This window comes from Rhynchophorus ferrugineus, unplaced genomic scaffold (genome assembly GCF_030347505.1).
Source record: "Rhynchophorus ferrugineus isolate W39M unplaced genomic scaffold, kcgeb_rfMv2 rfM3, whole genome shotgun sequence".
Lineage (NCBI taxonomy): Eukaryota > Metazoa > Arthropoda > Insecta > Coleoptera > Curculionidae > Rhynchophorus > Rhynchophorus ferrugineus.
In genome coordinates, this window is record NW_027472582.1 from 25,697,725 (window position 1) to 26,676,793 (window position 979,069).

At 30.6% G+C, this 979,069-nt stretch overlaps 10 protein-coding genes and 1 long non-coding RNA gene across 27 annotated transcripts; 8 read left to right on the plus strand and 3 right to left on the minus strand.

Moving 5' to 3' along the window:
• Positions 1–3,182: 3,182 nt before the first annotated feature.
• On the minus strand, positions 3,183–6,692 carry LOC143192937 (uncharacterized). Its single transcript, XM_076398788.1, has 5 exons — positions 6,521–6,692; positions 5,487–5,619; positions 5,268–5,411; positions 5,060–5,211; positions 3,183–3,492 (listed from the first exon to the last, which is right to left on the minus strand). The coding sequence occupies exons 1-5, from the start codon at positions 6,655–6,657 to the stop codon at positions 3,312–3,314; spliced, it is 747 nt and encodes a 248-aa protein (XP_076254903.1). The 5' UTR covers positions 6,658–6,692; the 3' UTR covers positions 3,183–3,311.
• A 311-nt stretch (positions 6,693–7,003) lies between these two features.
• Positions 7,004–8,561, plus strand: LOC143192938 (armadillo repeat-containing protein 7). Its single transcript, XM_076398789.1, has 3 exons — positions 7,004–7,168; positions 7,240–7,407; positions 7,516–8,561. Exons 1-3 carry the CDS (start codon positions 7,006–7,008, stop codon positions 7,758–7,760), a joined length of 576 nt encoding a protein of 191 aa, XP_076254904.1. The 5' UTR covers positions 7,004–7,005; the 3' UTR covers positions 7,761–8,561.
• Positions 7,828–8,202, plus strand: LOC143193641 (hydroxyacyl-thioester dehydratase type 2, mitochondrial-like). Its single transcript, XM_076399969.1, has one exon. The coding sequence runs from the start codon at positions 7,828–7,830 to the stop codon at positions 8,200–8,202; it is 375 nt and encodes a 124-aa protein (XP_076256084.1).
• A 13,298-nt stretch (positions 8,562–21,859) lies between the features above and the next one.
• On the minus strand, positions 21,860–41,235 carry Fcp3C (Follicle cell protein 3C). Its single transcript, XM_076398790.1, has 4 exons — positions 41,123–41,235; positions 40,948–41,061; positions 37,805–37,984; positions 21,860–22,163 (listed from the first exon to the last, which is right to left on the minus strand). The coding sequence occupies exons 1-4, from the start codon at positions 41,129–41,131 to the stop codon at positions 21,978–21,980; spliced, it is 489 nt and encodes a 162-aa protein (XP_076254905.1). The 5' UTR covers positions 41,132–41,235; the 3' UTR covers positions 21,860–21,977.
• Positions 41,236–137,463: 96,228 nt separating this feature from the next.
• Positions 137,464–139,577, plus strand: LOC143193119 (uncharacterized). 2 transcript variants are annotated; one of them, XM_076399088.1, is made up of 4 exons: positions 137,464–137,643; positions 137,704–137,822; positions 138,107–138,602; positions 138,705–139,577. In XM_076399088.1, the coding sequence occupies exons 1-4, from the start codon at positions 137,571–137,573 to the stop codon at positions 139,565–139,567; spliced, it is 1,551 nt and encodes a 516-aa protein (XP_076255203.1). In that variant the 5' UTR covers positions 137,464–137,570; the 3' UTR covers positions 139,568–139,577. The 2 variants fall into 2 exon arrangements, with proteins under 2 accessions (XP_076255203.1, XP_076255202.1); XM_076399087.1 differs by having other exon boundaries at positions 137,464–137,822.
• Positions 139,578–150,880: 11,303 nt separating this feature from the next.
• Positions 150,881–164,412, plus strand: Ttk (tramtrack). 15 transcript variants are annotated; one of them, XM_076398787.1, is made up of 7 exons: positions 151,350–151,615; positions 155,446–156,312; positions 159,025–159,027; positions 162,123–162,278; positions 162,339–162,521; positions 163,337–163,548; positions 164,048–164,412. In XM_076398787.1, the coding sequence occupies exons 2-7, from the start codon at positions 155,487–155,489 to the stop codon at positions 164,285–164,287; spliced, it is 1,620 nt and encodes a 539-aa protein (XP_076254902.1). In that variant the 5' UTR covers positions 151,350–151,615; positions 155,446–155,486; the 3' UTR covers positions 164,288–164,412. The 15 variants fall into 15 exon arrangements, with proteins under 15 accessions (XP_076254894.1, XP_076254899.1, XP_076254889.1 ...); XM_076398784.1 differs by lacking the exons at positions 162,123–162,278; positions 162,339–162,521; positions 163,337–163,548; positions 164,048–164,412 and having other exon boundaries at positions 151,329–151,615; positions 155,446–156,060; positions 156,178–156,312; positions 157,271–159,040; XM_076398786.1 differs by lacking the exons at positions 162,123–162,278; positions 162,339–162,521; positions 163,337–163,548; positions 164,048–164,412 and having other exon boundaries at positions 151,361–151,615; positions 155,449–156,060; positions 156,178–156,312; positions 157,271–159,040.
• Positions 164,413–169,441: 5,029 nt separating this feature from the next.
• Positions 169,442–950,820, minus strand: Nlg3 (Neuroligin 3). Its single transcript, XM_076398792.1, has 10 exons — positions 950,117–950,820; positions 384,552–384,713; positions 348,064–348,261; positions 297,466–297,726; positions 260,097–260,299; positions 232,140–232,424; positions 192,417–192,568; positions 182,322–182,434; positions 176,394–176,669; positions 169,442–170,493 (listed from the first exon to the last, which is right to left on the minus strand). The coding sequence occupies exons 1-10, from the start codon at positions 950,559–950,561 to the stop codon at positions 169,958–169,960; spliced, it is 2,631 nt and encodes an 876-aa protein (XP_076254907.1). The 5' UTR covers positions 950,562–950,820; the 3' UTR covers positions 169,442–169,957.
• Positions 307,819–348,263, plus strand: LOC143192944 (uncharacterized). Its single transcript, XR_013004908.1, has 3 exons — positions 307,819–307,865; positions 345,527–345,691; positions 348,070–348,263. It is a non-coding gene; the product is annotated as an uncharacterized LOC143192944 (long non-coding RNA).
• LOC143192943 (uncharacterized) lies at positions 419,406–419,910 on the plus strand. The gene is made up of 2 exons (XM_076398796.1): positions 419,406–419,732; positions 419,822–419,910. The coding sequence occupies exons 1-2, from the start codon at positions 419,456–419,458 to the stop codon at positions 419,851–419,853; spliced, it is 309 nt and encodes a 102-aa protein (XP_076254911.1). The 5' UTR covers positions 419,406–419,455; the 3' UTR covers positions 419,854–419,910.
• Positions 556,430–558,732, plus strand: LOC143192941 (uncharacterized). The gene is made up of 4 exons (XM_076398793.1): positions 556,430–556,458; positions 556,519–556,637; positions 556,922–557,417; positions 557,520–558,732. Exons 2-4 carry the CDS (start codon positions 556,581–556,583, stop codon positions 558,383–558,385), a joined length of 1,419 nt encoding a protein of 472 aa, XP_076254908.1. The 5' UTR covers positions 556,430–556,458; positions 556,519–556,580; the 3' UTR covers positions 558,386–558,732.
• Positions 832,888–836,479, plus strand: LOC143192942 (uncharacterized). 2 transcript variants are annotated; one of them, XM_076398794.1, is made up of 2 exons: positions 832,888–833,362; positions 833,465–836,479. In XM_076398794.1, exon 2 carries the CDS (start codon positions 834,475–834,477, stop codon positions 835,405–835,407), a length of 933 nt encoding a protein of 310 aa, XP_076254909.1. In that variant the 5' UTR covers positions 832,888–833,362; positions 833,465–834,474; the 3' UTR covers positions 835,408–836,479. The 2 variants fall into 2 exon arrangements, with proteins under 2 accessions (XP_076254909.1, XP_076254910.1); XM_076398795.1 differs by having other exon boundaries at positions 832,897–833,362; positions 833,465–835,306.
• Positions 950,821–979,069: the final 28,249 nt, after the last annotated feature.

A 979,069-nucleotide genomic window follows, 5' to 3' on the forward strand; every position in this document is an offset into this window, starting at 1 on the left:
ATTTCATCACGAGAAATCTCTATTCAAAGTGGACGCCGCGTTTGCTCACTGTTGGCTAAAAACAAGAACGATGTTGATATGTTTGGTAATGTTTTAACGTAAGAAAACGAAATTATTACGTCGATATGTGACAATCTATGAGAGATGGATCCATCACTTTACACCCGAGTCAAAACTATAATCATATGAGTGATCAGCAACTGGCGACAGGCCTATTTTGAGACAAAAGATAAATCGTTCTACAATGGTGGTTCTGAAATGTTATAGCGGCGCTGGAATGATTATGTGGCTCTTGATGAAGATTACCTTGATGAATAGAGCGAATTTTGAACAAAAAAGGACGTTTACAAACGGGACGAGCGTAACAAATAAAACGTTTTCAGGTCATGGAGACAAGAAACTGAAAGCTCGAACCGCATCTAGCCATTTTGGAAAATTATAAATTCAGTTTGAAACAAATGTAAAAATGTAATGAAATGATTTTGCTATTAAAGTGATTGGTCCGATCTCTTCATTCCACAAATAGGTACAAATTTCTGAATATCCTTGGTTTTGTTCATCGAATAATTTATGTTTAACATGGTCCTAAGAATGATTCATAAGGAATCACTTATTACAAAAGTTACGCTTTGCTATTTATAGAAAACAAGACATTTATAATTTGATTTGAGACGCAACTTCGAGTTGATTAAATTGTGTTAAACTTATTTCTTGTGTTACATAATAATATTGAGTTGATATAAAATATTAAACTGCATTAATTCAAACTGCATTAAACCAAATAATTTCAATGCAATATCTACATATGATCTTTGACAAAACTGCAACATATTCTATCGGACCCTTCAATGAAATTATTGTTGATGATCGGAAATCCTAAAAAATATATAAAATTGATTAAAATGGTGCTAAAATGTTTGAAAAAAGTATTTTAACTAATGGTCATTGATGAATGATGAATTAGTCCATTTTTAACTGACTTCAAAAAAAGGAAGAGGTTCTATGATCACCGATTTCTCCGTCAGTTTTTCAAAATTATTTTTTTATTTGAAACAGTGCACTTTCGAGGTGGTTCCATTCCATTCTATCCCAGGGAACTAAGTCAAGATCTGATGGTAGAATCTGGGGAAATCGAGGGTTTACCCTCAAATTTTAAATGCACCTACTATGTTTTACATATTTTTTTTATCTAAAATAATCAGATATTTGAGTATAGTGTTATTGCTGAGCTGATGTGATGGAAGGCATAACTCCGGTTAACACTTATAGGATATTTCTTTAAATATTATGGGGACGTACAGACCACTAATTGTATACTTTGAAGTTATCTAGGTAAGCTGATGATGAAAGCAGGGACCGAACCGCTATACCTTTCAGGGATTTTTGAGGAGTTTTTAGTAAAGATTTGTTTAAAAAAGCCGTTTAGTTTGCTTTTTAAGCACTAACGAAATCATATGGGAAGCCGGATAAATATTGCAGACAACTGCCTCTATAGTGTGGTGGATACATGCCGTCACATGCGGAGCTCGCGGGTTCTATTCTCGGTAGAGGCAATTACTTTTTGTTGTTCTAATTCCGTGTCAAGAACATTTGTCAAATCATCTAGGCTAGGAGCGGACCCCAAGGTCTGAAGCGTTCCTTATTTTCAATCATTGTTTCTTTATTCATATTTATCATATTCATATTCATATATTTATCCTCATACGGACTGCACCTTTACTTTTGAATGGAAACTTGGAACTTAGAATTTATTGAGTATTGAAAGTTAACAGGTGTTATATGGTAAGTCTTTTATTTTATTCTTCTTGATTGCTCCACTGAGTAAGTAATCGAACTATATTTATGCTGGTAACTATAACTAATATATGTAGATGCTCATTTATCTTTTATTATAATCGTAAGCAATCACCTAAAATGTTCAGTTTTCTTTTTGTTAAATACAGTCTTGCCTTCAGGTTTTTATGCCAACTTGTTTTCTTTTCTCATTGGCTAGTTCTCGTACCTCTGCTAGATAATTTACATTTTAGCCATATGTATGTTATAACCAATTAGGTGTTTTGTATGCTGTTCTTTGAATAAGTCTAACCCTATTTTAACGATCGTATTCAGATTGATGTTGGTGTGTGGCCATTAATTTTTAATATTTTCACTTAACATTAATGTAATATCTGAAAGATCATAATTCAGGGCAAAGTTGTCTTCTTTTAAAATATTTTTTTTACTTTAGAACTGACATTTCATCTAATAATTTTGTAATTCTCAACGATATTACAGTAGCAGGCCCGTTGGCCAGCAAAAGTTAGTCATAAGTCATTCATTTAAGTTGCGACAACCAGTGCATAGTGGAGGAACTAATTCAGAGACTGTAAGAGATTATAGTGGTTTGGATATGTTTATCAAATGAAGAGTGATCGAATTCTTTATAGAGTGCTGTGGCTAAAACGACCTTTTATGTGGGAGCTGTATCTCCCTATCCCTATCGAAGAGCCCTTAAAAAGACATGGATCAAGATCATAGAAAGCGATTTGAAAAATAGGAGGCTAACCGCCAACTGTGCAGAAAAGTCCTGACTATCGACTGTTTAGTAATTGACTACTTTTACTGTCGACTATTTCAGTCGCTAATTTTGGTTCGACTGATTTTACTACAAAAAGTGACTGTTGTTTCAGTCGACTACTTGCAGTTGTTATTTTCGGTCCTACTGATTTTATTATATATATATATATATATATATATATATATATATATATATATCTCCGTCTCGCTTATACTACCGATGGAAAATATCGAACATATTAAATTCACTTTCTCTCTCACAATTTATACAGGTAAGAATTCGTCCATCTTCGTCTGACATCACGATTGAAAAAACAGTCGGACTATGCATTTGACTGAAAATAGTAATTACTATTTTCAGTTGATAGTTTTTTGACTATAGGCTATTTCGACCGTTTTGCGACTATCAACTATTTTCAGTCTGTAGTTCCTAATGCTAATTGATGATAGAGGACGTTTTCAAAATAACTTAATTATTAAAGGTTGTAGAAAGTTAATGATATAAACTTATTTACAGGTACTTGTTAATTTGTTGTTGTTCTATTGGCATGTTACACATTTTATACCCTCTTAGTTATGTGATTTTATTATGTCTTAAAACAATTCGATCTGATAAATAAAAACAATTATTTTAAGAAAATGTCATTATATTTTATATTATTTTTTATAAATTCGTACAATATTGAATAATATATATAATATATAATATAATTAATATAGAACGTTTTGTTAACAGTGGAGACATTTTTGCCCCTTTATGGGTTCAAAATATTGTTAATAATGTCATTAATAGAATCAACAATTGCATTACAAGCTGACTTAACGGTTCCTTGAATAATCAGTACAAGCAATGGATGTAAAATTGTCGTAGTTAACTCAGATAAAATGTTAACTACAATTTCTATTAGTCCACCGTCAAAGGTAACATCGATATGCCTAAAAATAATATTATAAATAGTATTGTTGAAAAAAAAATACATTCGAAAAACTTTAGATTACTATATGTATGCCTATAGTTCTATTAATAAATGTCGCAGTTTTTAATCTAAGAAATTTTTTAATTGATACATTTTCTTGTAATTCGTACACTTATTATTTGAGATCCTTCAAATATTTTCTAAGGAATTTAAAAACATATTGATTGAAACATATAGAGGAAATGAACTCAACCAATTTTCATAATTTTCGATAGTTTATTGGTGATCAAACATTAAAAAGGTTTTTTTAAAAACGCTTTTTTTTGAAAAAAACAGGCAAAGCGTTTTTCTTTCATTGCTCTAATTTTTGGAGACAGAATGACAACAAGAGGCATTGGAATCAGAACTAAGTCTTGGCTAAGTTAATATTTTGGAGCTGAGTCAGCTTGAAATTGTTGTTGTCAGTTCCTCTGCCAGTGGGGGAAAGAAAAGAATGGGTAGTTGTAGATTTTCTGATCAGTGTGCCATTGTATCAATGATATATATCTTTTTATTTTGGCAATATTTACTTATCAATAATTTTTTAAATACATTTTAAATGAAAATTAATATTTTGTCATTCATCATTTTGTCAATTTTGACAATTTAGGGGACAGAATAACAACAAGAGATATTGGAATCAGAATTAGGTCTTGGCTAAGTTAATCTTTTGGAGCTGAGTCAGCTTGAAATTGTTGATGACAGTTCTTCTGCCAATGGGGGAAAGAAAAAAAACTGGCAATTATGGGTTTTCTGATCAGTCTGCCATTGTATCATTGATATATATATTTTTAGTTTGGCAGAACAGTTAATTAATATTTACTTGTTAATAATTTTTTAAATAAATTTTAAATGAAAATTAATATTTTGTCATTCATCCTTTTGTAATTTTTGACAATTTAGGGGGCAGAATAACAACAAGGGACATTGGAATCAGAATTAGGTCTTAGCTAAGTTAATCTTTTGGAGCCGAGTCAGCTTGAAATTGTTGTTGGCAGTTCTTCTGCCAATGGGGGAAAGAAAAAAAACTGGTAATTATGGGTTTTCTGATCAGTCTGCCATTGTATCAATGATATATATCTTTTTATTTTGGCAAGACATTTAATCAATATTTACTTATTAATAATTTTTTAAATAAATTTTAAATGAAAATTATTTTGCCATTCATCCTTTTGTCATTTTTGACAATTTAGGGGGCAGAATAACAACAAGGGACATTGGAATCAGAATTAGGTCTTAGCTAAGTTAATCTTTTGAAGCTGAGTCAGATTGAAATTGTTGTTGGCAGTTTTTCTGCCAATGGGGGAAAGAAAAAAAACTGGTAATTATGGGTTTTCTGATCAGTATGCCATTGTATCATTGATATATATATATATATATATATATATATATATATATATATATATATATATATATATTATTTCGGCAAGACAATTAATCAATATTTACGTAACAATAATTTTTTAAATAAATTTTAATATGAAAATTAAAATATGTCGTTCATCATTTTGCCAAGAAAAATGTAAGTTAAAATATTTAACACTCACCCAGAGCTTTTAACATCAGCTTCCTTACATGTGGCTTGATAGTCATCAAAATCAAACTCCAACTCGATCTCCATAGTTAAATCCCTTATTTTACCTGTCATTACCCCCTTTGGTCCAATAAGCAGTATAATGACATGGTAATTATATTTAAACTGAAATAAAATTTTATTAATAAATGTATAATTATATTAAAGATTTCTTCCATTACGTAAATATCATTTAATTTAATGGGGACTACAAGATCCAACACTTTAGATTCTGATGAATATGACAGTTTGACGTCACCGTTTCTTTCGATTTCACTAAAGTCTCCAATAGATCCATTTGTCAGTGTTATGCTGGCAGTTAAAAACTATAATATGAAATAAACGTTGTTTTAATTATATTCCTCTTATATATTTATTTCTTATTATTATAAAATATTTACCCAATTACTATAATCGTCCAATTTAATTGGATCCAACTCATTGTCAACAGCAAATGTGTGGATATTGGGTAAGAGTTTGTCAGTGTAATTATTTAGGATTGCTATGACCTCATTGGTATCGCCAACAGCTAGTCTAAAATGAAATTTTTATCACTTAATAACAACTTAGTATTTATGATAATATAACAATGCAATAAAATCATACCATATTGATAAATGAATATGATTATTTGATATTGTGTAATATTTGTGTTATTTGGGCATTCTACAAAATATTTGATATAACTTGGTGACCTTATTCTAAAGGAAACTTGATGAAATATTGATTAAAAAACTTAAAAACGAAACTGAAAATTAAACTAATACAATTTTGTCTAGTATTATTTGTAGTGCTTATTATATTTCTTATTTTGATAACAATAAATTGACTGATATTATTATTATAATATAAAATATAATTAACAGTGGTTTAATATGAGAATATTCGAAATTTGCATTACTAGAAATTATTTAATTATATAAATAATATATTTACAAATATTTATTATCACATAATAACTTATTAATAAAGATCTCTTAAGATTAAAGATCTCTTATAATAAGAAGATTATAAGTATCAATTTATAACTATAACGATATTATTGATATTGATAGTTACATGATTTTTTATTGTTTAATATGTGATTTCATTTTTATTCGCACAAAGTTTCAGTAATATACTTAATTTTTATATATAGTATTATTTTAATATTCGTATTTTGATATAAATTTATATTTATAGGCATAGTAATTATTATTAGGTAAGATATAATTAAATGAGCTTCTGCAGAGAATATTGTAGTTATATATATAGAATATTATATAATAATATAATATTATTTATATTATATATATATATATATATATATATATATATATATATATTTCTTAATATATACATTAATATAACACATATATTGTTACATTATAGAAGTGTATAGAAGCAATTATTATTATATAATGATGAAATATAATTTTAAAATTAATATGCTTACTTATCCTGTAAAGGCAATAACTGGTTGTAGACTATATTAAATTCATCCTGGTCAATCTCGAGAGATTTTATTGGATATTTAGCAGCTTCTATAAAACTTGAAAAACACAAAAATGATACAATAACTATTTGCTTCATATTGATTGTTTTGAGGTAAAAAATAAATAAAATGGATTTTGTGTGAATCTCCTTTAATATAAGCTCGGAAATTATTTGAATATAATTCTGATAATTGATAATCTAATAGATTACTTGTTATTTATTATACTCTCCATTTATAATAATAACATCTTTTCTTTTTAAAGTATTTCCATACCTAGATACTTCAAGATTTGTTTGATATTATGTTAGTCAAGAGCCATCTGTGGAGAATACCAGTAAATTAAGATGTTTTCATTATAGTAACGTATCGACATTATCTAGTGTTTCTTTTAGTCGATACTAGAGGGTACCCATTAATTTGTGACTGATTCTTTAAGTTTTAATATGACCATAACCCTATATTATCATGTTTATTCTTGTATATTTTCTCTAATTGTTATGTTTACCAGAAAAGAACAGATAGCTAAAAAAACAGGCGAAGACGGTGTTGGCCGGTACGAGTTCTTAAAACAGCTTGTTACTGAATTTACAACAACAAAATCATATGGTAACTATTTATAACACTTAATTCGAATTCTTATCGTATGGAATTTGTCTCTAATTAAAATATAATTTTAGATGCTCAGAAGCAAATATTAGCTAATCTTGCAAATTTTGCATATGATCCAATTAATTATGAATTCATAGCTCAACTTCATATAATTGATTTGTTTTTGGCACAATTGTCGGAAAGTTCTGAAGAATTAATTCACTTTGCTTTGGCAGGATTATGCAACATTTGTTGTGGTAAGAGTTTTCATTTGTTTATTAACATTGTTTAAAGTTTTAATTTTTAAAATAAATATATATTTTATTTAATATTCTTTTATCATGTTCAACATATATTCTTTTCAGATCCTGAGAGTCGAGAATACATCAATTCTTTAAATGGGATATATTTAGTATCACAATATTTAGGGCATTCAAATGAAGATATTGCCTTAAATGCGTTAACAACACTATTTTATCTTTTTGACTCAACTAATCCAATAATTTCTGATGATCTTCGGATGAAAGTACAAGCATACGAAAAAAGCTCAGATGCTCGATTTCAGAATTTAGGAAAAATCTTTTCTGATACGTATTTTAAATCTAATTGATTTACATATTACCAATATGTTGAAATACATAAGAGGGCCATTAGTGAGTTGCAGATTATATTCATACATGGTGGGTGATCAAGCAACATTAACAAAAAGAATATCTGCTAAAGATGTCAACACTTTCATGAAACTCAGTGGAGATTCTAATCCGATTCATTCATCTGTTGGTGACCAGAATGCAGTAGTGCATGGAGCTTATTTAAATTCATTGGTTTCGTGTATAATTGGAACCAAACTTCCAGGTGCTGGGACTCTTGTTGTAAAACAAACTTTGAACTTTCCAAACAAATGCTTCGTTGGTGATACTGTCACTGTGACCGTAAAAGTTCTGGAGATCAGGAAGATTATTAAAGTGGCATTTAACTGTATGGTCGAAGAAGATGAGAAGGTTGTATTATATGGAGACGCTCATTTGATTATGGAAAAACATATGGGGTGATATGAGACATTAATTTTTATCTTGTTAAAATCATGTAACTACTACGAGTAATATATTAAATTGTTATGATAATCTATATAATTTTGTTTAAACGTGAAGAAAAACGAAAAACCATAAAACTCATCCAAAAGGTATCTTAAAAATCTCAGATGAATAATTACTTGTATTATGTTACCTGGGCAATGTTGCATCTGTTAATTTTTTTCGGCTTGTAGGCAACTGGTTCTTAATTTTCAATAAATATGATTTTAATTAAAAAAAAAAGTTAATTTAATTTTAGTTTTTGTATGTTTTGTAGTATATTTATTTCATATCTTCTCAAAAAATGTGTATATAAATAAATTATCAGTCATTCATTTGTATTTGATTATTGTTAGTTTTCTTCATCTTCTACTTTTGCGTCATTATGGCGCAACTATGTGGGAGACTTTATCTGTATATTTCCTTTAATACACTTTTTATATAAATATTTAAATAGTAAATTTGTGCATTAAATACAATTATTTATAGATATTCAGAAAAAGTGGGATATATTAAAATAATTTTTATTTTTCTCGTAGAAATTTAAATATAATTCTGGAGACCATATCAGAAAATTCATTAGTTTTCAAGTGAAGGAAAAAATATTTTACGATGTTCCGAGGTCTCGTTGACACTCTACTGGTCATCGTCCGAGATGAGCCGCTTTCCGGGGGTATACATCGTTGCCAAATTGTGGGAAATCCTAAAAAAGATTTTATTATTTTAATTTTAATTGAGATATAAAAAACTACCAACTAATTACTGTTGAATTACACGTATGTAAAATATTTTTTATTAACTATATTGTGAATTAATAGAAAATATTTTCGTAAAATACATTAACGTGGCAATTGATGAATTATTTTAAAAAGTTTTTTTTATGTAAGTTTTTGATTGTTACGTTAACTAAATTCAATGGCATTAGAGTATCCAAAGTATTATAAAAAATCACTGGCAACGCTGGGGGTACGTGTGTACTAGAAGGAGCGCGGGGTGACACGCACAGTGGGTATTGCGGGTCGATAACCGGGCAACCCCGTGGGTACCGAGTACCGAGCTATTGCACGTAGTCAGCGCAGTAGAAAGTTACGCCACAAGGGCGGATCGATGGGATTGGCCCAGTGGCGCAAGTCAGTAGGCTCGAATTTTATTGTTCAATAACCATTTATCATGAAAACTGGTTGGTAGTCGGATGAACATGCGTAATAAAAAAAACTGTACCAAATCAGAATGAATACTATTTATGGTTTAAAATGTTAGTTAAATCACACGAGAGAAGGAATAGGCCTTTGTAGGTCATTGTCATCAAATTCTCGTTTTCTTGACATCGAGTCAAATGAGGCATGCCATCTTTTTTTAGAAAGTGCATCTTGTAATTATAATATAATCTTTACAAGTTTATCTTTCATAACACAAAATCATTAGTATTACTTTTACGTTAGTTTTAAACAAAAAATATTTACAATTTTATTGTTATATATTAATGATATAAAATATATTTCTATCCTAAATTGAAAAAAGGCTTATTATAAGATAATACTGTGGAAGTTTTGGTGGATATTTTCAGTTTTCCGATTAATCTTTAGGCAACGCTTAGCTCAGAAGCCGGGGATATTTTTTTTAGAGAGAAAGAAATATATATTTTTAGCCGTAGTTCATTCATTGACCTATTTCCAAAATTTCTTCGTGAATAAAATATGTGCCGTAAAAAGGTATTATATTTAGATAGTAGCAAAATGTATTTAGTAATGGAGTTTTTATATGATGGGGTGTTTGTTGTGAAAGATATATGGTATAGGTCTTTATTTTTGAACTCAATAATAGAGTATTGCTAATTGCTAGCAACATTTGATTTTTGCTTTAGTAAAATGACAGGTCTTTTGAGGCTATCCAAAGATGGACTAATTTTGTGATGTCTTAACAAAAATGGAAATACTGCTGTAACAAATTTTGCAGCATGCGGAACAAGTGCTAATAAGAATATCTAATGGATACAGATATATTCAACTGCTATAATTTCTCTTTAAGAGTTTCCAAGTATGTTTTCAGTGGCTTTTCAATATGTAGCTGAGCATAGTTAATTTTTTTTTCAGTTACCATACGTTCCGACTTTCCTTGATTGTTTCGCACATTTTTGACGTAGTAATTTATCGGTTAACTTTTTTTTTTGTTTTGAAATCAATACTTGAAAATGTAGGAATGAAACTTCTCGCTAATAATACTTAATAATTCGACTTTTCATTTCTGACAAAATGTCTGTTGTTCACGTCATCAAGATGTAACAATTCAATTGAATAGTCCAGGCCCTATCACAGTAAAACACATTTTTTTGGCAAAATTAGTTTTCTTTATTGAACATAATTCGCTTCAAGGGTGATACACTGATTATATTGACCCTCCAACTTTTCGATACCATTTTTGTAGTACGATTTGTCCTTGGGTACGATACGTCTTGGGGCGATTTCGTCCTTCAAACGGTCCAATAACGTTATGTAATAGCCGCTGTTGATGGTCCATCCTTTTTCAAGGTAGTCAATGAAAATTATTTCATGCGCATCCCAAAATACAGACGCCATAACCTTGCCAGCCGACTGTTGCGTTTTCCCACGCTTTGGAGCGGGTTCATCGTTTGAAGTCCAATCGGATGACTGTCGATTGGACTTCGGAGTGAAATGATGGAGCCATGTTTCATCCATTGTCACATATTGATGCAAAAGCTCGATTTTTTGCGCTTGCTCATATTTTAACACTGCTCCGAATCATCAGCTCGTCGTTGTTTTTGGTCAAAAGTGAGATCGCGCGGTACCCACTTTGCACAGAGCTTTCCCATACCCAAATATTCGCAAATGATGTACGCGTTCAGTTGATATCTTTAGAGTGTCTGCTATTTCAGTCAATTTCAATTTACGGTCATTCAACATCATTTTGTGGATTTTTTAAATGTTTTTGTTAATAACAACCTCTTTTGGGAGTCCACTGCGTTTACCGTTTTCGGTGCTCATTTCACCACGTCTAAACTTAGTATACCAATCCTTGATGGTTGATTTTCTTGGGGCAGTGTCCAGATACTCGGCATCAAGCCAAGTTTTTCTTCAAAAAGAAATATTTTATCAACTCGCGAAATTACTTTTTATCCATTTTTTCCACAATAATAAAAGTTGCTTCACTCAAAATGCTATAATTCACAAACTAATGATCCGACAGCGATCAAATTTATGCACGCATCTTTTGAGGGTTAGGGCTAACCAAAAAACATATGGATTTAAATCTAGTAGAGCCATCTATGTGCCAGGCCGGGACTTTTCAATTGACCTCTTATATGAGAAAAAGTCAATATAATGTCATATATTTTATAAATCCATAAAAATTAATATAGAATTATACTGTGTTCCTTTTTCAAAATTAATTAATATCTCTTCAATTATATTAAGTATTTACTGATTGTTGTTAAGGTAGATGTTTTAATTATTTTTATATTTCACGTTGTATTGTTCCCACTGATGCCAGTAATCAGGGTGGATAAAACCACCGAGTCTACTACTACTACTCTCTAAATTGGTTACGACTTAGTTTTAATGTTATGGGCCTAGAATCCGCGTCAACTCTACTTAGTAAAAGCAGACTTCAAAATATGACAATCGAAATATCGAAAAAGGAGGTACAGCAGTAATTAAACGCTCTCTTCAATTTGAAGATATAAATTCGCGCCAAACAATAGTCTGTGCCATAAGACCTCAGTATATGTCTATCCAATAAACAGTTATGAAAATATACGCCATCATCATGTCGCAATATTCACGCATTAACTTTGACTTTTGGGTTACACCGTTTGCCGGTTTATAAGCTTTAATGACAATGACTTTGATGAAAGAAGAACAGAGTCGACCAGTATCAACACCAATCGAATTTTATAGACTAATTCGGTTACGTGTTCCAACGCATCAGGTCTCTTTTTACCTAGGAAACTTATCTAATCAAACGAGAAGCAAAAATCCACTCAGAAGTGCATTTGGCAATATATCAGGTATCAACTATGACGTGCATTGGCTATTTTATTCGACCAGCTATTATATAGTTCTTCCAATTAACCGGCTAATACAGTTCATCAAAATTTATGACGTCTGTTCGTCGCAATATTGCCGCATCATATTTGACTCTTGGTATACACCTTTTTCCGTTTTATAACCTATAGTTATTAACACTAATATTTTTTTATTGATTATATCGTAACATACATAAGATATGCTTGGTACAATCTTAATTTACAAATTCATTTGTTGCTATTGAAATGTATACAAACAATGGATGTCGCGATAAACATTTTGCTTGAACGATATTACTATGGTTGATATGGTTATCTTTCTTAGATTTGACGCCACTAGACATTTTCTTGGGGCGTTTTTCGATATCACATGACTTGACTATGATTTATTAATTTCTTATATATGTTTGTTAAAATATTATGAAATTTAAAAAAAAACATTGTTTTTATATTGGTAATAGAGGAAATTGAATCTTAGTTTACAAATTCATTTGTTGCTATTGTCTGTTATACTTATATTAAATTGAATTAATTGTACTTATACACTATACAAGTTTGTGTGGTTTGGTTAGCTTCAATTTTTTTATTTCCTCTATGTGGTCCGGTACCTGTATGGTGTCCAAGTTGTTGTGATTTAGTAACCTTTTTTCATGTTTTAAGGCAATATCTTGGATCCCTTCGTGTGTCCAGTTGATGCTGAGGTCATCGTGCAGCTCTTCGTTGGTTACGTAGCGATAAACATTGGTAATTAATCGTAAACGTACTCTTCTCACACGAAGTGATCCAAGATTTTGCACTAAAACATGAAATAAGGTTGCTAAACCACAGTAACGTGGAAGCAATACAGCTGCTGGACAACACGCAGAAAATCAGCAGATTAAAGCGAATCAAACCACACGAACTTATATGGACGCAGTAGTAGACTACAACACAACAGTAGTAGTAAATTAATTTGTAAATTAAGATTGTACTAAGCATATCTAAGTTGACTTGGTTACATTTTCTGACGCTCAGATATCATACTGTCATTATTTAATTAAGACAAAATAAGAAGAAAAATCCACTCCGAATTTAAAACGAATTTTACATTTTTACAAGCAGCAGTTGACAATATATTCGACATCATATATGACATGGATTGGGTATTTTATTGAACGTGATATATGTATTATTTATTTTTTAGATTTTTATACTTTACATAAAAAGATTATTATCAGTAGTTTATATCTATACACATGATTATCACCACTTATATCCATTTTTGTACGCATATAATTTTAGAACTTTTATATCTTTAACCTTTAATCCTTTTGTTTCCAAAATAATAAATTCGTATCAGCACCCCAAACTATAAATCTATTTGGCCTCATTAAAATTCTAGCGGTGTACGCGGATAAAACTATGCACTGTTTACGATATCCTCCCCTACCAGATCTAACTGACCCCAGACAGTTTGAATGCCCTTACCGTCTCCACTTTTACTTTTTTTCCATCCGACAGCGTTATCGGTTCATCAAAAGGCAATTTAGTCGGGGTTGTTGCGTCTGGTTTGATGTCTGGACACCGTCTACTACGCACCGTGCATAATTTATAATTGGGGGTTGGGACCGTGGGGCTTCTCTTGAATTTTAAACTGAGATTCGTCGTTTTTATTTATTGTTGTTGACGGCTTTTATTTAACGGATATCAATTTTATATTTTTGTTGGTTCTTGTCTTGGAGTTTTATATCTTCATCTTATCATTGATCATTTATCTACTGCTAATCGAAAAATAGTATAAAAATAAGACGTAAAACAGTTGTTTGTTTTTTTCAACCTTGCTTCGTCTTCTTTAAAGCAATCTTCTCTCGATGCATTGCGATTCTACTAATATTTAGCATTTGTAATAATTGTTCATGTTATTTCTACATTTGTTTTTCAATTTAGAAAATAGCTGGAAATTCAAAGGAATGATTGTGTTGATTTTTTAATTAAAACAATTAATTAAAGAACCAACAGGGGCTATAAAAAGATGAAACAATCCAAACCATTCAAGTTTTTTTAGTTGACAGTTAGTCTAGAGGAAATAATTCATAATAAAAATCACGATTCACGATTCTTCACACATTTTATATCCTTGTAAACACTCCACTGATTCATGTTGAAATGTATCAATACGCCGCGATAAACATTTTACATGAACTATATTGTAATGGTGGATATGGCTATCTTTCGCAGATTTGATTCCACTAAACATTGTCTTGTGGCGTTTTCTGATGTCACATGACTTGACTATGACTTCAGAAAATGAATCAGTCTATAAAATTTGACTAATATCTGCTAAATTATTTCGAATAGGAACATTAGATGTATTATAATGTTTAAATAAATTATATTTGATAACATCATTTATTATTTTACTTATATTATTTTTTTTGTATGTTAAAGTTAAATTGAACTACAATTCAAAGTTGTGGCAACATTGCGACACCGCATAAATTTAGATGACTTGAGTTCACTTTTTTATTCAACGCGATATATGTTAATACGAGTAAGTATCTGTTATATATTACTGATCCAAAATCCTAAAGATAGAGTAATTTGTAAAGTTTACATAATGACAGAAAATGTAAAATATAACTAGTTATTTAACACTCTTATATAGAGTATATTAAATTTGTTCATATGAGTATTAGTGTCATTCCTAATGGTTATTAAATAATATGAAGTTTAAGCATGTACGTTTAATAAGAAGAGGACGAATAAGAGTAAGAAACTGTTGCAGATACTATTGTACATATTTGGAATATGCATATATGTTATACAATTATTTAAATGCTTCTAGATGAAAAAAAATATTACTGATACATAAAGAACATTTAGGACAATTGCGGTGTGAACAAAGCAAATGCAAAGAAAAAACATCAATAATATGTGAATGTATGTAACTGAATATACCAATGCTGTTACCTGGATATTAAATTATATCATATTTGATATACACTTTACTTTGTTTCTTCCGTTTTCATTATTGTTTTCAACACCTTAATTTTATTTATCAAAGCTTTTGTTTATATTATTTTCAGTTATAAGAAAAGTATGTAACTAAATTTTGGCAATATAACCAGTATATATTGATGCAAGTATGACTTTATATTGGCTTAAGTTTTTTAAATTTTAATTCCATTAATTTTCTTAGAATATTGATAACTGTATTTCAAAGAAAAACCTTAGCCAAAATATTTTCTCAACGAAATACGAATATGTAAATAACAAAAACGTCGCACAGATGACAGGTCAATTGAAAGACACATAGATGGCAGCACTAGAATTAAATCCATATGCTATATCCATAAGTTTAGATGTGGTGAAATGAGCATCGAAGACGGTGAACGCAGTAGACGCCCAAAAGAGCTTGTTACCAACGAATGAAGAGGTGATCGACGAAACTGAGGCTTATTTTGAAGCAAAGGACAAATCGTACTACAAAAATGGTATCGAAAAGTTGGAGAGTCGCTATAATCAGTGTATCGTCGAAGGGAATTATGTGAAATACTTTTGGTAAAAAAATTTATTTTACTATGGTAGGCCGGGAACTTTTCAATTAACCTCTAAAACGGCCTTTGGTAAAAAGGAGACTTTAAAAATATATATAAAAAAAAATAAAACGTCAAACATACCCAAAATAAACTGAAATGTTATTAATTTTTTTTATTTATATAATGATGGAATAATGATATATTACATCCCGTTCAATTCACTGTAGTCTTAAAATAAGGAATCAGCAAAAAAATATATAAAAAAGCAATAATAAATAAGGTAAAATTTGTAAACTATGACTTTGAAAGAGAGCAAATCGCTGATGCTCAGTTAGTCGGAGCGTCGCTGAAGAAAAAAAAATTGTTTAATTGTTATGATCGACAGTATCAACGGTAATGGCAACATATATAAAATATGGAAAAACATCTTTGACGAAAAGGAATACCGGACGAATCACAAAATTAACTGACAGAGGCCGACGAACATTAAAACGGATTTTGGCCAGACAACGTAAAACTACTGCGGAAAAAGTAACAACAAAACTCAACACTTAATGAGTAGTTATACTTGAGTTTTCGATAAAAACAGATGGGCTAACTGACATTCATGTTAAAGAACTGTTGCAACGATCATAAAATCTGGGGTTTATGTGTAGAGAAAACCAAAATAAGTTCCGTTATGATTTAATTGGCAATATCGCGGTATTCAGCTAGTCCTCTCATTCACGTCACTAGCCGGATTATTTTACTGCTAATAAATCCACACTTTCAATAATGAAATTCTTGCTATGACAAGTATATTTTGTTGCCAAACCATCTCATACTCCAATATATTGACGCTCCCATATACACAACTACAAAGGTTCAGCCTCGGTTTGAGGAGAATGTCATCAAGTATCTTCCCTGGTCAGCACAATCGCCAGACTTGAACATAATAGCACCATTGTGGGGACTTTTAGAGAAGAGATTGGGGAGTAGATTTCCATATCCAATATCACTGAAACAATTAGCGGATGTTTTGGTACAAGAATGGGACAACATTCCATTGAAGACTATTTAGATACTCTACGAATCTATTTCGGAAGAACCGGATGCAACAAGTTGGTGTGTTATTTCACACACAGACTGTTTAAATTTCAACAGATTGTATTAATTTTTTCATGAGAATGGTATAGCAGCGTTATATCAGAAATATGTTTGTTTTTCGTTTTGTGGAACTTTGGATGATTGTGTTAGTGGCTTGATTGACAAAAGTTATTATTGCAAGGAAGAAATTTAATCATATATACTGATGTTTTCAGAAAATAATGTTGGCTTATTTATCTGATATTATTTTTATACTAAGGATTTAGAAACTTAACGTATTAAAACTTGCCTCTCTTGCAATTCCATTTTAATCTTTTTTCAGTCTTTTCATTTTTAAACTCATCAGTATGCGAAATATAGTTGGAATCATACAATGGAAACTAAAGATGACTTGCAGGTGAAACTAATTCTGCAGGAAGAGTTACACTTAAAAAAGGTTGTCGGTTTGCCCATCTAACAAATTTACAAGAAAGGAAAAAGTGTTAAAATGTGTCAATAAATTTTAAGTATGTTGAAGGCTTAGATATCCTCAACAAATTAGTAGTAATGTTAGGATGATGATACTAATCAATAATCACAACAATTTTTAATAATATAGGATTTCAGTCGAAAATTGATAATCTATTTCATAAAATGTAACTAGAAAATACAGCAATCTGCTATAAAAATTTGAACGGTAATCAGTGCTCAGTGATGGATGCTCTACGGATATTGGAATCGGGAGAAATATCCGAAATCGATATATCCATATCCATTCATTTTTAATTTACTACGCAGATGACTTGGAAAAGCCCTTGGAAAATATATCGGTTTTGCCTTTTCAATATTCGACAAAAATGTGGATATATATGTTTCATCAACTTTGTAGATATCTCGATAATTTTTCAACAAGCCTAGGACGCATAAAGAATTTGTTCTGTGCAAATTTAACAATTTCTTTTTTTATTGTTTGCTCCTTTTTTATCTGTGTTCGTGCAGGACCCTACACCACTTATATACTCTAGAATTCATAATTGTGACGCAAAATAGCTGATTTTAATGTTTTTGCGCTCAATTTAATTGTTTATTAGTTGCATATAGACGTCATGTCATAATTGTGAGTGATTTCGCGGAAATTTAAATCATAAAATAGAAAAGTGCGTTTTTTCCTGAAAACCTTTCTTCCCTGTATAAATACATCAGAATATTATAGAATGATTTTTCGGAATTAGTTATATTATTAGTGACGGCAAAACAAATTGTTTTTTTTAATAACATGACTTACAAAAAAAGCGAATATTCGTACAAAAATATAATTATCACTCTATGGTATGTTTTAAGAGTTTGCCTATTGAAAACCAAATCAGGGCTACAAGAAGTCAGAAATTATATTTGTTAAGTCTCATTTTAACAGTTTCTGTAGAAGTTGAAGGTTTTTAAAAAAGAGAAAGAGAGAATTTACCAATTTTTATTCTAATAAGCTTATTATTTTTAGACAAAATATTTTAGAGTTACTAGTAATAATATTTAAATTTTGGTACAGCACACAAAACGACCAGACAATCTTCCTACTGTTATGGCAGTCGCGGGGTCGAATCCCGTTGGGGTATGGTCGTAAATTTATGTTTGTGGTGTGTATAATTGTGATTGTCCAAAATACCTTTAGTGCAAAATCCGACAAGGAAAATGATCCCAGTCACGCCAGTAACCAGGCTGGATAAGACCGGATGTTTTCTGGGATCATCTCTAAGTTGGCCTCTCGTCGGTCGGTAGGCTTATTGCAGAGGATCTTAGTTCGGAACTTATCTTAAGCACTAGGTCCAGTCCAGATAAAAAATAGTTGTTAATAAGGAGGCTTATAACAAAAAAAAAAGACTTAAAATAAAAATATAGATTCAGTATTTGAGTTGTGGTTAGTGGAGAAAAATATCGATATATTAAAATATAACTTAACTAACATATAACTGACTATAAAATAAATAACTTTTAAAAAAATATCGATACATCGGCGAACCGAAAATGTCGATTCCAAACCAGGCAAAATTCACTTGACGTCCGGAGAAATCCATAAACAAAAGTTCAATACTCTCCTTCAATATCCCTAGGTTTTATTATTATCAATTATTATATTTAATTTTAATATTAAAATTTCGATACTCTCATTTACAACTAGCGATATTTTTTTGAAAAAACTATTCAGGATCTAAATATATTAAACGAAAAATATCGGCCCAAAATATATTGATTTATCGAAAAAAATATCGGTGAACAGAAAAAGATTTTTTTAATATATGTCGATATATCGATATTTTTTCGGCATCCCTAGTTCTAGATAATTACAACTTGGTCCTCGTATTACAGCGTTATAGCATAGTTTGAATTTTAATTTATTTATCAACTAAATAACTTCAGAACAAAGTCCTGAGAGGTATTGTGGGCGCACCCAAATACTATAGGACTGATTACTTACATTGAGACCTTCAGATACCCACAGTCGGTCAAGAAATCAAGAGAATTGCAAGGGCGCATGAGAAAAGACTTCATTCTCATGAGAATACTGAAGTATTGCAACTTTTGGATACTATCAGTACAGGACACAGACTCAAAAGAATCAAACCATCTGATCTTGTGTAGTGTTGTGTAGTGAGGTGCATATATTAAAATATACAGCAGTGAAATGTATAAATATTATTTCACCAGAGACTGAGATAGGGCCGATGGGTCCGCCTAGTTATGTATCTAGATTTAAGCTGTTATAAAAACAAACTTTAGGTTAGTGGGAAACGACTAGTAACAATGTAATAATTAAATAATAATAAAAAAACTAAATAAACAACTAAAATACAAATATTATATATTTTTTATATAATTTTTAATATTAATTTTGTGGTACTAAGTAAAATATTGTTTCTATGCTGAAATAATAAAAATTATTGGAAACAGACTGAAAATAAATCTGATGACATAAAATACCGTTACCGCACTTACTCATATTTGTGTTTTATCAATAGTGGTTAAGCAAATCCTGTGTGTTTACCGAAGATAACTTCAGTACACTGAACAAAAACACTAGTATATTATACTGTCCTTGGCTACAGTAAGATGCGGTAGGATAATAACAATTCTGGGTAAATTTGCTTTTAATATATAGGGATATATTTATTCGAAAACTGTATTTTGGGTGAGAAAAACATACATTTAAACATAGATTGGAAACGTTTGATCTCATTTTATTGGTTATTATGTTTAAGGGAATTTTTAATTTCATATACATACTTTAGATTGTATCACTGATTCCGCTTTACTTCGTTCACCCTGTACAAGTCACCACCACCCGCAACAAGGACAGAAACCAGACTGCATAAAATAAATTTCAAGGTCGGTCTCTAGTTGGGTTGTTTAGCAGGTGGCCGAGCTTTTGCAGAAATTGCCTCGCAGAACGGGGTGACCTCGAGGGTGACTCAAAAAAACTACCTGTGTAATTTTAGCGCTGCGATGGGTTTGGGCGAAGTATTTTAAATATGCGGGATTTGCAAAGAATACCCTTTCGGGCGGCTGTGTATAATTTTATGTTCTTTGTTAGCTTCCCCCTGGAGAATGCAAAAGAAACAAAAATAAAAAAAAAACACCATGATACGTTGTTGGTGAGCGTTTAGTTGGAAATTCAGTTACTAGCTTTCTAGGAACCTTTAATCAGCCTTAGTTTTTTATTTTTATTTATATATTTCATAAAGAATCTTATTAATTTTTCTATCACCTTATAAAATCGATAGGCTTAGTACAATCTTAATTTGGAATATTTAAATATTTCCCATTTTAAAATAAAATTAAATTGATTTAAACTAAAGGGTAAAATTTATGCACTATAACATATAAGGTGGTCTAGGTAAGCGTTTAGTTGGAAATTCTCTAGTAGCTTTCTAGGAACTTTTATTCAGCTTCAGTTATTTTTTAATTTTTATTTATATATTTCATAAATAATCTTAATGAAATTGTTTATCATCCTGTACATTCGATACGCTTAGTACAATTTTAAATATTTAAATATTTCTCATTTTAATTGATTGATTTAAGCTAAAGGGTAAACGTAACATTTATGCACTATATAAGATTGTGTGGGTGAGCATTTAGTTGAAAATTTAGCTCGCTAGGAACCCTTAATCAGCTTCAGTTTTAATTTCTTTTTATGTACCTTAAAGTCTCCTTTTACCAAATAGGGGTTTATCAGGACTGGGCCTACTGTTTAACGTGGGCTCCGAACCACTTTAGAAATCATTCCAGAATACATCCGGTCTTACCCAGCCTGGTTACTCGCGTTACTGGGATCATTTTTCTTGTCGGATTTTATACTCTTACCTAGGACAATCATAAATATTAATCAATAATCACAAACATAAATTTACGACTATGTCCCAGCAGGATTCGAACCCTTCGGCTATCGCAACAGTAAATGGAGTGTCCTGTAGCATTTACCACTGCTCCAACCAAGCCGGCTAAAAATATGTCAAACTGAACTATTTATATTTTTTCATGCCTAAGCTTGTTGAAATCGTATAATGTTAAGGGTGTAAATATTAAAAAATAAATATAAACCCGGATTTCATTCTAAATTGGGTAATTTAAGCTTCAGTCCAGATAAACCCTCGTTGGTAAAAAGGGGACTTTAACATACAAAAAAAAAGAAAAATATTTTTTTACGTTGTTACGACTTATTCTTTAACTAAAGAATTCCATGACCGTTAAAAATATATAGAATAAGTGTTAATATAATCGATTTTGTTTAATTTATTTAAACCATTTTCTTCCGGTGTCCAGTTCCATCGCTGGAACTTCAATAATTTTAGAGTATTTGCATATCTGATAAACTAGTCTTTAAACATCATTTGTTAATGTGTATCATTGAATTAACATTCATATTCCGTTGTAATAAATAATAATAAACTTTTAAATTATTCCAAATATTTAATTTAAAAAAATATAAATTAAGTGTCTCAAGAAAGAACTGAAATAAATTCATTTACGATATTTATACATAATAAATATTATAATTAATTTAAATTTATTTTAGGAATACATTTAAAAAATAATTTAGCATATTTCAGGTTAAATAATTAATAAAAAAACCGTTACTACATATCAGAACACTTTAATGATTCGTGATCTTTGCAGCAAAATTCCCTTCCCGCTGAAAAGTTGGTAGGGTGCCACTTCTCGCTGCGATTCTTGACAAACAGGAAAGCTTTTTCACGATATACCAAATCCTTTTCGACTGTGGCACATATTATTTCGTTGCTCTTGGGAAGATGCTTTATTATCTGAAATATTAACAAAATAAATTAATTAATATTATGTTGTGAGTAGTAATTAAGTTTGTTTATTTGTAATTAAGTAACTAAATCCTCTTTAATAAGTATTGTGTTGTTTAAAATGTGTTTTAATCAAGTACAGTGTTATAGTTTCATAGTATACTTCTTGAAAATGGCAAAATAATGAGTTTGTTTTTATTAATGCATTAAATAATATATATATACATATATATATATATATATATATATATATATATATATATATATATATATATATATATATATATATATATATATTAATTTCGGTTGTACAATTATAGTTTTTATAGTTTAATTAACATTTATCAACATTGAATTTTAAATATTCATAGTCAAAATAACATATTAATAAATCAATATTATTACTATAAATTAATTTGAGAAATTTAAAAAAAATGATGCAACTTCATCACTTCCAAAAAGGTTTATTTTTTGTATTGGTTCATCGCTAGCCAATATTTCTCCCCACCTTTTTGGAAGTGATGAAGTTGCATCATTCTTTTTAAATTTCTCAAATTAATTTATAGTAATAATATTGATTTATTAATATGATATTTTGACTATGAATATTTAAAATTCAATGTTGATAAATGTTAATTAAACTATAAAAACTATAATTGTACAACCGAAATTAATAGGCATTCTTTCTAAATGTGTTAAGATTCGTACATCAGATATTTTCATTGCACCTATGTTATTATTTTCATATATTTTCTCATATTTTCACCGTAGCTGTATTTATTCTCAGATGTTAATCAATTAATCGGTTTATTTTTATACATTAAGATTTATATCAAGGATGCTTTTTATATTTTGGGACTTATTTTTGTGGATTTTCTTCAAATGAGGCCGAAGAAAATTTTACTTTTTTTTTATTTTTAAGCTAGATTTCAGATTTATATTTGCACTTAACACATGGGTTTAACAGTCTCGGGCGTAACATAGAAAACGCGTTCTTTGCTCAAAATCGGCTCTATTCATCAAGGTAATCTCCATCGAGAGCCACACAATCATTCCAGCTCCGCTCTAATATTTCAGTACCGTTTTATGATATTATATAACGATTTATATTTTGCCCAAAAATAGGCTTCAGTTTCAGCGAAATCCTTTTCATTCCAGCGAAAGTTCTTACCGGTGTGTATTGTTTTGAGGTCTGCAAATAGCTAGTAGTTGCTGGGAGCCAAATCTGGCGAATACGAAGTTCAATTCATATCGTTTTGCCATTGTTTTGATTAACTTGTGATACGGTTTGTTGTCTTGATGAAATGTTTTGATGTTTTTTTCTTTGCCATATGCGACCCTTTTTCAATTTCGGCCTTCAAACGCTCCAATAACGCTGTATAATATTTACTATTGATGTTATTTCCTTTCTCAAGGCAGTCGATGGGTATTACACCACGGACATCCCAAAATACCGAACCCATAACAATTCCAGTTGATTGTTGTGTTTTCGACGAGTGTGTCTTGGACGAGGTTCGCCAATTGCTGTCTAGTCAGATGATGATTCTTTTAATCCACTACGATAACGTTTGAAGTCAGTAAACCAACGTTTTATTGTTGTTTCTGATGGAGCGGAGTACTTAAAACACTTTCCAAGCCATTACTTCGCTTGAACGATATTTTTTCAGTGTAATATTAAAACATGAAATTGTCTTTCAACATTGTTATATTTTGCTTATGACGATCATTTATTAGTAATTTTACCACTTATCCTGATACTTTTTGCGAATTGGACAAATGCTGAGAATGCTTGGTTGATGAATTCTCAAAATTCCCACCAGTGTGCTGGATGTACTGGTAAAACCGCAGTGTACTTTTCATAATTAAATATTTAACTGTCATAAAAATGTCAGTTTCTTGCAGGATTTCTTAATGATATTTCTTTATCAAAGAACATCAAGTTTTCCCCATTAATTCCAGTAATTAGTTATATCAACCACCCTAAAACCTGACACGCACCAGTGTATTTGTCGGTTCTTCCCCCATATTCTGTCAGTAAATTTTTTTACATCGCTGCCCTGATTTGAATAACAACAATCACGGTCGAGCAATCCACGTCCACCTGACCAACAGACCAAATTAAAGAGGGTGCAGAGAGTACTATAGTAATTTTCCTTGGGAGCGCATTTCATTACCCACCCTACTGACCGCCGACAATAACCGGACGGACGTACCCGTGAGGGACAAAAGTACTTTCTCACCGCCGTGATGCTTTACCTTTTTATTCGTCGAGGGTGTAGAATAACCCCTTTTTTTGTCCATCTACCTGCACTGATTATAATTTCGGTTTTTGTTCTGTGATAATTACGAACGTAATTTCTAAACATTTTCGAACAGGTCCAGGAAAATTCTATTGTGTTTATTCATATCATAACAGTTTTTCCATGCTTGGGAAGTTGTTGAAACATTATGGGTTTTTTTTTCGTCCACATAAAGGAATGGATGAATTAATAGTATGTGAAATAAATGCGGCCTATAAATATTAGGTCCACATGTATTCTGAGAAAAATTTGGTACAATAATTTTCAAAACTTTATCTCATTACTGTAAGATTGTGATACCTTGTCCAAAAGACGATCTTGGCTTGACTGTGATCCAGTTATCGATCCATTTTGCACTAGTCCTACTCGCTATTGCCGACTGTTTCTCAACAACACCTCGTTCATTGTCTTCAATTTTAATTTAATTCGGTTTTAGTAACTTCTGATACACATATCTCGGTAAACATATCATATTCATATCAAGAATTAATGGTCATGAACATTCTATTTCGGTGTTGATGTGAATGGTTTTCCCGTAGAAAATTTTTCTTTTTGTGTATAGCCATTGCATGTAAACATTTGGAAACAGTTGATTCATCATCTGCTAAGCTATCTGAACGTTATTTGCTAATTTAAGATGGATTTTGGTCCAATAAGACTTGCAATTCATTATCTGGGAATCTTCGGTCCTGCTCTGTTACTGGCATCAAAATCACCATTTTCCAGTTTTAAATCGCTGAAACCATAACCGACAAAGATACGACGGAGCAGCATCAGCATAAATTACTGAAACTGTTTGAGCGTCCCATAATTCGTCAATTTGTGTACTAAATAGAAAACCTATTGTATCTTACTTTGTGTAGATCATACGAGAATCCAATATAAGCCACAAGTAACAACCAACTTCATCTAAACAAAATCGAATTGTGGTTGAAAACATGACGTATAATAATGACGTAAGTTAATACTTAGGTCCATTTGGGCCTATGGTATTGAACTGTGGGGTACTACTAGCAAATCTAACATCCTTCAGAAGTTCCAGATAAAGTGTTGCGAGTCATCGTCGATGTCCCATGTTACATCTCCAACAAACTAATTCAGCGCGATATCCCCTCAGAATCCATAACAAGTGTGATTCGAAGTGTTAGTGCCAAGTACCCTCAAAGACTGTTAGTGCATCCCAATGCACTCGCCAAACGGTTAAATGTGCTCGATGACAGTGAACTGCGTAGCCTCAACCGCAAACTGTCATATGAACTGATTAAAAGACACATAGAGTGAGATATAATAATCTCTAGAGTAAATTAGAATATTCTTTAGAATAAGTTAGGACAGCCTTCGGTATAAGTTAAAATAGTATCTAGACTAAGATTTAGATTATAAGTTTGTAGGGTAGATCAGTTACTGAAGTGATCTCCTGCATGTCTGTATAGTTATATCGTATAACGCAAATCTTAAAAAAATACTTATTGCATACGGGCAGATTGTTGAAGTTTTAAGATATTAATAAAAAAAATTATGCTGAGAAATGCTAAGATCATCGAATTTTGTTCTTTAAAATCGAATTTTCATTGGTTAAGTTGTTTAACAATATAATAATATTTCTTATATTCAGCAATGTCTATTGCTCTGCTAAAAATATATGCAAGCACCTAATTCAGCTAAATTTATAATTAATATGTAGATTGCATGGAGATTCATTTTGTTGGATAGTTTTTTTATAACACTGATAACATGAATGTGTCTCATAGCTATTGCAATAATAATCTATGTAACCATTCTCTGTATCATAGTCGGTTATTATAACATTTTACTGTGTTTATTTTTAAATAAGAATGGACCAAAAATAAAACATTCCAGTGTACTTTCAGTCAATCGATTACGATATATAGTCTATTTAAAGTTTTTCTTGTACATGTCTATGCGATTAAAGTAGGTGGTTAAAAAGACAACCAGAATTAGCTGGCTGCTAGACCACACTCGTATTTAGCGTCTCGATAAATATTGGGAGAGATTAGCTGGAACATTTTTTGCGCGTTCATCACTTATCCCGAAACTTGCCCGTTCCACTACCATTTGTTCCAATTGCAAAAAAAAATAATCCTACAAAGTTAACTTCAAAAGATATATAGATATAGTAAAATCATATATCATAATATCATTGTTTGACGTGGTTGGAAACAACGCATATATAGTCTTTTCAAAGATTTTTTGTACATATGTCATCAAGATGTTTAATGTATTGCCTGTCGCAATAGGTAAATTCCTTTTAAAATTAGACAGTATTTTACTTCTCATTTTATTCTAGTTAGAGAGAGATACAATTCTGTCAGGCAGAATTCAGACAGACAGACAGAATACAGTTAGAGACACAATTCTGTCTGATTAGTTCGAACGTTTACGTGTTCGAATGAACCTGTGAACGTCGTCCAGCTGTCAGACGTACGCAAAATTCTTCAAAGCAATTGTGATAAGAGGTTATAACTGTAACCTATAATCTATTGTGGCTCTATAATTAAATGTAGTTTTTAGATGTACTAACATATAAAAAAGAAAAGAACTCGAATTAAAATACAATCAAATATAATAGTTATACATAATAAGTTCTTGTTGTACAAGCAAATAGTAAAACCCATATAGACATATGGAATTCAGTAATCGGAATCTTATGTGAGAGGCAACTTTAACATAATAAAAGTATTTCAGAATAAAGTCCTGAGAGGTATCACAAATACACCTACCATATATACCATCATAGTGTAGAAACAATTATTTAACCGAAACCTTCGGATTCCATCTGTCATAGAGGAAATTAAGACATTAACGATAAGATATGTGGTAATAATCCACTCCTATGTAAACGCCAAAGTACTGCAACTTTTAGACAACACTGAACTAAGAGGCAAACTCAAGAGAACCAAACAGTGTCATCCTGTGTAGTTGTGTAGTGAACTGCACTAAATGGCAAAAACACTGAAAAGTGCTTGTAACTTTTATTTTATTAGAGACTAAGTAAGGGCCAATGGGACTTCCTAGATAAGTATCTAGTTTTATGTCACTTTAGAGACAAATTGTAAGTTAACTGGCAATGACTAGTAATAATATATTAATAAATAAAAAATGAAACTAATTATATTTTACCACTACAGATCAGTTAAAATTTGACAGGTCCGTTTATATAATTGTCAGACTATTTAGCTTTAACCGAAAATATGATTATGAAACCATATTTTTTTAAACGCATCAACGTTGTTGAAAAATTAACGCGATTCATATTTTAGTAGCGGAAGATTGGTACTAATATATTTGTCAATGACAATCGTGGTGTTGGTATTAATGTTGAAATAATACACATGTCAAAAAAGAATTAACATGTGTCCCACTTTTCACCATCACCATCTTTTTTTAAAATATATTTTGTAGTCTCCTTTGACCAACTAGGGGTTTATAAGGACTGGACCTACAGCTTAACGTAGGCTCTGAACCACGGTCCTCAGCATTAAGCTACCGATTGGCGAGTGACCAACTTTAGAAATCATCCCAGAAGACATCCGCTCTTACCCAGACTGTCCTATCACAAACATAAATTTACGACCATGCCCCAGTAGGAATCGCAACAGTAGGAGGACCGCCCTATCGCCTTTACAACTGTGCCACCAAGCCGGCAATATTGCAATATTAAAAAATTAATAATTTTGCTTAAGGTTTGAGCAGAAATATTGTATATCAACTGCGTATGCTCTGTATTTTGGAATAGTTTAGATATAAGGCTTATACGGTCGTTCTTATCTGTATTAGTAGCTTCCGGGTTGAAGTCGCGTTTATTTCCTACTTTAGGAATTAACATTATCATTCAGACTATTTTAGCAAGTATAAAATTAATAAATATTATTGCTAGTATTATATAATGTTATTTGAAAGAAAGTAAACAAAAAGCATTATAAAATAAGAGTAACGTTTGTCTTAGTTTATGCAAAATGAGAAATGATTTAAGATAATTTAATAGAGATAATTTAAAACATTTATATCAGTATAAGAGACATTTGAGCAGTGTCGGTTTTTAAAATGTAGGTAATATAAAATTATAAACACATTTTTCTGTAATGAAGAAAAAAATGCGAAAAGAGTTCAGAAATACTAAAACATAATAAAAATAGCGACAGAGGATAGTAAATATAGAAGATTAATTTGACATTACATGTACGAGCTTATGTTAGATATTAGAGAATTTACTTTATCGATATACAGTGTAATAGATAGTTTGCTCTTAATTCATTGGTTTTGCAAATATTGAACAAACTAAATATTGAAAATAAACGAACTGGTTTCGAAATCTTGCCGGATTTTTGGTCGTAAAAGTATTTTTTAATCTCCATGAAAAGCTTATTACGTTGTAGGGTGTATGGGCACTATGGTATGTTATTTGTGATTACAATTAAAAATTAAATATTTTAAGGGATACAATTTTCATGGGAAAAATCAAAATGAAATTAAGTTAATGGGTAGGTTTTCCTGTCTTTTTCAACACGAATATTTAAAAAAACAATTTAAACGCTATGATAAAATCAATGATATATGCCCTGTTTCTAACCAAGTGATTTTTACAAGTATTTTTCCAAGTTAACTTTGCACGATTAAGAATTTTTTTGCAGTTGGAAGAAGTGGTACTCGAACGGGGCAAGTTTCGGGATAAATGATGAACGGGCAAAAATGTTCCAGCCAATCTCTTAATTTTTATCGAGACGCTAAATATGAGTGTGAGCTAGCAGCCAGCTCATTCTGGTTGTTTTGTTAATAACCTGCTTCAATCGTATAGATGTTAACAGTATATAGTCTAGTTGGTTTGACACAATGTTTGGTAAATGGTTAATAGTTAGGTTGGAACCGCTGCTATTCTTGTTACCAATGCGGGGTTTTCGACCGTTTGTGAAGCTTATACAGGCTTTAACCATAATCCTTTCACGCACTATGTGACAACTTTTTTTGTATGTGATGATCCACTTTTTATTTAGTTTCATTAGTGATTTACAAAAAAAACTTTTTTTTTATTCTTCAATGTAAATCATGTCTCCAAGTGCTGAGCTTCTAATGGTATTCCGCCTTATTCGAATGGATCAAAATTGTTGTTCGGTCGATGTTTAGCTCTATAGCGATTTCGCGAGATATGTCGGCCTAGCTCGGTATATTCAAGAATTTCATGAACTTATTCAATAATTTGGTTTCAGAAACCATTACCATAATTAGCTATGCAACAATTAATGGGCCGAGCTTCCACTTGTGAAACAGAGCATATTTCCCAATTCATAATCCCATTCAGATTTTGCAGGACCATATATTTAGTCTAAGACAAGTACTGGAAAAAGTTCAACCCAAATAAAACAGATATATCTAGATTTTATTGATTTAGAAGATAATTGGTACAATAAGAAGACAAACATCATGGGTTGTATTAGAACAAAAAGGTTTAAGAAATAAAAATCTAAGAATAAATCAAGAAATATACAGGATAAATACTAGAAGAGTCAGAAATCTAACAAAACATCTAACAAAGATTAACAGAAAACTCGGATGAATCTATCAGAGAAATTTTTCAGAAGAGAGGAAAAACCTCTGAATTTATACTATATAAGGAATATAATAATATTATAATATAAGGAATTTAACAAGTCAATTGAAAAGCCATCGGCCTGACACATAGATGGCGCTACTAGAATTAACTCCATATGTTTTTTGTTAGCCCTAACCCTAAAAAGATGCGTGTATAAATTTGACAGCTGTCGGATCATTAGTTTGTAAATTACAGCATTTTGAGTGAAGCAACTTTTGTTATTGTGAAAAAAAATGGATAATGGATAATGGATTTCGCGTGTTGATAAAATATTGATTTTTGAAGGGAACAAATACAGTTGAAGCAAAAACTTGGCTTAATTCCGAGTTTCCATACACTGCCCCAGGAAAATCAACCATCAAGAATTGGTATGCTAAGTTTAGACGTGGTGAAATGAGCACCGAAGACGGTGAACGCAGTGGACGCCCAAAAGAGGTTGTTACCGACGAAAACATAAACATATATAACATTTATAAATATAAAAATAACATGTGTAATGTCAAATACATCTTATATATTGAATTGTAATATATTTAAAATAAAATTGAAAGTATAAATATCACCATTATGGTAACGGAATAATTATGTAAAGACATATTGTTATGTAATAAATACCTTTGGTATAACTCACAAACAGCTCTAATTTAAAATCACTACGTGTCGATGGGAAATAAACCGTTATCAGATAATACTGTCATACTTATTACAAAGGTTCGATAGTATAAAATTGCATCACGGCTTTGCACCTGAGTACAAGTTGGCAATATAATCCGTGTTTCCAATCGAATATGTGTTCTGCTGAAGAGGTTTGAGGTGCATAACAAATAACAAACGTGATATTAAATGACATGTAGGTGGGATGTGCAAGTTTACCTCTTTATGAATATCAAGTTACGCCTAAGAAATATTTATATCTGTTATCCGAATGTGAAATAAATTTATGAAATTAATTTTATATTAAAAACAAGTGATCTAAATCTCCGATATGTTAACTACAGTTTTACGATTCAGATATGTTATTTATCATTAACAGCTTATTTTGTTCGTATACGTGTCGAAATATACATTTTTATATGTATAATTTATAAAATAAATACTTTGTAGAACATATTTATTATTATCTAAATTATCTATATCTAATTATCTATATATTATCTTATATATTATATTATCTATATTTTATGAAAATATATAAGATTTAATCCCGTTGCGTTCATGTTGCTTGGACGATGGTGTTTAACATGTTGCTTATTGTTGTGTCACTGAAGCCAAATTATTATGACAAGTTCCATGATTATCGAAGGGTATAAATGAAAAATTTTAAATTTTAACAAGACGAGTTAGAAGGTGACTATAAAAAGTGACTATTTAGTGGGAATTCTGGATCCGCGGCATCATTGGTCGGCCCTTCTCACCTCGTCAACGACGGGGGATGATAACCAATTCCTTCTGACTCCAATTGAATGATATGAAAGTTGGAGACACGTGGCTCCAGCAAGACTGTGCTACATGCCGTATAGCGGACGTCACAATTAGTTAATTCATTCTTAATGCAACGTCATAAGTTCGAAATCTTGTAGAATTAGACATTTCAATCACGGAATTTTCAAGATAATATTACATTATGAAAAAACAGATCAGATTTAAAATTACTGACTAGTTACCACTGTACTGGTTAGACGAAAAATACTCCCAACTGATGAAAAAGATTAATTAATAAAACCTATTGAATAATAAAACCTATTAGGACTAATATTTGGTTGCACTAAGACATCAAACCGACTTGTAATCTAACGCTGCTTAAACAACGTTTTCTGATGAATTACCAAGCTGACTGCTACGCAACTAATGAATGAACTAACGAAGTTACTGAAGATTTCACCTTATAACATGTAAGAACGTCTTGTTAATTACAGTAACGTAAAATAAACCTAATTAATGCACCATACATATAAAATTAGAAAATTGAAACGAGCCAAACCAAGCAATCTCTTAGTGGATAAGGTTACTCTTTTAAATCTGATCTATTTGTCCCGCATTCGTTTTGTTTGTGAATTGATGCAAGCGCAACAGAACAGTACTAATAAATTAATTTGTAAATTAAGATTATATTCAGCGAATTTAATGTAAGATGAAATCAAAAAATCAAAATTTCCTGTGCTCTTTGAATATAATCATTTAATCATCATTACTATTGCATATTATCATTACATAATAATTACCTTACCCACTTTTTTATTATATATTTTGGATATTGGATTTTCATAATCATACTCATAGTACTATATAACAAACGCCATATTATACCAGCTACCGAAAATGATTTCACATACTTAGTATTGTTTGGTACCTCGCATTGACCATCATAGAGATCCATATATTCCTTGTGTGGTGAATCCAGCCTATATCTAGGCAGTGTTACTTTAGAAACATAAAATAATTTACGTCTCATAATCTCTTAAAGAGTCATATTGGCTTTTACAGGAAAGGTAGCAACAAGATGCATAGTCTATTCAAAGTTTTTTTTCTACATACGTTATCAAGATATTTATTGTATTGCCTGCAGCAATTTGTAAATTCGTTTTAGAATCAGACAATATTTTCCTTCTCATTTTATTCTAGTTAAAAAGAGACACAATACTGTCTGATTAGTTCGAACACGTAAACGAATGAGCCTGTCAGACCCGTCCGGTTGTCAGACATATGCAAAATTCTTAAAAGCATAGTGATAAGACTACGTTAAAGTACGTTAAAGCCAAATTAAACTAAAACTCAGAGATAATGCGGCAACATTCCGACGTTTTGACGTCACAAATTTAGATAACATATGTACAAAATAACTTTGAATAGACTATATACCGTAATCGTCTGCAATCATTGAAAGAGATAATACACATATTTATACGATACTTATTAGTTTAAAGATATGTATTTTCATCGAATTTATTATCGTTTCTAATTGTACAATTTTTGGGTGTTCTATCTTGCGAATCATGTATGTATGTGAAGATTGTATATTTTAGGAATAATAGTAATCGGGTACAATCATTTATTATTATATTGAGATTTTAGTTCTGTGTGTTAATTAAAATCGAGCTATTAAGGAATTGATTGAATTAGGTGAATATCGACTAACTGAATATTAATTTTCGACTAATTAATAAATATATACGCCCTCTTAAATATAACTTTTAGACCAGATGAGATCAAAAAGGGCAATTTGCACATTTGTATGTTGTTTCAATATGCATTTTATTTTTTTCTGATTTAGTACTTTCTGCTTTTTGACTGTCCTCGCATCTCAAAAAATTCATACATAAATAACGATTTACCTTGAAGAGGTAGTAACAGCTGTGAATGCATATGTTGGCACGCAAAAGTTGGTTCGTAATTCTTGTTAAACAATAACACTTATTGAACATGAGAAAGAAATAAGAAAAGTATAAAGAATAAGAAATGATTATGGGAGTAAGTGACCCTACATTTAGGAACTGTACTGAACTGAAGACCCCTTCTCATTAAACAAAGCCTGATACTCTCCCACACTAAACATAAAAATCAGGATGGTGCCCACCTGACCGACGGACAAAATGTTTAGTAGCCCATTACCACCAATAACATGCACACAGTTGGGGTGTAGAAAATGAGGTCCCCTAATAACGAATTCTATTATTCACCCTATTGATCCTCCACCCACTTGGGACCGGACGATGACCATTATGTCATAGACATTCTCACAGATTTCATTATAGAGAACGGGGGTTGAAAAAACTGGGCTTGAATAAGTTTACCATAATTATCGTCCAGTTTATTTGATTTTTTGCGGTGATTGTTAAGATGTTAATAATATAATATATGTAATGTAATACCTATATGGGATATCACGCTTAAACCATATTCTATATCATCTATGTATATATAGATTTCAGAACTACTTTAATGTTTGTAATGAATGTTTCAAAATATTTTATTACCCTGTGCATAAATCTATGTAAATTCAATGTTAGTAATTACTATTAATTGCTATTCTAGGCAGCAAGCAAAATAACTCTCAAGTAATATAAAAGTTCTGGTTTCATAAATGACACATTTGGTAGAAATTTGGGGATATCACAAGGTTATCTTTTGAATTCATTCAATTAACTAGAATCAAACTAATTTAATATCAATAAAAGATAAGTAAAACAAACAATTCATAGAGAAAAAAGGACAGGTTGATGTTGGATTATTAAATGTTAGGCAGTTACTCGAAGTACTTGACATAGTTAAGTGGAGTTCGGCAAAAGTACCGCAGTGCAAGCTAATGATCGCTAATGGTGGATTGCAGGTCCTCAATGATCCCTAGCATAAACTGCCAAAAAACTGCCAAAACATCCATGCCTCGAAAAACACCGCTATCTGCGAATTTCAGTTTGTATTTTTGTTTGCGTTCAAACATTCAACTTCAGATTGAAGAAAATTGTTGGGAATTAACATAGTGGAATAGAATTTGGACAGAAACTTGAAGGTGTATGTTCGTCAAAGGCAAACTGGCAGCCGAAGCTACAGGCACAGTTGAAATAATTTCTGATGAAATCTAATTGGTATAAAATTATTTGGGAATGAATTTCTATTTTAAAATTAAGCTTTGTTATTTTTTAGTGCAGCATTCTTTTCAGTATATAATTTTTTAATTATATTTTTTTAATTATCAGAAATATGTTTTTTATATATAATATATTATTATTGAAGTTGTCTTTTTCTGAATTCAATTTACACCCTTTCTTTCAAGCAAAAGTTTTTATGATGAAGATAAGATAAAATATTATAACATATTGCATTTAATAATGTAAATTACATAATATTATTAACGGCAACGTGACATCATACATATCAGAACATCATCATTACTAGAATTAATTTTGTACTAATTAAAAACTTCTTATAAAGTGAAACGTGAAAAAATACTTAATTGAGCAAGTGTTGGTAAACATGAAAATATTTAATTAAAATTCCACATGTTAATGTTTTATCTTAATAAATTTTATATTATTTCATACCTAAATATTAAATACTTAGGAATATATAAAATTAAAAGAAAATTAATTGATTTATATTTTATTAAAAAAAACATACTATAAAATATATCAGGGTGATCGCCAGGAGGATTTGAGTTTTTTATAACTATTTATTATATCATATATCATTATATCATTTATATATTATTATATATTATATTATTATATTTATATATTATAATATATTTATATATTATATATTTATATATATATTATATATTTATATATTATATCATTTATTATATCAGTACAATATAATTAAAATAATTGAAAGGCTAGATATTTTTAAGGATGACCATTACATCCAAGATATCAGAGATGTTAACATTTGTGGTATTTCCTGGATGAATGGATCATCACATTTTTAAAGCACCATTGTATTGAAAACAGATTTATTTTTATGGGTACCAAATAGAACAGTTTAGCATCTTAGTTCTCTTGAAAAGAAGTTATTCACAGAAAATAGTTACTTTCTAAAAGCGAGGTGTTCCAGAATTTCTGGTATAATACATATTTTTAGATGTTTTTTTATGGCAAAGAAATTTGGACTAATGATGAAAATTATGCTTGATGATTATCTAGTTAACTAGCACCTATCTTCATGAATATATCCATTCTTGAACTAGTTATTTCTGATTAACAGTACCTTTCAGTTAAGTTTTTTGTTACTAAAGATATATTCGAGGTTATATAGATATTTGATCATGTTGTGTAGTATATATTTTAGTAAAGAAAATCTACAATCTTTTACAATGTATTTTATTTATCCTGGATATATTATATCTCAATATATTTAAAATATTTACATCGAATTTGGTAATAAATCATTAGCGTAAACTGCCGACATCTGATAATGTGATTTGATGAAGTGACTGTGCTTGTGCTTTTATTCTGTGTCGCTTCTGCGTTTTCGGTTTGCAATGAGTCATTTATAGAACATATTACTTAATAGTTGGGAACATAATATGCGACGAAGTCGCCTCTAGTCAAATGGTGTGAGGAGCCAGCGGATATAGATGATGGCTTAGACAAGTACGTATATAATACAGGACGTAAAAGTTATTTACAAAATTACTTATTAGAAATTACCATATTTATAGCTCTATATTTAAAATGTTATATTAAGAATGGTAAGAATATTTTTAAAATTGATCGAAATCCAATAGTCTATATTAAAGTCCTTTAGAATCCTTTATATTAAAAACTAAGAGTTTTCTTCAAGAAAATGAATACTACTAGAAAACGCGAGAATATAGGCGCTGTTGCTGATTATGTGACATACATTGCAAAAAGCATACGGAGTTTTGTGAGATAAATGAATGTAGACTAATACTTTCACTATATCAATGAAGAACATGTATTTTACAATACACACTACACTGTTATTATTTTGCTGATCTGTGTTAGTTATTGATCTGTAATATTGGAGTACATATTGCTCAAAAGGATTTGCAGTATTTACAGCTCAGCATCTGGTTGTGTAAGTCTTGGCTGAAATCTCATGACGAAACATTAATACTTTTTTAAAGATATTTTTAAATTAATTTTAAATAAAGGTCGGTCTTGAGGAACTTAATTAAATTCCATAGGACATGATTTTACCGTATTTTATTTCAATTGACTCTATTATCATTATAAAAGTAGAAAAAAAACAGAAATAACTGTACTAAAAAGAGAAAAAAAAGTATTAAATAAGAATAAATATATTACACTCTTGACGTTAATTAACTATGACTAATGAAATTTTATAATAAACTACGTATATAAAAGAGTCTATACAGTTTGACAAAAGAAGATGCCTTCAATAAATATTTTATAAGGGTCTGATGTAAAACATCAAATTGTATCATTCAATATTTGTTAACAGTATAACTTTGAAATAATGTTTGAATTCTTTATGTTCATTTTGAATCTTGTGCGTATATATGTATATGGGTCTTAGTCACATCAACTTCTTGGATTTTTTAGTAAGTACTTAATATGGGCTCGACGTTAAGCCTACCAACTGGCTAGTGGCCATCTCCCATCTCATCCGCCCTAATTACTGTCTTGAATGAGACAATTTATTATTGGATTTTATCCTCTTGCCTGTATATCAAACACAATTGCAAATATAAATATACAACCATGCACCAGCAGTATTCGTACTGGCGACTATCACAGCAGTAGAAAGATCATCCTGCAGCCTTGATTATTGCTACTAAACCGGCTTTTAAGAATCATTTGCGGAGACTTTTCTTAATATGAAGAAATCTTTAGTTGATATGTATTGATGTTTGTACATAAGTTGAGTTAGGTGACGGAATGAAGACCGTGCAGCGGATTAAAAGGTTTAAGAAGAGTGATTTTAACAACCAAGACAAAATATAGTCAGAATTAGAAGTTTAAACTGAATAAAAACGTCACGAGATATCGCTATAGATACTTATATCGAGTGAATTCGGCTTACTACTTATATCGATGTGATATGTCTGAGCTGCATCTCATATGAGAACCGCAAAAATTGGATAGATTCATATATAGCCTCAACGTTCAATTGAAATAAATATATTTAATTATTAATGATAAAAATTAATAATATGTTTATATAAAATAGTATTTGTTAGTTTCTTCAGTACAAATTATTCGTAAATGATCCAACTGAATATTAATCTGAGATGAACCTCGCATTCATAATAAACTTACCACCTCTAGACACCTGTGCGTGCACTGTTTGTTTCCAACGGCATTGTTCATGAAAGGAGTGTCAATTTCCTGTGTTAACACTGGCTCCCCTTTGGGTTGGCTTTTAGATCCCTTCTTAAATTGACTGCTCAAAAATACGCCACAGGTACAAGGGGTGTCTTCTGGTCTTATTCTAACTTCCTGTAATCGTCACATGAATTGATTGCGCTTTTTATTATTTTCCATTGAGTTGAGTTTTTGACGTTATGAAGAAGCATCTATCGTTTCTTTATGGAATTTATCATTTTTTATGGGGTTTGATATTAAATATCCCTTTATTTATGAACAAAATGTTACTTTAGGTACTGACAATTCGGCTTTCTTAATATCTTGGAAACAAAGTTTTGATTAAATATTTGAAATATTAGGCGTTTGTATGTATTTTGATCAGCGTTATCTTTCAGTTTTTTTTGTTTTTTTATAACATTTTTAATAGGTAGGCTTAGTACAATCTAAATTTACAATTAATTTATTACTATTTTTCCTATGTACTTGGATTAATTAACAAGCAAGACGAGTGCGAGAAAATACATCAATATGTATTCCTCAATTATAAAATTATAATTATTTATTAATTATTAACTTATAGCTATATATTACACTAAATGTATACACTTTATATAAGTTCGTATCGTTCGTTCGTTCGCTTCAATCTCCTGACCTCCTGCGCGCTGTCCAGCAGTTGTATCGCTTCCACGTTAGTATGATTTAGTGATCTTCTTTCGTGCTTCAAGGCGAAATCTTGGATAACTTCGCAAATCCATTTGATTTCCAGGTCATCGTGCAGTTCTTCGTTGGCTACATAGCGATAGGCATTGGTAATCAATCGAAGAACCTTGTTTTGACAGCGTTGTATGACTAGTTGATAAGAATATTTAGTGCAACCCCATATTTGCACTCCATAGGTCCAAATTAGCTTTATAATTTTATTATAGATCAACCTCTTTGATTTTAGATCAAGTGGAGAGTATCTTCCGACTCACCAGTATAGTTGTTTTATTTTGGTTGTAATGTGTTTTGCTTTTTGTCTAACGTGATGTTTCCAATCTACCGTCAAGATGGATTCCAAGGTATTTAGCTGATTCTGCTTGAGGAATCGGGCATCCATTGAGTGATATAATTAAGTTTTTATTATTTCGCCTCAATGCAAAATTAACGTTGAATTTTCCAATCTTTCGTCTATTTGTAGATTTTGTTGACTGCACTTTTTCTATTGCCCTAGGCAGAGATATATCTTTTGCCATAATAATTGTGTCGTCAGCAAAGATTTCAAGTAGTGTTTCTTTTGTTGTTGGAATGTCAGCACTGTAGAGCAGATACAGGAGAGGTCCTAAGATGCTACCTTGTGGAATTCCAGAAATTGTTTTAAATGTCGAGAACGCCATTTCGTGCGGTACTCTAAATGTTCTTCCGAATAAATTTGACTCCAGCAATTGACAATAGTTACGTGGTAACAATTTGCTCATCTTACAGATTAATACCAAATGCCAAACTCGATCAAAAGCTTGTGAGACATCCAGGAATATTGCAGGACAGTATTTCTTTTCCTCAAATGCTCTTTCAAGAGCCGCAGTTACTCTGTCCACTTGATCGATCGTTGAATGGCGGTTTCGAAAACCAAACTGGAAATCTGGTATTCTTACCAAATGTTTAACACGTTTAAATATTAGTTTTTCAAATAGCTTTAATATTTCAGGTATATTGCAGGTATTGCCTATAAGATTCGACTTGTTCTGCAGGGTTGTCAGGTTTTTTGAGCATAATTATTTGTGCCACCTTAAAGCATTCCAGAACATGCTTCAGCCTTAAACAGGCCACAGTTCTTTCAATAATCCAGGTGAAATGTCATCTATACCAGGTGCCTTTTTTAGACTGAGGTTATCAATTTCAGTGGAAACTTCCAGTGGAGAAATTAGATTTAGATCTACATCGGGTTGATAAACAAGATATATATATATATATATACATGGTAGATTCTATATCATTAGGTTGAAATATGTTAGCTAAGCATTGTGCGAACAATTCAGCTTTTTTAGTGTCGCGTCGTACCTATTCATTTCGATTATTTTTAATTGGTAGTACTCGAATAGTTGGTCTTTTAAATCTTCGAGTTGATTTCCATAGCGAATAGTCTTTGTCTGCTTGTGGGCTTAATTCACTTACATACTTTTGAAAGCAATTCTGTTTATATTCTTGATCTTTTGATTCGTCTAATTACTAATTTTATTAAAAGTAGTTTTGTCTGTAATCTTTCAGTGACAACGTAAAATAACAATGTTATCTAAACTATTAAATTTGGTGGTTTTGATATTTCTTTACATAAAATAACATTTTACTTTTTAGTATTATTTAGTGTATTTTCAACATTCACTGCTTTTGTTGTTTGATTTGAAGAAATCAGCTGATGAAGCCCATCAGACACTTTTAGAAACTTATAGTGATGCTGTTCCATCATGGAGAATGACGAATATATTGATGTTAATAACAAGGGAGGGCCTACAGGATCAAAACAGTTCGAAGACAATAAATTGCACGATTTGTTGGACGGACGAAAACCCAGATCAAATTCTTAAAAATAATCTTTTTTTACACAGTTTAGGAGCTAATGAATCAACTTGAAAATGTCATTTCAAATCTATTTTTTCTATGATGTATTGTTACTGGCGATGAAAAGAAAATTTATTACAACAATTGCCAGCGTAAAAATTCATTGGTTAGTCTGAGAGGTCCAGAGATTCATATGGTGAAATCGTTGCTGCAGATATCAATTGTCGACGTCAATTGAATAAATTGAAGGGTAAGAAAAAACATTAACTGTCAATAATAGACGGAAAGTCATTTTCTTGTGTGACAACGAAGTGCAAAAATTGATCGATGATTACGTCGCTGCCAAACCAGTCTTTCTACATAATATCACAGATGGAAGACACTTGCAAAACAAGTGTAAAATATTTTAGTTAATATATATTGTACTGATTTATCTGAATAACAGTTTTGTAAAATGCAAAAAATATGATCAGAATACATGCAAGCGCCTAATATAAATATAAAATAAAATTAAAACTTCTAATAACACTTTTTGTTGTAATATTATAAAAATGTACCTCGAAATCTTCTTGAGAATTACTTTCAGCCAGCTTTTCTTCAATATCATTAGTAACTAACTTGGATGCTAACACTATTAACGGACTGGTAACGAAGCAGTAAAAAATAATAAACTACAAAATATAAAAGCATAAAAATATATAAAAGGGATAATTAAGTATTAAGTAAGCTTACCCTGAACATATTTAAAACTTTATAATGGGTTGCTAGTTTATGTAGATATATTTTATTAGTTATACTTTATGTGTTTTGTATAGTTTTAAAGAAGCGACTGATGATATTGAATAAAAAATAGGTCGATATAACAATACTGTAACGCCAAAAACACACGATCAGCAATTTCAATCTATTTTTCTGGTTTGTTTGCTTAATTGTTTGTTTTATTTTGAAATAATTGTTTATTTGTTAATATTACTTATAAAGGGTGCTCTTTTAGTTAGTTAAATAAATTACTATCTTTTAGGTGAATTAGTATTTAATTCTTATATACAGTATAATAATAAAGTTAATAATATTTATTTCATTATGATTTTCGTTATGATAATTTTATTCAACATTATGTCTCATTTTTATGTATATTTTTAATATTGCCATTATATTTATTGCTTGCTTTGAATTTGATCATTTTTAACTTATAACTTATATTTTTCATTTCCCTTTCATTTCATCATTTTCGATAACTTTTTGCATACTTTTAGCAACATGGCGATATTCTATTAAAAGAAGTAGTAAGGATGAAATGTTGGTTAGGCAGTAGCCCAGTCATAACCTACGCACTTTCACACTTCTTGAGCATTTCGAAACTGTGTGTTAGATAAACCATACCGCTGTGGCTCGCCGTTTTCATGCAAAAGGGCGACTTTGCGACAGTTACTTTTATGGTCATTTTTACAATAATATGTCGTTTAATTCCATATGTAATATGTAATAAATGTACTTTGTTTCAACAGCCTGTAATATCCTAAACATCCTTGATCTATATGCACAACAAGGCTTTATAATCATGAATATTTCGGTTCGGTGTTGTTGTAGAAGGCCCTCCTGGACTAACACATAATTTTTTGCGTTTGGGGTTGTCGTAGTAGATCCAATTTTCATCCGGAGTCACAATAAGCAACAGATAACTCTTATTTTTTGACTGGCAAATAATGAAAGCGCGATTTTCAAACTGTTCGAAATGGCATTTCATAATCTTGTGGTAGCCAGTTCGCTCCTTTTGGATCTTTCCCGCCGTACGCATTTACTCAAGCCCAGTTTGTACTAGGTTGATAATCCAATGCCAAATGGTGTATCAGGAAAAAGAGTACATTTGTTTAGTTTGCTCTAAGAGTGATACGTATGAGGCAGACGTGGGAAATGGCTTATGTTAATCGTATATTTAGAGGGTGTTCCGAAAAAACAGTGATTCGGCGACGTTGAATATTTTACAATATTCGATGTTCTTACTACATAAATGTTGAGATTTTCCCTCAAAAAATGTTCAAAAAGTTTTAAGAAACAGGTACAGCACCAGAATAGCTAAATCCGGACGACCTCGGTCATGTCAAACAAATTTCAATTGATGCAAAAATCAAAACCCCAGCAAGCCAGTCTGCCACTTTACGCTTTAAACCAGGGAATCTAGAACTTTTCACATTTTAATATCTTGGTTTCGGGTGAACCTTATCGTCTTCGTAACAAAGACGTAAATAAGCATACTTGTCGCTACTGCACTGCAACTGTATTAAAACGGAAGCATCAGAAACATCTTCGCCTACGGTAATAATAAGGTCTGCGATTTTTGACCCTGAGATTAAAGGATAGCCGCGAACGCGAGGGTTTAGTTTACATTTTTACGATATTATTTTTATATAGAGATAAATTCTTAAATAGTGTATATTAATGATCAATAAATAATTTTTCTACTGACTGTTTATATTTTTTATGTGTCCGCGATATATATATATATATATATATATATATATATATATATATATATATATATATATATATATATATATATATATATATATATATATATTGGTATACTTAATCTAGGGGAATTTACAAATGTTGATATATTCTACTGGATATATAACTCTATGAAAATTAAAAGGCATATGGGTAAATGTTATTTCATCGGTTTTTAAATTTTTTTTTATTGATCTCTTAGAAGGCTAAGAATTTGCCTGAATTTGAATTTTTGAATAAGTATTATTATATGATTTCCTTTATATAATATAACCATCCTGACATATAGAAGATCATTTCAGTAAGTGATCTGCTGTACAACTTATAATCTAACACTTATTTTAGATACTATTCTTATAACTTATTATATATATAACTTATTTTAAAGACTATTATAACTTATTTTAGAAATTATTAAATCTCAGTCTATTAATCAGTTCGTATGGTAGTTTGCGTTTGAGCCTATGCACTTCACTGTTATCGCGCACTTTTAAGTGCTTGGCTGATGCTCTAATAGTCTTTCAGAGTATTTCGTACTAGCACTTCGAACCATACTCATTATCGGTTCTAAGGCGTAGAATCAGGTTGTTGGACACATAATATGGGGCATCGACGGATGACTCACAACACTTTATTCTGGAACCTCTGAAGGATGTCTATGTTAGATTTGCTAGTAGTACCGCACATTTCAATACCATAGGTCCAAATGGGCCTAAGTATTGACTTATACAGCAAAACCTTGTTATCTAAGGATAATTTAGATTTAGGCCCTATCATCCAACATATTTAGTTTAGTTTAAGCCCAAGCTGTTTGGGTTTTGTCACTTTATGTTTTTTCCATGTCAAACGTCGATTATTAGATATTTAACGTTGGATGTTTGTGGAAGTTCATAATTATTCAATTTTACTGAGGGACATGTTCTTCTACAAAGGGTGAATGTCACATGGGTAGATTTTGTCTCATTTGCTTTGATATGCCACGTTTTCAATCATAATTCGACTTTGTTAAGATGAAGTTGGAGGTTTCTTGTGGCTGATATTGGATCCTCGTATGATGATAAAACCACTGTATCGTCAGCATATGTTGCAACAGTAGTGTTTCTTGAGGTCGGCAAGCCAGCTGTATACAATAGATATAACAATCGGCTAAGAAGACTGCCCTGCGAAACACCCGAATATATTGGGTGTAGTGTCAGTGTATTCGTTACCCTGTTTGACAATGAAATGTCTGTCTATGATGTATGATTTCAGCAATTGAAAGTGTGTATGGGCCAAAAGCTTTTTCAATTTAACATGCAGTTCAGTGTGCCACACTTTGTCGAAGGCCTGAGAAATATCGAGAAGTGCAAAGGAGCAATATTTTTTATCGTTTAAGTTTTTGTTCAGCAACAGATGTATTTTATAGAGGTTTATTTGCTGTTGTTCTGTTCTTAATATTGATTTTTCATGAGATACTAAAACATGACATGTCATTGGCCTTTGTTGCTGCATAGAAAAACTAATGCGTCATAATATTCGCTTTTTTAAGGTTTTAAAACAATTATTAACCAATGATTTATTTATTAACTATAATATAAGTGTAGCTAATACCTTTTTAGAAATGTTAATATAAATAAAAATTAAATTTTAACTGCCAAAATATAATTAATACAAAAGTCAAAACTCTTATGTGTTACTTGAAATCTCGAATCACTCTCAGATTAAGACGATGCCAACGAGCCCATTCTATTTTAATGAAGCTGGTGATTTATTACGCTTTCACTGGGTGATGTCCTGTAATTCTCATGAAATTGAACATACTTGATCCAGATCTCTGACATATATTTCTTATATTGTATTATTAACCGACTTCAAAAAAGGAGGAGGTTCTATGTTCGACTGTATATATATATGAAAAAAAAGTTATTGTGTTAAAAAACTAAGTTTAAATTTAGTATAATGTAATCAACGCTATATATATAATTAAAATGGAAATGGCAATGAAAGGTATTGATATTTGCGATACATATTTTATGACATACATTTCTAAGAGATTGCTTCAAGGGTACATTTTTGTTATAACAGTTGATTTTAATTTTTTATTTTATATCTAATTATATTTTGAACAAAAAATTAAGCTGACCGATCTAGAATTTTAGTACTCACATGTACGGCTATTAAATTATGACTTATAAATTAATTTTAAAGAATTTGTAACAAATTGTGTTACTCTGTATCAAATCGCATCGGGTACATCTGTAACCGACTTCATGTTGAAGCCTCACTTTTCAATATGTCATTTCGTCGAAGTGTGAACAAAACATTTTTTCAGTGCCTTAAAAATGTGCGAATTCGTACCGAGTAAATCGTATTTGCGGGTTAGGTTTTTCTATTTTACTTCAGTTTGAAGAAAAAGGCAATTTAAAGTCATCGAATGCTTTATAGAGCTTAAGGAAATGCTCTATCGATTTCAACATGTGAATACTGGTTTAGACGTTTTAAACGTGGTGATTTTGATTCCAAGATCAAGAGCGTTCTGGGCTGCCAACGCATTTTGAAGACGAGAATTAGAGACATTTCTGGATGAAACTATTAATGGAGTTTCAGACTCCTCCCACCGTATTCTCCAGAACTTGCTCCTTCTAATAACCACCTGTTTAGACATGTGAGTTATGACCAATCTGAGCAGCGTTTCGAGCATTCGAGATACCAAATAATAGGTTGGTCCGTGGACAGTCTCAAAAGATAGATCGTTCTTTCGAAATGAAATTCGTAAATTGCCTGAAAGATGCCAAGATACGACAATACTTTGAATAAAATAATAAAAAATACCTTATATTGGCGCTAACTGAAAAATGAAAATTTTGTAAATAAGATTTCAGAAAACTCGCGAAGAGATAATCCAAGAAAATCATATAGGATTTGGACTGAATAGCGGTTATGTAGAAAAGATTTTCGTACTTCGCCAGTTTAAGGACGACCGTATTGTACATGGAAAGCGTGTGATTCTCAATTTTATTAATTTTCATTCTGTTTTTGACTGTATATACTGATCCTTATTTTGGCGGTTTTAGAGCATATTCCCTTAAACATCCTTTCGGCATATTACGATGGTTCATTAGCTGTAACGTAGGCTCCAGTCCCCTAAGAATCATCTAGTGGCAAATCTAAATAAAACTTAATATTATTCTAGTATTTACTAAACATTCAAGTTAAACCATCCTACCCTTAATGAAATTCTCGATTAACTACAACAAGTATTAAATAACTTATTTAACTAATTTAAACCTTAAATTATCAATACATTAAAGCAGATTATTTTAAGAGCAAATTATTTAATTATATAATGATAATATTTACATTTGTATTAGCTCTTGTAGAATTGTATAATATTTATTTTATTTAATTTCAATAAAGACAGTTGCTTTAAACTCGTATTAAGTGTATTTACTATATAAAGTGTATGATTAAGTACCACAAAAAATATATGTCTCAAAAAAGTAATTCATCTGTAGACTTTGAAACTTGTTAACTTGTAATTTGAATTATTAACACATTAATGACGATTTGTTTTGAGGCTAATTATTTCAATATATAATAACAATATTTAAATTATTATTAGCTTGTGTAATTTAGTATACAATATTTATTTTATTTATTTTATCCGTAGATTTTATTAATTATAATTTACATATTTTATATTGCTATACAATTTGTTTAATAGTACGATACATCAGAGAATATACAATAAAGTATATCTCGTTTTCAACTTACACATATACAGATAAAACACTCTAAATTAGGTCACTAGGTATAACGATTAAGTTAGAAGCTGGAGGGTCATGCAACGTATTACGTAATTCCTAACATAACCGTTTTATTAAATAATTAATGCTACTCCATCTGATATTACCGCTGTCTGTTTTTCTTTGTTATAACTGATAGAATTTCGGAAATAATATACTGAATTTACTTATCATTTAACTGATAGTACTGAGTAATAGATAAATAATAATTTTGGAGAGATGTATTTAAAATAGAATAAGTTAAAAAGTTATTAGTCGTATGTCATTTAATAATATTTTTCTTTAAGTGATTGTACTGCTTAACATAACAGAGGTATCTAAAGGTCATATATAACAATTGAAAAGTCCCCGGCCTGATACATAGATGGCGCTACTAAAATTAAATCCATTTAGCCCTAACCCTCAAAAGATGCGTGTATAAATTAGGCAGCTGTCTTATCATTAATTTGTGAATTATAGCATTTTGAGTGAAGCAACTTGTTATACCAGGATTGTTATGCTAAGTTTAGACGTGGTGAAATGAGAACCGAAGACGGTGAACGCAGTGGATGCCCAAAAGAGGTTGATACCGACGAAAACATTTAAAAAATCCACAAAATGATTTTCACTAACAGTAAATTGAAATTAAATGAAATAGCAGACACTCTAAAGTTATCAACTGAACGTGTAAATTATATCATTCGCGAATATTTGGGTATGAGAAAGCTCTGTGCAAAGTGGGTGTCGCGCGATCTCACAAACCAACGACGAGTTGATGATTCGAAGCAGTGTTTGAAGATGATCAAGCGTAATAAACCCGAGTTTTTGCGTCGTCGTCGATATATCACAATGGATGAAACAGGCTCCATCATTTCACTCCGAAGTCCAATCGACAGTCATCCGAGTGGGCTGCACACGATCAGCGCGCTCCAAAGCGTGGGAAAACGCAACAGTCGGCTGACAAGGTTATGACGTCTGTATTTTGGGATGCGCATGGAATAATTTTCATTGACTACCTTGAAAAAGGAAGGACCATCACCAGCGACTATTACATAGCGTTATTGGACCGTTTCAAGGACGAAATCGCCGAAAAACGGCCGCATTTGAAGAAAAAGAAAATGTTGGTTCACCAAGACAATGCACCATGTCACAAGTCAGTGAAAACGATCAAAAATCCATGAATTGGGCTTCGAATTGGTACCTCACCCACCGTATTCTCCAGATCTGGCACCCAGCGACTATTTCCTGTTCTCAGATCTTAAAAGAATGCTCGCTGAGAAGAAATTTTTGTCGAATGAAGAGCTGATCGCCGAAACTGAGGACTATTTTGAAGCAAAGGAGAAATCGTACTACAAAAATGGTATCGAAAAGTTGGAGGGTCGCTATAATCAATGTATCGCCCTTGAAGGAAATTATGATGAATAAAAAAACTAATTTTGCCAAATAAATGTGTTTTACTATGGTAGGCCGGGGACTTTTCAAGTGACTTGTGGTGGGCTCCGAACCACGGTCCTCGGCATTAATCCTACCGACTGGCAAGTGACCCCAACTTAGAAATCATCTCAGAATATATCCGGTCTTACCCAGCCTGATTACTGGCGTGACTGGGGTCATTTTCCTTTTCGGATTTTGTACACTTGCCTAAATACAATTACAAATCTTAAACAATCACAAACATAAAATTACGACCATGTCCCAGCAGGATTCGAACCCGCGACTATCGCAACAGTAGGACTACCGTCCTGTCGTCTTTACCACTGCGCCAACCAAGCCGCCTAAATGTACTCTTAACTGGCTAAAAAAATCATAAAAATGACCCGAAATACGCCGTCCTACACCTATTTCCCCCCTTAAGTGACATTTTAAATTTTCGAGTATCGTTTATTGCGAACATTCCAAAACTTAGAATAGTGGAAATAGAGGGCAGCCTGAAGAGTTTAATAACATTTAAAAACAGTCTTAAAAGGCGAGGTAGAATGGGGGGATTAAATGACATATAACATTAATAACGCACACGTTTTCTTACGATAAAACCTTGAATTTACAAAGAATCTCCCCCAAAAGTAATTGATATTTCTTATATTTCTATTATAAGGATTCATTAGCAGTTATTTTTAAAATATTTTAACACATGACTAATGGTGTGACAAGTATTTAACATTACATAGCGGATCGGAAACGATCCGACGTACGCTTTTTTTTCTATTGCATGCGGCGGCGACTATCCGAAGTTGCCAAATCTCCGGGATCGTTTTCGTTTTCCTGTTCGACGATCGTAGTTTCGTGAACGGCCGGGGGACTGGTTTTCGTGGCCTGTCGACCGAATAAAAACCAATTATCATCTACGAGCCCCGTAATATTCGACATTATTAAGATTCGAACAATAATAAGCAGATTCTAAGTGGGAGGCACGAAAGCGAGTAGACGAGGACCGCTCCTAAGTCCTGCGTCAGCAGGCAAAGGCAGCGGTAGCACACCCAGACCGACCCCCTGACCCAAGCTCGTTATTTTAAACTTAGCAACAACGCGAATCGTGGTTTCATTTCGAGCTCGGCCCGTGAAGGATACGTGATTGAACCATGTACTAAACAATAAAATTGCGTTGGGGTGGCGTGGTGCTAATTAACGTATACACAACATGTATTAATATTGCAAAACGTTCGTCGCCATGATCTTTCGGTTAGAAAATAATTTAACGAATAAAAATTATTGTACGGGGTGTAAAAGGATATTTAAATGATAAGTTTGTTTATTAAAAAACATTTTAGACAATGATACTAGTACTGTTCTTATTCACACGTCTAATTTATGATACAATTAATTAAAATAATATCACTTACGTATACTAATTTGGTAACTTTCTGGAGTAACCAATTTTTGTATATGTTGTTAGTCCAAGTTTAATCCTTTATCAATTTATCCTTGAGAAAAATGTTTAAAGAGAAAACAAACCGTCGACTATCACAATTATTTAACACCAAACAATACATAATATTTAACCGAAGGTCGTAGTAACGTGTTCTCTTGAAAGCTCTTTTTCGTTTTTAATGTTCAGTATAGTTCAGTTAGAATTAGGTCATATCCTTCTGGGAACGATATTAGCGTTGTGGTTGTTTGAAGGGAGGTTCTATATTCAGCTGTATATATATATATATATATATATATATATATATATATATATATATATATATATATAGGATCTGATGGGAGGACGGGGGGTAATCGAGGGATAACCTCAAATTTCAAAGGCACGTACAATATTTTCACATATTTTATATCTAAAATAATCAGATATTGGTGTATAATGTTATTGCTGAACTGATGTTACGAGAAATCGGAAGTAGTTCAGTGTACAAGTCAGTCAGTTTGCTTTTTAAGCACTAACCATATCATGTGAGACATCGTAGAAACCTTGTAGGCAACTGTTTCTATAGTGTAGTGGTTAAAGCGTTGAGATCACATGCGTAGGTCGTAGATTCAATTCCAAACAGGGCAGCAACCGTTTTTTCTAGTTTGATTGTTTTGACATTGAAAACATTTGTCAAATCACCTAGACTAGGTGCGGATCCCAGGGCCTGAAACAGTCCTTATTTTGAATCATTGTTTCTTTATTTCTATCATCATGTAATTTTACTTGGGCTCTCTTTCAATACTTAATAAAATGTCTGCGTAATTTATTGAGTAAATATTTAACACAAAAAGAGAAAAATAAAATATTTTTAACAAAAAATTTGAACCGACTTCAAAAAATAATGCCGAGCCTTGTTTTGATATATTTTAAAGTCTCCTTTTCCAACTAGGTGTTTATTTGGACCAGTCCTACAGTTTAACGTGGGTTTCGAACCACGGTGGTCCTCGGCATTCAGCCTACCGAATGGTTAGTGACCAACTTAGACACCATACCAGCAGACATGCGGTCTTACCCAGCCTGGTTACTGGCGTGACTGGGATCATTTTCTTTGTCGGATTTTGCACTCTTGCCTTGGACAATCACAAACATAAATTTTCGACCATGCCCCAGCAGGATTCGAACCAGCGACTATCGAAACAGTTGCTGGACCGTCCTATCGTCTTTACCACTGCGCCATCAAGCCGGCTATGCCGAGCCTTTATTAAAAAGACAATTTATGCGCTATTAAAACATAGCTATAGATCAATGTTCTATCAAAAGTGTCAAATCCCGATTCATCAATCCCAATACAACTTAAAAATTATTTCATTATTTCTCTCTTAAATTTTTTAAATGTCATTTGACTCTTTTTTCAGATTTTGTTCGATTTTCTTTCTTTGCATGTGTTTAGAAGTTTTAGTTTAGCTATGATTTTCATATGGACCTTCATTCTACAATTCTCTCACAGTCGTTCTTTATCTTTTACATTAAAATTGTACTTTTACCAAAACTCTATTTACACTGACAGAAGCCGGTGGACTATGTTTGGCGTTGATACATATGTCTGTGTTAGAATATAATTTTTAATGTAGTAACAGTTGTTGCTTCTGTTTTTATTGAAATAAACAAACCACAATATATAGACCCAAACAACGGGTACAATTTATTGTGTACAAAATTTATTAAGTTAAATTTATACTAAAGTATGTGAATTAGTTTATATTGAATTGAGTAAATATAATATATATTTCCATCTTATTTTTTGATTAAATTTTATTTGATGCTGCAGGTTTGCATATTGTCTATTTGAAGACCGAAATAACGGATACACAAATATACGCAAACTATAATTAATAAAGCGATATAATATGAACATGAATAAAGATGATTATATAGTATTAATAACAATATAATATATTAATATTAAATATTATTATTTTAATATATATATATATATATATATATATATATATATATATATATATTAAGAATAACAGTAAGTTATAGTAAATAACATAATCTATCAATTATTTTGATTATCAAATTATATCATAAATCATAAAATATGTCATTATATTATATATACGTGATTGTTCAGTAAGAAATGTATTTTAATGAAAGGTAAAATATACTTTAAAATTGTAGTTAATTGATATAATATAGAATAATTAATTACAACCATATACAATATACTTCTTCTTTATAGTAAATATAATATAATTATTTTGGTGGTGAGTTCTAATGTAACTATTAAAAACATATATCAATATTTAAATTCCCATTTGCGTTGTCAACGGATAAATTTCAAATCTTGATATACATTTATTTTTCAATGACTAATGTGTCTTAATTAAATGAACAAGGGTCTTATGTTTTTTGATTTTGAAAAATATTTTACAATACATTCTCTAGGATTTTCGCTATTAAAAAAAATCATAACTACTGAAAATCATTGATCTCTACACCATTGTTCCGGATTGATTTTGATGATATTTTAAGTAATCACATGTTATAAAAAAGTCCCTTCATTTGACATGAGTAAACTTAGATTTCCAAGGCTTGCTGATATTACTCGCTTATAGTCTATTAAAAGTATCACTCAACTCAAGTCATCTCAATTTAAGACGTCAAAACGTCGCAATGTTGCCGCATTTAACTTTTAAATTTAACATGAATATTACAACATTCTAATGCAAACAAATCAATGAAACAAAGTGATATAAAATATCGTTTAATTAAACATTATAGATTTTAACGTTCATTGTTGGCCGGCTTGGTTTGCGCAGTGGTAAATAGGACAGGACAGTCCTCCTACTGTTGCGATAGTCGCGGGTTCGAATCCTGAATGCATGGTCGTAAAATTATGTTTGCGATTGTTTAACATTTATGGTTGTCTTTAGCAAGGCTGCAAAATCCGACAAAGAAAATGATCCCTGTCATGCCAGTAACCAGGCTATGTAAGACCAAACGTCTTGTGGGATGATTTTTTTAAGGTGGTCACTTGCGAATACCCTGCTATATCTTATGTATATAGCTGACCTATCGACCTCAAGAAAAACTACTGTTGCAACATATGCTGACGATACAGCGGTTTTATCATCACACGAGGATGCAATACCAGGCACAAGAAACCTCCAACTATCTTAACAAACTCGAATTGTGGTTGAAAACGTGGCGTATCAAAGCAAATGAGACAAAAATCTGCCCATGTGACATTCACCCTTTGTAGAAGAACATGTCCCTCAGTAAAATTGAATAATAATGAACATCCGCAAGCAGACAACGTTAAATATCTGGAAATGCATTTTGATTGACGTTTGGCATTGAAAAAACATATAGTGACAAAATGCAAGCCAGATGTATTGGCTGATAGGGCGTAAATCTAAATTATCATTAGATAACAAGGTTTTGCTCTATAAGTTAATACTTAGGTCCATTTGGACCTATGATATTGAACTGTGGGCCACTATTAGCAAATCTAAGATAGATATCCTCCAGAGGTTCCAGAATAAAGTGTTACGAGTCATCGTCGATGCCCCATATTACATGTCCAACAAACTGATTCAGCGTGATATCCCCATAGAACCCATAACGAGTGTGATTCGGAGTGTAAAGTACTCTGAAAGAAATTGTTAGTGCATCCCAATGCACTCGCCCAGCAGTCAAATTTGCGCGATGACATTGAAGTGCGTAGGCTCAAACGCAAACTGCCATACGAACTGATTAATAGACACATAGAGTGAGATTTAATATCTCTAGAATAAGCTAAAATACTTACTGAAGTGATCTACTGCTTGTCACGATAGTTATAACTGAAATCATAGGTTAAAACTTATTGCCCACGGGCAGATTGTTGACGATCTAGGAGATTAATAAAAAAAGAAGTTGGTCACTCGCGAGTCGGTAGGCTTAATATCGAAGAACGTGGTTTCGGAGCCCACGTTAAACTGTAGGTCCAGTCCAGATAAACCCTCGTTGGTAACGCAAATTCAAACAAAAACAAGAAACAATAATTTATTGAAGAAATCAATGTTGTTTTATTGTCAAAAAAGATTAAATGTAGTATCGTCATGCCAATTAAATTAGTCGAATGATGATGGGAATGTTTTTCTTTTAAATTTTTTTTGAGTAAATTTTAAATTATGAGTACATTTAATAAATAAATGAAGAAAAAGCGAAACAGATATAATATAAGTATTTTATTTTCCTCTTGAAATAAAGCAACAAGTGAAATCAGCTGTATAAATAGCCACGAATTCGAATATAACAAATGAAAATATTCAGCTTTCCATTTTACATGAAGCATTGTCCTAAAAAATGTCAAGGATTACGAGTTTCCTTTGCCTCGCGAAGTAACGCTGCCGAACGTCCTTAATTTATTTCAAGCAGGAAAACGACAACTCGTTTGTTGGCTAGTGTACAAAATCCGTCGCTATTTCTCGGTTTCGCTATTCGCAAAAGTCAATATCAAATATCAAGGTTAACATTCAAAATTATTTGAATAATTTGGGGTGCCCACTTAACACATACGGCTATAAGAAGCGGTTGGCCTCTCGATCTGCCATTGCTGCTCGACGTATTACCGAATTATAAATTCTATTTTTTTTTCTCGACGGCGCAGGGTATTTTAATGACCTTTATTTCGTTAACAGTTCTGGGTGCCATCGTTTAATGTTATGAGTGCTGATTATGTAATGTTAACGTTATACATAAAATATTGCTTTTATGCGGTTGTTAAAATTACTGGACAAATGAGCCGTGAAATACTTCAGCTATTAATATTGTTAATGAGTGGTTATTTCAAGATGCCACAGTTTCTGTGTATATATGAGAAAAGTGAGCACATTTTGGAATTCCTATAGCTCATTGTACTTCTTAAATATTCTGCTTTAAAAATTCAGTACTTGATTTTAAACTTATTATTCTGCAATATTAACACATATATTAGTGATATATAATTCATATAGTATATCCAATAAATTAATCAATGCACGTAATCAAAATTTATGACGTCAGCACGTCGTAATGTTGCCGCATAACATTGAATTTTTGGTTTACGTTTGTTGGTCTAATTATCAGGTGTACCGGAAAGCCATTACTTTTTTTTTCGAAAAAACAACATAAATTTCAAGAAAAGTGTATTTATATGAAAAATATATTTAGTCAAAGTATTGGCTATCTTTCAGGCAATTTATGGATGAAAACCTAAAAAAACTTATTCTTCGAAATTGGCGAAGTACTATTCTGCAAGCGCGTGTACCATTGATGCGAAAAGCTGATAGTTGAACGAGGCAAGATCTGGAGAGTACGGCGGGTGTGATAATATGTTCCATTCAAGTGCTTTCAATGTTTTCTTGATCGGTTTTGCTTTATCACACGGCGCGTTATCGTGCTGTAAAATCACTTTACTGTGTCTTCGGGTTTTGGTCCCACCAAACACAGAGCATTGTCTTGCGACCAAAATGATTTGGCCCTGGGGTCGATGGGTCGGCTTCGCCAGGTAATAACAATAATTTTTTGCGCTTAGGGTCTCGAAAATAATGCCACTTTTTATCACCGTCAGTATTCAAAGCAGAAATGGCTTCTGATCAAACCTTTGAAGCAGCATTATACAAAGGATCTTTCGATTTTCCCTTTGCCTGTCACTGAGTTGATGTAGCACCCATCTTCCCATCCCTTGGAATTTTCCCATTGCTCGAAATCGGTCGCTAATCGTTTCTTGGGCCACATTTAACGCTTAGTTTGGGTTGGGTCTTCGTCGAATAACTCTTGCATTTTCGAATCTTCAAAATTTTTCGGTCTACCAGAATGTTCTTTGTTTTACACATCGATATCGCCACTTTTGAAATTTTTAAGCCACGCCTCATATATTTTTAAGATTAGATCTAGCTCGCCGTAAAGCGGCCCATAGACGCTCAATATTATTTTGCAATGTTGGTTGTAGTATTTTGGTTTATGAAAAAAATTATACTGTATGGAGGCGATATTGAAGGTTGTGCAATATATTGTTCTATTGCGACTACAGACGTACAACCACATTGTGCAAGCAGTCACCGCCAGAATTTCAATTCTAATTTTGAAAATCACAAAATATATTACGCAACCTCTCAATCTCGTGTACAAACGGTCAATTATATTGCGCAAACCCTAATATAGAGCGTCTATGGGCCGCTTATGTTTTTAACAGTAAACGATGTCTTTCAGCAGCTTTTTTCTTTTTGATTAAATAAAAAAAGTAATTCGTTCTGCAAATGACCGTTTTCAGGCACGAAACTCGACAAAGAAGGATAAATCTATGACGGTGTTACTTTTGCAAAATATAACATGTATAGCTTTGAAGCTTGATGTCCTTACATACTTAAGCCTAGAGATATCTCTTAAAAAAATCGGTAATGACTTTCTGTTGACGGTACACCTGGTATTATCACTAAAGGTTTGAATAATTTTGTAGACATTTGACAACAGGGTCGACCAGTACCAACACAAATCCAATTTAATAGATGTTTCGGTGATATGTTCTGATGCATCATACCAAATTCTGCGCTGTGTTTTTAATGCGTTTTTATTGTTTAAATCGAATTTTACATTTTTCCATCCTCATTTGTCAGTACTGTTTTGTTGGAAGGACTAAATTAAAATTGGTGTACAGTACATAATTTCAGATGTTATACTTTCTGCGTAAGCATTAGAAAGAGTAAATTGATTTTAATATTAAAATATCTTTAGAATATTTTAGTAAAATTTCCATGCATTGTTGTATTTCTTAGAATTAGAACTGAAAGAATTCTCCTCTTTCAATGTATACATAAAAGTACACACTTCAATACATAACTGTTTCTAGTTAATTTTAAAGAAATATTATATTATATAATATTAATGAAAATGCGAGGCATCAATGTAAACAATTGTTAAACATCCTAAGCTAAGTTAAATGTTATGGGTTATTTCATCGATACTGTAGTGGAACATTTATAGCTAAAAAGTCTTGTATAGCATGTGGTGAGATCTCCATATAATCTAATCATATCAAGGTATAGTGTATTACACGCTCCGAAAACCGAATAAAACTGTTGTTAAAGATGTCTAACGCCCGAAAAGGCATCTTCTTGCATGACAACATCCAGCCACCCGTTGCAAGAGCTATGAAGTATATACTGTTGCAGCTCGAATGGAAAAAGACTAAAGTAAAAAACCTATCCATCCCTGTCTATACAAGTTTCTATTGGCTAGAACTGCACATGCGCACTTGTCCTAATCTAGCCTAACAGTGTTCACATCTACGCGTTCTTTTCTATATACGCCTTGTTGTTTACCACTATTATGGTTAGAAGTCACTTTAGGTTAATTTTGTATTTACATTTTGTTGAGGTAATATAATTATTTCATAGACAAAATTAGGGGCAGATAATGCGAAAATAAGTATATAAGGTATGAATTAGTAAAATATTATCATTCTATAATACTAATTTTGTAGATTGCTGTGGAACAAAGGGTATATTTTTATATTAAGTAATATGGAATTGAAGATTTTAGTAAAGGTAAGAATACTTGCTTGTATACGTTTTCTGTCTGTTTGTTATTATACTAATAGCTTTCTAATTTTACAGATATTTTAAAACATATTTCGAATCAATACAAATTTGTAATAGAATCTTTGAACAAGGCATTAAAAACAAATACACTAAGAAGGAATGCTAGGATGTCAGTTGAAAAACTATTAGATTTGTTAGATGATTTGGTAGATTTGATAATTTGAAAAATGATTTTGAACATTGAAAGATCAAACTCTAGTATCTATCAGGACCGTATTATTATGAATACATACAGTTCAATAAAATTCAGGCAAATTTGAAGTCAAATAATATAACAAAATATACAATATAAATATCAATCAAATCTGCGAGAATAGTTGTAAAACTTTGTATTAGAGAGCGTGTAAGATTTGTGGTATATCTGTAGATGTCCAGAGTCTATAGTAAATCTATAATATGTTAATCGAAAGCTAGAGGTAGTCAATTAATTAATGGGGTTTGTGGATCAAGAATAGTAGCAAAAATTGCAGTAGGGATCATAGTTGATCTTATTTGGAGATTTTTAGGAGAATTTCACTGCTTTCATATATAATATAGTTTTTCGTTTCATTTTAACTATATTAGCTGGATTTGATCTAAACAATTTTAATCTTTTTTATGGTAATGTTTATTTACATGGTTCTTGGAGTTCATGTTAATTGTTTAAATATGCAAATGAATTTACATATAGGGTTTTATAAAAATAGGGAGGCATATAGAAATTATTTCTATTATTTCATTGTATACACGCATGCGCCAAACTTTAGTTATTCTCTGTTTCAAAGATACAGAATTCTGTAACAAATATCTCCGGATTTAGCGCATGCGCAATGAATAATGTATCCTATTAATATCTTAATTGAATTTATATTGCTAAAGAGTATAGTAATTATTTCAATACGCTAAAATAATAGCATGTTCAATTTATTCATGGCTGACAGAATGAAATTGAATATATTTTTGGCTATAATATTTATTTGATTAGCTATACTAGTTACATCTTGTATACAATTACAGATGGGCATCTTTTGCAAGAAACCTCTTATGATTTGTTGCCAAATTTGATTACATCCTATGTGATTTATAACTAATTAATGATCAATCCGATTTAACTTAGTACTTAAAAGTAGTTAACTATCTTGAGTGGCATTGGAAGATCATTTCGTCAATGTATATTGAGTATTATATTCGAATAGTATGTAGTATGAATGTGCAAGTGTGCATTTATTTTTTCTTTCTTTTCAATAGGCGTCATAGGACTTGCTATAATTGACATTCCATCAAAACATGCTTTTCGTCTGATATTGGATACAGTTTATATTCACATACAATACATCATTCACTTTTATATGATATCAAGCAAACTTCCACAGTCATATTCTTGTTTCATCTGAGAAACTAACTTTAATCACTTGTGCCAGTATCAATTAATGCAGTATTATATTAAATGAACTGATTTTATTGAATTTAAATCAATTTTATTTAGCTGCGCTGATTTAACTTGAATTGTATTCAGCAGTTAATTTATGGAATGTAAAATTGTAAATGTGCTTTTTTTGTGATGGCTGGAATTATAAATAGCAATAATTCTTTTACGCCAGACACAGTATAGGTCCTTACTCAGGTCGCCAGCTGTACTTCATATTCTTTCATACCATTTCATTATTCAAGAGTCACCATCGTTTAAAATATTCGTAACATTTGTTTAACATGTTCTTGCTTACGATTAGATAATGTAATTCTTTTGATACGAGTTACTTCTGTTAGATGTTATCAACAGAAAATGCGTAAGAACATCGACTAAAAAATATATAACAGTAATATTAATGTAGTAAAACATACCTTAAAATATAGACATATTATGCTTATGTTAAGTAAAAACTGAAAAGTCATACATAAAAAATATGTAATTTTTTTGTTCAGCAGTGTATTAGACTAGATTTATATGTCAGAATGTTTTTAGAGTTAAAGACAATCATTTATCTTATAAGCTAGTGAATTATGATTTCATTAAATGAAATATTTTGCTTGACAGAATATAAAACTGTGTGGACTAAAAATTACTAATATTGTTACATATTTGTATAGTGTGTGTGTAACAAGTGCCTTAAAATTTTTCCTGCTTAATATATAAAAGTGGATGAATTATATCACTTTTTATTTTTTGCCATAAATTACTAATCTCTATTCTTAAAATTAACTAATATTATAGGCTAATTGTAAATGTCAACACTGTGCTAAAATACTTTGTAACACTTCCAGTTTCTTTAATAAAATTGACTTAACTGATATCTAAAAATAGAAAACACGGGAAGTTAAACTGGGCCATAATACGAATGGTACGTCGTTACATAAAAGGTAGTATTATTTAGAATAGCTTATATATTTTGGATCGTGTAAGTCTCCTTAATCCATTGAATATCATGCATCCTATAAATACGATCAGATGTAGTTCTTTTTTCCTATTCATATTAAAAACGGGAGAGATAAAATACCGAGTAAACCAAGTTATATAAAAAAATAAATAAATAATATATGATTTTTAAAAATATATTTAATAGCATTTAAATAAAGTTAACGATCTCATGTCAATACCAAAAGTACAACTACAAAAACCTACAAATTGTTTGTCCGTCCTTTCGAAGTTTTCGTTCGAGTTTTTTAGGCTGTTCTTTGTCATTTGCATCAAGATTAGTTTTAAATGAATGTTGAAATCGGCCATTGGGATATAAGATTTTTGATGGTTTTCTGCAGCAGATATCTTCAAATCAAACGACTAAATTTATGAATCTAAAAACCTTTATATTTTCTTTTTCCACTGAATAACTCAATAGCATTAAATAGCAAATTTTTATATTAAAATATATAAATAATTTTTCTGGAGCCAAATGCTAAATAACGAATATATAATGAGCTAGTGTCTCTTCGTTCCGTTAATACCATTTCATTAGTAATGTCGTAACCATTATCCAGACTCCTTTATATATATTCTACTTAAAATCATTAAAAAATATTGCGTCCTTCATTCATAAGTTCATAATTAAATAATAATAATTAATAAGTCATTCATAATTCATAATCCGAAATCAGTAAAAATAAATCAGAAGAACTGATTGAAGAATTGAAGAACTCGGGTTGCGAAGCATAAAACACTGCAAAATCGGCACGATTGAAAAAGGTAGTTACTTTGATGGTCGCGACTGCATAAATGGACTTTCATAGAGCTTGAAAAACCCTTGGGTATGTTAAGTTATCTAATTTGGCAACTTCAGTTCGAGGAGGGGGCTAAATATGTTGCCAATTATGGCAATTGTGTTTGGTGCTGGGTGTCTGCAAGGGTGGCAGATCCCAATCGAGCGGAGGTGACAATCTCGCTCTTTTAGTTTCTTTATCGGTATCTCAATTTTCTCAGAAACATAAAACGCACGAATAAAATATCAAATTACCCTTAAAATTTTATCGATGTTTTACCGTTAACGTAAACTTTGTAACGGTCTATTCTGGGATTTCCAACTCCTTGAACCACAAGTATTTGTTTTTTATTCGTTTTTTTAGAGATGAATTTATAAAATTATATTAAAAAAAAATAAGTCGCTTTTACACTTACATTAGATACGCTTAATTTAATCTTAATTTACGAATTATTTTTTTATTACTGTTCTATTATACTTGCATTATTAGACAAGCAAGGCGAGTACGGTATTAATATAATCAGTATGTATATCTCAAATCAAAATAAAACTAAACTGAATTAAGCTAAAGTTAAGAATACACTATACTAGTTTGTCTGGTTTGATTCGCTTTAATCTGCTGATTTTCTGTGTGTTGTCCAGTAGCTGTATCGCTTCCACGTTATTGTGATTTAGTAACCTTATTTCATGTTTTAAGGCGAAATCTTCGATCACTTCGTAAATCCATTTGAGTTCGATGTGATCGTACAACTCTTCGTTGGTTACGTAGCGATAAGCATTGGTAACTGATTACAAAACTTTGATTTGTCTGCTCTGAATTACTAGTTGGTTTAATGTTAAAGCGTAAACTTTGATTTTAGATGAAGTTGAGAATATCTTTTCACTAATCAGTACAGTTGCTTGACTTTGTTAGTTATTTAGTTGATCCGGCATGAGGAATTGGACATCCGTCAAGTGATTGTTTTTTGTCATTTCGTGGCAACGCAATATTAATATGGACAGATTTGGATCTATTAAGCTGTATTTTCCAGTCTCTAGTCCATTTGTAATGCTAGTTGTATTTTCTCAATAACCTTAACCAGAGATATATTTTTTGCCATGATAATTAAGTGATGATATTTATTATTTAACGATAAATAAGTCGTCGCCAAATGTTCCAAGTACTATTTCTTTTGTTGCTGGTATATAGCAGATATAGGAGTGGTCCCAAGACACTACCCTGGGGAACTCCAGCCGAAATGGGTTGAGAATGCCACTTCGTGCGAGACTCCATCGAGACTTCATCAGTCGACAGTAATTCCGCGGTAGCAACTTAATCATCTTGTAGATTAGAAAAATTACTGAGTGAAGTGATTTTATTATTTAACATAAATTTATATAGAAATAAGGTATAAAAAGGTTAATAAAAGCGAGGTTCTTATTTAAAGTTATATCACATATTTTAAGTTACATTAGTTATATGTTACAATAATTATTCTAAAGAAAATATATAAGAGTAAAACCAAATAAATAGATCATGATTATTATAGATAAATAAATTTCCTTTTATCCTGCATTATCTTATTACTAGCGTTGGGAGCTTTCGACTGAAATTGACTATCGACTGTTTAGTAGTTGACTACTTTTTACTATCGACTGTTTCAGTCGCTATTTTTAGTTCGACTGGTTTTACTACTTTTTACCAGTAACTGTTTCAGTCGTGTACTTTTAGTTACTATTTTAACTGATTTTGAAAGTTCTGATTCTGTTATCCTAGCCCAAAATGTACCCAATTTATGCTCACACAGATTTATATGTAATATATATGTTATAGTTTTATGATTTTTTTGGTACTTTGCTTATAGTTAGTAGTGTAGTTAACAATATATTGTATATTAATATATAGCGGCATTTTGGAACGATATTTTTCAAGATTATTAATGTAATAGGGTAAAAATATTAAAATTGTGAATGAAAAATAGTAAATACTTTTGACTATTTGTATGGCAATAATAGGTAATATTTCGATCACTTTCACGATTTTTGTTAAAAAATATTTCCGTTCAATAATAAATAAAGCATCTACTTTATTTTAACAAAGCTCTAGTAGTTATTGTGCGATAATTTTTAATTATTCATGGGTTATTCTATGATTAGGTAAATGTTTAATTTTTATTTAATATTTATGGTTATTTTACATCTTTAGTTTTTAGGTTTTGTTTAAGTTATATTACATTGTCTATATTTATTATAGCATATTATTTGAAAATAATAATTAACATATTAAAGTACGATAAAACATTTGTTGGGCATTATTCCATTACGTCGAAAAATTCCATTCCTTTTTGCAGATCCACTGAACATTCAAATATAAAAGTAATTCTACTTACTTTAAAATGAAATTATTAATTGCATGTTAATAATATTCAGTAATTATTTTTTCCTTTTCTTTTTTAAAGTTAGTACGCGAAGGAATATATACATCTCCGTCTCGCTTATACTACTGCTGAAAAAAAAAGCACATGCAAAATTAACAGCTCCAAGAAATTATCTCTGTCCTTTCCTCTCTCACAATTTATACAGGAAAGGGTTCATACATCTTCGTCTGACAACACTGAAAATAAAATCGACTGTTTCGACTATTTTCAGTCGATAGTTCCCAACGCTACTTATTACATTATATTATATATTGTTACATTACCTTTTAATACCTTAATATTATTTGGATTTGAGTTTAATATATGATGTAAGACTAACCACCCTCATTACTATACGAAGCAGACTAGGCGCTAGCAGCATTCTATTATTAGAGTTCAACAAATAATCTGCAAAAGCGGCGTATATTTAAAACGTCTTACTAGGTTACTGGCGTGCATTATAAATTTAGATCAACGTAGTAAGTTTTGATTTATCGTAAAAGTAAAACAAAATCTTGAATATTTTCCATAGTGACAGGACTCTACACTCTCATTCATTTCGTCGAATGTGAATGGATCCTTTCAGTAAAGCGGAACAAGTGGGCCATTCTTTAAAAATTCGCTTTTATTATCGTTTGTTTTGCATAACGGTTATTTCAGTGGTTAAATACACAGTCGGACAATTGAATTATTTACGTATATTGAGATATTTATATTGACAATTATCTGTTAGGTTGTTCTCTATTGAAATATATTTATAATAATGTTTTAATTTACGTGAAAATGCAACTTTATATATAACGACTTATATTTGTTACTTATTTGTTAGATGCGAAATGTAATTCTAAATTATTTTGTATTAAAAATATTTGTCAATAAGCAGAACTGGTTTTATTTTCTTAGAAAATTGGTTAAATATTTTAAAATGCAATTCATAATGTATATATTCTTCTGTTAATTTATAATACAGCATATGGATTCGGAGGTATAAATGTTATATATTTCTCTTGAAGCAACTTAATATTATACGACCTATTTTTGAACTTAATAAGTGTAAAATTAGATCAAAATGCATATTTTCTGGTCTATTAAAAAAGTGATCTATATCTGGTGAAGATATTTGGACCTGTGATGACATATTTAACAACATTTAACCGTGTTATAATAGTAAAATACCTTAACATCTTATCGTATAGTTAGTGAAGTTTAGTTTCAGTATCATATCACGCCAGTATACAGTTTAAAGAATCAAAATATTTTATTCATTATGAATTATAAAGTTCTATACATATAAATTATAAAAACAAACTAAAAAATATTGCTTTGGTTTTATTTTATCAAATAAATTATTAATATCAATCTGAATACGATAATTGTAGATACCTTGAGGCATGTTGAATTTTGCATCATGGAATAACTTCTACAAAAATACCATACCCAGAAATATAATCCCAGATGTTGAACATGGGCGGGGTGCTAGCAGTACCAACTATGAAATGATAACGGTTATCTGGCAACCCCGAAACGTTTATCTGAGATGTTATTGAAGGGTCTTTTCGATCATTCAGTATCTGACCAGCGTTGGGTTCAGACGTGCTACCATCGACTGCCCGAGCTTCGTCAACATGTAAATCCAACGCCAATCCTTTTTATCATTAGTATTTTCCACATTTTCATACTATATATATAAATAACGGTCACACAATGTAACTACCACTGTTTCATTTCGTTTTTACCTCCATTCACTGAGCCATATAAACTTACCCTAAATTAATAAATGCATTTTTAAAGATCCATTAAAAGTCTTAATCACAATACAATTCTACCACTTACATAGAAAGAATGCAATTTTTGTTTTGAAATAATATTAACATAAACTTGCTCGTTTGTTATAATCTACTTATATTTTACATGGAATGAGATTTAATTTGAACCATATCCTTATAAATTCAATGAATGCAATCCTTGTTTAAAATAAATCATGAAATGTGTACTCTTAAATTATTTATTTTTTAAAATTTCAATTCACTAACTACTTTGGTATCTGACTTGTTTAAAAATGGTCCATCGTTAATTCGGTGTAATCACAAAAAAGTTATTCAGGAGGTTTCAACTATTCCATGTATAGTACATTCAATTTTGTTTTGTAGATACGTCCGCAATTTGTAAATTCATTTTAGAATTCGACAGTATTTTCCTTCTAATTTTATTCTAGTCAAAAAGAGACACAATGCTATCTGATTGGTTCGAACATATAAATGATTGAGCCTGTCAAAGTCGTCTGGTTGTCAGACGTATGCAAAATTCTTGAAAGCATAGTGATAAGAGGTTATAACTCCTATAAACTATTGTAACTGTAATTTTTAGATGTACTATAATGCTAAAATAAATTTTATTTCATAAAATTTTTGTTCAATTATTTTATCTAGATTAGGATTTTGTTGTAAATCAAAGCCAAAGTGAACTACAACTCAGAGTTGATGCGGCAACATTGCGACGTTTTGATGTCACAAATTTAATGATCGTATGTACAAAATAACTTTGAATAGACTTAATATACTCTATCCAAATAAGATTTGAACATACGTCATCAAGATGTTTAATGTATTGCCTGCCACAATTTGTAAATTCGTTTTAGACTCATACAATATTTCCTTCTCATTTTATTCTACTTAAAAAGAGACACAATACTGTCTAATAAGTCAAAGTCGTCTGGTTGTCAAACGTATGCAAAATTCTTCAAAACTATAGTGATATCTATATTATAAATTGTGTACTTAATTGTAATTTTAAGTCCTTCGATAATATAGACATTAGATCTACTCTAATGTTAAAATACATTACATTTGATAACAATTTTTTTGTTTAGTTATTTTATTTAGATTAGACATTTGTTGTATGTTAAAGCCAAACTGAACGAAAACTCAGAGTTGATCCGGCAACATTGCGACGTTTTGACGTCACAAATTTAGATGACGCAGGTTCAAAACTTCCTTTGATAGACTATATGTTTATTATCATGATATTTACAATTAAAACAGCGTGTTAGGACAAGGATGAAATGGATGTTTGTGATTGTAATTATTATTGTGCGTAGACAAAAATGTAAAAATATTAAATAAAATATATTTCTATATTATAGTCAAGTTATTTCTTTTGTTATGTTTAAGAGTCACCTTTTTACCAAGTAGGGTTTATTTGGGCTGGACCTGTTATTTAACGTGGGCTCCGAGCTACGGTCTTCGGCATTAAGTCTACAGACCAAGTAACTAACTTGGAGATCATCTCAGAAGGCATCCGATATTATTGAGCCTGGTTACTGGCGTTACCGGGATCATTTTTATTGTCAGATTTTGCATGCTTACCTTAAGGACAATCACAAGGAATAAATTTACGACCATGCCCCAGCAGGATTCGAATCCGCGACTATCACAATAGTAGGAGGACCGACCTATAGCCTTGACCTCTGCGCCAATCAAGCCAAGTTAAATTATTCAGATTGAAAAGATTAATACCAGTTTTTTACCATATATCAAATATGTTAAAACTAATTGTAGTTTATAATAATGCAGGTATCCATTCGATTCATTCGTAGCTATGCATCTTTAGAAATTTTTCTAAAAATAAGAGAGCATTAACGCCATTTTCTGAAAACTTTTCCGTCGTAAATATATTTGAAGATCGAAAAAAGGCAATAATATCCAGATCTGCTAAAACTATGATCTTTTGTAATTGTTGTTTTCAGTTAAATACTAGATTTGCCACTGCTGTATATCAAAATACGTTATCGTAATGTGACATGAATCTTGTTCTTGACATTTTACCTATTCGAGCAGAATAATTCGGCTAGTAGGTAAACAATTTTCAACATATAATTTAGCGCTATTAGTATTTTAACTCTGCAGTCTCGTATTTCTAAAAATATCAGTACATATTACTCGCTACTTTCACCATCAATTATATTTAATACTAAAGTATAATCCGGCGTCTTCCATCATATACATTAATTAAGCCTCACTGACAGGCATCACTTGTGTCATATCGTCAAAGCGTGGGTAAAAACATTTTAGTGCGTTGAAAATATCCGAATTTATACCGAGTAAATCGTATTTGTGGGAACTTCTATATTTTCAGTTTAATGAAAAAGGCAGCTGAAGGTCATCGAATGCTGTGTGAAGCTTAAGGCAGTCATGGTCCATGGACTTCAATATGTGAATACTTCGACTTGTTTCGACGTTTTAAAAGTGGTGATTTTGACACTAAAAGCAAATGTTCTGGACATCCAAAAGAAATTGAGGCGAGAATTTCAAAGCATTACCCGATGAAATCATCTATAGGAATCGCTATCGACTGCAACTGATGTGTTTGAGCCGAGCTCTGCCCCGAAAACAGTCGGAATACGACCAAAGACACAAACATACTTGAAATTATTAAAATAGGAAGTGCCACCCTCCACGCCGTATTCTCCACACCTAGCTCTATCTGATTTCTTTACTTCTTATGAATATGTTAGGAAATGAGTGGATTCGTGGATATTCTCAAAAGATTCTCATTCTCATTCGTTCTTTTAAGAGGGAATCCGTAAATTTAGTGAAATATTGCAAAAAGTAGTGCAAAGTAGCAATATTTTGAGTAGTATACATTGGTTACACAATAAAGCTCTAAATTTAAAAAAATATTTTTAAAATTTGAAACTAATTTATAGGCAAAATATAAGGTTTGCTGGCAAATTCTAAAGTTTTTGTTGTTGGAAAAACTGACCATGGTGGGTACAAATAAATATTACAACAAGGCATATGTAATAACGATTTTTGGATTATTATTAATTAAAAAGGAAAATATAATCTTTCCAACGATAAAGGCCAAAGTTCATCACAGATGAACATCCAATGTACTGCGAAATGCACTTTGTAAAAATATATAATTCCTTTTAAACTCAAAGCAAAATGTTCCTTCTCATTATACTTTAGTTAAAAAGAGATGATGAATGAAAAGAGTCCGATGCGTCCGAATACGTAACCGAATCTGCCCATAAAATTAAGTTTGTGTTGGTACTATGTTGTCAAATGTCTACAAAATTCTTTAAATTAGTGATAATAATTAGAGGTTACAAACAGGCATGGTTGTTAAACAAAATTCGTTCTGCCTTCATAAATTTTGATATCGCGCACTGGCTGTTTTATTGCGTACACTATAGTTCTTTTTTCTGCGTGCAATTGATTTGCGAACTTGATCAAATACTTTACACCCCCTATAATTTATGATTAATGGTGATGCGATTTGACCAAACACTACTTTTTCTAGAATCATATTAAATTATTATTTGAATAGGCTGTCGATTGTAATTCGTCGATGGCAAACCTTTGGTGAATAAATTATTTGTCAGATTTCCGAAACATCTTGATTTTCAAACAATCCACACGTTAACAGATTAGACTGCACTGTTTAATAAACAACCAGAAAGCAATAACAATTACTTTGTTGCAAAACAACAATTTGATTTGTATAGTTCAGTAAAGTTTTTATTCCCCATATTTGTGTCTAGACTTCCCTATTATTTTACGAGTATAAATTCAATTAGTGAAACGATTAAATATGTTAAAGGATAATAAATATGCAAGATGTTCAGTCCTTTAAAGTGTGTCACGTCAATTATATTTTTACCACATTATAAAGAATTAATAGTCCGTGGCGAATATGATTGGATTTAGTAGATAATGCAATTGCGAAGGTTGAGACGCTAGGTTTAAAGTTTTACTTATCTAGTTGAGATTATCTATAGTTTCAAACATATGTATTTGATTTGCATGTTGATGTTAACCGCCGGGTCTATATTGGCCCAGTGATAATGATGATGTCATTATCATGCAGTCATTGTCATGATTTGCATTTATAATTTAGCGAACATATTATGGTACAGTTGTTAGATGTTAATAGCAATGGTAGATGTAAATGCATTAGTTCTTTAACATAAATTTAATTTTGATAAAAATAGTTAATTAATAGATACGTTTATATTATAGATTTGTAATATTAAGAAATATTTTAATACATTTCTCATTTTTTGGAGCCAGTCTACGATCTTATAAATAATTAATTATCTTACTGAATTTCAATGACATTTTCAAAACCTGTTTACTACAAAGTATGTTTTACATATTTCGCAAACGAGGGTCAAGGTCTAGACAAAATGAAAGTGTTTAGAATAGATCGGGATTATCATGTGGGAGTTTTGTTTATTTCGTTAAATTCGTTAAAGAATAAGTGCATTCTTTATACTAAAATTAACTTTGTTTTGATTACAAGCGACGTATCTGTCTGACTTTTTATCATAATATGTAGTGATTCATTAAAATTTCGTTATTGTTGTATAGATCAGAAAAGAGTATTTAAATGAATAGAACAGAAAACAATTCGGTCCACCACATTTAAGAATCGGGTGATAATTTTGAAATAATTGTCTTATAAATTCTAGGCTTTAATCACAAAAATGTAAACACCAATATTTTTAAAAATATTTTTAAATCAAAAAATTGACCTGAAATCCAAAAATTAATTAAGAACTCACTAAAAATTTAAAAAATAATTAAACTTAGATTTTTAACACAAAGCATTTTTAAATAAAATATGTATATAATAATCGTTGTAATAACTAAATAAAAATAATCAAAAACCTTATTTAACCTATCTAGGACACGTATTTTATATTTTACTATATACACATAATTTAGCTTAATACCTGCCTAAAACGGTTATATTAATTTTGATTTGTTTTATTTATAATTTAATTTTTGTATATGTCACAAAATTATATTATTATTTTTGTATTGTTTGGACCGGCTTCAAAATAGTTAAATAAAAATAAATAGGATTAGGTAGGTATTAAGCTAAATTGTGTGTATATTGTAGATTATAAAACAAAATACGTCTAGTGGATAGTTTAAATAAGATATTTCGTTATTTTTATTTATTTATTACAACGATTATTATGTACATCTTGTATTTCAAAATGCTTTTTTGTGTTAATAATCTAAGTTTGATTATTTTTTCATTTTTAGTGAGTTAGGTTCGGAAGTCGGATCAATTCTTTTATTAAAAATAGAATTACATATTTAGGGTGGATTGATGTATATTGATTGAATTTTATCTTTATTTGTCTTTGTGTGATCAATATATGTTTTATTTATTGCTCCTTATATATAGGATGAAAGGAACCGCTAAAAAATCATATTAATCTTTTTTTTATTAATTAATTTATAATCAATAAATCAACAAATTTGTCTGAATAAAAATCAGAAAATATCATTTTAAGAGGAAATATTCTAAACTAACAGCATTATTTAACTGTCACGCTCGCTTCGTTAACTAGACAAAACGTCTGTGATATCCGGTTTCATCGCACCCTTATTGGTTTTCATCCCTCGGTAATTATGAACACAGAATCAATTTCTTATTAATATAGTATAATATTATACATATTTCTAGAGAAAGCACTTGACTTGTCTGTGAAGCATCTTACATCATATAAAAATATCAAAAATTTGTTTGATTTAAATATGGTCTCAAAATAAAATCTATAATATTTAAAATTTTACGTATTTATTGTATTTTGTTTGAAATATGAAAAAAATAGTGGTCACAATTAATATTCAATTCTTGACTTAAACGACTGAAATAATGTGTATCCCTAATAACAAATGATTATATCTCAGTCTCCTTTCGGCTAACTACGATTTTTCTAGACTAAATCTACTGATTAACGTAGGGATATCCGAATTTATCCAGTCTGCTTAGTGGCCTGACTGCGATGATTGTTCTTATTGGGTTTTACAGCCTTTCCTATAGACAATTACAAACTGTCAGAACATACATTAAAAATCAAAATTGCATTGCAGCAATAAATAGATCGTTACGCTTTGATATAAAACCGTTATACCGATTTATATAAAAAAAATATGTTTGTCGTAATTATTATATATTCATATATATGTATTCGTATAACTTTTGTATATTATATATTCGTATTCATTGGTATCATGGAAATACCTATATCTTTGCCTGTCGAAAAAATGGAAATCCTCATGTAGGTTTGACCAAGCAGTATCAGCGGAATACCTGAGCATCCACTTCGGTGGCAGTTTGGAATAATTGGAAATATCACAAATCAACAAAGAACTGAATAATGACGTCGAAATCGAATTAATTTACAAAGTTATCCAATATTTAGTCAAAAATATAAAAGAATATTATTAAATTATAGAAACGTGGAAGAAATACCACCACTAGGTAATGCCCTGGAAATCTAAATATTGAAGTGAAATAAATTGCATGAACTTATAAAAGGTGTTACTAATTAGTTTTGATGTAAGTTTGCTAATTTAAGTAATGAATTTAGTTATAATTAATTTACATGTTACTAAATGTACGAAAACTGTTGCCACGTATAATTTCGAAATTTTAGTTAACTAATTCTTTAACTAACATTGGGCCTTTGTACTCAATATGCTTATCTTTCTAAGCACTAAAGAGTTACCACAAGTTGAGGCAACTTTTTACGCAGACGACACTGCTTACTTTGCTAAGAGTAGCACCGCACATCCGAAGCAGACTCTAAAAACAACTCGATAAGACGGTCCAGTGGTTACATTTCTGGGGGTTGCAGGGCAACCGACAGAAAACCCAGGCCATCTTCTTCCACAAGAAGCGTTTTGCACCGAGCATTTTGCGTCTTAAAATCGAGAACGTCGAAATCCCATGGTCAGAAGAAGCCACCTATCTCGGTTTTGTATTCGATCGCAAATTTAGGTGGAATTCACACATTCAAAAGTCCCTCCATAAAGGTCAAGGTATTGTTAATTTGCTGTTCCCGTTTACCAACCGGGCCAGCAGGCTTCCTCTCTCTATAAAATCTCTCCTCTACAAGATGCTGGTTCGATCAGTCGTTCTATACGGCTCTAGTGTCTATCTAAAATACGTCTCACCGAGTCAGGTGGAACGTCTTCAAGTCTTTCAAAACAAAATTCTCAGGAGAATAATCACTGCCCCCTGGTTCGTCAGTTCGTTATAATCAAATTCATAGAGAAACCGACGTCCAAGTTCACGATTTTATATCCGAGGTTTACTCGAGATATTTCTCCGAGGTTTACTCGAGATATTTCTCCACTCTTCGTCTCTCGGACAATAGATGTATTACCAAGCTGGCCGATATTTTAGGCCAATAACTCATTCGGCTCTTCGTAGTCTTATTCTATCACAGCCGACACGTCAACCCCGTCGTGCTCTTAATTATCTCCTCCTAACTCCAAATTATCTCGACCTTCTCCGGCGACCGATTAACTCATGTACCGCAAGCTGTGTGGTGTGATAACAGGATTTCCCTACCCGGTTCCAGGCCAAAAAAAAGCACTAAAGAGTTAAAAGAGATGTTCACCTAGTGATATTGCAGGTAGTAAAATAAATGCATACGGTTTTAGATAACACGTCTTTTCTGTATTCCTTAAATACATCTACTCTTCACAAAACAATTCATGTTAAGTTACTGCAATAGACTTTATCTTTATAAAAGAGTACATGATTCTTGTGGAACTGTTTTAATACAATAAAGCGTCACTTCAAATTTGGTGATTTTTTTTGCAAGAAAAGGAACGACCCGGATATACGAAAGATGAAGAATCGTATCAAACACCTTAAGAGCTGACTCGGTGGCGCAGTGGTAAAAGGGACAGGACAGTCATCCTGCTGTTGCGATTATTGCGTATTAGAATCTTGCTGGAGCATGCTCGTTATCTTTGTGATTATTAAACATTTCTGATTGTTTTTTGGCAAGAGTGCAAAATTCGAAAAGGAAAATGATTCCAGTCACGTCAATATCCAGGCTGGGTAAAACCGGATGTCTTCTGGGATGATCTCGGAAAGTTGGTCACTCGCCAGTCGGTAGGATTAAAACCGAGGACCGTGGTTTGGAGCCCATGTTAAACAGTAAGTCCAGTCCAGATAAACTCTTATATGTGAAAAAAAGACTGAACTGTTGTTTCAAAGATAAAATAGGAAAAATTAGTAGCTAAAATAGACAATTTTAATAAGATATATTTTAAATAAAGATAATTAAGTAATAAATAATAATAATACATTATATAAAGAATGATTATTAATTAAAATTTTTATAAAATGCTACAAATTAATTTCAACACCTAAACACAATGAAATAAGAGTACATTTTTAACGCCCGATTCGCAGATAAAAGAAGATAAATATTGTACAAAACGTAATTGGCTAAACTCAATTTAATGCATCGATGAGCAGGTGCATATTGTGATCAGTTTAAGAGTTACAAGGCGCGATGCATAAATAGCAAGGAATTATTGTTGTGGTTTACCCTAATTTGTCTTGTTTATCGAATGCGGCTTGTTTATAAATAGCGTTTTCGAGATAGTGAAAAGCTTGGGGTAACGTGTGGAATGTGAGACCTGTTACTGGAAACGAAAGTCTCGTATTACAAGGTGTAAGGGTAATTAGTACGACTGACGTGTGAAATATAAACAGAATGTGTTCTAGGGCGAGCTGCTATTCGAATTACCTATTATTATATATTTTAGAAAAGAAATGTAATATTTATTTACTCTAGATTGCGTCTCGTAAACACTAGATATTAATAAAATATTACTTCATGACAAAAAATAAATAAAGAACTCACTAAAAATTAAAAAATAATCAAACTTAGATTTTTAATACAAAAAAACCTTTAAAAATAAAATATGTGCATAATAATCGTTGTAGTAACTAAATAAAAATAAACAAAACTTTATTTAACCTATCTACTACACATATTGTATATTCTACTATATACTCTCGATTTAGCTTAATACCTACCTAAACTTATTTGTTTATTTACAATATTTTTTTTTAAATATATTTTAATTCTCCTTTTATCAACTATGGGTTTATCTGGACTGGGCCTAAAGTTTAACGTGGGCTCCGAACCACGGTCCTCAGCATTAAGCCTACCGACTGGCGAGTGACCAACTTTAGAATCATCCCAGAAGACATCCGGTCTTACCCAGCCTGGTCACTGGGATGACTGGGATCATTTTCCTTGTCGGATTTTACACTCTTGCCTAGAACATTCACAAATTTTAAACAATCACAAACATAAATTTACGACCAATGCCCCAGCAGGATTCGAACCCGCGGTTTTCGCAATAGTAGGAGGACCGTCCCATCGCCTTTACCACTGAGCCACCAAGCCGGCTATTTACAATATTATTTTAACTACTACCAACTGATGACTTTGAGGTCGGTCTCGAGCAACAAATTAAATTTGTTTTCTTCGTAATTTAGTTTTGTGTATATATAACAAAATTATATTATTATTTTTGTATTGTTTGGGCTCCTCCTCCTTTTTCGAAGTCAGTTAAATATTTAAACTCCCTTGTTAATTAATAATTTTTCATTAATTTGTAAATGGTAGATAGCAAATATTACAAATGTATTGTAAAAAATGACAAATTATATTATTATATTATTAAAATATGTTCTCCAAGGTTTCTTTTTAAACAGATTGAAGTTCTAAGATTAAAGATATGACAGTATCTAATGTTATTTAGTGGCTGGACTAGTGGGAGCTTTGAATCACGGTCATTGGCCACTAATACGGTACGGTCAGCACCCCATCGGGTTGTTAACCCCTGAAGTCGTCTTCCGTTACTCAGCTCCTACTGGTTATCTTAAGAATAAGTCTTAGAAAAGAAATGTGACTTTTTTTATAAATAATTTAGTTTTATTGAATAATATATTATGTTATATTATGTTGGGGAAAAATATTTTCATTTTTTCTTTAAATATGTCAACAGTTTACTCTATTATGCCAGTTAAAAGTTCTTGCACGTTGAGAATATTGGTTCCAAAAGGTGTGTTTTTTTTCATATTTTGCATTTTTTCTTCTGAAGGAGGAAATATGGAGGGTATATTCATCGAAAATTTATCGACGCTTATGTGAGTGTCAATTTTAGAATTGGTTTACTCTTTACTCCTTTTTGGTTACGAAAATTTTGATGTTAAAGATAGCACCCCCCTTGCCGCCCAAGCGTTGATAAAACCGATTAAATAATCAAAAACAGTGTCCATATAATAATTTAGAAACATTTGCATACAACATGAATTAACAGTGAAAAAAATAAGCGATCGAGTCCTGTTTGTGAATCGTTGATGAACTATTTTTGACTGATCTGATGTTCGCTGATAGCGATCGATTCGCGCATCCCATTTTAGTTGGTTTTGTTGGATTTGGTTGCTCTCATCAAGATGCGACAATCAAAGCACAGTTGAGGCACAAGTTTAGAGGCGCAGATTTCGATGGTTTGTCGAATGAAATGTGAATAAATTCCTCACAGAATTTTGTGGCGAAATCGATCTTTTGGGTGGTAAACACAACTCTCAAAATAACATGGATCAAGATCATCAAAAACGATCAAAAAAACAGGAGACTGGTATTATTCGAAGTCAGAATAGCTGCGGCCAATCGCCAACTGTGGCGGAATTTGGTGAAGAATGTCGAAGTCCTGCGGCACCAATGGCAGCGAATTGGTGGAGAAATAGACACTCCCTCCGAACACCGGCTATAGATTGAGAATGATGATTAATGAAGATTTTTTGTAATGTTTGGCTTAAAAATTGGATTAATCTGTTTTCACAGATTTGTTTTGAAAGCAGTTTAATTCCATTGAAAGAGTTCTGGATTGTTCAGAGAATGTGTTATATGGATTATACCGTAGATGCCTCAACTCTTATCAATTAAACTCAAAAACATGTAACCAAATTGGTAGTGATAGGGTGGTGGGTATTTCTGCTTATTTTTAAACAAATAATAGAATTTAGTTGGAATTTGGGACAAAAACCTGAATTTAATTACGTGGGGTACCCCACATCGTTTCCCCACACGACCTGCAGCGTATCGAAATCCCACGCGCACAATGCAAGTCCCGTTGGTAGACATAGAGAATATTCAGCATTCAATTAGAAGATGGTCATTTAGAATTTTTATGGAAATTATTAATATGGTTGCACACAATACTTATCACTACATAGTATAAAACAAAGTCGCCTTTTCTGTCCCTATATCCCTATGTGCGCTTAAATCTTTAAAACTACGCAACGGATTTTGATGCGGTTTTTTTCAATAGATAGAGTGATTCAAGAGGAAGGTTTATATGTACAATACATGCATAATATACTAAGGCAACATTGCTAATTTTAGAGGTTTCTAACGTGATGTCGTAAATTAACCTATTTTTGAAGCTTATTTAGCAATTAGCAAAAACGCTGCCTAACCCTACGAGTTAGATCAAATTAATGTACTACAGTATTGTACACCATAAAAAGGTCTACAAAAAAGTCCGCGATGGTATATGTTTATCTTTTAGGGATAACCCACATTAACTATTTTTATTGTTTACTTTTTACGTGAGAAAATGGCTTATTTACGAAGCTATTTTAAGCAATACGGCATTAATCCTTATCGAATTAAGTACCTTAAATACAGTGTGCAATTAATATAGATCAATATGGTTCCTTACAGCATGTAAATTAAACAAATATTTTCGGAGATATTACAAATTTAAAATTTGCGTTTAAAAATGTGTAATGTAATAAAAATTGTATGAATTTAGATATTCCAAAGATAGCAGGAAATCTTCATAGTAAGTATAGGGGAAGAGGAATTGTTTTACTCCAAATTTAATGCATGCAGGCCAAGGGCAGTAATGAATGAACCAAAAATACTGGATCGATTTTAATCATGTTTTCATTGAGTGACATAGGCATATATATTTTATGCCCGTGCAAAGTCGGAGCGGGCCGCTATGTTTTTATATACAACGTTCATATTTTTTCTGTAGTGTATTTAATTTAGTATCAGCATTGCACCCGTGCGAAGCCGGGGCGGGTCGCTAGTGATATACTAAAAATTTTCCGACCGAAATAGAAGATGATTTTTTTTAGAAAACTTGGCCTAAGAACTTGCACTCACAAACATTCTAAACAGGAAACAAAATAGCAATACTTTTCACAAAACTGTCACAATTGCAATAGATTTATTTCTTGCGAACAGCAATGTCATGTTTCAAGAAAATCCTGCTAGAGACATTTAACATTATGCAAATCTAGCATGCAGCTTTTGTGCTCCAGATCACAGGATCGAAAGACTAAAATATCGTGCAACACATGTAAAAAACCAATCTGTGATGTTCACCGAGACGAAACTAAAACATTTTTATGCCCTAACTGTAAAAATAATTATATAAATGCAAATAATAATTTAATATCACAATAAAAATATTTTTTAAAAATAAACAAACTGTTCAAATTATTAGAGTTTATAACGATTTTATATATTTATTTTATAATTTTGCAAAAAGTCATGCACAACAGGTCAATTGAAGTCCTCGGCCTACCATAGTAAAACACATTTTTTTGGCAAAATTAGTTTTTTTTATTCAACATAATTCTCTTCAAGGATGATACACTGATTATAGCGACGCTCCAACTTCTCGATACCATTTTTGTACTGCGATTTGCGATTTGGTTCAAAATAGACCCCAGTTTCGCCGATCACCTCTTCATTCGACGAAAATTTTTTCCCAGCGAGCATTATTTTGAGATCTGAGAACAGGAACTAGCCGCTGGGGGCCAGATCTGGAGAATATGGTGGATGAGGAAGCAATTCGAAGCCCAATTCATGGATTCTTGACACGATGCATTGTCTTCGTGAAGAAGCAGTTTCTTTTTCTTCAAATGAGGCCGTTTTTCGGCGATTTCGTCCCTCAAACGGTCAAATGTTATGTAATAGTCGCTGTTGATTTTTCTTCCTTTTTCAAGATAGTCAATGAAAATTATTCCATGCGCACCCCAAAATTCAGGCACCATAACCTTGTCAGCTGACTGTTTCTATTTTCCACTTTTTGGAGCGGGTTCATCGTGTGCAGTCCACTCGGATGACTCTCGATTGGACTTCGGAGTGAAATAATGGAGCCATGTTTCATCCGTTGTCACAAATCGACGCAAAAACTCGGGTTTATTATGCTTGATCATCTTCAAACACTGCTTCGAATCATCAACTCGTCTTTGTTTTTGGTCAAAACTGAGCTCCCGCGGCACCCACTTTGCACAGAACTTTCTCGCGCCCAAATATTCCTGAATGATATGATGTACTGTTGATTTCTTTAGAGTGTCTGCTATTTCATTCAATTTCTATTTATTATCATTCAAAATCATTTTGTGGTTTTTTTATGCTTTCGGTAACAACCTCTTTTGGGTGTCCACTGCGTTCACCGTCTTCGGTGCTCATTTCACCACGTCTAAACTTACCATACTAATCCTTGATGGTTGATTTTGGTTGGGCAGCGTCCGGAAACTCGGCATCAAGCTTTTGCTTCAACTGTATTTTTCTTCCTCAAAAAGCAATATTTTAAAGCACAATAACAAAAGTTGCTTCACTCAAAATGCTATAATTCACAAACTACTGAGCCGACAGCTGTCAAATTTATACACGCATCTTTTGAGGATTAGGGCAAACTAAAAAACATTCGGATTTAATTCTAGTAGCGCCATCTATGTGTCAGGCTGGGGACTCTTCAATAGACCTGTTAATTTACATATGTTATCGGAGTGTATGAAATGTAATTTTTGTAGCACCGTTCCGGAAAGGTTAAGCAGTATATTCAATCCAGAACAACTCTTGTTGATAAAAAAAAGGCTTAAAATATTTAAGAAAATGTTTGATTGGAAGTTGTGTCATGATGGATGGAAAACAGTTTTATTATTATTAATTTAGGTCGTTTATAAAGATGTTTTAAAAATAAATTACTGAAAACTGTATTTTGATGAATAAGATTTAACATTTTATAAAATCTAATTTTTTGTTAATTTTATATTATTTTCATAAAACTATCAAAATTATTGCAGAAACTATTCTAAAATGATAAAAACTTCACTTCAGTTTATAATCAGCTTTCGTGTATAAAAGGAAAAATAAACTGCTTATATCAAAACATATCATAGCAGAGATCTGTTTTTTTTATGTGCGGCCACACTGCTTTCCCACGTTTCCTGCTGAAAAATATACCCACTCCATAGGCTCGCTCATACGTGCATCTAACGACAACGCACATTTGTTAAATATTCTCCATCTTTTTTCTCTTTATCTGCTACAAGTGGAAGAGGGGCGTGTTAATTCCAACAATTAACACTAGAGGACCTTCAAACTTGATACTTAATCTGTACAATAAACAATGTGATATGGCCGTAGAAGACCGTGGTTGCGTAACATTTCGAATTCTTTCTTACAAATGCCATAAAGAGGGTCTACTTAACTGGAAGGCGTGCCGTCAAGAACGAAAAAGTTTGAAGCCGGGAATCTTATGGAATACATGCACTTCCAATGTAACATATGTGTAGTTGATAATAACATAATTAGAACCATATTTATACATAAATATTTGAATGCTTTCAAAGACAATATGTAGCCTATAGATTAGTTTTAAAGGATTATTTTTTAAGATTTATCGTGAAAAATCGGTACACTGTATTTTGTTCAAATTATTCATCGAGAGCCATCTAGCTACTTTTCGCCATCTTTCAGTCAATTTACGGATTCCATCTCGAAAAAATCATATACCTTTTGCGGCTATTCACGAATCAACCCATTTTATGATATCCTTATAAGAAATGAAACGTTGCTCAGGTAGGTTAGCACTTAATGTTTCCTAGTATGTTTTCATCAGTTGTCATGCTGAAGAATAACATTGTTTTGACCTTGCTCGTATTCCTACTGTCTTTAGTGCAGTACTCAGCTCATACGCTTAAAACACTTTTTGTCTTCGGTGACAAAATCACTACTTTCAAAACGTTTAAAGCACTATTCATTGTCATAAGCTTCACATACAATTCGAAAACCCTCAGCCACTTTTCCACCACCACAAATTCAGACATTTTCAAATTTCAGATTTTTTCTTCTCATTTCTATGAAATAACACTGCCGAAAATCAAACCCTATGAATGAAGCATCAACATGAAGTTGATTACAAATGTACAGTAACAGTAACAATAGACAGTAACATCATCTGTTGTAAATCCTCTAAAATTATTTTATAGGCCGGTAGTAAAAATGATAAAGTCCTACTTATTATTTTAATAATATTTATAAAAAAAGAAAAAATATTAACCATGCTATATTAATATTGACTATACGCCAAAAAATAAATGATGAAAAAGCTGCCAAAATTAAATGCTATTTAGTATATCATACGTTATACATAAATTGACAAGGAATAAATTGTGTTGAGCTATTATAAAACACGGAGTTGAAAAATAAATAAAAAATATTCAGTTGAAAACTGAATTCTGAGTGAGTAATGATTCTGAGTGAGTAATGATGGAAAATTTGAACAATATATATAAAAAAAATTACATAACTTATTATACAACTTTGCTTGTTCTATCAACGAAATTATTTTTTTACATTCTATATGTATGAAATATAACATCGTTCAAATATCTGCCATGGCTTTTCAGTATATTTGAAGGATAGTCTGGTTTATGTGGACTTTGTAGACATAGGCTGATTGCAAAAAAATCCTGAATAAAAATTTTAATGGTGTGAAATTATAGGATTTTGATAGTCAATTCACGTCATCTCTCGAGAGATAATATTCTAAAATCGTCCATACAGAACGCCTGGCGATAGTTCTGGCATTTGTTGCTTGACACATCATTCTATTGGAAGCACATGACATCCATGTCCATATTGTTGAATTTGGGCTAAAGTAAATCGATTAGCGTCATTCTGTAGCGCTTATCGCTTACAAGATGAAGAATTATGGACTAGTGACGTTGCTGCCTTAAAATCTGTGGCAATCAGGGGTTGGCGTCACTTCATATATGACAATTGTATTTATTAACATAGCTATTCATTTAAAAATGCGATTCATAGCTAAAGATGTTTTTTGTTAAATACATGGCAGCTTATGCGTTTAAATAGAAACTTTAATGCGATTAGGCAGTAGGAGTTCGATCAGTGTTTTCAAACTTCATATTCTCCAAAGTTTGATTTTTTTCTGGTCTGCATACGCTGCCCGAAATATGAAAGAAATAATGTGCAATGATGGATAAAACTCCAACTAGATATATAATACAGCCTACAATATCAAAAAGGTGCAAGGCAGGTATTATTTCGTGTAGTTTTTTTTTCAATATTTCTTTAATTAGTAAACAAAACTATATAATTTATATCTATATAATTATCTATAAAAAATTATATATCTATATAATTTGTATCTATTTTGCCATATTTACTTAATACAGGCTGTTAAGTTTAAATAATTTATTTCATGACTTGTCATGTATTATCTGACTACATAATGGGTGTACAGCTAACGACCCTCTTTCAAAATTATGGATGCTGGATACCTAATGCCGCTGGAATGTTTCAATACATATTTATATTGAAATTGGAATACCAACATTATCACATATACCAAATTCCTAAAACTAAAATGTTTGTACAGTCCACCATAAGAGATTTAAGTGAAAATGGGGCATGTAGCAACAAAAAGCTGTAGCATTCACTTCTTCAAACTTCTAAAACTCAGCTATATTCGTAGATGTAACATAAGCTTTATTACCTTTAGATCAGATTTGGTGTGCGGGACTTTTTTAAAAGCCTAAATTCTTACACATCAGCTGATATGTTTAGGGTGAAATAAGAGGATGTCCATTCCACAATAAAATAAGCTAAAGCAGGTGTACTATAGGGAAGTGTTTATCTACTTTATTTACTTTACACATGTGTTATACGACAAGAAGAAAATATCACCATGGCTACATTTGCTGATGATTGACTTTCTGTTAGAGGCAATAGTGAGTGAGTGAGTAGTAGCCTAAATAACTAAACAATATTGGAAAAACGCATTCAAACGCCTATTCAAAAACATCAAACCAATTGATCTTGGAGTTAGTAGAGTGAATTTAACAGGAAAAGCAGCAGTGTAAAACAATAACTGAACATTATTACTATAAGTTTAAGTAAGGACACATTGGCTCTTTTAGATATATATACCTAGTTTCTAATTTATTGTAAAAACAAACTGTAGGATAACCGGTAACGGCCAGCAATGGTATTAGTATTAATATATAGTATTAATGTGAATTCTGCCAAGACAAAATTAGAAAATAATTTGAGCAACTTTTCATCATAGTGATCAAAATTATCAATAAAATAAATATTAATAAATGAATCAATTAATATATAGTACTGTGAAATAAGTAATGATAACATAACATAGTAACAACTATACTGTAATTGTAGTAATATATTGGCATACAAATTTAATGAATTCAACATAGATAAATTGGTAAATATAAACTATACCTGCACCTGCTATGTAAAAAAAGTTAATAAATTATAAATGACTAGTCAAGCTATAAAAGTACATTGCTAAATGGAACAGGTAATACAGGCCTGGGTGGGACGAATATTTGGGCGGTAGGCTTTAAACTTCGGAGGCCTTGGTTTAACACCACTAGCGATCGTTGAACCCGAGTGGAGGATAATCTAAAAGTGGACTTGACTTGCCCGTTAACTCTTCCTGTGTCACAGATAAAAATACGGAATATCACCAAAATAGCCGTCCGTCTTTTCATACCCCACATCAACACCTCACTGTATCAAATTTGGGGGCTGTTTTTAGTACGGATTGTATTATGTATCCGCTTCATACGCAAGGGACGTTGCTATAATGGCATGCATGGGACTGAACGTATTGAAAGTTGTGAATGCCACTTTTCATTGTGTATCTTATAGATTAATACGAAATGTGCTACTTAAGACGGCGCTGACGGTTGTAAAAATCAAACGCAGTTTGATGCTATTACGGTAAAGTTCATATGCATAACCCTGATTCACTGTTTATATGTATGTGTAAGTTTTGATGGGATGAACTCGATTTTAAAATGTATCAAACATTATTTAGTTTTATTTACTAATATATTAATATCAGTCCTTGTCGACTAATTTACAATTGCCTCTACAGTGACTTAAACCTAGATACTTATCTAGGAAGACTCATTGGCCCTTAGTCTTTAATAAAATAAAATAAAAGTTAGTAGCACTTTTTAGAGTGTTTACCATTTTACACTTCACTACACAAGATCACACCGTTTGGTTCTCTTCAATCTGCTTCTTAATTCAATGTTAACTTAGTGGTGTCTTTCCTCATACCTTGTTGCGAATCTCTTAATTCCCTCGTTGACAATTAAAATTTGAAGGTCTCAGTGTAAGTAATTGTTCCTATAGTATCTGGGTGCATCCACAATACTTCTCAAGACTTTATTTTAAAATACTTGTATTATGTTGATATTACTTCTCGCAGAACATCCCCATGCCAATCCCCAGCTTTTTAATATTTGCTTACATATGATACTATGTACGAATAGTTTAGATTTTTCTATTTCGACCATACCGATTCGTGTCAATAAAAAGTGCAATTATAATAAATTGAAGCATATACATATGTAAATAAAGCACTGATGCTGATAGTGATGCTAATTTTCAGTATTAATGTGAATTCTTCCAAGACAAGATTAGAAAATAATTTGAGCAACTTTTCATCATAGTGATCAAAATTATCAATAAAATAAATATTAATAAATTAATCAATTAATAAATAGTGCTGTGAAATAAGTAATGATAACATAACATAATAACAACTATACTGTAATTGTAGTAATATATTGGTATATAAATTTAATTAATTTAACATAGATAAATTGGTAAATATAAACTATACTACACCCGCTATGTAAAAAAAGTTAATAAATTATAAATGACTAGTCAAGCTATAAAAGTACATTGCTAAAAGGAACAGGTTATACAATTAGTAATATAATTTAGATTATTCTAATTCTCTCTTTCTATTCTTGTCTTTGATATATTCCTTCCAACCAAGTCTTGCATCAAGATTAATCCCAAAGTACTTGGCGTTTTTACTCTATAGGATAATAACATTATTAATATATATTGGTACATGAACAGTTTGATTCAATATTCAGTGATATACTCTCGTTGACTTTTATTCTCCATATTTGGGTACACTTATATATATTATTATTTGCGTGTTGCAGTTTCCTGGCTGCTTTTTCGCTATTGTCTCCAATAGCTTGTATCGTAGTGTTATCAGCAAATATAGCCATAGTAATATTTTCTAGTAGACAGGTAAACAACACCAACACCTTGCACTGTTGAGTAAATTTCTTTAAGTAAGCTTATACATGAGTTGCTTATGCTAGACTTTATGGAAGGCTTGCGCTACGTCTATAAATATATCTTTAGGGTAAATTATATGGCTCTTTGAATGAAGGTTGGTTATTATATGGTTAAAACGAAATGAAACAGTGATGTTTACATTATGTGACCGTTATTTATTGGCTATATAAAAAAATGTAAAAAATTCGACATGCCTCAAGGTTGCTACATATCTGAGCAAACATTCTTCTCTTCGTGGGCTTTTTCAATAATGTCTATGATTCTACATATCATGTCAATTGTTTAATGCTTATTCATTAAACCAAATTGATGTGAAGGTATAAATGTTTCCTATCTACGACTAGTTTAACCTTTCTAACAGGAGCTTTTCAAATACTTGGACATTAGTGGTAGCAGTGAAATTGGTCGATAAGTTTTACTGCATTTCATAATTTTTTAAGAACGTCCAAAATTTGTTCAATATGATCGGCGAATAATTCAGCTTCTTGTTGATTGTTGTTCGCTTATAGGTGAACTGTGCAAATTTGATCCCTTAAGGTTTTTAGTGGTCTTTCAGAGTAAAAGTCTGTTTTCTTGTCTTCTTGTTTCCTTATCTGTTCCAGATAGTTATTAATTGGCTACGTTTCCTTTTGTTTTTGATTTTCAATATTTCCCTATTTTATCTTGCCTCATATTGTTATTGTTTTAGCTCCATTCAGTTAATTATTATACATTTTATTTATATGTTGTTTTCATATATTTTTATGTAGCGACCTTGAAGCATGTCGAATTTTACATCGTGGAATAACAGTCCACAAAATACCCAGAAATATTATCCCAGATATTGAACACGGGCGGGGTGCCAGCAGCGCCAACTAGAACCCGATAATGAATCTGGGATGTTATTGAAGGATATTTCCATTCATTCAGTGCTCAACCATCGTTTGGTTTAGACGTGCCATCATCGACTGCCCAAGCCGCGTCACCAGGTAACACCGCTGCCATCCGTTTTATCTAATTGTATTTTTCACATTTTTTTATATAGCGAATAAATAACGGTTACATAATATAAACACCACTGTTTCATTTCGTTTTACCTCCATTCACCGAGCCACATCATTTACCCTAAAGTTACATATATTACTTATTACTATATAACTGTATGATTGCTTACTCCATTTCTTTGCTGTTATCCCGTTGCAGATTAGAATCTCACTGGCCTGTTTATTTTTAGATGAGAAAATACTATGAGATAACAATCATCTGAGTCTACCAGGAACTTCAGACTGGATCTCTTTTGAGATAATCTTTTTCTGGGGTAGTTTAGTCATCATTTGTGTTGCAAAAAAAGAAAAATATTCCCATTTTATGTAGGTCTAGTTACAAATCCAAGATGTTGACTATACTGCAATCTAAAAAATTATGAATAGAATAGATAAGTTTGTATAATGCAATTTCTATAATTGCATTAATATAATTAAGGGCAAATTTAAAATTAAATATAAGTTGAAAACGGCGGCTGTATAACATGAGAGTTATAATAAACATTCACTATAGACGATTTAGCATCAGGAACTATTACATAAACACATAATATATTCAGATTACCATTAGATATCATGAATATGAGTGCGTGACTGTGTAACATATTTATTTTATTTGTACATTATATATAAGTAATAAAAAGTCATTATGGTTAATCAACATAATGGTTTTACATTTAAAAAAAAAATAGAAAATTGCAACTTTATGCATAAATATTAGAACAGATTTGAGATACTTCAAATGATTCATGATATTCTTAAAATTTAGTGAGTAATTCTACACATAATTAAATTAATGTTTGTTTTGGCTTTGATATGTATTTACATGGGTATTAGTCACAACAAACTAGGATTTGCTACTTAAGGGATCTATAAGTTTAAGTATATCCCAAACCAATATTACTCTTGGGTCGCATCCTACAGGTTATTAATCTTTAGCAATTTGTTAACCATATTAATTGAAAGGTAATTGTTGTAGAAATAATCCCAGAAGACATGTAACATTATTTCGTATGATAACTATAGATAGGATAATGGTCGATTTGTTGTTAAGTAGAAGATTTTAATTTTGTTTATACACAATTATACATAATCCATAATGTTACTAACAGCAATATTGCTGACTCCTGACTTTGGGAATATACTTTTAAAGGTAAATTAATAGAAGAGGACATATAAACGTACTGTACATAAAAACAACACAGAAAATTACATAATTTTTATTATTTATAAATAATGTATATTCTTAAATAAATAATTTGATATGTCGTGTCTCTATATGTAATGTGGTGTTTTTATAATTATTTATTATTAATCTTTGCTTTTGATAGTAGGTTACTTCAATCAATATATTACCTATAATAAATAAAGTTTATTTGAATGAAAGAACCGAAAAAGAATGCGATGTGTTGTCAAAAAAAAATTTATGTGTAATACTCTTGATTGAGACGATATTTAAAAGTTCCACAGTTTGTTTATGTCTTGTTGTTCGGTTCTCTTTTTCTTAGTTTTAAAAAGGATGAATTATATAAGCCAATAAATGTTTGCTGGATATTTTATTTCTGCTTCAATCATAACTGAAGATGAACATATTTCATTGATAACTACTTGATCTATAACATTTAGTTAAAGCTTGGTGATTAAACGAAATAATTATACACCTGTTATTGATTATAATTGATGGACTTGAAATGAATATTAAATGAAAAAGGGTCATGGGGGAAAAGTGAAAACGCTTAATTGAATAGACTTAGGTAGTCTTTAGTGGTGTAAAGAATAAGAACATTTTACTATTGAAAAGTGATTATACCTTGAAATGTAATAATAATCAATTTAGTGAAAAAATCGAAATGTAGCGGCGAAAACTTCTTGTTATTATTATTGTTTACAATAATTCATTGTAAGTGGTGCATGTAATGAACATAAAAATGGAATTTTAGAGGCAAATATTTTGGAAAGCGAAACCAACATCTAAAAAATAATATAATAATGAAGATATTTTTTAGCAATAGAGTTTCAAAATTACAAATATAATATAATGCTTACATTTTAACTAAAGTTACTTACATGCAATATTACTATAGTTAAATGCATTAATATTTATTGTCGTTCTATTTGAACTGTTAAATGTAAGTAATTAAAAACCTACTGAAAAATATTGTATAAATTATTTCCAATGTAAACAATTGTACATTTTCTTGTAACTATATTTTTACTACCGAAAAGAATCTTGGGGGTAGCGCCCTTGATGTTTTTCCGTAACATCTGGCACACATAACGCCTCTCTCTTGTTCCGAAGGTTAACGTCCTTTATCAAATTTTATTGGTATCTTGTGCGAGAGTGCATAAATAAAAACCAGCTAACATAAACAGTTTTTAAAGTTCTGAATAAATTAGGGTAAATTGGTGCTTTGATGTGCTGGAGGATGATTATGATTTAGTGATTAGTGATATTCATTATGCTGTATTGGACCTGTATTTTTCTTAATTTTAGAACGGCAATACTTTGAGGAATTAGTATGAGATGATGAAATGATATCTAGTTAACTAATATGCATTTTGACACAATTAAATAACTTATATTTGGATAGACCTTGACTTGATTACTCGTATTACTTTGATTGTTACAAATGACATCATCATTTTGCTTTTTACATAGCGATAATATTTAATTAAATAGGCTCTTGATGCTTCTTTTACGGAAAATAAAAACATCGTTTAAAAAACTAAAATAGATTATTGAATATCTTTGTTAATGTTATCTTTATGAACTTCAAACCCATGTTGATTTATATATATCTGTATAATTTGTCTATTATACAAATAATAAAGTTGAGTTGAGCCCACAAATCGTTATCCAATTTTTGTACTTCACATATTTATCAAACACTGGAAATCGCTTCAGCACTGATGACCAGTGAATTATAATCTACAGCCGATATACAAAAAAAAGGATGGCTGAAATCTAATCGCTTGGTAATGCTTGACGTCAATGTAATATAAGATTCTTGGTATGTTCTATGAGAATCTGCAATAGCAGCACGAGGTACGTTTCTTCAAATTTTCCATACTTTCTCCAGTTTTTAATCCTATGGGAATTATTTCTAAACCTAAAACATGTGCTAAATTACTGAAGTCAGTATGTAAAATATGACACAGGACTTGACGTAGTTCATTTTCAAAACGTTTATACCTCTGGTTTCAATTTGTAAAGAAGGGATGCTTCTGACTGAAATAATGTATTGAAATTAATTAGCACTGAAAGCACATAAGACATGAATTCTAAATATACCACAGGGAGTTTTTGTTGTTCGATATCTATAAGTAACCTTAAAAATACATTGAAATAAATATGTATGTACTTGGGTTCCAAGCCGGACCATCCATATTATATTTTCTATGAGATCTCGAAAACCCAATTTCCAGCATAATGCCAAACCCTAGTACATCCCCAATCAACAAGGCAGTCCCCACAGATCGGCGAGTTCCTCACAAGTTGGCAAAGCTTATTTTATTTCACTGACAAGCGATTATTTTCCGAGTTTTTTTAATTACCACCCTTGACAGTTCGTCAATTTGTTAAGTGGGCAATAAGTATTTTTTATGATAATTATTAACAGGTCAATTGAAAAGTCCCCGGCCTGACACGTAGATGGCGCTACTAGAATTAAATCCATATGTTTCTTAGTTAGCCCTAACACTCAAAAGACGCGTGCTAAATTTGAGAGCTGTCGGATCATTAGTTTAGCATTTTGAGTGAAGCAACTTGTTATTGTGAAAAAATGGATGCAAAACTTGGCTTGGTGCCGAATTTCCGGACACTGCGCCAGGAAAATCAACCATCAAGGATTGGTATGCTAAGTTTAGACGTTGTAAAATGAGCACAGAAGACGGCGATCGCAGTGGACGCCCAAAAGGGGTTGTTACCGATGAAGACATAAAAAAATCCACAAAATGGTTTTGAATGACCGTAAATTGAATTTGAATGAAATCTCAGATATTCTAAAGATATCAACTGAAAGTGTACATCCTATAATTCAAGAATATTTGGGCATGAGGAAGCTCTGTTTGCTAGCTCACTATTAAACAAAAACAACGACGAGTTGATGATTCGGAGCAGGGTTTGAAGATGATCAAGCGTAATAAACCCCAGTTTTTGCGTCGATATCTGACAATGGATGGAACATGGCTCCATCATTTCACTCCGAAGTCCAATCGACAGTCATCTGAGTGGACCGCACACGATGAACCCACTGCAAAGCGTGGAAAAATGCAATATTCGGCTGGCAAGGTTATGGCGTCTGTATTTTGGGATGCTCATGGAATAATTTTCATTGACTACCTTGAAAAGGAAAGACCATCAACAGCGACTAGTACATAGTGTTATTGGACCGTTTGAAGGACGAAATCGCTGAAAACGGCCGCATTTGAAGAAAAAGAAAGCGCTGCTTCACCAGGACAATGCACCGTGTCACAAGTCAATGAAAACGATGCCAAGAATCCATTAATTGGGCCTCGAATTGCTTCCTCATTCACAGTATTGTCCAGATCTGGCCCCCAGTGACTATTTCCTATTCTCATATCTTAAAAGAATGCTCGCTGGGAAGAAATTTTGGTCTAATATATAATATATAAGAGGTGATCTCCGAAACTGAAGCCTATTTTGAAGCAAAGGACAAATCGTGCTACAAAAATGGTATAGAAACCCTTGAAGGAACTTATGTTGAATAAAAAAAGCTAATTTTACCAAAAAAATATGTTTTACTATGGTAGCCCGGGGACTTTTCAATTCACCTATTTTATTGGCCGTAAGTAGTTGGGATGAAGCCTCCTTTACCTTCTCTTGGAGAGCTTTCTCATACCCAAATATTCGTGAATGATATGATGTACACGTTCACTTGATATCTTTATAGTGTCTCATATTTCATTCAATTTCAATTTACGGCCATTCAGATTCATTTTGTGTATTTTTTAAATGTTTTCGTCGGTAACAACCACTTTTGGGTGTCCATGCAATATTTTATCAACACGCGAAATTCCTTTTTATCGATTCTTGTCACAATAACAAAAGTTGCTTCACTCAAAATACTATAATTCGCAAGCTAATGATTCGACAGCTGTCAAATTTATAGAAAAGCAAATTTATCTTTTGAGGGTTAGGAATAACTAAAAAACATATGGATTTAATTCAAGTAGCTCCATCTATGTGTCAGGCCGGGGACTTTTCAATTGACCTGTTAGTTGGATTCGGTATAAACAAATAGGCCTAAATATTGCTTTGTGTAGCAACGCCTGGTTATCTAAGGATAGTTCGTAATTTGGGACCAATAAATCAATGCATTTAGATTAGTTCAAGTTCGAAGTATGTGCCAAAATATTTAGAAAGCCTCGCCTAGGGGAACACCAATTAATATTCATTAGTGGGTATTTTTACAATTAAAAACGCAAATTAAAAGTTACATGGGTAGATTCTTGCATGGTTTCATTGACTAATCCGTTAAGTTATCAGCCATAGCTGTATTTTGTTAAGTAGTATTGTCTTGATTGCAAATTGGCTCAAGAGTTTACAATAATGATCTGAGACTACTATTTTGTCTTCTTCTTTTTTATATTTTAAACAAATTGACACTTCCTTGGCCATTTTCTAAATACAAACTGACCTCGGGACTTTTAACTCTTCGCTTTTATCATCTTCTTTTCACTCAGTATCAATCATTTAATCCTTGACCTAAGGAGGGCGGCTTCCTAATTGTTGTTCTGTTATTAGTGAATAAGACACCTATTATATGTACACAACTACTAGTGTCTAAAATTTTCAAATTAAACAAATGCATTTTTCGTAAATTTATTCAAGAAACAAGTAATTTTTGAAAATTATTTTATGTTGTTAATAAGTACAAATATAATATATGGCGTATTAACCGGAAAATTGGTTATTGCGTAAGAGCAAATCTAGTTCTACATAAATGGTTATTATAAATATTTGAATTTGATCTGATATTAAATTCAGAACGGAAATATGCATATAAGTATAAACCACATGTACAATCATTTTTATATGTGACTCACAGATACGTAACATTTAAAGCTGTGACAAGTCATTAAAATTTTGTTTGTATAATTTGTCAGAAAATATTTAAAATGTAATAAAACGCTTTTTTTCTCAGGGTTTTTAAAATTTGGTAATGACATTATACTTCTCGCGAAAAGAACGCTTTTAAGAACTACAATACAGAATTAAAATTAAAAAGTCTAAATTTAAAAAGAAGTAAGGTGGCGGTTAAGAAATTCGTAGGAAATATATTTATTATCACAAGAACTGGATAGGGTAAATTATCATATAAGGAATAAGAAAATAGTTTTGTAAATTTCGGTTTGATTTTTGTGAAGGTTTACCCTAAATAACTAATTAGGAAAATAATGTTCTGAGAAATAGTAAACAATCATACTTGTACTTTTCTTTGATATTGCATTAACAATAACTAAATTGATTTAAAGGTTTACAAATTCAAATCAATTCAAATCAATAAAGGTTTTTGTTCGATAAGCCTGTGTGAACTATTAATTAAATTTAATATTAAAAAGTCTGTTAATTAAAATGAAATTAATGAGGTTGTCACATTGGGATGCTGTTAAAATTTGATAAAACTGGTTATCAGTTTTCAAATACTTTATTAACAATCACTGTTAAGATTGGTGTGGTGTGGTGTTAAATAAAAAAAAATTAAAAATTTTAATTTAACATTGTTTCTCATTAAAATATTTATTTATATATAATAAGAGACAATCAGTGTAATAGACTGTTTTATATTGGATGTATTTAACAGCTATCTGGATTTTTTTTCGAAAATATCTATTTTAATAACAGCAGAAATGAATACATTAATCAAAGTACTGTTCATCGGAAGCTATAACTTTTTTATCTTTCATTAATTTATGACAATTTTGAATTCTCTCATGTTAATCTTTTTTATATATATATTTTAAAGTCTCCTTTCAAATCAACTATGGGTTTATCTGGTTTATCTGGTGTAACGTGGGCTCCGAACCACGGTCCTTAGCATGAATCCTACCAGCTAGCGAGTGACCAACTTTAGAGATTTCTAAGACGACAGAAAAAGACATCCGGTCTTACCCAGCCTGGTTACTGGCGTGACTGGGATCATTTTCCATGTCGGATTTTACGCTCTTGCCTAGAACATTCACAAATTTTAAACAATCACAAACATAAATTTACGACCATGCCCCAGCAGGATTCGAACCCACGGCTATCGCAACAATAGGACCACTGCGCCACCAAGCCGGCATGTTAATTTTTGATTCCCGCAAATAAATAAAGCAGACAATCAAAAAGCGCTGTACAACGGGTCAAGTAGAAGTTTTTCGGTCAAGGCTTGCTTTAATTTTGCTTTGTTTGTTTTAAACTAATGGAATTGCTGGTTTTCAACATTTTTAGGGTACGTTTTACTAATGTACCATAATTTTACACTTTTTAACATTGGATTACGCGTTATATCATTTTTCATTATCAATAACAATATGATACGACAATTACTTGTTTCTTCAAGGGCTGAAGCTACATGTTCAGTAGTCAGTTCACACATATCACTTTCAACGTCTTAACGTTTAATCTATGTGATTTATGTATCTAATTTTCTTGCTTTTGAATCATAGTGACAGCTTTAAAAACCTGGAAATGACTAATTGATTTAATTTGATGCTCCAAATTAGTGATAAGAAATTTTTCTTATGTTTATAACGCTAATGCTATCAATATTTCATTTTCATGATCAACAAACTTTAATATATATTTAATTCTTAGTTATTTTCATCATCATGCTGTGTTGTATATACGATTTTTTCTCTAGGCTACACTCATCACTTCGATACAATGGTGGCGTGAATAATCCGAATATGGACAATTTTTTATTTACCCACATAGTCAAATCATTACATTAAGAATTATATTCCTCCACTACCCTCTTCTAATAGTCTTCTCGTCCTCTCGTAGACATTTATTTAATATTTCTGTTGTTCCTGAATTACCATCTATTTGTCAATAGTAGAGGCATTTAAATATTTAATTTTTGAAGTAGAACATAATCGAAATTTTATGATTGAAGTTAATTTAATTGGAAAATTTTAATGAACAATGAGTTATCATTCATTAGCAATTCAACAAATACGCTTTAAAAATGATTACAAGTTTCTTCACAATCGATAATTTATCAGCATTATCCTGAATAATACCAATAGCCCTAAGAGTGATACGAAATCGACCAAGAAAGTATTAGAGCCAGTCATTTAGTTCTCTTAGAATTCCTTTAACTACAAATTATCTTTTAAACTAATAAAACAATACACTCAGATTAATACTGAAACCGTTACTTAAAATCACTGATTAAGCTACGAAATATTTCGACATGTTCTAGTTTATTCGCAAGATTTAGCTCCATTTGACTTTCCGACTCCTCTCGTGACTAACAAAATACTTAATAAAAATATATATAGCTACTATAGACAGATATTTTACCAAGACCGTAAAACCACTGTGGTGGTAGATATTTTCATATTGAATGAAATATACTTAATTCCTTATTCAGGAACTCATGTATCATTGGAGAAACATTTTATCATCAACATATATCATGTGTAACATCATACATGATATATTTGACAAAATAACGTTTATTATTTCCTTTAAAAAATATATAATTAAAACTATTAAAAACTACAACTAAGAGAAAATTTGATTTAAACATTTTTAAGATTTATGAGGTACAAAAAGGATGTATTTTTTATAGAATAAATTAATTAATATAAATGAGATTTCATTAATGTTTTATATTATACATTCACTTTATACATAAATAAGTTTATGCTTTGATATTCTCTCCTGATTTATATTTTATTTTTTATTTTCTAAAATCGGCTACAAACCGGATTTTTAACCGTTTCATTTTATTATCCTCAAATCAACTAAATAATCATATTTATGTAATTTATCTATCAGAGCGCCAACGCAAAGAATGAAATAGGAATACGGAAAATAATCGTCAATTAAGATTGTCCTAGACCACAAAAGAACACCCGAAGTAGATCTCAGTTCACTATGCAACAGGCATCAAGGGGCGATGACCGAGCATCATTACGACACACGGGGTTATTAAACAAGTGAATAACGTTACTTGCCCTTCTCCTTCTACCACCAGAGTCGAGAAGCAGGGTATGACAAGGACGGACGACGACGTTCGACGAAAAGGAAGAATGTGACGTGCAGCACCAAGTCACTCGGCGAACTATGACAACGGGTTGGTTTCTTTTCTAGTTCTATAAGGGACCTATGAGAAAGTTTTCTTTAGCCGGTCCGAGATCTGATCGTCAGCGTTTGTTTTAACTTTTTTTACCATTCTATAAAAAGCGTAATAATTAGTTGCTCCCAGTCCATATATAATGACGTTTTTTTTGAAATATAGGTTTTTCCTAAAAATCATAAAATATACAACAGAAAATACTACTTGTTTTTCTATCTTAATATTTAGTAAATGTTACATTGTTGATATTTAAACCACATTTATAAATCAAATAAAAATTTAAACAATGTGTCAGTGTATTGTTTGTTACTATAACATATGTAAGGAATATATTTAGCTATTTATTTGAGAATGTATGTATGTAAAACAATAAACTCAGATTATTACCATATATTGTTAGTATTTAAAACAATTAAAGGAAACATTCTCATAAACAGTCATATATTATCAACTAACAGTCCTTGTAGGGATCTTGTCCTTTCCTAACATGTATGATTTCATATTTAGTTATACATTATTTTAAATTAGCTACTTCTAGGTGATTTAGTGAGAATAGAAAAATATACTCTATGTTAGAATATTTTTTAATATTCTGATAACCTCAAGGAAGGCATTTTAAATGGACGTTTGGGCACCTAATAATTAGAATTCAGTTATATACAAAATGAAAAGGGGGGCGTGAAAGGCCCTAATTTCGGGGGTGTGCCAGGAGTTAATTCCTGCTGAAGCCTGAACTATATAGCACCGTTTTGGCAACGATTTAAAATAGGAATTTTGGGATTGCGCGGAGTCTGTTGAGGAACTTTCTGAAGTGGAATGAATTTGATGAATATTATCAGAATACGATTCCAATTTCTCGATGATTTTGGGTACTTCCTGTAGAGTAAAATTTTGTTCATTGTAAACAATTAGATTTTTCTGCAGATGATAGCGTAAAGGACGGATTTGTCTTCGCAACCTTTATTCATTGCCTTATTTATTTATGTATACTACGTGAATCTGTTATCGTCGATGAGGTCAAAGTATGCAGCCTTTTGTCGCCATAGGTTTAAGACCTTTTCTGCTCTCAACTGATCAATCACGCGAATGTCTTAAATCTTCAACTTTAACCCATATTAGATGTGTTTGGGAAACATATGAATGTGCAATTTTAATCCATGACATTTTGCATCTTCTCTTGTAAAACAACCATTTTGAAAATCTTAGTTATCAATTGCTCAGTAGAATTTAAGAGGTTTCTGATACCGGAAACTTTTTATAAAATCTATCATAATTTTTTTAGTCACTAAAGGGATGTGTGGTCGTAATAATGCATAATAAGTGTTACAATGATGAATTGTGACCACTTTTTAATAGTCTACTTCAATGGCATTAGTTGTTAATAGTAGCGAATGGAATTAACAATTCCTTTCTAATACAAGATGCATTTAGTTTTACCTTCCTTGTCGCCAACAAGGGTCTTGCAACCATTTGTGGTGTTTGTTCGGACTTCGACCTCAATCTTTTTTTGCGCATTATACGACTATAATTTTACGTTTCATCGCCTGTAATTCTTCTTATCAAAAATGGCTCGATTTCGATTCCTTTCATCAGTTAGTCTACTTTATGTAAATGTCAAAACTGTGTTATGGTCGATAATTTATTTTGTAGCGATATCGCGAATTTTATCTCGTCTATGTCTGTGTATTTCGATGACATTTCCCGGCTTTTCCAAAGACTGACATTGAAATATCGATCTTTAACATCGAAATTACAGGAACGAAGTAAAAAGTGACTAAACTAATCCACACTAGCGTTAACTGAACTACTCATGACCTTAAACGTTATTAAGAATGTTAAAAATGGGCTCAAATTATTATTAAAACTGATTGCATAGTATGTTCATTAAAATATTAAGAAAGTGAACTATGTTATATCATGATACTGTATAGTTCTCCACAGAAGCGGCAATTCTTCAGTATTTAGCCTGAAACTAAATCATAAGAATAGAACAGTTTTCTTACTCATCAAAATTGTCAATATGTTTTTTTTTTCACGTGACTCTCCTTTTGTCAATCCAAAATCGTTAAAACCTTCATATAGCTCATTTTATATAATCAGTCATATAACTTAAAGCCGACGATTTTAGATTAGAAGGGAAAAATTATGAACGTTTTTGAAAAAAAATTGAAAGAAAGTCAAAGTAATTTGCAAAAATATTAAATGTTATTTAAAAAGTTAAAGGTAAAATTTTTGAATATGAATGTCTAAGAGGGATGGATGCAATATAGGTTTGAGTAATTGAACTATGTAATCGGTAAACATATTTACAATCGGCAAAGAAAGAAGCGCTTTGTGCAAAAATTTTACCTCACACCACATTCATCAGACAACGCTCTATTAAAGTATTATTATTATACAATAAGGTATTATTTTGTAATAAGTATTATTTTGTAATGAATAATAGCATATAACTTATCAGGCTTATAAATTAGTTTCAAATGATTAACATATAGATTAGATGGTGTTACTATGTATTAAATCGCATCGGATACATTTGTAACCAACTTCATATTCATTCGAAGTCTCATTTTTTTGGCATATTCCCTTTCGTCATGCGAACAAAAGATTTCGATGCATTGAAAATGTCTGAATTTTTCAAAAGATATATTATAATTAATTTTTAGTATAATTGAAATAAAATTAATTTTCTTATAATAAGCAATGGACTATTTTAATAAAAATATTTTAAAATAATATACTATACCTAATATATTAGATGAGATGGTAACTAACTGACGACAATTATTATAATGTAATGATGGACTACCTGCAGACTAAATAGATATCAAAATTGTTTCGTTAATGAATAGTTTTTCTTTTACGACAGATTATTACTAAAATATGTGGTTTTATTAGATTTATTTAGATTTATAGACCTGATTATTGTTTAGTCATATATATTACAGATTATCAACCAGTGAAATATCGTCACGTCATATTTTTTATAGCAGTAGCATTAGAATTATTTATTTCAAGGTATTACCATTAAGATGAATGGTGAATATAATCGACGACTTATGAGGATTTAATGTAATAGTATGGATAAGTAGAAGTAGAAGAATAAAACCTAAACCCAAATTAAAGAATTATGAACTAGTGACGTATTATTTTTAGATACCATTTTTCATATTTATTATTCGGAACGATATTTCTTCATTTAAATCGATAAACACCGATAAGTTTCCACAGTTCTATCAAAAAAGACGCCACCAATAAATAATGTTAGAATTATTTGTTGGCAAATATCATATCGTAACATTACACTTACGTTAAGGAAAATCGATATATAGATATATTGGAGAAAGAAATATCGATGTATTATAAAAGGCATATCAAAATTTCTAAGAAAAAATAAACATATTGATATATCGACAAAAATATTCACAAAGACATTCTCTAAAAATGAGATATTCCCTAAAAAATTTTAAAAATAGCATTATTTTTAATAAACTTATAGCCGGCTTGGCCGCGCAATGGTAATTCGTCATCAAAATATTTATTAAATATACATAGCGTGATATACATCTAAGTTAGTAAACATGGCTATCAATTGGGGAAATTGTTGATTTTTGCTCTTAATTGCAAAATCTTTAGCTCAAAATACATAAAATACTGAGAATGATTCCAGAGGTTATTTCATCGTGGAAGATACCGGAGCAGTAGAGAAGAACGTGTGGAATTGGAGAAGACTGGGGGAAAATTATAGCCAAACTCAAGAATTTACCCACACATTAGAAGATTTTTCAGCCATTTCCAGTTGATCAAAAGCCTTTAAAACGGTTCGGAAAGAAATACATTAAAGCTACACTAATGAGTTAAAGTCTATAGACGTTCAAAATCATTCTTTAACCTGTCAGCAACTGTCCAATGGCATAAAAAAGCTATTTGTTGCATTTCATAGTTACTGGTTTAGCGTCCTTGAGGCATGTCATACTTTTGTACTCAGAAATATGATCCCAGATGTCGAATACGTGCGCGGTGGGGTACCAGCAGCGCCAACTAGAACAACAAACGAATATCTGGCAACCCCGAGACGTTTATCTGGGAGATTATTGAAAGGTACATTGGTTGATTCGGTCACTGATCATAGTTCAGTTCAGACGTGCCACCATCGTCTGCCCAAGCATCTTCTACAGCCAAACCCAGCGCCGCTTCCCTTTATCACTTGTATTTTCAACATTTTTTATTACATCAATAAATAACGGCCACATCATGTAAATACCACCCTTTCATTTCGTCCTACCTCCATTCATCGAAACATATATACAAACCCTAAACTGGAGAGGAAAATTCGATTCGCTATAATAATCACAAGTGGAAAATATTGTGGATATCCCGGCTATTTTACCACATCCACAATAAAGCCAAACATTCACATCGCGAAGGCCGTAATGTGAAGAACCTACTCTGCATGTACTACTATTAAAACCGATTAGAAAAGCGTGCTATCTAATTCAACTTATGCGATTGAGATGGACATTAAAAAAAAAACGATTGCTATATTAAAGTAAAATTGTTATCCGTCTTCAAGTATTCAGTAGGTTAAAACATATCTTGAACCGCTAAAATAGGACATCCCACCCCACCCGTCATATTCGCCATATATTGCCTCTTCCGATTATCATCTTTTTCGCTACTGAATACTAACTTCGTTCTCTTGAAGATATCAAAAATCTATTCTTGGAGCGCCTCAAAAGAGGACGAATTTCATCGACACAGAATCCGCATATTTCCGCATTTATATATATATATATATATATAATTATCTAATTTTTGATATTAAAATTATTATATAAGCATAGCAGATAAATATAACATTTCAGAGGTAAGAATAAATTGTTATACTAAATTACATAATTATCTACTCCATGATCCAACGATTGGTGATGCTATTGTTTGTATGCAATATTTGTATTTTTAAGTAATTAAGGAATCTGTAATTCTGTCTGCAATTTCCGTATATATCAAGGTATTAGTATAATTCAGTAAGTCACTTGTGGTATTCATGTATTATTCATGCTTTGCGGTGTGAGACTTTATTTCAAATACATTTTATTTCATTTTTATTCATTTTCACTGAATTCAATTTGCGAATACATTTTAAAATTTTGATACTCCAGTAGAAGTAGTTAAAGGAATAAGAATACAAATTATTTTGGGAGTTACTCTCATTTTACAATGAGAGTTAATCTGTATCAAGATAAGTTCTATATTAATGTAAAATTAAAAAATAAACATTATTTAAGTGAGATGTCACGGTTATGCTCACTACTTCGTAGTTGGTTATGTTATCAAATATTAAGTACAGAGGGGGTACAAAAGTTCCTACATCTTCACCATCTAGAGAGTGCAAAACAAAAGAGCAAAGACAATTATTTGAAAAAAAAACTAATGAGAAAATAGTTCAATTAAAATAGCCAAATTAGTCTTAAAAATGGTTCCCTAAGATGTTTTAGAAAATGACATAAGTTTAACGTAATATTAAATTGGTTTTTGGCAATAAAAGGTAAATCAGCTATAATTATTTTCATAAATTTAAACATTAAGGGTTGTTTCGAATCCTATTTACAAAATATTTTCAGGATACTCTGTTCAGAATTCATCGTGACTTTTAACTTATCCTGTTATAAGGACTGAATCACTATAAATTAATATAGCAGTTGACTCTAACACTTGACTTTGTTGTTTTCTTATTTGTTAATTTGGCTGTTGGCGACATAAAACAAACAAGAACCAACGAATCCAAATCTGAAAGAAATAAATGATCGACATGGCTGTCCTGTTTGGTTTTTAACAAAGTAAACATGTTTTGTTCTTAAAATTACTAAATTCTACTTAGAAAAAGTTTTTTTCTCAAGCTTAACCCCTTAAAAATATGCAATCTCAGAACAATTTTTTTTCTCGAATCTACTAAAAATAGATTTCTTCAAATCACTGAGCAGAAAACACCTTAATTCATATTATTATACTGACAATACTGAGTAGATGTACAATATTAGAAGAGTCGACTTTTTACTGTTCGACATTTTACACTCCATGAATATTCTCAAAACTTTTATACTATGAGAACCACCATAACATTAAACAAAAACTGAGCACCTATATGTTCTTCTTGCACTATTCATAACAAATATCTTGAAGATATTTGTCGCAATTAATTAGAATTGTACGTCCCTTCTGACTGTTATAAAAAGATCACAACAAAGCTAAATTCAGAACGCTCCCTAAAACTCGAAATCATCAGTCGCATCCAAACATCACATGAATTCTTTCATCAGTTGTCGAATAGTGAATATTTAATCATAATAGGTACTCGGTATTCGAAATGTTATTTCCGCCCTACAGCTAGATTGTCTATGATACTACCATAGCTCTGAACACTTGTCCACAATTATCATTGTGAGACTATGCCTCTTGATATGAGTTAGTATGGTTGCGATTTTTTGTTCTAGCAATCGTTCACTATTTCTGATTTGCTTAATAATAAGATATAACGAGTGTTTTTGGATTGGTAGCATCAATTTTACTAGTGAGCGACTGGTGGTTAAAAGGAAAAAGTGTTTATATACAGAACTTCGTCCTTCCTCGGAAATGAAGAAAAATTAATACAGCCACTGACATAAAAAATATATTCTCGTACTGTCGTTTATTTTTATATCCTCCAAATGACCATTAATCAACAAATGAGAGTTCGGAACACTGGGTTACATTTTTACTTTTCCGTGACTTCCACCAAGATATCCGCTACCCGTTCGTCTTTCAGTCGACAGTGTTTTTCTTGTATAACAGCGTTCACGATCCAACAACATGCAATAATAAATCGCAATAGTAATGACCCGAAGTATACATAAAACTGTATTATAATATATGGGTTTAAGTAAATGTTACAGCTAAGAAAGTGTATAAGTCTTTTAAACATTTCTTTGGATTATAACATTTTCATTGTATGAAATACACCATGTTCAGTGAGTTAAAAAACCAAAGAGTTATAAATAAAACAAAAGTAATTGCGGAAAAGTATTTATTTATCAAAATGTTTATAATTTCAGCGATATTTTTTTGATGAAATATTCTCCAAATGTTTTCAATTAATTCGTATACACTCTTCTAACCAAAAGTATAAAACCGTCAAGCTCTCTGAGTTAATTTCTCTCCAATATCTACAGATTTGCTCGTTTCAATTGAATATTCTTTCAGCATGAACTTTTCTTAAATCTAATATATATCTTTAAAAGTCTTTAATAGTTTGCATTAATTGAATTTGAAGGATTGAAATACAGATCATTCTTCAAAGTGAATGCCATGAATGAATCTTTATCAATTATATCAATTTATAGTGGATTACTTCTATCTGTAATGTACGAATCGCCACTCTTAATATATGCTTTAATCATAAAAAGAGATATAGAGTGGGATGTTAAGTAATTGTGTGTTCAGTTCTGGGATGTGAAGGTTCAAAGAGATTGCCCTCTTTTCCAAAAGATCCTGTTCTCGCCTAGAAATGGTTTTAAAAGTAAAAAATGATAAACTTAATCTTAATAATCTTTTATGGCCTCCTATACAAGTACAGGAAGATTTGTTCTTTGCATTTCCGACCGTATAACTATAGAGTTGAATGTAGAAGAACAGATAGAAAAGTGCTTAACCGAGACGCAATTACAATTCAGTTGTAATTTAAAATGCAAATCAATGTACATAATCGAATTGAACATACCATGTATTTATGCACATATAATTTACCTTAAGCTATAGAAAAGCAAATTATGATAACACATTCAAAATAGGAATTAGCCAAAGTTGGTCGGTCTACATTAAAGGGATGAAAAACTATTTTCTATATGTGGTAATATTGTACATTGAATAGCTCTTGATGTACTTTAGTGTTATTTAGATATATTTTTATTATTGTGCTATTGTTTTTATGTTCTGTTATCTAAATGTTATTTAATGGTTCTAAGAATCTATTTCAAATCATTACAGGGTGATGCTATATCTAATTTTTTTTACTAATTACCAAAATCATATATAATATCTAATTTAACTAAAGTTCTTAATCAAATTATATATCAACAAAAGCTAGTAGTTTAAACTTATCTGGGGCACCCTTGACAGGACATTGAAACAGGAAAATTAATAATTATGTGTGGTTTGTTTTGGTGCATGAGAAAAGTCACTAAATTTTCAAAGGCCATTTTTACATAAATTTTTAAATTAAATGTAAAAATTATTTATTTTTCATTAATGTTGATTGAAGAGGTTATGATTTGCATACATTAAATTTAATGTCTTAAAGAATAAAAATGTCAGTATATATCCCCAATTAAAACGGCATTGGGCTAGTAAACAATTTATCATATTTTGATACGTCTTAAAAATGTTTCATTCAAATGTTAGTTAGTATTTAAATATTAAAAAAAAATCCCCACTATAAATATTCCCTCTGGGCTGTAAATATTATCTGTGTTGATTAATATGCCTGAAACCTAGCATAGGAGATTGCCACTTGTGTGTCTCTATATTATATGGCTTTAATTGCAAAAGCGCCTATGATTACTAAATTTGCAAATTGGGCGTGTCGACCAAGATACCTACCCTCAAAATAAGAACATTCTCACTGGACAATTCTAATTTATAGATCCTCTAACACAATATATTCAACGATCTTTCAATTTTCTCTAATAGTCAAAAATATATAGGGCTATATTGAAAACATTGAATTGAAGACTATTTTAAAGGACATTCTAGGTATTGAATTCCACAATTGTTTGAAAAAATGGAATTCAATTGGCATAAATATATAACTTTCAAGGGGAATTACTTTAAAAGAAACTAAGTCTGATAATGATACAAGTATATTAAATGATGTAATTAAATTACTATTTCAAAAAAGTATGACATGGTCTTGCAACTAATGATATCCTAATAGATGTCTACTTTTTACTTTTCCCGATTTGGTATATTTTTGCGAATAAGTTCAAGAAATTAGATGTAACATAATGGATTTTCGTGTGCAGAATACAAGCAACGGCAAATACTTTAAACGTTTTTGTCTGTTACGCGAATCGAATATCTTATTAGTGACTCTTCAGTTATTTAAAATTAATAGATTTTCACGCTTTGTTGTCGTAACCGATTTTAGCAGACAAAAGAGCCGTCACAAAATTAGGTTAACTTGCACATAATTCTAGCGAAGTGTTAATTTGTTATTTCAATAGCTACAGAAATAGTTGGTTCTCTAGAACTGCTTGAATAAGACTTTTTATGAAAGTGGTTCAGTGGGAATATGTTTATTTTTAATTATTTGCAACTTTTTAAACAGTTATAAGAGATTCGTTAAAATCATATTTTTAACATTATCATTCTAAAACTGTTTTGATTTACTAGACTCTGGTTATGAAATATGGTGGAAGAATTTTAGATATGTAAATATCTATGTTTTTAGCTCAAGATTTTATTTTTTATTTCGATATGTGCTAATTGTTAATCGATTATAAATTACGAAAGCAATTTAGCAGATCGATATAATGTACAACAAAATAAATTAATTACAGGATATGTTGATATTATCCTCTGGAATTAATTCATAGGGAAAGGTGGAGTAATGCAGTATTCCGCTGTCCCCCCAACAATCTATTTACCGCAAAACAGCTGTTTTAAAGTTTCTATTTCAGTACATTATGCCCAATTAAATAAGACATAACACTATTTTATAATTTACAAATATACTGGATTTCGTGGGAGGAGTTTAACTTAATTATTTTAAAATAAAAAAGTTTTTCTGTAAATTAATAAATAATATTTTATTGCTAATCATTGCCGAATTACTTAAAGTAGTTAGTTGGTTAAAGTAGAAAAATCCTTAGGATCCTATCTATTACAATAATTTGAACCCTATAAACATCGTTAACCATTAAAATAAGCTGAAAGTTCAACTATGAAATTGTGTGATTTGCTGCTTGTCCAATGAGAAAGTCCAGTGTATAAACAATACAAATGTGACTGTAGAAAAGTATTTATGTATTAAATATTAATAATTTCAACAGATTTTATTTTTTGTAAAAAATACCCCACCAAAAACAAACTCTAAATCATCAAAACATAAACCGCACCAAACATTTGAACATCATCTGATGATTACAGTTTCACAAATTAAAATTGATCAAAAATTCAAATACAATGCAAATTCTTGTTTAAAGCTTACACCAATTGAATTTTTGAAATGTGAAAATCTAATTATTTCACAATTAAGTGAAGCGTCAACATAGGAATACCTGCAATAGCTGAATCTTTTACGTAGGGTACATCATGGACCCGAAACAATTGAATGGACAGCTCGATTCACGTTTTCTTCTATTGAAACAATAGACGTAGGTTCATTGAGTGCAGTATCTGTTTGAGGGAAATTATTTTTTAGTAAATTAATATTAAATGTATATCATGGAGTGCAAAAATTATTCTGAGTTCAGAGGTTTCTTGGCTTGGAAAGCCCCTTAGCTGTAGAGTACGAGCCATACTTAAAAATTAATTCAATTGCGATTAATGTGTTTAAGGCCTATATTTCAATACCTAAAAATAATTTTAAACCACAACAGTTTCCCACATTACGTTAAAAATTATATTAAAATACTCGAAGTTCTACATGACCGTATTTCCCAGATTTTGCATCGTCCAATTACCGTTTGATCAAGCCAAAAATAGTACATAGCCTGTTAGGACTAAGGTTGTTATTTTTGCATGTATCCTCATCATATTTTCACATTAAAAATGCGTTTATTGAGAAAAATTCGTACAGTACATATTAATTAAAGTATTCTCCATAATTTAACTTTTAATTAAAATAATTTTAACTTTTTAAAAGAAAAAACGATGTTGGTGTACACAACACCTTTCTGGTCCTACCATATAATTCCTGTAGAAGCCATTTTTCCCTCTTTTTGCAAGTGTTTCATGGGACGTAGAAGTTTGAAAACAGCTTATTCAGTTCTATATCATTAACATTTAAAACGTGAAAACCGAAACGTAAATGACAATGGGAATATGACGAAGCAGCATCACTATAAGTTTCCAAAAGTGTTAGATAGGATTCAGCAGCAGATTGCTTCGAATCAAGCGTCTTCTATATCCATATCTATCTTCTATCACTATATATGGAATAACACAATAATACCAAATGGAAAATGGTTATTTTATGTATTATAGTTTATATTTCCTTTGAACAGTTTAGGCCTCCAGGTCGTCTTGCCAGTATCTCGTATCCCATTCAATAATCAAATTTAACTGTTAAGTTAGGTTATTTTACACTAAAAGATACGGCTGATAAAAATAAATGTAAACACCTAATATTACGATATACGGATATTTTCTTCATGCATCTAATATTAGCTAATTATAAGAATATAATTTTAACTCGATATCTTAATATACTCACTCTAAGCGTTTTAATCCACCTACTATTATTCACTCTTATAGCGCATTCTTTCCTTGAATACATAAATATTTACGTTATTTTATGAATTATGATGTAAATGTTTTTCCCTTTTATATGTGGCGCTGTTGTTTTCTAATGTTCTAGCAAATACAGTTTAAGTAGAAACTGTAAAACAAATTAATATAACAAATAAATTATAATAACTAATTACTTATTGTACATTGTAACATAAGATTTCTATTTACTAAATATGGTTCGATCAAATGATGATAGAGGTTGGAAAGATATTTAGATTATTAAATAGCAACAAAGCAAAGTGTTGAATTTATTTATTTAATTATTTTTTATTTATTGAAGCCATGAAATACTGAAAGGCGATTTTGCATTGTAATCTTACTCTTGATAACTATATATATGATAATTTAATGCCCTATATGAAGCCTGAAATATCAGAAAAATAGACATCAAGGAAGTATATTCACGCTATCAAGATAATACTCTGTATTTGGTTGTATATGTTGCTTTGAAAGCTGTTAAATAGAGCAAGTCATTAATTTGATAATACATATCATATGCATCAATCACATGAAACATTAACTTTCCATAATAACAATATTAAAAACTAAATGAAAAATATCGGATGGAATATTTCACCCGTCACAGAGTCCAAACTCAGACAACTCCTAATCTGATTTGCAGAAAATAAAAATTGGCTGGATCCATTTCTAAGCTAGGAAAATGATATTATTTATAGGTCATGACATGTCACATTTTCAACAAAAAATATCGAAAACATTTATATAAAGGCAAATGGCAATATTTTATGTTACAATATTATAAATAATGAAATGGTTTCTATTTCTAAATCACAAATTGACATCATTACACTAAAATAAATCAATAAAGCTGGTGTTTTTATAACACATTATTTTCAATCAATATAATTACTTACCATAAAGACCTTACACTATACAACAAAACAACTTCAATCAAGTTAATTAATGATTTTCATCGATTCAAAGATATGTTTACATTTTACATTCGGTATATAAATGTTAGCACTACTTTTTAACTGACTTCGAAAAAGGAAGAGGTTTTATGTTCGGCTGTATGTTATATTTTTTAAATGTATGTTCGCCGATTTCTCCGTCAATTGTGGACCGATTTTCAATATCCCTTTTTTATTTGAAAGAGTGCACTTCTGAGATGGTCTCATTGGAACCAAGTCGTGATCCGCTGGGTGAAGGGGGGAAAATCGTGGGAAATGCTCAAATTTCAAAGGCACGTAATCGTAAATTTTCGCATATATTTTATATAAAATAATTAGATATTTGTGTACAGTGTTAGCGCTGAGCTGATGCGGCGGAAAATCGGAAGTCGTTTAGTGCAAAAGCCATTCAGTTTACTTTTTAAGCACTAACTGTAACATATAAGACCTGGTGGAAATATTGTAGACTACTGCTTCTATGGTGTAATGATTAAAGCGTTTAGCTTCCAAGCGGAGTTCACCTAGGCTAGAAGGCGGACACAGGTTCTAAAGCGATCCTTATTTTCAATCAGTCTCTCTTCTTTGTTCCTATTTTTCGTCATACGGGCTACACCTTTACTTGGCATGCCCACTGTAATATTAAATAAAATAACTGCGTAATTTATGGAGTAAATATATAATACTAAAAAGAGAAAAATAAAATATTATTAACAAAAAAATTGAACCGACTTCAAAAATAAATAAGGAAAATTAAAAAAGCCGGCTTGGTGACGCAGTGGTAAAGGTAACAGGACGGTCCTCCTACTCTTGCGATAGCCACGGGTTAGAATCCTGCTGGGGCATGGTCGTAAATTTATGTTTGTGATTGTTTAATATTTGTGATTGTCCTAGGCAAGAGTGTAAAATCCGAGAAGGAAAATGATCCCAGTCACGCCAGTAACCAGGCTGGGTAAGACCGGATATCTTCTGGGATGATTTCTAAGTTGGTCACTTGCCAGTCGGTAGGCTTATTAATGTCGAGGACCGTAGTTCGCAGTCCACATTAAATAGTAGGTCCAGTCCAGATAAACCCATAGTGGGTAAAAGGAGACTAATAAAATACGCAAAAAAATTAAAAAATAATCAAACTTAGATTTAAAAAAAACCTTTTAAAATAAAATATGTATATATACAATATAAAAAAAATAATATAATTTTGTGACGTACACAAAAGATTAAGTTACCAACAAAACAAATTTAAATTAATATAACTGTTTGGGTTCGGCACCGAGTTCAAAGTGATCAGTTAGTAGTAGTTGAAATAATATTGTAAATAGATAAATAGGTTTAGGTAGGTATTAAGCTAAAATTGGTGAAATTGTGAAAAAGAATATAAAATACATGTAGATAGGTTAAATAAGATTTTAGTTTATTTTTATTTAGTTATTACAACGATTATTGTGCACGTATTTTATTTTTAAATGTTTTTTTTTCTTTATTTATTTCTTGAAGTCGGTTCAATTTTTTTGTTAAAAATATTTCAACCAATATTTTTTTAAAAGACGTGGTCTTTTATGTTCGCCCTGCATTTTCTTCAGAAGCAGGAAACAAATTATTAGACAGCAATCGTTGTCACCCCAATATTAAGTACTAATTATTAGACTGAAATATATGTCAACGGTTCGTTAATTCCTTTCTATCTGAAACTTAAAATTGTGAATCATTAAGCCTAAAATAGTTTTAAAATATTGTACTATCATCAAAATAATTAATATATCAAATAATTAGTTATATAAATAGTTTTAGTAAATGTAATATGTTTTACTAAATACATTGCATATAATTAATACAAGTTTGTAAAATTAATCTAATTTTACTTTTAATTTAATAGTAATGCATTAAATTTAATCATGAGTGAATCGAAAAATAACAAACAATGTTAGATCTCAATTAAGAACATTCACACAGTGGTTTGATTAGCAGATATTAATTAGAATTTAATTAGTGTAATCGGTCCTCATTAATTACAGTCAGATTTCAATAGAAAAAATAGGAAGATAGGAAAGCGTTGTGGTTGGGGGACTGAAAATATTTGAAATAAATCCATTCATTTACAATAAATGCTGCCAATATATATTAGGTGTTTGCATCTATTTTGATCACCGATATCTACTGGTAAAAATAAAAGTATCAATGTAAATAACTTTTAAACAACTCACTTAACTGTTAAATTTCATAGTTTTTACGCTTTTCTGCATAAAATAACAAGTTTCCCTTTAGTGTTATAGAGTTATGCGGTTTATATCTTTGTGGAAATTGCACTTACGATATTCGTTACTTTTGTTGTATGATTTGAACGAATCTGTTGTAGAAGTCAATTAAACACTTTTAGAAACTTATAGTGACGCTACCCTGTCATATATGAATTGTCGATTCTCGTTTCAATGATTCAAAAGTGGCGATTTTGATGCCTATTCATGTAGGACTGTAGCTTTCAGATGTTTATATGCAACGAGAAATATTTCAGAGGGGGAAAATGGCTGCCACACAAATTCCGTTTCACTAACGGTTTAGTTTAAATATCGCGGATTCAGTGTCTCATCGCGAATTAATTTCATAATTAACAATGAAAAGTGGATCCATAGCAAAAATTCCAAGCAAAATAAGTCATGGATTAGTTCAGAAGATCCATGCACACCGACACAGAAACGGAATACTCATGGTCATAATATATTCCGTGCATATGGGGATTTCAGTAAGGCGTAGAACATTATGAGCTGCTAAAACCAAACCAACTCGCTATTCAGACAGAAAGTCATCCTTTTGTAGGACAACACTTTGTAATACCTTGCAAGAGTTAGGAAGGATATTTTAGTGTCTTGTGATTACCATTTTTTCATATCGGTACCACATGGCTTGGCATAAGTACGAAAATCCATCACTGCCAAACCAGCATTGTTATTTTGACACAAAAAGTTGTAGGAAATTATGTGAAATATTTTCGTTAACAAATATTGTACCAATTTTTCTCACTAAAAGCCGTTATAATACATTCAAGGTCCTAATAATTAAAAATATATATTAAATCTAAATATGCAACGTCTATTTAAATGTAGTATTAATATGCAACTTTATATTTATATAGTAAATGAACAATACATATTGACTAATATATTCCTAAAATTAAACCTTTTTTATCTATTTTTTGTAGTCATCCTTTTAAAGAGGGTCTGAAAACCGAAAGTTACCCTTCGCTTCTTTCCTAACTGGTTTCTCACTCTCCCCATGTGGTAGGTCAAGAACCTGTCTCGAGACAACCCCCTTGAAATGTTTTCACTTTTTTCGACGTTGAAAAAAGTTTGGGTTACAGGTGCAGGCGTATTTTATTTAACACCCTTTCACGGATTGTTTAAGCGTATCTGTCAATTTGACTTGGTAGTTAAATTAGGGGAGGCATGATATGGTGGGAAGAAAATAAATAGAAATTAAACGACCTATAAAAAATATATGTTGGTATAATTGATTTGCTTTTATGTCGGTTCGGTTTAACTTTTAAACCAAGCGTCTATTTGCACTTTAGTTAAACAAATATTAGGTTTAGAAAGTTCAAAGTCCAATCGAAATTCCTATTCCCATCTTTTAACGAAACTATGAATACAAGGGATGTAATAATTCAGAAGCGTGTACCAACCATGCGATTTGAACAACAAATAACCAAAATAAGCCTAAATATGGTTGGTTGTGTGAGAACTTTGATTGACATTGTAATAGTATATGTTCTTAAATAATTATTTTTGCCTGTTGCTCGCTAATACCGTCATTTTCTGCTACAGATCTTCAGCTGACGTAGCAGTGAAGACGTTATTCAGTTACTGGTGTAATAGTTTTTTAAAATGCTTTGCAGATATATATTCGTAGCAATATATTTTTTTATATATATTTTTTAAATGTATGTTTAAAGTTGGTGTACAGCCCAAACAATATAAAAAATAATAATAAAATTTTGTGATATATACACAAAATTAAATTACAAACGAAACAAATTTAATTTGTTGCTCGGCACCGACTTCATAGTGGTAAGTTGGTAGTAGTTAAAATAATATTGTAAATAGATAAATAGATTTAGGTAGGTATTAAGCTAAATTGTGTGTATATAATTGAATATAAAATAAGTGTGATAGAAAGGTTAAATAAGTTTTTTTGTTTATTTTTATTTAGTTATTATAACGATTATTAAAAGTTTTATTTTTTTTAAATTTTTAGTGAGTTTTTAGTTAGTTTTTTGAAGTCGATTCAATTTTTTTGTTAAAAATATTTTATGACTTAATGCTTTCTCCACAATGTTGGCAATTATGAAATTAGCAAAAACCATTTTTACAAAGATGCCTTATATGCCTCAATAGGATATTTGACGAATAATCAATTAAGAAAAATAGAAAATAAATAGAAAAGGACCTTGAAGAAATAATTTATCTGGAAACAAATTTGTTTGAAAATATGACTATAAATTTGGGAATTAATCGGAAAATTGAAAACATATGCATAATAAGAGGTTGTTTGACACAACTAATATATCTTCCATTTTATATACTACTAAAAATCAATATAGGTTATTAATGGTACAGGCTGTAAAAATGGTATTGTGTGGGATTCCTAGCATATAAATAAATATTCTCTCTGATGTAATATCGATCTATAGGCATTTCAATACGTATTCTTATTAAGAATACTTTAGGCACTCTAGATAATGGCAAACTTAAATTATTATTAAAAATTAAAATATTCAAATAGTTTTCTTAATCACAAAAAATCATCATAAATAGTAATCTTAATCATTAACAACAAATATTGAAAAAATCCTTAAGGGGTATCAAAAATTAAGAAAAAGAAGGTTTAAAAATAATATATTTTAAATTGATGCCGTATCACTAGTATATATATATATATATATATATATATATATATATATATATATATATATATTATATATTATATTATTATATGTATTATTATATGTTATAATTTTTAATATATAAGTCTTTTACCAATTATGGGCCTATCTGGACTAGACTTACAGTTTAACTTGGGCCCTGAACCACGGTACTGAGCATTAAGCCTACCGACTGGCGAGTGACCAACTTTAGAAATCATCCCAGAAGACTTACCCAGCCTGGTCACTGGGATGACTGGGATCATTTTCCTTGACGGATTTTACACTCTTGTCTAGGACAATCACAAACAAAAATTTACGACCCGCAGCAGGATTCGAACCCGCTGCTATCGCAACAGCTATCCAACAACCGTCCTATCGCCTTTACCACAGCGCCACCAAGCCGGCAAAAAAAGTTATTATTAATAATATGTATATTCAATATTAGCGGTTTATGTATGTGTATGTATGTTATAATCACGACATAATAAATCTAAACTAATCACATACTCGGTAACATGTACTTGGCAGCTCTTTGAGCCTTAACTTCTTTCTAAGTCGGAGAACTATATTACTGTTACTGATCCAGATTCAAATGATTCATAATAATAAAATGCAGCACAAAATAATTATAATTGTTAAAATAATTATGATTGTTAAAATAATTATAATATGTTTTTAATTCTTAGCGAATGAGAAATATATATCTCTGAAAATCAAAATTACATCTTGACAGATTATTCACCACTCGAAAATCTATTAGAAAAACACGACAAACATAGTACCGCCATCTCTTATCGACAACAATAATAACTTATTCTAAGTATTACAGATTGTATTTGAATATGGTATTGTTTGGTAATAGTAACATAACATAGTAAGTACTTTATTTTTGAGGATGTGGAGATATACATTCTCATAAATGCGGCCAGTGATATCAATGATAGTACCCGCTGAATACCAAGATATTTCCATCCAAACGAAACCTCCCCCATGCTTGACTGTAGGAGGCAGACATGAACGGATCGTAGGCCTCTTTCTCGGTTCTCCATATATAAATCCGGTGCTTTGTACGAAACAATATAAACGATGATTCTTCCAATTATCAAGTGACATGGTTTTATGATCGTTAAATCACTTATTTCCCAGCTTAGGCTTCCGCTTTAAAGGGTTTCGCAATCTCAGCTCTTCCATGAATGTTAGCTTTATGAAGCTACCGCCCAACTACTTTTGTCGAAACAGTAATACTCAACTGAGTGTTTTGATATGCTGCCACTTTTGCCGCGCTAGTTTTATGCCTGGCCAAAAACCTTTTTAATATTCATCGGCCTGTCAGTTGACTTTCAATTTTTCCTACTATTCCTCTTCGCTGATGATGTTTCACCATGTTTTGTGTATGCTGTTATTGTCATGGAGAGAGACTGTCGCTCGTGTAAACTTTAAATAATTCAGCTGTTTTCAACACAGACGCTCCTGCTAATCGACCACCAATGATTTGCCCTCAAGTGTGAGCGTATAATGTACTGAAATATAACCTACAAGACTTAACATGTCAACTGAGTATACCCTTCGCCTTATTTATACGGACGCTCATATTATATTGTCTATCCCCTGTATAAATAAATAATAGTAAAATATTTACAATGTAAATACATATATAAATTACCATTGATTATATTGACAAGCAGTGGCGGCTGATTTCTTAAGGAATGTAGTGCTGCAGAAGTCCCAAAAAAAACTAAAATAGCTCCCAAAACTAATTTTGTAATTTCAATAAAACACTACTGCAGCGATGAATTTTATTAATTAAATAAATATCCCTTTGCTCAGTACGTAGACTGTTATGCGCACCAACTAAATTTGATTATGCCTAAAGATGCTCCCACAAATAAGCAAGTACGTGTATTTTTTGGCAATCTACAAGAAATTCCTGGCTTTTTAATAATTGACACTTACGCTATTCAGGAAATAAGAGACGCCATCGATATTTTGAACGCAGTATCATTCAAGTTTGAAATACTATTACATTATAAGTGAAGCATCAGATATAATAAGTTATAAGCCACCAGAAAATAAACGCAACCGTCCAAGCAACAGAAAATTTAATTACCGAATAGCTGCTTTCGAGGTGTGTGATGTTATAATAAATTGTGCAAAAGATCTATTTCATTTTAAAGAGCATCTAGTAGTTGCATCACATTTATTTTCGGAATGCATTGAAAAGTACTGCAGCCTGAACTCTCAGTTATTTATTTAAGAAATGATTGCAGAATATTAAATTGTCCACTATCTCTTCTATAATTTTAAAATAGCAAACACAGGAGGAGACTAGACAATTATTAGAAATCGTGGTAGCTCCATCACAACATCAGCGGCCGAAAGGTGTTTCTCAACACTAAAGCACATCAAACCCTATCTCAGATATCCAATGGCCGAAGATCGTTTAACAAATCCTTCCCTGATATCTATTGGAGAACAGTTTATCTCCGAAATATACAGTTTTAATAACAACGTGATTACCAAATTTGCGAACGGAAAAGAACGTGGGATGGACTTATTTTATAAAAAATAGATAAGGTTTTTTTGCAACAATTGTAGAACACTTTAAAATTTTTATCAGGAGCCGCCATTGTTTACAAGTTGCATATTTGTTAGCTATAAACTGAATGTGGCATTTCTTCAGAAAATTGAGATCGCCGCATTTTATCAATTCTCCTAACGACACTACCACCCACTTATTTTAAAACTGTTTCATATCGATAATGAACTATTCCTAGTAGTTTATATTTAAATATAAACACTACTAAATGATAAAGTTATACTTTGTTATTATTATATGTGTAATAAATAACCAATAAATATGTATAACATTAAAAATAGGCCATCGTTGACATCCTAAAGTTGTATTAAAGTTTTTTTAATTACACAGTCCCCTAAAAGTATTCTCTGAAATTTATTCGTGCATTTAATAACAAGTTGTCATAATGCTGATATGGTAATTAAGACAATGTATGGTGACCCAGTTTCGTAAATATGTAGGATGCGGGTGGATGCAATTAATTCGTCTATTAAAAAATCCTCAGAGCTTCCTTGCTTTATTTTACAGATTCACTAAACGGTTTTATTTCTAACTTGTTAATTTTCAGTGGAGATAAAAGGTAATTTTAATTTTATTATTGCATTTCTTGGCTTGATACTATATGTAAATTTGTGATTTTAAATTTTTTATTTTAAAGTACAAATATTGGAACATATCAGTCAACAAAACTATCGATATATTGGCCAAAAATATAGGGCTGCAAGAGTGTATCCTTCACAACTTTTATAACGTTATAACTCTTGAGCGCTATTATGCAAGAGGATGACTTTTAAGCAATGTAAATTCGTCAGCGTAAAGTGTTCTTCTCTATGAATATGAACCAAATTTGAATGATGTTAACTGATTTCTTTTGGATTGCATTGAACGACGGCCGTGAAATAGCCACCAAGATTGCACCAATGCGACAAAATCATTAAAAATTCGACCACTCGACAAGCAACGACAGATATTGAAACAATGTTACATTAAAAAGTTTATTTCATGCACAGTTTATTTCATTATATATCAACATCGATGTGCCTTTATTGGAAAAGCCTGTAAAATAATGCGCCCCTGACAATCTCCAATCAGCTCTCTGGGTAGGTAGTATGAGTTCACGGGAATAAATTACTCTGATGAACTACTGAACTTTACTAAAAAAATATCGTTCCTCGAAATGGAATCCGTAAAATGATTGAAAGATGAGAAAATATTGCGGCCATCGATTGACAATAATTTGAATAAAATATATATATTATTACCGATTATTCACAATAAAGATTCAAATTAACTAGGCTTAGAAAATTCTTTAAAACAAATTTATAGGTCAATAGTTTGACATAAATTTGAAACAATGAGTAAGGAATGAGAACCGTATTCTTTATAGCGTCGATGATTATTGGTATAATCCGTTTTGTCTGTTATTAATTGCCAACTAATATAAATTAATTAATTTATAATGTTTTATATATTGCGTATAGTTTTAATTAACAATAGTTCTCCAACAATTATAGATTTGTACTGTTTTTATTATATTACTGATTTAGGGTACAAATCAAAAACGCATGTAACTTTATGGCGTCCTACATTTATTTTAAATGATTTATAGTTTAATGTTTTTTACTTAGAAAAAACTATTAACTCGGTGTATCAAATTTAGTATGTTTTTCAAATATGCCAGTTTTTCTAAACTTTCAATAATAGAAGTAACTACGTGATTTAATTTATTAATATTTGCCGAATTATTTTCGAAGTAAAAATGATTGATATCATGAATACTGAATTGTTCAAAGGAAAGAAATTATCATGTGACATAAAATAATGTTGGAAACAACATTTATTAACAAAGATAAATATGATCTTAGAATGAATAGTATTTCCTTTAATTTTATTAAATAGTGTTTCTACCTAATGTTTAGGAACATAATATTTCTGAATAGTCATTTCCGATAACAGCACAACATACGTTCATTATAACAAAACATCGTTGTATAAGTTTAAAATAAATAAATCAAAACAATTTTAACATGTCAAACAAATTTGCAGAACCCAGTCGAATATAAAGACAATTTTGGGCTATAGTAATTTACGAAAACTTACCTCAAAAACAAAAATAAGAAATTTTATTGACACCGAATTGTGAATGGCGATAACAAATGGTTATTAACACATTATTACACCTAAAAATATATAAAAAAGCGGTGCTTTAAAAGTTAACAGGTTGCTCAATAACATTAGTTCATTAATATAACCAAAATTTCATAATTAAATTAATTAATTTGAACATTGAATTACACAACAAAATGGGTGCATGAACTTTTGACTACTATCATGATCTTGAATCGAAAAAATAGGCCAAGTAATGGTGTAAACCCTATTTTTTGACACTGTAGCAAATTCACGTTCAAAAATCGGTTAAGAATCTGTTCGACGTCAGTTTTTTGATATATAAAAAGAAATGTCTTCAAAAATTACCTCTAAACCTCTTATATAAAACAATGGCCACATATGCTGATGATACTGCATTAGTCGCTACAAGTAGGGATGCAGAAAAAATATCAATATTTTCTGAAAAAAATATCGATAATTTTGGCCGATATATCGATATCTTTTTAGCCGATATTTTTCAATATTTTGTCAAAATAAATTAAACATGATTTTTAATGAACCTTTAATACTGGGTACTAATTGGTCATAAATAAATTTCATAAGCGAACACTGCAAAATACTTGAGAGAAAGAGGGTTAAAAATACACCAAGTGAGATTGCAAAATATAAAAAGCCTGGTTGTAAAAATCTGTTAAGAGAAGAGCAGGTTGCGGAAGAAAATAACATTTCAAATCAAGATAACATACCTGTTGATACAGCTGAAAAAATCATTAAAAAATCTGCAAGTTAAAGGGTGAATTGTTGCAGCATTCAATTTACTTGCTCTAATCCATTAAAAAATGTTTTTTGATGAAAAAGGTGAACATTATTTTCCAAATGAAGTGGTAATAACTGTTGCAGAGAGTTATTTTTTGGCCCTCAAAGGTAGGAAAACCACTAGAGTTATGGAATCCATAAAATAGAAGATCGTTGGAATACGATTTACCTTGAAACAGAAATTATACTAAATGAAGAATGAAGATATTATAAACAAATGTATAATATAACCTTTTTCGTTAGGAAATTTATTTTAAATAAAATATTTCCTTTGACACAATTCACTTATAATATTTCTGCATGGAATAAATAACCAACATATAATAAAACCTAAAAGATAATTTAATATCTAGAAAAAATACGAGGCCACTAATGCGCTAAGCATCCTCATCTCAATGTGGTTTCGAAGATGTAGGAGCTGGTGGAGAGAAAGGACTAGTACTAATCGATGCGAGATCGATTAAATTCCACTCTTCAAAAAAAATTGACTTCAATCTAACAATTCTCTCTAGGATGACTGGTGTTTTTTGACAAAAAAAGTATAAAATGTCCGCGCTAGAGTTGAAACGACGTCACGGTAGCGATCTAGGAGTGCATTCACCCCACAGCGGTCGCAACAATTTGTACTCAATAATGGGGACCTTTTTTTATCTATTAATACTGCGGCTTTGTTACAAGTCAAGCCGAAATCTAGGAAAAGCAATAGCCGCAGGGTCTGTTTAGTTGGGAATAGATTATTTTCACCACGGGGAAAGTGTGTACCTGAAATGTTAACTGTTCCTCTATTTATTTAGTTTTTGTTCCCATCATCATCGGCTGTGTGTGTAGTATTTTTGTTTCGTGGACGTACTTTCAGATTTTCTGATTTCCGGAAACCGGCGAGATTGAAATAATCCACCAGTCGTTCTACTTAATGATTCCGTGTAAAAAGTATTTCCTATCACAACCCTAATTGTTGTAATACTTACCTTTATTGCTTCATTTGCGCTGGAAAATCAGATCAAATAATCAATTATATTTTTAGTTTAATAATACGAAAAAAGTGACGTCCGTCGAAGTTTCATGTGAAATTTTAGGTTCGCAGGATAGAGATGAATGATAGAATCGTTACTACCGGCTGTTTAAAAATGGGTGTTTCATTGGAAAACGTGCGACTTTGCTAGTCAGAGTGAATGAAAGTGAATTCAGAGTGACTAGTCATTAAATACATAGTTAAATCAAATATTTATTACAATTGAAGACAGTTAAAATTCAAAGAAACTAACTGTTTGAAAGTTATAAACAATGATACCATCGCTGTAATGGAAAATTTCGTAGTGTTTTTGCTGTAGTTGGTTTTAAAGTGTAAAATTTGTTGCAATAGAATGCCACGGAAATCATGGAATTCAGTGAACAATTTTTGTTACATTCGTGGTGAAATAACGTTTTTCTTGCAGAAACTCAATCTGTCAAGAGTGATTAAGATATGGGCTCCACATATATGATGCAACTGATGTCCATACATACTAGAACCAGACAAAATGAAACTGATATTGATTTTAATTTACCGGACATAAAATGTGAAAATTCTGTATCGTCGAATTAGCCACGCCGAAAGAAGTAAGGAAAGTTATCAAGTCGACATTAATCCATTAATCTACATCACCAAGCTATGATTTAATAACAGGCCACTTGCTGCAAAAACTACCAACAAAGGGAATACAACTCACCAACTTGATCAAAGCAGCATTTTTGACTAAAATATGTTCCAGATATTTGGAGGATGTCTGAAATTACCATGATCCTAAAACATGGAAAACCACCAAATGAAATAAAAGCCCTGGTACCATTAACAACTAAGGTATTTGAAAAACTCCTATTAAAAATAATAAAACCGATTATAGAGAAGAAAAAACCTAAACTAAAATCCTATGTTCAGCTATATTTTTAGACGTAGCACAAGCCTTCGATAAGGTATGGCATGACGTCTTTATTCATAAACTACAGAAAGTGTTACTGACACAACCTACTGAACTATTAAAATCTTACATTACAGCCAGACTGTTTAGAGTCAAATAAGATGAAGCCCCATAAAATCACAGTTATCAATACAAAATAAATTGCTATTATACAAGCAAGTGTTAAAACCTATATGGACATACGTTATTTAATAATAGAGGTGTTCAGTGAAAAGCAACTTAAATACGATACAAGTTTTCCAACACAAAATCTTGAGAAGTATAGTTTACGGTTTACGGTATAGTTTGTAGGTACGTACAAATACTACAGAACTGATTACTTACACCGATACCTTCAGATACCGACTGTCACTCAAGAAATAGAGAATTGCAAGAAGACATAAGAACGGACGGACTTAAATAACACCAGAACATGACACAGACTCAAAAGAATCAAACCATTTGTTCTTGTGTAGTACAGTGAAATGCATTTAATAAAAACATCGATGGGTCCTTCTATATATGTACGCAGATGTAAGTTATTGTAAAGACAAATTGTAGGTTGGTCTTTCATAAAAACTTTCATTTATTGTATAACAAAACTGGTGTAAATATTTTTAGGATATTCGCTTTTCTTATCCAACATTGAGACTTGATTCATAAAGCGAAGAAAACATTAAATTTCTCATTATTGGCCATGTTATTTAATATTTAAAATCTATGCACGCCGTGTGGTAAGCTTTATTAAACTCTTTGACTTATGGAATATTTAAAATGCTATAAAATATACTATTGCTCTTAGATATTTTAAGAATTCATCAACTCAGCTCTATGGGATTGATTACTTTGAAACACAGAAAAGATAATTCTTTCTTAAATATCACCACACCGCAATTCACTAAAGCCCCATAAAACAAAGCACGTACATTTTTGAAATGATATTTACATATAATGTTTATGTAATAATTTTGTTTCTTGGCAAAGAGCAGCTCGATTAAAAGTTACCCGTTCTCAGTTAATTTTTCACTACTTTATGACACCAACTGCACATTATATAAACTAGAACCTTCTGGCACTATTTATGCACTGTTTTTGTTGCCCTCTCAACCGATATACAAGTGATTTAACAAAATATTTTTAACAAAAAAATTGAATCGATTTCAAAAAATAAATAAGGAACTCATTAAAAATTAAAAAATAATCAAAGTTAAATTTTTAACACAAAAAAAACATTTTAAAATAAAAAATGTACATAATAATCGTTGTAATAACTAAATAAAAATAATCAAAAACCTTATTTAACCTATCTACTACGCGTATTTTATATTCTACTATATACACACAATTTAGCTTAATACCTACCTAAACCAATTTATCTATTTACAATATTATTTTAACTACTACCAACTGACTACTTTGAACTCGGTGCCGAACCCAGATAGTCATATTAATTTAGATTTGTTTTGTTGGTAATTTAATTTTTTGTATATGTCACAAAATTATATTATTACTTTTGTATTGTTTGGGCTCTACACCGTACCGCAAATCATCGGATCCCTATTGAATTGGACCAAAAGTATTGGTACGAAAATCATTTGCACATGTGCTCTTCATCGGCATTCAGCAAATTCATTCGCCTATCGTCCAGTACGATATCATGCGGTTTTGTGATGGCTTCTGGTATAGTAGTGGTTCTTGACGGTGCCTCACGTGGCGCCTCATTTTTAGCATGAAACGCATGGAAAGTAATGGATGATGGATATTCGTTGATATCGAAGTCAACACATCGATATTATAAGAATAAAATATCGAAACGTCAATTATTCTTAATTTAACTGAAGTTTGTAAGAAGTATGGTGAAAAATATGTAACCTGCAGTAAAGTTATTCCACTTACCAAATTACTTACCATAAAAGTTACAGACTTTCAACCAAAACAGATAATCGGAAAACGTTTTAAAAATAATGTAATTAAAGAAATTAAGAAACGATTGCTACAAACAGAAAATATTAATATCCTTGCTGTCGCCACTCTCTTGGATCCTCGTTTCAAAAACACACATTTCTAAGATGCATTAGACTGTTCCAAAGTCATTACGAGTATCCCTATTGAGTATCAATTAATTGATATAGAGATATAGAGATGAATGAATAAATTGAAAATGATCATTTGACGGAGAATTCTACAAGCGGAAGAATATATAGTTATGTGGAAAGATCATTATAACATTTTGTCTGGTCAACGTGACACGAATATTACTATGGAATTACAATGACATCTAGACAGGAGTCATAATTTTAAATTTATTAGAACGCCTCTCTGTGTTAGACCGAGAACTTTTCACCTTATTCTCGTACAGTACCTTTGGACAAATATTATCTTTATTTCAAGTATTATAGTATTACCTACAATCAGGAAGAATATAATTTTGATTTTCCAAAAATACGTTATAAATATTCATTTACATTTAGAACTCTTAAAGATATAATATCTTTTGTTCTTTTATTTTTAACAGTGCTAAAAGAGAAAAAGAGATTGTAATCCAACTTACAGTATACATTACCTGAATTAGTTTCGACTTTTCTCATTTTATTCAATTTCTTTTAATTGAACTTACTGTCTATCATGGATTCCGAATCACGGTCTTCAGCATTAAATTGACCAATAGCGTGATTAAGGTGATAGTTCCTTGTCTGGTTATATATTCTTGGCTATAAATCACAAACACAGAATACATTAAATTACATGACTTCTACAAACACCTATGTCCTGAGTGGTATTCGAACTTTTGATTGTCAGTAGAAGAAGATATAAATTATATATTAATATTTCTTATTCCAAAATTATGTCATTCTTCCCCTTTGTAAAAATACGTATATGCCATCATTTGTCCAGTCCATGAAGCAGTTATTGATTACGATTTTTAGAGTGATCTTTTAGCCTTCCATTGATTTGTCGCCACAAAATAATGATATAAATCAATAAAAAAATTGCACCATTAATTATAGGTCTTGTCAGCAACAACTACCTTCATATGTCAAAATATTGAAATAGGTTTTCGTAGTAGTTATAGAAATAAATCAAAAAATAAATATCATAATGTATCAAATACATTAATTTATAAGAAATGAGAAATGAGTGAATTATTCGTTCATTAAAAAAAGTTGCTGTAATATTGGATCATACCAGAATAAACTACCAAACAACAACTTTATTGCCAGGTAAAGATTTTTAATTAATTATTATAATATTTAATTAAACCATAATTAATAATGGGTGTCAAGTTCAGAATAAGCAGCAATGAATTCAATGTAATGCTCAAGAAAATGTATTAGTTGTTTGAAAAAGAGTTTTCTAGCTGTATGGTATTGCATTGGTGTTAGAATTAATGCGTCACAGTATTCCATTTCATATTCATAAACATATATTCCTAGCTGGTTTTGAATCCGCGATTATACCAACAGTAGAATTGTAGAACCGTCTTGTCTCCTTGATCAAAGTGAAGAGTGAATATAATAAATTATACATCGTAGTATGCAGAGTCTTGAATCGAATAGAATGTTTTTGCGGGTGGTTTACTTCACTATCATAAACGTTAAAATTTATTAAATAAAACAAGTTATTTATTATTTCAAAATTAAAAGCTAGAAGAATATGGCACAGAACCAGAAATGCTGTAGACAAAACAATATTTAATAGAATCAATATGTAAGAGTATTAAGCGAGGAAACAGACAAAGAATACTTGCTCTGGAAAGCAATTCGGAGATTTAAAAGACCAATTATTAGAAGAGTACCGCCTATTAAAAATGATCGAAATGAATGAGTTCGATGCAACCAAGAAAAAGCTGAACACAAAATTCAGCTAACGTATTCCAACAGAATGATATAGAAACTACAATAGGTATAAATTCTCTTTATCAGCCCGATGTAGCTGTAAATCTGATTTTTCCAATGGAAGTTGACACAGAAATGGTCAAAAACCTCAATCCTAAAAAGACTCCTGAAATTGATGATATTTCGCCTGGGTTATTAAAAGAGCTGCCACGAAAAGCAATAATTATGTTGACATATATATTCGATGCCTGTTTGAGACTGAAGCATGTTCCGCAATTTCGTTACATGCCTATTTCGCTGCTACATCTGCGATATTAAAATTATTTGAGAAACTGCCTTTACAACCTATTAAACCATTTATAGAAATACCCGATTTCCGGTTTGGATTTCGAAATAACCACTCGACAATCGACCAAGTGCACAGAGTAACAGCGGTTGTTGAAAAAGCAAAAGTCTCGCATGGTAGTGTCGAGACAACTCCTGTGTCTGCTCTATACTGCTGATATCCCAGCAACAAAAGAAAAACATATTTCGAATATTTGACGACGACACAGTTATCGCGGCGAAAGATGCATCTCTGTCTAACACTGTACAAAAAATACAAGTAGCGGGCAACAAGATTTACAAATGGACTAGAGACTGAAAATACAGCTTAACAGCTTCAAATCTGTCCATGTTAATTTTGCGTTGCAGCAAAATGACAAAAATATAATTATAACTTGACGGATGTCCGATTCTTCAAGCAGAATCTAAACGCCTCGGAATACATCTCGATGGTAGGTTAAATTCAAAATATCATGTTAGCCAAAAAGCAGAGCAGATTAGACTCAAAGCAAGCAACTGTACTGGTTAGTCGGAAGATATTCTGAACTTGACCTAAAATAAAAGAGATTGGTTTATCAGTCAATCATAAAGCCAATTTGGACCTATGGTGGCAAATATGGGGTTGCACTAAAACATCAAACCAACTAGTAATCCAACGCACCCAAAATAAAGTTCTACGATTAATTACCCATGCTTATCGCTACGTAATCAACGAAGAGTTACATGATTACATCGAAATCAAATAGATATACGAAGTTATCCAAGATTTCGCCTTAAAACATGAAATTCAACATGTGGCCAGTAGCTATATTGCAGCTACTGGCCAACACGCAGGATCATAAGATTGAAGCAAACCAAACTACAACTTGTATAATGTATAAGTGTATCGTTAACTTTAACTTAAGTAGTTTAGTTTTATTTTAATTTTTCAAAATACATACTGATATATTAATCCCATACTCGCCTTGCGTGTGCATTAATGTTAATTAATGTGACAATAAAATAATAATAGAAATGGTTTTTAATTTAGGTAATAATTAGTACACTGATGGATCTAAATCAAGATAAGACAACGGAATCTAGCATATCTTCTATAGAAAGACGATAAATAAACAATTTTCTTACGAATATTCATTTATTATTAAAAAACTTTGTTAATTAACCTAATTAACAAATAAATCATTCAAAGTTGTTTCTTAATGCCTAAAATAAATTAAGTTATTAATAAATATACAGTTAATCTTCCATCGACTTTCACTATTTCAAAAATGATGAAACGTGGAATCTAAAGCATAAAACTACCCTCTGTTCAGTTAGCATATCAAGGATGTCATTTAGGTTTATTACTGTTTAACCACCAAATAATTACCGAGGGCGACCGTTCCTCGTTTACCGATAATAGCATAATAAAACTGTCGTTTGACTAATAATTGTAGTAATTCCTTCAGAAATCTATAAAATGTTTAGATATGCCAAAAGTTTTACCTTATATTTCCTAATAGAGTTTAAAGTATTAAAGTAAAGTATGTCTTAATTTTTTTCAGAAATTTTACTGTAAAGGTATGTAAAGTTTTTTTTCTTACAGTGATGGAACTTTGAATTGAAATTTCTTATTTAAATTTTATTTTGAGTTACTTGAGTTGTATACATTATCATAACAAATATATTTTGGAAATTATTCTTAATGAACATTATTAATGAAATAAAAACAGATGTTGCCTGGGACATATAAAACATACTGTATTTTTTATGGTTGCAATATTATTAGACTTGCATGTATTTTGAACAGCATTATCTCTTGGTAGAAGTGCGTAAAATATCAATGTAAACCTAATTTTATTGTTAAATACGACAGTTTTGACAAATCCTTACCTAAAATAACTGTTACCTATTTAGTACTACTTAGTTATTGTATTCATTTTTCAGTGCATACAGCGCTAATCATGGAAAGTTCGAAATTGCATTTTCGATATTTATTTTCGTTGCTCGATTTCAAAATCTGCTAATGAAGCCTATCAAACACTTAGAAATTTATGACGACGCTGGTCCGTCATATCCCAATTAATTCAAAGTAACTGTAATTTTGAATATTACTAATAAAAATGTAGTTTAAACTATATTAATAGTGTATTACTATAAGGTAAATATTTGTCAAATAAACTAATATATTGCTAAATATGCGAGCTAAATATATTGTTCAAGAAAATATAATATGACACTGAGCATCATAATTTATACTTCAAATATTATGCAGCTTATGCAGGGATTTTCACTTCACTATTTAGTATGTAAAAAATGCTACTGATTTGATACCTAGTGAGTCAACAACAGAAAAGGGTAGCAACTTTATATCGGATTTATTTATATTTATTAAAACAATCTGAAGCATATTAATTCGTAAGCGAATTCCAGTAAATATCATCAACAACATATTCTGAAACCAACTATGGATATCTGGAGGAATCAAAAGAATGCAGAACCTATAAAGAATGAAATGAATATAAAGTAATATAAAGAAATGACGAAGATGAAATGAAAGCATTACTGTGAGTTACTGTCGACCGCAATTGATGTGCATATAAAGGGAAATGAATGAAAAAAATTATTTCAAATCATTCTTCAGAATAATGTACGCTCACATGTCTTAAATCCGACCAAACATTATCAGGGAACGCGCTGAAACTGATTTCTACTCCATTTTTCGTACCCAGGTCCAGCTAGATCCGATTATGACTTGTTAATAACTACCAAGTCAATGACAAGTCAGTATGGTGTGATTGGTTTAAAGTAAGAGTGACATTCGTTGACATTTTACTTTACGTGTTATGTTTAAAATACTTTCTTTTCTTTCAATAACTCTTTATTCTAGTGAATTACTAAATGCCTGTCAAAAGCAATATAATACTGTAAGTTAATATTCTGTATTTGTAACGTTTAAATTCAAGAACATGTAGAAGATATTTTAAGAAAGAAGAAAAAAAACGTATATATTAGAACGGAGTAAAATAAAATTAAAACACATTTAAATATGATCTAGTTAAATAAATTTTTAAAAAATTAATCAAAATTTTATTATATTTTTATTGATATTTATTATTTTTACAACACTATCTTATGTTTCGATAATATTCTACATTGCCATGAGCTATAAAATAGCCAACTGTTTATAATGGATACTTATAGATTAGAGTTACAATAGAATAACACGATAAGAACAAACTTAGTTTATATATGGTACATAACATTATGATATGTGATAATTCTTACTCTCTAATGTTTTTAATGTTCAGTTTATTCTTAATGAAACGAAAATCTAAATTAATTGTTTTATATTAAATTTGCCTTTGTAATTAGTTTTAACAGTTTTGTGATTAGCAAGATTTATTAACTAATTACCCTAAAATAAAACTTTTAAACATATAAAAAATAAAGTAAAAAGTCTCCTATTTACCAACGACCTTTTTATTTAAACTGGACTTATTTATTAGTTATTTAACATGGGCTCCGAACCGCTGTCCTCGGTATTAAGCCTACCCCGACTGGTCAGTGACCAGCTTAGAGACCATCCCAGAGGACATCCGATCTTACCCAGCCTGGTTACTGAGACGGTTATTCCTTGTTGAATTTTCCACTGTTAACTATAAAGACATTTACAATTACAATTGCAAAATAAAGTACATCCATGCCTCAGTAGGATTCGAAACAGCGACTATCACAACAATAGGATGCCCGTCCTGTCGTCTTGATCACTGCGCCAATCAAGCTGGCGAAACATTTTTCTATTTCATATTATGACTAATTTTAGTTCACTCATTTGTTAAGTACTAATGTTTATATCTGCCAATAGTGGAATTCTATTAAACATACATAAGTACAACAATTTAAAAATATTTTATCTCTAATTTGTATCCCCCTGTTAAATAGAGTGATTTATTTATAAATTTATTTAAATTAACATAAAGATTTTATGTTTTTATCTTTAATTACAATTTTATAATAAATCCAGGTTTACCTGGACCTACATTTTAGCGTGGACTCTGAACCACGGTCCTCGCCAATAAGCTTACCGACTGGCGAGTGACCAACTTAGAACTCTTCCAGAAGACACCTGGCCTTCCGGGATGACTCGTCCCAGCCTGGTTACTGCCATGACTGGGATCATTTCTTTGTCGGATTTTGCACTCTTGCAAAGACAATCACAAATATAAATTTATGACCATGCCCCAGCAGGATTCGAACCCGCGACTATCGCAGCAGTAGGTGAACCGTCCTGTAGTCTTTACCACTGCGCCACCAAGCCGGCTGTTTTATTTATTGGTAAGCCATTCTATTAAAATTATAATAAAAGAATAACATAAAATGAAAGTCATCCTAAGACTATTAATTTAAATTCACCATATATTTATATTTTTTACAAAGAAAAACTGTAAAAAGATGAAGTTTGCAAGTTAAATCTTTCTTTTTTTATAAAACAAATACTTTAATATGTTTCAAAATATTATAATGATAAACAATACCATGTGACTGTTATAATTACGTGAGAATTTACTCGACGTATCAAATTAAAACGAATTTTAACAAAATACGCGTGCTCAATTTAAACCAATCACAGTCTATTAAGTCGTCTTCGGCCGAAGAACATTTTCCTTTCCATCACACTATATACTGGCTAGCCGTGTACAATATTTTTTCAATAATACGTGTTTTCAAATACATTTTAACTGAAACAAGTTTTGTTATAAACTATACTCTACAAATTTGTTCGAAAGTTTAATAACAGGTCAATTGAATAGTCCTGGCCTGACACATAGATGGCGCTACTAGAATTAAATCCATATGTTTTTAGTTAGCAATAACACTAAAAAGATGCAAGTATAAATTTGACAGCTGTAGGATCGTTAGTATGTGAATTATAGTATTTTGAGTGAATCAACTTTTGTTATTGTGAAAAAAATGGATAAAAGGAATTTCGCATGTTGATAAAATATTGCTTTTTGAAGCGAAAAATATAGTTGAAGCAAAAACTTGGCTTGATGCCGAGTTGCCGGACCCTGCGCCAGGAAAATCAACCATCAAAGATTGGTATGTTAAGTTTAAACGTGGTGAAATGAACACCGAAGGCGGTGAACGCAGTAGACGCCCAAAAGAGGTTGGTACCGACGAAAACATTAAAAAAATCTACAAAATGATTTTGAATGACCGTAAATTGGAATTTAATGAAATAGCAGACACTATAAAGATATCAACTGAACGTGTACATCATATCATTCACGAATATTTGGGTATGAGAAAGCTCTGTGCAAAGTGGGTGCCGCGTGAGCTCACATTTGACCAAAAACAACGACCAATTGATGATTCGGAACAGTGTTTGAAGATGATCAAGCGTAATAAACACGAGTATTTGCGTCGATATGTGACAATGGATGAAACATGACTCTTTCATTTAACTCCGAACACCAATCGATAGTCATCCGAGTAGACTGCACATGATGAACTCGTTCCAAAGCTTGGGAAAACTCAACAGTCAGCTGGCAAGGTTATGGCATCTGTATTTTGGGATGCGCCTGGAATAATTTTCATTGACTACCTTGAAAAAGAAAGGACTATCAACAGCGACTATTATATAACGTTATTGAACCGTTTGAAGGACTAAATCGCCGGAAAGCGACCGCATTTGACGAATAAGAAAATGCTGCTTCACCAAGACAATGCACCGTATCACAAGTCAGTGAAAACGATGGTGAAACAATCACATTCACCGTATTCTCCGGACCAGAATGCTCGCTGAGAAGAAATTTTCGTCGAATGAAGAGGTGATCGCCGAAACTAATGCCTATTTTTAAGCAAAGGATAAATAGTACTACAAAAATGGCATCGAAAAGTTGGAGGGTCGCTATAATCAGTGTATCATCCTTGACGGGAATTATGTTGCATAAAAAAAATTGCCAAAAAAATTTGTTTTACTATGATAGGCCGGGAACTTTTCAATTGACCTGTTAGATATGTAAGCATGAAATAAATTCTGTTATAAGCATATATAAATAAAGCAACTAAGTCACTTGACATGACTTGTTGATCCACAATGGAAAGTCCAAGTAATAGAATTATTTTTTAAACACCTGCGATTCTAAAAAATGTAATAAATTAAATATACAAACAAATACTATAAAGATTCTCCTCTAATGAGCAAATATCAATCAAGTGTAGTGACGACTTTAATTAATTAAATGATTGATTTGAAAAACATAATGAAATTCATTAAAGTGAAAACAAATCAATCAACAAATGTAATAAATATTCGGCTGTAAAAATGTATAGTTAAATTATGCACAACACAATAAACTGTTAACAAGTAAAATTATTTGAGTATGAAAGTTGGTCTGAATGTATTTGTGTCAGAAGGCCGGAATTATTAAGCGATAACTCTTTCCATCATGATTTAGAAATGTAACTTATATTATACCGCTACCGCCCTATTCGCCTGATTTGCCTCCATAGGACTCCTAGCTGTTCCATAAATGGACGGAACAGATTAAAACGGAACAAAAAAAAAGCTCTAAAGGCTATTCCAGAAATGAAAATAAACAACTCTTTCAAACAATTAATTTTCTGAATTAATTATTTAAACCATTCAACTTCTGGTGCATATAATAAATGCATTTTTATGAGATATGATAAACTTTACAAAAACAATACAACATAATATTTATATTGTTGCTAATATTAACGGATAGAGTGCAATATGTTTAGACCCTAATATTAGTCACAACTTTCTGATGAACGCATTTTTTAAAATAGATTACGCAGATGATTCAGTCTATAATTACAACGATTGTCCTCAAATAAAAGCTGGAATCATGATTTTAAACAACAATGTAAATGTTTTGTAAGTAAACGACCCTGTAGAATCAGACAATATTTAGAGTTCCCATATTAGGCAGTACACACATTGAGCTATCAGTTGACCTACCCTTATCGACTAGTTGTTATCACCCCTTTAAATAGAGTACATTTATCGGCAGATGGGGGTTGTTGCATTGATAAATAGATATTTACTGCCCTAATGGCTTACCCGAAATTAAATTAAATATTTATTTATCACTCAAGTAACGTTTTAGTTACATTAGGGTCTATTTTATGTAGTAATATTAAAATATCCGGGAATTTCTTTATGGAACAATTGGCGCAACATATTTTTATTGTCTATATATTAATCGGCTTAGCGAAAATTTTGTCTAACTTTTTGAAGAAAACGGAGACACCTGGAGGCGTGATATTTGACAAGGTTAAAACTTATTTCCAGGAAGTATTTTTGGCCTAATTTTTATGTAATATGTCCTAGAAACAAATGTATTCCAATAAAACGAAAAACGCCCAAATCCAGCAACCTAGAATAGCCGTCAGATCGGTAACACAAAATATATAAACAAACCCAGTGGGCAGCTGTGCGGGCAGAATTTAACTCGCCGCCAACAACGTACTAGGATCGAATCTCGCTGGGACTAGAGGCTTTTTTTTAATTTATAAAATAAAATAAAATTAAGTGCGTGTTTGGAGTCGCTAACTAACGCGACTATAAAAAATTTAATTCATATATATATATATATATATATATATATAGCTCCAACTCTTATATACGGTCGATTATTCGTCGTTCCTGTTAACGTAACTCAACCACTGGCGCGCAATATTTAAAACTAAAATCCCGGAATATTGTACCGCAAAATGCCGGCTGGCAATTGTTAATCGGAAAACAAATCCTTAAATTTTAAATTATGTTAAAACGTTGGATGTGATGGGGAAAGTGAGTGGTTAAAACATTATTAAACAAAGTTATTTAATTTTAATTTTAAGTAATGTTTTGTGTTACTTTCGGTTATTCCCGTATTGTTGGAATTATTAGAGTTATGGCAAGCTTGTACAAAAAAAGATCAAGAATAGTATGGCCACGTAAATATTTTGCAGAGAAAACAAATTAATGTGTCCGCTTTATTGGAAGATATATACTATAAAAAACTCGACATATGTAAAAATTTCATCCCAACATTCTTTGCTTACAAGATACCCAATATCCAAAATCAGCTTTTGATTTAATTTGATGTCTGAAGAAGAAGATATAGAAAAAAAAGAAAAATTGTTCTTGCTTAAGGACTGTTAACAGGTCAATTGAAAAGTCCCCGGCCTACCATAGTAAAACACATTTTTTTGGCAAAATTAGTTTGTTTTTATTCAACATAATTCCCTTTAAGGGTGATTCAGTGATTATAGCGCCTCTCCAACTTTTCGATACCATTTTTGTAGTACGATTTGTCCTTTGCTTCAAAATAGGCCTCAGTTTCGGCGATCACCTCTTCATTCGACGAACATTTCTTCCCAGCGAGCATTATTTGAGATCTGAGAACAGGAAATAGTCGCTGGGGACCAGATCCGGAGAATACGATGGATGGGGAAGCAATTCGAAGCGCAATTCATGGATTGTTGCCATCGTTTTCACTGACTTGTGACACGGTGCATTGTTTTGATGAAGCAGGACCCAAATATTCGTGAACGATATGATGTACACGTTCAGTTGATCTCTTTGGAGTGTCTGCTATTTCATTCAATTTTAATTTACGGCCATTCAAAATTCTATCGATTTTTTTATGTTTTCTCTTTTGGGCGTCCAGTGCGTTCGCTGTCTTCGGTGCTCATTTCACCACGTCTAAACTTAGCATATCAATCCTTGATGGTTGATTTTCCTGGGGCAGTGTCCGGAAACTCGGCATCAAGCCAAGTTTTTGCTTCAACTGTATTTTTTCCCTTCAAAATTCAATTTTTATCAACACGCGAAACTTCTTTTTATCCGTTTTTTCACAATAACAAAAGTTGCTTTACTCAAAATGCTATAATTCACAAACTAATGATTCGACAGCTGTCAAATTTAAACACGCATCTTTTCGGTTAGGGCTAACTAAAAAACATATGGATTTAATTCTAGTACCGCTATCTATGTGTCAGGTTAGGGACTTTTCAGTTGACCTGTTATTAATTGATGTGGTTCTGGAGATATTGTATATCATGATTAATTTCAGGTTTCATTAGTAATTGTATTTCTAACAAAGCTCTCATCGACTATTGCAGGTAATAAATATAATAATTTGTGCATGAAGAGTTAAAATGAATATCCCATAGAATATTAACAGTTATAAAATACTTTCATAAAATTCTAATTTCTGTTGGTAAATTGTTAGCTGCCACGTGGAAAATAATGCAGCCACACAGCAGATAGTAATAGATAAATGAAAGCCATAGAAAACCAACCAAAGATGAGCTATCTATAAGGGCGAGATTGAAGCGTGAAATAAATAAGAAAAGAACAATGTAATTTTATTTAAAACTTTAGGTAAAGAAATTGTTCTTTTGATCAGCCTTGGTATTTATTGTAATATATATTTTAGGTGGCCAATATAACAAAGATAAAAATAATAATATAATAATAACATAAATGAAGTAAGGAAAATATGCAGGAGTTAAAATGAAACAAAATAATTTACATAGATGGAACACATAGGACAAATAGTAAAAATTATGAATTATTAACAGGACATTTTAAAGCAGTGATAAATATTAAAGTGTCTAATGATTAATGCAATAAGATATGTGACTATTTGATATTTTATTCTTTGAACCTTGTATTTCGAAATTGTAAAAAATAAATTAAGAAATTCTATTCGTTATTGTTTTAATATAATACTAAACTTAAATATCCATTTCGAAATTGTTTTATTTATATATTCTCTGTTTTTATATGATATTATAATATTAGAAATGTTATAATGTTATAATATAAGAAAAATATATTAATTCATTTATTACTCCATACTTATGTTTATAACAGAAAAGTAATTATATTTGATGCTCTGAAGTTGTTACAGTTCTGAAAATCTTTAAAAAATTGTACTTATGATACTTTGTTATAATGTTCAGTGGCGTAGTAATTTATATTTATTAATACTTTGTTGATTATTGAAAGTTAATGGAAATTAGATTTAATTAAATGCAATTTAAAAAATGTTAGTGAATATTAGTTCTTCGGATAGTTTGCATATATTTTAATACATAGACATTCATTAATTTAATTAATGTAATGTATCAAATACATTTCTGATCATATATTGAAAATACTGTGGAAACAAAAACTTGTAATATAAGTAACATAAGTACTTGTAAACAAAAAATTAGTAATATATAATTTTTAAATTTCCTTTTACTCTATTATGTGAGAGATATGATGATAATTTAATACATTGAGGTCGAATTTCGGCCACAGGGCGATCACTAGTAAGGAATCAAATCGTACATATACCCGTTTGATATAAAAATCCACTTACTAGCTGAACCCAACATAAGCTATGACTTAAGGTCATTGACCGTCAGGCCACCCTGACATTTTTGTGTTAACACTACATGCTAATATAGTACTTAAAGTGGAGCTTCAAAACGATATTGAGAAGTGTAAAAAAAAAATGTCCTATAACCTTAATGTATTTTTTTGTAGATTCTACTTTTCATTTGTTAGTTTTTAATTGTTTTTATGGGCTTAATCTTTTTAACTTTTTTCTGACAAAAATTAATTATTATATATATATATATATATATATATATATATATATATATATATATATATATATATATATATATATATATATATATAGGTTTATTTGGTTTGAACCTAGTGCATAACGTCGGCTTCAAAAAACAGCCTTCGATGATAGCTGTCAACTTAAAGAATATCCAGTCATACCCAGCTTGGTTACTGGAGATCTGCCCTATGGATAAACAATCAAAGAAAAATGAAAAACGTTTATTTAGCGACTATCGTATCATTGAAACAATAATCCTGTCGCCTTAACCACACCACACGTCATACATTACATGCTTTTAAAAACAATTTCAACACAGTTTTTAATAATCTCTGATTTTAATGTTATATTCGACCATAAACAACTTAAGTTAAAAAAAATTGATTTGTTGACATATAAACATTGCTTTAAATATTAACAATTCTTCATTGTATTGGTATGGCTCTTAACACATATTATCAACCAGCGAATCTCATTTGTTATTATATTTAAATTCTATATAATATTAATAATCAAACAAATTTAGTAAATATATATATATATATATATATATATATATATATAGGTTTATTATATATATATATATATATATATATATATATATATATATGAAGTATAGAAGATATATAATTAAATACACTGCATAACTTGGTTTAAAACAAAAGCCTATTTATTTTATATATTACGTATATTGTTTTTAACCAAACTATGATTTAATTTTTGCCATTTTTAGTTCATTTTATGTGTTTTTTTTAATTAATGACTTCAAGAATGACCCACACCTATAAAAGTTGATATAGTTTTTTTGTTGTCTATTATATATAGCCTGGATCTAAATAATGATAATATAACGCCAAACTATATTGTTTATATATTGCACAGGTATGCCCACGAGTACAGAGATAATTGTTAAATAAGTTAAAAGTTGCAATATGCACATTCAAAAAGAACAATATGCTACATTCTTAGGAGATAATAAAATAGGATAATATGTATACAGTTATGTCGTAAAATAAATAGAATTGATTCCCGAATATTATGTCAATATGTAACGTGGATGAAAACAGTTCGGGTCCCAGTAAGAATGTTCCAAACAGTCAGGTTCATAGATGGCCCAGGTTCATTCAACTCTACAGTTACCATAGTTAAAATAAAATGAAAAAGGACAGAAATATTCAGAACACTCTGTATTTTTAGGATTATCTGAGGACTATCATTTCCAATTAAATGTTATTCATTATATTGTTTTGATTAAATTTTTGTTTTGTTTTAAAATAAACTATTTGAATAAAACAGTAAATTACATATGGGATTTTTTTTTGGTACACAGGCTACCTTTTAATAATTACTGGGAAACTTAACAAATGCCAGAAAAGTTAGTTTTTACTACAAATTTTAAATTATACTGATTATTTTATAATTACACACGTAGATGATATTTGAAGTCGGATGAAGTCCCTATGGAGGTCATAAGTTTTAAGGTTACGTACAAGTTTACGGATAAAAAACAAATGTAATTTAAAAATTAGTATTAAAAAATAATGAACGAAACTAAAAAATTAAATGTTTTTAATGACGGAAAAAGTTAATATTTATTTCAAAAATATATCTAAATTCAAAAAAATAGAGAAAATTTATGATAAACATAAATTTAAAATATATTCAGTAAAACAACAAATGCCGAGATAATGATTCTGATATTCCCAGCAACATAGACTTTGTTAAAAAACACATACGATAGTTCAGATTCTATATCTAAGTTAATTGAGACAATAAGTTAGCAAAATGACCTATAAAAATCCTCAGTTACCACCTATTATCACCCGACTTACCCAATTTGACCATGGGCGTGACCGAATGGTAATATTTGGCCTTACCTACATCACTTCAGCTTGTTGAACCGCCCCTTGCTATTCATCGGGTTCGAAAGATTTTTGCACCAATCCAACTGAAGAGGTTTTTATTGATTTTTTCGGTAGATGCGTAAGGTAAGAGTAGAAGTAGTCAATGAAATAATTTATATCACATGAATTAGTTATTTATAGTATCTGTACATAAATATATAGTAGAGTTGAGAATTAACTTTAAGATAATTAGATTATATTATTTTTATTTGGGATAACTTGTCCTAATAATGAAGAGTCATTCTGACATATGCTACATGACATGATGAGACCGATGAACTTTATGAAAAAGATGCCCAATTATTGGGTAATTAAAAACGCGACTTTTTAACCGATTTCAAAAAAGGAGGAGGTTCTATCTTCGACTACATATTTTTTATGTATGTTTTCAAAATTCTTTTTTTATTCGAAAGAGTGCACTTCCGAGGTGGCCCCCATTGGAAACAAGTCAGGTTCTGATGGTGGAATACGTGGGATCGATGGAAACCCTTAAATTTCAAGGGCACGTACAACGTTTTCACATATTTTTTTTTAATCTAAAGTAATCAGATATTTGTGTATAATGTTATTTCTAAGCTGATGTGACGGAAGACACCTCCTCAACGGTTAGGAGTTAGAGGATATTTCTTTAAATATTATGGAGACGTACAGACAACTAATTATATACTTTGAAGTTATTTAGGTAAGCTGATGATGAAAGCAGGGACCGGACTGTTATATTAAGGGGTTTTTGAGGAGTTTTTAGTTTTGCTAAGCAAAATCCTTCAGATCAAAAGCCTTAGAAATATTGCAGGCAACAGTCTTTATGGTGTAATGGTTAGAGCGTTCAGCTCACATGCGGAGGTCGCGGTTGAAGGTCGGAGCAGTGAAGTCGGTACCCAGCCTAAACAATACAAAAATCTTCTTATATATAAAAATGAATCGCAAAATATGTTCCTAAGCGCATAACTCAACAACGCCTGGACCAATTTGGCCAAATCTTTTTTTAAAATGTTCGTTGAAGTTCAGGGATCGTTTTTACGGCGAGAAAAATTAGAATTATTGCTGGAAAAACCCTAAAAATAGCCCTTTTTGTTTGAATTTGTTTCGTGTATCAGTTGACAATTCATCTGTCATCTGTCAAAAGTCATCTGTAACAGACAACTTTTTTTTTTTAAATTTGATATGACTTGAACTCAAATCCTTTTAATCCGTACGAATTGTTTTATTTATTTAAAATTTTTTATTTGTTTAAAATTTAATTCAAATTTTAAATAAATAAAACAATTCGTACGGCTTAAAAGGATTTGAGTTCAAGTCATATCAAATTTAAAAAAAAAAGTTGTCTGTTACAGATGACTTTTGACAGATGACAGATGAATTGTCAAGTGATACACGAAACAAATTCGTATATCGTGTTTTGTGCAGAGTGTTTAGTTAGTTAGTGTTTGTTTAGTTCGTGATTAGTGAAAAAATAATTTATATTTGATATGCCTCCTATAAGACGAAGCAATTTAGGTAGAAGAACCAGAAATGGTATAAACCAAGCTAATTACCGATCTAATCGTACTGCACAAGAACGTGACGACGGAAATGAACGTGAAAGAATTCGGATATCACAAACGCGTGAAGCGCGAGCGCGACATTCAACTAATAATCGCGCAAGTTTGAATCCAGCTGTTTTCAGTTACGATGTGTCAATTGACTACAGTAACTACCAATGTGTTGTTATTGGTTCTATGAACTTGGTTTGCTCACACTGTAAGGCATTAAAATACAAAAACGAAGCCAATGGATTGTGTTGCGCAAATGGTAAAGTGAAATTGATACAATTGGATCCACCACCAGAACCATTGTACTCATTGGTTTCAGGAATAGGAACAGATTCTATACACTTTTTGACACATATTCAACAATATAACAATTGCTTTCAAATGACTTCATTTGGGGCAACAAATGCAGTTCGGGAAAATTTTATGCCAACTTTCAAGGTATGTATTATAGCAGTTACTCATAATTATTTTAGCGAACAAAATTTTCTGTCACCAAAGTTAAGATGTGTTACTAATCTTCAATTTCTTAATCATTACGAAATATATCACTTAGTCATCATATTATATGGTGATTCAGTTTCAGTGACACTTTTATTATATTTTATATTTGATAGATATTAGTTAAAACTAAATATATACTTTTTAAGATCAAATATTATTTAAGTTTGATCATTGACAATCCATTAATTTATACCACACCATAATATTTTTTTTATTTACAGATACAAGGGCAAATATATCACAGAGCAGGTTCACTGTTACCAGTGTCAGATAGCGACAACAAATTCCTGCAAATTTATTTTATGGGCAATTCACCACAAGAAATTGATCTGCGTTGTGCACATAACAATTTAGTAAAAAGGTCTATTGTAGAACAATTACAAACTTTATTTCATCAACACAATCAATTGATTATATTGTTTAAAACTGCCCTGGATCTGATGCCATCCGATAATCACAAAATTGTAATCAGAGCTGATAAAACACCTGCAGGTCAACATACAAGACGATTTAATGCACCAACTATTGATGAAGTTGCTGTCGTTGTAGTTGGAGAAAACTTGGAATCCCGTGATATTGTTTTACATCGTCGGAATGATCAATTACAACGTATAAAGGAAACACACCGCTCATATGATGCACTGCAATATCCCATTATATTTTGGCAAGGTGAAGATGGCTACGATTTCTCAATAAAAATGATAAATCCCATTACAGGTAACTAAAATATTAGTTTAGCTATGGCGATAATATCTCAGTCACTATATTACGTATTTTAATTTTATATTTGAATGTTATTAAAACAAAATCTATTTACAGGTTCTGAAACCAACAAAAAAGTCAGTTCAATGAACTATTCATACCGCCTAATGATTCGGGAAAATGAAGATAATCACATATTGAAATGTCGGCGATTATATCACAAATATGTTGTTGACATTTATGTTAAAATTGAAACGGAGAGATTAACATTCATCAGGTTGAATCAAACCAAACTCCGATCTGAAGAGTATATTCACCTTCGAGATGCGATTAATACTGATGGAAATGCACAGAATGTCGGTCGGATGACTATTCTTCCAGCAACATACATCGGAAGCCCTCGGCATATGCACGAATATGCTCAAGATGCCATGTCGTATGTTCGTCATTATGGTACAGCAGATTTGTTCATCACATTTACATGCAATCCGCAATGGATAGAAATTAAGCAGGAGTTATTCCCTGGGCAATCACCCATTGATCGTCATGATATTACAGCCAGAGTCTTTAGACAAAAGTTGAAATCTTTAATGAATTTCATCGTAAAACATAATGTGTTTGGTGAGACACGCTGCTGGATGTATTCTGTGGAGTGGCAGAAACGAGGATTGCCACATGCACACATTTTGATTTGGTTGGTTGAAAAGATAAGGCCAAATGAAGTTGATGCAGTGATATCAGCTGAAATCCCTAATGTACAAGTAGATCCTGGATTGCATGAGGTAGTTATCAAAAACATGATACATGGTCCCTGTGGAACTCTTAATCAAAATTCACCGTGTATGATGGATGGTAAATGTTCAAAACGATATCCACGGACATTAATATCGGAAACAATTACTGGTAATGACGGTTATCCATTGTATCGTCGCAGATCGACAGCAGACAATGGAAAATCAACAATTGTCAAATTAAATTAACAAGATATTGAAATAGATAATCGTTGGATTGTTCCATATTCACCCATTTTATCAAAGACATTCAAAGCACACATCAACGTTGAATCTTGCCATTCAGTGAAATCGATTAAATACATTTGCAAATATGTAACCAAAGGGAGTGATATGGCTGTGATTGGAATTGGTGCAGAGAATTCTAATGATGAAGTTACCCAATACCATATGGGCCGCTATGTCAGTAGTAATGAAGCAGTTTGGCGAATATTTTCTTTTCCTATTCATGAGAGACACCCTTCTGTTGTTCACTTAGCTGTGCATTTAGAAAATGGACAAAGAGTGTATTTTACAGCACAGAACGCAGTACAAAGAGCTGCTCAGCCACCATCTACTACATTAACCAGTTTTTTTGAGACATGCCAAAACGATGATTTCGCACAAACATTGCTATATTCTGAAATGCCAAAATATTATACCTGGAATCAATCCTCAAGGAGATTTATACGACGGAAACAAGGAAAACCAGTTCCAGGATATACAGATGTATATTCCACCGATGCGATTGGCCGGATTTATTCAGTACATCCAAGCAATGATGAATGTTTTTATTTACGACTGCTATTAGTCAATGTACGTGGCCCAACATCATTCCAACAGTTACGAACTGTTGATGGTGAATTGTGTGGATCCTACAGAGAAGCCTGTCAACGTTTGCAATTGCTTGAAAATGACGCTCATTGGGATCAAACTCTCAATGATGCTGTAATATCATCACACACTCATCAAATACGAACATTGTTTTCTATAATCATATCTACATGCTTCCCATCAAACCCAATTGATTTGTGGATGAAGTACAAAGATTATATGTGTGATGATATTTTGTATCAAATACGGAATAGAATGGGAAATCCAAATATACAAATCAGTGAAGAAATTTACAATGAAGCATTGATTTCAATTGAGGACATGTGCTTGATAATGTCAAACAAACTATTAATTCAATTAGGCCTGACCGCGCCCAATCGTCCAATGCATGACGCTTTTAACCAAGAGTTGCATCGAGAAAGACTGTATGATCTCAACGCTTTGAAAGAATAAATTCAAACAAATCTTCCACTGTTAAATGAACAACAGAAGTATGTATTTGAAACTCTTATGAAAGTAACAAATGATGAAACTGGAGGGATTTATTTCTTAGATGCACCTGGTGGTACAGGAAAAACTTTTTTTATTTCATTAATATTAGCAACAATTCGCTCACAAAATAAAATTGCACTTGCACTCGCTTCGTCGGGAATCGCAGCAACTTTGCTTGAAGGTGGCCATTAAATATGCAAAGCAATGAAACTCCAACCTGCAACGTTTCGAAGAACTCTGCAATGGCAAAGGTTTTGCAGCAATGTAAATTGATTGTTTGGGATGAATGCACGATGGCACATAAAAAATCTTTGGAGGCTTTAGACAGAACCTTAAAAGATCTACGTAGCAATAATAACCGATTTGGTGGTGCAATGATTTTATTAGCAGGAGATTTTCGTCAAACATTGCCAGTGATTCCACGATCAACGCCAGCTGATGAACTCAATGCATGTCTAAAGTCCTCCAATTTGTGGAAACATGTTAAAGTACTTCATTTAAGCAAGAATATGCGTGTCGAGTTGCAAAATGACCAATCTGGAAACATATTCTCTAAACAACTCATTGACATTGGTAATGGCAAATTTCCTATAGACATGTTGACGGCTTGCTTTTGCTATGACTATAAACAAGTCCCAGGGGCAATCATTAAGTGTTTGTGGTATTAATCTAGAAAACCCATGTTTCTCACATGGTCAATTGTATGTTGCCTGTTCCCGTGTTGGAAAACCATCAGATTTGTTTATCTATGCGCCAGGTAATCAAACAAAAAACATCGTATACCACAAAGCAATATAATGATAATAATAATAATAATTATGATTCACATGATTAACAATAAAGCGATTACTTACTTTTCAATCCTTATATATGTTTTATTTAATTATTTTTTATTCACAACGCCCTATCACCAGGGTGATGGTTCTGTTCAGGAGAATTTTTTAAAATACGTAGGCACAAAAACTGTCACATTACAAATCTTTTTGACAGGACGAAGTCTGTCGGGTCAGCTAGTAATAATATAATTTTGTGCCATGTTTTGTTGTCAACAAAACAGAATTACGAACAAAACAAATCTAATTTGTTGCTCGTACCGAATTTAAAGTAATCAGTTGGTAATAGTTATACCCCACACAATTTATAGCAATAAAAAACTAAAATAAAAAAAATACTGAAATGCTTGTTGCTGGGAAACAAAATTCGAACTAAAAACAACGATAACAGAGCACATGCAAAAAAACCGTAAAAATGTATTGTAAAATAAGTTAAAAATAATGAGAAGTTCCTGAGCGATTGCTATTACTGCTGTCGGTTAAATATTCTGTAGCAACAATAAAAACATATTAATTATGAGCCGCTGGCTAGAAAATTATGGTTAAATGATTTAAATTATGTTTTTGTTTAGAATGAATATAGCTTTAAATCTATGTTTTTAAATATATAGAAAAACTATTTTATATTACATACATGTTTATTTATATAATATATTATAAACTTTAGAATGTTAAATAATACTTTTGACTTTTCGAAACAAATCCTCATTAAATATGAAAAATAGGTTATCTAAAATAGTAAAATACAAATATTTTCAGATACTTACGTGCAATTAATGGGATATTCTTGTTTAGAAATTTGAAAATAAATTTTTCTTCGTTCAGGTGTTCAAAACTTAAATTTCTAAGAATATTTCCTTAAGAAGCTTTTCAAATTTTAAATTATTTTCGAATATAACTTTTTTAGTGACGCGGCATATAAACTGGCTAGTTAGGGAACTTTGGTGGTATCCTAATCTAGAAATTTGAAAAAACAATTTCTAAGCTCAAAATTAAATTACGAACAAAACAAATCTAATTTGTTGCTCGTACCGACTTTAAAGTAATCACTTGGTAGTAGTTACACCCCACACAATTTATTGCAATAAAAAACTAAATTAAAAAAAATACTGAAATGCTTGTTACTGGGAAACAAATTCGAACTAAAAATAACGATAACATAGCACATGCAAATAAACCGCAAAAATGTATCATAAAATTGAGTTAAATGAGAAGTTCCTGAGCGATTGCTATTACTGCTGTCGGTTAAATATTCTGTAGCAACAATAAAAACATATTAATTATAAGCCGCTGGCTAGAAAGTTATGGTTAAATGATTTAAATTGTGTTTTTGTTTAGAATTAATATAGCTTTAAATCTATGTTTTTAAATATATAGAAAAACTATTTTATATTACATACATGTTTATTTATATAATATATTATAAACTTTAGAATGTTAAATAATACTTTTGACTTTTCGAAACAAATCCTCATTAAATATGAAAAATAGGCTATCTAAAATAGTAAAATACAAATATTTTCAGATACTTACGTGCAATTAATGGGATAGTCTTGTCTAGAAATTTGAAAATAAATTTTTCTTCGTTCAGGTGTTCAAAACTTAAATTTCTAAGAATATTTCCTTAAGAAGTTTTTCAAATTTTAAATTATTTTCGGATATAACTTTTTTAGTGACGCGGCATATAAACTGGCTAGTTAGGGAACTTTGGGGGTATCCTAATCTAGAAATTTGAAAAAACAATTTCTAAGCTCAAAATTAAATTACGAACAAAACAAATCTAATTTGTTGCTCGTACCGACCTTAAAGTAATCACTTGGTAGTAGTTACACCCCACACAATTTATTGCAATAAAAAACTAAATTAAAAAAAATACTGAAATGCTTGTTGCTGGGAAACAAATTCGAACTAAAAATAAGGATAACAGGACACATGCAAATAAACCGCAAAATGTATCATAAAATTGAGTTAAATGAGAAGTTCCTGAGTGATTGCTATTACTGCTATCGGTTAAATATTCTGTAGCAACAATGAAAACATATTAATTATAAGCCGCTGGCTAGAAAGTTATGGTTAAATGATTTAAATTGTGTTTTGGTTTAGAATTAATATAGCTTTAAATCTATGTTTTTAAATATATAGAAAAACTATTTTATATTACATACATGTTTATTTATATAATATATTTTAAACTTTAGAATGTTAAATAATACTTTTGACTTTTCGAAACAAATCCTCATTAAATATGAAAAATAGGTTATCTAAAATAGTAAAATACAAATATTTTCAGATACTTAGGTGCAATTAATGGGATAGTCTTGTCTAGAAATTTGAAAATAAATTTTTCTTCGTTCTGGTGTTCAAAACTTAAATTTCTAAGAATATTTCCTTAAGAAGTTTTTCAAATTTTAAATTATTTTGGAATATAACTTTTTTAGTGAAGCGGCATATAAACTGGCTAGTTAGAGAACTTTGGGGGTATCCTAATCTAGAAATATGAAAAAACAATTTCTAAGCTCAAAATTAAATTACGAACAAAACAAATCTAATTTGTTGCTCGTACCGACTTTAAAGTAATCACTTGGTAGTAGTTACACCCCACACATTTTATTGCAATAAAAAACTAAATAAAAAAAAATACTGAAATGCTTGTTGCTGGGAAACAAATTCGAACTAAAAATAAGGATAACAGGACACATGCAAATAAACCGCAAAATGTATCATAAAATTGAGTTAAATGAGAAGTTCCTGAGTGATTGCTATTACTGCTATCGGTTAAATATTCTGTAGCAACAATGAAAACATATTAATTATAAGCCGCTGGCTAGAAAGTTATGGTTAAATGATTTAAATTGTGTTTTGGTTTAGAATTAATATAGCTTTAAATCTATGTTTTTAAATATATAGAAAAACTATTTTATATTACATACATGTTTATTTATATAATATATTATAAACTTTAGAATGTTAAATAATACTTTTGACTTTTCGAAACAAATCCTCATTAAATATGAAAAATAGGCTATCTAAAATAGTAAAATACAAATATTTTCAGATACTTACGTGCAATTAATGGGATAGTCTTGTCTAGAAATTTGAAAATAAATTTTTCTTCGTTCAGGTGTTCAAAACTTAAATTTCTAAGAATATTTCCTTAAGAAGTTTTTCAAATTTTAAATTATTTTCGGATATAACTTTTTTAGTGACGCGGCATATAAACTGGCTAGTTAGGGAACTTTGGGGGTATCCTAATCTAGAAATTTGAAAAAACAATTTCTAAGCTCAAAATTAAATTACGAACAAAACAAATCTAATTTGTTGCTCGTACCGACTTTAAAGTAATCACTTGGTAGTAGTTACACCCCACACAATTTATTGCAATAAAAAACTAAATTAAAAAAAATACTGAAATGCTTGTTGCTGGGAAACAAATTCGAACTAAAAATAAGGATAACAGGACACATGCAAATAAACCGCAAAAATGTATCATAAAATTGAGTTAAATGAGAAGTTCCTGAGCGATTGCTATTACTGCTATCGGTTAAATATTCTGTAGCAACAATGAAAACATATTAATTATAAGCCGCTGGCTAGAAAGTTATGGTTAAATGATTTAAATTGTGTTTTTGTTTAGAATTAATATAGCTTTAAATCTATGTTTTTAAATATATAGAAAAACTATTTTATATTACATACATGTTTATTTATATAATATATTTTAAACTTTAGAATGTTAAATAATACTTTTGACTTTTCGAAACAAATCCTCATTAAATATGAAAAATAGGTTATCTAAAATAGTAAAATACAAATATTTTCAGATACTTACGTGCAATTAATGGGATATTCTTGTTTAGAAATTTGAAAATAAATTTTTCTTCGTTCAGGTGTTCAAAACTTAAATTTCTAAGAATATTTCCTTAAGAAGTTTTTAAAATTTTTAATTATTTTCGGATATAACTTTTTTAGTGACGCGGCATATAAACTGGCTAGTTAGGGAACTTTGGGGGTATCCTAATCTAGAAATTTGAAAAAACAATTTCTAAGCTCAAAATTAAATTACGAACAAAACAAATCTAATTTGTTGCTCGTACCGACTTTAAAGTAATCACTTGGTAGTAGTTACACCCCACACAATTTATTGCAATAAAAAACTAAATTAAAAAAAATACTGAAATGCTTGTTACTGGGAAACAAATTCGAACTAAAAATAACGATAACATAGCACATGCAAATAAACCGCAAAAATGTATCATAAAATTGAGTTAAATGAGAAGTTCCTGAGCGATTGCTATTACTGCTGTCGGTTAAATATTCTGTAGCAACAATAAAAACATATTAATTATAAGCCGCTGGCTAGAAAGTTATGGTTAAATGATTTAAATTGTGTTTTTGTTTAGAATTAATATAGCTTTAAATCTATGTTTTTAAATATATAGAAAAACTATTTTATATTACATACATGTTTATTTATATAATATATTATAAACTTTAGAATGTTAAATAATACTTTTGACTTTTCGAAACAAATCCTCATTAAATATGAAAAATAGGCTATCTAAAATAGTAAAATACAAATATTTTCAGATACTTACGTGCAATTAATGGGATAGTCTTGTCTAGAAATTTGAAAATAAATTTTTCTTCGTTCAGGTGTTCAAAACTTAAATTTCTAAGAATATTTCCTTAAGAAGTTTTTCAAATTTTAAATTATTTTCGGATATAACTTTTTTAGTGACGCGGCATATAAACTGGCTAGTTAGGGAACTTTGGGGGTATCCTAATCTAGAAATTTGAAAAAACAATTTCTAAGCTCAAAATTAAATTACGAACAAAACAAATCTAATTTGTTGCTCGTACCGACTTTAAAGTAATCACTTGGTAGTAGTTACACCCCACACAATTTATTGCAATAAAAAACTAAATTAAAAAAAATACTGAAATGCTTGTTGCTGGGAAACAAATTCGAACTAAAAATAAGGATAACAGGACACATGCAAATAAACCGCAAAATGTATCATAAAATTGAGTTAAATGAGAAGTTCCTGAGTGATTGCTATTACTGCTATCGGTTAAATATTCTGTAGCAACAATGAAAACATATTAATTATAAGCCGCTGGCTAGAAAGTTATGGTTAAATGATTTAAATTGTGTTTTGGTTTAGAATTAATATAGCTTTAAATCTATGTTTTTAAATATATAGAAAAACTATTTTATATTACATACATGTTTATTTATATAATATATTTTAAACTTTAGAATGTTAAATAATACTTTTGACTTTTCGAAACAAATCCTCATTAAATATGAAAAATAGGTTATCTAAAATAGTAAAATACAAATATTTTCAGATACTTAGGTGCAATTAATGGGATAGTCTTGTCTAGAAATTTGAAAATAAATTTTTCTTCGTTCTGGTGTTCAAAACTTAAATTTCTAAGAATATTTCCTTAAGAAGTTTTTCAAATTTTAAATTATTTTGGAATATAACTTTTTTAGTGAAGCGGCATATAAACTGGCTAGTTAGGGAACTTTGGGGGTATCCTAATCTAGAAATATGAAAAAACAATTTCTAAGCTCAAAATTAAATTACGAACAAAACAAATCTAATTTGTTGCTCGTACCGACTTTAAAGTAATCACTTGGTAGTAGTTACACCCCACACATTTTATTGCAATAAAAAACTAAATAAAAAAAAATACTGAAATGCTTGTTGCTGGGAAACAAATTCGAACTAAAAATAAGGATAACAGGACACATGCAAATAAACCGCAAAATGTATCATAAAATTGAGTTAAATGAGAAGTTCCTGAGTGATTGCTATTACTGCTATCGGTTAAATATTCTGTAGCAACAATGAAAACATATTAATTATAAGCCGCTGGCTAGAAAGTTATGGTTAAATGATTTAAATTGTGTTTTGGTTTAGAATTAATATAGCTTTAAATCTATGTTTTTAAATATATAGAAAAACTATTTTATATTACATACATGTTTATTTATATAATATATTATAAACTTTAGAATGTTAAATAATACTTTTGACTTTTCGAAACAAATCCTCATTAAATATGAAAAATAGGCTATCTAAAATAGTAAAATACAAATATTTTCAGATACTTACGTGCAATTAATGGGATAGTCTTGTCTAGAAATTTGAAAATAAATTTTTCTTCGTTCAGGTGTTCAAAACTTAAATTTCTAAGAATATTTCCTTAAGAAGTTTTTCAAATTTTAAATTATTTTCGGATATAACTTTTTTAGTGACGCGGCATATAAACTGGCTAGTTAGGGAACTTTGGGGGTATCCTAATCTAGAAATTTGAAAAAACAATTTCTAAGCTCAAAATTAAATTACGAACAAAACAAATCTAATTTGTTGCTCGTACCGACTTTAAAGTAATCACTTGGTAGTAGTTACACCCCACACAATTTATTGCAATAAAAAACTAAATTAAAAAAAATACTGAAATGCTTGTTGCTGGGAAACAAATTCGAACTAAAAATAAGGATAACAGGACACATGCAAATAAACCGCAAAAATGTATCATAAAATTGAGTTAAATGAGAAGTTCCTGAGCGATTGCTATTACTGCTATCGGTTAAATATTCTGTAGCAACAATGAAAACATATTAATTATAAGCCGCTGGCTAGAAAGTTATGGTTAAATGATTTAAATTGTGTTTTTGTTTAGAATTAATATAGCTTTAAATCTATGTTTTTAAATATATAGAAAAACTATTTTATATTACATACATGTTTATTTATATAATATATTTTAAACTTTAGAATGTTAAATAATACTTTTGACTTTTCGAAACAAATCCTCATTAAATATGAAAAATAGGTTATCTAAAATAGTAAAATACAAATATTTTCAGATACTTACGTGCAATTAATGGGATATTCTTGTTTAGAAATTTGAAAATAAATTTTTCTTCGTTCAGGTGTTCAAAACTTAAATTTCTAAGAATATTTCCTTAAGAAGTTTTTAAAATTTTTAATTATTTTCGGATATAACTTTTTTAGTGACGCGGCATATAAACTGGCTAGTTAGGGAACTTTGGGGGTATCCTAATCTAGAAATTTGAAAAAACAATTTCTAAGCTCAAAATTAAATTACGAACAAAACAAATCTAATTTGTTGCTCGTACCGACTTTAAAGTAATCACTTGGTAGTAGTTACACCCCACACAATTTATTGCAATAAAAAACTAAATTAAAAAAAATACTGAAATGCTTGTTACTGGGAAACAAATTCGAACTAAAAATAACGATAACATAGCACATGCAAATAAACCGCAAAAATGTATCATAAAATTGAGTTAAATGAGAAGTTCCTGAGCGATTGCTATTACTGCTATCGGTTAAATATTCTGTAGTAACAATGAAAACATATTAATTATAAGCCGCTGGCTAGAAAGTTATGGTTAAATGATTTAAATTGTGTTTTTGTTTAGAATTAATATAGCTTTAAATCTATGTTTTTAAATATATAGAAAAACTATTTTATATTACATACATGTTTATTTATATAATATATTTTAAACTTTAGAATGTTAAATAATACTTTTGAGTTTTCGAAACAAATCCTCATTAAATATGAAAAATAGGTTATCTAAAATAGTAAAATACAAATATTTTCAGATACTTACGTGCAATTAATGGGCTATTCTTGTTTAGAAATTTGAAAATAAATTTTTCTTCGTTCAGGTGTTCAAAACTTAAATTTCTAAGAATATTTCCTTAAGAAGTTTTTCAAATTTTTAATTATTTTCGGATATAACTTTTTCAGTGACGCGGCATATAATTTTTTTTTATTTAAATTAATTTCAGAGACATCGCTATTTTCGTAACGCGGCATCTAAAAACGAAACTTTTTCTGGAAACAACTTTTTTCGATACGATTGATATGATATCTCAAATTCTACTGAACTGATTTACATGAAACTTGGTGTGAGACTTCTCTGTATATTCTTTTATAGTACACAAAGTAAAGGTATAGCAAAATTACTTAATCTTCAAAAGAAATTACAAAATAGAAAAATGGGCAAAAATGTCTCGTTTTTAAACAGCCTTAATTTGGTGAAAAAAAATGCAGTTCAGTAGTTAATATTCTCTAATAAAATTACATTAAAATAAAATAATTCAGTCATATTGATAATTTATATGAATAATTTTAGTTTTCACGTTTCAATTAGAATATGTTTCTTATTTTATTAATATATATAATATATATTATAATAAACTCCATATTCTATTAAATTCATATTTTTTAACCATAAATATGATTTTAAGGAGCCTCAAATGTCATTACACAAAATGGAAAATATTTTACTAATTAAAATATACTGTTAATGTAATCAGAGCTTAAAATTAAATTACATTTTTCAATAACTGAGTGGTTAAACAATACAACAAAATATATTTAGAATTAATTAGTTATCAGGATTATGTGTCATGTAAAACAAAAATAATTAAAATTAAAGGTTAAATATTACCATTCACTATAATTTAATAGCTAATTTTCCATAATAAAATTATATGAAATTGAAAGAAATATTTAAGTCACATTGATAATTCATATGAATATTTTTACTTATTTTTTAAAAACATATTACCTAACGAAGATAAAAAATATATGGCGTTTGAATTAGAATATTTTTGTTACTGTATTAATAACATTATATAGAAAAATGCCATAATAATGTGTACTTTAATAATAAGCACAATATTTTAATAAATTAGCGATTTTAAATATATATAAAAAATGAACTAAATTGAAAAAAAAATAAAAATTAATTTATAAAAAAATGCCATAATAACATGTAAATAAATAATAAACCTCGTGTTCTAGTAAATTCATATTTTTTAACCAAAAATATTATTTTACTATTTTGACCCGTATTTTCAATTAATTCAATAGTTAAAAATTTAGAATATTTCTGACAACTGGCAGAAAAGTTGTTTATAAGATGTTATGAGAAATATATAAAATAAAATAAAAACAACTAAATTTAAAAAAGGAACAAATGAAAATTAATTTATAGAATAATGCCATAGTAACGTAAATAAATAATAAACCTCATGTTCTAATAAATTCATATTTTTTAACCATAAATATAATTTTACTATTTTAGCCCTTATTTTAAATTAATTTAGTAATTTAGAATATTTTTGATAACAGGCAGAAAAGTTATTTATGAGATGTTTAAATATATAAAATTAAATAAACACAACGAAATTAAAATAGGGACAAATTAAAAGCTCATTAACGACGAAAGATCCTCGTAAATATTCACCTGTTGCATCACTTTCTAAATATCTAAGTTTATCGGAACGATATTCCAAACGAGCAAAGTACTTTAAGTGTATTTCTGAGCCTGGCGGTATGGCGATCCATCGGCTCTTCGGATCCCACACCCACCCCCAGCCTCATCGTTGCCAAGCTCCTCGTATACGTACGTGCATACGGGCCGAAAGTCCGGGTCTTGAAAAAGTGTTACGAGAAGTCAAAAAGTCGTCCTCTTTTTCAGGGGGGTCAACCACCCCACCGTTCGAACGTGCACGTGTATCCCCATTTTCTCGGTCGCGGACCAAACGGGCACTGAGCGCAACCCGATCGGCGCACGCCCACAGTTACTACGCTGGCCAACTGCTTAAGCCCTCGATGTCGAAGCTAAAATCTAGTCGGCCAAATGTGGGGAAATCTCGCCCGCACGTCCGCTACACCCAACAAATAGCTGAACGTCTAGACATCCACGATATTCAAGGTTAGCCGCGACTTTGGTGGTGGTGGTATTCTCAGCACGGTCTGCGCGGGGCACGATCGAGTTCTATTTAGTTACTTGGAGGGTGTGCACCACTTCACTTTACTCTGCAACCCTTTTTTCCTTCGTCCGCACCCCGATCAGTCACGACGACAGGTTTACAGTAGCAGTGTCTGCGATTAATCGAACGTTTTTCTTGAAAGTGAACAGTTTCGGACGGTGTTGTGTCGATCTACATGTGCTTAAATAAACAAATGTGAAGTACGTCGTCGACGCCGGCATACAACACAATCAGCTTACTGGGAATTTACAAGGACAAATTGTTGCGTAAGTGTTTTGAGATTTTGCGCGTACACCCTTACTCCTCGCGCATGACATCACTGTCTAAAATTTCGACCACAAATACAATCTGAATTTTCTTTTTTTTTAAGCACACTAGGTTTCCGCTTTGTACATTAACCGATTATAAATTATAATAAACAATCATCCTAGTCAAACACATATATATAATTAATATACACAACATATTATTTAATTCAAAACATTATTTATAACTGAAAATTCTGAGAAAAAAATAAAGCCAACTAAAAAAAAATAGCACCAAAACTAATAATAACGGTGATTTCAATCATAATAACCCATCCGACAGTATCGCAAGGGAAAATCGCCTGAGATTGTGCGCTAAAACGCATTTCAAAAAGACCTCGCGGTTCTTGTACCCCGAACTACCCCGATAAGTTCCGAACATCGGATTGCCAGGGACGAAGCGGAGAAACATTTGCTGACATGGCGGCGTAGCAGTGTTGTGCTTTAGTTTATCCTGTTCGGGGGGATTCAACCCTTTTGTTTTTTTTAATACAGTGTGTCAACGTGAAACAAGGTAAACAAATTGTGTTTTCTTATATTTTCGTTCGGATCGTGTGCGATTTCGGCAACATTCGGCTACGTGTGACGTCGAGAGCTGAATCGCGTTCCTGCTACTAGGGTCGACGACTCGATTTACCCCGCTTTCCAATCAATATATTTGTAATAATCAATATTTAAACCCTCATCGGATGCCCGCAGGATGTTTGACGCCACCCACATTATAATTTTCCGTCGTCACGCAACAAATTACGTGTTGTTTAGCGTTGAAATTAGTTAATTTAAGACGAAGGGTTGCGCAAACCAAGTTTTCATCCGTTGTAGGCGGGGTGCTGCTTCGGTAAGTGAATACATTTAAATATGGCGCAGGACTACGTTTCTCCTGCGAGGGTATTCGAATTATCCATCGACTATGTTGATTGGAACAAAATATTTAGCGTAGGTTTATATTTTTCGTAATTTTAGGTTAGAATAGTAGATGTTATGATGTAATCAATCAGCTTTTTATGAAGGAATTAATTTTATTATGTAGTTTGTTCTATAATGAAACACCTGTAGGAATAAGAGAAGCGATAATTTGATTTTTCCTATAAGATTTTCCATTTCAACTGTTCGTGTTTAAAGTCACATAAAGTATTTACGGGAAATGTGCCCATCCTTACCTTGATTTTGTTAATTAACATCAAACACGTTTTTTGTAGCGACGGTCGTAAATTTAATTTGTTTTGATTATATGAAACTGACATTCAAAAAATTCAAAGCTAACCGACCCGCGCAGCTCCTAAAAGGCGGATATGTTCCTGCGCATGATCCTGCTAGCTTTATAATTAGATATTTAAATAATTTTATAGGAAGGGAGCTCAAGTTAACATCATTTTCGTAGGTATCAATGTTCAGATTAATATTTTAAACAGTTTCTACACCAAATTAAAAAAATATTATTAATTTTGATATTTAATATGTTATTCTTTCAAACTTCATTTCAATCAATGCATTTAATGTGTCATTTCATCAAGGATGTTAGTTCTATACGAGAAAAGGGATGACGGTCGAGTATATTATTAGAAAAAACATTTCCATTGATAGATATCCTGGCACACTGCAGCATATCATATAAACTCTATTTGCTGTTATTTGTATTTGGAATGGTGAACTTGCTTCTGCGCTTACCGACTTTATTTAAATTTTATAGCCATTTTTTTTTTTTAATTTAACATATTCATTTAATAGTTTTAACTTTCCTTAAAAATATTTTTTCAATTATATATTCAGTTATCTTGCGCATTTATGTATGACAAAATAGATCTTCCTGTTTAATTACCGAACATACTCTAATGAGAAATATGTTGTTGTGAAAAAAAGTTTGTGAATGCCAAAAGGGGAATTTCGGTTCTCTTAAAATAAATTGGATCGATGATATATATGTTGTATTGGGATGGTATTTGGTGATTTTTTGGGCTTTACATTTTTGTTCGCATAGTAATTAACAGTTAATTACAACTACTTCCAGTTTTTTTGCGTATGCTGTTTTGTCTATCTCAACAATAATATGGGTTTTAATTTGCTATCACGTCAAATATATTGAAAATAATTCTTTCATTAGACCATATAATAAATTTTAAACTGGCGTCTGACAAATTACACATGACTTACCTGTAACCTAACCTATATACATACAATAGATATCAAGTATTACTCTTGTAGTACTTAATCCATTACAAATATATCAATAAACAAATTATATAATTGAGAACAAAATATTATTGATAAGTCGCAGCTATTTGTAGAGCTATTAAATTTGAAAGCAATAACACTTATTTTCGTAGTTATGTCATTTTGAAAGTTGTGTATTTTCAATAAATAATCAGCGTCATATACCAACACCCCTTTCTCTCGATTTCACGCCAAATTGGGCTTGAAATGAGTACTGTCATCCACTTCATAGTACTGGCTGGCCTCAGGTTATTTTTGTAAACGTATGGCTCTGAATATTAACTAATACCAACTAGTAAAATTTCGAACCACCTTTAATGTATTTTATTTGATTTTTTGACCTCGAACATTACATTGAATAATTGACCACAAACAATGTATGCTAACTATGGTATTTAATGTAAAGCCAGTATTATAATATTTTAATGGTACGCTTCTTTTATTTGCTTTGTAGTTTTAATGGTGGACATTGAATTAAGTCCAATTATCCAATATTATCAATAATTTTGTAATAGTCCAAATTGATGATGAAGATGAAATAATGTTACATTCAAATATTGTGGTTTTTGTTATCAAAATTGTATTTTTATTTATTTCAATGTCGAATAAATGGAAGTTTGTTACCATGATAAAAAACTTACATTCACAATAATTTTATAAGTGGTTTCCGATGAACTTTTATTATTTACATTTCGGAATTGATGTCGTAATTCTTATCTGAAACGAACATACTGTACTTTAAAAAACCTGTGATCGATATACTTAGGTAATATTTTTTGGCAAATAAAATAATCTGTAGTAACTCGTACATTTTTTAAAATATAATAAAACGTTTAACAACATAACAGGATTGAAGTACCAAAATCAACTCATTTCACAGTCATTAAATTATAGTTTGTCTTTATTTCTGCTTGAAAATGTTTTTCATTTTATTGGAAGGCATCTAGATGGCCGACTAGAATAAAAATTGAAGGATATTCCAATAAATTTCTTATTTTAACGTGTGTTAAACACTTTGGAAAAGAAAAATATAGTTTTAAGAAAATAAGTATTTAGAAAACTATTGTAATTACTTGACCATGTGTTGTTACTGTAGTAATAAACATATCTCAATTTCAAAGTCCAAATGCTATTTTAAAGGCATAAGGTAAATAAGAACAAGCGCATTCGCCATAATATTTCGATAATATACATTTTATTATCCAGTAATGCTCAATGTAACAGGTCAATATAAAATATTAACGTTAATATTACACGTTAAAACCATATATCTTTTGCGGTTTTATCTCGGTTAAATTTTTCATATATTAAAACGTTTTAATATACGATAACGAATATCTGAAATCATTTAATAATCATACTAAGAATTTCATGGAAAATGGATGCGCCCTTCCAAACTAATTCTGGAATTGTCTAAAATTCTCATTCTAAAATTTCAATTCAAATTTACACTCTAAGTAGTAGTAATTTATTTATATTCATGCAATTATCTTCATAGCCGTTACCTATTAACAAAATGTAATTAATGAAATAAATTATTATTGTTAATAAATAAATAACTAACTTTTTTTTGTTTACAGCAGTGCAACCTCAAACAAGCAAAATTCCGCCTGACCCGCCCATGTCTGGTTTGTCCTACCGCTATCCACCTCAATATAATCAACCAGTGCCAGCGGCAACTGCCCCACACAATATGTCAACGCAACGTTTTTGTTTGCGGTGGAATAATCATCAATCCAATCTTCTTACTGTTTTTGATCAATTACTTCACGACGAAAGTTTCGTGGACGTAACATTAGCAGTTGAAGGACAATTTTTGCGAGCCCACAAAATGGTTTTATCAGCTTGTAGTCCATATTTTCAAACGTTGTTTATGAATCATCCTGAAAAACACCCCATTGTTATTCTGAAGGATGTTCTATATAGTGATATGAGGAGTCTGTTAGACTTTATGTATCGTGGAGAGGTTAGTGTTGATCAGGACCGGTTGACACACTTTTTACGAGTAGCGGAAAGTCTAAGAATCAAGGGATTGACCGAAGTCAATGAGGAAAAATGTGATAATATTGCATCCTCGCTCAGCCAGCAAAATGCCAGCAATATACCCAATTTGCAGAGAATTCAACAAAACAAGCGAATCGCTGGAAGTTTCAACATGCTGGGAAATTACCTGATGCAGCCGAAAAGAAAAAGAGGTAGGCCTAGAAGGTTGTCGGGCAATTCTAATGGGGACGAATCGGAAGCCAAGGACTCTATAGTCCAGGGTAGTCCGGAAATGCTGGAAGTTAAAATGGGTATGGATGGTTTTACAGGGAACAACTCCGACGGTAGTACCAGTAAAGAGGACGAGGAGAACGGGAAAGTCAAAGACGAATCGGACGAGCCAGTAGCAGGAACTTCACAAGAAAACTTCAATAACACAGGGAACTCGGAGGATGCCCAACCTGGTAAGTCATATTGTATGAAATATATATTTTAAAAACAAGTTCATTGAGACTGTATATTATAAACATTTATTTTATATATAATACATTATATATATCATTAGGTATATTATGAATAAGGTATTTAAAAAATATGCCAGTGCCTCATTCAAATTTACTTCTCTAAGAAAATAATAATCTAGTCGGTGTAGATCGTTTCAATTTTGTATATTTCATCTTACTCTAAAAGTCTAGAATAATCTTATGCCGCACAATTCACTCCACTTTCTATTGGCATCATAAAAGTTTGTCAATAAGGTATCGTCATTTGTAATCTCGGGATAATTTTAACATGTGTTTTTTTTAATTTTTTATATGTAGTGAAGGGAAAAGCTATAGTGCTGTTTAGTGAAATTTTAAAAGTGCATCAGATTTTTAAAGAGGTGAGTTTGTTTATTATTAAATAAAAAAGGGAAGAGTGTAAGGAATGAGCCATGTTTCTAAATTTTTATATATTATTAATCCATGTATCCTGTATATATTTATTTCCTAAGCGGCCCATTCCCTATAGCTTTTCCCTTAACTAATACTGTGTTATGTCAAGTTAAAATTTGGTGGTGGTATTTTTTAAATCCCCTTTGCCGTTGATGATTTATGTTGAGCATGATTACGTTTCGAGCTTTTTAATAAATTATTCAATTTGAAATGTTTTAACGGCTACAAAACCATTATGAAATTATAAGTTCATGTAATATTAATAAATACCATTATTATGTGTTTTTATTTCTGGTTAATTCATTCTTATTCATATTACTATGTTTACATTAAACTATTATTTTAAATATTTATAATTTCATTGTCATTATAAGCTTTTTAAAATAATATATATTTTCGTAAAATCATATCGTTATTTTATATGCTGTATTAATGTATATTAATATTATGTTTTAATTATTATTATTTATACATCTGTTTTTTACAGGACATAATGAAGCCACCACTATGACCCAAAATAATAATGTCCAATGCATTAATTTTAACTCTTCATTGCACCAAGAATACGACCTACCATATCACGATAGGCTTGAAACAAAATCAGATATCAAAGCTATAAGTGTATCTGAAGATACAGTTTCCGATGAAGATAATACTAGTGAATTACAGAAGTCTGACGAAATAGCCACTCCAAATAGTTCTGCTAATAATGGAATTATTGGTGAGGCCGAAAATCCTTCTAAGAAAAAAAAGCTCGTTGATATTGACGAGTTTATGAACTACGAAGTAATTTTTGATGATCCTCAATATGATGGGCCAGTCTGTCGTTATTTAAACTATTCAGAGAAAATTTGCGATCCAGAGAAGTCAGCTCGTGATTTTTGCGTTCGAGAAAAAGACAATCGTTTTAGATGTACCGTGTGCGATAGAGCCTACACGCACATTAGTAATTTTTGCAGACACTATATGACATCGCATAAAATGGACGTAAAAATGTACACATGTCCTTTGTGTTGCAAAGAATTTACCAGAAAGGATAATATGCTCACCCATATTAAAATAATACATAAGCAAAATGCCCAATAAGTGCCTATTTTCTATTAGAAGACTTACTAGGTTATAAGTTGTTTTTCTCAAAGATCCAAATATTTTTATTCTATATTTTTCTACATTGTGATCTATGCATATTTAATATTAGTACATTTTTTGGGAATTATATATTTACATTTATTTTAATGTTGATGATTAATTACATTAGTTAAAAATTATAAACCTTATGAAATCATATTTATAGCAAAGTTAACTAAACTTTATTATAGACAATTTAAAATAATGTATATGGTTACTATTTATATCTAGAATTATTTAATGAGGTTTTCAGACCATTTCTCATACTATTGACACGTGATATTTTAATCAGATACTTTTTGCTAAAATATTTATGTAGCTTTTAATCATCCAAGTAACTTTACTAAGTGCCTTTGATATGTGATTACGCAATAACTTGGAAACTTGAGACTGTCTTTAATCTTGTGCAAACAGCTAAAGCAAATAGAATGCTAACCTTCAGGGTAGGGTTTGTTAAGTGTTCATTTATGCAGATTTGTGTTGGTCTTAGTACTTACTAAGAAATATATATTTTAATTTCAAACAGGACCTTAAAATATGATATATATTATATATTTATTATGATTTGTAAATACTTATTCAATTCTTACAAATTACAATTTATATATTTCCACTGTTTTTTTGTTCTTGTGTACTAATTTTTTTATTTTAGTATCTTAACATTTTGATGGCATTGAACACACTACTATATTCCAAAGATTTTTTAACTGGCTTATTGTGTTTACTTACTTCCTTATCATTAATCTTTCTTGTATGTGAATTACTGTGAACTTATATTATGTAATCGTTATTAGTTGATAGATACGTCTACAGAAAATATTTAATCTTCCAGTCTTATTTAATTAAAATATGATAATGTCAAATGACTATATATTTTCATAGATAATACGCGTAAGAAAAATATTATAGAAGGAAATCTTGCCAAAACAAACGAACGTAATTGGAAAGGTAATTAGTTGCTAGTTTTTTTAAATGTTATCTTTCAGTTGTTTTTCTTCTAGATTAATTATATTAGATTATTTATTTAATATTATTTCTTAGTTACCTTTTTATATTGGAATATTATTAGTTTAAATATATTCTTAGTTGTTTTTATGTTTTGTGGAAATAAAGCTGGTTTATTAGTATCGTTAATTTTTTTATTTTTTAGAACCTTCATTATTTTAATAATTTTAATTTGTGCATATAAATCATTGGTTTAATTTAATTATTTGTTTGTGTTCTTTTGTTATTTTTTCTGGTTATATTTTTATTTTAATTTATTTTTTCCCTTAGATGTACAACATATGACCCAACAGCAACTTTTAACACCGAAAGTCGAGGTAACGGAAAATTTTGAAAATAATTCAGATCAGCCAAGCAATAATCCTACACCGGAATCCAGCCGAATAAGTACCCCGGATAGTGTTCTAAACAATAATAATAACATGAGTACACCATCAACGAGCACGAATTCGATGAATGCGCCTACAAACAAACCACCTGTCAAGCGACGAATGAGACGTCGGGCTACGTCACAAAGTCAAGATCCTGCGGAACAATTGACAGAAATGTCTGTACGGGGATTAAATCTATTTCGTTATGCATCTATAAATGAGGGTATATATCAATGCACCGAGTGCGCTAAGGTTGACGTAACAAAGACTTTTAAAAACAAGTACAGCTTTCAAAGGCACGCCTTTTTGTATCATGAGGGTCAACAGCGGAAGGTGTTCCCATGTCCTGTGTGTCAAAAAGAATTCTCCAGACCTGATAAGATGAAGAATCACATGAAAACGGTACACGACTGTTTTATGCCCAAGGATGTCGTTAATGATGTATATCCACCTATGAGTTTTTATCCAGCAATCTAGATTTCCAAACGTTGAATAAAATTCAAACTGGTGCTATTTAATCTGTAGCTTGCCAAGGAACAGATACTATATAAAATTACGCACACCAAAAGATGCTAAATAAGCACGAGGGAAAATAGTTAAATTGTTCCTTGCATACAGAATTACATTATTTTAAAACTGCTTTGGACATACTTAATACTGCATTAATTTATCGTTTAAAACTAGATAAAAAAAAGTACAACTGTAGAACTAAGTTATTAAAAATGTGATCCAAGCCAAGCTTGGTTAAAAATTAATGAACCTTATAAAGGTTTATCCACGTAGTTAAGTTATTTTCTGGATCTTTTAATCCTGCTAAGCAGTGGTTCAAATCGCCAAACTAACGTACTATTAGGTAGATAAGGTAAATATATTGTTTCATTTTATGTCAAATAATAATTATGACAGGTCATTTCAATAAGTTAACCTTTAAATCTGAAAAGATTTTGCGTTTATCAAATATTTTAATTGTTATTTCTTTTATATACCAATGAAGTAAACTGTCGGCAATAAAATACGTAAATTTTGCAATATATTGAGGACTAGCTATAATTATTAAATATAAAAAGCGATCATTACATTCTTAATGTATTTTCGATATAGTTTTATGGATCAAGTAAAACAGTGCTTCTTAAAAGTATTTCATATGCCAGTATAAGTCATTGACTTTTATTTGACAGAAAATGGCCTTTTTCAGATGAATGGGTGTTTTGCAAATATATATATATAAATATATAGTATTAGTTATGTAGTATAGTGTTCATAGACGTTTAAAGTACGACTGCACAGACTCTAGACAATAACATTAATAAGCTACTTGTTTGAAGTGCTGCATAAAACACAGACATCATATTATATTATTTATATATTTTAAGTGGTGTTAAAATCTTTAATTTAGGTGTTGGGAAAAATATGATCTATTCTGTTTTGTAGAGCCTTTCTAAGTAAATGTTATTTATTTTTATTTGCTCTGAGCTTTGTTTTCTGTTGATTAATTATATCTTATATTTTTAAGCTCTTGACAATTATATTTTATTTTTACTTGCACAAGTTCATTAGAAAATTTGTTTAGTTCAAGGCCACATCTTTATTCTATTTTATACAATTTACGAATTGAATTACTTTGTAATTTACTAATACCATGTATATTTTATGCTTCCAGATTAAATTTGCTTTTTCATTATTAAATTTAATTAAAGTTACACATTGATAACTATTTTTATACCTATTTTTTACATCACCCTTTTCAATGTGCCTTGATGTGCCTGTTCAAAGTCAACTTTATAATAACTGTGCGAGCTGTACAAAATGTTTTCAAAAATAGATTGTTAGTTTTTTTGATATATAAATATATATATAGTACGTATATAAAAATTTAATATGTATTAAATGAACTCTGGCAATAGTTTAGAATCACTATGTGATAGTTTTATTTTTGTTTTAATTTTTGTTTAACGTTTTGTTAGGCCTTGGCCAGTTTTTTTGTCAAAGTTCTTCCAAAGGGGTTACGATTAGTTTTAATAAAAATCCGATTGTAACCTTTTCTTTTTTTAGAAAGCTTAAGGATAAACTTGATAAGTGCAATTAATATAGAAGTTTATTTACTAATGTTATTAGGTTAAGGGTTGCAGGACAAAATATATTTTTGGCAAATTTAGAATTTGCTAGTTTTGTTACTAAAAATATACATTAAAATTTAACACTAAATTTGAAATATATTTATATAAACATTATATTGTATTATTACATAAATGTATTTTATAAAATGTTTTTGATTTTGATTTAAATATACTATTCTGGGTACCAGATGGCTATCAAATATTCAAAATTGTTACCCTGCGTTATAAATTATTTTTGATTTGAGAAATTATATTAAATTCCATTTTATCGTCTCGATATAGCACAATTCTAAATAAAGCAGCAAAAAACGATCGTAACAGTTTACACGGAATATCGCGATTTGTGTTTTGTGATCACTTTAAATAATTTTTATAATCTGATGTACACTAGAAATTTAATATATATTTTTATGCTTTAATTAATTATTACTATCTTTATATATAGATATATATAATAGAAGAAAAACTGAATGAAATGGTGCAACATGTGTATTATAATCTTCTTGTATACCTTTACAAAGTTTATGTTAGGTTTAAAAATATAATAAAGACTCGTGTAATGTATTGTCCTTTATTAATAAATCTACCTCTAATAATAACAGTATTGTATTTCATTTATACCTGTATATATATAACATGCATATATATTTGTAATTTATGTTTTAATTAATATTACTTTTTAATTGCTAATTTTTTCCTTGTATTATGTCTTGCATAGAAGATTACTTGGATTATTCACAGGAAAATAATCAAAATCATACAAACCTTCCAGCTTCAGTTACAGTCAATATTGAACATCCACCACAAAAACAAGAAACAGTTATTATATCTACCGAAGAAGCAAGAAATATGATGCATCTAGAACAAGTAAAAGGTATCTGTCAAATTTGATATATTTAATAAAGCGTAACAAATAGTGTGTATACATTTCTAGTTGAACCTACGGATCCTGTGACGGATAATTGTGACAAATCTGACGTTGCATTGGTTCATATTCCAATAGAACCAGAAGTAAATACTGGAGTACATTTTTTAACTGATGATGAATCATCCAAAAGTGAGGACAGTTATGAAAAGAAAAAAGCTGAATTTTTGGAATATCTACCTCAGGCTGATGGTGAGTCTATATTTTACATTTATAAGGTTTTAAATGCATAGTATTTTACTCACAACTTATATTATAGAAATTAAAAAAAGTAAAGAGAATATCGTAATTTCAAACATCCATGTTTTTTACTTACTTTTTTATTAACTTTTTAAATTAATATTTCATTATTTGATTTTAATAAATAAATATATAAACTATCATATGTCCCGTCAAAATAATTTCTGTTGAATACAGTTGCTTCCTTTTTCAAAATTAAACAAAAAAAAAATTAACCAAAAGTTTTATAATAGTATGAACAAATGTCTGGCCATTTGCCATTTATTGTTTTTATTTTTTCGATTATTCTCTATCTAAATATATTAGTGTTACGTGTTGCTATTCGGTTTTGTGTTACTATTGGAGTACCAAAATGAGTTTTCTTACTAAGGATGCGTTCAAATGTATCTTCGAATTGAATCTTCTTGTAGGTACTTGCTTGGACAAGCTTCACAGTTTAAATAGTTGATAAATCAGTTTAATTTAAAAGCAATTTATGAAGACATTGATTTAGGATTATCGAGAGATATTTTATTTGATCTTTGGAACAAGCATCTGTCATGGTACGTGATAATTTTCATGTTTTAATTACCACTTATAAATCGATCTAACTGAAATCAACCTCCATCATCACTATCGATGCTAATTATATTTTATTAAACAAACGTAAAATTAAACTTTAAACAAGATAGTTTTTTATTAGAAAAACGACAGAAATAATTAACTTTTTAAACTAAATCAAATGTGGATTAATGTTTTAAGCATATAATAATTTCAAAATATTTTAGGTAGTGTCGTATGTAAACGCTGTGGGGAAGTTCTAGCTTCCAGAACACATTGGTATAGGCATAAATACAAAGTTCATGTCAATAATTTTGCTAATCCGTCTCCTTTATTCAAATGTGAACATTGTAATGTTTTTTTCAAAAGTCGAAAAGGTTATATGGGCCATTATTCTACAAGGCATTCAGAACCAGAAGTTGTTGAAGAACAAGTACAGGTATGTATTAAAATAATATTTTCATGGTACATTTTTTAGAGATCTATTATCTTTTACTTATGAGGAAATCTACCTAAAAGTTTTTAATAACTTTAATTTAAACATGCATACCTTATTTTGTGATCTCAGATTTATTCAGATATATTTTGTTGTTCTTTATTCATGTCTTAATTTTACACTGACTTTTCCCTTTAATTGGCAGTTGGGTTAGAGTTCCTCTTTGGTTCATAGGTTGCCACAATTTTGGATTTTAATCATAGTTTATCAACCTCTCATCACTAGAATTTTAGTTCAAAAGTCTAAAAGAACGGTAGTTTTCGGTAGTTTATTTTTCACTTACCATAAATGAAAATTATAGCGTTTCATTGAAAGTGATTTAGGTAGAAAATATAAAAAGGTTTTTATACTGTTTGTGTTTTATTCCTAAGATCTTACTTAATGAATATTTAAAATTTTCTTAACCTTCAAATGATATTTAAAAGTTTAATTTTCTACACAGATTAAAGAGGAACCCCTAGAAACTACTCATATTTGCAATTTATCGACAAACTCAAATTCCGTTGTGAAGAAAAAATCAGACAAATCTATGGATTGGGAAGAGCAGCGAATAAAAGAAGAAAAGTTAGTTGCTGATATTATAGACCGAGTGAGGCGAGAATGTGAAGCTCAAGGAGCAGCGGTTACCAGGAGAGGTTACAGTCGAAGAACGACGTCAGTAATGAATTCTCAGGCGTGTTAATTTAGATAATATTGACGGAGAGAAAAAATATTGTACAACACATATCTTTTGAGACTTTTTTATATAAAAATATATGCTAATATCATGGGGTTTCTAACATTATATTTACTTTTTTGCATAACTATTGTTCGAATTTTACAATTTATTTAATGCCTTTTATAAGGCAATGTAAATAATGTAAGTAATATTTCATGATATCATTTCTATAATTCTAGAACATTATATTTTGATTAATATATTTTTCTCTCCGGTCATTTTAATAATTCCTATAGGTTTCTATAGTATTACTGCATGTGTCAAATTGAAGGTGCCAAATTTTATGAAATATTTGTGAATAATGTAAAAAATATTTTCTAATGATATATTGTTTCAATATTTCTCATGTACTTCCATTAGAATTATAATAGGGTGAAAGTACTAGTTATGCATAAAGGGTAGATGTGCAATTGTAACATTATTTCTTAATGTTAATTTTAAATCGAAAATCGAATCGATCGAAAAGATTACATTTTAATAATTTTGTTATGTCAATTATAGTAAATTTTCTTTAGATATTTTATTATGGATATTTAAATGGATGAAAGTTGATTTTTATTAATTTAAATTTACTTAATATTTTAATAACCTTACATTTAAGAATAAATATAATTTGGTTAATGTTTGATATAATTTCTGCTGACTGAAGTTAGTACTCTCGATGTTAGATGCTACTGTACAAATACAATTTCAAAATGAAACTAAAAGTTGAACTATTTATTCAACTGTTATTATATAATTTTACCAAAGAAATTTAGATATTTTCTCTAATGTCATTTTAAAGTGAGAGTCACATGAGTGGGCTATTTTTTATATACATTTAGAAAACGAAATTTGTAAACGGCAAGCTTATTCAAAATTTAACGATTTGTTAATTTAAGTTTTTTAATTATCTAATTTTTTTAATATTTTGTTAAAATTCTGTATCTTCCAGAAATAGATCGAGTAATTATAATTAATTATCTTATATTTATCTTATATAAATGTGATAAAAAAAATATACACATTTCATTTTATTAATTTTTTATAGTGGGTTGTGTTGAATTACCTGACATTTTATTGTTTAACATATATTTTTAATTGGTTTTCAATATAATTTTAGCAATTGTAATGTTAATATTAAACGTGCCAAAATATTTTTGCTCAAATTTAGTTGATAACTTTAAGAAATCATTTGCTCAGATATTGTTTCTAACCATTTTTATGGACAAAGAAAACATTGTTCGTCTTCTAAATTTTATAAAAATATTGATTGAATATTGACTCATTTAGTAATATAAGTTGTTTTTATTAATTTATTTTTATATTTTAAAATTGTAAACTAAAATTTGCAATACAATAAATAACACATTTATATAATTATGGTTATTATTATTTAGGATATAAGCGTATGTTTAAATTAATATTTGAAATATGTTTAATCATTATTCTGGGAACATTTTTATTTTATGAGATCTTTAATGAACTGTATATCAGTAACTAATGAGTTCCAGTTAAAATGTATAATCAGTAATAGTTATGTTGATTATACAAGATTATATATTATATTCCTACTCTCTTAAACTTTATATGTGCCAAATTTCGTCCTAGCATAAACTGTAGTTTTATTTTGTACATACATAATGCATATTAAAGGTACAGAACATTCCATAATGTAGAAAATTACTGATGACAAATAAATGTTTGTCTAAAAAATTGAAGTCTGAAAAGTGATATTGTCTAAGAAGTTAATGTACAATGCATGAATTATTTAGTTAACTTGATCTAAATTAGTTTTGTTTTGTATGAGTTTTATTATAACTGATCTTGTAAATACTTACATGAGTTGTGTTGTTATTTATTATATATAGGAGTTTTTGGACAAATCTGTTTATTTAATATATCATATATTATATTTTAATCAGTTCCCTTAATAATGAATGCCATTATACCTTATAGTACCATACCACATTATATGTCAATAATATTAGTATAATAATGGTACTGTAAAGAAAATATTTACAGGTTTGTCCCAATTTAAATGTCAGTGATATCAAAGTAATTATTTCTTCAATAAAATATTGAAAATATGATGTATTTTTTATTATAAATTGGAATTGGTGGGGAAAGTGATTTTACAAACATATCAATTAGTAATTCATTACTTGTATGTAATTATCATGTATTGAAATATATATTATATAGAATATAAGCGCCTAAAAAGAATTAGATAAAAATACAAAAATTATTTTGAAATATATTTTTTTTATAACATCTTTATTAGATAAGCTTAGTACAACCTTAATTTACAATTCATTTATTACTACTTTTCATTTGTACTTGGATTAATTCACACATTAAGTGTGAGAAAATACATCAAAATGTATTCCTTAATTATAAAATTATAATAACTTATAGCTATAGATTACTCTAAAGGTATACACTTTATATAAGTTGGTATGGTTTGGTTCGCTTCAATCTCCTGACATCCTGCGCGCTGTCCAGCAGTTGTATTGCTTCCACGTTAGTATGATTTAGTAATCTTTCGTGTTTCAAATCCATTTGATTTCCAGGTCATCGTGCAATTCTTCGTTGGTTACGTAGCGATAGGCATTGGTAATCAATCGAAGAACCTTGTTTTGACAGCATTGTATGACTAGTTCATTTGAATATTTAGTGCAGCCCTATATTTGCACCGCATACGTCCAAATTGGCTTTATAATTGTTTTATAGATCAACCTACCCTATCAACCCCTTAATTTTAGATCAAGTTAAGAGTATCTTCCGATTAACCAGTATAGTCGTTTTATTTTGGCTCTAATGTGTTTTGCTTTTAGTCTAACATAATATTTCCAATTTAATCTACCGTCAAGATGGATTCCAAGGTATTTAGCTGATTTGGCTTGAGGAATCGGGCATCCATTGAGTGGTATAATTAAGTTTTTATTAATGCAAAATTAACGTGGACAGATTTGAAGCTATTAAGTTGAATTTTCCAATCCGTCCATTTGTAGATTTTGTTGACTGTCACTTGTACTTTTTCTATTGCCCTAGGTAGAGATATATCGTTTGCCATAGTAATTGTGTCGTCAGCAAAGGTTCCAAGTAGTGTTTCTTTTGTTGTTGGAATGTCAGCAGTGTAGAGCAGATATAGCAGAGGTTCTAAGACGCTACCTTGTGGAACTCCAGCCGAAATAGTTTTAAATGTGGAGAACGCCATTTCGTGCGATACTCTAAATTTCCTTCCGAAAAGATATGACTCCAGCAATTGAAAATAGTTACGCGGTAACAATATGCTTTGATATTGCAGATAGTTGCGAAATAGGCCTGTAAGATTTGACTTGTTCTGTAGGTTTGTCAGGTTTTTGAAATATGTATATAATTTAATATAATTTTATTTAACTGTATTAACTTTAAATTTTTTTTTTGGTTTGTTTAATAAATTACATTCTGTAAGTCAGTATGAGCAAAACATGCCAACAAATTTGATGACAAAAATTTCTCATACTTTCTCATACATTATGACAAAAATTTGAAAAATTGTGAAGAAAATTTTAAATATTCATATGGTGCATTTCACACTAAATAAATATTAAATCATTCGTGTATATACAATAATTAGATAATAAGGTATTGTTTTAATTATCACATAATTTTCTTAAAGTACCTATTGGGCATTAGGGATTTTAAATGAGTATTGCAATCTATTTATAATTGAATTTATTTTAACGTTTTTTATTCTATCTATTTACATTCCAGTCGCGCAATAATTACAGAAACAAAATTTGAGAAAATATATTGTAGAGCAGAAATAATTATTAACTATATTACAAAAGAGACGCCTACAAAAATGCACATTAGATTATTGAAACTCCATAGTTTCAAAATATTTATATTTTTTTCTCAAATTTTGGTAGATTCATTTATGTAAGATATTTTATGAGATTAATATTTACATTATAATTACAGTTATATCAATTTACTTCACCAAATTAACAGTTAACTGTTTAAATAGAAATTTAAAATAATTATATTTGGGAATAAGTAAAAGAATGACAAATAATATTGAAGAAAACAAGCCTTTGTAAAAAATGCTTGTATGTTACCTTATAAAGATTATTAATTACATTAAAATTTTAATTAGATTCTCTGATTTTATTAAAAAAAAAAATATATATTTTCTATAGAAATTAGGATACATGTAATTATTATTATAGATATTTTATATTTATAATATTAATAATGATATAAATTAATTATGCAATGAAATCTAATTTTTCCTGGTTTATGTTAAAACATTGGAAAATGGAATAAAAATATATTTAAAGTACATTTTTAAATTGAGTTGATATAATTGAAATTACATTAATTTCGTTTATTATATACAATTCAATGGACTGTTTTATAATACAGTGACACATATAAAATGATATATACATTAATTTCTAACAAATGTGTTTTATTCTTACTATAATCTGTATTCATTATCAAAGTTAAGTGAAATGACGTGGCGTTTTAATTAATAGTTTTACTGCTAAATTTGATAATATACAAAACGAGAACATTTATAAATATATGCATCGTTATTTTGTCACTATAACTAACAGGACCCTGGAGACGCAACAATTATTCTTGTAGACCTAATAATTATCTATCATAAGAAATTAAATGAATACAGTTATAGGAAATGCATACATTTATATAATTAATATGCAAGATTTACTACTTATCAAACCACCAAGTGATGAGTATATAGTAAGATTATTTAAAATATTAGTTTAAAATTAAGATAAATAGTAATTTTGTAATATTATTGTTGAAAATTTCTTGACTATTTGGCGAAGGTATTTTTCGAGTTTTAAATAGTTTAATTCTTATGTAATTTATTTTAATATCTATGCATTTCCTTGGATTTTAATATAACTATAATAAAAAGGTCTTGGTCTGTGTATAACGGACATCACAACGCGATAGTGTTTATCTAAAAATTATATTCACATAATTTAGGTTTAATTCATTTATTTACTTATTTTAAACTATACATTCATTTCTTGACCTAATGTTGCTATTTGCATATGTGCTTAGTATATATGTGTGCATGTAATGTTTAGATTCCATGTTGTTGAGATACTTTTCACTTTTTATTATTATTTTCATTTTAACTTGTATTAATTGAAGCATTTTGATATAAAATGCAGTACACAGGGTATTATATAATTTTTTTTAATAGGTTTATTTTATTAACAGTTATTTTAAAACTAATTTATAAATATGCAATTAGTTTTAATTTATAATTAATTTTTATTCAACTGATTATACATTTTTGTTTATTTGAAAATAATTTTGTTAGAAAAAATTATAAAAAAGGGGATTTGAATTTTTACAGTATTCTGGTTTTGCAGCACACATTTAAAAGTTGTCGATTTTCTAAAATGATATGGGGCGTAAATCGACGGCAATTACTTCTGATTACATATGAAAATAGCAGCTCTAGAATTCACCGTGTGACAATCGTGTTATAAGTTCGATAAAAAAAGACGATTAGAAAAACTTTACAAGTTCAGCAATACCGCGCACTAAAAACAACACTGAGAGTTCCAGGATTAGTTCAGTTTGAGCAACAGCGATCGCAAATCACAAATAAACATCTTGTTGTCACACCCTCAGTTCCTCCATGTTAGTGTTCTGTTTCGCGTTCATCTGTGTGTTCTTTTTGGTAAGCGTACCGGTGTTTATTAACTGTATGCTATGCGTTGATAGCAACGGTTGGTTTTCTTGAACGCCTCGCGAGCTCAACGTGTTTACGTTGGATTTACCCAGTTTCGGTGGAGGTGGAGCGTGCCTGGGAAGCGTAGCGTTATTCTGAGGCAAATCCGCAAATTCCGGAGGTGGAAGCTGATGGTGAGAATGATGATGACCTAATATAGTGGCCGAATCACCTTTGACGCCGATTATGCTGGATTCTAGGTCGCCACAGATATTGTTGGGCATCTGGCCGTTTTCGTTTCTTTTTTTAGGCGGGTGACTACCGTTTTCGTTCATACGTGTTTTGTCTCTTTGATAATAGACGCCAGCGAATATTAAAACGTTTAGTATTAATAGAGAACAACCGATTGCTATAGTTACACTTAAGGCAGTAGAATACGCGGCGAAACCATCTTCGACAGGATGTTGCGTTGTACTTAAACCACCTAGAAATAAAAAATAATTATTATTAGTCAAAATTACAGCATTCAAAGACTCCATTAATAATATGGTTCAACAGAAAATATAAAATTTAAGCCGATCTAGATTGAGTAGATGTAAACCTTATTGGAATTATAGGACTATATAGAATAATCAACTATATATCAAAACAAAAATATGGTTCTCATGAACACTGATTTTACCAATTTCTATGGAAAAAGAGATTCACAGAGTAATGGACAGAAAACTCAATTGGGGTCTGGAGAAATGTTTTGCTTTGCCCAACATCCAGATAAATATAATATCGGTCATCCAAGTAATGTGATTGGTCAATTTATTTCTCCATTATAGGCTGTAAGAGAAACATTTTGCTGTAAAGGCAATTGATTGGTTCTTTGATAAATTTTGGCATATGTCAGCTCTGACGTCACGTGTAGTTGATTTAATTAAATAAAATTTTCCTTATCTCTAAACGTTATAAAAATATAAACGCGCTATGCTTTACGTCAGGCATACTGAAAATGACACTCCAAATGAATAAACAATAATCGCACAGTAGAAACAAAGTGAACCATTCAGATCCCCCCACGGATCTTAGCATAGCGATTAAAGCAAGTAATAAGTTAAACGTAGCGACATCTAGATATTGGACGTCGCGAAACATTTCCAAAAAATTTCATATAAAGTTAATTCTCTATTTTTCTTTGAAGAGACTAATAATCAATGAAAGATAATTAAGCAAGACAGTTGTCAGTTTGACATTAGATTGTGTCAGCTGAAATCCGTGCGGTGTCTAAGAAATTGTAACAATATTTAATACAATCTTTGAAATCAGTAGTATAATTATGCCTAATGTCTTAAATATATGACTTGTCTCGATACAAGAGCCAGTATAGAAAAGAGGAAGAAAAGTTAATAGAGGGCGGTGTGACTTGTATCGAGTAGGTATAAATTACCAGGGATCAAAATAAAGTTTTTCTTTTGTTCCAAGGCCATAAGTGGTGTATTAATTCCGTCCCGTCCCAAATCATAAGTGATTCGTAAAACGTAATGGGCCCAGAATTCTCGGTGTAAATGAGAAGTAGTAGGGTGACGACGGAGAGTGCAGGGGAATGGAGATTAGGTAAAGTTTTTAGTTCGGTATAGTATATATATATAATTATATATACACGAAGGAAAGTGGAAGTAATAAGATGGCTGTATGCAACACACGGAAATTTATTTCGGCGCACTAGAGCACTCAAAGATCAATGACCATCAGAAGGAACACCAGAAAACTAGAAACATGTGATCTTGAGTTATCAGTAAGAAGGAAGGGAACATTGTAATCAATGTAGTAAATAGTAATGGAGTAACTAAGAGTTTGGAAAATTAATCATGTGTATAATATATAAGGATCAGTGAAGCACGAGTAAACTAGTAACAACTGGATCCAAAGTGAAAGAAAAATGAAATTGACGCTCGATCATATTATAAATGGAAAAATAGATCTAGATATTTATGTCAGGAAATCTGAGGATTTAATTCTGAAACAAGATGCTATAAATTAAATTGAGCATTGTATGGACTGAGAAATTCACCTAAAGGTTGGAACACAAAATGAGGACACGAAGAACAAATAGTGGACTTAATAGACAGTTTTTATGAAGTTAAACAGTTTATTGGAATAGAAAAAGCAGCGATAGAAGAGATTAAGATTCATCAAAAACACATAATTTAACGACTGCTTGAGGAATTCTATGTAGAAGGTTGTTGAACCAATTGAAATTAATATTAACACCAGCAAAAGTGGAGAAATAATTTACAGTTATAATTTAAAGGATATAAGTTTTGTTAGCTACAAGATCGCATCTAAAAAGATCAATTTGGTACGCCAATGGAAGTCAACTTCAATATGGATAATAGTGAAGAAATAATTAAAGATATACCGTTATAAAGATAAACAAATATAAGACGTGCATGGAAAATTCCATAGAAGAATCTTGAGTAAACCGATGCAGACAGTTTTGTAAGAGGAAGAAGAAAACAAGAATGTGAGTGATGATGAAGAAAGCATTCAAAAGCAGATAACAGACAGTGATGACGAACCTGATGAAAATGAATCTACCTTGTCTAAATTGGAAGAAATGGATCAAGGACCTGATTATTTAGCTTTATCCCAAGACGAAGAAGAAAGCCCTAAGCAAAAATATTTAAGATATGATAAAGACGAACAGCACTTAGACAGTTCTGGGTTATATTAAAAATATTCTGATTTCGAATTGGAAATGGAGTGATAATGAATCTGATAGTAATGGAAATAATAAATATATTAGGATTTGATTGAAGGAAACTGTGAAGAATGTTAAAAGAAAAGAAAAAACAAAAATGAACACCCATTAATAATTTATTTGGAGTTGAGAGATCAAGAACAGAAGAAAGCTCATAAAGCAGAATAATGTTAGTTAATAGTTGAGTTGAAAGTAATAGATGAAGGTGATAAAGTTAGAAAACTGAAGAAGAAAGTGAGAAAACAAAATTAACCAAATTGAGTACAATATTAGAAGCAGAAAATGGGGATAGTGGTGATCATTTAGTTATGATATCTCAGTGATACCAGAAGACCATGGAGTAATATAAGGCAGAAGTGGACTTGAAGGAACAAGTTAAGAAGACTGCAGTGGTGAACAATTAGTATGATACCTCAGTGACTTGAAGGAGCAACTTATGAAGACTGGTATGGTAACCAACTAGGAAGTTTTAATGGATTTATACCATTTGATAAAAGCAACTCAGAGGCATGGAAGAAATTAATTCGAAGAGAAATACATGTGTACGTTTTGGCAGCCCAAGAACAAACTATATAATCGATATTAAATTGGACAGTATTTTGGCGACTATTTCTATGATTGTTCAAATTTTTTTTGTTCAAAGAGAGAACTGTTTTTTTAGGTAGAAAATTGACTATTACTTTTGTTTATCAAATAATTGTGTAGAATTATTTGATGAAATTATTAATTAAAATTAAATTCTGGCTATCTAAAAATAGAATAGTTCTAAGTTAAAACAAATTTGTATGTACAATGTAATAGGTTTGTTCTGGCAATTTAAATGTAGTTTTGTAATTTTTGTTTACAATCTTAATTAGGTTAAGTTATTTAGTACATTTAAATTGAAAGGGAGTGTTAAATATATGACTTGTCTCGATACAAGAGCCAGTATAGAAAAAAGGAAGAAAAGTTAATAGAGGGCGCTGTGACTTGTATCGACTGGGTATAAATTACCAGGGATCAAAATAAAGTTTCTCTTTTGTTCCAAGGCCATATGTGGTGTACTAATTCCGTCACGTCCCAAATTATAAGTGATTCGTAAAATAATGCTGGGGTTGTCATGTGTAGATCTAGTTCTCATTACCAGTCAGAATAGACCATTGAAATCTTTTCTTTTATATCTGGCAAGTAACGAAATCGCGATATTGAAACTGTTCGAAATTTTATTTTCAGTCTATTCATGTGATAGTTTTTCTTTTCTTCTTTTTGGATCTTTCCCATCGCATGTAAACACATGTTTGGAATCAGTTGATTCAACCGCTAAGCTATTCGAAAGTTCAATGAGATTTTGAGTAGCTTGTTGGCTTTTCGTCCAATGGGTCTTGCAATTGTACGAACTTCTTTGGTCTTCCAGGTTGATAGCCAAATCGCAGCAGTACGATAAGTAATAGTTTTTGAAATAAGTTCTTACCTCGGCAGCAGATTTCTTCATATCAAAAAACAGAAGTAATGAATGTTGTATACGAGTATGTTATTATATATATTTAGTACAACTCAATTATGTTAAATGGAAAACTGTTATTTCAAGTAGAGAAAGAGAGAATGTTAATTTAGGTTATTTAACAGCTGTGTATATCAATAGATGCATGATTAGAAAGTAGTGGTTATTCTGGAGAATCCCAACTGGTATTCGGTAAATTTCGGTAGTTTCCGTCTGGTTTTGCGACGTTGCCAGTTACAAGCAATCAAGAGGTATAATCCAACGACCTACTATAGCCATTTTGGATCTGACCCTCATGCTGGTAGGCGCCCTGCTTTATAAGGTTAACCAAAATTTAGTTGTTTGCAGTTTATTTGTTGATGTACTGTTCATATTTTAATTATAAATGGTAGGCAGTAATGGATAAAACATCGATTTGTGAATATTGTCCAAAAAGCTATTATAAGACTTTTAATCTGAACAGATATGTGAGGAACCTGCAAATATAAAAGTATACATAATTATGACTCGAAGTCTTTTACGTGAGTATATATCATCAAAATCACAGTTTGTTGATCATCATAATTCCACAGCATTAAAATTGAACCAGAAACATTGAAGTTTAGTTCGCTTGAATATTTCTAAGGTTGGGGTTCCTGTTTTGGTAAAGATATTACCACTTCTAAATTTGAGCGTAATCGATCAGGTATTAGTAAGAGAGTACCAAAGGGTGAGATCTAAGAGTTATTAAAATCAGATAAAAATATGATTGCAGCCAAACTAGCTGCTAAATTCCAAGGGATGCTATATTGGATCAAACTTGGGCTAATTTAAGCAGTGGTAATTTGAAAAAACTAGATGTATTGACCCATAAAGATTTATAATATTCAGTAAGCAAACCAATTGAATTCCACAGGTACAAAACATAAAAAGGACGCTGCAAATGTTGAGGCATAGGTAAATGAAGTCAAAAATACAGGATGTGTGTTGTTATATAAGCCATAATCTCAGTTTCTGGATATTTACGCTACTTTAAAATAAGGATATTTTATGTTAATTATAATAAAGAACGACAATATGAAATGTTAAAAGAATATAGAATGTATGTATGTGTATATGCTACACACAGGCTTAATGCATATCGATTTGACTTGCATTCCTTGCTTTTATTGAATAAAATTAGATAGGGGTTTTTACGCTGTTTTTATATATCGAACAAATTCGATGAGGAAACAATGAAAGTATTCTTTGTGCCATACAGTATGAAATTTTAGGTTAATTTGTGAATTCGAGAATATATATTATACTCTTATACGAAAATAATTTGCAATAACTATTACTGTGGCTTGTTATTGTAATATTTTATATTGATAAATAATTACATATTTTCCCTTGTTGCTAAAAGATGTTTATAAATGGTTCGTCATTACACTCTTTATGTTATAGGGGACAAAAATATACCAAAATAACTTGGGTTTCAACAGAAATATTAGGTTAACTTGTGAATTCAAGAAAAATTATTCTATTTACATTATATTCTTCAAATATACTTATAATTCTAAACAATTGACAACGTTGCAAATTCAAATCTGTGCATATGCCAGGATTTTCCAGAACTAGACTGTTGTGATCAGAATACATGCAAGCTCCTAATATGTGGAACGTTTTTCAACCAGCGATAACAAAATATAAATTAGTTTTAAAACATTGAGAACTTTGATTGTTATTGAACTTTGAACTTGACGGTTATGAATTGAAAAAAGAATGAAAATTGAAATTTTTAAAAATATTCAGATATTATTTGTTAGTTGAAATCAAACTTAATATAAATATATAATATTAATAATAAATATCAGGTTGTGTAACATAAGGTATACAATAAGATATTAAACAAACTTTGAAGTGACTTTTACCATCTTAAGCAAAATTAGTTTGGTGGAAATTATATAAAAACAACTGTAAAACACAAAGTAATTTTCTAAAAAGCTTTTAATTTGGCTTCGTCCGTATTCTCCATTAATATTTTAGAAATAAAAAGCGCTTTTAAAGTAAACATTTAAATTAAACAAGTAGTTTCGCAATTAGTTTTTTATAAATGTTCTCATAAATATTTGGCTTGCGTTATATTTACAAAATTGTAATTTTTACAGCGAAACATTGTTTTTTTTTTGCTTACCTAGTTCTTCAACTCTCTCGGTGGAGTCAGCTGAACTAATCGTGGCTAAAATGGAAGTTCCGTTGCCGACTAATGTTCTGAATTCTGGGCTTTCGGTGGTTGGTAATTTACGAGGATTGAGGGACGGAAGTTTTGGCAGAGGTTCGTTATCATCTATTAGCTCGTGATGAGAAGAAGGAACGTCGTCTCCTCCTGGTTTGTGAAGATCAGGCACCAAGTTGAGCCAAAATGATAACCGATGTGCACGATAGTGATTTTTTAACTTCGCTTTGGTATCTGAAACAATTTTAAATGTAGCTTTAAAAATAAGTCAATAATATTAAGTATTTAAACTAATTTATAGCGTCACACACGTTTTTCACAAAAAAAAACAGTTTATTGAAAGTGAAATGGGAAATAACTTTTATTAAAAATATTGTCTGTGCGAACACATTCATTCTACCAGGTACATTTTATTCGGCACAAATTTAGGTTTGATAAACTATAAGTTATTATTTTTTAATCATCTTGAATATCTAAAGAGCTTAGTCTAAACGTAAGACTCAAAAATATAGACCATCTTGAGCAGCAAACTCGAAATACAATTGAATATATTCGGTCTGTTGCAAAATAAGCTATACCAACTCCAATCAGAATATGAGGTAAATTACAAAACCAGAAATACTGTAGACAAATCAACATTTAATAGAATTAGTAATCAGACAAATTAAAAGATTAATGAATATTAACAGACTTGTATAAAAAATGTGTAAGTGAATTAAGCCCGGAAACAGACAAAGATGGAAAGGACTCACTATGGAAAGCAATTTGGAGATTTAAAAGACCAATTATTAGAGTACCGCCTATTAATAGTAAACAACCTCATCATCATTTCACCTGGGTTATCGAAAGAGTTGCCGCGAAAAGCAATCATGATATTGACATATATATTCAATATCTGTTTCAGACCGAATCATGTTCGTGAATGTTCCGAAACTGACAGAACAAGTTGTTTTTGTTATAATTGTTGTTAAAACGCTAATACTAGATTTCCAGTTTGGATTTCGAAATTACCACTCGACAATCGGCCAAGTGCACAGATTAACAGCGGTTGTTGAAAAGGTATTCGAAGAAAAGAAATACTGCTCTACGATATTCCTGGATTTCTCACCACTTTTTGATCGGGTGTGGCATTTGGGGTTTAATCTACAAAATAAGCAAATTGCTACCGCGAAATTAATGTCGACTGCTCATTCTGTCGGGCATTCTAACACTTAAACCTATTTCGGAGTTCCCAGGTTAATGTCTTGAAACTACTCCTGTATCTGCTCTACAATGCTGATATCCCAACAACAAAAGAAACAGTACCTGGAACATTTGTCGACTGCACAGTTATCATGGCAAAATATATATCTCTGCCTGCGGCTATAGAAAAAGTACAAGTAGCAGTCAACAATATCTACAAATTAACTATACACTAGAAATACAGCTTAATAGCTCCAAATCTGTCCATGTTAATTTTGGGTTGCGGCAAAATGACAAAAACCTAATTATATCAAATCGGATTGTCGGATGTCCAATTGCTCAAGCAGAATCAGTTAAATACCTCGGAATATATCTCGATGGTAGGTTAAACTGGAAACATCATGTGGAACAGATAGCAGAGCAAATTAGACTCAAAGTCAAGCAACTGTACTGGTTAGTCGGAAGATACTCTCAACCTGATCTAAAATCAAAGATATTGGTTTATCAGTCAATTATAAAGCCTATTTGGACCTACGGAGTGAAAATGTGGGGTTGCACTAAAGCATCAAACGAATTAGTAATCCAACGTACCCAAAAGAACGTCCTTTAATTAATTATTAGTGCTTATCGCGGCGTAACCAAAGAAGAGCTGCGCGATGACCTCGAAATCAAATGGATACACGAAGTGATATAATGTTTCGCCTTAAAATATGAAATATGGTTAGTAAATCTTAGCAACGTGGAAGTAATACAGTTACTGGATAAGACGCAGGAAATCAGAAGATTGAAGCGAACCAAACCACACGAATTTGAATAGTGTAACTTAATTAGTTTAGTTTTATTTTAATTTGGGATATGCTGACATGCTGAGGTACGGATTAATCCCGTATTCGCCTTGTTGTCTATTATGTCTATGTTGTCTATGTTGAAACTAATGCATTACAAAAGATGACTTTGATCATGTAAACATCCTACAAGGCATGGCATGTAAACTGAGCAATACATACGCGTCCCATTATTGCCACGGAAGCACTGTTGCCAACTTGCAACAAGATATACTATACTGCATGGTGCTCATATCATTTTGCAATATGATTTTGTTCATATCATCTATCGCCTGTAGCTTATTTAGGTATTTTGTCATTATTTAGTTTAGCCATATTAATTTATTCTATTTTAGAATCACTTGTTACTACTTGCTACACAAAACTACTACTTGACTATAACTTATCATTCTCTATCATTAGTGATTTCTCAGTTAATATCTATTTATATATTAAATATATATATATATATATATATATATATATATATATATATATATATATATATATATATATATATATTTAAATTATAATTGTGCTTATAACATACAGTTGTTATTTATTACAAAACATTATTTATTCATTGTTTATCCAGTTTATCCTGTGCTGTAAATTTGTTCTGGTCATAAATACTAATTCTGCGGAAATATTAATACATTATTAATTTTTCATAACAGCTCCTTGTTTCCTAGCTTTTTGAAGCTCTATTATTTGTGGATAAAATATTCGTGCAACTACCTTCATGTTTCGTCCACGCTGTGAATAATTTAGTTGCCAGTGATACACTTTGGGAGCGGGCAACTGGCTTAGAATTTTAAGCGAGTTTCCCAGTTTCATTTTTTTCCATCTACTTAGTTCTTACACTGCTCTTAATATAATTAATTTTCATACTTTTCAATATATCTTCTATACGTGTACTTATTTACTGCCTAAAAAATTTAACTTTATTTAACAATTATTTATAAACTGGTTTTTAATTGTAGAATTAATCTATAAAATTTTTCGTTTTAAAAATATTGTTTAGTTTAAAAAAAAAAATTAAAAAAATTGCTGATACTTGTAAATTTCCCCTTCCATTGTAAACTTATGAGCTCTATTTTGTTTAATGGTTGTTTTAGTTCCAAGATACTTGAATTGACCTATAATTAGTTTTTTTATTTTAATTTATTTCATCTTGTCGTCTTATTTGAGGAAGTGGACAAGGCAACGGAACAATTCTTCTATTGGTGCAATAATAGTGGACTTTACGATAGTAGTTGGTTGTAAATTTATGTTTGTGTTTGTCAATAGGGTAAGAGTATAAAACCCGATAAAAGATTAGCCCAGAACCCCAGCACCGGATGTCTTCCGGTATGATCTCTAAGGTGAAACCCTTGTTGTAAAAAAGGCGGCTCGTCATTATTTAAAATTGCTTCAATTTAATGACCAGTTAAGCACACTCTACCCATCATCATCAATACTTTTAAAAGTTGATTTTATTTATTCAATGTTTTATTACTTACTCGAATCAATCAATAATCTCTAATTAATCTTAATTTACAAATTATTTTATTATCACTGTTCTGTTGTATTTACATTAATACACAAGCAAGGCGAGTACGAGATTAATACATCAGTTTATATTTCCCAAATTAAAATAAAATTAAACTGCTTAAGCTAAAGTTAAGAACATACTTATACACTAAACAAGTTCGTGTGGTTTGGTACGCTTCAATCTTCTGATATCCTGCGCGTTGTCCAGTACTGTTTCCACTTTGCTGGCATTAAGTTGAGAGTATATTCCGACTAATCACTACAGTTGATTAACTTTGAGTCTAATCTGCTGTGATTTTTATCTAAAATGATGTTTCCAATTTAACCTACCATTGTGATGTATGCTGAGGTATTTAGCTGATTTATGAAATATTAAATTTTCGGTTTAATTCGATATCTTAGCCATTTCTTTTCAAATCATCTACAATATTTCTATGAAAACAAGGATCTATCCATTTGATTTCTAGATATTCTACGTTTTGGCAGTACTCATAGTTATATGATAAAATATTTTTGACAAAAATGCAAATTGGTTTCTCATGTTCTTAAATAATTCTTTTTTTCCGATGTTTATTAACATTTACGGTGTGTATATAAGGCACATTTGATCAATAAAGATGTTATATTTTATGTTATTATTTATAATTAATGTATAAAGAAGCCATTTCATTTTGATCAAATTTCGATTATTAAGTATAGGCTTTGTTACATTTCTTTCACAAACATATTTTTAAACAAACTTTTACAGAGAAACAATCTACATATTTCCATCTTTTTCAAAATAAAGCGCAGATGAAAAAAACGAGCTGTTACATAAATTCCATTCTGTTTTGCTATTCTAAATCGAATTGTTTTCAAGTTCAATTTTGTTCCGACCACAGAGATATAAAATGAATGGGGCCCTACATCCGCATTGGAATTAAGCAATTGTTATAGTTAGTTCAGATATGGAGACATTAATTAATTTTTGAACACAATATAAGCATACAATAATTATTTTGTTTTTTTAACCTAGTGTGCCTTTCAATTATTTTTCTGTTGATTTTTTTAATACAAAAATTTCAGTTTGTTTAGTTAAAGTATCTCTTGATTTTATCCACTACCGATATCTTTAAAAACATATTGCTCTTTCAAACACTTTTCAGCTTAGTAAATGAATGAATGTTGACATACAAAAAATCTTCTTTATCTTTCGGCATATTCAGCCATTTCTTTAAAATTTCAAAAATCAAGTTTTTCAATAAGACCAGGTCGAAGTTAATAGGTTATGGCGGTCATAATAGTTCAATTGAAAAGTCCCCGGCCTACCATACTAAAACACACTTTTTTGGCAAAATTAGTTTTTTTTTATTCAACATAATTTCCTTCAAGGGTGATACACTGATTATAGCGACTCTCCAACTTTTCGATACCATTTTTGTAGTACGATTTGTCTTTTGCTTCAAAATAGGTATCAGTTTCGGCGATCACTTCTTCATTCGACGAAAATTTCTTCCAAGCGAGCATTCTTTTAAGATCTGAGAACAGGAAATAGTCGCTGGGGGCCAGATCTGGAGAATACGGTGAATGAAGAAGCAATTCGAAGCCCAATTCATGGATTTTTGGCATCGTTTTCACTGACTTGTGACACGGTGCATTGTCTTGGTGAAGTAGTTTCTTTTTCTTCAAATGTGACCATTTTTCGGCGATTTCGTACTTCAAAAGGTCCAATAACGCTATGTAATAGTCGCTGTTGACGGTCCTTCCTTTTTCAAGGTAGTCAATGAAAATTATTCCATGCCAAAATACAGGCGCCATAACCTTGTCAGCCGACTGTTGCCTTTTCCCACGCTTTGGAGCGGGTTCGTCGTGTGCAGTCCACTCGGGTGATTGTCGATTGGACTTTGGAGTGAAATGATGGAGCCATGTTTCATCCATTGTCACATATAGACGCAAAAACTTGGGTATATTTCGCTTGATCATCTTCAAACACTGCTTCGAATCATTCGTTTCAACTCGTCGTTGTTTTTGGTTAAAAGTGAGTTCGTGCGGCACACACTTTGCACAGAGCATTCTCATACCCAAATATTCGTGAATGATATGATGTACACGTTCAGTTGATATCTTTGGAGTGTCTGCTATTTCATTCGATTTCAATTTACGGTCATTCATAACTTAAAATATAATATATATATATATAATATATAATATATAATATATAATATATAATATATAATATATATTATATAATATATATATATATATATATATATATATATATATATATATATATATATATATATATATAAAGACATATTTTAGTAACACGCTCAGGTATGTTGTACATTGTTCCAAAATATTAACTTACCTAAATTTAAATATTTTTTATGTACAGCCTCATATGCAGTCCATTCAACGTTCTTAAGCCTAGCTCGATCTTGTCTATTGTTATGGTCGCTATCCTGTTGTTCGTTAGGGTTCCTGTAACATATTGAAGTAAACATGAAATGAAATAATAATATCATTCGATTTTATTATCTGTTATGTCAGTGATAACCAACACATGCATAATTGAAAATTGCAGCCCCACGGTCTACCTATGAATTAGAGTGAATAATGCCAGTTTAATTACAAAAGCACGTTCAGTAAGAGACCGATAAAATCCAATTCCCTTTGTTTATCAAAAAGCACTTTAACGCCCAACATGCTCTAATCGCATCAAATGCCTTCATTATGGCTCTAAGAACGTAAGCAATGCGGGATATTTAATATGATGGTGATCTTTTGTTTACTATAACTTTGGATAATAGACCTTTGTCGACTTAACCAGGATTCAGACAGAGATTATCACTTTGTTTTGGAACTGTATATTAATATGTTGCATATGTTTAGGAAATCTCATTTATGAATTTAAATTAATTTGGCTTTTTTGATGTTTATGTATAATAGATACATAATTGGTGTGAAACTTAATATTAGTTAAAACATTGAATATTAATTAACAATTAGCTTTATTCGTTGAATCGAATTGTTGAAACAGACTTGTAAAAAAAAATCATAGTGACGGGTAATTTCCTAATTTTATACCTAGACGTACAGTAATATATAGTTACAGCGCTTTTAAATTTTTTTAGCAGAAGGGTATTATTTCCTGAAGAAACCTGCATATTTTCGAATCGATTTAAAGTTGAGGTTGTTTTTGGTGCTGAAAATATTCGAAGAATGTGAAAATGGTATGAAATTGGAGGTGTTATGTATATGTCTTCATCCATGTCCAATGGAAGAAAGAGCAACAATATCTTATCTCTCTTATTATATTTTTAAATGAGGCTGTAATGATTTAAAGCAAATAAACTGGGCGCCATATAAATTAAAGCTAAGAGTGTTTAAAGGCAATATTGTATGTTCGAAATGTTATTTCTGTGCATCTATAGTCAAATAACAGGCCAATTGAAAAGTCCCCGGCCTACCATAGTAAAACACATATTTTTGACAAAATTATTATTGTTTATTCAACATAAGTCTCTTCAAGGGTGATACACTATCTATAGCGACCCTCCAACTTTTCGATAGCATTTTTGAAATACGATTTGTTCTTAAATAGGCCTCAGTTTCGTCGATCCCCTCTTCATTCGACGAACATTTCTTCCCAGCGAGCATTCTTTTGTGATCTGAGAACAGGAAATAGTCGCTGGGGGCCAGATTTGGAGAATACGGTGGATGAGGAATCAATTCGAATGTCTTGGTGAAGCAGCACTTTCTTTTTCGTCAAATGCGGTCTTTTTTCGGCGAGTCAATGGTAGGTATGGAGGTAGTCAATGAATATTATTCCATGCGCATCCCAAAATACAGACGTCATAACCCTGCCAGCCGACTGCTGTCTTTTCCCAAGCCTTGGAACGGGTTCATCGTGTGAAGTTCACTCGGATGACTGTTGATCGAAGTCACGTTTCATCCATTCTCACATATCGACGCAAAACCTCGGGTTTATTACGCTTGATCATCTTCAAACACTGCTCCGAATCACAAACTCGTCGTTGTTTTTGGTCAAAAGTGAGCTCGCGCGGCACCCACTTTGCACCAAGCTTTTTCATACCCGAATGTTCGTGAATGATATGATGTACACATTCAGTTGATATCTTTAGATTGTCTGCTATTTCATTCAGTTTCAATTTACGATCATTCAAACAAAATCGAACAAAATGTTGTGGATTTTTTAATGTCTTCGTCCGTAATAACTTCTTTTGGGCGTCCACTACGTTCACCGTATTCGGTGCTCATTTGACCACGTTCAAACTTAGCATACCAATCCTCGATGCTTGATTTCTCTTGAGCTGCTGGAAACTCGGGATCAAGTCAAGTTTTTGCTTCAACTGTATTTTTTCCCTTCAAGAAGCAATCTTATCAACACGCGAATTTTTTTTATCCATTTTTATTCTCAATAACAAAAGTTGCTTCACTCAAAATGCTATAATTCACAAACTAATGATACGACTGCTGTCAAATGTGGACATGCATCTTTTGAGGGTTAGGGCTAACTAAAAACATATGGATTTAATTCTAGTAGCGCCATCTATGTGTCAGGCCGGGGACTTTTCAATTGACTTGTTAGGTACTCATGCTGCGATGTAATCTGGTCAGATTAGAACTGTGTATTATATTATGAGCCATTACAGCTAAACAAAAAAAAAATTTCTTCGGGAACGCTACCAGTAACAACTCATTAAATTGAATATATCCAGGTTGGACAACCAGGTATAACACATTTGTCACCATGACAATGTTCAATATTTTGTTGCGCGACAAGTTAAAAACTGTTTAAAAAATATCATTTCCAATTTTATCCAATCTTCTGTATGGTTCGTCAGGCCATTTCCTTGTTAGATACATTTCTATAGATTTTTTTAGATGATATTCATAAAATATTTGAAGGATAACGCTTAAAATGATTTAATCAAGCGATTTTTGAAATATAGCTATGTTTTCAACGCCAAAAACAATTTTAAATTCATCCAGTATAACGCAAAAATGATTAAGAAAGCATAATAAAACTAAGTGCTGTCCATCCGCGTTGTCATGCCTTCCGACGGCAATTTGCGGTACAGTTTTTCCGCTACAATTGGGTAACTCCAAACCACGTGTTTTGAATGGATGAACCGCTTCTTTGGACGTTGAAAACCTTTGACCTTATAATTTGTTTTTCATATATAGGTATAAAGGTCATTGGGTGTTCAATAAAGATTTTACGGCTAATCAATTAATTCGATATTTTGGCCGTTCAAAAATTCCATTGCTAATGTCATAGAGATCAAAATGTCATGGAGATCCGCTTTTCACTAGAATTCCCTTCACTATTTTCGCATTTCTCAGATGGCTTTTGGCAAATTAGATTTTGAATTTTGAAATTGGATATTGGCAAAAAATTGGATATCTCACAGCGTTTCTTCTGCGATCAACTTTTGTTAGGTTTGGCTCGATTTGGAATACCCATACAGTCGATACTTTTTTGTTTTGGTCTTATGCATAAGGGTTAATCCATGATTCGTCACTTGTATTGATATTATACAGTTGAACGTAATTTCTTAACATTTCTTTATGTTAATTATTACGAGCTTTTGATAATTTGTCAGAATCAAATCTTACGACCAAATGATCATGCATTATCTTATTGATACTAGTCATATTAATACCCAATCATATTTCAATCTCACAGCATATCACATGACAAGCTTGATTTATAAGATCAGATGAGATTTAGACCATTTTTGGATTGCTGTTCTGTAGATTTTCGCACTTCATCATCATCATCATCTTCATCAGTTCATGGAAAAGCGCGTTAGACGTGGAAAGTGTGCGATTGTCGTTTTTTGTTAATTTTTATTCTATTTTTGACTCTATATATTGACTATTACTTTGGACAGTATTGAAAGCAGAGCATGTTTTCCTAAAAATTGTTAAACTTCTTCGGGTATTTTATGGTGACTCCATTAGTTATGTGCAAGTACAAAATGATTTGAAGATGTCGTATTTTCATGCCTATGTGTTAGAATTGTTTTGTTTTTATATTGAGTGTTCATATATTTTATAACATTATATGATATTTTATATTTATTATACGAAATTAGTAAAAAGAAGACATAATATATTCACATTTAAATAAAGGTCATTTTGTACCATTTATTAGACCTAAAATAATGATAAACCTTCTATATTGAATCTATATTTTCTTAATTAATTATTTTTTCAACACGACGTTCATCGATTTTATAATTTCCGTGATACTATATAATTTTTTAAGAACTCTTCAATAATTCCTATCCATTCAATACACTTCAAAATATATTTTAGAGGGGCCAACAATTAATCGTCTCAATTTATATAAATCCCAAGCCAAGAAGCAAACACTACTTTGGTGGGAAGTAAGCTGTGAAAATAAATGATTTTCAATTATTTATTCTCGCTTCGGTTGATGATGATAAATGAACGGCACTTATTTTCGTCTATTCTGGGCACTTCATATTCAAACTAGCGTATTTCAAGCAAGACGAATTTTGTTTAAGTAAACGACTCGCCATTTCGAAAATTTTCTCCTTTAACGGTCGGCTTGGATTTTTAGAATTGATTAATTCCCTTATTTTCTCACAATGAATATTTGTGGTTAAATGATTATGTTATTAGGTATGGTATTTCTAACATAACAGATGCTCTTACTAACACTAAGTAATATTTTATTATAGTGGAAATTGTGGAATGCGAGTTTGCTTGTTTGAGTATTGGGGATAGATATTATTTATAATTTTAGAAATAAGCACTAGGTACTTGAATGTATTTTGATCAGTGACACATGTTAGTAAAAATGCGAACTCATGTATTCAATGTAAGCAACTGTTAATAATATAATCTAGTTGTTAAATTCGATTGATATTTCTTTAGATAATATAGCATTTTTCAATTTAGAATTATTGAGTTATTTAGTGCAAACAGAGGCTAATCGTGGAACATTCAAAATTGCCTTTTAAATATTTTTAGAAACTTATAGCGCTGTTGCTCTTATATATGTTAATATATATGTTAATGATAAATGACGGATAAAATTTAAGTATTAGTGCATTCAATTAGACTTACTGAACGAAAACATAGCTTAAGCTCTCAAAAAACTTTGTAACAGCTTAGCATTTGCCGAATCAACTGTTTCCAGAAGTTTATATGCGATGGAAAAGGTCCAGAAGGTGAGAAAATTACTATTACATGAATTTATTTAAAATGCTTTTTGAAACCCTTTCAGCATCATGATTTTATTGCATGCCAGGCAAAAAAGACGAATTTTCTATGGCATATTTCGAGTGGCGATGAAAAGTGGATCTGCTGCAACAATCCTAACCTCAAAAGTTAGAAGAACAGTCGTCATTGACATATGAAGGTATACTCATTATTCAATCCTGCTGTGTATATGGTGAGATTATCAAGATTCAATTAGAAGATCTAGTTATTTTTAAATTATATTTACTATATTAATCGTTCAGAGAAATAAAGAAAGAGAAATAAAAGATATAAAAGAGAAAAATAATTAGGTTCTTAGACCATTTTTCGGTAATTCATGCTTTCTGAGAAACTTTAAATTATGATACGAAATTAATGTGATGGGATCTCTTCTCTTTCTTTTCTATGGGTTCTGCCGCCATTGCTAGCATCCCAGAATAGACGCACATCGATACCAACATTCTGGAGCCATATGTAAGGTTTGAACAGGGCTAGTGTCAGTAGAATTTTTTAACAGTTGAGTGGTAAACTCGTAACGAGTAGATTCTTACTTGTAGTTTACTGAGACTTTGTGCTACCCAACATAAGACATTTTTTAAGACAACATAGAAGTTTTTTCACAAATTATTCCTTCCTCTCTATAACTTTCTCTCTTTGTTCTTCTCTTCCATAATTCATAAACGCATCATTGTACTTCTAAATGCACTAAATTATTTATGAATTTTATTATTAAATTGAGTTTTATCATAGATTGGACCTCTATTTTTCCCTTTCCTTATGTTCAGTAAGTATAATTGTCATATGGCAAAGGATCCATAAAAAGTTATGCTGGAATGAATTTTGGGGTTGACCAATAAAAGGACAATTAAAAAGTTAGTTACTACTAGAATTAAATCCATATGTTTTTTAGTTAGCCTTAACCCTCAAAAGATTTTTTTTATAACATCTTTATTAGATACGCTTAGTACAATCTTAATTACAATTAATTTATTACTACTTTTCCTATGTCTTCAAAAGTGCGTGTATAAATTTGATAGCTGTCGGATCATTAGTTTGTGAATTATATCATTTTGAGTTAAGCAACTTTTGTTATTTAAAAAAAATGGATAAAAAGGAATTTTGCTTGTTGATAACATATAGTTTTTGAAGGGAAAAATACAGTTGAAGCAACTTTTCCCGGACACTGCCCCAGGAAAATTAACTATCAACAATTGGTATCCCAAGTTTAGACGTGGTGAAATGAGCACTGAAGACGGTGAATGCAGTGGACGCCCAAAAGAGGTTGTTACCGGCGAAAACATTTTAAAAATCCACAAAACTATTGAAATAGAATGACCGTAAATTGAAATATAATGAAATAGCAGACACTCTAAAGATATCAACTAAACGTGTATATCATATCATTCACAAATATTTCGGTATGAGAACGCTCTATGCAAAGCCAGCGCCGCGCCAGCTCACTTTTGATCAAAAACAATGGCTAGTTAATGACTCGGAGCAGTGTTTGAAGCTAATCAAGCGTAATAAACTCGGGTTTTTGCATCGATATGTGACAACAGATGAAACATGGCTCCATCATTTCACTCCGAAGTCCAATCGATAGTCATCCAAGTGGACTGCACACGATGAGCCCGCTCCGGAGCGTGGGAAAACGCAACAGTCAGCTGGCAAAGTTATGGCGTCTGTATTTTGGGATACGCATGGAATAATTTTCATTGACTATCTTGAAAAAAGAACGATCATCAACAACTACTATTGCATCGCGTTATTGGGCCGTTTGAAGGACGAATTTGCCGAAAAACGGCCGCATTTGAAGAAAAAGAAAGTGCTGCTTTACCAAGACAATGCACCGTGTCAGAAGTCAGTGAAAACAATGGCAAAAATCCATGAATTAGGCTTCGAATTGCTTCCTCATCCACCATATTCTCCAGATCTGCCCTCCTGCGACTATTTCCTGTTCTCAGATCTCAAAAGAATGCTCGCTGGGAAGAAATTTTCGTCGAATGAAGAGGTAATCGTCGAAAATGAGGCCTATTTTGGAGCAAAGGACAAATCTTACTACAAAAATGGCATCGAAAAGTTGGAGGGTCGTTATAATCAGTGTATCACTTTTCAGTTGATCTGTTACTAAACGGTTATGAATTGAAAAATGAATGAATTTTTGTTTTAATTCGGATTACTTTATACCCTAATTTTTTTTAAATCTTCAGATATTATTTGGTGGTTGAAATTAAACTTAATATAAATGTAAGTAGCGGAGGGTTTATGTTCGGCTGTATATATATTTTTTTTGAATGTATGTTCGCCGATTTCTTCATCGATTGTGGGCCGATTTTCAAAATAATTTTTTTATTCGAAAGATTACACTTCCGAGGTGGTCCCATTGTAACCAAATCGGGATCTGTTGGGGAAAAGGGGAAATCGAGTGAAAAGCTTAAGTTTCAACGTACAAAGTGTTCACATATTTTTTATCTAAAACAGATATTTGTGTATAATATTATTGCTGAGATGATGTGACGGAAAATCGGAAGTCGTTCGAAAGCATATAAGATATAAGCATTTAAGACCTCATAGAAATATTGTAGACATATATTGCTTCTATGGTGTAACGATTAAAGCATTTAGCTCCCAAACAGAGGTCGCGGATTCGATTCCCTGTGGGGACAATAACTTTTTATTGTTATTTAGTTAGAACATTTATCAAGTCACCTAGACTAGTCAGCGGACCCTGGAATCTGAAACGCTACTTATTTTCATTGATTGTTTCTTTATTCCTATTTTTCTCATACGCTCTACACCTTTACTTGGTCTACCCATTGTAATATTAAATAAAATAAATGCGTAATTTATTGAATAAATATCTAACACCAAAACGAGAAAAATTAAGAAATGATTATAATTTGTAATTCAATGACACTAGTCCGTACTTTTTCATCTTGTCAATGGAGGAGTTTATACGGCAAAGTCGTTGACATTTGGAATTATTCGTTCGCGTGCCACCGCGATAAGCTGTAGCGCACATTTGAACAGTATTATAGCATGTTCCATAACTCTTTTTGCTAGATAATAAGGGAAAGAATGATCTGGTTAGTTCATAAAATTCATTTACGAAGATTTTGGGAAACTGCTCGCTGAAGTTTAACGCATCTAACCATTTTAGGATAATTTAAATCTAAATAGAAAAGAAAGGAATTTTTCCATTCGATTGATTGCTTGGCGATGAAAAAATTATCTCTATAGTAATCCCAAATGGAGAAAGTTTTTTAAGAAACTAAGTAAGAGAATAAATTATGTTCTTTTCTGTGCTTTTCCAATCTGTCACAGAACAATAACCAACTGTGTTGTCCATCTTCTAAACTATTTGTTTATTGTATTTCTTCCCATTCCTCTATGTGAATCTCTTGCTGGAACTGAATTGCTGGAACGCATATTGTCTTTCTACACTATAAAGCCCCAGTGTCAGCTAATTTGTATGTTGCGCAAGTTTCCTCTTTTATTTTATAGTATGTCTACTTTATTAGTTATTTAATTTATTAATTTTATTAAATTCTGGGATATGACACTTGCCAACCGGGCAGCCGTTATAAGGCACGAGGACCCGGCAAAAAAACAGATAGTGAAACTAACTATTGATTTAAAAAAAGGGCAAATATTAATAAGGGTTATAAGACCTCATCGGTCGTTTCAGCCTGGAAAATTAGGGATTAGCGATGACGTGGTGTTAAGCTCTCAGCAGCTCGCGAAGAATCGCGTTTTCAGAAGAACTAGAGCCTAATTGTTGTTTGTGGAAGGATTGATATATTTAGTTTCAGTTTCCCTGTGAATCTGATTATTTCTAAAAAACCATGGAGCGTTTAAGATTCTCCTGATGAGCTTATTTTGGAGGCCGTTTCACCTGGTTGGGTGTAACAAACTTGAAGTAGACATTAGATCCGTAGAGGAGTACGGATCGAATTAACATTTTGTAAAGACATGGAATTGTTGCGGTGTCGATCTTAAGTTGCGAGACGCGCAGCGTTTAACGCTTCTTATGAAAAATGATGGCCTGAGTTATACTATGTTGACTTATTTCCTGCTTTACTATTCGCATATTGAGGCATAGGTACATCTGTAGATCATATTTTGAGTAATACTGAGCATGTTTTTTAAAGCCTTGCTGAGGAAACTTTCCAATGTTTCAATATTGCTATTGTTGTGCCCCATAGTTGAATGCCATATGTCCAGATTGGCTTGATGATGGATTTGTATACCATCATTTTGCGTTCATTGATTAAATAGAAGAGGTTAGCTGTTAATTAATTCAGATTACGAGTCTGCTGTTAAGTTGTTTAGGCTTGGTCTGGATATGCCTCTGCCGAGTTAACCTACGAATTAAGTAAAAGCCCTAGTGTTCTGCATGTTCCTCTTGCGGGATGTTTTCTTTATATTCAGACAAGTTTATTTTATCTGCGTGTAAGTAACATGAATGGTCTTGATTTGGTTTGCCTTTATTCTTCAATGATTAAACCACTTCTTTATTTTATTTAGATCTCCTTGCAGTTGGACCGAAGCAGTTTTTGGGTCAGAATACACTGAGAGGACGGCAATGCCTTCAGGCTTGACTTGACTTATGTCCAAAAAGACAGTCCAGTGGCAAAGCATTACAGTCCACTTTCCGGACATCTACTGGAATTGCATTTTAGAATGCATACATACAATAGAATGCATCTAAGGCGATTTAATGATTAGCTATTTTATGCTTTAGTTTTTTGAAATATTTTACTAATCTGTAAAAATTAGGTATAATACCAAAGATAAATTATATCAAGCTGTAAAACTATATTTTTAATATTTTAACATTTTTAACAACAGTGAATATATTCCGTCATTATTAGAGTTCGCGAGTTTTCTTTTATAAGAATTTATTTTTCAAATAATTTTACTATCATCACAACTTAATTATGAAAGTAGAAATTTAAACGCGACGTGAACAGAATAACGACAGTATAACATTCCAAAATTTAATATTTAATATTGCGATAAGACCAGCACTTTAGATCCTATCGGAATTTAGAATTACCGCTCAATAATCAGAATACAAAATTAAAGTACATAATTATCCAAGATTTTGGATTTAAAGATACTTTAAATCCCATTAAAGGAAAACAGAAAATTGGGCAAAAAGGGTTGGAGGGACACTAAAAACAAATTTAACAACACTCACCCTGTCCTAGCAAAATTGCTCCAGTAGATCATGGTAATTTCGGAGAGAATTACTTCCGATTTAGTGTAGTTTCTGCCAAAATGCATGAAGCCCCCGACGAGGGGAGCGCCGAACAAGTAGGGCAGCTCCTCGCCGTGAATACATCCCTGCCTCTGTAATTAATTAAGGAAACTAATGAAGGATCTTGTACAAGATAAAGTCTTTCTTGTACCGAGTATTTCCAAATATGCTGACGTTATAAAATATAAAAGGGAACTGAAATTTCAACTTTATACCGCGCTAAGTAAATTCCTAGTTGTTGTTTTGGATATTTCGAAATTTAAATTATGATCTTAATTTAATAAAAAACGCAAAAACAAAGTTGTTATTGAGCGAAAAGCTAAATTAGAAATAAATCTAAAATGTCTTGAAAATCTTTCTGTGATGTAATAAGCCGTCAAATTTGTTTGTCATCTAAAATATATTTAGTATTAAACTTTAAAGTTTCCTAAGATCCCGAATAACATAATGTTATGTTATAAATGATTTAAATGAGCCATTTGAAATATTTATGAGTACTAGTGATCACCCTGTGGTTGAAATTCGAACACACTATATTAAATGAATCATGTTTCTCTCATAATAGAGTAAAAGGGCTAATTTAAAAATTGTATGTTGCTAAATTTTGTTTTCACAGTGTTTTTAGACACATACATAACATTAATTAAAATAATACATGTTTTTTTTTAAATATATGCAAACTATTTCAAGAACTAACACTCACTAATATTTTTTCAAATGCATTTAATTAAATCTAATTTCCATTAACTTTCAATAATCCACAAAGTATTAGTGAGTTTAAATTAATACGCTACTAGATATTATAACAAAGTACTATAAGTAAGATTACTTTCAGAACTGTAACAACTTCAGAGCATCAAATACTTATACATGATCTTTCTTTCTTTGTATTAAAACACAATATATATGAATAAGAGAATTGAAATTATATTTGACTTTAACATGTATATTAAAACAATAACGAACATAATTAGGTAATTTATTTTTTACAATATAGAAATGTTTATTAAAGGAATGAATTTACAATGTTTAAATTAACTATTAACTATTAATTATTAATTAATTAACCGAAACTTAGATCTATAAAATAAATAATCAAAATAATTAATACAAGATTCAAAGAATAAAATGTCCTATAGTCACATATTTTATTGCATTAATCATTAAACACCTTAATATTTATCAATGCTTTAAAATATTTACAAATGTACTGTTAAAAATTCATAATTTATTCTACGGTCCCTATCTTTTATCCATATTTATCACTTAAAATATATATTACAAAAATAATAAATATTAAAAAGGCTGATTAAAAGAATAATTTCTTTACCTAAATTTGCAAATAAAATTGCATTGTTCTTTGCTTACAATTTAAACTATTTTATAGCTGCTAATATTCTATGCAATATTCATTTTAACTCTTGATGCATAAATACGTATTTATTACCTGCAATATTCGGTTAGCGACTTTTTAAGAAAAGCATTTACTAATAAAACCTGAAATTAATCAGAAGTTAATATAACTAAAATTTACTCTAATACAATTATATGCTGTGTCTTCAGAACCTGAAGAACCTTCAGAACACGAATTAATAACAGTGCTTAAGCAAGAAAAATTTTTTAAAAAAATTTCATCAAATTAAATCATAAGATGATTTCGAAAATCTAAATATCTTGCAAGCAAATAAAACACACATTTCTTGTTATTATAGTAAAATGTTTCAAATAGCAATTCTGCGGCCGATTACTGCCGTTCTTACAGACATAAAAGTAGGTAGAAGCTTGTGACCCTGTATTCCAACAAGTATTTTTGTTCTATGGACAACAAAGTTAGTCTTACACAGCTTATCGAACAAATAGTTTCAAATCAAAATCATTTATTTCTCATAAGCTGCACCATATCGTAAATAGAATTCCATCTTGTCTGACAGGGACATAAAAAGTGATGCCCAAGACAGTCTTTTATGACATCAGCCTATTTGGGCTACTATAGGTATTTGAAATACTAACTACAAAATATTTCGGCGTCAGGTAATTTGTAATTAAGAATTAATTGAATTAGAAATATCAAATATGTATATATGTTTATATTTTACTGCACTAATTTGTTTTTAATAGATTACTTTTTGTTTTCTTCTGAAGAAGTGAGGTGTTCTTGAGAAATCAGAAGGTGTCTGACATATATGGGTTTTATTATAATGATATCCTGTAATGGTTTAGTTCAGTTTTATTCCCACTCACTTTCGGCGTTGGGATACGTTCTTCGTCGACAAATTCAGCGTCCAAAAACAACTTATGTCAGCATTCCTACGTGCTACTAAAATCAATCGATGGCGAGTGGCCAACTTTAGAAATCATCCTAGAAGGCATCCGGTCTTACCCAGCCTGGTTACTGGCTTGACTGGGATCATTTTCCTTGTCGGATTTTACACTCTTGTCTCGAATAATCACAAAATTTAAACAAACACAAACATAAATTTACGACCATGCCTCAGCAGGATTTGAACCCGCGGCTATCGCAACAGTAGGAGGACCTAGGAGGTTTTTTTCCTATTGCCTTTACCACTGCGCCACCAAGCCGGCCCGAAATATTTTTAATTTGTTTTGAAAAAATATCGGAAAATATCCAGTGACAAAAAAATCGATTTATCGATATATTTGTTAAAAAAATATCGGCCAAAAAGTCGATATTTTTTCAGCATCCTTATTGGAAGATACACGTTTTGAACTATCTGGAAGAAGCCGAGTTAGAGGACTTGAACATTTGAAATTTACTGGGGGCATTAAATATAATTATATATAACAAAAGATATAGAATATTTTATGCATATGAATTAACAGATGGTACACAATAATATAATTATATATAAATTAATCTATTTTAAAATTAATTAGTAAAACCAATTAGAAAATTAATTATGTAGACGCTTTACTGTTACACTACTCCTAATGTATTCCTACGTTTTATTTTAAATTTGCCTGAAATATTTTTGATAACTTCTGTAGCATTTCATTCACTTGAATGCATGAAACACATTATATTTATTGTTACAATATCAAGACAATAACAAAACTACCTATTCATTTTTTTTAAAGTAACATGGATAAATCGAATTTGAAATATGAATTTAACAAATTTACTAACCTACCACATCTTGAGCTTAGAGCACTTTAGCAATACCAAGTCATTATCCTTCCTTGAAGTGGTTTTCTCGTAGCTACGAAATAATTAAGGAGTGCTTATGGTAAGTTTTCATGTTACTTTAATAGATTTAGTGCAGAAACATATAAGAGTTTCTTTAAACTTAAGGTTTAGTACCTTAGGTCGTTTAAGTAGATGTTAAGAGCACTTTTTTCCTGTATAAAATTAATTACAAGTTAATTAAATTTATTAAATTATTGAAATTTTTTTAAAAGAACAAATTTAAATAAATATATTGAATTAATGCTAATAACAGCTTTTCACATAATGTTTAAGGATAAATATTCCTTAAAATCTTTGATAGGTTAATAAAACTTTACAGTTGATTACATTACAGTTTATTAATAACCGCATCGAACTGATTTTTGCAATCGATTGCCTATTAGACTGGAAAACTTGATGGGAAAACATGTATCCGGCAGTGATATTGATTGATTGTTAATATTAAGAAGTCAAATTCTGTCAGAAACATTGATTTTAAACGTCAGTTTAGTTTTTTATTAATATAAAAATATTAAGGTATATATCACAAGATTTGCTGTATTATTAATTAATTATTGAAATTTGTAGTAATAGATTAAACAATGTTTATATTATGTTATTATAGCCATAGCTAGAGACATGTTCATATTATTAGTTTTGTTCAAAATGAATTGAAATAATAATTTATATTTCTTTATAGTATCTATATATAAGAATTACATTTTAACAAATAATTTTTCTAGAAATACAAGTAATTACGGAACAATAGTATATTTGAAATACGAAATTAGGTTTCAGTTTAATTTGAAAAAGTAATTAATTTTCTTGAGTGCAATGAATTTAAAGGTATTATCAGATTAATCACGATTTTTCTCTACACGCCTTTGTTTCAGACCGAAAATAAATACGATAGCTTCTCTTTCTTTGGATGAAAGGTAATTTCGTGCTTGGAAAATAGGAATCACGCTACACAACTTCGTGGCCAGGATATCTCGTTTTTTTTCCAAAGTGATACTTTATTACTTTGACGTTCCAAGCTTCATTTTAGGTTCTAAGCTAATGACAGGAGATATGTTATATCGCGCGACTCATACAGTCATGGTTGTTAAATAAAAACTGCGTGTTTATGTCAGTCTGGCATTTATACATAAAATAAATATACACAAATTAAAAACTATCTTCAACATTCATATGTACAATTCTGGATGGATATATACATTGCGAAAGTTCAAAATTGAAAATTTTTATAAACAAGTAAAAGAAAATTAATTATAAATGTGGTATTTATATTAAAAGTACTTAGGCATCAGAATGTTCATAATTTCAAGGGATTTTATTTTTTGTATAAAATACGCACTAAATCTTTACCTTTGTGTTATTACTCCTCTAACCGAAAAAGTAAAAAAGTAAAGTGCACCATGTTTTTGATTGTGTACTAATATTTTATTGGCTTTGAATTAATTGCGGCTTAATATGTACGGGTTTTGCGTTGCAGTGCAGTAGGTTTTTACATAACCTTCTAAACAGAAAGGCGCTTTGTCACTGAAAATTAAGCTGCTTAAGCTTCCTTCAGTTTAAGTTTTTCATAAGACTAATTAACTGCACTAATTGAATTTTTGTAAGGATGGTAATTTGTTTCTCATAATTAATCTACACTTAATTCGTTAAATTACAAAGACATTTTTTAAAAATGGATTACTAAAGTTGGGAATGACACTCATAGACTATAGAAGTTCGATATTTTAGTGTAACTTTTAAATATTCACACCCTACAGGTTCAAATTGGCTTTATGATCGGCTGATAAACCTCTAATCCTAATCTCTTTGATTTTGGGTCCAGTTGAGGGTATCTTCGGATTAATGTAATTAACGCTAATTAATTAATGAAGTGTAGTTGTTTGATTTTGAGCCTGATCTGCTCTACTTTTTGTCTAATATGATTCCAATTTAACCTACCATCAAGATGGATGCCGAGCTACTGAGACTTACAAATAGTTTACGGATTTTTGCTTTTCCTATGGGGAACTGGAATCTCAAATTATCCGAAACCATCATACTCGCTATTGATTGTAAATAATCGACATTAGATGTACATTGAAACAAAAATAGCTGAAACACAAGTGATTTATAAATTGTCATTAATCAATGCAATTAACCTCATATTGTTATGTAAACGGACATGAATATGTGTAAATGGCTATGGCTAGATGAGTAGGTGCTACATAATTTGGCTGAGTAGTATGTCTATTTTCATGAATATATGCGTTAATGAGAAAATCATAGGAAAATTAATTTTTGTGATTGATAATATAATAATAAAAATAATAATATAATATTATTGTTAAAATGACTCTCGGTTTTCATAATTCATTAAAATCACAAACAAGAAAACCTCTGCACAAAATGGTTAAGCTCAGAAAGTTATTTTGCTGTTTTTTAAAAAATAGTCACAATAGTGAATTTAAAGAATGGTTTATATCTATATAAATATTTATATCTTTATAACCATTTATATTTATATATAAATATTATTTATATGGATAAAAATATGTTTCTTTAATTGACAACAATTTGACATTAAAAAAAAAAAGATAAACCTAAGATAAGATAAAGAAGTTTCTTTAATTCATTGTGTAAAATTTGCATGTTCTTAATTCTTACAATTTTAGGGTTTTGTTATTTCTAACCTTTTTTTATGCGCTTCAATTCATCAAACTATTACATCTTTGAATATTGTAACTAAGTTATTGTAACCATGAAGTGAAAATGTGCGATGATTATTTGCAAATTAAAATGAAAATCTATGAACGAACGCGATACATACAAAAATAGCTTCTATAATCTATCCAATTTTTTTTGTACATATGTGATCAAGATTTTTAATGTATTGCCTGCTGCAATTTGTAAATTCCTTTTAGAACCAGACAATATTTTATTCTCATTTTATTCTAGTTAAAAGGAGATACAATGCTGTCTGATACGTTGGCATGTGTAACCGAACTAGACTATTAAAGTCGTCCGGTTGTTAAACGGATGCAAAATTCTTCAAAACAATAGTTGATAATAGATTTATGATCGTCAAAGGTTATTTTAATGGTTTTCTTGTTTTGATAAATTTCAAATCGCTGCTTATTATTATTCTGATAGAAAATTCAGAAGCCAGACAGAACAGATGGCGTGTCCAATCAGTTACTTTGAACAGGTACGAGATAATGGAAGCCCCCTCTTGCCAGTAAAATTCGTTAGAGATGTAAGCATTTTTACTGTTATATATTAATTTGCTGCAATTTTTATTGAAAATATATTTTATCTTGTTAAGAAATGAAAAAAAAAGGAAAATATGATTTTTAATTCACTGAAAGAAACCATCCTCATACGAAGTGAGTGACAAGATCACCTTGATGCTAGCTTTCTCAGATATTAAATATATGAAATGTATAAAAACACTGAGTACTTTTTTAATACAAACATAATTGTATTGTTGTTGATCTGAAATGTATCGAAGAGGTCTAATAAAGAATACAATTTTTAAAAGCGTATAATAAAATGAAGGAACACTTATTATTTCAATTAATATATTTAGATGAGAGATGAACAGAACAGAACAGGATAAATATACTCAAAAGTCAGCTATGACAAGATGATAATAAAAATAGTGTTATGACAATAAAAGTTGATGGAATAAGGTAAATGTTGGAATAACAATTATTTTTTTTAGTCATAACTTTTAATAATAATTCATTGCAGATATATTATACTTCGTGCTGGAGACAGGAATGGTTAATAACACCTTTGGATGAACTCGATCACATTGACACATTGAAGAAGAGATTGACAAATCATGGAATTGTGAACAAATGTTAGATAGATTGGAAATTAACAGCTTAGTTATTCACTTGAGTGAAACTTTCTGCATATGATACGATTCAATGCTGCCAATTTCTAAGACACTGTCTCCAACTTGGCAAGCCCAAATTTGAGTATCTATTAACAATAACTAATGCGATTGAAGCAGGCGATTAAGAAACAGTCATAATTTGTCAATAGGAAAGGCCTTCTCTTCCACCAAGGACTAGACTTCACACATTGTGTAGTGTCCAAAAAAACAGCGAAATTAGCTGGGAAGTTTCGATGTGTCGTCTCATTTTGATATTTTTTTGTCCAACTACCATGGATTTTGGTATTTGTGGTATATTATTTTTGGTCTTTATAAAACCGTCTTAACGGTTGGAGTGAGCTTCAAATGAGTCTTGTGAAAATAAGTTGATTTAGTTCTTAGCTCAAAATTCTCCGGTTTTATCAGAAAAATAACAAAAGATCAACAGTTCAAAAAACCATTGATAAATTTAATTTGTTTAAAATTTTCATAAATAAACGGATTTGAAAAACACCTCCAGGTTCGAGGGTACCATTCAAGAACGTTTACAAGTAAGCAGCTTGATCATGAGGTCAAGAGGTTCAAATTCTGAAAGTTGCAAATCAAACACTTGAAAGCCCAGGCTAACACTTTCCATAAGAAGATCGACTTCGATCGCAACTTAAGATCGACACCGCAACAATTCCATGGTTGGATAACGTCAAGTAGCTAGATCTCCACTACGACCGACGGTTCGGTTGGCATTATCAAATCCAGAAATGTTCGAGGATAGCAAACCTGCTATTTTCTCTGATCTGTCCTTCTAGCATACTTCCTATCTCCATCAAATGCTTATTCTACAAGATGTTAATTCAGTTCGTACTCCTCTACAGATCTAATGTCTACTTCAAGTTTGTTACACCAAGTGAAACGGCTTTAAGTTGTCCAAAATAAGCTCCTCAGGAGAATTTCCATGGTTTGTCAGAAATAACCAACAAATTCACAGAGAAACTGACACTGCAGAAATCAATCACTTCATATCTCAATCCTTCCACAAACAACTGAGCTCAAGTTAATCTGAAAACGCGCTTTTTCGCGAGTTGGTCGACATGCTTGGAGCTTAGCACCGCGTCACCGTTAACCTCCCCTATTTCCAGGCTGAAACGACTTCATCCGTCGTTGCAGTCATCACTTTTACCTCCATACGACAGCATCCAGTCGTGTGTTAACTCAAGTTCGTGAATCTATAGTTAGTTTTGCTATCTGTTTTTTCGTCGGGTCCTCGTCACTCAAGGGAAAGTCTCCGAGATCAGATTTTAGATTTTAGGCCAGAACAAAAAAATAACTTTGAAAAACAGGAAAGTAAAACAAAATTATATTTTCTATAACCCATTTTTGTTCATACGGATTAACGATTCGGGGAATTGAAGATATTTTCAAAAAGCTATAAACTGTTTAACCAATGAATCATTTCTTTAAAATTGTTAGGTGTAACAAAGATATATATTTATATCATACCTTTTATATTGGGCCAATTTTTTTTTTATGTCGAAGTTTTATTGGGTAAAATCGGTACAATATATTTTATTGAAGGTATTATCCAATGATAGCCGTTACTTTTTCCCATCTTGCAGCCAATTGACGGATTTCCCTTTTTTCACTTATTTATAGATACTTGAAAGAATGATGTATCTTTTGAGATTCTCCACGAATCTGCTCACTTTTTTTCTTCATAAGAATTGAAGCGTTGCTAAAACAGGAAACGACTTATATATCGGAATAAGTAGTAATCAGAAGGAGCAAGGTCTGGAGAATATGTTAATGTTTACACGTATATTTTCACCGTTTTTGCAACATTTGGTCGAGCATATCCATACAGTTAAATTTTGGTTGGTTGCTATTATCCTTATAACTATTGTACACTTCTAGAGAGAGATAATATCCTTTTTCCCGGGCCAATATATAATACTAGTATAGCGACCAATACAGCCCTTTAGGCCACCACTATTACATTCCATTACTATTCAAAGGTTGGTAACGATGATGGATTGGTACCATGCGGTTCCCGGCTATAAAAACCATCACGACAACGTCTCTCTCTTTTTTCGTGCTTCCGTATTTCCTTTACCTAACCTAATATCCTGTCCATTCTCCCGTCGACCACATGTAGTATTTAAGATCGAAATAAACAAGTTTTTATTCAGTCGGTGTTTTCTGTTCCCGTGCGAATTCCTTCCACAAAACGGTAGTGAGTGTTCCGATAAACAATGGCGTCGACAGCCAGACATTCCGACCGACCAGACGAACATTCTTACACTAGTTTCATCGATGTTTTAGTCAACTTTTATGATATACAATTATATGTGGCAAACCATATTTCTTTCTATGATAGTTATTTATTTTGTCAGTAAACATAAGTAAATTGGATTCATAAAATTTAGCTAGCATACTCGAAACGTAACAACACGAAGACGAGAAAAATAAGAAGAGAGATATATTTGTCATACAAATTTCCGTGTTTTAAAAAATACACACAATTCAGACATATTGCGAGATATACATTTGACAACTGAAAACGTAGAAGCTCATATGGGCGAGGATGAAATATATCGTATGAATAATTTAAGTTATAGCATAAAATGGGAATGCGCCGACGAAAAAGTTAGCAGGACGCTGTTAGAAATTACGTGGATTACTCTTGGTTTCTTTTTAAAGTAAACCGAGCGAGTTAATCGTAATTTTGTTGCAAGGCGTGAAATTCGCATGAATTGAAGCTTTCAGAGGAACTTACATTAATTTTATTGGACTATGTTTAATTTGAATATAGCCAGTAGTAAACATAAAAGGCATGTACTATCCTTTAACTGATTTAAATATATATTTTTTATAGTTTTATCATAGATTCATTCAAATTAAAATTGTCTGATATATATTATTAAAAATGTATTTATTACATAGTTACTAGCCGTTGCCGACTAACCTACAATTGGTTTTTACATACTAAAGGAGGGCCTAAAGGAGGGACTTCCTAAAGATCAGATTTATATTAGTCTCTGGTGTAATAATGTTTCTGTATTAACACTACTATTTTTATATTAAACGCATCTCACTACATTACACTATACAAAATCAAATGGTTTAATTATTTTTAGTCTGTATCCTGTTCTGGTGTTATCCAAGAGTTCTATTACTTCGATATTGACATCCTCATGTCTCCTTACAATTCTATAGATTTCCTGGGTGACGGTCTGGTCATCAATCGGTATCTGAAGTTGTCGATGTAAGTATCAGTCCTGCAATATCTCGGTGCGCCTACAATACTTTTCAGGATTTTGTTCTGGAAAACTTGTATTGCATTTATGTTAGCTTTCGCATCGCCATAATTGTAATCCGTATGTCTATATAGGTTTCAATACTTGCTTATATAATAGCAATTTATTTTGTACTGATAATAGTGATTTTCTTCCAATTACCCAATGCATTTTCCTATATTTTAACTCCAGTTCTTTCCTTTTTTATATTTTCCTTCCAGCGATGCATCAAGGTTCATTTCGAGATACTGCACGTTTTTGTGACATGGAATGCTATTATTTATTGTTATTGGTGGTTGAGCCGTCTGAATATATGTGAACCGCACATGCAGAGGCTTACTTTCGTTAATATTTATTTATAAGTATGTTGTTATTTTCTTGTGGCTATTATCTAAATCTAGCAGTGTCATGTGCAAAATTGGCCATCGTGATATTTTCCACTTGTGGTATAAATACAGTAAGTAAAGAATTGGCCTCAATACACTTTCTTGTGGTAGACCTGCTTATTAGCCTCTTTTATTGTAGAGTAGGCTTCTCCGTGTTTGACTCTATCTGTCTGTTTTGTAAGATTTCAGTAGCTCAGTGGTAACATGTGGTTTCGGTAACAGTTTTAGTAGCTTATGAACAAGGCCGTCATGCCATAACTTATCGAAGCCATAAAAAACTGTGTTTAAAGGTAATTCACGAACAAAATTTCGTTCGGCAAAATCTGACAGTCGATTTTTAAAAAATTGTTACACTTTTTCACATTTTATTATTTCATTACTTAATTACGTTTTATTCTTATTCTTATTATTTCTTGAAATATATTTGAAAGTCCCCTTTTTACCAACGAGGTTTATCTGGTCTGGACCTACTGTTTAATATAGTTTCCGATAAATGGTCCTTGGCATTAAGCCTACCGACTGGCAAGTCATCAACTTAGAAATCATCTCAGAAGAAGATTCATTCGGTCCTACCCAGCCTGGTTATTGGCGTGGTTGGGATCATTTTCCTTGTCGGATTTTGCATTCTCACCTAGGGCAATCACAAATTTTTAAACAAATATAAATTTACGACAGTAGGTGGACCGTTCTGTCGCCTTTACCACTGCGTCAACAAATCCGGCTATTATTATTATTATTGTGCTAATGTTGAATATTCAATTTTGTTTATATTGATGTCGTGTTGATATGTATAGAAACGTAGGCGGTAATACTGGAATAAAAAATACTTGAATTACCTTCATGTTAAAACTTTGATAATTTTTTTGCAGTGAAATATCATTTTAGCGAAAATCAAGAAGAACCAATCTTTTCCTGCTTGGTTTGAAAGTGACAAGAATCAGTAGTTTCGAGTTCAGTTAAAAATAGTGCAGCTAAAAATTTTTATTTCTAGTATATTTTACTTATATACGATTCGTTAAAATTTCTCTAACTTTAATAAATCAATTTTTGTCGTTCAAACATAAATTTTAGCTTATAATACAAAGTAAGTAAAAAAAGTAATCTTACTACAAAATAATGGTAAATACATACACATACTATAATTTTCCGCTATGTTTACAATATACTGAAAAATGTGATGTAAACTATTTCATGCAAAGTCTCGAATCCAGAGAAATTTATTCTAACAAAATTTATAAATGTATTCAAGAATCTCATAAACGGGACAAAATATTAAATAAAGTGTATGTTTTAGATGTAAGGCTTGAAAGCTATCTATTTTTAAAACTCATATGTTCGGAGTAATCCTCTTTTATTTTAGTATTCTGGACCTAAATTCGTTATACTTGTTTTACCCAATACAAATTGTGAAGTTTGCCTTGCTGATTGTGTTATGTTTTTGTTATCGTAAATGTTGTATCATTATAACGATAGTAATATTGGCATTTTCATGAAAATATAGCAAGTATTCATTCTATATCTATCATCTGATGGTTTATTTTGTTACAATAGTGCAATATCGGAAAACACAATAAAATTTTTTAGTGTGATATAGTATATAAATATGCAGAACCGGATTGGAGGGATTTATAACTTTGAAATTCCATATCAGGTGGTACCGAAAATATTGGATATTGAAATATTATCTGTTTGATGTAGATTTAAGAATGGAAACAAGAATGGATTGGAATGGAATATAAAGCAATCGATATTACAGCAATGACCTTAGTACAATGTATATTAGAACTCTGTAATCATTAAGCAATTAGTAGAATTAGGGTTATGATTTGATCATTATCAGCAAGCTCAATTCTGTTCATTTTCTGATGCAAAGCGCAAAGCGAGCAATTACTTAATGCAGTGGTAGCTTGGTACTCATTAACTTAAAAATTATTACTATGTTTACTCTAAGATTGAAGTACACACATCCCTTGCAATCATGTGTCTGAAAATGAGGAAATGAGGAAGGTAATAATTACAATCCATAGTGGTAACAAAGGTCTCTTCCTTTTGTCTAATAAAAGGTTCCTTTATTCAACAACATTCCTTATTAATTTGTATGTTATTCGCGGGAATAGATAATAAGATGGAAATTGTCAATAGTGAACAAGTGTTTGGACGAATAAATTATTGATCATAATATATAGTTTCAAGCAAAGAATAATTAATAATAATAATAATAATAACAATAAATGTCTGGACAGCGAGTAAAACCTACAGACAAGTGAAGCAAAGACAGTGCTTCCAGTAATGCCAGAAATCCGTTCACTCTCAAGAATTTCCTATTTTGCTCTACGCATATTTTATTACCTATACCTACTTCAGATTTCTTCTTACTTGTGTCGCTGATTGGTGGCTGTATGTTCTTTATCATAAAATGAGAAACAACTAACTCATGAAATTGAAGAATAGTGTTAAAGAAGTTGTTTAGGAAACAGATCACTATGGTGCCAAGCAAGATTAAAAGTTCTATTCAAGCTGTTATGCAGGAATTTCATTCAGCGCCTACTACAGCAGGATTAATAGGTTAGCGCAGAAAATCGACAATTAATTAATGAAATAATATACATATTGTCTATAATTGGGATTATCTGCAAACAAGATGCAAAACCAAAATCCTTTGACAAGGTAAACCATCCTAGTAACACCTGTAACCAGGCTGGGTAAGACCGGTTGTCTTCTGGAATGGTCTCTAGATTGGTATTTGGAATAGATAGTAGGTTTAATATCAAGGAAGGTGGTGTCTTCATTAAGTTAGTTTTAGAGTTGTAACGGCAGTTAGCTACCGTCGTTGCATTAAACATCATTTGAAAATGTATAATTATCCTGACCTATCATCAATTTCGAAGTCAATTCCACATATGTACGCGATCTACTGCCAATTTGTCTAAGTATAAGAACAAAAAAGTTCCCTAAGAACTTCGTATGAATTACTGGCGAGCAATTAAAGCGATTTCGTTATGGAACAAAAGCATTTGATTTATTAACGAATATTTGGTGGACCTGATATTCTAAAACTAATGGCTGACGCAAAGTTTACAAAATGTTTAACACCTAATGAAGCAGCAGCATGGAAATCGTTTCAAAGTGTTGTTCACACCTTCCGAGGTAACCACAAATTTTCGGATTGCAAACTTGTAATCGACAATTGTTTGCACAATGACCTCAAGTTTGGAGCTTAAATGTCCCTCACAATTATTTCCTCATATTTTTTTTCAGTTCCTTAATTTACCTTATACAATTTTTAACACTGATACAATACACAGTTTAGCAGCTTTTGATTGCTTGGGTCCAAGACCGTGTATCTGTTACCAATATAAATTTATAAATGCAAAGTACAGCCTGAAATTAGGCGGCTCTATAAAGAAATAAATGGGAAATATATTATAATAATAAAGATACATTAAACTTATATTATATATATTTTTACAGAAATAGTAATTTTTTTTAATTATATAATGGCTACCTAAGAAACAAGTTATATCGAATATCACTTGTTTAAAAAAAAAACATCAAAAACATCTAATAAATTATTAATATAACAAGTGAGATAGAAATAAAGATATCTTGTTGTTGATTTAATGAATGTTTTTATTCAATCGCTCAAATCCTTTATAAGCGACATTTAGTAGCACACTCTATTATTTTGTCGTTCTCGGAAATGTTCAAATACTCGCAAAATAAAAGCACTTATCGACGTCATTAGGAAACGTTCAGCTTTCCACCGATTTTATCAGATAAGTTACGACCGATTGAGTTGTACGAATTAAATTTACGAAATACACTTATTTATTTTATCAAGTGTTCAATATACTGTATTGCGAATATTGTATAGTTTTTGAACAATGTGAAGTAAAAATATATGTACGAGGTGTGACCTTTAAATAACGGAACTAACAAAAATAACGCTATGATAGACAATGAAAGACCTTCTCCAGTTTTGGTAGGATTTTATGTATTCTCCAATGGGTTTCTACGACTTTAATAGGTTTCTATTAAACATAGCACTCTAGTGTTTTTAAAAAGGATCAGCGGTTATGAAAGAGAAAGTGATAAGCGCTGTGAAGTATCTAGTAGAAGAAGACATTGGAGCATTCTAGAAATAGTGGATGGCCGTATATGAAAATTTCATAGATTTTAGGTACGTTAACGCCTTCCATTATTGTCGACTTAACTAGATGACCAATCGCAATCGCAAATAATTTAAACTCTTATCAACGAATAGTAACGTTATATATATATATATATATAGGATGAACACTTTGTTAATAATTATATTTAAGAGCCAGCTCGTTTGGACGTCAGGATATATATATATATATATATATTAGTTATTAGATAAAATTAAATCATTTCATTTTCAAATAATTAGATTATGCATATATATATATATATATATATATATATATATATATATATATGTATATATATAAATATATGCATAATCTAATTACTATCTAATAACTAACGAATTTGTCATTTTTTCTTAATGAATAGTTCAGTAATTACAATAAAAATTAGAATTAGAACACATTCGTATATCTTATTTTTACTCAATAGTATATTGTGAATTTTTGAAAAATAAAGTAGGACATCTTAAAAACAAACCCTAATAATATGCACATATGCGTATTTGCAGGTATTTTGATCATTGAAACTCAACGAACTGTTAAATTCAGTTTTCCTTTTAGTATTATCAAGTTACTCAGTCTATACAGACGCTAATTATGCTTCAAATTTCATTGTCGACGTTCACTGTTGTTTGATTAGAAACAAATTCCAATCCATTGCCAAATTCCATCGAACATATTTAGAAATGGTTTCAACGATTTTAAAGTGATGATTTTGATATGACAAAGAACGTTTACGATCATTCTACAGATGCTCTTGCTGTAAAAACTTTATTCTGCAATTAAGCTACTATTTAAAAAATCAGATGTAGTTTTAATATCATTGTAAAAAAATTGAACTGCAACTGGTGTCACTCTAATTATTCGATATTAAATTAATTAGCAATTAAGTTAATTAACAACGTAAATATATTTCGCATAATATAAGAAATGTTTTATTGAAAAAATTTTAGATAATGAACCGAATACTGAAAGAAAAATCAAAACACTCATATAAAATGTTGTAAATCATATAATATGATATTAGGCTATTTAATACATTTTGAAACACCTTTCAGATACATTTTACACATCAATATAACCTCTTCGAACTTCAGACTTATTCCTGAAATTTGTTTCCACTTTGCTATAACTTTTTATAAAAATGAAACTATTTTCTCTATATAACTTCTTTTCGGATGTAAAAACTATCAAATATTACGAGAATATAAATCAAGTTAATATTGTGGATGTAATAATTACTAGTACTTTAAATTACTGATAGTGAATTTTTAGGCTGTTTGGAAGGCGGTACAATTTTGGTGAGAAACATCTTTCTCCCTTAAACTAAGTATTTTTGTGAATTTTTAAAACTAATTGGTCCAAATCGGGTTCGCACGATATTCTGAGCTTATATTTATTAACCAAACCATTTTTGCTTTCCACGAAATTGATACTAATTCTCTTCTGAGATATGAAAGTATCATTATAACATCAATTTCTGCCCTCCTCATAAATTCACATTCATTATACTAAAAGTTATTAAGATTTTTCTGTAAATTTTAGTGCTGTTAACTTCTAATTCATTTTAGGTTTCATTAGTAACTGCTTTTCCCAACAAAGCAATTCGAGCTTCAAGAGTTGAAATAAATGTAAAAATATTAACAATTATAAATCAGCTTCATATTATTTTAATTCCTCATTTATTGGCGAGTTGTTAGTTTTCACGTGGTATATAAGACCAAGTAGAAAGCAATAGATTAGCAAAAACCACAGAAAGCAAATTAAAAATGAGAAACCCGCAAGGGCGAAATTTTAGATTTACATAAAATACACAATATGATACACATAAATGGCGGCTACTGTTTTACAAAGTGAAGAGTGAGATAAATAAGCAAAGCTGGATGCAATTTTATTTAAAAATTTAGGTAAAAAAATTATTCTTCTAATCAACCTGATATAAAAATAAATAAAAACTTTATTTAACCTATTTACTACACGATTCTTATATTCTACTATATACACAATTTAGCTTCATACCTACCTAAACCTATTTATCCATTTACAAAATTATTTTAACTACTACCAATTGATCACTTTGAAGTCGGTACGAGCAATAAATTAGATTTGTTTTGTTCATAATTTAATTTTGTGTATATGTCACAAAATTATATTGTTATTTTTGTATTGTTTGGGCTCGGTACCGAGTTCAAACAGATCAGCTAAGAACAAAAAAGAATAACTGTAACGGAAATCATCCAGCGAACTACAAAAGCAGCGCAGTTCACAAACAACTGCAGCAGAAACAATATCCTGTCTTAAGAGAAAATAGGCATCAACCGCAACAAAAACAATCCCCACCTACCAGTAACTACCAGACCAGGTCAACCAGACATAACTTATGCGCAAATGGTCGAAAATGGTTCAACACAAACGCGAGAAACCACATCACAACCTACTGAAACTGGCAGTAACATCTCTCGATTAGAAAACATGATGGCCAAACTAACGGATCAAATGAGTACGATGCTTGGTCTACTCATAACCGTCGTCAGCAAACTTGCTTAATGCCTGAAACCATTAGCTACAAAATCACCGACTGGAATGACAACGGGCTCCAACAACATGCCAGGGAACTAAAAATGTTCGTAACTGAACAAAATATTAATGTTATGATGGTTTCCGAAACACATTTTACGGACAAACATTATTTTAAAATTCCCAAATATAAACTTTATCATACAAATCACCCTGATGATAAAGCTCATGGAGGTAGAGCCATAATCATTCGAAATAATATAAAGTATTTCTAAAAAGAAAAATTCCGCAAAGACTACCTGCAAGCAACCAGTATAACTATAGAGGAAGTCCATGGACCATTAACAATGTCTGCAATTTATTGTCCACCCAAACATAACAAAGCAGAACACTTTCAAGAATTCTTCAGTACGCTAGGTAATAGACTTATAGCCGAAGGGGATTACAATGCAAAACATTTAATGTGGGGTTCAACAATAATAACCTCAAAAGGTAGAGAACTGCTAAAAGCAATAAAGACAGACAATTTACAACATATCTCTACTGGTGAACATATTGGCCTTCAGACAGAAATAAAAAGCCAGATACTATAGATTTCTGCATTACAAAAAATATTGATTCAAAAAGTGTCATGCAGAATCATGTTTTGACCTGTCTTCTGATCATTCACCTTTTTCCAAAAATTAACATCAATTCCTATTCGTTGAGGAAAGCAACAAGAAAACTTAAGAGACCCCAGCAGCATAACCCACCTATTATTAAAACAAACAAGCGAAAATAATTGGGCTAGAAGCAATAAAGAGAAGGCCGACATTTTCTCAAAACACCTAAAAAATGTTTTTAAACCTTTCCAGTCTCAGCTATATAAATATGACGAAAATAAAATTACTAGCTATTCGCCATTTCAAATGGATATACCGCACGAGAAATTAACGGTCAAAAAAGTTAAACAACCAATAATGAGAGAAATTAATATTAAAAAAGCTCCTAGTTATGACTTAATTACTGGTAACATTTTAAAAGAACTATCACAAAAGGGTATGAAACTATTAACAATAATTAATTTATTAACATTTATATTAATGCCATGCTACGAATTAATTACTTCCCTAGCATTTGGAAAGTAGCTAAAATACTAATGATTCTTAAACCAGGGGAAAAAAATCGCCGATATATATATATATATATATATATATAGTGTAACGTAGAACGTCTTCCTTTTTTGAAAGCGGATAAATAGAAGAAATTATCAGTTTTTAACAGTAATTATTTAATAATACTAAAGCATTGATAAATATTAAGTTGTTTAACGATTAATGCAGTAAGATGTTATATGACATTTTATTCTTTGAATATGGTATTAATTATTTTCATTATTTATTTATCTTTATTAATTGGGTTTAAGTTTTGAAAAGTCATTAATTCATTTAATTATTGTAAATACATTCCTTTACATACATTTCAAAATTATACAAAATAAATTACTTAATTTTGTTTGTTATTATTTTAATATACATATGTTATAATACGTGTTACTGATGATACTTGATGATAATCATATATGCTTATAGCTTGCAGCTCTCAAAATAATCTTACTATATGATCTTGTTTTAATATTCCATGGCGCAATAATTTAATATATTTCTGATATTATGTTGAAAATGTTGCCAAAACTAATTTTAGTAGTAAAACACACCATTTTTAAATTATTATTTTTGTTCTGTGAGAAATATGTTTAATTTGATTAAATCGTGGTCGAATTTCGACGACTAAGCGATCACTATTACATATTAATCTAGACTCATCTAGAGAAAATATTAGTGAATCTTTGCCGAAGTATATAACCTAAACGGTTATATCATCTGATCCGATTAAAGGATACATAAACAAATAAACTCTTATGGTTACATAAATATTTTATGTATCCATAAAAACGTTTATTGCTCATAGGACAGCGCATTTACGATAATAAAAAAGTAATCCGTGGATTTTTCAACTGATGTGTTAAATAATACAATTTGATCAGTTTTAAAACTTCATATCGAAACCCATTGCGACAGAAATGGTTTTCGAATAATAGCGTAGCGGTTTCGTTTCCATTGTTTGTAGAACCGTCTCTCCATCCAATTATGGAGTCGCCGGAAATCTTCAATGCAATCGAAAAATTGAGAAAAAAAATGAGTGAGCGGTGCATTGTTAGAAAACGTGCAATTTACGTGCGGTTTTCTCTGATAGCACCGACTTTATTTTTGCTATGTTGTTTACGAGCGGACGACTAAAACAAATAAAACCGTAAAAAGTTTTCCAAAGTATTGGAAACTGCTTGATAACACTACACGCTCAGGGAATATTTGCGGTATTCCTGGTAAATCTCATAACTGTTCAAATATAGAGTTCAGATTTTGTCGGAAATTTGCTTTTATGCGAGTAAAAAATAAGCAACGGATCGTTTAAATGCATTGGCAATTCTTTTTTCATTATGATAGTTGCAAGTGTAACTAAATATAAAAAGTTTTAATTAACAAATATCACTCTGTTCATCAATAGCTACAGTATTCATTAAGTTTGCGGAATGGAAGTAGAAATAAAGCAGTTGCGATAATTATTTTTTGAGTATAATTTTTGTCTATGTTATGATTTTTGTAATTGTTTTTGAACTGTTTCTTCTGTGAATTTGATTCTTTGTTCTCGTATATATACTGAGTTTATTATTTTACAAATTGCCGGTAATATATGGCTGAAATTACTTTTCTTATATCATTAAACTAATTCCAGACCTTTCTGGTGGGGTTATAAACTTGAGTTCACATTGAAACCGAAAAGCAATGCTTTAATTGAGGATCATAATGGGAGATCCATAATGGGAGAATTGTTAACAGTTCAACGATAATAAACGATACACAAAATACCTTTTATCCAAAATTCTCTTGTTCCTAAAACACTCCACAGAATATTGTTGACAAAACCGCTATGCTTGCAATTGACTTGTGTTTGTTGTTGTTATTAAAGCTATAAGAATTTTGAAATCCAAAATATTATTAACTGGGCCTAGTGAAATGTCTAAAAATTCTTTTAAATCTTTCCCACGATCGATCAACAACGATTTTAAAAATATACCCTGCATTATGGCAACAATTTCTGAGTAGATACAGTTTCTGGATGTTTAAAATGAATCAGTTAAAGTACAAATAATTGTTTTATAGGATATGGATTATGAGTTGTAATGAGTTGATGTAATTATGAGTTACGAAATGTTAAAAGGGACAACGACATTAAACGACACTGAGGGTTTTTATCTATTATACAATAAAGCACATTTCTTTCTGTCGTTCTACCATGACGTTCTACCATGATAATTTTAAATAAATGGGACAATTAATTTTCAATAAATGCTGTATGTTGTATATTAAGTATAGTATACACTAAAGGCTGCTTATTAGTGTTACAACCATAACGTCTTTGATTTCAAAACTTTGATATAATAAATAGTATATAATAAATAATATAGATATAATAAATAATTTTGCGTATTGCACAAGTATATACATGATTGATCCGGTACGTCGTACCCCGCATCTATGGTTTATGGCGATCCCCATATATACTAGACATAACGTCTTACCAATTACCCACTATAGGATTTACTTTTTACTATTATTCGCCATTTTTTTTTTACTAAATCGGTTGTACTTTTACCATTTTTATAAAACGAGGCTGTTGTTGGAAGCTATTGGGTGATATTATTTATTTAAAATGTACATAAAATGGATAAAAACGTGTATTAGTGCGAATATTGTTTCTAACAAAAATTAAAAATCAGATGGGTTCGAATCGATTCGTCATAATAAATTAGTGAATTTCATTAGTATATTGAACTAAAAAATAATCGAAAAATAGACCATAGTTTAGATTGTTATTTTAGTTTAGGCATGTGTACATTACATCGATTCATTAACGTCATTATCAATCATTAATATTTTGATTTTCATTAGCAAGCGCTGTACACATTTCGAGCCTTTATTGTTAATTAAATTTTAATATAATATTTGGAAAAATCTTTGTGTTATTTTTAGGGCATATTTCAATTTATTTTCTATTCAATATAATTTCATGTATTTTGAAATGTTTCCTATTAAAGATATTCCTTAGTATTATTCTCTTTTTGGTATTTACCACCTGGGGTTTTTATGGTTTCGACCTATTATAGAAGATATTTGGTCTTACCTAGCGTAGTTACTAGACAGATTACGATGGTTATGCCTTCTTATAGTGGGTCATTCGGTTCGAGCGGACTCGGAGTATTTTTGAAAAAAGTCAAAAATAGACGATTTCGCTATGCACGCATATGTTTTCTGTGAATACTCAGATCAGCGACTAGAAGGAAGTGAAGATGATATGGTATATGATTGGTTTGTTCTGCGCAGGCGAATTACGAGAATATACATCTGGTTATCCTTAATTTGCTAATTCTGTGGTCATTAATCAACTTAATGAATATTAATATATAAATAATATACATATACGTGTTATTATACATGTTAGAACTATGAAAAGTACATGAATCTAACTCGATGAAAAATAATGTTACAAGAGAAGAGCCCATACGCACAAGGAATATTTAAAGTAGGTGTGAAAATATTGTATGTATAGAAAATAGATCAATGCTATATGAATATACATAATTGAATATATTTACGCCGTTCGATAATCTAAGTCTTCGATATTGAAGTACCTCATATTTGACATCAACTTCGTAATGATACTTTAATTAAAAGCTTTTAATTATATTACCTGAAGTTATTTAGTGAAGAAGAAAGGTATATCAGTAAATTTGGGCATAATACAAGTTTTAATAATTTACTTTATTTAAACTTGTATTAATATCTATAATTTTTTGGTTAAGTTTTTAAACTTTCAATTCTACCAGTTATCTTAAAATATTGATAATTAGATCTCATTGTGATGATTTTTTTTCAAAGAGAAACAATATCATTAAATTTATTTCGAAAGAAATAGGAACCTACAAACAACATATACGTCAAATATAACCAAACTAAATTGAGATCATTCATTTAATTTTAAGCGCCCAATCAATCAACCAGCCAATCATATAGTACAACTTGTTCACTTCCCTGTAGTCTTCAGGTCTGCATCCACAAAAAATATAGATAATGATCTCAAATGGGCGCATATGAAACAAAACTCTGTTTCATTATTTCATTTTTAATTAGTTCATTATTTTGCGACTAGGTAACTAAAAAATAACAAGACGTACAGTAGAAGTGTTATAATTTTGTAAATAATTTTGGACCATTGTGGTAATTATAAACTTCCTATAGAAATAATTTGGTTTATATACAAAGGATTTCGGTTTAATTTTTTCGACAAAACTTTTGTCGAAAGCGCCTCTTTTGAGTTGAAATTAATTTTTCAACATTGCTGACAAAGTAAACTTAAAAATACTTGGAAACGTGTCTAATTATTTTTATTTTGTTAATTGTTTTTTACACATATTTTCAATTAAAATGATGAACCCATTTCACGGTTGTGACAAGCTTGTTGATAAAATATGGTATTAGGGTAAAAATAAACAAAATGAAGACTTAAATGCAGTGTAATAAATATTTCTAACCTTCTTTCATTTAAGGGATGACACTGTCGATAATTGGTTTAGCAGTATTAATTCAATCAATAAGCAATGTCTGGGCTGTTCTATTTAATCTCCTGATTATGCACAACACTTACCAGGAAATCTTAGTAATATTTTATTTTATATAATAAATGCTTGCATTTTTAATACAATCAACTGTATTGGGTATTATCAACGACATATAATTATAAAGATAATTAGTTAAGTATTGTTTGTTTTGGAGGGTCAGAAAAGTTAATAAAATCGTAAAAATAAGAATGAAAAATTATTTTTGCATCATATAAATATAACTCTAAACTTATATGGATGACGTAATATGAATTATATACTTACAATAAATATATCTCAAAGAAAATATGGTCTTCAACATAATATAAAATGTTTCATATTGAAAGTATAAATTGTTTTTTTGTATTATCTGTTAAAAGTTATTATATTGCCATTAAAAATAGAATTTTCTCTAAATCCTTGTTAAAAAATTATATTAAGTACTATTTCACGGGAGATTCCCTTTTATACTCTTTATGTTTTGCGATATCTATCACAACAGTCTTATATTTTGCAGCAGTATGATGAGCGTTCTGTCGCTTTCATGCCTTTAACAAGTCGATTTATTAGTGTTCCAGGATAGATAATTTAATAAGTTAGCCTATTTGAGCAACCATAACAAAATTAAATATAAACTAGTAATTGCTCTGTAGTCGAAATCGACAACAATGTATTAAATAATAAGTATGGAATAATAAATGTAGTTATACATGCTTGGATATTAAATTAGAGATTTTTAAAATTGATGTTTGACTTTAGCACGTATGTTAAAATAATAACGAGCACAATTGGGTAATCTTTTTTTAGAATTTCGAAATGTATATTAAAGTAATATATTTAAAATCATTAAATTAATTTAGATCTTTCAAAACTTAACTGTATAATGTAAATAATCACCACCTTCATATTTATCAATGCTCTAATATGTTTTCAAATGTACCGTTAATAATTCATATATTCTTCTATATGTCCTATGTGTTCCATTTATTCAAATTATGTAGTTAGTTTCATTTTAACTCCTACATGTTTTCTTTACCTCATTTATATTTTCATATAATCTTTATCTTTTATCCATATTTCTTAATTAAATTATATATTACAAAGATAATAAATACACCATGCTGATAAAATAATGTTTAATTAATAGCTGATTAAGAATTTTTACCTAAATTTTTAAATAAAATTGCGTTTTTCTTTGCTTATTTATTTCACTTTTCGATGCTGCCCTTGGATAACTCAACTTTTGTGTGTTTTCTTTCATTTCAACTCACCAACAAATAAGGAATTAAAATTCTATGAAACTATTTATTACCGTTAATATCCCCTGCAACATTCATTTCTCCACTCTTGATGCACAAATTAGCGTATTTATTACCTGGAATGTACGGTTAATGTTTTGTTAAGAAATGCCTTTACTAATGAAACATGAAATTAATCAAAGTCAATACCACTAAAAATTACAGAAATATATTTAGAATTGCCTACCTAATAACAGTAAGCAAGAACTTTAAGCAAGAACAATTTTTTTAGTGGATATCAAATTAAATCAAAATCCGATTTATAAAATCTGAATATCTTGTAAGCAAAGAAAACAGACGGTTCTTGTTATTCTCGAATTTTGTTAATCTATATTGGGATAATATTTCCAAATGTCGGGTTTTTCTTTCCTAGCTGTATATACCTTCCGTTAAAGTGGACACATTAATTTGCTTTCTCCACAAAAAATGTTAAGTATAATTTTACGTGACCATGCTATTATTAATTGTTTTTTATCCAAAATTCTCATAACTCTTATTCCAACAATACGGCAATAATAGAAAATAAAACAAAATTATATAACACTGTTTTAACCACTCACTTTTAATTAGTTTTAATTTCGTCTCAAATATAAAATTTAAGGATTGACGAACACTATGCTTTATTTTATTTTATAAACTTAAAAAAAAATCTTTATTCACAACGGGAGTCGAAACTAGTACATTATTGTCGGCGAGCCAAATTCTTAACCCACACGGGTAGCTAGATTTGTTTTAATATTTTATGTCATGAATCTGACAGGTATTCCTGGTTGCTTGATTTAGACTTTTTTCGTTTTAATATTTTTGAACAATATTAAAATAATTTCGAATATGCAATATTCATATATCAAATGAAGTCGATTTTTAATGAGAATATCGGTTCAGTCGTTAGATGAAAACGTAAGACTTCCTCTGGATGTAAATTATATCACTTTAGTGGTTTATGCTTTCCGTCGTGAATCTAATTTGATATTTATTCCGAAACTCTAAGTAGAAGTAGGTTTATCAGTTTCCAGATCTCTAGGCAACAATTGGAACGCCACCCCTAGGCCAAGAAACCAGGCAAATCTCAGACAAGGTAATTAACCACGTTACATTTTGCATGTATTCGCACCTTACATCATATCAGATTTGCAGTTTGTCTTACCTTGAGTCATATTAGATTACCCCAAATACTTTGAAATCATCTAATAGCTATAATCAACTTGTATTAAATTAGCTGTGATATTATTAATGATACTGTTGCAAAACAGAATGTCAAAGTCAATAAAAGTTGTTTTGAGTTTATTGTGTTTAGTTTAGTTTATAGTTTACTTAGATTTTAGGCTAAACAGTTTTCATCTCAAAGGATTTTATTATATTTTCTTGATTGCTTGATCATCTATTGTTGATCATTCTATTAATTATTTTATTGTGTGTGTGTTTTTGACATTTTCGATTTTGAATTCTTCCTAAACAAATTTCACATTATTTATATTAATTATTATCTCAAAGTGCATTATAGTTTCATTAGAGTTTTTTTAATGACATATTTGATATATATTTTTAATGACATATATTTTTAATAGTTAAAAAACATATACCACATGATGGTTCAATAAAAAATAAATTGATGGCTTATGATGTCATGCTTTTTTTGACTTTTCTCTCATTATGGAATTATTTTGCAAAATTCTTTTGCTCTAACCATTACCCTAGAAATTCCTCATTCTCTTGTGATAAATCAAGATCGTGGATGGGATGATTCAATTTCGATTGACTCAATCTATGTGGTTAATTTTTTTCTCCTTAAAAATATACTAACTAGCATTAATTGGATATATTGTTTGTCATTTGATATTTTAGTTAATTTCACGGGAAATATTTGTTGCCCCGACTATTGTTCCCTTCTTCCAAACGTACCAATTTGCTCAACGAATGATAGATTAATGATTAAGGTTGGTGACTCAACTATCAGAATCTTTGTTTTTTCTTTATCCATTTGTTAAATTGTTCGGCAATGAAGCTTTATTATGTGAAGATAACAATACTTTGTCATTATTATGGAAAGACAGATCTGTGTAGCTGTGATCATGTTTTTAACGTCTCGGTACTTTTGTTGGTATGCTTTTTATAAACGTTTCCTAAGCAGTTGATTTAATGTTGAATATTAAATTATGATTATAATAATTTGATGGACAAATCTAATTATTTTCAGACAAAAATATCAGAATACTGACAAAAGAAGCAAAAGATCCCATGTACACATAGAGAGTAATGTAATTAAATAAATATTATCACGCTGAAATCTCGCTTGAAACTCTACATAAACTAATATTTATACAAATCTTAAGCGAAAGTCGCCATAAAGCTCCTCGAGTCAATTATAAAACAATTAAAAACTGATTAGTGTTTGAATAATCGCTTTAAAAAGCACGTTCTCTTCTAGTTAATAGTGATCTTCAGGCATACTCGGCGGTATTAATATTGAAAAGTTCTCCGATCCACCGAGAACAAATTTAAGATTTAATTTTAATGAACTTTAAATTCTGAACTTTGTTAATTTTTTGCCGTGTCTGCTTTAATTAGATGAAGTAATTACCTGAACTTTCGTTAATTTTCTATTAATTTTCACAAACTACTGTTGGTTGCGTGGAAGGTGGAGATCGGGTTTACCAATTATTTTGTTATTAGTTTTTGTGTTTATATAGTGGTAAATAAAGGTTTCTGGAAAAATTATAGTTTTTATAGTTTTGCATTGTATTACAGTTATTTGTATGTAGCAGGTCATTTGAAATGTCCCCGGCCTACCACAGTAAATCAAATTCCCAAAAAAAACCAAACCAAAAGACATATGGGTTTAATTCTAGTAGTGCAATCTATGTCAGGCCGGGGACTTTTCAGTTCAGATGTTATATTTCCGAGACAAATAAGAACCTGAAATTTGATAAAAACATTGTATTGGGAACGATATATTAATTTTTAGGTAAATCATCTATTTTGCAAGCAGTTACGAAAGTAGTAAGTTGCATTTTCTAGCAAATTTTTGTACAAAATCTGTTTGTACATCTACATTTGTAACATTTTTAAAGAATTTATTTTATCACTGACTGGGCCCTAACGGCCGAGGGACACATATATCATAAACAAACACATTTTTTGTGTATTACGTAATATTGCGTCAGATATGACGAATATCATATGTGTTTTTTCCGTTGCACAGAAAATAGGGATTTAACTTTTAGACAATTGTGGAGTTTTAATCTCTAATGCAAAGCGGAGAAATAGAAGTTATTCTTTTATTCTTGAATCGATCCACTAAAATAATAGCTCCTGAATGTAAACCTTTTAAGATGGGATTAACCGTAAGTTCAATACACGAGGAATTTTGGTTCAAAGCCATTCGGTACTTCGATAGAACAACATTTTATAGTCGAATTAAATTATGTTTATAATACATAATTTAATTATGTTTTAAGTTTCCATCAATGAAAAATTTAATAATTACTTTGAGTGGGCAATGAAAAATATTTTGAGCAAGTTTCCGAATAAATATATTGGCTTAATGTTACGTAACCAAGATAGTTTGGAATTTTTTTTGTATCTATTAGAGCTCATGCATTCAAGAATATATATCCCTCAATAACCGTATTTAAAAAATTAGTTAAAGAAGAAAGAGAAAATTTAGAAAATTTTGAAGTGGATTAATATGAGGAAGTTTTAGATAATTTACTTCTTTACTGAAGGCGGATGTATTATCAGGAGTTGAGAAATTGTAACTTGAATCTATACTTTTTGTCTAGATGTTCCTATACGAACAAACAAAATTTTACGTTGTACAGTAATTTATATATCAAGTTATTTGGTACAACTTTAGAAAAAAGAAATTAATTATAAGTTTGCTTTCAATTATGAGTAACTCAGCCCAGACATCAGCAAAATTGTATTATACTGTTAGTAGGTCTTTGAACTATCTTTTTTATTTTATCACGCGATGTTATTACGGCGATAATATAACAAATTTTTTGTCAGATATCGTAAACAAAAGTAAATTTAGGCGGCTTGGTCGCGCAGTGGTATAGGCGACAGGACGGTCCTCCTACTGTTGCGATAGCCGCGGGTTCGAATTCTGCTGGGGCATGGTCGTAAATTTATGTTTGTGATTGTTTAATATTTGTGATTGTGCTAGGCAAAAGTGTTAAATCCGACAATGAAAATGATCCCAGTCACGCCAGTAACCAGGCTGGGTAAGACCAGATGTCTTCTGGGATGATTTCTAAAGTTGGTCACTCGCCAGGCGGTAGGATTAATGCCGAGCACCGTGGTTCGGAGCTCACGTTAAACTGTAGGTCCAGTCAAGATGAAACCCTAGTTGGTAAAAGGAGACTTTAAAATATGTGTAAAAAAAGTAAATTTTAAAACCTTTTAATTGCACAGTATATAATGGTATTCCACCTAAAACACTAAAAATAATAACAAACTGAGTCAAATACTTTTGGATTAAAAAAGAAAATAGAACTTTAACTAATTATATAGGGAAAGACTCAAAAATTGATTTCAGTATAAGAAGACAAAAAGGTAGAACCCTAATAGGTCCTATTATATTGATAGTACTAGACAAATATGAAAAAAAGAAAAGACGGAAAAGAACATTTTGAATTTTATTTGCCATGCACTAAAGACTTCAAGACTGTCGATAAGACTTTCTTGACAGGTGCCTATAAGGGAAATTTAAAATGATCATAAATTATTATCTAGATATTGGACGTAGCGAAATTTTTCTCCGGAGACTATAGTGTTTTCTCTCTATTACTCTTAGTTTTTAATTATTTTTATTTATATATTAAAGATAAACTAATTTCTTTGTCTAAATTAACATCTTTATATATATAATTCTTTTGACTGTGTCTATGACACTGAACTCCTAAACGGTTCAACAATATATGACTAAGTGCCAACATATGACAATGTTTTAATTAAAAATTTTAATTTGAAGCTATGTGATATTTTTAATATTGTATTGTAAGGTTGGAATATTGCAATTTATTCAATAACAGTATAACGAAATGCAGCTTATGAAGAATTGAGTCAAACTCAAACTTAACGGAGACATCCTATTTAAAATAATACATGCAGTTAGCTATTACTTATATTAATGTTTTGTAACATATCCGTTAATTATTAAATATTCGACTAAAAATTCTCTTCAACTCCATTAATGGTTAGCATTTGCCTTTTTATAGGATTGCAAATGTGCTCACTAAAAAAGTCATATTACTTATCTGATCTGAGTTTATTATTTTTGCTTTACATTTAATAGATTAGCATTATTGAATTGTGAATTGTATTCAAGGCGCATTTTAAGTCACAATATATAAATTTTGTATATTAATTCTTAAAAGAAATTTTGCTGTGAAACACTATTTGGCTCAAAAATACTATCTGCTGATGTGCTATTATTCATTGATATAATATTCAATAATATATATTTTTTATTATACAGTGCCATATATTATTAACTTACTAATAACATATTTAATATAATACGATATAACACAGCAAATATTTTTAATCATGGAAAACTGATATTTTGGATTTTAAAACATTAATATAAGTACATAGTTGATGTAAGATATTTTTGTTTAATGTTACAATATCAATTTATAGGTTTCAAATTATATGACGCACTTTTAGTAATTCATTATAAAAGTAATAAATAATTTTAAAATCATATCAAATTTATTATAGAATTAAAGATAGAGGGTTGATGACTAAACATATTTAGCTACTTTTTTTCTTTTATAAATAAAATTTATAATTATATAACAAATAATTTTTAATAATATAATTTTTTGTATGATGACCTAAATATTATATCACCAAGATCGCTGCATTATTTTTTTTTAACTAATAGCAAACAATTCAGTTACTTGCCGCTAGTAAGCATTATTGGTTAATAATTATGTAGTTTACTTAGGGAATACAATTTGACCTTAAAGTGTAAAATACCCCTATTAAGCATTCCGTGCATCTAGTAATCTGCATCTGGTATTGTTAATTAATTAATTGGATGTTAGGTCGGAAGCGGTGAATCTATTACGAAATTCGTTACCGTTTGAAAATGAGATACTTGCTTTAAAATGCAAGAACTGTTAAATTATAGAATATGTTATATGTTAATAATAAATACTTTTTCGGAAAATATTATTTTAAAGGTGAAATATAATTAACAATGGCGTTAAACTTAACAAATGGGTGTAAATTAATCAATGTGAATATTAACTTAACAAGTCGGAAAGCAGAATAAGTTGGGGTCATCCATTAATTATGTGAGGTGTTAGGGGGGAAGGAGTGGACCCGAATCTCACCAAATCTCATGTTGGGAAGAGAGGGGCCTCGACAAATATCACTTAAATTTTTTCGTCAAGAATTAGTGTAAAATGCGAGAAAATTGGGTTAAATTGGCAAGCAACAACGGTTTAGAGTGACTAAATCATAGCGAGGTTGAAGTATGAGATGATTTCAAAAATGATTTAAAATCACATTAATATTTTGGTTTCAATAGTTTAATTAAGACTAGCTCATGATGAACATTTTCTTTCCAGTCACTTTTTGAAATTAGGTTTTGCAATTTTCATTTCAAAAAATTAACAATTTTATAATTAACCATTTCTAAGTGAGTAAACAAATGTCACTACTTAAAAACATTCAAGGGTGGTATAAAATGGCTTCATTGAATAAGTATTACTATATATTAGAAAAAAGCGAAATTACATTTCCTTTGGTATTAGGATTATTGAGAAATTAAGATGTTCAAGTTAATCGTTCGCTAGTTTGTAGATTTCACGAATACTTCAAAGATTGTTACCGGGTGTAATTTGTAGCAGATATTAGTAAATTTGGCCCAGCTAAGCCGTACTTTTAATTAGTAAAAATGAAAAAAAAAAGACACCAAATTTTCTATGTAAAAGCACAATACTTTTTAGTTTCTTTCAACAACATTTGTTAAAACATTTTCCTCATTCCTAATGGTATATCAAAAATATAATTTTTAGGTGGATCAATAAAATGGATGTTGTTTAAAGATTGTTGTTTTTTTTTAATTTATTTGATGCCTAGTATAAAAAATCAGCTTTTTATTAAGGATGATACACCGATTATATTATTTGGGCAGTCAAATAATTTTATTGCACTATTTATCTGGCGACTTTATGCTATTTACAATTGACCGTTGATACGAGCTTCCAGTTTTTTCAATTTCATTTCAGTCAGTATTACCTGGAATTTATTGTACAAGCGTTGAACAATACTAAAAGATGAGGCTGTACGGATAACGACGCTATTGACGTTAGTTAACCGATGCATTGTGATTACTGTTGGGAACTATCGACTGAAATTGACTATCGACAGTTTCGGTCGCTATTTTTGGTGAGACTGATTTTACTACTTTTGCCAGTGACTGTTTCAGTCGCTATTTTCGATCCGACTGATTTTGTTACTATTTACTATCGACTGTTTCAGTCGTACTTTTAGTTACATTTTTGGTTATAGTAGTTTCAAAACATAGTAGTAGTTATAGTAGTTTCAAGTTGTAGACCTTGGCAAAAATGTACCCAATTTATGTTTACATAAATTTATATGTAATATATATAGTTTTGTGATTTTTTTGGTAGTTTTCTTGTAAATAACAATATATTGTTATTTATATTTATAATAGTAAAAGTATTAAAATTGATAATGATAAATAGTACAATAATTTTGACTGTTTTTATGGTAATAATAGGTAATTATTTTATTGACTTTTTGGTTTCTATCTAACTCTCTCGATTTTTGTTAAAGTCTTTTGGTTGTCAAAACTCCTTTCCTAAAATCTTGAGAACAAAATTGATTCGAAAGGTTCCAGAAATTGAATCGATTCGGAAAGATTTGAAGAAGTTTTTACAGTAGCAGTTAAATTTAGTAAAAAATATTAACCATAAAGAGATAAATACAAGCTAAAGAAATGGCTAAAAAATGCAGCAGATATGGGAGTGAAATCTTTTTTATAATGTATTTTTATTATTTTATAACTTTTCAGTAGAATGGTGCATTAGGCTAAACTGTTGAGGCGATACAAGAAATTATCACAAGAGAGATATACTCCATTCTAACTTCAAAAAATACAAATACACTACTACAATTCATCTGAAGATATTTGGATCATTTTTAATTATGTCATGGATTAGTTTTTTGTGATTAGGTATATTTTTAATTTTTATTTAGTATTTATGGTTATTGTAAATTTTTAGTTTTTAGGATTTGTTTAAGCTCGATATTATTCAGTAATTATTTTTTTCTTTTCTTTTTTAATGTTTGTACGTGAAGGAATAGATACATCCCCATCCCGCTTACACGACCGTTAGAAAATATAAGCACGTTTAAAATTAACTTTTCCAAGCAATTATTTTCGTCCTTTCCTCTCTCACAGTTTACACAGGAAAGGATTCGTACATCTTCGTCCGACATCACGAATAAAAAAAAAACAGTCGAACCTTGCATTTGACTGAAAATTGTAATTACTATTAGTAATACTATTTATAATAGTAATAGTAATTACTACTTTTAGTCGCTAGTCTTTTGGCTATCGACTGATTCGACTGTTTTCAGTCAATAGTTCCCAACACTAATTAATAATAATATTATAATATGATAATATAATTTATATTATATGTATATGTTATAAATGTTAAAGTACATTTTCTAATATCTTGATTGTAACATAATCTGAAATTTTAATTTAAACGTAATGTTTAAGCGAAGGAAACATAATATGGGGCTTTCTAAATTTACTTCCGTATAATTGAATGTAAACATAACTGCTTAGAATGACGAATAACTGTTGACAGACAGCTTGTTCCGTATATCAGGTAACTTTTAAAGTAATTCTTGCGCTAACAGACGTTTTAAAAGCGAAGTAAGCGAAAAGTCTGATGAATTCACGTAATTAGAATGATTGAAGATTCGCCGCTTTCGAGCTGACATCGAATTGATTAAAGCAGAATACGAGATGGAGACAGTTAGATAGTGCACACCTCACTTTGTTACGTCTTGAAGGAATGCTTATTCGCAATCAGTGTTTTGCACTTTAGGGTCAAATTGGATTCTATAAATAAAGTGTAAGAAAGTAGATTTTTAAGAGTGTAGAAATTTTTGCATCGGAGAAATTGTATCTCTTGAGGACTATCTACTTAATATATTGTATTTCAGAGATATAGTAAAATGTAAAGTACAATATTAAATATTTACGTATAATTACTTGTTAATAAATATGTATGAAAATAACAGATCAATTGAAAAGTCCTCCGTCTACCATAGTAAAACACTTTTTTGGCAAAATTCGTTTTTTTGTTCAACATAATTCCCGTTAAGGTTGATACCATTTTTTCGATAGCATTTTTGTAGTACGATTTGTCCTTTGTTTCAAAATAGGCCTCAGTTTCGTTGATCATCTCTTCATTCGATGAAAATTTCTTCCCAGCGAGCATAGTTTTGAGATTTGAGAATAGGAAATAGTCGCTGGTGGCCAGATCAGGAGAATACGGTGGATGAGGAAGCAATTCGAAGCCCATTTCATGGATTTTTGGTACATTGTCTTGGTGAAGCAGCACTTTCTTTTTCTTCAAATGGGGCGCAATGTCGCTTTGTAATAGTTGCTGGTGATGGTCCTTCCTTTTTCAAGGTAGTCAATGAAAATCATTCCATGCTCATCCCAAAATACAGACGCCATTACCTTGCCAGCCGACTGTTGCGTTTTCCCACGCTTTGGAGCGGCTTCATCCTATGCAGTCCACTTGGATGACTGTCGATTGGACTTCGGAGTGAAATGATAGAGCCATGTTTCATCCATTGTCATATATCGACGCAAAAACTTCGGTTTTATTACACTTGATTATCTTCAAACACTGCCCCGAATCATCAACTCAAAGTTGCTTTAGGTTAAAAGTGAGCTCGTGCGGCACCCACTTTGCACAGAGCTTCTTCATACCCAAATATTCGTGAATGATATGATGTACACGTTCAGTTAATATCTTTAGAGTGTCTGCTATATTATTCATTTTCAATTTACGGTAATTCAAAATCATTTTGTGGATTTTTTAAATGTTTTCGTCGGTAACAACCTCTTTTGGGCGTCCATTGCGTTCACCGTCTTCACTACACTGAATAACTCATCAATACCAAATGGAAAACCCTTTTTTATGTAGTTATATGTCAAAACCATCGAATCTAACGGATGTTTTCATTTATATTTGGCATTTTCAGCATATTACATATTATGCATATTACTGATTAAAATACATACAAGTACACAATGTGTTAACGAATAAAGTTGAATAAAAAATATTTTTATTAGTTAACCTAGATACTTATTGAGTAATATGTGATATCTATTTTCAACACATGACTTAATTATAGGTTCTAGAATAGATTCTATAGAACATTATTTTCTTGTATTATCACATTACGTCTAAGTTAAAGTCCACAGCGAATAGTATTGAAATTACATTTATTTTGATTTCAAATGCAAATTCAATATTTCAATTATCTATTTCCATGGAGCCCGGGCAATTCAATATTTCACTCGAAAAGGTTATTCCTGCACAATTTAACAGAAAGCTTTTCGATGAAACGTTAAAAATTTTGGAATAAAATAGCAGAATAGTATAGGAACAGCATAATTTTCTTTTAAATAAAATATGTTACCCTAGCACTGTTAAATTGGTAATTATTTAACGTCAAAGATATTTAATGAGACATTATTAACTTTTAAATTAGGATTCCATTTTTATAGAGACTCTAAAAGAATATTAGAGATTAATGTTAGACTATACCCGAAATTTTCTGAAAATTTATCAGTAATTTATGAACAATTTATGGACTTGAAAGGTAATTGCTATTTGAAGTCAATATAAACTATAGAAGATAATTTTGTGGGACATAAATCTAAAATAAAACAATCTTCTTATAATGAAAGAGATCTAAAAAATAAAATTCTTGTTAAAATGCAAATGCTATAAGGTTTCAGAATTTTAAAGGGGAAATTATCCCACTACGGCTTTTAGACTTTACTGTAAATGTTTAAGCAGTGCCTTAAATTAACGTAAAAAATTCAAACCCTATGGAGGAGGGAAATATAATGTGTTAATGGTTTTGGTTTATAGGATTGTTAAAAGTTCTTAAAGGAAGATGAGTTTTACTTCGGTCATTAAAAAATAAAACCTAATTTGCGTGGCCATACTATTTGTGCCTTAGTATCATCTTTATACTCATAATAAACTCATTTATTCCATAAATATCATGATAATGTCGTGTTTAAAATCAATTGTAAAAAGTTTTTGGAAAAAATATTAATTATATAAAAGTAATACATCAGTAATTATTTACTAATTTATTTCTTATTGATTAATAAATCAGCTTTAATAAAATATTTTATAATAAGTTTGTAATAAAGTTTTTATTATCAATTGTAGTTAATTGCGATCATCATTAATGATTTCATTCATAGTCGACGGGTAGGGTGAAACCCTATCGATCAATTCTCACAATTCTTCATTACTCAACTATGTCCCCTGTCTGTATTATTCCTACGTTTTCTTGCAAATCCAACTTATCGTTTTCAAAAAAACATAAATCACTTTCGACACCTTTACTCAACAAATGCAACCGTTACTATCTTTAAGATAGTAAACTAAAACTCAACGTACAAAATCCATATTTGCTAAAGTATTTCGAGTTTCTTGATTTTGAGCGTTGATATAGAGCAGTACAGTTATGTACAGCACTTTTAGCGCTCAGTTTCTTCAGTTGTTAGCTATAGCGTTCAGCAGTTATCGTCAGACAGGTCTCTAAGATTTTACATTAATAACCAGACACAGAGGATAAACTTCTTTAAGTGTATGTCCTGTTTTTGTGATTTACTGAATTTCTCACGGTTTACCAATGACATTTTACGTTTGAGGGCCTCATAAAAGATATACAGCGATTGACAATTTTTAATTCTAATTCTTGATCCTAACTTAAACTATCAAATGCTTGGAAATAAGGCATGTTTGTACCAATATGAATTTCATAGGATTGAATATAAACATTAAGAACATTGTAAGTTGTTTCTAGTTATTCAAAACTATTTTTTTCGGATATCTTAAACTGTTACTTTTGGAAAGAGAAGGAAGCCAGCATGATCAAATAATTTCCCTTTCACAAATTTACCCTTTTCTTTAAATTATCTTAACTTTAAACTTCCTTAATTGATAAAATCGAGTTTTGTAAACAAGTTAAGGGACAGATGACTCAAATCAATCTCAAAATTGGTGTAGAGAACAGTTGCCCCAACATTTTGAGAATTGATATTTCTGAGGTAAAATGTAAATTCATATCTTATAGGCGGGTATTGTAAACTGGAAATTTAAAGAAATAGATTTTACAGAACTTTTTCAAAGCATAGCCTTTTAAGAATATGCCCTTAAGAGGATTGTTAATGGAATTATATCGATTTGTGACGCGGCATCTAAACTGGCTCGTAACTAACCCAAAACTTTAGGGGGTATTCTAGTCTTTAGAGCTCTTGAGAGGATTTTTCAAAATTTAAATTATTTTTGGAGGAATAGCTATTTTTAGAGATGTGGCATTTAAAAACTAAACCCTAAACGCATTTTTATGGAAACTATTTTTTTAAAACGGTTGATACGATACCTCAAATTCTACTGAACCGATTTACTTGAAATTTGATATTAGCCTTCCGTAATTATTCTTCAGTTGTATCAAAGTACAACTATAAGAAAAATTGGTTTTTTATTATTAAAAAAAATCCGAAATGATAAAAAACTCTCGTTTTTTTAAACAGCCTCAATTTACTCTAGTACTACAGAGGAACTTATAGAGCATATAATAATATATAGAAGATTAACTAAAATAGGCGAAGTCGGAGAAATAGTTTGCATGGTCCAACCAATGCACCACTGAGACCCTTTTCTCGAGACCGTTCGATTGGTTCGTTTGAATTGTCTCTACAGGGGCATTTGATGAGTTCATTTAATTTCTATAACGAGATTGTTTTTTTATGACGCCATTTCTTGTGTGCCGGATATAATGTATTAATACATTATTAATTATAAACTTTAGTCTCTTTAGTCACTCATATGTGTAGAAATAAAAAACCAAATGTTGTTTTCCTAGGAAGAAATTTCCAGCTCTATTTCAAAAATACCTTGACCAAGTCAAATATCCCAAGTTAGCTAGATTAAATTCTGCCATGCATTTTAACCGTTTTAGTTTTTCGATTAAATTAGATCTAGAACCAATGAAATGCTTTCATGTCAAAATATTTTCTTTACAGATGCCTGTGATAGTAATTTAAATATGGTACATTACTCCACATCTCCTCGCATGCGCACTCTCCTGTATAGAATGAACTATAGAAAAGAATAAATTATATATATTGCCTTCCTTTTCTAATGGCAGTACATTCGTTTCAAGTCGATCAAGTCAAAACAACAAAAAATCTAGAATATTTAGATTTTGTGTTACACTAATAACTCTATAATAATAATAATTACATTGTTGTGTTATTCTTGATGGTCTAACATTAGTTTTAAAATATGGAAAAACAAGGGTAAGTGCAGAATGTTTTAAATTTTTAAAAGTGATAAAATCCAAACAGCATCAATTTATTTATAGTAGGAATTTCAGCTGTCAAATTTATAACACATCATTTTCAATGACCTGGAATATGTATCAACTTATGCCAAAATTTAATGATAACAAGAACAGACAAGAATATTTTAGTAATAATTTAAATTGTATCTTATAACTAAGATGTAGCTCGAATTTGTTGAGAATAAAAGTCGAGGAATGTGAAATTGAGAGTCAGAAAAGAAGAAGTTAGACAGCATTTTGCTAAGATGTAAGAACAGTGTACAGTAATACATTGAAATAATTAAATTTATTAATAGTAGTAGACCTGGGTACCAAATAAACAAAATATAAAACTATCGACGACACCCTAATGATCAGATGATAAGGTAAATTCAATGCATTATTATATAAGAGTATAGGTAAATAAATTATTGTTTTGTAAAAATAATGATGTATTGACTGATATTTCGTTCAGCTTTAATGTACGATCATCCATTCGTTTTAGGCTAGTAAATGTACAATATGATAATCGAAAACTCTAGGTAGTCAATTCATTAATGGGGTTTGTGGATCAAGAATAGTAGCGACAATATTTGGAGATTTTTAGAAAAAATTTACTGTTTTCTGCTGTGATTTTGGTCTTTTTTATGGTAGTGATTATTTATATGGTTCTTGGAGTTCTTGTTAATTGTTCTATTAGTATGTATATTTATTTAAATATGTTGTATAATATATTTATAAAAATAGAAAGGCATATAGGAATTATTTTTATTATTTAATTTTATTCAATAGTTTTTTAAATAAAAGTGTTATTTAAAAAAAATTCAATGTTTATTTAGCTCCTTATATATAGATTCAACATTAAACCAATTATTTATCATATTTGTTTATTTTTATTTATAAAAAATAATGATGATATGTAACATGATGTTTTTATAAAAATGAAATAGTTGGACATACTTTTTTAAATAAAATGTGTTATTCTCAAAATTTTACCATTTTTATTCACTTCCTGAACCTATTTACCTGCTTAATATTAATAATTTTTAAAATTAAATTGAACCAATATGTGCATGCGCCAAATCCGGAGATGTTGCGGAGTAACGTATCCTAATTTAAACTAACCAATGATATGCAGCGATCTTAATGCATCTACTTCTCTACCAAGACCACAGAAAACTATTCTAGGATTATATGTCTTAACACTCTATATAATAATGGCATAGACAAGGCTCACCCCACATTTTAAGTAAATTGGTTCAGTAGAACTTGAGATACTGAAGAATTTCATCTGCCGGGCTTTAGATGCTGCGCAACTAAAACAGCTATATCTCCGAAAATAATTTAAATTTTGAAAAATCCTCTTAAGATCATTTTTTCAAAGGGTTAGCTTTTGGAAATATTTGATTGGAAAAACGATTTTTTATAATCGTTAAATTGGAATACTCCCTTAATTCATATTGGGTATTTTAATGGATCGTATTCTTTAAATGATGTTCTATTTATTGCGTGTAGAATGCTGTATATAAATTTATTACGTGTTTAAACAATGTACGTAAATAGAACCGAAACCAGCAAATAAAATTCCGCTTACCTGCAGATAATCCCCGAACTTGGTCTGATAATCAAAAACGTACAAATAAGAGTTCCGGTGCTCAGCTGAATGTAAATCGGCTGTATGGACGACCGGCGCCACGAACTGTGCGTCCGAGAGCGCTTCTAATGTTTCGTCCCTTATATTGATTGGATGCTGGACGGGCCTTTCCCAATCAGTGTATTCGTTAACAATTGTCGCCAGGATTTCGCTGAGGTGGTAGCTGTACGTGTTTTTCACGAAGGTTCGCAGAATTTTCGTTCGTCGATCCGCCTCGATGCCGTACTGGAAAAAACCAGATTAGTTAAATTTACTATGCAAAAAGTCACAGACAAGGTTTTTTTTTCAGAATCGATGATATACATAATCTTAAGTTAAATGGAAATTCGAATACCAAAGTTTTCGATTTCATAGTCATGTAAGCGCGATTTTTTTAAATTTATATTTTATATATAATTATTCAAAAACACAAATATTGATAATATTATTTTGTTGTTCAGTATGCTGTTGTATTAAGAAATAAGCATGGATTAAAAGTATATAAAATCAATTATAACTTTTTACGACTATAGTTCTTGACTCTTGTGGTAAAATTAATTGTATAAGAATAAGTATAGAAATAATTTGAACCATTTTTTGTAATAAATATTAAAGCCATTGGTTCTATATAATAATTATTAATAGCAAATGCTATGTTAGGCTAAAATTGTAGTATTATAATGTATAAAAATCTATGCTAGAAGTAAAAGTCAACCTTTTTAGAGAATATATGTGATTGTCGCCAAGCAAATAACTAAATTGGATATTACTTCTTTAAAAAATGATGATGTTCGATATGGTTACATTGTAATCGATTTTTCTCTAATTCGATTGCATTGAGGTGCTCAACATAGAGTTTCAACATGACAAGGAAACGTGCTACTATATTCCGCACAGCCCGTGAAATAATTGAATTGCTGGGTTAGTCCAAGGTCCAAGGTATGTGCAAATGGCTATGAAAATTTTGGACGTGCAACATAATGTGTATGTGTATGTGTTATATAATTATATATTGGACTATCACATATTAGACTACCAACAGCCAGTTAGAGTTTAGAGGGAGGTAAGATTGGCGGTTAAAGTGGATCTTGTAGTACATTTTTCTTTTTCTCTCAACCATGTCTGTTCTCACAAATCTGCATATACATCCAGTTAAGCCTTCCAGTGATTCATTTTATTGTTTACTATTTATATTATATTTAAATTTTATAATTTATTGTTTTATTGTTGTTGCTAAATATACAAGATTTTAATCTTAGTTGACTCCTGAGTACACAGAAGATAACTCAAAGAAGACACAGTCTACATGTGGGATTCATTTCAATTTGTATCCATTGTATGTTCCTATACTTAAAAATCACTCACATTACCTAACCTGGGGTTCCTAAAAATACCCAACCAAAACTATATTTCGTATTTTTGAAGCTAATGAACTTTTTGAATGTTCTTTGTGTGACTCTCCGTCAATGCTTATATCAGCCTATTCTATGATATTTTGATTGAACTGTTGATAATTATATTGGTGTAATGCTTTTCGGAAATAAGATTATTTCTACGATATTCAATCGTTTTACGTAAATGAATGAATGGGTTGACAGATATATACAAAATTTTACATTTGTTCTTTATAAAGTAATATCGTCATTATAATAAAATCACGTAATGATATAGTTTTAATAAGATAATTTATTATCGAACGACAAAACTTGTTAAGCAGCTCACTATTTTGATGATATTGTTCATAACTGAATTATATGGGATATTTATGATTTTTGTGGTTTTTATTTTTAGCAAATCATATAATTGTGATATTAAGTTTTAATTTTCTTTATTTTGTAGCGACCGCTACGACCCTTTAGGCCAATCATGCATTCACCTACACCAAGTTCAAAGGTTGGCAACGCTGGTGGATTGGTACCATGCGGTTCCCGGCTATAAAAGACTACCATGACGAGGTCTCGCTCTCTTTGCTTTTCTCTACTCCCTTGTAATAGTACAACTTTCACAGCGTTACCGTACTCCTTTATCTAACCTAATATCCTGTCCAATCTCCCGTCGACCATATGTATCTGTTTAAATCTAAATAAACAAGTATTTCTTCAATCAGTGTTTTTAGTTCTCTAAATAAAATGCTGGTCCATCTAGTCTGCCTCAACGGAACACAGGTATGATACAGGCGTGTCTCGGAGAGATAACTTGAACTACTACAAGTGTTGCAACCCAAAAAAGTCCGCGCGTTACTCAAAGCCCCATGGTTTATGAGGAACGTCAATACAAACCTCGAATCAGGCATCCCGTTTGTGAAAAATTTCATAAACATGCTCAGTGTTATGTTCTCCATAGGAACCTTAGAACACAACGAACACCTTGATAAAATATCTACCCATCCACAAACCCTGGTAGTAAACAAACTGCGATAGTCCCAGTCGTAACCCAGAATTTTTGACCGAACCCGAAGCGACATCAGCCGAAGACCATTTGGTTCTAGCCGGTCAATTTGATAAAAGAAAAAAAAGTCTCGCTCTCTTTTATTTTCTCTACTCCCTTGTAACAGTACCACTTCCACAGCGCTACCGTACTTCCTTTACCTAACCTAATATCCTGTTCATTCTCCTGTCGACCACATGTATCAGTTTAAATCGAAATAAACAAGTATTTATTCAACCAGTGTTTTTAGTTCTCGTGCAAATTTCTTTAACAAATAGTAGTGGGTGTTTAGACAAACAATCGGATCGACAGCCACCCATTTCGACCGACCGACCACACGAACATATCTTAGAATTTGATTAGAGTTTGGAGGGGCCTGTTATAATTATACCTCAATATTTTTGCAAGATGTGTTAAGATTTTATAGAATCGGACTATTGGACAAGGATTCTGGGTTTAAAAGTTAAAAGAAATTGTTTTAAAAATGTATATTGAAGGACCTATAATACACGTAAATTGTTACCAGTAATATTGATGTCGTCCCTTGCGACAGTAGTAAATTACATTACTTAATGAACGCCTTAGGAAAGTTTAAAATGGAGACTAAGCTTGTCAGTTAATAAACTTCTCCTAAAATGAGTGCAGACTATTGTGCTCCCGAAAAAAAAGCGAAGTGATTAGCGGGGATTCAGAAGTATTTAGCCGCGTATTTAGAATTTTCCGACACAGTAGAAACAAATAAAAGGCGGAAATTACTCTTTTAAAAATAAAAAGAAAGTGGATAAAAATTTACAGAAGATAGAAAGGTTTTAGAGAGAAATTACGAGGATTAGCGAAATTAATCTGACAGATTTATTCTGCGGAGCGTAGACTACTTGAAAATTTCTCACTAGTTTTACGCCTTTTGTCTTTATCTAGTACGGTAAAATTAATTTATATTCTCGAAAAGAGTACGAATTTTGTTAATCTGAAGAGATTAAATACGCTCTAATTATATGGCTTAGCTCACAAAAATATATATGTGGTAATAAAAGTTATTTAAATTGGGTTTTGAGATTTCAAATTAAAATCCCGTTATTAATAATTCATGAAGCAAATATTAATATTGTATAACTTTAATAAAGTTATTTAAGTTTAACATAGTTTACCGTTCGATTTTGAATATGTATCGGATATATTGTGTGCTCAGGGCGCTTTTATTAAAATTAAATTAATTTAAAGGATTTAACGATTTTTAATGCTAAATGTATGTTATGATTTATATATTAATAGTTTTATACCGAAACAATGGGTATATTTTTGATTTATTTATATAATAATTACAGTAACACTTATCTTGCTGTAGGTTAATTAGTGACTTTGAGTGTAATTATGTCTTATTTAGGGTATATATAGTATGTTCTATAAAACAGGGAAGTCACGTCATCTGAATTGATGCTTTCAAAATGTCACAATATTGTCGTATAGACTCTGAGTTTTAGTTTATATGACTTTAACATACAACATTTTAATCTAAATAAAATAATTATACAAAAATGCTTTTATAAAATATTAATTTATTTTAACACTATAATAAATCTAATGCATGTATTATTGAAGAAAGTAAATCTAATATTAATTATATAGTTGGAACAGTTTGCAGATTATGGTTGTGTTTTATTATATATACATTGAATTATTTTCCATGCCACCTATGAGTTAGAGCTCTAGGCACGTTTTCTTATGCAGTGATATATCCTGAAAGCCTACCACCACCTAACTAATAATTGGGTATCCAAGTAATATATTTTATTTTCATTAGAGAGCATATTTTACTTTTTATGGTTAGTTCTTGTTTACATCGTTACAGTGTTTACTTGTAAAGTCATTTTGATATCACTGTATATCTATATACGTCTTTTTTAATAAAACTAGATTTAATCACTGCATTCTTTTAATCACAAATAGTTAATACTCTTTCTTTCCTCACACATTTTAACAAAATGCTTATACATATTCTGAACATTTACACACATATCTGCGCTCATAAATCTTTAACGTCCTACAATAAGATTTCCTACAGTAATCGTATATCAATTAGGTAAACACTTTTAGTTGTTTTCACTCTCATCACCAGGTTTTGGAAATTGTCAGCATTGCATTCATTCAAGTGAACTAATAATAACAAATGGTAAGTGGTAAATAGCACAGTGGGTACTGTATAATAGGTAGTATATGTAGATATATGTTCCAATAAAAACAACATATTTTTAAGCCAACAGAACTAGTTTCTAGCATTTGGGCACCAATGTTATGTGTTTGCATATTGGTATGAAATTTTTAGGTTGGATGATTTCGGATAAATCATCAAGGAACAGTACAAGGATTTCGAGGTAGTGTTTCGCCTTTCGATATTTAGATCCGTCTTTCGGTATATTTCATTTGTTCAATTGAACATGATACCAGATTTTTTGAGGGAGGTGTACTGTACTAATATCAAGATAACGCTTTTTCCATAATTATTGGACATTACTACAATGCTGTGTTTGTTGAACATGTTAAATTCTTAGGTTCTTGTCTCTACCAAAGTAATATTTTATGCTTAAAATTTTGAATAAACGTGTCGAATTTTCTTTTAGAATATTTTCTAAATTCAAAAACTGAAAGGGTATTAGGTATATAACACATAATTACTGACCACTTGAATCAACTAAAGATGGTTATTTTAATATTCCTTGATATTTTAATATATATCTGTTCCTTTGATTTGTTTGATATCTTGTGATATGATATTTTCTGTGATTTATAGTTGGAAAATAAAAAGTAAATGCATAAATAGCACATATATAAAGCACATTTTTAAAAATAATTATATAAAATATAATTATTATATGGAAATTATAATGGTAGTTATTTATATTTTTGGTCAAAACGGTACTAAGCGTTGTCAATGCCATCTGACATTTTCACTGGAAGCTTGGTATTTTAAAACCTAACAATCTTCAGAACATAATTGTTATTGTCATTCTAATTTAAGTGCAAATTGTTTCAAGTTATTGTAAAGCACGATTATCATAGATTGGGATATCCTTGGGTATTAACATTTCAACCGCCCATAAGATATTATATGGTCATTTGGTTGTAAAAGATATATTTTCGCGATGGATTTTGCATAATTTGATGAATGTTTAACAAATATCAACTGATGCAAATGTAATTTAAAGTGAGTAAATTCATGTATCGAGTGTATGGATCTTCCAAGATGAAAAATCAAAACAAAACAAAGAGGTGATTCATTCTTCATTACGACAATACAAACGTTCACACATCTATTTAAACAAAAACATTTTTGCCAAAATGTTATTTATTTTCCACCCATCGTACAGTTCTGATTTAGCACCTAATAATTTCTTTTTCCTTAAGATTATTTATGGAATGGCTTCTCTATGGTCATTTTAATTTTATGTGAGATAGGACTAATTTAAACTGATATAAAAACCATTTCTTTATTTATAGACTTGCATCATGTTACTGCATTTCTAGAATTCAAATAAAAAACTTGGCTTTGTGCTTAAGGCAGTCGTATTAAAATCGAATTAATAAAATCGAATTAGCGAAATTTGTCGAAGTTTTAAATTAGCGTTTTAAATCTCCCTTCGGATACCACAAATTTGGAGAGTAATTTATATTCGTAGTTGTAACAGGTCTCTGGTAAATTAAATGGATGGCAAATTGAAAAATGGCCAATTATATTTTGAACAACAATGCCTACTTATTGGTGTTAATCAATCAATTTTATTTAATTAAAAATTATATCTTGCGATTAAAACTACTTAAGGAAATCTTTTATAATTGATATTTTTGATGTACTGATATTTTTGATATATTGTTTTATTTATTAGAGTCGTTATTTATAACGGAGACCAGAGATTATTTTGCAGATATGTTACATATTCTTTTTCTCATTATTTTTAATAGAAAATTATATTGTTTCTGCCTACTAGCTCTACCAAACAAACTACAAGTGGCATTCAACAACATCCACAAATTTCAAAATTGGAAAATACAGCTTAATAGCTTGCTGTTCGTTCATGCCAATTTTGTTACGAATATAATTTAGCATCATGTTAGATAAAAAACTGAGTGGACTCAAAATGAATCAACTGCATTTGCTAGTCGGAAGATACTCTCAACTTGACTTAAAATTAAATAGATTTATTTATTAGACAATAACACAGCTTATATGGTCTCAAGGATTACAAGTATGAGGTTGCACTAAGCCATCAAACTATCAATGCTTAGCGTTAAATTATTTAAAATTTTGTCGTAAAATATAAAGAAAACGTTACTAAACCCGCCAAAGTGGAAGTAATTCAACTACTCAACTCGTATAACTCGCAGAAAATTGGAAAAAAATACATATTGGTGTATATGACCCACACTTCTCATGTAGTTAATTATTACACATATTATATAATAGATAAAGATACCTTTATCTATTTAGTTTTAACTAAGCATTTAATACTATTATATATTAATAAATTAAGAATTTAAAAATATTGATAATATTAATCTACTTTGGGCATTAATTTTTTGAATTTTCTTGGTGTATTTCTTTATTAATATTTAGTTTTTAACTTTTGTTCTGTGCTATTTTTTAATAGAATACATCTTAAAATAGACTGCAACTACAAAATTAATCAATTAAGTTCATTATCTACTGGTGAACCAACATATTGGCCTTCAGACAGAAATAAAAAACCAGATACAATAGATTTCTGTATTACCAAAAATATTGATTGATCCAAAAAAGTGTCAGGCAGAATCATGTTTCGACCTGTCTTCTGATCATTCACCAATAATAGTAACAATTTCTTCAAAAATTACCATCAAAGATAAACCTCCTCTGTACAATAATACAACTAACTGGCCCTCATCTAGAGAAAACTTAGACCGAAACATCTCTCTAAACTTACCGTTAAAAAGTGAAATGGATATAGAAATAGCAGCAATAAATTTTACAAAAAATATACAGGAGGAAGCATATTCCGCGACTGCTAACAGTGAAATATTTCTAAGAAAAAATACACATATATCATGTACAATACAGAAAAAAATAGTAGAAAAAAGAAAGTTTCAACGAAATTGGCAGCAGCAACGGACTGAAGAGAATAAAAGAAAATTTAAAATTAATATTTAGGGCAATAAAAGCGCTGAAAGAACTAATTCAAATTGAACAAAACCAAAGCATTCAAGATTACCTAGAAAACTTGACATCAACTGAGGCTACAGACTATTCATTGTGGAAAGCAACAAAAAAGCTTAGGAGATCCCAGCAGCATAACCCACCCATTAAAACAAACGAAAATAATTGGGCGAGAAGCAATAAAGAGAAGGCCGACATTTTCTCAAAACACTTAAAAAATATTTTTAAACCTTTCCAGTCTCTCCTACATAATGAGGAAAATAAAATTACTAGCTTTTTAGATTCGCCATTTCAAATGGATTTACCGCACGAGAAATTAACGGTCAAAAAAGTTAAACAAACAATAATGAGATAGATTAATATTAAAAAAGCTCCTGGTTATGATTTAATTACTGGCAAAATTTTAAAAGAACTATCAGAAAAGGGTATAAAGCTATTAACATTTATATTTAATGCTATGCTACGAATTAATTACTTCCCTAGTATCTGGAAAGTAGCTAAAATATTAATGATTCTTAAACGAGAAAAAATACCAGAAGATGTGATCTCCTACCGACCTATAAGTTTATTACCGATAATCTCGAAAGTTTTCGAGAAATTATACATAAAAAGCTAAACTATATAATAGAAAAAAGAAAAATTATTCCAGAACATCAGTTTGGCTTTCGCAATAAGCATGGGACTATAGAACAAGTGCATAGACTTGTAAACAAAATAAACGCTGACCTAAATGCCAAAAGATATTGTTCGGCTGCTTTTCTAGACATATTTCAGGCTTTTGACAAAGTATGGCATACGGGCTTGCACGTTAAACTAAAGAAACTTCTCCCTCATCCGGACTATCAGTTACTAAAATCGTATCTCACTGATAGACATTTTATTGTAAATCAAGGCGATGAGCATACCGAATTAAATCCCATATATTCAGGAGTTCCGCAAGGTAGTGTACTGGGTCCAGTACAGTATCTTCTGTATATGGCTGACCTGCCCACCACAAAAATAACTACTGTGGCAACATGTGCAGACGATACAGCAATATTAGCATCCTATGAAGATCCAGTCACAGCATCAATAAACCTACAAACCCACCTGGAGCAAATACAATTATGGTTGAAGACATGGCCCATTAAAGCCAATGAAACAAAATCCACTCATATAACGTTTACCCTCCGTAGAAGAACATGCCCACCAGTGAATATCAATCATTGTCATCTCCCCCAAGCAGAGCATGTTAAATATCCTGGTATGCACTTGGATCGACGCCTAACCTGGAAGAAGCACATACTCTCTAAACGGAAACAACTAGGACTAAAATTATATTAAATGTATTGGCTCATCGGGCGCAAATCCAAGTTATCATTAGATAACGAGGTATTGCTGTATGAGTCTATACTCAAGCCCATCTGTTCATATGGATTCCAACTATGGGGTACCGGTAGCAAATCTAATATATCCATCATTCAACGGTTCCAAAATAAGGTTTTGGGTGCCATTGTTGATGCTCCGTACTGTATTTCAAATAAAGTGACACAACGCGATATTCCTCTAGAACCTATAACGAGTTTGTTCATTCAACGTGTTTGTGTGAAGTACTTCGAAAGAGTGTTAGTGCAGCCCAATGTACTTGCTAATCAGTTAAATATGCGACTTGACAGTGAAGTGCATAGACTAAAACGTTGAACACCACCTGATCTGATTACTGGACATATGTAGACTTTAGAATAAGCTTTAGAATAAGACTAATTAATTAAGATAATATTTTATACAGAGGATTGCTTAATGAAGTGATTTTCTACATGCCATGTATATATAATATAGACATAAGAAATACTTATTGCCAATAGGGCAGATTGTGAACTCACGAAGAGTAATAAAAAAAAAGTTCATTATAACCCTGGAGGTATTAAACCAAACTATCAGATTTCATGTCCTACAGATCCTGATATTATGATAAATAAATACTGTTTTCTGAACACTTTTTGGTATGAAATGATAACATTACTATATATATGTCTTTGAGTCAATGTGTTGAGGGCGTTATGGTAAACGGAGTGTCCTTTAATATAATCTAATTGATATTTTGTGGTGACTGTTACAATAATTCAATCGGGGTTGTCAAGCCTGCCAAATAGAATTGTGATACAATTTCAAAGCTGTAAATTTAATACTATTAGAATAAAATTGGACAAACAATAAGGCCAGAAGAAAAAACACTATACAGTTATTAAGTTAACTTTAAGTAAAGCAATTAATCAATCTATTTGCATTGTCTAAACGAGTGTTCTCACATACTATTTTCTTTATGGGTTCTGTATTTTAGTGTCCTCTAGTTATGTGATCTTAAATTATATATTAAAAAGTAAACAGGGCTAGGGACGTTACATACGAAAAAATATCGAAATATACGAACTTATTCTTTAGGACGGTTATTCTGAGGACCAAAACAAAGGGTATTTGGTTCGAAAAAAATTGGCATTGTCGAAATAGAAAATATAGAGCAAGAATCTATATATTTTTCACAATCCTATATCGAACTTGGGTCTAGTCGATTTTTCTATTGGAAATGATCAGGTCAACTTGCTTCCACTATGTTCATTCTTTGTCTTGTACACACAATTTGTAGATGGCGCTAGTTTCATTGCATTTACTGCTTTTTCAGTTAGTATTAACACTCAAAAGAAAGCTGTAAATATTTCATGATATTCTACTCCCAAGTTTGTGAGTTATTATGCTAAGAGTGATACTATTTTTGTTATATTCAAGACAATGGATCAATAACAATTTCGTGTTTTAATTTTACACTACTTCTTGATGGACAAAAATACTGATCAATCAAACGTGATCGTAGAGACACCGATGATGCATATCGCACAAAATCCTTTTAAATGATCACTTTTCGATCGAAAAGTGAAGTTGTGTGAGTTAGCATTGTAAAGATATCAAAAGAATGTGTTGATTTTATATTACGTGAACACTCGACTATGAGAAAATTCTTTTGGTGTTCAAAGTTGATGCCGCATTTTTCTCTGTTGACCCAAAACATGTTTAAATATAACAAACTGGAATTTTTGCATGGATATGTGACAATGGATGCAATATGATGGATCCATCACTTTACTCCGAAATCAAAAGGTCATCTGAATCATCTGAATGGACAGATGAGTGTGGCTCTTGATGGAGATTACGTTGATGAGTAAAGCCAATTTTGATCAAAAAGAAAGTGTTACATATATATATATATATATATATATATATATATATATGTATAGGAATTATATGATACTCATAAATTCAAATTAGATAATATATCGAGAATAAACCTTTCAACCGAAAAATATATATTCAGTTTTTCATTTCTGTGGCCCTACTAATCCAACGGGGATCAGTTGTAGCAGATACGCATATAAATTACTTTCCGAATTTGTGACAGTCAAAAGAGAGATTTAAAAGGCTAATTTGAAACTTCGACGAATTCCATAGGAATTAATTAATTTTTATCCCTTTTGACAAGTGGTTTATATCGTTTCGAATTCGGGCGAACGTACATTTATAAAAAAAGGCCCAAGATAAATTTAAGAGGATCCGTTTATGGGTCATTTTGTGCGTGGTTCATACACGTGTATATATGTTATATAGCGCGATTAATACAACACAGGATATTCTGAAATATCAGACTGATGTCTGATGTCGTGTACATTAGATTTGAATTGAACTAGCAGCACTTATTTTTGTTAAAATAAAATAATTTTCATATAAAATAAAAAAAATAGTTTTAAACGTTCATTTCCTTTTATCCCACACTTGATTTGGACTATTGTTAATGTTCAAGTTATACAAAATTCGTGTAGAGGCGACGCTCAACTTTCAATTAAATTGGAATCAATGAGGCGTTTGACAAAAATTTTTATTATATTGATTCATATTTTGAAAACATTTTTAATATATATTTATACAATATCATATTTATATATATTTGCACTTTTATGCATATTTCAACAGTGATTATATTACGAAAACATATTTGATTAAAATTATATTTGATGAACTAAAAGTAAAAAGAGAAGCCTAATGGAATATTGTTAATTGTTAAGTCAATCATGATTACTTTACTTTTATTTTTTATTTAATTATTTAATTTACTACACCGCTGAAAATTATTAGTATCATAAGTAAGATTATTTTCAGAACTGTAACAACTTCAGATGTCAAAACGTCTCAATGTTCCCGCAGCAACTCTGAGTTTTACTACATTATGGCCCTGACATATAACAAAATTTTAATATAAGTAAAATAATTGAAGAAATGTTTTATTAAATATAATTTATTTTAATATTATAGTACTTCAAATGCATTCAATATCGAGGAAATTAAAACTACAATTAATTTTATAGCCACAATAGTTTATAGGTTAGAGTTGTTTTATATATGTACATTGAGCTTTTTTCCACACTAGTATTGTTAGAGTTCTAGGCGCGTTTTTGTATGTAGTGGTATCCCCAAAGTAATGCGTAACAGAGTAATGTATTTTACTTTCAGTAGAGAGCATACTTATGTTATACGCTTAGTTCTTGTTTCTTTTGATACAATGTATCCTTGTAATGTCATTATCTTTTTTGAAACTACATTTAATCGCTGTATTCTCCTTAATGTATTTGCCATATCTGCAAAGGAGTTAGTATTATTTCTCTCCTTATACATGTTAACCAAACGTTCATGTACATTCTGAACAATAACTAGAATACAATTCCCTACAATTAAAGTATATTAATTGTATACTGACCTTTAGTGGTTCCCTCTTTCCTCACCCTGTCTAGGTAATCCTCAGCATTGAATCATAAACCAACATTCATAAAGCTTTATTCAATTACTGTCACTTGCAGAAACACTAGTCAAGTTAATAACCAAGCTGTTTATTTTCAATCTATTAAAAACTTGCTCAAGATTTTACAATTTGTCAATTTCTTCTTCAATGTATCTGATCGAGCTCACACAAACCGAAGGTGTTATTTTCGACAATGCCTCTTTCCATAAATCCAGACAGTTCTGGTTTGAATATCCTCCTCGACCTGAATATCTATTGTAATAATTCTTTGCAATACCCCATATCAACTCAATTCGGTTAAAAATGCTGTGATGGGGAGGAAGACATAATAGTCTGTGGCCATAAGATTGAGTAATCTGTTCTACTATGTATTTTTTCTCAGGCTTCTTTTAAAAAAAGTAAATTACATAAAATGCAATTAAATATTTCATTTAAATTTACCGAGTAACAATTTGAAATAGTTCATTCTTTAACATGATTTTCTCGAAATTTATTTTATGTACTTTAAGCCATTCTTTAATTGCAGCGCCTTTGTTGATGAACTTGTTGGGATTTTCTCCACCAGTGTACTATATATATATATATATATATATATATATATATATATATATATATATGTATGGTAGATATATAGAGGACTTGGACTTAGAGAAACATTAATTCTGCACCAGGAATAAAACCATTCCTGTTTCCAGCATGAAGAACTATATGTCTGCAATGAATTATTATATATGTTATGACTAAACCTAATTGATAGTTATTCCAGTGTTTACCTTTTTCCATTAACATTTGTTGTTTTTACACTATATATATTATCATATTGCCCAATCTACTATTTCGAAGTATTTATGTTTCATTTAAATATATAAATTGATATAATAATTATTCCTTGGTTTTGTTGTTTTTAAAAATTATATTCTTTTATAAGCAATCTCTCGAATTTCCATTAAACAATGTAAGAATGGATATTCTGCGTCCCTCAAATTGCTGTATATCTTTTGGCTTTTCATGATTACTTTCCGGACTAACAATTTTCTCTGAAATAATTGTATTAAATTATGTCTTGATTGAAAAAACTACTTACTGATTTTATACATTTTGTATATTTGATCCCTGAAACATCATTCTGATCTTGACTCGCGTAAACACTGTTTTTTTTTGGTGAATTTAAGGGTATATTGTTTTTTATTTTTTGAGATATTTTAGTAGCCGTATTTGTACTAATATTCAGTGCAGCTGCAATGCCCAACAAATATTTTACATAAAAACCGCGGCAATTTCAAATTTATTAAAACAAAGCGTTAAAACAAAGTTTTCCGGTTTATAACAGGTAATTATAATATTTTTAAGAATATTTCAGACGTTTCGCAAACGTACAACTATTGCAAGCTCATTCCGTTAAATGTTCGAACTTCTCTAACAGCATTCTATCTCTTTTTAAATAGAATAAAATGACAGGGATAATATTGTTTGACTGTAAAACGATTTTATAACTTTCGACAGACACATATTGACACTCGTGTCACTGCTGTTTTTAATTGACTATACATGATCTTTCTTTACTTATGTGCTATAAACATACGTATGGAATAATGAATGAAGTAATTAATGTTTGTATATGAAAACAGAGAATATACGAATAAAACTATTTTGACAGTCATATTTGATATTAGCATATATATTAAAATAACGAACACAATTAGATAATTTATTTGTTACAATTTTGTTACAGTATATTCTACGCGGGAAGTAGTAACTTATGATTGTTAATATTCTTTACTACATTAATTTTAACTTTTGATGCAGAAATTAACGTATTTTTACTTCCAATATACGGTTACTGCTTTGTTACAACATTCATTTAGTAAAGAAACCTGAAATAAATCAGAAGATAATACCACTAAAATATAGAGAAACATCTTAGAATTTTCTCTAATACAATAATACACTATGTCTCCAGAAGCACATTAATTATCATCAGTTTTTAAGCCAGAACAAGTTTTCTTAGCTGTTCTGTGTTGTCCAGATATCAAATTGAATTGAAGGCCCATTTTGGAAACCTAAATACCTTGAATACAAATATGATAGAGAGATCTGTGGCGAAGTCCTGGTTGGAAGACAAAGCTAGCAGTTCTAAAACAGCAGCTAAAAGGACATGGCCAAAATCATAGAAAGCGACCTGGAAAATAAGAGACTAATATTGTCCAAGGCCAAAATAACTGTGGCCAATATCCAACTGTGGCGAGATTTAACGAGGAATGTGATGAATGTGTGATTGATTATGGTGATGATAAATTAAAATCATTCGACACCATGTCGTACTCTAATTGTATATTGCAAAACATCATAGCATCGATGATCCATTGAAAAAAATATATCCAGCTTGAAATTGATTCTCAATTTCAGATATTTTCAACTATTTTGTCACTGTAAATAATCTTTCTCAAATCAGATGGACGCAGATTAATTGCGGTTTGGAAAAATGCATTAAATTGTGTTTTTTTCGTGAAGAACTTTGTGAAGCTTCGAATGAATACGTCAATGACAAACTTGGAATGTCCTGTTTTTATTGAACTATTTAATTAATTAAACTGCGATGTCATTTACTTAATTTTGCAATAAAAAAATTTATGAATAAAATAAAAGTATACATTTTGAATGTAAAGCTATATAATAAGCATAGAAAACCATGCTGGTATTCGATTATAATACTCTAGCAAAATTCAATAGATTTTCGGAACTTTAAACACATCAAAATGTTCATTTAGCTATTTTTGTTTATATAGATTTCGTACAACTCCGGTTGCTGTGTATTGTTATTTTATTTATTGTTTGCCTGTTTTGATAAATTGTTGTAGAATCATATCTGCCATTTTTTTAAATTAATACTTATTACTTTACTTCATCAATTTACCAAGGTTGTTATAAATAGTTAGAAATTAAAAATGGAGAGAATAATTAACATTTTGAGTTTATTAAAGGAATTTTCTGAAGTTTTGGTGAATGTACCTTTGAATGCAAAATTTTCAAGCTTGATGAATTTATAATTGTTTGTCATCCTTTTTATTACAGATGTAACATAACAAGTAACAAGAGACATCTGCATATGTTAAAAATAATTTGTTTTGAAATATCTCGAATATTAACAAACTAATATTAATTTACATACATTTTAGAGAAAACTGAGAGATAGCGCGATATAAATTATTAAGATGCAGCATGGCATGAAAATCTTAAAAGTGCAGCATATCGTACGTAAGTATCGTATCGTAAGTTAACAGCGTACATAATTAAGCAGAATATCTCAAGCAAGAATACGAGCAAACAAGAGAATATTCTATAAGGAAACAAAAAAATATTAGCAGCTAATTGACAATGAAACAATCCAAGCAATACATATATATTTAGTAAACTTGATACAAACTGAAAATCTCAACAGAAAAATAGAGACACTATAAGAAAGAACAGAAGAAAGCAGGTGAAAATTCAACTAGGCAACAGAAGAATTAAAACTCGTTAATAATGAGTAAAATCAGAAAAAACCTAACGTTAACTGGTGTAACGCAATATTTTCTCTGGAAAATAATAAGAAAGTTTAAAAGGCCGCAACAGTTTAATTTACCAGTTAGTCTGTTAGTAGAACATATAATAAGTATTTAATGAATTCCCATCCAAAATATCCATATATAACGAAAACAGTATTTCTTAATACTCCATTTATGATGGATCTACTAAACTAAAAATTTAGTGTTAGGGAAGTAGAACATACAATAATGAAGATGAACTGGAAGAATGTTACAAGAACTCTCAGAAAAGTGCTTCAAGTTAGTAATATATATTGAATATCATATTACGACTAAACAACTTGCCTAGTATTTGGAAAGTAGCTTAGATCGTCAAGTCTGTCAACTGTTTTTTATTGAAAGTTTTTTAGCAAACTTTTTCGTTCTGAGCTGATTATTTATAATAGTTTTAAAGATTACATAGAATAGTAATTAAAATAAATTCTAGTTTAAAGGTTGTACAGCAGATTACTTACTGAAAAATTTTCAGTTTCACATAAAATATTTTCAATTGGGCAGATTGTTGAATCTAGTAAATTAAAAAATTATCATCAACAAATATTGAAGTTTTTTCTTTATCAAACTTTTTAAGACTATCTAGTTATCTATCTAATGTTATTAAATTAATGTAATGTGGCATTTGATATTTTTATATAATTTTATTATACTATTACAAGAATCTCAAAATACCTTTTCTAATTCACTATTAATATTAACACGAGATTTTTTACCAAAATTTAATTATAACATACAATATCTAAAACAGACTTTATGTTACTTTATTGTAAAAGTTTGAATGCGTGTTTTGGGTGAAATTAATTTGTACCTATGTAATTAATACGGTTTTATTTGCAGTGAGTAAATTCAGTCGCATTTAAGTAAACAAATATCTGTGTTTCTGTTGACAATAAACGCTTGTTCTAGAATTCGCGAGTGCATACCGTTTGCTGGAGATGCATCTGGCAAACAAATTTACGCTATTGGCTGTTTAACAATGAAACTTAACGTTACTGCATATGTTTCAGTTGCAATACCGAGACACTTATATCTGTTATAGTAGAACGGTGACGCTCCGACATGAAAGATGATTGTTAGAATTCAATATTAAGTTGTTCTGTAGTAATACCACATTTGTGTCCTTTTGATTTCGTTAATGTAACTTTCATTAATTAATATCTTTTTTGAAAAATTATTTCAATGGTTTATTATTTTTAAAAATGATATTCCCCCTATTTTCTTGCTCATATATACTATTTATAATAAACATAATTATTATTATTTATACTTTTACTTGTAGTATTATAATAGTTATTATATAATTAATTCTTGAATCTTAACCGTACATTTAACAAATACAATGTAGTCGTTATTTATCGAGACTAATTAGGATGACGAAAAGTGTATTTGTTAATTATTATATATAACAGGTCAACTGAAAAGTCCCCGACCTACCATAATAAAACAAATTTTTTTCTTTTTGATTTCTGATCTTGATGCAGTTTTTGGTTGTCGGCTCTTGGTTACAAATTAATAGTTTCATGAGCAGATTCCCTAAACTCATTTACCATTTTGGCACAAATTGTCATATCTTCTTAGCATTTTTTATAAATATTTTAATTACTGTAAAATGTTGAATTTTTCTATTAAACATAAAATACATTGTAAACTTTTAAATAATTTATAAGCAAATAATAAATATTAGCTTTAGTTTAACTAAAAGATAAGAAGATAAAATAGACAAGAAGTACTTTGCGAATATATTGTAAATGTAAATGCCTATTAATTATTCCACAAATTGGATATGTATTATTCTGAAACCAATATTAAAATGATTAAATGACTTTACATATCGGCCCTTTCATTATGACTTTTTGATGTTTCAAATTCAGATAAATGATTCTTTTATATTGAAAGTGATTAGGACGTGGATTATCAGCAAATATTCGTTTTCACAGCAAGCATGTAATCAATCTTAATTATCTACCTTATTAAAAAAGAGCTTAATATTTCAAATTATCAAATATATTTTTGGAGCGTTATATTTAATTTTTTATACCGTGAATGGTAACGTGAATTTTTAGACTCTTGCCAAAACTAACTGTCTATACGTCGGACAAAGTATCTCTAATAAATATTATTTTAATTATTACAGCGATAATCTTCATTTATTTTTCGAATCTAGGACGCTACTGAAATGTATTGGAGATTTTTACTTTTGAACAAGTTTGCTGCCGTTGGCCTTCCATTATTCTCCACTAAATCTGGCCACTGTTGACGATCGACTGCTGTGTTCTCGGATGATGTCTCCTATATTTCAGATCGATATCTATAATCTTGGTCCATGACTTCTTTGGAGCTGCTTCCTAGACTATTTAAGAGGTCGAGTTTTCTGCATAAGTCCGGTAAGAATTTGTTTAGATTTCATTCGACAGATAGGTTAATACCATTGCAGTGCGTTTCTGGATTTGTTCCTCAATTGTGTTCTGATCGCATCTTAATGTAATTACTTTTTAACATAACTTCGAAGAGAAAGATGCAGAATTTTCCTTAAGCATCGCTTTTGAAGTAGTTCAAGCTTTGGATTGGTAAAATCACTATTCGAAAAGGCCGTATTTTAGTTTTGATTTTAACATTTCCTGTCTTTTACACGAAGAAATTTTTTAATCTCCTTTTTTCTATGATAAATTTACATTAGCAGAAGGTGACGGCGTTGAAATTATATTTTTACATTCTACTTGGTTGAATTTGCTGTTACTAGGTCGACTTCAGCGGTATCAAAACATTTTATTGATCTTGTTACTGTTCTTAATTCTTCTATTGTTAGCTTGTTACCAGGATCTTAAGTTTCCGGAATGTAAATTACTGGCGGTTGTGCAAAACTCTATAGAGGACCATGATCGTAGAACTGCATGAACTCCTTCCACCGCTAGAGACGTTGATCGTTCAACTTTACGGTTTTATCTTCATTATTATTTAATGTCTTTAGTAGATTCTGCTGCCCAAAATATAACCGGCATTGATGTTTCGTTGTAGTAACTAAATAACTGCCACACTATAGGCCAAGTGACTATTTTTGAAAAATCATTTTATGACAATTTTTCGCATTTACTTTACCCGGAATAAAAGTTATTTTTGTTATTTTGTTATACCAGAATAGGATACAGACTCAAAAGAATCAAATCATCTGATCTTGTGTAATGTTGTGTAGTGAGGAGCATATATTAAAAAATAGAGCAGTGACATGTATAAACATTATTTCACCAGAGACTGAGATAGGGCCGATGGGTCCTCCTAGTTATATATCTAGTTTTAAGTTATCATAAAGACAAATTGTAGGTTAGACGGAAACGACTAGTAACAATGTATTAATTAAATAATAATAAAAAAAATCGTTTAGTTTAGTATCGTTTAATATGCATTAAATCCTACTCTATTAACTACTCTTTAGAGTTATTACCTGCATGTTATTCAATATTCTATCAAATTTTATGGTTAGCGTGTCTGGTAGACTACGTTTCTTTAGCAGACTCACTTCAGTGATATAAAAGTTCTAGTATTCTTTTTAAAATTATTATGTATTGTGGGCAAAGTTTGGTTATTTGACTTTTTTCATTTATCTTTTCTTTCAATTGGTTGTACAAAACCATTTCACTAACTGTGAAATAGATAATAAATGATTTTAATAATATCGAAGGCCACAAAAAACTTCAAATGTTGGATTGGAACAATGATGGTTAGGAAACGGTAAGAGACGTCAGTGTTTCGCAGTGCTTCTGATATGTATTTGACTTATAATAATGAATTAAGTAACTTGTATATTAACGAAGAGTAAATCTTTGCAATTCCACTTTAAATTTTGAAACAAATGTATTGTTAATAATCTCTCTATAGCCTGTCCCAGTAGGCCTGTCTTTCTAACTTAAGCAGTTATTAGAAAGTTTGCTTACTCTCGCTTGCTTCTGTGATGAGTAAAAACTGGTCAACAAACTATATAATTTTCATGGCCTGTGTTTTATATCGAGCTAGTGGATACCATTTAGTGGAGCCCTCAAAAATTGTTTCAGGTGTATAATCTGCTATATTAATTAAATTTAATTATATCAAAAAATTAGAAATAGGTCGATAATTCTCCACTGAAAGAGAGTATTTAAGAGTTAGTAAGATTATATTAAACGTAGAAGTATCAATATGGATAGTACTTCAGACTCTGGTCGTTTGATTAACATTAAGATTGATTAATTATACCAAAAATCAAAACCCTTAGTTATACCAAAAGTACAAACGGACTGTAGGAATTGTTATGGTCCATAATTTAGCAATTAGTTTAATTAAATCGCATTCGATTTATACAGAAATTAACTGTTTAAATTCTCTTAATTACTCAAACCACAGATTTAATCAACCGCTATCATAGTTTCTGAAATTATGTAGCATAGAGCAAAAAAATCATTTCTTTATCGTTGACATAATGCAGTCTATAAATTAATGTTGACGAGAAAGTGACAAAGGAAAGCTATATGGTGTTAATAAATATTGTTACTCGCTAAACATACATTGTTATTAATTAAATTGAGGATTATTCAGTTCGTGTACCATACGATATACTGTTCTTTATTGATTATTCCGAGTAGTTTGGCAATTAACGCTGTACTTATAATGGTGTTAATTATCTAGACCTATCGGGTGTCACTTATGCTATTACAGCCTAATAGGCACTTTTAATTTTCCTATTAGATGTGTGACAAATGAAATTATTAAACTAGAACGGTCTCGTCGTAAAAATAGAACGCAAAATGTTCACATTGTGACAAATCGACTTTACAGTGCCGTGGCACAATTCCGCTTTATAGGAAAACGATCAAAATTTATATTTCAGGAAGGAATTACAATCGCAATTGGATTGAAATTGACACCGAACAAACGTGCCCCGTAAGAATTCGCCAAGGAATGCATGCATTATGGAAAATTTATGATTCCGTTCACCGACTTAACGGGATTCATCTGTCAGGTGCACGACACTGTAAAAATCCGACTGGCCATCAACTTGACGGCTTTACCGTTCTCGGCTCTGCGCAATTGCATCAACGAATAGTTTTCGGCGTTAAATGACGCGATACCACTCCACAAAATGGGTTTTGGACGGTCTTCCTAATAAAATCGGGTTGCTTTTTAATTTCCATTACAAAAATCTGATTAATAAACGTGTGTAAATATTTTACTTTTCGATAAAGAATTTTTTATTTAGTATAACGCTAAATTACAATAATTTGTAAATTGTAAAGAGATTAAATATTTACAACAGATAGTGTTACTGCGTATTAAATCGCATCGGGTTCATTCTTACAGGCTTCACTTTTCAGTTTTCAGAAGTATGAAGAAATATTTATTTCAGTGCATTGTTTGAATTTGTACTGAGTAAATTACATTTTCGGGAAGTTATAATTATTTACTTCAATTTGAAGGAAAGGGCGACTTAAGGTCATATAATGCCGACTTGGTAGGGCAGTGGTAAAGGCGATGGGACAGTCCTCCTACTGTTGCGATAGCCGCGGGTTCGAATCCTGCTGCGGCATGGTCGTACATTTTTGTTTGTGATTGTTTAAAATTTGTGAATGTTCAAGGCAGAGTGTAAAATCCGACAAGGAAAATTATTCCAGTTACGTCAGTAACCAGGCTGGGTAAGACCGGATGTCTTCTGGGATGATTTCTAAAGTTGGTCACTCGCCAGTCGGTAGGCTTTAATGCTGAGGACCGTGGTTCGGAGCCCAAATATAAACTGTAGCTCTGTCGAGTCTTGACAGATCAAATACAAAGAGTCTTCTGGACAAGCAAAAGACATTCTATCGACTATAATTGATGCACTTGAACTGAGTACTGCGGGAAAAACGGTCGAAATGCGATCATGCCATGCTGTTTGAGCAGCTTATGATGATGATACTAAAAGTGGCTCTATTCAAAATACTTACTTATTTTATTAATTACATATTACAACATATTAAACTTTAAACATCTTACATTAAATATGCTTTGTTGTACTTGCATTAATACACAAGCAAGGCGAGTTATCAGAGGGATTAATACATCAACAATTTAAGCTAAAGTTAAGAATATACTTCTACATTAAACAAATTAATGTGGTTTGGTTCGCTTCAATCTTCTGATTTCCAGCGTGTTGTCCAGTAGCTGTATTGCTTCGAGGTTGCTGTGATTTAGCAAGTATTTCATGTTTTAAGGCGAAATCTTGGATCACTTCGGTATCCATTTGATTTCGAGGTCATTGTGCAGCTCTTCGTTGGTTACGTGGCGATAAGCATTGGTAATTAATCACAGAATTTTGTTATGGTTACGTCGGATTTCCAGTTGGTTTGGTGCCTTAGTGCAACCCCATATTTGCATCCCATAAGTCCAGATTGGCTTAATGGTTGACTGTTAATGGTTGACTCTTTAATTTTAGATGAAGTTGAGAGTATCTTCTGACAAACCAGTAAAGTTGCTTGACTTTGAGTCTAATCTGCTCTGCTTTTTGTCTAACATGATGTGATTCGAAGTATGGGAAAAGTAACTACCATCGATGGACTTAATATACTTAATATAAAATACATTGTACCGACATTTCGCGGTAAAGCTCCAATTTTAAATTAATTTATAGACCTAATTAATTTGTATATTTACGTGTCCTTTGATAATTTTAATAGTACTATCCTCAATATTTATAGCTTTGAAGTTCAATTTAAAGTGGTGAAGCTGTAGTAAGTATTCTTTTTATTAATACAGCTTGCCAATATTCGAATGGTCATCAAATTAGTCAAAACTGATACAATTAAGAGCCCATTTATCTGAGTGATTAATGCAGAAATAGACATAGAGAGATTACTTTAAAACGACAATAGTTAATAAAATGAAAAGGCTCTAAATCATAAGAAACTTTATTTAAGCTAGAAGGAATGTAGAAATTAACTATTAATAGATTGTCAATTTTATAGAAACCAAGTAATAATAATAGATCTTCCATTCATGGTAAAATAAGATATAATATATATATATATATATATATATATATATATATATATATATATATATATATATATATATATATAATAACTAAGATATAATTATGAATAAACTTTCATAAATTTGGAAAGGAGTGCGAGTGTAGGATATGAAAATATGATTACTATACAAGTAGAGCTAATAGTAACACTTGTACACTTATATAAGATTTTGTGGTTTGTTTCACTGATTCTTGATCTTATTTCCTGCGCATTGTCTATTAGTTGTATTATTTCCTCTGATGAGAATGGGTGACCTTATTTAATGTTTTTAGGGCGGTTTGATTTCAAGATCGTCGTACATTTTTTAATTGGCTTTCTTTGGTTTTGGCAGCGTTGGATTACTAACCGGTTTGATGACTTACTGCAACCTCATATTTGCTACCTCCATTAGTCTAAATATCCCATATTGTTGACTGTTATATCAATATTTTTGATACTAGCCAGTAAATTAATTTTGCGTTTAATATTTTTTAATTTTTTTGTCCAATGATTTTAATATTACATCTACCTTTATTTCTTTTCTATTATCGAATCTAATCTAGCATCTGGATATAGGCCGAGGTATTAATGTGCTTGAGGAAATTATGAATACCCATATCAAGTGATACAATTCACTTTTGATATTATCACAAATTATGTGCTATTAAACTGTATTTTATAGTCTCATTCCAGTTCATTTGTGGATCTTTGTGACTTTCTTCTTGACTTTTGACTATGATCTTTTGGACTGTATCTTTTCTTCAAACGCGATTTCAATAACCGTTGTTACTCTTAAAATGTGATGCCGAAATTAATTAAAAATCGAAGGTATTGATTTTCACAAGAAACCCGTGTAGTATAATTGACAAATTTTAACTATGAATAATTCGTGAAATTACTTGATAAATATACTTTTAATTATTGAATCATTCAACGAAACAATGCAAAGCAGTATCAATGGCAGCCAGTCAATTAAAAGTGTTGAGATTGCTGAATTGATAAGCAAAAAACGAAAATGTGTCATTTAGGATTTTAAATTTTGCTTTCCTTTGATTTTTAACTTACAGATTTAACGAAAAACATGTAGGAGGATTTTTACATGGGACTGTAATCAGTGATAAAATACGGATCTATTACAGATTATCAGTTATATTATTACAATACAACAGATTATCTCTAGAAATGATATTATTTTTCGGTTTAAAAAATAGCCAAAAACTTTTATAATATTACAAAGTACTACTGATTTCTCCAAACGTTACACCGTCCAACTAATACTTGTCAGGATAAATGGCGCATGACCTCTCAATCCAGGATTTTTTTTATAAATATTGTAAGAAGTTCATGCACTGCATGTGTCAGAAAAATAGGTGGCGACTAAGATAAATAAGTCATTTTAATTTTTAATAAATAAATGTTAGGAATTGATTTCACCACCCAATATTATGATTTTATTGAAACTGAACCTAATCGAACATTTATTATTGAAAAATGCAGGATTTTGCGGTTAAAACAAACATAAATAGTTACTATTATTGCAATCGATAAAAATGAAAAAACGCTTTACCCTTCAGCAATTTTAAAATGCAATAAAATTGTAAATATTTTCCAATCTATTTAACAGCCTCAGTTTCCATCGATGTGGTACCTTGAATCTATATGGAAATTTTAATGTAAATTTTTGATATACAACCCTATATGATTTACCTTTTTTCGTGTCCCCTTTAATCAATGTAATCTGGGCAACACGGCGAAGTGAACCTGACGAAAAAATAATTGATGGCTTGAATATCATACATAATAACAAAATAAAAATAGAAATCGATCAAACATCCGTTTTATGCATTTAATAAAATACCCCAAGCGGTCCAAATTATTTAAAAAATGTTTTGTTATTAAAGTGAATTGGGCTTTTGCTTTTATTTTGAAGCATTGTTTTTGTAAAGCTCCTGAAATGGTCAATTTCGAAAACAATTATGGCGCAAATATTTTTTTAGTTATCTAAATACACGAGAATAATAACAATTAAACTGAATTATGCGAATATGAAGCAGAGGAAATTGTATAATAAAAACAGTGGAACAATATTTTTTAGCGAATTCCAAATTACATCGCCTATTAATTATAATTTTAATTAAAAACTGTATTCAGAATTTTTTTGTATATGATAAGGTAATGTTGAAATGGCGAAATGAAAAGAAAATATTTTTAGATAGAAAATATTGTAAGGAGTGATTTTTTAGTGATATCGATAAAAATAGTATTATGATATGATGAAGATGGTATATGATCGGCTAATTGAGTAACATTTCAATGTATTTTGGTTATGTAAAATGTATGTTGACAAGTATACGATTCATCACAATGTGATTACAATTGCTAATATTTTAGCCAATTAGCAGAATTGAGGTTGAAAAACTTAACACAAAATAAAATCAAACTTGTAGCTATAGGTATTTTTGTGTCTATTGTTGCAAATTTACTAATACACCTTTCTTCTGCACTACATAATTTAAAATGAATAAAAGTTTTTAACTGAGGCATTGAAAACATAACGAAAATAAATGAAACTAAACAATGTTCGTGTCAAATATGGTATATTTCATTTTGAGTATATTTGTCAATATATTTAATTATGTATTTTGAGGTATTTCCTTTGCCTCACCAATGAATTTTAAGTGTACCTTGTATATATAGATTCTCCTTTTGGAACTTTATATTGTTTATCTATATGCTCTTAATAGGTACAATGATATCTGCAACAGAGTCAGTTGTCATTTCTTACAAATTCTTATGAAATATACATGATTACATATTATATTTTTAGTAAAAATTGGGAATAATGATATTATCATTAATATATACAAATTTAACATACCCTATCAAACAGTTTTGGATAACTATTTACATTTTACATTATATATTATTATGTGAGTTTTGAAAATCCCGATAATTTTTTTGATCATGTCACATCTAGAATATATTATTAACTCTTCATATTTTAATGTTAATATTTTCATATTTTAATTCATATTTTAATGTTAGTTGCTTGTCAGTAATATATATTGTGCTGGCAAAAATATACTGGGACGAATATGAATACTTATTTTGTCAATTTAATTTTAATATTACATTTAATATTGTTATTTTTTTAATTAATTTATAATAAAAAACTAGTGTTTTATTATTTTTTGTTCCTAATTTAAACAAAATGTTTACAACCATATCTAAAAAATTAATTAGTATGTGAAATAATTTAACATTAGAATTAGCAAATAATATACATAACAAAATTAAGATAATCGTATTCTACATGCGCACAATAGAACCAATCATATCTTGTTGACTTCCATGTGGTTTTAAAAATTGGATATAAAATTAATTTGAATGCTTACCTGAAACAAATAATGAGTGTTCAAAGTTGTGGTGTTAATGATGGCAGTGATTTTCTAACTAATTATGAAGTGTTTGATTAGAACAGAATCATTATTATTGTTTGTTTTTTATTTTAAATAATATTTTTTGGATTATTAGTATATTTATGATTTGATAGAATTATAGTTCTGTAGTGGCATGAAGACCCATTCCATATTTGGTAGTTTGAAAATTTAGTTCGAGCGTTGTCGTTCATCAGTATGATTAATTTGCTTTGTCCTCTAAATGATATTTTCAGAGCAATATCTATTTATTTTCTTTAATTGATGATTGTGGCACTTTGAAGTAACCGTGTTGCCAGTTTTCAGGAGTCCATAATAAAGAATTTCATCCAATGCTCAGAAAAACCTTTTCTAAATCTATATATCCTCTTCTAGTACTAGGTTATCCAGGATATTCCTTTGACATTTTACGTTTTGTATTCTCGAAAAAAATATTTTTTGTCATTCATACCTGTACAAATTTTCCAGAAAAAGTATATTTGTGGTAATCATTGAAATATAAATGTTAAAATATGTTAACTCAGGTTTTGTTGAGTTAACACGTAAAAATAAATATAAACCTTTCAAGATTTGATTATATTCCCCCTAGTGTTCTTTTTCCTTGTCAAAATTCATATAAAATGCAATGGCGATTGTACTGTTCAGACTAGGGCTATTGGTCACCGAGAAATATATGGATACTTCAGAGATAAAACGGTATTCGGTTGTGGTGATATTCCGTGAAAAGCCACGTAAATATAATGCAAGTTTTTAGAACGAAGTCATAAGAAGCATGTGCCCATAGACTATAGGACTGGCTACTTAAACCGAGACTTTCTGATACCGACTATCACTCAGGTAATCAAGAGAACCGTAAGGCGCTATGAGGATAGACACGTAAGAGTTAATATCAAACTATTGCAAGTCTTCGATAACACTATAACAGGATACCGTCTTAAAATAATCAAACAATTTGATTTTGTGTAATTTAATATAATGAGGAGCATTATATAGAAAAGGTAGAAGTGTTAATACATAAACATTATTAGACTAGACAGATAAATATAGGACCGATGTTTTTAACATATTTAATTATATTAATATTATATATATTTAAAGAAAAATGTAGATTAGTCGACAACGACTACTAGCACTTAACAAATAACTAAAAAATAAAAATTACGGCCTAATAATAAACATAGCTTTATGGAGGTTTAATATTGTTAATTTACAATGAATTAAAATAACATTTGTTTAAATCAGAAAAAAATATTTACACTCTTTACGTATTTAATTTCCAAGATAGATAAATATGCCTCTGGGAATGTAATAAATTATATAATTTCCGCCCAAGCTGTGTAACATATACAAATAGTAGGCAGCGGTTGTCGCTTTAGAATTCCTTCAGGTAAGTTAAAATGGAAATGGGCACTTGGCTCGTGCATTTTACCGAACAAAACGGACGGATACTCACTTGTACGTCTTCCCCGTTAAAGGCGAAATAGGCTTCCGCCTTGACGACCCCCAATAGTAAGTCGTAGCGACTTAGCTTCGATATAACCGATTTTCGCAGAAGGACGCTGTTCAAAATGTTGATGGCGTTCTGTACTTCCGTTTTGCTTTGTTTGCTGTTGCTTCCTGGACTATCATAGTCAGTGTAGTGGGCATTTTCGCCACCTGAAAATAACGAAATGTGTTCTTAGAATTATCTCATAAATAAGAATTAAATATATTAACAATAATAATATAGTAGAAATGTCTAATTAATAATAATCTGAATCAAAATTATGTATTATGAAAAATATGGCTCAGCCATTCTCTTGCACTTAAAAATATAAATTAGTACAGTCGAACTAATTTAACATAGTTAAATAATAAGATATTATATTATAGTTGTTTTAAACCAGTATGGAAATAGTTTGTCCATTGTTGGAATTGATGGCAACCACGTGTTTCCTAAAGTACAGGGAGTTCGAAATGAATAATATGTCATTGTCAATTGTTAATGAACTATTTTTAGGAAATTAATTTTATTAAAATTAATATTAATTTCATTATTAAGTATTTACTTCGGGTGGAGAATATTAAATCATTAGTAACATTACGCTTAAGCTTGTTTTAATCTTAACAACATTAATAGCATTGAAATAGCATAGCAATAGTATTAAAATTAAAAAACTTTGAGCTAAATTAAAATTAAGTCAATTAGATATATTATACATACTTTTCAGTAAATGTTACTAGTACAAATGAAAATTGTATTAAAATTACAACAATTGCAATACAATTTAACTCACAAAAGTTTAATATATATAACATTTGATATTAATTATATATATAAAATGTTTTATTTTTAATAAAAACTATCAACATTTAAAACAAACTCAATGAAATTAAGAAATAAATAATACAGGGATAAGAACAGACGATGCGGGAGAGAGTGAGAGATATAGAAACAAGGAGAAAATCCATTAATATTTGGAATATAGCTAGAAAATGCAAAAATAAATGGAAACAGAAACAATATCATAGAAATTATAGAACATATGGAGCGATGACAAAAGATATAGAGTAAAAATAATAAAAAGTAACAAGTTAATTGAAAAGCCCCGGCTTGACATATAGATGGCGCTACTAGAATTAAATCTATATGTTTTTAGTTAGCCCTAACCCTCAAAAGATGCGTGTATAAGTTTGACAGCTGTCGGATTATCAATTTGTGAATTATGGCATTTTGAGTGAAGCAACTTTTGTTATTGTGAAAAAAATGCATAAAAAGGAATTTCGCGTGTTGATAAAATACTGCTTTTTGAAGAGAAAAAATACAGTTGAAGCAAAAACTTGGCTTGATGCCGAATTTCCGGACACTGCTCCAGGAAAATCAACCATCGAGCATGGTATGCGAAGTTTAGACGTGGTGAGCACCGAAAACGGTGAACGCAGTGGACGCCCAAAAGAGGTTGTTACTGATGAAAACATTAAAAACATCCACAAAATGACCAAAAATTGAAATTGAATAAAACAGCAGACACTCTAAAGATATCAACTGAACCTGTACATTATATCATTCACGTATATTTGGGTATGAGTATATATGAGGTATAAGCCCTGTGCAAAGTGGGTGTGGTGTGAGTTCACTTTTGGCCAAAAACAATGACGAGTTGATGATTCGGAGCAGTGTTTGAAGATGATCAAGCGTAATAAATCCGAGTTTCTGTATCGATATGTGACAACGGATGATACATGTCTCCATCATTCCACTCCGAAGTCTAATCGACAGTCATTCGAGTGGACTCCACACGATTAACCCGCTACAAAACGTGGGAAAATGCAACAGTCGGCTGTCAAGTTTATGGCGTCTGTATTTTGGGATGCGCATGGAATAATTTTCATTAACTACCTTGAAAAAGGAAGGACCATCAACAGCGACTATTACATAGCGTTATTAGACCGTTTGAAGGACGAAATCGCTGAATAACGGCCGCATTTGAGGAAAAAGAAAGTGGTGCTTCACTAAGACAATGCACCATGTCACAAGTCAGTGAAAACGCCGGCAAAAATCCATAAATAAGGCTTCGAATTACTTCCTCATCCACCGTATTCTCCAGATCTGACCCCAGCGTTTATTTCCTGTTCTCAGATTTCAAAGGAATGTTCGCTTGGAGGAGTCGTACTACAAAAATGGCATGGAAAAGTTGGAGTGTCGCTATAATCAGTATATCACCCTTGTGGTAAATATGGTGAATAAAAAAACTAATTTTGGCAAAAAATGTGTTATTCTATAGGTAGGCCGGGAACTTTTCAATTGACCTGTTACCAATAAGATGGGTATAATAATTTGAAAAGAACTAGATAAAAAGCTAATGACACTAGAAGATAGCAAAAACCTATTAATTATTAAAACAATTAAATTAAAAATAAAAAAGAAGAAATTGTTGGAGAGATATGTAAATTAGAATAATTATGGAGAAAATAATAAAGAACATAAGAAAAAATTAAGAACAAAGAAATTCAAGAATGAAAGATCCAAAATCACAGATATAGAGGAGAAATTAAAAGTACAAACTGTACATAAAAATAAAATTTAATAACTATAAACATAATATTATACTTGAAGTGCTTATTTTTAAATAAGTAATTTTTTTTACAAAATTATGCTTTAAAATGAGCCAGATAATTATAAAATTATAAGAAGTTATTATATTGATATAAATGACAGAACATTTAGCTATGTTGTTGTTTATTATAGAATTTAGAACATATATTTATTGGCTTTAGGGTAAAATTGTTTTTCATATAAACCACTTATATCGAAATAAAAAATTTGAACATTTTTTTAATTAGAATTTTGTGAGAGACATGGCCATTTCTAGTTAAGTACAATTGTATAAAAAGATATTATCTTGGCATATGTGCTTCGGAGTAGGAAAATGTAAGTTAATCTGAAACCAGTTTGCCAGGCGAGTCGGTATGTGGTCGGACGCTGATCCTATATTATGTTCCCTGAGAGCTTTGGACTTTGCCAAGATAATACCTTCACAAAGTTATATGATATCACTAATTGCTGTTATTAAGATATGCAAAATCCTGCCGTAATAGTCACAGATGTTACTTATAAAGCAGCTGTTGTTCTCCATTTTCTTTTTTACCTTTTGTTTCATGTTTAGAACCCTAGACACGTTTTAGAAAATATAACAGAATATTTTAAAGCTCGTTTTTTAATTTTTTGTTTAAATGATGTTGTTTTATTGGACTGATACGTTAAATCGGACTTAATGGAAGAAAAACTATTACCCTTTTGTTTGTAACATACAGTTTTTTATTATATTTAATAAACTATATTATAAATCATTTATTATAATATGTAACGTAATTCTTAAGATCTCGGAAATTTTTGAAGGTAATAACATTTAATTAATTACTCAAATTATTTAATTGGTATTTTTATATAGCATTACCGTTCATAATTTGTTGAAATATAATTACTAATACATTATTATGTATTAATCGAAATTATATATTTTAAGTTTTTTTTAATTATTTATTATTTTTTTTATTATATATTTTATTAAAATATGATATTTTATGAATTGTTCTTTTCAGGGTGTTCTCTCTTTAATTGCTATTTTAATGCATTTAATTATTTTTTATAGTAACACGCTGTAATATCGTTATAATTAATATACTACGTTAATACTGACTCACGAATGTCATAAGTTTTCAGAGCAAATGTTTTGTTCAAGAGTCGATGGTTGAGATCAAAATTTTATAGCATTAGAGAGTTTTGTATAATTATTCACAATTTGTTAAAATATTATTTACATTTTCTCTTTATAGTAACTTTTCATAAGACACTATTCATTTTTAGAAATCTTTGATATTCATTTTCCTTTGTCGTGGGTCACTGTTGAAGTTTGACGGATTTGGATGTTCATACAATAATTAATTTATAAGCGTTCTTTACTTTCAATATGAAAAGTCTTATATAAATACAGGTATTTTGATTTTATAATGGCGGTAGTCGGTAAATCACTACTAAACATTAGTTTATTAAAAATAATATGTTAAAACTCTACCTCCAGTATAATAATTTAAGAATCATTTTTTAAATGTTATGATATGAGGTTCCTGGATGTAAAATAACGTAAATAGATAGTAAGCTTTTTAAATTAATGTTGTAGATGATGTCAAATATACTCTAAAAGTTGAATAACTGAATCGATTTGTGTTTGTCTATAATATTCGATTTATGTTGATACTGGTCGATGCTCTTGTCATATGTCAAGTCATATGTAAAATTATTCATAATATTGATGATAATGATTAGAGGTTACAAACCGGGAAACATTGTTTTGGCACTTGTTTCTGTTGAAAATGTCAAAACCATTAAATAGATAGAGTCAGTAACTTCGACTCAATTTAGTTACTTAACGGACTAACTTACATATCTTTACAATGGGGAGACATTTTGACATTAAAGCATATTAAAAAGGTAAGTATTGACACCATTAAATATTAAATTGCAGCTCCATTGTAATATTTATATTTTTAATTGTGTTAAAGCTGCACTTAATAATAATATAAGCACTGTGGTTAAAAATATAAAACGAGCGATGACGAATCAAGATTGCTTTGATGTTAGCTTTATTCGAGATCAAATTTACAAAATGCATAAAAATAGTTAGTAGATGTAATTAGGGTAAATATAGCTTAATACAATTATTTCAGAGAAAACTGTTAGCCCGGAAAGTATCCTTAGAAAACTTACGGATATCCAGCTCTTTGGGGAGAAGTCAAGCATCCCTTAATACACTGCTAGGAGACATAGACTTTAAATGATTTAAATATAACCCACGAAGAGACATTGATAGAATTGATAGAACTTTCACATTTGTTCTTAAAATAATCCAATTTTTGAAAGCATATGATCTAATGAATTAAGATTCCTTACATGATTTCGTATTCCCAAATGAAGCTTGGATATTGTAAAATGGAACATTGGACTATTTATGGGAGGATGATCAAAGAAATAGCGTAAATACAACAAAAGTTTATGATAAAAGCGTAAAAACTAGAATAACGTTTGATTAGGTCTTGTCTTGTTGGAATTTGTTCAAAGGATCTCTACAAGTCCATCAACAAAGTCTGTAGTTAAGAATTTGATTGCAAAACTTAAATTAACTTTTAAAGCTCTTTGTTTTAAAAATTGGCTTGAAAAATGATACAGAATACATCAGATGCCTGAACAATATGGCCACAGATTGCTACGTCTTACGTCTTTACATCTTCCCCTCTATCACTACATATTCAATCCGATTGAATTGATATGGGGTGTGGCAAAGAAGTAATATAATGGAAATGAAGGCTGAGAAGGCTATATTAGCATGAATTCTGTATGTATGTGGGCAGAACGTTGTTTATAATAACACGTTTAGCCTGGGTGAACTCCATCAGACCGAAGGAGAAATGGACTAGTGGTGGTATCGTGAACAAGTGTTTGGCAGTTTAGTTATTGATTTCAATAGTGACTCAGTATGTCACTGAATAAAACTTTTGCAATGTGGGAACATGATCTAATACTGTATTTGCCAAGACAGGGCGATGAAAGTGGAAACAAAAATTCAAGATCGGTATATAATAATGTTAATATAGTATAACTATACAAAATCTTATTTATTGTAAGGTATGAAAGATTTATGTGGATAGATATATCTGTATTTGTTCAGCAATATATGAGCATTAGGTTAGAATTTATGATGAAATAATTAATACTAACTGTTTTGTAGATATTTCAAATGCATTAGCTAGATATCAAAATTACTTGACAAGGAAACACCGGAAACAAGAACTAAATGGGAGAAATGTAAATATGGTCTCTAATGAAAGTAAAATACATTATATAGAGATGCTATTGTTAACTAGAATATCATTACATAAAGAAGACTAAGAACCTAGGACTCTACCTCATAGGTGGCGTGAAAATCGTCCAATGTAAATATAATAAAACAAATATAAGCTAGATATAGTAGTTCTTGATAATATATGCATTAGATTTATTAAAATGTTAAAATAATTTATCATTATCATCGTAATCGTATTCATCGTAAAAATTTAAGAAAGGACTGTTTTATTTATTGCGTTATTACAACTGATATTTATGGTAACCAAAAGCAAAAAGTCATCATTAATAATTATTTGCGAAACAATTCTTTGTCTCAAAATTATGGAAATGTTATTAATGTTAAATCAAGTGCTATCAATTTACTTTTTGTGGATTTTATAACTCGAATATAGTTTCAAATTTATCTGTACCTATTTACAACTTCGGAACATGCCTGCGCATCTTTTGGAAGTTACATTTTACGATATCGTTGACGTGTAGCTCACGTTTGCAGTTCGAATACAGTCACAAGTTTTTCCATAAATCTTCGACGTTGTATTGGCGAGTGGGCGGCCAATAACCCAAGCTATTTAACCTGAGCCAAAGACGCCTCACCAAGGCCCAAATTCAATTTACATTACAATGCGGGCATATTTGAAGATGACGACGACGACGTTCTTTTGACCTTTGACGTACGGCCAACCTATGAACTATGAAAAATAACTGAGTTGACGGAGTATCTTTGCAAATACATCAAGGGTTTTTTGGGGAAATATCGCAATTTGTACAGTATATTGATGGATAAGTTTGAAAAAATTGATACAAATATAGAAAATTGAGTTGTCTGTCTAAGATATACTTTGTATTTGCATTTTATTTGTGTTAAGAGATTGAAAGTTTTTTCTCCATTCTCTTGTTAAGTTTTTGAGTAAATATCAAAGGTAGACCTCCGCAACGTTAATATCCTGTCCGTATTATTAAAAAAAAAAACTATTTATCTTATGACGTTCACAACTGTATCAATTCCTATGTGTGTCTTCTTATTCTGTTAACTTTTGTTTCTATTAGTGTTAGTTTCTTCTCTAGAGTTTTTCATGCTTGTCTTTGTTACATCTTTTCATTTTTCGTTTTCATCACAATTCATAATTTGTTGGAGCATGATTTACACTTTCTGTGTTTGGTAAACTCTTACAATTTACTAAATTACAAAATCAGTCTTCAATAATTTTCGATATTTCTATTTATGATATGTTTATTATAATGGTATAAAAATAAGTATGTATGTAAACTATTTAGGAATAAGTGCATTTGTTGATTCCTTTTAGATGGATACATAGGTTCCTTTAATTTTATTTCTTAGATGTTTTTTCTAATTTTGTTTATTAAACTGGGTGATTTTCCTAATTGTGTTGCTTTAACAAGATATCTCAATCTTTCTAGTTATTAACCGTGGATTTTCACAAATACCTTTAACGCAGTTATTCGAGTTAAATTTAAGTAAACCAAAGTAAACTTTCGTGTAGGTTTTAATGTACTAGCTTTCTTAAACTGCTTTTTTCAAAAAATAATTTAACGTTTCTTAAATATTAAATAAATAATCTTATAAATTAGCATTTTAATTAGCATTCATTTATTTCACTACGTATTTAACATATTTATTTTATATGAAAATATATGATACTTCGGATATTTCTCTATTTGTAGCTCAAATAGATTTTTGTCTATTATGTTGTGTAATAAATATTTCATCTTTTATATCTTTTTTTATACAACATAAAAATGTCGATATGCAAAACAACGTTAAATATTTACAAGTTATAAATTAAAATTTTCAACTTAGTTCCTTTCATTGGCGAATTAAGATAGTGATTTTTATTCAAGACACGTTTAACTCAAAATTTCGAAGGCATTGAGTAACATAACGGGAAATGTTTAAAAACCTTATATTATATTTCAATATTTAGTGTAATTATTATTTCCGTAACAAAAAATTAACTGTGACGATGACGACGATATTGATTGCCAAATTGATGATTGATTTAATGAAGAAGTGTAAAACTAATTACAGCGAATGGATGAACAAGAAAAGGGATTATTTGGACTCCATTAAGTGACCCTGATTTTCCTCCTTTTCTAAGATTAACATGGGGGAGGCTATATCATTTAACACTTCGACAGTGTAAGCTTAAACAATTGAGTTCTGACTGAATCACACTTTAGACTTCCTTTGTGCCTTTTTCATATTGAAAGCACGATAGTTAGCACAAAAGCAAAGGTGAAATAACTGTAGAGATATTGCATTTGTATCACTAACACCACCTTGTCGCACCTTATAATGGTGCCTCTTAATGTTGTTTGTGTTTGGCGATATTTTAACCAATAAAAGCGACAGAGAAATGTTGAAATATTTGACAAAAATCGTTTAGTTTATTTAATTTTTATTTCCATTTTGTCTGCTCAATAAAATATTTAAATAAATTTACTACTTTTCTTTCAATCGGATGCATTTATTTCAGAAAAAAATAATGTGTTATGAGTTGGCAGGCTGGTGGAAAAAGAATAATATGTGCCTATACATTTTACTCACTATATGACCCACTGATGAACTTCGTATCACCTACAATTGTTTTGTAAATTTTCTCCGAAAATAACCAAAGCTATTTTGTCGATTGTCGATAGATTAATCCCCCTCGAGTTCCTACCGCACTTTATGTCCGATGACAATATTAGAGCTACCAGATGGAATTCGATCTAATGTTATTTTGAACATTTGACTAAATAATTTTTATGATGAAGAAATGTTTGTACTTCTTGGACCATAGTTTGCTTCACTTAGATTGCGAGCACAAAGCCTATCAATTGATTTCTGCATCCGGATTGCCTATAAAATATATTTCTAAGAATTGGTTAACTGCACCTGCTAATTGTAACAGCCCTACTAGTATGTGGTAAATTTATTCTTGTATCTGCAGTTTTTCTTAAAATTTTGTTAACTTATTTCTGATACAAATTTTAATGTTACCAAAGAAATATTTAGCATTCTATCTTGAAAATGGTTATGAAATTGTCTTGTATAATATGCGTTACTCCAAAATGAAGACATTTAGAAACAACTATTATATTTTTGAATATTGTACAAGAAGTGGTTCGAATAATTTCCCATCCTAGAAACTAATTAAGCACTGTGTATGTGAAATCGGTCGATTTTGTTTTATCATGTTTGCTTTTATTTTATCTGCACACGAATTTGTTGGATTTTAAGCTTATCCATTTCATTTCCAGTCACTCGAATGGAACGTACCAATATCGTCACTTTCTGTGTCTAGCTGGCTGTCAGTGTATTGTTTGCACGTAACGTAACTCGTTGCACATTTGATTGACTTTGACGACCTATCTCAGGTGGCATCCTCTCCTTGGCATTGTTAATAATAGTAATTGTTAATAACTGCAATAATTATAATAGTTGTAATTTAATTTGCATTGTTAATAACACGAGTAAAAGTGTAAAGGAAAATTTTCGTGCATTAAATTTGTGTCTAAGTAATAACAAAAGTGAAATAACTATACAAAGTATGCTTTGCCATAAACAGTTCCTACATATTTCAACTCTGTTTTTGGTAAATGTTCAACCGCAATTAGAATAAGATTTGACATTACTGTTGGCCCATAGTTACAAAGAGAATACAGACATAATTTTATATTCAATTTTGGAAAAATGTTTCCTGATGTCCAATATCTAGATGTCACTACTTTGAACTTATTACTTAGTTTATCGCTATGCTAAATGTCTCGAATTATTTTGCTCCCATAGTGCGTTTGTTGTTTATTTGCTTTGGGCGCTATTTTCAAAATGCCTTGCATCAGTATAGCATTAGTCGGCAGTACAATATAAGAATAATGGATCCCCGATTAAGAAGTGTCATGTATTCAGATGCACCTATAGTAAAGAAATGCAGCATTCTTTGATGAAGCATCTGGATTAAGTATAAAATAAATGCATAATCGTTGCCGCGTGTTTTGTTGTTGTAATGTGGGCTAAGCTTATTCATATTAATAATCGTTCAAATATTTATTTTTTAATTTTAGAAATTAGTCTCCTTAAAGAAATATATGCAAACAAAATATATTCTTTAAGTGTAGGTCCAATACAATCAAAGCAATTATTGAATACTTAAGTATCTATTAAAGTGCCATCAAACAAAAAGCATATTTTGACTAACGGAGTATGTGTTACCAGGAGTTGAGAACTTGCAACTAGACATAAGCGCAGATGTCCAGATGCCAGATGTTTCAATACGAACAAACAGGTTTTTACGCTGTACCCTTGTACATATTTCTGGCTAAAACTGCCTTCAATTATGAGTAGCACAGTAGAAGTTAAGGATGCTTTTATAGAGACAACGCAATATCTTTTGCTCTGAAATCCAACAAAATTGTTTTTTTTATATTGCCAGTATGTCTTTGATCAAGAGGTAGATCAAGCAGATGAGAAATGGATAGATTATTTTATCCCACAATATTGCCATGTCGATATTATACACATTTTTGTCAGATATCGTAAAAAAGTAAATTTAAAACAATTTCAGTTCATAATGATTTTTAATGAATATTAAAAATAATATCGGTTCAAACAAGTAAATATAATTTTAACAGGGAAACACTTAAAGATTGCTTTCAGTATAAGAAAGTAAAAAGACAGAACTCTAATAGAACCTTAATACTAATATAGCCCTAATGGAGAAATTTATGAAAATGATTGAAATTTGAGAAAGGGCAAAGTTGGTTGGGCATTTATGGTTAAATTTCATTTGTCAATGAAGCGTGACGGTAGGGCTCTTACGTGCTGTTTGGAAAATTTTATCAAAGAATCAATCAAATGTGTTCAAAGCAAAATGTTTTCCTTACTGCTGTCTATAAAGCGGACTTTAGGCCAAAATGTTCACCAAAGAGCCTTATTGAGTCTTCTTTCTATTACTACTGATAGTTACATCATATTTGACATATATATCATTATTTTTCCCTTGATGTTCATGTTATCCAATCGACGCAGCTACCAAAAAATGCCTATTTTTGCATGAATTATAAATAGTGGTGAACTACTAAACGGACAGCGTTAAGTTGTTTTAATGTTTCATATATTATAATAAATATTCTAATCGCGGTTTAACTATACTGGCTAGTATAGTATACAAGTATTTTAGTAGTACTATTATAATACTTGTATATGGTTACAAAAAATGTATTGATGATACTGACAGTGAAACTTTGTATGGGAAAATAAAGTGATTGAAGAGTTAGAAAGTCAATGAAATCAAGGCATGTTTTTAATGTAGATACGTTATTATGGGTTCAATTTCGATTCGAATAGGAAACAAAAAGTGATACAAAGATATTCCCATTTATCAAAATCCAAAGCTGCCGAATAAGATAAAAAATAGCTTTTCCCCTACATCTGAGACCAGGGATGTTTATTCGCGGCACGTTCAGCGGACATTTCAAGAATGATTTTTCTTTCAGAAATACCTATTATGACGCGATGCCGAAAAGTGGATTATTAAAGCTGCCTTTTTTTAATTTGCTTTAAATTTTGTTCGTCTTCTGCTAGGATTTTTTTAGGTTTTCACGTTTAAAATAAAATCGCCTCCTTATTACGGGGATTTTTTTTTGGGCCCCTTAAGTCCAATTAGTCCAAGGTAAGGTTCTTTTCCTAGTTAATTATATGAAATTTAATGACTTTATTTCTTAAGCTTTTTTGAATTTTAATTAACGGCTAAACGTTTATAATATCTCTTTTATAAAAAATGCGGCCAGAGTTTCTTGAAGCAGATTTTTTGAATATATAAAACATGGCGTTGTAATATATAACACTCTCAACAAAGTATGAATATTTAATTTAGAATTAATTGATTAATTAAATAGGCGCAAATGAAGTTAATAATTAATTAATAAAGATCTATAATTATAGATTAATTTAAATTTAATTTATTACTTTATAAGAAGATAATACTTTATTAGGAAGGTGGACTAGATGAAAGACTTTTTTTGAATTTCATCATTTAAAAGAATTATTCAAAATGAAAGTTAGTGCTGTGGTTGGTGAAAATGTTTTAAAATATTTTTAGTTGCGAAATACACAATTTCCAACTCTTCTCCTTTTTACCAAATGACTGATTTTGCATCGGATGCATCAAGATGGAGGAATGATATATGAATCAGGTTTATTGCTTTTTAATCTTCATAGGAAGTAAACTTCGTGCCTCTATAGTCAATGTGACATTGATCAGGGTCAGTGTGCGTCAGATGGAGTAATATTTTAGATTGGTCAAATATTTTTGGACCGGTTTTAAGCTAATTATAGTGTTGTTTTTATGTCGCATTTTAGCCAATTTTCCTTCAATAGGTGGTATAAGCGTATCAATGAATTAGGTCTGAACACATTTCTACGAGCTATTTAGGTTTTGTGACGTAATATATATGTTTTTGGGTTAGGCCGAATCTAAAAATATCTTCCTTTTGTCTTACGATAATAAATTTCTTTATAATTTTTGTTACTATGTTAAATGAGAGCGAAAAATTTCTAGAATAACAAGAATCGTCTGTGTGATTTCTGTGTAAAATTTGTTTTTGTTTTTTGTTATTGGTATTAACTTCAAATCCACTTCAGGTTTCATTAGTAAAAGCATTTTGTAACAAATCAGTAACCAAATAATGCAGATAATAAATTCATTGATTAATTTCATTAAGGTGTCAAAATGAATGTTGTGTACAATATAAAGGACACAAGACAAAGTAGAATGCTATAAAATAACGAAAGTCATAGAAGACAAATTAATGATGAGCTACCTAGCTAGATGAGTGAGATTCCAGAATATTATGGAAATGATATTAGGAAAAAAAATGGTAAACACTATTTTAAAGATTGAATAGAGGAATAAATAAGTAGAGAACGATGCAATCTTATTTTAAAACGTAAGTAAAGAAATAATTCTTTTATCAAATAAGCCCGGTTTTCTAATCAATTTATTGTTTCTCAATATGTATTTTAGGCGAAAAAATATATACAAGAGATAAAAATTGCATATTGCCGGCATGGTTGACGCAGTGGTAAATGCGACAAGACGGTCCACCTACTGTTGTAATAGTCGCGGTTTGGTTTGGTTTGATTGCTTAATATTTGTGATTGTCCGAGGCAAGAGTGCAAAATCTGACAAGGCAAATGTAAGATCGGACGTCTTCTGGGGTGATTGTTAATTTGGTCATTCGTCAGTTGGTAGGCTTAATACTGAGGACCGTAGTTCAAAGACCACGTTTAACTCTAGGTCCAGTCCAACCCTCGTTGGTAAAAAGGAGACTTTAAAATATAAAAAAATGTATTAATAGATAGATAAAATATGTAGATAAAATGAAATTAATTACATAATTTAATTAGATGGAGCATATGTGGAAGATGGAAGAAATTATGACTTATGAATTATTATCAGTAATTTGGTAAATATTTTTAATAAACTACTGATACATATTGACATGTTTGATATGATGACATGGACGATTAATGCAATAAACTATGTAATTATATGACAATTTACTCTTTCAATCTTTTATAAATTATCTTAGTTACTGATTTTGTTTTGAGTGAATAGTTCATTTAATGATTACAAATACATTACCTTTTTTTTCGTTTACTAGAATGACCAGCTAGAACCAAATGGCCTTCGGCTGATGTCGCTTCAGGTTCGGGATATGGTTGTTTTGCGGGCGACAGAGACCCTGGGCTACGACTAAGACTGTCGTAGTTTGTTTACTACCGGGATTTGTGGACGGGTAGGGATTTTATTAAGATGTTGTCGTGTTCTAAGTTTCCTATGGAAAACCTCACACTGACCAAGTATATGAAATTTTTCACAAACGGGATGCTCTAATATTAAATTACCTTTGCAAATGGCGTGTTGAATTTGGGTCTGCGGTCAGTTTGCTACTACTGCTATTGTTTATTACTGGAGAACGAGGTATGAAACTTTCTGGAGCCATGGGATAGGGACTTTATCAATTTGTAGGCAATAGGCGCGAAACTCCTTCTTGCGGTGGAACAGAACAGCCTGAGTTTTGTTCGGGTTAACCTACCAGTTAACGACCTACCATCCAAGTTTGAATCTATCAGGGATATTAGATCATTCGGTAGACCTAGTTGTTTTGCTATAAATATTAGACCGTGGTGCCATACTTGGTCGAATGCTTTGGAGACATCTAAGAAGATGGCTCCAGTTTTTCCACCTTTTATCATTGCCTGGTGGATATTTACTGCGATGCGAGCAGCTTGATGAAGGCATGAATGTTTAGCATGGAAACCGAATTGTTCGGTCGGGATTATGTGATGTGCGTCAGTTAGTTTGGAAAAATACATTACCTTAATCTAATATCTATATTGTAAAAAATAAAGTGTCTAATAGTGTTGATTATCCTGTTAATTAATATACTAAGACTGTTTACTTCATTTAATATTGAATATTTATGATTGTAACATAGAAGTAAATAAAAATCATGTATATATGTATCACGTATGTAAATCAAATTTAATGCTCTGAAGTTTTTGTAGTTCTGAAAAAAATTTTACTTATAATAATTTTGTTAAAATGTTCAGTTGTGTAGTGATTTAAACTCATTAATACTTTGTTGATTATTAAAACTTAATGCTATATTTAATTAAACGCCATTTTGAAAAACGATAATGAGTTTTAGTTCTCGAGATCTTTACACATATTTTATGTACTATAATTAATTAACAAATAAATTGGTTACTATAATTAACGTAATAATATCTGAATATTAATTAATTTAATATAATCTAATTAATTTAATACTGAAAACATTGTCAAAATAAAATATTTTTAACAAAAAAATTGAACCAGATTCGAACAAAAAAATCTAATTTGTCGCCCAAATCGACTTCAAAGTAATGAGTTAGTCGTAGTGGTTAAAATAATATTGTAAATAGATAAATAGGTTTAGATAGGTATTATGCTAAATTGTGCGTATTTAGTAGAATATAAAATACGTATAGTGATTTCCTTATTTATACTCCGAAGTCAATTTTCTTTTTTTGGTTTAATATTCTTGTTAATTATTTTATTTTTATCTATTTAGTGTTAGATACTTACTCAATGAATTACGCAGTTATTTTTTTAATATTACAATAATTATTAGAATGGGTAGGCCAAGTAAAGGTGTAGCCCTTATGACGCGAAAATAGGAATAACGAAACAATGATTGAAAATAACGAACGCTTCAGGCCTTGGGGTCCTTTACCTAGACTAGGTGGTTTGACAAATGTTTTAATCTACTAGAACTAGAGCAATAAAAAGCTGTTGGCCCCGTTGGGAATCGAATGTGCGACCTCCGCGTGTGAGTTTAGTGCTATAACCATAACACCATAGGAGCAGTTGCTTGCAATATTTCTACAAATTCTCATATGATATGGTTAATGCTTAAAGAGCAAACTGAATTGGTTTTTCACTGAACTACTATGGATTTTCCATCTTATTAGTTCAGCAGTAACATTATACCCAAATATCTGATTACTTTAGATAAATAAATATGTGAGAAATTTGTACATGCTTGTGAAAATTGAGGGTTTTCCTTGGTTCCAATGAGACCATCTCGGAAGTACTCTTTCGAATAAAAAAGAATTTTGAATGTCGGTCTATAATTGACGGAGAAATTGTTGAACATCTATTAAAAAAAAATTTGCAGTCGAACATAGAACCTCCTCCTTTTTTGAAGTCGGTTAATAAGTTTTAGTAATATTAACGTATAATTTTTAAGTTATTCTCTTTACTCCGTAATTAGAGAAACGTGATTATCTTTATAAATTTTAGTCGAATTTCGACCACAAAGCAATCACTATATAAAAACAAATGAATTGGTTATATTCGATATACTCTACTTACCAGCCTTTATAACTAGAAACTTAAATCATTTGTTGAAAAACATTTTACAATAAATAATTTGTTTGCAAATTTACTTCTAAATAATGATTGAAATACCATGAAGATTATTAATTGTTTTCACACTGCATATAAGTGACCAGTTAAAAGCAATTTACCATATATGTAACTTTGTAAGGATTTAATTAATATTAATGCAAATATGGAAAGCACTACTAAATATTGTTGATATATACTGATTTTTAATTTAGGTAAGAATATAATATTATAGGCAAAGCTCCTGGTAGTGAGCTAATAATGGGAGTGTATACACCGTTAATTTAGGGTAAATTTTTAAGAACAATATTCGAAGAATTTGTTAATTTTCAAGTACTACTTAGGTGATAATTACATAATAGAAGGGGTTTAGCACAAAAATTATTTAATTGCGATTGAGGGGTTGAAATACCTACAGAAATGCCTTGGATAATCGAAATATTTGTTAATATATTGGCTGGAATTTATGTGCTACCGCGAATAAGTATCTGTGATACGAAAATTACCTTATACATTTCGGGATTGTGTTAATTTCATTTTCATACTTGATTATTTTTTGTAAATTTTAATACTTCTTAGATTACCGTGATATCGTAAGGCGATTTGAGCAAATCATATCTAAAACTTTTTTTTAATACTTCTATGTTTAAAATTTCAGGCAATAATAATCGCTGTAATGATAAACATTACTGTGGCGACATTTTCAGTATCATATAAATTTTCTTCCTCTTGTGGTTGTGACTTTTGATTGAGAACAATGTTTCAATTTCTATTCGTTAAATAATTATTTTTCATATTGTATGTTAACATCGTTATTTAAATTAAAATGTCTACACGAAATAAATTTTAGATTAACATTTAAATAACTCTATAATATTGATTTGTGATAATTAAGTATTTTTAAATATGACGTTTGATTAGTATTTTGGGATTAAATTAAATATAATTCAATAATTAAAATCAAGAATCTCCTTCTGATGTATTTCAGTTGATTAAAGTAGTTTTTACAAATTTTTCAAAAGTAAATCTAGTAAAACAAGTAGCTTTTGATAAAGTGCTAACATTGTTGAATTGTTGGTTCAAAATTGTTTTGATCAATGTGCTGTTTGATAAACTTAAAATTTTGCTAAATAAAAAATATATTTTGGTTCAAATATAGAAAGTTAGGAATGACAAGAAATAAATCAGCTTTGTCACGGACTTTCAATGCCCTTCTGCTGGAAAAAATAACAACTTGAGATATAAAGTATCACACTACACAATATCTCATGGATGATGCTGAAATGGATGGATCTACCAATATACAAACTATTATTTGATAATATAGCTATAGTCAGTTCAAAACAGCAATGAACCCAAAATATCGCAATGTTCCGGCAGCAATTCTGAGTTTTAGTAAATTTTGATTCTATTTTTTTTATTCAATATAATTCCCTTCAGGGGTGCTACATTGATTATCTATAATTTTTCGATACCATTTTTGTAGTACGATTTGTCTTTTGGTTCAAAACAGGCCTCAGTTTCGTCGATCATGTGTTCATTAAAAAAAAAATTCTTCCCAGCTAGCATTATTTTGAGATCTGAGAACAGGAAATAGTCGCTGGGGGCCAGACCTGGAAAATACGACCGATAAGAAAGCAATTCGCAGGCCAATTCATGGATTTTTGACACGGTACATTGTCTTGGTGAAACAGCACTTTCTTTTTTTACAAATGCGCCCGTTTTCGGCGATTTCGTCTTTCAAACGGTCCGATAACGCTTTGTAATACTCGCTGTTGATGGTCCTTCCTTTTTTAACATAGTTAATGAAAGTTATTCTATCCGCATCCCAAATACAGACGCCATAAGCTTGCCAGCTGTCTGTTACGTTTTCCCACGCTTTGGAGCGGGTTCATCGTGTGCAGTCCACTCGGATACTGTCGATTGAACTTCGGAGTGAATTTGATATAAAATGCAATTAAATATTTTAATTATATTTACCGCGTAACAATTTCAAATAGTTCACTCTTTAACATGGAATCTTCAAAACTTATTTTATATACTTTAAGCCATTCCTTAATTACAGTCTTTTTTAATGCACTTGCTGGGATCTTTGCCAGTGTACTATGTTATGGGACATTGTCCATAACAGGAACTGAAGGTTCCTCCAAATTCTTTAAAAGCTGACTTTCAAACCACTACAAGGACAAGTTATGGTTCAGTTTTCTATTGTACCACCCTTGGACTTAGAGAAAAATACTAATTCTGTACCAGGAATAAAATCATTCCTGCTTCCAGCATGAATTACTACATATCTACAATGAATTATTAACAAATTTTATGACTAGCTAAACCTAACTGATAGTTATTGTTTTGTTGTTAATGTTTACCTTCTTCCATCAAGTTTTGTTGTCTTTACACTATATTTATTATTATCTTGTCACGAGTGACCTAATGTAACATTCTGCAATATCCATGTATCATCTGAATATATAAATAGGTATAATAATTTTTCCTTGATTTTGTTGTATGATTTTAAAAATGGGTTGTTTTTACTCCACTTAAGTCCTATATTACCTAACAGTGTATGAAGGGATGTTCTACATCCCTCAAATAGCTCAAATTAAATTATGTTTCGATTAAAAAAACTACTTAATACATTTCGGTCAATTGATGTCTGATACAGATAACATCAAGCTGATCTTCATTTGTCACCCGTTTCGCATAAAGACGGTTTTTTTGGTGAACTTAAGGTTATATTATTTTTTATTTTTTGGGATCATTTAGTGGCCGTGCCCGTACTAATATTCAGTGCAGCTGCAACGCACAAAAAAAACTTTCAATAAAAACCGCGGCGATTTGAAATTTATTAAATCAAAGCGTTAAAACAAGGTTAACCCGTACAAACGGACAACTGTTGGGGTCTTTAGGTTACATACTCAAACATTATTCTATCTCTTTTTAAATAGGATCAAATGAGAAGGAAAAGAATTGACTGTAAAATGAATTTACAACTTTCGACAGGCACATATTGATGATGTGCGTCATTACTGTTTTGAATAGACCGGACTGGATGAATTGAGTCGTAATTATAGTAATAATTCAATGTATTTAAAAATATGTCTATATTTCTATTGTTTATTAGCTACTTAGTCGTAAAAACTTTTAAGTATTAGTTCTAACTAATTATTACAGATTAATAATAGGATATAATTAATCTAAATACTTAAAGAATCAAGAAAATGTTTAAAATTATAAAATTAATTCGCTGCCTATTTATACCATGGAAAAACATACTTACGTCGCTGAGATGATATAAATTTACAAAAGAAAACAATTCACCTCTTCTCTTAATATAAAATATTATCCCACTTTGTAGCATTAAAACGTCAGAGTATATTTTTAGTTCAATTACAAAATTGACTCAACTTCCTCTGTGCAAAATAAATCTCTTCGAAAAGCTTTTCAGTAGCGCAAAGCAAATATCTTGAGAAAAAGAAAATATTTACAGTTTTGGAATACTTGACGTAAATGAAACTCAGTGAACTCGTTCGAGAGAACCCTTATATTTACTATTAAGTCGGTTTATTTAGTTGTTGATGTTTAATAGGACCTTGTTAATACATTAAAAACAGTTTGAACTTTCTATTTATTTATCTTCCTGATCTTCTTCTAAAATGTTGGACTGTCTAATTTATTTATTGAAGTGTGGGTATATACAATATGCTCAGTTTTTCTGTCTGGTGCAAAAAGAAAGAAGTTAAAGTTTTCCCTCGCTGAAAGCTTCATTTGTCCTAACCGATCCATTTTTTGGTAACTTTATAAGAACTAAAATACTGCTCCGTTAGGTCGCGACTCGTATATCGAAACAAGTATTAATCAAAAGGGAGTAGTTTCTGGAGAGTACAGCGGGTGGAGTAAGACTTCCCATTTTCAAGATTCCAAGTATGTTTTCCCGGTTTTGCAACAATTGGTCGAGCGTTGTCATGGCGAACAGTAACTTTGCTGTGTCTTTGCTCGTACTTCGGCCGTTTTTCAGGAAGCGCTCGAGTCAAACGCGTCAACTGTGCTCAAACGCTCGTCTTAAGTTTTTTTCGCTATCAAGAACGTTCTTTGTCTTCCGTGCCCAAATCGTCACTTTTAAAACAACTAGTATTCATATGTTGAAATTTCAACATGGTTGCCATAAACTTCACGCAATATTTAATGAGCTTCAGCCGCCTTTTTGTTCAAATTGAAATAAATTAATTTATAGACCTTTAATTGGTATCACTAATATTTTTAATAATTTTCGAAACATAGGTCTACTACTATCAACCCATATAGTCATGGTGAATTTATATTTCGGGGTAAGATGTTGGGTACGCCAATCTTTAAATGAATTGTAGCGACCTTGAGGCATGTCGAATTTTACATCATGGAATAATGGTCTACAGAATACCCAGAAATATAATCCCGGATGTTGAACACTGGCGGGGTGCCAGCAGCGCCAACTAGAACCCGACAACGAATAGCTGGCGGCAACCGCGAGACCTTTATCTGGGATGTTATTGAAGGGTATTACGATTCATTCAGTGCTCAACCATCGTTTGGTTTAGACGTGCCACATCATTTACCCTAAAGAATTAATGAATTAACAATAATTAATTTTATAATTTATAACTCAGTCTTACATTTTGAGTGACATAATGGCTCTATTAGATTTGTAAAACCTTCATCGAATATTTTCTACTTGTGCTGTGTATATGTGTGTATTGGTTTCCAAAGTTAATATATGTTATTGTGGGCCTAAGACCCACAAAATATTTTAAATTATTTCAAATTGTTTCGTAGTTTGTTGAATTGATATAATGGTTTGATGAAATATCTTCGTAAATATGCTTTAATTTATAGTTAGCTTTCCGATTTTTATGTTCTGAATGCTTGAAGTTAGATAATAGAGTAACTATTATTATTAATTGTAAATATAATATAATAAATAGTACTTCAAACAGCGAAACGAACGAAGATACGCATGTAGATGTTGGAAAAAAGTTTATGCAATAGACAGCTATGATTTTACTGAAAAACATGTTCTAGTAAACATGTTTTTAAACTCTTATCTTACGTAGTAATGGACCACATGTTGAGTACATACGTAAATATTACAAATACCAAATAACTTTATAATTGTTTATATTTCAGTAGTCAAAATACAAATTAAAAAAAAAATATTTCTCATATTGCTATACATAGAATGTCTGTGTCTCATCGCTGCGTTGCTATGGTAACCGTTATTATGTTGACCGTTGTAATGGAATAAAGTATACTTACAATTTAGGATTTTAGGATTAAATTTTAAGTTAAGCAAAAATCTTTTTATTTTTTTTTATATAGCTTGGGAATATTAAGTTTATCGGATGATGTTTGAATGGGATATTTTAAGCCTTTTTCCGAATTAAATCAATTTTAAATCAAACGGATTAAACAGTGCAGCATATGTGTAACACTTATGGGTTAAATTGTAAAAATTAAATTATATCTGACAAATCATTATATACGTACTATATATTCTGTTGCTTTTTTTCTCAAATATGTCATATTATAAATAATTTTTTTTCGAAAGGAATTTAATTATATCTCATGTTTTTTCGGTAAAATGGTTCGGTGTGTTTCCTGGGATATTTTTGTTTACTTTATTAATAATTTAAATCAGGTTGAGCCACATTGAATCATCATTGGGTTTAACTGGCTCATGTGTCATCGAATTGACTTTTTATTTATAGTTGTCGGGGGTGTCGGCCACCGAGAAAAATATCGATATTTTCAAAAATATAGATATATATTTTTCGATATTTTTAAAGAAATTAAGTACCAAAAATACTTAAATAGTTTATAAGAAATAATTAAGTTTTTTATAGTGCTTAATAAATATATTTAATTTTTTTTTGTAAAATATCGATATTTTTTTTCAAAATTATCAATACATCGATATATCGATATGTTTACGGCATTCTTAGTTTCTGCGATGTTTTTGAATCAAAACTTTTATTTCTTCTTAATATTTTTGCTAGTGCAATCTCCCATCAATTTCCACAACTTTTCCTATTTTCTGGCAATAATGTGTCGATAAAATGAATCTGGTTTGGCAGCTATACAACTGTCAATAAATTTTCGAATTTTAGAAACCGTTTGCTAACCAAGCCATGCTGAATCTGTTTGAACATAATAGCACAACTTCACATTCGGGCTGCAACAGTATGTCTTTCATACATTTTTAACATGCTATTCGGTATTACCATCAGCAATGCATCGCTCAATTTGTTAAAATAAAGTTACATCCATAGATATGTTGTGTTATGCTGATACCATCATATCACAGATTTTATGGTCATGAATATTTCATCACAGAAATCTTTTATTTTTTGCCTGGCAAGTAATTAAATCGAGATTTTTTCCCAACTTTTGGATTTTTCTTATGACATGTAAACATCTGGAACAGTTGATTCATCAATTGCTAAGCCACCTGAAAGTCCTTTGTGAATTTAAGCTGTAATTTTTCATGATCTTGCAATTAAAAATATTAAAATATAAAATAATAGAAAAATAATTTAAAAAATTTTAATAATAAAAAAATTATTTTGGTGTGCTACTTTATTAGGAATATGTATAGTTTATTATTATCCCTGGTGTTGTTTTTTTATAAATGATTACAATTATTAAATAATTGTTCTAAAAATAACGGAGTTGCTTATTTTATCAATAAATTGGATAATATATCGAAATTTGTTGGTATATTATGAACAAAAAACTGGCCTAGAATTAAGCGATATATTTAAATTTTGCGCCCAATTAATGGAACTGATATGCAAAAGTGGAACAATATACTACGAATAAAATCAATGCTTAAACTGCAGCACGTAAATCTGCTGATCCCGATTACTAAATTTTTAATCAAATGCTGTGCAAATGAGCGAAATTCATAGATAGTCTCGTAATAATGAACCATAAAAGTTGAAAGCACTGTGTAGTTTTATGGATACTTTTATCGGTCACTGATATGCATGTTTAATGGGAAACATAGTAATGTATTTTATTTACCGGAAATTTATTTTTATTCTAGTTAGTGTCAATCGTAATAAAAATCTCATCTATTTGAAATTATTCACATTAATATTTTTCATTATATTGTCAATATTTGGCAATATATGTTCTAAAAATGATTTTATTTTTCTGTCTCAATGTCCCGCAACTTTAATAGGACAATATATTTTTATTATAATTAAAACATCTTTTCTATATAGATTTTTTTAGGTGTAAGTGGAGCCAGAAGTTGTGAGGAGTTAAGGTTGACGAAAAAGCTGGATGTTGAAACCATTCGGAGTTTAATTCATTGATTTTAATTCGGCATATTTATGTAGTTGCTTGTGAAATTGTGTTATCTTAATGTATGTTTATTATTTATAAATTGACGCTAACACATTTTTGGAATTTAATCTAGAGTTGAAGAGCGAAGTTTATACCACTTTTCGTCTCTTTCTTTGATTTGGTAACATGGCGGTATTAAAATGGCGTTGAGTTTTCTGTTCTGCTGTCGAGGACTTGATAGTATCACGAACTTCTATTATATATTAATAAGAAATCACAGAAAATTCATGAAAATTTAATCAACTAAATTTTGTTACATTTTTAAAAATGTATTGCTCTTGAGGTATACAACAAGCATACACAACTTTAAGAATAGATAGATCAGTTATTTGATGCTTACGTACCGGAAAAGTTAAAAGGGGGGATAAATATTAGTTCTATTATATTTTGAGTCAGATATTATGCCATCTGAAATGTAAATATTGATAAATAGATATCAGAAAATATAATACATCAAATTGACAGTGGAGCGTGTAAATGTAGGAATGTTTAAATTAATATAAACGGTATTGTTATATATTTTAGAGGTCTTAAATATTAAAATTCTATAAAAACAATCTCAGAGGGTAAAGCGTAACTAATTAACTAGAATAATAATCTTACCTTCACTAATTGGGCCGAAAAGTTGGTTGTAATTAGAAGCTGGGTTTGCTTTAAATTTGAAAACCTAAAAAATTCTTAGAGCTAGAGGAATAAAACGTAAAGCTAATTAAAAAGAGCAGCTTTAATAATTCGATTTTCAACGACGCGTTAGAATAGTTATTTCTAAAGGAAAAATCACTTCTGAAACGTTCGTTGAACGTGCTGTGAATAATCACGTTTGGTTTCAGATGTGGGAGAAAAACAATTCGTTATCTTATTCGGCAGATTTGGATGTTGATAGATGGAAATACTTTTTTTATCATTCTTTGTTTTCTATTTCGATCGAAGGGGAACTTATAATAATATAAACGAACTCGTAATATATTAAACAACTGTTGACTATTTTCATTTTTGTTGTATTATAAAGCTTTTTGAATTTTTTAGTATATATATATATATATATATATATATATATATATATATATATATATTTTAAATAATATATATAAATATATAGTATAAATAACTGTAGATAATATCTATGGTACTATAGTATCTTTATTTTATCATATTATGATAATAATATATAGAACTAATAGATCTATAATTTCAATTTTAGGGCTATATTTGCTAAATATTGCTGACTTTTATTTTTAATAATAATTATTATTGTTTATAAAAGTCGACGTTTGACTTTCACAGACTAAAGGCGTGTTCGGAGAGACGATCAGTGAGACGAAACAAAAGTGCAACATCTGTGTCACAAATGCGGCGATAAAAAAAGTCTAACAATAACATTTTAGACTGGTGAAAAAGTGAAAGTGCGATCGGAAAAAAGGTCAGTACAGTAGAAAATAAATGCAAAATGCCATAAAAGGTTAAGGGTCGAAAACTCAACATACGGACCACAAATACAGCGTAGGATAATTTGAAACATAAAAATAACAGTATTATTTCAACAATACGTAAAAAAATATGGAGAAGAACACTGCACAAAAAAAACAGATAAAATGGAAATAACAGGCACTCTACAATGCTTTTTTTTTGTTCTGGCCTAAAAACCAGGCGGTGGAATGCATGACGCATACCTGGTCGCGGAGACTTGCCCTGGAGTGACAAGTTGGACCGGGTTATGTGGGACTGCCTCTGGGCTTTATTGGGCACGAGGGCCCGGCGACTGTATTGATTCGCGAACCTGAGTTAACACACAACTGGGTACTGTCGTATGGGGGCAAAAGTTATGACTGTAGCGACGGATGAGGTCGTTTCAGCCTGGAAAAGGGGGAAAGCTTAGCGGTGATGCGGTGCTAAGCTCCCAGCATGTCGACCAGCTCGCGAACAAGCGCGTTTTCAGAAGAACTTGAGCTGAGTTGTTGTTTGTGGAATGATTGATATATGAAGTGCTTGATTTCTGGAGTGTCAGTTTCCCTATGAATTTGATTATTTCTGACAAACCATGGAGCGTTTAATATTCTCCTGAGGAGCTTATTTTGGAAAACTTGAAGCCGTTTGACCTGGTTGGGTGTAACAAACTTGAAGTAGACATTAGATCCGTAGAGGAGTACGGACCGAATTAACATCTTGTAAAATAAGCACTTGATGGAGACGGGAAGTCTGCTAGAAGGGCAGATCAGAGAAGATAGCAGGTTTGCTATAACCGAACCTTTTTGGATTGTTTTCTGGATTTGGGAATGCCAACCGAACCGCCGGTCGAAGTGAAGACCTAGGTACGTGACGTTATCCAGCCATGGAATTGTTGCGGTGTCGATCTTAAGTTGCGAGACGCGCAGTGCGTAACGCTTCTTGTGGAAAATGATGGCCTGGGTTTTCAGGGGGTTGATTTACAACCTCCAGAATTTGAACCACTTGACCACATGATCGAGCTGCTTCTGTAAACGTTCATGAATTGTAACTTCGAACCTTTCGGCCGTGAAGAAAGCAGTGTCGTCAGCGTAAAAGGCGACGCCAATTTGCTCTTTTCTCGGCATATCTGAAATAAAGAGGTTAAATAAGGCTGGGACCAGCGGGGAACCTTCAGGTACGCCAGCATCGATTTGTTTACGACTGGAAAGTGATGCCCTGATCTTGACCTGGAAAGATCTGTCCGAGAGATAGGACTTGATGAGAGCGGTTAGGTCTTACTGACCTAACCGCGAGGCCTAACCGCACGCACTTTGCGAACAATCTGTCGTGCCAGACCTTGTCGAAGGCTTTGGTTAGGTCCAGAAGAACTGCTCCAAGCTTTTTACGTTGGTCAAGAGCATGATGGATGTGTGCAGCCAGACGGGAAGCTTGATGGACGGATGAGTGGTGAGCGCGAAAGCCGAATTGTTCATCTGGAATGATGTTGTTTTCCTTTGTGAAAGAGTTGAGAGCGTAGAGTAGTGCCCTCTCGGCAAGCTTCGAAATGGCGCTGAGAAGGCTGATAGGCCTGTAATCAGATGGAGATGATTTTGCTCCTTTCTTGGGTATAACCGCTATATGTGCGTGTTTCCAAGACGCCGGGAAGTGTTGCAGTCTCATGATGGAGTTAATGATGTTTGCCAGTTCTGCGAGCTGCTTATGCGGGAGCTTTTTTAACTGGGTAATCGATATTCCATCGAAACCTGGAGATTTTTTGGTTTGAAGTTTGCCGATCATAGTCTGTAGAGACTTTGGAGACACAAAATGGTTGAGAAGAAAGGCGGGGGTTACTGGTCTTTTGACGGAGTTGGATTCGTTGATGACAGTGTCAATGTCTTTAGCTTTAGTGTTCTGTGCGGGTGGGAGGCGTTTCATTTGAGCTTCGTAGGTCTCTGCAAGGCGCTCGACTTTTTCTTGGTGATGACATGACACGAGGCATTTGGAGACACGCCAAAAGGAAGAGGGGCCATCCAGCCTTTGGCCCGCGATAAATGAGTTCCATTTCATTGCTCGCCAAGTCGAGACGGCCGCCCTTACCCTCTTGCATGCTCTGTTCGCCTCCCTTTTGTCTGCAGCATCAAGGGTGAATCGAGCTAATCTGCATAAACCGTTTTTGATGCGAATTTTACGTTTAAGAGAAGCGGGAAGGTTGTTGTCCCACGGCTGGGGTTGTGATGAAATTTTGACTGTGGCAGATTCATAAGCAGACTGAATATCGCGAGTTAGCTTGAGTACGGCTTCCTCAAGCTGTTCTGGTGTGTTAATTTTCGGAATTGGATCGGATTTCAGATGTAGATGTAAGATGTAGTTACATATCAACTAGAAAACTTATATTGAACTAATATTGAACATAATTTGCCGGACATAGAATCTGAAAATTGGATGCTTGAATTAGTCACGCCGAAAGAGTTAACCAAAGTTATTAAAACTGACATTAACCCCAGGAAATTACCAGGCTACGATTTAATAATATGAGAATTACTGCAAAAATTACCAAGAAAGGGAATTATAAAACTCACCAACTTGATCAATACAGCATTTAGATTAAAACATGTCCCAGACATTTGGAAGATGGCGGAAAATATAATGATCCCTAAACCTGGGAAGTCAGCAAACGAAATAAAAGCCTATAGACCTATATCACTGCTGCCAGTAATATCTAAGGCTTTTCAAAAAAACTCCTGTTGAAAAGAATAAAACCAATCATAGAGAGAAAAAATTTAATACCAACACAACCAGTTTGGGTTTATTAATAAGCACACAACAATTGACCAGGTCCACAGAATAACAGATGTTATTGAAAAAGCCTATAAAAGTGAAAAAGTATGCTCAGCTATATTCTTAGATGTAGCACAAGCCTTCGATAAGGTTTGGCATGAAGGCCTTGTTCATAAACTAAAGAAAATGTTACCAAAACAACACACCGAACTATTAAAACCATGCGTTACCACCAGAATGTTTAGAGTCAAACATGAAGAAGCTTACTCTACAATATAAGAAGCTAAAGCAGGTGTACCACAAGGAAGTGTAATGGGACCAATGCTTTATCTACTCTACACTTGTGATATACCACAAAATGGAAAATATTACGATGGCTACATTTGCTGATGATACTGCGATTATAGCTGTCAGAGACAATAGTGAAGAAACCTCACGAAAATTACAACAGGGAAGTGACAATATAAATAATTGGACAGAAGCTAGGAAAATAAGAATTAAAGAAAGTACTGTGTAGTACTGTATTAAATCTGTACATGTGTAGGTCACCTATAAATAGAGCGTACAAGAACCAATAAAATTAAATAATACTATCATTCCATATAGCAACAACGTTAAATAACTCGGAATGAGTCTCGATGCAAAACTTTGCTGGAAGGAAGATATAAAGAAAAGAACTGGAATTGAAATATATGAAAATGTACTGGCTAATTGGAAGACAATCACAATTATCAGTACATAATAAATTGCTATTATATAAGCAAATACTGATACCTATATGGACATAAGGAGTTCAATTATGGGGATGTTCTGCAAAGTGTAACACAAATAAAATACACATATTTAGAACAAAGTCCTGAGGCGTATTATGGGTGCACTCAAATACTATAGGACTGATTACCTACATCGAGACCTTCAGCTAACCACAGTCAGTCTAGAATTCAAGAATTGCAAGGGGGCATGAAAAAATACTCCATTCTCATACGAATATTGAAATATTGCAACTTTTGGATACTACCAGAATAGGACACAGATTCAAAAGAATCATGCTATCTGATCTTGTGCAGTGTTGTGTAGTGAGGTGCATATATTAAAAAATTCAGCAGTGACATGTATAACTATTATTTCACCAGAGACTGAGATAGGGCGGATGGGTCCTCCTAGTTATATACCTAGATTTAAGTTATCATAAAGATAAATTGTAGGTTAGACGGAAACGACTAGTAACAAATTATATTATATTATTATATATTTAATTAGTATTAATTAAATAATAAAAAAATTATTTATGAAGATGTTATAAAGTATTTGAGGTTTATTCAAAGTATATTTTCATGTGAGGAATTTAACTTAAAGAATTTAACTTAAGAAAGAAATATGATTTATGAAGAATAGAGATTTTGAAGAAAAACAATTTCGTGGAATTTCAATTACATAGTATTTTTGATGTTGGTAAATAATAATTTTTACGCAGGTTAATTTTAAATTACTATATTAATAAAAAGCAGAATTTTAAATAATATATAAAAATGTATTTTGGTTGACAATATTTCTTTTTATTATATTACAGAAAATATTATTTTTTCTGTTCCTTGGAATTTTTTCACAAAGCCTTGTTATATGATGTCATATTGGACACTAAATCAACTACGTTACGAATGGCTTCAGATGTTGCGCTTATTTGCATTAAGTTCGAATACATTTTCAGATGTCGAGTAAAAGTGATTTATTTAGACAGAAATGGAAAGAAAGCGAACTTGAAAGAACGAGGCAAACAGAAAATGTTACGATTTAAATATCTTTCCCTTTTAATTACCACTTATTTTATCTTGCCTTATATTATCGGTAGATGGTGGATCTTAAAAGGAAATAATGAATCAAAAACCTTTCTGTCTGCCTCCGAGACTACCTTTGAGCTATTTAAAAATTTTGGTTATAGTAGATATTTAATTTAAAGTACCGTATTTGATATTAACGAAATTATTAACAAATTTTTGCTTTGTTATTTACTTTTTCAGAACCATCCATTATTAAGGATTTTGATATACAATTTAATATACAGCATATGTTATTTATATACGATTTCTTATTTCATTCGTATTTATTTTTATATTTCATCATATTGCGAATACATTAGATTAAAGTGGTCTTAGAAGTTGCAGTTTGCATTAAGCTGACAAGTACAAATGATCTAGATGTAACTGCCCGAAAAAGATTGTAGTAAATTCTATGCCTCTTTGCTCGCTACTTCATATATTATACAAATATTTTGACTAAGATATATTGAAGTGAAACATTTAGATTTTCTCTCGCTTGTTAACGTTTGTTTTGTAACAATCTAACTGTGAAAGGTAGTGATGGCGATGATATATTTAGAAGGTTTAAACATAATTTTATCTTCTTGACTTAATTTCTTTAGACTTTTTGCTGTCATATATTTAAAATTCATATTTCAGAGACGGAGCCCTCCTCATGATACACAGATTTTCACGCTAGATTGAATGTACTCTATTTGGTGACATGCTTAAGGTTTCGCGCACTTCGATCTCTTGGAGTTTTAAAGCTAACTTGTTATGTTTTTTGTATTTTAATGTATTTTTATGCTAATTATGTACTTGTATTTTAATGCTAAACTTTTAAAATATAAACCTGAACTCACTTTCGCATTTTTCGAAGGAAACAAAATTTATGATGAATCTAAGGATGTATGAACGTTAATACCAGCCCAGTATATGACCAAACTCTAAAGACAGACCACATCTTAATTTCCTATTTTAATTTTTTAAGGAATTCAGGAACTTATAACAGTTTTATACAGTATTTCAACATAATATTATTCAGATACTATATAAACTCTTAGTTACACGGAAACTTTCAGATTTCATTTTTAATAGAGAAAACTAGGCGATTCACAAAAATATATTAGGAAAGACTCCATTCTCATGATGTAGAAGAATAACTAAGGATTACATATGGATAACATTAAAGTGAAGACTCAAGCTCAAGAGAAACGAACAGTGTGACCATGTGTTCATTTACCAAAAATCACTGAATTGTGCTTCTAAATTTTACTTTGTTTGATACCAAGCAAGGACGAATGTTGGCGTACCCTTTCGGATTTTATCCTATTAAATTAAAAATTCTATTCAAACTATTAAAGGTTCTTTTCAGAACCACATATTTGCAGCATTTGCTAACAATAAGACAAAAAGCACCTAACGCACTGTATTGTAAGTATTCGTTGAAAATAGCTAAAAGGATGTCATTAATTCAAAATTATAGTTGAGACTAAATAATGTGATCACCCGGTACTTCGGCTATTGTTATTTTCATTTTATTCAATGATTACCATTTTACTGGTTAGGTTATAACGAATCAAAGACAATTAGCTCCAATGCTCTAGAACAAATATGACCATTTCTAAAGAAGTTTTCTAGATCCTTTGGATTGGATCAATTTTTGTCAATTATTTTATTTTTGATAAACATTTATTCTTCATTGAAATAATATTATTTTATGTAACGTGTAAATATATATAAAACTTCTCTAGTTCTGGTAAACTATCTGTTTGTTTATGTTTAACTTGTTTAATATCTCTACTTGTTAATAATTTTAAGGTCTTTCGTATTAACCATATTTGAATACCTCTGGCTTTTGATCTCAAAAAATGTAAACACCTTTTATGGTATCGTAATCGATAAATTAGAACGTGGATAAATTTAGTTGGAGTAAAGATAGTGAAGATAAAATGGAAGTCTGTAACATTTTCAAATATTCAGTATTATTATTTGTAAATACATGACTCGGTAAACTTCGTGTCAGCTACATCTATATTCTCTATCTGGTGGCTTTTTACTAATCTGATGGCCATTTACTAGGCCGTTGTTTTGACGAAGAAATATTTATAGTTCTCGGACAATAATTTTCTTCATTCTTTGTGAGCGAAGCGCCTATCAATTTCTCTATCCAGATTGATTAATGGTCTGTATTTGGCAGTAGTAACAATGCTTCAAGTAAGTGATACATTTGTCCTTGCATCTGCATTTCTTTTAGATTCTAACTCTTTTGTGATATAAATTGAAATGTTATCGAAATATGTATAGATGATAGATCAGTCAGATGACGTCATTTGAAAACAACTAGAATAATTTTGAATCCTGACCTAGAAATGGTTAGAATCATTTACTATCCCAGAAATTAATGAGCATAACTAATCTGGTGGTGGGACAAATTTTGGTAATTTAACTTTTTCACCGATACAAACTAATCCACTAGATTCACTAGAGTTGCTATAATTTATTTCTGTGGTGCTAATAGAATGCTGCTCATTCCTGTGTCATAAGAGCACTGCGTCTGCAAATTGATTTCTTTGTGCTCTCTGTTATGTTTGATGTACACGAACTCGCTGTATTGTAAACATATGCTCTTCGTTGTCACTCTCGTCACTATCATAACTATACAACTATTATCTGTTTTTGTCTCTCACTGCTCATCACTGTGGTTATCACGTGGATGGGAGCTCGGGGCATAAATGAGTAACATCGACGATCTAAGTCAGAATGAAAGAAGCATATGACACCTTTTCATTGTTATCAATAAAAGTAGAGAAAGTTCTTGCGCACTAAATAGGCGACTAAATAACAACAATCACTACATATTTTATCTCTATTCTTCGTAAATATATATTCTAGTGCAATTAGAATAATACTTCTTTTTACTTCATGTTCACGTTATCGAATGGATGTACCCATCAAAAAATACTTTTATTTGGATGAAATATAAACTGTGTCAAAATATTAAATGGTTTTGTGATGAGAAATTATCTTTAATGTTTGATAACATACATTATTTATTCTAACCGCGGCTTGATAATAGTGACCGCTAGTTTTAATCAATATTAAAAAATTTTGGTCACAAATTATATTTCCGAGCGCATCTATAAATATTTGACAACTAACAATATTATCGATCCTTTGTGACAGTGAAACTGTTGATAAAAGAAGCAGTGACGGGTGAATTTTTTAAATATTTTCTCACAAAATAAAAATGTATCCAAATGGATTCAGTTGTTTTCCAGTTTTAACGAAACTAACACTCATTATATGTAGAAGATTAATCAAACAATATTTTAAATAATTTATAAAAGAAAAGTAATATTACACATATTAGGAACAGTTAGTGGAGCATAACATGTTATATTATTAAAGGAAGAAGTTAAATTTTTAGAGGATCAATAATATTTATTAGCAAGGGTATAATTAAGAACGTTCTGGCTAAAATCCAAGACATAATTAAAGTTATTCCTGCCAGCCACCTATTTACATGGAGGCGTGTATTATTTTCTCAGCCTAACTGTACTTCAATATCATTCTGGGATTAATTAAAAATTGATTATATATACATACACCGTACCATTCGACTGAGAGAGCGAGCTAGGCAGCGTCTCTCCAGGGAGTTGTTAAGACTGCGCGAGATGTTTACAACCGCTAGCCCTTCTATTGATTTTTCTAGGCGTTTTGATGATTAATAGAACATGTCATTATATTTGATGTACTGTCTATCAAACAATTAATTAAATATAGCTGTTATAAGATTGGTTGCCTCAACATTAAAAAATTGAACTTTGTAAAATTGCACACAATAGTATTGTTACAAAAATAATTTTAACCAAAAATATCTTCAAATATTTTAAAATTTAAATTGCGAACAAAACAAATCTAATTTGTTGCTTGGCACCGACTTCAAACTGATCAGTTAATAATATTGTTATTTGATATTGTAACTTGATAATATTGTAAATAGATAAATAGATTTAGATAGGTATTAAGCTAAATTGTATGATATAAAATACGTGTAGTAGATATGTTAAATACGTTTTTTTGTTTATTTTTATTTAGATATTACAACGATTATTATGTACATATTTTATTTTAAAACTTTTTTTTTCTTTGTTAAAAATCTAAGTTTGATTATTTTTTACTTTTTAGTGAGTTCCTTATTTATTTTTTGAAGTCGGTTCAATATTTTGTTAAAAATATATCTTATTTTTCTCTTTTTAGTGTTAGATGTTTACTCAATAAATTACAATAAATTAAAAGTTATGGTATAAGTATTACAGTGGATAGCCGAAGTAAAAGTACACCCTATATGAGGAAAAATAGGAATAAAGAAACAATGATTGAAAATAAGGAACGTTTTAGGTCCTGGGGTCTGCTACATAGACTGGGTGCTTTGATAAATGTTCCAATTGAACTAGAACAAAAAATTGCTTGCCCTGTTGGGAATCGAATCCGCGTGCGAACTTAATGTTCTAACCAGCTCACTATAGAAACAGTTGCCTATAACGTTTATACGACATCTCCTATGATATGGTTAGTGTATAAAAAGCAAACTGACTGAATTTACACTTAACTACTTCCGATTTTTCATCACGTCAGCGACACAGTTCAGCAGTAACATTATACACCAATATCTGATTATTTTAGATAAACAATATGTGGAAATATTGTACAAATATTGTATTGCATTGTTTAGTATAACACTTACTTCCTTTTCATAATTTCTAATGAACTGTTTATATCTTTTTTTGCTTTTTTCATTTTAAATCTTGTATTACGTAACATGTATTAATTAATGTGAAAATTTAAGAACACCCATTCTTTATTTGTTAGTATATGAAAAACTTTAGTATGAAACACTGGATATAGATGGCAGGTTGCTAAAACTCATATATTTAGATTTCACCTACATATAATTTGATAAATTGGATATATTATTTTAATTAATTGAAGTAAAAACACTCCAAATATATATTGCAATTTTTATACATATTATGTAATTATTGGTTAATGATTTATATTTAGTAGGTGTGTTAATATCAGCTTAATTTATTTTTGAACAGTTGACATTCCAATATACTACAAAGTTAGGGCAGTCCTTAATTGTTTTTGGCTACAGTTTTATTCTAACTATTCTATTACAGAAGAAATTAATAGTTTAGGTGTATTTAAATAAGCTTAATGGCCATAAAATAACAAATTTATAAAATTCGTCTTAGTAGTTTTATTAATTTATTTTTTTCTGAATGTTGTACTTCAATTTCTGATCTAACTTTTGTACTCCCATTGGTGCATATAAGTTCAATATTCGGCACATGGCTGGGCATTTTGGCACATTGTTAAGCTATGAAATATACAAGTTCAAAGGGTTTTTGTCCGCTCAACCTCCGGGTAAATACGCTATTGTCGAGGAATTGTTAACACTTCCACGTTTTTATGTCTACACAATCTTGCGTGGTCTTTTTTCTCTAACAGATTAATTTTTTCCCTCACCGTAGGTACCCTTAGGTCTTTGTTTATGTCCTAATTTCTAATATACCATGGAGCTAGTTTTATTTAACTTAACTTGTTATAGCTGATATGTTTGTATCATATCGATATTTGATCTCTTTTTTAAACTATAAAAAGAGCACAATGTATGCAACACTGTGGACTTTACTCTTCAAATGAATTGAAAATTTGTTTATAGAATAATAAATTGCTGTGAAGTGTTAGTTTGTATTCAAGTTATGTAAGTTTGTTTTTTTAATGTGCTCTGTCCAGTTGGGGTTGGCATTCAGTGTTCTAGTATTTTCTAGTATTTTACGGTGTTTGCGTACGGAATTACTCTAGAGTCAATCATCGCCACTACGTAATCTATTTTCCATGGTGAAAATGTTTAATCAGTAATTATTCACATTTGTTTTTAATGTATTTATAGCTGTCCAGATGTTATTATTTGTAGCGCATTAGGCAGCAAATATAATTATTGTTACTCCTTCACATTTTGGAATATCACCGGTATAAGGAAAGTCTAATGTTGGTCCAAGGAGACTAGCTTGTGGTGCATCAGCGTAAATCAAGTTTATATCTGAATATTCCTCGCCGTATCATACTTAGAAGGATTTGAGAATCTGTTTGATGTGTGTAGGAAATCAATTTATTAACTTATATTTAACGAATCTATATAAAAATATAACTGAATAATTTTAACTTTCAAAGGGTTTTTCAATTAAATTTATAATATGATGTAATTGATTAAGTGTCGAATGATTACTTCTAAATCTAGTAAGCCGGGTATGAATTGTTTTTCTTCAGTAATTGGTTTATGGTGTTTTTAGAAACATTTTTGAAACTGTTAACTTTAACTTTCTTTAAAAGAGTTTATGTCTACATCTTCCAATATATTTGGTATAGGTAAAGTCAGCAGGATATAATTGGAAAGTGTGTGCTCAACACTAAGCAGCGTAAAGTATCGTTATTTTTACGAATCGGTAGTTTTGTTGTTTGATAGGGAATAATCAGTAGTTTGATCATCCATTAAGTTCCCCAGAATCAGAATATATTTCATATTTAGCAATAAGAATTGATTTGTTGCCATGATTCCATGTGTTACGTTTTAGTGTCTCAAATTATTTTAGTAGACTAAGTAGACTGTTGCTGCAATACAATACTAAATTATATATGCTATTTCAGATTTGATATTGAATATGCAATTAATAGAAACATCCATGGGCGTCATTTTCAAAACACCTAATATGAGATAAATAATGTAGAAATGTAAATCTATTATTTGGGGTAAATATATACACATGAAATTATCAAGTCCCCCATGAATTTATACATTTACTTACCGTATATAATATTAGAAAGGCTTATAATTTCTCGATACTAGCAATTATTATGATAAATCATTGTTAGATGTTTTTTTTGGGAGACACTATTAAAGTGTATGTTCAGGTGCAAAATTATTATTAATTATCCGATATATTCTCACACAGTTTGCTCTAAATAGAGAATAGAGAATTGTCTTTATAAGAATTATAATGGTCTGAGTGAACCAACTATCTTTGAGACCAAGAATAAACAGTATTATTTTGTACAAACCAAATAATACCATCAGTATAATTGAATAGCGTTAGAATAGCAACTAAGTTAAGACACCATTAGGGATATAGATGAGAAATCACTTCCACATATCTTTTTAGTTAATTTGATCGTTTAGCGATCCCGTCAGATGTAATAGAAAATGAAGTGTAGCAACCTTCAGATGTTTCGAATTTTCCCGCAATTCTCAGCAGCCCACAGATCTACTCGAGGCGTTGCACGTATCTGAAGTTAGCACCCACGGTGAGGTGGCAACAAGTGGTACTGATAGAGGGTACGACGAAGCAACCTCGGGTGGTGAAGCTAGGGGATGACGCGACGCCTCGAGGTTCTTTCCGTTCCCGACTCTGAGAGTGATCAGACGTGCCACTGTTCGTAACACCTGGAGGTAACCCTGCCATGTGCATTTCTTTCTTTTTATATTCTTATAGTGTGATCTTGTTTAGTGTTTAATATCTGGTTTATTGTTTAATATCTGCTCGTCTAAAAATAAATATTTCTTATGCATATAATTATATTTGTACGGAAATAAATCGTCGAATATATTGTCTTTATCTAACCGCACCTGTACCCTAAAGAAGCAAAAATAAAAATGGTCAAATGACCAAAAACTAATTTAAGTTTTCAACTCAAATTCATTGTTTTATTTCTAGATCTGTTGGGGTATATTTGTTAGATAATAGATAATATAATAAACGCCGAATTTTAACAGTGTCTAAGTATTTATAATAATGAACGACTAATCAATCTTAAAGAATGTAAAATTTAGACTACAATGCAAATATAGAATATATAATTGCTTTTCCATAGAGTGTCATAAAACAATATAGAGTACAGTCACTATTCAATGTAATATCCATTGGCTCAGATTTATTTCATATTGTTGTTTTGATCTTTACATTTCTAAGAAAATTAAACTCTAAAATAGTTAAATATATTACCTCAAATTAATTATTAACTAACTTAACTAACCTGGGGGTTCTCCTGTATCGATAACCACTCCATCTACACTTGGGCCGAAGGCAAAAGAAAATTCAGGTGCAACGACCGGTGTGGATAATAAAGTATCTAACGGCTTTTCCCTGAGGCACTTGAGGAGATGAGAATGAGGTAACTCCGGTGAACAGTTGGCATGAATGGCTACTAAAGCTGCATATCTTGATGGTTCTTGTACTAATGCCCACGGGCTGAGCGCTGATCCTGACATTAAGATGGCACGATGAAATAATACTCCTGAAATGAAAAATCATATGTTTGAGAGTAGAATGGAGATATATTCTTATAGTATAGCATAGAAATAGTTAATAGTATGAACAAAAATTATACATATTATTTCGATATACACTTTTAGTTTAGTTTAGCTAGTTAGAAAAACTAATTTAAATAATTTTTCGGAAACATTGATGTGTTTTATAAACAACAAATAACTTCATATTTACTACGCGCTGTGTATATGATATGCGCTATGATAGCTACATTAACATCATAAACAGAGTATATACATAGAAAATAGGTTTTGGTGAGTTGTATGAGAAAGAATGAGAGTGTCGAATGTGACTTTTATGGTAATACATACGCCCATGCGTAGTATTCGCTCTAACTTTACAACAGTTATTTGCTAGTCTTTTAATTGTTTACGTTTTGTATAAAATATTTTGGTAAGTTTTGCTAAAGTTCATATTCTCTATTCTGTGTGAAGTATTTTATGTGTTGTTTATATATTTTATTCATAAACAGAGCCCCTAAATATAAAATTAAAATTTGAAAATTGTTCTAAAATAAATTTTATTTAATTTCGGGTTATGAAATGCCACCACAAAATTATAACAAACCTACAGACAGTTTTTGTTACATTTGTGGTGAGTTTACTCTAAAAATACAGCGAAATGTGATAACAGATCTTGTTAAAACAGCTTATCAGCTGTATTTTGGATTTTCTATTGATGAGAGATATTAAACTTGGTTGCCAAAAATATGTTGTAACAGTTGTTCAAGAAAATTGAGATGCTGGCTTGGGGGAAGTCACGAATCCATCCCGCTTTCAATGCCAATGATTTGGAGTGAACCACAAACTCATGAAAATGGTTGTTATTTTGGCATGATATCAACATGAAAAAAATAAAATAAGATCGTGTACCCGAATATCGCATCTGCTAAGAGACCAATGGTGATGAAACTCCAGTTCTACCAAATAATAGAGAAAAATTGGAAAATAAAAATATCTCTGGTCTACAGTCTCAACCAAGTTTTCTTTCTACTGGTACATTTTCATCTTCATACTTCAATAAGGTGACTTAAATGATCTTGTTAGAGACTTGGGGCTTTCAATTTCTCAAAACAAAGTTTCCTCGAATCAGTGATGCGAAATTGAAAAAAGGGATGTTTGTAGGTCGACAGATACGCGAGCTTATACCGGATGAAGTTTTCGAATCAAAATTGAAAAAGGTAGAAAAGAGAGCTTGGGTCCCTTTAATGAAAGTGTGCCATCATTTTCTTGGGAATACGAAATCTTATAACTACCGACAAATCATTAAAGAGCTTCTTTCTGCTTATAAAACTTTACGATGCAACATATCACCCAAAATTAATTTTTTGGATTCGCATCTAGATTTCTTCCCTGAAAATCTTGGAGCCGTCTCAGATGAGCATGCTGAAAGATTTCATCAAGATATTATGCAAACTGAAAGATGCTACAAATGAAAATGGTCATCAGCAAGGTTTGCTGATTTCTGTTGGTTGATTCGCCGAGAAACTCCAATGGAAACCATGAAAAGAAAGAAAACTACAAAATAACTTATAATGAGATATATGTGTAACTTGTGATTGTAGAAACATTTTTTTTTTACTGTAAAACGTCGACGGTATTTTTTTTCTCTTTTTTATAATACATGTTATTTTAATAATATTATTTTCTAATTAAATGAACGCTAATTAAGAAATCTATGTTAAAACACATAGATTTCTTATTATTTATAAATTTGTAAATTATTTTTGATGTTCAGAGCAAGAAATGTGGTGAATTCTTATCAAAAAAAAAAAAAAATCACAACAGGTGGACAGAGACTTATATAAATATATATTTATATAATTTTGGTTGATAAATTTGTTAAATCAGTAATATTTTTAGCTTGTGGAGGTTTTTTAATTATTGTTTTAGTTATAATTAGTGATAATTATTGATTGTTACTGGGAAATAAATTAAATAGTATAAAAGAATCGACAGAATTTCATTTAAATTATTTACAAATTATATAATAATTAACTGACTGTATGAAAAGATAAACGTAATTAATTACCGAGTCGAGTTACGTGGATGTTTTAACTTTAATTCGAGCGAAACAGAATTCTGACCTGACACAAAATTCTCAACGGTAAGTAAGTAAATAAAGAAATTATAGAATTATATTTAAGCAAGTTTCCAAATTGCCCACCAGAGACAAAGAATTTCCAGATCCGAATCGGCTGCTTTAGTTACTAAGGCGGAAAGCTGCTTTTATCCTTTGCTCCAAAAACAAATCCACAAGGAATCCAATTTTCTTGTTTCCCCTTAACAGATTTGCAAAAGAGCGAGCTGAAACTTTCACCGAAGAAGGGTTAAGAGTTTTGCGAAACAATTCGACTTGAATCAACATTATATCATTGTTTTATTTGATTTCTTCCTTGGCGGGTGTGTTTTTAATTAGTATACAAAAGGCCGTATCTTGCAATTGGAAACAAAACATAATCATTTATTTAGATAGTATCAGCAGAATAATGGAAATTAAAGGTTGATATTGCTCTGATGCATAAATAGTGAATTTTTCTTGTCCATCCTATGAATGTATCAAAATTATGTTATTTGCAACTGTGTTATTCTGTAAATAACCATATTATAGTATTTCCAATAAAACAGCCAATGCACGTAATCAGAATGTATGATGTCATCATGTCCCAAAGTTGTCACAACTTTGTTTCATAACGTCTACCGGTTTGTAACCTCTAATTATTGTCTTTTAACAACAGGTTCGACCAGTACCAACACAAATTGAATTTTATAGACTGATTCGTTTACATGTTTTAACTAGGGTAAAGTGAAAAGGAAAACTCCTTTCCTGAATCTACCCTCTACATTCAATAAGAATAAAACTATTGTTTCACCTGCCCATAATACTACTGTGATAAAAACAAACTCTTTAAGGAGATATTCTAGAGCAGAAATTAGAGAAAAATCGAGTTTTTTCATATTTCCATATCTTAACCGTTTAAGATTATGCCTTACAAAAAAAGAGATCAAAATTATTTTTAAAGATATAGCTATTTTATATTAAGTTCTATTGAACCGATTTATTTGAAATTTGGTGTGAGTTTTCTCTTACATTTTTCTAGCGTAAGTGATAAAACTATGGCAAAATTAGGATTTTTACTACTTTAAAATTGCATAGAAATATAAAAAAATGTTTAATTTTCCACACAGCCTTATTTTGGCAAAGTATTTTTTCAGATTCTGAATTTTAAGAAAATTGCAATCGTGTCAATTGTAACTATGTCGGTCTGTAGCCTTTTTAACCGAATTCGAAAAAGAAAGAGGTTCTATGTTCCGCTGTACATTAAAAAAAATATGTTCGCCGATATCTCCGTCAATTATGGACAGATTTTCAAAATTCTTATTTTGTTCGAAAGAGCGTACCTCTGAGGTAGTCTCATTGAAACCAAATCAGAATATGTTGGGGGAAAAGGGGGAGAAATCGAGGGAAACGCTCATGTTTCAAAGGCACGAGCAAAGTTCTCACATATTTTTTATCTAAAATAATCAGATATTTCTTTGTAGTGTTACTGCTGAGCTGATGTGACGAAAAATAGGAAGTAATTTAGTGTAAAAATCATTCACCATTTTAAGTACTAACCTTATGATATGAGACGTCGTTGAAATAAAATGTAACGATTTGAAAGGTGTATCGATTAGTACTTTATGCTCGCACGCGGAGGTCGTGGATTCGTTTCCAAACTGGGAAGCAACCTCTTTTTCCCTGAGTCCTGAGGCTTTCCTTATTTTTAATCATCGTTTCTTTACTGTTATTTTTCCTCATAAGGGCTGCACTTTTAATTGTGATATCTAATGCAATACTTAATAAAATAACTGGGTAATAGATTAAATATCTAGCACTAAGAAGGGAAAAACAAAATATTTTTAACAAAAAATTAAACCGATTTCAAAAAATAAATAAGGAATTCACTAAAAATTAAAAAATAATTAAAGTTAGATTTTTAGCACAAAGGAAACTTTTTAAAATAAAATATGTACATAAGAATCGTTGTAATAACTAAATAGAGATAAGCAAACAACTTATTTAACCTATCTAACACGTATTTTATAGTCTACTATATACACACAATATAGCTTAATACCTATCTAAATCAATTTATCTATTTACAATATTATTTTAACTACTACCAACGGATCAGCTTCAAGTCGGTGCCGAGCCCAAACAATAAAAAATAATAAAATTTTGTGAAATATAGACAAAATTAAAATTACGAACAAATATTTAATTTGTTGCAGTTAGTAGTGGTTAAATAATCTTGTAGATAGATAAATATGTTTAGGTAGGCCTAAGCCATTGTGTGTATATAGTAGAATATAAAATACGTGTAGTTGATATATTAAATAAGTTGTTTGTTTATTTTTATTTAGTTATTATAACGAATATTATATACATATTTTATTTTTAAAACGTCTTCTATGTGTTAAAAATACAAGTTTGATTATTTTTTAATTTTTAGTGAGTTCCTTATTTATTTTTTGAGGTCGGTTAAGTTTCTTTGCTAAAAATATTTTATGGATTTTTAATTTTTATCTCTTACGTATTGTGTAAATATTAATACATATTCACTAAAAATTATTTTCTGATTCCATACAAAAAAAAATCTAAAATAGAGGTAGGAATTTAGATATTTAGAGATTTTCTTAAACTGGTATTACTAGAATATCCCCTTAATAAGAAACGCAAACAGGTTGTTTATTTTTTCAAATTATTTTTTTTCTATTCAAAGTAATTTCCCTTGGATACGATATATTTATACTGACGTTTTTTCGATTCTTCGAAATAGTTGTTGAATTCAAGTTCGGAAAAGTCTCCTTTGATTTGATTTTAATTTCTTTAGTCGACACAAAACGATGTCCCCGAAGTGGTTTTTTAAGTTTTTGAAGTAGCAAGAAGTTCGACGGAGCTAAATCAAAGAGGACTGTTGAATTTTTAATGAAAAAGTTGCCCAATGTTGTGTCAGAAGGTGAAATAAGTGTTATCGGTTCATAACTCCGGCCTCTCGAGACGAATAAATTCTCAAAAGTGACTTATAACATACATTTTATTGATATACCTTACGACGTATTTATTATTGACATATATCGTTGATAGTCTCGGTAGAAAGAATTTATATTGAACAACTGCATGATTTTCACCTCTTATTATTTTTAATTATATCAGTTAATTGTATGTTACTAGAAGCAGAGATACAGCTTCGGAGAATAGAGTTTTGTATTTATAATTAGCGTTCATTTAAAGGTAGGAATGCGACATTTTTTATTTTTCTGGCAGATATGATTAATATTTTTTATATATTATATATACTCAAAATATTGTCCATTTGATTATATACATCTTGTCCATCTCTCAGGCAATTTATGTATGTCATTCCAAAAGAATTCTTTGTCCTTTGAGCAATACCTTTCACTGAGCCATTTTCTGTCTGGCGGAGACCCGGACGGAGAAGGGTCTGGAGAATACGGCGGGTGCAATAATATGTCCTATTCATACTTTCAACGTTTTCTTGGCCGGTTTTGCTTTATGAGTCTGCACGTTATCGTTTTGTAAAATCATTTTGCCGTGTCTTCCCATTCTGGACGTTTTTCGATCAATGATTGTTTCAAATTGATCGATTGTTGTTAGTAGCGATTACTAAAACAGTTAACTGTTTTACTCAAACTCTTACTGTTTCGAATCTTTTCAGTCTCTCACCAGAACGTTCTTTGTCTACACTGAAATCAGCACTTTTAAATTTTCGAAACTGTAACTGTACACCAGCAAACGATGAATTTTACGGGATTCTTTGGGAATAAGTGCATTTGGAAAATCGGAAAAGTAATCCGCACATACAGGTTTTCAGAGGAGTCATAAATTTATGACGGTGTTACTAATGCAAAATTTAACATGTATAGTTTTGAAGCTTCATGTCAGTAGAATAAAATGACATATGTGTCAAATCATAACATTCCATACTTAAGCCTAGCGACATCTATTAGGAAAGCCGATAATGGTATATTCATGCCACCTGGTATATTCATTAGAATTTACATTAATTTCATAAGGAAGTAAAATATTTTCAATGATATGATTTTCAAGAATTTTATGACTATTCGACCAGTCGGTAACAAAACTACTTTCTAAAAGTTTTTATACAGATCCAATGATTTTAGATTTACCAATATTATTCACAGGTTCTTATGAATTAATCCTGTTGTGGATAAGATGATTGGGTCAGTGCGGATGTCGTTTCACTTTAAGTACTCCTCTAGTAAATAGGTTGTGATTGTTTTAGATACCAATAACAATTATAAAAGAAACCAGTGTGTTTCAAATTATAACATGAAACTTCAGCTTACTAACGATGTATTGGATGATCTTAGCCACTGCTACCGCCATACCGCTTTGCTTCCAGGCTTCTATTTTTTTAAATTTGTATTATAATATTTTATTTATGTTGTGATATTTTAGCGTACTTGCAGGTATTGCAGTTTCGATGACATGGCCATTATAATGGATCTGTTCAAGTTTTCCTCGAACTATACTAAACATAGATTTATCTAATGAAAATTGATGTAATTTTAATGCTAGCTCGATGCTGTTGGAAAATTCAAGTTGTTTGAATACACTTGAAGTGATATCAGGGTGACGCGTTTAACTTGGCAACAATAAAATTTTAATTTCATCCCAGTTTGGATTTTACATAAGTGTGATTCATAGATCTGACCGAATGTATGCATGCACAGAAGTCATGCCAACTTGGATATATTGTTGCATATTAAACGGACAGCCAGTACATGATGATGGAAAAGATATGCAGTACCGATTTTATCGATATCATAGTTGGTTAAGTGTTCCATCCATGTTACTGATGATGGCATCAGGTAAATTCATAAGGTTGATCTTAATGTATCGTAGTCGCTCACTTTTAATTGTTGCACCCATATCAACAATGTATTAATGAAAAGCCCGCGGCACCGGGGAATGTTTATACCTTGATTGCCGTGCCAAGATTGCCATCAATCCGTATACGTAGAAGTTCATCGCGCTAATTTTTCGTTGATTTCTGCGCCTGAACAATAAAATGTTAAATAAAATAAAAATAAATTACTTGTATGAAAATAAATAAAAATAAAATAATGTATGTTTTGTACCTGTCACTGGATTTCTTTGTTTAATACTTAAATGATATCCATATTTTCTTTCCAAAATATTATTAGATATTGCAAACCATAAATACAAGGACAATGATTGAATTGGATGATATGCACCATGTTGTATCTGAGTTTTATATGTATATCTCGACCTTTAACAGGTCAAAAAAGTTCCCAGCCTACCATAGTAAAACATATTTTTTTGGCAAAATTATTTTTTTAATATTTAATTCCCTTCAAGGGTGGTTGACACCGATTATAGCGACCCTCCAACTTTTCGATAAAATTTTTGTAGTACGATTTGTCATTTGCTTCAAAATAGATCTCAGTTTTGGCGATCACCTTTTCATTCGACGAAAACTTCTTCCCAACGAGCATTCTTTTGAGATCTGAGAACAAGAAATAGTCGCTGGGGGCCAAATCTGCAGAATAGGGTGGATGAGGAAGAAATTCGAAGCCCAATTTATGGATTTTTGCCATGGTTTTTACTGATTTGTGACATGGTGCATTGTCTTGGTGAAGCAGCACGTTCTTTTTCTTCAAATGCGACCGTTTTCGGCGATTTCGCCCTTCAAACAGTCCAATAACACTATGTAATAGTCGCTGTTGAAGGTCCTTCCTTTTTCAAGGTAGTCAATGAAAATTATTCCATGCGCATCCCAAAATACAGAGGCCAAAACCTTGCCAGCCGACTGTTGCTCTTTCACATGCTTTGGAGCGGGTTCATCGTTTGGAGTCCACTCGGATGACTGTCGGTTGGACTTCGGAGTGAAATGATGGAGCCATGTTTCATCCACTATCACATATCGATGCAAAAGCTCAGGTTTATTACGCTTGTTCATCTTCAAACACTGCTCCAATCATCAACTAGTCGTTGTTTTCTCACAGAGCTTTCTCATACCCAAATATTCGTGAACGATATGATGTACACGTTCAGTTTATATCTTTAGCGTGTCTGCTATTTCATTCAATTTCAATTTACGGTCATAGAAAATTATTTTGTGGATTTTTTAAATATTTTCGTCGGTAACAACCCCTTTTGGACGTCCACTGCGTTCACTGTCTTCAGTGCTCATTTCACGACGCCTAAACTTAGCATACCAATTTTTGATGGTTAATTTTCCTGGGGCAGTGTCCGAAAACTCGGCACCCAGCCAAGTTTTTGCCTCAAGTGTATATTTTTCTTTAAAAATCTATATTTTATCAACACGCGAAATTAATTTTTATCCATTTTTTTCACAATAACAAAAGTTGCTTCACTCAAAATGTTATAATTCACAAACTATTGATCCGACAGATGCCAAATTTATATTCGCATCTTTTGAGGGTTACTAAAAACTAACAAACATATAGATTTAAATCTAGTACCGCCACCTATGTGTCGCCACCTGTTATATGGGTTGCCAGCCATAGCAGTTGCAACTTCATTTATAGTTGATATATTTGATCTTATAATGTGGATGTCGTTTCGTAATCTATTGGAAGTGGTATTGAACAACTGGACCAATTGGTTATAATATTCATGTCATTCATATAGTCACCTTCCATATAAGGAACCAATTTTATTGTACACTAGGTCGTGAATCTTGATGGCCATTAAAAGTTGCTGTGCTCTTCATGATGTTATTTGGAAGCAAACATTGAGTTTTATGCAAAAACAATTTGGATTTAGATGTGATTCTCGGAAATAGTGTTTTTTATAGTTCTGGTGGTATTTTTACTAATGGTAATTATTTTTTTCTTCATGCGCAGCAAATACCAGCCGATTCACCTTTTGGTCCTTTCCAGCTTTTTGTTTTGAATACGTGACAATGTTTGCATTTGTTTCCATATTTGCCGATTACGATTTGTGCATGTTATGAATAGTCCATTCCAGTATCATATTCGAATGCTGCCGAAACGGAATCCACGTGCCTCTCGTCTTAATATATTAACACAAACACGTTCATTGTGTTGCTCTCGACTTCACACGTGTGTTTGTAACTTGGTCTTGTAAATGTACATTTCCGTCAACTTTTCTTCGATAGTTCTATTTAAGCGACAGCTATGAATTATGTTAAAATTGACATGAATATAGACGAAGTATCACTAAAAACATTGGGAATAAAAGTGACATATGACGATATTTTAAAATATTACCATACATTGTCATTGTGGCTTTTGTTATACAATTTATTACTATAAATTAAAACACACTCTATAATATAAGATACACTATATCAAATATGATAGGGCAGCAAATCAGCAAATATCTACGTGGCAGGACAAACAAAATAGTGTTATGTAAATATAAATATATGCTATAAACCATTCTTAAATCCACATAAGCAATTTCATCAAAATGTATCCAACCGTTTAGGAGCTGTTCAATTACTTGGATTAAAGTTATATTATAGAACAAAATTGAAAGGTTTAAAAAAGTTAAATTGTGAAAATATCCAGTTTATAATTATTTACCGAAATAATGAAATAAGTCGTCAAATTTCAAATTAATTTTACAACTTAAAAAATTTTAATCTCTATAGTTAACTAATAATAATATAGAAATATTTTTCTCTTTCTATACCAAATAAATATCTACATAACACTTACTGATAGTTCAAAATAGCATTAATGTTACATAACGTTGAGCTGAGAGTACATTAATTTTATTTCTCAGGGTTACCCCTATGGTCAACAAAGCAAGTGTTATTAACTTTGATAGTTGGCTTATTCCAGCCAGTAACTGGTTTTAAGCGCCAGATTTTATCAACAGCCACTTCTATGGTGCAGTATGTTGCACGTAGTTTTAATCGTTTTAATGTTCCACCATATATGGTTTTCCTAGATAATGTTCATACATAATTGCGTGAACTAGAGATATAATTTAAATAAAATATATAGTAGCAGTAGTTAATGTTGAAGTGTATGGGGAAGTATACACGTTACATTAAAAAAGGTAAAAGTTTAAATTTAAAAACTTTAGTTGATAATACTAAAAATATGTACAAAATAGTGAAGAATATGATTACCAATTCAAGAAAGATCAACGCAAGCTACTGTAAGTGATTTTTGATAAGTTTCCAAGCTGAGTTTGATACAAAATTGAGTATGATGATATTTGGTTTGAAAGCTTTCTGGTGGTATAGGTAGTTGCGTTTCTTTTTAAGAGTTGGAGGTAATCTATCGTTGGTGTCTCTCTCGCCTATTACGTTGATTGGGTTGTGTTACGAACTGAGACATTACTTAAATATCGATGCTTATTGACGAAATATTCTTGATTACGTCAAGGTATCTATGCGTTTTCTAGGTATCTATATCTATTTCGACGACTTTGTAGTTGTAATGATTATATGTCTGATTATATGGTTGATTAAAAGATTTTGTGCTAATGTCAAGATGATTCTGTACTATTTTTAAGACGATTCTGTATAAATTTGATAAATGCATAGCATTATATTCTTGAGCTCTTGAGTTCCTGATGGCGTCTGAGAACATTGGACCATAACGTTCTTTTCGCAATTCGTCAGCCAGTTTTTCGTCGTTTTTAAATCTCTTTTTAATTTTAACGGTATACGCTGGATATTAAATTGAAATTATTGAAACTGGTTATTGAAAAAAAAAAACATTATTATTGATTAATAGAAAAAGCGTTTTTTTTCTACCAGGTCAATGTTAGATCACAAAAACTGAAGAGATTAGTTGAATCATCCACTCTGTAGCTTGAAACTTGCCCTACTATTCATTCAGTCTTGTCCTACTATTATGTGTTCTGATTTCCGTAAGATTTTCTTAACGGTGTAAAGTTGGTATCAAAACAAGCGAGTGAAACTCAATTGGTTCAGTTTTGCGCCCAGAAATTGTAGATATTCTACCGTGACTGAATTATGGATTTATTAGAAAAATAGTAAGTTTAACGATAAAAATGACACATATTTGATTTAGTTGCATATGAAGGTAAAGAGATATATCTATCTATAGTCTATTCAAAGTTTTTTGTATATACGTCATCAAGATGTTTAATGTATTGCCTGCTGCAATTTGTAAATTCGTTTCAGAATCATTTTATTCTAGTTAAAAGAGATACAATGCCGTCTGTTTTTCAAACGCGTAAACGAATGAGCCTGTCAAAGTTGTCCAGTTGTCAGACGTATGCAAAATTCTTGAAATCATTAGTGATAAGCGGTTATACTATTGTAACCTATAAGCTACTGTAGCTGTATAATTAACTGTAGTCTTTAGATGTATTATAAAGTTAAAATAAATTATATTTGATAACATTTTTGTTCAATTATTTTATTTAGATTAGAATTTTGTTGTATATCAAAGCAATATCAAACTGAATTAAAACTCAGAGTTGATGCGGCAACATTGCGACGTTTTGATAATATATAGCCTATTCAAATAACTTTGAATAGGCTATATATTCTTAGTGGCAGCATAAGCTTTCGTTAAGATATGGCATGATGGCCTTGTTTATAAGCTACAGAAAACGTTATGGAAACAACAGACTAAACTATTAAAATCTTATATTACAGTGAGAATGTTTAGAGTTAAATCAGAGGAAGCCTTCTCTACAACAAATAAGTTAAAGCAGGTGTACTACAAGGAAGTATATCAAGACTAATTCTTTGATGATACTTCAATTCTTGCTGTCGGAAACAATAGCAAAGAAGACTCATTAAAATTTTAACTGTTATGTGGCGATATAAATAATTGGACTCAAACGGGGAATATCTAGAAATGAATAGGAATTTAAATATATGAAAATTTGTTGGGTATTTTCACAATTCTCAGTACATATTAAACAGCTATTATAAAAGTATGTATTGAAACTTTTATGGATATAGGGATTTGAATGACAGGTATGTTCCGCGAAAAGTAATATTAATAAAATAAAAGTTTCTCATTCAATAGATAAACAGAAATGCAAGACATACATATTATTACACTAGAGATTAAAATTGGCCCAATGGCTTCTCCTAAATATATATGCAGATTTAACTTATTGTAAAGATAAATTGTAGGTTAGTCGGCAAGGAGTACTAGCAATGAAATAAATAAATAATAAAGATTAAATCATTTATTTGGGAATGGAGCTTATGTTAATATAAATTTTCTTTCAAAATTTTTTTATTTTTGCCAAAAATTTTATTATTTTTGAAATGCATCTAGTTATCTATAGCGTTAACGCTCTGCATCGTTAAACCGGAACATACTGTACTATATACACACAATATAATATATAATATATGACATAGAAATAATCTGAACAGTGCTAGGGATACTGTATTACAATCCATGTATATTTCGTGTATATTAGTTATCCCCAAAACGCCGCAGAATTCAATTTGGTTTTTCACAGTACGAATAGTTTATACTCCACATTGCATTTCATCCTCTGATTAAAAGGTTGTTCGCTAAACTGGGTCACTTGTGTACATTTTATAATCTGTAGGATTCCACACAGTATTATGTAACAAATAGTAGTGGCTAAATCGACCAAAATGTCTTTCAATTGTTTAAATCGAATGATACATTTATAGATCTAATATATTCATGAATTCAAAATATGTTTATGAAATTAAATTTCATGAATATATAGTATATTATTATAATGATTATGTTTAATAATTTTTCTAGATTTTAATAGTATAGTATAATTCTTTCAACCAACTGTGAGAACATGAAGTTTTTCGTGTTATACATAACAGGTCAATTGAAAAGTCCCCGGACTACCAAAATAAAGCACAATTTTTTTTATCAAAATTAGTTTTTTCTATTCAACGTAATTCCATTCAAAGGTGATACACTGATTATAGCGACCCTCCAACTTTTCGATACCATTTTTGTAGTACGATTTGTCCTTTGTTTCAAAATAGGCCTCAGTTTCGAAGATCACATCTTCACTAGACGAAATTTTCTTCCCAGCGAGCAATCTTTTGAGATCCGAGAACAGGGAATAGTGGCTGGGAGGCAGATCTGGAGAATACGGTGGATGAGAAAACAATTCGAAGCCTAATTCATGGATTTTTACCATCGTTTACTTTGACTTGTGACACTTGTGTATTGTCTTGGGGAAGCATCACTTCCTTCTTCAAATGCGGCCATTTTTCGGCGATTTCCTCCTTCAAACGGTCCAATAACGCTATGTAATAGTCGCTGTTAGTGGTCCTTCCTTTTTCTAGGTAGTCAATGAAAATTATTCCATGAGCATCGCAAAATACAAACGCTATAAACTTGCCAGCCGACTGTTGCGTCTTCCCACGCTTTGGAGCGGGTTCATCGTGTGTAGTTCACTCGGATGATTGTCGATTGGACTTCGGCGTGAAATGGGATAACGATGCAAAAACTCGGGTTTATTACTCTTGATCATCTTCAAACACTCCCCCGAATCATCAACTCGTCGTTGTTTTTGGTCAAAAGTGAATTCGCGCGGCACCCTCTTTGCACAGAGCTTTCTCATACCCAAATGTTCGTGAATGATATGATTTACACGTTCAGTTGATATTAGAGTGTGTGCTATTTCATTCAATTTCAATTTACGGTCATCTGGAATCATTTTTGAATTTTTTTAATGTTCTCGTCAGTAACAACCTCTGTTGTGCGTCCACTGCGTTCACCGTCTTCGGTGCTCATTTCACCACGTCTAAACTTGAAGAGAATAAAAGAAAATTTAATAGGGCCATAAAAGAGCTGAGAGATCTAATCCAAATCGAACAGAACCAAGACATTCAAGAATACCTAGAAAACTTGACATCAACTGAAGCTACAGACTATTCGTTGTGGAAAGCAACAAAAAAGCTTAGGAGATCCCAGCAGCATAACCCACCTATTAAAACAAGCGAAAATAATTGGGCGAGAAGCAATAAAGAGAAGGCCGACATTTTCTCAAAACACTTTAAAATGTTTTTAAACCTTTCCAGTCTCAGCTACATAAAGATGACGAAAATAAAATTACTAGCTTTTTAGATTCGCCATTTCAAATGGATTTACCGCACGAGAAATTAACGGTCAAAAAAGTTAAACATACAATAATGAGAGAGATTAATATTAAAAAAGCTCCTGGTTATGACTTAATTACTGGCAAAATTTTAAAAGAACTATCAGAAAAGGCTATAAAACTATTAACATATATATTTAATGCTATGCAAAGAATTAATTACTTCCCTAGTATCTGGAAAGTAGCTAAAATATTAATGATATTTAAACCAGAAGATGTGACCTCCTACCGACCTATAAGTTTATTACCAATAATCTCGAAAGTTTTCGAGAAATTATACATAAAAAAACTAAACTATATAATAGAAAAAAGAAAAATTATTTCAGAACATCAGTTTGGCTTTCTTCAGTATCTTCTGTATATGGCTGACTTGCCCACCACAAAAATAACTACTGTGGCAACATGTGCAGACGATACAGCAATATTAGCATCCTATGAAGATCCAGTCACAGCATCAATAAACCTACAAACCCACCTGGAGCAAATACAATTATGGTTGAAGACATGGCGCATTAAAGCCTGCGTAGAAGAACATGTCCACCAGTAAATATCAATCATCGTCAACTCCCCCAAGCAGAGCATGTTAAATATCTTGGTATGCATTTAGATCGACGCCTAACCTGGAAGAAGCACATACTCTCTAAACGGAAACAACTAGGACTAAAATTATATCAAATGTATTGGCTCATTGGGCGCAAATCCAAGTTATCATTAGATAACAAGGTATTGCTGTATGAGTCTATATTCAAGCCCATTTGGACATATGGAATTCAACTATGGGGTACCGCTAGCAAATCTAATATATCCATCATTCAACGGTTCCAAAATAAGGTGTTGCGTGCCATTGTTGATGCTCCGTACTATATTTCAAATAAAGTGATACAACGCGATATTCCTCTAGAACCTATAACGAGTGTAATCCAACGTGTTTGTGTGAAGTACTTCGAAAGAGTGTCAGTGCATCCCAATGTACTCGCTAATCAGCTAAATATGCGACGTGATAGTGAAGTGCGTAGACTAAAACGTTTAACACCACCTGATCTGATTACTGGACATATGTAGAGTTTAGAATAAGCATTAGAATAAGACTAATTAATTAAGATAATGTTTTATACAGAAGATTGTTTAATGAAGTGATTTTCTACATGCCATGTATATATAATATAAACAGAAGAAATACTTATTGCCAATAGGGCAGATTGTGGACTCACGAAGAGTAATAAAAAAAAACAACGTCTAAACTGATCATACCAATCCTCGATAGTTGATTTTTCTAAGGCAGTATCCGGAAATTTGGCATCAAGCTAAGTTTTTGCTTCAACTATATTTTTTCCCTTCGAAATGCAATATTTTATCAACGCACGAAATTCCTTTTTATCAATTTTTTTCACAATAGCGTCTTTTGAGGGATAGGCCTCACTAAAAAAACATATGGATTTAATTATAGTAGCGCCATCTATATGTCAGGCTGGGGAATTTTCAATTGGCCTGTTACTAAACTCAAAACAGGATTTGTCGTCACGGTTTTGAATCGTTGTATCTTAAATATATAGCTTCAAAGCGCACCAAATAAAATAAGCACATAAATAAGGTAAATGAGGTAATAGCGTTTGATTTAAAAAAAAATACAATTTTAATTACAGTGGCAGTCTAGTATTTAATAAAAAATGATGTAGAAATAATCTTTATAATGTAACGCCACTCCCTTAATATGCACGTATATTCTGATAGTATCAGTTAACCCAAATATACCACAAGATTCAATTTGGCTGGAATTTTTAACAGTACGAATAGTTTATACTCTGCGTCGCATTTTACTCCCTGATTAAAACGTTGTTTGGTAAAATTTTTTATATTACAAATAACCATATAAGCACATTGTTAAGTATGTTATCAAGTGTTGTAGATGTGTACGTATTGTTTCATTTCTACTGTTCTATTCTAGCTATTTTATTATTTAGCCTACATTTATTATAACTATTTTTGTAATTATCTGCTATTTGAGTTCATCACACAAATAAAATATTAGCACTCGATTTTCCGACAATCTTTGTCCAAAGAATCAAAGGGATGTATACAATCATTACCCTGTCTGAACGGTTTATATTTGTAGTAAAATTATTTGTTAGTATCGATTATATCTTTGTTTCCTGGCTGGACTTTAATAACCTTTTAAATTGCACTATTTTTGCCAAAATGTCAGTGATATAATTTTTATGGAATGATTTAGTTTTAGTGTCTTCAAATTCCAGATATAAACAACTATGCGTATACCTTGCACTTCAAGATTCTAGTCAAGTTCCAATAGATTGAGTTAGTTTAGAGCAACTTCAGTCCCGTTCGGTGATTGATGATGGTTAGGGGATACATCTAGAAAACTTTAATCTACCTATGGTTGCCTTACAGCCAGAAATGTTACGCATCTGCAAAGCTCTAATATTTAACCTTGTTAAAAATGATTTAAAATATTACCAACTCGATGTCAACCAGTCTTCTTGTTGACATGTATATTGATTCTGTTTTTATGTATTTTATTTGATCTATTGGGTTTAAAACTTACAACTTTGGAAATCAACGTTTCGTTATGTAGTATATAATAATTAAATTTAACAAAATGAAAAACAGAATTATTACAGCCGGTTTTGTGGCGTAGTGATAAAGGCGATGGTTCGTTCCTCCTACTGTTGCGATAGCCGCGGGTTCGAATTCTGCTGGGGTATGGTCGTAAATTTATGTTTGTGGTTATTTAAAATTTGTGAATGTTCTAGGCAAGAGTGTAAAATCCGACAAGGAAAATGATCCCAGTCACGCCAGTAACCAGGCTGGATAAGACCGGTTGTCTTCTGGGATGATTTCTAAAGTTGGTCACTCGCCAGTTGGTAGGCTTAATGCTGAGGACCGTATTTCGGAGTCCACGTTAAACTTTAGGCCCAGTCCAGAAAACCCATAGTTGGTAAAAGGAGACTTAAAATGGACATATATTTAAGAATTACTATTTATCTTCAACACATGAGAAAATTAAATTTGGCCCGAATTTTTAGCGATATGAATAGTTTATTTCCGTTGCGTTTCATGCCTGATTAAAATATTCGCAAACTGGGTCAGCTCAGTACATTTTATTATCTGTAGAATTCTACATAGTATTATATCGCAAATAACAGTAGCTAATACGCAAAATTATCGATATATTATGTAAATTAAACAGGATAATTGATTTATGAGGTGTGATACGGTTGTAACCATAAAGCCTTTTCTTTGATTGTTGCTCGCCCCGTTATTCTGTATTGGGATGCTGAAAAATAATTCACAACATATCGATATTATTAAACACCATAATAAACAATTTAATTATTTTTAATAAACCTTGCATTTTGGTACTTGTAATATTAAAACTTTATTATAAATATCAGTACTTTTTAAAATGTCTTGAAAATATCCATATGTTTTTATGCCGATATATCAATATTTGTATATTTTCTTAATATTATCGATATATTTTTTTGTAAAATATTGGTATTTTGCTATTTATTTCAAAATAGATATCTATATTTTTTTAAATAATAATGAATTATTTAATTAATCAAATTTTTATTTTTATAATATTGTTATATTGAAATATCGAATTGAAAAATATGAAAAATAAAAAATTCAGCTTTTATTAAGAGAAACATAGGATAATTAATGATCATCACATGTAATTGTTTTTCAATTAGTTGTCAAAGGAGTTGTCAAAAATTCTCACAATCAAGGAAGAACACAAACATAAATAATTATATTAAAGTATCGGAAATGGTATAACTCTTTGATTCTTTTTTGTGAAATATGAACACTTTTTTGACCATATATATATATATATATATATATATATATATATATATATATATATATATATATATACATATATATATATGTATATATATATATATATATATATATATATATATATATATATATATATATATAATATTAATAATACGACAAAGTTAAACTTCCAATGCAGAACAGCACTTACAATGAACAAAGCCGTATAAGGCAAAATCTAAATGAGATAGATTGTGGAATGAATGTGAGGATTTTGATGCACATATTATGCTATGTAATTATGTATTATTGTTGCATACGGCTAATTGTGGCGCTCTTCTGATATGCAGCATTCATGGTTGAAATTACTTATTTATCAGAACCCGTAATTTATTTCAGTTATAATGATGTATTGTACAATTAGCGAGGTGCATTGAATTAGACAATGTATGAAATGAATAACCGTGGTAATATTTGAATCTGACTTTAGCGTATATTTTTAGATCTAACAATATTTATTACATTTGCTATATATATTTGGTATAGTTACATTTTGTTATATGTTTTTGAGTTATCATGTTTCCCTGTTCGGCTAGTTTTAAATTAAAAATGTCTTATTTTAAACGGCATATTTCGTAGAACTTGCCTAATTTTATGTTCCTTGATTATTTTGGTATTGCAAGACTGGTATTGCAAATAATAAAACAATTGCTATTGCAGCATGCATTATTTATATATATATATATATATATATATATATATATACATTATAAAAATAGTTCTAGAATTAACAATATTATATAATTTAAGCACCAAGGGTCATAAAAGGTCATATATACAAAATAAATATTAGAATAATAAAAGTGTGTGTAAAATGTTTTTGTGGTCTATTGGGGATCTTATATTATCCCTACTTCAATAATATTAAGATTTGAACTAGGTTGCAACTCAGGCGAGCACTAAAAGTCTACGAAATTCCAACCTAAAAGTTGAGATTCCAACCGAATTTCAAAAGTTTAAAGGAAGATTGGATTGGTGAAGTTGAGTGATTTGTCAACAAATTTTAGGTCATAAAATCAAACCCAGCCGGTGAATATCCTTATTCATTAGATTTGCTAATGTGTTATTTTATTTTTAATAATGATATTTTTTTGTTAGTGTTTCATATTTGCAAGGGAAATGGTTTCAGTTAGAAGGAGATAAATATAATAAATAAATGAACATCTTTAAATTATGAAAAAGGGAACGTTTAAGTGCACTTTTGTAAACAATAAATACATTCAACATATTTAAAATAAAATTTATGAGTATGAATACAGTGCGGTTTAGAGACATGCTTCGTCCTGTTTTACTAATTATTAAAATTAAAAACAATAGTTATTAATAAAACATAACTGAAAACTTTTAAACAAGTTTTCCATCTCACTCTATATATTACCATTCCCTCCATGTCTCTCTCTTAAATAAATATAAATATAAATGTGCTTTTTATATTCTTTTATAAATATCATCAAAAATTGAGTCAATTCTTTGACCTTTTATTTTTATAGTTTTTATGGATTTTATGACTGTAATAATAGATGATATAAATAGCCCATTAAACGTATTTGTTCGATTTTGACACTAATATTAAAATATCGGTGGCTGTTATGGCTAAACCAGAACATAAAATCTGTAAAAAATCCGACTGTTTTTATCGACAATAATAAATTTAACAGTTTGAATTTCCATTTTATAGTTGGTCGAAATATCAAATATATATATAAATTTCTAGTTCCACTGAAATGGACGCATATTTCATTCGAAACATTTGTAAATATATAGCAACTCATGACTTTGTTTTTGAAAATGTTACTCTTCAATTTGCCAATAACACGATATAGGACAAATGTATCAGGTATTATATCAAAATGTCGGTTTTTGGTTTATAACTAAAATACATGTTTTAACTTGAAATATATATGTATATCAAAAAGGATTTATAAAACAAAAAAATGTTTTAATCGCGATTTGCCATACTAAATCATGGTGAATACATCTTCCTTGGTCACCCAAATAGTACTTGTTGAAAAAATAATTTATATAGATTTAGGCACTCGAATCAAATGTTTCTCTGAAAATTAAAAAAATTGGTTTTTAATTAATCAGAACTATCAATTGTTACGTCGTAATGCTATGACGTTGATTTGATTATAGAGCGGTGTTATCTATATTTATGTAACAATCGCACTCTTTTCAGAGCATTTCACTGGTTCAATAATATTATTAAATATTAGATACCGTTATAGTGAGAACAGAATTGAACGAAGCGAACGTTCGGGGTCTGCGCGAGACCATACGCGAAGATTCGGCATGGATTCGGCGAAAATCTCTTCGTTCCCGGTGATCGATATCAATTCGTTTGGTTCCTCTCGGAACGTTCCGGCCTCCAAAAATCATTTGACGGTTTTCATCGTTTGGTTCGGCGGTGTGTATTCTTTTGTATACAACAATACTTTTCACAATGGCATGCCAAAATAAAATATCTTGTGAATCATGTTTCTACGGTTCTTGTAGTGTTCTTTTCCTAAAACGCAATGTTTATTGCGTAAAGGTAGGTAGGGTAAATGATGTAGCTCGGTGGACGGAGGTAAAACGAAATGAAACAGTGGTGTTTACATTATGTGACCGTTATTTCTGGGTATTTTGTAGACCGTTATTCCACTATGTAAAATTTAACGTGCCTCAAGGTCACTACAGTAAAATAATATGTACCGACTAAGCGTTTTTAAAAGATTATTAAATTATTGTGAAAATAACTGGTAACATAATAAACAAAGTTGGGATAAGGAAGAAAATACGAATTAAAATTCAACTCGTTTGAAGATTATGGTAAGAATATGTCACAAAACTCTGATGTTTATACGACCTTAGTATTCTATTTATAGATTCCTGAAGAGATTTCGAACATTTACATTTCTGTAACGATTACAAAATAATCCAAAATTGCCCGAAGATATATTCAGTCTCAAGAGAAAAGCATGTATATGTGGAAATGTTTGTTAAGTGTATTAAAATTATTTCTGATACAGCAGCTAAGTAATATGAAAAAATAAAAGCTGACTAGTGCAAGATGATTTGGATAGAAAAGCCACAGTCCTTACAAGAGGATGTTATGCTAGTACTTTTTCAAATTATAAAGTAAAAAATAAACTTGCTAAGAAGCATATTTGGGGCATACATAGGAAAAAATGAAGGAGTAATGAATATAGAATAATGAATATAGGCAAGTGAATTTTTTCTAAAATTATTGTGTTTAATGAGTTTTACTTTATATTTTAGGTCGACGATATGGTAGTCTTTTAGGAAAGAAGCTAAAAAGCAATTGTTGAGTCTAGTGCGATTAATGGGTGGTTATTTTTACATGTTGATGTTTTCGTCACATTTTAAAATGTTTGCATTTTCCTATAAATTAATTAAAATTTGTAGTAATATGACATTATTGTATTTTGAACCTTTTTTTAATTGATATTTCTAGTATATGCACAATATATTCTTCATATATGCTCCGCACTATAATATATCGAAAAATAATGTTCCAACAACCCTTGGCAAACTTAATATATTTATGTTGTCAATAATTATTTTATATGAGATTAAATATCTTTTCTCTCGCCAGTTGCGAAATACAGATTCAATCAATAAATGAATAAATGTAGTTCCCTTCAATGAAAAATAAGAATAACCACCCATGTCTTTATGACACGTATTTTTAAATTACCATTTGCAAAATAGAAATCAAAGTTAAATATTATTTTAGAGTTCAGATTTTCAGAACTAAAATATAAATGTTTTTATATTTCATGTTTTTTATGTGGTTTTTATATAACTATATGCATTATTATTAACATTTAATAGATATTAAACACATATTTATCATTCAAAAACATCTTTATACTAACAATTAAATTTTAAGGAAAAAAAAAGGTTACTTTAACGAAACTAAAGCTTATGTCATTCATAATCCCGCTAATTTCTCCCATGTTCACAAAAATTTGTTCGTCTGATCCGTGGCTCCTTGAACGACGTTCTGGTCGTCACAAGTCCTGAAAGTCATGAGGCTAACACTGCTTAGTTCCAGCATGCGCACTACGACTTTGAACCAATTTTGAAACCTATTCGGCATGCATGTTCGCCGAATTCAGTTCTGCTCATGCGCATTTTCAATTTTCTCCCGAAATTCGCCTCGAATGCTCAGGTCTATACCCACCATTACCTAGAATCAATATTATCGATGTACCAGCAGCTGCTTCGCTTTTGTTTATAAATAGAGATGATGTGAAATTAAGTGATCAAGTGACTATTATAATTCGATATTTAATGAAAATAACTGCCTTTTTAAGATTAAAACTAACGAAAAATGATAAAAGTTAAAATTTGTTTATAAAGCTTAGTTTATATAAATTTTAGGTGTTAAGTTTTAGGTTACAGTACTTAAATAATAATTTAAGATATTTGAAAATGGTTAGCTTAATATTGAATAAATTAATATTGATGGGTAAGGTTTTGTATGGAAGAGTATAGACGAATATATAACCGTTAGTAGTGACAAATGATTGAGATTTACAGAAGATTGTTGACATTACTGTTGACAGATTATATATACTAAAAAATATACTATATATTGTGGAAGAAATAATTCAGAAGCTATATAAATATATGAGCTAAAATCTTATCGAATTAAATATTGAAACAAAAATTCAACTAGAAAAATACAGGAAATGATATATTGAAAAAAAATACGTTGGAAATTTCCTTGGATTTTGTAACTTTGGCTTTGTATTCCCTGGATATTGCTCCTTTTCATCATTGGTTGTTTCGTATTATCTATTATCAAAAACAGTAAATTTTATTGATCTACAATTTGCTTATAGAGCTATAATTTCCAATGGAATACTATTCCATCTTTTAAATTTGTTAGTTTAAATTTGTTTTGTTCCTAATTCTTTTCTTCTAAGCTACGAATAACGCTGTAGTTATATTGTTCCGATCTGGTTAATAAAGTGTACAAACTTACCGTAAGGTTTATAATATAATATTTTATACACGAAATTACTTAATAAAATTTTTTTCTACCTACATTTTCTATGTTAATTTTCTAATATTCTATATTAAGAAAAAACACTTATTGCCTACTGGACAGATTTTTGAATTCAGTATATTAATCTTAAAAATATTATATGGCGATTGTATTGACCAGGGAAGATATTTGATGGTATTATCAACATTTTTAAACCGAAACTTAATATTTTTAGATGTATGCGCGGTTTATCATTTTATGTGTATAGTAAGAATATTGTCATTCGTTGAGATCTTTATTAGTATATTTATTCAGCTAGTATAATTAAGCTATATAATAATAGCTGATATAATATAACCACTAAAGTTATAAAAGAACTTCCATGTTTGACTCTAGGTTTGTTTTGGGGTTACTAACACATAAACTCTGCGGTTTGTGTAATTAGTGTGCACTTCGTCGAACCTGACAGTTTAATAATAGCGATCTTAACGAAGTTATCGCTAAGCAGAGGTAACACATGTTATAGATGATTTGAAAACATTCGAACAGTGGATAATGAAAGAACTAGTCGAATGAAAATAGTAATTACTGCACGATTCGAATTAATTTTTATACATGCAATAAAACAGAGATGTACGTATTAATACTCATATTAATGTTGAGAGAGAAAACTACAGAGATAATTGTTTGTATACGTACTATAGAATTAGTTAAATTTAAATAAATTTAAATTAAATAATGGCAGCATAAAATTATTTTTATATTATTTATATTTATTTATATTTTAGTTAATTTACTTAACTTAATATTATAGAACAGGAATGGAATAATGTTTGTAAATATGTTTCATCGCATTTTAATATTGGGAAAGCAACAGAACCATAATATAATAACTGTATTTGTTTATTACTATTTCAATCCAATGTGTTCTTGCAAATATTTGTATAACACATATTAAAAATAATATGTAGATTATAAAATAACTTTAACAAAATAAATATGCACAATATTTTCTTATAAACACTAAAAAAAATTAACGTATAACTAATCTTTGCCGGAATTATAAATTATTATTTTATATCTACTATTTTAACTACCTACCTATTTAATTACCCGCACATTTTTTTAAATATATTAATACTTTTTGTTTATAGTTAATCCGGAATATCTTTTTTTTTCATTGGTCACCATTGATGAGTACATACATTATTATTTACAATAGTATTACAGACATAATATAAAACTATATATTTACATTTAGGTGTATTATAAAAGTAATTTCTGCATTCAATTTTAAAGATTAGGGCTAGAACGCTAAAGCCAAAAAGGCATAAAAATTAGTGGTATAAAAACAAAACTAGCAATTAATGTTTAGGATAAACTAGTAGCGAATGAACATTCGAATGAACTACTTACTATTGAAACTAGTACTAAATACTCGTATAACAAAACATTCGACTGTTTCATTCGATAGTGAATAGTAGTTAATTACTAAAGAGTCAATAGTCGTTTTCATTCCATAGTTTTTAACGCTAGTTTTAACCACTCCTGAGCAAATATACCATACAAATATTTACAAGTAATGTAGATGGCCCAATATATGGATCCCATTATTTACGCAGATCCAATATTCCCAACCATATTGAAGGTCACCTGTATATTTTCGCAAACAAAATGCATATTTCTACATAAAACAACGTCATTTCTCTCACGAAACTATTCCATGCACATAGTTCAACGTCGAAACTTTTCTTAAATCGAACGAGATTCAATTCCATTTCTCTATCAAACTTACAAAGGAGAAAACACAAAAAGACCAGGCAGACGTCAGGCGCAGCGGTGGAAAAGTTCATTATAAAACAATTTGGAGTCAGTAATGTTTTAAAAGGATCCTCCTGGAAGATGGCATATGAAAAGGATCGAGCAGGCCATCGATCGTTGTCGTTTCACTTCCGCCCAATAAGTCAATTACGAAAATGGGACAATGGCAGTTGGCGAAGTTTCAAGCGTCTTAACTATATGATTTATTTTTCACTAAAAAGTATATGTATAATTATTTTCTTCATAATTGAAGGTTATTTGAATATGTAGGATTACCGGAATGGAAGAAAAATTAAGATTAAAATACATATCTTGGTAAATATTTATATGTTTGACATTGGTGGACAATTTTATAGGCATATTTTATTACAGAAGTCGAGTATAAAGAATGTGCATGATACAATATTTGCGTTGTCATATACGAATGAGACTTCTAAAGCTACTTATTTTAGGAATCAGTTGGAGTTCTACCGGATTTGCTTTTATACTAGCCAAATTGTACTAAGATTGAACCTGTTATTATAGCAACTAAATATTAATCGGCGAAATTTTAGCCTCCCTTTTTGAAGAAACCGGGGCCACCAGGAAGCGTGTCATTTCGCACGCTTAAATCTTTTATTGAGAATACTTTTTTAAGTCTAATATTTTTGTGAAATACGCGCTTCAAATGAATATCTTCCAATATAATAAAAAACGCTCGAACAAGCAATCTGAAATAGCCGTCAGATCGGTGACAAATTTTATAAACAAACTCAGCGGATAGCCGAGCGGGCTAAGAGTTTAGTTTATCGACAATAACGTACTACGCTCGAATCTCGCTGGGAATAAAGGTATTTTAAAGGTTTATAAAATACAATAAAGGATAGTTTTTCATATTATTAAGTGAATGTTTGTTTTTTCACATTTGAATCGAAATTAAGACGGAGTGATTGAAATATTATTAAACGAAGTTATTTAATTGTAAGCAGTGTTTAAATTAAAACAGTTATGGCAAGTTTGTACAAAAAAAGATTAAGAATAGTATTGCCACGTAAAGTTATATTTGACATTTTTTGCAGAGAAAACTGTTTTCCTTTGCTTATAATATATTTAGAATTTCGATATCGAAGAAAAAGAATATAAGAAAATTTGTTCTTGCGTAAGGACTATTATTAACTGATATGGTTCCGGAGGCAGAGTATATCAATGTACTAAAGGCAATTCTAATGATTTTTAAGATTTTTCTGTAAAATTTAATGGTACTAACTTTTGTATTTCATAAAACTACATTTATATTACATATATTTGTTAACAAAGCACTAACCGAATATTGCAGGTAATAAATAAGTTCATTTGTTCATCAAGAGCTAAAATGAATATTGCATAGAATATTGAAAGTTATAAAATGGTTTCATAGAATTTTAATTGGGACACATGGGGCATAAGCCAAACTAGAAACCAATAGATAAATAAAGATAAACTAAAGACGAGCTATCTGCAAGGGCGAGATCGATGACTGAAATAAATAAGCAAAGAGCAATGCAATTTTATTTTAAAGTGTAAGTAATTTAATTAAATGTAACTTAAAAAATGTTAGTGTCTGATCAAATACATTTCTGATCTTTTGTTTCAAATAATGTGAAAACAAGCTTTAGTAACATATCATTTTTAAAATACTCCATTATTTATATTATGAGGGAAATATGATTAATTTAATTAATTCTAGTGGAATTTCGACTACAGTGCGATCGCTAGTACTAAATAATGGAACTGGGCTAAAAACTGAACCAACCAAGTTAAAGTAAACCAATTCTAACACGAATTATTACTAAAGTGTAGTAGAGATTGTAAATAAATTTAAAAATTTCAACGCAAACAATATTAATTACAATAAAGATACTAGAACTTCCTCAGAATAGTCAAAAATAAATTTTTATTCAACGAATTATAGGCCTTTTAGCACATTGTCATGTTTATACCATGTGGTTGGACCCTTTTACCATATTTAGTATACATATACATTTTTTTATGCGATTATTTTTTTGATATTTTGTCTGTCTAGGTTTCTAGAAGTTAAACGCAATTTAAGTTCTGAGAAAAACTATAATTAGCATTTATTTTGCTTATAAGCATCATGATTTTTATAACCTATATTATTATTAATATTAAAATATTAACGAAAAGTTTTTGAACGATAGACCTTGTCGATTACAAATTATTTCATTTGCCATGTTTTTTTTTAAATTCGTGAATCTTCTGGATATTTTCAATAATAATGAATAATAATGGAGAATATTATGTATCGTTATTGAAACGGTTGAGCGAAGAATCCAAGAAAAACGTTAATTAATTTGGTAGTATACGGATATACACCGATACACAGCTTCAAATATGTGGGGATGGTCGAATACTTGCAACAATTATTGTATACATCGATTAGACCACCTACAGTGATTTTTCTTGTTCAAACCTTAAGCTTAGTTAGCTGGATAACAGACGTGGAAGTTACGCCTTAATGAATGCCTATTTTAAAATCTTACTTAATCTTACTAAAAAGCATTAAACTTTAAATGAATTTAAATAATTAGAAAATATGGAAATATACTGTTAAAAAGTTAAATCAATTAATTGAAAATTTAGGAAAATAAAGTCATTTATTCGGAGCAGTGATAAAACAACCGAAATTTAAATGATTTTTAAATTCGATGGTTTTGAAATTTATCTGAAACCTAAAGCCACAGTTTTCCATTTAGTACCATAGAGTTATTCGGCATATACAAATGCAAGATAAAATCGCTCAAAATTACATTTTCCAGATTCATTTCTTTTGTTAATTAATTTTAAGGAATTTATAGCCGAAACCTATCAGTCATATCTATATATAGCATGCAGGCTTAAGAAAGTACGAAGACAATTAATTGTAAGACTTATTGGATGAAAACTCAGCTCAAATTCAAAATAGGCCATAGGGGAGAGCCAAAAGTAAAAATAATGGATAAAAAGCCTGTTTCGAACTCTCTCTTAGCATCATTCATTGCTTGTGAGACAAAAAGAAGAGTTTTCTGTGGTGTGTTGTAATTGGAGATGAGAAATGTACCTGCTATGATAATCTAAAGGGTAATAACTCGTGAATAACTCCAGGACAGACAGCCATATTGATATCAAAGCCAAATATTTATGGTTTTAAAGTCTTAGTATGCATATGGCAAGATCAAGATGTAGAGTGCTGTGAGTTACTGAAACCGACTGAAACATTTACTGTATTTTTCTATCGATGTAAATAGAATAATTCTTGTACAAACAGCAGTAATAGATGCAAGGTTATTCTCTTAGATGATATCGATAGGCTACATGTTGCCAGATTTGTGGAGGATACACTGTTGCAGTTGGAGTGGGAATTTCTATCGTACTGACCGTACTAATCAGACAATGTTTTCAGATTAGAAGTTGGTCTGGCACGGTATCATCATGAAGACAGTAAGGGATAATTCTAGAAAATGAGTCTATATTTTTTGATATTTTCCAATAAGTTTTAATACATCTTAATATTTAATATATAGACAATGCAAAAATCTAAACATATGTTATATTCCATCTTTTTTTTAACTATTCTTATATATTAAAATTATAGTTTGTTTAGAACTTTGTTAGAAAGTAGTTTGTTTGTTAAGAAATATCAACTTAAAAGATCTAGATAACCCGAAAAACTATGGATCGACATTACCCTTTTCCGACATTCCTTCATTAAATTATGTGAGTGTCATCAAGAACGACAATGCCTATGAAGAAGTTATATATACATATAAGTTCATATAATTTCAGTTTTCTATTGGATCTGATTAATTTAAAGTAATTCCTATTATATACTCTAGAAACGACTAACCAGAAACTATTTTAAAAAAGTATTTTTATAGGATGAAACGTCTAAATGACTAGACAGACCGTAGATAGATGCGTTTCACTTCCGGCCAATAAGTCAATTACGGAAACGGGACAATGGCAGTTGGCAAAGTTTCAAGACGATCCAACTATATGATTTATCCCGGGGGAGATAAGGCGAATTGCTGCGCGTGAATTCGGTTTAAATTTCGATATCTGTGTTTTGAAGGTAGATGGCCGGCTTTATTGGTTCTCTCTCTAGAGACTATGGTCTATCCTGATTTTTCAAATCTGCATAAATCTTATCGTTTGATCGATATATCATATTATTTTGATAAAAAACAGTCTAAATTTTTGAAATAATTAACAAATATTGTGCTATATTATTATTATTATAACTTATGAGTTATCATTTATAACTTATAACTTATATATTTATTTTATGTTATCCAAAACACATTTTATAGTTATATACAATTAAAGTTATATCTTGAACGTAATACGAACTGTTTAGGATCCCAAAACTTGATTAAAACATACTAAATTGAAGATTAAAGGGCAACACTATTTACATTAATGTGATTGTTTGAGCATTTTAAAAATTATCCTGTACTCTCAAAGATAATTTTACTAAAATTACAAGCTTATCATCCCTGTGGACTTTTCGTTAGGACGGAGATGCTTTATTATTCCACTAGTAGTGTATTGGCTAGGGACTGAGCTGAGATATGTGGAGTCATTTATGTGTCATGTACGAATGATATATATAAAAATAAAAATAGCAATGATTTACCCACAACCGTATCATTGATTATTTTTATTTTAATACATCTTTTTTAATACAACTAATATTAAAGCTACAAATTTGAAAAAAATATAAATATTTATAATTACCAAATTTGATATTAACTAAAGAGATAAATGACGTTACATAGTCTATTTTAGTATTAACAGGATCAAAGACAAAATCCAATTTCAGAAATAGTGTGCTAGTTTGTATAGGCGTTACCTTTAATGCATTCAATTTATTATCGAAGCAAAATGTTGTTAAGTGGATATTAACAATTTACACATTATCACGGCTAGTACCACTTTCCAATTACAATTTCTGCATGACGACTATATATTTACTTTGCTATTGTTAATAATGGTTATGTATATATAATTCAATTCATTCTATTGAATATTGACATGTGTATTTTAATCATTATTAAATAATTATGGATTAATAACGAGTCAGTCATAGATTATAACACTATATGGCTTTACTATATATTATGTTAATATACTTTTAACATTAAATTAATATCTTATTGTAATATAACTTATCATGAAATTAATTAAATATTATGAAAAAAATTAAACGCAATGTTTGACCACTAAATGATTCAATGGAAAATATATTATATATTGTTGTTTTTTAGTAGTTAAGTCACATTAAAGTTACTTGTTAGTTGTATTACTAGTTTTAATAAATAAATTATTTAAAAAAAACTATATAAGAAAATTTAAGAAATCAAATATTTTAGTAATTAAAATGTAATAAAATGAGTTTTATAACTATAATGATATATCGAGTGATACCAGAATAATCGATGTCTGTTACAAGTTATGCATGGAATTGAGATTAAAGTTTCTGAATATTTAACGTTTCATTTCAATAGGATGTGGAAAGACGAACTAATCACGTAATAATCCAGCGATGCCGCTATATTCGTCGCAGTCTAATGGTTTATTGCCTATTTCGTCTTCATAAATCAAACCAGCTCTAGTTATTACGGCAATGGTAATGCATGGTGGCGTGTTCAGGTTTCCATGCAGACTTTGCGCTAACGGTTTGATCATAAGATTATCGTTTTTATGATTCCTATATTGCAAGTTTACGGAGTTTTATTACGAACATGATGGTCATGTACATTTTGTTGGTCGAAAATATTTTCCAAAAATTCTTGCCGGGAAAAATAAATTTTGGACATTTGAAAATAACTGCCTTTTTTATCAAGATTATATAGGCGTAGTTTTGTTATAAACAGTACTATAAAAAAGACTGAAATACATTTTTATAGTGCTAAAAATCTGGAGTTTCAAATGTCGTAATTAATTATTGTATGGAATTTTACTAGAGTGCTTTATTTTACATAATTCACAGCTATATTAAAAAAAATTCTTATATTTTAAAGTCCCATTTATACCAACTAGGGTTTATCTTAACTGGATCTACTGCTTAACGTAGGCTCCGAATCACGGTCCTCCATATTAAATCTGTGGACTGGCGAGTGACTAACTTAGAGATTATCCCAGAAGACATCCGGTCTTACGCAGCCTGGTTACTATCGTGGCGTGAATAATTTTCCTTGTCGGATTTTGCACTCTGGCCTTTTCGACAATTATATTTGTGACCATGCCTAAAAAAAATATGTGTATATATTTGCGGCGACTGTACACATTTAAATAATATTCACCATGAGTATTGAGATTCTAGAAAAATAATATAATTTTAATTATAACATTAATATTCTCCATCCACGTCAAATCTATTGGCAAAGCCAAATAAGTTCATTTGTCTGTTGTCTAAAGTTCTGGGAGACTAATTGTTTAGCCTAACTGAATATTAATAAAAGCATTACTAGGTGTGAAAATTATTTTGAAACAGAAACTTATATAGTTTGAGATGAAACACATAGAGGGACAAATATGCCGCCATTTTAACTCGACTCGAGGCTTCAAAGACCTTCTATTGTGACAATGATTAAAATCAGAAAACTACGTTGATCTTGAAAATTTTGGGCACAATTAATATTCTGGGAATTTACAGGTGTAGGTACTTAATCGAGATAAAAAAAAGTCGCCATTGGATCGATTTTCTCCTTTTTTAGATATTACAATATATTAGACTCTCGAAAGGAGTATTTAATCGAACCATCTAAACTACCACAAGGAATTGGCGGGAGGAGTATCAGCGTTAAAATGTGATTTCTTCCTTTAATTATATCTTCGAGAAAGTAATGGGATAGCCAGCGTGTAGTGCTCGCTCACCTGCAGAACATGTGAGTTCTCCACCTCAGTCAACTAGTTATTATATACAATATTAATTCGATTTATGGTTCTTGTTGGGTCAAGATTGTATTTTGTGTATATTTCGCTTTCAAGGTTTGCAGAACAACCTCCGCATGCGGATTTTGAAGGTCCCGTGGTTGGCCAAAATCGAAAAAACCCATTAGCTCAGCCAAATCCATTATTCATGGATGGATTTTCCTAGTTGTATATGTATAATGTGTTTTTATCGTGATCAGACCAAAAAATTCACGAGAAAATAAGTAAATATAAATGGTGTAATTAGACGTAACCAAACACTGAACAAGAACAGCCCCGTCATGAGTTTATCAGTTGCAGATTGCAAAGTACACTACGGTGTGTATGATTTATAACAATGGTACTAATGCTAGTGCACAGCTTGTACTATTTGTATAAATCAATCGAGTATCAATATTGTTACCAGCTAACGCTTATTTAATTAAATATTTGAAATATTTTACTATTTTTTTCTTTATAAATCGGTAGGGAAAAAGCCAAGTTTTGAAGAATTTATTTTGCATTTGATGGAATCGTTTTTAAAATAAAATAACAAGCGGGATAAAACCATCACGAAAGATTGATTTCAACTGCAATATGTCTGATCCGAAAATTGAAAAAGGGTCCTTGTTCAAGCGGATACATATGACGATGTAATTTTCCTTCAAATTTCAAATGATGAGGTTAAATAATAGCTTAGTAAAATTCATAATAAATATACTTTTATTGTAAACCATATTGACACCACAATATTATTATATTACAGATTTGGATTCAAGTACAAAATTCCATTTAGTAAATAATATTTGATGAATACCTTTGACAGCAGATTATAACGATCTCAGTGGCTATTATTGAGTATCTTTTATTGCTATATTTTAGTCTTTTTATCAACTACAAGAGTTTACTCAATTACTAGTGTTTTATCTACACCCTTCTCTACATGAACTCTACAAACTTGTATCAGAAGGCATCCGTTCTTACCCATTGTCGTTTCTTGTCTTATATTACACTTTTTACATAAGGATAATAAAAACTACAATCACAGCCATGAACTACATTTACGTTCAGGCGAAATTTGAACTAATGATGAAGAGGTTAATATAGGTAATATTAAATATAGTCGAAACTATGGGATATAAACCAGTAAAAAATAATATATAAAACACATATTAATTTCATAAAAAATATACAATTAAAATTTTAAACTTTATATAAATTCGCACACATTATACAATATATAAAACACTTAAAAATAACGGCTGAACAGTGATATTAAACGAAAAATAATCATTAAATTACTTATCTTAGGTTTATCGCATACAGACAGTTAAGAATCTCTTAATATAAAACTATAAAATGTTTAAAATCCTATAAATCAAAAAATTGAAAATGACAAAAATTGAAGTTACAATCTTGTACAGTTTTGGTCACGATCTGCTATATACTGATACGTGATCACGATTACAATATAAACAGGCCGTCAGAATGTTTATCTCTTAGTATTCACTCCAGAACGTTCGTATATATATTGAGCACAAAACAATAAATGTCTATTGTTTCACCATATATCACAACAAGCGTAATTCAAAATTTAGCGAAAATAACTTTAAAACGATATAAAACAATAATTTTACATAAGAATTCTCAAATACATTTATATACAGTATAATAAATTTGCGTCTAAAAAATATGTAGCAATATATTAATTTTTAACTAATTTTAGTTAATTAATTTCTTGTAAGAGTGCCAAATCCGACAAGGAAAATGATCCCAGTCACGTCAGAAACCAGGCTGGATAAGACCGAATGTCTTCTGGGATCATTTCTAAGTTCATCATTCGCCAGTCGGTAGGCTTAATGCCGAGGGCCGTGGTTCGGAGCACACGTTGAACTGTAGGTCCAGCCTACATAAACCCTCGTTGGTAAAAGGAGGTTTTAAAATACCAAAAATAGCTTTTATAAATTTTTTGATATTTGTTATATAATAGTTAATTTAGATTGATTTATCTTTTTTATGTTGCCTTGCACTTTCTTTAAAATATCCCTTGTTTAACATTTCTGTTGGCCTCAAATCCTCTCACCTCATATACTGTAACTTTATACTTTTTTATATAATATATTTTTTGCTATACACAGTTGAAAATGCATTACGTACTTTGAAAAATTATAATTATAAAAATATTCCTCTATATTATTTTATTATTTTTAGGTACTTTCATTTTATAATTTTATAGTTACTATAATTTCACTGCACATATTCAAGGCTGATAATTACCATATGTTATTATTGCTGATGTAACATTCAACACCTAAAATTTGTTGCTTTTCTAGTGGTGTAAGTGTTGATATTTTAAGACTTCTTTTTTTGATTAAAATACAAGCAGATTGGTAGAGCATAGACGAAAAGCCATTAAGCATATTGTTGACTTACTCTTTGCGCATACTCCAATTTCTGGTATTCTATGGCTATGAGAAATGGTGGGGCCACCTAATATCGTGTAAGATAGGAATGGTTAGATATCTCTAGGTTAATTTGATGTTAAATTGAATTTTAATACTATTTACACACGTCTACATATTACGCATGATTACATTATACTTTAGACACGTCTGCAAAATAAGAGCAAAAATAGTTTTGAGACATAATATGTATATTTTGGGTGTGCTGAACTCGAAAATGATTTCTTTTCTGATATACAAGATGTTATTTAATAATTTGGTTAACTATGCTGAACAAGTTATTACATTAAAAGAATGTAATGAGATTTGAAATATATTATTTTATTTACAAGCCATTAAAATATATATTTTTATACAACATACGTCTAGTAGTATATACCAAAAACCTTTTATTTCTGTCAGGGAGGCTCCTCCTTGTACACTTTTATTTGAAATAAGAACCGGGAGGGCGTCCCTGAAATGTCCACCACTAGTCTGATACTATTGTGATGCTCCGTTTTCATAAGCATCTTCTTTTTTTTATCACCCTTCCTTTAGAGGATCGGTCGTGGTCGTGTTGAATTGTGGGTCAGTGGTAAGCCATCTGATTGAACAAAAACATTTTCCTCCATCTTTGCAAGCAATCTCTGTCTTTAAGAAGTGATTTTACAAATTGCTTCTTCAATCCAAATTATGTGTGCTGCGATAGTAAAAGAGCTTTATCTGGAGGTACCAACATATCTTAGAGGACGCCATAAGCACAAAACGCAAGGGAATTTAATAACATAGTTTGTTTTCGAAATTCCATGCACAAACTTTTAAAATCGTCTGGTAACCAAGGTCTCCATTATTAATTTCCGAAGAGTCAATTTTAAGTTTTTGTAAGTTTCTTTGAGGTGTACGAAATAACTTAGTGACAATGGAAGCAGAAAAACTGCTGTTGGGAAATTGAACAGCTTTTTGTTGCAAGACCTGTGTAACGAGTAATTCTGTTATTACAAACATATCTAAAGAATAATGGAAATGCAAAATTAACGTCAATCATTACTTCCCTAAACAACATTATGTACCTCCCGGCCTACTCCTCTTACTGAAGTGACAGCTGGGAATGCCAGAAATTTGTATAACCTCAAAAAATAAATCAGCCTGCTGATCGGTGGTATTGTTAGCATATCGGTGGATCCAACATGTTATTATTTCGAATTCTTGAAACAAAATTTTCTAAGTAAATGTATTTAAATAATGTATAATAGTTTCACCCCTACACAAATTTAAACTTATTGTCATAATTAATATACTTCTATAAGTAATAATAAACAACTGAAAATTGATAACAGGCAATTAAAAATTCCTGACACATAGATGGCGCTACTATAATTACATCGATATGTTTTTTAGTTAGCCCTAACTCTCAAAAGATGCGTGTATAAATTTGACAGCTGTCGGATTTGTGAATTATAGCATTTTGAATGAAGCAACTTTTATTATTGTGAAAATAATGGATAAAAAGCAATTTCGCGTGTTAATAAAATTTTGCTTTTTGAACAAACAAAATACAGTTGAAGCAAAAACTTGTCTTAATGCCGGTTTTGCGGACACTGCTTCAGGAAAATTAACCATCAAGGATTTACACTAAGTTTAGACGTGGTGAAATGAGCACCGAATACGATGAAGGCAGTGGAAAGAGGTTGTTATCGACGAAAACATTTAAAAAATCCACAAATTGATCGTAAAATGTATGAAGCATGGCCACATCATTTCACTTCGAAATCCAATCGACATTCATCCGAGTGGACTGCACACGATGAACCCGCTCCAAAGCGTGGGAAAACGCAACAGACGGTTAGCAAGCTTATGGCCTCTGTATTTTGGGATGCGTATGGAATAGTTTTCATTGACTACCTTGAAAAAGGAAGGACCATCAACAGCGACTATTGCATAGCGTTACTGGACCGTTTGACGGACGAAATCGCCGGAAAACGGCCGCATTTGAACAAAAAGAAAGTGCTGCTTCACCAAGACCATCCATCGTGTCAAAAATCCATGAATGGGCTTCGAATTACTTCCTCATCCACTGTATTGTCCAGATCTGGCCCCCAGAGACTATTTCCAGATTTCAAAATAATGCTCGCTGGGAAGACATTTTCGAAAAGACGAAATTGAGGCCTATTTTGAAGCAAAGGACAAATCGTACTACAAAAATTATTGAAATTATTGAATTATTAAAAATATTTACCATTAATAAATGGTAAAATTATTCCTAAAAAAAACAGTAAAAAGACTAGGAGTACCAATTAAAAAATATAATCAAATATATCCTATTAAAATGCATATCACTATAGGGATATTATCTCCTTTGATTTTTTGTACGCAAACAATAAATAATTCAAATCACGATATTGATTTATAAATTAAATATTAATTAATTTAAATGTTATTATCGCATTTCACCTTACCCGAAAATATATCGTCCGTACCCTGCCCGGATGTCTTAATAAAGGATTTACGGACGACGAATCAAACACAACGTCCCTTTTATCTCGTCCTATTAAATTTTAAGCTTAAAATACCAAGATAGATAGGGATAGTGTTAACGAATAGTTTCCTGCGAGCGGTTGGGGGTAAGGGAGAGGCAGGGCCCGTCCTTTATGACCAACGTCTTAACTAATCAGAGCGCTGAACCAAGTATTCGACAAATAACGAAGCCAAAATATCCCGGGGATATCTCAAATGTTGCAACGTCGGAAACTGCCATCTCTCAGTTTTATTTAATAACCAGAGAGGAGAATTGGACGTCAACACAAAAGTTTGTTTTACGTTCGTTTTGTTTTCTGTTTTAGGAGAAAGATTGGCAAGGATTAAGATGGGAAATCGGAAACGTTTGTTTTTGCACTTATTGAATATAACAATATATGACATCTATTTTTAATCAGTAAATGTTATTTTTGAGACATAGTAGTGAACTTTATTAATTTTAAATTATCTAAAATCCAATTGTCGCAAAATAAATAAGAAAAAGTCTGTATGTTAGCAAGATGTTTAATATATTGCCTGTCGCAATTTGTAAATTAGTTTTAGAATCAGACAGTGTTTCCTTCTCTTCTCACTCTAGTTAAAAAGAGACACAATGCTATCTGCTAAGTTCGAACTAGCATGTCAAAGTCGTCCGGTTGTCAACCCTTTGCAAAATTCTTCAAAACATTAATGATAAGAGGTTATAAATCGGCAAACGATATTTTAATGCTTTGATTGTTTTGATAAATTTGAAAACGCTGCTTATTATAGCTCTGATTGAAAATTCCGAAGCCATAGAGAACATATTGCATCTCTAATCAGTTACTTTGAACATAAACGAGATAACGGAGGTCCCTTCTTGTCAGTAAAATTCGTTAGAGAGGTAAGCATTTATACTGTTAAATATTCAGTTGCTGCGGTTTTTATTAAAAATATTTTTTAGCATGTTGCGGCTGCTCTGAATATTAGTACGGACATGGCCACTGAAATATCTCAAAAAATATAATCTTGAATATACCGTAAAAATCCGTCCTCATATCAATGGGTGACGAATCAAGATCAGTTTGATGTTAGATCTATCAGGGATTAAAAATATTAAACGTATATAAGCACTCATTTCTTAATACATACATAATTTAATACAATTATTTCAAAGTAAACTGTTAGTCTGAAAAGTATCGCAGAGGTCTAATGGAACTTCCGGATATTACTTTTAAAATAATGCAATTTTTAAAAGCATATAATAAAATGAAGGAAAACTTATTATTTCAATTTATGTATTTAGATGGGACTTGGATATTTCGGATTGGGACCAATATTCTCAATGGTTACTCAGGGCAAGATGATAATTAAAAATAGTGTTATGGCAACAGATGTTGATAGAAATTGCTAAACGCCGGAATAAAAATTGATTAGGTTTTATTAGTCATATCATTTATTATTAATTCATTGCAAATATATTGTACTTCATGTTGGAAACAGGAATGGTTAATAACACCTTCGATGTGGGTGAACTCGATCAGACACATCGAAGAAGAAATTGACAAATTGTTAACAAATGTTAGATAGATTGGAATTTCATATCTTAGTTATTCACTTGAATAAAACTTCCTGAATATGACATGTTTCAATGCTGCTAATTTCTAAGACACGGTTATGAGATTGGAAACTAAAGGTGAGTATATAATTAATATATGGTAACTGTAGGAAATGTTATTGTAGATTGTAAAATATTTATGTGCAGAGATATGTGTATAACTGTTCAGAATATACATGAGCATTTGGTTAAAATGTGTCAGGAGAGGAAGAATTATAACTCTATTGCAGATATGGCAAATATATTAAGGAGAATGCAGTGACTAAAGCTAGCTATTAAAAAGAATATATACATGCATTAACATAACAATCTAAGGAGAAATACAGAGATACTAATATGTCTTTACAAGGAAATACTGTACCGAAGGATACAAGTACTAAGCGTAAAGATAAATATGCTCTCTAATGAAAGTAAAATATATTACTTCGATATATAATTGTTAATTAAGTTGACTATGCCTCCAGGGTGTACAATTACATAAAAAAGGCGCCTAGAACTATAACTCATAGGTAGTAAAAACTTCAATGTAAATATAATCAAACACAATCGTAACCTACAAACTATTATAACTGTGTACTTAATTGTAGTTGTACGTCCTTGGATAACATATGCATTAGAATTAATTTAGTGTTAAAATAAATTATATTTGAAAACCGATTTTTTGTTAATAGTTTTATTTAGATTAGAATGTTGTGTGTCAAAACCAAACTGAACTAAAACTCAGAATTGATGCGGCAACATCGTTTTGACGTCACTTATTTAGATGACGTTTGTAGAAAGCTTCTTTGGATAGACTTGTGGCGACCGCCACGACCCTTTAGGCCACCACCAATTCACCATCAACAACTACAAAGGTTGGCAACGCCGGTGGATTGGTACCATGCAGTTCTGGAGTATAAAAGGCCATCACGACGACGTCTCGCTCTCTTTTCTTATCACCGTCCCCCTGTAACAGTACCACTTCCACAGCGCTACCGTACTTCCTTCACCTTAACCTAATATCCTGTCCATTCTCCCATCGACCACATGTATCAATCGTAAGTTAGAATAAACAACTTTGATTCAACCGGTGTTTTTAGTTCCCGTGCAAATTCCTTCCAAAAATAGTAGTGAGTGTTCTGATAAATAATCGCAGCGGCAGCCACACATTTCGACCGACCGACCGACCCGACGAACATTCCTACAGACTATATAAATTACTAGGTTTTATATGTATATCATATATAAACATAGAACTGATAGAATAGGCAACTAATTTTTAGCAAATATTAACATATATATAAAATGTCTGCCTGAATTCTAATCATATTTTCACTTTAAAAACTTTTTATTGGGGAAAACAGGTACAACATGTACTAATCAATATATTTTACAACTTTTTACAACCACGTTTCTGGCTGCATAGCGATACCTTGTCGAAAGAAAGATGTTAGTTTGGTAATGTTGGCATTTCTTCAGCAATTCGTGTGCCAAGCCATGCTGTATCGATTTGAATAATTTGTAAGCAGAAGGAATCTGGCGTGTGCACAGGATGCTTGTTACTCGCTATTGACGGTGTTTTTCAGCAATCCTTTTTTCAATTTGTTTAATTGGCGACACAAACAGTTTAATTCGGCTTTAGAAGATCACTATATCTTTTGAAATTAATTAGTGAATATAATATAGACTTGAACGTTTCATTAAGTGCCGATGCATCCTGAGCTAACTCATGACTTTCTGCGGTTTGTATTATTTTACTAAATCTATTTTTAATCGCCAATCACAATACGCCGCAGAATACTCTTCTTGTCAGGTAAGCAATCAAGAAACCGCAGTTTTGAAACGGTTTGAAATGCCATTTTTAGTCAATTCTTGTGATGGTATTTTTGTCTCCTTTTGAATCTTTTATTTTGCAGTTTGAACCTAGTTTTCTAGTTGTCTTTGGGTTTCTTTGGCCATCCTATATCATTCATATCAAAAGCAACTACATTAAATAGTTAGAAAAAAAATTAAGCACTTGGATATGATGAAGGAACATCACTATAAGTTTTAAATATATTTGATGGATTTTAACAGCAGATTTTTTGTTTTTGTTTACATTGATACTTAACATTTTCACCAATAGATATGGAAGATTAAAATCCATTTAAGTAACACACCTGGTAAGAACAATACAATACTTTAATAAAACAAATTAATGTATGGAAATTAAATAATTGAAACAGATGAATTACGTTATGTAATAGTAGTAATACGAAAGTTGAAATAATGCCATTTTTATTCTATCCTTGGAAACCTATAACGGCTATTTATAAATAAATGAGCCTGACGGAAAACTAAAACCCACATAATATTTATTTAAGGTCAAATCAAGTAGGCGGGATTCTTTTTGTGCAAAGTTACGACCTTTGCTTTGTAATTCTATTTATTAATTGTGACTACTAGGAAACGGTCGCCTTCTTTATTCAGTGAATAATTATAGTAATACGTCAGCTTTAAGCATGTAAAACTAGACTATTTTAGTAAGTTTACTGAATTAAATTCTGGAATAAATATGTGAATTATCAACACAACTATATTAGATATATGACTTCAGAAGAGCTGAATTTGATGAAAATTATTTTTGAGCTCAAACATATATTTTTCAGGAAATATGCATCTGTTGATGATAATAGGCATCATGTAGAAGACTAATAAGCCCTTTTTATAACAGTCTCTTAATTTTTTGACAATTTGTAAGTTTATTGCTTCATAAATCAATTTAATCAAATGTTATAGATTATAAATATTGTTGCGTTAATATAAATAAAACGTTTTTATTATAAAGTTGCTTGGAAATTCAATCCATTCCTTAATTTATGGTGAAATAATATGTTCGGAACATTTTGTCGTAAATACTATTTAGACTGGCAGACTTTTGTGTGTCAAAGTATGGCTTTATGGTATCATGGGTTGTTGTATGAAAGATACTTTTCACTATTAGAATGTCCCGTCTACTACTAGGTCCATTTCACGTTAACTATTTTTATTAGTTTCGAAAATTATAAAGTTTAAGCCAAAACTACCTAACAGAATATAGCATAACAGTTTTTTCTCGAGGTTGGTGAGTTTAAGCAAAATATTGCAAATGTGATTGGGTTAAATTGAATTAAGTGCGTTTATTCTACATTTATGGTAATATATTAATGTAATGGATATAATGTGTATATTTCAAATTCGCCTTTGTCAATATGGTGTTTAAGGACGATTATTTTTATAGGATCACGTGTATCATCTGGTAGAATAATATATTTTAAACGACCTTTACGGAACTTATTCTGGAGCGAGAATCGTTTACGGTAGAATTCATTATGCCAGTGTTTTACAATGCTGTAACATCTTGCTTTATTACCATATGAGGAGTTAAGTCAATTGATACGCTGTTAGCTTTTGAAAATTCAGTTAATTTAATTTTTATCTGAGATTAGCTTTTAAAGTTATAGAAATATTAATACGCCTTCGTAAATCATGTATAATCTGTATAACCTATAATATTTTCTAAACACACACAATGAAAATGTTATTTACTTACTACGAATAATTACTAAAACAATAGAATAAGTTTATATATTCGTTATTGTATAAGATTACTTGATCCTAATAGTGGACAACTAATGTGATGAATTTACGCAGACGTCACGCAAATTACTATAATTTCTCATTCACGCCCGCCTCTAGTGTTAATAGTAATTATATGGATCTCAGGAAACAATAGTCCCTTATTTGCATTAATGGAAATTTTGTGAGTTTATGAAGCATGGAATATTAATAATATTCACTGACATTTTTGGGTTGTTCCACACTTTTGATAAGTGATCACACAATTATGAAGTAAACATCGTAGTTTTTAGAAAAATATATGTGAGTTATCGAACTGACTAAACTCTACAGGGTATTTTCCATGGATATTTTTATTTGAATTTGAATATGAATTCCTACTTTTCTTATTTCAATTCTTGAACACTGAACTAAAATGCATTTTGTTCCATATAAAACAGTATCATTCATATCGTTTGAAAAAATTTTGGGACACTACATTAAATTTTTTTTATTAATTATATCCCACAGTAGATATGCTTAGTACAATCTTAATTTACATTTAATTTATTACTACTATAATTGTATGCTTGCGTATTAACGCGAGTACGGGATTAATACATACATCATGTATTTCACTAAACAAGTTCGTTGTGGTTTAATTCGCTTCAATCTTCTGATCTCTTGCGTGTTGTCCAGAAGCTGTATTGCTTCCACGTAGCTGTGATTCAGCAGCCTTATTTAATGTGTTTGGGCGAAATCTTGGATTTCTTCGTGTATTTGATTCACTTCGAGGTTATCGTGTAGTTTTTCGTTGGTTACGCAGCGATAAGCAAGTAGAATTATATTTTATGTGCGTTGGATTACTAGTTGATTTGTTGTCTAAGTGCAACTCCATATTTGCAACCAATATGTCCTAATTGGCGTTGTTATTGACTTATAAACCAATCGCCTTGATTTTAGGTCAAGTTGAGAGTATTTTCCTACTAATCAGTACAGTTGTTTGACTCTGAATATAATCTGCTCTGCTTTTTGTCAAAAATGGTGTTTGCAGTTAAACCTACCATAGAGATATATTCTTAGGTATTTGAATTACCCTGCGTGAGGACTTGCGCATCCGTCAAGTAATATAATTACGTTTTTGTCATTTCGCCGCAACACAACATTAACGGACAGATTTGGAGTTACTAAGCTGTATTTCAGATAATGTCTCTAGCCATTTATAGATTTTGTTGTATATTTTCTACTCTCTTAAACAGAGATATTTTGCCATGATAACTGTGTCGTCGGCAAAGGTTCCAAGTACTCTTTCTTTTGTTGTGGGGATATCAACAATATAGAGCAGATGGAGTTCTCCCAAGACAAGGAGACTCATCGAGACTCTAAATTTTCTTTCATAAAGATATGATTCCAGAAGTAGGCAGTAATTCCGTAGTAACAATTTGCTCATTTTGTATATTAATTCCAAATGTCATGTCCGGGCAAAAGCTTGTGCGGCGTCCAGGAATATTGCATGGCAGTATATCTTTTATTCGTATGCCTTTTCAACAACCGTTGCTACTCTATGCACTTGGTCGATGGTCGGGTGGTGATTTAGAAATCCAAACTGGAAATCTGGTATATCTCTCTTTTATCTTTTAATTTCTCAAATAACTTTGATATTCCAGTTAGCTGTAAAATAGACATGTATGATACAACTTGTTCTGCCGATTTGTCTACCTGCATTACACTACACATTACATGCTACAATATATTAAATACTACAATAAATGAATTACCTATTGTTGTATGGAATTAAAAAGATATGATAAATGAAGACGTCGTAAAAAGAAATGTTTTTCTGAGGGTATTCCAAAATGTAAGAATTACATTTAGATTAGATTTTTTAGATTTATAAAATTGTATAAACGTTGAGAAGTATATATGTAGAAATAAAATTATATTAAATTAAAATATCTACTTATTAATATTTCATTATTAAATAATTTATTATAATAATGCATCTATTCCGATTCCTACAATCGTTTTAGGGTCGTCAGGAATATAGAGAAAAGTCCTTGTGGTATGTATATCTTATTCGTAAATGAAGAAGCAGCAATTGTGTGCATAATGTAGTGCAAGGATGTCACTTGTGCTTCATATCCTTCCCAAAAACTGATCTATATAGTACAGAGATGCAAGATATTACCTCCATCCGTTCCTCTATCAAAATTAATACGGGAAGTAATTCGTATATCTTTGTATGTTATCACGAATTGACAACAGAGTAAGCGTATATATGACTGCAATAGTAATTACTATTTTTAGTTGACTACTTTTAACTATCGACTAGTTCGACTTCATTCAGTTGATAATTCCCAAGGCTAATTATAATATATAATAAAAATCAAATTCAAACTCAAAAAAACAATCAAACATCAAATCTAGAAGCGTGATAAAATATTTTTTAATATCATTGCCCAACATCCGCTTCAAGGTTTTTTCTTGTTAATCCTGCGAATTGAATTGAAACATTTGAGAAAACATTTATCGCAAATTATACCACTAAACGAAATATCACGCTCATAAAGATTCCACGAAAAAAAGAACGGTTCGGGAGAAAGTTTCACTGGGAGTAAAACAAACCAGACCTTCTTCTGCTTTTCGATATTAACGTTATTTCGAATTCCCTAAAAGTTTTGAAACTTTGCGATCGATGTAAAAGGTGTAGGATACATACGACTTTATCTGAGTAGGTTGAAAAAGCGAGCAATGGTGTTTGTGGGTTCGAATTCTTTAACTAGGTCTTTGGGGAATCAGTTTGCTGAACTTGTGAAGAATATGTAAGCAGATATATTCCTTGAATAACAAAGCAGAAGGCTCAAACGGAGGTAGGTGATAAATAACGAGAATAATCAAAACGTGAGAATTTTTCGCATATAGAAATCTATTGAGATTTTTTTTTAGAAATTGAAAATGTTTACTTAAAACAGAAAACGAAAAAATGTTGCAAGAATTTTAATACAAGAGGAATATACTTAAATATTATCTACGTTTATATTCTAATATTTTTACATAATGTCAAAGTTGTGGTATATTTCTAGCAATACGTATTCAAACTATGGCATGTTTGAGTGGTAATTGCCCCTTAGAACATTATGGATATGAAGGTAGTGTAATTCGTTTATGTCAGTAAAATATTATTGGATTTTGCAGTGGAGGTTCCAGAAGATAATATTTCCCATATATTGCTTTAATCAATCACCATGTTGACGTACATATTTAAAGTCTGTTTGAGACTAAAGTATATTTCGGAACATTTTAAGGCGGTTCTAATATTAATGTTTAAAAAACATGAAAAACTGGAAGAACAAGTCAGATCTTACAGGCTTATTTTGCTTCTATCTGCAATATGAAAACTATTTGAGAATATGGTGCTGAAACGTATTAAAAAATTGGGCAAGTACATACAGTAATAGCAGATGCTTCTGGTCGTCTCACATGCTTTTGACCGGCTTTGGAGTAATCTATAATATGACCAAATTTCTACCGCGGAACTACTGTCAACTGCTAGAGTCACGCATGTAGAGAATTCTAAAATTGAACCTATATCGGATGGAGTTTCCTTGTTTCCAGACTTGAATCTAGTAAGTTGTATTCGCATATATATATATATATATATATATATATATATATAAAAGCTATAATGTAAGCTAAAACTTACTAGCTCCAAGTCTGTCCAAATCAGTGGCCCAAAGGCAAAAACTTAATTATATCACTGACGGATGCCGGCTTTCTCGAACAGAATCAACTAAATAACTCGGCGTTTTGTCTTGATGATAAGTTAAATTAAATATATTGTGTTTAACAATTACAATAAACAGACTATATCAAACTCAAAACTAAGCAACTGTACTGATTAGTCGAAGATATTCTCAACAAAACCTAAAATCAAAGAGATTGGTTTATCAGTAAATCATAAAGCCAATTTAGATCTATGGGTTGAAAATTAAGATTGCATTAAGAATACTTAAAGTAAGATGTTATTATTTAAAAAGTTTTTTATAACATCTGAAAAAGGCAATATACATCATAATTTTATTGAAATCAAAATCGAAATCGATAATTCGTGAAGGTTTTAAGTGAAATTAGGTGTCAGAAATGGTTCACTTGTTTTCATATCGCAAATTTGGATGATCAAGATCTTGTCTTGGCTGGTCAATTGAAAAACTCCGCGAAATTTTTAACATATCGAAGTAGGCCGTCAAATTTCTCGCGTAAAAAAAAGAAAAAACAAAACGGCTAGAAAAACCTGATGGAACAAAATTAAATCGAATAATTTTCGAAACGAATGATTACGGCCTAAGAAAATTGGATTATGCATAACAATAATACGAGAAAAATATAGTGCTTGAAGCTTAGAGAAGCTTTACAAACGATATATAGGCCCGTGTTGACACCTATAACCGTAAAGTTATGTGTAAAGTGTTTGGTGGGCTGGATAGTAATTGTTTATCATAAGCTGCTTGAACATGGCAAATCCATGAACATGTTCGAACAACTAATTTGATTGAAGTAGACCTCCTAGTAGATAGTACTTTACCACGTGTATTCTAGAACACAGTTCATATATTGGTAAATTTTTTTCTGTCTAATAATTTTACTATTAATCTTTTACTCAATTTTTAAGTATTGTAACTCTCGACATTTCCTATTTCTAGACCTTTCTAGCAGGAAAAATGCTGAAAAAGTTGGTGCTAATAATTTATTAAAGCGTATGCATAGGATACTGTTTCATAATTTCTGTTTAATTACTTCTGTTTCTATTGATTACTCTTTTGTAGATTTACTCTCGTTTAAACGTTCTTTTGTGGTTTTTATTTGGTAATCAGAATAGGCTATATGCTATCCAACTCATGGCATATTATCCAGGTTGAACGGACGATGTAATCAAAAACTACATAATCAAAGATCCCAGATTTTTCATTAAATGCATTTTTAATTTTTACGTGTGGCATTCTTTTTCTGCAAGTGATTTTGAAAAATATATAAAAAACGATAAGACATCTCTACCCGAAGAAATATATTTCCTATTTTTTCTAAATTCATATTCTTTTTGCATTAATTTTACCACTATATGTCAATCGTTTATTATGTTTAATCGGCTCTCAAATTTATCACACAACTTGTTTAACTATAAATTACTCCTATGACTCTTAGACATTTGTTTGTCATTTATATTTAATATTGTTGTGGTATCTTCTTCGGGTTTTTCAAATAGTTCATGACTCAGATCTTTAGTCACCAATTCGTTCACTTTTGTTATTATACACGTTGCTTAATTTGCTAAACTATTTTAATATGGATTCTCTCTTCACAATAGCTGTCAGCAAAAAATAGTTGACATTCAGCAACACTTTTCTTACGACTAAATTTCATTTGAGATAAACTTGGATTGAATTATTGTATATTGTAGTTTAATAAAGAATTTGTTTCTATTCTAAATTTTTCTCCTAATTCAATAATATTCATTGTTTAGAGAAATTTGTTTAGTGGATATCCTTGGTTGGTCTTGATAATAATTGCTGAAACGAATTCGTAGCATTTTACAAACGATGATGTAGATATTTAGTTATTTCGTTCAATAATATATTCTTCACAAAACAGCTGTTACCAATTATAAATTTCAGTACATTTTATTTATTAAAAGTAACAATAATTTCTACTTTACCAAACATGTCGAATTTTCTTCCGAATGAAGTATTTTTGGGGAGCTTTACTTATCGTATTTTGATATGAAAACATTTTGATTGCTATTTTAATACGAAAAAATACCACTGCCAATTATAATTGTAATTTAGTAATGCTTTATCTGAATAAACATGCTGTTATTTATCCAACTGAATATTTTTAATTGCAGGATAACATCAAAACACAGACAAACATCAAAACTAATTGTTATAACTGAAACTGAGCTGACAAGGAATTGAATGATGAAAAGTTTATTTAGTGCAAGAAGGTAGAATATTAAGTGTTAGGTTTAGCAAACGGTCAACACCAGTTCCAACTCCAATGTGTGAATTAGGTAAGATTATCACGTTGCGATCTATTATGAAATGATATAATCAAGTGAAAGTATAACCTAAATAATGATGTGATTAATAATTTGTGCGCTTGATTTTTAGATTAAAAAATTGTCGAAATATTCCAAAAACACGATAAAAGAAGTTACAAATTAATTTTATTAATTCCACCACCTAATAGAACTTATGTTCGGTTTTAATACAATTTCTGAAATCCAGGAATCTAACCTGACTATATTTAAATTGACTTTATTAGAGCATTGTTGGATTTACATTATTATTAAATACTAGTATTCATTCTTAATCAAACATTGAATAGACTCTACGAGATAAAACTTTGTATCAATTACTCAATCAACAGCTGATAGTGGTTTTCAGTCGATAGTTCCCAACATTAGAATAAGACGTCTATTTATTATCTAGTTAAATTTTATGCTATAGTCCCTAATTATAATAACGGGTTACAGGAACGACAAATCTAACATTTTCGTTGTTGAATTTATCTTTCTCTAGTTAATAAATTGGTGAATTTTGTTAAAACATGGCAGGCTTACAGAGTGATAGTGGGGTTGTTCATAGTTGGGTAGGGATATAAAGTTCTTAATGAAAGTATAATCTCATATTCATATTTGTAAGTAATAATTGATGATGTCATTAATAACTTGAATGTGCGCTTGAATTTTGTTTAGAAAAAACGGTCGAAATATTCCAAAAAAAAAACTCGATACAGAAGTATATAAATTAATGCCACCACGTAATACAATTTAAATATTCTGTATCAGTACTATTTGAAAACCAAGAATCTAACCTGGCTATATTTAAATTGACTTTATTAGAGCATTGTTGGATTTACTCAATTGTTAAATACGAATCCTCGTTCCTAGTTAAACATTGAACAGACTCTTTGAGATAAAACTTTGTAAACAATGAAATTCTACGTTTTATAGACAAAAGGAGTTTTAACTTTCTGCATCGTGTTTTCTTCAACCTGTGTATAAATGCGCACATAAAAACTTTACATTTTCGGTGCAATTCAAACTTACTTAACAAGGAAGCACTTTACTTTTCCCGAAAACTTTTAACAATCCATCCGAAAAAACCTATAAGTTTTAAGTAATTAAAGCGCAGTATTAAACGAGCAAATATTAATTCGATTTTTTTATGGAAATACTAATTTTCACGGTTTAGTATACGGTTAAGTTTACAAACATTTCGGAGTCTCTATTATTCGGTAAATATATATTTATGATTGCCCTGTTTACAATTAATTAATTTATTAATACCTACTGAGCTAGACAATAGGCAGTCGAAAAGAGTTCTCATATATTGTGAAGTTACTAAATGGTTTAAATTCAGGCTATCATTGCTCAGAATATGTTAACATGAAGCTTTCTTATAATAAATAAAAAATAGATGTATAATATATGAAGCGAATTATAATTAATTATGATCAAATCAACCATAAAATGATGTTGAGTCCCTGTAGAAATAAATAATAATAAGGGTTGTATATTAAAATACTAGATACAATATTGTAAAATTCTATATTGGATGTATTCAAAAGTTCTCGTTATTTCTTTTTTAGCTAAAAATACGGGTAGGTAGAGTACGGGTAACGAATTTCTAATTTTTTTCATTATTCGAAGTAGTATTGCTAGGAAACTAAAATACTTGCTTCATGTTGGGTACTCTGTCAGTACTATCTTAAAGGAATTTTTGAATTTATAAACATATAGAGATACAAGATTTTTTTCTTTTTTTAAATGAAGTAAAAGTATTACAGTAAAGTCATATACAAATCTAAGGATGTGATAGAAATATATTAGACTTGGGTAGGTATAGGTGGGTTGGGAAGGTAATTTACATTGGGTAGTTTTTCAGCGGTCGTGCATTGTGATGATGGGAAACTAAGATCTCTCCAGTTTTTGTGCTGAAGATAAATTTCGAATATGCAAAATTACCTATTCAACATTATCTTTAATTTCTTTACATTTGAATAATTGTAATAAATTTTAAATATCTGAAAATGGTTGACTGATCAACATTTACTTGTATTGTGCATATACATTCAATCCACTAACAACTCCGGTGCTTCGTTTTCATATATTTGTGGCTCTCAATAAGCCATCAAATAAATTTATATCAATAATTTTTCATAGCCTACAAGAATTTTTGTATATATTATAGAAATGAAATCTTCAGATAAACTATAATTTATTTTCCTTATCCATATATTTTTAAGGCATTTTTTTTTCATAAACACCAAAAGTTTTTATTGCAATTTATTAGAATATTACCACGTCTAATATCTATTTTGTTAGATTGATTGTAAAGTATACTAAAAGCAAATAAAAATAGATTTTATTATTATTACCTTCAGGAACGGCGCTTGATGTTAAAAGAAAATTCACACAAGCTGCTCCAGTGCCGTGGCCCAATAATGTAACATTAGTAGGATCACCACCAAAGAATGCTATATTTTCCTGTATCCAATGCAAGGCAGCTATTTGGTCCATTAGGCCGTAATTCGATGGGTTTTTTGAGTATGGATCTGTGTTAGCATTTAGAAAACCTGAAAAAAATATAAAATTTTTATCTATCTATTGAAAAGTATACAAATTATGATATTACTTTTGTAATATCATAATTTGTATGTGAGTGTAATGAGTGTAATTATACACACACTAATATTTATAATTATAAAAATATAACAAAATCTAACCAAAAAATGTATATAATTTCCCACCAGATTTAAAAACGAGTAAAATTGGACAAGTGAAAAAGTGAAAAACTTTGAAACTGCTTATTTGGAATGGAAACACAAGTAAATAAATTAAAAAAACTATGTGAAATATAAAACACATGTAGCAGATAGGCTATCTAACTTAGGTGATTTGACAACTGTTCTAACCAAACTGGAACAACAACAAAAAGTCGTTGCCCACCCCGGGAATCCAACCCGCGATCTCCGCGTGTGATCATAACTCTCTAACCACTACACCACAGAACCAGTTGCGTACAATATTTCTACGGCTGGTCATATGATATGGTTAGTGTTTAAAAAGCAAACTGAACGGCTTTTACACGGAACGACTTCCTGTCTTCCGTTACATCAGTTCTGTAAGTTAATTTTGTACATTAGTTAATGTTATGGTTTATTAAAACGCCCTAAATATTTTTAAATAAAGTCATCATCGATAAAAATTAGTCAACGTTCTATTTTAGTTACGCATCAGGACTTGTTAAGAAAGCGCTTAAATTCATAATCTAAATTTTTATATTTTATATTTGCTAGTTTATTTCCTAGCAATATTTCTAAGAATTTGCCAGATTTTGCAGACACAATTTGAATTTCAATTAATTAATTTCAACGGTATTTCCTAAAATCTCCACACTTTACTGTGGGTATTCTCAAATTCAGAAGTTTTGAATCTCATGCCGATTTGGAAAGAAACAAGATATCCAATATGATATAATTTCTCTATTGATCACAGACAATCTGAAAAAAAAAGAACCTTAATATTATTATATTTTAAAGACAATCCTATTCGGGAGCAAATCGGAGGAGAAAAAAAGTTAAGCAAAATTTTTTTCACCAAATGACGGCTGTTCGTAAACAATTTTTTTATCACATTTTTAGAAATAGTAAAAATTACTGGTTATTCTATCCAAGTTATAGTATTACTTTAGCACGATCGAGTAAAGTATAGAGAAGGCTCACACCAAATATAAGTAAATCGGTTCATTTAAATATTGATATGTCATGTCAACAGTTTCGAAAAAAATAATTTCGAAAATAGCTTAAATTTTGGGAAATCCTTTTAACGGAATATTCCTAAAGAGTTAAGCCTAGAAAATATAAAAAAATAACAATATTTTCAGATATCTAGATTAGAATACCGCATTAATTGCCTCGAACTGGTGATTTGAAAAAAGGATCCAAAATATAATGTATTTTAATATTTGGAAAGTAATAATGATATAACATAATAACAGTAATTGGTTAGCAATTTCTATTTCATTCCAACGTTTACTTACGAATGCTTTTTTTTAGCAGTACCATAAGCAAGAATGTATGTATGGAATGTACGTATTCTTTCTTGAACTCTCTTTGGTGAAGAAAGGAATATATATATATATATATATATATATATATATATATATATATATATATATATATATATATATATAATATATATATATATATATATATATATATTGAGAATGAACTACTTAATCATCGCACTATTTTTAAACATACTCATAATTTAATTGAGCGTTAATCAGGAATATTTTAAGATTATTATTCGTTGAGATTTCAATAAAAGAAGTTTTAATATTCAAAAGGCTTGAACAAACATTGAGATACTTAAAAAATCGAAATTGTTAATAAAAAGTACCTAATAGTTACCAATATAACATAAATTTAGTCAAATATATTATTATATAAATCAAATATATATTATATAATCTTGAAAATAGAGTGCAAAATATTGCTGTATTAAGCTAATATATATTCTATAATAATGCTATAAACAAAAGATAAAATCATATACATTACTTGTAAATCCATATAAGCATAAATTATTTTAGACAAATTATTTTCAAGGTCACAGCTAGGACGGCAAAGCTAGAATCTTAAAAATTAGTCAAATTAAACTAGTCGAACCGAAAAAAAGCGTCAATTACTAATCAGTCGGTAATTCCCAACGTTACAATAAGACCTGATTATTACCTGATTGAATTTTATGGTAAAGTCACTCATTATTATAAAGGGTCACAGGAACGACAAAACTAATATTTTCGTTGTTGAAGTTATCTTATAACTATATTTAGTTGATGAATTTAGTTGAAATATGGCAGACGGATACATGTTGATAGTGGGGTTGTTGATAGTTGAGTAGGGATATAAAGTTCTTAAATTTCGATCATTGAGGAAGAATTCAGCACATTCGAAGGGTTTAGTAGTATTTTATTAATTTTTGTTTTAATACAACTCTTTTGTATAGAGGTAGCAGCATCAAAACTACAATATAGGTAGAAAAGGTCTTATCAGTGGATCCTATATATGACGGACGAATTATTAGCAATTTTTATTAGTTTTATTAAAGTTATGCAGGTTTACTAATTTTGTGAAAATGAAACCAAATTGCCTGGAAACGATAATGGAGAAAGATTATATTTTACAGCATAATTTGTCTCTACTTGTATTCCAATGTTACTCCACTTTATCCACTGGCAATAAATACACATTTATTTGAAATGATTGGGCGTTAAAAAATGTTGAGAGTATAGGTAGTTTCTCGTACTAGTATAGCAAGGAACCATGTGCAGATCGATTATTCTATTGTCTTGTTAAACCAGTCCGATCATGAGTTATCTTACGTTCGGAGTTCGGCCAATATAACGTCGGAACGATTCATTAAATCACGTTAATGTTACAGCTACAACCGCTATTCGATAATCTTGGCAAGCCATCTACCAAAACCGAAACTATTAAATTGGCTATTAAAATTATACTTTCGCTGTCCATTGAAGACCACAAAACCGGAACTTAATTACGTCTTCGGGACGACAATAGAATGTTATTCCGAGTATCGCTGCGCCACGACGCGAATACAAAACTAAGGCAATACTCATAATTAGGACTTAAACGTGGATTTAGTTGGGTCTGGATTAGACTCGTTATTTCCTTGGTTTCGTAAACCTTGAATAGGAAAAGGATTCGGTAATTGTTTTAGTTTATGCCGATGGCATTATTTAATTAAAAAGGGTCACTTAAGACAGTTCAAATATACTCAAAAACAAATTACGTTAGTTTAATCCGACGGCTGAATATATGGGCCCGCTTTATGTATGTCCGGTATGAAAAGGGTAAAATAAAATTGAGAGGAGCTTACAAAAATATCCGGCCTTCCAATTATGTGTTGTTATTGTTACCAATAAAACATACCCTCTTTTGATGGTTACATAAAAGTGAAAAGGAAGTGTGTGTGTACTATCAATTTCTATTTCAAATATAAGGCTAGTAGTTCTTTTCGTCTTTTCAAAAATGTATTTTAGCTCAGTTGATATTTAGGTTGGTCGATAAAACTACGTAGTACGTAATAAAAAGTTATATTTTTCTCACAGAAATTTAGTTCAGAAAAATGCTTAGGTAACAAGAGTTGAAGACCGCTATATACATTATAAAGAAAGAGAAAATACTAGTAAATAATGGTTCAGCTCATGAGAAGTCTTTAAAATTTTTACATATTATTATTAACTGGTCAATTGAAGCAAAAAGGCTTGGTGAAAGGTTTGAAGATGACCAACCGTAATAAAATATGTTTCTGCGTCAATATGACAATGAATGAAACATGGTTCCATCATTTCACTCCGAAGTCCAATCGACAGTCATACGAGTGGACTGCACACGATGAACTTGCTCCAAAGCGTGGGAGAACGCAACAGTCGGCTGGCAAGGTTATGGCGTCTGCATTTTTAGATGCGCATGGAATAATTTTCATTGACTACCTTTAAAAAGGAAGGACGATCAACAGCGACTATTACATAGCGTTATTGGATCATTTGAAAGACGAAATCGCCGAAGACGGCCGCATTTGAAGAAAAAGAAAGTGCTGCTTTACCAAGACAATGCACCGTGTTCCAAGTCAGTGAAAACGATGGCAAAAATCTATGAATTGGTCTTCGAATTGCTTCCTTATCCATCGTATTCTCCAGACCTGGCCCCCAGCGACTATTTCCTGTTCTCAGATCTCAAAAGAATGCCCGCTGGGAAGAAATTTTCGTCTAATAAAGATCGCCGAAACTGAATTATTTTGAAGCAAAGGACAAATCGTACTACAAAAATGGCATCGAAAAGTTGGAGAGTCCCTATAGTCAGTGTATCACCCTTGAAGCGAATTTTGTTGAATCAAAAAAACTAATTTTGCCAAAAACTGTATTTTACTATGGTACGCCGGGGACTTTTCAATTGATCTGTTACATACTAGCGGTTTTATTTCGAATCTTTTGATCATTTTTAGCATAAAGTTTCCAGCATAGTCCCAACGAGAATTTCTTGAGAATCTTAATTTTAAATATATCCTGATATACTAATTATTTTACACTGTTAAAAACATGTTTGCTATGATATAAAATTTAGTGTTATATAGATTTTTTTTATTAAAAAAATATTTGTTCCCTTAAGACATTTTCTGTTTCATCATTTGGGGTGGTAAAATAATGGTAAGATAAAAATTAATTTGTGTTGAGCTACGTTGGTCCGGTGTAAAATGTCAATTAAATGTGTACTATATTAGTTTTGTTAACATTCTATATAGTTTTTTAGAGTTTCGTTGATACGAGAGTAAGCTGTTGTTGATATTGAGTATTATTGTGTTAATAAAAGTTGTTATTTTATTTGAATAAATAAGATGAGCGCATAATGAGATAATTTTATAAATGTAAGTGTTCATAGGAAAGTAGGAAGATGCATAGTATTACCCTTCTGATTTTAATTTAGTGTTCGGTAGTTTTGGTGATTGTTTGATATCTAGTTAATTATATTTTTAAAACAATCGCATTTTGGGTACATCGCTATATAGTCCATTTTATATTATTTTTTAGATGAACGTTGAATACATATCAATAAAATAAATAATATACCGGCTTATTTAGTGCAGTGATCAAAGTGTCGGGACGGGCTTCCTACTACTGCAATAGTCGTGAGTTTGAATTCTGCTAAGGCAAGTTCGTAAATTTATTGTTTATGATTGTCCAAAAGGTATGTGTGCAAAATATGACAAAGTAAATGGTCACGCCAGTAACCAGGCTGCGTAAGATCAGATGTTTTCTGGAATGTTCTCTGAGTTGGTCACTCTTATGTCAGCCGGTAAGTCGAGGATCGGGGTTTAGAGTCCATATTAAGCAGTAGCAGCAAATATTTTAAAAAAATAATAAAAAAACGATGCTATCGGCTCCTTTTAACCTGAAGTTTCATTTTTACCAACTGGGGTTTATCTGGACTTAATTAAACTGGCGAGTGGCTAACTTAGAGGCCACTCTAGAAGACCTCTGGTCTCACAGGGTCTGGCTACTGGCGCTTAGTTGCGTTCCTTGTGGGATTTTGCTGTCTTGCCTTATGGACAATCACAATTGAAATAATCACAAGCAAAAGCTATGTTGTGACTTTCTATTCGAATTATGTTTCTCAATATTCACCATTCAACATCTTCAATAGTTGTCAATCGTTTTTTGGAATAGTCTTCATAAATTCGATATTGTTTCAAAAATTTGTATATATTTTTTGCAATATTTTGTTAAAAGTTGCCTTTAAGTGGGTCTTTAGAGGCTTTTCAAAACTCGGATAATGTTTTGATATTAGATGATATACTGTTTTTATTCATAAATAAAAATTGAAAGTGATTTTTATTCATCTAATTAATAAATTTCAATTCATTCAATGTATTTCTCTTCCCATGCAATATAACAAAGGTTGCAAAATCTATGTTAATATATTCAAGATTAATCCACAATACTGATGGAATAGTTCCGAATTTTTAACCAGAAACCAAAATAAAAATTAGGTAGTAATAAGACTAAAGTTACACCGAGATTATATTATAATGGATAGTGTAAATTGAACGCTTATAGTCTCTCGTAATAACTGACGCAAGACTAATATGATTTCCTGAAACTAATTAATGTTATATCTACGGTCTTGGCCTTATGATAATAATTTCGGAGCAATCGAAGCACAAATTGACTATCAAAATTATACTTTTGCAATGTGCTGACCAGAGCATAACTGAAACTTAATTACTGTTTTCGGGGAGAAAATGGAATATTCTTGTGACTATTATTTTAACGTATAACGAATACCAAATTTTGATTACTTTATCATACAAAAGATTTATATAAGCAAAGAATTGAAATAATTGGTGAGTTTGTGAATTTGAATGCAATAATAATATATATTTTGATGAATATTTATACTTTCGTAATTATTTCTCTCCAAAAATTTATACGAAGAAATTTAAAGATTAACAGGTAAATTGAAAAGTCCCCGGCCTACCATAGTAAAACACATTTTTTGGCAAAATTAGTTCTTTCTTATTCAACATAATTCCCTTCAAGAGTGATACAATGATTAGAGCGACCCTCCAACTCTTCGATACCATTTTTGTAGCACGATTTGTCCTTTGATTCAAAATAGGCCTCAGTTTCGTCGATCACCTCTTCATTCGACAAAAATTTCTTCCCAGCAAGCATCCTCTTTTGAGGTCTAAGAACAGGAAATAGTCGCTGAGGGCCAGGTCTGGAGAATACGATTGATGAGGAAGCAACTCAAAATCCAATTCATGGATTTTTGCTATCGTTTTCACTAACTTGTGATACTGTGTATTGTCTTGGAGAAGCAGCACTTTCTTTTCCTCAAATGCGGGTCCTTCCTTTTAAAGGTAGTCAATGAAAATTATTTCATGTGCATCCAAAAATACAGACGCCATAACCTTGCTAGCCGACTGTTGCGTTTTCCTATGTTTTGGAGCGGGTTCATCGTGAGCAGTCTACTCGTATGATTGTCGATTGGACTTCGGCGTGAAATGATGGAGCCATGTTTCATCCATTCTCACATATCGATGCAAAAGCTTGAATTTATTATACTCGATCATCTTGAAACACTGTTCCGAATCATCAACTCGTCGTTGTTTTTGGTCAAAAGTGAGCTCGCGCGGCACCCACTTTGCACAGAGCTTTTTCATACCCAGATATTCGTGAATAATATGACATACACATTCAGTTGATATCTTTAGAGCGTCTATTTCATTCAGTTTCAATTAGGGTCATTCAAAATCATTTTGTGGATTTTTTTAATGTTTCCATCGGTAACGACCTCTTTATGGGCGTCCACTGGGTTCACCGTATTCGGTGCTCATTTCACCACGTCTAAACTTAGAGTGTCCGGAAACTCGGCATCAAGTCAAGTTTTTGCTTCAACTGTATGTTCTCCCCTCAAAAAGCAATATTTTATCAACACGCGAAATTCATTTTTATCCATTTTTTCACAATAACAAAAGTTGCTTCACTTAAAATGCTATAATTCACAAACTAATGAAGCTGTCAAATTTATACACGCATATTTTGAGGGTTATTTAAAAAATATATGGATTGAATTCTGTTAGCGCCATCTATGTGCCAGGCCGGGGACTCTTCAATTGTCCTGTTACGTGTCTCAAAATCCGTCAAAATGTTACTGTCAATGAAACTAAATTAAAATATCTATTGCACCCTATGCATTTACCAGATGTTGTGTCCTTTACCACTTAATGTCTGTTGGAGTAAAAATTTCAAATGATGACATAAAATATATTTTAACCGTAGGAGTAACAAACGAATAAAAAAGTAACAAAAAATTCATTCTACAGTATTTTAAAATAATTTATATCTGTGATATACTAAAATTGAAAAAATAATAATGGGAAATAAAACAATCTTTCATCAGCGCCAATTCGGTAAGTGGAAGAACGTTATTTTAGCCCCTCGCTTTCAAATGCAATATTGTCCTCGGCTAAAAGCGTATCTAACTAGGCCTTTATTGTAATTACCCGAATCTGTGACCGTATAAATGTTAATTTGCCATTTAAACATTGTGGCTTAGGTTAAATAAAAGCGGCAATGAACGCTTGCTGAAACCCGAATAGATTCGATTATTTAAACCTATTATGCATTATCATATAAAAATAATTTACACATATACATATATATACATACACATATTTATATATATATATATATATATATATATATATATATATAAATACATATACGTATCAATTTTCTAACAATTATATCAGGCGAATATCTACTTGGAATCCATAACGAATGGGATGAAAAGTGACAGTGTGAAATACTCTGAAATATTGTCAGTTCACCCCAATATACCCGCCGAACAGTTAAATGTGCGCGATATCATGAATTGTGTAAGCTAAATGCGTACTACCATTAATAAACACATAGAATAGTTCAGAGTAAGACAGAAGTGTAATTAAATTAAGTTCTAATTTATAAGGCAAGCAAACAAAAATGGTGACACTACGGAGAAATGAACCATAATATGTTTTTGCCGTGGCTTGAAAATCATTTGAGGAACCATCAGTTGTTGTTGTGGATAACACACCGTATTCTAGAACACTGGGGTATCGTGTGTATAAGTGTATCGATAAAGGCTGCAATTAAGGAATAGCTTGCAATACATAAATTAAGTTTTGAGTTAACCTTTCTAAACTGTTAACTATTTCAAATTGATAAATATAAATGAAATGGTTAATGCGTTTTATGTGATTTACTTTTTTACAAATATGCCTGAAGAAAGATATGTGGTAGATCTGATGGCTGAACAATATAGCTACAGAGTATTACTACTTCCCCTCTATCACTACTTATTTAATTCAATCGAATTGGCAAAGAATAATTATAATAGACATGCAGGCCGATAAGGTTATACCCCCAAGAAGTGTCTGGATATGTTGGAAGAAGCATTGTCGGGTGGATGAGTTCGATCAGACACACTTAAGAAATAATTGACAAATAGTGGAATCATCAAATCACATTAGGCCTCCAGATGATACCACTACATAAAAATCCAAAGAACTAGAACTCTACCCATAGTCGATGTGGAAAAAAATTCAACATAAGTATGATAAAACACTACCCTAACCTACAAACTATTAGGATTGTATAACTAATTGTAGTTTAAGTCCTTAGATAATGCTTTTCTACTGAAAAGCCAAAATGAACTAAAACTCGGAGGTAATGCAGCAACATGGCAGCATTTTGAGTTCACTGTCTTAGTGAGCTGTATGCTTTTTGTATCTCAATTACTCTTTAAAATGTAATTTGTTATTTGTGAAATACAACTGAAATAAACATTTAACTCCGATGTACTCGTATACTGCAGTTTGTAATATACATTGTAATATTGCAAATACTTATAGTTTTAAAATATATTTTGCGATTTTATCAATATGTGCTTTCTACAGAAACTAACGCTCTATGCTTTCGTAGGCAGAATAACGATCGCCAAATTTGTCAATCATTTTGGCGACGCAACAGAGTGTATTTGTTGTTTGTTACATTTCAATGCTTTCTTTATTGGTTATTTACTTATATATCTGAAACTGTACCTTTATTTAAAGCAGTTTAAAAGCATAATCTATTAGCTTATGTAAAACTACTTTGGCGGTCATATAACTAGAATAATTTAAGGAATGAATTATGTTACTGAAACTAATTGCTGCAGCTATAAATAACTTTCAGGGCACCAATCGTTACTATAGCAAACTTCTGCCTACGTTGATGTCTGTACGAACCTTGATTAGATCGATTGCAGGATCGCAATTTCAGGCTATTTGCTGCTATTGCATCATAACTAAAAAAGAGTTTAGAAAGAAGTTTTGAAGTTTTTGAATTGTCACCTGAAATATATCGATCCATATTGGTGTCATGCTACCGCCCTAGTTACAAAATATGTTGGTTGCTAGAAAGCGTCACAATAGATCATAGGAAAATAATAACACTCTTGCAGTTTATGCCTTAAACGCAAATTACAAAACACGAAATAATGCCTGGGAGTAATAGGACCAGCAATACTAGTAAAGAAGATGATTTTATTGTTTTTACGGACAGGGACAGTGATGAACCACAGACATCAAACATGGTTCCAAAGTCGGTTTCCTGAAGGATAAAACAAAAATTTTGCCATTGTTGAACGCTTGAACCCAAATATTAAAAACGTGTCCCAACAAAATAACAAAATCTTGTGATCATCAGAGCCTGTGGAGATATTCTTTAGCAGATTTTATTCATTCCCTAACAAGCGGATTTCCTTCTATGTATTTAAAAATCTAGTATTCATGAAAGGAAATTCTTCTTTTACTGATTAAAGAGATTAGATTAGTTCTATTCTTTTACATAGTACCTGGTTTTTGTTTTTTATATATTTAATTTTAAGCAAATTTATTTAAAATACAGTATTTTGTATTCTAAATACATACGAGAGAGTATATTGGAACATGCATCTTAATAAAAGTAAAGCATGTATATTGTTCAGATCTGAATGCCAGGAGTATACAAAAATTAAATGTTGCAGAAAAACAATTTGGACTTTTTTTTAATATACTGATATCCTAATAAAGATGTCCCTTAAAATGTAATAAAGATAAAGGTAACGGCATTCGTTTACATAGTTAAAAGCTATTGCCCTTTGAAAAAGGTAATTCCAGAAGGTTATTTTGTTTTTCTACCTCCGAAAATGGAAAAATGTACCACAGGTTCATGGGAAATTGTGTTGTTTTATTGGTTATGAAATTTTGATGTTAAATATGAATCTCAGTGTGGTCGATCAATCAAAAAATTGTCAACAACATCATGGAACTAAACATCGGCCATAAAACTGTCTGAAACCATCTACATACGTCTGAGAGACTTAGAAGTAAACTGAACAAACAAATTCATTTATTGCGGAGAATCCAATATAGACATATACGTATTGATAAGATACGATACGCTATAAGATACTTATTGTAATTTTATGGTCCTTTTAATACCTACGTCGGCCTCTTAAATTATTTGAAGCTTTATAGTTCTACTGGTAACTGCTACGACCACTACCATTCGATAATCTCGGTTAGCCATCTACCAACACCGAAACTATTAAATTGGCTATTAAAATTTTACTTTTGCTGTCCGTTGAAAACCGCAAAACGGGAACTTAATTAGGTCTTCGTGACGACAATAGACGTGTTATACAGTGTAACATTTTCATATAAAGATAGCACAAAGACAAAATTGCACTCCAGAGTAAAATATATCTAAACACCTTAATTTAGTTTATACAATTTATTAGTGTCATTTGAGAGAAGACAATCATAGTTCTTACCATGCTTTGAAATATCCAATTTAAATAAATATTAATTTAAACATTGTATCTTATTGCCATCATTGTATTGATGCTGCCATCTATTTCATCAATACTTAGCGTAGATGGAAAAACTGATATGGACATCATCTATACCTGGTACGTTCGTGCATCATTATACACTGGTAGTTCGTGTCATTGTAAGAATATCATGTAAGAATTTATTCAACATGCCATGACTATGCCTGCACATGATCGACCAAATCTTTTCATCACATGTAAAAAATGACGCTTAAACAGGACAATAGCTGTCGAGTTTACGAGTATTTTTGTAAATAGCTACGACAATGTTGAGGAAAATCTACACTAAGGATTTTCTTTGGTATATAAATCGAGCTGTTAATCCTCTCTTCTTCGAATATACTTATTTTATGAATATGTATATTATCCTATAACTATTAAAATATAAAAAAGTATGATAAATACTGTTCTTTAATATTAAGAATTTCATTAGAAAGTTAGATCCCTTAATTTTTTAAGATATTTATTGTTGAAAATACAACAACAAACTTGGTTATTTGGTGAAGATAGTGAAGATAATTTGCAATAAAACTGAAATTGTGCATTTATCCTCGAATATCTTAATAATTATTTTCGTCTGTTATCTCGGTAAGTTAGAAGTTGTTCTTATCATTTGAATGGCTAAATTCGTGAGCCTTTAATTTGTACTGGTTGATTTGTTTTTGTTGTCCTTGCTAGTATGTACTTTTAATTTATAAAACTTTAAAATATCGAAAACTGTACGCCTTCGATTAATAGAGCGGGAATTTCCAACAGTAATTAACGAAAACTGAACTAAAAATACCATAAATATTTTGACCTCCTTTCTATTAAAGTTGCCGAAGGCGCAAAAAGAAATAAAAGCATAAAAAGTGCCCGGAGAAATGTGTTCGAATAAATTTGTCGCATTGCAGAAAAACTCTCGTTTTATTTACATAAACCTACCATTAGTCAGTGTATTCGGATTAATACATTATACAAAAAAATGGATTTTATGTTAAGGTTAGAAATTAAATTTATTAAAAATTTAAAATATTAAATTAAAATTAATATATCTAGTTTTTATATTATATAATAAATATTTCTATTTAATTATATTTTACCTCTTTTATCAACGAGGATTGGATATTCACAATAATGTGAGCACTTAACTATGGTATCATTGGTTGGTGAGTTACCAACACAAAGACCATCCATGATCCAGCCTTAGCCAGCCTATCTACTGGCGTTACTGGGATGCTATTTCTTATCAATACACTAGTAGTGGAGGCCTCTCTCTTCCTGTGACCAGGATATATGTCTAGGATATCTGTCTATATATAGGTCTTAGGTCTATAGAACCACTTGCACTTGGAAGAATGAGACTGGCAAGAAAATTTGAGATAATTGCCCAGACTGGCGAGAGATTTGAAGTCACAGACTCCTGTCTGTACATATATGCTCTATAGGGGATGAAAATATGCCATCACTAAGCTACAGAAAAAAAATCACATCAAATCGCCATGTTGTAATAACCGACCAACACTAAATATAACATTAGCGTCATATAATGAACAAAATTTAAGTTCACTTGACATCATTATTCCGGAACTAGTTCCTTCAAATGTGAGATCGCAAAACCCATTGAATGGTATTGATAATATATTTTCACATCCGCCAGTGGTGCAAATTCTTGATCATACAATCCAAATATTTCTCGACAAAACAGCACGGCATTGGTCTGAATCACCAGCCACAATATAGCATACCTAAGAACAAATTGGTTGATAACCTCGCCAAAAATGCTATGGCCCATGCTGAGTATAAATAGTCAATAAATAATAAATATTTTATATTATAAAGATCTTTCTTTATTTGTATATGACAACGTAGAGAGTTTGGAGTGCTGAGTGCTGGAGTGAAACATGGTAGAGGAGGCAAAGTAGCTTTGGCCCATTAAGAATGCCTATTACATTAAGAAGTCACTAAGAGTAAAATCAAACAGGCGGCTGACTGTTAATTTACCGATACCCTCCTAATGGATATAACTGAGAGACCTCTGTGTCCCAAATTCAGAAACCAATTTAAAGGCGAAGCTTAAAACTATGAGAAAAAATCATGTCTGGTTTATTGAAGAATATTCTTACCTCCAAATCTGCCCAAATTTCCTTAAGAAAATCGATCTTTATTTTATAACTTAGTTTTTTACCTCGTATCGAGCTATATTTTTTAAGATTTTTTTTATCTATATATGCTTTGTTTCGATATTTATTAGGTAAATTTGTTAAGTAAATAGTTAACGAATTTGATGGTATAATAGACGGAGGAATGGTTCCATCCTCTTGACTTTCGTCTAACTTGATAGAGGGTTGAGAGTTAATAAAAAAGTGTTAACACGTTGAGGAGACTCTAAACATGTAATATCAATCAATAATTCTTATCGGATTTTATACTGTTGCCTAGAGGTGATTGCAGTTACAATCACTAACATAAAGTTCATCTATGCCTTGCGGGGTTTGAAACTCCGACTATCAGAGCAGCAGAAGGGCCTTCTTGTTATATTAACCAATACGACTGTCAAGCTGTACTTTTTTAAAATTATAATATAAATGTAGTGTATATTAATTTCTCTTTCTCCCTGTATTACTGTTAATTTAAATTATAAATATATTTTGACTTTATAATAACATTGAGCCGGATTATTACATACGTTTGTTCTTTTATATTATAGTGAGGTGTAAAATAAGGCATTAAAATATAATATTTAATAATGGGTTATATTAAAAATATAGCCATTTTATTTTAGAATTGGCCGATAATACATATTCATACTTAAACGATCAACATTCTATATATTTTATCATAAATATATGGGAATAATTTATCCCAAATATTATCGCATGTGGAATTTATATGCGTGTTTTCCCATGCCCATATCCAAACAACCATATATGATGTGTGGAATGTTTTTTATTCAATGCGTATAACATTTTACTCCATAAAATTGGATTTATACGTGAAAAATAACAGTACGAAATTAAAAATAAACATTTGCTTTCTAAAAGCCGGTATGTATTTCTAGTTCCGTTTGAAAATAGCTGCAGTAAAATATTTAAAAAGCATCTATATGTTATATAGGGTACTGAATACGGTTCTGGTTGACCTTAAAAAACGATGTGTTTGGCCTGATAGTGGGATATGATCATTGAGGTATTTAAAATTAAAAGTTTCTGTTCTATTAAAATAATATTGCATCGGCAGTAGTTCCAGAAAGTTGTCGTATCTTTTCGTTGAAAGATAATATTTTTCAATTATAGTTAAAGCTTCTGTTGGATGCTACACATATACATTTAAAACCCTGACACAGTCGATAGGCTTCCGAGGGGAGTAAAAAACCCTTTTGAATTGATTCAATTAACCGAACCCAAGCCACTTCAAAAACTAAATCAAGAAAAGAAAAGAAAAGAAGATACGTTGACATTGAATTGGGAATCGTTGAGCAGTTACTTGAAGCATCGACATTGTTTAGTGGAATTCAAGCAGAATTATTACAATTCAGACTAAAATGTTAGATTAATTTATCTCAAAATATTTTACATCTGGATAAATAATCACTTTTTAAAATACGATAATGATATTACTGTTCCTTTTAGTTGAAAAAACATTATTTAAACAAATATATCATTTTTTGTAAATTGAAGTCAATTAATTTGAATTTTAATTTAGTTAATAATAATGTTTGCCTTAGGTTACAGGTTTTATGATATTTACGTTATACCAATATCGAGAATTTTGTTTAAATCTTGGCCGAAATTAAGTTCATAACTTACTATGTACTATAACCGTGGAAGGCTGTGTTTGGATTTCGATTCTGAATTATTTAAAAAAATAAGCAGATATTATTTACAGTTTATCATCATAAATATAAATCATTTCACCCATTTTTATCATAGTCAATTCTTGTTGTACACACAATAATTATAGATATAAGTCAGGATTATACAGAAGGGAACCACTAGAACTAACAGTAAAATATGATATTATCCCTCTCATGGTACCAGGACAACTTTTTGTACTACCCCATTTTTGAACTTATCAAGGGGGTGGGACTCTCTTTAATTAGATCACCATAGGTGGATTGAGGGTTCAAAATATCTGCCCATAAATTATAAAAATGAGCAAACATCCATGTTTTGCAGGATCCATGATCCTTGATTTGCAGGAAATCCGTCGATTTCTGTCACATGCAGAGCAGTTCTGTACGTACGGCCTCCAAAGACGAACTGTATTTGCTGCGAATTAACCTGGTCTACCGAAATTTGAAAAAAATGAGCGGAGCAGAATCAGGTTGTTCAGTCGGGAACTATTAAAGGAAAAACTGCAGTACTCACAAATAGATTTGCCATCTTTCAAAGCTTTCTAGATGGGACAACGACGACGTAATCTCTTTGGTCCTTCCTTCACAAGTGAGGCGTCTAGTGCATAATATCAATTAAGAATGGGCATTGACTTATTGCTTTAAAAAATTATTTAAAATTTGTTTTCACAATATAATCTCCAGTAATTAATATAAAATTTTTAAAAAAGTTAAAAATTTAATAGAAATTTAATTTTGGAAGCTCGTCTCTCATAGCCAAAAATAGTAAAACCAGACGGATCAGCATCATAGAAGATAAAAATTATACTTGAATGTCAATAAACTATTGTAAATCTGAAAGAAGTGAACACAATCTGAAATATATTAAATTTAATAAAGGTTTATTTTTATTTCTAGTACTTGGCTTAACACATTTTTAGTAATAAAGTTCAGTAGAATTTCTGATAATTATACAGAGATAACACTCGAAATTTAAACTGGAAGTGGTCATTAATTGCAAACTGTAACTATTTATTGTCGGTATACTTTTCAAGTTTGGACAACTAAAATAACTTGAGAATATAAATCTAGCGAAAAGCTAAATCAGTTTTTAATTCATTTATATTAATCGTCACAACAAGAATTTCCACATGTTCCATTTATTAAATATTTTCTTATTTGATGATACATTTCCATAACACTCGCTGTTGGTTATTTTTCTATTGTAGTTGATGAAATCTATCATAAAATATCATAGTACAATAAGTTCGATATGGGACATTCTCTTTTTAGATAAATTTTTTATATTTACTGTAATTAAGTTTCTAGATTCCAATAGAGTTCCTTTCACTCAACAGTGGGATGTTCCGTAAAACGGAATTTTCTTTAAGTTGTATCATTTAATAAGTTATTGTAAGGAAGAAACAAACTACATATAGCGCGTCCAATAAAAAAGATAACACACCTCATTAAATTTTTTAAAAATGATGCGATCTATTTCTTTTTAATTAAGATAAAATAGGAAGAAAAAAATATATTCTGGTTTCAAACGAATTCTACATTTTTACAAATGCTGGCAATTGGACGATCTATAGATAATCTATTTTATTAGTAATAATGGTTGAAGTAAGATATTTCCAAGTACTTTTATGTTATTGTACATATAATGATGATACACGTTTACAAATTTAACCAGTTTCCGGTATTGATGATTGCCAAATCGATACTAAACAAGGGGTCTTTAAACTTCAAACCCCAGCTTTACAATGCTAATACCAGCATGTTCCCCGTTGTTAATTAAAAAGCCACGGAAAGAAGAGTAAAATTAAAAGTTAATGACGTATTACGCCCCTTTATCACCCTTTGCCGAAGAGTTCAAATATATTAGGCAACCCTTTTAATCAAAAGCTGGAAAATAATTTCCGTTAGGGTTCGATATTAAAAAATACGTATAAGTCGGTTAGATATTGTTGAATTTTTGGCGAAACACTGTCTAAATTAATGGTAATTATTAATATTACAACTTTGAATTATTTTACTACTACATAGTATATCATTAGATTTAGTATTATTAATTTCTGAAGAACTGTTATAAAACTGATACGTGATCTACAAGATTCCATCAATTTATATCGATATTGTTCCAGTAATATATTTATTCGATTCTCCAGTGCGTTAACTTTAGTAAATTCAGTGGAAGTAATTTGAAAATAGTGTTCTATCCGTATTTTCTATATATCTTCAGAAATGCTTTCAATTTAACTCGTTTATACAAGAATCGATAATCCTCAAGTTTAGTCTGTTCAATTCTTTATATACCTTTTGTCGAAATAACAAATATATTAAATGTGAATTATATCCAATCAGTCATGAATTGTCTCTATTAAAACATATGTATGTACAAAATTACTATTAAATTAAAATATATATATATAAAAATAGGTATCAGATATAACTTAAAAACAGTGAATAAATTCTTAATCAATGGAGCTATTTTTAATAAAACTATATTATGATGTTAGTTTAACTGTTAGTTAATGATAAAATAATGCTACTATTATTTTTTTCAATAAGGATGGTTCGACAGTGATAGAATGGAACAAGATATGTATGAAGTATTAACGAAACTCTTTTCTATTTAAAATGCCCATGTATATATGCCCATAAGATATTCTTAAATGTAGCATAGGCCTTAGATATGGTATGACAGGATGGCCTTATTCATAAGCTATAGAATATGTTACCGACTATATTATTAAAACCTTACATTACAGCCAGAATGTTCGAAGATAATCCCAAATACATAAGGAGAGACTCCTATGTTTCTCCAAATCTTGGGTAACACTAGAACAGTATATAGACTCATAATAATCAAATCATTTAATTTTACGTTTTTCTGAAATCTTTTAGTCTCCTTTTTATCAACGAGGGTTTATATGGTTTGGTTTAACGTATGGGCTCCCAAGCACGGTCCTCGGCATTAAGCCTACCGATTTGTCAGTGACCAATTTAGAAATCATCCCAGAGGATATCCCGTCTTACTCAGCCTGGTTACTGGAGTGACTGGGATCATTTTCCTTGTCGGATGTTTCACTCTTGTCTAAGAACAATCACAAATTTACGACCATGTCCCAGCAGGATTTGAACCCAGTGACTATCGCAACAGTAGGTGGACCGTCCTGTCGCCGTTATCACTGCGCCAACCAAGCCAGCAATAACTTAGTTTAATTTTAACCCTATTATAATTACGCAATATAGTAATCCCTAATTATTGTTAATATTTTCTACTGATATTTTTATATTTTAGAATTTTAGTAATAAATAATTTTTTAAAATATATTTTGTCTAATATTTTAAATAACTTTAGTGCGGCCATTGTCACTATTAAGAGGAAGTATAAGTAAAATATAAAATCAGATGATTCGTAAAATTTTAGGACCTTTGTTGATATGGCGCCTGATCAGAATTTTGAAATGTATGAGAAATCATTTGAAAAATAATAATATAATATAACAAACGGCAATATTCATAAAAAATAATTTTAATATAATGTAATGAGTAATATAAAAATACTGATATATATTAATTTAGGTCACTTTAGATATAAAGAACAGCTGATAATATACAAAGTCAAAGAATTGCACAGGTTAGTCGGTTTGTCTTGTGTATGTGATTACTGAAGTTTTTAAAGTTAAGTGTTTCGCTTATATTAAAATAGGATGTTGTGAGTTGGCTATCTAGTCGTTTTATAGTTTTCATTAAAATTTAAAATATTTCAGGCAAAATTATAGCGTACTTACTAACAAAAGAAACAAGCAATTTATCTAGAAAAGAAGATAGGTTGATATTGGATTGGTAATCCGTCCGCAGTTATTTAAAATGATTACATAGTTTAATGGATTTGAGGCAAAAGTATTGCAATTCGGACTATAACATTCCAAAGGTAGGTTGAACGTGTTCGAAGTCCTCTACTCATGATCTTATAAAATTAGGAATTAGCCATGTCGATTCCATTCATAAGCATCACAGTGTCGCAGGAGGCCACCAAAGGTGAACTGAATTTGCTGCGGACTAGTTGTGAAACCATTCCATACAAACTGTACCGTGAAAATTTGAGTAAAAGCAGTGTAATTCAGAAGATCATCGATATAAAAGCAGATCAGACTCAAAAATCAAAGATCAACAATTTGGATTTTCAGTCATCTATAAAGTCTAGTTGGTCTTATAGTGTGCCAACAAAAGATTGAACCAAACGAGCTACTTATAAATTCAATGCTGCCGAAACAAAATTCTTCGATTAATTTCCAATATTTATAGCTACGTAACCTATGAAGCACTATACGATGACCTCGAAATCAAATTGATCTACGAAGTTATTTGAGACTGCATCTTAGGATATTAAAGAAAGTTACTAAATTATAGCAATCTGAAAGCAATACGAAGGTTTTATACGAACCACACCAACTTGTATAGTATATAAGTTATACCCTTAACTTTTCCTTAAGTAGAATTTAATTTCAATTTCATAAATTTATATTAATGTCTTTATCTCATACTGGTCTAGCTTGTGTATTGATACAAATACAACAGAACAGTAGTTATAAATTAATTTGGAAATTAAGATTATACTAAGCATACAAAATTCGATGAGATGAAGATGTAATGAAAAATAGTTAATTCAAAATGAGATTATATCTATGTCAGAAAAATAGGAAGACATATATCAATAGACATAAAAAAGTGGCACTCCTTTTGTTTACCAACTTTTTCTCATATACATTCACACAACATAGGCTTTTCCGAACTAAAAAGTGACAACCGCGAAATTACGATAGACGACGTACGAGGTGGGCTTTCAGCTCCGCATTACAAAAATTGCTTACATTTTCTTTCGCATCCGTCACAATTCGCCGGCATTTTGCAAAAAGAAAACAGCAATCAAAAGCTCTTCTTTTACCCATATAATATCCCATTGTTCTCTTTTGTATCTGCTCGTTTTTTATCTCGTATTTTACATATCAGCCCCTCACCTGAACCCTCAAGGACCGAATGCAGAATCCGAAATGCGTATTATGCGAAAGATATGGCAAGAAAATGACGCCATTTGTCAGGGCATCTCGTAACGATGTTGTAAAACGACTCGTTATACGTGCCTGAGTCTGTGGCGGGATTTAAAATGGATGGTAAAGATTAGCTCAACAACTTTTTAGGCGAAAGACTAATGCCTTTACTAATAAATTATGTCGGCTAAGATATGGACTGAACACTAAGTTGGAGCTTTTCTTCGGCTTCGTGATTATTAAGCACGCCATTAAAGAAAAATATGTTGATTTACAAATTTTCTTGAAACATTAAAATATATTTTTCCTCTAATAACATTACTATTTATTACTGTTATTATTTCGTAATTTTTTTCGATAAATTAACAATTTCTCATGTTAGGCTTATATATCAGTTTTAAAGCATACTTTGAGTAATTGGAGCTTTATTGCGAAAAATCGCTAAGTGTTTTATTTAAAGTATTGTCTATTGATAGGCGCTACTTTGTCATGTTTTTCACGCAATTTACCTCGTTATAATAACTGTAACAATTAATTTCAATTTTAATTTAATTAAATGTAATATTTATCCTAGATTACAGGTTTTATAACATTTACGTTTTACTTATATCGAGCATTATTTATTTTTTCAGAATCTTGAACAAAATTAATTTCTTAATTCAGTACATTTTCCTCGATATCGATTTTGAATGATAAAAAAGAATAGATATTACAGTTTCTACAGCAAATACATCATTTCACTCATCTTTCTCATTTCTGCATAGTTGTCGATTCTTGTTGCATACATAATAATATAAAAACTTCAGAGTTCGACAGAGTGATATCAGGTTTTTTTTCTAATGCAATTTTAAATTTTTTTATTTACGATTTAGGTTGATTTGAAATATATTTTTACATGCATTAGTTCTTTTTCTATAATATTTGTATAGCGGTTATATCATAATTTGATTATGTAAATTCAATAATTTATCGATCTAATTCAATTGTACGTTACTGTCGGTCACTATCTTTGCCGTAATTTACTCTATTCTCCGTTTTGTAGTTGAGTTTGAAATTTATATTGGTAATAATTTTTTTAATAATAATTGTGAACGAACAAATGCATATATACGTTTTTGTTGTTTAATGACAGATAGTTTTTATTTAGTTACAACTGAGCTCCCAATAAAATAGATTTTCTGAATTATTTTAGACAGAAAACTGCTGCACTCGTCATATTTTTATAGAGCTATATGGGGAAACATTTGTGTATAAAATCACTATATATTTACGTAATTCAAAGATAGTGAATTTAAGGCGAAATATATATTAGGTTCAGCTGAACCTTAATAATGAAATAATGAAGAATATGAGGTGTTATTGAATATCTTTAGCACACAAAAATGTAACGCAATAATTGCGTAACATTTTTCATCTCTCCACCATTGCTTTCAGGTGGTTGAAATTCAATGAAAGCTTAAAAACCAAACAAATTATGACCGAGTGTTGTTTAATTAAGAAAGAGACAAGTTCTACTTAGGATTTCATCCAACTGTTACCATTAAGTAATGATAATCTGCTGTATGTCAAGCCATTTTCGTCATTTTCATCAGAAATTTTCAAAAATAATTTCTACCAGGACCAGGTATCTTACGCCACTGGTTAAAATCCGAAGAAAAACACGCTCCACTAGTTAAGATCCAGAGGATTATCTCTAACCTGTAAGGATAGAAAGACTGATTTTATATCGTTTGAATAAGTGATATTACTTTCTGAGAAATAACTTCGGACTCCAGCGCTCTCTAGAGGGTGGGCCAGTAGACGAAATCAAACGCTGACCGAAAACCGATGATTACCAGCCGTATCCTACATTAAAAGCGTCATTCCATCAATTGGCGGCTGGGGAATAATTGTTTTGCAGCGGCTTTATTTGAGAGCCGCTTACACGTCACATTTTACTTGATCACCATATTCTCTTAGGTGTACTTATAATAATTTAGCACATCCATATTTGTTTTATATCCAAACGGATCTCTTAATTCTTTCATATTTTTCATGGTTATGTTGTTATTATTCAGTCATTGATACAAAGTCACTAAATCAAATATTATTGTCAAATTTAGTGATTCTTATACCGTGAGAAGTCTAGGCCACCAGGCTTATTCTATAGAGATGAAAACCGACATGAAATTCATAAGATGGCTCCTCAATTATTTTATTTTGTCAAAGACAAATGCTACAAGATGACTGTACTCGATTTTTTTGGACCAACTTAAACAATATGAACATGGTCAATATGTAGTTTCTGAAGAAGTTCGCATTATATCCTAGAATAAGCACCATGGTTCTATAAGAATAGCACATCTGTGCCAAATAACGTATGTTAATACATATGTAAGCCACGACTCCATATATAATAGCACACAGCGGTCTTAAATAATAAATGAATTCCTTTAATTATTTTACACATAACTTGTTTCATTCTATTTCAATAAAACGTTATGTATTAAAAAGCTCTCTAGAATTCACTTGATATAGAAGAGTAAGAAGATAAGGTTGTAAAGAAATGGACCTTCTTATAATTCAAACTCTTTCGTATTGCTTTCATGAATAAATGATGGCGAATGGAAATAAAAGATTATTTTCTGGGGTTTAAATTGGTTGAACTAGCGCTAATAGGATAATATACTTTATCTTTATCCTTGAAAAACTACTTTATGACAATTCTACATATTTACTTTACCCGGAATAAAAGTCTAAAAATATTTCTGAAAAAAATCGTTTCAGGTTTCATTTGCATTATCTTTATAAATTTTCAGTATAATTAGAAATTTTATCGTGTATCGATGATGTCAGGTTAATGAAATTATACAACGCTAAAAATTCCGCAAAATTTGTGTATTTTCCTTCCAAGGTAGAAAAATCTTGCGAGAACCGGCAAGTACAGTTAGAACATCAGTAATATATTCACTGCAATAATATCGTTCTAACGTGAGTCTTTACTATTTTAAGTACCTTTTATTAAGTCTAAGTGTGACTAAGTGTGGCTAATGTAATAATAGTTTAGTTTAATGATAATATTAATTTTTAAATAACATTATTTATAACATTTGAGGCTAGGCTCCATTTGTTTGGATTATTGTGTATTAAAAATAATACACAAAATTATATTCAATTTATCGTGATTTTTTTATACAAGTGTGTATGACGTCAGTATATGCTTCTACAAGATTCGAATGCCAACTAGATAAAAGAAAATGGGCTTCTAACTAAACTCACTGAACATTCACTGTTGTTCACTATTAGCCATATATTCTTAAAATACAAATAAAAATATTAATTATATTCAAGCCTTTAACAAGTGTCAGTCAAATGTAATCGTGGTTAGATTAGGAAAGGCTAATATCAAATATTGGATTTCTTGTACATGCAATAGTAAGAGATGCAAGTTTGATTGAACAATGTGCCTTTATCAAGTACAGTTTTATTATGTACAGAAAATTTACGAACCAAATAGTCACTGAACTCAAGTAAAGTATAAAAATATTCAACAGATAAATACTTAATATGTTTTAAGCCTGGCTAACATCAAATTTTATAAAATATTTAATAAAGCTATAAGTTATTAAAATGAACTTTGAAATTATAATTTGTGTATTTTATTTACAGAAATACAAGGTAATTTGATATAATATGGAGCTACATCATCAAATATATATAATTTAAACTTTTTTGTGTTGGAGTGAATAACACTTTTGATAACATTTGAGGTAGGGCCTCATTAAGTTTTTATATTGTTTTAATAGTTCATCATTTATGTAAAATCAATATTTTGGTAGCGCTGTTAAATACATTTGTATCTGTGTCTTCAAATTATCATCATGTAATATTTCAGTAAGTTTACCATGGAAATAATTTTGATATGTCTTAGCAAATACATGGCATTTTATTTTAACACTACTATTCTCATGATTCCCAACTGGCGATTATATTATTATTGGGTACTCTTTAGAGTTGTTAGCTGCATAATATTAATTTTCTCGCTATTAGTGTGTTATACGGATAGTATTTCCACTTAACGTTCTTCAATATTCTACCCCATTTCATATTTAATGTGTCTGGAATACTCACTTAAATTCTGTAACAGTTTTAATATTCTTTATAAAATTATGCTCACAGAGTACAGTCGCTATCAAATCGATTCTGGTCAAATTTGGGTTATATGCTTTGATAAATCTTAGTTAAACTTTTTTAAATTGTGAAATATGAGATAAATGGTCAAGTTCAAATGTAGGAATGCGCAAATGATGGTTAGGAAACGGTAAGTGACATCAGTGATATTTCGTAGCGCTTCTGATAACTAGACTAAGATAGTCTGATAGTTTGACTTAAAATGGTGAATATTGAAATTTTGTGTTTTTATTTCTGTTAAAATTTTAGTAATCGCATTTCTAATTTTAAAATAAATGCGTTTTTAGTAATCTCTACATTATATATTATTATTATTATTAATCAATTTTTATGATTTTTTATTACAGTTATCTAACCTATTATTATACTGTTGGTTATTGTTGATCTAAAGGTTTATGGTCATATATCTAGAAAAAAATCTGAGCCCCATATTCTAATTTTTTCTTCTATTTCTTAAATTACAATTAAATACAGTAGCAAATAAATATCGAATAATTCTTGATTTAATTTTAATAATTTAGTTAGCATAATTTATGCAAAAGACAAAATATTATCTAATTTTATTAAGATATTCTTGATTAAGTTGTTATTTTTAATTATAATGTTAGATTTGATCGGGATAATGCAATTGCTTATTTATCGGAAACATAGATCAATATATCTACACAATTTGTGTTTGTATATGAAATTACACAAACAAAATTATTGTATTGGCACGGTATTGATTCCTAATTTGTAAACTAATTGAAAGGGAATATTGCTCTATTAACTTTATGCTTCTAAACCGGACATGAAGATGAATAACGTATTCTGAGCTAGCAATATATCATAAATAATATATATCACTTTACCACAGCTATCAATTTTCTTGTTTAGCGCTTTTCAATGTGATCATATGCGGCTTTCGATGACAAATGGCATTATTTTCAACGAGGGGCTCGTGAAATACGTACTCGCTATTTCAGTATTTCGTTTAATATCGCCTGTCGGACCCCAGGTGCTTTGTTTCCTCTGACAAATTAAAAAAGGCGATGGAAAAGGTATACGATTTTTTTGTTATTAATGATCCGCCCTGACCTCTTTAATAAATTTTCAATCCATTACAGTGTTCGTTCATCCATTGCGTCAATAAACGTTTGGCATCCTCTTTATCATGAGATATAGGAAATGTTTATCTATTTTTATGAGAAATTGTTTTCGTTTCATAATATCTTTAACATTTTTCTGTTTTTAGAAATCATTATATTTATTTGTGGGGTAGATATATCCGAAATATTAATAGGATTATGTTTTGACTCTATTTATATATGTAAGTTTTGATAATTATATGGAGGGAAGCACATATTTAGTTAAAATTAATGTCATAAGCAGTGCTAGAAAAGACACTGCAGTGCCAATCGGGGTATAATATAAACAAAAGTAATATTATAATCACTTCAGATGCATTGTCATAATCTTTTAAAATAGAAATTACTGTCCAGGTTTCAGTCACATATACCTTTTATAATTAAAAAATATATGAATACTCGTAATTTGTGGAATAATTAGTCACTGGTGAATTAATTAAAATGTGTGCAACTGTATATTTAATATACTCTAATGCATAATAAAGTAAAAAAAATATATCTCAGTCTAAGCCAAATATATAATACCAAAGGCCCAAACGATTTTCACGACAAAGTATACTATTTATTTTCTTTTTATGCAAAATATTATTACAAAAATGCGCGTATATATATTTTTTTAACTTTGTTTTAAAAAGTTATGCAATATTAAAAATTGTTAAATAAGAAAACGATGCGTGATGCTAATGTGGGAAGAGAGAATCTTGTCTAAATACAAATTGATAATTTATTAAATGGTCTCGAATAAAGAATAGAAGACAGCGGTTGGAAGTCTTCAAATACGGATGCAAGACAAATAACAATCAACACATAGTTTGTAGGTCAAAATCCACGCATATAGAGAATTTTTTTTAAGTAGATAACATTTTTAATAAGATCTTCTGTTTGTGATGATTTGTAATTGTTATTTCCCATCAGGAAAGTATAAGAGTGAAAATTTAGACGAATTAAATCATTCCAATCAGGCTGAGTGGGACCCGATGGTCTTTTAAGATATTCACTAAGTTGGTTACTCGCCAGTTGGTATATTTAATGCGATGGAAGCTGCATTGAGTAGTAGGTACAATCACCTGAATAAAATGAACCTTCAGACTATAAACAAATACTATGATTTGTAAAACAAACATGGCGCAAATTATAACTGCTAAGACCTTGATGACAATTTATGAGTTATAAACTGACATAATCTTGGGATATTTTTGAGTGATAACTATTTGGTTTATAGAAACTTTAACGTGTTGGCTCCATATTATTTTGTTTCGATGCTGTACTCATTACAATAAAGGATAATAACTAACAGGAGAGTAATAACATAACGTATATAGAAGCATAACGTATATAGATATAATTATAATAATTGGAAGGAATGAACATATTTTTTTTGAGAAGCGGGAAACTTGAAACTTTATAAAGATTGATAACGATATATGGAACTTGTATGCTTTTCTACTATGGGGATTGAGAAAATTCGAATGGGTTTATCAAATCTTATTTGCCTTTTGCCATGCCTTTTTTCTAAGGTAGGGTATAGTTAGAAAACATTTTTATGATGGGCCATAATTTGTTGTCATTCTCAACCCAGTATATAGCAATCCCATGTTTAATTTAGTAACAATAACTGGATATCTGCAAGAAAAGTTTGTTCTGAATTAGGTTGACAGCTTACATCGACATTGAATACCTAGTATGTTAGTCATTTGAATCATTGATATTCCAGTCAGTATAATTGGAAATTTAAAAACAATATATTAAGAACCTGAAAGTCTTCAATAGAGAAAGTCACAATATAGTCATTCCAGTTCCAGATATATTCTAATCGAGAGTCTATATTGTATGGTCAAATAGTTATAAATATATCGCTATTAGGCCAACTTAAATAGCTTCATGAACAGGATTTTGCAATTTGCAAGCAAGAGGAAAGTTTTAAAAACTTGGACCGGAATATTTAAAAGTTCAGAAAAGTTTAACAGTTGAAATACTTTGCCTGGGTTTAATCTCTAGTAGGTTTTTAGAGAAAATATATATAAAAAGATACTTACCCACTTTTATTTAATATGTATATATTCCTCTACGGACCATCTAAGTACTTTCTTAAGTTATTTTTAACTGAGGTTAATGTATTTTAAATATTTTAATAATGTATTTTCAACTACCATTATCAATAGTAGATGATCCTCATTTATGACATGTGGTTAGAATAAACGCAAGTGTTTAAATACCTGAGATCAATTAAATGTCTTTTTATATTGTTTAAAACATATGTTTATAAAGTACTCGGAAGACTTTTTACGCCTAAAATGTTTTTAATTAGCTTAAATTTCTTAATTGTTTTTAATATGCTCTACAAATAAATACATTTCAATAAAACGAAGGACGCCCAAATCAAACAATCAGGAGTAACCGTCATATCGATGACATAAAATATATAAACATATATTTTAGGCCCTGGCCGACGCGCTGCAAGCTCCAACTCTTATTCGGTTGATTATTCATCGTTTCTGTTGTAGATAAATCTAGCATGGACGCGTAATTTTTAAAATAAGAATCAGGCAACGTTGTACCGCAAAATGTCGGCAGGCAATTTTTAATAGGAAAACAAATCCATAACATTTGCAACGATATTAAAACGAAAAGCAAATGTGTAAAAACATTATTTAATTTTAAGCAATGTTTTTTAAGAGTCTGTTTTATTTAGGTTATTCCCATGTTGTTGGAACTATTAAAGAGTTATGGCAAGTTTGGATCAAAACCGATTATGAATAGTATGATCACGTTAAATTATATTATACATTTTTTGCAGAGAGAACAAATTAATATATCCTTTTTATCGAGAGGTATATACAACTGCGAAAGAAAATCTCTACATAAGCGAAAATTTCATTCCAACACATATTAACAAAATATGGGAATGACAAATTTCTCTTTGTTTGCAAGATAATTAGAATTTTGAAATAAAATATTGATTTAATTTGATATCTGGTGAACAGAGCACAGAAAAGAAAAGTGTTCTTGCTTAAGGACTAATAGTTATTGATATGATTCTGGAGAAATAGTATATCATTGTACCACAAGTAATTCTAGAGTTTAAGATTTTTATATTAATTTTGAGAGTGGCCTTAACTTCTGATTCACTTCAGGTTTCTTTAACCGATCTGTGTGTCAATATTTAAAATGAATGTGGCAAATAATCTTAACAATTATAAAATAATTTCATGGAGTTTTAATTCCTCATGTTTTAAAGAGTTTTTAGTTGCCACGTGGAACATAAGACAAAGTAGAAAGGAGTAATTAAATGATAAGCCAAGAAGAAGGCAAATAAAGAATGAGCTATCTGCAAGGGAGAGGGCGAAGAACGGAATAAATATGCAAAGAATATAGTTTTGTTCAAAAAAATTTGTAAAGAAATTATACTTTTAGTCAGCCTGGCTTATTTGTAGTTTTTGTAATATATATTTTAGGTGGGAAATATGGATAAAAATTAAATAACTATTTGAATATATAAATGAAGTAATGAAAATATGCAGCAGTTAAAATGAAACATAACTACATAATTTGCATAGATAAACACATAGAACAAAAAGCATAAATAATGAAATATATAATATATATAAAATATATAATAATATATATAAAAATAACTTTTAACATATCAAAGCAGTGATAAATATGAAGGTCTTTAATGATGAATATTATGAAATATATGATTATTTTGATTATTTCCTTTATAGACCTGACCTTAAAAAAATAGACTGAATAGACCTTAAAAAATCAATAGTGAATTTAATGATTGTAAATATATATCTTTAATATAGATTTCTAAATTGTAAAGAATAAATTACATTGTTGGGTTCGGTATTGTTTTAATATACACGCTAGAGCCAAATATTTTAATTTTATAAAAATTTATAAAAATTTTAAAAATTGTTTTATTCATATATTCAGTGTTGTAATATAACACATATAGACATGTACGTACTATTTCATTTATTATTCCATATTTATGTTTGTAAGATAAATGTAAATAAAGATCATATATACTTATATTTTAAGCTCTGAATTTGTTATAATTCTGAAATACTGTTACTTACGACTACAATACTTTTGTTGTAATATTCAGTAGCGAAGTAATTTAAACTTATCAATACTTTATTGATTATTGAAACTTAATGGAAATTAAATATAATTAAATGCAATTTAAAAAATTGTAACAAGTGTAAAAGTAATATTAACTCTAATATACAGACATATATTACTTTAAATAATATTATATTTCAAATATATTTCTGATCTCATATTAAAAATATTGTCAAAACAGTTTAATAACATATCATTTTTAAATTATCTTTACTTAATATATGTGAACCATAATCAATCGTGGTCGAATTTCGACCACTGGGCCATCACTAGCATTTATAGAGATACATATATCATCAATTGCGATATTATATTTAAACAACGTTTTTGTAAGTGTCAAGAAATATATCCACGTATTTCTGATGTTTCCCTAACTTATTTTTAAACGCATATTTTTGGCGCAGAGGTATATTTCATTTTATTTTAAGTGTTTACTGGCACAAGCAGAATTCCAATTATGTCTGCCGTGATTTCTATAACCTTAAAAGACGTTAGTAATATAATTCAAGCGACCATAATAAATTATTTACGACAGTGCACATCAGAGTGGTAATTTATATTTTCTTTTATCTCCTGCACCCCGAGGCCGCAACAAGAGAGTCGTAAATTTAACTTGAAATTTGGAAAAAGCGAGCATTTTTTTATTAATTTAAAAAATACGGTTACACCGCTGGGTTGGTATTTTATTTGTTTGGCAATATTTTTAAATATAACATCAATACTATCAGAAGCAATATACCTTTAATATTTCAGGAAGTCTTCTTAAGTTTACTTTTATCTATAAGAAATAATCGTTATATTCTAATAATAATTGCTGCTATAGAATTATTAGAATATAATTTAATGAATTATTTTATTTCTTTTTGTAGAGCTCCATAAGTAATTTTTCGGTTTAAACAAGTGAGAGTTAGAAGACGCAATTTCTGATGATTATAGCAGGATAATATAACGAAATAGTGTCAATATATATCATAGTCGTTGTTCTATTTTCCTCTTGAAAGCTTCTAAATATTTTAAAATAGTTTAGATAAAATAGAGCAACTGCAAATTAACTAATTGTTTTTTAAGTCTTCATTAATAATTGAATAAAACAGGGGAAAGTGGTTTATATACACAGATGGCTTTTAAAAACCTTATCATAATTTTATAATGTAAAGAGCGCAAATAAAAAGTTTTCGGAACAGTTCTCGCATTTGATTTCGAAAATAATGTCTCAAATTTTTTTCGATAGGGTTTGTTGCAATCTTTTCGTGAGACTTAGAGTAATTATCTTGAAAATGGCTATGATAAATCGATAGTGTAATATAATGAGCAATGTAGTTTCTATATATTATTTTTGCATTTTCAGAGTAGTTCTAGAAAATCCTGGAGATATCGTGATATATAATTTCTTTTTTATCGTTGTTATTTAAAATAATTGTTTTTGTTGTAATTCTTAAAAGACAGCAATCACTCTATTATATGAACATCAATCACACGACAACAATCAGAGAAGGGTAAACAATTGACAATAACAATTATTATATATATATACAATAATGAACGAATAACTTTCGTAGTATATTGTGGAAGTTGGTGAAACAATTATGCTTCTCAAATCCATAACCTACAGAGTTTTTTTTTATCAACTATATATTGAGATGATTAATGTAGTAATTGAAAATGAGATTGAATAAGAAATGAGATTCAAGAATATATAATCTGGGGTTGCTACAATATCTAGGTCGCCTGTAATCCAGGAGGAGGATGTTAAATATTTTCGTATACATCTGGGTCGACGCATAGCTTGGAAGTCAATTTGATCCCTAGATGACTTATTGATATACAAACAAATACTTGGTCATACAGAACCCAATCTTGAGGTACTACTAGAAAATATAATATGTAATTTAACGGTTCTAAAACTGTAAGACGTTATTCAAAGTGCTAAGTACTTCGAAGGGGTGCTAGTGCACCCCAATATACTTGTCGGTCAGTTGAATATGAGTGGTGTGATAACAATGAAGAGGGTACTTTAAAACATTTAGTATCATCCAATCTGATACTGATACTTTAGAATGACATTTAGAATTTTATTTGTTATATAAGGTCGTTTATTGACGAGATATTCTACATGTTATATACGAGTATATTATAATTATTTTCCTTGCACCGGATATTGCACCCGTACCTATGAGAATCACAAATAATAAACAATCACAAACATAAATTGACGACCATGCCCCAGCAGGATTCGAACGCGCGACTATCGCAACAGTAGGTGGACCGCTGCGCCAACCAAGCCGGCATTTATTTTATCATTTAGGACAATTTTATTATTAAAAAATTATTGAATGACTAATATTAAAATTAAGATTAATATTTCCATTCTTAGTAATTATTTATATTTAAGTAAACATGTATATCTCTTCTATTGTGTTGATGCTATTAATAATATATATTAATATAAGTTTTTATTCGAAAATGAAAGTTAAATACAATATCTCAATCCCAAATAAGACTGTAAAGTTGATATAATAAATGTTTGTAAAGTTGATATAATAAATGTTTGGAACTTGGATCAAACAAAAACGTAATTTATTTTTGGCAAATTAAATTATATTGGATCACAGCCTTTATACGCAGTCCGTATAAAGGGATTTCAACTTAACGAGTTGGTCAATAGTTCTCGATGTTGGCTTCTTTCAAAACTAACTTTGTTGAAATAGTCAAGTGAAAACTTTCTAAATTAAATTTTACAAAGTTCCCAACCTTTTACATATGTCGTTCCTGTTGTAAACCTTTTCTATAAATGTTACCGTCAATTTAAAGTTTTCCGTCGAAAAATTGTACCCGCCGATTTAGTGGAAATAGTTACCCTTCGACTTCTGTGAATAATTCCTGAAATAAAATGTTACAGTGAAGTTCTATTGTGAAATTATTGATTTTTTGATCATAGGGGTATAATATAATTATAAATTAATAATTTCTCCGATAATTCTCAAAAGGTATTTTAAATTATTCATTAACAATTGAATAAAACACAAATCGCTTACATATACCTTAACATAAATTTACAATGTAAAGGGCGAAAATAAAGAGGAAACATAAAAAATAGGGGCCTTTAAATTTAAACTCCCAATTTACATAATAAACTCCCTTAAAATCCCCTGACGGTAATTTATAATGACCAACAGTTTATTCTTTTGTATTTTCAGCTTTAAATGATATTTTAAAATACTCAGCATATTTCACAACTAAGCCTAAAAACTGCCATTAATATTGTTGATATTATTTAATCCTATATTATCTCCCTTTTGATTAAAATGTTAAGGTCAAAATTATTTAATAGGGCTTAGGCGTTTGATTAGATATTTTAACTCAAATTCAGAAGTTTCAGAAGATTCTGCGTAAAAAGAGTGACAACAATAAAACATAAACCCATAAAATTATCTGTGCATTGTTTTGTCACTAGATTTTGGTATTTTAATGAACTGATGATGACAGAAAATCAATTTATTATATTATTGTAAACTTTTGGACCACTTGGATCTATAAATTTGTATCAATATATAGAAGAAAAAAAATTTTTAATAAATAATTGAACAGACCTCAAAAAATAAATTAGGAACTCACTAAAAATTAAAATATAATCATACTTAGATCAGTTAGTAGCAGTTAAAATAATATTGAAAGTGGATAAATAGGTTTAGGTAGGTATTAAGGTAAAATGTGTTTATATAGAAGAATATAAAATACATGTCGGTTAAATAAGGTTTTTGTTTATTTTTATTTAGTTATTACGATTATTATGTACATATTATATTTTAAAATGTTTTTTTGTATCTTTGACAAAGTCGATGAAATAAGAAGAGTAACTGAAATAGACCTAGCAATTGAACTAAACATAGACTATAAAGTAGATGAATCATTTATATAAGACTCTATACTAAAAGCAGCCGTAAATTTGGGCTCTACATGAATTAACAGTGAAAAATCTAATAGTCCGTATTATTTCCGAACATTGTAGTTGTAGTTGAAAGGGTCTTGCGGAACTGGAACAAATGTTAACATTAATCAGTCAGAATTGAACAATTGAGGTGTTGTTTTTGATCGTGACAACGCAAGGCCACATATATATTTAGTGACTCAATAATAATTGCGAGATATTAGCTGAGAAGTTTTGATACATCCACCATATGGTCCGGACTTTGCACAGTCGGATTAGCATCTGTCTACGAAAAATTGTCTTAATAGTATAAAGCTTGACTTCAAGAGAAGTCTGGAAAAAGTCACTGATCAAAACCGAAATAAATTCGCCTTGAGAAACATGAAAACAACCGAAATTACTTTTTTCTCAATCTAATATCTATATTTAAATTTAGTAATTTTTCCTATTGGTGACTGGAATTGGAAATGCCGTTCATCTTTAAACACTTATTTTCGAAACCTCGTGTCATGAATATCCTTTGAAGATGAAAGCAATATAATCCACAAGGGAGGTTTCCAGTTCGGTTTCTTTTCTTGAACTCTCGACGGTGCGAATTAAACCGGTATTAATCGGTTCAAGGAAAAAGTAATTATATTCTAAATGTAAGAAAAGTTTTTTTCTAAATATATTAAATATTTAATTAATTACTAATCCACTTAGTCTTTGTAGATCTTTTTTCTTCCGAATGCAAGAGAGAAAAAATTGCTAAATTAAAAATTACTTTATTTAAATAAATTACTGTATCTTCTGTATACGGCCGATCTGCCCACCACAAAAATAACCACTGTGGCAACATACGCAGACGACACAGCAATCTTGGCATCTCATGAAGATCCGGTCACAGCATCAATAAACCTACAAACCCACCTGGATCAAATACAATTATGGTTGAGGACATGGCGCATTAAAGTCAATGAAACAAAATCCACCCATGTAACGTTTACCCTGCGTAGAAGAACATGTCCACCAGTGAATATCAATCATCGTCAACTCTCCCAAGCAGAGCAAGTTAAATATCTTGGTATGCACTTAGATCGACGCCTAACCTGGAAGAAGCACATACTCTATAAATGAAAACAACTTCGACTGAAATTATATCAAATGTATTGGCTCATCGGTCACAAATCCAAGTTATCATTAGATCACAAGGTGTTGCTGTATGAGTCTATACTCAAGCCCATTTGGTCATATGTAATTCAACTATGGGATACCGCAAATTTAATATATTCATCATTCAACGGTTCCAAAATAAAGTATTGCGTGCCATTTTTGATGATCCGTACTATATTTCAAATAAAGTGATACAACACGATATTCTTTTAGAACCTATAACGAGTATAATTCAATGTGTTTGTGTGAAGTACTTCGAAAGAGTGTCAGTGCATCCCAATGTACTCGCTAATCAGCTAAATATGCGACGTGATAGTGAAGTGCGTAGACTAAAACGTTTAACACCACCTGATCTGATTACTGGACATTTAAGAACTTTAGAATAAGCTTTAGAATAAGACTAATTAATTAATATAATATTTTATACAGAAGATCGCTTAATGGAGTGATTTTCTGCATGCCGTGTAAATATAATATAGACATAAGAAATACTTATTGCCTATAGGGCAGATTGTGGAATCACAAAGAGAAAAAAAAGTTAAAATAATTTTAAGTTACACAAATATAAAAATTTAATAAACGATTAGAGACGAAAATGTGCACACTATCGAACATTCTTGAAGACTTGTGAAGCCTCATGGTTAATTAAACGGATACAGCCTTTAACACCATTAGTCGATTCATTAATCAGAATGAAATTTCCGATTTCGTCCATGGCTACAATTGAATATATTGCGCCCTGCTTCTCTATTTACAATATGTATAGTCGGTCATTTTAAAATTTACTGTCTACTTAAAATTTAGAAGATTTTAATTTTGTGATGCTTTAGTAACACTAGAACAATAATAATTAAATTGTAGCATTATTCGTAGTGTTGTAGCATACACTGGTTTTAAAACATAGAAGAAAAAAAGTAAGCGTGGAATGTAAAGTTCAATTTTCAAAAGTTAATATATCCAGACTGCATTCATTTATAGTAGGAATATTAGCTGTAAAATTTGTAAAAAAAACATGTTTCAATAAACAAAATTTATCAAAATCTCACCCCGAAAATAGCTAGAGGTTTCAAAACGATAAAGAAGCAAAGAAGGAAATTATTTCTGTTGTTCAAATACAAACATTGCAAAGGGTATAACAAAAATAATATGCAATTGTACTAGAAGTAATATTTATGGTTATTTTAACATTTATACACATTTTGTTGCAATTAATTATACATTCATTTTAAGCTAGTAAAAGTACAATATATTAACCAAAAGCTGAATATAATAAGAAGAATAAATATAAGATGTAATTTATAGAAAGTGTGTGATATACATTGATAACATAAGATTTAAAGCTTTGAGATTTATTAATTCTCATCAACTAGACACCTAAATTATATTCTACAACCTTAGTTTTCAGTTTTTGTCAGTTGTGGATACATTTTACGTTTTTCCGAATACAGTAAATACATCACCGATCAAGATTTTAAATGTTATGACATTGATTTATTTACCTAAAATCCCGAGGCGGTAATTCACAGTGACGACCACAACTCCCCCGTAGCTTGCTAGGACGGTGCCGTCGTAGGGGTTGCCTGAATTCCACTCATAGCTTTCGCCGTGAATAAATACAATCACCGGATACTTGGCTTGGCTGCTGCCCTCCCTGGTACCTGCTAAAAATTGAATTATGTTATAAACGATTTACTAAGATTCTTCAAATATCTTACGGCCTACTTTATTTTATAGGAAATTATTTCCTTGTTAAACTGGCTTACTTTGATGTGATTTATTAAAATATTTTGATAATCAATTAGCTTCGAAAATTATAAAAGTACTACTTAATAAAGGTATATTTATTGGGGATGAATACAAAGACAAAGAAGCTAAAAATTAGTAATTATTATATATTGGTTGCACTTAGTAATATATCAAAAATTTTAAAATTTTCGACAAAATGGCACTTTATACATATTATTAAGAGTATAATTCCATTCATAAAGCCTTCTGGATTAATTACTGCTATAGTTTAATGCAAGAGAATCATTAATACCCAAAAGTAGAGTACCAATAATTGGTATTTCGCTTCAATAGGTATAAACAATTAAATAAACGATATTTTAATGGTATTGATTTTCTATATCCAATGTATTATCCAAACGTATTGTTTCTACATTAATGAACATACGTCATATTTAATTTGTCATTAAATAATTTAGTGAAAAGTGATGTCACAGGTTTTCTTTGTGAAACAATATTTTACTATTATTTTACAATATTTACTATTTTATATTAGTTTTGCTCTGAAAACCCTCAGGCACCTTCTGATGAAATAGATAAAGTAACATCAATTAAATTGAAATATGATAATTTGCCAAAAGTAGCTAGTCGTTAAATTGCAAAAATGATGATTGGTGGATCAGCAGATACTGATATCTGTTAAATACCGCGTTAAAATACGAAACTTATTGCATAATTAAAGATATGTCGCGAAATATGGGAGAACGTACTGATAGAATTTGCAAATACAAACTTTCACAGATGGCGCAGCTATGACTGTACGTAAAATATGATTTATGTGCAGATGTAAAACAATGTCTTGCAGATATATTAGATAATCGTTGTATTTTTGTATCCGGAAGCTTATTGTAAATGTTGTTATTATAAAATATCTGCCATCAGAATAGAAAATAGTTCGGTAACAAAATTACTTATTATTTATACTTATAAAAATCTAGATCATTAATAGATTAAATATTAATTCTTCATGCTGTGCTCAGAGGTAAGGTAGTTATCCAAAGAAAAAAGTTATCTTACATGTTCAAATTAAAGAGACATTACCAAATTTTTTGAATAAGATAAAAATTATGGTATTGCTAGTTTAAGGGAAAAGGATTAAGTTGGAAAAAGATCAATTAATTGGTTTGAGAATACCATTGGAACAAATTATTAAAAATCACTCAAATTTCGGATTAAATATATTTTTGTAGTTAACCTATTCTCTTCATAAATAACATGTTGTATCTGTTGCATTATAAATTGGTTTAAAGGTGATAAATTCATCACAGCAAATATTTATTATTAATATATACTATATATTATAATTACAGAATTGACTGAAAGACCTAACAAAAATAAAATAATACAATATTAACAAAATTATCAGGATAGGGTAATTTATAAAATTCACGCAATGACAGAGGACTTTAAATGAAATAGTCATCTAACACTGTTTGCTAATGTATGTTAAATTTGTTTATACCAATAAAAATGAAACTGTTCATGATGGCTATTAAAAAACATGGTGTGTGAGCATGTACATTTGTTAAGAATATATAAAGAATGTATGTATAGTGACAGTCTTGCAGGCAATACCGTACATATTTGGAGTATTCAAAACACATGGATACTATTATCTTAGATCAGATATGTAAAGTTACTAGGGTAGAATTCAGACATACTGAACATATTAAATCCAAATGCAAAGAAAATACATAAAAAAAACTGAATATAACAAATTAAGTATATTAACTGTTACTACGATATTGTACTACACTATATTGTACAATTTGGTTTTATTTCTTTCAGTTTCATTAATATTTTGATAGCTTGAGTTCATTTATTGAAGATAAAACGTATATTAATAAATTTAAGCAACGTAATCCATTAATACAAGTTGAATTTGAAGTTACGTTTATACATATATATATGTATATATATATTTATATATATATATATATATATATATGTATATATATATATATATACATATATATATATATATATATATATATATATATATATATATATTTGGTTTTTAAATAAATTTAATATATATGTATATATATATATATATATATATATATACATATATATATATATATATATATGTATATATATATATATATATATATATATATATATATATATATATGTATATATGTATATATATATTTATATATTGACGAGACAATAGAGATAATTGACTAAAATTAAAATTGAAAGACTTAACTGCAAATTAAATTCAACTTATATTAATGGATTACGTTGCTTAAATTTATTTAAAAACCAAATATTCGCCTATATTAAAGTCTCATTTATAATAAAACTGAATTAAAATATTATTCATTTTATTCCAATGGGCATGTGCTCAACTAGCTAATCATGTACATCTTGTTTGTTAACCTGTAGTCATGCTGACCGCCAAGAAAAATATGGTTATATTTTAAAATATATTAAAAAAATACATATATCAATACATCTTTTAACAGTATCGATATTTATTTCTACTTTGTCACGCAAAATCCTTCTGACGTCCGGGGCGAGTAATCTTAATATTCTACTTCAAAAACCCTAGATTTTAGATGTTTTAAAACTCTAGAAGTTTTATTTGAAACTCGATACCTTTTTAAAACTATATTTTAAAAAAAATCGATATTTCTTTTTAAGTATTTCTATACTTTTTTTGCAACAACCAGGAAAATTATCGATATTTAATGAAATTTAATGATCGCAAAATAAAAAATATAATATATATTGATCCAAACAGCGGTAATTATCATAAATCTTTAAAATTAAGTTTTTGACATTTTCCGGTATAATTTATTATATATTACAAATTTTTGAAAAAATATCCAGAAATATCGCTCAAAAATCATCCACAAATTGGCTTAAATATCGATATTCCTTAGGTATCCCTTGGACTTGCATTCTAGTTAATAACACAAAGTAGAAACGATGATACAAATCGCTCGGAAGCGATATAATCGAGGGTTGTAGAATAAAAGATTGTGGGAACATACATTTAAAAAATATAATGTAGCAGGTGATTCAAGGACTTAAATGGATTTATCAAAACTGTTGGCAGTCTACGGTACAAATATAATATATGTTAATAATTTAATAAGTTTTAATGTAAATTTTAACAAAATATTAATTTTAATATAATCTTAAAAGTAATTTATTCATTTTCATAACAACATGAAAATAATAATAAACATTTAAACTCTTTAAGATTATAAGAAATATATAATTGTTATTTGACAAAATCTATATAGATTGTAATATCAAATAAACAGCTGTTATTATAATTTTTTCAAATATCTTCGGCACATTTAACTTGTTACTAAGGCATAACTAACTCTGTTTTAACATAGAAATGTCTGATATTATCTTAAGAATCATATCCATTTATATTCATTACCAGATGAGCTTCAATTTTATTCTTTGTGTCTTTTTTATTTAATACTTTTAATAGCACCCTTTTATTACGACGTCGGCGCCCAATTGAATAAGGAATCTGTTTTACGATATTTTTATTATCATAAGCTTCTCAAAATGTATTACATCGTATGAAAGAACTATTAAAGATACATTGTTTCGTTGCGCAGTTTTAAATATTTTATTATATACGTGTCCGGTTATGTATAAAATATTTTTACGGTATAAGTTCTTCATATCATAATATCGTGTAGACTCATATTTCAACATGTTCCCCGAAACTTGTGTCAATATTTAATGTATCTTATGTTATATCGTTGTCGTATATTCTAACAATCTTTATTTATCTTTGTTATCAAATCGAGCTACCCATGAAAACACAAAATAAACATTTTGTGAGTTCTGAAATAGGTTTGGAAATATATTTTCTGTTATATTCATATCAATTAGAGCATACAAAATATACTCAACATTTTATCTTAATATAAATGAATATTTTTTCAGTTTTTTCATAGTGGCATTGTTTCTATAAAACAAAATATGGAGATTATGTTATATAATTGTTTAAAAAATCGTTCTCCTCATATCTGCAGATAATATTACCAATCATATTATATTACAACTGAAAAATGTGAAGAGATATAGAAATACAATTGAAACATTACTTCGAATAAGTATTATATCTATATAGAACTAGTACATCAAAATTGGCAACAAATCATTGCACAACTATGTCTCTTCCGTTTAATTAAAGACGCCTTTGCGAAAATGGCTCATTTCTACAAAGATATCTTAAGATTTGGCAGGTTACAGTGCAGTTAACATATAGCTGAAATATCAACTTAAAATAAATTTCAAGTCAAGTCGTTGAATATATTTCTGTCGCTATAGAAATAAAATCCAAGTAATCCATTAATTTACATGGAATTCATGCACTCCTCTCTCCATATTCACCAAGCATCATATTGCTCAGACTATTATATTATTTGGGCCATTAACATATGTCTCAGTTCCTCACTTCATACAATGAAGCCAAAATCTGGTTCAAATATAAATTATCTCAAAAATCAACGAATATGTTTACTGTGCAATGCTACGTAATGTCTGATTGAAAAAATTGAAAAATAAAAAACTGATTTGTAGACCCTATATATTAACTTTCCAGAAATTAAAATGTCATTAACTATTAAACAAACTAAAATAAAAAATATTTTTAACAAAAAAATTGTCTTCAAATAATTAAGAAACTCACTAAAGACTAAAAAATGATTAAACGTAGATTTTCAACAAAACAAAACGTTCTAAATTAATATATGTACATAATAATCGTTGTAATACCTAAATAAACATATACAAAAAACTAATTTAACTTATATACTACATGTACTTTATATTCTACTACATGTAAACAATATAGCTTAATACCTACCTAAATCTATTTATCTATTTGCAATATTATTTTAATTACCACCAACTGATCAACAAATTAGATTTGTTTTGTTCCTAATTTAATTTTGTGTATATGTCACAAAATTATATTATTATTTTTGTATTTTTTAGGCTTAATACGGACTTCAAACTGATCAGTTGGTAGTAGTTAAAACAATATTGTAAATAGATGAATAGGTTTAGGTAGGAATTAAACTAAATTGTGTATATATAGTAGAATATAAAATACGTGTAATATATAGGTTAAATAAATGTTTGTTTTTTTTATTTAGTTATTACAACGATTATTATGTCTATATTTTATTTTAGATTTTTTTTGTGTTAAAAATCTAAGTTTGATTATTGTTTACTTCTTAGTGAGTTCCTTATTTATTTTTTGAAGTCGGTTCAATTTTTTTGTTAAAAATATTTTAATTTTCTCCTTTTAGTGTTAGATAATTACACAACAAGTTACGCAGTTATTTTATTACAATGAATAGCCCAAGTAAAAGTACAGCCCGTATGAGGACAAACAGGTATAAAGAAACAATGACTGAAAGTAAGGAATGTTTCAGGCCCTGGGGTCCGCTACCTAATTTAGGTAATTTGACAAAAGTTCCGATTAGACTGGATCAAAAAAAATTGCGAATTTGTTAGGAATCGAATCCGCTACCTTTGCGTGTGAGCTCAATGTTCTAACCATTACACCATAGAGACAGTTGCCTACAGTGTTTCTACGACGTCTCATATCATATGATTAGTGCTTAAAAAGCAAACTGACTTTTACACTGCACTACTTCCAATTTTTCGTCACATCAGTTCAGCAATAACATTATACCCCGATATCTGATTATTTTAGACAAAAATTATGTTAAAACATTGTACCTGCCTGAAAAATGAGAATTGAAATGAAATTTGAAATTGAAATTTGAGAAAAAATTTAATTGAAATTTGAGAGTTTTCGTCGATTTCCCCCCTTTCCCCCTTCATATCATAACTTGGTTTCAATGGGACCACCTCGGAAGCGCACTCTTTCGAACAAAAAAACAATTTTGAAAATCAATCCATAATTGACGGAGAAATCGACGAGCATACATTAAAAAAATATATATACAGCCGAACATAGAACCTCCTCCTTCTTTGTTGGTTAAAAATATCGCATCAAGACAAAAAGAGTAAAATAAATTGACAAAAAATGTCATGTTATACTAAATTGCAAAATTTTTTACATCAAAACTGCTACTGGTTAATCTTAGAAATGTTGCAAGACCTAGAAACTAGTCTCTCTAGATAATAATTTTTAATGAATCTGGTATGAATAAAATGTTGATGCTTCTGATGCTTCAATGGAAATGTTTAATAAATATTTAATTAATATCAAGAAATTGTAGTATTACTCCAATTAATATGGTATATTTATTATTGCTCACTACATAATATGTTTAAATATATTGGAGTGATTACAACATAACCATTATATTTTTCTAAGATTTACACTGAGCTGCCTCATTTAATTTTTAACATCTCCTTTCTGAATTCTCATTTGCAGTTTTTTCTTGCCCTTTGCTAATAGATGGAAAGTTGGGAAAAATATAAAATGAGAGAAAGATGGAAAGACGATTTGCAAAAGTTGTTATAGAATCTTCTTTAAACTCTCATTGATTAATGATCTCCTATAATTATATTATTAGATTTTGTCTACTGTACTGAATTTATATTCCCTAAAATCTATTAGTTCTTTTTTGAGAAAAACTGATATATTTCTCAATGGGTTAAATATCACCGTAAGTTTTAACAGCACATGATGATCTTCAGTAGCTCTTTTTCTTTCATCAAGCTGTTTATTTAAATTATTATTTCCATTACTATATTGAGTTAAATTTGGCTGATTTAAATGTTATATGGTCTATGGCACCTATCGCCCATTGGCAGACGGAGTGGTTACAACATAACCATTATATTTTTCTAAGATTTACACTGAGCTGTCTCACTTAATTTTTAACATAGCCTTTCTGAATTCTCATTTGCAGTTTTTTCTTGCCCTTTGCTAAAAGATGGAAAGTTGAGAAAAATATAAAATGGGAGAAAGATGGAAAGACGATTTGCAAAAGTTGTTATGGAGTCTTCTTTAAACTCTCATTGATTAACGATCTCCTATAATTATATTATTAGATTTTGTTTACTGTACTGAATTTATATTCCCTAAAATCTATTAGTTCTTTTTTGAAAAAAACTAATATATTTCTCAATGGGTTATATATCACCGTAAGTTTTAACAGCACATGATGATCTTCAGTAGCTCTGTTTCTTTCATCAAGCTATTTATTTAAATTATCATTTCCATTACTATATTGAATTAAATTTGGCTGATTTATATGTTATTTGGTCTATGGCACCTATCGCCCATTAGCAGACGGAGTGATTACAACATAACCATTATATTTTTGTAAGATTTACACTGAGCTGTCTCATTTAATTTTTAACATAGCCTTTCTGAATTCTCATTTGCAGTTTTCTCTTGCCCTTTGCTAATAGATAGAAAGTTGAGAAAAATATAAAATGGGCGAAAGATGGAAAGACGATTTGCAAAAGTTGTTATGGAGTCTTCTTTAAACTCTCATTGATTAACGATCTCCTATAATTATATTATTAGAATTTGTCTACTGTACTGAATTTATATTCCCTAAAATCTATTAGTTCTTTTTAAAAAAAAACTGATATATTTCTGAATGGGTGTCACCGTAAGTTTCAACAGCTCATGATAATCTTCAGTAGCTCTTTCTCTTTCATCAAGCTATTTATTTAAATTATTAATTCCATTACTATATTGAATTAAATTTGGCTAATTTATATGTTATATGGTCTATGGCACCTATCGCCCATTAGCAGACTTAACGATACTAAAGAAGTTATTGACCTAGAGGCGGTCATGGAGAGTAACAGGGTGTGATTCCTCTTTTACATGAAGCCATTTCCAATGATGATCAATCGCGCATTTGTAAGGATTTTATTAAATGACATTATCTAATTAATAGTTTTATTTATGTCTTATCCAAAGTATTATGTAGAAAGTTGCTTATTTCACAATATTTGAATTGTTAAATATCTCTGCAGAAAAATACATCAGTCATCATCTCTATACTGAGTCTTTATCAAATCAACTAGCTATTTTCTTATGTAGGATACCCTTGCAGCTGGGCATTCAGACACTAATATTTTGCTCGCATTAACAAGTACAAAGTTGCATAATAACAACTTAATACGAATGCACGTAATAAAGTTATTGAATAAGTATTCTTATGTAAACATATTGAATAAGCACAGCGTGAGGCAAAACTGCTCTATCCTTTTGATTGCGTATAACTTTGCTCAAGGGAAAGATAAGTAAGTTTAATTTTCATAAAAACTTTATTTGGTCATTACATTTTTTTTCGTTATGATTGAAAAATTATATAGGCTAAATAGTGACCGCGATTCGCTATGTAAATTTCGGCTCTTTTTAATGCATTTTTCATGACATTCTGCAACATCTGATGACTGAATTTCTTCAAATTTCTTGACGAATACTGTCTTTAAGAAGTTGAATCGTTTTGAATAGGCCCCATTCACATAAACTTTTAATTTTGGAAAACTCTTTTAAAAATGTAAAATATCTGGTGCTGTTAACTCCGGAGATCTGGCTGGCAATGTTAAATCGCCACTTCGTGAAATTAGTCTTCGTGGACAAACGTCAGTCAATAATTGAATTGTTGAACGAGCTGTGTATGCTGTGAGCCCATATTGCTGAAACCACATGTCCTCTAGTCCTTGCTCTTCCATTTCAGGCACAAGAAAATTTCGAATCATGTCTTGGTACCGTTCAAGAGTAACAATAACTGCAATATCTTGGTCATTTTCAAAAAATAGGGACCAATGATAATTTCAACATGAATACCATACGATACAGTGATTTTCGGTGGACGTAACGATGTTTCATAAATTAATTGAGGATTCTGTGTTTCCCAAAACCGACTGTTGTGTTTATTTACGTGGCCACTGAGAAGGAAATGGACTTCATTGCTCGTTATCAATTTATACGAAAAATCTTCAATTTCACAGACAGCCTTAGGATTGCATTATTGTACTCAACTCGTTGATCATGATATTTCGGCAGCAATTTTTGGTCTAATTGAATTTTATACTTGAACATTTTCAAATCACTGTTCAATGTGTAACAACAACTGCAATATTATGGCGCACCATAGCCGCATTTTCAGCGTTACGAGACGTCCGTTGTCCTCTAAAACTGGGCCTGTCTACTGTCGTACGGTATTATAGAAATTTCGCATGTAAATGATAAATTGTGGTTTTGTGAGGCACTGGACGATTAGGATATTTTCGAAGTAATTTCCGCTGAGTGACAATAATGGAACGATTACTTTCAATAAATATTGTCATTATTTTTGCTCGTTCTTGTGGCATATATTTATCTATAATAAAATATGGACGTCTAACAACACAATGGTTAAAGCGAAACTGAGCTAAACGTCACATAACCAAGATGGCGAGCAATCAAAATGGTAGCGAGATTTTTGCTCCATCTTTTATAAGTTGTATTACTCCGTCTTAATTAAATAAAACTAAAGAGGTCCTAGAAATTTCTTGATATATTTTACATATATACACGTATACGTATGGTATTACGTATAGTTGATATAATTACACAAAAATATTTATTTCTCGTCGTCTTGTTTTATTTGCATTTTAGATTCTTCTTTTTATTATCTAGACCTTATTTGACCCGGACCTACTGCTTAACGTGGTTTCCGAACCATGGTCCTCGGCACTTAAATAGGAGGATTCGAACTCCCAACTATAATAACAGTAGCAGGAGGAGCTAAAACTACTGCGCCAACCAAGCCGGCTATATTTTGAATTATGTTTTAATATTATTTTACAATTATGGCTAAAATCATGGATGGAACTATTTTGCAACATATTTTATCATTCATAATATCCTAAATTAATTAAAATTAAAATACCTAATACTTCATCTATTTTAATTAACAGTTAATTGTTTGATAAATTAAAATTCATTTAAAAGCTCTTTCGTTCTCTGATTTTAATTAACCAAATAAAATACGCTTAACGTAAACAATTTGAACATGCCACACAAGATATAATATGTGTACGCGTGGAACTAATTATATATCATAAAAAAATGTATAAATTAGTGAGTAGAGTAAATAGATTTTAGTTGCAACAGAAACTTTTATTTCAATCCTTTATTTTAATTAGCTATATCAAGTATGTTCAACGTAAATAATTTTAGCATACAACACGAAATATAACGTGGATATTCATGGAATTCTAAATCATAAAAAATACATAAAGTGGTGAACAGAGTTATTAGCTTTTAGTTCACACAAGAAAAGGTATATATCGTAGTAAAAATCGTATAGTCTTAGTAAAAAGTGCCATTGTGAAAGATTCAGTGTACTATAAATAATGTGTCTTGATTTGTTGCTTTGTTAGTGCTGAGTGAATTATCACACTTTTATGAGTATTGAGGTCTCTTGAGTATACTTTTTATATACATATACATTTTATTACACCTCTTAATATAATTTTATATCTTGGGATAATTCTTATTTCAATATTAGAAAACAAAAATCCGTGTTCAATCATTTAGAAAAAAAATTATTTGGTTTGAAGTATTAGGAATAGATATATAATGATTGGGTAATTATCCAGATTCCACTGAAATTAAGGTGGCGTAATTCTTATGTTAAATAAATTATTTATCTAGCCTATGTTTCTAGCACTATTGGAAATCCGTATGAAACAACATGAAAAAGAACACTTTGGGTATTTTATAAAAATAATAGAGGTTATTAAAGAGTTATAAATGAGAATGAAAGGACTTAGCATTTCAATCAAATTTCGTTCAAAATTATTACAGTAATAAAACAAAATAAATTACCCAAAAAATAAGATTCGAAGAATCCATTATAATATTAATATGTGAACTTGCTGTTGAATAAAATGGACTTGAATCTACACATAAACATATAAAAACAAAAAATCGATAAATTAAATTGTCTGGCTTTGTGAATTGCTTTTCAGCTTTTATCTTAACTCCTATAATCGACTATATATTTCAATCTAATGCACATTTTGTGTTTTGCTGAGCAAATGTTATTTTCATGGAATTTCTGGTGATTTTCTTAAGAACAGATATAATTTAATGTCTTAGCTTTTAGTTTAGTTCAAGGTCAACAATTTTAAGTATGTATAATAATGCCTGGTTGAGAATTACTGTAAGAGCTACTATTAACTAATAATATTATATAGGGACTGAAATAGAATATTTTGTTTAGTGATTTGTGTTAATGGCTATGCAATATTTTCTATTTTTTTTATATTATTTTGTTACTTAAAGTTTAGTTTAGAAATGTTTTCCTTTATTTTGGTAGTCTCGTGAAAATCCATATACTATTTCAGCAAAGTTTTATAATACAAAGTGAAGATGAATATGTTCACAAACTGAAGTTGAATAATATCAAAAAATAAAAATATGTTTCATATATTTTTTATAATTGTGCTCACTAATGTTATACATAATGTTAATGAAAGATATAAAATATAAAAAAATATAAAAATATATTTCAGTATCATAATTATTATAATTTTGTATTGGAATTGGCCTTACTGTGATTTATTTCGGACTTATTCTAGTTCATATTTTAAAGACATATTAATAATATTGTATATATATTCTATGAGATAATTGGTTTATAATTTATAATAATTTTAAAATGTTTTATTTAAATATTTGTATAAATATACATTTAAAATTTCGATGGCTTTTTGTATTAAAAGTTGGTATTAAGTTGGTTTCTCAACTTAAACAACTGATTTTAAGATTATGTAATTAAATTCATCAAGTATAACTGAAATAAATATAATAATAACTAATAATATATAATATAATAATATAATATAACTATAATAATATAATATACCTATAATAATAAATAATAACTTGTTAAAATAGCTTCGCTTAAAACAAGGATTATAATTATAAATAGGTTTTCAGATTTTTTTAAATTCGGAAAACCTTTTTTATTGAAAGTGCTGCTCATTATTATCTAAATTTTCCTTAACTAAGGAACAACATACGGATCGCACGTTCGAAAATTATTTTGTATAGTGAGTCGAGAATCGATCGAATTTTTACTTCTATAACGATGGTTGTGTTTAATGCTTGACGCATCAATTTCAATTTATTGCGATCTCCCGTAGTGATTTACTTCTCTTTGAACTTCCATTTCCGTGTCTTCATATACCTTCGACCTTTCGATATGTTTTTTGTTTAACTTACTTCAGTATTATCATGTGCTTATATAAACAATCGATATGTCCCATCTCCGCAGATTTTTTAAGTTAAAGTAGAATAATAAAAAAGTCAAATAACGTTTACTCGGTTAAAACTGGAATATAAACAAAAAGAAAAATATATATTACCAATACAATATCACTCTAAAATGAAGCTTGTGTTTTTATATTTTTTTGTAATATATCCATATTTTTTATACTTATTGCAAAAAAAAAATAGATATTTTTTGTCCGATATATCGATATATCGATATATTCGATATTTTCAAAAAATATCGAAAACGCTATTTTTTAAAATATCGGTATTTTATTCGGTGGCCAACATCCCTAGATTCAATGCATAACACGGGTCAGCACAAAATTTGACTTTGTCTATAAAACCATTAAATTCCAATTCTTTAGGACGTAATTATAGGAAAAAAATATACATGGCATGAAAAAGTTTGCTTTTTTATTTAAGAAACCGCTTGAACGATATTTTTCAAAATCTGTGGTTTTAATTTTTAATTGAAATTGAAACCATCTAAATGAACATTTTAATTGTTTTTATTAAGTTTTAATATCAAAATAACTTACAAAAAGTAGAAAATAATTTAAAAGTGCATGCTTTTACTTTTTCTACTATACTATACTATATGGTACTATCTCTTAATACACCACAAGTATAGCGCCCCATCATGTTTTCATTGCATTGGCCTTGATAACGTTGTTCGAGGCTCATAATGTCCTGGTGAAAACGTTCTCCTTGCTCTTCTGAATACGCTCCCATGTTGTTATTTTGAATTTATCTAAATGAGCATGCATGAACTTTTAATGACAACTTGCAGCCCATGGCTTTAAATTTTTCTAGCATATTTTCAACTAGTTTTTTGTAGCTTTCCGCTTTGTTTGTTATTTCCTAAAAATCCAAAAAGGACTGCTTTAAAACTGTTCCAACCCGCTTTTGAGTACGATTCAGCAGCGTTGAAAATTTTTCATCGATCTGTTACTCGGATTCACAATGCAAAAGTAGCAGTCGTTAAGGTGATTTTTTGGTTCACGCCAGATACTTGGTGTTGCAAATTTCATTGACCTTTTCTCACATCGATACCAATCTAAAATACAGAAATTTAATTTAAAATGTTAATTATATTTAATTCACCATTTAATTAACATTTTAAAATTTGCTGATTACCTTCCGAATATCTTTTACTATTATTACAAGCAACATGTGGAGCCCATGTCTTGTCTAGATTTCGAACAGAACAGTGAAAATATGCTTCGTAGGCTTCACAGAGAATGTGAGATGTATTTAATTCGTATTTTACGTCTCGAACTTTAATAAATTGCCCACATATATAACAAAATTCATCAGCATTATATTTACACTTTCGCGACAACATTTTGAGATATTCTGGATTTGTACAAAACACCTGATCATTGTTTATCACCCTAGTGCCATCTATCAGCGTTGTGTGAACGTTTAAACCCCACTCTGATCGCGCGATATTTTTTAATGTATTAAAAATAATTAAAATTAATAAAAAATTCAAATATGAATATTATTACTATAACTATTACAAAAGCAATCTTTATACCAAAAAAGTGTATTTTTTTTCATTTTTGTTCATAACTAAGCAGAAAATCATAAAATATACTTTAGGACAAAGAACGAAAATGTTTTCGTCAAGTCGTGTAATATATACCAATAACGGTATATCAACATTATTCAGAGTATATAATGAACACCTGTTGGTTTGGTTTTTGTCGAAACTGAAGTTTGTGCAAATTAAAACCATCTAATAGAATTCTCAAGAAAACGAGTTAACCAACTGTAATCCCCGTATCGTATACAGTTTATATACACCATATTAGTGTTGGTATTAGGATAGGTATAAGGAGAATGAGAATCCTTGGTAACCAAAAATAATGTCTTCTTCAGCACCACCAAACTTTCTTACTGCGGAGATTTGACAGCACCATATCTGTCAACATTGATATGTAATAAGTCTCCTGCATATTTATTATATACAAAAAAGTGTCGGTTCTGCATCACTTCTCTTTTTAACCATCTTATAAATGATTAAATCTATGAAGTATCTATGTTTGCCGTGCAAATTGATTTTATAGAATTTAATATAACAACGTGTAGAAATACAATACATAAGTAATATGAAATATATAGTCTATTCAAAGCAGCAGTGAACCGACGTGATCTGTATTGATGACGCAATGCTGCCGCATCATCTTTGAGTTTTAGTACATTTTGATTTTGACATATAACAAAATTCTAATCTAAATAATATAATTAAACAAAAAGGTTATGTAATTTAATTTATTTTAACATTATAGTACATCCAAGCGACTTGTTTTATTATAGTTAAATTAAACTTTTTTTCATACTAGTATAGGCAGGGTTTGAGGCGCTTTTTTATGTAATGTTATCCCCCGAAGGCCTAATCCACCTAATTAACAATTGTATATCTGAGTAGTGTATTTTACTTTCATTAGATAGCATATTTATACTTTATGGATAGTCCTTGTTTCTTTCGATGCAAGTCATTATGATATTACTGTATTTCTCCTTAGTTTGGTCTCTAATTACCTGTATATGTCTTCTTTGACATAATTAGATTTAATCACCACATTTTCCTTAATGCATTTGACATATCTGCAATAGAGTTAGTATTAGTTCTTTCCTGATACATTTTAACCAAACGCTTATGTATATTCTGAGCAATAACACATATGCACATAAAGCCTTCAAACTCTATAACACAATTGCCTACAGTTAAAGTATATTAATTATATATTGACCTTTAGTTGTTTCCTCTTTCATCATCCTGTCTTGGTAATTGCCATCATTGAATCATAAACCAACATTCATAAAGTTTTATTCAATCACGGTTAAAAAACAATGGTTGTAGTAAATACTTCAACGTTATTACAATAGAGAATAAGTATGGACAGATGAGTACTTCTAGATCATAGTGGTTTTTAAAGTTATTAGTTAATTAATTACACATTTTATTATTTTTAAAATAAAATGTTAGTCTGCAATGACTGGTAACAATGTTTTAATTAAAGAAAAGTTGGTTGTAAAAATGTTACTATTGTAAACTACAGATTTAAAAAGGGCGAAGATTTATTCAAGGTAGCAATAACATATATTACACGCTCTTTTCAATTGGCTTCAAAACCAGCCGGTCAGAATAATATGGCGTAGAAACTGCAATCCGTTGATAAAATAAGTTAGGTTTCCATTTGCTCTAAAAATACCTTGCGGAATAGTTTCAAATTTAAAGCAAACATATCTACTTTGATACTTAACAAAAGCAAACAGTATTTAAATTGCAAATTGTCCGAGTAGTGCTTTTTTAAAGTTGGAGCAGTTGTTGCGGATGCATATATTACGTCCGACGTTGTTAAATTCGATCGATAAGTTTAGTGTCGGATATAAGTGGATATAGAGGAAGTTACAACAGCCTCTATGCATAGAAAATAAATAAAATAGACTAGAATGAAACTGTTTTGCCCCAAATTACAAAAGCTTTATTAATAGAAAAAGAATGTATCTTTAGATATTTTAAATTATTGAATGAGTATTGAATTCGATGGTTTTGACGTTTCTCTGTCTAAAATAACAGTTTTCCATTGAGTCCTATTCAGTTATTCATTGAACATATATACTAAGTAGAGAGTATAGAACACTAATTGCAGTTTCGACATTAATATGAAGGAATTGAAAAGGAAAAATATGATTATAAAACTTATGGTGATAGTAGTTCATTATATTCTATTGATATTAATGAACAAGAACGGCCTGGAGGCCTAAAAAAATTGTATAAAAAATGAATAATTGGATCAGATTTATTGGACGAAAACCCAGTTCAAATTCTCAAAAAAACTTTTCTGCTTGGCGAAGCAGCTGTTTTGAGGAGGTTACATGCGATAGAAAAGCTTCAAAAGTCAGGAAGGTCGCTATTTCATTGCTTCTTAGATGAATAAAGGGAAACTTTCTATGTCATAGTTGCAACTTGTGAAAACAATTGACTACGACTGCTACGATTTACTACGACAATGCGTCTGTCCCAAAGCCTTCTTGTGTGACAATTCTCTACCACACATTGCAACATTTGTGAAGTATACACTTTTGTAGCTGGAATTAAATGCTCTAGTGAATCCAGTGTACTCTCCATACCTACCGTATTCTGATCGAAGTTCTATAGTTGTGGTTAGCACATTTCAAATATTATATAACATACTTCAGAGCGTAACTTCTGTTCATAAAATATAAGATATACATCATGATCTTTTTTACTTTTATGTTATGAACATAAGTATGGAATAATAAAAGGACACTATTTGGAAATGTATATTGAAGGAATATATCTGGAAAGAGTGTAAATTAACCATTATTTTTGTAAACTTACGTCTATAAAGTAAATAACCATAATAACTGATACACGATTTAAATGATAAAATGTCATATAGTCACATATCTTATTGCATTAATCACCTTAATATTTATCAATGTTCATTCAAATGTTCACAAATTTACTGTTAATAATTATATTGTTAGATTAATTTTAAATCTTGCATATTTTCATTACTGCATTTATGTATTCATATAGTCCTTGTTTTATCCCTATTTATCATCTAAAGTAGATATTTCAAAATAATATATACACATTAACCAAATTTGTAAATAAAAACGTATGCTTTGCTTATTTATTCCAGATTTTTCTCTCAGTATTGCAGATAACTCACCTTTGATTTGCTTATATTGCTTCGTTTATCTATTGTTTTCTGCTTTACCTATGTCCCACGTGGGAACTAACAACTCAACAACAAATAAGGAATTATCTGAACTATTAATATTCTTTGCAACATTAATTTTAAGTCTTGATGCGCAAATTAACATGTTTATTGCCAATTATATTCAGTTAGTACATTGTTAAGAAATATATTTATTAATAAAACCTAAAATTAGAACTTAATGCCAGTAAAATTGACAGAAATATCTTAAACTTTAAAATTACCCAAATGAACCATAACAATAATTAATAAAATTCCTTGTTCTCTGTTTATCACACATCAAATTAAATGAAAACATATCGAAAATCTAAATATATTGCAAACAAAGAGACTATTTTTGTAAAATTGCTCTATCGGCATTTTGCGACACTGCTCTGCCAGATTTTGATTTTAACAATTACGCGTCCGTCGTTGGTTCACGTACAACAGAATCGACGAATAATCTACCTAGAATTGGAACTAGCAGCGCGCCGGACAGAGTTTAAAACATCTTATATATGAAATTCTAATGTCACAATGTTCGATCCCATACTCCTCCGAAACGGCTTGACCGATTCTTATGAAATTTTTTATGCATATTCAGCAGGTCTGAGTATCGACTACTATTTTTCAAACCCTAAGTGTTAAACAGTGTAATTCGCACGATCAGTTAATTAAGTGATTTACATAAGCTCTAAAATATTCAACTCGTGTCACGAGTTCCCGCAAACAACGACTATTGAGTTGTAAGTATAAATTATTCCTATACGTTTATTATAAAATCTAAAATTATTCTTCCTTATTGATAACGAAAATATTGTTGGAAATGGTGAAAAACGAATTCGGTAAAAGTTTTAGATTTAAGAAGGTTATATTCTCACCTAAGTATGATCAAATAATGGCATCGCACGGGCCGTTCCATCATCGGGCATTGCGGCAACTTTATTGGATGGAGGCAGAACATTCAGTATTTAAGCTACCACTAAATATTCAATATAACCTTGACGCAGTGTGCAACATAAAAAAACAATCGTCCATAATCACAGTGTTGAAACAGTGAAAATTATCATCCGGGATGAATGTATCATGACACACAAACATTCGCTTAAGGCGTAGAACAGGACATTGAAAGATATTAAAAACAACGACAAACTATTTGGTGGAACTCTGTTAGTCCTTTCAGGTGACTCCAGACAAACACTTCCCGTCATTCCACGTTCAACATACACTGATGAAATCAACGCCTGCTTAAAATCATCGGCATTGTGGCGTATGTTGAAAAATTACAGCTAGTAAAGCATTACAATTGCAATGGCATAAAAATGCTTCAAGATCCATCCGCTGAAATATTTTCAAAACAAACCTTATAGATAGATAGATATCGGCGATGGAAAAGTCACTATAGATGAAACTGGATGCGTAAAATTAACGGCTGATTTCTGCACAATAATTAAATCGCAAGATGCTCTCATTGAACAAATATTTCTCGATGTACACAAGAATTACATCTCGAGTGGCTTGCAGAAAGAGCAATTTTAGCGGCAAAATATTTGGACGTTGATATTTTGAATTTGAAAATAAAACAGTTATTGCTAGGGAACTTGGTATCATATAAATCTATTGATACAGTTTGCGATGCCACTGAAGCTGTAAATTTTCCAACAGAGTTTTTGAACTCAGTGGATTTGCCAGGCATGCCACCGCATAATTTACAATTGAAGGTTGGATCTCCAATTATTTGGCTTCGTAATTTGAACCCGCTACGGCGTAACGTGCAACGGTACGCGATTAGTCATTAAAAAATTAATGAAAAACGTTGTCGAAGCCACCATTTTAAATGGCAAGTTTCGAGGAGGAAATATATTAATACCACCAATACCTATTATACCCACACATGCGCCAATTCAATTTAAGCGTATTCAATATCCGATTAGATTGGCATTTGCAATGATTATTAATAAATCCCAAGGCCAAAAAATGTCTGTTTGTGGCTTAGATTTGAGCACACCATGTTTTTCACACATACAATTATACGCTGCATGCTCTCGAGTGGGTAAACCATCCAGTTTGTTTGTATTAGCTAAAGACGGGCTAACAAAAAATATTGTTCACGCTGTAGCATTAAGAGATTAATGTTATGTAATGAATTAATGATATAAATAATTATTACTTAAAATAAATTATAATAAATTTAAAAAAAATATGTTGTTATTTTTATATTCTCTCATTGTTCACAGCGTTCCATGCCTTTTTCTCTCATATACCACATCCTTACATACTTCCAATAAGTTAGTTATTTTTTTCTACGCTAGAAATTCTCTTTCCATGGCAAAACAACGTTTGCCGGGTCAGCTAGTTTGTTTATATATTTTATGTCACCGATCCGACGGCTATTCCTGATTACTTGATTTGGGCATATTTCATTTTACCGGAAATTATTTATTTTATTATTTGTAGCGTATATTGCACTAGAAATTAGACCTAACAATTCCTCCCCGATATACACCTTAACCGCGCCAAATTTCATGCCTCCAGATGCCTCCATATTCATACAAAATCGATGCAAGGTTTTTGCTAAGCCGATTAATATATAGAAGATTGCCCCAGTTTTTTCTCAATGACTACTTTTTTTAAATAAGAAAATGATGAAAATACATGAAAGCACCTAATATTTTACTGTTACAACACTTATCCAGAGTGTTTGTTTTTTTAATTTATGCATTTGCATATTTTACTCCCATACATATTTAAGGTTCTTAAAATATTTAGTATTTATGGGAAGTGACATATTTGCGTAATTCGAAATAGTTAATGTTATAGCAGATATTGGCTTTAAATATTTTTAAAATGGGCATTTATGCCAGTGATTGAAATCAATAGCTTTTATTGAAAATTGTTGCAAAAAAATGAATTAGATATAAGAGGGGAAGAAAATATTTTTAGATTCCACGCGTATATTGTTTAAATGTGTTCTGTATTGTCAGGTGGAGCGCTATAATAAAAACATGATATACATAAAAATAAATAAAGGCCTATAAAATATTATTATATCCAAAATATATCGCATATTATAGCTATAAAATATTATAGGGGCTTATAAAAAATGATCTTCTTGCACAATGTGTATTCTACTGAATACATATCGTCGTCCTACTTTGAGATAACATTTTTCGTATTTAATTTTCTTGCGCTTCTGGTTCTAAAGCTCAATCAATCATCGATGTGAAAATGTTAAAATCAACTCCAGTTATTTATTTTTCGACAGGAAGAATATCGGAAAGTGATTTATCATATACGCCTCCAGATGGTCAAACTGTCATCATCTATATTATATATTATTGTCGATCGCCACCAAAACTTTCTACTTTATTTAATTCCAATTTTTGATGTAATTTGTCCAGATAAAAAAGACACTGCTTAATTCGAGTTCAATGGTTATCACTAATCTCACATACATTTATAAAGTGTTTTTGCTCTAATTTGATTTTACGAAACATGCCAAAAGTGATTGATGTACGATATCAATCTTTTCTAATATGACCCGTTCTGATAATAGTCGCCGAGTTTTATAACGTTTTTATGACCTAATCTTATTAATGTTCTTAATATTTTACTTCAACTTTAACATATATATCTTATATTGTTTTCAGGATTCTTGATCATTCTCTCTTTATTATACATAAACATTATAATGATTTATTTATTTTTATTTTTATTATTATAATAATATATTTAGTAATACCAAATCTTCAAAAATATTGTGAAATATATATTAAAAAATATTATAAAATATATAATAAAAATATTGTGTTTTAGACCAACAATTAATTTAAAATCAACTGTTTTTAAATTATTTACTGAGGTTTACTGGGTTACCGATGATGCGGGTTTACTTATCAGGGTTTAGTTATCTTCGAACGATGTTTCTAGATGAAGAGTCCCAATCTAGTTTAGCCCAGTCTATTATTTTACCAATAGCTGATTTGTATCTCGTTAGTGTTACCTATTAGTACGCCACCAGAGAGGCTAAGTGTTTCTTGATTAAACTGTTTTAAATTTATATTTATTTTTAGCTCCTTAGTTAATACTTTTAATGTAACAGTGTTGTGCAGATTTCAAGCTATCACGATTGAGAGTCACAGGATTTATCTGTTGTTGGTTACGGATAGATTCTTCAGCTTGATGCATGACAAAAAACTTTTTGCGTAATGCCTCCGGTTTTCTGTTGCTTCTTATATCAAGAATATTGGTCATAGATCTCTTGGCTCTCTTTGTAATAGACTCTCTCTAAGATACTCTCTTTGTTACCATATTATTTTGGCTTTTCTTTTCTCTTTAATTAGTTTGGTATTTCTTTAGGATAATTTACACCTTTAGTCATATATCTACAAAAAAATGTTTATACTATACTGATGCTTTTATATTGAATGAGTTCCTTGAAAATATCACCTAAATCTTTTGTTAAAATGCTAAATGTTATATTGTTTTTAGTTACGTCAACCTTTTGGATTTGTTAGTGATTGGACCTACAGCTTAACTTGGGCTCCGAACCACGGTCCTCGGTATTAAGCCTACCGACTGGATAGTGATCAACTTTAGATATAATCCCAGAAAACTCTGGGATTATATCTAAATGGGACTGGGATCCTTTTTCCTTGTTGAATTTTACACTCTTGCCTAGGATAATCACAGATATTAAACAGTCACAAACAAAATTAAATTTATGACCCTGGCCCATCAGGATTAGAACCCGCGACTATCGCAACAGTAGGAGGACCATCCTGTCGCCTTTTTGTCGTAGTTTTGCTAGCCCACTATTTATTTTTATACTATTTTTATTCAAGTTTAACAAATGAATGAATTGAAAGTTTAGTAGACATATTACCTGTAACATAAAATACACTAAATCATTTTTGTCTTAGATCTTTTCTTTAATTGCAGTTAGTGTAAATTTGCAGCCTATACGTTTAGAGTTAAACTTAAATTTAAGTATAAATATTTCTCCCATGTGTTTGAATACGGTTAGATATTCTATTAAAATGTACTTTGTTTAAGTTTTAATTATCACAGTAACAATTTAAATGAGCAGTTATTGAATACTATAATTGTATTGACATTTTTTATAAGGTACAGAAGTATAATCTCATTAATTTTTTTCATTTCTACAATAATAATATTTTATATGAAAATAACAATAACTCTTCTAGATTTCATATCTGTTCATTTTTTATATCCTTAAATAGCACAAAACATAGTATGATATATTTTAAAATCCTAGCATTATATTAGGACTGAGTAAGAACACAATAGTTTTTCATTCTTGCCCATTGATATATTATTCATCAAAATAGACAACACTAAATATTTTTGTAATTACAATTACAATATCTTGTAGATGCTTCACATAATTTCATACAAAGCAAATAATAGAAAAAGACCGTCATTTGCTGATATATAATATAACATAAATATTTTGTTATACTATGACTTGTAGATAATTTCGGTATTAGATAGAAATACTACTTGTATTAATTTAATAAGGCACATCGATCATAATTAAAGAATTTTGGGTTTACAGTCAATCAGTCTAATTAAGCTAGAACTAGTTAAAGCTAGAACTTGTTTGCAGCTGCGTAGATTTCCCAATATATCGTTTTTATATTCTCCATATTGTGTGTACGTTTCACCTGCACTTTAATCTGTTATTATTCGACCAAATTAGAGTTGGAATTATATTATAAAAATGAACAAGAAATCCTTGTTTAAATTGTGTTATTTTATGATTGTTAGAGGTTTCTCTATATATCTGCGAGGACGTAATGTAACGCATACAATATCTTAATAAAACTTTTATTCAAAATACCATTGTTTTTTTTTATAAAGGGAACACATTCCCTACACATAAGCTCCCACGCTAATTAATTATACTACGTAAATCCGTATACCTATTTTTTTTTTCACGGCGTAAAGATACGGACCGACGTTATTAACCACGGAAAAATCTCAAGGGCAAACAATAAATGCACTTTCAGGGTTTTTCTACGCTAATTAAACTTCCAGCTAAACCCTTCCGCAGACAAGCGTTTAACTCTTTTAGAACTTCAAGCACGTACTCTAAGTTGCGCCTTTTGAAGCATTTTTAAAGGAGCTGCCTTTACTTTCTGATTAGTTGCTTTTGTAAACACAACTTTTGGTTTTTAGGATCGGTCATTCGAAAAATAAGCATAATGCTACGAAATACGAAAATATCTTGCAACCATAATACTAGAATAATTCTATTGGCTGATAGGCTTATATAGTGAAATAAGCTTAACAAAAAAATTGAACCGACTTCAAAAAATAAGTAAGGAATTCACTAAAAATAAAAAATAATCAAACTTAGATTTTAAACTTATTTTATATTCTACTAATTACAAACAGTTTAGCTTAATATCTACCTATTTATCTATTTACGATATTATTTTAACTGCTATCAACTGATAAATTTAAAGTCGGTATGTATCATACAATTATATTATTAACTTAATTTCCTCTTTTTAGTCCTAGATATGTACTGAATAAATTACTCAATTATTTTATTAAGTATTACAATGGATAGCCCAAATAAAACTGCAGCCCGTATGAGGAACACAATAACGTATTTCAGATAAAAAAATATTTGAAAACTTTATGTGTGCCTTTAAAATTTGATTCTCACATTCTGATGTGAGAATGAACGAATGAAATTATGTACTTGCATCGTTATACAGATATAAAAATATTAAATATATGTAATACTAGTTGATACTTGATTAACTTTTTATTATTGCTCGGCTTGGTTAGCGTGGTGATCCAAGCGACAAGACGGTTTTCCCACGGTTTTAATAATAGTTGCTGCTGGGGCATGGTAGAAAAATTATGTTTATGACTCATTATTATTGCGATAAATTTCCATAATTGCAGGATTAGATAAAGACAATTATCTGAGTAACGCCGGTAACCAGGCTGGGTAAAACCGGATGCATTCTTTATGATTAATCTCTATCGGGATGATCAATAAGTTTGTCTGAGTGGAAAATGAATTGTATTGCTAAGCTCTATATTATGTTAGATACCCATGTGCATTTAGTTCTCAAGTTCATACGCTTATCAAGAGAAACCGCTTAGCGATTTAATCTTTTCTAACAATATTACTTTGATGTTAGTCTATTAATTTGTTCCAGTATTTACCGTTGCTCAAAGTTCTATGTCACAGTAATTTTTAGAATCGCAACAATTTAATGCTTTAACGTCATGCAACAAATCATTTTGTATTTTTGTGAGATGTGAATATGGACTATATTTGACTATCTATTTTCTCCATTATACTGAAATGACTCTATCAGTTATATCAGGCTGCTCGTATATATCAATAATATATGCAAGAAAAACTATTCTCATCATCTATCAAATAGGCAATAACTACTTTTAGACAATCTCGTGCTTTGAAGAAAGACCTTGTTGTACATAGTGATGTATGTGACATATGTTGCCCATTATTTCTTGCTATGTATATTTCTGCCATTTTTCACAATATCTGCTCAATCTTCTTGCCTTAATTGGTATTTTTCTTCTGCTTTAAACGATTCTATTATAATAGTTTAGTTTCAAACAGTACTAAAAATTTAACACCAAACAAAATGTTGTTTTGGTGGCTTCTGAAACTCAAAATATATGTTAATCAATATGTTTTTAACCAACTAATTTTAAGAAATAACAAAATTTTTCAAGGAACATAATTTATTTCAGAAATATTAGTATTAATTTTAATGAAAATTTATAATGCAACTTTATTATATACAACTTGTTTGCGAACAATATTTAAGTCTTTTAACGTTATTTTTGGCCGAGCAATTTAGGGCTTTTGTTCCACCTTTTGTAATTTATTGAATGTTACCCGCTATACGTTTTAAAGAAACCTTCAATTTATTACATGAAATAAACGTGCTCCATTCGCAGTTTCGGTGTGTGTTAGTCACGCAAAAGAAGAAAAATGTGTTACACCTCTGGTCAAGTGTGTGGAACTATTTCAACCGTTAAATTCAGTTTCTGTTTTAACAAGAAGTGGTTCACATTTTTACGTACTAAATTTTGAACGTATAACATTTGAAATGTTATTGATTTTTGGGCCTAATAACTCAACATACCGTATAATATATATGTCAATCGGTAAATATAACATAACTTTATTAAGCTAAATTTTGTATAGGTATTTATATAAGTATTGTATATTAAGTCAGTTTTATATTAAAAATGTTTATATAGATCCTTTAATTTCTATGATAGAATGGATTCTATTCTATTTAGAGGCAGAATGATGGTGTAACAATTTTAAGACAAGGTGTATTTTAAACCGACTTCGAAAAAGGAGGAGGTTCTATGTACGGCTGTATATTTTTTTAATGTACGTTCGTCAATTTCTCCATTAATTGTGGGCCGATTTTTTTTTATTCGAAAGAGTGCACCTGCCAGGTGGTCCCATTGGAACCTAATCGGGATCTATTGGGGGAAGGGGGCAAATTGAGGGAAACGTTCAAATTTCAAAGGTACGTAGAAAGTTTTCACATATTTTTTATCTAAAATAATCAGATATTTGGGTTAATGTTAAGCCATTCAGTTTGCTTTTTAAGCACTACATTTCGTGGATATATTGTAGGCAATTGGTTCTATAGTATAATGATTAAAGCGTTTAACTCCCAAACGGAGGCCGTGGGTTCGATTGCCGGGAGGAATAATAACTTTTTGTTGTTGTTTAGTTAAAATATTTTCCAAATCACCTAGGCCTTAGCCTAGCGTACTAGCGTACCCCGGGACCTGAAACGTTCCTTATTTTCAATAATTGTTTTTTTATGAATATTTTACGCGCCTACTTCAAAGTGTTGGCATTAGTTAAAATAATATCGTAAATATATAAATAAGTTTAGATATGTATTAAGCTAGATTATGTGTATATGTGTAGTAGATAAGTTAAATATGGTTTTTGTTTATTTTTATATAGTTGTTTCATCGATTATTATGTACATATATTATATTAAAAGGTTTTAATAATTAAGATAATTTTTTGTGCTCAAAATCTAAGTTTGATTATTTTTTAATTTTTAGTGTGATCCTCATTTATTTTTTGAAGTCGGTTCAATTTCTTTTAAATAGTTTTTTATCTAAAATATAACACAATCCGGAAAGATATGCGTTAGCAATTTTTGAAAGTTGTTATGGAAGGTTCTCGAAAAATATCAAATGATGCTTTTGACTACTTTAATATTTTAAGATACATTTAAAACTAGATAAGCTGTTACAAGCTGTTACTGATAACAATATTATGGCTGTCAAATGGCACTCAATTCAATGCTACTTTGGATATTCTAATTTGGACTAAATTCTTCTGGCGAATGTTTTTGGACAATAGTGAGCTTCACTGTTTGATTGTGGCACATTGTGATTTCCACATCTGGATTGGCCATGTAATACATTTATAAGAATTCACTATCTGCATCTGGTAGTAGTTAAAGCATTCCTAGTAAATGCTTAATTTGTATCTGCTATTGTTTAAGATTTAAGAGACTTGTCAATCAAATCACAGTTGTATTTTAAAGTATTTTCTGAACGTTTGCGGAATTGCTCAACTACTTTGTGTTATGTTTATTGTTGTTTTGTTTGATGTACACCAAATCGTTTTTTACCACTCTGTTTCTAAGACTTCATGTTCTGTCACTCTTGAAAGCAATTTCGACATCAATACGGCTAATATAATTTTCTATTTCTCGCTGTTCATCAGTGCGATTAGCTTATGAGATAGCGCGTTATTCATTTGACTGAGTTTACACCCTAAGACAGGTCGACTTCCCCTTGCCATTGTTACTAATAAAAATAAAAGGAGTTCTCAGGCGCTAAATTTGTGACTTGATAATAACAAATATGAAATACATTTCAACTACGTATTTTAATTCGAAACACAAAATTACCTTTATCATATAATTATGTCATATTTGGTATATATGTCATTATTTTTTACTTTATTTGATTTTCATATTACTGAATCGATATGCCTAGATTAGTTTGAAATATAACGCTCGGCAAAGTATTAAAGTGTCTGTTTCGAGAAATTATCTTTAATAAATAAATTATAAGTGCTAATTAGAGTTTGATAATAGAAAATTGTGCTTATGTAGTACAATAAAAAAGAGATGTAGGAGATATATAAAATAAAGTTTTTGTTTATTTTTATTTAGTTATTACAACTATTATTATGTAAATATTTTATTTAAAAATGTTTATCCTTTATGTTAAAAATCTAAGTTTGATTATATTTTACTTTCTAGTGAGTTCCTTACTTATTTTTTGAAGTCGGTTGAAGTTTTTTGTTAAAAATATTTTTTTATTCAACATAATTCCCTTCAAGGATGATAAAATGATTATAGCGACCCTCCATCTTTTCGATACCATTTTTGTGGCACGATTTGTCCTGCACTTCAAAATAGGCCTCAATTTCGGTGATCACCTCTCCATTCGACGAAAATTTCTTCCCAGCGAGCATTCTTTTGAGATCTAAGATTCTCAATTCATGCACTTTCTTCTTCTTCAAATGCGGTTGTTTTTTGGCGGTTTCATCCTTCAAATGGTCCAATAACGTTATGTAATAGTCGCTGTTGATGGTCTTTCCCTTTTGAAGGTAGTCAATGAAAATTATTCCATGCGGATCCCAAAATACAGACGCCATAACCTTGCCAGCTTGTTGCGTTTTCCGACGTTTTGGAACGGGTTCATCGTGTGCTGTCCACTCGGATGACTGTCGATTGGATTTCGGAGTGAAATGATGGAGCCATGTGTCATCCATTGTCACATATCGACGCAAAAACTCGGGTTTATTACGTTTGATCATCAACATCAACTCGTTGTTATTTTTGGTCAAAAATGAACTCGCGCGCCACCCACTTTCCACAGAGCTTTTTCATACTCAAATATTGGTGAATGATATGATATACACGTTGAGTTGATATCTTTAGAGTATCTGCTATTTCATTCAATTTCAATTTACGGTTATTCAAAATTATTTGTTTATTTTTTAGATATTTTCGTCGGTAACAAACTCTTTTGGGCGTCCACTGTGTTAACGGTCTTCGGTGCTCATTTCACCACTTCTTAACTTAGCATACCAATCCTTGATTTTCCTGGGCAATATCCGAATACTCGGCATCAAACCAAGTTTTTACTTCAATTGTATTTTTCCCTTCAAAAAGCAATATTCTATTAACACGCGAAATTCCTTTTTATTAACTTTTTTTCACAATATCAAAAGTTGCTTCACTCAATGCTACAATTCACAAACTAATGATCCGACAGCTGTCAGATTTATACCCGGATCTTTTGAGGGTAAGGGACAATTGACCTATTATGTAATTGATCTATATGAACTTTTTGTCATTTTATCCAATCCCTTAAAGATTCCTATGGTAATGAAAATTGTATACAAATACAAAAAAAAATCGCCCACAAAAAAAAAACCAAAAGCCCCATTACAGCTAATCTTTTCTGTTAAATATCCTTGGATGCAAAAAGTGTTACATTTGCTCAAAGCATTAATTAGTATTATTTCCGTACGAGCTGCTTTAATCTATTTCAAGCTACCGTACGACAAATTAAAATTGGAAACACCGTGTTGGGTTTTAATTCGTGTATGTGTATATGTGCGTGTGAGTGTATGTGTGGACGCTCGGCATTACGACGTCGAAACGGCAAATTAAATAATGTTGCTCGCGTAATATGTATTCGAAATTAACCTAATCTGAAATGACTGCAGCCATGCTAAGCCGGTTGTAAATTCTTAAAATTTGACGGTGAATTATAATCCGAAACTGTTACTTTTTATTTTCACTTAAATTTATTAATTTTTTTCTGAAAAAAAAATCCGCTCTCAGGTCTCAGAAAATGTCTCCTTTTCATATTAAAATATATACAGAAATATTTAAGATCTGTCTTTGATTGTAAATTAAGCTTTTCCACATATCGTTAACTACATTCATACGTTCACGCCAAGCCAAAATAAATATTAAGTTCGGAATTTTGTTGTTAACGAAAAGCAATTAATAAATGGGAAAACAATTAATTATAGGAGACAGTAGACACAAAATTATATGATCACTATTCAATATAGTTTATCATTTTTCAAGTTGCTGATGTATTGCTCAGTTTAAGCCAAGCCTTGTACCTTGGACAGACTATGTTCACATCCTCAATGATGAAATTCTTACTATGATATGGATATTGCTGCAAAACACTGACATATTTCAAGTTGATAATGCGTCCAAACACATTGGCAAAAAGGTTCGGCCTGGGGTTGAGGAGCATCAGAAAATCATCAAGCATCTTTCCTGGCCAGCATAAGACCTCAACGTAACATAACCATTATGGGGAGTTTTAGTGGATTTTTATCTCAAATACGTAATAAAGCAATTGGTACAATAATGGAACAATATTCATTTGGAAAATATTCAGAAACTCTACCAATCCATTTCGCAATAAATTGAAGCTGTTTTAAAAGCATATGGTATCTGAACAATTTATTATTATATGAACATGGGGTATATGTCAGGTGTTATTGGATACTTATTTCCTTCAGCTTCTTTACATTCAACTCTTTATATTTGTGTAGGCACTTACTAAATTGTATCTGAACCATTCACCGGTATTGTGTTCGGTTATAGCGCCAATATTATAGTAGATATTCAAGACACAAATAACAGCCTATAACTTGGGTGTTAAATTTGCACTAAATTTAGTGCCCTACATTTTATTATCCACATATTATAAACATAACATTTGCCTGTTGTGACTTCAACTGGGCACCTTCCCGCTTAATATAAAAATACTGAAACCATATTCAGGCTTTATGCTTGTAAGGTTCATTTTGCCTGAACTATTATATTCCATGAACCAAAAGTCACAGTCCCATGTTAATCGCGAAAGTTTAGGAATATCAAAGCTACTTTATCATGTAATGTGTAGTAATGTATTTCTTCAACCTTGTTGTTAAATTACCTAGTTTTCCTAAAATATCTGGAGACTAAGATGAGTAAACTTGCTCCAATAAGGAGACGGGATATGATAAATATTAGTAGCATTGCTGATAGTGCTCCGTTAACTCCATATTTCTTAGCTGTCAGTTTGTGTACTTTCCTCTCCAAGCTCTCTAAGACAGAAATTCTCAGAAATTAATTCCAGGCAAATATTTTGGGTTCAAAGCCAAATAATTCCCTACTCACCAGAGCAGACGGGCTGCAACCGCTTGACGCGCCTTTAACCTCTATAAGAAGGTTGATGTAATATATTTTGATAAACCTTTGATAAGAATTGGACTAGAAGAATTCTTCGGGTAGACCTATTCACTCTAGTTAAATAATTTCTCTCCGATCATTCTATCTATTTCTACGCTCCATGGTGGATTATTCATAGAAAAAGTGTGTTGAAATTATGTTCCATGAAAACGACACCCCTTTCTGCACGTCTTCAAATACTAGACATTAAGGTAGGCTACAGAAATAACTCAATAACATGGTGCAATGGTTTATATCCTAGAAGTTGCAAATCAGCTCTAAAAAAAGGTAGGATATGAGCTTTAACCACCTTTTACGTTTTTCTTCTTCCTCTATAAATCAAATACTATAATCAGCGTGACTTAATTTTGTTATCATAGAGTCATTAACGTATATAACACTATCTGTCATTTGATACGTATCACAAAGATGCTGCCAAAATACTAGAATAAATGATGGTTCGTAGGTCTATAAGTTTAACGATAAATAGTCATATAACAGATAGTCATATATTCAGTATCATTTAAATACTGCAATAATGGAATTACTTTAATCAATGCACCCAGGTGTTCATTTGGAGTTGCTATATATAAAAGGTTACCAAAACAACACACCAAACTATTAAAATCATACATTACAACTAGAATGTTTACAGTCAAACAAGAAGAAGATTACTCTACAATAAAAGAAGCTAAAGCAGGTGTACCACAAGGAAGTGTACTGGGACTAATGCTTTACTACTTTACACTTGTGATATACCACAAATGGAAAATATTACGATGGCTACATTTGCTGCTGATACTGCGATTATAACTGTCAGAGACAACAGTGAAGAAGCCTCACGAAAATTACAACAGGCAAGTGACAATATAAATAATTGGATACAAGCTTGGAAAATAAGAATTAATGAAAGTAAATCTGTACATGTGCAGTTCACCTCTAAACAGACCGTACAAACACCAATAACATTAAGTAACACTATCATTCCATACAGCAACAACGCTAAATATCTCGGAATGAATCTCGATGCAAAACATCGCTGGAAGGAACATATAAAGAAGAAAAGAAAAGAACTGGAATTGAAATATAGGAAAATGTACTAGCTAATTGGAAGAAAATCATAATTATCAGTACATAATAAATTGCTATTATATAAGCAAATACTGAAACCTATATGGACATACGGAGTTTAATTATGTGGATGTTCTGCAAAGATTAACATAAATAAAATACAAATTTTTCAGAAAATTTGAATCAATCCTGAGAGGTATTGTGGGTACACCCAAATTCTATTGAACTGATTACCTACATCGAGACCTTCAGATACTTACAGTCAGTCAAGAAATCAAGAGAATTGCAAGGGGGCATGTGGAAAGACTCCATTCTCATACGAATATTGAAATATTGCAAATCTTGGATACCACCAGAATAGGACACAGTCTCAAAAAATCAAACCATCTGATCTTGTGTGGTGTTGTGTAGTGAGGTGCATATATTTCAATAATTCAATTTCAAATAAAAACTTTACTAAAGTCATGTTTCTCTCAGACGTGTATTTGTCATGATTTTGCCGTGAAAAACACAATTTTCTTAGTTATTATGTCTAATTTTATAGAAAGATTTTATAATATTATATATTGCTGTACGATATTTTATATGGGTTTGAGCTTTTTGCTCTTTCGTTGTTTTTTATAATGGTAATATTATTCCAGAATAATTTTCGAATTTTTCAACAAATTAGATAGAACGCGAAAAAAGCGAATTCAAACCATTTACTTGTTAAAAACGGTAAAAAAGTTTGACAAATAGGTGGCACCCGCATTGAACAAAATTATAATAAATCACCATACTAAAATATCTTTCAACAGGAGCCTTTTATATAGTAACATGTAAAATTTCTATTTGGTATTAGATATTAAAACATCAATATTTTAAATATAGGAAGATTGCCATTAATTTTGTGAAACAAATTACAACAATAGACTGCATAATAATTTGCTCTTATTTAATTTGTCGTTAGTTTGATTGAAATAAAAAAAATTCTGACAGATCATAGATATTTTTAATAAATTTTTTCTTGTGTATCGAACTATTTTCTGTGACAATATATAGCAGTTCTCAAATTAAATTAAATACTGTGTATATTGGTAGTTAGAGCTTGATTTTTATAATCTAATTAATCCTTTTGAAAAATATATTTTCAGCTAGCCGTCAATTTTTCGAATTGGATTTTTTCAAACTTTCGCAAAGTAAATACTGTCGTTTCAATCAATCGCATGGTTACATTTTCAAGGGAGTTAAACGAATATAATATAAACAGCCTTTTTTACTGCGAAATTCGAATTTGTTACGGATTCGAAAACAGAGTTGCATCACTTTTATTGTTTTACTGTGATTGAAATAGTCGGATAATAGGTAATAATGATTTTAATTGAATATATATTTATATATCTAAACTTGTAACGTTTTCGTTTTGGTGTTTCGAGAGATTCGACTTAATGCTAAAAAGTACAAGGTGTACAAATACAGATGATATGTTAGATACTTGGATGTGTTCTAATCTTATATATAAAAATGAATCGCAAAATGTGTTGGTAAGCGCATAACTCAACAACGCCTGGACCAATTTGGCCAAATCTTTTTTTAGAATGTTCGTTGAGGTTCAAGGATGGTTTTTGCGACGAGAAAAATTAGAATTATTGCTGGAAAAATCCTAAAAATAGCCCTTTTCTTTTTTCCATACCAATGATTTGTAACTAAAACGTAGTCAATTTGAGCTTTATTGCTATGGTATAAAGTTCATATTAAATTACAAGCACTCACTGTTGTCTAAGCAATGTAGGTGTGTTCCTAACGTCAAAGATCATATCTATCAAAACAATGTGCGTGTGTGCGTTGGAGCACAGAATACACAGTTGGAGGAGTTTAATGTCGCGTTCCGAAACTCGCGTTTCTTTTGTATTAGTTTCGGCACGCGAGATAAAATGCATCAGTTTCCACGTCATTACATCAGTCAAACAAAAATCGCGTTACCAACAGTGTTTTATTATTTTTAATATCCAAATTTTAAATAAATAAAACAATTCGTACGGCTTAAAAGGATTTGAGTTCAAGTCATATCAAATTTAAAAAAAAAGTTGTCTGTTACAGATAACTTTTGACAGATGACAGATGAATTGTCAACTGATACACGAAACAAATTCGTATATCGTGTTTTGTGCAGAGTGTTTAGTTAGTTAGTGTTTGTTTAGTTCGTGATTAGTGAAAAAATAATTTATATTTGATATGCCTCCTATAAGACGAAGCAATTTAGGTAGAAGAACCAGAAATGCTATAAACCAAGCTAATTACCGATCTAATCTTACTGCACAAGAACGTGACGATGGAAATGAACGTGAAAGAATTCGGATATCACAAACGCGTGAAGCGCGAGCGCGACATTCAACTAATAATCGCGCAAGTTTGAATCGAGCTGCTTTCAGTTACGATGTGTCAATTGACTACAGTAACTACCAAGGTGTTGTTATTGGTTCTATGAACTTGGTTTGCTCACACTGTAAGGCATTAAAATACAAAAACGAAGCCAATGGATTGTGTTGCGCAAATGGTAAAGTGAAATTGATACCATTGGATCCACCACCAGAACCATTGTACTCATTGGTTTCAGGAATAGGAACAGATTCTATACACTTTTTGACACATATCCAACAATATAACAATTGCTTTCAAATGACTTCATTTGGGGCAACAAATGCAGTTCGGGAAAATTTTATGCCAACTTTCAAGGTATGTATTATAGCAGTTACTCATAATTATTTTAGCGAACAAAATTTTCTGTCACCAAAGTTAAGATGTGTTACTAATCTTCAATTTCTTAATCATTACGAAATATATCACTTAGTCATCATATTATATGGTGATTTAGTTTCAGTGACACTTTTATTATATTTTATATTTGATAGATATTAGTTAAAACTAAATATATACTTTTTAAGATTAAATATTATTTAAGTTTGATCACTGACAATCCATTAATTTATACCACACCATAATATTTTTTTTATTTACAGATACAAGGGCAAATATATCACAGAGCAGGTTCACTTTTACCAGTGTCAGATAGCGACAACAAATTCCTGCAAATTTATTTTATGGGCAATTCACCACAAGAAATTGATCTGCGTTGTGCACATAACAATTTAGTAAAGAGGTCTATTGTAGAACAATTACAAACTTTATTTCATCAACACAATCAATTGATTATATTGTTTAAAACTGCCCTGGATCTGATGCCATCCGATAATCACAAAATTGTAATCAGAGCTGATAAAACACCTGCAGGTCAACATACAAGACGTTTTAATGCACCAACTATTGATGAAGTTGCTATCGTTGTAGTTGGAGAAAATTTGGAATCCCGTGATATTGTTTTACATCGTCGGAATGATCAATTACAACGTATAAAGGAAACACACCGCTCATATGATGCACTGCAATATCCCATTATATTTTGGCAAGGTGAAGATGGCTACGATTTATCAATAAAAATGATAAATCCCATTACAGGTAACTAAAATATTAGTTTAGCTATGGCGATAATATCTCAGTCACTATATTATGTATTTGAATGTTATTAAAACAAAATCTGTTTACAGGTTCTGAAACCAACAAAAAGTCAGTTCAATGAACTATTATTCATACCGCCTAATGATTCGGGAAAATGAAGATAATCACATATTGAAATGTCGGCGATTATATCACAAATATGTTGTTGACATGTATGTTAAAATTGAAGCGGAGAGATTAACATTCATCAGATTGAATCAAACCAAACTCCGAACTGAAGAGTATATTCACCTTCGAGATGCGATTAATACTGATGGAAATGCACAGAATGTCGGTCGGATGACTATTCTTCCAGCAACATACATCGGAAGCTCTCGGCATATCCACGAATATGCTCAAGATGCCATGTCGTATGTTCATCATTATGGTACAGCAGATTTGTTCATCACATTTACATGCAATCCGCAATGGATAGAAATTAAGCAGGAGTTATTCCCTGGGCAATCACCCATTGATCGTCATGATATTACAGCCAGAGTCTTTAGACAAAAGTTGAAATCTTTAATGAATTTCATCGTAAAACATAATGTGTTTGGTAAGACACGCTGCTGGATGTATTCTGTGGAGTGGCAGAAACGAGGATTGCCACATGCACACATTTTGATTTGGTTGGTTGAAAAGATAAGGCCAAATGAAGTTGATGCAGTGATATCAGCTGAAATCCCTAATGTACAAGTAGATCCTGGATTGCATGAGGTAGTTATCAAAAACATGATACATGGTCCCTGTGGAACTCTTAATCAAAATTCACCGTGTATGATGGATGGTAAATGTTCAAAACGATATCCACGGACATTAATATCGGAAACAATTACTGGTAATGACGGTTATCCATTGTATCGTCGCAGATCGACAGCAGACAATGGAAAATCAACAATTGTCAAATTAAATCAACAAGATATTGAAATAGATAATCGTTGGATTGTTCCATATTCACCCATTTTATCAAAGACATTCAAAGCACACATCAACGTTGAATCTTGCCATTCAGTGAAATCGATTAAATACATTTGCAAATATGTAACCAAAGGGAGTGATATGGCTGTGATTGGAATTGGTGCAGAGAATTCTAATGATGAAGTTACCCAATACCAAATGGGCCGCTATGTCAGTAGTAATGAAGCAGTTTGGCGAATATTTTCTTTTCCTATTCATGAGAGACACCCTTCTGTTGTTCACTTAGCTGTGCATTTAGAAAATGGACAAAGAGTGTATTTTACAGCACAGAACGCAGTACAAAGAGCTGCTCAGCCACCGTCTACTACAATAACCAGTTTTTTTGAGACATGCCAAAACGATGATTTCGCACAAACATTGCTATATTCTGAAATGCCAAAATATTATACCTGGAATCAATCCTCAAGGAGATTTATACGACGGAAACAAGGAAAACCAGTTCCAGGATATACAGATGTATATTCCACCGATGCGATTGGCCGGATTTATTCAGTACATCCAAGCAATGATGAATGTTTTTATTTACGACTGCTATTAGTCAATGTACGTGGCCCAACATCATTCCAACAGTTACGAACTGTTGATGGTGAATTGTGTGGATTCTACAGAGAAGCCTGTCAACGTTTGCAATTGCTTGAAAATGACGCTCATTGGGATCAAACTCTCAATGATGCTGTAATATCATCACACGCTCATCAAATACGAACATTGTTTTCTATAATCATATCTACATGCTTCCCATCAAACCCAATTGATTTGTGGATCAAGTACAAAGATTATATGTGTGATGATGTTTTGTATCAAATACGGAATAGAATGGGAAATCCGAATATACAAATCAGTGAAGAAATTTACAATGAAGCATTGATTTCAATTGAGGACATGTGCTTGATAATGTCAAACAAACTATTAATTCAATTAGGCCTGACCGCGCCCAATCGTCCAATGCATGACGCTTTTAACCAAGAGTTACATCGAGAAAGACTGTATGATCTCAACGCTTTGAAAGAATTAATTCAAACAAATCTTCCACTGTTAAATGAACAACAGAAGTATGTATTTGAAACTCTTATGAAAGTAACAAATGATGAAACTGGAGGGATTTACTTCTTAGATGCACCTGGTGGTACAGGAAAAACTTTTTTGATTTCATTAATATTAGCAACAATTCGCTCACAAAATAAAATTGCACTTGCACTCGCTTCGTTGGGAATCGCAGCAACTTTGCTTGAAGGTGGTCGAACAGCCCATTCAGCACTAAAATTGCCATTAAATATGCAAAGCAATGAAACTCCAACCTGCAACGTTTCGAAGAACTCTGCAATGGCAAAGGTTTTGCAGCAATGTAAATTGATTGTTTGGGATGAATGCACGATGGCACATAAAAAATCTTTGGAGGCTTTAGACAGAACCTTAAAAGATCTACGTAGCAATAATAACCGATTTGGTGGTGCAATGATTTTATTAGCAGGAGATTTTCGTCAAACATTGCCAGTTATTCCACGATCAATGCCAGCTGATGAACTCAATGCATGTCTAAAGTCCTCCAATTTGTTGAAACATGTCAAAGTACTTCATTTAAGCAAGAATATGCGTGTCGAGTTGCAAAATGACCAATCTGGAAACATATTCTCTAAACAACTCATTGACATTGGTAATGGCAAATTTCCTATAGACATGTTGACTGGCTGCATTAACTTTCCTCAAAGTTTTTGTCAGTTAACTTGATCAAAAGATGAACTTATTCAGAAGGTGTTTCCAGATGTTTCTCAAAATTACAGAAACCATGATTGGTTGAGCGAACGAGCTATACTGGCTGCAAAAAACATAGATGTAAATGAATTAAATTTCAAAATTCAAGAACAAATTACAGGCGAATTGAGGATATATAAATCAGTTGATTCGGCTACTAATCAAGATGATGTAGTCAACTATCCACCGGAATTTTTAAACTCGCTGGATTTACCAGGATTGCCACCTCACAATCTTCAATTAAAGGTTGGATCGGTGGTTATAATGTTGCGAAATATCAATCAACCGCGTCTTTGCAACGGTACACGGTTAGCGACAAATCTTTTTGACAGGACGAAGTCTGTCGGGTCAGCTAGTAATTTATAAATTTTTCGAAATCTCTGGCAACATACGATCAATTTTCGTAATACTTCAGCATGTCGAAACTGTATACCAGCCTGCTGCATAGTTCTGAACAAGTTGTGGTCAAAAGGTGATATGTCTGGTGATTCTACTGGGTGCGAGAGAAACGTATGGCCTAGCGTTCTTATCCAAGATGATAACTCCTCGTCTGTTACTGGCTATTGCTGGTAATTTTACAAAAACTAGTAACTGCTCTGTGGTCGAAATTCGACCACATCTTATAATGTTAATCATGTTTCCCTCATAACAGGATAAAATGAATCAATTAAACATGAAATATTGCTTAGACTTGTTTTCACAGTATTTTCATTATAAGATCAGAAATGCATTTGATATATAATATTAATTAAAATAATAAATATCTGTGTATTAAAAAATATCAAAATAACTATTTTAGGAACGAAAATTTATTCTGTTAAAACAAAATATCATAAGTAAGATTATTTTCACAACAGTTCACAACCACTTCAGAGTATCAAATATTCATGATACTTCTTCACTTTTATGCTATAAACATAAATATGGAATAATAAAACATATTTATATCATTACACAGCTAATTTTGAAATTGATATTTGGCTTTAGCATTACAAACATAATTAGGTGATAATAAAGAACATATTTACAATCATCAAATTAACTATTACTATTTCAAAACTTAGATCTATAAGGTAAAAGTAAAGTAAATGATACAAAGTTTAATTAATAAAATTTCATATAGTCACATATCTTATAGCATAAATCGCTAAACACCTTAATATTGATCAATGTTTAAGAAAATTAAAATGTTTAGAAATGTACTGTTAGTAATTCATAATTTCATCTATTTGACCTATGTGTGCCATCTATGAAAAATATGTAATTAATTTCAATTTAACTGCTACATATTTTCATTACATCATTTATCTTTTTTTATCCATATTTCTTACATCAATCTCATTAAACTAATAATTTCTTTATGTAAAGGTTTAAATTATATTGCATCGTTCTTTACTTATTTATTTCTATCTTCGATTTCACCATCACAGATTCTTTAATTTGCCTTCTATGGCTCTCTCTCTGTAATTCCAGTTTCAGTTTCTAACTAAAATCTAACTTTGATTATTTTTTACTATTTATTTATTTATTTTTTGAAGTATGTTGAATTTTTTGTTAAAAATATTTAGTTAGTATTTATAGTTATTTTTCTCTTTTTAGTGTTAAATATTTACTAAATAAATTACGCAGTTATTTCATTAAGTACTACAATAAATAGCCCAAGTAAAAGTGCAGCTCGTATGAGGAAAAATAGGAATGAAGATACAAAGTCTGAAGATAAGTAACGCTTGAAGCCCCGGGGTGCGTTACCTATTATAGGTGATTTGACAAAAATTCCAACTAAATTAGAACAAACAAAGTTGCTACTCACGTTGGGAATTGAAGCCGCGACATCCGCGTGTGAGCTTAACGTCCTAACCGTTACACAACTAAAACAGCTGTCAGTAATATTTCTACCGTTTCTTATACGGACTTGGTTTAGTTAGTGTTTAAAAAGCAAACTGAATGGGTTTTATACTGAACTACTTCCGATTTTTCGTCACATCATTTCAGAAATAACGTTATACGCGAATATCTGATTATTTTAGGTAAAAAAATATGTGAAAACTTTGTACGTGCCTCTGAAATTTAATGGTTTCCCTCGATTTCCCCTCTTACTCCATTAGATCCTGACTTGGTTCGAATAGGACCATCTCGGAAGTTCACTCTTTCTAATAAAATAAGAATATTGATAATTGGTCCATAATTGATGGAAAAATCGGTGAACATGCATTAAAAAAAAGATATACAGCTGAAGATATAACCTCCTCCTTTTTTAAAGTCGATTAAATTTTTTTATGCTCATTTTTTTAAAATGCTCAAGAAATACAGCCATACTATTCATAATATTATATGCAAAATTAATATTTTAAATATAATCTGATAAAATATATTATTCATATATTTCAGTAGATTTCAATATGCGTTTTTGATTACATACGATATTACTATATACACAATATTGTTACTGTAGTACAAGAGTTTTCTATATATAATCCTAATTAAACAACCGAATTTAAATTTAAATTTATATTTTAAATTAGAATACTGGCAGGTTATCCAGAAGCGTCCGAAAATCTGTTGATAATTATATTTTAGTTTCTGTAAAGCACTAAATTATTTATTAATTCCTACATTGTAGCTACGAGTTAAATAAAATAGTTTTCAATGGTCAAAGCGGTGCTTTCATAATTAATTTGAAAATCCCATGGGATGGCACATTTTACAGCATCTTTGCCATATTATAATGGTATCAGTTCAAGGTCTTCTTGAGGGACTCAATTAATATATTTATTAAGCGTTAAAAAAGTTTACTGTTTTAATCCTAATACATATTCACTCCTTAATGTCCTTTTAAAGTTTTTAATTTAGGTCTTAACTATTTAAATTTTGGTAATTTTGTAAAGATTTTGAGTTAAGCTGTATCCTATGTCTGCACCAGCTGATAAACCGTTGTTATGACGTTTTCTCTTACTAAGTAAACTTAAGCTACAGTCAGAGTCAAAAAGTCATCGGTAAACAATGGTTCTAGTCCCCTTCTTGAAGTTGAAGTTAAGTATGCTTTCAATCAAGACAACAACCCTTTTCAGGACATTTCAAAAATTTTGAAGTCAGATTGCGTCAGAGAACACTTTGATAATTTGTTGGGAAAATATAAATATGTCATATATATTATCATAATTTCAATGATCAGATATTTATTATTAATGTGTATATTAAAATCTGTATATTTCATTTCAGAAAACTAATTTATTCACATTATGTATACCTATTTATTTAATATTTATCAAATTTGTTATCACGCAGAGCCAAAGTTAGCTCAGATGTAATCAATTATTGTGTACTAACTATATCAGTTTAAGTGGGAGACCCTACAGGCCGAACGGTGCTTTCCCGCAACCTGAAAATTTGTCTTCTTGATGAGAAGGCTCAAGAGGTGGTCTATTTACAAGAAAATTATTTATTCTGTAACAAGTGCCTGGCTGGCACAATGTGATAAGTCACGTACTTTGACAAAATAAAAATGGATTTCTTTTCTTAATTGATTCGCTTAAAAAATAGCCGCAAACTTATTGATCTAACGTTGATATAGGGGTACTTAGGTCACAACTCATTTTTTAATATTAATTTTATGTAATTGGATGATTTACAAGCTGATTTAATCACAGCAGTACACATAGTAGAGAGGAATTTTCGAACGTAGTTTTGCACATCAATTAACTTTGGTTATTGATTTATTATTGATTTTACTATATATTCTCCCTATACAATCAAAGCGAGTATGGAATTAATAAATCACTATATTTCTCAAATTAAAATAAAACTAATCTACTTAAGCTAAAGTTGAGTGTACGCTCATATAGTAAACATGTTCGTGTGTTTGATTCGCTTCAATCTTCTGATTTCCTGCGTGTTGTCCAGTAGCTGAATTGTTTCCACATTGCTGTGATGTAGCAACCTTATTTCATGTTTTAAGGCGAAATATTTTGTCACTTCTTGTTTCCATTTGATTTCGAGCTCTTCGTTGGTTACGTAGTGATAATCATGGTTAATTAATCGCGGAACTTTGTTTCTCATTCGTTTACTAGTTAGTTTGATGTATTAGTGCAACCTCATATTTTCATCACATTGATCTAAAATGACTTATGATTGACTGCTAAATCAATCAGTCCAGGTGCTTAATTTTGAGTCTAATCTGGTCTGCTCTCTTTGTACTACTTTTTGTCTAACATGAAGTTCCTAGTTTAACCATCGATATATATTCCAAGGTGTTCGGTTAATTCCACTTGAGAAATTGGGCATCCGTCAAGTGAAATAATAAGTTTTTTTCATTTCGCCGCAACGTAAAATTAACATCGACATGTCACTGCGAAAGACAGTAGCAGATGATTGCAGATGACGACAGCAGATGACAGCATTCTGCAGTAGAATGTTATCATTTTCAGCTATTTAGAGCAAAAGAAGTTTTTAGAGGTTAGAAACAAGATCTACAACAAATTTACAAATTTATTACAAACATAAATACATATTCGGTTTTTGTTAATTTCAAGAAAAAGTTTATATAAATAATTGGATCAAAAAACATATGAGGAGTTTTCTATTTTTTAACAATGTAATGAAGACAGTGTAAACCAATACTACCAATAGCTGCAAACTAGAGCATTTGTGAGTTTTACCTATAGTAAGATTATAGAAGTAAAGATTACCTAGAATATGTGGCATTTACATTAGTACACAAATTAGCCGCTAATAATAGAGTTTATAGAAACATTTTGGAATTTAAATTCAAATGACGAGGTTTTATATATATAAAGCTATATAATTTATAATAACGTTCTATAAGCAATATACGTGGTTCAATTTAAGTCCAAGTTCTTACGCTTTATTAGTATAGGTTTCTTTCGAGTTAAGCATCCATCCAGACGCATTCTCAGATATTTTGAATTATCTGTTTGCGGAAGTACGTGATTATTAATATTTATAGGAAGACAAATTCCTGTACGAAGGGTTAACGCCACTTTAGTAGATTCAACGTGATACGCCATGTTTTTAACCACAAATGGATCTTGCTGGCTTATAAAGGATCTTCGTGAGATGATAAAATCGCCATATCGGTAGCATATGTTGCTATAGTAGTGGTGTTTGGGGTCAGTACGCCCACTATATACAGGAGATATATAAATGGGACAAGGAAACTGCCCTGTGGAGCACCTGAATACATTGGGTGTAGTTCACTGTATTCGCTATCCTCTTTCACAACAAAATCTGTGAGACACGACCTTAGAAACTGAAAGTACTGGCGAGGAGGCCGATTTTTCAATTTAACTATATTATGTCACATCTTAACAACCAGGTTTCATAACTTGCATATATAGTGTACATGTATATTGAAAAGCTCCCAACAGCTGAATTTTAACTGCTGTGACTTTTTAACAACTTCGAATATTGAAAAATAACTTTATCAGCATAACATACACATGTTTAAATATCAAACTATGTAAAAAATAATAAAATATACTTTTCGTCATATTTCAGGGGGTGACGAGACCTCTTTACTAGCATAAAATATTTACGGGCGTACACATGTTATAAATAAGTAAGAATGCAATTTTAGCCCTGGCCAATTGGTGTAGCTAACCTTGCAGTTGATGTGGTTGCGAGGGCAAGGCCTGCTTAAATAATGACACATTGTAATGAAAACTTTATTAGCCGCATAGACTATGTGCAAACTATGAAGTAAACTACGACAATACACTCGTTAGAGGAAGTTTTGCTATTCCAACTTTGTAAGCATCTATTAAGAGCGCTTCGACAGCAGTGATGTAGGGCCGAAAAGTTTTCCACATCACTGATTTTAGTGGAAACTGTCATGGCATCGGGATTCGCGATCGTTTAACAACTGAGATTACATTTAAAGGTCGCCATGGGAAACTTTTGGGGTACAATGTTACACTTTCGGAAGTTTTGATAACGATTCGGCGGAAATAAGTAATCGTTAAATGTTGTGAAAGTAACAAATTATATCCTCTCGCGATTGGTGATATAGCTTCACGGCAAAATATTTGATTTAAGAAATATATATATTTTTCTCTGGTTGATATCGTTCTATATAGAAATATTCAGCTTCCTTTAAATTAAAAAAATACACTTATTTTCACCAAAACTGAAAAAAATTATTATGGAACATTATTTTTAAAACAATATATCTAATTTGGGGTTATGGCTCGGTGAATGAAGGTAAAACGAAATGAAACAGTGGTGTTTACATTTTGTGACCGTTATTTATTGAAGTAGTATAAAAATGTCGAAAATATAACATAGATAAAACGGATAGCAGCGGTGTTACCTGGAGACGAGGCTTGGGCAGTCGATGGTGGCACGTCTAAACCAAACGATGGTCGGTTACGGAATGATCGAAATACCCTACAATAACATCCCAGATAAACGTCTCGGGGTTGCCAGCTATTCCTTATCGTGTTTTAGTTGTCGCTGCTGGCACCCCGCCCGTGTTTGACATCTGGGAATATATTTCTGGGTACTTTGTTGACCGCTATTCCACGATGTAAAATTCGACATGCCTCAAGGTTGCAACAGTAAACTAGATTAATGACTTTTATAAAACTTACATCATTATTTTTTTCTTTATGTCATCCTTCAGACCTCAAGAAACTTAATTTAAATGTATATAAATATTTTTTGTCTGGTTAATATATAATGTTAACATATACTGCGCTTTATATAGTAATTTTCAATCCCTTTTCCATCACAAAATTTAAAAATCAAAATAATTTGAAACAACATATTATTATTAAACAGATTAATTTTAGTCGAAAATGTAAATGGAATCCAGAAGCAAACCAGACACACTAATAATAACTTATATTAAACAAGTCTGTGTTATTATTTTTAAAATTTTAAAGCTTCTCTGGAAATTTGCCACATTTTTATGTAAATAAAATTTATCACAGTATTAAAATAATCTAAAAATCCTAAATACAATTACAATTAATATATAATATGCATTTGTATAAAATAAAAAAATTACTAAAACTTTTGATCCATATTATTTATCTAGCAAAATGTTTTTAATTAATACATACAATTATTTTAGCTCTTTAGAGCATTAAAATGGTATCAAATTTACCGTGGTATAATGTCAATTATTTGAAAATAACAATTATTATAAAAACAATTAGCAATATATAACAAATAAGTGAAACAGGCAAAAAATAGATCTACTCATAATATAATCCGAGGAAATGAGGAAAATAATTAATTTATGAATTTTAACACCTCGCTTATCATAACAAAGAGCTGAATATAACAGTTCAATTGAAAAGTCTCCGGCCTGACACCTAGATGGCGCTACTAGAATTAGCGTGTATAAATTTAACAGCTGTCGGATTATCACTTTGTGAATTATAGCATTTTGGCTGAAGCAACTTTTGTTATTATAAAAAAAATGGATAAAAAGGAATTTCGAGTGTAAATAAAATAATACCTTTTGAAGCGAAAAAATACAATTGAAGCAAAAACGTGGCTTGGTTACGAGATTCCGGACACTGTCCCAGGAAAATCAACCATCAAATGTGATGAGCACCTAAGACGGCGAATTCAGTGGACGCCGAAAAGAGGTTGTTACCAACAAAAACATTAAAAAAACTCACAAAATTGTTTTGAATGACCGTAAATTGAAATTGAATGAAGCAGCAGATACTACAGATATCAACTGAACGTGTACATCATATCATTCACCAATATTTGGATATGAGAAAGCTCTGTGCAATGTGGGTGTCGCGCGAGCTCATTTTGGCCAAAAACAACTAGGAGTTGATGATTCGGAGCAGTGTTTGAAGATGATCAAGCGTAAAAAAAAACAAGTTTTTGCGTCCATGTGTGACAATGCATGAAACATGGCTCCATCATTTCACTTTCAAGTCCAATCGGCAGTTATCCGAGTGGACTGTACATGATGAACCCGCTACAAAGCGTGGAAAAACGCAACAGTCGGCGGCTGAAATTATGGCATTTGTATTTTGGGATGCGCATGGAATAATTTTCATTGACTACCTTGAAAAAGAAAGGACCATCAACAGCGTTATTGGACTGTTTGAAGTACGAGATCGCCGAAAACTGCCGTATTTTAAGAAAAAGAAAGTGCTGCTTCACCAAGATAATAAACCGTGTCACAAGTCAGTGAAAACGAAGGCAAAAATCCATGAATTGGGCTTCGAATTGTTTCCTCATCCACCATTTTCTCCAGATCTGGGCCACAGAAACCATTTCCTCTTCTCAGACCTCAAAAGAATGCACGCTCGGAAGAAATTTTCGTCGAATGAAGACGTCATCGCCGAAATTTGAAGCGAAGGACAAATCGTTGTACAAAAATGGTATCGAAAAGTTGGAGGGTCGCTATAAACAATGTATCACCCTTCAACGGAATTATGTTGAATAAAAAAAATAATTTTGCCAAAAAACGTTGTTTTACTATAGCAGGCCGGGGACTTTTCAATTGACCTGTTATATTAGTATTATTGCAATAACGGCCTAGTTATGGCTGAATTATTTTTCAAATAGTGTCTGCAGGGTGAACCAGCAACCAATTTATGAATAGAACTATTTTTAAAAAATTATTAGATATAAATATATTATTCAAATAGTACATGTATATGCCAATATAGAGCGAATTTTGTTTATATATTATTTTTAATATCATAACCGTTTAACTAAAATAATAAAAGGTAAAATAAATTTTGAAGCTTTAAGAAAGATTTTGTTTTATGATTTAAGAGAAACATAAGCCTTCCTCAGGTATAAAAGCTTATCAGCATGTAAAATCCATCAAATTCAGTTCACGTATGCTTTAGTAAAATCCGTGAAAAGAATTCATGCCGTCGGTAAGTGACATTACCAGAAATCTACCGTGAAGGATAGTTTCTCCTGCTTTATGGCGCTCCGTTATCAACCGTAAAGAACGTTAATAATAAGTATTAGAAGCGGCGCCATTTTCTGCCCAGCATGGTCTGATAAAGTACAGGGTGTGTCTCATAAATTTCAACTGCCGATATATAATGTGCACGTTCAAAATAAACGTTCATATAGTCTACGTTAAATCATAGTGGATAAAATATATGTAGTATAACTTTTTAAATATCTGTGATATTATTGTATTAAAAATTGTTCAAATCTGAGTTTTTTTACGATTACCAGCCCATAGTTTTAACTCAATGTTACTTTTTTATTAATTTAAATTTAATTCAAACTATTTTAATCTAACGTATTTTCTACGTGAGAATATTAGTTTTTTCTAATAACTCGAATAATATATTTTGCACCAAAAATCAATACACTCCTAAAGTGATTTTCGATTAATTGTTTCAAGGTTTATCTTCTGGTAAAATTTATTTTATTCGAATAAACAACTAGAGACTAGTAATTATATACAAATTAAAATGGACAACTGACATCTGGTTACTATAAACAATGACTCTCGCAAAAGTTCCATTGAGGTATAACGTCTATGTGTTTTTTTTAAATTAATTTCTTTATGGATTAGGTTTGTTTTTAATATTCTAATTAATTGTATGCATAAATATATTATTTCAGGTACTTCTTCATATTCATTTATACTTCTTCAGCATTTTGAAACCATATGCAGCCAAGTCATGTTCTCTCGAACCGAACAAGTGGCCAACAAATAACTTCTCATCCGAGTGTATCCGTCCGTATCCTTTAAAAGTATTGCAATGTATAGCTGAGCATTGTCATGCAATATTATTATTTTGTGCCTGTTTTTGGCCATACTGTGCTCATTTGGATCTTCTCTATTGCATGTAGCAGTTGATAACTCCATTAATAAAATTCCTTGAGAGTTTCTGTTGGATTTCCGTCCGATAACTCTTGCAACTCATAGTCTTCGATCTTTTTGGTGCGAGAGGCCGCTTTTGTCTATGAAAAAATAATTTTAAATGGTTGGAAACAAAAGTGCTAATTGGAATATGTTGGAGTAGCATCACCATAAGTTTTTAAGAGTGTTTCATAGGTTTCGGCCCCAGATTTCTTCAAGATCAAACAACAAAGGTAATAATAACAACAATAACATTTTATGACTTTCATCTATATACACTGTTATTTTGTTTAAGAAATGTCAAAACCTACAAATTTAACAATTGTTTATTTTAGTTTGATTGATACGCCTTTTCTATAATAATTATTTTTGATTAATATACATGCAAGTAGCACTAGAAAAGCGGATTTAATTTGAACCTTTCGTCATTTATTCCGATTGGATATTGTATTTTCTATCTTAGCGGCACAGGGTTTTGTTTGTACGACACACAAGTGATGTCAAAAGAATAGGAAAAATTTGGCTGATATTTGATGTTAATTTTGTAATAATGTTTCATAAAAATCCTTTACAAATTACATATACATCTTTCAAATGTTTTGTCGCAGTAATCCTAGAAAAGTAAATTTGTTAATAGTATTAAAAATGGCTCTTTGGTCTAATGATCTGCTTAGTGTAAAAGAATGATCAAATAAGAGTAAAGTACAAAATTGTGATAAATGTATCTATTAATAACTGAACACAATTAAGTTATTTCGCGAAAGATTAAACGAATAAAGTTGTACGGATTAGGCATTAAGTTTCCTGCTATAACGTTTATAATTTAATTAGTGCGTTATTACCGTCGCCTTTCTTTAGAGCCTTACTGTAGTATTTCTCAATTTATAGCCATGTATTAAAGCATAAAAGTCTTAGCGAAATGTATACGAGTTCATGGACATAGAGTTATTACCAATTGTCCAGTTTATAGTCTCATAAAAGTGCTATCAACTTTAGCTCCTGTCGCCAAAACCAAACAAAACGTCCAAAATATTTCTTTAATGTACCGGCATGACGATATAGCACTGACAGTTTAACCCTCCGGATTAATCTAGGAATGGAATCTATCCTATTGGGATTCGAGTCAATTAAGGCTTTTAAATCTCTTCTATTCAATAAAACACATCAGGTCTAATCTACTTTTAATCAGAACCTGTGGGCATATTTAGTTAATTTTTACATAACAGGTCAATTGAATAGTCCTCGGTCTACTATAGTAAAACACATTTTTTTGACAAAATTAATTTTTTTTTATTCAACATAATTCCCTTCAAGGGTGATATACTGTTTATAGCGACCCTCCAACTTTTCGATACCATTTTTGTAGTACTATTTGTTTCTTTGCTTCAAAATAGGCCCCAGTTTCGGCGGTAACCTCTTCATTCGACGAAAATTTCCTCCCAGCGAGCATTCTTTTGAGATCTGTGAAGAGGAAATACTCGCTGGGGGCCAGATCTAGAGAATGCGGTGGACTTCCTCAACTCGAAGCAATATTCATGGATTTTTGCCATCGCTTTCACTGATTTGTGACACGGTGTATTGTCTTCGTGAAGCAGCACTTTCTTTTTCTTCAAATGGTTATTTTGTGGATCAGGTTATAACTTGGGATAGAGCTGTCACTCAATGGTGTAACCCCGCAATACCCCTTATTGCAAAAGAAGGCGACATTTTAATGGTTTGTTAGCAACATAACAAGTCAATTGAAAAGTCCCTGGCCTGACACATAGATGGCGCTACTAGAATTAAATCCATACGTAACAAGTTGCAAGAACAAGCAAAGATACTTAAAAAATTATGACTAAAAACAAATTGACAATATAACTAAATTATTGTTGCGTAACAACTCATGTTGCAATAACGTTCATGTTTATAATTAACGAGTTTTCAAAATTTTCACTTAATGATATAATATGTTATTTTAAAGGTAATAATGAGATTGATACGTTTCTGAAACATTACCGTAAAATGTTGATCATTGAAATATAGATATGTAAGGCAATTAATAGATTAATGAAAAATAGTGGGCCGATAATTAATAGTATGGTCATAAGATTCGACAAGTGTAAATAATAAATACATTATCGGTTAGCCAAAATTATGGATTCCATTTGTAGGTGGCAAAACACAAATGTTTAATGTCGTACAACAGCCGGTCAAACGAGTGGCTATCGATCAAAATTTAAATGTTACGGCTACGAGCGTTCCACATCTGATACGAAAGAGTTTTATTCCCGAATTGTTTGGTGATTTCAACTATGCATAAATCTATCACGATGCATTTATTCGATTGTACATTGAACTAATTTATTTAACGGAAGATTGAATATGTATTGATGTGGTACGACAGTCCGTTGATATGAAAGCATAGCACAAAATAATTGATTTTATATATAATAATTTAATTTCAAATATATTGTTTCAATAGTAAAACGCATTCATAGGAAAATTTATTCTAGGATATTTATGTGATGATAGAAGTATGTACTTTTCTGTTGTTTACTTTAAATAAAAATGCCTCTAAAAGTAATTCGGTGATTTTCAGAAATTTTCATCCATGTCTTGGTAAGGTATTATAAAATATACATAGTTAATTCAAAACAGTAGTGACACACCTAACCAATATGTGTCTGTCAAAAGTTGTAAATTCATTCTACAGTCAGAAAATGTTTTCCTTCACATTTTATTTTATTTAAAAAGAGATAGAATGCTGTTAGAGAAGTTCGAACATGTAACCGAAAGAGCCTGCAAAAGTTGTCTTCAAAATATTATAATTACGTGTTATACACCGGCAAACGTCGTTTTAAGGATTTGTTTTAATACATTTGAAATCGCCGCAGATTTTATTGAAAATATGTTTATGCGTTGCACCTTCACTGAATATTAGTACGGATACGGTCACAAAAATATCTCAAAAAATAAGAAATAATATAACCTTAAATTCATTAAAAAGAAATCTTGTTTATGCGAAACAGGTGACGAATCAGCTTGATGTCTCAGAGATCAAATTTTTTTTTAAATTTTTTTTATATATCTTAAAGTTTTACCTTTTACCAACTACGGGTTTATCTGGACTGGATCTACAGTTTAATGTGGGCTCCGAACCACGGTCTTCAGCATTAAAGCCTACCGACTTTCGAGTGACCAACTTTAGAAATCACCCCAGAAGACATCCGGTCCTACACAGCCTGGTTGCTGGCATGACTGCGGTCATTTTCCTTGTCGGATTTTACACCCTTGCCTAGGAAAATCACAAACATAAATTTATGTCCATGCCCCAGCAGGATTCGAACCCGCGGCTATCGCAACAGTAGGAGGACTGTCCCATCGCCTTTACCACTGCGCCACCAAGCCGGCCAAAGATCAAATATACGAAATGTATAAAAACAGTAAGTAGATTTTTCAATCGAAACATAATTTAGTACAATTATTTAAGAGAAAATAATTTACTCTGGAAAGTATTCATAAAAAGCCAAAAGATAGCTATTTGAGGGATGTAGAATATCCGTTCATACATTGTTGGGTAATATAGGATTTAAGTGGTGTAAGGATAACGTACGAAGAGGTATAGTGGAACTTACAAAGATCGCTTTTAAAGAATACAACGTTTAAAAACATATAACAAAATCAAGGAAGAATTATTATATCAATTTATATGTTTAAATGAGAAATGAATATTTCAGAATGGTACATTGGGTCGCTCCTGACAAGATGATAATGAATATAGTGTATAGACACCAAAGATTGACGGAAAAAGCTAAACGTTGGAATAACTATGGATTAGGTTTTGTTAGTCATAACATTTATTAATAATTTATTGCAGACATATAGTTCTTCATGCTGGAAACAGCAATGGTTTTATTCCTGTTGCAGAATTAGTGTTTTCCTCTAAGTCCAAGGGTGACTAATATGGAGAAATGAATCACAACTTGTCCTTGTAGTAGTTTGAAAAGCCGCTTTTAAAAAACTTGGAGGAACCATCAATTATTGTTACGTACAATGCACCATATCTACCATATAACATATATAATGCACTGGAGCAGAAAATCCCAACAAGTGCATCAACAAAGGTTACAATTAAGGAATGGCTTGAATTATATAAATTAGGTTTCAAGGAAACCATGTTAAAAAATAAATTATCTCAAATTGTTACTCGGTAAATATAAATGAAATATTTAATTGCATTTTATGTAATTTACTTTTTTAGAAATTAGCCTGAGAAAAGATACATGGTAGATCAGATTACTGAATATTACGGCCACAGAGTATTACGTCTTCATCCCTATCACTGTATTTTTAATCCATTTCGGTTGATATGGGGTATTGAAAATAATTTTTACAATAGATATTCAGATCGAGGAGGATATTCAAGAACACAGAACCAGTTTGGATTTATGGAAAGAAGCATTGTCGAAAATAACACTTTCGGTTTGTGTGAGCTCGATCAGACACATTGAAGAAGAAGTAGATAAAACGTAGATTCTTGAGAAATTTTTTGATAGATTGGAAATAAGCAGCTTGCCTATTAACTTGAATAGTGTTTCTAAAAGTGACAGTGATTGAATAAAACTTTATGAATGTTGGTTTATGATTCAATACTGACAATTACCAAGACAGGGTGATGAAACAGAAAACAACTAGGTGCGTATACAATTAATATACTTTACTGTAAGAAATTTTATTATAGAGTGTGAAAGCTTTATGAGCATGTGTGTGTTTGTTTATTGTTCAGAATATACATGAACATTTATTTATAGTTAAAATTTATAGGAGAGAAATAATACTAACTGTTTTGCAGATATTGCAAATGCATTAAGGAGAATGCAGTGATTTTAATGTAGTTTTATCAAGGAAGAAGTACATAGACGACAGGATAAACTAAGGAGAAATATAATAATATCATAATGACTTTACAAGGAAACATTCCATCGAAGGAAACAAGAACTAAGCGTAAAACATAAATATGCTCTCTAATGAAAGTAAAATACAATACACAGGTATACAATTGTTAATTAGGTGTATTAGGCCTTCGGGGGATACCATTACATAACAAAAATGCCTAGACTCAACTTATACCAGTGTGGAAAAAAGTTTAATGTATATATAATAAAATAACTCTAATCTATAAATTATTGAGGCTGTATGTATTACTGTAATTACTGTATTACTGTAATTATAGTTTTAGGTTCCTCTATAATATATGCGTTAGATACTATAATGTTAAAATAAATTATAATACATAGCATTTTTGTTTGATTATTTTACTTAGATTAGAATTTTGTTATGTCAGAGCCAATATGTACTAAAATTCAAAGTTGCTGCGTTGCGACATTTTGACAGGTCACGTGTGTCACTACTGTTTTGAATAGACTATAGAAGCTTTCTTGAGTTTTAGAATTGATATTTTAGCTGTAATACGGAGTTAAAAACATATGTTTATGCAACGTTAGTTGCTTGAATATGCTCTGATGGTTTTTTCCGTTTTTAAAACGCATTTCGTGGGAAACGCTGGTACATTATATATTATTCGAAAGATTTACTACATTTTTTTATAACTTTCTCTCATCTTACTAGTTATATGGTGATACCGTGTCGAAAGAACGATATTTGGTAATGCTCCGATCAAGGGAATCTAATCTCTCCTCGTGTCTTCTTTTTATTCTCTTTATTTACAGAGTGACAGTCTGTATCAGAAGGTCTCGGTGTCAGTAATAAGTAATGTCTGGCTGCACCGACAATATTTTACCTCAGGACAATACCTCAGAACTTTATTTTGGAAAAGTTGTATTGCATTTATATTAATTCTCGCGGAATTTCGCCATAATTGTATTCTATGTATTGATATAGGTTTCAATACTTATACTAATAATTGTCAAACTCCAGTTCTGTACTTTTCTTTTTTAAGTATTCGTTCCAGTGAAGTCTTGCATCAAGAATCGTTCCGAGATACTTAGCGCTGATATATAACATATTATTGGTGCTGTCTGATTGTACGTGAATATATTTAGTTTTGTTAAATTTTGTTTTCTAGGTTTGGGTAGTGATATTTCCAGGTATTTCTCGTGTCAATTCTTTGCTAATGTCTGCAAAAGCAGAAATCGTAATTAGAATCATCAGCAAATCTTGATATTTTCCATCTGCGGTATATCAGATGTGTGTACATATTGGAAGGCAATAAATTAAAGATTATTTTACTCAGTATTTGCTTAATTTAATAGTTGCTACCTGATTCTCTACTAAACTAAGCCCGGATTGTTTATAGTGGCATATCTTCTTTTTTTATAACATTATTGCACTTCCTTCTCTTGTAGTGTTAGTTGAATGTTAGTCTACAATTTCAGAAGTACTTATAGGTCAGGGTGATATTGCTGGATTGCATTTGTATTCCCAAATGCAATTCCCAATCTTTATTTGGCATTTGTAGATCTTGAGGCCACAGATCTATTTCTTTCTAATTTTTGAATTATTTGAGAGAATTACTGAAAGAGATTCAATAATATTTTTCTGTGTGACCTACTTTGCAATGGGTTGTAATAGCAATTCTTTGTTCGTTTCTTGTCTTTCCTTTGTTTCTATTTGGCTATTTTGGTTTATGCTTTGGACATAGATCATTTCATTATTGATTTGGTCATATATTTCTATTGTTTCTTTTTAGTCACTGTTTCTTTTAATTTAAATATACAGTAATAGAATCTTTCTGTGTTAGCAGCACTGTTATTCCTGATATGCTGATTGCACTGTATGTACAACATTTGCTTCGGTGCCAATGGGGACTGGTCTAGTTGGATCAACCCTATACTTTGTGTTTGTGATAATGCTGTGATGTTATAATAGATCACAATACACCCCAGAAAAACAAAGAAACTAAAAATATACAGAGAACGCACATAAACATTTAGAAACAGTTCAGAAATTAATCAACATACAAGTTATATGAAAGTTATTTAAGAGTTTTAGATGAGTTTTTGTCCAGTAAGTCTTGCAATTCAGTGTCTTTTAATTTGTTTGCCAATTCGGATATTATTTGGCATTGACATCAAAATGTTCAACTTTAAATCGGTGAAACCAAAGATAACAATAGGGATATGAGAGATCATCAGTTTCTTCATATTAAACAAAAAAGGTAATGAATGTCGCAACGCACGCAATTTTGAACCTTGAATAATTAGGGTCTGTTTACTCTGAATAAATTAATAATATGTTAGTAAATGAAAAACTGGTATTTTGTGACTATATAGAACCACTAGGCCATCGAGTTTAGTGGTTGTTTATATAGATTTTTCATTAACATACATCTCTGATTGAAATGCAATCTAATAATTAGCATTGTTTGTAGTAACCATCTTGTATTTTTGATATTCTTCTTCATTGTTCCATCAGCGGAAATGAAGCAAATTTGTAATTGCTTTATTTCCGCTGATGGAACAATGCCAGTAAGAGATAATACATATCTATCAGTCAGTACAAATCAAATATAATTAATAAGTTAAAACATAAGCTGAGATAGAAACAGCCATATATATGAAATTGTGAGATAAATTTCTAATACAAATATTTCATATTATATTTTGTTTATAAATATAAATCTTGAAAAACAAAATTAATATTTATGTATTTGAGAATAAGCATCTGTTTCGTAAATTTTGTCTTTATCAACTGAAGTTATTTATGTTAAGCATCTTAAATAATACTGAGGTTTGTTTGTCTGTAGTCAAATTAGATTACCGAATTTTATAAATCCGATGAATGTAGGTAAGTGTGATAAACGACCAACAAAATTTCAATTTGCGTAACCCCACAAACTGTCGAGTTATTTGAATTTATGTGCGTATCTCTGGAGAGCTTCTTTTATTTAGAATGCCGTGTACCTCAAATGAAAATATTTGCAACCGTTTTGGAACTACAGGAAATTTTGGGGTGTATTAAAAAAATTATTATACATATATACGGTTTCAATTAAACAATTACCATTAGTTCCGAAACCCAGACCTCAAGCATAATGAATGTTATTACCATTAATTGTGGATATCCATGTAAATGACTAACAGACGTTTGGAAACTTAGGCAGCATGGAAAAGTGGAATTTAATGAGCCTCACACTTAAAATCGTATTTGATTACCAACACTATCTGAAACTAGAACTATGATATTAGTAGTAGAAAGTTAAAGTTACATAATGCAAATATAAGTGCTTTATTTCAAGAATCCCTACTTTTATTAAAATATAAATTTGTCGTTTGAAGAAAGAAAATGTCATTTTGTTAATTATGTTGCTTTGTTTCAGTCGTTTATTTTATAAATTTAGTTAAATAACGAATATTACTTTTTGTAAGAGATACTGTTAATAATAGTATTTATTCAGTTTTATATTAGATAAAGATAAAATAATGTAATCAATTCTTTATTTAAATGCATATATGCATAGAGTGGTTAAAAAAGCACACACAAAGACCGTTTAGACAGAGACGCATTTTATTTTCACCAATAATATTTTTTCAAGTAACCAAACTTTTTGTTTATATCAATAACGTATATAATAACAGCAAATTTTTAATACATCAATTTGCATATAGTCAACTTATAAATTAATGTATTGAATTGTTGTATATATATATATATTTCGCCAGGTGTTTTAAAGTTGTAATACACATAAAACTGTTGGTTTGATCCAAACTTTTTTCTATTTTAATTAGTTCATTGTTCTTACGTATTTTCGTATAGTCATCAGAAAAAACTTTGGGGTACGTTTTTCAAATTTTGAAAAGAATTTTTAAGTTGAAAGTAATCTTGCTTAATTATTGCTGCTTTGTTATATAACCTGAAAAAATATGTATATGCGATAATATGGAGAATAATAATAAAATAAGATATTGAGTAATATGAAAACGAGAGTACGAGTAACGAACGTACAAGGAGACGCACTTGTACCATACCTGTACTCTGAAAAGCCAGATTGGACTTGAGTACAAATTTAAATATTATCAGTGGGCCTAACAGTCGTTGTGCTGCCTCAAAAATGGCTTCTTTTATTGTTGGAAGGAATAGCTTATTTAAACAATAAAACAAATACTGTAAAATGATCACAATATTGTCCAATTATAGATTTTGTTATGGTACTTTCTTATAATAGTAAAATGTTTTAAAGATGAACGGATCCTGGAATCTTGTCGCAGTGCCATCTACAGGGTCTGGTTGTAAATATAAATCATTCTCTAATCCACATAAATAAATACAATTTTTTTTTCAATCAGTCCAATCATTTAGGATTTCCATTACATAAAAACGAGTTATATATAATGATATTATATATTATTATTAAATATAATGATATTCCGCCCACCCTCCTTAAGCTACTCGTTATTTATTGCTAATTATATACTTACTAAATATTCTGAAAGCGTCTTTCGACTTAACCCATAATTACATGCTAATGTAGTATGTCGTTTTTATATCCCAGAAGTAAAAAGACAGTAAAAGGTATGATATATAAAATTGAGAAAAAAGTTTCCCCTGTCGTTTTTATAAAAGCCCGTGCCACTTATCACTTTTACCATGACATCAACATTAAGTGACGAAAACTGGGTCAACTTGCGGGATATGAGTTATTACGAAAAAGATTGTTTTAACAATTTTTTGTCAATATCGGTCCAACCGTTTAGGATGAGTTCAATTTTATACACCCGGACAAAAGATTTATATATTCATAAAGATATTTTACCCATCTTCGTTAAACTACTCATTATTCATTGCTAATTTTATATTTATTAAATATACTGGAAACGTCTTTCCACGTAATACCCATAGCTAATACAGTATTTCACTTTTCCATCCCAGAAATAAAAAGACAGCAAAAGGAATGACACCTAAAATTGAGATAAAAGTTTGTCGTGTCACTTTTATAAAAGCCCGTGCCACTTATCACTTTTACCATGACATCGACATTAAGTGACCAAAACTGGGCCAACGTGTGGGATAAAAGAGTTTTCGCGATAAAGATCGCTTTTGTTTGCATCGAAACGTAAACGTCGCCCCAAAAACCAAATTGAATGTCACATTTAATGTTTCGCGGTGTGGCTTCGGTAAATCATTAAAAAGACACCGCGGCCTAGCAGGACGTCCGACCAGGATTAAGTTACAAAAATATAGGCTCCGGCTCCCGATAAAATTAAAATTGGTTTTTCCGGAATGGGTCCCTTTGTAAAGCCTTGGGTTTTCATTATTAAATAGCGGGACATTTTTTAAATTGCTGTATATTTCTAGGTACGATAACTTTTAGGGGATACCGTTTAGAAGCCAGTTTTTAATTCTGAAAACGATTTCAGTGGACCAGTAAATAAGCCCAAATTTACCTAATGAAACTAACACCTTTATTAACACATTACAACATTTGTTGACTATAAACTAATTTTAAAGGATTTACAACAGGCTTCATTATTCAGAAAGTGACGCTTCAATTTAAGTCTGAATAATTTTTTTCAGTATATTGAAAAAGTCTGAATTTTTTCTTATTTTTTGTAAATCGCACTTTTTGGTAAAACTGGAACTTTTACTTTTACTTTAATTTCAAGTAAACGTCTGCTGAAGGTCATCGAAAACTTTGTGAAGCTTAAGGCAACCCTGTTAGATGTTTTAAAAGTGGTTTTCATACCAAAAACAAAAAGCGTTCTGGGGAGCCAAACAAAAACAAGTATTTTAATGCATTACTCGATGATGATGCGTGTAAAAGGTATGGATAATATACAGAATTATTGGGAGTAACATAAAAATTATTTTCAATCGTTTGAAGAATATAGAAGAAATGATGCGAGACTCGGACATTTTGTGCCGTGTAAATTGAATCCAAGAGACATTTAAAGGTGTTTGGTCATGTGTGAAATACTGCTTCAATGGCAAAATCTGAAAGGTTTTTTGCATTTTGTTGTTACAGGTGATGGAAAGTGAATCCATTACATTAATCTAAAGCGAAAAACATCACGTGAACCACCTGGTTATCCATTGATATCAACGGCAAAGCCAAATATCCTTGGCCAATGCTATCTATTTGGCGGGATCAGCTTGGCGTCGTATACTATGAGCCGCTATAACCTAATGAAACCATCAATGGGAAGAGCTATCAGCTACAATTGAGGTGCTCAAACTGAGCACTGCGGGAAAGACGGTCGGAATAGGGCTCAAGACACAAAAATTTTATTCTTCAGAATAACAACAGCTTGATTTCAGCTCGACCACATGTTGCAAAACCCGTGATAACGTACTTGAAAACATTAAAATGGGTAGCTCTACCCCACCGGTCGTATTTTCCAGAATTTGATCTCCCTGATTAGTACTTATACCAACAGTGTATGAGTCGTGACCTATCTGAACAACTCTTGCCTTCTTATAAGGATGATTCGTGGATAACCTCAGGAAATACGTCGTTCTTCCCAGATGGAATTCATAAATTGCCTGAAAGATGGGGAAAAGAGAAATATGTATTGGGTTATATTATGACGTATCAGCTCAACTTAACAAAATCCGTGCAAATGTAATATCCCATGACAATTTCTTTCAATTGAAGCTTCTAAAGTTTTCCCTTAGAACTTATTTGTTGTTTATTTTTGACCACATTCTCATCGTGCCATTTCGTCAATTACCGCTTTTAGTTCTTCGAAATTAACAGTAGTACTTTTGCATCAAGATATTTATTCTAAAATTTAGCAGGAAATTTAAAATTTGCAGTAATTGGTACTCTGTAGGTTCATAATTTGAAAATTTTCCTTTATACTTCAATCATAGATCTATTTTGTACTTCTTCAGCATTTCTAAACCATCTGCCACGTTCGAAACCGTGAGTGCGTATCAGAAGTTGAAGACGTTGAGTTGCAGTGTATTCTCGTATATTTGTAAAAGATATATTTTTTGGCTATTGGGGTGGAAAGCCGTTGGTACAAATTTAAATGTTCTAAGAACCGCTAAATATCAGACCATTAGGCCTGTGGCTGAAGCATTTTTTTTCAGTAAAGCCGTCATCATATCATGATTCCATTCCAAAACCTTATCAGAGAATCAATCTTCAACGACGCCATCTAGCATTATTGGGTAGGTTTGTGTAATTGCAAATAAAAAATGTTTGCGCATTCTCTTAGATTAAAATAAGCTTTTTTTAAAGAGTTATTCTTATGACCAAAAAATTCAGTAATTTTTTAAATACGTTATCATAGTAAAATAATTAATTATATAATCGTCATATTTACAAGTGTCAGTTTGTTGAAGCAATACGTTATTCAAAAATGAGTAGATAAGATCAGTAATCAGTTCTACATATTAAAATTTTGAGTAACTAATAGTTAAGAACATCTTCCAAATACATGAGGGTTTTTTTCGTTATTACGCAACAACATGGTAACAATGAAATTCCAAACAATGGCTTTATTTGTCTAGTTTTTCTTAGGTGGCTCAAAACGCCGATATAAAAATAAGAAATGCTACAAATGTTTGTTTCATTCTTCCAAGGCAGACGTGATAAAAATTCTTGATTTCCTTTAAGATATTCTCTGTATCTCGTTCTCAACTGGAGTTACAAAATATATCCTTGGAGATCTGATTAGAATTGGACTTTTCTTTGCTGAAATTCTTGTTTGTTTCGTGACAGATAAATAGTTATCTAAATATTCTAGATATTTTTAAGGCTACAGTTATCGAAGCTTTTCATTTATATTTATTTATGTAATAATGATATGTAAATATTTTAAAATTTTCCCCAATTTTTTTTAATGAAGTTTCATTAGTTGAAAATATTTGCGATTATCACATTTCCTCTTTACTAATTAGTGCTCATTATTTCCAATATCGTATTGTCAGCTAAAATAATGATTTAATTTTCAACGAAATTATAACATGTAATGTTAAACTGTGTATTTAGATTTAATATGGCTTTTCGATGGCTCCTCTAATTATTATTTGAAAAATAATGTTTTGCTGAAAATCGAACCTTTATATAAACTGAGATTTAAAATCTGTAATTTACAATTTACCCAATTTATACCGTTCTTTGATGAGTATATATTAAAATACATTTAATTATAAACACACATAATAATGGTTTAAATAATAATTTCGTTAATTATATTTGGTTGTAGTTAATTTAAATTAACTGGGACAATTAATTGATATATTAACCCATTCTGTTGGAAATTCAATCTTTAAATAATATTGTATATGATATTAAGTCTGCTTCTAATAATTTTTAGTTTTTTATTTTTATTTTTTTAAATTTCATTTAATGTTTGTATACATTTTAATAATATATCTTTAATTCCGATATATCATATTACGATTTTTTCTACACACTGATAATGGTTCCCAAGATTTTTTTGTTTGTTAACTTTGTTTGTCGTTTCATTGTAATGTTTTAGTTCTATTTGTTTTTGTACGTGATGATATGTCTAAAACCTGGCACTTAACAGTTAACTATTTTCTTAACATTTGAAAAGTAGTTATATATTTTTTTAGCTAATCATGATTTTCAAATTAGCAAAAAAATTAGAAAATGTCACCTATGTCATACAAGCCTATAAAATTATTACCGATAATGATTGTCAGCGATGTAAGTTTTTGATAAATTAATAATATGACGGAGAAAATAAATATTATTCCAGAATATCAATTTATTCATATATGTTTCATAACAACTACGAAACTATATAAAAAGTGTATAGGTTATTAATAAAATATAAAATCTAAACTTAAGTAACAAACATTGTATTATTCGGCTACATTTTGTTCATTTCTTCATCCCTACTTTCGATTTCTAAAATATTATCTCACAGATAGATATTTTAGCATAAAACAAGACCATGAACATCAATTGGATATATACCTAATTAATACCTAACAAACTGTTTTCTATTATTTATTTTTCTTTTTTATCTATTTGTTTTCTATAGTTCTATTTTCGTATTATCTGTTGCTAATTTTCTATGTTAAATACTAAATAATTTTATATTTTTAAGGAACAAATTGAACAATACAGTAAATATAATATTGCTCTAATATACCACCTAACTACTACTACTATAACATATTGTCAATTCAAATGACAGTTAGAAATGCCAGAAATTTAAAAAAAATGAAGTCTACGCGAGGAGTCATGTATAGTGCGCAATCTGAAACCATTCGAAGAGGCTTAAAGTTGAAGATGATGAGTGTGGAAGACAGATCATAAAATTGTCTTGATGTCTTTCTTTAATGAAATACGTAATAAAAAGTAGACTTGACTAATATACGAAATAATAAGAATCCAACCAAAAATCAATATGAGCTTTTAAAATATTTTCATTTGACATTCTAAGAATACTAGTAATAAAAGTAACAAAATTCCGTTTATAGCTTTATATGAACTATGTAAATTTTTAATGGACGTTCATTTGTGAAACCAGTTCTTTCATGGATATTGACCGTTTTTGAAACTGTTATTAGTTTTTCGGAAACAATAAGTTTTCCAGTAGGAATTTTGCAGCCACATTTTTATTAGAGAAATGTTTGGATTTCAATTAGTCACTACGGTATTTTACATTTTTCAATTCAATACCGAGCCTTTTGCAAATTGGGATGTGAGCTGGTTATATTTAAAAACCGATTGGTAAAAAATTGAATGTTTTGATAGGATGGGCAGTACACTGTAATTACTCTTCACTGTTTTTTTTAGGTGATATAGTTAATGCACATGAATTATAAAGTACACTGGTATTACAATTTACCGATGCTATTGTTATTTGATTTGCATATGTATTAAACCATTTGTTCAATCTGCTTGTAGTTCTTAGGGTAATAATTCAAATTCGTATCACTCATCCAAACAAATGTTTCTAGCGATTATAATACGGAGTCTAGATTTTGATTTGTAGTATCGTATCTTTATAACAACTATTTAAGAAGTCTAAGATATTTTATGATTATTGATCATTGAAACTTAAGGGAAATTTGATTTAATTAAATTTAATAATAATTTGATTAAATAAAAATTAAACGCCTATTAAAATTTGAATTAATTTAATTAAAACGCCATTTAAAAAAGGTTAGTAAGGGCTAGTTCATGAGATAGTAATTTCATTATATTTTATTATACAGATTTTTATTATTCTTAATAGATAATATTATATATCAAATACACTTCTGATATTATATTGAACATATTGTGAAAACTAGTTTTAGTAATATATAATTTTTAAATTATACCTTTTACTCTATTAGGGGGAAAACATGATTAACTTAATAAATCTTGATCGAATTTCGACCACTGGGCGATAACTAGTTCATATTAACATATATTCTTTAAACATACTTATAAATTACAAGAAATTGCAACGTCTTGTGCCGGGAGTTTCAAGAATTATACTTATAACATATATGGTTATGATATATCTATACTCTTAACTAAACCAAGAGATCAAATACAAACATATTTTAAACACTACGCAATCACTAGTTTTAAATTCATAATATATATCGGGAGCATTGACTCAGTAAAAGTGAATCCATAAATTGCCGAATATGAAAGAGATTAGTAAAAATGTTTGTATTTTATGGCCCGTTTGGTCATTTAACAGTAAATAAATTTTCTTATTTCGTTTTTATTTTTGTTTCTGGCGATGAATGTTACAGTAATAAATTGTTTTGCCACGGTCGGTGTTAAGTTACAAATTGTTTTGGTGCTGTGACAAAGAACTGAAGACAAACGAGCTCGTTATTCAAAAATACTTCATTGTATCGGGGCACCGTTGAGAACAGTCGATCGACTACACAGACGCGATATAACAATAGTGGGTGAGATTGCGACTTGCAATTTTCCTTTGTTCTATATCGAAACTTTTTTATATCCTGTTTCCAATCGATATCTATGTTTGTAGTCCTATATTATATAGATAGTGATGACGAATTTATAAAAAGACACATATAATATTCAATTTAAATATATTTTTTATCTTCTCTCTTGGATCAATTTCAAATGAATGGAAGAATATTGGATTAACTTTTAATTTATTCCTAAAATTACCTAGATTATGTAGTGGGCCCCAGTGCCTGAAACATTAATAATTTTCAATCATTGTTTCTTTATTCCTAATTTTCCTAACACGGACTGTACTTTTACTTGGACTATAATAAAATAACTGCGTAATTTATTGAGTAAATATTCAACACTAAAAAGGGAAAATAAGATATTTTTATACAAAAAATTGAACCGACTTGAAAAAATCAATAAGGAACTCGCTAAAGCGTAAAAAATAATTAAACTTGAACTTTTAATACAAAAAAAAACTTTTAAAATAAAATATTTACGTAATAATTGTTGTAATAACTGTAACTGAGCCGGCTTAGTGGCGCAGTGGTAAGGCGATGGGACGGTCCTCCTACTGTTGCGATAGCCGCGGGTTCGAATCCTGCTGAGGCATGGTCGTAAATTTATGTTAGTGATTGTTTAAAATTTGTGAATGTTCTATTCAAGAGTGTAAAATCCGACAAGAAAAATGATCACAGTCACGTCAGTAACCAGGCTGGGTAAGACTGGATATCTTCTGGGATGATTTCTAAAATTGATCACTCGCCAGTCGGTAGGCTTAATGCTGAGGACCGTGGTTCGGAGCCCACGTTAAACTTTAGGCCCAGTCCAGATAAACCCATAGTTGGTAAAGGGAGACTTTTGTAGGAATGTTCGTCGGGTCGGTCGGTCGGTCGAAACGTGTGGCTGCCGCTGCGGTTATCTATCAGAACACTCACTACTATTTTTGGAAGGAATTTGCACGGGAACTAAAAACACTGGTTGAATCAAAGTTGTTTATTTCAACTTGCGATTGATACATGTGGTCGATGGGAGGATTGACAGGATATTAGGTTAAGGTGAAGGAAGTACGGTAGCGCTGTGGAAGTGGTACTGTTACAGGGGGACGGTGATAAGAAAAGAGAGCGAGATGTCGTCGTGATGGCCTTTTATACTCCAGAACTGCATGGTACCAATCCACCGGCTTTGCCAACCTTTGTAGTTGTTGATGGTGAATTGGTGGTGGCCTAAAGGGTCGTGGCGGTCGCCACATAACTCCCCTCCTAGTGGAACAGCCGTGGAACGTACCTATATGTGGTGCAAGTTCCGGAATGCACCCGCAATCACGCAAACAAACGCCCGGGGACTGCTGATAAGATGGGGATCCCAACCTGAGCGAGGAGTTTTACGGGATCAGCTGCCATCGGAGCTGTAGCAGGACGTCGTTCGTCTTGAGGCGTTTAGCTTTGTTTGAGGGTACCTCTAAATGTGTTACGTGTCCCGTTTCGTGATGCGAGGGTGCTCATGTGTTGCTGGTATACATGATGGGCTTCTGTGGTTTTCGTCCATCAGGCTAGTCTCGTGGGATGTCGTCGACCACGTGATGTTGATGAGTTCCGTTCCTCGTGCTATCCTTCCATGCACGTGTCAAGCACCTGTCGAGTGGCTTATGTTGAGTTGATTTACCTGTTAGGCACTTTGATCACGTCGGGGTCACCAATTGTAGGAATGTTCGTCGGGTCGGTCGGTCGGTCGAAACGTGTGGCTGCCGCTGCGGTTATCTATCAGAACACTCACTACTATTTTTGGAAGGAATTTGCACGGGAACTAAAAACACTGGTTGAATCAAAGTTGTTTATTTCAACTTGCGATTGATACATGTGGTCGATGGGAGGATTGACAGGATATTAGGTTAAGGTGAAGGAAGTACGGTAGCACTGTGGAAGTGGTACTGTTACAGGGGGACGGTGATAAGAAAAGAGAGCGAGATGTCGTCGTGATGGCCTTTTATACTCCAGAACTGCATGGTACCAATCCACCGGCGTTGCCAACCTTTGTAGCTGTTGATGGTGAATTGGTGGTGGCCTAAAGGATCGTGGCGGTCGCCACACTTTAAAAAATATATTGTAAAAAACTGTAACTAACGAATTTGTAAAAAGACACATATAATATTCAATTTAAATGTCTTTTTTATCTTCTGTCTTGGAACAATTTCAATTGAAAAGAAGAATATTGGATTAACTTTTAATTTATTCGTATTATTTTTGTTACAGTTGTGAATATATTTTTAGCAGGGCCTTGTACTTATGAATTAATATTTATTGATAAATAATTTATGTTTGCAATATTGGCAATATTAGTAACTCTATATTAATACATTTGATTGAAGGCATGTGCTTGAACATCGGTGTTTATTTGCTATCGCTATTATGATATTAAACAGATATATCCCATCTCAAAATTGGTAGTTGTTTGTAATATTAATCCACACCTTTGAATCACGTATATTGTATAGGTAATAGTCGAGCGATCAATAATCAGGAGCTAAAATTACGCTTTCAATGTAGAAGTCATTAAATATCATATATGAGGGAGACTATAACTTTCGTAACCTTTAATATGAATATTGAATGAATGAATAATTGAAATACTCAATGTTGTTTCTATTTGCATGTCAAATTGCAACCAAATTCGTTTCATTACTGGTCATAATCTGAAAACCTGCGTTTCCTAACCCTTTTAGATTTTTTTACTTTTGATTGTGTAGACTGTTTTCTTTATTTTAGCTTTTCGATTATTTTAGTTTTTTATTGAAATTCTTTTACTTTAATCTTCTTAATATTCAAAATGCTTGCATATATTTATAAAATTTCAAGACCAATATTCTAGTTTTAAAAGCGACATATTTTGATTACCACAATATTACTTCATCAATCTGAATTGCCACATTTGGTTGGTAATACAAACTGAACTGTAATTAAGCTATGATATACATCGGTGACCCTTTTTGATGCTTACATTTACATTATTATTATTTTAAAATAATTGTGTTGTTTCATCCTTTTAATTGATTAATAGTGGTCTATCCAAATAGGGTCTTTAATGGGAATGTACATATTTCAAGGTGTTATAATTGTATTGTATAAAATACTGTTCGAATATTTTCTAAAACTGACTTCTATTTCTATAACTAAAAGCGCAAAAACATAGAATACACTAATGCGTTACATTTTTAAACTCTGTAATAATCTTTGATGTATTCAATCTTTCAATGTATGACCGAGCGTTTCCATGCAAATGGTTGTGTTTCTCTGTTACTCACTGACAAAATGTTGCTCAATTTGTTGAATTGAAATCGGTATATATCTGCAGTACCTGTTTGTTTCGTTTTTAGCAGCTTGGAATAGACTAGATGGTGTTGATTCCATCATATACACAGCTAGAATATTTCTAATTTGACCATTAATTTTGGTTTTATGTCTTCGGTGTCAATGTGGATGGCTAACATATGACTTTTTGCATTTGAATTTTTCTTTATACAGTTTGCAATCTCGTTTCCGATCAATTCATGTACTAATCAGTTTTGATCTTTCCAATCGCTGTCTGAAAAATCTTAGCGAAGTTGGGCTGGTTTTTTTTTTAAAAAAACATTGCTTTCGAACTTTTTTCTCCAGATATCATTGTCATTGATAAAACCATTAAAATTTTAAAGTAGTAACTTTTAAATCATTGAAGCTAATACAGATATGGATGGTCAAACACATACAAGCACCTAATGTAATAATAATTACCAATATTTCAGCGCTATATATATTTAAACTATGAATGTGAATAATGTACTTCTAAGCAAGAATAGTGTATGTCGCAGTCTTGTAAATACTTTTGTAAAGTAACTTAAATTGAGCTAATTAGCATCAAAATCAACATAATAATAAAAATAATAACGCAATATTATTTTTTGGTCTATGATTCTTTGTGATGCTTCTCAAATATCATATCTAAATGATATTATTGTTGATATACACGGAGGGTGTTAGTTGAAATTGTTGCTCTTGAGTTCGGGAATTATATATTTGAGATAATTTATAAAAAATAATAAAAAATAGTTTTCGATCTTTTCTATTTGCCTGTTGGTTTTAATTATTTTAAACAGCTTGTAAAAAATACTTCATTGAAATATATTATGTAAAAAGAAATTAAACATTACATGTATATTATTATTAACAGAACAAAATAGTCATACTAAATTTTAAAATATTTAAATCACGTTCCACATATTTTTAATATTCAATCTAAAATAACGCTCTGTATTTAATAGGAAACCGTCGATCAACCATAAAAAATAGCCTACACATGAGAATGTTCAGAATTATTCTAACTGACGTAATAATTATGCTCTTCGAACGAACAATACTGGAGATTAATTCGTTTGAAAACAAAAAACCAGCTTTACATGATCGATGAAACAATGAGAGAACATAATGAGACTTGAAACTTCCCATTTCTCTGCAATGGAATTCTATTTGATTTGCAAATCTCACTATTCTCTCATTATTTCACGCAACAAACAATAGAACAAGAAATATGTGCATATTATACCAGGCTTAAAAAAATTATATATAGAGATTTTAATAAATATAAAATGCATCAAAACGTAAAAATGTAGTATTGTTCACCACGGATAATATTTATCAAGAAGAATGTGTCTTTTGAGTTTGACTATTCATCTGAAGAGTTTGAAGGGATTAACAGATAACTCTTAATGTTTTATTTCGATATTGTGTTTCCCTCATAGGCAATTTTGATGGTCTGCATATAATTTCGAGAGCCAGAGCATATTAGCCAGGTTTTAGTATGGTGTAGAGATAAGTGGTACAAGTAATTTACAAGTATAAGTAATTTATACAACTTACACTTACAGAGCTTCAGAACCTTCTGTACGGGGACTTTCCATTGGATTATTGACATGTCTACGTTGGCAAAGGAGTAGCTTATTATATTATATTATATTATATTATCAGGAGTGAGAGTCCAAAATGGCTCAGATGTGGGATGTTCTTTGAGAATGTTTCTAAATCGCTAATCGCCTTAACAAATAATAATGACAGTACTTCAGAGAATATACTATTAAAAAAAATTCCAATAGTTCGGTCCCGACCTTCATAGAGTCAAGACGTGTTTTTTCTTTCCCGAAAACGAGTCTCCGTAAATATATATTTTTACATTACATCCAAAGATTTCTACATATAAAAGGCATCTCATTAAATCAAATTAGTACAGAAAGCTTGTGCCATCTAACATCTGATGACACTCCAGTATTGTTAACACTGGGCGCAACAATCCTAAGAAAAGCAAAAAAGCCTAATCATACCAACAAATATACTGACTGGGTCAGTATATTCAGATTAATACGGCAGGAACAAATCAGTTTAAAGGTAAGTCTTAAAACTATAGATGATCTTGAGCAACAAACCAAACGTATAACTGAACAAATTCTGTCAGCTGCAAAAGATGCTACCCCAATAGCAAGAGAGAAATCAGAATATGAAGTACTTTACCCCCTCGAAATTAGAGAAATGATAAAAGAAAGGCGAAAAGCTAGAAGAGTATGGCACAGAACCACTGAAATTGATAACTTCAATCCTAAAAAGGCACCTGGTATAGATGACATTTAACCTGGATTATTAGAAGAAAAGCAATCATTATGTTGACATATATATTTAATGCCTGTTTAAGGCTGAAGCATGTTCCGGAATGCTTTAAAGTTGCACAAATAATTATGCTCAAAAAACCTGACAAACCTGCAGAACAAGTCGAATCTTACAGGCCTATTTCGCTAACATTTGGTAACAATACCAGATTTCCAGTTTGGTTTTCGAAATCACCATTCAACTATCGATCAAGTGCACAGAGTAACTGCGGCTATTGAAAGAGCCTTTAAAGAAAAGAAATACTGCCCTGCAATATTCCTGGATGTCTTACAAGCTTTTTATCGGGTTTGGCATTTGGGATTAATCTGTAAGATGAGCAAACTGTTACCGCGTAATTATTGTCAATTGCTGGAGTCATATTTATTCGGAAGAAAATTAGTAGAAGTAGAAGAGTATCGCACGAAATGGCGTTCTCGACATTTAAAAATATCTCGGCTGGAGTTCCACAAGGTAGCGCCTTAGGACCTCTCATGTATCTGCTCTACACTGCTGACATTCCAACAACAAAAGAAACACTTTTTGGAACCTTTGCTGATGACACAGTTATTGTGGCAAAAGATATATCTCTGCCTATGGCAATAGAAAAAGTGCAAGTGGCAGTCAACAAAATCTACAAATGGACAAAAGATTGGAAAATTCAACTCAATAGCTCCAAATCTGTCCACGTTAATTTTGCATTAAGGCGAAATAATAAAAACTTAATATATCACTCAATGGATGCCCGATTCCTCAAGCAGAATTAGCAAAATACTTTGGAATCCATCTTGACGGTAGATTAAATTGGAAGCATCACGTTACACAAAAAGCAAAACACATTAGAACCAAAATAAAACAACTATACTGGTTAGTCGGAAGATACTCTTAACTTGATCTAATATCAAAGAGGTTGATCTATAATACAATTATAAAGCCAATGTGGACCTATGGGGTGCAAATATGGGGTTGCACTAAAAATTCAAATCAGTTAGTCATACAGCGCTGTCAAAACAAGGTTCTTCGATTGATTACCAATGCCTATCGCTATGTAACCAATGAAGAATTGCACGATGACCTGGAAATCAAATGGATTTGCGAAGTTGTGCAGGATTTCGCCTTGAAACACGAAAGAAGATTACTAAATCATACTAACGTGGAAGCAATACAACTGCTGGACAGCGCGCAGGATATCAGGAGATTGAAACGAACAAAACCGTACGAACTTGTTTGAACATTTAGTGTGTATTATTAGTGTAAACTGTAGCTATAGGTTAATAATTAATAAATAATTATAATTTTATAATTGAGGAATACATACTGATGTATTTTCTCGCACTCGTCTTGCTTGTTAATTAATCCAAGCACATAGGAAAAGTAGTAATAAATTAATTGTAATAATAATAATAATTAAGATTGTACTAAGCGTATCTAATAAAGATGTTATAAAAAAAATTCATTGAAATAGAAAGCCATAAAAAATAAAACCTAAAGACCAGTAAATAACAAATCTTAATATCCAACCGATTTTGTTAAATATCATCTGAAATGATATTCCAAGACTAAAAGTAATTTGTTAAACCTTAATTGAAATTATATTTATTAATGTATTTATTACCAATAGTTCGTATATATTTAAATAAATAAAGCGTCTGCTTTCAAATGTGTCATTTTGTAAATTAAGACAATGTAGGGACTCTGCACGATTGCTATGAAACAGCAAAGTAGTAAAAACTAAAGTGCTATCATAAAAATGCTATAAAACCGTAGATGTGGCCGGCGCTAGATGCACATATACATATCTTATTTAATTTTAGTTTTGTTTGGCTAATACAATAACTATATAAAACATATTATACTCCAAATTACAACGCTCGTGCTTCCGTAAAAAGAAAACTGTATCATAAATTTTTAAACTATATTACGGTATCCTGAATAACTATATCTATATACGCTAATCAAAAACATTGTTTTTAGGAATATTTGATAGTTAGGTTTAATCTGGTGAAGAAGCTCATATAAATACAAATACATACAACTAAATAAGATAATTGGTACAAACAGAGAGGCAAACACCCATATCTGCTAATTCAGTTTTCCACCTATAATATAAAGTTTCTTTAGTAATGCATCATGAATATTTGTGAGGTCGAAACATTGCAATATTTTAATTCAGTTCGGCTTTGGCACAAGAAAATTCTAATCTAAATAAAATAATTGAACAAAAATGTTATCAAGTATAATTTATTTTAACATTATAGTATATGTGAAAACTACAGTTAATTATACAAACACAATAATTCATAGGTAAGAGTTAAAACATCTGAACTCTATTGTACTACTCTATTGTACTACAGTTGTCAGACGTACGCCAAATTATTCAAAATATTAGTTATTATTACTACATATCAAAAACATTATTTTAGCCCTTTAACTGTTTTAATAAATTTTAAATCGCTCGGTAATAATTGTTGATGATATTAAATAATATAAGTCAGATTTATATAATTTTATTAAAAATGTTTTTTATCGGGTTGGTGCCGCGTTATATATTGGTGTGGGTACTGTGAATAATACGTTTGATTCACCCAAGAAAACCCGTCTACATACAGGGTAGGTGACGAATCTTGACTTGAAATGTATAAGAACATAAATACACAAACTATTTTATCGATGTAAACATAATTTAATAAAATTATTTTAGAGAAAATTATCTGTCGGGAAAGTATAAAAGAGTTAGGACATGCAGCTTTTTGAGGGATGTAAGACATTCTTTCATACACTCTTACTTATAGGTTTTAAATGGTGTAAACATAACCCTCCGAAATGTTTAATGCAACTTCCAGGCATTGCCTCAAAAATTCAATTAACTTAAACTTAAAATTCAACAATTATTAATTAAATTAAATTAAATTAAACTAAATTAAATATAAAATATTTGAATTTGTGTATCTTGGTGAAACTTGAATATGAGCAAGACAGTAACAAAAAAAATTTTAACGACAACAAAAATTGATGAAAAAAAGTAAAAGTTTCAATAGCATTCGATTAGGTTTTTGTTGGTAGTTATATTTATTAATAATTAATTGCGGATATATTGCTGGTCGAGAAAGATGTTCCATCAAAAACTGTTTAGATTTGTGAATAAAGCATTGTCAACCATAACACCTTTGGTTTGGATGAACTCGATATGAGATCCAGAGCAAGTAATTAATAAATGGTGGAAACATGAACATGTTTTAGACAGACTAGAAATTAACTGTTTAGGGATTGAATTGCACAGTGCGTCGTAAAGTGAAGCAAACTTTCAGAATATGTGATAATGCCGTGCAATGCTAGAAATTCCTGAAACGGAGTGGTGAGAGTGGAAACAACTAAAGGTATGCATATAATTAATTGAATATAACTGTATAAAATTGTAGGTATTGTAGGGCGTGAAAGATTTGTGTGCACATACATGATTGTAATTATTGAAAATTAAACAGGAGCATTAGGTTAGAACGTATGAGGAGAGAATGAATACTAACTGTTTTGTACATATGGTAAATGCATTAGACAGAGTTCAGTAATTAATTTTATAAAGAATGGTGTCCACAGGTAGTAGCAGAAAAAATAAAATATACAGTGATACCAAGATGATAAGTAAACGCACTATCGAATGAAAAAGTAACTAAACGTAAAAAGGTAAATATGCTCTCAAATGAAAGTAAAATACGTAGATATACAATTATTAATTAGGTGAATTAGACCTCCAGGGGGATATCACTACATAAAAAACTCGCCTAGAAACTCTACCCCATGGGTGATGTGGGAAAGAGTTCAGTGTAAACAAAATAAGTCTAACCTACAAACTATTATACCTGTGTTCTTAATTATAGTTTTAAGTTCTTCGATAATACATGTATTAGATGTACTATAATGTTAAAATAAATTATATTTGATAACATTTTTGTTCAATTATTTTATTTAGATTAGAACTTTCTTGTATGTCAAAGCCAAACTGAACTAAAACTCAGAATTGATGCGGCAACATTACAATGTTTCGACGTCACAAATATCCATGACGCATTACTAAAAAAAATTTGAATAAACTATATGAATATTTTTCATGGTATATCCACAAAAGCAGGCGCTGCTGAAGGTTCAAAATTTTTTACGGCAGATTCATTAAGCAATGTTGTTGAAGTTCTAGGTTAATATTGATTATTTCAATTTTGCAGGAACTATGGAGGTCCATATAGAGTTTAATAAATAGTATAAGACCACAGAACGTTGATTAATATATTTTTTGTATTTATGTTCACAAGAATAAATCTTAATATATGAATTGTGAAAAAAACGGAAAAGCCGACACATGCCTTTAAAATTTGAAAGAATTTTCTCCAACTTGGATTTATATCATATAAATTTATTTTCAATGTCCAAAGTATAAGTAAATCTGTATACTTGTCACAGTCTCCCCACTGCTTACTTTTTTACAAAGAAAGCATAATTAGCTTAATGACATTTGATTGATTTTGGACCATTGGATGATCGCTAGTTAATATAATAGATTTAATCATATAAATAATTACTTAAAATAATTTTACTCTTTACAATATTTCTGTTGGGCAGTATATATACATAAATGTTCACCATGTTTATTATTCATTATATATCGGACAATATTAGGACCGCTGCATAAGGCTGGCTTAAAATTAATTATAGCGTCAAATTAAGGCGTATGTAAAATTAAAAATAAATTAGCCTTTGCATTTTTCACTGGCTTCGTTATCTTCAGATTTATCCGTAGGGCCAGGACTAATTAATTTTTTAAAAGGATGTGTTGAGACGAAACGGCCCTCATTAAAATATAACCACAAATTTGTGGAACTACGTGCCGTTATTTGGGTTCATTATTTAAAAATATTAATTACTTGCTATAAAATGTGAGTCCTATGGCTTTATGGATATGAACTATGTCCTCGAATATATTTGGTTGGATTTATTATGATATATGGGCAAGAGGGTTATGAAATTATTACAATAATATTAATATTTCTGTATTAGGTGGTTTTATAGTTTGATGGCCAAGGGTGGAAATTAAAAATTCCATGGCATTTTAATATTTTTACTTTTATAAAAATCGAAATGGATGAAACCGAAATCAGTAACTAAATTTAAATTTAAGATATAGTAAGATAAATCTGAAGACATAGTCAGGTATGCACAAAATGTGTGGGTATCAGCAAAAATGCAATATACAAGTCCATTTAAGCACATTTAAGTACGGTTTTGAAAATTATTAAAAAGGTTTTGCTCACGTAAAAGATATTGTGACGAACAACATATCTGCAGAATTATTATTAAAATCTATGAACTAAAATACCAAAGGTTTTAATTAGAAAACATCAAGTTTATTCCCAAAATATAGCACTTTATGACTTTAAGCTCTCTTCAGATCTCCAAGACATTTTTATAAACGATGTTTCGGCGTACTGCTGTAAGTTACAATAAGGAGGTATCTTGAAAGCCTTGGGAAATACTGCTAATTTATAAGTATTACCAGTTACTACTAATTACTAAGGATTTTTTTATACCTCATGACACTTTGTCGCCAACTAGGGTTCAGCTGGATTAATGTGGTTCCCGAGTCACGGTCCTCGACATTAGGCCCATCGACCGGTGAGTGACTAACTTATAGATCGTTCCAGAAGGCAGCCAGTTTTACCCAGTCTGGTTTACCACTGGATTTAGCGCTACTTATGGACAGTCACAATTTTAACACTACAAACAACAAACATAAATATACAACAGTGTCTCAGGGGTGCCCGACTTTCGCCTTGATCATTGCGCTAACCAAGCCGGCACTAATTAAATATAGTAGTAGTTGATTTTTGGGTAATTGTAATCGAACAATAAGTTGTACTGAAAAATCACATTATTTATCCTATTAAAGTAAGTATATATCGTCAAAATCTCCAGATAAATTATGAATTTTTGTTATATTATATAACATAATATTATAAAATTATTCTAATGTAAGCATTTACTATTTTGAGCACTTTTAAATATGTCTAAAGTCTAATTAACATAATATCGAGGTAAATAACACTGTTGGTAATATTAGAGGTTAGGCTTCATTTGCTTTGTTTATTGTTTATATCCATAATTGTATTTTTCTTTCAGTTACGAAATAATAGAAAACTATATTTAAGAAAATGTAACTGGTTTAGTCGTACAAGTGTTCCTGAGGTCAGTATATGTGTTTTGAAAATTCGAATGCCAACTAGATAGAAGAAAACTGATTCTAACTGAACTTACTGAATATTCAGATATATTCTCAAAACACAAAAAAAATTAAATCCAAGCCTTCAACAAGTGTCAATCAAATTCCGTTGTGGTTAGATTACGAAAAGCCTAAATCAAATATTTGGTTTCTTGCACAGCAAATAGTTTGATGGGCTCTACTTCACCAGGTTAGAAGTTATTGATTGTTTTTACAGCTTGGTATGTACGTTAGGGCAAACAGAAGTTTCAAACATTTCAAAACAATACATATGAACCAAATGTTGTGACTGAAGATAAGTAAAGTACGAGTGAATAAGCACAGATCTAGGAGAATCATCAGCAGAGATCTAGAACTCATAGGAGAACTTAATATCTTAAAACATGCCCAAACACAGATTGTGTAAATTACTTGACGAAGTATTGTAGTTGTACAGGTTTATAAGATTGTAAGGTCATTATTAGAATTAACTTCGAAATTACAATTTGTGTATTTTATTTATTCAAATATTACAAGGCAATTTGATACGATACAGAAATTAATAGTTTAAAAAAATCAAATATGTACCTTCAAATATATATAATTTAAAGTTCTTTGTGTTATAGTTTCTAACAATGATATAATACGAATATTTTTGTAATTTATAAGTAATTTATTTCCTGTTAATTTAAATGAATTCAAAAGGGAACAGCATTGTGATATTCTCGATATTTTACTGACTACGCCACTTATGAAATATGTAAGGTTTGAAACAAAAACTTTTAATTTATTTCAAAACTATATACTATAGAAGTGACTACTTATTTAATTAACAGCTCAGGCCGATTATATCTTATTATATCCATTATAAAATAAGCGAAATCCTTATATTTACAACATGTCACTCCTGGATAGCGTATTAGCCATGATATATAACATAATGCAGTATTAAATATATAAAATGCATTAATATATTTAACGAAAATGATAAAATATTTCATAATTACTATTAAACTAGGTATTTAAGAAATCTAGGTCTCGGAAAATTATAAAATCCTATTAAAAGTAATAAATAAAAAACCCTAGAATATCGGGATGATGATTGGTCACGCTACCTGGCGAGTATGGGTTCTAGTAGGGAGCTGAAGAGCTAAAACGGTCGCAGTAGTCGAGTACGAGCAGTTTATATCCGGAAACTGAATGCAGCTGGCGAAGCACTTGGGGATTTCCTTTTCACGAGAAGTTTTCCAGCTCATTTTAAAAGGTTCAGGTGACGCAAATTCCGGATTTTTATTTATACTACTGTTTCATGCATTTTTACTAACCGTACGTAATATGATGTTAATAATATTTAATTTTTACCTAACATAAATACTGTTAGAAATGTCTGCTGATACTCATCCGTCATATCCAATTTAATAATGGTTTTTTTGATGTTAATGGCGAAGAATGGACTGGAGGACCGAAAAATTTCGAAGATAATGAATTTGAATTTATTGTATGAAAATCCAGATCATACTTTCAAATAACACATAGTTTAGCAGTTGATAAATCAACGGTCCCCAGATATTAACATTATTAACATGCGATGGAAAATGTTAAAAAGGGGGAAAATGGCAACTACATTAGTTGACTATAAATGTAATCAAGTGCAAAAGTCATAGGTTAGCCAGCCATATCAACATACAGTAAGGTGTAGAATATTATAAGCTACTAAAAGGAAACGAAACTGTGAAATATATTATTGGTTTGTACAAAATATTTTATTCATTTATATTTTATAGGTAAATCTTTGTTAGTAAATTGAAAATTATATATCATAATTTCCTTTACAACCAAAGGCTATAAATATTTCATGATATTAACAATTCACTTTAATTTAATTTAATTAAGTTTAGAGATAGATAATGATATTTTGATTTATTGATAAAATATTTATAAGAAGTAACTATGCATTATAATTTAAATCCTCATTCATTTAGGATAGATATTCGTGTAAATTACTCTAGTCTAGGGTCATTTTATTAGATCTTTATTAAATTAATAATAATTTCGTGAATACAAAAAAGAAAAAAGTGAAAAAATATATAATCCAAAACCTTAGAGGTTGATGATGTAAGCATCAAAAAACATACGTCATGTTTTTTTGATTTATTATTTACTAACTAATGGCTGTTTGAAAAATGATAATTTTTTTATATTTTTTTGGATATTTTTGAATGTTTTTCTGTATTTTTAAATAATAAAAATCGGAATATTATTAAAATGTTTCACTATCGAAAAATTTATAAACATAGTATAAATATTTGATGTAAGACCTACTAAATTTCAGGTAAATATTCATATTGTCCAGGCCATCCTTTGTCGAAGTTCGAAGTGTTAATAAAAGATGGAAGATATTGAATTACAAAATTTATTGGATGAAAATCCAGTATAAACTCTCAAAAAACTTTAACTTAGCGGCTGATGAATAAATGGTATTCAGATGCTTACATGTGATGGGAAAGACCAAAAGGAGAAAATTGGCTACCACAATAATTGACTGATAATGCCGTTTTGTAGTCAATTCAATATCGCGGGTTTATTGTTTACCAGGAAAAATAGATTTTGAGTAATTAGCGATAAAAGTGCATTTATTAACATGATCCTAATTCTAGAAATGATAATTTCTGACTCTATAACTCTGTCAAAAGTCCTGCCACATATATCATAAGATAGAGTTTGGAAATTGCATATTCTTATCAACATTTTATAATGGCAATCGTAAATGCCTAAGAAAGATGGTGTTATAATACCTGAATTCACTTATTATCAAATGCATAAACCTTCATACACACAATAGTTTCTGAAATTCCATCTAGACGTCCGCATTGTACGAGAACTTTCCGAGTTCATATTCGGTTCTGCAATTTCCAACTTATCCAACTTTCTTACTAACAATAAAAACATCTTGCAAATAGCAGTCATATTATTCCTGGTAACGTTTACTTATTTTGGGGAGCTCGCTTGCGTCATTTACAGATGCGACACCAGTTGGTACACTTAAATTAGGTTAATTGCAACTTTGCGAAACTTATTTACTTGCAGGGCGTTATGTTGCCCTTCATATAAATATATTCTCAAAGGTTCAGCATAGTTCTTGAAGGATTCCGCTTAGAAAATGTCCTATCATTTATATTATATTCAATTTTAAATACATACATCATTTTATTTTTGTATTGTTACGTTGCTCGAATGTTCATTGATCATTTTTTCACTTTAAAATAGCCTTTACTGAGAAAAACTGCTCTTGAACACTTATTAGTTTAGAGGCTGTCACTAAATGGAATTGCAGATAGTTCTTATATATGAAATATTTAGATAACTTTATATAAAAAATATATATTTAAATGTATATTCATTTGTACCGAAATAAATCGCCGAACATTGTTGTCTTTATCTAACCGCACCCGTACTCTAAATTATTAATTACAATTAATATTTTTATTTATCTACGTACGCTATATTAATCAATTTTTAATTATAATATATCATTATAACGGTAATATTACACATTTGTATATAATTATATCAAATAACATAATACAAAAATAATACATTTGCTTTGCTTTTATTATTAATGCTTAAAATAGATATGCAATGTATGACTCGCAAATAGTTCTACGTAAACTAATGTTAATGAATTGTTCAATATAATTGGAACAGTTAACAGAACCTAAAACGTAGGGGAATAACATCAATAAGAGTACAGCTGTATAAACGCCACCAAGTTATACGTAACCACGTTAATTTAGAAACTCCCTAAAATTTATCGGAAAGCTCGTTTCTAGCCTTACATCAAACATATTCAATTATACATTTTGCGACGTCGCGTGAAGTTAGATATGAATGGCGTGAAACAACCGTAGTTTGTTTTAATTATAAATACGATTTGGTAAAATGATTTTTGTCCAATTATATTACCAGGAAGTTGCTGAGATATAGTTTAAAATTGGTTATTTAATTTTTTGTGTTAAGTGTCAGTTTGTTTAAAAAAATATATAAATTAGAAAATGAATGATAGTTCACTACTTTTTGTATTCTGTTGATAGCATTTGAATCTCACCTTCGAAAACTTCAATAATTTTCTTTGAAAATTCATACGATTGTACAATAGAACCTTAACCTGATATTTGTTGGAGAGTAAATAAAATACAAACAATAAATACAAGGATAATTCAGATGATGTGGGAAATCACATAAATGTCAGCGTTGCAATGTTAAGAATTCATTAATCGAGCCATTTATTTAGATCTTCAGATTTTGTTGCTCCTCATAATTTCAATCCGAACTGAAGATGTGAGGCTTATGTAATAGTTCTAGTTAAAATCCTTTAGGCTTAAAGATATTGTACTATATAAATGTTTTACTATTTGCCAGGATATGATCAAAGATCAAAGATTTGATCATATTAAATAAATATCATTTTTAGGAAGTGTTACTTCCAATTTTTGGTCTGCATACTTTTCTGATGGATAGTTTTGTCCATACGACATTGCCATGGTTGATATTCATATTTTAAGCCTACTAATAAATAGACGGATAATGGCTATATTATTTTTCGAAGTGTACTCCATGATGATCGGTATGTTTTGGATATGCTTGAATCAATCTTTGTAACAGTTTCTCTACTCTGGTACCTCCAGAACATGTTTATTAATGCATCTGCTTTTTCAGGCGTCAATATACTTTGGTCATGCTAAACTTTTTTATTTGAAGAATATTTTGGAGGGTCATAAAAGTATTTCTTTCAGCCGATGTGTGAGAGTTTGCTTGCTGATGAAGATTGATGCTCCCTTTCCTCTTCTTATTATTTTACGAATCACTTCTGGTTAAAGCATATTAACCTACAATTTAAAGCTTACCATTCTGCGTTGGTCTAAGGGCATGGTTGCCACATGACACTGATTATAGCGACCCTACAACTTTTTGATACCATTTTTGTAGTACGATTTGTCCTTTGCTTCAAAATAGGCCTCAGTTTCGGCAATCACACCATAGGAAGAAAATTTCTTCCTAGCGAGTATTCCTTTGATATCTGAACACAGGAAATAGTCGCTGGGGGTCAAATCTGGAGAATACGGTGGATAAGGAAGCAATTCGAAGCCAAATTCATGGATTCTTGCCATCGTTTTCACTGACTTGTGACACGGTGCATTGTCTTGGTGAAGCAGCACTTTGTTTTTCCTCACATGCGGCCGTTTTTTGGCGATTTCATCCTTCAAGTGGTCCAATAACGCTTTTAATTCAAAAAACGATATTTTATCAACGCGTGAAACTGATTTTTATCAATTTTTTTCACAATAACAAAAGTTGCTTCACCCAAAATGCTATAATTCACAAACTAATGATCCGATGACTGTCAAATTTATACACGCATCTTTTGAGGATTAGGTCTAACTATAAAAAATATGGATTTAATTCTATTTGCGTCCTCTATGTATCAGACCGGGGACATTTCAATTGACCTGTTATATTCCAATACAATTTTTTCATTTATGTTTTCTCTCTGTAGGCTGCATAAAAAATATTAAGTGTGAAACATAATATAAATAATCCTACTAAAATCGAAGTGCGTTTTGAACTTTTACTAAATGTTGAATTGCTGAAATGAAGTTTAGGAATCCTTGACGTCAATGTTTTGTAGTGCTTCTGATAGGTGTTTGAAATTTTTAGTTTTTATTTCTAGTAAAATCTTAGTAATCCCACTTTTAATTTAAAAATAAATGTGTATTTAGTAATCTTCCTATAATATATTATTATTACAAATCAATATTTTTGTTACTCTTTTTACAGTCATCTAGCCTATTTAACATTTGCGACTATAATTTTAGTTGGACTAACAATTTTCAATCGTTTATTATTGTTTCAACAATATAACGGTTGTATGTATTTATATATTTCTGCCTAAATATCGTCGTCAATAGAGATGATAAACTAGAACTTCATAGCTTTTACAAAACTTGGATCTATAGACCTGCCTCAAAATAATTACTGGAAACGATTCAATCAAATCAGCCAAGAACAAATTACAGATATTAGAAACAAAATTACAAATCAATATTGCACAGGGCAATAATCGAATTACCTAACTAATTAGCAATAATATTCTGTACGTACACAAAGGAAACACGCACGTGCACTAATCTGGGTCAGTAATAATTTCCCTAACAATCACGTGTGGAGTTTCGCAGGGATACGCTTTAAACTCGACGGTTTCATTGACCATGCTGTTAGGGAAGTTATTAGATCGAGCTAGAATCACTTGGCATGCGGCGCGTACAAAGCTTTTAGCTTAAGGTGAAACATTCATGACTATGATTGTTGTTTACTGTATTAAAAATTTTTGTTTTTAAATTACACAAGCACGTAGGTTAGTGAAGAAAATATTAAGAATTTACTAGGAAATATATAGACAATTCAAAATAGCAGTGACACGGGAAACGTCGCAATATTGCCGCAGCTATTCTGAGTTTTAGTACATTTAGGGTCTGACATAAAACAAAATTTTAATGCAAATAAAATAATTGAACAAATATTGTAATAAATGTAATTTATTTTGACATTATAATACATCAAACACATTTATTATCGAAGAACTTAAAACTACAATTAATTTTACAGCCACAATAATTTATAGGTTAGAGTTGTTGTATTATATATACATTAAGCTTTTTTCCACACTAGTATTGGTAGGGTTCTAGACGCGTTTTTATATGTAGTGGTATCCCCCCAAGGTATTATGCACTTAATTAACAATTGTATATCTGAGTAATATACTTTACTTTCATTAGAGAGCATATTTATATTTTACGCTTAGTTCTAGTCTATTATGATATTACTATAATTCTCTTTAGTTTGTCTTGTTTTCTGTGTACATATTTCTTGATAAAACTACATTCCCTACAATTAAAGTATATTAATTGTTTACTGATCTTCAGTGGTTTCCTCTTTCATCACCCTATCTTGGTAATTGTCAGCATTGAATAAAAAAACAACGTTCATAAAGTTTTATTCAATTACACTTTCAGAAATACTTGTCAAGTTAATAACCAAGCTTTTTATTTCCAATCTATTAAAAATTTACTCAAAATTCTACCATTTGTCAATTTCTTCTTCAATGTGCCTGATCGAGCTCATACAAATGAAGGTGTTATTTTCGACAATGGCTCTTTCCCTAAATCCAGACTTTACATAATGCATTGATGCATTATGTTATGACTAACAAAACCTAATCGATAGCTATTCCAACGTTTACCTTTTTCCATGAACCTTTGTTGTCTTTACACTGTATTTATTACCATCTTGCCATGAGCAACCCAAAGTGACATTCTGAAATATTCATCTCTGGAAGTTCCATTAAACCCCTTGGTGGGTTATCTTTACACCACTTTAATCCTATATTATCCAATAATGTATGAACGGATATTCTACATCTCTCAAATAGCTGTATATCTTTTGGATCTTTGTGAATGCTACCCAGACTAACAATTTTCTCTGAAATAATTGTATTAAATTATGTTTCGAATGAAAAAACTACTTACTGTTTTATACATTTCGTATATTTGAGCTCTAAAACGCCAAGATTGAGCTTGATTCGTCACCTGTTTCGCATAAACACGGTTGCTTTTTGGCGAATTTAAGGTTATGTTGTTTTTTATTTTTTGAAATATTTTAGTGATCGTGTCCGTATTAATATACAGTGCAGCTGCAAGGCGAAAAAATATTTTCAATAAAAACTGCGGCGATTTCAAATTTATTAAAACAAAGCATAAAATACAACATCTGTCGGTTAATAACCCGTAATTATAATATGTTGAAGAAGAGTTTGCAAACGGACAACTTTTGCTCAACTTTAGGCTCATTGCGTTACATGTTCGAACCTCTCTAATAGAGTTCTATCTCTTTTTAAATAGAATAAAATGACAAGGATAATATTGTCTGACTCTAAAACGAATTTACACCTTTAGAGAAGCATGTATTGACACTCGTCTCACTGCTATTATTGTTTTGTTGATCGATGAAAAAGATTACGACAGTTCTACGTTAGTAGCTAGGCTTTATTTGTTTTGTTGATGAAAATGGCAGTAAAAATAAATTAATTCACTGAGCATCCACTGCTGTTTACTACTGAACAACCATATATTCTGAAAATACAAACAAAAGTAGTAATTAAATTGAAGCGTTCAGCAAGTGTTATTCAAATGCTACCAAGGTTAGATTATGAAAGTTTAATTTAAATATCTAGTTTATTGTAAATCTGATAGTTCGATGGGCTATATTTCACTAGGTTAATGGCAAGTTACACATGTTTGATAGAACAATGTGATTTTATCAAGTTTTTACGGTCTTGTATGTGTGTGATCAAAAACAAAAATTTTAAACATTTTGAACAATACTTGCGTACAGACAATGTACGAATGAAATCTTGTCACTGAAGTCAAATAAAGTGAAAGAATCTAAGCAAAGATCTAGTTTAAGCATTAATGGATAAAAACAGATTTTATCAATATTAATTAATAATTTTATAATTATTCATTATATTACTTACGTAAGTACTGTAGTTGCACATGTTTATGAGCTTGTATAGGTATTATTAAAATGAACTTCAGAATTACAACTTGTGCATTTTATTTACTGAAATATTACAAAGTAAGTTGATACAACATAAAGCTACATCATAAAATGTATATAATTTAAACCTGTTTTGTGTTGGAGTAAATAACGCTGTTTATAACATTTGAGGTTTGGCCTCATTTGTTGTGTATATTGTGTATAATATTTCGTATTCATTTTGTAGAACTATGTAAAATGAATATTTTGGTAGCCCTGTCACATTCCAATTCAATTTTTTCATGTGTCTCTTATTTTTTGTTGCACAAAACCATTTTTTTAACGGCGAAGTAGAGGATAAATAATCCAAATAAAATAGATGTTTAAACTGTTTAGTTTAAATGTTCGATTGCCGAAATGATGCATAGGAAACAGTAAGTGACGTCAATTTCTCGTAGCGCTTCTGATAGGTGTCTGACTTGAAATGGCGAGTTTTGAAATTTTGTTTTTATATATCGGCTAAAATCTTAGTAATCTCACATTCAATTTAAAAAGAAATGTATTTTGAATAACATATCTATAATATATTATTATTATAAATAAATATTTTTGTAATCCTTTATTACTGTCACCTAGTCCATTTGAGACACTATTTAAAATGCCTTACAAATAGATTATAAAGTCTAATATAATCACCTTTTGTCTTTAATACACTTGCTTGAGTGAAGACTAATCAGTTAAAAATCAGAAGTCGCTGAATCTGGAATATTGTGCATCAACTAATGCTTTTTTAGCTATATTAGAGAGATAGAGCACTTTATGAATAATTGTTTTCTTCTGTAAACTAGTAGTTTTCTTGCTTGTTACGTCCCATTGATTTAAAATAATGTAATAATAATATGCATTTCCAGTTTGCAAGTAATTCACGTCAATAAAATTTAATTTATCGAACATTGATGACACCCTCTTCAAAATGACAAATTTATTTTGGTGATCAAGAACCAGATGTACACCACTCGTAATGTAATGAGGCCTAGGATTTCTCCCCGTTGCTGTGTTTTTATTAGCTATTTCTTAATAACATTGTCTGCCCATCTTTCCGTCGATTATATATAAATTTATATAAAACAGATACAACCAAATATTCAATAAATGTCTCTGCTCTAATACAACTATCAATAAATAAATTACAACTGTATTTGTGCATCAATATCAGAAAAACATTCATACAAATCAACAGCGAATATACTAAATATAAAAAAAGCTTACCGCATTAGTTAGCGACTCTAATAGTACGTAGTCATTTTTTTCAGGTTAAAACAGCATACTGAGAAAAATTGGTCGAATTACTCGAAATATATATACGATCTCATTCTAGATTTTCTTCAGATATATCCATCTTTCTGGCAATAATACATCAGAAATAAAACAAATTATCAAAATTTACCACGTTAAGTCAATCACCAATCGGAAGCGCCACGAAACATTGACTTAATTTGAGTCACTTATCATTTCCCAACCAAAATTTTCGTATTGCAACGTTTGAAGTTATTAGCAGGTTTGGATATTATTTGGGTTATTTGTCTTATATTTCACAGTTAAAAAAATTCGTTTTGTACTACAAGTGGAAAGAAAAGACAAACGACATAAATGAAATGAAATTTATCAATGCAAATAAACTACATTTGAAAAGGATAATTTTGAAAAGTTTACTAGAATTTTTATAAAATTGAAGTAAGTGAATATTGCAGACGCCATTGATTAAAAATACTGTTAGTATAACACATAAAAATATACAATACTATAAAGAGTAAGTACTGCAATAATTCACCAAATACTTTACAAAATCTATGTTTAGACATGCTTTAACACATTAAGTTCTTCTATGAATTCTTAAACTAGATCTCTACTTAGTTTAGTTTACTTTACTTCACTTCAGTGACAACATTTGGGTTCATACATTGTCTATAACTGTTTTTCTGAATGTTTAAAACTTGATAAAATACATTATTCAGTCAAATATATATCACTTACCCTTAACCTGGTGAAGTATAGCCCATTGAACTATTTTATGTACTAATAACCAGATATTTTATGTTGGATATTTGTAATTTTATAATGATGGGATTTGATTGACACTTGTCGAAGTAAGTGTTTTTGGAGTAAGCATAGTGATTCAATAATGGACTGTAATGAGTGTTCAGTAAGTTCCATTTTTCATCTGTTTAGATAGCAATCAAATCTTGTAGAAATGTATACTAACTTCATATACACTTGTACGACTAAACCAATCACATTATATTAAATATAATTTTCTATATTATTTGGCAATATTACTAGGTACTCATGTACACAATAAACAAAACTAATAAGGCCTAACCTTAAATGTTATCAACAGTGTTATTTATCTTGATCTTATGTTTCGTTAGTTATACTCCAAACATAACTTAGGGTATTTAAAACAGTAAATATAATAAATTTATTAAGTTGTCTTATTGCTGTGAATAAATTACCGATATTCAAACTATACCGGCTTGTTCGCGCCCTGCCAGATTTATTCATATTTCTCTAATATTTATCTGAGTTGGAACGAAACTATATAACTTGTTTGGATTTTTCACCATTGATCATGTTCACCGTTATTAAAATAATGTATAAATAGGACCTGTGCCCAACAACTGTACAGTGCAACCAAAACAACTACGTCACGCGTAGATTTGGAGTCTTTCAGAGTGCATTTGAAATCACACTATTTCAACGGTCAATTTTTCTTTCAAATCCATTTTTTTGCACAAATGTTTATTTAGAGCAATTATTGTTATACCAGTTGAAATCAAAAATATTTTAAAATTATGAATCTAAACCATTTTTGAATCAACCAAAACACACACACAATTCTATCAAAATTGGTCCAACTGTTTAAGGGGAGTTCAGGGGAGTTCATACAGACACAGATTTGAAATATAAAGGTACAGTATTTGATATATTTTTAAATCACATTGGTAAAAAACTGATTTGAGAAATACTGGAGGTTTTAATATTGGATATCTGTTCTTGTCATGTATATTTAAATTTTATATCTGTTAAGACCTCACTTTTGATATCGAAAAGTTCACTTGCGTCGTGTCATAGACTTTCTCAATCGTTTATTAAAAGCCGCTTCAAATATTTACGAAAAGTTCCATAATTTCTCTGCGAAACGTGAAACGTTTTATTTTCGAAGCGCTTTCAAACCCTTTTAATCCTCAATTTTTTATTGTCTTCCGCCCCTCGACCAAAACTTAAATTAAAATCAATAAAACGCAAATTGGAGAACTTATTGGGAAATGCGGAATGTCTGGTAGTAGAAAGATATGAGCAAACTTGAGAACTGGCGCGATAATTGAATTTTCGTGTAATATTCCGAGATACTTTCAAATATTTGAATGTACGATTTTTATTTTCATTCATATTAAATCTATATGATCCAGAAAATGTACAATTAAGTATTAATTACAGTTATTGAAAAAATGTATAACGATGCGTGTTTTTACGAAATTTTTTGTGTTTGAATTTAAAATAATTTTTTTTTACATTTGTTTGGGTTCAGGCAGCGGTTAAGTTGACAAGACGGTACTACTGTTGCTGTAGACAAGGGTTCGAATTCTGTAGGTGGGAACATGTTTTTAAAAAAGCGGGATATGTCGGGAATGGTATATAAGTTGGCCACATTTCAAAAATCAACAAAAATGCAAGAAGTTGACGTTAATACAATTTGTATACATGCATATATTATCTGAAAAAACTTAAGTTATTTAAGTTTCTTCCACTATTCTTCTTAACATAATAATTAATTTTTATTAAAGATAACTTAAATATATTTTATGGTATTCTGGCTTTTAGAGAAGATATGGAAAAAAAGTATACAGCATAAGACGACTTAATTGTCACTACACAAAAAAAAAATTGAGGATGTGCAGTAATTTTCTCTTTTAATTTGGCTACCACATAGGTAGGAACTAATTATTTTGCAATCATTCATTTCAAACATTTTTAAAATTTAATATAATCATATTATGTTCTGAAGAGCTATATTATTTGTGAATATATTAGAGATATGTTCAATGGTATTTGGCATCGACTAAATGCATTGGATTATGCTAACAGGAAGGTATGATCTCTTCTTTTTGAAGAAAGTGATGGAAAGGCATGGCTTATTATTATCAGTTAAAATATATGTGAAATTAAAATGTTGTGATTTATTTTATTTTGTAGTCATTTTGGGTATATTTATTACCAAAATTTCAAAAATTTTAACATTATGATAAGAAGGGAATGTTTATTGTAACAAGTATCAGTGAAAAAATTCTCGAATAATTTAAGATTCTTATTTTTACCTTACATGTTGGATGTATAACCACGTTTATCAAATTTTTAAACTCTACCAATGGTTATTCTTAAGATCAAGGGAAAATGGGGAAGGGAAAAATAATAAGAAATCAAGTAGTTATTCATGATTAACAACTAGTTTTAATATAGTAACTGGGTTTAAGCTGTTTGTTGACAACGTTTATTTAGAGATATTGCAGCTGACAGTATTACTTTAAACTGTTATTTGAAATGATTCTGCTCTGATATCAGATTTATATTGATAATCTTCATTTAACATATCTAAAGTTGGCAAATCTTAACATATTTTAGGATTTATCTAATGTAATGTTTTTAAATATTCATGTAATATTAACATCATTTATGAAATACAATTTTTAGTTGATATATTTTATTCAAATGAAATATCATTCTTTCTTTTATGGTGTGGCATAGGTACGATTAAAGGCTGTTAATGTATTCGTTCCGTAAACTGTTGAATTATAATCTTATGAAATATTTTTATATCGCATATGAAGATCAGCTAAAAATAGTGAAATATCTCTAAATACAGATTTTACATTTTCCTCGCAGTTATATAAAAGCATAAATAAGCATCTCTTCCTATTCTTTTAAGTACTCTTCGCTGATGATTTTGTGTTTAATATGTATTCACCAAAATATTAAAAAATAAATTAATTAAAAAAAGACCTGACCATTTGGTAAATTACTACTATAACTACTATTAATTAAATTATTATTTTTTTACGTTTCTTAATAAATAAAAAAATTTATATGGTTAACTAGTATTGCTTTTTTGCAGTTGTATCTTGGTGTTAAAATTAAATGCTTCTGAATTAACAAATTACTTACATTTAATCGCATTATTAAGAAAGTAAATTATTTAAGTATTTAAAAGTCGTATAAAATTAACTTTAGGCTGCTTGTAAATATAATTAATTCGAATTAAATGAGTGATAAAACATTGTTTGATAATAAAGCTTATCGATAACAATACACCGCAAAACTAATTTAAATTAAAACTTTTTCCTTAATTGCTGGTGGAAGTTCGAGCATACCTATATATAAACTTTAATAAACCCAACAAATTGTGGTTATTTTTACAAAAGCACGGAATTTGTTACAAGCTAAATTGGTATAACAGGCAGAGTTGAAAACATTATATCGAAAACTTTTCTTTTACTTGCTTGATTGGTAAACAACCTTGCAAAGCTTTGAGGATTTATTTATTGGATACGAGCTACACCGCTCCCAAGATTTACTTTCCCCGTTAAAAGGGTCAGTTGACAGTAGACATAGGTCTCCACGAAATAAAATAAAGAGGATATAAATTATGGGATTTTTCTCATCATCCTGTTGAGGTTTTTGAAACGATTAGGTATAATTAGATAACAGATCCTACGATCTAATAACAGTAAAAACACGAAGAGTTGAATAAATATTATTCTAGAAATATATACTTTAGATTTATCGAATGTGACTTTTTTTGCGGTATAGATTGAACGAAAATATTACCATTAATGTATTTTGTGAATAATGGTATAGTAGCAGAAAAACTTGAAAACCACCTTATAATATTTTAAGATTATCTTTGTCATATTTTGCTGTCTTACTGTCGAAAATGGAAAATATCCGAAAGGGTGTTATGAAAATCACTGGGATACTTTTCCAAAAACAAAAAATATCACTTAAACCTAGGAAAAACTTGAAGAGTGAAACTTGGAAACGTTCGAATAAATATATTAAAATAATAGGAAACTGTATTAAGAAATAAAATGTTTATTGACGAAAAAGTACCTCTCATTCAAAACGCAGTCATTGAACTACCCTCGTAAAAACTGGAATTTTATCAATTAAACAAATCCATTTAAAAATTTGCCCACAAAAGGCAAAATGAACTTGCTGTGAACCAGCTTAATCCAGTGGACTTTGGACAGAATCTTGCATTTCGGGTTCTACGGATGCACAAAGTACTAATATTGCAAAGTACTATATAGGCTATAAAATAGACATTTGAGTAAAAACAGTGCAGTATAGAAGATTATTATTAGATCTAAAATATAGTAAACTTACACTTAATTTTAGTACGAATGAAATCAATCTAGTCGAGGCAACCATCACATACATCCATTTGGCTATTTCTTCAGGAGAGAGGTGTTAAAATAGGATTCTAATACGGCACCAACTATACTAAAAAATAGTGTGGCGACAAGTGATGTTTCTAGATTATAAGCATCTCGTTTATATTAAAGTAGGATAGATTGACAGTATCTTTTTAGCTACTGATTCAATATGATGCCACTTCTTTTCGCCGAAATGAAATTTAGTATTCAAGTAAAATAAAAGTTTTTGCTTTTAATCCTACTCATTTTGAACTTATATATAAAAATAGTTCTCCATAATATAACACCTTCACATTAATGTGAACTGACTAATTAATATTACTGTGGAATAAAAGATTTATTTTTAAGTTGCCAAGAACAATTATCCTTTATAAAGGATTATAATAGCGATATGTAAACTAATCGATCCTTGGATAATTAGTGATTTTATATTTTATATCACCCACCTTACATAGGTCTAGGTAGGATAATAAATGATCGTCTAATTGCTACAATAACAAAGTGGTTGAAGCAAGTTCGATTAAGCAATAAATAACGACGCCTTTGGTAACGCAGTAATTGGAAATCCTCGGTCTCTAATTTAATAGCATTAAGCAACACCCCTGAAATGAAAAAAGAAACCAATTAACAACCCCTTTAAGCAGGTCTGTTGTGGTAAACTCTCCAAGTTTAATTGCTTTTTTGCGTCTAGTTTTCCCTTTGGTGCAATGTGCAGTACTTCCAGGTTCACCCTGCCTCATTTAAGAATTAATTCTAATTCGTTTAGAGCAAAAATTCGCTCTAAGCCTTAATGTTAACTCCATTATTTACCTTTTTTAATAAACATTTACTGCAATAGATAAATGGTATGCAATTAATTCCAGTAGCTAATTATTAACAATTATTATTCATTTTGATTAAGGCTTACTCATTATCAATAATACTACTGACTATGTAAGTAAATTGTATCCATTGGTTCTTTGCACAAGACAATATCATAGAACACAAAAAAGTTCGGTCAGGAAGTTGAAGGAAAATAAATAATTAGATATTGATTGATAGATTAGTTAAACATTAATTGACTGCTTGCATTGGAACCTGCAACCACCAAATGAATATCTCGACAATAGATAGAATTTTATGCATATTCAAAACGTTGTCATTGAATTTTTTTTTGTTCTGGCATAAAACCAGGCGGTGAAATGCATGACGCATACCTGGTCACGGAGACTTGCCCTGGAGTGACAAGTTGGATTACTGCATTAAATTTGGGGATATGGCACCAGCTGATCGGGCAGCCGTTATAGGGCACGAGGACCCGGCGATTCTATTGATTCGCGAACTTGAGTTAACACACGACTGGATAATGTCATATGGGGGCAAAAGTTATGACTGCAGCGACGGATGGAGGCCGTTTCAGTCTGGAAAAGGAGGGAGGTTAGCGGTGACGCGGTGCTAAGCTCCCAGTATGTCCACCAGCTCGCGAACAAGCGTGTTTTCAGAAGAACTTGAACTGAGTTGTTTGTCGAATGATTGAGACATTGAAGTGCTTGCTTTCTGGAGTGTTAGTTTCCCTATAAATTTGATTATGTCTGACAAACCATGGAGCGCTTAAGATTCTCCTGAGGAGCTTATTTTGAAAACTTGAAGCCGTTTCACGTGGTTGGGTGTAACAAACTTAAAGTAGACGTTATATCCGTAGAGGACCGAATTAACATCTTGTAAAATAAGCATATCATGGAGATGGGAAGTCTGCTAGAAGAGCAGATCAGTTGCTTTCTGTATTTGGGAATGCCAACCGAACCGTCGGTCTGAGCTAAATTAGATGCCTAAGGCGATTGTTAACAGGAGAATCAATGTTGTCTGAAAAGGTTCATCATTATAAGATAAATAGCAAAACGCACAAAAGCTAAGTAATATTCTGTGTTTATTATGATGATGTATTATCATTTTTGATGATGAAAGTAGACTATTTATATTATAGTATATTAGATATAGATTACTATATAGAATCTGATATTCCACATATCGTAAATTTAAAAAGAAAAGCGATTTAATTTACCTTTCTTTAGCTCGTAATAAATTGCAAGCAAAGCACTGCAAAATAAAAGCATCGCGATAAGGTTTACATGCCGTAACAAAGAACTGTTGAATTGTGAAAGTCACGCCATTCACCCTTTTTATTGTGATAAAAGCGTACAGTTTCGCTATAAACTTGTAAACTACTACAATGTAATTGAATATAATGTTTGAAAAGTGATACATGTAGTTAAGAAATATAATTACGCTTATATATATATATATATATATATATATATATATATATATATATACCATAGACGTAAAGAGAAACTGGACATAGATTTTAAGAAACATATATTATTGGGTTAAAAATAATTACTTCTAATTTATAGAAGCTATTTTTATATTTCAGGTATTTTCTTACATTTTTTATGTCCATGAAATTTTATATTGTGTTGTTAAATAATTTATGCCTATTTTTCTAACAATATTTAATTTCTACGTCAGAAAAAATAGATACTTTCAGCCTTGTACATAAAAAAAGACAATATTATTCAACCGGATCATGTGATGTGTATTAAAACAAATGATTAGAAAGAGATATGTTTAGAGCTGAGCAATATTCATCCATTTCTTATAAATGTTTTGTAACATTTGATCATGTTACTTGCTTTTATTTGTTTAATTGTTGTTTTTATATTAATAATTAGTTTATAATAAATAAAGCAATAAATGCGTTTCAGAAACACTGAATAAAAACTCAATTAAATCAAAAGCCTTTGTCAGACGAAAAGCAATCTTTTATTTTTCCTAACAGGTGGTTGTGGCTTTAATAGTTACATAGCAATATTTACTCAATAATGGCACACTACAGCGGTTTTGAAACGTAACATTCGTTCACTCAGTCAAATGTTATTGCGTTTTGAACAAGGGGATTCTTGAAATAAATTTTTGTCATGTCTTCCTATAAATTGCTGAAAACATACAGTACAGGCACATGTGAGTTAAGTTAGCGTGAATGCTTAAAGTGAATCTCGCCTAGGTCGGCTAAAATCGAATAAAATATTTTACCAAACCAAACATGTGGTTTGAATAAAGCAATGTCGTAAAAATTTTCCGAAAACATGCATGATGAATGATATTGAATTCTAAACTTACTTATAGAACTCTTATAAATTATATAGCTTCGTGTGCTACACGTATCAATTTCTGATTTGTTGCTTAACATATAAAACTGGATCAAATTTGCCATAATATTTTTTAACTATGTTACAGATTTGAACGATATTAAGTTCTAATATTTTTTTATATTCATAGATGAAATAATATAGGTCTTAAATGCTAACATAATAACTTTTAATGTTAAAAACTGCTTTGGAGTCAATTCTAAACTTTCATTAATAAATTAATATTTAACTTATAATGTAATATATATATATATATATATATATATATATATATATATATATAAGATATTATATATATAATATATATATAAGAAATAATATTTTATATATATAATTCATTATATTAATAATCTTACTCAAAATATGTACTCAAGAATTGTACTGGTTGAAAGATGAAGAAGAACTTGACATAAGACCAAAGAGATTGGTTTGATTTGGTTGAAAAAGAGATAAGTTAACAGTCATCAGTTAACTATAGAGAACATTTGCACTAAAACATTAAACCAAATAATAATGCGTTGAAAACAAAGCGTTACCAAAACATAGTTATTTTATTAATTACCAACGCTTATCGATACGTATTCAACGAAGTAAACCTGGTAATTAAATTACAGCAATGTGGATACAATACAACTACTAGACAACGACATCATCTTTAATGAAGACTTAGTTTAAACAAAAATACTAGAAGTCTTACAAAAGAAATTTTGTTATATTTGTTGGACGTATATGGATCCCATGTGATGGAAGAATAAATGCATTTTCTAATTAATTTATTTCCAAAACGGAGAACATTTAATTTTTATTTATTTTGGAAGAGTATTATAAGTTTTTAAAATCTGTTATACTTATAAAGGTGTATTTGTTCACCGTGATTCGTAACTTGAGATTATACAACGTTAGTTCTTAGTTGAGAGGAATATAGTAGTTGTTAAACTACTAATTTTGGATTTTCTAAACTCCAGAATCTACATTAACTGTATAGAATATTGAACAAATGTGAACAATGTTAATTAACCTACAAATAAATAGAGTGAGAATTATTTATTTCGACTGTAACTATAGGAAGAATAAATATATAGTAAATTTACTAATGGAATAATTTAAATATATTAAATTTCAAGCTTCTTCAATTTCAGATCCTTTATTCCATTGTCCATTAAATTAATGTGTCGTATTTAGTTCTGACCCAAATCAAACAAATTCCCCTCTGTTTTAATATTGTGCAGACTGGCGCACTTTCCAGAGATTCCAAAGAAATTGGTGCTGACGAAGACGGCCATTTGGTTCGTATTACAAAACAGAAAACGTCAAATAAAATACTTGCAGCTAAAATGTGGAATATCTTGCGGTATTGGATTTCTTCCAAAGTAGAAAAAGTAAACGCTGAAGGTACGATTTATTCTTTTGGTTTGCAAAATTTATTGTTATATCTGCTCGTCTTCATAATATATATTGAAATTATTTTATTGTTTTTAACTCGTTATGGCCATTTGGGAACAAACATAAAAATGTTAAAGAATACTTAGATGCATGATCTGTCAGGGTAACTATGAGTTATTAAAGGTGATAAAATTGTTAAAACAAATTATCAACAACTAATAGCGCTTAATATTATAGTAATCATTTTTCTTGAAGGAATACGAAAATTTTTTTTACCAATTAGCTAATAACTCATTGTTGGACATGTTATATTACAAGATTTTTGATTTTATGGTGTTCTTTTGTTTACATCTTGTGAAAGTTTATTATTTTATATAATAATTAATTATATAAATTAATTATTTTATATACGAATTTCAAAAAACAACTCTAGCAAATATTATCATATTACCAAAGAAAATATGGCTGATATCAAATTATGTATTAATTTCCATATTTAAATATTTTGACACATACGTTACCGTTCAAAAGTTTAGTTCTATAGCCCATTCAATGAAATAGAGAACTCACGTCATCTAAATTTATGATGTCAACGTTGCAGTGTTGCGGCATCAACTTTAGAGTCTTAGTTGATTTTGTCTTTGATATATAACAAAATTTTAATCTACATAAAATAACGAAACAAAAAAATAGCGGGGTAAAAGCCCCGTTGAATGTTAGATTGCGCGCCATGTTGATAATATGATGTTTAGCTCAGTTTCGCTCCAAACTATTGTGTTGTGTAGATGTCCAAATTTTATTATGGATAAATATATGCCACATGAATGAGCAGAAATAGTGATAATATTTATTGAAAATAATATTTCCAGGATTGATTGCCACTCAGCTGAAATTGCGTCAAAATATCCTAATCGTCCAGTTCCTCACAATACCACAGTTTATCGTTTACATGCAAATTTTCAATAGTACAGTACGACAGAAACATCAAGTCGGAGACGTGGTTCCCAGTTACAAAAGTATCAGAGTTCTGAAAACTGATTTGAAATGTTGCCGTGCAAAATTCAGCAAGTCCCAAAATAGCTAACGAGAGATCCTGATAAACGAGTTGAGTACATTAATGGAATTCTACAGCTGCCTGGTGAAATTGAAGATTTTTCGTCTAAATTGAAAATGAGCGATGTTTCCCTCTCAGTGGCCACGTCAATAAACAGAATAGTCGGTTTTGGGGAACACAAGTCAATTAATTCATGACACATCATTGCATCCAACAACAGTATGCTGGAAACATCATTGGTCCCAATTTTTTTTAAATAACCAAGGTATTGCAGTTATTGATAATGCTGAACGGTACCAAGACGTGATTCCAAATTTTCTTGAGCTTGAAATGGAAGAGCAAGGACTAGAGTACATGTGGTTTCAGCAAGATGGGGCCACAACACACAAAGCTCGTTCAGAAGTTCTATTATTGAATGATGTTTTTCACGAAGACTAATTTCGCGAAGCGGCGACTTAACATGACCGGCCAGATCTCCGGACTTCACTGCAACAGACTTTTTCTTATGGAATTTTTAAAAATCAAAATTTTATGTGAATTGCACATATTGCACGATGTCATGAAAAATGCCTTAAAAAGTTCCATAGCGAATCGCGGTCACCATTTAGCCTATATAATTCTCTATTTTTCGATTCTTCAATAATAAAGAAAAAAAAACGTAAAGATCAAATAAACATTCTATGAAAATCAAATTTACTTATCTTTTCTTTGAGCATAGTTATAGGTAATCAAAATGGTAGCGGGACTTTTGCCCCATGTTGTAGCAGCTCTAATGCATCTATTATCTCGTTCAAAAAAAGTAAAGCGTCAAAGCCACTTTTGCCGGTTTATAACCTAATAATAGTAATTATTATCCCAACGCTTGGCAACCAGGCAAATTTTGTAGGCGGTTTCGATTGTATGATACGTTTCAAGTGGCATTCTTTCTCTTCTTAACTAGAATAAAATGATAAGGAAAATATTGTCTGATTTTAAAACAAATTTACCACTTGCGATATATAATTGATTCGATATCGCGATGACGTCAGTTCACTGTTATTTTGAATATACTATAGTTGATATAAAAATATTCCAACAAATATTTAAATAAACTTGTTATTATATAATTTATGTCTTTCATAGAAGTGTTTCTATCAATAATAAAAATTACTAGTTTCTTATCAAATGTCTATGAATTTTGTGACCAGAAATGGTTCATTTGGTTCCGGAGAATTGGCCATATTTTTATAAGTTAATAAAATATTCTTTTTATATATAGTGGTCATTTGCCTCTACAGGGACTTAAAACTGGATACTTATCTATTTTCAGTATCTTCACTTATCACTTTTCAGTATGTTTACCATTTAGTATACTTCACTACACACCTACTCAAGACTACGTTTGGTTCTCTAGAGTCTGCGTCCCAGGTCAGTGTTATCCAAGATTTACAGAACTTCGGTATTAACATGGGAGTGCAGTCTTTTCTCATGTCTTGTTGCAAAACTCTTAATTTTCTTCTTATCGTATCAGTGTACTATTATATAATACTTGTATTATGTTGATATACTTCTAGCAAAACATCCCTATAACTCCATAATGCACAGTACATCTTTTATGTACGGATAATTTACATATTCTTCCCAAATAAAGAATATATTTTTTGTATTTTATGTATTTTCAAGTTTTGCATTATCAAGATCCATCTCAAGATACTTAGCATTGTTATTTTGCAGTATTATTCATATTTATTGGGATATGAACAGTTTATTTGTATTAATTCGTAATATGCTATTGCTTGTTTGTTTGTTAATATTAAATATTAATGAATAATAATTTTAAATCTAAAGATTATTTTTGTCAGTATACATGATAAAACATTATAAATTATTAGTTGCAATATAATTATGAAATCAGGGCTAACTGAATAAAGTTATTCGAAAAATTACGAAAAAAACTTTTAATACGTAAAAGCATTTTGCATATTTTATTTCAACACTCTCGTAAACAAAATATTAATTACGTCGCTTTTTCATTAAAATCGTTTTAAAAATTAATTATCAAAATCGATAAATGATGGAATTTAAATTAAGCTTTTGATGGTACAAATAATATATTAATTTGTATACATCACCAATGCTTAGAAGAAATTAATTTTATTTAAGCATCATGTAAAATCCGGCGAAATTGATATTTTGTCATGATGTAAAATTTAACGCACATTCGAGTTTATAACGTCAAAAAAAATCAGTATGAAAATTATTGAATAATGGAATTTGTATGTTATTGAATATTTGAAATGTTCAAAATCAAAACCATTCAAATATTTTAGAAAAAAGTGTTCCATATTGTGCATTAATTAAATAATTTCAGCATTTTCTATTAATAATTAAATATTAAATTTATAATACATATATTATAGGAATTATAAATGCAATAATATTATTTAAAAAATAGTTTAGGTATTTTTATCTTTTAATTCACTTAATAGCGGTTACATAAATTAGTTTAATTGTCAATCATTTGTAACAATTTTTAAGCGTTCACATTTTGTGTTAATTGAATTTAACATAGTTTAAAAGACAAACATAAAAAGCGCTTTTAAAACTTTACAAGGATGAACTAAAAGCAGTGAATATTGCGAAAAGTAAATAACAATTTCTAATTTACTATAAATTAAGAAAGTTTCTGAAGTGCGGCATCCAATTCATGTTATATAGAAGACCAATATTTGCTTAAATATATTACTGGTTTAAAGTTGTGTTTTCATTTACCTGGTTCATGTTGAACGTGTATCTTCATGAACGGTACTATATATTATTCTGTAATATGTGGGAGCATTTAATTTTAATGATTTTCTTATATAAACATTACTACTGTAGGTTTGATATCAGAATATAAATTTGTTCACTTAAATATTATAAAAATTTTCATATTTTCCCTTTATATATACATATTAATATATTATATATTTCATATTTTTATATTGTATAAAGCGTACTTTATTCATTACTGTTATTCATGACAATGATTGGTCTACTGATTGGTCTCATCTATATAACAGGTTGATTGAAAAGTCCCCGGCCTACCATAGTAAAACACATTTGTTTGTCAAAATTAGTTTTTTTAATTCAGCATAATTCCCTTCAATGGTGATACACTGATTATAGCGACCGCCCAACTCTTCGATACTATTTTTGTAGTACAACTTGTCCTTTCAAAATAGGCCTCAGTTTCGTCGATTAGCTCTTCATTCGACGAAAAGTTCTGCCCAGCGAGCATTCTTTTGAGATCTGAGGACAGGAAATAGTCGCTGGTGCCAGATTTGTACAATTAGGTCGATGAAGAAGCAGTTGGAAGCCCAGTCCATGGATTTTTTCCATCGTTTTCACTGACTTGTGATACGGTGCATTGTCTCGGTGTAGCAGTACTTTCTTTCTCTTCAAGAGCAGCTGTTTTTCGGCAATTTCATCCTTTAAACGGTCCAATAACACTATGTAATAGTGTTATTGTTGCTCATTTCTTTTTCAAGGTAGTCAATGAAAATTATTCAATGCGCACCCCAAAATACAGACGCCATAACTTTGCAAGCAGACTGTTGTGTTTTCCCACGCTTTGGAGCGGGTTCATCATGTGCAGTCAACAGAGTAAATTGATGGAACCATGTTTCATCGATTGTCACATTTTGACGCAAAAACTCGGATTTATTACGCTTGATCATCTTCAAACATTGCCCCGAATCATCGACGGGTTTTCGTTGTTTTTGGTCAAATATGAGCTCGCGCGGCATCCACTTTACACAGAGCTTTCTCATACCCAAATATTCGTGAATGATATGATATGCACCCTCAGCTGATATCCCTAGAGTGTCTCCTATTTCATTCAATTTACTTTACGGTCATTCAAAATCATTTTGTGGATTTTTTAAATGTTTTCATCGGTAACAATCTCCTTTGGGTGTTCACTGCATTCACCGTCTTCGGTGCTCAGTTCATCACGTCTAAACTTAGCATACCAATCCTTGATGGTTGATTTTCCTGGAACAGTGCCGGTAAACATGGCATCAAGTCAAATTTTTGCTTCAACTGTATATCTTCCCTTCAAAAGTAATAGTTTATCAACACGCGAAATTCCCTATTATCCATCTTTTTTACAATAACAAAAGTTGCTTCACTCATAACTTTTGGGGTTAAGGCTAACTGAAAAGCATATGGATTTAATTCTAGTAGCGCCATCTATGTGTCATGTCGGGGAATTTTCAATTGATCTGTTATAGCGTTTTCCAATTTGAACGGCCCAACTAGGGACAGATCCAGGTTGGCAGTTATGCTGTTTATCTAATTAACCTATTGTTTCTTATTCAGACCTTAATATAAAATTATTATGGTGTCTTCATAATAGATGATTGAGCAGTATAATAATAAAACGTTATTATCAAAATATGCATGTCTTAGTTCCACCGTTGAATGCGTTACGGTTATTTTACAGAGGATAAGGCTGAGGAAATTGACTTTTCCATACCTGGGGGGTAAATTTGAAGTGATTGGTTAAAATATAACTAATGTGTGCGCTAAAGACAAGCCGTGGAGAAGACACTCGTGCTTTTGCAGATTTCAACTAGGGAATTTTGCATTCTGTTTAGATCCGCACTATGTAATATTATATAGAGGTTTAACATAAATAGGCACAACCAAGGAAATGTTTTACCTGGTCCCACAATTGCAGGCACTGAGACAATCTTTTTGATTAGTTGGTTAAAATTGCCCCCACAAAGACATTTAATTTATGATACTATTTTGTTTACTTGATATTGAGTACGCTCGGGTTATAATACTGACTTAATTATAACACTATTATTTGATTAGTCTGAAAAGTTTTGTGTATCCAGTGTATGTGCTGAAATTAAAAAAATGAGACGTCGTTTTCCTTCAAAGTTTTAGTTTTTAAAAAGATGTTTGTAAAGTGCCATCAATTAACAACTTAATTATTTTGAAAATGTTTATTTATTTAAACCAATTCATTGTGGTTAAGATACGTATAGTATCTCATGCTTGTTTTATTATATTGTTAATAGATCTTTAAGCCATTTCTTTAACCACTTGATTTTATCATCTTAAAGATACAGCAGTTTTGATATATTTATAATTGAAACTTTTTAATTCTCCCATTCACAAATTTTAAAAATTTAAAATAAAATTTATAATAAAATTTAAATATAATTATTACTTTTCTTAATTATTATTATAATTAAAAATTACCTCAATATACTTTTGTGTTGAAAAAGTAAATAAAATATTAACAGACACAGACTTAGACTCTACACCCTATTCAAAACGATAGCACTAAAGGAATATGGAAAGGGATAAAGGGACTATAGATAATTTTTATTATATTTTTAAAGAGTATGTGTAATATACATATCTATAGTTAATTATTTTTTATTTATATATTTATAATTAATATTTCTTTATTTATTTACATTCACAATTGTCTGTTATAGTAATTTAAAATAAGTAAGAAAATTTAGCGAAATAGCGTTCTCAACGCCTTCACCGCTAAGATTAATAGAAAACTATTTTTCAAATATATGTATTAAGTATAATAACACTTTATATACTAATCTATGATCTGAGTTAGAAGATTTAAATTAATCTTAATAAACGTTATTGGAAGATGACCTAAAGTTTGGAACAGTTTTTGGTAGGATACATTTTTGGAGGAATGGCCATATTAATAAGAACAATTACCGTTTATAAAACTACACTAATCGATACGAGTTTCAGGGGGCGTTGTTATAATTGTTATATGTACATCCAAAAATATGTTTTTAGTATTTAATTATTTATTCAGGATTTTGGGCCAGTGATGCCTATGGTCCGTACTTTTTCACGGAACGATGATAGCCGATCTCTTTTGGCTATCGAACTGTATGAAAGTGGATTGAAGTTGCTATTGCAGTAGTATATGATCGGCTAATAAAGCGCATGTGCGCTTAAATAAAATGATTAGTATTTCAATTTAGTTTGGATATGTATAACATTATTATTTTCTAAAGACACATATTTTTCTAAGGAGTAAATTTAATTAACTATATTGTTTACTTTATTATTAAACTCGTTTATCTCTAAAATATAGTTAAAAACAATGTACAATGTATATTAATACTTCAGTATAATTGTCAATGTTATGTGATAAGCCCACAATAAAATAAATTAAGATGATATAAGTCATACCTTCTAATTGGGGTTCTAATCGAATTCTCGGTCTAGGAAGGGTAGTGTGATGCGGATGCACTGACAGTGAAGAAATGCAGAGTTATTTTCCTTCGAAGAAGCATTTGGCTATCATTAAAAAATGTTTGATAACGTTTAAAATCCCAAACCGATTGGATTAAGTATCAAAGAAATTTATGATCGCTAGAGCATATTTTGTTGTCGTAAGTTGGGGTAAGTTTATTCATATATACAGATATCTAATATTTATTTTTTTTATTTTTGAAACTAATCCTTTTCTGAAAGAAGCTATGCAAACGGCTATATACTTTTCTTCTTGGATCAATAGTGGAACTCAACTAAAATAATAGCTCCTGAATGCAAACCTATTAAGAGAGGATTAACCAAAATTCAAAACACGAGGTATTTTGGTAAAAAGCGACTCAGCACTTAAATAGTGTAAAATATATTGCCCAAGTAAGAACAAGTTTGTTAAAGTGCCATCAATTAAAAAGTTCATTTAATTAAAGAAAAAAAATAGTGTAATTACCCGAATGAATGAATTGGCTTTAGGCTACTTAACGAAGACTGTGGAATATTTTTTAGATCTATTAGAGCTCATGGATTCATGAATATATAGTTAATCCAATATAGCAGTGACACGGGAGAACTGTCAAAACGTCGCAATGTTGTCGCAACAACTCTGAGTTTTAGTACATCTTGGCTCTGACATATAACAACATTTTAATACAAATAAAATAATTGAATAAATATTTTATTAAATATAATTTATTTTAACATTAGAGTACATCAAATGTATTTATTATCGAAGAACTTAAAACTACAAATAATTTTACAGCCGCAATAATTTATAGGTTAGAGTCGTTCTGTTATATATATATTGAGCTTTTTTCCACACTATTATCGGTAGGGTTCTAGGCGCGTTTTTGTATGTAGTGGTATCCCCCGAAGGCCTAATCCACATAATTAACAATTGTATATTTGAGTAATGTATTTTACTTTCATTAGAGAGCATATTTATATTTTACGCTTAGTTCTTGTTTCTTCCGATGCAATATTTCCTTGTAAAGTTACTACTTGTATATATTTTTCTTCGTAAAACTACATTTAATCACTCCAATCTCCTTAATGAATTTGCCATATCTGCAAAACAGTTATTTCTCTCCTCATACATGTTAACCAAACGTTCATGTATATTCTGAACAATAACAAACCTGCTCATAAAGATTTCACACTCTAAAATACAATTCCCTACAACTAAAGTATATTAATTGTATACTGACCTTTAGTGGTTTCCTCTTTCTTCATCTTGTCTTGGTAATCATCAGCATTGAATCATAAACCAACACTCATAAGGCTTTATTCAATCACTCTCACTTTGAGAAACACTAATCAAGTGAATAAATAATCTGTTTATTTCCAATCTATCAAAAACTTGCTCAAGATTCTACCATTTGTCAATTTCTTCTTCAATGTGTCTGATCGAGCTCATACAAGCCGAAGGTGTTATTTTCGACAATGCCTCCTTCTCTCTTTCTCTTCTCGAACATCCTGTTCGACTTGAATATTTATTGTAATGATTCTTTACAATAGCCCATATTAACTCAATTGGATTAAAAAAGCAGTGATAGGGAGGAAGATAAAAAAGTAAATTACATAAAATGCAATTAAATATTTCATTTATATGTAATAAGTAACAATTTAAAATATTTCATTCTTTAACATGATTTTCTCGAAACTTATTTTATGTACATTAAGACATTCCTTAATTTCTTTACACCACTTAAGTTCTATATTATCCAACAATGTATGAGCGGATATTTTACAACTCTGAAATAGCTGTATATCTTTTGGATTTTTATGGATGCTTTCCAGACTAACAATGTTCTCTGAAATAATTGTATTAAATTATGCTGCGATAGAAAAAACTACTTACTGTTTTATACGTTTCGTATATTTGATCTCTGAAACCCCAAGCTGATCTTGATTCGTCACCTGTTTCGCATAAACATAGATTCTTTTTGGCGAATTTAAAGTTATATTGTTTTTTTATTATTTGAGATATGTTAGTAGCTGTGTCCATACTAATATACAGTGCAGCTGCACGACGTAGAAAATATTTTCATTAAAAAATGCGGCGATTTCAAATTTATTAAAATAAGGAGTAAAAACAACGTTTGCTGGTTTATAACCCGTAATTATAATATTTTGAAGAATTTTCAGACGTCTGGCAAACGGATAACTTTTGCAGGCTGATTCCGTTACATGTTCGAACTTCTCTAACAGCGTTCTATCTCTTTTTAAATAGAATAAAATGACAAAGATAATATTGTCTAACTGTAAAACTAATTTACAACTTTAGACAGACACATATTGACACTCGTGTCACTGCTATTTTGAATTGACTATACATCCTTCGACTAGTATGTTTGAGAATTCATTTGAGGGGCTTATCATAAGTTCATTTTTTTGTTCTCATTCGCCTGTAGGAAATTGTGAGGATGATATACGAACAAACGAGTCAAGGCAATATCTCATGCCCCAGAAAATTGTTTTATTATATTGTTAGTAGATCTTTGAGCTCTTTTATTTTATGTCGCGATATTTTCACGTCGATAATATAACATATTTTTGGTAAATATCTTTAAACTATCGTTAAATATCGTTAAACATGTAAATTTAAAACCTTTTAATTGTACATTAAATAATGTTTTTTCAGATAGAATGTTAAAAATAATAAGGTGTATATTTTTGGATAAAATAGGTAAACAGAAATTTTACAGGGAAAGACTCAAAAGTTTTCTTTCAGTATAAAAAAAAAGATTTAAATTGGCCAATCAAATTACTTGAAGAGCCGATATAACTCCATCTGGATGTTGGGCAAAGCAAAACTTTTCGTCAGAGACCCCTATTGAGTTTACTCTCTATTACTCTGTGCAGTAAAAGCACTATAGAAACAAGGAATAATGAATAGGTATCATATAGTATAGGAATAATGAACAAAACAGATCCTGTCGCAGCTCTTAGTATAGCGATTAAAACAAGTAATAAGTTCAATGTAGGGACATTTCCCCAAAATTTCCTATAAAGTTAAATTCTCTATTTCTCTGTGACCATAATGTAATATTTCAAACTGTACAATTGCATTAACTTTCCGAAAAGACGATTCAATTTATTTCTATGTACTATTCCTATTTTCGAAGTTATAATTAAATCCACTGTAATCTCAGGATAAATTGAAATAACAGACAGTTAAACTTTCAATGAAAATAATAAGTTATAAAACGGCTATATCCACAAAGTTAAGTGACGCTTTTCCAATTTGAATTCCCTGTATCGGGATATTTAGTTAGTTATCGTTTAGGGTTCGGAAATTGGAAATTTTGTCAGGATACTATGAGTTTCTTTTTATTGGATTGGATAATATAAGCAGGAGAGGAAAATTACTTTGCAGCCCCCGTTAAATTACTGCTGGGGGACACATCGTTTTACCTTTAAATCTTGCCAGGATAAATAAACAGATAATTAAAGTTGTTAGAGTTATAAATGTTGAATATCACGGGTTTTATTGTAGGTCCAAACCGGTCGTTAAATATAACATGTTTTATATTTCAGCCAAATATATTATGTACCGTAAAAATATTTTATGTACCTTCGTACGCATTCTACTCTTTAATTATGTGCCGTTTATGTAACATAATTTTATATTTACGTGAATTTTCAAAATATACTAAAGATATTTAATAGCTTAGTGAATTATAATAATAAACTCTCAGGTTAGTTCACTTTTAACTATCAGTTATCCTTTAAATGTATTTGTTTATGATCGCATTTTGCTTTTCCTTATATTTATCTTCAATATTTAATATAGATTTTTGACCAAATAGTTCCAAAACATAATCCTTAATTCAATAGATACAGGGATAGAAAACCTAGGACTAGGTTTGATCAAGAAAATAACAACGATAAATATATCAGAATTATTCCAGGAGATAAATGGCAATTTATTATTATAGTATAGTTATAGTATTTAACACAACAACACTGTACATACTATTAGTCATTTAATATATTAAATAACTTAGTGTACGACTTTGGTAAATTCCAAATAATTTGGGCGACAGCACTGGGTAACAAGAAGAGAGAAATAACAGGAAATCGACAAATGATGGTAAACTGAAGGATAGGTTCCAGAATTCCGGAATAATTCTATTTTTTATCAGAAGGCAGGCCTATCAATCAAGGGTGTCTGTTAGGTGCTTATTTACATTCAACGATGAGTGACAACGATTTGTCATCGATTCATTTTCGAAAATGTTAGGTATTTTGTAACTTTGTGCTAGCCAAGCCATGGTGCACCAAAGCGCTATTTTTGGTGACTAATTTGGGTCCCGCAGAACCATTCAGGATGCAACAGTATATATATATATATATATATATATATATATATATATATATATATATATATATATATATATATATATATATATCCAAAGAAGCTCTGAAGATATGTCATCAAGATGTTTAAAGAATTGCCTGCCGCAATTTTTATATTCGTTTGAGTGAATAATACTCCAGAAATTAAGAGTACAACTAAAGGAATTAGTTATCCAAAAGAAGTGAAGGAAATGGTAGCTGGAAAACGTAAATTACGAAAAAAATTACAACAAAACAGAACACCTGAAAATAAAAATAGTTTAAACAATATAACCCAAAGATTGAAAGGAGAAATACTGGAAATAAAAAACAAAACCTTTATGACTATCTCAGAAATTTTACAGATGACAAAGAAACTGATTACTCACTCTGGAAAGCCACAAAATATCTAAAGCGTTCATGTCTACACAGCCCATCTATAAGAGACCTATGTGGGAACTGGGCACGTGACAATCGCCAAAAAGCAGAAGCATTTGCTGAATATCTAGAAAAATCTTTCAAACCAAACGAAAATAATATTGAACATAAATTACCGGACATAGAAGCTGAAAATTCGATGATTGAATTAGTCACGCCCAAAGAGTTAACCAAAGTTATTAAAACTTACATTAGCCCCATTAAATCAACAGGCTACGATTTAATAACAGGAGAATTACTGCAAAAACTACCAAGAAAGGGAATTATAAAACTAACCAACTTGATCAATACAGCATTTAGATTAAAACATTATGAAAATCCTATAGACCTATATCACTGCTGCCAGTAATATCTAAGATTTTTGAAAAACTCCTGTTGAAAAGAATAAAACCGATCATAGAGAGAAAAAAACCTAATACAAACACACCAGTTTGGGTTTATTAACAAGCACTGAACAATTGACCCGGTCCACAGAATAACAGATGTTATAGAAAAAGCCTACGAACGTCAAATAGTATGCTCAGCTATATTCTTAGATATAGCACAAGCCTTCGATAAGGTTTGGAATGAAGGCCTTGTTCATAAACGACAGAAAATGCTACCAAAACAACACACCGAACTATTAAAATCATACATCACAACCAGAATGTTTAGAGTCAAACAAGAAGAAGCTTACTCCACAATAAAGGAAGCTAAATCAGGTGTAGCACAAGGAAATGTACTGGGGCCAATGCGTTATCTACTTTACACTTGTGATATACCACAAATGTAAAATATCACGATGGCTACATTTGCTGATGATACTGCGATTATAGCTGTCGGAGACAATAGTGAAGAAGCCTCACTCATAGTGAAGAAAATTACAACAGGCAAAATAAGCATTAATGAAAGTAAATCTGTACATGTGCATTTCACCTATAAACAGACCGTACAAGCACCAATAACATTAAATAACACTATCATTCCATATAGCAACAACGCTAAATATCTCGGAATCAATCTCGATGAAAAACTTCGCTGGAAGGAACATATAAAGAAGAAAAGAAAAGAACTGGAATTGAAATGTAGGAATATGTACTGGTTAACTGGAAGAAAATCACAATTATCAGTATATAATAAATTGCTATTATATTAAATATTTAAACCTATATGGACATACGGAGTTCAATTATGGGAATGTTCTGCAAAGAGTAACATAAATAAAAAACGAATTTTTCACAACAAAGTCCTGAGAGGTATTGTGGGTGCACCCAAATGCTATAGGATTGATTACCTATACGAATATTGAAATATTGCAACTTTTGGATACCACCAGAACAGATGTATAAACATTATTTTACCAGAGACTGACTTAGGGCCGATTGGTCCTCCTAGTTATATACCTAGATTTAAGTTAGCATAAAGACAATTTGTAGGTTAGACGGAAACGACTAGTAATAATGTATTAACTAAATAATAATATTCGTTTGAGAATCAGACGATATTTTTCCTTCTCATTTTATTCTAGTAAAAAGAAACACAATGTTGTTTGATAATTTCGAACGCGTAAGCGAACTAGCCTGCCGAAGTCATACGATTGTCCAACGTATGCAAAATTCTTCAAAACAATAGTTATTAAAACGCCATAAACGCGCAAACGTTGTTTTAATGCTTTGACTGTTTTAATTAACTTCAAATCGCTGCTTATTATTAGTTTGATTAAAAATTCAGAAGCCAGACAGAACAGATTGCGTCCCTAATTATTTATTTTGAACAGGAACGAGGTAATTTAGGACCCCTCTTGGCAGTAAAATTCGTTAGAGATGTATGCAGTTTTACTGTTAAATATTAAATTTCTGTGATTTTTATAGAAAATATTTTTGACTTGTTGTACTGAATATTAGTATGGACTTGGTCAGTGAAATATCTCAAAAAATTAAAAGTAATCTTGAATTCACCGCAAAAGAAATCGTCTTCATACGTAGAGGGTGACGAATTAAGATCAGCTTGATGTTAGCTCTATCAGAGATTAAATATATGGAATATATAAAAGCAGTGAACTAACCTAATTTAATACAATTTTTTCAGAGGAAACTGTTAGTCTAAGAGGTATCGAAGAGGTCTAATGGAACTTCCGGATATTTGTTTTAAAAAAATTTCAAAGGCCTATTATTTCAATTTATGTATTTGGATGACACATGGATAGTTCATAATAATACTAATATACCCAATAGTCACTCATGTCATGATACTAATAAAAATAGTGTTATGACAGCAAAAGTAGATTCTAAAAGGTAAAAGTGGGAACAAGAATTCATTAGATTTTATTAGTCATAACATTAATTACTAATTCTTCAATAACGCCTTCAATTTGGACGAACTCAGTCAGACACATGGAAAAATAAATTAATAACAAATGATGGAAGTATTTTCAAATATTGATTGATAATTAAAGCTAGATTGGAAATTAAGAGCTTAATTATTCACTTCAATTAATCCTTCTGAATATGATATGATTCAATGCTGCCAATTTCTAAGACAAATCGATGAGAGTGGAAATAACTAAAGTTGAGTATATAATTTATGTCTGATAACTATATATATTATAGAATTCAGTGTAAATATAATCAAACAGAACCTTAACCTACAAATTGGTATAACTGTGTACTTAATTGTAGTTAAGTGCTTCGATAATATATGAATAATATCTACTATAATGTTAAAATAAATAATATTACATTTGACAATAGTATTTTCGTTTAATTACTTTATTTAGATTAGAATATTAGATTAGAATATTGTTGTATATCAAAGCCAAATTGAACTAAAATCCAGAATTGATACAGCAGCATTGCAACGTTTTGATATGGATATAGACTTTTGGATAAAAGAGTAAACCGAATCTTAGCAAAGAAAGAGTCAAAAATTGAATTTATTATAAGGAAACAAAAAGCCAGAGCTCTAGTAGATCCTACTAAATTGATGAGCCTAAACAAATATGAAAAAGGGAAAAAACAGAAGAGATAATTTTGTTTTGCCTCAAAGTACAATATTTAATACTATTCATTATTATAATAGAATTTATGAAAAAAAAACTATTAGCACTTTCTATGCAATAATGTTATATTGAAATTAATTTTATTGCAGATAAAATTATCTTCACAATTGTCAAACCCATGCTATATAAAATAGCATACACACTCGACTATCCTTATTTAAGGAGCTTAATACATACAAACTACATTGAACCTACCATGTAAAACAGGTTTGTTTATATACATTTGAAACTCAAGTTATCTTGTAGTAGATGGAGTACAAAACAGCATCCGCAAAATCAATAAGACCTATTTTATTCAAGGAAGGAAACCACTGACTGCGTAAATATCGACATCCATTCACCTTTGATTTATTCCTGAATTTTTAAAAGACTACAGAACGAGGGTAAATATTTACTCCAGATCTCATAAATAATTTATCTAATAAATTTCTGGCTGATACCGTGCCTTTGAAGCTGCTCTAACATGCACACCGTTCCAAATCCTCGAGTGGGAGCATCCTACGAAGAGTGTATTATGTTTGACAGTGGGTTTTTCAGTTTCGGTAATTGTTTAGGCATGCTTAGGAATAATTCACACCCCTTTTCGTAACCTGAATAATATCTATAATGAATGGTACGCGGAATTCGTAATTTTCTTTAGCGGCGATGTTTTAATTACTCGATCAAGAGAAAGAGAATAGTCCAAATTTTAGCGATTAACATTTAACTGTAATAATATTTAGTGTAACTATTGTATTTAGAGTAACTGTATGTGTTTTCCCAACATTTTTCAAGTTTCCCAATATTTTTTGTGTGGACAGGGCAAATATATATTATTATTAGATAATAGTTTATAATAAGAGTACAAACAAGTTTTGTAATAGATTTCAGGATTTTTGCGCAAAAACAGAATATTATATTTTATTCAAAATAGTGTCAATCTATGGATGGCGAGTAAGTAATTGATTTCTTCCATTTTTTTTCTGGTAGGCTTCGATCGTTTAGAGATATACATGAACTGACTCAATTTTTGGTATCTTTGTTCATTAATCAGATCGGCGAATACAGCGGATGGATGAGTTATCCTTTGTATATTAACCGGCTAAGCGAAAATTTTACCTCACTTTTTGAAGAAAATGGGGGCACCTGGAGGCGAGACATTTGGTACGGTGAAAGCTTATATCGAGGAAGAATTTTTGCCCCTAACATTTTTGTGTGATATGCGCTACAAATAAAAAAAGCGCTATACGCCTAAATCAAGAGACCAAGAATAGCAGTTAGATGGGTGACACAAAATATATGAACAAATATTTTAGAATCTGGCCAACCCGGTGGTAGCTCCAACTCTTGTAGGGTAGATTGTTCGTTTTATTACGAATTAATATCAATATCTGGCAGCGCTGTATCAAATATACTGACAGAGCAGTTTTAAATCAAAAGACGAATTCCTAAATTTTATATTACAAACGTTATTAAAATGGAAGGAAGGTGTTTCATGTCATACTTAAATGGAGTTAGTTAATGTTAAGCAGCGTTGTTTAAGATTTTGTGCTACTTTTGGTTCTATATTTTTGGGACTTTTACACAGTTAAAAAACGATTAAAATTGTATGATCATGTCAGTTTAGATTTTTTTTTCGTGGAGAAGACAATTTTTTTTTTATCGAAAGGCGTAATAACAGCTGTGAAAGAGAAACTCGACATATATCAAAATTTCATTCTAGCATCGTTTATTCTCTTTACTAAGTATTTCTATAGATTAATATTTTTCTGAAAAATGTAGTGGTAGTAACTTCTAATTAATTTCAGTTTTCGTTAATAAATTAATTTCATAACAAAGCATTAACCGAATATTGGTAAAAAATACGTTAATTTATGCATCAAGAGTTAAAATAAACGTTCTAAAGAATTTTAATAACTATAAAATGGGTTCATAGAATTTTATGTATTTGTTTTATTTATTTATCAGTAATCATATATTCGTTTATACATAGAGCACTTCTGTCCTTTTTTGTTCTATTATAAACCACAACAACATTTTTCTGAGCTGCTGACATTTTATCAGTAATTGTTTTATAATAATTATTAATGTTCGATTCCTTGAGACCGTTTAACAGATAAAGGAATGATTTAAAGACAATTTATAAAACATTTACCTAATCCAATGCGCAAAAAATCGACAGTTTCAGGGATAGAACCAACGTTAGTCCAAATCATCTAATTGCTATAACAAATTATCAGTTAACAGGTTTGTCTACCATACTCTTCTTTACGATTTTATGAAGAGAATAATATTTGTTTAAATATAGTCTTGTTATTTTGCTTCAATATTGTTTACTACATAAATAATAGGAGAAAACATTTGGAAAAATTAATTGTGCTTTAAAATTATCTTAAAGGAAAACAATGAAAAAAGGAAAATTGACTGTTCTTTATGTATAGACGTTCTATTAGAGTAATGAATGCTTTTAAGAAATTGTACAATAGCAATCAATCATTCGTGGTAATTTAAATGGTCTCGATAGCGGACACGAAAACAAATCATTTGAGACCGAAAAGTGCGGAAAGAAATTCTCCCGCCGGAGGCCATAATTAATGTTTTGTAGGTTTTAAAAACAACGTGATAAACTTAAAACTTGAAAAACAACTTTACCTCAAGTCTTAAAACTCACCAATGTTAGTTTAGTTAGCGTAGATTTGTTTTTGTTGCCACGATCCATAGATATGGCCTAAAGTTTTCGAATTGTTATGAAACATGTTAAACTAATAGCAATCAAAAACTTTTTAAAATATGGCCATCCTATAACGTTTTCGCAAATTTTATGTAAAAATATTTAATATTTATGCTATGAAGAAATCGATTTCTTTGCGCTACGGAAAGTTATAATACTGCAGCATATAATAGTAAATAAGGATTTGGTAAATATTTGAAAGTCCCCTTTTGAACAACCAATGTTTGTCTATGATGAACCTACTGGCTTACGTGGGCTATGAAACACGGTTCTCGATAATAAGCCTATTGGCTAGCCCATGAGCGCAGATTTAGAGGAAGTGAACTTAGAGACTACTCTAGAAGTCTTCTGGCTTTACCCAGCTTGGTTACCGGCGTGACTGGAATGATTATGCTTTGTCAACTGTTGTTGTGTCAACCTTGTTGAACTGTTGCTTAGGCGCACTTACAATTACAATCACAAATATCCATCCAGGCCCGTTTAGATTCCATCCCGCAATCACAGATGCAGTAGAAGGGCCGTCCTATCACCTTAACAATCACATTTGAGGGCACATGAACAATAAAAATTATTTAAAAGAAAATATTCGCTTTTAAAAAATTTATACTACAAGGACAACAGAATATATATAAATATAAATTATTAGTTACAAATTAACTAAAATAATTTTAATCTTTGAGAAGAAATACTATATTTGACCTTGATGATTTCTATTAATTTATTCTAATGATATTCCTAAATAATTTATTTGACTCCTTTGGGTGTTATGAAAGATAATGTTTGATATGATTGATAGAAATTTAATTTATATTCAGAGGTATCACAAACGATAGGAAATTAGCTAGATTAATTAATTAGACATTATTTTAAAATATATTTTTGAAATATTTAAATTTAAGAAGTAATAAATAATCTCTTATTATTGTCGCTTCATAGGGGTCTTTTAGTAAATAGTAACCAAAGGTAGTAAACCAAACTTTTCTAACTTACTTTGCAACCTCCTGAAAATTGTTCTAACTGGCTTGGTTATATCTATTAAACTTGATATATTTTATATATACGTTTAACAGTTTCTATAGTATTTGGAGTAAAGTTAAGTTAAGTTTAAGTTTTTATCATGTTCAAAAAATATTTTCGTTTTTCCTTAATTCGAACATGCGAGAGAGATGAAGCTTTGCCTTTGGATAACCACTTTACCTCCGTGTACAGTAACAATAGTTAACGTATCTAACTTATTAATGCTTTTAGTTTTATATAAGTTATTTTATTATCGATACTGTCGCTAATGCATATTTGAAAAACAGTGATTTAAGATGACATTAACTCAATAATGACACGAATCAGAGTATTTCTTATATTTCAACTCCTTCATTCGTTTTATCAAGAATCTACTTTAAAATTGTTGCTAAGGATTAATTTATGCATATTGTCCAGAGTTTATCCTACAATGATCAGAAAGAGTTTTGTTTCTTAACAATGTTTTCACGCAGTTTATTCAGTTATTCATTTGTAGCATTTCCTTGTGAGAGGCAGGCCTTTTCCAGCAATTAGTAATAACAGCCCACTTATATCCCACCAGATACCATGCACTTTTTGTAAAAAGATGTCACGTGATATCATCAATTTCGGAAGATCTATTTATATTTAGGATCATGTAAATTTTCTACCATTTTGTTTAAATTAGAAATTTATTGGATTAAAAGAAGAATAAAGGCCTGGTATATCGACTATAATTAATCTATAAATAATTTTTTTATCCCGAATATTTGCAGCAAGCTGAAAAAGTATTTTGTATAGTTTGTATGCTGTAGATGTTGGTATTATTTTTGTTGCAGTCTTTTTAGATTCCATTTACTTTCAATGGTAAATAAAGTATAATGAAGAATTAAAAATGATACAATAATAATTCAGTTGAATATTATGATTAATAAATAGTTGTAATATAATCTTTTGGTAAAAAAAGTTATTTTTAGAATCACACATTACTTAGTTATTCCCTGGCATTACCAACAAGTACAAGTTTTATAAATTTGCCTGTATTCATCCAATGCTAATCTAACATTTTCATATATATTTGGTAATAGAATAAACCATCCTGGACGGTTAAATTTGGCAACTTTTTTACATATATGATCAATGGTTAAGTAAGAAATTGTTTTAATCACTCTTAAATAACTTCAGACAGTTCTCCGAACCGTCAACACGTTGTTGTTTTTATCGGTATGAAAACGTTGTAACTTTGAAAGCAAATTCCAAATTAAACTTTCGTGCAAAATTACAATCAAACTTATTTTTCCTATATTTAAGTTATTAACTAACTTACTCAGTTTTACATAGAATTTGCTTCCTGGAAGATCTGCCAATTTTGAACAACCAGATCGTATTTAAATTCGGTATACCATTTAATAATATCTCGTTTTACTAGTAAATTAGCTCTAAGATACTTTAAAGCCATTGCAATACTACAACAAATTAACGTTGTGGAGTTACCGAGTTTCATTTCCGTTAATTTAGAGGAAGGATTGAACAAATCCTTGATGAATTCAATAATAGTATTTCTTGTGCCTTCGTGTACTAAATTGATTATTACTATCATGTTATTAACATTGTATTTATTATTAGTGGCCTTAATTACATATATATATATATATATATATATATATATATATATATATATATATATATATATATTGTGTTATATTGTAATTATATTAGTAATATAAGTTTAAAGCCATTTTTATATCTATATTGTGTTTTAAATAATGTAACTCCCAAAGAAAAACACTACATCTCTAGACTTTTTGGTATATTTAAAGTCACTTTACACAATTGCAAATATAAAATTGCGACTCTCGCTGCAGTGGGAGGGCCGTCTCTCTACCTTGACTAAGCTAGTGAAGCTTCTCTAAACATTAATCTTGAATTAGTAAAACTATTTATAGCTTTATACTGAGTCCCAAATACATTTGTTTTTCATTTAGAGATTGCGGTGGGTTTTCTATTTTAAGAATTCTGATTTGTAAGTAGGCTGATTCAAATAAAAGTAGTCGTACAAGCCTTGCATCCTTCTCTGACCACAGCTATGTGAAAGACGTACATGAACTATCTACTCTATATTTTCTACTAAATTTCTCACTTATTATAATATCTCAGTAAATATTACCGCCGAACACGATTAGCAGAAGAGAGCATTGGTAGTAGGTGCTTACATTATTATCTTCCAAAACTTAAACCTATAAATTGGAGAATCATTAGACAAAGTGAATTGAAGTTAGGGGTGTCGGCCATCGAGAAATCAATCATATCAATATATAGATCGAAAAAAAATCGATATATTTTTACAATATATATATTGATATATTTAATAAACCCTTACAATTAAGTGTCAAAAATACTAAACCTTTAAAAGTAAGTAAGAATTAGTAGTATTTAAAGAGTTTATATAAAAACTAATTAACTGGTTTTTTAAAGTATTTAATAAATATATTTCATTTTTTTTAAAGGATATGGAAAAATATTCGCTTACAAAAATATCGATATGTCGGTAAAAAATATCTATATTTTTTTCGGCATCCCCAATTGAAGCTGCGCGATTCCTCATCAAGTAATCATTCCCATACGGCGATGTTCCTGGTTAGTAGTTTGTTTTCAATTGTTGACAAGTGTTCAGCTTTCGTTTATGTTAGAATTCGAACAGGTCGGTAGTATTATTAGTACCTCGTTAGATATAACGTGCTATAACTTGTTATTCTTGAAATAATACACTTTCTTGAACTAAAATGTCTTGATGAATAGAGGTAAAACTAAATGGAACAATTATCAGTTGACAGTCAATGGCGGCAAGTCTGAATGGTCAGTGACTGAACCATCTAAAGAAAAATTCAATAACATCCCAGATCAACGTCTCGGTGTTGCCAGATCTTAGTTATCGTTTACTGGACGTCGCTGCTGGTACGTGATCAGTTCAACATCTGGGATAATATTCTCTGGGTATTTTGTAGACCGCTATTCTGAGATGCAAAATCATATAGAAAATATTTTCATATCAGGCTTGACAGGTCATAATTTAGAACCATAAATCTGAGTGAATTGAAATTATTCTTCATATTTATAATAATACTATGATATGTGGCTCGAAATGTTATCTTGCGAAAGTTGCTGGAAAACGTTCGGTGGGGAAGTATTAAAGTTTAAATTCGTTCATTAGGAACGGCGGCGGTCTGAAGTTTGCGAAGTTTTAAACTCGGCTGACACAAGAAATGGACCGGACTGGAAAACTGACAGAGACTGAGTGATAAATTGGAATGCTTTTTATCTGTTTGGGGAAGAATGAGGGTCGCGAAAAAAACACAAAGAACAACAGAAATGAATTTGTTCAAAGACCAAAATGGTTAAACCGCCTGAAAAATATAATATACTTACAATTATTTATCACCCTAACGTTAAGTGGAGCCCCTTAATTACTTAAATTGTTGGCAAATAATATAATCCAACAATAACTGAAATAATATCGTTATAAAAACTAGGTAATAAACTGACATTTTTAACGAAACAAATCTAAAATTATAACTTATGTTATACTGATATACACAGTTGATGCGATTAAGCAATTGCAGCCTACTATATTCAAAAGCCCTTCAGTATCATATTTGCAATAGGACTAGACAAGAAATATTGCAATCGGCGTCTAAGGATTTGTTCTGTGTATATATATAACTGTGAATATTTATTGCTAAAAATATTATTTTTTATATAACTTCAGATGGAAAGAGACACCATTTTTTAGTATTTCAGTTGCAGGTATACAGAAGACAAAATAAACGTTAGGAACCGTTGCATTTTGCAATTCTCAATCTATTCCACGCGCGCCAATTTAGAAAAGTAACAGCTTCCGCAGCTTAGCTGGTTTCTAATATTATTTCAGCTATGTGATTCCACGTTATTCACTAGTTATCTATACTTTGTTTTCCATTTGTTTTCGAAGCAATATTGTGCTGAATATGACCTATATCATGAGGAATCCTAGAATCCTCAATATCTGCGTCATTGAATATTATGCTATATCGGGGGTTAAAAAATCATATCGGATGTCATGTTTCCCTTGAAATATTTTTCACATAATTACGCCCATTTCTGTTCTCAGCAAAGACACACAGAATGAAAATATCGCTATACTGGAACACCTTGCTTATCTAATCATCTTTAAATATCGTAATATTTGAACAATTGTCACATTGTTCCATGATCATTGTATGCTGTCTGATTGTTAAATTTGCTTAAACTGAGAAGCCGTTAAATGAGCATTCCTCATTTATTTGATCATATTACAGGCAAGGGCGAAAATTTGCATTGAATGAGCAATGTTTTTGATATCTCCATAAGATAATCTGACATTTAGCATTCATAAAATATGGAAAATAATTGCAACAGATGGTGTTACCCTGTAATAAAATGCATCGGGTATATATGTAACCATCTAGATTTTGAAATCTTGAAGTGTGAACAAAAAAAAACTTTCAATGCGTTGAATATGTTGGAATTGGTACCGATTAAATCACATATTCCATTGATTTTAATGACACTTTCTTTGTAACTGAAGTCAAAGAGGTTTCTGGACAGCCAATACAATTTGACGAGGATTTGAAAGCACAGTCGATCAAACCATCAATAGGAATCGCGATCATCTACAATTGATGCATTTGAGAAGGCGCGAAAAGCGTCCGAAATGCCAGCAAAGACAAAACAATTTTATTCTTCAACATGACAACGCTCGAGCACATATTACAAAACCGGTGAAAACATACTTAGAGACATTAAAATAGGAAATGCTACACCACCTGCCACACTATTCAGCTCCGGTTTATTCCGATATATGAGTCGTGACCTGTATGAGCAACGCTTCACTTTGTATGTACATATGAAAAATGGGCCGATTCAATCGATAGCCACAAAAGATACTTGTTCTTCCTAGATGGAATCCGTAAATTGGCTGAATGATAGAAAAAAATAGCGGCTATCGATGGAATATACTTTGGAATAAAATAAATGTTGTTGCACTATGAAGCTCCAAATAGAGAAAATCCTTTAATTTTTAGGCTATAATACGCAATAATGATTCGTGTCGTGTTCTATCTAAGATTTTGGTCCTGTTTTCTCGATATATAATGTAATTTCTTCAATATATCATTCAAGCGCATACATTTGCATACAGACAAAATGAACATATATAAACATCTGGCATATACACATTATTTATTTATTATAAAGATATTAAGCTACCATATGCTTCTGAAACAGCTGAAATTCTTCACGGAATAGAATCGTAGAGCTACTAATAGTTTCCAATGGAATGTTATTTAATGCTTCTATTGAAACATCTGCCAATTACTTCAATGATTTTAGAGATAGAAATCCATCTCTCACTGTCTGTTCAATTATTTTAATGCCTGGTGATTGGGGGAAAATATTTGATGATATTATGATGCTCCTCAAACCAAGATTGACCCTCTTTGAATGTCTGCATGGGCGCAGTATCATTTTGTAATATTACAGTGTTTGACAGTAATATGTTAGTCAGAGTAAGAACTTCGTCATTTAGGATGTCGAGATATTTATTCGCCGTAATGGTGTGAAGAAGAACCAGTGGTGTGAAGAGGACCATCTGCATATATTGCGGTTCAAACCATATGGGAACCTCCCACATGCTTGACTGTATGCAGCAGGAACTTCGGATTATAGGTTCCTTTTAGGGTTCCCCATACATAATCCCGGCCGTTTGTAGCAAACAATGTAAACGATGATTTATCAGACCATATATGATTATTCTATTCATCAAATGTCCTGGTTTTATGATCGTTGCAGTACTTCTCTGACAACTGGTTGCAGCGAACAATATAATACTATATTTTTTAAGACATTTATAAAAATCAGATCACAGTTGAGGAGTAAATGTACAGACGCTGATTACAATGACATGGATATGTTTGTCGAATAAAAGGTGAATGGATTCACCACATAGTTTTGTGGCAAAATCGGTCTTTAGAGTGGAAGAAAGTCAACAGTTTTAATAAAAACATGGATCAAAATCAATGGAAGTGATCTGAAAAATAGGAACAAGTTAGTGAAAAATATTCGAAATCCTGTGGAGTCAACATTTTGCGTATTGGCTGAGAAATAGACAGTCTCCCGAAATGCCGGCTGTGAATTCTAAAATCTAAAATATACAACTTACCAAAGTTACGTTGAAGTAAGATTACCAAGATTCTATTAGTTCAAGAACAATATTACCTTGACTTCATATATATAAATCTTGCGTATTTAAAACTACACTGTAACTATTCACATTTAAAAACAACAAGCATAATATAAAAATATACTGTGAATGCCTAACATAAACGAAAATATAATACGTCTAATATCTTCTTAATTTTCCAGATCAGGCTCTTATCTCCATTTTAGTTGCCATTTCTGACTTATAAAATTGTACATAAACTAAAGAATTAGCCTAAAACAAAATTCTAACTCATCTTAAAAAACGTATACAATTCTGCTTTATAGAATTCCAGAAACTTTTCTATAGCAGTTTATTAACGAAAGTGCTCTAAGAAATACGCTTTGCCCAAAAATACGGCTGCAGAAAAATAAGCTTATTTAACTTGCTGTCGGAATTTTTCGTATCATAGCGATAAAAATAAACGAATGGATTGAGTTTGTTTATGTTGTTAGATCGACATTTTTGATAAATTGCTTTTCCGGAAGTATTTTCTTCGATTTCCAAGTAGGATTAAGTAGATAAACTTATAATGATTTTAAAATATTTTTATTTAAATAAATTTTATTTGAATTAGAATTTAACTTTATTTTTAATTATAGTTTGACCTGTTTGATCTATATTTTTTAACAACTGATCATTTCTATATATTATTATATCAGTTTGAAAAATCCACCAAGGCGTTCATATTTATACAATATAAAGAATATATATAGGTTTATTGTTACGTCACAATTTAATTAAAAGCCACAATTTGAAACTGAAACATTTAATCTAGATGAAAGTTGTGACATAGCTATTAGATATTGTGAAGTCTCATGAATTATTTTATAATTTTATTAACTATTTCAGTTGTATTTTGACTGCATTTATTATACGAAGCCTTGCAAATGGCAAAAGCTGCGCTTGTGCTTGTAAAAATTGAGAGAAATTTTTTCGAAGTTTTGATGTGCCCATTGTACAGCCCGGACTTGACGCTGTCCGCCTGACAATTGCTCTTGCCCCAACAAATCTTTTTAATGGAATAAAAGAAGCTTCAAAAGGAATTTATGGAAATTATTTGATTCACTTTCTCAGAAGTTCTGCTGTGATAATACGACCAGCTAAGAAATTTATCTCTTGAAATAAGATAAGACAAGTCCGTTAATATTTGGAAGAATATTTAAATTGGATCACGGACGAGAAACAACTATTGTGGTCAAGTAAAAGCAAGTTTAAATTGTTGGGGATCAGATAAATTTAGGGCTTTGCTCTATGAATCCTACAAATGTGGAATAAATGTGTTATATTACAGATACTACTCTGATTTTAAACACTGAATCTATTTGGAATAACTTTAAGTACCTTGATACGGTAAGGTCTACAATACTATGTTGACCTAATTGAAATTGACAATCACAAATATTAAACAATCACAAAAATACATTTACGACCATATCCCAGGAGAATTCTAACCCGCGATTATCACAACAGTAGGTGTACCGTTCTGTCGTCTTAACCACTACGCCAACCAAGCCGGCTTGCGTTCTTTGTTGTTTCGATATATATGCTAAAGTCAAATATCTAATTTAAAATTCATTTGTCCTTTGTTTTAATATACAAACATGTATTACTTCATCTATTAGTCCATACTTATGTTTACAACATAAAAGTAAGGAAAGATCACGTATAATGGTATTTGATGCTCTTAAGTAGTTACATCTTGAAATTAATTTTACTTATACTACTTTGTTATGTCCAGTGGCGTAGTAATTTAGACCTATTAATACTTTGTTGATTATTGGAAGTTAATGATAATTAGATTTAATTAAATGTAATTTGAAAAATGTTAGTGAATGTTTGCTGTTGAGATAGTTTTCATATATTTTAATATGTTTTAGTATCCAAACAGTTACTATTTAATTAATGTTATATATCAAACACATTTCAGATCTTGTATTGATAAAAATTTTACTCTATTATGAGAGAAAAATGGTTAGATTAACACATTGAGGAATTTTGACCATAGAGCGGTCAATAGAATTAATTATTAGCAACAATCTACTATCACTTCTTTGTACTTAAAAATGTAATATAGATTAATCAGCTAATAAATCTTATTATTTATATTAAATTAAAAATCAAGTTCAGTCAAACGAAAGCTCAGTTTTCAATTGATTCCTCATCAAACTCACAGTTCGAAATCATTTTATTGGTTACATTATCGGTACTTAAATAATGAAAATATGCCCAATTTTGGGACACTAAACAGTACTCATTGCTTTTACTGATCGAAGCTTCATTATTTTTTTTGTTTTTTGAACTGTTCGTCATCCAACGGCTTTTTATTCTGGCGTATCTGCTAATACTAGTTAGTGACTTTCTAATATGTCTCTTTGTCACAGTCTAGAGACTGTAAGAAATTCAGCAATTTCACTGGAAAATTTTTTAAAATTAGATATTTTCATTTCCTGACCGAATGTTTCGACAAATTTCTAACTAAGAATATTTTTTGGAGGAGTTATAACGTCTCGAACGGACCTGGATGTTCACCATTTTGTATAGATGCTGGTAAACTATATTCAGACTCAGGGTCTCTTGATTTTCTACAGCTTTCTGAGATCAATACACATCACACAATAGCCAGCTTGTAGCCTGGGAGGAAAAATGATCCTTTCCGAGATTGAAGGAGTATATTCTAGAGTTTTAAAAAGCATTAAAGAAGTTCCTAGAAGTTACTGTCTGAGGTCATACTGTTGTCGGGATTATTAGTATTATGCACATTGACGGATTTTTTTCGGGACTGTTTCGAAGCGTAATACATTTTAAACGGTTTATTTACACTGTCATCTGAAGACGTCTTACCAGCTTTCAATTTTTTTATAAAGCGAAAGAATGTTATATGCTATATATATAGCTCTCTCGAAACGACCTTAATTTTTCTACCATCTTTAATGACATATTCCGCTGCTCCACTTAACAATACTTTAGAGGTAGTACTTTCGTCAGTTTTGAGTTATAGATTCGCATCCTATAACAATATAGTTCACTTAGTTGACATATTATATCTCTTGGCGTACATTGTTTTGAGAATCAATCAGCCCTTCAATATCGAAACTTCCTATCCTCTATTCCTTTTTAAAACATCAATCATAATCTTCTTTCAAAAATAAAAAAAAAGATACAAGTTACGTTAGTCAAATAGCAGAGCAGATTAGACCCAATATCAAAAGAAATCTGGTTAGTTGGATAAGACTTAAACACTAAAATCAAATAGATTTATTTACCAGTCCGTTATAATGTTTATTTGAGCTTATGAGGTTCGAATATGGGATTCTACTAAAATATCAATCAAATATCAAATTGTAATCCAACAATGGCAAAACAAAATTCTTCGAATAATTACCAATAACTTAAATTAGTCAGATGTAAATATCTGAATCAATGTCTGAAAAAGTAATAAAAAACAAGGACTTGAAAATGAAATCTTCTGCAATTTTCAGTTATAATAATAGAGAAATAGAGAGAAAACTCAATCTTTGGCGAAAACGAAGGTCCAGATGGGGTTATATCGGTCATGATGTGGCGACCGTCACGACCATTTAGGCCACCACGCATTCACCTACGCCAAGTTCAAAGGCTGGCAACGCCGGTGGATTGGTACCATGCGGTTCCAGGCTATAAAAGACCATTACGACGATGTCTCGCTCTAGCAAGCAACTATCTGAATTTGCTAACATTATCAACTCCATCCTGAGGTTAAAGCATTTCCCAAAGAACTGGGAACATGCGCTTATCGCTGTCATTCCTAAAAAAGTCTAACTCTTCTAACTGCAGGTCTATAAGCCTGATTAGTTCACTCTACAAACTTGCCGAAAAAGCGATATTAAACGCTTTAAACGATTTCACAGACGCACATCACATAATTTCCGTACTAAACATTAATGCCTCCATCAAGCTGCCCGCGTCGCAGCAACTATCCACCAGGCAATGATAACATTTCAAAAAACTGGAGCCATATTCTTAGATGCCTTTAAAGCTTTCGACCAAGTATGGCACCACGGTCTAATATTTAAAGCAAAACAACTAGGTCTACCGAATTACCTAATATCCCTGAGAGATTCATACTAGGATGGTAGATCCTTTCAGGTGAGGATCGGTGTCGCAGTCTCCTCTCGTAAACAAATCTCCGCAGGAGTCCCACAAGGTGCTCCATTATATCGCTGGCTTTATATGGCTGATTTCCGGCTCTACAAACTTCCCCACATAGCATTTTATGCAGACGATACCGCTTTCTTAACAACCGGTTACTGTCCCGACGCAATATGCAATAGAGTACAACTGAACCAAGCGATAGCGTGGTACAAATTCTGGCGGCTTCAGATTAACCCGAGCAAAATTCAGGCTATTCTGTTAAACCACAAGAAGGCGTTTAGCGCCTGTCGCCTCCAAATCGATAAAGACCCTATCCCATGGCTCCAGAAAGTTCCAGAGCTCGGTCTCCAGCTCGATGGCGTGTACAGCCTATTATTTCCTCTACTCGGCAGAAAAAACAAACTCCCAATCCCACAGAAAACGACTCTGTATAAAATGCTAGTCCGTCCAATCTGCCTCAATGGAGCACAGGTGTGGTAGAGGTATGTCTCGGAGAGACAACTTGAACTACTCCAAGTGTTCCAATCCAAAAAAGTTCGCGCGTTACTCTGGGCCCCATGGGTTATGAGGAACGTCAATACACACCTCAAATCAGGCATCCCGTTTGTGAAAAATTTCAATTTCAAAATTTTTTGTGAAACATGCTCAGTGTGAGGTTCTCCATAGGAGAAGCTTCGAACACGACAACATCTTAATAAAATCCCTACCCGTCCACACATCCCGGTAGTAAACAAACTACGACTATCCCAGTCGTAAGCCAGGGTCTCTGTCGCCCGCAAAATAACCATATCCCGAACCTGAAGCGACATCAGCCGAAGGCCATTGGATTCTAGCTGGTCAATCTAGTAAAGAAAGAAAAAAACGTCTCTCTCTTTTTTCCTTTCTCTACCCCCTTGTAACAGTACCACTTCCACAGCGCTACCGTACTTCCTTTTCATTAACCTAATATCCTTGTCAAATCTCCCGTTGACCACATGTATCATTCCACATTAAAATAAACAAGTATTTCTTTAACCAGTGTTCATAGTTTTGGTGCAAATTCCTTCCAAAAATAGTAGTGAGTGTTCGGACAAACAATCGCATCGACCGACCGACCCGACGAACATTTCTATAATTCAAGTATCTTTATTAAATGAAATTCAGTGAATGACATAAATATTATCTGTAAAAATTAATTTATCTATAATATATATATATATATATATATATATATATATATATATATAATCATAAAATTTTGTGTAGTTTGGAATGCATCAAAATTATTTCTTCAGTCGTTTGCTTTTCCATATTTGTTTAATGGCATGAATTTAATCTATTAGAGATCTATCAGACTTCTTTCTTTTTGTTGTCTTATGCTTTGCCAACTTTGAGTCATTCCCTGTTACAATTCTGTTTAATAAGAAATATATAACACGTCTTATTATTTGTAATAATCTATCTGGAAACATATCGCGGGATAATTCAAATACCTACTGATAGTATAGTAAAACAATTTTCTAGGCATAAGATATTGCATTGACTCATATTAATTTGTCTATACCCTGTATATGATAATATTTTAAGAAATTATATATTTTAGCTATTTTTCAATTTTAAATATATTTTATATAAGCTATTTAATGCAAAAGTTAAAGTATTTATTAGGTATTTACAAAAAATGGCGAAACAAAATTACACTATATTCTAATTATTTTGTATTACTATTCTTAGAACTATCCCAAGGATTTTCTTGGAAGGAACTGTATTACCGGGTAAGCTAAGACCATGGCGTGACGGTACACCAAATAATAAAAAAAATATCTACCTCGAGTAGACACGATATCGTCTGACCTGACGCTGTAATATCCTAAATATTGTGCAAGTGGCCTTGTTAGAGCAATCGTGGAGAGTCCGGAATTTTTCGAGGCAATTATGGACAGTTGACGGCCCTACGAGCCCGCTTTCTGCCATCTTTCGACCTATTTTCGGGCAACCCCTAATATTGTCGGCATTCCTACTTTTTTAATCAGTCTTATAATTCACCTTGTCCACACACCATGATATATTTTGGTTTAATTTAAGGATGAATATAGTCTCGTGTTATAATTAGTTATTTTTCTAAGTGTTACATTATTTATATTTCAATTAATGTCTTATTTAATAACAATTTTTACGTTGGGAGATATTCAATATTTATTGTAAATGTATAATTAATAATATTATAAAGAATGAGTAAATTAATCAGGATGGCCAGGTTATACATAAAAACAAAATATTAATAGCTCTGATGTTTAACACATTTAAGGTGAATCCTAATATGTTGGTACTTAAGTGGTCCCATGGGAAGCAATATTTCAACAGTTAACAAGCTAATTCACCGTTTATGAGATATGAAGAGTTATACAGAACCTGAAAGAGACAAAAAAGAGAAAACTAGTTCACGAATATATTTTAAAAGTAAAAATTAGTTTCGTAAGTGCCTTAAATCTTTTAATAACCAATAGTATTGTTGTAATTTGTTTTCAATTTAAATAAAAAAATGGGACATTAAATAAATATTTTCATTACATTATACACCGATCCACAAAGTTGCTAATTACTATATACTGAAACTTCACAGTTACAATTACAGTTCATTGGTTCATTCTTTAACTAATCCACGTTCCTATGGAAAAATAATCAAACTAAACTTAGTAAAAAGAACTTTTACTCTAACAACTTTTTAATATTAAATATAATATTTAATGTTTAAGCTATGTTAAAATTATGGTAGAGTACTTTACATAATAAAATTGGAGACCTCTCTGCAATATAATTAATTCATAGTCATTGAGTGAAGCTTTCTTTAATCTGTAGTCTATGAGTATAACTTGTTAGTGGTACTAGGGGTGTCGGTTGGCGAGAAAAATATCGATATCTCGGAGGAAAAAAAATATCGAATATAATTACTTTACAATACCAAAGTGCCAAAATTCTCTAAATCTTTAAAATTAATTTTATAATGTTTTTTTATAATATTTAAGAAATCTTCAATTTTTTAAATAAAATGTCCAAAAATATTTGCTGAAAAAACTATCGATATATCGTATCCCTAAGTAGAACCCATGCTTTCGAAATTTTAAGAACAGTAAGTTTAACGTAGTATTAAGTTGCAAAGTGGGAAGATCAAACAGAATGAAATCACCACGGAATATCGCTTTATATTGAGACTGTCATTTGAATTTGAAAATTATGAATGAAAAATTATTTATATAATAGTAGAATGTTTGTGGAAATCTATATTATATGAGAAGTCAAAAAGTTGGCTTTTAAATAAGAATGTTTGATCTTATATTGAATAAATTCCTTAGATTTTAAGTTATAACAGGATCCGTTAACTACTAGTACTGTGAAAATGGATGTGATTAATTTGAATATAATTATGACGCTATCTTGGCTATCATCACACACACATCAATGTTATTTGATGGAAACTTTATCACGATATTTTATTAAAGAAAATTCCTTCGCTGAAATATATGTTCAAACTCTATCAGAAATAGACAAAAATTTGCTTAAAAACATAAAAAAAAAATTCAAATTTTTTGAGGCGATTATAACTACCCCAAACTGAACGACATCATCATGAGTCTGCGTTAATCATAATCAGTGCACTTAAGAAAAGAAAAAACGACAGATAATATAAATAAACAAAATTATTTTGTAATCCATCACTCGGTTCAGGTTTAAAAATTCGTTAAAATTTCAAAGGATAAAGAGTACGTCCTGTCATGCACTATATACTTTTCGTCCCATTATTTTTTGCCGAGATTGTAGCTCAATAATCTGACCGGACAGTATGCTTAATCTCTTGAAGGTATCTAAAAATAGTTGGACAATTTTAATCTCAAGGACACTATAGGAAAACTACAGTTTTGTTGACGTTGGAGCAGAAGATGATGAAGATGATTTTTTTCCTTTTCTGTTCTACGCCATGGCAATCTGCTTCAGACCAATAAGCCATTATGTTCTTTAACTTCTAATCAATTTATTTATTATATATTTTTAAATAAAACAGCTTCAATCTGTAAATACGGAGATCCCATCATCTCTTGAGCCTCGCGTGCTGTTGTTCTCCTATTCCACTTAGCGCCAATGTCAGCTCGTTTGTATATTGCGCAAGTTTCCTTTGACATACTGATTATTCTACTATTATGAACTGTTTGCACACCGAGTTTCAAATACCTGTTGTTCATGCTTTGAGGAATATATATTCCTTAAATTTTTACTCTCAAACCTTTCAAATATATCAATATTGTTGTTGCTTGACGAGGATGAAAGATGAAGCATTTGCATTTTAATGTCCTGAACTATCCCTACCCGAGAATCATCTTCAATCTTTCTTTCATTTAATGTCTCATGCACCTCTTTCTTGACGAAAGGAATTATTTTTTGGTCTTTGTTTGCGACGTTTTTTGGTTCTGGCTTTTTGGCATTCTAATCCGATCCGAAACATCGAGTTTTTTATTCAAATATGGACATCAAGATAACCGTTGATATCTTCAGTCTTTAGGCTTTCCTACATGTATTTCTTCTTATACATGTAGATTTAAGAATATATATTAGTGGGTAAAATAATTCATATAAAATAAAGAAAAATGTTATTTAAAAATAATGTTTATATGAATAGAAACTAAATGCGGCCATACATAGAAACTAAAATAAAAAATTGAGAAATAAGTTCTTTATTATGATTATTGTCTGTGCTTTGTTAAAGGAATTGTTTTTTTTTGATATTATGAACTTTCAATTAAATTTAAATCTGGACTTTGTGGTGGCTATATATATAGGAAAATCGCTTCGTCTGTAAAAAATGATATGCCTATACTTATTGTTATCGTAATGTGGAGATTTGTCAGCATGTACATTTTATCGATATAAGGGACCAATAGTATTTTAAATCTTTGGCATCTATTTTTGCTGGTTCAGTATTGAAGTTATTTAGTCGTTTCAGTCTAGTTTATTCCACATAATTCAAACAATGTAAGCTGGCTTCCTTTTTTACTTAATACAATGAGATATTTCTAAGCCTCTGCGGGTTCTGGATAAAATCTTGATATTTTAATTTTAGATTCACATTAACATCTTCTCGTCAACCACTAAATTGCAGAATTATCCTATAACTTTAAGTATGTATATATTACGGGGAAGAAGAGATAATAAAAATTAAATTTATAATAACAATTTGTATATAATATGTTCTACAAATGAATAAAGTATAATAAAGCATTCGCATAGAAAGGCAACTGTCCTTACCTGTCAATATTATGCGTTACATTCGTACAACTAAGCGATGCTAGATAGATAATATAATCTATTTTATGAAAAGTAAGTGTTATGTTATTATTTCTGATTATTATTGAATTCTTGGAATATTAAAAATTATGATTGAAAAAGAGAATTTACACAATTACAAATTAAGAAGAATCACCTCTCTATTTTTTCCACAAAAAGAGGGATTCCTCAGCCATTTTGTCTTCATTACAGCAATAATCATTTTTACATTCATGATATAAATTATCGAAGAAAACCAATTTGAATTTTAATAAATTTGTCGAATTTGATACCTGGAGAATATATGACACCAGACAAAAAAGTGGCCTTGCTAAGAAAATTATTATTATTAATTGGTAATCTTTTTGGTTCATGTTTTTGATTTTTTCTTTACATTTTTTGAACTAATATAAATCTAATTCAGCTCAGGTTTCGAAGGTAAACCCTCAAGGCACGAACTAGATATTGCAGATAGTATATATGGAAACATCATACATATTGATCCAATAACAACGTAAAAAAATTACATATACTACGAATAAAATGATAGAGAATGACAGACGTTTTTTAATTTAGACAAAAACTGAAGTTTTGAGCAAATTAGTAGCCGACAATATCAATATGTACGATATATAATATTTAGATATGTTAGCATGCATATGTATGTATGTATGTAGCTAAGCAATAGAGCATATTCACAATATTGTCTTATTTTGCAACTTAATCTTAATGAATTAAGCTTATTTTAATGAACTTGATATCGTATCATCATGCTATAGAATATTACACTATTGACAAATACAATACTAGTTTAATATAAAAGTCAGATTTAATTCCCAAACATAAAAAGCACCCCGCCTTGGAAATATCGAGAAGTATTTAACTATTTTAACCTAAATACGAAACCGGAAATAGAAACTCTTTTCTTTTGCTATGTTGAATTTGTTGTTCTCAGCATTTTCTGTCCAGTGGAGCGTGAAGCATTATCATAAATCCGACTTGCAATATAGACGACTTAGACGCAACTCGAAGAAGAAAAATACAACAAAAGTAATGAAATTTGTTCGGAATCTATTTCACAATCCCCCATTTGTCTTTGTCATTTTATGAAAATCGGTAAGGTTTGCTCAATATTTATTTAACGTTGAATATTTATTTCACGATTGACTTTGAATTGATGCATATCAATGGTTCCGAAGCAGATGCCTTCTTTTGAGTATTTGTTTTTTTCGTACGTTTTAAATTTAAATAAAATATTGCTCCGTAAAGTAATATTTGCTTCACTGTGGTTCGGCAAATACGGGCACGAGCTGTATTAATAATATTCGGTTACGCAAGAAAGACATCTTGACAATTTTTATTGTTTGTATAAGATATATTTCCGGTTAACAATAATACAAATAATATATTATATGTGGCCAATTAATTTTTATGAATATTTTACAGATAATTTCTATATGAGTTTCTCACTTTTTTATGTCTCACTCATATTTGGAAAAACGATCATTCCGCGTCGGTAATATTTCTTTGATTAAGAGATATTAACAGATTCAGTCTGGAGTATCACAGGGTTACGTACTTTGCTGTTAGCGTTTTTGTTTCGTTATGGTTGAAAATTTATATCGGCTAAGTGATGACCGAGATTCGCTATGGAATTTTTGGCTGTTTTTACGGCATTTTCCAGGACATCTTGCAACATCTGAGGCTGAATTTCTTCAATTTCGTGACGAATAGTGCCTTTAACATATTAAATCGTTTGGGGCCTATTCACATAAACTTTAGATTTTAAAAAACCCCATGAGTCATTTAATAATTGATTTGTTGAACGAGCTGTGTGTGCTGTGGCCCCATCTTGCTGAAACCACATGTCCTCTATTTCTTGCTCTTCCATATCAGGCACAAGAAAATTTCGAATCATGTCTTGGTACCATTCAGCAGTAACAGTAACATTAACTGCAACACCTTGGTGATTTTCAAAAAAATAGGGACCAATGAAGTTACCAGCATGAATATTACACCATAGAGTTGTTTTTAGTGGATGCAATAATGTTTCATGAATTATTTAAGATCCTCCGTAGCAATTTTTTGACTAATTGAATTTTGTATGATAATATTTTCAAATCAGATTTCAAAATTCGCCGTAAACTGCGTGTAAAAATGTGTCACTAGGAGACATTTCGGAGTTCTGAAGATTCTGTAACACTATCGCGCACCAGGGCCCCATTTACAGCGTTACGAGATGTCCGTTGTCTTTCAGAACGAGGCCTGTCTGCTGTCACTGTACCGCAATATCAAAAATTTGCATATATGCAATAAATAGTGATTTTGTGAGGCACTGTACGATTAAGATATTGTCGACGCAATTTCCGCTGAGTGGCAATAATGATGCGATTATATTCAATAAATATGGTCATTATTTTTGCTCTTTCTTGTGGCGTATATATTATCCATAATAAAATTTAGACGTCTACACTACACAATTCATCGAAACTGAGGTAAACGTCACATAACCAAGATGCCGCGAAATCAAAATGGTAGCTGAACTTTTGCCGTATCTGTTACATTTGAATATACGTACACGTATATTCCAATACGTGAATGGATATTACCAGAGATCTGAGGCTTTGAATCCATCTGTTAATCATAGTTGATTTTTTCCCTAATTTTATATTATGTATGACAGCAACAGTATTTAATGAATAATAACCTTTCTAGCCAGGGTAACATATAGGTAGCTAGCTATTCTGCAATACATTTAATTTGTGTTATACCATTAATTTGACACTATTGAAACATATTTTCTTTTTCAAAAATTAATAATGTTTAAGAAAAAATAATCGATGACAATACGATTAATACCAAATGATCAAAATCTTAAAAATCATCATAAGAATCTGCTAATCCAAAATATAATAAAGTCGGTAAATTGAAAAAAGAACCGAAATAATATCGTTTTTAATAAACATGGCCCTTCTAGAGATTTCAGTAGATAATAATGCATAATTCATATTGTTTAATATTCATAAGCTTAATTGTTAAATAAAAATATCTAATTAACCTCAATTTATAAGGCTTCCCCTACCTACAAGCAGATTTTTAATTTCAACTGGTTTTATTTCTTTTCAGTTTGCCGCGTGAAATGGAATTTCAAATTAGGGAAACGCTTTTTTCTCACTCATATTTGGGTCACTTCCGATTTATTTGGAAATGAATTTAGAATTAAACTTAAAAGGACAAAGGAACATGGAGTGGGGCGTCATTTTTTGGTTATTGTGGTTTTAGTTCCTATTGTTTCAATCTGTAGGTTTTCTTAACGTCATTAACGTATATAATCTCAAATAATTTTTATTTATTCAAAGGAAAACTGTCCGCTTATTGTTGCACCGAAACAGTTTATTTATAGATGTATCTATAAGACTATTATTTAGGACTCATACCGAAGGAGGACTATTGCCTTGAGAATTCTATACCACTACATGATTGCTGTGATTTCTATATTTGGCTTTCAAGAAAAAATAAGAATCTTTGTTACAGTTGATGCTGTAGTAAAGCAAGTAATAATTTTCCAATTTTTACAAAATTTAAAAAAGCTAATATTTATATTAACATATGTGTCAATATCAAGTGTATGTGTCTAATAAAATATCTTTTCGACAGGTTACACCATCGATAGTAACACGTTAGAAGATCCAGTAACGTAGTTGGAAAGTTGAAATGCATCCTAACCTTATAGTCTCGACTTGATATCCAGTGGTGGCCATACGAAGAATTTTTCTGGTGAAAATTCACTTCAAGAATATTTGTGAAAATCTACATTTGAAGTTGTTTTATAATGGGTACGAGGGTTTCTATGAAAGAAATAATGGAGTTAACTTTAAATTGGCAACAAGTTGTCGAACAAAATACCGTTTATTAGACTTAAATGGGATTATTAAGTATCTAAATGAATAGCTGAAATGTATGTACGTGCGTAATTTTAGAACCAGTAAACTATGGAATCATTAAGAAGTACATTCAGGAGCTCTTAGAAAATATAGTCAAAGTCATTCTGAGTTGCATAGAAAACTTATTAATTCGCAGTTGAAGCTGTACTGTCACAAAAAGTAGATTGAAGTTTCTCAAACAGCTAATCAGGAGAAGTATCTGCTTTGAAAACAATAAAACAAAACTCATTTAAGCAGTAGGAGTAGTCGTTCAGTTTGTTCAGCCATAGACTATTGGAATTTGGAGTCGCCAAAACTTGGGTAATCATTCGATATAAGATAGAAATATGGAACCATGGTATTCAGAATCAAAGGCAAACTGACGAACAAACGTTCTGACGATATTTAGAAATAATTTAACTAGGATAGTGAGCTGTCCAGACGGTAGAAAAACGTAGGGAGATGCTATATTGGCCGGCTGACGGCTCAGGTTGATTAAACTCATAAAACCCGACGCTAAATTTATGTTAGACTGAAAAATGTGTTAAGTGAGGTGTCTAGACATAGTGATTTTGTTTATAAAGAAATATGTCTCAGCAGTATCACTTACATCCGTAAGACGTTCTAGAGCTAAATAAAAGTTTTTGTTGTATTAAATCCTTCACCTTTCATAACTTATTATAATATACAATATATGTAGTTAATTAGCGGTATATTTTTAAATTGTATTGCTTCTTTGCATGACACTTATGCTCTATTATCCTATACTATAAAGCTATTGAGAGTGATCATTATAATCAAGTAACACTTAAAGAAAAGGGCACCTTAATTTATTTAATGTCCAGCCACTTCTAAAAAAACTTAATCATTTGGTCAATATATGAGTAGGCAACTAACAAGAATATTACCAAAAAATGTTCATCAACTTCGGATATGTTCATTTAATTTTCCGTTTTTTTCTTTTCAAGATTTATATAAATAAAAATGATGCACATAGAGGCGCCATAGAATGCTTGTGTCATTTTTAAAATTAATCTTCTAGAACGTCACCAATCTGCCCGTGGGGAATAAATATTATTATATGATTTCAGTTATATAATATAACTATACTGACATGTAGAAGATCACTTCAGTAAGTGGTCTACTATACAACTTTTAATCTAAATCTAATTCTAGATACTATTCTAACTTATTTTAAAATCTATCCTAACTTATTCTAAAAATTATTCTAGCTTATTCTGGAGTTTATTGAATCTCACTCTATGTATCTATGAATCAGTTCGTATGGTAGTTTGCGTTTGAGCCTACGCACTGCACTGTCATCGCGCACATTTAACTGTTTGGCGAATGCATGGGATGCACTAATAGTTTTTCAGAAAACTTCCGTAACATCGTAACACTCCGAATCACATCGTTATGGGTTCATGGGGATATCGAGTTGAATCAATTGGACACGTAATATGGGGCATAGACGATGACTCGCAACACTTTATTCTAGTTTGTGTCATTAAAAATGTCAATATTGTCCGTTCTTTCTTTATCGAACCAAAGTCAACCTATACAGTATAAGGAGGGTCTATTAGAGATTATTAAGTTAGAATAGCTTATTGCTCCAGTATATTTAGAGGACGTCTACTACGTAACGTAACTGGAAAGTTTCAGTGCATCTTTACCTTACAGTCTTGACTTAATATCCAGCGGTTACCATGTCAATACAAAGCATTTTTCTAGCGAAAATTCACTTCAACATTATATATTAACAAGTTATCCAACAAAATACCGTTTATTGCACTTAATTCCTATTATTAAGTGGGAGTAGCTCTTGGAAAATATTGTCAACGTCTACCTGAGTTGCATAGAAAATTTATTAATTATTCAATTAATAAAATTGTAAGTATAGTGTATAACCATTATTGGGCGTTTGAAGTATTTTTTTATCCATCATGATCTGTTCACAGAACATTTCCTATATATAATTCGTTAATGTAATACGTTAATGTTTTCAAGTAAGGAATATTTCTACTTTGTATAATACTTTATGTTATTCCCGCCAAACAGGCATCAGCTATATTATATCCAATCGACACATTCAAATTTTAAAATTATTATTTTAAAAAATTATAAATTATTATCTTTATTATTGTTTTGAAATTAAGTGCCAGTAAGCACCCAGTACTAAGCGAAGCGGGCGGGTACCAGCTAATATTATATAAAGCTTTCAACTTTATGAAAAAATCAATTGATTTACTGTAGTTATTAAAAAAATATAATATATATACTCCATTTAAAAAATAATTATTTAAATACCTAATACAAAATGTATTACAAGTTAGTGAAAACATTTATATAGTAACTATTTTCATCACCGAACAATATTTTTTTCTTCATTTCACAATATGTGACCACCAATAAGAAAAACTTGTTTTAATTAAATAAGTAATTTTTTCGTTTTCCCGCAATTGCGTATCTAACTCGATGTAGTTTATATTGAGAATAAACTTTCTGTAAACTTATAAATATAAATTTATCAATCTTTAAGGCCACGAACATAAAATCAAAGTGGACAACATAAATAAACTGGTACATTTACTCTTAACGACCGGATAATATTAAGGATATATGTTTTCCATAAAATATATGCCAATAGCGTAAAAAGGGTTCATTGCGTTTGAAGGAAATATATTTTAGCCGAACTGAAAAAGTCGTGGCAGATTTGCATTTCCGTATAGTTTCAATTTTCTATTCACTGAGCAGTAAAACATTATCATAAATCTAATTGTCTGTGAAATGTAGATATTCTCCAAAACAATATGTTTGTTTCAGTTTGCCGCCTTTTGGCCTTCATACTGCGGTGCTACTACAATGGTAACGTAATGGTTCTGTATAAAATGTTTATGTAACAAAAGAAAGAGTCCCAATTTGTAATTACACAGTCGTAACACATATGATTATTAATAACTTGATGATTGCAGTAAATGTAATATTAACTAAATCATTTTTAATCTATACATTGTAATTACAGAGAATAAAAAGAAGAGAGAATTTTTGATCTAGAAATTTGAAATAATTAATTTTTTCATATTTTTCATCGCATCACTAACTACTTCTTTACAAATCACTTATCGGTTATTTTTTTAAGATTATTTTATTTTTAAAAAATTTGGAAATGTAATTATAAAAATGTAAGTTGCAAAGAAACCCTTTAATTCGATGAGCCATAATTAGGCGACGAAAATTTTGTTTAATATTTGATACCGTAGAAGAATGTATAGAAAAGACGGATACTAAATTTGAAGTAGAAATTTAGATATGTCAGCTTTTTTTAAATAAATATAGTTTAGAGGTATAACATTTTTAAAGTTTGGATTTTCGAGGATAAATTACTTAACAGATATCTCCGGATTCGGCGCATGAGTATATCTTTATAATTATCAAAATATCAGATATAATCTCTATTTAGTTTTCAAACAGAATAATCGGCGCATGCATATATACTGCTTCATTTACTTACGCGATTTTATATATAAATTATTTTTATAAATAAAATATGTGTAAAACAAGTTTGATAAATATTTGAATTTAATGTTGAAATTATATGTAAGGAGGTAAATAAACATTGCAACTCATTTCTGAAATAACATTTTATTTAAAAAAAAATAGTTAATTTACATATTTGAACAATTAACATAAACTCCAAGAACGATATAAATAAACATTACCATAAAAAGAACAAAATCGTTTAGATCAAATCCAGCCGATATAATTATATATATATATTATATAGTATAATATATATAGTAAACGATATAGTAAACCAAACGAACGGCCATTATAACAGGTCAATTGAAAAGTCCTCTGCCTGACACATAGATGGCGCCACTAGAATTAAATCCGTATGTTTTTTAGTTAGCCCTAACCCTTAAAAGATGCAAATATAAATTTGATAGCTGTCGGATGATTAGTTTGTAAATTATAGCATGTTGAGTGAAGCAACGTTTTTATTGTGAAAAAATGGATAAAAAGGAATTTCGCGTCTTGATAAAATATTGCATTTTGAAGGAAACAAATACAGTTGGAGCAAGAACTTGGCTTGACACCGAGATTCCGGACACTGCCCCAGGAAAATCAAGCATCAAGGATTGGTATGCTAAGTTTGGACGTGGTGAAATAAGCACCGAATACGGAGAACGCAGTGGACACCCAAAAGAGGTTGTTACCGACGAAATATAAAAAATTCTACAAAATGATTTTGAATGACCGTAAATTGAAATTGAATTAAATAGCAGACACTCTAAAGATATCAACTGAACGTGTACATGATATCATTCACGAATATTTTACTATGAGAAAGCTCTGTACAAAGTGGGTGCCGTGCAAGCTCACTTTTAACCAAAACAATGACGAATTGATTGATTGATTGATTGATTGATTGCTTTTATATTCGGATTGCGAATTGATTCGGAGGAGTGTTTGAAGTTGATCAAGTTTAACAAACCCGATTTTTTTCGTTGATATGTGATAATGGATGAAACATGGCTCCATCATTTCACTCCGAAATCCAATCGACAGTCATCCGGGGGGACCGCACACGTTGAACCCACTCCAAAGCGTGGGAAAACGCAACAGTCTGTTGGCAAGGTTATGGTGTATGTATTTTGAGCTGCGCATGGAATAATTTCCATTGACTACCTTGAAAAAGGAATGACCATCAACAGCGACTATTACATAGCGTTATTGGACCGTTTGAAGAACGAAATCGCCGAAAAACGGCCGTATTTGAAGAAAAAGAAAGTGTTGCTTCACCAAGACAATGCACCGTGTTATAAGTCAATGAAAACAATGGTGAAAATCCATTAATTGGGCTTCGAATTACTTCCTCATCCACCGTATTCTCCAGATCTGGCTCCAGCGACTATACCCTGTTCTCAGGTCTCAAAAGAATGCTCGCTCTGAAGGAATTTTTATCGAATGAAGAGGTGATCGCCCAAACTGACACTGAAACTATTTTGAAGCAAAGGACAAATAGTATTACAAAAATGGCATCAAAATTTGGAGGTTCAGTGTATCATCCTTGAAAGGAATTATGTTAAATAAAAAAACTAATTCTGACAAAAAAATGTGTTTTACTATGGTAGGTGGGGGACTTTTCAATTGATCTGTTATGTTAGTGTATTAACAGTCTAACATGCAGTGTTAATTCGGATTGCCGTTTAAACACCTACTAGACTCTTTTTATTTATATTGATAGAATATATGAAGATAGAACAAATAATAATAGTATATTAATATTTATTCTTTGTGAAAAAGATTAGATAAAAATGATTGAAATCAATCTAAAGCAGAATTTTGGGGAACATTTTGAAAGACCACAGTAGAATGTCGCTGTTAATTAGCGATGAAGCATCTTTTAAACTTTTGAACTAAAATCATTATAATGGAATTTTATAGGGTATTAAACAAATATGTAATTTTATATATTAAAGCATTGGAACTTTAAAGTCTATCACCAGACGACACAGCTACAGTCAGAATTTAATCTAGAACTAGAATTTGATATAGTTAAATATGCAAATATTATGCATAATTATGGTTATCTTAAATGTTAAAGGTTTCCACCTGTATTGGTTAGACAGAAGATACTCTAGATTTCACTAAAATCAAAGAGATTAGTGTATTAGTCAAGAATAAAGCCAATTTGTACCTATGGGATGCAAATATGGGGTTGAACTGAAACAACAAACTTATTACTGTATTCCAATGCTGCCAAAGTTATTGATTAATATCCGCGATTAATTTCCAATGCGTATCGCTATATAACCAACGAAAAGCTGCATGATAACCTTGAAAAATGAAATCAACTTACGAACCTGTCCAATATTTCGCCTTAAAACATGAAATAAGACTAGATCTATTGGACAACAGGCAAAAAATCAGAAGACTGAAGCGAATCAAACCACACAAACTTGTGTAGTGCATGAATTACTATTACTCTTAACTCTAGCTGAAATGGCTTAATATTATTTTGATTTGGAAAATTCGTACTGATGTATTTATCCCGTACTGGCATTGCTTGTGTAATAATTCAAGTACAACAGGACTATAATAATATATTCATTTGTGAATTAAGATTCTATTAAGCATATCTAATGTTAGATGTAATTAGTAAAATAAATTAACTGTTGTTGCAAGCAATTAAGTAATTGTTGCAATTGCAACAATTAAGGAGCAGGAAGCACATTGTAGAACAAATATTGAGTTGTGAAGCTTTTTCTTGGAAGTGTTTTTGTCTTGTTAAATAAATTTAAAGTTTGAACAAACTCAACAATGTGTTAAACGTTAATGAACGTATTATTTATTTCGCATTATTTTATTGTTGTCAGTGAGAACGGATACTGTCAAGTTGGAAATTTCACTTATGTAAATTAGCAGTATTTTGAAGCAGCTCGACGGAGTGGGAACCCATTTGGCAAAAGTCGCGTCAGTTATATTTCGTCACGATTACTTCACTACTTATATATTCATATGCCGACTCGTTGAGTGTTATATAAATATTTAGCGGCTAATCTAGAAACCGTAACTTTGGATTAGATTCCATTATTGCCTTGAATAAAAGCAACCGAATGTGTGAAGGGGCTGTTTTCAAGTTTAATTAACATTGAATTAAATTGGTTAAGCGAGTCGTATAGAGTTTGTCGCGCGAATATATAGATAATGAATGGTTTAACGATGCTTTGAAGTTCAAGTAGAATGACAGCCCTCAACTAAAAATGAACCGCAATAGCGAGCGAATTACAAGTCGTTCAAATATTCGTTGATTTAAAAGATAACAAAAGCTCCGTAGAGAATTTTAATTTTATATTATAAAAGCGAAACACTAAACGTATCCCGAATTAAATGAATTTTATGTTGTTTTTGTGTGTTATTATGATGGTAATTTTAATGGGAAAGTTTATCTCTAATAACTATGTGCGGTAAATGATGTTGTTAAAACCTAGTTTTGTTTTAATGAATACAGTCCGTGCGAACTTAAAGCTGCTATTATAATTTATAAATGGTGATTGTTATTTTGAATAAAAGAAAAAACACGATGTTTTTAATTATGTTTAAAATGCTCTATCCTTTGTGGAAAATGGCGGTTGTACACTCAAATTAAAAAAAAGACATTGCGTAATTGTTGAATTTGAATTTGCTATGTTATTATATTGTTATTATTTGTTATAGCTATGCTATGATATTTGTTAAATAAATCCAACCAAGATTTTATATATAAATTATTTTTATAAATAAAATATGTGTAAAACAAGTTTGATAAATATTTGAATTTAATGTTGAAATTATATGTAAGGAGGTAAATAAACATTGCAACTCATTTCTGAAATAACATTTTATTTAAAAAAAAAAATAGTTAATTTACATATTTGAACAATTAACATAAACTGCAAGAACGATATAAATAAACATTACCATAAAAAGAACAAAATCGTTTAGATCAAATCCAGCCGATATAGTTAAAACCAAACGAACGGCCATTATAACAGGTCAATTGAAAAGTCCTCTGCCTGACACATAGATGGCGCCACTAGAATTAAATCCGTATGTTTTTTAGTTAGCCCTAACCCTTAAAAGATGCAAATATAAATTTGATAGCTGTCGGATGATTAGTTTGTAAATTATAGCATGTTGAGTGAAGCAACGTTTTTATTGTGAAAAAATGGATAAAAAGGAATTTCGCGACTTGATAAAATATTGAATTTTGAAGGAAACAAATACAGTTTGACCAAGAACTTGGCTTGAAACCGAGATTCCGGACACTGCCCCAGGAAAATCAAGCATCAAGGATTGGTATGTTAAGTTTGGACGTGGTGAAATAAGCACCGAATACGGAGAACGCTGTGGACACCCAAAAGAGGTTGTTACCGACGAAATATAAAAAATTCTACAAAATGATTTTGAATGACCGTAAATTGAAATTGAATTAAATAGCAGACGCTCTAAAGATATCAACTGAACGTGTACATGATATCATTCACGAATATTTTACTATGAGAAAGCTCTATACAAAGTTGGTGCCGTGCAAGCTCACTTTTAACCAAAACAATGACGAATTGATTGATTGATTGATTGATTGATTGCTTTTATATTCGGATTGCGAATTGATTCGGAGCAGTGTTTGAAGTTGATCAAGTTTAACAAACCCGATTATTTTCGTTGATATGTGATAATGGATGAAACATGGCTCCATCATTTCACTCCGAAATCCAATCGACAGTCATCCGGGGGGACCGCACACGTTGAACCCACTCCAAAGCGTGGGAAAACGCAACAGTCTGTTGGCAAGGTTATGGTGTATGTATTTTGAGCTGCGCATGGAATAATTTCCATTGACTACCTTGAAAAAGGAATGACCATCAACAGCGACTATTACATAGCGTTATTGGACCGTTTGAAGAACGAAATCGCCGAAAAACGGCCGTATTTGAAGAAAAAGAAAGTGTTGCTTCACCAAGACAATGCACCGTGTTATAAGTCAATGAAAACAATGGTGAAAATCCATTAATTGGGCTTCGAATTACTTCCTCATCCACCGTATTCTCCAGATCTGGCTCCAGCGACTATACCCTGTTCTCAGGTCTCAAAAGAATGCTCGCTGTGAAGGAATTTTCATCGAATGAAGAGGTGATCGCCCAAACTGACACTGAAACTATTTTGAAGCAAAGGACAAATAGTATTACAAAAATGGCATCAAAATTTGGAGGTTCAGTGTATCATCCTTGAAAGGAATTATGTTAAATAAAAAAACTAATTCTGACAAAAAAATGTGTTTTACTATGGTAGGTCGGGGACTTTTCAATTGATCTGTTATGTTAGTATAATAACAGTCTAACATGCAGTGTTAGTTCGGATTGCCGTTTAAACACCTACTAGACTCTTTTTATTTATATTGATAGAATATATGAAGATAGAACAAATAATAATAGTATATTAATATTTATTCTTTGTGGACAAGATTAGATAAAAATGATTGAAATCAATCTAAAGCAGAATTTTGGTGAACATTTTGAAAGACCACAGTAGAATGTCGCTGTTAATTAGCGATGAAGCATCTTTTAAACTTTTGAACTAAAATCATTATAATGGAATTTTATAGGGTATTAAACAAATATGTAATTTTATATATTAAAGCATTGGAACTTTAAAGTCTATCACCAGACGACACAGCTACAGTCAGAATTTAATCTAGAACTAGAGTTTGATATAGTTAAATATGCAAATATTATGCATAATTATGGTTATCTTAAATGTTAAAGGTTTCCACCTGTATTGGTTAGACAAAAGATACTCTAGATTTCACTAAAATCAAAGAGATTAGTGTATTAGTCAAGAATAAAGCCAATTTGTACCTATGGGATGCAAATATGGGGTTGAACTGAAACAACAAACTTATTACTGTATTCCAATGCTGACAAAGTTATTGATTGATATCCACGATTAATTTCCAATACGTATCGCTACATAACCAACGAAAAGCTGCATGATAACCTTGAAAAATGAAATCAACTTACAAACCTGTCCAATATTTCGCCTTAAAACATGAAATAAGACTAGATCTACTAGACAACAGGCAAAAAATCAGAAGACTGAAGCGAACCAAACCACACAAACTTGTGTAGTGCATGAATTACTATTACTCTTAACTCTAGCTGAAATGGTTTAATATTATTTTGATATGGAAAATTCGTAGTGATGTATTTATCCCGCACTGGCATTGCTTGTGTAATAATTCAAGTACAACAGGACTATAATAATATATTCATTTGTGAATTAAGATTAATTATACTATTAAGCATATCTAATGTTAGATGTAATTAGTAAAATAAATTAACTGTTGTTACAAGCAATTCAGTAATTGTTGCAATTGCAACAATTAAGAAGCAGGAAGCACATTGTAGAACAAATATTGAGTTGTGAAGCTTTTTCTTGGAAGTGTTTTTGTCTTGTTAAATAAATTTAAAGTTTGAACAAACTCAACAATGTGTTAAACGTTAATGAACGTATTATTTATTTCGCATTATTTTATTGTTGTCAGTGAGAACGGATACTGTCAAGCTGGAAATTTCACTTATGTAAATTAGCAGTATTTTGAAGCAGCTCGACGGAGTGGGAACCCATTTGGCAAAAGTCGCGTCAGTTATATTTCGTCACGATTACTTCACTACTTATATATTCATATGCCGACTCGTTGAGTGTTATATAAATATTTAGCGGCTAATCTAGAAACCGTAACTTTGGATTAGATTCCATTATTGCCTTGAATAAAAGCAACCGAATGTGTGAAGGGGCTGTTTTCAAGTTTAATTAACATTGAATTAAATTGGTTAAGCGAGTCGTATAGAGTTTGTCGCGCGAATATATAGATAATGAATGGTTTAACGATGCTTTGAAGTTCAAGTAGAATGACAGCCCTCAACTAAAAATGAACCGCAATAGCGAGCGAATTACAAGTCGTTCAAATATTCGTTGATTTAAAAGATAACAAAAGCTCCGTAGAGAATTTTAATTTTATATTATAAAAGCGAAACACTAAACGTATCCCGAATTAAATGAATTTTATGTTGTTTTTGTGTGTTATTATGATGGTAATTTTAATGGGAAAGTTTATCTCTAATAACTATGTGCGGTAAATGATGTTGTTAAAACCTAGTTTTGTTTTAATGAATACAGTCCGTGCGAACTTAAAGCTGCTATTATAATTTATAAATGGTGATTGTTATTTTGAATAAAAGAAAAAACACGATGTTTTTAATTATGTTTAAAATGCTCTATCCTTTGTGGAAAATGGCGGTTGTACACTCAAATTAAAAAAAAAGACATGGCGTAATTGTTGAATTTGAATTTGCTATGTTATTATATTGTTATTATATGTTATTGCTATGCTATGACTGTTATTGAAATATATTGGTTAACAAAGTTTTATAACAAATTTTCGCTTCAAAAAAAAATGTTGTTGCGCAACCGATATTTGTTAAATAAATCCAACATCATAAATTTGATAAATATAATGGATATAATTCCGAATGTACGGTGATATATTTAACTTTACGATTTCGTTATGAAAACAAGTTCTTTCCAAAGTCATCGTAACTAATAGAAGTTATATACCGTAATGAAAAGTCATATAAAAAATTATGAGGTGTTGGTTGATTTACCAAGACAAAGTCTAAACGTTTTGGAAATTATAAACTACAAAGAATATTGATAACAAAGCGAATTGAGTCACAATTTGAAATCAGCTGCTGCTCCAATGACACAAAAGGACTGCATTATTGCATTACATTATCACGAATGATAAACATCCGATCGGGGAAAACATTCACACTTTTTTATAACCCTGAATGCCAAAAGATTCTGCATTATTGATGTTCTACATTGTGTTACTACTTTGCTTTGCTATATTAACAAAAATCGCTGATTCAATACTTTTTTAATATTGACTGCAAAATCCGGAATGTGCAGAAGATTCGATGTTTTGGCCGGTCCAAAATTTTATTATTTAAATCGATGTCTAAGTGCTTGCACTGTTGCGATGTCTTCCTACTCTTCGGATTTTTCTGAATTTCCCCGAAGATTTAACAGAATTAACATTCCTGTTTTTCTTTAATGCTACTCTCGCTAATGTGACCAATAATGCGGAAGAAACAAGTAACAGATCAGAGATCGAGACTAGAGATCAGTAACAGAGAATAGAGCCATTTGCCTATTTCTGTGATTAACTTTTATTGGATTTGATACGTCTTGAAACGTTAGTATAGACGAATTTTTTCTTTTGTTTAGATGTGCATATACCCAAAATTCATCATAATCGTCATGTACACCATCGATGTTTTCTGATACAATTAAATCTTTGATGGGCTTCATGGAATTCATCCTGGAGTAAGCATCGGTCAGGATAGAATCCCTCCATAGACCAGTTAATTATTCAATTTACTATAAGTCGTGGTGTAAACAATACATTTTCTGAAGTTTCCAATGAAAATCAGATATCAGTTGACAATAATTGATACTGGCAAAACCCGAAATATAACTAGCAGCCCTCGTAATATTATAGATAGAAAATATACAAATGTAGAAATCAATCGTAGCTGCATGAGTCAATAAAATTTTCGTAAATAGCAAAGACTACATATGTTTATTTTTATTTTGCTTAAATTTTCTAATACATTTTTCATATAGTTGTTGATGTTACCTTGTCAATAAATGTAATTAATACAGTTTATGTGAATTGTTTTCTTCGAGTGGATCCTTTAAGTTTTGTAAAACAGCCGAAAATTGTTTCTGAAAATTTTTCGTAGGATTTCAATTACATTCGCTTCAGTGCCTCGGTATCGCTGAAACTATATATGGCCTCAACAAAACTGAAACGGCTTATTCCCTTAGGAAATTTATACGACGAGCTTGACGAAAACACTGACTAGAATGTTCGAAATCATTTTTACAGCACAATTCATCAACAAATTTTGTATTTTTATTTTTTAGATAAGTATGAATTGTGTATATGTAACATATTTTATTATATAAATTGATAAATGTAACATATAAGCTAAAATTAAAGATTTAGTATACTAGTATTTACATAAATTTTAGTTTTACACCTGACAATATAAAAAATATTTGAAAGTTATTTAAAATATTACAACGAATAATATAATAAAAGGAAAGGTAAACAATAACTTAAATCTACAATATTCACACAAAAGCAGCATATTGGCTTTTTAACTTCAGTACCTTTTACACCTAATTGAAGACATCCTCTATAGCCTTCAGCTTTGTAATGAATAGATCATAGAGTTAAATATGGCGGGTGCGGCGGTTAGTCATGTTCCAATATAGTAGAATCATCTGTATTGTTATAGAAAAATGGTTATTTTTTAATTTTGGCTCGTTGTTTTTTTAACTTAATGATAGCTTACAAATTGATGAGATTATTGTTCTTGTACTTACGCGGATCGGCATATATTTATAAGGAACTTCCTAGTTTCAAGCTTTTATATTATTTCGTATATTTCTCTAGCATTCAACAAAATCAGTTTCAAAGACATATTCGAAATTTAATCCCCCCTATACGAATATTCTATGGTTATTTTCCCATGCTCTAAATACGTTATGATCCCCTTCTGTCTATATACAAATATACTTCCAAATTTTATAGTATTGAATTGTTTTAAAAAATTCTCTGTTATTCCTTGTTATTCTGCAAAGTCTAAATATTTGCCCAGCATCCCTAAAAATAAACAGTAGGTTGTTGCCTTTATATTTGTATATGATGTTAGCATGAGAGGTGGTTGGGAAATGAACAATATGTTTCGCTGACAAAAATGTAACACGTGTGTAAACATTTTACAATCAACTAGATTGTGTCCGGTTTAATTAAATGGAAGAATACAAAAATATTTGTCCGAAAACGCGTTAAGTGTTAATTAAGAAGAACGGTTGTTGATCATTGTTAATTAACAGAGTTAATCTACATTTACTAATTCATTTTAATATACAAGTTTGATTTTAATACTTTTCTTATACTATTCTATCATTAGTAATGTTAATTTAAAAACATTTAATGCTTTATTGTGACTCAATCTGGTTAAGTAAAATAAGGAAAGAAAAAAAAATAAATTTAAAATATTTGTGGGCGTACAATATTTCAGTTAAATATTAATTCTTTTATTGTTTATACAATTATATAGATTATCGACTGCACTGTCGTTTGCTGAATATAGAACACGTAATATATATGTTCATATAAAGAGCAATTTGTATCTAGAATTAAATCGTACAATTATAGAGATTTACCGTATAACTATAAATAACTACATGTATGCAAAAACGTAAAATAATTTGTCTTTAATTATATTAAGTGCGGCAAGGGTGTTTAATATTTAAACGGATAAATGTTGTATCGATATTTATACATGTTACATAACTATTATATGTTTTTATTTTCCCAATAATAATTCATACACTACATATTTTATTTGTTTCTTTTTAGCTTACTAAGTTTGAACATAATAATACCAAATAAGAATCACAAAAATATGTATTTCAAATAATAACAAAGGACACCTAGATTGTCAAAAAAATATTTATATCTAAAACAGAACTGTGATTTTATTTATAATATTTTAGTAGAAATAAAGGAATGCCATTTAAACATTCGAACACCAATCCGAAGTGTTACGAAACACTAACGTCACTTAACTCAACCATTACTTCCATATTCCATCATTTGTATAGATCCAAGTTTTGGCGCATTTAGTTTCTAATTGAATTATTTGTTTTATAATTTGTAGTTGTTAAATTGGCGTGAATTATTAACAATAAGAAAAACAAACATTTATGGTCAAAATCTAGTTAATGCTAATAAATAATAGTTTTAAAAATGATAATCTAACTGTGGCGTTGATAGTGGATCGACAAATTAGCCATGGAATGTGGTAGAATATTGGAAAACAACTATGAAATATTATCGCATTTTGCAACTTCACACTGTCTAGGAATTATCATCATCGCACATCGCAACTTCACACTGTCTAGGAAATAAGAAGCAAAATGAATATTAGAGAACTTGGAGAAAATAATTTTTCAGATGAAGTTTTCCATAATTACTAAGACATAAAAATACTATTGATGGCAAACCTACTGAAAATGTTATGATGCAGATATTAAAATATATTCTACGGCAACGAAAAAGTTTATTTTCAGAGCTTTAGTTTCCTCTTTCATCACCCTGTCTTGGTAATTGTAAGCATTGAATCATAAACCAACATTCACTAAGTTTTATTCAATTACAGTAACTTTCACAAACACTAAGCTATTTAATAACTATGCTGTCTATTTCTAATCTATCAAAAACTTGCGCAAGATTCTACCATTTGTCAATTTATTCTTCAATATGTCTGATCGAGCCCACACAAACCGAAGATATTACCATTACAATGCCTCTTTCATAAATCCAGACAGTTTTGGTTTGAATATCCTTCTCAACCTGAGTGTCTATTGCAATAATTCTTTACAACACCCCATATCAAGTCAATTGGATTAATATGCAGTGATAGGAAAGAAGACGTAATAGTCTGTGGCCATAACGTTCAGTAATCTGATCCACCATGTATTTTTTTCTCAGGCTAAAAAAATTACATAAAATGCAATTAAATATTTCATTTATAATTACCGAGTAACAATTTGAAATAGTTCATTCTTTAACATGGTTTTTTCAAAACTTATTTTATGTACTTTAAGCCATTCTTTAGTTGCAGCCTTTGATAATGCACTTGTTGGTATTTTCTCCACCACATGATATGGTGTACTCTATATAACAATAACTGATGGATCCTCCAAGTTTTTTAAAAGCTGATTTTCAAACTACTGCAAAACAAGTGCAACAAGTCACCCTTGGACTTAGCTGAAAACACTAATTCTGCACCAGGAATAAAACCATTCCTGTTTCCACCATGAAGAACTATATGTCTGCAATGAATTATTAATAAATGTTATAACTAACAAAACCTAATCGATAGTTATTTAAACGTTTACCTTTTGCCATCAAGTTTTGTTGTCTTTACACTACATTTATTATCATCTTGCCACGAGCGACCCAATGTACCATTCTGAAATATTTATGTCCCATATAAATATATAAATTGATATAATAATTCTTCCTTGATTTTGTTATATGTTTTTAAAAATTGTATTATTTTAAAAACAATCTCTGCAGGTTCTATTAAACCCTTTCGTGTGTTATCTTTACACCACTTAAATCCTATATTACCCAACAGTGTATGAAGGGATATTCTACATCCCTCAAATAGCTGTATATGTTTTGGCTTTTTATGGATACTTTCCAGACTAATAATTTTCTCTGAATTAATTGTATTAAATTATGTTTCGATTGAAAAAACTACTTATTGTTTTTATACATTTCGTATATTTGATCTCTGATACAGCTAACATCAAGCTGATCCCATCTGTTTTGCATAAACACGGTTTCTTTTTGGTTAATTTAAGTTTATATTGTTTTTTATTTTTTAGATATTTTAGTGACCATGTCCGTACTAATATTCAGTGCAGCTGTAACGCGGAAGAAATATTTCCAATGAAAACCGCGGCGATTGCACTTTATAAAAAAAACTTTTGGCGGTTTATGACCTGTAATGTTAATATTTTGAAGACGTTTGACAAACGAGCAACTTTTGCAGGCTCTTTCGCTTACATATTCGAACTTCTTTAACAGTATTTTATCTCTTTTTAAATAGTATAAAATGAGAAGGATAATGCTGTCTGACTGTAAAACGAATTTACTGCTTTTGACAGATACATATTGATCACGTTTGTCACTACTGTTTTCAATAGACTATAGCTTCCTTATTACTTTCTTCCTATAAAACTTGGGTGTTAGACACTATCTATAAGTTCGAACTATTTGAAACTTCTGTGGAAACTTGATAAAACACATGGTTCAACTAAACAAGACCTTCATCCTGATCATATAAAATTTATTATACTATCTTGATGTATGAGAAACCAGATATTCTATAATATGTGGTTTTTGTAATATGACCACGGTGAGACGGTTGATTGGTTGATTAATGATTTTTAAACACTTGTATTTAATTAATATTTTTCTTTGATTTCTGGATAACATATGACTGTTCGGTATTGTTGGATCTAGGGGCGTCGGCCACGAAGGAAATTATAAATATTTTTGGAAAAGTCGATAGATCGATATATCGGAAAAAATATCGACGAAAAATGTTTTTCAAAAAATGTCGATATATCGATATTTAATCGACATCACTAGTTGGAACCCTATTTTCTTCTGTCCGGTTGGTGTCCAAATCTTGTACAAAGGTTAGGAATTACATGATTTTAAATATAATTTTCCACATTAGTGGGCAAGTGAAATAAGAATTAAATAATTAGACCAAGATTCACAATAAACAAAACATGCAAAATTAGTCAACAAATTAGTCTTTGCTATTACCTAGGAGATATTGATAAATCACTCATGAAATATACATACGAGGAGGAATCAAATAAAAACTGTAATTTTACTTTTAGCTTTGCACGTAATTCTGATCTAGAGGATTCGATGCTCGAGTTATTTGGCAAATGGGGACGGGGGGACGGTGTGGGTTTCAGCTATGACTGAACGCGAGGTACCTTCGTCTGTTACGCAACGCATCATTGCAAGACGACATTAAAAACCTCTCCATCCATACCTATACAAGTTTCTATTAGTTTTTCTTGGCTAGGACTGCACATGCGCACTTGTTCTAATCTAGCCTGATAGTTTTCACAACTCGCGTCCTTTTCTACCACACCTTTCGTACCACAGTCTCAGTTGTGATTAGATGTCATTTTTAGGTTAATTTTGTATTTACATTTTGCTAAGGTAATATAATTGTTTCATAGGCAAAATGAGCGGTAGATAATGCGAAAATAAGTGTATAAGGTATGAATTATTAGTAAAATTTTATCATTTTATATCACTGATTTTATAGATTGTTATGGAAAAAAGGATATATTTCAAAAGAAGAAAAAAGCTAAATGTTTAAGCGAAGTGTCATAAATTTTCAGCATAGTGTAAATATAAGGTGTACTTAATAGAAAGGGGTTGGAATAAATTGATAATATAGCACAGCCTATTATTTATTATATAATCTGGACAGCTACAGACATACATATACTAACAAACCTTACACACTCTACAATAGCAACTTTTAGAACTATTGTCGCAGATTAGATTGATATTTACATTGTATATTTTGTTGTAATATTTGACTTCAAATTTGCCTGATTTTTTTTGAACTCTATGTATTTTATACTTATTTTTTGTATGTTCTGCTCTCTTATGTGCCCTAATAATTATACGATCCTGTTAGACTTTCATCTTTCAATGTCCAAAATCCTTTTCCAAATTCTGAAATCTACCAGATCATCCAACGAATCTAATAGTTTTTCAACTGACACCCTAGCATTCCTTCTTAATGTACTTGTTTTTAATATATAGTTCAAAGATTATATTGCCGTATTTGTTTTGATACGAAGTATATTTTAAAATACCTGTAAAATTATAAAGCTATAACCATAATAACAAATGGGCAGAAAGCGATAATAATCTTCAAATAAGTCCTGTTTCCATATTATTTAACATAAAAATATATCCTTTGTTCCATAACAATCTACAAAATTAGTGTTATAAAATGATAATATTTTATTAATAATTCATACCTTATACACTTATTTTCACATTATCTGTGCCTAACTGTGATTATGCCTGTTGCCTATGATATGATTATATTACCTCAACAAAATGTAAATAAAAAGTTAACCTAAAATGATATTTAACCTCAACTAAAACTATGGCACGGAAGGTGTGGTAAAAAAGGACGCAAGTTGTGAAAACTGTCAGGCTATATTAAAACATGTGCGCATGTGCAGTCCTAGTCAATAGAAACTCGTATGGATGGAGAGATTTTTTACTGTCGTTTATCATCAGAACATTAGGCGTTAAACCATCAGAAATGTTCACTTTTGAAGGCACAGTTTGGGGATGCTACACTGTCTCAAAATTGAGTGTATATGTGGGTTAGAGAATTCAGGGATGGGCGAAAATAACGTCATAACATGTCAAAATTACCACGTCATTAGCGACGTCCACAAATAAGTCTTACAAATGACAACATCCATACTGTTCGAGAGCTTATTGAAGGTGATCGCCGGTTAAGGATTAAAGAAACTCATCAGAATTGGGTATCAGCTATGGAAGTATCCAATCCATCATCAGTAATCAACTTGGCTTTAGAAATATAGCTAGGTCACACATCGCAGTTTTGACAAGGAATAAATTTGAAGAAATCCGCTGGGAAACCCTCGAATAACCTATTTATAGCGCTAACTTGTCATCTTGCGAATATTTTTGGTTTGCACCCTTGAAGGCAAAATATTTGAATGCAATGAAATGCAACGCAAGAAATTAAGGAGTTTGTGCGCAATTGACTGATAAACCGTCCTCAAATTTTTTATTAAGAATTAACTTTCAAGCTTCCAAATCAGGGACAAACGTATCTAGAGCACGGAGGTGACATTGAAAAATGTTAAATGTTTAGGTTATGTATACTATTGGTCAATAAATTCGTTTTACAAAATTACCGTTTATGTTTGATCCTCCCTCGCATATTCACTATTTGAGAATTAAAACACGAAAAATTAAAAAAAATCTAAAGGAAAAGTGTATGGATCTATTCCACAATTCATACTAATTATTTGTGTAAATATAATTTTAGAATCATCTAAATTTTCTGTAAGCTTATTAAAATTTGACGGTCGAATTTATTAATTAGACTAATTATATTCTATAATAGTTAAACTGGCGAGCGTCGAGTAATTACCGGCAACAAAGAAATCTTTATTAACCGATATGCTAATTAAACCATTATAGACTGTTACTAAACCAAAGCAGGAAATTGGGAGTTTCGTGTAATATGCAATAACGTCTGCAGTGCAAAACTTTATGGGAATCTCACGAACTGATAGTTTTAGTCAAACCGACAAATTCAGCTTTGATGAGATGAGGCCTTATACAAAGGATCTATTGAAGGGGTGCTAACGATTGTTATAGAAACGTTTGGAAACGGGAATATACCAAGTTAACTAATCTCTGTAACTTCATAATTATTGATATACAGAACGTATCCACTGCATATAAAGTTCATTATACTAGTAGATTTGGTATTTCTATTAGATTCAGCAAATCGCTATAAATGTAAATCTTAACAATATTAGATTTTAACAATAATTTAATTTCATCTTCAATTGTTTACAATTCATCGATCAATAATGAATCATCTGTACCTGTAAAGAGTTATAGATTTTGAAAATATTCGTTTTAAAAAGTTCAGTCAATCAACCATGATATGTTTAATATGGTCAAAACGCCAATAGACAAACTTATTTTATTGGGAAAAATTTTAACATAGGAACATAATCTTAGGAACACAAAAATATTAATTTAACTGACTTAAAAATTATTTATAATTGATACTACCAGATTGTACAGATGATAATGCTAACATGTATCACACACCAGGTAATTAAAATTAATGACGTAGTAAAAGGTTTAGTGTTTATTAATACAAAATAACAGTTCAATTGAAAAGTCCCCGACCTGACACATAGATGGCGCTACTAGAATTCAATCTATGGGTTTTATGCGATGCAACCCACACAATAACTTAGTAAAAAATAAGGACCACCTGGAATTCTTTATTTACAGAAAATGGTCCGACACGACACAAGGGGTACTAATTCTAACAGCGGGAAAATGAGAAAGGGGGTTTTTCGGGTTGTAATTTGAAGTTATACCTGGCTGAATGCGATGGTGCCAATTACACCAGTCGACAATCGGCCAGTGTAAAGTATAAGAAACAGCCTACGCTGTTGTCGGTTTTATTTTTGAGTTTTGCGCGTTGTACATTATAGCATTATTGTCTAAGCCAAAAATCCATATGTTTTTTAGTTAGCCCTAACCCTCCAAAGATGCGTGTATAAATTTGTGAGCTGTCGAATTATTAGTTTGTACGAATAAAAAGGAATTTCGCGTGTTGATAAAATATTGCTTTTTGAAGGGAAAAAATACAGTTGAAGCAAAAACTTGGCTTGATGCCGAGTTTGTGAACACTGCCCCAAAAATATCAATTATCAAGGATTGGTATGCTAAGTTTAGAAGTGGTGAAAGGAGCACCGAAGACAGTGAATGCAGTGGACGATCAAAAATGGTTGTTACCGGCGAAAACATTTAAAAAATCCAAAATGATGTTGAATGGCCGTAAATTGAAATTAAATGAAATAGCAGACACTCTAAGGATATCAACTGAATGTGTACATCATATCATTCACGAATATTTAGCTATGAGAAAGCTCTGTGCAAAGTGGGTGCCGCGCAAGCTCACTTTTGACCAAAAACAACGACGAATTGATGATTCAAACAGCATAAACCCGAGTTTTTGCGTCGATATGTGACAATAGATGAAATATATCTCCATCATTTCACTCCGAAGTCCAATCGACAGCCATCCGAGTGGACTGCATACGATGAACGTGGGAAAATGCATCAGTCGGCTTGAAAGGTTATGGCGTCTGTAGTTTGGAATGTGCATGGAATAATTTTCATTGACTACTTTGAAGATTGAAGGACCATCAACAGCGACTATTACATAGCGTTATTGGACTATTTGAAGAACGAAATCGCCGAAAAACCACATTTGAAGAAAAAGAAAGTGCTGTTTCACCAAGACAATGCACCGTGTCACAAGTCAGTGAAAACGATGGCAAAAATCCATAAATTGGGCTTCGAATTTCTTCCTCATCCCCCGTATTCCCCAGATCTGCCCCCCAGCAGCTATTTCCTATTCTCAGATCTCAAAAGAATGCTTGCTGGGAAGAAATTTTCGTCGAATGAAGAGCTGATCGCAAAAACTGAGCCCTATTTTGAAACAAAGGACAAATCGTAATATAAAAATGATATCGAAATGTTGGAGGGTCGCTATAATCAGTGTGCCACCCTTGAAGGGAATTATGCTGAATAAAAAAAATTGCCAAAAAATGTGGTTTATTATGATAGGCCGGGAATTTTTCAATTGATCTGTTACTATATATGATAGTTCTTGTAATGTATTGTTATAATAAACTAAGAGGCAGTGAAATGATCATTTACCATTTATTTACTAAAACAGATCATTGTCAATATTATAGGTATAACTACGGTTTCATTTCATTCAGTTTCAAGTTTTTTTATGTGTTTTTAATTTTTACACATAAGGATTGTGATATTCAATGTTATTTTCTAGAGGTACTACTTTTTTCGAATGATATGGTTTTGGCCGATTATTGATTAATTATACGGTGTGAAGGATATTCTGGTTTATATCGAAAATTGTTTGTTAACGGGATAGTGCAACATTCGTCCAACTGACTGTAGTGACAGAAAACTTAGATATTGAACATTGAACAACCTTATACAATTTTACAATTTTCATCCAGTTACAATGCATGACATATATTTCAACAGGTGATAATTGTCCTACTTAATATTTTTGTTTCAGCGCATTACCATATCGTTCTTGGAATGTTTTAGTTGTAGAAAAATTATATTGTTGCGTTTTAGTTTATGTTGTAACTTACTTTTATTTTGTACCCTGTTCAAGCTCATTGAAGATTTTCAGTTAAAAATATACGTTCTTTTTAAACGCCGTCAAAACTACATCTCTATTTTTAATATGAATCAGTACTTACTTATTTTTAACGGTGTATTATATTCACAGCAAATTTAGTTTTGTACTCTCAACAGGATCTGCTTCTACACTCCTTGAATAAATCAAAATTGATAGATGTACCGCAGAACTTCAATGAATGCATCGAATTCACGTAAATTCACTACATATTCACGTATATTTTTCGTTTACGGATCATTTGAAAACCAAGCCTTGCACATGCCAAGGTTTGAATTTTTTACATATAATAATAATTAAATTTACTTTTATTAGATTTATAACATTTCATAACAGTTCATTTTTATGCTCCTACTATTCATTTTTAGATTATATTTCTCTTTGCGCAAGCTCCAATTTCCGGCATAACCGACTAGTCTCGTCTTGTTAAACTATATAATTTAGCTTATTGCATCCCCTCCCGTTCCACTACCCCAGTTTTCCGCCTTGGACCTTCACTACCTCCCTCATAAACACATCATTATGTCCATTTTATAAAACAGAAAATTATCACAACCTCCCTCGTTCCAAGTTATGTGAACTCCTCTACTTTTACCCGAGCCGCAAGCACATATATATCGATGACTCTAAATTTCCATAATGACCTCTATACTCTTCGCCATATTCAAAGCTTTATACTACTTCACTACAGAATCCTTCAAATAATGGCTAATCGTTTCCGATTCAAGAAATGCTTTCGAATGTTTCCTAGAACAGAAGTTCAACCATCCCCTAGTCACCGACTCACTGACCGACTATCTGAATGGCTACAAACAATTTTACTGTGGATTGCTTCTCATGTTCGTATACCGGGAAAGGAGCGTGCGGATATTGTGGCTAAATCGGCAGCCTACTCTGCCCGTCCCATCACAAATATTTGTATCCATATTGATCTTATGGCAACAGAACCTGTTGTCGCTGGAACGAGGAGGCCGACCACAACAGGTTCTGTGAAGTTAAGGGTGATGTTTTTTGTCCTCTCTTCACGTTCATACGATTCGTTTTTTTTAATTGCTATTTGTTTTTTAATATATTTATTATTAACCAAATTATACTAACTTGCGCTATCTTTACTATTCAAATAAAATTTCCTTAGTTCCTTCAATATGGTATTATACCAACATAATATCAGCTCAGATATATGTAATTTTACATTACTAATACCATCTGTTTCTAAATCAGTAACGGAAACCAATATGGCCTCTCAGACATGTTTTTAGCCAATTTTTTTCCGAAACCAGTTCCGGAGAGTTTACTTTAACGGCAAGCGTATTTTTTTATCCCGCAAAAAACATAAATAGTGTTTTATATTTATGACTTTATCCTAAAGTCCCAATACTGTCAGGTTTATAACTGTTGGGGCACCGTTTTTATCGCGTTTTTAAGAATCCGGAATTTATTCAGTGGGACGAAAAGGTTTCGCGCGATAAAATTTCTCGCCGTAAAATAAAATAAAAGGTGCTTCCCGTATTTTACAATAATGTTTAGTGGCTTTTCCATAAACACGATTTTACGGCTCCCAACTATTACACTATTGTTGAAATTATATTTTCGTATAACGAAAATAAGATTTATTTCGGCCAGAAAGAAAAACAAATATAAGTAGGTTGATATAAAACGGATTAGATGGGTTATATAAAAATAATAGTTGGGTTTTATGACATTTCGCTCTGAAATAAGCGTACATATAAAGCAAATACACGAGCCTGCGTAAAATATAATGATAAAATTACCTTTTACATTAAGGGCTGAGAATAAATTTTGAAGAGTATTTTAAGATGTCCAGTGAATAATAATAATAATATATATGGTTATTCTTTAATTATAATTTATCCATAGTGATCATTCATCCTTACTTCATTTAAATTGCAATATAATATAATGGCAACTTGGTGACACTGTTATAAGGGTTGCTGCTACAGACCACCAAGAAACAGCAATAAAATTGCAAATCAGAACAGTCAACCAAATCACTATTTAATCAAAGCAATGACATGAAACTGGATAAAACCAAATCTATATTTGTTAATATTACAATTAAAAGAAATGAACATATCTTTAATAGAATAAGTAATGTCCAAATGACATATACTGATACAGCAAAATATTTGGGAACGGCATTGGAGAGAAAGCTACGCCTGAAGTATCATGTGAAGAGGAAAAACGAAGGATATATACAGATAGATTTTCATCATTTTAATATCAAGATTTTGAGCTGCTGTAGTGCTGGTGCGAAAACAGAGCATCGTGCTAATGTACACTTTTATATTGGTGTCAAATTGTTATTGGAATCTTAGATATTTTAATGAAATAAATCTTTAGTTTGCGTTTATTTTTTATTAGTAATAATTTGGGACGAAACAATTATTATTCATCGAACAATTATTTCAGTTGATGGATTTATTGATGAATTCATGATAAAACTTATTGAATGTTCGGGTGTTTGTTGATCAGGACGTTGCCTGTAACGGCAGTTATACAATAAAACATTTTATTAATTACGCGTTTTTAATTGTAATAAGTTGAAACAACTGAATTATTTATGCGCACATGTTCATAGTGTTGCAAGTTATATTCGATCAGCAATTATTTCTCTGATAAAAATTAACATCTTGTAAAACTAAAATTGAATGAAGGAATGTGTAAATATTTTTTGGATTTTATAACTGCAGTATATCATGACTGCATATGATATGATATGATATGATATAATAAAATAGGTTTAGTATTGATATGTGACAGGTTTTAGCACCATTTCATCATTATGGGTGTGTCTTGAATCTATCACTATGACTTTGAATAAAAACAAAAGATCAATAAGTAGTGTGAGCCCGACTCTAGAGTGAGTCCTTAATCCGAAAGCAGCCAACAAAATATCGCTATCAGTATTTTGAGATGCAAGAAGCACTTTTTTCATAAATTATCAACAAGTTATGAAATATGTATGAAATAATATAGCTTGTTGGAACAATATTCAACTTATTTGAAAAATGTTGGATTCACGGATTTGTGGCTCCTAAGGTGATCGCTGTTATAGAACCGTATTCGTTATTGCATATCTGTTCTACAAGATGAACACCTTTTGATGAACATACACCGAATGTAATTTTATGCATAAAAATATAAAAAATCAGAGCTTTAGAATTTATATTTAATAAAAGTTTTACTTTTATTATTCTAAGAGCAACTACTCAAACATGAAAATTCGATTTCTTCCTCTGGGTATTACATTTGCTATTTTATAAAGCACCTTATTAACTTCATGAATATAAAAGGAAACCCTTTTTGACATAGATATATCCTTTTCACAATACGTATACCAAAGAAACAATTTGATAGGTTAAACATTAAAAAAATTGTACGTTTACAAAATTATATATGCATCTTAAGTCAGAGTAGAATTGGCGTATGCTTTAATAGTAGATGTAGGTATATAACAACATTAAAACTATTAATTTTCTTTAGTATTAATCTGTAACTTTATTTCTTATTCTCCAAGTCCAAGTTCTATATTTGTTTATAAAACTTACCTAGTCACTTACTTACCTTAAAATTATAACTAATTAAAATAAATATGCTGATTACTATTCCTTATTAGATCTTGGTCTTATTCTCTCTAATATTATATTGAGCGTTGAGATGATCTTATGTGTTTTAACTGTTATATTTAAAGAAATAAAAATACATTTCCTGTATGATTACAATATAAAATAATCCCAATAAAATACATTTTTCTATCTATATGTATACAAAGATTATCTTAGAATTTGTTTTTATAGAAAACATATTTATCGAGTTTTCATGTAATCAGTACAATTCCCAACAAATCAAATAATTAATATGTAATGAGAAGGGAAATCCTATTTTAAATTGAGAACATGTTTGGGTAAATGGCGACTGGTTGTTCAGATAGATATGTGTCGAAAGGGTTAACATTAGGTGAATAGAAGAGAAAAGGATGCATGTAAAACCCTCTTGGTTTCATGTACAAAGTGTGTTGTTCACTATGTGTTGCTCTTCGATAAGAAAAGCACGATTTAATGCTTTAAAATACATTACATTCTTTTAGTTTTTAGTTTCCTTTCTTGAACGCATTTCTTTCATTATGTTTTAAATTATAAATTATACTCGTGAATAAGGATTTCCTCTGTTTCATGCAACTCGTTTTTCATACATGAAAGCAATAGCAATAATTAGCAAATAGAATGGACGTTGCAATAAGTTGTCGTTTTTTGACCTTGAAATTTACTGGTGTCAGCAATTGTTGGTATTATATACAGTCCTACAATACAGTTTGTTATCTCAAAGAAAAATTAATATTCTTTCATAATGAAGGTCTTTGGTAGAAAATATTTCCATTGAGCTGATCTAGATCATTATAGTAATAGTCCCAGTTTACTTTTTTACTATTGTGCATGCCCATTTCAACCACAATCTATTATATTAGTAGTTAATATAATAGTTTTGGAGCAAATCAGAATATCCTATTAGTACATAGTATTCAGTATTCTTGATAGTACATTTGATATTGATAATAATTATTACTTCGTGGACTTTAAAAATATTGTTTTAACATTTAATTTATATAAGAATTACTCTAAACGCCTTTACATAATTTCAGGTTTGATTTTCTATTCTCCAGGAAATTAGAAATTATGCTGTAAAATTCGATATAATTTTCTAATAATTTAGATAACTATACAATTTTGTGGTATTCGTTTCGAAAAAGCTAAATTAATATGACTCCTCTTAAGAAAAAATTATTAGTTAATTCAGTGAGATAGTTAATCAATGTAATTAACCAATAAAATTTGATTAATGAGAAATGATTTTGGAAACTTGTTTTGAAACTAAAGAAACCTATTATAATATAAAAGTATCATTACTTTTATCTTTTTGAGATTTATACAAAATTGCAATTAAAAACTAATATGATATAAAAATAATGCACGATGAATTATTTATAATCCACTTTCATCTCTTAAAAGCTTCAGATGAAATTTATAGTCTCTTGATGTCTGCCTAACATAACAGCATAATGGCCATTTTATATTGTCTTGGTCTGAAAATACCGTAGTATAAAATACTCCCTTAAAAACGATGAAAGGGTGATTTATGAAATATCGGAGTATAACATAAAAATATTTTTTATTATAATTGACGCAGAAAAATAAAATCGTTATAACAACATTTTGAGTAACATAAATTTAAAATAACCTATTATCCTCATAATGTATATGAGTTAAAAAAATTTGCTGCTAAAAATATATTTATTATTTATGTATTTTATTTATGTGGATTATTATATGTTAATTATTTGTTTACTGATAAATAATTTGTATTTCATTCATTTATTTCAACCTTCTGATCCATAATTATTAATTATTTATTTCTCTGTTGTCTATTCTGTTGATTTGCTAGTATTTTATTTATTGTTTACATAAATTAAATAAAATAATATCGCTCAAAATTATGTTTAATTACTTTTAGATCAATCTGCATCGAAGCTTATAAAACACAACTGTGAGACAACAAAGAGACAACGAACGTGTCCCGAACTAAATACTTAAAATTCTGATGCATCAGAAAATTTGAAACATTGAGGACTGGAAACGGCTTGCATGCTTTCGAATAGATCCATCCAACATTAATAAATATGACTGAACTTTCAACTATGATTTATTTTGTTGAGGTCTAAGTAGAAAATCTCTTAGAATCTTGTGTTGTAGATGCATTAACTAATATCCACATTATACATAAAACTTAATTTCAACATTTTATGGGACTGACGCAAATGAACGTATTTATTATTTCATTCAGTTAACAGTTCGTAAGACTATTAAGATCATTTGAACAAATAACTGATATTAAAAAGGTTGATAATGTGAATAATTGTTCAGTAACATGCCCAGTTATAGTTTTCGAGTAGTCAAATATATTTCGATTAAAAGCTTCTTACACATCTTGCGACTTAACAAGTGCTACTGCTCAGAACATGACATCAAATGGATACTCCTTACAATTTAATAGCCTTACAATTTACCGAAAAAAATAACAAAAACATGAAAAAAATTTATAACAAATATTTTTATCGAATCTGGTACATCAATACAATTTTTTTAATGCGCTATTTAAACAAAAAAAAACGGTAAATATTAGCTATCAGGCTCAGTTTGCATGCCGTTATTTTAAAACATTTATAGATAAGACAAAAAAGATGCATTTCCTTTTCACATTATAAAATATCGCTTAATCGTGTTGTAGAAAGGGATATTTGGAGAGGACCTTAGTCAACAAAAAATAAATTTCCTTTGTATGCGTAATATAAAATAAAAATATATCGAAATATTGTGTGGAGCATGGAAAATTTAAAGACATATATTTAAAATATAGTCTAGTGATTTTGGAAGATCCTCAAAAGTTCAAATAATGTCAAATAATACTTTTTTTAATATAAAATATCTGTGAGCTTTTGATAATGGACCTTTCACTCTCTAGCTCTTCTTTAAATCCTGTAATTACCAACATTAATCTTTAATTGTATTTATTTTTCATTTAAGTAAATTTTATGATATTAAATTTTGTTTCAATAAGCAAGTTGCATTTTATTACAGAAGGAATCGTGGGTACCAAAAATAACCAAATATATTATATGTATCATCTAGCAGATTATATTATTATACTTTGGGGACTTTTAAATTGATCTGTTAACTCTGAGAATGACTTTGACTTTCGCCAAAGTATATTTTCCTATGTAGGCATTTACAAAATATTTTGAAGCAACATATTAATTTTAAAAACAATTTTTAAATTCATTCCATTTAAAAATCACATAAAAAATTTTTGAAATTGTTGAAAAACTAAGAATGTCAATCAAATTTACACATTGAGTTCTGTTCATTCATACTGTTCGGCATGCTTATTATGAAAATCTTCGCGAAATTGAATTGTCTCTTATAGTTACCGAGTTAATGAATATTCAGATTTTTGACCTATTTCAAAAAAGGAGGAGGTTCTATGTTCGGCTGTATATATATAGATATTTTTTTAAGGTATGTTCGTCGGTTTAGCCGTCAATTATGGAGCGATTTTCAAAATGTTTTTTTTGTTCGAAAGAGTGCACTTCCGAGGTGGTACCATTGGAACCAAGTTTAGAAATCGAGAAAAAAACTCATATTTCAAAGGCACGTACAATGTTTTCACATATTATTTAAATAAAATAATCAGATATTGATGGATAATGCTGAACTGATGTGATGAAATGTCGGAAGTAGTTCAGTGTAAAAATCAGTCAGTTTGCTTTTTAAGCACTTTTATTGAGTAAATATTTAACATTAAACAGAGAAAAATAAAACAAATTTAACAAAAAAATTGATCCGAATTCAAAAAATAAATAAGGAACTCACTAAAAAGTAAACAATAATCAAACTTAGATTTATAACACAAAAGAAAAAACGTTTTAATATATGTACATAATAGTCGTTATAATAACAAAAAACTCATTTAACCTATCTACTACACGTATTTTATATACTACTGTATACACACAATTTAGCTTAATACCTGCCTAAACCTTCATCTATATACAATATTATTTTAACTACTACCCACTGATCAGTTTGAAGTCGGTGCTGAGCCTAAATTATACAAAAATAATAATATAAATTTGTATATAGCCGGCATGGTGGCGCAGTCGTAAAGGCGATGGGACGGTCCTGCTGCTGTTGTGATAGCTGAGGGTTCGAATCCTGCTGGGGAATGGTCATAAATTATGTTTGTGATTGTTTAAAATTTGTGATTATTCTAGGCAAGAGTATAAAATCCGACAAGGAAAATGATCCCAGTCACGCCAGTAACCAGGCTGGGTACGACCGGATGCCTTCTGGGATGATTTCTAAAGTTGATCACACGCCAGTTGGTAGACTTAATGCTGAAGACCGTGGTTCGGAGCCCACGTTAAACTTTAGGCCCAGTCTTGATAAATCCATAGTTGCTAAAAGGAGACATTAAAATATATTTTTAAAAAAATTGTATGTATTTGTATATATTATATATTTGTATATATACACGCAATAAAATTATGAACAAAACAAATCTAATTTGTTGCTTGGCACAGTTTTCAATCCGGTCAAAACTGAAATTGTTGTTATGAATTAAGGATTTCGGTCAAGTCTAAATTGAAAAATAGCCCTTATATTAAATATTAAATATGGTAAATATTTGATTTCCATTGCCCAGTTGAGTGTGACAGTATTCAATTATATTTTGATATTACTATAATATATTATATAATACATTATATTTCAGTAAAATATACTAATTTTAAATGAAATAATACAGCAAAATTCATTTTAGGAGTGGACGTGGGCCGTTTCACAAAAGCACTGTCAATATACCTATCGATTTTAATCAATCAAGCTTTTGGAGATCGGAGACCGGAGACATTGTGATATATTGCGTGAATCGGAACATGATACACTTGGATTATGTTTAAATTGCTATTTCATTCTGTGTTAACAAAGTTTTTGGCGAAAATTTCTGTTTTAACAGTTTTTTATTATCAATTTATTTCTTTTATTTAGTAGTATAGTTTTTCTTGATATATAAATATTTTTAAACATAAATTATTATCAGCTACGAAACTTAACTATTAGCAAATTTTCAGTTATTTCCAATATTTGATTTATATGTATTTATATGATTTTATTATGTGTGATAGTTATTATATTAGATTCATACATCAACCGAGAAAATACTCCATAATTTGGCTTTTAATGTTGGCTTAGGTCAAGTTCCAAAAGTATTTTGAAAAAAAAAAAGCTCGTAGAATAAGGCACTATTATTATTAAATATAATACAGGATGTTGTTTGTTGTTTGGCAATATTTCGATATTGGATTGCACGGTAAAAGGTAATACAGTGTAATAAGGAGGAACTACATTAATATGGTACGGGTTGAATAGTCAAATAAGTTTTTGCGATTGAAGCATATTTTGCCATACGCTTTTACTCAAAATTCGACTACCGGATAATATTAACTTAGTGAAGTAAATAACATAAGTAAAGCTGAGTATATTGGTCTACAACTAAGGCAAAATAAGGAGAAGATTCTTACAGAGACAACTGTTTGATGCTTTACGGTTTTACGCTTAGTGTTATAAATGAAGGAATTGGTGGAAAATATTCGGTAGGTATATTATATACGAAAACAATCACAGCAAAAGAACCTGAATATTGTGATAAATGAACACCTTTCTACAGTATCAAAAGTCACACTCTATTAGTGATATTTCTAAAGTATTTAAGAACATTGTCAGATACAGTATTGTATACGCCAAAGACCTTTAAAAATCACCTTTAAAAGACAAATTTTGAAGTAATAATTTTTTAATATTCTTAAGAATTCTAGCACGATTCTCGTATTTAATATTTTACAATAGAATAATTTAACGAAACATGTCCTATGAATAATTTTAAAGATCGCATTTCTTCGTACGATAAACATGTAAAATGTTAAACGTCATACTGCTTTTTCTATTTAATGAAAATTTAATGAAAAAAAAATCGAACACGAAAGCCATCTTTCATTGTGGGTCTTAACCACTAGAGGGACCAAGGTAAAAAGAATGACAAATTTTTTACATGACATCTTAGGTTATATTTATATTTTTTTGTGTATAATTTTAAGGAAATTTTTTCTCTCTAATCTGTCAAGCGTTTATGGTAAATTTTATTTGTTTCATTCCAAAGACATAACAAGGGTGTCATTTTCCAGAATGTGAGGGTTTATATAAAATCACTTATTTTCCAAAGGATTCTTCTAGTGCGCTGCAACGATTGTTAAAAGTAAACAGTGAATAACTTCAGGGAACCCCTTATAATATCCTACGTCAAACTCCCGGACAGGACGATTTATGCTTTGTATGATTATGGACCCAAATGTGGAGGATCACTGCTTATTATAAATAGAAATAACTTTAAAATCTACAGTTATAATTTAATTGGAATACATAATACATGTGTATATTTACAGGTCATTTCCTTAAATATATCGAAACGAACAATATGGCTGTAAGTTAAATATTAAAACCTTGAAAAAGAAATAAAAATAAACACAAAAATAGTATTTTATTAAAAGGGAGTAAATTAAGAGGTTTGAAAATCGAAATTTGTAATACCGTTATTCTGCGAACCAAAGAGCGAACATAAAAAATATAAGAATTAAGTATATATATGGAAGAAAGGAAGAAGAGGAATAGGGAATTACAAAGAAGAATCGTTATATATATATATATATATATATATATATATATATATATATATATATTGTGTTTCTGCTGTTATGCTATGTTGTTTGTCATGAACATCTCTTAATGTGTTTGTCTGTGAAACTATCAATATATTTTTTGTATATTGGCAAAATAATGCATAAAACCAAAATTACAGAAAATACTGATTCAGATATTGTCAGAAATAACTTCTCGTTTAAACGATTAATTGTTTACAATATTCTGGGCAAGGCAATGTAAAAATATTTGTGCACGGCTACATTTATAATACATATACTACATAAATTGAATAGTCTATATATATATATACATGTATATCGAGCGAGCACGCGGACAACCCGAAATCAGGCCACCGAAACAAAAAAGGGGGGTCGACAATAAGCCAGCGTTGAGTCGGGATATTTTTAGTTACTTTTTAATATGTATATATATTAAAGTCTCCTATTGCCTCCAACCAAAGTGGTTTATCTGGATTGGATCTACAGTTTAACGTGGGCTCCGACCCACAGCCCTCGGCATTAAGCCTACCGACTGGCAAGTTACCAACTTTAGAAATCATCACGGAAGACATCCGGTCTTACCCAGCCTGGTTACTGGCGTTACTGGGATCATTTTCCATGTCGGATTTTACGCTCTTACCTAGAACCATCACAAATATTAAACAACCACAAATATACATTTACGATCATGCCCCAGCATGATTCCAACCCGCGGCTGTGCCAATAGTAGGAGGACCGTCCTGTTGCCTTTACCACAGCGCCACCAAGCCGGCATTTTTAGTTATTATCAGGTAGATTATGTATGCAGTTATTTAATATTATTTCGAGATAAATTGCTGTATTATAAAATTCATTGAAGTTTTATTTCTGTTACAAGTTTAAAAGTTTGCATCAGAAGTGGGATAAAGAACAACGCGTTCACAGCGATTTATTGTAATTATTTACATGTTGTTTACAAGTAGTATTTAGTGTGCAAACCGATGCAAAATAAAATCTATAGGAAGAACAAACATGAAAAGGGAACTTTCCTTAAATTCTGAAAAAACATGGTGCGGACTATTGTACAGAGGCGGATTTGGGCTCTTACGAAAATACTGATTTGACATGACAATGAGGCACACCAGCAAGCTGGCAAGATGTGGAATAGCAACGAATTGGCTGTCTATATAGAGAGCTCACAACTATCAAGCCACAGCCAAGGGGACAACGAAGCACGATAGCCGCTCATGATCAGCTGAGACCTTAGCAGTATGAATGAAAACGCAGATCAATCAGGTAGGTCAGCTTTAAATTGCAAATAAATTTTGCCTGATTTAAACTATCTAATTTTGCTGGTTCATTGTTGTAATAATATTTAAAAAGAAGTATACGGGAGATGGCATCTGTCAAAATATATGGAGATGTTAAGTACAAAGTACCTCTGAAATTTTGTTCGAGCTATGTATTATAAAAATATATAGGGAAGTCAAGTACATCGTACCTCTGAACTTCTGTTCAAGCTATGTTTGATTAAAGTGTAATCAGGAAAATGGCAACCCAGTTATATACAGTTTAAAAAAATGAAAAGACTAGTTCAGGCAAATTCTCTTGGATGTTGTTGTTTCCGATAGCAGGATGCCCGTGTAAGCGGAAAATATGTTAAGGGTAGGTATTCGAAAGCACGAGCGCGCGGACAAACCGAAAACGGGCCTCAGAAACAAAAAAGGGGGGTCGACAATAAGTTAGCGCCGAGTCGGGATATTTTTAGTTATTATCAGGTAGATTGTATATGTAGTTATTTAATATTATTTGAAGAATAAACTGCTGTATTGTACAATCTACTGGAGTTTTATTTCTTTTTTTATGTATATTTAAAGTCTCCTTTTACCAAGTATGGATCTCTGGACTGGGCCTAATGTTCAACGTGGGCAACGAACGACGGTCCTCAGCATTCAGCCTACCGACTGGCGAGTTGTGAATGTTAGAAATCATCCCAGAAGACATCCGATCTTACCCAGCCTGGTTACTGGCGTAACTAGGATCAATTTTTTTGTCAGATATTACACTCTTGCCTAGAACATTCACAAATTTTAAACAATCACAAACATAAATTTACGACCATTCCCCAGCAGGATTCGAACCTGCGGCTATCGCAACAGTAGGACGACCGTCCCATCACCTTAACCACTGCGCCATCAATCCGGCAGTTTTATTTCTGTTAAAAGTTTAGAAGTTTACACACACACACATTAAGTTACTTATGTTACGTTATGTTGGACGAATTTTAAGTGGCTATTTCGATTTGAAAGATTAATCATACAATGATGGTATTCATGGCTTACTGAGACCAGCCTACTACAGTTTTGTACTATTACTGAGTTATCGATTTGAACCATACAAAGTAACAAAACATTATATATAATATGCCCTTCGTTTAAAGATTTTAGAGATAAGACCAAAAAAGATGCATTTTCTTTTCACATTATAAAATATCGCTTAATCATCCTATAGAAGCGGATATTTTGAGCGGACCTTAGTCAACCAAAAATAATTTTTTTCTTTATGCCTAATACAAAATAAAAATATATCGGAATATTGTGTGAAGTAAGGAAAATATAATAAAAATATATAACTAATAAAATATATTTAAACGAGATAAAAAATTGTGAAGTAATTTTAATAAAATATAATGTCAAATCAGACTTTTTAATTTTATTAATATAAATTATTTCTGAAGCAAATTTACCTGAGTATCTTTGTGAATTTGTGCAGATTTATATACTAAAAAAAGTACTATTTAGTACTATATATTATGTAACCTTTCAGTTTAGCTCTACTTTAAACTCTGTAACTATCATCATGCATCTTCAAATATATTTTCCATTAAAACAAATTTTATGATATTGAAGTTTATTTCAATAGGCAAGTTGTGTACATAATCTATTGCGTTTATCTTCTGTTTTGTAATGCAGAATAAATAGTGGGTATCAAAAAATAAAAAAATATTTTATTATTATAATATATAAAAATATTATTATAATAAACAGTAAATTGTCAGATGCACATCTGTATATATATTTTATTTAGGTGAGAAAAAATTAAAAAGTATTTATCACCACACCAAGAATATAGAGAGGGAGAAAGAGAAAGCCTATAAAAGCAATAATAGCACAATATAAAAATTATTAGTCCATAAAAGTAATATTTGATAATTAGATTGGAAGACAAAAGAAATACATAATATTGTTAGAGTGGGAGCTGAAAAAATCACATTGTAAGTATTCGGAAATATTGATAGGGAGGGAATAATTTTACAGCCTTTTGTGAAGGCAAGGCGTTGCCCGGCAACACACCGGTGCCATTAAACGTACATCGTTAATTACTTTATTATGATGTTCTTGATCAATATTTAAATAAGACTATTAAGATATTGTAATAATACCATGCAGTATTTTTAAAAGATAATATCGTGTTTTAACAGGAATTTTAAATAAGTATACGTTTTTTATTAATTTCCTTTGTAATGAAATGAAAAATTAATTTTAGACTCAGTTTGCAGATTTACTTTTTTGTTATATATATTTTTAATAATTTGTATTATATATTTTGTTCCGATATAGCTACCATTCGAATTTAGATTAGAATTTAGCTAATTTATTAATATAGTTATTTTTTATTATTTATAGTTATCTTATAATAAAAAAATGTTTTTTGATTTTCTCAACTCGAACTTTTTATAACCATAAATGTTAATGGACTAGTAACAAAATAAATAATTGAGTATACGAAATCAGTAACTGCAAATAATTCATGAATTGATTAACATCTGAAATTGACCACAGTGGGTTAATTGAGAGTGTGTGAAATTTAAATGTTTCTAAACTCACAATAACATGTGTATCAATCAAATTTTTCCAGTCTGTCTAAGAAAAATATTTCTTAAAACAACTCAAATTTGTTTACCAACATACCCTTTGAAGTGTTGATAGTATAACAATAAAATAAATAATTAATTATAGGTACACAGCAACAGCAATAAAATAAGTTGAATGCTATGAGTTAATTGAGAATGTGTTAAATGTAAATATTTCTCAAATCATAATAATAGCCGTATCAATCAATAAGTATCCATTCTATTTAAGCCGAAATATTTTTTAAACAAGATATGTTCTTAAGATATGTTCATTGCGATACTATTTTAGATTTTTAACAACTTTCTTTGCAGAACGATATGTTTAGTCTAAATTTGGTTTGAGAAAAGTAGTTTTTTGGTTTTTCAAGATAATATTATCCAAATAAGATTATCCAAGTAGTATACTCTTATTGAAATTTCTATTTCCAAAGTAATATTATTCTGTTGGTGTTGTAGGAAATTTATTTATTTTATTGTGAAGAATTATCAAGGAATTCGCTATTTTTGTGGAGCTCTAACGTTAATTGCTGCAGTTGCTAACACACAAACATATCTATTTCTAACAAAGAAAGGTTCAACTAAACATAAGGCTATCGTGCTGTATTCTACCAAATATGCACAATCAGGCCTAACAGGCTGATTTCCTCTATTTAGCAGATTGACCTTCCACAATATGTTACGCACAGAATAGCGCGAAATTCTCTTATTATGGGTCCAAACTACTTCGTTAGCAAATTGATTCACAATACTGGTAGGATATCGACGACCAGATAATGACGTAGCCGAAACATTGATTAAGCAATTACCTGTAAATAATCTACCAAGTTATACAATCTTTATCTTATATATAAAAATGAATCGCAAAATATGTTCCTAAGCGCATAACTCAACAACGCCTGGACCAATTTGGCCAAATCTTTTTTTAAAATGTTCGTTGAAGTTCAGGGATCGTTTTTACGGCGAGAAAAATTAGAATTATTGCTGGAAAAACCCTAAAAATAGCCCTTTTTGTTTGAATTTGTTTCGTGTATCAGTTGACAATTCATCTGTCATCTGTCAAAAGTCATCTGTAACAGACAACTTTTTTTTTTTTAATTTGATATGACTTGAACTCAAATCCTTTTAATCCGTACGAATTGTTTTATTTATTTAAAATTTTTTATTTGTTTAAAATTTAATTCAAATTTTAAATAAATAAAACAATTCGTACGGCTTAAAAGGATTTGAGTTCAAGTCATATCAAATTTAAAAAAAAAAGTTGTCTGTTACAGATGACTTTTGACAGATGACAGATGAATTGTCAAGTGATACACGAAACAAATTCGTATATCGTGTTTTGTGCAGAGTGTTTAGTTAGTTAGTGTTTGTTTAGTTCGTGATTAGTGAAAAAATAATTTATATTTGATATGCCTCCTATAAGACGAAGCAATTTAGGTAGAAGAACCAGAAATGCTATAAACCAAACTAATTACCGATCTAATCGTACTGCACAAGAACGTGACGACGGAAATGAACGTGAAAGAATTCGGATATCACAAACGCGTGAAGCGCGAGCGCGACATTCAACTAATAATCGCGCAAGTTTGAATCCAGCTGCTTTCAGTTACGATGTGTCAATTGACTACAGTAACTACCAATGTGTTGTTATTGGTTCTATGAACTTGGTTTGCTCACACTGTAAGGCATTAAAATGCAAAAACGAAGCCAATGGATTGTGTTGCGCAAATGGTAAAGTGAAATTGATACAATTGGATCCACCACCAGAACCATTGTACTCATTGGTTTCAGGAATAGGAACAGATTCTATACACTTTTTGACACATATTCAACAATATAACAATTGCTTTCAAATGACTTCATTTGGGGCAACAAATGCAGTTCGGGAAAATTTTATGCCAACTTTCAAGGTATGTATTATAGCAGTTACTCATAATTATTTTAGCGAACAAAATTTTCTGTCACCAAAGTTAAGATGTGTTACTAATCTTCAATTTCTTAATCATTACGAAATATATCACTTAGTCATCATATTATATGGTGATTCAGTTTCAGTGACACTTTTATTATATTTTATATTTGATAGATATTAGTTAAAACTAAATATATACTTTTTAAGATCAAATATTATTTAAGTTTGATCATTGACAATCCATTAATTTATACCACACCATAATATTTTTTTTATTTACAGATACAAGGGCAAATATATCACAGAGCAGGTTCACTGTTACCAGTGTCAGATAGCGACAACAAATTCCTGCAAATTTATTTTATGGGCAATTCACCACAAGAAATTGATCTGCGTTGTGCACATAACAATTTAGTAAAAAGGTCTATTGTAGAACAATTACAAACTTTATTTCATCAACACAATCAATTGATTATATTGTTTAAAACTGCCCTGGATCTGATGCCATCCGATAATCACAAAATTGTAATCAGAGCTGATAAAACACCTGCAGGTCAACATACAAGACGTTTTAATGCACCAACTATTGATGAAGTTGCTATCGTTGTAGTTGGAGAAAACTTGGAATCCCGTGATATTGTTTTACATCGTCGGAATTTTCAATTACAACCTATAAAGGAAACACACCGCTCATATGATGCACTGCAATATCCCATTATATTTTGGCAAGGTGAAGATGGCTACGATTTATCAATAAAAATGATAAATCCCATTACAGGTAACTAAAATATTAGTTTAGCTATGGCGATAATATCTCAGTCACTATATTATGTATTTTAATTTTATATTTGAATGTTATTAAAACAAAATCTGTTTACAGGTTCTGAAACCAACAAAAAAGTCAGTTCAATGAACTATTATTCATACCGCCTAATGATTCGGGAAAATGCAGATAATCACATATTGAAATGTCGGCGATTATATCACAAATATGTTGATGACATGTATGTTAAAATTGAAACGGAGAGATTAACATTCATCAGGTTGAATCAAACCAAACTCCGATCTGAAGAGTATATTCACCTTCGAGATGCGATTAATACTGATGGAAATGCACAGAATGTCGGTCGGATGACTATTCTTCCAGCAACATACATCGGAAGCCCTCGGCATATGCACGAATATGCTCAAGATGCCATGTCGTATGTTCGTCATTATGGTACAGCAGATTTGTTCATCACATTTACATTCAATCCGCAATGGATAGAAATTAAGCAGGAGTTATTACCTGGGAAATCATCCATTGATCGTCATGATATTACAGCCAGAGTCTTTAGACAAAAGTTGAAATCTTTAATGAATTTCATCGTAAAACATAATGTGTTTGGTGAGACACGCTGCTGGATGTATTCTGTGGAGTGGCAGAAACGAGGATTGCCACATGCACACATTTTGATTTGGTTGGTTGAAAAGATAAGGCCAAATGAAGTTGATGCAGTGATATCAGCTGAAATCCCTAATGTACAAGTAGATCCTGGATTGCATGAGGTAGTTATCAAAAACATGATACATGGTCCCTGTGGAACTCTTAATCAAAATTCACCGTGTATGATGGATGGTAAATGTTCAAAACGATATCCACGGACATTAATATCGGAAACAATTACTGGTAATGACGGTTATCCATTGTATCGTCGCAGATCGACAGCAGACAATGGAAAATCAACAATTGTCAAATTAAATTAACAAGATATTGAAATAGATAATCGTTGGATTGTTCCATATTCACCCATTTTATCAAAGACATTCAAAGCACACATCAACGTTGAATCTTGCCATTCAGTGAAATCGATTAAATACATTTGCAAATATGTAACCAAAGGGAGTGATATGGCTGTGATTGGAATTGGTGCAGAGAATTCTAATGATGAAGTTACCCAATACCAAATGGGCCGCTATGTCAGTAGTAATGAAGCAGTTTGGCGAATATTTTCTTTTCCTATTCATGAGAGACACCCTTCTGTTGTTCACTTAGCTGTGCATTTAGAAAATGGACAAAGAGTGTATTTTACAGCACAGAACGCAGTACAAAGAGCTGCTCAGTTTTTTTGAGACATGCCAAAACGATGATTTCGCACAAACATTGCTATATTCTGAAATGCCAAAATATTATACCTGGAATCAATCCTCAAGGAGATTTATACGACGGAAACAAGGAAAACCAGTTCCAGGATATACAGATGTATATTCCACCGATGCGATTGGCCGGATTTATTCAGTACATCCAAGCAATGATGAATGTTTTTATTTACGACTGCTATTAGTCAATGTACGTGGCCCAACATCATTCTAACAGTTACGAACTGTTGATGGTGAATTGTGTGGATCCTACAGAGAAGCCTGTCAACGTTTGCAATTGCTTGAAAATGACGCTCATTGGGATCAAACTCTCAATGATGCTGTAATATCATCACACACTCATCAAATACGAACATTGTTTTCTATAATCATATCTACATGCTTCCCATCAAACCCAATTGATTTGTGGATCAAGTACAAAGATTATATGTGTGATGATATTTTGTATCAAATACGGAATAGAATGGGAAATCCAAATATACAAATCAGTGAAGAAATTTACAATGAAGCATTGATTTCAATTGAGGACATGTGCTTGATAATGTCAAACAAACTATTAATTCAATTAGGCCTGACCGCGCCCAATCGTCCAATGCATGACGCTTTTAACCAAGAGTTGCATCGAGAAAGACTGTATGATCTCAACGCTTTGAAAGAATAAATTCAAACAAATCTTCCACTGTTAAATGAACAACAGAAGTATGTATTTGAAACTCTTATGAAAGTAACAAATGATGAAACTGGAGGGATTTATTTCTTAGATGCACCTGGTGGTACAGGAAAAACTTTTTTTATTTCATTAATATTAGCAACAATTCGCTCACAAAATAAAATTGCACTTGCACTCGCTTCGTCGGGAATCGCAGCAACTTTGCTTGAAGGTGGTCGAACAGCCCATTCAGCACTAAAATTGCCATTAAATATGCAAAGCAATGAAACTCCAACCTGCAACGTTTCGAAGAACTCTGCAATGGCAAAGGTTTTGCAGCAATGTAAATTGATTGTTTGGGATGAATGCACGATGGCACATAAAAAATCTTTGGAGGCTTTAGACAGAACCTTAAAAGATCTACGTAGCAATAATAACCGATTTGGTGGTGCAATGATTTTATTAGCAGGAGATTTTCGTCAAACATTGCCAGTGATTCCACGATCAACGCCAGCTGATGAACTCAATGCATGTCTAAAGTCCTCCAATTTGTGGAAACATGTTAAAGTACTTCATTTAAGCAAGAATATGCGTGTCGAGTTGCAAAATGACCAATCTGGAAACATATTCTCTAAACAACTCATTGACATTGGTAATGGCAAATTTCCTATAGACATGTTGACGGCTTGCTTTTGCTATGACTATAAACAAGTCCCAGGGGCAATCATTAAGTGTTTGTGGTATTAATCTAGAAAACCCATGTTTCTCACATGGTCAATTGTATGTTGCCTGTTCCCGTGTTGGAAAACCATCAGATTTGTTTATCTATGCGCCAGGTAATCAAACAAAAAACATCGTATACCACAAAGCAATATAATGATAATAATAATAATAATTATGATTCACATGATTAACAATAAAGCGATTACTTACTTTTCAATCCTTATATATGTTTTATTTAATTATTTTTTATTCACAACGCCCTATCACCAGGGTGATGGTTCTGTTCAGGAGAATTTTTTAAAATACGTAGGCACAAAAACTGCCACATTACAAATCTTTTTGACAGGACGAAGTCTGTCGGGTCAGCTAGTTTCTGTATAAAAACACCATAAAGGCATTAAGCTTGAGCGATGAAACTATTAAACTATATATGTCTATATATATATGTCTATATATATATGTATATATATATATATATATATATATATATATATATATATATATATATATATATATATATATATGTATATATATATATATATGTATATATATATATATATATATATATATATATATATATATATATATATATATATGTATATATATATATATGTATATATATATATATATATATATATATATATATATATATATATATATATATATATATATATAAGTGTGTATTTATAACCTTCATTATATTCTCCAAGCGTTAGAAATTATGATTTATTATTAAAATACGATTTTCATTTCAATAAGGATTCTCTTTAAAGTAAAACATTGGAACAAATATAATGAAGATATCCATAATAGTATCGAAAATCGTTTCACATATTTAGATTTATTTGTAGAAGTAGTTGAAAAACGATGTTGCGGAATTAAAAGTTCAATGTACTGTTTTAAAACATTTTCATAACTTGGGATGATAAGGTAGAAAATAAATTATTTTTGTTGAGCTTGGTTTAAAGTGTGCTAGAAAGGACCCTAAGGAAAATATTAAATAAAAAAAAGTACTTATAGGGCTGTATAGCAATATATTACTTATAATATATTACAAGAAATGGATGGAACTCGGAACATGCCAATTTAGCGAGAGGAAAACCTTCTGATTTTGGCAATAAAATCTTGTCAATATAATCTCGAAAAGGTGCTTTCATTTGAAAGTCTCAACCATCAAGTTAAACCATAGTTCTATGTGTGTTCAGTTTGTTAAAAGCACCTATTGAACTAGGGTTCAAAAGGGCAATTTGGCCACCCTTTCAGATCATCACCAGGAACCAAAAGGCGGTTTATCTTCCTTTACCTTACCTTATGTATCTTTTATATCAGTAATATTACCTTGATATCAAAAGCAAAGGTCGCATATCTCAGTTTACGCCATCGATGATTCTTTTGAAGTGGTCAACGCTTATACAACAGGAAAACTAAGGGTTCAGAGTACTTGGTTTACTTTGTTTTCCCACCTGTAGAAGCAGAAACGTTTTGCTTGATTTCCAAGTCACTTCTGTATAAGGCTGTGATCAAATGTGGATCAAGTTAGATTCCAGGCTTGGTACAGATTCATAATATCGGTAAAGACTAAATCACTTCTACCCAGACACCACAAAGCACTGAAAATGATTATGAGTGCTCCTTGATGCGCTAGCATTACTTGGGGGAACACAAAGGGACAATCATTGAACTGATTCAAAACAAGCTAGTTCCTTATCTACTAGCGCTTGTGTATGCAATGTGCCCTGGAAAAGACAATGTAGTGAACTAAAACTATAAAAACTACGCTAGAATTAGTTAGGTATAACTGAGATAACATACTTTATATTTGGATACTACTTAGATAAAATGCATTTTAACTTGATTTATAAAAATTTAAAAGCGAAACACCTAGAATCACAAAAGAAACCACCAAAAGAATATATATGGTCGTCTCCTCTGGGCATCTTAAAATCGTTGTGAGTATCGTCTGCCAGTTTGCCTTGCTGATCTTCTGGATAGCACTGTTTCTAGCAAAATTTCCATAGTATACTCTGTATATAATCGTTTATCAAGTTATAGAAATTCCAAATTCCAATAGTCTACGGCTAAGGTACTACAATCCGTGTCTATTGGCTGTACACCCTAAACTATAAGCTTCTGTCCAAATTCTAATAGATGTCTTAATTGACAGCAACCTCAATCCGTCTTTGGTGACTTACATCCCGAAATATTGAATACTTCTTCTTCTTCTAACTGGAAGAGTTTACGGCTAGGCGTATTTGAACACTTCAGTTAACCCTTTGCAACCTTACAGAACGAACTACGATGCTTTTGCCCAAACTCCATTTAACTAGATTAACGATTGCCAATTCAATATCAATCTGTCTTCTTTTCTTGATAATTAATTTGAGTTTCAGTTGATTCGAGAGAATCACGTCGATTAATTAATTAATAATTAATATAATTTTTAATTAATAATTAATATAATTTTTAATTAATAATTAATATAATTTATAATTAATAATTAATATAATATTTTAATTAACAGCTTATTATATACATTTTAAAAATTACATATGATTTTAATAATACTAATGATTGCCTATTGGTCTATATTCGACAACGGTTAATTAAGTTTATCATGTTTCTTAAATAATAGACAATAATTTAAAACTGATATGTTAGGTTACTAAATTTGATTTGATAATATGCTCATCATAAGATTAGAAATATATTTGACATATAATATTAATTAAAGTAATATATGTGTATTAAAAATATAAAAATATATGCAAACTATCTCATGAACTACCCTTTTTAAATTGCATTCAATTATATCTAATTTCCATCAATTAGTATGAGTATTGGTAAGTTTAAATTACTACACCATTGAATATTATAACAAAAGTATTATAAATAAACATATTTTCAATATTATAATAAAAAGTGTAGAGCATTAAATATAAATATATATGATCTTATTCGATTAATTCTTGAACGCCTTATTTACCAATGCTTTAAAATACGTATAAAATTACTGTCATAATTTGTTCTATGTATTTCATGTATGCAAATTAGTTCACTAACTGCTGCATATTTTCACTACTTCATTTATATGTTGATATAATGTTTATCTTGTATCCACATTTATCACCCAAGATAGAAACTAACAATTCATCAACAAATCAAGAAATATGATTCTGTGAAGTTATTTATAATTGTTAATATTCATTTCAACATTCATTTTAAGTTTAAATGCACAAATTAACCTATTTCTTACATGCAGTATTCGGTCAGTGGTTTTTGTTAGGAACTACATGTACTATGTAATGTAATGAATTCTGAAATGAATTTGAAGTTAATAACACAAAAATGTACAGAAAAATCTTAATAACCCTTAAAATCACCAGACATCAAAAACTGCTTGCGAAAATCTAAATATCTTGCAAACAGAGAGGACCGGTGATTTCTATGTTTTTCTATTTTCTTTTTTCGATAATCTATGTTATGATTCGCATATGTCCAGTTTTTCTTTCATTGCTGTATTTAACTTCCAATAAAGAGAACACATTAATTTAATGTCTCTACAAAAAATGTAAAATGTAACTTTACATATTTCTACTATCCTTAATCGTTTTTTACGTAAACTTACCATAACTCTTTAATAGTATCAGCAATAAAAAATAGCCTAAAATTACACCAAATCTTTAAAATTTTCAAAAACAACTCTATTTCAAATTAAAGAACTTTAGCTAATAATGTTTTAAAATACTCACTTTGCATCAATTAACGTTAAATGTTAATATCGTTTTAAATATAAAACTTAGGAATTTGTGTTTTAAAATTACTCTGTCAGCATCTTGCGATACAATGATGCCAGATTTTGAATTTAGAAATTACGCGTCCGTGGCTAATTTACGTACAAAACAAACAACGAATAATTTGCCATATAAGAGTTGGAGCTTGCAGCTCGTCGGACAGAGCCTAAAATATTTGATTATAAATTTTGTGTCACTGATCTGACGATCATTTCTGGTTGCTTGATTTGGGCGTACTTCGTTTTATTGGAACTCAATTATTTATAGCGAAAGTCACAAAAAATAGCCGGCTTTTTATGTTTGTGATAATTATTGTGAATGTCTTTATATACGCAACAGTCGATATGTTTAACGCTGATGACAGGAATGTGAATCACACATTAAACAGTAGGTTCAGTTAATATAGAACATCTAATTAACAGTCAATGCACGTCATCAAAATTTATAATGCCAGAATGTGGCAATTTTGTCGCATTAAATTGAACTTTTGAGTCACAATGTTTCGGAAGTAAAACTTCTAATTATTATCACTAACGTTTTGAAGAACTTTGCAACGGTAAGTTTGGAACCATGGCTCACTAATAGCAACCAAATTCGAATTTTATATACACAATCGGTTAAATGGTAAATCAGACAGCACTCGACCTATTTATCACTTTTTTAGAGTAAAATGAAAAAGAAAATTCCTCTCCAGGTTAAACAATTTTTCATATCTGTAAACATTTGACGTCATGTATGTATCGAGGTCTGTTATTAAGCCACTATTTTTTTCAGAACTGGTTAGGATATTTTAGAGATTTTTCGTAAAATTTGGAAAATGCAGAATAATCTGATTGGGTCTTCGATTGTTAGGCTGTGTATTTTCTAGCCTTGCGTCACATTCTCACTTATACATTAAAACGCATCCACTGGATAAATTGTGGTAAGATGGAACCAAATCTGGTAAATGTGCCGCATGCGGGAGGACTTCTAATATTTGTCTGATCGAACCTATATGGACACTCGGGGTTCAATTATGGGGATGTTCTGCAATGAGTAACATAAACAAAATACAATTTTTTTTCAGAATAAAGTCCTGAAAAGTATTGTGGGCGCACCCAAATACTACAGGCATGACTACCTACATCCTGATCTTCAGATACCCACAGTCAGTCAACAAATCAAGGGAATTGCAAGGGGGCATGAGGAAAGATTCCATTCACATGAGAATATTGAAATATTGCACCTTTTGGACACCACCAGAAGAGGACACAGACTCAAAAGGATCAAACCATCTGATCTTGTGTAGTGTTGTGTGGTGAGGCGCATATAATAAAAAATACATCAGTGACATGTATAAACATTATTTCATTAGAGACTGAAATAGGACCAATGGTTCCTCCTAGTTATATACCTAGATTTAAGTTATCATAAAGAAAAATTGTAGATTAGACGAAAACGGCAAGTAACAATGTAATAATTAAATAATAAAAAATATGTATTTTATGTAAATCTGGAATTTCACCCTTGCTGGTAACGCATATTTAATTTGCCTTCTATAGCTTTCGTTAATTTACTGCTTTCTACTTTACCTTATGTCCCAAGTGGGAAATAATTGCTCCTCAGAAAATGAAGAATTAAAGTTCCATGAAGATATTTATAATTGTTAATTTACTTTATTTATTATATTTATTTATATTTTTGTAATTTTATTTATAATTGTTAAGCACTTTAATTCTTAATGCACACATTAACGTATTTATTACTTGCAATATTCTATTAGTCCTGTTTGTAACGAACTGCATTTACTAATGAAACCTGAAATGAGTTTGAAGTTAATAACATATTTATAGAAAAATTTTAACAACCTTTAAAAACAAACTTAGTACAATGGTAACATTAAGCAAGAATATTTTTAAAATGTAACTTTACATAATTTTACTATTCTTAATTGTTTTTACGTAAACTCGCTATAACTTTTTAATAGTTTCTACAATAAGGGAATAACCTAACATAACACCAAATCTTAAACAATACTGCTTAAAATTAAATAACTTAGGCTAATAATGTTTTAAAATAGTCAGTTTTCGATAGAGCGGTACCATATTTTGATATGAAAAATTACATGACCGGGATTGATTTACGTACAAAACAAACGACTAATAATTTATCATAAAAGCGTTGGCAGATCCTCGGACAGAGCCTAAATTATTTTTTAATGTCACTATTTGGTCATGTCATATGACGGCTATTCTTGGTTGTTTGAATTGGACGCATTTCGTTTTATTGGAATTCATTTATTTCTAGGGCATATTAAAAAAGAAGAGTAGCCGGCTTGATTGGATCAGTGGTTAAGGCGAGAGGACGGTCCTTCTACTGTTGCAATAGTCGTGATTTCAAATCCTGCTGTTGTAAATGTTTTTAAACGCAACAGTGGAAAATCCGACAATTAATAACTATTCCAGCCACATCAGCAACCAAGCTAAGTAAAATCGAATGTCTTCTGGAATGGTCTCTAAGTTGGTCACTGGCCGGTCGGCAGGCTTAATGGCGAACACTGTGGTTCGAAGCCCACGTAAAACAGTAGGTTCAGTTCAGATAAACCCTCGTTGGTAAAAAGGAGACTATAGATATACAAATAAAATTAGGCCTATAACTTCTTCCACTATAAGCTTTAACCCTGTCAAATTTAATACCTCCAGGTGTCCGTGTTTTCTTCAAAAAGGGAGGCAACATATTTGCTAAGCTGATTAATATACGGATTTTTAATTATTTATGAATCATTTCAATGCCGTTGTGTTAATAATGACTGAAAGCAGTGTATTTTGTGCGTTACATAAATTACATATTGTTTTATTAATATAGAACATCCAGTTACCTGTCAATGTACGCCATCAAAATTTATAACGCCAGAACGTGGCAACGTTGTTGCATCAAATTTGACTTTTGGTTTATAATTTTTCCAATTCATGACTACAAATTATTATCACTAATGTTTTGAATAACTTTGTATACGTTTTGCACCATGCCTTATTAATATCAAACAAATTCGAATTTTTACACAGATTCGGTTAAACTCGGACAGAACTTAAAATGAACTGGAAAAATCCGCTCCAGGCTAAACAAATATTTAATTTCTGTAAAAACTCGTTGACTTCATCTATGACATGAAATTGATATTTTATTGAGCGGACTAAATTTAATTTTAGTACTGTTATATTCTAGGTTTTTTATTGAGCAATTATTTTTTTCCACAACTGGTTATGATTATATTTTACAAATTTTTAATAAAATTTAGACAATACAGAATAATTTAATTTGGCTTTCAATTATTATGCAGTCTATTTTATGGCTTTGAATCACTTTCTTACTTATACATTAAAACGTGCAGCGATCACTGGAAACCAATAGGCAGAATCAAATGTGGTAAATATGCGGCATTTTTAATGAAATTAATTAATTAAAATGCTCTGAAACACCATTTTTGTTTACTTCTAGCTGCCCAAGATGAGATTGAGCCTTACACTCGACACTATCACTTCTAACATATATTATTTTTAAAATTTATAAACTAAGGTTTCAGAAAAATATCTCTTATTTTTATACCAAATTAATTTGAAGACATTAAATAATTACAATTATGGTTCGTTCTCGCCTGTATCAGTTTTACTAAATTTAACATTAGGAATTTTTAGGTGAAAACAATATTAATTAAGAGCCGAATAACAATATTATTTTATTCAACATTGAATAATCTTATTACATGACAGTTATAAAACTTTTTGTGATATTTGAATTGTTTCAAGTAAAACGAATTTTGAAAATTAGTCTGAAGTATAGCGTATCTGTGTATGTATTCACAAGAAATAATTTTTTTAAGTTAATTGATTCTTGGATTTTTGTTTGTTTAGAACTTATTTGCTGTACTATTATTGCAACAGACATAAAAATGTATCAAATATTTTATAGTAAGACAAAAACGAGTGGTTTATACGAAGACAATCCTTATATTGCTTCATTTAGAGACAGATAATATTTTTTTTTATCTGGAAGACATTCCGCTTGAAACATGTTTACGAAAGGAAGATAAATTTAAAACCGCTACAATGGTGACAATCCTGATGTAAAACGTCGAAAAGCAATAACGTACAAATAGGGGAGACCGATTTTTAAAAGGGGAAAAAATGAAGTGTGAAAATATTATTGGATATATTATGTGGAGAATCGAATCCTATATGAATCGCTCGGTAAAAGAATGTAACAAAATCCCTGGTCGACGTTTTTCGTATATAAAAAGGTAAAATATGATGAGCCGAAAATGTTCATCTTAGCAAACCTCAAAAAAGGCTCGTTCTAAAATTGACTTGTTATATATAAATAAAAAAAATTATGGGGATATGCTAAATTGTTACAATGAAAATTGGTGAACAAATATAGCGCCAAGCAAAAATATTTGCAGTGAATTAGCAAATACATTAATTAGCAGATATACTAGCTGTATATATAGGTTGCAAGGTTCGAACGACAAATCTACGTGAGTTACTATTTTCATTTACTTGACCTACAGTTGCTATGTACACATTCCATCAATTTGGATATCTATATATTAATAATTTTAGCAAAATTTGTGCCTCTCTTTTCAGAAAAACAGGGGCATCTGCAGATGTGAAATTTGGCACTTATAGTTTTGTATAATATACTCTACATCTACAATCTACTCTCTACAAATACATTTCAATAAAATAACATACGTCCAAATCAAGCAACCAGGAATAGCTGTCAGATCGATGACAGTGATCGTTGATACAAAATATATAAAGAAATTTTAAGGTTATGATCGACACGCTGCCTTTTTCAACGCCTATACGCTAGATTATTCGTCACTTCTGTTGTACGTAAATCAACTACGGACGCGTAATTTCTAAAATCAAAATCTGGCAGCGCTGTACCACAAAATGCCGGCAGGCAAATTTTAATCGAAAAATAAATCATTAAATTTTACATTTGGAATGATATTAAATCGGATCTTTTTTAATTAGATGTGCTTAGTACAATTTTATTTGATTTATTACTACATTTCATTTGTACCTGTATTAGTTCATAAGCAAGACCAGTGCGAAATAAATACATCAATATGTATTCCTCAAATATAAAATTATGATAACTTAAACTATAGTTTACACAAAAGTTTCAATCTTCTGATATCCTGCACGTTGTCCAGTAGTTGTATTGCTTCCATGTTAGTATGATTTAGTAATCTTCTTTCGTATGTTAAGGCTTCGAAATCTCGGATAACTTCGAAATCCATTTGATTTCCAGATCATCGTGCGGTCCTTCATTGGTTACGTAGCGATAGGCATTGGTAATTAATCGAAGAATTTTGTTTTGACAGCGTTGGTTTGAATTTTATTTTATTTTTAGTGCAAACATGATGTTAAAACGAAAAATGAGTGTGTTAAAAGATTATTGAACGACAGTGCCAGTTCTTTTCAAACGCCTTTCAAATAACCTAGAATACAAGCTAAGTAAATAGCTACAATACAAGATATTTTGAAATATTGCGAAAATATCTCAAACCGATATCTCAGCAGAAGTAACAATGTAATTACGAAAATATTTTAATATAACTGCTAAACATCATATCCATATCTTTTAGTATATTATGTATATTGATGTTCATTAGAATCTTCAACTGTAAAACAGTTGTCAGATGGAGCTACGACCAACGATTTCAGCACATAAATATGATGGTGAGGTGAACAGTTTTAGGTCGGACAATGAAACACTGCGATTATAAGTAAAAAAAATTATATTATTTTCTACATAATCTCTGTAGACTTCAACAGATTTGATCCGGCGTTTGTTGACTTCAATATTCTGTCCCAGAAATGAATGATTTGAAAGGCTGTAATAATAATCATCTACGGCCCTCTCAATTTTTTCATTGGCCGCGAAGGGCTTGTGAAATACAAATTTCTTTATGTTTTGAAAATATGGAGGTCTGCGGATATTAAGTCAGGAGTATATCGAGATGGTCGAGCAGGTAATACTTCTCTTTTTGAAGGTAATCAATTAGCGGATACCTTTTTCATTCCAAAACACTGCCCTTTTCGGCAGTTTTCTTAGTTTATTTGATTTTTGTCAACAATAAAATTAGCGTCATACATCTTGACCAGTTTTCGTGCAAGGTATTTTATGCCCTTTTCACACATATTATCATGGTCTGAGCTATCTCACTCACCTATCGTTCAACATGATATCATTCAGTTTTTCGATAATTTCCGGTGTGGTTGTGGTTTTTGGTAGTCATTCACGTAGTCATCATGGAAAGAGCAGTCTCCACAAAGGTTCGCTGATACGTGATTCCAGAGAGAAAACAGCATTTTATATGATTGGAGCGCCATCTCCACACAAAATCGAAAACTCTGCATTTTGTCTCCGTATTAAAGCAACAAAGTTTTCAACTATGCTAAAGAAGAATTTTTGGTTTGTTAAATGACAACTTCAAATAATTTAAACAAGGCATTTTTTTGTATATATATATTCGCATAACTAGTGGGATTTATGGAACCTCCGTTGTGAGATAAGTGCTCTCTACATCACCGTATTTACTTATTCAAATTAATTATCATTTTAACTTAATTAATTAATAGGTCTGCGATTGGAAAGGAGTAATAACACCTTGCTCATTAAGAAAAATATATTGACAATAGCAGGAGAAAACGGGAGCGTGTATCATTTATTATAGTTCGTACTGCCTCTCTGACACCCAAATATCTTTGCTATCGATGATATTAGATTCCGTTTGTCAAAGATTATAAATTTTGATGAATCGTTTGCGTGTTGTTAAATGCTCAGCTTCCAACATCATAAATTACGGTTTAATATTATATTGAAGGTATCTCCTTAGAAAAGTCGTGTATATAACAAATGGTGACAAATATAATTTCCAAGGTAATAATAAAAAATGATTTATAATGAAAGAAAAAAACGACAATTTGTCATTACTGTGTGTGTACCTAACTAATAAAACGGAAACGGAAACAGATCATTGGTTATCTAATAATAGAAATGCAAATTATAATAAAATATCAAACAAAATGATAGAAGTCATGCTAGACAGTAATAATATTTAAACGTAATTGTGAACTTTGATTTTATGATATTTTATGTTATATTTATATCATATCTACTGTCTGATCTATTCTGACAAATCAGTTTAATTTTACTGGGTTTACTGAATTCATATTATTACTAGGTATTGTATATTTACAGATAAATAAAATTATAAAATATAGTTGTACCACATATACTTTTTAATTTACTTTCTTTTAGAAATTGATTATTGGAAAAGAATTGTAGTTACTTCTTGCGGAATATTGCTTTCAAGATTACAATTACCTTTCAATATAACATAAAGATACCAACTCAACTCTAGCGGTCCTGATCAATTTTCATTTGATATCATTTTCTGAGTTGAATGTTTTTTAGGTTTGTTTGAACTAGTCTAGAGTAGATAATGACTTTTTTTTCATCAATTGAGCAGTATGATATGGGGCACGCCGATATATCGTTTATCAACTAGTAATGATTGTTGATATTGGGTGTTTGCTTGTATTTTGATCAGCGATACTTATTGCTGAAAATTCATGGTATCAATGGAAGGAATTTTTAAATTGGTTTTGACTTTACTAGGCATATCGGAAAGTCATTAAACGGAGGTTTCGGGAAAACTACATAATTTCTATTATACTGGAAAAAATTTATGTATTCAAAGTATCGGGCATTCGATTCTATACACCTTGCCTATGCTTCAGGAAATTTATGGATACCATCCCAAAAAAACTGTTTGTCCTTTGAGCAAAACCATTCGTCGTGACATTTTCTAACATCTTCCAAATTGGCGAAGTGCTGCTTAATATATGCATGTCCTATTAATACGAAAAAGTGATAGTCGGATGGGGCAAGTTCTGGAGAGTATGGCGGGACATATAGTGCCATCCAAAAGCTTTCAACGCTTTCGCGAACGGTTTTGTTTTATAAGATGGTAATTTATGATGCTGTAAAACCACTTTACCTGGTCTTAGGGGCCATTCTAGTCGTTACTCGATCAATGCTTGATTCAAATTGATCATTTGTTGTCGGTAGCGATCACTATTAATTCTTTGACTAGGTCTCAACACTTCGTAATATACCACGCCAATCTAATCCCACCTAACACAGAGCATTATCTTGCAAACCAAACGATTTAGCCTTGGAGTAGATCGGCCTGCTTCGCTAGGTGATAACCTTGATTTTTGGCGCTTAAAAGTTGGGTGAGTTTGGGATGTGTCTTCATACAATATCTCTTGCAGAATGTTTTTCGTCTTGCACATCAAAATCGCCACTATTGAATTTTCAAAACCTTGCCTCACATGTTTTTAAAGTTAGAGCTTGTTCACCGTTAGTTTCTACCAGCAAACGATGACTTTCAGAGCCTTTTTTTTTAAATAAGAAAAGTAGTGAGAATGCAGAAGCATATTTTAGGGCAGGAATAAAGCACATTTATAAGGAGGTATAAATTTTTCACGTTCTTACTTTCGCAAAATATAGAATATAGAGCTTTGAAGTTTGATATCAGTAGAATAAAACGACATATGTGTCAAATCATAATATTGCATATTTAAGCCTAGACAGCTATTAGAAAAACCGGTAATGACTTTCCGGTACACCTGGTCTCTACATAGAATAACAGATTTACATTTAGTATTTTTGATTTATTCAGTGTATTCTATGTGTTTTTTGCTTTGAAGAAATCTGCCGACGAAGCCTATCACACGCTTTTAATAATTTATGGTCATACCCCTCCGTTATATTTTGATTTTTGATCCGATTTGATTTTCACGAATTAAAACATACGATGTTAATGCCACTGATAAAGAAATGTTTAGAGGACCAAAACAATTAATATAAGTGTATTAGTGTCAACCTACATGCGATGGGAATAAGTTCTAAATATTGACTGAAAATTTCACTTCGAACGACTTCAACATCATGGTTTTATTACTGGTAAAAAAAAGAAAACGTTTTTGTAGAGCATTAAACGGGGATGAAGCGGAATATTCATGGCCATAAATTATCGCTAGGCATATAATGGGATCAGCAAGGTGTAGTGTATTATGAGTTGCTAAAACCGAATAAAACTGCACTTGTGACTTATTTCAGATGTCTAGCGACAACGAATAACAAATGCATTTTTTGCATAACTATGCTCACCTACACGTTGAAAACATTGTGAAGGATACACGGTTTCAGATTGAATGATAAATTCCGAATATAGCATAACCCACTACATATAACGTGTTTTAATTATTATTTGTTCAGATCGATGCAGTTTGGCTTACATGGTCTCAGAATGCTGGGGAAATGTATCAACATATAATAAGTTAATGATCAGGATACATGTAAGCCCTTAATATTACATATTGTAATAGGTTCGTTGTTCACTAGGTTTCAAATGCAACTCTTTTGTTTTTTTTGTTATTGAAGCAGGAAATCATAAATTCAAAAAAAAACGCGCTCGAATAAATCTTTTGATTCATTAGATATACCCATTTTTGAAAAGGTGATACATATTTCTAATCATTTAGACGATTGCTTGCGGTACGATTCTTCGTCAAGCGATTCCTTCAAGTATTCTCTGAAAATCTCCACTCTTCAACTTCTGTAATAATATAAGGTATTTGCACCCACACTTCTTGTACATAAGTAATAACATGACGTAAAAAACATGCAAGAATAACAATAACATTTTTATATTTATCTTTCAACTGAAGAGTTTAAAAAAAACTTAAAAACATGACACAAACAACTTTTACAATTATTTACTTTACCGAAGAATTTCCCATGGAAATGCCGACATAAAAAAATAATATTATTTACGGTTACTTCCTAAAATATCTGCAAAGCCGTTATTCAGCTCGAGTTTAATTTTGTTTAGATACTTGGCAAATACCAGAAATTTTAACAATTAGCTTATAAAAACTTTGAAATATAAAAAAAAATTAACTGACTTAGAACTAAAAAAACCTCAATATTCAAAGACTAAAAAATATAATATTAATTTCCTTCCACGCTTTATCGAAATATTTCTTTTATAAAAGTTCAAACGTATAAATTTACTGTTGATTGACTCTTTCTGTTTATAAGAAACGAATAAAAAGTTTTATTGGAAATCAATAGCAATTAATAAAATTTTAATAGAATAGAATTGAACAATTTCATTTTCAAAAAAAAATATCTAGCTTTTATTGATAATATAATAGGCTTTTACCAGAATTTATATTAAAGCTGTAACTTCTACGGTTTAGAACACATCAAATATATTGTTATATATATAACTGTATGACGCTATAGGGTTGATGGCTGTCATTAGATGCCGTCAGTCAATAGCTGGAAGACGAATACCTACTGATTATGGCAATAAAGATTTGAAAAAGCTTGAATGCCAAACTTCTGGTATTATACAAGCGCAAATTTACAATCAAGGTGAGGAAATTAAGGTTGAATATGTTTTCCATCCGAGGTCCATAAAATCAAGGGAATCATCACCAGGTTGCTTGATATATGTGAAGCTTTTGATAAGCTGTGGCTCGTTAGACCTAATACTGTACTCCATTCGCAACTTCAGCTATCTAAAGTTATACTTCACAGATAGACATATTATTGTGAGACAGAGGGACGAATAATTGAATTAGATCTAATTCGCTGGGCGGTGTCTTTACATAGAAGGACTTTGGCAAATATTAATAATCATGAACTCCAGCAAGCACACAATATTAAGCATCTGGGAATGCATCTGGGTCGATGCTCAAATTGGAAGAAACATATACCAACAACATTAAACTAAACTGGAAGTATTGGCCCATGGGCATACATCCAAATTATCTTTGGATAATCAGATAGTACTGTAAATCGCAGTAGAAATTCGCTCAGACCAAGTCTTTCATAAGGAGCTAATACAAAGCCATAAATCTAGACCCATTTCTGACGACCGACCTTTTATTCAGTCAAAATACATCAACACTGCATGTAACGTTAGTGAGCCTAATTTATGTTGCAGCACTCGCTCTGTAGATGCCATTCAGAACAAACTGTAAACACAATTGAATCTAGCCGTCAAACGATTTTGAATTTTGGCACCTACATGTTAATCCTACGAAGACACATGCAATCATTTTTCATCGTCAGAAATTATTCCATTAATACCGGCTTCACATAGGATAGGACCCATTTCTGGGGCTTCAACCTCATAGCTACATCAACATTTTAATCATCGTTTTAAAGGGTGCACTAAAATCTTACAGGCCATTTGCAAAGGAAATTGCACAAATAATCTTCTATATTTTTTTATAGAAGATGTGTGCTTTAAACTCCTCTAAAAGACTCCTTGTAGAAATTAATCGTGCGATCAATTATTATATGCGAGTCCTAGTGTGACTCGAGCATATTGGCAATAGTATGCTCGGCCGATTACAAGGCTTCAACAAAAAATAATTCCGAGCAATCCTGAGTACCCCATGGTATATCAGAAACTGACGATTCTACTTTGAAACCGACACCCGATTTTGTGTGAGATTTATTATCTTAGCAGTATAGTCACACAATCTGTTGATCCCCTTGCCATCTTTCCCTGGTCCCTGGTCATCACCTGCGGAATGATAGAAACTTTTCACAATAACTAGTTTCGTCATAAACCCCATATCACTTAACGTTTTGTGTTCTTGACATCCACATATCCTTGAACTTGTAGGAATGTTCGTCTGGTCGATCGGAATGTGTGACAGTAGATGCGATTGTTTATCTGAACACTCACGACCATTTTATGGAAGGGATTCGGACAGCAACTGAAAACAGTGGTTGAATAAAAACTATTATTTTTTATGTGTTTTTATCTGTTTATTTCGATATTAAATGATACATGTGGTCGACGGGAGAATGGACGGGGTATTAGGTTAGATAAAGGAAGTACGGAAGCGCTGTGGAAGTGGTACTGTTACAAGGGGTAGAGAAAAGAATAGAGAGCGAGACGTCGTCGTGGTGGTCTTTTATAGCCGGGAACCACATGGTCCAATCCACCAGGGTTGCCAACCTTTGACTTTGATGTAGGTAAAAGAAGTGGTGGCTTAAAGGTTTGTAGCGGTCGCTACAAACTCTTTAATCCTTTTGAATTGTTTGACATTTTATGAATGGCCACGCTATATCCACGGACAACAAACACAAAATACGGTAAAATATTATCGACGAAGAGGAATAGTGGGCGAAACCCAAAGTTAACTGACAGAGACTGACGAACTAAAAAGAATTGTGGTCAGACAGCATATACAAGTGATGCAACGACCATAAAACTTGGTCAACGCACGTGAGTAATGAGTGGTGCACTCCGAGTTTATGTATAAAAAACCCCAAAAGAAGCCTACGGTCTAGACTTTCTCCTTCTTTAGTCAAGTCTTAGTCAAACATGGAGGAGGTTTAGTTATGATTTAGACGGCAATATCGTGGTATCATTTGCTTTCATTCATACTACTGGCCGGATTAGTATGAATGGCTATATCGATATTCTAAATGATGAAGTTCTTATTATGACAAGCATATTTCTAACAAACACTTCCTTATTCCAAGATGATAATGCGCCTATACACTTAAAATATTCAATCTTGGTTTGAGGAACATCAAAATATCATTAAATATCTTCTCTAGCCAGAATAATCGCCATATCGCCGTTTCTTTAACATAATTGAACCATTAGGTGAGTTTTATAGCAGAGAGGGAATATCTTTCCATCTCCGACATTATTGAGAGAATTGGCAGATGTGTCTTTACAAGAATGGCACAACATTGTATTAGAAACTACTCAGATATTCTTTGAAATTATTCTGTGAAGATTTGCAGAATATTGTGTATCTCATGACTTGATATTAGTTAGTCCATCCCCCGTATACCCTTTTATATATGTTTGGTAGGTGCTTAATTACTTATTAGACTAAATAAATACAATTAAACTATTGATTGTTTTCATTATTTAGTAATCGGTAAGGAGAAAGAGCTCACATTGTATATTTAAAAATAAAAACACTATTTATTCTTTTACTATGTTACATTCACCACAACCTGAATAACAAATATATTTTAAGACTGTAGTAATTTAAGATACAAATAATAGCTTAAAACGATAATATAAGGTTTCTATTTTGTAAAACTATCCACTTAAAAGAGTCGTAGGCGCGAAAAGAAATAGCCTACATGCCATTTTCATCGTTCAGCCTTCAGCTCATTGATATTTATATCGAAACCCTTTTATCTGCGGTCGCCGCAAACCCGAAAACCGACTATTTTTTAGTAAATAAAACTTCAAAGAACATTTTTTGCATAATTTTGGCATCGTCCTTTCTTTTTTTTTGTCAGAATGTCAACGACGGGTCGTTTTGCAATGGCAGTGTCGGCGATTTGTCAGGAAAGCTTGACGGCTGCTTAACCCTTGGGACTTCCCAAAAAGATGAATATGTTTCCTTTACTCATATATAATGTAAATTTTTGGGTTTTTAACATCTAAACCACCCAGTATGTCTTTTTAACTTACTTTTAGTGTGTCGTTTTACTCTAATAATATTCTCTTAATATATATGAGTGAAACGGAGTGGATTATGTCATAATATAATATATTTAATTATATAATAAATATATTTATTAAGTAATATATTTACTTATTTTATATGATTTATATATTACTTTAATATTTCAAAACTTCTTTTCATCTAATTATTAAATGTTTATATATCTTCGTTCATATATAATAATATATGAACGAATATATAATAATATATATTATATATAAATGTTCATATATATAATATATAACTAAAATAGATAAGAGAATAAGATAATACTGAAATATTGGAAGTTTGTTAGTTTATTATGGGCTATTGCTATAAAGTGAAATCAAATAATGAAGAAGACTGTCCAAACTGAAAGTTGTATAGATATTACTTATCGAACGATTGACTATTCATATTTACGAGGTAGACTCTTTTTATTCGATTATCAAGTTCGAAGTCAACACAACAAAAATTGAGCAGATTTCTTTTAGAATTATAAGATATTTTAGAAAAAATAAAAAGGACAATTTACAATATTATAAATCAAAGTTATTTTATATAAAATAAATTACTTAATATTAATATATAAAAATCAAATTTTTCTAGGAAATATTTTATAATATGAAATAACATATACTAAAATAGTTAAATTTCACACTATAACAAGTCCGTGGACAAGCAGAACGTATAAAATGTACTAAACCGATTTTCTATTTAAAATTAAGCACTTAAAACTTCTAGGGTATAGGGTTTCCGAAATTATTCCTATGTAAATTAAATTACATTATTCGTAAAACGAATTCTCTTTGAGAACAACATTTGTTTCAATGTCTAATAAAATAATCCGATTTAATTTAGAAGAAGTTTTATTGACCCTACCTATAAAAGTTAAAGTAACAATAAAATTTAATGTCTTATTCAAATGGTGAGATTTTTAATTATACGTTTAGTAGTAAAATTCAAAGACGGTCGTTGATTTATACTAAACAAGACCAACTAAAATGTAACCGATTAAACGAAGTCTTTTGTAACGAATAAAAGGTAGGAAAGGTAAATTTGTTCCTTTTAAATTCCAAAAGAACTATATAAAAACTTTACTAATTACCTCGACGGTTAAAATCGATAGAAAACCCGTTTTCTTAGGTTATATAATAATCAGAAATTTAAATTATCTAAATCAGGTGAATAAGGCGATACGGAAGTTGATTTTTTTGAGAAATGAAAGCGAATAATAATATCGACCCCATGAAGCAAAAATGGTGAAAACATACTTGGAAACATTAACATCGAGAGTATTACCCAACCCGCCGTATTCACCTGGTATTTCTCCTTCTGATTACTGTTTGTTCAGATATATAAGTCGTAACCTGCTTGAACAACGTTTCATTTCTTATGAGGAGACCTAAAAATGAGTCAATTCGTAGAATCCGTAAATTGGCTGGTAGCGGCCATACAAAGAACATACTTTGAATAAAATACATTGTATTGATTCTTCACAATAAAGTTTCAAGTCAAAAAAATAAAACTCTTTCTTTGATTGTTATCAAATAATTACTTAACATATTAAATATTCCTTAATCACAAACATAAAATGCTAATTACAAATTTACAACAATTACTATCTTAATGTACTGTATCAAAGTTAAAATACTTATAGAGGTAAAATATAGAAACATTCTGATGACATCATTACTCTACCGCAAAGATCAACAGACTGTATTGGTAAAGGGCATACACTAATAATTACTAATCTTATCACAGAGCTTACAATATTTATTTACATCTGTGTAGAGTAAATAAAAGTGATTAGTGCATCCTAAGATAATGTGGTGAACATGTTCCTTCTGATGTTGAGAGTATTCTAGGACTTATACTGAAATGTGTTTAAATATCTGAACACAAATATCATGAGTTAATATGGATCTGTTCTAATCATCTAAAAGAAAGTTCATAACCAAATTTTAAAGGATTTTATATTACTGCTATTTTTTGCTGCCGAATATATTCCTGAAAATCAGATTTATATCGTAAAATTTTATTGCCAATTTATAAGACAATGAACGTGAAGTTTACGCTTTAACGTTATAAATATTAACTTTAAAATAATTTTTAATTGAATATCCATAAAATATTAATTTCCAAGCACAAAGAAAACTTTACAAGTACAACAAGAAACTTCTAGACTAATAGAATTAAACTTTTATAATAATACTTAGGAAAAGTTTAGCACCATCTTTCAGGGCACAAAAAGTTTCTTTTGAAATTAAAAACGTATGGGGCATACTGACAAGACCCTCATAACTTCTATGCTCTATTTAAATATATACTATTTTTAATTTTTGACTCTTCTAAGCTTTTCGAAAACCTGTTTTATATATTAAATGGATTTATAATCACTTAACAACTTCTTTTCTGAAATAACTTTTGCGCTTAAGGCACGGTGAAAGCAAAAACCAATCTTTTGATCGTCGTATAACGTTATTGAAACTTCCACAAAGGATATAAAATATGCTCTACAGGTTGTAAAGGAACCTAGCACCTTCGCTCATTTTTTAAATAGTGTTAAAGTGGAACTTCAAAGAATCCGGACGTACATTTTCTTTTATACATGATACAGACAAGATCATTATTTCTGAAAATTACTAAAATGCGCTACTTCAATGTATAATTTTTAGATATATACGAAGATTATTAAATTGTAATACTACTAAAAGACTATTAAAAAGTAATAGAGTAATTAATATGATTTCCAATAACTCTTGTCCTCGATGTCAATAAAAAAATATCGATGTATTTGTTTTATAAATACAATTAAAGTACATTACTAATACATTCTCATATGTAGTATAATTTTCTAACTTTAACACACGTGTCGAATTTCTTAAAGAACAATTGATTGGGTAAAACCAGAAGTCAATAGAAGCACATAAATATAGTTACGAACTGAAAGAAATGGTTGTTGCTTTTTACGTTTACCTAGGAAATCTAAATAGTAGATTTTCTATTTTTCAATTTTTTAAAATCTTTTTCAGATTGAAACTTTCATATGTATTTGTTTATTGTATGTATTTTTTATTTTCTTTCGTAACTAAATATCCCATTTAATAATATGGGTATATATAGCGTTGTTATTGAAAAACGTGATACTGAGTCAATTAGAGTAAGTTCAATGTTATAGTTCTGAATAAACATTTCATATGAATTTGAATTACTTCCAAATTTCCGTCAAAGTGAATTAGATGATGAAACTTGTTATAGGTCTGACAGAAGGAGTACACTTTAATTTAATGAGCATGATGACTGGTAGGCATTTAATACCGATCATTTAATGTGTACCACTGGTAGCACCTTGTGGTTGTTTAAACGTAACCTTAATATAGGGGATCAATTCTCATTTACATAGCACAACCTTTTTATATTTAATAAACCTCAGATGCTGTTAATATTTTTACGGGACGATGACGATTTTCGTATTTTATATTGTGTTAAATATTTAGAGTAATCCAACAAATCCCTTTAAACTTTCCTGCATTTATAATTCTATCGATAAGGCTTAAATTGTTAGTTGCTGAGAGCGTTCGGGAACATTCAATAACAAACCGCAGTTTACAAACAACATGCTTCGTTTTAATCCCGATAATTCCTGAATACATTTAGGAATGCAACTTTGTCCAGGTTTTGGTTTATCCTCTTACGGACCTACATATTTACAAAATTCTGTCATAATCGTAGTAGCAAGAGACAAAGGTTTTTTTGCTTCTTGCTACTAAAATGACATCTAAAGACTGATAATAAGTTTCATCAGTTGTGTTAATGATGACTCTAATTAATAGACGAGTTTATATAGATGACTATTATTTATGTTTCATGCTAAGCTAGTAGTTTGATTCATTGATTGTTTCCTAATCTTTCATTATATTGTTCCTATTGTGATATTTTCTTAAGAAAACATACATAAAAATGCAAAAAAAACATTTGAGTGCAATATTAATCAATCGACTTATCATTTTGGAAGTGTTCTTAGTCTGGTAACATTAATCTTAACATCAAAACAAGAAGCCAAGAAGTGGTCGTAAGGAAAACTCAGTATTTCGCTTCAGAAGTAAGTTCAGAATGTAGAGAAGAGTCTGTTTTTGACACTTTTTTGAGACACTAACGGTATAACACAATAACACTATCTTAGATTAAATTAAGACACAAATTATACCAATCAAAGCATACTGGCATAACGGTTTCTTAGCCATAACTTTAGATTGTTTTTTATATTATGCGAATTTATTAGCAATCTTGATTTGATTTTACTTGCATCGTTGATCTTAGAGTTTTAGTTACGAAATTAGCTTTGTGTTATCAGTAGTATGAAGAACGAAATTAAAAAAGAATAGGGAAATGGAATTTATCCGAGAAAATAATATATATTTGGTCAGAACCGATGATACCACTGTCTGCATCATATACGAGGGTCACTATTTATATTTCGGGAATAGGAATAAACAAATAGTTAAGCTGCGAATATATTTTTATTGTTTTTCAAAATACTCGCCACGATGATTGATACACTTTTTCATACCATTAAACCAATTTCCAAAGCATTTATTCCATTCCGAATGAGGTATCTTCAAAACATGATTTTGAACGCTTCAATATTTTTTTCGGGAGATGAAAATCGTTGATCACGCAGTTTATTCTTCAGGAATGGGAACAAAAAGGAAGTCATTGGGTGCCAAATCAGGGCTGTACGGCGGATGACCCGTGCCGATATGTGAGAGCTCGCATTGTCATTATGAACAATCCGGCGCCTCTTGTTAGTTTTCCTTAATTCACCGAAGACTTCTGGAAAACAAATGGTTGTGTACCAATCAGAATTTACTGTTCCACGATCCTCTAGAGGCACTGTTGCAATATGACCAGTTTACCCGAAGAACAGGCCACCATTTTCTTTGAAGAGCTTCGAGCAACAACTTTTGTTGGGATCGACCGTTGCTTACTTTCGGGCTCATACGAATATATCCATGACTTGTCACCTGTCACCATTTTATAAACGTCTTTCGAAGCACCGCTATTGAATTTCTTAAGCATTTCTTTGCGCCAGTCGACACGGGCCTTTTTCGAGCGATTGTCAAATTGTGTGGGATCCAACGCATCTAAGCCAACGATCCAGCACAGCTAAGTGTTCATGTAAAATCGCATGTATGCTGGTGGCACTAATGCTTTGGGATGCCTCAATCTCACAACAGATAACATGACGATTTTGCTTAATCATTTCGAACACAACATCGTTGTTCTCTGGCACAACAGCCGATTTTGGACGACCTTCATGAAACTCGTCGGATAGCGAACTACGACCACGATTGAATTCACTAAACCAGTATCGCTGGTGGTTTTTGATAGGGCTTCATCGCCAAAAGTCAAATTCAGTTGATTCAGTCTTGTCGTGATAATCCACGTCGCACATCATAAAAAATAACCGCACGAAATTGTTCACGTTTCAGTTCCGTTTTTTGCCGAGACGAAACTTTCAGTTAAATATAAAATAAGCAAATAGCGTCCGTGCCACAAAATGTTCTGAGTACGTATATCGTCAAAATTATCAAGCTTTACGATGGAACCAGATGGACTCACCATTGATGGACTTGCCAATTTCCGAAATACAAATAGTGACCCTCGTAGTAACTTGTAACTTCTGAATAAGAATTACCTATATTTAATAACTAAGACTTAATGTGTGATTTAAGTCTCTATAAGAACAACTACTGTGGAGACTCTAGCCATGTATCATGATAGAGTATTACAACATAAAATGAAGTACGATATACTATCTGTTTTACATATGGCAATAAAATTTATGCGGGTCGTTAATATCTGCGGGGCAACCATACTACCTAAATAATGCCCAATAAAAATAAAATCACCAGATAATGATAAGAATTGTAAGAGTAGTATTATTAAAATTAAGTGCCATATAATTTCTAAAAAATAACAAAATTATATTCTTGAAAGCAAGCCTATTGAAACATTTTATGATGATAACTTTAAGACGTAGATGCAATTTTATTCAAAAGATTTAATATATATACGACGTTTAAATCACACGACTAAAATACCTCACATGATCCTTATATAAATAAAGTACCAAGTTTGAAGATAGAGTTGCTGGCTTTAGCCCTGTAAGATTTAGCCACATATATATATTTTGTCTTCCTAGGAATGCAGATTATATATATATATATATATATATATATATATATATATATATATATATACATTATATATACAAATACAAATTAATAACACTACAAATTGTAAGCAACCTCAACACGTCACATACAGAATTGTAACGATTTGGCGCATATTTAAAATTGCATTATTTCATCACAATTTTATATATATATATATAGTCATCATGTCCATTGGAGTTGAGTGCGTTTATATATATATATATATATATATATATACAATATGTTAGTTGAAATAAAGTTAAAAAAAGATAAAAGAAGCCATATAGCGCATAATTAAAATTAGTTTTAATAATCACGGTTTTTTTTAAATAATTTAGTTCAAGATAACTAAATCTAGTTTAGAAAATAAATTTTAATTAATTGTACTTAACAACTCCACAAGAATCGTTGAATGAAAGACTCGGAATTATTATTGACAAATATCTCTCTAGCATAGCTGTGGTGATATTTTAAGATTAAAAGGTAACATTTTTCATAGATGTCCCCCTCGACGAATTTACCAGCGACATGATTGATAGGTATATTGTCCAATTTGTATGATAAAAGGAAGCTATTTTCACTTTTACGCCAGGCAATACGACGAAACGACAGCCGAGTGTATAGCTCGACACAGTTGCATCAAAATCTCGTCGCGACCAAACACAGCGAGCCAGATCAATATGTGGAGCCGCCCTGACGGCCTGCTAAGCTCGCAGGGTAAACGTTTTCGCTTTGCTGCCTCGGATTTACTGTCGTTTGCGATAAAGCTCGCACCTTGAAAGAGGGAACGAATTTACGCAGCCATTGTCGGATCTTTAATACGACTTAAGCACCTTTGATTAAGAGGGGTTATTGACTTTTTTTTATTAGTCTCATATGTCGAAGAAATCCTTGACCTATATATCGAGCAAATTGGAAATATACGTTAAGTTATAATTAATAAAAATCAGTATTTATATTATTGAATATTAAGTTTTAATTATTGTTCCATAAATTCGTTTCTGAATATTTTTTTTTAATTTGAAGCTTTATTGTGAAAAATTGGTAAAACATATTTTAAGTATTGTTCATCCGTACCCGTTATTTTTTCTCATCTTTTAGATAATTTACGGATTTCATCTCGAAAGAAAGATGTATATTTTCGATTCTACCCATTTTTTGGCATCTTCATAAGAAGTAAAGCCCTGCTCAGGCAGCATGATCCATATGTCGGAACAAGTTGTAATCAGAGGAAGCAAGATTTGCAAAATTTGTCGGATAAGGTAGTACTTCCTATCTCAATGTTTAAAGTGTATTGTCACCAGCTTTGCAACATGTGGGCGACCATTGTCATGCTCGAGAATAACATTGTTGTCTTCGCTCATATTTCAGTAGATTTTCCTGCAGTGCTGGTCTCAAACTCGAATCAATTGTAGTCGATAGCGATGATTTCATAAGGTTTTAACAACTATACCACGACAAGACTACATCAAGAGTTCCCACCATATACAGAGCATTAGATTGGATCCATAATTATTGGGATTTGCCGTGGATTTTGATGCATGATCAAGTAATTCCCAATATATTTTTCGTTTTGGAGTATCGTAATGGATCCACTTTTTATCACCACAAGCAATACGATGCAAAAACCTTTGTAATTTTGATCACTTCACCGAAGCAGCATTTCACAGATGACCAAACGCCTTTCAATGTCTCTAGGCTTCAATTCATGCGGTAAAAGATCCAAATTTTTGGAACATTTTCATGTTTTTGACGATTTGAAATGGTTTGTAGTGTAACTCGTAATAATTACGCATATTCTTTTTGCGTTTTACATGGATCATTATCGTGTAACTTATTATCGTGTAAATTATTGCCATATTAAGTTTTCGCCATACATATACATACAAATATTTAAAAAATAAATTCAATTAAAAGTGTGGCGACCGCCACGACCCTTTAGGCCACCACCAATTCACCATCAACAACTACAAAGGTTGGCAACGCCGGTGTATTGGTACCATGCAGTTCTGGAGTATAAAAGGCCATCACGACGACGTCTCGCTCTCTTTTCTTATCACCGTCCCCCTGTAACAGTACCACTTCCACAGCGCTACCGTACTTCCTTCACCTTAACCTAATATCCTGTCAATTTTCCCATCGACCACATGTATCAATCGTAAGTTAGAATAAACAACTTTGATTCAACCAGTGTTTTTAGTTCCCGTGCAAATTCCTTCCAAAAATAGTAGTGAGTGTTCTGACAAATAATCGTAGCGGCAGCCACACATTTCGACCGACTGACCGACCCGACGAACATTCCTACAAAAGCATTCTTGAATGTAACATATTTTTATATTCAGCTCTATATTTAAGGCCTTTATATTATGGAGATCATGGTTTAAGTTATATTCAGCTTAAATGTGACGGAAATGTCTACATAGTGAAAGCTAAAATCCGGTTGGAGCACAAATTCCACCGTGCATAATTATATGAAATGTTTTTTATAGAGCATGAAACTATTATACTACTACAATGCCATGACCATATTACTTTACAACGAAGCTGCAAAAATATTATAACGTTTCTCATTTCGGCCAACTAGAGAAGTGGAGATCCATCCCCTACACCTGTTAATGTTACCTAATTAAGTCAGAGTTGGGAAATACCTTAATGTACATAACTGAAATAATTATTTAATGTAAGCTTATAATACATCCTATAAAACAGCCAAGGCACGTCATTAAATTTTATGACGCCACATGTCAGAATGTTGCCATATCTACTTAGAATTTTAGTTTACAATGTTTTCCGATTTGCAACCTCTAGTTATTGTCACTAATATTTTGTAGACTACAAGACACCAGTACCAAGAAAAATCGAATTTTACAAATTGATTTGTTACATGTTTCGACGCATCCTCTACACCTGTTAATGTTACCCAATTAAGTCAGAGTTGGGAAATACCTTAATGTACATAACTGAAATAATTATTTAATGTAAGCTTATAATACATCCTATAAAACAGCCAAGGCACGTCATTAAATTTTATGACGCCACATGTCAGAATCTTGCCATATCTACTTAGAATTTTAGTTTACAATGTTTTCCGATTTGCAACCTCTAGTTATTGTCACTAATATTTTGTAGACTACAAGATACCAGTACCAAGAAAAATCGAATTTTACAAATTGATTCGTTACATGTTTCGACGCATCAGACAACACTCTGTCTCATTTTAGCTAAAAATATAAAATAAAAGTTGTTGTTGGCTCTCTCCTGTTGGCTGTCTTGTTGGAAGGACTATATCTTTTTAAATAGTAGTACGGGTTGATAACTTTTCTACGCAGATGCAATTACAAATATATTTAACAGGATTGGCAGGCACGAAGGTTACTTCAGTGACGCTGATTTTCTCTATATTACAATTCATTGTTATAGCTCTTGGAACAAATCTTGCAAATTTAAGTCACTTAACTCGCATATTCTCGTTGTGTGGTACCTAAAAAGCTATTTGCTAGCGGTTTTTATTGACGTATAACCATACTAAAGGACCGTTGAAGAATATTAGGATTCATGCAGTTATTACGTTATTATAAAAAATAATATTTCTGTAGCATAGAAATAAATTTTTAATAAAAGTTCATTAACTAATGTTCATTGTTTACTAACTAATGTTGTGTTATATATTCTACTCTAATAATAAAGAAACTTCCTTAGATAAATATTCAAAGGGACAAATGTAATATGCATTATGTAGCGTAGTGACCTTTTTTACCTCCAAACGCAATTTCATTCTAAACATGCACACAGGCAAAATATTAAATTATTCTGCTCCATAAATATATAATCAATTTCTCATATTGTCGCGTTGTTGCAGAAACAGTTGTTAAACTAGGCCGTCTGTGTTAACCCAAGTAAAATGTCAGGTCTACCACACCAGCAGTTTTGCCCACCGCATATTCTTGTTTTATTTACAGTAATTATTCTAGTTCGCAAATGTCGGGTAATAATAAACGTGTCGGAGATTAAATGAGAAAGTTTCCGTGGTTCGAGTTCCAGGGCTTGAACTAATACGACAAAGTGTCGATTTTCATTTAAAACGAAATGAGAATTCTCGTTAGTGTATCGCTATTTTTCACTCAGTTTATTTTTTTAACAATACGAAGTTTCTAGGGTACATTAAATAATAGTACATAGTAATATTTTGTTGATTTGAACCGGCAAGACAATTTGTAAAATAAATTATTTTAATCTGACATATGTCTGGGTTACTTACGATTTCCGTTTCAATTTTTCTGTAAGATCAGGAATACTTTATTACCTGTAAAAGAAAAAAAGATATAAGTAATTTTAATCACTGTAATATATATGTATTTAAAAATTGTACGCTAAATGAAACCGAAACAGTTTAATATAGTTTAGAATCTACTTTTTGCTGAGTAGGGATTTTTTGAACTGAATTTACGACCTCTCATGAACTGCAGTATTCGACCCGGTCCCCGTCGTAGCTTGCCAATTGTTTATACCATTTTCTAATATGAATAGTATTAAAACAAAATGTTTTCCTTTCAATCTTTGCTACTTAACCAGTTAAATGTGTTGATTACCTTAAAACGTTTTAATCTAAATATTTCTACATTTAGAGTACTGATAGTTCTAGCTAGTTACGATAAAGATGGTTATAAAAAATGTTTTAATTTTGTCAATTTTTAAGTTTAAGTTCAGTTTAAAGTCCCAGAAGACATCCGGTCTTACACAGCCTGGTTACTGGCGTTACTGGGATCATTTTCCTTGTCGGATTTTACACTCTTGCCTAAAACATTCACAAATTTTAAACAATCATAAACATAAATTTACGACCATATCTCAGCAGGATTTGAATCCGCTGCTATCGCAACAGTAGGAGGACCGTCCCATCGCCTTTACCACTGCGCCACCGAGCCGGCATTTTATAATTTTGTATCTATAATTTAGAATTTTTTTTATTTTTAGAACAGCTACAATAGATTGTAATTTTAAAGCAAGTGGCTTTAACTAATACTTTACAAGCAATAAATAAGCCTATGCTTATAAATTTATATAAGGAAGAGATTAAATACACTTATATTATAATCCAAGGAGCATTCCATTTTTATCATCATTTCAACATCAAAATAGTCGGAATAGGAATAAATATTTAGCATTTAAATCTATATTTTTACTACTAAAACTGTATGTAGTATATCTAAATTGATATTTTAACATATATTCTACGACAGTTGTTAAAACTATTATACCAATTCTTAATAGAGATGTCAAATTTAGGCCAGTATTTAATTTGTGAATTTAATAACAAGTATTTTGTTTTATATATTATTTAATAATTTGCAGGCAACAAGAAAAATATGCGGGTGCAGTTAATTTTTAGAACAATTTCATGCATAACGGAAAGCTTTGTGAGGCATGAATTTTCAGTAAATACCAGTAAAATATCGATTAATGTTCGGAAAGCGCGACAAAAATTATAATGGCCGGGAAAATTATATCGACAGTAAATCAAATTTAATGCTGATTGTGTTCATAATACATTTTTGTTCAGGTACGGTTACGACATGAAAACGTAAAACCAACGACCGGAAAATTCTTCTACGTTAATGGACTTTTACATCGACAGTATTATTTCATATATTGGTTTCGGTCCGCAACTTTTAATATAACGATTAATCTTTTATGACTGAAATTTATGTTTACCATAAAAGTATTGTATTGAATATTGTAATAACTGCTATTCCTAGTGGTTGTGTTTATTCGCAAATATCGCCTGTGTAATTTGGTTCAAAGTTCGGGGTAGATAGTGGCCACATCAAAAATATATTGCATACCATACTGAAATAAAATCACATTCCGCCTAAAAATGTATCGGTAATAATAGTATAAAAGCGAAATGGTTTTGATGGTTTTATAAAAAAGAAAACAAAGGCGATTTGTTGAACGACTGAGGGTTCATATCTATTAGAAAACAGACCAACCCGCCTGATTCGTTCAGCATTGAGATATTTGAAAACAGATGATCGCAATAGCCAGGTCCGTAATCAGCATTATATAACATATATATACTTCTAGTAGTGTAAATATTACTTATAAATATACATTATAAATTAATACATTTTTAAAAAATTATATTATAATAAACATCAATACACATAAATATAAAAAGTATTTTCATCGTTGACGAAATAATGGATAATTATATAATGATATATAAAGGGTTTCTCAAAGTTCTAATATACATTTCTGACATTATTGTGGATGTAAATTATGAATTACAGCTAGAATGTTACAAGAGTTTGCAAGTATGTTTAAAGATTATTTATTTTATAGTTTATCTATATTTAGCATAGCCTTTTCATTAATAAATTTACATACACAAGACAAATTCTGACTAAATAGTTCCTGAATAGGAGATGCGCATAATGATAAATAATGTATAATCAGTGAAGAAAAAAAAAGTATATTAAAAAGAATTAAGCATCGGGTAAGTCTCCTTTCTGATATACCATAAGTAAAAACAAAACTCTCGATGTTCAATTAGAATTCGGCGGGAAATTTTAGTTGGAACAGATATTCTTTTAGTCTTGCCAATTTGTAATGTTTGTTATTAATAATACCATTTTAAATCGAAATTAGTAACTAGGAATAACATATCCCAATAATTTATATATTATTTTTAATAATAAAAATCAATCGTTAGATCAATATTCAAGGAGCCAAATGTATTATGCATTATTTAGCGTAATAGTTTATTTAAATTTTGTTTGACAACTAAATTTTATGATTGAATTTTATGTTTACCATTAAATTATTTTATTCAGTATTGTAATATCTGGTATTTTTATTTGAATTATTATTATGTTTGTTCATAATGTCAGGTAAGATTTGTGGACCGAAGTTTGGTATAGATTATAGATTCATCCAATTTTATTATATTCTATGTATTCTATATTAATAATAAAGTTACGTTCAATTCATGAATATTCATTGATGCAACGTTTCGAACACGTCATGAATATTCATTGATGCAACGTTTCGAACACGTCCTTGTGATTCGAAACGAATTTTACAAAAGAAGAAAGATTGTCGTTACTAATAATGACTAATGTAGGTCACGAGAGAGGCTGCTATCATTTCATCGTTCCAAAATAACGCTAAATAATGATTTATGATTATAAAATTTAAAAGCAATCTCTTCAAATATGAGAATACGATGTGATTCTATTTATTAACGGATACATTATAGTGATTAAGGAACCATAACTGTTGGTTCATACTACCTTACTTGCCATATTATTTAGACGCCAAATATATTACATGAATTGTTATTCCATCAAACTATATCATTATTTCATGATGAATATAAGTTAGCGAATGCTCGGTGTTGCCTGCTTGCCTTTCTAGACCCTTACAATTTCATATTCCTGTACGTTTATCTATTAATGCTCTATTTCCTAAGTTTATGTTTCTAAAAGCGCTGCATTTATGATCGTAATGTAATAACGAACGCTTATGAACTAACTAATTCGAATCTACTAAAAACATGTTTGACAGAGTCCAAACAATAATAAAAATAATATAACTTTTATTTAGTTATTATAACGTTTATAATGAACATATTTTATTTCAAAAACGTTTTTTTTTTGTTTTAAAAATCTAATTTTGAATATTTCTTACCTTTTAGTGAGTTCCTTATTTATTCTTTGAAGTCGGATCAATTTTTTTGTTAAAAGTATTTTATAAATATCACCTAACATTGAAAGCAGCTGTTCTGATATTCATATTTCATCTAATTTCTAATATCATTATTCAGAAGTCCAGTGAATATCATTTCTTAGGGTTACATATATCATCATCGAATTCGTTGAACTACTGACAGGTGGCTAAGAAGCATTTTTTAATTAAATCGATAAATTAAATTATTCCCATTGAATTAAAAGTATAGAAATATAATAAAAACTATAGAAATAAGAAATACTGTAACTAATTGCTTAAAAATTTCATGAATCATTAGATGGAAGTTGAAGCTTGAAGTATTTAATGTTGGTCGATATGATTTAAAATATGTTATAAATAACTTGATCAATAAAATATTTAGAAATTTCTCCAGCATAAGCAATGAAATAATTATACAATTTTCTTTTATTTATAAGTGTTTTTTATATTTTCTGTATTAATTTTGTAGCAGGTTCTAATAATCTTTTACTGGTATTTTTTACTTTATAGAGATTTTTTGTAATTTATACTTTCTCTTATAGCTGCCGACGTTAATAATTTTGCGCGTCGGAGGTGAGCTTCGCTTGATATTAATTAATTAATATACCAGTTTCGTTTTATATTGTCTCCAACTTTTATAAGATATAGATCATAAGTATTTACTGTTTTAGTTATATCCCTTTTTTTATTTCTATATGAAGATACCTTGTAGAACATACCATGTTTAGTCGTTTTATATAAGGAAGTATATTATCAGAATTAAAAATATTAAATATTTCCACTTTATCAGTATATTTAATGGTGTTAAAAAACGAAAAATAAGAATGACATATTCTATTCAATAAAAGTAGCTTTAATTTTTCTTTTAAACTAATTTTAATTAACTCTATACAATATATATATTGAACTAAATTTATAGAGTCTTATTCGTAGAAAATCGTAGAATACAATGTTAGCACGATTAGTAGATTTTAACTAATAACCCAGACTTTATAATTTGCTATTCGATTTATACCATAAGCTAAATCCCGTAATTACAAAATATCCAGCTGTCAATTTTGACGTAGGTTTAGGATTTGTTTCAAAAGGTATTATTCGAATTATATTTAGTTGAAATAGCAGATCTGAAGTAATTAAGTGTAATTCACCTACTTACGCTAATATTTAGTTTCATTTGATATTTCAATTTTCATGACATTTAGTTTTTCGTGCGATAATAAATGTTTGAATTATTATTACGTTTTAGTAAGTTTTAAATTAAATATTTTTAAATTAGATATTGAACATTTTCCAATATGAATTGCGTTTAGAAACAAGCAAAGAAAATGATATGTTTTCATGTTACTCTTAATTTTCGATGCATTAACTAAAATGTATCTTATAACAAATACCTTTAGACTCATATTATATCAAGACTATATGAAGATTTGCTGCTTAAATCCCTTTGATGTAAATTATTGGAAACAATTTTTCGTAGATACTAATTAGAAGCACTGCTTGTAGTTCGTGCATTTAAACTTGATATTTCTATTAATTAGCAGTAGTGGTATATGTGTTGGACCAAAACAATTACCTCCACAAATTTTTGTACATAATATCAGCATCAGATTTAGGAACGAAGAAAAAACTTATTAAATTAATTAAAACAGAACTATTAAAGAAGAATGAGCTATTATCAGGAGGATTAAGTGATTTACAACACTGAAATGAACAATGTCACTTGATAAACACAATAAATGATAATATTAGAGTTGTAAACTGAAGATAATTTATGCAATTAATGGGCTAGACCCTCAATATTAAACAAAGATCTAGTGCAGCTTCAAAATTGCCCAATATATATATGAATGCAAAAATGGGGGACAGAATTAAAACAGATTCATATTATAAGCGTATTAAATGCAGCTATATGACAGCAAACAAAATAAATTAGCAATTTCAAAGTATGTTGTGTTTGAGTGTGTTGTCTATGAAAACAGCTTGATATATTATTTTGGGTTTTTGTGCACAAATAATTCTAGTGATATTCTTGTGATTTATAATTAAGAAAATAATAGCTCTAATAGTAAATTAGCTTTCTTTTACTGTTAAATTAAATGAGCTCTTGGGGATACTTTTAATATTCATTTCAGTTCTTCTCCTATCGTATATATCGAACGATATGAGGTAATATTAATGAGAATTATTTTGTTCAAACAACAACTGGCGATAACACAATTATGAAGATATTTGTATTTAGCTATTCCTTAGCGAGGTATAAAACCATAGCCGATGTTCAGGTAGAATTCTCACTCTCTCTTGCCGCTGTTGGCCATTAGTCACAACCATTCTCGCCTCTGATTATGTTAATCCATATCAATTTGCTCTCTGTGATATTGGTCCACAAATGGGATGTAAAGCTGTGGAAAGATGAGATCTTGTTTGCGAACACCGGCTCGGATTTCAAAAGCATTCGGCAAATTATCTTATATATAGCTAATTCAGCCCAGGAAGATGTTTGAAGAAATTTAATAATTTTTAGAGCAACATTTTCACCTTCCAAAGCTGCTCAAAATGAGGTTCACTATATACATATACAGGGAAGCAGAATAAAATTTATTAAAAATTACAATCTTTCGCATTCCGCATCTAAAATATATCTACATAAACTATAAAAATGCAAATCTTCCATTCTGTTCCTTGTTCTACCAGTAGCTCTTTTATACACAGTGTTTCTTGACTCTCGCCATCCATCATATGTTCTCAGTTTTTTATTACCATTTTGTAAAAATCTACCGTAGATTCAGACCTTAAGAAGGTGTCTGGTATCTATGACAAATATTCACTTTTCAAGTTTTGCTTAAACTTTATATCCATCCTGTATGTGTAGCACCGCCCTAGTTTATTCTAGATTTTGACTTAATTACGTTGATCTACGACGCTACGGATCGGAATAAGTATTTCGACAATAACAATTAAATAAATACTTTTATAGAAAACTTTACCAGTTAACTGACAAATTTATTGCTGTTACTCTTGTTAACTGCTAGACATAAATTTCCTTAATAGGAGATGGGGTTTATATCCGCCTGTCTCTAGTTGATATATTCGCATACCAACTTATTGAAACATCAGCAAAATTACCTCCGAAATATTACTATACCTTTAACAATGTTACCACCCCCAACCAAATTTCGTCTTGTCTTAGTTATAAATTATTCAATAGGATGCACCGAAAGGGAAAATTTGACATGGCACCGGCAACCGCAAAGTTTAAATCTCTTGATTAAATATTTGAATTTCAGATTTGTTCTATCTAAATACGTATATTAAATGTGTGGCAAATTGAAACCATATTTGAAATAAATTGATGATAATTTATAATGTAGGAATAAAAGCATACATATTTTCCTGGCAAAACAATAACCAATGTTCATTTAAACTCAGCATATATATTTTAACACTAAACGTATATATTACAATTTATAATAAATTGTACAACAAAAAAGTTTAGTAACAATTTTAGTATATTTCAAATTAGTTGCCGAATAATTAATTAGTTATATTAAGAATAAACTGAAAATAAATAATTTATAATATAATTTTCTGTATTAGTAAATAGTGTGTCTAAAATGCCATCGGAATATACAAGGAACTCATTCAAGTTTCATTCGACGATATCGAGACTACATGTAGAGTAATCTAGATCCTAGAATTTCCTGTTCATTGTATTAATTTTGAGGGCGTTTCATTGGTGTTGATTGTCGCATAATGAAAAAAGGATTGAACAATAAAATCTAGAATTCTTTAAGCATCGTTTTTGAATTACTTGAACATATGGATCTTAAATTGCAATAGCGATATATATAAGTTATATAAGTACCGATCTTCCATATACACCTTTTTAGAGAAACAAGAGATCCTACAGATTGACCAATTCGGTTGATTACTTCTGCAATGGAGACCACTTTTTTATCCTTGTACTTATCTATGTGGATTCTTGTACTTACTCTAACAACTAACTAAAAGTCTGTAAGTTATTATTAAATTTTTATATAATAATCTAATTTGAAATTAACCATTAACACAAAACTTATACATTAATATTGTGTAAGGGCTGTAATATTTTTCTATTTACTGTTTATATTTACGATTAAGAAATAGTTCAATTTAGTTTAGTTTTGCTTCTTCAGTTTAAAATTCAGTTTAAATGACTAGGAACTTTACACAAAGCTGTTCTTAACTACCCATATAACACAACAGATCTGATAAGCAACTAGTAAAGCAAAACTTTAATAATCAAAGACAATATACTTATTCTGCAGATGAGAGGGTTAAGCACTGTGCCGATACCGCAGCCTCTGGATATTGCTTTATTTATCTGTGTTAACTATAGGAAGCTGCGGTCAAAGATGAGGCCAAGATATGTGGCTTTTATCGCCAAGGGATTGACACTTTTTCCACTCTCAGCTGCTAGTTACGGATGTCTCTCTGATTGTGAAAGAGTATAGCCTGGGTTATTTTGGGGGTTGATTTTCAACCTTCAGATATTCAACCATTGGTCCATGGCATTTAATTCAATTTGAAGTTTCCTCTGAAAGGCATTTACAGAACGTGAACTGGTGAAGGAAGCTGTGTCATCCGCGTATTAGGCGGTTTCAACAACTTTATTCATAGAAATGTCTGACATAAAGAAGTTGAATAATGCTGGTGTTAATGGGTAACTGATTTAGGACTGGAGAGTGTATTACCGATCTTTGCTTCAAAGGAGCACTCTGACAAAAAGGAACGAAGTAAAATTATCAGGTCTTCGGGCAAACCTTCTTCGATGGCTTTGTGTATTATTCCATTGTGCCAAACTTTGTCGAATGCTTTTGTTAGGTGTAAAAAGAGCATGCAGAGCTTGCATTTTTTCTTCATAGCAAAGTGAATTTATGCGGCCAATCTAGTGCTCTAATATGCACTTGAATGTTTAGCTCTGAACCCGTTTTGTTCGTCTGGTATGATATGGTTCTGCTCAGTGAACCCGTTGAGTGTAAGCAGGATCGCTCTTTCAGCAATCTAGTGCATTGAACTAAGCAGGCTGATGGATTTGTGGTCTGAAGGCGAAGAATCTGCTGTTTTTTTCGTAATCACGACTATGTGTGCATATTACCAAATTTTTGGGAAGTGTTGCACCCGCTTGGTGGAATTTATGATGTTGGTCAATCCCAGGAGCTGCTTGTGTGGGAGCTTTTTGAGTAGGAATACTGAAATGTTATCATATTCAGGTGCGTTTCTGGATTTAAGGTTGCTGATGATTTTTTGTAACACTCTTGGTGATACTAGATATAGAGATAGAGGCCAGGGATAGTTTGGAGGCGCTATTTTTCCTAGATTGTTGGTCTCTCTGATGACTTTCTTGTTTCTAATAGCATCAGACTGTCGAGTATTTGGGTCGGGTTTTTTATAGGTACAGCTCCATTCTTCGGTTCTTGAGGGCGGCACTTGGGTGCTTTCTCTTTTTGTGTTGAAAATTTCATAATCCTGTAAAAACCTTTTCATCTCCTGACGAACACCATTCTATTTGCAAAGACCAATTCAGATTATCGCTATTTGTTCTGATACAGATGGATGCTCACATATATGTATCTTTAGAGCTTCTACGATATATCCTATGTTCTTTCGGTTAGATAATTATAATAGCTTTTTTGGCTAACTTTTTGAAAATCAGCTTCTTTAGAGAATATTCGTAATTTAATTAATTGTACGTCAGCATTATGTATTATCGTATTATATGTATTATATTATCAACATCGTTACATTTAATCTGCTGGTGATAAGTTTTATAATGTTGATATCGATAGAGTTACAGTCGCCTTGGTAGCCGAAGAGGTTCAGATGAACATTATTTGGTAATAGACTAAATGCAACAACAAAAACAGCCAACTTGATTGCTTTTCCACTGAAAATGAGGAACCTTATAATTTTAAAAACGTAGTTTATTTTTTCGCACAAATTGTAACAAGGTAAAAAAAATATATCTTATTCTTTTATCAATTATGTTAAATGACAACACTAATGTTTTATTCTCAAATACAATACATCTTAATAATTTTCTAAATATTAGATTTAAATATTTGATTCAACTACTATACTAACGGAATATTCTGTAGTAAATTCTGAACTAACATTGGTATAGGCCAATCGACATAGGTACTCTCCTCTGCATAAGTGGTATTTCAATGAAGTGGAGCTACCCGAATAACTAATAAAAACTCTCGGACCAATTCTGTTTACATTTAATGTATAATACAACATTTTGATATAATAAAAATATTGCAATTAAATCACTAAATTTACAGTTTAATTTATTTACTATACAAAAACCTTTTATTGTCCATTGATAAAATTCTAGTGCGTAAAAATACTGCATTACATTTTAACTTATACGATATTCGGTTTATGCGTCAATATTGATTTTTTAGAATCGCATCAGCCCCTCAGAGGATCTTGAAAATAGGATAAAGGACTTTTATTAGGCAGTTCACAATACGTGCCTTGAAACTGTGGGAAGGGCGGCGCGCGTTAGTTCTTCGATTAATGTTTATTGTCTATAACATCCAGGGACTTAATAACCGAAAGGCAGAATTAAGGTAACTATCACCTGGTGGTTTCCGTTCATTTAAGTTAGTCCTCTAACAGAGCTAACTAGTATAATATTGTACAGTACACTTCCGTGATCGTGTTTACCTAAAATAAGTTTATCTTCTAATAAAATATGGTTTTGTTTCGTGTACTAGATAATTTTGTATACAAAATAATGTAGAAATTTCCTTAGTATTCTAAATTCATACATTTTCATAGTGCAGGAAAGCATTTATTTCAACTAAGTTTATCCTCCAAAAATATTGATCAATTTTTTATTATAAATTACTTTATTAAGAAATACCTCTTAATGCAATTACTTTAAAAATATAGGCCTTGTCTCAAAAATTATTCAGAAGCTTACACAAAAAATAAATTGAAATATTTGCGGCCTACAAAGTTATCGTAGCTAAAGATATATATCTGCCTAAGGCTGTCGAAAAAGTACAACCAACAGACACTAAGGACAATATGGCCAACTACACATGGACTAGATACTGGAGTGTTATTTTTCGTTGTGTTGAAATGATAAAAATGTAATTATATCACTTGATGGATGTCCGATTCCTCAAACAGAACTATCTAAATACCTCGACATACATCTCTGGATGGTAGGAAATATCATGTAAGTGGTAAGTAAATAGTGGGTTGTAATAAATCACCAAACCAACTAGTAATCCACCACACCCAAAACAAAGTTCTACGATTAATTACCAATGCTTATCACTATGTAACTAATGAAGAGCTGCAAAAGGATCTCGAAATCAAATGGATGTACAAAGTGATCCAAAATTTTGCCTTAAATCATGAAAGAAGGTTGCTAAATCACTCTAGTACCGCTTCTGGACACAGGCAGATATCAGAAGATTGAATGAATGAAGAATCAATGAAGCTGCAAATACGAAAATCGTTTTCCGATAAAATATTATAGACGAGCAATTTGAATTTTAACCCAAACGCTCCTCAGGGCATAAACTTCATCTAGGCTACAGCATAAGGTTAGCAGGCGGAATTTTTATGAGAACTACCTAAAAAGGCAGTTTTATTCGATCATATTATGAACTTTGACAAAGTATGGTATAATGATTTGCTAATTTTTTCAAGCCAAAGTTGGTGACACTTTTTCGACTAACTATTTTATCAGGTCCAGTATACCACAAGGCTCCCCATTAGCCTCAGTATAGTTTATTATCTCAATAGCTTATATCCTTATAGAATACTTATATTAAAGTTGAAACAGTCAAATCTACGTTTTATGCATAACAATATTGTCTTCTTTCCACATTCTCTATATTTCAAAGACGTAACTCCAGGAGCAGGCAAATATAACCGATAATTTACCACCGTAAACGTACCCTTACTGAGGCCATTTTATTGACAGGAAAAAATCTCATTCCGTGTCTACAAAAGTTCCACACCTTGGAGTTAATTTTGACCGCAACTTAAGATGGTCAGATCAATCCAATAAGCTAATGCGAAGGGCTAGGGTGTATTGAGACTATTGTTGTCTCAATATGAATAGGTCAATTAAACTACCAGTCTCAATAAAAAATTTTGTATAAAGGCTGTGGTACTTTGTATTTCTATATGGTTCTCAGGTATGGTCTCCTTTTTTCAAAATCACCAATTGCAAAATTTAAAATAAAGTGTTCCAAAATAATATCTTCAAGATGATTCTGAATGCCATAGGGTTGTCAGAAATTTGTTATATTTGTCAGAATACGTTGAAAGCATTGAAAGTGATAATTATATAAGTATATAAAAATATATCTGTACTCCTAATGTATATGTTATATTGATTATGTACATCATTTTTGTAATAACAAAACTAGTATATAATTTGGCTCTTATAATTATAGGAATATATCAGTAAAATGTCTTAAAAGGAAACATGGAAGTATTGAGTATTATTGAGTATTTTTAGGTTTAAAGTATAATTACTTAAAAATTTAAACGGGAATATATTTATTAACACGCTGAGTTACTAATATATATAAAAATATTAGGAATTTCACAGCTAAATCACGAATTTTTATATTTAAAAACATAAATAAGAATTTTTTATAAATGGTACTGATATGCCAAATAAAATATTTTTAATAATGTTGTTTAAAGTACGAGGGTGGTTCAAATATTATCGAGACAAATACGTCTATTTACTATTTAAAAAATTTACAGTTTTTCTAGATATTTTCCTTCACTAGTTACGCATTTTGTCCATCTTTCCGGAACTTTTTTGATGCCGGTACGGAAGAATTCTTTGGGCCTTTCGGACAACCATGTGCGCACGAAATTATCTACCTCGTCGTCGGTATTGAATCTTTGACCTCCGAGGGATACTTTCAGTGGACCAAATGTGTGATAATCGCAGGGAGATAAATCCTGGCAGTAGGGGGGTGTTTCAGTACATCCCACCCTAATTCCGGCTTGGTATCAAGATGAGATTGCATGAGACGCGTGGTATGAGGGCGCAGATTTTCCTGGAGAAGAATCACACTTCGCGATGGAATGCTCCTCCATTTCGAGCGATAAGCGGGTTTCGCGTATGTTTTCAGAAGGCTAAAGTAGTATGCAGCATTTGTGGTACATTGGGTGCGCAGGAAATCCACCTGCAGCACACCTCGCAGGTCTCAGAACACCGTACATAGAACCTTACTCGCGGACCTGGTTGTCTACGCTTCGTAATAATGTACCCATGTCTCGTCTGTAGTGAAGATTCGCGTTAAAAAAACCGTCATCCTGCGCCTCGTATTGCGTCAGCAAGCGGCGAAAAACTTTCAACCGCCTAAATTTTTTACTCGACGTTCAACAGTTTAGGAATCAATTCCGCCATTATTTTGCGATATTGAAGGTGTTCGTGGATGATAGACTCTACACTACCAATACTGAAACCGAGTTCAGACGAAATGCCTCGAACATTTATCCTACGGTCCCCCAAAATGAGCTGTTCTACGCACTGCTGTCTGGTATGATGCTGATTCACGGTCGGCGATCATGCGGCTCGTTCTCGACGGTTACGCGGCCATCTTTGAATGCTTTGGCCCATTTAAACACGACAGCCCTACTAAGTCACTCACTACCGATCTTATTTTGCAAACGCAGAAAAATTTCCGTCTTTTTATCGCCTTCCCACACTAAACAACGAATGACAATACGTTGCGCTACAGCGGTCGGCACTTAACGTTCACTCATGGTCGTAGCACGCGCGTGAAACATGCGCTCCCGACGAGAACTATGCCACAATGTTCGTAAGAGACCCAGCTGTCACATACCCAAGGCACCAATGTTCAAGTTAAAATAGTCAGAATAATGTTAATAGAGATTAATTTAAGATTAAACTAAAAAGATTTGAGATAAATTAGAGAAGATTTCTGGCACAATCGTAAATATGTTATTGATATTATTGAATCCATATAGATAATATAGAACTAATATACAACTATAGACAACTAATATCCCATTGTGCCCTACAATGGGATATTAGTTGTTTCGACCGAATGGTGAGTTTCGATGAGTGAGTGTAATTTAGGGACATACTTACGATTATATACGATACTTATTTGAAAGAAACGGTTTATACTGGTACATCCATAATGCTTTTATAACTTTTGGTTATAAAAGAGTTGGACTAATGCATAGTAATGTTGTCGAAATATTATTAACAATACTTACAAGAATTTCATGGCATATTTGCTTCCCTACGTATAAATCTCTTTTAGAAACCCTTATCCATCTGGGCAACCAGTTTCTGATTGAAGTTTTTGTCCCGGAATTTTTAGTGAAATTCCAGAAAAGCTTTTTAAAACGGACCTAGAGGAATGCTAGAGTTAACGAGAACTATTTGAATACATATGTAATACTGATGCATCACTGTATTAAAAATGTTAAATTGCTTCAAATTCACAACAATATCTATATTTAATATATTTAATCAAATTTTAATCTTAAAAGCTGTATTAGTTTATCAAAAAAAAAAACTAAAAATATATTTAGTGTTTTAAAAATATAGCCAAAATTAAATTTTGATTTTATTTGTACATTTATGAAGGTCTATTGTAAAATAATATTAGTAAATAGATAAAAGAAATCCGATACAGACTGGAAATGAATCCCTCATTTAAATTTCAGCAATAATAAATTTTCCATTAAAATGGTCCACGTTTTAATACAAAACATCGTCAAAAACGCATAAGTAAAGAAAACAAAAGGACAGTTGACGTAAATCTGCAAAGCGTAAAGTGAAAAGGGTAGGACCGACTGATTATCTCTAATTTATGAAGACCGTACTTTCACCCAGGGGGGTAGGATTTGTTTAGAGCACACAGTCTGTCGGTTTACTAACATTCTGCAGTTATTTATTGTGGGTAAACAAGGATATCACGCTATTATATCTGAAATCATAATATTCGAGCCTGCTAAAGGATCAAACAATATAAATTTCAACGTTTATGTATATTAAATAATATCTGAGAGACAAGCGCTTTTATGCTCTTTTTATATTTCAAACTAGCTGATCCAGCGAAATTCGTTTCACCTTAGAATCAATTTATGTTCAGCTCATAAGCTGTGCTATTAATTTAATTATTAAGCATCAAATGTAATCAAATTCACTTATGTGCTTTATTTCCTATCATATCATATCATAGGTATGTCATGGCGTTGCACATATAGATGGTAGAAAACAAACACTATTCGTATGTCTTTTAGTGTAACTAGCGGAAAGAATGATAAAAATTGTTCAGTTTATAGTGTTATCAAGACTAAAAAAACACAAAAATTTCTACATAGGTACTTAACCAATTCTAATCAATTATAGTATAGTACATTTTTAGATGTTTCATTCGCAGAGAAACAAATAGCGTCGATTATTTACTAACTACCGAGCACGCAACTTACAACTCCACGTGCGAAAAACACGACAATTCAAGATTTATTCCACACATTTCTAACGATTGACCTTGTGATTTATTAATAGTCATTGAGAATAGATGGCTTACCGGAAACAGGGCACCTTGAAATTCAAAAGGCAAGTCAGTTGGCATTAGAAGTTTTATGGGTATGTCTTTATTGTTAAACTTTTTATGATAATAGTAAAACTTTTCACATATCTTTATATTTCATCAGCAGCCGTTGATCTGAGACTAGATGGTAGTGTTTAGAAAAATTACCCTACCAACAGAATTGTTGTGCCTTCAAAAATTCTGATAGCATTGTAAATAAATATTTTAATGCCTGATTAAGTGATCGATGTCCAATGCTCATTTGTGCGCCACTGTACACTAATTATCTATACCTTAATCGGACTGACGAAAATTTTGCCGCCATTTTTGCAGAAACTAGAGGCACCTCGGGTCAAGAAAATCAAAATACCAAGTTTAAAGTTTATATGGAGGGAAAATTTTTGGCCTAATATTTATGTGAAATATGCGCTACAAATAAATATATTCCAATAAAATAAAAAACGAATAATCAAGTAACCAGGATTAGCTATCAGATCGGTGACACAAAATATATGATCGAACCCAGTGGGCAGCCTTGCGGACTAAGAGTTTAGCTCGATAACATTCGAGTCATTCGAGAGGACTGCACACGATGAACACACTCTAAAGGGTGGGAAAACGCAACAGTCGACTGGCAAAGTTACATCTCTATCGTCTGTATTTTGGGATGTGCATGGAAATATTTTCATTGACTACCTTGAAAAAGAAAGGACCATCAGGAGCGACAATTACGTAGCATTATTGGACCGTTTCAAGGACGAAATCGCCGAAAAACAGCCGCATTTGAAGAAAAAGAAAGTGCTGCTTCACCAAGACAATGCATCGTGTCAAAAGTCCATGAATTGGGCTTCGATTTGCTTCCTCATCCACTGTTTTCTCCAGATCTAGCCCCTAGCGACTATTTCCTGTTCTCGGATCTCAAAAAGTCATCGAAGTCAATGAGCATTCTGGACACACAAAACAATTTGAACGCAACGATTTGAAAGTATTACTCGATGAAACCATCAAGGATTACCAGCTACATAAATTTGCGCTAAGCACTGCGCGAAATCTAGTCGATATACAAGCAAAGATACAACCATATTATTCTTCAGCATCATAACATTCGACTACATGTTTCAAAGCCAGCGAAAACATACTTGGAAACATTAAAATGGGAGTGCTACCCAACCCGCTGTATTCCCCACACTTTGCCTGTTCTGACTACTGCTTGTTCTGACATATGAGTCGTACCCTGTCTGAATACTTTATATAAAGATGTCAAAAATTGGGTCGATTCGTGGATCGCCTCAAAAGATGAATCGTTCTTTGGAGATGGAATCCGTAAATTTCCTGAAATATGGGAACAAGTGGCGGCTGTGTATTGACAATACTTCGAATAAAATACACTGTACCGACTTTTTACAATGAAACAAAATCATTTAAAATTAATTTATAGACCTAGCAAGTTAATTTTCTTAAATAAATGCAATGTTTAATTTATTTAATGTGAAGTTGATTAAAATGTGTGAGTCCCTTTATACTCAGAAGTCAATTTAAAATAGTCAATCTGTCAATGTTATATCAACTGTCTTCTGTGTCACTCTCTTTATATTATGTGATATAAGAAAGCCGGCTAAGTGGCACAGTGGTAAAGACGATAGGATGGTCCTTCTACTGTTGCGATAGTCGTGGGTTCGAATCCTGCTGGGACATGGTCGTAAATTTCTGCTTGTAATTGTTTAAAATTTGTGATTGTCCTAGGCAAGTGTGTAAAATTCGACAACGAAAATGATCCCAGTCACGCCTGCAACCAGGCTGGGTAAGACCGGATGTCTACTGGAATGATTTCTAAAGTTCGTCACTCGCCAGTCGGTACGCTTAATGTTGAGGACCGAGGTCGGAGCAGACGTTAAACTGTTGATCCAGTCAAGATAAAGCCATAGCTGGTAAAAGAAGACTTTAAAATGTATTTAAAAAAGTAATAATAATAATATACAAACGTTGTCCCGATAATTAAAAAAATTATCCAATTTTGTCTAGTAGTTCTACAGTTATACATTTTGGAGAATAATTTGTATTAATATAGGTGTATAAGGAGAAAATATATGTCACGTCAATTTAACTTGAACAAAATAAGTGAAAAAAGTTTAAATATAGTTTAATAACCTGTTTATTCATGCATATTATGCTTACGCGCTAGCGACGTTTCTCCATTGTCCGTATCATTGTCTTTTGGTCAAAAAGACCCTTCAATTTTGTTACGCCTGTAGAAGTGATCCCGAATTTTCACATATAAATTCGAAAAAGCTATGACCGGCGAGGCATAAAAAGGGCCCTAGACCGAGTTGTTATAAAGAAAATTGGTTTTCAGAATATAAAGAGTTATAAGATACGCTTCAAAGACATAACTTTAAGAAAACAAAGGACTGTTGACGTGAATCCGCAAGGAATAAAACAAAAAAAGGGTAAGGCCACGCGATTATCTCTAATTTATGAAGAGCGTATATTTTCGGGGAGAACGAGCTTACTTGTTCCGGATCCAGTTGGCTGGTTAGTTAAGGTCATTAGCCTTTGTCGGTTGGAAAGTGGGATGCAATTGGTGGCTAATAGGGTCTTATTTTTAAAATAATGCTGTTTATAGCCGAGATTGCTTTTTTATTTAAACATTTTCTTTTAAGTAGGTTTATTAAAATGAGGGCGATATAAAATTTAATTGAACGCCATTACTTTAGAATAAAAGTTTTATTTAATACAGTTGAGATAATGCTTATAACAAAAATATTTTACGAAGTAAATACCAGTTTATTTTATTTTACTAAAGTCTAATTAACAGTAATTTATACATAATCGAATATGTCGAGATTTGTGCCAAATTTGATATTTTCTTTGAGGCTTAACTTCAATTTCAATAAGAATATTTTAATAGAAGTCATGCGCTCGTTAACTAAAGTTACGAAAGTAGTTTGGGTATGTTAAAAGAAATGAGATGATGATGATGTTCACGCTGCGGAGCTATATGTCTTGAGAATTAAAAAGAGAGTAAAAAACAAAGCATTGACAAGTGACGGATCGTCTGCTATTGTAAACCTTAACGGGATTCAGTTAGTCAGATCCAAGATCAGAATAAGTGCACGAATCTAACATCTGTAAGCTTGAGGTCTTTCATATGCGATGTTTACGGTAAATTCAATTCATTCAAATTGAATTCATTTAAGATGGGAAAAACTTTGAAGAATTGAAGAACAAATTCGAAAACACAAATTATTGTGGTTTGGAAATGTCTGCCGATTGAAACGCAAATTAATTCCTCACAGATTTCTGCGGCACCAGCAGTAGCATATTGGTTGAGAAGTAAACACTTCTCTAAACGCCATCTATGGATTCATAATGATGTTGAATGATTGTGAATTTTTAGGCAAAGAACGAGTCACCAGGCCAAGTCTAGTTCAATAATGAACACTCATCTTCAAACGTATCCAAAAAATCTATATCATAACTTTCCACATCGAGGAAACGATTAAAAGGAGTCTAATTGAAACTCAGGATTTATTGGGGGCGCTTCTTTTGTTTGAGGCCTTACTTAAAAAAAACAATGGGAAATTTGTATTGCATTATTTTGGGTGATGAAATATGGATTTATTACAGTAACAAAAAAAATCATGAATGAAAACTGGAAATTGAATCCAATTAAACCATTATTGAGCAACTCAATGATTACATACATGTTTCAAAATTGCTTTAAAATATTTCAGGAAACTGAAATAAAAAGATCTATCCACTCGTAATAGATTTCAAATGTCGCCATATGTCCACTATTAAGTACTTCATTCGATCAATGGTACGGGTCGATTTTTTAAATCGAAATACGTATTGTGAATTATTTCTTATATATTAAATAATATAGAACTAAGGAGATAATTCTAAGTTTGAGATGCTGCAATCAACAAACTGTACATATTATTGGTCTAAGCTCTAGAGAGTTAATTAATTTTTTACATTTTTCATTTCTACACTGCTGACATTCCAACAATAAAAGAAACACTACTTGGAATCTTTGCTGACAACATAATTATTATGACAAAAGATATATCTCTGCCTAGGGCAATAGAAAATTGCAAGTGACAACAAACAAAATCTACAAATGGACGAAAGATTGGAAAACTCAACATTAGCTCCAAATCTGTCCACGTTAATTTTGCATTGCTGCGAAATAATAAAAATTTAATTATATCACTCAATGGGTGATGCCCGATTCCTCAAGCAGAATCAGCAAAATACCTTGGAATCCATCTTGACGGTAGATTAAACTGGAAACATCACGTTAGACAAAAAGCAAAACATATTGGAACCAAAATAAAACAACTATACTGGTTAGTCGGAAGATACTCTCACTAGATCTAAAATCAAAGAGATTGATCTATAATACAATTATAAAGCCAATTTGGACCTATGGGGTGCAAATATGGGGTTGCACTAAAAATTCAAATCAACTAGTCATACAACGCTGTTAAAACAAGGTTCTTCGACTGATTACCAATGCCTATCGCCACGTAACCAACGAAGAACTGCACGATGGCCTGGAAATCAAATGGATTCGCGAAGTTATCCAATATTTCCCCTTGAAACGCGAAAGAAGATTACTAAATCATACTAACGTGGAAGCAATACAACTGCTGGACAGCGCGCAGGATGTCAGGAGATTGAAGCGAACAAAACCATACGAACTTATATAAAGTGTATGCCTTTAGTATAAACTATAGCTATAGTTGTTATAATAACTATAACAGCTATAGCTATAATTGAGGAATATATATTGATGTATTTTCTCGTACTTGTCTTGAATTAATCCAAGTACATAGGAAAAATAGTAATAAATTAATTGTAAATTAAGATTTTACTAAGCCTATCTAATAAAGATGTTATGAAAAAAATTAATTTTATTCAGAACTTTTTAATGGAATCACACTTATATAACTTATAATCTATGTGAGTTATATTTTTAATGATCATAGTATATAGACAAATGTTTAAATCATTAACCCCCTCCGTTAAAATGAATTATTTATTAAACTGTATTTTATCATAGTTGAATATTATTGCTCGATATCATCTCTATGTATGGGTTTTAATCACGTCAATCCATTGGATTTTCTAGTATTTCCGAAGATTAACGATGGCTTCAAATCGCCACTAAAAATTTTATCAAACCACCAGAGACCATTCCAAAAGTCATCTGGTCTTACCCAGTTTGTTAGCTGGTGTGACTGGGATGATTTTCGTGTTGGATTTTACACACTTATCGGTGGACAATCACAAATATAAATTTACAATAATGCACTGGCAGAAATCGAACCCGCGGTAGTCGCAGCAGCAGGAGGACCGTACCGTTGCCTTGATCACTGCTTTAAAAATGATTCATAGCATTGATAATATAGTGAGGAAAACAGATGAAGGATTATAAATACCAGTTTAAATCTGGTGAAGAAATATTTTTAATTCTATTTGGACAGTTTCAAACTGAGTTCAAAACCGCGTTATTGTTAACGGTACTATTATTTTTCACAATTATAAATATTTTTCTTAAAACTGAGACCAGGAATTACTTTTTACATGTCTTACGTTAATGTTAGCTCTATATACATGTTATATAGGCCAAACAACAATGGTGTCATCTGCACCAATTAACTGCATCAATTTTAAATATTCTTTATCACACTGTGAGTCTTTTTCTATTGCTTTGAGTTTTCTTATGTTAAGTAATTTAGTTACAATCAATTAATTATATGTTAATGTTCCTTGACGTTCGATAGTTCTTCCTGATTAACATATCTTAATCAAAAATCTCTATTATTTTTACTGTAACGTAATTGCCTATGTTGTTTTGTCACTTTTTGCTATTTATTATTTCTACACGCTTCTTAACTTCATCCAATTAACTCTTTTTCCCTTCATTTCAAACCAGAAACTTAATGAGTGGTAAAAAGACAGTTTAACAAAAGTAAATTCAACTACTCATGAAGAGCATTATTAATAAACAGTGCTTAACGGGACTTATTCAGTGTTAGTTTTGAATATTAATTGATTTTCAATAGAAGCCAATTCGCAAGTTTACCCACAAATCAAGTTATTTTTCAATCAATTACACTATTCAATCAAATATGTTCCTTATAATTATTAGATAAAATTTCTTAAGATATCCAAAGAATGGAAAGTAGGATTATGAAAGAAAAAAATATCGAAAGTTTATGATATCACGAATGGTCAATGATTTATACTATACAGAAACAACGTTTCTATAGAAAATATCTTCAAAAAGATAGATCATTGGTTCAATAAAACATATATGTTATAACATTTTACGGTATGGACTTGCTAGGAGCGTAAAATAAAGGCACCGATATATCACCTATATTAGGTGGACATATATTTTCAGGGCACACTAGAAAAAAGTTTTGGGGGTTCGTTTAGACGGCGATGGAAACAAAGGACCAATTGAGACTGTACAGATGATATGAAGTAAAGATTTTCGTGTCCGGGAACGAGAAAAAGTATAAAATTAGATTTTGTGCCTGTCTTTTGTTATAAGATTCCGAAAGAGCCTGAAATAAGAAAATAGTTTTTCCGTTTCCTTTTCATATATTACAATACATATAATATAAATGGGGAACAGACCAAAATTGTCCTTAATATTTATGTATTAATAAATATGAAATGTTAAATATGATATTCTGGATTGTTTAATATTGTTAAAATATGCCGAAATGTTAAAACGAATAACCAGATTACTTCTCACTTTCATTACTTTTTTTTGTAATTAGCAATTATTATCTAATAAAATTAATTCGTAGCATTTTACAAAAGTTAAAAAAACGTGAATTATAAAAACTATGTTTTGATCAAAAAGTGTTGAGAATTTTCATTTAGAAACGAATTTGTTCTCTGAAACCGATTCGATCATAGATGAGAGAGTTATTTTTGCGTCAAATTATAAAACCCTTGATTAAAATTGTTTTATTAGATTCTTGCTTGTATCTTTATTGGTATATCTATAGACATGATATATCTATGGGTAAATATGCTAAATATAACTGTAAGCAGATGTTAACAAACCTAATAGAATTTATATTTAAAGAAGTCGTTTAAATCTAATTTTACTAAAATTGAAATATGGTTTACTTTTGTACAGTTTAGGGGTCTAATTTATTACACTATATAACTATTTTTCCTAATATTTATGACATGTAAAAAGAATTATGACTTGAGACAACATAAAACATTCGCATTGTATCGAATTTCTGGTGAAACTAAGCCACCTAGAGCCCGAGGGAAGAGCTTCAGCGATAAAACACGGTGCCTTGACAACGACAATCAGCATTAATAAAAGAATTGACCAATTGAATTGATCTGCTAATAGGAAGAACATCAGAATTAGACATATTTGTGAAGAAATAATTAATAAGGGTATTAATAAGAAAACGTAACGTATACAAGGAAGAATTACTGAAAAATTGAGCCAGAAGACCAGAAGCAGTAAAGTATCAAAAAACAAAAAATATTTCGGGATCACAATGAATCAAAAACAACAGAATTCCTGTATGTCAGCATTCTCCAAAACCAGGCATACGATTTAATAAGTCCATCATTTCCATCTAATCCATAATTCTTTTCACGATAACGTACCGATGTAAAATATTTAAATACATATTTTTTATATTATAGCCAATTGTATACGATTTAGAACTAGTGGTTTTGATGTGAAATTTTGAGGATTTGATGAGAGAACGACCTGGTTGAGCTAGAATGAAAATAATCAATTACAAGATATTTAGATGAAAAGTGACCTCAAAAATCTTATAGAACTTTTAGATGCCTTATCAGATGATTATGCAGTTGTTTACAAATATTTACATGTAGCGAGAAAGATTCAAAGCAAGAAAAATTGATACAGCAAGAATTGACTGAAAATACCATTTCGAACAAATATATAATAATTAATAATATACTATCTAACTATTATCAATAAATGTGTTTTGAATGTGAAAAAAGAATCATAATACATGATTCATGCAGGTATCTAATATAATGGTTTCCAACGACAGACAAGTTAACTCCAGCAAATCAATATAAGCTGCAAATCTAATTTGCGTTTTCAGTAGTAAGAATCTTGTTAGTCATTAGCTTTGCGCTATATTATAGTGTTTTTATTTTTGATTCATTTATTTGTATTTTCATCTAACTTGGTTATCAAAAACATGTAATATATTATTATTACTATTGAATATATTCTAAGATCTTTGAGTTTCTTTATATTCTTCATTAGAATTTATTAAGGAATAATCAGAGATAGCTGTAAGCTGTTGGTCATTCTAATGTTAACCGTAAACGGACATAATTGTAGTCAGAGCTAACATTACTTAGAACAATGAAGAATGAAAACGGGGGAGATTCGGAACAATAGAATGTTGTTAATTGAGAAACATAGTAGAATTACTAGTAGTTTATTAAGATGCATAATATTTTAGTCTAATATATTTTAACAATTTAGAACTCATATAATAAAAATTGAAACAACCACAAATTATCTGGAATTTCGCTGAAAATGTTCGAAGATACGAAAACAAACCAACAAAGTCAATCATATTTCCCTTTTGCCAATTTCGCAAAAGAAAAGTGTCTCAGAAAAACTGTATATTTTTTAGCTTACTGCGTAAAGGCAGTGAATTTAAGGGGGTCCGCTGATCAGTGTTTTCGTGTTTTTCGAACCTCTCTTTTCAAATAATTTAAATCGACTTAGAACATCAATACACTGCGCTTTGCATAATGACCTAAAATTAAGTAATGTAAAATTCAATTGGTGCTAGTATTAAAGACCCAGAATGTCAGGCAAAGGTTGCTACTTTACCAACATCTGACCAAAATAAATACAACGGTAAAAATGTTGCTGAAACCTCCACTGGTCTTATTTTGTTTCCACAAAATCTTTGGCAACTCACGACGCCAAAAGAAGTGTTTCCAGATATACAAAAGCTTATAGTAAAATAGATGGACAAATGTTCTCGTTTATGTCGATCGATCCTATTACCGATCCAGATGAGGTCGTCAATTATCTAACTCAATTTCACACAATTTAGCAGAAAGTTCTCTCAAGGACAACTCAAAGATGGATCGGTAATAAGGATGCTACAAAATCCGAGTCAGCCAGAAATATGCAACGGTTGAGTATTCGCTTTCAAAAAATATGGAAAAGTTGATTAAGGCTATTATAATCATAAGACAATTCAAAAGCAATGCTGTACTTATGTCAAGAATACCACCCTATTTGTTTATCTTAAGATGAAAAAACTAAATATATTCTAAACTATGATACATTAGAATAGATTAAGTACTTACGTATAATCGCATTTTTCTATTTCACATTTCGTCTTTAAAATTTCATTAAATGATATAGAGACAATCACACTATAGAAAGTACAATTTATTTTATTCTTTTCATTAAGTACATCAAAATACCTATGAACTAACTTTATTTCCTCATATATTTTCCGTATGCAATGCATCTGGAATACGTGTGATATGATAGAGACTAATATACATAGGTTAATTTGCTACAAATAATATAGTACCGCTAATAAAGTAGCACAATATAAATTGATTCTGAGACGTTTTAAAGGCTAATTGTTTATTTTAATTACTGATAAAAACTGTTTTAATTAAATTATTAAAATAAATCATACCTTAATAAAGCTGTTTATGCATTTGAGTGGAATTATTCTATCTTGAATAATAATCGGATGATAACAGTAATCTACAATTAATCTACAACAATATAGGTATTTAGTGATGTAAATATATGCCTTAGTGAAGAAACTATTATTTTTTACACCTTTTCTTTACTCTTCTATATATATATATATATATATATATATATATATATATATATATATATATATATATATATATATATATATATATATATATATATATATATATATATATCGATCTATTTTAAACATGTCCGAGACCCAAACGTTATTTTATTTTGGGTATGATCCTTTGATCGTTCTTACAAGAACACGCGCAACCCTACATAATCTTACACTTAAAATTCACATTCGACACAATGTACACACAATGCAATAACAAATTATCTTGATGCACTCAGGCTCAACTTCAATCACGCAGAAATAATAATGATAAAAGAACTAATAAGTATCTTTAATAAACAAACACGACAACATTGTGTTATAAACTTGCCACAATACCTTTTTGTACAAACGTGGCAAGGGTTATCGATTTAATAAATAGTTATTTTCATTAATGTTTATATGTTGACGTGAAGTTAGTATTTTACTCAATAATTTAATAAACCATTATAACAAAACTCAACTTGATCCGTATTTTTATTAGCGAATTCTCTTTGTTCTCTAGACGTTTTGAAATTAAAATTCACTTAGTGGAGCTAATGTTAAAGATAACTATGTAAACCAATAATTTCTAGAAGAGAACTGATTATGTATCAAGGGTGATAATTCTCCTTCCCCTTAATTTCGCTATAAAACAGCTGATGCTACCGAAGTGATGATTGCGTTAGTAAAGTATATTAAGTCAACGTATATACGCTGAATCTTCCTAATTATATCAGATAAGAGACAGAGTTCATTCATAAAGGTATCTATTTTTCACCCTAACGACCCCATACTTCAATAGAACATTGTTTTATGCTACAAAATGATGGTATTAGACAAGTACGGGCAAGGTAATTGAGAGGGAGCATATTCTCCGTATTATTTATCAATTTAATTGTCTAGCTTACGGTAATGGGCATTGTATGACACATCAATATTAATGAGTGGATATTCTAGAAACCCGCTGAAATTGGGTTGCATAATTTTGTGTATATTTTACAGCCTGTTGTTAATAATTTGCATTATAATTTTATTCCTATAAAAAGGGCTCGTAAGTTTAACGAAGCAATTTGCGTAAAATTTCAATTAAGGTTCTTGAGTCTCGGTTTGACAAAGAATGTGTTTCTGGCCAGGAAAACGTTTATCTATTTTCTGGTCTATTTAATTACATCAATTATAATGTTATAATGACCAAGTTGCCTAAGAAACAGGTGTGTTTTTGTTTGTGTTTTTAAGTATTTGGAGTTAAGGGTTTCGTTCACATTAAAATATATAAAATAGATTTTGATGAAAATATTGTTTGTAGAGTAGTTTTCATCCTGATGTAAACTAGATTCAACCAGAATAGTAAATTAGATGTTGTAATTTTGAACCTTATAGAGTCCTTCCAATAAAATAGACAATGCCTCCTCATGCAGTCGAATCTATTGCAAAATTCAGTTAATAAAAACGGAAAATTGGTTTTGAGCTCGGAGCGGATTTATCTTTCTTATTCCACTAAATAGTATTACTCTAGTCAAAGAAGACAGAATGGAGTCTGATTTATAAGTCTGATAAAAATTGGTGTTTTCGTCGGACTCATTTCATCAGAAGATTTATGTTGATACTGGTCGACATCGTTGTCAGATGTCTGCAAAATTATTTAAAACATTAGTCATAATAATCAAAGGGTATTAACCGACAAACGTTATTTCGAAGCTTGTTTTAATAAATTTCTAACTGTTGTTTAAACCTTGTGATAATTTCAATTAGAAATTCCAAAGCCCTTACATATCCAGAGACAGCAACTGATTGCTCATCGCTATTGCTACTTCGGACAAGAACAAAGTAATGGGGGCCTCCTATTGCCAGTAAAATTTGTTAGAGAGGCATGTATTTATGATGATATGAAATTATATGTTTATAAATTTATGAAATGCATAAAAGCAGTGATAGTTCTTCCCATATAAATATTATTAAAAAAATTATTTGTGAAAAACTGTTGGTCCGAAAAGTATCCATAGAAAACTTACGGATATGTAGCTCTTTGAGACATGTAAGTAAGGCCTTCTTAAGTACGGACGAGACGTGGATATTCCATTCCAACGGAAAAACGCTAATAAAGTTTGTAAAGAAAAATTGATGTGAAAAAGTAACTTAGAATAATATAGCTTTTGTTATTTATAGTATTTCGTTAATAATTCATCGTAGATATATTATTGTTCATGATGAAAACAGGCATGACTTTCATGGATCTGAGTTAATGTTTTGGCGGTCGTTTATATAAATTAAATGTTTGTGTTTTATGTAACATGCATTTTTTGAAACAAGCCTGAAAAATGCAGCATTGTAGAAACAAGCTACAATAACACCTTCAGTTTCAATATACTCCACCAGGCAGATGATAAAAAATTGATACATGGGACTTGAACAGTGATTCTGATAGTATAAGAATGTGAATAATACTATTTGGTTGTGGGCTTGTGGCGCAATGCTGATATTTATTAAAGCAGAGTGAGCAGAAAAAACTGAAGGTGATCATATAATTAATATAGGATAACTGTCCAAAATCATATTGTAAAGTAACGTACGATATTGTAAAGTAACGTACGTAGTACGATTGTAAATAATTATGTGCATACATATATGTGTAATTAGTTATAATATACATAATCATTAGGTTAGAATTTACGAAGAGACAATTAATACATCATTAATCGTTTGGGAGAAAGTAATGATTAAATCTAATTTTAACATATGAAGGAAAACGTACGCAGGCAGTAACGGAAGAAACTCTGGAGAAATTCAGAGATATCAAATGATTTGACAAGGAAATACGAACTAGGCGTAAAAAGGTAAATATGCTCTCTAATGAAAGTAAAATATATTACATGGATATACAATTGTTAATTAGATAGATTAAGCCTCCAGAATATACCAGTATACAAAAAAAGGGCGCAGAACTCATAGGTGGTGTGGAAAAAAGTACAATGTAAATATAATAAAACAACTTTAATCTACAAATTACCGTAGCTGTTTAATAAAGTGTAATTTAAATCCTTACATAAAATGCACTATAATGTTAAAATAAATTATATTTGATAAAATTATTTTTATTTCATTGTATTATTTACATTAGTATTTTGTTATCATTGAGTCAAAATAAACCAAACTGTAAATCTGATGTAACAATGTTACATTATAAATTTTGATGACGTTTATTGCCTGTTTTATTAGAAAGCCTATATGTTTGATAACTGGTGTAGTTGGTAGAAATCCGGGTGGCCTTATGGTATAAGGCAGGTACAAGCATTGTAGGCAGCAAAAGCAGAGATTACAGTAACCTAACGACACAGCAGTAGACTATTGGAATTTAGAAACACCAAAACTTGAGAAACCATCCCATACAGGATATATCACAGAAACTTGAGTAAAAAGAGTAGGGTTTTGAAGATAATCAAAGGAAAACTTTCGAATGAACGTATTAAAATTGCTATAATTAATTGCAATTATACAAAAAATATGTTACCAATTTTATCTCTTTCAATTTCAATTGTCTCTTTCAGAGTAACTTGCCCCGGATAAATGTTGCCAATAACCAATTATGTGAGAAAAAATACTTCATTATGATCAGAAAGAAATTTAAATGAATATATTCACGTAACCGACACATAACATTTGAATAATTATTAATAAGCGTTTCATTATTAATAAGCTAAACATAACAGGTCAATTGAAAAACCCCGGCCTACCATAGTAATACAAATTTATTTGACAAAATTAGTTTTTTATTCAAAATAATTCCCTTCAAGGGTGATACACTGATTATAGCGACCCTCCAACTTTTTGATACCATTTTTGTAGTACGATTTGCCCGTTGCTTCAAAATAGGCCTCAGTTTTGGTGATCACCTCTTTATTCGACGAACATTTCTTCCCAGCAAGAATTCTTTTGAAATCTGAGAACAAGAAATAGTCGTTGGGGTCAGATGTGGAGAATACAGCCGTTTTTCGGCGATTTTGTCCTTCCAACGCTCGAATAGTGGCTGTTGATGGTCCTTCCTTTATCAAGGTATTCAATGAAAATTATTCCATGCGCATTCCAAAATACAAACCATAATCTTGCCAGCCGACTGTTGCGTTTTCCCACGCTTTGGAGCGGGTTATCTGCTAATAATCGTCAGCTCATCGTTGGTTTTGTTCAAAAGGGAGCTCGCGCAGCACCCACTTTGAACAAAGCTTTCTGGTACCCAAATATATGTGAATGGTATGATATACACGTTCAGTTGATATCTTTAGAGTGCCTGCTAATTCATTCAATTTCAATTTAGGGTCATTCAAAATTATTTTGTGGATTTTTTAAATGTTTTCGTCGGTAACAATCTCTTTTGGGCGCCCACTGCGTTCGCCGTCTTCGATGCTCATTTCACTACGTCTAAGCTTATCATACTTGATGGTTGATTTTTTTTGGGATAGTGTCCGGAAATTCGGCATCAAGCCAAGTTTTTCTTTCAACTGTATTTATTTCTTTCTAAAAGCAATATTTCATCAACACCTTTTTATCAATTTTTTTCACAATAACAAAAGTTGCTTTACTCAAAATGCTATAATTGACAAACTAATGATTCGACAGCTAGCAAATTTATACACGCATCTTTTGGGCCGGGGACTTTTCAATTGACCTGCTATTGGAAAAATGCTTTCTGAAAGTGTCGAGCGTTGTCCGGTTACTAGTTAGTATTGTCTTACATCTGCTACAATTATAACTGTCTTTATTTCAGTGTCCAACTCAGAAGTATCAGGTGCAATTTATGGATATATAATGTCTTATTATGATTTCGAGTTAAGTTTTAATTTTTTTATCTTTTCCCGTATTTATTTAACGTAAAGCGATGCTAGAGATCCTAAGACTCCGTGATTTTCAGAAGTCGAAAATTGAATGAAATAGAGAAATTGAGGCTTTTTGTCCAAACTGTTGTTTTCCATCAAGTATGTAAACAAATACACCAATATTTTAATGAATGATTAGAAATACGCTTGTTGATTGTTGCAATGGCTAGTCTAAATTGTTTCTTAATATATCTGTTAGCTGTATCTCTCTAATAAGATTTTTTAACTATTTTAATTAAATTTTTTATTCAATAAACCATTAAAGATTAATATACATACACCCGCATCTAGTTTACCAAATGGTCCATTATGTTAATATGAAATATCTGAAATCATAATCTGACTTTTTTGGTGATAATACTTCCCATTTGATTCTAGTCACTCATCATTACTTCGACAATTTTAATCAATGTCTGTAATTTATTAATTATGTCCATTGAAAGTAAGACCTGTGTTTTCAGATTCATTGGAATAAACAAATATTTGAATATATTATAATATAAACTGTTAAAATTCGATTTTACAGATGTTTTAAATTGTGAAAATCCTTTTAATTCTCTTCGAACCTACCCACTGGACGTTTTTAATAGATCACTTGATAAAATAATAATGTATTTTCTGACTGTAACGTGTAAATTGATATTTGGAAACACAATATTTATCAAGTACCGCATGGTTTATTTTTGTTATTACTTAATTATTTAGAATCGAATTACAAATACTACGCCACTTTTTTAATACATCAATATAAACAGCTGTTATATATTCTCCATAAAATAAAATGTTTTTGGGCGATGAGTTATATGAGATTTTTCAACCATATATCGACAAATTGGATGCTCCGTCGGAAATAGAAGCGTCGTAAATATCGCGTTTTATATAAATAAGGCATACTAAGAAATAATGAGAATTTTTCTGCTTTAAATAAATGTTTAAATGTTGAAATTGATGTAGCGTATCTGTTTTCGTCTAGTGAATTTTTCAAATATTTTTAGTAACATTTTTTAAAATTCAATTTAATGATAAATGACAGAGTAAAGTAAAGCATAAATATAAGGTAAAAATGGAAAAACAGCGACTCATATAACTCATGATCTGTGAATGGCGTTCAAAACAATAAAACTTTTAATTTACTTGGAAACTCTATTTTATTTTAGGAAAGAAAAGAAGACTTGTTGAGTTTTTTATCTTTTTGAAACAAAAAAAAAATGACAAATTTATGACACTTTATCAAAATCACGCCACTCCGGCTTCGAATAGATAGTTTTCATAGCCAGGCTCATTAACAGTTTTACGATCCACACCTCTGCCCTAAAGAAACGGCCACATGGATGTACGTTGTCTCGTCTGGAGAGTTTACAGTTGTAAAATTATGCTTAAGTGTCGCTTGTACTCGTAATTTCGTCCGCCAGCATGCCTTTGTTGATTTCTAGATGACAGTGTTTCTACTCAAGTTTCCATGGTATTTTTATGTGGAATGGTTTCCCATATTCCAATAGTATATGTCTGAGAAACTGACCTACTGCAATCCGTATTTGATGACTGTGCACCCTGAACTGTGATGCTTTTGGCAGGAATCCTTGTACTCTAGGTGCTTTTCAGAGCTTGAATGTTTCCTAATGGGAATATTTTATGGCTAGGGATTTTCGAGCACCTTCATTTCACCTTTCTATACCAAGAAATTCTTCGAATAACTTAAGAACCATTGTCAATCCAACTTCAACATGTCTTCTTTTCTTGGTAGTTAATTTATTTCAGGTTAATTTAATGAATTTAAAGGAAGTTCTAGTTAAGAAATTTGAAGGGGTTCAAAATACTAAAAGTTTTAATTTTATTTAAGGAAAGAAGAAACGAAGAAATGGTAATAAAAACCGACACTAAGGGTTTTTATCTATACGAACATAAAACAAATTGTCTATATCTACACGTTTAATTCAGCAACACACACAGTTTTCGTAGTCAGTCAAGTTAAATGTCGAGCGATATGTTTCACTAATATTTAAACAATTAAAATTCTTATCCAATATGATAAAACTAATAGTTATGCTTTTCATATTATGAATTGGAAACTGATTTTGTTTCCTTGCTCTTGTTTCATATATAATTGATATTATAAAAATTTAAATACAGAAACACTATTGCCACCACTTATACTGTTATATTAGTACAAATAAGATTAATTGTTATATACTGATAAAGAAGGACTTGGTGCTAATAAAGGCCATGTTAACCATAAGTTCTGTTCAGATAAATCCTAGTTAATAAAAAGGAGTTTTAAGAAAACACGTTTAAACTAGAAGCAATCTTTTATTTATATCTCACTTGAATTTAGAATATTTTTTTAATCAACCGTCATCAGTTAAACAAATAAAAATATAAATAATGAATTATATTTTGGAAATTATAAATAACGTTACGGTTATTATACTGTCGTACGCTAATATCGTAGTATGTTAATTCGTACGCTAATATAATAATGGTAATTACTATATTAGCCTTGGTAATTTTTACTAACGATTACTTCAGTGTTTAGTAATTTAATAACACTTATCCAGTCAATAAACTACTTGTATCGATAAATCAGGAATCGAATTAGTTTTATCATAAAACTCCCATCGAAATTTGTATATTAAGTTATAAATTCTCACTAATCAACAAACTACAAATTTATATAAGTAATTTTCAACATATATTTTAAATCTTTAAAATACGACAAGTTATGCAAGGATGCGAATCGTTATAATATTCCACGGATACTTATAAAGGAAATAATTTGAGGAAAAGACGAATAAACTACAATAAAGCTGAACCTTTCCTGAAAACCGTCAGTCTCTATTTCAGCCCCTCCAAATACAGTTAAAAAAAGCATGTTGAGTGTTTTAGTTCAAAAAATAAACATACAGTTTAACCAGCAGCCATATGATAATAGGAATATCTGTCAACAACATAAGCACCAGGTTTTATAATTTTGTATTGTATAAAATTTGAGCCCAATAAGCTTATTTTGTTGAGAACTGTTTTACTATTTTGCTTCTTTACTTTGAATAAATCAACTGATGATACCAACATCGATAATGATAATTTTGATATAAGAAACACTTACTTTAATGAAATAATCAGAAATCAATTTGGGATCAAAAATAAGAACAAATAAAAGCAAGACCGTGGTGCAATTCATACTTCTTGCCCACTGTATTCATATTGTATTCACACATAATCTGTTATTATTTAATTATTTTGGCCAATTATTCATGACTTGGCCGAGACCAATTCATTTCGTGCAAAGAATAACGTCATATGCTGGAATTAACATATATTATCCAAAGACATAAATGACTACTTGAAAACGTTTGAAAAAAGATTACTACTCATGAATAAATTACGTGAAATGTGAAAGTGCTGCAAAGAAAAAATGCGATTGACTCTACTTGATATGGAAGAAGTTTTCCTAAGTCCTAACAGAGAGTAAATCATAATACTATTGTACAAATTATAGTTTTTAATATAGTATTATCTACAGTGAAATAAAACCCGAAGCATCAATGTATGGATTAAACTAAAATCAAACTACTCTCAAACAGACTAACCTATCTGTTGGATTCGATAGTTGTGACATTTCTCTTTTTTGAAAATAGTTTTCTATTTAGTATTATTGAGTTATTCATAGACGATAATAAAAGAGACCTATAAATATACTAATAAATAAGATAAGGACGAAAACCCAGCTCAAACTTTCAAGGACATTTTAGACAGCTTAGCATCTAATGAATCATATGTTTGCAAACATCTACCTGCAATAGGAGAGACCAAAAAGGACGGAAAATGATCATACGAATTGACTGATAATTCCATTTAGAGTTTTCTGTAGCGTATTGTGTCTCGCAATGATAAATGACTCTATAACAATCTCAAGAGTAAAAAGTTATGTTTTAGTCCAAGATAGCCAATCACATTGATGCCAAAAGATAATACTCATAGTCATCATTACAAGAGTTTTGAAATGCAGCTTGAACAGGAAGGTCTGCCGCACCCAGTGTACTCGCCAGACGTAGCGCCTTCTGATTAACACGCGGTACCGAAATGCTGAAGAAGTGCGATAAAAGATCGATGATTGATTCGGTGCCAAACATCGATATTTCCTGTATATTATATTGGCAGAAAGTTTGTATAAATTTGTAGAAAATTTCGACTAATATATATTGTACTATTTTTTCTCAATACGTGTCTTCTAAGCAAGAATACAGTTTGGTTTTGTAATGGTAAATAGTAATATTGAATATTATTTTGAAGATATTTTGGGGTGCAAATTCTAAATGAATGCCCCTCGTTAGTTTATAGGCTTTATCGTTTCACGCAGACAGATTAATCTTCATTTCCTTTTTTCCTAGCATTTTTTTCTGCCATTAAATCAATATCAGCGCAAACAATTAAAATTTCCGACAACCCATGAATAGTTGGTTGTATACTATATTGCTCCGGATGTATTTCACTGACCTCGAGATATAAATTACGGACCGGAATATTTGAATCTATTGATTAACGGCTAAAACAATGACCAGTCAGCGTATTAATGTCTTTTTTATCGCACGAAATATCCTTGGATTGTGGTCCATAAAGTCCTACTATAGACCACAATGTTACAAAAAAATAAAAATTGCATTATTTATTGTCAAAACCCTATTGTTTGATTGTTTTTTTTTCTATTACTTATAAATAGGATGAGCATTTAAGTAATTCTGATGATAATAAAATGTTGTTATATAACATTCGTTAACTTGTACATTTTACTACATATTTAATTAGATAGGCTTAGTATAATCTTAAGCTGTAAATTTATTTATTATTGCATTTCTATTATACTTGTATCAATTCATTCAGTATTTCCTAAGTTAACATTAAATCAGGCTAACTGACACTAAAGTAAATTAACGCCTGGGAACTTTATAGTTCAATTTCATATGCATTGCAGCCACGTGGTCCTGATTGAGGTTAGAAAAAAAAATTATTATTCACTAAAATTCAAATATAATAATTTTAATAAATTCAATGACGAATGATGACGAGTTATATGAAGAAAATGCTCATTGAACTGACATTGAACAATAATTAAAAGTATGCCCTTTTTATGGGTAAATACAGTACTTAAGAACGACTTGAATGATATGCTTTTTTAAATTAGTAGTAATTTTTAAAGAGTATATAATATCATTATAAATGAGAATATAATTTTGAAAATGTTGTAATATATAAATTTACAGGACAGTTAAAACAATTTATGTTATAAGTTCTTGTTATTTAATTATATAATATTAATGAGTTTATGAAAAATTGTACTTTGATATAATATTACTGGACTGAATACATATTTTTGACACATTTAAAGTCAAGTCTTATACTGTTTGTTCTTATGGAATGTTAGATTATATGTACTTACTGCAAACTTAATTTAGAATTAGTTTATTAACATTATTCTATTGTATGTAGATCAATACATAAGCAGTGCCATATCAATACATCAGTATGTATTTCCTAAATTGAAAAGTAAATTAGATTACTTAAGCTGACTTAAGGCTAACATTTCTACACCGTACAAGTCTTTGTGGTCTAGTTCGCTTCAATCTTCTGATTTCTTACGTTATGTCCAGTAACTCTATTATTTTCACATTGCTATGGTTTAGTAATTCCATATTTTAAGGTGAAATCTTTGATAACTTCGTGAATCGATTTGGTATTGATGTCATCGTGCAACGCTCCTTTGGGTACGTAGCGAAAAGTACTGGTAATTAATTGTTCTCTTAACTGCCAATAATACAGTAATAAGAGGACGAACCAAAGGCTAGCTAAAGTCTTTAACTTAGTCACAAATAATATCTTAATCATTTATCATTTGTCAGTTAAATTTATATCAAAACAGCATGCTTCTGTCAGATATTTTAAAGAAATAACAAAGACTAAATAATTGGCCCAATTTTGAAGAAATTTCCGATAAAGTTCCAGGAACGTATTTTAAAATTTTTAAACAATTTTTAGAATATTCAGAGAAGAACAACAGAATTTCACGCCACTTCTGATTTTTGTTGAACAAAAAGCCGAGAAATCAAACAACGTTTGTTCAGACAGATGGAACCGTTACTATACTTTCGATACCATTTTTGTAGTACGATTTGCCCTTTGCTTCAAAATGGGCCTCAGTGTTGGCGATCACCTCTTTATTCGACGAACATTTCGTCCCAGCGAGAATTCTTTTGACATCTGAGAACAAGAAATAGTCGTTGGGGTCAGATGTGGAGAATACGGCCATTTTTCGGCGATTTCGTTCTTCCAACGCTCCAATAACGCTATGTAATACTCGCTGTTGATGGTTCTTCCTTTATCAAGGTATTCAATGAAAATTATTCCATGCGCATCCCAAAATACAAAACGACTGTTGCGTTTTCCCACGCTTTGGAGCGGGTTATCTGCTAATAATCGTCAACTCATCATTGGTTTTGGTCAAAAGTGAGCTCGTGCAGCACCCACTTTGAACAGAGCTTTCTGAATGGTATGATATACAAGTTCAGTTGATATCTTTAGAGTGCTTGCTATTTCATTCAATTTCAATTTAGGGTCATTCAAAATTATTTTGTGGATTTTTTAAATGTTTTCGTCGGTAACAATCTCTTTTGGGCGCCCACTGCGTTCGCCGTTTTCGATGCTCATTTCACCACGTCTATGCTAATCATACCTGATGGTTGATTTTTTTGGGACAGTGTCGGCATTCGGCAGAAATTCGGCATCAAGCCAAGTTTTTCTTTCAACTGTATTTATTTCCTTCAAAAAGCAATATTTCATCAACACCTTTTTATCAATTTTTTCACAATAACAAAAGTTGCTTTACTCAAAATGCTATAATTGACAAACTAATGATTCGACAGATATCAAATTTATACACGCATCTTTTGGGCCGGGAACTTTTCAATTGACCTGCTATTGGAAAAATGCTTTCTGAAAGAGTCGAGCGTTGTCCGGTTACTAGTTAGTATTGTCTTACATCTGCTACAATTATAACTGTCTTTATTTCAATGTCCAACTCAGAAGTGTCAGATGCAATTTATGGATATATAATGCCTTGTTATGAAAATGTTGTAATATATAAATCTACAGGACAGTTAAAACAATTTATGTTATAAGTTCTTGTTATTTAATTATATAATATTAATGAGTTTATGAAAAATTGTACTTTGATATAATATTACTGGACTGAATACATATTTTTGACACATTTAAAGTCAAGTCTTATACTGTTTGTTCTTATGGAATGTTAGATTATATGTACTTACTGCAAACTTAATTTAGAATTAGTTTATTAACATTATTCTATTGTATGTAGATCAATACATAAGCAGTGCCATATCAATACATCAGTATGTATTTCCTAAATTGAAAAGTAAATTAGATTACTTAAGCTGACTTAAGGCTAACATTTCTACACCGTACAAGTCTTTGTGGTCTAGTTCGCTTCAATCTTCTGATTTCTTACGTTATGTCCAGTAACTCTATTATTTTCACATTGCTATGGTTTAGTAATTCCATATTTTAAGGTGAAATCTTTGATAACTTCGTGAATCGATTTGGTATTGATGTCATCGTGCAACGCTCCTTTGGGTACGTAGCGAAAAGTACTGGTAATTAATTGTTCTCTTAACTGCCAATAATACAGTAATAAGAGGACGAACCAAAGGCTAGCTAAAGTCTTTAACTTAGTCACAAATAATATCTTAATCATTTATCATTTGTCAGTTAAATTTATATCAAAACAGCATGCTTCTGTCAGATATTTTAAAGAAATAACAAAGACTAAATAACTGGCCCAATTTTGAAGAAATTTCCGATAAAGTTCCAGGAACGTATTTTAAAATTTTTAAACAATTTTTCGAATATTCAGAGAAGAACAACAGAATTTCACGCCACTTCTGATTTTTGTTGAACAAAAAGCCGAGAAATCAAACAACGTTTGTTCAGACAGATGGAACCGTTACTATACTTTAACTCTTTCCAAAAAAAAATTATCGAAGTGAAATACGAATAATATATATTTTACATTTAAATGTTACTATTTGTCTTACTTAGAAAAAAATTTCATTCATTCATTTTTGAATGTTATAACATTAAGCATAAACTTATGCTAAAATATAAGAAAGATCCCTGTTAAGTTCTAAATTTAGGCAATATTCTTTAATAAAATATAAACCCATTTTAACCGGCAATAAGTATGCGCAGAATATATCTGAATTTTTTATAAACTTCAGATTGAGAATTGGCTACTAACCCAAAGCTAATACCTTGTTCAAATTCGATTTCGTTCAAATAGCAAATAGGATTTTGCAAGGCGATTAAATATTTAAAAGCTGAAGCGAAACCAAATCTAATGGACACTTTTACGCCCAAAGTCCGCCTAGTTTCGTATAGTTGATGGAATACGTTTGATTTGTTTAATGAATTGAAAACCTTTCGCATGAATAATAAACTTGTTGAGTTGCGGCTGTATAAATTAAATAGTTTTCATAGCACATGCATTGTATTATCATATTTTGAATATGAATAATATGTATGTAAATGACAGTTTTGTTGTGGTTGTCACCATCCCTACTGAGTATTGTATTAATTTGGCAAATTTGCTAAAATTGTTTAAGTACTTTAAAATATATTTATTAAATGTTTTAATATCTATAGAGTGTACAAATAAGTTTAGAGTTTTTGAATTTTGAAGTTTAATCCATAAAAATTGGTATAAATAAGCAATGTTCGATGACATAAAGTTTTTTGACACACTAGGTGTATTTAAGTTTTAATGATGGACCTATATCAGATGTTGAACACATCATTACCTATTAGTTGCTCAGTTGCTAAACCGACAATAGGCTTAACATTGACTGGCAAATTCTTTAGGTTAAAATAGATTATATCTGTATTTAAAGATAGCATTCTGAAATTTTCTAAGATAATTTACAGCAAAAAAAAACGTGATTTTTGATAGTTTAATTTAAATCGAACCACGTATTACCAGCCCCATCATATTACCTAAAAAACTGCTAAAACATGATTTAATTTAACCATTAATGGTCGACATATAGTAATTAAAGTACAGCTGATGTTATTAGATGCATAACATAAGCTACTTGTCATGAGCATTCAATCTAGTCACTGATTTTGCGCACTGAATTCCCATAGCTTACCTTTAGACTAGAGTGCGAAATGTAAAGAGTGTGAAGAATTCGAGTTCAAACAATCGTAATCACGAAATGCTTAATTTTTGCATAATACATATGGTATTTAACCGGTCAGGAATCATTTATTGTATCATATTCTTCTTGAGTTTAGCATAAATATTGGTCCAATTATTCATATAACATATAAAAGCCATGTCATAGCCTTTTAAAGTTCAACTTGAAAGGTACATGTATTTGTTAATGTTCCTTATATACTCAAAGAGCTACGCTTTTCGCCAATTATAAACAATAAACAGTCTCCTGTAAACTGTATTTTGTTAAGACAAAAGTTGATTATAGTTGAATTATAAACAAAGTATATTATGAGCGGGGTAGGGATGTATGATTATGTTACTGATTGAAATAGTAAATGTCTTATAAGCAACAGTAGAAAATCCGACAATATATCGGACTGGCAAACATCATCCCAGTCACGCCAGTAACCATGCTGGGTAAGACCGGTTGGATTCTGGGATGATCCCCAAGTTGGTTATTGGCCACTCGGTAGGCTTAATGCCGAGGATCATAGTTCGGAGCCTAGGTAAAACAATAAGTCCAGTCTAGATAAACCCTCCTTGGTAAAATGGAGTCTAAGATATATCAATAAAAAAATCACTTATTGGACATCTTTAAAAATTTATCGTTGTATGATAAATTAACATAATATCCGAAAGAAGGAAAAAAGAAGAAAAAAAAGTATAACATTGAAAAAAAAATAAAATTAATTCACAGTCCATGATTTATTTATTTACAATTATTACATGAACCATAACAAAATTATGTATCGTGATATAAATAATAAAATTAAGCGCTCGCTCTAGGCGTTTAATTTTCTATATTAAACCGATCGATATAATTATGATATAGATTTCTAAAAGATATATAAAGAACTAGTTTGTTTTCTTTTATTTTCCAGGAAGTCGCCTTCTTGTTAACGAAAAATATAACAATAGAACATTTAAAAAATTCATACGTGTACATCTACTTTTAAAAGACAAAGTTTTGATAATGGCCCCATAAAGTTAAAAAAAGTTTTTATTCATCCACTTTGGGAAAAAAGAGGGGCCGAAACAGTCGACGGGGCAGCGATTTCGCTTGCGTTGTGTTTTTTTAAAAGTTTTCGGTACAAGGTTTTTATATTTCCCGACTCAATTGAATAAAGTTACACATGAATGATAAATAAAGATATTCTTAGAAAAAGATTAAACCCATCAAGGGTCGATCACGTCAAGTATTCAGGTTTAGATATGCCACCCCTTTTGATACCGACGTGATTTGGCAAAGAAATGCGAAAACGGGTTGGATAATATACCACCACAGATCTAAAATATCCCTCATATCATTATTTTGTATTCCTTTATCGCGTCCCACTTATTTACGCCTGAAGCTCAATCCTCCAGAAATTTTAGCTTTTTAGAGTCTTCTGGCAGTTTTTCAAGTTGTTTATTACGTAAAATATGCTATAACTCCCTGATTTGCATTTACGGTCACTGAATTCATAAAATTGTTTCGTGAAAAGAAAATGGCCGATCCAAGACATAAAAAAGGGAAAGTACAAGAGTAACAGCAAGGCCATTTGCTTGAAATATAATGCTCTAGCAAAAAACCTTAAAAGGTAATTTATAATTAATGTGAACATGATGAAACCATATATATTTTGTTCTTTTTTAATAGCCTTGCTGATGTAAAGTTCAAAGACGTTCATTTAAGTAATATAAGATACCTTCTGTAAATCAAAATATATGTTCTAAACTAAGCTTTGTTATTAACATAAGCCAAATCAGTTGAATTACAACATTATATAATAAATGCCCCTTAAGCTCCTTATAAGAAATAATTTAACTGGCATTTTAAAATTTTTAAATACTAATTGCAGAATATTCTGAAGTTCTAAATTCAATTTCGATTACTTCATGACTCTTTAAATATATCAAGAATACGAGCAACTCTATTTTACAGAGATTATTTATAGTTTCAATTTGTTGCCGTGATTGTAAAAAATGGAATGTTAGGAGAATGTTACCAGGAATTGTTAGTTCTTATTGCATTTAACAATTTTGCTTTTAGGTAGCTACAAAACTTTATCTCATTCATCTCTCGCTTCATCTCGTTTCCAACTATTCTGTGGATGTTTTATCACGTGGTCAACCTCATTTAGATTGGAATGACTGTATAAGAAACAACAGATTAAATAAATAGACAAAAAAAACCTAGAGACTACATGCTGTCACATGTATTCGCCCTTTTTTATACTGTTAGAAACAAAACAAATTTGACAATAACTTTATATAGTTCATAATATTTGAATAATTGAAATTAGTATAAAGGAAAATAAAACCGTATGCTAAATTATCTCCATTATCCAATAAGAAATAAATGGTGCTGTCTGAAAATGGCTTATAGAAAAAGCCTGAAGTTATTTTAGCTTTGTTCATATATTTTATTTTATGAAGGCCTGATTTATTTTATCAAAACTCATTATTCTCATTGATATAAAAGTCCAACAGTTAAAAAAGCCCACTTTTAAACTTTGAAGTAATCGATTAATTATTTGAGGTTTTTGATTAAATATTTTAAGCACTAATTCATAATATTTCAATTAAAATACTTTACTAATGTTCACTGTTAAATAAATTTTTGTTTATACTTGAAGGTAATATTATAATTCACACTTAATTATTTTAATTATACGATATCTTGTATTCTATTGATATTTCGATATTAAAAAAAAATTCAAAACATTTTAGAAACTTATTAATAATTTTTAATAAACCTTTAAAATTGGCACTTAATTTTAAACCTTTATTAAAAATATCACTGTTTTATTAAATATTTAGAGAACATGGAGAATTTATCGGGTCGATATATCAATATCTTCTGTAAAATATCGATATTTTTTCTGACTGTTGCAAAAAAATCAATATTTTCTTTTCCGATTTATCCATATATTGATTTTTTTTTAATATCGATATATTTCTGGGCGGTCTACATCTCTACTATATTACATAAACAAGTTCTATACAGCTATAAGGTTCTAATATTCTATAACGTTTGTTTTTAAATATGGGGATTTGAGATAAAAAAATTAATTATTTATCAGCATCAACTGTTTTATCAAAGTGGCCTCTTAATGCTCTTAAAAAGTTGTCCGTAATGATCAAAATACTTTTGTTTGAAATATCACAGCATCCACAGTGGTAAAACGAATCCCGTTATAGTTGTGGGTGTTTTAAATTTATATTGGTGATAAATCTGATAAGAAACAATTCTTAGTCAACAGCTTCATCAGTTACAGGGATGTATAGAGCCGAATAATTATGGTCCTTAACTTGATAACTCGCTAGTCAGTAGGCTTACTATCGAAACCCGTAATTTCGCAGTCCACTTTTCGCTGTAGATCCAGTCTGAATTAACTTTAATCAATAAAAAGGATACTCGAATATATAACTAAATCATATTTTTCCACCTTTGAACAAATTTTCTAAGTAATAGAAGCATATCCTTCGATATCTGCCTATTTGAGAGGTACTAAATGAAAATTATTTATAAACTGCTTGACAACAGTTAGGAAGCTAACCTGTAGGTAGGATTATGTCGACATCTCCAAAGATTATTAGTCTGTCAATGTACTCAGTAGAAATACAGTTTTAAAAACAAAACCTACCAGCTGTAGCACCTTAAGGTCATAAACAAAATGAGTGATATGTAATTTATTATAATATTTTAAGTGATTTATTTCTTTATTTTGATTTAGATTTTAGATAATATAACCCACTTTTCATTAACACTTAGTGGACTGAAAGAACTTCAATACATCACTTGATTATAGTTTATTTAATTTAAAAATGGTATGGAATCCATCAATCTCTTCGTGCCATATTAATGTCAATACAATAATTTGGCTAAGCAAGAATGTAGAAGCAAATATTTTTTTTGGATAGAAGCAGGGATCAGAAAAGTTCAAAGAAAATAATTGTAAAATACGTGAAAATCTACAGCGCTACCATTTTGATTGCTTACAACAAAGAAAAGATAAGTAAGTTTGGTTTTCATAAAAAAATATTTGGTCTTTACATTTTTTATCGTTACGATTGAAAAATTTTATCGACTAAATAGCGACCGCGATTAGCTATGCAACTTTATTCTTTTTTAAGGCATTTTTCATGACATCCTGCAACATCTGTGGCTGACTTTCTTCAATTTCGTGACAAATATTATCTTTAAGATGTTAAATCGTTTGGGGTTTATTTACATAAACTTTTGATTTTAAAAAATCCCGTAAGAAATATCTGGCGCTCTTAAATCCGGAGATCTGGCTGGTTATACTAAATAGTCACTTCGCGAAATAATTGAATAGTTAAACGAGTTGAGTATGCTGAGCCATCTTACTGAAACCACATGTCCTCCAGTCTTTGCTCTTCCATTTCAGGTACAGGAAAATTTCGAATCATGTCTTGGTACCGTTCAGCAGTAACGGTAACTGCAACACCTTGGTCATTTTCAAAAAAATACCAATGATGTGTACAGCATGAATACAATACCATACAGCTGTTTTTAGTGCATGCAATGACGTTTTATGAATTAACTGAGGATTATATGTTCCCCAACACACATACTGTTCTGTTTATTGAGGTGGCCTATGATAATTTTCAATAAATATTGGCACTATTTCTGCTCGTTCTTGATACACTGGTAAACATAACACGTCACATAACCAAGATGGCGCGCAATCAAAATGGTAGCGGGACGTTTGCCCCACCTTTTATACAGTAACAGAAATGAAATATCCCATTGCATTACCGTATTTTTCAGACAATAACTTTTCCACTATTAGTCATCCTGATCAATAACATTTGGTTTGGCATTCTTAGAGTGGGTTATAAAGAGATATCTTTAAGAAGTCGTTGTATAGATGTATTGTTAGATCATATTGTTCTTATATTCTCATATAAATTACTGCCTGTCAGTCTTTATCTAATCCCATTATGATAACAATGTTTACTGATTTACTTTGTAATTATTTAAAGAAGAATTTTAATACATGTATTAAATTGTATAAACTACATTCTTCGATATATTTTCCCATCTTTATTTCATTTGTTCAAAAACAATAACTTAACCAAAATATACAGAGTAAAGAAACGGGATGTTAATACCTATTAATCCTTCAAACAGGGAAAAAAACGTGTTATGCTTAGGGCATTAAAGTATTATTCCCTTAGGATTCTCTTTTCGTTTTCCCTTTTACTCGGTTTCTTTTTCCGCAATTCATTAAATATACTCGTACGTATAAGCTGTAAAGGAAATTCAAACAGTTCGGTATAAACCACGCAAAGGGATGTTTTCGACATCCCATAATAAGATATGTGTGTTGGTTTTTCTACGTTCGGAAAATTAATTATTTAATTGATAAGGTTTCTGACTTAAGAAGCTTAAGAATGTTGCAGTATTTTTGTCATTTAGTAACAAGTGCATCAGCTCGGCTGAAATATACTTTTCGAGAATGTAGAAAATGATATCAATATCGTGCAATATCTACCACCTTATTGGATACTTGTTCCAGGTAAATAGTGTTACGCATATGTATTGCTCAGTTTGTAGAAATGTATGATCTCTTAGACTTCTAAAGAGAAGTAAATTATTTTAGCTCAGCTAGCGTGACGAAAACAACTAATTCTTTCCGAGCGACAGTGTCCTAGGGATGCTGAAAAATATCGTCGTACCGATGTTTTTTGAAACATTTATCGATTTTTTTGGCCGATATTTTTTTGACAGATATATCGGTAATTTTCCGATAAGCCGATAGTTTTCGATGTTTTTTCAAAAAAATTAGTGATATTTTTTAAACATCATATAAAACCATTTAGTATTTTATTATAAACTGTTTAAATTGGTACTTAATATTAAAGATTTGGGGTATTTTGGTACTTAACTTGAAATGTGTAGTCATTTTTGGCTCTTCTTTAAAGAATTGTTTATTTAAAATATCAATATATTTTGAGAGAAAACACAGATATTTTTTCCCCGATATATCGATATATCGATATATTTTTAAAATTATCGAACACGATATAACCATAATTTTTAAAGTATCGATATATCGAAATATCGATATTTTTCTCGATGGTCAACGCAATGGTAGTATATACAAGACATGGTAAAACATCATCGGATAAGGACAATTATGTGCGAAACCCAAAGTGAACTGATAGCGACTGAGGGACATTAAAATGGTTATGGCCAGACAACATAAAACTACTTTGGCAAAAGTAACAGCAGAGCTCTACTCTCATTTGAGTGTTAGTGTTTTACACAAAAATTGCGACTGCGAAACCCTTTACAAGGAAAACCAACGCTAAGCTGGGAAAGAAGTGTTGCAATGATCATAAAATCTAGACACTTGATTTGTTTATATATATATTAAAGTCTCCTTTTACCAACTATGGGTTTATCTGGACTGGACCTACAGTTTAACGTTTAACCATCCATCGCCTTTACCACTGCGCCACCAAGCCGGCACACTTGATTATTGGAAGTGTAGCGACCACGAGATATGTCGAATTTTACATATAAGAATAGCGGCCTACAAAATAGTCAGAAATATTATCCCAGATACTGAGCCAAAAACCACTAGCGATGTCGTAAATGATAACGAAGATCTGGTAACACCAAGACGTTGACTTCGGATATGAAGAGTACTTTGGATCATTAATTCACTGACCATCGTTAAGTTCAGATGTACCGCCATCGACTGCACAAGAACCGCTTCAGGGAGCATTGCGCCACCCCCTATCTATTTAATTTTCTGTATTTTAGCGTGAATAAACAACGCTCTCATCTCATCCTACATCCATTCGCCGAACCATAATCCCCTAAAGAAGAATATGATTTGATCAGATGAATCATCGCTTACATTGCTTCCTACAAATGGTTTGGTTTATGTATGGATAAACCCAAAAGAACAATAGGAGAAATTAGAGTCTTAATGATTATAAGTTATAATTGTGACGGAAATGTCGTGGTAGTTAGCTGATCCTCTCATTCACATCACTGGCCTAATTACTGTAAATAAATATCTCGACCTCCTCAATGTCGAAGTTTCTACAATGACTAGTTGCCAAACACTATTATGTTCCAGGATGATAATGCCCCATACACACAGCCAAAAAGGTTCAGTCTTAATTTGAAGAACATCAGACTATCATGAAATATTTTCCCTGGATATCACAATCGACAGACCTGAACATAATTTAACTATTATGGTTCATTCTAGTTAAAAAAAAAAGAGCGAATAGTTTTAGTGCAAGAATGGGGCAACATTCCTTTGAGAACTATTCACAGGCTCTATGAATATATTCCGCGAATAATTGCAGCCGCTAAACGAAATCTAATCTAATAAATAATCTTAACTTATTAATAAATAAATATTGAGGTACCTTAGACCTAATAAACTCCTTGAAGGATTGTACATGGATATGATTAGCCAGGATTTTAGATGATATTTCCAGGAAGACTTTCGAGCGGCTGTTGTGGTGGCAAAGCAGAGCAGGAATCTAAGATATTTTAATGAGGAATTTTTAATTTTCCGTAATTTTAGTAATGTCACTTGATGATATTATTAAATAAACAAACAGGTTGTTGGGAGTCCCAAATACTCAAAAATATTAATGGGTATTTTGGATTATTTCTGTTTCTAAAGATACTATATGATATAAAATATCATGATATGACATGTTTTAATGTTCTTATAAGAATATTATTGTTATATAATTTACAAATAATGGGATAAACGATTTTATATTCGCTATCGTACACCTACTTCATATCTAATAGTCAACTATTCTTTAGTATATTCCTTAAGGTATAAACTATAAAAGCATCATTATCAAGTAACAATAACAGTCCGCGACCATCTTGATCTATATAGACTATTCTCGTAACAGGGAACCCCCTCAAAGCTTCTTAACAATACCTAATTTAAATAAATTGTATATGCACTTGCTAGTCATGAAATAAATATTAAGCGTATAAGAGCAGTCGTGCTTTTGTGCCGAGGTGAAAATTCTGAAATTATAATTCCTAAGGGACTAATTTAGACTGTACCTTATGCATATTGCTGTGAAATTTCAGTAGAATTTATTATGCCGAGAGAAATATAAGACAACCGTGTAATAATATTAAGTGTGACTACTTTATTTAGACAATAAATAGCAGTAATAGTTTGGCCGTGCTTAAATACATACGGACAAAACAAATAAAATTATTTATTACATTTAGTTTTTATTAAAAAGCTGGGATACATAAAATACAGTTATTATTATACCAGGTCTGTACTAATAGTAATATCGATAAGAATTTTTAGAACTTCAAATAAAAGAATGTGTTGATAATACTTAAAATATCGTTCACAATAGCCCACTTATCCAAACTATTCTTCCTTAATTGAAGTATTTTCGGCTATCTGGACTTAAGAGTAAAACGAGAACTAATTAGTATTTTTTTGAGGCTGTCTTTTTTTAACGAATGTTTTTTAATTTTGAAAAATAACTAGAAGTTAGATATTTCCAAATCTGTTATTTCATTATCATTATCGTGTAATGAAGATTAAACAATAATGAAGATTAAGATGATTTCCATTCTTGGCAAAATATACCCAATATGACACAATACCAAATGCAATATACCCAATATTTATTATATTATATTATATATACCTAATAACTCTTTAGATATAAAGATAGGTAGCCAAAATATGAATAGCTTATTTTTAATTTTTTACATTATATTCGTTATTAACGGTCCTACTCTCCATGATAGAGAGCTTTCAGCCAGTTTTTTTATTTTGTCCATCATTTATGTCATTTAAATTTATTTGTCCCGAGTATAGCATGCCTACATTGACCTTTGAGCTGAAAAATATTATCAATTATTCGTTTTCCTTTATTTGTACAATAGATAGAAACAATAAAATAATAAATTGCGAATTTATTACAGTATATTTTCTATTTGACATTTACATGTTGGATGTTCCCATCCACTGTATGTAACTTGGCTATTTCACTAAAGGTTTCATATACTATATTGTGGTTCAATAAAACAATTAAACAAATACATAAAATAGAATTCGACATCGTTTGCCTTAAACAGTTCTTTGGGTGATATTGATTTAAATTTATCATTTTCAGCCTTTCAGATGCTATATGATGTAGCCAGTTACAGATATACTGATACATAAAAACGACCTTGCGAAATACAGTTTAACTTAGAGATAATGTTGTATATTTGATTGAAATTACTATTGTATCTGTTATCTTGTGATTTTTATCCAAATTGGTCTGAAAGTTGTGAAGTTATTCTACGTATTTAACTTTTGTTTCCTCTCTATTATTTCCTCGCTTTCTGTGCCTAAATAATTACTTTATGTATGTAATAATTGTCATTTGTGAATTTCAGTACTATCCTTTTCAGCTTTTAGCATCTACTACATGATACAGATAGAGGAAAATGAGACGAATTTACTCCTTGAACCCATTATGTTAAGTAAACCTTAACTTAGACATATAACAGATCTGTTTGTCCTCCTTTATATCGTCATTTTTATTGTAATAATTGAAGATTTACCATATTTTTTCAACATACCTTTTTAAAAAACATGGCAAATCATTACTGGAAATTTCTTGAAGGCAATTTTATTCACAAGTATCCTCCTTCGTAAATAAACATTGTAAAATCTAGTTAAACATCGGTATGTTTCTCAATTATTGTGGCTTAATATGTTTGTTACATGTTACATTCTTCTCGCTTCATTCTTCTATTACAACGAAATATTTCGATGGTCATATATATACTAAAAATAACTGGCGCCAGAAAGTAGTAAATATAATAAACTATTTTTAATTAGAGTGTGGGCAGATTTCAGAATTCATTAATTTGACATCGATTACAGTTATATATCACACAATATTAAACAATTTTGCTATTAATACGGAAAATAAATAATATTAAAATATAAATTGGATCGTATTTATACTACAAACAGTATTAACACAAATTAACTTCAATATAAAAAGCCATAAATAGCTTATTGAAATTCAATATGTATAAATTATTATTAAGCTCTATCATAATATTATTGTCACCGTAGATTAATGGTTCTTTTAGAATAATTTTAACCATAATTTATCAATATTGATTTATTTTTGTTCGGTTATTCGGCGATATTGCAAAATAAATACATTTAGGAAAATAATAAATTTTAATATATTATAATCAATTAATAAATAAAACAATTTTGATATAAATTTTGTTTCAATCAGTTTAGTTTTATTAATATACAGGGTGGGTTTAAAGATGAACATGAACTTTAATAAAATATATATTATTACATGAATATTATATTATCCCATATATTACAAACAGTAATTTTTAAATTATTTTTAATAATATATAATTATAAGTACAAAGAACGAGTATTTAGAATCCGAGCGGTGGATAGTGTCCATTATTTATTATTATTTCCCAAAATACCGCTATCTCTCAGGCATATTGGTGGTTAGGCCACAAAAGAGCTGAAAGAGCTAATAAATAAGAAACAAAATCAAGGAATTCTAAAGTATTTAGAAAACTTAACGCAAACTGATGCAATGGAATATTATCTCTGGAAAGTAACAAAAAAATATTAAAAAACCTCATCATCATAATCCACCCATTAAAATTGACAACAATACCTGGGCTAGGAATGATAAAGATAAAGCGGAAATTTTCTCTAAATATTTAAAGACAGAGTTTAATCTGTACCCGGCTATAAAATATCCGCAATAGAAGAAACTAACCTAGTTGACTTTCTTAGCACTCCGTTTCAAAGGGATCTGCTATATGAGAAATTTACTGTTTAACAAGTAAAACAAAAAATATATAAAGAAATCAATTCTAAAAAAGCTCCTTGTTTTGACCTAATAAATGGAAGAATCTTAAAAGAGCTGTCCGGTAAGTGCATCAAATTCATTACCTTCATATGTAATGCCATGCTAAGACTTAATTTCTTTCCTGGCACTTGGAAAGTGGCTCAAATCATTATGATTCCTAAATCTGGGAAAAAGTCAGAAGAAGTCTCCTCTTATCGTCCTATAAACCTGTTATATGTGATCTCAAAACTATTCGAAAAATTATACAATAAGAGACTTAAAATAATGGCAGAGGAGAGAATTATTACTCCAGACCATCAATTTGGCTTCTGTAATAAACACGGAACAATAGAACAAATACATAGATTAGTCAACCAAATTAAAAACTTAAACGATAAAAAATATTGCTCCGCTGCATTTCTCGATATTTCTCAGGCCTTCGACAAGGTGTGGGCGACTGCATGTTAAATTGAAAAAGCTTTCGCCTCATACGCACTTGCAATTACAATTGCTGAAATAGTACCTCACAGACAGACATTTTACCAAACAGGATGACGAATAAACTGACTTACACCCGTTATATTCGGGTGTTCCGTAGGGCAGTGTTCTTGGCCCATTGTTACATCATAAGTTTACAGCTGACCTACCGACCTCAAGAGACACTTCTGTTACAATATATGCTGACTATATAGCGGTTTTATTATCACACGAGGATCCAACCTCAGCCACAAGAAACCTCCAACTTCATCTTAACAAAGTCTAATTGTGGTTGAAAACGTGGCGTATCAAAGCAAATGAGACAAAATCTACCCATGTGACATTCATCCTTTGTAGTCTGTAGTTTGTAAAAACATGTCCCTCAGTAAAATTGAATAATCATGAATTTATACAAGCAGACAACGTTAAATATCTGGGAATGCATTTCAATCGACGTCTGACATGCCAAAAAAATACATAGTTACAAATCGCAAACAGCTTGAGCCTAAACTAAACCAAATATATTGGCTGATAGGGAGTAAATTTGAATTATCATTAGATAACAAAGTTTTGCTGTACAAGTTAATACTTAAACTCATTTGGACCTATGGTATTGAACTGTGGGGTACTACTAACAAATCTAACATAGATATTCTCCAGAGTTTCCAGAATAAAGTGTTGCGAGTCCAACAAAGTGATTCAGCGTGATATCCCCATAGAACCCATAACGAGTGTGATTCGTAGTGTTGGTGTGAAGTACTCTAAAAGACTATTAGTACATCCCAATGCACTCGCCAAACAGTTAAATGCGCGCGATGACAGTGAAGTGCGTAGAATTATTCGCAAACTTCCATACGAACTAATTAATAGACACATAGAGGGAGATTTACTAATCTCTAGAATGAGCTAGAATAGTTTTTAGAATAAGTTAGGATAGACTTTAAAATACGTTAGAATAGTATATAGAATAAGATTTAGACTATAAGTTGTACAGTAGAACACTTACGGAAGTGATCTACTACATGTCAAGATAGTTATATGAAATAGCTGAAATCATGTAATAATACTTATTGCGCACAGGCAGATTGTTGACGTTCTAGGAGATTAATAAAAAAAATATTATTGGTTGGTACTTGATTACATTTTGTTGCCGCTACCTGGCCTCTGGCTTACTTAAAACCTGGAGATACCTTTATTACTGGCCTTTAGTTGCAATAGACGGTTATTAGCAGACAGGGTAAGCTTTCAGGGTAGGCGTAACATACACACAACCTTAAATAGGGTTTACCGAGGGGTTCTAATTTATTCACAATTCATAATTCAGAGTCGAGTAGTCTAGATAGAAAGACCCATATTGAATATCGCCTTGGTTCACTTAAATTATAATTAGTATTAATAAAGTAAGACGTACCAAAGTAAAAGTTTATAATTAATTCGCATGAAAGTTACATCGCAATGCTGCAAGTCAAAGATGAATACGAGCATGTCAAACTAAGAGGCAACGCCAATCGCGAAATGAAGTTAAACGGAATCAATGGAATTGAAATAAATAACCTAGAAATATTGCGCTTAATTCTCATTAAGTATCATTCAATTATAACAAGATAATTGATCACAGTGCACACCAAATATATTGCTATTGCTATGAAAATCTATATGTAATGTTATTTGACCAATCAACGTTGTGTGTTTACATTGCAAGGTATTTCAATATACAAATAAAGCACCTGGATTGTGTTGCGTAATGGTCAAGTGAGATTGGCGCCATTTCTTCAACCACCAGAGCCGCTACTTTTTTTTTATTTTTCTGTGTTAAAATTAGTCTCCTAGCAGAAACAATCATTTTTTTAATGCCTATTTTTATTAGAATTGCAGCACTGAAACATCTACATCTACGTTTGTCCATGATTCCAATGACTTCTTGTGCCTTCATCAATTTGCTTTGGCGCAACACTATGGCTATTGCAGAATGTCTGGATGGGTTGCAAGTTGTAGTTTTATTAGTGTGCATGTTCTCTGATAGCTTGACCGCTGAAGAGGCTGTCCGACCAGGCTCCAACAACATAGCTGCAATAATTGATGAAGCAAATCCAAATGCAATTCCATTTTGCCATCGAATGGTTGCCAAAATTAGTGATATTAAAAATAATTTCCTTTAGTTCCCCATTCATTCTTCACTACCTTCATGAGTGTTAAGTAGGCATAACTTTGTTGTTGATTTAAATGAGAATGGATTCTTTAAACGGTTTGTCTTAATACCTCGGAATCGCATTAAGTTTTGCGTCTCAACTCTTGATTAAATGTGTCGTGCAATGGGTATTTCTAGTAATCTCTTGCTGGTCAGCATCGATCACATCTGGTCAATTAAAATTAATGCATTATTGATAATGTATTCCTTCAAAAGATAGAAAGCCATCAATTATATTTATTTCAGCACCAGAAAACAAAGCTAACACTATTTTGCGTCATAAAGCATTATAACAAACACTCTTTATTCATTTTTAATAAAATGATTTATACTAGCTCGAATTGAATATTCATAGCTGAGACAGAATAATGTCTGTCACCGATTTATCATTAACAGTTTAGTACAATTAAGCCTGTCTAATAAAGTATGTTATAAATTTTTTTTAATATTGTGCTAATAGATATATATTTTTAATAACCAATTCAACTGAGTTAAGTATACAATCCGTCCCAATCCCTATATTTCCATCTTGTTTAAACCATGCTTCATCATCAGCAATAATAATATTCCTTATATAGCTTTATTAATTATATAGAAATATCTTGTCTTAAACTACATATAGCTTAATTTTGATCGTGAAAACTTTTAATTTACTTCTAACAATCTAAGAAAATTCCGGTGTAACCATTCTAAATTTAAACGGAGAGGTTTAACGGACTGCCCTTAAATTTTCTGTAATTAACAACCGCCTTGATACAATGGTGGGTTCAAGATTACTTCTTGTTACTGTCAAGTCGCTTGAGATTATAACGTGCAATTTAATCTCTAAAGTTTTAATCAAACTTTTTCCGGCGCTAGCTTTTTCCAGAGATTTTCTAGAAAATTTGTTTTGCCGCGCGATTCCTTCTAATTGTTTTGTTTCCGTTTTATTTGCAGATCTAGAAAATTAACTCGCTGGGTTTCTATATTAGAAGGGAAACAAGTTTACCAAAATAGTACTTAAATTTGTCGGTCAAAAGTTCACATGCGTTTTAAAACATTTGTTGGTAATTATTTGTTCCATTTAATCCACCAATTAAATAATTCAGTTTAGTAGACAAAATAATGGAAGATTAGTGTTAAATCTGTGGAATGAATGAGAGTATTATTGATCGGCAACTTTTCTGGAGTTGCCTTAAAAAGTTAGATTTAAATCTTTGAATCATCCTTAAATATGAAGGAGTAATATTGACCACATTTCCTGATGCTACTATACTGCTCATTACAAATAATAATATTGAAACAACTGTAAATAAAGTACAAGCAGCTGTTAGTAATATGATATTAAAAAGAATAAAAAACGCCGAATAAATTAAATGCTACGTAGTCTAAACAGATGAATTTGAGTTAGAGTAAAATAGACTACCTGCCAGTGATAATTGGTTTTAGACTAATTTTGTATGCGAACAAATGCTTGAGAATGTCACTGCATGCAAAATTCAAGTGGAAAAAGTATGTTAGAAAAAACTAGCAGAAGTGCTTATGAGGTTGACAATAAATTATTATTATATAAACAAATGTTGAAGACAGTGTAGGCCTATGTTGGGCAACTGAGGTCGACGTTCCACAATCCAAAGAGATCCAATATTAATATGATCTTAACTTACATGAGGACATCTTCAAAGCCCTAAGGGTACCAATGGCCAGCAAAAACATTTTTGTTGAAAAAACGTCAAGTGCAAACAACAATGGATTTACTCGGAAGTTTAAGGCACAAAAACCCTCGAACTAATATAGTTAAATCATATGTGAAAACTGTGTCCTGTTTTGAAACTCTGAGGAGTTTACTACTGGGATTACATTCATCAAAACTAATTAAGATTAGCTCTGAACTAATTAATAACCAGTTGTAATATGTGTGCCATACGATTTTAAACAAAATGAAAGTATAGATGCATTATCTCAGTATCTGATATATCAACGAAAAAACAGACTGAAACAGACTACAGACTGGAAAAACATATTGTTCAAATTACACTTACGTAAAAATTTATGAAGTATCTGAACTTAATTTTATCAGAAAATGTCACGCCATGCATATTTATATCTTTTTTGCACACAGTGTCCAAAACAATTTCTATTTTTTGCTTGCATTTGAAGGCATTTTAAATTACTAAATTAACATAATTAGAGAATTGAAACTATTCATATATGTTATTTATGAAGTTACAACTCTTTTTACTAGTACTTTTACTGTAGCGGGAAATTTAAAAGGTATTTTCTTTTTATAATTTTCAAGTATTAGATTTAAAGGGTTATTACTATGCTTTTGCGATCTAGAAATAATGGTTGTTGAATATATAATGATCCGCAAGCAAATAATTTGTCTTATGTGTATTGTAACACAATGAATATCCTCCAAATTGTCACAAATACATTTCTAAAAGTTGTAATTTTAGATTCAGGATCCTCCAAGACCATGACTAAACATAACATAAAAAGATTAAATCGATTACATTGATTTTCTAAACTCTTGGGTTGAAACGTTAAACCGATTTGGAACATTAAATCAAACCAAACCAAACATAGTCGTGTTTAAAAAGAAACAAGGAAATTTAACAATGACGCTATTCTCGATCTTCTGTGAATATTTCATATTAAATTGACGCATTTGGCGTAAGTAATACTTCTATATTAAATGATATGGTGATGATATCATGCGGTAATGATTCTACATTTGTATATCTAGACTATATCCAATATATTATAGAAATATGCAAGTTTGTTCTCAAAATTGTAAACAAATAATGAATGTAATTTACGCAACTTTGTTGACGATTTGGGATATGTGATATTAAGTTTAATAATCCTATGTAGTATATATACGAGTATTATATATTAATTTCAATATTAATTAGAAATAATATTACATGTTATTTTCAAGCTAGTCGACGAACATTATTACATACGCATCCAATATATGGAGGACATAGACTTTATATTTCTTTTTTGCTTTGGGCAAATTTTTCGTCGGTCAATTCAATTATCTGGTTACCGTTTCTGCTCAGTCTGTTGATTCTTTAAATAAATACATTCGGTGGCAACAACTTCAACTGACCGAACAATAACAAAATTTACACTCAATATATATCATATTAATCAATAATGGTTCATTTTAGTGTAAAAATTACATAAGCACTTATTGAGCCTTTTAGTGAACAATATTTTTCCATAAAAAATAATGGTTTATCGCAATTTATTGAAACTTTGGAAAAACAAAACACAAATAGGTTATTTATTTTCCCGAATTGTATCCATCTCCATGAAAGTAATCCCCTTTAATTCAGTGCATTTATTACATATAGTTTATTCCAAAGAGTAGTGACACACGTGATCAATATGTGTTTGTCGAAAGTCTGCAAAATTCTCCAAATTTTATAATTAGGAGTTGTAAACCGGCAAACATTGTTTTAACGCTTTGTTTTAATAAATTGTAAATCGCCCCGGTTTTTTTTCAAATTATTTTTTTGCGCGTTGCAGCTGCACTGATGTGCAGTTAGTACGGGCACGGTCACTCAAATATCTCAAAAAGTAAAAAACAATATAACCTTGAATTCACCAAAAAGAAACCGTGTTTATGCCAAATAGGTGAGGAATCAAAATCAGCTTGATGTTAGCTCTATCAGAGATCAAATATAAAAAACAGTAAGTACTTTTTTCAATCGAAACATCATTTAATACAATTATTTGAGAGAAAATTGTTAGTATGCGAAGTATCTATAAAAAGATGTAGAGCATCCCTTCATACATTGTTGGGTAATATAGGATTTAAGTGTTGTAAAGATAACCCACGAAGAGGTTTAATGGAACTTCCAGAGATTGCTTTTAAAGGAATACTATTTTTAAAAACATATAAAAAATTCAAGGAAGAATTATTATATCAATTTATATATTTAAATGAGACATACATATTGCAGTATGGTACATTGGGTCGCTCATGGCAATACGATAATAAATATGGTGTAAAGACAACAAAAGTTAATCGAAAAAGGTAAAAGTTGGAATAACTATGGAGTAGGTTTTGTTAGTCATAACCTTTATTAATAATTCATTAGAAGACATATAATTCTTCATGCTGGAAACAGGAATGGTTTTATTCATGGTGTAGAATTATTATTATCTTCTAAGTCCAAGGGTGACTACAATAAAGAAATTAACCATAACTTGTCTTTGCAGTAGTTTGAAAATCAAATAGGAGAAAATCCCAAAAAGTGCATCAACAAAGGCTGCAATTAAGGAATGGCTTAAAGTACATAAAATAAATTTAGAGGAAACCATGTTAAAGAATGAACTATTGAAAATTTTTACATTTTATGTAATTTACTTTTTTAGAAATAAACCTGAGAAAAGATACATGTTAGATCATATTACTGAACGTTATGGCTACAGAGCCGTACGTCTTCCTTCCTATCACTGCATGTTTAATCCAATCGAGTTGATATGGGGTATTGTAAAAAAGTATTGCAATAGGCAGGTTGAGAAGGATATTCAAATCAGAACTGTCTGGATTTATGAAAAGAGCACCTTCGGTTTATGGGAGCTCGATGAGACATATTGAAGAAGAAAGTGGCAGTGATTGAATAAAACTTAATGAATGTTGGTTTATAATTGAATGCTAACAATTATCAAGACAGGATGATGAAAAAGGAAACAACTAATGGTCAGTATAAAATGAATATATTTTAATTCTAGGAAATTGTATTATAGAGTGTGAAGGCTTTATGGGCATGTGTATTATCATTCAGAATACACACGAACGTTTGGTCAAAATGTATGATGAGAGAAGTAATACTAACTGTTTTGCAGATATGGCAAATTCATTAAGGAGAATGCAGCGATTATATGTAGTTTTATCAAGAAATATGTATACAGGTAGTAAAAGGACAAACGAAAGAGAAATATAATAATATTATAATGACTTTACAAGGAAACATTGCATCAAAAGAAACAAGAACTAAGCGTAAAACGTAAATATGATGGGATTAGGCCTTCGGGAGATATCACTACATAAAAAAACGCGCCTATACTAGTGTGGAAAAATGTCCAATGTATATATAATAAAACAAATCTAACCTATAAATTATAGTGGGTGTATAATTAATTGTAATTTTAAGATCTTTCGATAATATATGCATTAGATGTATTATAATGTTAATATAAATTATAATATATAACATTTTTGTTTAATTATTTTATTTATATTAGAATTTTATTATATGTCAGAGTTGCTGCGGTAACATTGTAACGTTTTGACAGGTCACGTGTGTCACTACTGTTTTGAACAGACTATACCATTTCTTGTCCATCGTTTGACAGAATCTTTCGAAGCAGTTAAAACTCACCTAGAATCCATTTTAATCCACTGAATTAACTTCAAATCATAACCTCGAAATAATTTGTGGTGGTACAGATTAGTAGTAGCTTGGGAATTTAATGGGGCCAAATCAGGTGAATAGGGCGAATAGGGCGGTAAAAAATAATTACATAAATGTAGTTTGTATCATCGTGATAAGCGGCCAAGAGCCGGTCCATTCGGCTTCTTTATATGCCAGGCCCAGGGGATAAATTCATAAAGAACACGATTTTGATCACTTACTGTAGATAAGGAGAGCAGAATAAAAATAAAAAAAATAAATAATGGTAAATTTTTTCGACATATCAAATTAGAATTTAATTTGTATTTTTAATTAATTTCAGTACGATTGTATTTCAGACAATTCAATGCAATGATAGAGCTGTTTATTAATTGGCTAAAAATATAAAAGGAAATATAAACAAAGAATTAATAAAAACGGAAAACGAATAAATCCGGTCAAACAGCAACTGTTCCCAATATTTACCTTTTGTGAAATTTTTATCTCTTAAATGATTAAATGTTCGAAATTTTTGGGTAATTTGTTCAGTCTCGAATGCAGAGAATGTCATCAATATTAGCATATTCATCTGTAGCCGAATTGCGCGTATTGTTAAATAATACAACGCATGAATTTCCGCTGTTTGCCAGTGATTTAGTGTGTGTAATGGCTCTATAGATTATCTGCCATTAATATAATGGAATCCAATCAGCGAACTATATTACAATAAAGCAACAGACTGGTAAAAAGTGATATGTGGTTTGGCAGCCACATGAAATATCCGTTAACAATCAGTTAAGTAAGTGGTTCCTAATTAAGTTGTCCAAAAATATATATTTTTATTGACCGTGGTACTTTACAATGTATAAACTAGCACATGTTTAGTAACATTTTAATAAATAAAACTGAACTGAAATTATAACCTCCAATTACACAGTCACAGACTAAAAAATGTTGAATAATGTTAGTCTCCAGTAAAAGTTCGTTCTTTTGCGATTTTTTGATGTATGAACGTTCGTTTGCAAAACTCCAAAGTGGTAATATTAATGTTTGTAGTTTATGGAGAGTATCTAGAACGAATTATCAGATGCAGATCCAAATTAAATATAAGTAGTGCATCCTGTATGCCACTGTGCGCTTGACGCTGTATATTGCATCGAATTCTTATCGTAAAATATAATAAAGTAAATCATCAAAGAATATTTATGTAGCTTAATTTACATACCTACCAGCGCAAGAGAAGGAGAATGATGCTTCCTGTACTCCACTGACCCACTCAACCGTGGATATATGTGTATTACTATTACTTTAAAAATAATAGTCTTCAAGCAAGATTCTTACAAGATGTACTTCACTTCGTATGCTTACCACCTTTAAAATTTTATGGCCGAAACTAGTAAGTCTCGTGTAAACGTGTTAAGTATCAGTAGAGTTTTCTTTTAAGTTTATTCCTTTTAATAAAAATATATTTGGTATTATTAGATATATTAGGTAATATATCTATGTAACACATTATATAAAATTCTTCTATATTATTTAAAAACTGAATAATGTTATTAATTGGAGATTTTTTAAAGAATTTCTAAAAGGAAACCTAGAAGAAGCAAATTAAAATATAAATCTAGTTGTACAGTCAGTACCTGCCACTTAATTAGATGGAATATTTTATATCATTGAGGTTTCTGTTTTTGATTCTTTCAAATAATTGGCTTGGTAACAAGCTAAATTACTGATTTATTGACTGAATTATTGATTTCTAGTGCATTATATATTTATGTAAGGATATTTTAGAACTTAGCAAGTAAACGTATTTATATTTATTGGTAGGTGTATATTTCCTTGTGCGCAAGTACATCACTTAGGCGGAACTGATTTATTGTACCTATGTCAAATTTAAGGATCGAATTTAATCGAAATATTTACCTTCCATAGTACCAAACTGTAGATAAGAATAAACCAAATTGTCTTCCGTTTCTAATAGCCGTACTTTTTTCGAGTTGATCGGTACAGTCGATCAAGTCAAAACAACAAAAAAGTCTAGGATATTTAGATTTTGTGTTAGATTCATAATTCTATAGTAATAATAATTAAGTTGTATTGTTCTTGGAGTTTTAACATAGATTGGTTTTAAAATATTTAGGAACGTAAAATATTAAAGAACGAGGGTAAGTGCAGAATGTAAGGTTATATTTCTAAAAGTTATGAAATTCAAACAGCATCAATTTTATATAGAGTGGGAATGTTAGCTGCCAAAATCATAACACATCTTTTTCAGTGACATCGAATAGGTATCAATATATGCCAAATTTAATGATAATTACAGACAACAGAGAAGAAAATGATTCTTGTCATGTTGAAAATAGTCAAGTCATTAATGAGGTTTGTCCATCAAGAATAGTAGCAAAAATTGTAGTAACTGGTAATAATTAGATGTTTATTTTAAACCTAATATATATTAGTAATGATTTAAATTTTATTTTATAGGTAAGATATAGAATTTGTTGAGAGTGATATTCGAAAAATGCGAAATTCAGAAAAAAAATTAGATAGCATTATGGTAAGATGTAAGAAGAGTGTACAGAGATACTATGAAATAATTAAATTTGCCAGCAAAAGTAAATCTGGATCAAATTAACAAAATATAATACTGCCAACGACACCCTAAGAAAAAGACAGAGTATAAATAAATAAATTGTAAATAATTTATAATTTTGTAAAAATAATGATGTATTGACGGAGATTTCTTTCAGCTTAAAAGTAGAATAATCCATTCATTTTAGGCTAGTAAATGACAATACGTTAATAAAAACTCGAGGTAGTCAATTCGTTAATGGGGTTTGTGGATCAAGAATAGTAGTGATCATAGTTGATCATATTTGGAGATCTTTAGGAGAATTTCACTGATTTCATATATAGTGGTGGCTTTACATTTGGTTTAAACTATATTGGCTGGGTTTGATCTAAATTAATTTTTTATGGTAATATTTATTTATATGGTTCTTGGAGATCTTGCTAATTGTTCAAATATGTAAATTCATTTGAATATGGTGTTTTTATAACAATTGGAAGGTATATAGAAATGTTATATGTATAATGAAACATGTTGTTGGGGTGATTAACTCGCGATTTCGGTTCACCAAATAATAAACTATGTTTGAACTTTTACTTATTTTAATTTGTACAGACTACACGTGTTATCTTTAACGTTAACATTCTTGTTCTATCTTACAATGCTTACCGTTTTTCCGGTTATATACAAAATTAATCTAACTTTTCACAAATGTCAAACACTACAACTAATCACATCGAGGACATCGGAACTATCTTACCCATCGAAGAAAGAACTATTGCCCATTGGCGTGTCAATCATATATAATTAAATGTACTGTGTATTAAATATATTTTTATCATTTCGTTTTATTGAATACTTCTTTAAATAAAATGTGTTATTTCCAAAATTTTACCATTTTTATTTACCTCCAGAACCTATCTAGCTGCTTACATATATATATATATATATATATATATATATATATATATATATATATTTATATATATATATAAATATATATATATATATATATATATATATATATTTATATATATATTTATATATAATATATATATATATATATTTATATATATATATAAATATATATATATATATATATATATATATATATATATATATATATATATATTTATATATATATATAAATATATATATATATATATATATATATATATATATATATATATTTATATATATATATAAATATATATATATATATATATATATATATATATATATATATATATGTATATTATTATTATTATTATCTTATTACTGAAAAAATGTAAGTAAATAAATCTGCATGTACGCATGCCGCAAATTCAGATTATTCTCTGTTTTAAAATTAAATGGAGCTCAATATGTGCATGCGCTAAATCCGGCGAAGACTGAGGATTAACTGATCCTATGAAAAGAAGGTTATATTTGATGAATTTTTGCAATTTGAGACTTTTTTATCAGGCAATTAAAAATAATTATTTTAGGTTTTATGCCTTGCAATAGTTTGATGTTTATATCTTCTGAAGAAAATCGCCTTATAACTATACATTCGTATATTTTCTAATACATGTAATTTGAATTCAAAAATGCTTCTTTGCTAGTCAGCCAGTATAATATATCGAGGGAACTTTCACTTATTATGTCTACTTCAAGTGACTCATTTGTTTTGTGCTCATTCCATCTTGTATTATATTAGGCGGTTCGTTTATCTAAGTCTCGTAAGTCTTCTAGAAACTAGTTAGACTAAACTGTCATGCTGTTTCCAATAAAACATAATATCTCTTACTAATGGTGAAGACACAAAAATCTCGAATTAGATACAAAGCTTTTTATATGTCTTGTTGTTAAAAATTTAAAGCTGTACCCGTATTATCTTTACATCAGAAAACTCACTCGAACTTGCATATACGAGTTACATAACATTTAATCATAAATAATTTTCTGAAGGTCAACATTTCAAAAACATGGAAACAAAGCTGCAAATTTTAGAGAAATTTCACCTAATTTGTGCATTTGTGCTGAAGAGGGAATAATTCTTATTTAAGTGAAAATGGTAAACATTTTGTGTGATATTAGTTAAAAAAGCTACTGGAAGCCCATGAGAGAATACTTAAGATATTTGTAACATGTTCTCGTAGATTTATTGGTTATTCCTGTGTATGTAATCAATCATAAAGCTAAACCCGAAAGCAACATAACCTTGATAAAAGTACTACTGAAAATAAGCCAAACATATGAACGTGTATTAAGTGAATTAGTAACATATTAGTGTGAACTTCAGCTCAAGTTACTAAAATTTAATTTTAATTTGGGTGATAGATACCAAATCTGTACTTATCTTCACTATTCGTTATTTCACACTCGTTCTTCTTGTGAATTCATTAAAGAACAAAATAGCAATAACTTAGTTTATTTATTAGTTCTATGAGATTTGTGAACTTGGCAATCAGTGAAATAAGGCTTATAATTATTCAAACCCTTTTTTATAGAAAATACATAAGACACAATTAGTTGTATAATATTCAGAGCACAACTAGGCAATGAATTGAGTTAATTATATCGTTTTCACAGAATGGCTTGTTCAGCAGCGATTGGTCAATTTTATTTTAAATTGTATGTTTCCGAGATTCCTAAAATTCTGCTTGTTATTATCCAAAATAGTCCTAATTAAAACTGCCAACCAGAGATTACGGCTAATTTCTACGACTAAATGTTCGCTAAATTTAATTAGTTAACCTAATCAATACCAGTTTCCGTTACCGCTTTCGACTTGGCGCCTAAAATGTCTAATCATTTTCCCTCCCAAAAGTTTGTTTCCCGACGGAAGACTAATTCCAAAAGGGTATTGGATTATTGGTCTGTGCAGTCACCATTTCTAATCTGATCTTGAGGCCAAGAACCGGATTTTCGCAATCCGAAAGGATTTTCAAGGGCCGGCCAGAATATTGTACACACGCCTTGCAGCGGGAATATAAACGGTTCGATGGCCGTCTGCTGCGGCTTATCGGAGGCCCGTACAACTACCCCTCCATTTGCCGAGGGTTGAACTTGTAAATGACCTGCCTGGAAATAACTCTGGAACCATATAGGGAATTCAAATTAAATAGAAAAAAAGCGATAGTAAATATATAGGACCAAGTTACTATGCCCTTGACCTTGAGCTACAAAATAAATGCAAATGCTGTAAATATACTAGCAAAGTTATTGTAATTAAAACATATACGGAGTATGGATAAAATAATCTAAATACCTGACACATAAAAAATATTTATAGTGTATCCAAAGTAGCAGTGAACTGAAGTCATCAAGATATATAATGTATTGTCTATTGCAGTTTGTAAATTCATTTTAATGCCAGTCAATTCGTTCCTTCTCATTTTATTCCAGTTAAAAAGAGATAAAATGCTGTCTAATATGTTCGAACATGTAACCAAATCAGCCTGCCAAAGTCGTTTTAATATCTAATGTCTGCAAAATTCTTCAAAACATTAGTGATAATAGCGGTTATAAGCCGACAAACGTTGTTTTGGCGCTTTGCTTGTTTTGATTAAATTCAAATCGCTGCTTAATATTTTTGATTACTTTGCTTGAAAATGCCGAGGCCAAATAAATAGTTAATCAGGAACAGATTAGGTCACTAATCAGTAACATAGAGAAGGAACGAGGTAATGGAGGTCCGCTTTTACCTGTAAAATGCGTTAGAGATTACTATTAAATATTGAGCTGCTGGGGCTTTTATTAGAAATATTATTATTATATGGCAGCTGCACTAAATATTAGTATTTCTACTATAACTAAAATCTTTGAAATTAAGGAAAAACTATATAATTTTGGATCCACCTGAAGAAAAATATTCACACGCCTTGATGTTAGTTCTATTCAAAATATAATTTATGAAATATATAGAAACGGTGAGCAGTTTTTTCAATATAAACATAACTTAATACAATTATACCAGAGGAAACTGTTAGGTTCGAAAGTATCCAAAGAAAATTTAGGAATATGCAGCTCTTTGAAGGATATTATCTATCACTTCGAGCACGGTTAGGAAACATGGGGCTTAAATAGTATAAAGAACTTTGAAAATCGTAATATCTTTCTAATAACTCATTACAGGTATATTTTTCTTCATGCTAGAAATAGGAATCCAGCAAAAAGATCCCAACAAGTCGTCTACGAAGACTGTAATTAAGGATTGACCTGCCAAACAAAAATTAAGTTTTGAAGATACCATTTTAAAGAGTGAATTATTTTAAAATATCACTTGGTGAATAGAAATTAAATGTTCAATTGAACAATATATATATAATGATGAATAATATGGCCACAGAATGCAACGTTTTCCTCCCTAGCACTGTATATTCAATAAAATCGAATTGTTATGGGGTGTGGTAAATAATTACTACAGTAGATGTACAGGTCGAGAAAGATATACCGGCAAGAACTTTTAGGATATGTGGAAAGGATTTTATTCAATAATTCGGTTTTGGATGAACTCCGTTAGAAGCACATAAAATTGATATATTGTGGAATTGTGAACTAGTGTTAGATTAGAAATTAACAGTTTAGTTATTGACTTGAATACTGGCTTATAATGCGACAGTGAATGAATGAAACTTTCTAGATGTGGGATTATTTAATGGTGATAATACCAAGACAAGGTGGGTGAGAGGGGAGACAGCTAAAGGTGAGTATATAACTAATATAGAGTGTAAAAGATTTAGGTGCATAGATACGTGTGTAATTGTTCAGAATATAATACAAGCAGTTGACTAAAATATACGAGGAGATAATTAATAATAGCTGTTTAGCAGATATGGTAAATGCATTAGGGATAATGCAGGATCAAATCTAATTTTATCAAGAAAACTGTATACAGCTAGTAACAGAAGAAATTTAGGAGAAATACAATGATAGAATAAGTTGACAAGAAAAAGGCCTCGCCCATATAATGAACTTATATTAGAGGCATAAGCAGAGGATGAATTAGATTTCTGTTGATTTTATTCTGATCTCTTATTTAGAGACCTAATATATAATGTCAAAAATTGTATACGCCTATAAATTAATTATTTTAAAAATTATTTTCTACAGATAGTGTTATTGTGTATTAAATTGCATCGGCTATATTTGTAACCAACTTCACTTTTCAGTATGAGTCGTTTCGTCGAAGTGTTAACAAAGAATTATGTTAGCTGAAGAAATTTGAAGAAAATGTAGTTCAAGGTCGTCGAAACTTACGGCAACCAAGCTCCATCGATTTTATCATGTGAATACCGGTTTCGATATTTCGAAAGTGGTGATTTAGACAGTCAATTTTAACTGAACGACAAGATTTGAAGACGTTACTCGATTTCGACTATACAAAACGCAAGCAGAATTTGCAGAATTGGTATGATATACAATGAGCTGCTAAAACATAATTAATCGTTTGTTGGGGAGCACTTTCGACTACAATTGATGCATTTAAGAAAAGTACTGCCCTACATTGCCAAATAAGAACATGCTTAGAAACATTTAAAAGGAAGTGTTACACTACCTGCCGTATTCTCCATACTTTGCTCCTTCTGATTGCCTTTTGTTACAATACATATGTCGTAACCTGTTTGAGAAATGCTAAGATATTGTCAAGATACCTAAAAATTTTTTTTTTTTTTTTTTTTTTTTTTATAATTATATACATTGTTACTAGTCGTTGCCGACTAACCTACAATTTGTCCTTATAATAGCTTAAATCTAGGTATATATCTAATAGGACTCATCAGTCCTACATAGTCTCTAACATAATAATAATTGTTTTAACACTTTGAGTTTTTTCTAATGCACCTCACTGCACTACACTACAACACACTACACAAGTTCAAATGGTTTGGTCCTTTTGAGTCTGCGTCCGGTTTTGGTGTTGTCCAAGAGTTGTAATACTTCGAAATTAACATGAGAGTGAAGTCTCTCCTCATGTCTCTTTGCAATTCTTTTAATTTCTTGATTGACAGTCGGTATCTGAAGATCTCGATGTAAATAAATGGTCCGGTAATATCTGGGTGCACCTACGATGCTTCTTAGGACTTTGTTCTGGAAAACTTGTATTAGATTTATGTTGCTTTTTGCGGAACATCCCCATAATTGTATTCCGTATGTCCATATAGGTTTTAATATTTGTTTATATAGAAGTAATTTATTATGTATAGTTAATTGAGATTTTCTTCCAATTAGCCAATACATTTTTCTATATTTTAACTCAAGTTCTTTTCTTTTCTTTTTGACATGTTCCTTCCACCGTAGTTTTGCATCAAGTGTCATTCCGAGATACTTAGCATTATTGCTGTATGGTATGACAGTGTGGTTTATGGTCAATGGTGTAAGCGCGGCCTGTTTATAGGTGAATTGAACATGCACAGATTTGTTTTGGTTAATTTGTATTTTCCAGATTTGGGTCCATTTATTTATAGCGTCAGTAGCCTGTTGTAGGTTTCGGGTTGCTTCTTCGCTATTGTTTCCGACAGCAAGAATAGCAGTATCATCAGCAAATGTAGCCATTGTAATGTTTTCGATTTGTGGTATATCACATGTATAAAGTAGGTACAGAATTGGCCCCAGTACACTTCCTTGTGGTACACCTGCTTTAGCTTCTTTTATTGTAGAGTAAGCTTCCTCTTGTTTCACTCTAAACATTCTGGCTGTGATGTAAGATTTTAATAGTTCGGTGTGTTGCTTCGGTAATATTTTCTGTAGCTTATGGACGAGGCCTTTGTGCCATACCTTGTCGAAAGCTTGTGCTACATCTAAGAATACAGCTGAGCATACTTTATTATCTTCATAGGCTTTTTCAATAACATCTGTTATTCTATGCACTTGATCAATCGTTGAATGTTTGTTAATAAACCCAAACTGGTGTGTTGGTATTAGGTTTTTTCTCTCTATAATTGGTTTTAATCTTTTCAAGAGGAGCTTTTCAAATACCTTAGCTATCATCGGTAACAGTGAGATAGGTCGATAAGCTTTTATATCATTTGGTGATTTTCCAGGTTTTGGAACCATTATTATTTCAGCCATTTTCCAAACGTCTGGGACATATTTCAGTCGAAATGCTGCATTGATTAAGTTAGTGAGCTTTATAATACCCTTTCTTGGCAGATTGTGCAGCAATTGCCCTGTTATTAAATCATAGCCTGGTGATTTATTTGGCTTGATGTTTGTTTTAATAACGTTGGTGACTTCTTTCGGAGTTGTTAATTGAATTGTCGAATTTTCGCCGTCTATGTCCGGTAAAGTATGTTCAATTTCACTTTCGTTTGGTTTGAAAGTTTTCTCTAAATGGTCAGCGAATGCTTCTGCTTTCTCCAGGTTGCTGCGTGCCCAACTTCCATGCATGTTTCTTATCGGAGGACTATGTAGACAGGATCGTTTTAGGTATTTAGTGGCTTTCCAGAGCGAGTAGTCTGTGTTCTTGTCATCTGTTAAATTTCGTAGATAGTTATTTATGGAATTGTTTTTAATTTCCAAAATTTCCCTCTTCAACCTTTGTGTTATGTTGTTTAAGATATTCTTATTTTCAGGTGTTCTATTTTGCTGCCATTTTTTCCGTAGTTTTCGTTTTTCAGCTACTATTTCCTTGATTTCTTTCGGGTAATTTATTCCTTTGGTTGAAGTTTTAATTTCTGGAGTGTTATTCCAAGCAGCCTGTTGGATGTCTGCAACGAATTTTTCGGTTTCATAATTTAATTGGTCTTCTGTCTTAAGGGGAACATTTAGTTGAATTCGATTGTTTATTTCTTCAACAAATCCTTCCCAGTCTGTCCTCTTGTTGGTTAATGTTGGATTTTGTTGTTTTCTTATAATGTTTTCACTCAGCGTCAAAATCACAGGTGTGTGATCTGAACTTAAGTCAAAATTTTCTTCAACTTCCATGTAGTTAGTGGTTATGTTTCTAGCTATAAAGAAGTCTAACAGGTCTGGAGTTTTCTCTGGATCGGTAGGCCAATAAGTTGGTTTTCCTGTCGACATGTAACTGCACCCTAGCTCAGCAGCTGCTTTATGTAATTCATTACCTTTAGTTGTCGTCATTCTAGATCCCCATCTTGTATTTTTAGCATTGAAATCACCACCGATTATAAATTTTTCTCCTAGGTTGTTTAGAACATTCAAGTAGTTTTCTTTTTTTTGGTTGTATCTTGGAGGGCTATATATGGAAGCTAATGTAACCCTGTATTTGCTAGATATAACAGTTACTGCCGTTACCTGATTTTCTGCTAAACTGAGTCCGGGTTCTTGATGATGGCATATATTATTTTTTATTATTATTGCACTTCCTCCTCTTGCTGTGTTAGCTGGATGAATGGTGTGGTAAAAGTAATATCCTCTAAATTTAATAAAGGATTCCTTTGTCAAATGGGTTTCAGATATTAAGCAAATATCTATTTTTTGCAATTCTAGGAATACTTGTAGGTCAGCGTGATGTTTCTGAATCCCATTAGCATTCCAAATTGCGATGCGGATGTCTTTACTTGCCATTTTTAGTTCTTGAGGCCACCGCCCTATTGTTTTCGAGTTTAAGTAATCTTTCAGAAAACGATTCAATAATCTTTTCCTGGTTGTCCAGCTTTGCTATAAGTTTCAATAGCAGTTCGTTGGTTGTAACGTCTTCTTTTTTTGTTTCTTTTTGAGCGGTTTGGTTTATGCTTTGAGCATAGGTCATTTCATCGTTGATTTCGTTGTACATTTTTGGTTGTTTATTTTGAGTCACTGTTTTTTGCTCTTTAGCCTGACTGATTTTATTTCTTCTCTCTTGGAATGTTTTCGCAACTACGCATCCTCTGTAGCTTGCTGGATGCGCTTCATTGCAATTCGCACATTTCGCTTTTGTTCCTTTGGGTTTTTTGCATTCTCCCGTGATGTGTTTTCCTGAGCATTTTACACACCTTGGTTCCCTTTTACAGAATTTTTGTGTGTGTCCATGTAATTGGCATCTCTTGCACTGTGGCACAAGATTTGCCTTTCTAAGAGGTTCTATTTTTACTTCGACTCCTAGAATTTGTTTAATTTCATAAATTGCTTTTATGTCCGTGTTATGTTGGAATGATAACATAAACAGTGGTAAAGGCTTCTTCTGGACAACTATTTCTCCATTGTTATTTTTATTTCGTTCTTTTTTCAGGATATTTGTGACGTCAGTACATTTAAGTCCATTTTTTATTAACTCTTCCACTATTTTAGTAGTTTTAGCTGTCGGTGGAAGCCCTCTTGCCATTACTTTAATGTCTCTGGTTTGCTTATCTTCATACGAGTGCCATTGTAATTTTAGGAATTCCAAGCACTCAGCAATTTTCGTAAAAGTTTTACGACATTCGGCGTTTAATTTGATTTGTCCATTGTTTAATGTTGTTGCTCTAAATAGTATATTATTTGTTTTCATTGTTTCATATAGCAAGTCAAAGTCTGTGACATTACTTACTATAATTGGAGGTGGTCTCGGCACTTTTATTTCTTTATTCAATTCTTGTGCTTTAATGGTTTTTGGTTGTTGTGGTGAAGCTTCAGGTGTGTAGTTTGCTTTTCGTTTCTTATTTCTTTTAACTGTTATCCAGCCTACTTCTTTTTGCAATTCTTCCTCGTCTGTTTCATAGTTTACAGGCAATTTGTTTTCAGTGCACTGGTTCACTACGGGAATGCTAGTTGGATTGTATGTGTTTTGGTTTTTTATTAGGAGTTGTAGTGCATCTAATTGTTTTTGCATATTTGTTAGTGCAATTTCCAGATTCCGTCGGGCTGTTTTTTCGTTAATATACGCATTATAGAGAGCTTGCTCATTTTGCGTTCTCTTATGGTTTTCTTGACAAAAGATTTGATTCTGTTGTGCCAGATAAGCTTCACCTGACGTTGAGGATTGTGTTTCCATCTCATTTAGTCTCTGGTTCTCTCTATTAATCATTTTTATTTAATGAATAGTTTAATTCACGTTTTTACAAAATTTCAGTACCGGTATTTGTTTCAGAACCGTTATAACGCCGCATTTGTGGTACAGATGATGCACCTCCGACCCTTAACAGCCCCCAAAATTTTACCTTTGTTACTTTATTGCAGTGACCATCGTTTTAAACACATTTTCACTAAACATTTAACGCGCAGTTTTAACACTGTTATTGTCGTCACGGTTTTTACTTATTTTTTAAAATCGCATTTGTGGCACAGGTAGTACACTTTCAAATTTATTACACTGACCGTCGCTCCAAACACGTCTTTACTCTACGAAGGTCGAACGAGCTTCCTGTACTCCACTGACCCACTCAACCGTGGATACCATATGTGTATTACTATTACTTTAAAAATAATAGTCTTCAAGCAAGATTCTTACAAGATGTACTTCACTTCGTATGCTTACCACCTTTAAAATTTTATGGCCGAAACTAGTAAGTCTCGTGTAAACGTGTTAAGTATCAGTAGAGTTTTCTTTTAAGTTTATTCCTTTTAATAAAAATATATTTGGTATTATTAGATATATTAGGTAATATATCTATGTAACACATTATATAAAATTCTTCTATATTATTTAAAAACTGAATAATGTTATTAATTGGAGATTTTTTAAAGAATTTCTAAAAGGAAACCTAGAAGAAGCAAATTAAAATATAAATCTAGTTGTACAGTCAGTACCTGCCACTTAATTAGATGGAATATTTTATATCATTGAGGTTTCTGTTTTTGATTCTTTCAAATAATTGGCTTGGTAACAAGCTAAATTACTGATTTATTGACTGAATTATTGATTTCTAGTGCATTATATATTTATGTAAGGATATTTTAGAACTTAGCAAGTAAACGTATTTATATTTATTGGTAGGTGTATATTTCCTTGTGCGCAAGTACATCACTTAGGCGGAACTGATTTATTGTACCTATGTCAAATTTAAGGATCGAATTTAATCGAAATATTTACCTTCCATAGTACCAAACTGTAGATAAGAATAAACCAAATTGTCTTCCGTTTCTAATAGCCGTACTTTTTTCGAGTTGATCGGTACAGTCGATCAAGTCAAAACAACAAAAAAGTCTAGGATATTTAGATTTTGTGTTAGATTCATAATTCTATAGTAATAATAATTAAGTTGTGTTGTTCTTGGAGTTTTAACATAGATTGGTTTTAAAATATTTAGGAACGTAAAATATTAAAGAACGAGGGTAAGTGCAGAATGTAAGGTTATATTTCTAAAAGTTATGAAATTCAAACAGCATCAATTTTATATAGAGTGGGAATGTTAGCTGCCAAAATCATAACACATCTTTTTCAGTGACATCGAATAGGTATCAATATATGCCAAATTTAATGATAATTACAGACAACAGAGAAGAAAATGATTCTTGTCATGTTGAAAATAGTCAAGTCATTAATGAGGTTTGTCCATCAAGAATAGTAGCAAAAATTGTAGTAACTGGTAATAATTAGATGTTTATTTTAAACCTAATATATATTAGTAATGATTTAAATTTTATTTTATAGGTAAGATATAGAATTTGTTGAGAGTGATATTCGAAAAATGCGAAATTCAGAAAAAAAATTAGATAGCATTATGGTAAGATGTAAGAAGAGTGTACAGAGATACTATGAAATAATTAAATTTGCCAGCAAAAGTAAATCTGGATCAAATTAACAAAATATAATACTGCCAACGACACCCTAAGAAAAAGACAGAGTATAAATAAATAAATTGTAAATAATTTATAATTTTGTAAAAATAATGATGTATTGACGGAGATTTCTTTCAGCTTAAAAGTAGAATAATCCATTCATTTTAGGCTAGTAAATGACAATACGTTAATAAAAACTCGAGGTAGTCAATTCGTTAATGGGGTTTGTGGATCAAGAATAGTAGTGATCATAGTTGATCATATTTGGAGATCTTTAGGAGAATTTCACTGATTTCATATATAGTGGTGGCTTTACATTTGGTTTAAACTATATTGGCTGGGTTTGATCTAAATTAATTTTTTATGGTAATATTTATTTATATGGTTCTTGGAGATCTTGCTAATTGTTCAAATATGTAAATTCATTTGAATATGGTGTTTTTATAACAATTGGAAGGTATATAGAAATGTTATATGTATAATGAAACATGTTGTTGGGGTGATTAACTCGCGATTTCGGTTCACCAAATAATAAACTATGTTTGAACTTTTACTTATTTTAATTTGTACAGACTACACGTGTTATCTTTAACGTTAACATTCTTGTTCTATCTTACAATGCTTACCGTTTTTCCGGTTATATACAAAATTAATCTAACTTTTCACAAATGTCAAACACTACAACTAATCACATCGAGGACATCGGAACTATCTTACCCATCGAAGAAAGAACTATTGCCCATTGGCGTGTCAATCATATATAATTAAATGTACTGTGTATTAAATATATTTTTATCATTTCGTTTTATTGAATACTTCTTTAAATAAAATGTGTTATTTCCAAAATTTTACCATTTTTATTTACCTCCAGAACCTATCTAGCTGCTTACATATATATATATATATATATATATATATATATATATATATATATTTATATATATATATAAATATATATATATATATATATATATATATATATATATATATATATTTATATATATATTTATATATAATATATATATATATATATTTATATATATATATAAATATATATATATATATATATATATATATATATATATATATATATATATATATATATATATATATTTATATATATATATAAATATATATATATATATATATATATATATATATATATATTTATATATATATATAAATATATATATATATATATATATATATATATATATGTATATTATTATTATTATTATCTTATTACTGAAAAAATGTAAGTAAATAAATCTGCATGTACGCATGCCGCAAATTCAGATTATTCTCTGTTTTAAAATTAAATGGAGCTCAATATGTGCATGCGCTAAATCCGGCGAAGACTGAGGATTAACTGATCCTATGAAAAGAAGGTTATATTTGATGAATTTTTGCAATTTGAGACTTTTTTATCAGGCAATTAAAAATAATTATTTTAGGTTTTATGCCTTGCAATAGTTTGATGTTTATATCTTCTGAAGAAAATCGCCTTATAACTATACATTCGTATATTTTCTAATACATGTAATTTGAATTCAAAAATGCTTCTTTGCTAGTCAGCCAGTATAATATATCGAGGGAACTTTCACTTATTATGTCTACTTCAAGTGACTCATTTGTTTTGTGCTCATTCCATCTTGTATTATATTAGGCGGTTCGTTTATATAAGTCTTCTAGAAACTAGTTAGACTAAACTGTCATGCTGTTTCCAATAAAACATAATATCTCTTACTAATGGTGAAGATACAAAAATCTCGAATTAGATACAAAGCTTTTTATATGTCTTGTTGTTAAAAGTTTAAAGCTGTACCCGTATTATCTTTACATCAGAAAACTCACTCGAACTTGCATATACGAGTTACATAACATTTAATCATAAATAATTTTCTGAAGGTCAACATTTCAAAAACATGGAAACAAAGCTGCAAATTTTAGAGAAATTTCACCTAATTTGTGCATTTGTGCTGAAGAGGGAATAATTCTTATTTAAGTGAAAATGGTAAACATTTTGTGTGATATTAGTTAAAAAAGCTACTGGAAGCCCATGAGAGAATACTTAAGATATTTGTAACATGTTCTCGTAGATTTATTGGTTATTCCTGTGTATGTAATCAATCATAAAGCTAAACCCGAAAGCAACATAACCTTGATAAAAGTACTACTGAAAATAAGCCAAACATATGAACGTGTATTAAGTGAATTAGTAACATATTAGTGTGAACTTCAGCTCAAGTTACTAAAATTTAATTTTAATTTGGGTGATAGATACCAAATCTGTACTTATCTTCACTATTCGTTATTTCACACTCGTTCTTCTTGTGAATTCATTAAAGAACAAAATAGCAATAACTTAGTTTATTTATTAGTTCTATGAGATTTGTGAACTTGGCAATCAGTGAAATAAGGCTTATAATTATTCAAACCCTTTTTTATAGAAAATACATAAGACACAATTAGTTGTATAATATTCAGAGCACAACTAGGCAATGAATTGAGTTAATTATATCGTTTTCACAGAATGGCTTGTTCAGCAGCGATTGGTCAATTTTATTTTAAATTGTATGTTTCCGAGATTCCTAAAATTCTGCTTGTTATTATCCAAAATAGTCCTAATTAAAACTGCCAACCAGAGATTACGGCTAATTTGATTCTACGACTAAATGTTCGCTAAATTTAATTAGTTAACCTAATCAATACCAGTTTCCGTTACCGCTTTCGACTTGGCGCCTAAAATGTCTAATCATTTTCCCTCCCAAAAGTTTGTTTCCCGACGGAAGACTAATTCCAAAAGGGTATTGGATTATTGGTCTGTGCAGTCACCATTTCTAATCTGATCTTGAGGCCAAGAACCGGATTTTCGCAATCCGAAAGGATTTTCAAGGGCCGGCCAGAATATTGTACACACGCCTTGCAGCGGGAATATAAACGGTTCGATGGCCGTCTGCTGCGGCTTATCGAAGGCCCGTACAACTACCCCTCCATTTGCCGAGGGTTGAACTTGTAAATGACCTGCCTGGAAATAACTCTGGAACCATATAGGGAATTCAAATTAAATAGAAAAAAAGCGATAGTAAATATATAGGACCAAGTTACTATGCCCTTGACCTTGAGCTACAAAATAAATGCAAATGCTGTAAATATACTAGCAAAGTTATTGTAATTAAAACATATACGGAGTATGGATAAAATAATCTAAATACCTGACACATAAAAAATATTTATAGTGTATCCAAAGTAGCAGTGAACTGAAGTCATCAAGATATATAATGTATTGTCTATTGCAGTTTGTAAATTCATTTTAATGCCAGTCAATTCGTTCCTTCTCATTTTATTCCAGTTAAAAAGAGATAAAATGCTGTCTAATATGTTCGAACATGTAACCAAATCAGCCTGCCAAAGTCGTTTTAATATCTAATGTCTGCAAAATTCTTCAAAACATTAGTGATAATAGCGGTTATAAGCCGACAAACGTTGTTTTGGCGCTTTGCTTGTTTTGATTAAATTCAAATCGCTGCTTAATATTTTTGATTACTTTGCTTGAAAATGCCGAGGCCAAATAAATAGTTAATCAGGAACAGATTAGGTCACTAATCAGTAACATAGAGAAGGAACGAGGTAATGGAGGTCCGCTTTTACCAGTAAAATGCGTTAGAGATTACTATTAAATATTGAGCTGCTGGGGCTTTTATTAGAAATATTATTATTATATTGCAGCTGCACTAAATATTAGTATTTCTACTATAACTAAAATCTTTCAAATTAAGGAAAAACTATATAATTTTGGATCCACCTGAAGAAAAATATTCACATGCCCTGATGTTAGTTCTATTCAAAATATAATTTATGAAATATATAGAAACGGTGAGCAGTTTTTTCAATATAAACATAACTTAATACAATTATACCAGAGGAAACTGTTAGGTTCGAAAGTATCCAAAGAAAATTTAGGAATATGCAGCTCTTTGAAGGATATTATCTATCACTTCGAGCACGGTTAGGAAACATGGGGCTTAAATAGTATAAAGAACTTTGAAAATCGTAATATCTTTCTAATAACTCATTACAGGTATATTTTTCTTCATGCTAGAAATAGGAATCCAGCAAAAAGATCCCAACAAGTCGTCTACGAAGACTGTAATTAAGGATTGACCTGCCAAACAAAAATTAAGTTTTGAAGATACCATTTTAAAGAGTGAATTATTTTAAAATATCACTTGGTGAATAGAAATTAAATGTTCAATTGAACAATATATATATAATGATGAATAATATGGCCACAGAATGCAACGTTTTCCTCCCTAGCACTGTATATTCAATAAAATCGAATTGTTATGGGGTGTGGTAAATAATTACTACAGTAGATGTACAGGTCGAGAAAGATATACCGGCAAGAACTTTTAGGATATGTGGAAAGGATTTTATTCAATAATTCGGTTTTGGATGAACTCCGTTAGAAGCACATAAAATTGATATATTGTGGAATTGTGAACTAGTGTTAGATTAGAAATTAACAGTTTAGTTATTGACTTGAATACTGGCTTATAATGCGACAGTGAATGAATGAAACTTTCTAGATGTGGGATTATTTAATGGTGATAATACCAAGACAAGGTGGGTGAGAGGGGAGACAGCTAAAGGTGAGTATATAACTAATATAGAGTGTAAAAGATTTAGGTGCATAGATACGTGTGTAATTGTTCAGAATATAATACAAGCAGTTGACTAAAATATACGAGGAGATAATTAATAATAGCTGTTTAGCAGATATGGTAAATGCATTAGGGATAATGCAGGATCAAATCTAATTTTATCAAGAAAACTGTATACAGCTAGTAACAGAAGAAATTTAGGAGAAATACAATGATAGAATAAGTTGACAAGAAAAAGGCCTCGCCCATATAATGAACTTATATTAGAGACATAAGCAGAGGATGAATTAGATTTCTGTTGATTTTATTCTGATCTCTTATTTAGAGACCTAATATATGATGTCAAAAATTGTATACGCCTATAAATTAATTATTTTAAAAATTATTTACTACAGATAGTGTTATTGTGTATTAATTCGCATCGGCTATATTTGTAACCAACTTCACTTTTCAGTATGAGTCGTTTCGTCGAAGTGTTAACAAAGAATTATGTTAGCTGAAGAAATTTGAAGAAAATGTAGTTCAAGGTCGTCGAAAATTATGGCAACCAAGCTCCATCGATTTTATCATGTGAATACCGGTTTCGACATTTCGAATGTGGTGATTTAGACAGTCAATTTTAACTGAACGAAAAGATTTGAAGACGTTACTCGATTTCGACTATGCGAAACGCAAGCAGAATTTGCAGAATTGGTATGATATACAATGAGCTGCTAAAACATAATTAATCGTTTGTTGGGGAGCACTTTCGACTACAATTGATGCATTTAAGAAAAGTACTGCCCTACATTGCCAAATAAGAACATGCTTAGAAACATTTAAAAGGAAGTGTTACACTACCTGCCGTATTCTCCATACTTTGCTCCTTCTGATTGCCTTTTGTTACAATACATATGTCGTAACCTGTTTGAGAAATGCTAAGATATTGTCAAGATACCTAAAAATAATAGAATTAGTGGATAACCGCTAACGATCCATCGTTCTTTCGGGATGGAATCCGTAAATTGCCTGAAAGGTGGGAAAAAGTAGGGGCCATTGGTGGACAATTGTTTGAATAATAAATATTTTATGGAATAATGTTCAATTAAAAAAATCTTTTAAAATTAATTTATAGGGCCTTAAATTTGAGATAATTATAAATAAATAGAACGAAATATTGTTTTATATATAACGGAATATTAAGTTTCTATTACAGTAGAAACAGCTTAAATCTCTACGATTCTTGAATTTTTGAGCTTTTTTGTTAAGTTATGCATAAACGCCTGTTTATCGAAAGCAATTTGATTTCATTATTAAACATTCTCCAAATTTAATTACTCAACCCGATCAATATTGGTTTTCGCTACGACTTTCAACTTAACGCCTACGACGTCTAATTATTTTCCTAAAACTTTATTTCCCCGACGGAAAACTGATATCGAGAGACTAATAATAATCCATTAATGTCGTGGTATTTGCAGTCGTCATCTTTACCGTGAAACGAAGGTTATAAAATGAGTTTCCATGAAATATTTCAGAAATGACAAACATTTAATGATTGATGAATTTAAAATTAAAAGGGGATCTATATATGCTATTAAGTATTTTAAAGAAGATGTAGAAAAGTCAAACAGTATTAATATTCATCAATATTAAGTTATTATACTAAGCTATTCAAGAAGCGTTTGGAAGTTTATTTTGTGACTGTAAATGTTGAATACTAATTAAAACCTGGTAGCCGTTATCGGCTATTATCAAATTACGATTGATATATATAAGACATTAAATATTGAAGATTCTCGGCACTGACCGTTTAATATTTTACAGCGATGTATATTTTGTATAAATATACTTATTTTTGATCGACGCATACATTAAAAATCGAGTAAAACAAATGACAAATAATGACATATAACACATAGTCTCCATGAAATGGCATACAATCATTCCATTGCCGCTCTAACATTTCAATACTAATTTTGCAGAACGATTTATTTTTTCTCTCATATAAGTCTGTCCACTCAAATGAGGATCGTTTTGATTCCGGTGTGAAGTGATGGATTTATGTTTCATTTACTGTCACAAATCGACGTAAAAATTCCGGTTCGTTACGTTTAAACATGGCCAAATACTCTACAGAATCTTCAAGAGGTTCTTGTTTTTAGTCAACAGTGAGCAAACGCGGCACCCATTTTGAACAAAATTTCTCATATTCAAATACTCATGCAAAATAAAACCAATACGCTATTTTGATAACTTTTCGATGTTAGCTAACTGAAACAATTTTATGGATTTTTTCTTGTGTTACCACCTCATTAGGACGTCCACTGCGTTCTGCCACATCCGTGTCTCTACAACCACGTTTGAAGGTAGTGAACCAACATTTCATTGTTGCTTCTAATACAGCGAAGTCCTTATAAAAGTTTTAAGAGATTGTTTCGGTTGTATGGTATTTTTCTCATCAAGAAGCAGTGTAAAAAAAACACGAAATTGTTTGTGATCTATTGTTTTGAAAATAACAAAAGTAGCGTCATTCTTAGCACAAATTTATGAGTAGAATATCATGAAATTTCAATAACATTCTTTGGAAGGTTAGTACTAACTGAAAAAGTGGTCATTGCAATAAAACTAGCGCCATCTATGTGTTAGGCCCTATACTTTTCAGACAATGCATTATGTCTAATATGATATATCTATGTGCTATGGTAATATTGCATCGCATTCTAATTGCGATCGAATAAATCCAAGAACAGAGTTGAAATATATGGTGATCTTCGACAGTAAAGCATATTTTGTAAATCTCACATTTAATATTAGTTAGTCATCATTTTAATGATCTAAAATTTTCTATACTTTTTATTAATAATGCCAAGGATAAAACGACATGATTTAGGTTGTGGAAGTCAATCAAATTTGCGATAAGTTACCTAACGTGCTAATCGCACTAATGACCAGAGAAAGACAGAAAATTACAATAGTTGTATCGGTAGGTCACAATTACGTTTGATATTGCTTAGAAATGAAGTGGATACGCTTAGAATGCAACAAGTTCATGCACGTCAAACGCTATAACAAAGAGCACGACATGATAATATTGAGCGATTCCGCTGACGCTGCCCTTCTGTAATTCAGAAATGAGCGGCATTCCACTACACTTCGAAATTAGATTGTGGCGTCAAAAAATCAGTTACAATTCGAGAAATGGCAATCTTTTTTCAGTCAATATTGTGAGGAATTAAAATACAGCGGTGAATCTACTGGGTGTTGGAGATATAAAATTTCCACATTTGGTCTCAACATTAGATGCATTAAGCTCAATAGTTTCCGTAATGGGAAGTGACACCAATCAATTTCAAGGTATTATGCTATAAAAGTTTTTTCGCAATATCAAATTTTTGTCAGTTTCCTATATCCAGATCCAGACTATAACTTTATCAGCTTCAAGAAACCTGCCGCTTCTCCCCCAGTAAAAACGAATAATTATGGACTACTGGAGGCATACAATATTAAATATCTGGGAAAGCATATTGATCGATGCTTAATATGGAAAAAACTTGTCACTATATACAGGATGCAAACAGCTTGGATTTAAACTAAACTAAATGTATTCGCTAATAGGGCATCAATCTAAATTACCCTTAGGTAATAAAGTCTTGCTGTGTAAGTCAATACTCATTGTCAGTTATATAATTGTCGGGTAATACTAGCAAATCTACCATAGCTGTAGTGTAGAAGTTTAAGAATAAAGTATTGCGAGTAATCGTCGATGCCCCATATTACATCTCCAATAAGTTAATTCAGCGCGATATCCCTTTAGAACCTATAACGAGGGTGATTCAAAGTGTTAGTGCAAAGTGCTCTGAAAGACTGTTAGGGCATTCCAATGCACTCGCCAAAGAGTTAAATGTGCGCGATGACATTGAAATATGTTGGTCCAAACGCAAACTGTCATACGAACTGATTAATAAACAAATTATATTATTGATATTAATGAAAAAGTACTTCACAATTTATTCCAGCTAATGTATAAAATTATGAGCCTGTAATCATTATGCATCTTTTCATACGGTAGTAGGTTCCACAGCGAATTCATTAAAAAAATAGTATATATACTCTCCAGAATTTCTCTATTCACTTTATTTTGCTTAGTTAAAAAAGTCAATCTTTATATCGCTAATAGGACACCGTGGATTAAAATCAAATTGAGAAAGTTTTCAAATATTGAAAAAAATAAACAACACACCTAAATAAGATATTTCAATTATACTAATAAAGAAATTAAATAACGAAAACTTACACAACTTCTATTATATATCAAATAACAGAAGAAAACAAAACAATACTTTTTATCGTTATAAATTCCCTGATTATTGCGCATCAAATTCGCAAGGTTATTGATATCGATATAATGATGAATTGCTTATTAGCAAAAGGTAAAAACCAGCAAATAAACAGACTCCATTCGAAAAAAAAAATTCATAAACTGCACATGATATGTTACATATGGATATTTGACCACGTAGTTCACAAGTTTATTGCATCGAAATTAGTGCAGTTCATCAAAAACACGCTGGAAAACATCAGCGGTATATCAATCATTCCAAAAGAGATTTGTTAGTTTATTGAAACGCGTAAATACATGTCTCCATTGATAAGAAAAGTTAATAGGGTTATTTTTTAATTTTTAGAATAATGCGAAAATTTATTATTTCTAATGGATGTAACTTGTTTGACCATTCAGACTAATTTGTATCACTACTTTGGCGAAAACAAATATTAAAGCCGTCGTTTATGCCTTGTGCATTAAGTCCACTTCTAAAAATCCAATTATCGAAGTTTTATTCGAAGTCTTGGTACAAATATGATGTTCTCAGTGGATGATGATTGATTCTATATTTAACACAAAATCTCAAAATGTTTCTAACATATAGACATCTAAGATACAAATTTAGTATATAAAAGTAAATGGCTCTATTTAAAAAAAAATAAATAGTAATCAATGATGTTTTTGTAATTTTCCTTGATAGCTTTTTACCAGCTCCTTATTAAAACATAATTACGCCAATTTGGGAAGTTTTTTTACTAAGAGATCTTCGCAAGCTCCTTTTGAAGCTGGGTTTACACTGTTCCCCGAGATCGAAATAAATGCTAGTCATTTGGGACAAGGCAACTCTTATACATGAATGCGCCGAAACCTTCAATCTTGGTTACTGACAATAAAGCATTGTTATGCATTGATTACTCAGAATGGAGAGTCTATTTAATGATTTGGAGGGTCCCAGTAGTTGGTGATGAACAATGCCTTTTTAATCTCGCCAAAATTTTAGCACCGGTGTCTTTAGGAAAATTTCATTGCATCTGGAATCTGCGCGTGACGTCATTATATTGCTATATGTTTTGTTTATATGCCAGTATTTAGGAGTGAGAACGACGTTGTCAGTTTTAGTTGTATTTTGTATTCGAAACGAAACTAAATCGAGTAATATGACAGAATATGAGTAAAAGAAAAATCTTAGTAGTAGTGTACACTACTAATTTTCTAATTTGGGTTTGTTTTAATCTCAAAACTGAAAAATAGTTTTAAAAAATTTAGGTAATAAAACAACTAATAACCAAAAATATAAATATTGGCCTTCCAATAAAACAGCCAATGCACGTCATCAAAATTTATAATGCCACATCGTCGCATCAAATTTAAGTTTTCGTTTATTTTGAGTCTGACAACAAAATACTAATGTAAATAAAATAATTAAAGAGAACTAACGTTATAAAATATAATTAATTTTAACATTATTGCACATCTCATGCATATTTATTGGAGGACTTAAACTACTGTTAATTAAACAGCCACAATAATTTTTAGGTTAGAGTTGCTTAATTATATTTACATTGACATTACTACGGTATCGACCAGTACCAATACAAATCGAATTTTATAGACCGATTTGGTTACATATTCGGACGCACCAGACTTTATTCTGTCTCTTTTTAGTTAAAGTAAATTGAGAAATAAAATTGCTCCGAATTTAAAAGGATTTAATGTTTTTATAAAATGAATTTGGGAACACGTTTGACAATATTATTGATTGAGTGGCTATTTTATTGGAGGTATAATATTTATATTTTTGGTAATTAGTTCTTTTATTACCTAATTTGTTTAAAAAATGTCTTGAAAAAAGTTTTGACGTTAAAATGTGTATGCTACTACTAAGATTTTCATTTGCTCATATTCTGTCATATTACTCGATTTAGTTTCGTTCATCAGCAAATTGAGACTAGATCCATCAAATCTTTGACTACTTATTCAGGTGGAACATAAGTATTCAGGTTTTCTTGGTACGTTGAATGTTTAGTTCGTTAGAAATATCTATTTCGGTATGATAAAGAATTTCAACGCATTTTTCAATGATCGACGTTACCTTAGCCAGTTCTTCCAATAAGCATTTTTCCTTTTTGGAAGTAAAATAGCAATATATGAGGAAAATACATCCTGGAATCCCCATTTCCACAACACAGTCACAACCTTTGACTAAGTAAACGTTTTAAACGTACTATAGTATGACTTTAAACTTATGACTTATACTTGAATTGGGTTTAAATCCATCTCTGAGCAATATCCGAAATTACTTCTTCCTCATCTTAACATAGTAATTGATACATAAATATTTTCTTCTACATAGTTTTCTAAAAAATATGTTAAAAAAAATCTCTCCCTATATAATAAATATGATTATTTTGATATTAAAATATTTTAAAGTATATTTCATAAACCATATTGTGGATAATATTTTCATACGTGGTAACAGATCTTCGTTATATTGCAAATAGGTTTCGACTAGCTGATGACCACTTTACGGTCGCAGTTTAACGTATCGATTTTCTAACGAAACGAGACTATGCCGGTCCGAATCACGTAATATTTGTTACAAGACCCTTATTTTATGTGGTACTCCTACGTGACCCCTTAATTGAAGGGTTTAATCGAATGCAATTATTATGCCGATTGAAAATTTAATTAAACAACCTGTAATGGGAGAAATATGGCTGTTCAGCATATAAAATACAGTAGATACAGTTGTTCGAAATAGCCGGGTGGTTTTAGCATTAAATCTTGTTTTATTATTATACAGTCAGGTTTATTTCTAATAAATTGTATAGTTAACTGAGTTACATTTTCACTCGTATAAGAATAGAACTTAATTCTAAATTACTTTTAATAAACCTTAGGTTTATGTCTATTTAATGAGCTAAAATTTAATGTAACCCGTATAACTTACATTTATATATAAAATGTTTATAGATATTTCAAATTGATATTTTTTACAATAGATTAAATATAATTAAATATATAAATGTTTTCTTGGAATGTCTTTAAATATCACAAAATGTTGTTCGGTACTTCTTTCATCAGATCGTTGATGTGTAATTTGTCCCTGCTTCTGTGATCTTTAAAATATTAAAATTAACAGATGTTTATTTCCTCATTAATTTATTTATTACACAGTTGCTAGTCGTTATCTAAAAACCTAAAATCTTAGTCTCTGGTGTAATAATGTTTATGTATTAATACTTCTGTTGTTTTATTAAAAGCACCACACTACATTACACTACACAAGATCAAATAATTTGATTATTTTGGATCTGTCTCCTATTCTGGTATTATCCAAGAGCTGTATTACTTGGATAATAACATTACAATGGGGTGTGTCCTCATGTTTCCTTACAATCCTCTTGATTTCTTCAGTGGCAGTCTATATCTAAATGTCTCGTTTTATATAATCAGTCCTCTAGTATCTAAGATCTGGAAAACTTGAATAGTCTTTATATCAATTTTTGCGGAACGTACCCATAATTAAATTCCCTATATTCATATGGGTTTCAATACTTGCTTGTATGTTAACGGTCTGTTATGTACTGATAATTGTGATTTTCTTTCAATTAACCAATACATTTTTTTATATTTTAACTCTTTCTTTTTTATAACATGTTTATTTCAGAAAAATTTTACATGAATATTTGTTCTAAGATACTTAGCGTTATTGCTACATGGAATGAGAGTATTATTTATTGTTGTTGGTATTTTTGTGGTGTGATAATACGTGAAGTGCACATGCACATATTTACTGTCGTTAATTGATATTTTCCAGGTTTTGGTCTAATTATTAATATTGTTACCTACCTGTTGTAATTTTCGTGTGACTTCTTCGCTACTGTCTCCAACAGCAAGAATCGTAGTATCACCAGCAAATATGGCCATAGTGATATTTTTCATTTTTGAGTAGAGTAACCTTCTTTAATATTCTTTTATTGTTTGATAACAAGACGGAACTTTTTTTCAAAGATTTTGTCGCTCTAGAATCGATTTTATATTTTTCTACAAGAGTTCAAATACCTTAGATATTACTAGTAGTAGAGAGATAAGTCTATAGGCTTTTATTTCCTTTGGTAATTTTCCAGATTTTGAGATCATGATAATTTCAACCATCTTCCTAAGATGTGGGACATGCTTTAGTCGAAATGCTGCATTGATCAATTTGGTCAGTTTTATAATTCCCTTTCTTGATGGTTTTTGTCAATTGTTCTGTAATTAAGACATGACCTTTTACCTTTTCAGGCTTTGGCTTATGTTATTTAAAATATATTTATTTTCAAGCTTTCTGTTTTGTTGCCATTTTATTCGTAGCGTTCGTTTTCTCAGGTACAATTTCCTTGATTTTTTTTGTATAAATAATTCCGTTTACTATTTATATTTATTCTTAATATCTGGTTATACCATTTTTAACTAATACCTATAATGGTTTATATCTATCTAAATAGATTGCTTATATAATTACCCCATGTTTAGTTTCATAGTCATCATCAATGCAGAAGGGAAACAATTCTTCAAATCGCTCTGCATTTGACTGATGAATTGATCACGCAGAATTTATCGTAAGCATTACAATTGAAATACTCCAAGGTTACTGATGCTAGTTTATAATACTACCCAAGTTTCCAAATCATACAGAAATACTGGCAAAATAAGCATTAAAAGAAAAATCCATTTTATTCTTTGAAATCAATTAGCCGTAGCTCCTATTGTCAGTTTTTACTGTATTAATGATTCCAGTAAATATTTAAATCTGCGCACTTGCTCTATAGAAATTTCGTAACGACATGAAATAGCTACAATTTTTGTAATTACAAAAACCAGCCATAGAATAGTTCACCAGTCATAGAAATCACCCTGTCAAAGTCTCACAGCCCTAAATCTGTATCGGCGAATATGTATCAGTGAATCACTTTCTGTACTCCTGCTGTCTCACCATATTTTATCGATATTATGCCTGTTTGTATTTCATCAATTGTTGGATAGGCGGTGATATTAATAGGAAGTGAAGTTTTTAGAACTTTAATTGTTGACGAACTGACCTGAACTGATAACTGATGATCGCTGCTATTGGTCAAGACTACAAAAAGAACTCGACTGAAAGCTTGAACAGTTTATAGCGGGATTTTTCGAAAGAAACTGTGACTAAATTTTTGTTTAATGAGGTATTCTCTTAATAATAATTTTATATATGAAACATGTTAAAATCCTATTAATAAATGAGCTGCTAATAAATTCCCCTATTGCCACACAGCGTTGGTTTTTACATCATACCATAGCCCTTTTCGACTAATTTCTAGTTCCATCAGACTGGCTAATCTTTGAGCTTACAATATCAATTCCCGAATATCAAGCTGATATTTTGGTAATATTAAAGTCTCAATGGCTGAATCAAGTTTAAGATGTGTTTCATAAGTTGGAAGGATCACAACTTTAAAAAATTTATTTCACTACATCTTCATGACAGACAGTTATAAACTATTTCAAAAATACTCCACAACAATGAAACTATTTCAACATATATCCAGTAACATAATAAGAGTTATTATAAAATATTTATGTTCTCTCATATCAAATAAATATAATAGAATAACGAATAACTTATACTTGACTTGACTCATATAATATGATATATACATAAATCCATTTCTGCTATGTACACATATCAATTTATTGCCTAAATATCAAATATTTGTAAAGGAAAAAGGGAACTGGGCCGGTGAAAAGCAAAATGACTTCGACGGTCCTTTCATTGGTTATCTTTTTCATTTGGATATTTACACTTCTTCCTTTCTTAACATATCACTGATTGTATTAGATTCGTATTTATTATAACCTGGTTTATGAGTATTATTTCAACTTATATGCAGGTGGAATAATTTAATATATATATTTTTGTGTGATATTTAAGCTAAATATAATACAAATTTTATTATAGCAATTTTCAATTTTATTAAAACTTACGGTGTACAATTTGCAGAAAATAGGTTGGATAGTTTATAAAAAGGGCGTTAATATTTTGATATTAATAACTCAATAAGTAACTGTCAGAAACATAGTTTGTCTGTGCCGACAAGCAAACATACTTTGAGTGGAACTGAAGGCAAACTTAAATAGTGATGTTAATAACTTGTTGCTATTAATTTTGAATACATCAGCAGCCAGTATAATTTTTTTCCTTTTACCAATGATGTTAAAGCGATACTCCGAATTAATTATGTCAATGGTTGTTGTTTCGTAAATAAAAACGTAGAATTTGGTATATAGAAGGTTTTTTTTATAAAGAGCTTGAGGAGTTTTTTTGCTTCAGCGTATCAATTATTAGTGGATATTTATAATTATCGTAAAATACATCTTTACAATTTCAAACATTTAGTCATCGTAAGTCAAACAACAGTTACGTTATAAAGCAGAAAATATCTTGAGGAAGGATTTGTCTTGCAGAAGAAATAAATAAATATTCGTCAATACAACGTACATCAACATCTTCACAAAACTAAAAGAATTGTTACTAAAAGAGTAGGGATTGCTGCAGCATCCGTCATCGTTTCTCACTTAAGTTGGATTATATTTAAATACAAATCATATTATGTTAAATATATTACAAAAATTTGGCACTAAAAAATAGTAGACATTAATACATAGTTTAGTTGATTCAACTGTTTCACCAAACCTGCAATGTATGCTGTTAAATGTTGTTTCAAAACGTGCTCTGTACCGATGCTGCACCACCCTAGCAATATAAGAAATTTAAAGCAAATAATTTGACGTAAATAAATGTATTGCGTGTGTTGTCGCTTGAGCATTTGTCAATATACTACAGAATGAACAAGATTCGTTAAGAATAGCAAAGTAAATCGGATAAAAGGTAATATAGAGCTGGCAGAAAATTTATTATATTATAAAGAAAATACTATTTATACGAATTCAACTCAGGAAATATATTAAATAAAATAAAGAAAGCAAATACATATATTCCATATATCTTAATATATAACAGATATACTTAAAATACACAAAATATATTTTTGGAAGTGAATTGAACGTATCATATCCATCTAAAACAAGGTATTCTAAAATAGAAATAAGAATAATTTATAGGGAATAATTTTATAGGAATAATAAATAATATGTAAATATTTAATTCATTTTTGTATTATGGAGTTTCATTTTCATCAACCCGTAGCTGTAGCATCAGTCCTTTCAATCAACTTGGTTACTGCGGTTTTCAAACTCACATTTCTATACAGTTCAATCGTAGTTATCTGTAATTAATAGTAGTAACAGTTTTCCCAAATATTTGATACACTCTTGGAGAGTCTTTTAATTTTTCTCAATTTTTAGTAGTTAATAGTGTAGCGTTTTAAGTACTGTTTACTACTTACCTAAGAGTTATCATTATTTCAATATTAAACTGAAAAAAGATGTTCTTTATGTTACTTAAGCGAAATTACTTCATATTTCCTTAATATCGTAGTTTTGTCTTTCCTGTTTCCCATGGTCATTAACTGCTATTCGAATTGTTAAGAATTCTGATAAATAATGTTGTGGTATGACATAGATAACATAGTTAATTCTCTACGGTGGAACTGGTTGGTGTTTCCTATTTTATTATAACTGAATTATCAGTGGATATTTTATGAAACTTTATTTGTACATAATATAAGACAGAACATAAAAATATAAAAAAATAATAAAATTGAATAAAAGAGAGGATTTTTATTGCATATTTTTATTTTTATAAAATAGCACAATATGAGGACTACAATTTAAACAAAAATAACGATTATATTTACAACTATAATTCAATATGAAATTTAAAATAGCGAATCGGTAACACAATGTAGAAAAATGTTGTGAAGTTATAGCGTATATCATTGTAGCTGTAGCATCAGCCTTTTCAATCACCTTGGTTACTGCGGTTTTCAAACTCACATTTCTACACAGTTCAATTGTAGTTATCTGTAATTAATAGTAGCAACTGTTTTCCCAAGTATTTGATACTCCCTTCGAGAGTCTTTTAATTTTTATATAGCTCAATTTTTAGTAGTTAATAGTGTAGCGTTTACTGTTTACTACTTACCTAATAGTTAACATTATTTCAATATTAATCCGAAAAAAAATGTTCTTTATGTTACTTAAGCGAAATTACTTCATATTTCCTTAATTTTTTAGTTTTGTGTTTCCTGTTTCCCATGGTCATTAACTGCTATTCGAATTGTTAAGAATTCTGATAAATAATGTTTTGGTATGACATAGATAACATAGTTAATTCTCTACGGTGGAACTGGTTGGTGTTTCCTATTTTATTATAACTGAATTATCAGTGGATATTTTATGAAACTTTCATAATATTAGAAAGAACATAAAAATATAAAAAAAATAATAAAATTGCATAAAACGGAGGATTTTTATTGCATATTTTTATTTTTATTTTTATAAAATAGCACAATATGAGGATTACAATTTAAACAAAAATAACGGTTATATTTACAACTATAATTCAATGTGAAATATAAAATATCGAATCGGTAACACAATGTAGAAAAATGTTGTGAAGTTATAGCGTATATCATTGTAGCTGTAGCATCAGCCCTTTCAATCACCTTGGTTACTGCGGTTTTCAAACTCACATTTCTAAACAGTTCAATCGTAGTTATCTGTAATTAATAGTAGCAACTGTTTTCCCAAGTATTTGATACTCCCTTCGAGAGTCTTTTAATTTTTATATAACTCAATTTTTAGTAGTTAATAGTGTAGTGTTTACTGTTTACTACTTACCTAATAGTTAACATTATTTCAATATTAATCTGAAAAAAAATGTTCTTTATGTTACTTAAGCGAAATTACTTCATGTTTCCTTAATTTTTTAGTTTTGTGTTTCCTGTTTCCCATGGTCATTAACTGCTATTCGAATTGTTAAGGATTCTGACAAATAACCTAAACAGGTTGGTGTTTCCTATTTTATTATAACTGAATTATCAGTAGATATTTTATGAAACTTTATTTGTACATAATATTAGAAAGAACATAAAAATATAGAAATAATAATAAAATTGCATAAAAGAGAGGATTATTATTTCATAAAATAGAACAATATGAGGACTACACTTTAAGTAAAAATAACGGCTATATTTACAACTATAATTCAATATGAAATTTAAAATATCGAATCGGTAACACAATGTAGAAAAATGTTGTGAAGTTTATTGTTTGTTAAAGTTGTAAGTTTCAAAAATAATCAATATAAAACATTATAATTATAGAGTATCTGTAATGCATCTGTCGCTTTTACAGCAAGCAGGTTCTTGAGCGTGAACAACTCGAAAGGACGGGTAATGGCTTTTGTCTCGAGTTTCTATTTTGTTCTTGAGAAAATCTATTTTCAGGAGTGTCGTTTCGGTGGTATTTGAATTCCATAGAAACTGCTGAATTTTCTATGACAAATATAAACTGAATGCATAAGAAATCAGTCAGAAACAAAACTATATTTCAAAAATCAGCCTTAAAATATAAAATATTTGTTGACATGTTTTTAGAATCAATTTTTATTATTCAGTAAATTAACTCTAAATAAGTCCGAAAAACTATGGAAATACATATCTACAGATTGTTAAATTGTCCTTCTTCAATCTTTATAAACTAATTTATACAAATTAATGTGACGATAGCCATAAATCAAACAGACTCAAATCTGAGAACGTTATTTCTTTTTTCTATTAACAGGCTTGTTGCTTCTAAATTTCTATGCTTAGGTCGAGTTAATTTCAGAGAAAGCCCGTAATAACAGTACAAGATTATTTTTTATTAGCTCTGAAGTGACATAGTAGCAACATTCCTTTTGATGAAAACAAACTGATGTTAGCGCTTATTCTTTCTGACTTCTTCCCTTAAGAAGAGAAGTAAGAAGAGATTCTTCCCGTAAGAAGAGATTCAAAAAAGGAGGGCGATTATTAGGTATTATTTGTATATTTTATTTTTAAACGTTTTTTTTTTGTTAAAAACCAAATTTCATTATTTTTTACCTACTAGTGTAATTTTAAAGTTTTTTGTTAAAAATATTTTTTACTTGTGAAAGGTTAATATTACGTGGCGATTTTGTCATACTTTATATCATGATAAGATATCACATGATAAGCATGTAGGTGTAATATAATAGGTGATTATTTTAGACAAAGCATTAGTTAATGTCAAAGGCATTTTATAGTTTATGTCCAAAAGTGCCATTTCAAATTAATATTTCCGTTGCGCAAATTGAACGCAATGAAATTCCTGTCATACTGCGTATGCATGCAAAGCGTTATTCCAAACTGAACTAAATACATGCGTTTATACACAATATCAGATAACAGTTCGATCGACTTTATTTTATAAAATTGACTGATTCGTAATATAACCGTAGTTTTGATATTAATACTGCTTTCATATAATCCATATTTTGGTTAACTAAATATGTATGAAAATAAATAATTTTGGAACTGCAGAACTATTGCTAACCAAACGTCAACAAGTCTTCTTTTCTTAATAATTCATTTTATTGCCCTTAATTAATGCATTTAAAAAAGAACAGCTTTTAGACATCCCCGGAAATCTACTGAATGTACCACTTATAAAATAGGAATGGATTTTAAGCACACAAAATATTAATTTACTATAGAAACTATTAAACGCATCTAATTAGAATTAATTACTTGTTGAACGGCAATACAAAGTGAAACTAAAGGTCAAAACAGCCAAAATTGCCCCGACGTTAAACAAAAAAAAACAAACAAAACAAAAAAGTTTTAAAAATTATTAAAAAATTATATTTTAAATTATGTTTTATATGAATTTGTTCGAAGATTTCTTTGAAAAAAAAATGAAGTGAAGGGAATCCAGATATTTGGTAATATGTAAGGAGCGAGTAACGTATATTATATTTTTTATTTCTCAGAAAGGGCAAATAAAAACCATTTTGAAAGAATACAAGAAAAAATTATGCCAATACCAAAGGTAAATATATATGCCGCAGAAAGATAAACAAAGATATTTAAGGGGGTCGGTAACAGTTTGACGTTTTGTCTTTAAATCACACCTGGATTTTTTTCAGATTTGTATTTATGCAAATAGATAAATTCCATCTGGTAAACTTTTCCCCCTAGAACGAGAACTGTTCCGCAAAAACAGATGGGTCTTGATTTATAGTCCCAATTCTGTTATTCGCATATTTTGAGAGGAGTGAAAAATGCCGTTCTTCATATATGTAAAAAAGTTTTTATTTTTTTGAGAAATACCCTCAAATTTACCTGCTGTAATAAAGAGCCGGAAGTTTAAATACGTTGTGGGTTGACTTTGCCTTTGTCTGAAACTGAGGCAATAACTCAGCTTTAGAAAGAATTTTTATATTAATATTACAAAGCAGAAATGTAGTTTACTTTTTTTTGGTTTTAAAAAAACGCGTTTTACTTCCATGATTAAACTTTTTTAATTCTCAAATTTGTTTGAAATATGCTGTTTTAATAAACATTTTTATTAATTACATTTGAATATAAATCTGATATGCTTGTGATATGCTGACATTCAAGTAACTAATAATCGATTTTATCATTTGACTGATTGTTGTCGTAAGTTCACTTATATAAAATGCAAATAATAACACTGATGATGGTAAATAAAAAAAGGTAGATAATTACTATATTAATACATTAATAATATACATTATTAATTACATGATTGATAATAATGTCAAACAGCAACGATAGACAATAGTGATAACTTATAATAATGATAAATAACTAAGATGACGCGCGAAACATCGGTACAGTGTGACTATTTCTAATGTAGCTCCTAAAATAGTTGACATACAATGAGATAAAGAGACAAGAAATACGCAAGCAAAGCACTACCATCAGAGTTAGCATACCCCACTAAGGTAAAGCCAAATTATATTACTGTGGAAATTAAAAGCTGTTATGCACTTCTCACTAGTTCTAATTGTATTGGACGTACAATGCGTAACAGGACAAACACGTTACACGCCATAGTCGACAGGAAACACTGGTGTCAGTGGCTTTTATGTGTGATTTAAATTAATAATAATCTATAACTATAAAACCAACGCCTGAAATAGTTTTTGGTCAGTTAAATATGATATAAAGCTATTCTATATTTTTAAAGTAATTAAAAATATCAAAAATATTTATGGATAAAATGTTGGATAACAAATAAAATTAATTCAATTCTTAAGACAGAAAACTGAAATTCTCTGTGAACAAACTTAACATATCGATGGAAATTTTTTAGATTTTGCGGGACAAAATACAATAGTTTTCTAATAGTCACTGAACATACTACTTGCAATTTCAAGACTGAACTGTTAAGAAACTATGCTAGTCCTTGGACAAGCCAGCTTGCAATAACGGCCCATACACAAAGTTCAAGAATGTTGCCACCCATGATAACTGCCTCTGATTGAAAAACTCAGCCTTTTCATTTCACGTAATCATTGAAACTTTCTCAATAAACATAAACGCCCAAGAACAGACAAAATTAACTAAAATATCAAATTACGGAAATGGATTTCGAGGGATGGTAATTACTGTAGATGTACAAGTCAGAATATGCGTAGCATTTATTTTGTTTATATTTTTGTGTAGTATATATTGATATGTAGGCTGAATCTAAACCCGGTTGTAAAACAGAAATTTTATTTCAGTTAAATAAGATAAAACGATTTTAATATTTAAATAAATAATTACAGAGATATCTATATACACAATAAATGACACAATAAATAAATAAAGTTAATTATAAGCTTGTGAAATCTCGATGTCGAGGTGGTCGGGTTACAGATCCATAATTGTAATGAAAATGTAGCTGAGTAATCACATTTTACTGATAAAGGTGCAATTAAAAATACACGTAAAATATAACAAGAATTAGTAATTATCATAACGGATCATTCTGCTGTCAGGTAATAAGGAATGATGATTGTACTAATAGTTAATATTACTGATAGCTAACACTACGAGTACGTAATTTTACCAACGATAACGGCACTATTAAACATCATAATAATATAAAGGCACTAACAACAGATCATAATAATTATCAATGTCAATAACAATAATAAAATAACCAGGATGATTAAATATTAAAAATAAATATTGGAAAGCATTAAACTTTGCCAGAATAATTATGATATTGATAACAATGTTAGTCAACAGTAGTTAATTAAAAATTCTAGATAGTTATAATAGGCAATGGAATAATAGACGATGTATAACATCAATAATTGATAGATATCAGAAACATGCTAAGATGAAGTATAACGTATGCATACAGTATGAAGGGAAAGAAGGACATATCGTACCAACTTATATCCTAACACTACATACAACCAACAGCCAAACACGCTAGATACGCTGTCACGAAGAGCCGGTAATAAACACTTTCGGTGGCGTTTATGTTTGCTTATAATTATAAATAATCCTACAACAACTATACATCAGTTACTGATATCCTGGTATATGGTATCAGGTTCTGGGTTACAAAATAGTTATAATTTATACTCTATAGCTGCAACCATGAAAGACTATTATCACTATTTCAAAGTAATTTAGGAATTATGGGAAAGACATAAATAGGTAATAAAATAGAAGATAATAAAATAGATAAAGATACAGTGGAAGATAATGAATGGAATAAATAAGATAGAATGAAATTAAAGAGAGAAAACTCAACTAAAATACTCTGTGAACAAACTCACTTTTTGATGAAATTTAGTTTAGACAGTACAAAATGCAGTAAAATCAACACACTAGAAAAGCGTAGAGAGTATGAGCATCGTGTCTTTACGAATGAACTTTCATGAAGTTCTAACGTTCCTTGGATCTGCGTTGCAACATTCAAGGTACATGCACAAATAAATAGAAAGGGCAACCTCGTCTATTCCAGTTCACATTGTTATTGCAATATTTGTAAACATAAATGATCAAAATATAAAGTATCTAATTACCGGATAGGAATGTAAGTTTATAATACTACATCGTATAGTACATCCCTTCGTCTGGGTTCTAAGAAAAAATCTGAAGAAAATATAAACAAATGAAAATCGCTATATCTTTGTCATTGTCATTGTCATATAATTCATTGAAAATATATTTTTCTTCATGCTGAAAACAGGAATTATTTTATTCCTGCATAAGAATTAGTGTTTTTCCCCAAGTCCACCGTCGACTACCATGGAGAAATGAACCATATTATTTTTTTCCTCTGGTTTTAAAAATAACTGTTTAAGGATTTGAAGGATCCATTAGTTATTGTTATGTAAGTGGGTCGACAAATATTGTTATTAAGAATTGGGTTGCAAAACATGAATGAAATTTTGAAGATACCATGTTAAAAAATTAACTATTTCAAATTTTTACTCGATAAATATAAATCTACAATAAAACCTTTAATCTCGATAGACTTCACATAGCATATGTTCAGAATATACATTTCCAAAAATGCGAAACTTTCCACAGCTGTATAGACGGCAGTAAGGACCCACATAGGGCTCTGGCGCTAAAAAAAGTTCTCTCGGTATTTGTTTGCCATAAATTAATCTACTTTTTAGTGTTAAAGTGTATTCTTAGCTTCAGTTTAAGTTTTTTAGTTTTGTAGTATAATTTCAAATTACAAATATATAATGATGCAACAATCCTGTGACCGTCTTACTTGTATACTAATACAAGTATAACAGAACAGTAGCATTAAGTTAATTGAGATGTAATAATAAAAATATATATACATGAGAGATTTTTTAATTCTAATTGTTATACGGATATGGCAAACACATTTAGGTGGATGTTGTAATTAAATCTAATTTTATCAATAAAAATGTACATATGTAGTAACAGAACTGATATCTAAACGACTTATTTGGAAACATAGGGACGAAGGAAACAAGAACTTAAAAAGGAAAATATGCTCTATAATAAAAGTAAAATACATTTCTTGAATATACAATTGTTAATTAGGTAGATTAGACCACCAGGTGATATCACTCCATAACACATGCCTAGAACTCTACCTCGTAGGCATTGTGGAAACGAGTTCAATGTAAACTAAATAAAACAACTGTAACCTACAAACTATTGTGCATGTGTAGTTAACTGTAGTTTAAGTCCTTCTATAATATATGTATTAAATACACTGTAATATTAAGATAAAGTATATTTAACAACATTATTTTATTTAAATTAGAATTTTCTTATATGTCAAAACAAAACTAAATTAAAAGTAATTAAAAACATTGCAACAATTTAACGTCATAAGTTTTGGTAAGGTGAGTTCACTGTTTCATGGGATAGACTATATATATAAGCAAACTAATAAAACAAAATCGAAATCGAACACATATATGATTTAGAAATTATCTCTAAAATAATACGGGCTCTAATGGCTATCCGGCCATTTTCCAATCAGATTTAAATTAAACCACTGGTAAATTCCTTGACCGGTTCAATAAATCCAGAGTAGGCAGGTCATCCGATGTTATCAGCAGTAATAGTAGCGGCAGTTCACCGCCGTCATTCCGCCGTCGCTTCATCTACATTGCTAATGTAACTGCTCCATAAATTGAGGGAATGCGCAGCTACAAACGGACGCAACGCCGGCCTGTCTTACCGACTTCCCGGCAAACGACCCATTCAGTTATCATATCAATTTTATACGTCAACATCATTTCGTGGCTTATTGGTTTCATTGCTGATTTATTAATTTTGCGAACTATCGCGAATAACGAATATATTTATAACGCGTATGTTTCCTGAACTAAAGAACTGGAAAATTAAATCGCAAAATATACAAAAATATATAAATTGGCTACGCGTAGGCTTGGTAACGGGAAAATAAACGATGGATATTTCATTATATTTACCGAAAATAAAGAACTTAATGTGGGAGGTTTGTTTTATTGGTTTCATTTAAAATAAAACGAAATACGCACCGGAAATTTCTCTTAAAGGTTAAATTATTTTGTAAATATAATATCTTTTTTCCGTTATTAAAATTCAACAGAACAAATTTTATTTAAAAGGCAATAGTTTTGATGTTTAATTATCTATTTCAAATTATAATTTATAGTATACTTTATGTTAATTAACGACTAAATAATTTAAATGTCATCCCAGAAGACATACAGTTTTAATAGATTGTACTCTCTTGTCTATAAATAAACAGAAACATATTAAAACCGTAGATTAAGTATCATGGTTTCAATGGGATTCAAGCTAACACCATAGTAATTTTGAGAGTCATTTGGACAGTGTTTCTCGTTATTCTCATTATTAGTAATACCAAAGATTGCTCTTTGATTTTCTCCTTGAATATTCGACAATGAATTGATATTTATTTTAAAGGTTAATTGATAAATAGAATCATAGTAATTCCAATATAGGACAAATATAAATGCTGCATTTGCTACAAATTATTGATAAAATACTTTCAGAACCCAAACAGAATAAAAACAAGGCGTAGGCCAATTTTGTTCATGATAATTTTAAAGGAATTAATAACGAAATGTCAAGGCGAAGAGATAGTGCTTTTGCTGATGATGTACTGTTAATAACTAGTTAACTTACAAGAACAGCCTTGGCAGATGGAGACTAAGTGAATATGTAATACTAAACTGATACTGAACAACAGCAAAAGGGAAGTTCTCTTTGTTGGGAAATCAAAAGAAATAAACATTCAAACTGAAAAACTAAAGATAGAAAAAGCAAATGTATTTGAATATCTCCAATGGAAATTGGGTGTAGCGAAAGCCAGAAGCACATGGTTACTGAATTAGAAAAACTATAAATGTATACTTTCCCATAGATAGCAAATCTATTATATAACTGTTAGCAAACCATCAAAAGCAAGTAACAAAATCAAACAAAATAAAAAAGCATACAAAATTATATGTAGAAAAATTTTAAGAGATAAGTTCAATAACAAATATAAAAACGAAACACAAGCAAAGGAAATGAAATATCATAGGATAATAACAAATAAATGAGCAGGATGAGAAATACACAAATAAGAAAAGATAGAACAATATGAAGAGTGTCTAGAAAAAAACTTAATTATTTCAGTCATTTACACTGTTTGGAAGAGACAAGACAAATCCAAAAATGGAAAGGAGAAAGTCTTCAGGAGGACGTAACATTGAAGTTCGAAATTAAAACTGCTTGAAAATATTGTTGGTTCTGAAGTTAAATAATTAAGAAATAATGGGCCCAATTTGTATATGATATCTAAAGTAACAGACACAATAATATAATGGTATACTGAAATTAAATATTACGTTAAAGATTACCAGGTAAAACTTACATAACGGATAAAAATATATTCGGTATCATTAAAAGTACACAATTAAGTATCATTTTATATTAAATTAAAAATATAATAGCATATATGAACATAATTATATTTTTGTAATTCTCATTAGTAGTAATAATAATTAATTTAGCACGGGTGGTATAGTTTATTTTGTTTATAACTATTAAATTTCTGCTGATGCTGAATATTCTACCTAAAATATAAATTAGTTTTAGTATTTGATACCCATGATAACTTTTTATTATACACGTTATACTAAACCATTGTGTTATTTGATGTTATAACAACATTAATATTATTTTTAATTATACATATTGGAGATGTTTAGTACGCACAGTCCAATTATTTCATAGTTTCTGTTTGTAATCATGTTGAGGGAAAAACTTTGGTATAGTACTAAAGATAATACAAACAGTATTAATTTAATGCAACATTACGGAATCAAATAATGTTTTAATAGTAATAAATAATCAACAACGCTGTAATTATAGAAAATATACATATTTAATAATAGACCCTTGCTTATGTATGTCATTGGTTGCAATATAAAATGCATTAACTTATCAATGATATTGGGCTAGTATAAGATATATCGATATTGAAAATAATATTGTACATTTAAGACCAATTCAACAAAGACCAAGATAGAAATTAAGTTACTTGATCAAAATATATTATAATAAGTAGAAGCATAGATGAAAAGACGTGGATGGTCAACATTTTTATTGAATTAGCAGTTCATGGGGACTATCTTCATGAAATTTGTTCTTGAAGAATGCCGTCATAAAAATTGACCTAACGAATGAAAGAATATTTTGTAGTGGTAGTTTTTCAGTTGCTGTTAAGAGTGATAAGAGTGGGGATAAAATTACCATTTTTGTATTTATATGGTTATGGTCTACTTTAATTATAAAAATATTACTAAATTAATAATTAAGTAAAAATTGATGTTCAGTTCCACAATATGAAATTGAATAATTAACGACAATATAAATTCAAAATTGTAAAATATTATATTTTGAGGGAATAAATAAAATAATATTTCAGAAGAAAAAAAATGTACAGGACTAAAATTTATTTACCTCATATTGTTTTTTTATCTTATCTACCTTCATCTACCAAAAACAGCAGTTGTAACGCAGCTTCACTTTACATTGTCTTGAAAGAATGACTTCATATATCAAATGTCCCTCTCCTATATTACAAGGAAATGTTTTGATTCGAAGTTGGGTATTTTGATGGTGTCAGTTTATATACGAGATGTGTCATCGCAACATTTTCTAACTCATAAATTTAACACGGATGACAAGGGTTCGACAGAGGTATGATAGTTCCGCAACTGGCATTCCCACAAATTCAAATAAATATATTCCGCGGGAAATAACATATAGGTAATGCTGTATTATTTTTATAACAAATTATAAAGGCCTAACATAAATTGACCTCATTGTAATATTTATTAATCTGTTTGAATATATTAATACCAGTCAGGTTACAATACGTTTCCTCAGCGTTCACTTTCAATTTACTGTACGTTAAAGTAGGCATGCCGAAAAAATATTGATATAATTATGACCAATATTTGTTTAACCCATATATCGATATATAGATATATTTTAAAACCGATATTTTTTCAAAAAAATTAAATATATTCTTTAAACATTATAAAAATGTTCTGTATATATGATCGATATTAAGTACTCTGCAAATCACTCAATTCCTAAAACAAAAGCTTAATTCAGTGGTCCAGATTAAATTACACTACATTTGATAAATTTTATTATAATCTCAATTTAATGTTTCTCCGAAAAAATACATTTAAGTACAACAACGTACGGTCAAAACCCCGCTACCATTTTGATTGCCTATAACATTGCTCAAAGAAAAGATAAGTAAGTTTTCATAAAAAGTTTGTTTGGTCTTTACGTTCCTATATATTTATGATGGAAAAATTATATCGGCTATATGCTGATCGCGATTCTTTATCCAACATTCGACATTTATGACATCCTGTAACATCTTCTGCTAAATGTCTTCAATTTCGTGAAGAATATTGTCTTTAAGATGTGGAATCGTTTGGGGTTTATTCCCCTAAACTTTTAATTTTAAAAAATCCAATAAGATATAGTCTGGTGCTGTTGAATCCGGAGATGTGGCTGGCCATACTTAATCGCCATTTCGCAAAACTAGTCTTCATGGAAAAACGTCATTCAATAAGACAATTTTTGCACGAGAGCTGTATGTGCTAAAGCCCCATTTTGCTGAAACCTCATATCCTCTATTTCTTTCTCTTCCATTTCAGGTAAAAGAAAATTTCGAATCATGTCTTGGTATCGTTCAGTAGTAACAGTAACTGTAACACCTTGGTCATTAAAAAAAATAGGGACCAATGATAATTCCTGCATGAATAACACACCATACATTTGTCTTTGGTGGGTGAAATGATGTTTTATGAATTAATTTATTATTCTGTATTCCCCAACACCGACTGTCTTTTTTATTGACGTGGCCACTGAGAAGAAAATGGGCTTGATCTCTCATTATCAATTTAGACGAAAAATGTTCAATTTCACCAGACAGCCCTAGGATTACATTACTGTACTCAATGTGTTACCACGTTCCCGAACATCCATTGTCTTCTAGAACGAGGCCTGTCTGTTGTCGTATCGTACTGTCAAAAATTCGCATGTAAACGTTAAATTGTGGTTTTGTGAGGCAATGGACGATTAGAATATTTTTGAATATTCTGCTAAGTGGCAATAATGGAACGATTATTTCCAATAAATATTGTCAGTATTTCTGCTCGTTCTTGTGGCGTATATTTGTCCATAATAAAATTTGGACGTCTACACCACGCAACGGTCCTACACAACTAAGGTGGAACGGAGTCAAAATATTAACGGAACTTTTGCTCCATCTGTTATTATACAATTCGAGTTCTAAACTGCTCGTAACACAGCAGAAATACATGACTATTTTTGAAGGTTATAAAATCACTCTGCTTTTCAAACAAATGAAGCAAAGCGTTAGAATAAGCTTGGTATCATTGACCTATTGACAATATAATATTATATTAAGCATAACTTATAAATAAACATTTAAAAGTAGTAAATTAAATTAAAAGTAGTATTCACTCATTTCCATCTTGCGTTGAAATATTTTTAGATGTAGTTTTAAATCCTTGCATTGGATGGATATATAGAATATTTCGTTCCGAAAGTATTGAAATCTCATGATAATAAAAATGTTGACTTTAAAAAATTATATAAAAGATATAGAAGAAAATAGTTTTTCATACATGAATGACAACTTTCACATAAATAGTAATAATTAATTTTAAAAATCCGAATGTTTGTTATGTTAGCATTATAAATTATTTACAACAAATATGCTATTTATCATCATTAAATTTTATGGATTGGAAACGCAATTTTATATAAATATTTTTACCAAAGAAAGTCCAGGTTTTGTTTTGTCGATCTAACAAAAGCCTTTACGGATCGTTTAGCAGAAATCGTAGCGAAAAATTACACAACCTCACAATAAAAATGTACACGAAACGGCTTACAAAAGGGACACTTTTTTGAAAATAGTTTCCCTCTCTTATGGTTTTAAAATGCTTTTATATCTATTTGTAACGATTTCAAGAGACTCTACGTGGGTTTAAGTGTTTGAAAATCTTTTTAAAAAGTTTCCGGGATTCTAAACAGCATCCCTTTAATCCTTTTCCTGTGCGACACAAAACATTTTTTTTGTTTCCTAATTGAAAAGTCCTTTCTTTTTCTAGTCGGGACTCTATCACAATAAAAACTTTACTGATTGGTTTCTTTGCCCAAAGCCTTTATCCTACTTTCCTCTCATCTTGTTCCATTACCCTTCGGCCATCGGTTTCCTTATTTATATTTTGTTTATCAAACTGTACTTTTTTCCTCACTCCATCTGCAAGTTTGGCCGTTAACTCCGGTAAACTTGTTGTCTAACTGGCTCTAAACTTTTTCGAATAATTAAGGAAGTTTTTTTTCCGTTTAAAATTTCTTATTTAAGTTTTAAATGATATTTGGAATTCAGACGAAATAAGTTCGAATTCCTATTTTGCTGCTCGTTTTCTCTCTTCGTTTGTTCAATTGGAACCAAATTCGAAAATTAAACTTTTTATGCGCACTTCTATTTAACGTTTTGGTTGAAATTGTAATAATGATACAACTTCTTAATTATTTTAATAAAAGCCACGTATTAAAGTTTGCGTTACCAGGGCGTTTTGTATATATTACAGAATGGTACATTGATAAAAAAAATGATTATAATTGAGATTCATTTCAGTCTATTCAAAACAGCAGTGAACTCACATCATCAATATGTGTCTGTCGAAAGTTGTAAATAGTTTTACAGTAAGACAATATTTTTTTATAATAACTCATTTTATTCCAATTAGAAAAAGATAGAGTATTGTTTGACAAGTTCGAACAGGTAACCAAATGAGCCTGCAAAAGTTGTCCGTTCTTCAAAATATTATAATTACGGATTATAAACCGGCAAACGTTGTTTTAACGCTTTGTTTTAATAAATTTCAAATCGCCGCGGGTTTCATTGAAAATATTTTTGGCAGTGTTGCAGGTGCACTGAATATTAGTCCGGACACGGTCACTAAAATATCTCAAAAAATAAAAAACAATATAACCTTACATTTATCAAATTTAAACCGTCTTTATGCGAAACGGGTGACGAATCAAGATCAGCTTGATGTTAGCTGTATAGGAGATCATATATACGAAATGTATAAAAACAGTAAATAGCTCATTCTACTTCCAAACGGTCCTATTCGCCTTATTTAGCCCTAACAGAGTTGTGTTTATTCTCTAAACTTAAAAACACTTTATGAGGACTTAGATTTGGAATCAGTTAATTGTGAAAAATATTTATAATGTCATTCCAGAAACCAAATGTTACTTGGAAGACTTTAGAAGCACTATCACAATATATTTTCTTACCTATTTTTATTTGTCTAGTAAATTTCCATTTTCTTTGATGTATTATTTAAATTGGTGTATTAATGTACTAAGAGGCTTGTGTATTTAATTACTCTTTTTATATAAGGATGTCGTGAGTATTTAATTACTCTTTTTATATAAGGATGTCGTGAGTATTCTGTTTTGTTGTTATTGTAGGCTCAATGGTCTGATAAAGGATTTTAGTCTTTCCGATGACAAAGCAGAGTTAAGGGAAAAGTCACATTTACTTATAATTCGTTTACATTTGAATTTTTTGTTGTATAAGAACATGAAAATTCCTTTCGAAAAGATGTAACGAAATTCAAGAAGGTGCAAAGAAATATAGGGTATTTATGCTATGTTAAGTTTGTCATACAAATTGAAATATTTAAAAAAAATGATCGTTTATCTGAAAATTTTAATAAAATCTAAAGTAAGTATTTTGATTTGTAAGAAAATAGATAGTTATGGTTTGATTTATATTTGTTTTTATTGGTTTTTAATCTAAGAAGTGTCTTACGAGGAAAAATATCTGTATCATCATAGCAAGCTTGGAGTAGATATAGTAAATGCCTATTTGTTGAGTACTATTGCATTCCACACTCCTACTCTTAATTTGTAAATATCATTACATGTTATCAAAACAAATATGTATACGTATATAAACATAAAATTGTTTACATGATATAACATATCAATAAAGCCATACCACTATTTACATCACCCAATAACTCAGTTTCTGATATTCAGATCTAAAGAGTACCAAACTTTATGTAATATATGATTAAAATAAACATTAAAAATCAATGTAGAGGCCTAAAAGAGGATATTATGAAATAAACATATGAGAGTAGGCAAAGCAGATGTCATAATCACTGTAAAAATTAAATTGATTAATAATATTTGTTCTGCATTATTTTTGGATGCTTTTCCCAGAGAGTGAAGTAAGAAAATGCCCATTCTAACTTGAGGAAAATACACGCAGCTGTGCCATCGGGAAGTGTATTTGAACTGGTGCTCTATCTGCTGGACACTCGGGAAATGCCCACATTCAATGAAAATGTTGTTGATATATTTGCAGATGATACTGCAATCCTAAATATTGGAGATAAAATCACTGAATCAACTGAAAATGAATAAATAGGTATTGCCGAAATACAAGTTTGAACAAAAATAACGCATTCAAATGAATCAAAATAAATCAGTTCACGGGATCAGTATACGGGATTATATGGAAATATAGCTAAATATGTTGGCATAACCAGTGATGTTAAATTCAGGTGGAAGCCACATATTAACAAAAAATTTGAAAATCTCAAGCTGATATACAAGAAGAAGTAATGGTTATTTTGTAGATATTCATCTGTGGTAGTATATAATAAGATTTAGCTTTCAACAAGTTATGAAACCAGCGTGGATGTATGGTATTCAACTCTTACGTTGTAACAATCAGGGCAATAAAAATATGAATAAGGACTTAAGGTAGAAACTGTTGATAACGTTATCAAGGACTATATCCAAATACATTAATAGAAGCTCCATTAGCACATCAATGTTGAGGCTCTCCTGCTCCTAGATAATGATGGATTAGTATGAAGATTAAAGAGAATAAAACCATTTTATCTAGTTCAGTGAAGTTATAAATAATATGCAATGTACATTAAAAAAAGTGATATAGATGTTAAGCACAATGTTTCTATAGTAGAATAAGTAACTTGTAATTCCAAAACCATAGAGAATTACGACAAAAACAAATAGTTTATTAGTGTTAATTTATTATATTGCCATAATAAATAGTTAACAAGAAATTGTAGCTGAATTGGATAATAAATATACCAACTACGTCAATGTGTACTTGATGGGCATCTCGGAATTATAAAGGAATTCTAATATAGGAATATATAAATAACAAAAATAATATAATGGCAGAGATGTACGAGTGCCTCCACATGTATTCTTTCTTTTGGTTGGTAAAATAACTATATACAACGGCTCTATAAAACAGAGAGTTTATGAGGCACCATATTCGCAAAAAAGTTATATTCACCAATTTGGCGCAAAATATTCGAATATTTTGGCACGAGGATAGCGAACAAAAGACAGCCCAGGAAGATATTAACTCGGCCGTCGTTTCCAAAGGAGTGATTTTCATAAGAAATTATGAATGCTCACGCGAAAATCATATTATAAGAAGCCGGTTTTGTATGGTCGGCATATTTCATACATATTTATCGGCTGCGCCTGGCTGCGTAGATTTATGAACGCCTTTAAATGGAATATGTCACCGCAAATTGAGTCTATCCAGGGGTGCCGGCAACGGGGCGGCCCTCTATTGACTACCTGGAGAGTGAAAAAGAAATTCTATAGTACAATAGCTTTAGACCAAAATAAGACGTAGGTGTTTTATTAAATAGTTCAAGAAAGTGCATCTTTTACCTATAAAATAGTCCGGCAGTCAAATAATTATATTGAAATGATAATAACTGCAAATTAATTTTGAAAGGGTTTATTTTGATTAAGTGTTTTGACTTTTTTATACTGATTCTAGTAACTATAGCGTTCGCGTCTTTCGCCATCTATATCGCGAAATTTATTGTATTCTAAAATATGTCGAAATTCGTACCATTGGATCCGATAAGGACCTTGGGTGTTACTACGTAGTGACACTCACTCGAATCCCATAGAAAAAGTTTTCTTAGAGTCATCAAACCCTCATTAAAGCGTTTTCTATTCTTTCTGGTAAGTGGACTAAAAACTTCGTTTTCCCACAGCGTTTCGTGAAGTTCTTGAGGAATTACAACCACATAAACCACAATGGCCTAGGACCTTCTTGACAATTGGGGATCCAACCTCAGTTAAGACTTTTGCAGGATCAACTGCCATCTCGACAGAAGCAAGACGTAGATTGTCATTGAGCGTGCTGATTCGATTTAGAATGTCAATGCAGTGTTAGGACGTCTAGGCTACTGTGGTCCTCGATCATTACGCCAATCTTGTTATAAACGTCGATCATTATTGATTCCTCATGCTTTGTTTCCATCCAAGTGCGTGTCGAACGCGTGGATCCTGCTGATATTGTTGATTCGGTAGGAAGTTCGACTACACCGAGGTCACCAATTGTAGGAAATGTTAAATTTGTTCGACCCTCGGCCGATAGATTGCAGTTGTCGGCCTAGTTGAATTGAACTGAGATTTAAAATTGAAGAAAAGTGGGCTACATAACATTAAACTTTTTATATAAATAAAGCATAAATTTTGTGACTTATAAAGTGTCAACTAATTTTTAAACTTAGATCATCATCAATTAAAATAAGTGAAATACAAAGTACATCTCATTTAAGTGTTAGTATGTTGGATTACAGTTATTACCATCATTATTTTTTCATAATGACGCTTTTTAGAAAAAAAAATTGCTTCTGATTTTACTTAATTCCTAAAACTTAGTTAACTTAACTGAAAAATATTTTTTGACGATTGTTGACCATTCGCAACAATAGAAGAACCATCCTATCGATTTTACCAATGCGCGAACAAAACGGGCTTTGGCGATTGTTATTTCGATTAGTTACTAAAGAAGATGCAGCCTTTGTATATGACAAAATTAGTTTGAGCGTAACTTGCGTGGTTGGATCCAAGAAAGCTCGCCTGAAAACAGTTAAATTTGAAGACTTATTTTAAATTTCTCTGACTTTGATTTCATTGACTCATTTTCACTCATTTAAAACCCGGTGCCAGTATATGAAAATTAATCCTCAAGACTTTTATCTAGGTTTTATATTAATTTCTAATAATAACTTCTAATAATAATAATAACTCATCATGCTCTAAACAGTATTTCTCAATAAATATGTTTTTATATATTTTATATATACTGAGAATAATGAAAATATACGTACATGAAAAAAAGATACATTTTCTACTTCTTCTGACAGTCTGTTGTTTCTCATTATAATTTTTGTTTTTTTATAAACAAACTATAGTTTCATTTAGACCCTAAATTTTCTGAAAAATGAATATGATGAATATATATATATATATCAAATATCAAATATTAAATGTGTAACAGATACAAATTTTGCATTGTTATAGATTCTTTATAAATACCTACACTTTATTTTAATAAATTAATTAAACAAAATTAATCTCTAAAGTAGATTTTTTCAAATTATATTGATATTTTAATATTTTGTAATTTAATATATGTGGCCAAGATTTCTAAAAATATCTACGCTGGAAAATTTTATCTGTTAATGTATTAGTATCATATTTCTTCTGCTATTTTTCAGACATTTCATTCATTGAATATATTCCTTGTACACTCTGTTTTTTTTATGCTAGATGATCTTATAAAATTTTATTGACACTTTCTGGTATAGTTTATTCTAAAGGTCGCTTTTCTGAAATATCCAAAACTACTTTTTTATATTCGCTATTGTCGATGATCATTGCGAACTACTACAAATGAAAAAAACTTTCTCGATACATTTCGATAGTTTTCCGTCGTCGTTGGGATACAAGTTTTCGGTTTTTACTGTTCTATATAGATTTGTTTATGATGACATAACTTATAGTTTTGTGTGATTTTTTGGTTTTATTATCATAATTTGAATAGCTTCATGCACTGTTGAGATATTTTATAGCTTTAGTTACTTATATTATATTAATTATTCAGATTTACTTAATATAATAATATCACGATTATTATTATTTACGTCAATTAATTCATTTGTTGTTCTTTAAGTAAATTATAAATTGGTCCAACATTCTGTGAATAATACACTACATATTTTATAAACACTAAAGCTTTTACAATGAAAGACGCTACTACAGGTAAGAACCTCAAGATGTAAAACTACTGTAATGATGAATAAGATACGATTAAATTGATGAAAAGTCACTTTCTTATCCTAATAAATGCTTTAGGTGTGATTTGTTTTGTTTCTATATGACCATTGCTATTCATTTTGGTTGTGGTTATTTTGTTAAACAAAACCTTTCGCAAACGTGTATGAGTTTTTGGAAGCATTAAAATAATAAAATTCCACTAATTGTTTCATGTGAAAATTTTCATCAAATATGTAGAACTTTCCTCCGCCTATGTCAGTACTTTATTAGGCAGAATCAGATTAACAATTTACTTGCTTCAAATATCGCACGGAATTCTAGGACAGCGTTCTAATAATTATAATATTTCAATAAAAAATTAAAATAATAAAAACATTATGGTTCCTTTTTTTTGTATTTTTGGTATTCTTTGGTATTCTGTAATGTAGTATGTAGTTGAACATTATCATCTTAACTGGTTTTAACTATTTTTAAAGATAGTTCAGAATTTGTTAGTAAAAGCATAATTAACAGATTGAACGAATCAAAAACATAATTTTAATATTGAGCATAATTTAACTTGATGGAATGATACAAGCATATTTTATTATCAATGATTATAATTGATGCAGTTATGTCTACTGTTGGATAAAAATGGTTGAATGCAATACATACATGATACATGATATATGTATTGCATAGGTAACATGACAAAGTTACACTACATATTTCAAAACTAAGAATCAAACAGCATACATTTATTATGCCAATACGTCATTCGTCTGCAAAAATTATTATTTCGTTATTGTAAAACTTCCGACAACCCCACATTTCGAGGATATAATCACTCAAAGTAATTTTTAAGAACTTTCTTTGAGGTCAACTTTGCATCAATGACCAAACGTTCAAGCCATGGATATAAATGATTTAATTGGATGAGGCAATCTAGACAATCTCTCTCACTTTTTAACAAATCACTAGGGAAGGGTATGGTCTATTTTTATCATCATGGAAGCCAGCGATTTCCTATTGATCAGTTTTGGCCGTTTTTCTAACAAATCACTTAGCATAGCCTACACTTGCTTTAAACCCAAGTATGGCCCAATTTAGCTTCCTTTCAACCATATTTCTCAAATGAAAACTAAGGAGAACGGAGAACTCTGTTTATTTTGGTACCAAATTTTATGTAAACTGTTCAAAACTGTTTTATGGTTGATATTTAATTCCGTAGCAAGGTCGTGATGATACGTTTACCTCGATACTTTTAAGAATATCATCAACTTTTTCATCTATTTTATGGCGCTATGGCAAAACATAGAATTAGTATAATTATGTATATATTAGTATAATAAGATATGCAATTTTAAGTATTGTAAGGATAAGCCAAAATTAATATTTCCCCAATTTTAAACAAGAAATATAGAAAGAAGTATACGCTAAATGATATAAACTCAACTCAGTGTAGATAATTATATGTAAGGCCTATATTTTAATTTTAAGAGATTTAAAACAGATGGTATTACTGTGTATTAAATCGCATCGCGTAAATTTGTAACCAACTTAATGTATCTATTATTATTTATTTCTTGATCCAATTTGAAAAAAAATGCGGCTGAAAGTCAGTGAATCCTTTGTGAAGTTTTTGGCTCCATCGATTTCAACAAATTAATACTGATTCCAAAGCTTTAGATGGTTATTTTGGCACCGAAGACAAAGAGCGTTCTGAATAGCCAAATACATTTGAAGACGAGGAGTTGGAAGTATCACTCGATGAAACAGTCAATGAGGATCGCTGTCGACTAAAACTGATGCATTTGAACTGAGCAGAAACGGACGGAATACGCGCAAATACACAAAAATTATAATCTCCAGTACGACAACGTTCGACCATATGTTGCAAAACCGGTGGAAACATACTTGGAAGCATTGGAATAGGAAGTATTACACCGCCCACCATAATCCTCCAGCCTTGCTCCTTCTGATTATCAGTTGTTCTGACATATGTGTCGTGATCTGCCTAAGCACTGCTTCACTTTCTACGAAGATACCAATTGGTGGATAGCCTCAAAAGATACATAGTTTTGTCGAGATGGAATCCGTAAACTAATTGGAAGATAAGAAAAAATAGCGGCTATAAATTAATGATACTTTGAATAAAATGCATTCTACGGATATTTCACAATAAAACTTCAAACAAAAAAATCCTTTAAAACAAATTTATAGCGTTATTAAAATAAATTAAACTTTAAAAAGTCACAATTTAAATATGGTAATAAGTTCCCAAAATTACTTAAAATATCAATTAATAATTTCCTGATATGTAATGAAAAGTATAATGTGTCATCATTAAAACGAAAATTACTGCCGATGCGAAATCTTCAAGTCTTCATTAATTTTAATATCCAATATTTGAAACAATAATATTCATTGTTAAACTATAAATGTATATCACAAATATATACTTTGTCTAGATATAATTACAAATTTGTATTACGTAGATCAAAAAAAAGATATTTTCCTCAACGATTAATTTTTTTTCAATCTCGCACTATGTCTGATTTAAATTAGACAGCAGAACAGAACGAAATCGATCAGTCCAATCCAGCTCGTTCGATAAACTGATATACTAGCCACATTATGAGCAAACGGAAACCGCCGGAATTATTTTGTTGTGATTTGAAAAAGATGTACAGCCCAATGAGAAAAGCAATCTACTTTGACAGCTGATAAATCTGTATCGTAATTTACCTACCTAACCCGAGTAGCAAATAAACTCAGGTATCTAGAGCTTAAATTTAATGATCGTTAACTTAATTTACATACAACAAGTCTTAATTATATAGATCCTATCCTTGTAATTTAGTTAGTATAGCTTAGTTGATCAGAACCGCAGAATTACAATAGTGTAGAGTAGAGTAGTGGTTATTAACCTCTCGATATATAAGTCAGAAACTGTATCAAAATGTACAATAAATTAAAACGTCTTACTTAAATAGTCACGAAACCATAAAATTTGAAGTTAAGTTGAGTAATAATATATATAGTGAGTAGTTTTTTAGTTATTTTCCTTAAGCAATTATATAATCGTATTATTTTATTACATTTTGTGCGTTCGACATAAAATTTACCTTTCTTTTCCGTTTAGTATCCGAAAGATCGCTTCATTTTAATCAGCATAACTGACTTATAAGTAATATAAAATAGACTCTAATGATCGCTTATTTGGTTCCAAATTTGAAAAAAATGAAAAAATAGCATATTATGCTGAAACAAAAAATATTTTTAATAAAAAAATTGAACCGACTTCAAAAAATAATAAGGAAGTCACTAAAATTAAAAAATAATGAAACTTAGATTTTCAATAAAAAAAAAACTTTAAAATAAAAAATGTACGTAATAATCGTTGTAATAACTGAATAAGAATAAACAAAAACCTTACTTAACCGATCTACTATACGTATTTTATATTCTATTATGTACAAACAATTTAGCTTAATACCTACCTAAACCTATTTATGTATTTACAATATTATCTTAACTACTATCAACTAATTACTTTGAAGTTTTGTTCGTAATTTAATTTCAAGAACCTAACTGAACCCAAGCAGTGATATTAATTTAGATTTGTTTTGCTGGTAATTTAATTTTTTGTATATGTTACAAAATTAAATTATTATTTTTGTATTGTTTGGGCTCATTTGGGCTTTTGCACTGAACGGCTTCTGATTTTCCGACACATAGCATACATCTCAGCACTAACATTATATACAAATATTTGATTATTTCAGATAAAACATATGTGTAAACTTTATACTTTTCGAATAACAAAAATGATAATTTGAAAATCGGTTCACAATTGACTGAAAAATTGTCGAACACACATTAAAACAATATAAACGCCAAAGATAAAACCATCTTCTTTTTCGAAGTCGATTAAAAACCGTTTTGTGTAAAAGTGAAAACCCAAGATCTGGAGATGGCAGACGATATTTTGCCAAAACGTCGTCTAAAAACCACTTTGTGAGTATTGGTATCCTCGTCTAAAAAGTTATCTGTAAACAGATTTAACCTGATTTACAATTAAATAACTTCATTGTTCTCAATTGGTTGGTTGGCATCTTTCAAATATCTTGTTTGTATTTTGGGGTTAGTATCAGCAAAATAATATATTCCCTATAAATCAGGGACCCTTCAGCATTACCTGCAGTATAATATTTTGTCTCACTTGTAGATATGTTGTCTAGACTGGTGAGTCGAGTTATATCAAATTTATGATGCAATGTTTATAATTAGGGGTCAATTTTTACACATACTATAGAATGGATGTGATTTATACTATGAGTCGACATTTGTGTCATTTCTTACTGTCATTATGCCCATTTTTTTCTTGCAAATTATTCCCCATTTTCTCTACTGTCAAAGCTTTCCTTTTTCTCTGAACCATTTGGTACTATTTTGGATTTTTTTTTTGGTACAACTATGGAGTGAACTCTGTTTTTTAATCTATTTAATATAAAAAGCTCAACTATTTAATTATAGATATAATATCAACGGCATTTCACCAGAGAGCTTCTGCCTTAATACTGTGAAAATGCTACAAAACAGAAAAAAAAACCTTAAATACTAAATAGATAACGCAGAAGCCCTAAAAGAAGAGGGAGACAAAAGAGATATGATAGGATGAATGGTTTATCAACTTAATTCCAAGGAATTTCGCCAGCAGTGGTTTTTTTGTGGGTAAATTTTTAAACGTGAGCTTTTGTATTCCTGAGAAAAAAGTTTCTTCTTTGACATTATTCCTTTTAATTAAAAAGGTTGGTAATTAACTCAGGCATATTTAAATTTTAAAATTATTCTCTGGTTTGGTTTTATCAGAGGCAGAGTTTTACACAGGGAGCTTTTGTATGCGTATTTTTTTATTTTATTGTTAAAAATATAATTTTTGCTTACGATCTAATACTATTTCCTATTTAGTTTTTATGCAAAATATTTTATATATTATCCGAATCTTAAGGTTATCTAAATTAATTTAAATATAATTTCTATCCTCAGTAAATCTAATCTTCGACTGATTTCGTTTTCGTGATAGCAGATGGGTTTCACCTGTGTTTAACATCAAGGGCCAGACCAATATATTTGGCTGTATTTCCATAAGGGACTATTTTATGATGTATATATACTGGCTTCTGCTTGATTCTTTTGATGGTGAAATTAATAGGCACTGATTTATTTTTATATATTTTGATGCGCCAGTTGTCCGTCATTTTATTTGGGTAGTTATGAATCTATATCACATAAAAGACTAGTCCAGATACACCACTGGTTCAATGCCACAGGGAAATGATTTAACATCGTCCACTATATGGGATTGAAACATTTTCTCCAGGTGATCTGTAAATATTGTCGCATTCTCCTGATTATATCCGGCAGAGCTCGCGTCCTGATTTTTTATCGGAGCCGTTTGCATGATAGATCCTTTAGAATTATTGGTATCTTTCCACAGGGAGTACTCAGCACTAGCATTATTAGCAAGTCTATGCAGATATTCAATTATGGCGACATTTTTTCCATTCATGCCTTAGTTGGAATATGAGATTAATCAATTTAGTTGTATCTTGTTGACCCTTGGAACAATGTCATTTCTTCCTCGTTCTTCTTTGTTCTAATATTAATTCTCGGATTTATTTAGGGCTGTTACCTTTTAGCTTTCGTTTGATTTCTGGGGCATTTTGCAACGCTGAGTGCTGAAGATCCTTGATCAAGGCTTAAATTGTCCATTTAACTTCCCTTAAACAGGAAAAATCTGCGGTTGAGGAAATAAACTTCAGGAAATAGATATGAATTTAACCAGCTGCTGGTAGATACTAACTGGCAGTTTGTTAGTATCATTAGTATCAAACAGACCTTGTTGTGCTTGTGGTCTTCAATAGATCCACTTTTATGAAAATCCTAAAATTAGTGCTAAATAAAAGCTAATACTCAGTACCAGCGTAAGAGATTTCATTTCAATTAAATTGATGATATAATTTTGAATACCCAATTGATTGTTTATTAGAAAAGTTTAAAGCTCACGATTAGAGAGTTTCTAACTGGAATGGTCACGTCTTGTCATTTTATCTTTAGGGCATAAAATACCCTTTCTGGATTATTTTTACCACCGCCGCCTTACCCAGATTATTATTTATTTCATGGAAAAGCCTTCCAATTATTTAAGTGTAATTACTGCAAACATATGTAAATCTGCAATGGGATAAGGTTCTTGGAAATATAATATTTTCTTAATATGGGGTGATATGGCCACCACGCTACCATGCAGCTAGAGAACATCGTATGAAACATTCATATTCAAGAGGTCGAGTTTAGAAGTAAGTATTCAAACAATCGCCTTCATCCACTTTTGTGTAAATAGAGTAATGATAAGGCTTTATAGTTTACATTTAAGTCTAGCTTAAATCAGGCTAAAAGGCCAAATCAAGGCAAATTAAAGTTAAGCGTCAGTCTAGATGATTGAAGGAGCTATCGAAGAGGTTCTCCAATATCGGTACGAGAATACAATTTATTATCAATAGCAATGATTGCATTCCTGCATAAGGGGTTTATATATATTTATCCGAAATAAATCATAATGCAATTGTATATTCCGTTAGGTTATGCTTAGTAAAATTAAACGTTATTACAGCACATTGATTATCGAAGTCCGAAGTTCGGTCTATATTGTTATATATGGACAAAGTTTCAAATCCTTTATAATTAGCTCAAACACAACAAATAGTGATGTATATTCGGCGGATGTTAAGTTAGTTAACGAACGATTAAGTCGTGCTTTTCTCTCTAATACCTCTTCGTTGAAAGTTTCAAAGCAGTATACACTCCGATTATAGAACTGGAAAACGTTTTGTTTGAATATGCGATTGTAACATTTGTAAGCTAGCCGGGTACGTAAGCCGATAACTAAACGGTGAAGTTTTAAGCTGATCAAGAGAAACTGCGTCAGCAGAAATTTATATAATACACTTCAAACGGATTTTAAGATGGAATCGATGCATAACGTATTGGCGATACAGTTGGAAAGACAGTTTAAGCCAAACTCTGTCCAATATGGAAAAAACAATTTAGATTGTGCAATATTAATATATTGCATACAGAAATGTAACAAACTTGTATTTAATATGTCAGTGAAATTTACTAAAGCGGCAAAGACCTGACAATGTTTTTATGTTATTATTGATGTTTAGTTAAAAACCCATTGCGATTTATTATTCCAAAAAGTAATCACATAGTAAGAAGACATAGTAATATCACTGTCAATATATATATATATATATATATATATATATATATATATATATATATATATATATATATATATATATATATATATATATATATATATATATATATATATATATATATATATATATATATATATATATATATGTGTGTGTGTATGTGTGTGTTTATTTAATGAATGTATGAAAGTACACCTTGAATGAGGAATATAAATTTAAGCCTCACTTAATAACTTCTATCTCTATAATTTCAGTTCTTGCTTCTCTTTAGCATCATCTGTGGTGAATGAATAGATGAATAGATTTATAAAACTAGGATTAGAAAGCATTTTATTTCAATGTTATCGAGTGGTTCCTATGTTTTCGATGTTTTCAAATTAAATTAAAGTTAAATTAGCTAAATTCTCCTCTAGATATCAAAATATGTAAATTTTTTATATTTTATACGTTTTATATTTTATATGTTTATTTTTTGTATATTATTTTATTTTGGATAAGTATACGCCACAAGAACGAGCAGAAATAGTGACAATATTTATTGAAAATAATCGTTCCATTATTGCCACTTAGCGGAAATTGCGTTAAAAATATCTCAATCGTCCAATGCCTCACAAAACCACAATTTATCTTTACATGCGAATTTTTGACAGTACCGTACGACAGTAGACAGGCCTTGGTGCGTGATAGTGTTGCAAAGTTTCCAGAAACATCATTTCGGAGACGTGGTTCCCAGTTACGCATATCTGCACGCAGTTTAAGGGGAGTCTTGAAAACTGATTTGAAAATGTTCTCGTATAGAATTCAGTCAGTCCAAAAATTGTTACCGAGAGATTCAGATCAACGAGTTGAGCCCAGTAATGCAATCATAAGACTGTTTGGTGAAATTGAAGAGTTTTCGCCTAAATTGATAATGAGCGATGAAGCCCATTTTATTCTCAGTGGTCACGTCAATAAACAGAAGAGTCAGTTTTGGGAAACACGGAATCCTTTTGTAATTTACGAAACACCATTGCATCCACTAAAAACAACTGCATGGTGTGGTATTCATGCTGGAAACATCATTGGTCCATATTTTTTTGAAGTTGACCAAGGTGTTGCATTTACTGTTACTGCTGAACGGTACCAAGACATGATTCAAAATTTTCCTGTGCCTGAAATGGAAGACCAAGATATAGAGGCCGTGGTTTCAGCAAGATGGGACCACAGCACACAGAGCTTGTTCATCAATTCAATTATTGAATGACGTTTTTCTACGAAGACTAATTTTGTGAAATCGCGAGTTAGCATGGCCAGCCACATCTTTGGATTTAACAGCACCAGATTTTTATTATGGGGTATTTTAAAACCAAAAGTTTATGTGAATAAGCCCCAAAAGGTTCAACGTCCTAAAGACAATATTCTTCAGTGAATTGAAGAAATTCAGCATCAGATGTTCCAGGATGTCATGTAAAATGGCTTAAAAAAACTGAAAGTTACATATCGACTCTCGGTCACCATTTAACCGATATAATTTTTCAATCATAACGAAAGAAAAAATGCAAAGACCAAATAAACTTCCTGACTGCATTATACTAGTTAGTACTACACTGATTACGGAATGCTTTGTGATCTCAGGGGCCGTGTGTTTTATATTATACAGGTTTTACATCATGTATCGCCGTTCAACCAGCCACCTCTTCTATTCTTTAAACAGTTTTTGTATTTAGAAATCTTTTTCATTTTATGACATACACAAAATGGTAAAGAATTATGATAAAAAGTTTAAGCTGTGATAGGATAAAATAGTTCCAATAAGAATCTAGATGAGTAACGAATTTAATTCGAGATTTGTGTAAACCACGACTCTGCTTTGAAGTGATTTGGCTTACTAGCAATTTTAATATTATCTCCTGCTACAAACAAATTTGTACTGTTGATAAGAATATTGTGTCTGAATTAGATCGCATCGCACTTAATATCAGGTTCCTGGTAGAGGCTGAAAAGGTTGGCCTAAACACTTCTTTCTAGAGTCTGCTTGGAATTGGAAAAACTCGCAGATATTGTTGTTTACCTATATTGAATATGTGCCCTTACTTACTGAGCATATCTCAGAAAGTTAGGCAACTCAAGTTGATTGAATTTTTGAAGTTTTATGGGTTATGGTCGCAATGAGGATGTCTTCCATCAGATCTGTTGTAACACACATTGTCTAGTCACTTGCACTCCCATTATCTTAAGTACGTTGGTCACCGAAAAAATATCGATATTTGGATATATCGATATTTAAAAAAAATATACCGATATTTTTAAGAAAAAGAAACGGAAATAGTAAATGATTATAAAACTAGATCCTTTTCCTGATATATCCTAGTTATCTACTACATTTAATACGATGAAGTATTTCGCTTTTGTCTCATAAATATAGTATAATTATTTTGCTATAATTTACCCAATAAGTAAAAATTAAATCTATTGGGTTAATAAATCAAATATTCAATATAAAATCAATATAGTTTAATATGTATGGTTATCCCGAACTCATCCAGGAAATAATATATTTTTTATATAAAAATTGGGTTTAATTAACGGATTTTAGCTATAGACTTTTGAGTTGTCTTGGCACGTGCTCTATATTAACGGCAATTTCCCTTTCTGTAAAGCGGTTTGCTTCGAAATTGCTTTAAAAATTTGAAGGTAATTCTAATAAATAATTGAAATTTTTGTTTGATTTTGAAAGTGAATTCGCTTTGTAATCAGAGAGCCGGTTCTTGCTTCTCTCTAGCCTCATCTGTGATGAATGAATGGATGAATAGATTTATAAAACTAGGATTAGAATGCATTTTGTTTCAATGTTATCGAGTGGTTCCTATGTTTTCAAAGTTTTAAAATTAAATTAAAGTTAACTAGATATGAAAATATGTAAGTTTTTTAGAATTATATTGGTGACGCGGAGATGGCGATCCGCGAATCATTCCGATATTTTGTTCTATTTAGAGCTTAATTTTATTTACTTCATAATTTTCACTTATTTCGTTAAATTGTGCATTTTTTTACTTATTCTGTAATTAAAAGATGTATATGTATATCCACTAGGAGTTTAGTTTGGTTCACATAAAGATACTAATATACATATAGTTGCGAAGTAGACTAATTGTATTGTATTTAATTTGATTTTATATGCATTATACAAACTATAAATATTAAGCAGTATCATAGAATATAGGATTTTCGATGAGCACTCTTAAAGAGGAAGACTGCAAAGTTAAACGTTAGTATGATATATTATCGATACTTTTTATATATTTATAATAATTAGGGAGCATGCTAATGTAATCTTATCTTTGTTCAGTATCTGCACCATTCCGAGTTAAGATAAAGCAAGGTAGATTCTGACATTTAACTGCAAAGCGCAACATCGTTTAATTATTCCTGCAGGAACTATCCAAAACTGGCACTGAACTTTAACACACTTTATGGTAAAATTCGATTCAAGCTTCGGAAACTCCATTAAGGAAAGGTCTCAATTCATGACTATACCAAAATTGTTTCCATATTCTGTTCTGATCGCATACAGTAAGTCATATTTTATATATTTTGTTCCTGAAGTTTAAAGGGAGTATATTTAATATCTCCCATATTTAATATTACTATTTTCTTCATCTCTTTCAGTAATATTAAGTAAGAAATAATAGGAAACAATGAAATCAATACTAATTTAGGAGCAACTCTATTTCCTTCAGGAGTTTCCTCTTCAAGCTTTATTTTGGTTCAATCACTTGGTTCATCATTTTGGTTATCTTATATTACTGTCGTACTACTACTAATTCTTAGATGTTATAACCAATCCACTTAAATACCATTTTTGTGACATTTGATATTTTAAGCTGCCAATAAGAGATATTATGAGACTTGAGGGAAGGTTTTAAGATTAAAAAAATTAATATTTATACGAACTTACAGCTTATTATTTGTTATTCCGATTTCACCTCCTCCTTATACATATATGGCTGGGCCAACACTGATTTAATTTCATAATATGTGAAAACAGTAATTGAAAAATTCTGTAAAACTAGATTGACGCTAAACCCAAAAAGAAACCTATGATACATTCAACAACAATCCAATCCATCATGCTAATATTGTAGTTTTGTGTGAGGGTGTTGGAGAAAGGTGAAGAATATATTGGACAAGATTTATAACTTTTGAAAAGCCCTATATAACAGGTCAATTGAAAAGACCCCGGCTTACCATAGTAAAACACATTTTTTTGGTAAAATTAGTTTTTTATTCAACATAATTCCTTTCAAGAGAGATACATTGATTATAGCGACCCTTCATCATTTCTGTAGCACGATTTGTCCTTTGCTTCAAAATAGGTGTCAGTTTCGGCGATCACCTCTTCATTCTACGAACATTTCTTCCCAGCGAGCATTCTTTTAAGATCTGAGAACAGGAAATTGTCACTGGGGGTCAGATCTGGGGAATACGGAGGAATACGGAATAATGAGGAAGCAATTCGAAGTCCAATTCATGGATTTGTGCCATCGTTTTCACCGACTTGTGACACGGTGTATTGTCTTGGTGTAGCAACACTTTCTTTTTCTTCAAATGCAGCCGTTTTTCAGCGATTTCGTCCTTCAAACGATCCAATAACGCTCTACAATAGTTGCTGTTGATGATCCTTCCTTTTTCAAGGTTGTCCAGTGAAAATTATTCCAAGTGCATCCCAAAATACATCCGACTATTGCGACTTCGGAGTGAAATGATGAAGCCATGTTTCATCCATTGTCACATATCGACGCAACAACTCGGATTAATTACGCTTGATCATCTTGAAACACTGTTCCGAATCATCAACTCGTCGTTGTTTTTGGTCAAAACTGAGTTCGCGCGGCACCTCCTTTGCACAAAGCTTTCTCATAACAAAATATTCGTGAATGATATGATGTCCACGTTCACTTAATATTTTTAGAGTGTCTACTATTTCATTCAATTTCAATTTACCGTCATTCAAAATCATTTTGTGGATTTTTTTAATGTTTTCGTTGGTAACAACCTCTTTTGGACGTCCACTGCGTTCACCGTCTTCGGTGCTCATTTCACCACGTCTAAACTTAGCATACCTTCCTTGATGGTTGATTTTCCTGGGATAGTGTCCAGAAACTCGGCATCAAGCCAAGTTTTTAACAATAACAAAAGTTGCTTCATGCTATAATGCTAAATGGTATAATTCACAAATTAATGATAAGACAGCTGTCAAATTTATATACGCATCTTTTGAGGGTTTGGGCTAACTAAAAATATTATATTGATTTAATTTCTAGTAATTATAGCTGATTAAATTCTAGTAGCGCTATCTATGTATCAAGCCGGGGACCTGTTAGTGTGTATACCATATACCAAAAATTTGTATTACAAGATAGAAAACGCAATAACCAAACACAACAAACAGTATCCTAAGTCAAAAAGGAAGCCCATTCCCACTTTGATTTCCCCAACAGCTACCGTATAGATATCAGAACTCATATGTAATTGTTTTAATAATATTAATAAGAACGTTTTGAATATATTGAACAAGCTGTTTTACATTTTTCGATATTAATGTTTGCAATCATTTCCGAGAGCATTTTTTTCAGTACAAAACTATAATAAATACTATAATATTTGGATTGCCAATTGATTTCCATAAATCATTATGATTTAACACAAGTATTCTTATTACCGTTTTCATAGTGATATTATAAAAAATATATTACATTGTAAAATAAATTATAGGTACTATTGAATCAGACAGAGTTTTATGTATTAATAAAAGTTTCAGTTTATAGATTATTATAATAAGCACCTGATATTAACATATTCCATATTTCAAATTTAATGACATTTGAAAGCACATCCTTTAATAACATATTTCATCAAAATTGATGCGACTTATCTGACCAAGCCGATGATATTCTGTTGGAATTCAGAAGAAGGCACTACAAATCAAATATCTTTGAATATATTGCCCTTCTCAGACAATAAAATGGCATATATTTGAATAAGTTTCAGTGTTTCTCACCTCGTCTTGAGTGGTTATCGTATATTTTTTTCTCTGACCCTAAAGTTTGCCTCCGACCAACACTCAACTGCAGATAATCAGATCACGACGCTCTAACAGAAACATTGAGGTTATGTTTCGACAATAAAACCCAAACTGTTTGGTCGAGGCCTGCATAGTCCGCTCTGTTATTGCTTTAATAAAAACGTAATAACGGTGCAGAGAGGGACGGGAAATGAGAACCTTTGGCGCTAAAATAAATTTATTTCGCGTAGTATGAAGTTTTAAATTTCCTCAAAGTAGGGCATATACCTATGTGGCAAATTTCGTTACCATCATTTCAAACTAAATTAAAGTTAAGGTTCTGACATAAAATGTTATACTAACGTCATTAAATTATGAAACGATATTATTTTGACATGTTAGTTAAGGTTGAACATTATATAAAATAGTATGATTTTAACTTTGAACATTAAGGGAAATAAGTAACACGTATTTAAAATAAAACAATTTTCAGATTTTGAATATAATAAAAAATTACCATTACCTGAATCGGCTGCTTCAACCTTATTAGTAGTCGATGATATTAAAGTGTTGAATAAATGGTTTAATCAATCTCTCGAATAATAGGCTCGAGTAATTATTATCGCACTTGATCCAGTTTTCATCGCTAGTAAGTTTTCTGTTTCAATTTCGTTTCAGCAAATAATTCATATATGGTAGTTCGGTTCACTCAATTTTTCACTGTGTTATCCATTTGTAAACCCCAATAGCTGTTGGCTGAGTAAACAAATGACGACAGCCTTTTATTTATATTATGTGAATAATATCGTTGAGTAAGTAGTACTAGAGATTTTCTATTTTAAAAAACAATCTACTAATAGAAACCGTTAGAGTATGCGCAAAGTTTGCGGGTTCGATTACCAACGGGGGCAGCGACACTTTTTGTTCTAGTTTAGCTGAAAAATTTATCAAATCGCCTAGACTAAGTAGCGAACCCTGGGGCCTGAAGCTTTCCTTATTTTCAATAATTGTTTCATTTTACTTGGGCTATCCATTGTATTACTTAATAAAATAACTGACTTTGATCGATTTGAATGAATCTTTGATGATCCGAATTGATCTACTACTCGTATTTTATATTCTACTACATACACATTTTAGCAATTTTAATTACTAACTGATGACTGAAGTCTAAATTACAAATTTGATTATTTTTTGATTTTTAGTGAGTTCCTTAATTATTTTCTGAAGTCGGTTCAGTTGTTTTGTTAAAAATATTTTATGTATATTATATTCGATATAAAATTATATTATTGTGTTAAAGCTTTTCATATTTGTTAAATATAATAATGAATTTGAAAATGTTTCATTAAAGCGGATGGATATTTAAATAAAATATTTTATGAAAATATTTTTTTTCTATTTTCCCTCATAAATCGAATTATATGAATAATATATTATTTTGAATGCCCACTATTTTTTTTCTATACCCATTCATTTCATTATTTCAATATGCTTTTGTGACACACCATTAGGGCTTTTTGTTACCTTGCTGTGATTCTCTAGCTAAGCAGTTTGAAATTTTCCAATGATTTTGTAAACATTTTCTGTTGGATGTCTATTTTTACTTATTATCATAATAGAACAATATGAACGTGTTGTTTTAATGTACACGATTTCAATTTATAGAGGTCGACACTTACAGTGATATGAAGCCATATCTATTTTATTCGCAATTTAAAACAGAAAACAACTAAAAAAATAGGAAGAAACATAAACAAATTGCAGCATCCAAAATTAATATTTTGGAAAAAAAAAAATACCTGTAATCAAAATACGGATGTATGAGACGATTTCCAGAAAGTATTTATCTTGAAAATAGTAAAAATATTTTTGATTAAATCTCTTATATACGAAAATTTATATAATATCTTAAATGTAATTAATTTTCTTGAAGAAAAAATTAACAATTTCTGTTTTTTCTGCTAAAAAGTTCGCAAGAAATCCATGGTGGTACTAGAACTATTCGTTTGAACCGTCGGAAGTCATTAGGAAAGCTGGAAAACTCATTTCGTTCCATTATTTTTCTTCTGGTTCTAACTTTAAAATCTGCTAATGACATAGACTTCCGAAATAAAGTTGTTTCAGAAAATTCAGACGTAGGATCTAAAGCCGGCATATTTTTTATACTTGCTCTGAAACTGCCGATCCTTTCGTTTCAAATTTTAATTGGTTTAGGATATTTTTAGATCCAATTACGATGCTTTTATTAATATTATGTATTTGTTTCCTTATATATTATACTTTGTTATTTAATATAATAGAATATTTATTCTTGTTTTAATATATATATTTGTTGGGAGATTTGCTGACCTTTTGTAAATTTACAAACATTTTCAAACAATAATGCTTGTTTCTGAGTGGGTGTAAGTAAAATTACAATATTAAGTTAAATGGCTGTAAATTATTGTAATTGAGTTACTACAACATGTTGCAGTAACACTGGTACTTAACAGTGCTCCATAAAAATTGTCCAATGACATGAAATCTTTTAAATGATTGAGTGTTTCGCAACTCATATAACATATTATATATAATATTGTAGGCAATTAGTAGCAGCAAAATTTAAAGCTTTAAGTTCTACCTAACCATACTATGGTGTTTATGGTTTTGCTTGGACACGATTTTTTTACCGTAATCCTTCATCACAATCACAGTAGGAAACCACGTAATAGTTTCTAAAGAAAACATTGGTAGATTTTCAACAACTACGGAGGCGAAAAATATATCGTTCAACATGCGTGAAAAATAATTGAAATTAGTTGATTGATAAAGGTTGTGTTCATTCAGAAATCCCCATAGTCCTTTTGTTGGTTCATTGTTACCTGGTGTACTTCATGTAGGTTGAAATCATTCAACATACTCGATTGAGTAGCATGTCATATAGTAGCAATATATGATTATATATTTGTAATAGTGAGTTTGTATCAATGACTGAATAGTAAAACTGATCTAATCTCTATATATAAATCAGCAAAAATGCATGTGAGTCCGTCAAAATAGCAGGGCTGTCACTGGCTCTCAAATTCACAATCAAAATTTACACTCCATTACTGATAAATGATATAATAGTTGTAATATAATTGTAATTGTCGACATTTGGGTTTGCGCAACATCAAGTACGATGAAAATGTATGTGAGGAAAAAAAAAATTACGGCAAACATTGTATTAGTATTTCACTATTCAATATTGGCAGATAGTGTTTAAAAATAATATAGATTATTTTTACAATGGGTGTTTGACCTCAACATATGTTAGTTGTTGTCAGTTGTAATAATATTGCCATAGTGTAATGTATGCCAATACTATATAGACATAGACTAAATAGAGATTTAACTTTGCAGGTGATCTTAGAGTATCTTTGTGATCTTCATACTGAACGATAATGTAATCGAACTTTTCGAGCCAATTTTTTGGCGAATTTAGTAGAATGGCTATGCTGTTGGTTCATATCATATCATTCATTTAATTTTTTTTTCTATATACAAATGCAGACAAGAGTACGTTTAGTAGTTCATCTATTTTTGTTACTATATTATTATTATTGTAAATTGATTATAGTCCATGACTGATGCAAAAAGGGTTGTGTATCCAAATGCATATAATAAAAACCTAAAAATTAAAAGACATTCTTCGGAAATATTCATTATAATTTCAAAAATGAACTCGTCATGTTAAAGATCCCAAATTGTCTAAACTGACCAAAATCCCAAACTATATAAATTTGTTATTATTTTTGGAATATTATTTTTATTTATATACATAATTGTTGATATTATAAAAATTTATAGAATTTTATTTTAATAAACTTGTCAGATATTTAATTTAATTTTTATTTAAATTGTGTAGGCTAATAATTAGGTTAATTTTATTTTATTTAATTGTATTGTCTAATTAGAGACGTTTACTATTCAATTAAACTTGTTGTAATCTAAATCTAGTTTGTGGGAACCGCGAAACTCTATCACTCTGTGTACATAAATAATATACAATTTAATGAATGATATATCTAACACTACCTCGACATAGTACCTCGAATATGGTACCCGGCGAATAAGCTGCACGTTCTAGCGTTGAATTTTAACGGGTGCATTCCAAAACTTCGATGGTAGCACTTTTTTAGCTGATAGCTATATATAAGTTCTGATAGGGTGATATCTAAACATTATTTTTCTTTAATCGCTCCAAATATTGTTAACGAACACGCGTCCTTTTTGCGCAATTAACAAACGCCAAACTAAGTATCACTGAATTGCCTAGGGCATATTGAACAATTTTGTGCAGTAGTTGAGAGAGCATTGCACTGAGAGCATGTCTGTTGAGTTATAGATGTTTCGTTTTTTAATTTTAAATATTTTAGTAACTGTAGGTTTTCATAAAACAATTTTTTAATATTTAGTTTGGAAGTCTTTTATTATATAAAATTGAATTGAAGATAAATTTATTCTTATATAACAATTAATATCCATGAATGAGTTTCTATATCGAGATGTTAAAAGTGTGTTTAAAAAAAAGTGATACATGAACCAATCATTACACACTGGTATAAAATGGAAAATGTAATTATACTGGGGGACAATTAAAAGTAAATTGCAAATTAATATAGATATTAGTATATATATCTCTTTAGTAGATAAAATAATACCGAAAAAATATCAAAATTACTAGAGTAAGTCAAGTATTACTGTATACATATAAGACAAGACGTTTTTGAGCATTTTTCAACAAATCAGCAATTTGAATGGGATACAAAATTCTAGAAAATTGAAACCTTAACATGTATCTTTGTAGGTTTATGGGATTAACATACTGAAAAGATTTCAATTTCTCAGGAATCGATATCGCTTTAAAATGTACAAATCTTTTATGCTAGATTTCTATTCTTTCGGAAAGCTCACTGTTTCTAGAACAATATGACGCCTATACGGTTTCAATATGGAAGCAATATGGTCGGGCTAAAGAAGTTCTGAGAGGAATTTACAGGAAAACGAACATTTTCAATTTATAAATAAAACGTTCATGCTATAGCGAGCAGTAATTGCTAGTTCAGGCGCTTTTATTTAAGTTTTAGTTTGAAAAATATAATTTATCATTAGTATAATTATTATGTATTTGTGTTATAAACTAGACGTGTATATCTTCTAATATACGCATTAAATCTAGCAGCTTGATAGTTCTAATATTTAATTTATTAGGAAAATCACCAATTCCAACTACTTTTTATTGATGGTGTTCTGTCGGATCCGTTCCACCAATGACCAGTGAGTATATCTAAAATGAAGTTCGAAGATGGCTGGCATGGAATGATATTGATAATCGTTGATCAAAAAATATAATTAAATAAATTGTACGTGCTACGAAAGGTTACCGGATCATCAATTATAAAATGTCTTTTTTAATTTTCGTATAAAATTCCGCTCTAATGTTAGAGAAAATGTTTCAAAAAGGCCCTGAAAATTATATGAATAGAAATATTGTTTATATAAGGTGGGACAAAAGTCGCGCTACCATTTTGACTACGCGTCATGTTGGTTATGTGACGTTTAGCTCAGTTTTGCTTTAACTATTGTGTTGTGTAGACGTCTAATTTTATTATGAATAAACATACGCCACAAGAACGAGTAGAAATAGTGCCAATATTTATTGAAAATATTCGTTTCATTACTGTCACTCAGCGGATGTTACGTCAATAGTAGCGGGACTTTTGCCCCACTTTGTACAAATGTCTGACATATAATAGTATTTTTAAGACAATATATAGTTCCAAGTTATTTATGATATAATTTCCATTTTTAATTGCAAATATCATTAAAGAAGGGGTCATGACTCTCTATACTTGTATGGATTAATAGTGGAAAAGAAATTGCCATGTTTTTCTTTGCGAATTTTAGAGAAAGTTTGTTTCACATCGGTGGAAACTGCAATGATGAGCACCAAAAGAGACATGGATTAAAACTATAGGCAACCAAATTGGAAAACGTTAGGTACTAAACAAAGAGCAGTAAATTAATCATGTATCGAGAGACACTTTGGTTTATTGAGTAATCATTAATAAACCTAACCTAAATTGAAGTAAAAGAATTTCAAAATTAGTATGAGAAAAACCGAGCTATATTAATAGAGTAAATTAACCGTAAGTAATCTTAATGTTTAGAACAATACTCGCATAAAACTATTTATTAGTAAATCGATTACACTTAATGAGCAGGTTGTTGTAAATAATTTCAAGATTTTCGCAGAGGCGTAATACATTAAGCTCATAAATTGCTACGTTTGTAGATTGAAATATTACAACACAATTATAAAGTTATAATTTAAATTTAGCTTAAAACTTGATATTCAGCTACATGTATTAAAACTACGAGAGAAATATATGGAACCAGTGGCTTTTGATAATATTTCTGCTACACATTTTACATCGAGTTATCCTGCCAAAAGTTTTGAATTATTTTTTCAGCCAACAAAGTTTCGCAATTTAATTAATTAAGCACGACACTCTGGAGTGATTTTTTACATACGTAATTATAATTATATATTCTAACTCTCTGGAAAACTTTATTTCAGAATATTAAAGCCTTGCCATTGCTTTATTATTATATTGTTTCATTTCGTAATTATATCTATAATATTAGAGTTCAGTGATAAGGAAAATATATCGATAATATTAACCAATTTGTGTCAATTTTTTCCTTTTTATATTTAATATAAATAATAGCAGCGTCATAAATAATGTCAGAGCACTGTCAGAGGAGGTTAGAATTATTAGGCTAGAACTCACAATTTTTAGTTTTTTTCATATAGTGGGGTTTATCACGCAGTACAATTTCTTCTCAATCTTTTCTTAAAAATATTTCACAATTATTTCACAGCCGTTATTATATTCATTTAAAATAGTTTCACTGGATGTATAAATATTTCCGACACTCTAAGAAGTAAAATCGAATAAAGAAATTAAACTAGAACTGAAGAAATCATCGCAAACCTTAGATTCAGCAACTATTTGGAGAACAACGAAAACGGTTTTCAAAAATATATTTTACACAAAGAGATTCTTTTTCAAGAATTAAAATAAATAAGACACGTGAATATTATTTTACAAGTGTTTCAATTGTTTGTACACTCTTTAAACCAGTAATTCTATTATTCTACAAAATATGGTTAATTCTAATAAATATTAGGTCTTTATTAAATTAAATTCTTTCTTACTACACTCAGAATGTTATTTCGAAAAAAGTTAATTTTAATTCTTTTATTTTAAATCTTTGCTATTAAAAAAAAAAAAATAAAGTAAGAAAATCTTATCCAATTTCTATTTATCAGTTTCTTGTTTTATAATTGGCGTACTTTGTCTAACTGTAATTCAAAACTATTCCAGTAGGATATAACTTTAGATTTGAATAGTTGACTTCATAGTGCATAAATTACAACAATGAGAAAGCAACACCTGGATATTGTCCAAAATTAATTGCAGTTTGCCGGTTTAAGTCGTATTTTCCTCATTTAATCAGCCAGTAAAATATCACTACGGTGTTCTTTTAAATTCTTTGTGAATCAGTTCTAATTATACACATTTTTTACTATAATATATTAATATTGTGAATGTGTTTCAATGTACAAGGTCAGTTACAAAGAATATAGTATATCAACATTTTATGTAATAATTTGTAAATAAATTTTGCACTAATATTTAGTATTTTGTCTATTGACAAACACAAAAAATAATATAACATTGTAAACAGTGGTTCAGACACTATCAGAAAAAAGACAATTTTCTTGATAATTTCTGTAACAAGCCAGTTCTTAGTACGCTTTTGCTCTTATAATATCACATTTAGGGACTATTCCTATGTCCATGACAATACCATATTTATAAACGAAATGATTACAATAAACCTGTTTTTCAACAGTGTAACGTAAAAATTAGTACCTTATTTGGTTTAAATAGTCAGCTGGTAGCTCTTACTACTATTAGTGTTCTATATTTTTGAATACCTCTTAAAAGAAGAAGTTTATATATCTAAAAGCTTTATATGATTCGAGTGTAGAAATTTTTACCTGAATTTTATTTTATTTCAATAAATAAGAATATTAAAACCATTTATTCAAAATTAAGCAGAATTAGCTTACACTATACCTATTATATCATGAAAATCATTACTAAACATTAGTAACTTAATTGAGTAGGTAACTTATATTATCACCATTATAAAATAGCCGTCGTATATATTTACTGAAATATTTTAAAAACATATGTATGTACACTATAGGTGTGAACTAAAATATATTGTCTTTGTTAAATTAAGCTCCTTTAAGCACTATGCGTAATGCAATTTCTGTTCCCAACGTAATTGAGATATGTATATTGTAAGCATTTAGACCTATATCATCTTGCATTAACGTTTGTAAATTAATTATTGTTGCCGTAGTTAACACATCAAAGCTTAGGCTACATAAAGTACTTTGAATACAACAATAGTTTTCATACACTTTCGAAAAATTGTTTATATTAATTAAAATATATTAGATAGGAATAAAATATATTTCTGTTTGATTGTGTAAATTTTATTTTTTAAACAAAATAAAGTTTTAAATGTGAAATTTGCCTTTGTACTATACTACCACGTATATGTCTATTGTAATTCAGCTTTTAATTTGGTTCGCAATAATGTATTACAATATGTTGACTGTGATAAAGATTATATATTGTAACCACTATTCATTGTTCATTGCTATGTCTGATGAGTATGCTGAGTGAGGCAGAAATTTATATTCGGGCTACAACGGTGTATTTTCACAGCTTTCCCAATATGTGATAGAGCTTTGTGCTCTTTTGTTAAACTGAAGTCGGTAGGCATCTGCAGTAACAGTTTCATTTGATTTCATTTTATGAGCTCATAATATAAAACATAATGTTGTGTCCACCGTATCGATTGTTGTTGATTGTTGATGATGATGATGATGTGAAATGGCTCTCCTAGAACATTCCATAACTTTCCATCCTTGAGAATGTCACATTAGATTAAATTTTCATCACCACTCACTACACATTACAGAAAACACTTATTTTTCCCGTAATAAGCAATGAAGTCGCAAGGTCAAAACGGACAGAAAATACATTTATATATATATATATATATACATATATATATATATATATATATATATATAATGTTTTATAATATAATATTTTGTATAATGTTGAGGCTTGATAGTAATTACTAATACATTACACATTGCTCTTTAAACTAAATTAGAGGGAAAGCACTGACTATAAGTTTCTAATAGAAAGCCGAAAAGCTCTCAGTCCCACTTGACTTTTACAAATGAACTAAGGATTGATTTTGCTAGTCCGCCATTTGTCTCCTGATAGCCCAACGTCTACGCTCATTGATTAACCGGAAAAAAACCAATCGTACGATGCATGGGCTTGCGGTTAGGTTTTTAGAAAACAGAACGTTACTCCCGGGTGTAATAAAAAATAAGAGGCAATATTAGAAACGTGAGTGGCACGCGTGATCAAATTTGTATGGCTTATTGAAGGATATAGGCTCGCATTAAGGGAATGTTATGTTAGCGCTTTTTTAAATGGGACATTTCTTTAAACCTCGGGGTTTATATAGATTGGATATACAGCTTTCCATCTATTTTTATGTAGTGAAAATGATAAAAATGGTGGTTATTTTAACAGAGTATTATGGGAATATATCCGATATCACCCCTAAATTGTTCACTTGACTACGTTATGGGGATAAAGGTTTGTCACGGGGTTGTCTAACTTCTATCTATATTTAACTGCCCAACTGTATACTTACTCCTTAGTTAAAATATGTTTTATGTCCTATTCAATGAATTATACAGCTATGGATATTATAAATACTAAGGAATTAAATTTAGTATAATACCTTTTGTTTTTTGTAAAAGATAAGTTGTTTAAATAACGGGTTACAGTACCTAGAAATATTTTTTTTAATATTCTTTATTGGCTAAAATTATATATATAGTCTATTCAAAACAGTAATGACGCACGTCATCAATATGTGCTCGCTGAAAGTTATAAATTCGTTTTACAGTGAAACAATATTTTCTTTTCATTTTATTCTCTTTAATAAGAGATATAATGCTGTTTGATGAAGTTTCACCATGTAACCGAAAGTGCTTGAAAAAGTCGTCCGTTTGTCAAATGTGTGCAAAGTTCTTCAAAAAATTATAATAACAGGCTATAAACCGGCAAGCGGTATTTCAACGCTTTGTTTTAAAAAATTTCAAATCGCCGCAGTTTTTATTGAAAATATTTTTTGCGCGTTGCAGCTGCAGTGCAAATTTGTACGGGCACGGTCACTAAAATATCTAAAAAGATAAAAACAATATAACCTTAAATTCACCAAAAATAAACCGTCTTTATGCCAAACAGGAAATGACTCAAGATCAGCTTGATGTTAACTGTATCATAGATCAATTATACATAATGTATAAAGAGTAAGTAAGTAGTTTCTTCAAAAAGATATGTCGCTATTTGAGGGATATAGAACATCTCTTCATACACTGTCGGGTAATATAGGTTTTAAGAGGCGTAAAGATAACCCACGAAAGGGTTTAATGTAACTTCCAGACATTGTTTTTAAAGGAATATAATTTATAAAACCATGCAATGAAATCAAGGATGTATTATTATATCAATTTGTACATTTAGGTTGGACATGCATATTTCAAGTAAGCATTTTTAGCAAGATGATAATAAATATAGTGTAAAGACAACAAAAGTTCGGTTTGGATGAACTCGATCAGACACACTGTAGAAGAAATTGAGAAATGGTAGAATCGTGATCATGTTTTTGATAGATTGGAAATAAACAGCTTAGTGGTTAAATTGATTAGTGTTTCTGAAAGTGTCAATGACTGAATTAAACTTAATGAATGTTGGTTTATGATACAATGCTGACAATTACCAAGACAGTGTTATGAAAGAGGAAATAATTAAAGGTCAGTAAACAATTAATATACTTTAATTGTAGAATATTGTATAAGCTTTCTGAGCATGTGTGTTATTGTTCAGAATATACATGAACATTTGGTTAACATGTATGACGAGAGTAACAATACTACCTGTTTTGCAGATATGGCAAATGCATTAAGGATAATGCAGTGATTAAATTTAGTTTTATCAAGAAAGATGTATACAGGTAGTGATAGGACAAACTAAAGAGAAATATGGTAATATAATAATGACATTACGAGGATACATTACATAGAAAGAAACAAAAACTAAGCATAAAACATCAATATACTCTGTAATGAAATGAAAGTAAAATACATAACTCAATTGTTAAGGTGAATTAGAGCTTCGAAGTATACCACTACACAAAATAATGCGCCTAGAACCCTACCTATACCAGTGTGGAAAAAAGCTCAATTCAAAAAGTATATATAATAAAAGAACTCTGACCTATAAATTATTCTGGCTGTACAATTAATTGTAGTTTTAAGTTCATCCATAATATATGCATTAAATGTATTATAATATTAAAATAAATTATAATACTTAAAAAAAAATTTCATTATTTCATTTATTTATTTTCAATTTTTTTTATATGTCAGAGCCAAAATATACTAAAACTCAGAGTTGCTGCGGCAACATTGCAACATTTTGACAGATATCTCGTGTCACTACTGATTTGAATAGACTATATATTCGTTATATATTTATAGGACATAAATAGATGGTAGTGAAAATGTTAGAGAATATGGTACCATAATAATCCTTGATAGGTAGCAAGCTGCAAACCCTTACGGTTTAAGTCATAGTTAAAATATGTGGGAAGAACTATAGTCACAAAAGGGATAGTAACAATGAAGTTTATGCTGCATGTATCTACCAGATTGCGGATTTTACATTTGCTTTACCAAATTGGCCAATCAGATATACGAAAGGGAGAAATATCACCGATTTGTAGATGGCATCGGATTATGTTGTCATTTTATTATATAATCCAAAAATTATTGTTGTAAAAATTGAAAATGCTATCTTGGTGGCGAAGTGGTAAAGGCGATCGGACGGTCTTCCTACTGTTGCGATAGCTGCGGGTTCGAATAATGCTGAGGCATGGTCGAAAATTAATGTTTGTGAATGTTTAAAATTTGTGATTGTCCTAGGTAAGAGTGTAAAATCCGACAAGGAAAATTATCCCAGTCACGTCAGTAACCAGGTTGGGTAAGACCGGATGTCTTTTGAGATGATTTTTAAAGTTATTCACTCGCCAGTCGGTAAGATTAATGCTGAGAACCGTGGTTCGGAGCCCACGCTAAACTAAAGGTCCAGTCCAAATAAACCCCTAGTTGTTAAAAAAGTAGTGTTAATAAAAAAAGTGATTTTTGCTCTTTGATATACCAGGTGTATCCGAATGTATTTACCGCTTTTTCTAACTAGGCTTAAGTAAGCAATGTTATGATTTGACACATGTCATTTTATTCTACTGACATCTAGCTTCAAAGTTATACATATTATATTTTGCGAATCTAGCATCGTCATATATTTATACCTCTTTAAAAGTGTGATATTTACTGCATTTGCGGCACGCACTAGTTTTATTATTTAACAAAGAGAAATAAAGGCAATTGATAGAAACTTACAGAGACCATGCTTTAAGAATTTTAAGAATATGTAAGGCGTGGCTTTAAAAATTCAAAAGTGATGATTTTTGAAAGGGGGGCTTACCAGATTCTTGCAATGGTCAAGTCCTGGTCTAATTACCATTCTTTTGCAGCTTAGCGTTGGTTTTCATTAAGGGTTTCTCAATATCCACCCTTCCATGATTGTTATATTTGTAGCGCTACTTTCTCCGCGGTAGTTTTATGTCTGGCCACAACGATATTTAATGTTCGTTAGTCTTTGTCAGTTAAGTTTAGTTTCCCCAATTATTATGATGTTTTACCATGTTTTCTATATGCCGTTATTACATTGGACATTAAACCTTGGATGTAAAACATTAAACAGTTCAGATGTTTTAGTCACAGATGATCCCGCCTACCAAGCAACAACGATTTAGACTCTTCAATAATATAAGAGATCACGAATTTCCACGATAATTTTTTTATCGTCTGAGAACAATCCATATAATCTACTGATGTATAACCTGGTATATAGAATGAGCAATATACACGCTTCACATTATTTAGAAGATAGTAGTGTTACCAACGTGTAACAAGATATTTCATAGTGCTCATATTAATTTTGTCTACACCCTGTATGTTACTCAAAAGAAGTGGCTCTTTTCTTTTGGTGTCTAACAATTATATCTTCGAAATTATAAGGACAACCAAATAAACCGAAATGCTAGCGGCATTCAAATTTAAATGTTAGTAAATTAGTACTAACAAACCTACCAATAAGAATTATATAATTATTGATTAAATGTTATAATATTAATTAATTGTAATTACATAGTTATTGCTTATAGTAAAAAGTTATAAAAAACTATATAAATTAATTTGTTTTACATTTACTTACGTAAGAGTGTTACTTATAGAATAGAACAAACCTGAAACAAAACAAATACATATAGAATAGAGTCCCAATCATAAAATTATTTATTTAAATTTGTTAATATATTACATTAAAGAGTTTAATTTATCTAGGTATACCTAACAAAAGCAATTGTTTTGTTTAAAACCATTAAAATATTTTATAGTAAAGCTTCACAACAAAATTAACTTTTGATTAATAAATGAGACTTGAACTAAAACTATCCTTCGTAAAAAAAGGCTTTTTTTAGTTGTTTGAAACAATTATTGGAATTGGTGTTTGAAATGGTTATTAAGGACTTTTTTGATACAGTTTTAAAATAATCAATCGATGTCATCAAAATAAGTTTTGATGTTAAAGTTTAACAGATACAGAAATTTGGGCATCGAAATTAAAAATAGATATAATATAGATAAAAATATAGATAAAATAACACGAGAAAGACATAACCCATAAAGTTTACCATTATACAACATTATTAGCAAATATAGTAATAATAGATTTATTTTTTAAAAAGCTCTTAGTGGTCAAATGTTGGTCAGTTGTTTTTTAAATTTATTAATATATTATTACTAGTTGTTGACTACTTCCAATTTTTCTCTACAGTGATTCAAAACCAGGTTCTTATTTAGGAAGATTATTCTTGGACCATTCCTATATCTATTGTATACGGCTGACCTACCGACCTCCGAAAATACCGAAATACTATTGTTGCAACATTTGCTGAAAATATTGCGGTTTTATCATCACACGAGAATCCAATATCAGCCACAAGAAACCTCCAACTTCACCTTAATAAAGTAGAATTGTGGTTGAAAACGTGGCGTATCAAAGCAAATAAATGAGACAATATATATCCATGTGACATTCACCCAAGAAGTAGAAGAACATATCCCTCTGTAAACTTGAATAATCATGAACTTTGAGCAAGCAGACAACTATAAATATCTGGCAATGCATTTCGATCGACGTTTGACATGGAATACACATATAGTTACAAAACATAAACAGCTTAGGCTTAAGCTACTGGCTTAAAACCTAAACTACTGGCTGATGTAAATCTAAATGATAAGTAGATAACAAGGTTTTGCCGAATAAGTCAATACTTAGGCCCATTTGGACCTATGGTATTAAACTGTGGGGTAGTACTAGCAAATCTAACATAGATATCCTCCAGAGGTTCCAGAATAAAATGTTGCGAGTCATCGTCGATGCCCCATATTACGTGTCCAACAAAGTGATTCAGAGCGATATATCCTGAAAGACTATTAGTGTATGCCAATGCACACATACAGTGAGATTTAATAATTTCTAGAATAGGCTAGAATAGTTTTTAGAATAAGTTAGGATAGACTTTAAAATGAGTTATATATGTATGTTATAATGGATTTAGATTATAAGTTGTATTTAGACTACTTACACTTACACATCACTTGCAGTAGTGATCTACTACATGTCAGGATAGTTATATTATATTATATAACTGAAATCATATAATAATATCTATTGCCCGCGTGCAGATTGTTGATGTTCTAGGGGAACAACAAAAAATACCTTGGAAGATCGATTACACTCGATGCTCGAATAGAATTCCTTAAGTACTCTTCCAGTTCCTTGAGACCTAGTTCAGTATTCTCCTGGAGTTACTATTATATTATGACATAGAATACCAAAATTCGAATGTACAAGATAAATATTTATAATATAATGAGCTTAAGCTAGATTTAAGATTTCATTAGGTGTATTATTTTCAAAATTCTTAATGTCAAGATTAAATGTAATTAAATTCATTTCACTTTCAATCCATATAATTTCCGGATCTATAATCTAGTAAGACACAATGCTAAATGTTTTACTTAAAGTTAGGTAGTCCTGAAATATTTATTTTCTCTTATATAAGTTAACAGAAACAATGTTAATTATTTCTGAATTATTCATTTTAGGCGGTATAATTAAAGCTTTTGTACTCCGAAGCCATCCCTAGAAATTAATAAAAAATCCCGCCGACTTTACTTTGAAAGCAATAAACATGCTAAAATATTAAGCGCGATGAATAAAACCTTCTAGTCTAAGAAATTAATTAATATATTTTTATTGAAACTTCAATTTATGTTTTATTTATATATTTGACTTTATTATTATGAATTATAAATTAAAATTGGGTGGATAACCACAGTTTTCAAGATGACCGAGAGATCCTGCATAGATGTAAACGATGACTGTCCATAGACAAGAGTAAACTCCTACGACGAATAAATACACTAATCACGCAAATGAACAGACTGTCTTCGAAAGTGATCTTATAGTTCGTTAAGTGCTAGCCACTAGGCTTAATATGGGAACCTTGGTTTGAAGATCGGGTTAAGTACAAACCTAGATAACCCTCTTCATGACATATTCTATTTGGTTAAAAATAAGCAAAAAAGTAAATGTATTGTGTCTTTATACATTTTTAGTAACTTACTTATATTATACTTACTTACCTACTTATATATTTTCTGTATTGATGCCTATATACTAAAAATATTCTGTATTTATACAGAGCTTGTTTAGTTTGCATTGACACTAAATTTTAATTTAAAGAGTCTATACATATAATATAGAGTGCAAAATTAATATGTTTGGTTAGGTTATACTAATATATATATATATATATATATATATATATATATATATATATATATATATATATATATATATATATATATATATATATATATATATATATATATATATATGTATATAACTCTATTTCATTTATTATTATTGCAACACATACATGTTAATAACCATGTGCTGTAAATAACAATCACAAACTTTTTTTAACCAAATAAGTTACCACTTCGTTATAGCGAACTCTATTTGCTGTAACTATTTGAATCATGAGTTGGGTTAGTAAACACATTAATTCAAACAAACGTGACATTTTAGATCATGATTTGCCTTATATATATATGCTTGTTCATATTATTTTGGCCATCTCCTGAATTTTAATATTTGTTACATCTAATTCAGTTTAATTAATCAGGCAAGCATCTAGAATTTTCCTTCTAAATATGTTTCATACAAGTATTAGGTCTTTTCTCATTACCATTAGTTATAATAGCTTATAATTTTACGTATTATTGTATTTTAAAATAAACGGTAGCATTACAGTCATATTTTATTGTGTAATATATTTATTTAATCATAAATTAAATGTAACGTAAGTTATCCAGACACGAACTATAATTCAAGTAACTTTTTGTAATACTCCGTACAATGTTACATTTTCTCAAATAAAAAACCACATTAATATGTCTTTAGCCTGAAAGTCTGGCCGTTTGCCTCAAATATAGAAACCATCCGCCAGACACCTAGGGTTTAGTTGGAGTAAATGACCAGAAACAGTTCAATTGTTTATTTGAAAGTGTTTTTGTTTCAGCTAGCGAATACGAGGGAGCGTATATTGTTGTAATATTATTATTTAATTAATATTATTATTTTTTATAATTTAATTATCGATTATATATTGAATTTTGTAATATATTATTATTAAATAAATTCGTTATTCCTTATTTCTTAAATTAATTGTATATTTATTATTATTTAATTAGGTTACTAAAAGTCTGTAAGTCCAGCAGAGTGATTAAAAATATCTAAATGGTATTCAATAGTATCTACGCTACTATAATCTAGTTCAGTAGTATATTATATCTATAAATCAAATATATTTTATTATAAATATAACTTACCGACTTAGTCACTATCATCTGGGTATAATTAGATATGTAGCAGGATGGTATTTAAATTAGAAACTTGTTAGTCTATGGCCTTAATGTTGTGTTTGACAATAGGTCAAATCCAAATATTCAATGGAATATAGAAATAGGAGTATTTATATATACCTTTAAAAATAACAATAAAATAATAACAATCAATCCCATTATATGGGGCCCATAAAATGTGAGTATATAACCTATATATTTAAAAAAAAGAAAGTATGATTGAAATACCCAAAATACCCAAACTCTATTTCATTTATTATTATTGCAACACAATTATGTTAATATCCATGTGCTGTAAATAACAATCACAAATTTTTTTTAACCAAATTAGTTACCACTTCGTTATAGCGAACTCTATTTGCTGTAACTATTTGAATCATTATTATGGTTAATAGTGATAATAACAGAAGGAACATAAAATTGAACAAGAGAGTTGGGTTAGTAAACACATTAATTCAAACAAACGTGGCATTTTAGACCATGATTTGCCTCTAGAAGCTTATTAAAAACAAAATTCAAATAGATAAAATATGAGAAAGATGGTGATTTTAATTTTCTTGCGTGAACATAGTACACCTGTCTATTTATACACACAGAATAATTTAATTAGTTTTAAGACTTGATAAATAGCAAGATTAAGCTTGTATAATAGTAATTCCTATTATATTATTTAATATAATTTCCTATATCTAAACTCCAGTTTTTTTCCTTTTCTTTTTACATGGTCCTTGCAGCTACGTTTTTTAATTGATTTGGTATTGATATTAACTAATTTTTATATACTGGTAATTAAATTAATACTAAATGCTTAAAAATTTAAACCATCTCTAATTTAGTTATTTTTCCAAATATAGTTTTATGATGTATGGTTGTGAACTGTAGAGGCTAAACTAAACTAAATGCCAAACCATTAAAGCAAACCATGCTATAGACACAGAAATTGTTTAAATTTGTACTCTATTTTAAATAAGAGGTACAGCGCTCTGATGTAATTCACTTAGTGTGATTTGTACAAACAAATATTAATTACTTCTGATTATTTATCCACTCTAACAAAAAACTTCGCAATTTAAGGTAAATGGTCAGACAATCAGATTAAATAAAAGAAGGTATTATACCGTAGCACAATATAAAAAGTTCTGAAAAGTTTTTGAAAATAACTTTTTGTCCTTTTATTCTTGGAAAATAAATTACTTTAGCAGATAATATAGGGGACAAGTGGTATATATAGTCGGAAGTTGGAAAACGCTTTAACGAAAATATTAAATTATGTAGAGATACTAAAATAGCTTAGAATCATAAATTTAAAGTTATAAAATTTTATAGCTTGTGGGTGTATACATCTAACAAAGCTAGTTCGTGTATCATTTATAAGTAGTAAAGTGGTAAAATACGTAGAGAAATTATATATTGTATAATGAATGTTTTTCATTCTTTTCATTAACCGTCTCTCTAGGTATGGACTAATGCAGTTTATTCCTAGTATGTTGCTAAATCAGGACTATATATTATTCAATACATGTTGAATACATACTATACATACTTGTTCATAGCTAATGTGAGTGGTTGTCATAACATAGATCGATTGTGGACGACCCTCATTATATTCGTTTTTAAGTGAGCAACTACCATCATTGAATTTGACAAACTATCGATAAGCTGTTAACATCCTATAGTGCGTCAGTGAAAATAGTAAAATTATGTTTGTGGATACTCTGTTATTAAGTTAATACATGATTTTTAGTATCGATGATTTTATTTTCAATAAAATATTGAATACCGATACAAGCAAATGGCTTTATTTTTAACGAAATACTGTATATAACCCATTTATTTCTTTGGCATTATACGTAACATAATTTTTGATCTTTATTTAAGATTATAAGTATATAAGTTTAATTACTAATAAATTATTATTGTTATAGTAAATTGGAGAGTAGAGCATACAAAATATCTAACATTTTTTTTCTCAAATTCTAACATGGTTTTTATGAATCTGTTGATGGAGTGACTATAAACCTGGCATAAACTCAGCTGTAATTATGCTTTTTACGGTTAATGTAGTTGACATCAGTTAAAAGAGAACCAGCTGCTTTCATGTTTACAATAAAATTGTAATTTGTATTTTGAAAATACGGAATTTGGTATATAATACATTACCAATTCTCGGCATATTTGATTGATACTATAAAAGTTGGCTACTCTTGGATATTTCAATCATCCTTCCTTTTTTTAAGATATATAGGTTATATACTCACATTTTATGGGCCCCATATAATGAGATTGATTGTTATTATTTTGTTGTTACTTTTAAAAGCAATAAACAATAAATACTCCTATTTCTACATGCCATTGAATATTTGGATTTGACCTATTGTCAAACACAACATTAAGGCCATATACTAACAAGTTTCTAATTTAAATACCATCCTGCTACATATCTGATTATACCCAGATGATAGTGACTAAGTCGGTAAGTTATATGTATAATAAAATGTATTTGATTTATAGATATAATACTATAAATATATACTATATTTATAGATATATACTACCGAAATAGATTATAGTAGCGTAGATACTATTGAATACCATTTAGACATTTTTAATCACTCTGCTGGACTTACAGACTTTTAGTAACTTAATTAAATAATATTAAATATACAATTAATTTAAGAAATAATGAATAACGAATTTATTTAATAATATTATATTACAAAATTCCATAGATAATCGATAATTAAATTATAAAAAATAATAATATTAATTATTTAATAATATTACAACAATATACGCTCCCTCGTATTCGCTAGCTGAAACAAAAACACTTTCAAATAAACAATTGAACTATTTCTGGTCATTTACTCCAACTAAAACCTAGGCGTCTGGCGGATGGTTTCTATATTTGAGGCAAATGGCCAGACCTTCAGGCTAAAGACATATTAATGTGGTTTTGTATTTGAGAGAATGTAACATTGTACGGAGTATTACAAAAAGTTACTTGAATTATAGTTCGGGTCTGGATAACTTACGTTACATTTAACTTATGATTAAATAAATATATTACTCAATAAAATATAACTGTAATGCTGCCGTTTATTTTAAAATACAATAATACGTAAAATTATAAGCTATTATAACTAATCGTAATGAGAAAAGACCTAATACTTGTATGAAACATATTTGGAAGGAAAATTCTAGACGCTTGCCAGATCAATTGAACTGAATTAGATGTAACAAATATTAAAATTCAGGAGATGGCCAAAATAATATGAACACTTCTCATATTTTGGGATCCGATTTGCCTTAAAACAGCTATAATTCTTCGCGAAATAGATTCATAGAGTAGATATCAATGGCATATTCTCCCATTTTTCTACTAAAATATACGCCAATTGCTTCAATGATGTTGAATACTCATCACTCTGAGCTTTAAAATTCTCAATAAAGTTTTAATTATGTTGTGACCTCGGGATTTTATCGGCCAGGGAAAAAGTTGTTTGATATTTTCTTGCCTTAAATTTTCCTTTATATTCTGACGCATTTCCTCAAACTAGTACTGAGCCTTTTTAGCTATGTATATATTAACATCTTGAAATAGGATAGTAAGTTTCTTTTGAAGTTCTACCTACATATCTCTGGATGTTTGTGGGAAACAATGTAAATGATAATTCATCAGATTCAGATTTGTGATGTAAAGTTAGTGTTGTAATGTTCTCGAGGAACTGTTTTTGTCGACCTATTATTAGTCAACTAAGTGTTGAGTTCTGCTGTCACTTTTACCCCAGTAGTTTTATGTTGTCAGTCGCAAAAATAGATAATACTTGTCATCAAAGAAGCACACAATTGTGCTACAAGAAAACGTACAGTATACTACTTGTCATCAAATGTCCCTGGTCATACAAAATCTGAAGAAAAAACACAACGTCAAATTCCGACTAATCTCGTTTTTCACAAAATAGTTGTGGTTTACTTTTAATAAGCTCAAAAATCTTATGTGAAGAAACATTTAGATATCATATCATAATTATATCATTGTGATACTAGATAACAGATCAACTGAAAAGTCCCCGGCCTACCAAAGAAATACACATTTTTTTGAGAAAATTAGTTTTTTTTATTCAACATAATTCCCTTCGAGGGTGATACACCAATTATAACAACCCCCCAACTTTTCTATACCATTTTTGTAGTACGATTTGTCCTTTGATTTAAAATAAGCGTCAGTTTCGGCGATAACCTCTTCATTCGACGAAAATTTCTTCCCAGCGAGTATTCTTTTGACATCTGAGAACAGCAAATAGTCGCTGGGAGCCAGATCATAGATTTTTGACACGGTGCATTCTTTTGGAAGCAGCACTTCCTTTATCTTCAAATGCATTCGATTTTCGGCGATTTCGTCCTTCAAACGGTCAAATAACTCTATGTAATAGTCGCTGTTGATGGTTCTTCCTTTTTTGAGGTAGCCAATGAAAATTATTCCATGCGCATCCCAAAATACAGACGCCATAACCTTGCCTGCCGACTGTTGCGTTTTTCCACGCTTTATAGCGGGTTCATCGTGTGCAGTCCATTCAGACAGTCGATTGAATTTCGGAGTGAAATGATGGAGCCATGTTTCATCCATTGTCACATATCGACGCAAAAACTCGTGTTTATTATGCTTGATCATCTTCAAACATTGCTCCGAATCATCAACTCCTCGTTGTTTTTGGTCAAAAATGAGCTTGTGCGACACCCACTTTGTACAGAGCTTTCTGATACCCAAATATTCGTGAATGATATGATGTACACGTTCAGTTGATATCTTTAGAGTATCTGCTATTTTATAGTTTCAATTTACGGTCATTCAAAATCATTTTGTGGATTTTATTAATGTTTTCGTCGGTAACAACCTCTTTTGGGCGTCCACTGTGTTCACCGTCTTCGGTGCTCATTTCACCACGTGTAAACTTAGCGTACCAATCCTTGATGGTTGATTTTCCTGGGGCAGTGTCCGGAAACTCGGCATCAAGCCAAGTTTTTGCTCAACTGTATTTTTTCCTTCAAAAAGGAATTTTATCAACACGCGAAATTCTTTTTTCTTACAAAAACAACAGTTGCTTCACTTAAGATACTATATTTCACAAACTAATGAACAGATAGCTGTCAAATTTATACACGCATCTTTTGAAGGTTAGGGCTAGCTAAAGAACATATCGATTTTAAAGTTATAATAATATATTTTCTTGTAAAGCATTAATTATGCAATTATTTAATAATCTAGAACAAACTGTTTTTATATTGTATCGTAATGATTATAGTTATTATTGTTCATTAAAGCTACAACTTATTAAATATTATAAAATTAGAATTATATTCAATTTTAAATTATTTATCAATCTAACCTGATCGAAAATGACTTTATCTAAAATTGAGTAGAGAGCTAATGAAATTCTACATCGAAATTTGCATTTTAAACTAATATCGATCTCATTTACTCTATGCAGTTTCAAATGAACAGACATCTTACAAACGCACTAAATAACGCCCCGCTGTGTGACAGACAAATATGTAAATTTAAAATTGGCCTAGCCTCTAAAATTCTCGGGTTTCAATTTAATTTATTAATCTTATCCGTGATACATGGACTGTTCTAGGATTTTGCATTAAATAATATAAACTATGCGCAATAACCTTTCTGAAAACTTTCGCAATTATGTAGGACTCGGACTTTCGTTATAATTTATTGCCGTGCAAATGATGTTTTAAGAGTAATTTAGTTTAATTGCCTGTGCTTATGAGGGTTCAGAATATAACGGTGTGTCCAACGGAGATCCAGATAGGTATAGTAAAGAACATGAGAGTAGATGAAATAAAATATATTTTAACAGTTTTCATATATTACATTATATTAGAGTTTCTTGTATCATTATTCTTATTTATATAATATATCAAATTTACTATATGAATTTATCTGTTGATATTTTTAACATATTAGGGAAGTATTATGTGAAAAATATTTTAAAAAAAGCTAAACTAATAGGTATCAAATTATTTAATAGATCCGATGTCTGCTGGTAATATATTCAGTGATACATGTATTGGGATATTTAACATTCTGCATAAATAGTTCGCTTTGCAGTGCAGGGCTTTAGTATAAGTAAAGAAAAAACCACAGTGTTAACAATGCATGGATCACCTCACCCGCTCTAGCGAACATGGTGTAAATAAATGTAGGTGTTCCAATATTTCAGTTTTCAGTTTTCTTCATATTTTTCTTCAGTTCACATACGGTATAGTAAGATCCACGGTTGAATTAATAAGGTGAAGAGGCCAACCTGTAGGATCTTTCAAATAGTACCAAAATCGAATACGATGCTTAAAAAAATTTTGCACATTTTTCTCCGAAGTTGTGTTAAAAATGGATTTATTAGATAAAGATGCCAGTTAATGCACAATTAAAAGGGAAAAAATTCAGAAGGAGATAAGTATGTAATCGAGCTGCTTGTAGAATAAAAAACGTTTCTCGCAGTTTATTGAGAAATAAGAGAACCAAAAGAATTAATCTACTGTTGCAATAGTCGCGGGTTCGAATCCTCCTGCTGACTAGATGTAGTTAACGTCTGTATTTGTTTTTCTCTTTTTAAATGTAAATGTCTCTATAGGTAACAGTGAAAAATCTGATAAGAAATAACTATCCAAGTCTCGCCAGTAACCATGCAGGATAAGACCGGATTTATTATGGTATGGTCTCTAAGTTGGTCACTAGCTAGTTGGTAGGGTTTATAACTTATATACTTTTTGTATTTTTAATGATTCTTCTTATTGCGAAATCAGTTGCGTCTGTTAAAAGGAATTTAGCTGAAAAACAATTATTAGTGTTTTTTATAATGGCAAAATTCTTTCTATATAATTTTGCATTTGCAAGCATTCGAATATACATATCGGAAAAATGATACTATTAAAAGAGTGTTAATAAGAAAATAGACAATGTATAGTGAATATGGCGGTTAGGAAAAATTTACAACAAAATGAATGTTGACTTATAAATAAAGAATAATTATAGAAAAAGATTTAAAAAAAATATAATTGTAAAATTATTTTTGAAACATAAAAACTAAACCTGACATATTATATACGCATTTGCACAAATACTATAATGTAATTCGATAACCCGTTGATATATGCTTCCGTTACACTTTATATGCATATTGCAAAATTCACATAATTCGTAATTTATTTTCAGAAATAATTTCCTACAGAGAAAGAAAGTGACATGATGTTTTAAAATACAGCTCTATTCTCGTACTTTAAATAGAAGCTATTTCCATTTCGTAGATATAAATGCAGAGAAATTTGCATAAAAAATTAGCTTCGAGTTTCTGATGGCTAGTTCAATAATTCATCAAAACGAGACGCTTCAGGAACAGCCCACGAAATAGATCGATTTGATATCTTTAGTATTCAAGCATGTTTTTTCCCTTAGTTGTTTTAACTTTTAATTGATTTTTAGTCTGTTTATATTCTTATGTATAGTGGATTTTATGTAAAAATCTACAGGCTCGTCAGCAAGTTTCGCCTTAATATAGATATCCAAACTAAAGTTATTCGTTTTGTCTCCCTATTAAGTTTGTATTGTTATGTCCCTTGTCTTTTTTTTTGAAATTATTTTGGTGTTTATAAATTTAAACAGTAGTATCTACCAGTGTCCAACTCAAGCTGACTGGTCCATATATTCACATTTCAAACATCGTTGATGATTATGTCTACGTATATGAATCATGCTCCAAGATTCTCATATATGCATGTCCCTACACTCACAGGCGGCTTCATACATATTAGCTACCTTTAGGGCATCCCTTTAGCCTAACCAGAGTGAGCACCAAAAACATTTCCAGTTTATCCTTTCAACGGTTCAATTATGACATTTTGGTGACGAAAGAAAATAAAAGCAAATCTAGCCAGACGGATCGCACAACGATTAAGAATTAGAACTAAATACGCAAGGAAACCATCATCAGAAATTGCTACACATTTCGTTTAATGCATATGAATGCATTGGAAATCCGTGATAAAGCAGTCATTATAAAAGTCAATGTTCATATAAGTGAATTTGTCACATATAGTCTATTCAGAGTTTTTTTTGTATATGCGTCATCGAAATTTGTAACGCCGAAACTTCGTAATGTTCTGCATCAACTCTGAGTTTTATTTCAGTTTGGCTTTGATATACAAAAAAACTCTAACCTAGATAAAATAATTCAACAAAAATTTTATCAAACATATTTAGTTTATTTTAACATTATAGTACATGTACATCTAATGCATATATTATCGAAGGACTTACTACTACTACAACTACAATTAAGAACACAGGTATAATAGATTGTAAGCTAGAGTTGTTTTATTATATGTACATTCAACTATTTTCCACGCCACCCATGAGGTAGAGTTCTAGGCGCGTTTTTATGTAGTAGTATCCCACTGGAGGCCTAACCTACCAAATTAACAATTATGTTATGTAGTAATGTAGTTTACTTTCATTTGAGAGCACATTTACATTTTTACGATTAGTTCGGGATTCCTTCGATAGTGGGTTTGCATATCAAGTCATCTTGATATCACTCTATTATTTATTTCTTCTACTACTACCTGTGTACCATCAAACAAGTAGTATGCATTATCTGCTCAAACATTCTCACTTAATGCTCATGTTTAATTCTGAACAATTACAATGATATTTGTGCACACAATTCTTTCACGCCCTACAATACCATTTTCTACAATGATCTTCTAATAATTATGTGTATACCTTTAATTGTTTCCATTCTCATCACTCTGTCTCACGAATTTCAAGCATTGCACAGCATTATCATATATCCTGAAAGTTTCCTTTAGTCACTTTCACTTTCCGAGTTACTGTTCAAGTCAATCACTCATCTGTTTATTTTCAATCTCTCTAAAAGATGTTCACGATTCCACCATTTATTAATTACTTTTTCTGTATGTTTTATGGAGTACATCCAAACTGAAGGTGTTTTTTATGGACGACAATGCTTCCTTTCACATATTCAGTTCTTGATCGAATATCCTTCTCGACCAGCATGCCTATTATAATAAGTCTTCTGAGTATAACACCCCCTATATCAACTCGATTGGATTGAATATATATTGGTAGAGAGGAAGTCGTAATATTATGTAACCACATTGTTCAGCCATCTGATCTATTCTATATTTTTTCCGACTTGTAAATTGCAAAAAAAGCAATGAAACATTTCTTTTATATTTTTCTAGTAACAATTTGAAATAGTTCATCGCTTAACATATTTTCTTCAAAACTTATTTTATGTGGTTTAAACCATTCCTGAATTGTAGCCTTTGTTTATGCACTTGTTGGGATCTTCTCCACTAATGTACTATGATATGGTGAATTGTCCATAACAACAAGTGATGTTTCCTCCAAGTTCTTTAAAAGCTGATTTTCAAACCAAGTTATGGTACATCTCCATGGTAGTCACCCTTAGACTTAGAGAAAAATGCTAATTCTGCATCACTTACAGAAATATTTCATGTATATTCCTATTTCCAGCATGAAATAGTTCTTCATGATATATAGTTATGTCTGCAATGAATATTTAAGTAATGTTATGACTAACTAAACCTATTCAATAGTTATTCCCACGTATACCTTTTTCCATCAGCTTTTGGTACCTTAACGCTATATTTATTATCATCTTGCCATGAGTGACCCAATGTACCACCTTAAATATTCAGGTCTCATCTAAATACTACAATTTTCTCTTAAATAACTGTATCAAATTATGTTTCGATTGAAAAAACTACTAACTGTTTTTATACATTATATTACATATTAAAATATTGTCTGCTTCTGAAATGGATTTACAAATTGCGGCAACATATTCTACAAAATTCGTGATAAACTAAATTGATGTATTTAAATTGGTTATTGAAAAGATACATGCGTTACCGTATTTTCCATATTCAAAATATTTCCTCAATATGGGACTCGTACTTAAAATACTAAACTAATTTTGGTGGCTTGACGAAACTAAATTCCATTTATTTTAACTCTCAACTATAAAACTCGCAACTACTTTTTTAAAAGTTTTAAACTTATTGCCTGTTAGTCGATATCCGTTTAAAGAGTAGAAGTTAAAAACTTTAATGCATTCAAAAATATTCGATCCCTTTAATGCAATATTCGACAATGTCAAATTCATCCGGCGTTTGATAATCAAATATTTTCCTTCAAAGTTCAGGTTTATCAAATTTTACAGGAATTGGGTTCGATCGATTTTGACAGTAAAATTGGGAGTTTTCGATTCAGCTCAGCCATAGAAACTTAATTTAGAAAAGGGCAAATATTAGTTGTGATAAGAATTGAATACTTACGTTATCGATTACCAGATGTCCTTAACTTAATATGTTTTAATGTTTTATGTATATAAAATATCTTAGAACCATTAAATTTATATTATGAACATATAAATACAGTTTGCTATAATGAATATTCTGATACTATAATACCGCAGCTATAATAAATATTTTTAATATACTATGTTTTCAATAAATTTGGTAATGAATCTGTTTCATAAATTACATTTAAAAAAAATTAGGTTATCAATTTTAATGCTAAATCTGCATATCAATTACCCATATTTATTACTAATAATAAACAAATATCAAGAAATATCTGATGACGACAATATATTTAAATCAAATTTAAAAAATATAAATAAATTATATTTGAAATAAAGATAATCAATTATTTTCCATATTAAATATATCAAATATTTGATTATAAAAATAAATTATTTTGTAACATAAATCTTTAATTTAATATAACGGTTATATACTAAGCGATTGATATGATGATGCATCAACATACGTATCAAAAAAGAAACAATTTACCAAGAAGTGACATTTACTCAAAGCATTCCATCACATATTCTGTAGGAGTTTTTGACTAAATTTCTTCATTCAAGCTGTACGGTCGAAGAAGAAGTAATGTTCTTCATCTAGCCATGAACAAATATGGATTGAAAATTATTCCTATGTGTAAGGCTTCACAAGGTTATAAAAGCCATGGATTATTTGAATTTGATCATAACTACAATTAGCTACAGCAATTTGGGTTAAAAATGCAGTTCTGAGATCATAACCGTCAAAGAAGGTCAACACATAATAATCAGAGAGATTAATTGTAAAAAAGCACCTGAATATAACACAATCTGAATATATCAAACTTATATCTTGTTGTATTAGTTAAAAATGTGAACAGGACATATAACATATATATAATGATAGAGTAACAATATATATATATATATATATATATATATATATATATATATATATATATATATATATATATATATATATATATATATATAAAATGCATTAACAATCATTATAACAAAATTTACTTTATCTTATCACCAAGAATAAACTCCCGGAAACTTTATTTTAAACGATTCCCTATGCGACTTGCCATTTCCGACACAATATTTAAATTCGCTTCTGAGCCGGCTTCCAAGCTGCGACCGAATATCTCGATAGATCTGGAATCGACGTTTTTTCTCACTTTTTTCCTTGCTCCTCTTCTTTGCTCTCAATAAATGGGAAGGCCACTGTGCATTTACATGCAAGATTTAATATATTCCCGACATATGCTTTCATTTTCACGGATTTGCAATATCCATTTTCCGGGTCAAGCAATGTTTTTTTCCCTTTCCCAACAAAAGTTACTTATTACTTTATATTAAAGAAAGAGAGATGCTGAATATATTCTAAGTTATTTGTGAATACGATATTCCTTCATTCAAGGTGCTTTACACATATGAAAAAATATGTCGAACGCTTTTCAAATTGGAACATAAAATTATTAATAATTAGAGTACCACGAATAACTATAAATGATAAAGCTATGTTAACAAGAAAGCCCTGGGCACAGCAAAAAAAAACGAGAATTGTACTGATGGAGATAAAAAATTGTTATTATTAGGTTTGAGTTTTCCCTTTTTAACCGACTTAAAAAAAGAAGGAGGTTCTATGTTCGGCTGTATATTTTTTTAATGTATGTTCGACGATTTCTCTGTCTATTATGGATCGATTTTCAAAATTATTGTTCTGTTCGAAAGTGTGCTCTTCCGAGGTTGTCCAATTGGAACCAAGTTAGAATCTGATAGGGCCAAAGAGAGAAATCGAGGGAAACTCAAATTTCAAAGGCACGTACAAATATTTCACATATTATGTTATCGCTGAACTTATGTGACGAAAAATCAAAATTAATTCAGTCTAAAAGCCAATCAGTTTGCTTTTTAAGCACTAACCATAGCAGATGGGAAGTGATAGAAATGTAGGAATGTTCGTCTGGTCGGTCACAATATGAGGCTGTCGATGCGATAGTTTGTCCGAACACGCACTACTATTTTTGTAGAAGGAATTCGCACGGGAACAGAAAACACCGTATGAATAAAAGTTGGTTATTTCAATCTTAAATGATACATGTGTTCGACGGGAGAATAGACAGGATATTAGAATAGCTAAAGGAAGTATGGAAGCGCTATGGAAGTCGTAGTGTAACAAGGGGAGTGAAAAGAGAGACAAACGTCGACGTGATGGCCTTTCATAGTCGGGAACCGCATGGTACTAATCCACCAGCGTTGCCAACCTTTGAATTTTATGTAGATGTAATAGTGGTGGTCTAATGGATTGTAGCAGTCGCTACAGAAATAATAATTACAACTGTTTCTATGGTGTAACGGTTAGAACGATAATCTCACACGCGGATGTTGCAGATTCGACTTCCAACGGGGGCACCAACTTCTTTGCTCTAGTTTGGTTGGGATATTTGTAAAATAACCTTGAATAGGTAGAGGACCTCGGAGCCTGAAGTATTGTGCCTTGCCCAAACAACATAAAAATAATAATAAAATTTTTTAATATATACACAAAATTAAATTGCTAACAAAACAAATCTAATTTGCTACTCGTCACGGACTTCAAAGTGATCAGTTGGTAGTAGTTAAAATAACATTGTAATTAGATAAATGAGTGAAGTCAGTGAAGGTATATAATATACAGGAAATATTCTGTAATTGTTGTCTAGAATTCATGATTATATCACACTAATTAGAATGGTTGTTATGGAATATTATTCTCTAAAATTTATAATAAACCTGTAGTAGGTATAACGTATAACCAAATTCTGAATTTTCAATTTCCCTTCACTTTTTGTAATGCAACCCCATTGTTTTCAGTATACCGGGAATTGAAAGCTCGTTATTATTAGTACAGGTTTAAAAATAGAATGGATGTTGGTGTAGTTTCTTTTCTTTGTCATTTTTATTTTTTAACTGCAAAAAATAATAAATACTGAAGTACACCTTTTGGTTATTTTAAACCATTGAAATCTTATTGAAATGTATCTAGGCTTTTCATCCAATCAGTCACTAATTAATATTACGTAATATTTGTCTGGGCTGATCATTTGATCATTTAGTGTTTTTATCAAAAGCTTAATATTTTTCAGTTTCAAAATGTATTGACTATTTATTCACTTATTTATAACTAAATTGTTAAAACATATAGATGGTATAATGCATATGCTATCTCTTGACCAGCATGTCCATTACAATAATTCTTGGCCAATACCTATGTAAATTCGATAGGACTAAATACCCAGTGATAAGGAGAAAGCGTAATACTCTGTGACCATATTCTCCTTCCATCTGTGCCATTCGATCTACTGTATCATTATTTCCTATTTATAAAACAGTAAACAATATAAAACCCAAACATTTAATTTGTATTTACCGAGTAACAATTTGGCATAGTTCTCCCTCAAAGAACTGGATATTGCTAATGGGTTTCGAAAATACTAGCTACATTAACAGGGTCTCCTCTGGAATAATTGTATTATATGATGCTTATATCAGGAACACGATTACGAAAAAGTTGCTAATTCCTTCATACATTTCATATATTTAATAACGAATGGAGTCAAAATCAAGGTGATTTTGATTCATTACCCAATCCAATTAACCAGTTTGTATTTGGACGACTTCCTTTTGGTGGATCTAATAGTACATTGTTATTGACTTTTTAAAAGTTTCGAATAACAATAAATATCATTTAGTACAGCTACAAGAGACCAAAATATATTCCCAATAAAAACACCAGCAATTTAATATTTAATAGCATCGCTATTTACAGCTTTAACACATTTTACTCCCAATGGAGGTTCCCCCATTATTTTGTCCGTGTTCGAAGTAACCGATTAGAGACATAATCTGTTTCTGGCTTTTTATTGGCTTTGGCCATTTTCAATCAGAGTAATCTCAAATATTAAGCAGCAGTTTGAAATTTATCAAAACAAGCATAGCGCTAAAACACTGTTAGCCTTTTTATAACCACTAAGTATCATTAATGTTTTGAAGAATTTTTTAAACATTTGACAACCACGCAAATTTTATAGGCTGTTATATATTTGGGCACAGTAGACAGCATTGTATCCCTTTTTAACTAGAATAAAATTAGAAGGAAAAATACAGGCTGATTTTCAAACGAATTTACAAACTGCAATTGGCAATTAATTCTACGTCGTGTTGACGTAAGTTCACTGCTATTTTAGATTGGCTCTATGCTTTATTTAACTTGCCACAAATATATAATATCAACACAAATATTGCTGGTCTTTCCGAAATACCTAGTTATAGTTCCCCTTTACTAGAAATATATACAGGAAAAAGATGATCTAATTAGATACGTGTCTGCATATTTGCCAGACCATGAATTCAAATACTCCAAATGTGTGTTGATTATTATGATGATGATGTATGTTGCCTTAATATGAATAGTTGTTATTCATTAAAAGTATTTAATTAATTTCGATAAATCCCAATAAAAATAGATTCATTGGATTCCAATAACGGGTAGTGAATTATTCCTTAATGAGTTCATCAAATATAGAACATAAACTGTGACTGTAGATATTAACTTTTAGTTCCAACATTGATGGTCCCCTGGTATAGATCCATTATGGCAGTTATGATTGTTAAATTAATTTAACTTTTCATAAAAACTTCTTCTTATTTAAATAGTCAAGAAAATTCGGTTATAAAATAATATGTAATGTAATTTTTTTCTCAAGACATTTAAGTATTTTCTAAATATTGATTCGTCAAATTTTAATTAGTCCCCAGGTGTTTGGAACTTTTTGTTGCTTCTTTATTATTGGCACCAAATAACACTTTTTAACTATTTATAGCAATTAATAGTTGTTAGGATATAATGCATCATCAGAAGCTTTCACAAAAATTGAAACTAATTTAACAGCAAGTTACTTAAAATCAAGCAACAAAAATTAATGGAGATCTAAATTAAAATTTCAGCTACAATCAATTTAGCATAACATGGTTACGTATTTCTATTTATTCATTTAATAAAATTATTATCGACTGGTATTTTTTCTATGATTTTAATAGCACGGAGAATTATTATAATTATATTGAATAGAATATATATTTCGCCTATAATTTTTATATCCAAAAATCTTATTAATGAACCCACTGCTGTTATTTTCATTGTTATATTTAGAACTATAATATATTAAACGATATTTGTACAAGGTATTCTCCTTTTTAAAATTTGTATTCATTCTTTTTCGTTAATAAATCACATAGGTCATATTCTTTGAAATATTTTCATATAGGACATAAGCAATATAAAAATAGTAAGAAAGTTTAATTATTATTTTTATATATAGAAACATAATTAAAAATATTCATTAGAAATGATAATTTATACACCAATATTACTGTAATATCTTTAGATACTAATTAAACTCATAATAACGATGTATTTCGCAGCAAATAAATATGACAGTTATTTTAGTGGTTAGAGAAAACCACAAAAATAACTAAACTATTAATATTCTTAGTAGCTTAAGTATTTATATAGTTAATTTAAGAACTTACCAATCGCTACTTATAACAACAGATGCTGAAATAATAATGCTGATAATGAAAATCTGCTGTTCAGTAAATCGTTTTTATGAATGTGACGAGAACATTGTGAAGAAACAGTACTGAAATTATTCCATTCCCATGCCAATTCCAAAGTTTAAGTTTTATTTTTAAAGTAAATAAAATTCCGTGTAGGTACCTTTGAAACATTTTTAAGCGAAGAAGTCTCAAACAAAGTTTTTGACTCTACAAAGAACTAAGTTTAAAGCACGCTTTACCGAAGATTTTACGGTCGCAAATTGTAGGTTAATATATTCTTATAATTCAGGAATACCTAGCAAATCATATCTAGAATATATATGCTATAAATAAAATGTACTTTAGCTTAAATATATATATATATATAAAGAGCTTCATTTGACACTGCATACATTAAAAAAACTTTAAATATAAATCACTTATGCTGCTATATATCACATGTTTTTGTATACAGCCCCTCTCTAATTATGGGACATATATCACCGTTATCTCTTTCACTATGATTCCGAGAAACTTCAGAGTGGAATTTCAATTTTCAGTTCGTTGTTCGTTTATCTCCCAGACACGTACTTGTTTTAAATTAGAACCTATTTGTCTCCTAAATAAGATGCACTACTTTCGTGTCACATTTTCCCATAAATTCTGCTCAAATATTCATGTCCCTTTATAATTAATTATAGAAAATTCATCCATAAATATACTTACTGTACATATGTATTTTACAGATATATATAATGAATTGCTTACATATATACTATTAAGATATACGTGGGTTGTTCATTCGAAGTCAGTATGTTTAATGTTTAAAGCGACTAGTTCTAAAATTATTTAAAAAAATATTTGATGTAATAATGATACTTAACGCAATGAAGGCTAATCATCTACAACATATTTCAATCATTGAGCCAACATATTAACTGTCAGATATAAACAAAATTCCCGACATTATAAATTTCTATGTCACAAAAATATAAATATCAAAAAGTGTAGTTGCCAGTAATCTTAACATTTAATTTAAATATTATCAACAAAAGTAACCTGCCTTAATTCACGGAAAATCTATCAGGAAATTATAATGAGTGTGATCCTCAGTGTCGGTGAAAAATGTGCGTATGACCGGGAAATGTATAGGTTAAAACGTCTACTGCCATCTGACGTAATTAATATACCTAAATATTGGTTTTTGTAATAAAATAGAATAGTAATTAAATAAAGTATAATACTAGTTTTATTTGTGCAGGAAATGACTTATTGGAGTGGTCTTCTATACGTCACTGAATAACATACATATAATACATATACATCAAACACTTATTGCCAGTTGGTCAGATTGTGGAATGTTAAAAGTATAATAATAATAATAATAATAATAATAATAATAGAACAGTTTAATTGACTAGGTAAGCAAAGATGATAAATTGGGGAAAAAACTTTCCATAATATGGCATGTTGATCTTGCTTCAAATAGACTCAGACGATATCGATATTTTCCTATAAAGCCCTCATTACTTCTGCTAAATATGATCTTGTAAATGGGGGCAAACTATGAATGTGCTGATACATTCTGAGACGCTTTTTACGAAGGTTCAAATATGACGGAGACAGACGCTGTATATATATATATATATATATATATATATATATATATATATCCCCCCACCCTACATTACGGATTTATCACCCTGCGACTACCACATGTTTGGACCACTGAAAGAAATCCTCGGAAGACAAAGATTCAATACCGACGACGAAGTAGAGGAGTTCCGTGCGCACAAAATGCGTAACTAGTGAGGGGAAATACTGACAAAAACTGTAAATTTTTGTAAATTTTTTAATATACGTGCCAGAGTATTTATCTCGATAATTGAACTACCCTCGTAAATCGAAGAGTCTTGAAAATTTTGGGAATAAAAAAAATGACGTAATAAGTCGGAAATATTGTGAGAATGTGTATGGAAGTATAACTTTAATGGTGCACAACAAGTATATTCTTATTTCTCTACAAACCATCTTGTCATATTTACATTTTGTTTTAATATAATTATATAAGACATTCTTCTTCACAACTCGGTAAAATATGCACTGAAGATTTTCTCCTTGATAAAATATTTCTTAAATCAAGTATTTTGTTATATGAAAATATTGTTTCAATATAATAATTGTATAATTTGTACAATTATATTTTTTTGCTAAATCTTGTGGTATTCTTAATTTAAAAAATTAACCGTAAATCCATACATAATTTATAGGTTCATATTACCCTAATCAAAAAAATAAAAGAAAATCAATAATTCTATATGTCTGATTCAAATCCTTTGTGTGGGTCCAGGTCTAGAAAATATGTATATTTTTATTATCATATTGCAGTCTTAAATTGTTTTAAATTTTCCTTAGTTTGTCCCAATGGGGTTCAATAATATCTCGTATCGAGAAAATCTGGCGCTAATATATCTAATAATGCCAATCGTAACAGCATTCCAAGATCAAAGTAACACTCACTAAGAAAGGGCCAAAAGAGGACCCACTCTATAGATCCTATATAATATTGATAGTCTATAATTTGGGCAAAAATTATGCAATTTATTTTAGGGTTATTCCTGTATAGTAAAGCACACATACTATGGGATAGTCTTCATATATATGAAAATTTTATTCCAGTAAATTGCATTTCTATGAGCAAACAAATAGTTTTCCATTGTTGCTAAAAGAGGACGAATTTGCAAGTCAAAGATGGAATCTTCTATTATGTATGCATTTCGTCTGCAAAAATCCCCGCTGAATTTCTGCTGTTCTGTGCGACAAAAAGCAAATCATTATGTACGGGATAAGGCTGAAACTGTCTAATTTAGATAAATGCTGATGGGGAGTTTTCGATCCTGACAAAAGAAAATGTCGTTAGGTCTTTTTTTAAGATAAAATATTATAATAATGACAAGTTAATGATATAATTTGACATTTTCGGTCAGATAAGTTTATATATGTTTTAAAAATTTATTCATATATTTGATGATGCGATAGAGATATAGAGATATTTATTATATTAATTAATGTTATGTATTAAATATATTTATGATCTTATATTGAAAATACTGCAAAATCAAGTTTAAGTAACATATTATTTTTAAAATAATCCTTTTACTTTATTGTGAGAGAAACATGATTAATTGTATACATTGTGAGTGAATTTCGACTACAAGGCGATTAGTAGTTATAAGAAGTATTGGCCACAAATATGATAAAGATAATGGCTAATAAGAACTGTTTAGGAAGATTTGCATTTCCCAAGCGTTGGCTGATATAATAATTAGACAAATATAGCAATGAAATAAATTTAAGCAAGAACTAATTTACTTTGTAGCAAAGAAGTCAAAGACGTCCGCTTCCCGAATATTAATTTAGACATTAAGCGAAAATTAAACTTGAAGTGAAGTTTCGGTTTATTGTAATTTCTTAGGCTCTCTAATTTGATGTAATTAAATAAATAAACTGAATTCTACAGCTTTGCTAAAAGAGAAAGTCACGTTTTTCGGGAGAAGAAGGTCACCAAATTTGTGTTGGAAATTAATATTACTTTTCAACTTTAAGAAGTTGGTAAGGGCCATCTTTGTTGTTTGCGAAAGAACACCGAAAGCGGCAAACTTTGCAAGTCAAAAGAAAGTTTCGTTATTTGCCCTGTTATGTTTTGTGGCCCTCAGTTTAAGCAATTACCGGAATAATAGAGATGGTTCTATTTAAAATATGTTTATAATTATAAAATTTGTTTCATATGTAAAAACTTGTTTGCCATTTTAATTTATATAAGCAATCAAGTTATTAATTATCATACTATAATTGTTTTACTATTATATTCAATCTATAACCAACACCGAAGTGTCTACTATTTAGCTAATACACCGCTGTTGGTCGTGTAGCATTTTGCACATTCGCCAAACTTCCTGATTGGTCCATATTGATCTGTTGCAATTATTCTGGTTTCAAGAATTGGCAGTTTTCGCATGTTCGCATCTATATTCCGTTTGGAATTGTAAAGAATGTTTGTACTCTTTTGCATACACCGTTACATGCTAGCATACTCTTTTACCTCATTAAATAATGCATTTATTTTACTCTAGTGAAATTTCCTAATTATAACAGAAGACTGTTCTTTTTCTCTCATTTTATCTATTACATGTCTATATGTATATAAATATATATATATATATATATATATATATGTATATACATATGTATATTGATCAGCAATATATGTTGTTGAACAATAAGTGTAAACAAATGTTAAAAAATCGAAATTAACTGCTTAGAGCGAACAATTTTACATTAACCATTTTCGACTCATTTAGTATAGATACGCTAATTAGAGAAACTCGAACAAACATATATAATTCTTCAGAATCATGACAATATTCCAAATAATATTGATTTTTATAATGTGGTATAAAACTTAGACATTCTTTGATCTCTTTTGCTTTTTTAATTAATTGTTTAAATATATTTTGTATTATAATTGTATTTTCAAAAAATTTTGTTTCAAAAAGTTGACTTTACAAGTCTTCATGACTCTCGCAAAATAATGTTACGCCATTAATGTAATCAAAAATAATAATTACTAGAATCATTAATAAGAATCAATTTGATACAAGGTATTTTAAAAATGTGTAGTGTCACTGCCCTGTCATATCTGAATTGTCGGTGTGATTGGAAAAGTGGCGATTTTGAATCTCAAATCTGTTTGTCAGCTCAAATATGCAAAGAATTTTTAGAGAGCTTAACAATCGATGAAGGCTACCATATTATGGGGTTTTCAATATTTCAACATATCAGTTTAATTGATTGCCCGGAAAAAAAGCAGAGCTGTAATAAAAAGTTAATCTATTCTGAGAATAGAAAATAGTCGCTGGCGGCCAGATGTGGAGAATACGATGGATGAGGAAGCAATTCGAAGCCCAATTCCTGGACTTTCGCCAACCGCCTTCACTGACTTGTGACACGGTGCATTGTCTTGGTGAAGCAGTTCTTTTTTTGTTCAAAATATAAATATATATATATATATATATATATATATATATATATATATATATACATACATATAAAAGGATCAACAATATTCCTGGCAGTTTTTTTGACCAAGCTTCTTGGTCGACGGCTCAGACAGGGTTTGTCGTTCATTTCATGGATTACCATGAGGCATATTTTTACTGAACTCAAATACATCAGTGCAATTTCTAGCTATGTTCCTGGTAGCATTTATATTGAGTTTCCAGCACTTTATGTGTGAACCATTTTCATCTACTAAAGTCTCTTTAGTCAAATGCTTCGAAAGTACCACCTATACATATAATATTATTACTGTACAGTTATAATAGCTCTCGAATATTTTTAGCTGTTCTTTTTTATAATGATCAAGAAAATTTAAGTAAATCATTGGTGATTTTTTTGTTGGCTTCTAATTTCATTAGGCAGAAATAACATGAAGATAATTACAAAGAATAAGTTACAATAGTTGTATCTATTTTAGGGTAGCTGCACTAATTTTTCAAATATTCGCATGAATTAAAAATGTATATCACAACTCTTCAACATAACAAGCTTAGCGTTAAACATTAGCGGGAAGATAAAAATGTTCGAGTATTTTCCGAAATATTTCATGTTCTTTTGGTATTTATCTGCAGCGTTAATTAAACGTTTAATTAATCGAATTTCTTAGCGATTAATAAAGGAATTATGTCCCAGAAAAAGGAATATAAGTCAATTTTCCTTTATTAGGCTTCGCCTTTTACCTTCGCAGTAATGAAGGGTTACTGCTAGGAGGCTAAAATATCTCATTAACGGGTCTTGTTAATGGCCGAATCCGGAGAAACCATATCGCCAGGCTATTAGGATGGTATTAGAGAAACTCGAACAAACATAAATAATTCTTCAGAATCATGACAATATTCCAAATAATATTGATTTTTATAATGTGGTGTAAAACTTAGACATTCTTTGATCTCTTTTCCTGTTTAATCAAATGTTTAAATATAATCTTGTATTATAATTGTATTTTGAAAAAATTTTGTTTCAAAAAGTTGACTTTACAAGTCTTTATGACTCTCGGAAAATAATGTTACGCCATTAATGCGATCAAAAATAATAATTACTACAAACATTAATAAGAATCACAGAAATTGTGAACTAGCTTTAGGGGTTTAATGTAAAAATATATATTAATATCAAACTATTCACAGTAATACCCATTTTCATATTTGATAACTAGATGTTTATCAAAAATATATACAGAATTCAGTTGTAATATAACACATGGACTGAAAAGCCGAGGGCCTAACACAGTTGGCGCTGGTTTTAATGCATTCACAGCTTTTTCAGTTAGTACTAACTTTCAAAAGAAAGTTGTCAAAATTTGATGATATTCTACTTATAAGTGTATGAGTTATTGTGCTAAGAGTGACACTACCTTTGTTATTTTGAAATGAATTTAACAATGAATCAAAAACAATTTAGTGTCTTAAATTTACTTGGTTGATTTACTTCTTGATGGTAAAAAATATCGTTCAATGGAAGAAATGGCTGGAAAAGTGTTATCAAGGACTCCGCTCCTGTCGCGGTGGTCGAAAAAATGGGGTCGTAGAAACTCCGATGATGCAGTACGCAGTGGACATCCAAATGAGGAGGTTACACAAGAAAATATCAAAAAAAATCTACCAAATAGTTTCGAATGATCGAAAACCGAAGTTGCGTGAGATAGCTAACATTATAAAGGTATCAAAAGGACGTCATGGTTTTATATTGCATGAGCATTTGATTATGAGAAAGCTGTGTTCAAAATAGGTGCCGCGTTTACTCACTGTTGACCAAAAACAAGTGTTGATGATTCGGGCCAGTGTTTGGCCATGTTTAGACGTGACAAAACATAATTTTGAACAGCAGCTGGTCACAGGCCTATTTTGAGGCAAAAGATAAATCGTTCTACAAAAGTGGTATTGAAATGTTAGTGCGGCACTGGAATGATTGTGTGGCCCATGATGGAGATGGCGTTGACAAGTAAAGTCAATTTTCAATTAAAAACACGCGTTTACTTTGTTATGCCTGGGACTCTTCGGCCCATGTTGTATTGGTTTGGTTACGTAACCAATTATATACAAATTATTTGAAAAATGTTTGTATTATTCAGATATAACCTTTTTGGCCAAAATATTTGGGTTCCATATAGAATTCCCTTACTGGGATATGTTTTATTTCATTAGAATATATTAAAAATTTGCTCTGTATATTAATGAAATAAGAAGAAAAGCAGCACCCCTTTTATATTATAACACCTTTTATCCACTCAACATGGTTTAACCCTTAGATGTATTATATCCAATAAATTTAAACCTACCTAAAGTTATTTACAATTTTCAGTTAATGTACTATAAACTGTAACATATATCAATATAAATTTACGTTAAAAGCAGGAATTATTCTTAAGCACTCGATTATACAGTAATATATAACTAAAGAGCATTTGTCGTCCGAAACCAAGACGCATATGACAGAGACAATCATTAAATGAGAAAGGATTAGGAAAAGGGGCTGGATGGCTCCTGATAAATTGCTCAAGAATATTAGGGCCGAGTAGACCAATTTAAGTGAAGAATTGCGGTTGAAATTAACAACCAGACAGCTTGGCATTTGACAGGTCTCTATAAGCACCTTTTGTTGAATTAAGATCCACGTGAATGTATTTTATCGTAACGCTACAGAAAAACAACGTAATAATTCACAGTTAATTAGTTCCATAGTTCGACATAATATACTACTATATACTATAGTATATACTTGATGTGGCTTAAAGTGCTTTTGATTATCAAAATGCTTTATTATTTTGTCAAATTTCAGTCACTTAAGTTTTTTTTCTTCTATTATAACTAAAGTAGAAGGGAATCAACGAAAACATTTACTTCCAGATTAAAAGGAAATGACAGTAGAAAAACATATCATGAGCTGATGTACCAGGAATACCGAAAAATAAAATGATAACAGGAAAAAAGAGTATCGAAATAAACATATTTATTACAAAATTGAATATCTTAAATTAATAATGTTTGACTAATGAAACTAATTATATATACGGATGTATAATATATAGTTACAAAGGATATAATTGATATAATATAAATAAATAACTACAACAAATTGTGTAAATTTAAATAACAAATAGAGAAAACTAGCTTGTACATTATTACATTTATATTATATGTATGTAATAAGTTGTTGTGTGTTGTATGTGTAAGTTGACAATATATTTATTAATAGAATAATTTCATTTTATATTATGTCATATATTTAGTATCGTCTAAATTAACTGTTTCTAAACAGATCTATTCTCAATGAAACTAATTGTTCTTTGTAGTTGAAACAGTTTCACCATTTTTTATTATTTGATAAATAATATGTCATCAAATAATTAGAAAGCCATTTTGCAATATGAATATTTGTTACAGTGCTGAATATATTCTAGAAATCTTCCCTCTTATCTTTTTAGTTGGTTCAATCACTTGTTTTGTTACTCATTATATACTCACTTTAAAGACGAACTTTATTGAGAAAAATAGGTAATATATATATATATATATATATATATATATATATATATATATATATATATATATATATATATATATTAATCAAAATATTGTCCATCATTTTCTCCAGGTCCCGACCCTGTCGTTAACACAATAACCTAAATTTTAAAATGATTGAAAGAAAAATTTACATTTGGCAAATGACAGCAGCATAACCATAAGATTAATTAGTCAACAAAAGTAATAAAAGTCGAAAATGCCATTTTGAGTGTTCTATGAGTGGTCTTTGTATACATTGAAAACTGAAATTACACAAACTGACATATATACTAGTAGAGAGTTTAATATGAACAAAGTCAAAATAATAAAATCTTAATTATAAATAGGGATATACGCTAAACTGTACAAATTTGAATAACAATTAGAGAAAACTAGCGTCTAAATTATTAAATTTATGTTATATATATATATGTAATATGTTTGAGAATATATTCAGTAATGCTTTGTATATTTTGTTTTATCTAGTATCAGTCAAGTATTCAGTAATTTTAATTGCCAGTTTTGTCTAGATTTTCTTGGAGATTGAATGTAATTATATATTAGTGTAAAACAATAACTTATAAAAATAGGTTTATTAGTTCGAAAAATTACCACTATTTTTTAACAGGAGGTTGCAAAGCGAGTATTCAAAAACAATGTAAGGTTCTAACACTTAGTTGAAATTTAATTTAATACTTACCAACATCGAAGCCAATAAATTTATTTGCTTATTAATTATGGAGTAATATCGTTTCCATCATATTTAACATATTATTCCAATTGACACAATATATTGAAAATTAGATTTAAATCTGGATTTTATGGTGAACAATGTCAATGCAGACATTTGTTCTGGTGTGCCTTTTTTATATGAATTTATCTCTCTGTTTGGGATAACTGATTAGGATATCAAATTTATGGAAATGATCTACAATGCACTTAATACTTATAATCAAAAATCAAACTTAATAAGCCACAGTATCGTGTTAAAAAGTGGGTCTTGTTTGTGTAGGACTAAATCAGTTCCATCTCGTCCATATAAGCCGTCGAGCAAATTTGATATCAACGGAACACTCATCAGAATATAATTTTTATTAGCCTAAGTATGTCGACCAAAGAGAAACTGAAAATGAATGAAGATGAGCTTACATATTTTATGCCAATAATAGAAAAGCATTTAAAGTTTTAGCACTATCAGAAATTGCTTTAGAAGTTGTAGCCATTTCTTGTACACTGTTGAGCTATAACTATGATACTCTTCAGTTTTTGGGAGCTGTGTAAAAGCAAGAGTAAAATATATTACGGATTACCTTGTGTAATAACATTACTATTTAAATCGATCCATATAAAATGATAAACATGAATTTTTACTTTAAACAATCTAGTTAATATACATTTGACCCCTTTTATAACATGGTATATACTGGGTAAATGAAACGTGTTTAAATGGAAATGAGTATAAAAGGAAAGGAAAACATCACTATTCAAAGAGTCTTTCAAATATATTTAACACTACCTTTGACCTTTATATATAAAGGACAAATATATTTTCTTTTGATTTTTTCCCTTGATTTTTGACAGTTTATTAAATTCTGTTAAGGATCTCTTTATTGGTTTTCAATTTTTCTAGGATTTATATAGATATTTTTTTTATATAATAGGTATTTTTTTATATACATTTTAAAGTCTCTTTTTACCAACTATGGGTTTATCTGGACTGGACCTACAGTTTAACGTGATTTCCGAACCTCAGTCCTCAGCATTAAAGCCTACCGACTGGCGTGTGATCAACTTTAGTCATACCCAGTCTGGTAACTGGCGTCACTGGGATCATTTTCCTTGTCGGATTTTACACTCTTGACTAGAACATTCACAAATTTTAAACAATCACAACCATAAATTTACTACCATGCCCCAGCAGGATTCGAAGCCGCGGCTTTCGCATCAGTAGGAGGACTGTTCCATCGCCTTTACCACTGCGCTACCAAACCGGCAAAAATAGGTATTATATGTATAACAATCAAAATATTGTCCCTCATTTTCTCCAGGTCCCGCCCTCTGTGGTTAACACAATAATCTACACTTTTAAATCATTGAAAATACACTTGGCGAATGAAAACAGCATAATCATAAGTTCCATCAGACAAATAAGTAAGCAATGTCGAATATGCCATTTTTAATGTTCCATAAGCTGTCTTTGTATACTTTGAATAGTCAGTTACACAAACTGAAAAACTATTATTTCATATCAAAAATGTCAAAACCATAAAATTTAACAATTAGGTTATGTTGCTCACGATTTGTTTACATTGATATATTCTTATATGTTTAAATATTTTCACCAATGTATATTATTAACTAAAACATGTGCATCGTTTAATGTCTCCAATTTGACTAAAAACCTAACCTCCAAAATTATTAGATAATGTTGAAATGGATACTTAACAGCGGTAAATTTTAACTAGTATACTTATTTATTTTTTATATTTTACCAAAAATGTTACTCATAATTTATTGACTTTAACTTTACAGAGTATTTTTGCATTACCAAATATTAAAAACATATTATTGGTTGTCGGATTATTAGATTATTATTGCGTGCTATTTGGACAATAATTTAATATAAGGAATTAATTATTTTACTGCTTATCAACATGAGAATTAATAATTGAACTTGTAACTTGTACTTACTATATTATACTCTAAAGATATTTTGATTTATTTAGAATTAAAACTGGTCTATTAGACTAACAATTCATATACTTCTAACAATTATCATTTTAATACTTAATAATTGAATACTATAGTCTATCCAGCGACAATCTATAGTTCCTTTCTCTCGTATTACACTCCTTCACTCATGCACTATCACACAAGTTTCCAGGCCTTGGTCTGCCAACAGATTGTCGTTCATGCAATAGCGTCTTTCATGAAGGTGCAACCTAGCTTCGTGTTTCCCAGTGAACCTTTTGATTTTTTCTTTGCCCGTAGGAATTTTCCAGATCTCGATAAAAATCTTCATTGCGTACATACTAAGGTGTGTCCGCCGCGTTACGTAATGCCTTAATCTGGAATAATTGAACCTTATTTACGTTGTTATTCTGAGTATAACCGCACATCTCTATACCATATAGCTATATTGGTTTAATCATCTGTTTGTAGGTCAATATCTTGTTTTGAATTGTCATTTTGGATTTTTATCAAGGAGCCAATATGGCTTTTTATATTTAAATTTGAATTCTGTTAATTTCTTTTTGACATGATGCTTCCGTTTTAATTTGACATCTAGTGTATTCACTAGATCTGGTTTATAGCACTGTTGAACTTCAAGACTGGTGGTTTTTCTAGCCTCTTGTTGGTAAAATTAATTAGCTTCTTTATTGTTGCTGCTTACCCACTGCTAACAGTGCTGTATGATCCTCAAATATCGTAACTGTCTAAATATAAGAACAAACAATAATTTAAATATAGGTACTGTAGTATAATTATTAAAAAACATCAAGAGTAATTTATTTATTTCTTATTTTTTAAAATAACGACAACGTTCGATATAAGTACAGAATAATAATAATAATAAGGGTCTTCTTTATAATTTTCATATTTGTTTAGAATATTCTTATATGTATAGTCAGAGCGAAATTTTCTCTTGAACTTTCAGAGAACATACGTTTTCTGTAAAGGTATTTCTTTGAAAATAACTCCACCGTAAATTTATATCTATTTTTTAGGTGGATAATATATTTTACTCGACCTCGTTCCTCGGGTAATACATGCGTCAGTGAATAATTATTCAAAATCGAATAAATCCGGTACTGTCTCGGCCCTTTGCATTCACATTTATAATAAAATTCGATTTCCACCATGTTGGCCGTCCGAATTTTCCCTTTGCTTAACTTACAATTCTCTCGGAATTTATAACGAATTTATGACTGGACATTTTTAGTGCAACTGACTGAAAAAATATATTTCCGAGGGAACCCGAAAAGGGTCGAACTACCATTAAAGTGTGGTTAACAAAAAACCTTCCCTCTAAAATGAGCATGTTACATGTAATAAATTTATTGAGGTATCATATAACCCTTTCTATTTTTCAGACACTAATACTTAAAATGTGTTTGCATATATACAGTGCGACATCAATAATTTGCATAAATCTAGTTCCCGATAACTTATTTAATTAGCTGAATTAAATTCCCATTACTGAGTCAGCAGATCAAAAAAAAAAACCGGATCGATTTTAACATATTAATCAAATTTACTTACATTTGCTGTTACTATATTATTATAACTAGGAAATATAAGTTAAAAAATGTGTAGGAATCAATACCCAGTTATTTTACGTTATTCACAGTATAAAAGATGACCTGACCATCATGTCTTATACTGATGGACAGATTCTGCTGAAGCTTGATTATTAGACAGTTTTTTTTTTCGAAGAACCGGTGGCTTTGATCGTGTTTATTAAAGTATATAGTCTATTTAAAGTTTTTTTGTACATACTCCGTCAAGATGCTTAATGTAATGCCTGCCGTAATTTGTAAATTCAGTTTAGAATCAGACAATATTTTCCTTACTTTCGAAACTAGCCTGTCAAAGTCGTCCGGCTGTCAAACATATGCAATATTCTTCCACAAAATAGTGATAAAAGGTTATAAAACACCAACCATTTTTATTGAAATTATTATATTAATTAGGTGTGTTAGGCCTCTAGGGGATACAAATACAAACGTGCCTAGAACTTTAACTCATAGGTGGTGTGAAGAAGATTTCATTGTAAATATAATGAAACACAATTGTAGTTTTAGGTCTTTTGATAATAAATACATTGAATTTACTATAACGTTAAAATAAATTATTTTTGATAACAGTGTTTTTATTTAATTAGTTTATTTAGGTTAAAATATTGTTGTGTGCCAAAGTAACACTGAACTAAAACTCAGAGTTGATACGGCAAAATTGCGACGTTTTGATGTCCAAATCTATATGACGTATGTACAAAATAACTTTGGATAGACTATATGTTACGTTGTGTTTCTCGTTCAAAAAGTGATGCCACTTATTGTTAAAAGCTTCGAGTTTTTTACATTGAAATTTTGGATTTTAGAGTGTTAAATTTTAAATAAAAAATGGCGCTTCCAGACTTTTAAAGAATATTAAAACTAACATAAAATAAACAATTTTTTCTGACCTTTGCCATTTTTTCCCCTTTTGTTTTGCGGAAATATGTTCATTCTAAGGTTCTTTCACTATGCCTGTCACTCTTTTAGTCTTTGTGCTTTTTGTTATCTTATTTGAAAGGTTAATCTAAATTAATGATCTCTAAAATATCTTCACTTATTGAAAATTCAATGCATATATTATATATTTCGATTGTGTTATTAGCTTTCAGTATTGATGATAGCAGGCATCTTATATATCCAAGTTAATAATGCAGCTTATAATTTTGCTACTTATTATTACATCAAGATTCCTCTTAGTCAATTTTGCAAACCAAATAGGTTATTAGTCTACATCTGAAATCTAACTAAACTTATATCAATATAAAAATATATCTAAATAAAATGAAAAAGTGTGACAATAATGAAAATTGAGTAGTGTAACTGTTCCAGTTATAAGAGATTATATTGAAAATTAGTTCTAAAACCACAGTAACAGCGCGTAAAATTATATGATTAAATTATTGATTACTACGGTTGATTTATTATTTTACATAATTACTTCTTTCCTAATTTAAGTGATATTGTTGCTTGTTGTTTTTAATTGAACCCTATATGTATTTAATAGAACTCTTGCAACAATATATACATACTTGGTTATCTAGAGACATGTAATATTTTAATCATATCCCAATATATTACCGAATATAAATCATTTTCAAATATCAGCCTATTTATTCTAAAATAAATATCCATGTTGGAAAAATATTAAATATAGTAAATGAACAACATTTGATTGATGCTTCATATTTACGATATAAACCACGTAATATATACATAAATTTATAAATTATAATTTTAATTTAATTTCCAATATTAAAAACATCTATGAAATAATATTTCGCCTATGCAAAGAAATGATAAAATTATTAAATTGATACGTTATTTATATATTTACACACAATACATAATACATAATACACAATGGATGATGTTATTGTAGGAGCGATATAAGTCAAATAATCCAAGCGATAATTCAAAAAGTAATAATAAATAAACAGTTAACGAAACGTTAGATAACACAAAATATTACAGTTAGCTCAACATTTTTAAGGTAAATAGTTTTAAGTTTCTGCCTGTTTATATTTTCATTTGTAAACATATTTTATTAAAAAATTGCATTATTTTCGTATTGTAATTCGTGGTTATTATTTTAGATTACTTTGCTTCAGAAATAACAAACAAAACATTATACAATACAGAACGAAAACCACCCCTTATTTACATTACCGATAAAACATCGGGTTAAATTCGAGTGTATGTGTTTAGGTATTGCTAAAAAAATAACCAATTTTTACATTTTTTACATCCAAATTATTGATGCAAACAAGAGACAGTTTCCTGAAATTTTAACGGGTGACGTATGGTATTTTAGTTAACAAAATAATTTAAAAAAAAATAGTAGCTTGTTCAATAAGTTCGAGCAGCACTGTTAATTCGTAAATAAATTTTCGACGCAATTTAAATATTTCATTTCTTATAATTGTCTTAAAAATTTAAAGTCATTTTGCAATAGGTCTAAAGTTAGATCAAGAAACAATGGCCTGCTGATTTCAAACGTGGTCGTAGAGACACCGATGATGTAGAACACATTGGACGTCCAAATAAGGTGTTAACACCAGGAAACATAAAAAAAAACAAAATTGTTTTTAAAGATCGAAAGGTGAAGTTACGTGAGTTCGCTAACATCGTAAAGATATCAAAAGAATGTGTTGGTTTTACATTGCATGAGCATTTGACTATGAGAAAGCTCTGTTGAAAGGGTGTACAGCGTTTGCTCACTGTTGACAAAGAAGAAATAAACCGGCGCTGGGATGATTGTGTGGCTTTTGAAGGACATTACTTTAATGAACAATGTCAATTTTGAAAAAAATAAAACGTGTTTTCTTTGTCGCGCCCGGAACTTTTCAGGCCATATGTTATATATTCTAAACCATATTATTAAATAGCACTATATTATAAAAGTAATATTTACTATCTATAGAATTTTCTTAGCTTTTTGTCAGAGGCATAGTTAATATATGAGGGTAATTATAATTATTATATAAGTTAACAATTATAATTAAATAGTTATTATAGTTATTAAAATTTTTGTCAGGTTTTCGTATGTCTGCAAAGCATCAGTAATAATAATTAGAGGATATATACCGGCAAACGCTATTTGTTATAATAAAATAACATTAACGATATAATTATTAGGAACGATATAATGGCCCCTCTTGTCAGTAAAATGCGTTAGGGAGATATTGTGAAATATTTTTGCTTTTATATAGTAGGTTGCTGAGGTTTTTATTTTTTAGCGTATTGAATATTGTAATGGGTACTACAACTAATATTTCTCAAAAAGTGATGCAAAGCGATTAACGAATCAAGATTACTTTGATGTTGGTTCTATTCGAAATCAGGTATATGAAATATATGAAAAAAGTTTTTAATTATTTTTTCGATATCGTGATCTCCATATAATCATACTTTGATACAATATTTTTGGCGAAAACTAAGAAACATGCAGCGTGAGTTATTTGAAATTACAAGTCGATAAATATAAATTAAATATATGTTAAATTTTTTTTAATTATATCGAAAATTTTAAAAAATCGTTTCCGTAGAAAATGAAAGAGGTTCTCTGAAAGAGGTTCTAGAAATAGGTGACTACCGCTTATTTATTGTGTTTTATAATAGTTCTTTCGTAATTTAAAAGATAGCATCGCCTGTTAGTTGTTATTAGTTCAAAAATGTATCTAACAGAACCTTTGCAACAATTAACTGCAATTCAGAGAAAACTAAGAAATATGCAACTATTTCAGCAAGTATATTTGAAATTGTTAGGAAATAAATATAAATAAAATTTTTGTTTGTTATTTAATTTACTGTTTTTTTTTCGAAACCAGCTTTGGAAAGAAAAACTGTAGATCTATCATTGCATATTTAATACTATCGAATTAGTTTAGCAAAGAATTATTATAATGGACATGCTGGTCGAGAGGGACGTATAGTGAAGAACAATTTGGACTTATGGAAAGAAGCATTGTCTACAATAATTCCTTCGGTTTGGGTGAACTCTATCAGACTATATTGACAATTACCAAGACAATGCGATAATAGTTAAAACAGATACTAATGTTGATAAAATTTTTAGTTAGATGGATTAGGCGTGCAGGGGATACCATTACATTAAAAAATGTGCCTAGAGCCCTACTTCGTATGTGTTGTGGAAAATAGATAAATATAACTAAAATAATATATGTTTACATTACGAACTATTGTGGTTGCATAGTTAACTTTAGTATAAGTCCTTCGATAATATATACATTAGATTTAATTTAAGGTTAAAATAAAATATATTTTTACACTATTATGGTGGTGGATTGGTACCATGCGGTTCCCGGCTATAAAAGACAACCACAACAACACATATATCTCTTTTATCTACCCCTTGTGACAGTGGCACTTCTATAACGCCTCCGTACTTCCTTTACCTAACCTCATATCCTGTCCATCCTCCCATCGAAAACATGTAGTATTTAAGACCTAAATAAACAAGTTTTTATTCAGCCGGTGTTTTCTGTTCCCGTACGAATTCTTTCCACAAAAATATTACTGAGTATTCCGATAAAGGACCGCGTCGACAGCCATACATACCGACCAACAAGACTAACATTTCTACAATTGGTAGCCCCGATGTGGTCGAAGTGCCTAACGGATTAACCAGCTAAGCGCAACAGGTGCTCGACACGTTGATGGAAGAATAGCGAGAGGAACCCATCACCATTACATGGTCGACGTTATACCACGAGACTAGCGCGATGGCCAAAGACCACCGAAGCCTATCATGCATAATATCAACACCTTGCTTCACGATACGGGGCAGCTAAGGCACCACACTTATAGGTACCCTAGATCAAGTCGGAACGCCCCAAGGCGAATTACGTCCTATTACTCCTTCGATAGCAACTGATCCCGTACAAATCCTGACTAAGGTTGGATCCCCATCTCATAAGAAGTCTCTGGGCTATTGATTGGGTGATTGCGGATTGAACCTGCACCACATGGAGGTACGTTCCACGGCAGCTCCACTAGGAGGGGAGTAACGTAGCGACCGCTACAACCCTTTAGGCCATCTAGAACTTAATGTTAATGCGATACGTTTCCCAATTTTTGACATCATAATTTTTGATGACGAGTTCCTACTGATATTTTGGATGAATTATATATTATTCTATGTCTTATCTACTTGATAAAAAAAGGACTACTTATTTTCAAACGGCGAGAACTCAAGGGCGAGCTGAGGGCATTCACAATGCAATATTTAAAATTTAACATTCTTTATGGCTTAGTATAACCGAAAAATTATTGCTAAATATTAAAAAAGTTTCCTGTGATTCGTTTAAGTCAGATGGTTTCCCAATTCTCACCATTATATATTACAGGACAATCCCGGGGTATAAGGGATATCGATGGAAAAAGCAAGGAAACCTGGAAAAAACTTGTTTAAGAGGTTCTGAAAGAAAAGGCAAACGGACTAAGGGTCGCAGCTCCCCCATTTCATTATACTGCTTTCCAATAAAATTTAAATCCGAGGACAAAAATCTTTAATATTTTATTCTGTGCCTTTCCTGATTGTAATCATTAAGCATATAGAAACTCCCACTAAATGTTAAAATGTGTTTGTTTTGTGCTAGACGCCAGAAATATTCTACTTCAGCATGTTAAGAAATATAGATATCAATTTAGATTTTTGTAAATTATTTACTTATGGTTTATTCAAAGTTTTTTTAGTAATACGTCGTGGATATTTGTGACGTCGAAACATTACAATGTTGCCGCATCAACTTTGAGTTTTAACTTAATTTGGATTTGACATACAAAAAAATTCTAATTTAAATAAAATAACTGAAAAAAGTTGAATAACTTTATGTTATTTTTATTAAGTTTGTATAAAACAGTGCAGTAATTAAATAGTGAATAAACATAATTTACAGCTTCGATTTATTTTTGTAGGTTCATGCTTTTGTTTATATATATATATATATATATATATATATATATATATTGTTCAAATACAGCTAAGCTTAGGTCATTTTATATAAACTGGATGTTACATGGAAATACCCAATTAATGAAAAAAATAATTGGCTATTTTGAGAAATCGCTTGAGTTGATATATATTTCTCAAAACCTGGGTTACTTTTTAAAAATATTATTTATAGAGATGTTTAGCTTATATTTCTAAGCTTATATATCTTTAGGTTATATTCTGAACTAACAGTATAACTTCCGTAACTAACATACTTGAATACTGAGGACATGATTTTTATCAAACAAATATTAAATCTATCCATACTTCAACAAGAATCTCAATAAAACTTTCGAGCCAATAATTTATAAATACTTATCACCAAAGTAAATAGTAATAATGCGATTGGATTTCAATCAATAAGTATCCTTTTATAATGTAAAAAATTTATTTATTGGCTTTTCAGTACAAGTTTGGGTTGTTGTTCTTTGAAATGAAAGTTTCAAGCAGTCTCCTAACATATAATTTTGTTCAGATAAGCGTTAGATAACATTTTTTAATAAATTAATTAGAAATCATACAGGAACGATTTATAAACTTTTCTTCAGAACGGTTCTTCTGATTGATTTAATAGTACTTTTGATATTTTTTATGAAAGCAGAATATGTGCTCTTTTAGCAAAAATAATAAATTTCCTTATATATATCTTAAAGTTAGTTATTTGAAAAGTTCTTCTGGAAATATATCTTGATTTAAATTATATCAAAACGCGAAAAATGCATTTATGTACTGTAGGGAAGTTATTATTTTCTTACTCAACGCAACTCAATATGTTCAGTTTCTTTCTACTGATAGTGAGTAGGAATGTATTTGCTAAACATTTCAATATAGTTTAAGCTTAAATATGTTGACGTGTGTACGAATTAAAAAGCCAGTAACATATATTAAAAACAAAATATACTAAATTTTTACAGTTGCATGTTAAACAACGGACTAATAGTATAAATATGCATATATTTTACATGTCAAATAAGTTGTTTGAATATATTCATCTCAGTACATGTCTCTGCCGATAACAATATGTTTTATAAATCGAATTTTCTTTAAAGATCGAAACATCGTTTATATTTAAACTGTAATTAGATCTCATAGATGCTTTCAAGAAAGACTCAAGTTCATAAAATTTTCTTACAAATAGATTCTGCTGGTCAAACGTTTCCTTTTCCCATTTTCTTATAACCTCGGCTCTAAAAGTGTTTTCCCTCGGGTAATCTTGGTAGATTTTTTGATGATTTTGTTATCTCAAATTAAATCTTTTGACGGCAGCTACTGTAGCAGTTCACTAAAACCGTTGTTAGCGGGAATATTCAAATAGGTTGGCGGGTTATGACAGAAGGAATTTTGTAGTCATAGTCCTGTTTTCGTTTTAAATTACTATTCAAATTAGTAAATAATAAAAAATGCTAAGTTGCTTAATAGGATTATATACTCCTCAAGATAGTAACTTAAACTTCGATGCTATTTTAATATCTATTCTTTTAAAATTTTGTTACAAGGATAAAGTGTAACAAGGATTTTGTGCAAAGTCTCGTCATTATATGAGTTAGGTTTATCATTATTATTTTGAAACAAAATAATAACCAAAGAAATAGTGTGAATCTATACGGCTGATTGTTACCAATTAGAATTATTTTGCTAGTGGACTAGTTTTTAAATTGGTAAACAATATAATCGGATTATTATTGTAACATTCCATAGCAAATGAATGCAAAAATGGTAAAACTAAGAAAAACTGGATTTACTGGTATTTTTCCCATTACTTGTATTTTCTTCATTACTTCCCATTCCTTTACTGCTGACTAAGAAGTATAGTCTACCAAAGGTAGCAGTGAACTCACGTCATCAAGATTTATAATGTATTGCCTACTGCAAATTGTTAAATAATTTTTATACCATACACTATTTTCCTTCTCATTTTATTTCAGTTAAAAAGGGATACAATACTCTCTGATATGTTTCAACGTGTTATAACTGAATTAGTCTACAAAAGTCGTTCGCTTGTCAAATGTCTAAAAAGCTGTACTTCAGTAGTGTAGCTGTATTGAATATTAGTATAGGCACTGAAACCAAAGTCCCTCGAATTGAAGTAAAACAATGTTATATTGGATTCTCCAAAAATAAAAAATCTACAGGTAGTCGGCAAGGGCTGTAATTAAGAAATGGAAAAATGTTGCAAAAAATAAATTAAGTTTGGAAAATGCTGTGGTAAAGAGTGAAATATTTCAAATTATCACTTGGTAAATAAAAATGAATGAAATGAAATACTACACTAGATATTCAGGTCGAGAAATATATATGGAAATGGGTATGTGGAAATTATTGTCTACAATAATACCCTTCGGTTTGGATGAACCCCCATCCGACAGACAGAAGAAGAAATTGACTAATGGTTTAATTATGAACTAGTGTTAGATTGGAAATTAAGAGTTTAGTTATTGACCTGAATAGTGGCTGTAAGAATGTGAAAGAATGTGACCGTAAGTGAATGAAACTATTTGGAGGTGGGATTATGACTTAATGCTAACAATACCAAGACAGGATAATGCGAGTGGAAACAACCAAAGGTGATTATATATTTAATATAGAATAAATGTAGAAAATCGTAATGCCGAGTGTGAAATATTTATATGTGTATAATATAATAAATATTTAAAATATATATAAGCATTTGGTTAAAATATACTAGGATGAAATGAATACTAACTCTTTTGCAGATACGGCGAATACATAAGGGAGAATTCAGTGACTAAATCCAATTTTATCTAGAAAAATGTACCTAGTTATTAACAGAAGAAATTTGCAAAAACACAGCATCGAAAGAAACAAGAACTAAACATAAAAAAGCAAATATGTTCTTTAATGATAACAAAATACATTACTTAGATGCTTAGATAGAATTATTAATTAGTTGGATTAAGCCTCTAGTGGATATCATATTTGGCTTAGAAAAAATGTCAATATAAATATATTAAAATAACCTACAAACCATAGTGGCTGTTTAAATAACTGTAGTGTAAGTACTTCGATAATAAATGCATTAAATGTACTATAATGTTAAAATAAATTATATTGTATAACATGTTTGTTTCAGTATTTTATTTATATTAGAATGTTGTTATATATCGGAGCTAAAATAAACTAAATTGGGTAAAATGTCAATGTTAAATGCGGCAATATTGCACCGTTTTGACGTCACAAATGGAAATAACGTGAGTTCACTGCTACTTTGGATACACTATACTGCTAACAGCATTCCTGGGCTATACGAAGCTACCGCTAAATAAGAGATGGTAGGTGCCGAATTAACAGGTATGGGTGATTGCCTTTACCTTTGTATTTAATTTTATTTATATTGATTTATATGCAATACATATTATATATAAATATCTTTGTGCACTTTTACTCCATATAAACTTTAACCATGCTACCCACAATTGTAATTTAGCTTATTGATATACAAATATCTGGATATGTTTCCTTCCGCTTCTACCTCATGAACTGATGATTAAATATAATAATCCCGTAATTGCAATATTGTCTCATTTAATGATTATATTTACTATTGTTACAATAGTAATTTTTAATATAATATATTAATACATTCTATTTAGTCAACAATTAATATCCATATTTCTATATAAAAATATAATGTGGATAAATAAGATCATGTTTCAAATATTTAGAACTTTTATACTTTTCTCTGTGGTGGTAATATAACTCTAGTAATAAAGAATAAAAATAAAAGCCTAAATCAAATTTATATTTCATAATAAGTAAGGACAGCTCATACATATTTTATGAAACGTTCAAAAATACTCAGTAAAATAATTTATATCAGGTCAAACTAAGTAAAAACCGGTGAAGATAAAATATTTTAAAATTTGCAAAGAAAAATTTAAATTTTATAAAAAATATCTTACGTATTCAAAAGTATGAAATCTAATCTAAGAAATTCATTTTACTATGTTATTTCTTTTATAGCAAAACGTTCCGTATTACGTTCCTATTCCAAAAAAAAACTACGACAAAATCGTTTATTATATTTGAAATCTATTTGATTATTGAGGTCACTTTAGTAATCAACTTTAATTACTTTATAACCTAAGTGGCAATTTAGAATCGATCTAGAAATAAACAAACGTTTATAAATATGAACTATAACTGAAGAGAATGTTAAAGATATTGGAGTAATATCCAACAGCTCTAAAGAGCGATTGGATAACCTACAAACGTTGACGTTGACATCATAGGTACTAAAAACTTTTGAACAGACGGTCAGAAATAAAATTTAACATCTATGTCCTAGAAACTGAAATGAACCATAGTCAAATTTTTAGTAAGGTGGCTATGTGATGGACTATACAAATTCCTCAGGATATTTTAACGTTTACGTTTGCGCAACGTTAACGTTTTAATGTTATGTAAAGCAATTATTTTAAATATATAGAGGGTGTGTCTAATAATCCGTAAATATTATATAAATATAAATGATGTATATGGGAATACAGTAACAGGCTTAGTAGAGTAGCTTCTCTAATTATTCACACCAGACAAAATGTCTTACTTCTTGAAAATAAAGTTGATGAGATTAAATAATCTTAAATAATTAATATAGTCTTGTCACTTACTAATAACCAAAACTATTTTCAATTTAAATAAAAGTCAGTACAGTAAAAACAAATACTAATGATTAAATATATAGAAATCATAGAAAGAAAAAACCCAATACCAACACACCAGTTAGGGTTTATTAACAAGCACTCAACAATTGACCAGGTTCATAGAATAACAGATATTATTGAAAAAGCCTACAACAGTCAAAAAGTATGCTCAGCTATATTCTTAGATGTAGCACAAACCTTCGATAAGGTTTGGCATGAAGGCCTTGTTCGTAAACTACAGAAAATTCCACCAAAACTACACACCGAAAAATTAAAATCATACATTACAACAAAAACGTTTAGAGTAAAGTAAGAAGAAGCTTACTCTCAATAAAGAAGCTAAAGCAGATGTACCACAAGAAAGTGTACTGGGACCAATGCTTTATCTCCTTTAGACTTGTGATATACCACAAATGGAAAATATCAGGATGGCTACATTTGCTGATGATACTGCGATTGTAGCAGTCGGAGACAATAGTGAAGAAGCCTCACGAAAAATACAAAAGGCAAGTGACAATATAAATAATTGGACACAAGCTTGGAAAATAAGAATTAATGAAAGTAAATCTGTACGTGTACAGTTCAGCTATAAACAGACCGTACAAGCACCAATAACATTAAATAACACTATCATTCCATATAGCAACAACGCTAAATATCTCGTAATGAATCTCGATGCCAATCTTCGCTGGAAGGAACATATAAAGAAGAAAAGAAAAGAACAGGAATTGAAATATACGAAAATGTACTGGTTAATTGGAAGAAAATCATAATTATCAGTAAATAATAAATTACTATTATATAAGCAAATACTTGATTAAGATGGACATACGGAGTTCAATTATGGGGATGTTCTGCAAAGAGTAACATAAATAAAATAGGTTAGACGGAAACGACTAGTAACAATGTATTAATTAAATAATAAAAAATATATATAGAAGAAATAATAAATTGAGTATGCAGCATATCTTTGTTATATATTTATGATGTGTTAAAACATTGACTAGAGAAGCCTACAAGAAAAATAAACTTGAGGATAATAATCAACAATTAACAAAAGTAACCTCAATTTCATAAAAGATTGGACAAGCTCAACTATAACTTGAAATGGATTACACAAATTCACATTGAAAGTATAACTATTGAATAGAACTAAAAGTAAACGTAGTAAGGCGAAAACATATAGAATTAAGTCCGTAGACTGGAAAATGTATTGAATCGATGCCTTAAAGATAGTGAAAAGTAATAAAATATAAAGACTTTTTAATTATATAAAATATTAGGTAATATTCCATGATATATTATGTTAGATTAAAAAATGACATTAACATTTCTTAAATCATCTAAAGTTGATAAATGTAGGTACACATATGATAAATATATATGTATAAAATGAGTTATTAGAAATAAATATTAATATAAAAGACAAATAGTTCTTTAGAATGCTCATATTTTATTAAAAGAAAGGTGACAGAACATATATTTCAATGCATATAAAAAGAACATGCATATCCTTTTTAAAAAGGAAATTTATTACCGTGCTCGAGAAGAGGAAAAAGTATTACTAGAACCAAAAATTACCTAAAACTTGAAGGAAAGATAAATATCCGACAACCTATGACATGTTGTAATTTATTTTGACTGGGAGTTTTATTAAAAAAGAATCCCATTCTTTTTGTCTAACTAAAACGAAACGGAAGGGCGGTCGATACAACATTAGTGTCTGTTTTTCTGTTCTTTGCAACGGAAACTACGAAATTGCCTGGAAGATAAACAGCGTTTTTGATAAACCAGAGCTAGAAAGGAAACACGAAAACGTTACAGTCATTTCATTCTACATTTTATTTCTTGAGATAATATTATTATATGTGGTATAATATTGTTTATCATTTAATGAAAATACTACGGGAATTTTCCCCCGATGTCAAATATAATAAGCAAGAGAGAAGCAGGAAAATATATTGTCCATAACAGGTTTTGTATTCTCTCGTTATGTGACATCGCCGTTGAAATTATCTAGTTGTTTGATAGATTATCGAAAGATGGTTTGTTTTCGTGTGTATTTAGTATATTAACAAATAATGGGTGAGATTCTCCTTAGTTATTCATATTAAATTTTAATGATCTAATTTAAATACATTAAAAAATTCCAGAAGCTAACAGGTCAATTGAAAAGTGCCCAGCCTGACACATAGATGGCGCTACCAGAACTTAGTCCATACTATTATACACTCTACTATATATGTACTATCTAAATATACACTCTAAAAATATTAAATGAATGTGTACACCATATCATTCAGGAAAATTTTGGTATGAGAAAGCTCTGAGCAAACTGGGTGTTGCAAACCGCGTGAGCTCACTTTTGACCAAAAACAACGACGAGTCGATGATTCGGACCAGTGTTTCAAAATAATCAAGCGTAATAAACCGGAGTTTTGGCATTGATATGTGACAATGAATGAAACATGGTTCCATCATTTCACTCCGAGATCCAATCGACAGTCATCCAAGTGGTCTGCACACGATTAATCAGCTCTAAAAGGTGGGAAAACGCAACAGTCTGCTGGCAAGGTGATGGCGTCTATATTTTGGGATGCGCATGGCATAATTTGCATTGACTACCTTGAAAAAGGAAGGACCATCAACAGCAACTATTATAAAGCGTTATTGGACCGTTTGAAGGACGAACTCAAACGAAAAATGGCAGCATTTAAAGAAAAAGAAAGTGCTGCTTCAGCAAGATAATGCATTGTGTCACAAGTCAGTGAAAACGATGGCAAAAATCCATGAATTTGGCTTTGAATTGCTTCCTCATCCACTGTATTATCCATATCTGCCCCTCACCGACTATTTCTTGTTCTCAGATCACAAAAGAATTCTTGCTGGGAAGAAATTTTCGTTGAATGAAGAGATGATCGCCGAAACTGAGGCCTATTTTGAAGCAAATGACCAATCGTACTACAAAAATGGCATCGAGGGTCATCAATTTGGAGGTCGCTATTATCACTGTATCAGCTTGAAAGGAATTATGTTGAATAAAAAAAGTCAGTCGCCAGTCGCCCACTCTCGCCCAAATTTGGTCGCCCGAATTGCGGCTCCTGGAACGAGATTTAGTTCCCCGCCAAGCACCAAGCCAAGCCCTGAATGTCATGCAGCAAACATTGTAACCAAGCAAAGAGCATACGCAATACAACTTTGAACCGATTTTTAAACGTGTTCGGCTCAAACACGAATTTCTTTCTGTTCATACGTTTTTTCTGTGTAAATTCACCCTGAATGGTCGACTCTGTATCCTCCATTAAACAATGTGTTTAACTGTTTTCGTCGCAGACCCTCGATAACAAATATTAAATTCTCATAATTACATTTTCAAGATTCGTTATTTTTATTGTTTGGTTTGAAGGAATCTACTACCAAAGGATATCAAACACTTTTAAAAACTTATGATGCTGCTATTCTTTTTTATTTCCATTGTTGATTTTAGTTTCAATAATTCACAAATGGCCATTTTATATCAATAGCAATGTTTAATATTTTATATAAAACAAATTGTTTACTAGTACTGTAACAAAAACAAAAAAACGTTCACAAGTCGACTCAGAGTGCTAGTCGAAACTGAAACTGAGGGAAAAAAAAGGTTTTATGGATATTTTAATTAAGCGAATGAAAATGAAACATTGATCGACTAATGTGTATTCAAACTGATTCAAAATTTCATTTTTCAATACATTTTAAGAAATGTAAGAGAAATGTGGAAGTTCTAAAAAAGACTATTTTCTTAGAATGAGTCATGTTCTAGATAGATTAACAAAGCGGGCCTATCGACCATACGGGGAATCCAACCTTAGAAACTTAAATACTTAAAAAGTAGGATAGACGCAAGATATGAAAAAAAAAAACAAATAAATTGCCAGCTTGGTTGGCCCAGTGGTCAAGGCAACAGGATAGTTTTTCCCTGTTGGTCACTGGCCAGTCCGTAGGGTTAACGCCGAGGACCGTGGTTCGGAGCTCACGTTAAACACTAGGTCCAGTTGAGATAAATCCCCGTTGGTTAAAAGGACACTAAAAATTAAATTGATGCGTCGAATGTTCTTAAAAGTTAACTCTTACATTTGAAGGTTGAATATTATGGTGCTAACTACGCTATGCCGCAATCCTGTATACTAAAACAAAATATATTATGAAACTATAAACTAAACTATGAAAAGCTACTTTAAGCAACATAGTAAATTATATGAGGTAGAGGAAAAAGTACTATCGGTTTACTATCTAGAAATAGGTTGGGAAATAAGGTATCCATGTCAAGTTGCGCATAATGGAAGCAGCTAAAATAAAAAGGGGTTGTATTTGATTAATAGGAAAGGCGTTCCATCATGACAATGCCAGATCACAGATATCTTTATATTTTAATTTTTAAAATTTAAATCCCAACTCATTAACATACTGACGAATTATATCGATACGCCGAAGACATTCTTGTCCAAAGAACAATTAAATGATTTGTGTTATATAACTATTTACCATTTTATAATAAAAATCTGACTTATTCATATATTTTCTTTAAATAATTTGAAGAATCCCGTATCGGAATAAAACTGGTATTATATGTAATATTTGTTATTAATATTATTATTGTTAAAATATAATAACATATTAAACTTATTTATAAAACAAATATTATATAAACACTATATTTCAATATTAACCCTATTTTTCCAAACAATTTTAACTTATAGTAACTGAGGTTTTTTAATTTGTTTTTAATTAAATCTACTTTTCATTAAGCTTCGGTAATCAACAAAGTATTGTTGACCACTTAAAAATACACCACTGTTTAAAATACCAACATTTTAACAAAAATAAGTGAGATTATTTTCAGGACTGTGACAAATTCAGAGCACTAAATATAAGTGTATATGTTTATATTTTACTTTTATATTAAAAACATAAATGTGGAATATTGAATGAATTAATTAAATTGGTCTAAAGGTAAAAAAAGCTATAAAGTAATTAATAAAAATAAATATTAGCCGGCTTGGTGGCGCAGTGGTAAAGGCGATAGGACGGTCCTCCTACTGTTGCGATAGGCGCGGGTTCGAATACTGCTGGGGTATGTTCATTAATTTATGTTTGTGATTGTTTAAAATTTGTGATTGTCCTAGGCAAGAGTGTAAAATCGGACAAGGAAAATCATCCCAGTCACGCTGAATCAGGGTGGGTAAGACCGAATGTCTTCTGGGATGATTTCTAAAGTTAGTCACTCGCCAGTCGATGGTTCGGAGCCCACGTTAAACTATAGGTCCAGTCCAGATAAACCTCTAGTTGGTAAAAGTAGAAAAAAAAAATTAAATTTAATATTTTTATTTTTTAATTTTTTTAAAATAATTATTTACATTTAAGTATTAATTTTTTATTGCATTACTTGCTAAACATGTTAAAATTTATCAACGTATTATTTGTCCTATCAGTTCCATCTGTTCAATATACAATTTTTTACAAATTTTCATTATTTCTATCAAGTATTCATATAAGCTCACCTAGAATATACACCGATAAACAATACATTTGCCAGGTTTATTTGATAAAAAAATGATAATTTTAGATTTCGCTAACTTGCCTATTTCATAACATATGAAATTTAAATTACAAACAAACAATCAAACAATATGTGATAATTTGCATATGATCCTTTAGATCCGGAATAATATAATGACATAAAATTACGAGACTGGGGCTACAAGAACGATACGAAGATTTATTCCCAGAAGCAAAAGTTTGCGAATCAAAGGAAATATTTCCATTCGAAATAATAAATCTTTAATATAACATTCATTTGATATATATATATATATATATATATATATATATATATATATATATATATATATATATATATATATATATATATAGGAATATGAAAAATTAATTTAGTTCTTGAGAGATTCGATATAAACAGCAGTCTTAATCGAACAAAAGGTTTTGTTGATAAGTATTTCAGAACTTGTTTTGAGAATCTAACAGCAGAATATGAAAATGTGGAAAGCGGAAAATTAATTTTGTCTTCTTATCTCACGAGGATCTGGGTGTTCTTATGAAACTTGATAGATAATTAAATATTAAATTTTGTCCTTATGCTTGGAAAATGTACATATTTAACAGAAGATATATATTATAAATACAGATATTCGTTTACGAACGATAATTATTTATTATGATACTGTAGTTTAGTTAATCTGATAATTATTCTATATGAGAGCACTTATTCTTCCTAAAAGCTTTGTCTTAAACGTATAGAACTTCTTGAGTATTTAATTTTATTTATTCTGTTGAAAAATATTTCAGATAAATTTTTATAATAAATACTCTTAATTTAAATCTTTAAATCTTAAAATATTAGATAGTTAAATAAATGCATTGTTCTTTACAGCACATAGTATCTAACGCTGTATAAGTAAGTCCGTTCTGTTTAAACTAGATGACGGTAGAAAAATTGTTTGTGGCAAATTATGTTGTAATTGACAGCAGTTTGTACGTGAACAGAAAAAACTGGTTAATTTTGAGACTTGTTTAATTTGATGTTAAAATTTGCACGTGGTAGGCAGTATAATTAAAGGTTAAAGTTGTTGCGGATATAGTGAAATATATAATATAATATAGTTGCGGAATGGGGTGAAAAAAAGAGAAAACACCTGTGGTTTCTTATTTGTAAAGAAAAAAAGACTTATATGACAATTTCGTGGTTTGACTCAGTGTTGTTTAAACTAATGTAGGACCAAAAACGACCAACACCTACACAAAAATGAAATGCGTTGAGTTTTTATTTTGTTATCCAATCGAAAACGCAAGACAAGCGGCCAAGGGCAGTTTTCGTTTCGTTGACTCTTACGTTGAAAATTACAGCAATTTTGATGCCAAAGATATACGTTACTCCCAAAGGCTAATTGTCAAAAATCATAGAAATGACCTAGTCCGACCATCATATAAATACTGTTGTTGTTTCACAGAAGCTAAGTATTGCAAAACAACAGAAATTTCAAAAAAAGAGATTAAAAAAAACTTGTGTCCATCTGTGACTCCCTACTAAGTCTCGACAAAACCGATATACTTTTGGCGACTGTCAATGAAAATTGAAAACACTTACAACAATGTTGAAGCGCTGTGGGGTGGCGCAAACGGTGACCAAATCATTATTGAGGACCAGGAAGGTTTTCTTATGCGTTTTTATTCGGATTGACAAGAAATGATATATTATAAGTTGCTGCCATACAGCCAGACTGTTAATTTAAACCCCACACTGCAAACGAATGGATTGTTTGAAGGAGGCAATTTCAGAGAAGCGGCCAAATCTTGCCACTAGGACAGAACTTGTTCGGACACAGATTATTTCGTGAAAACAACGCCAGCTCACACATATTGTTAGCCACTTGGCAGAATATCCGAAAGCTCGGTTTGGAGGCTTTTATGCATCCACCTATAAGTTCAAACCTGGCACCAACTCTCTCGAAGATAGTGAGGTATAATGAGATTAATGTCAAAATAGCTACAAATGATCAATGAAACGGAGCATATATGATGTAAATCGTATTAAGCTAAATATGTCAAATGCCTTCAATATCATGCAAAAGTAATATACTTATTTGTATTACACCTATTCTATGTACTAATTGGCTTAGGGAAAATTCTATCTCCTTTTTTGAATATTCTATATATGGAGGAATAAAATTCTTCCTAAAATGTGGGTGCAATGTGCGCTATAAATAAGTAGATTTCAATAAGTCGATATACGCCCAATTCAAGTAACTAGAAATTCCAACTAACAACTAGGAACTAGGAATTAGACCATGCCCATGCGCTACCAGCTTCAACTCCTCCACATCGTTTCTGTTGTACATATATCAATTAAGGACGCGTAATTGTTAAATTCAAAATCTGACAGCGCAGTACCGCGAAGTGCCGGCAGGGCAATTTTAAATCGTGAAAAGACTCTGCACGTTTTATATTTGAAATTATATTAAAACGGAAACTGAGTGTGTTAAAACATTATTAACTAAAGTTATTTAATTTAAACAGTGTTGTTTGAGATTGTGTGTGCCTTTCGATTATTTTCAGGTTGCTCCCGTAACTATTGAAGAGGCAAGTTGCTAAGGCGAGTTTAGCTAAAAAACAATTCATGTAAAGTTATATTTTACATTTATTTAGTAAATAAACACATTTATGGGTCCGCTTTATCGGAAGGTGTAATGCGAAAATGATATTCTAAAATAGATTAACAAAATTCGAGAACAAAAAAATCGTCTGTCTTCTTTGTTTGCAAGGTATTTAAAATTTCACAAGTTTTTGATTTAATTTAATGTCTGATGAACACAGAACAGCTGAAAAACTCTTCTTGCTTAACAACACAGAGCAATTTATATGCTTCTAGTTATATAGTACGTCATTATAGTAAATACTAGCGGTAATTCTAAAGACTAATAAGATATTTCTGCAAATTTTAGCACTATTAACTAATTTATTTTAAATTTCAATAGTAAAAACATTTCCTAACAAATAGCATTAACCGAATATTGCAAGTAACGAATACGATTACTTGTGCATCAAGAGTTAAAATCAATGCTGAAAGGAATCTTATCAATTAAAAATAGCTTCACACAGTTCCACATTTTATAGTCAGTTATTAGTTCTCAAGTGGGATATAAGAAGGTAGAAAGCAGTAAATTAACGAGGGACATAGAAGGCATATTAAAGATTAACTTCCTGCAGGGGCGAGACCCCATATTTACATAAAATAAATATAGTAGTAATTTAAAATAAATACATCTATTAAGAAAAAATATTACGGCTAGTAATTTAAAGATCAGTGAATGGAATATATAATCAATAAACGATGAAATTTTATAAAAAAAAATATATAACAATTTAGTCTTTAAACCACATATCCATTATTTTTAATATTTATTCTATAGACCTAAGTTCTGAAAAGTCAATAATACATTTGATTATTGTAGATACATTCATTTAATATAGATTTATATATCATAAAAATTAAATTACCTAATTTTGTTCGTTATTGTTTTAATATTCATACTATAGTTAAATATCAATTTCAAAATTGTTTATTCATACATTCCTTCTTTTAATATATAAGCATATATAACTTTATTTATTATTCCAAATGCAGGCTTTTAACATAAAATTATAGAAAAATCCTATATATTTATAGTTGATGCTCTGAAGCTGCTATTACAGTTCTGAAAATAATCTTTCTTATTATAATGTTCAGTTGTTTAGTAATTTAGACTTATCAATATGCTGTCGATTATTGAAACTTACTCGAAACTATATTTAATTCAATGAAATTTGAAAAGTTAGGGACTGATAATTCTTGCCAAAACAAGTTTTTAGTTGTCATGTCATTTTTAAATTAGTCTCTTTCCTCAATTATGTGAGAAAGATGATAAACATAATAAATAGTGGTCGAAAGTCGTCAAGCATTTTAATAGAAAAGTAAATCTTTTTAAGGGCAATTATTAATGAGATGAAATTGTACATATTATAACTCTTAAGATAACAAAATAGAGATAAGGCAAACAAATATATTGATATTATATCCGAAAATGTCCCTGCATATTCAGTTCAATATATGAAAACAATATTAAAGTTTGAGTTTGCCAAGAACGAATTTACTGCCACAGACTCATATTTCCCTGATATTCGCGATAGCATCAGCGTTGACTGTCTGTAGACCGGCACCATCATATATCGAGACCGTTCTCGCAATCAATGAGTCTATCTGGAAGCGTTGCTTTATCGGCGAGAGTTTTTCAGTCCAAACGTACAACGACATCGGCGTCGTTTCCTATCGCCGTCTTAATGGTACGAAGCAAGAAAAATGAAAACGTTTACGATAGCATTTTCCCTTTTTTTATCTTAAATTCCTTTCTTTTCATTTTATGTAAAAATAAATATAATATATTGAAGTTTATTCACAATAATATAATAACACTCTGATTTTTTCTTGGTATGTTTCCTTTTATTTTCTTTTATTTATTACCAAACCTTATTTTTATTCAATTTATTATAATAAATACTAGAGGTATATCTACAGGTAACTTTATAACCCCTAAAACACTAAATTAGTACCAAATAAGAGATATTCTACTCATATTTAAACTCGAAGCATTTTATCGTGTAGTTAAATAAACTTCAGCCAAAAGTATCGCAGCTGAAGCTGTAAAGATTCAAAAGCTGGATTAAGAGAGATCAAATAGCCCTAGCCATAAACTATTCCATAAAGTAATGGTGGTTACAGACCTGAGTATTCGGGGCGAACTTACAGAGATAATTGTAAATGTCCAACGAGTTTCAAAATTGGTCCAAAATCGTAGTGCCCACACGTTGCTTATTTCCAGTGTTTACTGGAACTGGCCGCATGACTTGGCACAGCGCTTGGCGACGAACTGAATGTTCCACCAGGAACCGCGGATCGGTCCAACAAATTTGAGCAAGAGTGGGAAAAATTGGCAGTATTATGAATTCCTTGGTGAAACTTTTTTTGTTTTGAGGAAATAACCCTGTTTTTCCTTGTATGTTAATTACTACCACAAAGATGTTTTTGAATAATAAATATGTAGTTTAATGACTATTAATGATTAATAATAATACATACAATTAAATAAAAACCTTATAAAAACATGAAAAATTAATATTTTCGTATATTACTTGCAAGGACCTTGATATTAAATCTGAAATAATATTTAACTTTGACTTCTATTTTGCAAATGGTAATTTCTTTGAAGGGAAATACATTCTTCTCCATAGTACAAAACTTGTCAAATGATATGGAAAAACTATTTCAAACTGAAGAAAAGATGTTTAATAATAATCTCATATAAAACAATTACTAATAAATACTAAGAATAGAAATACTAAAATACTAGAAATAGCAATTGGAAAAAAAGATACAATAGTGTCATATATTTATTAATTTTATTCAATTCATAGATCAATGTCAACATTTTAAAATGTAACAAACACATCAACATGTAAAACTAACCATCTCTGAAAATCTACTATATTTTCGAACTAAAATATAAAGTAAAACTCATTAGATACATTAATTTTAGAAAAGAGTTACTTACATAAGTTATTCTTAAGACAGCAGTTTTCATATCACTGAGATTTCAAGGTGTTACTCTTCCATTTTTTCCAAGATATGTGTCAAATGTGTTTGATAGCAAGTTTATTTTTTAGATTATGATTTGAAAAGATACTGGTATAATATCCTCTTATAAGCACTACGGCTATTTTATGGAACTCATCTTTTATTGGTCAGCTTTTATTTGTTCATACTACTTAGCCGTTCTGTATGAAACAATTTAAACACAGTTATTAAATTCCTAGAATATAAAGGTATACCATGTAGTATATACAAGTTTTACCTGTTTATATAATTATTGTCTCTATTCACACTGCTAAAGCACTGAATAGTGTAACCAATGAAATAATTAAAAATAGGAGTCTCGAGGGGTTTTAATAAATAAAACCTCCAGTGTCACAGTTCAGCAAGTGGACTAATCTTTCCATAAAATAAGATAATTTTTTTTATCATTCGTAGTATTTTATATACTCTTCCAAATTTTGTTACTGATATCGACCGAACAGTTCTAGCTGGACAATGTTATCATCATATTTTTCAGATTGTTCTATTTTATCTTATCCTTATATATTATTTATATTATATCTAATCCAAACTGATGTCTTTCTGGAGTTACTCGACATTGTAGCTGTCAACAAAATAATTTACCAAAAATGTACCAATTTAAATTGATAATAAAGACCGAATAATCGTTAATAGTCTCAATGCTTGGTTAATTTTACAACTATATACACTCAAAGAAAACACAAAGCGTTTTTCATTTGAGCGTAGGGGAAAATAATTCGGCAATATGTTTTGATATGTCCTTAAAACACCTTGAACAAAGCAACAATTTAACAGTTTGTACAATAATCTACAAAACTAGTAGATGACACTGAGATGCTCTGCGCCATTGATACACATGGACTTCGGATCAATACTCATTGTAATATTTAGATATTATCGCAGTGTTCTTCCAATTTTTCTTATAGAGGGTGAATATTATTATATGAACATCTGATATATACACATAATGTATTTATTAAAAAGTAGTTGAGTCAACATTTATTTTTAAATTAGCTGCAATCCTTCGCGCAAAATATTCTTGGAATTACTGAACAGTTTCCAACGGAATATTGTCCCATTCATGTACAAAACATCTGCAAAGCTCTACATTGATGTTGAAGAAAAATATCTGCTCCTCAGTATCTGACAAGGTAGGCAAGATGTTTAATAGCAAGAACTTCAGCATTGTGAATGAGAGGACTACTTGAATACTACGATATTGCCACCCAAATTATAACAGAACTTCCTCCATGTTTGATGTAGGAAGCTGGCAGTCTGAATCGTAGGCTTCATTTGGAGTTTTCCGCACATAAATCGGGCAATTTGTAGGGAACAATCTAAACAATGATTTATCGGACCATACCACATTATTCTAATGATAAAATATTCAGGATTTATTGGTTTTCGTTGAACCTTTTCTTTAACAGCTTAACGATGGCTTCCGTTATAAAGAGTCTTACAATCGTAGCCCTTCCATGAATGTTAGCTCCCGCGGTACTGCTAATGTCTCAACTGTATTACTCAAGTGAATGTTGAGTTATACTATCTAGATACAATACCTTTTAATATTCGTCGGTCTCTGTCAGTCTGAAAAATTACTCATATCACCGATTGCTTGTTTAACCGTCACGGAATAAAGCGTATAATACATTAAAATATAACCTACAAGATCTAGAAACTCAGCAATATATATGCTTTGCATTATTTACACTTAAACAGTGTTGCCGACATATAACAAGATGTATAATAGCATAATATTTATGTTAATTCGTGTTAAATTGTCTATTATATAATATGTCTATTAATGTAGTCTTAGCTTTATTTATTATAATCACTTTAAAAAGATTTACCTTGTAAATTGATTTTTACCTCCATAAAAATAAATTCGTTGGTTAGCCAATTAGCGTTGATTGAAATAAGTGATATTAGGAGGGCCCAAGGTTTTGGAAACATTTCCATATATACCAACCATTTTTCTTTCATTACTTGAATCCAAACTCACCGATTACAGTTGATAAGGGTTGCGTTCGGTTTAAGGTTCGAATTAAAATAAATAAATTATTCAGTTTAGTGGAGCATTTGTTATCAGCTCTATGGAGATTATTCAGCAGAGAGTGATATGAACATTCTTACATTTTTGTTCTTACAGACAGTTCTTGCTCTACTTTCCTACATAATCTGTCGAAATGTCGCTAAGAATCTTAAAAACCGAAATATTTTAGGCAATTCGCGTTATGTAAGATTCGAATTTAAATTGAAAAACAGTAATAAAAAATAAATTTTAATGATTGGTATTTAATTACTGTAAATATAGTTACAATAATATCAAATATAAAGCAAAAATTAATAACTTAAGTAAACCTTTTTAAGAAAGCTTATTTTAGAGAGTTTTTGTATATCATATGTCTCTCTAACAATATTCTGTAATATAGTCAAATATTTAATTTAAAATAAGGGTAACTTTACTTTATTTGTGTAATGTTTTTAATTATGATGAGATTCATTATCCTTAAGTGTTTCAGTTAAATATATATAAATAATTAATAACAAATATATATAATTATTAAGGCACACAGTTTAAATTGGTTTTACAGACGCTCAATTGAAAAAAATGGTAAATATAAAATATAATTGGAATAGTTAACTGTGTCAGAATTCTGATAAAAATAATTTAGAAACTAAAACAAATAATTCAAAACGTTCTAGTCTAACACATTGATGACCTCATCCATGATACAGCTATTTTTTGTTGGACAAAAAACACTATTGAAGCAAAAAAGTGGCTTGATCTGATCTGATCCAAAACCAGAAATTCGTTCACTAACGCCTCACAAACTATTTTAAATTGTATTTAAAATTATTTAGATACTAAATATATTATTGAAGAAGTGTATTTTCACATAGAGTAGAGTTTGCAGAGAGTAAGCTAAATAAAGCGTTATATTTGTTATATATATTAGCTAGGAATTATACATTAATCTACTAAACGAAAAAATCCCATTTTATATGAAAACCTATTTCATCCATGATAAGTTATGTAAAACAACCAATACAATTATTTTACAAAAAGTATCGAAACTTAGGAGGAAGAATGCATCAATTTTGAAGCAAAGTTTATTCTTAAATAAAGTTGAGTTTAGAAAATGAATTCCTTCTTGTCGCTTAAAATACTAATCATTATATTTTTTAATAATGAACTCTGCTTTATGTATTATGAATTGCAGTATAGCGAATAGAAATATTTTAGGAATTTTTCAAGAATTCTCTACAATACAACTTGTTGGATGGATGGGTGTAATGGAAATCGCTTTTATTGAGTTTTTGTAATATTCCACGAGTACTTTTAATGATATTCGTATACATCTACATATAGCAATTTAGTTTTTGTTAAAAAATAATACATCTTTATGACATACCAAATTTCTCAGTTCTGACGATAACGAAATAGCAAAACAGTTCTTATTTATTCAAAGGTCAGACTTTGTTTTCATAAACAACTGAAAGGTTATTTCCAAGACATAAACAGACCATATCGAATTGAGAAAACAAAAAAAGAAATTCAGATCGTTTATCCAATAGGCCTTTTGTGAAATATCAAAGTAAAACGAATTTTTTTTTGTGTAGGAATAAGATATATTCTCGATAAAACCTGTAGTCAAAAAGAGACGCCTTATTCCAACAACACATCAAACACAGAACTTGATTAAAAAATGAGATTAAACAATTGTTGTATCGTCCATGATCCTATTTAAAAAAATGGTTTTGCTTTTTAAATTAATTCAATTAATTTCTTTTTCATTCTGTACTTTTTCCTTATTTTAATACATGTCTTAATACAGAATTTAATATTTTATATAATATGCATTTGCATATAGTTTAATAATATATTCACTCTAAAAATGAATTTATTGTAAAATATAATTTCGATCATATTCTACAACTATTTCCCTTCTTTTCTGTTATTATGTCAAAATAACCAATGTTAGTTTGGCACCGATCGAGTCATGGATCGATTTTAGTATTTCTGCAGAAGTTCGAAACCGTATGGTAAAAAAATGGTCAAAAAATGATAATCAAAAGCAGCTGGTAAGCTGATTCTTTGACACGGTTCAAAGTTATGGTTTTTTAAAAATTTTTTTGGTAGTGTGCAAGCTGGCTAAAAGTTTTGAAACTTTGAGCTAGGTTTTCGTCCAATACATCTTAGAATTAGAATCTTAGAATTTATTTTCTTCAAATTATTTTTGTCTTTTTTTGTCCGAGGCTTTTGTTATTAATATTAAAATCACCATCTCCTAGCAATAAAGAGGCGATATTTTGATTCATATATATTATGTTGACTTTTCTCAATTAATGCCTTCTTAAAGTGAAAAATTGACTCAAATATATGTAGGTATTCAATAGATTTTCATGCACTGCTTGGCTTCAATTAGCGGTTTTTATGCGGTCAAAAAGTAAAATAAAGATAATTTTCAATTGATGATTGGTATAGTTATGGTATGGTTTTTCATGGTATAGCAAGAATTGACTACTCTTGCATCAGCTATTTAACTGAAATTGAGAGAAAAGTAATACAAAATTATTTCTTGAAAAAAATAGTTAATACTATTTTATGGACATTTCGTTATGTCCACTGAACGACGCTTTCGTTTTAATTGCAATGCGTTATTTATGAACATGTTATTTAAGAAAAGTCTTTCCTTAAATAACATTCCTCAACAAAACAACAGCCATTCCTCAACAAAACAACAGCCCCATATTGGATTGCAAAAAGAGGGGATTAAATTCAGTCCTTTAATTAAATACATGACAGGATTTTTTTCTCCCAAGGGTGATTTGTCAGAGATAAGATAAAATATGCGTTTGTTTCGGGAAAGGACAAAATATTTTCGTGATATGCCACTTTTGGACGATGTTGGACCTAAAAGTTTTTGTATTATTTCCGTCCTAATTCCACGTTAAACTCCTAGTGCTATTTGTCAAAATGTTACTGTTTCGAAATTATCCTTAACAACGAAACAAGGGACGGAAGCAAATCCGTAAGGTTATGCATTTAAACAGCTTTTCGCAAGTTTTTTCGCCGAGTTTTTCTCCAGACGCTCCATTAGAGTGGGTAGTTTGGTATAAAACAAGCAATCCACGTCCCTTTAAGGAAAAAATGACGTTACTAACCCCTAAAGTGGCAAAAACCACTCGGGCTACGGGAAATAACGGGTCATGTGAGAAACACAAGCAGATGATATAAGTTTTATGTTACGATAAAGACCGGAATAAGAGGTCATCGATTGTAGAAGAACATTACGGTAAATGAGTAGAGTAGTTTTAAGGGAAATCTCATTTTATCTTGTACATTTACTCTGTTCTTCCGAAAAAGAATATTTGTTAACGTATAAACAGTATAACAATATAAAAATAATTCTTAATTCGTTATCAGTTTTAATAAGGTGTGCAACTTTTTGTCTTTATGGAATGATATATTTTTTGCTTTCGATGCAATTTGTATGCTTACTTTTGGAGACTCAAGACAATAGTGTCGCTTGAATATATTTAATTTCTACGATGCTTCTATTATTAAACAGTGACTGGTTCAAGCATTATTGTTAGTCGTTACTTCTTGGTATTAAATATACAACTGTGATCAAAAAATAGTAAGTCGTATAAATTGCGATGTTTTGAGGCTATTACTTTCAAGAGGAATGATGGGTGGATAACAGTCAGACAGCATTGGCTAATGATTAGAGACCGATACAACCCCGATATTATTAGATTAGGATTTCGCATGTATTCTGATCATTTTTCCAATAGAATATATATTAATCATAATATTTTCCATCATTTTCTATAACTTTTTACCAAATTCTTGATAACATTGCATATAATATTGTGTATTGTTGCATACTTGGCGATATTGTGTCGAAAGAACGATGTTGATTTGGCACTAATCCAATCATCGATCCAGTTTCTCACAACTTCGAATTTCGAATACGTGTGCCAGCCAATCCATGCTGCATGGACATCGGCACTATGTTTGGTGAGTAAGCTAATTGGCGCAAGACTTCCAAAGTGTCGTTCACAACTCTTACGTAACGTGTGGCCGAAAGTTATGATGGAAAAGTAGACTTTGCGACTGTTACTCATTACTATTTGTACTTTTTGCAGTAATACACTATTCAGTTCATTCATAAATTTAGTTTAGCTGACATCGAGTAGATATCAGTAGTAACGGTTTAATTTGGTTCTAATACCACGTAAAATACTACACCTTGCCGATCCCACCATATGCGCAGTGATACTTTATTCTTATAAATATGCGGCTGCGTTGTCAATGGCTCTCCTAAAGTTACAACCTTCTACAATTTGCATATGAGATTGTGACAGTAGATTTACTTTTCATCGCTAGCCAAAATACACTAGTGAGAACTGTTTTCTTATGCATGCAAGCATATAAATTTTTTCTTTGCAAATAAGCTCACTTATAATAAAACAGTCAACGCACTTCATCAAAGTTTATAACGTCAGCACGCCGCCATATTCCCACATTAAGTTAGAATTTTGAATTACAATGCTTACTGGTTTGTAACCATCAATAATTGTCACTAATTCTTTGAAGAATTTTATAAGACTCATAAGAAGTCATTCTGTCTATTTTTAAATGGAGTAAGTTAAGAAGGGAAAAACAGTTCGAGGTAAAAACGAATTTTACATTCTCGCTAACTGCATTTGGAAACATATTCGGCTTGCTATACATTGGTTGTTTTTGTGAGGTTTTAATGAAGGACTATATACATTCCATTCATCAACTGCTAAGCTACCTGAAAGTTTTCTGAGAGGTTGAGTTGTGTTTCCATCCTGGTTTATTCTATTATTGCCTTCGAACTGTTTAATATACCAGAGTTTTATTTGTGGTTGACATCAAGATCGTTAATTGGAAAAAAATCCCAATTAGAATATAACCAAACATCGTCACCATAATTTATAATCCATCAAGGACTTTTAGAAAGTCCTTGATGGGTTCGGCATCAGATTTGTTTAATTTCAAGTCAAACAACAAAAGTTAAATGTTTTAAAATGGTATCTTGAGCGTTGCATTATTAGCACCGTTATGAACTAAATAACTCAATAACAGTTTATTGAAGAAGAGTTACTTCGTGTAGGGAAATATCCTAAAATTATTTTGAAACTGTGAAAACTAAGAGGTTTTTATTAAAGAAATTATATCCAAGAATTTATCATATTAATTACAGGATCCACTTCTCTATTAGATAATTCTTAGGATTTCAGAAGTACAAATACAGGAATATTGTTGCTATATCATATTTTCGAGATTCATAATGTTTTTATTAAGAGTAACTTATAAATACAGTTATGTTTTTATCGGCATCAGACATATGATTTTGGATTATTATTATTTTTTCCCTCTTATTATTGGCGAATAACAAATGTCAACATAAGACCGCCTTAGGTATGTTTCAGATTATAGATATAGATTACACTATATTATATAGATTACACTCTGATGGAAATATATATATATATATATATATATATATATATATATATATATATATATATATCAGGAGAGTAGGAGAAGAAAAGAGGTTAAAGCAGTAGAAAGATACTTTTTTTATAGTTTTGGGCACTATCGGCTGAAATCGACTATCGACTGTTTAGTAATTGACTACTTTTTATTATCGACTGTTTCAGTCGCTATTTTTGATTCGAATGATTTTACTACTTTTTACTGGTGACTGTTTCAGTCGTATACTTTTAGTTACTAATTTTGCTTCTACTATTAATTTATTTACTGGTTAATTTATGCTTACATAGATTTATATGTAATATATATAGTTTTATGATTTTTTAGTAGTTTTTTTTTCAAGATTGTTAATGCAATAGGGTAAAAAGATTTAAATTGTGAATGATAAATAGTGATATACTTTTAATTGTTTTTATGGCAATAATAGGTAATGTTTGGATTACTCTCTCGATTTTTGTTAAAAATATTTAAATTCAATACTAAATAAAGCATTCACTTTATCAGCTCTAGTAGTTATTGTGCGATCATTTTTAATTATGTTATGAATTAGTTTTTTTTTCTATGATTCCGTATATTTTTAATTTTTATTTAATATATTTATGTTGTCTATATTTATTATAGTATATTATTTGAAAATAGCAATTAACATACTAAAATACGATAAAACTTATGTCGGTATTATTCCATTCCATAGAGAAATTCCATTTCTTTTTACAAATCCACACAACATTAAAAAATAAAAGTAACTCTACTTCATTTAAAATGAAATTGTTAATTGCATGGTAATAGTATTCAGTAATAATTTTTTTCCTTTTCTTTTTTAAAGTTATTACGTTAATGAATATGTACATCTACGTCTCGCTTATACTAACGTTGGAAAATATCACTACATATAAAATTAGCTCCCAGCTCCAAGAAATTATCTCCGTCCTTTCCTCTCTCACAATTTATACACGAAAGGTACATCTTCGTCTCACATGACGAAGTGAACAAAATAGTAGAACCGTTCATTTAACTGAAAATAGTAATTATTATTTTCAGTCGCTACTTTTTTAACTATCGACTATTTTGACTGTTTTGCGACCATAGACTGTTTCGACTGTTTTCAGTCGATAGTTCCCAACGCTACTTTTAAGCTTTGTTACACGTTGAATCTAAAAACCAATTCGATCGCTGAAACTCTTTTACTTGCAACTTACAAAATGAAAGAATAATTTTATATCAAACCCTGTTTAACTTGGCAAACGTCCACACTTTAGGAGTAGAAAAAATTATATAAAGACGGTTTTTGATGCTTATTATATATTTACATGAAAGCGAGAAAGAGCATGCCTATATTTCCACTCAAATACATTTTTAAGCACCATATTATTATTGTTCCATTATATTTCGAATTTAGAAATAGGAGTATTAATAATTTGAACCTGAAATATATAAAATGGAAATAAGCATAATTAACGAGAGAACGGTGAAACATAAGGCCGACATAAATATCTGAAATAATTCAAGTGGGTCTGGTTTGGAATGGACATCACGTAAGCACCAGAGCTAAATGATAGCGGAAATAAAATAAACAGGAGTAAAAATATCACGGAAAACGTTGAGGAATATTTTACGGCTTAATTAAATCCAATTAGAGGAGTTCGCTTCTACAAAATGGGCATTTTACGGCGCTGTTAACCCGATTTGGGCTAGTCGCTCGAAAGATGCGGTTGCATTACATCTTTCAAGTGAATTTTTGTTACTTTGTTTGCTTGGTCAATTCTACGTCGAACATTTTTGCTAACTCACTAATAAATTGACAATGTACTCTTCATTAAATCGCTTACGTCCTTAAACCCTTATAATTTTTTTCGTTTTAACAAAACGTTTTATAATTACTTTTAAATTGATTCTCACTCATCCGTGTTATAGTTATCTTTACGATATAATATATATTATAACAACAATCGAAATCAAAATATTACCATATTGGCCCATATTTTGCGGCAAAGCAAAGCAATTTTGATATTTGTTTAAGATTTAAATAACTGACACTGCAAGTATACTGAATATATTGACTTATAGGGATCAGATCAAATTTATTCTTCGAAAAAAGTATTCTGTACAGTTTTAGTTATGTTGAACACTGTTGTCAGCAAAACTAGAGTTAATCGACTAGTAAAATTGACACTTCATGGATTGCTATAAATGACTAAATATATGTTTTATGTATTTTAAAGATTGATGAATAATAATAAATGAAAATAAAATAAACTAAGGAATAAACAAATTAATAGAATGGAACATAAATTAATAAGAAATTAAAAATGAAATAAATTTCTCATTCTGAACATAAAATTTTAATCTAATTACCATAAATTAGTTTTAAAATATTATTGTGTTAATTTGAAGCTTTATTTTAATCGATACAATGTATTTTATTCAAAGAATTTTTTATCGATATTTGCTAATTTTTTTTGATTTTTAAGGTAATACCTTTTGGCGTTATCCACGAGACGCTGCGCAGACAGGTCGCAACACAAGTCTCATGTGACTGATATCGTAAAAATTAGCAATCAGAAGGAGCAAGGTTTGTAGAATGCGACACGTAGCATCAGTATGTTGACACTGGTTTTGCAATATGTGGTCGAGCGTTATCACGCTGACAAATAACATTGTTGTGTATTTGGTCTTATTCCGGCCGTTTTACGCACTGTGCTCGGTTCAAGCACATCAAATTTAGCGGGTAACGATGCCTATTTATTGTTTCATTAGATTTTAGTAGCACCTAGTATACCATATCGCCTTGCATATACGGATTTGCCGTTAACAAGTTGATACATGACAAGGTGGTCTCAATGATTCACATGTCCCCATTAACAATACGAGTACACTTGAATGAACACCTTTGAATGTCTCATAGCTTTAATTCAGATCATTCCTATGTGCTTCAAGCAATTGGAAATGATTTCTTGTGTTACTCCCAACAACTGTGCATATTATTCTTGCATTTTATATGGATCATCATCGAGTAGTAGTTTGAAACCTTGTGTTAAATTATTTTGGGCGTCCAAATTACCAATTTTAAAACCTCAAAATTAGTTTTCACGAATTGAATCTGATAAGATTTGCATGAAGGCTTTGGCCATAAACTACAGAAAATGCTACCAAAACAACACACCGAACTATTAAAATCATACATTACAACCAGAAAGTTTAGATTCAAGCAAGAAGAAGCTTACTCTACAATAAAAGAAGCTAAAGCAGGTGCACCACAAGGAAGTGCACTGGGACCAATGCTTTATCTGCTTTACAATTGTGATATACCACAAATGGAGGATATTACGATGGCTACATTTGCTGGTGATTACAACAGCAAGTGGCAATATAAATAATTGGAAACAAGTTTGGAAAATAAGAATTAATAAAAGTAAATCTGTACATGTGTAGTTCATCTATAAACAAACCGTACAACAATAACATTAGATAATACTATCATTCCATATAGCAACAACGCTAAATATCTCGAAATGAACCTTCAGGCAAAACTTCACTGGAAGGAACATATAAAGACGAAAAGAAATAAACTGGAATTGAAATATAGGAAAATGTACTGGCTAATTGGAAGAAAATTACAATTATCAGTACATAATAAATTGCTATTATTTAAGCAAATATTGAAACCTATATGGACATATGGAGTTCAATTATGGGGATGTTCTGCAAAGAGTAACATTAATAAAACACAAATTTTTCAGAACAAAGTCCTGAGAGGTATTGTGGGTGCACCCAAATGCTATAGGACTGATTACCTACATCGAGACCTTCAGATACCCACAGTCAGTCAAGAAATCAAGAGAATTGCAAGGGGGCATGAGGAAAGACTCCATTCTCATACTAATATTGAAATATTGCAACTTTTAGATACCATCAGAACAGGGCACAGACTCAAAAGAATCAAACCATCTCATCTTGACTAGTGTTGTGTATTGAGGTGCATATATTAAAAAATTCAGCAGTAAAATGTATAAACATCATTTCACTGGGACAATTATTCAGGAATTGAGTTAGGGCCGATGGGTCCTCCTAGTTATATACCTAGATTAAAGTTAGTATAAAGACAAATTGTAGGTTAGACGGAAACGACTAGTAACAATGTATTAATTAAATAATAAAAAATATATATAAAAATAAAAAGGTATATAGAAATTATTTTTATTATTTCCTTTTATTCAATAATTTCTTAAACAAAATGTGTTATAATAGGCTATATAGCAAAGGCTTTATAAATAATACACTTCATAATAATCAAGTGCATGAACAATATTAATTTAAATAAAATCAACATTGAAGAAGTTTTTTTGTATTATTTTATTACCGGTTGCTAGTCGTAGTGCAAACAGAATTCCAGCCTTTTATATGAATAGTAAATAGTGTAAGGTGGATCTGCAACGAAAATTGCCAGGAATTTCGTTTACCTGTGTAACTTTATGCTTAACTTTACAATTTCACTGTTTGCTGTTCTACAATTTTCCGAATAATGTAAACTACTCCGTCTGACAAAGTTAAAGGTGTTTGCGCATTCCTCTTGGAAACTGCAACAGGCTGCAGATTGTCGAAATATACAGAATTTAGCATAAACAATTTATGCTTAGTTTCAATAAATATTATATTACACTTTTGTACTAGTATTTTTTTTAAATAAAAATTGGCTTACTATATTTCGGCAAAAAATGAATACAAATTGTTCAATATATTAAATATATTCACGTTAATGAGACTTGGTTTATCCAGTCTGACGCAACTAGCGGATGATCCAGAATTTTAATTTATGACAGGAGGACTTTTGTAATATCACTTTGCGTGTGTTATTCATATTTAATGTATATTTCCAACGTAAAGTCATTTAAATTATTCAATTTATGTCGATAGACCTCAGCAGTAAGAATATCATTCGGTTTTAGTAACTCCTAATGCTATACCTTGCTGATCTGACCATGTGTACAGCAAGAACTTATTACCATTAATATTTAGCTGCACTACCAATGCAGATGACTTTCGTATCCATTTGTTATAACTCATCTTATACATGATATATGTAACATACATATATATATATATATATATATATATATATATATATATCATATATATCATCACGTAATCTTAGAAAATCAACGAAATCGCTATGTTGTTCTGATTAGATGTTCCAATGTTCCTGAAAGTTTAAAATGGGTTTCCATTCAATATACCTTGCAATTCATTGCCATCGAAAATCCTTGCTAATCCATGCCATTCTTTGTTATTGATTAATCAATATTACCGTTTCAGATCATTGGAATCAAACTTGACAACTGAAACATGACGGATCAACATCGTCTTCAGTTTGTGTTTCATGGACTTTGGCAGCATATTTCTTCAAATCAAACAACAACAGTAAATATGGTTAAAAATACAATTTTGAGTGTTCCATGATTGGCGTCAGCATACACTAAATAACTTAATGACACTAACAGGAAAAAGTGTTACTTTATGTAGAGAAATTGCTAAACTATTGAATTGTTATTTTATTAAATGAACATTAGGTTAAGTTCTTTGACAGTTCTTTACATCGATTCACTAATAGATATCGCTAGCTATTCAAAATTCATGCAAGCACCTCATGAACCTATCGGGGAAAAAGCTTTGGCAGAGGCTATATTCTTAGAGGAATTAAAACACAGTTGAATCCAACAACAAATGAATTGTAAAAACTGAAAACTATTTTGAAATCAGACAAATCGTTCTACGAAGAAGATTTAAAAAATAGATCTCTGGATATTAGATATCTAATATTTATTTTCAACTCTAACATTATTCAGCCAATATACAAATCAATATAACACATAAAAGAAATCCATTGAAAAAAAGTCTTGAAAGAAAGTTACAACCGGAAATAGAAAATTCAACCTTAACATGTTAAAAGTATATACAAAAGAATATTAAATTCCTTCCATACAATACAAACAGAAGCAATAATTCGATTTTGTAGCTTATAACGGAAAGCTTTTAGGACAAACAAAGAAAAAAACTTAATTTTATAGAAACTTTCCCATAGCTTTACATCCCTTGTTATCAGTTGCTTAGAAGACGGGTTTCAAAGATCACGTCCCAAAACTTTATTAGGGATAATCTTATAAAATGATCTTGTTAGCTTACCACATTCAACTTACCTCCATTGAATTATGTTAGAAAAATATTTTCACAAGACCTTGTAAGTAATAAATTTCTGGTAAATTGGTCTTTTATTTAATTTCTGCTGAAAATGAAATGTTGTCGAGATAAGGCATTCTCCCTAATTATATGTAATTGTATAAAATAAAGGAATGAGATTATTTAACAGATATATAATCAATAATTATCCCGATTGATCTTGTTAAAAAACAAGGCTTCAACAACATCTGGTCAACTACTTTGTCATTCATTGATGTGCTTAGAGAATATTTTCTTATTTACTTACTATTAGGGACTATTAGGGCTTGCACTTATTTTGATCAACGAATAAGACTGGTAAAAATGCGAATTGTCAATATAAATAACCTAATAAGACTCTTAAATATTACGGTTTTGACATTTATTTATATAAAATAAAAGTATTTTATTTAGCATTATAGAGTTATTGAGTGTATTCAGATGTTAACCATGCCTTAAAATCTCATTTTAGATATTCATTTATATTGCTCTTTGATATGCAGCAATATATGAATGGATTGCAAAACTTATTGGACTAAAACCCAGTTCAAATTGTCAAGGATTTTCAGACAGCTTAGCACTTGACGAACTATTTCTAAGCATTTAAGCATTTATGGGAAAGATTCAAAAGGCAGGAAAATGGCATCCATATAATTGAATATGTCTTTCAGCAACAACGATGCATAAACTCTTTCAGCATCGTATATAAGATCAGCTATAACGAGTAACATACTCAAAATCATTTTGTTGCAAGCAACACTCGGCCACATGTTGCAGAAATGTAAAGACATTACAGCTTTAATGGGAAACTCTGCCGCACCTACTGTACTAACCAGACTTAACGCCTACAGCTATATTTTTATTTATTTGAAGAAAAAATTTAGAAGTCAAATGAGTATTCATGCTTTTTAAGTATCAAACCACGTGTTATTTCTATAAACTTTGATAAAAAAAAACAGCTGTTTTTATGAAGAATTATGAAAAATTATTTGTTTATTGGTTCTATTCTAATAACTTTGGATGTTCTGTGCATTTAATTGAAATGATTTACTAAAACATTAGCTTATATCAAGTATATACCACATGTTCTATATTTTTAAGTAACCTCTCCATGTTACTTGAAATAATGTCTAATATTATTATTTCTCGAAATTACAGAAATACCAAGCCAGTTTCGAAAAATCCCGCTGATATGCAAATAATAAATGCTGTATCATGACATGACACTTTGAAAGACCCAAGGTTTGAGTAGGATCCTAAAAGATTAAATTAAAGTATTGTAAGGAAGATAAAATTTAAAAAATTGGATATACACCGTTATCCTGTCCATCTTCGTAAGTGTTCTCATTTTATTGCCTTTTGCCCTTGTTTGTCATCTGTTAACAATTTGGAGATTTTTTCTTGTTTCATTTAGACATGTTCTAAATAGTAACGATTCTAATTAAAAAATCGTAACAAATAATTTAAAATTCAGACAAATAAACAATTAATGGTATTAATATTAATGGATAGATATTTAAAAATACAGGCTAATTAGGAGTTTTTGATTATATTGGATTTATTTCATTACTTTTTTATATACCCAACAACCAAAAAATGAAATATTACTTAAACCTATTTATCTATTTACAATATTATTTTAACTACTACCAAATGATCACTTTGTTGTTGGTACGAGCAACAAATAAGATTTGTTTTGGTGGTAATTTAATGTTGTGTATATGACAATTGTATATGGGAAATTACTTTCGTATTGTTTGGGCTCGGCGCCTATTTGAAACTGATCAGGTGGTAGTAGTTAAAATAATATTATAGTTAGCTAAATAAGTTTAGGTAGGTATCAGGCTAAATTGTGTGTATATAGTAAAATATAAAATACGTTTAGTAGATAGTTTAAATAAGGTTTTCGATTATTTTTATTTTGTTATTAAAACAATTATTAGGGACATATTTTATCGATATTTTTAATGTTAAAAATCTAAATTTGATTATTGTTTACTTTTTAGTGAGAAAATATTTTCCCCTTTTTTGTGCTAGATATTTTCTCAATAAATTACTTTATTGTTATTTATTAAGTATTACAATGGGTAATACAAGTAGAGGTGCTACCCGTATGATGAAAAATGGGAATAAAGAAACCGAACGACTTTGGTAAGCAACCCTGTTTTCATCATCAGCTTACCTAATTAACTTCAAAGTATACAATTATTATTCTGTACGTCCTTATAATATTTAAGAAATATTCTCTAACTCCTAGCCTTTGAGGAGTTCACTCTTTCGAATAGAAAAATAATTATAAAAATCGGTCTACAATTGACGGATAAATCGATGAACCTCCCAATTTTTGAAGTCGGTTAATAAAAGGTGAACGTACATGAGTTCAATATCGCTAAAATTTAATAAGTTTTCACCAATAGATTTACCACATTTATCACAATAATTTTATCACATTTTGGTTGTTTTTTAACACACCCCTGTTTTCATATATCACTTTTGATTTTATATATTTATTTATTGATTTAACTCTTCCTCAAAAATTACTCTAATGGTAACTGAGTCTTGGTGATACGTTGCACTATAATACTTGTTGCTGCTGACCTTTAAAATTCTGAGGAATTCTCGCAAGTGGACCTACTGGTTGCTTTTCAAGTTCTTAAGGGGTCGGATCACTAGAGTAGTGATGTGGGTCAGTTTGAGGAAGTGTAAGTTCGGCACTGCAGTAAGAGCTGATAATTTAGGTATTTTCTCGAGATCAGGATGGAGTAGTGAGATTTTAGTAAATAGTCAAACAGTGTCCAGAAGTAAGGTGGGCTTTAGGCTCTTGTTTAGGCATTCTTTTATGGCGTATCTTATAGTCTTCCTTGAGGAGGTCTCATTAGAGCGGAATTATTTTTCATTTTACTGTTTACTAATGTTTGCGCATTTTCATGCTGTTGGTTGCGTTGGCCTTGGAGCTAGAGTAAGGTTTCAGAAATATGAGCAGAATTAACATTTTAGTAAAGCTTGAGGATTTTTTGGGTATTGTGCGCAGTTTTCACGCAAAAAATATGACGCGCATTTAACTACGCTGAACAGAAATGGTTAATGAATGGTGGTGAAGGGCCGACGAAGGGATATAGATTAGAGCTATAAAGGTATGACAGGCAGTTCTGTTTAAAGAATGGAGGTTATGCGTGGCCTGGAGCCTGAGACTTGACTCCCCTTGGCTTGCTTGACTTTAGGTAGATGCTGATACACTTTTATCTGACTTGGAAGTATCCGTGTAGATTATGCATGAGAAATCGAAAAATAGTCGGAGGAAACAAGCACAAATTTTAGCGCATTTAGGTTCATTAAGTCACTATATTTTATTTAGGCTCCACTAACTAAGTAACCATTATACTAATTTTAGGTACTTCCAAAAACTTTAAAATATTTATGTAATGTATAATCTAGGGAAAAAATGCTGTTCATATAAGGAATTCTATTCCCGATACCATAGACTTTTGTGTTATAAAAATATTGACACCAAAACGTGCAAAGCTGAATCATGCTTTGATCTTTTATTTGATCACTCGCCAGTTATTATAACAGTGAACTCAAATATTCACAACAAAACAAAACCACCTATTTTGTATAACACGAAAAGTAACTGGCCCTTATTTAGAAAGAAATTAAACAGTTTAATATCTCTAAATTTACCTCTTAAAACAGAGAGAGAAACAGAAAGAGTAGCAAAAAATATAATAAAAACTATATAAGAGGCAGCCTGGTACGCAACACATAATAGCGCGACATATCAAAAGTTTAATTATATTTCATCTGCAATTAAACAAAAAATTGCCAAAAAGAGAAAACTTCGAAAAACCTAGCAACAAAGAACAGAAGAAAATTAGAGATAATTTAACAAGGCCACAAAAGAGCTGAAAGAGCTAAATAAATAAGGAAATAAATATAAAAAAATTGAATTCAAATATCTATCACCGCTTATCAAACATAAAATGGCTTTTCGTCGTTTAAAATTAATGATTGCAAATATTCAGGGGCTTTAAATTGTACTGAGGTTTAAATTTGACCTGTTTAATGATCTGTAAACGAGCCTGGATTTCCCGGTCCACTAACTTTTCCAACTAATTCATATATAGGCGGATAATTAGAAGCTAATACTTAACGGGCATGTGTCTGCTTCTCTTTGATTCCCTATAAACTTTAAACTAACCAGTAAAGACCCGATTTAGTTGTGCTATAATGGGTAACTTAAACGGGCATGCCTTATACTGTTCAAAGAATAATTGGGCTTTAAGTTGTTTGAATCAAAATTCATAGAATATCAATATTGGAGAAATATTGTTTTATTTCTTATATGTATTCTACTGTAGTTTTTTATGTATGTCATATTAGAAAATTTTATAACAGGCCAATTGAAAAGTCCCCGGCCTACCATAGTAACACACATTATTTTTGGCAAAATTAGTTTCTTTTTATTCAATATAATTCCATTTAAGTGTGATACACTGATTATAGCGACACTCCAAATTTTTGATACCATTTTTGTAGTACGCTTTGTCCTATGCTTCAAAATAGTTTTTTAAAGTCAGTCAAATGGTCAGTTTCGGCGATCACCTATTCATTCGAGGAAAATTTCTTACCGATGAGCATTCTTTTGACATCTGAGAACAGGAAAAGTTGCTGGGGGCCAGATCTGAAGAATACGGTGGATGAGGAAGCAATTCGAAGCTCAATTCATGGATTGCGGTGCATTGTCTTGGTAAAGCAGCACTTTCTTTTTCTTCAAATGCGGCCGTTTTCGGCGATTTCGTCCTTCAAACGGTCCAATAACGCTATGTAATAGTCGCTGCTTTCTTTATTCAAGGTAGTCAATGACAATTATTCCATACGCATCCCAAAATAAAGACGCCATCACCTTGCCAGCGGCTCTTGTTTTCCCATGCTTTAGAGTGTGTGTCATGTGAAATCCACTCCACTCGGAGTGAAACGGTGGAGCCATGTTTCATAAATTGTCACATATCAACTCAAAAACTTGGGTTTATTATGTTTGATCATCTTCAAATACTGAATGATATGATATACACGTTCAGTTGATTAAAGTAATTTTGTGGATTTTTTAAATGTTTTCCTCGCTAACAACCTCCTTTGGGCGTCCACTGCGTTCACACTCTGCTAATTTCACCACGTCTAAACTTGATGCATACCAATCCTTGATGGTTGATTTTCCTGGGGCAGTACCTGAAAACTCGGCATCAAGTGTTTGCTTGAACTGTGTTTTTCGATTCAAAAAGCAATATTTTATCAACACGCGAAATTCCTTTTCATCCATTTTTTTCACAATAACAATAGTTGCTTCACTCAAAATACTATAATTCACAAACTAATGATCCGACAGCTCTCAAATTTATAGGGCTAACTAAAAAAACATATGGAGTTAATTCTAGTAGCGCCATCTATGTGTCAGGCCGGAGACTTTATAATTGACCTTTTATTGAAAAATATACGTCAAATAGGATAATATTAAAGCAAGTTATAACATGAGATTTGATATAATATGTTATTTATTATATAACAAGACACGATGAACTTTGTATCATCTATATCTATCTTGCAAATATTTTACGACAATAGCAATTGCCTCTTCCCGGGTTCTCATCCCAAAAACTAATGAGCGCAATGGAACTGATGGAGAAACCAATTTTGGCAAACATACCTCAGGCAATTCAACTAAGTAGATTTGCCGCTGTATTTTAATTACTTACATTTCCCTATATAAATGATTAATTTGCACCAGAATTTGTTTCCAGATCGCAGTAGAATGCTGCTTGCTCACGGATCACAAGAGCACTGTGTCTGCGGAATCATTCAATATCATTGCGTCGTGCTTGTTTTTGTTGTGCTTGATGTGGATAAGCTCGTCGCCTTCTAAGCCCATTCATTTGGTTTGTGGTTACTTTTGGACACAATGGTGGTCACAATGAATGGTGTTAGTATTTTATTGAGTGCGGTTCGTATGTGAAATAGCTCGCCATACATATGATTGAATACCTATGTCCAGTCTTTGTGTTATTAGTAATAATAGTAACGAAATTTATCGCGCTTTAAATTTATAGTTAAATAATAACATATGTAAAATAGATTTACATAATACGCCTTACTATCAACAGTCACCACATACTTATTTCATCTCTATTCTTGGTAAATGTTTAGTTGACCACAGTTAGAATATGATTCGAAATAATTACCGTTTTAATAGATAAATAGGTTTAGGTAGGTTTTAAGTTAAATTGTGTATATATAATATAATTTAAAATACGTGAAATAGATAGGTTAAATAAGGTTTTTGTATATTTTTATTTAGTTATTACAGCGATTATTATGTACATATATTATTTTAAGACATTATTTTTCTGTTAAGAATCTAAGTTTCATTATTTTTTTTAGTGAATTCCTTATTTATTCCTTGAAGTCGGTTAATTTTTTTTCTTAAATATATTTTAATAATACCAATTATTACTAACCGATATTTAAAGGTTTTTTAACCATTCAAATCGCTGTTGATAAGCAAAAAATTATTGTTCAATAATGTTTTTATTTCTCTAACGTTTTAAAATTGCCATGATCTGGATCAGCTGACATTTCACGAAGTTTTCATTAATGTTAGTCAATGTCTCTAATATATTGACATGTTTTCATATCAACACGTTTCAACTCATTCATTTTTGATACACCAAAGCGTTCTGCATATTCAACAAAATTAAATTAACCATGTTCAAATACCAATAATTATATGTAACAATAACTAATAGTAATTATATCTATGAGGTTCTATGTTAGGCTGTCTATGTGTTTTTCAATTATGTACACCGATCTCTCTGTCAATTATTGCCAGATTTTCAAAATTCCTTTTTAATTCGTAAGTGTGCACATCCGACAGGTCGCAAGTCAGGATCGGATGGCGGAATTCGGGGAACTCGAAGGAAAACATCAAATTTCAAAGTCATGTACAAAGTTTTGACATATTTTTTACATAAAATAATCAGATATTTGTGTATAATATTTGTAATTATACTTTCTGAACTGATGTGACCAAAAAATAACTTTTTTTTTGCACTATTTTGATTAGAATATTTGTCGAATCACTTAGACTAGGTATTGGACCCCGTGGTCTGAAGCGTTCATTATTTTCAACCATTGTTTCTTTATTCCTATTTTTCCTCATACGGGCTGCACCTTTACTTGACCTACCCATTGTAATAATTAATAAAATAACTGCATTATTTATTGAGTAATCTTGTACTAAGAAGAGAAAAATAAAATACTATTAAGAAAAAGGTGAACCGAATGGGAGATATTACAATAAACACAAACGCAAAAACTCAATATGCCGGGAAAACCTTCCATATCGATGCCGAATGGTATCAGCAAGGTGTAGTGAAAATTAACTGGAGTTGTTATTACAAATATCCATCGATATCGACTTAATAAATTGAATGATACATTGCCAAGAGAAAGCTCAGTAAAGGCGAGTAATAGTTCAAATGCAAGTCATTGCCTGATAACGCTTAGCTACACGTTGTAATAGCTGTCAAGGATAGATTGTTGCAGCTTAAAGGGGAAGTTCTGCCGCACCCAACCATAGATACAGCATGTTTTGGTTGTCACTTGTTTATATAGGTGCAGCATGGTCGACTATTGTGTCTCTACAAAGCCGTCATTGCTTTTTGAACACGGTATCGCCATATTGTCAGAATGATGGAAAAAGGTTGTAGTAGTTGATGGAAAATATTTTAATTAATATATATTGTACCAATTCTTCTCAACAAATGCCTATTTAAAGTGAAATATTGTTGATAATACATGCAAGCATCTAATATAATAATATCTAGGAATATTGAAATATATCTAATAATTATATTTCTTTCTCTGCCTGTTTCTTTCTTTGACAAGCATCAATCTATATTCCAACAATTTATTTGTCCACAACAAAATGTTATTTATTTAAGTGATAATTGGGTAGATAAGAACTTCAATTATTGTTGTTTTAAGGAATATGCTCATAGCACAAGAGCCATAGCATAGTCAATATATATAGTATTACTAAGATTTTTAACATATGAGGTCTCTATTCTAACATACTTGAAATATTAGAAAATACTATTAACAATGTATTTAACAACGACTCGGAACCAACATTAAGCCGTATTTAACAGAACAGACATGAAATTAATAATCATTTCGACATAACTACCACATCTCGGCATAAATATAAATTATAATATTAAGCATGTAATTAAATAAATAATAACAAAATATAAGCATTTTATCCCGGGTAGTGTTCCAAGCGTGTCCGTCAAGTGCTGTTTAAATTTAAAAATATAATTTCTCAGCGCTTGTTTACGACACCCCCGAGGTGGCAGTCCCAGTTTCATTAAATGTTAATGCATTTTTACTACATGGCAGTCACGAAGACATTTCAGCAGTTTAAGTTAGCGCGATTCCTCGAATGCCATAAATAATGCTGGCTTATGACGCCACTGGCTCGAATACGTTTAATTTAAATATTTTAGGCGCGTATCTCTGAATCGATAAGGTTGTTTTGGGGGCTTCTGTACACAATTTAATATTAAAAGACGTTTTTTTCTCGCCCTACGTTTCAGGTGGTGAAATATAAAATTGGCAAAAGTTCCCCAAAAACCGAGTTTTAAATGAGACACATTTTGTTTTTTCATAAGGCATTTTATACATTGCTCTTTAAACCACAAACGTTTGATAAAAGTTTTCTCGAGTTTTTACGTTCTTATTAAGGCGGTTATGTTATAAATATAAATATTTTAAAAAAGATTTTTAACAAAGCAAAATAACTGCTATTATTTAAATTACAATGGCTAGCATTTTAGTTATTAATGGTAATTTTTGTATTTTTAACCATGTATCCTTTTTTGTATTCAATTTATCGATTGGACTATCGACCGAATTTGACTATCGATTGCTTACTAATACTTCTTACTGTCGATGGTTTCATTTGACCATTTCTGGTTGACCAGATTCAGTTGTGACTAGTTCAGTTGGCTGCTTTTAACGACTGGTTGACTACTTCAGTGGACCGTTACTGAACAATAGTTTTTTACCCACTAGTTTTTAACATTCTGGCTATACAATCTTAACATTGATCACGAAAGTCATGTCGCGAATGTATGCTTATATGTAAATATATAACTTTATTGTGTTTTGTTTGTAATATGATTGCAAATCCTAATTTTCAATATTGTTTATTAATATAGTAGGATAACAAGAGCAAAATTTTAATTGATAAATAGTATAATACTTTTAACTATATTTATTTTGGCAACTTAGCAATAGATTTTCTCTTTCAGTTTTTAACTTTTTGAATGTTAAAATTTCTTTCATTGAAGTTTCTATGTATTTTATTTAAGAAGGGTGTGGTAATTAAATAGTTGATAAAAACTGATTAAGAAAATACGATACAGTACTTAGGGGATCATTTCTTCCACATAATTAGTATTAGTACTTATATTTAGCTAATATTAGTTAGTAGAAACTTGTATTTAGCTAAAAGAGTAAAAACTAATTTCAGTCAACAATTCGTTTTGGCTATCGACTGTTTCGACTCTTTTCAGTCGATAAATCCCAACACTAATTTTGTTTATTGGAATGTTGTGTTTATTTGATTTTAGATGTTGTTTCGATTCACTATGAGTCCAGTGAGCGACTATGTGCCGATTATAAGTTAGAAGGAAAATAATAATCGATCGCAGCGAAGGTTTAGTTCATTATTGAGTATGCGATAATATGTTATGCCACTTGTTATTAAAGGAAAACCATATAGCAGTGCCTAATTTATAGGAAAATATTGTTTGTAAGACTTTAAAGTATTAAATTTCTTACCTATTTACAAATAAAAGTTTTGTTTACATTTTTGGAGTTGTTGCTAGGATTACTCGAGAAGGCCATAAGGCTTTTCTCCTTTCAACGCATTAGTTTTTGAATTACTAATCTGTTGAGATTATTTGTTATTTGTGTAGATATTATATTTTCTAACTTGTGATATCCAAAGAGAACTCAATACTATGCAGCATATTGTTTTTAAATTAAATAATTAATATAATGCATTTCAAAAGGAAGAAACGCTATAATATTTGGGAGAGTTCATCGAGATAAAAAGCCTCGGATTTACAGAAAAATACCTAAAAATTAACTTCTTATAGTTCCCAACATTAAATTATTACTTTTGATTTCCTCATTCATTCAGAGTTGATTTGTCGGCCTTAGACAAAAACCTTGGAAATGGTAAATAAATATGCGAATTGGATTTCTTATCAACTACAATTAATATACTCTAACATAATCATACGAGCTGTATGATTTATATAATACTGTTTCATCAGAAAGAATTAGATATTTTTTTGTCATATAATGGGTAAAAAAATATTTTAACTGTGGCAATTGGTCAACTATAAAGTGTTCTAATTAAAAGAACCTATAACTTGTAATAGTTGTATAGCTCTTACATGCTTCACACATTTTTCATGATATAATTGGCAATGCAAAGTCATATGGTTTGATAATTAATCAAGAATATACTAAAGTATTGACAATTAATTACAGCCCGTTATTGTAAATCTCCAAGGCACCCAGTAACAATAAAGATAATAGTCCAGAACAGTAATACCGGAAAAAAAGCGGCCCCTACGATTGAACTGATAAGTCCAATATCCCAAACTTCAGATGGAACCTCAAAATATGGCTCGTGCAGAAAAGAGGAAATATTATAATCAAGAGTAAATATCGATTTACTGTTTTGTTTTTTTTTTTGCTGTTTTACCAATCCTTGCTTTAAATCTTGATTTTAAATCAGTTGATTCGGCTACTAATCAAGATGATGTAGTCAACTATCCACCGGAATTTTTAAACTCGCTGGATTTGCCAGGATTGCCACCTCACAATCTTCAATTAAAGGTTGGATCGGTGGTTATAATGTTGCGAAATATCAACCAACCGCGTCTTTGCAACGGTACACGGTTAGCGATAAAAAAATTACTAAACAATGTGATAGAAGCAACTATACTCAAAGGAAAGTATAAAGGAGAAGATGTTCTCATAAAGATGAAGATGATCTCATACCGCGCATCCCAATGATTCCGACTGATGTGCCATTTGAGTTTAAACGACTACAGTTTCCAGTGCGGCTTGCTTTTGCTATGACTATAAACAAGTCCCAGGGGCAATCATTAAGTGTTTGTGGTATTAATCTAGAAAACCCATGTTTCTCACATGGTCAATTGTATGTTGCCTGTTCCCGTGTTGGAAAACCATCAGATTTGTTTATCTATGCGCCAGGTAATCAAACAAAAAACATCGTATACCACAAAGCACTACAATGATAATAATAATAATAATTATGATTCACATGATTAACAATAAAGCGATTACTTACTTTTCAATCCTTATATATGTTTTATTTAATTATTTTTTATTCACAACGCCCTATCACCAGGGTGATGGTTCTGTTCAGGAGAATTTTTTAAAATACGTAGGCACAAAAACTGCCACATTACAAATCTTTTTGACAAGACGAAGTCTGTCGGGTCAGCTAGTATTATTATAAATATTAAACATTTAATATAAGCCGCAAATGATATGATCAAAATTTATTTTAAACATCGGTATATTATTTTATATAATGGTTTAAATATCATGTAAAAAAAACAAAACTAACTTTTAACCATATATTTTTACCATGTAGATATAGGTATATCTAAGCCGTTACATGTATTTGCATTACCACATATGTTTTGTTTAAATTCGCGTCATATTAAATAACGACATAGCCACCGTATATTTTTTATAACATATTTCGATCAGTTATATATAAAATCAGTAGCTATTTTGTTATTTTAAATAATTTGCTCCATTCCATTTGCTTTGCTAATTATTATAGAAAATACATTCATATGCATTTAAAATTTAAATGTAATAATTATACAATTAATTAAGTCCTTTGTTTTTAACTTAGTCGCATACATTAATTATGTGATATTTTAAATTAAATATATTTCATTTGGAACTAATTACGATTAAGGTTTTTTTTATTAAACAGTGGCATAATCTCACACACCGAAATTATATAGCCGAAGTATACTGAATAATTACTATTACTTCATATACAAACATACTAAACAAACATAAAGCACATTAACTGATATATATATATATATATATATATATATATATATATATATATATATATATATATATATAAATATAAATATATAATATTTTGAATATTATATAAGTTCATGGGATGGTCTAATTAAGTTCCCGTGTCAGAAAACTTGCGTTATTCTGATCATTGATTAATTTTAAAAACTCATTTATTGAAAATAATTATTTCCAGTATCTTACAATATATTTCCTGTTCTATAATTTCTTTATATTTATTTCGTTCATTTCGTATTTTTGTACATAAGGTGTAGAGAAGTAGTGCTAATGATTGGAAGTAACATTATCAGGTGTGGTAGGATTTTCCATATGTACGTGTCTCTATAGAATTTAATATATTTTGAAAAATTCATCTAACGTTGTCATGTTATGAAATCACTTCATACATACGCTCATTGCTGTAACTGATAATTTTATACCGGTCGGTTTTGATTCCGCATCTTCATACACTTTTGAACTACTACTATCTTTTGACACTTGATGTCAAATTTACTAATAAAGAATTCAATTTAGTTTCATCAGTTGCTCAATTAATATCTTTAACATAGATAAAAAAAACTGGGACATAATTTTAAAAGATCGACATTTAATGAAAAAAACTATTTTCAAGTTCACAGCCATAGTGACTTCTAATACATTAATCAGTGTAACTGCATATTTCTTATTTCAGAAGACTGCATCTTTGAACAATGTTTGAAACATGTCAAGCAAGACAAACCTTGATATCTGTTTGTGATATTTTTGTAGTTTTGAGACTCTAATAAAAATCTGAAAAAACAGTTTATAAAATTAATTTTTATTATTTTTTTATCCTGCACATCATAATGCTTAAATTTGAGGCATCTAGACAATTAAAAGATTAATTTAAATATTGTTATTTGGCTATTGATATGTGTATATTTGGACTGTGTGAATTAGTTTCATTGAAACGCAGGAATTATAATTTTTATAATTTTTTTTCAAGGAAAAATAACTACAATTTTTTAGCAATTTTCGATACCATACATTCAGTACTCAGTGTAGTTGCCAACTGCGGGTATGACCTACCAACTGCTGCTAAATATTTTACTACCGAACATATTTTTCACTTTCAAAAATCAAAAAGAGATTCGACACGCTATGCTGCTATGAAGACATTATAAAGAAATAAATAAAACTTTAACAAATCACTTGTAATCACAATGCTTGAAAGTATCAATATCAATGTTACGTAGTTTTATTAAACCAATGTTAACATCTGTGGCAACTCCGTCTCGTTTTCTTAATTTCGAGATATTGCTAGCAAGTGCATTTCCTTTGAGTCGTTTTCTGTCCTACAGTTTAATATTTTGACCGGGGTTTCATCTAGAATTATATCGTACATCGTTATAAATTGGCGCACATTTTGAAACCTTAAATATCGCCCTATATTCGATTAGAACTACTTCACGATACTGCTTTATTTAACAGGTCAATTGAAAAGTCTCCGGCCTACCATAGCAAAACACATTTGGCAAAATTAGTTTTTTTATGCAATATAATTCCCTTCAATCACGATTTCTTGATTATAGCGACCTTTCAACTTTTCGATTCCATTCTTGTAGTACGATTTGTCCTTCAAAATAGGCCCCAGTTTTATTGATCACCTCTTCATTCGACGAAAAATTCATCCCAGCGCGCATTCTTTTGAGATCTGAGAACAGAAAATAGTCGCTGGTGGTCAGATCTGGAGCATTCGGTGGATGCGGAAGCAATTCGAAGCCCAATTCATGGATTTTTTAAACGATGCATTGTCTTGGTGAAGCAGCACTTCCTTAGTCTTCAAATGCTGCCGGTTTTCGGCGTTTTCGTCCTTCAGACTGCCGAATAACGCTATGTAACAGTCGCTGATGATGGTCCTTCATTTTTCAAGGTAAGCAATGAAAATTATTCCATGTGCATCATAAAATATAAACGCCATAACCTTGCCAGTCGACTATTACGTTTTCCCGCCCTTTGGAGCGGATTCATCGTGTGCAGTCCACTCGGATGACTGTCGATTAGACGCAATCCTATGATGGAGCCATGTTTCATCCATTGTCACATCTCGTTGCAAAAACTCAGGTCTATTACGCTTGAACATCCTCAAACACTTCACCGAATCATCAACCCACAAAGCTTTACCATTCAGAAATATTAGTGAATGATATGATGAACACGTTCTTCGTTTGATATCTTTAGAGTGTCTGCTGTTTCATTCAGTTTCAATTTATGGTCATTCAAAATCATTTTGTGGATAATGTTTTCGTCGGTAACAACCTCTTTTGGGCGTCCACTGCGTTCATCATATTTGGTGCTCATTTCACCACGTCCAATCTTAACATACTAGTCCTTGATGGATGATTTTCCTGGGGCAGTATCCGAAAACTCATCATCAATCCAAGTTTTTGCTTCAACTCCATTTTTTACCTTCGAAAAGCAATATTTTATCAACACGCGAAATTCAATTTTATCCATTTTCTCAAATTAACAAATATTGCTTCACTCAAAATGCTATAATTCATAAGCTAATGATCCGGTAGGTGCCAAATTTATACACGCATCTTTTGAGGGCTAACTAGAAAATATATCGATTTAATTCTAGTACCGCCATTTATGTGTCGGTCCGGGAACTTTTCAATTGACTATTTTCTTTGGAAAATAACACTAAAACTTTGGAAAAATATTATCGTTTACTGTAAATTATTTATTGATCAACTTTCTTGTTCATAAAATTTGTAAACTACTGTACAAATTTATAATGCTATTTTAACATAACATTTTGAGGAAATAAATCACGAAGATAATATATAGTGGCTTTAAAAATTGCGGCATAATTTTAAAACGGCAAATTTTAGGTAATTCCACCAAGACGTCCTCGAAATTAGTTTATATGGAAGCCTAATTGTGTTTACTTTATCATCGCAACAGCTGGTAAGCCATTTCCTTGATTTAGATATCTAGCGAGTTCCGTACTACGCCGTTACATGGTGCACCAGTTTATTTAAACTTGATATAATTTTTCTGGAACTCCCTCGAGTTTACTTTGAAAATTAAGATTTCTGGGAGATGAGGTGCAGCGGAAAATGTCTCAGAAGTTGCAGAAATATTTTCTAAGCGATGTGATTCATTGTTAGAGTTTTTGAAACGCACAAACTAGATTATTCTATTTCAAGAAAATGTCTCTTTCTATTTTACCAAAATCCGTGGCATTATTTTTACTTTTTATTACTAACTTAATCATAAGATTCTTAAATTCAGTTATTTTAAATAAATATTTTTTTATACATATTTATTACATTATTATTGATTATTATTTACTATTATATTTAGAAGTTATAGGGGACACAGACAAAACAATAAAACTGATATATAGTAAAAAATTAATCTTCTATGTTAGTTTTTGCATAGAGGCTGAGTAAGCCCTAAATTGTTCCACCCAAGAAAACAGAAAAGGCGCATCACTAATATGGTCAATTTTAGAGTATTTGTGAATTTAGTTACGTCAGTATCTATGAAGACCAAAGATTTTATAGAAGACTGTAAAAGACTTAGAAAAAATGTCTAGAATAAAACAGAATAACCCTAAATATTAGGATGAGTGTTTTCAGGATAGTGATTTCAAAATACTGATGTATATATACTGGTAGATATCAAATTGCAGAAAAAATAAAAGTAATTATTATTCAATTAAACTATACTACAGAGTACTTAAAATGTAGCTGTCTTATAGAATACCCTAAATATAAATGGTAAAATGGTAAGATTCTTCATTTGTTGTATTCAGATTAATTATGGTTTTAAAATATATATTCCGTTTCTTATTTCTGAAAAGAAAAACATTAATGGGAAGGTAAGGTATTGAAATTATGTGTATTATGTGTAATTATATTTGTCTTTTGTATTCTATGTATACATTGTGTTTGGCCGATGAGTGTTTAAGAGAACGCCAATGTCAGAACTAGTTCATTTGTTTTTGTTCCGGAACTTTCGACGAAAAAATTGAACTTCGTAAAATCGGGACCTACGGACTGCATAAAGCTGAACTTAAAAAAGCTTTACAGATTAACTCGGTCTAATAATTCTATCCCAAAAATCTCAATTTGTATTATTTATGTTTTTACCAGAAATATCAAAGTCAAAGGCTTATCAATCAATAGGAGCCGTATATCACTGAGTAGTGTTTGAAATTAATTTAAATATAGATTACCTTGTTCCCAATCCATTGTGACAGGAACGCGAACGCAGTAAATTGTTTGTTTTTGGTAAAAGCTCCAACATTTTTAAAATGATGAATCTGTTTAGGTAGTATAAATTACAAAGACCGCATTCAAATTATTATTGTCACTAATGATTTCAATCATCGGTAATTTTTCTAGAAATGTATAATGACCACCTGTATTTTATCATAAATCTCTTCATACACTTCGAAAATTGTCATGAATTGTTGTAATTTCGGAAGAGAACGAAATTAGTTATAAAAACATTTGTTATTACTGATATAGAGATCAAAATTATTGGCCAAGCTCGTTAACTACTTCAAGTTGCGATAATTTCATTTCTTTGTTTACCTAATACATTCTTTTAATTCCAGAGTCAAACTTTAAGGTCACGTTTCAGTCATAGTGCCTATACAAACATGTTAAAGCAAACAAATCATCTGCTGGGTTATATCAAAATTCAAGTTTCCTGTACTCGCAACATATGGGTTCAATTAGACTCTGACATATACAATATGTGGCAAAGAACCAAATCAATCCGCAACTATCCTTGCTCCTTTTTTTGTCCGTGATTTACATTTTCTACTGTTTTACTTGCTAGAAACACGTGAACCATACGCAATGTGGCACAATTTTTTGCATATTGGCAAAACTGTTTCGTACTAATTATATATAAATAATACGATATATATGTATTGCCCAGTTTACGCGATTCATTACCACAAATGCATAGCTCAACATCATTACTGATCAAGTTATTACTATCACTAGCATATTGCTGCCAAACGCTATCATATTACAAGATCCCCTAAGATAGATTACATAATGCCCCATAAACGCACATTTTGGTTTGAACAGTCAGAATATCATCAAACTTCTTCCCTATCCTGCACAAGCTCTAGACCTTAACAAAATTAAACTGTTATGGTCAGTTTTAAAGATCAGCGTGTAGAGTAGATTTCCATCTACAATAAAATTGAAGCAATTGCGTGTTTTAGTACCAAAATATTGCAACATTCATTTGTAAACAATTCAGGCACTCCACTCCATGAGAATTTATTCTGTAGAGAATTGCAACTGTTTCAAAAGAAAATTTTGGCTGAACATCTTATTAATAAATGATCATTGTGTATATATCAGGGGTTTATATTATTTTGCCAATTCCCTGTATATTTTTATGTAATTTTCATAAGATGATTGTTTTAATTATTAATTATATATTACCATATTATATACGTCGTAATCATGAAATTATAACGAATATATTGTTAACTAAACTAATTATATATAGATATTTACATTCCACATTCATGAGGGAATTTAGGCATTACTATATGACAATTATTTTAAAATGCTGAGTAATTTATATAATTATCGGTGACAATATAATTTAAATTGTAATTTTCAAATTCATTGAAAAAATATTGTATTTTAACACAATTGGATATCTTTATGATAGTATATTATATATTTATTTCAATTTTTAACAATGTAAAATATTAACATATTTACAGTTAATTAATAAATTTGACAAAAAAAATAGTTTTGGGCTAAACTAAAATAATTCATGAAGGATGGAAGTATGAGGGATGGCATAATAATGTTTTTGATAGTAAGATACAAAAACTTTATTTCAAACATAAGATTAAAACTTCAAACTAAATTGTGATATGGTATCTAAGAAAATATATTATTATTGTGCAAATTTCCATACTAGAAAATAATATTTATATTAAGTCGATTATACTTAATACTAAGAAATTCTAAACTTTAATCACACCAAATATTTTTTTTTATGATTGTTAAATTCTTGATTCTCAAAGCCAATCAAACAGGAAATGTCATGGCAAATCTAATTATAAAAAGCGAATTTTTATATTCATATATGATCTGAATATGTTCACAACGGAGTATTATGTAGTCTTGTTTATAATGTTTATTTTGTGTTTGTTCATAGATAAATTGTTTTAACCGCTCCATGCTCCATTTATCCACTCCATTCGAGTTATTTGAGACCGTGCTCTAGGTATATTATTGTCGGCGCCTTCATATTTATCTGCCTTACATCGTTTAAGTTCTTACTTGGGCTTGGTTTCTTGTTTGTATAGTCTGATTGATATATTTATATTTTAATATGCTACACTAATCAAAAAATAACACGAAATATTCTAAAGTAAAACGTAATCCTGGCATTTATTTTCCGGATGCAATTGATTCCTCTCAAAGTAACCTTTCTTTAATTAATAAATACACATGACATGACCTTAAATACTTCTTGTATTTACAAAACATACAAAAGTATGTTTAGCACATAACCGGAATATGGTAAGATAGTTTAGGATATAGCCAGTATGTTTAATTAAGAGAGAAAAGGGAAGACGCAAATAAACCATTTTGTATAATGTTATTTTTATAATTATTAAAAAAAAAACTGACTTAAAAAAATTAATTCTGATTACATGTTTGTATCAGGTTGCCCTATCCAGTGAGGACTCTTATTTATTTTGAAAGAAATAAAGACCGATTTTACCTTTAAATAGTGATTCTGTTACGGCGATATGGTTTCATTATCAGCATATGTCTTTGCTTTTTTATGTAACATACTACATGAATATAAAAATGCTTTTCAAAGCATAGGTTCACTAAAGTATCTACCAAATATCAAAATAATACGAACATAAAAAGTAAATCAACACCACAGAGATATAGAGTTTTAACTTTATAAGAAATTTTGGAGAAATGTTTCATGACATCCGACATCTAGATGCCGCTACTTTTAACTTAGTACTTGCCCACTTCGTTTCTATGGTGCATTTAATTTTTGTTTATTTCGGGGGCCATTTTCAATATACCTGGCATAATTAGTAGTGCGGTTAGATGTTATAACGTTTAGAGATTAAGTTATCAGTTCATTAGTATGTATAAGTCGATAGTATAATAATAAGCGAATTTTCGATCTAGGAAGTGTTGTGTATCCGTATACTCAAACAGTAAGGAAATGCAGAATCGTTTTACTTCGAAGCAGTGTTTGGCTGTCTTTGAAAAATGGTTGATAATATTAAAAAAGCCAAACCGACTAGATTAAGCATCAAAGACATTTATGATCGTTAGAGCATGTTCTTTTGTAAGTTGAGGTAAGTTTATTTATATTAATAATCATATAAAATACCAAATATTTATTTTATAATTCTAGAACGTCATTCCCTTCCGAAAAAGCTATTAAATGGCGATACTTTTATTCTTGAATCAATTATTTGGCAGTGCAACAACCAGTTAAATAATAGCTACTGAATGCAAACTTTCTAAGAGATAATTAACAGAAGTTCAATACATTAGGAATTTTGGGTGCAGAGCAATTCAAGGCTTAAATAGTGCTCTTATTGTCGAAGTAAGAACATATTTGTTAAGGTGCCAACAATTAAAAATTTAATAACTACCTTGACTTATTTTTTATCAAATATCTTTAAAAAATGTAAATTTGAAACCTTTCAATTGTATACTACATAATAATCTTTCAGATATGATATTAAAAATAATAAGGTGCCCTATATACTTTTGGATAAAACAGGTATACAGAATTTTATCAGGGCAAGACTGAAAGTTTGCTTTCAGTTTAAGAAGACAAAAAGACAGGAGCTCTTATAGATCCTACTAAATTTATAGCACTAAAGATATATGAAAAAGAGAAAAGACAAACTTGAATGGCCGATATACCCCATCTGGATGTAGAGCAAAGCAAAACTTTCCTCCAGAAACCATTATTGAATTCATGTTCAGCCAGTATCCCCCTTTCTGCTCATTCTTACTGTTAATTACTTGACTCTATAACTTCCGTCCAGATGTTCCTGTAAGAGCAAACAAAGTTTTATGTTGTACCGTCATGTACATCCCAGGTATTTAGACCCTTCAACTGTACATTCCATAATGATCTTACTGATAAAATATTAAAAGAACTAACGGAGAGACGGAAGAGATAATTTTGATTTGCAAATGCACCAAAGTTTTTTGCTTATAGTTTAATATATATATATATTATAAATTTATATTTATTGTTATAGATTATATTTATATTTATTTATTTTTAAATATTATATTTATATGTATATTTAATTGAATTTAATTTAATAAATTTATTTCAGAAAAAAAATAGTTTTTTTAGATACATATTTTAAAGTCTCCTTTTACCAACTATGGGTTTATCTGGACTGTGCCTAAAGTTTTACGTCGGCTTCGAACCACGGTCCTCAGCATTAAACCTACTGACTGGCGAGTGACCAACTTTAAATATCACCCCAGAAGACATCCAGTCTTACCCAGCCTGGTTACTGGCATGACTGGGATCATTCTCCTTTCCATTCCAACATAAATTTACGACCACGCCCCAGAGGATTCGAACCCGCGGCTATCGCAATAGTAGGAGGACCGTCCCATCGCCTTTACCACTGCGCCACCAAGCCGGCTTGTTTTTTATTTAAATTTCATTGGTCAATTAAACAAGACGTCAAGTTTGTCATGTCATCAGCCAAACATTACTATTGAGCCAATGAAATATCTTCACAGAAAAATATTTTTCTTACAGGTGCCTATAATGGAGATTTAAAGTGACCAAATTGGGCAAAACAAAACTTTGCGCCAGAGTCCCCTATTGAGTTGTATCTCTATTACTCTATGATCCTATTCAGTAGTGATAATTTGCAAGAGTGTCTTTTGACAGCACCTTTTGATACCTCTTTACTTGATGACAATTACTTTTCGTGCACAAATTGTTTAAACGTGAAAAGAGCCAGAAAGAGCTAAATCAGGGAACGATAGAAAAAGCCAACATACAGCATCCATTATGCAATTAATTGTAGTAATATTTTTGATGTAGACTAGTTTTAGAGCATTCAGGAGTGGAGATAACTTACGAACAATATTCCTAATAAATATAATTTAAATCTTGAATTATTTATGCCTATAAACTACGGACCAACAACTAATTGTTATATTATATATGAAATTATTTTACCATAACCATTTCTAATTGTTTTTAATTAATTTAGTGTTATTCGGGATACGCGTTATACACATGGATGGGTTCTCCTGCTCACTTTCTTATTTTACAAAAAAAACATTCGCTGCTTTCACCTGCTTCCACCTGCTGGTGCAATTTATCCTTCGAGCGTTGTGCTTGCTGTTTTGTTATTAATTACTTCTAGTCTGAACCCACGCAACAATAAAGGTGTGAATAATCTAATTTGACGTTGATTTTCTTCAAAGACAAAATTAGGCTGTAAGACGTGAGGACGTCAACAGAAATTAGTATGCTTAAGTGAATATTTATTAGATATAGTAGCAGGTACATTTGATAATATTAAATATGTATACAAATGGTAATTGTATCTCGCTAAATTATATTGCTTCAAAATATTATTATTTTAACGTACCTTGGATATTATGTTAGGTAATTTAATTTAATAGATAAATTAAGGCTATTCATTATTAATTTTATTCTGTAATACACAAAGAGACTGCTTAGGTGTTAACGTATTTGGGATTTGATAGACTGTGCTGTTAAACATTTCTTTGTAATGTTATCGTAGAAACTAAGTTATTTGACGATGTGATAACCAATAAACTATTCCTTGGATATACATCCCAAGACGGGTCGATGTTAAAATTCAAATAGGCTGTGTAAGGCGTTAGTGATTTTTTTTAAATTTAAAAGGCCGTTGTTGCTTACAATATGATATATCCTATAATAAGAGAAAGCAAAGATTTGTTTGCAAAGTTAAGTGTGATTGCAAGAAAAAACAGTATAAAAACATTATAATAAAATATGGAAGTATCAAGTAAAACATTAAAATTGATAGTAATTGAAGAGAAAGAAAAACTGTAGGAGAAGAATGTGTGAAGTCCTGAATGTTGTTTTCCTGATTATGATTTTCGCTAGAATTGTAATATTCACTAAATGTTTACTTTGTTGAAAAGAAGAAGTTGGAGGGAGTAAAGAAGTGATAGCTTTTAGAAATGTTTTTAAAATGCAGTATGGGATACAAAAAATTACTTGACAATTGCCCCTAATTCTGATCTAAAATATGACTCTCCTTGTAGTAGAAAATGAAGGAGGTGTTTAAAGGAAATAATAACACATTCTTTATCTCAAAAATCTCTGGTATACTCTTAACTGTGTTATATAGCTATAAGGAAATTAAGTGAAGACATAACTTTACGTTGATGGCTTAACACAAAGAATCGAGAATATTGTTTTGAAGAAACATCTTTATTTTATGGAAAAGCGAATTTTGTCTATCTAATGGTGAGTACAGACCTGAGGATTCAGGGCGAATTTCGTGATAAAATTGAAAATGCGCATGAACAGAACTGAATTCAGCGAACATTCATGCCGAACAGGTTTCAAAATTGGTTCAAAGAGTGTTGCTTAGTTGCAGTGTTCGCCACCCGACTTTCAGCGCTTGGCGAGGAACAGAACGTAGTTCTAGGAGCTGAGGATCGGACCAACAAATTTAAGCGAACGTGGGAACAATTGGCGGGATTATGAATGACATATGTTTTGGTTTCGAGAAAATGACCCTCTTTTTCCTTGTAATTTGATTATTCCTATAAAGCTGTTTGTGAATAATAAATATGTGTTTAATATCTATTAATGAATAATAATAAGACATATAGTTATATAAAAACCTCCTGAAAAAGAGACAAATAAAAATTTTAAAATATTTATATTTTACCTGCAGGGACCTTGTTATGATATCTGAAATAATATTTAACTTTGATTTCTATTTTGCAAATGGTAATAAAAATTGTTATTGTTGAAAGTTGTTGAAAAAATTTTTTTTAATATTTAACAATAATCTCATATAAAATTATTATTAACAAAATAAAAATATTATATTTGCCAAGGATTGTTGGTATATAACTTTTTTTGATATATTATAGTTCGGACCATTCATGAAAGTTGTGCGAATTTCAGAAATTTCCACATATACATTCTTTTATCTCGGGATTGAATATATCTTGTGGTGATATTACTAAAATCGTATAAACATAATAGTTTTATGACATATTCTTACCATAATATTCAAGTCAGTTGAATATCATTCGTATTTTCTTCCTTATCATATCTTTCTATATTATGTTACAGCCGTACTTACAATAATTTTAAGCTCTTTACTAGATGGTATATATTTTTTAGCAATAAACATTGCTTTTTAGGAAAAGAACACTAAACGTACCATCGACAAATGATTCACAAATGATTTCACATTCACAAATTTTCTTTTTGGTATTGTAAATGATATTTGGAAAATTGGAATATTTGGTACTGTATATGTATTAAGGTACTAAATTATGTAAATATTCGTGAAGAAAACACTTTCTTCTAAAAGTTTAAATATCATGTGATGCAAAAATGTATCATGTAAGTAGAACTTTTTTGAATTAAACGTGGAGAATTTATATTGTGTACATGATATAGTATACTAACATACATTAAAGCACACTAATGTATTGTCAACTTATGGATCGCCCGCTATTGTAATAAATCTTGTACATGTATCTCAATCAATTTGATAGGAAATGCCAATCCCTCTGAATAGATCCGATATAGCCTAACACCTGTAAGCTTGAGATCCTTTAAATATGATGTTCAAGGCAAATTATATCTATTGAATCAGTTCATATTTGAGGAACAAATTCAGAGACTCAGATAACAATCGTTTGGATATGTCTGTCAGATTAAAGGGGAACGTATTCCTCACAAACTTTTGTGGCTGTATTGACATTTTGGATGGAAGATATCGCAGACAACTCCGAAAGAAACTTGGAACAACATCATAGAAAGCTATCTAAAAAAATAGGAGACTGATATTGTCCGAGGTCAAAACATCTGCCGAGATTTAGTGAAGAATATTCGAAACCCTGCAACTCTAACTTAATGAAGATGACGATATTAAACCACTATTGGCTACATTTAGAGGATATTCTAGATACTTATTATGAGCCGACGCACAGTAAAGATGTTCCAGTGCCTGATCTACCTGTTGAGCTACTGTAAATATGAAAATGCCTAAATATTTTAGTGAAATTATATTTAACAAAGCATTAGTTGTGCAAAACATTGCCAAAGAAATATATCATATATATTCATAAGTTTAATAGATCTGTAGAATTTTCTTATTCTAAGAAGTATATGGTTGAAAATTTTTTTATATATTAAATCATCATAATTCTAAACTACAACACGTAGTTTAATAATGTTATCTGTTCTAAAATAGGGAAAATTAAATCGACATCTAACTAATTTTATTAATTTATTTTATTAAATAATATGCTAATTCCTAAACCATAAATATATTTTACATATTTAGAATCCTATATTGAATGTAAACTTTAAATATATACAATAAAATTCAATAACACCTATTTTCAATATCTGCCTGAATAAATTAGACTTAGTATTGCCCCTATTTATGCCATTAATCGCCTCAATTTATTCATTTATTTGGATGCAAATTCGATCCATATGGATGCGAATTAACAGTCATATTCAAACTCCATATCCAAACTTCCAACAGGCATTAAACCCGCGGCAAAGCCGTCGCTCAATCCAATTCATTAGCCGAGCAGGTAAAATAAAATAGTAATTATTTTAAAAACTGTTTAAAGTCTAGACTAGAAATAACATGAAAATCTTGAGCTTAAACTTTTGGTAAAATCTTCGGTTTGAACTTATTTTGATACTGAATTCAACATATAATCCTTCCAATATAACAATGAAGTGCGTCTTCACGACATCGAATAAGTTGCCTACTGAAGTTAGTAAATTCCTTATAAACTGCAATAGGTAAAAAAAAATAATAAAGTTAATAACTAAGTTAAAAAGACATGCAATGGAGTCAGATACGTCCGAACATATCTCCAAATCAGCATAAAACATAAAATTCGCATGGTTATTATGTCTGCAAACTTTTTCAAAGCATAAGCTATAATAATTAGAGGCAGAAATAGATTATACCTCTATTCAGTTTCTTCTAATAAGAAAGAGACAACTGGAACCCTTTCTTGCGAGTAAAATGCGCTAGAGGGGTAAATATTTTTATTTAGGAGTATTTCTTAACGCATTGCAGCCGCCCCGATTATTAATATAGATAAAAGTGAAAAACAATATTAACATTATATTCACAGAACAGAAACTGTCAACATTCCAAACATGTGACGAATCATAATCACCTTGATGTTGGATCTATTGTCCCTACTGTCTATCGCAAAAGAACATGGTCACATAATGTTATCCTTCATCCCCATTGTTGAATATTTAATCCCCGATAATTAATTCTAATTTATCGAGTTGCCCTACTCCGATCAGTAGATTCTGATGGCAGTGAAAATGGCAGTGTAATTGTTCAGAATATTCATAAGACTTTGGCTAGAATGTATGAGGAGAGAACGAACTCTTTTGCAAATGATACAGCAAATTCCTTAAGGGGAATACTGAAATTAGATCAGAAACTATAGAGAAAACGGGTAGAGTCTTGGAAAAAAAAGTACACAGGTAGTAACAAAAAAAAATAAGGAGAAATATTCTCGTATCAGAATGACTTGACAATAAAACTAGTGATGGAAATACCGCAACGATGGAAACAAGAACTAAATGTGAAAAGGGAAATATGCTCTCAAATGAAAATAAAATTCATTACTTGGATATACATTTGTTAATCATCCAGAGGATACCACTGAAAAATCCATTCCTAGAATATAATAACACAACCCCAACTTTCAAACTATTGTGGCTGCATAAATAACTCTTGTTAAAGTTTTTTTAATAATATTGCTTTAGATATACTATAATGTTAAAATAAGTCATATTTGATATTGCTATTTCTGTTTCAGTATATTTTATAAGAATTTGTTTATATGTTAGAGCCAAAATAAATTAAGAGTCAAAATTGATGCGGTCCCATTGCGACGTTGTCGCGTCATAAATTTTGATGACGTGTGTTTATTGTTATATTAGAAGGGCTATATGTCCAAAGTGTGTCCTTACATATTTTTTAAAATTAATATGTAATAGTATATAAATATTGTCTTTATTAGTTTTAGAAAGAAATACTAGATTGTTAAAATAAATTTTGTTAATTAGTTTACATAATCTATATGACAGTATACTTTATCTTTTCCCACTAATCATCTTTTTATAAAATAAGGAATTTATGTAGTGAACCGTAAGGACTGTTTATGATATTTATATCTATTATCTAATGACCTTTCATCGATGTGAAAGATTTATTTGGATACCATCGGTGTAATAGTCTTTAAAAGGTTGCACGTATTTTAGCCTGTATTAATTATTCGATCCGGTCGTAAAATGCTGACCTTTTGAAGTTCGAAATCTCCCATCCGATATAAAAAAAGAATAAACTTTAGCGAAATGACGTGAAAACGATCAGTTTAATACTACTTTGATTTGTAGTACGTTTTATTTGTTGCTTAATCTTTGGAGGATGTTTTTTTATAGAAATGCTATAAAAGTAATAGGTTTATTCAACTTTTCTTAATTTAAACAAACAATCTTAAGTAGGTATTAATCCTGTAATACCACATCTTCGCCAAAACGTTCCATTGATTTTAGAAGTTCGTTTTATTTTATAACTCAATTATTTTAAAATGTTAGGTACAAAACTAATAGTTAGGAAAGGATGCCTACCGGAAATGATGTTGCCTTACACTTAAAAATTGAACCTTAGCTAAGCCAAGTTCGCTAGCTAAGTCGGCGTTTCGAACGATAGAGGAAGTTTTTCATGCAGTTTTATATTCACCGCCTATTATTGGGATTAGAAAACTATCCAAAAATGAGAATGTTAGACTTTGGACAAATTGCAAAACACAATAATTAATAATGTACTGTGGGAATAGCTGGAGCGGACAAAGTCACCAACGTTCTGATTGCCGAAATCCAGTCAATATTGTAAAAACTCTTGGGGAATGGATCTTTTATCAATTATTGGAAATTTATTTATAAAAATTATACAGCTGAAATTTCAGAGTTCGCAAAGAAACAAACCAATAGAATAAAATCGATTAAAATCACATAGTGCGATCTCAAACATAGGAGACTAACACTATCCAGGACTAGAATGGTAGTTGCCGATAGTCATCAGAAGGGAAAATTGATGAAGAATATTTGTAGCAATAATAGCAGCATATTGATTGGGAAGTCGACATACTCTTCTATCGCCGGCTATTGATGGATCAACCGTGTTTTTATTATTTTTCTTAATTTTTGTCCATAATGTTCCCTATCCTCAAAACTGCTTCAATGACACACTGATAGTACAGCAAGGTCTACATTAGACTCGATGTTAGTATTAAGTTCTTCATGAGCTATGAGAGAAATTTGCAAAAGCGAAAATACAAAGCATTGTTTGATTGAGAAAGCTTCATGGTTCATTAGGAATAATATAGAGAGAAACCTATATAGAACATGAACTCGTAAAATAATCTACTTAAAAGTTGTAAAACTCTCTAGATGCAAATAATATTGTTGAAATATTGAGTCGGTGCAGTATAAATAATCTTCCAATTCCCATAGAGGTAAGGTACATATATAGTCAATTCAAAATAGCAGTGACACAAGTGTCAATATGTGTCTGTCTAAAGTTGTAAATTCGTTTTACACTCAGATAATATTATCCTTGTCATTTTACTCTATTTAAAAAGAGATAGAATGACGTTAGAGAAGTTCGAACCTGTAACGGAACGAGCCTGCAAAAGTTGTCCGTTTGTCAAATGCCAGAAAATTCTTTAAAATATTATAATTACGGGTTATAAACCGGCAAACGTTGTTTAAACTCTTTGTTTTAATACATTTGAAGTCGCCGCGGTTTTTATTGAAAATATTTTTTGCGCCTTGCAGCTGCACTTTATATTAGTACGGACACAGTCACTAACATATCTCAAAAAATAAAAAACAATATAACTTTAAATTTGCCAAAAAGAAACCGAGTTTATGCGAAATAGGTGATGAATCAAGATCAGCTTGGTGTTTCAGAGATCAAATATACGTAGTGTATAAAACAGTAAGTAGTTTTTCTCAATCGAATCATAATTTAACACTATTATTTCAAAGAAAATTGTTAGTCTGGAAAGTATCCATAAAAATCCAAAAGATATACAGCTATTTGAGAGATGTAGAAGATCCGTTCATACATTGTTGGATAATATATGATTTAAGTGGTGTAAAGATAACCCACGAAGGTGTTGAATGGAACTTCCAGAGCTTGCTTTTAAAAGCATACAATTTTTAAAAACCTATAACAAAATCAAGGAAGAAATATATCAATTTATATATTTAAATGATACATGAATATTTCAAAGTGGTACATGGGTTCTCATGACAAGATGATAATAAATATAATGTAAAGACTACAAAAGTTGATGGAAAATGGTAAATGTTGGAATAATTATCGATTAGGTTTTGTTAGTCATTTATTAACATTTATTCATTGCAGACATATAATTCTTCATGCTGGAAACAGAAATTGTTTTATTCTTGGTGCAGAATTAGTGTTTCTCTAAGTCCAACGGTGACTACCATGAAAAAATGAACCATAACTTGTCTTTGCAGTAATTTGAAAATCAGTTTTTTAAGAACTTGGATGAACCATCAGTTATTGTTATGTACAATGCACCATGTCTACCATATATACATATATATATATATATATATATATATATATATATATATATATATATATACATATATATATATATATATATATGTATATATATATATATATATATATATATATATATATATACATATATATATATATATATGTATATATATATATATATATATATATATATATATATATAGATATAGTACACTGGTGGACAAACTCCCAACAAGTTCATCAACAAAGGCTGCAATTAAGGAATGGCTTAAAGTACATACAATAAGTTTCAAGGAAATCATGTTAAAAAATGAACTATTTCACATTGTTACTTGGTAAATATAAATGAAATATTTAATTGCATTTTATGTAATTTACTTTTTTAGATATAAGCCTAAGAAAAGGGGGGAATTGAATTATAGAGTGTGAAAGCTTTATGAACATGTGTGTTATTGTTCAGAAAATACATGAATATTTGGTTAATATGTATGAGGATAGAAATGACACTAACTTTTTAGATAAGGTAAATGCATTAAGGAGAATGCAGTGATTAAATGCAGTTTTATCAAGAAAGATGTATGCAGATAGTAATAGTAATATAATGACTTTACAAAGATACATTCCATCGAAAGAAACAAGAACTAAGCGTAAAACATAGAAATGCTCTATAATGAAAGTAAAATACATTAGTCAGATGTACACTTGTTAATTATGTGGATTAGGCCTTCGGGGGATACCACAACATACAAAAACGCGCCTAGAACCCTACCGATAGTAAACAACTTTAACCTATAAATTATTGCGGCTGTAAAATTAATTGTAGTTTTAAGTTCCTCAATAATAAATGCATTTAATGTACTATAATGTTATAATAAATTATATTTAATAAAATATTTGTTCAATTACTTTGTTTATATTAAAATATTGTTATATGTTAGAGCCAAAATATATTAAAACTCTAGTTGCTGCGGCAACATTGCGACGTTTTGACAGTTCTCCCGTGTCACTGCAATTTTGAATTGACTATAGGTAGATATTCAGTAGCTTTGTCTAAGGTTATCATAGAATATAATAGACAAAAAAACAGTGAATATGTTAATAAGTGAAGAATGATACATTTTACACACATGTCTATAAATTAATATTTATTCATTGATGAATTAATATATTTCATTGATTGAAAATAACTTTGTGCAATTTGCTTAAGAATATTTGTTTGTTAAGAATATTAAAAATTTGCCACCAAAAAGTCGTTTATTGCATGTTGATAATGATATTGAAAACAATATTATTGATATTGCGATTAAGCAATATATTTATTTCCTTACATACTAGCTCGTTAGCAAGCATATAATTATATCTAATGTTGATTCAATTGACGTCATAATCGTTAAACATATAACGTTGTAAACATATATTAATACATAAATTTACTCGTGGAAGTGTATCCAGCGTTGATTGGAAGGTAATATTAGGTAATATTAACATATTTCCAACTTAAGTTCTTCTTTATATCATATATCAATAAAAGATATTTTTCAGCGTAAGAACGTTATATGTTTCAACGTAACATCCTTTTAACTCAATATATTTAGTCCAGTTTTTTGCTGTTTTATTTATTCCAAATAATAGGTCTTCAAAATAGAGTTTGTATCAGTTTTGACTTCTTCATTCGAGCAAAATTTACTGAAATTAATTTAATAAAAAAAATTCAAATGTAAATTTACACAAATTATTACCGAGCCATTTCTGTAGTTTTGTAAATACGAAATAGTCGCAGGGTGTTAACCTGTAGAATATGCGAGATAGGATATGAGTTTGTAATCAAGTTTATGGATTTTTTTTTATGGTGACTAAACACTGGTATACCCCAAGATTGGTTGGACGGAACAAATCTTCATCCACTAATGCCCTCGTTTTTGCTTTAAATTTATATCAAACATGTCCAAATGCTCCGAATAACATTCACCAATGATTGTTATACCTTTCTCAAGATAATGGATATGAACTTAGTCTTCTTTGATGCACGTTCATCCAGAGGAAAAGTACTGTTTTGTTTGTTGATAATCTATGTGATGTATCCACAATTCGAAACGGTGTAAAAAATCGTTTGTATTGCCGCTGAATATCGACAGATCACACGGATGCGCTTGTATATTATATATTACTTATTTCATATATTCATATAAAGTGTTATGTACCCGTTCAGTTGAGGTCTCAAAACCCCAGGTTCCTCACGCATTTTCAGACTCTAATCTTTCAATATCAATTCATGGATTTTATCGATTCTTTTAGAGCCTTTTGCCTTCGGTGATTGTATTTTTTACAAAAATTATGATTGATCAGCAAACCCTCTGAAACAAAATCTAAATAACACAACTGATTGTATTTAAATTTGACTGATTTAAATTGACGAGGTAAAATAAAGAACTAGCCATTATAGTTACAAAACATTGGTAATAATATAACTTACTACCTCTGCCTAATTTCTATTATCGATATTAAGAGCAGCAGTTCGTATTTGAATTTAGTCACAAGCGCCAAAAGCAAACGAATTGAAATGGAGTGGTTTGCGTCAAGTCAATATTGTATATGTTCCCATTGAAAGCGGGGACATCTTGTGTAGTGGCTACGTTATACGTTAAAAGGCCACCATAAACTGTTCTGTGTCCACAAACGACATTATCGCAATGATCAGACATTGATATGTAAATTACCACATAACATGCATACGGAGCGGTTACCTTCCTTCCAGGTTTAAATTATGTGTTTTATGGTAATTACCCATTAATACCGTGCCAGTGTTATATAATAAAATCAAATAAATCTGCTTTTTGTTTGAGACTTTTAATCCCTATAACAATATCATGGAATAAACCACATAAAGACGGCTATATATTTTACCAGGTATTAGACGCAACATTAATAAATTGACCAAATGTTATACATAAATTCAATTAATCATTCATAACTATTCAAATACACATTAATTTCTTATTTACGAAAACTTAATTTTACAGCGGACTGCATTATGCATCTTGCACCTATAGACAACCCTGCTTCCAGGTAAATCATGTGATACACATCTATCGCTCAGTTTGTATGCCAAATTTTGTAAGTAATATTTCTGCAGAGTTCTGCGATGGTTAAAACAAGCTCTCGGTGAAATATGTGATCTGTCAGATGTTTTTAACGTTTTTCGATCAACAATATCGACGGTAGTGGCAACATGCGTAAACCTTAGTGAGACATCCTCGGCGAGGAGGAATTGATGGCGAAACCTAGAGCTATATGGAGAGACTGACAGATAATAAAGCTCGCTCAGATGATACTGTTTCCACAAAAAAGTTCGGTGCGAGCTCCACAAAATTAAGTTACCAGGTGTACCGGAAAGACATTGCCGGTTTCTCTATCATATGCCTCTAGACTTAAATATGCAATGTTATGATTTGACAAATATGTCATTTTATTCTACTGACATCAAGTTTCAATCATAGATATATTATACCTCATTGAAAATTTTAAGTTTCGTGCCTGAAAGAATGCATTTGCAGCAGTCTACACTTTCTTGTTTAAACAAAAGAAAAAATGAATGTCATCGTTTGCTGTTAGAAATTTTCGGTAAGCATGCCTTGAAAATATGAGAGGAGTAATTTTAAAGTTTCAAAAGCTGTGATTTCGATGTACAAGGCAAGGAACGTTCTGGTAGATCGAAAAAATTAGAAGATGCGAAACTGCAAGGGTTATCTCGATTGAAGACCCAACACAAACTCAAAAACAATTGACAGAAATATTAAATATGGCCGAAGAAACTATTACTATAACGAGCAAAGGGGAAAATCCAAAAGATGAGCCCTAAACCTTGAAAACCCTATGCCAAATCATTTTGGCCGCAACATAATGCCCTGTATATGGTGGGACGGATGTCGTGGTGTATTAGCTGTTACGAACTATTAGAACCTGGTGAAACAGTTAATAGTTATCGCCGACAACAAGTAGTTAATTTGAACCATACATTGATCTCCCAATCTCCAGAATGGGCCCGAAGATACGGTAGAGTGATTTTACTGCACGATAACGCACCGTCTCATAAAGCTAAATTGGTCAAGGGAGCGTGAAAAACACTTGAATGGGACATATTGTTGTACCCGTCGTACTCTTCAGACCTTGCCTCGTCTATCTATCAACGTTTCGGATCAATACGGCACACGCTTGCAGAACAGCACTTCTCCAATATCGGATATGTTGAAAAATGGCCCGATGAATGGTTTTGCTCAAAGGGCAAACAGTTTTTTTTTTAATTACCTTTATAATTTCTTTGAAAGATGGGCAAAATGTATAAAATGAAACGGCTAAACAAGTATAGGGGAGATTCCGCTATGATATGGACGACAAGAATGGCATTCCACTGGTCCTCTCATTCACGTCACTGGCCAGATTACTGCAAATAAATATCTCGATATTGCTGCCAAGCACAGCCATATTCCAGGATGATAATGTACACATGCACACAGACAAACATACAAACAAACTCAGGGTTTGAGCAGCTTTAGATATCATCAAATATCTTCCCTGGCTATCTCAATTACCAGACCACAACGTAATTAAACCATTATGAGGAGATTTATTAGGTATTCACATTATTTTGTCTAAAGCCTGTACATCTCTTCGGATATAATCAGAATTAGAATCGGAATTGTTTACATTTTTGCCTATAAGCTAATACGTATAGACTGAAAACTATGTCCCAGGGGGAATAAAAAGATTTATACTGAATTTTCGAATTAACAGTCGTACAAATTTGTATTATGGAATAAACAAATCAATAACAGAAAAGTATAATCTAAAGAATGATATAAAATTGTCCACATTATTCAATGAAAGTTTTAAGTTACGAACAATTAGCTATAAATTATTAATAAGACGGACCGGATATATCTTGTAGTTTCACAATAATACCCATAAAAATCAATGGTTAATGAATACTGTAAACGCTGAATACATGATTTTAAAATAACATATTCAAGAATAGAGCAAACAATGAAATGGGTTAATTAAAGAAAAGTTATTGATATGAGGGTGAAGAATAGCTTAGATCTCTTGATAGACATATCTTTTCAAGTTAGTTGAAGTTGAAGATTTGAGTATCTTTCTATTTGTTACTAATTACCTGGCACCCTTTCCTCCCATGTACTTATTTTATTATTTGCTTATCTATTTTATTGCTTCTTTGGGTCGTTCATTATGTCCTTCCTGTCCTCTCTTAGCTTCCTGCATTTACTATTAAATTAATTAATTAACTTATTTTAAATTAATGCTCAGTTTTCTTGGCCTTTGTATTTAGACGTGATTTTAGAAAATATCCTAATCTTTTTTTATTCACATTTTTTCAATATGTATTCGTACCCTGATTTTTCTCTTCACTAAGCAAACTATTTAATTGAAACTAATTTTCTCTTGACGCTTATAGCTAAATTCAAACACGAATTGTAGTTCTTATTATTAATAATGTAAATTAGTATTATTACCATATACGGGGGTGTTTCTAATATGATTGAGACCAATGCTCTGACAGGTTTATTTACAAATTTACAAAAATGTACAGTTTTTCTAGGTATTTCCCCTCAGTAGTTACGCATTTTGTGCATCTTTTCGGAAGTTTTTTGATGCCGGTATCGAATGATACCTTGGGCAACTCAGACAGCCATGTGAGCACGAACTCCTCTACCTCGTCGTCGGTGTTGAATCTTTGACCCCCGATCGCTTCTTTCAGTGGTCCAAACATGTGGTAGTCGCAGGGTGATCAATCCGGACTATAGGGGTGCATGTTCCAGTACCTCCTACCCTAATTCCGATATTGTATCGAGCATGAGAGGCGTGGTATGAATGCGCGCTTTATCTTGGAGAGGAATCGCACTTCGGGCTGAAATGTTCCTCCGTTTTGAGCGATAAGCGGGTTTCACATATGTTTTCAGAAGGTTATCTAGCATTAATGGTACGTTGGGTCATCGAAGTACAGCACGCTCCTTCGGTTCCAAAACACTGTACACAGAAGCTTACCCGCGGACCTGGTTGTCTAGCTTTGTCTCGTGGCCTTCATCCTTCTTCCTCCACTCTATAGATGACAACTTCCCTTCGGGAGTGTAATAGTGTACCCATGTCTCGTCTGTAGTGAAGATTCGCGTTAAAAAACCGCCCTCTCAGCTTTGTATTGAGCAAGCGGAGATAAAATTTCGCGCTCATCGCGCCGTTGTTTTGCGATACTGAAGGTGTTCTTGAATCATAGACTCTACACTACCAATAATGATGCCAAGTTCAGCCGAAATATCTCGAACATTCATCATAGGATCCTCCAAAATGAGTTGTTCGATGCAGCGAATATTGCCTGATGTAAAGCTAGTTCGCGATCGACGATCATGCTCATTAGCGACGGTTTCGCGGCTATCCTTGAATGCTTTGGCCCATTTGAATACGGCAAGATTAATGACAGAATATACGGTACTATAATTAGGTATCTTCCATATATTCAAATTTGGAAATGTACCACTAGCTTCCATCCTAAATGAAGATAAGTTAATATACCTGGAATAAATGTGATATGATTATATTAAAGTTTATATGTGTCATTACCATTTCATTATCATCTGTATTTAACAATATAAGTTGAATAAGTGTCTACAACATGAACATAATGTTTCAAGTGCGCCTATTACATTATATTTCTAATTTTATTGTTATTCCTTGGAGTATATGACGAGAAATTTCCGCATATTAATTGTCGATATGCAATATATCAAAATAATGTGAGCAAAGTTGGGATCAATTTACATTGGGAACTTCAGAGCTTTAATATGTCGAATAATTAATTTACAAAACTGTTCTATTTAATTAAGGCTGCGGCTTCTAGTTTAAAAGTCAAATTATTCAGCATAACTCATTATTGGGAATATGAAAGCCCATTGTGAAATTTAATTAATACCCCCTTTATAAAGCAGCAGTATAATTTTAATGAATACGATAAAGCTATTTCTTTAATGTACTAACACTATTAAAAAGATATTATAAATATTGTTAGAGGTATTATTGCTATTATTTGTGAAACTTTAATGCATTATTATTTAATGAAAATTAAAAAATAAAGATAGTAAGATACAGTTGATTCTTATCAACTTTATCTTACTATCTTTATCTTACTACTTATAGTTTAAAATAATAATTTTATTGTTTAAAATATCTAATAAATAATAATAATGTTAATATATTTTATACAAATTTATAATATGTTTCGATATATTCTATTTGAAATTATATATCATATAGTTATGAAAGGTGTAAGATTTAAAAGAAAAACATTTATTTTACTTGAAAATAATTTTAATTTGACGGAAATAAGTGACTTTTCTTTATATATTTTTTAAAGTCTCCTTTGGGACCTCCTCTCCTCTACCAACTATGGGTTTACCTGGACTGGACCTACAGTTTAACGTGGGCTCCGAACCATGGACTTCAGCATTAAAACCTACCGACTGGCGAGTGACCAACTTTAGAAATCATCCCAGAAGACATCCGGTCTTACCCAGCCTGGTTACTGGTGTGAATGGGATTATTTTCCTTGTCGGATTTTACACTTTTGCCTAGAACATTAACAAATTTTAAACAATCACAAACAAAAATTTACGACCATGCCCCACCAGGATTCGAACCCGCGACTATCGCAACAGTAGGTGGACCCTCCTGTCGCTTTTACCACTGCGCCAACCAAGCCGGCGAAGTGACTTATTGAATCCAATATACGATTTAAATATAAATTAAACCGTTAATTCTAAGTTCAATCATTATATTATATCTATATGAGCTATATGAATATAACACCTGTCTTGTTAACAAATCAAAGGAATAGTATTCGATGATCTTTTGGTTTTCAAAGTGTTGATGTATTTAAATGCCAATAGCCTCAGGATGGGCTACTCAAATTATTTGATGGTGATTTTTTGGCTTCTGTCCAAACTTCAGTAGACCAGGTTAATTAGTAGTTGAGTTCGTTTTGGGTGTCCCTATACATTGATCTGCAATGCTTGTGTCAGGGGTCCAGGGACCAGCGTGTCATTCAAGAATGGATAATTAATTCATGCTATTCTCGTAATATGCAATCATGCTAAAGTATTTTGAGTACTTTTGGTGACCTTGCTGCTTGAATTATATTTTGCCAGAACTCGATTTTTGTTATACTGCTATGCTATGCTTCTATTAATTACAGAAGGATTTCCAACCTAATTTTGCGATATATGACGTATGTGCTTCTTCAGGTATACATTCTTAAAGTGAAAGTCATTCTTACCTTCAAGATATACTTCCATCAATTCAATTAGTACAAAAAATACTACCGAGAGGTCCTGATCAACGAGTGGAGTACAGAAATGAAATCCTAAAGCTATCTGGTGAAACTGAGGATTTTTCGTCTAAATTGATAATGAGCGATGAAGCCCATACCCTTCTCAATGTTTACGTCAATAAACAGAACAGTCGGTTTTGGGGAACACAGAATCCTCAATTAATTCTTGAAACATCATTGCACCCACTAAAAACAATTGTATAGTGTGGTATTCATACTGGAAACATTATTGGTACCAATTTTCTTCCAAATGGCTAAGTTGTTGCAGTTACTGTTACTGCTGAATGTTGCCAAGACATGATTCAAAATTTTTCTTGCCTGAATCCATTTCAGGCAAAAATGCAAGAACTAGAGGACATATGGTTTCATCAATATGAGGCACAGCACACACAGCTCATTCAATAATTCAATTATTGAATAACGTTTTTCCACGAAAACTAATTTCGCGAAGTGGCGATTTAGCATGGCCAGCTGGATCTCCGAATTTAACATCCCCAAACTTTTCCTATGGGGTTTTTCAAATAAAAAGTTTATGAATAAGAGCCCAACGATTCAACATCTTAAAAACAATATTCATCACGAAATTGAAGAAATTCAGCTACAGATGTTGCAGGATTTCATGAAAAATGTCTTTAAAATACCCGAAAGTTGCGTAGCGAATAGCGGTAAAAGACCAAGTAAACTTTTTGTGAAACCAAACTTACCTATCTTTTCTTTGAGCTAAGTAATAGGCAATCAAAATGGTAGCGGGGCTTTTGCCCAACGTTGTATGTATTTATTTTTAAATAAATATATGTATATATTTTAAATATAGTTATTTTCATGTTTCTATTGAATTTTATTTTAGAAATTAAATTGTCTTTTGTTTAAATTTAATTGGTTAATGAAACATAATATCAGGGCTGGTACGTGCAGGACCTGCGTGGTAAATTTTACCAAAGAACCAATCAAATGTCTTCACAGTCAAATGTTTTTACAGGGCTCTATAATGGAGATATAAACTGACCAATCAAATTACTTGAACGGGCGATTACAACGCCACCTAGATATCGGACGAAACGAAATTTTTCTCCAGAAACCCCTATTGAATTTTCTTTCTATTACTCCATGTACAATCATTAATATTTTAAGGTTATGTCATTATATCATAATGATGCCATTTATTCATATAATACCTGTAGAAAAGCAAGAATTTTTACTATAATTTTGATAATCCTGGTACGCACAAAGTCTATAGATTAAAACGATTAAAACACCGAATAATCATTAATATGATGGAATTTCTGATCCCTATTATATGGTCTAACAAAAGGGCGAATAGTAAAATATGATTACTGGATAATTTATCATCGGACGGTAGACGTAAACAGATTTTCCCCAATTTGCGTTCCTTCAGACTAACAATTTCGCCTCTCTAAAAACTTTTCATCGTATGTCGACAATAAAACATACCCATTCCTCGCGCTTCAGTATCCTCGTTAACCTCGTTGCGTGCGGGGATCGACGTCGATTCCCTTGGGAATCGTTCATAACATAGCGGCCGCAGATACAGGGGCTTTAGGGAGTTCGGGCCGTAAATAAGGCGTTGGGTCGCCTATACATCAGTTTCGCGTCTGTCTAAAGCCGATACACGCCATCTATCAGTGCCGTTTGCACTGACTCCCTGTAGATTTACTAGCGCAATCGTACTGTATTTTAAATTCGCACCACGTGTTGGTAACACCAAGTTTATTTTTAACTTAACAAGTTTAGAATAAGAACAAGAACATTTTTTTTATTTTATAACATACTGCTCAGGGCAAAAATAACTCTTGATGGTTTATTATTATGGTTTATTATTGCATCAAATAATATGTCTTAATTTCCAATGCTTGTTAGTACATTACAGTCTGTGCAAAATAGCAGTGAACTCACATAATTAATATATTGCCAATATATCATAATATATTGCCAATATATCACAATATATTGCCTATTCCAGTTTGTAAATTCGTTTTAATATCAAACAATATGTTCCTTATCGTTTTATCCTATTTAAAGTCAGATGCAATGCTGTTTGGTGCGTTCAAAAATGTAAACGCATCAACCCATAAAATTTGTCTAGTTGCCAGAGGTCTGCAATATTCTTCAAAACATTAGAGACATGAAACATAAGAGATTGTAAACCAGCAAAAGCTCTTTTGGCGCTTTGTTTGTTTTCACAGATTTCAAATCGCAGCTTAATATTTGTAACTCCTCTGATTTAAAATGCTGAAGACAATAATTACTCAGTCAAACAATAACTGCAAACAGAAGCGAGGTACTGAAGAAGGACCCCCTTCTTACCTGTAAAATGTATTGAGGAGGTAAGTATTGATACTAGTAAATATTAATTTGCTGCGATTTTTATTGGAAATCTTATATATAAAAATGAATCGCAAAATATGTTCCTAAGCGCATAACTCAACAACGCCTGGACCAATTTGGCCAAATCTTTTTTTAAAATGTTCGTTGAAGTTCAGGGATGGTTTTTACGGCGAGAAAAATTAGAATTATTGCTGGAAAAACCCTAAAAATAGCCCTTTTTTTTGAATTTGTTTCGTGTATCAGTTGACAATTCATCTGTCATCTGTCAAAAGTCATCTGTAACAGACAACTTTTTTTTTTTAAATTTGATATGACTTGAACTCAAATCCTTTTAATCCGTACGAATTGTTTTATTTATTTAAAATTTTTTATTTGTTTAAAATTTAATTCAAATTTTAAATAAATAAAACAATTCGTACGGCTTAAAAGGATTTGAGTTCAAGTCATATCAAATTTAAAAAAAAAAGTTGTCTGTTACAGATGACTTTTGACAGATGACAGATGAATTGTCAAGTGATACACGAAACAAATTCGTATATCGTGTTTTGTGTAGAGTGTTTAGTTAGTTAGTGTTTGTTTAGTTCGTGATTAGTGAAAAAATAATTTATATTTGATATGCCTCCTATAAGACGAAGCAATTTAGGTAGAAGAACCAGAAATGCTATAAACCAAGCTAATTACCGATCTAATCGTACTGCACAAGAACGTGACGACGGAAATGAACGTGAAAGAATTCGGATATCACAAACGCGTGAAGCGCGAGCGCGACATTCAACTAATAATCGCGCAAGTTTGAATCCAGCTGCTTTCAGTTACGATGTGTCAATTGACTACAGTAACTACCAATGTATTGTTATTGGTTCTATGAACTTGGTTTGCTCACACTGTAAGGCATTAAAATACAAAAACGAAGCCAATGGATTGTGTTGCGCAAATGGTAAAGTGAAATTGATACAATTGGATCCACCACCAGAACCATTGTACTCATTGGTTTCAGGAATAGGAACAGATTCTATACACTTTTTGACACATATTCAACAATATAACAATTGCTTTCAAATGACTTCATTTGGGGCAACAAATGCAGTTCGGGAAAATTTTATGCCAACTTTCAAGGTATGTATTATAGCAGTTACTCATAATTATTTTAGCGAACAAAATTTTCTGTCACCAAAGTTAAGATGTGTTACTAATCTTCAATTTCTTAATCATTACGAAATATATCACTTAGTCATCATATTATATGGTGATTCAGTTTCAGTGACACTTTTATTATATTTTATATTTGATAGATATTAGTTAAAACTAAATATATACTTTTTAAGATCAAATATTATTTAAGTTTGATCATTGACAATCCATTAATTTATACCACACCATAATATTTTTTTTATTTACAGATACAAGGGCAAATATATCACAGAGCAGGTTCACTTTTACCAGTGTCAGATAGCGACAACAAATTCCTGCAAATTTATTTTATGGGCAATTCACCACAAGAAATTGATCTGCGTTGTGCACATAACAATTTAGTAAAAAGGTCTATTGTAGAACAATTACAAACTTTATTTCATCAACACAATCAATTGATTATATTGTTTAAAACTGCCCTGGATCTGATGCCATCCGATAATCACAAAATTGTAATCAGAGCTGATAAAACACCTGCAGGTCAACATACAAGACGTTTTAATGCACCAACTATTGATGAAGTTGCTATCGTTGTAGTTGGAGAAAACTTGGAATCCCGTGATATTTTTTACATCGTCGGAATTTTCAATTACAACCTATAAAGGAAACACACCGCTCATATGATGCACTGCAATATTCCATTATATTTTGGCAAAGTGAAGATGGCTACGATTTATCAATAAAAATGATAAATCCCATTACAGGTAACTAAAATATTAGTTTAGCTATGGCGATAATATCTCAGTCACTATATTATGTATTTTAATTTTATATTTGAATGTTATTAAAACAAAATCTGTTTACAGGTTCTGAAACCAACAAAAAAGTCAGTTCAATGAACTATTATTCATACCGCCTAATGATTCGGGAAAATGCAGATAATCACATATTGAAATGTCGGCGATTATATCACAAATATGTTGATGACATGTATGTTAAAATTGAAACGGAGAGATTAACATTCATCAGGTTGAATCAAACCAAACTCCGATCTGAAGAGTATATTCACCTTCGAGATGCGATTAATACTGATGGAAATGCACAGAATGTCGGTCGGATGACTATTCTTCCAGCAACATACATCGGAAGCCCTCGGCATATGCACGAATATGCTCAAGATGCCATGTCGTATGTTCGTCATTATGGTACAGCAGATTTGTTCATCACATTTACATGCAATCCGCAATGGATACAAATTAAGCAGGAGTTATTACCTGGGAAATCATCCATTGATCGTCATGATATTACAGCCAGAGTCTTTAGACAAAAGTTGAAATCTTTAATGAATTTCATCGTAAAACATAATGTGTTTGGTGAGACACGCTGCTGGATGTATTCTGTGGAGTGGCAGAAACGAGGATTGCCACATGCACACATTTTGGTTTGGTTGGTTGAAAAGATAAGGCCAAATGAAGTTGATGCAGTGATATCAGCTGAAATCCCTAATGTACAAGTAGATCCTGGATTGCATGAGGTAGTTATCAAAAACATGATACATGGTCCCTGTGGAACTCTTAATCAAAATTCACCGTGTATGATGGATGGTAAATGTTCAAAACGATATCCACGGACATTAATATCGGAAACAATTACTGGTAATGACGGTTATCCATTGTATCGTCGCAGATCGACAGCAGACAATGGAAAATCAACAATTGTCAAATTAAATTAACAAGATACTGAAATAGATAATCGTTGGATTGTTCCATATTCACCCATTTTATCAAAGACATTCAAAGCACACATCAACGTTGAATCTTGCCATTCAGTGAAATCGATTAAATACATTTGCAAATATGTAACCAAAGGGAGTGATATGGCTGTGATTGGAATTGGTGCAGAGAATTCTAATGATGAAGTTACCCAATACCAAATGGGCCGCTATGTCAGTAGTAATGAAGCAGTTTGGCGAATATTTTCTTTTCCTATTCATGAGAGACACCCTTCTGTTGTTCACTTAGCTGTGCATTTAGAAAATGGACAAAGAGTGTATTTTACAGCACAGAACGCAGTACAAAGAGCTGCTCAGCCACCATCTACTACATTAACCAGTTTTTTTAAGACATGCCAAAACGATGATTTCGCACAAACATTGCTATATTCTGAAATGCCAAAATATTATACCTGGAATCAATCCTCAAGGAGATTTATACGACGGAAACAAGGAAAACCAGTTCCAGGATATACAGATGTATATTCCACCGATGCGATTGGCCGGATTTATTCAGTACATCCAAGCAATGATGAATGTTTTTATTTACGACTGCTATTAGTCAATGTACGTGGCCCAACATCATTCCAACAGTTACGAACTGTTGATGGTGAATTGTGTGGATCCTACAGAGAAACCTGTCAACGTTTGCAATTGCTTGAAAATGACGCTCATTGGGATCAAACTCTCAATGATGCTGTAATATCATCACACACTCATCAAATACGAACATTGTTTTCTATAATCATATCTACATGCTTCCCATCAAACCCAATTGATTTGTGGATGAAGTACAAATATTATATGTGTGATGATATTTTGTATCAAATACGGAATAGAATGGGAAATCCAAATATACAAATCAGTGAAGAAATTTACAATGAAGCATTGATTTCAATTGAGGACATGTGCTTGATAATGTCAAACAAACTATTAATTCAATTAGGCCTGACCGCGCCCAATCGTCCAATGCATGACGCTTTTAACCAAGAGTTGCATCGAGAAAGACTGTATGATCTCAACGCTTTGAAAGAATAAATTCAAACAAATCTTCCACTGTTAAATGAACAACAGAAGTATGTATTTGAAACTCTTATGAAAGTAACAAATGATGAAACTGGAGGGATTTATTTCTTAGATGCACCTGGTGGTACAGGAAAAACTTTTTTTATTTCATTAATATTAGCAACAATTCGCTCACAAAATAAAATTGCACTTGCACTCGCTTCGTCGGGAATCGCAGCAACTTTGCTTGAAGGTGGTCGAACAGCCCATTCAGCACTAAAATTGCCATTAAATATGCAAAGCAATGAAACTCCAACCTGCAACGTTTCGAAGAACTCTGCAATGGCAAAGGTTTTGCAGCAATGTAAATTGATTGTTTGGGATGAATGCACGATGGCACATAAAAAATCTTTGGAGGCTTTAGACAGAACCTTAAAAGATCTACGTAGCAATAATAACCGATTTGGTGGTGCAATGATTTTATTAGCAGGAGATTTTCGTCAAACATTGCCAGTGATTCCACGATCAACGCCAGCTGATGAACTCAATGCATGTCTAAAGTCCTCCAATTTGTGGAAACATGTTAAAGTACTTCATTTAAGCAAGAATATGCGTGTCGAGTTGCAAAATGACCAATCTGGAAACATATTCTCTAAACAACTCATTGACATTGGTAATGGCAAATTTCCTATAGACATGTTGACGGCTTGCTTTTGCTATGACTATAAACAAGTCCCAGGGGCAATCATTAAGTGTTTGTGGTATTAATCTAGAAAACCCATGTTTCTCACATGGTCAATTGTATGTTGCCTGTTCCCGTGTTGGAAAACCATCAGATTTGTTTATCTATGCGCCAGGTAATCAAACAAAAAACATCGTATACCACAAAGCAATATAATGATAATAATAATAATAATTATGATTCACATGATTAACAATAAAGCGATTACTTACTTTTCAATCCTTATATATGTTTTATTTAATTATTTTTTATTCACAACGCCCTATCACCAGGGTGATGGTTCTGTTCAGGAGAATTTTTTAAAATACGTAGGCACAAAAACTGCCACATTACAAATCTTTTTGACAGGACGAAGTCTGTCGGGTCAGCTAGTATTTACATAAATCTATCAAAAAATTAAAAACAATATAATACATTAATCACCGAAAAGAAATAGGCTACATATGTTAGTTCTATATGATGATGATAGTTCTAATCGACATTAAATTTATAAACATAATTTAATACAATTATTTTAAAGATATTGGTTAGTCTAAAAAGTATCCATAGAAAACTTGGGTATATGCAGCTTTTTGATGGACTTAAGTCATCATACACTGTGAGAAAACATAGGATTTAGATAGCATGAAGATAATCAAGAGCCTCAACAACCCTATTCAACCTCAAAGAGGTCTAACGGAACTTCCAGATATTGCCTTTAAATTAATTACAAAATTTTGAAAAGAATTTAACTAAATGAACGAAAATTTCTTATTTCAATTTGTGTATAACATAGATATACCAAAATGGACCATTATGCTATCCTTGGCAAGACGCTAATAAAAAGGGTGTAAAGACAATAAAAGTTGATGGAAACATGTGAAAGTTAGAGCATGTGTGGTTATGTTAGTCACAATATTGTTTTATTGTTTACATTGTAGATATATTATTTATTTGTCAAAGAGCAACAACTACGAGCAAATGAACCATAAGTTTTGCTTTGTTTGAAAATTAACTGTTAAGGAACTAGGAGAAGCCACCAGTTGTTGTCATGGACAATAGACCATAGCACACTAGTAGTTGTTACAATTTTAATCTACATGCTTTCCTTCAAGAAATCCTTCAAGTTTCGATTCAAATTAAATGCCTTTTTACTTACAAAAATCCTATATACTGGCGATAGACCAAATAATACGAAAATCCCGTAAAATAGCACATCTTGTTATGAATAATAAATGCAGGTTTAATAATAAATATTTTGTTTAATGTAAAAGTAAAATGCATGATAAGTTGATACCCATAATAAAATACGTTTAAGTTGAACTTACAAAACTGTTGTAATACATTGGTTTCAAAATAAACTAAGTTGTTCCATTCGTAATCAGTAATAATTGAAATCACATTATATTTGACACAAATTGTTAGACCATTAGCTTTACGTACAAAATATATTGATTTCTAAACTCTTATTTTATTTGTGTCAGACCGGCAACATACTGAGTGATGTATTATTATCCAGTTTTTCCATTTAATAAAATACTATAACTTTAATTACGTCTCTACAACTTCCACATAAGTTTAAAATAAAATATGTTCATAATATTCAAGTGCAACATATCCATAAGCATGCTCAAGCGGAAAATGGTATATGGTAGTTTATTAAAGTAGCTATTTAAAAAATATATATTGAAAAATTATATTTTTTAAACAAATTTAATTGTTAATAAACAAGTTTAAAATTATATTTTAAAAACAATATTCTTGTCTTGAATGAACACTTAACATTTCTCTGTTGTTCCAGTATCCCATTAAAATGCTGTCAGAAATGATTATGTGGAGATATGAAGAACCTGTTAATATATTAGTTCGTAATACATTATATTATAAGTTGTTTTTATGTTTGTTAGTTTTATTTGGCGCTCAATGTACTTAGATCATTAAATGTCTTATTGTTCCTAAACATTTAATTACAAAAGCTTTCATGCTTTTTGCTAAACTACAGGTTATACAAAGACAGAGCAGAGCAAAATGCCAAGCACCTAAAAGTGTATTATTAGCACTAAGAAGAAAAAGTCTGTATTTTATTGTACGTAAAATTTATTTTACATTTAATTAACTATTTTTTGTTTTGATTCACTATATTTTTTTAATAAAGTGTACAAAGAACCAGACAATAGTGCAGAGTTGACAAGTAAAAGTAGACATAAGAAATAGATAGAACAATTTTGAAAAATAAAAAAATTCTGTCATGGCAATTATATTTGTTAAATTTGTAGAGAAATTGAGTTATGAATTAACTATGTTATATTAACTAATTTTTTTATTAATGTATATAATTAAATACGTTTTTAAAGAGCACTTTTCTTATATGGAAATTAAAGTCGAATATGGGAACACGTGGCAGTATAAACAGCAGGGTTTTTGCTGAGTACACTCTATTGATACATTCTAAATTGTCGATTTTTATCCATCAATTGAATGGATTTATAAAGAACCAGTTACGTCTTAATCAATTTTGTAACAAGATTTTGTGTACAAATAATAAAAAACATTGTTACATTAGGAAACAGCAACAGCTTCATCGGTTATAAACTAAAATATTAATAATTTGATAGTTAATGAGTATATCAATAATGGAATACGAAATTTCTCCTATTGCAGCTTTGTACTATTTGGTACTTTTTGAATTTAATTAGTATTATTTAATAAATATGATGCTTAATAAATTATGACATGAACATCGTTGTTATATTATCGAGTTACTGAAAAAAATTAATATAAATATTTTGAGATTTATAAATTTTGTAACGTGTGAGATGTATATATATATGTATATACATATATATATATATATATATATATATATATATATATATATTTATATTTATATATTTATATTTATATATTTATATTTATATATATATATATATATACATAATATACTAACTGTGCTCAAGGAATAAAACCATTCATGTTTCTATCACAAATGTATCACAATGTATTATTAAAATAATATTGTGACTAACATAACCTCAAATCACATGCCTTAACTTTTACATGTTTCCATCAACTTTTATGGTCTTTACAACCTTTTTATTAGCGTCTTGCCAAGGATAGCCTAATGTTCCATTTTGATATATCTATGTTACACACAAATTTAAATAAAAAATTTTCGTTGATTTGATTACATTCTTTCAAAATTTTGTAATTTTAAAGGCAATATCTGGAAGTTCCGTTAGACCTCTTTCAGGACTACGTTCATACTATCTAAATCCTATGTTTTCTTACAGGGTAAGATCACCTAAGTCCATCAAAATGCTGCATATACCTAAGTTTTCTATGGATACTCTTAGACCAACCCTTATCTTTAAAATCATCAACAATCATAGAACTATCATCAATGTATGTAGCCTGTTTCTTTTCGGTGTGAAATTATTATATTATTTTTATTTTTTTTATAGATTTATGTAAATATTTCCAATAAAAATCGCAGCAAATTTATATTTACTGGTATCAATACGTACCTCTCCAATGCATTTCACAGGTAAGAAGGGACCCCTTCTTCAGTGCGTCGCTTCTGTTTGCAGTTATTGTTTGTGACTGATTAATTATTGGCTTCAGCATTTTAAATCAGAGTAACTACAAATATTAAGCTGCGATTTGAAATCTATGAAAACAAACACAGCGCCAAAAGAGCTTTCGCTGGTTTATAATCTCTTATGTTTCATGTCTCTAACGCTTTGAAGAATATTGCAGACCTCTGACAACTAGACAAATTTTATAGGTTGATGTGTTTACATTTTTGAACCCACCAAACAGCATTGCGTCTCACTTTAAATAGGATAAAACGATAAGAAACATATTGTCTGATATTTAAACGAATTGACAAACTGGAATAGGCAATATATTGTGATATATAGGCAATATATTGATGATGTGAGTCCACTGCTATTTTTGACAGACTGTAATAAAAATAATTTAATACTAACAAGCATTGGAAATCAAAGCATATTATTTGAAGCAAGTGATATGCAAAATTATTGCTGAATGACAAACCATAATGGCATAATAATAGTTATTTTTACTCTGTGTAGTATATTAAAAACGAAATACGAAATTTCACCAATTGCAGCTTTTTGATGCTTTTGGAATTTAATTAGTATTATTTAATAAATATGAACTATCATATCAGTTCGAAAGAATAAATGAGGCATTATTTTTAACTGCATTAGAGTCTCTAACAAATGTGCTATATTTTATTTCCGAATCTGCTGTAGTTCGAACCTCAATAAAAATAAAATAAAAGGATTTTTAGAACCTAACGGCGGCGTAAAAGAAGGGCGTGTTAGTGTGTCGCTTTGTTTTGATCATTGATGTGAAAATCTATTGCGAATTTCTTTTTACTTCGGTTCGATATGTCTCCATGAGGAATGTGTGGGAAACTTCGTAAAAATAAAAGCGAAAAGGACAGGAAATCAACGTAACATCAAATGACAATGGAGGGAATAAAAAAAGTCAATAAGGTACGTCCTGCTTCACATTTCAGTTAATAAATCTTAATGTAGAGTAATTTGAATTACCTTCAACTCTATTATATTGTTTATAATTTATCTGATATTTACATATATAGAGAAAGATTGTTAGCAAATTTTTCAGTATAACAGTGTAAATGTTACAGTATAGAGTCTTCTTTCTACCAACTAGGACCTACTTGATCAAATTGTGCTAGTTATTAGACATACGCGTATTTCGGGTACTCGTATTTGTCCGGATGTTCTTCACTGTTCAGAAGTGTACTGACTAACAAATAACCAATTTCCATTTTAGAGAGGAAATTTAATTTGATGATGATCATTTTGATGATTGGAATGATTGGCTATTATACTCTTACCTATTATTTGATATTTTTGTAATCATATTATTAATGAAATTATATAATACGCTCATGTCAGGTGAGATTTATAGGCAGTATTCGAGTATTTAGATGTTATTGTTTCAGAAGAAGTATTATTCCTTCTTGCTTCATTGAAATTTTTAAAGCATATTCTGACAAATATATATCGATATTAACTTTGAAGAAATAGAATTACCAGATTTTAACATGGAAAGAGTCTCTGAGAAGGAACTGAAGACAAGAATATGCGGCATAATTAGGTGTCATTAAAGGAACTCAGCTACTATCAATTATGTAAGTGATTAATTTTTTTTAAACAGCTGACTAGTTGCGATACAATAAGAATATTTGTTAACCGATGCCATTCAGACTTCTATTTTGAAATACAAATAATTTAATAACAATAAATAACTGTAATATTTATATCGGTAACATTTAAATGAATGTCTAATTACACGAGCGTCAAGTAATTGAGACCGTTTATAGAAAAAAAGAAAGTGGAACCTATCATCGAAGTTATTAGTTATTTTGAAATATTTTCATTGTAGTAAAAGAACCGACTGAAATTAAAGATATATTATAATTTGTATATTTTTGTGTAATAAGAAATCTACAACTAGTACTGGTGGGGAAATTGATAATTACAGATAAAGTGATTTATAACGCCCATCACGAAATACTAAAACATTTTAGGTAATAAATTTACTCGATATTAAAAAGTCAGTTAAAACATATTTAAAATAAATTTTCCGGCTTTGTCAAATATCAAATATCACTGTATTTTAAAATATATCTAACCATTAATTTAATTTTTCTCATTGCAGAGGCTCTCAGTATTTTATTATTATATATAATCGTTCCTAGGTACAGTAATTTTTACTAAAATAAGTAATAACAAAAATTTGAATTAATTCATAGCGTTAAAAATGACGTAGGGTTATACAGCATTACGTTGTTATTTCCAAGAACTTATTCCGCACAATATAGCTACTATTGAGGGACTATTAGGGTACATTTTATTTCATTAAAGTTATTATTGCCGACACTTTTACATCACTATTATAATGTTAACGCTCCGAAATAATCATGTTTCAGTAAAAGCGTATGGTAAACAAGCTCTAATAGATAAACTGATTGAGATGGTTAGTAGCAATATCTTTTCCATGCACAATTTAATGAAAAACTCTACAAATTCTCCACAAGTATTTGTATCAAGCACAAGAAATACCTAAACTATTGAAATTTATGCCATCAACAATAAGTAATAATCATACACAAATTCTTATAAAATGTCATAAGTTATAATTTATGCGGTGTATGCAGTGTGCTATATGGCTAATTGTATATAATCGATTCATCAATTAAATGCATTTTTAATAAGGTTTATTTTTGAAAATATGGTATGTTGCCAACATTAAAATAAATATGTATTCTTCTATCTGTTTTAGTTATTTAGTTAAGCCAAAGCAATGTTTATCTAATAAGATATTTCGATAGAAACAATAAATATTTTCAAAGTTTATATTTAATAACTATTTCCAGATACTTAAATGAATCACTTCTCTTGTACTATACTCACTTTTTGAATTTGGATTTTTTTAGTGTGATTTGATATCATATTGGCCTAAACCATTAGAAAATCATCACTTTTTTGTTTTTATATATTATTTTCATACTTTTTATTATTCAGTTAATTTTTCTAAGATAGAAAATTGAAATAGTTAATATTGAAGTAAACTAGCAAATAAAAGAACTCACTAAATGCACTTCTCTCAATAAAATATCTCGATGTTTGAAAAATATTTCATCATTTTTTATCTTCCCCCTTTCTACCTAAAGTCGTGACAGTTTCCTCAGCAAACTGAACGACGATTCACAGGAAAGTGATAAGATAAATGCGATAAAAACGGCACGAAATGAAACAATAAGGTTTATCCTTTTGTGCTTTTTATTCAATCACCCACAAAATAGGGGTTAAGTTAAAGTCGGAAGTAAAGTAAAGGTTCCGTTTAAATTTATTTCAGAAATATATAATATTATAAAGGTTTTTCTTATACCTAAAATAAAGACCTTCTAAAGGTCAAATTGGAGTCTGATACTTTTTCGTATAATTCAAAAAGATTTCCTAAAGTCATATTTACTCAAAAGTTTCCAATTTGTTTAGAACATATGATACTATATGATTTTGTAAATGCTTGTTAAGATATTTTAAAAATTTTATTGTATCGATTTAACACGTCAATTGAAAAGTTCCCTGGCTGACACATAGATGACGCTACTAGAATTAAATCCATATGTTTTTTATTTTGCGCTAACCCTCAAAAGATGTGTGTATATATTTGACAGCTGTCGGACTATTAGTTTCAGAATTATAGCATTTTGAGTGAAACAACTTTTGTTATTGGAAAAAGATGGATAAAAAAGAATTTCGCGTGTTAATAAAATATTGCTTTTTAAAGGGAAAACGCACAGTTGAAGCGAAAACTTGGCTTGATGCTTGATGCCGAGTTTCCGGACACTGCCCCAGGAAAATCAACCATTAAGGATTGGTATACTAAATTTAGACATGGTGAAATGAGCACAGAAGGCGGTGAACGCAGTGGACGCCCAAAAGAGGCTGTTACCGACGAAACATCCACAAAATTATTTTGAATGCCCGTAAATTGAAATTGAATGAAATAGCAGACACTCTAAAGATATCAACTGAACATGTAACATATATATTTTTTTTTAAAATAAAGTAACGTATTTATGATTCATTATTAATGAATAATTTAACCCTATATATTAGTTTTAAATATTTTTTGTTAATTAGAAGCTTTATTGTGAAAAATCAGTACAACGTATTTCATTCAAAGTCCACTGACCATCTACAGCCACTAATTCGACCATTTTTGAGACATTCTACGGATTCCACCTCGAAGGAACGATGTAACTTTTGATGCTATCCAATAATTGATCAATTTTTTTGGTGTCTTGATCGGAAGTAAGGCCTTGCTTAGAGGGGCCACGACTCATATATTAGAACAAGTATATTCTTTGTCTTCGGTGTTAAAAAGCACCGCTTTAAAACGTCTAAACCAGTATTTACATGTTGAAATCAATAAAGCCTTATTCTTGAAACTGAAAGAATACTTGTTCTTTCTTCGACAAAATGACATACACTGTAAAATGAAGCCTGTTATGGCTCCAGCATAAAATTTGTTACAAATGTACTTAGAGCACGTACAGTAGCATCATGTGTTATTAATCTTTTAAAATTAATTTTTTAAGCCTATAGTTTTATTCGAATAAGTTCGTGCCTAAGTAGATAAGGTAAATATTTACCATGACAAAAGAACTAAATAATTATTCAGCTAAACAAAGATGTAAGCTAGAAACACTAAAATTGAGTCGACATGTTGGGCTCTGCATTTTTATTCCATGCAAGTATAATTTACGATTTCTTAGTTCTTCATTTTTTGCCGAACTTTTCAAATTTTTACTATATAAAGATATTTGATATATTATGAATATATTTGCCAACTAATGGCTTCGGTTCGAATAAAATATTCATAACGATAGTCATTTAATAGTAAGTTAAGAGATTGAAAATGTAAAAAGATAATGAAAAAGCAAACTAGTATTTTTAGAACATACCATACCATTATTATTTCAGAACTGCACTGGAAAATTACCCATAAAATATATAAACTAAAAGATTCAGAAACAACATATAAATTAATATTATAATAAACAACATATAGTAAATTCATGATGACAAAGGTGATGATTTTAAGATGATAGGTGGAGAACGTTCGGGTCTGTATAGAATATATCAATATAAAGAATCGAAGGCCATACTAGATGAGGATTAATGTTTTATAAGAATGAGACCTGCCAAATCATGAAATATTCATTTTCAAATATTTTGAAGCCATGGGAATAATTGGCTCCTCATTCTTATAACAAGAATAAGTCAATTAGTTGTCATATAGATTTAAGCCAATTTCCAAGATATAATTCTGCTTCGGTGTCAACGTGAATGTCCCTCCTTGATTAACTCTACAATTTTTATGCTTAGGAAGCTAGAAGACACTGCTAGAAGAATATTTTTAGAAGTACATATGTTTAAGCAGTAGATTTCTTCAAATCGAGAAATCATAGTAATGAATATCAAATACTCAATTTTTAGCTGCTAAGGTTAGCATATATATACACTGGTGATTTCAAAAACACTAAATGGAAAACTGTTACGTTAAATTAATGCACTAGGATAATAAAATTAGTTAAATTATACCAGAAATAAAAGTATAAAAATTGAACTGGTATTTGTCAAGGCAAATAACATGAATATTCTGCCTACAATTGATTCGTCGATAATGACTGTACTGTATGACCCTAACTGAAATAATAATTTAAAAAAGATACTACAACAAGAATTATAGCAATGAAGTAAGTGAATATTTCAGACACACTAACCATGAAATGTGGTACAATATTAAAGAATATCAAGTAAAAATATTATCGATATATCATTTGGCAAGAAAATTAATAAATGCAAGTAATAACTCTAAAGATTTCCCAATAATAACACATTCGCCACTTACGAACTGTGAGAATAATATTAATGATATAGACTTTTCGTAATCTAACCATGGCGGGATCTGATTTACGCTTGTTGAAGACTTTAATTAATATATATCATTGTGTTTTGTTAAAATATGGTCATTCAGTAGTGAGCAGCAGTGAATGTTCAGTGCGTTTATTTAGAAGCCTGTTTTCTTCTGTCTAGTTGGCATTCGACTTTTGTAGAAACATACCATATACTGAATTACAATCTTGTACGACTATACCAGTCACTTTATATTTAATATAATTTTCTAAACCGTAACTCAAAGGCCAGAAACAGTGTTATTTACGTCGATGTTATGTGTAATTAACACTTTAGCATTATCAAATATACTATAAAAACAAAAAACTTACATTAGAGTAACTTATTGCTGTAAATACATTATCGATATTCAAACTAAGCTGGCTGGTTCCTGTCTTGCAAGATCTTTCTACCTTGGAACGAAAATAGATGACTTATTTGGGTGTACATCTAAGAGACAATGTAGGACCTGTACCCACACAAACCGTCCAGAGCGACCGAAACAACCACGTCATGTACATATTTGGAGTGTTTTAACACTATTTCAAACGTTAATTTTCCTTTCAAATCATTTTTCTTACAGAAATGACATTTAATACTGGTAAAGCAAATAAGTAGAAATGTTACAAAGTAGCTTTTTAAACATAGTCATCTAGTCTACTTACGTTAATATTTCATATTTTCAACAATAGATATTGCTTATCAAAATAAATGGAAACCCCTAGTATCAACTAGACAATGAACTTTTCGTAACCAAATATGAACACTTAATGAAAAAATAGAAAAACTTATAATTACTAGAAAATTAAACAAAAACTCTAAAACTGAGAATTGCCCTGATCGTCAAAACAAACATGCGATGCCTCCACATTAGAGCCTCGGTATGTCTGCGAATTTTAAAGCAATAACAAAGCTTTCTCTAAATTAGTCCTGTGCCCGAAGATTACCGAAAGAAGAGAACGAGGGAAACGTGCTAATGAAATTGAATTGCCTAATTGTAAAGCTTCTTAAAGTTTACTAACACCGAATAAAAGTAAACTTCGTTAACAACGCTTGTTTTAACAGGATGGCAGGGAGGAGGGAATATTATAACATACCGCTTAAATATTAATTTGGGCCTACGAAATGCATGTTTAACCTTTCTGCTGTAGATTATGCTTTGTTAAGGATCTTAAGATATTCGGGTGGAAATGGGGTATTGTATCCAAAATGCATATAAAATGAATTGAAGGCACAAAGAGTAATTATCTTTAGGAAACTGTTGATGTGTATCCATTATAAAATTTTCATTTTCATAGTTACTGTTGTGTTAATGTTATAATTAATAAAATTTTGTAAATAGTAACAGTTATTAGGATGGTGGAATTGCAAATACTTGAAATAAACACAAATTTTTCTTACTAACTTTATAGATTTGTATTAAAATTGTTTTTCAAAATTATTATATTTTTAACACGTTCTGGAGAACAAATTTATTTTATTTGTTAATTAACACTTTGTGTTGTATATTAGTAAAGCATTTTTAATGATTGTTTAACTATTATTCTGTACTATTCTATTTTAAGTTTTTTATATCCTAACATATGATATGTTAATTTGGTTTCCTACAATGCACAGCTATGGGTGTTGAGCCAATAATTTTTTCCGTATGAGTTCTGTTGCCGATTTACTTATTTAATAAATATTTAGATCTAAATCATCATTATCATTATCAATACACATATGATTTCAAATATAGTTATAATATATAATACTTAATAGAGTCACTAATTCTCACCTCTGTTGATGCTGCAATCGTTCTATCCCCGGAGATTATTAGTTTCCCATTTTTCATATCACTCTCTATGATATTGGTTATTTTATTTTCTGACTGTGGCGGTTTCCATATTGCGACTGAAATATTTGAGGAATTCGTTCACTTACAATTCGGAAAAGATGTGTAGAAGATTGTAGTAGATATATCTTTATTTTTCCTCAACTATGCGCTGATTTCCTAATCTTGTGAAATTACTGAACCTTTAATATGGTGTAGGAAAGAAACATATAGTATTTGCCATAGATCAAGAAATTAAAAGCCTTTCTATTGATAACCTCTATAGTGAGTCATGATTACAGGACCGAATAAAACGTCTCTTTAATTAATTTTTTATATGTACAAATTACACGAGGTACATTAAATCGATTAATTTATAACCTCAGGAGATTTAGACCAAATCTCAACGAAACTTTGAGTTTAGTCATCAAATTAATGGCGCCGAAGGCAATATCCAACATTGAAAGTGTCTATAATGAAGTTAATATCGCTGTACATAGGGAATTTCAAGGATTGTTAGGTGTCTTAAGCATACTTTAAATTTAATATTAACCAAGATTTATATAATTATACCATGAAAGTCGGTCAATGTCGAGATCTATTTGCCAATCACTCAGAAAATGTTGCAAAGAAAAATACTTACCTATTATGTACCAGTTATACTAATATATAAGTTATATCTGTGGAAGCACCTACAGTTGATAGAGGCGACTACTGTATTTTTATATATTTTTTAAAGCCTCCTTTTACCAACTAGGGGTTTATTTGGGCTGGACCTACAGTTTAACGTGGGCTACGATTCTCGGCATTAAGCGTACCGGCTGGCGAGTGACTAACTTAGAAATCATCCCAGAAGACGTCCGGTCTTATTCAGCCTGGTTACTGGCATGACTGGGATCATTTTCATTGTCGGATTTTGCACTCTTGTCCACGGTAATTACAAACATAAATTTGCGACCATGCCCAAGCAGGATTCGAACCCGCGACTATCGCAACAGTAGTTGGACCGTCCTTTTCCTTTAGCACTACACCATCAAGCTGGCTCCCACTACTATTAATTGTTATCTATTACCATTAGTTTGCAAGTTTATAAAGGAACAAAACGTTTGTAAGTAAGTTATAATATTTGAAAGGATTTAAATCGCAAAAAAACAATTAATTTGTTTAAAAATGCTATTTTATTTTAAGGAAAGAAGAGACAACTTGTTGGACGACAATACCAAAGGACAAGGTTTTTATTAATTAGAAAACAGACCAAACCTTGTCTTGATTTGTTACTCCTATCAGTGTTAGCACAATACAGTCTGTAGCCTTGGCCGAAACAGATACGTGATATATACATTGATTGTTGATTGAAGAAACGTTACTTTTACCTCAAAACTTCAAATTCTATTATTAATATCTCATAATACCAAAGTAGCAAGATCACTTAACGATGCTGCCGAAAGTTATTGATATTATTATTGTTATTATATTTTAATAGTAGTTAATTTTATATATTCAAACATTACAATATATTGAAACGCATATATTATTAGATAACCAGAAAGTAATTGTTTATCTAATTGTAGTTGGAATAAATTTATTATTAATTAAAATAGTTTGAGCTACCGAGAAATGTTGAGAGAAAAAAATCAATGTTCCATTATCTCTTCTGGTGTCACTAACAAGGTTAAATAAATGCGCAAAGCCCTCAACGAGAATGAAAAAAGAATGATGGGGCGTCGACCCTAAGTACACATAAAATGAATCGACAACACAAAGATAATTGCGACTTTAAAAAGCCATTCCTGATATATCTAAAATAAGATCTCCGTTTTCCCACTTTGCTGATTCAAATCTTACGTTTCGATTTAAAAATCATGACCCCAAGAATGTCACGGACGGACAAAATACGACACTCAAAAACGTAAACGTAAATAGAAGTATAGGTACGAATGTTTGAATTAAGAGCCTAATTTAAATATTCACTTTAATTTCATATTAAACACTGACTGTAAATTATATAAGTTATTAGAAAAAAAGTTCTTCTAATATGTAAAATGGTGTGTCTGAAGCTTTAGCCCGATTGTAATGATAGTTTGAAACAACATATATTGCCTATGTTTGATTCCTTGTTTTAGAAGCCATTTTGTGTGACATGGCATAACGAAGAGTGCTTTTAATATTTTTTAACGTTTTCGTGGTTAAATTTTATAATATTATTATTTTGTATTATTAATTTATTATGGACTCAAAATATACTCCAAAGGAAAAGCGTCTAAACTACATTTAAGAATACATTACAATACATCGATTTTACATATACAAGTAAAGGTGGCATTAGGTAAATGTGACATAATATTGATGTTTAACGTAATGTTAATCAATATTCGAATAGTGCTAAAATGTATTGCCTCTTGAGAAATGCTTATTTAATATTAAAATAGCTTTAAAGAAAGCTATTTTCGCGTGTCCGAATAAGAATATTGACTACTTAACCAAGAGAGTTGGGTTTTTTTGGAATTATTAGATTGAATAGAGTCAAAAATATGCATCCCTCTATATGTATAAAATGTAAATTCAGGAGCTAGTTAATGACATCACGTGACGCGCCCGTGATGTAAAATCTGTTTCAGAACCAATGTTCCTTCATATCAAAATATATTCCTACTTTTCTATTTCTATGATGGCTATATAAAGTAACTAATTAAAATTTCACAAATAATGATCATAGTACCCTCTAGTTAGTGGATGCTGTGAAAATTTTCTGTAGAAAAACTTATTTAGCAGTGTCTTTATTACAGTTTAAGATACAGCTGATACTTGTGCTGTTGTTGGTGAATTTCAAAAGTAGTAAATATTCGATATATATATATATATATATATATATATATATATATATATATATATATATATATGTTAAAATAACTAAAGTAATGTCTTTGTGGACGCCTTAAGCGTCTAGTAGTTTCTATTTTAAATAAAATATTATTATTTCTGAAATAGAAAAATGGAGTTTAAAGTCATTATCTGATGATTGTGATTCAATAATTATTGTATCATCCAATTTCAACAACTGCGAAGTAAGGTCTGCGGAGGCAAGTCATTTAGAATCTAAAAATGAAATTCGAAAAACTAATAATAAATTAGTAAACCAATTGACTCACAAACTGTATATATAGAACATGTCACATAAACCAACAAAATCTCCAATATGTCTGTGAATATACAATTAGATTAAACTGATTGATTAGTAGATAAAATGGCCATGTCATTATAACTAGTTATATAATTTAAAATATTAGTACCATTATTCTCCGAAATATCAGTTCATTACTATGAAATGATTCCAGATTTTCCTTGAAAAAAAAAACCTTACGAAATTACCGAATTTATAATTAAAATAAAAATTAAAAGAAGAAAAGTTGATGAAGATGCACTGTGGCTACATGTCAGAAATAAATAAATTACAAAAGAATATTCACATCTTTATTGGCATTACATATGTCCGGTATATTATCAAATTCGATGTCTAAAATATTATAAATAAACTAAAATAATAGAAATTTCCACAAAAAGAGAGACATAACAAAATAAGATATATATTTATTTTTGTGTTTTATTTTCATGTTCTAGATATATTTAGGCCCGCGGAAATGCCAAGAGATATATTTCCATCTGGTTATGTTTGATTCTTCTTCGAATGTTTCTTTTTTGGGTCAATGTAATTCTGAAGAAAACATTTCCTATTTTGGCAACAGTTGAACAATGGATTCTATTTAAATATTCCGCTTGCAATGCGAGTTGAGCTTGCCAATATTAGCACACATGATACCAAGGAATCATTTTGCTGATTTATAACTTATATAAATCAGGTCTAGTAAAAATACACTTAAATGTAAAACAACGAAAATATCTATATCATTTTAAACTAATATGTTGTTACAACAAACCAAAAGATTATCTATAAAATATGTCAATGATTTTATTTTAGGTTGATTCTATATTAAGTTTCATATATTTTAATAACTTAATAGATATTTTATTTCCACTTTCCCCCAATCCATTTTTCAATTTTCATTTCATTATTATTTTCTGTAACCAATAAAACTATTTTGTAGCAACCATAACTTTTTTACGCCTCAAATACAATTATAAACATTCAACGTCCTTTTTATTGAATATATACCGCAAATGATTCATTGAAAAAATTCATATCAAGTAATCACCGCCAGATAACCTTAACATGTATAAGAATATTAGACTATATATATATTCTGTTCAATGAAATCGCCAAAGCACGTCATCGAAATTTATGACGTTAGCAAGTCGTAATGTTATCGCATTTATTTAAACTTTTGTTTTACTATATTTGCTACTTTACATTATTATTATTATTAACAGCTTGAAGAATTTTGTAGTTATTTGACAACACGGGCGACAGGTACGGGCACAAATCAAATTTTATATATTGATATTCTGTCTCTTTTTAACTGAGGTAAAATGAGAAGAAAAGATTCGCTTCGAGTATAAAACGAATTTTACATTTTTATGAACTTTATTTAGCAGTATATTCGACCTCATGTATAATGTGTAGTGGCTGTTTTATTGGAAGGATTATAATATCCTCTTGAAAATATATTTTTAGCTTTAATAGAATGACGTCCAAGTGAAGTCCCAAGTTCATGTGATATATATATTTCTTCATTTCATTTTAAATGAGCAATAAGATCCCACATGGAACAAAAAATAATACTGTAAGATACATACACATCAAAAACTGCACAGAAATATATTTCAGTGCCTCTAACCATACAATTGAAAGGAATTCACAAAGGTAACAAGTAGCATATAACAGATATAAGTATATGGACAAAATGGCTTCAGCAATGTGTAAAATATGAACACAAGAAACGGGACAATAAAATTAGGATTCTAGAAACGCTTTTAGAACGGTTATTTTCGGAGAAAATATATAGAGGATTTCGAGAATCCTAAACACAAAAATACTCACAAGAAAGACAAGGGCTTCTGGTTATTTATTTGTTCAAGAGAGGATGACATAGAACTACCGGTTCGTAACCTAGCCATAACAAATAATTACTTAATTTGGATAACCTGAAACATGCCGCCCTAAACGTGCAATCTTGTGAATAAATACGGATCCAATTCGGCGACATCTGCATTAAAGCTTTTATTGGAATAATAATAATTCTACATGATGTTAAAAACTCTAGACAATGTAATAGTGATAACGTTATTCTAATACAATGGTAATTGAGTTCATTGTAAAACTCTAAGAACAGTTAGCCAAAGTCTCAATTCTAATTACCAACGATTTAGCTATTTATCACTTAAATCCATATTAACAAGTACTGCAAAATTTATTCCAGAATAAATTATTTAAATAAGCTTCATTTACATGCTAGCAATTACTAAAAAATATTAGATTCTAAGAAGTTTATTTGTTTATAGAAACGTTCTAACCTAAAATAGGTTCACTGCTCTTTGTAGAAAACAAGCTAATTAAGATAATACTTTTACACATTTGGCAGTGGATAGTTCGTAATATAGCCAAGGTATAAAACCTTGGCGCACGATTCTCCAACATCGATAAAAGAAGCAGAAGCGTTTGGTCTGCGAGTATACCTTTTTAAAATTAAACCCAAAAAAAGTATGGTATTCAAAGTAACATTTCCTAAAGCTTTTAAACGCTGATTAAAAGTATATACCGGCAAAATAAAATTTCCTTGTTTACATTTTATATTTAACAAAATAATAGAAATATGTTTCACTAATTAAGTATACAATTTAGTAAGACAATTACCAGAAAATTAATTAGTGTGCTCTTTACTTTCAAATGATGATAATTTAATACAAATTATAACTTTTTTCCTATAAGCTAATAATAGCATTTCATCTACTATTTTATAAATAGAATTAACTAGAAGGGATAATTATAAAGTAAGCAATTTTTAGTCATGACTGCGGGGGAGGAATCATATCTTTAGCCATAATTACTCTAGACTTGTTCAATATTCATTGTTACATTGTTCATATAACTTGGTTTTAGTTTTTTTGGTTATCTGACTCGATAGCTTCTTTTATTTATATTTCAAGTTTCAACAAGTTCAATATAAAAAGTTTATAAACTATATCTAAAATGAGTCAGCATATATTATGTACTAACATTATTTATTCTATATTTTATATTACTTAAAGGTCATTATAATTATTATTTGTTTTATCATGTTTCGTTTTGTTTCATTATTGTTATAAAGCCTGCTTAACCTTTTAAAATATATGCTTGTGAAAATAACCCTTTATTGTTGTATAGTAGGTTTATACAATATATATTTATTTTGCAGTTACTTATGCGTAGCATGTTGCGACTGGCATTTAAAATAAAGAAAATAAAATTATTTGGCTGTTTCAGTAATTAAACTCGTTGTTTGAATGCATTGTTTAAAACGATAACGCTTCTATCTTTTCCAGTTATGTTCCATGTAATTGCGACAAATTCCGTGCCACAGATTTAACAATTATGGACGTAATAAGAGGAAAACGTTTTATTGTCACGAAAAGTTGTAACATTTATTAGCCTGAGTACTCGTAATGCATTTTGTTTTATAGTTATAGCAATATTATTTTCTGAAACACAGCAAATATTTCGTAGTAAAGCTGTTTATAGCATCGTAATATTTTGGCGATCTAAGTAGAAAACATCACAATAGAAACTATACGTTTTCTAATGTTTTATATAAATCTGTCCTAAATATGCAGCAATAGTCTATAAAATAATTCTAAAAGCTATGAATTATATACTTTAAGATATATTTTACCATATATGCTAATTTTATTTGTATATTAACTAACGATTTAAAATAAACTTCTCAATATAGACGTTGAATAAGATCTCATTAATAGGTAAAAATAACTATAAAATAACTTATAAACATATCCATATTATATGTAGACCTACAAGGTAAGTCCAGAAATAACGTCATCATAGAGGATTGTTATTTTCATCGTTCGCGCATGCTCAAATAAGAGCAAATAAAAAAAATCTTCAAAAATTAATTCATCTAAAATCTTGCCAGAGGTTAGACTTTTGACGTCGAACTTTAACCATTGATGAAAAATATGATCAAAAATATGAAACATTCCAAGTTTTATTGTACTATTGCACTCAATTTTATTACATAACAGTTATTGAAAAAAATTCGCTCGTAATAGAAAGGAAATATAAACATTATTATATTATACTACTGTACATTTTTACATTTGCAAAATAGCAAAAATATATTGCAATCATTTAACACTCTTCTACTAAAATGAATCCTTTCGAAAAAACATCACTTGTATTCGTATATACGTAATGATTTCACTGTTATAAAAAAGTTAAACAATAAGTGCAATAAAACTTAGAAATTATTTAAAAAAATATAATACTTTTTACATTTTGAATAAAAATATAAAAGTTTAAATACAAGACATAATTACTAGTAATATGATTACCCTTTTATATCCGCATTAGGAATTGTCATAAAAATTTAACTACACTTCCTGCTTATAATATACTTTCTCAAAAATAAGATTTCGCATGCTAATATAAAATCAGTAACACTTTAAGGTGGTATTGTTGATATACAATCTTATGATAACGTGTTGTACATACAAATGCTCATTACTTAGTTGTAGAGTATATTTTGTTGAGTGGAGGAAACTCATTTATACAACTATTGTTTATCTCAGATTATATTTATGAATAATAATATCAAGATAATACTTTGATAAATCAAGAGATATTTGAGTTTTGAAAATCATATTTTTAAATATTTTATATACAACGAAGCCAATGTAGAATTATTTAGATTCAGAAAGTAACTTATATATACAAAATATATCATATTACAGAATCTAGTAAAATTGTAAATCAAAAATAAAATATTTATCAGTCATCTACGTTCAAGAGATATATCTTTATTGACTGGATTTTTTCAATTTCAATATAGTAGATACTAAAGTTATTGAATTGTTTTTATTGTTGCAATATATTTTTGAAAGTGGTGAAAACTAAAATAGTTCTGGTCAATTTTAATGTAGGTTATTGCTTTAACATTTTTGTTTAACATCTAATTTCCAATAACTTATTTATTTTTGAAATATTTTATATCTTGAAATTACTTTTAGTAATTAACATCTTATATATTGCTTTCACGGAAATATCTAAAAAAAAGTGTACTTGCCATTTTTTCTTGATCTTACTTTTTCTATAACATTACTGTACCGAACATTGAACTGTAACAGTATATGAAAATTTTATTCTAATTCGATTATGTCTAAAATTATGTCCAATTGATTATATTTAAAATAAAACAACAAAACAACAAAATTATTTATAGTATTGAAATTTTCCTAATTCGCCATATTTTTTCTTTACATAATTATACTTTGGTAGGTCTTATAAATTAGTTATAGATAAGATGTACTATATATAGCTGTCACTTGTTACTCCTATTGAGAAACGATATGCACAATACGTTCGAACTTATATAAAAGTTAAATAATCGATCAAAGAAAATCAGTTTTAATAAAAGCTTAATAATATTATATTCATTACAGCTTAGATAAAAATATTTTATTTGAAACTACATAATACACATATTTTTTAGAGATAGCATAACACGTTTTTATTGGAACTAAAAATTATCATAATTTTTTAAAATATTATTACATATTACATAAGATATAGACTTCAAAGATTTCTAACAAAATTAAATGTAATTAATTTGGTTGTGTTATATTTGCTCATATCAATTATTTTAAAATCATATTCATAACCAATAAGCAGAGTATTAATATTAAATAAAGTTCTATTTAGTTCTTATTATACAAAGCATCAGCACAAAAATATGTCGACGATAATACTAGCGTCAAACAGAAAAAAATATGTATCTACCAGGAAAAACTTTCTCCCTATTTATAAAATATAAGTTACTCCCCAAGACACCCTTGCATGTTGTTTCAAAAGCACCTCGGGAATAAATTTACCGAAATACACAATATCGCTGCGAAAAAAGACCTCATTATGCATTCCATTTTGATCCCGTCAAATTGTTGCTACCGTACCTCGTACTCAATGCTTGTACAAATATTCGTTAAACTGATTGAGTTAGAAAATAGGGATAAAAGATTTCAGTGCCTTATATAATTTATGAGTCATTGCAGAATTACTTTAAATTTAAATCCTACTACTGAATAACGATCTACTTCAATTAGATCAAATGAGTCGAATTCATTAAAGAAAAGTGATATTTTTTAAAAAGTATTTAAAGAAATAATAATTTTCAATAAGTAACTAGTTTTATAAGAATATTAATTTATATTTATAAGAAATTAATATATTTGGCAATATTTAGTAATTCATCGTATCGTTGAACATTTAATAAAAATGTTATGTTTCCCTCAAGAAAATTAAACTACTACACTTTTACTCTATTTTTATTTAAAATGAGTGTATTATGTTTAACGTTTAAGAATCTCAAGGAAATAATAAATGTAATACAAGATGAATTGAAATAGGGAACACTTTTATTTTTATAATTATTAAATATAATCTTGATGGAATATAATCAATAATTTGCTAGGAGTTGTGTAGGAGTAACCGGATGTTTCTCCTCCCTATTTCTTATTATCATCATCATAGAACAAAACTAAGCACTCCTGTAAATGACTGCTGAAAACTGATAATTACATAAATTAAATTAATTTCTACAAAAAGCTCCCCTATTAGCTGACATAAGTAATTTTGAAGTTCAGTGTTTCATATTTCAGTGACTTTATTTTCATGCATATTCTATTTAAGATATGGGGAGCATACAAAATATAAAAATGAAACTCACTTGGAAAAATAACAATAAATAACAATAAACTCACACCATCACGATGTTGAATGTATTATCTTTTGCGGTCGGTAAGTTCGTTTTAATATTATATCATGTTTTTCCTTCTTATTTTATTCTAGTCAAAAAGAGACACAATGCTGTCTGATGCGTTCGAACATGTAACTGAATCATCTTATAACACTCCCCTAGTTGTCCAATGTCTACAAAATTCTTATCCCAGAGATTATACTAAGAGATAATAATTAGAGGTTATAAAGTTGTAAACGTTGTTTAATATTTGTTATTATTCAGATTTAAAATACCGAAGTCAATAAATAGTCAAAGACAAGAAACATATAGCGGTTCTAACCAGTTACCTCGAATAGGAATGAAATAATGGGGCCCCCACTTACCAGTAAAATTCGCTAGAGACTAACTATTGATATTCTTTCAGCTGTTCTGAATACCAGCTGTTACTGATACTATTATGTATTTATAATCATAATTTAATATAATTATATCGGAGGAAAATATTAGTCCGTGAAGTATTTTTAGAAAACTTAGGAATGTCCAGCTCTTTGAGGGTGAACTATTTTAAATTGGCACTTGGTTAATATAGATTAAATGATTGTGTTTTATATAATTTATTTTGTTGTTAAACAGACCTAAAATAAGATACACTGTAGACTCTATACTGTGAACATGCCGGTCGAGAAATATTCAGAATGAAGAATTGTTTTGGATGAACTCCATTAGATATCCAGTAGAAGAAATTGGCAAATGGTGTGCAACATGAATAAGTGTTTGCTAGATTAGAACCTAACAATTTAGTAATTGGCTGGAATATTCAATTTGATAGTTGAAATGACAGTAACAGTTATATATATATATATATTATATATATGAGGAAAATGTTTGTCCGTGAAGTATTTTCAGAAAACTTAGGAATATACAGCTCTTTGAGGGTGAACTATTTTAAATTGGCACTTGGTTAATATAGATTAAATGCTTGTGTTTTATATAATTTATTTTGTTGTTAAACAGACCTAAAAGAAGAGACACTGTAGACTGTATACTGTGAACATGCCGGTCGAGAAATATTCAGAATGAAGAACTGTTTTGGATTAAATCCATCAGATATCCAGTAGAAGAAATTGGCAAATGGTGTGCAACATGAATAAGTGTTTGCTAGATTAGAACCTAACAATTTGACAGTTGACATGACAGTAACAGTTATATTTTTGTGAAAAAATTAATGTAATTGTTCAGAATATATATGGGCATTTGATTCGAATATATGAGGAGGCAATAGACCTTTTAATACTTTTACAGATAATATGATAAATTTATTAAGAGAATGCAGTGGTAGAATCAAAAAAGTACATAACTAGTAATAGAATATAGTAACGAAGGAGATTTTCTAATTGTAAAAAGGTAAATATGTCATCCAATGAAAATAAAATACATTACTTGTATATAACATTGTTAATTGGAATGAATTGGGATTTCGAAGCATATCACTGTAAAAAAACGCGCCTAGATCTCGACTTGGTACAAAACAACCTTAACCTGCAAAATTTTGTGGTTGTAAAATTAACTCTAGTTTAAGTCCTTCGATAATATACGTATTAGTTGTATTATGATGTTGAAATAAATTAATTTTGATAATATTGTATTTGTTTGATTACTTTATTTACATTAGAATGTTGTTATATCTATAACATTCTACCTATGGTGATATAGTATCATCAATATAATATTAATTTTAAAATTATAGTGTATTTTAAATACAATAATTCTATTGTAATAAATTAAAATATATTTTCAACGTACTAATTAATAAGTCTTCTGGAAACCATTGCTTAACAGTTGGAGAGAAGAAAAGCCCTTGAATTCCACTTTATTCCCGTAAAATTGTTCTTGTAGCCACCATACGTCCGCGATACTTGAAATTCTCGTTAACCGGGTAGCGTTAGTGAATCGACGCAGAGGATTTAGAGGGTGAGCTCTGTAATTTGCCGACCGCAGATTGAAAAGCGTTACAGGAATTTTTAACGGTATAATCCCAATTAAATACTTCAAAGTTCTATATTTCAATTGACCTGGCTAATTTAAATTCGAGCCGATTAATTATCGCCGTACTTCTTACGGTTGAATAGGTATCGGGCAGGATCGGTCTTTTATATATATATAGAAAAAGATTCACTTTATGTCAGCGCTAAGTTTCTAATTATATTTTAACTCAAATGATTAAAGAGTAAATTGAAAATTGGTGAGCATTTGATCTTTCAACGCCTTCTTTTACATCTTACAAGCAATTTTGAACACAAATTGGAGGGACGACAAAGTTGTTATATAATTACATTTCATCGGGAATACTGCAGTATCGGTGAGCAATATGGAAAATAATTGTCTTCTTACCTAATATTTATCCCTAAAAATATAAGTATAATTCATTTTATTGATAATTATAATATATTATATTCATTAAAATAATACCATCTTTTACCATCAAGAATCAAGCACTATATAATAACAGAGAGACAACTCAATAGGGGTCCCTGGAGAAAAGTACCGCAGCGTACAGTAACTAGATGGTGCTATGATCGTCATTCAAGGAATTATTGGTTATTTTCAAAATTCCACCTCTAAAGAGATAGTTGTAATTGGCATGTGCGACCGTGGTATTACGTAACTAGCATAGAGTTATATATAGAGTGTTAACTTAATACAAATAAATTTCAAAATTATTTTGTATAGTCTCAGCAGGTAAACTCTGAGAACGTCGTCTAGCTGCATTTCATTAGTTAGTTTAAATTACCATTACAGGCACCTGTAATGATTCATACGCATCACGTGACTAGCGGCCGACGTCATTTTCTATTGGTTAATAAAATATTGATATAAAATATCAAAAAGCTAAAATATAAGTATAATATATAAGTATATATAATAAATATCTATCTATCTATCTATCTATATATATATATATATATATATATATATATATATATATATATATATATAAATTCTTTCAAATCTTTTTGTTCCCTTATACTGAAAGCCGAGCAGCATCGCTGAAATTCTGTGTCTGTTAATATTTTATTTACTTATTTAACACAAAAATGTATTTAGGCAGGTTATAAATATTTTTATAATTATCATTATATAATTAATTATACAAAAATTAAAATGTATAGTTTATATCAAAATTATTGCTGTGCTCTTATTATCGTAAAATCGAGGGGTTAAAGAGATAGCTTAAGAATCTATTAACAATATCATAAAACAAGCCTAATAATCTCGTCTATAAAATCAAGCTCATCTTATTCGTCTACGAATTGTATTGTTTTACTTTGTGTTAATGTATTTTTAACATCCTTGTTGAAAAAGTTATCTCTGTTAAGGAGCTTAAGAGCAAAATATTAATTATAAATACCTTAACCAATATACATTTGTTTCGAGTAAATAAACCCCTTCAAAATTATTAATTGACTCAAAAAATGGTGTCATAAATAAATCATAGAAACAAACACTCGGGTTATAGAAATAGGCCAATCAAATGTATGTAGGGCAATTCAAACGAAAAAATGAAAAAGTGGTTGCAGAGCAAGCGTTAGTTGGATCACGCAAAATATTTCCTCGGTTTTGCATATTTAAGTAAAACCTGTACATATACTCTATGGTCACTAGCATCGTTTGACGTTACATAATAATAAAATTCTATTTCTGAAACAAATTATTAAGTAAAAAAATCTGTTTAAAAATTAAAATTAAAAAAAATTATTAAATTGTTTAAAATTTACGATTTTAAATAGATAGCTAGATATTACTGTGATACTACAGACCATGTCTGATCAGAATCAACTTTCAGGTTAACTGAATCAGGAATAAAATAAGGAAGATAGCTTAAAGGCCTAGAGATGGTATAATAAAACAATTTATGTGGAGTAATTATATATTAGGCCTATAATTTAGTATTAAAGTATTTTTTAATTGATGCTTTATAGTAATTAATGGTATGGAAACTCGAAAGAATAATATATTATTTCGGAATAGCCATGAATCGACACATTTTTGAAAATACCAACATTCAGAGGGAAGGAAACGCTACTCAAAAATTCAAGACTAATATATCGGAGCAAGAAATAGTCAGTAGGAGTAAGATCTGGAGAATGCGGCGGATGCGGTAGCACTATAACAGCTATTTTCATATTTCCAAGTATGCGTTCACCGGTTTTGCAACACATCGAGTGTTGTCATGCTGAAGAATAACATTGTTGTGTTTTGTCCATATCCCGTCCATTTTCGCGCAGTATTTGGCTCAAACGCTTCAATTGTAGTTGATAGCGACATTGTTCCATGGTTTCATGGAACAGTGCTTTGAAATTCTCACCTAAATTATTTTGAATATCCGGAATATTCTGTGGTATCAAATTCACCACTTTGAAAATTATAAACCAATATTCACATGTTTAAATTGATGGAGCATGGGTACAATAAGCTTCACAGAGAATTTAGAAAACTTCATCCGCTTTTCCTTCAAATTTAAGTAAAAAGTGACACTTCTCGCAAATGCTATTTAGCCCATAGAAATTCAGACATTTTTAACATACTGAAAATATTTTTTGTTCACAGTTCGACGAAATCAAAATTGAAGCCCGTCAGTGAGGTTTTAACGTGAAGTTGGTTGCAAAAGTACCTGATGCGGCTTAATACACAGTAACACAATCCGTTGTAAATCCTGCCAAGGTACTGTAAGTAACTAGTACTGTGAATAATTTAACCGCAACACGTAGAAAAAATATCAATCTCCTCTATATCAAATTTCAAACAAAAACACCATATGAATGTAACGAAATAATCAAATCAAACCATTAAAATGGCCCCAAAAGGCAATTGCACTGCAGAAGCAGTCTGAGCCGGATAGTGAACGTTGTGAAACAATTCTCCAAAATCGCCCGTACGTATTTCCACTATAGCCCAATATTGAGTAATTTTATTGTCCATATTTCCTAGAATTGACAGCGAAATAAATTGTGTATTTATAGTAGATATAGATGCAGCACTTCAAGTTGATTGATTACAACAGAGGAATTTCAGATATTCCAATGATATTCTTAAGTAAATTGGAGTAATACAGCTTATGATGACCAGTGACAATTACCAATATATTGCAAGTAACTATCAATAATTTTACGCTCGCAAGAAGACAGACAACTTGCTAGTAATTATTGGCTCTCGAATAATCAGTTACAAGAAAGTAATGAATATAATGATATAGATGGATGCGAAGCTCAAATGTATACAAAATTTCAAAAGAAAGAAGTTTCTATCAAAAACAAATTTTAACATGGCAAGAATATTAAACATTTTGCTAACAAATACGATGTAAAGTAAGGTATAAACACGTCGAATAACGATAAGATTATTTGACGACGGTGGATTTGCTTTGTTTTGATTCAAGTAAATTAAACGCGTAAATAAAGGATCGAATTTCTAAAAAATACTGTTTGATTTATTAAGTGCATGTAAGAAAACCGCTAATTTTTGTTTTGGACGTACACCTAAGTAATATCACTAAAATAAAGTTACTAAGAAAATGGAAACTAGTTGTAATATATGTTCCTTGTGCGTTGAGAAAATTACAATATTGACATAATTTTCTAGAAAAATTGTTATTAACAGTGCAGCCATAAAACAAAACAGACGTTATACAAGTACTAGAGGTTACATACAATCAATGTGTCTGTGAGCTGTTGCCACCTACATCAGCAGACGGAGTAGCTAAACATTAACCACGAAAGCCTCATAATGATTAAATTATTTCATAAAGTCTTTATATCAAAACTATGAAGAAGAAAAGAACTATGAACAAGATATGTAACTAGAAATTAGAATAAAAGTATTGTTTTCATAAATGTTATACATAGTAGTTATAATTATTTTCTTAATAAAGTTCATCCACCATGCGTACTGTATTCACAACGCTTTCAAGTATTAATGTCTTGGACGGCCCTTAAATTTTGAATTCAGAAAATTTACGTCTGTTTAAAAGAAACAAAGTTAATTTGTGCACCATTAATATTTACGATTTCCTTTTCCCTCTTTATATTCAAATTTGGATGGGAATCGTAAAATGTCGTGTATTCCTTGGATGGAACGGTCCGAACAGAAAAAATAATAAGAGGTATAAATCAAAATTAAAAAATTCAAGTATTTTACTTCGAGGACAAGGCCTTCTCGAAAAAGTTCAAGTAAAAAATCAACTCTTGAGAATATAATATTTCCTTTGTTATACATAACGCAATAAGATTTTTTAAAATTAGCTACATGGCATCTTTTAAACATATGGCTTCAAAAAAAAAACTTTCAAGTAGTAATGATTTGTTCTGTAAATTTAATAATATTTTAAATATCAGTTGATTAGGTTTTGTGTTATTTATAGTTGATTTGTAGTAAGTATGGTACTTAACCATAAATAGTTTCTAATTATTCACTATGATGACTAAAGTCATGATGAACTTATTATTATTAGTTTTAATTATGATTATGAATTAAGAATGACATGCATATTAACTAAGATTAGAGCTTATAAACATTTTTATTAACAAGTTATGTAGATTATAAAGTTATTCAAATTCTTAGTAAACCTGTTAAATAGATTCAGCCAAATTTGAGCAATATACTGGGTTCTCTTGATTCTAAGTATAGCAGTCGATTGCGCCTTATTGTCATAGACTTGCGATTGCAGAACACTCTCCCACGAAAATAATATCTGTCGAGCCAAATCGCAAATTTTTTGCACCTCTGTTGAATATAACCATAGAGCTAAATCGTTAGGATTTCTATCATAGCAATAACTATACAGTACTCACCGCTATGCTTATAGAACTCCATGTCATTTACGCCCATATCGTTGAATTTAGATACACATATATTAGAGTTGTTAATTTTGGTCAAATTACTAATTTTTTGAGGGTACATAACATCTACTGTGAATGGACGTTGCTCTATATAGGATAATCATCTACAAGGCGGGTAAAACTCCCGCTACCATCGACGCAATTTCCGCTGAGTGGCAATAATGGGACGATTATTTTCAATAAATATTGCCACTAATTTTGCTCGTTCTTGTGGCGTATATTTATCCACAATAAAATTTGGACGTCTACACAACTAAAAAATCGACACATCACATAACCAAAATGGCCCACAATGAAAATGGTAGCAGGACTTTTGCCCCACTTTATATATTCATGTGATGCCTACCGAGACTGATCACCATATAACCTCTTTAAATTAGTTCTTTGTACCATTCAGCCATAATCCGGACAAGTTTTGCTCTGTTTTGAAATATGAATGCATTACAAAACACCAGAGCCCAAGTGACAACCAAGATAGTGGGTCTCTCTGAGTGAACGTACAAAGAAGACTAAATTATATCTGTCGACAAATAATGTCATAGGCAAAATTTTATCCAGTCATTCCATAGAAAATTCATATTAATTATCTTGATAACGGTCACCGGTGAATTTTATTGGATATATTTGATATTGATTTGAAGCAAAAACAACTAGATTTGGCAAAGAAAAACAGTCCTACCCTCAAAACAATGCATGGGTAGACACGTACACGTAGACCCCACCCAGTATATTATCCAGCTTTAGCGCCCTGCGGGTGATTTGGGTCGAATTAGAAGATCATCACTAAATCAAGCGTTCATTTTGAAGATCTTGAGAAAACCTATTATTTGTAAGGACTAAAAAAATTGGAAAATCACTAGACGAATTGTATTGAGTTCAAAGCAGTTGCAGTGAGAAATAAAATGATTTTTTGGCGAAGAGAAAAGCTTTGATTCAAAAAAGTCACCGACTGATCAAACTGCTCTCGTGACAATGCTGCAAGATTTATGAGAAACCGTAAACAAAGAAAATATAAAGTCAAGTTCAGTCAGTATAAAAGAAAATTTGTACTCACATAAATCAAACGTATTTGTTTATATTGATTTATTGATAAAAACATAAATATTATACTATTTTTATTTCATTACGACAATGTAGTTGGGTTTCTGACAAATAATATAACGATAACACGCAATAATGTTGAAATACAACTTCACCAGCCCGTTTATTAAGTGTAATGTATTCCATGAATAACACATGGAAAAAGTTCAAAAAGAGAAAATAGAGTTTTACGTTTAATTTACTCTGTAGGATGGACAAGCGAAATAGGTATATGCATGTAAAATACTGTAACGAAAATATATTATGCTCTACTTCTGAAAGCAACAAATTATTACAAATACACGTTTGCTAACTATTCTATGCATGTATGCGTTACCTTTGACGTTTAAATATTACGTAACAGAAACCATCATTTATTTAAATTCTTCAAAAATAAAGCAAAAAAGATATTAATTTTTAAATAAAATTAAAAAAATATTTAAAACACAAACAAAATAATTTTTGTCAAATAATAACTAATACTATACGCAATTTAAGGTTTTATTGACGTCACAAATAGATAACAACTTTATGATAATATAACATTTTAAGCTTGTGATCTGAAATAATCATATAATTCGATTCGATTCGGCCAAAACTAGCCGACGTTTTGCGATATTTACAGATGCTCTGTAACTATAACTGATGCTCTAGAGATTCTGTAACAGTTACTGATGCTCTTTAACCGCTGTAAGATGGTTACATCGACTCTGATTCTGAAATTTTGATTGGTAGACATCTACAATAAATCACATAAAACTAAATGTACATTAAATAAATGCAATTTTTTTTTAATTTTCATCGTTTACTAAATAATTAAAAGATCAGTTGGATGGAATAAAACGTTTGTTTTTCTTCAAATAATTTTGGTATAAATATGGGCAACACAGATATGGACAAAACAATTTTGATGTCACATCACGATCAGAGTGATGACTATCATAATATTATATACTATATTTGTCGAAGGATTTTATTTATTTATTAGAGACTCCGTTTATGTCTTCACCATTCTATTACTATCCTTATCAATCTACAATACAGAAACATTTTGATATATCATTATCAATCTGTCATACCTATAAGGCTGTTCATTTTTAAATGTTTGCCTTCTAGTTCGTACTTAGACTAAAATACGAACATCGGTAGTATTGTTGGTACTTCGGTAGATATAACATGTCTTTAGTTCGCATTTTTTAAATAAAATTGATTAAGTAGTATAAAATTGTCTATACCTACAAGAATACTACTTCTACATAAATCAAGATTGGCACAATTCGTAGAATTATGGTGTGTATAGTACAATTAGTGAAGATTACAAAGTTATTCGTTGAATTTAAACCGAATTACCAAGAAAGGAACACAGCTTATTCTGAAGATATTCTCAGCGATCTTTAAAAAAGTTTGCTTGAATTTAGCTAGAAGTTTGCAGTTCAAAGTTTAAGACCACCAAAGCTTACTTGCTCAACAACAGACTATAGAAATTTGTGAAGAACATCCTCTTGAAATATAGATATTCTGAAGATAAATATACTCTAGTTTACTCGCATTTGGCTAGAGGCAATGTAATTTAAGGACACCAAAAGCCGAGATTGTTTGTAAGTGCCTTTGGCTCTGAAATATTGTAATTCGGAGTCGTTGAATTTGAAACATTGGAGTTCAGAAAATCGTCAAAGGCAAACTGGCGGCCTATCAATACTTACCAAGTATTTTGTATCAATTTAAGCCTTCATTTAGATTAAAATAGGAATAGGTTGGCAGTACGGCTAGCGACTCGATAAATCCAACCTGTCACAATTCCTTTATTCACAAAGTATTTAAGTTAAATAAAACTGTGCCAAATCAACTTGATCCTGTATTACTTGATCAATAAATATATAAAACCGTCTTCAAATTGTTCTTTTATATTTAAATAAACAAGTAACACTTTCATGCTAAACTAAAATTGAACTACTTTTTGCCATGGGATTTTAGTCGAACCGGAGGATAATAAAAATGTATGTAATTCTCAAATTAGGTTAATCTCTAGTGTTAAACGGTTTAATGTGCTCTGATAAAAGAACTTAATCTCCAATAACAGTTATTAAAGAAGACATAGAAATTAATCTAAGAAAATATTACTTTATACAAAATGTTAAGAAATTTGGATTATTTCAAGGTAATAACATTCATATTTCAATAGTAACTCAGGTGTTTTAACTGAAGAATATACATTTAAATATTTTTGAATGTAAAGTTACGTTTATATGCATTTTCGCGTATTTCAATCAAGCGACTATCACTAAGAGGTAAGTTAAGTTCCTATGTGTCGCCATAACCATTACTCTACTAAAGTGGCTAAAATGTATTAATATTCGTTTAATTATTAATGTCTATTTTACAAAATAAAATTTAATAAAATGCTGTTTAATTTAACATTATTAATTGTTATCTATGATTATCTTCACAAAACATTTTAAGAAAAGGAATTTGACGATTCATCAATATAGTCTTCTATGTTTTATTGCCTTCAAATAGCTTCTTCATTTAAGCCGAATTCCTTTTAATGGAACTTACTGGGGACCATTAATTTTTGATTCAGTTTAATTATCATTATACTCTACTTAAAATATGTTAAGATGTTATTAGATGCTCGATTCTTGTTCATAGCTAAGCCTATTTTTGTTTCAAGCATTTAGTAATGGACATCTAGTCAAGACCTGCCAAGATGCTATTTATATATAGGGTAAATAAACTGGACATTAAGAACATACTTTAATGTTACATGAAACGCCCTATGTAATAAAATATTATATAATACAATTGCTACACTATCAAAAAATTTAAAATTCACTAGAAATAATTAAAATTTATTTATATGTATCGTGAAATCGTGAATCTTAAAATTTATTCAGATTATCACATTTCAGATATTGTGCTCTTCATCTTTTACGCTCATCAAATTTTAGATATCGCTGCTTTAATAACCTTATTATAAAACCTTACTTAAAAATGAAGCTTGTAATACTTAAAGGAATAATGATCTCTGATTCCCCTACAAAATGTAATGGAATTAGTTTAGATCGACCCCTTTTGACTTCGAAATTGGGTAAGCTTCTTTCCTTACGTCTGTAATGTCTACATCAATGAACTTACAGACGACATTAATCTAATTTTCACCTAAAATAAGCGTGGGAGTTGTTTATTTCTAACAATATTTAATATTCAATAGTAATAAAAGTCACCATTGTAATTGAGTAAATTAAATAAACAAGCCTGCGAAATAATTAAACATAATAAATTAACATTTTTTTTAGAACTTTGACGTGTATGATATGAATGATAATAAAAATATTTTTTGATTGAATTATCCCTTTCAATTATCCTTAATTAATTATCCAATTTTAATTATCCTATCCAATCAACTTTACGATCCCCAATGTCTGAAGACATTTCTGTTTATTACAAATTTAAATGTTTGATGATGTTAGAGCCAATTAGTTAAAATTTATATTAATTAAGTATTTTTTCTGATTAACTATTTTAATAGAAAAGGTTTGTAAAATGTTATGAGATCCGCAACTGATGTTCAATATATTTTGTAGCTTTGTTCAATATATGTTCTAACGATGTTCAATATATATCATATTCTCCAACTAACTAATTAGTACAATTTTGTTTTGTAATGTTGTAGGGCATCTAGATTATTTCAACATTATCGCAGTCGTGAAGCTCCCTTGTATGCTTCCGTGTGGCTAATTTCACCTGGAATATCGTTTGGTGACATTTTTTATGAAGGTCACTCACCTTTTTGTGCCAACAAATATTTATGTAATACTATTATCTATATTACTATTTATTACCTCTTACTAATAATTACTTCTATTCGGAGGGAAATTATTTTTAATATAGTGGATTATGTATTTCTTGAATTAAGAGGACTTAATATTGCATTATTCTATTCAGATAAGTTTTAATATGTGTTCATATGAATCACATTCTTTTGGTAGATAAGCCTTTGTTCAATATTTTCATCAGATATCACAAAAAGCGAAGCATAGACGTAAATAAGAAGATTTTAAATTAATCTATCAACCAACGAAACAATTAATCCATCAAGGTTAGTTATTTTATTCCATCTGCTTCAAATAATTTTCCTTTGGTTATATACTATTTATACTAACATTTTTTAATATGACCACTTTGATTCTGAACTACATCTTTCAAAGACTGATTTCGATTCGATTTTAAAGTTCCTGTCAACTCAAAGCTATTTCTTAAGTTTACAGAAGAGCTTAAAGCCCGACGGACATAATTGGCCTATTTATCTCCCTTTTTTGATCATTGTATATTATTCATTCGATAATAACAACAGATCAAATAACACATAACACAACAAATCAAATCATTAGAAACACAATTTGGCACACCGGTTGCATACAATTTTTCAAGCAGGCAGTTAACTTCATTGTCCATCAATTGGAATACACTTATTTAGTTGTTTTTATCAGATACCCCTTGGAACGTAATAGATTTTCTGTCGAATCCGAAACATCCGAGTTGAACTATTCAGTTATATTTTAATTAACGTTTCAACAATCAATCAACAACGTCATTCTGGATTGGTCCAATTTTTGCTGATAAATAAATATACAACGTATAATAATTTAAAGCATAAATTAATAATTCAATAATAATTCAAAACATTGAATCAGAAATATGAAGGCAACTGTAAATTGTATACTGTGTAGTAGATACTTGATAACCAAACATTAAATATACTTTCTTGAAAAGTAAAGTGGCTTGAAACAAAAAAGCTTTTTGCTATTCGATCGGCAAAGTAACTTAAAAGCAAAGCTTTTTCAGAGGCTAATGGAATATTACAAAGTCAAATTTGCATTTGTAATGTATTTTTTGCTTACTATTCATTGGTAAATGAAAAGCACAATTTTATATCTTCTTCTCGCGTAAAATAGTTATAACATATTGCATTAAAATATAAACTTGTAACTTAGGCACTAGTAATGGTAGTTTAGGGCATTGTACATACCTTATATATATATAGATGTAATAGTGGCAAATTTCATCCAAAATAATATTTTCCTTTACTAGTATAGGTATATAACAGTAGTTTTTCCCCCCATAAAACAACCTTCCATCGCACTACGAAATATTGAGATTTCATTTGAGGGTTAGAATTATCCAAAAATATTATATTTTTTACAAAATCATATTATGTTTCTCATTAACTGAAGCCAATTCTTTACGCCAATTTAAAACGCTGATGATTTTTGAGCTTATTTTCTAACTATATATTATATGTTCCTAATTGTTACACTTTAGTGTCATAGTATTGTTGCAAAGATTTCTTTTGCTTACACTTTTTATAAAGCTCACTCTCTTTTTCCGACAAAGATATACTTTTTGATATAGCGAATTATTAATTTCTAATGAATTATTTTAATGCTATCACAAAATATCTAAAGCGCTCATGTCTACCTAGTCCATCTAATAGAGACCTATGCGGGAATTGGGCACGTGGCAATCATCAAAACGCAGAAGCATTTGCTGAGTATCTAGAAAAAACTTTTAAACAAAACGAAACTAATATTGAACATAATTTGCCGGACATAGAAGTTGAAAATTCGATGATTAGATTAGTAATGCCACGCCGAAATCACCAGGCTACGATTTAATAACCGGAAAATTACTGCAAAAGCTACCAAGAACGGGAATTATAAAACTCATCAATTTGATCAATACAGCATTTAGATTAAAACATGTTCCAGACATTTGTAAGATGGCGGATATTATAATGATCCCAAAACCTGGGAAGACACCAAACGAAATAAGAGCCTATAGACCTTATCAATGCTGCCAATAATATCTAAGGTTTTCGAAAATATCCTGTTGAAAGAATAAAAGCGATCAACACACCAGTTTGGGATTATTAACAAGCACTCAACAATTGATCAAGTCCACAGAATAAGAGATGTTATTGAAAAAGCCTACGAAAGTAAAAAAGTATGCTCAGTTATATTCTTAGATGTAGCACAAACCTTCGATAAAGTTTGGCATGAAGGCCTAGTTCATGAACTACAAAATATGCTACCAAAACAATACACCGAACTATTAAAATCATACATTATAACCAGAATCTTTAGAGTCAAACGAGAAGAAGCTTCCTCTACAATAAAGTAAGCTAAAGCAGGTGTACCACAAGGAAGTATACTGGGACCAATGCTTTATCTACATTACACTTGTGATATACCACAAATGGAAAATATTACGATGGCTACATTTCCTGATGATACTGCGATTATAGCTGTCGAAGAAAATAGTGAAGAAGCCTCACAAACCTTTTTTTTGTTCTGGCCTAAAAACCAGGCGGTGGAATGCATGACGCATACCTGGTCGCGGAGACTTGCCCTGGAGTGACAAGTTGGACCGGGTTATGTGGGACTGCCTCTGGGCTTACCAATACACTAAACCGAAACCGCCTCACAGTTGACCCCTGTGGATCACTACTGCTACTGCATTAAATTTGGGGATATGGCACCCGCTGATCGGGCAGCCGTTATTGGGCACGAGGGCCCGGCGATTCTATTGATTCGCGAACCTGAGTTAACACACAACTGGGTACTGTTGTATGGGGGCAAAAGTTATGACTGTAGCGACGGATGAGGTCGTTTCAGCCTGGAAAGGGGTAGAGCTTGGCGGTGACGCGGCGCTAAGCTCCCAGCATGTCGACCAGTTCGCGAACAAGCGCGTTTTCAGAAGAACTTGAGCTGAGTTGTTGTTTGTGGAATGATTGAGATATGAAGTGCTTGATTTCTGGAATGTCAGTTTCCCTATGAATTTGATTATTTCTGACAAACCATGGAGCGTTTAATATTCTCCTGAGGAGCTTATTTTGGAAAACTTGAAGCCGTTTGACCTGGTTGGGTGTAACAAACTTGAAGTAGACATTAGATCCGTAGAGGAGTACGGACCGAATTAACATCTTGTAAAATAAGCATTTGATGGAGATTGGAAGTCTGCTAGAAGGGCAGATCAGAGGAGATAGAAGGTTTGCTATCCCCGAACCTTTTTGGATTGCCTTCTGGATTTGGGAATGCCAACCGAACCGCCGGTCGAAGTGAAGACCTAGGTACGTGACGTTATCCAGCCATGGAATTATTGCGGTGTCGATCTTAAGTTGCGAGACGCGCAGTGCGTAACGCTTCTTGTGGAAAATGATGGCCTGGGTTTTCAGGGGGTTGATTTGAAACCTCCAGAATTTGAACCACTTGACTGCATGATCGAGCTGCTTCTGTAAACGTTCATGAATTGTAACTTCGAACCTGGCAGCCGTGAAGAAAGCAGTGTCGTCAGCGTAAAAGGCGACGTCAATATGCTCTTTTCTCGGCATATCTGAAATAAAAAGATTAAATAAGGCTGGGGCCAGCGGGGAACCTTGAGGTACGCCAGCATCGATTTGTTTACGACTGGAAAGTGACGCCCTGATCTTGACCTGGAAAGATCTGTCCGAGAGATAGGACTTGATGAGAGCGGTTAGGTCTTCTGGGAGGCCTAGCCGCACGCACTTTGCGAACAATCCGTCGTGCCAGACCTTGTCGAAGGCTTTGGTTAGGTCCAGAAGAACTGCTCCAAGCTTTTTACGTTGGTCAAGAGCATGATGGATGTGTGCAGACAGACGGGAAGCTTGATGGACGGATGAGTGGTGAGCGCGAAAGCCGAATTGTTCATCTGGAATGATGTTGTTTTCTTTTGTGAAAGAGTTGAGAGCGTAGAGTATTGCCCTCTCGGCAAGCTTCGAAATGGCGCTGAGAAGGCTGATAGGCCTGTAATCAGATGGAGATGATTTTGCTCCTTTCTTGGGTATAACCGCTATATGTGCGTGTTTCCAAGACGCCGGGAAGTGCTGCAGTCTCATGATGGAGTTAATGATGTTTGCCAGTTCTGCGAGCTGCTTATGCGGGAGCTTTTTTAACTGGGTAATCGATATTCCATCGAAACCTGGAGATTTTTTGGTTTGAAGTTTGCCGATCATAGTCTGTAGAGACTTTGGAGACACAAAATGGTTGAGAAGAAAGGCGGGGGTTACTGGTCTCTTGACGGAGTTGGATTCGTTGATGACAGTGTCAATGTCTTTAGTTTTAGTGTTCTGTGCGGGTGGGAGGCATTTCATTTGAGCTTCGTAGGTCTCTGCAAGGAGCTCGACTTTTTCTTGGTCAGTGACTGCGAAATTTCCTGTAACCGCTGACTTCAGGGGAGGGATGACATTGTGCGTCTTCCCCACTAGGCATTTGGAGACACGCCGGAAGGAAGGGGGGCCATCCAGCCTTTGGTCCGCGAGAAATGAGTTCCATTTCATTGCTCGCCAAGTCGAGACGGCCGCCCTTACCCTCTTGCATGCTCTGTTCGCCTCCCTTTTGTCTGCAGCATCAAGGGTGAATCGAGCTAATCTGCATAAACAGTTTTTGATGCGAATTTCACGTTTAAGAGAAGCGGGAAGGTTGTTTTTCCACGGCTGGGGTTGTGATGAAATTTTGACTGTGGAAGATTCGTGAGCAGACTGAATATCGCGAGTTAGCTTGAGTACGGCTTCCTCGAGGTGTTCTGGTGTGTTAATTTTCGGAATTGGATCGGATTTCAGGAGAAGAGATTGGTAGTTTTTCCAGTCGGTTTTTTTCCTCAATCTTGTTAGTGGGACTTGAGTGATGGCGCAGTTTCCGAGTTTGAGAAGGACCGGACGATGATCAGAGTCTAGTTCGTCAAGGACTCGAACTTCGGAATCGCGATTTACGTCTTGAAGAATAGAGAAATCAAGGATTCTTGCTGAGCCTTGAGAGACTGTACTAGGGTGATGGGTGGGTTCATCTGGCAAGGCAAGACCGTAGCCCAGATCTGCACTTAGAGCTACGATGGCGTTACCTGCGGGATTCGCTCTGGAACACCCCAGGTGGGGTGGTGGGCGTTGAAGTCGCCACCTATTATTTTCGGAAATTTTCCTTCGACGAGTGATCGGTATTCGGCATAGTTGAATGCAGAAGATTTCCTGTACAGGGATGTAATCACGAAGGGACGTTCTTGGATATCGATTTTAATGGAGGTTGTTTCGAAGTTGTTTACTGGTAACGATGGAAGGAGCTCGTGTTTGACTCCTTTTCTGACGAGAATGGCGGTTCCACCGCCTCGACCCGGAGTTCTATCGTTTCTGTAGACAAAAAAGTGTTCGAAAGAGAGACGATGCGAAGGTTCCAGGAAAGTTTCCTGGATGAGCACGATGTCGACGTCATAGAATGTCATGACGTCTTCCAATTCCGCTTGCTTTCCGCGTAAGCTATTTGCATTCCATGTCATCAGTATAAGAGATTTCGGAACAGCCATTTCGAAGAGTTAAAGGCTGCTGAAAGTTATAGAGACAGGTAAGTGTTGCCGCTTAGGCGGCGATATTTGGAAAAAGACGAGCAAGTTGGTGAGCCAGGGCGATCACTTGTAGGAAAGCTTGCGGGTCAGTAAACGCCTGCATTGTGGAGTTAAGGTCCGGTGTATTGGTTGGAGCAGGAGTTTGAGTTGGAGCAGTCTGGGTAGCGCTGGCTAATTTTTGGGCTAGCTTCCTGCCACCTTGGTTACTCCATGCAGAACCTTGTGGAGGCCTGGTTTCGGTCGGAATTTTGGGTTTTCTTGGAGCAGGACGGCAGCTGCAACCGCTGAAGTTTGCGGTATGAATTTCACCGCAGTTGCTGCACTTTGGAGGTGCTTCTGGGATTTTGGTACAGGATCTAGTGTCGTGATGCCCGGCACATTTAACGCACCGTGGGGGGGCTCGGCAATATGAGCTGGAGTGCCCGAAAAGCTGGCAGTTGAAGCACTGCACTATCTGGCCGTTTCCCCTCTGGACCTCGACCTTCACTGTGATGACGCCGAGTTTGGTCATATATATGATCTGTCGCTCTTCGCGAGGGACAACTACCTGAACAATTGGTAGTTCTATCCCGGATTTTAATTTCCATCTTTGCACAAATTTGGGATGGAAGCCTTGATCAAAGAGAAGTTCACGTACTTCGTCAATGCAGAGTGATTCTGGGATGTTTTTTATTATTACCCGGAATGCTCTCTCCTCCGGATGACAGAAGGAATGGTTAGGGTAATTCCTTTCCTCGAGCAGGGTAATGAGTTTACGATAATTGTCGCTTGTGGCGACGAATAAGAAAATGCCCTCCTTTTTGTTTCGGGTTATAATGTCTATTGATTGTGCCTTAGTAATTCTAATGAGCTCCATGAACCTCTTCTTGTCACGGAGTACTATAGGCGGAATTTTTTCCTTTGGGGGACTTTGAGAAACAGTCGCCGAAACGGTTAGCACTGTTTTTGCTGTGGAGGTTAAGACTTGTTTAGTGGCCTGGCTATTTACCTGCGCAGGCTGGGTTGGTCTTGTGGTAACTTGTTTCGGTACTGGCTGTGGGGCCGTCTTGGTGGTCGGCTTGTTTTGCACTGGTCTGGTGGCAAATTTTGTAATCGAAGGCTGCACGTTAGCCTTGGCTTTCGATTGGGTAGATTTAGTGGCTGGCTTGGCTACCGGATTGGGTTGTGATTTGGGAGCCTGTTTTCCCTTGTTGCCGGCCTTCGGCAGCTGGCTTTCCTGAGGTGAAGTGACGGGCCCTCTTTTCCTTTTTCCCACCAAGGTGAAACCGTCGTCTGAGTCTTCAGTTTGGTCTAAGTGTTGTGCCGGTTTAGCTGGTGTCTGAGACTGGATTCCTATGGCAGCGGGAATCTTTACTTCCATGGCATCTTTTTGATGCTTCATGAATTGTGTTATCGTAGCTGTGAGAGTTTTTATTTCTTCCTTGAGCTCTTCGGAAGCCTTTTCGCTCTTTTCCAGCTTTTCCGTCTGTTTGTTCAGGGCGTCTGTTTGGGCTTTTGCGAACGTTTTAAGGTCAGCTATCTGCTTTCGCAGGTCTTCGTTCTGTTTTCTTAATTCTATTATGAGCACTTCTCGGCTGTCTTCTGAAGATGGTCCATTTGAATTTGGAACACTGGGATTATGTTCAGGAGGCGACGTCGGCTCTGACGTACATGACGTCATTGCCTTGTCTGTAAAAACGCCTTTTCGGCGCTTACAGACGCTTTTTTTTTTGACGTAGGCACTGGTGAAACGTGATAACGGGTCGACCGTCTTAGGGAAAGTTTCGGGTAATTCTCGGAAGCGCAGATAGGTTCGGCGACTGTTCTCTTCGAGAGCTAGCACGGAACTGCCTCACAAACCTTATAACAGGCATGTGACAATATAAATAATTGGCCACAAGCTTGGAAAATAAAAATTAACGAAAGTAAATCTGTACATGTGCAGTTCACCTATAAACAGAGCGTACAAGCACCAATAACATTAAATAATACTATCATTCCATATAGCAACAACGCTAAATATCTCGGAATGAATGTCGATGCAAAACTTCGCTGGAAGGAACATATAAAGAAGAAAAGTAAAGAACTGGAATTAAAATATAGGAAGATGTACTGGCAGAAAATCAGGATGGAAGAAATGGAAGAATTATCAGTACATAATAAACTGCTTTTATATAAGCAAACGCTGAAACCTATATGGACATACGGAGTTCAATTATGGGGATGTTCTTCTGCAAAGACTAACATAAATACAAATTTTTCAGAACAAAGCCCTGAGAGGTATTGTGTGTGCACCCAAATACTATAGGACTAATTACCTTCATCGAGACCTTCAGATAGCCACAGTTAGCCAAGAAATCAAGAGAATTGAAAGTGGCCATGAGGAAAGACTCCATTCTTATGAGAATATTGAAATATTGCAGCTTTTGGATACCACCAGAACAGGACACAGACTCAAAAGAATCAAACCATCTGATCTTGTGTAGTGTTGTGTAGTGAGGTGCATATATTAAAAAATTCAGCAGTGACTGGTATAAACATTATTTCACCAGAGACTGAGATAGGGCCGATGGGTCCTCGTAGTTATATACCTAGATTTAAGTTATTATAAAGACAAATTGTAGGTTAGACGGAAACGACTAGTAACAATGTATTAATTAAATAATAAAAAAAATATTAATGGGATAAATTTTAATATCAAATCATATACAATTATTTCTATTAGGTAGCTATGCTTCTGCTCAACTTTCTCGTCAGACATAGCATATAAATGAAGAAGAATATTTTCAATTCCATCAAATCCAAATTTATATACATGGATGTGACAATTGTAATTTTCATCCCAAGGGATAATTTCATTGATCATATAGTAAGTGATTCAAGAAAAATGATTATATATTGAGATGGAATAAAACAAGTTGAATGGTCTTATCCTCGAAATATGACATAGTTAAAATGTCCCTCGCGGTTTCTTATGATAATGCGAACGTCAATGGTCAATTGTGTAATGATGTTGCCTAAGTAAAATCGGATGATCTTGATGGTCATTTTACAAAATCTCTACTAAAGATAATCATGTCCTCAAACAATTCATGTTCAATGTTGCCCTCTTGCTGGGATAGCGCATATATCAAATATATATTACTCAGTTTGGGCCAAAATTAATCAATTGTTAGTGATCTGCTCAGTTGTCAAAACGTACAAAAGTAGAGGGAGCAAAAAATGAGAAAATGCTTTTTGTGGATCTATATGTTGAACTTCATATATATTGACATTGTTTCATGGATGGAAATTATGTTTGTTAACATATGTTCTCATCAAAAATATGATTTCAAAGAAAATTTTCCGGTTAAAATTGGAGTGCTAGAATATCACATGCCAATGCCAATGTCATTCTTGAACAATTACAGTTGTAAAAATACAGTATCAAAATAATTTCTTTCAGCTTAAATGCACTTATTCCCACAATAATCTAATATATCTCTAAAATATATAAAATATATAAATAATATCAATAATCTAAAATATCTGTTTGTGCGATGAAAATGGTTTTTTAACAGAAACATTTTTTGAGGGGAGAAAAATTCGTTTATTATTAATTAAAAGTAGTTTTCTAAATAATATTGCTTTTGCATTCTAGAAAATAATAACCTAGGTTGGAGACAATGTTCAGCTAAGTTTTAATATCAGCTTATACAGTCGCTACTTTTTGGAAGCTATGCTTTTGTTCAACTTCTTCGTTAGAGAGAGCATAGAACTAAAGAAAGAATATTTTAAATTTTGCTAGCAACCACTTTTTAGAATCCAAACTGATATATACGGATGTAACAGTTGTAAGTTTCATCTCAAATGATAATCTCCTTCATTATATACTAGGGCGTTCAATAAGTTTGCGTATAAAAAACTAAACCTAACAATTTCTTTCGTTGGAGACAATATTATCTGATTTTCTATTACAACTTTTGATTGATGGTATTGTTAGTTGTATTGTCTTTATAGTAGTTGCCTATTATTCATCATTTCTAACTTCATAAATAAATAATTATGTTCTGAAGCAGATATTCATATGTCACCTCCATTCCAATAGGTTTCTGATATCCACTTTCAATTGTACATTACCTTTTTCATATTACTCGTTTTGAAAATGCGTTAGAAATACTGTTGAACATAATTTGGCGACAAACATTTACAACCATTTTAATTTTGTTTTTTATCACATATTACTGGTCAACTTATTATTGCAAAAGTAATGCTTCTTTTCGAAAATAATTAATACTAATATATATCTCGTATTTATAAAAATGGTATTACAAGTTCCAGCAAATATCACTTTTAATTTAGCTTAAATCACCTATAAAACTCACGGAGACTCATGAATATTACCAGTACGATTATATAAAGCGGATAGATACAAAAGAGTTCAGAGTTTTATATTTTTTATGTTAAATATTCAGCCTGTCTTTCACAGAAGCGATATACATTTTCCACCGCCCACGAATACTTTTTATTATGTCTAGTCATTTTAGATGTGCGCTCTAGTTAATTTTTTGTGGTCTGTAACATATTTTCTAGAAACATAGTCTTATAACATAGTAACCATCAAACATACTAAGCATTATATATCCATTTATTAAATTTCAAATATATTAACATAGACAGTACGGTATTAAATACATTTGAAGTATATTATTGCATAGAATTTTGAATCACCAATGATACAAGTATATATAAATTGATATGCGACCAAGTTGTAATAACTTACCAGCTTACGATATTAGACACAAACACACTACTATCACATTTGTTGTTACCTGAAACAAAAATACTAGTTAGTACATGTTACAGTGGTTACAAATTCTTATTAAAATAACGTAAATAACGTTTTTTCTGCAATAACAAAGTGTTAGTTGTTGTAAACAATGGGAATATTAATTTTAATATTTTTTGTATAATTGAAATTGTTATTCGCTTATAATCTAATGGGGAATCTTTTTGTTGACCGAATAGTATAATTGATTAATTAACATTAATATTCATTCCTGTAATTAATTTTTCAGCTATCATAATATGTACATAATATATACTTTCTGGATTCCATAAAATATATATTTAGAATTGTAAGCTATACCGTCTCGGTTTACTTGGTTATTAGATGTGATAAATATTTCATATTTAAAAAAAAATCGAGATGTTTGTATTTTTCATGCAGTTGGCGTACTAAATGGAATGTTAATACAATAATTATCTAGAAAATATTATGATATTTTAATACTTGCTCGTTGGAATATACTATGAACCATTTAGCACCTGTTCATTTTTTATATTTTAAATAGAACTTTTAAATCGATGGAACGAATCATGAAGCACATCATCATAAACTGAAAACTACTTTTGAAAAATAAAAATAATGATACCAATTTAGTTCGATAAAATATATTTGTGAACTTATTGCAAACATAACTAGTATTCAATATACACTAATGTAATAATAAAATAATAAGATATAAAAGTTGTGGTATCGGTAATTATAAATTAATTTCACCGGTCGAAGTATCAATGTTATATTATTTGTCATTTGTGTGATTGATAGCGTTTGATTCATCTCAAGAGACCGATTAGACAATTATGCACCAAAAATTGTTGTTATTTTTTTAATGCTCAGAAAAAATGATTTCTTTTATAGTTTTCATAGAATTCGACATATTTTATTCAGCAACCATCTTGTTCGTCTAATTTAGGTGTGTCGAAATTATATTCTCTATTCTATTTCTATAAGAAGATTGTGGTGGACTGAAAATACTAAAGTCGAATCGAAGAAATCGAGATCAATAGTTCTTTCGAAGATTGGAAGAAACCCTCGTTTACATGATTTGTATTTAAGTATGGCTATTTTAAAAGTGACAAGAAACATTTGGAAAAATCAATAAACCATGCGCATTTTATTTCAAAATGCTCAAATTAGATATACAGGCAATCCTACATAGTAATTAAGTAAACGTTACATGTTTTTACATGTGCTCTGCTTCATTTTTCACTTGAAAGAGGTATTTATTGAGGGAAATTGGTGAATTATATATTAATCAAAATATGCTTTATAATTTTCGCCAATTCTATCAATTAACAACAATATCAATTATCAATCAATTAACAGTCCATTTTTGCAACCAATCTATGCGGCATCCAACTGAAATAGTGGTAGTTTGAAGGCGCTAGATGTAGTAAGTACACTGAAGGCGACAGACATTCTAATTGGAGCTGCAAGAGTTCATCTTTGACAATGCCTTGGCCGAGCATTGGTTTGTACAGGATACATTATAAAATTGTTGTGTTATTCTTGGTGGTTTAATATACAATGTCTTTAAAATATTAAAGAACAATTGCAAGGGTATAATGAACTGTTAAATTTTTAAAAGTTGTGAAATCCAAACAGCATCAATTTTACTTATATTGGTAAAGTTAGATGCCAAATAATTTTCAATGACATCCAATAGATATCAACATACGGCAAAATTTAATGATAAAAAGAACAGAGAAAAAAATAATTCTTCTTGTGTTGGAAGTAGTCAATTCATTAATGAGATTTATCCATCAAGAATAGTAGCAAAAATTGTAGTAATTAGTAATAATTAGACAATTATTTTAAACATGATATATATTAGAAATGATTTTATTTTTTTTATAGATCAGATGTAGCTAGAATTTGTTGCGAGTGAAAGTTGAGGAATGTGAAATTCAGAGAATCAGAGAAGAAGAAATTAGACAGGATTTTGCTAGGAAGCAAGAACAGTGGAGCGGGATACTATCAAATAATTGAATTTTCTAACAAAAGTAGACATCAAAAACGAAAGTAAAACTATCAACAACATTACAGTGATCTAAAAAACTAGGAAAACAGAATATGTTATATATAAAAGTATAGGTAAATAAATAATTGTTTTGTAAAAAGAATGATGTATTTACTGGAGAGTTCTTTCAGCTTAAAAGTACAATCATCCATTCCTTTTTTGGGCTAGTAAATATATAATATGTTGGGATCATAATTGATAATTTTTGGAGATATTTAGGTCAATTTAACAGCTTTCATATATAGTGGTAGCTTTTTCATTTGGTTTGAACTATATGGGCTAGATTTGATCTAAACTGATTTGGTTTTGTTAATGGTAATATTTATATATATGGTTCTCGGAGTTCAATTCTTAAAATATGTAAATTAATTAAAATATGGTGTTTTATAAGAACAGAAAGGCTGGACATATAGTAATTATATTTTTTATAGTTTGATTTTTTTCAATGATATTTTAAATAAAAACTGCTATTTCAAAGATGTTTCTGTGTTTATCTTCCTCCTTATATAAAGTTTCATTTTCAAATATTTATCGAATTTGTGTATTTATAAAAATAATTTATATATAAATAAGGACTAAGTAAATGAAGCCATATATATGCATGCGCAAAACTTGAATTAGTCTCTGTTTCAAAAATAAATGGAGCCCAATAGCGCATCCGCCATATCCGGAAATATTTGATAAATAAAGTATCCTGGTTTGTACGAAGATGACTGTTTTACTCACTACTGCTGTTTTTGAGCGAAACAATACCTCTGTATGATAATGAATATACTTATTATTTATTGACGTGGATAGTCCTCCTGGGCTATACCGATAACTTCTTGTGTTTCTTATTATAATACACATAGTAAATACACTTTCCACGGCCAGTCACAATGCGCCCCAGAAAACTCCAGTTTTTGTTTTGTCAATTCCTGAGGTGGTTATTTTTCCTCCTATTGGATCTTTGCCATAGCATGTGAACTTTTGGAAAAGGTTCCCTCATAAGTGGACAACATTAATTAATTCTATTTTGAAGATTTGAGCAGGGTATTCGTTCTATGAGCCTTGTAATTTATTTTGTATTTATTATTATTATGTTTTTGAACATTTTTGGTGTTACAATCAAAAGTCATAGAGTATTCTACATTGCCGTACATTCTACGTGCAGACATTGAATAACTCAACTAACCTAAAATATGTTATTTTATGTAGAAACTGTTACAACTATCGAAAGTAAATATTGCTTACATTGATATTTTGCATTTTTATCAATAAATATCTCTGATCAAAATACATGCATATACCTAATATAACTTGACATTTTGGAATTCTTTTTCGAGACATTTCGCCTGTATTGTTATAATTTTTAATATCTAGCATCTTATGGTCGGTTACAATTAGCACTGAATTTTAATAATAATCATTTAATTAACAAAACAATAATATATAAATTTTTAGTCATATTTGCATGCAGATTAATTGCCGTTTTACAAGTTTTTTATTGATTTCAATATGAAAGATCCGAGATTTAGCTTTCGGTCCACGAACATAGCGTGGGCAGTTAGGGCAGTTGTTTCTTGATGACCCTTGACTCGTAGATAGAATATTAATATCGTATTATTTGCTAAAATATTTGAAATTTTTTATACTATATTTTTATCAGTTATTTAATAATAATATAGTTACATATAACCACCCCAATATTTTAGCTGTGGGCAAAAAAGAATAAAATAGATTTACTTGTTTGTTATGTTTTAGAATCTCTTAGAATTAAGAAGAATCAAAGGAACTTAGAAAGTAAAGTCGACAAACTAGTTAATTAAGCATATTCCGATTTTTTATAAATCAACTTTTAAATTATACACATCAACAAATATTTATATAGTTAATGAGATATATAATTCACTTGTGTCATTATTAATACATACAGATTTTGACTCGTCAAACAAATTTAAATGAGATGAACACATGTTGTGTTGTCTCAATATTTGATAGTGCTAACGTTAATAAACGTTGAGCGAATATAACGTCGATAGTCGAAAAAGAGTCGAACTAATCGATAGTTAACATAATAGCGATTAAAAATAGTAATTACTACTTTAGTCAAATGCAAGCTTCGACTGCTTGTTTATTCGTGATAACAGACGGAGATGTACAAATTCTTTCTCGTATTAATTTTGAGCGAGTGAAGGACGGGTATAATTGCTTGGACCTCAGAAAAACGATCGCATATAGGCTTCATCGTATTTTAATATTTTCAAGGTAATAATAGCGTAACATAATAAAAGTAATTGCTTTATTTCTATTTAATTCCAACGTATGTTTACGAATGTTTTTTATCGTGCTGTAAGTAAGACGGAGATGTACGTATAGGGCAACAAAAAGAGAGATAATTGCTGGATTCTATTATATTCAAAAGAACAGTTTAATTTTAAATTATGTAAAGTTAAATTATGTAAAAAGGAACGGAGTAATGATCATTTAACATTTGTATCGTATTTTCTTAATCAATCTGTATCAACTATTTAACAATGTCACCCTGTTTAAATATAATAAAATCTATATTTATAGTTAATCAGGAGTATTCTGAGATTATTATTCGTTGAAGCTTTAATAAAAGAAGTCTTAATATTCACGAAACATGAACAAATATTGAGAGAGTTAGAAAATTTAAAAAGTCAATCAAAAAAGACGCAATAGTTGCTAAGACCACATAAATGTAATTATTAAATAAATTATCAATCAAAATGTTGCTCCTATATATCCCTATTACATTAGTAAATAATCTTGAAAGATATAGTTTCCAAATGCTGCTATATTAATGTAAAATATATTGTTATTTACAATCGTAGTACAAATAAAATATAAAACTATATATATTACATAAAAATCTATAAAATATCTAGAAACAGACCGATCTATCGAAACTTTTGATTTATTTTACACTATTTATTCACTTCTGGGCAATTAAAAAACATAATCATATAAAAATATATATAAAAATGTTTTAAAAAATCATCTAGAAATGCTTTTTTGTGCTAATAATTTATTTAAACTGTTAATCTACGTTGTACATATAAATATAAATTTATTTTTTTATTTACTACAATAGACGGCAATGGCAGGAAATCATATGAATCTAAAAAGCCGCATAAAAATAAAAATAACGCCATAAAACTGTTCTCATATACAATTGACCTATTTTATAGAGCAAGAATAAAATGTTAAGTAACGAGAAAAGTATACTCTAACTCGAAATATAAATATATTCAAAAGTTTCCATTTGTCCTGCCCTCCGAAATCTTCTTACAAAATTTTACCTTTAAACTCAATGAATAATACATCATTGAAATTTGTCATGCGCAAACTTTTAGATGTTGGAATGGATAATACAATAACAAAAGCACTTAGTTCTACAATTGAGCCGACAAAAAGGTATAAACGGAAAACGCTTTCTGTCAATCGAAGAAAGAACTAGGTTTGCTTTTCAGCGCTCTGAAACTCTTAAACTTCTTTTCTGTGATGATATCGATTATAATTTCGACTGAAAATCCAATAAGAAACGGCAAAAAGTACTAAAAAAATAACCTTTTATTTATATTCTTTTACACTTTCGTTTATTCTAACCTTTTATAATATATTTCCTTAGTTAAGTTGTATTATTCTATAATTACTTATTTTTTTATTACTTAATTATTATTTTTTTTATCTCAAAATTATATTTAAAATAAAAATATTTTGTCGCTCTGAAATATTTTGGTATTTTGGATATTTTATATCAATTCTTGTTTATTTGCCAGTTTCTATCATCTTACACTACATCAACTATTGAGTAAAATCTATTTATAGTACTTTTGTGTCGACGATTTGTCTTCTTTCTGATTACAGTATCTACTGTTGAATAATGTCTTGGCATATTAAGAAAATGCGTACACCTTATAGCTCAGCTACTAGTAAAATGTGTCAATGATTGGTTTACCACCAAACCCATATAAGCAATACATTTTAATCAATTAATGCTTTTACAAGGAAAATATTATTCACAAAACCTGTACGCACCAAGTACGATGTGGACAATATGCACATATCCGTGGCTCATTTTATGGCTTTGAAACCTGCCATTCCTTTCATGACGGCATTTATTTGTTACCCGTTTTGTAGTTATTACCCGTTCTTAGTGTTATTTCAGCGGACAAATACATTGAAGAAAAAATGTCCTTGATATTCTCAAAAAATATAAGACTAATAAGACATGGAGTTTTACCTAAAATTTGATCACATACTAAATTTGTGATTTCTGCAATCAATATTTAGTTCTCTGAAATTCGTTATTTTCCAGTAACGATTTGTAACCAAATTTTGAAACTATAATATAAAGTTACCTTTATGATCTTATTGAAGAACCTCAAAGGCTTCCTCTATCCACTTATAAGCAAAAATAAGACCTATTAAACTTCGTTCTCCAAAAATATGAACCTCTGAGCACAAATAATTGATATATTCCGGTCTCTGTAAATACAAGAAATCAGCGAAAATAATTCCAAACAAATAATAAGAGCTGAGAAGCCATTATTAAAAATATATTTTGATTGAATTAAAATAAGACGACTAAAAAATAAGAACTCAGAACCAGACAAAACCAAGAAAAAAATTATAAAAATATTCGTATATTCAAATATGCCGAAATGAAAAAAAGTTAACACGGAAAACCAGACAAAACAATATACCAGAAAGGTATATATAAAAAAAGCTATTGTATATATAAATAAAATCAAAGTTTCAAGACGTAACAATTTATGAAAATAATAGGGATAAAAATAGAAACTTCTAATATAGTTCAAAGCAATTTTATTTTAATTTTATTTTTAAGTTTAGACTTTTAAAATAAACGGTACAAATGTTTTTGCCAATCCAATTTTATTTTTTTTAAATATAAAACCTTATGTTATAAACACTACACTAGTAATATTTTAAACCAGGTACGGATATACGTATAATAGTTGTGCGTTATGGTACCTCTTTCTCCAAGAAATTACCAATCATGTATAAGTATACGTCTTTATCACGGGCACGTTTGAGCAGCTTTCAGCTATAATAGAATTATTTGTATCAGTTATTCAGTTTATCTTTAATGATCCTCTAAATTAAACTATTTTTATTCTAATATTCATGGCATATCCTATTTGGAATGTTTCTAATAGTCTCTAATTGTGCAATTAATGTATTTCAATTACCGTTTAGTCCTAATATTAGCCTCATATTCCAATAGAGTAGATTAAGAGATGTTTTCTCAGCTCAAGAATATTCGATATTTTGAAAATCCAATAACTTACAGCTAGAGGTAAATGATATTCATATTATTTGAATATAGGATACCAATACACTTATGTTACGAAGTCGTTATCATATTTTCAAAAATATTAATAAAATTATCGATTCAAATTCCTCTCTAGTCCACTTGAATTTTTATTTCTGATAATGTTTCGAATTACAGTAAAATAAACAGTAATCCGATCTTTGAATTCCAGTGATTTCTACTGTACAATATTTGATGATGATTACATAATATATATATATATATATATATATATATATATATATATATATATATATATCAAAAAATTAAAAATGGAAAACATAATTTTCAAAAAATTACGGGTAAATTTAACTTCTCGCATTTAAACTAAATATTGCATAATATTAAAGACGGGCCCTGAAAGTAGTAGGCATAAACATTTTAGAAAACATGTAGCGTACCTCATTTGTCTAATTTTACTTTGAACCAAACATTCTAAAACAAAGATCAAACAGTTACTGTCTTAGTGTATAAGGGCTTCACCGTCATTACCAAACAGGGAAACAATGTTTCTTCACGTAACATTCAAGTTGAAAATAAAGTTGGTATAAATAAACGCCTACATAATATTGCGAAAATGTTTCAGTCCAATGCTGATGTATTCCAATTTGAATTAACAGGCAAATTAAGCCATTATCTAATACTACACATAATAAATTGACATTTTAAAAAGGCACACTAAGGTTTAATAATAAAAATATTTTGTAAAATAATTTCATATGTTAGATAGAAACTTTTTCAAGAATGTGTAATTTGTCATTTGGGATGGGTCGCAGTTAGGTTTTGTCGTCGTCTGTCGCACTTTTTAGAAGTCACTGATTGTTGAGCAAATTATTTTTGAACGTGGTTTCCTAAATGGGGATCCATTGACAGACGCATTGATTTCCCTATCTTTAATTAGTTAAAATCGGTAGCCTTAAGTCGATTCGGTAAAGATCCAAATAAACCAAATACCCAAAATTTATCAGGTCAATTGTCAATTTATTATGAGGTGAATTGAACAGTCCCCGGCGTACCATACCACATTTTTTTGCAAAATTTTTTTTTAATTCAACATAATTCCTTTCAATGGTGATATATTGATTATAGCGACCCTCCAACTTTTTGATAACATTTGTAGTACTATTTGTCCATTGCTTCAAAAGAGGCCTCAGTTTCGGCGATCACCTCATCATTCGATGGAAATTTCTTCCCAGCGATCCTTCTTTTGAGATCTGAAAACAGGAAATAGTCGCTGGGGGGGGGGGGCAGATCTGGAGAATACGGTGGATGAGTAAGCAACTCTAAGCCCAATTAATGGATTGTTGCCATCGTTTTCACTGACTTGTGACACAGTGCATTGTTTTTGTGAAGCAGCATTTCCTTTTTCTTCAAATCTCGTTTTTCCCGCCGTTTTTCGGCGATGTCGACCTTCAAACGGCCCAATAATGCTATGCAATAGTCCCTGTTGATGTCTTTCCTTTTTCAATGTAATCAATAGATATTATTCTGTGCGCATTCCAAAATAAAGACGGCACAACCTTGCCAGCCGACTGTTGCATTTTCCCACGCTTTGGAGCGGATTCATCGTGAGTAGTCCACTCGGATGACTGTCGATTGGACTTCGGAGTGAAATTATGTAGCCATGTTTCATCCATTGTCATATATCGACGCAAAAACTCGGGTTTGTTACGCTTGAACATCTTCAAACACTGCTCCGAATTATCAACTGGTCGTTGTTTTTGGTCAAAAATGAACTCGCGCGGCACCCACTTTACACAGAGCTTTCTCATACACAAATATTCGTGAATGATATGATATACACAATCAGATGATATCTTTAGAGTGTCTGCTATTTCATTCAGTTTCGATTTATGGTCATTCAAAATCATTGTGTCGATTTTTAAAATGTTTTCATCGGTAACAACCCATTTTGGGATGCGTTCACCGACTTCGGTGCTCATTTCACCACATCTAAACATAGGATACCAATCCTTGATGGTTGACTTTCCTGGAGCAATGTCCTGAAGCAAGCCATCAAGCCAAGTTTTTGCTGCAACTGTATTTTTTACCTTCAAAAAGCAATATTTGATCAACATCCGATATTCCTTTTTATCCCATTTCTTATATTCATTTTTTTTTTCACAATAACAAAGTTGCTTCACTGAAAATACCATAATTTACAAACTAATGATCCGACAGCTGTCAAATTTATACACGCATCTTTTGAAGCTTAGGGCTAACTAAAAAACATAGGGATTTAATTTTAGTATCGCTATCTATGTGTCAGGCCGGGGACTTTTCAATTGACCTGTTACATTCTTTAACTTCCCGAAAAGCTATCTTTAATTTGGTTAATTTTAGGATGAATGGTTATGTCAATAAGCATAATTATCTTATATGGATTAATGGTACGTTCAAACCACCCAGAGACCTAAAGATCATTTTTACATTCTCCAAATCCAAGGACAGTCATAATTACAGAATGCCTACATATCCTGAGAGGATTCTAAACTGATCAGAGATTTGAACACTATAACTCTTGTCTTGACAACTGCGACTACACAGTGGGCTGCTGCTTCCTCCTATGATCTATTCTGAACTAATACATTTATGCTTTTAAAGCCGACATAAAATGGTAGAGTCGTTTAAAATCACATCAACAATCCGTGTTGGAAAGAATTTGTAATGCGTGCCACCATAAGGATGCACTGTACTAAAGCACCTATATAAAAACCCAATATGATTAGAACACTTTTGTTTCAATAAAAAACCTACAAAAATATTACCTTAAAAATTAATGCCACTTCCACCTAAAATATCTAAGTGAAATTAATGGCAATGATAGCAATAAAAAAATTAATATACGGGATAAATGGAGTTTTCTTACTTTATTTTAATGTATTGAGCGCTCTAGACTGGTGGGAATGATATTGTGATGAAAATAAAAGACAAAATCGCATTTCTTTTTGCTTCGATTCGGCGATAATATTTAACGACTGCAATCAATTGAAACGAGAAAAATAAATTATAAGAATATTAAAGGTAAGGCGATCGATAAAAAGCGAACGAAATATTATATTAATAAAGATTAAACCTAAAATTAATGATTTTTAGGGGAGTTTTGAAACCAGACTAATTTTTCTTTATTTGAGTAGGGTCAAAAGAACAAGAATAATAATAAATTTCATGTCTATACCACATCTGAAGATCATTTTTCAACCACGAGAAAACTATCTCAGTTGAAATATAACATTTTAACGTTAACAGGCAAACCGTATTATACTTAGGAACTAATTAAGTACTCTTCTAGAGCAAATTTTTATAATAAGCTTAATCAATTTTTTTATTTTTGGTAATATTAAAAATTGTTTTGTTAAAGGTTTCTTTCTTTCAAATATTTTCTATTTTATAATACTTTTTCTAGTTTCGAAACAGTTCCTGTATTAATTTTTTGGAATTATCTTCAACGAGTGCTTCAATTAAAATGATATTTTTAAGACGTATATATTGTTATAATTTTGATGATTGACGAATACTAAAAGTAAATTAGAATTTAAACTAATATTGCTGTACAGTATAAAACTATGTGGTCATATTATTGTGAGAGAGAGAAAATAATATATAAATTATCTTAATATTCTAATACAAAATATGCTAACATTCTAGTATGTTTCTAGGATCTAGATCTATTAAGGAAATTTGAAAAGAATTACCGACGAATACTAGGTCACGTTTCAACAGAACAAAAATATAGTGCATAGTTGGATAAGTATTACTTTAAAAGTACTAGTCTTAAGAATTGGAATCGATTAACCTGAATCAATTTATTTATCAACGAGAAATTCGTTCCACAGTTACTAGAAGTATTTCTTGATATGATTTAGTGTAGGTCATACTTTAAGGCCAACTTGCTTTAAACACACTTAGATCGTAGATTTCTTGTACAACAATTCTAATCCAGGATGAAGAATACGAAATTTAGAATGAAGTTGTTGTGTATTAGCCGAATAATCTGGATTTTGGACAGAATCTTGGTCGGTGTGGCCGCGAATTTAAATCGGGTTGCATTAGTTCACTAGTTCAACTCTAGACTGTTGGAATAAGATTTAGTTGCGACATTTTTATTTTAAATCCTATACGATTCATAACTAATATACACCCAATAATTTTAAATATGATTCGATGAACTTTAATATTAATTTTATATGAAAATGCCATATTATTCTATTCAGTATATTCAAAACCTAGTACGTTTCTTACCAGTAGTAAAATATTGGTATTTTTATTATATAGGCATACATTAAAATTATGTAGGGCGTTATTGTTTAATATGTATGATTTCCAAAATTTGCATTTGTATAGAAATTTTATATTACAGTTTTATTTTAATTAATATTCTCTTAGTTTTAGTATTTAATTCTGTATTCTCCAGATATAAATTTAAAAATCTAAAAGGTAACAATTATTATACTATTTAGATTTTAAGGTATACGCTGAAACCATGAATTATATGAATTATATTTTTACGGATATATTATGTTTACAAATATGTTATAATGGAATATTATTCGATATAAATATACAATATTTATCAAAAATACTGTTAGTATTATTAGTAAGATACTATTTTAAATACTGAAAAATAGTATTTCGATATTTAAAATATTTTAGAAATAATAATTTAAAAAAGTGAAAGTGATTTGAGTTATGTAACAGAGTGCTATGTAGAATATATATGTCACTTTATAACCGAAAGCCATATTTACATATTATATTTTATAAAAATATATTAATCATTAGACAGACTAAAAGACTAAGTTAATTTTCTTTAAGCACCTTTATATGGAAACTAATATATAAATATTCAGAATGTTGTGTACTAATACGAATACTACTAATATTTATATATTATATAAATATAGTTCTATTATGAAGTTGCATATTCTTTTTTTGGTATGGAATCTAATGAATATGTAATTTTTAACGTTTCCACTATAAACATTTCAATATTGACAAAATATAAGGAACTCAACAAGAAAACTTGAACAATGAAGCAGAAGGTTCATATCGCAGTGGATGTGGTGAGAAATAAAATACTGAAGAAACATTTTCCTACTTAACATTGAAATCAGCAAAAACTATTTAATACAGAAAATTAAAATTGGATTTTCCAAACAAAAATACAAAATGAAAAAAGAATATTTAAAAATAGATTTTGATTTAATTAAAATAAAACCGATTAAAAATAAAAACTCAGAACCAGACCAAAGGAAGAAAAAATTAAACAAAACATACGTTTAAATACGGTGAAATAAACAAGAAACTGAATACAAAAAAACAGACATAAAAATGTAGCACAAGATAAATATAGAATAAAGCTAATGTTAATACAAATAACGTCAAAGTTTTAAGACGTAATATATTATAAAAATGATATGTATAAAATTAGAGACTTCTAATTTACTTTAAAACAATTTTACTTTAAACCGAAAGAAATGAGATTGTTGAATCTACTATACAGATGACATTACCGATGCAATGCTATTCTTATTCAAACGCTTCGCTAGTTATATTTTTTTTGATGCACTAATATCCGTAAAAATGTAAAATATATAACGCCGCATTATTGTATTAACACCTCATACTAGGTATTAAGACCTCATTCTCTCCTTGGGCCTTGTTTCGTTTTAACAGATTTCAGCTACAATAAAATTATTGAAGCGTTTGACTTAGTTCAATCCAAATTGTTAAGCTATATGTCTACGTTATTAGACTGGATTAAGAGATTTTCATGTGCTGATATTCAAATAATTTACAGCTAAAGGTACTTTAAGCAGTACTAGTTAGTTTTTGGTGAACTAGCACCTGTAATTGCTATAATTCTGCTAGTTATCCACAGCTTAGGGATATTATTGAAAGCATGCATTTTTGTACATTAGTTTTGACGACTTTAGAACCTGAACAGCTATGAAGCTGCCAGAAATCCATAGAGTAGATCTGTTTTCCAAAGGCTTGATGTTTCCAAATTTCAACAGTTGCAAGCTAGTAATACTTTAAGCAATTTCAATCTTTTTAGTAGCTTTACAGCATAAGCTATAATGCTTTCAGCGAAACTCCAGAGAACTATATTAATAAAAATATTTTAGTAACTATGGAAGGATTGTCAATCGTCAACCATCAGCAATTGAATTTCCTAACTAGCCATAGACTAGTTAGGAAATTGAAAGTAAAAATTGAAACAGTTATATGTTATATGTTAAACGAAAATCCTACATTAAAAACATTTAACTAATCCTGTTTTTCACCAGACACTCATAAACCGATATCTTAAAATATAAGATGCTATATTAGCAGCAAAATTTAATAAATATAAACCAAGATTAAGCAATTTTTTTTACCCAAACAAAATTATTTAACCCAATACAGTTTCAGAATATGTATGTAATGTTGTTTGTAAAATATATATGAATATGTGATTTAATAACCTTTGGAATAATAAATTATGAGAAATTTATATTCCCTAAGTAAAGACAAGAAAATTAAAACCTTAGAATAAGAAACTCCAAGAAGGACTTATCTAATTAAATTTGGTTGAATAGACGCTTCCAGGGTAAATCCCTAGAGAAGCCCAACTTGCATTAAAACGTGTCAGTCAAATCGTGGTGGAAGCCACATGACTTAATTAGAAAGAAGATTACCCTTTGCCAAAAGTCGAAGGATAAGTGGAAGGAAAGCATGTAAATGACTGTTCAATATTCAAATAGTTTTAAAATTCATTTCCTCGCCTTTGAGTGGAATTCTAAATAACTCGTCGCTAAGTAATTTCGAGCTTTAACCAAATTTCAATTAAATATATTTTGTTTATTTGAGGTAACATGTTCAGGAATAATATTCACAAGTTCCATTTTATGATATCGGTCAAGTATTCGACTGAAAACGAACTTTCGCTCCAAACTCCCGATAAGGTAAATTGTATTATTCCTAAGTTGTTACCGAAAATGAACCTTAACTTTGTAAGCAAACTTAAATGTCTCGTTGGAAACTTTTCAAATATATGGTTGATTCTTTCTCTCGGAGACAGGAAATGGGAATATCGTATTCGGAAATAATAATAAAATTTTAACACAGCCAGGAAGGGAGATAGCACCGTATTTATATTCGGGATCACTTGTTTAAAACTCTACCCTTTTTCGAGATTACCAGCGACAAGGCACGGTCTTAGTATTTATTTATACTTTCCGCGAAATATTTAAGAGAATCTGGAATTTATTTTCCAAACTGAAATATATTCTAGTCCTTTCCGTGTCTAAGGCAAATTAAATTTCTTGTACTCCCTTTATGAATAACTAATAAGGAAAAAAAAGTTCTGCTTGAAATGTATTACTTATATTAAATGTATACTTATATTAAATGTATACTTATATATTTTGAAGCATCCTTATACAAAGTTAATCAGTAAAATTAAAAGTTGATTTACAAAAGAATAAAAATAGTATTATGTTAAGTATAGCATAATCAGAGTAGAGAATATAAAGGTAGACTTTAACTTTATAGAAAACTTTGAAAAACTATTTTGTGACCTCCAATATTAAATGATGAATCCATCGATATCGTACTTTTGATTCAGTTTATGGGTATATATTTATATATTTTTCACCCTGTTACCAAAAAATGGATGATAGTATTGCCATTTAAAAAGATACTTGTTAAGGTACAACCAGTTTTTAAGGGGTTATTTTATTTAAATATATATTAAGATTGAATACGATTCAAAATTAACATGTAGTGACTTAACTATACTTAACCAAGATTGATTATGGGTGTTAAAGATCTATTAGAATATATGGAGTAAAAGGCATATATACAAAATTAAACATAATTTTTGTTTACAATTTGTAATGGCTAACTCTGTAACCATCAAGATTAAATTAAGTTTATAGCGGCAAGGCAGTGACTCATATATTACTTCGCCACTCTATCACAATCGTTTTATTATATTATATATCTATTATATCTCTATTATATTTATATATATTTATTATGTCATATATTGTATCAACATATATTTTATTATGGTTTTAATAAGGAGTGTTACGCCACGGGTCTGTTTGACAAAATCTGTTTAAGTCGCGATCTAATTTTAAAACCAATCAAATTACTGGAATGGCGTCAGTATATTGGACGTTGCCAAACTAAAAATACCTATTGACTTTCCTATTTATTACTTTATGAGTATACTTTATAAAGCAAATAAGAAATAAAGATGTTGTCACAACCTCAGTTTTTGTACGCTATTTTGTACATTTCCTAAAATATTTGTATTTAATATTGTAGTATTTGATTAGCACATCCTTTAACATAAAGTAATTTAGCAGTATTTAATACTGCTATATCCAAACCCTCGATAGTCTATCGTTGCAGATTTTGTAATTGTCTTAAAATTATTTTCCAAGTCTGAACAAATTTGAACAATATTACTAAAGGCTACAAAACAAGCAAATACTTTAATATCGTCATTAGGTGCTGCTGAATCGGATCTAAAAACAATCAAATGTATGATTTCAATTTTACCATACTTACTCACAGCTGAGAAATTAAAATTCGGAAGATATTTATCCTCAAATAGGAAGACAAAATTTAATTCTAATTATTCCATCCCTTAATATTTAAATGAGATAAGCAATGGCTAGCCTCACTGAACGGAAATATGAATAATAAGTGTCACGTCAACTTCATGTATGATTAGTGGCTAGACCAACGGCTTAACATTGGTTCTCAACCACGGTCTTTCGCATAAAGTCAAGTGACCAGTTTTTAGATCATCCCCGAAGATATCGGGTCTTTACTAGTCTGGTTAATGTCATGACTGTGATGATTTGGCTAGTCGGGTTTTACACTCCTATCTAGAGACAATCACAAACATAAATTAACAAACATGTCTCTGTTGGATTTGAACTCACGACTATCTCAAATACATGAGGGCTATCCTCTCGCCTCAATCACTAATGGCAGCTACCAAGTCGACAAATAGAAAAAAAATGTATACTATTAATAAAAACAAATTGTACTGAAACTTGATTATTCTTTGAAACTTACGGCGTACATCAATTTAACATCGATCTAAAATATCTGGAAGTATGAAAGATGTATGGATGGACCTCTAGAGAGTTTTGAAATATTACTTCGGAGACAAGTTAAAAAAAACTAACAGAGAAACAAACATATTTCATTTACTGAATTGTTCCATGAAGTTTATCCTTCTCTAAAAAAGGTCATCATTTTATATTGTGAAATACAAATAATTTCTGTTATCCCACGTAATCTGGCTTAGTTTCACCAGGTGTGATTCTGTGATTTTCTCTCTGGAGGAAAAGTCTGTCCAGTCGAAAATCAATCAAAGCTAGCGTACCTCAAGTTTTCGCGTTAGCCCCAACCTTATTTAACCTTATTTCAGATCTACTGAGAAAAGAGCACGTTGACGTAACGTTTCACAACTCAAAGTCGACATCGCAAGTCGACGCAACAATTTCATGACCCGATAACACCACGTACCTAGGTCTCCACTCTAAGTGGCGGTTCGGTTGGCATTCCCAAATCCAGCGAGCAATTCAGAAAGGTTCGGGTAGAGCAAACCTGGTATCTTCTTTGATCTGCACTTCCAGCAAAGTTTACACCTCCATCAAATGTTAATTTTATAAGGTGTTAATCCAGTTCGTACTTCTCTACGGATCTAATATCTACTTCGAGTTTGTTACACCCAATCAGGCGAAACGGCTGCATGTTTCTTAAAATCAGGTCCCCAGAAGTATCTTAAACGATCCAAGGTTTGTCAGAAATAATTAAATTTACATAGAAACTAATACTCCGAACACACAAAAATCAAGTACTTCATATATCAACCCTTCCACAAACCACAACTCGACTCAAGTTCTTCTGAAAATCTGCCTATTCGCGTACTGGCCAATGAGCTTAGCACCGTGTCACCGGTAATTTCTCCTTTTTCTAGACTGCAACGACCGTTGCTGCAGTCATAACTTTTATATTATACGACAGCACCCAGTCGTGTGTTAACTCAAGGCCGCGAATCTACAGTTAGTTTCACTAGCTGCTCTTTCGCCAGGTCTTCGTGCCCATAACAGCTGCCCGGTTGGCTGATGCCATTTCTCCAATTTAATGCAGTTGCACTAGTAACCTAGAAAGGTCAGCCACAGCCTCACAAGGCGATATCCGTTTAGTGTAATGGTAAGCTGGTAAGTATATAAACCGGTCCAACATGTAGCTTCAGGATAAGTCTCTGCGATCGGGTAGACGCCATGCATTTCACCGTCCTGTTTTAGGCCAGAACTAAAGAATAGAAGAATATATTGGTTGCTGGAACAATTCCTACTTTAGTTGACTTTTTGTTACGATTTACTGGTGTACTAAGTTTCGTAAGAACCTACGTTTACCTGATTAAAAATTGTTCTTCTCTGTATAGCAATTTTGTTTTCTAACCGTAGAGTAAGAAAATATTAATTCTTGTCGAAAAGTAAATAATCAGAAAGAAATTAGCCCCATCTATGATCAAACACAAAACTACACATTTACTGTGTGTAAAATTAATATGTGCTATACGTAATGTATATTTGGTCCCGTTTTTATCTTTTCATTGGTATAAAATGATAAATTAAGTTTTATTACCACGAAATAACACTGCTGTAAACCTAATGCTAATGCTAGTATTGCATGTTGTAATGGTTAATAAAATATGAGGGTAAATAGAAACTGTCATGTATCAATTAAAGGTAATTTGGTGTTTTATGTCTAAATTAACATCGACTTATGGGGCCATTAAATGCCCCGAAAATTTTTGAAAATTTAAGTCTAATTAAGGACTAATGGCTTAAGGTTTTTATTTTGATTTAACTTAATCTTGAGACGAAAAAATGCCTTGTTATTGTAGATCTTTTTGTTGAGAAATACAAGTGAAAAGGGATCCTCGTAGCTTGATAGTAGATCTTTAAGTAAATATGGTGATTTTCTTTTCTTTTGTTCTATCATTATCGCCTCCCAGAGTAGAATTGGGAAAATTCTGATCCTTCAAGTTTTTTGCTGGAAATATTATTTGAAATCGGCTATGACTTCCTCAATTTCATCAGAAATTAATAAGTGTCTAAAAAAGTTCAGAAGAAACAACAAAATTAATGATTTCATTATTTTCGTTAGTTAGCTCACGAAAATATCCAAGTTAAATGTTAAATTAAGCTAATTATATTATGTTATGAGATCATAAAAGACATTCTCATATCTTTAAAATAGCAGATCTTCATAATTAAGGGTTCGTGCAATATTCCTTATATCTTTTTCTGAAGTATTTCAAGAACTGGTAATCTTAACTTAGTACAAACTCCGTACTCTATAGCATTTCAAAGTTAACTACAACGATAATTTATGTTTACAAAACAACGAATTGATATCAAAGCAACATTTACTAAACTTATCTATTTATATATTAATTATAAAATAAAATATGATAAATTTGCGGAGACAATGATCCTCTACTTTCTAAATAGGAAACGGGAACGCGAATTCGCTCTTAACTGAAAGGAAACGGGGATGGGCGAAAGTTTCCAAGCTACTAAAGGCCTGAGGAATGGTTTCTCTCGCTGGATTTCCGGAAAATTATACCGACTGATTTATTACCATTTAGTTTCAGATCATGGTTTGAATCCATTTAAAAATATTACCAAATGTTACTCTATAGTCAATGCATCAGTTCCATCTTATAGTCAAATTAAAAAACTTAACTTTATACAATCTTAGCTATAAATTTTATACAATAAATAAAAATAGTTTACTTAAGAATGTTACTGCTAATTATTATACAGTAGATGCTCCATATGTACGAGAAGAAAAGCGCTGGGAAATAATGGAACACCCTTCTTATATCCCTGAGTTATCACCTTATGATTATTTTTTGTTTGTGCCCTTCAGAATGTCACTTGGAGGCAAAAGATTTGAAAGCAATGAAGAAGTAAAAGAGTATGTGCTCAATTGGCTGACAACTCGCGCTCAATTTTTTTAAAAACAAGGAATATTCAAGTTTCCAAAACGTTGGTAGAAGTATGTAGGGCACCGAGGTGACTTGACTTGACTTGACTGTGACTTGACGGTGACTTGAATGATATTGAAAAATCTTAAAAGTTTAGTTTGTGTATACCATTGATCAATAAATTTATTTTACAAAATTACCGTTTATTTGATTCCCCCTCGTAGGTACTCAATATTTTTTCACAAATTCGGTCCAGTAAATACTAATTAAAATATTTAAAAATATTATTAAAATATACTTATAACAGTTTTTCCGTCAAGCAAAGATATCTTTTGCAACATGGTGATATTTTCTCGAGAGATCGCTATTTGTTTGGCAGCCAGCCAATGAAAATTGATCCTTTTTCGCAGCCGTGTGCTACCCTAGTCATACTGCATCGATCGGAATTAGCGATAATCATTAAATACCTGTCTAGAGAGTAGTGTTGATGCGCAGAACTTTTTATTCGATCTGCAATAGTGCATTCTTTATAATTTTTGCTTGATTACCATAGTAGATCCACATTTCACATACAGAAATGAATACGCACCGCAGTATTGAAGCAGATTAAAGAAGGATGTTCAGTGAATTTGTACCGTAGCCATTTTCCCACCTATTTTCACTGCATGTGAGCGTCAGGTAAAATTTTTTTTAATGAATTACATCTTACGATATGCTTAGTACAATCTTACAAATTAATTTGTTACTACTGTTCGGTTATAATTGCATTAATACACAAGCAAGGCGAGTAGGAGATTAATCAGTATGTATGTATGTATTCCATTTCCGTATGTATGTTTATACATCAGTATGTATTTCCCATATTAAAATAAAACAAATCTACTTAAAGTAAAGTAAAAATATATACACTAAGCAAGTTCGCGCGGTTTGGTACGCTTCAATTTTCTGGTTTCCTGCATGATGTCCAGTAGCTGTATTGCTTCCAGGTCGTTGTGATTTAAGAACCGTATTTCATGTTTTAAGGCGAAATCATGGATCTCTTCATGTATATATTTAATTTGGAAGTTATCGTGCAGCTCTTCGTTGTTTATGTAGCGATAAGCATTGGTAGTTAATCGTAGAACACTGTTTTGGGTGCGTTGGATTCTAGTCGGTTTAATGTTTTAGTGCAACCCCATATTTGCACCCCATAGGTCCAAATTGGCTTTATGATTTACTGTTAAACAAATATCTTTCATTTTGGGTCAAGTTGAGAGTATCTTCCGATTAACCAGTTCAGTTTCCAATTTAACATACTATTGATATATATTCCGAGGTATTGATCTGATTCTTAAGGAATCGGGCTCCAGTCAAGTGATATAAATGGGTTTTAGTCATTTCGCCTCAACCAAAAATTAATGTGGAGAGATTTGAAACTATTAAGCTGTATTTTCCAGTCTCTAGTCCATTTATTAGATCCTGTAGACCAGTAGTTGTACTTTTCCTACAGCCTTAAACAGAGAATATATCCTTTGCCATGATAACTGTGTCGTCGGCAAATGTTCCAAGTTCTGCTTCTTTTATTGATGTGATATCAGTAGTATAAAGCAGATATAGGAGTGGTCCCGAGACACGACTCTGCGTAACTCCAGTCGAAATAGATTTAGGTGTTGAGAATATCCCTTCATGTGAGACTATACATTTTACATATTATTTCGAAAAGATATGATTTCAGCAATCGACAGTAATTCCGCGGCAAAAATTTGCTCATTCTCTAGATTAATTCCAAAGGCCAAACCGGTCATAGGCTTGTGGGATGTCTAGGAAGAATCAGTCACATTACAGGGCAGTATTTATTTTCTTCGAATGCCTGTTCAACAACCGTTGTTACTCTGTGCACCTAGTCGATTGTCGAGTGGTGATTTCGAAGTCCAAACTGGAAATCGGGTATTTGTATATATAGTTAAATTTGTTTTAACAGTAGTTTCTCGAATAGTTTTAATATCGCAGGAAGGAACAAAATAGGCCTGTAAGGTCCTATATGTTCCACCGATTTGTCAGGATTTTTGAGCATAATTATTCGAGCAACCTTTAGACACTCGGGAACATGCTTCAATCTCAAAAAGGGATTCAATGTATATATCAACATGATTATTACTTTTCGTGGCAGCTATTTTAATAACCTAGGTGAAATGTCATCAATTCCAGGAGGCTTTTTAGGATCGAGATTTTCAATTTCTTTAGCAACTTCTATAAGAAAAATCAAATCTACAGCTACATCGGGCTGATAAACATGATATATTTCAATTGCAAACTAATTTATTTGGTAGGAATACATTAGCTAAAAGTTCTGCGAATAATTCATCTTTTTCATCGTTATATTGAATCCATCCATTTTGATTATTTTTAATAGGCGATGCTCTAATAATCTAAATCTTTTCAGAGCTTGAACAAGTTTTTCACTGTCTTCGAACTTCTAGTTCTTTCTAGTCTACTTTTAAATCAGCACATTTAAATAATTGAAACTATAAACAAATATTGAGATGCATCAACATAAGTTTCTAAAAGTATCTGATGCGATTAGGTACAAGAATTTTGAATCGAATTTTATTACAATGATTCATCACATTTTCACCAATAGATAACGGATACCAAAATATAGAGTGCGGCAAAAGACCCGCTACCCTATAATAGAACGATTATTTTCAAAAATTATTGTCACCATTTCTGCTCGTTCTTGTGATACATATTTATTCACAATACAATTTGGACATCTACACAACACAACGGTTAAAGCAAAACTAATCTAAACGTAACATAACCAAGACCAGGCCAACTATCTAATCACAAACCAGGCACCCAATCAAAATGGAAGCGGGACTTTTGCCCCACCTTATCCATGCAAGCACCTAATAATGTTAATGGATTGCATAATAGAAAAATATTAAAAGGAGGTATCATTTAAAATAAATTATAAATAGCAAAAGTGCTAAGAATTTATTTATTATGGAACTGAAATTGTACTTAGTTTAGAAAATGTCACAATCGATTTAAATAATTAAATATAGTTGTATAAATATTTCTAACACAATTTGATATTATCAACGTTAAGCACTAGTAGCAAATTTATTTCACCTACAGTTGTTACGTTTCTTTAAAAAAAATTAATAGAGGGACGGGTGTGGTTTTTAGTTTCTTCGTCCTTTTACTGGAAATTAAATTGGAATTATTTTAGGATATTCCAAATATTGAGCTTTTTTCTTATTATTACTTTGCCTTCGTATAATCAAATTTTTTTTTACGTTATAGTGTTTATTTTCTAAGTTAAAACATTCTTAATATGGATAAAACAATCACTGGATTTCTGTTTTCCAAAGAGGGTCGATTCACATCAGTGCTTTGTTCATAGCAGGGCCTATATTAAAGATTAATGTTAGGTTTGCAAAAATTTGAATGGTCCAGTATAAAATCTATTGACAGAAGAACATTTGTGATGGATATCAGATCATTAACCTAGGTACGAGTTAATAATAAGATAATAATAAGAGTAATTGCCGTGGAGTACCATACATTTTTGCCAACATAATTTTTGGAATGGATGTTAAAACTTCTTTGCTTTTTTCTGATCTTATCTCAGTTGACTCAAAATAATCTTCCTAAGTATTTGTTTAAATCTAGGAAATAGCAACTCCATCTGGAGAATAGTGTAGTGCTGTATAAAGGAACAAAGTAAATCATAACGAACAATATAACTGCTTACTTTCTGCTTCAACAAAACTTCTGACAAAACTATCTATCACTAAGAGGAATTAGTAATTTATTTATTTAACCAGTCAAAAGTTGGATCTTGGATCAAAATAGAGATTTCAAATGGTAATTTTCGTCACATTTAGTTATTTCACATCCAAAAAGCCAAACATGCATCACCGACTAATTGCGGTGATTATGCGGTGTTTATTGTGATGAGTCCTTAAGTAAACACCAGAATAACGATTAGTTTCTGTTCGTTTCCACCCCGATGTTAAAAGTGAACTTTAAAATATCGTTGATGAAAAGTGATTTAAATGTCGAGGTAGCCGGAAGATTGCTATAAAACTAACAATTATTAAACTTTGATCATTTAAGTGAAATTGGTTACCAGACGAATCTCTATTGGTTTGTTAATATTAAAAAAACGGATCAACCAAATTTACATTTTATTCATTACTGCCGAAAATAACATGAAATATCGATCACATACAACAATAATGTGAGAAAATATTGTGTTCAAAGTTCAACAGATTAATAAGATTCACAAATAGTTTCAAAGCCGGCACTGGCACCAAGGAAGGTTTAAGTGTTTGGTGGTATAGAAAAGGAATTGTTGATTAAGATCTGCGCGAATCTGGCTGATTATTTAATTCTACAGGTTTTATTGTTTTACCAGAAAAGTGGCTAAATGTCTACGATCCAAATGTTTTATTTTTAACAATGTAGGAATGTTCGTCTGGTCGAATGTCCGAACACTCAATACTAGTTTTGTGAAGGAATTCGCATGGGAACAGAAACCACCGGCCGAATAAAAACTTGTTTATTTCGATCTTAAATGACACATGTGTTCAACGGGAGAATGGACAGGATATCGGGTTAGGTAAAAGAAGTACTAAAGCACTATGGAAGTGGTACTGTTAGTGGTAGTGTTTTATAGCCGGTAACCGCATGGTACCAATCCACCACCGTTGCCAATCTTTGAACATACTGTAGATGTAACAGTGGTTGCCTAAAGGGTTTGTTGCGGTTACTGCAATAAAATGCTAATTTTTAACATATTTTTATAGACACATTCCTTCATTAAAAGGTGATGACTTTTATGTCTATTTAGAGTAAAATAGAATTGGCAATATCGCTTGTATCGCAGTTGTAATGCGCCAACTTAATTTTGAAAATTTTAAACTCATGTACACTCATTACAGAATTATTAACAGCGTAAAATAATAATGATCTATTTGGAAGTAGCAATAAGAATATGCATAACTTAATACTTACACAACCGTTATGAATTGTATATATGAACACGCATGGTATAATTGTTAACTGGCACCTAGATCAACTTGGAAATTTGTTCGATTACAAACCGTATTGCGTGTTAAACAAAGTGTTCGATTTACAGCCGTGTTATAATTAGTTCTTAGTTTTGATGGAACGATAAAATATAATTTATTACTTCAAATAAGTAAATTTTACTACATTTGAAAACTATTTTCCTATGAAATGAATATTATTTTGCATAAAAACTTATACTGTTTGAATGTTTCTTTTATGATTATTTAAGATTATTAAATACTATTGGTTATTTTGCCCCAAGTTGAGAATGGTAAGCAAAAATATCTGTGGTAGTAAATGAAAGTCGAAATTAAATACATGAGGAACTTCAAATACATTAACGTCTTCATTGCACTGTTAGTGTCGGGATTTTTTCCTGGCTAGGTCAATACTGTTAATTTGAGTCCTCACATATTATTACGTAATATATATAAGGGGACGTACTGACTGGTGAGAAGCAATAATTAATTAAATGAAAAGCGTAGTGATATTGTGCAACAAGCAGCATTAGCAGAAATATTGTTCGAATTTTACCTTCGGTTTTATTCGAAATTATGCTGTAATATCTGTAAGTATTTTTTAGTATAAAAATGGAAAGGCAAATTGATGATTCTTATTTACTATAAGTGCATTACTGCTAGCCTGCAATCATTGTTTTGTTGAATATATACATTACAGATATATATTATATATTGTATATGCTAGGTTGGGGACAATAGTTTCGGTTTTCTCTAATATATTATTTTAAAGCCGCACTTTTCTAGTAATTCTTACTCGCCGAACTCTTTTTTTATAATTACGGTTTATAGATATAAAGCCAGTGTTAATAATATGCCTTTTGATACGAAAATAAGCGTTAATCGATAAGTGTCATCAAGTCCTGCTTTTCAAGATTTTCATGGTGATGCTAAATGTTTGATATACTTGGTTGATTGAAATTGGTATTATTGATGGTATTGGAATTGTTCAACATTACTTTCTACTGTCAATAACTAATGCGATTGAAGTATGCATCAAACCAAAGAGCAGAATTGATCAAGGGAAAAGGCGTTCTCATCTATCTAGAAAACGCTGGAGCGCACATTTTTATTGACTGGTCAAAAATTAATTCTTATTCTCTGTGTAGTTGTAATCCATCCGTTGTATAACCCATGCATTTGGATACTATTCGTTCTGGTCTATGCAAGACTCTCTTAGGGGTCTGGTTTCAAGAGATCTTATAAAAATCGCTTGTGCCAATTTTTGGCCCAGGTATATCGGAAGTAGCAATTGTTTTAAATTTACTGAAAAAATGTTAAGAACTTAAATAAAAAGTGTGATTACTTTTTCCCCAATATTAATTTATATTGGCATTAGATTATAGGTAGTGTACTTCCATTTAACCGGCCAATACACGTCGTGGATGACGTAGATTATACACGATAATGCAGTTTGTAAAAACGTAAATTTCGTTTTAAATTCTGAGTAAATTTTTTCTTTTTTCACCCCAGTTATAAAGAGAGAGAATACATTCTGATGGGTCGGAATATATAACCGAATCATTCTATAAAATTCGATTTGTATTGCCACTGGTCGACCCTTTAGTCAGACGTCTACAACATTTTTCAAAACGTTAGTGATAACAATTAGATGTCATAAACCGACAAACGCTATAAATTAAAATTCTCTTTGACGCAACGTACTGACGTCATAAATTTTGACATCATGCATTTATATTTTATTGCATAGACATAGATTTACGTTACATTGATATTTGGAATATATGCTTTGTGTGATATCGATACGTATAACAGTTAATACATTTATAAATACTGATTAAAATATATATATATATATATATATATATATATATATATATATATATATATATATATATATGTATGCAAGATTAGGTCATTTTATTCTAGCTTGTGTTTGTTAGCTTTATAAGAAAATTAAATAGAGGAATGCTAAAATATATAATTAAGAAATAAATACCTAACCTAAAAATAATTTAATATGTATTATATTAATCAAACTTGCTTGGTCAAACTTGGTAACATATACATTCAAAGCTACTTTAGTTTTAAGACTTTCGTGGAAATGTTGATATTATATCTAGAAACCATTCTACTACAAATCTGGTTTACAGTGCACTTAAATCTGTTCCCTTAGTGGGATTTTCCTTAATCAATTTAGCATATGGATACTGGGATTACCGAATTAGCCATTTCGCAAAGTGAACAAGCAAAGTTTCGGCAAACATTGCATCAACTAGCTGATAAACTTTATGTATGATTGATATAATGAAAACCATCTGGTACTTAAGAAGCCGAATCTACTATGTATTGTAAAATAAAATTGAGTTTATCTTAAGTTATGTAAATCATATTCTATTTAAAATGCTCTGGCAGCAACCGGTCAAATCTTGTTATGATTTGGTCTGATTAAGTTAAAAATAAATAAAAGAGATGTTGCGTTATAAAAAGATAGAAACAAGTATAAGATGATTTCTTAATTTATTTTTATTATGCATCATCATTATCATATTTTTGCAATATATATTGATATTTTTAATAAACCTTTATAACTAATTTTATAGCAAATTATTTATAGTAATTATTATTTTATGTTTTATATTTACTGTTTATAATAAATAATTAAGTAGTTTTTATAATTTTTAAGAAATATATTTAATTAATATTGGCTAACAGAAATATCGATAACCCACATGTTGGCCAAAAATATCCATATTGTTCTGGGCATCCCTAGTAGGAGAACTTCACTCGCTTTCATACATTTTACTCTTTTACAAAAACACATAATTAATTTAATGAGACATAGTGGAATATCGATCACTAGTAATATTATAACACTATTACTAGAAATTAATAAACAATATAGTTATAAAGATTTGTAGAAAAGTTACAGGAGAAAATATATATTATTAGATAGAGGTTTGTTAGCTTACTTATATTGAATTATTGCTATTAATACAACCAACTGTTTTGAAATTCATATGAATACCCTGTAGGTAATAATTTTTGAGCATTAAAAGTCGAGGCAAGCTGATTGATGAGTGTACTATTCTTTCCATTTGCAACGATATAGAGATTGTTTCTTTCCCATCTTACTGCATTAAAAAGGACATTCGCGTAACCTGTTTGTAGAAGTTTTCGTTATAATTAGTCTGTGACCATTAACAACCTTGTCCATATATAGGTATCTATTTAATGTATGGCGACTCTGAGTTTTATATTTTCATCTCATATTGAGCGTTCAACGTCTAGTTCTTCACCAGCTGTTCACGATTAACTTATTTATTCCCTTTAAATATATTCATATAGCAAATGCAAAGAAATAATCAATATATTATTACAATGTATTATAACTCTATTACTACAATATGAGAATAGTGTGATACGCCTATAAACGCAATTTCTATTAGGTCTCCCATATAAGGTCAATATTAGTGCAAGCTATATAGCCATTTAAGAAAATGATATTGATCGTGTAAGGGAAACTTTAAGCAAATCTAATTTACCGGGAGATCATGAGGCGTTCCGAGAGTTATTTTCTAAAACTAATTAACTAATATAAACAGCAATGTAAAGCAAAACTTTGTTGTTTTAGTACTTTTGTCTTTTTACATTTATGTGTATAAGTTTGGTTTGTTTAAACTATTCATAATAAACTACACCTAACCTATTCAACGAATACTTTCTATATAATTTTTCTTCGGAAGAATTTAAACCAATGTTTGCGCAGGTTCGCTGGAAATATTGTTGAACAATATAATGTACGAAGTTCTTGATATGCAAAAACTTTATAAAAAGCTGTTATTGAAAATGGGAACGGTAGATATTAACTAGCGATCTCGATAATTGTTTATTGATGTATTTGTATAATAAACTGCACACTATTCTTGGAACATAATTTGTTGTATAGTAAGAAATGTATACTAAAGGGCATACACATTATTAAAGTTATATATAAATTAATATAATTATAAAAATAAAAAATGTCTACTAAATGGCATAAACATTATTAAAGTTATATATATATTAATATAATTATAATAATAAAATTATAGTATTATAGTATATATATATATATATATATATATATATATATATATATATATCATATATATAACATAATATATTCGTTGCATGCTACGATAATTAGATAATTAGTACCCATAAATTAATATATTTGAAATATATTTGTTTAATATAACAACGTCGAAGATAAATATTATTTGGGTTTTCACTGGCTAAATAATTTTGTATACCTGATAATGTTTATGAGTCAGTTTTCATTTGCACTTGGTTTAATCGTGATAACGTTATATGTTTTTTACTGGAACTAGTTTCCATCGTCATGTATGAAAACATTTCATGAACTGGCAATGAAGAGTAATGCCAAAAAGTTATTGAACGTTAAAATTAATTCCAAACAATCTATGAGTAAAGAAAAGAATAAATAAAAATAACTTATAATTTTACATGAGTGTACTCATTGAAAATTATATGTTAAAGTCAAAAGGTAGAGATTATTGTATTGGGTTATCATGGGCCGTGAAAAACGGATGTATCACAATAATCCCAAGCGTCGAAAACCTTGTAAAAGACCGGAGAGCCATCAAAATCAGTTGTAAATGTAATCTGTTTAAATGGTGAGATTAGAAAGGTGTATTCTATTCTGAATCGCTAAAATGAAACATTACCTCTAGGCTAGCCGATGTTATCGGCCTTTGTGGATTGTTTTGTAAGATTCATTGACAGAAATATGGCGGGATAACTTCCAAAGTCGCCATAAAATAATGTTTCACTAAGACAATGGTCGTCCACACGTTCAAAATCCAGTTTTTCTGTTTCTCTTTAAATACTTTTTATTTAATGTCACATACGTAGGAATTCATTCCAGCATTTAAGAAAGCTGCACCTTTATTAAGTGGTAGCTTTTCCTTAGATTAAATATTTTCAAATATTTTGTTTAGTTATAAAGTATTTTTTAATCACATACCGAATTCAGTATTATATTTTAAGTAAGATACCTATTCGTTTTCAATTTGTAAGCTATATTCAATGGACCAATGGCAAAATACAAAACAAACCGTGAAAATTGAACCAAATTTTATGATTTTCCAATAAATTCCTTTTATGGCCCCAGCGATAAGATTTACGTTTTCGCTTTTTTTTATTGCTGTCGCCGCCGTTTTTTTATATCCGAACTATTTGCAAGAAATCTTGAGAATTATGACCTGACCGATAAAATCGATCAGCTAAAATTTTAACGCCACTCCAAAGCTGTTATTTATGAGTAGGCGTTATAATGTTAATAGATGGTAATAAAATTGATATCGTAATATGAAACGTATCTTAATGTTAAACAAGGTTCAACATAATTTATGTGCTGGGATATTAATATAAGTTAACTACATTAATAACTCTTTAACAGAGGGGATTTGAAATGATCGATAACTAATCATTTAAACTAGCTGTAAAATGTACAGGTCCTTTTTGATCATATTTCGATGAACTTTAACTAACAATACAAGCATTAATTCAACAAGAAAATGATTTTGCTTCAATTTGTTCTCCATGGTGTTTTCTTCGAAATTTTTATGTTTTTACACGGGAATATTAACGAGCCGAATTATCTTAACACGATCCTATGTTTTCATGATATCAAAACCGAAAATGGTAATCTTACTATTTAGCTTAGTACGTAATTCCTTCGATGCTCAAGTGTTCTTTGGTTTAAGAGGAGCCAGAAAACCGGTATGGGTAGTAGCTGCACTCAGTTCTGTCTACAGTTTAAGCACAAAATATGGAGATATTAAAAGGCAATCTGCCATGCATTACTTGTGAACAAGTGTAGTGTTTATTTGCCACCTGACAATATGAGTAGCGGAAAATTTTAAATATTTTAATAATAATAGCAGTAATAATAATAAGAGTATTAATGAAAATAAATATATGTAAAATTTACATTGGGAAAATCATTATAAAATAGAATTCATAAAATGTTCTATGTTTAATGACAATATATTAAAACGTCATATAAAAAACTTGACACAAAACAATTTATACTTTTACATATACAAAGTTTAATAAAATATTGAATATAGTATATTTTTTATTATCTTAAATAGAACTGAGCCAAATATAGAGTACGGTTCAATATATATGTTGAAAACAATTTATTTTGAAATATTTTTTTAAATAATTTTTTTAATTGTACGTGATCTATATAAGCTGTTTCATTTTTGCTATTCTATTCACACGTCTCGTTGAGAATGCTCAATACAATTGATCACGTTGGAAACAGGCATTTATTAATACAAAATATTGGACTGTCTGCTTATATTCTGCATAATCTGAGATTAAAATAGAACAGTCGAGACATTGCCTCATTTACCAACTGAATAAAAGAAGTGGATCTGGATAACTTCACTGTTAAATTCAATAACGTTTCCTGACACATGTGAACCAATTTTTTCCCTTTCCAATACCACACATAAAATAGAGGCATGATGTATTTTTCAAATCAATTACATATAGTTAAGATTATAAAAGACTTACAATTTAATTAATAACTGGATACCACATCCCTGTTAACCAATGCTCTTCCATATTTCGGTTTATAGTCAAAAGATTCCCATCAGTTTTTCATTATTTATTGCTGAAAACTATTTCTGACATGGAGCAGGATCCCCAGTTAATCTGTGTACTCTATTTGAAACAGTACTACATCCTGCGACGCAACACTAATGAGATGTCTTCAGATTTAAACAAATCCATTTAACAAAATAAGAATATAATAGCCATGTTGAATGAACGCGTTAAACCACCGGAAATTTTAATTCGTTTGAAAACAGAATTTGGGGATTACAGTGTCTCAAAATCGAGTGTATACGTGGGCTAGATAATTCAGGTATGGGCGAGAACGTGTCGAAAATGAAAGATATTATCATTATCAACTCCGACAAAGTAAATTATTTCTTTAACTCAAGGGGGAGTTTTACTCAATGATTTTCTTCACCATCATTGAACAGTGAATTGAATGCGGCATACTATTCTGAGTTGTAACAGTCGACAAAAACCGCGTATCGAAGCAAACGATGTGGTATGCCCATTTGAAACATCATCATCCGTCATGACACCGCCAGGCCACACATCGCAGTTTTAATAATTATAATTTTGGAACAAATGCGTTGGGAAACTCAACGAGCACTCTCCTTATAGCCCTGACTTGTTACCTCTTGATAATTTTTCCTGGCGTCTTTGAAATTACTTTGAGGCAAAATATTTGAACGCAATGAAGAAGTAGAGAATTATATGGGCATAATTGTGCATAATTGGCTGGCAACTCACCCTCAAACATTTTTATGGAGAAGGGATATTCCAGCTTCCAAATCGGTGGCAAAGTTGTGTAGAGCACGGAGATGTAATAAATTTATTTTGCAAAATTACAGTTTATATTTGAGCCTCCCTCGTGAAAAGTTCTCAATCTGGACTTAAGCTTAATAATATGAAAATATATATATTTTTGAAAGCAACCACTGTTATACTATCTGACTATATATGATTTTCGGATAATTCTGATACTCCGGAAACTTTTACAGCCTAGCTTGAATCTAGAAGATTGAAATTTTTCAAATGCAACGCTTAAATCATATTTTACATGCGTCTTTATGAGATTGTATTATAACCGAAGTAATTCAGTTGAGAGCCAGTAACTACAGTTGGGAAACAAATCTAGAAAAGCATATTATAATGGTTGGGATTTGGCTGACTAATTAAAGGTCAGCCAATCCCTCACGGATTGTAGTAATCAGGAATTAAAAAGACATGGGTTGAAATCACAGAAAGCGCTCTGAAATATATTACAGCCCATCGACAACAAGCCCTGCTGTATACCTTATAGGTTGAACGGTAGGCGCTCTTATCGAGCGGTGACTATCTACTGAAGATGTCGAATTTTGATTTTGATAAGTTCCTAAATTTCAACACGATTGTACAAATATCGATGAACAGTCTGGTTGCTTAAAATTTGCTGCAGTTCCGGAACACATAATTAAGCCTATATAATTATGTCAAATCTACAAATGTCTACAAATGAAAAATTTGTATTTTATTTATATTACTCTTTGCAGAACATCCCCATAATTGAACTCCATATGTCCATATAGGTTTCAATATTTGCTTATATAATAGCAAGTTATTATGTACTGATAATTGTGATTTTCTTCCAATTAGCCAGTAAATTTTCCTATATTTCAATTCTAGTTCTTTTCATTTCTTCTTTATATGTTCCTTCCAGCGAAGTTTTGCATCGAGATTCATTCCGAGATATTTAGCGTTGTTGCTATATGGAATGATAGTGTTATTTAATGTTATTAGTGCTTGTACGGTCTGTTTATAGATGAACTGCACATGTACAGATTTACTTTCATTAATTCTTATTTTCTAAGCTTGTGTCCAATTATTTATATTGTCACTTCCCCGTTGTAATTTTCGTGAGCCTTCTTTACTATTACAGTATCATCAGCAAATGTAGCCATCATACTATTTTCCGTTTGTGGTATATCACAAGTGTAGAGTAGATAAAGTATTGGTCCCAGTACACTTCCTTGTGGTACACCTGCTTTAGATTATTTAATTGTAGAGTAAGCTTCTTCTTATTTGACTCTAAATATTCTGGTTGTAATAAATGAATTTAATAGTTCGGTGTGTTGTTTTGGTAGCATTTTCTGTAGTTTATGAATAAGGCCTTCATGCCAACCCTTATCGAAAGCTTGTGCTACATTTAAAAATATAGCTGAACATACTTTTTTTACTTTCATAGGCTTTTTCAATAACATCTGTTATTCTATGGACCTGGTGAATTGTGGAGTGCTTGTTGATAAACCCATACTGGTGTGTTGATATTAGGTTTTTCCTCTCTATGATCGGATTTATTTTTTTCAACAGAAGTTTTCCAAAAATCTTAGATATTACTAGTAGCAATGATATAGGTCTATAGGCTTTTATTTCGTTTGCTGACTTCCCAGGTTTTGGGATTACTATAATTTCCGCCATCTTCCAAATGTCTGGGATATGTCTTAATTAAAAAGCTGTATTGATCATGTTGGTGAGTTTTATAATTTCCTTTCTTGGTAGTTTTTACACTAATTCTTCTGTTATTAAATCATAGCCTGGTGATTTCCTGGGGTTAATGTCAGTTTTAAAGACTTTGGTTAACTCTTTCGGCGTGACTAATTGTAACGGTAATTGAGTAATAATAATTTCCAGCTTCATGAAAACCTTCTCTTTTATAAACCTGTTAGCGATATTATCACGATAAGTAACACTTCAGATTTATTGATTTCTCCATCAACGGACCTAAATGTGGAAGGAGACTGCTCAATTCCATTTCACTTAATAAATATGTTATCCAATATTTACATGATAGCGAAAACCTAAATGGACAAATCTAAACAACCTTTGCAATAGTTTTACCGAAAATGGTGAAATATTGTCACCCTTTGTGGATTGTATTTCATATTATTTTATTTAAAAAAATTTAATACCTTAATTCACAAATTTTACAATCTTCTGATAATATTTTCAATCCTTTGCTTACAAAGATTAAATACTTCAAGAGCGAAACTGGCTATTATTAATAAGAGCTTATTGGCCATTTTCATTCTGAATTTTGTAATTAACAAATATATATTTATCCAAAAATGCAATTTTCAATTTTTAATAAACAATAATTTGTTTTGATGCTTATTATATATAGCATTAACAGGTCAATTGAAAAGTCCCCGGCCTGACACATAGATGGCGCTACTAGAATTAAATCCATATGTTTTTTAGTTCGCCCTAACCTTCAAAAGATGCGTGTATCTATGCGTGTATATATGTATGACAGCTATCGGAAAATTAGTTTTTGAATTATGGCATTTTGAGTGAAGCAACTTTTGTTATTGTAAAAAATGGATAAAGAGGAATTTCGCGTGTAGAGAAAATATTACTTTTTGAGGGGAAGAAATACAGTTGCAGCAAAAACTTGGCTGAATGGCGAGTTTCCGGGCATTGCCCCTCGAAAACTAACCGTCAAAGATTGGTATGCTAAGTGTAGACGTGTCAAATGAGCACCGAAGACGGTGAACGCTGTGGACACCCAAAAGAGATTGTTACCGACGAAAACATTTAAAAAATCCACAAAATGAATTTGAATGACCATAAATTGAAATTAAATGAAACAGTAGACACTAAAGATATCAATTGAACGTGTACATCATGTCATTCAGGAAATTTTGGGTATGAGAAAGCTCTGTACAAAGTGGGTGCCGCGCGAGTTTACTTTTGATCAAAAACTTCTTCACTATAAAACAACGACGAGTTGATGATACGGAGCAGTGCAGATGATCAAACAACGCCGGAAACAACCCGAAAAACAGTCGGAAACTTGAAAAAGGAAGGACCATCAACAGCGTCTGTTACATAGCGTTATTAGGCCGTTTGAAGGACGAAATCGTCGAAAAACGGCCGCATTTAAAGAATAAGAAAGTGCTGCTTCACCAAGATAATGCACCGTATCTCAAGTCAGTGAAAACGATGGCAAAAATTCATGTATTGGGCTTCGAATTGCTTCCTCATCTACCGTATTCTCCAGATCTGGTTTCCAGCGGCTATTTCCAGTGTACAGATCTCAAAGGAATGTTCGCTGGAAAGAAATTTTCGTCGAATGAAGAGGTGATCGCCGAAACTGAGGCCTATTTTGAAGCAAAAGGTAAATCCTACTACAAAAATGGTATCTAAAAGTTAGAGGGTCGTCATAATCAGTGTATCACCCTTGGAGGGAATTATGTAGAATAAAAACTTCTAATTTTTCCAAATAAATGTGTTTTACTATGGTAGGCCAGGGACTTTTCAATTGAAATGTTATATATAATATTATACATAGTTATTTATTATAGGTATTAAACCTTTTCAAAATTGTATACTACATTTTAAAATTTCATAATAAAGTCAAAACTAAAAAAATATATTCATATTTTACCTGATAATAGCTAATCTAACCAAACATTATATATATTCATTAGGTGTATTTATCAAGGAACTGGCAAAATGATTAATTACGCATTGTGGTTTTTCAACCTCCGGTTATATTACCCCTAAAGATAAACCTTCGCCCATGATAATTTAATTTATTAATTTCTACGATCTACATGTTTTTCTTTCAGAATATTAGATAAATTTAGATTTTTAGCGATTTAGGAGTGTTACTGATAAAATCGCGTTATAATACGTTCGTGATATTTAGAAATATCTGACTGTTGACGAGGTCTTTTCTATTAATTTTAAGCTTTTTTATAAATATTTTAAGAAGTTTATAATTTACTACAATAAATAATGTCTTCATTTGAAAAAAAATATATATAAAAATTAATATTAGACGCAACGTTTATCATGAACATGGTCGAAATATATATTTGTGGAGTCTAAAAGGCAAGAATGTAAAATCCGTGGAAAAACATGATCCCAGTTATGTCAGTAACCAGGCTGAGTAAGACGGGATGCCTTCTGGGATAATCTCCAAGTTGGTTACTCGCCAATCAGTAGCCTTAATATCGAGCATCATGGTTTGGAGTCCACGTAATATATATAAAGAATATAACAAAAAAAGTTAATTAATTGCTCATCTTTACACCTATTTGTATTCTATTTTGTAATCATCAGATTACATCATACTTAGATAACATAATTAACATTATTCATAATAATTAATAACAGTAACAAAATTTAGCATTATGCTTTATCCAGATCAAATATTTCTAATTAGAATATGTTTATTATATATTATATATTAATATAAAGAAATCCAATATCATATAAAGAACAATGGGCACCCTTGGTGTTTTTCAACATCCAACCTTTAATTATGGGGCATTTAAAAGAACATGGTATGGGCATATGGTACGTTCTCTGTCTACCAAAGAATCTGTTATTTAAATCAGACTTCCATAAGAAATTGATTATCGTCAATTAGAGATTTCTTCAGTTCTTAAGAAGATTCCTTTAGGAGGGTTTCTCAAAATCCAAACCATTGTCGGAGATATAGTTTTAGTAACTAGCTATTTTAGTGACACATGTAAAGAACTTTACCTCAGTAACTTGTAAGTTTACCCGAAACTTTAAAAGCGCTTTTTCCCGAAACTACTTTTTTCGAAACGGTTAGAATGATATCTCAAGAACTACTGAACCGATTTATTTGAAATATGACGTGAGTATTCTCCAATACATTTTTCCATCCGAGTAAATACATAATGTTACAATAGTGGAAAAAAACTATAACTAAACTAGAACTATTTAAAAAAAATTCGGATATGGTTAAAAATATTTTATATACGAATAACGAATAAAATTTTCGGATCTCTTGACAGAATCTTATGGGGTTGGTAGAGTATCCAATAACTCAAACTTAATACAACTATATTATAAATAAAATTTAACCCCGAACTGAAATAATATTCACGGTGCTTCATCGTGTTGGGGTTGACGGGTTTATTTTCGTGAGATACCATTTCCGCATACTTAAATTAATTAAAAAGCAATAAATTATTCATCAATATAATTTAGAAAAGCAAATTCCAGAATTATATTTGACTTCATTAATTTATACGATAAATTAAAATAAATACCGGACTAAATATTTAATTTAAATCAATAGCTGATCGAATATTTTTATTGATATTCAATTAGAAAAATGGAAATAAAATAAAAATTAGAATATTGTAAAAATGCTGCTTTTTAGAGCTATTTTTTGTATATATTATTTTTTTTATTATATATTATGTCTCATTTTAAAACTCAGTACAGACTCTAACCCTAGGTGATCTCTGCTCTACTTCTGTAGTGGTTTCTTCTATATATTAATCCTTAGCGAAAATGTTACCTCCTTTTTTGTGGAAAACCGGGGCACGTAAAAGCGTGAACATTTATTTTGGCACAGTTAAAGCTTATGTGGGGGAAGAATATTTAGATTTAGAATTTTTATGTAATATGCGCAACAAATAAATTAATTCCAATAAAACGAAATACCCCCAAATTAAACAACCGGTATAGGCGGTAGACTGGCAACACAAAATATTTGAACAACTATTGTAGACTCTTTAACAACTTTTAGACTTTTAGGCCAATGCGATTCCAACTCCAGCGGTTCTTATTCGTGATTTCTGTTGTAAGGAAACCAGCGACGGGCGGGTAATTTTTAAATTCAAAATCTGACAACGTAGCACCGCAAAATCCCGGCGCACAAGTTTGAATCTGAAGACAAATCCCTAAATTTTATATATGAAATGATATTAAAACGAAAAATGGCTATGCTAAAACGTTATTAAACGAAGTTATTTAATTTTAAGCAGTGTCATTTTGAGAACTTGCGTTATTTTCGCTTATTCCCGTATTGTTGCATCTATTAAAGAGTTATGGCATGTTTGGATAAAAAATTATTAATATGTATCCGCTTTATCGGAAGGTATACAGCTGTGAAAAAAAAATCCGACATATGCAAACATTTCATCTCAGCATAGATTAACAAAATTCGAGAATAACAAGAATCGTCTGTCCTCTTTGTTTACACGTGATTTAGAATATAGAAATCGGCTTTTGATTTCTTTTGATTCAGTAACTGTATTTCTTAACAAAGCACTAACCGAATATTGTAGGTAATAAATATATTAATTTGTGTATCAAAAGTTAAAATGAATGTTGCAAAGAATATTAACCATTATATGAACACATACATGAAGTAGTGAAAATATGCGGCAGCTAAAATGAAACTAACTAAATAAATTTCATAGATGGAACATATACGACAAGTAGAAGAAATTGTGGAAAATTAAGAGTAAATTTGTAACATTTTACAACAATTTATAGCATTGATAAATATTTAAGTGTTTAACGTTTGATGTTATAAGATATGAGAAGGTATAATATTTTATTATTTGAACTTTGTATCATTTATTTTGATTATTTTGTTTATAGACCTAAGATATTCTTTATAGATGTTAGTTTAGATAAATTAATAGTTAATTTAATGATTGTAAATAAATTCCTTTAATATTTGTTCACAAATATAAACGTATATTACTTCATTTATTGCTCATATATTTATTTTTATAACGTAAAAATAAAGAAAGATCTTGACTTGTAATTTTTTAATTATTTTTTTAACTTCGTTATGAGATACATATATATATATATATATATATATATATATATATATATATATATATATATATATATATATATCTAACGAGGGCTTTGAACCACGGTCCTCGACATTAAGCCTACTAACTGGCCAGTGATCAACTCAGAAATTATCCCAGAAGACATTTGGTCTTACCCAGCCTACTTACTGGCGTGACTGGGATCATTTTACTTGTCGGATTTTGTACTCTTGCCTAGGACAATCATAAATATGCATTTACGAGCATGCCCCAGGAGGAGTCGAACCCGCGACTATCGCAACAATAGGTGGACCGTCCCGTCGCCTTGCCTGATTTATTAAAATTTTAAAACTTTATAAATATTTAGACAAAAGGCACATGTTTAGCGCATGTATTCTAGTATATTTAATTTTTTATAAAATTATACTATTTGCCCTAATATTTTGTTTACGTATACTTGATATTGAGTAATATGTAAATATTCTAATTATTTTTCTTATGTTTATTAAACAGTATATTTATGTACTTTTCTTTCTGCTTTGTCAATGTTTTAGCATGAAAATATGATTTCGTACATATTCTTGTGTGCTTTTTCCTTTTATAGTTTACGTTAATATTTTCCTAATATAGCTTTTAGTAATATTGACCTTAGTACAATCAATTCATTGATTCATCTTATGAGCCGAAGGGTCGTTTTCATTTTTCTTTTTGCTAAACCCTACATACCTTTTATTATAGCGTATATGAATAATTTTTATCTGGTATAAACATTTCTTTTGTCAATTTTTCATCATCTATTCACGTTCATCATATCAATTTCTCCTATTATTTTTATGTTGATGTGTGTTTCTTATTCATGTATTTTATATTGGAGTTAAAATTGAATGCTGAACTTGAGCTGAGGAAATTGTAATTTCGGATTATTTAATGTTTTTCAAAGCGAATTTATTTTTATTAGTTTCATATAATCAGATAATTTTTTCATGTTTTCATATAATTTTTATATAATCAATAATATATGTGTGGTTTTGATCTATGAACTTTTCTGATAATATCGTAATTATGTTAGTGTAAGACATCACTAGCGTCATATTTTCAGCACATATTTTTTAAGGATGGGCCAACTACTATGATTTTATCATCTCTTCAATGTCGAAATTTGGCACTCATTAGCACAAAATATTGGTTAAGGAAATCTCTCAGACTAACATTTTCTTTTTTCAGAAGTAGATATGCAAAATATGGGTAAAATTGCCTTTATATCGACTAAAAAATTATTCTGTCTCTATATCTGTAATATTCTATGGATTATATTACCTTTAATTATCTCATTTACTTTTTAATATTACCATTTCTAAATTATTATACGCTAACCTGTTGTAATGTAATTTCTACATTACATTTTATACTTTAATATATAATCCTTACCTTTTCCTAACACTTAAACTTCTTAATGGTTTCAAAAATGATATATTATATAATTTTGTTAGTTTTTACTCAATATTTTCAGATCTTCATAATCAGCAACATTAAATGATAATCTTAAGAAAGACGATTAGGAAATTTCCATTGTTCCCCCTTGTTAAAAGAATCTTCAAGGATTTAAGTTATTTTGCTTTATAGGGTTTCACCTCGCGCTCAATTTCATACAGAATTTTTATCCAATATTATTCAAGCTTTGAGAGTAAGTATATTTGAAAAATCTGATATCATATATTTTTTTGTTATGAGATACTATTTCTAAATGACTAAAAAATTACTGAAATAAAATTACATATTTCATAAACCTATGGATTTATTGTTTCAGAAATATAATTATAATTTCTTTTTGTTTATTAGCATCAGATTAAAAGCGAAATATAATTGAAATACCTGCACCAGACTGTAGAATTTACGAGTCTCTAAATGAACAGGACAAAAGTAAAATGTATTCAAAGGTCCATCAAATATGATATCCTAAGGTTTAATTTATGCCCATCTGAAAGTCGTTATATTATGGGGGAGTTAGAAAGTTCGTTTAGAGAATCCTTTAAAGCAAGTCCGCCCCTCTATTTTGTACTGTATAATTAGAAACTTTAAACGAGACGCTGTAAGCGAGTAAATGTCCGTTATAATGACAATGAAACGGAAATAACGAAGATAATGGGTTGTACTGTCACAAAATAACTCTTCCGTATTCTGTTGCTAAGAAGGTAACCATTCGACTCCTACGATTTTTAAAATTTTCCACGTTTATGCAATCCTCTCTATTTTGATATATATTTAAAAACAAAATATACTAATGAAATAACATAGTATTATATGTACAATATATGTCATATGTTTACTCTCTAGCATGCCAAATACCTCCTTTCAGAGAATGTGCTTTTCTCCAGAAAAAACAAAAATCGTTCATTACTTTTTCCCTTTGATTCTTTTGTTAAATTCGTTATTTCGCCTGCATGTTTGCCAAAATAATATATCGTATTAACTTAATTATCCGGTTTCTTGCCAAAGGCATTACGTCAACAAATGAGGTAAATATTGGAGATCAAAGTTTATTTTCTAAGCATCGGAAATAATTAACATGACAATATATTTATATATATATATATATATATATATATATAAATATAATATATATATATATATATATATATATATATATATATATATATATATATATATATTTGAAGTTAAATACAATTCATTTCTTGTAATATTGTATTAATACGGACATTTTGTTGGTTTATATATGAACTATGTGTTATTTCAACATGATAACGCCTAATCTCGACTTAGTATTGACATATATTTGTTATGTCAAAAATTCCGCTCTAGGAAATACATTCTTTTATATTTGAGCAATGTTGAGAATTACATTGCTACATAATTGTATCGCGCTTTTTCTGCGTTAACATATACAAAACTGTCGGATTTGGGTGCCTGCCAACATGTTTTAAGGAAAGGAAACCATCACCCTGAATGTTAAAAATTAGTATAGATTAAACTTATACCGAGGTTGGTAATATGACGGTGTAACATGCTAAATGTTAGCCAGAATAAAGCAAATCAGATAGCTTAACATATATGCGTGTTAATATATTAATTGTTAATATATGTGTGTTATTTGGTGTCTGCAATATTATCTTAATAAACAAAATGAAAACGAAAAGGGAAATATGATAAAATAGTACACATGGTAGTAGGCCGGATAATTAAACATTATGTTATAAAAGAATGTTAAACCAAGAATCTGGAGGAACTTAAGGAGTTACGTTTTTTGGAATCAAATATGGCTCTGTATGATCACCTGTTACTAGATTTTCAATTCTCAAATTTTCTCTCTCAAATTTGAAGTGGCTTACCATTAGTCGACCTTTACAGTAGTTTACGAATTGAGAAAGAATAAAATAATAACGGATATGAAGAAGAATATTTCATGAATCTCAGCCCTACTGTTAAGGGAGGTTCTAATTTGAAGTTAAAAATAAGTAATTTATGACCGTGACGAGAGGAAGGAAAAAATATTTTATAGTCCGAAGATATAGATAGATATTGTGATTTTGATTGGTGTACCCTGTTAAATTTCACGCACCTTTGTCCCAGGTGTTCTAAACGACTCCAAGGATATTGATTTAGCTGTTGTGGATTAAGAAGTGGAGAGAAAAAATGAGGAAGGAATACTGTTATATAAGAAGCTTCCATAGTTTAACTTGGATGAGTTGAAGTCTCTACTATAAAAGTTCCTTTAAAAATTGGCTGCAAATTTAAATATATTACCTCTAAGATTTCAGGGGTACATTTGTGATAATATTGAAGGACAATACACAATACTGAGAGTTTTATTATGTATTTCTCTTCAGAAATGCACTTACAGTATATCTATTTAAGAGATGGTGAAAGAAGATTTTTGGAAATCAGCATCCAGTTATGATTTGCATCTGATTCTAGAGCTAATGCTTTATAGATACCTCATGTCATGGTCATAGAAATGTGTTTGCACGTCATTCCTTCGTCAAATTTGGTAAATGAGTTTTGATATTTGAAAGGGCTAAAACACAAGAACTTTTTAATTTACCTTAAAAACCATTTATTTCACGGAAAGAAGTGCCGACATTGACATGCCATTTCATTCCTTCGAATACATAGTTTTCCTAGCTTTAATTTTATTACTACGAAATTTTGTTTAGAATAACATATTTCAACACATCAGTGATATATCAGGCTTAAATTCGCATAATAACTAAAAAAAGTGTTATCAATTTAATTATTGTTTTCTATACATATTTTACATAAATTCCGTGTACTATATAGAATGTTATATATACTGAAGTTCTATTTTTATCTCTCCTAAATACCGTAAACTTGTCAAAATGTAGAAAAAATATATACAGATTTTCACAATAGAGCAAAATTTATATTAGGTTGACACGACACTGTCATCACATAATAGAACGTAATACAGACTTGATGAAGCCTCTGCTCTCTTCATAATATCCGTTAAGGTTTAAATTATTGGCATAAGGTCAAAGGGCAGGTACGCTTAAAATTGGTTGGAATAACTGTTGAAACATTGCTTTATATCCGTTAAAATTTCCATTACCAATATTAAATACGGTAACTTAACGGTAATTAAATATATATCAAAGCGGAAGAAATATTATTGATCATAGGTCTGTTATACATAAAAACTAATACCGATGTTTTGTTAAATATATTTTTGAAATTTTTAGCGGCCTAGTTTTGTTTAATTCTTCAAAATCGGACCTCAAATCAATGGATTTGTACAGCAAACTTTTGGCCTACTTTCAAGACGTTTTCGTTTCTATTGATTAGCTGAGAACCAGCGCGAGACTCTGCCAGCCATTTAAATAAATTTCAATATTAAAATGAGTAAGGTTTTATTTTTAAAAGAAAATTTACTTTACAAAAAATAGCGGGAGAGACAGAAACTTTATATTGAACATTAAATTTAACAAGCGACTCTTTAGCAATTCTTGGACCGTAAAAACAGCATTTATCATTTGGAATGTATTGAAAACACGACAGTTATATAACCCTTGTATATCATTTACATTACATTTATTATATACGGCAGTATGGCATATTTTAAGTTATTGATTGATTCTGATTAAACAGACTCATATAATCTCTCATTAAAATAAGTAACAGATTCCAAATTTAAATGTATATAACTATCATTACATCAATATCAGTTTCAATCTTCCATAATGGCCATGAGGTTTCCACTTCCTCAATCTTACGTAATTTAGTTTTAGGAAAGACGAGATGTTGAACTTGGAGATTTAATATTTCTGTTCTGGTTAGTACACAAAACACCAAGTTCCATCTCGTCAATCATCGCCCAAAATTCTGTTTAGAGTACAAGTATAGACCCAATTGAATCCTTTATATTCCGAAAGATTAATACTGTCGTTAAATCAATTTGTTTGAGGTCGACTGATTTAAAAAACTTTATACATTATGTATAAAAAGCATATAATATTTTGAATATACTTAATATGGTTTATTTGTTGTAAAAAAATGTGTTTTTTGTAAGAAAATTATAAATTGTAGAATTTCAAACATTAGGTAGATTGCTCCTTTAAAGATTATCAAGAATTTATTAACTCAGATAAAAAATTGTGAAGACAGTTTTATCAACAAAGTACATCTAAAAATATTTTTGAGCACCTAATTTTGTATCGGATAAAATAACGCAATATTGAGGTCACACTAATCAGTACGTGAACTTAAATTGTGTTTATAATAATTATACAAAAATTAGTACTTAATAATCATATTATAATAACATAATTATGCCCCTTATTTATTGTCAGCCTGGATAATTCCAATTTTCTATTCTATTAATGTCTTATAGATTCCTATTGTTTAGTATTTAGATCCTAAACTTTCTATGCAATCTTTATACATCCAATGGAACATCTAATGCAATTACCTTCTTTGTCTTGGGAACAGCTTTTATGGCAAATTAGCCAATCAACGTCATAAATTTTGCGATTTTTTTCATCAGTATAGACCAAAAGTGATTTGTCATCAGAAGATTGATTTTTTTGTCTTTTACATTTACTTTTCTGCTGTTTTAGTTTTAGTACACTATTTTTTTTTCTAGCTACACTTTCTTCTTTCTCATTCCGTGTCTTTTCTGCCTCCATAATTTCTTTTTTATACTGCGAGGCTGTGATTAATATGATTTTACCACGGTTAATTGAGCTTGAGGAAGATTTAATAATCGGTATAGACTGTACATGCTCCATCTGTATCATCACCGTAACTAGGCTGCATCAGCACACCTGCTGGTGCCATAAATGCGGTTTAAAATTTTAAGCTCTGTCTGTGAAGTCTGAAGGCGATGAGATGTCATTTACAAAAGTTGTATTGCTGGCATTGGTTGAAGAACTAGTGCATTATCGAAAATATTATCGTTATATGAAAATATTTCGCTTTTCCGAAATCAATCAATTTTACAAGCTTTTGTGTAGGTTTTTCCAAATATTTCCTCAGCCTAGTAGTGAGTCGAACAACTTGCCCTAGATAATTTGTCAATCAATGTTCAAACACTTGGCCGTAATATGTTTTTAAAGAAACGTTGAGCAGTTTCTCATTTTTAAATAACTTGTTACTGGAGCGACCTTTTACCAGCATTTTTTATAAGTGCCGAATAACGCAATTAACAAACAATTTATAACTTTTACTAGAAAACATATATTGGTGCTTGCCTGTATTTTAATTAGCGATATCCACTGGTGAAAGAAGGAAAATGGAAAGGTAAAAAGAAAAGGGTATCAATTATATTGATAGTTAAGAAACAAAAAAAATAACCTAGCCTAGTCGACTAATCATTTTTAAATTTCTCCACATAAAATAACAGTTACTCGTCTAGTATTATTGTGTTATTCAGTGTGTCCAAAACTAATTATCGATCGATCAAAATTTATTTATCGATATACATTACATTTTCTACTTAATTTGAAGAATGTTCTGTTGCAGTCTATTAAATACTTTTGGAAGCTTATGGTGATGCTGCTCCATTATGTTCCTCTTGTTGGCTTTCGCTTCAATGATTTATAATCAATTACTCTGATAAAAATGATAACTATCAGCCTGCAGGAACAAAAAGAAAATAAATTTTATTACTTATGAAGATAACCAACCTCAAGCTTTCAAAGTACTTTCACTCAGCTTTACAGCTGAGGAATCAACTGTTTATAATATTTAAAGGCGATGCGAAAATTCCAAAAAAAGGGAAATATTACCACGCCACCGTTGACTGAAAGTGCTATTTAGAGCCATTTTATCATCACAGTTTCAATGACTGCCAGCAAAAAAGAGATGTTTCATAACTGGCGATGAAAAGCTAACCTAATGCGACATTGCCAAGCTCAAAAAGCTATGGGTTAGTCGGGGAGAGCCATCCACATCGACGCCGATGCGGAATATTCATGGCAATAATGTCTTACTCTCGTGGGATTAGCAAGGTCTAACGATATCTATCGTTATTAATTGGATAAATCGAATAACCTATTATTACAAAAAGAGCACCAGAAATAGCGAGTAGCAGATGACAAACAAAGTTACAAAATAGCATTAAATATTTATTATTAAAATATTAAATACTGATCATTATTTTAAATATATCTAAACAAAACCAATTATTATGAAGCTCCACACCTAGTAATAATATTGAAACTACAACAAATAGAACTAAAAATATTATTTATATAAATAAAAAAATACAGTCATAGAAATAGTCAAAGTGTCCCATATACTTCTCAAGTTATCTTTACATAAAAATTTATAGAATTATTTATAGAAATGTAGGAGAATCAAATGTTTAATAAACGCCAATAGTGAACATCATCTACTTAAAAAATCTGACAAAACGACTGTAAACTTCATTCAGCCAGAAGAAAGTGATAAGAAAACGGATTCTCTTAAATTTCACTAAACGGCTTTAATAATACAATACTTCCAGTCCTTTTTCTTATATTTATGACAGTTTCAGGAAACGTGCTAAGTAGCTATTTTTGAGAAAATTATATATAATGAAGGATACAATTTTATTCTTATATTTAAATCATTACTATAGACAAATAACTCCATTGTGCTTTACCATTATTGTTCTATTCCGATTGTGATTTTATTAGAAATTTAAGTTGAAATTAAATTTCATTAAAACTATATTACACTATATATTGTATAATTCAAATACTAATAATACTTAATAGTTTTAAAAACGGAAAAATTAGTTCTTGAGATATAAATTTATCTTTGTCTTGTGCAATTTTAGAAGCTCAAATAAGAACTAATTTATAACATCAGGCTCTAATTAGTTGAAACATTACTTCACCATCTTTTACTGAAAATGTATCCCTTTAAGTCCAAATTAGAAAAACAATACAACAATATAATATTTGTCTACCATTCTACATTTAACAGACCTGATAACCGCAATAGTCAAGGTAATAAACCGTTCCTCTTATATTAGTCATGGGTTCGAATCCTGCCGGCATATGTTTATAAATTTAAATTTTATATTATACATCACTCGTGATCATGCTGAGAAAAACCGAAGCACATCTGGGATGGTTTTTTCACTACCTGTTGGTCAATGGCCAGTTCCAAGATGTTGGCCTGACTAAAAGATATTCACACTAATTTATAATACAAAAATACATTTAATGCTTAAAAATATCCAAAAATTAAATTGGTGAATCAATATCTAGGTAGTAAACAAAAGGAAAATATTCAAGACCAATAGTGGAATTCTTTTATTGAGAAAGTTCTGATTTGAGTATTTGAATATTAAACCATGTAATAATAAGATAACAATATATACAATAAAAAACTGTAATATAGCCATGTATTTTGTTGAGGAAAAGAAAGACGACTGAATCTGAAGGGACAGTTGAAGAGAAATGTTATTTCATGTACTGTGCAGCTAATTTGTAACTATCAAAGAGAAAGCTGTTGGAAATAAGACCTATAAATAATAAAATATATTGCTTCCTAAAATTACCAAAATATATGCATCATGTAAATATATCCATCTGCGAGGGAGGACCTCACAAAAATTAATCCATATTATTTGTTTATTTTTTATTTTATGATTTATTATGTCATTTGTTTCAGTATTTGTTCTGTCGTTGCTTATAGCCTTTTATAGCATATATTTTCACTTGCTAATGACTATATGCCTTATTGTTTTCAATGTTCATTATTTTTTAAACTATATAAGTTATATCTAGGCTCTAGCCTCTTAGATTTTGTTTACAATTGTTAATTTACATATATAGTCTCCGAAAAACATCTTAGGGAGATTTTAAAGTAGGATATTAACCAGCCAATTAACAAATTAGTAATATACAATTAACATAATTGAAATTGACAAAAAAATCAATTTTGTTTCAGAATGATGAAATTTACCATATAGCGAGCCATTAAATTATAAACGTTAAAGCTGTCAAACCGTATTAAAATAAACTGCTAAAATTGTAAAGAGAATAAAACGGAAATGTGTAATATTAGTAGAATCTATAGAAAGACATTATGTACTGTTTGATGAAAAGATGACTCTAATAATTTTTAAAAAAAATTGTTCTTTATTTGTGGTAGATTTCTTAACAATACTTATCCCTATTATACTTATTACCAATTATTATTATTAAATTATTTGTTCCCATGTAGTTTTTAGTACAAAGAGGTATTAACTTCAATTGTTATTGCTGACAAAAATATATTAAGATAAAAATTAATTCAAGGAAACACCGTTATGTTAAAATATCTCGTAGATTCAATATATATGTGACAGGGCTCATATTTTTATTTTATATGTAATTGAAATATCATATATGGTTATACCATTATATTTCTAATATAACGAAATGAAATAGGAAAGCAGTATAATGCAAACCGCAAAATACAGTGACAAATAATTTGTTTTTCAAATTTTCTTTTTGAACGAAATAAGAAACAATTTGCGCCAGGGACTATGAACATCTGATAGGAATTCGGGCGGAAAAAGCGAGAATAAAATTTTACGCCTTTTATTCGCGATCTAATATTGTTTCTTGTATCATATTTCTGCCGAGCATGAAAATATTAAAACTCGGTCCCCATTTAATATTTCTCCAACGTAAAAACCTCCTTTTTTTCTTAAGCTCTCTCATACTTTTCCTTTTGTTCTTATTTTCATTATTTAAAACACCAGCATTAATTTATACTGTGACGACATTAAGTAGAGGAATACTACATTATGCTGTATTTTAAAATTTAATTTTGAAGTAAATATAAATGTTAACATTATCAATACCCTTCTTAATATAACATTTAAAATTATATTCAACGGCAATTATAGTTTGAATATCAGTAATTGAAATAACCGTAGATAAAACAGAAGAAAATTTTGGAATAAGTTGCATGTTAACTAATTTTATAACAATTCTATGTATTTATTTTAGCCGGAATAAAAGTTATTTCCGCAGAATAAGTATTTAAAAGAAATGTAGGCAATTGGAAATGACATAAAATGTGCTAAAACGTTTCAAATATGTACGTGATGTAGTTCTTTTGGTCATTCTGAACGGGTACATGCGTTATTTGTATAACAGGTCAATTGAAAAGTCCCCGGCCTACTCTTCTAATATTATAATATAATACTAATTCAACATAATTAGTTTCAAGAGTGATACACTGATTATAGTGACCTTCCAACTTTTCGATACAATTTTTGTAGTACGATTTGTGCTTTGGTTCAAAACCGGCCTCAGTTTCGACTCAGAATCTTTTGAGATCTGAGAACAGGAAATAGTCGCTGGGAGACAGATCTGGTGAACACGGTGAATGAGGGAGCAATTCGAAGCCCAATTCATGGATTTTTGCCATCGTTTTCACTGAGTTGTAACACGGTGCATTGTCTTGGTGAAGCGACACTTTCTTTTCTTCAAATGGGGCCGTTTTTCATCGATTTTATCCTTCAAACGCTCGAATAACGCTATGTAATAATCGCTGTTGATGGTCCTTCCTTTTTCAAGATAGCCAATGAAAATTATTCCATGCGCATCTCAAAATAGAGACGCCATAACCTTGAGTGCCGACTGTTGCGTTTTCCCACGCTTTGGAGCGGGTTCATCGTGTGCAGTCCTCTTGGATGACTGTCGATTGGACTTCGGAGTGAAATAATGGAGCCATGTTTCATCCGTTGTCACATATCGACGCAAAAACTCGGTTTTATTACGCTTTATCATCTTCAAACCGAAACCAACTATTTTAAAAGGAACTTAGTAGAGTTCCATTTTAAGAAATCATAGGAGAATTTAATATGCTACGGCTTGTTTAAATACAGATTTTGTAATGTAATTGATAAATTATTACAGTTGCATTCGTTTATAATTTTGTAAGGCTAAGAAAATTTGCTACAATATAGGATGTAATTATTCTATCCACAGAGCTGCTAAAAGTTTAAGAAAATCGCACCATCCATCTTGATATTTAAACCGTTTCTTACATTTAAAATAAACTACGAGGAAATCAAATATAAACGGTAATAATAATATACCCAAATTAAACAAAGCCGGCTTGGTAGCGCAGTGGTAAAGGCGATGGGACGGTCCTCCTACTGTTGCGATAGCCGCGGGTTCGAATCCTGCTGGAGCATGATCGTAAATTTATGTTTGTGATTGTTCAAAATTTGTGAATATTCTAGGCAGGAGTGTAAAATCCGACAAGGAAAATGATCCCAGTCACTCCAATAACCAAGCTGGGTAAGACCGGATATCTTCTGGGATGATTTCTAAAGTTGGTCACTCGCCAGTCGGTAGGCTTAATGCTGAGGACCGCGGTTCGGAGCCCACGTTAAACTTTAGATCCTGTCCAGATAAACCCATAGTTGGTAAAAGGAGACTTTAAAATATATAGAATATAAAAAAAACACAAAATAAACATTTAATATTTTTCATTGTAGTCACCTCCGTGCCTACATACTTTGCTATCGATAAGGAATCTTGAGTATTACTTCTTTAAAAAAAATGAGCGGGTTGTCAGCTAATAGCGCACATACTTCACTACTGACTCTTTTACTACTTTCACTTACTCTACTTCTTCATTGGTTTCAAATCTTTTGCCTCTAAGTGATTCTTTCAAGGGCACAAACAAAAAATAATTGCAAGGAGACAAAGCAAGTCTATGGAGGGTAATTAAGAATTTCCCAACGCATTTCCTCCAATTTATTTCTGATGACGTCTCGAATGAGCATATCCCGTCGTATGCTTCGATACGCGATATTTCTCGACTTTGATAACTCCGAATTGTAAGCCGCATTCACTGTTCGTTGATCGTGAAGAAAATCAATAAGTATAACTCCCTCGAGTCAAAGAAAACATTTGCAAGCACTTTTCCGGCTGAGAGACGGGTTTTGGCTTTTACTGATATATACAATGTTGATATGTCAGGTCACCGTCTCATCGATTCATCAATAATACAATTCTCACAGTTCCCAGTTCTCAGTAATATGTCTGGAATAGTCACCCACTTCAATTATATAACAGTTCGAGTAGTCCTTTTAGAATTATTATTTCAGTTATAATGACACAGTACAGTCACCATCGACGAATCGATTTTGATAAAATTTAGGTTATTTGTCTTGATAAATCCCAGTTAAATTTTTTCGTTTATCTTTCTTTCCATACAAATAAAATCGAATGACGCCAAAATGTTGAAATGCGAAAATGTTGCTTAGGAAGCGTTGAGTGATATCAATGTCTCGTAATGTCACTGATTGGTGATTGAAATAATATGGCTAATTCTTAATTTTCCTACTTTCATTTGTACAAAAGTCTTAGTCACACTAGTAATTTAAAAATACATATTTTTTAAAAAACCTCTCCAAAGCACTCCAAAACCATATATTATTAATAGTATAAATCTATTTATTATCTAATTATTAAGATTAAATAAATTTTGTTTTTCTATATTTCTGTCATCATGCTTATTGTTTTTTAACCGACGAAAAAGGAGGAAGTTCTATGTTCGGCTGTATGTATATTTTAATGTATGTTCGTCGATTTTTTCATCATCTGTGGGTCGATTTTCAAAATTCATTTTTTTTTATTCAAAAGAGTGCACTTTCGATGTGGTCCCATTGGAACTAAATCAGAGGGAAGTAAATCGAGGGAAATACTCATATTTTAAAGGCACGTAAAAAGTTTTCACATATTTTTTATCTAAAATTAACAGATATTTGGGTATAATGTTATTGCTGAGCTGATGTGATGGAAAATCGGAAATAGTTCAGTGCAAGAACCATTCAGTTTGTATTTGAAGCACTAACTATAGCATACAAAACCTCGTAGAAATGTTGTAGACAACTGCTCCTATGGTGTAGTGGTTAAAGCGTTTACCTCCCAAACGAGGTCGCGAGTTCGTTTCCCGGCTGCAACAATAACTTTTTGTTGTTCTTTAGTTGTAACATTTGTCCAATCACCTAGGTTACTCAGGAGGTGTTCGTATACACATAAATTACATTTTGGGCATCAAACAAACAAATATTATTTTACTTATAACGTTGTTTTATTCTACGAAGAAGAGGCAACTGGTTGAACGGCGATATAAAGCGACACTGAGTGTCTATTAGAAAACAGATCAAACCGTCTCACTCGTTTACCATTCAGGTAGGTCCAGGAAAAGGTGGCCGGATACTCAGGTCTAACACCTCCCTTCTGAATAAATAGCCACAGTTATGTACGTGCTCGTTTGCACAGCTTCTAATTTGTCTTTTTAGATCTTCGAAAAGGCACTGTTTCTACCAAATTTCTATGATAACCTTCTACGGAATGATTTTCCAAATTTTTGTGACACCATTTTCCAATAACCAAAGTTCAGAATCCTATGTTAATAAAAAGCAAGTTTAGTCCGCATTTGGAGGCCTTACACCCTAACTGTGATTCATGTGCCAAGAATCTACGGATTAGGGGTGTCTTCCAAAGCTCGAATGTTTTTTACTTCAAACAGATTATAGCTAGCGGTCGTTTTTGATTACTTTCAAACCACCTTTTGTGACCTTACAGCTTCATCTGCGATACTTCTAACTACGATAAAATGTAAACAAAAAATTCGAGTTTAAAATGAATTTTCATTTTTATAAGTTGCAATTGGCATTATATTCAAAATTTTCAATGAGGGGCAAGTTTGATCAAAAATATAAATAACATGGGGTGAGGAATATAAAGTAATAAATATATAGCGCGTCACTTTGTTTAATAAAGACAAACCATTTTAGATGATAGGAATTTAATGTCTTAGACTTTTATATTTCAAGTAATAATGTAAAATTTATATAAATAGAAAAATATAAAGGTTTAGCTTTGCTGAAGAGAAGCTAGTAATAATACCTTTCAGTAACATCTATATTTGAAATGTTTTTCATCAAAATTCGACAAATATAATTCGTTCGTCTAACAGTTTTACTTGCTGATCACAGTTGGTATATATCTTACACGTATAACCGGATTCCACGTAGAAACCACTCTAATAACATTAGATCCCTCATCACAGAAGTGGAAAGCATGTTTGGCTTTGGGAATATTCTCGAGGCAGAAGCGCACGTCTTGTATGTCTTAAGGAAATAAATTGGGTCAGTATATGTCATGGATTATTGATTTTATTTTGTTTAATAAACGGAATAAATCGCAAGGATATAGAATGGTTGAGGAATATTAAAGTAGAGTTATTATATAAGATTTAAGAGAGTATTAAAGATATTTCATATAATGTATAATGTATTATATAATATATTTATTTAGTATAAATAAATAAGGAAAGTGTATATTGAAATCATCAAGTATACTTTAAAACAGGTGTAACGGAAAGTCATTACAGGTTTCTCTAACAGATGTGGATTAAGTCTTAAGTATGTAAGGTTATGATTTGACACATATTCCATTTTATTCTACTGCCATCAAGCTACAAAGCTATACATGTTATATTTTGCGAAAGTAGGACCGTCGTAGATTAATGCCTCCATGAATATCTCAAGTTTCGTGCCTGAAAACGTTTGCTTTAAAACCTTAAAAACATCTATGTGATTTCGAAAATTCAAAAGTGATGATTTCGATGTGCAACACAAAGTACAATCTGGTAGACTAAAAAAATTTGAAGATGCGAAACTGCAAGAGTTATTGGATCAAAACCGAAACCAACCTCAAAGACAAATGGCAGAAGAGTTAAATGTCACCCAAGAAATGATTAGCAACCAATTATGAGCAATGGAAAAAACCCGAAAGATTGGAAATTGAATGGGAAAATTTATTTATGTATCGAATAGTTATGTGTGACCAAAATTGGATTTATTGTGAATACCCTAAATGTAATAAAATCTTCATTGAGTGATTATTATTATTATCACATTGTAGGCTCGGCACCGACTTCAAACTGATCAATTAGTAGTAGTTAAAATAATACTGTAAATAGATAAATAGGTTTAGGTGGGTATTAAGCTAAATTATGTGTGTATAATAGAATATAAAATACGCGTGATAGATAGATTAAATAAGGTTTTTGTTTATGTTATTTAGTTATTATAACGATTATTATGTACACATTTTATATTAAAATGTTTTTTTTTGTAGTAAACATCTAAGTTTGATTATTTTTTACTTTTTATTGAGTTCCTTATTTATTTTATGAATTCGGTCAAGTATTTTTGTTAAATATATTTTATTGATCTCATTTTAGTATTGGATATTTACCCAATAAATTACACAGTTATTTTATTAAGTACTACGATGGGCAGGCTAAGTAAAAGTGCAGCCCGTATGAGGAAAAATAAGAATAAAGAAATAATGATTGAAAATAAGGAACGCTTTAGGTGATTTGACAAATGTTTTAACTAAACTAAAACAAAAACTTGTTTTAGCCTGCCGGGAATCAAATTCGCGATCTCCGTTTAAGAGCTGAACGCTCTCACAATAAAAGCAATTGTCTATTTTATTTCTACGAAGTTCTATAATTTATGGTTATCTGTCGCACTGAACTACTTCCGATATCCCATCCTATTTGCTCAGCCATAACATTATACACTTGTACGTGTCTTTGAAATCAGATACTGACTTGGTTCCAATAAGACCACCTCGGAAGTGCACGCTTTCGTATAAAAAAAAAAATTTTGAAAAACGGACCAAAACTGACGGAAAAATCGGCCAACATACTTTAAAAAAATATATACAGCCGAATATAAAACCCTTTTTCGAAGTCGGATAAAAATTCATGGTAATAGTTTCTCATCGATCAGCCGATCGACTCCAGGATCAAATTGTTTCGGTTTCCCGAGAATGCTTTGAGGTTTTTGAGATCACAATTAATAATGATCGCTACTGAGCACAAATGGACCCTAAGAGACTGTAAAGTGATTTTACAGCATGATAACGCCGCATCTCATAAAGCAAAACGGACCAAGGAAGCATTGAAAGTACTTAGACGGGACATATTAACGCACCAGACTCTCCAGACTTTGCCCCGTGCGATTATAAACTTTCGCATTAACGGGACTAAAAACTTAGGACTTAGAAACTGGCTCGTTGAATAATTTTGCTCAAAGGTCAAACAGTTTTTTCGGATGGCATGATAGGTAAAATAAATATATTAAAAGGGAGCTAATACCTTCAATAAATAAATTTGTCTATTTTCTTGAAAATTATGTAGTTGCGGAAAATAACGGTTGTGATCTACCTGTACACCTGGTTGTATCAACCAACACAATATTATTATTAGACAGTATGACCTTAATGGACTATGAAGATATCAGAAATATTGTACTAGATTGTATAAAAAGTAATTATTAATAAAAATTTACACGAGAAAACAGCAGACGATTGGTAACTCGAATTTTAAATGTTCTACAAAATTAATTCTCCTTATAAAAACATATAATATATTTCTAATAATTAGTTAAAAAAATTTTCTAATATATCAGAAAGGGCATATTCACTAGGTGATACGGGTTTATGTATATTGCACACCTAAAACCTTCTAGTTTTGAAAGAAAACGTGGGCGATGTAGACGTTAGTTTAATAACATTACATCCCTTATCACGTAAGTGTCATGGAGGTATGTTTCGTCTGGAGAATACGGGATTGAAGCGCACTTGTTCAAACACTGAATTAGGGTCATGTCATCTATTATTACATTTATTTTATTAATATAAGCGCAAATATTTCAATGATTTTAGGGTATTTTAAACAAATTATTCCTTCTAACATGGATAGTATAAATTAACAAAATAAAACACCCAATTTAATAGATTTTACAAATAACAGAATGTAATATAAGATTATTTTAATGCTCTTTTGCGCCTGAAATATATTTTAACTAATTTAATAAAGCTCTATTAAATTTTAAACAAGCATTGGCACAATTTTAATGGAATTATATCAATTAATTAAACTGAACCATCTGTCTGTATCATAAACCAATATCTCGTCCGTCAGCATACATTTTAATTTTCTATGATATGGTGTATCTTACTTAATCACGAAAGAAGAATAACATTGTTTTATTAAAATTTCCCCCGCTGCAATATCTCTCTCGTCCGAATAATTCATTGCAGCTTCCAGGGCTCTTTCATTTTCCATATTATTTCAAATAACCATTTCTAATTCTGACCTTTACGCCGCAACGACACCGAGGGGAACGCAAAGCAAGTTAAAGAACTTCTAATGAGTTTTTCAATTGCCACGGTAAACATTTACCTTCTACATGCAAAGTAGCTATTCACAATGTAAATTGTGTGTAAAGTGACTTTTTCTGTTAGAAAGTTAGAAAATGTTGTTTGAATTGCTTCGGAATCGGAAAACATAATTTATGTCTTATAAATTGGTGTTTTAAAATTGCTACGTTTTAGTAAGCATAGTTCGCTATACAGTGTTGTCAAAGCTAACGGCAATATTACTAAACATATGAACTAAGGCGGGAAATCGCTAAAATTTCGGGAAGGTAAATGCGCTTGTTACGATCTTACTTATGCTATGCTATAAAAGCATCTCTCAAAAAAGGGTTAATTCTCATATATGTTATCATCAATGAAGACTATACTTCTACTCAAGTTAGTGGAAAGTACCCCATGTAAAAATGATACTAAAACAGGGCAAACCAGCTCAAGATGTGGCATTGTTCGGACCCATAAATATCCTTCCGGCAATTGGATCCTACTAAATACAATGCGAGAATGCCTTGCTTGGTGGACCTCATTGATAAACAGCTGACAAACAATTAATATTGTTGTGCAGCCTCTCTTGACATTATCCAAGCATTCGACAATTTGTGTCATAATGAGCTACTTTACAAAATTAAATAAACTTTACCCCAATATTTCTTCTCATTATTAATATATTAACTTGAAAGAAACTGCTACTAAATAAAATATAATACCGACACATGAAAAGTTCCCGGCCTACCATAGTAAAACACATTTTTTGGCAAAATTAGTTTTTTTAATTCAACATTATTTCCTTCAAGGGTGATACACAGATTGTAGTAACCTTCCAACTTTTCGATACCATTTCTGTAGTACGATTTTCCTTTGCTTCAAAATAGACTTCGGTTTCGTCGACCACTTCTTCATTCGACGAAAATTTATTCCCAGCCAGCATTCTTTTGAGATCTGAGAAGAGAAAATATTCGGAAGGGAGGGGGGGTGTATCTGTAGAATACAATGGATGAGGAAGCAATACGAAGCCCAATTCATGAATTTTTGACACGGTGAATTGTATTGGTGAAGTGGCACTTTCTTTTTCTTCAAATACGGCCATTTTTCGGCGATATCGTCCTTCAAACGGTACAATAACACTATGTAATAGTTGCATTTGATTTTCCTTCCTACTTTCTTTTCAAATACGGCCGTTTCTCATCCAATAACGCTATGTAATAGTCGCTGTTGATGGTCCTTTCTTTTTCAAGGTAGCCAGTGAAAATTATTACATGCGCATCCCAAAATCCCCCCGTTTTCCCACGCTTTGAAGTAAGCTCATCATGGGCAATCCAGGTGCATTGGATGACTATCGATTGGACTTCGGATTGCAATGATGGAGCCAGGTTTCATTCATTATTACCTATTGACGCAAAAACTCGGGTTTATTAGGCTTGATCATCTTCAAACACTGCTCCGAATCATCAACTCGTAGTTTTTGGTCCAAAGTGAGCTCACGCGGCACTCACTTTTCACAGAGCTTTCTCATACCCAAATATTCGTGAATAATATGATGTACACGTTCAGCTGATTTCTTTAGAGTGTTAAAATTAAAAATGATTTTGTGGATTTTTTTAATGTTTTCGTCGGCAACAACCTCTTTTGAGCATCCACTGCATTCACCGTCTTCGGTGCTCATTTCACCACGTCTAAACTTAGCATACCAATCCTTGATGGTTAAATGATAAATGATATAATTCACAAACTAATGATAAACCAGCTGTCAAATTTATGCACGCGTCTTTCAAGTGTTAGAGCTAACTAAAAAGCTGGATTTAATTCTAGTAGCGCCATCTATGTGTCAGGCCGGGGATTTTTTAACTGACCTGTTATTAAGGCCTACAAAAACAAGTCGGTTCAAGTAACTTATGATGAGAATTATGTTCAATATTTTTTCGTACACAAACAATAAATATGGGTACGTAAATTTGAATCTATGGACAGGATGAAACTAAGTCTTACAACAAGAACAACCAAGTCCTATTATATCAATATATTAACCGGTTCGCTGCTGAACACTCAGAGAGTGCAGTCTAAGCTATTTTTTGTTAATATTCACTAAGATAATATTTATTAAGAGCATCTCATTAAGAGCCTATTTTTATTTATTCCTCATTTTGTATTTCCTGATATGGTAATTCTAGATTTGAAAACATAAGTATTTTTGATATCGAATGGTTTTTAATTTATCAGTAACACATATTTTATTCTGAGGCTGTTTTCTGACAAGCTTTTTTTATTTCGAAACCTAATAAAGTTTTTAATAATTAAGAGTTATTCTAAGAAACTCTGCAATGTTCGAGTAATTGTCTATACCGAGATATTTTCAAAAACAGCTTCAAATAGTGTCGGAGCTAAAAATCCATTTATTGGCAATTATTGAAAATGTCATACTTTACTTCAAGTAGTACAGAACTATTTTATTCATGGTTATATGAAAAGGCAGATCTGTTAGAAAAACCTGACATAATAACAAGGATAAATTATTCAGAACCATAGCTTTGGTTAGCTAGTAAAAGCTGGTTATTTGCCAGATACAGTTAGGTGCTATGCTGTATATTTTGATAAGCAATATCTCTTTGAAAAATATAAATATAAGCAAAATAATCTAACTCTTAGTTGCCTGAGTAATTTGCCACATTCATTTCTTTCCTTTTATTTCAAAACATCTGCTTTAGAGGTCTATTAAATAATTTTATAAACTTATAACATTTTAAAACTGTTGATTTTGACGGTAAAAAGAGGGAAAATAGCTGTAATACTGAAATTGTTGACTGAAATCAAGATGTAGTATACTATAAGTTGCTAAAACTGGATAAAACTGGCATTGAAGATGTCTGCGGGCATTAGTTGAATAAATTGAACAGCGCATTTTGACATAAAGCCTATGCATGCCAAAAATGCAAATGCAAAGCTCGGTCGCCAGTCAAAAGAATGAATACACTGTGGCAGAAAACCGTTTCGAAATACTTAAAATGGATGAATTTCTTCGTCGTTCTTTCAACATGTTTCATATAGATATGCTGCCGGAAATATGGGACCAATTTAGAGGAAATGATGGAAAATATTTTGATTAACATAAGTTGTACCAATTTTTCTTAATAAATGCCATTTTAATACGAAAAAACAATCAGAATATATGCAAATACCTAAACATTATGGTTATACATTATACCATTATGCTATATATCAATGAAACGATAATCAGAAATTGAGAATTTTGCTTATTAGATTTTAATTTAATTTTTTTAGTTAAATAAAGGAGCTTAATAAAATAATAATAGTAGAAAAAAATATTAAATGTAGAAAAATGTTATGTAGTAAAACTCCTCATCATTATTATTTCACATATATATTATATTGTATACTTTTTAAAATAATTTTAGAAATAACTCAATTTGAACTACCCTGAAATTTATTATAACATAAGAGGGTACGTTTATTGATATTTTGTACTTATTTTGTATCTTCTAAGTAGATTACTCCACATTTTATAACATCAAATTTGTGTCACTATAACATCTACTGTTAAATTACAAACAGTTTATATAATATTGCGATAAGATTGAATATATTTGAATAAACTGTACAATTTTAATTTTATTAATTATGTACAATCAGTTTTTATTAGACAAGAGTACGAATATTAAAGTACCCTGCTCAAATTAAACAACAAAATTATACAAATTAATTTTCAAAATCAAATTCAGTTCAATCACAATTCAAATCAATTTATATTTTGGCCGGTTTGGTTAGCATAGTGGTTAAGACGAGAGGATGGTCCTCCTACTGTTGCGATAGTAGATGATTCAAATTCTTCTGTACCATGGATGTACTTATGTATGTTTGTGATTGTAATGTAAATGTTTTTATAGGCAATGCTGAAAAATACAACAAGGAATAACCATTTCTGTAGCCAGAAGAGACCGGATAACCATAAGACCGGATGTTGTCTCTAAGTTGGTCACTAGTCAGTCGGTAGGTTAAATACCAAGGACTGTGGTCCAGAGCCCACGTAACCTGTAGGTCCAGTCCAGATAAACTATCTTTGATATAACGGAGACTAAACAACTATATTTTGTAATGGTTTTTCCATATTAGGACCTTATATAGGTGTATTTTGGAATTACTTTTATATTTTAGAATTAAATTCTATATAAAACTTATTTTGTTAGTTTGTTTAAATTCAATACTATTTTATTATATATTACATAATATACTACATTTCTATACACATTTATGTTACTTAAAGAAACTATTAGACATAATTTATAACTTATCAAATTTTTGTATAGTTAATATAGTCAACGTGAACTTTTAATCTGTAAAACAAAAATATAGAATAAGATCGAATCACACTCAGAGAAATCAATTTCCTCCGTATTCAAATAAAAAAAAGGAAGAAAACAGGCATGAAGTGTAAAATAATGAAAAAATCCTTGTTCAAAGCCAATATAAATCGGTGTTTTCAAAGAATGTTAGGATCAAAGACATCCGATAATACATCAAACAGAATAGAAAAGTTAATTTTTTTCAGCAGCATGATTGAATTGTAAGGACAAAGAAGCACCATAATAAATGGGTACGATAGGAAGTCAACTAAAATCAAATGTCCCTTTCGTTTAAAAGAAGTTGTTTTATGATGGTATTATTACCTATGCCAATTGTGTCAAATAAAACATGCCTTAAAATACAGCAAGGTTATAATTCACTAAAATTATTAACTAAATTGCTGAACACACTATCTTATATATCTATGATCTATGATACTTACTTCTGTTTTTTGGTTTATGAGATAAGTTTGGCAAACGTATCCATTAAATATAAATCCTCATTGTAAGCCTGGCCACTACTTATAAATCGTTGAAATTAATACGCGGATATTTTGGTCAATAAGGTGTGTTTGTCTTAAGTTTCAAATAATCGGAATTTAATAATGTTTTGAAAATGAACATAGTTTAAGTCTTAATATCAGCTATTGTATTACTTTTCACACCAACTAGCAAGAGCAACATACAAGAGTGATCGAAGATGTGCTCTTGAGCTATTCGTCGTATTTCAACCAAACTAATTATATTTTGACCCAAATATTCCAGAATCAGATTATCATTGCTTTGTTTGTTGACGTTGAAAATGAAAATAATGTAAAAGAATATCGACAGATACACTAAAATATAGAAATCCTGTAATATTTGGACCACTAAAAATTACTAAACATCAAATAATATATAATATGACAAAATGCGGTGTATATTAACATATACGGTTGAATAAATATATATAGTATGTGAGAAATTATAAGTTGTTCAATATTAAGTTAAGAAAACTAAAATAAAATGTTCAAGTTCAAGGAGACACATTATATTTATAATTTTTGTAGGTAATGCTATTATTTTGCAAATATATTATAAAGTTTTTTACATATTATATATTTACTTAATTGTAGACTAATTAAGATTAACACTAATAATATATTTAGTAACAAAAAGAACATTAATGCCCGTAATTTTCTTTTGGACAAAAAATTGGGGGATCAATTTGAACAAGAACTTTTATGGAGGAATAGCCATTATTCTAGTAAAATTGACACTCCAAAGGTCCAATAACAATCAGGAATGTCTGTCTGAAATCAGCGATGAAAATCGATGTTCAATCAACAAACTGGAGCGTAAAAAACAATCGAAAATAACCCTATTACTTCAGCTCGCCCAAGTATCCAGCGTGTAAATTAACCTTTCTCTGAAATGTCATGGATAAATTTCGTTTAGAGATCGTTTGAACCAAAAAGCATTATTAAAACCATAACGCTCCAAAGTTAAATAACACTTTGTTTAAACCTATTATTGCGAAAAGAAACGAATTCTGGCTGGAATTATATTAAAACTAATCAAACTAAAATAGTCAATAAATATGTTGAGTGCTAGAAATTATATTTGACACTGTTCTTATAATAAAGTTCATACAATATAAGAGTAAATCTTGAAAACCTTTAAATCTCCACAACGCAGTATATTTAGTAAAATTTTTAATATCATATTTTTATGAATGGATAATTATTTAATAATAGTAATAATAATAATAACACTCCGGTCTTGTATCTCTGGACTATATTTTTTATTACTGAAATTAGGATTTTACTTCAATAATACCATAGATTCATTACTTATTAACCGACTTCAAGGTTCTATATATATATATATATATATATATATATATATATAGATATATTTTAATATAAAATATATTTTAATGTATATATATTTTAATGTATGTTCGTCGATTTCTCCGTCAATTATAGACCGATTATATATAATTATATTATAGAAAAATTCTTTCTTTATTCGAAAGAGTGCACTGGAAACAAGTCAGAATCTGTTAGGACGAAATTGGTGAAATCGGGGGAAACCCTCAAATTTTAAAAGCGTATACAAAGTATTCACATATTTTTTTGCCCTAAAATCATCAGATATTTGTGTATAATGTAATTGCTGAACTGATGTGATGGAAAATCGGAAGTAGTTTAGTTTAAAAACCCTTCAGTTTGCTTTTTAAGCACTACCATATCATATGAGAAGCCGTAGAAGTATTGCAAGCAGCTGCTTTTATGGTGTAATGATTAGAGTGTACAGCTTTTACGCGGAGGCTACGCGTTCGATTCCCGACGGGGGCAATAACTAGTTGTTGTACTAGTTTGGTTAGAAAATTTATCAAATCACCTGGACTAGATAGCGGGCCCCCGGGCCTGAAGCGTTCCTTAATTTCAATCATTTTTCCTTTATTCCTACTTTTTCTCATACACTGTTTTTAGGCAAATTTACTTGGCCTACCCATTGAAATACTTATTAAAATAGCTGCTTAATTTATTGACAAAATATCTAACACCAAAAAGAGGAAAATAAAATATTTTAACAGAAAAATTTAATCGACTGCAAAAAATAAATAAAGAACTCACTAAAAAGTAAAAAATAATCAAACACAAAAACAAAAAAAAAAGTTATAAATAAAATATGTACATAATAATCGTAGTAACTATATAACCTACACGTGTTTTATATTCTACTATATACACAATTTAGCTTAATACCTACCTAAACCTATTTATCTATTTACAATATTATTTTAATTACTACCAACTAAAACTCAACTCAGATCACTTCAAAGTGATCGGTTGGAAGTAGTTAAAATAGAACTGTAAATAGATAAATATATTTAGGTAGGTATTAAGGTAAATTGTGTGTATATAGAAGAATATAAATTGAGTTCCTTATTAATATTTTGAATTTCTTTGTTAAAAATATTTTTAGTTTTATCCATCAAAATCTATAATTTAATTAATCTTTTTAGCAATTTATGAATAGAACCCCAAAAATATATTAAATTTTCTGAGGTTAGAAATGCATCAGCTGATTTGGTTTTACTCGAAACAAATAGTGGTTAGAAGGGATTAAGTCTAATTTATATGACGGGTGTGCTGACGGAGGATTATAGATGTGCTCTATTTGTCATATCTAAAGAATATTTAACAAGTCGCGCAATATTAGGGCACAGCCATTATTAGTAGTCTAATATTTAGGTCTCATATCTCGTCTGAGTATTGTTCTTTCATTTAATGAGCGGTTGATCGAGAAGATGATACTGTAACACAGTGATTTTACGCCAGAGAGATCATGACGTACTTGTTATAACCAATAACATTTTACAGCTAAAATTAAACAATACTTTGGATTTCCCCTTCAATTCATGTGGCTTCCAGTTTTCAGTTCGTTTTCTTTGGACTGCCTAAAAAATATCCTGCAAGTAATTTAACTGAATAAAATTTAATGGAATTTCGTTTTCTGCTTGAAAAGATCTTTTTAAAATACATTTCAGATACTCTACTTATTTTAATATTTGCACATTAGTGTGACAAGTGATATATTCGAAGATATGTTTCAATTAGGTGGTAGAACCGCATGGTTATGATGCAATTAGATTTGTCACATTCATATTTTAATCTTCACAAGATCAAATTTGCCGAGTTTGTTTCTTTTGGCAACCTTGACTATGCCCTTAGTTCAAGTTACTTCATCAGTTATAAGTACTTAATAATTGTGAGTGTGCTTATCTATATGGAAGCATAATTACAAAGAACCAAACCTTTGAAACTTAATGATCAAAATTACCGTTTAAGTTAGATCAGATTATGAACTTCTGGTGTGGGATTTGCTTGTGTCCTTAAATCGTTTTTGATAGATCGATTGTCGTGTACAAGATTTTACAGATCTAAGAGATTATTAATATTATCCTTCACGTCAAGTATAGATATGTTAACAATAGTTTGGTGTCTAACCTAGACTTCCCCTGATTTTTAGATTAAAGTCGCAATTTCTTAAACATTAAACTAACTTTTTAAATTGAAAAAACTTTTTAAAACTTGAAATATCCCCCTAAAATCATATTAATTTTTTTCAGAGGAATATTTAGCACACTTTACTAAAAATATTTGTCAGTGTATTATATAATCGATCGATTCAAAATGTTGTCTACAGCTGTTAATATTAATTTATTACAAAAGGAGCTATTTGTAGACAACGACATAAATTATCGAAACACCATATTATGTCATATTTATTATTATCTATTATTTTAGCATTATTAAGCAATAATATTGTTTAAATTAAACTTGAAAAAAAATTAAAAATACTTATATGTGATTTATTTTATTTGACCAAATACAACGCTATTCCAATAAAATTGAAAATCTTATATTGAACTTAATTCGGACAAAATCTCCGAATCTGCTTTTATTTAAGTTGTGTGAACTTTTATAATACGATAAGAGTTATAAAACTATCCTAATCAAAAATCTTTTCCCCTTAAAGCCAAGTTTGGGCAAAATTACTTTACATACTTTGGATGAAAACTTTCTTAGATAATGTCGAGTAAATAGTTTTAATGTCGGGAAATATTACTAAACGCAAGCTGAAAGCTTATTTGGATTTAGTTCGTTAGACTTATGTCTATCTTTAACAATAAAGTTTGTTCCCGAACTAGCAAAGATAATATATTCTACACTAACATAGCGTAGTAAGTTATAGTTAGTGTAATATTATATAATTGAGCGTATACACTTATGGTTCTATATTCTTAAGCAAATATAGAGGTTTGAATTAAAACTAATAAATGCAGCGTGGGAAACAATAATACTTATTTTAGATACTAAACAGCGTTTCTGGAAAATGGTGTAGCTGCAACGCGTAATGAGGTACATATTATACTAAAAAAGTAAATTTAATTATTTATACATAAATTCAAACCTTCGAATGTTATGAGGAAAGTTCGGTATCTCGAGTACTAATAATAATAGTGGATTATGCATAAGCCCTTGCTGGTTGTCAACATGTTCCATTACTTGTAATTACTAACGAGTCAATTGTCCCCGGCCTACCATAGTGAAACACATTTTTTGACAAAATTAGTTCTTTTTATTCAACGTAATTCCCTCCAAGGGCGATACACTGATTATAGCGACCCTCCAACATCTCGATACCATTTTTGTAGTACGATTTGTCCTTGCGTCAAAATAGGCCTCAGTTTCGGCAACCACCTCTTCATTCGACGAAAATTTCTTCCCAGCAAGCATTCTTTTAAGATCTGAGAACAGCAAATAGTCGCTGCGGGTCAGATCAGGGCAATACCGTGGATGAGGAAGCAATTCTAAAGCTAGTTCATGGATTTTTGCCACCGTTTTCACTGATTGTGACACAGTGCATTGTTTTGGTGAAGCAGCAAGTCCAGATGCATCGGAAGACTGTCGATTGGACTTCAGAGTGACATGATGAAGCCATATTTCATCCATTGTCACATATCGACGCAAAAACTCTGGTTTATTAAGCTTGATCATCGTGAAACACTACTTCGAATTATCAACTCGTCGTTGTTTTTAGTGAAAGTGAACGTGAGCTCGTGCGGCACCCACTTTGCACAGAGCTTTCTTATACCCAAATACTCGTGAATATGATGAACACGTTCAGTTAATATCTTTAGAGTGTCTGCTATTTCATTCAATTTCAATTTACGGCCAGTCAGAATCATGTTGTGCTTTTTTTATGTTTTCGTCGGTAACAAAATCTTTTGAGCACCCTCTGCGTTTACTGTCTTCGGTGCTCATTTCACCACGTCTAAACTTAGCATACCAATCCTTGATGGTTGATTTTTCTGGGGCAGTATCTGGAAAGTCGGTATCAAGCCAAGTTTTTGCTTCAACTGTATTTTTTCCTTTTAAAAAGCAATATTTTATCAACACGCGAAATTCCTTTTCATCAATTTTTTCACAATAACAAAAGTTAAATTTCAATAACACTCAAAATGCTATAATTCACAAACTAATGATACGACAGCTGTCAAATTTATACGCGCATCTTTTGAGGGTTAGGGCTAACTAAAAATCATATGGATTTAATTCTAGTAGTGCCATCTTTGTGTCAGGCCGGGGATTTCTCAATTGACCTGTTATTATTCAACTCTAGCAATACTAACCTTTACCGGTTTAAAAATATATAGTTCTGTTCGCAAACTGTCTCCTTGTGGCTCCATCTATTATATCCTTCCTCTCTGAAAGGGAGTAACTTTTAACTAAAACTAGCCAACGTCTCGTAATTGTTACATATTCCATTTTCAGTGTGTGTGTTTATTGAGTCTATTATTGAGTTTATTAAGTGTTTGTCAAGATTGAGTCATCATCTTATCATCGTTCTACGTTTTCATGGTTCGTAGAATTATTTATTCTATTCAATTATCTAAACCCGGAGGATGATTATGCCAGATAGAGTTGGGTTTATAGCACTTGTCTTTGGTAAGATTAGATTGATGTTTCTAAATTTAAAAAAATCCCCACATTTTTTCTTAAAATTATTTTGTGGAGCGGCTAAAATATCAGTGTTCAGTATTCGTTCCATCCATCCAAATTCATTATATCCTTGTTGAACTTTTTTGATTTCTCAACTAAAACTACTTGCAGAGATCTTGAGACATTAAACAGAGGGAATCTTAGGGTGAATAATATAAATATGAACATGATGAATTGGAGGCATTACTAGAATATCCATAAACGTATTTTGGAAAATTAGGTTTGAGTAATGAAGTAATTAAAACCCATACAGTAAAATTATCAATGCACATATCAAAAATTTCTGACGTTAGCATGAAAGATAGAAATCAACATTTAAGCATCTAATTCGTATGTTGGAATGTAGTATTTAATTAACACAGGTAATAACATACTAATACTATTTTAATAGATAACTCCTTTTATGGATTCTCGTGAGTGATGTAATTATCATAAAATACAGAAAGATACATAGAGATAGAGAGAGAGAGAGAGAAGCTTATTTCTTATATGATATAACGCGAGAGCAGATAATTATTAATTTACTGTACAATTTTTTGCTTTGGTGTGGCTATTTGTTATTAAAATCAAGATAGTACTTTATTTTTCCAAATATTGATATTCTTTTACTTTTCTTATCATCAGATAACTAGTGCACTCAAAATGTATATAAACAACCACTTATTTGTATACATATTTACTTTATATGTAGTTATTATAATAAATATTGTTAAGTTCTAAGTATATGAATCTACTATTGATTATAATAATACTCCTATATATTATAATGTGTATTTATTATAATAAATATTGTTAAGTTCTAAGATTCATATTCTACTTCTGTTTTATTAAATTGTATAATAGTCATTTCTTCTACTTGACTATTTATTTACGAGATAACAGGTAAACCGACCTATTGTAACTTTAATTAATTTCTATAGTAAATTTTATACCCGCCACTTAAACTAAAAAAATATATATTTTTAAAATATAAAGCAGAAAATTAAGCCAATATTCTTATCTATTCAACAAAAGGCACAATGAAAAATTCACTACAAAAAAAACCCTATATTAATTAAGAAGAAATTTCACGACTGAGTGATCTTAAATAAAAATTTCTTAATAAAGTCTACGTTCATCAGAAAGAGGGTTAGCTTTCTTTTATACTTTCCAGAAATGTTAATTAATCTTAAAAGAATTCGGCTTGAACATGAAACATTCGCTTGTAATCTAAAAAATTAAATCCCGAGAAGTGTATTCTTTGGATTGGTTCTCATTTAATTGTTTTTTTTTTATTAATAAAAGCTGCCAAATATAATACACCATCTTATTGATCCACTTATTAAATATATATCTAGATATTTTCAGTTTATTTCCATACTTTAACAGAAATGATACTAACGCTAATTAAAAAATGGGTATCAATAGTAAAATTTAAAATATTTTTATAGTTCTAGTTATTTTCATAATTGGATGTTATAAGTCAAAGTTAATTAAATCATTCTGATATATATAAAATATTGATGCTCGAATAACAACATAAATAATAAATGATTTGTGGTCTGTAGGCAACAAATGCCGGAAAATATAGTGCATATATTACGCCGTTTTTCAGCAAATTACTCACTTATCTCCCCACGCTCTACGTTCATTCCACTGTCTAAAATACATATCTCTATCTCCCCCTGTTTCATCCAACATGAGAAGACAGTTTTGCGGATATCAGAAAATCGATACGAAAGTAATTATTATTCATATATTATCAGCGTTTGTTGCATTTGTATAATAATTTATAGCTTTTTATTAGTGCATGGATCAAATAATTTAATAGTGTGGTTAGTAGTAATCGCTAAAATTGTTAAAAGTTATTCAACTAATATAAATTCAGTGTTGCTATTATATATCTTCTACTGTTGAATTGAAGAAACACTTTTGTACAACTAGCTTTTTAGAATCTTGTAATACGCGACAAATTGTTTCACACACACATATTACCTATTACCACATATTGACATCATTACCTAACTTACCTACCTTAACTGCGCATATATATATATATATATATATATATATATATATATATATATATATATATACATTGTTGTTTATTTGCTGCAGTATGAGATTCATCATCTAACTGTATCTATAATTGGATTTCCTTGAGGTTTCACCCCCAGTAATAATATTACTAAAATGTTAATATCGACATTCTAATACGTTTTGATTTTGTTGAAGTTTCTATGCTACTGATTACAAGAAGGAAGCTTTAAGTTTTACCTCCATGTTGACACCGGTACAATTTTACTTTTTTCGTTTTTCCTATCTTCCTCTTATTTGTAATATTTTCAAGGCTACACAAGCCAAGGGCGAGCAAACTATTTTCCTGTATATATCATATAATATACATTATTTTTTTCAGCTCTAATTAATGATGATGCAAGACTTTTAGGAGTTACTTTTCAATTAATATGCACTTAATTTTGACAAACTAAAATAATGTGGATGTTGAAGATTATATGAACTACAATATTTAATAAAGAACTATTCATTTTTCAGATAAACTCTTCTGGTGTCAGTGACTCTAATTCGATATTTTCAATTGTTTCAAATCAAACAGTAAATTAATGTCATACTTTTGTCAGTTTCATCATGCACTATCTGTTTCAAGATTTCATCAACCATGATCTCAGAATCAAAGTGCTGTGGAAAAATCACTAGTAATTAATAAGATTTGACGAATAATGAGTAAGATGACAGATTAGAATTCTATGCCCATACTATGATCTACATCCCTATAAATACGAAATATTTATACTGATGTATTATATGTTTGTTGCTTCAATAGCCTGTATTGTTTTATGAGTTGTTAAAATTTAGTTATTTTGTAACAAGTGATCATTACAAGCAATAATTATAGACACATTAAATTGAATATTAAATCCAAAATGCCATGGATGTAATAAACCAGATGTTAGCGATTTTTTAAGCGGTATTGCCAATATTCTTTATATATAATACTGAAGCTCTATCTCAAAAAACTTATTTGGGGAGCTAAATTATGGTAAATTCAGCACGTAAAACATACAATAGGTTTTTTCGGGTATAGTTATTAATTTCCAGGTTAATTACAGCTGATATATTTTCCATTAAGAGTAATTACTAAAGGTGCTTTATAGTTTTTATGAATGAGTTCGTTTTACCTGAGGCGAGAATAATGAGATTGGAAATAATAGGCAATTAATCTTAGTTATCTTTCAAAATGAGTTACGAAATTTTTCTTACAATATATTTCACTGTATTAGAAATATAAAACAGGGAGTAGATTTTTTGATTTAGTACCTTGTGCTGGAGCATATATGTTGAGGTAAAGACAATCCTCGCTCTGATTCTTCAGGTACGGTAAGAGACGTTTTAAATATTCCAGTCGGCCTCTCGGCATCTTCCGTAAAGCCGCAGTCTCGTTCGAAATATCCGGAAGTCTCTGCGGACACACCGGACTAAATGTATCTGCTATCTTAACCCCTTGCCAAAGAGCCCCTGTTACAGGAGGCATAAATCTCAGCGAGCCCAACGGCGGACTGGCGTACGGTATACCACGAAACACTTCCACCGGTTCCAAATGTTTGGATTCGGGAGTAACTATTACCCCACTGACGTCACCGTATTTTGTTTTGACCGTACGAGAGGTTAACGGTGTTCTCTGAGCTTCCGGCACTGGATCACACTGATAATAATCCAAAAATAAAAACAAATACACTACACAAAAGTATCCCCGCAGAGCCATGACAATCTCACCGGTTTAAGTATCCGGAAACATTGTGAATAGTCGAGTTATCTAAAATCGCGCACTAGAATAAGGCCGAACGCACTTTAATATCCACTCTCCGTTACTGGCACAGCTTGACAATTTTACAACCGTTTGTCTTACGGTAAGTCGCCGTTTGGAGTAAACAATTCGAAAAAAATCCCCTCGGTATTGATATTATTGTAATAAAATCGCGAGTCTCGGTAGTGATACCAAGGACAAGCGACACGCGCGGACCTTGTCCTTGCGATTGCTGCAGGACGACTGGAATCAGGAGTGCTAGGACGTGGTCGTGCGCATGCAGCGCCATCTGTGTGCGCGCTTGTGCAAAATTGGGGCGAACTTAGTTCGATTCGTTAATTTGCCAAGAAATTGTGTGGTAATTTTATTCGCACGAATTTGAATTATGGAATTTTAAAATTGTCGTTATCGAATGTTCTGGTTCGAGGTCAAAAGATGCTGTCAATTTTGTATTGATACCATAAGAGGGGTTTATTGCTCGAACTAAGTGAATCAAGCTCCCCCCATATTTATGATTTAAATCATCCGTTAAAAGGCTAGAGCACGAAGTATTAATGTTTGGAATTGGAGGAATTAAATATTTATAATATATATATATATATATATATATATATATATATATATATATATATATATATATGTATATATATATATATATATATATATATATATATATATATATATATATATAATATTTTAAATTCTTCAAGATATGATTAGTTTATACAGGCTTTTTTTTGATAACATTTTTGGGATAAATGTACGGAAATTAGTAATACATCTTTAATAAAAATAGAGCTAATTAACTCACTGTAGTCAGGCAGTCATTCTAGTCTCGAACTAAATGAATCAAGCTGCCCCATTATTTATAATTTTCATCCGTTAAAAGGCTAGAGCATAAAGTATTAAAGCAAGGAATTCAATATTTCGAAAATATTTTTAATAGGTATTTAAACAGAATATGTAAAACTATTCGGGATGTTCTTAATTTTATTCAGGCTTTTAATATTTTTAATAACATTTTTGGTATAAACAACGGAATTTAGTCATATATTTATTATAAAAATAGAACTACTTAACTATAATACCTGACTATAGTAGAGATATTTTGATTGACACTTTTTTGCCCAATCGATTGATAATTTTTTCAATGAAGCATCGATAGTAAAAAGTAGATAGTAGTTATATATAGTAAATATTAAAAGGCTCTCGATGATTATTTCGTTTAACACTCATACATTTATTTTTTATTACAATTTTAATTGTTTTAAATTAAATGGATATGTTTTAAAACCAATACGTATTACGAAATTATTTTGAGAGATATTTGTGTAATTGTATGGCTATATTGGGAAACCATGTGTACAATATAATTTTTTAACATTTTTTTTAAATTTAATATTAAGTTAAACAATATTTCAGTTTCATTTTTAACTCATTTCAGCAATTTATTTGTTTATTATGATTACACAATACTTAGGGGGTGGAAATAATAGAAAACATGTTTCGTATACAAATAATTTCTAGTGATTACAAAATAGTGATTAAAAATTTTTTACATCCTAACGCTCTACTAAATTTTAAAATAATAAACTGCACTTTAGCTCTTGGTTTAAAGATACGCTACATCAAAACCATTACTTTTTCATAAACATATCAATAATATCGTTCTGTTCTCTTGCAATCAAACCCAAATAGGCTTTTTAGTAGGCTGATAAAGAAGTCTCTTTAATTTTAAGTCAAGTTGGAAGTATATTCTGACTAACCAGTATAGTTCTTTGATTTTGAGTCTCATAGACCTTGCTTTTTGTCTAATATGGTGTTTTTAATCTAACCTACCTTCGAGACGGATGCCAAGGTGTTTTGCTGATTCCGCTTGAGAAATCGGACATCCGCCATATGGTATAATTGGTTTTTCTGTCATTTCGCCGTAACGCAAAATTGACATGGAAACATTTAGAATTATTAAGCGACATTAATGAAAAATTATTTAGATACATAAACTTCATTTAAAATTCTTAGGTTTTATCCAAATGGCAAAAATCGGAAAAGAAATATTTCGGCCCTGTAAGATTAGAATATTGGGCCGAATGATCTTGAAAGCTTTTAAAATTATTTTACAGATATTAGATTAGATTAATATTTTAAAAAGATCTTATAAAAATATAGAAGAAGGAGACAATATTGCTAAATTAGGAATAAGCATCAAAATGCAGAAAGAAACAACAAATATGGATGTAAATATGTACATAACACAATATGTTGGCTAAAACACTATTAGAACAAAAAACGCAATATCAGCATGTTTTTTATATTATTCGGGTACTTAATCAAGAAATTAATTTTAAAGTAAAAAATATATTTACTGCAACATAATAGAGATGGCTATATTATAATCATAAAATACAGTATCTCTTCATAAAAAGCGACCTAATTTTGACCGATAATCATTGCAATAACTCTGACAAACAACACAATTGTGGCGTTTTTAATTATATAATTCGCCCATTGCGACGGGGTTAGAATGTGGTCTCCGCCCGCCTTAATAATCGATTTGATTGGGGAACAATAACATCTGCTTTTAATGATGATACTTAAGCGATTTAACTCGAATCTCGCCGGGGTTAAATTCTCGAATTGTTACGAACAAGGAAGTGAATAAGGATACTTGAACCATCTTGGATTCTGAAGTTTGTTTTATAAATGTCATATTTAAACCATCTGCCCGCTCTTTGGGATGGGCTTATTTTAACTCTATTACACAAAATATTCTTAGTGTGATTAATTCATTTTGATATAAATGATATTTTCATTGTTTTGCAACAGTCCCGATTTAATTAATGATTTTGCATTATATATAGTGCAGTAATTCTTAAATGAAACCATAAATTCGTCTGTAATTCGAACATAACTCGTTCATCAAGTATTATATTGTTTTGATATGTTATTTATTACATTAGAAGTAAAACTTGCTGTTAATTGAACCCAGTTCCCATAACACTAATGTCCTGCAGCAGATATTTGTTGATTGTCCCCATTCATGAGATATAACGTGCTATATTATACATTTTCATTTTACCATTTCCATCTGCCACCAGAACTATTTAAAACAACATTAGCTATATCTCAATCGAAATTGTTTTGTGTATAATCCGCAAATTCAATTCTTGCTTCCAAATGACATCATTTGGAGCAAAAGAACCGTTCAGAATGAAGATGGTAGTAATTTTGAATCAACATCATTATTCAGGGTCAAGGGTACCATCGAATAGGTTTGGCTATTCGTTAAATAATCAAGTTGTCCTCAGTAATATGAAAAAAATGCAAACATTGTCATGTATTTAAGTATAAAGTTGAATCGTTTTTATTATTTTTCCGCTTCAATTATTAAATATGCCACCAGAACTATTGAAAACACCATTAGCTGGAACCATATTTCAATCGAAATTGTTTTGCGTAAAATCCGTATATTCAATTTTAGCTTCCAAATTACATCATTTGGAGCAAAAGAACCGTGTAGAATGAAGAAGGTCGTAATATTTAATCAACATCAATATTTAAGGTGAAGAATAAGATCAAATTGATTCTTTGTTTTTAATGCCTGATGCCGATCCAAAGTTTTTTCAAATCGATTTTGTGGATAGCGAGAGAACAAAAGTTAACACACAATTGTGACAAACTTGAGAATATTTTTACACAATTATTTAAACTTTTGAATAATTTCTTTCGAAAACATTTTCAATAGATTACAAAATCTACCTTACTATCGTTATATCAAATAAAGTACGTAGGAACAGAGAGCATGTAGGAAAATACGACCTATCAACTGAGTAAATGAATGTTGATGAAGTTGCAATTATTGTGGTTAGCGAACTATTTAAACGTCGAGATATATGTATACAAGGTTGAGATAATACGGTGTTGATAAATATAAGCTATTCTATTTTTTTTGTGCAAGAAATAGAATGCTATCTTATTTATTTTTGTACTGTTTAGATGAGGAAATTAACAATAAAGTTAGGGCTATAATCCTCTACGGATACCGACTGATCAGTTAAAAGTTAGCGAATATGATACACTAATTTTAATCAAGCGAAATATATTTCTTAAGACTACAAACATTTGCCTGATGTTCATCATCAACTTATCATCAGTAACGTATATTGTACAACCGATATCGATAACATCCGTACCGCATATATTCTGCCATCATTACATACTGGTATAGTCAATTCAAAACAGTAATGACAAACGTGACCAATATATGTCTCTCAAAAGTTGTAAATTCGTTTTATAGTCGGACAATATTTTTCTTCTCATTTTATTCTATTTAAATAACAGATAGAATGCTGTTTGAGAAGTCCGAACATGTAACAGTCTGTTTGTCAAACGTCTGCAAAATTCTTCAAAATATTGTAATTACGGGTTATAAACCGGTAAAAGTTGTTCTAGCGCTTTGTTTTAATAAATTTTAAATTTTTAGGTTTTCATTGAAAATATTTTTGCGCGTTGCAGCTGCACCGAACGTACGGAATTAGTACCAACACGGTCACTAAAACATTTCAAAAAATAGAAAATAATGTAACCTTAAATTCCCCAAAAACAAACCGTGTTTATGCGAAACAGGTGACAAATCAAGATCATCTTGATAGTATCGGATATCAAATATACGAAATCTATAAAAACAGTAAGTAGTTTTTTAATTCTAAACATAATTTAATTACAATTATCTGAGAGAAAATTGTGAGTCTGGAAAGTATCTATAACAAGTCAAAAGATTTATAACTATTTGAGGGATGTAGAACATCCGTTCATACATTGTTGGGTAATACAAGGTTTAAGTGATACAAGGTTTAAGTAAGATAACCCACGAAGGGGTTTAATGGAACTTCCAGAGATCTCTTTTAAAAGATTATAGTTTTTAGAAACATTTAACAAAATCAACGAAGAATTATTAAGTCAATTTATATATTTAAATGAGATATGAATATTTCAGAATGATACTTTGGGTCGCTCATGGCAAGATGATTTGATGGAAAAAGGTGAATGTTGGAATAACTATCGATTAGCTTTTGTTAGTCATAACATTCATTAATAATTCATTGCAGACATATAGTTCTTCATGCTGGATACAAGAATAGTTTTATTCCTGACGCAGAATTAGTGTTTCTCTAAGTCCAAGCGTGACTACCATGGAGAAATGAACCATAACTTGTTTTTGCAGTAGTTTGAAAAGCGGCTTTTAAAGAACTTGGAGGAACCATCAGTTATTGTTATGTACAATACGCTATATCTACCATATATATAGTACACTGATGGTGAAAATCCAATCAAGTGCATTAACAAATGCGGCAATTAAGGAATGGCTTAAAGTACATAAAATAAACTATTTTATATTTGTTACTCGGTAAATGTAAATAAAATGTTTAATTACATTTTATGTAATCTACTTTTTTAGAAATAAGCCTGAAAAAGGATACATAGTAGAATAGATTACTGAATGTTAAGGCCGCAGAGTATTACGTCTTTCTCCCTATTATATAATTCATTGCATTTTTAATCCAATTGAGTTGATATGGGGTGTTACAAAGAATTATTACAAAAGATGTTCAGGTCGGGGAGGATATTCAGACCAGAAGTGCTCGGATTTATGGAAAGAGGCATCGTCGAAAATAATACCTTCGGTTTGTGAGATGACAAATGAAAGAATCATGAGTACATTTTTGGTAGATTGGAAATAAACAGCTTGTTTATTAATTAGGGTTTCTGAAAGTGACAGTGATTGAATAAAACTTTAAGAATGTTTGTTTATGATTCAATGCTGACAATTACCAAAACAAAGTGACGAAAGAGGAAACAACTAAAGGTGTAAAGGTCACACAATTAATATATTTTAATTGTAGGAAATTGTGTTATAGAGTGTGAAAGCTTTATGACCACGTGTGTTATTTTTTAGAATATACATGAACATTTGATTAAAATGTATGAGAAGAGAAATAATAATAACTCTTTTGCAGATATGGCAAATGCATTAAAGATAATGCATTGATTAAATGTAGTTTTACCAAGAAAGATGTATATAGGTAGTAACAGGACAAATATAGTAATACCAAAATGACTTTACAAGGAAACATTGTATTGAAGGAAACAAGAACTAAGCATAAAACATAAATATGCTCTCTAATGAAAGTAAAATACATTACTCAGATATACAATTGTTAATAAGGTGGATTATGCCTTCGGGGGATTCCACTGCATAAAAAAGTGCCTAGAACTCTATCTATACTAATGTGGAAAGAATTTCAATGTATATATAATAAAACATATGTAACCTATATTATTGTGGCTGTATAATTAATTGTAGTTTTAATTTCTGCGATAATATATGCATTAGATGTACTAGAATGTTAAGTTTTTTCTTCTTTTAAGTTTTTTGTTGACTTTTTCGCCAAAATTCGCCTACATAAATGTAGACTGACTTCTCACTGGCGACATGTCCACACCCGCCACAAAATAGTACAAGAATTGTGAATAGTAAAATGAAGTAAAGTGTGTCATTAATTCACAGGGATGTCTGGCTGAATTCGCGAGCTGTGAGCTACCAAGGAGCAAAAGAAATTGATTAATAAACAAATAAAAGAGCTTCAAAGGCAGTTTACACTACGGAGCTCTCGAATAGGTTCTCCAATAATGACAAGAGAACAAACTTATAAACATTTGTGGTCATTCGAGCCGGATTAAGAATCAAAGAACTAGTTTATTTAACACCATCTTATGGTGTTTACAGATCTAAGCATTCGAGGAGAATTTACAGAGAAAATTGAAAACGCGCCTGAGCAGAACTGAATTCGGCGAATATTCGTGCCGAAAAGGTTTCAAAATTGGTTCAAAGTTGTAGTGCGCATGCACCTTGCTTAGTTGCAGTGCTCGCTGCATGACTTTCAGCACTTGGCGACGAGCAGAACTGAAATTTGAGCGAGCGTGGGAAAAACTGGCAGGATTATGAATGGGATAGCTTTTGGTCTCGAGAAAGTAACCCTGTTTTTCCCTGTAATTTAGTTATTACTTATTTAAAAATGTTTTTGAATAATAAATATATGTTTAATCTCTATTAGTGACTGTTAATAATACATATAATTATATAAACAATTCATAAGAAAACATGAAAAATTTTAAAAATGTTTATATTTTACTTGCAATAATCTTATTATAAAATCTGAAATAATATTTAACTTAGATTTCTATTTTGCAAATAGTAGTTATCAAAAACGTGTCATGAAAATGGTTTTTGTTGTTTTTCTCATTTTTCATTGAAGGGATTTACATTTATTGATACTCTACGTAACACAAACTTCTCAAATATGGAAAAACTATTTCACAACAGGTAAGAGAAAAAATGTTTCATAAGTATCTCACATAAAATAACTATTAACAATATAATAAAAAATTAATTGTACCAAGAATTGTTGGAATATTATATTTCAATGTATTATTGTTCGGAAGATATATAAAAGTTATACAAATACTAGAAATAGCAATTGGAAATGAGCAATACAAACATTTTAAAATATATCAAACACATCGACATGTGTTCTTTCCAAAGAGACTACTATATTTTCGACCTAAAATATGAAGTTGATTTTATTAAGTACAGTAATACAGAAGAGGGTCACTTAATCATATTGTTCTTCAGACGATACTAGCATAATATCTTCTTAAAAGGAATGTGGCTTTTCCACTCAAATCATCTTGTACAGATCAGCTTTTATTTTTTTATGCTACTCAGTCGCTTTATCTGAAATAATTTTATATAGTTTAGAAATGTTTGGCCTTCAAAACAGTAATTAAATTTCTGGAATACAATCATACACCATACAGTAAATACAAATTCATACCTGTTTTTATGATTATTTTCTCTATCATTAACAGATAAATTAGTTGATGATTCCATTTATTATTTATGGTTTTATTTTGTTTGCAACATTGTGAAATTTCCACCTATACAATCTCAAATAGAATAATAAAGTTATTTAAATATATCAGTTTTATGATATATTCTTACGATAATCTTCAAAGAAGTTCGATTTCATTATTATTCGTACTTTCTCACTTTCATCATAACTTTGTTTATGTTACTGATCATACTTACAATAATTTGATATTCTCTTAAAAACGCACAGACGGTATAAATTATATCAGCGACAAACATTGCTTAAAAAAACAGCAACCGTCGAAAAATGATTTACAAGAAATTTTATTTTGACATGCTATTGTGAGAAGTATGGCTGTAAACAAAAGAATACGCGGTTCCGAACCAAACGATTAAAATCGATTTGATAATTTTTGGAGAATGAAACTCTCCGTGAGGAACCGAACTCTCCACTAGTGGATTTCGATCACCAGAAAATACCATACCTGCGCATGTTCTCTCACAGACCCCAAACTGTTCGCTTCGTTCATATCTGTACTCACCATTAGACAATCAAAAGCTCTAGAAACTTATCAGATTCGGCTTATTATTTCAGCCCTATATGTTAGTTTAATCTTCTGTATTATTAATCCCCGAAGTCCTTGCTCTGATCTGTTCTAACTGAATGCAGTTGATCTATAATAGTAGGCGTTCACTTAGTTCTGAGTATAGTATTTTGTTCATTAAATAGCAAGCCATATAGCTTTATATGCGAACCATGTCATGAAGAATAACGATAGCCTCAACAGCTTCATTGAATTTATATAATGTGTATTTTTAAATATTTGTATTAACAATTTTATACAACAATACGTTGAAAAGCGTAAGGACACACGGCTCCTATTTAGAGTCTTAATATGTTCAAGTTGTAATATTATAATAGGAGCCTCATTATTTATTATTATTTTCTAATATATTATTTAGTGTATTAAGTTTTGGTTGCTTTGATTAGTCTTTGTTCAATAAATAATAAGCCATATAGCTTTATAATGCGAACCATGCCATGAGGAATAACGATAGCCTCAACAATATCATTGATGTGTATTTTTATATTTATATTTTGTATAATCAATATAATGTGTATTTTTAAATATTTATATAAACAATTTTATACAACAATACGTTGGAAAGCACAAGGACAGACGGCTCCTAGAGTCTTAATATTTTCAAGTTGTAATAATATAATAGGAGCCTCATTATTTATTATTATTTTATATACAGGTTACATTAAATTTAAAAAAATATAAGCATAATGTTCGAAACAATACAAAATGCTATAAAGTAAAAATATTAGGAAAACTAAGTTTAGATGCAATAATCTTCTAAAATGGCTAATAATGTTCTTTGTTTCATATACCTTAGTTTAAGGGAGAAATAGCCGATAAACGAGCGGAAATTTAATATAACTTCCAAAACACTTAAAAAGTCTTCAGAACCTTACGCCTCGCATAATACTTTTCTGATGACTGCTCTACATCAAACTTGAAGACATCCCAACAAAATAACTTCAAACACAAATAAAAGAAGCCAAGCTAAAAGTTGGACGTTTCCAACAGTGCACAAACACAATATATAACTGCACTGAACATACCTAGAAAAACCTAATTTAAGTTCGCAGATGAAAAATATTCAGGGAGAACTTTACGATCTTTACATAAAATAGCTTAAAACGTAAAACCTTCCATAGATTTTTCCCAAGTAGATATTTCTTTTTAACATTTGCTTTGTAAATCTGTATAATTCATAAAATATAACGATAAAGTAAATTTCTATTAGCGTTGAGAACTATCGGCTGAAAACGTCTATCAACTGTTTAGTAATTAACTACTTTTTACTATCGACTGTTTCAGACGCTATTTTGGGTCCGACTGATTTTGTTACTATTTACTATCAGCTCTTTCAATCGTGTACTTTTAGTTACTATTTTTGGTTCTGCTAGTTTCATTCGACTGATTTTTAACGTTCTGGCCCTGTTGTCCTAGTCGCGACATTGACAAAAATATATCCAATTTATGCTTACATAGATGAATATCTAATACATATAGTTTTATGATTTTTTTTTGGTAATTTGCTTGTAAATAACAATATATTGTATATTAATGCAGCAGTATTTTTGAACGATAATTTTCAAGATTGCTAATGTAATAGGGTAAAAAGATTAAAATTATGAATGATAAACAGTAAAATAATTTTAACTGTTTTTATAGCAATAATATGTAATATTTGGATTACCCTCTGGATTTTTGTTAAAAAATATTTCCGTTCAATAATAAATAAAGCATTTAATTTATTAAAAAAAAACTCTAGTATTTATTGTACGATCATTTTTAATCAGGTCATGGATTAGTTTTTTTTTTATTTATGTTAGTATTTATGGTTATTTTACATGTTTGTTTTTGTTTAATATTTAGGTTTTTTAAGTTCTATTGTATTGTCTATATTTATTATACTATACTATTTATAAATATCAATGAACATATTAAAATACGATAACATATTTGGGGGTATTATTCGATTCCATAGAAAAATTCCATTCTTTTTACAGATCCACACAGCACTCAAATATAAGAGTAATTCTACTTCGTTTAAAATGAAATTATTATTTGCATGTTAATAGTATTCACTAATTATTTCTTTCCTTTTCTTTTTTAAAGTTAGTAAGTGAAGGAATATGTACATCTCCGTCTCCCTTATACTACCGTTGGTTAATATAAGCACATATAAAATTAACAGCTATTTTGCTCTCTTATAATTTATACTGGAAATGGTTCGTACATCTTCGTCTGACATCACGAATTGAAAAAAAAGTAGAACCGTACATTTGACTGAAAATAGTGATTATAGTAATTACTATATCTACAAGAATAATACCTATAAGGAGCAATAACTATAAGGGAAGTTCAATGAAAGAAATAAATATAATCTGTAAAAATAAATATATCTATAAAATATAAATATTATATATATAAAATCATAAACAAAGAACTTTGGAACAAATCAAAAAAACTTCTTCAGTTTTTTCTTTTTTCTATTTTTCTTTAGTGATTTATTATGGGTTTACCCAAATGTATATAGCACACCTTTTTATTAATAATATTCTATCTGGAACATGGTTGTATAGTGTAATATTAAAAGGTTTCAAATATACACTTTTTAAAGATATTAGACAAAATATGTTACATTATCCCAGATTAACAACGTGGCAATATCGCGGGATTAAATAAAATTTGAAATAAAGAGACCTACTGAAAATATGATAAAACTATATAAAAAATATAAAATATAAAAAAAATATTAAAAAGAATTTCTGGGGTATAAAATATTGTATTGACTCATTTATTCATATAGGAACATATGGAATTAAAGTTATTCACAAATTCTTTGATACTTTATCCAATCGGTTGGGAATTTTTAACATTATCGACCATTTTTTAATCGCAATCAAATATTTCTTTGAACGAAAACAATCTTGCATTTCTTCCTAGATCGATAAGTCACTTTAATTTTTGTACTACCGAGTTATTTTTAATAATTTGACCTCTAAACGCACTATCCCTTATATCAGCCATACTGAAACTGGCGTTCAAAATAATTAAACAAACGTACCACAGAAACGAAGTGAGCCAAAGTAAGTTAAATCTCTATTTCTCTATGGAAATAATTATAATTTACTTTTTGGAGAGAATTTGCACAAAATCCGGTGTAATTATGATAAATTCCAAACCAATTGTGTTTAAAATTCGGAGACTTCCTAATTATGTATTGGTCAGCCGATCATATGACGTATAGATACATATGTTACTTATATTTGTTTGTGTGCTTGTATTATGTGTTATTATAAAAATAACAATTCGACTTGTTTATATTTAAATGAAAAAGGAAATGTTTAATGAACCAGCAAAATTCCTCGGTAACATTTTCGAAATATTTGAACTTGTACGATGAAAAAGAGGCCAAAAGCATACAAAAATAATATTACCAGGCATTTTTCGTTTTCCCGGGCCCTCATTTAAATCAAAATATTTTCTTTTCTTTTTCCTTTTCCCTTTTTTTCTCTCGTCCATTGTGATCGATAATGTTATCCATCAGAAACAAATCGCAAAAAATACATATTATGTTACAATGAAAGAAAAGATATAATGATCTTTTCCGATTTACGAAATAATACGAAACCTTTGTGATTAGCTATACCCATGGAGGTATTTCTTTTTTTTTTTCGTATTCGTCAGGTTAAATCAGGTATTATTTGTTAGATGTATGTAATATAAATCTATATTTAATATCTGAAACATATTTAACTCTTTGTTTATTGAGTTAATAAATATTTTTTTAACACACAGCTTAAATTTCTAAGTAAATTGTAGTATATTCAAAGTTTATTTGTATGTGCGTTATCAATATGTATAATGTTAATCAATGTGCCTCAATTTGTAAACTTGCTTCAGAGGCAGACAATATTTTCCTTTTCATTTTATTCTATTATGTTCTAACTATTATAATTATGAGCTATAAACCGGCAAACGTTGTTTTAATCAATTTCATATCGCCACGGTTTTGATTGAAAATATTCGGACACGGTCTCTAAAAAATCTCTAAAAACGTTTTTATGCGAAACGGATTGTAATTGTTCAAAATTAAACATAAGCATTAGGTTAGAATGCATGAGGGAGGATAAATACTAACTGTTTTCTATATATGATAAATGGTAGTAGCAGAAGAAATAAAAAATATAGTGATATTAAGATTACTTAACAAGTAAACACACCATCGAAGGAAACTAGAACTAAACGTAAAAAGGTCAATATGCTCTCGAATTAAAGTAAAATATGTTACTTTGGCATATTATTATTAATTAGCATATTATTATTATTAATGGATTAGGCCTCCAGAAATCTATCTCATGGATGGTGTGGAAAAGAGTTAAATGTAAATATAATAAAACAACTCTAAGCTACTAACTATTATACCTGTGTTCTTAATTGTAGTTTTTAAGTCCATCGATAATATATGCATTAACTGTACTATAATGTTAAAATAAACTAAATTTTTGGGTAAAATAAATAATATAATTTAAAAACCCTTTTGTCACTAGAAGTTTGTTAATAATGTAAGTTTGTAACTTATACAGCAACATTAAATGTTTGGGAAAAACGAGATGATCTTCATTGGCTATCCAGGTAATTCCTTGGCAATTTTGAATTACAATAACTTTTATTAAATCACTTTTCGTTATTTAAAGCATCTTTATTAATCTTGAGTTTTTCTTTATTTTAATTGATGCCTGCTTTATATTATTAATATGACTTCATTAATATTACATATTACTAGACATTTTGCATATTTAATTTATAATCATAACTTCTATAATATGATGTAATAGCATATAAGGTATTAAACTTTGCAAACACTACAGCGACTTTAGGATTAATATAGAACTTGATTAAATTCTGCCAGCTGAACTTTGTATATGGGAAAATAGTTTGAAATCGAACAAGTTTGTTTTGTAATCTTATAATCCATGAATAAATATGTGTTATCTGAATAAACATTGACGATTTTATTTATAAAATTTAAACAAACGAATATATATATGATATTGCCTCATTTAACTGTATAATTAATAACAAAATTTTGGGTTTATTCTAATTTGAATATAAAGGATATTAATTTAATTATAAAAGCTAAATTAGGTACCTTTCTGCATCTCTGTATCAATTTACTATTTTATCAAGGTCTTATTAAAAAAATTAGAAATGTTACCACATTACATGTATAACAAGAAGCTAAACCAAAACGTTGCTTCTTTTTTAAGAACACTATGTTCAAGAAATTGTATGACATGACATGGTTAAAGTTAACATATAATATGTGTTCTATATAAAGTTAAATCATATAAAAGGCAGACATACGCAGGCAACTACCAATACGATAATAATTTCATTAGACATATGTTTACTCTCGAAGTATAAGGTAAACATAAAAAAGCGTAACATAAAATCTAAGGCAAAAACTCAACCTATGAACTTTCGTATGAAAAGTAAAACAATTATTAAACCATTTATTGTATCATTGTGTTGGATGTTTATATCAGATGCCCAACCCTAAAATAAAAATAATAATATATAAGAGTAATAGATATAATTCATTTTCATTTAAGGATATAGGTAAACAAGTTATTCCTTAAAAAAAACGATATATACATTGTTTCTTACCATATATTTTAGGTGGCCAATATGATGAAGATTTCTTAATATATACCTAACGAAATAATTGAGAAAATTTAAAGAAATCATTAAATAAGATATATACCAACTAACGCAATAAATAGATAGTAGTGGTGGATATGTAGTTATGACGTTTTTTTCTTTCGAAAGTTTCAGAAGGAGTTTATCAGTTGTTATTTTAGTTATTTACTTGACTTATATAATTGTTTTAATAGTTTTTACGATTTTCATATTGTCGGAACCCAATATTTGTTACAAAGCTGACTTTCAGCTTTCAATAATAAAAACGTAGGTACAAAATTATTTAATGCAGCGTTATTTTTTACAATAAATAAATAATTTTACTTATGATAATAAATTTTACTTAGGAAACACAGTTAAATTGATGAAGTTACTATCGAATTTCGACCACTAAGCTGATTATGATAAAACTATTGTTAATTAGACAACTACCCCAATATGTTATCACATTAACATTATTAGTTCATATTACAGGGTACATATCCTAATGATATTGCATTAATTTTGTCAAGTAAACTTACTTTTCCAACCATAATTACATATTAGATATTTTCAATACAAAGTATAATGTGCAGTCATCATTCATATGTCTGATAACATTTTTGTTCAATTATTTTATTTAGATTAGAATTTTGGTATATGTCAAAGCCAAACTGAACTAAAACTCATAGTTGATGCGGCAACATTGCGACGTGCTGAGATCACAAATTTATAAGTTGTGATTATGATTATAATCATCGGTACTTATCAGTACTTAGCAAAATATATCATTATGATGGATTCTTTGAAAAAACTGGTCTCCATTAACTCTATTTTTTGGGTAAAATAAATCATATAATTTAAAGACCCTTTTGTCACTAGAAGTTTGTTAATAATGTAAGTTTGTAACTTATACAGCAACATTAAATGTTTGGGAAAAACGAGGTGATCTTCTAGCTAAATTTTATGAAAAGTTTACCAATGTCAATGTCAATGTCAATGTCAATGTCAATGTCAATGTCAATGTCAATGTCAATGTCAATGTCAATGTCAATGTCAATGTCAATGTCAATGTCAATGTCAATGTCAATGTCAATGTCAATGTCAATGTCAATGTCAATGTCAATGTCAATGTCAATGTCAATGTCAATGTCAATGTCAATGTCAATGTCAATGTCAATGTCAATGTCAATGTCAATGTCAATGTCAATGTCAATGTCAATGTCAATGTCAATGTCAATGTCAATGTCAATGTCAATGTCAATGTCAATGTCAATGTCAATGTCAATGTCAATGTCAATGTCAATGTCAATGTCAATGTCAATGTCAATGTCAATGTCAATGTCAATGTCAACGTCAACGTCAATGTCAACGTCAATGTCAATGTCAATGTCAATGTCAATGTCAATGTCAACGTCAGTGTCAATGTCAATGTCGTAGATTAGAAAACATCATTTATAAAACATCATATGTAATATGTTAACTTATATTTATATTTATTTTAAAGTTAATGAGTTTATAAATGTTTTGTAATTAATAAAAAATAAATAAAATTAAAATTAAATAATTACTAATATTTTTTGCCTTATTGAGAGTCGATAAATCGATGGCAGCAACATACCTAAACTCTAATCTCCCTTTATTTCTTTCTTTAAGGGCTTTAAGTTTACTTACTGACAGTCACTATTGACAACCATTAACTAATCACTAAAATATATTTAAAATATATGTACATCTATTTGAAACTTTAGCTTTTTAAATTTTGTTATAATTTAGCTATTTACACAATTAAAATATGTAAAATAACAAACATTTTCAGATTTCATTTTGTTTTTTTTTTATAAACAGATACATAATTTTCAAAAAATGTCAGTGTCAATGCAACAGCTCAGTAACAGCAGTTGTTTTTAGCAACCAAAATTATATCCATACATTATGTAAAACAAAAAAAAGTAATTATATCCTTTGCCTCTTTGTTAAATTAAAAATACAATGACTTTTATATGTATTTCTGCTTATGCTTAGAAGCAATTTTGTAAAAGTTTTGGCCGAGATGGGAGAGCGCAAGATGTTTGGCTTTAGTTTAATTAACATTTTGCGGGTGAGAAGTTGCTGGATTATTGCTGAGGTCTACCTCAGGTTTATTTGAAAGGGCGATTTGACCAGTTGGATAACCGGATTGACAGTAATTTTTATCTTTAAATGAACTTTTTTTTTTGTTATAACTATTTTTTATTTTCATTCCTTAAAAAGACTTTCCAATTTTCTCCAGATTTTTAACAAATTTCTAACACTAACCGAAAGCGTAAAATTGCTTGGAATTATTCCTAGATTTTCCATTAACCCTACACGTGCGATAATTTTCCACCTAATTTATTACTATCCATCCTAATTCCATTGGTTTATACCAGCTATGAGCACACATAAACAAATTAAACTATTACAGGCTGTTTTGTACGTATCAAGCATTTGTGAGGAGCTGGAGAATAATATGAACAGATGGTTAGGTAGGTTGAATAATTTTAGGCTTTGGTGACGCCGTTTTCAGATAAATTAAATGTACTAATTTCGGGTTAGCGAAATAGGTTTAGGTTTACCTCGACCCTCCCTATTATTATTCAATAATATGGGCAATAGATTTGCATTTTAGTTGTAAATTCTAATAGCTGTTATTGAAATCATATATTCTTAGGAATATTTATTTGCCTAAATAATTAAACAGTAATATGACTAATAATTTATATATATATATATATATATATATATATATATATATATATATTATTATTATTATTATTATATTAATTTCTAATCTAGAAAGTGTAATTGGTAAAGTAAAATTGTTTCATAACAATTAATATCAATAAGTTCACTACCCTATGATAGTACGGGTTTTATGGTAATAATTAGCGTTGGAACAGTCGAAACAGTCGATAGTCACAAAACAATCGAAACAGTCAACAATCAAAAAACTAGGGACTAAAATAGTAATTACCATATTGAGTAAAATGCACGGTTCGACTCTTTAATTGAATTCGTGATGTCAGACGAAGATGTCCCAACGCTTTCCTGTACAAATTGTGAGAGAGGAAAGGACGGAGATAACTGCTTGGAGCAGTTAATTTTATATGCTTATATTTACCAGCGGTAGTATAGGCGAGACGGACGGAGATGTACATATTCCTTTACGTACTAACTTTAAAGAAGAAAAGAAAAAAACTTACTGAATACTATTAACATGCAATTAGTAATTTCAATTTAAACGAAGTAGAAATACTTTTATATTTTAATGTTCTGTAGATCTGTAAAAAGCAATGGAATTTTTCTATGGAATGGAATAATACCCCAGAAATATTTTATCGTATTTTAATATATTAATTACAATTTTAAAATAATGTACTATAAAGATATATACAATACAACTTAAACAAAACCTAAAAACTAATATTCAATAACCATAAATACTAAATAAAAATTAAATATATACCTAATTACAGAAAAAAACCAAATCCAAGACAAAATAAAAAATGATCGCACAATAACTATTAGAGGTTTTTTTAATAAAGTAAATGTGTTATTTACTATTGAACGGAAATATTTTTAACAAAAATCAACACAGTAATCCAAGTATTACCTACGAATATCATAAAAGCAGTCAAAAGTATTTTACAATTTATCATTAACAATTTTAATCTTATTACCCTATTACATTAATAATCTTGAAAAATATCGTTCTAAAACGCTGCTATGTTAATATGCAATATATTGTTATTTACAAGCAGAGTACCAAAATTTATAAAACTATATATATTACATATACATTTATCTAAGCATAAATTGGGTACATTTTTATCAAGATCGCCGCTACAGAGCCAGAACGTTAAAAATCAGTCCAATGAAACTAGTAGAACCAAAAATAGTAACTAAATGTACAAGACTGAAACAGCCGATAATAAATAGTAACAAAATCAGTCGGACCGAATAGCGATTGAAACAGTCGATAGTTCCCAACACTAGTAATAATATTATTATTTCTGTCTGGTTATCTGTGTGATTATACACCGATATATGTATTGGATAATTAATTATATTAAATTAATTTAGAATTAATTTTGAATATTTGGCGAATAGTAATTGGAATATATAGATTATTATTTAATATATTTTTCGATGTCCTAATTTGTATGTCGTTTCAATCTTAAAAAATTATTTTATAAACAGAACATTATATAATAATAACTCGTTGAAAATATATTTGAAAGCTTATATTTTAAAATATGCTAAATATCAATACAAGGGCCTATCCATATTAAAATACTAAATAATATTTTAGTGCCAATTGACTTGATCTGTGGCGAAGATAAAATATCTTCTAAAAATGAACGTAAACAACTTAAGCAGCGCTTAAAAATTGATTTGCCTAAAAACCGAAAACTTCACATTTGGTCTCGAAGTCCCTCGGGAAATTTTCGAAAGAGATTCCGGATATAAGGAAAGCTCCTCAGAAATAATTTGATAGAGTGACATGAAAAACGTGTAAGAATCAGTATGGGATACAAGTCGCAGAAGACATTATTGACCATTGAGGGGAGTTTTTTAGGTGATATATTGCATGAAATTTATTTCAAGGTTAGAATATGTAAGAACGGATAGGCCAAGACTAAAGCTATTCAGTGGAAAATTATATACTAGTAACAATATATTTCAAAAGCCAACTCTAACAATTAAGAAAATGAAATATTCATATACAAAATAAAATAATATTTCATAGGTTTTGGAACTCAATAATATACGATGAAATAAAAACTGTTGATAATTCAACAATTTCAGAAACTCATGATGATAATCATATACTTCCTCATATCCGAATTGTAGGTTTTGGTATCAATGATGTAAAAGTGGCAATATTATGGTCATTGAAAAAGTGAACATCTTGGAAGCCCAAAAACTTTGAAAGAAATTAATTAACTTATTGAACCAAAATACAGCTTAAACTCTCAAAGAATTTTCACTCAGTATAGCAGTTAATGAATCAAGAGTTACCACATGATTACATACGATGAAGGAATTTTAAAGTAAGGGAAAATGGTTATCATACGAATTGACTGAAAATTGAAATGAAATTTGAATGAAAAAAAATTGAATGTTGAAATAAAATCAACCTAAAAGAGTTTTTTGTGGCGATTACCGATGAAACTCTATTAAGGAGGATGGCCATCCACATCGGTACCGAAGTGGTCATGGGTATCTCATGACCTTAAAAATCTTGCTGGGCAAATGGTAGCTTCAGAAAGGTGTAGTGACATGCTAACTGCTTAAATCATATGAAACTTCTGTTATAGATATTTGTCGGCGTCATTTGAAAAAATTGAATGAAGTAGTGAAATAAAAGCTAATGTGGAAGACATTATTGACCATTGAGAGAACGGATAGGCCAAGACAAAAGCTAATGATTGGAAAATTATATACTAGTAACAATATATTTCAAAACCCAACTCTAACAATTAAGGAAATTAAATATTTCCATATCAGATAAGTTTTATACAGTTATTTCTTTGGAACTATCAACTTTTACTTGCAATAAAATAATATTTCATAGGTTCTGGAACTCAATAATATGCGGTGAAATGAAAAGTGTTCTAAAAATAATGAGTGTTAAGAAAATAATAAAAACAATCCTTTGTTATTCTTGTAATAAGGCTGTTAAATTTTTTAAGGAATATTTCCAATATATAATGGGATTTAAGTTGTTCTTATATAGACATGTCTTAAAAACTGCGTATTTTTGAATCTAGGAAAACTTTTAGTTTAATTAAACATATTTTATTTTATATATGAAACAATAGCTTTCTCTCCTCAGAGGAATTATTTTATATGAGAACTGTAGCATGTAAGCTAATACTACATGTATCTTATTATTATTGCAGCAATATTTATTATATTGTACCAAAGAATTAGTGCTATTTGCTTTCCTACAATAATATGCATTGTATATTAAGTAGTATGTTAAGTAGTATCAACAGTGTACAATGATAAATAATACTAGATATTCTGGTTAAATTTTTAAGAAACCTATTTATATAATATTTACAGTATCTGAAATACTGCAGTTACAACATATTATATATACTGTTTGCCATCTTATATCTAAATAATCATTAAAATATTGATTTGTGCTTTGTTGAGTTATTAAGCATAATGGGCGAATATTAAATACTGGGATACTTTGGGAATACAGTTTTCAAGCAGGATATTTTTGCAACTATTTCTCTATATTCTGTTGACTTTAACCTATCTACCACACTTTACAGATAAAGTTTTTTAAATCAATAGAATAGGAGTGGGTAGGCAACACGTTTATTTAAAATTCATCAGCGTCTTGAAGCTTTAGACTGAGTATATTTAATATTACATTAAATCCAGACACACAGTTACACAGTTACACAGATAAATAAACTTATAGTGCAGTCCTAGATACTGTTAACTTTATTTTATTTCAGTATATTAATAAGTAATAATTATTAATAATTAATATATAAATTGCTCTCTGATTCTTTAGTAATAATTGTTGGTTTCATAAATATGAATACGCTAAATAGCGTCTTCCGCGCTAAGGAATATTATAATAAGACCCAAAGAACAAGGGTTCTAGATTTTTCAAATGATTAGTTTTATGGTCAATGTCAACAATACTTCTATAGGGTCTAAACAATATGCAGATTGTGGACATAGTATTCAGGACACCTGGATTATTTTTCATTAATTAAAGGCACTAGTTTTCACAGGCTTTTTAGTACAGTGGAAACAGTACTGTTTCAAAGTACAGTTTTTTTAATTTCCATTCATTGAAATGAAAATTTCAAAATTGTATTGGGTGGTAGCGCCATCTATTGGAAATCCTGGATGCTTAAGTTCTAGACATAATGTTATTCCAAAAATATCTTATATCCTTATGTTACGCGTTCATCTTTTTTTTATTAATGCAAATATAAGCAGGACATCAAGTAGATATTTATGACTCACATTATCCTTCCCTTTATTTCACGTTTGGAGTTTGACATACTTTAAAATACGCCTTCAGATACACACAAATGATATATTTTCTTAGTAACCAATTTTAGCCATGAAGTTTTATATATTTTTATAAAAAATTAACTGCTATTCATTATAATTACCTATAATATATTACCTCTACATCCCAGGTATACCGGAAAGTAATTACCTAATTTTTCTAAAAAAAATCTATGTAATTTTCAAGAAAATGAAAAAATGTGTTTATTCAAAGTATTGGCCATTTGATTCTATACAACTAGCCCATCTGTCAGGCAATTTATGGATGCTGCCCCAAAAAAAAATGTTTGTCCTTTGAGTAAAATCGTTCATCGAGCCATTTTATAGATTTTTTGAAATGGGTGAAGTGCTGCCCTGCAAGCGCATGTCCCATTGATGCGAAGACTTGATCGTCGTACGGCGCAAGCTATGGAGAGTTAGACGGGTGCGATAAGATGTCCTATCCAAGTGCTCGTCGACGTCTTCTTGACCGGATTTGCCTTATAAGATGGCGGATTATTGTGTTGAAGAATCACTTTACCGTGCCTTGAGGCTCATTCAGGATGTTTCTCGGAAATTGATAATTTTTTTGTCGGTAGCGATCACTATTAACTGTTTCACCAGGTTTCAACTGTTCCGTTATACACCACGCCACTCTGTTCCCACCAACCACAGAGCAGTGTCTAACGACAAAAACGATTTGGCCTTGGAGTCAATCGGCCGGCTTCGCCAGATGATAACTTTTATATTTTGCGCTTAGTGTTTGAAATTACATCCGCTTTTCAAAACCCATTACTATTCGATGCAGATATTACGTCCACCTGTACCCATGAAGCAGTATTTGATAGTGGATTTTACCTTTTTCCATTTGCCTGTCATTCAATTGATGTGGTAGCCATCTTCCCATCTTATGGATTTTTCCCATTGCTCGTAATCGGTCGCTAATAGTTTCTTGAGCCCTAGTTAACGCTTCTGTCCACTATTATTGAGTTTTGGTTGTGTCTTCATCCAATAACTCTTGCAGTTTCGCATTATCAAACTCTTTTGGTCTACCGGAATGTTCTTTCTTTTGTACATCGAAATGACCACTTTACATCATTAGTTTAGCTTGAATTAATAATCAGAGGGCGCATGAAAAATTAGAAATTAGTAAAATATTTTATTTAAATACAACAGACCTTTGAATAAAAAAAAATAAAATACATTAAGAATATTAGCCAATCTAACAATTTTTATGTTAACAATAGACTGTAATCATTTCTTATTAACCAAATATTATAACTTCAAATGAGACTCTATTGAAATTCATATTCCTAACGGCATTAAGTATAACACTATGTAAATAATAAAATATAAATTATGCATTTTTTTAAATTCAGCTTAAAGGAATTTTTTATGATTTTCTATAACAATTAAAACCTTTTTGATAAAAACTTATTTCCAACTTGTACATTACTATTGCTTTAAATATAACATAAATCGAAATACTAACATTTCAATGTAGTATAGAATATAACAAATGTCACCAACGTTGTTTGGTGCAACTTCAGATTAAATCATATAACCAATCAAAATAACAAATCACTCAGTAGTTCTTGCTTTTATACATCCAGCGCTTTAGTTACCAATGTGTAAAGCTTGAATATGAATACGATTTCGCCTATTTAAGTATCTCTTGTATGCTTTCTACATTTTGTAAATATTAATGCCAATCAAAACGAGATTGCTATTGATCTCGATTTTCAATGGAATTTTAAATTTTAAATAACAAAGCTCATTATAATAATCTATGTTGATACACTGTTTAATCTAAGAAAAATCACTTTAATGTGTTTTATGAGCTAATGTAATTATGGGTCCATACTTTCAAAAATGACACCAGCTTAAACATCATTTTATCGTAAAATTTCACTTTTGGACCTGTAAATTGGGTCTTCAATATCGTCGGATTTAATACCCCTAGATCATTTTCTTTTGAAATATATATGTGAGCATACGCCGGCTATAAATCTCATTCGAAGATAAATAGGAAACTATTAATGTACTAATAAAATCAATTTTAAGCAAATATATTTAATGTATTTATATTTTATTCCAAAACAAACACCTCCATAAACAAACACCTTTAGGTTTTATTACATAAGCACTATTGAGGAATTAACTCGTAATGTAGTTGTATTTTATTTATAAATATCCATATGATTACGATTTACCCTAATTTTATCAGTCAATAAATGATCCTTATTGACATGTTGGCGAAGTAAAATAGCATTATGGGTTTTCTTGATTATCTTAAATCCTAACAGAAATAATTACCTAATGAAATAAAAACAAACACGTGAAACTTATTTCTTATTCCGGTGTTTTCCTAGATCGTTATTGATTGTAGATCTTACAGATTAAAGCAACTCTAATATGATGAGAGAGATTTTATGAATTACGTCTTAACAAATATGCGATTAAATATAAAACCGGATATTTTTACAGCTGGGTGTCTTAATGGAAAACTGATTTCCTTCGAAAATATGTATAAGGTTTAAATATACTTCTTTTCTATTTTGTAATAAATTCGTTTTTGTCCGAGATACGTGATACTTATTTTGCAGAAGGAATTTAGCAAAGGATAGGTGTGTTTACGTATTCATGAGTTTCAACTTTCCGAAAGATAACTTTAAGGAGAACGTTTAAAACGCTTTAAAAGTGTGATAAATTGCTGACGCCGTTTTATCGCCATCATGCAAACGGATAAAATATTTTCAGCCATAAATATCTGAAACCAAATATTTACACAACGGAAATGTCGATCGCGTTTTTTAAGTTGTCTTAAAAAAATAACAGTTTGCATAAAATTATTGATTTTATTTTTCCTCTCTTTTTTACAATTCTAAATTTACATCTCCAGTAATATTTCGACATTACTGGCAATTTTAAAATTAGCTACATATAGAGAAATATTCAACTAATTTTGGGTAATGTAAAAGCGAGTTTTATTTGTATATATTTTCTCGATATTTTTGTAAAACAAAGACATCTACAATAAATCAGATAGTTCGATACTTTAGACCTTTAAATTTTGGGTCGTTTATGTTTTTTTAAAAAACTTTAGGTTAAAAAGAACTAGGAGGCATTGCTAATTCTTTTTAATTGCAGAATTTGTCGCCTTTGCTAATACTTAGCAACAGTAATAATTACCATGAATGGAAACATTACTGATGTTTCTGCAGCGGTTCTATTTGCCAAATGTGATATTTTAACACGTCCAAGAGACTTAGAACTTCATAAGGGTTAATTTGTAAAGACGCAACGTCCAGAGTCACTATCTATACCTTATTCATTTTATTTTACTGCGTTTTGTGCCACCCAGTCTGAGCTTCATCAAATGGTGAGTTTGCTCGCAGCTCCATATATTATTTTATATTTTTTTGTCTTCATTTAGTAAATTATATTTATTATTTTTCATTTATTATTCTCTGTATATTATTCTTTATTCATTATCCTCTACCTATTTATTTATTTATCCATTTATCGTTATATATTTTGTCATCCTCTATTTTATTATTTCTTCGAATCGTCTTATGTTCCCCATAATTCTTAAATTATGGTAAATCAAAGATAATAGTTTTATGGTTGCAAGTTTAAATATTAATTATACATATTAAATATAAATCATAACCAAACCAGAAACTTACGCCAAAGTGGCTAAAGTTATGATATATGGATAACCTGAGACAAGCATAAACGCCACCGAAAGTGTTTTCTGCTGGCTCTTGGTGGTAGCGTATCTAACGTGTGGCCTTTACCTTTTTCTCTTATGCGCACTGCACGTTCATCATAGTTGGAGTTGGAAATTTGAGTGCGCAATAGTAATAGAATATTGCTATTTATTTATTTGAGTTTTTGCTTAATCCTTGCGAGGCCTACTAACCTTAGCGGTAGGATCTCATGCGTCTGCTTCCTTTTATCTCACTGCACGTCCATTATTCTTAGTGTTAGGCTATAAGCAGGTGAGTATGATGGCGGCCGTATAATATTCTATTTGAACTGCAAGAGTGTGCAGTTCCGTGCTAGCTCTCGAAGAGAACGGTCGTGTCCGGTCCGCCGAACCTACCTGCGCTTCCGAGAATTACCCGAAACTTTCTCAAAGACGGTCGATCCGTTATCACGTTTCCACCAGTGCCTACTTCAAAAAAAAAAGCATCTGTAAGCGCCGAAAAGGCGCATTTACAGAAAACGTTTAACGTTTGTAAACGCCGGAAAGCGTTTTACAAGCGGGGCAATGGCGTCCCACACGCCAGAGCCAGCACCGCCTTCAGAAAGTTGCCGTCTAACAACCGACAAATGTGCCGATGATAGCCCTGACGATGCCCCGATGAGAGGTAATGAACTCATCGAGTACCTAAAAATTGAAAACGCAGAGCTCAAAACTGAGGTTACCCAACTGCGAATACTGCTAACAAAGCAAGGAGAAGAGCTCTCCGCAATGCGGATGATGCTGCAAGACGCCCTTACTAAACCCACCCCGGCGCAGTTAGTACATCAACCTCAAGAGACAACAAATGAAACTACTGAATCTCAACCGCTAGAAAATGAAGATCCGGATGATGGATTCACCGTGGTGGGAAAGAGGAAGAGGGGCCCCATCACCCCACCACAACCAAGTCAGCTGTCGAAGGCCGTCGATAAGGCTAGACATGCAGCTGCAACCAAGCCGGCTGCCAAGCCGTCTACCCAACCCATCCAGCAGAGAGCCAAGGCCAACTCGCAACCATCAACCTCCAGAAATGCCGTCAGATCAGCGTCCACCAAGCCGCTAACTAAGACAGCTACCCAGCCAACGCCCAAACCAGCGGCCGTCAAGACGACCCAGCCAATTCAGGTAAGTAGCCAGGCTATTAATTCACTAAATACATCGCCTCAAGCTACCACAGTTCCAAACACTTCGGGAACTGCCTCACAATCACCAACATCACTACCTATGCCAACTCTTTCGGCGAACCCAAATCCAACCACTGCTCCAAGAAAGGAAAAAATCCCACCCATTGTTCTTCGTGACACGAAAAAATATTCAGAAATCCTTAGAACTTCGAACGATTTCCGCAAACTGACCAAGCTTCTTGAAGACCGGAAATACGCATTTCACTCCTTCTGCCCTCCTTCTGAAAGGGCAATACGAGTCATCATCCGCAACATCCCAATGATTGTAACGGTTGACGAAGCCAAAGAACACCTTATTTCGCAAGGTTTCCACCCAAAATCTCTTCAAAGGTGGAAACTTAAATCAGGCGAAGTCCTTCCCATAATCCAGGTCGTTGTTCCTAACGAAGAAAGGAACATTATTAATCTCACCAAAATAGGCCTGTCAATCGTGAAAGTCGAACTCCAGCGAGGCAACGGCCAGCCTGTGCAGTGCTACAACTGCCAGCTGTTTGGCCATTCCAGCTCTCGCTGTAGAGCGCCTCCCCGGTGTGTCAAATGCGCCGGATACCATGAAACCCGTTTGTGTACCAAGGTACGCGATGAGCCACCTAAATGCAGCAATTTTGGAGACCCACACACAGCCAATTACACAGGCTGTAGCTGTCGACCTGCTCCCAGGAATCTTAGACCAACCCAATCCAGACAAGCCTCCGGCAACACAAACTCTGCGTGGACCAACCAGGGAGGCAGGAGGTTAGCTCAAAAGCTGGCCTCCTCCAGCCAGGCGGCTCCCGCCAATATCCCAGCCCCTGCCTCAATGCAACCATCTGCACTGCCAGCGGGTCTTCCAACTACCTTCACACTGCAGCAGATGCTCAGCATCCTGCAGTTCATTCAATCCCAACAATTATTTCCCAATGTAGCCGCCTAAGCGGCAACCCCCCCTTTCCCATCTAGCTTTCAGCAGCTGTTTACTCGTCAAAATGGCTGCTTCCAAAGTTCTTAAAATCATGTCGTGGAATGACAACAGCTTACGCGATAAAAAAGTGGAGCTGGAACTCGTTCTTTCGTCTTCAGACATCGATATAGCACTTATCCAGGAGACTCTCCTAAAACCCTCTCATCGTTTTTCCCTTCTAAACTACACGGTGTACAGGAATGACCGTATCCCAACTCGCGGTGGCGGAACTGCTATACTAGTCAAAAAAGGAATTAAACACAACCTTCTGCCTTCAATTGTATCGTCACCAAATATCGAGTCCACCTCTATCCAGGTGGAAACTCAGGATCGTCCAATCGCGATCACCTCTCTGTACAGGAAATGCTCCACACATGACTCGTCTGCCTTCAAAACGCTCTTTGACGGCCCAACCTCAAAAATAAACGGTGGAGACTTCAACGCTCACCATCCCATGTGGGATTGCGAGCGCGCAAATCGAGCAGGCAACGACATCGCAGCACTGAGTGCAAACTTAGGGCTTGGTCTCGCCCTGCCGGATGAGCCTACCCATCACCCCGCTATTGGACAACGGGGCACTCCACGCATTCTGGATTTTTTCATTCTCCAGAACATCAATCGTCCTTGTGATGTACAAGTTCTCGACGAGTTACATTCGGACCATCGTCCGATTACATTAACTCTCGGGGATTGTTGTGCAATCGAAATTCCTCGCTTCAAGGCCAGAAAGAAAACCGACTGGAAGAGATATCAGGAAATTCTCTTGGAATCCGGTCCAATCCCGAAGATTGATCGACCTGACCAACTCGAGCGTGCCGTGTCGAAGCTAACACGAGACATCCAGTCCGCCTATCACAATTCATCATTCGAAGTTCCATCTTATTCAAACTCTCAAAGTGAGCCAGTTCCTGAAGGCATCAAGTCACAGATCAGACTGAAAAATCGTCTCTATCGCAGAGCTCGTGCCACCCTCAACTCGGCAGACAAAAGGGAGGCCAACAGAGTAAAACGAGAAGTGAAGGAATCCATTAAAACCTGGCGATCCGAGAAATGGAACTCATTTCTAGCGGACCAAAGACTGGATGGCCCCGCAACTTTCTGGCGACTCTCTAAAAGCCTCGTGGGCAAGGTGCCAAACGTCATACCCCCCTTAAAGTCAGCGGAGACAGGAACTTTTGCAGTCACCGACCGTGAAAAGGCCGAGCTCCTCGCTAAAACCTATGAGGCTCAAATGGAACGCCTCCCTCCTGCTACAAATATAAACGCTGCTGACAACGACGAAATCATCAGGAATTCCAACTCCGTTCGTTCGCAAGTGCCTCCGAGTTATCTTTTAAACCATCTAGTC

Coding starts and splice junctions, on each gene's coding strand:
- Nlg3 (XM_076398792.1), bottom strand. CDS start 950,561: ATGGCTCTGCGGGGATACTTTTGTGTAGTGTATTTGTTTTTATTTTTG. Junction 232,425..260,096: donor TTAACGGGGAAGACGTACAA/GTGAGTATCCGT, acceptor GGTTTTTTCCAG/TACGGCATCGAGGCGGATCG. Junction 182,435..192,416: donor AGCAATTTTGCTAGGACAGG/GTGAGTGTTGTT, acceptor AATATGTTACAG/GAACCCTAACGAACAACAGG.
- Ttk (XM_076398787.1), top strand. CDS start 155,487: ATGTCTGGTTTGTCCTACCGCTATCCACCTCAATATAATCAACCAGTG. Junction 162,279..162,338: donor GCATCTAGAACAAGTAAAAG/GTATCTGTCAAA, acceptor ATACATTTCTAG/TTGAACCTACGGATCCTGTG. Junction 163,549..164,047: donor TTGTTGAAGAACAAGTACAG/GTATGTATTAAA, acceptor TTTTCTACACAG/ATTAAAGAGGAACCCCTAGA.
- LOC143192941 (XM_076398793.1), top strand. CDS start 556,581: ATGACTTCATTTGGGGCAACAAATGCAGTTCGGGAAAATTTTATGCCA. Junction 556,638..556,921: donor ATTTTATGCCAACTTTCAAG/GTATGTATTATA, acceptor TTTTATTTACAG/ATACAAGGGCAAATATATCA. Junction 557,418..557,519: donor AATGATAAATCCCATTACAG/GTAACTAAAATA, acceptor ATCTGTTTACAG/GTTCTGAAACCAACAAAAAA.
- LOC143193119 (XM_076399087.1), top strand. CDS start 137,571: ATGAACTTGGTTTGCTCACACTGTAAGGCATTAAAATACAAAAACGAA. Junction 137,823..138,106: donor ATTTTATGCCAACTTTCAAG/GTATGTATTATA, acceptor TTTTATTTACAG/ATACAAGGGCAAATATATCA. Junction 138,603..138,704: donor AATGATAAATCCCATTACAG/GTAACTAAAATA, acceptor ATCTATTTACAG/GTTCTGAAACCAACAAAAAA.
- LOC143192942 (XM_076398794.1), top strand. CDS start 834,475: ATGGCTGTGATTGGAATTGGTGCAGAGAATTCTAATGATGAAGTTACC.
- LOC143192938 (XM_076398789.1), top strand. CDS start 7,006: ATGACCATAACCCTATATTATCATGTTTATTCTTGTATATTTTCTCTA. Junction 7,169..7,239: donor TACAACAACAAAATCATATG/GTAACTATTTAT, acceptor ATATAATTTTAG/ATGCTCAGAAGCAAATATTA. Junction 7,408..7,515: donor ATTATGCAACATTTGTTGTG/GTAAGAGTTTTC, acceptor TATTCTTTTCAG/ATCCTGAGAGTCGAGAATAC.
- LOC143192937 (XM_076398788.1), bottom strand. CDS start 6,657: ATGAAGCAAATAGTTATTGTATCATTTTTGTGTTTTTCAAGTTTTATA. Junction 5,620..6,520: donor TTATTGCCTTTACAGGATAA/GTAAGCATATTA, acceptor ATTTCATTTTAG/ACTAGCTGTTGGCGATACCA. Junction 5,412..5,486: donor TGGACGATTATAGTAATTGG/GTAAATATTTTA, acceptor TTCATATTATAG/TTTTTAACTGCCAGCATAAC.
- LOC143192943 (XM_076398796.1), top strand. CDS start 419,456: ATGCCATCCGATAATCACAAAATTGTAATCAGAGCTGATAAAACACCT. Junction 419,733..419,821: donor AATGATAAATCCCATTACAG/GTAACTAAAATA, acceptor ATCTGTTTACAG/GTTCTGAAACCAACAAAAAG.
- Fcp3C (XM_076398790.1), bottom strand. Junction 37,985..40,947: donor ATTCTCAAGAAGATTTCGAG/GTACATTTTTAT, acceptor TGACGATTACAG/GAAGTTAGAATAAGACCAGA. Junction 22,164..37,804: donor CGCACAGGTGTCTAGAGGTG/GTAAGTTTATTA, acceptor TTAATATTTCAG/ATAATAAAGCATCTTCCCAA.
- LOC143193641 (XM_076399969.1), top strand. CDS start 7,828: ATGGTGGGTGATCAAGCAACATTAACAAAAAGAATATCTGCTAAAGAT.